General features: G+C 42.4%; 4 protein-coding genes and 2 pseudogenes across 6 annotated transcripts; 4 read left to right on the forward strand and 2 right to left on the reverse strand.

Annotated features, from left to right (window-relative positions):
• The first annotated feature begins 133268 nt into the window (after positions 1-133268).
• On the forward strand, positions 133269-133386 carry LOC126212623 (5S ribosomal RNA; annotated as a pseudogene).
• A 104714-nt stretch (positions 133387-238100) lies between these two features.
• On the forward strand, positions 238101-315744 carry LOC126240637 (glutathione hydrolase 7-like). Its single transcript, XM_049947982.1, has 4 exons — positions 238101-238303; positions 257559-257732; positions 277236-277453; positions 315554-315744. Exons 1-4 carry the CDS (start codon positions 238101-238103, stop codon positions 315742-315744), a joined length of 786 nt encoding a protein of 261 aa, XP_049803939.1.
• LOC126242207 (scoloptoxin SSD20-like) lies at positions 313305-377026 on the forward strand. The gene is made up of 6 exons (XM_049948111.1): positions 313305-313472; positions 327359-327584; positions 346123-346322; positions 362830-363055; positions 366605-366718; positions 376877-377026. The coding sequence occupies exons 2-6, from the start codon at positions 327465-327467 to the stop codon at positions 377024-377026; spliced, it is 810 nt and encodes a 269-aa protein (XP_049804068.1). The 5' UTR covers positions 313305-313472; positions 327359-327464.
• A 6488-nt stretch (positions 377027-383514) lies between these two features.
• On the reverse strand, positions 383515-866850 carry LOC126241393 (scoloptoxin SSD14-like). Of its 3 annotated transcripts, none has more exons than XM_049948003.1 (12): positions 866793-866850; positions 695183-695262; positions 514772-514844; positions 487105-487299; positions 470643-470863; positions 443734-443932; positions 421276-421476; positions 409264-409495; positions 408988-409178; positions 386770-387010; positions 386558-386671; positions 383515-384190 (listed from the first exon to the last, which is right to left on the reverse strand). In XM_049948003.1, exons 3-12 carry the CDS (start codon positions 514783-514785, stop codon positions 384044-384046), a joined length of 1755 nt encoding a protein of 584 aa, XP_049803960.1. In that variant the 5' UTR covers positions 514786-514844; positions 695183-695262; positions 866793-866850; the 3' UTR covers positions 383515-384043. The 3 variants fall into 3 exon arrangements, with proteins under 3 accessions (XP_049803960.1, XP_049803961.1, XP_049803959.1); XM_049948004.1 differs by lacking the exon at positions 866793-866850 and adding an exon at positions 806082-806126; XM_049948002.1 differs by lacking the exons at positions 695183-695262; positions 866793-866850 and adding an exon at positions 611780-611898.
• Positions 866851-935599: 68749 nt separating this feature from the next.
• Positions 935600-935717, forward strand: LOC126203360 (5S ribosomal RNA; annotated as a pseudogene).
• Positions 935718-1011975: 76258 nt separating this feature from the next.
• LOC126241430 (scoloptoxin SSD14-like) lies at positions 1011976-1139295 on the reverse strand. The gene is made up of 10 exons (XM_049948005.1): positions 1139172-1139295; positions 1106940-1107128; positions 1105954-1106174; positions 1096300-1096498; positions 1063444-1063644; positions 1060463-1060694; positions 1060186-1060376; positions 1040586-1040826; positions 1040373-1040486; positions 1011976-1012308 (listed from the first exon to the last, which is right to left on the reverse strand). Exons 2-10 carry the CDS (start codon positions 1107113-1107115, stop codon positions 1012135-1012137), a joined length of 1749 nt encoding a protein of 582 aa, XP_049803962.1. The 5' UTR covers positions 1107116-1107128; positions 1139172-1139295; the 3' UTR covers positions 1011976-1012134.
• Positions 1139296-1153433: the final 14138 nt, after the last annotated feature.

The raw sequence follows: 1153433 nt of genomic DNA on the forward strand, positions 1-1153433 counted from the left end.
AGGATATTAGCCACAGAGGAGGACATAAAAATAGATAACAAATGAAAATACATCACTTGGTAATAACTTATAAGCCGTTTCTCAAGATAATGAGGTTCTCTGTGTCAACTCACCAAACAACTGCAATTAAGGTAATTAGAGGTGCCAGCCACTTACGTCAACATTTCCACAGCCTCTTAATATTTGCCACCAAATATTTAACACTTCAATTTCTTGATTAAACATTTAACTCAGCACCTGTACATAATTTTGTTAATGACAACAATCTTCTGACAATCATAATAATATACGTCCTTCCAGAACATTTGTATCTATCGCAATGAATATCAGGTGTTTTAGCAAATTGGACAGAATGATATATAAAAATATGTACATAAAAGACCTACGAAGCACAAACTCATCCGACAGCCACCCAAAAAAGATTGTATCAGTCTCTTCACTAGTGTCTTGGGGAAGACTGTATCGATACGAACCCCCCCCCCCCTCCTCCCAGCCACTCTTACAAGTATTACTTGTATGAATGGCTGCTAAATATATATACACAATCCAAAAAATCAAAAATATTTTCTTTTCTTAGCTGTTACTCCAGTCAATGGTTCACATTGCACATCTTAGGGAATTGGCACCTCACAATCATCAGTCCTTTTGTGCTGTTCATCTTGTGTCTGCAACCCCTCTTTTTCTGGCAGTCTCTATGCTGCAATAGCACAGTCCACTATTAGTTTTACAGTTTTTAATTTTTTCATCAAGATCAGGTGGGGATCTTGGATACAGTTCTCTAGGTAGAAACAGGGATGAACTCATTACCCAAGGTACTCGTGCAGGTTACAATTAAGGTCACATAAGATATAAATATGTCAAAATCGTTCACATAATATCCTATACTATTGACATATTTATAAACAAAATCACACAAAAACAAGCATCTCTAAACTGCAAAGATTTAGCAGTATACAGATTAAAGTCAATGAACAAAATGAATTTCTAAATGTATCCTTTCCTTTTGATTAATATTTCAGTATATTCCATTATACAGTATATTTGACCCCACAGATCTCATTTAACTCGTTATCATATCAAACATGAACTCACACACTGTTCATCATCACACCATCTTGTAATAACAAAGTGTCTTTTGTCACATTGCAACTTGTCCATTTAGTAACAAGTATACATCTTTAACATTGTCCATTAATATATCTCATTATCAAATTCATAAAATCATGACCATGCCTGTAATTCTCAAAGAACCACCCACAAAATCAAATACACGCTCTACAGAGTATAACTACACATCTTCTTAGATCTTTTGGATACATTTGAGTGTCCCACAATGTCCGAAACTCTCGTGTACATACTTTATCAACACTGCAGTATACTGCTCTGGCCACACGATCTCAAAGTATCACTGTCTGCACTGTATCTTCTGAAAAGTATACCCTTGTGCACTTTATAGCACCATTCTACTTTCTCATATCCTCTCTTACCCAGATAACGTTGAACTAACTTCTAGTTGGAATCTGTAACGTCTAGTAAGAAACAAAAACAACATATTATGTAGTAATTAGAAAATTAGATGTATCATATTGTGTCATTGTGTAAAATTATGTATTTTTTTTTATTATTTATTTTTGAGAACGTCTGCGTCGGCGAGTAATAAAACCGCCACAGAAGATAAATGTTGAACAGAGATTACAAAAGGAACTAGTATATAATGCGTGATGTAAATTAAATTCTTTGTCTTCTTAATCTGGAAGTTGTGAGAGTAAGATCTCCTGTTGTTGTCGTGGAGAACGCGAATGTAGCATTCTTTTGTCGAGACTGGGAAATGTATGCCATTACGTGTGAATTCACACAGGTCTGTAATCAATGAGATATTTAAATGTTTTAATAGAGTTGTTTAAATGAAAACTTGTATTATTAATTGTTAAAGCTTGCTTGCCTATTATCCCATCCTGTTGAGACATTTTTCAGTTATATAAATATTATCTGTGGTGCTGAGCTGCGTGGAGAACGAAGAGCCGCTGCCGCGGCGTATTTAAACTACTTACAATATAGTCGAGCATACCGCAAGGAAGCGGTAAAATAATAGTAAAATAATATTATTTCTTTTAGCTCCCAGGCTGGCAGTGAAGATCAGCAGATTTTATGATGTGTTGCAGGTTGACGCGGGCTGCTGATAGGATATAATTTACAGTGCAAATAATTTAATGTACCTTCAAAATCTGATAGTAATCTTGCTGTGCTCTGTTCTGATCTGGCAAATTTTATAGTGATAACGTAATTTTTTTATGAGAGTCTCATGTTCTTGGGCTAGTCGTGGTATGAAATAGTATTTCACCAAGAAATAAAATCCACTGCGAACTTGTGTTTTTGAACGATCATACGAACTGTAACATCAGTGTTCATTAAAAGTTGTTTCAACTTTTAATAACTATGAAGTAGGGAAGTTATATTGATCCTTAGCATGAGTTGCAGTTAAGAAAAATCGTTCTTTAAATTGTAGGCCAGATACAGAACAATAAGACTTCCATAGATACATTTTATTTTGCAAAAAGGTAACGATGATAAAGAAATTCAAAGCACAGCATTGTTAAAAGTATTTCACGTAACTCTTTCCATATATGCGTTGTTACGCCAATAATCAAAAAATAAATAAATAAACCAAAGAGCAACAATTTAAAACAATTCGAGAGAGTAGTGACGTGAAACTGTCGCCCAAAAACGCGGGGCCCGAATTTGCAGTGGCCACAATTATAAAATTTTATGTATTTTTCTTTCAGGGTTGATTGTTATGTATGTATATATATATATATATATATATATATATATATATATATATATATGTATTTAGTGATAAATGTATGTATGTATATCATGATCAATGCTATGCATTAATGAATGTGCAAACACTCTTTCATGACAAAACGTACTACTGCAAGCGAGTCTGAGAAGACGATCCTGATAGTACTGAGAAGCTCTAACGACTACGTAATCCGGGGGCAGCCGAACCCCGAGATAAGATAAACTAAAGGTAAGACTACAGTGTAGTTGTCCTGTTTGTAGAAGTTGAGCTCCAGTGAAGTGATCTCATATCGCTGGTGGTGTGCATATTGTGCGTAGTTTGATGTTAGTGTTTGGGACAGGACAAAGTTGATGGTAGATAGTAATTTTTAGTGTGCAGTGTAGTGTAGATAAATTAACGTATTTTGTGTGCAAGTGACAAAACTGTCAGGTTTGTGTTTTAGTAAGCAATTTAGGAATATGGTTAAGTTGCGTAGTCAACGTCCGAGCAATATGGATACTGAGGAACAGCAATTAGGTAGCGTAGGAAATGTGGAACCGGGTACCTCAAGTAGTACTAGTACTCTCTTTGAGGATATAACATGCGAAAATGTGGGGGCAGGGGCACAGGAAGTGGTGCCACCGCCCACTAGTGATCAAGGAGAAGTAGATAAAGAAATTGTACCACCACCAGAAAAGCAGGAACCAGAGAGTGGTAATCTGCCTGGTGGGTATTCACTTCAGGCTATATTAGAGCGTGTGTTAGATTACCAGGCAAAATTTGCGCAACAACAAGCTGAAAAGGACGAGAAAATTGAGATTTTTCTCGCACAGCAAGCTGAGCGAGATCGTCAGCAAGCTGAGCGAGATCGCAGGCTAGAAGAAAATTTACTTGCCCAGCAAGCCGAGCGAGATCGCCAGCAAGCTGAGCGAGATCGCCGGCAAGCTGAGCGGGACCAGCAACTTGTGCAATCGTTAGAAAATATGAAAAAAGAGATTGCAGATATGAAACAGAATTATGAGTCGATACCTAAGGCCGTGCAGGAGTTGACGGAACAGGTCAACAACCTGCAAGTAGCAAACACTAACATGGTAGATGAAATAGGTGTATTAGCCAACCGGGTAGAAAAGCTAGAAATAGATTCCACACAGCTTGTAGAGCAGAAGTGGAACGAACAAGCAACTAAAATCGAAACAGAATTCAACTCATGGCTAGAAGTGAAGGAGAGTGAGATTGACAAAAATATTAATTCTAAAGTACAAGCAGCCATAGCAAATAGAGATTCCGAATCGTTCAGTACCGCAGTAAATAGTCAGGTACAGAACGACGTGCAAACCATCAAACAAATACTCAGTGAGGATATTCCGCAGTGGCAAGTGAATATGAACAAACGGATATCCGACCTGGAGAAGGGTTTAGCACAAAGCAGAAAACATCTGGAACAGGAACCTATGTCGCCAACAGCCCATGGTTTTGGCAATGCACAAACTTATACGCGATACAACAATGGGGAATCTGTAGTCGATAATGCGAAGAGCTGTAGCTCCGGTTCGGAGCACACAGCATATGTCCCAGGAGCAAACCCATGTAGTTCAAAAATATTAGTTGAAGAAAGTTTAATCAAAAATAGGCAATTTCAAACGTTTACTACTGAACGGAAATCAGTACACCCAGTAGTATTCATAAAAAGCTTTAAAAATATCTTGCCCAGTGTATGGAACGAAACACAGAAAATTCAATACGTAATGTCGTACATTCAAGGTGACGCAGCGTTGTGGGCTACAGAAGTAGCAAGTAGCAGACAGCTGCAGGACATACGAACAGTTCGAAAGGGCATTTCTGTCGAAATATTGGTCGCCTTGTATACAAGAGCGGCTAAGAAAAGAAGTATATAATCCCGAACCGTACTCACCCCGTCTTGGGAATTTGAGGCGGTATTTTGAAAAATATATAAACAAAACGCGCTACTGGGACGAGCCTATAGCACCAAGAGACATAATAAGACTGCTAAAATCACATTTACCCATTCATATCAAAGAGAAATTAATACACGTACCAGAAAGCGACATGGAAAACTTCCTGTCTGTTCTAGATTCAATAGACTTGATACAGGAAGACGCAAAATCAGCGTGCGATCACTCGCGGAATAATGGGTCAGGATGTAAACATGACAGAAATGGTAGTGCACAAAACCACAACCATGGAAATGGTGGGGGTGGTAACAAGCGACAAGAACATTCGCAAAATGGTAGTAATGGTAGAAGCCAGAACGGGTATGGACAACCAACTTATAACAAAAAGCGTCGATTTGACGACCGGTACGAATCCGGAATGTCAGGGACCAACCGCTGGAAAAATGCGCGAGGTCAGTGGCAGAGCAATTATAGTGATAGTAATCGAAATTGGCAACAGAATCAGCGAAGAAGCCCAGAGCGACAGGGTAATGACCGGTATGACAACAATAGACCACCACCGCAAAACGCGCCTATTGCGCAGCCGTGGCGGCCTACAAATCAGAATGTACATATAGTGGAGGTCGCGGACAATAGCCGTCCAAGTACCTCACAAGTAAGCAATCCAACAAACTAGAATCGGCCTCGATATGCTCTCCATCGATGGCCGAGGGATGGGGTGAGAGCAACTCGAGTGATAATAATATACCTGGGATACGTATGCTGCGATACAACGACGGTGTCAGTATGGATAAAGATCTACTGAACGAACCGCACGAATGTAAGAAAGATAATAACGAAAATGTGCAAGCTATTATCGAAGCGAAAATCAATGATGTTGCAGTGAATATAATCATCGACACAGGTGCCTCAGTAAGTGTAATGAGTATGGAGTTATTTAAAGCACTGGGAAAAGGACATAGCATTCCGACTTTCCCGGTTAATAATTGTAAGGTGTCTGGAGCCATTAGTGCACAGAGCCAATCAGTTAAGTACCAGGTGCAGGTGGAGATTTGTAAGGAGGGCGAAGCCATAGTGAGCTCGTTCCTCGTTGTTAAAGGATTAAAGGTGGCCTGCATTCTGGGAGTAGATTTTCTCCGTGAGAGGGACGCATTGATCGACCTCTCCTTGGGGAAATTAAGCATAATTAATAGGGGTAGGAGGATTGAGTTATCTATGATGAAATCGAAGGAGGTACTTGTGCCGTGTTGTAATCGAATCAATATCAAAGGTAGGAACCCTTGGGTACTACACCTCGATGATTTTTCACATGCAGCAGACCTCTATTACCCGAATTTAGAGGAGCGAAATGTTGAAACAAATGTTGAGGCATTTCAAACCAAAGTGCACGAATCTGAAGGTTTAAGTGATACACAAAAGCAACAGTTGACGCAGCTGCTATCGGAATATACTATGGTATTTACCGACCGACCAGGAATAGTCAAAGGGTACCACTATCACATAGAGGTGATGCCCCATAAAACATACTGTCGCGCAACTTACTCCATCCCTTGGTCGAGGAGAGAAGTAGTGGCCAAAGAAAAAAAGAGGTACGATCGAGGTGTAACTAACGAACAGAAATATAATGTAGGAGACCTAGTACTTATTCGTAACCACCCTAAATCCTCAGCCACCTTAAAACAGAATAGTAAGTGGCAATTGCTATATTCAGGGCCCTTTGAAGTAATAAGCGTGCCACACGAATGTAGCTATTTGTTAGCACATCCCCATACGGGGAAGATCAAAGGATTGTATCCACGTAAAGATGTGAAGTTATTTATTCAGTGACATCTCACATATAAAGAGTAATAGTTGTAAGAAGATTTTAATTGTGTTTTAGAATATAAGTATGTTAGTATTAAGATAGAAATTTGTGTGTAATTAAACTTGGAGGAAGTGGAATCAGAAAGTGAGCAATAGCTTACACAGGAAAGATTTTGTTTACAGACAATTAGTCATTAAAATATTATATGCTCATTAAGCAACGAACAATCTTCTTGTTGATAAAGTGAGGATTAATTTCTTGAATCATTTTATAAAGGATTAATTTCTTGAACCATTTTCTATGTGTAGTGTGTAAGTGCAATTAATGATGCAAGCTTATATAGTAAGGTAATTGCTGTAATTGTATTAGAATAAGGAACCCTGAGAGAGAGAGTCTTTACTAGCCAAACATTGACTTTGTAATATGCAACAATTATGTGATGTGATGTTTGCTGCCAGTAGTGATTTGAGAACGACACTGGAGCAGAAGCTAATTAAAAACAAGCCCGTTCCGTGGAAACTCCGCTCTGTATGTAGCAATGCTTCAATTGAAGCCTGTGTACTTGGTACACGCCCTTGAATATTCATTACGCGATACGCGAATTAAGTCAACCAATGCGGAACCTACACTGTAGTCATATAGGAAAATTCATTAAAAATAATGCTAGTGCTAAATGAAAAAAAAAAAAAATCACACACCTTTAAAAAATTTACAACAATATGAAAACTGTGTTGTGATAAGGTAAAAACAAATAGACGCGATGTAGATGAGAGTAATTATGCGAAGAACAGTTAAAAAGGTATTAAAAAATAAACTGTGTGCATAAACAATTAAGGAAAGGACGGAATATTGTGTGTAGTAGGGACAGAAAATGACTGTTGTATCTGCACCAATATATACGTCGATAAGTCTAGTGTTGAGTGATAGACTGTCCTAGTGCAGTGCTCAACGAACAATAGACAGTGTATAAAAACAGTAGTTATTGATCCGTTCGAAGTCGATTCAAACAAACATCGCTCGACGGAGACATTTAGTATGTGTGTAACGAAACATTTTCGCGTGTTGAAAGACGCTCTGGCAGTGTATCAACCGTGGGAGTGAGTGAAAATGTGTAGTACAATGTGCGTGTGACGAACCCTGAATACCAGTGTCACAATGCCACAAGAAACCTGTTATCACGCCAAAACATACCAGTGCATACCAGTGAAGCGACGGCTACTGAACAATAAACGCTTTTAACAAGTTGCATCTTCTTCCACAGCTAGTAATCTGTGTCCTTAAAGACAGTACACCGTTGTGGAATGTTTGTTTCATGCGCTACGACGGGGAGCCACGCGGAGAAGCAGAGACGAGTGCCGTGCCGCCAGCCAGCCGGTCGCGGTAAACCACTGCCACTCGCCGACATCGGCGAATGGTTCGCCGCGGTTCGCGACTGCTTGGGCGCCACGTCAGCACGACGTCGCTGTTACTGAGAGCCGGTCGTCGAACCCAGCGGCCGTCGGTACGCGGCGTTCCAGACGACGCTACTCAGCAATTGCTTCGCGCCGCCAGCTCCGTACAACATTGTTGTCATTCAAATGAACTATCAACTATGTATCTAATGCACTAACATGAATAGGGTTTAGTGGACACGAAATGATGTGACAAACATTTTTTTTTTTTGAGTTATCCAACACAAATTCAAAGTATTCATGGGTTTAGTGATGTATCGATCTAATATGTTTTCGTCATGTTAATGAAGGATACTCGCACGAATGCTAGACATTTTAAACCAACTGTCGCGAGTAAGTGCAAGGACGATTCATTATACTATTGTAAAAATGTGTAATAAGTGACTTTCATTACAATCCAGAACACAAATATTATATTGATAACAAAGAGACTAAAAGTTTAACATACTATCACAAATAGCCTTTGTTATATGTGAACATTGAATAGAGTCTGAACTTTTTGTGAGATGACCATGGCTCCGGCGCAGTTTTCCCAGGTTTTCTGATCGCACGTAGCCCGAATGGGGGAGCCAAATAAATGTAATGACCCTGGGACTAGGTTGACGGTCACCTCGCAAAGTGTAAGAACAGTATAAAAAGTGTAATTAAACCTACAGTGTGAAAGAACTAAGAAGTGTAAAGTGAATGTTACAACCAAGGTAACAGACAATAACCAAACAGACGTTAGTGGCAGCATATTGCCGAACATTTTCAACGTTAGTCAATTGCTGCCAGGGGGCATTGTAACGTCTAGTAAGAAACAAAAACAACATATTATGTAGTAATTAGAAAATTAGATGTATCATATTGTGTCATTGTGTAAAATTATGTATTTTTTTTTATTATTTATTTTTGAGAACGTCTGCGTCGGCGAGTAATAAAACCGCCACAGAAGATAAATGTTGAACAGAGATTACAAAAGGAACTAGTATATAATGCGTGATGTAAATTAAATTCTTTGTCTTCTTAATCTGGAAGTTGTGAGAGTAAGATCTCCTGTTGTTGTCGTGGAGAACGCGAATGTAGCATTCTTTTGTCGAGACTGGGAAATGTACGCCATTACGTGTGAATTCACACAGGTCTGTAATCAATGAGATATTTAAATGTTTTAATAGAGTTGTTTAAATGAAAACTTGTATTATTAATTGTTAAAGCTTGCTTGCCTATTATCCCATCCTGTTGAGACATTTTTCAGTTATATAAATATTATCTGTGGTGCTGAGCTGCGTGGAGAACGAAGAGCCGCTGCCGCGGCGTATTTAAACGACTTACAATATAGTCGAGCATACCGCAAGGAAGCGGTAAAATAATAGTAAAATAATATTATTTCTTTTAGCTCCCAGGCTGGCAGTGAAGATCAGCAGATTTTATGATGTGTTGCAGGTTGACGCGGGCTGCTGATAGGATATAATTTACAGTGCAAATAATTTAATGTACCTTCAAAATCTGATAGTAATCTTGCTGTGCTCCGTTCTGATCTGGCAAATTTTATAGTGATAACGTAATTTTTTTATGAGAGTCTCATGTGCTTGGGCTAGTCGTGGTATGAAATAGTATTTCACCAAGAAATAAAATCCACTGCGAACTTGTGTTTTTGAACGATCATATGAACTGTAACATCAGTGTTCATTAAAAGTAATTTCAACTTTTAATAACTATGAAGTAGGGAAGTTATATTGATCCTTAGCATGAGTTGCAGTTAAGAAAAATCGTTCTTTAAATTGTAGGCCAGATACAGAACAATAAGACTTCCATAGATACATTTTATTTTGCAAAAAGGTAACGATGATAAAGAAATTCAAAGCACAGCATTGTTAAAAGTATTTCACGTAACTCTTTCCATATATGCGTTGTTACGCCAATAATCAAAAAATAAATAAATAAACCAAAGAGCAACAATTTAAAACAATTCGAGAGAGTAGTGACGTGAAAAATCATGGCTCTGATATCTACGGATGTCATTACAAATTTTCCTCATTTCATTCTCATCTTTCACCCCTGTTAGATACATAATCCGATATTCCCTTTCACACTCATCACTGTTATTTTCAGCTTCGCCTCCCATTGTCAACCTTGATAGAGCATCAGCAATTAGTTTTTCTTCACCTTTTATATACTTTACTGTATAGTTGAACTGCTAGAAGGAATAGTGCCCACCTGGGTATCCTGCTGTGATGCAAAGTACACTCTTGTATGTAGATCAAAGCCCAATAGTCTGTGTATACCACTGCTTGATGTCCTAATAAGTAATTCTTGAATTTGGTGAAAGCCCAATAGACTGTCAACAATACTTTTTTTGGTGACGGTATATGATTTCTCATGTTTTTGTAAAGTTCTACTGGCAAAAGGTATTGCTTTATGCTCAATCACACCCTCTACAATCTTCTCTTGGAACAAATGAGCTCCCACTCCATAGTCACAGCAGTCAGTCATAATGAAAAATGGCTCTGTAAGATCAGGTCTGTATAACATTTTACTATTGCACATCTGTTTCTTGATGTTGTCAAATGCTTCCTGACAATTCCTGTCCCATACCCAAATGGTGTTCTTCTTCAACAAGTTGTTCAAACATGGTGCATTTAAAGCTTGATTGCTGACTATCTTCTGGTAATAGCCACAAATTCCATAGAACGATTTAAGTTGTTTCTTAGTCTTGGGCGCAGGAAATATTGCAATGGCTTCAAGTTTTTCTTCATCAGGTAAGATTATTTCTTCTGAGATGGTGGTATGGCCTAAAATTTTGAGCTGTTTAACTCCGAATTTGTACTTCTCTAGTTTTGATGACATGCATCCCTGTCTCAATCTGTAACACACTTCACCCAACAAGCGTATATATTCTTCCCAACTCTTTTCTGTTACAAGTATGTCATCAACATAAAAGATTAGTTTGCTTAACAGTTCTTTTCCTAGAACAAAACCTAATGCTCCGATAAATTCTACAACTGATACATTAAGGTCAAATGGTGCAACACAACAGCAATAACGTCTTTCTCCATACAAAAATGCAGTATATTTTCTAGACCGAATCTCCAATGGTACCTGATTGAAACCTGCTGTTAAGTCTAAACAAAACATGTTCAAACTTATGTAATAACTTGTCTATGTTCTCAGGGTGCTCAGCTTCCCTCTCAAGGTATTTGTTTAAATGTCCTGAATTGAGCTCAGTCTTACCCTACCATCACGTTTGGAAACTACCACCAATGGGTTATTGTATGCACTATTGCACCGTTCAATTACTTCCAACTCTTCCATCTTTTGTAGTTCTTTGTCCACAGATTTTCTTTTTGAGATGGGTACTCCATATTGTTTGATGAAAAATTGTTTGTGAGGTTTTAGATTAAGTCTACATTCATAGTTTTTCACTTTTCCAGATTTTTCACTAAACACATCTTTATATTCCCACAACAAACTACCTTATTGATATGTCTGTTCTTTATCTAGATTTGCAGCTTCTTTTAGTTTGGTGGCCATTAATTCAGCATATTTGTCTTCACTGCATTCTTCTTCATTGTTTTCCGTGTTAACATCAATCTTTTCATTTGCACAAATCTCTCTTCTCATTTGAAAATTATTCTCTAGGCAATTTTTAATGATTAGTTCAGTCACATGTGTTACATCTATCTTCGGGTTGGTAAGCCTTAACTTTCTGCTATTCCAGTCAAAATCAGCATTTACTCCTTGTATCCAATTCATTCTGAACAAAATATTTTCATTGGGGTCAGGTACTACAAAACATCCTTGGTTATACTGTACATCATTAATGGTGAAAGATATTAAGGCCTGTTTGCATCTTTGCTGTGTCTACCAGTTGCTCCCTTAATTTTGATTCCAATAAAAGGATATTTTTCAAAGTTAGCACTGTGTCTTGTCTGGTCTCTAAATTTTTCATAAATGACACAAACAGGACTACCCATGTCTAAGAAGCAAACTCCCTCATAGCTTGCAACTTTTGTATGTATATACCATTTTTTCCTGCACAATTTCTCTTACTTGGTTGAATTTTACTTAGAGGTACATCAGATGATTGCTTGATGTGATGTCCCTCTTTTATACACTATCTTTTATTACAGATATACTTCTATCTTCCATACTTTCATTCATACTTTTACAGAATTTACTGTCAAACTGTAATTTGCTAATCTGATGTGCTCTTCTTACGTTAATTCTGACATTTCCACTCCAATATTTTCGATTTCTCTGTTTTGAGTAACTATTTTCAATGTCTCTAGGCTGGTGGTGTTTAGCCTGATTTCGGTATTGATTTCTCGCCCCAAACTGACAGGCTTCCAATGAGGCATCTGTCAGTTTAAATTGCCTTGTCTTGATTGGTGGTTATCTAATTGTCTGTTATTATTCTCCCAAGGTCTCTCCCTGGTGTCATGTCCTCTGTTTCCATTCCCATTACTATGGCTGATCCATTTGTTATCACTTCTGTTGTAACCACTATTATTGTTCTGATTTTCATTATCATTCATGCCTTGATTCTTGCTCTGATTTCACCTCCCCAGATGGTTGATTGTCAAATCTGCCATTATTTAACCTCACATTTCTCTCAAAGGCTGTATCCAACTTATCTGTATATCTCAAGACCTGATCTACAGAGTTATCTGGTCCATAAACCAACTCCTACTGTACTCTTTTCGGTAATCTCATTTTTAATGTATCTGTTTGTATTAGTTCATCAAAAGGTTTGTCAAAGTGTACTAATTTCCTCAATTGGCTTTCGCAAAAACACTTCAGGCTACCATCACCTTCCCTTTACATTCGACCATTCGAAAACTCACTTTTAATCCCAGCTACTTTCACGTCACTACTCTCTCGAATTGTTTTAAATTGTTGCTCTTTGGTTTATTTATTTATTTTTTGATTATTGGCGTAACAACGCATATATGGAAAGAGTTACGTGAAATACTTTTAACAATGCTGTGCTTTGAATTTCTTTATCATCGTTACCTTTTTGCAAAATAAAATGTATCTATGGAAGTCTTATTGTTCTGTATCTGGCCTACAATTTAAAGAACGATTTTTCTTAACTGCAACTCATGCTAAGGATCAATATAACTTCCCTACTTCATAGTTATTAAAAGTTGAAATTACTTTTAATGAACACTGATGTTACAGTTCATATGATCGTTCAAAAACACAAGTTCGCAGTGGATTTTATTTCTTGGTGAAATACTATTTCATACCACGACTAGCCCAAGCACATGAGACTCTCATAAAAAAATTACGTTATCACTATAAAATTTGCCAGATCAGAACGGAGCACAGCAAGATTACTATCAGATTTTGAAGGTACATTAAATTATTTGCACTGTAAATTATATCCTATCAGCAGCCCGCGTCAACCTGCAACACATCATAAAATCTGCTGATCTTCACTGCCAGCCTGGGAGCTAAAAGAAATAATATTATTTTACTATTATTTTACCGCTTCCTTGCGGTATGCTCGACTATATTGTAAGTCGTTTAAATACGCCGCGGCAGCGGCTCTTCGTTCTCCACGCAGCTCAGCACCACAGATAATATTTATATAACTGAAAAATGTCTCAACAGGATGGGATAATAGGCAAGCAAGCTTTAACAATTAATAATACAAGTTTTCATTTAAACAACTCTATTAAAACATTTAAATATCTCATTGATTACAGACCTGTGTGAATTCACACGTAATGGCGTACATTTCCCAGTCTCGACAAAAGAATGCTACATTCGCGTTCTCCACGACAACAACAGGAGATCTTACTCTCACAACTTCCAGATTAAGAAGACAAAGAATTTAATTTACATCACGTATTATATACTAGTTCCTTTTGTAATCTCTGTTCAACATTTATCTTCTGTGGCGGTTTTATTACTCGCCGACGCAGACGTTCTCAAAAATAAATAATAAAAAAAAAATACATAATTTTACACAATGACACAATATGATACATCTAATTTTCTAATTACTACATAATATGTTGTTTTTGTTTCTTACTAGACGTTACAATGCCCCCTGGCAGCAATTGACTAACGTTGAAAATGTTCGGCAATATGCTGCCACTAACGTCTGTTTGGTTATTGTCTGTTACCTTGGTTGTAACATTCACTTTACACTTCTTAGTTCTTTCACACTGTAGGTTTAATTACACTTTTTATACTGTTCTTACACTTTGCGAGGTGACCGTCAACCTAGTCCCAGGGTCATTACATTTATTTGGCTCCCCCATTCGGGCTACGTGCGATCAGAAAACCTGGGAAAACTGCGCCGGAGCCATGGTCATCTCACAAAAAGTTCAGACTCTATTCAATGTTCACATATAACAAAGGCTATTTGTGATAGTATGTTAAACTTTTAGTCTCTTTGTTATCAATATAATATTTGTGTTCTGGATTGTAATGAAAGTCACTTATTACACATTTTTACAATAGTATAATGAATCGTCCTTGCACTTACTCGCGACAGTTGGTTTAAAATGTCTAGCATTCGTGCGAGTATCCTTCATTAACATGACGAAAACATATTAGATCGATACATCACTAAACCCATGAATACTTTGAATTTGTGTTGGATAACTCAAAAAAAAAAAAAATGTTTGTCACATCATTTCGTGTCCACTAAACCCTATTCATGTTAGTGCATTAGATACATAGTTGATAGTTCATTTGAATGACAACAATGTTGTACGGAGCTGGCGGCGCGAAGCAATTGTTGAGTAGCGTCGTCTGGAACGCCGCGTACCGACGGCCGCTGGGTTCGACGACCGGCTCTCAGTAACAGCGACGTCGTGCTGACGTGGCGCCCAAGCAGTCGCGAACCGCGGCGAACCATTCGCCGATGTCGGCGAGTGGCAGTGGTTTACCGCGACCGGCTGGCTGGCGGCACGGCACTCGTCTCTGCTTCTCCGCGTGGCTCCCCGTCGTAGCGCATGAAACAAACATTCCACAACGGTGTACTGTCTTTAAGGACACAGATTACTAGCTGTGGAAGAAGATGCAACTTGTTAAAAGCGTTTATTGTTCAGTAGCCGTCGCTTCACTGGTATGCACTGGTATGTTTTGGCGTGATAACAGGTTTCTTGTGGCATTGTGACACTGGTATTCAGGGTTCGTCACACGCACATTGTACTACACATTTTCACTCACTCCCACGGTTGATACACTGCCAGAGCGTCTTTCAACACGCGAAAATGTTTCGTTACACACATACTAAATGTCTCCGTCGAGCGATGTTTGTTTGAATCGACTTCGAACGGATCAATAACTACTGTTTTTATACACTGTCTATTGTTCGTTGAGCACTGCACTAGGACAGTCTATCACTCAACACTAGACTTATCGACGTATATATTGGTGCAGATACAACAGTCATTTTCTGTCCCTACTACACACAATATTCCGTCCTTTCCTCAATTGTTTATGCACACAGTTTATTTTTTAATACCTCTTAACTGTTCTTCGCATAATTACTCTCATCTACATGGCGTCTATTTGTTTTTACCTTATCACAACACAGTTTTAATATTGTTACTAGGCGTATATAGCCCTTTTGTAAATTTTTTAAAGGTGTGTGATTTTTTTTTTTTACATAGTTTTCCTTTCCTCCTTTCAGTGTAGCTTGCCTGGTTATCACCCATCTAGCAAACAGATTGTACCATGTGCATGACAGCTTGACTTGGGCATATTGCTCAATAAATACTTCATTTAGCACTAGCATTATTTTTAATGAATTTTCCTATATGACTACAGTGTAGGTTCCGCATTGGTTGACTTAATTCGCGTATCGCGTAATGAATATTCAAGGGCGTGTACCAAGTACACAGGCTTCAATTGAAGCATTGCTACATACAGAGCGGAGTTTCCACGGAACGGGCTTGTTTTTAATTAGCTTCTGCTCCAGTGTCGTTCTCAAATCACTACTGGCAGCAAACATCACATCACATAATTGTTGCATATTACAAAGTCAATGTTTGGCTAGTAAAGACTCTCTCTCTCAGGGTTCCTTATTCTAATACAATTACAGCAATTACCTTACTATATAAGATTGCATCATTAATTGCACTTACACACTACACATAGAAAATGGTTCAAGAAATTAATCCTTTATAAAATTGAATCAAGAAATTAATCCTCACTTTATCAACAAGAAGATTGTTCGTTGCTTAATGAGCATATAATATTTTAATGACTAATTGTCTGTAAACAAAATCTTTCCTGTGTAAGCTATTGCTCACTTTCTGATTCCACTTCCTCCAAGTTTAATTACACACAAATTTCTTTCTTAATACTAACATACTTATATTCTAAAACACAATTAAAATCTTCTTACAACTATTACTCTTTATATGTGATATGTCACTGAATAAATAACTTCACATCTTTACGTGGATATAATCCTTTGATCTTCCCCGTATGGGGATGTGCTAACAAATAGCTACATTCGTGTGGCACGCTTATTACTTCAAATGGCCCTGAATATAGCAATTGCCACTTACTATTTTGTTTTAAGGTGGCTGAAGATTTAGGGTGGTTACGAATAAGTACTAGGTCTCCTACATTATATTTCTGTTCGTTAGTTACACCTCGATCGTACCTCTTTTTTTTCTTTGGCCACTACTTCTCTCCTCGACCAAGGGATGGAGTAAGTTGCGCGACAGTATGTTTTATGGGGCATCACCTCTATGTGATAGTGGTACCCTTTGACTATTCCTGGTCGGTCGGTAAATACCATAGTATATTCCGATAGCAGCTGCGTCAACTGTTGCTTTTGTGTATCACTTAAACCTTCAGATTCGTGCACTTTGGTTTGAAATGCCTCAACATTTGTTTCAACATTTCGCTCCTCTAAATTCGGGTAATAGAGGTCTGCTGCATGTGAAAAATCATTGAGGTGTAGTACCCAAGGGTTCCTACCTTTGATATTGATTCGATTACAACACGGCACAAGTACCTCCTTCGATTTCATCATAGATAACTCAATCCTCCTACCCCTATTAATTATGCTTAATTTCCCCAAGGAGAGGTCGATCAATGCGTCCCTCTCACGGAGAAAATCTACTCCCAGAATGCAGGCCACCTTTAATCCTTTAACAACGAGGAACGAGCTCACTATGGCTTCGCCCTCCTTACAAATCTCCACCTGCACCTGGTACTTAACTAACTGGCTCTGTGCACTAATGGCTCCAGACACCTTACAATTATTAACCGGGAAAGTCGGAATGCTATGTCCTTTTCCCAGTGCTTTAAATAACTCCATACTCATTACACTTACTGAGGCACCTGTGTCGATGATTATATTCACTGCAACATCATTGATTTTCGCTTCGATAATAGCTTGCACATTTTCGTTATTATCTTTCTTACATTCGTGCGGTTCGTTCAGTAGATCTTTATCCATACTGACACCGTCGTTGTATCGCAGCATACGTATCCCAGGTATATTATTATCACTCGTGTTGCTCTCACTCCATCCCTCGGCCATCGATGGAGAGCATATCGAGGCCGATTCTAGTTTGTTGGATTGCTTACTTGTGAGGTACTTGGACGGCTATTGTCCGCGACCTCCACTATATGTACATTCTGATTTGTAGGCCGCCACGGCTGCGCAATAGGCGCGTTTTGCGGTGGTGGTCTATTGTTGTCATACCGGTCATTACCCTGTCGCTCTGGGCTTCTTCGCTGATTCTGTTGCCAATTTCGATTACTATCACTATAATTGCTCTGCCACTGACCTCGCGCATTTTTCCAGCGGTTGGTCCCTGACATTCCGGATTCGTACCGGTCGTCAAATCGACGCTTTTTGTTATAAGTTGGTTGTCCATACCCGTTCTGGCTTCTACCATTACTACCATTTTGCGAATGTTCTTGTCGCTTGTTACCACCCCCACCATTTCCATGGTTGTGGTTTTGTACACTACTATTTCTGTCATGTTTACATCCTGACCCATTATTCCGCGAGTGATCGCACGCTGATTTTGCGTCTTCCTGTATCAAGTCTATTGAATCTAGAACAGACAGGAAGTTTTCCATGTCGCTTTCTGGTACGTGTATTAATTTCTCTTTGATATGAATGGGTAAATGTGATTTTAGCAGTCTTATTATGTCTCTTGGTGATATAGGCTCGTCCCAGTAGCGCGTTTTGTTTATATATTTTTCAAAATACCGCCTCAAATTCCCAAGACGGGGTGAGTACGGTTCGGGATTATATACTCCTTTTCTTAGCCGCTCTTGTATACAAGGCGACCAATATTTCGACAGAAATGCCCTTTCGAACTGTTCGTATGTCCTGCAGCTGTCTGCTACTTCTGTAGCCCACAACGCTGCGTCACCTTGTATGTATGACATTACGTATTGAATTTTCTGTGTTTCGTTCCACACACTGGGCAAGATATTTTTAAAGCTTTTTATGAATACTACTGGGTGTACTGATTTCCGTTCAGTAGTAAACGTTTGAAATTGCCTATTTTTGATTAAACTTTCTTCAACTAATATTTTTGAACTACATGGGTTTGCTCCTGGGACATATGCTGTGTGCTCCGAACCGGAGCTACAGCTCTTCGCATTATCGACTACAGATTCCCCATTGTTGTATCGCGTATAAGTTTGTGCGTTGCCAAAACCATGGGCTGTTGGCGATATAGGTTCCTGTTCCAGATGTTTTCTGCTTTGTGCTAAACCCTTCTCCAGGTCGGATATCCGTTTGTTCATATTCACTTGCCACTGCGGAATATCCTCACTGAGTATTTGTTTGATGGTTTGCACGTCGTTCTGTACCTGACTATTTACTGCGGTACTGAACGATTCGGAATCTCTATTTGCTATGGCTGCTTGTACTTTAGAATTAATATTTTTGTCAATCTCACTCTCCTTCACTTCTAGCCATGAGTTGAATTCTGTTTCAATTTTAGTTGCTTGTTCGTTCCACTTCTGCTCTACAAGCTGTGTGGAATCTATTTCTAGCTTTTCTACTCGGTTGGCTAATACACCTATTTCGTCTACCCTGTTAGTGTTTGCTACTTGCAGGTTGTTGACCTGTTCAGTCAGCTCCTGCACGGCCTTAGGTATCGACTCATAATTCTGTTTCATATCTGCAATCTCTTTTTTCATATTTTCTAACGACTGCACAAGTTGCTGGTCACGCTCAGCTTGCTGGCGATCTCGCTCGGCTTGCTGGGCAAGTAAATTTTCTGTTAATTGGCGGTCTCGCTCAGCTTGCTGGGCAAGTAAATTTTCGGTTAATTGGCGATCTCGCTCAGCTTGCTGGCGATCTCGCTCGGCTTGCTGGGCAATAAAGATTTCAATTTTTTCGTCCTTTTCAGCTTGTTGTTGCGCAAATTTTGCCTGGTAATCTAACACACGCTCTAATATAGCCTGAAGTGAATACCCACCAGGCAGATTACCACTCTCTGGTTCCTGCTTTTCTGGTGGTGGTACAATTTCTTTATCGACATCTCCTTGAGCACTAGTGGGCGGGGGCACCACCTCCTGTGCCCCTGCCCCCACATTTTCGCATGTTATATCCTCAAAGAGAGTACTTGAACTGCTTAAAGTACCCGCTTCTACGTTTCCTGCACTAACTAATTGTTGTTCCTCAGTATCCATATTGCTCGGACGTTGACTACGCAACTTAACCATATTCCTAAATTGCTTACTAAAACACAAACCTGACAGTTTTGTCACTTGCACACAAAATACGTTAATTTATCTACACTACACTGCACACTAAAAGTTACTATCTACCATCAACTTTGTCCTGTCCCAAACACTAACATCAAACTACGCACAATATGCACACCACCAGCGATATGAGATCACTTCACTGGAGCTCAACTTCTACAAACAGGACAACTACACAGTAGTCTTACCTTTAGTTTATCTGATCTCGGGGTTCGGCTGCCCCCGGATTACGTAGTCGTTACAGTTTCTCAGTACTATCAGGATCGTCTTCTCAGACTCGCTTGCAGTAGTACGTTTTGTCATGAAAGAGTGTTTGCACATTCATTAATACATGGCATTGATTATGATATACATACATACATTAATCACTAAATACATATATATACACATACATAACAATCAACACTGAAAGAAAAATACATAAAATTTTATATTTGTGGCCACTGCAAATTCGGGCCCCGCGTTTTTGGGCGCCAGTTTCACGTCACTACTCTCTCGAATTGTTTTAAATTGTTGCTCTTTGGTTTATTTATTCATTTTTTGATTATTGGCGTAACAACGCATATATGGAAAGAGTTACGTGAAATACTTTTAACAATGCTGTGCTTTGAATTTCTTTATCATCGTTACCTTTTTGCAAAATAAAATGTATCTATGGAAGTCTTATTGTTCTGTATCTGGCCTACAATTTAAAGAACGATTTTTCTTAACTGCAACTCATGCTAAGGATCAATATAACTTCCCTACTTCATAGTTATTAAAAGTTGAAATTACTTTTAATGAACACTGATGTTACAGTTCATATGATCGTTCAAAAACACAAGTTCGCAGTGGATTTTATTTCTTGGTGAAATACTATTTCATACCACGACTAGCCCAAGCACATGAGACTCTCATAAAAAAATTACGTTATCACTATAAAATTTGCCAGATCAGAACGGAGCACAGCAAGATTACTATCAGATTTTGAAGGTACATTAAATTATTTGCACTGTAAATTATATCCTATCAGCAGCCCGCGTCAACCTGCAACACATCATAAAATCTGCTGATCTTCACTGCCAGCCTGGGAGCTAAAAGAAATAATATTATTTTACTATTATTTTACCGCTTCCTTGCGGTATGCTCGACTATATTGTAAGTCGTTTAAATACGCCGCGGCAGCGGCTCTTCGTTCTCCACGCAGCTCAGCACCACAGATAATATTTATATAACTGAAAAATGTCTCAACAGGATGGGATAATACGCAAGCAAGCTTTAACAATTAATAATACAAGTTTTCATTTAAACAACTCTATTAAAACATTTAAATATCTCATTGATTACAGACCTGTGTGAATTCACACGTAATGGCATACATTTCCCAGTCTCGACAAAAGAATGCTACATTCGCGTTCTCCACGACAACAACAGGAGATCTTACTCTCACAACTTCCAGATTAAGAAGACAAAGAATTTAATTTACATCACGCATTATATACTAGTTCCTTTTGTAATCTCTGTTCAACATTTATCTTCTGTGGCGGTTTTATTACTCGCCGACGCAGACGTTCTCAAAAATAAATAATAAAAAAAAATACATAATTTTACACAATGACACAATATGATACATCTAATTTTCTAATTACTACATAATATGTTGTTTTTGTTTCTTACTAGACGTTACACTACCTCATATTCTGACCAAAACCTATTTCAGAACTTTCTTTCAAATTCATCATAAGACATAGTAGAGTTTACATTCTGTTTGGCCCATGAGACTGCCTCCCCGACCAAAAATCACTTAACAAATTTAATTTTAACATTGTCTGTCATGTCATTACCAAAATTAGCCTGACAATGCTGTAAAAAATCAACAGAATGCAATTTCCCACCTCCTGGAAAGCATTTTAAAGGTATACCACCCCATATACAATTAATATTGCTAACAAAATTTCTTTGGGCTACACCCTCTTGCCATTCTACAACTTTATTGCTTAAATCTACAACATTATTTTTATACAAATCTATTTTTTCATCAAATTTTAGTTCTACATTCCTTATTTGATTAGAAATGTTTTAACTCAGAGTTCCTTTTACAAGTTTCTTCTTTTCCTTCTAAGATTCTGCTTGTCTGAACAGCCTTTACTCTTAAGTTTAGAATTTTCTACTTCCACATGTTTCTCTAGTTTCTCAAATCTTCCTACTTTTTGGACAATTCTTGTATGAAATTTGTTTCTAATATCTCTAACCTTCTTCTACTGCTCCTACATGAGTATTGAGTTCACCCTGCCCTGTCTCAACAGTACTTTTTAGTGGTGCCAAACCATCCTCGATTTCCCTTATCTTACTGGTATCCAGCCTAATGTGTCCCATCTGTTCCTTCACTTCTTGCCTAATGTGTCCCATCTGTTCCTTCACTTCTTACCTCATCTGTCCCATTTGTTCCTTCTTTTCTTTCATAGGCTGCATTAATAACATAAACAAATCATCTCTACCTACTCTTCCCTGTGCAATTGGAGTACTTGTGGAAACATTTTCACTGGAACCATCTCCAACAAAACTTTGATCTACACTTGTACTACTGTTGGACGATAGTTCACTGATACTAGGTCCAAAGTGTTTTCAGCAGATTCACTGCCTATACGCTTTTCATAGTCTAGTTGTTGATGATACAAAAAATCACATAACACTATTTAAAATTAGAAAATTAAAAGCACAGTTACTCATCTGAATTCCAGCGGCGCAGTCCAGAGAATTTTGTCAATTATCATCATGTAACGATATTCAATAAATGATTTGCGATCTTCCCATAGCAGGTGATGATTGTTTTCCTTTAGTCTTACCATAGACTGTCACCACAAACAATTTTCTGTTCAAAAGCTGTCGTTTATCTCTTGGTTTTTTACATAGCCTGCAACAAACACTCATTAAACACAGTTCCAATTTCAATCATCAAATCCCAACTCAACTTCGCCAAATACAATGTTCCGCTCGGAATGTTACGTTTAACTTAACTTTCTATTGCCTGGAGTTAATTTCATGAAAGAATATAACAGTTCCCAACTGCACAAAATTTATTGACAACTGAACTACATACTCATGTTAACAAAAACACTGACTGACATACTTCACAGATCTCTTTGACTGACTGACAAAACAACAACTCAATAACTAACTGACTTTATATGACATTTTAACAAGAAATTCCAAAATAACCCACTATCAATTTTGTACAATTTTCATGTTACAATTACAATTTACGAAACATAAAGAAACTGATGTTCCAGCCGAATAAGGTATAAAATACAATATTAATTAACATAATTTTTATAGTATCATCACTACAATAATATATCTTGTATAATTTTAGTTATGTAATTAATTATAGCTCCCCCCATGTACCATGGACCTTGTCATTGGTGGGGAATCTTGTGTACCTCAGCGATACAGATGGCCATACCATAGGTGCAACCACAATGGAGGGGTATCTGTTGAGAGGCCAGACAAACGTCTGGTTCCTGAAGAGGGGAAGCAGCCTTTTCAGTAGTTGCAGGGGCAACAGTCTGGATGATTGACTGATCTGGCCTTGTAACACTAACCAAAACGGCCTTGCTGTACTGGTACTGCGTATGGCTGAATGCAAGGGGAAACTACAGCCATAATTTTTCCCGGGGGCATGCAGCTTTACTGTATGGTTAAATGATGACGGCGTCCTCTTGGGTAAAATATTCCAGAGGTAAAATAGTCCCTCATTCGGATCTTCGGGCGGGGACTACTCAAGAGGACGTTGTTATCAGGAGAAAGAAAACTGGCGTCCTACGGATCGGAGTGTGGAATGTCAGATCCCTTAATCGTGCAGGTAGGTTGGAAAATTTAAAAAGGGAAATGGATAGGTTAAAGTTAGATATAGTGGGAATTAGTGAAGTTCGGTGGCAGGAGGAACATGACTTTTGGTCAGGTGGATACAGGGTTATAAATACAAAATCAAATAGGTGTAATGCAGGTGTAGGTTTAATAATGAATAAAAAAATAGGAGTGCAGGTAAGCTACTACAAACAGCATAGTGAACGCATTATTGTGGCCAAGATAGACACGAAGCCCACACCTACTACAGTAGTACAAGTTTATATGACAACTAGCTCTGCAGACGATGAAGAAATTGATGAAATGTGTGATGAAATAAAAGAAATAATTCAGGTAGTGAAGGGAGTAAGGGGTAAGATAGATACTGCCTACAGGAAAATTAAAGAGACCTTTGGCGAAAAGAGAACCACTGGTATGAATATCAAGAACTCAGATGGAAACTCAGTTGTAAGCAAAGAAGGGAAAGCAGAAAGGTGGAAGGAGTATATAGAGGGTCCATACAAGGGCGATGTACTTGAGGACAATATTATGGAAATGAAAGAGGATGTAAATGAAGATGAAATGCAAGATACGATACTGCACGAAGAGTTTGACAGAGCACTGAAAGACCTGAGTCGAAACAAGGCCCCAGGAGTAGACAACATTCCATTAGAACTACTGACAGCCTTGGGAGAGCCAGTCCTGACAAAACTTTACCATCTGGTGAGTAAGATGTATGAGACAGGCGAAATTACCTCAGACTTCAAGAAGAATATAATAATTCCAATCCCAAAGAAAGCAGGTGTTGACAGATGTGAAAATTACCGAACTATCAGTTTAATAAGTCACAGCTGCAAAATACTAACGCGAATTCCTTACAGACAAATGGAAAATCTGGTAGAAGTCGACCTCAGGGAAGATCAGTTTGGATTCCGTAGAAATGTTGGAACACATGAGGCAATACTGACCTTACACCTTATCGTAGAAGAAAGATTAAGGAAAGGCAAACCTTCGTTTCTAGCATTTTTAGACTTAGAGAAAGCTTTCGACAATGTTGACCGGTACACTCTCTTTCAAATTCTAAAGGTGGCAGGGGTAAAATACAGGGAGCGAAAAGCTATTTACAATTTGTACAGAAATCAGATGGCAGTTATATGAGTCAAGGGGCATGAAAGGGAAGCAGTGGTTGGGAAGGGAGTGAGACAGGGTTGTAGCCTCTCACTGATGTTATTCAATCTGTATATTGAGCAAGCAGTAAAGGAAACAAAAGATAAATTCAGAGTAGGTATCAAAATCCATGGAGAAGAAATAAAAACTTTGAGGTTCGCCGATGACATTGTAATTCGGTCAGAGACAGCAAAGGACTTGGAAGAGCAGTTGAACGGAATGGACAGTGTCTTGAAAGGAGGACATAAGATGAACATCAAGAAAAGCAAAACGAGAATCATGGAACATAGTCGAAGTAAGTCAGGTGATGCTGAGGGCATTAGATTAGGAAACGAGACACTTAAAGTATTAAAGGAGTTTTGCTATTTGGGGAGCAAAATAACTGACGATGGTCGAAGTAGAGAGGATATAAAATGTAGACTGGGAATGGCAAGGAAAGAGAAGAGGAATTCGTTAACATCGAGTATAGATTTAAATGTCAGGAAGTCGGTTCTGGAAGTAATTGTATGGCGTGGAGCCATGTATTGAAGTGAAACATGAACGATGAATAGTTTGGACAAGAAGAGAATAGAAGCTTTCGAAATGTGGTGCTACAGAAGAATGCTGAAGATTATATGGGTATATCATGTAACTATTGAGGAGGTGTGGAATAGAATAGGGGAGAAGAGGAGTGTGTGGCACACCTTGACAAGAAGAATGGACCGGTTGGTAGTGTATGTTCTGAGGCATCAAGGGATCACAAATTTAGCATTGGAGGGCAGCGTGGAGCGTAAAAAACGTAGAGGGAGACCAAGAGATGAATACACTAAGCAGATTGAGAAGGATGTAGGTTGCAGAAAGTACTGGGAGATGAAGCAGCTTGCACAGGATAGAGTAGCATGGAGAGCTGCATCAAGCCAGTCTCAGGACTGAAGACCACAACAACAACACAATTAATTACAGTTTGGATCTGGTTACTAACATTCAATGACTGTACAAATCTCGTGCTTTTTCCGACTACATACATAAAATACAACTATTAGAAGTTGAGTTCCAGTCTTTGAACTGCACAGTAGTTTGTATTATTGAGCACTGGTGTAGGGACACAGAAATCCAACATGTAGTATTATCATCATATTAAAGGGCAAATTCTTACTGCAGAACTACTTCAAGGGGTGGAGGATCATACATTTATATCAGAAAAGGAACACAGTTCAAATCAAGACATGATCTCAGTACAGTAAGTGAAGACAAACACTCTGAAATATCAGCTATTGAATTAACAGGACTTGTTGACATCAAGAAATTAATCATTTTGTGTGTGTATAGATCTCCCAATGGTAGTGTGGACACGTTTTTCAATAAATTAATAGAAGTTCTAGATAAAGTCTCAAGTACAGAAGTCAACATAATTCTGTGTGGGGACAGTAATACCAACACTAGTATCGTAAATGAATCCAGCAGTACCTTCAGAAACATCCTTCAAAGTTTTGGCATGTCCCTATTGGTCAATAGTGCAGCAAAAGTTACTACAATGGCTGCATCAGTAATTGACCATGTGGCTACAAAATATGGACAGGGAGAAAGAGAAGTAGCTGTAAAAAAATCTCAGACTATCAGATCATCTCTGTCAAATAACAACAGTGAAATCAGGTACTGAATGATTCCCTAAACTACAAGCCTACAAACGACATCTATCTGAAATCAAAATAAAAGTCATTTCAAAAGAACTAGGAAAGCAAAGCTGGAATGAAGTGTAAAAGAAACCAATGTGAATATGAAATTCTCTAAATTTTCCACATTGTTTAAACTGATCTTCGAAAAGGCATTTCCGAAAGTATGTCGCTATCAACATCTCACAAAACAGATGGATAACAGGTGGTATTAAGAAATCCTTCCAAACACTTAAACACCTCAGTTCCATGAAAAACATTTGCAATGATCCAGAATTCTTAAATTTCTATCATAGATAAAAAGATCAGTAGGAGGGGCTGATTGTTGGAAAAGAGTCATTTAATGACAAAATAATACATAATGCAGAGAATAAAAGCAAAGCAGTCATGGATGTTACAAAAAAGGAAACAGGGAGAGGCAAACAATTGCAGAATAACATACTGCTAAGGTAGAGGGATAAGGTAATAAACGTATCACAACACTTGGCAAACTGTGTAAAGGAACATTTTTCAAGTATTACACAGAAGGTACGGCAAAATTCCCCAAAACAAATATAACACTTGTAAATATTGTTGCACTAAATACAATGATGTTACTTCCAACCACAGAGAATGAAGTCGATTAAACTGTTCAAAAACTAAAAAATAAAAAGTCAGTAGGCTTAGATGAAGTACCAATGTGTTTACTGAAACAATGCATAGAGATTGTACAAGGCCCCTTAACAAATATAATAAATAAATCCTTCACATGAGGGAAATTTCAGTGTGGTTCAAACAGGCTACTGTTGTACCTTTGCTTAAGAAAGGTAATGTAGAAAACATAGGAAATTACCAGCCCATTTCCTGCTGTCAGAATTCTCAAAAATAACAAGCAATTATGTAAGACAGATTAATGAATTACCTTAATAAATACAATCTCTTAAGCGAATCACAGTTTGGTTTCCGAAGTGGCAAAAATATGGTGTTAGCCATTGTAGAATTTATAAAAGTTGTACATGATGCTCTTGATAAAGATGAGTGTGCCACAGGTATATTTTTGGATCTTTCTATGGCGTTTGATACAGATTCTATTAAATAAATTGGAAGCATTGGGAATAAGAGGTGTAGTTAATGACTGGTTTCGATCATGCCTAGCAAATAGGGTACTAAGAGTAGAGATAACACATACTTCAAATAGATCTAAACATTTAGTAAAACACTTATCAGAACCAAAATACATTAACATACAGGTTCCGCAAGGTAGCATATTAGGACCAATACTATTCCTGATATACATCAATGAGTAGTGTTACTCATGGTGAAAAAATTCTCTTTGCTGATGACAGCAATATTATAGTCACTGAGAAAACAAGAGAACTCCTTGCCGAGAAAGCAAGTGAAACTCTCATGGTTCATGATTGGTCAATAAGCAATAAAGTGACATTGAACATAAAGAAAACTAATGCCATGAATTTCAGTTTTAAGTGGAAAAATGACAATATCAAATTAAATGTAGATGGCAGCTCTATAGACTGTGTAACAAATGCAAAATTTCTTGGAATGAATATTCATTCTCAGTTGAAGTGGTGTGAACACACATAGGTACTTGCAAACAGAATATCATGAGCATGTTATGCCCTTAAAAACCTATCATCAGTGCACAACACGCAGTGTCTTTTAGTTGCATATTATTCATATGTACACTCAGTTTTTAGCTACAGCATTCTTTTTTGGGAACAAACGCACAAAATATGAACAGTTTTCAAACTCCAGAAAAGAGCCATAAGAATAATAACCAAAAATACTAGTAGAGATCATTGTAAAGTACTGTTGAAAACACTGGGGATTTTAACTGCTCCATGTGAATACATTTACCAGTCAGTTGTACACATAAAAAATAACATTGGTAATTACTGCACAAACAGCTCTGTTCATGACCATGCAACAAGGAATAGACTCAACTTACATTTACCAAGAAAAAATAAACATAAAAATTGAAGCAGCTTTTTCTAGCAAGGAATAAATTTCTACAATAAATTACCAAAAGAGATGAAAGAAACTTCAAAAATACACTTATTTAAAAAGGCAGCTAAAAAGTACCTGTTATGCAATACATTTTATACATTGAAGGATTACTTAGACAAAACAGAGTAGGGGTTTGATAAAAAATGTTATACCAATAAATAATAATGATAGTAATGATGACTATAAAAAACCAACAATCTACATAAGACCTTCACTTTATGTTTTATTCCTTCTGTTTTCCTTTCTAGAAATACTTATCCCCAAGCTATGCACAACACAGTACTAACTCCTCTTCCTCTTTCTGAGCTCAACATCTCACTCATTATGACGGGATGCTGGCTCAGTTTTTCAGGATAGCAAATGGAAAGTTGCGGTACAGAAAATGGCCCAGAGATCACCAGCGTGTTTGTGTGTGTGTGTCTGTGTGTGTGTGTGTTTGTGTGTTTGTGTGTGTGTGTGTGTGTGTGTGTGTGTGTGTGTGTGTGTGTGTGTGTGTGTGTGTATTGAGTGAAGTGTTATGAAACAATGTGTGTATCGTGTGTGCAGTGACTGATAGTGAGGCATGAGTGAACAGTATGGCATTACATTATTAAATAATTTATTTGTAAAAAAAGTATTGTATACCAGGAGTAAATCTAATGATTTTTTCTAACTAGAAGCATGTAAATATATGTGTATACGAATTAGCTTATTTTAAATTGGTTTAAACTTGTAAATACTATGATGTGCCCTATATCGTCGTAAAAAGAGATCTATGGATGAATAAAGCTACTACTACTACTACTTCTACTAGTGCTTCGGGAATTTCGGGGTAAATTCTAGAGACACTCGTATTTCGCCGTCTCGATTACACAATATTTTAAGGATGAGTGTGTGGGCGTGCAAATGTGTCTATTGCGCCACAGGTTATGTGTGTGCAGGATGGGCGTGTGTTTCGAGAAGACTAAAGTTGTGGCAGTCTATCGGCGCTGACAAGTGGTGGCTGCACACCCCTTGGAAGCAGTATGTTCAGTACAAGGAATAATCAAGGACTACCCTTTGGCAGTGAAAAACAGTAGTGAATGTTGGGAACAAACGAAATATGCTTTATCGAGAGAGTCATATACTCTGTTGTTTGACTTGCTAGGAGCAGGAACTGTTTTGACAAGGGTTGTTAAAACCATAAGAGACTGTATTGATGTATGTTAAGTACTAAAGTTTTCCAGACGGGGTTGATTTGTGGGACTTGAAAGCGCATGTAAAACTTGAGTAGATGTTTCATTCCGAAGAAGAAAATATAGCGAAGTTGATATGAAAGTATTCCGAGAGTAAGAAATCATTTCAAAAGTGGAAAAGTAGTTCAGTATCATTTCCCTAACCAGCACGAAATCTTCGGAGAAGAAGCATTGTGAAGATCGACGCAGCCTGTCCTGAGAAGAAGATCGGCTGCACACAAGATGTAAATCATCCGAGTGAGACGTGTGAGTCTTACACCACAGCACCACACAGTCGCTGGTCGTCAGGAAAAGCGTTAGAACGTGGCGACCCCAGTGACAGGACCCGAAGAAAGCGGGAATTTTACGACAGAAATCGAGATAAGGAGATATTGAGTTGCCATAGCAACCAAGAGTAACAAGATACAGAAACTGTTACGCAGAATTGGATTCTGCCTAAAAGGAAAAACCGGGTGAAAAGTTAATAGGCACCAAACAAAGGAAGGCGCAGAGAATAGTTCGACTAAGAAGATTTGGTGTGTGGAAGTAAGCAGTACTCACACATACGTTGATCCAGCCGACGCCAACGCAGTATCCTGCCAACGACGCCGACGCGTTAACCAGACGCCGTCGCCGACGGCAACTGTTCACCGTTGGCGACTTCGCGTCAGCACGCCGACGCGAACGCCGCAACCGACATTCGACGCTGCCGGCGCCCGTGCTGTTCACTGGTGCCGATTCTACACCTGCTCACTGTCGCAGCCTAGACCTCTACGACGGGTGAGCAAAAACCAGTAACTGTTTGATACAGTTGAAAGAACTGCGGGGCAATAAACTGATGGTGTAGTTATTGTACACAATATTGTATTTTTGGTTAGATGATTACTAGGTCAAAAAATAGAGAAATGGATAATATTCAGAAAGTTGGAGAAACTTCAGAACCATCCATGGCCATGACGGTGAATAAGGAAATGCCAGACTTGTCTGAGGTAATAAATTTAATCAAAGCTCAGAGTATACAATTAAATACTATATTAGATGAACAGAGAGCAAATTCAGCTTCTTTAAGACAAGAACTAAACGCTCAAGATGCTTCGTTAAGATAGGAACTGAGTGTTTCTTTAAGAAAGGAATTGAATGAAACTTTAAGTGCTCAAAGTCTTAATTTAGATTCAGTAAATACACAATTGAACATCAAATTAGATGCTCAGAGTGTGGTTTTAAGTAGCCAAAGTGAAATCTTAAACAGTTAAGCAACAAATATAAGTTTGCTAAAGATTGAATTTGACACTCTGAATAATAAAGTCGAGAATCTGAAGTTAGATTTAAAGAGTGAACTAACCAATTCTTTAACTACTCATGTTAATCAACTATTTGCTGAATTTAGCCAGACACAGGATGTGCAATTTCAAGATTTAACTAAGAAATTAGAATTTGACATTGAAGATAAGTGCAAAAATGTAGAATCGGAGTTTAATGAAAAACTATGATCGTTTCAGAATGTATGTAATGTGACGTTCAATGCAGTGAAACAAAGACTACATACCTTAAAAGATAGTCTATGCAAGTGTCAACACTCGAGTCGATGACGTGGAGAGAAATTTTTAAGAAGAGCTAGCAACCTCAAACACCATAAATATAAGGGGCCTGGAAGAACAGGTAGAGGAAATAATCGACCTAAAAGTTGCCCCGAGGAAAACCACCAACAACTTGTCTACAACTCTCTCTTATGAACTCAATGGCACTGAGGAAAATGTCAATGAGTTATGGTAGGAATTCAAGTTTATACAGTTCAGAGCAGAAATAGAACAACTTTACCTGATGTTGTGTTACATTAATGAAAAACTATGATCGTTTCAGAATGTATGTAATGTGACGTTCAATGCAGTGAAACAAAGACTACATACCTTAAAAGATAGTGTATGCAGGTGTCAACACTCGAGTCGATGACGTGGAGAGAAATTTTTAAGAAGAGCTAGCAACCTCAGACACCATAAATATAAGGGGCCTGGAAGAACAGGTAGAGGAAATAATCGACCTAACAGTTGCCCCGAGGAAAACCACCAACAACTTGTCTACAACTCTCTCTTATGAACTCAATGGCACTGAGGAAAATGTCAATCAGTTATGGTAGGAATTCAAGTTTATACAGTTCAGAGCAGAAATAGAACAACTTTACCTGATGTTGTGTTACATTGTAAAGTGGTGACTGTTTTTCTGTGGGGAGACTTTCACACAAAATTTAATGGGAAGTACCGGTTTCATTTGCTCAAGTGAGGTTGCTATCAGATTCATGGGATCCAGATGGAGTCACATCTTCCCCAACGATGATACCATTTTGTGTTAATGGGCAGAGCGACGACTGTCGGTTCCTGAGTTGTTTTCTGTTTTACTTCCACATTGGTTTTCCCACACCTAATTCTCTTCAAATCTTCAACTATTCTGTAACCTATTCATAACCTCTTATACTATCCTACCATGTTAGTATTTAAATGACAGAATATGACTAAAAGGTTGAGATTAATTTAAGAGAATAACGAATAAACAGTGATCTCTAAACATAAAATGGAACAAACAGAACAATAATTTAGTGGAAAATTAGTATGATGGTACTAGGTAAGCAGAATGACATCGAGATGACATGGACTGAACAATGTATTTTATGTGGGTATAAAAGGTAATATGAAGTGACTAACTAGACGAATATTTTATACAATAGTGTATAATTTTCTAATTTTATAGAATATTTTATACCTTTTGATGAGATATGATGTGGACACGGAGGGTTTATATCGATTTTGAAAGGGGTGGGAGTGTATGTACAAACATGACTAAAACTACATACAAACACACACCCACACACACACCACACCTTTCAGACAACCACACTGTCTCAAGTCGTCCCGAAATGTTAGAATACATAAAATTTACAAATAAGGCCTCAAATTCTAAAAATAGGAAAGTTGTGTGATGTAAACAGTTGGAGAGTTATTTAGAAATCTAATTAAAAAGGATAATAATTACAGAGGAGAACATAAAAATAGATAACAAATGAAAATACATCGCTTGGTAATAACTTTTAAGCCGTTTATAAGGTTATAAGGTTCTCTGTGTCAACCCACCAATTAACTGCAATTAAGGTAATTAGAGGCGCCAGCCACTTATGCCAACATTTCCACAGCCTCTTAATATTTGCCACCAAATATTTAACACTTCAATTTCTTGATTAAACATCTAACTCAGCACTTGTACATAATTTTGTTAATGACAAGAATCCCTTGACAATGATGATAATATACATTCCTCCAGAATATTCTACATACTTTCACAATGAATATCAAGTGTTTTAGCAAATTGGACAGAATGGTATATATAAAGTCACACATACAATTCACTATGAAGCACTGACTCGTCAGACAGCCACTCGGATGCATACAAAAAAAGATGGTATCAGACTCTTCATTAGAGTCTTTGCAAAGGCTGTATATTACGAAATCGCAAAACATGGTTTATTTAATCCTTTTATATTGAAATAAGTTCTCAACTAACAACAACAGGTAATCAACATAGCTTTTCAGAAACGTGTTCTTACATGTTACTTCAATGCTTGACCAAAACCATAAGTATTGCTTAACTCGAGATAGCAGAGCACAGAGTCTATAAACAACAACCATTTTTCTTTAGAGCTCGACCATTGTCGTCTGGCCTCTTTCTTCTTTGGAGTCCACAGCACCCACAAAGCACGCCTGCAAAGTGCAAGTGATCCCTAACTGACCAGTCCAGATTACAATCCGTCGTCGCTTTCTGCACTTTTCTGCAATATTCTTTCTCATATCTGCAAATACATTCCAACAAACCTGTACACAGTAAATGATCTTTATCCTACTACTAATTAAAGTCACGTTTTTCACTCGCACATGTTTCATCGGACTATGAAAAGGAAAGCGAGATGTGTTGCTATGCTTTAGAGCAACATGTACCACTGTAAATTCCCCCGTTATAGCATTGCCTCCGGTAGAAAAAACAGTAGAAAAAAATTCCAGAGACTTAAGAATGGAGAAGCGTTATCTACGCTATCAGAATTACAAACATTATTATCTGTGTTCTTTTGTAAAGGAAGAATGAGTGTTTTTTTGTTTCATAGTCTTATCGATTCTGTTGTGCTCGTTGACGGCTGTTAATTGTTCAGCGTCTGTAACTGATACAATTATTTTTAGTAGAAATATAATTGCGCTGAATATATATATATGAGATTAATAACAGTAGTGCGTGTTTTTGTCAGTAGCGAGTACCTGTCTTGTATATGATTCAGGGCATAATAATTAAATGTTGCCCTGGTCATTTCCGTGTAGGCTCATTATTGCTACGACACAATTAATGACAAAAATTATATAAGCTTTCCAACAGTCACTTAATACTGAAAGTATAAAAAGAATAATCTTAATAATCTGAAAACGGCGTCTTTTAGTATTTTTCAATTCATATTAGGCTAGATGTACAGTTTTTTATTAATAGCGATATCAAGGAACGCTTACGCTGCCATTGCAAATAGGCAGCTATCTTGGAGCATCCAGTCCCACAGAAAAAATAACTAAGCATTGTTTAAATGTATTATCGCGTAACATTAAAAAAAGGATCTTTAATTCATTGTGAGTAGGACTGATGTCTTCACTTTGGGATATGTATGCTTTTGTTGGTGACGGCGCCCTGAGAAAAATTAGCTGTGGCTTTAACAAACATAAAAGAGAAAAGATATATTATTTCTATTTTTCAAAACCGTTTCATACAATAAGAATAACTGCACAGTTATCGTTGTATGGAGTATTAAATTAAAAATATAAATTTTTCATTACGTGATAACTGGCGCCCAGCGTCGGGCCCGATGTTCCGGAAAATTTATGTATGTGGAAAGAATATATTATTAATAGAAGAAAATTAATGCTTGTGTATTAATCTGTTTCACGTATACGAGGATTATTATTTTCGATATAAAGAGGAATGAAAAACCTGGAACATACAACAGATGTGAATAAGAATAAAGCTGACAGTAAAAACGAGGTAAGAGCTTCTGAAAATGTCTCTTGGTTTCGTGTGTCATGTTGTTTGCCAATATTGTTGGTTCGTATCGCTTGGTAGTGTCTTGCAAACAGCAACTCAAGTAGACTAGAAAATTTATATTTGCTGTAAATTTGTGTAGAATTAGAAATTTTATAATGTATTATTATTATATTGTATTATTATTATTTTTGTGGTGATTGCCATGTGGAAATAACTGTGATAGAATAACGTGTCGTTCAGAGTCAAAGAGATTACGTAGTAAGACTAGGAGAGAAGTTGATATGGAAGGACATTCAGCAGAGTGTAGTGATAACGAATTGAAGGAAATCCCCATGGGACCTACCTACAACAGAAATATACAGGAAAATATTATTGATCATGAAGTAGAAACTGCACATCAGAGCGCAGAAATAGAGCGTCGCGTTGATAGCAGCGAGTTGCCAACTGTTGCGGGTGAAACAAACGCGCCCGCAACTAAATAAACAGTTGCTTGCGCCGCGCCGGGTTCCGACGCCGTGACTGCAACTCTAATGAAGTTAGATTAGTTAGAGAAGCAACAGGAGGAGAGAGATAGATAGAGGGACAGAAAGCAGTTAGAAAGGGAGAGACAGCAAGAAGATAGGGAAAAAGAGGGGGAAAACAGAATATATGAACAGTTTAAAATTTTAGAAGTCACGAAAGCAGACATAGCCAGATTGAAACAAGCGTAGCAGGAATTACTAAATCTGGTAGCTAGTCTGCAACTAAATCAGAACAGCATGAAGGAAGACATTCAGAACATAACCGAGAGGGTAGAAAATATAGAGATAGGAAACGAGGAAAGAATACAGAAATGCCTGGCGGAACTTACTAATAAAGTTGAAGAAAAAGTAGTAGTAAAATGGATAAATAACAAAGAGAAACAGATAGACGATAAAATACAAATAGAATATACATGCGCAATTCGCGCAGTTCACTTCACTAGCCAGAGCGGTCTGACAGAACAGGAAAGAGTAAATAATATGAGAATGGAGGACAACTATGTACCTGCTTCGCATGTTTCACACGAAAATCCGCTGTTCTCTGCCACTTATAATACATTTTGTGGGATAAGGGCAGGATCGTGTCAAGGAAGCCAAAGAAAGTATTTCGAAAAGTGTATCAACAAAACGCTATATTGGGACGAACCGATTTCAAATCGTGATGTGATCGGACTGTTAAAGGGCAGAATTCCGCCAAATATTACAGAGACACTAATCCATGTTCCAGACAATGATTTGGATAAATTCTTGTCTGTCTTAGATTCAATAGATTTAATTCAGATAGACTTAAAGTTGCAAACTAGCAAGAGAAATAGCTACGATTATAAAGAAAAGAACAATAATAGAAAAAATGTTTGGAATAATTGTGGGAATTGTTCTAACGGACGAAACCACAACCTGTGAACGAAAACCAGTCATTTAACGGTCATCCGAATGATGACAAAGGTAATAACAATAGACAGGCCTGGGGAAACAGTTCACCTCAATACCGACGGAAACGAAGGTATGAGGAAAGGTTTGGGCCAGGAGGTGGCAGTCAACAGCCTATGCGAGACGCAGGGCCACAGGGGAAGGATAGATTTGAAATGCCATGGTATCCGAGACAGGATAGTTAGAATAACATAGAAAGATACCCTAACTATAGCAATAATAGGAACGGACATGGTCAAGCACGTACTTAAAGCAACCCGGCTTGGCAGAATCGGAATGAAAGTGCGAGAATAGTTGATGTGACGAATGACAATCGTCCGAATTCAACCAATTCGACAAACTAAAGACGGCCGCAATTAGCTCTCCGTTGTCGGCCGTGGAAACGAGAGCTCACAAGAGAGTAAGGAGAAACATGATATAGTGAATATGTTAAGATATAATAATGGTGTTGGAAGAGGGAGGAACTTCTATCGGAGAATAAGAGATGTAACCAAGTAGATGGTGAGTTGACACAGGCTGTGGGTCAGGCTAAAGTTCTCATCATGATTGGTACAAGAGCTACAGTTAGTGATGAGCTATGATTTCTATAGGAAATTGTGCCAATTGCACAATGTGCCACTGCGCCAGTGTTGACAGTTCAGAATTGCAAAGTGTCGGGTGCCATTAGAGCCCAAGCACAAGCAGTGAAGAGCCAGGTACAGGTGGACGCATTTATGGGAAATGGAGCATTCAATTGCACGTTCCTGGTTGTAAAGGGATTGAGAGTCACCTGTATTCTGGGTTGGGAGTCTTTGAACGAAAGGAATGGCTATGTGGACCTCTCTGAAGGTATTTGCAGTTTGAAGAATAGGGAAATGAGAGTGAAACTGGAATTGCTGCGCACTAAAGCTACACGTGACAAGTATTGTCAGAATGTTAAAGTGAAGCTTAAGCTTCCAGAAATACTTCATATACAGCAGTGTTTTGGGGGGTGAGATCACAGCCATCACTGTGGGGAGAATGTTAGTACCACAGACTCCTGTCAATCAATAAACAGTAAAATAGAGGAATCCACATATCTGACACCAGACCAACAATTACTCTTAGCTCAGATATTGAAGGAACTTATAGAGGTATTCTCTGAGAGACCAGGGATCATCAGAGATTATACGTATAATATTGATGTGATACCAAACAAGGCATTTTGTAACGTGAAAAGGAACCAAAAAAAATGTTGTAATTTAATCTCAAAGATACAAGAAGAAAATTTGTTCGACTGTCATACCAGAGGAATACTCTAAAAAACTTTGTTATCATTGAGAGACAAAGGACTAATTTCGAGATTCTTTTATTACTTCTAGTATTAACTACCTTTTTGTTCTGATGTGCTGGCGTAAAGACGTTGTAACGTTCCCTCTCTGTTATTGTTTTTGGTTTTTTTGTTATTGTAGGTGTAGAGATATGAAATTATTGTAGCGGTTTGCTTAGTCAGCTGTACTTCGGAATTTTTTGACATTAAACTTGCGTAATAAATACTTCGCGTGAAGTGCGATTTGCGGCATAAACAAAAATTAATTGCGGAGATGCAATCCACAGAATATTAACAGAAAAGCTTTAGAACAATGCGCACGACTGACTAGACATATTCAGAGGGTATGTACATTCGCGTACGGGTGGTTGCGATCTGATGAGAAAGATGTCTCCTAATTTTTTTTTGTGTAAAATAATTACTTCGTAACACACTCGGAGATTGCGAACGTACAATCAGGGTAGAGGCACGTACTTTCTATCATTCCCCGTGGCCTGGGTAAAAGAATTGTAATTATTTAAATTTAAGAATATTTCCTTTTCAATCGGACTCCTATTTTTATACGAAAAGGAAGATTGCAGGTTCTGAATGTCTCGGCAAAAACACATCGGATTTAATCTTAGCGGCCACCAAAGGAAAGTAGTGAGCACAATCACGTATCTCTGTTGTTGAGCAGCGCCGTCGTAAAGATCGTCGCCACCATCTAAAATTCGCCTTCTCGAATTAACAGAATAATTTGCACTCCATTGGTATGGGATTTAGGCTTGATCTTGACAGAAATTACAAAAAACATTCACTTTGGGATGTGTTTGCTATTGTTGGTGATGGCGCCCTGAGAAAAATTAGCCGTGGCTTTAACAAACATAAAAGAGAAAAGATTTATTATTTCTATTTTTCAAAACCGTTTCGTACAATAAGAATAACGGCACAGTTATCGTTGTTTCGGGTATTCTATTAAAAATTTAATTATTCGTTACACAGTACTGGTAAGATGAAAAATGTCATGTGGAATAATTTATGCAACTAAAGACAGTGTGGCTTATCTTATAAGCAATCTATAAATTAATTTCACTTTTATATTGAGATCTCAAGTGACCTAAATTTAACACATCACTTTCAACATCAAATTGATTCATACATTCATCATCAATTTTCTTACGTTAGTCACCATTGTACACTCCTGGAAATGGAAAAAAGAACACATTGACACCGATGTGTCAGACCCACCATACTTGCTCCGGACACTGCGAGAGGGCTGTACAAGCAATGATCACACGCACGGCACAGCGGACACAACAGGAACCGCGGTGTTGGCCGTCGAATGGCGCTAGCTGCGCAGCATTTGTGCACCGCCGCCGTCAGTGTCAGCCAGTTTGCCGTGGCATACGGAGCTCCATCGCAGTCTTTAACACTGGTAGCATGCCGCGACAGCGTGGACGTGAACCGTATGTGCAGTTGACGGACTTTGAGCGAGGGCGTATAGTGGGCATGCGGGAGGCCGGGTGGACGTACCGCCGAATTGCTCAACACGTGGGGCGTGAGGTCTCCACAGTACATCGATGTTGTCGCCAGTGGTCGGCGGAAGGTGCACGTGCCCGTCGACCTGGGACCGGACCGCAGCGACGCACGGATGCACGCCAAGACCGTAGGATCCTACGCAGTGCCGTAGGGGACCGCACCGCCACTTCCCAGCAAATTAGGGACACTGTTGCTCCTGGGGTATCGGCGAGGACCATTCGCAACCGTCTCCATGAAGCTGGGCTACGGTCCCGCACACCGTTAGGCCGTCTTCCGCTCACGCCCCAACATCGTGCAGCCCGCCTCCAGTGGTGTCGCGACAGGCGTGAATGGAGGGACGAATGGAGACGTGTCGTCTTCAGCGATGAGAGTCGCTTCTGCCTTGGTGCCAATGATGGTCGTATGCGTGTTTGGCGCCGTGCAGGTGAGCGCCACAATCAGGACTGCATACGACCGAGGCACACAGGGCCAACACCCGGCATCATGGTGTGGGGAGCGATCTCCTACACTGGCCGTACACCACTGGTGATCGTCGAGGGGACACTGAATAGTGCACGGTACATCCAAACCGTCATCGAACCCATCGTTCTACCATTCCTAGACCGGCAAGGGAACTTGCTGTTCCAACAGGACAATGCACGTCCGCATGTATCCCGTGCCACCCAACGTGCTCTAGAAGGTGTAAGTCAACTACCCTGGCCAGCAAGATCTCCGGATCTGTCCCCCATTGAGCATGTTTGGGACTGGATGAAGCGTCGTCTCACGCGGTCTGCACGTCCAGCACGAACGCTGGTCCAACTGAGGCGCCAGGTGGAAATGGCATGGCAAGCCGTTCCACAGGACTACATCCAGCATCTCTACGATCGTCTCCATGGGAGAATAGCAGCCTGCATTGCTGCGAAAGGTGGATATACACTGTACTAGTGCCGACATTGTGCATGCTCTGTTGCCTGTGTCTATGTGCCTGTGGTTCTGTCAGTGTGATCATGTGATGTATCTGACCCCAGGAATGTGTCAATAAAGTTTCCCCTTCCTGGGACAATGAATTCACGGTGTTCTTATTTCAATTTCCAGGAGTGTATTTCAGAAAGATAGTTAATATTGTAAAATTGTACTTAGTTATACGAGAGACAGTTTCTCCTTCATTCTCCTACATATCTCTCTATTCTCCAATTTTTACACTGTACTTGTTTGAGATCATTATTTAAATAACATAATTTGTTTAGTTACCATTCATGAGATGCTAAATTTACCCCATTATTAACCTTAAGGGATTACATGTTGGTGTTTCGTCTTAGCTTACTTTCCACGTTTACAAATCTCAGTATTGTTCTCATTCAAGGTGTATTCAAGAACTAAAAGTCTAAGCATTCGTTCGAGTCCTAGTAAATATATATGCTTTGGCTATTCTGTAGAATACTTCCCTTTTTTCATTTAGATCAGTTTCCTACTTTTGTATTTTTATATTCGCTGCATTCTCATGTAAGTCTCTGGGCAGATACGTTGAACATGCTGTCATACATATTGCATTTTGAAGAGAAACAACGAAAGTTTTCTCTTTTTTTTACGAACATTCGATATGCAAACTATGAATGACCCAGCAGACATCAATACAGTAATTGAATTCTTGCAGTACCAATCCCAACATGGCATCGTCGACTGTGGTAGTCGTTCCCGTATTCTCTCCCAGAGCTCTGCTACATCATATGGTAGAGGAGATACAAACACCAGATCTTTAATGTGTCCCCACAGAAAAATTTCACATGGAGTGAGATTTGGTGATCGACAGTTATGCCTGTTCACTTTCCCATTATTGTGAAAACTGGCTTTTTCGCTAAAAATTAAGTGACCAATAATGCCATCCCCATCCTCATTCAATTGTTGCAACTGTGAACAAAACTCAAAATGCTTGTCTTTGTCGTCATTCAGCTTCCGCATTAGTTCCAGTTTGAATGGTTTCAGGGGCAGCTTCTGTCACAGGACTTTCCACACAGTCATCGGAGCCATTTCAAGTTCACGGGATGCGTGACGCACCGATTTCTTTGGAATCCTTATGAATGTCTCTCGTATACGCTCCACATTCACTTCACTCACACTGGGATGCCCGCTTCTCTTTGCCAGGCATAAGCAACCCGTCGCAGCGAATTTGTTGTGCCAATGGTAAATGGCCTTCCTTGTTGGTGGCTTCATATCGTAGTTGGTTTTTAATGAAATAAAAAATATTTATTATGTAAAAAAAGAATGAATGGATGAAAATGAGGGAGAAATGGCTTTAAATATTTTTGTTATTTACTCTTTCAGTACGAACTTTGTTGTAGAACCCCTTATTTACGTGTGGTAATAAAAATTCATTTAGACAGAATTAAGCACATTTAAAATTATGTGAACCTTAGCAACCCTCTCATGCTGATAAATTCATACTAACTGATTAATAACATTTATTTGAAAATTGTATAAATTAAATTTTTTTACGTATTTCGGCCTTGGCACACATTTTCTAAATGCAGTGGTTTTTTAAATAGTTACTGAATTCTTTCCCGGCGTTAACTATGGAACACAAGACTGTCTCTGTTAGCATAAAATGGTTAAATATTGCCAAGCCGACCTGAGCGTTTAATTATCATTGACAAAACACACTTCACTATACGTTTAAGTTATTTGCTTTAGAAATTGAAAGAACCAACAGATTAACAACTTCAACGTTAACTATCCGCCTATGTATGCACAAATGTAAAACCAGTAATAAATTCCGTCAGCCTCAGGATCGCTGTAAAAGAAAAATATTTCACAATTCACTGCTAATTTTATCTGCTCCCGATTTACGGGTTTAGTTAATTTTTTAGCGGAACAGTTTTTTAAATGTGCCGCCGCTGCAAATCGTTCGGTCGCGGCACAGCCCAGCAACACCAACGATAATCGCTAAAAATGCTGAAAACTCTTTGAAGAAATATTATAGATGACATGGGCAAGCTAATTTACATTAGTAATACACAATTTTGATAAATTATAATGTATTTAGACCACAACAATAATTAAACTTACATTACTTTTTAATTTCTCCTCTAATGGCCGCTAAAGATAGATATAGACAAAAGAAGTCTACTCATTCATAAAATGCTACGTCACAGGTTCCTCTCTCTCTCAGCTCTCGAGGAAGCCGACCAAGAATGTACATTATGTATTCCTATTTATACTATTGCTGATTGTTAATGTCTCTTTGTAATCTTACAACATTTTGTTTATCGCAGATATTAACATATTTCGTAATTACATTATGAGTATGGAAATATTACAATCATAAATACATCGAGAATATTATTACAGAAAATATTACAATAATAACGAATGTCCTTTATACAAAATTAAATAATATTTTTTTGTCAAACAATTACAGTACATACGAATTGCTTCATAGTGGCGTACATAGTACAATTAAATGTCATTTCATTTTATTAATAGTGTGTGTGCTGCCAGGGAACGTTACAGATTCTAAACATCCGTTGAACAGCTGTAGCACACTCGTTTTTGTCGAACTCCAACACACAGAAAACCCGCTCCGCACCTGAACTCGCCATGTTAGCGACTAGCGCTGACTATCGGCAAGTTACCAAACTACTTTGGGTGGTATACATGGAAAAAAGAACTTTCAGGGTTTCTCTTCCAAATGACATATATATGATCTCTGTACAATGTTTTGACATTTCTAGAACGTTTGAATACCCTGAATGAAGGAATATATAAAACGGTTCAGGTCTTCCCTTCTTTCGATTCACCCGACCACAGTTATAGGTTCCATTTTTCCAAGGTAAACCTACTCTCTCATTCTCCAAACCTCTACAAATCTGGATACACTCCACCTTCATGCTTACAATTATAAGCCTAGTCTCTGACCATATGGCTTTTACCATTTCTAATATTGAAAATTTCTACATCTACATTTATACTACGCAAGCCACCCAACGGTGTGTGGCGGAGGGCACTTTACGTGCCACTGTCATTACATCCCTTTTCTGTTCCAGTCACGTATGGTTTGCGGGAAGAACGACTGTCTTAAAGCCTCCGTGCACGCTCGAATCTCTCTAATTTTACATTCGTGATCTCCTCGGGAGGTATAAGTAGGGGGAAGCAATATATTCGATACCTCATCCAGAAACGCACCCTCTCGAAACCTGGACAGCAAGCTACACCGCGATGCAGAGCGCCTCTCTTGCAGAGTCTGCCACTTGAGTTTGCTAAACATCTTCATAACGCTATCACGATTGTGATCTTACGCAAAATCTACACAAAATATTAGTCTCTTACTTCCTTCTTTTCTCTTATCACTCCTGTTTCTCAAACTGTTATTATTTATATGTTATATAAGTGCCTCTGAATAACGTAGCTTATATTAGCACGTCACTTTGTGGTTTCTTAAATTGTACCACCTTCTATCCTATCTCCACTTCCCCTTCCTCCCGCACCCATTAACATGACGTTACTAATATAAGATACAACCATTCAACTTACTAGAAAAAGCTTGTAACCTCTCTGCAGAAAAATAATAATGAAAATGGACCAAAAACCCACACAATAATATTAATTAAATAATGAACCATGAACCAAATGGAACTTCTCAACAGAAATAATAATATCTGGTAAATTTTATAAGGACAGCAGCGCTGACCTTCGGCCCTGTATTCTGAATAACAAAAGCAAAATTCTTACCTCAATAAAAACTGCAACTATATCTGCTCTTATTTATCGACACAGCTTTGTGCAATGCTGGCGTATATATATATATATATATATATATATATATATATATATATATATATATATATATATATATATTATTCTTGGAAGGAATGCATAGGAAATATTCTTTAAATTGAAATGAATGCTTTTTCTTCAAAAGAATGGAAAAATTCTTTAAATTGAAATGAATACTTTTCTTTAAAAGAGTTACTTTATAAAAAAGTTATTATTGGGGCATTTTTCTGAACAAATTAAATTACAATTAACATACATTATTAAATATGCGTAAGGCTGCTTCTTTACCTTCTACAACAATACTCATCCTCCAGAGTCCTGACCAGAGTCGCAACCAGAGCACACAGCCGACGCATGCCGACTCTCTACTACAGTATCCGACTGACTACTACTGCATACTCGCGCAGACAAGCGCAGACTGACTTCTACTGTCGACTCGCGCAGACTAGCGCAGACTGACTTCTACTGTCGACTCGTGCAGACTAGTGCAGACTGACTTCTACTGTCGACTCTCGCAGACTAGCGCAGACACGCGACAAGCAACAACTAACAATAAACTACTCTCTGGTCAGAGATTCTGTCATGCCTCGCCTAGCGCCGGCGAAGCTACACCTTACATAACCCTCCACTGGGGGGGGGGGCAAAAATTTGGCAGCGATGGTGAGTCAATTGGACTTGCCATGAGCAACAAATTTTTCTTAATTAATTAACTTTACAATCACAGAATATTTACAGATATGTAAGTGCAGAACATGAAATAAAATATAGTGCACACGCACTGAGTACAGAACATATCAGGCAATGACAAAATGTATACACAATGAGTACAAAAAATTTTAACAAATGGCAAAAGTGCACATGCGCTTTAAAACTCTTTAGCATTTTTACAACAAATAAACATAATGAGTACAAATCATATTGACAAATGACAAAAGTGCACACGCACTGAAGTTCAGAACATATTAAGTAAAGACAAAATGTATACACAATGAGTACAAATGAAATGGCATAAAGTGCACACCCACTGTAAAACTCTCTAATATTTTTAAAACAAATAAAGCTAATGAGTACAAATCATATTGACAAATGACAAAAGTGCACACGCACTGAAGTTCAGAACATATTAAATAAAGACAAAATGTATACACATTGAGTACAAATGAAATGACATAAAGTGCACACGCACTGTAAAACTCTCTACTATTTTTAAAACAAATAAACCTAATGAGTACAAATCATATTGACAAATGACAAAAGTGCACACGCACTGAAGTAGTGAACATATCAGGAAATCACAAATGTATAGGCAACGAGTACAAATCATACTGAGAAATGACAAAAGTGCACACGCACTGTAAAACTCTCTAAATTTTTTTACAACAAATAAACATATTAAGGAGTGAAATAAAGTGCACATGCACTGTAAAACTCTCTAATATTTTTTACAACAAATAAACATATTAAGGAGTGAAGTAAAGTCCACATGCACTATAGAAGTCTAGTATTTTTAGGACAACTGATCTTGTTAACAAATGAAAGGAAGTGCACATGCACTGTATATGCCTTTATCATTTTACAAGAATTAGGAAAGGAATGGGAAGGATTGCGTCATGGTTGTAGCACTTTAGGTTGCACACAGCTGCACTGAAAGTCCATATCTTTCTACAGAAGCACAACACCAAGTGAGACAATCTGAAGCTCTTTTCCTTGAAGTATTAATCAGTGTAGCCAAGACACTGAAATGTCGTAATAATATTCCATGCTATCATTTTGGTGGTACACTAGGTACACCAAACAGTGGGACCATAATAACATCTCCATTGCTCAGGGTGGTGGACAGCATGTCGTGTCAACACCATGTTCTTGTAAAGTAGACCAAAGTAGAATTAGTGCAAAAACCAAATATAGGGCTCCATCATCATGAGGATAGACAGGACAAATGGATATTGCAGTAATTTCTGGTAATTAGGTCAGAATGTGAAGGACATTAAGTCACATAGTAGTCTTCATTGAGAATTACACTAGTCTAACAACTGATTTGAGTAATTGGTGGCACTCATCGCCCAGTTACTGAGCATTTCTGTACCATGTATGTAGTATTACAGAATAATATTCATAAATCGTTTGTTTACAAAGAACATTGGCACTCACTGCCCAGCTACAAACCATCAGAAGTCATCATTCAAAACAGAAGCTAATGAATGGCATAGTATTAACATAACTCAATTATAGTAGTCATTGGTACTCATTGGCCATCTTATTACAATAATCAGTGGCATTCATTGGCCAGTTACAAAGCTTTTTTTTGTATTCTTCAGAAGTCATTACTCAAAATGAGTTAATTATTGGCATAGCATTTATACATAATTAGTAATCATGGGCATCATAAGTAATCTTATTACAATAAACAGTGGCATTCATTGGCCAGTTACAAAGCATTTTTTTTGTATTATTCAGAAGTCATTACTCAAAATGAGTTAATTATTGGCATAGCATTTATACATAATTAGTAATCATGGGCATCATAAGTAATCTTATTACAATAAACAGTGGCATTCATTGGCCAGTTACAAAGCATTTTTTTTGTATTATTCAGAAGTCATTACTCAAAATGAGTTAATTATTGGCATAGCATTTATACATAATTAGTAATCATGGGCATCATAAGTAATCTTATTACAATAAACAGTGGCATTCATTGGACAGCTACAAAGCATGTTTTTTGTATTATTCAGAAGTCATTATTGAAGTGACATACTATTCAGAGCTGATTAGTATTATTCAGAACTCTCTTAAACTAGTAGCATGATTTGGGACTGGTAATTACTTTGTTTGCTTTTGAGTTATTGCTGAAAATGAAGATGTGTAACATCATTCGTCATGAGTCAGCTGTAGCAAGGTTATGAAACAAGGCAGTATATGTGGTCACATTTATAAATGATAGACACAACTGGGTAAAAAAAATGCGAGTACTAGAACAGGTTTAATAAGTAACAGGTTTAGTAAGTATCATGAAAAGCTTCTCCTGGAAAAAATACAAAATGGATTATTGAGCTGAAAGAAGAAATGCATATTATGCTGAAAAGTAATAAACTTCGAATTAACAGGTAGTGAAATGTGTATAAAAAATATATGTTCTCTAGCTGTCCTTTCCAAAACCTTCAGTCATCATACCATATGATATAACACATACTGTCAAAACGAACTGCAACAAATACTTAAATAACTACATATCATCTCATAACTAACAGCAAATATATATATAAACCTCATCATTATTTTCATCTGCAAAGAAAAGCTTCATTATCCATATCACCATAACTCCATCATTATCATCACCTGTAAAGAAAAACTTCATTATCCATAGTAGCATATTCTTCATCATTATTCATCACCATTCATTATCATCTGCAAAAAGTCACTTCGTTATTCATTATACAACTATTCCTTATTTCTAGCATATTTCATCACTAAAACTAAGATGTGTAGTTCTGTCTGACAGCCTGCATCAATCGCCTCGTATTCTGAAAGAAAAAACTAGTTAAGACTGCTATTCTACGATGTGCATAGTATATTCTTGTTAATGCTTGTTAATTCTGATCCATTTACTCTTCAACACGAGGTATTGCATCCTCTTTAGTTCATTCCGACGGTGAAATTCCCATTTCGGCGTAATCTATTTCGTTTACACGTTATTTCTTTCTGAAAATGATGAAGAAAGATTAATGTCTTGCATTTAATTCATATACCCATTAGATAAAAACTGGTTTATAGTAACATAGTTGAGCATACAGCATAGCATGACAGAAAACGTAATATGTCAAAAACATTGACAGTGTTCAGAAGCAAAAAATGTACACAGTGTATCACAATGTAGCAGCAAAAAAAAGTAAAGTAGTCACGATGTTTAGCTATCATAAGGCAAAATGTTAAAGTCAACTGGTGTTTGTTATATCTTAAATATTTCATAGTATATACAAACAAAACAGGAAAACAATCATACATACATAAAAATGGAAAATATGCACGGTCTAGGGTGTAAACGACAAGAAATGTAATCTTCCCAGTGTACAGCTTGTATGTTGTGTAGTTAATAGAGGCGAGAATGGAAGAATTTAATAGGGAGAAAATTTGATAAAATTAATATATCACTAGATAGAATTGCATAATTATTCGTAAGATACGTAATTTTGTCTGGAACATGTGCACTGTCTAATGTGTAACGACAAGAAAAGCGACCTGCTAACCTTACCTTGCCGGGCACTTGCCAAGAAAAAATGCGATAATCATCAGTAAGTAGTCACATAAATATAATTGCATAAGTGGTCATAAAAATTAGGAAATGGCATAACAGTGTGATAAATCATAAAGTATGTTTATTCAATAAAAGGTTTGACGTTCGACAGGTGGTGGTTCCCTTTGGTTTTTCTGGTTCTCAGAGTTTCGACGTGTACTACATTGGGGTGAGGAATGCTGCGAATCCGATATGGACCTGCGTATAGAAGCTCAAATTTACTGCATTTACTCTTTCCTTTGTTGGATAAATAGTGTGTACGTACTAATATCTTCTGTCCAATGTGAAATTCACGGCGTGTACAAACCTGTTTTTGCTGTCTTCTCCGGCGCTCTGCGGCACGTTTGATGTTGTTCAGCGCAATGTCAATTATTTCATGGTGTCGTAGTCGACGAGATGTAGGAAATGTTACTAATTCTTTAATTTTGTTAGGTGGTTCAACATTTTTCAGTATAACAGACGGAGATAGCATAGTAGATTCATTTGGTATGGAATTAATTACATCTTGGAATGAGAGTATGTGTGTGTCCCAATCAATATGTTTTTTATGGCAGTAAATTCTACACAGTTTACCAATTTCTTTCATTAATCGTTCACAAGGGTTCGAAGAAGCATAGTACCTGGATATATATATCGGAGAAATGTTTCTAGCTCGTAACATACGTGTCCATATAGCGGATCGAAACTGTGGTCCATTGTCGGAAATTACTTTCAACACATGCCCTACATGAAATAAAAAATGTTTTACAAATGCTTTCGAAACAGTTTTAGCAGTAGCTTTGCGTAACGGAGTGAAGGTAACAAATTTTGAAGTGAGTTCAACAGCGACAAAGATGTAGCAAAAACCTCTATTAGTTCTGGGAATCGGACCAAAAATGTCTACAGCGGCCATATGTCTCAATTTAACAGGTACAGTGGGATATAATGGAGGAATATGTGAAGTCGTGTCTGATTTAGCTTTCTGGCAGATTTTACATGACGCTAAAACTCGTCGAATACGTTTCTCCATGTTGGTAAAATAACAGTTCTGTCTCAGTATAAGAAAACATTTTCTGGCTCCGTAATGTGCGTAACTTAAATGAGTATACCAGATTAATTTGTTAACAAGTTCGTCAGGAATGCATAATAACCAATTGTTGCTGTCAGGATGAGAGCGGCGAAACAGAATGTCATTGCGTACAGTGTAATGGTTTCTAATTGTAACATTATTCCTATCTTGCCAAAGGTGTTTGATTTCTTTCCATACGTTGTCTTTACTCTGCTCTTGTGCTATGTCTTGTAATGACGACGAAATAAAATTTTCAAATGCAACTTCTTGAATGTACATGACGTTGAAATTTGCTTTGCAGAAGTTGGTTGCGATGTCTTGCTGATTGTTGCTGAGAGAACGGGATAGTGCGTCTGCTACAATATTTTGTGTGCCGGGGATATGAACAATTGTAAAATTAAATTCATGTAGATAAAGTTTCCATCTGCTTAATCGGTCGTGTGTAAATTTAACCGAAAGTAGAAATTGTATCGCTCTATGATCTGTGTAAACGGTGGTATGTCTTCCATAAAGAAAATGCCGAAATCTGGTAAAAGCCCATACAACACATAATGTTTCAAGTTCTGTAACAAAATAATTTCGTTCAGCAGGTGACAGAATGCGACTCGCAAAAGCGATGGTTTTAATTACTGTACAACCATCTTCTTCAATTTCCTGAAAAATATGTACGCCTAAAGCGGTGTTAGAACTGTCGGTGGCAATGGAAAAATTTCTGGTAAGATCTGGGTGCGATAAAAGTGGTGCATTCAACAAGGCTTCTTTCAGGTTCACAAATTCAGAATGTGCTTGCTTATCCCAAGACCAAATAGTGTTTTTACCTGTCAGTTGACATAATCTAGGGGTGTCTAAGGCAGAGTAATGAATAAATTTACGAAAAAAGTTAATTAAACCCAAAAAGCTGCGTAGTTGTTTCTTCGTCGTAGGAACAGTAATGTCACGTAAAGCTTGAAGTTTTTCCGGGTCAGGCGTAATGCCTTCTGCTGAAATTACATGTCCAAGAAATTTTATAGAAGTTTTATCAAAGTGCGATTTACTGAGATTAACTGTGAGTCCTTGTGCACGAAAAATTTGCAACAGTTGTTCAAGAATCAAATTGTGTTCAGACCAATTAGCTTCTCCAATAAGAATGTCGTCTACGTACGTTGTGATTCTGTCTTTAAGTTCTGTCGGAAGTATTGTATTCAAACCGCGAATAAAAGCTGCTGAAGAAATTGTTAAGCGGAACGGTAATTTACAAAATTGATAACAGTCACCAAAACAGAGAAATGCTGTGTACTTTCTGCATTTCGGATGGAGCTGAATTTGTCAAAATCCCGATTTCAAATCTAATGTGGAATAAATAGCAGTACCATGAAATTTCTGTAGAAGTTCTTCTAGTGTCTGTGGGCGATCTGTTTCATTAATAATAATGTCATTGATGTGACGCGAATTAAGTACGAGGTGAAGTGAACCATCTTTCTTCTTAACAATATGGAGCGGGTTTATGTACGGACTAACTGCCGGTTCAATAATTCCTTGGTCAAGCATAGCTTGCAATTCCTTCTTAACTTGTTCTCTATGAATATACGGAATGGGATAATGTTTGGCTTTAAATGTGTCGTGCTGTTTAACTTGAAATTCATACATGAAACCGGACATAGTACCAGGAACGTTGTCAAAAACTGGAGCTTGCTGTAAAAGAATTTTGTGTAGTTGCGTGCGTTCGTCGTCTGTATTTGCACAGCTCTGTTTAACTTTATCAGAAATCATCTGTATAACGTCATACTCGGCTTCGTCTGGAGTATTATAGTTGTGTACGTACGTATCTGTGAACAATGTGGAATGACAGTCTGTGTTACGTGATGCAGAAATGACCTCTGTCCGATTAATTGTTTGTTCTTCTGCAGATAAAGAGTGCTGAAATTCTAAAGCCAGTTGTACATTTTCATCCTATAACATTAAATAGGAATTTTGAAAGTCAATAATGGCATCATGTTGTACCAGAAAATTCGTACCTAAAATAATGTCTGTCGTCAATAACGGAATAATCCAAAAATTTGAGTGAAATGTATGACCTGCAATACAAAATGATAAATGTGTCTGTAATTTTACGTCTACTCCTTTACTAGATACTGCTCCTTTCACTTTCGTTTTGCCTGATGGTAACGTAGGATAGGTATTCTCTTTGTTACACTCGTTGAAAGTTTCTTCATTTACAACTGACATAGGTGATCCAGAATCGATTACTGCTGAAAATTTCGATGATCCAATTTTAACTTCGATGACAGGGTGTGAAATGGTTTTTTGAACAACTGGTCTTTCCTGCAAAAGAGTGTCTCGGATGTCGTCAAAAGTAATAACATTTTCGTGAACAAGATTCTGTGTATCTGAAGTATTGCTTACGTTGCTGGAAGACGCAACCTGCACTGTATCTGGTCAAATTCTATCTGACGTGTTATTATGCTGTGGCATTTCGACTATTTGAACTGTTCTGTTATTTCTTCTAGACGTATTACGCTCTGGATGATATCTACTGTCTGGTTCATTCACGATTATATGTTGTGGCGGATGTTCTTGCTGCTGATAAGACCGACTGTTACTAAATGTACGCTGAAAATTGTGCTCATTATTTTTACGTCTGTCGTGATAGTCCTTTTTATACGGCGCATTGCGATAGGAATTGAAATAGTGCGTTTTCTGTACGTATTGGTTTCCTGGTTGCTGTGCATTACTATTTGTTGAGGCCGACGCTATACGCGTACGCGGCGAAACATTAAGGCTTGGTTGACCTTGTGCACTACATTGTTGGTTAGGTATGCCAACCGGTTGGTTTTGTTGCTGTTGTTGGGAAAAACCTCTATTGTTACCAAAACGTGGCTCCTGTTGCTGATAATTTTGACGATACTAATAATTAAAATGTTGTCTGTTATTAAAGTTCTGGTAGTTTTCGTTCCTGAAGCGTCTATTAGCTTTGCTATTGAAATTGCGTGGCTGATCGTAATTGCTGTATGTTTGTTGGCCTTGGTTATTATACGAAATATTTTTATTTATAAAGGAATAAACCGATTGTTGCACTTCCAAAAGTTGTAACAGATCTCTGAATGCCGAAATATTTTCTTTTGCTGACCCGTCAAAAGTGACACTCTTAATGACTGTGGTAATTTAGAAATACATAATTGAATAAGTGCAGATTCGCTGGATGGTTCACTTAAGTACTGGTTTTGTTGGACCATGTGTTCAAAAAATTGTGTGACACTAGGAAAATTTGAGTTCTCATAATTCGGTAAACTAATTAATTGATCCTTAATTCCGCGCTGTTTCGTCTTCGACCAGTACGCTGACAGAAAAGCATTCTGAAATTGTTCTACCGAGTAGCATTGTCTCGCGATCGGTGTCATACGAGTTGCCGGTTCGCCTTCCAAAAAACTGCAAATAAATTCAAGTTTGTGCGTTACAGGCCAAGTCGGTGGAAAAGCAAAGCTAAATTGTTGTATCCAATCCAGGGGGTGAATCTGTGTTCTGTCATTTTTAAATACTTTACATTTTCTCACGGATGGAAAATGCTTATAATCAAAATTATCGTCTCGGTATGTCTGTACAAGTTCACGATTGTATGAGAATCTATTTGTCTGTGACTGTTCGGAATCTAACTCACGTACTCTCTGTAAATTACCTAAATTATACTGGCCGTGTGAGTCTGACAAATGTTCGCAAAGTGGCGTCTGCTGTGATGTATTAAACGCTGAAACATTTTTCATCTCTGTAACCTCTTGCTGTAAAGTTGACAATTTTCTACGTAATGTATTATTAGACGAATCTATCTCACTGATTGTCTGCTGTAAATTTTGGAATTCAGGTGTTTGGTTAAACGAAATCGGTGAAGTATCGTCTGATTTGTTATCATTATTACTTTCAATAACGTCAATACGACTGGCCAATTCATCATATTTTTCAGTCAGTATTTTTACCTTATCATCGTTTTTAGTGTCAGAAGCATTAATTTGTTTTTGTATTTTACGTGTGGTTTCGTTCAGTTTTTTAACGTCAGCTTTGATGACATCGGAATCCTGTGTTAGCTCTAATTGTTCGAGTCTGTCTGTCACTGTCTGAATATCTACTGTGTGTGTATCTGTTTTTGATTTAAGATCAGAAATTTCATCACGCAATTCTGTGTTCAACTGCTTGATTGTATTAATTTCGTCAGATACTGTAGCAATATTGTTGTCTACGTATGTGTTTGCTTTCGTAAACAATTTACGTTTATCTTCCTGTCTCTGTGCGGTAATTGTTTCCATGACTTGTCGCTTTACTTTATTCTGTTCCTGTATAAATTTACGGAAACGCGTTTCACTGTTTTGTAGGTGGTGATGAAAACGTTCGTCAATTTGACTGTTCTGTTGGTCGAATTTCGTGTCTATTTTTGTATCCAGTGTGCGCGAAAGTTCTGCTGTCATTAATTTAAACTCGTCGCGTAACTGTGTTGCTTTTTCAGAGCAGTGTTTACCGACTGCACTAATTTCACCTCTAAGTGATTCTGTTGTAGCTGTTTGCATATCCCTTAATTCTTGAGCAACTGATCTAATTTCTTCACTACTTTTCCCAGCACAAGCCTCAATTTCCACACGTAATTGTTCCTTAGTATCATGACACTGCGCGGCAACGGCTGTAATCTGTTCACTAAGCTGTCTGGAATTGTTGTCTAATTTTTCATTAAGGTTGTCTTGTTTTTCATTAAGTTGTTTGTTCTGTTCACTAAGTTGTTTGAAATTTTCATTTAGGTTGTCCTGTTATTTATTAAGTTGTTTGTTCTGTTCACTAAGTTGTTTGAAATTTTCATTAAGCTGTTTGTTCTGTTCACTAAGTTGTTTGTGATTGTAGTCTTGTCTTTCATTCTGTTGTTTGAAATTTTCACTATTTTCTTGTCTGAAATTCTCGTTAAGTTGTATCATTAATGCTATGACTCGACCCATGTCAAAATTAGCTACTGTATTCTTTGTGCTGTTTAATGGCGTACCTGCAATTGTCACGTTTTGTGTATCCATTTGGATATTCTGTGATTCTTGAAAATGTTTGCTAATCGGATGTGCACTGTTAATCACTACACCGGAATCAAATAAATTTGTCGTACTCTGATTACACTGCTCATTTTCATTAGAAAAATTTGTCTGTTCGTCATGTAAATCCTGCAAACCGGGTGTGTCAAACTGGGCAGCGCTCATTGCTACAGAACGCCCCTCGTCATCAATTGCCGTTAAATTAACACAGGACACAATCGAATTCGTTTGTTCATCACTAGGATAAAAATCATTATTAGTGCTCGGTACGCACTGATTGTCTGTAAATGGAGGATTGTCATCATTACACTGAGTGTCGCAAATACTATCGGTCAAGTTATTTAAGTCGGCTATTTCACACATTATACATCGCGATGTACTGTTAACAGTTTTTTGCGGCATTTTTCACTAATCAAAATTATTCACAAATGAAACAAAGACAATACAAAATCCAACAAACACTATTACAACAAAGAGCAAAGGCTAGTGGCCTCTTTCCCTAACACCAGATTCAAACAACAATACGCAGCACCTCATAAATGTCACTATGACAATGACATACTACCGATCAGATGGCAGCTAATCTAAAAACTTCGGTCACAATGTTGACTTTTTACATTACGTGTTAAGTACCTGCAATAGTCAAATCGCACTAATTAAACTGGACTCATTGGCATTATTACATAACATTTTTAGCAACTTTTTTTTTTTTTTGAGGAAACAGTCCTTTTGCTATAGTGTTCCAAATAAAAATTTGCAACTTTTGCTCTGAGAGACCAGCCTAACAGATTCCATTACTGGTGTTTTATTCTGTGATCAGAAGTATGGTATTTGCACTCCTACATATCAGTAGAGTATGTCTGCTACATAGACAATTTTCAGTGCCAGTGGCAAGGGTTTTAAGGCAAGATGCTGAGGGCTGATATGTTGGATTAGTTTCTCCTGTCTATCAATCTATTACAACAATAAAGAAATGCCAGGATTACATGCTCTCCTGTCATTCTGATAGTTTCTGCCGTTCCTATCCTCGACTCTGTCTGAGCTATGAGTCGTGTCTCCGTTCACGATGTTCCTCTCATTACCCAATTCCTGTAAAAAGTGCTGAAATGACGCAGAATCGTCCAAGCCTCTGCCTGCTATCGCTATATCTCTGCGCAATTTCACTCGCAACTTCGTTATACAGATCCTAATGAGCTCCCTAGGTTCGTATGGCACATCCAAATACCTATTTTGTCTCAGCATTTCCTGATAGCACGAAACTGGATCTCTTATACCACCTTCGTTACAATTTGGCATCATCAATATGCTTTGCTTAACCTGGTCCTGCTTACTTTTCGACCAGAATTCATTTAAAAACTTGTCACAAAATATCTTGTAGCTACTACAGTGTTTAATAACTTCCTGCATTTTCGCACTAGCCTCGTCCCTCAAATGGTTACACACAAACTTCATTTTGAGGAGCGGTCCCCACGATGAAGGTAATGAATCTTGAAATTGAGACAGCCACAGGCATGGATGTTGGTAATTATCAGGATCCGGAAAACAAGTGTACGTTTGTACCGACACGAAGTGCCTCCTACATTCTTCTTCCGCATTTATGTTTTCCGACCTTGGACTATACCCAGTTGGGTTTGCCACCTGTTTTATACGACACAACCGTTCTTCTAACTCTCTGAGTTCGTCTTCCTCTTTCTGCCTATTTTGGTTTTTTGAATTTATCTTACTCTCCCTCTGCAGTCTACCTGGTGGTGTTTCACCTTCGCTTCTGCAACTAATTGCAACTGTGCTAGTTCTTCCCTATGTTTCCTATTTGTTTCTAATTGTGCCTCTTTAAACTGTAATAGTGATTGTATCTCGGCATAAACCTCTCGCTGCGTACTGTCAGAGCCTGTTTCGCCTCTCATACTGATCTTTTCTACATCTGCGCTAATCGTATTCAGTCTGACCACTACCTCCGCAACTTCATCCCTGTGTTTATTTAGCGCCACTTCCTGCCGGGTGACTTGAGCTTCCACCCTGTCTAATGCCCCTTGTTTATCTGCAAGTAAGTCCTCCACTGTCTCTTTAATTCGCTCATCCGGCAACACGTCCCTACGTTCTGTAATATCGCTCTCTATTGCACTTATTCGTACCTCCAAATTATTGGCTTTTTCTTTCACGGCATCACATACTTGCTTCAACGCATCCAGATTCTTCTCCCCCTCATATAACCGATTATTAACTGCGGACAGACGCTCATCGATAACTGTGTGTAGCTTCCTCATTGCCTCTTTATTTCCCTTATCCATTGCCTCCAATCTTTCCTTATTTGCCTCCAATCTTTCCTTATTTGCTTCCAATCTTTCCTTAGTCTCCCTATCTCTCTCCTTATTATCTCTATCCATCGCTTCCAATCTTTCCTTATTATCTCTATCCATCCTCTGTAAAAACTGCAGTAGCACATTGTCATTTGCTACTTTCGGTGCGCTCACCTCGTTTGCCTGAGAAACCGTAGCTTCGCTATAGGTAGCTACACTTTCACTGCTTACCTGACCTAGTCCCGGTTCACCCGCGTCGTCAGGAAAAGCCCCCACTTGTGGACAAAGCCCGCCGCTTAAAGGATCACCTCGCCGCGGTCCGCTGAACAATTCAGCCCCTTCCGAGTGTTTGTCGTTCTTGCTCATTAACCCATGGTCAACAGCTACTTCCTGCTGCACTGGTACGTTCACCCTAGAATCACTATTCTCCATGGTGACTACACTTTTCGACTGCGACCTAGTTACTACGGACATTACGCAAAAATTTTATACAACAATCTTCGAGCCTTGGCCAATATAGCAATTAATTACATAAAAAAATAAAAGATCCTCACCAATCCAGAAAGAAATTGCAAACAAAAAATTTTACTTCTTAGCGCTATCACAATATACGAAAAAATATTGACAAATCCCATCAAAAAAAAAAAATCTTTACAGCAAACCCTAAGAGCACAATTCTGGCAGGGTCGAAATTATGAGATGCACCCACATGCATTGCTCATACTGTGGCATCAAGCAGTCAGGCCTGCAAGATGAGTGGTCTGCCAAGCGAGTGGATTCATTCTTATTTATCGAGTAACATGAACTCTTGTACTCACAATTAAGTTACAAATTATCCTCCTGTATGAATATTACGCAGCGGAAACGCACATCTGACTATCAGTAATTTACAGAACTCTGACTGTTCACTACGCACTGGCAATACCACATTTTCTTTCTTATTTAATAGCTTTGATCAACACATGGCCATCGCACTCAATATGAATGGCGCACACATTATAAATTCTGGATATCATGACAACATACAATTCGAAGGAAAAGGCCACCAATCTTTTTCTTTTCACTATCTTATTTATTCCGATAAATTCTATAACCTAAACACACAAATTCTATAACCTACAACAATAACACATGAGAAATTCCGCCCAGTGGGCATGGCTTTACATTGGTGATTCTCTACCTTATGGTCTCGTAATTATTTAACGCTACAGTGCACTTTCTGGATAGGATGGTGGATCTTTTACTATATCTCACACTTCGACTCTCACAATCATCATAACGAAACTTTCCTCCAGACCGAGCGGTACAAAAGGAACATGCATAACCCACTAATCTTTTGAAACTACCTTGCTACTCTCCCATGCAAACCACACATCCTTAAATTACATGACATACACCACACTGCAACAAGGAATACAACACAAGGAATAGCCACAACGTTATAATCACATCACTTTCAGCTTTCCCACTTCAATTAGTATTCATCCCAGTTCCACACAACACTGCCCCACTTTGTAACTTTTCTTTCCTACTACGAACTCTGGACGTTATATGCACGTCTTCCTGTGCAATGCAAGCCAAGTGGCGTTGCTGGATAGACGGCTGACTCACCTTGCTTCTCTCTCCGAGTATTATAGTTTGAATCAAGTGTCACACGGAAACACAACACGCAAAGTAATATTAAGAACATATTCATCATACACGCGAGTCCTCAACTGATACCATGGACAAGTACTTCTCTTTATCCTTTGTCTCATACACAGATTGAGATTCACACAGTACTCACCACGTGGAAATACTCGTCTCTAATTTCGAGTCCTGCACACGCCATTTCTTAAATATTTCCAACTTATAGTACACACGCTAGTAATTCAGCTTAACTTATGCACTCGGAAGTATTTCAACTTATTGCTACAGGTGGTTTCATTGTGACCATTGGTCACTTCCGAACATTACTACGATCCCATTAATATTACCTGCCTGACATTTAATTCTCCCCACAAAAGTTCCTGAAATAGAGAAATTATCATTTCAAACCACTCTTAAATATTCCACATGCATACCATGTCTCCACTCTTTTGTCTTCACGGAACACAACTAAGACAGGTCTTAACAGCACAAGATCCAGCGGCAGAGTGCTGAAACATGGCTGTTCTTCAGGTCCTCTCGCACCTCTGCCGAAGTGGGGGAGCACCTTGCTACCGTATTGGTCAGACACATTTCAGGCACTCAAAGCTCAGGTAAATTTCATCTCTTTGGTCCCACCAAAGGTGGCCAAAGGATCGTCTCAAAGTTGATCATATATTCACATTCACTATCTTTGGTTAGCAGACGACCATACATTCATTCATTTCACAGATCTCACCACTGGATGTAGGGATTTATTTTGTGGGAGTGCACATGTGATCAATTAAATAAATAAATTGTCATTCTTTCCCACACTGGTATCCGGCTTCGCTGTATTAATTGAAATTGAGTTATTATTAGAAAAAATATGTTGTTCTGACAAGAATATTGAAGTATGTTGTACCTATTTTCAATGTCGGGCGGTACTGTACCCTTTCAGTTTTACCTCTATTATACCATCCAATCGGATTTAATTTTTTTAGAGTGGTTTCTGATTCTCCAGTGAATTTCGACAGTAGATCCTAACTCTTAATTCTGTTCCCGAAAAAATTATATAAGTCTTTGCGAAGAAAGTCTGTACTTTCACACAACTGCTGACTGCCTCATTTATCACTAAATGCAAATTATGACTGGTCTAATGTACCCACTTCACGTTTGGCTGAGTTGTCTTAATCTGTTTTTGCACACCTTTATAAACACCACATCATGACCTTCACCCAAACACTTTTTTAAATGAATATTTTTGTCAATAAAACATAATTTAGTCACTGCTTGACGAAATCTGCTTGCAATGTTTGATTACTGCATAAAAGCCTAGAAATAGTTCTTTTACTTCTATATCGACTGGTTGTCCATTTTCTGATCTGGTTACTAATGTGTATGTCAGAACAATGATTAGCTGATCTACCTTCGATATATCCTGTGTAATCTCCATTATGATGACAAAAATCGGTGATACTCTAATTTGCTCTAGCAGCTCATTTTCAAGGTTTTTTCCCTAAACACTCAATCATTTCATTTTGAATTGTTGGTCTCAGATAACTAGTAGATACTAAAAAGAAAATGGCGTGATCATACTGGGCGACAAGCTCTACAATGGACAGAAAATTGCCATGGTTTCCTTCGTCCTGGCTTAAGTTCTTTCGATGTCCTCTGAAAGGAACTTTTTGTTAGAGTAAGTATAAAATCGAATAACCCTGTAAGAACCATTTTGAAAAATGACGCTTCTTTACGTATTTCATTTTCAACTACCTTGTCGATAGTATCATTCTTTTTCCACGATTATACACAGCACATATGTACATCCGTAAGGCCACTCGAGAAATTGTGTTCTTTAATTCTTTCTGATATGTGCTTCCAGTACCGATTACCCGTACACCATACATTATCCCTTTGCGAAGCAAACAACTAGCGAGGTTGACAGTAGGCAACATCTAGAATTTTGGAATAACACAGTGAAAAACGATTAACTGGTCCATACTTAAACGCGTGTTGTTCTGGTGGGGATCTTTAGGAAATGGTCCAGAAGCCTGTAACGGTCCCACATCAAGAATTAGACGTTTGTGTTCGTGAAGTTTCTCATGTCACAGGTGTGAGGTTTCTCAAGTCACTGGGAGTTCTGTTTACCTTTTCGAGTCTATAGGTCAACGGTTCTTTTCCTGTTTTGTATTCCATGCAGATGTCGTCGACATGATCGGATGGCATCATCGTGTTCGGCGGCATTTTTAAACACAATTATTTGTCAGATCGTCTTCAGTAGGCTTCTCAACAGATACCACGTTATCTGAGTCACAGTCAATACAAGTATTCTGCCGGAAGTACTTGTAGAAGGCTGAGTAAAGATTTGTCAGTTTTGGTCAATTTATATGAATAATAATCGATAATAATTAATTAAAAGGAAATCTACTACATGAAAAGTAAAATGAACCTAAATACTTCACACGCACACAGGCGCGCGCGCGCGCGCGCTCACACACACACACACACACACACACACACACACACACACACACACACACGCCACCTTTTTTTTAGTCTGAAAATCCGCACGATATTATCGACTACGTAAAAAAATCACTTCACTCCTCAGCTAATTCTACTCTTTTTTACCTTTTTTATTGTTTGAAGTGAAGGTCGGTAGATTGTGGCGTGCTGAAAAACGTTTAATTTGGATTTCTATAATCACAGAGAAATTACTGTCTTCTCGCCTCGTGAGAAAATTCAGAATAGTTTAATTTCGTGGGTACGCGTTTGCAACTGAAGAAAAAATGTAGTAAAGCAAAACCTGGAACATTTATAAATCGGGGATTGATGATCATTACTATGAAATAAAAGCAGAAATGCCAAATGAAACAATTATTATTTAACGAAAGAAGCTTTTTATACAGACATCTGACATCTCGTGCATTACTCTCAAAGTTTTGGACATAACATAGATTTTTTTCCGTATTCCGCCGAAATACATAAAAATTACAATAATCTTATCCCGACTCTGGAGCGAAAGAAAAAAACTATTCATAGTAAAGTCATATCAGTAATCGCAATTAGCACAGTTAAACAAATTCCTAACAGGAATACAATTTCAGTTCATTTGAACAAAAAGGAAGAAAATAAGAGTCTGATAGCGTAAGATGCTATCGGAAAGGCGAGGGACTAAAGAAGAGAAAGAAAAAACGACTGCGCATTCTTATATAGAACAAAATACAGATGATAACGCTACGCCGCTCTCATTATCCTAGGCGTATATATTCGCTGACTTGCAGCGCAGTTCATTGACTCAGTGGTTAAATTTTATCTTTAACTCTTGATATTTCGATAGGAAAGGAAAATAGTATGTTATTACGTTGATGGACAGGGCACAATGTTACAAATATTGGTTTTCTCTCTTCTTTTTTCTAACGTCGTTTTCGCTAAACGCACTACTGGGTTTCTTTTCTTTTTTTATCCATGATTTTAGTTCATTTCGACAGAAATTTGCAAACCAAACAAACACTCCTTTTGCTTGATTACCCGTATGTGTTCGAGTCGAATACTCATTGCGCTGCGCTGACTTTATACGTTGTTAAGAAAAGACCTCATGTAAACATTGCGCTATGTATGCTTCCGCGTTTACTGTTACCTTATTGGTCTGTTGTTTACATGGAGCTTAAAGCACGGTCTCTCGAGTGCACTGAAGTAACGTAACAATAAAACAAGTTGTGCTGTAATTTCGCCGATAAGACCGAAAACATCCCACAACCGCACAAATGTTACCGCCACATTTGCGCTGACTGGCAAGCCGTGTCAGCTAACTCATTGTTTTGTGAACACCTGAAAATAATTTGTAGAAATGACTATCGACAGAGCAACACAAATGCTAACTGATTTTAAAACAGTGAATTAAAATACGGTAAAACTTCCGAAATACGAATTTTAAGTCTATTGGAAGCCATGTGTCAATTCAGAAAAAGATCAGGTAAATAAAGTGAAGCCACTGAAGGCAGTACTTACCCACATTAACTCACCCGGTAATCTTTTAACTTTATCAGTATCTGAATACAGCAGTACAGATCACCACTGGAGTTGTTATTTGCTACACAGATGACGAGCCGATCACTAACACAATCCACAAAACCATCCAAGACCAAGATCCTCATTTTCTCTTCTTCTTATATGAAATTCGTAGAGTAATTGGTTATAACGCTTTATCAGGATATATGATTAAGGATCATACGCTTAGAGGAATTCCTTACGCAATGCTCAATGCCATATTATTGATTGACCGCTACGACGTGGCCCCTCGCTGCCGTGGAGAATTCTAGATCCGTGCAGAGCAAGGCCTTAGCAGGCGCGGCAAGAAATGGTAGGTGCTTTGCAGGGCCTGGAATTTCGTGCGATATACCTATCGTTTCCGACGTTAGAAATGATGCGCGCCAGCAAAAATGTTTCGTAATAATACAGTGTAGAGGATTCGTATTCAAATGTCGTCACACACTGTATTATCAAACACACTGTTAGTAATTCAGCGCCACCCACTGTAAGTTCGCAAAGATTGGCAGCCATGGAAACTCCGATTTCAACCGAGAACAACCGAGTGGCGGCAGAGTCAATGTTTTAGCGGACGACCAATACACCCTTTTATGTTTACATTCTGGATGTGGGAGAAAGTTTTGTGATTTTAGTTCGTGCCGTTCGAGGATTATTGGTCAAGAGCCAAAAATTTAAAAGTCGAAAATTCTTGGTTCAGCTAAGATGTTGTATAACGTTTTCGAATGTCGTTCAGGGAGGCCACAGTCGCTGTTAGCCGCTGCCGCATTCAGCTGCGCTACCAACAGCAAACCGATGGAGTGCTGTCGTCGGAAGCCGCCACAGCATTCGTCGTCGAAACCGTTCGCCGAAAAGCCTTCTCTGTAATCGGCTTATCTTTTCGTGATTTACGTGCCGAGAACATATTCCAACACTTGAACATTCGTTGTTGACCTGGTTGCTGTAGTCAACTGGTATTCCATTCGTTAAAGACCGTGACAATCTAAATAGCTTTGGTTCAGTTACAATAACAATCACTTTAGTTTGAATAATGCTGCTGTCGTTTGTCCGTTACAGCTTATATCCTTACGATACGGTTCTTGATGGTTTGTTTACTACTTCCGTCGCCCTAGGCAATGACGTACATCTTCCCCTTTTTCGTAATAGTTTAGTTTTAATTTCTTGTTATACCTCTCTTATTTTATTTCCTCTCGTCCGTAGGACGCCACACGAGGTGTTTTTCTTGTTGTAGACTTGTTTTAAGTGATCGATGTATTGCGAGATTTCAAGTCTTTACTCGTTCCCTATAATAACACGAACCTTATATTCCGAATATCCCGGTCGCCGTCTTCTCTCAATGCTGTTGTTCTTGTATGTGGTGCCACGTATTTGACCGATGACCTCTTTTTCCGACTGCGAAGAGGCGAAGACTATAAGATAGTTTTTACATCCAAACAACTCACTACGAAATCACAAAACACGGTTTCCGTAATTCTTCTACATTCAGATAAGTTCTCAACTAATAACAAATGATAATTAACAAGCTTTTCAGACAATATGTTCATACATGATGCTTCAATGCTTGACGAAAACCATAAGTTCGTACTTAACTTGAGATAGCATAGCATAGAATCTATCAGTTTACAACAACATTATTTTTCTTCAGTGTTCGACCATTTGCGGTGACGTGTTCCATTGCAAAGTTCCACTCACCTGGTGGTGAATCTCTTATTACACGCACACCTCCTTTAAATTGCTGACATGCAGTTCTCAGCCGAAAAATGCTATAGAAAAAGAAAAACAGCTGTACACATCGTAATCACAAGTCGTACTAACATTGTTTTGTCGGTGGACGGAACAGTGAACTGAAAGAATTTATGTGCATAAAATTTCACTCTATTACGGTAAGCTTGCATACACCAGTCACTACCAAGCCTCACTCTAAACTGTACAAAGTCTGAAAAGTCCACAGGCACATATCAATAATATTTACCAAAAAAATTTACAAACGGATTGTTTCTTTTACAGTAGCATTATCAGTCTCACGTAAAAAACTGTTTGCGTTCGCCAGTAAGCAACACATCACACGGAATTCAGTTATTTGAATGACACCAAATGTTCCGAATTTCACACTGTGCATTAAATCAAACTCTCTTCCACACTTTACGGCATTTCTCAAACATTTTAGTACCGAAATATCACAATATCAATGATTCTCAGCGGAGCACATATCAGTAGGTCTGATCCCTATGAGATGCAAGCCCCGACTATACTCATCCCTTTACACAAAAGAAATTCCTAGTTCCCAAAACAAGTGCGAAGTTTTTCTTGAAAATAAAGATACTGAGTAATTAAACTCCAACAACAGCCCAATTTCAAAACTAAAATATAGTAAATTACATTTCTCTTATTTCAGACTTGGTAGTTCTAAAACTAAAGTAGCCTATGATTTGATAAAATAATACTCCTTTTTCACTATGGACGGCGTCTCTTTAGCTTACATCAATTAAATTTTCTCCTGCCTTAATCTTGGCACTTCATTAGCATCACATTTTTTTACACTCGTTTCTCACATATGTAGGGCACCCACGTATGTTGTGTCAATAACATTTGATTTTCAACTATAGTCCAAGCTTCAGTTAGAAGTCCATAATAGTTCCTGAAAACACAGTTTCGTCTAAACCTACAAATAACATTTATTAATTCCTGAAATGAAAATTTGGTAAATATGTTTCATAAATTCCATTTGCCATTTAACTGAATTAATGAAAACTTTAAATAGTTCGTTTAAGTGGCACCCAATTAAATTTACTTGAGACCATGAGTAACTAAATCGAAATAATTTCAAAACTTCAGTCAACTGCTGTAGCTAATGTTTGTTTATTTACTTAGCTAAGTGCAATATTCACATTAAATAGATTCAAGTTCTTCCGAAATCGTCTTACATTTAGTACAAATCGTTTTTGGACAATATTTACAACATAACATAGTGTAGTTACCATTGCTTACACCAATTCCTCTTCACAGTTTACATGCAGTCACATGCAATCTAGGTAGCCCTGAATGCCTCTCCAAATCCTCAGAATAAAATTATTTGATCTAATAGAGGAAGAAATTACTTCGAAAATCAAGGAATTATTTACAAAATTTTTCATATCACTTTCTTTCAGTCTTTCTCTTTCACATTTGGTTTTAGTCATATTAGGACAACTGTTCAGTATTCCCAGTAAAACTCTACTTTATCATAATACTCTGTTTATCTCAATTAGTCTCATCTGGTAAGATTTTCGTGAATATTCCGAAACATATTAATCACTTTTCATCATAACAACACACTCTTCTACAATCAGTACTTTATTTCATAATTTGTTTGTTTACATACACTAGTTAGTTTCCTGATAAACCACATCAGGTATCATTTACTTTTACCAATCTTTACACTACTCATTCAATAACCATTGTCTACTGTTCAACACAACAACACATCCACTCTACATCAAGTTACCTTATTCTTTCATCAATTGCTTCCCTCATTAACTACTTCATTTAATCACTTCAAATTGCATTAATTCTTCCATCCACAGTTAAAAATTTCTCTCCATTTATAGCCCTCGACTAGAAAAGACCCCCTCCTACTTTAAATTTACTACATAAGTGAAAAAATTAAAGATATTAGACCAAACTTCAGAATGACAGAAGAGGAAGACTGGAAAAACGAAAAGAAATTGAAGAAATATTGTCAATAACACCAGTACCTAGTAATCGTCAATAACCTAGCATTGCAAAGAGTGCTGTGTCCTCTGAGGTATTTACCCTAACTTCTTTTATCTGCCTGGTACCTTCAGCATTACAAATGTTCCATTTCTAAACCTAATTTTCCCTGCCTATTCAATTACTAGAATCCAAATCTCTCTCTATCTTAATTTCACATGGTTTAACAAAACAAATGTGCCTGCTCAACACTTAAATTCATACCACCACTTTGTGTGTGTGTGTGTTTGTTTTTTGGGGCTTACGAGCGCTCAACGTCGAGATCATCAGCGCCCTGACACACATTAAAAAGAAATGAATGTGGATAGACTTACCAAAACCTAAGCAAACACGCAAAGAAAGCAGGAAAAGAAGGAAAATGCTGTATAAGAAAGTAAAATGTAAGGAAAACGAAAATTGAGCATCAAGAATGCCACAGGAAATTGTCATTGGCTGACACTTTCCCACCACTGAAACGTTCACTTTCTTTTAACAGCTCTGACTACTTTGCTGTGATAAGATACTCTTCCCTGTTGTAGTAAGCATACATATGCCTGCGAACTACATGAGTGTGGAAGAAATCTAAGTCGGTCACAGGTTCAAAATGGTTCAAATGGCTCTGAGCACTATGGGACTCAACTGCTGTGGTCATAAGTCCCCTAGAACTTAGAACTACTTAAACCTAACTAACCTAAGGACATCACAAACATCCATGCCCGAGGCAGGATTCGAACCTGCGACCGTAGCAGTCGCACGTCGGTCACAGGGTGAGACTGCTTTTTCTTCTTTCCGAGAGTCACTAAAAATACATTCTCTGATCCAGAAGCCTCGAAATGATTACGGCTCACGTCTTCATCTCCCAACTTTTGCAGTAACACTCCCTTACTTATTACTGTGAGAGATTGCAAGGCGCTCTCACTTCTAATTCGGTGTTATGCCACTTTGTGTTCATAGGGAATACGATCTACTGCGATTTGACTTCATGCACTATGATGAAATGGTGGGCACTCGTTTATGGTCTTGTTTGCATGCTCTAGGAAAGGAAATACGGTAAGCTTTACCTGCGTTCAAAGGAACAGGTTGCCGACTTCATGACTGCAGTAAAAGCGCAGCGTTGGTGGGCTGACAAAGCGTGTTTTTCTGGGGCACGATGAGGAGACATTTCTAGATGGCCACGTGCCACAGTCGCATTGTGCCTAAAACACATAAGCTTGGCGCTGGACAGGAGGCAGACGTCCAGGTATATGGCATAGCGCCGAAAAGTCGCCGGCAGCACACTGTAGGCCGGGAATAAAGCAGAGGATGGACCCTTGTTAGGGAGCAAGCTGCCAAAAGAAATGTAAACGTTCTGCAAATGCCTGTGGGGCCAGGAAACTGGGGCCCAGACATCCAGACTCTGTTTCAAAAGATGTTTGTGAGAGGGGGAAGCTTTTTACGAGTTTATGGCCATTCTTTGGAAACTTAGAAATGGACGTAACAGGGGAGATGAAAAACTGTTTATGAAGGGCTGTGATTCCACCCCGTATTGTGTTAGCAAAAGAAGCGGCTATTTTCCGTTTTCTGCCAATTAACTTTAAAGTCTCTGATTGGTCAAATCAGTTTGCAGTACAAAGACCATTCTCCATACCGGGCTCCAGCTCGTGATTGGCTTGTGTGAAAGCGGGTGAAGTCAAAAAAGAGAAATGTGCTTTTGGAACCGAGCTGAGGCGGAAATGAGGAGAAACAGAGGATCACTCTTGCACAAGTCTCTTGCACTGGCACTTCGCTAGTAAAGAACTGCAGGTCCCATGTTTTTAATTAATTAATAATTTTGTTGTCCTGTCATGTTTAAGATCAATAAATTGATTGTCAATTAGACTACAACTTCTCCCTGAGTTCTGATTAACAGTACCTTACCATTTTATTATGGCAGTTGTAGGGAAGCAGCCTACTCACGCTGTAGTAAATTCACATCAGTTTCCATTGTGTGCCAGCCAGTCTGCTGTAACTAGTTCAAAATGGCTCTGAGCACTATGGGACTTAACATCTATGGTCATCAGTCCCCTAGAACTTAGAACTACTTAAACCTAACTAACCTAAGGACAGCACACAACACCCAGCCATCACGAGGCAGAGAAAATCCCTGACCCCGCCGGGAATCGAACCCGGGAACCCGGGCGTGGGAAGCGAGAACGCTACCGCACGACCACGAGATGCGGGCTGCTGTAACTAGCTCTGACGTCATAAATGTTGCGCAATACTTTAAAAATCAAGCAAATGACCTAAAACTTTTCTAGCATGTCAGGAATAATACTAAATTAATGTGTGTTGAATATCAGTTCGATAACTTAAGCCATTTCCGAAATTTGGACGTTTTTTCTGTAAAAATTATTGGCGCAACAGAAAAGAGCTAGAGACTTCAAAATTTATATTTAGATTCATCTTTCATAATGATTTAATAAAAACAGTACTTTGGATTTCACAGATTAAGATTTTAGTGGAAATTCATGATTTTCTGGTTTTCGTCTCAAAACTGAAGGAAGCAAGATAGATTAAGTAGGCTAGTAAATAAGGCTAGGATGTTTAGATTTAAATAGGTTGGAGGTCCGCTATGACTATGAAGATGTGAAAAGTTTCTTCTGAATACCTATAAAATTATAGCGATAGCGGATCTCAAAAGGGCCAGTTCAGAGCTCATCTGCTGCGTGCAGGGCAATTAAATTAATTCTCTCGCCCAAAATACTTAGCCACGTCAAAATTTTATTATCAATACTTACCTGCGTGCTGAATGCACATTTAAATTAAGAGCTTCATCGGCCATCAGCAAAAGAAGCTATAATTTATTATGTAACTTGAAGTGGTGCGTTACTAGCCCAGCGGCTAGTCGGGAGAGCCGATTTGATCAGGCGTTCCCTTAGCCGTCCGCACCGCGGCTTTATATATAAGAACGTTGCGCGAGGAAGCAAGGCCCCAGTTCTCTCCAGACGCTGAATCACTCGCCATCTGTGTCGGCAGTCGCGTCGCGTCGGTATCACTGCTACTAACAGCCTTGGATGCCGTATTCAGTTACTCGTGATGCGCGGAACCAGGAAATCATTTCAAGTGAAGTGTTAATTCCGGGATGATTTTCATTATCTAGCTTCAGTGTGCGTATTGTCGTATTTTCACGTGCCGTCGCGGGACAGACATTCTACCAATTATTTAGTGTGGCGTTTGATGAAATACTCTCATCAAATTATGGCGAGCATTCTTTTTAACATTTAATTCGGACATTTATAGTTGCATCAGCGCATTAGACTCTGAACTGCTCTGTTAGTTAGGTTGTAGGGATACTTGTGTTTTTTTTTTGTGAATTTGAGAATATACTCAACTATTTTGGAAAATCGTTTTTGATTAGAAATCCCGGACAATCTCCTAATTCCTCAGAGTTATAAGCTGCAGCTATAATATTCTTCTCAGATGAAGTGGGCACTAGGAACTCTAATTACAAGCTTCACGTTTTGTTAAATCGCTTTCTGGGTGTCTAAAATGTAAATAGAGAGCCAGTGTTGAGAGCGGCGAAAGACAGCATTAACAACATGCTAATAGCCAGAAACTGATTCAACATACAAACATTTGTACTGCAATCATAATTTTCAATTTAAAAAACTCGCCGCCCCACACAGTCTACATATCAAACATAAGGAGTAGCTTTTCACTTGGTGTCCACTGCGTGGGTCCTTTACTTCATTAACAATAATCTTCCTTCAGCTGTTCTCACAGTAATTCAAAGAGTTTTTTGTGTGTGTCCCACAACTTTGTCGGTAGGAACTGATGGCTGTCCATGAATACTTAAGTACTCTTTATCCTACTCGCAAGACTCCTGAGTTCTCCATAGTAACTCCAGTGCCTGGCTGTTTAGTGGGACACCTCAACACAAAGGGTTGTCACTGTGACATTTTCCACGTAACAGAATTTTCTAAAGCGTAGTACAACGCAAGCTCACTGTAGAAACCAACCTCAGTGCACGCTGTTCATATACACAAAACGAAGTCAGCAATATGGGAGCTTTGACGTCGCGACTGGAAGCAATTACTATTCTGGGATTGGTTTGCGCCCCACATCTAGCGCCTCACGCTTCTCGTTCTTCGCTTGTTAAATTGATATGCTACCAACTTGAAACACATGCGTCAAGCGCAGAGTTTCATCGGAATGTGTGTAGGTTGGGCCGCTGGGGCTGTGTGGTGGGGGGAAGTGATTGGAGCGTCACCAATACCTGTCGTGATGACGTAAGCGTTATCATTGTACATTAAAATCGTTGAATGTGATTTTAAAAGAGATCGCTACATATTGCTCAAAATATTCTTCGTGTGCATTTAATATTCTTCGTGTGCATTTATTTAAATAATTGGTTGTTTGCAATTCATTCGATACTTAATTTCATTCTTAGTGGTATTGAGGTAATTTGGACTACTAGTTTCTTATTTTAGCACAATTTTTAGTATCTCATTTTCGTTTGTAGGTATGGATTTATCTGTTCCGATGAACCTGGATGATTTGAGAGAGGGTATGGGAGTAGACATGTTGGCCACGATTTGTTTTTTACGAATGTGTGGCCTCGTTGCCGAGTGTGTTTGATGTCGTGAGTGCCGCGAACATATGCGCCTCACAAGTGTATCTCGTCGCCGTGCTCTCGACTTATTCGTATAGCGCTGCAGCAAAGATCGGTTGTGGCGGTCCATTAGCCGAGGGACGTGGTTAGAAAAATCTAAGCTCGCCTTGAGAGACATTATGAAAATCACGTACTGTTGGTGTTTGAGATATCCTTTGTGGCTGTGTGTCCACGAATGTTGTGTGAGTGAATGTACAGTTGTGGATTGGTACTCGTTTTGTAGGGAATTTGTAGGGAATACATGAAATAATGTAGGGGGCCATTGGGGGCCCGGGTATTATGGTCGAAATTGACGAGTCACATTTTGGCAAAAGAAAGTACAACAGGGAGGAACCTCCTGTGGGATTATGGGTTTGGGGGGCTGTAGTTTCAGGTGACGATGTAGTGTTTAAAGTAGTACCCAATCGAAGGAAGGAAGTTTTGGTCAGCTTAATTGAAGATCACGTTGCAGAGGGTTCCATTGTAATTTCAGATGATTTTTCTTCATATAGGGATTTAGGAGAAAGGGGTTATCAGCACCTCCTAGTTAATCACAATATTGAGTTCAGATCATTATCTACAGGGGCTTGCATGGATAGCATAGAGTGTTATTGGTCAGCTGTGAAATCTCTTGTAGGAAAGGGGAAACGCCGGATTTCCACACTTAGACAAATATTCGTGGAGGCGTAGTATTCCCCAAACACATTGCTGTTTAAATGTTTTCTTAAACGTGTTGGGCAAATGTACTGCTTTGTTTGTTGCGTATGCGGGTATGTGATTTTTGTTGATGTCTTTCTGGCCGAGCTTCGGTTCTTTTAAGAAGTTCCCGTGTGGTAAGTTCAGTTTTCCATTTTTTTCTTTTACTGCATTTGACTATTTTGACGTATTTCATTGTTGTATTTGACCATTACGTATGTTTTCGTGTACTCCAGTACGTAATAGAAATTTCGCAGCTGTCGTTCTTTCTTTTTCCAGCACTAGTATCAGTACGATTTTTTCGAATCTGTACTAGCAATATCAAAGGCGGAACGCCCGACACAACTAAAATTTGTATCCCGTCCTTCAGTTGACCTTTACACTGACACTACTTATTCGAAAAGAGCGACATACGTAACATTGATGAGATTTACCGATATATGTCAACTGACAGCAGGATACAAATGTTGTGTATAACTATATAGCTCAACTAAATAACGGGATACTATTGTCACTGCTGTGATCAAAACTACAACTTTCAGTCGATACTATTAGCATCGAAGGCGGAAAAAAAAACTGTACCCCATAGAGAAGTACGGGACACAAATCGTATATGTGTCGTCTTATTGCCTCTTCGCGTAGTTCAAATGAGGCACAGGTTGCAAATGTAACGTACGTCCATTTCCACGATTTTGTTAGCAGTGTACGTATATATAGGTCAACGAAATTATGGGATACAAATATTACGTACGTAGCTCCTTCTCTCATCACTAATACTGCTATCTACGTAAGAAGAGACTCCTACAGTGGTAGCGGGAAGAAACAACACCTGTAAAATTTGTATCCTGTGCTTCAGTTGACCTACATAGTTCACCTGAACAACAGGATATTAATGCTAACGAAAAGGAAGAAATCGACGTACGCTAAACTTGTATCCCGTACTGCAGTTAACCAATACAGATCGAATGAGGTTCGAGATACAACCCATATATGTGTGACGTGAAGTATTCTATGCTACCAATATTTCCAACCATTTCTTCCCCTTCATTTTCCACAGAAATAATACGATACAAACACGCGATATCCTTAACGTAAAAACACTACCTGCCTTGATATATATGTCAACTATATTTTTCGTTTCTCGTATTCCTATGTTTCTGAAAAGTCTTGTCAGCTCTTTCATCTGTGTAATAAATGCTCTCTGGCCAATGCTGACGTCATTGGTCAAAGCCGACGGGTTGTATCCCCTGTTTCACTAGACCCACGGTGTTTTACACAGGGGAGTACGATTCTTTACGGAATCGGGAGTTAACTGGCTAGTACCTAACAGAATACTTGAGCTTAACACCACTTACCACGTACATATTAAAATCTTGCTCGTAAGAAACGCGCCATTTTTAAACTGATCAGATTTTAAAGTGGTTAAGGGGCTCCGGAACGCCCTATACTTGCAATGTTAAAATAACGCTTATAAATTACATCTTTCAAAAAATGGTTGGCTCTGAGCACTATGGGACTTAACATCGATGGTCATCAGTCCCCTAGAACTTAGAACTACTTAAACCTAACTAACCTAAGGACATCACACAACACCCAGCCATCACGAGGCAGAGAAAATCCCTGACCCCGCCGGGAATCGAACCCGGGAAAATTACATCTTTCCTCACAAAGTATTTGAGGTAGGAAGTTGAACTTTTTACAGATTATTTATTGGAATATGGGATACAACTTAACACAGGGATTTTACAAAATTTTAGTTCAGTTATTAAAGATGATTTTTTTTCAATTGTAATGAAAATTCATAACATTTTTTTGCAATTTTTTATTTATATATTCAAAAATATACAGTTTTTTGGAAAAAGGCTGTGTTAAATTATGCAGAAGGTACTGTGTAACATTTACTGAAAGTTTGAAACAAATATGTTTGGAAGATCCTTAGAAAACATGTAATTAGTATGAGAAAATAAAAGTTTTGGGAATAGAGCGACAAAGATTGGATTAACTTTTTAGTGCATTCCAGGTCCATAGGATGGATTATCTTCATCCTCTGCAAACTCCTCCTCCAGCTTCCTCTTGTTCCTCCTCCTGTTTACTCTTGCTTGTATTTCTAGACTCTTTACAGACCTGTCTGCAGCCCGAAGGCGTTCCTTGTCTAAAGCAAGCATCGCTCGTACCATGTTAGAACCTATCTTCATTCCCATATTTCTAAATACCTTCCACCTTACAATGTTGCCATCATTGAAAGTCGCAACAGCATCATACACACCAAAGTGGAGTGTTTCTATTCCAACAAATACAGTCTTGGGGATTCTCGACCATATAACACTATTTACACTTTCATTGGGGTTTTGAGTTTTTCCGTGAATACACTTTTTCAACAGTTTAGGTGCTGCTAAGTCTCTGAAAATAGGTTTTATACTTTATCTCACATCACTAAAATGTACCTGATGAACACGGACGTTAATAATAACACCATTTGACAGCAGTTTAACAGCGCCACAGTGGGTCACGCCCATGTAGAACACATTTCAAAAAAAATTTAAAAATAGTTGTAGTCTTCGGAATTGAATAAATTATATATCTATGAAAAGGTAATAGTCTGCAGATTCAGAAAACGCAAAAAAGTAAAAATTGAACTTTTCATGATTTTGAGCCTTTCCGGAGCACCTTAATACTACATGTGAGCCGGCCGCGGTGGTCTAGCGGTTCTAGGCGCTCAGTCCGGAACCGCGCGACTGCTACGGTCACAGGTTCGAATCCTGCCTCGGGCATGGATGTGTGTGATGTCCTTAGGTTAGTTAGGTTTAAGTAGTTCTAAGTTCTAGGGGACTGATGACCATAGATGTTAAGTCCCATAGTGCTCAGAGCTATTTGAACCATTTGAATACTACATGTGTGGCCTGGCCGAAGAATTCCATGGAAACGACAGACGTTCCTCGTCGCTACCCGTTTCCACGGTAACAGTGTCGGTGCAGCCCAGACGCAGACAGTCTTCGCCGGTATCTCGGATCACAACCGACGCTAAGCGGCAGGCATGGCTTTGAAGGGCGAAGGTAACGACGCAGTGTCTACTGGCTGCGCAGACGATGACGTCATCTTCGTAGGCGGCTGGCGGGTGGACGTCAAGCCCGAGCTGGTGGAGGACGCGGCCGCTGAACACCACGGGCTACCAGGTACAGTGACGTTAAGAACCTTACCACTAGCAGCAGTCTGCTACAGTTGAGTATTAGTCCAAACAGAATGGAGGTTGGGGTCTAAGCAAATTAGGGATACTAGTCGACGGCTGTGATCGCTGTTGTAACGGTAATGGATGTCACATTTGTTGCGTATTTTGAATTTAATTCCCTTGAACAGTTATTGGCAATTTCCAAGAATGATTGCCTGTCGAAGTTGGAGCGCTCCAAACGATAGATATCAAAGTTGCGATAGTAAATCGATTATGGAGGTCTCGTGGCGCGCGTTACGAGTATGTTTCAAGTTGTCACTAGAGAACGACAAAAGAAAAGCGTTAGAGAAGCACTGGTAAATGAAAGGAGACGACTTACCTTAGTCGCCGTCGGTGTTATCATCTTGTGAGAGTCCGCTCGATGTATAAGCTGCAGGGGACAAGTCCTTTTTTGTCATACCCGGGGTATACTCTCCAATATCGCGTAGGAATATCGGCAGAGTGTCGCATGCGTCGACTTTCCCCTGGAGACGCAAGTTGTGAAAGTATAGGTACTGGAATAAATAGAGTTCCTCCCTCTGTCCTGTCTTTTTATGGTTGACTTGACAGACTTCCACAGGCGTTCTATGTTCTGGGTATGGACACTGGCGTTATCTGAAGAGACAAACTCGACAGAGTGGTTCACAAATTCGTGCTCGAACCCTTCAGCTTTGAGACTGTGGTATGACTGAAACCCGTCGATGATGACTTTAGTTCCTGGCAGTATGAAATGCTTTATAAGACCCACTAGTCACCTTGTCTCGCGACAATACCCTGACAACGAAACACTTGCGTGACTCCCTTTCTATGCCATCAAAAACACAGATATGATCTACTTCAGTTTTAGTAGGCCGCCCTCTCTGATTCTTTCGCCTAGCAATGTGAGACTCGTCTACTTCCACTATTTTATGCGATCCACCAATCGGCACACTGTCGTTTGTCACTATGACGTAGCACACTTCTCGGCAAAATCCGAAGTAATCACAGATGGTATTCGCCGATAGCCCAGTTTCTGATGCTGTGGCTTGCAGAGTGTACTCACGAGTCCAGCACGACACAAGAGTTATGCTCGTCTCAATCGATAATTTAGAGGACTCGAACCACGTATTTTTCCTGATGCTGGTTCGCTTTTCACAAAGCCCGCAATGAAATTGCAATGGAATCTCTGTGTCCGCACTCCTCTTACGCAGTTTCACAGACTTGGCCGCACCACAGTCAATACAGTCTCTCGTGTCTTCGTCGGGCAGAAGTCCATATTTCCGGGAAAAAGTGAAACAGTTGTCTACACTAGCCCTGCGCCTGCTATACGGACGTCTGAGTCACAGCTCTCGTACAAGATAAGTAATTTAAGTAGCAATAAACTCTTTTTAACACTTTAAACTAATTTATTACGTTAATTATAGTGCTCTTCAAGCGTACCATTAAAGGTTTTTGTCTTACTCGCGTATTTTCACAGTAATCACGTAAAGTTCGTTTTGTTTACATATCGCGGCCAGGCCGAAGTTTTGAGCTTTCAGATTAAACTTCATACCGCTATTTTAAGTGCATTTACTGATAGTTTAGTGTGCTAAATAAGTTTGCTGCCCCTTTATATCTGTAGAGTATCGTCATCTCTTAAGTAATTTCCAGTAAAAAACTTCTGAACCACTTTTTACATAGTCGCGAGTAGGCCTAATTTTTCGTACAGGTATTTTCATTGTTTTCCGGTAACTTAATTGTCTTTCTGTCACTAAAATCGATTTGTACCATGAGTGTGAAGTGCCTGACGTTCCGTACAATCGTTAGCTCCGGGGTCTGATGTGATGGATGTAGTACCTTTTTTCATTGGGGCGATTGTAGTGGCGTGGGAATTGGGAAAATGAGCGAGACTCATCAGTGGTTCTGTAGGCTATGCAGTAGAGATAGAAAGATTGTGGAACAGGCGGGGAAAATTGCTGCCCTTCAGGCTGAGTTAGATGAGCCTAGGCGAGAACTGGGTAGGTTAAGGGGGGAGAAGGGTAAACAGGGGTGGGAAGTGGCAACAGGCATAAGGAACAGGCCAAGAAATTCTTCGGACAGCTTTGTTATTAATGTACAAAATAGGTTTGACCTGTCGCCTGAGTCAGAAACTGATGAGCCTCTCACAGAAGTAGATGTAGACAGGGCTCAACAAGCTTTCAGCAGCAAATTGAATAAGAATGTAGGGAAGTCTGCAAAGAGAAAGAAAGTCTTGTTGCTAGGTAGTTCGCATGCTAGGGGTGTGGGTCAACTTCTGCAGGATGGATTAGGGTCAGAATACCAGGTCACAAGTTTTTTCAAACCTAGTGCTGGACTGGGGCAGGTTACAGAGGATTTAGGTTCACTATGTAGAGGCTTTACTAAGGAAGATACCGTGGTTATTGTGGGTGGGCTGGGCAACAGTACTGACAGACATCCGGGGTACAGCATAGAGTGTGACCCGGCAAAGGTTGCGTCAACATTGAGTCATACCAGTGTTGGGTTTGTGTCGGTTCTGGAGCGCCACGACCGACCTCATTTGAGCTCTTCTGTCAGGAGAGTTACTTTGGAGTTGGAACGGCTACTTGGATCTGGTGCAGGGTCACACATTGGTGTGGTTCCTGTTCATTCACTCTGTAGATGGGACTATACTAGACATGGCCTACACCTCAACAAGAAAGGGAAGGGTAAACTGGTTGGGCTGATAACAGGAAATTTAAAGGGGGGAGGAACTACATCTCATGGTGGAAACTCTTTTTTAGTGTAAGATCAGTGTCCAGTGGGAAACTCAGCCAGGCAAGTACTAAAGATGTTAAAAAAGTTCAAGATACTCACAAAAGTAAAGTGAAAAATAATGTTAGTATATTTCATCAAAATATTGGGGGATTGAAGAATAAAATTGATGAGCTTCTGCTTTGTTTAGAAGATATAGAAACTGAGAATGTAATAGAAGTACTATGCCTGTCTGAGCATCACATTGTCACTGATATGCAAAAGGTTAGTATCAATGGGTACAAATTAGCTGCACATGTAAGTAGAGATAATATGACGAGAGGAGGAGTTGCCATATATGTCAGAAGCTTCCACAGTGTAAAAAATGTTGTGTAAAGCAACATATGGAAGCATGTGCCACTGAACTTAAACTAAATGATGGCACTTTCATAACTGTAACAGTGTATAGGTCCCCCTCAATGAATTTACAGCTATTTCTAGAAAACTTGGATGCTTTGTTGTGCTATCTGTCAGACAGGGGGAAGCAAATTATCATTTATGAGGATTTCAGTGTTGATTCCCTGAAAGAGTGTAATAGGAAGAATGACCTTGTAGTATTACTCAGTTCTTTCAATTTGAGCTCCGTCATTGATTTTCCTACTCAGATAATAAAGAACAGCAGTACATGGATAGATAACTTTTTTATAGACCAAGATAAGTTTAAGGACATAAATGCTTATCCTGTTGAGAATGGTCATTCAGATCATGGTGCACAGCTAGTTACAGTATATGACATAGTTCTATGCAGTATATCAAATCAGACTTTCAAAGCAGTGCATTCAATTAACAATATAAATATTGCAAACTTTAGGGAAAGCTTACAGCAGCTAGACAGGGATGAAGTGTATAAGGAACCCAATGCAAACTTGAAATATAACTTATTTCACGATACATTTTTAAGGATATTTGAAATTTGTTTTCCCAAGAAAATAGTTAAACATAATTCCAAGAAAACATATGAAAAACCATGGCTAACTAAAGGAATAAGAATATCTTAAACTGTAAAAGAGAACTGTATCTAACAGTACTGACCCCGAAATTGTTCAATATTATAAAAACTATTGTGCAGTACTAAGAAAAGTTATTAAAAAGTCCAGAAGCATGTTTATCATGTCTGAGATAAGTAACACTGATAATAAAATTAAAGCAATTTGGAATATTATTGAAAGGGAAACAGGGCAACCAAGAGCACAGGAAGAATTTAGTGCAATAAAACTGAATGACAAGTGTACTAACAAACAGTCAGAAATTGAAAATATTTTCAATAATCATTTTTTTAATGTTGTGGAGAAAATAGGATCTAGATCTTCACTAGAAGAGGCAAGGCTACTAATAGAAGAGGCCATACCTGTGCAGTTTGAAACAACTGAAATTCTACAAACCTATCCCTCTGAAATAAGTAAAATAATAAACTCACTGAAAAGTAAAAGCTCTTACAGAATTGATGGCATTTCCAGCAAGGTACTTAAAATTTGTTCCCCACAGATAAGTACGATTCTCAGCCACATATGTAACAGCTCTTTGGAGCAGGATGTTTTCCCCGATAGACTGAAATATATTATTGTAAAACCATTGCATAAAAAGGGGGATACTTCAGATGTCAACAACTACCGCCCAATCTCTCTTCTGACAGCTCTATCAAAAATTTTTGAGAAAATAATCTATTCAAGAGTAGCCTCCCATACTTGTAAAAATAAAGTACTAACAAAATGTCAGTTTGGTTTCCAGAAAGGATTTTCAACAGAAAATGCTATATACGCTTTCACTGATCAAATATTAAATGCTCTGAATAACCGGACATCACCCATTGGTATTTTTTGTGATCTCTCAAAGGCCTTTGATTGTGTAAATCATTGAATTCTTTTGGTTAAGCTGGATCATTATGGTTTGAGGGGGGCAGTGCGCAAATGGTTTAATTCATACTTAACTGGAAGAAAGCAGAAAGTTGAAATAAGTGGTTCCTCAAACTGGGGGGCTATCAAGTATGGGGTCCCACAGGGTTCGGTCTTAGGTCCTTTACTGTTCTTGATATACATTAATGACTTACCATTCCATATTGATGAAGATGCAAAGTTAGTTCTTTTTGCTGATGCTACAAGTATAGTAATAACATCCAAAAACCAAGAACTAAGTGATGTAATTGTAAATGATGTTTTTCACAAAATTATTAATTGGTTCTCAGCAAACGGACTCTCTTTAAATTTTGATAAAATACAGTAACTACAGTTCAATACAGTAAATGGCACAACTCCAGTAATAAATATAGACTTTGAACAGAAGTCTGTAGCTAAGGTAGAATTTTTAAAATTTTTAGGTGTTTCCATTGATGAGAGGTTAAACTGGAAGCAACGCATTGATGGTCTGCTGAAACGTCTGAGTTCAGCTACGTATGCTATTACGGTTATTGCAAATTTTGGTGATAAGAATCTCAGTAAATTAGCTTACTATGCGTACTTTCATTCACTGCTTTCGAATGGCATCATATTCTGGGGTAATTCATCGTTGAGTAGAAAAGGATTCATTGCTCAAAAAAGTGTAATCAGAATAATTGCTGGAGCCCGCCCATGGTCATCCTGCAGACATCTACTTAGGGATCTAGGGATCCTCACAGTAACCTCACAGTATATATATTCACTTATGAAATTTGTTGTTAATAATCCAACACAGTTCAAAACTAATAGCAGTGTGCATAGCTATAACACCAGGAGAAAGGATGATCTTCACTATGCAGGGTTAAATCTGACTTTGGCACAGAAAGGGGTAAATTATGCTGCCACAAAAGTCTTTGGTCACCTACCAAACAGCATCAAAAGCCTGACAGATAGCCAACTAACATTTAAAAATAAATTAAAAGAATTTCTAGATGACAACTCCTTCTACTCATTGGCTGAATTTTTAGATATAAATTAAGGGGGAAAAAATAAAAAAAAACTTAAAGATTAGTGTCATGCAAATTTTTTGTAATGTAATATCTTGCACAGACATCTTTTATTAACCTGACATGTTCCACATCATTACGAAGTGTCGTATTCATGATCTATGGAACAAGTATTAATCTAATCTAATCTACTGCTTATGCATGGGATGAGAGTTCTCCATGTGAGGCAATCCGCAGACGAAGCTTGAGAAGCACCACTCATTACACTCGCTACGAAGGGAAAATGTCACAAACATTTATGAGCGGAACGTAATTTACTAAAACTGAAGAAACAACGCAAAACTGATACAAATGACGTTCACAAGTAATTTATCATAACGCGCGCACCTAGACCTCCATAATCGATTTACTATCCCAACTTCGATATCTATCGTTTGGAGCGCTCCAACTTCGATAGGCAATCATTCTTGGAAATTACCCAGTTATTTGTAGGTTTCGAGGCAAACTATAATTTTTTTAAAAAATCTTTGTTTTGAATGATCGCATGTTCGATATGTATCGTTTGGACCCCGCGACTTCAGTAGGCAAAAAGTAATGTCTCTTCTACCCCGACATTTTGGATAAATTCTAGCGTTCGTTTCCACCCATTGGCTTTGACCAATGACGTCATACCTAAGCCAAAGATGCGAGATACAGATGATATTTCAAAGCAACGAGGCTTATTCGCAAACAAATGAAAGTATCACAAAAAAAGATAATACATACCCATACGATCAATTAAATCGACAGTTCACGCAATTAATTCCGTAGCCACGAAATATATCACATATAAATTGGAGAAACGAGAAAGAAAATAGCAACGGAAAAAAGGAAACAAACATGGGCCGGCCAGTGTGGCCGTGCGGTTCTAGGCGCTTCAGTCGGGAACCGCGTGACCGCTACGGTCGCAGGTTCGAATCTTGCCTCGGGCATGGATGTGTGTGATGTCCTTAGGTTAGATAGGTTTAAGTAGTTCTAAGTTCTCGGGGACTGATAACCTCAGATGTTAAGTCCCACATTGCTCAGAGCCAAACATACATGCCTGAAATCAATAATTATCATGTTGCACGTGAGTAAATGAAAGTACCATATACTGCCTTTAATATCATTGCAAGGTGACACAGCGTATACTAGTAATGTTATAGAAAATACATTTTTCTTAACAACGTATGATCTACTAGGCGAAAGTGAGGGTATTACGCAGCGGTAAATTAAAATGTAACGCAAAAACCAGAAAATGAAGTAAACGATAGTCTAATTTACAGGACACGTAAAAAGGACATTGACGGGAAATTAGGAGCAAGCAACACAAAAATCCTAAAAGGAAAGACACTACACAGGTAACGAAAATTCAGGAAAAAATCGGTTACTAGAACTGACCTATATTACTCATCAGTTCTAGATGTCGAATCCAAAGATTTATTAACCACATTTTTGCAATAGTACAGGAGAAATGTAGGATTACGCGAGACAACACTGATGAACAGTGGTAAATTGGTTCCCAGTCTTTTCGAGGCCATTATCCCCGAGTACAATCACAGAATGACTTACCTTGGACCGAGCGAGGTGGCGCAGTGGTTAGTACACTGGACTCGCATTCGGGAGGACGACGGTTCATTCCCGTGTCCGGCCATCCTGATTCAGGTTTTCTACATCTACATACATACTCCGCAATCCACCAAACGGTACGTAGCGGAGGGTACCTCGTACCACAACTAGTATCTTCTCTCCCTGTTCCACTCCCAAACAGAACGAGGGAAAAATAACTGCCTATATTCCTCTGTACGAGCCCTAATCTCCCTTATCTTATCTTTGTAGTCTTTCCGCGAAATGTAAGTTGGCGGCAGTAAAATTGTACTGTAATCAGCCTCAATTGTTGGTTCTCTAAATTTTCTCAGTAGAGATTCACGAAAAGAACGCCTTCTTTCCTCTAGAGTTCCTGAAGCATTTCCGTAACACTCGTGTGATGATCAAACCTACCGGTAACAAATCTAGCAGCCCGCCTCTGAATTGCTTCTATGTCCTCCCTCAATCCGACCTTATAGGGATCCCAAACACTCGAGCAGTACTCAAGAATAGGTCGTATTAGTGTTTTATAAGTGGTCTCCTTCACAGATGAACCACATCTTCCCAAAATTCTACCAACGAATCGAAGACGACTATCCGCCTTCCCCACTACTGCCATTACATGCTTGTCCCACTTCATATCGCTCTGCAATGTTACGCCAAAATATTTAATCGACATGACTGTGTCAAGCGCTACACTACTAATGGAGTATTCAAACGTTACAGGATTCTTTTTCCTATTTATCTGCATAAATTTACATTTATCTATATTTAGAGTTAGCTGCCATTCTTTACACCAATCACAAATCCTGTCCAAGTCATTTTGTATCCTCCTACAGTCACTCAACGACGACACCTTCCCGTACACCACAGCATCATCAGCAAACAGCCGCACATTGCTATCCACCCTGTCCAAAAGATCATTTATGTAGATAGAAAACAACAGCGGACCTACCACACTTCCCTGGGGCACTCCAGATGATACCCTCACCTCTGATGAACACTCACCATCGAGGACAACGTGATTTGCCGGCCGAAGTGGCCGAGCGGTTCTAGGCGCTACAGTCTGGAACCGCGCGACTGCTGCGGTCGCAGATTCGAATCCTGCGTCGGGCATGGATGTGTATGATGTCCATAGGTTAGTTAGGTTTAAGTAGTTCTAAGTTCTAGGGGACTGATGACCTCAGAAGTTAAGTCCCATAGTGCTCAGAGCCATTCTTGAACAACGTGATTTCCCTAAATCGCTCCAGGCAAATGCCGGGATGGTTCCTTTGAAAGGGCACGGCTGACTTCCTTCTCCGTCCTTCCCTAATTCGATGAGACCGATGACCTCGCTGTCTGGTCTCCTCCACCAAACAACCCCAACTTATCTTAGAAGATAGTTTAAAAAGACAGACCTACGTTTATAGCATTTGTAGGCTTAGAGTAAGCGTTTGACAATGTTAACTGGAATACACTCTCTGAAATTCTGAAGGAAGGGAGCGAGATACTATTTACAACTTGTACAGAAACCAGACGACAGTTACAAGAGTCAAGGGGCGTGGAAGGGAAGCAGTGGTTGAGAAGGGAATGAGACAGGGTTGTAGCCTTCCCCCCCCCCCCCCCCCCCGATGTTATTGAGTCTGTACGTGCGAGCAAGCAGTAAAGGAAACCATAGAAAAATTTGGAGTTGGAATTATAGTTCAGGGGAAAAAAATAAAAACTTTGAGGTTTGCTGATGACATGTCAGAAGTAGCAAAGGACTTGGAAGAGCAGTTGAACGGAATGGTCAGTGTCTTAAAAGGAGGATATAAGATGAACATATATATATATATATATATATATATATATATATATATATATATATATATATATACTCCTGGAAATGGAAAAAAGAACACATTGACTCCGGTGTGTCAGACCCACCATACTTGCTCCGGACACTGCGAGAGGGCTGTACAAGCAATGATCACACGCACGGCACAGCGGACACACCAGGAACCGCGGTGTTGGCCGTCGAATGGCGCTAGCTGCGCAGCATTTGTGCACCGCCGCCGTCAGTGTCAGCCAGTTTGCCGTGGCATACGGAGCTCCATCGCAGTCTTTAACACTGGTAGCATGCCGCGACAGCGTGGACGTGAACCGTATGTGCAGTTGACGGACTTTGAGCGAGGGCGTATAGTGGGCATGCGGGAGGCCGGGTGGACGTACCGCCGAATTGCTCAACACGTGGGGCGTGAGGTCTCCACAGTACATCGATGTTGTCGCCAGTGGTCGGCGGAAGGTGCACGTGCCCGTCGACCTGGGACCGGACCGCAGCGACGCACGGATGCACGCCAAGACCGTAGGATCCTACGCAGTGCCGTAGGGGACCGCACCGCCACTTCCCAGCAAATTAGGGACACTGTTGCTCCTGGGGTATCGGCGAGGACCATTCGCAACCGTCTCCATGAAGCTGGGCTACGGTCCCGCACACCGTTAGGCCGTCTTCCGCTCACGCCCCAACATCGTGCAGCCCGCCTCCAGTGGTGTCGCGACAGGCGTGAATGGAGGGACGAATGGAGACGTATCGTCTTCAGCGATGAGAGTCGCTTCTGCCTTGGTGCCAATGATGGTCGTATGCGTGTTTGGCGCCGTGCAGGTGAGCGCCACAATCAGGACTGCATACGACCGAGGCACACAGGGCCAACACCCGGCATCATGGCGTGGGGAGCGATCTCCTACACTGGCCGTACACCACTGGTGATCGTCGAGGGGACACTGAATAGTGCACGGTACATCCAAACCGTCATCGAACCCATCGTTCTACCATTCCTAGACCGGCAAGGGAACTTGCTGTTCCAACAGGACAATGCACGTCCGCATGTATCCCGTGCCACCCAACGTGCTCTAGAAGGTGTAAGTCAACTACCCTGGCCAGCAAGATCTCCGGATCTGTGCCCCATTGAGCATGTTTGGGACTGGATGAAGCGTCGTCTCACGCGGTCTGCACGTCCAGCACGAACGCTGGTCCAACTGAGGCGCCAGGTGGAAATGGCATGGCAAGCCGTTCCACAGGACTACATCCAGCATCTCTACGATCGTCTCCATGGGAGAATAGCAGCCTGCATTGCTGCGAAAGGTGGATATACATTGTACTAGTGCCGACATTGTGCATGCTCTGTTGCCTGTGTCTATGTGCCTGTGGTTCTGTCAGTGTGATCATGTGATGTATCTGACCCCAGGAATGTGCCAATAAAGTTTCCCCTTCCTGGGACAATGAATTCACGGTGTTCTTATTTCAATTTCCGGGAGTGTATATATATAAAGAGGATAGTGGACTGTAGTAAAATTAAATCAGGTGGTGCTGAGGGAATTAGATTAGGAAACGAGTCACTTAATGTACGCTGGTGTCCAAAAGTAAAGCAACAAACTGATATTTTCCCGTCCAGTGTCTTTTTCACGAGATAATGATACCAACTGTCAACAGATATCGTTACGCTAGTGTTCTTCACAGAAGATGGCTTTCCGATCAATGAATAACCACGCCAGGAATGACGTCAGGGCACCTAACGAGCGGTGTAGTGTTTGCAGAGTAGTCCCACAGCCACAGTCTCTATGTATACAGTCACAGACGGTGCAGTATGACACAGAGAACACGCCTACAGACTCTCTGCTGTGGTGGGCCATAGGAAGAATGGAAGCAGAAGAGTCGCAAACTAATGTGGTCCGACGGCTTAATGTGGATAGTTCTGTTGTTTCTCGGATGAGGCGACAGTTTATAGAGACCGAAACTGTATCCCAGAGACCAGGATAGGGCCGACCACGTGTGAGATCAGAGAGAGTGGAGTGTTACTTGGCTGTAAGGTGCAGGACGGTAACGCCTTAGTACTGCACTGCAACTGGCATCTGACCTCGCAGCATCCCCTGTACGTGTAGTATCGAGGCAAACGGTGTTCAGAAGGTTTCGGCAGAGAGGCCTTTACTGTTGGAGACTTGCAGTCTTTTTACTTCTAGCGTGTCTTCACAGAAGGGAACGTCTGGAGTGGAGCCGACCACGTGCCACCTGGACGATCGAACAGTGGTCCAATGTACTTTTCACAATTGAGTCCCGATTTGGTCTGGAGAGTGATTCATTATGGATTCTCATCTGGAGGGCGCGTGGAACACGATTTCGGAACCGAAGCATCATGGAAAGAGACTGATATCGAGGAGGTGGGCAGGGATTATGCTGACCACTCTAATGCCTCATCATGGAATTGTACGGGTGAATCAGTAAGATTTAACTGCTGCCAGGTACCGTGACGAGATCTTGGGACAACATATGTGGTCTCTGCGAGCTGGTGTGGGCCCAGACTTCGTACTGATGGACGATAATGCTCGACCTCATAGATCATGGGTGGTTGATGTTTTTTTGGAAACAGGAGACACTGCACGCATGACGTGGCCTTCTCGCTCTCCCGATTTGAATTCCATAGAGCATGTCTGGGATGCACTAGTGAGACGGGCTGCAGCACGTCAGCATCCACCAGCCACTCCCCAAGACTCGTCAGCAGCTCTGCAGGAAGAATGGGCGTTATTGCCTCAGCAAGAGATCGACATCATTCACAGCATGTCCCGTCGTCGTCAGGCCTGCATTGCTGCCAGGGGTGATCACAGCCCACTATTGTGACATTAATAATCAGTCGTCAGAATGTGTGTGTAATTTGTTGGAAAAACACGAAGAATATTTTTGTCTACCGTTAGGCATGTTGCTATTGATTACGTTCTGTATTCCTTCTTTCTACTTCCCTGTCACCTATTTATACTGTTTTGTGGCAAAATAAACGCAACCTTGCAAAATTTCCGTTTGTTGCTTTAACTTTGCAAACCAGTGTAGTAGATGAGCTTTGCTATTTTGGCAGGAAAGTAACTGATAAGGACTGAAGTAGAGAGGATATAAAATGTATAAACTAGCAATGGCAAGAAACGCATTTCTGAGGAAGAGACATTTGTTAACATCCAATACAGATATAAGTTTTAGGAAGACTTTTCCGAAAGTATTTCTACGGAGTGTAATCATATATTGAATCGAAACATGGACGATAAATCATTTACACAAAAAGACAATAAAAGCTTTTGACATGTGGTGCTACAAAAGCACTCTGAGGATTAAACAGGCAGATCAAATAACTAATGAGGAAGTACCGAATAGAGCAGGGACGAAAAGAAATTTGTGGCACAACCTGATTTGAAGAAGGGATTGATTGATAGGACACATTCTGGGACTTCAAGAGATCACTGATTTAGTATTCGAGGAAAGTACGGAGAAGGGGGATAGAAACTGCAAACGGAGAGCAAGGATGAATATTTCAGTGAACTGAGAATTGTTTGTGATACCACATAGCATGCAGATAACCAACGAGATCGCCCCATAGCAGCAGCCAAAATCTAGTGAAATGAGACTTTTTTTCTGCTCTGGCATGAAATGATATGTAGATGACTAATGAGACTGCCCCACGATGGGAGCCAACAATTAAGTGACGTCAGTAACTAAACAAAATCAAACACAAAAATTTATGATATTAACGGATTGATAAGCGAATGGAATAGACTGTTTAGATAAATAAAACATGAAATGACTGCATTTTATTCAATAATTTTTCATCTGGATCTACATCTGCATCGTGCTCCGCAAGCCACCTAATGGTGTGTGGCGGAGGGTACTTTCGGTACCACTATCTGATCTCTCCAACCTTGTTCCACTTGCGGATAGTGCGTGGGGAGAATGATAGTCGGTAAGCCTCTGTATTGGCTCTAATATCTCGAAACTTCTCCTCGTGATCAATACGCGAGATGTATGTGGGGGGAAGTAATAGGTTGTCTGACTCCTGCTGAAAAGCGCTGTCCCGACATTTCAAAGGTAAATCTCTCTGTGATGCACAACGGCCCTCTTGTAACGTCTGACAGTGGAGTTTGTTTAGCATCTCCGTAACGCTCTCTCGCCAGCTAAACGATCCCGTGACGAAACGCGCCGCTCTTTGTCGGATCTTCTCCACCTCCTCTATCAGTCCTACCTGATAGGGATCCCAGATACATGAACAATACTCAAGAATCGGGTGAACAAGCGCCTTATAAGCCACTTCTTTCGTGGATGAGTTACATTTCCTTAAGGTTCTTCTGGTGAATCTGAGTCTGGTATCTGCTTTTTCCACTATCTGTTTCATATGGTCATTCCACTTAAGGTCGCTCTGGACAGTTACGGACAGATATTTTAAGGCAGACGCTGTCTCCAGCTGTTGTCTTCAGTAATGTAGCTACACAGTAGTGGATTTCTTTTCCCATGTATGCGCAATATGTTACATTTACTTACGCTCAGGGTCAACTGTCAGAGCCTGCAGTATTCATCAATTCTCTTCAGATCGCTCTGCAAATTCTTAGTATCTTCTGACGTTGCTACTTTGGTATAGACAACTGATTCATCGGCGGATAGCCTTAAAGAGCATTCGACGCTTTCCACTAGAAACACTACTGGCCAATAAAATTGCTACACCACGAAGATGACGAGCCACAAACGCGAATTTTAACCGACAGGAAGAAGATGCCGTGATATGCAAATGATTAGCTTTTCAGAGCATTCACACAAGGTTGGCGCTGCTGGCGACACCTACAACGTGCTGACATGAGGAAAGTTTCCAACCGATTTCTCATACACAAACAGCAGTTGACCGGCGTTGCCTGGTGAAACGTTGTTGTGATGCCTCGTGTAAGGAGGAGAAATGCGTACCATCACGTTTCCGACTTTGATAAAGGTCGGATTGTAGCCTATCGCGATTGCGGTTTATCGTATCGCGACATTGCTGCTCGCATTGGTCGAGATCCAATGACTGTTAGCAGAATATGAAATCGGTGGGTTCAGGAGGGTAATACAGAACGCCGTGCTGGATCCCAACGGCCTCGTATCACTAGCAGTCGAGATGACAGGCATCTTATCCGCATGGCTGTAACGGATCGTGCAGCCAGTTCTCGACCCCTGAATCAACAGATGGGGAAGTTTGAAAGACAACAACCATCTGCGCGAACAGTTCGACGACGTTTGCAGCAGCATGGACTATCAGCTCGGAGACCATGGCTGCGGTTACGCTTGACGCTGCATCACAGACAGGAGCGCCTGCGATGTGTACTCAACAACGAAACTGGGTGCACGAATGGAAAAACGTCATTTTCTCCAAGGATCCAGTTTCTGTTTACAGCATCATGATGGTCGCATCCGTGTTTGGAGACATCGCGGTGAACGCACATTGGAAGCGTGTATTCGTCATCGCCATACTGGCGTATCACCCGACGTGATGGTATGGGGTACCGTTGGTTACACGTCTCGGTCACCTCTTGTTCGCATTGAGGCACTTCGAACAGTGGACGTTACATTTCAGATGTGTTACGACGCGTGGCTCTACCCTTCATTCGATCCCTGCGAAACCCTACTTTTCAGCAGGATAATGCACGACCGCATGTTGCAGGTCCTGTACGGACCTTTCTAGAAACAGAAAATGTTCGACTTCTGCCCTGGCCAGCACATTCTCCAGATCTCTCACCAATTGAAAACGTCTGGTCAATGGTGGCCGAGCAACTGGCTCGTCACAACACGCCAGTTGATGAACTGTGGTATCGTGTTGAAGCTGCATGGGCAGCTGTACCTGTACACGCCATCCAAGCTCTGTTTGACTCAATGCCCAGGCGAATCAAGGCCGTTATTACGGCCAGAGGTGATTGTTCTGGGTGCTGATTTCTCAGGATCTATGCACCCAAACTGCGTGATAATGTAATCACATGTCAGTTCTAGTATAATATATTCGTCCAATGAATACCCCTTTATCATCTGCATTTCTTCTTGGTGTAGCAATTTTGATGGCCAGTAGTGTAAAAGCGCTATACGTTTCGTATGGAAATCGATCAGTCCTTTTCCGCTCTTGTCTGGGGGAAGCGTAAACGTTTGCAGGGCGACTGAAGATTTCTCCTATCTAATGCGTGACGTGTGGATAGCCCTTTCGAGTTCCTCAGGCACAGGCAAAACCTGTGCTGAGTACTCCGTCTACGCTAGAATTTCGGTATTTCCCACCGTTGCACTCTCTCTTAAGGCCAAATTTCTTTTTGCATTAGCTTCAGTTAACTCGCCAATAGAATGTAGCAGAGTGGGGCAATTTCAAGTTGCTACCATTTGTGTATTCGCTGTCATTAGCACTCCGAGAATTTTGTGCTTGTCTTTGATGTTGTAGCAATCACGCTGTGAATTCCTCGTGTTTATAGTTACAGACAACAGTACAGATTAGCCGCAGTGGGACATCGGGTGCGGCGGAATCCAACCCGCCTATTGATCCAATTAACAGGTTCCCACGCGGAAACGGATGACAATGAGGGTCGGCGCTACATCATCTGGTGACAGCCGCTTCCGGCGCAGGGGGGGGGGGGGTATCCTTCACGTGTCTTGATTCAGCTAGCACATTCAAGATGCAGAGAGGGTCTTTACTGAAACATCCAGTGTCGACTGAAAGCGTCGGTTTCTTTCCCGTTTCGAATTTAGTGATTTTAAGGCGGAATTTTACTTGGTCATTAGATAGAGCGTGTCCAAATTAGTCTACTTTGATTTTCGTTTAATCAGTATGTATTAACTGGAATATTAAAAAACACGAAGGATAGCCACTAACCCAGCATAGCAAAGTGCAACAAGCCGCTAATCTATCCATGTCAACACCTCAATTCGATCCTTCCTACACATCGCCCACGCCCCCTTACAAGTATTTCTTACTCATAACCTTCACATTTCTTAGTACAACGTCTCACCGTGCTCAGCGTTTTTAATACATTACTATCTTGTAGTTACTCAGATGCTACGGCTGTCCCCGCAAAATCCATAACATATTACAATTTTGTCATATGATGACATGATGGGGACCGTGTTTGAAGACAAATGTTGATGGTGTTAGGACAGCAACCAGCCACAAATTTACCGGTTTCGAATCGTTGTGATTCATCATCAGACGGTTTACACGCTTTCTTTATGACATTTGGTGTGTCTTTATAGATTAATTGTCGTGAAACGTCGGTTTCGAGTGTTTGTTTTCATAACATTCGTCCAACCGATGTGAATGTATTCCCACTGCATCCTCGTTGTTGCACACGTAATTAGTTCTCACTATACACTTTAAATTTGTGGCTGTTTGCTGTCCCAACACCATCAACATAACATATTAGTCATCTGTACGAAGGTGTTTCAGTATTCCACGCAGCTCTTCCTTTAGCACAGCCAACTTAACATTCCACTTCTTATGGTAGAGCCAGGTGATTTTTATATTTCTGTGAAACTGTTTCAAGTGATTTTTTTCCCAGTAGTCCTCTTGCTGTCACATTGTGATTCACTTGTGGGAGAAATGATAGCTTCGCCTGGACGCCATGTTTATCTCTTTCTCTAACGTTACAGTTCGCCCATTTTCCGTTTGTCCTTACCGATGTCACAAAGTGGTTTTGTAACAGAATATCGAATCGAATATCCAGCGGTCACAGGACCTCCGGACCACGCGCCGCTTCCACAAACTGCCTCCATTCCTTTCTGTTTTGTGTTCGCTTCCTCCAGGTGTCTCCAGTCTCCAGGGCTTCCAAGTCCTTCGCCAGGTCATCCATCTAGCGATGCCTCGGTCGTCCTATGCTTTCTTCGTCTATCTTTCTTCTGGCAGACGGGCTACATGGCCTACCCACTGGATTCTTTTCTCTACAGCCTGTGTAGCATTGCTGGATGTTGCATCATGAGATACATTTCCTCATTCCTCCACATTCTCCATTCACCTTTATCTACGATCGGACCCCATATCTTCCTGATTACCTCTCTTTCAGATATTAATAGTTTCTCATTTTCGACTTTAATCATGCTCCAGGTTTCAGAAAAGTAAACGACTGCTGTACATATCACTGTGCTATAGATTCTCACCTTTTTATTCGCTGATATTGCTTTTGAGCTGAGCTTCTTCCTGAGGGAATATATGCTTTTCATTCCCACTGCTATCCTTTCCTTAATGTCAATTTCTATGCTGTTGTTGCTGTTAAACAAAGAACCGAAGTATTTAAACGCGTGAACTCTCTTGAACCTCACGTAGTCTCGCTTAAGAATTCTTGCTGCTCTTGTCTGCTTCCGAATTGCATGAATACCAGTTTGTTTTGACTCGTCTTTAGCCCAAACTTCTGTGCAGAGCTGTCCATTTTCTGGTACATTTATTTCAATTCATGGAATGAGTCATGGAGCAGTACTGTATCATCTACATATAAAAGACAACTGAAATTACTATCTGCCTATACTCCAATGAAATGGTTTTGTAGTAGATGCAACCATATTTAAGTTGTTCTTACTATAGAACGCTTTTGCCTAAATAACAGAAACCCTGTCTCTATGTCGCCACGCACGTACAACCCTCTTACTAAAATTTAGTTCAGTTTTCAAATAAAATACACATGGGAGGATAGTTCTGTTAATAGGAAACGCTGATCAATAGAGTTACCCTTTTCATAGGATTTGACCGAGTGTTATGTCTAATGGATAAGTAAATCAGATTATTCAATTCTTTTCCTAAGATATTACCTAGCGGATAGAAAGAAACGCAGTATGAATAGTGCAACGTCCCCTTAGAAAAATTATACATGACTGTGCTTAAACTGACACACAATATTTTTAGCGCAACGCAATCTGACTTTCAAAAATCCCTACAATGGCCCTGACTAACATTAACCTATACCTTTCACAAATCACTTACATCACCAAAAATCTTCGTTACTCGAACTACTGCAATACAGCGAGCGCCACTACTGCCAGCTAAATAAAAGATTCAAACTACTGAAGGCACCAACTACTGATAGGCATAGTTAGCAAATGAAAGATTTTGATAGAGAACAAACAATGTATTTACCTTAATAGTGTTCAAAAGTCATAATATATATGGCAGTTTATGACATCCAGTCTTACAAATTTCAAAACTCCGCCATTTCTCTCCCCACATCCACCACTGCTGGCGGCTCACCTCCAACTGCGCAACGCTACGCGCTGTTCACATCCAGCTGCCCAACACTACAATGGCAGACAGCAATGCAAACTAGCCACAGACTGCACACAACACAGCCAGTGATTTTCATACAGAGCGCTACATAACGTTGCCAATAAGAAAACATAAACAGCCTACTTACAATAGTATTATATTGAGGCTAGGACAACTCAGTTCCTGGTGCAGACACTGGAATTTTTTGGCTACTGCACCCTTATACTTACGTTTTTAAAAGAGAAAAAACCCAGCAGATAACTTCAAGGAAGCAAAACGAGCTGCCCTTTTTTAAACCCTCTCAATGTCCTTCAATCCTATCTGCTACGGATCCAGTGCTGCTCCTTAGTACTCCAGAAGAGGATGGACAGTCGTAGTGCAGACAGTTTCTTTAGTAGACATATTGCCGGCCTCGGTGGCCGTGCGGTTCTAGGCGCTCCAGTCCGGAGCCGCGCTGTTGCTACGGTCGCAGGTTCGAATCCTGCCTCGGCCATGGGTGTATGTGATGTCCTTAGGTTAGTTAGGTTTAAGTAGTTCTAAGTTCTAGGGGACTGATGACCACAGCAGTTGAGTCCCATAGTGCTCAGAGCCATTTAGTAGACATATTTACTATGCAGCTGTAATTACAATGTTTCAGGTGCTAACAAAATCGAATGTTTTGCTATGCAACACAATACGAAACCAAAACTTGCTAGTAACTTAGCGGTGTGTACAAGTTGCCTCTAGCGTGCGGTTCCCAACATTGTAAAGCTCACTTGTTAACGAATGATATGGAACTCTATACGGCAGGCCAGTTTTTTCGGAAAACATGTTAAGTTCATTGCCGTCGTATTAAGGGTTGAACTATCTAGGTATTACTTGTCTCGGTGTAGAATGTAAATGTATAATGTCTCACTCTAACAAAAAAAAAACACAAAAAAACCGCTGCATCCTTTGGATATATAATATTATACAGCATTTTCTGCTCACTCTACTGTAGTATTTTAGGCTCTGTATCTCTAAGGCAATGTAAACTATGCAGAATATCTGAAATGTCTATTTATCTTCGATGTTTCCCATGTCCGAAGTATAATCTAGACTAGTCTGTATTGCTATACATCACTGTAGTACCGTATTTTACCATCAGAACACTTAGATGCTGCAGGAACTCTACGAAATCTGTTCGACACCTTAGTTATTTTCTTAAGACCTGTGGAATAACAATGTTTGTAGGACCAACCCTAATCTGGTAATATCTCTACATTTGACGATAGAAAATGGTACGGGTGGAATCGATGTAGATGTAGCATCCTCAACAACGACGTTTTTGAGATTCCCAATTCTCGCGCAATTTGTCTGCTACTGATGTGCGGATTAGCCGCGACAGCAGCTAAAACACCTACTTGGGCATCATCATTTGTTGCAGATCGTGGTTGAAGTTTCACATGTGGCTCGACACTTCCTTTTCCTTAAATAACGTAACTATCCGGCGAACAGTCCGGTCACTTGGATGATGTCGTCCAGGATAACGAGCAGCATACGTAGCACACGCCTGCTGGGCATTTTGATTACAATAGCCATACATCAACACGATATCGACTTTTTCCGCAATTGGTAAACGGTTTTTTTTTTCTTTATTGATTTTCAATTCCCCCCTAAGGGGGCGGGCTGGCAGCAGCTTACTACGCTGCTCTACAGCCTACAGACTTTTTTAAATAAAGGAAGAAGAAAGAAACAAGGAAAAACAGGCGATAAAATGGTGATTTAAAGTGTAAAATGGCGTAAAATTGCGGAAAGTTAAAACAGAAAGCAAAAGGGGTTGGCAATGTAGATAAAAGACACAGGAATCAGACGAGTAAAAAAACATGGCGACAGTCTGGTTTCTGTTCGCAAGAGATAAAAGGCACACCCGGCGACAGCATGATGGCCATTCGCAACAAGTTCCAAAAAACACAACACGGAACACTCACTGTAAAACACGCACTGTAGAACACTCACTGTAGAACACTGCACGAAGGTGGCAGCACAAAGACGACACTCCCGAGCCAAAGGCAGATGGGGGGGGGGCCTGCATGAGGGGGAAAAACAAGGAGGGAGGAGACGAAAAAAACGAAAAGGGGGGGGGGAACCAAGGAGGGAGAGGACTAATAAAGGGGGAGAAGGGCACACGCGAGAGGGAATGAGAGGAGGCAGAGGAGGGAAATGTAAAAGGACTCTGGGGAGAGAAGGGGGCAAAGAGAGGGAGGTGGGGAACAAAGAGGATGGAAGGGGGGGAGAGGGAGCCCGGGAAAAGGACAGAGGAAAGGAGGGGGAGGGAGGATCAGAGTTGATAGGAGGGATAAATGGAGGGAGAGAGGGCATCATCCGGGAGGGGGAGTTGATGGAAGCCATCTTGGGAAAGGGGATGTAGGGTGTAGAGATGGAGGGTAGGGGGGACACAACGGTGAAGACGGGGCAGGGGGCGGGGATCGGAGAGGAGAGGAGCAACCAGGTGGTGAGGGGGTTCAAGACGGCGGGAGGTGTAGAGGATGCGGATATGTTCGAGGAATAGGAGCAGATGGGGGAAAGGAATGAGATCATAGAGGATCCGCGAGGGGGACGGGAGGGTAAATGGTTCATTCTAACACGGGTAATGTATCACAAAGCAAATACCATCCGCACTGATACCACGTCGTTTTACGTTTGCGACTGTTACAGCGCCATCTATCACAAATCGAAAAAAAGTGGTCTAACTAAAACATTCATATTTCTTTACATACTACACGAATATGTAATAAAAATGGGGGTTCCTATTTTTAAAAAAAACGCAGTTTATATCCGTTTGATCTATGGCAGCGCCATCTAGCGGGCCAACGGTAGCGCCATCTGGTTTCCCCCTTCAAGCTAGACAAGTTTCGTTCTTTGTAGTTTTTTCGTTGGACGCTTATTTCGTGTATATGAGGACTGCTGAGATTGTTTCCTAAATTATTGATGTCGATTAGAAGTTGGAGAGGGGTTGCGTACTGCCTTGGCGAATGCAACATATCACTTCTGCTTGACTCGTTGGCTTTCTGTCAATCACTACAAGCTGTGACCTTTCTAAGATAATATCACTAATCCAGTCACACGGTTGGGACGATACTCTACACACAAGTAATTTGTTTGGAAGTCGCTTGTGAGGAGCAGTAACAAAAGCCCCTCGGATATCTAGAAATTTGGAATCAATTTGAGATCCCCCTTCGAAAGCACTCATTGTTTCACGTGAATAAAGAGTTTGTTGTGTTTCACAAGAACAGTATTTTCTGAACCAGTGCTGACTAGGTGTGAACAGATTGTTTTCTTGGAGGTGATTCATGTTGTTGTTGTGGTTTTCAGTCCAGAGACTGGTTTGGTGCAGTCTATCCTGTGCAAGGTTCTTCATCTCCCAGTACCTACTGCAACCTACATCTTTCTGAATCTGTTTAGTGTATTCATCTCTTGGTCCCCCTCTACGATTTTTACCCTCAACGCAGCCCTCCAATACTAAATTGGTGATCCCTTGATGCCTCAGAATGTTGTTGTTGTTGTTACAGTCTTCAGTCCTGAGACTGGTTTGATGCAGTTCTCCATGCTACTCTATCCTGTGCAAGCTGTTTCTTCTCCCAGCACCTACTGCAGCCTACATCCTTCTGAATCTGCTTAGTGTATTCATCTCTTGGTCTCCCTCTACGATATTTACTCTCCACGCTGCCCTCCGATACTAAATTGGTGATCCCTTGACGCCTCAGAACATGTCCTACCAACCGATCCCTTCTTCTAGTCAAGTTGTGCCAGAAACTCCTCTTCTCCCCAATTCTATTCAGTACCTCCTCATTAGTTATGTGATCTACCCATCTAATCTTCAGCATCCTTCTGTAGCACCACATTTCGAAAGCTTCTATTCTCTTCTTATCCAAACTATTTATCGTCCATGTTTCACTTCCATACATGGCTACACTCCATACAAATACTTTCAGAAACGACTTCCTGACCCTTAAATCTATACTCGATGTTATCAAATTTCTCTTGTCAGAAACGCTTTCCTTGCCATTGCCAGTATACATTTTATATCCTCTCTACTTCGACCATCATCAGTTATTTTGTTCCCCAAATAGCAAAACTCATTTACTACTTCAAGCATCTCATTTCCTAATCTAATTCCCGCAGCATCACCTGATTTAATAATTCATAGCGGTCGAATACTTGCAGACTTGCTGGTGTTGCAGTAGCTGACCAGTCCGTGGATGAGGCGCAGTCGAGACGTGCCGCCACCGCTGCAGTCGCACCCTTAGCGAAGACAGCGCCCCTCGCGGCGGTGACGGGAACCAGCGCTTCAAGCGCACTGTGCGACGTCTCCACCGGCGCATCGACTACCTCCTCGGCGACATCCGCCGTCTCCGCCGCCGCCTCAGGAACATGCACCGTCTCGGCCACCAGCTTCAGATCATCCGCAGCGAACAACGCTACTGGCGCCAACACCACTGGCGACAGCGACAGCGCTGGCGGGAGAATCAGATGCGGGGTTGGCGCTGGGAGGAGTAGTGACAGTGGCTTAACTGGAGTTGCAGGAGATGAGGGTATCTCACTTTAGGGTACCAATTTCATTATTTTCCGTAAATATTATCTGTCTCATCTGTGCACAATATAAGAAATTCGAGTGCATACATAATCACTCCTTACTAACCAAATTATAGCAGAAGACCGTTTTGTATCTACATGTTCAATTAAAGTGACACACCACCAAACAAGAATTGATGCATTTGAGATGTTCTGGTATGATTAAGGTGTTTTAGGCAGCCAACAGTAATTGGGAGGACTGGTAAATCCTTTATACACTATCTGAACAAAAGTATCTCAACACCAATATGTAATGCAGAATCTACCCTACATCAGGAGATGCGCACTTGCCGCTGAAAAGGATGCAGGGAGGGAGTATTGTATTGGAAATACAAAAACATTGGCAGCAGAATGGATCAATCTGGGGAGCTTAGAGGGTTTTTACATGGGCTGGTCATTGGATGAATAACAAATCCATCAGGGACATCTCAACCATTCTAAAGCCATGTGTGTTGAGCTGAGAATATAAATGTGAAGTGCATACACAGAGGAACAACCAAAACTAAACTAATACCAGGCAGGCAGGGACCACCGAGCATCGCAGAGGATGGTTGTAAAAAATCGCATGACGTCAGAGAAAGAAATCACTTGACAGTTCCATGGAGTCCTGCAGCTGTTCAGGTAGCGCAATGACTGTATGTAGGGGGTTAAAGGAATTGTGTACAATGGTCGAATATCACTTCATGAGTCATATATTTCTGAAGTAAATGCTAAATGATACTAGAGGTGGCGTAAAAAGCACCGCCACTGGACAGTGGATGACTGGAAATGTGTGAACTAAAGCCTTGTGAAAATCCAATGGAAGCATTTTTGACTTGACCAATGCACGGAGAATGTTACCTCCCATTGTATGTAGCATCAGTAGTGAAGTACGTTGGAACTGCCGGTATGGCAAGTTTCGTGGTTACGCTGTGGTGCCCTCATTTCGTTTGGGGGAATGTTTAAATGCAGGAGAATATGGACACATTTTACATCACTGCATACTGTGTATAGTAGAGAAACAGTACAGAAACGATAGTAGGGGGACTAGGAGAGCATCACCCCCTGACGTCATCCAAGATGGCTGCCGTGATATCAGCTGATGACGCGATTGTGCCGGCCGGTGTGGCCGAGCGGTTCTAGGCGCTTCAGCCTGGAACCACGCGACCGCTACTGTCGCAAGTTCGAATCCTGCCTCGGGCATGGATGTGTGTGATGTCCTTAGGTTAGTTAGGTTTAAGTAGTTCAAAGTTCTAGGGGACTGATGACCTCAGATGTTAAGTCCCATAGTGCTCAGAGCCATTTGAACCATTTTTGATGACGCGATTGACGTCATCCAAGATGGCTGCTGTGGCGTCAGCTGATGACGTGAGTACCGTTATCCAAGATGGCAGGAAAGTGCCAACCCCCCCCCCTCCCCCCCCCCCCCTATGCAGGAAGTTTGAATTTTGGTGGGAAAATGAATTTTGGAAGGAAGATAGGTCAATTGGATTACCTCTACTAACCTAAGAAAATGGCAGGAAAAAAAGGGCACTCGGGATACCTCCACTAACCTAAGTCGCCCGACCGCTACCTCTTCCTAGGAACTGGGGGGAAAAAGGACTCGGCCTGTGCTGGACATAAGTCTTTATTTCCAATCTTTATTTAAACAATTAGAGGCACTACCACCATCAAGAGTGTTCGCCATAGGGTCCTGGCGTATCATCCTCTGGGAAAATAGGTGGGAATTTCGAAATTTGGAGGGTATTTTGCTCTAAGAGCTTACTCCTGCAGCTGAGGGGAGTATGGCAGAAATTTCGGATTTTGGAGGGAATTTTGCTCTAACAGCTTACTCCTACATCTGAGGGGAGTTAGTATGGTGTTGCTCCCACTAGAGACTGCTCATGATGTCATTCAATTAGAATATAATTTATTTAAATTTGTTTGCATTTGTATAAATTTGTTTAAATTTGTACAAAATTTATTATCTACCTATAGCGGTAGTGGCTTAGTTTGGTGTTACCACCACAAGAGGCTGGGATATCAGTGCTTGTTGAGCTGTTGGCGCCAGACGGGAGGAGCTTTAATAGCTGTATTCCATGCACTCATACAGCCAATGAGTGCATCCACAGCTCACTGCATGAGGAACGGAAGCGATCATTAAAGCTTGAACATATGAAGAGGAGGAATACAGTCCTGCAAACAAATGCTTTGCATTAAAGATGCATTACACAATGCATAGAAACATCTGTCTCAGCTGCCATCACGTAAGAGACAACTGCCTCCGATCACCCAGACCAAAGAACTAACCTAGTTCTCGAGTTCACCGCTAGAGGGCATCGTGATCGTGCAGTTCAGTCCATAGAAGCACAGGATCATGATGACGTCATGTGTTTTTTGTCAGCTGCACGTGTGCCCCAGCATCCTCATCCATCCCCTCCCCCCTAGTGGTCTGGAAAATGAAATTGGCGTAAAAAGGAATCAGCCTGTTCTGGGCTGTTGGAGAGAGGAAGGAGTGTACTTTATTTATTTTCTGAACAATTTATTTAGGGACAGATTTCATGTAGTTTATCTATTACGCTGATACAAAACACTCACCCTGACTTGCTTGGGGATTTTCTCTGCCTCTTGATGACTGGGTGTTGTGTGATGTCCTTAGGTTAGTTACGTTTAAGTAGTTCTAAGTTCTAGGGGACTGATGACCATAGCTGTTAAGTCCCATAGTGCTCAGGGCCATTTGTACCATTTGATTTGCCGCAACCACATGGAATATTATATACGCCCGCTTTGTTGAGGCCAAATCCGTCTTTCACTGTCCCCAGTAGGGCGCGTATCTCGGATAGTGGTCGGAAGACAGTGTCAATTTTGTGTTGTTTCACCAGGCTCCTAATTTCTGATGTCGCGTTGCCTGCATACGGTAGAAAGGCAAGGCTTGTTTCCTCATCTTTAGGCTGTTCTTCATCTGGGTTTCATCAGTGTTTCCGTCATCTGAGGGCTGTCTGACTCTGTCGTTTGCTGTATCCGTTCTTGTGAAACACATTTTCTAGGTGTCTGAGTTCTTTGTGCAGACTTTGTTCGTCCGATATCAAGTATGCCCTATAAACCAGTGTGTTGAGCATCCTGTTGAGTTGTGCAGGATAGTGGCAACTCGAGGCATGTAGATATAGGTCCGTCTGTGTAGGCTTGCGGTACACGCTATGACCCAGTGTGCCATTTGATACCCGCTCTACGAGTACATCAAGAAAGGGTAATTTTCCTTCCTTCTCGATCTCCACGGTGAACCGTATGTTGTCGTGGACTGAATTTAGATGTTCTAAAAACGTCTGTAGATGACCAGGTCCGTGGGGTCAGATGACAAACGTCTCGTCCACGTATCGGTAAAAACACACGGGTTTCCGTTCGGCCGCTTGAAGTACCTCCTCTTCGAAACTCTCCATAAATAAGTTGGTTACCACTGGTGAGAGAGGGCTCCCCATAGCCACGCCGTCGGTTTGCTCATAGTACTGGCCGTTGAAGACGAAGTAGGTGGATGTAAGTACGTGCCTGAACAGTTGTGTCAACTTGGGACCGAATTTCTCGCTGATAAGGTGAATCGAATCTTCTAGCGGTATCTTGTGTCGTATCACTGTTCACGGGCCCTACTGGGGACAGTGAAAGACGGATTTGGCCTCGAGAAAGCAGGCGTATATAATATTCCATGTGGTTGCGGCAAATCCTACATCGGTCAAACAATCCGAACAAAAAATTGTTCAAATGGCTCTGAGCACTATGGGACTTAACATCTGTGGTCATCAGTCCCCTAGAACTTAGAACTACTTACACCTAACTAACCTAAAGACAGCACACAACACCCAGCCATCACGAGGCAGAGAAAATCCCTGACCCCACCGGGAATCGAACCCGGGAACCCGGGCATGGGAAGCGAGAACGCTACCGCACGACCACGAGATGCGGGCAATCCGAACAGTCGAAGACCGCTCCAAAGAACACCAACGCCACACGCGCCTAGGCCAGCCCACCAAATCGGCACTGGCAGAACACTGCTTGGAAACTGGACACAACGCGAAATACGAAGAGACCAAGACTCTGGCCCCTACCAGTTTCTACTGGGGCAGCATCTTCAAGGAGGCCATTGAAATTCGGGTAATGGACAATCTCATAACCTGAGACACATGTTTTCAAGTAAGCAAGGCATGGCAACCATTGCTTAACTCCATCAACGAGTCACGCCACAAGCGGACACAAGACCCTTCTACGACGGCCGCAGAGGACACTCCACGGGATTCTGCATCTTCCACCACCCGGCGCGACGCCGGGTTGGTTGCGAACCTGGGTCAGCGCCCGCAAATGGATTGTCGGCGGCCGCAATCGAAGCGTCGGCGCAGAGAATCGAAGCCCGACTCACGGACATAAATGACACTGACAATGAGCAGACAGACCATTCCATCAGAAACACCTGATGAGGGCGGAAAGGTTATTAACCGAAATATCGTGGGACTTCAACTATCGCATCCGGCTGGACACCCGAGAGCACTGGAAACAACTCGTAAATTACTGAAAATAATCCGGTACACAGCATACAGACATGCAAACTACCTGTAAATCACCGAAATAATGCTTGCAAACATGCCCACAACGCTTAAACACCCGAAAATAATTCAGTCCACAAACACCCAGTGCGCGTAAAAAACGCAACTTATCAGCGACTCGAACCCAGGTTCTACTGAATGGTAAGTCTAAGTGCACCCCCCTAACACATGGAAACTGTCCAGATGCGGGAGAGGAAGGTTAGGTTAGTGTACATTATTTATTTTGCTCGGGAAATTGACCCAAATATCTATCCTAATTATGTAATTAATTACAAATATCGGTCTTAATTACTCAACTATATGCATAGCGCTGCACAAGAACGGCTTAAAATCTCAAAAACGAACGATACCGTACAGCTGATGTTATCCCGCTGGGAAAAAATTATCGCAATACCACTCGAAACTTACCCAAATATCTATCCTGATTACATAATTAATCACAAATATCTGTACTAATTACACAACTGTATGTATAGAGCTACACAAGAATGGCAATACTTGGCAAAAACTGATGATACCATACAACTGGTGTTTTCCTGTTGGGAAGAAATTTCGCAATACCACTCGAATGCAGCGACAGAAACACTCAAATTTTACTCTACACCTACAACTATGTGGAAAAAAGGCTGGTGTGTAAGGTACAATCTTTACTCTTTTTGGTGGGAAACACATTCAACTGACTAGATACTGGTGTTGGACAGAGTGGAGTTTAAAAAAAAAAAAGTGTATTACCTCCAAGCATATAGCATCTATCACTGTTTGATGTCAGAGTTCATTACACAAGCCTACTAAAAATCACCCTACAGCCCACCTAACCGAAGCCAAAACACACTATCAGGCTTGATGGAAAAAAATTCGTCACAGTTCTAATTACACCACGAAATTTTCACGAAAAGAAAAACCAGCACTTGTAACGAATGGGTCATAATGCAGCACATGTACTGGAGAAAATCTTCGTCCTAAAAGACTGCAGTTGAACTTTCGTTCTCCTCCATGTACAATCACAAACTGCCGAAAATCCATCTCAGCAGCCTCGCGACACGTGCTGGCCACTGACTGCCTTGATACGACTGTGCTTTGCCAACAGAAAAGCAGGTTGGAGATAAAATATGGCATTCCCAAATGCATCTTGGTCGTCTAAACTATTGTGGTGCAGCCACCTCTAACGGCTAGGAGGCGCTGCTGTCACAGACTAGACAGGTCCACAACACCTCTCGTTCTTGTATGGAAAACACCTTTCTTTAACGCTCCAGCCGGGGCAGCACTCTCGTAGGGAACTCGCCCACAGTTCTACGCTGAACATCAACTGAACTCCTACAATAAAACAAGTATTAAAAAACATTCCCAATGATGATAAATCTCCTTTTTCCATGAAAATAGACAAAGTCCATTTTTGTTTAGTTTTATGAGAACATTTGGTATAGTTGTTTTCGTTCTACTGCACTCGCATCTCATTATTTTACGACGTCCAGCGAACTGTACCGCCACCAATCACATATGTTCAGCAGAGAGAAACTCATCCCGTCTGCCAAGAGTTTTACATGGAAACACGAAAAAAGAAAATAGAACAAGCTGATATTTCCACTCACGAATACCGATGTCAGATTCCAAATCACCCCTATAATTTACAAAGTCAAATAAGGTGTTTCTCAAGTCTAGAGATCCAGCAAACGTGTCTTCCACCTGCTAGATGCAAACACCACAATCGATGTTCTCTCAACTAAATAAAGGCAGGGAATGTGAAGAAGCAGTCAGCCGAACAATTTCCAAAGGAGGGAATAATGAACCAGTGCAAACACACGTCCATATTGAGTCTTCTCAAATTTCCACTTGATCACGAAAGCTGTCCGACACATACTATGTATTAGTTCGCTATTCGGCCGTCTAGAGGACTACATGGTTAAGTCAACTACATGCCTACATTGCAACAGACATCTCCACTCGGACAGCTCAGTATTCCACGTAAAATCCATACCTTCCATACGACTGGATATAGTCATTACCTTTGCACATGTTGGAACACAAACACATACTTTATAAGCATGATGCTCAAGGCGAACCTACCATACATCCCCTACTACTAAGTACAATACTTCGTCAGTAACTGATTGCAGGCAATGCGAAATAATACTGACCGAAAAACAACGATGGGTAGACTTGTCTCAAATGTTTTCTTGCAAGTGGTACCACTGTGTCCTAGACAGAGAGGCGTAATCGTCTTACAAACAGCGAGATATTAAAAAACGCAACAATATTACCATCACAAGCGGTCTTGATTCTACAGGTGCATACAAGTAAGTATCCAATTTATAAATCGAGGTATGGCATTACTCTCTGAATGAAGTGGTTTATTCCAGACAAATACCATGACTCTAAATATAGATGTTGATCGCCAGAGTGTATAGTATCAGACCAACAGTACGGTTACACGCCACTGGCGGTGCATCCTCATAATAAAATTACCGAATTTAGAAAGCGATTTGGTTAAGGAGCGTGGTGTGAAACCGGTATTTGCAACTTCCTCACGCCACCGCCGCTAGATGTTTCTTCGGTATTTGTAACGCATTCTGTCTCGATGCCATGTCAGAGGTTTGGTGATGTATGGACTGGGTTATAGGTGATGGTTGATTGAGAAGGATCACAAACAGTAGTAGATGATGTGCTGATTGGCCGGCAATTGTGGCCGAGTGGTTCTAGTCTCTTCAGTCTGGAACCGCGCGACCACTATGGTCGCAGGTTCGAATCCTGCCTCGGGCATGGATGTATGTGATGTCCTTAGTTTAGTTACGTTTAAGTAGTTCTAAGTGCTAGGGGACTGATGACCTCAGTAGTTAAGTCCCGTAGTGCCCAGAGCCATTTGAACCTTTTTTGTGCTGATTGGTGTCGTAAGAAATTTACACTAGCGTTTCAGTTCTCTGGTGCTATACTTTCTGTAGAAATGCTGTCTGGGATTTGGAATTAAGTCTTTCCATTCAAGCACATATCTGCTTTGGATCCTATGCAGAAGTCCTTTAATGATTACAGCCACTTTTTTTTTTTTTTCATCAGTCTACTGACTGGTTTGATTCGGCCCGCCACGAATTCCTTTCCTGTGCTAACCTCTTCATCTCAGAGTAGCACTTGCAACCTACGTCCTCAATTATTTGCTTGACGTATTCCAATCTCTGTCTTCCTCTACAATTTTTGCCCTATACAGCTCCCTCTAGTACCATGGAAGTCATTCCCTCATGTCTTAGCAGATGTCCTATCATCCTGTCCCTTCTCCTTATCAGTGTTTTCCACATATTCCTTTCCTCTCCGATTCTGCGTAGAACCTCCTCATTCCTTACCTTATCAGTCCACCTAATTTTCAACATTCGTCTATAGCACCACATCTCAAATGCTTCGATTCTCTTCTGTTCCGGTTTTCCCACAGTCCATGTTTCACTACCATACAATGCTGTACTCCAGACGTACATCCTCAGAAATTTCTTCCTCAAATTAAGGCCGGTATTTGATATTAGTAGACTTCTCTTGACCAGAAATGCCTTTTTTGCCATAGCGAGTCTGCTTTTGTTGTCCACCTTGCTCCGTCCGTCATTGGTTATTTTACTGCCTAGGTAGCAGAATTACTTAACTTCATTGACTTCGTGACCATCAATCCTGATGTTAAGTTTCTCGCTGTTCTCATTTCTACTACTTCTCATTACCTTCGTCTTTCTCCGATTTACTCTCAAACCATACTGTGTACTCATTAGACTGTTCATTCCGTTCAGCAGATCATTTAATTCTTCTTCACTTTCACTCAGGATAGCAATGTCATCAGCGAATCGTATCATTGATATCCTTTCACCTTGTATTTTATTTCCACTCCTGAACCTTTCTTTTATTTCCATCATTGCTTCCTAGATGTACAGATTGAAGAGTAGGGGCGAAACGCTACAGCCTTGTCTTACACCCTTATTAATACGAGCACTTCGTTCTTGATCGTCCACTCTTATTATTCCCTCTTGGTTGTTGAGGCTCTTTAATGGCTCTGAGCACTATGGGACTTAACATCTACGGTCATCAGTCCCCTAGAACTTAGAACTACTTAAACCTAACTAACCTAAGGACATCACACAACACCCAGTCATCACGAGGCAGAGAAAATCCCTGACCCCGCCGGGAATCGAACCCGGGAACCCGGGCGTGGGAAGCGAGAACGCTACCGCACGACCACGAGCTGCGGACTTTGGTTGTTGTACATATTGTATATGACCCGTCTCTCCCTATAGCTTACCCCTACTTTTTTCAGGATCTCGAACAGCTTGCACCATTTTATATTGTCAAACGCTTTTTCCAGGTCCACAAATCCTATGAAAGTGTCTTGATTTTTCTTTAGTCTTGCTTCCATAATTAGCCGTAACGTCAGAATTGCCTCTCTCGTCCCTTTACTTTTCCTAAAGCCAAACTGATCGTCACCTAGCGCATTCTCAATTTTCTTTTCCATTCTTCTGTATATTATTTTTGTAAGCAGCTTCGATGCATGAGCTGTTAAGCTGATTGTGCGATAATTCTCGCACTTGTCAGCTCTTGCCGTCTTCGGAATTGTGTGGATGATGCTTTTCCGAAAGTCAGATGGTATATCGCCAGACTCACATATTCTACACACCAACGTGAATAGTCGTTTAGTTGCCACTTCCCCCAGTGATTTTAGAAATTCTGATGGAATGTTATCTATCCCTTCTGCCTTATTTGACCGTAAGTCGTCCAAAGCTCTTTTAAATTCCGATTCTAATACTTGATCCCCTATCTCTTCTAAATCGACTCCTGTTTCTTCTTCTATCACATCAGACAAATCTTCACCCTCATAGAGGCTTTCAATGTATTGTTTCCACCTATCTGCTCTCTCCTCTGCATTTAACAGTGGAATTCCCGTTGCACTCTTAATGTTACCACCGTTGCTTTTAATGTCACCAAAGGTTGTTTTGACTTTCCTGTATGCTGAGTCTGTCCTTCCGACAATCATATCTTTTTCGATGTCTTCACATTTTTCCTGCAGCCATTTCGTCTTAGCTTCCCTGCACTTACTATTTATTTCATTCCTCAGCGACTTGTATTTCTGTGTTCCTGATTTTCCCGGAACATGTTTGTACTTCCTCCTTTCATCAATCAACTGAAGTATTTCTTCTGTTACCCACGGTTTCTTCGCAGCTATCTTCTTTGTACCTATGTTTACCTTCCCAACTTCTGTGATGGCCCTTTTTAGAGATGTCCATTCCTCTTCAACTGTAATGCCTACTGCGCTCTTCCTTATTGCTGTATCTATAGCGTTAGAGAACTTCAAACGTATCTCGTCATTCCTTAGTACTTCCGTATCCCACTTCTTTGCGTATTGATTCTTCCTCATTAATGTCTTGAACTTGAGCCTACTCTTCATCACTACTACACTCCTGGAAACGGAAAAAAGAACACATTGACACCGGTGTGTCAGACCCACCATACTTGCTCCGGACACTGCGAGAGGGCTGTACAAGCAATGATCACACGCACGGCACAGCGGACACACCAGGACCCGCGGTGTTGGCCGTCGAATGGCACTAGCTGCGCAGTATTTGTGCACCGCCGCCGTCAGTGTCAACCAGTTTGCCGTGGCATACGGAGCTCCATCGCAGTCTTTAACACTGGTAGCATGCCGCGACAGCGTGGACGTGAACCGTATGTGCAGTTGACGGACTTTGAGCGAGGGCGTATAGTGGGCATGCGGGAGGCCGGGTGGACGTACCGCCGAATTGCTCAACACGTGGGGCGTGAGGTCTCCACAGTACATCGATGTTGTCGCCAGTGGTCGGCGGAAGGTGCACGTGCCCGTCGACCTGGGACCGGACCGCAGCGACGCACGGATGCACGCCAAGACCGTAGGATCCTACGCAGTGCCGTAGGGGACCGCACCGCCACTTCCCAGCAAATTAGGGACACTGTTGCTCCTGGGGTATCGGCGAGGACCATTCGCAACCGTCTCCATGAAGCTGGGCTACGGTCCCGCACACCGTTAGGCCGTCTTCCGCTCACACCCCAACATCGTGCAGCCCGCCTCCAGTGGTGTCGCGACAGGCGTGAATGGAGGGACGAATGGAGACGTGTCGTCTTCAGCGATGAGAGTCGCTTCTGCCTTGGTGCCAATGATGGTCGTATGCGTGTTTGGCGCCGTGCAGGTGAGCGCCACAATCAGGACTGCATACGACCGAGGCACACAGGGCCAACACCCGGCATCATGGTGTGGGGAGCGATCTTCTACACTGGCCGTACACCACTGGTGATCGTCGAGGGGACACTGAATAGTGCACGGTACATCCAAACCGTCATCGAACCCATCGTTCTACCATTCCTAGACCGGCAAGGGAACTTGCTGTTCCAACAGGACAATGCACGTCCGCATGTATCCCGTGCCACCCAACGTGCTCTAGAAGGTGTAAGTCAACTACCCTGGCCAGCAAGATCTCCGGATCTGTCCCCCATTGAGCATGTTTGGGACTGGATGAAGCGTCGTCTCACGCGGTCTGCACGTCCAGCACGAACGCTGGTCCAACTGAGGCGCCAGGTGGAAATGGCATGGCAAGCCGTTCCACAGGACTACATCCAGCATCTCTACGATCGTCTCCATGGGAGAATAGCAGCCTGTATTGCTGCGAAAGGTGGATATACACTGTACTAGTGCCGACATTGTGCATGCTCTGTTGCCTGTGTCTATGTGCCTGTGGTTCTGTCAGTGTGATCATGTGATGTATCTGACCCCAGGAATGTGTCAATAAAGTTTCCCCTTCCTGGGACAATATTCCAGGAGTGTATATTGTGATCTGAGTCTATATCTGCTCCTGGGTACGCCTTACAATCCAGTATCTGATTTCGGAAACTCTGTCTGACCATGATGTAATCTAATTGAAATCTTCCCGTATCTCCCGGCGTTTTCCAAGTATACCTCCTCCTCTTGTGATTCTTGAACAGGGTATTCGCTATTACTAGCTGAAACTTGTTACAGAACTCAATTAGTCTTTCTCCTCTTTCATTCCTTGTCCCAAGCCCATATTCTCCTGTAACCTTTTCTTCTACTCCTTCCCCAACAACTGCATTCCTGTCGCCCATGACTATTAGATTTTCGTCCCCCTTTACATACTGCATTACCTTTTCAATATCCTCATACACTTGCTCTATCTGTTCATCTTCAGCTTGCGACGTCGGCATGTATACCTGAACTATCGTTGTCGGTGTTGGTCTGCTGTCGATTCTGATTAGAACAACCCGGTCACTGAACTGTTCACAATAACACACCCTCTGCCCTACATTCCTATTCATAACGAATCCTACACCTGTTATACCATTTTCTGCTGCTGTTGATATTACCTGATACTCATTTGACCAGAAATCCTTGTCTTCCTTCCACTTCACTTCACTGACCCCTACTATACCTAGATTGAGCCTTTGCATTTCCCTTTTCAGATTTTCTAGTTTCCCTACCACGTTCAAGCTTCTGACATTCCACGCCCCGACTCGTAGAACGTTATCCTTTCGTTGATTATTCAATCGTTTTCTCATGGTAACCTCCCCCTTGGCAGTCCCCTCCCGGAGATCCGAATGGGGGACTATTCCGGAATCTCTTGCCAATGGACAGATCATCATGACACTCCTTCAAATACAGGCCACATGTCCTGTGGATACACGTTACGTGTCTTTAATGCAGTGGTTTCCATTGCCTTCTGCATCCTCATGTCGTTGCTCATTGCTGATTCTTCCGCCTTCAGGGGCAATTTCCCACCCCTAGGACAAGAGAGTGCCCTGAACCTCTATCCGCTCCTCCGCCCTCTTTGACAAGGCCGTTGGCAGAATGAGGCTGACTTCTTATGCCGGAAGTCTTCGGCTGCCAATGCTGATTATTTATCAAAATTTAGGCAGTGACGGGGATCGAACCCGGGACCAAAGACGTTTTTGATTATGAATGAAAGACGCTACCCCTAGACCACGGGTATCTCTACAGCCGCTAGTGAATCATATTTCTGGTACTCTCATATCTCGAAATGAGGCCCGTTTCTCTAACCTATCTACTACAGTAAAATTCCAACCTCATTTTAGGTAGTCCCTACGTATCCTGCAACTGCCCCCTCAGGCTCTGCGCTACCATCCCTGCAGCTTTGCGCATGTTGGAAATTAGTAGAAGTTGGAGAAAACTATATCTACCACCTTCTGCATCCCGTGTAGAAACAGGCAAAGTTGCGGTACTGCAACAGGACTGGGTTTTGACCATTCGATGGAAACAGGAACTGGGAGAAGGACGAGGATTTTTGCTACTGCACTGTGGTGCATCCCCAAACTACATATAATTACTACAGATCTGCATCCCTCAGGGCCCATTCACATCTATCATCCAGACATGCTATATTCGTTATTCTGTACCATCCAACAGAGAAAAATTACGAACTATAAAAGCTCCACTAACTTCATGAGATAGAGAACTCGATAATATTTTTACCGCACCTCTCTCCTCCCATACATCGAAAACAAATATCACATGCGTGCCAGAATTGAGCACATGTGACGATCCTATTAAATATACAAGTATTAATCAAGTGCACAGAACAGTTTAAAGTTTCATCACCTATATTGTAGGAGGATGATTGAATCCTGCGGACTATACTGTAAGTCACCAGAGACACTCCCTGTGACCCTGTCTCCTTGTTTGAAACATTGTTTGTTTCTGCTCTAACACGCTTTTTACAGTGCCACACATTTTATTTTTCTGCCATCACTTCGAGGTCTGTGTCAGGTTCTAAACTGAAATTAACACGTCAGAAAACTAGATGTTGCACGGTGTAAATCATGTTGTATTGCTCCAACCATAACACACCATACACACTGGATGATTTTAAACAGAAGTCAGTTATAACATAAGGAAACCTGAACAGACTTGCGGCGTTGTGGAGAGTTTCCAAACTACAGCCCAAAGGTGATTGACAACCTATACATTCAAAATCGTCTATCACAATGATGGAATAGCTGATGGCTCTGCATTCCATTTCGACTGAGTGCTCATCTTGCAGTCATGTACGTGATCACTATTTCGGTGCTACCTACTCCTAGAAGGTGTTTCCCCTCCACACAACTTTGTCCAACTCATACAAGCGTTGTCAGTCAATCATTATGTGGTAACCAACAGCGCGGCAGTGGATGGATGGGATGGAAAAGCCACCATCAATGTACCCAAACAATAAGCATCGCAGTTGATAGTGCGAACAATTTCAGCAATTTTACAATAATTTCAACATCGACCAATGATGCAACAGCATATTTCCCAATTTCAGTATCACAGCTAAACCACCCCTTCTCCACTTTGCGAGTGTCATTGCGAATGTAGATAGATGACTGTGCACTACATCCATTCATTGTTAATCCTCAAACATATACATCATCAAAGTATACCAGACAGCACTCTACATATTTCTAACACCTCAAGCATACTGCATAATTTATTATCTATCTTTATGCAGATGGGAGTCACAGAGCATTCTCGCAGTCTTTGGATAATTATTAGAGACTGAAAGACCTCTTCACACTGACATTGACCAACCTGCCCAACAGCACCATTACCCATTTAACCTGCAACCGACCAGAAGTAGACTGCTACAATCTGCGTCTTGTGAATGAATGGAGCTTGCCGAGTGCTCGCCCATCCAAGTGCACAAGATTTCTCGATAAGTGCCCATGTCGAGGAGATTAGCACTCCTTATCGATGTATAGTAACAAATTTGAAAGTGTTGTGATGTAATAGTAGACGGCTAAGAAGAATCAGAAAAGGGTGATTTTTATGCATGATGGAGCTCCAGACAGACGGAGTTTGAAGCATATTTAAGTAAATCAAACACACCATTAATATTACAGTGTTGTTCTAAAGTCTAGGACCAGTACCTGGAAAGTATTGGTAAGAGAGAACATAAACACATGCACTCCTAAGGCTACAACGTTCCGCAGTTAAAACAGGCTATATTGTTAGTTCGCCTGCGTTTCCGACCTACCAGTCGTATGGAATATTCCAATGTAAGAAATATATTTCAAACGCATGACATACATCCTTCTTCCCGGTTTCTCTACGGTAAACTATGGTATTGAAACGTAAAACAAAAAAACTACTTCCTTAAAACATTGGCTCTGTGTGATATGAGCACAATATAGCTTTCCAGAGTTGTATAGCGTCCACTGTTCACATCCGATCACGGTTCTGAAATTATACTATGCCCGCATCAGTCCTATATAAAACAATCGTTGGTAATGGGGAATATCTCTTACAAGGAAACAGATAAACACATAGAAATAATGTCTGACATGTGAAATGACAGGTCATTCCGCCACTAACTCCGTAAACAGCACGTCTGTCAGGCTAGTGTATACACGGGGATTGCAGTGCCTCACAAACACCTATCGCTAATTTAGAATCATCTTAGTTATGATGCTAAAGTCTCGATTTTACACCCAAGATGCGACATTTGGATGGAGTACATCGCATAAATCACAGTTCGTTTAGACGAATGTATACCGTTTCATCCCGCATGAGATAGAAGTCCTCTGATGACCGACAGGTTTGCCGTTAACGATCGCAAGAAGACAGAACTCTAAACCACACACAGAACATGTTGTTGTATACGAGTCGAACGCAGGCTATGTCACGCGACTGATGCATCCAGACAGAACAGCGGAAAAATTGACCTGCAGTAATTTCTCTCTGTCTAGAATGTATCATCAGTCTGCCATTAAATCGGACCTCCTTACAGCTCCGTCTCGATCATGCCGTCCACTCTACATCTAAATCTACATCGACACTCCGCAAGCCACCTGACGGTGTGTGGCGGAGGGTACCCTGAGTACCTCTATCGTTTCTCCCTTCTATTCCAGTCTCGTATTGTTCGTGGAAAGAAAGATTGTTGATATGCCTCTGTGTGGACTCTAATCTCTCTGATTTTATCCTTATGGCCCCTTTGCGAGATATACGTAGGAGAAAGAAATGTACTGCTTGAGCCCTCGATGAAGGTACGTTCTCGAAACTTGAACAAAAGCCCGTACCGAGCTACTGAGCGTCTCTCTTGCAGAGTCTTCCACTGGAGTTTATCTATCACCTCCGTAACGCTTTCGCGATTACTAAACAATCCTGTAACAAAGCGCGCTGCTCTCCGTTGGATCTCCTCTATCTTTTCTATCAAACCTATCTGGTTCGGTTCCCACACCGGTGAGCAGTAATCAAGCAGTGGGCGAAGAAGTGTACTGTAACCTACTTCCTATCTTTTCGGACTGCATTTCCTTAGGATTCTTCCAGTGAATCTCAGTCTGGCAACTGCTTTACCGACGATTAATTTTAAATGGTCACTCCATTTTAAATCACTCCTAATGCCTACTCCCAGATAATTTATGGAATTAACTGCTTCCAGTTGCTGACCTGCTATATTGTAGCTAAATGATAAAGTGTCTTTCTTTCTATGTATTCGTAGCTCATTACATTTGTCTACATCGAGATTCAATTGCCATTCCTTGCACCATGCGTCAATTCGTTTCAGACCCTCCTGCAGTTCACTACAATTTTCCATCGTTACAACTTCTCGATGTACTACAGCATCATCCGCAAAAAGCCTCAGTGAACTTCCACAAGGTCCTACGACACTCCTCTGCGGCACACGTGAAATCACTCTTACTTCGGAAGACTTCTGTCCATTGAGAATGACATGCTGCGTTCTGTTGTCTAGGAACTCTTCAATCCAATCACACAATTAGTCTGATAGTCCATATGCTCTTACTTTGCTCATTAAAGGACTGTGGGAACTGTATCAAACGCCTTGCGGAAGTCAAGAAACACGGCATCTACCTGGGAACCCGTGTCTATGGCCCTCTGAGTCTCGTGGACGAATAGCGCGAGCTGGGTTTCACACGATCGTCTTTTTCGAAACCAATGCTGATTCCTACAGAGTAGATTTCTAGTCTCCAGAAAAGTCATTATACTGGAACACAATACGTGTTCCAAAATTCTACAACTGATCGACTTTAGAGACATAGGTCTATAGTTTTCTGTACATCTGTTCGACGTCCCTTCTTGAAAACGGGGATCACCTGTGCCCTTTTCCAATCTTTTGTAACGCTACGCTCTTCTAGGGGGGCAAGTTCCTTCGCGTACTCTGTGTAAAATTGAACTTGTATTCCATCAGGTCCAGCGGCCTTTCCTCTTTTGAGCGATTTTAGTTGTTTTTCTATCCCTCTGTCATCTACTTCGATATTTACTATTTTGTCATCTGTGCGACAATCTAGAGAAGGAACTACATCGTAGTCTTCCTCTGTGAAACAGCTTTGGAGGAAGACATTTAGTATTTCGGCCTTTAGTCTGTCATCCTGCGTCTCAGTTCCATTTTGGTCACAGACATTTTGTTTTGATTCACTAACCGCTTTGACGTAAGACCAACATTTCTTAGGATTTTCTGTCAAGTCAGTACATAGAACTTTACTTTCGAATTCGTTGAACGCCTCTCGCGTAGCCCTCCCTGCACTACATTTCACTTCGCGTAATTTTTGTTTGTCTGCAAGGCTTTGGCTATGTTTATGTTTGCTGTGAAGTTCCCTTTGCTTCCGTAGCAGTTTTCTAACTCGGTTGTTGTACCACTGGGGCTCTTTTCCATCTCTGTTATCCTTTAATGCAGATGCATGTAAGTTTAGAGGCGGATGGTTTTCTCTCTTCTTAAAAAGCGTCAAAAACAGTGGTAAACTCGCGTGTATCACTGTTACCTCAATAGACATATGGTATAACGCCACCTCGACGGAAAAAGGTGACTGCTTCCCCGGTTCCCTTTGCTTCCATGTCGACATTTTCTTGGATTCCTCTTGCTGTCGCATACTTGTTCCCTACAAATTTTTCTACGCCAAATTGAAGATACGCAAGTACTTCCTGAATTTCCCACATTTCGGTGTATATTCGATCAATTTATATATATTCTCCCATCATTTTTCGAGAGTCTATAGATTTTATATCAGTTATATCCATGCGATCATGACATAACTTCTCGTTCTGTGTTCTAAAATTGCATGTAAATGTAGTACAGCTGCCAACACATAGCCCAAATGCACTGTTCGGGAGGAGTGGTATAGCACTGTATCCGATTGTATCCAGTCGCCTCCACACCAGCTAACACTGATGTCGGTGATGTAACAAATTCCAAATCATTCTTATGATTTTCAAACTCAACTAACAAGGAAACCTCCCCATCGCACCCCCCTCAGATTTAGCTATAAGTTGGGACAGTGGATAGGCCTTGAAAAACTGAACACAGATCAATCGAGACAACAGGAAGAAGTTGTGTGGAACTATGAAAAAATAAGCTAAAAATACAAACTGAGTAGTCCATGTATAAGATGAGCAACGTTAAGGATAATAGAAGCTCAAGGGCGCCGTGGTCCGGTGGTTAGCGTGAGCAGCTGTCGAACGTGAGGTCCTTGGTTCAAGTCTTCCCTCGAGTGAAAAGTTTTAATTTTTTATTTTCAGACAATTATGAAAGTTCAGGCACTCACACACAATCAACTTCGCTCTCGAAAGTTCCAGGACATGTTCAGATTTCCTTGGACATATGCAGGATTTGACGGTCTACACACGGAAAAATTTGAAAACGTTAAAAACATGTTTTGACAGAGCACAGGGAAAACTGTGCGACTGTGAAAGTGTTGCATTCATTTGTTGCAGTTTATGTGACAAACTCTTATGTTTTCATAACTTTTTTGGGAGTGATTATCACATCCACAAGAAAACCTAAATCTCTTTACCCATTCGCCAAGTGTACAAGTTAGGTGGGTCGACAACATATTCCTGTCATGTGTCGTATAGAACATATCAGACGTGTTTTCCTGTGGAGGAATCGGTTGACCTATGACCTTGCGATCAAATGTTTTCGGTTCCCATTGGAGAGGCACGTCCTTTCGTCTTTTGCGTTGCGGTCGAAAAACACAGACACTAAACTTATTACAGTGAACAGAGACGTCAATGCACGAACGGACAGATCATAACTTTGCGAAAATAAAGAAAGTAGTGTTTTCACGCGAGGGAAGACTTGAACCGAGGACTTCTTGTTCCGCAGTTGCTCACGCTAACCACCTGACCACGGCACTCCTGAGCTCGTAACATCCTAGATGTTGCCCATCTTGCGCATGGATTACTCAGTTTGTATGTTTTGCTTATTTTTTCATAGTTCCACACAACTTCTTCCCGTTTTCTCGATTGATCTGTGTTCAGTTTTTCAAGGCCTATCCACTGTGCCAACTTATAACTAAATCTGAGGGGGGTCCTATGGGGAGGTTCCCTTGTAAGGTGTTTCTCACGTCTAGAGAACCAGCAAACGCGTCTTCCACGCTTCTTTCACCTTCTAGATGTAGACATCACAGTCGATGCCGCCTCAACTAAATAAAGCTGCGGCAAGTGTAGAAGGAGTCAACCGGACAATTTACATAGGAGGGAATAATGGTCCAGCGTAAACACACGTCCACATTGAATCTTCTCAGATTTTTACGTGATCATGAAAGCTATCCAACACATACTAAGTATTAATCCACTATTCGGCCGTCTAGAGGACGCCATGCTTGAGTCAGCTACGTTCCTGAATCCCAACAGGCCCCTCCATTCGGACATCTCCTACAGTTAACCGGAAACGTGAATCATTCCCGGCACAGGCCACCGGCGCAGACAGAATCATCCTAGGAAACCAGCCACATATACCGGGTGATCAAGAAGTCGGTATAAATTTGGAAACTTAATTAACCATGGAATAATGTAGATAGAGAGGTAAAAATTGATGCACATGCCTGGAATGACATGGGGTTTTATTAGAACAAAAAAAGTTCACAAAATGTCCGACAGATGGCGCTGGACAGCAAAACGTCAGTGACTGCTACCGTGGCGGGTGAGAGGTACGCCGATATGTTACAGAAGCGCATCATCCCTAGCCTGGCTGATAAACACCTGCTGGAACGTACGATGTTTATGCAGGATGGCGCTCCACCCCATATTGCTAGACGTGTGAAAGATCTCTTGCGCGCGTCGTTTGGTGATGATCGTGTGCTCAGCCGCCACTTTCGTCATGCTTGGCCTCCCAGGTCCCCAGACCTCAGTCCGTGCGATTATTGGCTTTGGGGTTACCTGAAGTCGCAAGTGTATCGTGATCGACCGACATCTCTAGGGATGCTGAAAGACAACATCCGACGCGAATGCCTCACCATAACTCCGCGACATGCTTTACAGTGCTGTTCAAAACATTATTCCTCGACTACAGTTATTGTTGAGGAATGATGGTGGACATATTGAGCATTTCCGGTACAGAATATCATCTTTGCTTTGTCTTACTTTGTTATGCTAATTATTGCTATTCTGATCAGATGAAGCGCCATCTGTCGGACATTTTTTTAACTTTTGTATTTTTTGGTTCTAATAAAACCCCATGTCATTCCAAGCATATGTGTCAATTTATACCTCTCTATCTACATGATTCCGTGATTTATTCGGTTTTCAAATTTATACTGACTTTTTGATCACCCGGTATATTTTATCGCTGTACTTACAATTAAATATTACGATCGCGGACTCAATTGGATGGCATTCAGCAATGAGCGAAGTATACTGGACGTAGTCAGACCCTTTGCACATGTCCGAACACACACACACACATACACTCCTGGAAATTGAAATAAGAACACCATGAATTCATTGTCCCAGGAAGGGGAAACTTTATTGACACATTCCTGGGGTCAGATACATCACATGATCACACTGACAGAACCACAGGCACATAGACACAGGCAACAGAGCATGCACAATGTCGGCACTAGTACAGTGTATATCCACCTTTCGCAGCAATGCAGGCTGCTATTCTCCCATGGAGACGATCGTAGAGATGCTGGATGTAGTCCTGTGGAACGGCTTGCCATGCCGTTTCCACCTGGCGCCTCAGTTGGACCAGCGTTCGTGCTGGACGTGCAGACCGCGTGAGACGACGCTTCATCCAGTCCCAAACATGCTCAATGGGGGACAGATCCGGAGATCTTGCTGGCCAGGGTAGTTGACTTACACCTTCTAGAGCACGTTGGGTGGCACGGGATACATGCGGACGTGCATTGTCCTGTTGGAACAGCAAGTTCCCTTGCCGGTCTAGGAATGGTAGAACGATGGGTTCGATGACGGTTTGGATGTACCGTGCACTATTCAGTGTCCCCTCGACGATCACCAGTGGTGTACGGCCAGTGTAGGAGATCGCTCCCCACACCATGATGCCGGGTGTTGGCCCTGTGTGCCTCGGTCGTATGCAGTCCTGATTGTGGCGCTCACCTGCACGGCGCCAAACACGCATACGACCATCATTGGCACCAAGGCAGAAGCGACTCTCATCGCTGAAGACGACACGTCTCCATTCGTCCCTCCATTCACGCCTGTCGCGACACCACTGGAGGCGGGCTGCACGATGTTGGGGCGTGAGCGGAAGACGGCCTAACGGTGTGCGGGACCGTAGCCCAGCTTCATGGAGGCGGTTGCGAATGGTCCTCGCCGATACCCCAGGAGCAACAGTGTCCCTAATTTGCTGGGAAGTGGCGGTGCGGTCCCCTACGGCACTGCGTAGGATCCTACGGTGTTGGCGTGCAACCGTGCGTCGCTGCGGTCCGGTCCCAGATCGACTTGCACGTGCACCTTCCGCCGACCACTGGCGACGACATCGATGTACTGTGGAGACCTCACGCCCCACGTGTTGAGCAATTCGGCGGTACGTCCACCCGGCCTCCCGCATGCCCACTATACGCCCTCGCTCAAAGTCCGTCAACTGCACATACGGTTCACGTCCACGCTGTCGCGGCATGCTACCAGTGTTAAAGACTGCGATGGAGCTCCGTATGCCACGGCAAACTGGCTGACACTGACGGCGGCGGTGCACAAATGCTGCACAGCTAGCGCCATTCGACGGCCAACACCGCGGTTCCTGGTGTGTCCGCTGTGCCGTGCGTGTGATCATTGCTTGTACAGCCCTCTCGCAGTGTCCGGAGCAAGTATGGTGGGTCTGACACACCGGTGTCAATGTGTTCTTTTTTCCATTTCCAGGAGTGTACTTTATAAGCCCAATGCTCAAGGTGAACCTATCTAGCATCCCCTATTACTAAATGTAATACTCCCCCAATAAGTGATTGCTGGTGATACGAAATATACTGACAGAGAATCAGCGATGGATAGACTTGTCAAACAATACTGAGAGAAAATCAGAGATGGGTGAACATGTTTCATAATTATTTCCTGCGAGTGCTACCACTGTGTCTTAGAAAGAAGGGGCCTAATCGTGTTACAAACAGCTATATGTTAAAAAACACGATCGCAGTGACTGTAATACTGTCATAAACAGTCTTGGTTCTACAGGTGCAGACAAGTGCCCATGTTAAAAGATATACTGGCATTATAAATGGAGGTATGGCATTACCTCCAAATAGTTTTTCCAGACAAATTCCACAACACTGAATATCGATGGTGATCGCCGGAATGGATATTATCAGACCAACAGTGCGGTTCCACGTCACCGACGGTCCAACCTCGTAATAAAATTACAGAATTTAGAAAGTGATTCGGCTAAGGAGCGTCGTATGAAACCGGTATTTGCAACTTCCTCATGCCAACGCTAGATATTTCTCCACTATTTGTAACGCATTCTGTGTCAATGCCCTGTCAGAGGTTCTGTGACATATCCACAGGGTATAGGCGAAGATTGATTGAGAAGGATCACAGATAGTAGATGGTGTGCTGATTGATGTCGTAAGAAATGTACACAGGCTTTTCAGATCTCTAGTGTTATGCTATCTGCTAGAAATGCTGTCTGGGATTTGGAATCAAGTCTCTTTATTCAACCACATACCTGCGTTGGACTCTATGGAGGAGTCCTTTAATGATAACAGCCGCTAGTGAATAACATTTCTGGCACTCTCATATCTCGAAACGAGTCACCTTTATTGAACCTATCCGCTAATTCCAACGTGGTTTTAGGTAGTCCCTATGCATCTTGCAACTGCTCCTCAGACTCTGCGCTACCATCCCTGCATCTTTGCGCATGTGATCATTCCAATTTAAGTCGGAACTGAGTAGTAGTCAGAGACAGCTATATCTACCACCTTCTGCAATCCGTGTAGAAACAAGCTGAGTTAGTGGGACAGTACTGTGTTTTGACCATTCGATGGAAACGGGAACATGATGTCATAGCTCTGCCAACTGTACACGTTGTGTAAGGTCAGCACCAAATGAAGCCCGCTCCGGCAACACGAGGTAGTATAAAAGGCAGAATGGGAACTGGGCGAAGGACGAGGATTTTGCTACTGCATTGTGATGCTTCTCGGAACTACACAGATACTGCAGTCCGAAGCAGACTCGCATCTCTCAGGGCTCATTCACCTCTATCACACCAACTCTATCATCGTTATTCTGTACCACACAACAGAGAAAAATTACGAACTATGAAAGCACCACTGACTTCATCCGATAGAGAACACAATACGATTTTTACCGCATCTCTCTCCTCCCATATGTAAAAAACAAATACCGCATGCGTGGTTGAACTGAACACATGTGACAATACTACAGGGCTATTACAAATGATTGAAGCGATTTCATAAATTCACTGTAGCTGCATTCATTGACATATGGTCACGACACACTACAGATACGTAGAAAAACTCATCAAGTTTTGTTCGACTGAAGCCGCACTTCAGGTTTCTGCCGCCAGAGCGCTCGAGAGCGCAGTGAGACAAAATAGCGACAAGAGCCGAGAAAGCGTATGTCGTGCTTGAAATGCACTCACATCAGTCAGTCATAACAGTGCAACGACACTTCAGGACGAAGTTCAACAAAGATCCACCAATTGCTAACTCCATTCGGCGATGGTATGCGCAGTTTAAAGCTTCTGGATGCCTCTGTAACGGGAAATCAACGGGTCGGCCTGCAGTGAGCGAAGAAACGGTTGAACGCGTGCGGGCAAGTTTCACGCGTAGCCCGCGGAAGTCGACGAATAAAGCAAGCAGGGAGCTAAACGTACCACAGCCGACGGTTTGGAAAATCTTACGGAAAAGGCTAAAGCAGAAGCCTTACCGTTTACAATTGCTACAAGCCCTGACACCTGATGACAAAGTCAAACGCTTTGAATTTTCGGCGCGGTTGCAACAGCTCATGGAAGAGGATGCGTTCAGTGCGAAACTTGTTTTCAGTGATGAAGCAACATTTTTTCTTAATGGTGAAGTGAACAGACACAATGTGCGAATCTGGGCGGTAGAGAATCCTCACGCATTCGTGCAGCAAATTCGCAATTCACCAAAAGTTAACGTGTTTTGTGCAATCTCACGGTTTAAAGTTTACGGCCCCATTTTCTTCTGTGAAAAACAGGACACGTGTATCTGGACATGCTGGAAAATTGGCTCATGCCACAACTGGAGACCGACAGCGCCGACTTCATCTTTCACAACAGGATGGTGCTCCACCGCACTTCCGTCATGATATTCGGCATTTCTTAAACAGGAGATTAGAAAACCGATGGATCGGTCGTGGTGGAGATCATGATCAGCAGTTCATGTCATGGCCTCCACGCTCTCCCGACTTAACCCCATGCGATTTCTTTCTCAGGGGTTATGTGAAAGATTCACTGTTTAAACCTCCTCTACCAAGAAACGTGCCAGAACTGCGAGCTCGCATCAACGATGCTTTCGAACTCATTGATGGGGACATGCTGCGCCGAGTGTGGGAGGAACTTGATTATCGGCTTGATGTCTGCCGAATCAGTAAAGGGGCACATATCGAACATTTGTGAATGCCTAAAAAAACTTTTTGAGTTTTTGTATGTGTGTGCAAAGCATTGTGAAAATATCTCAAATAATAAAGTTATTGTAGAGCTGTGAAATCGCTTCAATCATTTCTAATAACCCTGTATTAAATATACAGGTATTGACCCACTGCACAGACCAGTTTAAAGTTTCATCACATGTAGTGTAGGGGTATTACCATATCCCACAGACTATACTGTAACTGTGGCCTGTCTCGTTGTTTGAAACATTGCTTTTTTTCTACTGTAACACGCTTTGTACACTGCCATACAATTCGGTTTTCCACTACGATTCTAAACTGACATTAACACGTTCTGATCCATTTCCTCTCAATGGGAAGTAGACGTAGCATGGTGTACATCATGTTGTTACTGCTGCTACCATAACACACCACACACACACTGGATGATTTTAAATAAAAGACAGCTACAACATAAGGAAACTGGAATAGTTTGCCGGCGTTATGGAGCGTTTTCAAACTGCTGTCCGAAGGTGATTGATGACCTCTACATTTAAACTCATCTGTCACAGTGATGGAATAGCTAATGGCTCTCTGTTCCATTTCGACTGATTCCTCACACTGCAGTCATGTATGTGATCACTGTTTCGGTGCTAGCCATCCCCAGAAGGTGCGGCCCCTCCACCAAAACTCTTTCTCCATCTCAAACAAACGATGTCAGTCAAGCATTATGTGGTCACCAACAACGTACCAGTGGACAGATGGGATGGGAAAGACACCATCGATGTACTGTAATAATAAGCATCACGGTTGATAGTGTGAACAATTTTAGCTATTTTACAGTAATTTCAACGCCGAGCAATGAAGCGACAGCAAGTTTCCCAATTTCAGTATCATCGCTTAATTCCCATTCTCTACTTTGCGAATGCAGATAGATGACTGTGCAGTATGTCCATTCACTGTTAATTCTCAAACATATACATCATCAGAGTATACCAGACAGCGCTCTACATATTTCTAGCACCTCGATTATAGTTCATAATCTACGATCTATCTCTATGCGGATGGGTGTCACAGAGGATTCTGACAGTCTTAGGGTAAAATTAGAGACTGAACTCCCACCTCGCACTGTCTTCGACCTACCCACCCTGCAGCACCGTTACCAATTTAATTTGCAGCTGACCGTAAGTAGACCGCTACATTCTACATCTTATGAATGAATGGTCATTGCTGAGACCTCGCCCATCCAAGTGCACAAGATTTCTCCAAATGCTCCCATGTAGAGGAGGTTAGCACCCCTTGTCGGTGTATGGTAACAGGTTTGAACGTTTTGTAATACCAGACGATTAAGAAGAACAAGAAACGGATGATTTTTATGCTTGATGGAGCTCCAGATGGATGGAGTTCCAAGCATTCTACGTAAATCAACTAAGCTATCAATTTTAAAGTGTTGTTCTAGTGTCTAGGATCAGCACTCCTAGGGCTACACGGTTCTGCACTTAAAACAGGCTATAATGTTAAATCGCTTCAGTTTCTGACCTATCAGTCGCGTGGAATGCAGCACTGTTAATATCTCACTGTAAGAATTGTATTTCCAGCGCATGAGATAATCCTTCTTGCAGGTTTCTCTACGATAAACTATGGCAACAAACTGTAAAATGAAAAAACACTACGTCCTTAAAACAGCGGCTCTATGAGATACAAGCGCAATACAGCTTTCCAGAGATGTATAGCGTCCACTGCTCACATACAATCACGGTTCAGATATTATACTATGTCCAAATCAATCCTATATAAAACTATTCGCCTAAATATTATGATACACACATATTTGAAACCGTCATGTCAAGCCCATCATGTTACACTAAAATTTAACATAGGGTTCCATTAAAAAAAAAAAACAAAGATGGCCTCATATCTCTGTAATAAAAAATAGCACAAACATGAAATGTGATGTATTCAAGTAGCCCCTGTCCCTGCAATTCACTGTCCAGACGGCATCTTTGTATCTATTACGGTTGGGGAGATACAGGGGGTGTTATGACTTAGCTGCCTCACCTAGTATAGTGTAATTTCCAACGGACAAGGGACCGGTACGAACGGTGATTCGATCTGCTCCCCAGGAAGTACCACTGAGGTCACGTAGGACATGGAGCGTACATACAGCGGGCTGCCAGGTAAGACAAGTGGGAGGACCAAGAAAGTTTCCTATCGTGCATGAGCCCCAGGAATTTCGTAGATTAAACGAATGGAAGAGCAACAAGCCCAAGATGTAAAGACGGCGGAGGAAACCAATTGTGCCTCCAGAAATTCATTCAAAGGGTTTTGTCAGTGGAAAAAGAAAGCCATTGTCAATGCTCCATGAGTAAAGACGATCGAGACATCGCTGAAGACGCCGCCAATGAGACAAGTCCGTGGAGAACTGCAATAGATGGCAAAAACGTCAGTGAAAAGGGACCCGGAGACGCCTGGCGGAAGACAGGCCATTATAGGGTTTAAACATCTATTGGTACTGCGATCGTCTAATGATTTTATTGTTATATCTTACAGGTCCCCCCATGAACCATGGACGTTGCCGTTGGTGGGGAGGCTTGCGTGCCTCAGCGATACAGATGGCCGTACCGTAGGTGCAACCACAACGGAGGGTTATCTGTTGAGAGGCCAGACAAACATGTGGTTCCTGAAGAGGGGCAGCAGCCTTTTCAGTAGTTGCAAGGGCAACAGTCTGGTAACAATAACCAAAACGGCCTTGCTGTGCTGGTACTGCGAACGGCTGAAGACCACAACAACAAACAACATCTAACAGGTGGCGTGATTATCCAGTTGTGGTAGCTGTACCGCCATACCTCGATCGTTAACGTTGTTGTAGAGGAGATTTTTTGTTGGCTAAGGCCTTCTTGTTCTGTTCACTAGTTTTTGTACTTCTGGCAAAGTAGACCAGATAGAACGAGCAATGCAAATGTTAAACATAACACTAAAGTGACTAATCGTGAATACTTGGAGGAAATAGAAATTTATATGCAGACATTTAACTAGTAATGAACATATTAAACGAACAAACAGATCGTAAACAGAAACACTATACTGCAAATGTTATTAATATCTTGAATGCAGATAACGGACAAACGTACACAGCCAACAATATTCTACAAGTAAAGATAAAATTGACAACAAGGATCAAATCACTAATGCATAGAAACTCGTAGATTAATAAATTAAAACAAAACCGTATGTCACTGCTGATGTCCTGTCGAGTACAGCTGCCAAAAGTACCAAAACTAATAAACAGAACAAAAAGGCCATCGTCAGCAAAATACCTCGTCCACAACAACATTGATAATCGAGATGTGACAGTATACATGTGAAATGTCCCCTTAGAAAAATTTATGAATTACTGTGCTGATAAACCTCTTACGTTATTTGATCTTCAAACAGCTGAACAGAACTGAACGTACTCAGACATTTCTCTCTTTACTTATTCTGATCAACACTAAACTGACACACAATATTTTTGGCGCAACGCAATCTGGCATTCAAAAATCCCTACAAAAGAATGGCCCTGTCTAACAATAACCTATCCCTTTCATGAATCACTTACCTCACAAAAATCTTCGTTACTCGAACTACTGCAATACAGCGAGCGCCACTACTGCCAGCTAAATAAAAGACTAACTACTGAAGGCACTGACTACTGATAGGCATAGTTAGCAAATGAAAGATTTTGATAAAGAACAAACAATGTATTTACCTTAATAGTGTTCAAAAGTCATAATATATATATATATATCATAATATATATATCATGACATCCAGTCTTACAAATTTACTCTCTCTGATGGACACACGTCCAGATCATCCGGTCTAAAAACTCCGCATCTCACTCCCCACATCCACCACTGCTGGCGGCTCACCTCCCAACTGCGCAACGCTATGCGCTGTTCACAGCCAACTGCCCAACACTACAATAGTAAATTCCAACAAAGCAAACCAGCCACAGACTGCACACAGCACAGCCAGTGATTTTCATATAGAGCGCTACGTGGCGTTACCAATATAAAAACCTAAACAACCTACTTACACATGCCGCAATCATGTAATCACGCCACCTATATGACATAATAATCAATTAATTAGACGGTGACAGCACCAATTGATGTTTTACGGACGTAAGTACTACTCTATAGTCACCAAACACTGCCAATAGCTACCCGCAAGAATATAATCAACATTTTACGAAATGAGGTGTTATTCGTAGGCAGCTAGAAAATGACACTGTAGTCGAAATAGGCCTATCACAAGCCAATAAAGCACTAAATACTTTAAAGATGGCAGCGATTTGGATTTCTTTAATTATAGTGGATTAAAAAGTTACACAAAAGATAAACTTATAGAAGGGAATATTTACTATGTAATTGACCTACTTCCATGTGGCCATGGTAATACAAAAAATAAAGAGCAAAACAGTTGTGAGTAAGCAGACAGAGTGCTGTAGCAGTTACATGAATAAGTTTACTTGCGTAAGCGTAAAATCAAGTGCAGCTAAATACTGTGTACGTGTGCGTATAGCATGAAAATGAGCGTTATAGAACTGATTTGCTATGGATACCACGAGGCACAGCACTGTTCATCAACTTTTCGTTATGGATACAGCCAACCGATGTATTCTCCGCAAAACCTACCTTCATTATACAGTAGTCTTAAATGAAGTGTGGCAGATGTCCGAACGACAGGGTGTTGACGTACAAGTGCATGTCTTAAAACTTTGAAATACTGGTTAGTAATCTAATGTAAACCGACGTAGGTCATGCTAAGAGTTGTAATTTTTTATACTATCACCTGATTATGCACTTATCGTATTATTTAGCGTTCATAATGGCTAGTTATTAGCCTAAATCTAGATTTGCTGTAATAAAGCCTGAAAGGAAAGGACGACTGATTGGTGTTCTCTATCGTTCTGAGAGTCATATCACAGTCATTGAGAGCATTCCACATTCTTAATGGAAGGTAGTTTGATGAACTAAATTTCCGTCGTTTCCGCCAGGACCAGCTGCACTTGGCCAAGATAATGCTCCTCTAACGGCCCCTTCCGGTGATGAGCCTGCTGTGGCTCGAAAACTAGTTAATGGTACAGAAAATTAATCTTATCAAAAACTAAAAAAAAAAAAGGAAGCGACTGGTTCTATATCTGTACCCAAATAAATCGCCAACTGTATAGACTTCTCAAGATTTGCGATATGATACGGTAATGTTTCAAATAATTCATACTTCACTACTGACGATGAACGGCAGTACAGTATCAAGATGCAGGAACTGCATCGTTATACCTCCTTTAACAGGTATGGTGTGTAGTGAACTGCAACCCGCAACGTGCTGAAGCTGTATTGTGTTTCCTGTCAGGGTGAAGAGCCAAATTTTAGCACAAGTGTATTGGAAAATAATCTAAAAGTTTACACCTGAAATTAATTTTTATTGTCTATGGTGGCCCATAAGCATACATCTACGGTTATGTCGCAACCGGCTCGTCTGCGGAACCATGTTTTCTGGATCATAATTCGTTTGTTGTCGTATATTTTCCCCTGTGTCAGCATTTGCTATGAATTATGCCCAGCCTGTACATTTCTAGCAACAATAAAAAAAAAGCGAATGTGAGACCCATAAGCCGGCCGCTGTGGCCGAGCGGTTCCAGGCGCTTGAGTCCGGAACCGCGCTGCTACTACGGTCATAGGTTCGAATCCTGCCTCGGGAATGGATGTGTGTGATGTCCTTAGGTTAGTTAGGTTTAAGTAGTTTTAAGTCTAGGGGACTAATGACGTCAGCTGTTAACTGCCGTAGTGCCTACAAGGGAACCTCCCCATCGCACCCCCCTCAGATTTAGTTATAAGTTGGCACAGTGGATAGGCCTTGATAAACTGAACACAGATCAATTGAGAAAACAGGAAGAAGTTGTGTGGAACTGTGAAAAAATAAGCAAAATATACAAACTGAGTAGTCCACGGGTCACACAGGTAACATCATGGATAAATTGAGCTCAGGAACGTCGTGGTCCCGTGGTAGCGAGAGCAGCTGCTGAACGAGAGGTCCTTGGTTCAAGTCTTCCCTCGAGTGAAAATTTTATTTTCTTCATTTTTGCATAGTTATTATCTGTCCGTTCGTTCATTGACGTCTCTGTTCACTGTAATCAGTTTAGTGTCTGTGCTTTGCAACCGCACCGCAAAACCGTGCGATTAGTAGACGAAAGGACGTGCCTCTCCAATGGGAACCGAAAACATTTGACCGCAAGGTCATAGGTCAACCGATTCCTCCACAGGAAAACACATCTGATATATTCTATACGACACTGGTGACGGCATGTGCGTCACATGACAGGAATATGTTGTCGACCCACCTAACTTGTACACTTGGCGAATGGGTAAAAAGATTCTTCTACCTTGCCCGATTTAGGTTTTCTTGTAGATGTGATAATCACTCCCAAAAAAGTGATGAAAACATAAGAGTTTGTCACATAAACTGAAAATAAAAAATCAAACTTTTCACTCGATGTAATATTTGAACTAAGGACCTTTCATTCCGCAGCTGCTCACGTTACCACGAGACCACGGCGCTCCTGCACTTCCAGTGTCCTTGATGTTGCCTATCTTCCCATGAACTACTCAGTTTGTATATTTTGCTTATTTTTTCACAGTTCCACACAACTTCTTCCTGTTTTCTCAATTGATCTGTGTTCAGTTTTTCAAGGCCTATCCACTGTGCCAACTTATAACTAAATCTGAGGGGGGTGCGATGGGGAGGTTCCCTTGTTAGAGCCGTTTGAACCATTTGATACCCATACTACCAACAAAGAACTGCGCGTCGCCTCTGTTTGAAAGTTTGAAAGAAAACGATACGAGAATCTCGCGTACCAACAGAGTTGCCACTTTACAACGTTCTACAATGATTTGCATAAATTTTCCAGCTATGTCAATCCAGTCTCATTTATTCTGGATCGCGAAGCTGAAATAGAACGTTGTATTATTTTTGTGGCTGATAGGTAGCGTGCATTTTAATGAACATGGACCTACACTCGGCCGTGACGCATTGAGGAAGGCGTCTCTTAGTGCAAACAACACATCCGGGCGACAGACCATAGGTCGCGCTGGCCAAAGGACGAACAGTCTCCTCTGTGCTTCCGAGAGCGATAGGACCGCGGCCCGCCTGTCATGGTTGAGGGAAAAATGAAGAACACGACGCAGGGTATGTACCCCATTTAACGCAAAGCAATTCGTGATGCTCTTCATTAACAATGCACTGGTATCCAGTCTGTAAGATATCTTTTGTATTGGGAAACTTGACTGTTGCTGTTATTGGCCTGTTCACTCGCTAAACATTTAGTATCAGTGTTTGCTTTAGAGTAGCATTTATTTTAATTCTGCCGCGTATAATGCTTTCCGGTAAAACAACCATATCGTATTGTCGTAATTATGCATTACGAGACACTGCTTTTTTGTTGTAGTGACTCCATGTCATGTTGTAGATCTTTTGCAGTTTGAATATTCTTATACAGGTTATTTCAGAAGTGATGGTCAATTTTCTGGGATATGACAGGAATGATCAATTGAAAGAAAAAAGTCGAGTAAACATGGGCTCTGAAACACATACCTTAAGAACTATGTGCAATTCTTCATCTCCGACACTGTGAAACATATCTCTTCTGCTGCAAGCTCTTTGCTTTCCACATTTTGGGAAGTGGTAATATGGACCGAAGCAAGAAAATCATGTCCAGTAAACAAGTGCTCTGAAATGCATACCTTAAAAGTTATGAGCACTTGTCATTAGAAGAGTTGTGTTTCAAAGTAGCGAATATGAACAAGTGCTCATAGCATTTTACAGCATGTGTTTACTGGACATTTTTTCTTGTTTTGGTCCATATTATAGTTCCCAACATATAGGAAGCAAAGAGCTTGCAATAGAAAGAATTTGTTTCGCAATATCGAAAATCAAGAATTGCTCATAGCTCTTAAGATGAGCGGTTTAGAGCCCGTGTTTACTTAACTTTTTTTGTTTGTAATGATCATTCCTGTCATATCCTTGAATATCGACCATCACGTCTGAAACACCCTGTATACAGTTTCACATCCTGTTCCTCTTTTCTTTTCTTCCCAAAACTTTTTCATTAATTCACTGTGTTTTTCCTTCCTTCCTTCCATATTTTCCCCTGTTGCTTCTTTTCCTGGGATTTTTTCAGTTTTCTTATTATCTGATCTTAGTTCTGATTTGTTTTCTGTCCTTAACTTCGTCTTGTGAGATTTCCCGTCGTTCCAGATTCTTTTGTTGGTTTCACTCAACTCTTCTTTGATTTACTTGCATTAATAATGTTCAAAATTGTAGTTAGTTAGTCTGTTTTCATCCATCCACCATGGGTGTCCGTAGAACTGTAGCTGTTTTTTTTCTAATTTCATCGATTCTGTCTGTGTTTTCGTAGAGTTCCTTTGTAGTACTGACTGTGTTTTCGTAGAGTTCCTTTGTAGTACTGACCCAAGTTCCGTCTCGGAGAACAGCCTCATGCTAAGAATTTTCCCTTCTTTTTCCTCGACGTCATGCTTTTTTGTCATGTGGTTTCTGTTGCGTATAACACCTCTGGTGAAACAAAAGTCTTGTGACGTAATTTTGCATTAAAAGATATTGCTCTTTTGTTGTAGTGATTCCATGTCAGTTTCTACGCCTTTTGTAGTTCGAATATGCTTTCTGCGTTGGAGGTTGTATCCAGTCCTGTGGTTTGGATAGTTTCTCATATACTCTTGACTTGAGTGACCTGCGAGAGTTTCCCTGGTTGTGTTTTCAGTGGGATTTTTCCTCTTGATTTGGTGTCGGTATGTTGAGATTTTTCATACGAAATTTGGAGTCTAGTTTTTCAGCTTTGATACAGTTTGTGTAGTACTAGTTTGCCTTCATCTTTGTTGTTCGTTAATGTAGCCAATTCATCTGCAAAGGCCAAGCATTTCACAGTCTTTCTTTTTCCTTTCTCCTTTCCATTTTGTACTTGTTTCCCACATTCTCTGGTTACTTGTTTCCAATAAGACGTTGAACAAGAATGACCGATGAGTCAACTCTTTGTTGGACTCCTGTGTAAATTTCGAATAAATTTGAGATTTTTTCCCCATGAAATTCACTTTTGAGGTGATTCCCTACATTTTTTCCTGGATTATGGTCCTGGTCTTTCTATTAGTTCCTGCTTGTTCTAGACCATTAAACACGGTTTGTCTGTCAACAAAATTGTGAAATCCACAAATGTGACAGTAGTGTTCGGGTATCATATGAATCCCGCCTGATTCTCGGTAATGTGTGGGTCCGCTTGCTGCAACGCTTTAGAGAGAATTTTATAATTTACTGGAAGGAGTGAGGTTACCATATAATTGTAAGGGTCTGTATTGTCTTATTTCTTATGAAATTGGTGTATCAATGTCCTTTTCCATTGTTTTGGGACTTTCTCTATTTTGCAGACATCTGATATTCTATGAATTTTTGTATATGGTGTAAACAATAACTGTTCACAACGTACTGAAACAGTTTACAGGAAGTCGAAACAAACAATTTGATATAGGACACTTGTGATCTGTCAAGTCGGGAACATACCCCAAATTGGCCTACAAAAGCCAATTATCCTACAGGGGATCCAGCCCCCACACGAACCGCTCCCCCCCCCCCCTCCTGGTTAGCATTTTTAGTAACTTATTCACGACAGTACCTCCTACCACTGTACAAAAGTTGGTGGACATGCGAATTATTTCCCACATTCGACCATTTTTGTCGTCATTGACTGAGCTATTATGCCACGGCTATTTCTTTAACGTTATTAATTTAAACTTTACCGTGAGTAATGAAATAAAACAGACCTTAGTCAACGTTATGCAAAATCTGAATACGTTTACAATTCGACCCGAGCTTAACGCTTACAAGCGTACTAATTTCGTAGTGAAAATGAAATGATTTTTTTTTTTTTTTTCGCATGGCATTATTGGTTGAGAGACCCAGCCTTGCGTGGAACGACCGCGTGGTGCAAGTCTTCTATTCGTATTAAGCTGGACTATGCGGCGAACTGACTGATTTGCTTCAATTACGATGAGAAAAATATCTTTTGAAAATATTTAATACTAGTTTTCTGTTTTCGGTAACACTCCATTGGCTAAAAAGTATCGCAGCTTCGCTCGTTCGCACATGAACCGGTTTGGATTCTTACTACCGTGAAGTTATAGTCTCTACACAATAGCGACAAAATATTTTCTTGGAGTAACTGGTTGAGCGAGCGTAATGTTGTCCTCTCACCGCATACTGATATTCTTTTTTGTTAATTTTATTGCCTTCAGAGGTTGTAAATTCGTTATTTAAATCTTCTAAGTACGATGTAATTCCGTTTATAGAGAGAGAAGAGATCGTAAAACCACTTCCCATTAATGCTTAAGTTCGAAACAGCTCGCTTGTGAAAAACAATAACCTGTCGAATCTAAGATCGATAATTTACAGCTGCCATTTGACTATTAGTCTCTTAATTTTTTCCGTAAAAATATTTCTTGTAGATGTGATTTGATAAATCTATTATGATCTGTATAAAATAATTCTAATTAGCCTTTATTATTTCTATTTTCCTAACCACCTTTAGAGATATTTACAACACTGAGTAAACTTTGATTCACGGTCCAGAGACGCTACTCTTCACAGCTATTCTTCATATTTCACGTAACTGTTTTGTGAATGACTTCTCCAAATCAATCAGCATTAAAACTCGTCTTGCAATTCAGACCAGTACATTTTCTTTTAAATAAACTGCTTGCACGCTTGTCCATTGTAATAAAATTTACGTAAACTAAATAATATTTTCCTTAATGAAGAACTAAGTCGCTGACGTACTCTACAGTTCAAGACACGTACACAACGCCAAGATACTGTCCTCCTTTCATTGTGCATACCGTGACAGATGTTAGAGCTAATAAGACATTAAAGAAACAGATATAATATTCCGTATTTTTTATTCAAGTTTTGTCGACAAAATACGGAGTCTCTCTTGACAATGCAATCCAGGAAATTTTGCTGGCGACGCCTCAGGCTTTACTCCTTCAGCGACCCGCACTGCTGCACGCCGCGTTAGTTGGTCATGAACTTGCTTGTTCATCAAACAGGGAAAGGAAAAAAAAAATTTTCAGCATTTTTAATACAGTTAATCAGGACACACCCTGCTATCTAACAGTTAATATTTCTTGCTTACATGACGTCGCTTAAGCGGGAAAATAAAACGGTGCTACGTATTACAATCTGAAGCACTGCAGCTGACAAACAAAACGATTTAACTGTTACTTTCATGCTGTTAAAATTCAACAAACTGGGAGGTGAAATTTACACAAACATCAGTGGCGTAAATAACCCAGTCAATGAAGCCCACAAAGGGCTGAACATGACAAATCACTCGTATAGTCGCAAAGTTTTGTGCTGTAGTTGGAGGGAGTGTCATAAAGAACATTCTGAAAATCCTGACTGGTGGTGGAGGGGGGATTGAGTGTCGGCTTAGGGGTGCATTTGAAGATTACTTTTCCACATTTTTCTTGAATAAATCGAAAACCGCGCGCTCTAACGAAAACGCATCCTGTTACAAAATTACACTACATTAAATTTTCTTCTAAAAACGTCCTATTCTTTTTTCTCTAGGAATAATAGTTAGCGCGAAGAGAGCGAGAGAATATTGGAAAACGTCGCTCGATGCACATGCTTTGTAGCTTAGTTGGTTTTTGTAGGCCAATTTGAGGAAGTTTCCCGATTCGGTAGACCAAAATCGTACTATATTAAATTATTTGTCTCCGCGTCCTTTACACAACTGTGGTACGTTGTAAATAGTTATCATTTGATGCTAAGAGCCGCCAGGCGCGTTTTTTCTAGTGTTTCGGCAGACGTTTGCAATTTCTTTTTTGGTACGTGTAGCTGGGGTTGCCAACGGCCTTGTCGCAATGGTAACACCGGTTCCCGTCAGAGCACCGAAGTTAAGCGCTGTCGGGCTGGGCTAGCACTTGGATGGGTGACCATCCTGTCTGCCGAGTGCTGTTGGCAGGCGGGGTGCACTCGGCCCTTGTGAGGCAAAGTGAGGAGCTACCTGATTGAAAAGTGAGGCTCCGGTCTCGCAAAACTGACATACGGCTAGGAGAGCGGTGTGCTGACCACATGCACCTCCAGATCCTCATCCAGTGATGCCTGTGGTCTGAGGATGACGCGGCGGCCGGTCGGCACCAGTGGGCCTTTCAAGGCCTGCTCGGAGGGAGAGTAGCCGGAGTGAGCCCGAACAACCCAGTGTGGACGAAACGCGTCGGTTTGTCTCCCGTTACAAACAAAATGGTTTTTAAAGTGGAATTTTACGTGCCTTTTCGATAGAGTGCCCCCAATTTCATATTCGTTATATCGGTGTTTGTGAACAGAAACAGTAAAACGCGAAGAATAACTAATATCACCCTGGCCCACGTCGATTACAATCGCCATAGCAACAGGACAATATACACATAACGGACGTGTAAACAGTTTTACTCCTTTTCCTCGTTAAATATCCGTTCATGTTCATTGATTCTGCTTTCTCTGTCTGTCAATGTTTTTTTAATCAGATGTGATAGCCAATTAGCGCAGGCGTTTTTACCACGTTCGCCTCTATATTGATACTACGTAAACAACAGCATTTCTAAATAAAAGTAAATAGATTCATTTAGAAGTTAAACAAAGTAATCATAGTGCAGACATATGTCGGCTTCCTGTTTAAACGTGCGTGAATTTTATGTTAAATAGTAGCAGTCCAAGAATAATGCCTCTCTTTTAAGTGTTTGTTCAAGAGTCGAATTGATTCTGCATGTAATTTGAATGCAGTGATGTTTCGCTTACAGGTGACAATACAGTGATCGTATCTGAAAAAGTTTCCCGCATCTATAAAATTTTGTAGTATAAGAAATTCTTCAACATGATATAGAATTTATGGGTCGAACAGAACATGCAAATATACGAGGGCAGTTCAATCAGTAATGCAACACATTTTATTTCTCGGCCAATTTTGGTTGAAAAAACCGGAAATTTCTTGTGGAATATTTTCAAACATTCCCGCTTCGTCTCGTATAGTTTCATTGACTTCCGACAGGTGGCAGCGCTGTACGGAGCTGTTAAAATGGCGTCTGTAACGGATGTGCGTTGCAAACAACGGGCAGTGATCGAGTTTCTTTTGGCGGAAAACCAGGGCATCTCAGATATTCATAGGCGCTTGCAGAATGTCTACGGTGATCTGGCAGTGGACAAAAGCACGGTGAGTCGTTGGGCAAAGCGTGTGTCATCATCGCCGCAAGGTCAAGCAAGACTGTCTGATCTCCCGCGTGCGGGCCGGCCGTGCACAGCTGTGACTCCTGCAATGGCGGAGCGTGCGAACACACTCGTTCGAGATGATCGACGGATCACCATCAAACAACTCAGTGCTCAACTTGACATCTCTGTTGGTAGTGCTGTCACAATTGTTTACCAGTTGGGATATTCAAAGGTTTGTTCCCGCTGGGTCCCTCGTTGTCTAACCGAACACCATAAAGAGCAAAGGAGAACCATCTGTGCGGAATTGCTTGCTCGTCATGTGGCTGGGGGTGACAATTTCTTGTCAAAGATTGTTACAGGCGATGAAACATGGGTTCATCACTTCGAACCTGAAACAAAACAGCAATCAATGGAGTGGCGTCACACCCACTCCCCTACCAAGAAAAAGTTTAAAGCCATACCCTCAGCCGGTAAAGTCATGGTTACAGTCTTCTGGGACGCTGAAGGGGTTATTCTGTTCGATGTCCTTCCCCATGGTCAAACGATCAACTCTGAAGTGTATTGTGCTACTCTTCAGAAATTGAAGAAACGACTTCAGCGTGTTCGTAGGCACAAAAATCTGAACGAACTTCTCCTTCTTCATGACAACGCAAGACCTCACACAAGTCTTCGCACCCGAGAGGAGCTCACAAAACTTCAGTGGACTGTTCTTCCTCATGCACCCTACAGCCCCGATCTCGCACCGTCGGATTTCCATATGTTTGGCCCAATGAAGGACGCAATCCGTGGGAGGCACTACGCGGATGATGAAGAAGTTATTGATGCAGTACGACGTTGGCTCCGACATCGACCAGTGGAATGGTACCGTGCAGGCATACAGGCCCTCATTTCAAGGTGGCGTAAGGCCGTAGCATTGAATGGAGATTACGTTGAAAAATAGTGTTGTGTAGCTAAAAGATTGGGGAATAACCTGGTGTATTTCAATGCTGAATAAAACAACCCCTGTTTCAGAAAAAAAATGTGTTGCATTACTTATTGAACTGCCCTCGTACATGATGCAGTCTATTCACGAGAAAGTGGACGCACCGTTGAAAATGTTTGTCAATAGCGCTTGCCATATCAACACAGAGCGAAAAATGTAGTTGCAGGCTCCTAGCTTAAGTGGCCTTTTCCGCAAGCTACTTTTACTGGTCATTAGCGTCTTTTGCGGAAGTAGTTGTACTGTTAAAGCCGCCTTTGTTGATGAGGATTCGAATATCTGTAATAACGGAATGATGACAGCTATTTCTTCAGCTCAAGGTAAGTAAGACACACAGTTCAGATATTCAGATCTTATTCTGTAGATAAACTGTCCTCCTCACCTCAACGATTCAAGCAATTCGTGAAAGTCTGGCGTGGAGAAACTCACGCACAGAGCCAGGTCTGAGTGGTATGGTCAAGTTTTACGTACAGTCTACCATATTTATTACTGCACCGTACAGTTGGCTCAATGATAATTTCTTCCTCTTTTTGTGTGTTTATTTTACCTGGCTAGATTATGACTTTTCAGGCCCTCTCTCTCATTTCTCTTAAGAGTCTCATTATAATTAACATTTCAGTATGCATAATACCGGCTTTTCGTTGTATGGTACTACCCTCCTTCCACTCCACCCACGGCCATAACCGGTTTAATAGTGAAGCTCCAAAGAACAGCAATGTATCTGGTTACGGGTTCGTTTAAGAAGTCCGAAGTCGTCATGGAGTTTATCATCGACATGCTCAGACATTACAAGAGAGGTGTTTTCGCAACAGAGTTATTTACTCGTACAATTCCGAAAGCATATGTTCCAAAAAGTCAGAGAACACCTTACTGCGCAGCAGGAACGAATGGAAAAGGAAAGTGGGAAAGCGTTCTCACGACACACCGTAAAGTGAATTATCTTGTGTAAATACAGACGTGGCTGTACAGAGCTCTGGAAACTGCTTTCATAATACCAGAATGCAGCCACAAATTTAAATTGCTCCTCTTTCATACCCACTACTCTCTAACCATACTCAGACACCCCAACCCCACTTCAAACCTACTGCTCCCAACGTATGGTTATCCAAGCACAAGACGCTTCTCCTTATCCTCTTGGCAAACATGATTCATCTGTTAAGTGTGTACTAAGACGAGATAACAAGGCAGACGACGCTGCGGTCGCTCTCCTTAAGCTCCAAGTACAAGACAGGGAGGCTGGAGCGTGGCTTAGCCGTTGCTCACTGTAAACGGAATGAAGCTCAACTCTCCGAACGTCTTAACTTCCGGAATGTTAGGTTTAGACACGCGATATCTGTATCACCAAATAATGGCCGTTCACATGCGAGGTGCCGGGGCTAGCAGTGTATTTAACACTAAATTCTTCGAGAATCTTCATATATAAATGATGCTCTAAGCCCCGCTATTCTAACTCCGACTTTTGCTGTTGCACATGGATTAAAAAGAAATGCGAACTGACTGTAATAGACCCTGCAAGTGGAGTAGAAAAGAGTTTGGCACCTGCAATAATTTAATTTGATAGACATTAACTAAATAAAGGAAAGTTTCAGTAACGTAGTGAGAAACGAAAGGGTTGCTCTACCGATTAACAGAATGAAAGTTCTGTCCAAAATAACAACATGATTTATTATGACTAAACTCAAACTAATAAACAAAACACATGAAACATTTACAATACATCAAATTGGGTCAAATTGGATACTCAAATAAATTCTGTGAAGGTGAAGTTGTCCCTAAACTAGATTGTGACATTTATGACGAAGTGGTATGTGGAGCTAATTCCTTGCAACTCAAATCTTAAGAGAAAACACACAGCCAACCCACCATTAATTGCTGCTACCCAAGACAGAACAAAGTTAGAAAAAGACGAACAGGCGCGCTCTGCTGAGCTCTGATTATCACCTAGGAAAATCCCTGTCTGCCGGTGCTGCGGACATACATTACCAAACTGTCTTCTTAACTGCAAGAACACGATCTGGTGTACCGGAGGCGATGGCTGGTTGCTTCGACGGCCCGTCGTGGTGATGATAATGTCGCGAGTATAGCCCGAAACAAATTATCCTGGCCTGGTTGTTCCGGACTAAAGACTTCCTAGCAATACAAATGCGCCTCTGAGGGAGACGAAGAAGGCTCGCCACACAATCACTGACGGTACGGTGATTGATTTTTTAACAAGCGAAGTCACACTGTAACTCCGATACAGTCAACTTTAGCCAAAACTGCTCAAGACAGACAACATAGGCCTCTTGTACACAGAACGCTCAATTGCCAACTGTACTCGGAAAGTTAAGTTGAAGTCGAAACTTCAGCAACTTCGTCAAACAGCTACAATTAAATAAAAGTATATTAGACAGCCCACAGAAGGCAGGCTGACCCGAGCAGCGAGAGCTCAGTCTTGTAACCTACTTCCACCGAAAGGCGAGAGCCGACCACTCCTACAGCACCCGTACATGCCGAACCCCGAACATTCCCGCCCCCACGACAGTGGCCGTGGTTAAACGTTCCAATCAGCAACTCGAAAACCGGCGGAAAATTCCACTCTATTGCCGGAGCACTACCATTCTACCAATGGAGATTCTTGGCGCCAATTTCTGCGCTGATTTTGCTACGTCACGGAGCTATGCCCTGAGCAAGCCAATCACAGTTACTATTTTGCAGAAAGCGCGGGAATTTTCCCGCCACAACTGCCTGGGTACACAAGTCATTCCCACGCCTCGCTGGTAGCCCGCCAGAAAGTGTTTTCGCTAAGTTTCTGCGAAGTAACGGAACCTCTAGCCCAGCCGCTACTTCAGGCCCCTGCGGGCGTGTCTCTTGACAATGTCGGCGTCCGGAAAGCATTCACTCGACTCCCTCACACCCGTCGGCTTAACCATCTCGAGATCAGCGGAGCCCGCCTGTCACCGGACCACCTGGGTGACGAGAGACGCTGCGTGGGAAGTCCGCGTGTGAAGGAATAGCAACTTTTCGCCGCATGCAGTTAGAGAGGAAAATCGTAAGATAGAAATTTGAGAGGGGGCTCATGCCACCTCTCATACATACGGGAATGACAGTTTAAATAAACTGATATACCAACATTCATAGGAGAGCTTCCGTTACTTGTCATACTGACCGACACAATAAGTTCACAGTTCCGCATCTGCCTACAGGTTCCGACCTGTCTTTAGCCAATCCCACAAGGGAAACCCCATCGCAGCCACCTCAGATTTAGTGGTAAGATGGCCCACTGGATAGCCCGTGAAAAACTGAACAGACATGAAGCATGAAAACCGAAAGAAAGTGTACTGAACTGTGAAAAAAAAACAGTAAAATAGGAACAATGAACGGTCAAGTTGAACAAGGGCAACACTGAGTGAAGACGAAATGCCGCGGCGTCGTGGGTAAGTGGTCATGCTGTTGGACTGTAATACGAATGAGCCGTATTCAAAATTCCCTCGTACCTTTTTTTTCCCACAACATTATGAACTGTCCGTCCCGTCATCGAAATGTTTGCTGTCTTTCTGTAGACTCGGCAGTAAAAATGAAATGATCGTATGGCGTTGTTGGCCGGGAGGCCCAATTCGGGGGAGTTCGGCCGCCGTATTACAAGTCCCTTTCAGGTGGCGCCACATCGGTGACTTGCGAGTCAATGATGATGAAAAGACTATGAAGGACACACAACACCCAGTCCCCCGCCGGGAATCGAACCCGGACCCCCTGCGTTTATTTTATTTTTTTAGAGAAAATACCCGACCCAGCCGGGAATCGAACCCGGGGCCGTAGGACAGCAATCCGTCACGCCGACCACTCAGCTTTTTATTTTTTATCTTCGAAGGTCAATCAGACTGATAACTTTAGCATACAGCCGAGATACGTTTTAAAAAAATGTGAGTGTATATGGACTCGACCTCTCGACTTTGAGCCTACATTCCGCAACGTTTATCACTTTTTTTTACCCAGAATGTATTAGGAAAGAAAAGTTGGGAAAAAAATTGAAGCAGACGGACTCGAACCCGTCACTTTACTCTTTACAACTCAGAGGCAACGACGCCGTTTTTTTGTTATTATTTTTTAGAACAAACATATCAATGAACGGACCGTTCATAATGTTCTGAACAAAAATTAAAGTAAAATAAACGAATTGTCTTCAGGGAGTCAGTGTAAGTGACTGAGGGGCGCGTTGACATGTTAAGACGGTGCGACGAATGAATAAGGCAGAAGCCTTAACCAGAATGCCAGCGAGGCCCAAACCTCCCTGCAGACGGGAGCGCGCCATGACCCCATAACGCACACGAAATACAGAGTTGCGCCAGATAAACCTGCCAGTTAAACTTTGCAACTTGCGGTACATCGTCGCAGGAAGTGGAAAGATTTGTGCAATAAAATAAGCCTTACTTAACACAAATATTTCCATGGCCCGAACCTTATGAACAAGTGAGAGGGAGCGACGCTCGTGTTCAATGACTGCACCCTGAATCTTGTTCGTGACAGACTTCCAATTTATCGTAGCCATCTTTAGCGGACGACTGTCAATTATAACACCCAACGATCGATATCGGGTGACCTTCAAAGCCCATGGAATTTCAACAGCGTCAAATCCTTGCAAACTGAGTAAGCGACATTTCTGGTCATTAAACCGCGCTCCCGTAAGATGACAAAAGGCTTCCAAAACTTCCTTCAGCAGGGGTATATCATCATGGGTACGGAGGAGAACCATAACGTCATCAGCATATGCACGAACGGTAAACCTTTCCCCCAGCAGCCACCAGCCACCCAAACGAGCAGCTATAGTTCGCAATAAGGGTTCCAGAAACACCACGTAGAGCGACATAGATAATAGACTCCGTTGAAGGACGCCCTGACACCGCGATGGGGGAAGTAAGACGGCCATTTACGTCAATGGACGCAAGAATACCAGTGATTAGAGACCTAAATAGCCGTCGTGCAGCAGCGTTAAAACCAACAGTCGTCAATACACGCTTAAGGAATCCATGATTAACCCGGTCGGACGCTTGGTGAAAATCAACGAAAAGCATTGCGCTTGGCACGGGAATGGTGGAAGCAATCGAAATTAAATCACGACATTCAGCAACGGGAGTTAGGAGAGTACGACCCTTCCTGGTCTTTGGTGGCTCGCGATGATGGTAGTCAACAATATCGATAGTCAGCTGTTGACCGCTCGCGCCACTATGTTATAATCATAGTTGAAGAGGGTTATCGGGCGGACCTGATCCAGACGCAAACGTCCCGGCGTTTTGGGGACCAGGGCAATTTTAGCAACCTTAAAGTTGGGCGGGAGAAGCACCCCGTGGAAAACTTCATTCACCATGGAAGTTATCGTATCTCCTACTAGGGGGCCAAAATCGAATATAAAATTCTTTGGGAAGCCATCGGGGCCAGGCGATTTGTGGGAGGGAGAACGAGCCACAATATCAAGTATATCATTGCGATGGATACAGAGAAAAACTCTTCCTGGAGAGCTGGCGTAACAACACTTTCAAGGAGGGAGGTGAAATCAACAGATGGTGGACCGTCTGAATCCACTTCAGTATAAAGTTCGGAATAGTACTGGTAAAGTTCACGCATGATAGAGAGAGGTCAACTAATCCTGCACGATTGAACGAGGCTGGGAACGCAGTCGGACACCATCCATTTGCCTAAGTTTGAGTTGGAAAAGTTTTGCCTTCACACGGTGGACGTTGACGACCCTCAAGGGGGCATCACGAACATTATCGTAAAGGAACTTCCTGGCAGATTAAAACTGTGTGCCCGACCGAGACTCGAACTCGGGACCTTTGCCTTTCGCGGGCAAGTGCTCTACCATCTGAGCTACCGAAGCACGACTCACGCCCGGTACTCACAGCTTTACTTCTGCCAGTATCTCGTCTCCTACCTTCCTTCCACTATCGGTGGCTCAGATGGTAGAGCACTTGCCCGCGAAAGGCAAAGGTCCCGAGTTCGAGTCTCGGTCGGGCACACAGTTTTAATCTGCCAGGAAGTTTCATATCAGCGCACACTCCGCTGCAGAGTGAAAATCTCATTCTGGATTATCGTAAAGATCGCGAAGGACTGCATAATAAAATTCCCTAGTGCGCCTTATGTCAGCCGCATTCTCAACGCTAAAATGCGTAAGTGTATTTCGAATCCGGGGTTTAGTAAAGGTAACCCACCATTCTACAAGTGAGGAATAACGCGTATGGGACTGGATTGTCCGCCGCCATACGTCTGCGATGATACCTTCCACAGAGGGGTCCGTGAGATGTAGAGAGTTAAGCTTCCATAAAGGGTGCGAAAGATGGACCCGCTGCGGGATGTGGTTAAAAGTCATTGAAACAGCACAGTGATGAGTGAAACTGGCAGGAATTACACCAATCGATAGAAGCTGACTACATATGTGGTCAGATAAATAAAAGCGGTCCAGTCGACTACTTGAAGTAGCTGTAAAAAACGTAAACCGCACCAATCTGCTAACCCAAGCATCCTGGAGATGCAAGGACGTCACCATATCATTAAGTTCACGACAAAATGTATAATTGGGGGCTAATCTACACGGCGTAAGACGCAGTTAAAATCGCCCCCTAACAAAACCTTGCACGGGTTCCGTCGGAGTAAATAAACAACTTCTTCCTTATAAAACCGCGCGCGCTCGGATGAGCGACCGGATCCAGACGGAGTATAAAGAAATATTAAGGTGAGGTCATGAAAGCTGCAGCCTACACCACGACCATCATCTAGCGTTTCGAAGTCCGTCAGCGGGATTCCATCTCGATAAAGCAAAGCCAGACCGGTAGAATTTTCAGGCGCGACATTGAAAAACATAGAATACCCAGGAAGACAAAACACATCAAATAATACCTCTGTAAACACACGAGATCAGCCTGGGAATCGTAAATAAACTGGCGTAACGCAGCAAGCCGTAATTGGGAACGTATCCTGTTAACATTGAGGGTTAGAAATGTAAACGCCTGCATCCGTTACACATGTAAGGTCAATAAAACAACACTAAGGAAAAGGCACTATCACGTCCGTCTCTCCTTAACTTCCTGAGGCGGGGGAAAGAATGTATAATTCTAATCCTCCCCACCGGAAGCCGAGGAATCCTCGTTTTTCTTTTTACGACGGGACGCTGCACGTGCAGGTTGAAAACGCTGTTTCACACCACTCCGTGAAAACACTCTTGTTGTGGAGGGGTGGGGGGCACGTCAAGTTCCGATTTGACAGAGGAGCCATCGCCGCCGCACCTACCGGAAATCGGAGAGCACAACTCAGAACGACCAACAGCAACATCAGGTACAGAAGAGACAGGTGATGCAGTGCCGGTGTCGGATGGCATCTCCTGGTCATCAGGAAGAGAACCCGTAGAATCCTGTTACTCTACCGTTTCAACGGGGAGGAGGGGTGGTATTGAACTAGTACACTGTAAAGACTGGCCAGCACGCGACGCCTCTGCGGGAACATCGGAACTCACGGGAACCGTCACATCGACAGGTGAAGTGGGGGACGCAGATTTAACGCACATTTCAACACCAACAGAAGCAGCTACGTCCTCTCTGGTAATACTGGAATCACAATTAACACCAGTAGAGGTGCACCCTCTGTCAACGCCATATCGGAAGAACGAGACTGGAGTGGGGCGTCCTCGAAATCTGTACCGTCCTCAGTCCGCCGGCGTTTGACTTGCGCTGCACGAGCCGTCGTCCCCTCATGGACAAAGGCCGCAGTGGTACGCTCCGGTAACGGTGGAAATTCGCGAGTAGGAGGTAACGGTGCCCCTACATCGCTTAAAGCTGGAGATTGACTGACAGCTGCCGGCCGAAGTGGCCGAGCGGTTAAAGGCGCTACAGTCTGGAACCGCACGACCGCTACGGTCGCAGGTTCGAATCCTGCCTCGGGCATGGATGTGTGTGATGTCCTTAGGTTAGTTAGGTTTAAGTAGTTCTAAGTTCTAGGGGACTTATGACCACAGTAGTTGAGTCCCATAGTGCTCAGAGCCATTTGAACCATTTGACTGACAGCTGGCAGCGATGACACTGTCTGCTAACGTTAAAGGAAGACGTTTTTGATAAGACGACGTCAGAGCAGTAGTACGGCGCGGACAATCAGATCTGAGATGACCGCTTTAGTTACAGAGAAAACATGTTCCTTCTTACCCTGCGTACGTAACATGGATCCGGTAACCACAAACAGTTAAGTGGGAAGGAATATTCTTTTTAACGCACATGTCCACAGTCCGGATACCATTATAACACTGGAAGCGATGTTGTGCTGACCAGCGTTCCCATCGGTTATGCCGTATTACTCCAAACGGAAGCTACGCTGTTTTAAGAAAGGAATCGTCCACTTCAGGAGGAAGATTATAAATTCTAACCGGAGTATACTCGAGTGCCGCATTTTCAAGGAGGACTTGACTAACGGAACCATCGCGATGTGTAAACAACACCAGAACCAACCCAGGAGAGAAATGGTTCAAATGGCTCTGAGCCTATGCGACTTAACTTCTGAGGTCATCAGTCGCCTAGGACTTAGAACTAATCAAACCTAACTAACCTAAGGACATCACACACATCCATGCCCGAGGCAGGATTCGAACCTGCGACCGTAGCGGTCGCTCGGCTCCAGACCGTAGCGCCTAGAACCGCACGGCCACTCAGGCCGGCCCGGGAGAGAAGTCCTTCTACTTGAACGAGATCATAAAACTTTACAAAGAATGCATACAAATCAGAATCAAAGTAAGCAGTATCTACCCGATCAGGTGTAACACGGATAACATCAGCCAACCAATCGCGAATTTCTAAGGAGCCAGGTTGACCACGACGCGTACTCTTGTCAAAACTGAAACGAACAGTAGCTCTACGAGGAACAGATTTAGGAGACTCGACAGACACGATGGCGCGTGCAGAAAACTCCGCTGCCAAGAGGAAAACGACAAAGAACTGCGCTACGCAACTACGATGTGACTCCGGCCGATACACCAAGTCTGAGTAGCTTCGACACAAGCGGCGCCGCGGCACAGGCGGAAGTTAACGACAACCTGCTCGCTCGACGCGCAAGGCGACAGACACTTCGTGATAGGCGGTAAAGCTACCACTACGCTACGGAGGCGGACGTCTTGGCAGATGTCATACTATACATTGGTTGTAGATTATGAGTCATGCGGTAAGAACACGTTGCTATCGCAAGTAAACGTGAAGAATAGTGAGAGTAGCCGAGATACCAGATAGGCGCCTCACAGAAATGGAAACAACAAATAAAGGGCTGTGAACTATGTTGCAACAAAGGAATTCAAGAATCAAATCTTCCAAAACGGAACGCAACTTCAAAAACGTTAAAAATATAAGTTTTGACAGAGTGCAAAGAAACTGTGTGATTGTGAAACCGTTGCGTTCATTTGTTGCAGATTATGTGACAAACTATTACGTTTTCATCATTTCCTTGGGAGAGCTGAAATTAACACCCATACGAGCGCCTACATCAGGCAAGGAGGCATAGCTCAGTCACTTACCAGGCGTACAAATTAGATGCGACGGTAAGAGATTCCTGTCGTATGACAAACGCACTGCCACTAATGCCGTGCGTGGCACACCAGACGTGTTTTTCGGTGGAGGATTCGGTTGACTTGTCACCTTGTCATCAAATATTTGCGCTTTCCATTCGAAAGCCACTTCCTTTCGGCTGCTCATAAAGTAGCTGTGCAGAATAAAATGTCATTATAGGTCCTGACGGCCTTGGGAGAGCCAGTCATGACAAAACTCTACCATCTGGTGAGCAAGATGTATAAAACAGGCGAAATACCCTCAGACTTCAAGAAGAATATAATAATTCCAATCCCAAAGAAAGCAGGTGTTGACAGATGTGAAAATTACCGAACAATCAGTTTAATAAGCCACAGCTGCAAAATACTAACACGAATTCTTTACAGACGAATGGAAAAACTAGTAGAAGCCGACCTCGGGGAAGATCAGTTTGGATTCTGTAGAAATACTGAAACACGTGAGGCAATACTGACCTTACGACTTATCTTAGAAGAAAGATTAAGGAAAGGCAAACCTACGTTTCTAGCATTTGTAGACTTAGAGAAAGCTTTTGACAATGTTAACTGGAATACTCTCTTTCAAATTCTGAAGGTGGCAGGGGTAAAATACAGGGAGCGGAAGGCTATTTACAATTTGTGCAGAAACCAGATGGCAGTTATAAGAGTCGAGGGACATGAAAGGGAACCAGTGGTTGGGAAGGGAGTAAGACAGGGTTGTAGCCTATCCCCGATGTTATTCAATCTGTATATTGAGCAATCAGTAAAGGAAACAAAAGAAAAATTCGGAGTAGGTATTAAAATCCATGGAGAAGAAATAAAAACATTGAGGTTCGCCGATGACATTGTAATTCTGTCAGAGAGGATATAAAATGTAGACTGGCAATGGCAAGGAAAGCGTTTCTGAAGAAGAGAAATTTGTTAACATCGAGTATAGATTTAAGTGTCAAGAAGTCATTTCTGAAAGTATTTGTGTGGAGTGTAGCCATGTATGGAAGTGAAACATGGACGGTAAATAGTTTGGACAAGAAGAGAATAGAAGCTTTCGAAATGTGGTACTACAGAAGAATGCTGAAGACTAGATGGGTAGATCACATAACTAATGGGGAAGTATTAAATAGGATTGGGGAGAAGAGAAGTTTGTGGCACAACTTTACCAGAAGAAGGGATCGGTTGGTAGGACATGTTCTGAGGCATCAAGGGATCACCAATTTAGTATTGGAGGGCAGCGTGGAGGGTAAAAATCGTAGGGGGAGACCAAGAGATGAATACACTAAGCAGATTCAGAAGGATGTAGGTTGCAGTAGGTACTGGGAGATGAAGAAGCTTGCAGAGGATAGAGTAGCATGGAGAGCTGCATCAAACCAGTCTCAGGACTGAAGACCACAACAACAACAGGTCCCTTCATCACACCTCGCCGTTGCAAAAGGACGTTACACCACGACACAGACACAAATTTCAATACAGCGAACAGCACAAAAAAAAAAAAGAAAAAAAACACGGCTCGACAGCTTGGCAGTCCAGTCCGTGACCATTTCACCACGACGCCGTCACTGTTGCATTCTGTTATATATTGCACTTCATTTCCTTTGACTGTTCACTATTTCTATTTTTTTTCCATAGTTTGTTACACCTTCTTCCGGTTTTCATGCTTGTTTGTGTTCAGTTTTTGAATGTCTGTCCACTGGGTCCTCTCACACTAAATCTGAGGGGGTTGCAATGGGGAGTTTCTCTTATCAGAGCTAATGAAAAGAAGAGAAAAAGCTTACTAAAGAAAATCTCCTCTGTTGACCTATACCGTACACATTAGAGTTAGCTAAGCAGTGTCACAAAAAGCAGTGTTTCAAACGTCGTAAAGTATTTTATATACATGAGGTCCAAAGAGGCTGTGAATGTCTTAAGACAAGTCATCTTCCTGTGTAGGCTGTTTTCAGTTTGAAATTATCTTGTTATTTCATGATTTAGCTGTCAGCTAATTTCGCCCACTTGGGCATTTTCAAGCTATCTGGTACTGAAAACAATATCTAAAGTTACAACAGCATCAAGAACAGACATAAAATAAAACGAAAAATACACATATATGAAAATTTACAAACTCTTTTGTTTCTTGTACCACAGCAAAAGGTTGTAATCATATACAATCATACATTCCATGGATCCGTATGGAAGTAGCAACATCCATTGGCATGCTTAATAACAGTTTCTTATGACCACAATAGTTACGGGCACATGTACATAACCGCTATTTAACAGAATTCAAACCAAAAAAAGTGTTAAATATGAATTTAATACTATATTACTACATTACTATATTACTACATTACTATATTACTACAGGTCAACTTACTGTCTCATACGTTAAGTCCGCATGTAAAAAGAGAAAATTGTGAGCCTCACATGGGTTTTTTCACTGTACCAGCGTCCAACACTTCAATACTTCAAAATACGTTCGTGTAACATTTAAAATAAAACTGCACATGGTGTGGTTAACGCCTTAGAATCAAATGCAGTGCTTGTCAGTGAATTTAACAGCAAGTCTGTGTCGTTAAAGACAAAAAAAACCTTATACAAAAAGAAGTACACACTTGGTCGATGACGTTACTACATATTCTTGAGCTAAAAGGCTTACAAAAAACATTGTAAGCGAAACATAAGCATATCGAAGTCATATGAAGCTTAGAAATGAGGGAGGGAGCGAAGTGTACAAGTTTTCAGTTGTGTGCTTAGAGAGAAAAGAGTCAGTCAAACCACAATAAAGACAATCGTACAATCTACATCTACATTTATAATCCGCAAGCCACACAACGGTGTATGGCGGAGGGCACTTTACGTGCCACTGTCATTACCTCCCTTTTCTGATCCAGTCGCGTATGGTTCGCGGGAAGAAAGACTGTCGGAAAGCCTCCGTGCGCGCTCGAATCTCTCTAATTTTACATTCGTGATCTCCTCGGGAAGTATTAGTAGGGGGAAGCAATATATTCGATACCTCATCCAGAAACGCACCCTCTCGAAACCTGGACGGCAAGCTACACCGCGATGCAGAGTGCCTCTCTTGCAGAGTCTGCCACTTGAGTTTGCTAAACATCTCCGTAACGGTATCACGGTTACCAAATAACCCTGTGACGAGACGCGCCGCTCTTCTTTGGATCTTCTCTATCTCCTCCGTCAACCCGATCTGGTACGGATCCCACACTGATGAGCAATACTCAAGTATAGGTCGAACAATAAGGATACTAGAGTTCTGCTGAGTCACAGAGCAGTTGTACTACACATATGGAACGAATTTTGTAACGGTTTTCCATTCATACCTATAGCGATGTGTCCGCTTTTCTTGTTTGATGAGTTGCATGGTCACAAAACGTGCATTAATGCTGCGAGGATTCCTACTGGTAAATTACAAACCCAGTTTGCGTGTAACTGAGACTCTATTCATGAACAGAAATAAATTCCCTCTCGTGCAAACACTTCACAGTACGGACTTTTAGCTAATACTGTGTGCCACAAATTAATTCTGTAAACGCGAAACTGACTTTGCACGCTAACTCGTCCGTGACTTTCCGAAGTCTCTCGCCTGCTGTCTTTTGTTTTATTAAGTCTTCTACACAGGACTGTTGGCGTCAGCGATTATACTGCAATCATTTCATGCGAGGCTAATGTATCCAGAAGAGCTGTGTGTGTTCCAAGTCTTCTGTTGACTCGACGAGCCATTGTGTGTAATACTCCTACGGCCAGTGAAATCATTTCATACAGACGCTGCACTGTTATCTAGCAAATTTGGATACCATGAATCCTAAGTGGAATTAAGAAGCTAAATATTGAAACAGAAAATACAGATATAAAACACTATAAAGAAATTAAACTGGTCTCCATATATCTAGGATTTTATATTACAAAAATTCCATTATATAAGGAGATAATTACATGTTGTATTATTTGTGGCAGGAAAAGCCTTTATAAAGAAGAAAATTACGTCTTACACTATCTTCCGCAGAAAAGTCGATTTTTAGTACAACGGAAAAAGCACCATAAAATTACAAATGTTTCACTGTTGTTTAAAAATCTTTAACTCCATTCGCCTAAAATATTTTCTGGTTATTTATTTAAATGGTTATAAATCTATATCGCTTCCAAAATATTCATGAGACGCCTCTTAACCACTTTTTGTAAAATGTGCAGAGCCTCGTCAGTATCTTTAGCGCCATGGCTGTTACTACGCACGTTACTATCGGTAGGACGATTGTGTTCCTTGAATCTCGTGTTACATGACAACCGGAAAAGGTGGCGCACGGGTTGCACACTGGACTCGCATTCGGGAGAACGAAGGTTCAACCCCGCGTCCCGCCTTCTTGATTTAGTTTTTCCATGGTTTCCCTAAATCGCTTCAAGCAAATGCCGGGATCGCTCATTTGAAAGGGCACGATCGATTTCCTTCCCCATTCTTCCTTAATCCAAACTCGTGCTCCTTCTTTAATAACCTCGTTATCGACGGGACATTAAAAACTAATCTCATCCTCTTCTTCGTGTTAAATATTCTACCCATCTGTCCGATATATAGCTTGTCTCACGTACCACAATTGATTTTGTAAATCTCCGACTGCGTAAATGGTTACGTTTGTGAGTGTCGTCTCGGATTATCTTGCCTAAAAAATTGCTTGAATGAAAACTAATTGTGCGCTGCCATATTGCCAAACAAACGAGCTATTCTGTGAGATATTTTTCCATGGTATGTGAGTACAGCGTACCTTGGTTTTTCTTTGATCTCTGATTTTCTTTCGGACCAACTGGACGATTACATGGCGTTCGTATCCTTTCATAACAGTTCCGTCTTTCAGTGTCATCAATTCCGTATTAATCTCTTCTTGACTTAAGTAGGCCACACACGTAGCTGCTTGCTTGACAAACACGCATGCGCAAGTGTGCACAAATCCCTCACGCCTCCACACGGCTCAAGCATGCTTTTAAAAGCATTTGTTTGTTTACCATAAAATGCAGGGCTTAGACGACGATGTGTTCACTTTGGTAGGCATTTTTGCTTGTGTTACGAAAAAAAAAGAGAACGCGTGATATGTGGAGGAAAGAGCGGTTAAAGAAACGAAAATATTATTCCCATATTAACTATTCTCGGAAACTGTCTCAAAGTGTTCTTTTTCTCTTTTTCTTCGTGTAGTATTGCATTCTTTGACTTTTCCTACAGTACAACATTTGTTCATAATATAACTGAACAGGACCAAGAAAAAATTAAATCAAGTCACAACCCTCCCTGTTCTTGGTAGACTCGCTCAAGCGTGCTCACACTTGAATGCTTGCTCAGGCAGGCATAATCGAAGTCCGATCAAGCATCAAGCTGCTTCTATAGTCCTGATGATTGCGCAAATTGATCCTACACATGCTTGCTGATGCATGCTTACCAGTCATGCAGTTTCGTGTGAAGCCACCGTTAACGTTATTTTCAGCCCTAGCAATCATTGATTAAAAGTAAGCATTTTTGGGTGATTGTGGGTAGCATAAGAATTGCGGCGGATTTTGTCCGTTGTTAGGTTTCAATAAATGTCAAAATAGTGCCTACCGTTAGTGATGGATAGATCTAGGAAATTAATCCTGGACTGGCGGGATAATTCACGGGTAAAGGTCAGTATCCAACGGGCACAATGTTTCGGCACCTAATTTTGGACTTGTTCTACTTCCACTGTGCTCGCATGAGAGCTTCTGTAAAGTTTGGGAGGTAGGAGACGAGATACTGGCAGAAGTAAAGCTGTGAGGACCGGGCGTGAGTCGTGCTTCGGTAGCTCAGATGACAGGTAGAGCACTTGCCCGCGAAAGGCAAAGGTCCGAGTTCGAGTCTCGGTCGGGCACACAGTTTTAATCTGCCAGGAAGTTTCATATCAGCGCACACTCCGCTGCAGAGTGAAAATCTCATTCTGGAACGTCGCTTTTGATGGTTAGCCTTTCTTTGAGTCCAAATTTGTTTCATCCTTTCAGAATGAAGGATCTTTCTTTCATCATATCACGGTGTTCCAGTCCGTTTTCTAATTTCCCTCTGACAAACTTTCAGATCAAATATCTTTTGTCCAATTTTTTTTATCTGTAACATCTGCCTGAGCTATACCTGTTACTTTAAGATCCTCCTTAATCGTAGCGAGCCATTTAACTGACTCAGTTTTGGCCTTACTCCTGTTTTCGTAGAATCTACTACTTCTCTTGTTAATCTAGTGGGCGCCATTTCTTTTAATGTGCCCATAAAATTTAAGTCCTTGTTTCCTGCTGTTACCGTGAATACCTGCGTATTCTTCTGTTTCCTTATTCCTTCTCGACCTATACGTTTCCCCATCAGTAATTTTACGGCCTAATATTTTCGTAATAATCTTTCTTTGTTTTGAATTTCTTCAGTATCCCTCTTTGTATTTAAAATTAAATTTTCTGCTCCATAAACGTTTGGTTACAGTGCTCTGATGCATAATTTTATTGAATTTAGCGAATGATTTTTTATTTTAAATATTTTGTGTTAATCCGAGTGCAACTGCCATTTTTTGACAGCGAGCTTTGTTTGCAGCTTTTTCCAGACGGTTTTCCTATGTGATTTCCCCCAAGTATTTAAACTGATAAATTCTTTTTATATTTCCACACTTCGTGTTCAAAAACTTTGGTGCTTGTTTGTTGTATGTCATTTATTTCGTTTTCTCGAATGATATTTGCAGTCCTACTTTTTCCGCAACTTCTTTAAGAATTTAATTTGTTCTTCAGCTTTGGTAATATCCCTAGCTAAAATTGGCAGATCATCTGCAAAGGCGAAGCAATCTATTTTAATATTTCTCCTTCCTGACTTGATTGATTCATCTATATTTTAACTCCACTTTTGCTTTCGCCATTCTGTAATTACGTTTTTCTAAACACAGTTAAACAGTAGTGGGGAGAGTCCATCTCCCTGTCTAACACCAGTCTTTATATGAAAAGGTTTAGAAATATCTTCCATGAATTTAACTTTAGAGCCAGTGTCTGTTAACGTTTCGTTAATCTGTTGTAGAGTTTTATTATCTAGCCCTCGTTTCTTTAGAATTTGGAAAAGAGATCCACGATCAACTGAGTCGTAGGCCTTTTTAAACTCAACAAATGTTGTTACAGGAAATCCTTTGGTGCCTAAGGATTTGTTTTAAATTAAGAATTTGTTCTGGACAGGATCTGTTTGGCCTAAAGCCTACTTAGTATTCACAAATTTTAGATTCTAACTGTTCTTGGGCTCGATCAAGTAAACACTGCGAGAGAATTTTGTATGTGACTGGGAGAAGACAGATTCCTCCGTAATTATTAACATCGTTTCTGTCCCCTTTTTTATGCAAAGGATGAATTAGGGCACTCTTACAGTCTTCGGGTATTTTCTTAGTTTTCCAGATATGTCCTGTTAGTTGAGTGACCTCTTTTGTAGTGTTAGACCAGTTGATTTTAGCAGTTCTGGAATCATACAATCTTCTCCGGATTCTTTATTATTTTAAGCCTCTTAATTTGTTTGGTTATTTCGATTTCGTCAGATTCTTTGGAATTAGGGTTGGTGTTATTAGTTTGCTGTGGCTGGAACTCATTCGCTGATTTAATAGTTTTTCAATATAATTAGCGAATACGTTACAGTTTTCCTGGTTGTTAAGAGCTTTGAGGTTGGTAACCGGTTATTTTTGTTTTGACTATTTTATAAAGGTTTCTTGCATTGTTCCTTTGGAAGTCTTTTTCGATTTCTAAAAATTGGACATTCTCGTAGTTTCTTTTAGTCTGTCAGATTAATTTAGATGTTTCTTTCTTACAGTAAGAAAGGTTTTGTACATATTTTCAATTTTGTTACTATTCCAATTTTTGAGTGCCTCATGCCTAGCCTTAATTGCTGCTTCACAGTCCGCTTTCTACCGAGGCTGTTTTTGTTTCTTTCGAGGCGGAATTAAATTTTGTGCTGTTTTGATGAACTTTTCCTTTAGGCTTTACTAATTGTTGGATTGTTTTATCTCAAGTTCGCTTGTTAGAGTTGGGGTTATTTCAGCAAATTTTAGGATAACATTTTTTTCTGTTTTGAGGAGTTTTTGAGGTTGACGTTTTACCTTTATTCGTCTTAAATAACGGTCACAAACAATATTAGCCCCTTTACTAACTTGGACATTTAAAATTTCTTTGTAGCTATGGAACGACATTGCTACATGATCTATTGCAAGTTCCCAAATAAATGTATCAGTTTAGAAGGGTTCTTTCTGCCCGCATCTCGTGGTCGTGCGGTAGCGTTCTCGCTTCCCACGCCCGGGTTCCCGGGTTCGATTCCCGGCGGGGTCAGGGATTTTCTCTGCCTCGTGATGGCTGGGTGTTGTGTACTGTCCTTAGGTTAGTTAGGTTTAAGTAGTTCTAAGTTCTAGGGGACTTATGACCACAGCAGTTGAGTCCCATAGTGCTCAGAGCCATTTGAACCATTTGGTTCTTTCTAAAATGTGTTGACATGATTTTAAGGTTAAAATTTTTGCACGTTTCAACAAGTCTTTGGCCATTTCGATTCATTTGTTTATGATCAGGAAATCCACTCACCGTTTTCTTGTATTTTTTCTCTTTGCGTAATTGACCGTTAGAATCACGCATTTCAATTTTAACATGGTTTCAAGGAATTTTCTAGATGATGCTTTCAAACGATTCCCAAGCTTCATTAACTTCTTCGGGTTTTTATGGTAATCCTCATTGAAATTGTATACTTTATTTACGTATTTAAGAGAAATTGTCTTTAATCAATTTTTCATGGGTTTCGCCTCCGCCATTAAATTTAAAATATTTATGAAAACTGCAAAAGCATCTCCCAGATGTGGTGTATTATTAAGTATTCTTTTATCAGTTTCACTTTTAAAAAGACGATAACTGCCGAAATCGATGGTGTTATTGTCCGTCATTGTGTTTCTTGATGTTGTGGCGTAACAAGCTAGTCACGCCACACTGAGGAGGAAGCCGACTGGCGTCAAGTCTGGAACAGGATACGTAATGACTGCTATAAAGAAAATACGTAGCTTTGGAATATACTTAACTTTTAATGCTTCCTTTGGTACATCTCTCTTGACTATACAAATGAGACTCGTAAGATACATGCACTGATACAATTGGCGCCTTGCTAAGTCGTAGCCATTAACTTAGCTGAAGGCTATTCTAACTGTCTCTCGGCAAATGAGAGCAAAGGCTTCGTCAGTATAGTCGCTAGCAGCGTCGTCGTACAACTGGGGCGAGTTCTCGTACGTCTCGCGAGACCTGCCGTGTGGTGGCGCTCGGTCTGCGATCACACAGTGGCGACACGCGGGTCCGACATGTACTAATGGACCGCGGCCGATTTAAGCTACCACCTAGCAAGTGTGATGTCTGGCAGTGACACCACACTTGAAGTGCCAAAATTTGAATCACTAAAAGAAGTGTGTCTCCCAGTTTATAAAGTTTACTTGGTTGCGAAAGTGTTTTATGTTAAATGTTGCAAAAATTGTATTTGTTCTAGTTTTAAGTTGGCCAGAGGACTGCGACGTCCTCTGCTAAATCACACTGCATTTTAACCTGGCCTCCCCAGAATCCGAAAGACCAGTTGCTCCAATAATACTGGCGGTGGATTGACCACCTGGGGTAACGTTGTGATTATCAAAATGCTCCATGATGATTGTACCTGGAATTAGGTGGGGTTGAGTAGACTCATTGAGTGACCTCAGAATCTTAAGACTGGAAGGGTTAGTTCCAGGACATAAATTTCAGCCGCACCACTGGTGAACAGACGCTGACCACTTTGCCGCTTGCTACAAGACAGACGCAAAGTAGATTTGGTTTTGTTTTGCCTTGGTCTGGGATTGCTTATTGTGTGTTCGCAGCTGTCCACCATATCTGATGAAACTTTTACTATCCACCACCTGTCTCCAGTCAAGTACCCTAGTCAAGATTGGCTTCTGAGACTTTTAGTTACAAAGTGTTGAAACACGAAGAAAATTTAATAATATAGGCTGCTGTTAAAAACAATGAACTTGCTGTTTCATTCAATATCAATAACAGTCACAGTAAAGCCTAACATAAAATGTTCTCACTTAGAGTTATTATCAAATATTTAATCATATTTTGAATTTTAATTACTACTCACATGAAAGCAAAAGTATCCACAATATATTAAAATTTGGTACCAAAATGCGAAACATCAGATGGAAAATAAAATACTTCTTCATTATTACAGACTGAACAGTATTACTTGTATCTATTGTTTCCTTATATGTAGCAATAAAGCATTCCGCAACTTTATATCAAATTTTAATAAATTAAAAATACATTTAAATAATTATAATAAATAGTAAATAATAAATAAAAAATGTTATTTTGTTAAACAGATACTATTCGATTTTTGTTAATTACCATCTTCATTTGCAAATAACTACGAAATCGTAAAAAGGGTATTCGGAATTCAAAGAAGCACGCAGTTACAACACATGTTTTCTTCTGAAATAGTCTTTCTACTGTGCTGCAGGAATATTGGGAACTGAATATTATGAAAATTGCTGGATGTTGACAGTGGCTCATTAGTGCCCTGAAGGAATATTTTCATATTAACGACGCGGGCTTTAGATAGGAAGTCCACTGTTTACTGCTGAGGCAGTGAAACACACGATCGCCACTTACTCCTTGGATTGATTTAGGTGGCCAGAATATTACGAAAACAGCTAACCTACTACGGCAGTATCGACAACGTGGGTTTTCTCGCAACTGCGTCTCTAGTAAGTGAATAGAGCCTTAAAGATTCGTATAGAGAGACAGAGATAGGGAGAACAAGATAATAAGTGCAGTCGCAGGTTAGCCAGTGCTGACCATCGATACCTCATGGTAATGTTACACCATTGTAAAGCAAAGGTCGTGGTTTCGAACCTGTTTGAAACATGAGTGAGACGGAATGGGTCACTGCAGTTATAGGCCCACTGCAGAACCAAGCGCAATAAATCCGCACCAATTTCTGTGGGATACGAAAAAGCGAAACTGCTCTTCCAAGTCATTTGCTGTCTCTGACAGATTTACAGTGTCATCAGCAAATCTCAAAAACGTTTTTACTTCTTCTTCCTGAACTTTAATCCCCACTCAAAATTTTTCTTTTGTTTTCTTTACTGCTTTCTAAATGTACGGATTGAATAACATCGGGGAGAGGCTGTCTCACTCCCTTCTCAACCACTGCTTTCCCTTCATGCCCCTCGACTCTTATAGCTGCGACATGGTTTCCTCTGCAACCAGTAAATTTCAAATTCCAGCCAACATTATCAAAAGCTTTCTCTAAGTGTGTGTGTGTGTGTGTGTGTGTGTGTGTGTGTGACTAGGGGCTGCCGTCGGGTAGACCGTTCGCGGGGTGCAAGTCTTTCGATTTGACGCAACTTCGGCGACTTGCGCGTCGATGGAGATGAAATGATGATGATTAGGACAACACAACACCCACTCCCTGAGCGGAGCAAATCTCCGACCCAGTCGGGAAACGAACCCGGGCCCTTAGGATTGACACTCTGTCCCGCTGACCACTCAACTACCGGGGGCGGACTTTCTCTAAGTCTACAAATTGTATAAACGTATGGCGACTTTCCTTAACCTAGCTTCTGAGATAAGACGTAGGGTCAGTATTGCATCGCATGTTCCTTCGTTTCTCCGGAAGCCAAACTGATCTTCTCTGAGGTCGGCTTCTACTGGTTTTTCCATTCGTCTGTAAAGAATTCGTGTTAGTATTTTGCAAATATCACTTATTAAACTGATAGGTCGGTAATTTTCAGACCTGTCAGCAGCTGCTTTCTTTGGAATTGGAATTATTATGTTATTCTTAAAATGTGAGGCTATTTCACCTATCTCATACGTCTTGCGCACCAGATGGAAGAGTTTTGTCTTGGCTGGCCCTCCCAAGGTTATCAACGGTTCTGACGGAATGTCTTCTATTCCAGGGGCTTTGTTTCGACATAGGTCTTTCAGTGCTCTGTCGTATTCTTCACGCAGAATCGTATATCCCACCTCATCTTCCATTTATTATAAAAATTTCCTTCAAGTTCACCTCCCTTTTGTAGACCCTCTATATATTCCTTCCACCTTTCAGCTTTCACTTCTTTGCTTAGGGCTGGTTTTCCGTCTGATCTCTTTATCTCCTGCTGCAGGTGTGATTCGTCCTTGCCTTCGAAATCACAGTGGATTAGATCAGGCCCGAAAGACAGGTTAAGGACGAAAGGGGGTAGCACTATTCTACTTAGATGAGAGTTGACTACAGACAACAAAGAGTGTGTATTTTGATAGAGACCCACAAATAGAGGATGTATGATGCCATAAACGGAAGCACCTGAAATTATATGACACTGGAAGTAGAAAAGTAAGCTGAAAGTACATGATACTGGAAGCAGAAAAGTCAGCTGCTAGAAGCAAAAACGTCTCCGCAACTACAGGTCCGCAAACGAACCGTTTACGAGATAAATGCGACTTTGTGATTACCAGTCACTACATCTACATATATACTCTGCAAACCACCGTGAAGTACATGGCAAGGGGTACGTCCCATTGTGTAAGTTATTAGGATTTCTTCCTGTTCCAGTCACCTATGGAGCGAAGGAAGAAAGATTGTTGGAATGTCTCTGTGCGTGTAGTAATTATTCTAATTTTATTTTCGCAATCCCTACGTGAACGATCGGTCGAGGATTGTTGTATATTCCTAGAGTAATCTACTAGTTACGTGATTCTGTGTAAACACCGTCTGACTTTGTTTGCATTTTCAAGACGTGGAGTTGTACACAGAATGGGTACAACAGTACAGTACACAAAGTGTCGCTCATGTCTCTTGTTTGTGGAGCGTCAGATATGCCGTACGAGCGTTGGTGGCAGCGTTGAACACTGCAGGGACGAGGAGCACTTCATGTGTGATTGGGCTAACGGCAATTCTCGGGAGGCTGCACACTGCTACCAAGACGCATACCCTGCCCTAAGGCGTTCTGAGAGACGAATGTTAATAAGAGTGCATCTGCGGCTCCTAGAAATTTGGAGCTTAGAATGCGCTGCGGAAGCGCGTACTCTTGCACGAATTACGCCAGTGCTTGAAGATGTGATACTGTAAATAGTCGGACTCTCTCCGCGAATCTTGACAAGGAGACTTGCCAAACAAATTTCTGAAATGAGCCACTTAAGAGTTTGGAGAATAATGCAAAAAATGGTTCGAATGGCTCTGAGCACTATGGGACTTAACAGCTGAGGTCATCAGTCCCCTAGAACTTAGAACTACTTAAACCTAACTAACCTAAGGACATCACACACATCCATGCCCGAGGCAGGATTCGAACCTGCGGCCGTAGCTGTCGCGCGGTTCCAGACTGTAGCGCCTAGAACCGCTCGGCCACATCCATTTTATTTACAGATGAAGTAGGTTCACTTCTGATGGGGTGATAATTGTCACAATATTTACGTTGGCTCATCTAGACTCAAACCCACACGCTGTGCATGAGTCTCCACATCACCGACATTTCTCATTGAATGTGTGGTTAGTGGTGCTAGGTATTGTCTTATTGGGCCGTCCATGTTACCAAACAAACTCAGGGGAGGGAATTACGTTCGGTTTCTGCTGCATCTTCTTGAAGGATTCCTTGAGGACGATCCTTTAGAGCAACGCCAGATGATGTGGTAAATGCATGATGGAGCACTGACACATTATACTGCCATGGTGAGACTATATCTCAAAGATGGGGTCGGCTTAAAGGTGTAGTGTACACTACTCCGGTGAACAAGGATGAAGAATTGCTGCAAAGTCTTGTCAGTGCTTGGCAAGAATTGCGAAATGATCTAGGCGGGTTTGAAATTTTCGGAACTGCTAAAAGCCTGCATTTAGGCACAAGGACGACACTTTAAACACCTCCTTTAATTACTAGTAGATTCGTATAACTACCATCGTGTTCACTCAGAACACCTGCAATTCTCCAGTGTGCTTCTAATAGCTTTTCTTAATGTTGTACAGTATTGTTATCCTTTCCTAACTGGGATGACGTTTACACAGAATAAAGTCAGTGGTGGCTGGTAAACAGAAAGTCGTAATTAACTCCCAAACGAACAATTTATGGACCTTTGCTTAGTCATATTTTATTCTTCTGGTGTCGTGTACATCCAACCATATGCCAGACGGTGGCCGAGCAGTTCTAGTCGCTTGAGTCTGGAACCGCGCTGCTGCTACGGTCGCAGGTTCGAGTCCTGCCTCGTGCATGGATGTGTGTGATGTCCTTAGGTTGGTTAGGTGTAAGTAGTTCTAAGTCTCACACCCTTAACACCCTTCACATAGCAAAAAAAAAAAAAAATGTCACGAAGGAACTACCCGAATGGGACAGAAATCGGCAGTGTGATCTAGATGTCTGTACAGACAAATGATTAGAATTTGAGAAAAATTAGATGATTTATTCAAGAGAAACAACTTCACAAATTGAGCAATAGAATAAATCTTCGGTCCATCTCTGGTCCTTATGCAAGCAGTTATTCGACTTGGCAATGATTGATGGAGTTGTTGGAAATCGTCCTGAGGGATAGCTGACCGTATTCTGTCCAACTGTCGTGTCAGATCATCAAAATATCAAGCTGGTTGTATGGTCCTGCCCATAATGCTCCCAACGTTCTCAACTGGGGAAGATCCGGCGACCGTAATGGCGAGGGTTTGGCAAGCTCGAAGGCAAGCAGTAGAAACTATCTCCAGTGCGGGCATTATGTTGCTGAAAGGTAAGCCAAGGATGGCTTGCCGTGAAGGGTAACAAAACGGGCCACTGACTATCGTCGACGTACCGTCGTGCTGTAAGAGTGCAGCGAATGATATGCAAAGGGTACTGGGATGGAAAGAAATGGAACCCGAGACCCTCACTCCTGGCTATCAGATTGGTATTCCACCGCTGTCGTGGACGTCTTTGCTGGTTATCGGGAGTCAGTTATAAGCGAGAATCATCAGTGAGAACAATTCTACTCCAGTCAATGAGATTTCAGGCCCAAGACGTGCCTGGAGCTGCCCCAGACTGCAGTGATATACTAGCCCGAACGTCACCAGCCATCCTGCTCGACGACCAATGTGTGATGGTCTGGGGTGTCATTTCCTTCCATAGCAGGATCTCTTTGGTAGCCATCAGAGCACATGTACGAACCGAAGAAACGAGACATGTAATTGAGGATAAGCGAGGGAGATACTTGTAACTAACCTGTTACTACGGGTTATTACGTTATTATTGGCAATGTAAATACTTATTGCTTGGGAAGTTAACGTGAGAAGATTAGGGTCGCCACCGACTCTAACCATACAACTAATCGAAGGTTTGGTCGAGTCGGAAAATAAAATTAATTTTATCACAGACCAAAAACACACAAAAATGCATACGTTGTGATGTCGCTCATAGCGGATACAATGTAATTAATAGTATTGCCCGTGCACTTTGCACTGTTCACGACAATCAAACATTTAAAATAAAATAGAACATGCATGAACACTGCATAAGATCAGCTCCCAGCAACACACCTGAAAATAAGACTTAATCTAAAACACTTGTTTTAAAATAACAGAGGAAACTAATCACTGGATCTGTGCGTAAGGAAACGCGTTGGATGTGCTAACGGGAAAGCTATGAGGTGAGTGGCTTAGGTGCAAAAACGTAACCTTGGAACACAAGAGAAAATTATGGATAAAATCATTTATTACTAAGACATTAAAGAAAAGCATCGATACATTCACCGTTATAATCTACTCCTAAAATCATTGGTGTGAATCATTCATATCACTGCTGTTGCCTGATCGCAATAACTCGTAAAGCGGTACACGTTTCGCAGTACACCCGCGTGCCCACGTGGTTTGTGGAGACGCACTTCGTAGGTATCGTGTCCAAGTTGCAACAATATCACATCACACAATCATGAGCGGTTAAAGTTCTTTAAAACAAGCATGAGACCGGACAGTTAGTGATGACGGTAGCCCAACTAAACTTTAATGTTCAACCACGTGGTCGGCTCCCCACGGACGAAAGATACATCAAGCAAGGAAAATTTACGAGAAGGCAAAGCTATTAATATTTAGAAAAATGAAAGCTTATACAGGCACAGCTGAAGGCAAACAGACATTCATACAGAAGCGAGTGCTCACTTCTTATCGACACCTTTGTGTGGCGCTCTTCCGGTGGATCCAAGTCTGCTATAGAAATTTACTAAGCGAAACATCTGCCAAAGTTTTGCATTCCTTGCTGCGACAAGGCAAAGCAATCTTTCAGAGTTGGAAAACGAGACCAAAAGCTAACAGCTCTCCCCTCGCCAAGTAACAACGCGCCACGCGGTCAGTCTAACTCACCCTTCTTCGACTGGAGCACAGCTGTGGACACTTCCCGTACCGGCGACAGTCTGCCTCCCGCTTCTTCTTCAGCCTCCTCCACTCTCCGCGTGGTCCGGAAAACCCAAAGATGCCATTGCCGCCACCAACCTAACGCAGGTAGCGAAAACCTCTTTGCCTACTTGACCACTACGAGAGTTGGCTATTCTGTACAACTGCTGCTGAATTTGTACGACTATCGCAGACTTTCTGCAGCAGGCTACGCCACCGTCTAGCAACGTGACACACAACCACGTTCATTCAATCACACCACTATGATAATTATGGGAAAAGAGAAACAAGGAAGAAAAGAGAAATACTAGTGAAAATGTTCTACCGGACTAATGAAAGGTGGCTACAGGACCCTTTCATACTGGCTAATAATCGTACATGGCAGACTACGTTGGCGACGGCATAGAGGCGTCGGTGGTACTTATACGATCGTAATTATGAGTTACTGTCGCAATTTCAGATGATCTGATTGTCGAAAACAGCCGGTAACAGGTTCAGTGAGTGATCCTTCACTAACCGTAAATATTTTATCGACGATCCTGGTGCCTATAGCTCTCGGCTAAAGTATATCAACATGGCACGTAAACGGTAGAACCAAGTGGTCCGGAGACTGACTCCACCAGCCACGGAAAAGCGACTTGACGGCGCAAAGACTCAGGTGCCAGTGTGGTAGAGCCCTTGTTGTGGGGATATTTAAAACCTCGAGCTTCGAACAAAATCGCCGACTGCGAACAAGGATCTGTTCTTCATAAGTCAACCTAACCAACCTAACTGTGTTCTTCTGCACAGTATTGGGTGGGCTGCTTTTTTTTACACTAGGTTGCCAGACACTGACTTCTATTAATGGCAAGAACCACTTCTCTGGCACCTCTCTGGTGTATTAATGCACGAAGGACCGTTCAGACTTACCACAAAGCTCCCCCTTACAACGGAATGGCCATCTTGACGAAAATTACTAACTCCTGAATCAAGCCGGCCGCTATTGCCGAACGGTTCTAGACGCTTCAGTCCGGAACGACGCGACTGCTACCGTCGCAGGTTCGAATCCTGCCTCGGGCATGGATGTGTGTGATGTCCTTAGGTTGGTTAGGTTTACGTAGTTCTAAGGTCTAGGGGACTGATGACCTCAGATGTTAAGTCCCATAGTGCTCAGAGCCATTTGAACCATTTTTCTGAATCAAATGCAATTACAACCACAAAAAATTATGTACAATTCGTCCATTCCGAGACTTCATTACTGTCTGTTTCATATCTCTCGTTCGCTCTGGTAGCACAAATAAAGTCACGAAGCAGACTGAAGTAAAAATTTATAGAGGAATCCATTGCTTGCCTCAAACACAACTTTATCTCTAATTTAACTAATTCTGATGTGACGACAATAGTTTGCCATCGCTGAAGAATGTCGCGTCACATCTTGATATAATTTTATTTCACGTACAGGGCGTCTCTCTTAAAGAGTCTTCAGACGCATTTCCTCTGGTGGTTTGGCAAACATTTGAAATTTGGTTTTTGCATGTGTAGCTGGAGTCAGCCCAAACAAATAGTGCTTATAACGTCTTTCATGCGACGCCTAGTGTCTGTGGTAAGCGTCGATTTGCTTCACGCTAAATTATAATTATTTTTAAAGCGGAATTTTATGTGTGCACTCAACGGAGCGCTCCCAAATTAGTCTATCCGATAATCGTTTTATCGGTATGTGTTAACAGGGACAGTAAAACAAGAAGAATAAACAGCAACCCAGCGACGACAACATCGCCTTGTCCCTCTGTTACCGCCAAACATCCAGCGCTAGGAGTCGCTGCCGAACTGCTGTTTATTCTTCGTGTTTTATATTCCCTGTTAACAAATACCGATGAAACGCTTATCGGACTAGACTAATTTGGATGCGCTCCGTAGAATGCACACGTAAAATTGCGCTTTAAAGATCGTTTTGTGTGTAGTGGGAAACAACGCGATGGTTTCTGTTGACACTGCGTGTGGCATGAGAGATGCGACGGGCAGTAAATGTTTGGGTTGATCCCAGATACTCAATGCAAAAACGATATTGGAAATATATACCGAAACGCCAGAGAACATGAGCCTGAAGACTCTTAAGAGAGACACCCGACATACACGTCGCTGTTAACAAGCATCGTTCTAAGGACTTCCATTAAGGCAATGACACTGATTTAGAACAATCTTTTGTTTAAGGCACAATTACTCATTTCAAGTGCAAGATAATTTGTGGTAATTATGCTATATTTGTATGAACCAAAGCCAGGAAACGCGCTGCTGCCACGGTCGCAGGTTAGAATCCTGCCTCGGGCATGGATGTGTGTGATGTCCTTAGGTTAGTTAGGTTTAAGTAGTTCTAAGTCTAGGGGACTGACGACCTCAGATGTTACTTCCTATAGTGCTTAGAGCCATTTGAAACATCTGTATGAACCAAGTATAAAATTAACAATCTAACCACTTTCACACTTAACATTACAAATATATGTACGAGATGGGAACCACAGAGCTTCTCATGCTAAGAACAGCTTCCCATTAGACGCCCAGTAATGTTGCCCAATAAGTGGTTAGCACACTGGACTGGCATTCGAGAGGACGACGATTCAAACACGCTTCCGGCCATCCATATTTACGTTTCCCGCGATTTCCCTAAAGCACTCCAGGCAAATGCTGCGATTGTTCCTTTGAAATGGGCACGGCCGCTTTCCGTCCCCTTTCTTGAGACAATCCGAGCATGTGCTCCGTCGCTAATGACCTCGATGTCAAGGGGACATTAAACCCAATCTTCCTCCCTTGATACCGCACAATAATGCCGGGAAATATTATTGAAGTTCTCCCTAGACTGCTTAGTAGAACGTGCAATAATATGGTGAAATATTTATTCTAGCTCAGAATGTTGTACAGTCAAATTTCTGCTGCTATGATAATTTTTCTACTTTGTGCTACTTGTAATTCTTTCCAGTGTATGAGAAATAGATACTGGAAACGTGTCACGTAGTAACACGTACAGTAAATGATTATATTCGTCTAAGTAATGCATATGTTACAGTCAAAACCAGTTTTTAGTTCGAACGCGTTCTTACTCGTTAAAACTAGTTTATACTGAGCCACTTCGTCAAAACGCATTTTGCCTAGTTAAAACTAGTTTTAACTGACTTTTGCTTTTGACCAGCAGTAAATTCTAGTTGTAACTAAGGCTGTCAGCTGTCAGTATCAACTAGTTTCAACTAGTAATAACGCGTTCTAACTAAACTAGACAGAACTAGTTTTCACTAAATTTATTTAGGGGCAAATATTAAAATTAAGAGCAACTACGTGTTGATTAAATAAAAAAAACTGCATTTTTGTGTTGTGCAATGCAATATTTATTGAGAATATTGATCATACATCTAAGTCATTAATATTAACTACATCAATACAAAAATAACCATACACTGAAGAAACTTTTTTAGGAATATTATAGAGCCATATTAATAGTATTAGTTACGAAAGTGGAAACAAAATAATCATACAGAAAAGTATATTAATTACTCATACATTTCACAAAAGTTGCTATAGTCTTAATAAAAGAGAAATGTCAAAAAATTTAACAATTAAATTTTCATTTTTTGTTATTGCAAGGCAAACTGTCGTGACATTTTGAGTTACAAAGGTTTCCTTTTCTCTTACAAAAGCACCTTCTTGACATACTTCTTACACACACAGTGAACAAATCATTGTCCTGATCCTAAGGCTCCCATCTCGGCAGCAGTTCTTAATGATACCTTTGTCTCTGGCGCGTCTTCCAGCAGCAAGAATTTCTCTTTGGACACGTCGAACTGGGGTCTGGAGGAGAACTTTTAATTAGCTTATTTGAAAGGCGATTAGGTACTTAATACATATTGTAAAATATATTACAATGTAAGTCTTAAAACTTAAAATATTAATTGATTACTTGAATAGGGCATTAAATCAATGAAGTAATGAATCTGTCTGAAATTTGTCCTTAATTATTGAAATCAATTCAGAAATACATACCTGCAATACAATTTGTCGAGTATCCCATATTTCGTTCCAGTCTTGTGCAATCCCTGTTCATCTTTCTGAAGAACAACTCCAATAATATTGGCTAGATCTGCTTTTACTCTGTCGATAACAGGAATCGGTATAATTATATTGTCACTGATTTCTACAGTGGCGTGTATTGAATTCTTTTTCTAGTTGAAACTAGTTGATACTGCCAGCCTTAGTTACAACTAGAATTTACTGCTGGTCAAACGCGAAAGTCAGTTAAAACTAGTTTTAAGCAGGCAGAACGCGTTCTGACGAAGTGGCTCAGTAAAAACTAGTTTTAACTAGTAAGAGCGAGTTTTAACTAAAAACTGGTTTTGACTGTAACATATACATTACACAGAAATATGTATACAAATTTTTGTTCATAACCTAGCTTTAATTATTATTTTGCAAGCATGTTGATGGTTTACTTATTTAATGCCTTGAAAGATTGGGTGTTACTAACAACTGTCCCTATCTCGCCCCATTCCCGAGCGCTATACTTCAGTGTTAATGCAGTTCCTACAGTTCTGTCTCGTGTGAACCGTTAGTCAAAAAGGGGCCTAACACAAAAACCCTGATAATGCGCAACAGATAATTATTCACAGGTTCCTTGGGGCCCTAAATATGCATCTGGCTGCCTACGGACACGTGATTCCTATTATGGTAAAAGTTCCCCCGCTCGAGGTGGATATTAGTATCAAAGAGCACTTTCAAGAAGTAATGCCTTTCTGGATAACATATTTGTGGTATGCATACTGTAAGACCTTCGGTACACACACCATCAGATTATTTGACTTGTCGCTCTAACGAAGTAGGCGAGTGTCAGCAATATGTCTCGTGGTCTTATCGTGGCGTGTTTATCTTCTGCCGTTAGGTCAGACGATAGAAATGCCACTTGCACGCTTAGAGTAGCAGATTGATGGTGACCAACTTTAAACAGAACTTGATTAATTTTCACACACATTTATTAAAATAATAAAAATCATAGAGATTACGTAACTTGATTCTGGATGCTGTTTACAACTGACACTTTGCAGTTCCTTTGGTCTTGGTACGTTAATCTTATTCCCACATATCTCTGATACTTGACAAAGTGTCTATTCATTTATCTTCATGGCTATGTACAGGAATATGATAATCTTATTAGGCGCAGACTGAAACTTGACTACAGACTGGTACAGACTAATGCAGGCTAATGCAGACTGGTACAGACTGGTGCAGACAAATGCAGACTGACTAATCGGAGGTCTGTACACTCGTTATAATACCTCGCGCGTTCAGGTACCACTGCGCGAGTCTGATCCATGAGGAGAAAAGGTTCTGCGTTAGCAGCAATCTCAATGGCTGCGTTACATATTAATATGCGGATCGGCGGAAGCAGAATTTGGTCCGTCTCTAAAACAGCGCCATCTCGTAGTGCGGAGACGGACGAGCGCTGCGCCTGCGCCGTTGTGCTTAGCGGGGCGCGCTCTAGTGGGAAAGTTGTGTACGCGCTGACTACGCAGAAGTATGTACACGACAATGTTTTAACACAGTGCGGTAGCAGCGCACCAACCAGTCAGCAAGTTATACTGTTGAGTTGTGCGTGATCTTGTGAAAGCGAATCTGAATTGTTTGTATTGGTCTCTAGGATGGTTTTTACAAACGGGAGCGTCTGTAGTGCAATAAATTGCAGCAACAACAGCAAGAAGACACCACATTTGCCATTTTTTTAGGTTTCCTGAGTACTCTGAGACATACACAACATCATATTGCTGCACTATATCGTCAGGCTACGTTTCTTCTTTCGAGTAGAAAATCGTTAGTGAATAGCAGAAGAGAGGACCACATGAAGGAAGATTCCCTTTACCGGTATAATAACTTGCAGTTTTTTTCGCTGGACTTCGATGTAAACAAGTTTATGAATGCAGAAATTAAGAAACTCGTATGAAATGCAGTACTCACATTATCTGACATACCAAATAAGCCAACCCGACTCTCAGTGAAGAGGTAGGCTGCAGTTCTATCCAACATCACATGTAATTCCTCACTAATACGTTGTTACTTGTCACTGTATTCGTGTGTTCAGCGCTATTTCCACTTGTTTTATCAGCATCCATTTCTTCTGATGCTACACAAACGCTTGGAGGCAGGAAATGAAATAAATGTTTCGTAAATCACGTAGAAAATGGATGGAAATCAAACATTATCCTTACAACGGATGTGACTGTCTGCTTTCATCTACATCTACATCTACATAGATACTTCACAAGCCACCATATGGTGCATGGCGGAGGGTACGCGGTACCACTACTAGTCATTTCCTTTCCTATTTCACACTAATTTCTCGAATCTTACCTTCGTGGTCCTTACGCGCAGTATAAATTGGCGGCAGTAGATTCATTCGGCACTCAGCTTCAAATGCCGGTTCTCTAAATTTTCTGAATTGTGTTTCTCGAAAAGAACGCCGCCTTCCTTCCAGGTTATTCCCATTTGAGTTCCCGATGCATCTCCGTAACACTTATGTGTTATTCGAACCTACCGTTAACAAATCTAGCAGCCCACCTCTGAACTGCTTCGACCTGACACGGATCCCAAACACTCGAGCAGTACTCAAGAATAGGTCGCGCTAGCGTCTTGTATGCGGTCTCCTTTAAGGTGATCCACTCTTTCCTAAAATTCTCTCAATAAACTGAAGTCGTCCCTTCTCCTTCCCAATCCACAGTCCTCACATGCTCTTTCCATTTCATATCACTTCGCAGCTTTACTCCGAAATTATTTAAACGACTTCACTGTGTCAAAAAGGACACTAGTAATACTGGCTAACCGAACCTTACAGGTTTGATCTTCCTACTCACCCGTATTAACTTACATTTTTCCACATTTAGAGCTAGCTGCCATTCACCGCACCAACTAGAAATTTTGTCTAAATCGTCTTGTATCTTCCTACAGTCCCTTAACTTCAAGACCTTACCGTACAGCACAGCATCATCAGCAAATGGATTGCTGCCCAGCCTGTACACCGAACCGTTTATGCATGTAGAGAACAACAGTGGTTCTATCATACTTACCTGGGGAATTGCTCACGAAACCATTGTCTCTGATGAACATTCGCCGTCGAGGATAACATACTGGGTTCTACTATCTAAGAAGTCTTGGAGCCACTCACATATCTGTGAACTTATTCCACATGCTCATATATTCGTTAACGGCCTGCAATGGGGCACCGTGACAAATGCTTTCCGGAAATCTAGAATCATGGAATATGGCTGTTGCCCTTCATTCATAGTTTCCAGTATATCATTGAGAAAAGGGCAAGCTGACTTTCGCACGAGCGATGCTTTCTAAAACAATGCTGATTCGTGGATATGAGCTTCAGAGCCTCGTTGTTGTTGTTATTGTTGTTGTGGTCTTCAGTCCTGAGACTGGTTTGATGCAGCTCTCCATGCTACTCTATCCTGTGCAAGCTTCTTCATCCCCAGTACCTACTGCAACCTACATCCTTCTGAATCTGCTTAGTGTATTCATCTCTTGGTCTCCCTCTACGATTTTTACCCTCCACGCCGCCCTCCAATACTAAATTGGTGATCACTTGATGCCTCAGAATATGTCCTACCGATCGATCCCTTCTTCTAGTCAAGTTGTGCCACAAACTCCTCTACTCCCGAATTCTATTCAATACCTCCTCATTAGTTATGTGATCTACCCATATAATCTTCAGCATTCTTCTGTAGCACCACATTTCGAAAGCTTCTATTCTCTTCTTGTCCAAACTATTTATCGTCCATGTTTCACTTCCATACATGGCTACACTCCATACAAATACTTTCAGAAATGACTTCCTGACTCTTAGATCTATACTCGATGTTATCAAATTTCTCTTGTCAGAAACGCTTTCCTTGCCATAGCCTGTCTACATTTTATACCCTCTCTACTTCGACCATCATCAGATATTTTGATCCCCAAATAGCAAAACTCCTTTACTACTTTAAGAGCCTCAGGAAAGTTTATTATAAGTGAACTGAGAGTATGTTGAAGGATTCTGCAGCAAACTGAAGTTAGGGACATTGGTCTCCTTTCTTTCCTCTTCTTGTATAGTGGAGTCACCTGCGCTTTTTTCTAGTCACTTGGGACTTTGTGCTGGCCGAGGGATTCACAATAAATGCAAGCTAGGTGTATGGAGCCAGTGCTGTAGAGTAATCTTTGTAAAACCGAATCGTAGTTCCATCCAGACCTGGTGATTTATTTTGTTTCAAATCTTTCAGTTGTTTCTCTATGCCAGGGACGCTTATTACAATGTCGTACATACGGGAGTCTATCCATGGTCAAGTGACAGTACATAGGTACGATTCTCCTGTGTGTACGATTTCTTGAACGTGAATAACACTTCGGCTTTCGTTGTTCTATCTTCAAGTGCCACGCCAGATAGGTCGACAAGGGAATGAATGAAAGCCTTAGACCCGCTTAGCAATTTTTGACCTGCTTTCTTACCACTTGGAACACAAATGTCACTCCAGCTGTCAAACGGCAACAAAGTTCGTTGCAGGGACTGTGGCGACTGCGCTGTGACACTTTTCACACGTAGGTGAAAATTAAAGTGGAATTTAATTAATAAATTTAAAATTAAATCAAAATCCAGTCGCTCAGATAATCTAAACACGTAAAAGAAACCAATGAATTGGTGAACAAGTAAGTCTTGATTATAGTCTGAAAAATAAAATTACACTCAATGTGCCTTGTAAAGACTAATTTTCGTGTGAATCAAGCAATATTAAGTTCCATACCTGAACTTTAGTTACGTGATCTACCCATCCCATATGCAGCATTCTTCTATAGCACCACATTTGAAAGCCTCCATTCTCTTCTTGTCTAAACCGTTTATCGTCCTTGTTTTTCTTCCACATATGGCTACACTCCAGACCAGTCTCCAGAAAAAGAGTTTATCTCTGTTTCTGTGCATTATGACGTCGAAATGATCGTCTCTCTTCAAACCTGTAATGTCATCACGTTACACATACAGTGCAGTATTTACAACCCTTTTTTGCGAACTGTGCTCTGCCTTCATTTTTTCGTAGCGTCAACGTACAGGGTGTTCAGAAAGTCTCTCCGCAGTGCCGTATGATTGTTAGCCGTGCGTGCCGTATACTGCAGTGAATATACCGAAATGAAACTCAGTGAAATACAAGTTATTAACTTATTGAATGTTCATTTTTACTTACAAATTTTCACATTAAATGTAAAAGTGTCCCCCCCCCCCCCCCCCCTGTTGTTGAATACACAATTCAACATTTCTTCTGTAACAAAAGCAGTGAAAGTGGATATTGCAGTTTTCATTTCATCGATGGATTTTGGACGGTTTTTATAGGCTGTTGCTTTCGCTGCACCACAGAAGAAAAAGTCAGGCGGTGTTAGGTCAGGCGATCGCGGAGGCCAAATTCCCTGTGAAATTATGCGATCACGAAAAACATCAGCAAGCAGTGACTTTGAAACGCGAGCTGTAGGCGCGGTTACAACATCTTGCTGAAAATAACCGTTAAGAATTTAACTTAACACAAGTTCTCCTATGAATGGGTACAGAATTTCACTGCAGTATCGTTGTGCGTTTGTTGTTTCGTTGAAAAATATGGGACCCACAATCCGACGTCTAGAAATTGCAACCCCAACTCCTATTTTCACAGAATGAAGTGGTTCCTCATGAATATGCAATGGATTTGCAGTACTCCACATACGAAAATTTTGCGAGTTCATGTACCCGGATATTTGAAACCACATCTCATCAGTGAAAAACGCTTCATTAAGAATATCCCTTCCATTTTGTTGAACGAAATTTTTGAACCATTGACAATATGCAGTCTTTTGCCATGATCAGTATTTTTCAGTTCTTGCACGACTGTCACTTTGAGAGGCACCCACTTGCCTTTCTCATACTGTGGCATCAAGCAGTCAGGCCTGCAAGATGGGTGGTTTGCCAAGCGAGTGGATTCTTCCTTAATTTATTGAGCAACATGAATTCTCGTATCTTACTATTTAGTTACAAATTATCCTCCTGCATGAATAATACGCAACGGAAACACGCATCTGACTATCAGTGATTTATAGAACTCTGACTGCACACTACGCACTGGCAATACCACACTTACTTTTTGTCTTTGATTTAACGGCTTTTATATAAATTCGGGACATTATGATAACATACAATTTAATGAAAAAGGCCACCAATCTCTTTCTATTCACTATTTGATTTATTCCTAAACACACAAATTCTACAACCTAGAACAAAATCACAAGAGAAATTCCGCCCAGTGGGCATGGCTTTACTTTAGTGAATCTCTATACTATGGTCTCGTAATCTATTTGCCCCAACAGTGCACTCCCTGGATCGGATGGTGGATCTTTTATTATACCTCACACTTCGCCTCTCACATTCATCCTCACGAAACTTTCCTCCAGATCGAGCGATACAGAAGGAACAAGCATAACCCACAAATCTTTCGAAACTACCTTGCTACTCCCATGCAAAAACACATACCCAAATTACAAGACATACACAACACAACAATATGAAATATTACACAACGAACGGTTACAACTTCATCACTTTCCGCTTTCCCACTTCAATCAATATCCATCCCAGTTTCACACGACACTGCCCCACTTTGTAATTTTACTTTCCTACTGTGAACTCTGGAGATAAACGCACATCTTCCTGTGCAATGCAAGCCAAGTGGCGTTGCTGGAAAAACGGCCGACTCACCTTGATTCTCTCTCAGAGTTTAAATTTAGTGTCACACGGAATGATATTTCTTAAATACTTCAACTTATGATACACACGCTATTTCTTAAATATTTCAGCTTATTGTACACACGCTATTAATTCTTAAATATTTCAGCTTATTGTACACGCGCTAGTATCTCAACTTATAACTACACGTGGTCTCATTGTGACCGTTGGTTTACTACAATCCCCTTAAAATTACCTGCCTCACTTTGTAATTTTCCCCACAAAAGTTCCTAGGAAGGAGAAATGATTAGTTCTAACTACTCTTAAATATTCCACATCCATACCATGCCTCCACACTTTCATTACGGAGCACAACAAAAAACAGGTCTTTACAGCAGAAGGTTCAGCGCCAGAGTGCCGAAAACATGGCCGTATTCCGGTTCTCTCGCACCTCTGTCGAAGTGGGAGAAGCACCTTGCTACCTTATTGGTCAGCCCCATTTCAGACGCTCAAAAGCTCTGGTAACTTCCATCTCTTTGGTCTCACCAAAGGTAGCCAAAGGATCGACTCAAAGATGATCACATATTCCGATTCACTATCTGTGGTTAGCAGACGACCATACATTTATTCATCTCACAGATCTCACCAAACTGGATGTAGGGATTTATTTTGAGGGAGTGCACATGTGATCAATTAAATAAATAAATTGTCATTCTTTCCCACACTGGTATCCGGCTTCGCTGTATTAATTGAAATTGAGTTACTTTTACACAAAAAATGTGTTGTTCTGACAAGAATTTCGTACCTATTTTCAATGTTGGGCGGTACTGTACCCTTTCACCACCGGCTACCCATGCAGAAAAAAATGGCACGGTACTATCCTTGCAATGCGAGGGTAGTTCCGAACATTTTTTTAAGAAAACTGTATTAAAACAAACGTAGCAATTCATCAAAATAACCAGGAGGAGACCTTAGCCCCTGGTGACCTCAAATAGACGAACAAATTATTGGCAGTTGTTGCATTATTGTACTCTCCACAATCCGGAGTAACGTACACATACAAATATATAACAGTCCACATGACAAATAAAACATCACATCATAGCAATGAAAAAATAATATTGAGATAAAAATTTGCTTTAGTTACTGGGATCTTCGTTACTTTTATGAGTAATGCAAATTTCAATAATTCTACAACAAATAAAAAAAGTACTAATTGTACTCATGAAATTTTAAACAGCTCACCGTCCAAACACAGAGCAAGTAATCTGACATTCATAAATTGCGCTGTAAAAACCCTTACACAGCAAAGTCTAAATACAAAACAAAATCAACAAAAGAAAAAAAATTCGTACACTAGTTACACATAGAATGTCAGGCTCCATACCATTACTCTAAAATATACCTCAAACCTACAGAGAAATAAAAACTGAGAAGAAAAACAATGAAATATACCACAAGTTACATACTGGTTACGTAATATAGTTCGTCTAAGACATCATGTCATACCTCATTAACTATCATCACCTAAGCAATTGCCACAACTACTCGACAGTGAGTTTAGCCTTATCTTTGTCCATCAGTACAAATACCTGCTGCTGAGCTAGTCAGTTCATCAACTTTGATCAATACACGCAGTAAATAGTTTAGCAATAAGTGCTTGAATCCACCAGTAGCTCTCTTATCTTACTCTACTGTTCATTTCTCTGTTGTCACACATATAGACGACAAGAACTTGCATTTCGACTAGCCTTCGTTACACTTTAATGTGAAATATCACCACTGTGATAATAAAAATAAGTGGCTTCAGTCAAAACACCAACAAGATTATTACTATGCACGACATCATAATACATCAGTTAATTCCGGTATTTGTTGTGCAATGCAAACTCTTGTCCCCTGTGACAATCTTACTGATCAATGCTACATGAACCGCTACGTTAGTATTACGCCACTGGCTTATAATTAGAGCATCATTGTACCAAATATTCTAATAAACATGCTACGTGAACTTGATAACCCAGAACAGACAAAAAACAAATACTAACTATTCTAAACACAAATATTAATAAAATACAATTACGCTTGCTGTCCCTTCAGGAATGAAACATATAAAAAAAACATTTACACAATTGCAAATACATTATTCCCTATCTTGCGAGTCACACAGAAACATTTCATTCTGTGATTTTCTTGGGGTCAAAAAGTTGCTGATAGTTTTCCTAGAACCACTGACTCGGTGTCAAAGCTCTCCCATGGTTACCCGGACGAAAGTCTTTGAGTCACTCAATTCGGCATTTTGAACACGCACTGAACAGTAAACTGTATCTCTCATTAAACACAAATGTCATAGTCACTCTCAGAGTACCATCCACACGAATCTGTTCGTCCAAAAAAAATGGCCCTACAACTACTATTACCCACGGTTCTGTCCTTTCAGTTCATGGTGTAATTAAAAGTCGTAAGTTTCAACAAACAGCACTTATTCCCGCGCCAGTTCAAGAAATGTCTCCTACTACAGACGCAAATGTCAATGTCCCACTCTAGTTTCTTGCCTTCATATAATAATTGTTCAGCATACGACAACTGTCCTCTAAGTATACCAAGTGTCCCACATGCAATTCACAAAGCACACTTAACAAGTCACTGCCAAAAGTTTATGGATCCCACCGTTCAGTGGTCAAGACAAAACAAAACGATCATCCTGTTTGCTAAAGACAAAATCTTTTCCACCACTCACAACGTGGAAACACCAGTCCTTCACTTTCCACATTATGGAAAGTCGCAGTCATCTTGTTTCACGGCTCCACAGTCCAGTACAAGTTAATAGCTGCAGGTAAAAAAATATGCTCGCCGGGCTCTGCCGCGCCTCGTCCATTCAGCAGTAGCGCCGCTGCGCGCGCCATTGCGCAGAAGAAACCACCCGCTGTTGCCTCCGCGGGATACCTTCCCCAGTCGTAAGGGTGGCGGAACTCATGAATGGCCAGGGATACGTGCGTGTCGCCCCAGGCCGTTGACCTGCTGTAGCGGGCGCGTGGAGTGTACCTCGTCCGATAGTGGAGTGGGGAGTGCCGCGGCTGTGTCGCCTGTCGCCATGGCGACGTCAGCTCGGCCCGTTAGCGGTATGGGCGTTACGACACCCAATTAGCCAGATCTTCCGTGCATCTCGCAACATTACAGACAAAAGGAAATTCTTACATTAAAATTATACACCCTAGTTTTCTACACATACAACATCAACATTTATCTCTTTTCTATAGACAGCCCACACTCGTGCTATTCATTGTACCTGTCGTCCCTCATACAAAACATGAAAGTGTAAAAAAATAAAGAACAAAATGAATAAGAAACAATCTATACAACTCATAATTACAATACAAAATAGTAAACTACTCTAACATCCTATCACAGTGAAAATATTAGAAACTGTTGATTCTCAAGCTACAATATACAATGAACCTTTGTGCTTGTGACAGACTGAAATTGAAACCCCTTGAAAGTGTTCTAACAAAAAAATGAGAAAATAATCTACACAACTCTCAATTACCTACCACAGATTATTAAATATTAAACTACTTTAACATCCTAACACAATAAGCATTTTAGGAACTGGTGACTCTAAAACTACAACATATAATGCACCCTTGTGCTTGTGACAGACTGAAATCAGTATCTCTTCACATATTTTACATTTCATTATATATAGCAACGTTTCTAGGACACGTATGACAGATCCTGACCTGACATCGAGGTTCATCCCAACAAACAATAAAACACAATAATGTTTTAGTTATGGATCGGTAGCATCCCCTTTACAGGAGTGTGTGCATTGATCACACTACTCTACGACTCTCACTCACCAGACATCACATTTTCCCTCTCATTCAATCCATTGATACACTAACAGAATAGGTCTAGAAGTCAGCTATCCTTAACACCACCACACTCACTACAACATACCATACCTTTGCTCCCTTATACTCAACCACATAACACATGAAGCTGTTTCGGAGATAGCATTCCAGTCTCCGAATTCGTCCTTTCACTCTGGCACCTCTCTCCATCGGCTTACCTCTGCATTCACTTTATGCTAAATATCAACTTAGAATCGCGACATTTCATCTAAGAACAAAAATACACAAATTAATCAACTTGCAAAAATAACTGTACACATTCTTGGTACCGTTTTGATTAGTTATACTGGTACGAGGCTTCAACAACAACAAAAAATATTATTTTTGCCAAATAGCATATTTTATGGTAAGAATTAGATCTACACTTATATTACATCTTACGTCAGTATTTCACAACGTTCACCATCTGGGTCTCATACTCCCTTTACGTCCTTTCACATTGTGCAGTTGTCCTCATCTCTTCATTCGTATTTCGGCTCTCCGTCCGTCCATTACTCCATCATTTCCTGGTCTTCCTTCATCATTGGCATCAATCTCTATTGCAGCATACACAGGCCTCTCTGTAACATACATCTAAGACATCTCCACATTATTCAATTCTACTCACCTTTATTTACCACTGTTTCATCACGTCGAATCTCTCTTTATTAATCCCCTTGCTTCACGTCGCTTCTCCTCATATACCACCTTTATCCACTACTATTTATCACGTCGCTTCTCTATCTACTATCTTTATTCACTCATTAATCATCACGTCGTTTCTGCTTGATCCTTATTCATACGACAAAAATACGTACATACACCACTCTGTCGACTCCTGTTCATGACTCATTCGACCAGTCTGTTCTGTCATACTTCCTGACATCCCGCCTGAAAATTCTTATGTTCGATTTGACCCTGCACAACGTTACACACCACAAATAAATACACTGACTATCTACCATAAATTGCCTACTTTAGATCTATCCTTAACTTTTCCATAATTTGATGTTAGAAATGTGATGAAGCCCACGAGATTGTTTTCCCTTGATCGTCTCAATCAGTACAGCATTTTCATGTAGAATCCGCCTCACTCTGAATGGTCCACTATACACAATAAAGAATTCGCTAGTTAGGAATCTGTGCTTACACGAAAATTAAATGTGTGCCGAGAATATACAAGCTGGGAGAATTGGGTAGCCCAAGTGTTAGAAACTTAGGTGCTAGTGGCCTCTTTCACTAACACCAGATTCCGAACAACCATACACAGCACTTCATTATAACTGTCACCACGACAATGACATACTATAGATCAGATGGCATCTAATTTAAAAACTTCGATCACAATGTTTACTTCTTACATTACGTGTTTAGCACCTGCCATAGTCAAATCACACTAATTAAACTGGACTCATTGGCATTATTACATAACATTTCTTTTACTTTACTGTTCGAAATAAAAATTTGCAAATTTTACTGAGATACCAGCCTAACAGATTCCATTACTGCCGTTTTATTCTCTGATCAGAAGTATGGTATTTTCATTCCTCATTTCTCTGTTGAGTTTGTCTGCTACATAGACAATTTTCAGTGCCAGCTGCATGTGTTTTAGAGCAAGATATTAAGGGCTGATATGTTGGATTAGTTTCTCCTATTCTTCAATCTATTACGACATGAAAGAAATACCCGGATTCCATGCTCTCCTGTCATTCAGATAGTTTCTACCCTCGACACTATCTGACCTGTCTCCGTTCACGATATCGCTCTCATTACCCAAGTGTTGAAATGACGCGGAATCGTCTAAGCTTCTGCCTGCCATCACTATACCTCTGCGCAATTTCACTGGCAACTTCGTTATATGGATCCTAATGAACTCCGCTGGTTCGTATGTCACATCCAAGTACCTGTTTCGTCTGAACATCTCCTGATAGCACGACACTGAATCCCTTATGCCACCTTCGTTACGATTTTGCATCATCAATATGCTTAGCGTAACCTGGTCCTGCTTACTTTTCGGCCTGAATTCATTTAAATAGCTACTACAGTCTTTAGGGTCTTCCTGCATTTTCGCTCTAGCCTCGTCCCTCAAATAGTTATACACAAACTTCGTTTTGCGGAGCAGTCCCCTCGATGAAGGTAATGAATCTTGAAATTGAGACAGCCTTGGACTATACCCAGTTGAGTCTGCCACCTGTTTTATCCGACACAACCGTTCTTCTGACTCTGTGAATTCGTCTTCCACTTTCTGCCTATTTTCGCCTTTTGAGTTTATCTCACTCTCCTTCTGCAATCTACCTGGTGGTGTGTCACCTCCGCTACTGCACGCTAATTGCAACTGTGCTAGTTCTTCACTATGTTTCCTACTTATTTCTAATTGTCCCTCTTTAAACTGTAATGGTGGTTGTATCTCCTCCTGGTCGGCATAAACCTCTCGCTGCGTACTGTCAGAACCTGTCTCGCCTCTCGTACTGATCTTTTCTACATCTGCGCTAATCGTATTCATTCTGGCCACTACCACCGCAACTTCATCCCTGTGTTTATTTAGCGCCATTTCCTGCCGTGTGACTTGAGCTTCTACGCTGTCTAATGCCCCTTGTTTATCTGCAAGTAAGTCCTCTACTATCTCTTTGATTCGCTCATCCAGCAACACGTCCCCACGTTCGGTAATATCGCTCTCTATTGCACTTACTCGTACCTCCAAATTATTGGTTTTTTCTTTCACAGCATCACATACTTGCTTTACCGCACCCAGATTCTTCTCCCCCTCATCTAACCGATTATTAACTGCGGACAGACGCTCATCGATAACTGTGTGGAGCTTCCTCATTGCCTCTTTATTTCCCTTATCCATTACCTCCAATCTTTCCTTATTTTCCCTATCTCTCTCCTTATTATCTCTATTGATTGCTTCTAATCTTTCGTTATTTGCTTCCAATTTTTCATTTATCGCTTTAGTCTCCCTACTCATTGCTTCCAATCTTTCTTTATTCTCCCTATCTCTCTCCTTATTATCTCTCACCAAACTCTGTAACAACTGTAGCATCATATCGTCATTTGCAACTTTCGACGCGCTCACCTCGTTCGCCTGTGAAACCGTAGCCTCGCTAAGAGTAGCTGCACTTTCACTGCATACCTGTCCTAATCTCGGCTCGCCCGCGTCGTCGGGAAAGGCCCCCGGTTGTGAGCAAAGCCCGCCACACAAAGGATCCCCTTGCAGCGGTCCACTGAACAATACCGCCTCTTCGGAGTGCCTGCCGTCCCCTCTCATTAACTCATGGTCAACACCTACTTCCTGCTGCACTGCTACGTTCACGCCAGAATCGCTATTCTCCATTGTGGCTACGTTTTTCGACTGCGACCTAGTTACTACGGACATTACGCAAAAAAAATTATACCACGATCTTCCAGCCTTGTACGATATGGCAATTAAAAAAAATAAAAGATCCTCACCAATCCAGAAAGAAATTGCAAACAAAAAAAAATTTTACTTCTTAGCGCTATCACAATACATTCCATAAAAAAAATTTAACAGCAAACCCTAACAACAAAATATCCTAACAAAAATGATCCTGGCAGGGTTGAAATTATGAGAGGCACCCACTTGCCTTTCTCATACTGTGGCATCAAGCAGTCAGGCCTGCAAGATGGGTGGTTTGCCAAGCGAGTGGATTCTTCCTTAATTTATTGAGCAACATGAATTCTCGTATCTTACTATTTAGTTACAAATTATCCTCCTGCATGAATAATACGCAACGGAAACACGCATCTGACTATCAGTGATTTATAGAACTCTGACTGCACACTACGCACTGGCAATACCACACTTACTTTTTGTCTTTGATTTAACGGCTTTTATATAAATTCGGGACATTATGATAACATACAATTTAATGAAAAAGGCCACCACTCTCTTTCTATTCACTATTTGATTTATTCCTAAACACACAAATTCTACAACCTAGAACAAAATCACAAGAGAAATTCCGCCCAGTGGGCATGGCTTTACTTTAGTGAATCTCTATACTATGGTCTCGTAATCTATTTGCCCCAACAGTGCACTCCCTGGATCGGATGGTGGATCTTTTATTATACCTCACACTTCGCCTCTCACATTCATCCTCACGAAACTTTCCTCCAGATCGAGCGATACAGAAGGAACAAGCATAACCCACAAATCTTTCGAAACTACCTTGCTACTCCCATGCAAAAACACATACCCAAATTACAAGACATACACAACACAACAATATGAAATATTACACAACGAACGGTTACAACTTCATCACTTTCCGCTTTCCCACTTCAATCAATATCCATCCCAGTTTCACACGACACTGCCCCACTTTGTAATTTTACTTTCCTACTGTGAACTCTGGAGATAAACGCACATCTTCCTGTGCAATGCAAGCCAAGTGGCGTTGCTGGAAAAACGGCCGACTCACCTTGATTCTCTCTCAGAGTTTAAATTTAGTGTCACACGGAATGATATTTCTTAAATACTTCAACTTATGATACACACGCTATTTCTTAAATATTTCAGCTTATTGTACACACGCTATTAATTCTTAAATATTTCAGCTTATTGTACACGCGCTAGTATCTCAACTTATAACTACACGTGGTCTCATTGTGACCGTTGGTTTACTGCAATCCCCTTAAAATTACCTGCCTCACTTTGTAATTTTCCCCACAAAAGTTCCTAGGAAAGAGAAATGATTAGTTCTAACTACTCTTAAATATTCCACATCCATACCATGCCTCCACACTTTCATTACGGAGCACAACAAAAAACAGGTCTTTACAGCAGAAGGTTCAGCGCCAGAGTGCCGAAAACATGGCCGTATTCCGGTTCTCTCGCACCTCTGTCGAAGTGGGAGAAGCACCTTGCTACCTTATTGGTCAGCCCCATTTCAGACGCTCAAAAGCTCTGGTAACTTCCATCTCTTTGGTCTCACCAAAGGTAGCCAAAGGATCGACTCAAAGATGATCATATATTCCGATTCACTATCTGTGGTTAGCAGACGACCATACATTTATTCATTTCACAGATCTCACCAAACTGGATGTAGGGATTTATTTTGAGGGAGTGCACATGTGATCAATTAAATAAATAAATTGTCATTCTTTCCCACACTGGTATCCGGCTTCGCTGTATTAATTGAAATTGAGTTACTTTTACACAAATAATGTGTTGTTCTGACAAGAATTTCGTACCTATTTTCAATGTTGGGCGGTACTGTACCCTTTCAACTTTGTATAGGGAAAAGTCTAATTTTTTCCTTACTGTTGTGTGGGCCGTTCCGACGCTAACATCGATTTCCTGCGCGAGTTTTCTTACTGACTTGTTCGGACTCATGGACGTTTTACCTGAAATATCGAGTAGTTTATCCTCAGACAAAATGCTAGGACGACCACTTCTCGGTGCATCTGTCACTGAACCCGTACTTCGAAATTTGTTAATCAATTCTCGCACAGTATCGCAATGTGGGAGTGTTGTCTCCGGAAAAACTGAATTAAATGTTTGACGAACTGAAACTGTGTATTTACCGCCAGCATTGAACACTTAATGTAGTAAAAACAAACGTTCTTCAATACTTAGCATTTTAAGTGACAAAAACGAAACATACTAACAAAGGATCTAAACCATAGAGGAAATATCCCTGGAGTGAGCATTCACATGCGCAGAACAGATTTTGTGTTGTCAACATACATTGCCGGCCTGGTCACGCGTTCTCGGGACGCCGTGTGTTTGTCCGTATAGCGCCCTGTATATTTAGAATGTCACTACATCCCCAGTACAGACGGATTCTTTTCGTACGTGTCGTGGATTATTTATATATGTTGCGCAGACATTTTAACAGTATCCATTTGATACTGGGAATAAACAAGTTACGTAACTTTTAAGGGCAAGTGATATTACATCCTGCTTCTTTGCGATAGGTATCACAGTTCAGATGCACTCGATTTTTGGTAGTTTTCGGTATGATGCGGCACTTTATAGTATTACAGAACCTGACGTACATTTTTCCAGTGATAGTCTTGCAAAACGAATTGACAGTACGTTAGTACTTTTGCAAGTGTCCGGAAAACACCGAATTTGCCACACATTAGCGATTATATCCCTGCTAATTCGTCCTTTATTTCTGCGTATTTATTTTCTCGTTTTTGCGACCTAAAGCACAATTTTTCTTACTGGTGACACTTTGAAGTATTTATTTAACGCATTTTACGTAGTTGCTCCCAGTTTATTAAATGAATAGTAGACTGAGTAATCTATATACATAATCGACAAGCCACTGATAAATGCATGGGGGATAGTATTTGCTGCAACAACTAACCATTCCCTTTCCTGTTCCACTAGCAAATTTACGAGAGGAAGCAATTGTTTGTAAGCTTTTGAACGAGCCGTAATATCTATTACATAGTCATAAAACCGTAGAAAAATAGGTCAACAGAATAAAACCTTAATTATAATGCGTCTCGAAATTTTTAAACATATACAGTGTCTATTACTAATATGATATCTATAATTAGAACTACATGGTATGTACCCATCAAAAGTTACTATCCCTCCTTTCACATATTTTTCTTTGCATCTGTAGAAACGACAGTAATTCACCATCGCTATTACAGTATCAACAAACAGTGAAACACAACAAAAACTCTTGATATTATAAAGTTCAAACGCTGCAGAAAGCACACACGCACAGCGAAGTCCCGAAAACAAGTGACAATCCTGGTTTAATATTGACAACATGCGCAGAACGCAATGCTCACTCCATAGATGTTTACTCTATTATCTAAACTTAAAAGTTCACGTCAACACGTAGCGACACACACTAACGATACTACTGACGCTGGCTGAGATAAACGAAACAATGGAATGTTGGGAGAGTCCACTTGAAGGGAAGGCAGGCGAACAATCATACAGCACTGCGGAGAGACTTTTTGAACAACCCATATCTTACTCTGCTACTCGCTACACAGAAGAGACCTCGAACGGCTGATAAATACTACGTGTACTTTTTAGCACTATATTGCTTATGGAGGTTACGCTGTTGAGTGACGTTGTCCAATCGACTGGGACAACAGTAACTTGTTACGACAAATACCTGAGTACTGAGTAGTTATGGATGTTATGTTAGTGTGTGTGAGACGCCTACATTACACAGATGTGATGCACGTGTGACGTCGTCAGAACGTGGGAGGTAGCATGAGCCCTCTCTCATATTTCTATCTTACTCTGAGTAATTCGATTTTCCTCTCTAATTGCATGCGGTGAAAAGTCGCTATTCCTTCACACACGGACTTCCCACGCAGCGTCTCTCGTCACCCGGGTGGTCCAGTGACAGGCGGGTTCTGCTGATCTTGAAAGGGTTAAGCCGACGGGTGTGAGGGAGTCGAGTGGATGCTTTCCAGACGCCGACATTATCATAAGAGTGGCGGCGACACGCCCACAGGGGCCTGGCGGAGCGGCTGGGCTAGAGATTCCGTTACTTCGCAGAAACTTAATGAAAACACTTTCTGGCGGCCTACCAGCGAGGCGTGGGAATGACTTGTGTTCCCAGGCAGTCTTGGCGGGCAAATTCCCGCGTTTTCTGCAAAATCATAAGTGTGATTGTCTTGCTCAGGGAATAGCTCCGTGACGTAGCAAAATCGGCGCAGAAATTGGCGGCAAGTATCTCCATTGGTGGAATAGTACTGTGTCGGCAATAGAGGGGAATTTTCTGCCGGTTTTCGAGTTGCTGATTGGAACGTTTAACCACGACCACTGTCGTGGGGGCGGGAATGTTCTGTGTTCAGCTTGTATGGGTGCTCTTGAGAGGGTCGGCTCTCGCCTTTCGGTCGGGGTAGGTTACAAGACTGAGCCCTCGCTGCTCTGGACAGCCTGCCTTCCATTGGCTATCTAATGTACTTTCATTTAATTGTAACTGTTTGACGAAGTTGCTGAAGTTTCGACTTCAACGTAACTTTCCGAGTACAGTTGGCAATTGAGCGTTCTGCGTACAAGCGGCCTATGTTGTATGTCTTGAGCAGTTTTGGCTAAAGTTACTGTACCGGAGTTACTGTGTATCTTCTCTTGTTAAAATCACTCACTGTACCGTCAGTGATTGTGTAGTGAGCCTTCTTCGTCTCCCTCAGAGGGATTTTTGTGTTGCTAGGAGGTCTTTAGTCTGGAACAACCAGACCAGGAGAATTTGTTTCGGGTTATACTCACGACATTATCATCACCACGACGGGACGTCGAAGCAACCAGCCATCGCCTCCGATATCCCAGATCGTGTCTATGCAGTTAAGAAGACAGCTTGGTAATGTACATCTGCAGCACCGGCAAATCAGGGAATTTTGCTCTGTGATAATCAGAGCTCAGTAGAGCGCGCCTGTTCGTCTTTTCAAACTTTGTTCTATCTTGGGTGTTCATTGTCTGAGTTATCACTACTGTAGCAGCAATTAATGTTGGGTTGGCTGGGTGTTTCTCTTAAGATTTGAGTTGCAAGGAATTGGCTCCACATACCACTTGGTCATAAATGTCACAATCTAGCTTATGGACAACTTCACCCTCACAGCATTTATTTGAGTATCCAGTTTGATGTATCTTAATTGTTTCATGTGTTTTGTTTATTATTTTGAGTTTAGTCATAATAAATCAAATTGTTATTTTGGACAGAACTTTCATTCCGTTAGTCGGTAGAGCAACCCTTTCATTTCTCACAACGCTAATGAAACTTTCCTTAATTTCTATCCAATTAAATTATTGCAAGTGCCAAACTCTTTTCTACTCCACTTGCAGGGTCGATTACAGTCAGTTCGCATTTCTTCTTAATCCATGTGCAACAGAAAAAGTCGGAGTTAGAAAAGGGGGGGGGGGGGGCTTAGAGCATCATTTCCGTATGAAGTTGGGAGAAGAATTTAGTGTTAAATACACTGCTAGCCCCGGCACCTCGCAATCGTTCGAATACCTTTGGGCAATAATAAATTAATTTGCTGTTATAACAAATACCCGAGCACTGAACATGTTGCTCTAAAGCAGTTGGGAGCTCCTTAACTTGCACACCATTGGCGATGGCGTCGAAGATCGCTGGGGAGCAATGCGAGTTGCGCTGGAGTCGGGCGCGCCCGGCATGATGCGACAGCGCGGATGCCGGTGTCCGCGAAATACAACACGTGCACGCAGTGTCTGCGTCCCCGGCATGACCTTGGAGATAGGAAAGCGCTGATACTGCTGTCAGCGAAATACAGCGCCTGCGCAGGTTGGCAGCTTTAATGCTGGGTAGCACGTGACAGTGCACATGCAAACTTAAGAGTCACACGTCATTAGTAGAGGCGCGTGGGAATGCAGGGGTGCACATAGCCGGATGGATAAGTCGTGATCCATGGAATATTACGACTCACGTGTGAACGGCAGTTGACTCTACCGCCCACGAAAGCGCGAATGCAGCAACTACGCTGGCTATACATCAGAGCCTGCGAGCTCGGGATGGTGGGGGAGGAGAGAGGATTCCTCCACTCCTCTCCACTACTCGGCCTTGCCACGTGGTTCTCGGAATAATAAGTGTAAGACGTGTATATTTCTATTGTCTGTTGTCAAACCACAATTTATGAAAGATGTTTATATTTTATTAATAGGATTAACTAGGAACTAAGTCGGGTGATGTTGAGGGAATTAGGTTAGGAAATGAGACACAAAAGTAGTGAAGGAGTTTTGCTATTTGGGGAGCAAAATAACTGATGATGTTCGAAGTAGAGAGGATATAAAATGTAGACTGGCAATGGCAAGGAAAGCGTTTCTGAAGAAGAAAAATTTGTTAACATCGAGTATAGATTTAAGTGTCAGGAAGTCGTTTCTGAAAGTATTTGTATGGAGCGTAGCCATGTATGGAAGTGAAACATGGACGATAACTAGTTTGGACAAGAAGAGAATGGAAGCTTTCGAAATGTGGTGCTACAGAAGAGTGCTGAAGATTAGATGGGTAGATCACTTAACTAATGAGGAGGTATTGAATAGGATTGGGGAGAGGAGAAGTTTGTGGCAACTTGACTAGAAGAAGGGATCGGTTGGTAGGACATGTTCTGAGGCATCAAGGGACCACCAATGTAGTATTGGAGAGCAGTGTGGAGGGTAAAAATCGTAGAGGGAGACCAAGAAATGAATACACTAAACAGATTCAGAAGGATGTAGGTTGCAGTAGGTACTGGGAGATGAAGAAGCTTGCAGAGGATAGAGTAGCATGGAGAGCTGCATCAAACCAGTCTCAGGACTGAAGACCACAACAACAACAAACAAGTAGGAATAATTAATATTTGTCATGTTGGAAATAATTGTGGTAGCAGGGAATGTCTGCACCGAAGTATTGTTGGCAGGAAAGATCGCACATTGATATAATTTTAAAAAAGGTCGTGAGAGACTGCGTACGGATACATTTTAAGAAAAGAGCGGGAAAGACCGCGGATTGATACATTTTGTAATGGTAGCAGGGATTGTCTGTACCAGAAAGCACTGTTGGCAGAAGAGACAGCACTTTAGCGTCCGTAGGAAGACAGTAGTAAGCGAGATGTGAAGCGAGTCGGTAGCTGGTCTGAAGCGAGATGTTGAGAGGAGCGGTGTGCCTGCCAGCCTCCAGTTATGATTTACAAGAGATTACAAACGGATGTACAGAGACATCAGCTAACTATTATCATAAGAGGAACTAATTTTATTGAATTATTTTTTTTGAGAAACTCAAGACTACTGAAGGTATGTTTGGGCAATGCTAGTTGTAAGATTATTGTAAAAGTCCCATTTGAACGTTTGTAAAATCATTTCATTCAGAATATAATTAATTTTTGGCAGCAATATTGCATTACCGGTTATAATCCATCTAAAAAACCATCAACGTAAAACTTCGCAAAATTTTATTGCTGTCAAGAAAAAGTTTAACTATGAATTACGTAACTTCAGTCAAATTAATTAAATAATAACGTCAGATTTGCTATTAAAGAATAACGGCAGCTTTGGTAATAAATACAGCCACTTATTATGACAGCCCACCAGCAGCTAATAGAGTATAGTAAAACAGAGTAAGTATATTCATGTCGCAGTTCGATGTAGCAGTCAGATGGCGACCCAGTAACAGTAAAAAAGGTAAGGAACAGTTTTGGGTTATTGCAGATAACGACTGAGGGCCACGACGACGACACATTCTATGTTTCGTCAAAATAATCAGCAAATCACTTTTAATAAGCAGCATTTAAATTTGTATGCGAAGATTGAGAAAGAGAATTAATTTCAAAGGGAAGATTTCATTTGTTATTATTAAGCAAGAGAGAGAAATCCTAAGGGAAGGTTTCATAGGTTATTGTAGAAAGAAACAAAAGAGATATAGAGGAGACGGGAAGATTTCATAAGGAAGTGCCGATGCTGCAGTCAGCAAAATACACTGCCGGGGAAAAAATTGTGCACCGTTTTTAGAAGTTTCCAATTTTGCCAAGATTTATAGATGCAACAGTGCATGTGGAGTACATGAAATGATTACATTCACAGATCAGCAGCACTAGCGGTTGTAAGGTGCCCATGCTGAGTCACTCATAATAGTAAGTGGTGTAGCCCCCACGGGTGGCAATGCAGGTAGTGACTTTGACATCCAGACGATCATAAAGATGTGGAACACTGCCCTGGGATTCGTTATGCCACGCCTGCTCGACCTGTTCGCTTAGTTCTGCAAGAGTTATTGGTTGACGTGTCGCACAAGTCACTTCTCTACCCATCATATTCCACACGTCCTCAAATGGAGACAAGTCCGGAGGTCTCGCTGGCCAGGGAAGTTGCTGCACGTCTTGCAGAGAACGATAAGTTTCACGGGCAGAATGTGGGCGAGTATTATCCTGTTGGAATTACACATCACCTTCCAAAGGCGAACAAGAGTTGTGGCTTATCGCACCCCCAGACCATAAGGGCTGGGATGGGGCCAATGTGTCCTAAGTGAAAGCATTCTACGAAATATATGATCAGATAAAAGAAATTATCGAGACAGTTAAGGGATACAAAAACCGAATTGTGCTGGGGGCTGGAACCCGATAGTGCGAAAAAGGAGAGAAGGAAAAATAGTAGGCGAATATGGACACAGGGAAAGGAATAAAAGAGGAAGCCCCCAGGTAAAATTTTGCATAGAGCATTATTTAATCATTGCTAACACTTGGTTTAAGAATCATAAAAGACGGTGTGTACGTGGAAGAGACCTGGAGAAACCGGAAGATTTCAGATTGATTATATAATTTTCAAACTGTAAGACATTTCCAGGGACAGATGTCGACTCTGACAATAATTTGTTGGTTATGAACTGTAGATTAAAACTGAACAAATTGGAAAAAGGTAGGAAATGAAGGAAATGGGACTTGGATAAGTTGGAAGAACCAGGTGTTGCTGAGAGTTTCAGAGGGAGTTTTAGGCAATAGTTGACTAGAACTGGGGAAAGGAATACAGTGCAGTGAAAGCGGCAGAGGATCAAATAGGTAAAAAGAGAAGGGCTATTAGAAATCCTTGATAAAACAAGAACTACTGCAGTTAATTGATGAAAGGAGAAACCATAACAATGCAGCAAATGAAGCAGGCGAAAAAGAATACAAACATTTAAAAAGTCAGAGTGACAGGAAGTGCAAAATAGCTAAGCATGAATGGCTAGAGGACAAATACAAGGATTTAGAAAAATGATTCATTAGGGGAAAGGTAGATACCACCTACAGGAGAGATAAAGAGGCATATGGAGAAAAGAGAAGCACCTGTGTGGATATGAAGAGCTCAGACGGAAAACCAGTTCTATACAAAGATGGGAGAGCTGAAAGGTCAAAGGAGTACTTTGAGGGTATAAATGAGAGAGATGAACTTGAAGGAAATATTATAGAAACTGAAGATAACGTAGAATCTGACAGAACTTTAAAAGATCCAAGTCGAAACAACGCAATGGGGGTAGACAATATTTCGTCAGAACTAACGATAGCCTTGGGAAAGCCAGCCATGAGAAAACTCTTTCATCTGGTGTGCAAGATGTATGAGACAGGCGAAATACCCTCAGAGTCCAGGAAGAATGTAATAATTCCGGGTCCAGTAAAAGACGTTCCTGAAAGGTGTGAAAATTGCTGAACTATCAGTTTAAAAATTCATGGTTGCAAAATACTAACACGAATTCTTCACAAAGAATGGAAAAACTGGTAGAAGCCACCCTCAAGGAAAATCAGGTTGGATTCCAGAGAAATGTAAGATCACACGAGGCAATACTGACCCTTCCGCTTATCTTAGAAGATAGGTTACGGAAAGGCAACCTACGTTTATAGCATCTGAAGACTTAGAGAAAGGTTTTGACTAGAAAGCTCTTTTTGAAATTCTGAAGGTATCAAGGGTAAAATACAGGGAACGAAAGGCTATTTGCAACCTGTAGAGAAACCAGACGATAGTTGTAAGAGTCGAGGCGCATGAAAGGGAAGCAGTGGTTGAGAAGGTCTAAGACAGGATTGTGTCTTGTCCCCAACGTTATTCAGTCTGTACATTGAACAATCAGGAAAGGAAAACAAAAGAAAAATGTCAGAATGGTTCAAATGGCTCGGAGCACTATGGGACTTAACTTCTGAGGTCATCAGTCCCCTAGAACTTAGAACTACTTAAACCTAACTAACCTAAGGACATCACACACATCCATGCCCGAGGCAGGATTCGAACTTGCAACCGTAGCGGTCGCGCGGTTCCAGACTGTATCGCCTATAACCGCCCGGTCCCCCGGGCCACGTAGAAAAATGTCGAGTAGGAATTAAAACTCAGGGAGCAGAAATAAAAACTTAAAGGTTTTCCGATGACACTGTATTTCTGTCAGAGACAGCAAAGGTGTTGGACAAGAAGTTGAACAAAATAGACGGTGTCTTGAAAAAAGGATGTAAAATGACCATCAACAAAAGCAAAACAAGGATAATGGAATTTAGTCGAATTAAATCACATGATGTTAAGGGAATTAGATTAGGAGACGAGACACTTAAAGCAGTAGATAAGTTTTGTTATTTCTTAAACAAAATAACTAATGCTGGCGGAAGTAGAGAGGATATAAAATGTAAACTTCAATGGCAAGAAAAGCGTTTCTGAAGAAGAGAAATTATTTCACATCGAATAGAGATTTAAGTGTTAGGAAGCCTTTTGTGAAGGTACACTACTGGCCATTAAAATTGCTACACCAATATAAATGCAGATGATAAACGGGTATTCGTTGGACAAATATATTATACTTGAACTGACATGTGATTACATTTTCACGCAATTTGGCTGCATAGATCTTGAGAAATCAGTACCCAGAACAACCACCTCTAGCCGTAATAACGGCCTTGATACGCCTGGGCATTGAATCAAACAGAGTTTGGATGGCGTGTACAGGTACAGCTGCCCATGCAGCTTCAACACGATACCACAGTTCCTCAAGAGTAGTGACTGCCGTATTGCTGCGAGTCAGTTGCTCGGCCACCATTGACCAGACGTTTTCAGTTGGGGAGAGATCTGGAGAATGTGCTGGCCAGGCCAGCAATCCAACATTTTCTGTATCCGGAGAGGCCCGTACAGGACCTGCAACATGCCGTCGTGCATTGTTGTTGTTGTTGTGGTCTTCAGTCCTGAGACTGGTTTGATGCAGCTCTCCATGCTACTCTATCCTGTGCAAGCTTCTTCATCTCCCAGTACCTACTGCAGCCTACATCCTTCTGAATCTGCTTAGTGTATTCATCTCTTGGTCTCCCTCTACGATTTTTACCCTCCACGCTGCCCTCCAGTACTAAATTGGTGATCCCTCGATGTCTCAGAACATGTCCTACCAACCGATCCCTTCTTCTGGTCAAGTTGTGCCACAAACTCCTCTTCTCCCCAATTCTATTCAATACCTCCTCATTAGCTATGTGATCTACCCATCTAATCTTCAGCATTCTTCTGTAGCACCACATTTCGAAAGCTTCTATTCTCTTCTTGTCTAAACTATTTATCATCCACGTTTCACTTCCATACATGGCTACACCCCATACAAATACTTTCAGAAACTACTTCCTGACATTTAAATCTATACTCGACGTTAACAAATTTTTCTTCTTCAGAAACGCTTTCCTTGCCATTGCCAGTCTACATTTTATATCCTCTCTACTTCGACCATCATCAGTTATTTTGCTCCCCAAATAGCAAAACTCCTTTACTACTTTAAGTGTCTCATTTCCTAATCTAATTCCGTCAGCACCACCCGATTTAATTCGACTACATTAAGTTATCCTCGTTTTGCTTTTGTTGATGTTCATCTTCTACCCTCCTGTCAAGACACTATCCATTCTGTTCAACTGCTCTTCCAAGTCCTTTGCTGTCTCTGACAGAATTACAATGTCATGGGCGAACCTCAAAGTTTTTATTTCTTCTCCATGGATTTTAATACCTACTCCGAACTTTTCCTTTGGTTCCTTTATTGCTTGCTCAATATAAAGATTGAATAACATCGGGGAGAGGCTACAACCCTGTCTCACTCCCTTCCCAACCATTGCTTCCTTTTCATACCCCTCGACTCTTATAACTGCCATCTGTCTTCTGTACAAATTGTAAATAGCCTTTCGCTCTCGGTATTGTACCCCTGCCACCTTCAGAATTTGAAAGAGAGTATTCCAGTCAACATTGTCAAAAGCTTTCTCTAAGTCTACAAATGCTAGAAACGTAGGTTTGCCTTTCCTTAATCTATCTTCTAAGATAAGTCGTAGGGTCAGTATTGCCTCACGTGTTCCAATATTTCTACGGAATCCAAACTGATCTTCCCCGAGGTCGGCTTCTATCAGTTTTTCCACTCGTCTGTAAAGAATTCCCGTTACTATTTTGCAGCTGTGACTTATTAAACTGATAGTTCGGTATTTTTCACATCTGTCAACACCTGCTTTCTTTGGGATTGGAATTATCATATTCTTCTTGAAGTCTGTGGGTATTTCGCGTGTCTCATACATCTTGCTCACCAGATGGTAGAGTTTTGACAGGACTGGCTCTCCTAAGGCTGTCAACAGTTCTAATGGAATGTTGTCTACTGCAGGGGCCTTGTTTCGACTCAGGTCTTTCAGTGCTCTGTCAAACTCTTCACGCAGTATCATATCTCCCATTTCATCTTCATCTACATCGTCTTCCATTTCCATAATATTGTCCTCAAGTACATGGAAGTGATGATAGTCGTGCATTATCTTGCTGAAATGTAGGGTTTCGCAGGGATCGAATGAAGGGTAGGGCCACGGGTCGTAACACATCTGAAATGCAACGTCCACTGTTCAAAGTGCCGTCAATGCGAACAAGAGGTGACCGAGACGTGTAACCAATGGCACCCCATACCATCACTCCAGCTGATACGCCAGTATGGCGAGTCCGCAGCTCGCGGTCGTGCGGTAGCGTTCTCGCTTCCCACGCCCGGGTTCCCGGGTTCGATTCCCGGCGGGGTCAGGGATTTTCTCTGCCTCGTGATGACTGGGTGTTGTGTGCTGTCCTTAGGTTAGTTAGGTTTAAGTAGTTCTAAGTTCTAGGGGACTGATGACCATAGATGTTAAGTCCCATAGCACTCAGAGCCATTTGAACCAGTATGGCGATGACGCATACACGCTTCCAATGTGCGTTCACCGCGATGTCGCCAAACACGGTGCGACCATCATGATGCTATAAACAAAACCTGGATCCATCCGAAAAAATGACGTTTTGCCATTCGTGCACCCAGGTGCGTCGTTGAGTACATCATCGCAGGTGCTACTGTCTGTGATGCAGCGTGAAGGGTAACGGCAGACAAGGTCTCCGAGCTGATGTTCCATGCTGCTGCAAACGTCGTAGAACTGTTCGTGCAGATGGTTGTTGTCTTGCAAACGTCCCCATCTGTTGACTCAGGGATCGGGACGTGGCTGCGCAACCCGTTACAGCCATGCGGATAAGATGCCTGTCATCTCGACTGCTAGTAATACGAGGCCGTTGGGATCCAGCACGGCGTTCCGTATTACCCTCCTGAACCCACCGATTCCATATTCTGCTAACAGTCATTGGATCTCGACCAACGCGAGCAGCAATGTCGCGATACGATAAACTGCAATCGTGATTGGGTACAATCCGACCTTTATGAAAGTCGGAAACGTGATGGTACGCATCTCTCCTCCTTACACGAGGCATCACAACAACGTTTCACCAGGCAACGCCGGTCAACTGCTGTTTGTGTATGAGAAATCGGTTGGAAACTCTCCACATGTCAGCGCGTTGTAGGTGTCGCCACCGGCGCCAACCTTGTGTGAATGCTGTGAAAAGCTAATCATTAGCATATCACAGCATCTTGTTCCTGTCGGTTAAATTTCGCGTCTGTAGCACGTCCGTGATTTATAAGGAACGTCCTTACTGTCGAGAAAAGCATCTTCTTAAGAACGCTGACTTCTTACAACGCTTCACTGCGGGAATTCCCCGCGCTTTGTGTATGCCGCCCCCCCCCCCCCCCCCCCTTGCCTTGTGCCTGTGGGGTGTTGGAATTGTCGGTTGGCTCTGAGCACTATGCGACTTAACTTCTGAGGTCATCAGTCGCCTAGAACTTAGAACTAATTAAACCTAACTAACCTAAGGACATCACACACATCCATGCCCGAGGCAGGATTCGAACCTGCGACCGTGGAATTGTGGGCACATTCCTGCTTTCTAAGGCAGGTAAAATGACTGCTGCCAGGCCAGAAGAACTCATATACTTTCGCGCGCACAGTTTTGACTTTCTGTCGTAGTGGCTGCACGTCACCATCAGTTCTCGGCACGCTTCTCATTGTCAGCCAGGATCCTATCAGCACCTCGCTTCTTGGGCGAGTCGAGGGCGTCTGAGCGGCTTCCCGCTGTGTGCTTGCAGTGTCATCTTCTCGGGCGCCATGAAAATTGCGGCCAGTGAAATTTGCGCCTGAACAGAAATCTGTGAAATCTGCGCCCAGTACCTGCTCCCTTTATATCTCGGCTTACTTGCCCCGGGCCGTCGTAATTAGTCTGAACTACCTGCTCTCAAGGCGCTGCCGAACTACTCCCGATAGACCTCCTCCACCACAGAAGCCGACTGCCTGAACAAACATCTCTCGCTGTCGTAGAATTGACATCATGCGATTTGTGTATTTCCATCACAATTGTTCCGATATAGAAGTTTCAACGACCTTTCACGCTGATCATGTTGCCACTATGATACTTATTCTCACATTGTGAAGAGAATGAAAGAAGATGGGACTGTGACGTGGCGCTGTTAAAGACGGAAAGCAAACCACAGCTGAGGAATGCTTAAAACCAAGTATTCGACGCTGCTTTTTTCACTCGAGCAACAGTGTAGAGCTCTGGATGACGCTCGGTTGGAAGTAGGGAAGACTTTGAACCAAGCAAAGAAAAGGGCGCGAGTGTAAGAGACTTCTATTTCCAAAATATATTCAGAGGAGCTGGGTTGTCTGCATTATCGGGGGTATGAGTTTGTTAGTGAAATGCCATAGCACCAAGCAACGTAGAGAACTCACAGGGAAATGAGAGAGATCCGTAGACAAGAGGAGAAATTGGCCTTAAACCAGAGTTAATGATTAATGATCGCAGCAGTTTACTGTTAAGCGATAACAAATTACGAGAAAGGACAATAGTTTTCAACGGAAGAGTAGGGAGAGAGGTCTAGAAAGTAAACAACACTTTTTGTGAATGGTACGTTTAAGTGCCGTACCAAACTATTTTCGCAAATATACACCATTCACACCGACTTTGGGAGTACATATAGTGAGACAAACATCTATACAGTTGCCTTTGCGTTATTGCCAAACAAAAGAAAAATATAATGTAAACGCGGCCGTTGTCACAGTCAATAAAATTCTTCTGGATTTGAGGCCGCATTGTCATTTGTAAAACTCCGACGTTTCGGCGACTGTTGCAAGGCGCCTTCCTCAGGGTGTACTTCTAACCGCTGAATGAGCACTAGTTTGGATACTTATATACTATGGAGAAGTGTTGTCATTCGATGAGGGGGTGAGGAGGAAGGGTATTAGAAGTTCGTTTTACTGGTCTTTGCACTGCGTGTTGTCACTGGCGGAAATGGGCGTTTTCCATTGGAGTTTCCTTTAATGCTTGGCACAATATTTCCTGAAAGCGCAGCATCTTTAAGAAGAATTTTGATGCGCTCAGTATTATTCCGCAACCTCTCAATCTAACCACCACACAATCAATATTACTGCACATTCTGCAATATTGCGCAACTCAATCTAACCACCACACGTTCAATATTACTGCATATTCAGAAATATTGCGCAATAATGTTGACTGTTATGGGCCGAACTATCAGTTTAATAAGTCACGGCTGCAAAATACTAACGCGAATTCTTTACAGACGAATGGAAAAACTGGTAGAAGCCAACCTCGGGGAAGATCAGTTTAGATTCCGTAGAAATATTGGAACACGTGAGGCAATACTGACCCTACCGCTTATCTTAGAAGCTAGATTAAGAAAAGGCAAACCTACGTTTCTAGCATTTATAGACTTAGAGAAAGCTTTTGACAATGTTGACTGGAATACTCTCTTTCAAATTCTCAAGGTGGCAGGGGTAAAATACAGGGAGCAAAAGGCTATTTACAATTTGTATAGAAACCAGATGGCAGTAATAAGAGTCAAGGGGCATGAAAGGGAAACAGTGCTTGGGAAGGAAGTGAGACAGGGTTGTAGCCTCTCCCCGCCGTTATTCAATCTGTATATTGAGCAAACAGTAAAGGAAACAAAAGAAAAATTTGGAGCAGGAATTAGAATCCATGGAGAAGAAATAAAAACTTTAAGATTCACCGATGACATTGTAGTTCTATCAGAGACAGCAAAGGACTTGGGAGAGCAGTTGAACGGAATGGATGTTGTCTTGAAGGGAGGATATAAGATGAACATCAACAAAAACAAAACGAGGATAATGGAATTTAGTCGAGTTAACTCGGATGATGCTGAGGGAATTAGATTAGGAAATGAGACACTTAAAGTAGTAAAGGAGTTTTGCTATTTGGGAGGCAAAATAACTGATGATGGTCGAAGTAGGGAGGATATAAAACGTAGACTGGCAATGGCAAGGAAAGCGTTTCTGAAGAAAAGAAATTTATTAACATTGAGTATAGATTGGACACACAATGCGAAGGCATGCCTCGCTGGAAAAAACATTAATGCTGGGGAAGATTGAAGGAACTAGAAGAAGAGGACGTCAGAGGAAGAGATGGATCGATGGCATCACAGAAGCAATGTGTTCCAACCTGGAAGGTCTACGGGAGAGAGTGCAAGACAGGAAAAAGTGGCGTGATTTGGTTCATGGGGTCACGAAGACTTGGAACCGACTAAACGAATAGAGAGAGAGAGAGATAGGTTTAAGTGTCAGGAAGTCGTTTCTGAAAGTATTTGTATGGAGTGTAGCCATGTATGGAAGTGAAACGTGGACGATAAATAGTTTAGACAAGAAGAGGATAGAAGCTTTCGAAATGTGGTGCTGCAGAAGAATGCTGAAGATTAGATGGGTAGATCACTTAGCTAATGAGGAGGTATTGAATAGAATTGGGGAGAAGAGAAGTTTGTGGCACAACTTGACTAGAAGAAGGGATCGGTTGGTAGGACATGTTCTGAGGCATTAAGGGATCATCAATTTAGTATTGGAGGGCAGCGTGGAGGGTAAAAATCGTAGAGGGAGACCAAGAGATGAATACACTAAGCAGGCTCAGAAAGATGTAGGCTGCAGTACGTACTGGGAGATGAAGCAGCTTGCACAGGATAGAGTAGTATGGAGAGGTGCATCAAACCAGTCTCAGGACTGAAGATCACAACTACAACAACAACATGGGCCGCTGAGCTTGTGCCGTGTGCCCCCACTCCAGCCGTCGACGCTGGGAGGGGAGAAGAGTGGCGCATGACCTTCACACGCCATTACTTACACAGGGTGACCCAGAACGCATGATCAATATTCGGGGATATGGCAGGAACGATCATTCGAAGCGACTGCTACGGTCGCAGGTTCGAATCCTGCCTCGGGCATGGATGTGTGTGTCGTCCTTAGGTTAGTTAGGTTTAATTAGTTCTAAGTTCTAGGCGACTGATGACCTGAGACGTTAAGTTGCATAGTGCTCAGAGCCATTTGAACCATTTTTGATCATTCGAAGCAAAACAGTCTAGACAACATGAGCCTAAAATGCTTACCCAGAGAGCTGTGAGCACTTCATCTTCGATACTGCGAAAGAAATCACATCTACTGCAAGCTCTTTGCGTTCTGTATTTTGGGAGAAGTTAGTGTGGACAAAAACACGCAAAATTTGTCAAGTAAACATAGTGTCTGAAGGGCATAGCTTAACAGCTATGTGCACTTGTTCAGTAAAAGAGATGTGTTTCATAGTAGCGAAGATGAGAAGTTGCACACATCATGGCTCTTAAGATATGCTTTTTAGACCCTATGTTCATGTTTTTTCTTGGTTTGATCCGTTTACTATCCCAAAACTTGGGAAACAAAGAGCATAAAGTAGAAGTGGTGTATTACATAGTATCAAAGACGAACAAATGCTCATAGCTCTTAACGTATGCATTTTAGAGCATATTTTTTATGAGGCATTTTTTTCTTGATTTATTGTAAGGAATAAGAAAAAAATGTCTAGTTTACATGCGCTCTAAGACTCATACCTTAAGTGCTATGAGCCCTTGTTCAGTAGAAGAGACGTGTTTCACACTAGTGAAGATGAACAAGTTCTCATAGCTCTAAAGGCACGCATTTTATATCCCATGTTTACTGGAAACTTTTTTCTTGGTTTGGTCCATACTTCCTTCTCCCAAAATATGGAAAGCAAAGTCCGTGCAGTAGAAAATATCCCTTTCATAGTATCGAAGATGTACAAGTGCTCATAGCTCTTAAGATGTGCATTTTAGATCTCATGTTTACTAGAAATTTCTTTCTTGCTTTCGTGTAAGGAACCTGTGCCTAAAGCTTGTTGATGTCTTTTTTTTTTTTTTTTTTTTTTTTTTTTGGTGACACCCTATGCAGGGTGGCCCATTGATAGTGACCGGGCCAAATATCTCACGAAATAAGCATCAAACGAAAAAAACCAGATGGCGCTATGTTTGGTCCACTAGATGGCGCTGGCATAGGTCAAACGGATATCAACTGCGTTTTTTAAAATAGGAACCCCCATTTTTGTTACATATTCGTGTAGTGCGTCAAGAAATGTGAATGTTTTAGTTGGACCACTTTTCTCGTTTTGTAATAGATGGTGCTGTAATGGTCACAAACGTATAAGTACGTGGTATCAAGTAACATTTCGCCAGTGCGGACGGTATTTGCTTCGTGATACATTACCCATGTTAAAATGGACCCTTTACCAATTGCGGAAATGGCCAATATCGTGTTGATGTATGGCTATTGTGATCAAAATGCCCAACGGGCGTGTGCTATGTGCTGCTCGGTATCCTGGATGACATCATCCAAGTGTCCGGACCCTTCGCCGGATAGTTCCGTTATTTAAGGGAACCCGGAACCTAAAAATGATGATATTTTGGGTTTTCAGTTTATTGTGAAATAAAATACTACAGATCTTCCTCTTTAAAATTACATATTAATCTTACTTGTAGCTCAACTCCAAGTATTGAAAATATTATTTTCAATAATGTGCTGTAGAGGGCATGTCGCGACATTGAATTTCCATGGATACGTGTTCATTGAAAACATCGTTTTTCATAACTTCCGGTCTTTCCAAAGACTTTATATTATGTTGGCAACACGATTTGATAGGCAATTGTTTTGTCTGCGTATTGTAGTCTTTGGATACTGTTGTTTACATTGAGAATTTGGTGGTTATTGCACGATTTGTGTTTTATTTCTATTGCGTAACTGGAACTTATCAAATATGCCTCGATTTAGTAACAGCGTTTACAAGAGGAAGAAGCCTCCTCCGAGGTACACTAGAGGAACTGTGACAATTTCTCCGACCTTGGGAAATGATTCTGAAAACAGTGAGGTTATTCATGAAGGGAAATCTACTCCTGTCTCTAGCACAAGCAAGAAGTTGCATGCATCAACTGAAAAGTACTACAGTTTATTGGAGAAGTGTAGTGAGGATAATGTGAACGAAATAATTAACATTTCATTGGTCTCAGAGGTGATTGAGAGTTCAATACTGCGTAAGGAATGTTGCAAATGGAGTATGTCAGTAAATGTCAAGCGACACATAGGACTTGCAACAGAAATCTGTCTCCATTGTACTAGTTGTCATTACAGTGTTTCATTTTGGAACTCAGAATATGAAACTTCTTGGCAGATTAAAACTGTGTGCCGGACCGAGACTCGAACTCGGGACTTTTGCCTATCGCGGGCAAGTGCTCTACCAACTGAGCTACCCAAGCACGACTCACGCCCCGTCCTCACAGCTTTACTTCTACCAGTACCTCGCCTCCTACCTTCCAAACTTTACAGAAGCTCTCCACAGTTTTAATCTGCCAGGAAGTTTCATATGAGCGCACACTCCGCTGCAGAGTGAAAATCTCATTCTGGAAACATCCCCTAGGCTGTAGCTAAGCCGTGCCTCCACAATATCCTTTCTTTCAGGAGTGCTAGTTCTGCATGGTTCGCAGGAGAGCTTTTGTAAAGTTTGGAATGTAGGAGGCGAGGTACTGGCAGAAGTAAAGCTCTGAGGACGGGGCGTGAGTCGTGCTTGGGTAGCTCAGTTGGTAGAGCACTTTCCCGCGAAAGGCAAAGGACTCGAGTTCGAGTCTTGGTCCGGCACACAGTTTTAATCTGCCAGGAAGTTACGTATCAGCGCACACTCCGCTGCAGAGTGAAAATCTCATTCTGGACTCAGAATATGTCGAAATAGGCCAAGGTGAAACTGATAGTGAGAAAGGCAAGTACTATGGTGTAAATATTAGATGTGTTTATGCTCTAAGGTCAATCGGTAAGGGATACTCTGCTGGTCAAATGTTTTTTGGTGTAATGAATCTACCACGACCACCAACTAAATTCTCAAAATATAACTCGGTTGTTGGATCCTGTGTTGAAGATATTGCCCAAGAATCCATGAAAGAAGCAGTGGAGGAGGCTGTGGCGGTGAATGAAGAAATTCCAGGTGTTCAGAATCCTCGGGACCTGACTGTCGCACTAGATGGTACGTGGCAGAGGCGCGGGCACACTTCGCATAATGGGGTAATAACGGCAACAAGTGCTGATACTACAAAAGTTATAGGTGTTGTAATTAAATCCAAGCACTGTAGGTGTCCTAAAAGAGTGAAGGATGAGCATGCAGAAAGCTGTCGAAGGAATTACAGTGGGTCTAGTGGGACCATGGACGTTTCCGGTGTGAAAGACATTTTCAGTCGCTCTCTTCTGTGGTACAATGTCAGATACCTACAGTTCCTGGGTGATGGTGATTCGAAGGCTTTTGCTGCTGTATCTGAGCTGAAACCTTATGGAAATGATGTTACCATTACTAAACAGGAGTGCATAGGTCACGTTCAGAAACGTATGGGAACAAGGCTGTGTCGACTGAAGACTACAAGTACTCAGTAATGGAAAACCTTTGGGTGGAGCTAAAAGATTGACAGACGAGGTAATCAACAGATTTCAGAGAGGCTATGGACTGGCAATAAGACAAAATACTCACAGTGTTGATGCAATGGAAAAGACTGTAATGGAACTTTACTACCACACCTTACCGAGCGAGGTGGCGCAGTGGTTAGCCACTGGACTCGCATTCGGGAGGACGACGGTTCAATCCCGCGTCCGGCCGTCCTGATTTAGGTTTTCCGTGATTTCCCTAAATCGCTCCAGGCAAATGCCGGGATGGTTCCTTTCAAAGGGCACGGCCGACTTCCTTCCCCGTCCTTCCCTAATCCGATGAGACCGATGACTTCGCTGTCTGGTCTCCTTCCCCGAACCAACCAACCAACCAACTACCACACCTTATCGACTGACGAGGAACCACTACATGGACTATGCCCACAGGGACCCAATTCCTGGTGCAAGTACAACAAATATCAGGGATCTGAACGTGTATACAAGCATCATCACAGTCTATCAGAAACTGTCATGAAGGCTATAAAACCAATTTTCAGATATCTTTCTGCAACTGAACGTTTGAAGAAATGTCTCCATGGACGTACACAAAATCAAAATGGGAGTGTGAATAATGTAATTTGGACCAGAATCCCAAAAAAATGTGTTTGTGAAAATTCATACTCTTCATTTTGGAGTATATGATGCCATTGCTACGCGCAACAAAGGCAACATTATAAAGTGCAATGTGCTGCAGAAGTTGGATGTGATGCCCGGAAAGTACATGGTGAGTGCAATGATGTCGATAGACAATGAGAGGAAACGGGATGCTGAAAGGAAAGAAAAGGAATGTGCGAGGCAAGCCAGACAAAGAATGAAAGGTGTGAAAAGAAGGCTAGATGGGGAGATGTCTAGTGACAGTGAAAACCCCTCTTATGGTGCTGGACTCCACTAAAATATTAGTGAAACTTTGAAACTCGTTTTCCACAAATTCACTTTTTTGCCATATAAGGAACCTTTTCTGCTAAACTATTAGAGATAAAGACTTAAAATTTTCAAGGAACGTAAACAGTGCCAATATACACCTTGTATCATAGCCTTTTTGTGATACATAATTGATAACAGATTTTATTTCAAAGATACTGTGCCAAAAAATGTGTCAATTATTTTCAGTAACGAAATAATTAATATCTTCCCAAAAAACAAAAATAAATTAAAGCCCATATGGTACATGGTATTAAATATATGTAATATTATACTGTAAAAGTTTCATCATTCTGATGTTAATAGTTCATAAGAAAATGTTCCTTACATTTAACATTGGAGGTATAGGACGTTCCGGGTCCGCTTAAGGAAATAGGAAGTGTTCAGCCACATGTGAAACGTCAGCCACGACCTGCAATAAATGATGATGCCCAAGTAGGTGTTTTGGCTGCTGTCGCGGCTAATCCGCACATCAGTAGCAGACAAATTGCCCGAGAATCGGGACTCTCAAAAACGTCGGTGCTGAGAATGCTACATCAACACCGATTGCACCCGTACCATATTTCTATGCACCAGGAATTGCATGGCGACGACTTTGAACGTCCTGTACAGTTCTGCCATTGGGCACAAGAGAAATTACGGGACGATGACAGATTTTATGTACGCGTTCTATTTAGCGACGAAGCGTCATTCACCAACAGCGGTAACGTAAACCGGCATAATATGCACTATTGGGCAACGTAAAATCCACGATATCTGCGACAAGTGGAACATCAGCGACCTTGGCGGGTTAATGTATGGTGCGGCATTATGGGAGGAAGGATAATTGGCCCCCGTTTTATCGATGGCAATCTAAATGGTGCAATGTACGCTGGTTTCCTACGTAATGTTCTACCGATGTTACTACAAGATGTTTCACTGCATGACAGAATAGCGATGTACTTCCTACATCGTGGATGTCCGGCACATAGCTCGCGTGCGGTTGTAGCGATAGTGAATAGCATATTTCATGACAGGTGGATTGGTCGTCGAAGCACGTTCACCGGATCTGACATTCCCGGATTTCTTTCTGCGGGGAAAGTTCAAGGATATTTGCTATCGTGATCCACCGACAGCGCCTGACAACATGCGTCAGCGCATTGTCAATGTATGTGCGAACATTACGGAAGGCGAACTACTCACTGTTGAGAGGAATGTCGTTACACGTATTGCCAAATGCATTGAGGCTGACGGACATAATTTGAGCATTTATTGCATCAATGTGATATTCTCAGGTAATCACACTCTAACAGCATGCGTTCTCAGAAATGATAAGTTCACAAAGGTACAACCGAAATAAAATGTTAAAACGTACCTACGTCCTGCGTTTTAATTAAAAAAACCTACCTGTTACCAACTGTTCGTCTAATATTGTGGTCTATATATTTGTGACTATTACAGCGCCATCTATCACAAAGCGAAATAAGTGGTCCAACTAAAACATTTACACTACTAGCCATTAAAATTGCTAAACCACGAAGATGACGTGCTACAGACGCGAAATTTAACCGACAGGAAGAAGATGCTGTGATATGCAAATGAATAGCTTTTCAAGGCATTCACACAAGGTTGGCGCCGGTGGCGACACCTACAAAATGCTCACATGAGGAAAGTTTCCAACCGATTTCTCATACACAAATAGCAGTTGACCAGCGTTGCCTGGTGAAACGTTGTTGTGATGCCTCGTGCAAGGAGGAGAAATGCGTACCATCACGTTTCCGACTTTGATAAAGGTCAGATTGTAGTCTATAGCGATAGCAGTTTACCGTATCGCGACATTGCTGCTCGCATTGCTCGAGATGCAATGACTGTTAGCAGAATATGGAATCGGTGGGTTCGGAGGGTAATACGGAACGCCTTGCTGGATCCCAACGGACTCGTATCACTAGCAATCGAGATGACAGGCATCTTATCCGCATGGCTCTAACGGATCGTGCAGACACGTCTCGATCCCTGAGTCAACAGATGGGGACGTTTCCAAGACAACAACCATCTGCACGAACAGTTCGACGACGTCTGCAGCAGCGTGTACTATCAGCTCGGAGGCCGTGGCTGCGGTTACCCTTGAGGCTGCGCCACAGACAGGAGCGCCTGCAATGGTGTACTCAACGGCGAACCTGGGAGCACGAATGGCAACACGTCATTTTTTCGGATGAATCCAGGTTCTGTTTACGGCATCATGATGGTCGCATCCGTGTTTGGTGACATCGCGGTGAATGCACATTGGAAGCGTGAATTCGTCATCGCCAAACTGGCGTATCACCCGGTGTGATGGCATGGGGTGCCATTGGTTACACATCTCGGTCACCTCTTGTTTGCATTGACGGCACTTTGAACAGTGGACGTTACATTTCAGATGTGTTACGACCCAGGGCTCTACCCTTCATTCGATCCCTGCGAAACCCTACATTTCAGCAGGATAATGCACGACCGCATGTTGCAGGTCCTGTACGGGCCATCTGAATACAGAAGATGTTCGACTGCAGCCCTGGCCAGCACATTCTTCAGATCTCTCACCAATTAAAAACGTCTGGTCAATAGTGGCCGAGCAACTGGCTCGTCACAATATTCCAGTCACTACTCTTGATGAACTGTGGTATCGTGTTGAAGCTGCATGGGCAGCTGTACCTGTACACGCCATCCAAGCTCAGTTTGATTGAGGGCCCAGGGTTATCAAGGCCGTTATTACGGGCAGAGGTGGTTGTCCTGGGTACTGATTTCTCAAGATCTGTGCACCCAAATTGCGTGAAAATGTAATCACATGTCAGTTCTAGTATAATATATTTGTCCAATGAATACCCGTTTATCATCTGCATTTCTTCTTGGTGTAGTAATTTTAATGGACAGTAGTGTATATTTCTTTACATACTACACGAATGTGTAATAAAAAATGTGGGTTTCTATATAAAAAAACGCAGTTGATATCCGTTTGACCTATGGCAGCACCATCTAGCGGGCCAACCATAGCGCCCTCTGCTTTCCCCCTTAAAGCTAGACAGGTTTCGTTCTTTGTAGTTTTTTTCGTTTGACGCTTATTTTGTGAGATATTTGTCTCGGTCACGATCAATGGACCACCCTGTATATGAATAAGAACCCCGTACCGTCTGTATAAATCTACGTCTACATCATACTCCACAAGGCACTTTATTGGTGTGTGGAGAAGGGTATTTGTGATACCACTAACTGCTCCCCCTACTCTCTTCCACTCGCGAAAGGCACGTAGGAGGAATGATTGTCGGTAAGCGTCTGTATTGGCTCTAATGAGGGCACGTCCGCCGGTTAGAGGCCGGACGCCCAGCAGACAGCACGCCTGTGACGTCAGCTGTTGACAACAGCGGTCGCAGCAGCTGCGCGCCAGCACAGAAAGCGGCAGAAGATTCCGCAGCCGCGCCGCTAGCGGGCCCCCTCCCACTAGTGACTAAGGAAGGGGGCGGGGAGGGGCTGTTTGAGGCCACAACAGCTCCAGAGCGCCGAAGAGGGAGCACGTGGGACCAGCACTGGAGCGACGGCAGAGAAGCCGGCAACAGCGGCGCGAAAGGCGACGTGCTGGAAGAGGCCGAGATGAACTTCAGGATCGCACTGCATGCCTGCCATCTATTGCGGGAAGCGCACCTGGAACAACAGATAGAGTCACTCACCTTTGCGCCCGTGAATGTCATGTTGGCTTCCTCCCTAACTGAGGGCAGTCCACAACACAGATAACACAAACACCCCACGTGGACAAGCGCGAGAGGTGGTCGGAGCAGAAAGAACCATGATGACATATTTTTTAATCCATATAGGAGTACAGCCCCTCGCATGAAACACGGACCTTCCAGAGGTGGGGTGGCTTGCCTGCCTCAACGACACAGATAACCACACCATAGGTGCAACCACCCATCTAATATGCGTACATCACATAACTAATGAGGAAGTATTGAATAGTATTGGGGAGAAGAGAAGTTTGTGGCACAACTTGACTAGAAGAAGGGATCGGTTGATAGGACATGTTCTGAGGCATCAAAGGATCACCAATTTAGTATTGGAGGGCAGCGTGGAGGGTAAAAATCGTCGAGGGTGACCAAGAGATGAATATACTAAGCAGATTCAGAAGGATGAAGGCTCAGTAGGTACTGGGAGATGAAGCAGCTTGCACAGGATAGAGTAGCATAGGGAGCTGCATCAAACCAGTCTCAGGACTGAAGACCACAACAACAACAACAGGTGCAACCACAATGAAACCAGACAAACATGTGGTTCCAGATTAAGGGCAGCAGCCTTGTCAATAGTTGCAGGGGCAACAGTCTGGATGATTGACTGATCTGGCCTTGTGACATCAACCAAAACGGCCTTGCTGTGCTGGTACTGCAAGAGGCTGGGAGCAAGCGGAAACTACAGTTGTTACTTTTCCCAAGGGCATCCAGCTCCGCTGTATGCTTGAATGATGGTAGCCTAATAACGATGGCATCCTTTTGGGTAAAATATTCTGGAGGTAAAATAGTCCCTCATTCGGATCTCCAGACAGGGACTATTCAGCAGGTGTCGTGATCAGGAAAGACAAGACTGGAATTCGGCAGGTGGAATCGTGGAATGTTAGATCCGTTAATTGGCTAGGTAGGTTAGAGAATTTCAAAAGGGAAATAGATAGATTGAAGTTAGATGTAGTAGGAATTAGTGGAGTGCAGTTGCAGGATGAATAGGACTTCTTGTCAGGTGACTACAGGCTTATAAATACGAAATCAGATAGGAGTACTGGAATTGTAGGTCTAACAATAGATAAGAAAATAGGAATGTGAGGAAGTTATTGTGAAGTCCATATGAAGCCAACACCCATCGCAGTAGTACAAATTTATATGCAAACTAGCTCCACAGATGAGGAAGAGATTGAAAAAAAAGTATGATGAAATAAAAGAAATTATTCAGATAGTTAAAGAAGAAGAAAATTGAATAATGATGGGTGACTGGAATTCAATGGTAGGAAAAGGAAGAGAAGGAAAAACAGCAGACGAATATGGGCTGGGTGAAAGTAATGAAAGAGGCAAACACATGATAGCGTTTTCCATAGAGCATAATTCAATCATTTCTAACACTTGTAGAGGGAGAGCAAGAGGTGAATACAGTAAGCAGGTTCAAATGGATGTAAGTTTTAGTAGTTATACACAGACGACGATACTTGCAAGGGAGGGAGTAGCGTGGTGAGATGCATCAGAGCAGTCTTCGTACTGAAGACCGCGACAACAACACAGACCACGAAAACATTTATAAATCTGGGAATTAATTTCAGTCGGTGATGGCCAGTTTCAGATCTGAGTAGACACAGTATAACTATTGAGGCCTGCGCTGTTCTTCACTGACTGAAATTAACAACTTGATATATAAATATTTTTGTGGTCCGTAAAGGAATAAAAAATAAATAAATATGTTCCTGGATGACTGAAAACTTTCGCTGCAACTATGGCGCAACTCTTGAACGCTGACGACCTTCAATGAGAGAACAAAATTGTTGGTGTGAACGTGCGAGAAGACAAAGATACTAAGATGGTAACACCAGCAGTTCTCGCCAGGATTTTCGGGGGTTTTACCTGCCTATAGGGGGAATTTTGGAACTGTCCTCCACAATCCCCTCAAAATAGACTCCCAATGTGGACACGTAAGTACCCCCCTGCACTTACCCAGTCATCGACTGACGCAAATAATAAAGACGCAAAACAGAAGGAACTCCCCTACACATGGCTGGAAACAAGAACGTCAGCCACGCACTGGAACAGCCCGCCTTTCTCCATAAGAGAAAGGAATGAAAAGCACAATAAAAAATAAAACAATAAATAATTTCATCAAACTGGTAGTGACAGGGTATTACTTTTTTGAACTCCATTCAGAACTTTTCATGTCATCACTCTGATATTTCTTATGATACGACATAATTATCGGTTACTTGGTATCAATACCGATACGACAGGTATCGAATCAAAAGGATCGATACTTACACTATATGAATAAAACTATCCAATACCTATTAATGGACTGTAACATAGTTTGCATGTACCCTTCCCTTTTCTAATGGCTTGCACTCTGCTGGAGATACTTTCAGTGAGTTGCCTGACTGTCTGGGAAGGAATGGCAGCCCGTTCTTCCTCGAGAGGTAGATGGAGGCTGGGGTCTGGAGAGAAGTCGCCATTCTATGTCATCCCAAAGGTGTTCCATTGCGTTCAGGTCGGTACTCTGGGCAGGCCAAAACATTTCAAGAATGTTGTTGAGTTAGATAGTTGGTTACATGTTTCACTGATCATCTGAACGATTCTTTTACCAAAATGACGTGGAACAACTGAGTTTACAGGATATGTACACATAATTAGTGTTAACATTAATGAAAAAATTTTCAGTCTTACTCATGCAACCACTTTTTTTTCTCTGGCTACCTGTTTTTAAATAGAAATTCGTCAATGGAGTTGTTCAGGAGAAATGATTTTAAGTTAAATTTAGTCTAAAGGTTGCTTCATCTGGGAGTTGTTCAGGAGACAGGATTTTAAATCAAATTTAATATTTTCTTCGCTACCTGTCAGACCTTTTATGTTACCAGGCAAATGATCAAACAGTTTTGTTGATGCTTATTGAACTCCTTCCTCAGCAACTGACAGCTTTAACAACGGGTAATAGAGGTCATTGTTCCCTCTAGCCACGCGGGGTAGCCGTGCAGTCTAGGGGACCTTGCTGCGGTTCGCGCTGCTCCCTCCGTCGGAGAAAAATGGTCCAAATGGCTCTGAGCACTATGGGACTTAACATCTCAGGTCATCAGTCCCCTACACTTAGAACTACTTAAACCTAACTATCCTAAAGACATCACACACATCCATGCCCGAGGCAGGATTCGAACCTGCGACCGTAGCAGCAGCGCGGTTCCGGACTGAAGCGCCTAGAACCGCTCGGCCACAACAGCCGGCCCCTCCGTCGGAGGTTCGAGTCCTCCCTCGGGCATGGGTGCGTGTGTTGTCCTTAGCGTAAGTTAGTTTAAATTAGATTAAGTAGTGTGTAAGACTAGGGACCGATCACCTCAGCAGTCTGGTCCCATAGGAACTTACCTCAAATTTCCAAATTATTTCCCTCTAGTGTTGTAGGTATGGACATCACTAGTCTTCTCATTTAGAATTTTCTTATACACAATAAGGGGACCACATACTCACAGCGAAAAATACCCGCAAATGATAATACTACTTCTTCTGTACTTCGCTGGTAGTAGTACACATGATGGCAAGTAATGTTCTTCAGGCATTCGCCATTCCCAGATCCCTCCCTCGTTTTTCCCATACGTTTTTCATATTAGGTGCATTGTGTTGCCACCTACTGCCAGGTACTCCATATCAGCGACCTCAGCAGTCATTAGACATCGTGAGAGAGCAGAATGGCCTGCCTTTGTGGCCGAGCGGTTCTAGGCGCTTCAGTCTGAAACCGCGCGACCGCTACGGTCGCAGGTTTGAATCCTGCCTCGAGCACGGGTGTGTGTGATGTCCTTAGGTTTAAGTACACTCCTGGAAATGGAAAAAAGAACACATTGACACCGGTGTGTCAGACCCACCATACTTGCTCCGGACACTGCGAGAGGGCTGTACAAGCAATGATCACACGCACGGCACAGCGGACACACCAGGAACCGCGGTGTTGGCCGTCGAATGGCGCTAGCTGCGCAGCATTTGTGCACCGCCGCCGTCAGTGTCAGCCAGTTTGCCGTGGCATACGGAGCTCCATCGCAGTCTTTAACACTGGTAGCATGCCGCGACAGCGTGGACGTGAACCGTATGTGCAGTTGACGGACATTGAGCGAGGGCGTATAGTGGGCATGCGGGAGGCCGGGTGGACGTACCGCCGAATTGCTCAACACGTGGAGCGTGAGGTCTCCACAGTACATCGATGTTGTCGCCAGTGGTCGGCGGAAGGTGCACGTGCCCGTCGACCTGGGACCGGACCGCAGCGACGCACGGATGCACGCCAAGACCGTAGGATCCTACGCAGTGCCGTAGGGGACCGCACCGCCACTTCCCAGCAAATTAGGGACACTGTTGCTCCTGAGGTATCGGCGAGGACCATTCGCAACCGTCTCCATGAAGCTGGGCTACGATCCCGCACACCGTTAGGCCGTCTTCCGCTCACGCCCCAACATCGTGCAGCCCACCTCCAGTGGTGTCGCGACAGGCGTGAATGGAGGGACGAATGGAGACGTGTCGTCTTCAGCGATGAGAGTCGCTTCTGCCTTGGTGCCAATGATGGTCGTATGCGTGTTTGGCGCCGTGCAGGTGAGCGCCACAATTAGGACTGCATACGACCGAGGCACACAGGGCCAACACCCGGCATCATGGTGTGGGGAGCGATCTCCTACACTGGCCGTACACCACTGGTGATCGTCGAGGGGACACTGAATAGTGCACGGTACATCCAAACCGTCATCGAACCCATCGTTCTACCATTCCTAGACCGGCAAGGGAACTTGCTGTTCCAACAGGACAATGCACGTCCGCATGTATCCCGTGCCACCCAACGTGCTCTAGAAGGTGTAAGTCAACTACCCTGGCCAGCAAGATCTCCGGATCTGTCCCCCATTGAGCATGTTTGGGACTGGATGAAGCGTCGTCTCACGCGGTCTGCACGTCCAGCACGAACGCTGGTCCAACTGAGGCGCCAGGTGGAAATGGCATGGCAAGCCGTTCCACAGGACTACATCCAGCATCTGTACGATCGTCTCCATGGGAGAATAGCAGCCTGCATTGCTGCGAAAGGTGGATATACACTGTACTAGTGCCGACATTGTGCATGCTCTGTTGCCTGTGTCTATGTGCCTGTGGTTCTGTTAGTGTGATCATGTGATGTATCTGACCCCAGGAATGTGTCAATAAAGTTTCCCCTTCCTGGGACAATGAATTCGCGGTGTTCTTATTTCAATTTCCAGGAGTGTAGTTCTAAGTTCTAGGGGACTGATGACCTCAGATGTTAAGTCCCATAGTGCTCAGAGCCATCTGAACCAGTTTCAGAGCAGAATGGAGCGCTCTGGTTGTCACTTGTGTCGTACGTCTGTACTCGAGATTTCCACACTCCTAAACATCCCTAGGTCCACTGTTTCCTATGTGATAGTGAAGTGGAAACATGAACGGACACATACAGCACGAAAGCGTACAGGCTGACCTCGTCTGTTGACTGACAGTGACTGCTGACAGTTGAAGAGGGTCGTAATGTGTAATAGGCAGACACCTAACCAGACCATCACACAGGAATTCCAAACTGCATCAGGATCCACTGCAAGTACTATGACAGTTAGGTGGGAGGTGAGAAAACTTGGATTTCATGGTCGAGCAGCTGTTCATAAGCCACACATCACGCCGGTAAATGCCAAACGACCCCTCGCTTGGTGAAAGGAGCGTAAACATTGCAGGATTGAACAGCGGGAAAACGTTTTTTGGTGTGAAGAATCACTGTAGACAATGTGACGATCCGACGGCAAGGTGTGGGTATAGCGAATGCCCGACGAACGTCAATTGCCAGCATGTATGGTGCCAATAGTAAAATTCGGAAGCGGCGGTGCTTTTCATGTAGCGGGCTCGCACCCCTTGTTGTTTTGGGTGGCACTATAACAGCACAAGTCTACATTGATGTTTTAAGCACCTTCTTGCTTCGCACTGTTGAAGAGCAGTTTGGGGATGGTGGTCGCATCTTTCAACACGATCAAGCACCTGTCCATAAGGCACAGTCTGTGGTGGAATGGTTACGCGACAATAACATCCCAGTAATGGACTGGTCTGCACAGAGCCCTGACCTGAATCCTATAGAACACCTTTCGGATGTTTTGGAATGCCGACCTCGTGCCAAGCCTCAGCGACCGACATCGATACCTCTCCTCAGTGCAACACTCCATGAAGTGTGGGCTGCCATTCCCCATGAAACCTTCCAGTGCCTGATTGAACGTATGCCTGCGAGAGTGGAAGCTATCATCAAGGCTAAGGGTAGGTCAACACCATATTGAATTCCAGCATTACCGATGGAGGGTGCCACGAACTTGTAAGTATTTTCCAGCCAGCTGTCTGGATACTTTTGATCACATAGTGTATGTTGTCCATCAGTGTCGCTTTTTTAAAGCACCTCAAGCGTTGAGTAGCGTTAACTACAGAAATGTGTAGCGTGTGAGGAGCTGTTCGACCATTGTACCCCATTCTTTCTATGTCCATACACACAGTCACGCGATTTTTTTACAACCACCCTCCATGCATTTCAGTACCTCAGGTCTTCTGATATTAATTTACATTACTGGCTATTAAAATTGCTACACCACGAAGATGACGTGCTACAGACGCGAAATTTAACCGACAGGAAGAAGATGCTGTGATATGCAAATGATTAGCTTTTCAGAGCATTCACACAAGGCCGGCGCCGGTGGCGACACCTACAACGTGCTGACATAAGGAAAGTTTCCAACCGATTCTCATACACAAACAGCAGTTGACCGGCGTTGCCTGGTGTAACGTTGTTGTGATGCCTCGTGTAAGGGGGAGAAATGCGTACCATCACGTTTCCGACTTTTATAAACGTCGGATTGTAGCATATCGCGATTGCGGTTTATCGTATCACCACATTGCTGCACGCGTTGGTCGAGATCCAATGACTGTTACCAGAATATGGAATCGGTGGCTTCAGGAAGGTAATGCGGAACGCCGTTCTGGATCCCAACGGCCTCGTATCACTAGCAGTCGAGATGACAGGCATATTATCCGCATGGCTGTAACGGATCGTGCAGCCGCGTCTCGATCCCTGAGTCAACAGATGGGGACGTTTGCAAGACAACAACCATCTGCACGAAAAGTTCGACGACGTTTGCACCAGTATGGACTATCAGCTCGGAGACCATGTCTGTGGTTACCCTTGACGCTGCATCACAGACAGGAGCGCCTGCGATGGTGTACTCAGCGACGAACCTGGGCGCACGAATGGCAAAACGTCATTTTTTTCGGATGAATCCGATTCTGTTTACAGCATCATGATGGTCACATCTGTGTTTGGCGACATCGCGGCGAGCGCACATTGGAAGCGTGCATTCGTCAACGCCAAACTGGCGTATCACCCGGCGTGATGGTATGGGGTGCCAAGTGGTTACACGTCTCGGTCACCTCTTGTTAGCATTGACGGTACTTTGAACAGTGGACGTTACATTTCAGATCTGTTACGACCCGTGGCTCTACCCTTCATTCGATCCCTGCGAAATCCTACATTTCAGCAGGATAATGCACGACCGCATGTTGCAGCCCCTGTACGGGCCTTTCTGGATACAGAAAATGTTGGACTGCTGCCCTGGCCAGCACATTCTCCAGATCTCTCACCAATTGAAAACGTCTGGTCAATGGTGGCCGAGCAACTGGCTCGCCACAATACGCCAGTCACTACTCTTGATGAATTGTGGTATCGTGTTGCAGCTGCATGGGCAGCTGTACCTGCACACGCCATCCAAGCTCTGTTTGACTCAATGCCCAGGCGCATGAAGGCCGTTATTATGGGCAGAGGTGGTTGTTCTGGGTACTGATTTCTCAGGATCTATGCACCCAAATTGTGTGAAAATGTAGTCACATGTCAGTTCTAGTATGATATATTTGTCCAATGAATACCCGTTTATCATCTGCATTTCTTGTTGGTGTAGATATGTTAGTGGCCAGTAGTGTAATCGTTGTTCCTTCATGTTTCCACCTCACAATCACGTCACAGACAGTCGGCTTTAGCAGCTTTAGAGGGGTTGAAATGTTTATGATGCACAGTCTACGTTCGAAGTCACTGAGCTCTGTTGACTGCCCCATTCTATTGGCACCGCTTCTCTGCTGGCAACACAATAGTCGCTGCCTCTTTTAAAAGTGCCTGTTCCGCCTCTAGTGGCATCTAGTGGTTCAAAAAAATGGTTCAAACGGCTCAAATGGCTCTGAACACTATGGGACTTATCATCTGAGGTCATCAGTCCCCTAGAACCTAGGACTACTTAAACTTAACTAACCTAAGGACGTGACACACATCCATGCCCGAGGCAGGATTCGAATCTGCGACTGTAGCAGTCGCGCGGTTCTAGACTGAAGCGCCTAGAACCGCTCGGCTGCACCGCCCGGCCATCTAGTGGTAAATTCCTCATTACATAGGAGTATCGTGATACATTTGATTAGATAGTGTAGTTCGCCAAGAATCGGTACGTCCGTATGCATATGCAGCAAGCTTCAAACGCGATAGTCCACGAGCAGCGACTAGTGTGACTCGTGCATCTTCAGGATTGGCAGAACAATTCAGTCCCTTGTATGACGGACACGTTACCAGCACCCCACACTTCTTCTACGCGCAGCATGGCGTCGTTGCCGTGTCTCCGAAACAGAGTCGCCCCGTCTCTCAGAACACGAGACACACAGGCGCCTGCCGCCTTAACCGAAACCGCCTGGAAGCATCCAGACGCGATACGGCAGCGATACGCGTGGCGCCGTGGCCAGACCTTCCTTAACTCAGCCCCGTTATCTGGCTGCGCCACCATGTTGCCTGAGTGCACCGCCCAGTGCTTCAGCCCAGTCGATCGGGGGCTGCCCTTGGCTCCGACGCCGTTCCTAGGCGCTGAACTGACTGCACGTGATGCAACGTTTCGACGTAGCCTGCAATAGTTACGGTAGCGCTGCCACAGCCTGGCGGAAGTCACATTGCAATGGACACTTTACTTGGTAGTACGTTTCGGAGAATCAAAGCCGAGTTAACGTTTCAATATTGAGCTCAATTATTCGCCTAACGAGATAATCGACTTCTTGACTTCTTCAGAGGCTTCTACGTACGAATTTATACAGATAGTCTGAAATCCTTAGGGTCAATAATAAAGTAATCGCTGTCAAAATTTCAAGATAAAAAAGTAATATCAACAATGTAGGAAAAGACAGTGTTACCTCTGTAAAGAAGACACCTCAGGCTGCAGACAGGCACTATTAAAAGACATTCACATACAACTTTCGACCACAGCCTTCGCCAGTGAAAGACACACACACACACACACACACACACACACACACCATTCACATACACACAAGCAAGCACGCCTCAAGCACACAGGACAATCTGTCATTTCCTGCGCTGTTGATATTCCTACCTGGAGCTTCCACTGTTTGATCAAGATAAAAAAGGATAATACAAGGGCAGTTCAATAAGTAATGCAACACATTTTTTTTCTGAAACAGGGGTTGTTTTATTCAGCATTGAAATACACCAGGTTATTCCCCAATCTTTTAGCTACACAACACTATTTTTCAACGTAATCTCCATTCAATGCTACGGCCTTACGCCACCTTGAAATGAGGGCCTGTATGCCTGCACGGTACCATTCCACTGGTCGATGTCGGAGCCAACGTCGTATTGCATCAATAACTTCTTCATCATCCGCGTAGTGCGTCCCACGGATTGCGTCCTTCATTGGGCCAAACATATGGAAATCCGACGGTGCGAGATCGGGGCTGTAGGGTGCATGAGGAAGAACGGTCCACTGAAGTTTTGTGAGCTGCTCTCGGGTGCGAAGACTTGTGTGAGGTCTTGCGTTGTCATGAAGAAGGAGAAGTTCGTTCAGATTTTTGTGCCTACGAACACGCTGAAGTCGTTTCTTCAATTTCTGAAGAGTAGCACAATACACTTCAGAGTTGATCGTTTTACCATGGGGAAGGACATCGATCAGAATAACCCCTTCAGCGTCCCAGAAGACTGTAACCATGACTTTACCAGCTGACGGTATGGCTTTAAACTTTTTCTTGGTAGGGGAGTGGGTGTGGCGCCACTCCATTGATTGCCGTTTTGTTTCAGGTTCGAAGTGATGAACCCATGTTTCATCGCCTGTAACAATCTTTGACAAGAAATTGTCACCCTCAGCCACATGACGAGCAAGCAATTCCGCACAGATGGTTCTCCTTTGCTCTTTATGGTGTTCGGTTAGACAACGAGGGACCCAGCGGGAACAAACCTTTGAATATCCCAACTGGTGAACAATTGTGACAGCACTACCAACAGAGATGTCAAGTTGAGCACTGAGTTGTTTGATGGTGATCCGTCGATCATCTCGAACGAGTGTGTTCCCACGCTCCGCCATTGCAGGAGTCACAGCTGTGCACGGCCGGCCCTCACGCGGGAGATCAGACAGTCTTGCTTGACCTTGCGGCGATGATGACACGCGCTTTGCCCAACGACTCACCGTGCTTTTGTCCACTGCCAGATCACCGTAGACATTCTGCAAGCGCCTATGAACATCTGAGATGCCCTGGTTTTCCGACAAAAGAAACTCGATCACTGCCCGTTGTTTGCAACGCACATCCGTTACAGACGCCATTTTAACAGCTCCGTACAGCGCTGCCACCTGTCGGAAGTCAATGAAACTATACGAGACGAAGCGGGAATGTTTGAAAATATTCCAAAAGAAATTTCCGGTTTTTTCAACCAAAATTGGCCGAGAAATAAAATGTGTTGCATTACTTATTGAACTGCCCTCGTAAATAAGGAAATTTTACATATTGTGTGCATAAAATACAGGAGGATGAACACGTGTTTTTAAATTTTTAGGTGATTTGAGGGTATACAGAGTGCGCAGTTTAGTATACAGGGCTGCCACCATTTGCAGCATCGAATCAAACTGATAGGGGTGTAGGGATATATAGTGATCAGCTCTCTCGTATCTCCCGGGATCTCCCGTATTATTGCAATTTTTTTAATTCTCCCGTTTTTGTTATCGACCGCCTGATTCTCCCGCATAATTCGTCAATGATCACTGTTATAAGTGTTAAGCCCATGAAGTACTATCCATAGCTCAAATTCCCTGAACGAACGATCGCGAAAAGTTTTCGTATAGTAGTCGATATTATTGCCGACATATAATCTTTTATCTTCTTGTGCTTCTACGGAACGAATACTACTTGGATCAAGGTAATGAGAAGAGCAGAGAAAGAATGACAGCGAAACCAAGGGTGGCGTGGAATCTGTTGCTGAATGCTCCTTTCATGTTACAGTCCATGTCCACCAATTTTGTGTAGTCCATTTTTGCGTGTCTGGTAAGTCGTACTACGAAAATCATTCTGTAGTAGAGACATGTCTATGGGACTCCTAGCCTTTAACCGTTCTCACTTGTCAGCTGATATTCATCCAGACATTGGCTCCAAACGCGACCATGGTGAATGTCTCATTTCCACCCTCTTAGCACACAGAGATGCAAACAACATACAACACAAAGACTGGAATCCCACTAGAAGTGCACTGACATCAGCATAGTTGCGTGTTCACAAAACAGACTCCACATTGAACCATTCTTCCTGAAGATTTATTTTACTACAGAGATTTCGGTTGAGGACACAAGGATCCTCCCTAACGAGAAACAAACAGGCTAGGTCTGGAAACAGTGAATCACCGACCAGTAGTGCAATTCCAGAAGCACCGGTCAAAGTATTCAGTGAGAGAGTTCGACATTATAAATGGCACTCGTACCTTTTTTTTTTTTTTTTTTTTAGATTTTCACATGAACTACTGGTGTGTGATTTAAGCAACAGTCATCTTCTTTTCGTTGTGCCTTAGTCCTGCATCTGAGCAGGGTCGGAATGGTTATTGACGAATCTGGAGTGGTTAGTTTTAAGGGGTCGCCGTATGTCCTTCCTTTCGCCATCCCGTTAACCCCAGGGATTGAATATGTCATCATCAACTGTCTGCGTGTAGTGTTATTCATGTGAAAGTGAGCGAAGTTTACAAAATGCTTGCGAATCGTGCAACAGATGTAACATGCCCAGTATTTAACTTGTGGGATCTGAGAAACCGCCTAAAAACCACATCCAGGCTGGCTGACAGACCCACCCTTGTCGTTAATGTGGGGCCAACGTATCTCTCGATACCGGAAGCAGTGCTTCAACACACTCGACACTTCAGGTGGGGCATTTGAACAGCTATACCTCCGTCCATGTCAGTTTGCTGCTGTAAATGTTAAGAAAAATGTTTTCTATATCTTAGTACCCCCCCCCCCCATGAACCATGGACCTTGCCGTTGGTGGGAAGGCTTGCGTGCCTCAGCGATACAGATAGCCGTACCGTAGGTGCAACCACAACGGAGGGGTATCTGTTGAGAGGCCAGACAAACGTGTGGTTCCTGAAGAGGGGCAGCAGCCTTTTCAGTAGTTGCAAGGGCAACAGTCTGGATGATTGACTGATCTGGCCTTGTATCAATAACCAAAACGGCCTTGCTGTGCTGGTACTGTGAACGGCTGAAAGCAAGGGGAAACTACGGCCGTAATTTTTCCCGAGGGCATGCAGCTTTACTGTATGATTAAATGATGATGGCGTCCTCTTGGGTAAAATATTCCGGAGGTAAAATAGTCCCCCATTCGGATCTCCGGGCGGGGACTACTCAAGAGGATGTCGTTATCAGGAGAAAGAAAACTGGCGTTCTACGGATCGGAGCGTGGAATGTCAGGTCCCTTAACCGGGCAGGTAGGTTAGAAAATTTGAAAAGGGAAATGGATAGGTTAAAGTTAGATATAGTGGGAATTAGTGAAGTTCAGTGGCAGGAGGAACAAGACTTCTGGTCAGGTGACTACAGGGTTATAAACACAAAGTCAAATAGGGGTAATGCAGGAGTAGGTTTAATAATGAATAAAAGAATAGGAGTGCGGGTTAGCTACTACAAACAGCATAGTGAACGCATTATTGTGGCCAAGATAGATACGAAGCCCACACCTACTACAGTAGTACAAGTTTATATGCCAACTAGCTCTGCAGATGACGAAGAAATTGAAGAAATGTATGAGGAAATAAAAGAAATTATTCAGATAGTGAAGGGAGACGAAAATTTAATAGTCATGGGTGACTGGAATTCGAGTGTAGGAAAAGGGAGAGAAGGAAACGTAGTAGGTGAATATGGATTGGGGCTAAGAAATGAAAGAGGAAGCCGCCTGGTAGAATTTTGCACAGAGCACAACTTAATCATAGCTAACACTTGGTTTAAGAATCTTGATAGAAGGTTGTATACATGGAAGAAGCCTGTAGATACTGGAAGGTTTCAGATAGATTATATAATGACAAGACAGAGATTTGGGAACCAGGTTTTAAATTGTAAGACATTTCCAGGGGCAGATGTGGACTCTGACCACAATCTATTGGTTGTGACCTGTAGATTAAAACTGAAGAAAATGCAAAAAGGTGGGAATTTAAGGAGATGGGACCTGGATAAACTGAAAGAACCAGAGGTTGTACAGAGTTTCAGGGAGAGCATAAGGGAACAATTGACAGGAATGGGGGAAAGAAATACAGTAGAAGAAGAATGGGTAGCTTTGAGGGATGAAGTAGTGAAGGCAGCAGAGGATCAAGTAGGTAAAAAGACGAGGGCTAGTAAAAATCCTTGGGTAACAGAAGAAATATTGAATTTAATTGATGAAAGGAGAAAATATAAAAATGCAGTAAATGAAGCAGGCAAAAAGGAATACAAACGTCTCAAAAATGAGATCGACAGGAAGTGCAAAATGGCTAAGCAAGGATGGCTAGAGGACAAATGTAAGGATGTAGAGGCTTATCTCACTAGGGGTAAGATAGATACAGCCTACAGGAAAATTAAAGAGACCTTCAGAGAAAAGAGAACTACTTGTATGAATATCAAAAGCTCAGATGGAAACCCAGTTCTAAGCAAAGAAGGGAAAACAGAAAGGTGGAAGGAATATATAGAGAGTCTATACAAGGGCGATGTACTTGAGGGCAATATTATGGAAATGGAAGAGGATGTAGATGAAGATGAAATGGAAGATACGATACTGCGTGAAGAGTTTGACAGAGCACTGAAAGACCTGAGTCGAAACAAGGCCACCGGAGTAGACAACATTCCATTGGAACTACTGACGGCCTTGGGAGAGCCAGTCCTGACAAAACTCTACCATTTGGTGAGCAAAATGTATGAAACAGGCGAAATACCCTCAGACTTCAAGAAGAATATAATAATTCCAATCCCAAAGAAAGCAGGTGTTGACAGATGTGAGAATTACCGAACAATCAGTTTAATAAGCCACAGCTGCAAAATACTAACACGAATTCTTTACAGACGAATGGAAAAACTAGTAGAAGCCGACCTCGGGGAAGATCAGTTTGGATTCCGTAGGAATCCTGGAACACGTGAGGCAATACTGACCTTACGACTTATCTTAGAAGAAAGATTAAGGAAAGGCAAACCTACGTTTCTAGCATTTGTGGACTTAGAGAAAGCTTTTGACAATGTTGACTGGAATACTCTCTTTCAAATTCTAAAGGTGGCAGGGGTAAAATACAGGGAGCGAAAGGCTATTTACAATTTGTACAGAAACCAGATGGCAGTTATAAGAGTCGAGGGGCATGAAAGGGAAGCAGTGGTTGGGAAAGGAGTGAGACAGGGTTGTAGCCTCTCCCCGATGTTATTCAATCTGTATATTGAGCAAGCAGTAAAGGAAACAAAAGAAAATTCGGAGTAGGTATTAAAATCCATGGAGAAGAAATAAAAACTTTGAGGTTCGCCGATGACATTGTAATTATTTCAGAGACAGCAAAGGACTTGGAAGAGCAGTTGAACGGAATGGATGGTGTCTTGAAGGGAGGATATAAGATGAACATCAACAAAAGCAAAACGAAGATAATGGAATGTAGTCGAATTAAGTCGGGTGGTGTTGAGGGTATTAGATTAGGAAATGAGACACTTAAAGTAGTAAAGGAGTTTTGCTATTTGGGGAGCAAAATAACTGATGATGGTCGAAGTAGAGAGGATATAAAATGTAGACTGGCAATGGCAAGGAAAGCGTTTCTGAAGAAGAGAAATTTGTTAACATCGAGTATAGATTTAAGTGTCACGAAGTCATTTCTGAAAGTATTTGTATGGAGTGTAGCCATGTATGGAAGTGAAACATGGACGGTAAATAGTTTGGACAAGAAGAGAATAGAAGCTTTCGAAATGTGGTGCTACAGAAGAATGCTGAAGATTAGATGGGTAGATCACATAACTAATGAGGAGGTACTGAATAGGATTGGGGAGAAGAGGAGTTTGTGGCACAACTTGACCAGAAGAAGGGATCGGTTGGTAGGACATGTTCTGAGGCATCAAGGGATCACCAATTTAGTATTGGAGGGTAGCGTGGAGGGTAAAAATCGTAGGGGGAGACCAAGTGATGAATAAACTAAGCAGATTCAGAAGGATGTAGGTTGCAGTAGGTACTGGGAGATGAAGAAGCTTGCACAGGATAGAGTAGCATGGAGAGCTGCATCAAACCAGTCTCAGGACTGAAGACCACAACAACAACAACATATCTTAGTAACAAGAAGTGGGGGGGGGGGTATCGTTTTCGATAGAGACAAAGGATTCTGCCCTCCCCCACCCACTCAGATACCTCCCACTTAAGATTAATCGGTCCCTGTGTCTGCTCTATTTCTGAGGAACCGCTTTAATTGCCTCTCTCACCCCTCCTTCACGCCCAGTTAAAATTAATTGTCCCTGCTGCGCCCTACTTCTGAGGAACCGCTCTAAAGCACACATGTCTCCCCTTAGCCCGCGACACTCTCAGGCCCACGTGTCGCCTAGGAGCACGCCTCGGATCACGTGGTCTGCCACGTGATTCATCTAGCTCCTGGTCGGTACCATTCTCTCAAGCACGTGTAGCCTCAGAATGGGAAACGTATTACTGAGTGTTCCTGCTTTTGTTTTGGTACCCTCAATTTCACTCCCTGTCTCCTAAATGAGTGTCTGGACACTAACCTTGCTACCGCTAACAGTCTTGATATACGACCAGAATTTCTTTGGATATTCTGAGAAATGTTCCGAATAATAAACACTGTGGTGCCTAAATTGATGGGATACCCATATGCATATACGCAGATGGCAGTTGTATAGCGTACACAAGGTAAAAAAAAAAAAAAGGCAGTGCATGGACGAAGCTCTCATTTGTGCGCAGGTGATTCATGTGAAAAAGGTTCCAAGTGATTTTAGCAGCACGACGGGGATTAAGAGAGTTTGAACACGGAATGGTAAAGTTAGGTGCATGGGACATTCCATTTAGGAAACCGTTAGGGAATTCACAGGTCTGAGATTCACAGAGTAAAGATTGTGCCGAGAATACCACATTTCAGGCATTACCTCTCACCATGGAAACGTAGTGGGACAGTGTCGCAAAATTTGGCGGCTATGGGCTATGGCAGCATATGACCAACGCGAGTGGTTTCGCTAACAGCGAGACGTCACCTGCAGCACCTCTCCTAGGCTCGTTGAACTCTAGACGACTGGAAACTGTAGTCTGATGGGATAAGTCCTGATTTCAGTTCGTAAGAGTTGATGGCAGTGTTCGAGTGTGGTGCAGACCAAACGAAGCGATATAGCCGAGTTGTCAACAATGCATTGTGCAAGCTGATGGTGGCTCCACAATGCTGTGGGCTGTGTTTACATGGAATGGACTGGGTGCTCTAGTTCAACTGAACCGATCATTGACTGAAATGGTTATGTTTGGCTACTGGGAGACCATCGTTAGTTAGTTAGTTTGTTACGTGTTCCATTGATCAATAGCACGGAAAACCGTTATGATGTGGAACGTGTCAAATGCACAAGAAATGCGCACAGGAAACAAGTTATTTTTTCTTTTTTCTTTACATTATAATGTTATACCTTAATATTTATATTATCTATCCCATTCCCTTAAAGGGCACAGAATGCATATATTATCTCACCAGATGTATTTACTCATATTCAAGAATTCATCTATAGTATAGAAGGAGTTGTCAGGAGGTATAATTTCACTTTGTTTTTTAAACTATTACTGCTGTCTGTCAGACGTTTTATTTCATCTGGTAATTTATCGAAAAGTTTTATAGCAGCATATTTTACCCCTTTCTGTGCCAAAGATAGGTTAAGTAAAGGATAGTGTAAGTCTTTATTTTTTCTGGTATTGTAATCTTGAATGTCGCTGTTGATTTTAAAGAGGTCCATGTTGTTGAGAAAAAATTTCATTACTTAGTAAATGTACTGTGAAGCAGTTGTAAGAATTCCTGACCTTTTAAGCAGATGCCTACAGGATGTGCGACTATGAACCCCACACATTACCCTAACTACTTTCTTTTGAGCAGTGAATACCTTTTCCCTAAGTGTTGAGTTGCCCCAGAATATTATTCCGTATGACATCAGAGATTGGAAGTATGCAAAGTATGTTAGCTTACTAATTTCTACATCCTCAAAATTGGCAATTATTCTGATTGCAAAAGTTGCTGAACTTATTTGCTTTAGGAGATCCAAAATATGAATTTTTCAATTAAGATTCTCATCTATATGTACACCCAATAACTTAGTATGCTCTACCCTGGCTACTGATTTCTTTTGATGTGTTATGTTTATTGAAGGAATTATACTTTTTGCAGAAGAAAATTGGATGCACTGTGTTTTTCAAAGTTCAGAGCAAGCCCATTCGCACAAAACCAATTAATAACTTTTCCAAAGACCTTATTTGTATAATTTTCTATCGGACTTTCTTTTAATGGATTAATAGTTATGCTTGTATCATCAGCAAACAGTGTCAGTTCATCATCTTGTTTCACATAAGAAGGGAGGTCATTCACATACATCAAGAACAGGAGGGGACCCACGATCGAACCTAGTGGAACTCCTAATGTAATTTCATCCCAGTTAGATGAAGTGGCAAACTCCTTTGAATCACTTGAAGCATATAAATAGACCTTTTGCTTCCTGTTCTGTAGATACGACTTAAACCACTCATATGCTGTTCCATTTATACCATATAATTGTAATTTCTCTAACATAATGTCATGGTTCACACAATCAAATGCTTTGGATAAGTCACAGAATATTCCTATTGGTGACATTTTACTATTTAAAGACTCTATTAAGAGGACAGTGAAATTGCATATTGCTGTCTCAGTGGAACAGCATTTCTGAAATCCGAACTGTGATTTACTAAGTATCCCATTACTGTTGAGATGGCTAATCACTCTTGAGTACATTATTTTCTCAAAGATTTTTGAAAATGCTGTAAGCAAGGATACTGGATTTACTGTGACCAAACAACGATGGAATTTTTGTGGATGAGAATGCACCATATTATTTGATCACAAATGTACGCGTTTGGTTTGAAGAACATTTCGGATAATTCGAGCCAATGATTTATCCACTCAGATCGCCCGACATGGGACATAATCGCGCGGTCAATTCGTGTCCAAAGTCCAGCACCGGCAACACTTTCGCAACTGTGGATGGTTATAGAGGCAGCATGGGTCAATATTTCTGCAGTAGACTTTCTACGACTTGAGGAGTCCACCTCGCGCCGAGTTGCTGCATTACGCCGGGCAAAAGGATATCCAGCACGATGTTAGGGAGTATCCTATGACAGTTGTCGCTTCAGTATACTGCTACAGTAGTCATCGAGGGCCTCTTGACAGCTGAACGTGTTTCATGCAGCATTTCTATATCTACAGCCCTATGTTAATTTTTACACCTATTACACAGTAGCCTCTGTTTCCTCACAAGTTTTTTCACAGTGCCTTTATACCACGGAGGGTTCCTTCCATCATGAACTGTTCTACTAGGTGCATATCTATCAAGTGCACAGTCAGTTAGTCTTTTACATCTGAATCATAGTTCTTCCACGTGCACCTCTTCAGAGCTAAGTGTTTCGAGTTCGTTTTTCACATACGTCACTGCTGCCACCTTATCTAATTTTCTGAACGTGCAGGAGTTCCACAAAAACACGAAAACACAACGAGCCTGTAAGTGGCGCTGTCGTATTTGACCATGAGCGGCACTTGCGCAGTGCCCTCAATGCGTTGAAAGAGTCAGACGTCTTCAGAATAGTATTTTTGTGTAGTAGTGCGTTATGTCGGGGTTAAGTGAGTTCTATCGTGGGCAAATTGTTGGTAATTGTGTGGTGAATGCTTTTATAACGAAGGCAGCCGAAGTGTTCGATGTTTCGAGAGGCACCGCATCGAAGATTTCTACCTCATACAGGAAAGCGATAAGTCACAACGTGGATGAAAGTGTATGTTGAGTGATCGTGACAGATTGTCACTGTAGAGAATTGTGAGGAATAATAAGAGGGCAACAGCTACAAAAGTCAGAGCAATAATGAAAGTCACATTCGCGACCCTCTCAGCACCGAAACAACGCGAAGGAAGAGCTCTCCATAAGCTGGGAACTGCCGGACGAGCTCGAATTCCAAAACCACACGTTAGTGATGCAAACGACGGTAACAGGAAAACGTGATGCCGAAGCCATAAGACATGGACTTTTGAGGGATGAAGGAAGTCATTTGGTCGGACAAGTCTTGTTTCACACCGTTTCCAACTCCTGGTCGAGTTGACGCTGTCCTAAGCCTACGATGCAGACTGCTTGCTGCCAAGAATATAACATGGTGGGTTTCGGTTATGATTTGGGCAGCCATATCGCTGCATTCCATGAACCCCATCATTGCTGCTCAAGTTCGCATTACTGGCAAGGATTATGTGACCACTGTCACTGATAAGGCACAATATTTGTTCCCCAATGGCGATTCTGTCTTTCAAGACGACAGGTTTTGTGAGCTTGAAGATAAATTTTCTGGTCTCCCCCGGTCAGGGGAACTCAGTATTATTGAGCCTTTGTGCTCTGCTTTGGAGGGAAGGATGCATGATCGCTATCCACATCCATTAATGTTACCTGACGTTGCCATTGTTTTGCAAGAAAAATGGCACAAGATCCTTTGAAAACTTTACAGGACCTTTATTTATCCACTCTTACATGATTGGAAACTGTTTTGAACGCCAGCTGGTTTCCTACATCATATAAGGCACGCTTGATGTCGGTGTTTCCATACTTTTCCTTCCCTTCGTAATTTGGTTGTAAATTTTCAAGCCCCCCCTCCAAGAAACCATGGACCTTGTCGTTGGTGGGGAGGCTGCGAGCCTCGGCGATACAGAAAGCCGTACCGTAGGTGCAGCCACAACAAAGGGGTATCTGTTGAGAGGCCAGACAGACATGTGGTTCCTGAGGAGGGGTAGCAGCCTTTTCAGAAGTTGCAGGGGCAACAGTCTGGATGATTGACTAATCTGGCCTTGTAACACTAACCAAATCGGCCTTGCTGTGCTGGTACTGCGAACGGCTGAAAGCAAGGGGAAACTACAGCCATAATTTTTCCCGAGGGCATGCAGCTTTACTGTATAGTTAAATGATAATGGCGTCCTCTTGGGCAAAATATTCCGGAGGTAAAATAGTCCCCCATTCGAATCTCCGGCCGGGGACTACTTAGGAGGACGTCGTTATCAGCAGAAAGAAAGTGGCGTTCTACGGATCGAAGTGTGGAATGTCGGATCCCTTAATCGGGCAGGTAGGTTAGAAAATTTAAAAAGAGAAATGGATAGGTTATAGTTAGATATAGTGGGAATTAGTGAAATTCGGCAGCAGGAGGAACAAGACTTCTGGTCAGGTGAATACAGGGTTATAAACACAAAATTAAATAGGGGTAATGCAGGAGTAGGTTCAATAATCAATATAAAAATAGGAGTGCGGGTAAGCTACTATAAACGCATAGTGAACGCATTATTGTGGCGATGATAGACACGATTCCCATGTCTACCACAGTAGTACAAGTTTATATGCCAACTACCTCCTCTGACGACGATGCAATTGATGAAATATATGATGAGACGAAATATATTATTCAGATAGTGAAGGGAGACGAGTGACTGGAATTTGATGGTAGGAAAATGAAGAGAAGGAAAAAGTAGAAGGTGAATATAGAATGGGGGTAAGAAATGAAAGAGGAAGCTGCCTGATAGAATTTTGCACAGAGCGTAACTTAATCATAGCTAACACTTGGTTCAAGAATCATGAAAGAAGGTTGTATACATGGAAGAAGCCTGAAGATACTGGAAGGTTTCAGATAGATTATATAATGATAAGACAGAGATTTGGGAACCAGGTTTTAAATTGTAAGACATTTCCAGGGGCAGATGTGGACTCTGACCACAATCTATTGGTTATGAACTGTAGATTAAAACTGAAGAAATTGCAAAAAAGGTGGGAATTTGAGGAGATGGGACCTGGATAAAGTCAAACAACCAGAGGTTGTAGAGAGTTTCAGGGAGAGCATTAGGGAAAGATTGACAAGGATGGGGGAAAAATACATTAGAAGAAGAATGGGGAGCTTTGAGAGATGAAATAGTGAAGGCAGCAGAAGATCAAATAGGTAAAAAGACGAGGGCTAGTAGAAATCCTTAGATAACAGAAGATATATTGAATTTTATTGATGAAAGGAGAAAATATAAAAATGAAGTAAATGAAGCAGGCGAAAAGGAATACAAACGTCTCAACAATGAGATCGACAGGAAGTGCAAAATGCCGAAACAGGGACGGCTAGAGGACAAATGTAAGGATGTAGAGGCATATATCACTAGGGGTAACATAGATACTACCTACAGGAAAATTAAATACCAGCTGTATGAATTTCAAAAGCTCAGATGGAGAACTCGTCCTGAGAAAAGAAGGGAAAGCAGAAAGGTGGAAAGAACACATAGAGGGTCCATACAAGGGCGATGTACATGAGGACAATATTAAGGACAATGAAGATGAAATGGGAGATACGATACTGCGTGAAGAGTTTGACAGAGCACTGAAAGACCTGAGTCGAAACAAGGCCCCGGGAGTAGACAACGTTTCCATTTGAACTGCTGATAGCCTTGGGAGAGCCAGCCGTGACAAAACTCTACCATCTGGTGAGCAAGAAGTATGAGAGAGGCTAAATATCCTCAGACTTCAAGAAGAATAGAATAAATCCAATCACAAAGAAAGCACGTGTTGACAGATTACCGAACTATCAGTTTAATAAGTCACGGCTGCAAAATACTAACGCGAATTCTTTATAGACGAATGGAAAAACTTGTAGAAGCCGATCTTGGGGTAGATCAGTTTGGATTCCGTAGAAATGTTGGAACATGTGAGGCAAAACTGACCCTACGACTTATCTTAGAAGGTAGGTTAAGGAAAGGCAAACCTACGTTTCTAGCATTTGTAGTCTTAGAGAAAGCTTTTGATAATGCTGACTGGAATACTCTCTTTCAAATTCTGAAGGCGGCATTGGTCAAATACAGGGAGAGAAAGGCTATTTACAATTTGTACAGAAACCAGGTGGCAGTTATAAGAGTCGAGGGACATGAAAGGGAAGCAGTGGTTGGGAAGGGAGAGAGACAGGGTTGTAGCCTCTCCTCGATGTTATTCAATCTATATATCGAGTAAGCAGTAAAGGAAACCAAATAAAAATTCGGAGTAGGAATTAAAATCCATGGAGAAGAAATAAAAACTTTGAGGTTCGCCGATGACTCTGTACTTCTATCAGAGACAGCAAAGGACCTGGAAGAGCAGTTGAACGGCATGGACAGTGTCTTGAAAGGGTGATATAAGATGAACATCAACAAAAGCAAAACGAGTATACCGGAATGTAGTCGAATTAAATCGGGTGATGCTAAGGGAATTAGATTAGGAAATGAGACACTTAAAGTGGTAAATGAATTTTGCTATTTGGGGAGCAAAATAACTGATGATGGTCGAAGTCGAGAGGATATAAAATATAGATAGGCAATGGCAAGAAAAGCGTTTCTGAAGAAGAGAAATTTGTTAACTTCGAATATAGATTTAAGTGTCAGGACGTCGTTTCTGAAAGTATTTTTACGGACCGTAGCCATGTATGGAAGTGAAACATGGACGATAAATAGTTTGGTTAAGAAGAGAATAGAAGCTTTCGAAATGTGGTGCTAGAGAAAAATGCTGAAGTTTAGATGGGTAGATCACATAACTAATGAGGAGCTATTGAATAGAATTGGGAAGAAGAGAAATTTGTGGCATAACTTGACTAAAAGAAGGGATCGGTTGGTAGGACATGTTATGAGGCGTCGAGGGACCACCGATTTAGTATTGGAGGGCAACATGGATGTTAAAAATCGTAGAGGGAGACCAAGAGATGATACACTATGCACATTCAGAAGGATGTTGGTTGCAGTATGTACTGGGAGATGAAGAAGCTTGCACAGGATAGAGTGGCATGGAGAGCTGCATCAAACCAGTCTCTGGAACGAAGACCACAACAACAACAACATAGCATAGCCTCACAATTATAGTAGAAGTGGAGAACGTCCAGCGGGGTACAAAGGTACAGTTAATTAAGGTGGAGTGGGATCAACTCTACTGCAAGCTGAATTACAGCAAGGGTTTGATGTCTGCCGACTACATCCTATTTCTTCAAGTCAGCGATCTCTTCACCATCACGGTATCCATCGTTGATGCGTATGGGTATGCTTTGCTGAAGTTAACATCTCTAGACACTGCACAGAGCGTTTATGTTAAGTATCCGAGTGGTGTGAACATACGCTGTTTGTAGAATGCAACACGCATCGTGCGGTCAGCCTCATGGCATCTCTGTGTTCTCCACAGTGGTCACTATACATCTGGCGCAGTTCACGGCCCCGATATGCACTATCAGGCCTGGTAACAACACTAAACATGAAGAAGACTAATGCACTCTCGTAGCCGCTCTACGTCTTACAGAGAATTGCGACTCTCAATCATTAACAATTACGCTGATGGAATGTGAGTGTGTACGAAGTTACACTGACATGTGCCTGTGTCTTCTAGGTTCTTCACTTTCTTCGTCAGCCAACGAATGTTTTAAGGAAGGCGGAAAGGTAAAGTTAAATGTCCTGTCGACATCGAGGTCATTAGAGATGGAGCACAAACTCTGATTGTTTCAAGGTTGGGGAAGGAATCAGTGTATATTTTAAGAGTTACGTAATCCTTGCATTTTATATGCGATCAGATTCAACACCACTCAGTTCGTACCCTGTTTCTTCGCATCCTATTTCCTGAAACAGGACTGTGAATGAATAACCTGTAAGATGTGATATTGCTGCAGTACTTCGATATTTTTTCACAAACTTTCCACCCAACGATATGAAACCGTTACATGGAATTTTTAAAGCATTCCGGTGTTGAATAAGGATCCTAATGTCATCATTGTTACTGAACGTTGGTGAAGCAAAATTCTTGTGTGAGAAATATTCGTGACATCATATATGACCGGGGCACATGCATAGCGCGATGTGACCGCGTAATTTCAAGCCTATTGATTTACGGAATTTATATTTCCCTCACTTTATCACAATGAGTTTCCGTTGTAGATTGATACACTTAAGGCTGTACGTATCGGTTTTTATATGTCCATCGTGTTTTCAATGTAAAACTCGGCTAGTTGTCCATCAATATTCAACTCGAGATGCGTTGGTGTTTGGCCCTTCACTCGAAGGTATATGGTATTGGAGGGTGACTCAGCCATTTTACATCCTCGATTAACTGTAGGAAGAATCCATAGATTGTGTTAACCATTTTTTCATTGAGACAAGCATTCGTTGCAATATCGCACTTCATGGGAACTTTGCTAATAGACAGTATATCTATGGTTCAGCAGACAGATAAAAGTTACCAGAATCTGGATGAAAAGTATGAGTCCTTGAGCAACCAAACAGTGGTCCTATTGGACGTTTCTGTTGAAAGTCTGTTGGTTCTCTTTATGTCCTTATTTCAGGTTTCAATGTACTGACCTTTGCATGTAACTCAAACATTTTTACAGACTATTTTATACATGCATCTAAAAGCTGCAATATTTTATGTGTCACAGAGTATTTTAACAACTCTGTTACTTACTAGATACAGTTTACAGTTTTGTTTTGTGATGTTAGGAATGCTTATGCACTCTCCAAGCAGATCACTGCAGATTTCAACATCCTATGCTTAGATGAATTGGTTCAAAGTAATTCGTGCTTGGAACTGACGAAACTCCTTTTAAAGTCAGGGTGTACGACGTAACACATGAAGCTCCTACCATCATGAGGAACATGAGGCATAAATGGTTGCACAAGTATATATTGACGTTTCGGCAGTGTTGTAATTGTAGAACACATGTATGTCGTTGGTAAAATAGGAATGAAAGTCTTCAGGCGTGCAAAAGTCTCAGAATGAATCAAAGTAGTACGTACTAAATTAATTTCTTTAGCGTATGCCACCCAGCGAGTTTCATGTCCTCCCACAACATTTGAATCTTTTATATACAAATAAAATTATCACTTTCTTATTAGAAGCGAGACAGCATGCTCTGTCATTATAGTACAATAGTCTTCGAGACTATTGTAGAAACAGAGTGGCTCAGTGGCAAGAGGACAACCGTAAGGTTGTAAAAAGGATTCCGAAAGGATGTCCACAAGACTGTATCTACGGACTCATCTTCTGGGATATCGTAACTGAATCGCTGTTGAATTTAATCGAGGGAGATGAGCGATCGGACGGGATCTTTACATGTGCCGACGACCTGTTAGTTGTGATATCAGCCAACACAAGACCAATGCTGGAAAACAAGGCCAGTGGTATGCTACATACAATACAACAATGGTGCAACCAAAACAAATTATCCATAGCACCACAAAAAACAGCGTACATAACGCTTAAAGGATCACTACAAAGACATCTGGCAATTAAAATAAACAACACCAACATAAAATGCAAAGTAGTAACTGGATATCTTGGAGTACACATTGACGAACGGCATAGCTTCAACGAACACGTACGACTAACCACAAGCAAAACCGAAAGTGTACTTCACAAACTAGTGACATTAAATTCAACACGATATAGACTACCACCCACACACATAGGATGTACCACTGTGCACTTTTCGAGTCGGTATTGAGCTTCGCAGCTGGTACATGGGAACACAAACTCGCTCTCGTCATGAACAGAATCACTTTTTTTTGGGGGGGGGGGGACAGATGAGTGTGCTGCTTAGACTACCTGGAGCGTTTGGCAACAAATCAGTCGATTCATTGCATGTGGTGCTTGGAATATACCTGATCGATATGATCATCAAATATAAGGCTGCAACATACTGGCTGAAGATGGGTAGACCTGTGTGTGAGTGTGATTGATCTCACTGGGCAGCACATAGAAGATAAGCGCCAACTGAACAATAGTCATGTGGGCACTTGGCAAAAAGAGTGGGACAAGAGAGATAAGGGCCGTCGAGTCTATTCATTTTTCCCCAATATCAGGGAGCTCCATCTCAACACCAGCGAGGCTTGGTTCATTTTGTGACTGGACATGGCCCTTATCCCACGCACTTGCAGTGTATTTCGCTTCAGATAGCAACAGTTGTGCATGCAGGGAAATTGGTTCCCCAGAGCACTTCCTTTTAAAATGCATTGGATACAGGCACTTTCGTAATAACATGGAACACTTAACGGAAACAACGCTACACAATGCACTGAGGAACCCAGATACATGGACACAGTTGGACGCAATCGTCAACATCTCGAAATCAGAACGGGACATATACAAACAGACTCGTCAATACAGAAGGCACAGAAGACGAAGACAGGCCGACGTAGACAGCTCGAGTAGCTCCATTACTGACGATCACACGAGTGACAGTAACAACACTGACATTGTATTGCTACACATAATACACATAACATGAACTCGTACATGTAAAACATCCACAACTGCTCACTTGAACATTAATCTAAGATTGCAGTTTATATCTCATTATGAATGAATCTAATTAAAAGTAGGAATAATTAGAATAGTCCGTGGATAGATACTGTTCTAGAATCCACGTTAAATCTGTACTCAACATTGTTAAGTTGTTACATAAACAAATCCATCATTGTAAATTTAATAATATGAATATAATATAAATTTAAACAATGTAAGCAAGCAAAATCAGTGTGAATACACAACAGAAACATATAATGCATATTACGCAATTATACAAAATTATGGTCCACTAACCCAAAAAAATCTAATTTAATTTACAAAAAACTTTTAGAAGATTAATAATAGGTTAGTGGTAGTATGTTACTTCTCCTGCAGCTACATAGGAACAATATATAACTTAATTAAGCTACATTGAGGCAGGATATTGTTCCAAAGCCATGCTGCATTTGTTTACTAACTAACATAGTAGTAGTAGTTATGAAACCTAACAAACATCAACTCACACAACACTCTAACAAAAGACATCAACATAGATTAGATCTTCATGGACTGAATAAATCGAGTTTTCCCGAAGAGAGATGTTCATGTGGATAGTTACTAAAATGGGTAACGCCATACATGGACGCTGGACTTTAAGGTCAATGCGAAGTTTCCTTTCCCAGGTGGTGTTGACGAAGCGATATCTATATCTACTCTTTCCTGTCTTCTTTCATTCTCTTTTTAAATTATATTATAAATTTATAATTCTGTACTACCAAATCTCTATATTTACGAGGTGCGGCTAGAAAAAAACCGGACTGATGCTGGAAAAAACATTTATTTACAATTATTTACAATTTCATGTTATCTCCTTCAATGTACTCTCCTCCTCGGTCTCTACACCGCTCCATACGAATTTTCCACTGTTCATAGCAATGCTGCAGATCATTTTCGGTTAGTCCATACATTACTTCCGTCGCTTTTTCTTTTACTGCTTCAACAGTCTCAAATCTAGTTCCTTTCAAAGCTGACTTGACTTTAGGGAAAAGAAAAAAGTCACAGGGGGCCAAATCAGGTGAGTAGGGTGGATGATCTAAGATGGGAATGTTATGTTTTGCCAAAAACGTCTTCACTGACAACGCACTGTGAGCTGGGGCATTGTCTTGGTGAAGGATCCATGACTTTTTTCTCCACAAATCGTTCCGTTTTCTCCGTACTCGCTCACGTAGGGTAGCCAGGACGCTAATGTAGTAATGCTGATTCACTGTTTGTCCCTCTGGTACCCAATCAATGTGCACAATCCCTTTGATGTCAAAAAAAACAATCATCATTGCCTTGAATTTCGATTTTGACATTCGTGCTTTTTTTGTCGTGGAGAATCAGGAGTTTTCCAATGCATCGATTGGCGTTTAGTTTCGGGATCGTAAGTAAAAAACCACGATTCATGGCAAGTAATAACATTTTGTAAGAAGGTGGGATCACTTTCAATGTTTTCCAGGATGTCAGAACAAATCATTCTTCGGCGTTCCTTCTGTTCAATTGTGAGACACTTTGGAACCATTTTTGAACACACTTTGTTCATGTTGAAACTTTCATGAAGAATCTGCCTAACACTTTCCTTGTCAACTCCTGTTAACTCAGACACTGCTCTGATTGTTAAACGGCGATCTTGTCGAACAAGTTTACCGATTTTTTCAATGTTTGCATCAGTTTTTGCTGACAATGGTCTGCCAGTGCGAGTGTCATCACTGGTGTCTTCGCGGCCATCTTTAAATCGTTTAAACCACTCAAACACTTGTGTTCGCGATAAACAATCATCGCCGTACACTTGTTGTAACATTACAAACGTTTCACTTGCAGATTTTCCTAGTTTGAAACAAAATTTGATGTTAACACGCTGTTCTTTCTGTACACTCAACATTTTCCGACGCACCGACAAAACGTCAACTACTTAAAACAGACGCCACGGGCAGACTGAGTGCAGGAGGCAGATGAAACTCGAGCAGTAGGCGGAGCGAGAGTCACGTGACAGGCCACGCGACTTTCAGCCTTATTGCATTCGTTTTATTGTTTCACCAGTACTAGTCCGGTTTTTTTCCAGCCACACCTCGTATCTTTAAAAAATAGATTTATTTGCTGTAAGTAAATGAAAGATAACTCAGACAAAAGAACTCCAGCCAGCCCCACCTCCACGAGGTGCTGCATGGGCAACAGTGTCCGTGGCCTCCACTGCTTAGCGCAATTATGCTGCGCGATGGTGGTCATGGGTACTGGCTAAGAGATCTGTGTGGAGCACTACAAGTAATAAAATGGCCAGGCCCTAGTAAAAAAAAAAAAAAAAAATGCATCCATTATAGCTTAGGCAATTGTAGCATACCACAACACAAACACATGCGTTTGGAGTAGTGCCTTCATTGAGGACCATGGATAGCCGATGAATGGCATCGATTCGATGTTGTAATTAGTGAAGAAACATCACATTGCTTCTGTTCCCTCTGGATGTTTCACTTTCTTTGTCACGCTGTGTGTAAACTGTCGGGAAAAAATAATTAATGTAGCGTAATGATATTTTGGGAATATATTTGTCTATGTAACATATTTAATTGATCAACTTTATAAGACTACAGGTTAATGTAAGTGCGAGATAAGACATTGCAAATGTGAAAAGCTGGTACATTAATAACCAGTTAAAATGCCAAAATGCTTTATGAAAGCATGCAAATGTGCATGAATTGTATTGTACGGATACCAGAAGTCACTTTGTGGGATGGAGTTCTGTGCCTTTGTACTTTGTCAGTCAATACAGGGACGGTTAATTCTGTTTGTGGGTGACGCTGGAATTTTCGTCTGATGACGTGCCATATGTGTTCGACTGGAGACAAGACACCATGTCGACCCCCTGTAGAGCATATTGGGCTACAACAGCGGTGTGTGGGCGAGCGTTATCTTGCTGGAATCTTTATGAATGGCAGCACAGTAAGTCAAATGCGTGGGATAACCACCAGAGTATTCCTGCTGTCGTACAAAATCACACCCCAGACCATAACTCCATGTTGCAGGTCCAGTGAGTTCAGCATGCAGGCAGGTTAGTTGCTCTCAGATGGCCTCCTCCTAACCAACACATGGCCATCACTGTCATTGAGGCAGAACCAGCTTTCATCAGAAAAAACAACAGACAGTCACCCTGACCTCCACCCTGACCTCCAATAAGCTCTGAGGCTTGTCACCACTGAAGTACCACATCTCCATGGTTTTGGGTGACACTCGGATTTTGTAGATACTCACAGTGGCAAGCGAAATCTGTTTTTGCAGCCGTCGTACATCACATTTATTGTCGCTGTGTACTTCATGATATTGAGGTGTGATGCAAATGGCCCATAATCTGTGTCATTAGCTTCTTAGTGTAGTCAGTTTGCTTGGAAGGTGCACCCACTCTACTTCCATTAGCATCACCTTTTTATTCCTCTAAACATTATCTATTTCAACAACCATTTCACATTCCCTACCTGTCTTCAAGACAAAATTTACACCCTTTCCCCTGCAGAAGTTAGTCTGCATGTGCTAGGGACTTACAGAATGGAGGCCATTCTGAAACGAAGTAACTACGTGGACCAACTGTTGAATCTTATATATAAATGCACAACCTCCTCCCTGAGTTTCCTACTTACGCTATAAATAATAAAAAAAAGTAATGAGGAAATCAGCCTGGATAGGACAGAGAGAAAGTTAGGTGCAAGTAGATGAGGGATAGGCTGGTCCCAGGTATAGATGTGTGCTTGAGAGAGTGGAACGCCCAAGGAGGGAGATTCGTGGTTTAGAGTGCTTCCTCAGATTGGGGGCAGCTCCAGGGACCAATTAATTTTAACTGGGGGAGGATTGAGATAGAGGGAAATCCTTTGTCTGTCCTGAAAACGGCGCACTCCCCCCCCCCCCCCCCAAAAAAAAAACTTGTAACATCCCACCCATCACTTATCTGGTTTTGGCGTGTGTTCACCCCAGCTAATTGACTAACAGATCAACAGAGAGTGCAAAACTGCCGCAATATCGGATAACGCAAAGAAAGTAATAAGGCCCTGTGACTCCTGACTGAACTGCAGTGGCAGTGCTGACATTAATTGATTCAGAATTGATCACTTTTAATTAAAAAAAGGTGCATATTGATGTTATATGCAGCTATTGAACACCAGATGCAAATGTTCAACATAAAATTAATTAAGAATGTGACTTGGGATTTCCATTACTTGACTGAAAACAGATGCAGTCGATTATCACAAATTTATTTTAACTCACGACCTTCAATCATCACATTACATGACTCTCCTACCAGGCAGTGGTAATAAATTGCGTTTGCGTGAAGTAAAGCTCGATAACTCAAAAGTAATTCCTATCAACTGACACAGGCGTAATGAGAAGTGCGAGAAGAATTCTACAGTACACGGCCCATTCCCTCGTGGAAACTTTGCCGACGTGATCCAACAAATTAATCAGTGGCCGGAGCGGGCGCAATATCACTGAATTCAGCATGGCAGAGCGGCGTCGTTGTGTGGACGTCAGCCGACCTCGTAGTGCTGCAAGGCTACGCTTGTCTATTCGCTCCTAGCTACCTTGCTCAGTACATAGCTGAACCAAAACTTCCTATCTCCAAGCTCAATCGTTCCCTTTGCTAAGTCCTAAACTGCAGAGATGCTCGCTCTTTCTCAGGCAAGCTGAGTCAAGAACGCCACATCCGCACTCTAGGCAAGCTGGGAACGGAAGACCTCTACCGAGACTTCTGCCAGTTCGCTCTTCACCTCGGTTTCCCCTCCAGCAAAATCACTTACGCCAATTGCAGTGCAAGTCGCGTTAATTATGCGTCGCTTCCCAGCGCCGACCAATGCCTGCTCTGGGAAGTGAACAAATTCCCACAAAATTTCCCTTCCTCTCAACTTCTTCTATTTAGCTACCCCCAGGCCACCCATCAAGGTTAGCGTCTGCACAAACACCAATTTTTCCGGAATTCTGACTCCCAGGAGAGCACTTCAAATTCCTAGGTCCTACATTCCCATCGGAGGCCAGCGTATTTCATGCTGTCGCTCTTCACCTGATTTACTTCAGGCTCTGCGGACCGTGAATTCACAGTGAAGTTGCTACAGTCACAAACACGCATATTTTGACCTCTGTTGACTGCTCCACTGTAGCTTTGCATGGCTTTCTCGCATGTTTCACAGAAAACGGGATGACGGACATTTATCTACAGCCGTAAAGTTCTCCATCTGTTTGCCGGTACAGCAGCATTGAGTCGGGTCAACCACCCATTCACTGTCACTCATCTTAAGGCGGCTGGAGGCCGCGCACCGTTACCGCTTTCTCAGAGCTTGAGCCGCCCTAAGCTGCCTATTGTCGCTTCCCTTAGCCACTCCCCCGGCCGGCCACCCTCAACTCTAAATGTTTCCCTGGGGTAAACTAGCGTCCAGTAAATCGACTCGTTTCCACAAACTTTTCACGTCGTGTGACTTACTTTAAAACCATCACCCGACATTAATTATTCCTCTACATCCATACTATACCCTCTACAAGATGCATTGTGCCTTGTCAGTCATTTTGTTCAGCCCTACTGCTCGCTCAACGTGAGTTAGGTGATCTTTAATGACTTCATGTAAGGGGCATAGATCTTGCCATCTTGCAAACTACATAGCTTTGTCACTCAGTTTTCGTTCAAAGTTACCTTACTTGTGACTATCTGTCAGAAATAATGCGTCATTATGCAAGCGACAGAAACTGACTTTAGAACAACCTACCATTAAGAGTAATACGTCAGCACTGCTTCGTGCTTATAGAATGGATCGCGCAAAAAGGATTTGTAGTGACATTCTGGTTGGTTACTGCAGGCAGCGCAGAGCTTTTTACACTATGTTCCTACTGTATTCCCTCAAGCTAATATATGGAAATATCAGTGATCATGCCTGATGTTAAACGTCTTTTCCCAGGCGGGAGAGAGAAAGAGGAGGAGAGGATCGCTCTTCTGGATGCAGAACCGGGACCCAGCTTCACATATGCACAAGGCCCCTCCAACTTTCCGGCGCTAGGCGAGAGCTCCAAAGCAGGTTACGGGACTATCGAGAGAGATGAAGCGGAAAAAGAGAAGAAGTCAGGTGCAAACGCGTGAGTATCTTACCTAGTTGTTGCTGTTGTTGCAGTAGTGGTGGTGCTAAGTTCCTGTCGGACCAAACTGCTGAGGTCGTTAGTCCCCAGGCTTACACACTACTTAACCTAATTTAAACTAACTTACGCTAAGGACAACACACACACCTATGCCCGAGGGAGGACTCGCACCTCCGACGGAGGGCGCCGCGCGAGCCGTGGCAAGGCGCCCTAGACCGAACGGCTACTCCGTGCGCCCGTTGTTGCAGTGGTCTTAAGGTTCTTTTAATACAACTGTCCAGACTAGTCTAGTCTATTCTGTGCGTAACTGTGTGTAACTACTCCAGCCTATATTAATTTCAACTTCTTTGCATTATTGAAGCTTTGGTTTCCCTCTAGAACTCTCACCCTCCACAATTCCCTCTATCACCATAAAAGTGTTTACTCTTCCTGGTACAAGAATTGCGGAATTAGGAAAGCGATTGTGCTGCTAATATTTCACATAATCATGTTAATATGCTAATGATACTGTCAACCACACACACACACACACACACACATATATATATATATATATATATATATATATATATATATATATATATACTCCTGGAAATTGAAATAAGAACACCGTGAATTCATTGTCCCAGGAAGGGGAAACTTTATTGACACATTCCTGGGGTCAGATACATCACATGATCACACTGACAGAACCACAGGCACATAGACACAGGCAACAGAGCATACACAATGTCGGCACTAGTACAGTGTATATCCACCTTTCGCAGCAATGCAGGCTGCTATTCTCCCATGGAGACGATCGTACAGATGCTGGATGTAGTCCTGTGGAACGGCTTGCCATGCCATTTCCACCTGGCGCCTCAGTTGGACCAGCGTTCGTGCTGGACGTGCAGACCGCGTGAGACGACGCTTCATCCAGTCCCAAACATGCTCAATGGGGGACAGATCCGGAGATCTTGCTGGCCAGGGTAGTTGACTTACACCTACTAGAGCACGTTGGGTGGCACGGGACACATGCGGACGTGCATTGTCCTGTTGGAACAGCAAGTTCCCTTGCCGGTCTAGGAATGGTAGAACGATGGGTTCGATGACGGTTTGGATGTACCGTGCACTATTCAGTGTCCCCTCGACGATCACCAGTGGTGTACGGCCAGTGTAGGAGATCGCTCCCCACACCATGACGCCGGGTGTTGGCCCTGTGTGCCTCGGTCGTATGCAGTCCTGATTGTGGCGCTCACCTGCACGGCGCCAAACACGCATACGACCATCATTGGCACCAAGGCAGAAGCGACTCTCATCGCTGAAGACGACACGTCTCCATTCGTCCCTCCATTCACGCCTGTCGCGACACCACTGGAGGCGGGCTGCACGATGTTGGGGCGTGAGCGGAAGACGGCCTAACGGTGTGCCGGACCGTAGCCCAGCTTCATGGAGACGGTTGCGAATGGTCCTCGCCGATACCCCCGGAGCAACAGTGTCCCTAATTTGCTGGGAAGTGGCGGTGCGGTGCCCTACGGCACTGCGTAGGATCCTACGGTCTTGGCGTGCATCCGTGCGTCGCTGCGGTCCGGTCCCAGGTCGACGGGCACGTGCACCTTCCACCGACCACTGGCGACAACATCGATGTACTGTGGAGACCTCACGCCCCACGTGTTGAGCAATTCGGCGGTACGTCCACCCGGCCTCCCGCATGCCCACTATACGCCCTCGCTCAAAGTCCGTCAACTGCACATACGGTTCACGTCCACGCTGTCGCGGCATGCTACCAGTGTTAAAGCCTGCGATGGAGCTCCGTATGCCACGGCAAACTGGCTGACACTGACGGCGGCGGTGCACAAATGCTGCGCAGCTAGCGCCATTCGACGGCAACACCGCGGTTCCTGGTGTGTCCGCTGTGCCGTGCGTGTGATCATTGCTTGTACAGCCCTCTCGCAGTGTCCGGAGCAAGTATGGTGGGTCTGACACACCGGTGTCAATGTGTTCTTTTTTCCATTTCCAGGAGTGTATATATATATGTGTGTGTGTGTGTGTGTGTGTGTGTGTGTGTGTGAGACAGTATATATATATATATATATATATATATATATATATATATATATATATATATATATATAAGGCAGAAAGAAATTAATTTGTATTTTTTTAGTCATACAATTTTGATTAACCATCTTTCATAAAAGATTGTTGATTAAGAATTTTTGTTTTCAGTGAAAATTGGATTTTTATGTGCAATGTATAATTAGAAATAAGAAGAAGCGCAGAATCGGTGAAAGAAGGAACATATAGAAAACACTGAGAAAAGGAATGCACAGGATGGGAGGACATGTTTAAGTCATCATGGAACAGCCTCCGTGGTACTAGAAGGAGCTGCAGAGGGTTAAAAACTGTAGGGGAACACACAGATTGGAATACATCCGACATATAACTGCAACTGCTACTCTGAGATGAAGAGGTTAGTGCAGGAGAGAAATACACGGCAGGCCGCACCAGACAAGTCAGAAGACTGATGACAAAAAAAAGCATTTTTTGTGAAGGAAATAATGGTTGGCAATGAATACTTGTTTTGTATTTATTTATTTGACATAAGCAATGTGGGAGATCCGGGACTCAACCACAAACATTTTGGTTACCCTAGATTCAGAAAGGAATCAAACTGGCTGCTTGTGGAACTGTTTAAAATGAAACAATTACATAATCATATGTCGTTCATGTTGTACTGCAATTTGGAAACTGCGCCTGTTTATCATATATGGTTCAAATGGTTCAAATGGCTCTGAGCACTATGGGACTCAACTGCTGAGGTCATTAGTCCCCTAGAACTTAGAACTAGTTAAACCTAACTAACCTAAGGACATCACAAACATCCATGCCCGAGGCAGGATTCGAACCTGCGACCGTAGCGGTCTTGCGATTCCAGACTGCAGCGCCTTTAACCGCACGGCCACTTCGGCCAGCTATATCATATATGGTTCAAATGGCTCTGAGCACCATGCGACTTAACTTCTGAGGTCATCAGTCACCTAGAACTTAGAACTAATTAAACCTAACTAACCTAAGGACATCACACACATCCATGCCCGAGGCAGGATTCGAACCTGCGACCGTAGCGGTCGCTCGGCTTCAGACTGTAGCGCCTAGAACCGCATGGCCACTCCGGCTGGCTGTTTATCATATAAAAGGTAAATTAAAACCATTGTCTGTGACAGTCACTGCTGTTTATTTGCACGAAGCGTTTTAGGGCAGGTCAGTTGTTTACTTTACAATTACTGGGTTACATACAACAAAATAAATTGTAATTTAATACACTGATTCACTTGGAGACAAGTATGAAAGCAGCCGGAACTCATCATGGAAGTAAATAAAAGAGACTGACACAGATATGTTTTCTAATTTATTTTAACGAGAACTTGTGACGATTGTGTTGAAGCTCTTGGCAAGAGGCACATAAAACTTTTATAAACTGCTCTTGGAATTCTCGTTAAAAGTTGGCATTAAAATATAATTCAACAGTTTGGGTTTTTGTAAGTGAGTAAGTCTGTGGATCAGGGGGCAGGTGGCTAAGAGAGTGTGCGCATGCTTATTGTGATTATTTAGAAACTAGTTTCTTAAACTAAGAAGCACAGGCCTTAACACGTGTCCACCAGTTCTCTGGCTGACTCGTTTCATAGGGCCTACCGACACTGCGATTTATCGTTCCGTGATAATGTTGCTTCCATTGGTCGGTATCCGACATCTGTCGGAATCGATGGGGTCAGGAGGACAATATTCATACCGGATTTTTGTAGCCCCGCGACACCAATTCTTGAGAGGACAGACATATTGCTTGCTCAGCCGTGCAGGATCGTACAGCCACATGACGGAAATGTTCTCCTTTGCACAAAAAAAAAGAAAAAAAAAGAAAAAAAAACAGCATCCACACAGACAGTGTGACGACGTCTGGAGGGCCGTGATCAACATGACTAACGTTGTTGCGGCTTTTCTTGAAGTAGCATCAGAGAGAGGGGCACTGACAGTGGTGAAACCAACAACATCACTGGACACAGGAACGGCACCATGTCGTTTTTCCAGAGAACTCCTGTGCACAGCCTCACGACGGAGATATCCATGTACGGAAGACCAGGGGAAAATGAAGGTTGCCAAATTCCTTTCGTCAACACCGAGGTGGCTCAGCATCTAGCATGATGATATGAGACGCCATTAGGTAAATAAACCGATCAGTTGTGGCTGTCATAGCCGGTAATTTCGACAGTAACCAATACCTCTCTGACGTGTTAAGGCCATGACTATGCCATATCTTTGAGATCTCCATGGCATTGCCTTTCAGCAAGATAACGCCAGACCACACGTCATCTGTGGCAGCCTAGGTCCTTCGAGGGTGTTGGACTGTAATCCTGGCCAGCGCCTATTCCAGGTAGCTCATCCACTGAAAATAACTGGTCATGGGTTTTATGTGAGACTGACACGCCACCATTGGCCAGCTACTATGATGAATGAACTCTGGTACAGTGTTCAGAACAGCATCTGTTGTACGAGCTTAGTCCAACTCTGCGCCCAGTCAGTTTAGACACCTTGTTTCGCCCCGGGTGACAGCTCCTTGTACTCAATATCGCACCCTGTATAGCCCAAACTCAGCTACAAATTTTTTCAAGCGTTCTTCCTGTTACGCTTCGTCTGCATAAGAAGCAAATTTCGTTATTTGTTGTCTTTCCTGGTGTTGCAACATTAATGGCCAGCAGAATTTGTGAAATGCCAGCGGTTGAGGCAGCGAGGGCTCTACCAAATATTTACTTCTGGACCGAAGTTTCCCTCTGATACAGACCCAGCCTTAAGAAACATTATATTATTCTGTGCAGAATGGATTCCTACAACGCTAGTTAATTAAGTGGTTCTTAAGTTGGCACTTCTAGATAAATCAATATATATCACGTGAAATACCCCACATACGAAGTTAGAATTACAAAATTAACTAACTAAAAGAGTAGAAATGAAAGAAATTTCAGTATAAGAAATAGATTTGTTTACCTGTTTTACGGACTATAAAAAGCAACATTCAAGTGCGCCTTATACTCGAAATTAATTTAAAAATGTCCAGGGTTTGATCTATAATTCTCGCCAGTCTTAAAAATGGCCATATATTCGATGCCACAGAAAACCTATCTCTCTCTGGCAACGTTGGATTCGACTGGCAGCAGCAGTGCGCCGATGCGGCGAACATGAGTTCCGGAGATTCACAAACTTGCTAACGCTGTCTCCCTCCCGCCACGCCATCACAAACCCAGAACACTATCTAACCTATGAGGTGCCATTATAGTCTACGGTGCCAGTGAACTTGAATTGAAAGTGATTTGTGTTATCGGTAACAGTACAACATTTTTGTTAGTAGCTTTATCCGTAATGGAAAAATATAATAAGTATTCATGTGATGCGGGCTATAAACTGAAATTACGGAAACAGCATATGCAGAAGAACATGCAAACAGAGCAAAAAATGGTTCAAATGGCTCTGAGCACTATGGGACTTAACATCTGAGGTAATAATTCCCCTAGAACTTAGAACTACTTAAACCTAACTAACCTAAGGACATCACACACATCCATGCCCGAGGCAGGATTCGAACCTGCGACCGTAGCGGTCGCGCAGTTCCCGACTGAAGCGCCTACAACGGCTCGGCCACACCGGCTGGCTGAAACAGAGCAGCTGAGCGGAGTTTCGGCCCTCCAGCAACAGAAAAAACCATTCGCGATTGCCGGGCTAGTAAAGAACTGAAAAAAATGAGGAGACTAAGTGAGCAAATAGAGGACTGAATAGAAAATGGCTTAAACTAGAAGATGACACACTGAAACGGATTCGAGGACGGCGTCAAAATAACATTGCAATTAATACAAAAATGATGCACATGCACTTTCGTAAGCTAGCGCTACAGTGGAACTTAACAGACTGCAAGAGTGAAGTGGATTGGTGCTACAGGCTTACGAGATGTGATAGACTTAGCATGCGAACCAAAACCAAAATATCGCAGAAAATGGAACAAGAGTGTGGTGAGAAAATATTATCTTTCCACTGCCTTATTATTCAACATCGAAAGAAAATCAATGTTCAACTAAGCCAAACAGCGAATATGGACGAAACTGCTCTGACATTTCATGTTCTAAGTAACAGAACTGCTGCCTTGAAAGGTGCTAAAACTGTAACTCTAAAAACAAGTTGACATGAAAAAATGCACTAGACTGTTGTCCTCTGATGTTGTGCTGACGGTACTAAACTTAATCCAAGGATCATTTTCAAGTGCAAAACAATGCCAAAACATACTGAAATACCGCCAGGTGCTGTTGTTCACGTACATAATGTGACGAAGTAAGCTGGTATAATTTTAATTCCTCTCTTGTTTTACCATCCGCCTCCTTAAATTCGTTTTGTTACTTTTAACGATTTACCATTAGCATACATGAATATAATCTGCTTTTTCATAAAAGGGAAAGATTGGCCCTCTGTTTTAAAGAATTTAACACCAGATTTAATTTTCTGTTTAGTTTTATGTATATGATTGAGTTTCTAATTTATTTTGACTATTCCTAGTTAGTATCTTTTGTTACAGGGCAAAATCAGTTATTCTTCCGTAACTTAAATTCTATTATTGACATATAAACAAATATGAATTCATTAATGATTGTAAACATTTGGAAGACGAAATAATAGTAACCTTAAAGTACCTATTTAGCTCTATTCAAAAACACGTTAGCAAAACAGCCCTTCATTAATTCCAAAGTAATTAACAGTTTCGTCAAAAGAATTGTTTGCATAACTATATTTGTTAATTTCATGATTTAAATAATAAATTCGGCCTAACTCTTGCAGTGGAAGAAACTGTTAAGAAAGAACCAATCTGACGATGTATTCAATTTCCACGGCCGAGTTTGTGACGAGTAACCTGTGCTGGTTAGAACAACAACAATGCTTCAGATTAACTGTGGAATAAGTGTTAAATAATTAGGCCATGTGTGAAAACAGTGACAGTGTCTGCTCCATGCGTACCTGATTATTCTTCAAAACTATGAACTTTGTGGTTAGGTTTTACTGCTCGTAGATGTTCAACAAGAAACTATTGTAGCAGTATGTGGAGTTTCGCCTGCTAACTATTAGTGAGGCTTATCGAAGGTTACATAAAAGTGAACTGCCATATAACTGTATAATATTGGAGGCTGTGCAAAGTGAAATTAAAGTACGGTGAAACGCAACTGTGCACCTGTAGGCTATATTATTTACAGTAGTCAGTGCCGGAATCCACAACCCATTTTTCAGCCAGTGGAGCAACGCAGTACGACGACACCGAGGACAACAAACGAAGAAATTAAAAGCTGGTGGGACTGCCACAATCACAAGAGTTGAATGGACGAGGTTGGTATGAAATTATGGATTAACAGAGTGTGGGAGAGAAGGAAAGGTACGTTATTAAGGAAGGGTTCTCTTCTTGTGCTAGATCAGTTTATTAGCCATTTGAAAAATTCTGTGAAAGAGAAACAGACAAACAAATACAGAGCTTGCTATTATTCTGGGAGAAATTACTTCACAATTGCAACCTCTTGATGTCCATAAATAAACCGTTTAAAATGTATATGAGAGAGAATTGGAACAAACGGATGATGGATGAAACCCAACATGAATTCACACTGAAGGGACCTTTAAAACGACGTACAATGAAAAAAGTGTGTCAGTGGATAAAACAGTCGTGGTCTAGAGCGAGAGAGACATTATTGTTAAATCTTTCAACGAGGACGGCGAGAGCAATGCTCTCGATGGCAGTGAAGACCTTCTTATATATGAAGAAGACGCTGAAGACTACAAAGAGGAAGAAGAAGAAGAAGAAGAAGAAGAAGAAGAAAGTTCAGATAGGGATCTTAAAGGACAGTTCTGTTTTATAAACTAAGAATTTTTATTTAGTCTGGCTTTGCAATCTAACAATAAAAATGGTAAAAATGTTATTTTTTAAAAATTTCTTAAAAATTAAGGTGTGCTTTGTAGTCACTAGTCCGTAAAAAACGGTGTCTAAAAAATCTGACACATGGTGTTTTATCATAAGCAAAATAATAAAAATTGGATCATATCAATGAGTCACATTAATAGGAAATGAAGTGTTTAGTTGGCAATTTAGATATGAAAATGGCTCCTGTTAGAATGCACTACACTATCCAAACAACGTATTTTTGGGTAACACTATCTGAGTTTACTCCATGAAACAGTGATTGTGGAGTGAAAAACTTATCAGCTGCAGTACATGTGCCGGCCGTTGCGACCGAGCGGTTCTAGGCGCTTCAGTCAGTAACCGCGCTGCTGCTACGGTCGCAGGATCGAATCCGGCATCGGATATGGATGTGTGTGATGTCCTTAGGTTAGTTAGGTTTAAGTAGTTCTAAGTGTAGGGGACTGATGACCTCAGATGTTAAATCCCATAGTGCTTAAAGCCATTCGATCCTTTTTCTTTTTTTTTTTTTTGCAGTACATGTAAAAAAAAAAGTGATTAGCTGCTACCGCAAAATCGGAAATACACTAAAGTGAGAGTAAACAGAAAAACCACTGAATTCCCTGAATTTACCACAGACCGTTGCCATCGTGTGGACTCGGTACTCAGCGTTGTGACGAGCTGCGAGTCTGCGACAATGGCCGCCTGCGCACGGTCACGAACCTCGGACTCTGCCGTCGCCAGCGGCTCTTCACCTCGTCTTACCGACACCGACTCTTCCCAAAACTCCTGTCACTCTGCACCTTGCACTCCAGAATTACTTCTCGTGGACACTGTGGAAAATGTACACTCCTGGAAATGGAAAAAAGAACACATTGACACCGGTGTGTCAGACCCACCATACTTGCTCCGGACACTGCGAGAGGGCTGCACAAGCAATGATCACACGCACGGCACAGCGGACACACCAGGAACCGCGGTGTTGGCCGTCGAATGGCGCTAGCTGCGCAGCATTTGTGCACCGCCGCCGTCAGTGTCAGCCAGTTTGCCGTGGCATACGGAGCTCCATCGCAGTCTTTAACACTGGTAGCATGCCGCGACAGCGTGGACGTGAACCGTATGTGCAGTTGACGGACTTTGAGCGAGGGCGTATAGTGGGCATGCGGGAGGCCGGGTGGACGTACCGCCGAATTGCTCAACACGTGGGGCGTGAGGTCTCCACAGTACATCGATGTTGTCGCCAGTGGTCGGTGGAAGGTGCACGTGCCCGTCGACCTGGGACCGGAGCGCAGCGACGCACGGATGCACGCCAAGACCGTAGGATCCTACGCAGTGCCGTAGGGGACCGCACCGCCACTTCCCAGCAAATTAGGGACACTGTTGCTCCGGGGGTATCGGCGAGGACCATTCGCAACCGTCTCCATGAAGCTGGGCTACGGTCCCGCACACCGTTAGGCCGCCTTCCGCTCACGCCCCAACATCGTGCAGCCCGCCTCCAGTGGTGTCGCGACAGGCGTGAATGGAGGGACGAATGGAGACGTGTCGTCTTCAGCGATGAGAGTCGCTTCTGCCTTGGTGCCAATGATGGTCGTATGCGTGTTTGGCGCCGTGCAGGTGAGCGCCACAATCGGGACTGCATACGACCGAGGCACACAGGGCCAACACCCGGCATCATGGTGTGGGGAGCGATCTCCTACACTGGCCGTACACCACTGGTGATCGTCGAGGGGACACTGAATAGTGCACGGTACATCCAAACCGTCATCGAACCCATCGTTCTACCATTCCTAAACCGGCAAGGGAACTTGCTGTTCCAACAGGACAATGCACGTCCGCATGTATCCCGTGCCACCCAACGTGCTCTAGAAGGTGTAAGTCAACTACCCTGGCCAGCAAGATCTCCGGATCTGTCCCCCATTGAGCATGTTTGGGACTGGATGAAGCGTCGTCTCACGCGGTCTGCACGTCCAGCACGAACGCTGGTCCAACTGAGGCGCCAGGTGGAAATGGCATGGCAAGCCGTTCCACAGGACTACATCCAGCATCTCTACGATCGTCTCCATGGGAGAATAGCAGCCTGCATTGCTGCGAAAGGTGGATATACACAGTACTAGTGCCGACATTGTGCATGCTCTGTTGCCTGTGTCTATGTGCCTGTGGTTCTGTCAGTGTGATCATGTGATGTATCTGACCCCAGGAATGTGTCATTAAAGTTTCCCCTTCCTGGGACAATGAATTCACGGTGTTCTTATTTCAATTTCCAGGAGTGTATATTAAAACTGAAACCACTGTTATCGACTACATAGACAGCTGCACTGTGCGAGCGTAAAACAAGTTTTATTTTCCTGTTGTTCATTTCAGTAGACGTGAGTTAAAAGAATGTGTGCTTGTTTTATTTTCTGCACTTACACAAACTACAGTTTAGGAACCGTGTTAACATTTTGACGGAGCACAGTTACATTTCTCGTGCGTCAATATCGAGTGACTTGGCGCAGTGGTTAGCACACTTGACTTGCATTATGGACGGCGTCAATTCAAACCCGCATCCGGCCATCTTGATTTAGGTTTTCCGTGATTTCCCTAACTCACTTCAGGCCGGAATGGTTTTGTAAAAGGGCACGTCCGACTTCCTTCCCCATCCTTCCCCAATCCAATGGGACTGATGAACTCGCTGTTTGGTAGCCTTCCCCGAATCAACCAACCAACCTCGCGTCATTCGAAACAGGCAGTAGCAGACTATGTCAAAAGTTCGCAGTGCGTCCAGCTAAAGCGGCAATTGTAAAGTGAACAGGTTATAATAAATGAGCGAATAAATTCAATAATATAGGTAACATTGCTTCCTGAAACAAGGCAGCATAAACTTTAAAAATATACCGTCAGCGTCATGAGCTGATGACTCCTAGTGTCTTTTCATATCACTGAAGTGTATCTCTCACTTACAGCTTCGGTTTGTATAAGCAGTATACGAAGAAGAGACATCTGAGACAGCTTCAGATTCCGCATAGCAAGCCACAGCATGCGGCAATAGCCGCGCACGTGGTGCATAGCTGCCAACCTTGTCACAGAAAATATCCGACATTCTCACGTATTTTCTCGATACTGGAAAGAGACATGAACCTACTTCCACTATTAAAAACAATTGCGAAATGTTAGCTACATTTCGTACACAGTAACTTATTTTCTAAAACACACTAAACGTAAATTGGCCAGCGATTACATTTCTCCCCGCAGAACTTCTCAAAATATGGATGGTATTGTACTTTACTTGAAAGTATGACATTAACTCTAGGCCGTAACGAAAAGAAAACAAGTTCGTTATGAAGCTGCAATGTGTGGCCATAAGATGCGGAAAAATAATATTTTTTTAACGATTAGTTTCAATGAAACAGAATGAGAACGACCACGTAGTGGAGAACACGTGCGAATCCCAAAACAGTGTTTTTTTTTTAACCCAAATACTAAAAGTTTTACAGAGAAACCAAATACAGAAACGGATGTAGTAAAAAGACAAATCGGATGACATGAAATTTCACTCCGAGTGTACCGTTCTACACGCGACGCGTTTTGTGTGGATCGACCAGCACCTCAGTGGTCGTGCGTACTCAGATGGGGTCGCGCGGGGTAGCCGCGCGGTCTTGGGCGCCTTGCCACACGGTTCGCGCGGCTCCCCCCCCCCCCCCCCCCCCGTCGGAGGTTAGAGTTCTCCCTCGGACATGGACGTGTGTGTGTTGTCCATACCGCAAGTTAGTTTAAGTTAGATTAAGTAGTGTGTAAGCTTAGATTACGATGACCTAAGCAGTTTGGTGCCGTAAGAACTTACCACAAATTTACAAAGCTTGATGCAGCTCGCGTAGCCCGAAGGCCACTCTATTCGCTTCTGTGCTCCGTGCCGTCGCACTCCGAAAACGACTCATGGTAACACGCTTCCGTCTGTACACAGGGTGTTTCAGAAGTGATAGTCAAAAATTCACACGTGGAAAGTACAGAAAAAAAGTAACTAAAAAGCTCCAACAAACATGGGTCCACAAATCAATCATTGTCGAGATACAACATATTTTCTGTTGCGGTTCATCAGTGTTTAGGAAAAAATGGCATCTCTAGACGTTAAATTAGGTTCAAAAATGGCTCTGAGCAGTATGGGACTTAACGTCTGAGGTCATCAGTCCCCTAGAACTTAGAACTACTTAAACCTAACTAACCTAAGGACATCACACACATCCATGCCCGAGGCAGGATTCGAACCTGCGACCGTAACAGTCACGCGGCTCCAGACTGTAGCGCCCAGAACCGCTCGGCCACTCCGGCCGGCGTTAAATTAGGTGCTGTCCATGCGTCTGAATGTAATATGGAACTCGTCTCTGAAATGAGTTGCGAATCCGCTCAGACAGTCCTGGGATATTCCGTAAACGCTGGAACGCTGCTTCAATCCGCAAGAGTAATTTCTTAAGAGAGTTGACCTCGGTAGTGTAGAACAGCCTTTTGATATAACGCCACACGCATGAAACCATGGGAAGTAAATCCGCAGATCTTGGAGGCCGCGGCACGGGCCCTCCTCTACCTGCTCAATATTGACCATACGTCCGAGTTAGAGGCCGGCGCAATCGTAAATGAAAATGTGCTGAAGTACCGTCATGGGTGAACCACATGTTCAGGCGTTGGTTCAGGGGACATCATCATGGGCATCCGGAAGTACACGGCAGGTGCTGCTATCGAACTGGTCTATGCGGCAGAAAGTGTGGTCCAACTACTCGGTCTCTGAGTTGTCTTGCCCAGAAGTTCAGCGAATAACGCTGCTGAGTGACTCTTGTTTTGCATTAGGATTGACGTCGGCCCAAAGGTGACAGTTTGTGGGGCGGCGAGTAAGTTACTTCACTGGTTTAAAGTTTTGATGCCGTCTTTAATCACGTGAGTCTGGCAACTGCTTTGGTGGTCAGCCAGACAGCGAAGGGAAACATACTGATCTTACGAGGTGCATTCAAGTTCTAAGGCCTCTGATTTTTTTTTCTCTGGAAAGAGATAGAAACATGCGCATTGTTTTAAAATGAGTCCGCGTTCATTGTCAATACGTCCCAGAGAAGGCAGCACCATACGGCAGATGGAATTTTACCACCAGCGGCGAGAATGAAAACTGTTTTAAATACTGAAAATGGCGACGTTTTCCTTACTTGAACAGAGTGCGATCATTCGTTTTCTGAATTTGCGTGGTGTGAAACCAATTGAAATTCATCGACAGTTGAAGGAGACATGTGGTGATGGAGTTATGGATGTGTCGATAGTGTGTTCGTGGGTGCGACAGTTTAATGAAGGCAGAACATCGTGTGACAACAACCCGAAACAACCTCGGGCTCGCACAAGCCGGTCTGACGACATGATCAAGAAAGTAGAGAGAATTGTTTTGGGGGATCGCCGAATGACTGTTGAACAGATCACCTCCAGAGTTGGCATTTCTGTGGGTTCTGTGCACACAATCCTGCATGACGACCTGAAAATGCGAAAAGTGTCATCCAGGTGGGTGCCACGAATGCTGACGGACGACCACATGGCTGCCCGTGTGGCATGTTGCCAAGCAATGTTGACGCGCAACGACAGCATGAATGGGACTTTCTTTTCATCGGTTGTGACAATGGATGAGACGTGGATGCCATTTTTCAATCCAGAAACAAAGCGCCAGTCAGCTCAATGGAAGCACACAGATTCACCGCCACCAAACAAATTTCGGGTAACCGCCAGTGCTGAAAAAATGATGGTGTCCATGTTCTGGGACAGCGAGGGCGTAATCCTTACCCATTGCGTTCCAAAGGGCACTACGGTAACAGGTGCATCCTATGAAAATGTTTTGAAGAACAAATTCCTTCCTGCACTGCAACAAAAACGTCCGGGAAGGGCTGCGCGTGTGCTGTTTCACCAAGACAATGCACTTGCACATTGAGCTAATGTTACGCAACAGTTTCTTCGTGATAACAACTTTGAAGTGATTCCTCATGCTCCCTACTCACCTGACCTGGCTCCTAGTGACTTTTGGCTGTTTCTAACAATGAAAGACACTCTCCGTGGCCGCACATTCACCAGCCGTGCTGCTATTGCCTCAGACTCCTAAAGAAGCCTTCGCCGCTGTCATGGAATCATGGCGTCAGCGTTGTGAAAAATGTGTTCGTCTGCACGGCGATTACGTCGAGAAATAACGCTAGTTTCATCGATTTCGGGTGAGTAGTTAATTAGAAAAAAAATCGGAGGCCTTAGAACTTGAATGCACCTCGTAGTTTCCAGTCTGCACGGCCACATTCCGGTCCAGCCCACTGAAAGAAAAGTGTCTATTTCCCCTTTCTTTGCGGGATCAGGACTATGACTTCAGTAAAAGTTTAAAGTTCCAATCAAGATTTAATGTAATTGAAGTTTCTCACAAACAACACTTAAAATTGCGTTATGTTCAATTGAAAACAAGTCTTTCTAATCTAACAGCACCTTTAGCAGTTCAGAAGCGACCTCTACGGTAACTTCCTACCAGATCGTTTTTCGCCCTGACTAACATCACTCAATTGAAAATTCGCAATAAATGTTCTAAAATTAATGCTCGCCATAAAAGTGGAAATAAATTCACCACTTGCCACGCGGAATTGGATTTCACACGGACGGCACACTAACAGTTATTTTACCGAGTTGTAAACGATCCAGGACGGTGTACAGTCCTCGCGAGTTCACTATCCGTTTTCACTGCCAAATACGCGCTTGTCACAGCTCGGTTCTGACGTCATCCGAGGCAGAGCGCGACCAGACGTTTAACTGGCGTGGATCTTCTAACAACCCTACCACAACAAAGGTCAGAATTTAATAACGATTGTGGTGTAGCTCACGCTGCTAAATACTGCATTTTCGGGCAACAACAGTCATATTATCTGGCAGGTGTCATTAGAGCACAGTTAATATAGTCATTTCATGTAATAATAAAAAAAAAACTAGGCACTCATCTTTTTGTGTTTCCCACGCTGGTCTCGTCGTAAAATCATGGCTCAATCGTTGAAAATCTAGGTGCTTATGATTCCAAGCTCGGATGCAAAGAGGCCTAGGTTTTATTCTGCTATATTCAAAAGTTTTGTAGATGAGCTTCACAAATCATTCTTGAAGATTACGCTTTTGCAGGACAATGGTGACGTAAAAAAGAAGCAATCAGAACTCCGAATTTAAGTTACACTTCCTTTTAATTGCAATATCACGTAAACACAAAACATCACTTCACAATACAAAACATACTTGAAAACATCTTCCTCACAGTCACTGTTAAAGTTCACATTTCATAAGCGGACTACGTTATGCGTCTTTCCAACATGACGTCCAACACTTGACCGTCTCAAGGTCCGACTCTCTAACAAGTTAACAACCAACTAACAATCGCTTACGCGCCCAAAAATCAGAGTTACAAGTATGTCAAAGATCATAGTGACAAAAGAAAGAATACACATAAGAATAATATCATTGCAATATAAACATGTCGATGTATCACAAATGAAATCAAATCTGAATGTTGTCTCAGAAATATGTTAACTACTTTACAGAAAAATCAGTAGAATATTACTGGTATCGAGAGGTTCAGTTGAGGTATCATAATGGTTACGTAATTCAAGTACCATTACAACCTCACAATGTCTGAGACCGAAGAGAACCTTCCTACTGCTTCAGGGGATGTATTTATAAGGAGCCGGTGCGGACTGCCGAGAAAACATCTGTTATCTCTGTCTATTTGCATACGGCGGTAGTCTACAAACGACCGCTATCTCGGGCACATAATCTTTAATAATATAGTTACCAATTACCTCAGAAACTTCTTAATTTTTGCTGGTATGCAGATAAGCAGTTTGAAAGCACCTAGAAAGTTTCAGCTCGCTAGAATGAAAATTTTGCTTAATAGAATGTATTTAGTGGAACTTACGGTAGATTGTTACCTCTGAACCATACCTTTGCTTAGACTTATATCAGTTGCTATTTATGTTACAAGTCTTAAACTCGGTGTAGCTCTATTATTTGATATAGTTGATATCTATCATTAAAATTTCAAGTACTTAATCTACAACACTTAGGTACATTTTAGTTACAAAATTAGTTTTTATTTAATTACTCAAAAACCATAAGAGGTAGATTAACGTGGACTCTCTGTTATTATTTTTGGGGTGTACTGAAGCATAAAACAAATTTTTAAGTTTCTAAGTCCATTATTTAGCGCCTCTGATTTTTCCGAAAAACGTGGATTCTGGCGTTATTTTCTGTTTTATGGTTTTGGAAACCAGCATGACTTATTTATAATTTCTAACTGCACCTTCTGACCAAATTCTGGCTTCCTAGCGTCATTATTTAGCGCCTCTGATTGTTCTCTTAAAACGGCATTTTTCCGTAAACTATTACGTTTAGAATATCAAGACTTGGTATTTGGAACGTTATTACACTAAACTATAATTTAACAAAATTTTAAACATAAATTTTGATTTTTAATTTCATACTAAATTGTGGTGCAATACTTGTGCGCTACATGCAGACGCGTTAAGGTGACGTGGCGCTACTAGCAGTGAACTGGGGTAAGTCCCGGCACACTCGCTCGCCTCTGCATCTCACACACGATACAGCGCTTGGTTTGCTTCAAGTTATGGTAGTTAAAAATACCATCATGGGTAAATCCAGCCTCATCCGTGAACAGAATACTGCTTACAAATAGAGGATTCAGAATGCACTGTTGTTGTACCCACTGGCAGGCAATTCTGCATTTTGAGGGCTTGCACTCGCTGGAGATGATATGAATAGAGCACTTGCCGATGTAAAATCCTCCACACACTGCTATGACTCAGGACACGCTCTTGGCCAGCAGTCCTCCTTGTTGCAGTACTCAGACATTCGTGTACAATGCGTAACACCCTTTCCTCAATATCGGGTGTTATGGATATAGGCCGACCTTTTCGTACATGGCGTGGGGAACTACGAGTTTTTCTAAGGCGCTGATGTAACCGGCTAAATGGTCGCCTGTCGAACTGCCTGCGGAGAGAAAAAGCTTCTTCATACAATCGTGCAGCCGCAAGTGCATGTCAGCGTGCTCTTCATTGCTCTAACCCCCGTCCATGGTGCCTTCACGTTCGTAACTGATTGTGAGGCCAGTAGAGCACAGTGCACGCAGGGGCCAAGGGAAATAGTTGCGCATGCATAGGCAAAACATAGTCGATCCGAAATTTTGAGATACCAACGTTGTGAGCGACGTGTGGGTGCTATTCTGTCATTCTGCGCAACACATTAATCTGAGATGTACCCTTTACGCTGTGGCTCCTGCAAGATGCAATTTCCACCCCCACACTACTACAGAAGTCAGCCAGACGCTACTAACGTTCTAAAGAGAAATGCCTGAAAAACTTTCAGCAATAAATATCTTCTGGAGTCGTCCGCTGTAAGCAAATGACACAAAAATTCACAAAATTTCTTACGTAACTAGTGGGATACTTGGGTACTGGAGTAGTGCTAGTTAATGTAAGAAAAAAATGAAACTAACGAAAATTATTATTTTTTTTGCAAAAATTCTGAGAAATCACAATGGCACTTTTAGTTATGAATTGAACAAGTTATTTCCTAGTTCTTTTCGGAGTGTGAAGTTACCTCTTAAGGATAGGATTCGCTAATGAAATTTCTATACAAAGTTTAAGATTGTTATTGACTTGGCAGAATGGCTGAGAACCGCGCCTACTCAACTTGAATAATTATCCGTTAGAATGTTGCTAGGTACGCTCGAGGCTGTCGCGTGTGAAATGCAGTGAAGTGTACTGTTGTGGAGGAAATATGGGGCTCGCAAGAGCTGTAGCGATGACTGCTGTCTGCACCGCTCGCTGCTGACAAATAAGATAACTCTCGTTCTATCTCGATTGACCTTCGCTAATCCAACTCTCCCTATGCCTCGATGAAGTCAAGGACTCCTATTCGCCCCTAGTCTAACTATTGGCGTGGTACACCGGTCAGATAACCAGTCCACCGCGATACCACTCAAAAATTTGCTCGCAGTCGTTTAACTATAACTCTGTCCGTTCACACCGCACAATAAATGTGTCGGCCAACACAGTGAACAATGCTTAATCGCAAGGACTCAGTATAGAGTCGCACTCTGATTTGCTCTCGACAGAGGTGCTCTCCCAGTGAAGTACTGAGGAGAGACTTGTTCCTCGCTCTTTGAGTACACATACGAGCGCACACGCTCTCGTTAAGTGTTCTCACTCCAAGAGCGACAACGGAATGGCCCGTCTGCATGCCAGACATGAAGGGGTATATCTTTTGGTCTCTTCCATTACTCCTTGAGCTCAAGGCGTCAGGAATATCGTCTGCCAATCAGCATTGCTCTTCCAAAACGGGAGAATGACGTTTCGTTTAAGGCATCCAATCTGGAAATCCGTAGCATCGGCGTTTGTCGTTTGCTGTCTCCCTGTGAAAACCTTTGAAACTGCGTGCTATGTTTGTAAAGAATGAGTAGGCTGGGTATTCCCCCACAGTGTAGTGGAATTTGCATTCAAGCTGAACACGGGGTCGTTCTCCCTTTCACTCGGGCAAATGCTGTCTGCTCTACGGGCGGTCACCGGTCGACGTAGATAGGTTGACTCGTCCTCTGAAGGTACCGGCCTCCTGGCGTGCAGTTTGCCTCTCCCGAATTAAAGCTTCTGTGAACGTCGTGTCTTGAATGTGTGTGTGTGTGTACGCCAGCCTCGAGTGTTTTAATCCCAGTGCGCACTTGCTATTTACTTTATATTTGCATATCGTTTACATGAATTCATACAACATTGACTTTATTTTATCAAGTTTGGGTTCGAATGAAGTGTCTCGATGTGCGGAATATATAAGAAATGAAGGTCAGGAGACCACGACATCTTACAACCTAAATACTGCGGTATCCAGGGGCGCTTACAGTTGTTTCCCAACTCGAATTAATGTGATACCTGAGCAATGGTTGATTTACAGACCCATGTTTATTGGAGCTTTTTATCTACTTTTGGCCTGCACTCACCATGTGTGAATTATTGACCATCACTTTTGAAACACTCTGTATAACAGCAGCGGAACAGATCAAGGAAATAATAGTCAAATGACGGAAAGGTCCGTAACCCCTGATTAACCAGAGCAAGTGCTGACCCTCTAAGTGTGCAGTCACTGTCATATCAAACATACCTTGTCACTATATTGAGAAGCAAACCCCTTGATGATCATAGTTATGAAAGGGTGGCAGTCCATATGGACCTGCCATCTGTCAAGTCGTTGTGTGACTTTCCCATTGCCTGTATTGCCTTTCAGAGAAGACGGCGGCTGGGATCCAGAGATGAAGAAGGTGCTGCTGGTGGCTGCGCTGGCTCTGGCGCTCTTCCCGCTGGTCATGGGCCTGGCGTGGCTGCTGCCCTACGCGCTGGACGTGCACTTCCGCCACGCCGCCGTCGTCGCCGACGCTCCGGGCTGCGCCCACGCTGGGAGGTAAGACCGCAGCACCAGCGCTCCACCGCTACTCTCCACTGCCGCCTATGCGGTGACGAACCAGACGCTGGCTAGGAGCGAGGCGTCGCGCCAATGCTTAAGGGGCTCCGGAAAGGCTCAAAATCATGAAAGGTTCAATTTTTACTTTTTTGCGTTTTCTGAATCTGCAGACTATTACCTTTTAATAGATATATAATTTATTCAATTCCGAAGACTACAACTATTTTTAAATTTTTTTTTGAAATGTGTTCTACATGGGCGTCACCCACTGTGGCGCTGTTAAACTGCTGTCAAATGGTGTTATTATTAACGTCCGTGTTCTTCAGGTACATTTTAGTCATGTGAGATAAAGTATGTGTTGTGGCTAGCCTGCGATGGTTCAATATATATATCGCTGGTGTGATTGTCGATTGTTTCATGTTTATTTACTCTGTCGTTATCTCGAAAATATTCGTAATTAATTCTGTTTCTTGAGTCTCTGTTTTGTTGAAGCATAATAATGAGTAAAAGTAAAGTTATTAGAAATCCTCTGAAGGCTTTTAAGAAAAGGAGAAATGTTGGAAAGCCAAAGGTATGTGTTATTACTGTAAACAATAAAGACGATGAAAATCCCCAACATAGCTTGTGTCCCAAAGAAGATGACAGTTGGTGTAAATATAACGAAGGATTGCTAACTGGTGAAGTGTACACTCATAAGCATAGTATGCCTCATGCAATAATGGAGGTGATAAAACCTATTTTCAGAGGCTTAGCAGCACCTGAACTGTTGAAAAAGTGTATTCACGGAAAAACTCAAAACCCCAATGAAAGTGTAAATAGTGTTATATGGTCGAGAATCCCCAAGACTGTATTTGTTGGAATAGAAACACTTCACTTTGGTGTGTATGATGCTGTTGCGACTTTCAATGATGGCAACATTGTAAGGTGCAAGGTATTTAGAAATATGGGAATGAAGATAGGTTCTAACATAGTACGAGCGATGCTTGCTTTAGACAAGGAACGCCTTCGGGCTGCAGACAGGGCTGTAAAGAGTCTAGAAATACAAGCAAGAGTAAACAGGAGGAGGAACAAGAGGAAGCTGGAGAAGGAGTTTGCAGAGGATGAAGATAATCCATCCTATGGACCTGGAATGCACTAAAAAGTTAATCCAATCTTTGTCGCTCGATTCCCAAAACTTTTATTTTCTCATACTAATTACATGTTTTCTAAGGATCTTGCAAACATATTTGTTTCAAACTTTCAGTAAATGTTACACAGTACCTTCTGCATAATTTAACACAGCCTTTTTCCAAAAAACTGTATATTTTTGAATATACAAATAAAAAATTGCAAAAAATGTTGTGAATTTTCATTACAATTGAAAAAAAAATCATCTTTAATAACTGAACTAAAATTTTGTAAAATCCCTGTGTTAAGTTGTAGCCCATATTCCAATAAATAATCTGTAAAAAGTTCAACTTCCTACCTCAAATACTTTGTGAGGAAAGATGTAATTTATAAGCGTTATTTTAACATTGCAAGTATAGGGCGTTCCGGAGCCCCTTAAGACCCTTTCACACGATAGACGTTCTTGTCTCAGCTGACTACTCGAGACAAGTAAGTCTACTGCAGCGCCCCTGCCGTTTTGTTCCTGTACTGAGTCTCGTCTGTTTCGAGTGGTCATTTTCGGTTTAGACGTCAGCGTCAAAACTGCGTGTGTAGTGAGATCTGCCTGCTGTGCAGTTTGACACCTTAACGGTTATTTTATTTACTCGCATGGCTTACATGCTCATTTTACAGTGTTATTCAAAAACTTCATACAGTTTATATACGAGGGAGTACCTAAAAAAAAATAAAAAATACAGAAATAACATTGCTGTGGGTGGAGCTTGTGTAGTACGCATTTCTGCCGCTAGGTGTGTATAGCGCAACTCATTGCCAGTTCAGTGCCACGTGTGTTGTAGACCTGCCTTGTTCTGTTCGTCTGCAGTGATAGGTTTTGCTCGCGCTGTTTTGTTCTTGATTCGTTTTTTACCATGACAAATTTAAGTGAACTACGTGCAGCTGTGAAATTTTGTTTTCTACTCGGTAAAAATGCTGCCGAAACTGTTTTAACGTTGAAAGCAGCTTCCCTGTTCCACCCCCTTTTAGGGGATTGCATTTCCAAAAACAATGAACCGCATATTTTTTTTATTTTTATTTCTAACAGAGAAACCAAACACGATTTTTCATAGATTTAGCTTCAAAATGCTTGCATAATTAAATATTCCCATAAAAAATTTCATCCATTATTTCACGCTCATAGTGGTTGGATTTCTAAAAAATGTGAAACGTATTTTTATTTCCAACTGAGAAGCCAAATTCAAATTTTCATACATTTAGCTTTAAAAATGCTTTCATAATGAAATATTTCACAAAAACGTCATCCCCTATTTGACCCCTTAGTGACTGAATGTCCAAAACGCTGAAGCACCTTATTTTTATTTTTGACCGAAGAGCTAAATACTAATTTACGTAGTTCTAGCTTCAAAATAACCTCCATAGCAACATATTTTCAAAAAACATGTCATCCCCTATTTCACCCCTTAAGTGTCGAATTTCCGAACGTTGCTGAAATACGTATTTTTTTATTTCAAACCCCAAACATATTTTCAAAAAACATGTCATCCCCTATTTCACCCCTTAAGTGTTGAATTTCCGAACATTGCTGAAATACGTGTTTTTTTTTATTTCAAACCCCAATTTTCGTAGTTCTGGTTTTAAAGTTACCGTAATAGCAACATATTTTCGCAATACGTTTCCTCTCCTGTATCACCCTCTTTGAGAGCAAATATCGAATAAACCCTTCTGAAACGACGGCTACAGTACAAAATCAATACCTTATGCAAATTTCAAGTTTCTGCACTTAGTGGTTTGCGCTGGGCGATGATGAGTCACCGTGTGACTGAGTCAGTAGGGACAATTATTGAACTATACGAAAAAAAGTATATTAGTCAAAAACTACTGCGTGCAGACACTTGATTCAGCATGTAAACGTCACTACAAATAATCGGATTTAGGTTATGACGTGTTCGATATGCGTGCCATCATTGGCAGTGGTGTGGCGCAGACGAATAGCGAAATTCTGCATGACCCTCTGAAGTGTCGGAACATCGAAGCTGTCGATGATCTCCGGAATGGCTGTTTTCACCTTGCACTGGTTTTGGCGTTATTGCTATACACGTTGTCTTTAATGTAGCCCCACAAAAACGAGTCGCATGTGTTCAGATCCAGAGAATATGGCGGCTAATCGACGCCCTTGCCAGTGGCCTCTGGGTACCCCAGAGCCAGAATGCGATCCCCGGAATGCTCCTCAAGGACATCAAACGCTCTTCTGCTTCTATGGGGTCGAGCTGCGTCTTGCATGAACTGCGTCTTGTCTAAATCAGAGTCACTTTGGATAATGGGGGTGGAATCATCTTCCAAAACCTTCACGTACCGTTCGGTTGGCTCAAATGGCTCTGAGCACTATGGGACTCAACTGCTGAGGTCATTAGTCCCCTAGAACTTAGAACTAGTTAAACCTAACTAACCTAAGGACATCACAAACATCCATGCCCGAGGCAGGATTCGAACCTGCGACCGTAGCGGTCTTGCGGTTCCAGACTGCAGCGCCTTTAACCGCACGGCCACTTCGGCCGGCTACCGTTCGGTAGTCTACATCTACATCTACATTTATACTACGCAAGCCACCCAACGGTGTGTGGCGGAGGGCACTTTACGTGCCACCGTCACCGTGCCATCAAGGAATATCGCTCCGATTATTCCGTGACTGGACATTGTATACCACGCAGTCACCCGTTTATGGTGAAGAGACTTCTCGATCGCGAAATGCGGATTCTCAGTCCCCCAAATGCGTCAATTTTGCTTATTGACGAACCCATCCAAATGAAAATGGACGACAATAAGGGGCTTGCGCATGCGCACACTATTCCCATCATGTTCTCGGCCAACCGTGCAGTTTGAACGTCCTGATACAAACCGTTCAGAAGTTATGACGATTTTATTTCATATAGTTTGTAAGGTGTCAACGGTTTTGCACCTTACATGAGTCCATTTAACGACTGACAGCGGCGCAATCGCTTTGTAGATAAGTAGTTGCTGTTTGTTGGAGTAATACTCTAAATTACGGTGCAGGAAATCAATGTGGAAACGCATCAGCACGGTGGCCAGGTAATACGGCGAGAATTCTGCGATTTTGTAATTATAAGATTTTGCGGTGAGACAGTATGCGAGACAGAGCTCGGCTACGTCCCCAGCTAGCCGCCGAAGGCCACAGCCTGGCGGTATGAATGGTGAACTGGGGAAGTTCTGTAGTCCGTTTAGAGAGGCCACAGCGGCCGCCAGCCTCTGAGGGACGCGCGGCTGCAGGTGTTCAAGTGTTTACCAAAACAGAGCAGTGGATAGCTGGACGGGCTTTCCTGTGCGTGCTCTCGCCTATGTCCCACTAATTTTACGCCTTCGAATAACTCAAGTGGGGCAGGCCAGGAGTTCCGAATAACAAAACTTTCAATGCAGGAGTCTGTGTTCGCTACGACGGGGAATCTTGCCGGGAAAATCTCGAGTTGTCTCTTGGGAGAAAACTTCCAGTAAACGTGTTATTGCCCACAGCTGTGGTTCTTCACAGCCGGCGTGGGCGGAGTTTACTTGTGAAATTTTGTATACAGGAAAGGAATGTGGAAAACAGTTCTATTCCCAGGCCGTACATTCGTCGGCACTGGTAACTGGGTATTTCGAGAGCTTCTAGTGATGTGATTCGCTCGGTAAAAGTTGAGATGGGAAAACAAAGGTCTTCAGTTCTGGGCTCTCCTACTGAGAGGACGTCAGCCAAGTCGTCTCCCCTCTTGGTCTTTCGTTTGGAGAGGACGTTAGCCGCGCCAGCTCATTGCTGACGGAAACATTGTCGCAATAAGAGAAGTTTACGGACAGCCGTCTGTTGTCCGAATACTGTAGGAGTGTACTTTCCGAGACGCCACACGCCGACCGCACGGCCGCGCCGACGCCGTCGGAGACCGCCGCTGCAACAGTAATATTACGGTGAGATCGCTCCCGCTTCGGCCTGTGTTAGGAGCATCGTTAAATAGTTGGATCGATTGCAATTGCTGTTTCCACAGAGGTTTCATGATACTTTGGGATTTAGTGGTTCTTCGTATTTTACGTTTGTGTCGATGTCAGTTGGTCAGCCAGTTTATAAGATTTTGTACCAGTTTTGTCACAATTCACTGCCAGTGCCAGTTAGGAGGGTAATTTGTAAATGGTTAATTGTGTTTTATTCAGCATTGATCTGAAGGTTATAATAAAATTGTTGTGATTCAATAGAGCTTTTACTTTCAGTAGTTGATCCTGAATTTACCCTTATGCTTATTTTTTATATTTGTGTATGTGTTTGATGTCATTTAACACCGTAAGTGTTCGTGATCGTTCATGTTTGGAAGGAAAAATAGGTGTGATTTATCGTCAACACTACCACCGCAGATTAATGAGGGGTGACAGGGCCACATTTAAATCTAGCGTTATCCATTTTTGCGTACACTTCCACTTTCAATTTCTCTGTAAGTTGTTTGTCACATCCAAAGCGGACAAGCAACGGATGGGGTGTTACAAGTTCAATAATTGTTAACCTTTATATAGAGATTACGACCGTATGAAAAAAGATGGTGCTCGTAAAGTAAGAGCAATAAACACCTAGAGAGCGTCATGCTGTATTACGACACTAACAAAAAGAAGCGAAAGGGGACTTCAGTTTATATATGTAGAAAGAGGAGAGAGGAGATTTAATAGAACATTTTTATTTACTTACTAAAACATGACTACGACTTACATTTTGTGATGGCATGCAGTAATGTTCGTATATTAGCTTTTGATGGATTATCAACGTAACGTGTGTTCATATGTCAAAAGATTTTTTTTTTTTTAACGTGATATACTTACCATGTAACACGTTTCAGACTTTTTGCTTCACTTATACTGTGAACCTTTGCTTCTTATCGAATTTCATGATAATAGGTCAACGGGAAGTACCTATAGGTTTTGACGAGTGAGTTTTGGAGTATCAAAATATGTGGCATAAATGGCCATATGTGTTGATTGAAGCGACTTGGAAGATTAAAATTTTTACACCTGCAAGGAACCATAGACCTTAATATGTGACATAATTTTGACCTTGATAAGTTTACCGGTTACAGAGAAGACGGACGAACAACAAAGCGATCGTATAAGGATTCCGTTTGTACCGAAGGGGCACGGAAATATTCACACATCAAAAAACGTTTTGCATCACCCCGGTTCCCAGAACTCCTGAAGATAGACGATGGCTGTGGATATTATATCACAGACACAGTCCCTTTGACTGTTTGCCTCGTGATGACTGGGTGTTGTGTGATGTCCTTAGGTTAGTTAGATTTAAGTAGCTGATGACTGATGACCATAGATGTTAAGTCCCATAGTGCTCAGAGCCATTTGAACCTTTGACTGTTTGGAGATGTCACTAAGCCCGCCCAAAGATGTAAACAACCATGTACGAGCAGCGCCTATTAGACGGAGGGAGTCCGACACCAGATCAGTTCTAGTCATTCCACCAGGGAGGAGGTACAAAGCTCGTGTTGTCTGTAGTTCAACCATGCCTAGACGGTCAGTACCGCGGTTCGATCGCGTCAGCATTGTTACTTTGTTCCAGGAAAGGCTCTCAGCAAAATAAGTGTCCAGACGTCTCCGAGTGACCGAAAGCGATGTTGTTCGGACTTGGAGGAGGTACAGAGAGACATGAACTATCGACGACATACCTCGCTCAGGCCGCCCAAGGGCTGCTACTGCAGTGGATGACCGCTACCTACGGATTTGGGCTCGGAGGAATACTGACTGCAATGCCACCATGTTGAATAATGCTTTTCTTGTAGCCACAGGGCGTCGTGGTTCGACACAAACTGTGCGAAATAGGCTGCATGATGCTTCACTCCCGACGTCCATGGCGAGGTCCATCTTTGCATCCACGACACTATGCAGCGCAGTAGAGATGGGCCCAACAACGTGCCGAATGGTCCATTCGGCTCAGGATTAGCATCACATTCTTTTCACCGATGAGTGTCGCATATGCCTTCAACCAGACAATCGCCGACGTGTTTCGAGGCAACCCGGTCAGGCTGAGCGCCTTAGACACACTGTCCAGTGAGTGCAGCAAGGTGAAGGTTCCCTGCTGTTTTGGTGTGGCATTATGTGGGGCCGACGTACGCCGCTGGTGGTCATGGAAGGCGCCGTAACGGCTGTACGATACGTTCAAATTATTCAAATGTGTTTGAAATCTTATGGGACTTAACTGCTAAGGTCATCAGTCCCTAATCTTACACACTACTTAACCTAAATTATCCTAAGGACAAACACACACATCCATGCCCGAGGGAGGACTCGAACCTCCGCCGGAACCAGCCGCCCAGTCCACGGCTGCAGCGCCTAAGACCGCTCGGCTAATCCCGTGCGGCGTACGATACGTCAATGCAACACTCCGACCGATAGTGCAACCATATCGGCAGCTTATTCGCGCCCCCCATCGTGTACATCTTCTGAATGACTTCCTTCAGGATAACGACGTGGCTCGATTAGAGTGGCCAGCATGTTCTCCAGACATGAACCCTATCGAACATGCCTGGGATAGATTGAAAAGGGCTGTTTATGGACCCACCAACCACTCTGAAGGACCTACGCCGAATCGCCGTTGAGGAGTGGAACAATCTGCACCAACAGTAGTGCCTTGATGTACTTGTGGATAGTATGCCACGACGAATACAGGAATGTATCAATGCAAGAGGACGTGCTACTGGGTATTAGAGGTACCGGTGTGTACAGCAATCTCGACCACCGCCTCTGAAGGTCTCGCTGTATGGTGGTACAACATGAAATGTGTGGTTTTCATGAGCAATAAAAAGGGTGGAAACGATGTTTACGTTGATCTCTCTTCCAATTTTCTGTACAGGTTCCGAAACTCTCGGAACCGAGGTGATGGAAAACTTTTTTTGATGTGTGTAAATAAAAAATAAACCCAATGGTGCTAGAGAATTACGAAATTTGATGCACTGTAATCGGCTACGACGCTGACGTTAGAAAAAAACGAAGGATGCTCGAGAATAGGGAGTGATAAACTACTAGCGACCGTCACGTTTTATTAGCGCAATGATTTTACGAATGTGAACTTCACACTCGAAAACGATACCGAAAAAAAAAAATTGAAGTATGTTTCAGTAAAGTCCACCTGACAAAGTTTTTACTAAGAACGACACGAGAAGAGTTAAACACATGCGTAGTGCCTACCACAGAACGCAAAACGATGCCAGGAGTTGCAAGGAAGGAAGAAGCGTTTATTGAAGGAATGACTTGCGCCGCGTGCGGCCGAGCAACGCGCGACGATAGCGAAGCAAATGCTACCTCTCCTACTGGCCGCTTGCAGCCGAATGAGACATGTGGGAGTGGGACAGTAGCTGAAGCACGGCCTTGCTGCGCAAGCGCACAGGTCCTCCCGGCCCCCTCCACAACCGCCACCCAACCCCCACCACCAGCGCCATCCCGCCACCTGCTCGCCACGTTGCAGCCAAGCCTCGTACGCCATCTGCCGGCTTCAGCGACAAGCAGCCGTTCCTCGTACTATTTCCCCGACAGGCGTGTGTAGCAAACCACGTAAGGGACTCTCACGAGCAAACCGATAGCTGCTATGATTGTTTGTGAGGCCAGGGTGCCCGTTTACTCACTCTCAGACTTCCGTGACCTTTCGTATTGACAGTAGTAGTTACATACAACGAAGATGTTTATTATTCCACATCACAAATGTCACAGATAGTTGCTTAATTTCTCAATAACAATCCCATGTTTTTGGTGAGGTAGTACATTGAGAAAGAAGAGGAAAGAGATGAGGAGCTCTTATTCCCTTTTGTTCTACATGTAAAGGGGTCTGTAGGACCTTTGAAAAGAAGAAAAAACACTGTTGTAACGACAGGGAAAGGACAGTACAGTGTAGACTGCGGCGAAACTAACTACCAAGCTGAAGACACCAGGGAAAACGGAGGCCAAGTATAGGGCCGTGACGATTTCCAGAATGATGCAATTCATTTGTATAACCACTGTAAGAGAAAGGAACATCTGTCACTTTCTAAACAGCTCGTGTCGCTACAGAGAGAGGCTCTTTTTAAAGGCACAGAGGGAGCACTCATAATACGAATAATGTAGAGGGTAACGATTTTCCACCAGATGCTGCTAGCGATGTGAGTGGATATTATCAATTGTCATGTACTTCTACATCGACATACGTACTTCACAAGCCAACATACTGCAATGCAGTCAGGAAGCTAAAAGGAGATGCTGTCGTCGATAGATCATCCATCGTATTGTCACTATTTTCGTCACATTATGACTGTTAATACGTTGCTAGAGTCTTATGTCACTTTTATGTTTTTAATAACGAAATATTTAACAATGAAAACCGAAAGTGTGAATATTCTACAATATTACCAGAACACTTGGCAATTATGTTGAGAAATCGTAACAAATAACTGTAACATATTTTAGCATATTAGATACAGAATATTTTGTTGCAGTTTTTCAAGATTGTGTATCGGAACGAGCCACTATGAATAATTTTACGTGTCATGTCCATTATAATTATCCAGGCTGTTATGCCATCGTCGGTTGATGAATTCTGTGTCAACTGCCAACGTTTCGTCCCCGTCTGCGCAGGACATCTTCAAGGGGGTCTGTAGCTCGATGGAAGGTCCAACACACCCACTGGCTCGCTACTGACTGCCGCTAAATTCCGTGCCCGCGCGCTCCCGCGCCGAGGTGTGACGTCACGTGTTTTGGAAACGTCAGTGCAATTGGCCGCTGTCCGCTGCCTCGATCGCCGTTGCCATCACCCAGTAGTGGACGGGTGGTACACATCTTCTTTAGCACCGGCATCCATATATCGTTTAATTTCACGCCCTCCTCCTTTCGACTGAAATTATTAGGGTGTTTGGCGATTTCGATTGCCTCCCTGTAGAGCCTTTCGTAATAACCGCTTGTGGCCGCTAGTACTTGCGTCTCCTCGAAACAAATATTGTGGTTCCCTGGCTGGAAAGCATGCTCCGCAACAGCTGATCGTTCCGTTTCTCCTCTTCTACAATTGCCCTTGTGCTCTTCCAAACGATTTAAAACAGTTCTTTTAGTGGCACCCACAGCTGCATGGGATCCTAGACACTCCAGCTTTTTCCAATGGTTTGCGAGCGTCCTTGGCATGCTTAAGGTATTGCTGTATCTTCCTGGTGGACTTGTGAATTACGGGAATATTCAGCTTCGTCAAGATCCTCCCTATTATTTCCATTACATTTTTAACGTTGGGAATTGACACAGAATTCATCAACCGACCATGGGATAGCAGCCCGGATAATTATAATGGACTTGACATTTCCGGCCGTGAAAGTCTACATTTTAATTTTACGTCACAACCCGCGTATTGTCACATATTTTGTTTTTACCACTAGAGGACGTGAGGCGTAGCAACTGTGGAACCAGACTCTACGTTCGGCAACGTTGCAGCTGGGCGCATTAACTGTCAGGACCAACCGTCTGTTTCACGTAATACAGAGGCGAGACAAGATGCCGGCCTCCCACTATGTATCAACATTAGTGTCGCGAACGGTGGGGAGAGGGGGGGGGGGAGATGATGGGTGTTGAGAGTGTGAATGGACATGGTAGGTGGTGGGGGGAAGGGGCTGCCGAGGAGAGGCAAGGGGACTGGGGGGGGGAGGGGGGGGCGGTATGTATTTTCGTAGCATCGCAGCTGCGTGCTGGCTTCCAGGCGCGCAGCAGCAAACATACACTCCTGGCCATTAAAATTGCTACACCAAGAAGAAATGCAGATGATAAACGGGTATTCATTGGACAAATATATTATAGTAGAACCGACATGTGATTACATTTTCACGCAATTTTGCAGCAAAGATCCTGAGAAATTAGTACCCAGAACAACAACCTCTGGCCGTAATGACGGCCTTGATACGCCTGGGCATTGAGTCAAACAGAGCTTGGATGGCGTGTACAGGTACACCTGCCCATGCAGCTTCAACACGATACCACAGTTCATCAAGAGTAGTGACTGGCGTATTGTGACGAGCCAGTTGCTTGGCCACCATTGACCAGACGTTTTCAATTGGTGAGAGATCTGGAGAATGTGCTGGCCAGGGCAGCAGTCGAACATTTTCTGTACCCAGAAAGGCCCGTACAGGACCTGCAACATGCGGTCGTGCATTATCCTGCTGAAATGTGGGGTTTCGAAGGGATCGAATGAAGGCTAGAGCCACGGGTCGTAACACATCTGAAATGTAATGTCCACTGTTCAAAGTGCAGTCAATGCAAACAAGAGGTGATCGAGACGCGTAACCGATGGCACCCCATACCATCAGGCCGGGTGATACGCCAGTATGGCGATGACGAATACGCGCTTCCAATGTGCATTCACGGATGCGACCATCATGATGCTGTAAACAGAACCTGGATTAATCCGACAAAATGACGTTTTGCCATTCGTGCACCCAGGTTCGTCGTTGAGTACACCATCGCAGGCGCTCCTGTCTGTGACGCAGCGTCAAGGATAACCGCAGCCATGGTCTCCGAGCTGATAGTCCATGCTGCGGCAAACGTAGTCGAACTGTTCGTGCAGACGGTTGTTGTCTTGCAAACGTCCCCATCTGCTGACTCAGGGATCGAGACGTGGCTGCACGATCCGTTACAACCATGCGGATAAGATGTCTGTCATCTCGACTGCTAGTGATATGAGGCCGTTGGGATCCAGCAAGGCGTTTTCATATTACCCTCCTGAACGCACCGATTCCATATTCTGCTAACAGTCATTGAATCTCGACCAACGCGAGCAGCAATGTCGCGATACGGTAAACCGCAATCGCGATAGGCTACAATCCGACATTTATCAAAGGCGGAAACGTGATGGTACCCATTTCTCCTCCTTACACGAGGCATCACAACAACATTTCACCAGGCAACGCCGTTCAACTGCTGTTTGTGTATGAGAAATCGGAGGGAAACTATCCTCATGTGAGCGCGTTGTAGGTGTCGCCACCGGCGCCAACCCTGTGTGAATGCTCTGAAAAGCTAATCATTTGCATATCACAGCATCTTCTTCCTATCGCTTAAATCTCACGTCTGTAGCACGTCATCTTCGTGGTGTAGCAATTTTAATGGCCAGTGGTGTAGCTGGGCGACCCGGCCAGCGCGAACGTGCATGGTCTCCAGATTCTCGCGCAAATATTTGACAACTAGTCTCACGTATGACTTAATTGGGCAGCCCAGGAAGTGTAGTTAAGTCTGTTTTACACGAGCGACTTCCTGGTCAAAATCGACGTCTCGGGTGCGCCGTGTAAAGGATCCACATACCGCGCCGATACTGTGTCTGCAACGTCAACGATCAGTGGACTGTGGCCATCGAGAAATGCAAGCGTGGGCGCACGTGTGTGCGACGTCAGCAACGTACTGTTCGTGGCCAACGACAAATACTTTTTCAAAGTCCTCTGGTCAAAACTTTGACAGCGTAGTAGGGTAGCTTTGGCGAAGAACTCTCATAAAAGTTAGAGCCAGGACCATTGTTTGCATGTCACTTAGCTTGCTTTAGTGCATGGAAACTGTTGTTGTTGTTGTGGTCTTCAGTCCTTAGACTGGTTTGATGCAGCTCTCCATGCTACTCTATCCTGTGCAAGCTTCTTCATCTCCCAGTACCTACTGCAACCTACATCCTTCTGAATCTGCTTAGTGTATTCATCTCTTGGTCTCCCTCTACGATTTTTACCCTCCACGCTGCCCTCCAATGCTAAATTTGCGATCCCTTGATGCCTCAAAACATGTCCTACCAACCGATCCCTTCTTCTACTCAAGTTGTGCCACAAACTTCTCTTCTCACCAATCCTATTCAATACCCCCTCATTAGTTACGTGATCTACCCACCTTATCTTCAGCATTCTTCTGTAGCACCACATTTCGAAAGTTTCTATTCTCTTCTTGTCCAAACTGGTTATCGTCCATGTTTCACTTCCATACATGGCTACACTCCATACAAATACTTTCAGAAACGACTTCCTGACACTTAAATCTATACTCGATGTTAACAAATTTCTCTTCTTCAGAAACGATTTCCTTGCCACTGCCAGTCTACATTTTATATCTTCTCTACTTCGACCATCATCAGTTATTTTACTCCCTAAATAGCAAAACTTCTTTACTACTTTAAGTGTCTCATTTCCTAATCTAATCCCCTCAGCATCACCCGATTTATTTTGACTACATTCCATTATCCTCGTTTTGCTTTTGTTGATGTTCATCTTATATCCGCCGGCCGCGGTGGTCTCGCGGTTCTACGCGCGCAGTCCGGAACCGTGCGACTGCTACGGTCGCAGGTTCGAATCCTGCCTCGGGCATGGATGTGTGTGATGTCCTTAGGTTAGTTAGGTTTAAGTAGTTCTAAGTTCTAGGGGACTTATGACCACAGCAGTTGAGTCCCATAGTGCTCAGAGCCATTTGAACCATCTTATATCCTCCTTTCAAGACACTGTCAATTCCGTTCAACTGCTCTTCCAAGTCCTTTGCTGACTCTGACAGAATTACAATGTCATCGGCAAACCTCAAAGTTTTTACTTCTTCTGCAAGAATTTTAATACCTACTCCGAATTTTTCTTTTGTTTCCTTTACTGCTTGCTCAATATACAGATTGAATAACATCGGGGAGAGGCTACAACCCTGTCTCACTCCTTTCCCAACCACTGCTTCCCTTTCATGCCCCTCGACTCTTATAACTGCCATCTGGTTTCTGTACAAATTGTAAATAGCCTTTCGCTCCTTGTATTTTACCCCTGCCACCTTCAGAATTTGAAAGAGAGTATTCCAGTTAACATTGTCAAAAGCTTTCTCTATGTCTACAAATGCTAGAAACGTAGGTTTGCCTTTTCTTAATCTTTCTTCTAAGATAAGTCGTAAGGTTAGTATTGCCTCACGTGTTCCAACATTTCTACGGAATCCAAACTGATCTTCCCCGAGGTCCGCTTCTACCAGTTTTTCCATTCGTCTGTAAAGAATTCGGGTTAGTATTTTGCAGCTGTGACTTATTAAACTGATAGTTCAGTAATTTTCACATCTGTCAGCACCTGCTTTCTTTGGGATTGGAATTATTATATTCTTCTTGAAGTCTGAGGGTATTTCGCCTGTCTCATACATCTTGCTCACCAGATGGTAGAGTTTTGTCATGACTGGCTCACCCAAGGCCATCAATAGTTCTAATGGAATGTTGTCTACTCCCGGGGTCTTGTTTCCACTCAGGTCTTTCAGTGCTCTGTCATACTCTTCACGCAGTATCATATCTCCCATTTCATCTTCATCTACATCCTCTTCCATTTCCATAATATTGTCCTCAAGTACATCGCCCTTGTATAAACCCTCTATATACTCCTTCCACCTTTCTGCCTTCCCTTCTTTGCTTAGAACTGGGTTTCCATCTGAGCTGTTGATATTCATACAAGTGGTTCTCTTTTCTCCAAAGGTCTCTTTAATTTTCCTGTAGGCAGTATCTATCTTACCCCTAGTGAGACAAGGCTCTACATCCTTACATTTGTTCTCTAGCCATCCCTGTTTAGCCATTTTGCACTTCCTGTCGATCTCATTTTTGAGACGTTTGTATTCCTTTTGGCATCTTCATGTACTGCATTTTTATATTTTCTCCTTTCATCAATTAAATTCAATATTTCTTGTGTTACCCAAGGATGTCTATTAGCCCTCGTCTTTTTACCTACTTGATCCTCTGCTGCCTTCACTACTTCATCCCTCAGAGCTACCCATTCTTCTTCTACTGTATTTCTTTCCCCCATTCCTGTCAATTGTTCCCTTATGCTCTCCCTGAAACTCTCTACAACCTCTGGTTCTTTCAGTTTATCCAGGTCCCATCTCCTTAAATTCCCACATTTTTGCAGTTTCTTCAGTTTCAATCTGCAGTTCATAACCAATAGATTGTGGTCAGAATCCACATCTGCCCCTGGAAATGTCTTACAATTTAAAACCTGGTTCCTAAATCTCTCTCTTACCATTATATAATCTATCTGATACCTTTTAGTATCTCCAGGATTCTTCCAGGTATACAACCTTCTTTTATGATTCTTGAACCAAGTGTTAGCTATGATTAAGTTATGCTCTGTGCAAAATTCTACAAGGCGGCTTCCTCTTTCATTTCTTCCCCCAAATCCATATTCACCTACTATGTTTCCTTCTCTCCCATTTCCTACTGACGAATTCCAGTCACCCATGACTATTAAATTTTCGTCTCCCTTCACTACCTGAATAATTTCTTTTATCTCGTCATACATTTCATCAATTTCATCATCTGCAGAGCTAGTTGGCATATAAACTTGTAATACTGTAGTAGGCATGGGCTTTGTGTCTATCTTGGCCACAATAATGCGTACACTATGCTGTTTGTAGTAGCTAACCCGCACCCCTAATTTTTATTCATTATTAAACCGACTCCTGCATTACCCCTATTTGATTTTGTATTTATAACCCTGTATTCGCATAACCAAAAGTCTTGTTCCTCTTGCCACCGAACTTCACTAATTCCCACTATATCTAACTTTAACCTATCCATTTCCCTTTTTAAATTTTCTAACCTACCTGCCCGATTAAGGGATCTGACATTCCACGCTCCGATCCGTAGAATGCCACTTTTCTTTCTCCTGATAACGACGTCCTCTTGAGTGGTCCCCGCCCTGAGATCCGAATGGGGGACTGTTTTACCTCCGGAATATTTTACCCAAGAAGACGCCATCATCATTTAATCATACAATAAAGCTGCATGTCCTCGGGAAAAATTACGGCTGTAGTTTCCCCTTGCTTTCAGCCGTTCGCAGTACCAGCACAGGAAGGCCGTTTTGGTTAATGTTACAAGGCCAGATCAGTCAATCATCCAGACTGACCAGATGGAAACTATAAAGAACAAAAACGAAGTCTGTTTGCTGCGTGCCTACCAATACAGTGATCATTGCAAAGTTTGAACAATACGAAAATCTTCATGACACAAACCATGCTGACGACAAAGACCGCAATAAGGGGTTGTTATCTTACAAAGAAATAACTGCAGCCGTCAGGTGCATTCGAAGTTTCTGCATTGTGGATGTTACGGTAACATACACTGAAGAGCCAAAGAAACTGGTTCCCTGCCTAATAAATGGCTCTGAGCACTATGGGACTCAACTGCTGAGGTTATTAGTCCCCTAGAACATAGAACTAGTTAAACCTAACTAACCTAAGGACATCACAAACATCCATGCCCGAGGCAGGATTCGAACCTGCGACCGTAGCGGTCCTGCGGTTCCAGACTGCAGCGCCTTTAACCGCACGGCCACTTCGGCCGGCCCTGCCTAATACCATGTAGGACCCCCGCTAGCACTCAGAAGTGCCGCAAAATGGCGAGGAATGAATTCGACTAATGTCTGAAGAAGCGCTGGAGGGAATTGTCAGAAGTAGCGCTGGAGGGAGTTAACAACATGAATCCTGCAGGACTGTCCATAAAGCCGTAAGAGTACGAGAGGGTGGATATTTCTTCTGAACATCACGTTGCATCTCAGATACGCTCAATAGTGTCATGTGTGGAGAATATGGTGGCCAGCGGAAGTGTTTAAATTCAGAAGAGTGTTCCTGGAGTCACTCTGTAGCAATTCTGGACGTGTGGGTTGTCGCATTGTCCTGCTGCAATTTCCCAAGTCCGTCGAGATGCACAATGGACATGAATGGATGCAGATGTTCAGATAGGCTGTTTATAAACGTGTCACCTGTCAGAGTCGTATCTAGACGTATCAGGGGTCCCATAGCACTCCAACTGCACACGCCTCACACCATTACAGAGCCTACACCAGCTTGAACAGTCCCTTGCTGACACGCGGGGTCCATGGATTCACGAGGTTGTTTCCATACCTGCACGGGTTCATCCGCTCCATAAAATCTGAAACGAGACTCGTCCGACATTTTTTCAGTCATCAACAGTCCAATGTCGGTGTTGACGGGCCCAGGCGAGGTAAAAAGCTCTGTGTCGTGCAGTCATTAAGCCCATATCGATGATGTTTCGTTGAATGGTTCGCACGCTGACACTTGTTGATGACCCAGCATTGAAATCTGCAGCAATCTGCAGAAGGGTTGCAATTCTGTCACGTTGAACGATTTTCTTCAATCGTCGTTGGTTCCGTTCTTACAGGATTTTTTCCGGCCGCAGCGATGTCGAAGATATGATATTTTTCTGCATTCCTGATATTCACGGTATACTCGGGAAGTGATCGTACAGGAAAACCACACTTCATCGCTATCTCGGAGATGCTGTGTCCCATCGTTCGTGCGCCGACTATAACACCATGTTCAAACTCACTTAAATATTGATAATCTGCCACTGTAGCAGCAGTAACCGATCTAACAACTGCGCTAGACACTTGTTGCCTTATACAGGGTGTTACAAAAAGGTACGGCCAAACTTTCAGGAAACTTACCTCACACACAAATAAAGAAAATATGTTATGTGTACATGTGTCCGGAAACGCTTAATTTCCACGTTAGAGCTCACTTTAGTTTCGTCAGTTTGTACTGTACTTCCTCGATTCTGATGATCAAATTGTAAATTTTCACTATCAACATGTGTGGGCTGACGAGAATCCGCACGCAATTGTGCAATCACGTCAGCAACACAGATTTTCTGTGAACGTTTGAGCAGGCATTGTTGGTGATGTCTTGATTGGGCCCCATGTTCTTCCACCTACTCTCAATGAAGCACGTTATCATGATTTCATACGGGATACTTTACCTGTGCTGCTAGAAAAAAATGGTTCAAATGGTTCTGAGCACTATGGGACTTAACATCTGTGGCCATCAGTCCCCTAGAACTTAGAACTACTTAAACCTAACTAACCTAAGGACATCACACACATCCATGCCCGAGGCAGGATTCGAACCTGCGACCGTAGCAGTCGCGCGGTTCCGGACTGCGCGCCTAGAACCGCTAGACCACCGCGGCCGGCTGTGCTGCTAGAACATGTGCCTTTCAAGTACGACACAACATGTGGTTCATGCACGATGGAGCTCCTGCACATTTCAGTCGAAGTGTTCGTACGCTTCTCAACAACAGATTCGGTAACCGATGTATTGGTAGAGGCTGACCAATTCCATGGCTTCCACGCGCTCCTGACCTCAACCCTCTTGACTTTCATTTATGGGGGCATTTGAAAGCTCTTGTCTACGCAACTCCGGTACCAAATGTAGAGACTCTTCGTGCTCGTATTGTGGACGGCTGTGATATAATACGCCATTCTCCAGGGCTGCATCAGCGCATCAGGGATTCCATGCGACGGAGGGTGGATGCATGTATCCTCGCTAACGGAGGACATTTTGAACATTTCCTGTAACAAAGTGTTTGAAGTCACGCTGGTAAGTTCTGTTGCTGTGTGTTTCCATTCCATGATTAATGTGATTTGAAGAGAAGTAATAAAATGAGCTCTAACATGGAAAGTAAGCGTTTCCGGACACATGTCCACGTAGGATATTTTCTTTCTTTGTGTGTGAGGAATGTTTCCTGAAAGTTTGGCCGTACCTTTTTGTAACACCCTGTATAGGCGTCGCCGACCGCATTGCCGTATTCTGCCTGTTTACATATCTCTGTATTTGAATATGTTCCTTAGGCGCTTCTGTGCAAAAAGAAAGGACGTGAAAGGAGACAGAGAGGTGAAAAGCTAAATGTATTAAAACTGTACATAAATGAAATAAATGTATTTATTTGTACTCTTAATAACCTAACCTTCATAAATTCCTCATTATGTGATTTATGTAGTGGTTCACGTATTTCTGGAATAATACGTAAAATGGTACATTGTGAGATTCAGTACTATATTGCAAGCTGGAGTAGCTTTCGCCTATTGCTAAAAATCTTAATGTAGCCACAAGACGACTTTAACAGAAACATCTTTCATGTTTTAAACGGTAGAACATTGCTCCAGTTGCGTATTTTTCACTATTTGCACGACGCTTTGCGAGAACTTTGTCTCACGACATTTGTGTGTATGTTATGTTACGATTTTTTGGAGGAAGTTGTGACACTGTCTAATGGAGAAACGAAACACTATTTCTAAAATAGTGTTTCGTTTCTCACTTGGCAGTGCCAGAAGTTCCTCAAAAAAATCGTAACACAACACACACACAAATGTCATACAAACAAATGTGAATCCAGCTGACAATGGAGGTTTAAACCTTTGAAACGCGTCGTGGAGATAAATAAACAGTGACTGGTAACAGTTAACTTGTTGTTTCGCTTAATATCAATAACAGTCACGGTAAAGCCTAACCTAAAATGTTCATATTTAAAGGCCATCTTGTCTCACAACCTTTTTTTTAAAAAAAACTATTTTGGATCTGTTTACTTACAGTTCGGTTTTATGTGTGCTACAGGTTAATACTATCTAAAGGCGGTTCGGCGGTGGACTCTGCCGTGACCACAATGTTGTGCCAGGCTGTGGTCCACCCACACATTACCGGCCTGGGCGGTGGCTTCGTAATGCTCATATACACCGCAAAAACCAAAAAGGTCGAGACTCTCAACGCACTGCCAGCAGTTCCAAGTGGATTTTATAACTCCAGTTTACAACTTGGGAGACGCAGTAAAAGAGGTGAGCTGATTTTTTTAACGAACTTCAGAGTAGCTTAAGTTCTACACATTTACAAGCTCTTGAGGTCTGCCAAAACATTGACATAACACCTATCATTTGCAAAAATCCTTCTTTCTACGTAGTCATGTGCAGTTTGACATTTATTTAGAAAAGTTTCTTATTTTTTATGTAAAACCAATCAAAACCAGAGAGAAATCATGAATCTATGGGTCAAAAGAGGACTAGGCTTAGATGGTTCTGACCACTTTTTAAGAGAAATCATAGCAAATTTCAAAATAAAAGACCAAACCCAAAAAAAGTCCATAGAATTGACACTGTCAGACAAAAGGAACGAATACTTTAAACAGCTTCAGTCAAAGAAGATGGGAAATAGGAATGAAATCAGAGAAGCAATGATAGAGACGGTGAAAGAACTAGAACAACCTTGAAGGAGAAGGAAACATGGATAGTGGAATAAGACAGGTGGCGAAGCGATAGAGCATAAACTAACTGTTGGGAGAAAATGGAACTGTTGCCAAAAGGAATGAGGCTGGAACACATTCACTGAAATCAGAAAACAGACGTCAAAAATTATTCCAACGGAGAAACGGTAATATTAGAAAAAACTATCAGTATAAATAGATACAAATTTCAGACAGAACAACACTAGGGACTTCTAAAAACTTTTTAAAGATGAAATAGGAGGTTACAAGCCCATGAACCTACACTTCAAAAATTCAACAGGCAAACTGATTGCCAACAATGCAGGTAATTGTGAATTACTAGCTAAATACTTCAAACATCTTCTAAACTGCGAGGAACCAACATAACGACTAATTTTCAGACAACCTCGAAAGGAAAACATACCTTCAGAACCTCTGTCATAGCATCAAATTGAAGAACACATTGGCCACTGACAAACAACAGAACGCCAGGTGAAGACGGGACATAAGCTGAGATGTGGAATCTGGGAGGGAAGCGGGAAGCTGAAACCATTGACGAGGTTATTAAAGATTGCTGAAAAAAAGAATACGGGACGCCTGGAAACAAGCCATAATCGATCCGCTAGACAAGGAAGGAGACAGAATAGACACCAGCAATTACCGAGACATATATCCAAACCTCTGCTGAATAAGAAGGTCAAACAGAACACACAACTGGCGAGTACCAAGAGGGGCTTAAAAATATCGTGTCCAGAGCAAGTTTTAACTTCAAAACTATCCTCAGGATCAGAACCTCTACACTGTCGTTACATTCATTGATTTCAAAAAAGCCTACGATTCTGTAGATAGACAGACAGCATTCCTAACACTGGAAGAAACAGCTGTCGACAAAACCACAAGACAATTAATTGAACGGCCACTCAAAGAGACAACTTGAAAAGCTAAATTTCGAGGGGAAGTTTCTGAAACCTTCGGAATTAGCAAAGGTGTTCGGCAGGGCGATGTGCTCTCACCAATTCTCTTCAGTCTGGTCTTAGATAAAGTCATGAGAGACTGGGATAAAGAGCTACGGAGAAAAACAGCGAAGGAATCCATCCAAGGCAAGGAAGAGGAAGATTTGAGGTGAAATGGCTCGCTTTTGCTGGCTATATTGCAATAATTTCTTAGGATAAAACAGATGCAAAGATAACGATAGAAACACTTCACGAAATTGCGGCTAAAACCGGATTACTAATATCTTATATAAGAAAACAGAATACACTGAACACAGACACAACAGAGAAAAATGTATACAAATCCAAAACGGAAACATCAAAAGAGCCGATAAAATAAAGTATCTGGGAGAATGGGTACAATTAAATGGATTAGATAACTCCACAAGTAAGGGAAGATCGAAGAAAATGGAATTAGCATACAAATCATCCAAAAACAATATAATAAAAGATCAGTTTCATTCCAGGAAAAAATTAAACACTACGCAATAGAAATTAAACCGGAAGCACTTTACTGGTCTAAATACCTGACCGTGAATAAAAGAGGTGAATAATAAGAAAAGAAAAGAAAAGATGAGAAGAAAGAAAGGAAAACAATCAGAAAAAATTTATGACCACGAAAGAACAAATCTAATAACCAAGCGAAGAGGAGAAATGAAAATCTACACAGAAACGTAGAAACAATGACAGCTACAATTAGAAAGAGGAGATTAAAGTTCTACGGTCATATTTACAGAATGAATGAAAATATTGTAAGAAAATGAAACGCCTACGGCTCTCCTAATGATCTTATTTATTGTGTTGCTAACAGTTTCTGCGCTTCAGTGCGCGATCTTCAGGCCTTAGTTGATGCTGAAGGGATTATCACGTTCCATATATACGATGCATCAGTGGACAACATAACTCGTTTACGCAGAATATCTGTAAATGTGATGTCGTCTCTCCAACCATCAACTGCCAACTCAACTTGAAGAGTCTTTACTCAACAGCTTCTCACCTGCGAGCGATTCATGTAATTTTTATCTTATCGATTATTAAAGTGTCTCACATAGGTCTCGTGTATTGACTCTTTCCATAACAATGGAGATTTGCTCCTCAATTCGGTGCTAACGAACTGGACGCACAAAATAAAATAAAAAATGGGCGTTTGCAAAAATTTATCCAGGCGCGGTGGGGAGGGTAAGGGGGAAAAGGAGGTAAACTCTAAACTTTCTGTGACAATCAAAGTTTTACAGCAATTGCTAAAGTCGTAGTACTGTCTTATTGCCATCAACTGCGTAAAGCTACAACCGGTTAAATGAAACGCGTAGCCCATATCACGGGAAATCACTTCTAGAAGTGTACAAGAATCCGATAGTGAATATAAACAGAGTACTCCAGTTTCCAGCCCGCCCCCTGCCACCTCGCGAACACACATGTCTCTGTCAGTGACAAAACGTTTCAAATTAAACAACAATTTCTTCCGTTAGTGAATACAGTTCCATCGAAACCAGTTCCCGAGTGAACGGTACGAGGGGAGCTACATACACTGGACATTTGGAGTCGTTTAAATTGTAACGACGTGTAAAGCTGCAAGTCTTCAGTGAACCAGCCATCACACAACTCAGTAGATTCGTGAAGTTTGGTCTGATGAGTCGCGATTTCGCCTCTTTCCTAATGATATTACGCGTCAAATGCAGCGACGGACCAATAGGCGTTTAACCTGCTATGTGTGAAAGGTATACTTCAGGCCGAAGGTGGTTCTGTGATGTTTTTGGAGTGTCATTCATATCATCACTTGGCCCCACTCATTCGAGTTAACGAGAACAGGAACCAGGGTATTTATTTCAGTATTCTGGGTGAGCAAGTGTTACCCTTTCTTCCATACGTTCGTGATGCATGTGCTTTAAACATTGATGTATTTCGGAATGATAATAGCCGTCTTGACAGTGCAGAAAGCGTACGTCTCTGGTTTGACATGAATTTAGGCACTACCGCACCCCGACGGTCCCGCTAAATCATCCGCTTTAAATCCCATACATAATGTCTTGAACTACTTGCGGAACTGGGTGAAGAAACGCAATCAACATCCCTGTAGTTTCGTAACCATACGGAACGTAATCATTAATGAGCGGCTTCAGGAGGATACAGCAACCTGAACAAACCTATGGACTCTCTTCCTTACCATATGAGGCCAGTTTCACGGTTAGCGGATGTGCTACACGGTATTAGCCTAATATCTCCTGCGGAAGAGACTGGCACGTTCTTTTGTCCGATGTCATTATTGTAAATTATCTTATACAAGCTTTATATGTGTGTGTGTTTTTGCATTGTGCCCGTCAGGCCTGACGGGTTGTACAGTGTGCCAAGAAAACTAAAATCATGTCCAGAAAAAACAGAACACCTTGAACGACTATAGATATGATGATCATATTCACAGCACTTGTACATTAGTACAGGGTTATTACAAATGATTGAAGCGATTTCACAGCTCTACAATAACTTTATTATTTGAGATATTTTCACAATGCTTTGCACACACATACAAAAACTCAAAAAGTTTTTTTAGGCATTCACAAATGTTCGATATGTGCCCCCTTAGTGATTCGGCAGACATCAAGCCGATAATCAAGTTCCTCCCACACTCGGCGCAACATGTCCCCATCAATGAGTTCGAAAGCATCGTTGATGCGAGCTCGCAGTTCTGGCACGTTTCTTGGTAGAGGAGGTTTAAACACTGAATCTTTCACATAACCCCACAGAAAGAAATCACATGGGGTTAAGTCGTCAGAGCGTGGAGGCCATGACAGGAATTGCTGATCATGATCTCCACCACGACCGATCCATCGGTTTTCCAATCTCCTGTTTAAGAAATGCCGAGCATCATGATGGAAGTGCGGTGGAGCACAATCCTGTTGAAAGATGAAGTCGGCGCTGTCGGTCTCCAGTTGTGGCATGAGCCAATTTTCCAGCATGTCCAGATACACGTGTCCTGTAACGTTTTTTTCGCAGAAGAAAAAGGGGCCGTAAACTTTAAACCGTGAGATTGCACAAAACACGTTAACTTTTGGTGAATTGCGAATTTGCTGCACGAATGCGTGAGGATTCTCTGCCGCCCAGATTCGCACATTGTTCACTTCACCATTAAGAAAAAATGTTGCTTCATCACTGAAAACAAGTTTCGCACTGATCGCATCCTCTTCCACGAGCTGTTGCAACCGCGGCGAAAATTCAAAGGGTTTGACTTTGTCATCGGGTGGCATACCATACCATCGCCGAATGGAGTTAGCAGTTGGTGGATCTTTGTTGAACTTCGTCCTGAAGTGTCGTTGCACTGTTATGACTGACTGATGTGAGTGCATTTCAAGCACGACATACGCTTTCTCGGCTCCTGTCGCCATTTTGTCTCACTGCGCTCTCGAGCGCTCTGGCGGCAGAAACCTGAAGTGCGGCTTCAGCCGAAAAAAACTTTATGAATTTTTCTACGTACCTGTAGAGTGTCGTGACCCTATGTCAATGAATGGAGCTACAGTGAATTTATGAAATCGCTTCAATCATTTGTAATAGCCCTGTATGTTCTGCAGAAATGATCAGTATTTGAACTACGTTGGCCTGCAGGTTCAAGGTCAACATCGATATCGCGGCGTAGCACTACCTACTGGTAAAATGTGCCTGCGGCCCTTGTTGTCGCTATAAACTGAAGGTAATGGATCAGTGTGACTCGAGCAGTAGCGCAGGATGCCCTGCGGACGTATGCGCGAACCGTACGATCAAACCAGTGAGTTTGAAAGAGGGCGCATTATTGGCATGAGAAAATGTGATGCATCCATCCGGGAAACTACAGCTAGTGGTGGACGAGGTGTTTCGGCAGTGCAGTGGGTATGTGCAGAATGGTTCACAGAAGGCCGTAGAACACGACGAAGTGGGGGAGGTCGCACCACCCACAACACCCCACGAAGAGATTGACACCTCATCCGAGTGGCATTGGGGGAAAGATCTGCGTCCTCCCTTCCTGCCAGAGCTTCTGTGAAGTTTGGAAGGTAGGAGACGCGGTACTGGCAGAATTGAAGCTGTGAGGACGGGTCGAGAGTCGTGCTTGGGTAGCTCAGATGGTAGAGCACTTGCCCGCGAAAGGCAAAGGTCCCGAGTTCGAGTCTCGGTCCAGTACACAGTTTTAATCTGTCAGGAAGTTTCACATCGTACCCTATCAGAGGTGAAGCCCGTCGCCGTTTATTACTGCATGGGTTACGGGCGCGTCGTGCACTTCTCCGCCTACCTTTGACGGATGTGCAGAAACATGCTAGACGGCAATGGTGCATGGTACGACGTCACTAGGGACAGGAATGATATCAGATAGCGTGTTCGGACGAATCCAGATTCTACACTACTGGCCATTAAAATTGCTACACCAAGAAGAAATGCAGATGATAAACGGGTATTCACTGGACAAATATATTATACTAGAATTGACATGTGATTACATTTTCACGCAATTTGGGTGCATAGATCCTGAGAAATCAGTACCTCTGGCCGTAATAACAGCCTTGATACGCCTGGGCATTGGGTAAAAACGGAGCTTGGATGGTGTGTACAGGTATAGCTGCCCATGCAGCTTCAACACGATACCACAATTAATAAAGAGTAGTGACTGGCGTATTGAGACGAGTCAGTTGCTCGGCCACCATTGACCAGACGTTTTCAATTGGTGAGAGATCTGGAGAATGTGCTGGCCAGGGCAACAGTCGAACATTTTCTGTATCCATAAAGGCCCGTACAGGACCTGCAACATGCATTATACTGCTGAAATGTAGTGTTTCGAAGGGATCGAATGAAGGGTAGAGCCACGGGTCGTAACACATCTGAAATGAAACGTCCACTGTTCACAGTGCCGTCAATGCGAACAAGAGGTGACCGAGACGTGAAACCAATGGCACCCCATACTATCACGCAGGGTGATACGCCAGTATGGCGATGACGAATACACGCTTGCAATCTGCGTTCACCACGCTGTCACCAAACACGGATGAGACAATCATGATGCTCTAAACAGAACCTGAATTCATCCGAAAAAATGACGTTTTGCCATTCGTGTACCCAGGTTCGTCGTTGAGTACACCATCGCAGGCGCTCCTGTCTGTGATGCAGCGCCAAGGGTAACCGCAGCCATGGTCTCCGAGCTTATAGTCCATGCTGCTGCAAACGTCGTCTAACTGTTCGTGCAGATGGTTGTTGTCTTGCAAAGGTCCCCATCTGTTGACTCAGGGATCGAGACGTGGTTGCACGATCCGTTACAGCCATGCGGATAAGATACCTGTCATCTCGACTGCTAGTGACACGAGGCCGTCGTGATCCAGCAGGGCGTTCCGTATTACCCTCCTGAACCCACCAATTCCATATTCTGCTAACAGTCATTGGAGCCTCGGCCAGCGCAAGCAGGAATGTCGCGATACGATAAACCGCAATCGCGATAGGTTACAATCCGACTTTTATCAAAGTCGGAAACGTGATGGTACGCATTTGTCCTCCTTACACGAGGCATCACAACAACGTTTCACCAGGCAATGCCGTCAACTGCTTTTTGTGTATGAGAAATCGGTTGGAAACTTTCCTCATGTCAACACGTTGTAGGTGTCGGCACCGGTGCCAACCTTATGTGAATGCTCTGAAAAGCTAGTCATTTGCATATCACAGCATCTTCCTCCTGTCGGTTAAATTTCGCGTCTGTAGCACGTCATCTTCGTGGTGTAGCAATTTTAATGGCCAGTGGTGTTTTTTTTAATGTGATGGCCGAATTTTGGTTTCCTGCAGACAGCGGGAGCCGCATCAGAGTGACAGCACACGCACGAGGCATACAGCGCTAAGCCTTTCGGCATGTGAGGTCGTGGTCCAACAAACTCTCCTGTTCTTGACGTTTCGACCATGACTGCGCTGGACATCCCCAGAGGAGCTCCTGCGCTGAGTCTTGCCGACTGACCGGTCGGACGTCCGAGAGCGACATGTATACTGTAGGAAAGTGGGCGTGGTCAAAGTAATACGTGATGAGCAGAGATAATACTTGTCAAAGATAAAACTTAACCGTCGATTGTCGTCTTGTCGAAGGTAAAACTGTCCAGCAATTGTGCAGAGCTACTGTCCATATGTCGCTAAGTTTCAGTGCCTCCTGTTTCCTATTAAAATTATCCTGATGCTTATAAATTTCATTGCCTTCTCTACATGGTCGTGGATAATAATTTGACGTTTTAGATAAAATTTCTGTTTCAGAAAACTTCGTGATTTCCTGACTGAAGAGCATGCTCCGCTACAGCTGATTTCTCTATTTTTCCTACTGGACAAGGACTTTTGTGCTGTTTTAGCAGTGTATTTACACTCCTCTTGGTAGTTCAAATATAAACTTCACCACACACACACGGAATTTTGTATACACCACATGTCGACAGAGGGGGGCGTTTATCCTTCACAGATCGGAGTACTTGACTTATTTTATTTGTTAGGCTAAAGACCGGTCTGATGTCATGTTTCTATAAAATCTTTTCTTTTAATAGAAGGGAGAGAAACTGTATTTTATTTTTTCCTGAGTAGCCATTTTTTTCGAAGGCCTGCTTCAGATGTTTTATTTCAGCGTGCAGGTGTTCCAATATCCGTTTAATGACACCTCTCTTTTGTTGTGGATGGTGATTGGAATTTTTATGCAAATATCTGTCCGTATGTCCTACCTTCTGAAAAAGTTTATATTCCAAACTTCCAACGGACTTATCATAGACCGCTACGGTCGCAGGTTCGAACCCTGCCTCGCGCATGGGTGTGTGTGATGTCCTTAGGTTAGTTAGGTTTAAGTAGTTCTAAGTTCTAGGAGACTGATGACTTTTGAAGTTAAGTCCCATAGTGCTCAGAGTCATGTGATCCATTTTTTTTGACATTATCATAACTAAAACATCCAAGAAAGATACTGTGTTATCATTTTCCATTTCCATGGTGAACTAGATTTTTGGATTAATTCTATTTAGATGATCAAAGAATTCGTCAAAAGCCTTACTATCATGGGACCAAACCATAATGTGTCATCTACAAACCTGTACTAGCGAGATGGTTTCTTACTTGCTATGTTTGTCCAGAGTCGATTGTTCGAATTTCTCCATGTAGAAATTAGCGACCAATTACTTTGACCACGCCCCCTTTCCTACAGTATTTATGTCGCTCTCGGACGTCCGACCGGTCAGTCGGCAAGACTCAGCGAAGGAGCGCCTCTGAGGATGTCCAACGCAGTCCGGGACGAAACGTCAGTAACAGAACAGTTTCTGGGACCGCGACTTCACATCCCGAAAGGTTTACCAGTAGCTAAGTCATCCGGTAGCGAAAGCCTTCATTCTATGATACAGCGCTAACTCGAGGATATATGATGTGGAGTGTTATTGGGTACAGCCACAAATCATGGTTGGTGCGTGCCCAAGACACTGTGACTAGTACGACCTACGACACCACAGGCGCAATTTTTCAGCAAGACAATGCACGGCCATATGTTGCTCCACGAACACCTGCCTTCTTTTTGTCACAGAATGTCACCTTTTTGCCCTGGCGCGTCAGATCACCAGACTTGTCGCCAATCGAAAATGTGTGGGATATGGTGAAAAGATGGTTGCAGCGCTGTGACCCGATGCCAACCACCACAGATCAACTTTGGAACCAGGTGAATGCAGCATGGATGGTTACGCCATAGGACGCAATTAGCCCCTTATACGCGTTGATGCCATCAGGCATAGAACAAGTCTCTGCCACACAATAGGACATATGCTGAACCAAGGCGATCGAAATGCTAGTCGTTTCCGCAGAACATACTAATGTATATGTCTTGTGAATATGAACATCGTATCTCTAGTCGTTCATGGTGCGCCGTTTTTTTAACGTGAGTGTATAATGATTTACGTAATCAATAATGTTATCACTAATATTACTTATTTTCTGAGAGATCTTTCTATGGGTATGTAGGCAGCGTATTTCCTTGTTTTTGTGTAGCAATTGCCTTTGCATTGCGAGCTATTTTTTTAACTTCTTTGTAAGACTGTCTAGTTCAGCAGCACGTATAGGGACTACAGCTATTTGTTTTATTGTAATGAGTTCCTTGTGATTGTTATTTATGTTAAGCGGGGTTTCATTAACTCTGCAGATTAGTATGCGATATGTAGCTTGTTTGTATTCTGCTCGAAGCGAAAAGTAACTTTGTAAATTGTCGTGCCTGTTACTGTTTCTTTGCTGATGGCATTAAGGGTACATTCATTTTCTTTGCTAATGTGTACTTCGTTTTATGGAAGGAAATAATATTCGGCACTTGGTAAACAGTCAGTGTTATCTCGTAATTTATGTTGAGCGACATGATTTTAACACTGTTCCCATATTCAACCAACAGGTGCAGAATCTATCGCAGTTCCTGGTACGTTACCCGGCCTGTGGGAAGTTCATCAAAAGTATGGTAAATTACCCTGGAATATGTTGTTTGATGCAGCAATTGAGCTGTCTGCAAATGGATTCAAAGTTAGTCCAGATCTTGCTAAAAACTTAGCAAAGCACTCAGGAATGATATTATCAGACCCAAATTTGAGGTAATAGCTCTTTTCTCTCTGTCTCTCTTTGTATGTTTGTATGTTTTCTTTAGTGTTGTTAATATGCTGCCAAAAGCGAGAATTCAGCGTGAGGATCCATGGGGATTGACACAAATGACACAAATGGAAAAAAGTACCTTGTATTTGAAAGATGACTGATGCCTGAAACAAAACCCTGCAAAGTCTGAGAGCAAATGTCCCATTGTTCGCTAACGGTAAGCCATACAAAATACTTTCTATGTTCTAAACACGTCAGTTGTGTGTTAAAAACTAATGTTTCAACGCCAGTTGTACTGTCTTCATCAGTAGTGAAACTGACTTCTGCACCTGCTCTGTACGGCCCTTTAATCCTTACTCTACGGCTGAGATATTTTCGAAGACTCGTACCAGAACGCATGTTCTCGGAAAACACATGCGATGCATAGTAACCATCTTACGGCGTATTCCGTCGAAGTATGTTCACTACGTATTTCTGTGAAACATTCGATACTGACGAGGCAGAAAAACTCGCAGTGTTTCTGTGAATCTTCTGTATTTATTCTGTTAATCTAAGTTTCTGGATCACCAAACAATATTAATAAATTGGTGGAACGAGTGTTTTGTGTTTGACCTTCTTCGCTGGTGAATTGTGCTCCCTTGGAATTTTACAGATAAATATCAGTCTTGGACAGGTCTAAATCACTCTGTAGCCTCTGACTGACTCCAGTGATTGATCATTGATCGATTAGTCAAAGAGTACCAGACTAGTCGGCTATTTACATGCAATAGTTCTTTTGCATGCTGCCTGCAAGTTATGCTCGGAAACAGTTGTTAGGTAGACCTCTTATTCCTCGTAGCGAGCTAAATTGCGAGTCGGACCTTCATAGAACCTACAGTTTCACGTTAAGATATCCTCAGAAAATGGTGACGAAACGCTGGATATCTCCAAGAAATTAATCTGGCCACTGTACAACAGAAAAAAAGTTCGAATTTGTGTGAAATCTTATGGGACTGCTAAGGTCATCAGCCCCTAAGCTTACACACTACCTAACCTATATTATCCTAAGGACAAACACACACACACCCATGCCCGAGGGAGGACTCGAACCTCCGCCGGAACCAGCCGCACAGTCCATGACTGCAGCGCCTTAAACCGCTCGGCTAATCCCACGCGGCACTGTACAGTAGACCGAATTATTTTAATCAGTATATATTTGGTTATGTCAAGCAGGACTTTCTCAGTACAACTGAATAAATGTTCCGATTCCGATATGCCATAGATATGTAACTTGCGAAAACCACACGCACGCACGCACACACACACACACACACACACACACACACATCCTGGACTTCACTATGTGCAATCTGCATTTTGTCAAGGAAAAAAGCATGCAGAGTTTCGCACTAACGATGTTAGTGAAAAAAAGTGCTAATTCCCACAGACAAGAGATGTGAATAGTGCTCAAATGGCTCTGAGCACTATGGGACTTAACGTCTGAGGTCATCAGTCCCCTATACTTAGAACTACTTAAACCTAACTAACCTAAGGACATCACACACATCCATGCCCGAGGCAGGATTCCAGACTGAAGCGCCTAGAAGCACTCGGCCACAGCGGCCGTCCTGAATGGTGCGAAAAGCGGCAGTTGACCCTAAATAACGAAAAGTGTGAGATCATCCACACGAGTGCTAAAAGGAACTCGTTAAACTTCGGTTACACTATAAATCAGTCTAATCTAAAAGCCGTAAATTCAACTAAATATCTAGGTATTACAATTACAAAACACCTTAAATTGGAAGGAAAACATAGAAAATGTTGTGGAGAAGGCTAACCAAAGACTGCGTTCTATTGGCAGGACACTTAGAAAATGTAACAGACGCACTAAGTAACTAAGGAGACTGCCTACACTACGCTTGTCCGTCCTCTTTTAGAATGCTGCTGCGCGGTGTGGGATCCTTACCACATAGGACTGACGGAGTACATCGAAAAAGTTCAAAGAAGGGCAGCACGTTTTGTATTATCGCGAAATATGGGAGAGAGTGTCACAGAAATGATACAGGATTTGGGCTGGACATCATTAAAAGAAAGGCGTTTTTCGTTGTGACGGAATCTTCTCACGAAATTCCAATCACCAACTTTCTCCTCCGAATACCAAAATATATTGTTGACACCGACCAACGTAGGGAGGAACGATCACCACGATAAAATGAGGGACATCAGAGTTCGTACGTAAAGATGTAGGTATTCATTCTGTCCACGCGCTATACGAGATTGGAATAGTAGAGAACTGTGAAGGTGATTCGATGAACCCTCTGCCAGGCACTTAAATGTGATTTGCGCAGTATCCATGTAGACGAAGATGTAGATGTACAGCGATCTCCAAAGAGATCATCATATGCAAGCACAAAGTACATTGTATAAATCTACAACAAACTGACGTCAGCGAGATACTTTGATGATCGAAAACATAATGACCACTGCCCACCGCGAGATTCAGACTTTCTTGCGGGCACGTGACGCTGTAAGGAAAGTGTGTAAGCGAAGGAGAGATGAATGCAGAATAGTTCTAGCGACGATATGGAAATGCAATGTCGTAAGTGACTTTGACGGACAGCAGATTGTTATGGATCGCACCTAGGAGCGAGCATCTCGGAACAGCGAAGCTGATGGAGTGTTCGCGTTGGACTGTCGAGAGCACGCACATGAGTGTTTGAAGTATGGTGAAATCACGAGTAGAAGACAAGGTGTTGGACGGTCATGCCTCGTCACTAAACGTGGAGGTTGGAGGCTCGCTCGCTCTGTAAGACAGGGTAGATGCGATCTATAGCAGATATGACGGCACAGTACAATGCTAGTGCCGGCACCAGCGTTTCGAAGAACATTGTTCAGCACATGTTGCTAAACATGGGGCTTTGCAGCAGACCATCTCTACATCTCAGCGACATCGTCAATTACGATTTGCAGTGGGTACAGGATTATTGAGACTGGACCATGAATCAGTGGATGCATCGCTGAGTCATATGAATCACGTTTCTTGTTACACCAGGTCGACGATTGTGTCCAGGTACGCTGGTATCCAAAAGAATGGGTGCTCGAATACGCACCCCGACGAGGACACAGGACTGTGGGGCAGTATTGGGCTACAAGTGACGTTAACCTGGACTTTCACAGGGACTTTGGTAGCAATCGAAGGCACCTTTACAGCTGTGGCCTTTGTGCGGTCTACGTGAATCCTTTCATGCTTGATACCTTCCATGACAGGGACGGCATCTTCCAGGAGGATAACTGTCCGTGTCACAAAGCCAGAATCTTGCCTTATTTGAACCGATACAACACATCGGGACACTATGGAGCACCAGCTCTGCGCCCACGAGCCACCAGCCCAAAATTTACGGGAATTCCTTGACTGATTGAAGACATTCGGTGACGCATAACTCCAGACACCTGCCGCGGATATGTTCAAACCATGCCACGGAGAATTACTGCTTCATTTCGTTCCAAAGGTGGAGCAAAACGTTTCTAAGTAGGTGTCATAACGAAAATTCCTGACAGATTAAATCTGTGTGCTGGATCGAGCCTCGAACTCGGTACCTTTTCCTTTCGCAGGCAAGGACTCTACTAACTGAGCTATCCAAGCACGACTCACGAACCTTCCTCACAGCAGATAGAGATCAGGTACTGGTGGAAGTAAAGCTGTGAGTATCTGGGTATCTCAGCTAGTAGAGCACTTGCCCTTAAAAAGAAAAAGGTCCCGAATTCGAGTCTCGGTCCGGTGAGCAGTTTTAATCTGTGAGGAAGTTTCACTTCAGCACACATTAAGCTCTCAAGTGAAAATCTGGCTCACTGTTGTAGGACTGTGCGTATGCGCATCTCCACAGTGACCCTTTGTAGAATCGAATGACATGTGCCTCCAACAAGTCATGTAAGACGCTTCGTTGTGACATATGACAGAACTAAGCAAATGTACAGTCGTGGACAATACGAGCGAGACCCCTCGCCTCTTCGTTATGCTGATCCGCACAGCTTTAAAGTCTGCTACACAGCATAACAGGCAAGGCGACGAAGTGTTACCAACATACTACGCACGTTCGCTCAGCTGATGTGCTGAGATAGCTAGCACTGGAGAAACTCGCGCTTCGAAGACGCCACAGCATCGTCTGCCACCACTTCGTGGGAAACGAAATACCTCAAGTATAAGCCAACCTAACATCATGAATAAAGACAAGGGGAAATGAATTAGGCGTCCTTCCTCTTCCGTAACATCAAATATATTTTAGTTATTCTTTCTTAAATGGACTGCGCAGAAAATTATTCACCAGAAGTGAATAACTTTTTAGTAACACAAGATGATATTAACAGCTTGCCGGCGCGGGTTAGACGTGCGTTCAACGGCGTCATATCGCGGACCGCGCAGCTGCTTGCACCATCAGTTCGAATCCTTCCCCGGGCATGGTTGTGTGTTAGATTAGGTAGGTTGAAGTAGTTCTAGGTCTAGGGGACTGATGACCTAAGCAGTTTGGTGGCATAGTTCTTAGAGCCATTTTTTGACCTCTCGCGTAAATTTTCTTTACATAAACGGCCGTATCTTTAGATTGCGTTGACATAGCTCACGGTTTTACACCACCAAGGGACCGTATACCGCAGGAAGTGCGATACATCTCCGCTTATTATGTCCACCCGTACTCGAGGTAAATGGGTTTTAAGGGTTGGGTAGACAAATAGACGGTGAAGAAAGTGAGACTAATAAGGTTCCATTTTTACCTATTTACGTGACGATATCCTAATAACGAAAGTAGCTACCACAGTTACTGAAGATGAGGGCCACATAATACATTCCCCTGCTCTTTATTCGAAATGTTCCAGTTGAAGTCGATACATCAGCATATTAATCGAAGCTACGCTTTCGATCCAAATCACGTTTAGTGGAATGCAAATAAAATCCATTTGCCTATACAAGTGGCAATTCAGATACCACTATTAATGTCACCGCGTCTTAGATGTGCGAGCATTCCCATTGCTAGCTACCTTAAGGAACACTTCGGCTAATGAACGTTTTCTGGCTGTGTCAGGTGTAATGGAGAATTCTAAACATTGTAGAATACGTTTGGCAGCTACGTCACCGTTTATTTTGCTGGGGTGGTGCAGAATTATCCTACTAAATTTACTCGCTAATAACGGCTTTTTAACTTCGATAATCATCCCGAATGATTATCACATAAGTGGTGACATAAAGGTAGACAATACATGTTTATGATTCCAGAAAGCTGTATGCAACAGAAACTGCAGATCATTTAGCCATTTTTATTGCGAAATTGCCGGCTTATTCACGTCTGGGGTAATAATAGAGGGCTGTTTGCCTGGGTTGTTTGCTAGCGTAGAGAAAGGTGTTTGCTATTGCAAGGGAGGTCTGGTTTGTTTTCGGTTCTAATCTCGATGGTGGTAGATAGACTATCAGTAAAGCAATTTTAAGAAATTTTCGAGTCCCCAATACGTTTATCGCTACCTTTAATCTGTACCGGCGCCCTGTCAATGTCGATATGAAACTCTTGTAGAATTTCATACTTGTTACTGCTTACGTTTTTCCGCTTCTGCCAGTAATTGAATTGACTTAAGTGTGGAACTGAATGATTTTTAACTGAATTTCGTTATGAATCTTCACGCATTGCTGAATTTGCGCACTTTCATGGAAGGTCAGCAACGGTAATCCAGAATGACTGGTCTGAACGTTGACACAGACCATTTCGCGGCCGAATGCGCATAATATGTTGCTAATTCGTAACGATCTTGGTTACTTTGTCTTACTAAAACAGTTATGTTATCTCGATAAGCTGAAATTCTTTTTTATTATTACAATTCGTACTAATTAGCGTTTCTTCTTCCATTTATATCTTATATTTAGGTATTGTTGTTAACACACTAATCAGCATTAATATAGTCCTACACATGATTGAAAACAGTCTGACAAATTTCGGATAGTTTTCCAATTTCACGCCTGTGCATAGTATGTTGGTAGCACTTCGTCGCCTTGCCTGTTATGCTGTGTAGCAGACTATAAAGCAGTGCGGATCAGCATAACGAAAAGGCGAGGGGTCTCGCTCGTTTTGTCCACGACTGTACAGTATCAACTAAGACAAATTACAAACACTTCACATAATGAAAATCACTGGACAAGATCAAACCAGCTCTGCGACTCAGCTCTATTCTCTTCTTTCACCCCAGTCTTCAAACTAATAAATGAGCAATTTAAAATGTTATAATAAAAACGTTTAATTCCGACCTGCGATCATTACAACAAATTCTGGGTGGAAGTAATTTAACATGAAACGATGAATAATCCACTCTTTTCAAGTCAGTCGGAATGAATAACGAACACGAAGTAACAAAACCGACTGCAAGTCATTGGGGGGGGGGGGGGGGGAGGTAAGGACCAATACATGGAATTAAACAGATAAGTCAGCGCTGCGGTACAAGTGCACAGAAACATGTGATGTTTTGAAATGAGCTCACCAAGTTGAGTTCTTTTTGATTGAACAGGTGCTGTCCCAAGTGGCATCTGGTACACCAATTGTCCTTTAGCTGCACCCCAAGAACCGATGATTCCCTCACCTGATGTACGGCTGCCCACTTTGCCTACTGTCCTCACGTTCACGTGGCCCCAGTGAGGATACCGTGCACTCAGCCAAGAACTGCTTAGAAGGTGTCCTACCATCTTATTCCTCCTTGACCGCCGGACAGAGATACTTCCTCGCGAGCCCAGTACACCTCCAAAAGGCTCGCTACTTGTCACGGACGCCCTCTGTGCCACCACGTGTGAAGCCATTGCTTGTTAATGCTCAAAGAGTGTAGCCATACACATTCTTGATAAGAGCCAACACAGCTCAAACGCCTACTAAATATTGTGTTTGTCCTCTTTTGGGACACAGTAGAGCAGCGATTCTGCGTGACAAGGATTCGATCAGTCGTTATTTGTCTGGAGGCACATGGCACCAGGAGACTGAGGACTAAGGCCAAGCAATTCCAGTGAATTATGGGCTGGCTGTTGGTGAGCGTTCAGTAGCATCCCAGAGGTGTTGCATAGGGTTCAGAACAGGTCCATTTGGTGACCACGACATCAAGTGACATCATTATCGCCATCGTCAGACGACTGTAACATGGTCCTGGTCTTGTGACATGGACAGTTACCACACTGGAAGATACTGCCATTGCCCAGGGAGACATCAAGCATGAAGGGATGCGCGTATTCCGTAATAATGTTCATGCAGGCCACCTCTGTCATCGTGCAGTCTATTACTGCCATAGGCCCCATGGAAGACCAGATGAATACTGTCCCCACCGGGCTGCGTCTATGGCGCGTTTCATGTGCAGAGCAGCCTGGATGACAGTCTAGACGGACACCACCATCGACCTGGTACAACAAGAAACTTGATCCATCCGGTCAGGCGTCTCGTCCACTGATCCATAGTCCAAGCTCAATGACTGCATGTCCACCGCAATCGTAACTGATGATGTCTTTGCGTCCACATGGGAAAAGGTCGGAGTCGTTTGTTGCGGAGTCCGCTGTCCAACAATGCGCGCTGAACAGTGTGCTCCGAAACACTGGACCCTACACTCAACCGTCAGATCTGCTGCAGGTCGCGCCACCTACCCTATTTTACTATGTGGACTACTCTGGTATCTCCATGCTTTGTGATGAGACATGGACGCCCAACACCTTGTCGCCTACTCGTGGTTCACCGTCCTTCCAATGCTTTCAATGAATACTCATGGAAGTATCTCGCGAACATTTAATTAGGTTTCCAGAATGAGATTTTCACTCTGCAGCGGAGTGTGCGCTGATATGAAACTTCCTGGCGATACTCGTTCCCAAGCGCCGGTCCATAATAATCCGCCTTCTCAAAGTGGCTTTTCCCAGTGGATTTCCCCAGTTGCAGCCCATAAAGTTCGTCTCCTCTCCGCCTACCTTACCAGCCACATGCCCGCAACTCCACTAGGCATCATTCAGTCTGTAATGGACAGTGATCAAAATATTTTTGCTCGTCAGTCTATCTGAAGGTCTGTAATTCCAAAATTTCATACCACTGTAATGTTACGTACTATTTTTCCCCATTCTGCTGTTACTAAGTATTGTGAAATAATAGTGTCCCATGTTGTGTTTCAGTGACATTTACAAAAATCAGTCGACAGGAAAAGTAGCAAAGGAAGGTGATACGATACGGAACGTGTATCTCGCAAGGACGCTAAAATTGGCTTCTCAGTTAGGTCCCCAGGCACTCTCATCAGATGAGCTGGGTGACCACCTTTCAAAGGACATAGAAGCTGCTGGTGGCCACCTCAGTATCGGAGATCTCCAGAGTTACAGGTAAGAGTCATGTCAGTGTTCGTTTCTGTATTGAAGTTATACTTTCAGATTTGCGTATGCATGGCTTATCATACAATGTCTCAACTACGTACCTTTAGAAAATAATACACAATTTAAAATTAAAACAGAACTATCAAAATGCTTTCACCCCTACGTGGATCGTTATTACGGTCAACCATTTGACATTCGTTTCCGAAAGAAGTCGATTCACACATGACGGAAACGGACTAAACGGAACCAAAAGTATTTAAATCTGTCCATCGTTGACGGAACCACGGGAATCGATAGCAAGAAAAAATGTACCTCAAATTGCGATTAAACCTTCTTCAGTTGCTTTCTAAATATTATTTTGTGTTTTTTTATCCACATAATTTCTCTGGCAAATAAATGTCTACATTTTGATATATTTAGACGACACTTTTCCTGTTGCTTCACTCCTCATCAGCTCGTCAAGCACATCCGTTCAGAATGCAACTTTGGCCAGTATTAAACTTAATCGTCACAGTTCCTTAACTCTAACGTAGTATCTCTATCTGTGCAGTCTGCTAGACACCACTGTGCAGTGAACATTGCAGCACTTTGCAAGTTTGTGAAATGGTAACAAAAGATTTCTCGAAAACAGGTTTACTGAGATGAGTTTGGCTACATCTACATCTATATTCTGCGAACCACTGTGAAGGGCTCGGCAGAGGGTACGTCCCCTGTACCGGTTATTAGGCCTTACTCCCTAACCATTCACGTATGGAGCGCGGGAAAAATGATTGTTCAAACGCTTTGTAAGTGCTGTACTTAATCTAATCTTATCCTCACGATCTCTAAGAGAACGATACGTAGAGGTTTGTAGTATATTCTTAGCGTCATCATTTAAAGCTGATTCTTGAAACTATGTTAATGGAATGTCACGGGATAGCCCCGTCTTTCTTCAAGAGTGCGCCAGTTCATTTCTTTCAACATCTCAGTTACACTCTCCAGCCGGTCATACAGGCCGGTGACCGTTCGTTTTGCCTTTCTCTGTATCCGCTCAATATACCATGCCAGTCCTATTTTGTATGGGTCCCTTACACATACTTGAGTATTACTGTTGAAAGGGTTGTACGAGTGATTTTTAATCTACTTTCTAGACTAACTGAATTTCCCCGATATTCTACGAATAACCTGTTTTACCCAGGACTGAGCTTATGTGATCGTTCCACTTCATGTCCCTACTAAGCGTTACACCCAAGTACACACATCAAAAACTGTTTTGCATCACCTCCGTTCCGACAGTTCCGGAACCTGTACAGAAAATTGGAATAAAAATAAACATAAACATCATTTCCGTCCTTTTTATAGCCCATGAAAAGCACACATTGCGTATTGTACCACCATACAGCGAGTCCTTCAGAGGTGGTGGTCCAGACTGCTGTACACACCGGTACCTCTGATACCCAGTAGCAACGACCTCTTGTATTGATGCATGCCTGTATTCGTCGTAGCGTGCTATCCACAATTTCATCAAGGCACTGTTGGTTCAGATTGTCCCATTCCTCAACGGCGATTCAGCGTAGATCCCTCAGAGTGGTTGATGAGCCACGTCGCCCATAAACAGCCCTATGCAATCTATCCCAGGCATATTCGATAGGGTTCATGTCTGGAGAACATGCTGGCCACTCTAGTCGAGCTATGTCGTTATCCTGAAGGACAACATTCACAAGATGTGCACAATGAAGGCGCGAATTGTCGTTCATGAAGACAAATGCCTCGCCACTATGCTGCCAATATGGTTGCACTATCGGTCGGAGGATGGCATTCACGTATCGTACAGCCCTTACGGCGCCTTCCATGACCACCAGCTGCGTACTTCGGCCTCATATAATGCCACCACAAAACAGCAGGGAACCTCCACCTTGCTGCACTCGTGAACAGTGTGTCTCAGGCGTTCAGTCTGACCGGGTTGCCTCCAAACACGTTTCCGACGATTGATTGGTTGAAGGCATATACGACTCTCATCGGTGAAGAGAACGTGAGCCAATCCTGAGCGGTCCATTCGGCTTGTTGTTGGGCCCATCTGTACCGCGCTGCATGGTGTCGTGGTTGCAAAGATGGACCTCGCCATGGACGTCGGGAGTGAAGTTGCTTATCATGCAGCCTATTGCTCACAGTTTGAGTCGTAACATGACGTCCTGTGGCTGCACGAAAAGCACTATTCAACATGGTGGCGTTGCTGTCAGGGTTCCTCCAAGCCATATTCTGTAGGTAGCTGTCATCCACTGGAATAGTAGCCCTTGGACGGCCTGAGCCGAGTCATGTCATCGACATTTCCTGTCTCTCTGTGTCTCCTCCATGTCCGAGCAACATCGCTTTGGTTCACTCCGAGACGCCTGTACACTTCCCTTATTGAGAGCCCTTCCTGGCTCCAAGTAACAGTGCGGACGAGATCGAACCGCGGTATTGACCGTCTAGGCGTGGTTGAACTACAGACACCACGAGCCGTGTATCTCCTTCCTGGTGGAATGACTGGAACTGATCGGCTGTCGGAATCCCTCCGTCTAATAGGCGCTGCTCATGCATGGCTGTTTACGTCTTTGGGAGGGTTTAGTGACATCTCTGAACAGTCAAAGGGACTGTGTCTGTGATGCAACATCTTCAGGACTTCTGGGAACTGGGGTGATGCAAAACTTTTTTTTACGTGTGTCTATGTATGAGTTTACAGATTATACCTTTGACTCACCAACATTATATTCATACGACGTTTTTTTTATGAAGTGGGCAATTTTATATTTTTGCTCATTTAAAGCAAGCTGCCAATCATCGCGCCACTTTGAAATCTTATCAAGGTATGACTGGATATTTGTACGGCTTCGTTCAGACTCTATTTCGTTGTAGATAATTGTATCATCTGCAAAAAGTGTGAGGTTACTATTACTAGTGTCCACAAGATCGTTGGATGATCGCTGTGGAGGACGTGGGGACACTGTGCACTCATGTGGCTCAACGTTATCAGCACCTGACAGAGCCTGTATGAGGCCCCACTGTGGCTATACGTTGGGGCAGCTGGTCGAATCGTGCAATATCCAGATTTGTGGGGCATTCGAAAGTGACAGAGGCCCGATATTGGACTGCATGGCAGCGTGAGAGCAGACATACTCGTCTTCAAGGATCCAGTCGACCACATCTGACCATCACGAGTGAGGATCGCTGTACTGTCCGCCAAGCACATAGTAGCTCCTTCATTTCTGCGCCTGCCATCCGAGAACAAGTAACAGACTACCTGCACCATTCTGTATCTTTCCACACCACTGATCGGAGAGTAGCAGCAGTCGCACTTCGGATTTACTGTCCCATGAGTAGGCTGACACAGACAGCACAGCACGAAGGCTATGTCTGCAGTGGTGCCGTGACTGGGAAGCATGAACTGCTGATGAATGGCGTCACTTTGTGCTCAACAATGAACTATGGTTCTGCAGTACCGTGGATGACTATCGACAGCGAGTATGGTGACGACCTGAGGAAAGGTTCCATTCTTCCAAATATTTTGAAGAGGTACAGCGGTATTACTCCTGGTGTCATGTGGAGAGCCATCAGGTATGGCTTCAAATCACAGCTCTTTGTTTTTATGGGAACTCTGACGGAACAGTGCTAGATAAGAGTTTTCTCTCATGCAGTGGTATCTTCATGCCATTTTCTAACAGGACAGTGTTTGTCCTTGTATGGCACATATCTGTATGAACCGTCTGCATGATGTTCAGGTAATCCCATTGCTAGCATGATCATCACATTTGTTGCCGATAGAACGTCTGGTACCAGCTTGGATGTCAACACCATCCCAATGGCAGTATCTGGACTATCAAGGATCAGTTACAACACTTGTCGGCCAGCTTGCTTGAGGAGAGGACACGGCGGCCTTATGACACCCTCCCCAACCGAATTAGCGTATGCATTTGGCCCAGAGGGAGTACAAGTGATAAGTGGGCTTATTTTCCTAAGTTCTCTTAAATTTGACTCGACTTTATAATCAGTGAAATAACATTACATAACCTCTCAAGTTTGGTTTCGTTTCCTCTCCCCCTTTGAGAGAGGTCAAGTTACTCTCTCACCTGTTGTTCATATACGGAAAATTATTAAAGATTTCATTACAACCTGACACATCTTGAGCGAGACTCTAGAAAGTTAACAGCCTGAGCAGACATTAAAGGAGCCTGGTAGGGCGCTAAAAGCATGAGGTCTTTTTATGATTCTTAGCTCGTAGAAACAGCTTGCTGGGAGTTGAAACCAATTGACAGTGAGCCCATTCCTTCGTAAGTCTTGCTGGACAGGGCCACAGCCGTACAGGGCAGACAGGACAGTTCCTCATTGAGACAGATCTCCAGCAGAACAATGCCGTGCTACCTGCCATGGCGCCAGCAGAAGCCTCGGCTGGGGCGACAGTCTGAAGGAATGCGTCTATGCAGTGGAGTCATCGGCTGTGTGTTGTATGCAGAGCCATACAAAATAAAAATTCACAAGTTTCCGTGTTCGCTGATAGTGTAAATAGGCCTGTGAACTACTTCCCCCAGCCACCTCAGTTGTATAAGCAAACTCCGGCGTCTGAGAAACATTTAGATATAGAATCTTTATTACACCTCATAGCTAGGACTAACAAGCTCCAAGGCACAGGCTATTTAGATTAAGATTTTTGGGAGTGTGGTGTCACCGCTAGACACCACACTTGCTAGGTGGTAGCTTTAAATCGGCCGCGGTCCATTAGTACATGTCGGACCCGCGGGTCGCCACTGTCAGGATCGCAGACCGAGCGCCACCACATGGCAGGTCTCGAGAGACGTACTAGCACTCGCCCCAGTTGTACGACGACGTTGCTAGCGACTACACTGACGAAGCCTTTCTCTCATTTGCCGAGAGACAGTTAGAATAGCCTTCAGCTAAGTTAATGGCTACGACCTAGCAAGGCGCCATTAACCATTTGTAACGTTGCATGTACCTCAAGATAGAGTCTCACTTGTAACATCCAGAATGCTGTATACCAAAGGACAATATAAAAGTTAAGTGTTCTAGTAGCTACGTTCTTTTCTTTATCACATTCATTACGAATCCTGTTCCAGACTTAACGCCAGACGGCGTGAGTTGACGCGTGCCCTTTCGGCTACTTCACTGTGGACTGGCTGCCTTAACCGTCCACTACAGGGAGTGTATCTGTTAGCTTATTACTGTGGGAAGAGACACGACTTCAGAGAGAATCATCTCTTCCCCCTCTGCAAAAACTTAAAGTCAGTAATTGGCGGTTTCTTTTTTTTTTCTTTTTTTTTTTTTTCAGAGATGCAGGTTTCTTAACTCGTGCCCTGGTTTGACATGAGTTTGTGCTGTCGTGTGGAAGGGGAGATTTAGCACCTCTAGAGCTCTGTGATTGGCTCAAGACGGTGTGAAAGCTGTGTCATTTGTGTGCTTTGCGGGAAAACGGATTTTTTTTCTGCAATGGTGCGAAGCACTCAGGTGCAGGACTTTGGTCTGGCAAACACTTATGGTCGAAGCTCTGGCATGTGTGGTTGGTACTTGGGACCTGTCCTGAGACTGACTTCACTTGCGAGTAGTTTAGAATGGGGAGCCTTTGGTCAAGTTGTTTTTGTACCGATAGTGTGACTTCAAATGTCTTGGACTACTCGTTTTCCGAGGGTACACGTATTCGTTTTTGGTTTACCAGTCTTGATGTTTGGTATCCTTTTGCGCTCTGACGTATGAGTGAGCCAAATTCGTCCTTGATACGACCAGCGAACGGGTGTGTCACACACTGAAATCTACTGTGTCCCTCCACCGCACACATCTCCCCAGCTGCAAGTTACATAGCCGCACGAAGCAAACAGGGTAACGTAGTGCCGCTCCGGCATTGTCACGGCGTAGGGCTCTCGATTGACACTTACTCTCAGCTACATCTGTGTAGAGAAACTTCACTAGAGTTGATCAGTCAAAGTCCGCTCAGTGTCAGATAAATTCAACTTGCGTTACCCACATTTTTAGGGCCAGAGTACTTGACTCATTGAACACCTAGTTAAACTTTCTCTGCCACCCAGGATCCTTGTCCAGTGTAGTCTTAAATTACCTGTTAGTTGTTTACAGTATTCAATCAATAACTTGTTTAGTATAATTTAAGTCTGTTTTGAGAAAATAAATGATGTTCCGACACTAAGTTTTGCCTACATTCTCAATCATTTAAACAGTCCCACTAGGGTTACCTTTCACCTTCTCTGCGCTTTTTTTGTCACGAAGTGTATATTACACCTTTTCATGTCACTGGTGGTATCTCAAACTCACTTCATTGTTCGGTAGTGGTCTACACGAACTGACGAGTTGACGTTGCGCCTAGTGCAAACAGGCGACCTTTTAATGCTGAATTGAAGTTTCTTTCCGTTCTGTTCTGTTCATGTCCAGTGCAAATCGACCTAAAGGACCTCTTCCAGTCTTTCCCATGCAACAGTCTTCAGCCATAGGCATTACGTTGCCCATGCATGTTATCTAATGTAATCTCCTCAACATCCATTAGCTCGTTGGCTTGTTATTTTTCTCTCTTCCAATCCATCAAAGCAATTTTCTTTCAACTACCGTCCACCCGCCTGGTTATATGTCCTGCCATCGTGCATTACATTATCACTCCTGTCATAATCGCGCCTTCGATGCAAGTTCGTTTCATAATGCATTGCTAGTTATCCCATCTTTCTTGGTACTGCAAATTACGAGAGCGCGCTGAAAAGTAATGTCTCTGATGATTTGTGTGTGAAAACTGATGAGCCTTTATAAACAGAGTAAACGTCATTAACATTCTTTATCTTTATGCTTCATGTCTACAAATTTGCACCCCTTTGCAGAAAGCGGGCTCCGAGTTGTAGCGTTTAACACGGCGGTGTGTAGCGTTCAGATGGTTCAAATGGCTCTGAGGAGTATGTGACTTAACTTCTGAGGTCATCAGTCCCCTAGAACTTAGAACTACTTAAACCTAACTAACCTAAGGACATCACACACATCCATGCCCGAGGCAGGATTCGAATATGTGACCTTAGCGGTCGCGCGGTTCCAAACTGTAGCGCCTAGAGCCGCTCGGCCACCCCGGCCGTGTGTAACGTAACGAAGAGTTAGTTCTCACATGGAACATCCTCTCCTTCACCATGACTATGTCCGACTACACTACGACATTGGCAGCAATCCGACGCCTTGGGTTCCCTGTCATCGATCATTATCCATACAGTGCCAACTTGGTCCCATCCGATTTTGATCTGTTTCCCGAACTTAGAGAACATCTTCAGGGACAAGTAGAGATGAGGTTGTGGTGCTGTCAACAAAGTCAAATCGGAGATATTTTTATGGCTGGGACAAGAAACATGTTACATGAAATGCTCGTAGGCACCAAAAAAGGGCCTCTATAGATATCAAATTGGGCTTGATGAAGTCCTCTGCCACAAGACCGATTCTGCTCTAAGAGCTTTCCTATGAAATTTTCTTTCATCAGTCTGGAGAAAATGAAAGTTGGAGTTTTTGTTCATTCTCAAATTCACAAAACTACTAAGAATAACAAATCTGATAAAGCAATGATGGGTAGAGTATAAGATGCTTCTGCTACCTTCAGTCCGTTACTGGAAAATTTGTAGGGAATAAAAAAAACACCCAAGGCGAATGGCCTTGCTGCAGTGGTAACAACGGTTTCCGTCAGATCACCAAAGTTAAGCGCCGGCCGGGGTGGCCGAGCGGTTCTAGGCGCTACAGTCTGGAACCGCGCGACCGCTACGGTCGCAGGTTCGAATCCTGCCTCGGGCATGGATGTGTGTGATGTCCTTAGGTTAGTTAGGTTTAAGTAGTTCTAAGTTCTAGGGGACTGATGACCTCAGATGATAAGTCCCATAGTGCGCAGAGCCCTTTGAACCATTTTGAACCAAAGTTAAGCGTTGTCAGTCTTGGTCAGCACTTGGATGCATCACTGACGGGGTCTGCCGAGTATTGTTGGCAAGTGGGGTGCATTCAGCCTTTGTGAGACCAATTGAGGAACTACTTGATTCAGAAGCAGCGGCATCGGTTCTTTCTGTGAGCTAGTGGTTGTATACAATTGCTAAATATGGAGCTATTGTATCAGCATACTCTGCGAACACCCCCCCCCCCCCCACCACCACCAAGAACCATGGACCTTGCCTTTGGTGGGGAGGCTTGCGTGCCTGAGCGATACAGATAGCCGTACCGTAGGTACAACCACAACGGAGGCCAGACAAACGTGTGGTTCCTGAAGAGGGGCAGCAGCCTTTTCAGTAGTTGCAGGGGCAACAGTCTGGATGATTGACTGATCTGGCCTTGTAACACTAGCCAAAACGGACTTTCTGTGTTTGTACTGCGAACGGCAGAAAGCAAGGGGAAACTACAACCGTAATTCATTCCGAGGGCATGCAGCTTTACTGTATGGTTTAATGATGATGGCGTCCTCTTGGGTAAAATATTCCGGAGGTAAAATAGTCCCCCATTCGGATCTCCGGGCGGGGACTACTCAGGAGGACGTCGTTATCAGGAGAAAGAAAACTGGCGTTCTACGGATCGGAGCGTGGAATGTCAGATCCCTTAATCGAGCAGGTAGGTTAGAAAATTTAAAAAGGGAAATGGATAGATTGAAGTTAGATATAGTGGGAATTAGTGAAGTTCGCTGGCAAGAGGAACAAGACTTTTGGTTATGCGAATACAGGGTTATAAATACAAAATCAAATAGGGGTAATGCAGGAGTCGGTTTAATAATGAATAAAAATTAGGGGTGCGGGTTAGCTACTACAAACAGCATAGTGAACGCATTATTGTGGCCAAGATAGACACGAAGCTCACGCATACCACAGTAGTACAAGTTTATATGCCAACTAGCTCTGCAGATGACGAACAAATTGAAGAAATGTATGATGAAATAAAAGAAATTTTTCAGATAGTGAAGGGAGATGAAAATTTAATACTCTTGGGTGACTGGAATTCGGTAGTAGGAAATGGGAGAGAAGGAAACGTAGTAGGTGAATATGGATTGGGGCTAAGAAATGAAAGAGGAAGCCGTCTGGTAGAATTTTGCACAGAGCGCAACTTAATCATAGCTAACACTTGGTTCAAGAATCATAAAAGAAGGTTGTATACATGGAAGAATCCTGGAGATACTAAAAGGTATCAGATAGATTATATAATGGTAAGACAGACATTTAGGAAACAGGTTTTAAATTGTAAGTCATTTCCAGGGGCAGATGTGGACTCTAACCACAATCTATTGGTTATGCACTGTAGATTAAAACTGAAGAAACTGCAAAGAGGTGGAAATTTTTGGAGATGGGACCTGGATAAACTGACTAAACTAGAGGTTGTACAGAGTTTCAGGGAGAGCATAAGGGAACAATTGACAGGAATGGGGGAAACAAATACAGTAGAAGAAGAATGGGGAACTCTGAGGGATGAAGTAGTGAAGGCAGCAGAGGATCAAGTAGGTAAGAAGACTAGGGCTAGTAGAGATCCTTGGGTAACACAAGAAATATTGAATTTGATTGATGAAAGGAGAAAATATAAAAATGCAGTAAATGAAGCAGGCAAGAAGGAATACAAAAGTCTCAAAAATGACATCAACGGGAAGTGTAAAATGGCTAAGCAGGGATAGCTAGAGGACAAATGTAAGGATGTAGAGGCTTATCTCACTAGGGGTAAGATAGATACTGCCTACAGGAAAATTAAAGAGACCTTTGGAGAAAAGAGAACCACTTGTATGAATATCAAGAGCTCAGATGGAAACCCAGTTCTAAGAAAAGGAAGGAAAGCAGAAAGGTGGAAGGAGTATGCAGAGAGTCCATACAAGGGTGATGTACTTGAGGACAATATTATGGAAATGGAAGAGGATGTAGATGAAGATGAAATGGGAGATACGATACTGCGTGAAGAGTTTGACAGAGCACTGAAAGACCTGAGTCGAAACAAGGCCCCGGGAGTAGACAACATTCCATTAGAACTACTGACGGCCTTGGGAGAGCCAGTCCTGACAAAACTCTACCATCTGGTGAGCAAGATGTATGAAACAGGCGAAATAACCACAGACTTCAGGAAGAATATAATAATTCCAATCCCAAAGAAAGCAGGTGCTGACAGATGTGAAAATTACCGAACAATCAGTTGAATAAGTCACGGATGCAAAATACTAACACGAATTCTTTACAGACGAATGGAAAAACTGGTCGAAGCCGACCTCGGGGAAGATCAGTTTGGATTCCGTAGAAATATAGGAACACGTGAGGCAATACTGACCCTACGACTTATCTTAGAAGCTAGATTAAGGAAAGGCAAACATACGTTTCTAGCATTTGTAGACTTTGAGAAAGATTTTGACAATGTTGACTGGAATACTCTCTTTCAAATTCTGAAGGTGGCAGGGGTAAAAAAAAAAAAAGGAAGCGAAAGGCTATTTACAGTTTGTACAGAAACCAGATGGCAGTTATAAGAGTCCAGGGACATGAAAGGGAAGCAGTGGTTGGGAAGGGAGCGAGACAGGGTTGTAGCCACTCCCCGATGTTATTCAATCTGTATATTGTGTTAGCATTGAAAGAAACAAAAGAAAAATTCGGAGTAGGTATGAAAATCCATGGAGAAGAAATAAAAACTTTGAGGTTCGCCGATGACATTGTAATTCTGTCAGTGACAGCAAAGGACTTGGAAGAGCAGTTGAACGGAATGGACAGTGTCTTTAAAGGAGGGTATAAGATGAACATCAACAAAAGCAAAACGAGGATAATGGAATGTAGTCGAATTAAGTTGGGTGATGCTGAGGGAATTAGATTAGGAAATGAGACACTTAAAGTAGTGAAGGAGTTTTGCTATTTGGGGAGCAAAATAACTGATGATGGTTGAAGTAGAGAGGATATAAAATGTAGACTGGCAATGGCAAGGAAAGCGTTTCTGAAGAAGAGAAATTTGTTAACATCGGGTGTAGATTTAAGTGTCAGGAAGGCGTTTCTGAAAGTATTTGTATGGAGTGTAGCATGTATGGAAGTGAAATATGGACGATAACTAATTTGGACAAGAAGAGAATAGAAGCTTTCGAAATGTGGTGCTACAGAAGAATGCTGAAGAATAGATGGGTAGATCATATAACTAATGAGGCGGTATTGAATAGGATTGGGGAGAAGAGGAGTTTGTGGCACAACTTGACTAGAAGAAGGGATCGGTTGGTAGGACATGTTCTGAGGCATCAAGGGATCACAAATTTAGTATTGGAAGGCAGCGTGGAGGGTAAAAATCATAGAGGGAGACCAAGAGATGAATACTCTAAGCACATTCAGAGGGATGTTGGCTGCAGTAGGTACTGGGAGATGAAGAAGCTTGCACAGGATAGAGTAGTATGGAGAGCTGCATCAAACCAGTCTCAGGACTGAAGACCACAACAACAACAATATCGATTCAAATTTACAAAGAGCTAAGTGGTATGACGCTGGAACCTCGCTGGCCTGGATGCATCACTGATTAGGTTGAAAGAGTGTCATAAAGCCGTTGTATCTTCTCCAGAGGCAAGATGGCGCCCAAATATTTTAACTGCCGTGTTGCAAAAGACGTCAGGCGCCGACGCCGCACTGCAACACAGTTCCGTCGGGTTGGTTGACAGCTCAGCCCCTGTGACTACACGTCATTCGCAGCGCGACCTGCAGAACGTCTTCGCATACACCGGAACAAAGCACAGAGATCGCATATACAGGCGGACAAAAATATTCAGACACTGGGAGTAATCAGAGAAGTAAACCTTAAATGTGATTTAACTCAAAATATATATTTTATTATTTACAAATATGTAATACATACGTCAGTCTGAATATATGCAGCCGGCCGGAGTGGCTGTGAGGGTCTAGGCGCTACAGTCTGGAACCGCGCTGCTGCTACGGTCGCAGGCTCGAATCCTGCCTCGGGCAAGGATGTGTGATGTCCTTAGGTTAGTTCAAATGGCTCTGAGCACTATGGGGCTCAACATGTATGGTCATCTGTCACCTAGAACTTAGAACTACTTAAACCTAACTAACCTAAGGACATCACACAACACCCAGTCATCACGAGGGAGAGAAAATCCCTGATCCCGCCGGGAATCGAACCCGGGAACCCGGGCGCGGGAAGCGAGAACGCTACCGCACGACCACGAGATGCGGACCTTTAGGTTAGTTAGGTTTAAGTAGTTCTAAGTCTAGGGCAACTGATGACCTCAGATGTTAAGTTCCATAGTGCTTAGAGCCATACGAACCATTTTAATTACAGCCCTCAGCCTTTGTGGCATGAAGTAAACAACCTTTGCCGGCCGTGGTGGCCAAGCGGTTAAAGGCGCTACAGTCTGGAACCGCGCGGCCGCTACGGTCGCGGGTTTGAATCCTGCCTCGGGCATGGATGTGTGTGATGTCCTTAGGTTAGTTAGGTTTAAGTAGTTCCAAGTTCTAGGGGACTGATGACCTTAGAAGTTAAGTCCCATAGTGCTCAGAGCCATTTGAACCAAACAACCTTTGTCGTTGTATCCGAACCGTCATTCACCCATTCTTCTTCTATCAATACACGGAAATGTGTCAAACTGCTCACATGTCTTTTGTGTAGTCTCGTTTTCTGTTCATTCCAGATATTTTGCCGATGGATTGAGGTCTAGAGACTGCGGTGGGTGATGAGGCGATGAGGCGTGTTGCATAGGATCCACAGTTTGACAATTTCCGCTGTATACTTAGGACGATTGTCTTGTTGGAAGTAAGTCACCTCCCAGATCCAACATCGCAGTACCTTTTCTCAGATTTTGTTTGAACACATCGAGATAGAGAAATTTGTCCACGGTGCCTTCAATGAAGACAAGCTCGCCAACACCTCTGGAAGACATGTATCCCCACACCGTCATACTGCTGCGTCCATGTTTGATGGTTGCTTGCATGTTTTTGGGCTGCCATTCTGTGTTTGGTTGACGCCTCACTAAACTGCGGCCATCCACGTGGCTCGTAGTAAATTTGCAATCATCACTCCACAGAATCTTGTCAGAAAAGGTCACATCCTTGCCGACAAATTCTTCTGCTAAAACCACCCTCCTTTTTGCGTTACATTTACTGACAAACGGTTTGCGCTTTGGCACTCTGGCATTGTATTCAGAGCGTTTCAGACACCTGCGCACTGTTGTAACACTGTCTTCCGTACCAAAGCCTTCTACCAGTTCTGCCGCTATAGCAGGGGCCGTTGTCCGAGGGGTCGTTTTCCAGCATTCGCACTATCTTCCTCTTGTCTCTGTTCGTGAGTTTCTGAGGACGCCCCTGTCGTGGACGATTGACGAGAGTTTTTTCTTCTTTCCGTTTTTGGACGATACTGAATATAGTTTTTCGGCTTCGGTTGACGACCTTGCACATTTCTGCACATGATTTTCGCTCACTATGCAGCAGCGCAATAAGACTACGCTCTTCCACTGTCGTTAGCCTACCTTCACAGGGCATGGCGCTACGTTGATCTTTTTTGACGAGACCTGTGCTTTCCTGTAGTAGGAGACAGTTGCACTGCGTACACTGACTGTTTGCTGCCACCGAGTTTTGCCTTCAGACTGCGGTTACCTTGTCAAGCGGGATGGTGTCCCGCGTGAAACGCGCGCCTGTGATGGTAACCCGGAACTAATCGTTCCAGGTAGAGAATACGGTGACATTCGCATGGTCGACGTCTTTAGAAATATTCCCTGCGTTATGGCACGTACGCAGTTATGCATTCCGTGTATGCATCAGTCACAATTGACCGTGAGGTACGCATGTGGCCTGTGTCTGAATACTTTCGTTCGCCTCTGTAAGTCAGCAAGAGAGGTCGCTCCTACCACGAACCTTCTGAGGCATCCGCCAATGTCACATGCAGCCAAACACGATGAAGTGTATCTTCGCCGTCCGGGTATTTAGGATCGTGGCCGCATCGATTACGGCACGCCACCTTCGCCGCCGAGGGACCTCGGCAACGTGCTCGCGGGCCTGTTGTTATTCTGTCAGACTCATTTGGCAAGACTGTAGAAACTGTGAACTCGTACAGATCGTAGCTTACGTGTTAGTCTGTACAACTGTGCTCCGCTCAAGGAGAGCGAGGACATGAAGATCTGAAGTCAAACCAGTGGAGAACGTACTCTGTAGAAGATTTGAAGCTTTGTGTTGTATCCCCAACCAAGACTTGTATTCCAACTTCTTTAGTTTAGTTGTGAACCTATTTGCCTGTTGTGAAGTAGTCCTGAAGTTTGTTACTTGTCTGAGACGATCAACGAAGACCATTATTGTTGAATTCGTAGAAGATGAATACATGCTCGAGTATTTTTATTTATTTATTTATTTATTTTTATTTTATTTGTTTATTTATTTATTTATTTTTTTGGAAGTGTTCCAAGTCCAGAATACTTCAGTAACTGATCCTTGACATCCTAGAAACTGGCACAGGAACTGAATTAACATCCGAGTTGGTCCCATACATGTTCTATGGGGTACCGATCTGGGGGATCTGGCTGGCCACTGGAGAATAGTAGAGCTGGACGGGTATCACGACAAACACTCCAGTGATCTCCTTATGTAAACAAAGTAGCCAGTTGCGCTACCGTTCTTCTGTAACAAACCGCTCACTTGGCTCTTTTTTCGTTTACTTAGGTTGTACACTACTGCCCATTAAAATTGTTACACCAAGAAGAGAAACAGATGATAAACGGGTATTCATTGGACAAATATATTATACTAGAACGGACATGTGATTGCACTTTCACGCAATTTGGGTGCATAGATCCTGAGAAATCAGTACCCAGAACAACCACGTCTGGCCGTAATAACGGCCTTGATACGCCTGGGCATTGAGTGAAACAGAGTTTGGATGGCGTGTACAGGTACAGCTGCCCATGCAGCTTCAACACGATACCACAGTTCATCAAGAGTAGTGACTAGCGTATTGTGACGAGCCAGTTGCTCAGCCCCCATTGACTAGACGTTTCCAGTTGGTGAGAGATCTGGAAAATGTGCTTCTGTATCCAGAAAGGCATGTACAGGACCTGCAATATGCGGTCGTGCATTATCCTGCTGAAATGTAGGGTTTCGCAGGGATCGGATGAAGGGTAGAGCCACGCGTCGTAACACATCTGAAATGTAACGTCCACTGTTCAAGGTGCCGTCAATGCGAACAAGAGGTGACCGAGACGTGTAACCATTGGCACCCAATACCATCACGCCGGGTGATACGCCAGTATGGCGATGACGAATACACGCTTCCAATATGGGTTCACTGCGATGTCGCCAAATACGGATGCGACCATCGTGATGCTGTAAACAGAACCTGGATTCATCCGAAAAAATGACGTTTTGCCATTCGTGCACCGAGGTTCGTAGTTGAGTAAACCAACGCAGGAGCTCCTGTCTGTGATGCAGCGTCAAGGGTACCCGCAGTCATGGTCTGCAAGCTGATAGTCCATGCTGCTGCAAACGTCGTCGAACTGTTCGCGCAGAGGTTGTTGTCTTGCAAACGTCCCCATCTGTCGACTCAGGGATCGAGACGTGGCTGCACGATCCGTTACAGCCATGCGGATAAGGTGTCTGTCATCTCGACTGCAAGTGATACGAGGCCGTTGGGATCCAGGACGGCGTTCCGTATTACCCTCAGGCATCCACCGATTCCATATTCTGCTAACAGTCATTGGATCTCGACCATCGCGAGCAGCAATGTGGCGATACGATAAACCGATAGGCTACAATCAAAGTCGGAAACGTGATGGTGCGCATTTCTCCTCCTTACAAGAGGCATCACAACAACGTTTCACCAGGCAAGGCCGGTCAACTGCTGTTTGTGTATGAGAAATCGGTTGGAAACTTTCCCCATGTCAGTATGTTGTAGGTGTCCCCACCGGTGCCAACCTTGTGTGAATGCTCTGAAAAGCTAATCATTTGCATATCACAGCATCTTTTTCCTATCGGTTAAATTTCGCGTCTGTAGCACGTAATCTTCGTGGTGTAGCAATTTTAATGGCCAGTGGTATAGTTAATGGAGTATAACTATTATAATTACGATTTGTAGTCCGCAACAGCGCTGGTGGCCTCTTGGCCAGGGATGTGCTGTAGACAGCAGCGCAGTTAGCCAGTCAGCCCTCGCTCAGTTTTCGCGTTCCTTGCTGTGCGAACCTCCGGAATTTTTTATCATTCCATCGCGCTTTACATCTGGGAATCTACGATTGACTGATTACTGAGGTATTCTGTGAGTTGTGTGAGTTTTGTCACCATGGCTGAAACACCTAGATGGAGCTAAGTGTCTCACAAACAGGCTAGGGACGTTACTATCGTTCTTCAAAGGCGAGGCAGATTCAGGCGAGCTGTCGTGCAAGGTTGCTGAGATGCAGGAGCGCACTGTAGCTTTCTGAGAAGAGAATCATCCAGGATGCCAAGATTGAGCTGTGCACGGCTCGTGTTCATGTCATTTATTGTTTGTCATCTTCTATTACGCTACTGCCGCCTCGTTTTCTTATTCCATTTATTGGTGTCACTAACTTCCTGCCTTACTTGCCTGTGAGCGGCAGCAGCAGCGTTTATCGATAAGCGCACTATCGTACCATCTCTGGAGCGACCGATAGTATTTCCGGGTCGTCGTGTGTCTGGCAGTCAGTTCGAGACGGATCTGCGGTGCTCAAAATGGTTCAAATGGCTCTGAGCACTATGGGACTCAACTGCTGAGGTCATAAGTGTTGTGGCGTAACAAGCTAGTCACGCCACACTGAGGAGGAAGCCGAAAGGCACGCGTACACACACGCCGACTGGCGTCAAGTCTGGAACAGGATAAGTTATGACTGCTATAAAGAAAATACGTAGCTTTGGAATATACTTAACTTTTAATGCTTCCTTTGGTACATCTCTCTTGACTATACAAATGAGACTCGTAAGATACATGCACTGATACAATTGGCGCCTTGCTAAGTCGTAGCCATTAACTTAGCTGAAGGCTATTCTAACTGTCTCTCGGCAAATGAGAGCAAAGGCTTCGTCAGTATAGTCGCTAGCAACGTCGTCGTACAACTGGGGCGAGTTCTCGTACGTCTCTCGAGACCTGCCGTGTGGTGGCGGTCGATCTGCGATCCTGACAGTGGCGACACGCGGGTCCGACATGTACTAATGGACCGCGGCCGATTTAAGCTACCACCTAGCAAGTGTGGTGTCTGGCAGTGACACCACAATAAGTCCCCTAGAACTTAGAACTACTTAAACCTAACTAACCTAAGGACAACACACACATCCATGCCCGAGGCAGGATTCGAACCTGCGACCGTAGCGGTCGATCTGCGGTGCACTCGGGGATGGAACCCCAGTGACGTCGGCTCAGCCCGTACCAGCGGGGACGACCGTTGGTTGGGCGTTCGGTCGGTCGTCTCACCGACGAAGAGTATTTGGGTCGGTTCCTTCTTGTGCAGAGATGTCGGTTGTATTCACTTTGCATGGTTGGACCCGAGCCAGTGTCTCCGGGACGTCGTCCGTCTGAAGGAATGTGTGAGTGGGAGACGCACCAGCAGTGCAGTCGCGACGGAGCAGCAGTCGCGGACGGAGCAGCAGTCCAGTCGGTCCGTTGGCGTGGAGCAGCAAGCAAGCTCCCGTCGCTCGGAGTCGGGCTGGAGCCGCTGGCGGCGTGCACGCGCGGTTGGACCGTGAGGTGCTGCTTGCGGGTGCTACGAAGTTGGTCCCCCACCGATCTTGGACATGAAGGTTGAGTGTTCACTTAACTTACTATCGAGCCTCAACTACTTGCATTTCTTCGTTTGATCGTGGTTGTCGCATTTGGGACATTCCGGAGAGCAACAACGTGTGCGTATTTAGGTCACTAAGATTCCAACTGTCTTCCCGTGGAATTTAACTTAACTTACTATATTCCCTGTTATTGAAGTTCTAACAACCCTACCACAACAAAGGTCAAAAATTAATTATGATTGTAGTGTTGCTCACGCTGCTAAATATTGCATTTTCGGGCAACAACAAAGTTATATTACGTGGCCGGTGTCATAAGAGCACAGTTAATAAAGTCATTTCTTGAAATAATGGATAAACTAGGCACTCATCTTTTCGTGTTTCCCACGCTGGTCTCGTTGTGAACTCATGGCTCAATCGTCGAAAATCTAGGTAGTGATGATTCCAAGCTCGGATGCAAAGAGGCCCAGGTGTTATTCTGCGATATTCAAAAGTTTTATATATGCGTTTCACAAACCATTCTTGAAGATTAAACCTTTGCAAGTTAGGACAATGGTGATGTAAAAAAGTAATCAGCACTCCGAATTTAAGTTACACTTCTTTTTTATTACTTTTGTTGCAATATCACGCAACTCGTTCCAAAACATCACTTCACAATACAAAACATACTTGAAAACATCTTCCTCACTGTTAAAGTTCACATTTCATAAACTGACTACAATTTGCGTCTTTTTAACATGACGACCAAAGCTTGACTCTATAATAACCGCTTACGCGCCCAAAAATCAGAGTTACAAGTATTTCAAAGATCATAGTGACAAAAGAAAGAATACACATAAGATTAATATCATTGCAATATATACATATCGATGTATCGAAGTACCTCTACATTAATGAAATCAAATCTGAACGTTGTCACAGAAATATGTTAACTATTTTACAGAAACACAGTAGAATATTGCTGGTATCGAGAGGTTGAGGTGAGGTGCCGTAGTGGTTACATAATTCAAGTACCATTACAAAGTTCACCATTGGTGCCTTCTACCTCGTGGCCTTTGATGTTATGGTTACCTGATCGTTGACGTAATTTCAGGCAGTGGATTTTCCTGGTCGCGTTGTTGCTGTCCAAAGCGGCGTGTAGTTCGACAGCTGAGGTGTTGTTAGTCGTTGTGGGCGCCAACAACATTCTGTGTGTCGTTGTATTGTAATCTTGTGGTCCTTTTGCTAGTTACGTCTAGTGGAACTCATGTGGTTGATTGGTCGGTCGGCTGTCTGTCAGCTGGGTTGCGGCCTGTCTCGCCAAAACGGGCGTTACTGTTACAATTCCAGGCCGACCCTTGGAACTTCTGAGCGCCGTTCCGTGTCTGTTACATAGTAACTTCCCTGCTTGAGTTTTAGTTATGGGTTGATGTCTGGTCTTCAGCTGAGTTTTATATATCCTGAATTAATGTTCTTGGCTTGCCCTTAAGGCATGAGACTGTTGTTCTTATAGGGGCCTTCAGCCGAATTTTGCATCAAATCTTTTAAGGCCTTAAGCCGTAAATTATTGTGATGATGTGTGGCCTTAAGCCGAGTTTTAATATCTCTTAAATTAATGTTCTTGTCTTGCCCTTAAGGCATACAGTTGTGATGTTTTTGTACAGGGCCTTCAGCCGAATTTGCTTCAGTTGTTTTAAGATTAGGCCTTCTGCCATTGGATTGAAACACTTCTTATTGCTTGATATGCGACCTCCAGCCGAGTTCCATTAAAATTAAGGTGCTAACGCCTTCAGCCTGTTTAGATTGAAGATTTAGAAAATATTTTTGGGTGACACCTCCAGAAGAACCTTCTATGTCAATTTCTTACTTAGACCTTGCGTCTTGGATTATGAGTGTGGCCTTCAGCCGATCTAAAGTTAATCAAAGGAGATCCATTACAGCTTTGAGTGTTTTGCATTCTTGTGTAATATTGGGTGTCGATAAATAAAGTTTGTATGTTGAGTGCAACTGACAGCAACCTCACTTTGGCCCCTTTCCACAACCTAACACGCTCTGGGCTGCTAGCCCAGGCATTTCAAAGCTGTCTCAGCAGGCAACTTGAAATATGGAGTGTCGGTCCCCAGGGAAGAAACATAGCGTGCCAAAGCGGGCAACAGGAATCAAAGACATCGAGCAAGATGTTTTATTTCTAAAGGTTTTAGAATTCTTTGGTGGAGCCGAGTACCCCACAGCAGTGACGCTGCTCAGTGTTATGCGTGAAAGCACTGGGTTTGAAGTAAGTGCAAGATCTACATCTACATCTACATCTACATGATTACTCTGCAATTCACATTTAAGTGCTTGGCAGAGGGTTCATCGAACCACCATCATACTATCTCCCTACCATTCCACTCCCGAACAGCGCGCGGGAAAAACGAACACCTAAACCTTTCTGTTCGAGCTCTGATTTCTCTTATTTTATTTTGATGATCATTCCTACCTAAGTATGTTGGGCTCAACAAAATATTTTCGCATTCGGAAGAGAAAGTTGGTGACTGAAATTTCGTAAATAGATCTCGCCGCGACGAAAAACGTCTTTGCTTTAATGACTTCCATCCCAACTCGCGTATCATATCTGCCACACTCTCTCCCCTATTACGTGATACTACAAAACGAGCTGCCCTTTTTTGCACCCTTTCGATGTCCTCCGTCAATCCCACCTGGTAAGGATTCCACACCGCGCAGCAATATTCTAACAGGGGACGAACGAGTGTAGTGTAAGCCGTCTCAATGCAAAGAATACTGAAGAACATCGGATTTAAATATATAAAATTCAGTGACGGCGGGAATGTTTTAATGGAGAGTAGTCATATTGCTGTGGCTAGACTGACGTTTTCAAGAACGATGCATTAAGTCAGATCAAAAGGAATGTCAGCTGTGTATTACCTGGATGAGACTTGGGTAAATCAGAACCACACTGGCAATTTTATTTGGCAAACAACAGAGGGACAAGGCAACTTGACAGTTCTAGTGGGAAAAGGAGGGCGTATTATATGTCACGCTAGTTCCACTGTTACTGGATTTGTGCCGGAAAGTAAACTTGTATTCCAAGAAAAATCCAATAGCCTTTCTGACCACCACGCCGAAATCAAAGGAAAAACATTTCGAGAATGGTTTCAGAATCACCTGTTGCCTTATTTGCACCCAGGTTCTGTCATTGTTATGGACAATGCGAGCTACCAATTATTGTCTGTCTTAGAAGATAGTTTAAAGAAAAGTAAACCTACGTTTCTAGCATTTGTAGACTTAGAGAAAGCTTTTGATAATGTTGATTGGAATACTCTCTTTCAAATTCTAAAGGTGGCAGGGGTCAAATACAGGTAGCGAAAGGCTATTTACAATTTGTACAGAAACCAGATGGCAGTTATAAGTCGAGGGGCATGAGAGGGAAGCAGTGGTTGGGAAGGGAGTGAGACAGGGTTGTAGCCTATCCCCGATGTTGTTCAATCTCTATATTGAGCAATCAGTAAAGGGAAAAAAAAGAAAAATTCGAAGTAGGAATTAAAATCCTTGGAGACGAAATAAAAACTTTGAGGTTTGCCGATGACATTGTAATTCTGTCAGAGACAGCAAAGGACCTGGAAGAGCTGTTGAACGGAATGAACAGTGTATTGAAGGGAGTATATAACATGAACATCAACAAAAGCAAAACGAGGATAATGGAATGTCGTCGAATTAAATCGGGTGATGCTGAGGGAATTAGATTAGGAAATGAGACACTTAAAGTAGCAAATGAGTTTTGCTATTTGGGGAGCAAAATATCTGATGACTGTTGAAGTAGAGAGGATATAAAATGTAGACTGGCAATGGCAAGGGATGCGTTTCTAAAGAACACAAATTTGTTAACATCGAGTATAGATATAAGTATCAGGAAGTCTTTTCTGAAAGTATTTGTATGGAGTGTAGAACTGTGTGGAAGTGAAACATGGACGATAAATAGTTTAGACATTAGGAGAATGGAAGCTTTCGTAATATGGTGCTACAGAAGAATGCTGAAGATTAGATGGGTATATCACGTAACTAATCAGGAGGTACTGAATGGAATTGGAGAGAGCAGAAATTTGTGGCACAACTTGACTAGAAGAAGGGATCGGTTGGTACGACTTGTTCTGAGGAATCAAAGGATCACCAATTTAGCATTGGAGGGGAGCGTGGAGGGTATAAATCGTAGAGGGAGACCAAGAGATGAACACACTAAGCAGATTCAGAAGGACGTAGGTTGTAGTAGGTACTGGGAGATGAAGAAGCTTACACTGAATAGAGTAGCATGGAGAGCTGTATCAAACCAGTCTCTGGACTGAAGACCATAACAATAACAGGCCTCCCGCTACAAACACAAGAAAAAGTGAAGTAATAATACACCGCATATTGAAACACAAATAAGAGAAAATATTTTGAAGCTCTTAAGATATCAAAGACAGCGGTAAAAAAAATAGAAAACTGATTCCATAGCTCTGCAACATTGTCACAGGGAGTTACAAGTATCTCCTTATCGTTATCATTATAATGCCATAGAACTGGTGTTGATATAGGTCAAGAGATAACTACGTGGCAGGTAAAAATACTGTGCTCAAAGTAGCCGACACTGAAAGTCTGATCCATGAAGCAGCACGTCGCATAGAAGTTGTTAGAGACGAAGTAATGGATTCGTTAATCGTCAGCCATCCAGCTACTCCAAACATGCGAGTAGAAAGCTGTGTGAATGCAATGTAAATTTCCTTTCTAACTTACATGGAACATTTACTTTCTTGTCAAGCTGCTGGTGCGGCAGAGTGTAGTTCAGAGCACAATATGTTCTGTAATGGGAATTTTATTTTACGTTATCTTGCTGTTTTGTCTACAGTATTATGTAGTTTAAAACGATGTTGTTCTTCTTGCTGGGGGGAATTGTATATCTGACTCTTTCGTCATTTTTTCAATAAAGTAAGAGGTAATGGAAGTAGTTTACCTTGGTGTAATCCGTTCTATAAGGTGCAATTTATTATAGAACCCATTCCGCAGTGCGAGAATCTATATCATTAGTTTTTCTTCACGTTATTAAGCCTGGGAAAAATTGAGTACATATTCAATTTGATAATGTATATATCATAGTTATTAGGTACACTTAAAAACTTCATCACAAAACTGTTTGCAGCGCACCTCGAGTGGCCGTGGCGAAACAGTTTAAGCGTCAGCTATTGCAGCCGTTCCTAGTGTAGCTACTGTCTTTACATTTTCAGCCGAGTTGGCAACACAGCATCCCTCGGTGCTGTGGGGTGAGGGTTCATCAACGGTCTTCCTGACTATAATGGTCTATAACTGTCATTATAATTACGGTACCACAATTTACAGCCAAGACGGCGGCGGAGTAGTGCGCTTGCGCTCATGTTTACCCAGGTGTTAAGTTAATGGTCAAATGCTTTTAGCCTAAATTGATTAATGTATTCATAAAGATGGTAATTTATTTCCCTGCCTCTCCCACTGGTGCACTGTTCTCCTATTGATCCAGCCCCACCAACGCCTCCCTACGCGTCCCAAGCAACCTGAGATTTGGTATTCGTAGTCTGTACCTTTCTCGGAAAACAGCAGCATAAAATTCAGATGATGTCCACAAATTTCCAGCAGAGTATTGTATTCAATGGTACTGGATTGGGTTTCGCAAATGTCTGGCTATTTTCTGCAATATTATCATCATCCTTGCCTGTTTCAGTTTAGGGAAGAACACAACTGATCTTTCCATCTCTTGTTAGGACACCCAGCATTTCTTTTCCGTGAGGTATGTATTTGTATATTAATGTAGTTATTCTTTCATCTGACTTCCTTTGAGTATGTTCATGCCATTTCTTTCTGTACTCTATATTCTGAAACATGCTTTTGATGCCCAGTTCGTTTCTGAATTCACAATTCTTTGTCCAGTCTATGAGTTTGCAACCAACTAGAGGTTTTAGGGCTCTCATCTCTTCCGCTTCAATCCTTCTCCTTTTACTGGTCGTTCTAGTCCAAGTCTCTGACCAATACATTAGAAATGGTATTGCCATCACGTTCAAAAATTTTGGTACTCTCTTCTTCCTGACTTTTTTTGAGGAGAGCACAATTTGTAGCACCTACCAACTGTTGTAATTTTTGCGGTTTGTATTCTTCATCATTGGATGCATTATATGGAATCTCACATCCCAGGTACTTAAAAGTATTTATTTGTTCTAGCAGTTTATCATCAATTATTATTCTTGTTTTCAGATGGTTCTTACCATGGAATGCCAATATCTTAGTTTTATACACTCCTGGAAATGGAAAAAAGAACACATTGACACCGGTGTGTCAGACCCACCATACTTGCTCCGGACACTGCGAGAGGGCTGTACAAGCAATGATCACACGCACGGCACAGCGGACACACCAGGAACCGCGGTGTTGGCCGTCGAATGGCGCTAGCTGCGCAGCATTTGTGCACCGCCGCCGTCAGTGTCAGCCAGTTTGCCGTGGCATACGGAGCTCCATCGCAGTCTTTAACACTGGTAGCATGCCGCGACAGCGTGGACGTGAACCGTATGTGCAGTTGACGGACTTTGAGCGAGGGCGTATAGTGGGCATGCGGGAGGCCGGGTGGACGTACCGCCGAATTGCTCAACACGTGGGGCGTGAGGTCTCCACAGTACATCGCTGTTGTCGCCAGTGGTCGGCGGAAGGTGCATGTGCCCGTCGACCTGGGACCGGACCGCAGCGACGCACGGATGCACGCCAAGACCGTAGGATCCTACGCAGTGCCGTAGGGGACCGCACCGCCACTTCCCAGCAAATTAGGGACACTGTTGCTCCTGGGGTATCGGCGAGGACCATTCGCAACCGTCTCCATGAAGCTCGGCTACGGTCCCGCACACCGTTAGGCCGTCTTCCGCTCACACCCCAACATCGTGCAGCCCGCCTCCAGAGGTGTCGCGACAGGCGTGAATGGAGGGACGAACGGAGACGTGTCGTCTTCAGCGATGAGAGTCGCTTCTGCCTTGGTGCCAATGATGGTCGTATGCGTGTTTGGCGCCGTGCAGGTGAGCGCCACAATCAGGACTGCATACGACCGAGGCACACAGGGCCAACACCCGGCATCATGGTGTGGGGAGCGATCTCCTACACTGGCCGTACACCACTGGTGATCGTCGAGGGGACACTGAATAGTGCACGGTACATCCAAACCGTCATCGAACCCATCGTTCTACCATTCCTAGACCGGCAAGGGAACTTGCTGTTCCAACAGGACAATGCACGTCCGCATGTGTCCCGTGCCACCCAACGTGCTCTAGAAGGTGTAAGTCAACTACCCTGGCTAGCAAGATCTCCGGATCTGTCCCCCATTGAGCATGTTTGGGACTGGATGAAGCGTCGTCTCACGCGGTCTGCACGTCCAGCACGAACGCTGGTCCAACTGAGGCGCCAGGTGGAAATGGCATGGCAAGCCGTTCCATAGGACTACATCCAGCATCTCTACGATCGTCTCCATGGGAGAATAGCAGCCTGCATTGCTGCGAAAGGTGGATATACACTGTACTAGTGCCGACATTGTGCATGCTCTGTTGCCTGTGTGTATGTGCCTGTGGTTCTGTCAGTGTGATCATGTGATGTATCTGACCCCAGGAATGTGTCAATAAAGTTTCCCCTTCCTGGGACAATGAATTCACAGTGTTCTTATTTCAATTTCCAGGAGTGTATTTAGATATTGTCAAATCATAATAATTTGCTACTTTGTGCAAGGCCCAAAAAATTGCTCTCTGTGATTTATCTTCTGACACTACTATGGTTATTTGATCATCCGCAAACAGGAGTGGAGGTATCGAGTCAGCGGCACAGTGTAGCTCTGATAGTAAAAAAGGTACATTTGTTAGTAAAACTGTACAAAATTAGCTGACTGATGGCAGATGACAATTTTTCTGATATATATTTACAAAGCAAAGATAATGATCAGATAATATTTCCAACATTTTATCAATCTGTGGAAGTCAGAAAAAATCTATGGAAACAAATTATGAAAGTTCACCGCGGATATAAAGTAAACGAAGATTCCTCTTAAACATCTGAAAGATACAGCCATTAGCGGGAGTCTTTCGAAGATGACAAAGTTGCCAATATTTGCTACAAGGATAGAGGATAAAAAGAGAGTAATGATTGGAGTAAAATTAGATGAAGCTGTGTTAAACAGCACGATAAGTCGTGATCTCGATATTTATAACTGCGTTAGTACTGCAACGAAAGGATGCTTTGTCGTGAGTTCTGATGTTGTAGGAGAAGTCACTACAGTAAAGAAAGAATTTAATAATGCTGAATGAGCACCGTATTTTAGTAATTCTTTAAATTTGTCTGTTTCTAAGTGCTCTGACGTACAACTGCTACGAAACTCAACTGGGATCGTTAAAGAGGTTGTCTCGTTTTCTTACAGCTTTGCCATAAGGAAATGCTGTTCTCATAAGGCATGTAAGAAACGAGATAGTCTCCATGTGTGCAACAAGTAGGGTAGAAAGACGTCTGTCTCTAGCGTCTTTCCTAAAAAAAAAAAAAAACATTGAAAAATCGTGTCATGCATACCTTGAGGAAATACGCAATGGTCACATTTTTCAAGTGATGTATCCGGCGTAACAACTGGGACCCTTTTATATATAATCATTACTAAAGAATACATCGTAACTCTTGTGTTCCTTGTTGATGTGCTCAGCCAGACATCACTTCACAGTAGGCTTCCAAAAAGAGACTACTGATGATACCAGAGGAACTGAGATTTTGAGCAATATTTTATGATTTTTGCAGGATTCAAGCAGCTGTACAATAAGTCAAAAAAACTGGCATATATTGTTGGGTGCACTATCTAAACACCTAGGATCACATTTCAGGGATGCCAAAACTCTGGCTACAATGTACCACAGGGTATTTAGGGGAGGATGAAGGTGACTGCATTTCTAATCTGAAGGCAGATTGGCAAAATGATAAAGGAAGATGCAAACAAAACACTTCTGGCAGGCAGTACAGTTCAGTGTTTGCAGTTTCGCACTCCAGAAATTTTCCCTTCAATTAGACGTTTGATGTTGATCCTTTCTTTTCTTTCTGTGTCAACTGAAACAGCAGAAAGATCTTTCTTGACAATGGAACTCCTTAAGTGTTGGTTGAGAATCCATTGTGGGCAAAACCGTTTAACAGTACTTGAATTGTGGTATGCCCATAGAGACACCGTTATTAACCAAGAAAAAAAAGGCAGGTATACTGAGAAGGAAGGAAAGAACAAAAACGATAAGTTTTTTTAAGTACAGGTTTTGTATAATGCCTGTTGTTACGTGATGTTCAAAGAAAGAGTAATTGGAATACGTACACACCCACACACACACACAGACACACACACACAAACACACACACTATGTTTTACACTTTTATGTAAGAACGAGGAAAATGCGAATCAAATGCTAATATGTTTGAAGCACACCAAATGTACACTGTATGGCCACAGAAGAAAAATAAGAACATAAAAATGATAATTTTTGTAAAACGGTCTTCTATGCCACATTTTAACCAATAAGAGCATTAATAATATAATATTACTTAAAAACTACGGTTTTGTGCAGTTTCAGGTAAGATTTGAGTTACTGTAACGGTGTAACATCATTTGTAACACCCCAACCGTCACTTACCTGGTTTTGGCGTGTATTCACCCCAGTTAACTGACTAACAGATCAACAGAGAGTGCAAAACTGCCGCAATGTCGGATAATGCAAAGAAAGTAATAAGGCCCTGTGACTCCTAATTGAACTGCAGTGGCAGTGTTGACATTAATTGATTCAGAATTGATCCCTTTTAATTAAAAAGGTGTGCACATTGATGTTATATTCAGCTATTGAACACCAGATGCAAATGTTGAACATAAAATTAATTAAGAAAGTGACTTGAGATTTCAACTACTTAATTGAAAACAGATGCAGTCGATAAGCACAAATTTATTTTAACTCACGACCTTCAATCATCACATTACATGACTCTCCTAACAGGCAGTGGTAATAAATTGCGTTCGCGTGGAGTAGTGCGAGAAGAATTCTACAATACACAGCCCATGAAACCCTCGTAAAAACTTTGCTGACGTGATCCAACAAATTAATCAGTGGCCTAACTCAAGCCGGAGCGGGCGCAATATCACCAAATTCGGCATGGTGGGGCGTCGTCGTTGTGAGGATGTCGGCTGACCTCGTGGTGCTGCAAGGCTGCGCTCGTCTATTCACTCCTAGCTATCTTGCTCAGTACATAGCTAAACAAAAACTTTCTATCTCCAAGATCAATCGTTCCGTTTGCTATGTCCTAAACTGCAGAGATGCTCACTCTCTCTCAGGCAAGCTGAGTAAAGAACACCACATCCATACTCTAGGCAAGGTGGGAACGGAAGACTTCTACGGAGACTTCTGCCAGTCTGCTCTTCCCCTCGGTTTCCCCTCCAGCAAAATCACTTATGCCAATTGCAGCGCAAGTCACGTTAATTACGCGTCGCTTCCCAGAGCCGACCAATGCTCACTGTGGGAAGTGAACAAATTCCCACAAAATTTCCCTTCCTCTCAACTTCTGCTATTTAGCTCCTCCCAGGCCACCCATCAAGGTTAGCATCTGCACAAAACACCAATCTTTCCGGAATTCTGACTCCCAGGAGAGTACTTCAAATTCCTTGGTCCTACATTCCCATCGGAGGCCAGCATATTTCATTCTGTTGCTCTTCACCTGATTTACTTCAGACTCTGCAGACCGTGAATGCAGCGTGAAGTTGCTATAATCACGAACACGCATATTTTGGCCTCTGTTGACCACTCCACCACAGCTTTGCATGGCTTTCTTGCATGTTTCACTGAAAACGGAACGATGGACATTTATCAACAGGCGTACAAGTTCTCCGTCTGCTTCCCAGTACACCAGCATGGAGTAAACCACCCCCCTTCACTGTCACTCATCTTAAGGCAGCTGGAGGCTGCGCCCCGTTACTGCTTTCTCAGAGTTTGAGCCATTCTAAGCTGCCTATTGTCGCTTCCCTTCGCTGCTCCCCAGCCTAACCGCGGTCAACTCTGAATACTTCCTTGGGATAAACTAGCCTCCAGTGAATCGTCGTTTCCACGAAGTTTTCATGTCACGTGAATTACTTTAAAACCATCACCCAACATTAATTATTCCAATATGTCGATACTATACCCTCTACAAGATGCATTGTACCTTGTCAGTCATTTTTGTTCAGCCCTACTGTTCACTTAACATGAGTTCGGTGATCTTTAATGACTTCATGTAAGAGGCATAGTTCTTGCCATCTTACACATTCTCACTGTTTTCATTGCACTTCTTTGATGGTATTAGTTTCAAATGCATTGTTTTACTTATATAATTAGTGTGGATACTGCATTTTTATTTCTACTATATTTGTTTCAATATGAGCGTCATTAAAAGTGTGTTGAAAATAAGAAAAATATTTGAATATCTATTCAAGACTTCACAAATATTATTTTAAAAATATAGGTATAAATATTTATGAACTAACTGGCAAAAATGTAGCTGTCAACAAATTAAAAACTACAATTTCAAAATTATTTTAGTTTTATTTCAATTTCTTTGTTTTTAATTTGCTTGACAGCCCTGCGTTGATGAATGGTTTATAGGGCTTGTGATTGCGTGCTAACAATTATATAAAAAAAGGCTGTGAATGCTCTACATTTCAAGAAACGTATAATTTTTTTGTCTAAATTAAAGTACATTTTTGTACTTCTTTGATATTTTTATTTATCAAAACAGCTTAAAATAGTATTTTTTGAAGTTGTTTTCCTTAACTTTCAACAGACTAAGGAGGAGTTGGACAGAAGCTGAGGTGGAGATGGACACAGATAGGGGGTAGGAGATGTAAAGAGGCAAGATGAAGGAGGAAACGGACTGAGAGATTGGTGTAGGAGGAGATGGATGGGGAGAGAAGGATGTGGATAGAAAGAGAGGAAGAAGTAGATAGGCACAGAGAGTGCTCTAGTACAAGACAGGTGTAAATAAATACCCAGGCAACACCAATTACTCAGCTAGCAAACATACAGTGTCTGCTATCGTTAAGACATAACTTGTGTTTGATCACGTTTGTAGTGGTTGGCCAGTTGGTTCACAGTTATAAACATTTGAGTCTTATAGCATGGCACTACTTCAGAATTAAAAGATGAGGGAAGTGCAGAAGCAAGAGCCAATAGCAGACAAACTGCAGAGTGTGATGGGGAATACGGAAGATTTAGCTGGAAATTGATGTTGAAACCGAGAGGGGACTTCGGTCGGGGGGTCGAGAGAGCCCAGACGTAATTGTTTTAGGAGCTGTGGCTCCGAGATTAGTGGACTCCTGTTGGCGACTCGAAAGAGCGAAGGCGTTTCGGTTCTAGTAGGAGTATAGGGGGACTTGGGCCGTGATGTATCCTGAAATGTATAAATTCCCGAATTTTTCCTTTTCTCGAGAGTATACCGCCATTTAGAAGATTTTCGTGTGGTTGAATTGTAAGAGCTTTGAGCATTCAGTGAGTTTATCTCAGTTTCGAATACTTCCATCAATGGCGCTGTATCTGAGCAGTAAAATTGTGTTGGGAAGTGTGGTCAGACACAGGAAAACGTAGAATACTTTTCGCAAATTGTGAGCGAGACCCTAAGTTTGTCTTGTAAATTAGCTACTGCTGACGTGCCCGACATAATTAGTGGAACTGATAAACTGTTGCTTTTAAATAAACAAGAACAATTTAAACAAATTCGTTCTGTCGCCTACTTTCATTTCTAAACTCTAGCTTCTGCTAGATAAATTTGACTGTAACACGGCTAGCAGGTCTGCTAGGACATTATGAACTTGAGATTATTATTAATGCCCGTTTTTGCTGGCCCTATACGAAATGTGACGAGGCAAAATTCAGATAAGATTCAATTGAATTTACGTTCCTCCCCCTAGGTGGAATTGTGATTCAACAGCAGAGATCGCACTGTACTCTAGTAGATCGTACTCTATCAGTGTATCGTATCATCATTTAATGTCTTCGTTGTGTATTGCGAGATTCTGTGTTTCAAAATTGCCATTCAATTTTTTTGTTTTTTGTGGTTGTAGAAGCTTCGGTCCATAATGAACCAGAAGACGTGAACAACAAGGTTGAGGCAGTAACACTAGAAAATAGATTTACAGCCCGAAACTTTGGTCCTGTCAATCACAATTTTGTGACGTGTAGGTGGAAAGTGTCTTCTCGTATACTTAATTTAATTACGGGCCATCAGTCGCTAGTCATTGACTTGTTGCATCTGTTGCTGGATTTTCAGTTTCAATAAATAATTTTAATAACGACCATAATTTCCATAATTCTAGTTCACTTTTTCCCCGGCATGAAATAAATAAGATAATTCAAAGTATAATCGTCACTGCTGCTACGCATTTACACAGATATTTTTTTCCAGCAGCCACGTTGCAGAAGCTGCGGCTAACTAGTGAACAATTTTTAAAATGGCTCTGAGCACTATGGGACTCAACTTCTGAGGTCATTAGTCCCCTAGAACTTAGAACTAATTAAACCTAACGAACCTAAGGACATCACAAACATCCATGCCCGAGGCAGGATTCGAACCTGCGACCGTAGCGGTCTCGCGGTTCCAGACTGCAGCGCCTTTAACCGCACGGCCACTTCGGCCGGCGAACAATTTTTAAAAGAAATATTAATTTATAATAGAATTCTTATAAATACATGTTTTAACTGTAAGTATCATACAAGTGCCTTGACACTAACGTGAAAATCATGTACTGATCTTTGTTGAAGTAGTGGGAACATCATGAATTCATGATCAGCATTGCTGGAATGTAGTCTCGTGAAATAGTTAAATGAATTATAATTACTTAATAATGAATAATTTAATCTATTCGACAGGCCTCAATGGCAGAAACCTCTGTCGATCGATGTGAAGGTGCCAGACAAGAGGACAGTCTGCCTTCATACAACACCTTTGCCTACAGATGGCTTCAAAGTTGCGCTCATGATGAGACTTTGTGAGGGTCACTACGATAAAAGCAGGGCCAGTAAGCAACAGATGCTTTCAGCTTTCAAGACAACTTACGCTGTGTCCCATCTTGTTAACAATGGCAACATGGATCAGGTAAGCTATGAGAATTCCAGAATGACTTGTCACAGTAATCTGTGCTGTCAAGTCCCATAGACTGCTCGGCTAATAGGGGCAGCAAATACTTTCCTGCTGTCCTGTGGGGTTACTTCGAGCAGTATTATGTACACTTTTAAAGGAACTGCCAGGCCGTACTTTTCCTCACTTTAAATTGCACGTTCTACAAACAGTTATCACAGAACTGATATTTACTTTATAAAGATATATTAAAATGACTTCGTCAAGGTTTAATAAACTGTACTGGACGCCAAACAGGAAACGCCTCTTCGATGTATTACTATAATTATTATCAATATAGTTATAAATTAATTTCAACGTGTGTGAGCTCTGTGCTACTGACGTAACGATATTTTGTCAAACTTGTATATTTTGACAGTGGTTTCTACGACTTCGCAACTGCGAAAAGTTTAAAAATCTAATTCTAACTTATGCTGGCGCCTTTCTTTCAGATTCTGAAATTCTACCGCATCTCTTTACATAACCAATCCACTCACACCTTTTATCAATCATTTTTTCCTGTAAAGTCAGGATCTTTAAATAGGTCCTATAATTCTAAACATTTTTCTTATTCAACGTACTCCACTGTCAGAGTCTATCATTATACCAAAAATTTTGTGTAATATTGTCTTCTCCAATATCCTGAGAACTGAAACTTCCTGGCAGATTAAAACTGTGTACCCGACCGAGACTCGAACTCGGGATCTTTGCCTTTCGGAGGCAAGTGCTCCACCATCTGAGCTCAGATGGTGGAGCACTTTCCCGCGAAAGGTAAAGGTCCCGAGTTCGAGTCTCGTTCGGGCACACAGTTTTAATCTGCCAGGAAGTTTCATATCAGCGCACACTCCGCTGCAGAGTGAAAATCTCATTCTGGAAACATCCCCCAGGCTGTGGCTAAGCCATGTCTCCGCAATATCCTTTCGTTCAGGAGTGCTAGTTCTGCAAGGTTCGCAGGAGAGCTTCTGTAAAGTTTGGAAGGTAGGAGACGAGATACTGGCAAAAGTAAAGCTGTGAGGACCGGGCGTGAGTCGTGCTTCGGTAGCTCAGATGGTGGAGCACTTACCCGCGAAAGGCAAAGGTCCCGAGTTCGAGTCTCGGTCGGGCACACAGTTTTAATCTGCCAGGAAGTTTCATATCAGCGCACACTCCGCTGCAAAGTGAAATTCTCATTCTGGATCCTGAGAACTTCTTCATATAATTTTGTCGGCGTCCAAGTTTCATCTGTTATATACTGAGTGACTTATAGATGCGTATTTTTCTTCTCTTCAAGATATTTTGCAAGGCACAACATGTTCTATTTGTGTTTTAAATTCTAGTGTTAATTTATCTTTTACATTATTTTGCTGTATTGGAGAAGGGTCCCAGATATTATAATTCGTTTATTTGCTCAAATGCGTCAGACTGAATTTCAAGTTATCGTTGTATTTGGGAGCATAGGTCAGCAGAAAATATTTTTTTGTTTTATTGACATTCAATTGGGTACATCCACAGTCTGCCCATTTACAGATTACGAATTTTTTATGAAAATGGAAATATAGTTGTTTGACACTATTCCAACTACTTGTGAAACACAGTTAAATTTAATAGTAAATATCTTTGTATTTACATTACGTAGACCATTAGGTTTGAATTAAAAATTCGACCAAAAGAAACATTTTGCTACCTGTGAAACACATATTACTGGCCAACGTTCCTGTCGCCTCCAACGGAAATATTGCCGTGAAGGAACCTACAGGGACTACAGTATAGCGTATATGAGCGATTCCCTCCCTCCCCCCCCCCTCCATGAACCATGGACCTTGCCGTCATAAATAATCCAACATAACATAAAAACGTTGGTGGGGAGGCTTGCGTGCCTCAGCGATACAGATAACCGTACCGTAGATGCAACCACAACAGAGGAGTATACAGGGTGAGTCACCTAACATTACCGCTGGATATATTTCGTAGACCACATCTGACGAATTGATTCCACAGACAGAACGTGAGGAGAGGGGCTAGTGTAATTGGTTAATACAAACCATAAAAAAATGCACGGAAGTATGTTTTTTAACACAAACCTATGTTTTTTTTAAATGGAACCCCGTTAGTTTTGTTAGCGCATCTGGACATATAAACAAATACATAATCAGTGCCGTTTGTTGCATTGTAAAATGTTAATTACATCCGGAGATATGGTAACCTAAAGTTGACGCCTGAGTACCACTCCTCCGCTGTTCGATCGTATGCATCGGAGAGCTCCGAATTACGTAGGGATCCAAAGAGAACGGTGATGGACCTTAGGTACAGAAGAGACTGGAACAGCACATTACGTCCACATGCTAACACCTTTTTATTGGTCTTTTTCACTGACGCACATGTACATTACCATGAGGGGTGAGGTACACGTACACACGTGGTTTCCGTTTTCAATTACGGAGTGGAATAGAGTGCGTCCCGACATGTCAGGCCAATAGATGTTCAATGTGGTGGCTATCATTTGCTGCACACAATTGCAATCTCTGGCGTAATGAATGTCGTACACGCCGCAGTACATCTGGTGTAATGTCGCCGCAGGCTGCCACACTACGTTGTTTCATATCCTCTGGGGTTGTAGGCACATCACGGTACACATTCTCCTTTAACATACCCCACAGAAAGAATTCCAGAGGTGTAAGATCAGGAGAACGGGCTGGCCAATTTATGCGTCCACCACGTCCTATGAAACGCCCGTCGAACATCCTGTCAAGGGTCAGCCTAGTGTTAATTGCGGAATGTGCAGGTGCACCATCATGCTGATACCACATACGTCGACGCGTTTCCAGTGGGACATTTTCGAGCAACGTTAGCAGATCATTCTGTAGAAACGTGATGTATGTTGCAGCTGTTTGGGCCCCTGCAATGAAGTGAGGACCAATGAGGTGGTCGCCAATGATTCCGCACCATACATTTACAGTCCACGGTCGCTGTAGCTCTACCTGTCTGATCAGCGAGGATTGTCCACGGACCAGTAATACATGTTCCGTAGATTCACTGCCCCGTGGTTTGTGAAACCCGCTTCATCGGTAAACAGGTAGAACTGCAACGCATTCTCTGTTAATGCCCATTGATAGAACTGCACTCGATGATTAAAGTAATCACCTTGTAATTGCTGATGTAGCGACACATGAAACGGGTGAAAGCGGTGACGATGCAGTATGCGCATGACACTACTTTGACTCAGTCCACCGGCTCTCGCAATGTCCCGTGTACTCATGTGTGGGTTCATGACAACAGCAGCTAACACACCAACTGCACCCGCTTCTCCTGTGACGGGCCTGTTACGGACCCGTTTGCGTGCTACGACCATACCTGTTGCATACAGTTGACGTTAGATGTTTTGCAATGTGCGGCACGTTGGATGCTCTCTGTCCGGGTACCGTTCTGCATACACCCTGCAGGCTTCAGCTGCATTTCGTCGACACTCGCTATAGATGAGTATCATCTCCGCCTTTTCAGAGTTCGAATACACCAAGGTCACAGTTCCTACAACACTACACTATCACAGACGTCTGGTAACACAGTGTACTACAGTTGGTCTGCGTGCGGAGACGAATGCAGAATAACAATAGCAGCAAGCGCTACATGCGGACACTGCGACAGCTAGACCAAACCACAACAGTGCACTACAGCCACACTCGTAAACACGGTCGTCATCGTAAACATGTCCCTGCAGATGCTGCTCGCCGACCGTGGCCCGCGTTTGTTACAACACGCAACTGAACGTCGGAGGTTTCAAGCGACAACTTTAGGTTACAATATCTCCGGATGTAATTAACATTTTACAATGCAACAAACGGCACTGATTACGTATTTGTTTATATGTCCAGATGTGCTAACAAAACTAACGGGGTTCCATTTTAAAAAAAACCTAGGTTTGTGTTAAAAAACATACTTCCGTGCATTTTTGTATGGTTTGTATTAAACAATTACACTAGCCCCTCTCCTCACGTTCGGTCTGTGGAATCGATTCGTCAGTATTTGATGTGGTTTAGGAAATATATCCAGTGGTAACGTTAGGTGACTCACCCTGTATTCTTGTTTCGACTTAGGTCTTTCAGTGCTCTGTCAAACTCTTCACGCAGTATCGTATCTCCCGTTTCGTCCTCTTCCATTTCCATAATATTGTCCTCAAGTACATCACCCTTGTATAGACCCTCTATATACTCCTTCCACCTTTCTGCTTTCCCTTCATTGCTTAGTACTGGGTTTCCATGTGAGCTCTTGATATTCATACAAGTGGTTCTCTTTTCTCCAAAGGTCTTTTTAATTTTTCTGTAGGCAGTATCTATCTTATTTCTACTGATATATGCCTCTGCATCCTTACATCTGTCCTCTAGCCATGCCTGCTTAGCCATTTTGCACCTCCTGTCGATCTCATTTTTGAGACGTTTGTATTCCTTTTTGCCTGCTTCATTTACTGCATTTTTATATTTTCTACTTTCATCAATTAAATTCAATATTTCTTCTGTTACCCAAGGATTTCTATTAGCCCTCGTCTTTTTACCTACTTGATCCTCTGCTGCCTTCACTACTTCACCCCTCAAAGCTCCCCATTCGTCTTCTACTGTATTTCTTTCCTCTATTCCTGTCAATTGTTCCCTTACGCTCTCCCTGAAACTCTGTACAACCTCTGGTTTAGTCAGTTTATCCAGGTCCCATCTCCTTAAATTCCCACCTTTTTGCAGTTTCTTCAGTTTTAATCTACAGGTCATAACCAATAGATTGTGGTCAGAGTCCACATCTGCCTCTGAAAATGTCTTACAATTTAAAATCTGGTTCCTAAATGTCTGTCTTACCATTAGATAATCTATCTTAAACCTTCTAGTATCTCCAGGCCTCTTCCATGTATACACCCTTCTTTCATGATCCTTGAACCAAGTGTTAGGTATGATTAAGTTATGCTGTGTGCAAAATTCTACCAGGGGGCTTTCCTCTTTCATTTCTTAGCCCCAATCCATATTCACCTACTACATTTCCTTCTCTTCCTTTTCCTACTACCGAATTCCAGTCACCCATGACTATTAAATTTTCGTCTCCCTTCACTATCTGAATAATTTCTTTGATTTCATCATACATTTCTTCATCATCTGCGGCGCTAGTTGGCATATAAACTTGTACTACTGTAGTAGGCGTGGGCTTCGTGTCTATCTTGGCCACAATAATGCGTTCACTATGCTGTTTGTAGTAGCTTACCCGCACTCTTATTTTTTTAATCATTATTAAACCTACTCCTGCATTACCCCTATTTGATTTTGCATTTATAACCTTGTATTCGCCTGACCAAAAGTCTTGTTCCTCCTGCCACCGAACTTCACTAATTCCCACTATATCTAACTTTAACCTATCCATTTGCCTTTTTAAATTTTCTAAACTACCCCCCGATTAAGGGATCTGACATTCCATGTTCCGATCCGTAGAATGACAGTTTTCTTTCTCCTGATTAAGACGTCCTCTTGAGTAGTTCCCACCCGGAGATACGAATGGGAGACTATTTTACCTCCAGAATCATTTAACCATACAGTAAAGCTGTATGCCCTCGGAAAAAATTACGGCTGTAGTTTCCCCTTGCTTTCAGCTGTTCGCAGTACCAGCACACCAGGGTCGTTTTGGTTAGTGTTACAAGGCCAGATCAGTCAATCATCCAGACTGTTGCCCCTGCAACTACTGAAGAGGCTGCTGCCCCTCTTCAGGAACCACACGTTAGTCTGGCCTCTCAACAGATACTCCTCCGTTGTGGTTGCACCTACGGTACGGCTGTCTGTATCGCTGAGGCACGCAAGCCTCCCCACCAACGGCAAGGTTCATGGTTTATGGGGGGGAGGGGGGGGGGGGGTTCGCAGAGTATGCTGATACAATAGCTCCATATTTAGCAATTGTATACAACCACTAGCTCACAGAAAGATCCGTACCTAAAGACTGGAAAATTGCTCAAATCACGCCAATATCCAAAAAGGGAAGTAGGAGCAATCCGCTGAATTACAGTAGGGTTTCGGAACATATACTGTATTCGAACATTATGAAGTACCTCGAAAAAACAATTTATTGACACATAGTACGGATTCAGAAAATATCGTTCTTGTGAAACACAACTAGCTCTTTGTACTCATGAAGTAATAAGTGCTTTCGACAGGGGATGTCAAACTGATTCCATATTTTTAGATTTCCAGGAGGTTTTCGACACCGTTCCTCACAAGCGTCTTCTAACCAAACTGCGTGCCTACGGAGTATCGCCTCAGTTGTGCGACTGGATTCGTGATTTCCTGTCAGAAAGGTCACAGTTCATAGTAATAGACGGAAAGTCATCGAGTAAAACAGAAGTAATATCCGGCGTTCCCCAAGGAAGTGTTATAACACTCTATTATTCCTGATCTATATTAACGACATAGGAGACAATCTGAATAGCCGTCTTAGATTGTTTGCAGATGATGCTGTCATTTGCCGTCTTTAAAATCATCAGATTATCAAAACGAATTGCAAAATGATTTAGATAAAATATCTGGTGCGAAAAGTGGCAATTAACCCTGAATAAAGAAAAATGTGAAGTTATTCACTTGAGTAGTAAAAGAAATCAGTTAAATTTCGATTACGCGGTAAGTCACACAAATCTGAAGGCTGTAAATTCAACTAAATACTTAGGGATTACAATTACAAATAACCTAAATTGGAACGACCACATAGATAATATTGCGGGTAGAGCAAACCAAAGACTGCAATTCATTGGCAGAACACTTAGAAGGTGCAACAGGGCTACCAAAGAGACTGCTTACACTACGCTTGTCCGCCCTATTCTGGAGTATTGCTGTGCAATGTGGGATCCCATGAGGTGGGACTAACGGGTGACATCGAAAAAGTACAAAGAAGGGCAGCTCGTTTTGTATTATCGCGAAACAGGGGAGATAGTGTCACAGATATGATACGTGAATTGGAGTGGCAATCATTAAAACAAAGGCGTTTTTCGTTGCGACGGGATCTTCTCGTGAAATTTCAGTCACCAGTTTTCGCCTCCGATTACGAAAACCTTCTGTTGGCACCCACCTACATAGGGAGAAATGATCATCACGACAAAATAAGAGAAAGCAGGGCTCGCACATAAAAATTTAAGTGCTCGTTTTTCCCGCTTACCGTTCGTGAGTGGAACGGTAGAGAGAGAGCATGAAGGTGATTCATTGAACCCTCTGCCAGGCACTTTATTGTGAATAACAGAGTATTCACGTAGATGTAGATGTAGATTTTATTTTTTATGTCCAAATACTTTTAAGTTTTAACTATGAAATATGTACCACGTGGATCGGTACAGTTAGAAAGCCTTCATACATTACTTTCATTCCAAATAAGTCAGTGGCTCTACTTTTTTTCCACAAATTGAATTAAAAAAACATTTTTCTTCAAAATTTCTTGTAACGTTAGCTTTTTGTCGTAGCAGCTGGCAAGTACTTTCTTTTTAAAAGTACTTCATAATATCCTAGGCTAAAAATATAGCTGTCTAACGTTATTTCTGAATTTTTAATTAAATTTGAAATTATTTTTGTTGTTTGGTGGTGCAGCTGAGTGCGATATGCGACACAACAACGTTGACACACTGCCGCCACACGCCCACAGCTTACCTCTGCCAGCTCACAAATGACTGGCTGAATGCACAGCTATTGTTTAGAGCTGCTAGTTCAAGTTGCCACCGTAATTACTGCACTGATGTCCCATGTACACCACCAACAACATCCGTCTCGGAATGTTTTGGATGGACGGTGCATAATGCGAATATGCAGATGAACTCTTTATAATGCTCGCTTTTATATGATCCATTCTTTCTTTCAAATTTGTGGGTTAGGTCAGAAAGGTACGGTTTGAGAGCAGAAATATGCGAAATACGTTAAGACGTAGTTCTGTTTGTATCAGAAACTAACAATTACGTGGACGGTAAGTTGCTGAACAGAGCTGTTTGGGCTCAATAGTAATTTGGGAACATTCTACCTTAGTCACTCACTCTCAATTCATGTACTATGTGGACTGTTTTTGTTACTTTGTTGTACAGAAATGAATCTAAGTTGTTATTTCCGAATTATGGGATGGTTCTCAATTTAAATTCAACTTAAATTTATCGATGTTTTATAGAATTGGTTGAGGTCAGCGACAGTATTGCGGACTTATGAAATAATTTTTACTGCTTGTCACTTTTCACTAATGTTAGCACTTCTTAATCCTCTGAATTTCTTTCTACTTTTTAACTCTCTTTAATATGATTAAGGACTACATGTGTACCAATGGCACAGTGCCATGTAAAAAAAGCCAACTGCACTTAACGTTTGTGTAACCAGTGGCAGGTCGTTTTCACTAAATAAAAAATAGCTGCTCTCTTCGACCGAACAGACGTTAGAAGAGTCAACCGAGCCGACCGACCGCTGTGTTATACTCAGCCGATAGGTGTCATTCGATACGGATATGGAGGAGCATTTGGTCAGCACATCGCTCTCCTGGTCGTTGTCAGCTTTCGTGATTGGAGCCGCTTATTCTCAGCAAGTACACTACTGGCCATTAAAATTGCTACACCAAGACGAAATGCAGATGATAAACAGGATTCATTGGAGAAATATATTATACTAGAACTGACATGTGATTACATTTTCACGCCATCTGGCTGCATAGATCCTGAGAAATCAGTATCCAGAACAGCCACCTCTAGCCGTAATAACAGCCTTGATACGCCTGGGCATTGAGTCAAACAGAGCTTGCATGACGTGTACAGTTACAGCCGTCCATGCAGCTTCAACACGATACCACAGTTCATCAAGACTAGTGACTGGCGTATTGTGACGAGCCAGTTGCTCGGCCACCATTGGCCAGACGTTTTCAATTGGTGAGAGATCTGGAGAATGTGCTGGTCAGGGCAGCAGTCGAACATTTTCTGTTCCCAGAAAGGCCCGTACAGGAACTGCAACATGCAGTCGTGCATGATCTGCTGAAATCTAGCGTCCATTGTTCAAAGTGCCGTCAATGCGAACTAGATGTGACCGAGTCGTGTAACCAACGGCTCCCAATACCATCACGCCGGGTGATATGCCGTATGGCGATGACGAATACACGCTTCCAATGTGCGTTCACCGCAATGTCGCCAAACACGGATGCGACCATCATGATGCTGTAAACAGAAACTGGATTCATCCGAAAAAATGACGTTTTGCCATTCGTGCACACAGGTTCGTCGTTGAGTACACCATCGCAGGAGCTCCTGTCTGTGATGCGGCGTCAAGGATAACCGCAGCCATAGTCTCCGAGCTGATAGTCCATGCTGCTGCAAACGTCGTCGAACTGTTCGTGCAGATGGTTGTTGTCTTGCAAACGTTCCTCATCTGTTGACTCAGGGATCGAGACGTGGCTGCACGATCCGTTACAGCCATGCGGATAATATGCCTGTCACCTCGACTGTTGCTGATACGAGGCCGTTGGGATCCAGCACGGCGTTCCGTATTACCCTCCTGAACCCACCGATTCCATATTCTGCTAACAGTCATTGGATCTCGACCAACGCGAGCATCAATGTCGCGATACGATAAACCGCAATCGCGATAGGCTACAATCCGACCTTTATCAATGTCGGAAACGTGATGGTACCGATTTCTCCTCCTTACAAGAGGCATCACAACAACGTTTCACCCCGGTCAACTGCTGTTTGTGTATGAGAAATCGGTTGGAAACTTTCCTCATGTCAGCACGTTGTAGGTGTCGCCACCGGCGCCAACCTTGTGTGAATGCTCTGAAAAGCTAATCTTTTGCATATCACAGCATCTTCTTCCTGTCGGTTAAATTTCGCGTCTGTAGCACGTCATCTTCGTGGTGTAGCAATTTCAATGGCCAGTAGTGTAGCTTCTCAATTGGTCCCAAAATGGCTGAGTGCACCTCGCTTGCCAACAACTGGCAGACTCGGACGGTCAGCTATCCATGTGCTAGCCAAGCCCAATAGCGCTTAACTCTAGATTTTTAAATTATGGTGAGACGTATCCGATTGTGACAGTATTTGTACCGCTGTTAAATATTTACGGGGGTTGCATTTAATCACATATGACGGCTGTTCTAATGGCAAACCTCGTTAGATAACCCGTAAAAAAATATTTTTTTTAGGCCGCTTTGATGGGGTACTGAATTACAAGCTCTTCGAAATTGCAGAATCACCAAATCAACAAGTTTCCTCTGTCCACGAGACTGAGGTTATCACCTGTACAACTGACTGAAGTAACACGAGTGAGGAGTTACAGCTTAAAATAGATTTCCTGAGCACGAGTCCCACCAAAAATACACGGATGCGCCCAAACATTACGACTACTGCCCACCGGAAGTTGAATCTTGGCATTTCGGGCACTTGACGTGATGGGCACACCAGAGACGAATGAGTTGTCATTCTAGCGATGATACTGGTTGCAAACAGGGAAATCCACTGACATAAGCGATTATGAGAAAGGGTAGATTGTTGTGGCCCAGCGCCTGGAAACGAGCATCTCGGAAACTGCAAAGCTGGTCGGCTGATCCCCTGCTACTCTCGTGAGCATCTACAGAAAGTGATAGAAGGGTACTGAAACCACATATTGGTGACATGATGTTGGACGTCCACATCTCATCACAGAGCGTGGAGTTTGGAGCTTTCCTGCTCTGTATACCGGGACAGGTGGCCATATATGGCAGATCTGACAACAGCTGGTACAGGCGCCACTGTTTCAGAGGACACAGTTCAGCATACCGCTGAACACTGTGCTTCGCAGTTGACTGCACATCTTCCCCTGTGGACCCGATGACGTCATCAATTATAATTGCAATGGACGCAGGATCATTGAGATTGGACCGTGGCTCAATATAAGCGTCGTCTGCTCAGATGAATCAAGTTTTTTGCTACACCAGGTTGATGGTCGTGTCCAGATAAGCCATCAGTGAGACAAATGGCTTCTCAAAACACGCACTGCACCACCTACGCAGACCGACGTGGGTCAATGTTATTCTATGAGGAAGATTTACCTGGGCTTCTATAGGATCTATAGTAGCAACGGAATACACCATGACAGCTATACAGGGTGTTACAAAAAGGTACGGCCAAACTTTCAGGGAACATTCCTCACACACAAAGAAAGAAAAGATGTTATGTGGACATGTGTCCGGAAACGCTTAATTTCCATGTTAGAGCTCATTTTAGTTTCGTCAGTATGTACTGTACTTCCTCGATTCACCGCCAGTTGGCCCAATTGAAGGAAGGTAATGTTGACTTCGGTGCTTGTGTTGACATGCGACTCATTGCTCTATGTTTGGGCAGGCATTGTTGGTGATGTCTTGATTGGGCCCCATGTTCTTCCACCTATGCTCAATGGAGCACGTTATCATGATTTCATACGGGATACTCTACCCGTGCTGCTAGAACATGTGCCTTTACGAGTACGACACAACATGTGGTTCATGCACGATGGAGCTCCTGCACATTTCAGTCGAAGTGTTCGTACGCTTCTCAACAACTGATTCGGTGACCGATGGATTGGTAGACCCGGATCAATTTCATGGACTCCACGCTCTCCTGACCTCAACCATCCTGACTTTCATTTATGGGGGCGTTTGAAAGCTCTTGTCTACGCAGCCCCGGAACCAAATGTAGAGACTCTTCGTGCTCGTATTGTGGACCGCTGTGATACAATACGCCATTCTCCAGGGCTACATGAGCGCATCAGGGATTACATGTGACGGAGGGTGGATGCATGTATCCTCGCTAACGGAGGACATATTGAACATTTCCTGTAACAAATTGTTTGAAGTCACGTTGGTATGTTCTGTTGCTGTGTGTTTCCATTCCATGATTAATGTGATTTGAAGAGAAGTAATAAAATGAGCTCTAACATGGAAAGTAAGCGTTTACGGACACATGTCCACATAACATTTTCTTTCTTTGTGTGTGAGGAATGTTTCCTGAAAGTTTACAGGGTGTTTCACTAAATGTGTTTGTGTCTCTAAGTTACGAAGTAATAGGCGACGGAAATATTTATTACGGTAAGTCACCATAAGAAACGTTACACTGTCTGCGGAGCTATGAACATAGTTTACTGTGTTATTATCCAAAGAGTTACAGCAAAAAGATACAATTTTTTAAATGGAACAATAGTTGTTTCTGTCATGCACTGGAACCAGCAACAGCAGCTGTGTTTACATCAATTTAAATTACATTCCTATAACTTTTAGTTTGGGAGCTACAACCCTTCAAAGTTTCAGGGACAGATACCACTCGCTGTACATAATACATGGCTGTGTGGTGGGTGATGGATGTTCTGGCGGTGGGAAGTTGATTTAAATGAAATGTTCAAATGTGTGTCCATGTTCGTGAATTCACAATGCAATGCGCCTTCTAAAGGATCTGCGGACGAGATGTAACATCGCCGGTGTCACGGAGCAACGTGCTTCCTCGATGCGCCGTTTTAGATCATCTGGGGATGTGGGTTCAGTGACAAACACGATCCTTTAGATATACGCACAAAAAGAAATTTAATGGTGTTAAATCGGGCGACCTTGCAGGCCATGACTGAGTACCATGGCGCCCCAACCATCTTCCTGCAAACCTGTTTTTACACTCCTGGAAATTGAAATAAGAACACCGTGAATTCATTGTCCCAGGAAGGGGAAACTTTATTGACACATTCCTGGGGTCAGATACATCACATGATCACACTGACAGAACCACAGGCACATACACACAGGCAACAGAGCATGCACAATGTCGGCACTAGTACAGTGTATATCCACCTTTCGCAGCAATGCAGGCTGCTATTCTCCCATGGAGACGATCGTAGAGATGCTGGATGTAGTCCTGTGGAACGGCTTGCCATGCCATTTCCACCTGGCGCCTCAGTTGGACCAGCGTTCGTGCTGGACGTGCAGACCGCGTGAGACGACGCTTCATCCAGTCCCAAACATGCTCAATGGGGGACAGATCCGGAGATCTTGCTGGCCAGGGTAGTTGACTTACACCTTCTAGAGCACGTTGGGTGGCACGGGATACATGCGGACGTGCATTGTCCTGTTGGAACAGCAAGTTCCCTTGCCGGTCTAGGAATGGTAGAACGATGGGTTCGATGACGGTTTGGATGTACCGTGCACTATTCAGTGTCCCCTCGACGATCACAAGTGGTGTACGGCCAGTTTAGGAGATCGCTCCCCACACCATGATGCCGGGTGTTGGCCCTGTGTGCCTCGGTCGTATGCAGTCCTGATTGTGGCGCTCACCTGCACGGCGCCAAACACGCATACGACCATCATTGGCACCAAGGCAGAAGCGACTCTCATCGCTGAAGACGACACGTCTCCATTCGTCCCTCCATTCACGCCTGTCGCGACACCACTGGAGGCGGGCTGCACGATGTTGGGGCGTGAGCGGAAGACGGCCTAACGGTGTGCGGGACCGTAGCCCAGCTTCATGGAGACGGTTGCGAATGGTCCTCGCCGATACCCCAGGAGCAACAGTGTCCCTAATTTGCTGGGAAGTGGCGGTGCGATCCCCTACGGCACTGCGTAGGATCCTACGGTCTTGGCGTGCATCCGTGCGTCGCTGCGGTCCGGTCCCAGGTCGACGGGCACGTGCACCTTCCGCCGACCACTGGCGACAACAGCGATGTACTGTGGAGACCTCACGCCCCACGTGTTGAGCAATTCGGCGGTACGTCCACCCGGCCTCCCGCATGCCCACTATACGCCCTCGCTCAAAGTCCGTCAACTGCACATACGGTTCACGTCCACGCTGTCGCGGCATGCTACCAGTGTTAAAGACTGCGACGGAGCTCCGTATGCCACGGCAAACTGGCTGACACTGACGGCGGCGGTGCACAAATGCTGCGCAGCTAGCGCCATTCGACGGCCAACACCGCGGTTCCTGGTGTGTCCGCTGTGCCGTGCGTGTGATCATTGCTTGTACAGCCCTCTCGCAGTGTCCGGAGCAAGTATGGTGGGTCTGACACACCGGTGTCAATGTGTTCTTTTTTCCATTTCCAGGAGTGTAGTTCTTCCACAACAGCACGCGCATAATGTGCTGGGTGACTTCGTGCTGCATCCACATATGGACTCTCGTGTGTAGACACACATGTTCAAGGACACCACCCAAACTGTCAACTATAAACGCGCGATATAACTCACCTGTCATTGTACCTGGGAAGTAGTGTGGATCGATGATTTCAAAATGGTTCAAATGGCTCTGAGCACTATGGGACTTAACATCTGAGGTCATCAGTCCCCTAGAACCTAGAACTACTTAAACCTAACTAACCTAAGCACATCACACACCTCCATGCCCGAGGCAGTATTCGAACCTGCGACCATAGCGGTCGCGCGGCTCCAGACTGAAGCGCCTAGAACCGCTCGGCCACATCGGCCGGCGATGATTTCATCCCCAAGGATTCCACATCATACATTAATAGACCACCTACGTTGACGGTCGACAGGTCGTATCCACCGATGATTGTCTGCGGCCCAGAAGTGCAAGTTATGGCGATTCACTGCTCCATAATTTGTGAACGTGGACTCATCAGAGAACACAACACCTTGTAAAGACTCCAGCGTGAAATTCCGCATGGCCCATTCACAGAACGTAGCTCTCGCACGGAAATCGTTCCCATGCAGCACTTGGGTCAGTGAGAGGCGGTACGGGTGAAACCTGTGGCTGTGTACTATACGCCACACAGATGTGAGACTGACACCAGCGACTGCAGCAACTGCTCGTAAGCTGTCATGAGGATCGTGGTGTACTGCAAAAAATGGCTCTGAGCACTATGGGACTCAACTGCTGAGGTCATTAGTCCCCTAGAACTTAGAACTAGTTAAACCTAACTAACCTAAGGACATCACAAACATCCATGCCCGAGGCAGGATTCGAACCTGCGACCGTAGCGGTCTCGCGGTTCCAGACTGCAGCGCCTTTAACCGCACGGCCACTTCGGCCGGCTGGTGTACTGCAGCTAAAACAAACACCTCCGTCTCCTCCCTTCTTGCAGTTCTTCGTCTGTTACTGCGGCGCATTACTAAGCTGCCTCTTTCCCGAGGTTATTGTTCGGCACGTAAGAACGTAATGGCTGCCGGAGCTCTTCGCCTAGGATATCTCACGGTGTACGCCATGGCTGCTTTAGTGGCATCGTGTCGGCACTCGCCGAACATCAGCAACATGTCAACGTACTCGTTGTTCCTGTATTCCATCTTCATCCGGTGCCAGTAACTGTGGTATATTGAGTCCCGTTTGTTTGTGTGGCTCGAACTGTCAGGTATACGGCCGTGTGCGGCGACAGTCGGTAGTCTAACAGCGCATCGAGGAAGCTTCTCGCTCCGTGCCACCGGCAACGTTACAACTCGGCCGCACCACATTTAGAAGTCGCATTGCGTTATGCGCAGCGTATATGGTATCTGCCCCTGAAACTTTGAAGGGTTGTAGCTCCCAAACTAAAAATGATAGAAATGTAATTTAAATTGATGTATACACAGCTGATGTTACTGATTCCAGTGCACAATAGAAACAACAATTGTTCCATTTAAAAAATTGTACCTTTTTGCTGTAACTATTTCGATAATAGCCGCGTGGGATTAGCCGCACGGTCTAAGGCGCTGCAGTCACGGACTGTGCAGCTGGTCCCGGCGGAGGTTCGAGTCCTCCCTCGGGCATCGGTGTGTGTGTGTGTGTGTCCTTAGGATAGTTTAGGTTAAGTAGTGTGTCAACTTAGGGACTGATGACCTTAGCAGTTAAGTCCCATAAGATTTCACACACATTTGAACATTTTTTCGATAGTAACACAATAAACTATGTTCATAGCTCCACAGACAGTGTAACGTTTCTTATGGTGACCTAACGCAATAAATATTTCCGTCGCCTGTTACTTCGTAACTTACAGAGGCAAACACATTTAGTGAAACACCCTGTATATAATATGAATATTACTACGGACCATCTCCATTCCTTCGTGTTTGGTGGCCTTGCCGACAGCAATAGCATTTTTTTGCAGGATAACTGTCTGTGTCACGAGGCTAGATTCGTGATACAGTCACTTGAGGAGCATGATAGTGTACTCACGTTGATGTCTTAGCCGCCAGGTTCACCTGATCTGAAACCGATGGAACACATTACGGATGCTATTGGATATCAACTCTGCTCTCACAAACCACGGGCCCCGCAATTTGCGGGAATTGCGAGACCTGTGCGTAAGTATTTGACTCATTAAACTCTCGGAAACCTACCAAGGAATTCGCGGCTATAATGCGTTCCAAAGGTGGACCAACACAGGGTACATACCATGTAAATGAGTAGTACATAACGTAAGCATGTCGGATGGAGTCAGCTGTCAGGGCAGGAACTGTTCTCCGCCGATGTGTCATCTAGAGAGGAACTGTTGCTGTGAGAAGATGAACTTTAGGGACACTACAGATATGAATGAAGGGTGCACCATGCGACTCAAGAAAGTTTGAACATTTCTGGACTAAAATAACAAAAACGGAAACTTTTTTTGTTAGGCTTTACCTTGATGGTCATAGATACCGAATGAAACAAGCAAGTTTACCGTCACCATTTACTGTTTATTTCCACAACACGTTTTAAAGGTTCAAACGTCCATAATCAGGTGGATTCTATGGATTCTTGTGTTATGATTCTGGAGTAATCTCGGGCAATGTCCGGTAGAGACATTTATATTTTCATTCGTACTTTCAGTCAAATACCCCTAAGAACTATGAGCCATGTACTGAACTAGTGTTTTGTTTTTCTCTGCTAGGCAGTGCCACAAGTTACTCCAAACTCGTAACACAACATACACATGCTAATTACTCCATGTAAATGCACCTAATGATGGAGATTTATGCCTTTGAAACGTGTAACCGACATAAATAAAAGGTAAGTAGCTACTACTTCATTCGATACAAACGTGGGTTCTAAACTTTTATTTCCTGCTTTACAACAGGGACAGCATTCAGTGGATTCTTCATGTCATCACAGGTAAGACCAAAGATTTTTACATCTGCCATTTCACTTATGTACGGTGATACTTCTTTTCATTAAGAATGCAATACTTACCCACGTCCTTGAAATACTATACAGGGTGATTCAAAAAGAATACAACTTTAAAAATGTGTATTTAATGAAAGAAACATAATATAACCTTCTGTTATACATCATTACAAAGAGTATTTAAAAAGGTTTTTTTGTCACTCAAAAACAAGTTCAGAGATGTTCAATATGGCCCCCTCCAGACACACGAGCAATATCAACCCGATACTCCAACTCGTTCCACACTCTCTGTAGCATATCAGGCGTAACAGTTTGGATAGCTGCTGTTATTTCTCGTTTCAAATCATCAATGGTGGCTGGGAGAGGTGGCCGAAACACCATATCCTTAACATACCCCCATAAGAAAAAATCGCAAGGGGTAAGATCAGGGCTTCTTGGAGGCCAGTGATGAAGTGCTCTGTCACGGGCTGCCTGGCGGCCGGTCCATCGCCTCGGGTAGTTGACGTTCAGGTAGTTACGGACAGATAAGTGCCAATGTGGTGGCGCTCCATCCTGCTGAAATATGAATTGTTGTGCTTCTTGTTCGAGCTGAGGGAACAGCCAATTCTCTAACATCTCCAGATACTGTAGTCCAGTTACAGTAGCACCTTCGAAGAAAAAGGGACCAAAAACTTTATTGGCTGAAATGGCACAGAAAACGTTCACCTTAGGCGAGTAACGTTCATACTGAGTTGTTTCCCGCGGATTGTCAGTGCCCCATATACAGACATTGTGACGGTTGACTTTCCCGTTAGTGTGGAAAGTTGCTTCATCACTAAACACAATCTTTGAAACGAAAGATTCATCTGTTTCCATTTGAGCAAGGATAAAATCACAGAAATCGATTCTTTTAATCTTATCAGCTGCAGACAGTTCTTGAACCAATTTCAGACGATAAGGTTTCATAACTAACCTTTTTCGTAGGACTCTCCATACAGTTGATTGTGGAATTTGCAGCTCTCTGCTAGCTCTGCGAGTCGATTTTCCTGGGCTGCGAACAAATGCTTGCTGGATGCGTGCTACATTTTCATCACTCGTTCTCGGCCGTCCAGAACTTTTCCCTTTGCACAAACACCCATTCTCTGTAAACTGTTTATACCAACGTTTAATACACCACCTATCAGGAGGTTTAACACCATACTTCGTTCGAAATGCACGCTGAACAACTGTCGTCGATTCACTTCTGCCGTACTCAATAACACAAAAAGCTTTCTGTTGAGCGGTCGCCATCTTAGCATCAACTGACGCTGACGCCTAGTCAACAGCGCCTCAAGCGAACAAATGTACAACTAAATGAAACTTTGTAGCTCCCTTAATTCGCCGACAGATAGTGCTTAGCTCTGCCTTTTGTCGTTGCAGAGTTTTAAATTCCTAAAGTTGTGGTATTCTTTTTGAATCACCCTGTATTATGTGCATTGATATTCTTCCAGAATCATTCTTCTGTTTTGGAATATGGGTTTTCTGCTTCAGGTGAACAAGACTCTACAGCAGTTGCTTTCCAGTGACCGCCTTGTGGGAATTATGAAAATCTTATCCGACCGCATATCTACAGAGGATATTCTCTACAGTGCGGACAACATGGACACAGATCTCGATTCTGACGCCAGTGGATTTTGTATAAGGGCATCGAATGGAGATGCAGTCGCAGTTGCCAGCACTCTCAACTCAGTGTCAGTATAAATACAGTCCCAAGCTAAGTATGAATCAGCTGTTAACTGCCTGCATCAAGAAACATCCATTCTTTGAATGGGAGGATATGTGAACAAAAGATGAAGTGAATTGTAGTAGTTGTGTGTGCTATATCAGACTCTTGCACTGTGTTCCAACAAATTCTCAGAATTCAGTCCACCAATGCTGCTGCACAGCAAACATAAAAAAATATGTCTTTGAAATTTCCTGGTTTACTAACACTGTGTGCCAGTCTGCGACACGAACTCATGATTTCGCCTCTTCTGGGCTATGTTCTTACCCAGCCTCACAGCATTACTTCTGCCTGTATCCTGATATGTATGCACCAAATATCCATTTCATGGCATTCCAATACAACCGAGAGGTTCCATCTTCAGCTCTACTGTTCTGACCACAAGCAGGTCAATCGGGTCCCACCCATCAGCCAATAGCATCACTTGGATGCGGTGTGCTCGTGGTAAGCACACTGTCCTCCCAGCCGTTGTCGGGTTGGCATACCCAGACACACCACGACTACTTGCTCAAGTATCTCCTCAATTGGCATCATGAAACTGAGTGGATCCTGTTTCAGTTCTGCCACCAAGGAAAACTCCTTGGCAGTATCAGGAATCGAACCTGGGTTCTCTGAGTGATCAGCTATGAAGATAGACAAAGTTCGTCTTACCCCTTAAAATACAATTTCTGACATAGTCATCCATAGAAATTTATCCAAGAAGGGACCAGATTTGATATAACTGATTCGACGTGTTTGAGAATGTGTCATACCCCTGTAACTAAATTTGACAGGCAGTACACTAAATGTTTCGTATGTCAGCAGATTGATAGTTTCAACACCATACTTTTTGAAAGTAAATCATAAAATTCTAGAATTTTAAATATGGCAGCACTTCAGCAATGGTGCACATAGAAACTTGATAGGACTGGAAGTAACAGCCAACTATTTACAGAATTAAAGGTTTGTTAACCCTTTACCATACTTTCGACAAAAATTAATTTGTCTTCTTAATAAGAAAAATGGCTTCAGCATCCATTTATGTCAATATGTGATTTTACGAGTTCGTTTTTCTTATGAAGAAGACAAATTCAAATTTGTCGAAACCATGGTAAAGGATTAAAAAACCTTTAATTCTGCCTACTGGTTGTTTGTTATTTCCAATCCTATCAAGTTGAAAGCAGATTACTTTGTTACCCGAAAGGTAAGCATACTTCTTTATTATGTGTAAAGTACAATTTTTATAGTGTCATTATGAGTATAGAGTCGCCCTTTTCAATTTAACAATGTAAAATTACATCCCCCATGTGGTTAAATCCAGCACCACCAACGAGTTACAAAATACACTTAGAAATATTCACAAAAAAACTTTTTTCATATAACAATAATGTTAGTTTCACACAGAAAATTAAAAATCTGAAGAAGGAAACAATTAAAAAAAACTGGATATAAGCTTGTTGGTCAACAAAACCAACTGCAGAAATGTCACTGATTAATACTTTTCGAAATGGAGAAACAGGATATAAACTTTAAAAACGGTTATTCAGCTTTGACCCCATCTACAACACATCGTTTGCTTACAGAATTTCACATCGCGATAACGGATTTATTAAGCTATTTGCTTGCTTTATGTTTTTCAGATTTGTCTGGTGTAATTGAGTTCAAATAAAATCTGCTTTGAAAACTATATTTTTTCGTTGTTTGGATGAAACGTAACTCAGGCCAGACAAACGTGGGAAGCCTTCCGAAACAAACTCAAAATGGCCGTTATAACCGACTCTTAACCGCATATGGCTTACTCAATATGGTCCTCGTTTTCCCAGTTTAGCACGTTTTTGTGCAACCACGAAAAAAACTGGAGTGTTGAATTCGTAATTCTATTGCTGCGTCTCGAGCTGTATTGCACTCCGTGGAGTTTGAGAAAGTCACCATTGCTGGAGTAGAGAGCTTTTGACCTTGAAATTTCTTATTATTTTCTGTCTTGTAGCGCAGAAAATGATATTTTCTCTCTTCAGTCAACACATTTGATTCCATACACGAAGTCTGGATGAACTCTCTCACGTTATTGCAAAACCATGCTTTTGAGAATCTGTTACAACCGCTCGGTGACTGTAGAAAGGAATGTGATAGGAGAAAGCCGTGACTGATCTTCTTTGACCACATACAAATGGTAAATCATTGTTATGTAGCAGAGGGATGGGGCGTCTTTGTGAAATTGTGGACATGCCTAACAACCGAACAGACCAACACTACATACACGTTACTAGATCCTCAATGTTTTCCGTCACGCTGCGCAATCTGTGATGTAGTACAATCGCAGAAATCTAGAAATATGTCAGAATTCTGTGATAAGTAAAACTTCTGTGCTTCAAGTTCCATGAGGGGTAAACCGTCCCCTACTCCACTTACGGACCCCTCTGCTCCTCGGTAATGGATTTACAGTGACCTGAATCAATTGTTCCACAAGGGTGACATTTTATTCACGTATTATACAGCTTGTAGAGTGAACAGGTTCTTAATCACAGAGTTACAGGCTGCCTACGACATTTTGCACAGGTGAGTAGATGTGTCTAAGTCGCTGTTTTTCCTTCAGAAAAAAATACTCGTCGGGCTAAAATCATCATTATCATCGTAGCCATCATCAGCACCAGTCATCTGGCATCCACTGCTGGAGAAAAGGTTCCTCGGAATTCATCCCTGCATTAAAATCCTCATCTACACACACCCAAGTAATTCTTGCTTGTTTTCTAATGTCACCTACCCATCTTCCATTAGGTCATCGTCTCAGCGAAGGATCTCTTTGGGCCAGTTACCACTCGTGTGGCAGCCTACACGTCCCACCCACCTCCATTTTGAAGGGTGTCCCATAAAGAATGCAACTTCTGAGTGCATAATAACACATAAATTTATTGATGACATTAAGTAATTGTGCATATTATTGCTGTATATGCCACCTGTAATCATGTATGAAATATTACTGGTTTCTCCACACCTACTCGAGTATTTTCTGTGCCCCAGATCGTGCAATTTTGCTTGTCCACGAAGCCGTTCAACAGAAAGAGCACCTCATCAGTGAACATTATTTTGTTGATGAAATTATGAAATTATTATTCACTCTTTATTTCGTAAGCACCCATTGTACAAATGTTTCACTCTTTCCACTTTCGTTTGGCTTCAGTTCTTGTATCAGTTGGATTTTCTGGCCAAAGGTATATATCTTTTTTGAAAACTCGGTACATGCTAGTTACCGCGCGGGATTAGCCGAGCGGTCTAAGGCGCTGCAGTCATGGACTGTGCGGCTAGTCCCGGCCGAGGTTCGAGTCCTCCCTCGGGCATGGGTGTGTGTGTTTGCCGTTAGGATAATTTAGATTGTGTGTAAGCTTAGGGACTGAAGACCTTAGCAATTAAGTGCCATAAGATTTCACACACATTTTTTGCATGCTAGTTCTGGCAATATCCAACTGCTGTGAACGTCGGCGAATAGGTTTCACCAAACTTACAGCAACATTATCACTCACTATGCCCACGTTTTCAGCAGAAGGGCTAACACAAGGTCGCCCCGAGGGTTTATGTCCACAACCGAACCAGTTTACCCAAATTTAGTGATCAGTCTCGCATAGTCGTCTTATTCGATGCATTATATAGACCAAACATTCCATTGAGTTAGCGAACAGCTTTTGCACCGACATTCACCACATTTGTAAGACGTTTTCACTATGACAACACGCTGTTCCGTTGTAAAGCGCTTCGTTATTGACCACAAAGGAATCGGATGAAAATCGTGCCACTTTCAATGCTGCCAGCTCACTGGAAAGTAATTGCGGGCACTTCAAAAGCTGCTTTCTCTATGGAATACCCTTCATATTCATTGAAACCATAATTATATCGTCCGCTCATCCTGCTCCCTGATCCGTCCGTGGTTCCTATTTGTGCTACCAATTGGCAATACGCATCTGTCCATTCCTCGCTGAACACTCTGCATTCTTTGACAGTTTTGACATGGAACTCAATGTCTCAAGTCTGAACTGACAACATAACCTCATTGTAAACTTGTCTTTTCAGAAACAGTAGAAGGTTAGTTTGAAAAACCTTAGTATTCCTAAAAACACTCCACACAATTTTGCTCTTCCATTTGTATCTCTTTCTGTCCAGCCAGACATTGTCTTCAAGTTAACCACATACAAACACTCATCAACTGGTTCTTCTTCTTCTTCTTCTTCATTCATTCATTTCAGCCGACATTGGAATAAGTTAGATCCGACACTTTTTAATGTTCTCTGTCTTTCTATTACCCCAGTAATGTTTCATTCTTTCTCAATTGTTTTCCTTTCTTCTTCAGAGCTTTGGATCGTTCATTTCATTTTGATTTTGACTTGGAACCTGTCTTTCTTGCCTTGGGTCACTTTTTTGCAGTTTTATCTGTGAGCATATTTTCTGTGATTTGTAGTTCTTTTAAGTCTTCTGTTTCTTTGTTACAGAAGTAGTCAAAAAAAATTTTTTTTTCATTTTGTCTATTTGTGTTCATACTCAGGATGTGACCATAAAAATCAATTTTTCTTTTCTTCTTTCAGTCTGAGAGTTTTTCGATCTGTTGATGGATCAGTTTGTTCCTATGTAATTTGGGGCCTAGGATGTTTCTTAATATCTTCCTTTTTTATCTCCAGCCTTTCAAATGGGCCATGGTTGCTGATGGACAGCGTTCCGGCAGCGTGTAGCGCTTCTGATCTCATTACCGTGCTGTATTGCCTAATTTTTGCACTGCGTGAGAGAGACGTTTTGTTATACGTGTCCTTGTTGCGTTGGAAGGCCAGTACAACTCTATTTATTCTAGATTCCATAGTTTTTGTCGATGACATTGCAGCTGATCCACTCTCCAAGATATTTGAATTCTCTAACGATTTCTATTTTTTCCTCCCATTTTAAGACTCTTCGGTGGTATTTTTATGTTTGTCATTATGTTGGTAGTTTCGAAGAAGATTTTGAGACCAATTTTTTCTGCTCATTTTTATAGTCCGAGTTTGGTTTCTTCTCAGGTCTCGACTAGCAGGACCATATCTCTGCAAACGCTAGGCAACTGACTTTGTCTCTGTTTTTTATTCCGAGTCAGATTCCGCTATGCGTCATCGCAGGGTTTGATTTCTAAAATTTTAGGTGTCGCAACGCATCTCTCCAACCATACAACCGCTCCCCCCCCCCCCCCGCCCCTCACCTCTCCCTCAACCACAGCCGTAAAAATTACCAGTTTCGAAAACTTACAGTGAGAAATCATTTTTTTACAAAATATTATTCTGAAATTCAATTTAAAATATCATTTCCTATAACCAAAACAATAAAACGACGAGATTCAACATAAGCAACAGGTGCTTCCCTCTGTCCCTGTAGCTGTGTCACTTTGCTCCTCAGTCTTGCTCGATACTAATCGACACAAGACGATAGTCTTCGTGACTGTGGCGTCACGTTTTCAGCTGCTACCACACACACACACACACACACACACACACACACACACACACGCACATACACATACAGTACCTCGCCCCACGGCCCTGCCCATTGCATAACATCACGTTGGTCATTGCATAACACCACGTTGGTCACATACTGTCACTTCACTGGTGCTGGCGCAGCTACAAATTACAGTTACATCGCGATTTAATACAAGCACTATTTTAAATCTCTGATGCCGGCTTGTCCCAGTGAGTTAAGAAAACAATTCCCTCGGATGTGCCGGAAAGCCGTTGCGACCGAAATTCTTTGTGTTCCACTCTCTGACCACTTTTTCTAGGGCACAGTTAAAGAGCAATGAGGAGAGTCCATCCCCTTGCCGTTCACCAGTTTTTAACTTAAAAGAATCAGTGGGTTATCCCATGAATTTAACTCTGGAGTGTGTGTTTGGAAGGGTTTCTCTGACCAGGTTTGTGGTTTTTGTTGTCTTTTAGTGTAGAGGTGAGGGATTGCCAGTCTGTTGAGTCGTATGCTGCATATGATTTTGCTCTATTATTTTATTGTTAATTAGTACTATTTTCTTTTAGATATGTTCGTTATACATTACTTTAGTCTTACTATGTTTGATTTGAAGCCATTTTTCAAAGCAACTCTTTTAATTTTTTCCATTCATTGTTATAGTGTTCGCACACTAGAGACTAGCTGATTATTTTCACCAACAAAACGTTGTCCCACAAACGTATCGTTGGAATGTAATCTTTGTTTATTTTTTTACATTTTAAGCATTTGACAACGTCATAATGTTTAATTAGCAGCTCGAAGAAATCAAGATACTTCCATGAAACATAACAATGGTGTTTAGTGCTGTTTACATATTCACCCTTCAATACGACACATTTTTCACAATGGTGGGTGACCTGGCGGAGACCTTAGTTGCACAAGACTGCATTTTGGTTCTTGAGGAAATGTTCCACCTCGATAATCATCTCTCGTCGTTCTGGAGACGCCTGCCACGGAATGTTTCCTTTATACGAGGAAAAACTAAGAAGTCACTGGGTGCCATTTCAGGAGAATGCTTTGTGTGAAGCAAAATTTGATAGCCCAATGAAGCAGCATGCATCACAGTCTCCTGTGCAGAACGAGTTGCAGTGTTGACAGGAAGCGAAAGCACCTCGTTGGATACGCTCCTCCAACGATGGGTCTTGACGACCTCACTTATCTCGTCAAGAGATTTGGGTAGTGTACTTCTCTGACAGTTAGCATAGTCTGGTAGCACCACACCATGGCAACTCCCAAAAGACACACAGCATCACCTTGCTGGTTGGGTCTTCACCTGCTTCAGTAGAGCCGGCCGATGTGGCCGAGCGGTTCTAGGCGCTTCAGTTTGGAACCGTGCGACCGCTACAGTCGCAGGTTCGAATCCTGCTTCGGGCATGTATCTGTGTGATGTCCTTAGGTTAGTTAGGTTTAAGTAGTTGTAAGTTCTAGGGGACTGATGCCCTCAGATGTTAAGTCCCGTAGTGCTCAGAGCCATTTGAGCCATTTGCTTCAGCAGCGCTGAATGCACTTGTTTTAATTGCTTGCTTCTATCGTTTGTCTTGGGATGATAGGGAGATACCCATAATTTGCACATAGTGATTAGGTGCCTAAAAAGGCCGTATGGTGAGGCCTGGCATGGCTGCAATAGCCGGCCGCTGTGGCCGAGCGGTTCTAGGTGCTTCAGTCCGGACCCGCGCTGCTGCTGTGGTTGCAGGTTCGAATCCTGCCTCGGGCATGGATGTGTGTGATGTCCTTAGGTTAGTTGGGTTTAAGTAGTTCTAAGTCTAGGGGTCTGATTATCTCAGATGTTAAGTCCCATAGTGCTTAGAGCCATTTGAACCATTTGGCTGCAATATTTTTGCTGCTGCATCTATTCGGCAGGCTGTTTTAATTTGTGTAACCAGTCGCAAAATCCAGCGGACGGTGACCTTTGTCATGTTCAAGATGGTTGCAAGATATTGAAAGCTGATCCTGACAGACTTTTGCTTTTTATCTTTTCGTGCCTCAATCTGTAAAAAAGAACCCTTCCAGGATTGCTTTGTTGTCCACCTGTCTGTCTGTCTGTCCGACTGTTAAGCATCTTTTTTCTCAGGAACCGGTAGAACTATCAAGTTCATTTTTGCCTCATACTAACGTCTGTGGTCCCCTGGCAGCGTTAAAATTTTAAACTTGTAAGTCAATTAAGTAAAAAAAAAAAAAAAAAAAAGAGCCCACCCGGATGGCCGCGCCATCTAACGCGCTGCTTCCTGAGCGGGAAGGCGTGCCGGTCCCCGGCGCTAATCGTCCCGGCGGATTAGTGTCGAGGTCCGGTGTGCCGGCCAGCCTGTGGATGGTTTGTAAGGCGGTTTTCCATTTGCCTCGGCGAATGCGGGCTGGTTCCCCTTATTCCGCCTCAGTTACACTATGTCGGCGATTCCTGCGCAAACACTATCTCCACGTACGAGCACACCATAATTACTCTCTACCACGCAAACATTTGGAATTACACTCATCTGGTGTGAGACGTTCCTAGGGGAGGAGGGGGGGGGGGGGTCCACTGGGGGCCAAACCGCACAAACCGCACAATAACCGTGGGTTGGGTGTGGGGCGACGGTGGGGTGAGTGTTATGTTGTGGGGTTGTGAACCACTGATGGCTACGGTGGGACGAAGCCTCTCTGTCGGTTCTAGGTCCCCAGTTTAGTACACAACACACAAGTCAAAAAATACGACCATCTATGTCGAATATTTAGATACTGGAAAACTCATCTTCAAAAGCGACCTAGAATCATGGAATTTGCAGAGACGCACTGTTTCAGATTACAAGTAAAGGGAAAAAACCGGAAAATTCTTAATTTGTAATTATATCATACGAAAAGAATGTTTTTTTGATCATTTTGTATCCATCCCTCTGTCTGTCCGCCTATTAAGACCCCTTTTTCTTTGGAACAAGTTGTTATATCATGTTCAAATTCGTGTCACACACAAAAGCTTATGATTCCTTGGCGGTGTAAAACATTTACGCTTGTAAGTCAATTTGAGAAAAAGATTCGACCATTTATGTCAAACATTTAGCAACTTGCAAACTCAGTCATCAGAACCCTTCAGGGTAATTCCTGTTAACCTAGAATCATGAAATTTGATAAGAAGCAAGATTTTACAGTAAAAGCAAAGTAAAAAACTCTTAAAAACGTTAAACTGTAGTTATATCACATAAAAATATCTTTTTGCCATTATAACATGCGTTGCACTCGTCATCCATCAAAAGGATAATAGATGAACATTACTGCACACAAACTTAAAATGCAAGTTGCACTCACGTTTCAGTAAGTAAATAAAAATCTTTTAATAAGTCTTCTTCTGTATCTACATATATAAACATAATCCTCCACTCCCTTGTTTTTGTATATCGGGGCTAGCCTGAGGAACTACTGTAGAGATCTTGATATGCTCTCGGAACTCCTGGGACAGATATTCCGTTACCGAGTGCCGTGGGTTTCGAATCCACACCAGACAGCATGGACCTCAATTACCACTAGAGGGCTCTGCAGCCGTCACTCTGTAAGCCGTGGCTGTGCGCGCTCCTGGCCCGAGTATAATGTGAGGGCGCCACGGTGGAGCACGTGGTCCCGGTTGCCAATAGCGACATACCCTGTCATGTATTTAAGCATCTGCCTCTTGCTCAGTGAGTCCTCCTCCACCTGACGACCCCTCCTTCCCACTCACCTCAATTCCCGTCGCTCCACCATCTTTGTATCCCTCGACCTCGAACGCGCCGATGACCGTGTATGGCACCCCGGCCTCCTCTTCAAACTCTAGACTTACGCCCTCCCCATCAACTATGTTCGCCTGGTAGCCTCCTTCCTCTCTCACCGCCCCTCCTATGTTACCATCCACAACTCCAACTCTTACACTTTCTACCCCTCCACAGGTGTGCCCCAAGGCTCCGCCCTTTCCCCTCTCCTCTACCTCTTATACATGGCAGACATGCCGCAGCCCCCACCACCCGTCCATCTCCTGCAATATGCCAATCACACCGCCTTCCTTGCTCTTGCCCCCTTCCTCCAACGTTCCCAGCGCCACCTCCAGTCCCACCTTGACCCATTCACTGCATGGTGCAACCAATGGCTCCTTAAGATCAATCCCTCAAAGACTCAGGCAATCATCATAGGCCGCACCACCCCCTCCTTCTGCCTCCTAGATTTCTACCTTACCATCTATCGCCGCCCCATTGGCCTCACTCCCACCTTCAAGTACCTTGGCATCACCCTCCACCACCACCTTTCCTAGACCCCCCAGCTCCTCACAGTGCAAGCCAAGGCACCTAAACATCTCCGTCTCCTCAAACTCCTCTCTGGTCGAACATGAGGATTAGACTCTTCCACTATCCTACATACCTATAAGTCCCTCATTCACCCCATCCTATGTTATGCCCACCCTGTTTGGATGTCCGCCCCCCCACCTACTACAAATTCCTCCAAATCCTTGAGTGCCATGCACTCCACCTCGCTTATTGCATCTGTCTCCCATCCCCCACACAGATCCTTTATGATCTGATTTGCTTCCTCCATCTCCTCCTGTTCCTTTTAATGAATACGGATTCTATACGTCTCCCGCAAACTGGATCCCCCCCATCCTTTAGTTTCCCGCATCCTCTCCCTCTCTAGCCTGCTGCCACCCCTGTACCACAGTGTCCTGCCTAGTCTCCACCTCCACACACTCCATACCCTCGCCCAAGGTGGCTTCCACCAACTCCCCCTCCAGGATGATGTCCTCATGCCTTCCATCTACCCCTCCTTCCAGATCTAATCCCTCCTTCTTCCCCCCCCCCTCCTTGGGGCTCCCTCTCTCCCTCCCTCTCCCCCTTCCCTTCTTCCTCCTTTTTCCCTGCTGACGAACACCTTCTTTCTCCTTCCCCCCCCTCCCCTGGGCTTCCAGCTCCTTTTCCTTCTCCTCTCCACTGCCCCCTCCTACCCCCCTCCTGGTTTCCCCCTACCATCTTAGCTCCCCATTTTCTTCCCCCTTCCTCCCTTCACCCCGTGGTAGGTCCTCTTCGGTGCAGTGATATATAACGTGTTCATTGTGGTGTCAGTGTTTCTTCAGTGTTGTGTGCAGTACTACGTTCCACCAGCACCAACAGAGACGCCAGTATCATTTATTTGAATTCCCACTGTGGAGTCTTCTTTGTTTTCGTGTCGACTCACAATGTTTCAAGAATGGTTCAAATGGCTCTGAGCACTATGGGACTTAACTTCTGAGGTCATCAGTCCCCTAGAACTTAGAACTACTTAAACCTAACTAACCTAAGGACATCACACACATCCATGCCTGAGGCAGGATTCAAACCTGCGACCGTAGCGGTCGCGCGGTTCCAGACTGAAGCGCCTAGAACCGCTCGGCCACTTCGGCCGGCTCACAGTGTTCATTCTTCGCATGTGTGTGTGCCTGTGGTCTATGTTGTTTTTAAATCTACCATTTACACTCATCTATTTCTGTTCTTGTTTAATCAACACTTTATACCATTCTATGTTATGTGTACTTTTCTCATTTTTTTCTGTAACTCTCCGGGCTGAAGAGCGGAATATTGTGCCGCAGTCAGCCCGCCCCATTTCGGGGAGTGAAATAACAAAAACAAAGCTCAATGAGGCAGTCTGATATTCGTGTGAGTCTATCGACATCTCGCCTACAGACAGCGTGTTTACTTTACTTCGTTTCCGTGTACGTGTGGACGTTGTGGATTCGTGAGGTTCTCTCTTGTAACCGCATTGCTTCTTGCGTGTTGTTGTTCATAAGGTCTTGCTCGATCTTCCATCATTGTTCTTGTCCGTCCTTTCCCGTTTGTTTTGTTTGTTCACGGGCCGCCCCCGTTTGGTCCCGCCGCGCTTTCATTCTCTGTAATCCCGCGACAGTTCCGGTCGCGGTTACAACAGATATCTTGCCAGTATCTATACCGAAAACAGGCAAAAATCGTTGAGATTATAGATTCGCAGTTTGGGTGAATTATGTGTAAGTCTCCACAGAACCCTCAGTGTGAGAGTCCTACTTGCAATTGACCAGTGTTTTTTACTGTCGCCTCGGCTGCACTTCTTTCTCTGCCTCGTGATGACTGGGTGTTGTGTGCTGTCCTTAGGTTAGTTAGGTTTAAGTAGTTCTAAGTTCTAGGGGACTGATGACCACAGATGTTAAGTCCCACAGTGCTCAGAGCCATTTGAACCATTTTTTTCGGCTGCACTTCGCTGTAAAATATCTAGGCGTAACTATTCAGAGCGACCTTAAGTGAAGTTAAAATTTCTGGGTTATTAGGCCGCGTCACATTTCTTCTAAAATAGTCGACGTTTCGACCCCTCTGCTGGGATTTTCCTCAGGATCTTCCGGTGTCCACTACTGCTATAACACACCTTAAGTGAAATGACCACTTAAACAAATAATGGGAAAAGCGGATGCCAGACTCGGATTCGTAGGAAGAATATTAAGAAAACGTAGCTCATTCAAGAAAGAAGTGGCTCATCAGGTGCTTGTTCGACCGATTCTAGAGTATAGTATCTGGGATCCCTACCAGATAGGACTGACCGAAGAGATAGAGAAGACCCCATAAAGAGCAGCACGTTTCGTCACAAGATCGTTTAGTGGGCACAAGAGCGTTACGGAGATGTTCAACAAACTCCATTCGCAGATGTTACAAGAGATGCGTTGTGCACCACTGAGAAATTTACTATTGAAATTTCTACGAGAGTGCACATTCCGGGAAGAGTCGGACAACATAGTACTCCCCCCCCTCCCTCCCCCACGTACGTCCCGCCTAATGACCACAAGGAGAAAATTCGAGAATTTAGAGCCGATACTGACGCTTACCCACAATCATTCTTCCTACGGATTATCCGAGAGTGGAACAGGGCTGGAGGGCTCAGTCAGTGGCACAAAAGTACCCTCCGCCACACATCATTAGGTGGCTTGAGGAATATGATGTAGATGTAGACTGTGATACGCCGGTCTTTAGAGCGCCAGGGCCTCCACTTCTGTTGCGATTCTTGGTTCTTCAGAGAGTGAGATGGTCTACAACTTTGTTGGTCGTCATTCAGACGTGTTTGACTACACTGGAATGGTCGTGCAATCTATGCACTGTCATATGACGGTGCATTGTTGCCGTACGTGCCCACCGACTTGGAATGGTCTGTTGCAGCGTCGTTCCCCTTCAAATGCACAAAATCATCTTTGCAGATAGTAAAGCAAAATTTGATAACAAACTTAGAAAGTTTCCCCTTGAGATCTCCTTTTTTCTGTAAAAGAACTTCTATTATTGCAATGTGTAAAAGGTGATGAGTAGGGATTACTAAGTTACATCTGCGTATCTTTCTTTTTTCTTTTTTTGGAAAAAAAAGAAAGAAAGAAAGAAAATGAAATGTTCAGAATTTAACGATATGTACAAATTAATTTGCGATGTCAATGTATAACGACCCATTCTACATCATTACGATTTATCGTGCAAAATGATCCATGAAACATGTTACTAACTAATTACGTTACTAACTAACTGCACAGCACTCCACTTTATCGTCCGCCTCCGTAGCCGCCTTGGGCAACGGTGGTAGATCGCCACAAGACTTTAGAGGTCGTAGTCGATCGCAACCCGACCAAAATGGCGGCAGTTAACTGGCGAAAGGTTGCGATTCGTGTTCAGGGAGCGATCCTTGAATACGAGCTCCGTTTCCTTAGCCTCCTTAGACACCTGTATTTTCAGTAAAGTGTATTAGGTAGCACAGATTGTCCCACCTGCCGCGATGATGGCCTGCAGCCTCAATCAACTATCCGGTCGATCCTTGTAGCAACGACACCTCGTTCCCGTTCAGTACGAGTTGGTGGCCAGGCCCCGCATGCTAGGAGGATTAGGTCTACCCGATATTAGGGTGAAGGCGTCCATCTTGTTTGTACGACGCAATGTCTTAACATGTACACAGGCGGCGTATTCCGTCACATCTCGTTTATGTTCCATCTCCAGCCGGTCGGTCTGACTCTTCCCGTTGATGTCGGACGAGTTAACCCTAGCTCGCGACATATCCACGAGTATTTTATAACTGTCTGTTTCTTAGGTGCTGATGTCCTTTCAAAGACGCACCTCACTACTGGAGAGTTATTATCCCGTTGGGATCAACCATCTTGTCTATCCTCTTTTGAATGGTTCAAATGGCTCTGAGCACTATGGGACTCAACTGCTGTGGTCATAAGTCCCCTAGAACTTAGAACTACTTAAACCTAACTAACCTAAGGACAGCACACAACACCCAGCCATCACGAGGCAGAGAAAATCCCTGACCCCGCCGGGAATCGAACCCGGGAACCCGGGCGTGGGAAGCGAGAACGCTACCCCACGACCACGAGATGCGGGCGTATCCTCTTTTGAAATAGCTTCCCTGTCCACATGCTGGAAAACTGGCTGGTCTCATCTTAGTTTTCCTATATTACAGATGGAAAATGCTACGTCGTGGTAAAGGGTCATTCACCGTTTGATATCGACTGGCGACCGCCTTTTTCGCATAGGCCTCCGCTCGACTGACCACTGTGCTGATTGTCATCATGCTGATATCTTACTCCACAGGCTGGTCTCTTGTGGCCGGGTTCATTGGCTCTAGATTCGTCGACAATTGTCTGTTCTTTCCCGAGGGCCTGGATCCGCTTTCTCGAATGGTTCAAATGGCTCTGGGCACTATGGGACTTAATATCTGAGGTCATCAGTCCCCTAGAACTTAGAACTACTTAAACCTAACTAACCTAAGGACATCACACACATCTATGCCTGAGGCAGGATTCGAACCTGCGACCGTAGCAGCAGTGCGGTTCCAGACTGAAGCGCCTAGAACCGCTTGGGCACTTCGGCCGGCTTTCTCGAATGAATTTCGCATCGTCCGGACGTATCGTTTTTTCGTCAGACAAAAACGAATACGATCATCTGGCTCCTGGGTCACTTCGTTGCTGAAGGGGTGGGGGGAGGGGGGAGGACGCTGATCCCCATGTTTTTCACCAGTATCTGGAGACTGTGCACTGGAAGAGTCTAAGGTTCCCACGTTACTGAGTACTTTTTGCAAATACGCTTTCTCTTGTTTGTAATAGACATGGTGTTGGATAAGTTCCCCTGTGATATTTGATGCCTCCCTGTTACTGATGCCCGCACACATGAAGACCTATTTTGTTCACTTTTATTCCTTATACAAATAAAAAATTAAAAAATTAAAAAGATATGTAAATAAAATTATCAAAAAATGTACAATAGGTTGTGAGTTACTCGTAGTTTCCTGGTTACTCGGAATCTTTTTCTCTTGTCTTGTTATTAATTATTATTTGTTTTCTCGAATTTCAGCCCATATTACATGATGGTTTTGACTACGGGCGTCTGAATGTTCATGAACGTACCAAGTCGACACATTAATAAAAAAAATGAGGTGATCTGCGAGGCTGACTAGCATGCAAAGGACTCGGGTTCGATTCCCGGTAGTGTTAGGCCCTTTTCCTTAGTGTGAAGACTGGAACGAGGTACCTGGGTTCGTGAGGCAAAGTGAAGAGCTACTTGAAGGAGAGATAGCCGTTCCAAGGTCAAGAAGCCCAACATTGACCGGGAGAGAGATGTACTGAACGCATGCCCCACTGTACCGAATTCGATGAAGCCATTAGCAGAAAACGACACGGTGGTCGGACGGGCCAGAACACAGAACTTTATCTTACCTTTAATTTACCCTATCAATTTGCCGCGCCATGTTGTTTTAGTTTCTGCAGCTCCGTTTTACGATATTGTCACGCAGTGATTTCACTGTGTACCGGGGACTGCAGCCATGTACCCGGAAACAAACAAAAAAGTAATTATGCAACTTAATTTTTTTTCGAGATCATGAGTAAAATCTTATGACTAATCCTTGTAGAACTGCTGAGAAAGTTATGGTGTTACCAAGTTTCCTTGTGTGCCTACACTCTTAATTCAGAATTTTTTCTTTTCTGATAAGTCTAATGGAAGCTGTAGCATTGATGTATGTACACTTCAGTATGTTACCATAGTTGTATCAATGACTTTTTGCTTTCCGTGGCAGAATGACACTGGTTGCTGACCTTGGATTTGAACCCAGAATCTTGTCTTTCACCGGCCATGCTTCTCCCATTTGAACTATTCACGCGTGACTTACGATTCACTATCGCAACTTCGATTCTACCACTATCCGTTTCCAACTTACATAACTTCACATAATCTCTCGTACACATTGTTGAATTAGCACTCTTGGAAAGAAGTACGTCACAGCAAGGGCACCCATGCCCGAGGGAAAGGGGGAGCCGCCTGCCACCTCTAGCCCTCAGGAAAAGGAAAAAAGATATAGTGTTCTAAGTTCAAATGGTTCAAATGGCTCTGAGCACTATGGGACTTAACATCTGTGGTCATCAGTCCCCTAGAACTTAGAACTACTTAAACCTAACTAACCTAAGGACATCACACACATCCATGCCCGAGGCAGGATTCGAACCTGCGACCGTAGCAGTCGCGCGGTTCCGGACTGAGCGCCTAGAACCGCTAGACCACCGCGGCCGGCAGTGTTCTAAGTGAAATGATTTAAAGGTCGGTATTATCCAGGGTCGGAACTGGAACTTTTTATGGCTGCTTAAAAGTCGTCATATTTGTCTCCCAAAATATTAAAAATACTCAATACTTCCAGGTATGCCCCCTTCCCCCCCAAAAAAATAACAAACTATTGTATTGGTGCCCTTGCCTGATGGAGAAGTGACTTGGTCACCGGCAGGATTTTGGCACACAGTCTGAATACACTAGGAAGTTTTAAAACAGCATCCACTCCGCTGCAGAGTGAAACATTCATCCTGATACTTGTATTCATTTATTTATTTTTCCGTTGGAGCTTTCCAGTAATAGATTAAGTCCTTTACCACTTTATATCATATTTTGTAGCAAATAAATGACATTTCTTCTTACGAAATGTTCTTCCAATGAACATTTATTCTCGTGTTATAATTAGAATTGTTATTTATCGTTTCGTTTACCTTTCAGGTTTGGCTCAGGCGTAATGTCTCGATACACTGGTATACTTTTAAATAATCAGATGGATAAATTTGTTCTGGCTGACAATGTGACGCATGAGAACGGCAGCAACACCATCAAGCTGAAGCAAGAGGTGGTTTCTGTTGCGCCAACGATTATCCTGTCTTCACACGGAGATCTTGAGCTGGTGTTGTCAGGGGGTGGTGGCAGATATACCAGCGCAGACACAGCTTATGTAAGCTCTGTTTTTAATATGTACTTATTATAACCAGTCTCATTTCGGATACTACCTACAAAACAAGGATACTGTTGCGTAGTAGAAGAAATCAAGTGATGCTGAGGGAATAGGATTAGCAAAAGAGAATCTGAAAGCAGTAGATGTGTTCTGCTATATGAGCAGCAAAATAACTGACAACGGGAGAAGTAAAGATATAATATTACCCATTTTAAGTGTGTAAGGTAACTGTTTCTATGTTTTAACAGAGTAATTGTTAGCATTCAACTGTATTTTTGTCCTATATACAGTTCAACAATGCTTCCTGAGAGACAGTGCTCTGTTACTCCTTGTATCTGATTGAAATTGTTCTTTCTTTCTGTCCAACATAATTTGCATCACAGAATATGCATTGAATTCTATAAACTACCGATCGTTCGTACTTATCTTTTTACCGACATCATGTTTCAGGTTATGCCTCACCAGATTACTTGCCTGGAACGCTTTTTCGATACCGTGCGGTGCATTCACGTTAAATAACTACGGCATATCAATTGCTGCGAACCTAGCATACTAAACAGGCCATCCTATTAAGAAAATAGAGGTGGACTCAGAAAGCTTGAACATAGAAAAGAAAGGGGTTAAAACTCAACTTTACCTAAGAACTGGAGATCGCCTTTCATGGAAAGATACATGGCAATAATCTCAACACTCAGGTGAAAGACAACAGAATGTGATTTCTTAACGACTTCTTAGAATTATTTTAAGCAGGGACATAATTATAAGCTTGTAATAATTCTTTGACGAAATAGATAGAGGCTGACTATCGTAGATTTTGGAAATGAGGAAAAATTGATGACCAATAGAACAGCTTCTTTTGAGCCATTAACTGCGCTTACACAAAAACATAACTGTTACACAACTGCCGGACCTCTGCAGATGCGTCGACGTGACACAGTCTGGCAGTAGCTAGTGTGCGATGTGAGACGGGGAGCCAGTTCACTGAAGTCGACGATTTAAGTGCAAGATGAGAACCCACAGTACGAACTGTTTTTATTGCATTTCATTTTGTGAACGCAGCAGTTACGTCGGTAGATTTTTAGTGTTGTAACCTCATGAGGAAATTCAACCTGTCGATAAGAGAATTGTCTCTCAAATGTGTTGTTGAGCTGTGTGTAGGACAGAAATATACAGGGCTATTACAAATGATTGAAGCGATTTCATAAATTCACTGTAGCTCCATTCATTGACACATGGTCACGACACACTACAGATACGTAGAAAAACTCATAAAGTTTTGTTCGGCTGAAGCCGCACTTCAGGTTTCTGCCGCCAGAGCGCTCGAGAGCGCAGTGAGACAAAATGGCGACAGGAGCCGAGAAAGCGTATGTCGTGCTTGAAATGCACTCACATCAGTCAGTCATAACAGTGCAACGACACTTCAGGACGAAGTTCAACAAAGATCCACCAACTGCTAACTCCATTCGGCGATGGTATGCGCAGTTTAAAGCTTCTGGATGCCTCTGTAAGGGGAAATCAACGGGTCGGCCTGCAGTGAGCGAAGAAACGGTTGAACGCGTGCGGGTAAGTTTCACGCGTAGCCCGTGGAAGTCGACGAATAAAGCAAGCAGGGAGCTAAACGTACCACAGCCGACGGTTTGGAAAATCTTACGGAAAAGGCTAAAGCAGAAGCCTTACCGTTTACAATTGCTACAAGCCCTGACACCCGATGACAAAGTCAAACGCTTTGAATTTTCGGCGCAGTTGCAACAGCTCATGGAAGAGGATGCGTTCAGTGCGAAACTTGTTTTCAGTGATGAAGCAACACTTTTTCTTAATGGTGAAGTGAACAATGTGCGAATCTGGGCGGTAGAGAATCCTCACGCATTCGTGCAGCAAATTCGCAATTCACCAAAAGTTAACATGTTTTGTGCAATCTCACGGTTTAAAGTTTACGGTCCCTTTTTCTTCTGTGAAAAAAACGTTACAGGACACGTGTATCTGGACATGCTGGAAAATTGGCTCATGCCACAACTGGAGACCGACAGCGCCGACTTCATCTTTCAACAGGATGGTGCTCCACCGCACTTCCATCATGACGTTCGGCATTTCTTAAACAGGAGATTGGAAAACCGATGGATCGGTCGTGGTGGAGATCATGATCAGCAATTCATGTCATGGCCTCCACGCTCTCCCGACTTAACCCCATGCGATTTCTTTCTGTGGGGTTATGCGAAAGATTCAGTGTTTAAACCTCCTCTACCAAGAAACGTGCCAGAACTGTGAGCTCGCATCAACGATGCTTTCGAACTCATTGATGGGGACATGCTGCGCCGAGTGTGGGAGGAACTTGATTATCGGCTTGGTGTCTGCCGAATCACTAAAGGGGCACATATCGAACATTTGTGAACGGCTAAAAAAACTTTTTGAGTTTTTGTATGTGTGTGCAAAGCATTGTGAAAATATATCAAATAATAAAGTTATTGTAGAGCTGTGAAATCGCTTCAATCATTTGTAATAACCCTGTACTTGAATGCTACCAAATTAGAAGTTAAGAAGTCTGGCAATAGCACAGAAAACTTTTACGAAAAAATAAATACGTCAACTTCGGATATAAGAAAACCTTTCTCGAAGTAGGCTATTCCCTTGGAGTGTGGCGTTATGTGGAAGTGACACGTGGAAGACAGACATTACAGACAAGAGGAAAACAGTGTTGCAGAGAATGCTGAAGCTTTGATGAGTGGACAAAACTAACGAAGAGGTATTGAATCACTCCAAGAAGAAAAAAAAAAAGCTGTATTGTAACAATTCAGCCAAAATAAGGAGTGCGTTGGTAAGACACATTCTCAAACATCAAGAAATAGTTAATATGATAAAGGAGGTAAGTTTAAGGAGTGAAAACTTCAAACTGAGGAGGGGTTGTTGTTGTTGTTGTTGTGGTCTTCAGTCAACACAACAACAACAACAACAACAACCCCTCCTCAGTTTGAAGTTTTCACTCCTTAAACTTACCTCCTTTATCATATTAACTATTTCTTGATGCTTGAGAATGGTAAGTTTAAGGAGTGAAAACTTCAAACTGAGGAGGGGCAAGGTTTGAATACGGTAAGCCGGCTGCAATGGGTGTATGTATTAGCTGATTTATGCAGGACAGTTTCATAGACTTAGGACAGATTGGTGTGTAGGGCTGCAACAAAGCAGTCTTTGGTCTCAAGACCATAACGTAGCATCTTAGCAGATCGTAACTACACGTAACGTCAAACTGTTAATCAAATCGGAGTGATATAAGAGTACAGCTTGGCAAACAGTATTTCAGTAGCTGCTGTCTTGAAGACATATGTGAAAGTATCGGTTTTTTCCCTCTCAGAGTTTCGTCTCTTTATAATAACACTCCATTGTCTCGTAATAATTGTGAAATCAAATAAACGAAATGCTATAATAACACTCCATTGTCTCGTAATAATTGAGAAATCAAATAAACGATATGTGTTCCAGCAGCTGTTGCTAGAAAGAACTTGTTTCATCTAATGTTCTGCAAATCACTGATAAATTTCGTTTGATTCGTTACAGGTTGCAATTAACAGACTGATTTTAAGACGACATCTGCGGTCATCTATCGCGCAAACACGTCACCATGTTCTTCCTTTTACTGATATTGTTGCACATGAGAGAAGATCTCCTAAGGTAAGTATCCCATATGTAATTTTATTTTGTTTACATTACTTAAAAACACAAACTAAATATCATTTTATCTTTGACAACGAGAAAAACGAATCCCATTGAATCTGTGCTAAAGGGAAACAAAATCAGTTGCAACGAGGAATGGAAATGCGACTGAATAAGTGTCACTACGTCTTTTAGGGTGTCTGGTCACTTAATTTTAGGCAACAGCAAAGAAAAGGACGACTGACTGATTCTTTGACCATTCTACAAAAAAACACGTGATTCTTTCTGCATTATCGAATAATGTTGTAGAAACATCCCGAGATAGCAAAGGAATGTAGTGCGAGCTTGCAGTCACTGTCTGTCAAACGCATCGACGTATCGTCTGAGTAGCGCGGCAAGCTGACTGTCAGCGGCGTTTAACAGGGGAAATTTCCTCACTACATTACATTCTGTTTCTGCACAGTCTCCATATTACTCTGTGAACCTGGGACAATGCTTTTCTCAACACTTTTAGGCCTTTCAGAAAGACGATTTCGCGAGGACTGAAAAACTGGGCCGTGTTTCGGCCATGATTATTTCACTCGACGTAAATAACTTTTATCGAACTATTTCTTCAGTTCTATCTAGAGAAATTCATCAGAAGCGGACAAAAATAGATACTAGAGAAAGTGCGGAAGCGTATTGTTCCACCCGATTATTTTGAACTAGAGACGCGTGAGCAGCCCATTATCTGGTAAAAATTAATATTTCACTGCGACCTGTTAGTTGCTTTATGAACTGTTTCTCCCAAAATTTATTCGGATCAGAATTCCAAAAAAAAAAAAACCTCCTAACATTTTCGAGCTCGTGTAAATGTTTTCGCCTTCCTTAAAGTAGAGTGGAAAGTAATGAAACTACTGTTCATTAACTGTGACATCGTGCCACAAATTTCACTTGGAACATGTCCAAACATAGCTAGGTATCGTGTGGTTCCGCTTGGAGCACCCCCACCAAGCCAACTTTCGAAAGTTGCGTCAGCTTCCAGAAGCAGCTACTGCATGTTATTGGAAACAGTCTCGTACATCTTGCTGCCCGAACTTGTCGAAATTACCAGCTGCTGGAGGTTTTTCTCAAACTTTCAGCAGTTTTCTGTGTTAAATATCGGTATGAAAATTTTAGTGTCTAAAAGGAGAGTGTTCCAAAGACATATCGGCTGAAACAAATGTGCTGCACCCGGCCCCGGAGGTGATTAGTTTGGTACAGTGCAGGATGGCTGGTGACATGGGATTGAGGCCGGGTAGCAAGAAGCAGAATGCCAACACATTGCACTCAACTATGAGAATAAATACTTTATTTCAATTAAGCATTTGTGCCTCATGCCGGAACAGAGCAGTGAGCACGTCCCCCGCAGTGCGTGGTGAGAACCACGTGGCCTGCGAGTTGATAGCCAGTGTCGAGCCACCTGGCTGCAACCTATACCCCTAGGACTGCTGATGAGAGAGCTCAGTATGCGGCACACGAGCCAGTTACGTGAGTCATGCTACAAGCACCCTGCTTCAGGGGCACTCAGAGACAGTCAGGATTCTTGCACCGGTGAGCAGCTCTGCGGCATATGACTGCACCCCGGCTGCCCGTGGTGTGAGATGCAGTGGCACCCACACTGCAACATTGGGAGGCAGTTTCCTTGCCTGGAACACAAATCGGTGTCCCCTTGGGCAGGAGTCCATTTTCCTGCTGGACTGCAGCTCAGATGACCCAGCTGCACCTTGGTACTAATTCTAGGAGGTGCACTTAGTGGTTCAAATGGCTCTGAGCACTATGGGACTTAATATCTGAGGTCATCAGTCGCCTAGAACTTGTTGTTGTTGTTGTGGTCTTCAGTCCTGAGACTGGTTTGATGCAGCTCTCCATGCTACTCTATCCTGTGCAAGCTTCTTCATCTCCCAGTACCTACTGCAACCTACATCCTTCTGAATCTGCTTAGTGTATTCATCTCTTGGTCTCCCCCTACGATTTTTACCCTCCACGCTGCCCTCCAATACTAAATTGGTGATCCCTTGATGCCTCAGAACATGTCCTACCAACCGATCCTTTCTTCTAGTCAAGTTGTGCCACAAACTTCTCTTCTCCCCAATCCTATTCAGTACCTCCTCATTAGTTATGTGATCTACCCATCTAATCTTCGGCATTCTTCTGTAGCACCACATTTCGAAACCTTCTATTCTCTTCTTGTCCAAACTATTTACCGTCCATGTTTCACTTCCATACATGGCTACACTCCATACTAATACTTTCAGAAATGACTTCCTGACACTTAAATCTATACTCGATATTAACAAATTTCTCTTCTTCAGAAACGCTTTCCTTGCCATTGCCAGTCTACATTTTATATCCTCTCTACTTCGACCATCATCAGTTATTTTGCTCCCAAAATAGCAAACCTCCTTTACTACTTTACGTGTCTCATTTCCTAATCTAATACCCTCAACATCACCCGACTTAATTCGACTACATTCCATTATCCTCGTTTTGCTTTTGTTGATGTTCATCTTATATCCTCCCTTCATGACACCATCCATTCCGTTCAACTGCTCTTCCAAGTCCTTTGCTGTCTCTGACAGAATTACAATGTTATCGGCGAACCTCAAAGTTTTTATTTCTTCTCCATGGATTTTAATACCTACTCCGAATTTTTCTTTTGCTTCCTTTACTGCTTGCTCAATATACAGATTGAATAACATCGGGGAGACGCTACAACCCTGTCTTACTCCCTTCCCAACCACTGCTTCCCTTTCATGTCCCTCGACTCTTATAACTGCCATCTGGTTTCTGTACAAATTGTAAATAGCCTTTCGCTCCCTGTATTTTACCCCTGCCACCTTTAGAATTTGAAAGAGAGTATTCCAGTCAACATTGTCAAAAGCTTTCTCTAAGTCTACAAATGCTAGAAACGTAGGTTTGCCTTTCCTTAATCTTTCTTCTAAGATAAGTCGTAAGGTCAGTATTGCCTCACGTGTTCCAGTATTTCTACGGAATCCAAACTGATCTTCCCCGAGGTCGGCTTCTACTAGTTTTTCCATTCGTCTGTAAAGAATTCGTGTTAGTATTTTGCAGCAGTGGCTCATTAAACTGATTGTTCGGTAATTCTCACATCTGTCAACACCTGCTTTCTTTGGGATTGGAATTATTATATTCTTCTTGAAGTCTGAGGGTATTTCGCCTGTTTCATACATCTTGCTCACCAGATGGTAGAGTTGTGTCAGGACTGGCTCTCCCAAGGCCGTCAGTAGTTCCAATGGAATGTTGTCTACTCCGGGGGCCTTGTTTCGACACAGGTCTTTCAGTGCTCTGTCAAACTCTTCACGCAGTATCGTATCTCCCATTTCATCTTCATCTACATCCTCTTCCATTTCCATAATATTGTCCTCAAGTACATCGCCCTTGTATGGACCCTCTATACGAGGTGTGGCTAGAAAAAAACCGGACTAGTACTGGTGAAAGAATAAAACGGATGCAATAAGGCTGAAAGTCGCGTGGCCTGTCACGTGACTCTCGCTCCGCCTACTGCTCGAGTTTCATCTGCCTCCTGCACTCAGTCTGCCCGTGGCGTCTGTTTTAAGTAGTTGACGTTTTGTCTGTGCGTCGGAAAATGTTGAGTGTACAGAAAGAACAGCGTGTTAACATCAAATTTTGTTTCAAACTAGGAAAATCTGCAAGTGAAACGTTTGTAATGTTACAACAAGTGTACGGCGATGATTGTTTATCGCGAACACAAGTGTTTGAGTGGTTTAAACGATTTAAAGATGGCCGCGAAGACACCAGTGATGACACTCGCACTGGCAGACCATTGTCAGCAAAAACTGATGCAAACATTGAAAAATCGGTACACTTGTTCGACAAGATTAACAGGAGTTGACAAGGAAAGTGTTAGGCAGATTCTTCATGAAAGTTTCAACATGAACAAAGTGTGTTCAAAAATGGTTCCAAAGTGTCTCACAATTGAACAGAAGGAACGCCGAAGAATGATTTGTTCTGACATCCTGGAAAACATTGAAAGTGATCCCACCTTCTTACAAAATGTTATTACTTGAGATGAATCGTGGTTTTTTACTTGCGATCCCGAAACTAAACGCCAATCGATGCATTGGAAAACTCCTGGTTCTCCACGACAAAAAAAAAGCACGAATGTCAAAATTCAAGGCAATGATGATTGTTTTTTTTTTTTTTTTACATCAAAGGGATTGTGCACATTGATTGGGTACCAGAGGGACAAACAGTGAATCAGCATTACTACATTAGCGTCCTGGCTACCCTACGTGAGCGAGTACGGAGAAAACGGAACGATTTGCGGAGAAAAAAGTCATGGATCCTTCACCAAGACAATGCCCCAGCTCACAGTGCGTTGTCAGTGAAGACGTTTTTGGCAAAACACAACATTCCCATCTTAGATCATCCACCCTACTCACCTGATTTGGCCCCCTGTGACTTTTTTCTTTTCCCTAAAGTCAAGTCAGCTTTGAAAGGAACTAGATTTGAGACTGTTGAAGCAGTAAAAGAAAAAGCGACGGAAGTAATGTATGGACTAACCGAAAATGATCTGCAGCATTGCTATGAACAGTGGAAAATTCGTATGGAGCGGTGTAGAGACCGAGGAGGAGAGTACATTGAAGGAGATAACATGAAATTGTAAATAATTTTAAATAAATGTTTTTTCCAGCATCAGTCCGGTTTTTTTCTAGCCGCACCTCGTATACTCCTTCCACCTTTCTGCTTTCCCTTCTTTGCTGAGAACTGGGTTTCCATCTGAGCTCTTGATGTTCATACAAGTGGTTCTCTTATCTCGAAAGGTCTCTTTAATTTTCCTGTAGGCAGTATCTATCTTACCCCTAGTGAGATAAGCCTCTATATCCTTACATTTGTCCTTTAGCCAACCCTGCTTAGCCATTTTGCACTTCCTGTCGATCTCATTTTTGAGACGATTGTATTCCTTTTTGCCTGCTTCATTTACTGCATTTTTGTATTTTCTCCTTTCATCAATTAAATGCAGTATCTCTTCTGTTACCCAAGGATTTCTACTAGCCCTAGTCTTTTTACATACTAGATCCTCTGCTGCCTTTACTATTTCATTCCTCAAAGCTACCCATTCTTCTTCTACTGTATTTCTTTCCTCCATTCCTGTCAATTGTTCCCTTATGCTCTCCCTGAAACTCTGTACAACCTCTGGTTCTTTCAGTTTATCCAGGTCCCATCTCCTTAAATTCCCACCTTTTTGCAGTTTCTTCAGTTTTAATCTACAGGTCATAACCAATAGATTATGGTCCGAGTCCACATCTGCCCCTGAAAATGTCTTACAATTTAAAACCTGGTTCCTAAATCTCTGTCTTACCATTATATAATCTATCTGATACCTTTTAGTATCTCCAGGGTTCTTCCATGTATACAACCTTCTATCATGATTCTTAAACCAAGTGTTAGCTATGATTAAGTTGTGCTCTGTGCAAAATTCTAACAGGCAGCTTCCTCTTTCATTTCGTAGCCCCAATCCATATTCACCTACTACGTTTCCTTCTCTCCCTTTTCTTACACTCGAATTCCAGTCACCCATGACTATTGAATATTCGTCTCCCTTCACTATCTCAACAATTTCTTTTATTTCATCATACATTTCTTCAATTTCTTCGTCATCTGCAGAGCTAGTTGGCATATAAACTTGTACTACTGTAGTAGGTGTGGGCTTCGTATCTATCTTGGCCACAATAGTGCGTTCGCTATGCTGTTTGTAGTAGCTTACCCGCGTTCCTATTTTCCTATTCATTATTAAACCTACTCCTGCATTACCCCTATTTGACTTTGTGTTTATAACCCTGTAGTCACCTGACCAGAAGTCTTGTTCCTCCTGCCACCGAACTTCACTAATTCCCACTATATCTAACTTTGACCTATCCATTTCCCTTTTCCAATTTTCTAACCTACCTGCCCAATTAAGGGATCTGACATTCCACGCTCCGATCCGTAGAACGCCAGTTTTCTTTCTCCTGATAACGACATCCTCTTGAGTAGTCCCCGTCCGGAGATCCGAATGGGGGACTATTTTACCTCCGGAATATTTTACCCAAGAGGACGCCATCATCATTTAATCATACAGTAAAGCTGCATGCCCTCGGGAAAAATTTCGGCCGTAGTTTCCCCTTGCTTTCAGCCGTTCGCAGTACCAGCACAGCAAGGCCGTTTTGGTTATTGTTACAAGGCCAGATCAGTCAATCATCCAGACTGTTGCCCTTGCAACTACTGAAAAGGCTGCTGCCCCTCTTCAGGAACCACACGTTTGTCTGGCCTCTCAACAGATACCCCGCCGTTGTGGTTGTACCTACGGTAGGGCTATCTGTATCGCTGAGGCACGCAAGCCTCCCCACCAACGGCAAGGTCCATGGTTCATGGTTCTAGAACTTAGAACGGCTTAAATCTAACTAACCTAAGGATATCACACGCATCCATGCCCGAGGCACGATTCGAACCTGCGACCATAGCAGTCGCGCGGTTCTGGACTGAAGCGCTTAGAACTGCTTGGCCACCACAGCCAGCCTGTACTTAGTGCGGGAGGCTGGTACCACAATGAATACCCGAACTCGTGACTTCTGCTGATGGCTCCATGATGTCCCCTTGGCTGGCATAACTCCTATGTGCTGGTAAAACTGTGGGGGCAGCCAATGTATCTATCACTAAAATAACACACCTGTTATGCTAATGCATTACTTCTAGTCACATTCTTGGCAACACTGCTGAAACCCATCAGTGGAGACATCCATGGCCTGTACTGCAACAGCTGTCTCTTACTGCTGAGCTGGCAAGCTTCACAGAGCAGAGCCTGACCCCTCTCCCAATAAATCAACAGCTCGGTTACTGTAATTGGAATGCCAACACCTTGCACTCGCCAGCTACCAGTGCCTGCTGCAATGCTTTACGTAAAATACTAGTGACACTAAACTACTTTCAGTGCTCTCTCAAATTCTTCTCGTAGTATCATATCTCCCATCTCATCTTCATCTACTTCCTCTTCCCTTTCTATAATGCAGCCTTCAAGTTCATTTCCATTGTATAGTCCCTCTATATGTTCCTTCCCCCTTCAGCTTTCCCTTCTTTGCTTAGTACTGGTTTTCCGTCTTAGCTCTCAATATTCATACAGCCACTTCTCTTTTCTCCAAAGGCCTTTTAATTTTTCTACAGGAGATTTCTATCTTTCCAGTATGTATACAGTATGTGTATACAGTATGTGTATGTATATAGACTTGCATTTGTTTCCTAATCATTCCTGCTTAGCCATTTTTTTTTCAGTCTCATTTCGTAGGCAACAGTATTCCCTTTCACCTGCTCCACTTCCTGCAGTTTTACATTTTCTCATTTCATCATTTAAATTCAATACCTTCTGTGACATACAAGGATTTCTGCTAGGCCTTGTATTTTTACCTACTTGATCCTTTGCTGGCTTCATTATTTTGTCTCTAAAAATTACTAATTAGTCTTTTACTGTGTCTCTCTCTCCTGTTTCAGTCAATTGTTACCTAATGCTCCCTTTGAAACTCTCAGCAACCTCAGGTTCTTTCAACTTATCCAGGTTCCATATCCTTTATTTCCTACCTGTTTGCAGCTTAAACTACAGTTCATAATCACTGAATTGTGGCCAAAGTCCACATCAGCCCCTGGAACTGTCTTACAGTTTAAAATATGGTTCCAAAATCTGTATTACCATTATATAATCATATGAAACCTTCCAGAGTCTCCATGTCTTCTCTACATATACAATTGTCTTTCATGATCTTGAACGAAGTGTTAGTGATGATAAAATTATGCTCAGTGGAAAATTTTACCAGGTGATTTCCTCTTTCATTCCTTTCCCCTAGTCCATTTCTCCTACCGTCTTTCCTCTCTTCCTCTTCCTACTACTGAATTCTTGTCACCCATCAGCATTAAATCTTCTTCTCTATTAACTGAAGGATAATGTCATTTATCTCACATTCTTATATCTCTTCGTCTGTAGACTTAGTTGGCATATAAACCTGTACAACTGTAGTGGAAGCTGGCTATGATAATGGTGTTCACTATTTTCTTATTCATTATTAGATGTACTACTGACCCATCTGAGTAGTCATATGCATTAACAAGATGATTTAGCATTCAATGAGGCATGCGACCCTGGATTGAATCTGCCTGATGGATTAATATGAGGGCAGTTTGTAGTCTATTTGCACACCTGACTAGGTGTATAGAGGGCTGGCACCCACATCCCACCTCAGTTACATGATTTGCAGACATTTTGAAACCCTTCTCCCACTTTCCCATGGCATAACACTAGACACAGACAGATGGAGTACACAAATCTGATCCCAGGGGGTACAGGCAGTGACAGGAACGGCATCCGGCCACCCTCTACCAATAATAATGCCAAATACAGAATAAAATGCCAATGCTTTGAAGGCATGAGATAAGGGCACAAAGAAGAAGAAAAAGATTATTAGACCCACTCCAACCTGCATTACCCCTAATTGATTTTGAATTTGTAACCCTGTACTCACCTAACCAGAAGTCCTCTTCATCCAGCCACCAAACTTCACTAATTCTTGGTGAATCTAAATTCCAGCTATCCATTTCCATTTTTGAAATTTCTAGCCTACCCACCACAGTGAAGGGAGCTAACATTATGTGCTCTGACCAGTGAATGCCAATTTTGTTTTTCATAATGTCAACATTCCTCCTGAGTAGTGCCCAGCCGGAGATCCGAATGCGGGACTATTTTACCTGCAAAATGTGTTACCCAAGATGACACCATCATCATTTAACCACATTATAGAGTTGCATCCACTCAGAAAAAGTAACAGTTGTAGTTTCCCCTTTTGTTCAGCCATTCACAATACCAGTGCAGTGTGACCATGTTGGCTGATGATACAAGGACAGATCAGCCAGTCATCCAGGCTGCCCATAGAGCCACTGAAAAGGCTGCTAACCATCTTCAGGAAACACATGTCTGTCTGGCATCTTCTTAGATACCCGTCCCTTTGCGGTTGCACACATGGTACCACTATCTGTATGACTCAGGCACACAATCCACCTCACCACCTCAAGGAGAATGGTTCATGGGGGGGGGGGGGGATTATTATTATACTGGAATAAAAGTACCTTTGCAGTATTGACATTTCTGCAGTAATGAGAGCCTCTACAAATTTATACTCTGTTACAATATCTTTGGACTACTATGTGATGCTGTTTTACTTTTGTACAAATAAGTGATTATAATGACCTGCTGAAGGCTAGAATAAGATTCCTATCACAACGTTTAAGAATATTTTGCCACATTACAAGGTATTATTTACTTAGTTGAAGATGAAGCAGATCCTTTTGCCAGTACACTAACTATTCATGGATTCAAACAAATGACTGAAGAAGTATAGTCTGGAATGAATGAAAGCAGAGTGAAAGTAGATCCAACTAGTGGACATTCATTAGATGTTGGAGGGGAAAGGTGTACAATACCAGTAAGTTAAACAGCTTTTAACCTAATTTCTGACTGTCAGGCCAAGTGGCTTGACAGTGAGCCATTATGGTGTTTTCACAGGCCAATTGACTGCCTGGTACGGTGGTGGGGAGATGCATTTGCAAGTGTTTGTTGTCTGTGGAAACAGGGCTTAAGCTGTTCAGTATTTACTGAATAATAATTTTATGGTCAGTGTAGTTAGTGAAGCTGTCCTCAATCAGAAGATTGGTCAGTGTAGTTAGTGAAGTGGTCCTCAACCACAAGGTTGGTTTGGATGCTGCAGTCTCATTGCCTCTTTCTGACTCTGAAGTGACTTACCCACCAGATACAGGGGGCCTACAGTTTTACCAGAGACTGAACCATGGTGCTAGTTCAAATTTTTCCCATTGAGCTGTTGCCAGAGGTGAATGAAGAGACAATGAACAGAAAAAAATATCCTAGGACAAACTGTGGTTTGAACCCTGGACCTTTTGATTTATAATCAACATCTACAAGACAGCAAATCACATATGATCATTGTAGTAACTATGAAATGCAAATCTCAATCTTTGCAGTCATCAAATTTACATGTGCATGTTTATTAAATTGTAGTAAGCCTACATTATGGGTATTTGACGGCCTATGTAGCACATCAATTTCTCCCGTACCTAATAACTTTTCTTCTGTTTTAGGATGAAACTGGAGCACTTAAGAAGCATGATGCAAATGTTTCTGAAGCATATTCCTTTAGAACGGGTGTTATTGGGGTAGCAAATACCACTTCCAATCAATATGTTGTCAGCCTTGATCGTCGAAGAAGCACAGAGTTTGATGTTATATAATTACTTCTAATAATAATTTTTAGACAGTCTTTACAAATTAATAAACTCTTATTCTTATTATTTCTGTTATTGTCACAATACCTATTTACAATAATTGCAAATTGTTTTTTAAACTCAGATGACACTTTTTCATAGGCTGAAAGATAATGCTCTGTTTAATTTTTCCTCAGTTTCACGACTTCTACATATAGTGTGAGCATGTCAGAAATCTGAAAATTCATGAAATATTTTTTTTTGTGTGGCTCCACATAATTTAACTTGCAGAGTGCACTAAGAATTATAACTTACTGCAACCATCCAAAACAGGTATAATAATTGGATCCTAACATTTACTACATGGACACCTACATTCCTTTGAGAGTCCTGTTTTGTGTTGAAGTCCACCCTCCCCTTTCTGTTCCTACAGAAACAGTCTTTGCCACCTAAACTTGGCTTCTTAGGCCACTGTCAGATAACTTAATGTTGAACAGAGTCCACACAACTTCAGTGAGCATTCATAGCTATACAAAGAATGCTGCACAAAGATATGTGATATTTTATGACTATATTGATGCAAAACACAATCGTTTTGTAATGCATAAAGAGTCACTGAACAAATAAACCTTTCCAGAATGAGATTTTCACTCTGCAGCGGAGTGTGCACTTATGCCTTTCGCGGGCAAGTGCTCTACCATCTGAGCTACCCAAGCACGACTCACGCCCCCTCCTCACAGCTTTACTTCTGCCAGTATCTTCTCTCCTACCTTCCAAACTTCAAAGAAGCTCTTCTGTGAAGTTCAGAAGGTAAGAGACAAGATGCTGGCAGAAGTAAAGCTGTGAGGATGGGGCATGAGCCGTGCTTGGGTAGCTCAGATAGTAGAGCACTTGCCCATGAAAGGCAAAGGTCCCGAGTTCGAGTCTCAGTCCAGCACACAGTTTTAATCTGCCAGGTAGTTTCACACAAATCTTTCATTACAGTATATTCACATATTAAAATTATGTGAGTGTATAAAGCAGAAATGTTCTACAAGTGAGTAACAGCACAGGCTACTATGTCATATGGACAAACTGGTGAATATGATGAAAATACCGAATAAAGGGAGGGGAAGAAAGACGTCTATGGAATCGGGGTGACGAACAGTTATAAAAGGCTTATTAGTAATGGTGAGAGGAATAATAACTGGCTGCTACTTTAATAAAGGAGAAGAGTGGAACTGTGTTTAGTCATTGAAGACCAGGTCAGGATTCTTTGACTGGTGTTTATTAATGGCCAGAACTTCAAGTAATGTTAGATTTCTCCCTTTACTTCCTTTATCGAGGGCATAACATTTCACATCATATGAATGAAATTCATTCAGAGCGTGTTCAGAAAATGTGGAATCTTTCTTTCTCAGTCTCCAGTTCCTTTCATACTCGGTCAGTATCTGAGATGGCCTAAGAAGCTGAAACCTGGTTCACAATGAACTAATAACTATTTCTGTGGAACATTAATACATTGTATTCAAGTTATTAATATGTCTGTGCTCCTCCAAGAACTGACAGAATATTCCACAAATAGAATATTTATGCAAAATATGAACAATATACGCTCCAGACCTGGACCTTGCAACATCAAACACTTCACAATAACTTAAATGGAACTTAAATGCTGTGCATGTTCACCTAGATCAGAGCTTTCCACACTTGGTGTCCTGACAGACTAGTGACTTCACAAAGTGAAACAAATGAATAAAAATGTCAGAAAAGAACACTTTTCCTTCAGGCTGTATCTTTATTTCGTCCATGATATGCCTTAACTAAAACTTAAAAGTAACTAAATAAGTAAATTCAGGGGAAGGCAAGCAGAACAATGTGTAAAGTGAACAGTGAGAAAGTTGTGTTCATCTTGCAGAAGTATTTTTAAGCATCTTGGAAATCGGACACTCACTTACCAATACATTGATCCTTAATGGTTTTTGTTGCTAGTACTAACAAGGGAACCTCCCCATCGCACCCCCCTCAGATTTAGTTATAAGTTGGCACAGTGGATAGGCCTTGATAAACTGAACACAGATCAATTGAGAAAACAGGAAGAAGTTGTGTGGAACTGTGAAAAAATAAGCAAAATATACAAACTGAGTAGTTCATGGGAAGATAGGCAACATCAAGGACACTAGGAACACAGGAGCGCCGTGGTCTCGTGGTAACGCGAGCAGCTGCGGAACGAGAGGTCCTTGGTTCAAATCTTCCATCGAGTGAAACATTTATTTTTTTTATTTTCAGTTTATGTGACAAACTCTTATGTTTTCATCACTTTTTTGGGAGTGATTATCACATCCACAAGAAAACCTAAATCGGGCAAGGTAGAAGAATCTTTTTACTCATTCGCCAAGTGTACAAGTTAGGTGGGTCGACAACATATTCCTGCCATGTGACGCACATGCCGTTACCAGTGTCGTATAGAATATATCAGATGTGTTTTCCTGTGGAGGAATCGGTTGACCTATGACCTTGCGATCAAATGTTTTCGGTTCCCATTTGAGAGGCACGTCCTTTCGTCTACTAATCGCACGGTTTTGCGATGCGGTCGCAAAACACAGACACTAAACTTATTATAGTGAACAGAGACGTCAATGAACGAACGGACAGATAATAACTATGCGAAAATAAAGAAATTAAAATTCTCACTAGAGGGAAGACTTGAACCAAAGACCTCTCGTTCTGCAGCTGCTCACGCTACCACGAGACCACGGCGCTCCTGAGTTCAGATTGTCCATGATGTTGCCTATGTGGCCCATGGACTACTCAGTTTGTATATTTTGCTTATTTTTTCACAGTTCCACACAACTTCTTCCTGTTTTCTCAATTGATCTGTGTTCAGTTTATCAAGGCCTATCCACTGTGCCAACTTATAACTAAATCTGAAGGGGGTGCGATGGGGAGGTTCCCTTGTAACAGAATGGTTCAACTGAATTGTGATTTATATACTCACGACACAAGGCAAAAAAAATAATTCTCTATGGTTCAGAATGAGGTTATGTGCTATGATGGGAAGATGTTAAATAGGCTTCCATGCAACATGAAGTAAGACATCTGGAATCCCTACCAATTAAAAAGGAAATTAGAAATATACCTTATTAGTCACTCTTTCTACAATTTATCTGGGTATCTAGTTTCAGGAATTGAAAAGTTCTGCTAACTACAGCAGTATTCATTGTTAAGCTCGCATGACAAATAGTATAGGACTTGGTATATACATATGTGGTAATCCGTGCTCAAGCTCATATTGGTGAATTACAAGTGTGGCAAGAGACCTTGTTACTTTGTCACTGGGTGATGGATTTTGCAGTGTCCTGATAGGGGGAACACAGAGGGGAAACTATGAAAATTTAGTGCCAGATGCCCCTGTCTGAGCTTTGTATTGTTTGGTACACTGTCTGGTGCTGATGGTATTAGAATGCTGAAGTGATATGATGTGATTCAGATGGATTGTACCATGGATTGTACCTCAAAATGAGGTATGGTGTACTATGAGGATGTGTGGTATTTAACAGTTATTGTTCGTGTGTGTGGTGTGTCACAATGGATGGAATCCTCCTTTTGGGAAGGCCTTAAACTGTTGGCATATTTCACTGATGATTTACTACAAGTTCATCTAAGTAAATGTACTATGTTGAATCTAGTGAGCCTCAATTTGTTAAATCTGAACTAATGATTTTGATTCATTGGAGACTCATTTTATTGTAAAGTTCCTGCTGCACTTTGGTGAACTAAAATAATAGTAACAGTGTTAAATGTGTTTTTAAGGGGCTTTTAATGTGGTGAGGTCAACTTGTATTTAATGACCTCTTTCAAAACCCATTAGTTTTAACAGTATTCATTAAGTCTCATCTGTGGTGTTACATGAGATTCTCTTGTGTACAAGAATTGGTAATACGAGTGTTGTATACTATGATTTTCATGGCCAGAGGGGTGATGAGTATTGCTTAACCTGTAATCATTTTTTGGTATGAATTTCATGTTGCATGGCCCACTGATTGGATTTATTCCTTTTTATAGAATTACATAGGTGGCATGTGTACAACTCTGCTCTCTTTATGTTGTAGTAAACTGGCAGATTAGCTTGAATTGCTTTCATAATCTTAAGCAATGGAAAATCCAGGATGGAATGTTCCTCCAGAACCTCAACAACTTCTACCCCATTTGCTTCACCTGGTCCTACTCAACCCAACAAGACACCTTCCTAGATGTTGACCACCTCAAAGATGGCTGGATCAGTACCTCCATCCATATCAAACCTGCTAACCACCAGTGAAATCTCCATTTCAACAGCTGCCACCCTTTCCATACCAAGAAGTCCCTTCCATACAGCCTAGCCACCCTTGGTAGTCGCATCTTCAGTGACGAGCAATCCCTCTCGAAATATACCGAGTGTCTAACTGAAGTCTTCACAGACTTGTAATTATCCTCCCAATCTATTACGAAAAGAAATCTCCCATGCCTTATTTCCAGCCCCCACCACCTCCCAAAGTCCCACTGTCTGGCCACAGAGGAGCATTCCCCTCAGTGCCACCAAGGGGCGGAGCAACTGAATTACATTCTCCGCCAGGATTTCAACTACCTCTCATTGTGCCCTGAAATGAGAAATGTACTGCTCACTATCTTTCCCACGCCTCCCACAGTGGTATTCCACTGTCCACCAAATCTACACAATATACCCACCCATCCCTAAACAACCCCTGCTCCCAACCCCTTACCTCACGGCACATACCCATGTAATAGACCTAGGTGCAAAACCTGTCCCATACATCCTCCCACCACCACCTACTCCAGTCCAGTCACAAACATCACCTGTCCCATCAAAGGCAGGGATACCTGTGAAACCAGTCATGTGATCTACAAGCTAAGCTGCAATCACTGTGCTGCAGTCTATGTGAGAATGACAACCAACAAACTGTCTGTCTGCATGAATGGCCACTGACAAACTATTGCCAAGAAACAAGTGGACCACCCTGTTGCTGAGCACACTGCCAAACATGACATCCTCGATTTCAATGACTGCTTCACAGCTTGTGCCATATGGATCCTTCCTGCCAACACCAGTTTTTCTGAATTGTGCAGGTGGGAACTCTCCCTGCAATAGATCTTATGTTTCTGTAACCCTTCTGGCCTCTACCTTCATTAGTCATCGTCCTCACCCATCCAGCCCTTTCCCTGTTTCCATTCCAGCACTACACAGCCCTCATTCCACCATCACACTCAGTCTTTTTACATGTCTCCTTTTCCACTACCCCCTCCCCCTCTCCCCACATCTCACCTGCCCTCCATCTAACCTGCAACACTTCACTGTCCGCAAACCCTATGTTACTATCCCTCCCCCTCCCCGTCCCCTCCTCAGCCTCTTCCTTATCCCCACCCAGTTGCCACTCCCACAGTGCACTGGTGCTGCTGCTCACACTGTGGCGTCAGATGCCTGAGACTACAGTCATTGTGTGTGAGTTGTATTCACATGTGTGTGTGTGTGTGTGTGTGTGTGTGTGTGTGTGTGTATTTCACCTATTTTAGATGAAAGCTGAACATTTTATCTGTGACAGTCTTTTTGTCGTGCCTATCTGCAACTCAGCATCTCCGCTATGTGGTGAGTGCATGTTTCATAATCTCAGCTGCATTTTGTGCCACAGAGTGGTCTACTTTGCTCTTGGCCACAGTTTTGCAGTGGCAATTCATCCTGGTAGACCGCTGGTTGGTACTCATACCAATATAAAAAGTTGTGCAGTGATTCACAGCAGAGGTGGTATATGAGATGGCTGCTTTCACAGGTGGCCCAGCTTCTGATAGGGTAGGATAAGCCTGTGACAGAACTGGAATAGGAAGTGCTGGGCAAGTGGATTGGACAGGTTTTGCACCTTGGTCTTAGACAGGGATACGATTCCTGTGACAAGGGCTTGGGATTGGGAGTGGTATAGAGATGGACTGAGATGTTGAATAGGATGTCCCTCATTTCAGGGCACAGGATGATAATAATCAAAGCCCTGGTGAAGACTGTGGTTTCCAAGGCATAATATACAGATTAAACTGCTATGATTTCTTGTCTTTTGTTGATTTATGTCTTTGACTTGTTTCATATTCCTTAAGGTTCTCCTCCATTAGCCAATCTAAAGAACATGAGGAATGAGTGAATAAGTATCTAAAAACAAATGAAGTATGCCTGCAAGTAAGTGATCAGCCAGAATATTAGCAATATCCATATGACCAGAGACATCCGTACGTGATCTTCTTACAATATGGCAACAATATTTTATCATACAGTTTCATTTCACTGTAATTTTTTTTTACAGATGTGTGCAATCATCTTATTCTCTGTGTAAAATCCTAAAACCAACAACAGAAAGAATAAAACGATGATGAAAACCACTTCAGCAATCAGTTGTTGCAGTGTTTCTCTTCACACTTGGAAACTTTTAAGTGGCTGAAAATAAACCTTGTTTTCTTTCCCTTTTACTGTTCATTGATTTAACAAAACTAGTTCATAATTGTCAATCATGTATTTCCATTGCATGGATATCAAAACAAGATTTAACAAAATAATCACATTTTCAATAAATAATCAATAATAAAATTCACAATTGCACATTATGTACAAGAGAACATTGGCAAGTAATAAAATAAATATTACACATAAAAAAGGAAGCAGTAATACTGAATTTTAAATCACTAGATGTTAAACATTTCTTAGCTCTTTGAAGCTTAGGGCTATGACTTGTTCATAAAACACTGCTCCTAGTACACCACTGCGTTACTCACATACCTATCCATTCATTTAGCTTTACATATTTACACACACACACAAACACACACACACACACACACACACACACACAGAGAGTAGATTTAAACCAACATAGACATAAAGAGAGAGAAGGAGTGGAGGGAGGGGAGATGCTTGGAGGGAGAGTAGGGTAGACAAAGCAAAGTATCACAAGATGCACCATAATCTCTTTGTCTTGCTGCACAACACTTTTTAACATTCTGAAAATTCCACAGCTTAGGATCACGATCTTAAAAACCAGCAACCACTCCATTGCGCCTGAAGTCTGAATTTGCGTAAATTTTCCCACCAGACACAGCAATCCCAGTTGCTGTTGATCCACCGACAGCAAATTCTTGTACATCATGGCCAATTGCAGTGAGGCCTTTGATGACATTCTGCAAATTAATTAAATAATTCAGAAAATAAATGTCAGAGCCCAAAATAATATTAACATTCTAAGTGTAGATGTAAAATTCATAATCAGTCATAACAGACAAAGTAAAGAGTGTGTGTGGGGCTACTTATTTACCTGCAAACAGTGTGAGGTGACTTTTGTACTGTTAGTTACATCACAATAGTACAAATAATTACTTTTGATTCTTGAGAATTCACTACTTGTATAAAAACATATGCTGCCTGACAAAAAAAGTGAAGCACCCAGAAGACATGGTCACATTCAAATGCAACTCTGTACAGGTATGCACCATTGGTGGGTATGTATGTTGGAATTTGCTGTGACTGCTATAATGTCCACCACAGTGTATCAGTTTTGTTACCAGGCCTGGTAGAGTACATAAGGACTGTGAACAGTGTCAGATGTTGAGTGACCACTGTGAAGTACACAGAGATGAAGCATACTAGTGTGACACAACATGGTTTTCCATTTGGTCAGCTGATTGAATCCTGCAATATCCAGATTTGTGGCACATTAAGATGTGACAGTGGCCCGATGTTGGACTCCAGGACAATGTGAGGGAAGGAATACTCATTGTCAAGGTTCCAGTCAACCACATCTGACCACGACCATGACAAGGAGGATCACCAAATTCTGCACCAAGCACACGGCAATTCCTTCATGTCAGTGCCTGCCATCTAAGAACAAGTAACAGACTCCCTGTGACATTTTGTGTCATTCCACAACATTGGTTGGAGACTAACAGCACCTGGGCTTGGGAATTACTATTCCATGCATAGGCTGCTGCTGTTAACAACATAACACAAATGGCAGTGTTCGGAGCGTTGCCAAAGAATGGTGTCATATTGTATTCAGTCAATGATTCGTGGTTCTGCACTAGCCCAGATGACGAGAGTATGACGATGACCTATGGAGAGGTCCCATTCTTCCAATGTTTTGGAGATGCACAGTGCTATTTCTTCTGGTGTCATGATGTGAGGAGCCATCAGGTAAGACTTCGGACCAAGGCTGGTAGTGACTATGGGGACTCTGATGGCACAATGGAACTCAGCAGACAACCGGCAGCTTCACGTGTTACCTCTCATACGACAGCATTGCGGTTCCATTTTTCAACAGGACAATGCGCATCCACATATGGCACATGACTCTATGAACTGTATGCATCATGTTAAGGTAATTCCAAGGTTGGCAAAATCCCCAACTCTGTCCCCTAGAGAGTGATAGAATGTGTGTGGGTCCAGCTTGGATGTCAACTTTGTCCCAGTGCCAGAATCCAGGATATCAAGGATGGTATAATGTGATATTGATAAGTGTGCTTATTCTGCCAAGTTCTTTGTAAATTGGAATCGGTTTAGTAATCACTGAAATAATATCACATACTGTCTCAACACTTGAATTTTCAATTAATTTCCTCCTACGCCTATAGATGCTTCACTTCTTATGTCAGAGAGTGCAGTTGTAAAATTTCAGACAGAATTACTGGCCAGTGCAGTTGTACTGCCAACAGACACACATAAAAATACATGGCAGTATCTGAGCTCTCCAAAGGCTATTGGGGGCACTAAATATTTCACCTCACTGGCCAAGGCAGTGTTTGGCAAGCACCATGACAGGCAGCAGAAAGTCTTGCCATGTGCAGGTGGGTGTTATCTTTCTGAAATGTATGCCCAGGATGGCTGCCATGAAGGGCAACACAACAGGGCATAGAATATCATCGATGTACCACTGCACTGTAAGAGTGATAAGGATGGCAGCTAAATTGGTCCCGCTATGAAAAGAGATGGCGCCGGGCCATATCACAGGCAACAGTCATGTTGGTATCCCACCACTGTCCAGGGCATCTCAAAACACGTTTCAATGGGAATCACACTGATGGGAGTAGAATTGTCTTCTGTGATGAGTTCCAGTTAGAACTGAGCCCCAATGACTGACAAAGACATGTTTGGAGACTCCTCAGACAGCAGTGGTACATCAACCTGACTGCCACACACCATATGGCCTGACAATCAGGAGTAACAGTCTGGAGCACCATAAATTTTCATAGCAGCACCACCACTTTGGTTGTCATCCATGGCACCGTAACAGGACAGCACTACATCAATGATATTCTATTCCCTGTTCTGTTACCCGTCATGGCAAGCCATCCTGGGCTTACATTTCAGAAGGATAATGCCCACCCATACACGGTGACAGTTTCTACTGCTTGGATGTCTTGTTTTCTTTGTAGAAAGCATCTTTCTAAATGGGGAATCTTTTATGTGACTTGGATGCTTGCAGTTTTTAAGTTTTGCATCTTACACAGCAAAAAATATTAAAATTTGTTGATTATCATTTAATTTATACTCACCTCCTCAAACCCTTCTTCATATTGAAGTGCCATGGGAAATAATTGATGATGAATTCGCCTGTGATCAATAGCTTCCTTTATAGTTTTATTGAACCATAGGCTATACATAGAGACCTGTAAATACATTCTACTGTAGTAGCATAATGATTTGTAATTATTGGTATATGTCTGCATGTTCTTTACAGCAAGAAATTAATTAAATGTGGAAATACCAGTGCTGTCCCTGATGTAATTTTAGTTCCACCAGCTGCCCCAGTAACAAGTTGTACATCTCCACTGCCATTGACAAAAATTGCGGGTGTCATGGATGAAAGTGGTCTTTTCCCTGGCTGAATAAAATTGGCTGGCGATGGAGGAATTCCAAACGCATTGGTAATGTTTGGTGCAGAGAAATCATCCATCTCATCATTAAGGATGATACCTGTAGATTTTGATACAACCTTTGCACCAAATCTGCGAAAAATATGAGAATTTTATCGGTTTACAAAGAGCAACCACAAAAAATAAATAAATGCACATTAATTCTTTCATCACAGTCCATTGATCACTTCAAGGAGACTCTTCACCGCATTTGAATAAATTAAGTGCTACAGAAACTAATCCTGCATGTTATATTAATAATCCACTATCATAAATTGCAATATTCTGTTTGCACTTACACAGGTTATAAATTAATATGTTCTCATGTGATACAGACGCAAAGTTGAGGAAAATGCAGAATTGAGGAAAATATTAAAATCCTCAAAACAGGAGCAAAAACATGTAGTTGGCATATATTATTGAAAATCGTTATTCTCACCAATACATTGTATAAGATATGTGTAAGTGAAGGAAATTTAATGTACAATGCAATGTTTACACGATAATTTGTGGTAATGAATTTCAGCAGTGCTTAAAAAATCACAGATGTGTAACAGCAAGTAAAAGTTTGTCAAAAAATTGAAATTGGTATCAGGAGACAAGGTAATTAAGCTATTTTCTGATGTAATTAAGCTATTTTCTGACTTGCTACAACCACAAATTGCTCATTAAAACACACATTTTTGAGAGATCTTTCCTTTGTGCTCACCCTGAAAAAAGGAGAAATTGATTAATTTCATAGTTTTCAGTTTACTCCATCATGTAAGCTATAAATTTTTTCTGTTTTCGAGGTGAACATAAAATGAAAGAACCCTGAGAACTGTGTGTTTTAAGGTATAATTTGTGGCAGTAGTGTGTCATTTAAAGTTAGATATGATCTTTTAGATCTAGGTGAGGACAAACATTTCGAACTTTCAGCTGTTGAAATAATAGGACCTGGCATAGCAAAAAAAATTAGTCATATTTTGTGTGTACCGCTCTCCCAGTGGAGACATTGATATATTCTTCTCAAAACTGAATCAAAGCTTAGACAAGGTTTCTGGACCAAAAGCAAATGTAATTATCTGTGGTGCCTTAAACATTAATATGATGAAGCCTGATAAGGCTAGCAACATATATGTGAATATTCTAAGCTGTTATGGAATATCCTCCCTTGTTAATTGTCCAACTAGAATAATGAAAGAATCCTCTTCATCTATAGATCATGTAGCTACAGATATTGATAGTAAAAAATGTCATATTGTTGTCCAAAACCTGGGCCTATCAGACCACCTCTGCCAGATCTTAAAAACTAACATTCATGTAGAAACTCCTCCTAAACTTTGTACATACAAAAGAATGTTTTCCAAATCAGCACTGTATCAGTTTAAATCCCAGCTAGAATATGAAGATTGGAGGGAAGTCTATGCAGAAACCAATGCAAATCAGAAATTTATCAAGTTCATGTCAATTTTTAAACTCAGATTTGAAGAGATGTTTCCCAAAACTCTTTATCAAATTAAAACTACAAAGAGAAATCAATGGGTGACTACAGGTATCAAAAAATCCTCAGAAACTCTTAGATATCTCAACTCCATAAAAAATAATCAATCTAACCCAGAAGTTCTGCAATTCTAAAAAAGTACAGGAAAATATACAGAAAGGTGTTGCTAGCCGCAAAAAAAACTGTCAAACAACAAAATATTACTTGAAGCTGAAAACAAGAGCAAAGCAGCCTGGAACATCGTCAAACAGGAAACATCTAACTCTGCTAAAAAGGACCTCAATTCATATATTAAAAACAAAGATGTACCAGTAGGTAACCCTAAAAAAATTAGCTGATTTTGTAAACTCATATTTCAGTAGTATTGCAAAAAAATTACAGCAGATATTTCCAGATACGTATGATTTACCTACTCAGAACCAGCCAACAAACTCAATGGTCCTCTTGCCAACTACAGAAAGGGAAGTGGCACTAGTAGTACACCAACTAAAAAACAAAACTTCAGTAGGACTTGATGAAATCCCAGTCTGCGTAATTAAAGATTGTATAGACTCCATAAAGGGCCCATTAACAGACATAATTAATGAATCTTTCGAATCTGAATACTTTCCGGAGTACCTAAAACAAGCAAAAGTTATACCTATCCTTAAAAACGGAGATGTGGCAAATGTAGAGAACTACAGGCCGATCTCTATACTGTCTATCATTTCTAAAATAATAGAAATACTAGTCAAAAAGAGACTGCTAAATTACCTGAATAAATATAATCTTCTTTCCAATGACCAATTTGGTTTTAGGCCCGGAAAAGGCACACAATCTGCTATAGCACAGTTCACTAAAGTAATTTTAGAAGCACTGGACAAAGGTGAAAATGTAAGTGGTATCTTTTTAGACTTTTCCAAGGCCTTTGATACAGTTGATCACAAAATCTTACTTCATAAATTAGGGCAAATAGGAATAAGAGGTGTGACAAAGTAGTGGTTCAAATCATACTTGGAAAACAGAGTTCAACGAGTTGAGATATTGCAAGTTTCAAACAATTCCCTTATAAAACACCTGTCTGACCCAGAAAATGTGAATATAGGCGTCCCACAGGGAAGTGTATTAGGCCCAATATTGTTTCTTATATTCATTAACGACTTCCCACAAAGTATCAGACATGGAGAAAAAATACTTTTTGCTGATGACAGCAACATAGTAATAACAGGTGAAAATCCAACACAACTGTCAGAAAGAGCAAACGAGGCTCTCAATGATGTCCACAACTGGTCTTTAAAAAAGAAAGTAACCCTAAATGTAAAGAAAACTAACTATATTAACTTCCAATTGAACAAAAAACACAATGCCACTAGAATAAAAGTTAATAATAATGAATTAGAATGTGTAACAAGTACCAAATTCTTAGGGATGAATGTAGACAGCCAACTGAAATGGACAAACCATGTCAACATTTTGGCAAAGAAATTATCCGCAGCATGCTATGCTGTTAGAATCCTTGCACCGGTATGCAATAATACCTGTCTTAAAATAACATATTACGGATATTTACACTCAGTCCTCAGCTATGGGATCATGTTTTGGGGAACAAGTGCCAGTAACATACAAACTGTGTTCAAAGTACAAAAAAGAGCCATAAGGATAATAACAAACAGCAACAACAGGGCCCACTGTCTAGAATTATTTAGAAAGCTAGGCATTCTAACTGTTTCTTGTGAGTATATCTTTCAGAACATAATGTTCATTACGAAAAATCTCAACATGTACAACACAAACAGCCCAATACATGACCATGAAACAAGAGCTTGTCACCACCTCCATCTAGATAGAAAGAACAAGGCAAAGACGCAAAAAAGTATATTTTATAATGGGATAAAACTGTATAACAAATTACCACAAGAAATTAAAGAAATAAATGAGCCCCTCACTTTCAGACAAAAGCTTAAAACCTTTTTAGTAAGTAAAAGTTATTATACTGTAAAAGAATATTTAACATAGATGTAGATAATTAGCAACATATGACATTATCACCAAAATATTATGTAATTATAAATATGTGTATGACTAGTTATAAAAACTACACAAAATATGAGAAACCTGTTTCATTGTAAATGTAAATGTGTGCTCATGTGTTGTAAACTGACGACATCCATACAATATTTATTGTTCCACGGATGAATAAATAAATAAATAAATGGCTCAGTTACTTCATACATCATTAGCAAAAGTGATTGTCTTTTCAATTGTATACTCTACAGTACTACTAGTGGCAAGATCCGCTTTTTTTTCTAATAGGACTATTACAAGATGTAAAATTTTGAATTTCTTTCTTGTTTGTTTATGGACTTGCAATTTGGTTATGTCAGTTGATGTTATGAGTGTTTGTGTTGGTAAAATTGCTACTTAGGAGGAGAAGAATGAAATTCTCACACCAACTTTGATTTATAAATTCTATGCCTGTTTATATTTTATAATCCAGTACTTTAGGAATTTTGAATGTTTCATAGGCTAAGGTCTGTAAACTTATTAAGTGTGTTAGTGTGCTGTGGTGACTGTGCTGACTATTGAGTGACATAACAAGTATAAGAGCTCACTAGCAGGAAATGGCAGTTTCCTTGATTCTGACTGAGCATATCATTCGAAACTCAGTGCTTGAATTTGAAAGGTTGAGCATTGATCTTATTGCTGAATTCAGTACATCAGAAATACATGCAAAAAGATGAGACTGCGTTATAAGTAGCATAAAGAAAGGTGGCGGCTGGACGCCTTTGTGACTTATTGGTTTGGTATTGAATACTTTGTGTTGACAGTCTTGTTATTCCATTGATGCTGAAACCTAGCAATAGTTGTATCATAACTGCATGGTGAAGCTAAACATTGCAAGATGTGTTGGCTACTGTGATCATGGATTATGTCACAATTTCCTCTCCCATGTCCCCCCCCCCCCCTCCTTTCTTGAAATGGCCTAAAATATTCCCTTAGCTCTGCCACCAAACTGTGGCGCAATTCATCTGCCTTTTTTACCACTTATAACTCGTTCAGTCCCATCAAATGTCAATGGCAAGAAAACAAATGAAGTCAAGTGAGATATTGAATGAGAATGTAGAATTGAGTAAACCTTATTAGGAAGAAACATAAAATCAGGGAATTTTTAGCATTGATCTTATGGGTTTTTCACAGGAGCTACGAATTTATGGCATAGAATTGTGAATAATGTAAACTCCAAGATTGTAAAATCAAAGTTCCACTGTATGACATATGTGCAGAATTTTGCAGCTGAAATTCAATTTTATTGCACAATGAATGAAAACATTACTATTGAGCTGAAGTGCAAAGTTTCAAACAAAGAAAGCTTTTTTATCATCTAATGACAAAAAATTGCAGTTGAACCCTAGGACGATTGCACACATAGTATCCGCTACCCTTCATCACTGCAAATATTTAACAAGTCACCAACATCATCTGTTTCAAGCATCAGGCCCTTGGACCTGCTGTGAACCTTACATTTCATTGACTGTTGCTCTCTCGATCTAATCTCCAATGTGCCCACTCTAAAGAAGCCTTTAAGCTGATGCTTGCACAGTGATCTTCATAAGTGTACATCTATCATCCACTCTACATTAGATCTCAACTTCTGGCAATATTACACAATATTATTATGTAGGCTGTAAATGTTAAGTGATTACTATGTATCTCTGTCTCACAATCTGCCTCCTCTAGTTACTCCAGTAATCAATGAAAGGAACTGAATTTCAAAAAAACATGGATTCTATTTTTCTTTTCTGGAAAGGAAGCTTATCCTGCACAATATTCATTAGGTTGATAAGAGTAATCCTTAGTTACTAACTTTAAATTATCCTGTGATGCTGACCATATCCAAATGGTAATAAATAAAAATATCCAATAAGTAATTATAGAAACATGTAAAGAGAGAAAGTAGAGCAACTGAAGCGACACATTCATGAGATACTAGATCTGTGTTTGTATAACATTACATTCAGATTTAGCTCAACTATGATTAATGTAAATGTTCTCAAATGAAATAATGAGAAGAGGGCAACACGTGGAAAAAGAAAGTATTTTTGCTGAGTTTTCTGACTACTGTTTTTCACATAAATCTATTTTTCTACTCCTGAGTGAACATGTTAATTCATTCATTTTATTTAAAACAGCCTGTCTAGGAGGAAAACCTTCATTGACGTGGAATGAGTCAAAGTATACATTAACAATAGAGAAACAACTCTTAGAAACCCAACCTGTTCACTGTATTAACAATGAACTGCCACTCTCCACTCAATACTGGGTGTTTTTAAAATGAATATCAGAGTTTAAGACTGTGTAACATTTATTATATCCAACATACAATTATAAATAATACATCAAATGAAAGATCAACTCAAACAGTTTTTCTTACAAGTGCTCAATGTGAGCATAATTTGTATACAGCACACGTCAAGTCGACAGGTGAGTTCTTCCGAAACTTGATTATTTTACATGGAATAATTGTTGCAACAACTACTTCAGTCCTGTTTCTTAAGTCTGGTGGACCAGCTGGTAGCAGAGGTACATATCCATGATCCTTTATGAAACCACAAGATAAAAATCACATGGGATCAGATTGGGTGCGTGTGGAGGCCATGCGAAACTATCTCTGTCATGCAGCCCCTTGTGGCCAGCTCAGTGGCCAGGTATAGTGTTGTTTAACCAATCAAATACTGAGTTATGCCAGTGAGGCAGGGCACCATCTTGTTGCCAAATAAAATCCTGTGGTTCAACTTCTTACAATTCAGGAAATAGCCATAGTTCTAGCACATCAAGATAAGAAACACCAATTACAGTTGTTTCAATAAAAAGAAAGACCCATAAACTTTCTGCTGAAATGTGGCAAAATAAATAAATAAAAAATCGACATTCAATTTATGGGAGTCTTGTTGGAACTGTACCATTCTGTGGGAATTTGCTGACCCCCAGATGCCCACATTATGTGTGTTCGCACTTCCATTTAGGTGAAATGTTGACTCATCACAGAGTGACACGATCCAGAGAATCATCACCACATAACAACATTTTGTTTGAAAAGCTGGCATCTAAACTGTAGTCTGTAGGCTTTAGAGGTTGTAAAGCCTTAAGACCCAACATTGACTTTAAAACACCCACTTCTATTTAGGTTTCCCCCTGAAAGTTATCATGAAATATGCTACCATAGAAAAAGCTGCTAAGCCCCAGTTATATCAAATAGCCTCTACTGGTGGATGAATATTTACTTTACTTTACATTGAAAGCTTATGTACTATATGTATAAAGATTAAATTTGATTTCATTTTTTGAACTGATCCCAGAAATCATGTTCTGCGTTGTCACATATTCACATATGGACATGGAACAAGTCACAAATTAAAATTTGGATAAATATTATAATTAACTCTTAATAAGAAAAGTAAGTTACATTTATAGAATGAAGTGAATTAGCTATGAGCTTAAGAAAATATTTCAACTTTGTTGTATTAGACGGCCATTCATAAATTATTTTGCCTTATAGAAACGGTCTTTTGAAGGAATGTTTTTACATTTTCTCTGAATCACTACCTATTAGACTTGAAGCTTGTTGTATAGAAGAACTCCTATGTAAGTACACTGCTGTGTCCTTTATGTAGCCATTAATAGCTATAGATTTGTCATTAGAATCATGGATCTGATGACATGGATTATTTTATCGTTTGCAAAAATATGTAAATTTTCCTGAATAAAACACACTGTTGGGTGAAAATAAATAAAAGACACTGGCAGAATATTGAGCATCAGAAATATATATTTTGTGGTGAATGAGAGAGACATGTGTCTCATTATCTTGGCTATTCTCTTTTGCATAACAAATACCTCTTTCTAAGACACTCCAAAGTGGAATGTGATATGGAGTACTGACTGTACTAGTGCAAGTTACGAACATTTTAGTGTTTTGATGTTACAGACATTACTCAGGACATTAAATGCATAGGACAAACTGCTCAGTCTATTTACTAACCTTTTTTATGTATTCCCCACCGTAAACTGTCATCAGTCCACACTCTATGAAGTTTAGTGATTACCTCTTGGTTTTTAGGCACATTTTCAAACTTGACTTTCTCTCTCTGTGATAAAATTGTATGTTATGGGCTAAAATTTGTATACTCAGTTTTGTCATTATTCGGTAACAGTCTGTTCGTGTTTAACAAACTTGTAGATTCTATCATAAACCATTTATGGAACTCATTAAAACAGTGTAACACAGTGATTTGAGTACAGGTTATTGGTGTCATCAGCAAGCATAACTGGTAGGTCTTTCTGAATGCTTTGGAGCAGAACATTGATAAACCTGTCAGGCCTTAGGTCTAGCAGTACAGTGCATGCCTGGAAACTGAAAGGTTGTCACAATGTTATGTAATCCAAACTAAATTGTATTTAATAATTAATGTTAAAAATGTAAGTTATCTTGATGTTGTCTATTGCTCTATGAGCTGAATGACAATAAAATTTGATTGATTGATTGATTAACATTGATTTTTTCAGTCTGTCTTTAACCGAGCCATCACCTGCTAATGATGTAATGATTCACTAAAAATGCCACATGTTTCTGATTCTACATTACACTGTAGGTCCCTTTCCAATCGCTGGATAACTGTGGTAGGTTAGGGACCCACAATTTGCCAGTGACATCCAGTTGAAAGACTTATACCAGACCATTAAGCCACATGAGGTTATTAATTGTTATTATTGATAAATATAATAAACAGAAGTGGTCCAAGTGTGGAATTGTAAGGAATGCCTTGTCTTATAGCTTGCTCCTGTGACTGACTGTCTACTTCCAACTCTTACTCTAAAGTCTCTATGCTGTCAAATGAAAACTGATACCCACCACAATGGTACCATGGAATTTAGTTCCATTCAAAAGCAGTCACCACATGCCTTAAGACGATTATCCCACTGGGTGTTTCCTGTTTTGTAGAACATGGTCAGCCAGTGATGGATCCACAACAGCAAACACCCTTGCACTTCCTTGTTCAACGGAAACTGATGTCCATACATATCTTTCTTCAGGTTGCCAAAGATGTGAAAATCACATGGTGAAAGATCCAGGCTGTGTGGAGGATGTTGCAGTGTTACCCAAACAAATTGCTGAAGTGTAGCCTTTGTCCATGGCAATTTGAGGGGTGGGCATTATTGTGCAACAGGATGGATTTGTCTGACAGCATTCCAAAGGCCCGGTGGCAAATTGAAAAGCCAACAATGGAAACATCCCACTTTTCCACCACCAAAGAATTCCAAAGCTGTTCACGCAAGTTCCAGTAAGGTTGGTATACACTGCAACATCCCCCTCACAGCCTGGATCTTTCACAGTGGGATTTTCACACCTCTGGGGACTTGAAGACTGACCTGCATGAATGTCAGTTTCAGTTGGATGAGGAAGTGCAAGAGTGGATGGAGTTGTGGATCCATCACCAGCTGACTGCATTCTATGTGACAAGAACGAAAAAGAAAGTTTGTTACAAATGTTTCTAAAGTGTTCCAACATTAGCACTAGTTGTAATGCAATATCAATATTTGAAGAAAAGGAACACACCAATAGATGAGGTTTTGGTAGAAGTTATTAAAACTGGTGGGTACTCGTAGAATTATTAAGAGAATGTCTATGAAAGGAGGCAACTCCACAGAATTGGAAAAAAATTGTAATAACATGCAATATGCTGTAATTAGACCTCTCCATAAAACTGGAGGTGCTATATGCACCTTAACTATTCTCCTCCTCATGCCATTAACAATATTTGTTTCTGAAAAAGACTGTATAACATGGTACTGGAAATCCTTAGACACCTGGTCAGGATGCAGGAGCCTAGAGACTTGTTGCAATTTCCTTTAAGTTGCAAAGAAATGTATTTAACACCAGTGAGGTGTTACTCCTGTATTTGTCAGAGCATTTCTGTGCCAACTTCCTGTGACACTTGTAGACAATTTGATTATTTGGCACAAGATTATTTTGAGTCCTGTTGGGCCATGATTCAGCACAAAAACTAATTTAGTTCATTTTATGTGTATACTGTAAGTACAATTTTTCCCATTTTTCTGTTACTGTAACAACAGTTGTAGAATATACAAAATGCCAGACACATGTGCAGCCATTACAGTTGAGACTGTTGCTGCTTTATTGGAATAAGTAATGAAGTACTGCCAGTTAATGCTGACCAGAAAGAATGCAGTGAGGAATTACATAGGCAAGAAGAAGTATTGCAGAGCATTCAACAGAAAGTAAAATAGGTGTTGAAAAGAATGTAGGATGTAACCGTGTTTATTAATGATTTTATAGCTATCACAAAATTGAATAATTGGTCAGAAAAGAACAATTGGGAGTGGGGCTAAAACATATGGGATGTAGCATGAAACACTTGGTAAGACAGAAACTTTCCAGCAGTTTGCTAATGACCTGTGTCAGTGCCACCAGAAACAGAATGTCACATGATTCCTCAGGGAATAATTTAATAGTTTGGCACAGAAGCACAGTAAATCATTGGGATTCTTCTTCGATAGTGCCCAGGAGATAAATGCAGAAACATAACAGCTAATGTGAAGTGCATCTGCTGATGGACTCATCCTGTATAAAGTAGAGGACAGAGCTCTCAGTCTCTTTTTATGGGTTATCCACATTGTCATGTCATGCAGAGTCAGGGTGAAGAATCCATCTGAGAATGTCTGGATGTAAGGGCCATCTTCAGGATCAGTGTCTTGAATCAGAGTGCTAAAAATGTGGACAAGTCAGACATAAATCATAGGACTGTAAAAATAAGAAACAGGAAATGCAAATGGAATCCACTGCATGATGGAAAGCATTCCCAGCAGGACATAATACTGCACAGACATATGCAGAGATGGAATGCTGCTTGTTAGGCTTAGTATAGAGCAAGGAACATGAGATTGTAGTAGACTCAGGTGTGTGCACATGCAGTCATTAGTCTGGGCCCCTTAGGCAGGAAGATACTTAGCTCTCCACATAACATATTATATGAGGTAGGTGACAATGATGTGAAGTCATTAGTGACAACAGTGCTTGACTTTAGCATTGGAGGCTAGAGTTTTTGTGGACACAGGGAAGTGTTGTCACATTTTGGTGAAGGGTATTCTGCAATTCTCGAACTAGACGTCCTTGGTAAATGTCATGCTAAAATTATGTTTTAGGGAGAAATTTTGTTTCCACTGGGAACAATAATACCAAGTAAGGCAATGACACAAGATGCACTTATGCAGGTGCTGCCAACTGAACTGCGAACACATATTCTAAGGATTGGTTCTCATGTTAATATACCATCAGGCACAAGAAGTTAGTTTGGATTCCTGTAGGTACCTATTTACCACAAGAAGTACCTATTTACCACAAGAAGTATTGTGTGTGGTAGAGCCACTACAGAGTATTGAAGAATTGCATAAAATGCATTGGCTTGCTTCCAGAAGTGTACTGCATATTATTAATATAAATGGTGAGTTTATAGTTCCTGTTAGCCTACATAATTTTGGCGTGGTTGGTGTTAGTCTGCCAAAGAGCTTAAAAAGGCTTTTGATGAGGAATATATTGACCCATGTGATGACCAAAGCCACAAACAAACTTCTAAAAAAGTGAATCACTTACAAGGGAGTGCCTGATAAGCATTGGAAGCTTTACTACTAAAATTCATGGATTTGCTGAATACAGATGGCACAATAGTAGTGTCACCTGTCATACAGCACTGGATACCCTCATGCAACAATATTTAGGTCTACAGGCCACCATACCATGTCCTAAAGCATCTGCGGCTGTTCTACATCTACATCCATACTACGCAAGCCACCTGACGATGTGTGGCAGAGGGTACCTTGAGTTCCTCTATCAGTTCTTGCTTCTGTTCCAGTCGCATATTGTTTGTGGGAAGAAAGATTGTCGGTATGCCTCTGTGTGAGCTCTAATCACTCTGATTTTATCCTCATGGTCTCTTCGTGAGATATACGTAAGAGGGAGCAATATACTGCTTGACTCCTCGGTGAAGGTATGTTCTTGAAACTTCAACAAAAGCCCATAGTGAGCTACTGTGCACCTCTCTTGCAGAGTCTTCCACTGGAGTTTTTCTATCATCTAAGTAATGCTTTCGTGATTAGTAGATGCTTACTAAATGATCCTGTAACGAAGCGCACTGCTCTCCATTGGATCTTCTCGATCTCTTCTATCAACCCTATCTGGTATGGATCCCACACTGGTGAGCAATATTCAAGTAGTGGGCAAACAAGTGTACTGTAACCCACTTCCTTTGTTTTCGGACTGCACTTCCTTATGATTCTTCCAATGAATCTCAGTCTGGCATCTGCTTTACCGACGATTAATTTTATATGGTCATTCCATTTCAAATCACTCCTAATGCGTACTCTCACATAATTTATGGAATTAACTGCTTCCAGTTGCTGACCTGTTATATTGTAGCTAAATGATGAAGGATCTTTCTTTCTATGTATTCGCAGCACATTACACTTGTCTACATTGAGATTCAATTGCCATTCCCTCAACGATGCGTCAATTCATTGCAGATCCTCCTGCATTTCAGTATAATTTACCATTGTTACAACCTCTCGATATACTACAGCATCATCCGCAAAAAGCCTCAGTGAACTTCCGATGTTATCTACAAGGTCATTTATATATATTGTGAATAGCAATGGTCCTACAAGACTCCCCTGCGGCACACCTGAAATCCCTCTTACTTCAGAAGACTACCCTCCATTGAGAATGACATGCTGCGTTCTGTTATCTAGGAACTCTTCAATCCAATCATACAATTGGTCTGATAGTCCATATGCTCTTATTTTGTTCATTAAACGACTGTGGGGAACTGTATCAAACGCCTTGTGGAAGTCAAGAAACACAGCATTTACCTGGGAACCCGTGTCTATGGCCCTCTGAGTCTCGTGGATGAATAGCGCAAGCTAGATTTCCCATGATCGTCTTTGTCAAAACCCATGCTGATTCCTACAGAGTAGATTTCTGGTCTCCAGAAAAGTCATTACACTTTAACATAATACATGTCCAAAATTCTAGAACAGATCAACATTAGAGATATAGGTCTATAGTTCTGCACATCTGTTTGATGTCACTTCTTGAAAACGGGGATGACCTGTGCCCTTTTCCAATCCTTTGGAATGCTATGTTCTTCTAGAGACCTATGGTACACTGCTGCAAGCAAGGGGGGCAAGTTCCTTCACGTACTCTGTGTAAAATTGAACTGGTATCCCATCAGGTCCAGCAGCCTTTCCTCTTTTGAGTGATTTTAATTGTTTTTCTATCCCTCTGTCATCTATTTCAATATCTGCCATTTTGTCACCTGTGCGATAATCTAGAGAAGGAACTACAGTGCAGTCTTTCTCTGTGAAACAGATTTAGAAAAAGACATTTAGTATTTCGGCCTTTAGTCTGTCATCCTCTGTTCCAGTACAATTTTGGTCACAGAGTGTCTGGACATTTTGTTTTGATCCACCTACCGCTTTGACATAAGACCAAAATTTCTTAGGATTTTCTGCCAAGTCAGTACATAAACCTTTACTTTTGAATTCACTGAAGGCCTCTTGCATAGCCCTCCGCACACTACATTTTGCTTCATATAAGTTTTGTTTGTCTGCAAGGCTTTGGCTATGTTTATGTTCGTTGTGAAGTTCCCTTTGTTTCCGTAGCAGTTTTCTAGCTTGGTTGTTGTACCACAGTGGCTCTTTTCCATCTCTTACAATCTTGCTTGGCACGTACTCATCTAATGCATATTGTATGATGGTTTTGAATTTTGTCCACTGATCCTAAACACTATCTGTACTTGAGATAAAACTTTTGTGATGAGCCGTCAAGTACTGTTAAATCTGTATTTTGTCATTTTTGCTGAACAGAAAAATCTTCCTACATTTTTAATATTTCTATTTATGGCTGAAATCACTGATGCTGTAACCACTTTATGATTGCTGATTCCCTGTTCTGTGTTAACTGTTTCAAATAGTTCGGGTCTGTTTGTCACCAGAAGGTCTAATATGTTATTGCCATGAGTCAGTTCTCTGTTTAAATGCTCAAGGTAGTTTTCAGATAATGCACTTAAAAAAATTTCACTGGATTCTTTGTCCCTGCCACCTGTTATGAACGTTTGAGTCTCCCATTCTATATCTGGTAAATTAAAATCTCCAGCCAAAACTATAACATGATCGGGAAATCTACTTGAAATATTTTCCAAATTTTCCTTCAGATGTTCTGCCACAACAGCCGCTGAGCCAGGGGGCCTATAGAGACATCCAATTTCCATGTTTGAGCCTGCTTTAACTGTGACCTTCAGAATTCATTGATCATCAAGCAGCAGAAGGAATAATAGAACATAATGATTGTCAATGGAGTGCAAATGCCATCATTGTTCCAAAAAACTACCGTATAGTACTACGAAAAACAGATTCTATTGCAATTCCCATTACTTGAACACAAAAACTGCCACTGATGTGTATTACATCCACAATATTACAGATACATTGGACAACTTATGCCAAGGCAGGTGTTCTTCAGTGATGGACTATGAACAGCATATATGTCACTCAGCATGGGTAAATGCCTTTTTATACAGATGGAATTTAACTACTCCATGCATGTAATTATTGGGTGACTTCTTGACACCATAAACAACAATTCAGTTACAGTAGAACCTCATTAATCCAACCTCAGATGGTTCCTGCTTGGTCCAACTGTCCCTGTTTGTTTGCATGACTCATCATCTGCGAGATAGATCACTAGGCCATTGATTGTTGATAGGTGTAGTAGTTCGATGAGTTTTAGTATGAAATAACTTCTTTATAACTCAGTCAATAAAGGTTATTGGGTATGTATTTGTTTTATAAATTAATGACAGTGTTCCTTTTTCACATTAATGTGGGTGAAACTACAGTGTGGCATCAAATGAACATAAACACATGACGCTGTCTTTGGCTGAGAAATTTAAATTGCTTGAAAGATTAGATAAGCCTAGCCTCTTCAAAACACAGCAAGTGAGGTGGGAATTGGTGTAACAACTGTTAAATACTGGAGAAAAAAATAGGAAAACTCTTGAAAGCCATAAAAATCAAGATTGATGATGAGAAGGGACTGAAAATACCCAAGACTTTGCAGAAGCCTAAAAGTGAAATTCTAGATAATGCTTTGAGGGCCCAGTTTAGCAGAAGAGAAAGCACTGATATTGCATGAAAAATTAATGGAAGAAATGAAAATGAAAGGTTTACCATGAATGAAGGCTGGTTACATTGGCGGAAAAAAAGACATGGCAATCAAAATGTAATTATTTCCAGGGAGATGCTGTCTGCTGATGAAACAGCTGTCAATTAATTTGTTCTGAAAACTGAAAACTTAATTAAAGTGCTTAATCTGACCAAGTGCATAACTTTGCCATGTCTGGCTTAAACTACAAAATATTCGCTACAAAAACTTTGTTGCAAAAAATGATTCTGTAACAGTTACAAAACTTGCTTAAGATAGAATAACTACTGCTCTCTATAGTGATGCTAATGGCAATCACAAGATACTGTGTCATTGTGTTATAGATCAATAAAAGCATTCCTCTGATAACCAGAATGAGATTTTCACTCTGCAGTGGAGTGTGCGCTGATATGAAACTTCCTGGCAGATTAAAACTGTGTGCCCGACCGAGACTCAAACTCTGGACCTTTGCCTTTCGCGGGCAAGTGCTCTACCAACTGAGCTACCGAAGCACGACTCATGCCCGGTCCTCACAGCTTTTATTCCTCTGATAATCTGACCCTTTTCATGTTCCAGCCATTCTCCCAGCCCCTTGGGGGACAGATTATTGAGGTTCTACTGTGCAATCACTCATAGTCCTACATAATTATTATCAAAATTTCATCAGGAATTCTGCTGAAATTGCGAACAATTGAATCATTTATTAAGGCAAGGTATAAAATTTGGGTGGGCGACAGAGTGCTGTAATGGGACACCCTCCTCTAACATTACCTCTCTTTAACAGAAGTAACTGATACCAAAGATATTTTTGAATCTTGTATAGGTGAACATTATCCCAGATATTTAACTAAATGAATTTCATAAGATTTTGTATATGATGTATTATATTTCAGGCTAAAATCTATAAAAAGAAATTACTTTATTACAATAGATATGTATTAACTCTGTATGTACAGTTAAAATCACTCTTCTTTTAGAAACATTTGAAATTATGAAATATGTGGCATACTTAAAATTCCTATTATTAATTGCATAATCTGACAATATTTATTAAATTTATTTCTGGACTCATTTATAAAATAATGATATATCTTGGTGAGGATTGTTCTTATGTCAAGAAAGTTTGTAAACTCTTTTTGTTTTGTAAACTCTTTGGAATATAGTTAGTACCACAGAATGAGTGAGTAGTGGGCAAGCCTCTGATGGAATCTGATGTGTTTTTATGTTTAGCAACAACAATGTAAATTTCTTTATTAAAGTGGAGATTGTAAAGACAGTGTGACATAGAAAAATGGGATAAAATAAAAAAGTCATAGAAACAGGAACTATGCAGAAGGCTTACTTCATCAGTTATCATGTCATCTGGAACCCACAAATTCAAAAATTACAGCCTCAAGAATCTACCCCTAGACATGACGAACTACAGTCAACAATGAGAAAATAAAGATAAGTTAAAATGTTTATTTGTAAATCTTACTCCACAAAGCTTAGTAAAATAAGTTAATTATTGTGAAGAAACTGAAACTCTACTGGTGATTCAGATTCAGATTCAGATTCTTTATTAGTCATTCAGCATTGTTACATGCAATAGACTTCGTCAGTTCACTTAACCTATTAATTTTACAAAATAAATTTTTACATATTTAAGTTGATATTGGGCATTTCTAAAAATTCTTCTAATGAATAGAATGGATTAGTTAACAAGAAGTTATGAACATTATCTTTAAATAATTTGTCAGGCTTGATTGACCCATTTTTAGACAATTTGTTATATATTTTAATTGCCATATACTTATGACTATTGTTAGTTTTAGCTAATATATTTTGTGGCAACAGCAGAGAAGTACACGTTCTTGTATAGTAGCCATGCCATTCATTTGTTATTACAGTGTCAAACAGCATTTGAAACATCAAAACAAGTATTGATATCAGATCCAGTACTGATATTTCCTTATTCTCATGTGATCCCAGCAGCAGAGCAGTTGGTTGAATTTTGAGTTAAAAGGTAGATGATAAAGAACACCCAGGAGCTTATGCATCCAGACAACTGAATAGGGTGGAAGAGAACTACTCCATTACAGAAAAGGAGATGTTAGCAGTTATTTACAGAATCAACTATTTTCGCTGCCATTTGTATGATCAACTAATTTGATTGTTGGGATTAAAATATCCTTCTAGAAGACTGATGAGATGGACACTCAAACTGAATGAATTCGACTATGAAGTTATTCATAAACTTGGTAACAAGCATACAACTGCAGATACTATAAGTCAAAAAAAAAAAAAAAAAAAAAAAAAAAAAAATTGAAATTGTAGTGCTGTAAACACAAGCCAAGAATGTGGCTGAATGGCAAAAGGCATAAGCATCTGTCATAGGCTATCAGAGATTTGGGTCACAGCTTTATTTCTTGATGCATGATTGCTTACTCTGCAGATCAATGAACAGACCACACATGATAGTTCTGGCGCATTCAGGGATGAGATTTTTAAAAAGTGCATCACCACATTTTAGCAAATCATGGCAGTCACAGAACAATGGATAGATAAGTCGCAGAGAAATTCTGATAAAGACTAGGAGACTTGATGTGGAATAATATGTGAAAGACTGCACACCATGTGTGCAGGGGGCTAACCTTAGTCCTCATAAAATTATGTTACAAAGGTTACTGGATGCATCGAAACCTTTTGAAATGGTTGTACTACATATTTTAGGCCCATTTAACATGACACCAGGAGTGAATAAGTATACATTAACAACAATAGATCATTTATCATGGTATATAGCAGTGATAGCAATTCCAGACCAATAAGTTAAACTAGTAGCACAAGCAAAGGTAAATAGTTGGATCCTTCATTTGGTGTACCGGATACCATAAATACTTAAAAGTGTACAAATTTTGTGTCCAATTTAATGAAACGGTTGTGTCATTTTCTTCACATTTGAAAACTCTGAACCAGTCCTTTTCATTCACAAGCAAGTGGACAAACAGGGAGGGTGCATAAAACCCATTTCTAAAATGTTAAGCCACTACAAAGATTGGGATACATACCTTGAGTTCAGGAGTTTTGCTATTTGAGGAGCAAAATAACTGATGATGGTTGAAGTAGAGAGGATATAAAGAGCAGACTGGCAATGGCAAGGAAAGCGTTTCTGAAGAAGAGAAATTTGTTAACATCGAGTATAGATTTAAGTGTCAGGAAGTCGTTTCGGAAAGTATTTGTATGGAGTCTAGCCATGTATGGAAGTGAAACATGGATGATAAATAGTTTAGACAAGAAGAGAATAGAAGCTTTCAAAATCTGGTGCTACAGAAGGATGCTGAAGATTAGATGGGTAGATCACATAACTAATGAGGAGGAATTGAATAGAATTGGGGAGAAGAGGAGTTTGTGGCACAACTTGACCAGAAGACGGGATCAGTTGGTAGGACATGTTCTGAGGCATCAAGGGATCACCAATTTAGTACTGGAGGGCATCGTGGAGGGTAAAAATCATAGAGGGAGACCAAGAGATGAATACACTAAGCAGATTCAGAAGGATGTAGGCTGCAGTAGGTACTGGGAGATGAAGAAGCTTGCACAGTATAGAGTAGCATGGAGAGCTGCATCAAACCAGTCTCAGGACTGAAGACCACAACAACAACAACACCTTCAGTTCATAGTCTCGAAATAAAACTCAACGTCCATACAAGTACCAATCTCTTGCCATATCAAGTGGTTTTTGGCAGAAAGGTCTCACCACCCTTCAGCATGATAAAACCCAAACTTGGAGCTAACGGTGAGTCAGTAAAGGAATTTGCAGAATGATTACATAAAGTCTGGCAAAGACAGAAGCAAGCCAGCACAAATGCTTAGAACATCAGAAACAGATGGGAAAACATATAGGGAAACTGTTGCAGTATAGAATTGGTCAGTGGATACTGATAACAAACCCATATACCCTTAAGGGTAAAACTAAGAATATTTAAACCAAGTACCATGGACCACACCAAATCACTGGAGTGACTTCATCTGCAAATGTTAAGTTACAATTGCCAACAATTTATGTGAGTAGAGTCAAGCCATTCACATGAGTCATGTGTGCATTGCTGCAAGTCACATCAGCTGTCCCAGTAACAAAGGAAGCATTTAATAAATTTAGGAACCAGTTACCAAATGACAGTCAGATTGCACACAGTGTACCTTATACATTGAGATTAGGAGATACATAGTCTCTGATGGTTTTTTTTTATGTTGTTTGTAGAGTTATTATGTACACTCATTGCCTTTATTTATGGCTTGACTTTTTTTGGGTTCATAAACATTTTATTTTAATCTCTTATTACTTTTATGTTGTAATTTCATGTACTGATACATTCGATGACCTTGGAGGTTTGCTCCTCAATTTGGTCCTAGGGGACTTGACATGTAAACAAATAAATACAAAATGGCAAGAGTTATTTTTCATGCAGTTTTGGAAAGGCTGTCATTACACCCAGCTGACACTGAGCCAAGCCAGTCTTGATCACAGTGTCACAACCGGAATGCTAGATAGGTAGGAGAGCCGATACTGCAAATATCATGGCACACAACTAAGATCAATGCCAAACATCACTTGAGTGATATGTCTGAACTGCCAATTCAGCCATATGACCTCACTTTGAAGGGAACATAATGCCATTCTGACCACACTGGAAGGTACTGTAACAACACACAAATCTTAAATAAGAATTTTTGTAGCCCACTGACATTGTAGAAAGTGCTAAGCAGACGAGCTGAAAGCCCCATCTGAGACCTCGAAGTGAAGTGCTGAAAGCTGATGAGTCATAAAACCAGGCCACATTCAGTCATACTCTTCAAGGGATGGTGTCATTGCCATAGACAGACTGCTACAGATACAAATACTCAAGGTCCTGAGCCCTTTCCCTTTCCTGTTGCAGTGAGCCAACTTCAGGGTGGGACATGTGTTGTGCTGACTACTGCAATAGGGATAGCTGAAATTTAACAATGACTAAACAAATGTTGTGGGGGGGAGGGGGGGGGATAATTCTGGTGACTGCTGAAAATTTGTAGTATATTATAATTATGCTGATTATGAATCAGAATGTTAGTACAATACGCAGTGTGCATCTACAAACACAGATAAAACCTCATTCAAACAAGATTATACTTAATGGTGATAATTTAACATTTTCCCCTAAAATTTGATTCTTCTGCATTCTTTTTAGTTTTGATAATGGAAATGCAACAATTTAAAATAATTTTCCAAATAATGGAAGTCCAGGATATAATGATGACAATATTATGAACAGGATAAATTGCTACTCACCATATACTGAAAACGTAATAAAACTGAATGCCTACAGCCATTCTTATGATGTCTTTTATTATATGGCTACCAGTTTTGGTGCTTCAGTGCACCATCTTTAAGCCTTAGCTGACAGGGTTAACACCATCTGTATACACAATGCAACAGTGGCCAACACCTATAACTGGTTTTCACTGACTACCTGTAACAGTGTACTGTCTCTCCAATCATCAACTAGTTTATGGCTGGAGAGATAGCATCACTATTAGAGGCAGTCTGCAAAAACCATGTGGGGGTCCCACCTGCTTTTATTTATTTGTCGACTGATGTTTGTTGATTGTCCTCGGTGTCTTCATACTGCATTGCTACAGTGGCTGAAAAATGAGTTGTGGTTTCCGACAATGACTACTTTAAATGATGCAGCCGATAGATGCACAGTTACGTTTTACAGTACTTTAATTTTCACTTTACACAACCTCCTAATAATACACAGTTATATGTGTATGACCAATGCACTATTGGTTAAATTTTCCATAACCTTTAATAATAATTTGCAGGCAAAACTCCTCATACTGCTACAACAGTTTCTTGTTGAACATCTACGGGCAGTAAAACCTAACCACAAAGTTCACAGTTCTTGAAGAATAATCAGGTACATATGCAGCAGACATTGTCACTGTTTTTACACCTGGCCTAATTGTTCAACACTTATTCCACAGTTAATTTGAAGCATTGTTGTTGTTCTAACCAGCACAGGTTACTCGTCTGAAACTCGGCCTTGAACTGACTGTCTCGTGACCAAAAATTGGGCCCTTATATATCATCACAATAATTGGTACTGAAACTACACATTGTTCAAAGTTAAATTTAACTCATTAAATTAACCGAATGCATAGAAAAGTTGTGCCTCTTTAACAGTTTCTTCTACTACAAAAGTTAGGTCAAGTTATTTGTTTAAATCATGAAATTAACAACTATAGTTATATAAACAACACTTTTGACAAAACAGTTAATTACTTTGGAATAAATGAAGAGCTGGCTTTGGTAACATGTTTCTGACTAGAGCAAAATAGGTACTTTGAGATTACTACCATTTCATCTTCCAAATGTTTACAGTTATTACAGAATTTATATTTGTTTATATGTAAACAATAGAATTTAAGTTATGAAACAATTGCTGATTTCACCCCATAATGAAAAATACTAACTAGGCATAGTAAAAATAAATTAGAAAATCAATTACATATATAAAACTAAGCACAAAATTAGATCTGGTGTTATATTCTTTGAAACTGAGGGCCAACCTTTTTCTTTTATGAAAATACAGATTATATTTGCATATGTTAATGTTAAATAGTTAAAAGTAACAAAACAAATTTAAGGAGGCAGATGCGAAAACAAGAGGGGAATTAAAATTATTCCCAGCTTGCTTTGTCACAACCAGTTATAGATGTTGGCCACTGATACATTGTGTATACAGATGGTGTTAACCCACTCAGTGTCAGCTAAGGCCTGAAAATGGTGCACTGAAGCACTGAAACTGGTACACATATAATGGCATCATAAGGATGGCTGTAGGTGTTCCATTTTATTATACAACTGAACGGCCGAAGTCCCTCAGGCCTCCAATCATAAGGATGGACATACAAAAAAATATAGTGGAATGATGAGTCGCAGACAGACACAAGAAAAAGACTGCCAAAGAAGTAAGCTTTTGGTTAAAATGCCTTCTTCTTCCTTAGAAAAAACGCATCCACCCACCTATCCACTCACACTTACTCACACACACACACACACACACACACACACACACACACACACACATTTACACAAATGCAACTCTCACACTTGACCACTGTCTGCCTGCCACTGCCAAATTCAAGTCTGGCCGAAAGCTTCCTTGTTTAGCAGTCTTTCTGTTGTGCCTGTCTGTGACACAGCATTACCACCTAATGGTGAGTAGCTATCTATCCTTTTCATAATATTGTCATTAAAATAATTTTTCACATTTTAAGGAACTTGAACTTTTCAAAAACCTTATTACGTACATTAAATTGATGGTACTTGTGACAGAGACAGCATCTCCATTAGGTGCAATGACTGAAATATGTGCTGTCCCATGATCATCAGGCTGACTCAACACAGCTCCATAGTGTTCCGGGTCACTGTATGTTTCAGTATCAGTTATTTGTGCACGTATACTTTCTGCATAACTTCTTGATGTTAAGTTTTTAACAATCTGTGAATAAAGAAAAAAGTGATTGCAATGAAAATGTTATCAGAGTTGCCACAATGTAATAGCAAACTTTTAGTCAAGCACCAACCTCTAAAACACTCTCATTAAAATAAGGATCACCTAATTCTGTCCTTCTGCCATACCCATATTTCAAAGCTTCTGTGATACGCTGATATGTTGTGATCTCATCAGAGGTAGGTATATAACCATCCAAGATATTCAGCATAAATACAAGCAAAGGTCCTGATCCAGGTAGGGGAGATGTATATAGTGTAATGTTACCACCCATTTTAGCAGAAACTGGAGGCTCCCAAACAACCCTAAGAACAAGGGAAGAAATTATTAGTAAAATAATTGAAATAGACCTTTTAAATCACTTATCTTGCTGTGATTGGTTAAAAATTAACAAAAATAAATTATGCTAGTAACAATTTATTTGGGTTTCATATGAAAACCATAAACTTCCTATTCTGAATATGAAAAACCAAAATTAAAACTATAAAAGAAGTGAAAATCAGACTGCAGGTCCAGATCAATAAACAAAAAGTGGGAGGAGTGATAAAGAAATCTGATAGCCAAGAGAATGAAGTACAGATGCAGGATAGGCCACAAAAATACTTTGGTTAACTCCATACTTCCAAACAGATTCACTCATTGGGTCATCTCACACTGGTGGACTCCGAGCTCTTGAACTGATACACAGAGGTTTCCTGTTCTGATATCCAAGTATGTTTATGAAAGAATAGAACAGACTTGATATCTGTTAGCAATTAGCCACTCCTCCCCTCCAATTTCATGCTCTTATTTTATTTTATTATTTATTTATTTATTTATTTTTTTAGAAATGAGTAATTTTTCTGCCTCTGCTGTTATTAGATGTTTTTATTCAAGTTGCAATTTCAGCCTATCAGCCAATATCAAGCTCATTATGACGTGTCTCATTGCATAATTGTTCCTTATAAGAGGATACTGTCTTTCTGTCAAGCATGTTTACACATTTCGTGCATAATAAGACAGGAATGTTTGTCATTTATATAAAAGGATGTAGCACTTCATATTATACTTCTTACTGAATTCAGTCATCTGCATTATTGATTCTCACAGTGCATCCACTAGGAGTGACATTTGGCAGCAAAGAGTCTGTCTATCGTTTGTGCCGTATTCCCGCAGTTACGCAGGGTCAGCATGGTTAATTGGATTTGGCAAGGTTAGTTTAACGGGTGGCCAGATGCTCTTCCTGCCGCCACCCCATATCCCCCAGGACGGAATTAGTGTACCCCAACTGTCTGCGATTAGCATAATCCATGGAAAAGTGCGAATGTGTTCAGATGTCCGCAAGCTGTGTAACTGAGGCAGGACATGGGGACCAGCTTGGTATTCACCTAGTAGGATGTGGAAAACCACCTAAAAACTACAACCAGGCTGGTCGGCACACCGGCCATCGTCGTTAATCCGCTGGGCGGATTCGATTCGGGGACGGTGCTCATGCCCGAGCCCAGGAAGCAATGCATTTAGTGCTCTCACCTAACTTGGGAGGTTGGAAGCAAAGAGTGCACATGACATAAATCAATAAGAATTATTATGTGAACTGATCATCATCAGTTTTCTGCAATATTAGCAGAGGCTTTGCCTCTCCATTTTCTGTGATCCATTGCTTCCTTCTTAAGGCTGCTGTATCTGAAAGCTTTTCTTTCCTTGCTTCCTTTTCCCTTCTACATACCCTTCTAAAACTGTTTTTAACAGTCTACCATTCTTTCTTAATATATGCCCAATCCAATTTCTTTTTGTTCTTTTTATTACATCTAGTAACTGTCTTTTCCCTCCCACTCTTCTCAGTACCTCTTCAGTTTTTACTATGTCCTTCCAACTTATTCTTTCCATCCTCTGCCATGTCCACATCTCAAAAGCATCCAGATTTTCTCTGTCTTTCTTCCTCAAAGTCCATGTTTCAGCACCATACATAAGAACACTCCACACAAAACATTTTATGAGTCTTTTCCTCAGTTCCCTGTCCAGATTGCTGCAGAAATTCTCCTTTTCTTATAAAATGCCTCTTTTGCCATTGCTATCCTTGTTTTAATTTCTGTGGTGCACTTCCAGTTGGTGTCTATCCTGCTTCCAAGATACTTAAAATTTAGCACCTGTTCTAATATTTCTCCATTCAGCATAATTTTTATTTCTTTATTTCCTCCTAGTGCCAATACTTTTGTTTTCTTTTTGTTAGTTTTCATTCCATAATTTTTTAATTAGCTTCAATGGTGTCCACTAAATCCTGTAATTCTTTTTCCCCTGTGGCTAGAAGGGCCATGTCATCAGCAAACCTCAAACACACTTACTCTTCTTCCTCCAATTTCTACTCCTTTGTCATTTAATGAGCACTGGTCAATCATATTTTCCAAGTAGATGTTGGAAAGGGTAGGTGATGGACAGCATCCTTGTCCTGCTCCTTTTCCTTGTCCAATCCAGGTTGTACTTTCTCCTCTCACTTTAACTGAGGCTTTTTGATTAAGATATAATGAGTTTACAAGTCTTCATGTGACCTACTACATCCTTTTATATAAAAGACAAAGATTCCTGTTTTGTTATGCTTGCTGATTAGTAAACATGGATGATTTGACAACAGCATCCCCTTAAAAGGAATGATTAAGCATTCATACACTTCACACAAAATTCCTAGGTATATGGGTGGATGAGCCCTTGAGAGGGGAAAAGCATCTAGAAGTTTTGAGTAAATAACTAAGTAAATACTGTTATGTGCTAAGAATGCTTCAGGAATGTTGCAACACTGAACCACTGCTGTGTGTCTATTATGCTTGTATGAACAGTTTGCTTAGATATGGTGTGATCTTCTGGGGAAATACAGGTATGCCAAAACAAGCTTTCAAACTTCAAAAAAGGGCCATTAGAATAATGAAAGGGGTTCCCAGTAGAGTGTCATGCAGGAAAATATTTAACGAATTTAAAAAATGTCTCTTCCTAACTTATACATCTAAGAATGTGTTTGCTTTCTGAAAACTCACCAGGAATTTTCAACATTAAATAATCAGTTTCATAACCATGAAACAAGGAACAGAGATGATTTTCACAGAGACATCCACAAAGGAGCGCTCTACCAAAAAAGGGTAAACTACCAGCCCAAAATACTTTTTACTGCTTTGCCTGCTACAATAAACAAAATTAAAGAATTTCATAAATTTAAGGTAGACCTTAAACAATTTTTACTAGCACATAGTTTTTATAACGTTGAAGAATATCTGAATATGGAAAAGTAATATTATTTATATATACTGATATAAAATATTTGTATTTATTATCAAAGTTTTTGAAACAAATTAAATATAAGAAATTATATTGTAATTGACTACATCCATGCAATGTATCTTGTTAACGGATGAAACCAGAGATGGAATGGCAAGAGTTTCAAGTAAAAGAGAAGAAAAGAAAGACAAAGTATACTAAACTAAAGTAAACAATTGAGAAAAACCTTCCAGAGGCTTTATGAAGGTACAATGCAAATCTGATACAAAAAACAATTGAGAAAAGAGTATGTTGGTAGCCATTACATTTCAGCAGTGGGAGACTAACAGTACAGAGAATCAAGAGATGAATTAGAATCACAGAAAATTCATAGTGGAAGTAACAACTAGTGAAACACAAAATCCATTCAAGGCACAAGGAAATAAAAACTATTCAAGGTACAAAGAGAAAGAAAAGGGACCTGGAGATGGTGTTTCTCAATAGAAATCATTAAAGGTGATGAAAATTAATAATAAATGAACCTGCAAAATTATATACAGAAATTCTGCAGAGGAAGACATTCCCTAAGAATGGGAATTATACTGTAATTTTCAAACAAAATGAGACAGAGGATGCATAAAAGCTACAGACATATCATCCCTCTTCCATAATGCACAATGTACTTTCTAAAATCATCATCAACCACATGGAAAAGACACTGCATTTAAACCAAGCCCAGTAACAAGCTGTCTTTAGAAGGGGATATTTTGGACTGTTCCAGTCTCTTATTTTTTATGGACTGCTGGAATGGGAACACACTTCACATACGAGGGTTGGAACTTAAATAGTGGCAACTATTTATATCGTACAAAATAGATACATGTTTCAAAGTTTTACTGACCTTGAAAGTAGTCAGCAGCATTTTGTATAACCCACTGCCAGCGATGTGACAGTCATAGGATACTCTTAGCAGTGCCAGTTGTGTTGACAGTTCAAGTGGCATGGTCTATTGCCCGACAAATTTGTAGCAGTTCTGAAGCAAATGCCGTGATGTGTTTCCTTCAGTTTATAAATCGAGTTGAACTTACAAGTGTTTAAGTCAGGGGCGTGCAGTAGGTGGTATAGCACTTAGCAGCCCCAGTAGTCAAACAAATCAGTGACAGCTTGCACTGTACGTGCTTGAGCATTGTCCTGCAAAACAATGGTCCAGTCCTGCAGAAAATGTCATCACTTCTGTCATGGTCATATGTTGTGTTCCAAAAATGAACAGCATAGAGACAGAAGTGATGACACTTTCTGCAGGAACGGACCATCATTTTGCAGGACAATGCTCAAGCACATACAGTGCAAGCTGTTACTGATTTGTTTGACTGCTGGGGCTGCTAAGTGCTATACCACCTACTGCACTCCCCTGACTTAAGCCCTCGTGAGTTCAACTTGATTTATAAACTGAAGGAAACACATCATGGCATTTGCTTCAGAACTGCTACAAATTTGTTGGGCAATAGAACGCACTGCTCGAACTGTCAACACAACTGGCATTGCCAAGAGCATTCTGCGACTTCCACATCACTGACAACAGGTTATACACAATGCTGCTGACTACTTTGAAGGTCAGAAAATCTTTGAAACATGTATATATTTTGTACGAGCTGTAAATAATAAATAGTTGCCACTATTAAAGTTCCAACCCTTGTACAAGCAACATATAGAAAATTTAATATATATATCATAAAGGAAACGTGTAGGGCTGGCTAAAGAGATCACTGTCAACCTCTGTTTGGAAAACTTATGGTTTTTGTTGTTATCTGACACTGTCAAATAGAGAGACAAGTGATCTGTTATGTTGAAATGTATGGATAAAATATCCTAAGCCAAGATCACAAAAATATCTTTGTTGGTAACTAGTTCCAGCTCATTGGTGAGACATCTTTGGATAAAAAATACAGAAAAAAGCATATAAGAGCTAAACAACAAGATACAGTTAATAATTTAATATCCATTATATGATACATGCCAATATAAAATTATTGTTTTGTTCAGTGTGTACCAGCCTCCAGGCTTTACACATCATCATAACCTGTTGAGCTGAATTGTTCTTATTAAATTAAAGGATCATGAAGTGTTCAGTGCATACCAGCATCCAGGCCTTACACATTGCTGTAACCTGTTGAACTGAACTGCTCTTAAATTAAAGTATCTTGAAGGCATGTACAAAATGGAAAATATAATAGATTGTGACAAAAAATAAACATGCACAAAAGTATATTTGGTAAGTGGTATAAAAATGAATATCTTAACATAAAGTAGAATGTTGTCATTGGTTAAAACAATTTCTAATATTGGCCATTTATCATTTATAGATCCTCATTTAGGTACCTTCCTTTAGGAATGTGGATGCACTCAACGATATGTCTCAACTGTGATATGACTTTCAAAATGATGGAGCACAGCAATCAGTTGCCCTTTTCATTCAGGTTTTATTAAAGCAAATATAGATTTTGGCTAGTGCCTAGCCATTACCAGTGCACTATTTCATAGTTTCAGTACATGTCCTCATATATCAGTCCCCTTTGGTTTGGGCTTCTGTCACAGTTCATTCAAGAATATGGTGAAAAGAAAAGTTGCTACTCACCATACAGCAGAGATGCTGAGTCGCAGATAGGTGCAACAAAAAGATTGTCACAAATAATAGCTTTTGGCGAGTAAGGCCTATGTCAGAATTAGATGATAATACACACATAAACACTCACACAAACATAACTCACACACATGACTGCAAACTGAGGCAACTGAGGCCACACTCAGTGACTTGTGACAGTCTTTTTGTTGTGCCTATCTGCGACTCAACATCTCCGTTATATGATGAATAGCAACTTTCCTTTTCACAATATTGTTACATTCCATCCTGGATTTTCCATTGTTTGGGTTCATTCAAGAACTGTAACAAAAGTCCAAACAACAGGGGATTGACATATGAGTTCATGTATTGAAACAATGAAATAGAATATGAATAATGGCTAGGCACTAGCTGAAATCTAGATTTGCTTTAATAAAACCTGAAAGAAAATGATGACTGATTGCTGTGCTCCATCATTTTGAAATTTATAGATCCAGTGTACTTATTTCCACACTTTGTTAATACAAGTGATTGACAGGGGTGACAGTTACATAGTCCATTAAGTGGATGTAAACAAGATGTATCTTGGAAGTACTAGGGTTGTCAGAGAGATGCTTTATATGTAGCATCATGGTTACATAAAAAATCATGACAACTGAAATTCGGAATATAATTGTGCTAAACTCATGTAAAGTTCTTTATTATTCATTAAAGTTTTAGCACCCAGATATTAAACCAAATACCAGGTCTGTTCAGAAATTCCGGAGCATTTGTAATCTTGTGCCAATGGTGTATTGGAGCAAAATGTTGTTGGCATCCCTGCACACACCTGTGTTTAATATGCAACTGCTGGAAGTTTCATTGTTGTATGTCTGTTAGTTATTGTTGAGTATGCATTGAGTAGAACGCTGTGTCACACAGTTTGCAATTTTGAGATGACAAAGTTAGTGGTGCAACACGTCTGCATAACATTTCATATGACACTCGAAAACCTTTACAGAGACACATCAAATGATGCAGGATGCCTACAGTGACGAATGCTTAGGCTGTACCCAGTGTTATAAATGGTTCACATGGTTTAAAAATGGCTGGATGGAATGCAGAGATGACCCTCGTTCAGGACGCCCTTTGGCATCTACCGACAATGCTCATTTCAGGAATGTCAACAAAATTGTGTATGCCAACTAAAAACTGACTGTCCAAGAGATTGCAGAAGAATATAACATTTCAGTTGGATCATGTCATGAAATCCTGACACAGAATCTTGTAATGCATTGTATTGCCATGAAGTTCATCCCATGGCTCATGATCAGAAAGACCTTTGCCTTGCAATCTGTGAAGAGCTTTTGGATAGCACAAATGAAAATGAGGTGTTCCTTAAGAGAATCCATAACTGGTGACGAGGCATGGGTCTATGGTTATGATGTTGAGACCGAGGTTCAGTCAAGACCCCTGCTGTCAATTGTTCATATAAACACACAGGTATGGCAGTATGAGCATGGGATCTAAAACTGATAAACGGGCAACATCAGAAATTTTTGTAAACAATGACAACCTTTTACTTTAGATAACATAATAGTTTTATACCACTTACCAAATATACTTTTTGTACAGCTCTATTTTTGTCATGATCTTACATATTTTCCAGTATATACATGCCCATAAGATCTTTCAGTATAATAAGAGAAATCCAGCTCAACAAGTTATGACAATGTACAAAGCTTGGTGGGTGATATACACTGAACAAAATAATAATTTTATATTGATAGGAATCATACAGGGTGAGTCACTAACTATTGCCAACTAGAATAACTCTGAAAGTATGATAGTAGCTGAAAAGTTTGTGGGACAAATGTTGCATGGGACAATGGGGGCCATAATATGACATTGGTTTTTTGTTGCTAGGTGGGGTTGCTTCAGAGATATGAAGGTCAACTTTTTTTTAAAATGAGATGCTATAGTTTGGTACTTATTTTCTGATAATGGCCATTGAGATGAATCCAATGATGTGTAACAGTAAGGTCTTTGAAGGTGAATGAAGGTCACAAAGGTGGCTGAGCATCCTTTTACAGAAGGTGTTCAAAATGATAATCATTGGTATCAATGCAGTGCTGCAATCTTCTTATCTTGGACTGAGTGGTATTCCTAATCACTTTGGCACTTATCAAAGCACATGATCTGACAGTTCTCTGTCGTGTATCATGCAAATACTAAATATTCGCCAAATACAGCGTATCCATCTAATGTGCCATTGACATGTAAACACCATTTGATGGTTTTGCAGTACACCACTAACAGGAATGGTAAGACTAATATCATTGAATCAACTGAATGTGGATGATGTATTCCTTCAAAGAACAAGTCGATATGCGTCTCATTTATGGAGAAAGCCAATGAAATTCAGTGACAGCTAGAGAATTATATGCTGAAAGATATCCTAAATGTACTCACGCTACATATCATACATTTAAATATGTGTATGATGAATTGAGAACAATTGTATCTTTAATGGATTGGAAACATATCCGGCAAAGGAAAGTTACTAATGAGGAAACAGAAATTGGTACTCTTGCCACTGTGGTTCGAGATCCTTATGTTAGTTCACGTCAAATCCCAAGGGAATCGAGCACGAGCCAGAGTAGAGGTGTTCATGTTCTGCATCACCGTAAATATCATCCTTACCCTATCAGTCTCCACCAAGAATTAATTGGTACAGATTGTATGCATTGCACTGAATTCTGCCGATGGGCTGAACTTCAGATTCAGAGGGACAACACATTTATTAATTTCATTTTATTTACTTATGAGGCTACATTCACAAAGCATAGAAATGTTAATTTGCATAACATGCATTATTGGACAACTGAAAATCTATGTTGGCTGCAGCAAGCTGCATGCCAAAAACCATGGTCGGTTAATGTATGGTGTGCGATTCTGGAGGACAGAATTATAGGCTCCTATTTCATCAAAGGAATTTTAATGGTAGGAAGTACAGCATATTCCTGCAAGAAATATTAGGTCTGTTATTGGAAGAAATACCTTTAGGAACAAGGAACAGAATGCGGTATCAACACGATGGGTGTCTGGCACATTTTTCGCTGACGGTTAGAAATGAGTTGCAGAGACAATTCCCAGATCTTTGGATTGGATGCAGAGGAGATGTGTCGTGGCCAGCTCATTCACCACACTTGAGATGCCTTTGGATTTTTTGTGGGGGGGATTCGTAAAAGACATTGTTTATTAAGACATTCCAACTATATCTAAAGATATGCGTGAGAGAATTGTCAGAGCATGTGCTTCGATAAGTGTCAATGTGATAAGGAATACCACTCAATACATAAGAAGAAGATTGCAGCACTGCATTGATAACAATGGTCATCAGTTCGAATACCTTCTGTAAATGGATGTTCATGTCACCTTTGTTCCTTTGTTGACTTTCAAAGACCTTACTTTTACACATCATTGGATTCATCTTGATAGCCGCTGTCAGAAAATAAGTATCAAACTATAGCATCCCATCTTCTCAAAAAAAAGGCGATCCCACCTAGCAACAAGAAACCAATGTCATATTATGGCCCCCATTGTCCCAAGCAACTTTTGTCCCACAAACTTTTCAGCTCCTATCGTACTTTCAGAATTATTATAGATGGCAATAGTTAGTGACTCACCCTGTATAATGGAACTTCAATTATTAAATATATTTTGTTATTGTTCACATCTTTTATACATTTTCTGTATTTTAGGTCTGAAGATGGCCCATCAGATCTGAAACTAGCTATGAATAAAGATATTCTTTTGTGATTTTGACCTAGGATTTTAACTCATACAAGAAAACTTAAGATACTCACAGTTGTACTTCTGTATATATATCTCTCATTCCTTCCTTCCTTTCTTTTGCCGTTTATCCAACCAACACTGGGTTAGGATTTGTACGGTATATTCCAGTTTCTTAGAAAACAAACCATACCTTTATATACGCTATTATTACATGGGGTCACCATCACTCCCAAAGGCATTTTAAAGCTACCGCCAGCCCCCTTGGGTAGGAATCCATTTCCTTCTCCTTTCTGCATCTAGTATAATCAGACAGTCAAATGTCACATCATTTTACAAACTTTTTGCACATCTCGTATCTGAGTTGGGATGTGGAAAACTGCCTAATAGCTACATCCAGGCTGTCTGGCATACTGGCCTCCCATCATCAACCTGCACGATGGACTCAAACTAGGGCCAGAAGCACCTCCTTGGGCTCTGGAGCGGGCACTTTAAAACACTCAGCTATCAAATGGATTTACAAATATGTCTCATTATTATACTTAAACTAAATGTAAAAGAACTGCACATAAGAAGACACACCCATCAGCACAGCCCTAGATGCCAAATGAAAACTGGTGTTCCAAGACACAGGCTGGTGAAAGCAGTCCACCTACCAGAGTTAGCTCTCTAAAATCTGTAATAAATTACTATCCTCTGATTGGTCCATGACTGGAAATTATTTCAAAGAAAACTGTCTAGCTACAAACTCATATTACAATGTACCTCATTTTTTTTATGTACAGAGTGTGAACTTGTGAAGTTAAAATTCAAAATCCATGACTAAATTTCAGTAATTATGTATGCCTGTAACTAAGAATAACTACATATGTCTGTAATTATGTACAAGAGATGAAGCTTATTCTGTTTCAGATATGGTGAATGGTGAATAAAAATTGACAGACTGGTATAGCACAATGGGCCATCTGTAAGTTGCACATGAAATTACAGAATGTAAGAATGAGGACAAATTACTGCTCCTGCTGAGGTCTGTAAGTCATGAGAAAGCATATGACTCAGTTTAAACCAAATATTTGCTGTCAATCGATAATAAAAGAGGATTTTAGAGTAAGACTCTACTTGCTTTTTTGTTTCACCTTGCAAGCTAATGAAAGATGAAATCCATAACAAACTGCAGTATGATCATGGATTGACTTTGATGAGATCAACCACAATGAGTAAGCAGCCTCATTGTCTAAGTGTGAATAAATGTTATCCAGCATTAATGATGCAGATATTTATGAGGAATTTACCTATCGTACTAAATTTTTCCTTAATACCCTGAGCACAACTGTGTTGCACTAACCTATATCAAAAGGGCTCTCCAAGAAACAATGATAACTAAGACACAAAGGAATGACAGGCATTGGCTGTGAGTGGGCATTGATTGAAATCAATGGGGAAAATTGAGAATTTGTGCTGGACCAGGATTTGAACCTGGGTCTCCTGGTTATTAGGCAGATGTTCTGACCACTAAGCCACCTGGACTCAGGGGTCATTGCAATTGCATGGACTACCCTTGCATGCCTCCTGTCAGATCAGAATTCTCTGCTTATTCACACGCTACTACTGTAGCGCCCCTTGCCCTTGATCCTCATTACTCATGGCATTTCATCAATTCCTGTAAGAGTTCAAGCCTGGTGTGCATCTGCACTGAGGAGATTATTGGCTACCTTGCCTTAATTATATATATCCAAAAGATCAGGTACCATACATATATATAAGGTGCGACAGCCAGTGACCTCTTCAGTGCAATGCACACTAGGCTCGAACCCTTATGGGAATTGGCAAAATGGCATGAGTAATGAGGATATTGGCCAAGGGGCACTACATTAGTAGTGTGCGGACAAGTTGAGAATTTGAGTCTAATGGGTGGCATGCTGGGGTAGTCCACGCAGTTGTAATGACCACTGTGACTGGATGGCCTAGTGGTCAGAGCACCTGCCTAGAACGCAGGAGACGCTGGTCCAGTGTAAATTTTCTACTTTCCCCATTGATTTCAATCAATGCCCTGTCACAGCCAATGTCTGTCATTCCTTTGTGTCTTAATTCATAATGGCTGCCAGATCGAAATGGCATCTGTTCTTTTGGACATGTCTGAAAGACCAGGTATTACACACACACACACACACACACACACACACACACACACACAATGATAACTGCATTAACAGATCATTATAAATACAAAATGCATTTTTAAAGTGTATTTGTGTCACGTCGAATGTAAAGCAAGATATGAGAAAAAGCTGTAAAATGAGAAGAACAGTTACGTTACCAGTGTCCTTAATACAATTATTTTTATGGTTACATGATTGCCAGAGCTAATAAACAACACTTATGTTTAAGAAGATTCAAGGAAACCTCCACTTATGACAGAAGGGTAATATTATTTCTCTAACTTAAATTGAATTGCATACATGAACATACTCATAATCCCTTAGGTCATCCATTGTCATGACTCCTCCAAGATCTTTGACATCCTGAATAAAGTCCTCACCAAGTGTGCCATTATAGAAAATATCTATACCATATTCAGCAATTTGTATTAATGTTTCACCTAAAGTAGGTCGTTTCAGAATGTCGCCCAGCTGCCACACATTTCCAGTTTCAGGATTGATCAAAAGTTCACTGCAAAATAATTTTCATTGTCTCATTATACAAGAATATATTATGTCCATTTTCTGTTTATTCCTGATTCAAAGCACCAGGTACAACACCTCCATTTATAAGAATATTAATTCATTATAGCAATATGCCAGACCAAGGGTAATACACCAGACTAAGGAAATGTAATTTTAATTTAAAATAAGTGCATGACTATATACAAGGTAAACATTAATAAAACCAACAAACTGCAGGACAGATTCCTGACAGTAAATGGAGGAAAAAAGGTCCTATTAATATGTGTCTGAAATGCATTGTTGCCATGGTAGATGGCGCTGATGAAAGACAGTTTCTCTGACCATGTGTCATGTATTCCTAGTGTGTCGCAAGCTGTGTGATTGACATAGCATTCTGTAAGCAGCAGAATGGTGCAGTATTCACATCAGGAACAAGCTGAGATGGTGTCTGTGTATGGCTAAGCAGATGGAAATTGTCGAGAGGCAGCATGCCTATAACAAAACAAGTACCCTCTCAGACACCTACCACATCACACAACATTTCAAGCCCTTTTTGGGCATTTATGTGATCATGGATCCTTTCAGGCACATGAATGTGCATGGAAATGCATGGAGGTGATGGACTGTGTGTGCACCAGATTTGGAGATCTGGGTTCTACAGGATATTGAGATGAACCCTAGTACAAGCTCCAGGAAAGTGGCCTGCCAACATGGTGTAAGCCGAAGTACAGTCTGTGTATCCTGCATAACAACTGCTACCATGGAGGCCAGTTTGAACATCTGTTGTGACGTGGATTCGATGCAATTTTGTACTGTGTTCTGGGACAACTTGCTGTTGTTCCATGAACACCGTCAATTTCTGGACACATGTTCATAGGACCTTTTTACCTCCCTTTCCAGTCTGGAATCCACCCTTGCAGTTTGTTGGTTTTATTTATGTTCACTCAGTTTAAAGGTTAATTATTTTTTGGATTATAAAAAAAATGGAAGTTTTTAAAAAGACAGTACGTAACAAATACAGCAATATTTTCCCTGCTATTAGATCAAGTCATCAAATAGACAAATTTTCATACACTGTATTTTTTTAGTATATATTACTATACTAAAAATTTATATGAAATAAATTGTCCCATTTCATGTTTGGTCATCAACCTTAATGGTACAAAACAACAGACAGTTAACAGCATCACAGGAAACACTGCAAGATAAATATAACTTTAAAAATAACACAAATTAACAATATTTTTCTCCATTTCAATGTAAGAGTTTTGGCCTGTGGTGACTAATTCTTCCTCAGCTACTGGGCTATTGATGAGGAATTAGTTCACACTCAACACTGGTTACATCAATAAACTATATAAACTGAATACCAAACACATGCTAACATCATTTAATTTTCACACTAAGCTTTGCTGTGTCTCAGTGAAAGGTATTTTTGGCCTTCATAGTTACAAAATCATAATATCAAACACAGAAAACAATGGCTACTGTAATAGAAAATCATGAGTGGAAAACAATAGGAGAGGATAGAAGTACTAGCAGGTGAATAGTTGAGTAGCTCAGATTTTAGTCTTGCAAAGGAAGATTAGAGTTTAACACCCTGCTGACAATGAGGTCATTAGAGATGGAGCACAAGCTCATGTGAGAGAAAGATGGGGAAGGAAATTAGCCATGCCCTTATCAAAGGAATGATCCCAGTATTTGCCTTAAGTGATTTAGGGAAATTGTGGAAAACATAAATCTGGGTGGCCTAACAGGGATTTGAACTGTCATCCTCCCAAATGTGAGTCCAGTGAAGATCTTTTAGCTCGTCATTTAGTCATTGGTTATGATCTCATTATGAAGGATACCTTAAGGGATATGGAACGAACCAAGTTATACATTAACAAAGGGAAAAGCATCTGTCACAAACTGCATTTATAATTACGCATTATTAACCCACTAGAAACTGTTTTTTGTGCACTGAGGCTGCATTTAAAGTAATAAAATCAGCATGAAAGCTACTAATTCAAAAAATGCTGACACCTCTTCAGCTATACCAACTATCTGCAGTTTATTTCTTACTTATAACTTAATAGTTACATGACTACATTGGTATTTGTGAAAGAGGAACAGTTATTTTATAACATAAGAACAGAACCCTGTTTACAATAAACACTGCTGTGGACATGCTGGTAAAGGGAATCTACAATCCTCAAATTGAGGCAGTCAGATAAAATGGAAAAGAACCAGTAGAATTATTTTATAATTCATATGTATTCCCAATTTTCTAATTTATGCTTATGGTGTCTTGTTAAAGGCCTTTCCATAAGGCTACAGACCCCACTCTGGACTGTAAACAAAAAAGTAAAATGTAAACAACAATTATTTTTATGCCAGAATGAAATTTTCATTCTGCAGCAAAGTGTGCAGAATGAAATTTTCATTCTGCAGCAAAGTGTGCACTGATATGAAACCTCCTGGCCAATTAAACCTGTGTACTGGGCTGATACTCGAACTTGGAACCTATGCCTTTCACAGGCAAGTGCTCTACTGACTGAGCTACTCAAGCATGACTCATGACCCGTCCTCACAGCTTTACTTCTGCAGTACCTCATCTCCTACCTTCAAAACTTCACAGGAGCCCTCCTGAAAACCTTGCAGAACTAGCACTGCTGGAAGAAAGGGTATTGCATACACATAACTTAGATACAGCCTGGGGGATGTTTCCAGAATGAAATGTTTACTCTGCAGTGGAGTGTGCCCTGGCATGAAACTTCCTGGCAGATTAAAAGTGTGGGCCGGACCAAGACTTGAATTTGGGACCTTTGCCTTTTGCGAGCAAGTGCTCTACCAACTGAGATAGCCAAGCATAACTCATGACCCATCCTCACAGCTTTACTACTGCCAGTACCTTGTCGCCCACCTTCCAAACTTCACAGGAGCTCTCCTGCAAAAGGCAAAGTTCCCAAGCTGGATTCTTGGTCCAGCACACAGTTTTAATCTGCCAGGATGTTTCATTATTTTCATGTTTTCTATTGTGTTTGTGTAAATTACATTTCATATGGAACTTAATTTTACTATTTGCAACATAATACATTAAGAAGCAAATGTACTGGAACATTAGTGAAAATATTCTGAGATTGTTGAAGAGGCTTTTACACAATTTGCTGAAAATTGTATACATGTTACGGGATGAGCTAGCAGCAGAATTACAGACTACAAGTAAGTTCATAATATGTTCCCTTAACATGTTATTCCTTTTATTGTCTTAAAATGAGAAGTGATACTAAATTTGAAAGTAGCATAGCTGACAAACATGAAACTTGTATTTTATTATGTGAGATAATGTTTAAAAAAAAGACTCTCGTAATATTACAGCCTCATTTGAAGCAACTTGCCTAGAATGCTCAATCTCTACAGTACTTTCCTCATCAACATTTAGGGATTCTTCTGGGTCAGTGGTAGTATTGTGTAGAATATAAACACATTGCACAATATCATCAGCAAATTGTGGTGAATTTTCTGTTGGCTTTCAAGGTATTCTCTACCTATTATTCCAAACACACATTCATGTTATGGGAAGGCTTTTACTGAAATATCTTTCCTTTGTATCTAAAACCCATCAATTTTAAGGCTCGATAAAATGTCTCAACAATGGTATCCACTGTATCATATCCAATGAATACATATGGAAGTTGTAAGGGACCCATGATTCCCCATCCAGAGGAAACCATATTTCACTCACAAAGTTCAAGGGTGGGTAAGGAACTACTTGTCAGGTGTTGAGAGCACTGGATCAGTGGGATTGCTGTCATGCAGTAGTGGTGTCATCATTGTGATGGTGTAGAGGGAGGTTATGAGTCAAAAGTACTATCAGCTGAATGCTGCGGCAGCCAGTTATCATGTGCTAATGTGCTGCAGCACACTTTAAATATCACACACAAATTATGCCAGTTTTCCTTGTGAGTGAGGTAGAACTACCACCATCATACCTTAATAAAAGATCTTGCCGAAACTCAAGAAAATTCTGTCCTATGTAAAACAAGGAAACGGGTCATGTTGACCAGTCTGATGTGGCAATAAAAAATAGAAAACAGAAAGCAAAGTTTTAACTTTTGCATTTAAGAAATCATTCACACAGGAGAATCATACAAACAGACTGTCATTTGACCATTGCACAGACTCTCACATAGAGGACATAGTAATACATATCTCAGGCATAGACAGACAACTAAAAGAGTCAAAAAAGGCAATAAGTCCCTAGGTCTGGATGAAATTCTAGTTCATTTTTACAAAGAGTATTCTGTGGCATTGGCCCCTTACTTAGCTTGCGTCAATTGTGTGTCTCTCATGCAACTGTGAAGAGTGGCTGGAAAAAGTGCTGATGACTCTTGCACACAAGAAGGGTAAAAGAACAGACCCCTGAAATTACAGACCATTATCTTTATCACTAGTTTTCTGCAGAATTCATGAATGTATTGGTTGGTTGGTTGGTTTGAGGGATTAAAGGGACCAGACTGCTGTGGCCATCGGTCCCTTATGAATGTATTCTCAGTTTGAATATAATAAATTTCCTTGAGACAGAAAAATTCAATCTGCAAATGATCACGGTTTTAGAAAGCACTGCTCATGTGAAACTCAGCATGCCTTTTTCTCATATGTCATCCTGTGAACTATGGATGAAGGGCAACAGGCAGATTCCATATGCCTGGATTTTTGAAAGGCATTTGACACAGTACCTCAATGCACTTTGTTAACAAAGGCATGGGCGTATGGAATAGGTTCCCAGATATGTAAGTAGCTCAAAGACTTTTTTAATGACTAGACTCCAGATGGCGAGTGTTCATTGGAGACAAGGGTATCATCAAAAGTGCCCCATGGAAGTATGAATGGACCACTATTATTCTCTACATACATAAATGATCTGACAGATAGGATGAGCAGTAACCTGCAGGCATTTGCTGATGATGCTGTGGTGTACTGTGAGGGTTTGGCCTCGAGTGAGTGTAGGAGGATACAAGATGATTTAGACAAAATTTCTAGTTGGTATGATTAATGGCAGCTATCTCTAAATGTAGAAAAATGTAAGTTAATGCAGATGAGTAGGAAAAAACAATCCTGTAATGTTCACTGTAGCATTAATATTGTGCTGCTTGACACAGTCACATTGATGAAATATGTAGGCATATGTTGAAAGCAATATGAAATGGACCGAGCACATAAAGACTTTAGTAGGGAAGGTAAATGGTTGACTTCAGTTTATTGGAAAAATTTTAGGGAAGCATGCTTCATCCGTACAGGAGACTATTTATGGGACACGAGTGTGACCCATTCTTCAGTACTGCTCTAGTGTTTGGGATCCCCACCACCGCTGGATTGAAGGGAGACACTGAAGCAAATCAAAGGCAATCTGGTAGATTTGTTACTGGTAGGTATGAAGAACATGCAAGTATTATGAAAATGCTTTGGGAACTCAAATGGGAATCTCTGGAGGGGCAACATTCTTTTCGAGGAACCGGCATTCGAAGCTGACTGCAGAATGATTCCACTGCCACGAACACACATTTTGCATAAGGACTGTGAAGATAAGTGAAATTAAGACTCATGTGGAGGCATGCAGACAGTCATTTTTCCCTCAGGCTATTTGCGAATAGAAAAGGAAGGGAAATGACTACTAGTGGTACAAGGTACCCTTCTCCATGAACCATACAGTAGCTTCAACTGTATGTATGTATGTATGTAGATGTAGGTGTAGAAGTAGACTCTCAAGTATTTCCTTAATCACACTATCCCAAGAGCTGGAAGTGCACACTAGAATCTGTGTTGATATACACGATAGAATGACAGTGCCAAGGCATTGTGCTGCAATAGCATTTTAGCTCATCTATCATAAGCATGTGTGACACTTATGCTCAATATTCTGGTCCTCAGCAGACCTGATGATCTGGCCGATGTATAACATGCCCCAAGGAACTGAAATCATCCTTTACAGATCCTAAAAGGGCCCTGATCTTAGTTGGTGGTTGAAAAACACACTTCATACCCTGAAACTTCCTGGCAGATTAAAACTGTGTGCCGGACCGAGACTCGAACTCGGGACCTTGCCTTTCACGGGCAAGTGCTCTCCACTGAGCTACCCAAGTATGACTCACGCCCCGTCCTCACAGATTTATTTCTGCCAGTACCTCATCTCCTACCTTCCACACTTTACAGAAGCTCTCCTGCTTGGTAGAGCACTTTCCCGCAAAAGGCAAAGGTCCCGAGTTCGAGTCTCGGTCCGGCACACAGTTTTAATCTGCCAGGAAGTTTCATATCAGCGCACACTCTGCTGTAGAGTGAATATCTCATTCTGGACACTTCATACCATGTTCCTGATGAATGCAACCAATCCTGTTGGAAATTCTAACAGTGTAACGCTAAGAGGCTGTTGACTTCAGTGCTATCCTATTATTTCCATGACTCACCTGATTCATGGTTGGTCGATAATGCAACATGCATCTCATCTGTCTTTCAATATAACCATTGTGGCGGAAAGTGGAATCTAGGTGGGCTAAATCAACTAACTAACTTTCAAAGTCTGAGAAGACATAGGCCTTATAAAACAAGATATGAAGTATCCCTTCATGCTGAGCTGATTGGTTTCTACTACCAGCCTAAGGCTACAAATGACTGTGAACTGACCTCCTGTAAAAGGACTGTCCAATGTACAACCAACCTTCCTGCTCTCTCCTTGGTCAAACAAAAGAGAGACAGAGCCAGTGCTATATAAGCTCACCTCTTGTTAATTAATATTCCCCATCAGTAACTAGCAGTGCTATTTGTTTAAGGTGTGTGTGTGTTATCTTTCTGCATGTAACCCATATACCAAGATTTAAAATTTCTGTTCACAGTGCTGTCTCATTGCATCTGTGCCTTCAAAATGAAGGGGTGTGGACCTGTGGGAGTATTAGACATTGTCGAAGACATTGCCTGACTGCATCCTCATTTTATATGCCAGGAGAAACCCAGCTTTCACAACAATACTGTATAAAGTAGGGGAAATTTTGTTTTTGAGAACTGTCTTCAAAGATCTTGGAATTCTTACACTCACTTCCATATAGATTTAAAGATATGCTAGCATTTCCTCCATGCTTTGCCTATGTATACATTCAGCACATGTATTTAACACAACTCCTCCTCCTCCCCTCTCTGTGTCCACCTCCTCCTCTCTCTGTCTGTCCATCTCATCCTCCCTCCTCTATCCGTCTATCTTCTACTCCCCATTCTCTCTGTCTCTCCATCCCTCCATCTTCTCCTCTCCCTCTTTTTGTCCAGTTCCTCCATGCATTCTTTCTGACCATATCTCCCTCCTCCCAGCCTCTAACTATACCCACCACCCCTCTCTCTTTCCATCTCTGCCTGTCCACCTCCCCTCTACATCTTCCATCTGAGTCATGCATCTCCCCCTCCTACCCTCTTTCTAAACATTTCCTCCTCCCCCTCAATCTGTCCACTCCCTCCAGTATCCATCCCAACCTGTCACCAATCAAGCTGATCAGCCTGTGTAGCACCTGCTATATAGTTCAGTAAAGCAGACCGATACTACTCCAACAACATGCTTGTCTTACACAGCAGTCTACACATCAGGGGCTCAAAAATCATTTATTTCCCTCTCACACAAAGCAGGTCAATACAGCAGGATGATACTACACCAACACAGCACACTGTCATGAAGGGTAAGCTACATGTCAGGGAATTGGGAAACCATTTCTTGCCCCTGACCTGTAGGCTATCCTGCACAACAAGTTGATTTGGCTGGCCCATAATGTCCCCACACAACATGTCTGTCGTGCAGGGTAACCTGCACATCAGGGTCTGGACAAACATGTTTTTGCTCATATCTCTGCCCCTACAGGAGTTAGGGGGTTATAAACCTCACAGTACTGATACGTGCGAGGCCTGATGTTTCCATGCCGAATTTGGTTGCTTTATACACTGAAGCATCGAAGAAACTGGTATAGGCATGCATATTCAAATACAGAGATATGTGAAGAGGCAGAATATGACGCTGCGTTCGGCAACGCCTATATAAGACAGCAAGTGTCTGGTACGGTTGTCAGATTGTTGACTGCTGCTACAATGGCAAGTAATCAACATTTAAGTGAGTTTGAAAGTGGTGTTATGATTGGCACATGAGCAATGGGACCCATCATCTCTGTGGTAGCAATGAAGTAGGGATTTCCCCAAATGACCATTTCACGAGTGCACTGTGAATATCAGTAATCTGGTAAAATGTCAACTCTATGACATCACTGCAGTCAGAAACAGAACCTGCAAGAAAGTGACCAATGACAACTGAAGAGAACTGTTCAATGAGATGGAAGTGCAACTCTACCATAAATTGCTGCAGATTTCAATGCTGGGCCATCAACAAGTGTCAGCATGTGAACCATTCAAGAAAACATCATTGATATGGGCTTTCGGAGCTGAAGGCCTATTCATGTACCCTTGATGACTGCACAATATAAAGCTTTACGCCTTGCCTGGGCCCATCAACACCAACATTGGACTGTTGACAACTGGAAACATATTGCCTGGTCGGACGAGTCTCATTTCAAACTGCATCGTGTGTATGGACATGTACGGGTATGGAGACAATTTTATATAATTATGTACTCAACTTTCTGTATATGCTACAAGATTATCAGATTGTATTTGTAAAAAACTGACTCGTTCCACGTCCTTGTGTATCCAACACAGTTGGACCTATGGAACACGAAATAAATAAAATCAAATCAATCAAATCAAGACCCCCTTAAAGGTGTCTCCCGCAGACGAGGACGAAACGTTGGGAATTGAGACAAAATTCATCAACCGACCACGGCATAACAGCCCGGATATTCATAATGGACAGTAGCAAAGCACATTGTAAACAGGAATCTATTTTTACAGTGCACAGATTACTATTGTTCTACAATACTATAAATATTGATATTACCTTATAATAAAAGATGAATAGCAGCTGTTTAAAATAACTGGCGAAGCAGCAGCTTTTTTCAAAGTATTTCTGTTAATTTTACTACATTATATTTAACTTCAGTAAGCAGAAATAGTTATTTCAGTTTAACAATAGTTAATTATCAATGCAATTATGTGCAGTGTCGCTACCTTATTCAAGTGAGCCTTGACTTAATTCTTCATGATGGTTTCTATAGAGCCTGATGAATCAATATGACCATTATAATGAATTCTGATTATTATTGGTACTTTGTAGTCTCAGTCTCTGTTGGTAAATCTACATCTTTATTATACAAGTCACCTACTTGGAAGTGACTAAGGATATTTTGTACACCACTGTCATTTTCCTTTTTAATGTTCTATTTGTGAATAATGCATAGAAAATCTGACTGGAGTTCAGTGAGCATCATCATGAAACTCTCGTATTTACTAAATGAATGTATGATGATGTCCACTCTTTCTTGGGTGTTTTCTATTTCTTCTATTAATTTTGTATGGTAACGGTTCCGGACTGAAGAGTAACATTCAACAATTGGATAAGTGGGGGTTCTATAAGCTATCTCCTGTATATGTGCTTTATATTTGCATAATATTCTACCAATAAATCTCAGTTTGGTATTTGCTACAACTAATTTTATGTGATTGTTCCATTTTAAACTGCTCCAGATTGTAACACTGCAGAGTGGTATAACAGTTGCTGATGTGACCGATTCCACATCAGTTTGAATACCTGATACCACAGCAGAATATTCTACTCACACACTATGGGTTCCATTTAAATTATGAATTCATATGTTTACCAGAATGATTCATTCACTCTGCAGTGGAATATGCAATGATATGAAACTTCCTGTAGATTACAGCAGTCTGCCAGACCGGGAATTGAACCCAGACCTTCCGGTTTTGTGGGCAACATCCAGGCAGATTAAAACTGCGTGCTGGATCAGGACTCGAATCCAAGACCTTTACCTTTACCTGCAAAAATCAAAGTTTGTGAGTTCCAGTCCCAGTCCAGTACACAGTTTTAATCTGCTAGGAAGTTTCGTATGTTTACCATTGTGTGAACTTTATTTCAGTTTACATTTGATAAACACCCTGAGAAAAAAAAATTAGAGTGAGAGAGAGCAAAAGAGAGAGAGACTCCAAGAAGGAATTATCTAAATGGTACAGAAATCGGTGGTAGGCATGATGTACATGTACAGACAAACAAACGATTACAATTTCCAAAAATTGGATGGTTTATCCACAAAAAAGAACTTCACAAATCAAGTAAGTCAATAACATGATGGTCCACCTCTTTCCCTCACTCAAGCAGATATCAGCTTGGCATTTTTACTGATAGAGTTATTGGATGTCAACCTGAAGAATATTGCTCCAAATGCTGTCCAATTGGCACATTAGATCATCAAAATCCAAAGCGGTTTGGAGGGCCCTGCTGACAATGCTTCAAATATTCGTGATTGGGGAGAGATACATTGATCTTGCTGGCCAAAACAGGGTTGGGAAAGCATGAAGACAAGCAATAGAAATTCTTACTGTGCGCGGGCAGGCATCATATTACTGAAATGTAAGCCCAGGATGGCTTGGAATGAAGGGCAACAAAACGAGGAGTAGAATATTGTCAACATACCATTGTGCTGTAAGGGAGCTGTAAATGACAACCAATGTGGTTCTGCTGTGAAATGAAATGACAGCCCATACCATCACTTCTGGTTGTTGGACCATATGGTGGGTGAAAGTCAGGTTGGATCCCATTGTTGTCTGGGCCATCTTCAGATATGTCTTCAGCAGTCACCACGGTTCAGTCTGAACTGGAGCTCACCACCGAAGACAGTTAAGACAATTCTACTCCAGTCAATGAGACACGAGGTCAAATGTACCCAACACCACTGCAAATAGGTTTGGGTGTACAGATGTCAATGGCAGTTGGTGCAAGAGGCCCGGGAAGCTCAGCCCCCTTTGGTGAGCTGCCTATTAAATGTCTTTGTGGTCACTGAAGAACCAGCTTGGAACAATTTGTAAATAAGTAAAAAATACTGTTCTGAAGAGTGATATAGTATATTTTCTTGCAAAGCTCATAAAATACCCAGAAATATTATTAAAGCAATAGATGATGTCCAACACACTGCAATTTATCAATACCAGAAAAGGAAAGTTGCTACTCACCATATAGCGGAGATGCTGAATCGCGATAGGCACAACAAAAAGATTCACACAATTATAGCTTTCGGCCATTAAGGCCTTTGTCAGCAGCAGAAAAAAACACACACACACACACACACACACACACACACACACACACACACACACACACACGCAAAAGCAACTTGCACACACGTCTGCAGTCTCAGAGAGCTATGAACAGCAGTGTGGTTTCAGCTCTCTGAGACTGCACATATGTGTCCAAGTTGTGTGTGTGTGTGTGTGTGTGTGTGTGTGTGTGTGTGTGTGTGTGTGTGTGTGTCTACTGCTGATGAAGGCCTTAATGGCTGAAAGCTATAATTGTGTGAATCTTTTTGTTGTGCCCATCGCGACTCAGCATCTCCGCTATATGGCGAGTAGCAACTTTCCTTCTCTGGTATTGTTACGTTCCATCCTGGATTTTCCATTGCTTGACACTGCAATATGTTATGTGTGACTTTTGTAAATCTCCAATTTTAATTACAATATTGGTAAAACTATTTTTCCAATAATGTAAGACTGTTTCTTAATTGTTGTAACATTATTTAAGATTACATGGCAGATATCATGTGTGTCAGTTTCATATCAGTCTTTGTGGAATGTAGTCTATACCACTCAGGATAATGCTTATAAGTTCATGATAAATTCTTCAGTTTTGTGAATAGATAGAAAAGTTAAAGCCAAATATGTGTCACCTTCATTAATTGGTAATTAGAGTACTACAAACTTATTTCAGCAAGCAGATAAGAGTCAGGCTACAAACATTTTATTTCAGCAAAGGTGACTTTTCAATAGCTGGCAAGAGATTAAAATCTTAGTTTAGTCATCTAATTACAGGCTAGTTATAAGATACACACTTTCAAATATTTAACAGTTGCAGTTGTTTCCAGTTCTTAGTCCCCAATTCTCTAATCAAACAATAATTGCTATTCCACATATTTGTGGGCAGTATATCATATTTATTCATGTTGAAGATCAGTGGGTAGTCCTTGTACCAAAAGCTGAACCTTTGAAGGGCTTCCTGAATTTTGCTAAAGTTTCTGGGTTTTGTGACTTCTTTTTACAACAGTATCATCTGTGATCAGCCTCAGAGAGTTTCTGATATTTTCTCCAGATAATTTGTGTGTATCTTGAACAATAAAGAAACACAACCACCCACCTGTAGATGACTGATGTGGTGTATAGGAATAGGAGCAGGTGAGTGGTTGCTTTCCTTAATTATTGTTTATTGTTTCGATCCTGCAATATCTGCTACTGTAATATACCATGAATAGTAAATGTTCCATGGAACTTCTTCTTCTTTTCAGTGATCACAGGTCCTATAGACCATATGCTGCATCCACAATATGCTTCCACCTTCTTCTATCTTTCATTGTCTCGCTCCACCCTCCAGGGATTCCTAATTCTGCAACGTCCTTCTTTATGTCACCTTTCCACCATTGCAAGGTTGACCCAATGGTTTTGTTGCTTGGAGAATGCTGTCAAATGCCTTCTTAGGAATTCTGTTTGTTTCCATTCTAGCCACATGCCCAGCCCATTGCAGTCTCCTACTTTTTAATTTCGAGATGACTGTGGGCTGCTTCATTAACTGATAAATTTCAGTGTTCTTTTGAGCTCTCCATATTCCATTCACCAACACAGATCTCCACATTTTTCTCATCACTTTTCTTTTGAAAACATTCAGTTTGTTCTTTCTTTCTTGCTAAGCATCCAGCTTTCTGAACCATACAGTATCACAGTGCAGATAATGGTGTTATATATCTTCATCTTAGTGGTGAGCGACAAAGCTTTACTTTTGAGTGAGCTGTCTAGAGTGTACAGACAACTTGATCATTGAGGCCATTTTGTTGTTTATTTCCAGAGTTATGATATTTTTACTGGAACTACCTTGGAATATGCATGAGCCTTGTGTCGCATCTGTTGATTTCTCCTTATTAAAACTAATGCACTCAGAGTAACTTATACCACAGTCTTAGCAAAATGTAGGAATCCAGTATGAATGCCACTTTGGCATACAATATTTACTTTCAATCATTTTATGTTCTGCTAAAAAGTAGAAACATTTCATCTCACTGACTGCCTTGTCCTAATTTATGCTCCTCCTCATTCTGCAACAACTGTTTCAGTTCAGTATGAACTCATTTCTACATTTTTAGTTGTTTGGTAGCCAATTTTCTCTGTTTCTTAATTGCAACATTTTTTTATTACAATTAAATGTCTTCCTGCAGACATGAGCCTCAAGTATGTGAAAGTATAATGTTGGTTAGGAGATCTTATTTACAGGGAATGTGATCATTGTTTATACTATAGAATAACTTCAAGTACTGGTTATTGAACTTGCATCAGTCTGCCCTCAGGGTGGCCTAAAAATGAACTATGATAAAACCAAGCAATGGAAACTCGAGGTAGGAATATCAACAATATAGGAAGATATAGATTGCTACTTACCATAAAGAAGACACATCAAGTTGCATCTACATCTACATGAATACTCTACAAATCACATTTAGGTGCTTGGCAGAGGGTTCATCGAACCATCTTCACAATTCTCTATTATTACAATCTCGTACAGTGCGTGGAAAGAACGAACACATTTATCTTTCTGTAAGAGCTCTGATTTCCCTTATTTTATCATGGTGATCATTTCTCCCTATGTAGGTTGGTGTCAACAAAATATTTTTGCATTCGGAGGAGAAAGTTGGTGATTGAAATTTAGTGAGAAAATCCTGTTGCATCGGAAAATGCCTTTCTTTTGATGTACAGCCCAAACCCTGTATCATTTCAGTAACATTCTCTCCCATATTTCATGATAATAAAAAACATGCTGCCCTTCTTTAACTTTTTCGATGTACTCTGTCAGTCCTATCTGGTAAGGATCCCACAAAATGCAGCAGTATTCTAAAAGAGGACAGACAAGCATAGTGTAGGCGTTTTCTAAATGTCCTGCCAATAAAATGCAGTCTTTGGTTAGCCTTCCTCACAACATTTTCTATGTGTTCCTTCCAATTTAAGTTGTTCATAATTGTAATTCCTAGGTATTTAGTTGAATTTATGCCTTTAGATTTGACTGAGTTACCACGTAACCAAAGTTTAATGGATTCCTTTTAGCACTTATGTGGATGACCTCAAACTTTTCATTATTTAGGGCTGACTGCCAATTTTTGCACCATTCAGATATCTTTTCTAAATCATTTTGCAGTTTGTTTCAATCTTCTGATGGCTTTATTATTCAATAAACAACAGCGTCATCTGCAAACATTCTAAGATGGCTGCTCAGACTGACTCCCAAATTGTTTATACAGATAAGGAACATCAAAGGGCATATAACACTACCTTGGGGAATGCCAGAAATCACTTCAGTTTGAATCAATGACTTTCTGTCAGGTACTGTGACCTCTCTGACAGTAAATCATAAATCCTGTCACATAACTGAGATGAAATTCCGTAAGCAGGCCATTTCTCTACAAGCCTCTTGTGTGGTACAGTGTCAAAAGCCTTCCAGAAATAAGGAATCAGTCTGAAATCCCTTGTCAATATCACTCAACACTTCACATGAATAAAGAGCTAGTTGTGTTTCACAATTACGATGTTTTCTAAATCCATGTTGACTGTGTGTCAATAGGCCATTTTCTTCGGGGTAATTCATAATGTTCGAACACAATATATGTTCCAAAATCCTGCTGCTTATTAACATTAATGATATCGGCCTGTAATTTAGTGGATTAATCCTACTACCTTTCCTGAATATTGGTGTGATCTGTGCAACTTTCCAGTCTTTGGGTACGGATCTTTCATCAAGTGAACAGTTGTATATGATTGTTAAGTATGAAGCTAATGCATCAGCATACTCAGAAAAGAACCTAATTGGTATTCAGTCTGGACCAGAAGACTTGCTTTTATTAAGTGATTTAAGTTGATTCACAAGTCTGAGGATATTTACTTCTTTGTTACTCATGATGGCAGCTGTTCTTGGTTTGAATGCTGGAATATTTACTTTGTCATCTTTTGTGAAGGCATTTCGGAAGGCTGTGTTTAGTAACTCTTTATTGATGAAGATATGTGAATGTCTTCTAATTGTACCTATCTGCAACTTGATGTGTCTTCTTTACGGTAAGTAGCAATCTATATTTCCGATATGGAAAAAAAAAACTTATGATTGAATTGGCAACAGGAAGCTCAAGATTGGCAGAAATCACACCAACTCAAAGAGGCCACATCATCAAGTGATCGAATTTGTTGCTGCTGCTGCTGATGATGATGAAGATTTATACTGTAAACTTAAAGATATACTCTAATGACATGCAGGTCACAAGAAATATCATTGTCTTCATAATGTGATGGCAGTTTCAATAAAATGACAATTATATTAAAACATGTTATAACAATTAAATGATTTAATTATAATTAAAATGATTCAATAGTTCGGTGTTGAATGACAAAGAAAATCTCAAACTAAGGGAAGACATCAGAATTTACCATGAATACTATTTAGATTTATTAAGACTGACTGGGAGCATTTATATTGCAAACAAGCTTCAGGCTTGACACAATATTACTGCTGGTGTCTGGGCCATGATGAACAGTTTTGAACATGCAGAGACAAGTACTGCTGGGAGTTCATTATTAACCACAATGGAATGTTCATAAAAGGTCAACTTGAAATTGCAAACATATTCAATGGATACTTTTCTTCAGTAGGAGAGCCTATACCTAGATCCCAGAAATTGCAAAGAAATAATGAACATCATTAGCTCTTTAAAACCCTCCATTTCTGTTGGGAACAACAGCATCAAAATTACTGCATTAAAAGTGTGCACACAAAATGCCTCTGTATCTCTGTCTTTAGCAGCAAATAACATAATAGAACCTAGCACCTTCCCACAGACTAAAAATAGTCCAGGTAGCACTGATCTCTAAAAAAGTTGACAAGTACAAAACTGAAAATTATAGGCCTATCTTGACAGTTTTCATCACTTCCAAAATAGTTGAATAAGTCATATACAAGGTGGTCCACTGATCATGACCGGACCAAATACCTCATGAAATAAGCGTCAAACAAAAAAACTACAAAGAACGAAACTTGTCTAGCTTGAAGAGGGAAACCAGATGGCACTATGGTTGGCCCCCTAGATGGCGCTGCCATAGGTCAAACAGAGATCAACTGTGTTTTTTTAAAAATAGGAACCCACATTTTTTATTACATATTCATGTAGTACATAAAGAAATATGAATGTTTTAGTTGGACCACTTTTTTTTGCTTTGTGACAGATGGCGCTGTAATAGTCACAAATGTGTAAGTACATGGTATCACGTAACATTCCGTCAGTGCAGACGGTATTTGCTTCGTGATACATTTCCCGTGTTAAAATGGTCCATTTACCAATTGCGGAAAAAGTCGGTATCATGTTGATGTATGGCTATTGTGATCAAAATGCCCAACGGGCGCGTACTATGTATGCTGCTCGGTATCCTGGACGACATCATCCAAGTGTCCAGACCGTTCGACTGATAGTTATGTTATTTAAGGAAACAGGAAGTCTTGAGCCACATGTGAAACGTCAACCACGGCCTGCAACAAATGATGATGCCCAAGTAGGTGTTTTAGCTGCTGTTGCAGCTAATCCGAACATCAGTAGCAGACAAATTGCGTGAAAATCGGGAATCTCAAAAACGTCAGTGTTGAGAATGCTACATCAACATCGATTGCACCTGTACCATACCTCTATGCACCAGGAATTGCATGGCGACGACTTTGATCATCATGTACACTTCTGCCACTGGGCGCAAGAGAAATTATGGGATGATGACGGATTTTTTGCATGTGTTCTATTTAGCGACAAAGCATTATTCACCAACAGTGGTAACGTAGACTGGCATAATATGCACTATTGGGCAATGGAAAATCCACGATGGCTGTGACAAGTGGAACATCAGCGACCTTGGCGGGTTAATGTATGGTGCGGCATTATGGGAGGAAGGATAATTGGCCCCTTTTTTATGGCTGGCAATCTAAATGGTGCAATGTATGCTGATTTCCTACATAATGTTCTACCGATGTTACTACAAGATGTTTCACTGCATGACAGAATGGCGATGTACTTCCAACATGATGGATGTCCAGCACACAGCTCGCATGCGCTTGAAGTGGTATTGAATAGCATGTTTCATGACAGGTGGATTGGTCATCGAAGCACCATACCATGGGCCGCATGTTCACTGGATCTGATGTCCCTGGATTTCTTTCTGTGGATATTTGCTATCGTGATCCACCTACAATGCCTGACAACATGCGTCAGCACATTGTCAATGCATGTGCGAAAATTATGGAAGGCAAACTACTCACTGTTGAGAGGAATGTCATTACACATATTGCCAAATGCATTGAGGTTGACGGACATAATTTTGAGCATTTACTGCATTAATGTGGTATTTACAGGTAATCACACTGTAACAGCATGCGTTCTCAGAAATGATAAGTTCACAAAGGTAGATGTATCACATTGGAATAACTGAAATAAAATGTTCAAACTTTCCTATGTTCTGTATTTTAATTTAAAAAACCTACCTGTTACCAACTGCTCATCTAAAATTGTGAGCCATATGTTTGTGACTATTACAGCGCCATCTGTCACAAAGCAAAAAAAGTGGTCCAACTAAAACATTCGTATTTCTTTATGTACTACACGAGTATGTAATAAAAAATGGGGGTTCCTATTTAAAAAACACAGTTGACATCCGTTTGACCTATGGCAGTGCCATCTATCAGGCCAACCATAGCGCCATCTGGTTTCCCCTTCAGGCTAGATGAGTTTCGTTCTTTCCAGTTTTTTTGTTTGATGCTTATTTTGTGAGATATTTGGCCCGGTCACTATCAATGGACCATGCTGTATAACTGAATTATAAATTTTCTCAACAACCACAACATAGTGTTTGAAAATCAAAATGGATTCCTAAAACGTAAATCAACTAGCAGTGGCTTAGCTAATTGAAGAGATTTCAAGCACCATTGAGAATAATGAATGTGTTGCAGGTATACACCTAGACCATGAGAAAGTTTTGACTTTGTAAAAGTTACTATCCTATTAGATAAGCTATCAAACATTGGCATAAGAGGCCCTGCTTATGACCTAACAGATTCCTACATGAATAACTGAAAACAGTTTGTGCTACGTCAAACTGAAAGTGCGGTTCACAAATCTAAAATAACTAATACAAAATATGGAAAGTCATGGATGAAATAACAACAATATGGAAAGGATAGATTGCTACTCACTACCTAGAGGAGACACTGAGCTGTAGGCAGGCACAGTGGAGAAAGACTGCTAAAAAATTAAGCTTTCGGACAAAGTCTTTCTTCTGAATTAGAAAACACACACACATTTTTACATTTTCAATACCGGAGAAGGAAAGTTGTTACTCACCATATAGCGGAAATGCTGAGTCGCGATAGGCACAATAAAAAGATTCACACAATTAAAGCTTTCGGCCATTAAGGCCTTTGTCAGCAGTAGACACACTTACACACATGCACACACACACACACACACACACACACTCACGAAAGCGCAAGTGCATGATGGGAGTGGCGACTGGGTGGGGGTACGGAGGAGGCAGGGGCGGGAAGGGGGAGAGATAGTATGGTGGGAGTGGTAGTCAGTCAAGTGTTGCAGTTTACATGGAGGGCAGGAGAGAATGTGTGGAGGGGGGAGGGGGTAAGTAGCGGAAAGGAGAGAAAATAAAAGACTGTGTGTGGTGGTAAAATGACGGCTTTGTAGTGGTGGAACGGGAACAGGGAGGGGGTTGGATGGATGAGGACAGTGACTAATGAAGGTTGAGGCCAGGAGGTTACGGGAATGTTCAGAAAAGCTGGTGTTGGTGGGAAGGATCCATATTCACAGGCTGTGAAGCAGTCATTAAGATGAGGGATATCATGTTTGGCAGCAAAACATGATATCCCTCATCTTAATGACTGCTTCGCAGCCTGTACCGTATGGATCCTTCCCACCAACACCAGCTTTTCTGAATTGCACAGCACCATCACACCCAGTCTTTTATTTTCTCTCCTTTCCACTACTTACCCCCTCCCCCTCTGCACCTTCTCTCCTGCCCTCTGTCTAAACTGCAACAATTGACTGTCCACCACTCTCACCATACTATTTCTCAACCCTCCCTGCCCCAGCCTCCTCCTTACCCCCACCAAATCGCCACTCCCATCATGCACTGGTGCTGCTGTTCGCAGTGTGGTCTCAGCTCTCTGAGACTGCAGACGTGTGTGCAAGTTGCGTTTATGTGTGTGTGTGTGTGTGTGTGTGTGTGTGTGTGTGTGTGTGTGTGTGTGTGTGTGTGTGTGTGTCTACTGCTGACAAAGGCCTTAATGGCCAAAAGCTTTAATTGTGTGAATCTTTTTATTGTGCCTATTGCAACTCAGCATCTCCACTGTATGGCGAGTAGCAACTTTCCAACTTTCCTTCTCTGGTACTGTTACATTCCATCCTGGATTTTCCATTGTTTGATTTTTACATTTTCACATTCACACAAGCACAACTCTCACACACATGGTCACTGTCTCTGGACACTGGAGCAGAACTATAACTGCATGAAGTGGGGAGGGGAAGGGATAGTAGAGTAGGGGTGGGGAAAGATGCTGTGCTGCTTGTGGGAGCATGCAGCGACATGTACAGGCAGGACAGGGCTGCTAGATGTAATGTCAGAAAGCTATGCTGGAGGGTGTGGGATGAGGGATGGGAGGGAAGTAGAGAAGGGAAAAGACTAGTAGAAGCACTGATGGGATAGGAGGCATTTGTAGTGCTGCATAGGAAGCATGGAAGGGAATATGTAGGTGGAGAACAAGGATTAGCAAAGATTGTGGGCGGGGATGACGGAGGGTTTCAGGAGCGGAGGATATGTTGTAGGGAGAGTTCCCAGCTGAATAATTCAATAAAGTAAGTGTTGGTAGGAAAAATCCAGATGGAACAGGCTGTGGGCAGTGTGTTCAGCAACTGGCTGCTCCAGCTGTTTCTTAGCCACAGTTCAGCAGTGACCATGCTTGGACAGACAGCTTGTTAGTTGTCATGTCCATGTGGAAAGTGGCACAGTTGTTGTAGCTTAGTTTGCAGATCACATGGCTGCTTCCACAGGCTGACCTGCTTCTTATGGGGTAGGAGATGCCTGTGACAAGACTGGAATAGATAGTAGTGGGGGGGGGGGGGTGTATGGACAGGTTTTGCATCTAATTCTATTGCAGGGATTTGAGCAATGAGGCAAGGGATGGGAGCAGGGGTGGAGTAGGGTTGGACAAGGATATTGCATGGGCTTGGTGGCTTCTCTGTCTGATGGAATGGTCATGGCCCAATTGTGGCCAAGAAGAGCTGAACATGTTGCCAAACTTGATGCATTTCACTTTAATGAATGCTTCACAACCTGTGCCCTCCAGATTCTTCCTACCAACTTCAACTTTTCTGAATTGTGTAGGAGGGAACTACACTATAACATATCCTTTGTTCCTATAATCCCCTTGGCCTCAACCTCCGTTACTCTCTGTCTTCCACTACTATCCCCTTCCCTGCTCCCACCGTAGCACTACACATGCCTTCTATCCCACCAATGCACCTCGAAGTCTTTCCCCAACTCGTACCCTGCTATGCCTTCCCTTTACCACTTCGTGCCCCCTCTTTACCCACACCACCCACCCCACCACCCCAGAAAATTATTGCTCATGTCAGATGCTCCAGTACTCTGGGACAGTGGCCATGCGTGTGTGAGCTGTGCTTGTGTGAATGTGAAAATGTAAAATTTTGTGTGTGTTTTCTATTTTGGAAGAAGCTTTATATTTTAGTAGAGTTTTTCATTGTGCCTGCCTGGATCTCAATGCATCCTCTATTTAGTGAACAGCAATCCATCCTTTCCATATTGTTAATATAAAATATGGAGTGCCAAAGGGCTCAGTACAAGGCCCTCTTCTGGTTTTGATGCATGTAAATGACCTTAAATATTTCTATCTACATTCCAAAGTAGTTCTGTACACAGTTGACACATCCATTGTGTGTAAAAAGGATCATTTAATGACTAAAGACCCACTGTAATAATGTGACAAATGAAATTATTCAACTGCCTGGGAAGGGGGATGGGGTGGGAAAGGACACTTTAAGAATTAACCAGGAGAGATACATGAATTCTGCCTCATGCATTCCTACATTCTGCATTTCCCTCAGCCTCAGACTTGCACAATATTGTGACACTGTCATTTTGTACAAGTGGCATCATACCAAAATGACTACTACTGAACAAACATCACATGGTTTGTGTGTCAACAGTGTGCTTGGTTCATACAGCTATTGCCCTACAGAGGTACATCATTTTCAGCAATAGGGTTTTTGCTGCTACTTCACTACAATTTTGTAGGATCTCATAGATTGGCAAGTGGGGCTGAAGCAAATATGCTATTTGACTGAAGGCTGCCAATTTCTGCAACCTGAGGACTGGAGTGAAACTGTTTAAGTGAGAGTGTTTCAAAACATTTGATAGAATAATAATACACTGAGAAACATCTCACTTTAATTCCTTGTTAGGAACGCCTTAAATGAAAGTTCTGTATCTTATTTTGAAAAATATGCAGCAGATTTTGGAGCCAAATATAAAATAATATTATAGATACAGATGAGGAGGTTAAGGAAACAGTGGCTTTAAAAAGAGGGAGCTGATGAAAAGCACTCACACAGATTTGCATCAGGATACTTTGGCCTGGATATTATTTCATGAAAAATGTGAGAGTTTAGAATGCTAATGGCAAAAGATGAGTCATCAGAGCCTTTAACAAGAGGCAGTGGTTCCCCAAATCATGATGTTATACAAGGATTTCACTTAACAACATTCTGATAGGAGGATATGCCTTCAGTTCTTAATTAGTAAATAATTTCCTGTTCGATAGAGCACCTGCATGTCATTTATGGTAATGGTAAATCTAAATTCATCTATAAAATGATGGATTGTTTCTCTTTCATCATCACAAATAAATCACATTACAACTGGATATGCAGCCACATTATTATATGTTGCTGCTGCTTTTTGAAGTCAGACTTTTAAGGCTGAAGTGAATGTCACTTACCTAAGTGTCTCACTCTCCTTAATGCTGTCCTCATTTGATTTAAGAACGTTTGCTAAGTAGGAACTAACCTCAAAGCCTTCCTGGCAGATTTTAACTGATGGGTATACAAGATCACTCCATGTTACATTCCCACTTTTATAGGCACTAAATGCTTCCCAGTAACCTTTCAGTTCACCGGGCACAGCAGCAGCCATCCCACCTAGAATTGCACATTGAACACATGATTTTAGTTAAATATTTTGTGTAGATAACATATGTAGATGTACGATAAACATAGAAATGGATCATTTTCATTGAATAGCTGAACTGTACCCCATTAAAAATTATTAAAAAAATATGTGTGTAATATTTAAAAAGTATTGTTTGAAAACAAAAATTATTTTATAGACACTTGAGACAGACAGCTGTTGGCTAAAGGAGGTTGGACTAGAATTATTTAAATAGTCATATTATACAGAAGGAATCATCTGTCAAAGACTACAGGTTATTTCACAGAGGTGCACAAGATTTTTACTTTTGTGTTACAGAAACCTGTAGACAATTTAAATAAAGAGAGGAGTAAATATGACAATGCACCATATAGTTAAGGTATTCAGTGGTCAGTAGCTATATATATAAAACTGAAAACATTGCTAAGCTTCTGGATGGTGTCCTTTATCAGAGCTGACGTATAGAATACACAAACATAGCCATATACACATATGGCTTCAACTTTCTGATGTTGCAGGTCAGCTGGAGTGAGGAGCTGAGATTGTTGAAACTGATGAAAGGGGAAAAGGGGCATAGAGGTGGTGGACAACTGAAGGTATATTTTGCTGTCAGCTAGGAGGGAGAGGCAGCAAGGAGATGGGACAGGAATGTGGCAGTGGTGTAGGCAGGGGGAGCTGTTTGTGGCTCACACTGAAGTGAAGAAGTGTATTGGAAGGGGGAGCTAGAACAGAGGAAAAGATAGACTGCACTGAATCTGGTGTTGGGATGGAGCATCTAGATGTAATGGGTTGCAGTGCAATGACTGAAGTTGAGTATGCTGTGTTCAGCAGTGTGTTGTGTCACTAGGTGATGAATTGGTCTTGGCCACAGTTAGTCAGTTATTCAATATTTATGTACGCTGGCCTTCTATAGGCTTTTTTTCTGTAAAAGTGGCATATTATTTGTATTCAAGAATTCCTTTCTGGAATATAAGCAGTTGTTAAACAGAAACATTTTTAATCTACGTTTGAAAACACTTTATCTGTCAGGCTTTTATTTCCATGGATAGACAGTCAAAGAGTTTTATAGCTGCACTTTCTGTGCCAAAGTTAGAGTGCCCATTCATTTAGGTGGACAGCTGATTAATGGGGTAAGTGGTCATTCCCAAATAATTGGCTGTGCAAAAGTTGCTGCAAAGCTGGCATATGAGATGACTGCTTTCACAGTTGGCTCTGCCTCTGATAGGGTAGCACATGCTTGTGAATGGATTACAATAGTATGTGCTTGGTGAGTGCATAAAGTGGGTTCACATCTGGTACTTCCACAGGAATGTAACCCATGTGGCAAAGGTTTGGAAGTATGTGTGGCATAAGAATGAAACAGGATAAGTTGGGTGAACATTGGAATACCACTTTGAGTGACATATATAGAGTTGTGGGAAAAGTGTCTCTCATTTCCAAGGACAATGATAGGTATTTGAAGCACTAGTGAAGGATGTGTTAAGTTGTTCCTTTCCAGCATGATATTGCTTGATTAGGAGGGTGTTCCTTTGCAGCTGTTTCATGTGGGTAGTTGGAGGAGATGGACCTGTGTGGGTATAGCATGGGAGATCTGTTAGCAGACAGTGCTTGTTTGTGTATGATGTGGAAACACTTTATGCAATTTATTAAATAATGCAAATTTTAATGTTTTACTAACCCACTCAGAAGTCATTGCCATGAGCTTACACTACCAATTGTTCATATGTGTTCAATTGCTTCCTTGTGATAATGACACCACAAGAAAATCACTGTATGGATTACAGCTCACAAGAGTGAGACTATCAACCAAGTGTTATGCTAGTTCATTAGCCACTTCAAAAGGAGTAAGAGAATGTTGAATCTGTAATTTGCAACTACTAGCTACACACAGGCATGAGTTCATTGAAGATACATGGGAATTTTGTTCTTCTAATTTCCCAAAATTAACAACATTCAAATAACATAAAACAGGACATACTGCTACTCACAAAATATAGGAGACATTGAGTTGTAGACACACATTCTGAGAGAAGACTGTCAGATTTTATTGTCTGAGTCCTACAAACACACACACACACACACACACACACACACACACACACACACACACATATATATATATATATATATATGCCTTTACAAATGTCTGCTTGTGTCTGTGTATATGCGGATGGATATGTGTGTGTGTGTGCGAGTGTATACCCGTCCTTTTTTCCCCCTAAGGTAAGTCTTTCCGCTCCCGGGATTGGAATGACTCCTTACCCTCTCCCTTAAAACCCACTTCCTTTCATCTTTCCCTCTCCTTCCCTCTTTCCTGACGAAGCAACCGTTTGTTGCGAAAGCTAGAATTTTGTGTGCATGTTTGTGTTTGTTTGTGTGTCTATCGACCTGCCAGCGCTTTTGTTTGGTAAGTCTCATCACTTTCTTTCTTTTTAGATATATTTTTTCCACGTGGAATGTTTCCCTCTGTTATATATATATATATATATTCCTACAGACACAACTCACATGATAACTGCCATCTCAGAGCACAAAGAGCTGACTGTGGTGAACAGTGATTTTAACTTGGATGGGTAGTGTGGGTACAGATGGGGAATGTGGTGAGGAGGGAGAGGGATAGCAGGGTAGGGGTGGGAGAAGTACTGTAGCACCGTTTGTAGAAGGGTGTAGGGACATCACAGGGACAAGGTGGGCTCTTAGGCGCAGCCTCAGGAGGTTGTGCTTGTGTGGTGGGGTGAGGGGGTGTGAGAAGAAAAGGGGAAAGGACTATGTAGGTGTGCTTGCAGGTCCCCATTCCACTCCTGCTATCAACCTCTTGCCCCACGGTTCATTCCCTGTGATAGATCCAGATGCAAGACCGGTTCAATACATCCTCCTGCTTACACCTACTCCATTCCTGTCACAGTCATCTCCTACCCCATCAAAGGCAGGGCCACCTGCGATAGCAGCCATGAGGATACTAACTTGGCTGCAACTACTGTGTGACATTCTACATGGTATAAATTTCCCAATCATATACGAGTGTTGGAACTTAAATAGTGGCAACTATTTATTCACAACCGATACAAAAAGAGTTACATGTTTTCACCTGTTACTGTCCTTCAGAGTAATCACCACTGTTGTGTAGAACCCATTGCCAGTGATGTGGAAGACTTAGTATACCATTAGCAGAGCCTGTTCTGTTGATGGTGTGAATGGAGCAGTCTACTGCCTGGAACAGTTCTGAAGCAAATGCCACGAAGTGGTTCCTTCATCTTCAGAATCAAATCAAAGTCACAAGGACTTAAATCCAGGGAGTATGGTGGATGGTACAGTACTTCACAGTCACATCAGCCAAACAGAGCAGCCACAGCTTGTGCTGTATGCGCCTGTGCACTGTCGTGCAAAATGATGGGTGGGTTGCACAGAAAGTATTGACGCTTCTTTTGCAAAGATTGTCACAGGTGATGCTCCAAAAACGAACAGTAATACTGTGCACTGACAGTCTTCCACAGAGGAATGTAATGTTAGAATAACACCGTCACAGTCGTACACAAGAATCACCATAACTTTCACCATACTGGTGCTCTGACGCACTTTCGACTTTTGTGGTGACCCATAATGATGCCACTCATTGGATTGGCGTTTCAATTTTGGCTTCATGGCATTCGCTTCAGAACTGTTCCAGAGATTTGACAGGCAGCTGACCACTCCATTCGCACCATCAACAGAACAGGCTCTGCTAATGGTATGCTACGCCTTCCACAACACTGGCAACAGGTTCTACACAATGCTGGCGACAACTTTGAAGGACAGTAACATGTAACTCTTTTGTATCAGTTGTGAATCAATAGTTGCCACTATTTAAGTTCCAACCCCCATATAAGATCAAAATATAAATATCATTTCAGACATTGCAATGCACTCTAAATGTAAAAGAGTTACCTGTAAATGACAAAAAAAGTTCTTTGGGCTGGGATTGATACACTATTGTGTTGACACTTATCTTGACATACTGAGGATGTCCACAGTTGTTGATCAAGCTATTAAATCATTCTCATTCACTGCAGAAGTTCAAGGGTTGCTTATTCAACAATGAAGTTCTTGTTTCAATTTCACTATATTACTATAGGATCTCATAGATCAGTGTGTAGATTGTCTAGGGCATAGAACATGTCAGAAAAACAAGAATACACACTAAATACACTGAAGTGCCAAAGATACTGCTACGGGCATGAATATTCAAATACAGAGATATGCAAACAGCCCGAATATGGCACTGTGGTTGACAATGCTTATATAAGACAACAAGTGTCTGGTACAGTTGTTAGATCAGTTACTGCCTGCTACAATGGCAAGTTATCAAGATTTAAGTGAGTTTGAATGTGGTGTTATAGCTGGCGAACAAGCAATGGGACACAGCATCTCTGAGGTAGTGATGAAGTGGGGATTTTCCTGTATGACCATTTCACAAATGTACCATACTGTGAATATCAGGAATCTGGTAAAACATCAAATCTTTGACATCGCTGCAGCTGGAAAAAGAACCTGCAAGAAAGGGACCAACAATGACTGAAGAGAATCATTCAGTGTGTCAGAAGTGCAACCCTTCTGCTAATTGCTGCAGATTTCAATGCTGGGCCATCAGCAAGTGTCAGAGTGCGAACCATTCTATGAAACACCATCGATACAGACTTTTGGAGCTGAAGACCCACTCACATTCCCTTCATCAGTGCATGACAAAGGTTTACGCCTTGCCTGGGCTCGTCAACACCAACAATGAACTGTTGACAACAGGAAACATGTTGCCTGGTCGGACAAATCTCATTTCAAACTGTATCAAGTGGATGGATGAGTACGAGTATGGAGACAACCTCATCAATCCATGGACCCTGTACATCAGCAGGGTACTATTTAAGCTAGTGGAGGCCTGGTAATGGTGTGGGGCATGTGAAGTTGGAGTGCTATGGGACGTCTAGATACAACTCTGACAGGTGACACATATGTAAACATCATATCTGATCACCTGCATTTCCTTTGTTCATTCCAGCAGACTCAGGCAATTCCAGCAGGGCAATGCGGCACCCCACACATCCAGAATTGCTACAGAGTGTCTCCAGGAACACTCTTCTGAGTTTAAACACTTCCTCTGGCCATCAAACTTCCCAGACATTAACATTGTTGAGCATATCTTGGATGCCTTGCAACGTGCTGTTCAGAAGAGATTTTCACTCCCTTGTACTCTTATGGATTTACGGACAGCCCTGCAGGATTCATGGTTTCAGTTCCCCCCAGAACTATTTCAGACATTAGTCGAGCCCACACCATGTCATGATGCAGCACTCCTGCATGCTTGCGGGATACCCACACTATATTAGGCTGGTGTACCAGTTTCTTTGCCTCTTCAGTGTATTTACGAAGAGAAACAAATATGCTAATATACTTTCCAGAGATCCCAAGCGAAATTATCCTTATGGATGCGGAAAACATCAAAAAATCTTAAACATATTTTCATTAAAATGGTAATAAATATCTAAAATTGTCTCTCTTCTCTGTTTCTTTTTTTCTATCAGTTTTTGCACACTGTCTGTGGCTGTGCCTTTGGTGGTGGCGTCTCAGCAACCACTCCGTACAGACTCTATTACAACTGAACTGGAGGAAAAGTTAGCAGACTCTCCTCATGCCTATTCATATTGGTTTCCACAGCAGTAGCCACCACATCTCCCTCAAGAGGCTACAAAGTCATCCTCAGGAGGCAGAGTGGAGCACATTCCACTACTAATACCTAGGTAAAGCTCAAGTCCTCTAAGTTGCAGTGAGGCTTGCGGAACACACAACTACAGAGAAAGATTCTTGTTGTAGTTATGTAGTTTCTCACTATTCAATAAAATTTCAGGATCTGCATTTTTAAACACACAATAAAAATTGTCATTTTATCATATGTCAGTTCAGTTCAGTTTATTAGCGTCCTTGTAGTGCATCATCGAAATGACATAGGACTTGTCAATAAACATTACAATTTAAAATACATATACATGAAAATTTATAATTGAATTTACTTGTCACTTAGACATTACAATTTTAATAGAACTTTTAGAACATTAACATAAAAATATACAAGTAGGATAACAATGTACAAAAAAAAAATAAAAAAAATAAAAAATAAAAAAAAAATAAAAAAATGTTTGTGATTCTCACATCAAAGATTATTTACATTCTTACATTAACACTGTTTCACACTTTCATAGAAACAGCAAGTATTTAAATGTGAGCAATTACACATATTTATTATGCCAGGGAAATATTAACTGCTGTAACTGCTTTTGTTATAATATACCTTTACACTTATTGTAATTCTCACATATTCTTTCTACAGTTACAGCCTGCTATTTTAGGCTGTTAATTAAGTGTCCATCTGTTATATGAGCTGGTACTTGCACATGCACCACTATAGTTCATAAAAACTGCTTTTAAGTGTGTGGTATTTAAGTTTCTTATCTAGCATTATAGCAAATGCCATATATTGTGACCATATGCTATTATCTTATACTATTTTCTTTAATTTATGGTTCAGACTGCATATTTATATGATAGAGTGTTAGTGAAATACTATTTATGCATTTATACAAGAAATATAAACCAAACGATACAACTCAGACAGGGAAGTACTTCGGTATATTAGCTACGACAGTAACAGCACACAGAACTGTGTTTGAGAAGAGTAATTCTGTTGTTGTGATGGTAAAAATTTTGGAGAAATTCTTTCTGAAACCTCTTTGTAACTATTTTACACATTTGTGTGTGTGTGTGTGTGTGTGTGTGTGTGTGTGTGTGTGTGTGTGTGTGTGCATGCATGAGAGAGAGAGAGAGAGAGAGAGAGAGAGAGAGAGAGAGAGAGAGAGAGAGATAGAGAGAGAGAGAGAATAATATACATAAAAGAACATTTACAGAATTAATATTCATTAATAAACTCAGATAATTAAGCACTGAGATTAACATCAAAGATAAATGTCGTATTGCAACACACTCTACAGTCAGTTTTTGGTTTAATTACCCTCTCATAGTTCATAGCCCCCACACCCAGTCACCAATCACCTCTGTCTTGTGCATACAGCTAGCCACAGCGTCAATGCAGCTGCTGGATGTGGTGAAGATGTTTCTGCATCAGTGTCTCCAGGTATGATGAAACTTGTAACGTCTGCATGGTGTATTGCAGAGGTTAAGGTAGGACTACACTAGCTTGATCCAGTCAATAGAGACCTTTGTGGTTTTGCCATTTTGCAAGGTCTTGATGGTGTTGACTCCTCATCACAACACCAGGAAGGTGGTTGGAGTGGCAATTTGTTTGATTTGTGATTTGTCTTGCCTAATTTACATCATGATCATCACTTGAATAGGCACATGGTTTGTCAATTTCAATTTTTATCGGCAACATGCCTGTCATACTACCCAAAAATGTTAATAGAGCTGTTTCTAGGTCACCAATAATCTTGGTGGGCAGCATTACAGTGTGCCAGAAAGATAGCTCTCCTAGGTCCTCCTGGCTGCAGGTGGGGTTATATCTGTCTGGCCAGCATCACCTAAACTGCATAGCTCTTCAGAATTTCTCAGGGGAGTCATTCGGAGTGTGAAAGAACCACACTACAGCACTTTCTCTTCGGATGAGTTTGGCATCCACCAGACGGAGTTGGATGGCACATCATCTGCTGATGACATTACGGCAGCTGGTGATCCAGTGTTGCATATATGCTGTTGGCTACTTTTAGCAATTAGTCCACTGGTTGGTCATCGTGCACTGCCAGTGCTAATTGCACTTGTGAAAGTACTGCTATTATCAAGTATGTAACAATAAACCTCCTGAGACAGTAAATGCAATGGATTTAATGAGAATAGGTGAAACAAAAAGATACTAACGGATGGGTGCAAGAAAAAATTGTAACTGTATGCAGACAGTCATGAGAAAAGCCTTTCAACTCCCCTTCATGATGCTCTACATGGAGAGTATTATGTTTTCACAAAATTTAAACCTGGAGCAATATTAAGTGTTGTACTCGAAAACCTTATGATAGAAACAAACAATCTGAAAAAAAGACAATCACTTTTAATTATAGGCAGTGTCAATGATGTCTACAAAAATGAGAGCAAGACAGCACTCGGAACTTACAGGAAGTTATTGCCTAAACTGTACAACACAAATGTCACCTTAATAAATGTACCAGTGTGGCATGATCTCCCTTAATGGTCATGTGTGAACAGAGAAATTGAGCACTACAACTCCGAACTACAGAAGTTGTGTAAAAAAATTAATCATGTGCACCTAACAGATATGAGCAAAATAAAGCACGAAGAACATACCAGACATGGACTCCACTTAAACAGAAATGGAAGGCACAAGTTGGTGAACCAGGTAGTGGAACTTCGTAGCGAACTACATAAAACCAGGGACCCTACCACCATAGACTACAATCAACAGGATTTTTTATGCACAAGAAGCTACACAATAGTATGGAATTAAACTACATAGCCAGTCAAAAGCAGTAACCAACTCATCACCAGCAAACTGTCCAACACCATCACTTATGAAAAGTGACAGGGGTGGAAGAGCTGATATTCACAGTCAAATTTTTTTCATGGGATCAGTGCAACAAGAATCATGGCAAGACTCTGGTCAATTTGTAAGTAATGTGTGCACAAACATAGCCTATAAGAGGAAGCCTGTCAGTAAATCAAGTACCAGTCCTTATTAATTGAGAGACATTAATTTAACCTCCAAATGCTGCAATTTAAAATCTGTTATGAATGATAAATTATGTATATTCCACCAAAATATCAGGAGCCTTAGAAATAAAGTGGAGCTTTTGGCTCACCATAAATGTAAATTACTCCCTAGCCCAAGCCCATTTATTGTGTTTCACAGAGCAGAATGTAAAGTCTGCCATGCTGATGCCTCACTTGGAGGTTTATGTCCTAGCTGATAGTTACTGTAGAGAAATAGAGAGAAATGTGGTGCTGTAGTATACATCAAAGTGGGTATAGCTCATAAATCACTTAAGTATTCATTGTGAAGATTTTCATTTTGAAGCCTGTTATCTGAAATTTTTGCTGATAATTGGTTGGTTATAGTGGTGACAATATATAGGGCTCCTGCAGGGAAAATTTGTGTTTTTTTTTTTAAACAGCTTGAATCAGTTTTGTTAAAAATATATTCAAAGGCCAAGTATTTAGTCATTTTTTCAGAACAATCAATGTGGGCACATTAGAGAATTTCAATAAGCGCTTGCAGCAGACTAACTGGAGCGCAATGTATTACTAAAGAAATGTTAGTATTAAATTCAACCTACCCATTTTTGAAGCAGTATTTCTAATAAAAAATAAAAATAAATAAATAAAAAAAATATTAAAAAAACTGTGAAATTACTGAGTCCCCAGGCTTTCAAAATGAAACCCTGGATTACAAAAAGGATAAAAATTTCATGTGACAAAAAGAAAGTTATATACATCACAAAGATGTTCTGATGAGCCAGCTGTAAAAGAACATTATAGACCATATTGTAAAATACTGAAAAGAGTTATAAGGTGCTCTAAAACATTACATATTAAATCCAAAATAGATAACTCAAACAATAAAATAAAAACCATCTGGCGTGCTATCAAAAGGGAGCCGGGGAAAAAACATGATAGTGTTTCTAAGGTAGAAATAAGACATTGTGGTAGTTTGATTAAAGATACTAATGCAGTTGCAAGTGTCCTTAATGAGCACTTTCTAACAGCTTCTGAAAAAACGAATTGTAAGGGCTTGATCAATGAGGCTATGTACCTTCTGAAAGAGATTGGACAGAATAAGTCAAATGCATATAGCCCCAGTTACTGTCAGTGATGATCACTAAAATGCAAACAAAAAATTTTTCTTTGATAATATTTCCTCTAAGGTACTTAAACATTCTCATAAATTATATTTAACGAATCCCTTCATCAAGATATCGTCCCAGACAGAATAAAGTATGCAGATGTGAAACCACTATTCTATTCAAGAAAGAGGACCGCTCGATTTCCCTTTTAACAAGTTTCTCCTAAGTTCTTGAGAAAATTATACATAAGAGAATTGTGGAGCATCTGAACATCCACAAGGCTCTTAGCCATTGTCAATTGAGATTCCAAGCATGGCTGTCAATTGACGATGTTATATTTGCATTTACCAATAATATTTTGGAAGCTCTGAACAATTTATTAGCTTCAGTTGGTATATTTTGGGATTTAACCAAGGGCTTTGACTGTGTGAAGCATGAAATCCTCCTTTCAAAAGCTGTGTATTATGGTTTAAGAGGCACAATGGGAAAGTATCTTCAATCATTCCTAACTGATTGAAAGCAGAGGGTATCACCGTCCATATCGACACTAAATTTAATAAATTAAATTGGTTGTGTCGTATTCTGGAGTTGAGAAAAATACTTAGTACAGCAACTTATGCTCTGTGTATTGTAGCAGTGACCGCAAATACTGAAGCTGTCAAGGCTGCTTATTTTGACTGTTTTCATTCATTGTTGTCATGTGGCATAATGTTTTGGGGAAATCAACCAATGAGAAATAAAGTATTCGTCACTCAGAAAACAGCAATCTGAATTCTAAGTGGAGTGTGTAGAAATCATTCATGCAGAAATCTTTTTAAAAGACACAAAATATTAACACTGACCTCACAGTGTATCCTATCCCTTATGTCCTTTTCAGTTAAGAACCTGCCCTTGCACAAAACTAACAGTGACTATCATGACAATGACACAAGGTCAAAACACGTGTTGCATGTGCATGGAAAAAAACTTGGGCCTAGAACAAAAAGGGGTACACTACTCAAGCAAAAAAATGTTTAATGCTCTTCATATCGGCATAAAAAATCTTACTACTGTAATACCATAATTTAAAAATAAATTAAAAGAATATCTTCTGGAACACTCTTTTTACTCTCTAGATGAATTCTTCGACATCTATATTTAAGTGAGATATGGAACATTGACTTGTAAAATTTGCTGTTGCCACTTAGTAACTGAACATGATGACCTATGTCAGAGTAACAACATACTTGACTTCTAGAAAAGTTTGAACTTACTATGGAATAATTGTAATTTATTATTGTATTGTTTTATACATCTGTTTTACTTTAAGAAATTCCTATGCTTGTAAATGTTAACATTGTATCTATTAGTATCTATGAGTAGGCTACTGTTCTCATGTCTAATTATGACTCATTCCACATCCACACAATTCTCTTGTATATGGGATTTATGGAACACTAATAAATAAATAAATAAATAGAATTGTGTCTATCGTATGTCATGTGTGCTGTCAGAGCTCTGAAAGGGTTTTGTTAATCCTTTTTTCTTGATAAAGCACTTGTCTAAGCCTTTGGTCTGTTGATTCTTTGCTGTGAACAATTAATACAGCTTTCAAAACAAGTTAAACTTGATGACAAGGGAGTTGCACACTAATGTCTGACACTAATGCTGTCACCCAGTGGTCTAAATTACTGATCACTAGTGTAATTGTTCTCAGGCAGCAGTAACTTGTTGGTGCCCGATAATATTTTCTATAACCATGAATCAAATAGTGGGCCCAATAACTGCCAATGCAGAGTGGAAGAACTGCATGAGCCAATTGAGAGGCAGTTCTAACTTCTGAGGGCAATTGCAAGGCAGAAGAAATCACTGGACAGTCAACAGTTTCAAATCTCTTAACATCACTTCCCTGGGGTAATGGAAAGATCAAATTCATAGTGGTGTGTAGTTGGCACAGTTGTCTGAATTTTTTGAACTGAAGCAGGATTGTTTACTGATTTAGCATTCAGTTCTTTGCACTGCACTGTGTCCACTTTTTGTATTGCAAGAAGGGAGAGATCCAAAACCTGAATTTCACTGCAAATTTGTTCAATCTCATTGCTAATGGTTTGTGAGTGTTTTCTATTCTCATGGCACCATATTTAACTGTAAAAAAAGGGCTGTCCAAAATTATATATGTTTCTTCATTGACAGGGTCACAAAATGTATGGGTAGTGGGTAAGGCTTACACACCACTTGAAATAATGCACACAGAAATAAAGCTCACAGCATTGCTTTATGCTTCTAGCAACACAAGTATACATTCATAAATGAAGACAGATAACTTGACACTGGGACTACCTTCAATGATAACCCTTGTACCAGCTGTGTCACACTATATATTCAGTTTGTAATGGGACACCCTCCTGTAACACTACCTTTTTTCTGTATAGAAATAACTGATACCAAGAACATTCTCTGCTGTTTAACTAAAAGAATTTCATATGATTTTGTATACGATGTATTATATTTCACACTAAAATGTATAAAAAGAACATAATTTGTTACACTCTGTATGTACAGTAAAAATTATTCTTCTTTTAGAAATATTTGAAATTACAAAATATCTGGCATACTTAAGAATCATATTATTAATTGCACAATCTCACATGAATTACTAAATTTATTTCTGGAGTCATTTATAAAACAATGATATAAGTTGAAGATTCTTCTTTTGTCTAGATTGTAAACTCTTTGGAATATTGTGAGTACCATAGAAAGGAAACGTTAGTGACAGCCCCGGACATTTGCACAAGCCCCGCCCACTTACCACCCCTCCACATCCCCGCCCCGCCAAACAAGAGCGCATCAATATGATCTTTGGTAGTCCTCGTCGCTGTCGTGTTTTTGTTCGTCGTTTTTTGTTTTACCGCGGTTGTTCATACTAGCAGTGTTGTGGTGTTAGTACTTCTTAGCAGTTTGTGTAATACTGTCAAAATGAAACATAGATATGCACTCTCAATAAAGTTATCATACACAAGGTACCTAATCTTGACTGTTGTGGCCAACTGCTGTCAAAACTGATAGCTAACAGACTGATATCTAACAGTCATTAAAGTACAATAACATGTGTTGGAATGACACTGACGAAATTATGTACATATGTTTAACAATAGGCAGCTCTAAAGCTCTCAAACACTGAGGAAGAACTCAAAGTAACCTCGTGTCTCCTATAAGCAAGCAGTCATAAGAGTTCACAAGTACAAATTCACCCATTACACAGGCAAATATTAATGAAGAATGTCACTGTATAAATATCTGACTGCTTGCATTACGCATTTCTACATTATCCCACTCTTATATTCTTTAGTCTTAATGAGGTAATCAGAAACAAACAAAGACATCGACTTTGCCTTGTTTATGCACAACATTGACTTTAGACCATCGAGATAATGGACAGCATCCTTGGCGATACTGCCAATTAATATTTCCCAACAGAATTTCTTACACTACGCGATGTGACGGAAATTTTCGCTCACTGCAGTTAACAAATATCGGATTTTTTGATAGAGTGAAGATGAAAGCTAATGAAATAAAAAAGACAGTGTGGATACCATTTTTATTTTTCATTCTTATTGATGATTTTTCAACTCGCACATTCAATGAACATATCTCTAATTCTCTTCACAATGGTACCGGAAAAACTGTATTTCGTACTAACTACTGATTTTCTCCCTTGTTATGACTGGCATATCTGTGATATGAACAACTCTGATGTTGGAACATGCGGCAGACCATGCGCGGAGCTTAGGATATGGATTGGTGTGGAGGGGGGTGATTGGGCGGGACTTGTGCACCGTCCGGGGCTGTCGCTAACGTTACGTCCATAGGATTTTAGTAGCTGTGGGCATGCCTCTGATGGAAATGCTCATGTTTGTTTAATTTTGGCTACAACAATCTAACTGATGGTTTTATGAAAAAGGAGATTGTGAAGTCAGTGTGATATTGAAAAATGTGACAAGAATAAAATAATAGTTGGTGGTGACTTTAATTCACCCTCAATATGTTGGAGAAAATACATGTTTAATTCCGGAGGTACGCATAAAATATCATCTGAAATTGTGCTGAACACATTCTCTGAAAATTATTTTGAGCATTTAGTTCATGAGCACACGCGAATAGTAAATGGTTGTGAAAACACACTGGACCTCTTAGCAACAAATAATCCTGAGTTAATAACCAGCAACATAACTGTTATAGGGATTAGTGAACACAGGTTTGTCGTAGCGAGATTGAATATTGTAATCCCCAAATCCTCGAAAAATATATCTATTCAAAAAAGCAGATAAAAATTCACTTGACGCCTTCCTGAGAGACAATCTCCACTCATTACAAATTAATACTAAAAGAAATAGTATCAGCAGCAATTGAGAGGTTTATACCAAATAAACTAACAAACGATGGAGCTGATCATCCTTGGTACACAAAATGGGTTAGAACACTGTTGCAGAAACAACGAAACAAACATGCCAAACTTAAACAGACGCAAAATCCCCAAGATTGGCGATCCTTTACAGAAGCTTGAAACTTAGCGCTGAGTTCAATGCAAGACGCCTATAACAGTTCCCACAGTGAAACTTTGTCTCGAAACCTGGCAGAAAATCTAAAGATATTCTGGTCGTATGTGAAGGATGTTAGCAGCAAGAAACAATCAAAGCCTTCTCTGCGCGATAACAATGGAGATACTATCGAAGACAGTGCTGCCAAAGCAGATTTACTAAACACAGCCTTCCGAAACACTTTCACAAAAGAAGACGAAATAAATGTTCCAGAATTCGAACAAGAACAGCTGCCAACATGAGTAACGTAGAAGTAAATATCCTCGGATTAGTGAAGCAACTCAAAACACTTAATAAAAGGAAGTCTTCTGGTCCAGACTGTATACCAATTAGGTTCCTTTCGGAGTATGCTGATGCATTAGCTCCATATTTAACAATCATATACAACCGTTCGCTCGACGAAAGATCTGTACCCAAAGACTGGAAAGTTGCACAGGTCACACCAATATTCAAGAAAGGAAGGAGGATTAATCCACTAAATTACAGGCCCATATCGTTAACGTCAATATGTAGCAGGATTTTAGAACATATATTGTGTTCGAACATTATGAATTACCTTGAAGGAAACAGTCTATTGACACACAGTCAACATGGGTTTAGAAAACATCGTTCCTGTGAAATACAACTAGTTCTTTATTCACTTGAAGTGCTGAGTGCTATTGACAAGGGATTTCAGATCGATTCCGTATTCCTGGATTTCCGGAAGGCTTTTGACACTGTACCACACAAGCGGCTCATAGTAAAATTGCGTGCTTATGGAATATCGTCTCAGTTATGTGACTGGATTTGTGATTTCCTGTCAGAGAGGTCACAGTTCGTAGTAATTGATGGAAAGTCATAGAGTAAAACAGAAGTGATTTCAGGCGTTCCCCAAGGTAGTGTTATAGGCCCTTTGCTGTTCCTTATCCATATAATCGATTTGGGAGACAATCTGAGCAGCCATCTTAGGTTGTTTGCAGATGACGCTGTCATTTGTCGACTAATAAAGTCATCAGAAGATCAAAACAAACTGCAAAACGATTTAGAAAAAATATCTGAATGGTGCGAAATGTGGCAGTTGACCCTAAATAACGAAAAGTGTGAGGTAATCCACATGAGTACTAAAAGGAACTCGTTAAACTTCGGTTACACAATAAATCAGTCTAATCTAAAAGCCGTAAATTCAACTAAATACCTAGGTATTACAATTACGAACAACTTAAATTGGAAGGAACACATAGAAAATGTTGTGGGGAAGGCTAACCAAAGGCTGCGTTTTATTGGCAGGACACTTAGAAAATGTAACAGACCTACTAAGGAGACTGCCTACACTACACATGTCCGTCCTCTTTTAGAATGCTGCTGCACAGTGTGGGATCCTTACGAGTGAGACTGACAGAGTACATCGAAAAAGTTCAAAGAAAGGCAGCACGTTTTGTATTATCGCGAAATATGGGAGAGAGTGTCACAGAAATGATACAGGATTTAGGCTGGAAATCATTAAAAGAAAGGCGTTTTTCGTTGTGACGGAATCTTCTCACGAAATTACAATCACCGACCTACATAGGGCGGAACAATCACCACGATAAAATAAGGGAAATCAGAGCTCGTACGGAGAGATATAGGTGTTCATTTTTTCAGTGCGCTATACGAGATTGGAGTAATAGAGAATTGTGAAGGTGGTTCGATGAACCTTCTGCCAGGCACTTAAATGTGATTTACAGAGTATACATGCAGATGTAGATGTAGATGTAGAAAATTTCAGAAATAAACAGGCAAATCTTCATCGGTTATTTAGTTATCAGGGATCCCACAACATTATAAATGAAAATTTCAGCCGCAAGGATGTACCTGCAGACGCAAGAACTGGAGCCAACAACAAGAAGTGAAAATGAAGATAAGTAAAAAGTTTTTCTTTTGTATGTCTTATGTTTCTCGAAGCTTTTGAAACTAATGAAGACACTAAGAAAAATTTAATAGTGATGTGTGGGAGAGTAAGACTACAAGTGTGGGCTTGAGCCATGATCTACTGACTGATAATGAAGTTTTGTCTGTTGCAGAAGAAGAATGGATTTTGGATTTGTGTCATTTGCAGTTTATATATAAATGTAATTACAATGACTTGACAAAAGAAGACCCGAGAGTTGCCCAACAAAGTCATATCAACAGTGACAAGATAATATCAACAATGACAGATCGAATGAATTGAAAGAGGACTTTATAAATACGACAAAGACATAAGAAAAGATAAGTAGAAACTATTTGTGAAACTTTTTTTTTTTGACTTGATTGCTAGGAAAATGAATAGAGACGAGGGTAGTGAAGTAGATGTGAAAGCTGTAGCATCCAGCTTAGAAATCTTTGAACTAAGTAAAAGTGTAGTCAGCAAAGAAACAGCGAAAACTGATATTATGCAGTTGATTTTGGCAAAACAGTGCAGTTAATGATCAATTAACAGAAATAAAAACAGATAACATAGCAAATTCCATGCACTTAATGAGCAGTTAACTGAAAAATTTACTTCACTACAACGACAATTAAATGACCTGAAAACTGAAAACAATGATAAAATGGACAGGGTACAACACCAAATAGGCCAACTTAGTAGTCAGGTTTCAGAACTAAAAAATGGGTTGTCAGATGGATGAAAATGTTGAATGAAAAAGTCAATGTCATAGAAAATAAATTGATTGTTTTGGAGAATGAGTTAGCTGCAAAATCTGCAAATCAGGAGAAGAATGTTAATGAAATTAAAGTTGAACAGAAAGCCGTAGCAGAAAAAATGGAACAGAACTTTAGTAGTTTAGATCAAAAAATTTACAATGTTGAAAACAGTGCGATAATTAATGCAAATGTTCTAGATCAAAAAATTTCAGTAGTTCAGGAAAATTGTATTCACAAAAATCTTTATTCAAACAATGGTATTGGATGGTCCAACATTCCAGTCAAGAGACAATTTACATCGAATAGATTTTCTGCACCACTGTAGAGACAGTTTTGTGTCAGGCATGAGGTCTTGAAGGCGACATTCTGTCTTGGGTGCATCTAAATTTAAGTCAGTGGGAGACATACCGAAGTTCAGAAAAAGTTTTTTAAAATAAATTTTGGTTGGAAGCTGAACAATGGAGAATTAAAAGTGAATTTCTGAATGGTCAAAATTATAGGAACAGGGAGGGTACAATGAAAGAGTTCTGTAAGAATCAGCTTAAGAAATTACCACATATTGACAGGCCGTTTGATGAAATGATATTGACTGATGCACTAAAAAGGAGATTACCAGAGAGGTTGCAGTGAGATTTAGTACACGGACTTGATGATTGCCTTTAACAATTTTTATGATATGTGTACAGGCTGGATAGGGCAGTAGAAAGAAGCATGTACCATAATAATCGATATGATAAAGATCACAATAACTCCAGAAACAGAGATAATGGTAATTTCTATCAGGGTCAGCTTGGTAATAGAGAAAGAAAGTTTTAACATCAGCAGAATAGGAACAATGGGGATAACTATGGGCAATTTAATAGGAAAAACAATCATAGAGGTAACTATTCAGGAAACAGCAGTCCGCCTCAATGAAGGTCCACAGTTTTGGGGTGAGGAACACAACAACTACAGGACACCCAATTTACACTTGCAATTAGACGATCATAATAGTGTTAATAATGTGGCACAAGTATCTGAAGTTGAACAGAAGGAATATTTGATTTCTCATTTATGTTTTGATCAAAAGTTTTGGAATACTATGTTTAATTATAGTGATGTAGCTACTAATCACCAACCAGGATGTGAGAATAATGAGAATTTTGATGTAGTGTGTACTAATAATTTCTTCTCCTGGTCAGAAAAAAAGTATTATTGATGTATGTAAAACAGGTGATGATTGTATTGATATGAATTAGGTGGTATTTTTGATGTACATGTGAATGAGAGCTGTGAACTGACAGAGGCTGGTATGTCTGAGACTGGTAGCTTATTGCAAATGAATGTAGGAGAAGTGTGTGACTTTGATGGTAATGAGACTTGTGTTGTTAATGATGTTGTTGATGAACTAATTTTGGAAGCATATGATGATGATGATGATGATGATGATGATAAGTATCAGGTATTTGTAGAGTTTAAGAATAAAGAAATTTCAGAGTTGTTTGTGAATACAGATAAGGTAAGTGATGTTTGTGATGATGTATGTGAGAGGCATAGGATACCAGTCCAGTCAAAGCAGTTTTTCATTAATGTCATGCAGTATAACGATCCAAACAGTAAAGGTGAATTATCTGTAAGCCTAAAGAATAAAGGTGAAAAATTTTTGAAATTTGTTTGTGACCAGATTGATGATAACATAGATAAATATGCATCCTGGAATAAGCTAGCTGTGGTTAGTCAAAATTTGTATCTAAATTGGTGGAATGAAGTGAAAGTAGATCTAAGTACGAAATGTAATTTTAACAGTAAAATATTTTGTGTTCCTTCTGTAATAAGTGATGTTAGTTGTACTGTGGAACCCATTCCATGTGTTCTACCTTTACTTGACTATACATTGATAAAACCCTGCAAAAACAATATGGATGTAGCATTTGATGAAATTTAAAGTGAGCTCTTACATGAAGTGTCTAATAGCGGATATGATGATTCATATTTTGTATGTCCTTACATTATGATTAAAACTGACCAGTGGGAAGGGAAATGCTTGACTGATACAGGTAGTCTGATTTGTCGTATATCTGAACAATTTAGAGACAAGATTATGTTTAGTGAAATTTGTGGAAATTGCACATGTAAAGATAAGAGGAGCTACTGTTAAGGAAAGCAAGTATGTAATTGTCAAGTACAGTTAACATGAAGGACAAGACATATGAACATGGATGCATAATGATACCTAGTGTATAAAAAATATTCACTATATTTGTAGATTTATAAGACTATATAATTGTGTTTTGTTTGCCATGAATGTAGTATGTAAGGTCATGCAGTTTCTAAAGTTCTGTCCTATCCAGTGGCTGAGGTCAAATCTATTTGTAGATTTATAAGACTAGATAACTGTGTTTTGTTTGTCTGTGTTTAGTATGTAAGATGATGTGAATTTTAAAGTTCTGTCTTATCTATTGACTGAATTAAAATCTGTGATACACTATATAAGTTGTGCTCTGTAATAGATTTGGGCTTTAGAATTAGATACATATATGTCATGAGACTAAAGGAGTAGATCTTTTTACAGTTTTGAAATGGAATAATGTTCAAAATTTGTACTGCAAAGATTAATAATAGTATCATTTACCATTTATTTATTACCATTTATTACCAGGTCTTCGTAATTCACCAGCCTTGGCTGGACTTACTGCATCAAAGTTATAATCAAATTATTTACAATATAGTGAATTACAGAATAACATCTTAACTTTATACAGGTAATGTATACAGACTATGTCATGTTCACTGTGTCCATTCGCTTTCTTCACAGTCAAAGAATTCTTGGACCGAGTATAGTGGGTATTGTTTTAGGCCTTCAGCAATTTCTTTCTTGAAGTTGTACAGTGGCAGGGTCTGCAATTGAACAGGTAGTTTATTGAAATTCCTCACAGCGATCATTGGAGAACTGTCTCTTGTTTTGGACAGTCGGCAGGTTGGTAGATTTATTGTCTTCTTTGCTGCGGGTATTACGTTTATGGATGTTATGCCTCTTGCTGTAGGTGTCTAGTTTTTCCCTTATGTGGATAAGGCATAGTAATACATAGTGGCTATAAACAGTTATTATTCCCAATGTTCTGAATAACGATCTGCATTGTTCCTGGCTGCTGCTTGATGCAATAGTTCTTATTGCCCTCTTTTGCAGTAGCAGCACATCCGTACAGCCTGCTGAATGACCCCATAGCTGTAATCCATACAGAATGTGGCTATGGAACAAAGCGTAGCAGACAGTCATCAGAAACTGGTCTGTAATCATTTTTTTAATCTTCATAGGAGGTATATTACAAGAGAGAGATTCTTGCCTACATGCACAGTGTGTCCATTCCATGAGAGTTTGTGTTATATGGTGAAGCCTAACAGTTTCACAGATTCTGTATGGTCAGTGTATGTGTTTTTTCTGAGACTGCGTACCATACGCTGAGTTTTTTCTTTGTTTACTTTCATCTTGTTAGTGATGCAACATTTTTTAGCGTTTTCAAACTGTACATCAGACTTCATGACTCCTTGGGCACAATTTTCCCCTTTGGCAATAAGAGTGGTGTCGTCCGCAAATTTCAGTGTCTCACCAACTTCACTTAGATCATTTACAAAAATGAGGAAGAGGAGTGGGGCTATGACTGAACCTTGTGGCACACCGTATTCTACCTTCTGTTCCTGGGATATTACTCATTGGACTGAACCAATTTGCCTTCTGTTTTCCAAGTAAGACTGAAGTGTAGCTATGGCTGTTCTTCCCACACCATAGCATTTTAGTTCTTTGAGCAAGATTTTGTGGGGGATGCAGTTGAAAGCTTTGCTTAGATCGCACAGTGTGAGTGCCACAAACTCTCTCTCCTCAAATGCCTGCATTACTTTTCTTAATAAGTCTAATGCTGCAGTGGTACAGGGCTTTTCCTTCTGGAAACCATGTTGTGCATCATTGAAGAGATTGTTTTCTCCAAAATAAGTTAGGATCTGATCTTTCATGATGGATTCAGTCAACTTTGCTAGTATAGGAATGATTGATATTGGCCTGCAACTTAACACATTATCTGGGTTTCCTTTTTTGTAAACTGTTACTGTCCTTCAAGTTTCAAGAAATCTGGGAATACTCCTGCACATACACAGCTGTTTATAGCTGTTGTTAATGACTGTGCTACTTTTCCAATAATTTTCTTTGGGACAGTATAGGACATCACATAGATATCTTGACTCTCCAAAGTTTTGTAAGATTTTACTATTTTCACTATGCCATTTGCGTGTACTTTTTTCCATGTTTCAAATTTACTGTGAGTTTTATTTTGTATTTAAACAGCAGGATCTATAACCGAGTCTGGGATTTCAGAAACAGTGTTTTCTATAACTATTGATAAGTAGTCATTGAAGTCATCAGGACTGCAAGCATTAGAAGAGGAAGTGGGCTTCTTCCTATGTTCATTTACTAGAGTCCAGGGTGCTTTGCACAGATTCTAGGCTTCTCTTATGAATCTATCATTCCCCTCCTCTTAACTTCTTCTACTTTTTTTTCTCTAAAATCTCTTGGCCTCTAAGTAATTGCTGCATAACAATTGTTTACTATTTGGATCTGTGGCTGCTTTGGCACAGTGATTCCACATTAGAACAATGATTTTTAGATTGGCTAGCTCAGGTGTGTACCATGTTTTTGCATTTACTATTTTCTGTTTTCCTTGTGCTTTGCCTGTGTGGCTTTTCTTTGGTATCAGTGGGAACATCTCATTAAAATTGGTTTTTAGTGTCTGGAAAAGAACATTTAAGGCACCATTGGGTTTTGCTTCTGTAATTAATTGCTGCCAGTTTATACTGGACAGTGAGGCATTGAAAGTGTCTAGTTTTTCTTTTGGCACTATTCTTCTGTGAAATACATAATTCGATTGCCATGTATTTGTCTGTTGGTTACCCAGACAGTAGTCTCATGACTAATGCACTGTTGTCTGCTATCATCATATCAACTACATTTATTTTGTAATTCCAGGTATTTATATTTGTAATAATTTGTGTGTATTGCCTTATTAGTCCATTCCTTCTCATTACATTTACTGAATATTGATGTTTCATATGTGAACACTTTTTATTCACACCTGATATAAATCCCATATAATTGACTTTGAAAAGTTACTAAGGAGAACATATCTCGTGTGATGTGAAGAAGGTACTGAACAGCATATTCAGTACACAAAACAAGGTTTCAGGATTTGATGTGATTGCTAGACAGGAAGTTACCTATCCATTGGAGCTTGTGGTGAGAACTCTAGGGAGGAAACGGAAAGATGTGGGTGGTTCTAGTCCCCACACTGTTGTATGGCTGCACCCTACTGGACCAGTCGACTTGCAAGAGGTCATGGGTGCTGGGTAACGTACTCGAGCATCTGTTGACTGCATGTGTGTTGTGACTTATATTTGTGAATTGTTAGCCAAGACTGCTACAGACAGTGTTATTCAGCATAAATGCACTTTTTTTTTCAAGTAGGGGGATTGACTTTCCAATGCATTATGTAAATTTAAATAATTATGTATTTTTTATTTATCATTTGTAAATGAATCTTCTGGGTCTTTGTGTACGTAGGTTAGTTTGTATGGACAATTAGCAAATACTGTGGAAGACATTTACCAGTATGGCCAATATAAGAAGATATATAAATGCCTGGTTTCATTCACTGGTTTTGGTTCTCAAGCTACCAGATTGTGTCATCCTTCAAAGATCACTATGACTCTGTTTACTTGTATTTTTCTTGAGTATTGCAATATTGCATCTGATTGGAACTTGAGTTGTGGACAGATTAATACTTAACTCTGTTTTGGGTAACTGTGGTCATCGCGACTATGTTTGTGTGTGCTCAAGGAGAACGTCCAACCATTGATTGCAGCTTGATGCTTCTTACAATTACCTTTTGCATATAATTGAACTTATTGATGTGATTATGAACTTTATTCATTTTGTTGTGTTGTAACATTTTCTGCTGGTTTGTACCCAGTGTGTTTGGATTCATGGGTCAATCCCCACATCATAAACTTAGGCCTTAATATTTATCCATTATTTTGTTCTTTCATGAGTCAACACATCCTCAAATACTATGGTGTATGTCTCTGACTGATTTTGTACTATATTCCTACTCATGATTGAATATATTCTTCTGGTCTGTACCTATCGTTCTGAGTTTTTCGAGTCAGTTCATTTGTCGTACTCATAGGCTCTGAAATTTTTCTCTTCTCTTTTGATTTGAATGTTTGATTGTATGGATGTTAACTTACAATTTATAATTCTAGTAATTTACATTGTCTCTGTATTTATTTCTATAGTTTAGTTGTGTAATGTTGTAGTTTTGACATTGTGTTATTTGTCTTGTGACAGTACGTTCCACAGATGTGAAAATCTGAATACCATATCCTGATATATGTATAGATTATGATGTGTATAGTAGATATTTCTCATATATTTTCCGTAATATGTTACGTATTAGATACTTCTATACACCTATCTGCTATCCTCGACATAATTTTGTACACTATTTGGCAAACCTTGTAGTCTGTCACAGGATATTGTAAACACCCTGTATCCAAATTTTGTGATGGGGACCTTGCAATGGGACACCCTCCTCTAGCACTACCTTTTTTTTTATAGAAATAACTGATACCATATATACTATCAATTCTTATATAGGTGAACGTTTTCGACTGTTTAACTAAAAGAATTTCATATGATTTTGTATACAATGTATTATACACTCCTGGAAATTGAAATAAGAACACCGTGAATTCATTGTCCCAGGAAGGGGAAACTTTATTGACACATTCCTGGGGTCAGATACATCACATGATCACACTGACAGAACCACAGGCACATAGACACAGGCAACAGAGCATGCACAATGTCGGCACTAGTACAGTGTATATCCACCTTTCGCAGCAATGCAGGCTGCTATTCTCCCATGGAGACGATCGTAGAGATGCTGGATGTAGTCCTGTGGAACGGCTTGCCATGCCATTTCCACCTGGCGCCTCAGTTGGACCAGCGTTCGTGCTGGACGTGCAGACCGCGTGAGACGACGCTTCATCCAGTCCCAAACATGCTCAATGGGGGACAGATCCGGAGATCTTGCTGGCCAGGGTAGTTGACTTACACCTTCTAGAGCACGTTGGGTGGCACGGGATACATGCGGACGTGCATTGTCCTGTTGGAACAGCAAGTTCCCTTGCCGGTCTAGGAATGGTAGAACGATGGGTTCGATGACGGTTTGGATGTACCGTGCACTATTCAGTGTCCCCTCGACGATCACCAGTGGTGTACGGCCAGTGTAGGAGATCGCTCCCCACACCATGATGCCGGGTGTTGGCCCTGTGTGCCTCGGTCGTATGCAGTCCTGATTGTGGCGCTCACCTGCACGGCGCCAAACACGCATACGACCATCATTGGCACCAAGGCAGAAGCGACTCTCATCTCTGAAGACGACACGTCTCCATTCGTCCCTCCATTCACGCCTGTCGCGACACCACTGGAGGCGGGCTGCACGATGTTGGGGCGTGAGCGGAAGACGGCCTAACGGTGTGCGGGACCGTAGCCCAGCTTCATGGAGATGGTTGCGAATGGTCCTCGCCGATACCCCAGGAGCAACAGTGTCCCTAATTTGCTGGGAAGTGGCGGTGCGGTCCCCTACGGCACTGCGTAGGATCCTACGGTCTTGGCGTGCATCCGTGCGTCGCTGCGGTCCGGTCCCAGGTCGACGGGCACGTGCACCTTCCGCCGACCACTGGCGACAACATCGATGTACTGTGGAGACCTCACGCCCCACGTGTTGAGCAATTCGGCGGTACGTCCACCCGGCCTCCCGCATGCCCACTATACGCCCTCGCTCAAAGTCCGTCAACTGCACATACGGTTCACGTCCACGCTGTCGCGGCATGCTACCAGTGTTAAAGACTACGATGGAGCTCCGTATGCCACGGCAAACTGGCTGACACTGACTGCGGCGGTGCACAAATGCTGCGCAGCTAGCGCCATTCGACGGCCAACACCGCGGTTCCTGGTGTGTCCGCTGTGCCGTGCGTGTGATCATTGCTTGTACAGCCCTCTCGCAGTGTCCGGAGCAAGTATGGTGGGTCTGACACACCGGTGTCAATGTGTTCTTTTTTCCATTTCCAGGAGTGTATTTCAAACTAAAAAGTATAAAAAGAACTTAATTTGTCACCCTCTGCATGTACAGTTAAAATTCTTCTTCTTTTAGAAATATTTGAAATTACGAAATTTCTAGCATACTTAAAAATCATTATTAATTGCATAATTTAATGCAAATTAGTAAATTAATTTCTGGACTCATTTATAAAATAATAATATAACTTTAAGATTCTTCTTTTGTCAAGAAAGTTTGTAAACTCTTTGGAGTATTGTGAGTACTGCAGAATGTTAGTAGTAGTAGGCATGTCTCTGATGGAAATGCATGGGTTTCTTTAACATTTTGTCTACAACAATTTAATTGATGGTTTTATGAAAAATGAGATTGTGAAGTCAGTGTGATTTTGAAAAATGTGACAAAGAGTAAAATTCAAGAAGTAAACAGGCAAATCTTCATCAGTTATTTAGTCATCAAGAACTCACAATGTTATAGATCAAAATTTCAGCCACAAGAATGTACCCCTAGGTGCAAGAACTGGAGCCAACAACAAGAAGAGAAAATGAAGATAAGTGACAAGTTTTTCTTTTGCGTATTTCAAGCCTCTCGAACCTTTTAAAATTAATGAAGTCACTAATGAAAATTTGATAGTGATGAGTGGGGGGGTAAGATTACAAGTTGCTGGACTGATTATTTACACACACACACACACCAACTGGTAAATGATAAAACAGTGATTAGTCCATATCAGTTGTATTTAAGCATGGACCTTTAGGCTGCAATGTATGCAATGTAGTTGCACTCTTATTCACTTTCATGACAGATTTAAACTGTACACCTGATGAAGACTCAATCCTGCAAGCTTACCTTTTGCCACCATTGCTCATACTGTCTTACCTATTGATTCACAAGTCCTGCGCCAGCAAAGGCTGTCAGCTGGATAACTAAATCAGTTAGACCATTGCTCAGGAAATATAAGGACCCTTGTCTGGGTACTGGTGTGGCACCCAGTTTTAATGTCAGGAAGTGATATGCTTTTCTTTCAGAACTTGAAATTGATGCCAGACATGTGGAATGAGATCCTATAGAAGTAAACATCACCACAGCAGTATTCTAAATTTTCCTTTAGTTTATCCATGAGCAGATTCAGAAAGTTATGGGCAGGAATGCAAATACCTACATATTAAAAATAATGCATAAAATGGCCAAGACCTATGGTTCTGCGTTCCATGTGACTGATCCTATGCCCAAAACCTTCCCCTTTCATTGCTCATTATTAAATTTATTGTTATTGCAGTTGATAAAGATGATTATGTTCTACTGTTTTATGACCCATTACTATTCTGACATCTCTGTTTTATAGAAGTATCGATATCTTATAAAATACTGTATGCCACAGACCCACAAGCATAAAAACAAAATAAATTAATTAAATTATCTAAAAATAACTGATTAATAACGTCAGAGTAGGCCTACATACTGAAACAGTAGCTATGGACTATTTTTAAATCCTTGGAAGACACTTACCACGTTGAGAAAGTGCAGAATTTCCATGGTACATGTCTGCAGAGGAATTTGCAGGCGCTGTTTCACGTGCATTCAGTGTCACTGCAGTCTGGTTCTCTCGAGAGTAAATTGTCATTAGGAAGCCACCCCCTATTCCCATGCTCTGCAGACAGATCACTCCCTCACAGAAGAGAGCAGCTATTGCAGCCTCAACAGCATTACCTCCCATCTCCAATATATCTCTGAAAAGACCGTAAGTGAAGAATTTTAAAAAAGGATATTGTTCAAATAAAGACATAGTTTAAATCAGGATTGTCGTAGATCAAAAGCAAAATCTTATTGTTATATTCTGTTCAGTACTTTAAAAAGTGAAATTATCATAAAAAAGTCATTAAAACTCTGCAAAGCTGCAGGCCAAAAAAATCAGATGATAATACACTTCTGATCAAAACTGTGTGATCACCTATTAGTGAACATTAATACAGGAATTGTGCACACATTGCTTTATTAATTATTTTTCGTAATGTGGGGCCACAGTCATATTATATTTCTTTACAGTCAGTACCGCCATTAGACTGTTTTTTATTTGCAGTGTTACATTTACACGATCATGATTTCGGCTTCAAACTCGCATTATCAAATGTTTTAAGTGTTATACACTGCCTAAGATGGCATACTGTCATATTTAAAATACACTATTAGACACATTGTCTAGGGGTCGATATTTCTGGTAAAGCCTACTGCTTTGTTTTATCACTGAGTATACCATCTTGTAGACGCTTATTAAAAAAAAAAAACCATTGTTCTATGAAGGTTTGAATTCTGCTGTGCACACTTTCAATGAGTGTCTGAATGTCTGTGGAGAAACAGCAGCCCTCTCTTCTTCAAAAGCTGAAACCAGAGAAGGTAATGAATGACGTTTGTTACTGGGGTCTGGAACGATGTCAACAATGTTATGAGGGTAACCCCAAAAGTAAGGTGTCCTACTTTTTTTATAAGTACACAGACCTGTTTATTTCTACAATGGTTTACATCGGTTTACAGCTTGAACATTAACTACTTTTCGACATAATCACCATTTCTGTCGATGCATTTTTGTCGACGCTGTGGCAGTTTGTGTATGCCCATATCATACCAGCTCGCTGCCGTGCTGTTCAGAAAGTTATGAACCTCTTCGTTGGAGCTGAATCGCTTTCCGGCCAAATGTTCTTTTAACCTAGGGAACAGGTGATAGTGACTGGGCGCCAAGTCAGGACTATCTGGTGGGTGGGTGATTATGTTCCACTGAAAGAGTTGCAGGAGAGCAACGGTTTGCCGAGCGATGTGCGGGCGAGCGTTGTCATGGAGAATGTGTACGCCCTTGCTCAACATTCCTCTTCTCCGGTTCTGAATTGCCCGTTTGAGTTTTTTCAGAGTCTCACATTACCTGTCACCGTTAATTGTGGTCCCAGTAGGCATAAAGTCGACCAACAATACCCCTTTCCGATCCCAAAGATGGTTGTCATGACTTTACTGGCAGACTGTGTCTGTTTGAATTTCCGCGGCTTTGGCGAAGAAGGATGCCGCCACTGGCATGATTGTTGCTTGGTCTAAGGTGTAAAGTGGTATGCCCAGGTTTCATCACCTGTGACAATTCAGTCCAGAAAGTTGCCCTGTTCGGCTGCAAGGCGGTGAAGAAATGTGCGGGAAGCATCAACTTGTTCCCGCATGTAGTTCTCAGTCAGTATGCATGGCACCCATCTTGAGCACACCTTCCGGTAGTTCAATGTTTCCATTAAACTTCTGTGAGCGGTGCTTCGCGAAACCTGAGGAACCAACGTACAGAGATCATCCAGGGTGATCTGCCATTCTTCACGCATGCTTTGCTCAACCTTCAACATTGTCTCCTCAGAAATAGACGGTCTCCCGCTCCCTTGTTTGTCGCGAATTTCGGTCCGACCAGCTGCAAACTCTCTACACCACTTACGAACGTTTTTCACATCCATGCACGATGCACCATACACTTCCGTCATTGGCGATGAATTTCAATCGGCGCAGTATGCTTTGCGTTCAAAAACCGAATAACTGCGCGCAATTCACAGTTGGCAGTAACATCCAACGGGACCTCCGTTCTCAACGGCTGCCAAGTTAAGACTGAGCGGCTCAGCGCGGCGTGCGCATGTTTACACACAGCGCGTGAAGCACTCTTCATAACAGTGTGACCAACTGCCACACAGAGTTCTGAACTTATAAAAAAAATGGGAGACCTTACTTTTGGGATTACCCTCGTACTTAACGTAAATGTGTTCCATGCGGCTAAGGTCTGGACTCTTGGCAGGCCAGTCCATTTCAGGTATGTTACTGTCCACACAACATTGCCACACAGCAGCTGTTTTGTGATAGATCACATTGTCATGCTGATACAAACTATCATTGCCTCTGAGCTGTTCCTCTACTACATCGTTTCTCCACGTTTCAGTATTAATGACCCAATTTTCAAACATAATTTCCATCATCGCCCTCCCAACCCCTTCCTTATTATATATAGCAATAAATTTACTTATTCTTGGTGATTTGTAGTGTTTGTAACTTAGCAGTTTTAGTGTCAAAGTACATTATATATATATATAATGTATTTCCAGTACGTTGACACTACAATTACAAAGTTACAAACACTACAAATTACCAAGAATAAGTAAATTTATTGCTGTTTCGCTGTTGCTCTTGTTACAGCTATGCATGTGAATAGTTGATGGATTACATCAGGGGAGTGTGGGGTGCAAAGGAGAAATAGTATGGCTGCTGTGTCTAAGGGTGTCAGAGGAGAAATGTGTTCTTGTTTGTCTTCTGATGCTGGCAATTCAGAAGTGTTCACAGCTCTTACGGATCACCAGCAATCAGTGGCAACTGCTGTGTAAGAGCGCGTGAACGCCCTAAAGCCGTCGGCACACGGACCGTGCTGTCGAACGTTAACGTTGAGCGTGCCAAGTTCGACGTGCTGCTGAACGTTCAGGAACGATGGGACTCGAGCATACGGTATGTGGGCCCCAACGTGGAATACGCGATCGCAACGCACTCCAGTGGCAGTGGAGGGATGGTTCTAGTTCGTAAATCACACTGTTCACTCAACGGGCGCGCGTGAAATTCCCACGTTAGCTCTATTAAAACGCACATTTTCCCCATCGTCCACGAAGAGGAAAGTACCATGTCCAATCAATAAGGACAGACACATATAAAAGTTGCATTACAAACAGTGCGGTACAAATTTGGAATACTTCTCCGCATAAGATAAACATTGTTTCATCATTCCCACATTTTAGTAATACCCCAAGGTCAGTCTTACTTAATCACTGTTCCTACCCAGTAGCAGAATCTTTGCAACATGTGAATTACAAAGCGTAAAAGAAAAAGGAGCAAAATATCTTTATACAAGTAGCGCAAGCTGTCCTGTAGATTAAGCCAATCGAACAAAGTCACCCCTCAAAAAAGGTGAACTTATATTTACATAACATAAAATATTATAGTATATACTTATATTAAACTAATAATACAGTATCAGAACTTAATAAAACGCCAATGTTAGGGAATAAAAATTAGTAGTGTCAAGACGCAAACCTCCGCCCCAACTACCAAATCTATACAAGACAGTGATGCTATTCATTACGCTAAACCAACACCACAGACAACTGAAGTAATCAAAGTATGTTACCCATTTCAGAAAACCTTATGGTAGATATGTTACTAATTGAAAGTTAATTATAAGAAATTGTACCAAGAATAATGCGTTTTGGGCGGATCTTCAGTGTGTGGCTGCCTTCAAATAGCCTACTCTCATTATACACAAGTTACAATAATTCTTTTGCTATGAATATGATGTTTCTCGTTATTTTATTGGAACGAATCACACAGTTAACAACGGGTTTTCCAGTGATTCTGAATTTGCTGGTGCCCAGAAATAGCATATATACATATAAGCTTGAAATGAATGCCAATATGGCGCCTCACAACTCTGTACTGAAGGGAGACGGCGTGCGTGTGACGTAGGTGGCGTTGCGCCATCTCATTGGTCAACGCTCAGACGCACGTTCAGAATATCTGAGATGCCAGATATTGCTCTGCACGTTCGGAAAGACTCCCGGACGTGCTATTCCACGGTATGACGTCTGAAACTCGTCACTTTCGACGCTTAACGTTCGGATGCGCGGTCCGTGTGCCGACGGCGTAACTTCCAACAGCTTGCGGATTTATTAGTTATTTTTCTTTGAGTGCTGTTAAATGTTTCCAGCATAGACACTGCAATCTGAAAGATACAGCACTAAAACCTACTGCACTAATGCTCTTCTGGACGTCATGAAACCTGGCATCAGGGTCGCGAGCACACCTTCAATTGTGCACGATTTAAGGGGCTTCTGTGCATGCACAGCTGGGGTGATGTAATTGCCTTCCGAGTCAAATAAATACGGATTTGATAAACAACATGCACGGTCCATGATTTGCACAGCTAGCTCTTACCACTCAACTGCAAGTTTACGTCAGTGCCACCAGTGGTAGCACACTGTGGCAGACTTTTATCCTCATTCACTCGGTATTTATTTTATTTATTTATTTTATTTATTTACGTCCTGAATCTTTGAGGTACATATACCATACCTTAGATGTTGGACAAAATGACATTACATTAATATACTGTTACATTGATTGTATACATTACATTTATAAATTGTTACATTTCTATATTGCTATATTGTTACATTACATTTTTATATTGTTACAACCGAAATTGACTTATTTTTCAAGATACTGTGTTACTGAGTAAAAACAGTTTTCCAAGAGATATGAAGTTACAGATTTTTTAAAGCTATGGATTTTGTTTATGGCCTTTAGGTTACTTGGCAGCTTATTAAACAAATGTGAACCTGAGTGTTATACACCTTTCTTGCACAGTGTGGTATAACAATGATGTCTGTGTATGTCACTATTTGCCCTTGTATGGTGTTCATGTACAGATTTATTTTGAATAAATACATTTCCATTTTTTAGCATGCATAAATCACGCTAGATGATAGCACGCTCATCAGATAGGCCAGTTCACTCACTATATAGCAAAACTAGATCGAAAGTCAGTATATGTTAGGCTATACTGATAGAAAATCTATTTTGTGAGTTTCCGAATGAGTTATAGTATATTAAGTTTTGAATTTTATCATACAGTAATCCATTTGGAATGCTGGGAGTCATAAGGGCCTAAAGCACATCACCGTTGATTGTGAGTTGTAGCATTTATTCATGCGTCTGAAATCTGTTGATCTTATAGTGGGTCAGATTTATCTGTGCTGCAGGCCCACATTGTAAATATGAACATTCATGATAAGCTGTCTCACTGGTTTCTCCAATACTCACTTAAATGTGGGATCGACAGTGGTGTGCTTTAGGCCGTTATGGATCTCAGGGCCTCATTTGTATTTGTCAGGTGACCATCTTGCTAGACGTCACTACTTGAATTAATCCTTTCTACAAACAGCAGTTCGTGTATGAAGTCGGTTGTTTACTGGGCAGGGATCGGGTTTCCTGTGCAGTGTAAACATGAACTATGTTCAATCTACTTTAAATGCTAACAGAAAAGTAAGACTGTGAGGACAGATTATGAGTCTTGCTTGGATATCTCAGGCGGTAGAGCACTTGTCCATGAAAGGCAAAGGTCCCGAGTTCGAGTCTCGGTCCGGCACACAGTTCTAATCTGCGAGGAAGCTTCATATCAGTGCACATTCCACTGCAGGGTGAAAATCTGATTCTGGGAACAGAAAAATAAATTATGGCCTCCCAGACCACGTCCGTTGATTGTAAGGGTGACGAAATCAAATAAGCATGACTACAAACAAAAATTCAACGAGGAATTGTACAATCAGCATAAGTTGTTGTGTGTATGGCACATAAGAATATCTGATTTTCAGCCCGGAAGTACATTTGTGGAGTGTGGACTAATACATCTGTTAGGGATCTTGTACATCTGTCCGGAAAATGTAAAAGCATGAAAACTCTCACTTACACAAAACTGCGAAATGCAGAGTTGCGAGGGCTTACAAATTATTTCAATCTTACCTTAAACTGTAAGTAAGTATGTAGAAAACAAGTTCCACAAAAAATTCTTCATTTTGTCGGATAAGTTATGCATACTATTAATATTATTATTGCTACTGATATCATTACTATTGGTAGTGTCTGTAGTTGTATAAACTTGTTGATAAGCATAACTGTTATACAGCATATGCTATTAATTTCACACTCTCAAATTTATCTGAATTTGTGAACGTCCAGAATACACACTCACGAGCGGCCACTTGGTGCAATGGCATAAATTACACACGTAAGTAACATGTGTTCGTTAATACACGTCACAAAGATAATCATCTTTAAATGTGGCACTTACTTGTAGCTGCTTATACTACCTAATTAGTACACACAGTGTGCATGTGGCACAAAACTTGGTCGCGATCCTAATTTTCCTGTGTCACTTCCGGTTTTTTTTAGAACAACAAATCTCGCTTGCCTGTGCTGTGTACTATAGTCAGAGTTTGCTCCCTCGAGACCGCACAAAATACCGCGAAATTGATTATGTCAAGGAAAACTATTCCACAACCTGTCAAGTGTCAAGAAATTTGTATTTGTACAGGGGCTGGGAATCATCACAAAAAATCTTATATTTAGATGCCGTCTACTTTCAAAGTATTGCAAGGCACATTCATAAGTACTAATTCGAACGAAATGTGAGTGTTTCAATGAATACAAGTCAAAAGTAAGCTCCTCCACCCAGATGTTTTTCTTGTTCTGTGACTATAGTACCAAATCAGTTACTTCGCTGACGTTGGCAGCAATGAAACAATGAGCGCATTTGACTCAAAGTGTCCCGAATGACGCCGACTTGTAGCTATCAGTACTGGAGGGACGTAAGCTAATGTTTCGCGCGCTGACTGCACTTCAACAGTCATTGCCGCCTAAAGGAAACTTTAAAACGCCTACCATAACGGACACCATCGCGGCTTCGAGAGAATCTGCTCATATTGCTGGCAGCAATCTGATATTTGGTAAATGAGAATATTTGGCAGCCGAGATCGAGTGTGTAGTGTTTTGTTTCCTCAGTGGTCGGTTTCGACAGGGTCTAGCTGTAATTTTTTGATCTTCTCGAAATAATGTTCCTGGAAATAATGTTTCTGCGCATGAATCGCACGAACGTAACGGGCAAACATAACGAGAGCATAGTCCACCTATAAAACAAAGGTGCCACTTTGGCTTGTCAGATACTTACATTCCCTGATGTGCCGTAGCAATAACTGCTCCATTGACTAACTCACCTCAGCGGCACACTGTTGGTGCTGTGGACTTTTTATTTACTCTGTTTCATGCATTCGACAAGCCAATGTGGCGCCTTTATTTTACATTACATTTATCGTTTTCCAAGGATCCCTTGGAGAGGAATCTCTAGGATGTTGAAAGAGTCAAAGTTCTTTTATTTTTTTCATTTTCAGTCAGATACATGGATATTGTACAATTCTAATGCAGACAGAGTTATAAGCTATAATCCTTGCGAAGATATTCATCGATGGAACAGAAGGAGTTGGCCAACAGGAAGTTCTTTAATTCACACTGAAACCGATCTTTATCATTTAAAAGACCTTTGATATGCTCTCGTAAGTTACTGAGTATATGAGTACTCATGTATTTGACTCCTTTTTGTACTAATGTTAAACTTCTATAGTCCTTATACAGACTGTTTTTGGTTCTGGTATTATAATCATGTTTTGCACTATTTTGTGTGAAAAGAGACATGCTGGAAGTGACAAAGGATATCAATGAGTATAAGTACTGAGAAGTAGTAGTTAAAATACCAAATTTCTTAAAGAGGTCTCTGCATGATGATCTAGGACTGACACCAGATATAATTCTAATGACTCGTTTCTGAATTTTGAAAATGTTCTCTTTGTGAGAGGAGTTTCCCCAAAAGATGATTCCTTAACTCATTAGTGAACGGAGGTAGGTCGAATAAACTAACTTCTTCATTTTTAAATCGCCTATTTCTGCTATCATGCATATTGGTTAAAATGGCTCTAAGCACTATGGAACTTAACATCTGTCATCAGTCCTCTAGACTTAGAACTACTTAAACCTAACTAACCTAAGGACAACACACACATCCATGCCCGAGGCAGGATTCGAACCTCCGACCGTAGCAGCAGCGCGGTTCTGGACCATGCTTGCTGCAAATGTACTACGGCGTTTCATTAAGTCTAGAGTGTGCGTTTTCCAATTTAGGTTGTGGTCAATTTGCAGAGCTAATAATTTGACACTGTCTACAGCTTTAATTTCATTTTTTGGAATACATTATACTTATGATGTTGTTGTTGTGGTCTTCAGTCCTGAGACTGGTTTCATGCAGCTCTCCATGCTACTCTATCCTGTACAAGCTTCTTCATCTCCCAGTACCTACTGCAGCCTACATCCTTCTGAATCTGCTTAGTTTATTCATCTCTTGGTCCCCTCTACGATTTTTACCCTACACGCTACCCTCCAATACTCAACTGGTGATCCCTCGATGTCTCAGAACATGTCCTACCAACCGATCTCTTCTTCTAGTCAAGTTGTGCCACAAACTCCTCTTCTCCCCAATTCTATTCAATACCTCCTCATTAGTTATGTGATCTACCCATCTAATCTTCAGCATTCTTCTGTAGCACCAGATTTCGAAAGCTTCTATTCTCTTCTTGTCTAAACTATTTATCGTCCACGTTTCACTTCCATACATGGCTACACTCTATACAAATACTTTCAGAAACGACATCCTGACATTTAAATCTATACTCGGTGTTAACAAATTTCTCTTCTTCAGAAACGCTTTCCTCACCATTGCCAGTCTACATTTTATATCCTCTCTACTTCGACCATCATCAGTTATTTTGCTACCCAAATAGCAAAACTCCTTTACTGCTTTAAGTGTCTCATTTCCTAATCTAATTCCCTCGGCATCAACCGACTTAATTCCCATTATCCCCGTTTTGCTTTTTTGATGTTCATTTATACCCTTCTTCAAAGACACTGTGCATTCCGTTCAACTGCTCTTCCAGGTCCTTTGCTGTCTCTGACAGAATTACAATGTCATCGGCAAACCTCAAAGTTTTTATTTCTTCTCCATGGATTTTAATACCTACTCCGAACTTTTCTTTTCTTTCCTTTATTGCTTGCTCAATATACAGATTGAATAGCATCGGGGAGAGGCTACAACCCTGTCTCACTCCCTTCCCAACCACTGCTTCCCTTTCATGTCCCTCGACTCTTATAACTGCCATCTGGTTTCTGTACAAATTGTAAATAGCCTTTCGCTCCCTGTATTTTACCCCTGCCACATTTAGAATTTGAAAGAGAGCATTCCAGTCAACATTGTCAAAAGCTTTCTCTAAGTCTACAAAAGCTAGAAACGTAGGTTTGCCTTTCCTTAATCTTTCTTCTAAGATAAGTCGTAGGGTCAGTTGTGCCACAAACTCCTCTTCTCCCCAATTCTATTCAATACCTCCTCATTAGTTATGTGATCTACCCATCTAATCTTCAGCATTCTTCTGTAGCACCAGATTTCGAAAGCTTCTATTCTCTTCTTGTCTAAACTATTTATCGTCCACGTTTCACTTCCATACATGGCTACACTCTATACAAATACTTTCAGAAACGACATCCTGACATTTAAATCTATACTCGGTGTTAACAAATTTCTCTTCTTCAGAAACGCTTTCCTCACCATTGCCAGTCTACATTTTATATCCTCTCTACTTCGACCATCATCAGTTATTTTGCTACCCAAATAGCAAAACTCCTTTACTGCTTTAAGTGTCTCATTTCCTAATCTAATTCCCTCGGCATCAACCGACTTAATTCCCATTATCCCCGTTTTGCTTTTTTGATGTTCATTTATACCCTTCTTCAAAGACACTGTGCATTCCGTTCAACTGCTCTTCCAAGTCCTTTGCTGTCTCTGACAGAATTACAATGTCATCGGCGAACCTCAAAGTTTTTATTTCTTCTCCATGGATTTTAATACCTACTCCGAACTTTTCTTTTCTTTCCTTTATTGCTTGCTCAATATACAGATTGAATAGCATCGGGGAGAGGCTACAACCCTGTCTCACTCCCTTCCCAACCACTGCTTCCCTTTCATGTCCCTCGACTCTTATAACTGCCAACTGGTTTCTGTACAAATTGTAAATAGCCTTTCGCTCCCTGTATTTTACCCCTGCCACCTTTAGAATTTGAAAGAGAGCATTCCAGTCAACATTGTCAAAAGCTTTCTCTAAGTCTACAAAAGCTAGAAACGTAGGTTTGCCTTTCCTTAATCTCTCTTCTAAGATAAGTCGTAGGGTCAGTATTGCCTCACGTGTTCCAGCATTTCTACGGAATCCAAACTGATCTTCCCCGAGGTCGGCTTCTATCAGTTTTTCCATTCGTCTGTAATGAATTCGCGTTAGTATTTTGCAGCTGTGACTTATTAAACTGATAGTTTGGTAATTTTCACATCTGTCAACACCCGCTTTCTTTGGGATTGGAATTATTATATTCTTCTTGAAGTCTGAGGGTATTTCGCCGGTCTCATACATCTTGCTCACCATATGGTAGAGTTTTGTCGGAACTGGCTCTCCCAAGGCTGTCAGTAGTTCTAATGGAATGTTGTCTACTCCGGGGGCCATGTTTCAACTTAGGTCTTTTAGTGCTCTGTCAAACTCTTCACGAACTATCATATCTCCCATTTCATCTTCATCTACATCCTCTTCCATTTCCATGACATTGTCCTCAAGTACATCGCCCTTGTATAGACCCTCTATATACTCCTTCCACCTTTCTGCTTTCCCTTCTTTGCTTAGAACTGGGTTTCCATCAAAGCTCTTGATATTCATGCATGTGGTTCTCCTTTCTCCAAAAGTTTCTTTAATTTTCCTGTAGGCAGTATCTATCTTACCCCTAGTGAGATAAGCCTCTATATCCTTACATTTGTCCTCTAGCCATCCCTGCTTAGCCATTTTGCACTTCCTGTCGATCTCATTTTTGAGACGTTTGTATTCCTTTTTGCCTGCTTCATTTTCTGCATTTTTATATTTTCTCCTTTCATCAATTAAATCCAATATTTCTTCTGTTACCCAAGGGTTTCTGCTAGCCCTCGTCTTTTTATCTACTTGATCCTCTGCTGCCTTCACTATTTCATCCCTCAAAGCTACCCATTCTTCTTCTACTGTACTTCTTTCCCCCATTCCTGTCAATTGTTCCCTTATGCTCTCCCTGAAACTCTGTACAACCTCTGGTTCTTTCAGTTTATCCAGGTCCCATCTCCTTAAATTCCCACTTTTCTTTCAGTTTCTTCAGTTTTAATCTACAGTTCATAACCAACAGATTGTGGTCAGAGTCCACATCTGGCCCTGGAAATGTCTTACAATTTAAAACCTGGTTCCTAAATCTCTGTCTTATCATTATATAATCTATCTGAAACCTTTTAGTATCCCCAGGGTTCTTCCATGTATACAACCTTCTTTCATGATTCTTGAACCAAGTGTTAGCTATGATTAAGTTATGCTCTGCGCAAAATTCTACCAGGCGGCTTCCTCTTTCATTTCTTATCCCCAATCCATATTCACCTACTATGTTTCCTTCTCTCCCTTTTCCTACACTCGAATTCCAGTCACCCATGACTATTAAATTTTCGTCTCCCTTCACTACCTGAATAATTTCTTTTATCTCATCATACATTTGATCAATTTCTTCGTCATCTGCAGCGCTAGTTGGCATATGAACTTGTACTACTGTAGTAGGCGCGGGCTTCGTGTCTGGAAGATTCCATCGAAACTGGTCTCCGTGGAAATAAAATCTTGACTGCCAAATATTCTTGTTTAAGAACTAATTAGCCTAGAACGTTTTGGAATGTCTGCACTACCGCGACGTAAACGTGTGTAAATGTTGCTCCTCATTCAAATCCAGCCTGTCTGAGTCCATTCTATCTTTCTGTCACTTATCGAATTTACCGTGAATGTCTATATCGTAAATTGCGTGTTACAGTGCGGTTCACGCTACAAAATATTCACAGCAGTAGGTTTACAAAGAATGATGGGCAAGTTTTTGAGTGAACTTACGCGAGCATTAGACAATAGTGAAGTATCAAAAAGTGCACACAGGAACATGGTTACGAAAGTGAAATCAAAACATATTTTGAAGAATGCTTGAATTCTGCATGAAACCTAATAAGCTTAAACGAAATTCGAAAACACTTCAAAGTGAGTATATTAAAAAAACCCTGAGATTTCTTCGAATTAAAATTAAAATAATTTCAAAACCAAAAATAAGTTTCATATAAAATAGCCAGATGTAAAAAGTCTCATGCCATTGGCGAAGAGCTTGCTTTTTTTAACTTCAGTTGAGATTTTAGAAACCATGTTGCTGTATCAAATGAATTTATTTCCCCGTAGAACTGGTGATATAGCTGAAGATGTACAGCTTCTTGAAACAATAGATAGTAATAAAGATACTCATTTGATTGGCGTTGGTCAAATTTGTGGTGCTACGTCAGCAGCAGAAAACTTCTTTTCTGCAAACCAGTAGAACTGAAAGCAACAGCACTCGCATTATTTACTATCTTAAATGATTTTATATACAAGCGAACATAGAATGGAAGAACTGAGTTCGATTGTGCATCGAAGGCGCTCGTTCAGTCCCTCGAAGATTCCATAGTATACAAGGGCGCTCATACGATAGTTTTGGAAGGGGGGAGGGGAGACCTTGGGGTATGTAATATTTTTAACATTTTGGGAGACGAATGGCGACTTCTGAATACCTATAGAAAAGTTGCAGTTCCAACCCTGATAGAACCTGCGTAATACCGACTTTTAAATCATTTTCTTGCAAGAAAAGCACCTGAGTACACAATTTTTTCTCCTTTAAGAGATTTGTGGGGGGGGGGGGGAGGGAGGGAGGGAGGGAGAGAGAGAGGGGGGGGGGACTTGCCCCCGTGTATGAGCGTCCTTGGTAGTACAAAAGCACGTGTGAAACAGAAATCCTCACACTGTGTCTAGACACAGTGTGAGGATATCGTGCTAACGACGATTATAACAGTTGTAAATTATATAAAACTGAGTCTTCTAAAATCAAGAATTCTTCCTGGACTTTGTAAAGACATGGGTGCAGCACAATCAGCGTTACTATTTTATTGTTAGGCAAAATGGTTATCGCGCGGGAAATTGTTGCAACCTGTTTATAAATTAAGAAATGAAATCGCCATGTTTCTATAAGAGGAAAACCGACCGGAAGCTGGTAAGTTTCGAGATGTTTTATTTGTGATGGAGAGATGAAGCTGGGCTGCTTGGTCGACATATCCGAAACTTTGAATTTTCAACTCGGAGGAACAAGTATACATATGTTGGAAACGACTGGTGAAGTTAATGCCTTCTGTAGAAAACTGGAACCGTGATGAAGAAATTTGAAGCAAAAAGGAAAAAAAAAAAAAAAAACGAAGTGTTCGCAAGTAGAGATGGATGTATTAAAACTTACAAGGCTGAAGAAAAACGTGTGAAAACTGTTTCTGCAACTATTAAAATCACTTAAAAACGCTGTAAAATAATTTTAAAAACTATTTTCTTGCTGACGGAAACTCGGTAGTACGTTACGAATGGGTAAGGTATCCATTGCTAAATATTCCAGAAGGTCTCTCAATTGTCGAAGAAGACGTCTCCGTAGTTTTCACAAGTTTCGAAATCAACAGATAATTCAACAATAAATCGCCCTTGGAATACTGAGCACAGATGAATGATGAGTTTTCCGCACTGAAAATAAGTTTTCTGCACTGAAAACAAGAGCATTCCTATTCTGTCGCCATTTACAACATCCTACCTTTACGATGCAGGAACTTTTGCGTTGGCTGCTTTGAAGACAAAATATAAACTTAAGTTAAACATGAGAAATATTAAATTCTCTATGGCAAAACTTTGCTGTGCAAGCCAGGCTCAAGGGAGTCATTAATAATTACTGGTCCAGTTTTTAATTTAATATTGAAAAGTTGATTATTAAATGCATCGCGCAGCATTAATACAGACCAATTTGTAAGTGCATGATGTTAGTCCAAATGCGAATTTTTACTTTTTATTTTATTAATATTACTACAGAATGTATTTCGCCTTGCTCACCTTTTGCTAGATTAAGCAGATTTTGAATTCTATTTTTTTTCTTTTTCAGTAAGTTCGTGCCCTCCATTTAACGTTAACACGCCCCCTCCCCGCCCCCCCCCCCCCCCCCCCCCCCCCCCAAGGTTGGGAGTCGCTGCGGTACTGCACATAGTGCACATAATGCATTTAGAGTTTTCTTACGCGGAATAAGTGGACCACATCCTAACCAATAAAAACATTCTCATGCCATAACATCATCTCTTCATTATTGGTTTCACACATGATGGCTGGTAATGTTCTCCAGGCATTTTCCAAGCCCAAACCCTTGCATTGGATTACCACAGGGCACAACGTGCTTCATCACCCCAAATCATTCGTTTCCAGTCACTCATTGCCCGGTGGCGTCCCCCGTTATACCACATCAAGTATCTCGCAGTGTTGACTCCAGAAATGTGTGACTTATGAGGAGCTGTTCAGCCATAGTACCCAATTCTTTCCAGCGCCCTATGCTTAGTCAATGTGTCAGCTGGACTGCCGGTAGCATTTTGAATCTCAACAGGCCATGCCTTCCGCAGATATCATGCGATTTTTTTTACACCTATCTTTTGCAATCTTCGACGGTCCTTTCCCGTTCCCATTTTGCAATCACATCACCGACAGTCGGCTTGGTCAGCTTTAGGAGGGCTGAAATGTCGCAGATGGGTCTGTTAGTCAGGTGTCACCCAATGACACAAGTTCGAAGTCACTGACTCTCCAGATCGAACCTCTCTGCTATCAGTGCTTCTCTACTGACAACGCAATCCTCCCTGCTCATTTCACATTGGCGGGTCCGACTTTCGTGACATCTAAAGTGCGTGTCATTTATGACGGCGGCCGAGTTTAGGTTCTTTCTGCGCATCTGACGTCACAAAACACAGTCAGCCAATCAACAGAGACCGACGTTGCCAGAGCTCGACTGCAATACAGAGCACGGATGAGTGTCTTCAGTTTTAGAAACGTTCAGTCATAAATAAAGTAACTGTACGAAAGCAATGTCTTGATAGCAGAATTTCTTTTACAGAAAGTTTGGAAAAAGCGCATTCTTTACACCAAATGCTTCATATTCTATTAATTAATTAAACCAAACAAGCAATAAGCCTCCTAATTGAGGCGATAGCAAGGAAAGGTGTTTGTATCATTCTCACTAACCGCTTTTTCGCAATAAAGAACAGCGGTAATTGTTTATTTCCTATTGTACTTCGACGAACCGTGAGTAATTCATAGTCATACCAACAGTGTTTGTTGGTATTTTGCACCCTAGTGTAAAGGCCTCCAGAAAGTATATTGATTGACGGGCTGCGTTAGCCTAATATAGCCGGCACGGTAGCTCAGCGTGTTCGGTCAGAGGGTTAGCAGCCCTCTGTAATAAAAAAACTGAGCTAATCGATCAACAACGAACTTGAACGGACGCCTTACGACGTCCGCCCCGAGCAGATGCAACGAACAAAAGTGAACAAAATGAGAATTTATATAAAAAAAAAATAGACAAAGTGTTTTGCTGCTAAGTGAAAGGTTCCGAGTTCAAACCTTGTTCGGTGCTTAGTATTTTCTTTATTTAAAAACAATATTGAAGTGTCTTACTTCACGAATTTTATTCGTTTGAATGTAATTTTTTGAATTTTCTAGTGGCAACTGAAATCAACCATACGGAAAGTATAAGCTATGGACTTTTACCTCTGCAAACTCTTCAAAATTACGTGTAGTGGTTTACTACATTTAATGCTGCACAATAACTGCGTTGAACATCGAAACAAAATTAAGTCATTTATGGGGGGATGGTATCAGTCAAGAAGATGTGTGAAAATCAAATTTTTGGGCCAAATAGTTTTTGGGAAATCGAATGATAAGTTTGTCAAAGCAGTCGGAACACTATGTGTCTGCACAGGCGAGCAGTGCAGTGATGACAAAATCGCGCACAGCGCGGAATGCGGGGAGCACGTCTCTGTAGCAGCGAAAGGGTTAATGCGGCCGTGGTGGCTTTACTTCATAAACTGCGCGCTTCCCCCCTAAACGTAAGTTTGCTTGGCGCGTGCAACTGGCAACGCAGCAATCTCCCGCGTCTGTGCGGGCATGTGCGAACCGCCAAGATAAAAGAATTGAACTATAGTGGTAAGTTTCCCATAGATGTCCGGATAGTTTTGATCAGATAATGCAGATGTTGTGAAAATAGCCAGTTGTTGTTGCTGGTAGCATGTTGCAGTCTAAATTTGATCACGATATCATATTAATTTGGTCTTGAGGACGTAAGAGACATAATTTAGAGCTGGATCTGTTAGTCATAGACTCACCTTCCAATACCCGCGCACAGATACCCATTCGTGGCGACTGCAGCATGAGTGTAGACGCCCATGATGGAGTCTGAGGGCGGCAGTGGCTTCGGGCCATCGTCGGGTTGAGGTCGCAAGGCGAAGACTAGACCGACTGCCAAACCCACCAGAACAACAGCCACCGCTAGGGCCATTAACGCCCTCTTCATGTGCGATCTAAGAATAAATTCGAACAGGAATTTCTCTCAGTAAAGACAGTAACATTTACATTGACCAAGCATTTGAAACAAGAAATACATCAAATTCTGCATCTGCCACAAAATCTTTTATCAACAGTGCTACCACCTGCGTAGCATTGATCCTCATTCTTCTGGCACTTTAACATACATGGTTAGCTCTTGATGCTAGGTGCCTGGTACATGCCCAAGTAACATTGGAAACTGGTAGGGTACCCTTTACCGTGTGGTCCACAATAAACTGTCTGAAGCTGGAGGATTAACCCCTCGAACCTGGTAGTATTGTTAATAAAGGACACTGTAGCAAAGGTGGACTTTCATTAACCGGACTTAATAACTGCTATGGACACGTCAAAACTTCGATAAGCGCTTGAAAAATATCCAGCGGTGAACGATTCAGGTGGTTCCAGAATGAGATTTTCACTCTGCAGCGGAGTGTGCGCTGATATGAAACTTCCTGGCAGATTAATACTGTGTGCCCGACCGAGACTCGAACTCGGGACCTTTGCCTTTCGCGGGCAACTGCTCTACAGACTGAGCTACCCAAACACGACTCACGCCCCGTCATCACAGCTTTACTTCTGGCAGTACCTCGTCTCCTGCCTTCCAAACTTTACAGAAGCTCGCAGCTCGCAGGAGAGCTTCTATAAAGTTTGGAAGGTAGGAGACGAGGTACTGGCAGAAGTAATGCTGTGAGAACGGGGCGTGAGTTGCGCTTGGGTAGCTCAGTTGGTAGCCGGCACGGTAGCTCAGCGTGTTCGGTCAGAGGGCTGAGTGCTCTCTGTAATAAAAAAAAAAACTGAGTCAAAGGATCAACGATCAACTTGAACGGATGTCTTGTGACGTCTGCCCAGACCAATCGCAACGAACTATAACGAACAAAACGGAAAAAAAACAACGTTGGTAGAGCACTTACCCGCGAAAGGCAAAGGTCCCGAGTTCGAGTCTCGGTCCGACACACATTTTTAATCTGCCAGGAACTTTCGATTCAGGTAGATGTCTGATTTTTATACTGTAATGTTCTGCCATTAGAGAATCAGCTCAGATGTAATGAGGAGTGTTTTAGATTGTTGTTTAAGAGTGGCAACTGACAAAGGCAAGTATAAAATTATTTTCATGGCTCATTTTATAAACATTCTCCTGATATCCTGCCTACATCTACATAATCATTGTGCAATTGCGGCAGGAGATGTAAACATGCTTAAAGATGTGGACGAGGTAAAAGCAAAAAAGGTACAAATATCGGACGTACCGTAATCGAAAACACAGAATACATGTTAATGTCCAATTATTAGGCTAGAAGAATATCACGTGACGAGCAGACCACTAACAAATGTTTTAAAGCTGTCTGCTGCTTCCATTACCAATGTGTCCATTTAACCAGTGCCGGCCGCGGTGGCCGAGATGTTCTAGGCGCTTCAGTCCGGAACCGCGAAACTGCTACGGTCGCAGGTTCGAATCCTACCTCGGGCATGGATGTGTGTGATGTCCTTCGGTTAGTTAAGTTTAAGTAGTTCTAAGTTCTAGGGGACTGATGACCTCAGATGTTAAGTCCCATAGTGCTCAGAGCCATTTGAACCATGTTAACGAGCGATAGTAATACACTGGTGTCCAAAATTAAAGCAACAAACCGCTATTTCCCCATCCTGTGTCCAGTTCACGACGTAGTCACACAGACTGTCAACAGATGTCTGTACGGTCATGTTTTGTACGCAAGGTGGCATTCAATTCAACGGACAAGCACGCCAACGATGGCGTCAGGGCACCTATCAAAGGGGTTAGTGTTTCCCGGGTAGACCCACATCCACAATCGCTGTATACAAAGTCACGGACGATGCAATATGGTACAGAGAAGATGCCATAGGAAGAATGGAAGCATCAGTCGCAAACTGATTTGGCTTGATGGCTTAATGTGAATTGTTCTGTAGCTTCTCGGGTGTGGTGGCAGTTTATAGAGACCGAAACCATACACCGAAGACCAGGGCAGGGGTGATTGGTTGGTTGGTTTTTTGGGGAAGGAGACCAGACAGCGTGGTCATCGGTCTCATGGGATTAGGGAAGGATGGGGAAGGAAGTCGGCCGTGCCCTTTCAGAGGAACCATCCCGGCATTTGCCTGGAGTGATTTAGGGAAATCACGGAAAACCCAAATCAGGATGGCCGGGCGCGGGATTGAACCGTCGTCCTCCCGAATGCGAGTCCAGTGTCTAACCACTGTGCCACCTCGCTCGGTTGACAGGGGTGACCACATGTTGCATCAGAAAGAGAGGACCGTTATTTGGCAGTAAGGGCACGACGGTACCGCCTTATTTACTGCATGGCAACTGGCGTCTGACCGCGCAGCATCCACTGGACGTCTTGTATTGAGGCAAATGTTGTACAGAAGGCTTCGGCAGAGTGGCCTTTATTGTCAGAGATCTGCTGTGTGTGTACCTCTGACACGTCTTCATAGGAGGAGTGGAGTCGTCAACATGTCACCTGGACGATCGAACAGCGGGCCGATGGTCTTTTACATATGAGTCCCGATTTGGTCTGGAGAGTGATTCACGGCAAATTCGAATCTGAGGGAATGTGGAACACGATTTCGGGACCAAAGCATTGTGGAAAGAGACCGAGATAGAGGAGGATCCCTAATGATGTTGGCAGGGATTACGTTGACCACTCGAACACCTCATCATGGACTTGTACGGATGAATGGGCAAGGCTTAACCGCTGTCAGGTGGCGTGACCATATCTTGGGACCTAATGTGCGGATTTTGCGGGGTGCTGTGGGCCCAGACTTCGTAGTGACGGATGGTATTTCTCGACCTCATAAGTACAGGTGTTTTCTTGGGAACGGAAGTTATAGTACGCACGGCGTGGCCTGCTCGCTCTCTCGATTTGAATCCCATAGACCACGTCTGGGATGCGCTGGGAGATGGGCTGCATCGCACCAGCAACCACCAGCCACCCTCCAAGACTTGTGAGCAGCTCTGCAGGAAGAATGGGCGTTATTGCCTCGCAATAAGGTTGATGACATCATCCACAGCATGCTCCACCGTTTTCAGGCCTGTATAGCTGCCAGAGATGGTCCAACTTCATACTGGACACATTAACCAGTTGTCGGAATCTGTATGCAGATCTGTTAAGCTGAGAAAAACGAAGAACATTTTTGTTTGCCGTTATGCATGTTGCAGTTGTTTATGGTCTTTAGTCTTTACACTGTTTCTACTTTACTGACAGCCGTTTATAATGTTTTGTGGCAAAATAAAAGCATCCTTGCAAAATTACCGATTGTTGCTTCGATTTTGGATACCAGTGTGTAAAAGAAATGATACAAGCACGAAACAGAGCCTATTACGACAACTTAGACGTATTTCAGAATTCTTTAACTACAAAAGAAACCAAGCAAAGAGTATGCAATGAGGTGACGAAAGTCATGGGGTAGAGATATGCAGAATTTACGTCTCAAGAGAGAAACATGATGGGGGTTCTGTGATGATTTGTGTAGTCGTGTCATGATGTTCCTTGGGCCCCATTGTTAATCTGAAAGGTCGTGTTACTGCCAACGAATATGTACCATTTTGGCTGATCAGGTCCATCACATGGTACAATATTTGTTCCTCAATGGTGATCTTGTGTTCCAACACGACAATGCCCCTGTTTACACAGCTCACGTGGTCCAGCACTGGTTTTGTGAGCAGATCAGGTCCTTCACATGTACAATATTTGTTCCTCAATGGTGATCTTGTGTTCCAACACGACAATGCCCCTGTTTACGCAGCTCACTTGGTCCAGCAATGGTTTCGTGAGCAGATCAGGTCCTTCACATGGTACAATATTTGTTCCCCAATGGTGATCTTGTGTTCCAACACGACAATGCCCCTGTTTACACAGCTCACTTGGTCCAGCACTGGTTTTGTGAGCAGATCAGGTCCTTCACATGTACAATATTTGTTCCTCAATGGTGATCTTGTGTTCCAACACGACAATGCCCCTGTTTACACAGCTCACTTGGTCCAGCACTGGTTTTGTGAGCAGATCAGGTCCTTCACATGTACAATATTTGTTCCTCAATGGTGATCTTGTGTTCCAACACGTCAATGCCCCTGTTTACGCAGCTCACTTGGTCCAGCAATGGTTTCGTGAGCAGATCAGGTCCTTCACATGGTAGAATATTTGTTCCCCAATGGTGATCTTGTGTTCCAACACGACAATGCCCCTGTTTACACAGCTCACTTGGTCCAGCACTGGTTTTGTGAGCAGATCAGGTCCTTCACATGTACAATATTTGTTCCTCAATGGTGATCTTGTGTTCCAACACGACAATGCCCCTGTTTACACAGCTCACTTGGTCCAGCACTGGTTTCGTGAGCAGATCAGGTCCTTCACATGGTACAATATTTGTTCCTCAATGGTGATCTTGTGTTCCAACACGACAATGCCCCTGTTTACACAGCTCACTTGGTCCAGCACTGGTTTTGTGAGCAGATCAGGTCCTTCACATGTACAATATTTGTTCCTCAATGGTGATCTTGTGTTCCAACACGACAATGCCCCTGTTTACGCAGCTCACTTGGTCCAGCAATGGTTTCGTGAGCAGATCAGGTCCTTCACATGGTACAATATTTGTTCCCCAATGGTGATCTTGTGTTCCAACACGACAATGCCCCTGTTTACACAGCTCACTTGGTCCAGCACTGGTTTTGTGAGCAGATCAGGTCCTTCACATGTACAATATTTGTTCCTCAATGGTGATCTTGTGTTCCAACACGACAATGCCCCTGTTTACACAGCTCACTTGGTCCAGCACTGGTTTTGTGAGCAGATCAGGTCCTTCACATGTACAATATTTGTTCCTCAATGGTGATCTTGTGTTCCAACACGACAATGCCCCTGTTTACACAGCTCACTTGGTCCAGCACTGGTTTTGTGAGCAGATCAGGTCCTTCACATGTACAATATTTGTTCCTCAATGGTGATCTTGTGTTCCAACACGACAATGCCCCTGTTTACGCAGCTCACTTGGTCCAGCAATGATTTCGTGAGCAGATCAGGTCCTTCACATGGTACAATATTTGTTCCTCAATGGTGATCTTGTGTTCCAACACGACAATGCCCCTGTTTACACAGCTCACTTGGTCCAGCACTGGTTTTGTGAGCAGATCAGGTCCTTCACATGTACAATATTTGTTCCTCAATGGTGATCTTGTGTTCCAACACGACAATGCCCCTGTTTACACAGCTCACTTGGTCCAGCACTGGTTTTGTGAGCAGTTCAGGTCCTTCACATGGTACAATATTTGTTCCCCAATGGTGATCTTGTGTTCCAACACGACAATGCCCCTGTTTACACAGCTCACTTGGTCCAGCACTGGTTTTGTGAGCACGAGGATGAACTGCCGCATCTTCCCTGGCCACCACAGGCACCAGAACTCAGTATTGTTGAGCCTTTGTGGTCGACTTTGGAGAGGAGGGTATGTGACTGTTATGCACCTCCATCGACATTATCTGAGCTTACCAATATTTTGCAGGAAGAATGGTATAAGATTCCATTTAAAATCATACAGGATCTGTATGTACCGTTCATTACTCCGTCTTCAGGCCACGAGTGGCCTACCGGGACCATCCGACCGCCGTGTCATCCTCAGGGGAGGATGCGGATAGGAGGGGCGTGGGGTCAGACCACCGCTCTCCTGGTTGTTATGATGGTATTCTTGTCCGAAGCCGCTACTATTCGGTCGAGTAGCTCCTCAATTGGCATCACGAGGCTGAGTGCACCCCGAAAAATGGCAACAGCGCATGGCGGCTGGATGGTCACCCATCCAAGTGCCGGCCACGCCCAACAGCGCCTGACTTCGGTGTTTCCACGGGAACCGGTGTATCCACTGTGGCAAGGCAGTTGACCGTTCATTACGCTAAGTGAATATTTTGTCCAAGTTTTTCTTGATTTCCTCATTGTCGTGGACAACAGCTCGCTCAGGGAATAACCTGCTAGTGCTCTTGTCTGATAAATCATTTGTGCCTTTTGAGAACGGTAGATGTTCTATAACGCTTCCTTGGGACTACATCCGACGCTACTTTTGTTTTTGTTGAATATTCGCCGTCCAGTATAGCATACTGAGTTCTGTTAGTAGCATAGTTCTCCTGTTGTTGTTGTTGTGGTCTTCAGTCCAGAGACTGGTTTGATACAGCTCTCCATGCTACTCTATCCCATGCAAGCTTCTTCATCTCCCAGTACCTACTGCAACCTACATCCTTCTGAATCTGCTTAGTGTATTTATCTCTTGGGATCCCCCTGCGATTTTTACCCTCCACACTGCCCTCCAATACTAAATTGGCAATCCCTTGATGCCTCAGAATATGCCCTACCAACTGATCCCTTCTTCTAGTCAAGTTGTGCCCAAACATTCTCTTCTCTCCAATTCTATTGAATACCTCCTCATTAGTTATGTGACCTACCCATCTAATCTTGAGCATTCTTCTGTAGCACCACATTTCGAAAGCTTCTATTCTCATCTTGTCTAAACTATTTATTGTCTACGTTTCACTTCCATACAAGGCTACACTACACACAAATACTTTCAGAAACTACTTCCTAACACGTAAATCTATACTCGATGTTAACAAATTTCTCTTCTTCAGAAAAGCTTTCCTTTCCATTGCCAGTCTACATTTTATATCCTCTCTACTTCGACCATGATCAGTTATTTTGCTCCTCAAATAGCAAAACTCATTTACTACTTTAAGTGTCTCATTTCCTAATGTAATTCCGGCAGCATCACCCGATTTAATTCGACTACATTCCATTATCCTCGTTTTGCTTTTGTTGATGTTCATCTTATATCCTCCTTTCAAGACACTGTCCGTTCCATTCAACTGCCCTTCCAACTCCTTTGCTGTCCCTGACAGAACTACAATGTCATAGGCGAACCTCAAAGTTTTTATTTCTTCTCCATGGATTTTAATATCTACTCCGAATTTTTCTTTTGTATCGTTTACTGCTTGCTCAATATACAGCTTCAATAACATCGGGGAGAGGCTACTACCCTGTCTCACTCCCTTTCCAACCACTGCTTGATGTTCATCTTATATCCTCCTTTCAAGACACTGTCCATTCCATTCAACTGCTCTCCCAGATCCTTTGCTGTCTCTGACAGAACTACAATCTCATCGGCGAAATCGTATTAATAGTTCTCTAGGGAGCCATATATTTGGGAAGACATTCCGTACCATCTTATCTCGGTTAGCAATCATCAATATCGTAAAGTGACGAATGTCTCGGAAATCTAGCAAGACGGACTCTACCAGTTCAGCAACATCTATTGTTTGCAAGATGATGTGTATGAATAGGGAAACCTGAGTTTCGCAGGTTTTTCCTGAATTCGTGATGATTCTGTGAGATAAGCTTGTTTCCAGGCAGGAACGTCGTCATGTTTTGGCTTAAGTGGGAGGCGTATGATAAAATTCGCGGGGCCATATAAGCTAAAATAACATTTACTGTTTGAGAGATAGCTAAACCAAATTTTGCACATGTTGTCATTATTTTATTGGCTGTAATGAAGGTTTCTTTTTCATTTGTTTTTACAATTTGATCAGGACGTTGCTGAAGGCTATTAGAATACATGAGGACCATTTTCTCAATTACTTTACTTATCACTTTGAAAATGTGGTAGGTTTTTCTATGTAATTAGATAAGCAAGTCTGTATATCATTTGTTAATGTCAGTCTTAGAACTCTCGCAAAAATTTATTAAATTTATGTATGCGATACATCACAGTTTTTATTTCACGAAAATTTAAATAAGTTTGACAGTGACGCACTTTTAAAAATTTTGCAGCACAGGAATTTTTGTTATAGCATTACAAAGTCTGTCGTAGATTCACCCTTTTATCTGAAATAGTTCAGAAGAAAAAGTTCTTTATATGGTGAAAAATGAAACTTACAAGAAATGCAGAAAAAATATTAGCATTTATGAAATATACAATTAGGTTAATGTTGGCCATAACCATAGAGTTGGTGTTTATGGTCTTCATGTAACTCTTTTCTTCTAGTCTGGTCCCTCTGGCGTGCCATATTGGCAATGTTCTTTGCTGGCATTTCAGAGATAGCAATACACACATCATCAGTCTTTTTCAACAGGTTTTCAGCAAAGCAGCCCTCATCAAATCCTAGCCAAAATAAAGGCCCTGATTCTTCAACCGCTGACATCACTGAACACCAGACAAGCATCATATGAGGAAATTTTAACAATAGTAGATGAGTCGAATGTTGTATTTGGGCGTCTCTTCCTCTGATGGCAGGAAACAATAAAACATTGCAAACAAGGACAGGGTCTTGTAGAAAAGGGAGCGCGGCACTGCGTATTGGTTGAAGCAGTATGGCTTTCATATAATTTCTAGCACGAATTAAACTCTGAAAATTATAAACAATACTTCTAACATGCTACAGAGCTATCTGGGGGCAAATAAAAATTCCAACATTTTCGACCAGTTTTACAATACGTAAAACACGCTACACTATCCTGGACCACACCGACGCCAGTAATTCTGAGCATCCGACGTTTTACTGTTTTTGTAAACGCGAGTGACCTGCGCTGTCTTCTAGACGTGTGGAACTGCGGGCTAGTAAAGGAACTATTCCGCTCTCATTCATCGTAAAATGTAACTGAAATTCCGTCACGATCTGGTGCGTCGTTCAAGTAGACTTCATTTGCGATGCTAATATTAATATCTCTCATTTGTGAGTCTATGCTGCAGTCAGAGATTGATATCCTCTCGCGTAAATACTTTTTAACGGACGGTATTTAATATTTATATTCCCTGTCAGCTGTTTTCAGTTTCAACACAGATGGAACCACGACAGATTGACTGCGAATTCTGGACCCATTCGGTGACTTTACATACGGCCTAACTTCGAAATATTTTCTCAAACGTCCTTCTCCAGAATCTGAATGCGAAAACTAATGTAGGCTTCCCGCTTGGATCTCCTTACGGATGCACGAGTTATTATAAAGTTTCCTGTACCAGTTATCTCAGCCCTTTTTGTAACGAGTGTAGTCTGTTTTCGTAACACTCTTGGAATGGTAACAATGTTACCGAATACGTGACACAATGGTTAGCACACTGGACTCGCATTCGGGAGGACGACACGACGGTTCAAAGTCCCGTCCTGCTATTCAGACTTAGGTTTTCCGTGATGTAACCTAAATCGCACCAAACAAACCCGTGATGGTTTCTTTGAAAAGAGCAAGGCTGATTTTCATCCCCATCCTTTCGTAATCCGAGCTTACAGCTCCGTCGCTAACAACCGTGCTATCCGTGGAACGTTTAACTCTAATCTTATTTCCTTCGGTAGCAATTTCAAATCAAGGCTGCTCTTTGCTGTCTTTTATTGCTTTCTTTGATATGCGTTTATGTAGTTAGAACGTCGTCGGACTTTAAGCACAATTGTTCTGCTTTTGCGTGCCAGTTCGTCCTGTAACCAAAGTGTTTGTGACTGTTCTTTAGTGCGACCAAACGTAAGTACCTTCTTAGCTTTATTGGTGAGATGACCTTTTCGCCTTTGTTTATCAACAATCCTTTGAGAGCATCATTGTCGCTAATCTCCCTCTCACTGACGACACTATCGAAAAGAGCACAAGTGTTTATTATCAGGAGGTTTAAAGTGTTTATTTTGTGTATGTGTTGTCATACTAATTGTTAGAGGCAGTTGTCAGATAATGTATCCAGTATTAAGCGTGGTTTTCTGACATCCGGGGCAGGAAAAACCACCTCTTACTACTATAATATGATGTTTTTAAATGATTCTGCGACCGGTGTTTCTGAATCTAGTGGTCAGCAGAAACATAAGGTAAAAATCACGGAAAGTAATTTACCTAAATCGCACCAAACAAATCCGGGATGATTTTTTTGAAAAGAGCAAGGCTAATTTTTATCCCCATCCTTGACATTTTTGGATGGGAGGAGCATATAGTCCCCTATTTGGAAAGCATATAAACATTTTTTCATTACGTATTATCTTATTTATTTGTGTATTTTTTATCTTACTAAATACGACGCCCATCTTAATGTCGTCAGGTGCCATTCCAGCGGAATTTCTTTAGATATGTTCAGTCTTCATTTTATAATTTGTAGGTGGATCTTCTTCAAAATATTTCATCCATAGGTAGATACAGAAAAGAAATTGAAACCATCTTGAATTGTTACTGAAAAAGGTGACAGCAAGAGGATATGATCGCACTGTATCGTACACGACGAGATTTAACGAATGAGACTCACACGCAACTAAAAATTCCCCAATCGTTTTTTGAAACTTCATATTTTCTCCTTTCTTTTTTGAACTGTTATCATATCCTTGGCCTCGGATACTTCAAAGGGATCACCCGCGTTACCAAATCGTTTTAGAGAACATCAGTTAGAGATTCACCGATAGTGTCTGTAACTGGAATAAATCCGAGGAAATGTTCTATGATAATTATCTCTTCCCAAGGCCCGGACTGAACAAAACGGACGACCACTGACGTTTCTTCTGCGTCACTCATGTCAGGAGTACAGACTAAAATAGCTGAGTGGTGGACAGTAATTATTGATGAATGGATTAATTCATTACTGAAACTATAACTATTATCTTATAATTGTTCGTGGCAAATGCCGTATTTTCTCTGCTATCTAAATCGTTCATTTGAATTTTTTGAAAGAGCATTTTTGATTTCGCCAATAAAAATAAATTATGCTCAAATTCCCATTAAAAATTAAAGATATATAATTCACCAAAACCGTGTGTTTAATTCGAAATAATTAAAGAAAAAGAAGGCTAGAAATTTTACACAAAAGCTTATAGTGTGGCTGTCATTTCTATGGAATAATAAAAGAGAAAGGAAGTCACGGTAACGGCAATAAATGAAAAACTTAACTTTATAGTAAGAATAGAAATTAGCTGATCTGCTACCTATGTCTACGTAATATGCCTTTCTTCGCTTGTAGCCCTTTGGAATGGACAGCTTAACACGAAAAACAGAGTCCTACAACCGGTTTTCGTTCTCTAGCGCGGACTATTCGTGATACCCAAATTTTGGTATGATCCTCCATTACGATACGATTTTTTTAATCAAGGATTTAAAAAATTTGAATCAGTAGGAGAATACTGGTGTATTTAATTACAGAATGGTAGGACATCTGTTAAGACATCAGGGAATAACTTCCATGGTACTCGAGGGAGCTGTCACCTGCCTCGAGATGACTGGGTGTTTGTATTGCCCTCAGCATTTCATCATCATTAATGAAAATGGCGAGATTGGACCGAGCAAAGGTTAGGAATTTGTACGGGCGCTGGTAAACGAGCAGTTGAGCGCCCCAAAAAACAAACATCATCAGCGAGGGAGCTGTAGGGGGTAAAAACTGTAGCAGAAGACAGAGATTGAAATTTATTCAGCAAATAATTGAGGACGTAGGTTGCAAGTGCCACTCTAAGATGAAGCGATTGACGCAGGAAAGAAATTCGTGGCGGGCTGCATCAAACCAGTCAGAAGATTGATAACTCAAAAAAGTGGACTTGCCATGAGACGTTCCATACGACGCCCGCTATCGACGGCACAAACATCGTGTTGGCTCCCATTCAGGATCGGTTTTAAGGAACAAGCGACACAAGCGGATGCCTGGGCTACCAAACTGAGAGGGGCGTCAGAGTAGGGATGGCGGTTATTGCAACCACAACCGATTTACGGCAATACCGTTTTTTTGCATCCCCAGTTTGAACTAGCTATTAACACCACTCAAAATAACCGATATTCGATTTTTTATTGCTATGGTTTCCAGAAATAAATGTGGAATATCGAACAGAGACTGGGACGGTACATTAAATTTATCATTATTCTCCCCCTGATTCTAATTTTTTAAATCTCTGCTTACAATTCATGATGTAATCGTGAATCATACCACAAATTGGAATCAGTGCTACAGAGTGAAAACGGGTTACACGACTTTTTTTTTTAGTATTGAGTTGTCCATTTCCAAGGGCTACACGCGAATAAAGGCATTTTACGCAGACACAGGCAGCAGATCAACTAATTTTTTTTATTACAAAGTTAAGTTTTTAATTTATTACAGTTGCCATGACTTCCTTTCTCATCCATTATTTCATAGAAATGACGGACAAATTATAAGACCGAGCGGGGTGGCGCAGTGGTTAGACACTGGACTCGCATTCGGGAGGACGACGGTTCAATACCGCGTCCGGCCATCCTGATTTAGGTTTTCCGTGATTTCCCTAAATCACTCCAGGCAAATGCCGGGATGGTTCCTCTGAAAGGGCACGGCCGACTTCCTTCCCCATCCTTCCCTAATCTGATGAGACCGATGACTACGCTGTCTGGTCTCCTTCCCCAAACCAACCAACCAACAAATTATAAGCTTTTGTGTGAAAGTTTTAGCGTTCTTTTTCATTAATTATTTCGAAATAAAAATACGTTTTTAATGAAATATATCTTTACTTTTTAATGGAATTTGAACCTAGTTTATTTTTTTGACAAATTCAAAAATGCTCTTTCTAAAAAGTCAAATGAACAGTTTAGATACTAGACAAAGTACAGCATTTGCCACGAACAATTACATGACAGTAGTTACAGCTTCAATAATCAGTTTCATTGGCTAATATTTACTATCCAGTCGGCCCACGAATACCCGTTGTATGATGTGCTGATCCGTAAGTTGACTTCTTTCATCAGTATCGTTCAAAGACGATACGAATCTCAAAGAAGCCACAGAACGTCCTACCAAACTCGTTTATAAAAAAAGTTTGATTTAAAAACCAAGAATTTTAGCACAACTGCTTTGGAAAACTGATATATCGGTTTTATACCCGGTTGTCGGCAAAAAATAAAAGTACCTGTTATAGCCGAAACCAAACCAATATCGAAAAATATCGGATATTCAGAATTAAAATACCGGGATCGGTTTTAACCGGTCGGTTTTCCCATTCCTGTGTCAGAGGCGCCCAAGTGCTAAATTTGTCTTCCTTGTACAGTACTCCTAAAGTGTCATTATCTGATAAAATAACGTTGATTACTCTGTTATCAACACGTATTGAAGAGGACATTTTAAATGAACGTATCACTCAGTTATTTTAGTCTGTACTCCTGGCATGAATGGCGCAGAAGAAATGTCGTAGGTTGTCCGTTTAGTACAGACATGGTGAAGAAATAACTATCACAGAACATTTCCTCAGCTTTATTTCAGTTACAGGCGCTGTTGGTGAATTTCTAACCGATGTTTTCTAAAACGATGATACCTTTGAAATATTCTAGGCCAAGAGTATGATAACGACTCAGATATGAAGAGGGAAAATATAAGTGTTCGAAAAAGAACTAAAAGCCTTAACCTGGGGAATTTTGTTTTCGTATGGAACTCATTTGTTAAACCTCGTCGTGAACGATCCAGGGCAATCATGTCCTCTTCTGTCGCCTTTATCAGTACATTTCTAGAGATTTTCAATTTCTTTTCTGTATCTACCTATCGATGGGATATTTTCAATGATCATTTATCTAATGTGATTCTAAAATCTCTCTGCAGTATCTGTCGGGAAAGCCAAATAGATGCGTTGGAGCCTCTTAAGGTACTACATTGAATAAGCGTGTAACGCTGTTTGTGAAGAAGCTAGAGAGGGTTCTAAAGTATATAATTTTGGGAGGAAAAGTTCTACTGATATTGCAGGAAAAGTACAAGAATTTGGATTCTTTGTTGCACAGTGGTTTGGTATGAAATTATATTTAGGATCAACCAGGTCAGCAAAGCTCTCCAAAGAGCTGCTGTAAAGTGTAAACCTACAGAATGCTGTGGATCTAGTTGGAAGTATTGGCGGATTTTGAAGAAGATGTGATCTCAAGATGGCTTTAATAGTTGACAGTTGATGCTTACCTGCTTGCCCGCAAACTTTAATCTCATTCAGACATTGAAAGAGAATAGAAATTTCTTCCCAGCTGAGCGAAGAAGCAATTAATCTGTGAGTCTAACGAAGAACTTATAGAAGGTGAAGAAGAATGCTCCTCTAAGATAATTTTTCCTATTTTATTGTCGATGCAGATATCTGCTCACCAAAAGAGAGATTCCATCTGATGGACAGTCGTATTAAGAGCTTCAAGCTTTCTAAGTAATATTCATGATATTCAGAGGTAGGATGGCGGAAAACTAAAAGCCTGATGGGTGACACTTGAGACTGATGTAATTGTGATGGATCTGACATCAATGGGCAGAAATGAAACGGTGGAAATTTGATCTTAGAGCCCATTCTTCCTGCTGGAAGATCTCCACAAAGCTCATTACGTTATACTGCAAAGGGTCAACTCTCCGACTGTGTGGATTTTCAGTTTTATCCTTCGAAAGCGATTCATTGAAATCAACAGATTCAGATTCTAATTAAAACCTAGAAAAACTTAAATATATGGTTCTTATCTCAGAGGAAAATCGTCAATACAGATACTTTAGAACTGTAGGTATTACATATGATTTTGTTAACAGAACATTTCTGTTTCGTATCACAGACCAATTTGTGGTTTCTTTCAATTGCGTACTTAAACATGTTGACCATTTTCTTCAGTTTTCAACTACTGTACTCTAACTACTTACTGGTGACATTTCTTCACATACGACATAGAGCTTATGCAGCTAAAGAGTGCCTTACATTTAACACCTCAATATGAAATTAGATGATATTTTTGCGATGAAAAGTGAAATAATTTGTAAATTATAGAGTTGAAAAGTTCCAACATTAAACTAAAATAAAAGGAATTTTAAATTTCTATTCTTTCCACTCTGTTTAGTAGGCAGCACATTTGTTTTTTAGTTGAAGCTAGAACAGTAGGTTTAGTTCTTTCCGCTTAATTACAGGCTTTTAAAGATCTCAGGATTTATTTTGAATGGAAATGTATTGTTTCTTCTTTTAATATTTAGTATTGGTATAAGATTGAGGAAATAATGCCTGTTACTCAGAGATGTCTATGTTTACGGGGCAGGTAAACGAAAACTAGACGCATGCAGAAAAAGTTAGTAAATCGTTTATTATTTCAACATTAATCGTCATAACTGTTGATACATTTATCCCACTGCGAGACAAAACGGTTAGTCTCTTCAAGGAAAAATGTTTGCGGTTTCCTACGGAACCAGCCGTATACCTCGCCCTGCGATGCAAATCGACAGCCAAAAATATGGAAATCGCATGGGGACGAATCGGCACGTTATGTAGGATACGCGAGGCAGCAAAACGTCTGCAGCGTAGTCGAAACAACCTTGGAAACATGTGGGCGAGCTTTATCTTAAAACAGAATGATGCCGTCCGTGAACATTCCTTGGCGTTTGGACTTGCTGGCGCTGTTCAGTTTTTGCAAAGTGTCCACGTACCACTGTGCGCTAATTGTGGGACGGTGTTCTATAAAGTCAATGAGCAGCGGGTTGACAGACAGCATCTTTGGTCTGTCCACATGTTGCCAAGGTTTTTTCTACAACGCTGCAGATGTTTTGTTGGGAAACTCTTACATATCCTCCATACAATACCGATCGCTCCCCATAGAGTTACCATCTTGTAAGAGCCCTGGAGAAAACATCCGTGGCCGTCAGATTTGCTTCGGAGGAAAAGGTGCACGCCTTGGTACAATCACGGGACCGGTATTTTTTTTTAAGTCATCAATCTCCTGACTGGTTTGATGTTTCACGCCACGAATTCCTCCCTTGTGCAAATCTATCCATTTCAGAGTAGCACTTGCTGCCTGCGCCCTCAATTATCTGTTGGATGTATTCCAGTCTCTGTCTTCCTCTACAGTTTTTGCCCTCTGCAGTTCCTTTTAATACCATGGAAATCATCCAATTCTCCTTGCTAGCGTTTACCACATATTCCTTTCCTCTACGATTCTACGCAGAACCTCCTCATTTCTTTACTTTATCACTCCACCTAATTTTCAACTTTCGTCGGCAGCACCACATCTCAAATACTTCGATTCTCTTCTGTTCTGGTTTTCCCACAGTTCATGTTTCACTACCATACAATACTGTGCTCCAAACAAACATTCTCATAAATTTCTTCCTCAAATTGAAGCCTATGTTTGATGCTAGTATATTTCTCTTGGCGAGGGATGCCCTTTTTGTCAGTGCTAGTCTGCTTCTGATGTCCTCCGTGCTCCGTCCGTCATTGGTTATTTTCCTGCCTAGGTAGCAGAATTCCTTAACTTCACCTACTTCGTGATCATCAATCCTGGTGTTAAGTTTCTCGCTCTTCTCATTTCTGCTAGTTCTCATTACTTTCGTCTTCCTTTGATTTACTCTCAATCATTGTTATGAACTCGCTGGACTATTCAGCAGAGCCTGTAATTCTTCTTCACTTTCACTCAGGATAGCTATGTCATCAGCGAATCGTATCATTGATATCCTTTCACCTTGAATTTTAATTCCGCTCCTGAACCTTTGTTTTGCTTCCATCATTACTTCTTCTAAGCACAGATTGAACAGTAGGCGCGAAAGACTACATCCCTGCCTTACACTTCGTTCTTGGTCGTCCAGTCTTACTATTCCCTCTTGGCTCTTGTACATATTGTATATTGCTCGTCTCTCCCTATAGTTCACCCCTATTTTTCTCAGAATTTCTAACATCTTGCACCATTTTACACTGTCGAACGCTTTTTCCAGGTCGACAAATCCTATGAACGTGTCTTGATTTTTCTTTAGTCTTGCTTCCATTATCAACCGCAACGTCGTAATTGCGCTCTGGTGCATTTAACTTACCTAAAGGCAAACTAATCGTCATTTTTCTTTTCATCGTTAATTTTCTTTTCCATTATTCAGTATATTATTTTTGTGATTAACTTGGATGCAGGAGCTGTTAAGCTGATTGTGTGATAATCCTCGCACTTGTCAACTCTTGCAGTTCAAAATGGTTCAGATGGCTTTAAGCACTATAGGACTTAACATCAGAGGCCATCAGTCTCCTAAACTTAGAACTACTTAAACCTAACTAACCTAAGGACATCACACACATCCATGCCCGAGGCAGGATTCGAACCTGCGACCGTAGCAGCCGCGCGCTTCCGGAATGAAGCGCCTAGAACCACTCGACCACAGGGGCCGGCGTTCTTGCAGTCTTCGGAATTGTGTTGATGATATTTCTTTTCCGAAATTCAGATGGTATGTCGCCAGACTTATACATTCCACACACCAACGTGAACAGTCGTTTTGTTGCCACTTCCCCCAATGATTTTAGAAATTCAGTCTTATTCGATCTTAAATCCTCAAGAGCTCTATTAAATTCTGATTCTAATACTGGATCGCCCATCTCTTCTAAATCGTCTTCATCTATCACATCAGACACATCTCCCCCCTCATAGAGGCCTTCAATGTACCCTTTCCACCTATCCGCTAATTCCACCAAAAGTTTTTTTTTACTTTCCTATATGCTGAGTCAGTCCTTCCGACATTAATTTCTTTTTCGATTTCGTCATGTTTTTCATGCAACCATTTCGTCTTAGCTTCCCTGCACTTCCTGTTTATTTCATTCCTCAGTGACTTGTATTTCTGAATTACCCTGAGCATTTTTGTACTTCCTTCTTTCATCGATCAACTGAAGTATTTCTTTTGTTACCCATGGTTTCTTCGCAGTTACCTTCTTTCTATCTATGTTTCTCTTTCCAATTTCTGTGATTGGCCTTTTTAGAGATGTCCGTTCCTCTTTAACTGTACTGCCTACTGAGCCATTCCTTACTGCTGTACCAATAGCCTTAAAGAACTTCAAGATTATCTCGTCATTCCCTAGTACTTCCATATCCCACTTCTTTGCGCTGTGATTCTTCCTGACCAATGTCTTAAGCTTCACCCTGCTCCTCAAGACTACTAAATTGTGATCTGAGTCTATACGCCTTGGAGTCCAATATGTGATTTAGGAATCTCTGTCTCAACATGATGTAATCTAAATGAAATCTTTCCGTATCACTCAGTCTTTTCCAAATATACCCCCTTCTCTTGTGATTCTTGAACAGAGTATTCGCCATTACTAGCTGAAGTTTATTACAGAACTCCCTTAGTCTTTCTTCTCTGTCATTTCTTGTCATCAGCCCATATTTTCCCGTAGCCTTTTCTTCTACTCCTTCCCCTACAACTGCCTTCCATTTCCTCATGATTATTAGATTATTATCTCCCTTCATGTGCTGAATTACCCTTTCAGTATCCTCATATACTCTCTCTGTCTCTTCACCTTCAGCTTGCGACGTCGGCATGTATACCTGAACTATCGTTGTCGGTGTTGGTTTGCTGTCGATTCTGATAAGAACAACCCTTCACCGAACTTGTAACACCGAAACTGCAGATAAAATATGTTCTGAACCATCAAAATGTTCGCCGTTTAATATCTGTTGATAACTTGCACGGTACTTTTGATAATGAAGCTGTAAGCTGTATTACAGAAACTATATTTAATACCTGTACGTAATCGATGTTGTTGTTGTTGTGTTCTTCAGTCCTGAGACTGGTTTGATGCAGCTCTCCATGCTACTCTATCCTGTGCAAGCTTCTTCATCTCCCAGTACCTACTGCAGCCTACATCCTTCTGAATCTGCTTAGTGTATTCATCTCTTGGTCTCCCTCTACGATTTTTACCCTCCACGCTGCCATCCAGTACGAAATTGGTTCAAATGGCTCTGAGCACTATGGGACTCAACTTCTGAGGTCATTAGTCCCCTAGAACTTAGAACTAGTTAAATCTAACTAACCTAAGGACATCACAAACATCCATGCCCGAGGCAGGATTCGAACCTGCGACCGTAGCGGTCTTGCGGTTCCAGACTGCAGCGCCTTTAACCGCACGGCCACTTCGGCCGGCACGAAATTGGTGATCCCTTGATGCCTTAGAACATGTCTTACCAACCGATCCCTTCTTCTAGTCAAGTTGTGCCACAAACTCCTCTTCTCCCCAATTCTACTCAATACCTCCTCATTAGTTATGTGATCTACCCATCTAATCTTCAGCATTCTTCTGTAGCACCACATTTCGAAAGCTTCTATTCTCTTCTTGTCTAAACTATTTATCGGCCATGTTTCACTTCCATACATGTCTACACTCCGTACAAATACATTCAGAAACGACTTCCTGACACTTAAATCTATGCTCAATGTTAACAAATTTCTCTTCTTCAGAAATGCTTTCCTTTCCTTTGCCAGTCTACATTTTATATCGTCTCTACTTCGACCATCATCAGTTATTTTTCTCCCAAAATAGCAAAACTCCTTTACTACTTTAAGTGTCTCATTTCCTAATCTTATTCCCTCAGCATCACCCGACTTAATTCGACTACATTCCATTATCCTCGTTTTGCTTTTGTTGATGTTCATATTATATCCTCCTTTCAAGACACTATCCATTCCATTCAACTGCTCTTCCAAGTCCTTTGCTGTCGCTGACTGAATTACAATGTCATCGGCAATCCTCAAAGTTTTTAATTCTTCTCCACGGATTTTAATACCTACTCCGAATTTTTCTTTTGTTTCCTTTACTGCTTGCTCAATATACAGATTGAATAGCATCGGGGAGAGAATACAAACCTGTCTCACTCCCTTCCCAACCACTGCTTCCCTTTCATGTCCCTCGACTCTTATAACTGCCATCTGCTTTCTGTACAAATTGTAAATAGCCTTTCGCTCCCTGTATTTTACCCCTGCCACCTTTAGAATTTGAAATAGAGTATTCCAGTCAACATTGTCAAAAGCTTTCTCTAAGTCTACAAATTCTAGAAACGTAGGTTTGCCTTTCCTTAATCTTTCTTCTAAGATAAGTCGTAGGGTCAGTACTGCCACACGTGTTCCAACATTTCTACGGAATCCAAACTGATCTTCCCCGAGGTCAGCTTCTACCAGTTTTTCCATTCGTCTGTAAAGAATTCGCGTTAGTATTTTGCAGCTGTGACTTATTAAACTGATAGTTCGGTAATTTTCACATCTGTCAACACCTGCTTTCTTTGGGATTGGAATTACTATATTCTTCTTGAAGCCTAAGGGAATTTCGCCTATCTCATACATCTTGCTCTCCAGATTGTAGAGTTTTGCTAGGCCTGGCTCTCCCAAGGCTGTCAGTAGCTCTAATGGAATGTTGTCTACTCCCGGGGCCTTGTTTCGGCTTAGGTCTTTCAGTGCTCTGTCAAACTCTTCACGCAGTATCATATCTCCCATTTCATCTTCACCTACATCTTCTTCCATTTCCATAATATTGTCGTCAAGAACATCGCCCCTGTATAGACCCTCTATATATTCCTTCCACCTTTCTGCTTTTCCTTCTTTGCTTAGAACTGGGTTTCCATCTGAGCTCTTGATATTCATACAAGTGGTTCTCTTTTCTCCAGAGGTCTCTTTAATTTTCCTGTAGGCAGTATCTATCTTACCCCTTGTGAGATAAGCCTCTACATCCTTACATTTGTCCTCTAGCCATCCCTGCTTATCCATTTTGCACTTCCTGTCGATCTCATTTTTGAGACATTTGTATTCCTTTTTGCACACTTCACTTACTGCATTTTTGTATTTTCTCCTTTCATCAATTAAATTGAGTATCTCTTCTGTTACCCAAGGATTTCTAATCGATGTACTAGTGTATTTAGTTTTGACTGTACATACTCGTAATTATAATGAAAATATTGTAAATTGCTGGGTAATAGCCAAGGGAACTTTATTGAAATGTATCGATAGCGACGACAAAATGGTAGTAGCTGTGCCGTTGTTTATCTTTGCGTATGGGCAGTCTCTGACGCGTTGCGATCGGAGAGGAGGCAGAGCAGCTCGAGTCATGAAAGAGTGCGGAGGTGTTTGTTGGGCGCTCCCACCGCCGTGGTGTGCGGCTGTACTCGCGTGTAGACGCGCCTGATTTGATAACCCGCGAGTATTGAGAGCGTGGCAGGACTGCACAGGTGGAGGAAGCTGCAGTTCCAACTGTTGCCTGTTGATAGTTATCCGTGGCTCTGGAGACGACTTGGGATTCTCATCGAACAACAGCAGCAACAGCGGCAGCTCATCACTGTCGTCGGTTACATTCATTGTCTTCCGCACAGCTACAACATCGTAGCACTGTTAATTGACAGATATAGAAATGTAGGGGCTTTACCCAGTTCATTTTGTTTCACGAAGTACAAATAACTTAAATAATAACTTGCAATAGTTAAAACTTGTAGGGCACCAGTGTTGTCATTGTCCTCAGACAGTACCACCTTTTCCTTTCCACGCAATCACCGAGTGTCGTAAGAATATGAAAACTGATTAAATACTTACTGCCAGTTTTGTGTGTTTGCTAATGACCAGTCTAACTTTTCTGCCTCAGTAACTGTTCATTTTTGTATTGCATGAAAGAGGATACTTAAAGCAAAGTAAAATTTCACTGGTAAAATCAATAGCGAAAGATACAGCGCAAATTAAGATTGCACAGTTTCATTTATTCTGTATTTAGCTTAGCGAGTGACTTCTGCTGGCTTAGTATGTATTTTATTATTGTTACTTTAAAAGTCCCCCCCCCCCCCCCATGAACCATGGACCTTGCCGTTAGTGGGAAGGCTTGCGTGCCTCAGCGATACAGATAGCCGTACCGTAGGTGCAACCACAATGGAAGGGTATCTGTTGAGAGGCCAGGGGCAACAGTCTCGATGGTTGACTGATCTGGCCTTGTAACACTAACCAAAACGGCCTTGCTGTGCTGGTACTGCGAACGGCTACAGCCGTAATTTTTCCCGAGGGCATGCAGCTTTACTGTATGATTAAATGATGATGGCGTCCTCTTGGGTAAAATATTCCGGAGGTAAAATAGTCCCCCATTCGGGGTTACTCAGGAGGACGTTGTTATCAGGAGAAAGAAAACTGGCGTTCTACGTATCGGAGCATGGAATGTCAGATCCCTTTATCAGGCAGGTAGGTTAGAAAATTTAAAACGGGAAATGGATAGGTTGAAGTTAGATATAGTGGGAATTAGTGAAGTTCGGTGGCAGGAGGAACAAGACTTCTCGTCAGGTGAATACAGGGTTATAAATACAAAATGAAACAGTGGTAATGCAGGAGTAGGTATAATAATGAATAAAAAAATAGGAGTGCGGGTAAGCTACTACAAACAGCATAGTGAACGCATTATTGTGGCCAAGACAGACACGAAGCCCACGCCTATCACAGTAGTACAAGTTTATATGCCGACTAGCTCGGCAGATGATTGCAGAGATTGATGAAATGTATGATGATATAAAATAAATTATTCAGATAGTGAAAGGAGACGAAAATTAATAGTCATGAGAGGAAAAAGAAAACTGGCGTTCTGCAGGTCGGAGCATGGAATGTCAGATCTCTTAATCGGGCAGGTAGGTTAGAAAATTTAAAAAGGGAAATGGATAGGTTGAAGTTAGATATAGTGGGAATTAGTGAAGTTCGGTGGCAGGAGGAACAAGACTTCTCGTCAGGTGAATACAGGGTTATAAATACAAAATGAAACAGGGGTAATGCAGGAGTAGGTATAATAATGAATAAAAAAATAGGAGTGCGGGTAAGCTACTACAAACAGCATAGTGAACGCATTATTGTGGCCAAGACAGACACGAAGCCCACGCCTATCACAGTAGTACAAGTTTATATGCCGACTAGCTCCGCAGATGATTGCAGAGATTGATGAAATGTATGATGAGATAGAAGAAATTATTCAGATAGTGAAAGGAGACGAAAATTTAATAGTCATGAGAGATTGCAAATCGTTAGCAGTAAAAGGAAGAGAAGGAAACGTAGTAGGTGAATATGGAATCGGGGTAAGGAATGAAAGAGGAAGCCGCCTGGTAGAATTTTGCACAGAGCGGAAAGAGAAACCTACATTTCTAGCATTTGTAGACTTAGAGAAAGCTTTTGACAATGTTGACTGGAATACTCTCTTTCAAATTCTGAAGGTGGCAGGGGTAAAATACAGGGAGCGAAAGGCTATTTACAATTTGTACAGAAAGCAGATGGCAGTTATAAGAGTCGAGGGACATGAAAGGGAAGCAGTGGTTGGGAAGGGAGTGAGACAGGGTTGTATTCTCTCCCCGATGCTGTTCAATCTGTATATTGAGCAAGCAGTAAAGGAAACAAAAGAAAAGTTCGGAGTAGGTATTAAAATACATGGAGAAGAAATATAAACTTTGAGGTTCGCCGATGACATTGTAATTCTGTCAGAGACAGCAAAGGACTTGGAAGAGAATTTGAATGGAATGAACAGTGTCTTGAAATGAGGGTATAAGATGAACATCAACAAAAGCAAAACGAGGATAATGGAATGTAGTCGAATTAAGTCGGGTGATGCTGAGGGTTAGATTAGGAAATGAGACACTTAAAGTAGTAAAGGAGTTTTGCTATTTGGGGAGCAAAGTAACTGGTGGTGGCCGAAGTAGAGATGATATAAAATGTAGACTGGCAATGGCAAGTAAAGCGTTTCTGAAGAAGAGAAATTTGTTAACATCGAGTATAGATTTAAGTGTCAGGAAGTCGTTTCTGAAAGTATTTGTATGGAGTGTAAACATGTATGGAAGTGAAACGTGGACGATAAATTGTTTAGACAAGAAGAGAATAGAAGCTTTCGAAATGCGATGCTCAAGATTAGATGGGTAGATCACATAACTAATGAAGAGATATTGAATAGCATTGGGGAGAAGAGAAATTTGTGACACAACTTGACTAGAAGAAGGGATCGGCTGGTAGGGCATATTCTGAGGCATCAAGGGATCACCAATTTAGTATTGGAGGGAAGGGTGGAGGGTAAAAATCGTAGAGGGAGACCAAGAGATGAATACACTAAGCAGATTCAGAAGGATGTAGGTTGCAGTAGGTACTGGGAGATGAAGAAGCTTGCACAGGATAGAGCAGCATGGAGAGCTGCATCAAACCAGTCTCTGGACTGAAGACCACAACAACAACATTTTAAAAGTAAAATTAATTGCTCATTTGCTTAAAGTAAATTTGGTTCCGTCTTTCAATAATCAAAACTAAATTGTATGACTTTTTCTAAATTTTGCATTACGTTGCACTGAAATTACTGAAAGTAATTTTTTTTACGTAACGAAGCTTAAGTTAAGCCTGTCCTTATTTAACCAGTAGCTCCATTTAATTTTACTTTCAAAATTTAGTATTTCAGAATAAGTAACTGCAAACTCTGTGCTTTCTGATTCATTTATTTTCTCGTGGACTGTTGTGCTGTGGAAAAGCGTGACTACCTTCTGTTGCCACGCCAGTGATTATTTGCTTAAAATTTTTTGCCATCCCCTTTCTCAAGATTCTGGAGTTTCATTGCCCTAGCGGGCTGGCGACGGTTTAATTACCCCTTCTTTTTAGCTAATCAATGTTTTCTTTGTGTTATCAGTGATTTTAGTAGTGAATATTACCCGTGGTAACCCCCCCCCCCCCACCAGTGCGGTTCGAGAGCGACTGCACTATATTCCACCCATTTCAAAATTTTCATCAGTATTTAGCTGATATTTAAAATAGCTCCTCCCTTCAGAAGAGCCTGTTGTTCACTTTCCCCCAACCAATCAGCGTTATTTTCCTTCGGTAATGATAGCTTTACTGACTGATAAATTTCATAAGGCATATGCGATCATGTTTAGTTATGGTGCAACCGTAGGCTAGTGTACTCATTTTCCAATGAAGGCATTGACCGTCTTGTCTCAATGGGATAAATGTATTAACAGTTGAGACAATTACTTTTGAAATAATAAACAGTCTACCTAGTTGTTTGCATACGTCTCGTTTTCATTTGACTGCCCCTTGTACTAGTTATTTTAAAAGAAAGGATAACCCATTTCCACATTCACTAGATTTCGTTTATTTGTTAGTGCCTTATTAGGCTCCCAAGGAGCGGCAACTAGTGGCAAAGGGAGCGGGGGTGAATGGCAAATGTGATGTCCTCTGGTAGTCCCGACAATACATACGATGTGACAACTTGCTGCCTCGCAAGCAGCTGTTATCGTGTGTGGCTGGGGCAATGAAGGATACCAAGCGATTTGGAAAAGGTACGATTATTGTTGCTTTCAAATAGGGTCGTATGAAAGATGCACATAACTGTGGTCCTATATCGCTGACGTTAATATGTAGTAGGAACATGGAACATGCTTTAAGCTTGCATATTATGGATTTGCTTAATTCGCTCATGAGATCTAGGAAGGCAGAAGACAGCACTAACGAAGTTGCTGTTTGACTTTCGGAAAGCGTTTGATATCGCTCTGCATTGACGCCCAGCGAGCAAAACACTAACTTTCGGTCCTTCCTTAGTAGGAATGTAATCATTACAGTTTCAAAGACAGCAGGTGTTGACAGGTGCTAATATTACCGAACTATCACTTTAATAAGTGTGTGTGTGTGTGTGTGTGTGTGTGTGTGTGTGGGTAGGTGCGTGAAATCTTATGGGACTTAACTGCTAAGGTCATCAGTCCATAAGCTTACACACTACTTAACGTAAATTATCCTAAGGACAAACACACACACCCATGCCCGAGGGAGGACTCGAACCTCGGCCGAGACCAGCCGCACAGCCCATGACTGCAGCGCCTAAGACCGCTCGGATAATCACGCGCGGCTCATTTTAATAAGGCTTGGTTGTAATATACTAATACGAAATATATACAGAAGAACAGAAAGACTGGTAGAACGCAGGCTGGAGATTGTGCTCTGGAGAGATGTAGAAAAGCGCGACGCGGTACTAACTCTACAACGTATCACAGGCTGCAATCAGCAAAAATAACAGCCTGTCTTCAGGGTGCGCTTCTGTACTAGCCCATGCACCTTATATACTGTACTAGCCCTTATATACATATATAATGCGTCGTATAACCAGAAGATAAGTTATTAATTTCATTACAGAACAAATTACAGTATTAGTACCATTTTAGTTATTATGACGTGTTAGTATGATCCGTTATCACCTACTATATGCTACAAAGTTCGTACAATTATTTCTTAATCACATGAAGTACGACCTATGCAATAAAGTGCTGGCTGATATGGTGGATACAACAAATGTCAACAAATAAAAAAAATATAATGAAATAAAAGAAGGTACAGGACAAACACAAGAAGATGACCTCACATCTATTCTGAGCAGTTGTATCCTGGATGAATGAATCCAAAAATGGCAGAAAGATAAGAGCCGTCACAATTTCACTTGCGGAAATAGTTCAGGTTATCTAAGGACAAGGCCTAAATTACGATACCTCACTTTTGAAAATGATCGAGTATTTATCGCATGCAGCTGGACATTGCAAACAAGCAAAGAAAGGTCGTGCGGAAGGCAATGTATAGTGATATCAAAAGAATACGGAAGTTCAAATACCTAAGTGACACTGTAAATCCTAACATGAATGTGAAGGCAACAGTTAAAGGAAGAGCTAGAAAGGAGGTAGCATCCAGACCACGACAAAACATTTTAAAAAAATACCAGTCCCTATTTTAACGCGACTAAGTCAGACACCACAGCGCCACAGTTAAAGCTTAATGATTATTCCCCACAAAGATAATTGCCGGAAAGGGGCTTTCAGAAATAAAGAAATTACAAAGGAAATTTCTGAGAAAAATTCTGACAACGGAAAAAGTAACAGCAGATGAGTTTAGCTTTCACTTGGGATCAAACAAGGAATTATGTGGAAAGTTTGAAAGGAAATCAGCCACAATGAAAAAAGAATGCCGGCTCTCTATGAACACATCAAAAGAATGAAACCAGATAGGACTGACGAATAAGGTACTGAATTACAAGGAAAACCGAAAACACAAATCCCTCTGCTGGCGAAGTACAACATGATCAAGAGAAGTGAGGGATCAGTAAAGAAGCAGACAGGGAACAGAGAGGGATTGAGAGTAGTTAAAGGAAGAGCTAGAAAGAAGACAGTATTGAGACAACGGCAGAAATATAACTTGATGAGAAGTGTGGGATCAGTAAAGAAACATATAGGAAACAGAGAGTGCAAGGAGAGCCTGAATGAAGGAATACTGGCGCAGGTAGGGGGAAGGAAGATTAGGATGCAATGTCCCCTAGACGTCGAGTTCATTAGAGACGATGACAAGCACTGATCGCGTAAGGATGGAGAAGGAAGTTTCGAAGAAACCATGCCGGCATTTGTCGTTTGTAGTTTAGGGAAATCACAGAAAACCTAAATTTGTGTGGGCGGGCAGGGAGTTGAACTTATGTTCTCCCGAAAACGAGACCAGTGCCCTATCAGTGCCACTTTTCTCGATCTGGAGAAAAAGGAAATGACTTAAGAAGTGAAAGAAATTGTACAATCATGGTCCAGAGGCGGTTAAAACGATCACATACATAAAGGAAAAACAAATCATAGCTTTATAGTTAAAGGTTACTGGCTCTGAGGAGATGTCGAAAATTGCTGCGCACCATTTAGGCATAAGAGCTTAACACATCGTTTTCGGTTTTTAAACAAAAGAAAAAAGAATCTGCATTCGGCAGTAAGTGGCTGGTTACTTACCTGCCAAGAAACATGTTGACTAGAGCGGCAGAACGTAGTCAAAACAACGATATTCTGCGTTCCTGTGATACACCTGCAAAGAAAAAGAGAACGTCTTAATATTCGGTACATTTATTTAATTGTATTTTATTAGTCAGCAAAATCTTGACATGATTGTTTGACATCTGGTGATTCATCATCATAATCAACATCAATAATGTTACGTCCACTACTGGATAAAGGCTCCTCTAGGCTTATGCTTACATTCCGGTCATCAGAAACATCCATATATCGTGAGAATACCATTAACATTTTCACCCACCAGATTTTACAAGCATAAATGATAAAATAGCTCCGGTTCTTCTACATGAATTGAAGTTTTATGGGATTGATGGTACAGCATATCAATGGATAATGTCATATCCGACCAAAGGAATGGAGAAAGTTGTACTTAGTAATTCAACTAACGTAGTGCGGGGACGTAATTCTGACTGGGGAGAAATCAACTATGGAGTTCCTCATGGCTTAGTCTTAGGTCCACTATTGTTTCTCATAAATGTAAACGATCTTCAGTCCAATACACAACACTCATAATTAGTCCTTTTTAAAGATAATACTAGTATTGAATGAAAGCAAGCATTGATACAGAAGCAGAGGAAATAGTAAACGACGTTCTTAAAGCATCATTGACTGGTCTTCTGCGACAGGTCTCGCCCTGAATTTTAAAACTACGTAACGTATTCAGTTATGTACTTTCACGGGTACTAAAGCAGTGATAAGAATAACATATGGTAAGGAAATAATAAATAGAATGGAAACTTCAAAATTCTTAGGCGTCCATATCGATGAGAATTGAAACTGGAAAAAGCACATTTTGTAACTCCTAAAACAACTTAGTTCAGCCACATTTATACTTAGAATAATTGGAGAGATACAAATCAGTAAACTTTTGTATTTTGCTTATTTTCATTCAATAATGTCAAGTGGAATAGTGTTCGGGGGCAACTCATCTTTGAGAAACGAAGGCTTCGTTCCTCAAAAACGTGTTGTGAGAATAATATGTGGTGCCCACCCACGATCATCTGTTTAAGGACTAGGCTATTCTGACTACTATTTCACAGTATATTTATTCCCTCATGAAGCATTTCGCAAACAGTCCATTACAGTTCAAAAGGAACGATGATATACATAATTACGATACAAGAAGGAAAAATGACATTCATTACTTCATATGAAGGTTGTCTTTAGCACAAAAAGGGGTGCACAATGCTGCAAGAAAAATTTTTGACCACTTATCCAGCGATATAAAATGTCTGACAGACAGCAAAGTAAAATTTGAAATCAAACTGAGAAAGTTCTCTTTGACAACACCTTATGTTCCGTAGAAGAATTTCTATTATTGTAACGTGTAGAAGGTGGTAGGTAGCAGCTAATAACTCACATCTGTATATCTTTAAAAAATTAGTAATGTTGATCATGTAACCATATGTACAAATTAATTTGCGATGTGCAAGTTAAATGACTGTTCCACATCATTACGATTTATCATGCAAAATGATACATGAAACTAACTAACTCCATTCCATTCGTTTTACAATTTCATGCCACTTCCTTCCATTGCAGTGTATTTTTGGTTTTTCCTTATCTAGGAAAGAATTGATTTGGTTTATTTAGCACTCTTAGTAACTTCTAACAAGCATCTCTTCATCGCTCAATGAGTAACTCTCAGTTTGCATCTACATCCATAATCTGAAAATAATAACGAAGTCCGTGGTTGAGCGTTTTTGCTACTGTACTACATACCAGGATTTTCTACTTGACCATTCGCGTAAGGAAAGCGCGAAGAATGATTGTTTGAATTCCTCTGTGCGGTCTGTAATTAATATTGTCTTCGCGGGAATAGTTTATCCCTGAATAATGACTCCATTTAATATCATCGTATTTACAATGAAGTGGCAAAAGTCATGGGACACCTACTAATATCGTATCGGGCTTACTTTTGCCAGGCACAGTGCAGCAACTCAACGTGAAATGGACTCCACAAGTCATTGGAAGTCACCTGCAGAAATATTGAGCCAGCCGGCCGCTGTGGCCGAGAGGTTCAAGGCGCTTCAGTCCGGAACCACGCGGCTGCTATGGTCGCAAGTTCGAATCCTGCCTCGGGCATGGATGTGTGTGATGTCCTCAGGTTAGTTAGGTTTAAGTAGTTCTAAGTCTAAGGGACTGATGACCTCAGATGTTAAGTCCCATAGTGCTTAGAGCCATTACAACCATTTTGAAATATCGAGCCATGCTTGCCTCTGTAGCCGTCCATAATTGCGGAAGCGTTGTCGGTGCAGTATGTTGTGCACGAACTTACAGGGTGTTTCAAAAATGACCGGTATATTTGAAACGGCAATAAAAACTAAACGAGCAGCAGTACATTTTCAGGCGGACAAACTTTCGAAATTACAGTAGTTACAATTTTCAACAACAGATGGCGCTGCAAGTGATGTGAAAGATATAGAAGACAACGCAGTCTGTGGGTGCGCCATTCTGTACGTCGTCTTTCTGCTGTAAGCGTGTGCTGTTCACAACGTGCAAGTGTGCTGTAGACAACATGGTTTATTCCTTAGAACAGAGGATTTTTCTGGTGTTGGAATTCCACCGCCTAGAACACAGTGTTGTTGCAACAAGACGAAGTTTTCAACGGAGGTTTAATGTAACCAAAGGACCGAAAAGCGATACAATAAAGGATCTGTTTGCAAAATTTCAACGGACTGGGAACGTGATGGATGAACGTGCTGGAAAGGTAGGGCGACCGCGTACGGCAACCACAGAGGGCAACGCGCAGCTAGTGCAGCAGGTGATCCAACAGCGGCCTCGGGTGTCCGTTCGCCGTGTTGCAGCTGCGGTCCAAATGACGCCAACGTCCACGTATCGTCTCATGCGCCAGAGTTTACACCTCTATCCATACAAAATTCAAACGCGGCAACCCCTCAGCGCCGCTACCATTGCTGCACGAGAGACATTCGCTAACGATATAGTGCACAGGATTGATGACGGCGATATGCATGTGGGCAGCATTTGGTTTACTGACGAAGCTTATTTTTACCTGGACGGCTTCGTCAATAAACAGTACTGGCACATATGGGGAACCGAAAAGCCCCATGTTGCAGTCCCATCGTCCCTGCATCCTCAAAAAGTACTGGTCTGGGCCGCCATTTCTTCCAAAGGAATCATTGGCCCATTTTTCAGATCCGAAACGATTACTGCATCACGCTATCTGGACATTCTTCGTGAATTTGTTGCGGTACAAACTGCCTTAGACGACACTGCGAACACCTCGTGGTTTATGCAAGATGGTGCCCGGCCACATCGCACGGCCGACGTCTTTAATTTCCTGAATGAATATTTCGATGATCGTGTGATTGCTTTGGGCTATCCGAAACATACAGGAGGCGGCGTGGATTGGCCTCCCTATTCGCCAGACATGAACCCTTGTGACTTCTTTCTGTGGGGACACTTGAAAGACCAGGTGTACCGCCAGAATCCAGAAACAATTGAACAGCTGAAGCAGTACATCTCATCTGCATGTGAAGCCATTCCGCCAGACACGTTGTCAAAGGTTTCGGGTAATTTCATTCAGAGACTACGCCATATTATTGCTACGCATGGTGGATATGTGGAAAATATCGTACTATAGAGTTTCCCAGACCGCAGCGCCATCTGTTGTTGAAAATTGTAACTACTGTAATTTCGAAAGTTTGTCTGCCTGAAAATGTTCTGTTGTCCCAAGCATATTGCAACAAACGGTGTATTTCTATCGCTGCTCGTTTAGTTTTTATTGCCGTTTCAAATATACCGGTCATTTTTGAAACACCCTGTACCTCTCGATTACGTCCCATAAATGTTCGATGGAATTCCTGTAGGGCGATCTGAGTGGCCAAAGTGTTAGCTCGAAATGTCCGGATTGTTTTTAAAACAAGTTGCGAACAATTGTGGCCCGGTGACATGGCACTGCTGTTTGGGAACATGGAGTCCACGAATGGCTGCAAATGACTTCTAAGTAGGCGAACATTACCATTTCCAGTCAATGATCGGTTCAAATGGACCGGAGGATGCAGTCCATTCCATGCCCACGTCAATATGGAGCCTTATCGACAACTTGGATCCGTAACTTTGTGGTGTCTGCGCCACACTCGAACCCTACCATCAGCATTTACCAACTGAAATCAAGACCCGTCTGATCAGGCCACGGTTATCCAGTCGTCTAGGGTCCAACCGAAAAGGTCACGATCCCAGCAAAGTTGCGTCAGGAGAAGTCGTGCTGGTAGCTAAGTCACTCGCGTCGGTCGTCTGCTTCCACAGCCCATAGCTGCATTGTCCTAATGCAGGGCTAAACAACTGGCCGGTTTTGAGCGCGAGTACTCGCGTCTGCTCAGGCAAGTGCTCGCGAGCAGCTGCAAGGTCGCGGAGTATGGAGGGAGGGGAGGCAGGGGAAATGCGCACGCACGTTTGAATAGGGCCGCAGCGTGCCTATTGAATTCGCGCCGACTGTGTAACGTTTAAAGTACTACGATCAGCTCTTAACAGTCACTTCGCTGGTTAAGAATCATGTGAAGTCGCCGTTGTGTAACCCCAACCATGTTTTTGCAGTTCAACCCCCATTGGGAGGAATTGTATCTGTTTACTGAAAAAGATGGTGTTGCAAAATGTTTGGTATGTCACAAAACGCTGAATTCTTTTACGAAATTTAATTTGCAGCGACATTATATGTCGTACCACGCGAAAGACTACGGACGTGGAAAATGTGATTGACCAGATCGTGCACAGGAAGTTATTAAACTTAAAAGGAAGCTATCCGAAGAAGATCTGGACGACGAAGAAAAATCAGCTGAGGCAGCTCTGGGTGGGTTACAAAATTGCTTTGCTTTTAGCAAAATCCCTGCGCCCCTTAACTGATGGCGATTTAATAAAAGAATGTTTGGTAGTTGTAGCGGAACATTTGTGTCCATCTCAAGTTGAACAGTTTCGGATTGTGCCATTATCTAACATGACCATTATGCGTCGCATGCAGGACATGGCAGACGACGTCCAGAGCCAGCTTGCAAATATCTGTAAAGATTTAATGGCGTACTCTCTAGCTCTGGACGAAAGTGTTGATATCACTGCAACAGCGCAGCTTGCCATATTTATTAGATGTGCTAATAGAGATCTCCAGGTGAGGGAGGAGCTCCTCGATGTAGTAGCCATGAAGAACACTACAACCGGAGGTGATATTTTAAGTAGTGTTGAAGAAAGTGTTGAAAATATAGGATTGTCGTGGAATTCTTTAGTTTCAGTGTCTACAGATGGTAGAGGCATACACTAAGCTAATAAAATTATGTGGCATGTGTACATTCTCCTTTATTTGTTTCATTTGTCGCAGTAATAATTCGTGAGTGATATCCCTGCAGGTGGCCGCGGATTTACATTGACTGGCGGCAGCTGTTGTTTGCCCCACGTGACTCTCCCCACTCTCCGCTCTGGTCCGGTAGTGGGGGTAGCGTGCTCGCGCTGCTCCGTGCTCGCACCTTGCTGCTCACAGCTTGCTCCGCGAGCACGTATGTTGTGAAGCCCTGTCCTAATGGATTCGTTCGCCGTACCTCTTACATTGATTTCCGCGCTTATTTCACTTAGTGTTGCTTGTCTGTTAGCACTGACAACTCTACCCAAACGCCGCTGCTCTCGGTCGTTAATTGAAGGCCGTCGGCCATTGTGCGTTTTCCGTGGTGAGAGGTAAATACCTGAAATGTGATATTCTCAGAACACTCTTGACACTTTGGAGCCCGAGATACTTCATTCCCTAACGATTTCAGAATTGGAATGTCCCATGTGTCTAGCTCCATACCGCGTTCAAAGTTTGTTAATTCCTGTCGTGCGTCCATAATCACGTCGGAAACCTTTCCACATGAATCACCTGACTGAAAATGACAGCTCCACTTTTTTTTTCCTTTATTGTATTTCGATTGCCCCCAAAGTGGGCGGGCGGGCAGCAGCTTATTACGCTGCTCTGCAGCCTACAGACTTTTTAAAACGTAAGAAACAATATAGCAGGCGATAAAATGGTGACTGAAATTGTAAAACGGCGGAAAATTGTGTAAAGTTAAAACATAAAGCAAAGGGGTGGCAAAGCTAATAAAATACACAGGACGCAGACAGGGAACATAGTAGACAGACAATTAAAGAACATGGCGACAGTCTGGTTTCTGTTCGCATGAAATATAAAAATCACACCCAGCGACAGTATGATGTCCGTTCGCAACACTTCGGAGAAGACACACAACACTGAACACTCACTGTAAACACTGTACTAAAATGTCCGCACAAAGATAACGCACAATAGCCGAGGGCAGATGGGGGGGGGGGGGGGGAACCTGGGCAGATGGGTGGGAAAACAAGGAGGAGGAGAGGAAAAGCGAAAGGGGGGGAACCAAAGGAGGGAGAGGACTCATAAGGGGGGGGGAGGGGCAGGGCAGACGCGAGAGAGAATGGGAAAAGGCAGAGGAGGGAAATGCAAAAGGACTCGGGGGAGAGAAGGGGGGCAGAGAGAGGGTAGGTGGAGAAAAAAAGAGGATGAAAGGGGGGGGAGAGGGAGCCCAGGAAAAGATCGGAGGAAAGGAGGGGGGTGAGGATCAGAGTTGATAGGAGGGATAAGTGGAGGGAGAGAGGGCATCATCCGGGAGGGGGAGTTGATGGAAGCCACCTCGGGAAAGGAGATGAAGGGTGTAGAGATGGAGGGTAGGGGGGACACAACAGTGAAGATGTGGCAGGGGGCGGGGATGGGAGAGGAGAGGAGCAACCAGGGGGTGAGGAGGATCAAGGCGGTGGGAGGTGTAGAGTATGCAGATATGTTCGCGGAACAGGAGCAGATGGGGGAAAGGAATGAGGTCATAGAGGATCCGCGTGGGGGAAACAGCTCCGCTAATGCAATGCCCTTTTATACCTTGTGTACGGATCCTACCGCCATCTGTATGTGCATATCGCTAGCCCATGACTTTTATCACCTCAGCGATAATAGGCAGGTATTTTTCCATTTGATCGCCATGTGTTCAATGAAGGTAATATTCTCCCATTGTGTGCTACTGACAGGCCTCTACATGAAAGCCTGCAGATATACATAGCACCTCGCAAAGGCCCTGTACCTGAAACTGATGTGCGACTCCCATCACACTTTGATAATGGAACACAATCTACGGCGACCAGTTCTTCATCACCACAAGAAAGACCTACACATACTCGTTATCTTTCTCCTGAGGATATATGGGGTTTTCCAAAGGATAAATAAAAATAATTGCACTCATTGACGACCTAAAGAAAGAAAATAATTGGAACAGACACGCCAGACAGGTACGAAATATAAATGAAACGAAAACCATTAGGCAAGACCTAAACAAAAACGAGAATTATTCCTAGGTGATGGTAGTGATTCTGACGAAAATGAATTAATTATGTAAAGTTCTTCAGATGCTGCGAACTATCATTTGTCACAGCTGTTTCCAGACTTAGAACTGCTCACCTTCGAAGGCAGCGCCCACCCAAATCGTGTGATTTTGATTTAGAAGAATTTGTGACAATATATATTCCTTAAAATTATAGAAGAGTCATTCCAGTGGGAAGTGACATTTCCCAGGAAGACTTTGAAACTAGTCTATAAATTTTTGGTACCTCTAGTTCGTGATGTCTCCTACAAAAAATGTATAAAACCATTATTACCCCACCCTACCACGACACATTACAAGACAAAACGACAAAAATTAGTTATTTCTTTTGAGATGATTTTTTATTCTTATGATGTTCGCTAGGATTTGAGACACTGTCTCACTGTTGAAAATTCATGCGTGCAATGAGACACTTACTTTTTAGTTCTTTCTTAAATGAGAGAAGATGCTATTAAATATATTTGTACGACTCTACACGTAAGCACATTATACAGAGTGGTCCAAAAAATGTATCCACTGTATAAAAGTCCATAACTGGCAAAATAATTGACGGAGTTGTCTCATCTTTGGTAGTATAATAGTTTGTAGTTCCGGCAATCGCCACACACGCGTTGTATTGCGCTGTTTTGTTTTGTCAGATGACAGTCGCCAGATAGTCAGTGTTTTGTTCTTAGTTGCACCTAGTTACTCGAGTAAATATGGCTGGCGCAAGGCTTACATTCGATGAAAGGAAGTCAGTTCTGAAGTGGTATTTTAAGTACGAAAAAATTAATAAGGTTCAACGGCAATGGCGAAATGAGTATCAAATAGAGCCACCGACACGTTTAACGATTCGCCGCATTCAAGACAAATTTGAAGCTGAAGGCTGTGTTAAAGATGTACACAAACAACGATCTGGACGACCTGTAACAGTAACAAGTCCAGCTAACTCCCGTCGTGTGTTACAACAATTCATTCGCTCACCACATAATTCTGTGAGACAGTGTGCCCGTGAAACTGGCTCAAGTGTTCGGCGAATTTTAAAGACAGCAAAGTGGAAGTGCTAGATCCCGCGATTGCTACACACAATGAACGAGGACGGCCCAAATCGTAGAATGGAGTACTGCGAGTGGTTTACTAACATGATGCGCAACGATAAAGAGTCTGCAGAGATGATTGTGTGGTCTGATGAGGCACAGTTCAAACTCAATGGTACAGTAAATCGCCACAATTGCATCTACTGGGCCGCCGAAAATCCGAACGTCCATGTAGACAAATCCGTGAATTTGCCAGGAGTAAATGTGTGGTGTGGGTTGTCTTACCGGGGCTTGATTGGGCCATTCATCTTTGACGGCACAGTTACCGGTGAGGTGTACCTTCAGAGGCTTCAAACATCCATTTTATCTTCCATCCGAGACTTGTATGGAGACGGAAGAGTTTACTTTCAACAAGATGGTGCCCCAGCCCACTACCAAAATCGTGTTAGGGAGTGTCTCGACGAAAATCTACCAGGAAGATGGCTAGGCCGTAGGGGTGCTGTGGACTATCCACCACGTTCCCCAGACCTAACTCCTCTGGACTTTTACCTGTGGGGAACACTAAAGGACGTCGTTTATCGACAAAAGCCACGCACATTGGATGAACTTCGACAGTCCATCATACATTCATGTGCAAATATCCAACTGAACACATTACAGTCAGTAGTTCGTGCTACAGTTCGGCGGCATCGTTTGTGTGTGGATATTAATGGTGACCATTTCGAACGCCTTCAGTGATATCTTTAAGTTGGACTTTAAGCTACACTTTCACCAAGAATGAGACAACTCCATCAATTAGTTTGCCAGTTATGAACTTTTAAACAGGGGATACATTTTTTTGGAACCCTCTGTATATTGTTACTAAGAGATATTATGGTAACAAATCTTTTAGGAAAGCGTAATCTGATTCTCAATATTTGCTTCTCGCTGTTCCCATTCCTCCCCTATAGTTGGAGCCACGAAGCAAATCTTTGATATTCAGCGGAGATTCTTTTGCTTAGCGGGCACACTGTGTTTGGGGAAGTAAAATGGCACGGGGAGAGGAGAATTTAGTTTTCCGACTTTGTACGTAAGCGTGAAATTCTGGAGGATGTGCACTTATCACTCAATTGCAGCTCAGCTTTCCTTAACATTATGCACAAAATTTTGCACATGCGCAGTATGGCGTTTTTCGCTAGCTTCTCATTGCAATTAAGGAGGAAATTAAAAAGGTGAATACTAACTGCCGACAGCCAACGTAACCTAAAGAAAGGTTAGTTTTTACACTCTGGTTATTTGCACCTGGAGACTGTGGTATCAACGTTCGATACCACACTTGGTAGGGGTTGCAGTTATCGACCACGGTCCGTATTAGTATCGTTGGACCCGTGAATCGCGACCAGCGCCGCTCCGCGGCTCGTATCAAGTTTCTAGCGAGCTGTCCTCCACTCTTGCTCGGGACGTCAAGTAGTAAAGGAGCATAGCCTTCAGCTGATAGGAATCAACCTCTAACATGGCGCTTAGTAACGTATGGCCTAAGTGAGGCCTCAATAGCTATCTGTTTATAATTATATGTATGCAGCCAAGAAGAATCCTGTACAACCACATTGGCCACCAGTAAACATTTGCGACGACTCGTTCGTCGCCATCATAGCAAAGACATTTATATTGGTGACCGTTTCCCATTTCAGTAGCTACTACATCTCAGTTTCTGATGACTGCAGTGACATTTACAAACCACTTCAAGGATTTTATTGTATAAGGAAAATGCACTCCGTCTTCAGGCCACAAGTGGGCCATCGGGACCATCCGACTGCCGTGTCATCCTCAGATGAGGATGCGGACAGGAGGGGCGTGTGGTCAGCACACCTCTCTCCCGGTCGTTATGATGGTTCTCTTTGACGGGAGCCGCTACTATTCGCTCGAGCAGCTCCTCAATTGGCATCACGAGGCTGAGTGCACCCCGAGAAATGGGAGCAGTGCATGGCGGCCCGGACGGTCACCAATCCAAGTGCCGGCCATGCCCGACAGCGCTTAACTTCGGTGATCTGACGGGAAACGGTGTACCCACTGCGGCAAGGCCGTTGCCCATAAGGAAAATAACGGCCATAAAATACGCTGTAAAAGAAAAAAAAAAAGACGCACCGCGAAGGAGTTGTCCGATTGCGACGGAAATCGGTAGATATGATCTAAATGTACAGATAAACAAAAGATTACAATTTCAGAAAAACTGGATGATTTATTCGAGAGAAAGAACTTCGTAAATTGAGCATGTCAGTAATGCGTTGGTGCACTTCTGTTCCTTATGCAGGCAATTATTCGCCTGCAGAGATGCTGGATGCCCTTCTGAGGGATATCGTGCCACATCCTGTCCAACTGACGCTTTAAATCGTCAAAATCCCGAGCTGGTTGGAGGACCCTGCTCATAATGCTCTAAAAGTTCTCGATTGGGGAGAAGTCCAGCGACCTTGCTGGCCGAGGTAAACAGGAAGACAAGCAGTAAAAACTCTCGCCACATGCGGGCGGGCATTGTCTTGCTGAGATATAAGCCCAGGATGGCTGGCCACGAAGGGCAACAAAACGGGCGGTAGAATATTGTCCGCGTCCCGCTGTGCAGTAAGGGTGCCCCCGACGACAACCGAAGGGGTCCTGCTGTGACAGAAATAGCTCTCCAGACCATCATCACTCCTGGCTGTCGTGCCGTATGGCGGGCGACAGCCACAATGGTATCCAAAGGCTGTCTGGGGCATCCCCAGACATGTCTTCGCTGGCCATCAAGGCTCAGTTCGAAGTGTGACTCGTCACTGAGGGCAGTTCTACTCCAGTCAATGAGATTTCAGGCAATACTGCTATTAACAGGCTTGTTGGTGTACTGAGGTCAGTCGGCGCAAGGACTCCGTCAGCTCCACCCCCGCTTCTGGAAGTCGCTTATTGATGATCCTTGTGGTCACTAAAGCACCAGTTGCCCGTCGGATCGGTAATAAAGATGAATCTGGGGCTGAGAGTGCCTCTCTGATGATTGCTCGGTCCTCGCATTCTGTCGTCTCTCTAGCTAGACCGCTTCCTTTTTGACGCTGTGTTCGGCCATTTTTCAAGCATTCCTGCCAATATCGTCGTAGAGGGGCAGCACACCTATTCAAATATCGAGCGATTAGCAGATTACTCCAACCGCCTTCTTTGAGCCCAACTACACAGCCTTTCTCAAATGCTGACATCTGCGCGCATTGTTTACGCGCTTGTCTGCGAGGCGTAGTCATGGTCCAACTGAGAACAGAACGGAATAAGTAAATACTTTAGGCCCTGGTATCGACATGTCCCCAGTTTACTATCCTTGTTCGCTGCGTGGTGAAACTTCGCTGCAACGTCACACATTCATCCACTTGAAACGCTCCCATTATGGTCCTTTATTGGGTTTTGTGTGACATACCGAAGCCGCCAAACAGTTAATTTGTATGAATATATGACCGTGTGCTTAATGGATGAAAGGCCCTCGGTTTCGAGGGTATTTCAACAGAGTGCGGCTGTTCTGACACGGAATAGTTGATGACTGAAAGTTTTTCTAGTATTAAAGACGACAAAGGTTGTGATATACAAACTGATATGTACTTTTTATTGGCCGGCCGAAGTGGCCGTGCGGTTAAAGGGACTGCAGTCTGGAACCGCAAGACCACTACGGTCGCAGGTTCGAATCCTGCCTCGGGCATGGATGTTTGTGATGTCCTTAGGTTAGTTAGGTTTAACTAGTTCTAAGTTATAGGGGACTAATGACCTCCGAAGTTGAGTCCCATAGTGCTCAGAGCCATTTGAACCATTTGTACTTTTTATTAACACACAAATTCTGACGCAGTTGCTACCTTCGCCTTACACATTTAATTACGGTTATATCTTTTATTGGTTGCTGATTTTAAGTACTTCGTCACACGCTATGATGATGGTTAACATTCACTGCAATCCATGGTTGATGCTGGCCGACGCGCTTCACGTGAAACACGTAATTCAGCACTTGTCACTTTTGGTTTTATATCACTCGCGAATCGATATTGATGAGGGTTAACCCCACGACCATAAGGGGACGGGCTCATTTGTCACACTCCTGTGAATTTACAATTTACTCCACACTCGACACGCACGCCATCGCCATTCTTGCCCGTCTTGCCGGTACTGCGTCCACTCGACACTAATCTCACTGCCTCCTGCAGCGCTCGACAGTCGACTCCTGTCTGTTATCGACCTGAGTGTCAAACACTAATAAATATGTTATTGGGATCACGGATCCCTTACGCACTGGCCACCAAAGTTTACCATTTTGCATTTTCTGTCGATACCTGCATGAACATCAGTCGGTGACCAATTTACATAGCCCCTTCGTGATGCGTCGTTTTTCTTCTCCTTAGAGTTTACAGTTAATGATATGTAAAATGTACACACGATCTGCCGTGCGGAGCAACCGCGAGGTCAGAGGCGCCTTGCCACAGTTCGCGCGGCTCCCCCCGTCGGAGGCTCGAGTCTTCCCTCGGGCATAAGTGTGTGTGTTATCCATAGCGTAAGCTAGTTTAAGTTAGATTAAGTAGTGTGCAAGCCTAGGGACCGATGACCTCAGCAGTTTGGTCTCATAGGAACTTACCACCACCATACGATCTGTCACATAGGCTAACTGGTAACATCTGCTACGTAGTGTAAGAGATCCATTACTAAGGAATTTATTGCTAGCGCACTCGAGAAAATGTAACTTCGATGGATTGGTCGCGCGCTGCCAGCGATATTTAACCCACAATACAGGGTGGTCCATTGATCGTGACCGGGCCAAATATCTCATGAAGTAAGCGTCAAGCGAAAAAACAACAAAGAACGAAACTTGTCTAGCTTGAAGGGGGAAACCAGATGGCGCTATTATTGGCACGCTAGATGGCGCTGCCATAGGTTCGAAAAATGTGTGTCAAATCTCATGGGACTTAACTGCTAAGGTCATCAGTCCCTAAGCGTACACGCTACTTAACCTAAATTGTCCTAAGGACAAACACACACACACACCCATGCCCGAGGGAGGACTCGAACCTCCGCCGGGACCAGCCGCGCTGCCATAGGTCAAACGGATACCAACTGCGTTTTTTAAAATAGGAACCCACATTTTTATTACATATTCGTGAAGTACGTAAAGAAATATTAATGTTTTAGTGGGATCACTTTTTTCGCTTTGTGAAAGATGGCGCTGTAATAGTCACAAACATATGGCTCACGATTTTAGACGAACAGTTGGTAACAGGTAGGTTTTTTAAATTGAAATACAGAACGTAGGTACGTTTGAACATTTTATTTCGGTTGTTCCAATGTGATACATGTACCTGTGTGAACTTATCATTTCTGAGAACGCAGGCTGTTACAGCGTGATTACTTGTAAATACCACATTAATGCAAAAAATGCTCAAAATTATGTCCGTCACCTTCAATGCATTTGGTAGTACGTGTAACGACATTGCTCTCAACAGCGAGTAGTTCGCCTTCCGTAATGTTCGCACATGCATTGACACTGCGCTGACGCATGTTGTCAGGCGTTGTCGGTGAATCACGATAGCAAATATCCTTCAATTTTCCCCACAGAAAGAAATCCGGGGACATCAGATCCGGTAAACGTGCGGGCCATGGTATGGTGCTTCGACGACCAATCCACCTGTCATGAAATATACCATTCAATACTGCTTCAACCGCACGCGAGCTACGCGCCGGACATCCATCATGTTGGATGTATATCGCCATTCTGTCATGCAGTGAAACATCTTGTAGTAACATCGGTATAACATTACGTAGGAAATCAGCATACATTGTACCATTTAGATTGCCATGGATAAAATGGGGGCCAATTATCCTTCCTCCCATAATGCCGCACCATACATTAACCCGCCAAGGTCGCTGATGTTCCACTTGTCGCAGCCATCGTGGATTTTCCGTTGCCCAATAGTGCATATTATGCCGGTTTACGTTACCGCTGTTGGTGAATGGCGCTTCGTCGCTAAATAGAACGCGTGCAAAAAATCTATCATCGTCCCGTAATTTCTCTTGTGTCCAATAGCAGAACTGTACACGACGTTCAAAGTCGTCGCCATGCAATTCCTGGTGCATATAAATATGGAACGGCTGCAATCGGTGTTGATGTAGCATTCTCAACACCGACGTTTTTGAGATTCCCGATTCTCGCACAATTAGTGTGCTACTTATGTGCGGATTAGCCGCGACAGCAGCAAAAACACCTGCTTGGGCATCATCATTTGTTGCAGGTCGTGGTTGACGTTTCACATGTGGCTGAACACTTCCTGTTTCCTTAAATAACGTAACTATCCGGCGAACGGTGCGGACACTTAGATGATGTCGTCCAGGATACCGAGCAGCATACATAGCAGACGCCGGTTGGGCATTTTGATCACAATAGCCATACATCAACACGATATCGACATTTTCCGCAATTGGTAAACGGTCCATTTTAACTCGGGTAATGTATCACGAAGCAAACACCGTCCGCACTGGAGGAATGTTACGTGATACCACGTACTTATACGTTTGTGACTCTTACAGCGCCATCTATCACAAAACGGAAAAAGTGGTCCAACTAAAACATTCATATTTCTTTACGTGCTACACGAATATGCAATAAAAAATGGGGGTTCCTATTTAAAACGACACAGTTGATATCCGTTTGACCTATAGCAGCGCCATCTAGCGGGCCAACCATAGCGCCATCTGGTTTCGCCCTTAAGGCTAAACGAGTTTCGTTCTTTGTAGTTTTTTCGTTTGATGCTTATTTCGTGAGATATTTGGCCCGGTCACTATCAATGGACCACCCTGTAGAATCGCAGGCCGGAGAGCAGTGTAGTCAGCAGTAGTAATAGTAGCTCGCAGTCGGGCGGTTGTGTCAGGTCGCTGGTAGAGAGCAGTTGTCGAGTTCGGACAATGCAGTCCAGTAGTGGTGTTTTGTAGCTCGAGAAGAGCAGTAGAGTTATGGAACTACCAAGACCGGTCGTGGAGAACGATGGCGGTGCCTGAGCGATCTAGTATAAGGTAAAAGCAAAATATTATTGTTCTTTATTGCCGCACGCATATGTTAATTGCTACAACTGATTTTTGTACTATTGTTATATCAAAGTCCCATGTAATTGTTTTCAAAAATCCTTCAATAATATTTTTTCTTATAAAGACAACTATTGACAGTCATTCATCTGAATTTAAAGTTTTTACTAATTTCTCCTATCCATGGTCATGCCGATTATCGTAAAGAAAGTCAGTTGCTTTTCATACATAACAGAATCTAGTGGCTGCACTGGGCTGTGCCAGAAAAGTTTCTTATAGGAGCAGATACATACGCGTTATCCGGTGACGTCATTGTGGTAAGAATTTTCAGTTTATTCAGAATGATTTTTCAGGGCCATGACGCAGCACTGCTGACGTCGAGATTTACCAGTTTAGATTCACAGTCAGTTAATTATTGAAAGGTTACATTACGAGATTTCTTTTGAAAGGTTATATGTGAGTCACATTTGTATTGGGAGGTTAGACAAATTTTTGTTCGGTGGTTACGGAATTTATTTACTGGGAGGTTACAGTAGTTTGTTAGAGAACAGAAAGAAATCTCATGTCGGGAAACCATTTTCTCTAATATAACCGTGGTAGGTCACCCATGTAATTAGGCTACTATGAATGTAAGCTTTGAGAATGATACCAGGTCTTTCGTATATTTTTAATTGTAATCAGCATAATAGCTACTACTGTACTTGTTTACTTTCAAGCAAATTTATTCTGCTTTTCCATTGTAACATAAAGAAGCACAAAGCTTAAGTTTATTCACTCCGTCCCCGCCTGATGCAAGCATCTAACGAATTTATAGTCTTCCTCATGTGGTTCGGCAGTTGTGCTATGGATCTCTTGGGTTTCAGAAGCACCTATAGATATTAGTACAAAGGCAGAGAAGGTAGCAGACGAAAAAACTTTCTGTACTGCTAACGCAGAAGCGGAGAGAACGTGAACTTTCTTTGTCGGTTCACTAAAAGACCGACAACCAGTGGTACACTAGCGAACATTAGCGAATGCAAACCAAACACGACCGAATGCAATTCGATCGCGTTCGCTTACCGTTCACACCATAGAGAATTCTTTGTTCGCTATTGTGTAAACCAGTCTTTGCTTGTGCATCTCCCTATTACCAATCAGATATAAAGTACATAACTTTAGGTACGGAGATGTTACCCGATTAATCTTACGACAGTGAAAAAGCGTACCGCAACATGTTTCCTGTTGTAAATGGCATTAGAGAGGCGCGCGGAACGAGATGGGAGCTCAGATAACTCGCAGAGGAAGTTCGCATCACGCCGCTTGACAACACAAAGGAAGCTTTGTCCTCCGACGGAGTCACGATCCGTGAAAATACGGAGAATCTCAGTGGGGGCTTTCGCAGGCCTACTCTCTGCTACAGAAGGTGAGTATTCTAGCCTGGGACAAGTCTAGTGATCTAGATTCTAGATTATGCGGTGACTCTGTTTGTCGCACTTAAATCTCACCAGATTAGTTATTTAAGGAACGGTGTTAACTCTGGTAACAGTATCATGCTTTGTGTCAGGTACACTAGAAAATTGACAAAAACCGGTCCCAGCATTCTGATATTACGTTAAGCAGGTGTACGTGATATCACTTAAGACATTGTCTCATTGATAAACTAATCTTGTGAAGCTTAAACTCAGTATATCGAAGAGCTCATGCTTTCTAGATACACTGACCGTCAGTTGTTGACCCACCAGCGATATATTATCTTACACTTCTGCAGAAGTTTGTGACAGAATGCCGTGAACAAATTCGTCATACGTTCTTCGAACGGGTTCTATCTTATTTAGTTAACTAAGAAAGATTACCTTATTTTGCTTTTTTTATTTTGTTGAAAAAGAGAGGTAAAGATAGTAGTACAATAGGAAGCCTCCCCCACAATCCGTAAGCTACTGGAGTGTGATGAAGGTGTGTCACTATTGCATCACGTGTTCCGACATTTCTTCGGAACTCACACTGATCCACTAGATCGGCTTCAACGAGTCGTTCCATTCTTTTGTATATGACGCATGTTATTATTTTGGAAGCATGAATTTCCAGTGGAAAAATGCTGCTATCGGAACAGAAAAGAAGACGAATATGCATTTGTTTATTAAAAGTCTCTGGCTGAAAAGTGGGATACCAGCCGCCTCATTCTACCTTCCTCACCACCTTTGAAAATTTTCCCAAAAATTTGGTACGCGAAAATAAAAAGAAATGGCTCTGAGCACTATGGGACTTAACATCTGAGGTCATAAGTCCCCTAGAACTTAGAACTACTTAAACCTAACTAACCTAAGGACTTCACACACATCCATGCCCGAGGCAGGATTCGAACCTGCGACCGTAGCGGTTGCGCGGTTCCAGACTGAAGCGTCTAGAACCGCTCGGACACTGCGGCCGGAACGCGAAAATATTCCTGCTCTTTTTAACATCCAATTCATCTCTCACACCCACAGGTTCACACCCACCAGTCCATCGCTATAAGTCGCTCATACCGGTCCACTCCCACTTACCAGTTCTCTCTCACTCATTCAGCCCAACTCATTGTCAAATCTCTACGTGTCTCTCTAACTGTCACTGTCTCCTGTGTCACGGTCTCCTTCGTTCTGTCCTACTAATACTGTTTCCTCTTGCTCTCCACTACTGCTGCTATCTCATCCATTTCTTCCCACTGCTCCTGTCTCTTCAAAAAAATGGATCAAATGGCTCTGAGCACTATGGGACTCAACTGCTGTGGTCATTAGTCCCCTAGAACTTAGAACTACTTAAACCTAACTAACCTAAGGACATCACACACATCCATGCCCGAGGCAGGATTCGAACCTGCGACCGTAGCAGTCGCACGGTTCCCGACTGCGCGCCTAGAACCGCGAGACCACCGCGGCCGGCTCCTGTCTCTTCTCTCTGTCACTATCTCTCTCTTTCTCGATGTCGTTGTCATAGACAGTCTCTCATATTCGCTGGCTCTCGCTCGCTGCACTCTCTCCTTCACTTTATTCCACTCCGACTGGCGCTGTCTCCTTCACTCTTTTCGTAGCACTGTTCTGCTACTTTTAACGACACTATGTGATCAAAAGTAACGGGACACCTGCCTGAAAATGACTTACGAGTTCGTGGCGCCCTCAATCGGTAATGCTGGAATTCAGTGCGGTGTTGGACCACCCTTAGCCTTGATGACAGCTTGGGGAACGGCAGACCGTTCTTCACGGAGTGCTGCACTCAGGAGAAGTAGCGACATCGGTCGGTGAGGCCTGGTACGAAGTCGACATTCCAAAACATCCCAGAGGTGTTCTATAGGATTTAGGTAGGAACTCTGTGCAGGCCAGTCCATTACAGGGATGCTATTGTCGTCTAATCACTCCGCCACAGCCCGTGCGTTATGAACAGGTGCTCGATCGTGTTGAAAGATGCAATCACCATCCCCGAATTGCTCTTCAACTGTGGGAAGCAAGAAAGTGCTTAAAACATCTATGTAGGCATGTGCTGTGATAGTGCCACACAAAACACCCAAGGGATGTGAGCCCCCTCCATGAAAAACACGACCACACCATAACACCACCGCCTCCGAATTTTACGAATCGCCACATTATCGTCATTCGTCACTCCGCACAACGTTTTTCCACTGTTCAGTCGTCCAATGTTTACGCTCCTTACACCAAGCGAGGCATCGTTTGGCATTTATTGCATGATGTGTGGCTTATGAGCAGCCTCTCGACCATGAAATCCAAGTTTTCTCACCTCCTACCTAACTGTCATAGTACTAGTACTTGCAGTGGATCTGATGCAGTCTGGAATTCCTGTGTGATGGTCTGGATAGATGTCTGCCTATTATACACACATCAAAAAAAGTTTTGCATCACCGCAGTTCCCAGAAATCCTGAAGATAGACGTTGACAGTAGATATTGTATCACAGACACAGTCGCTTTCACTGTTCACTAAATCCGCCCAAGATGTAAACAACCATGCATGAGCAGCGCCAATTAGACGGAGGGGGTCCGACAGCCGATCAGTTCCAGTCATTCCACCAGGAAGGAGGTACACGGCTCGTCTTGTCTGTAGTTCAACCATGCCTAGACGGTCAATACCACGGTTCGATCGCGTCCGCATTGTTACCTTTGTGCCAGGAAGGGCTCTCAAGAAGGGAAGTGTCCAGGCGTCTCAGAGTGAACCAAAGAGATGTTGTTCGGACATGGAGGAAATACAAAGAGATAGGAACTGTCCGATGACATGCCTCGCTCAGGCCGCCCAAGGACTACTACTGCAGTGGATGACCACTACCTACGGATTATGGCTCGGAGGAGCCCTGACAGCAATGCCACCATGTTGAATAATGCTTTTTGTGCAGCCACAGGACGTCGTGTTACGACTCAAACTGTGCGCAACAGGCTGCATGATGCGCCACTTCACTCCCGACGTCCATGGCGAGGTCCATCTTTGCAACCACGACATAATGCAGCGCGGTACAAACGGGCCCAAGAAAATGCCGAATGGACAGCTCAGGATTGGAATCACGTTCTATTCACCGATGAGTTTCGCATATGCCCAACCAGACAATCGTCGGAGACGTGTTTGGGGGGCAACCCGGTCAGGCTGAACGCCTTAGAAACACTGTCTAGCGAGCGCAGCAATTGGAGGTTCCCTGCTGTTTTGGGGTGGCATTATGTGGGGCCGAAGTACGCCGCTGGTGGTCATGGAAGGCGCCGTAACGGCTGTACGATACGTGACTGCCATCCTCCGACCGATAGTGCAATGATATCGACATCATATTGGCGGCTCATTCGTCTTCGTGAACGACAGTTCGCGCTCCTATCGTGTACATCTTGTGGATGACTTCCTGCAGGATAACGACACTGCTCGACTAGAATGGCCAGCATGTTCTCCAGACGTGAACCCTATCGAACATGCCTGGGATAGATTGAAAAGGGCTTGTTTATGGACAACGTGACCCACCAACCAATCTGAGGGGTCTACGCCGGATCGCTGTTGAGGATTGGGACAATGTGGACCAAAAGTGCCTTGATGAACTTGTGGATAGTATGCAACGACGAATACAGGCATGCATCAATGTAAGGGAACGTGCTACTGGGTATTAGAGGTACCGGTGTGTACAGCAATCTCGACCACTACCTCTGAGGGTCTCGCTGTATGGTGGTACAACATGCAGAGTGTGGTTTTCATGACCAATAAAAAGGGTGGAAATGATGGTTATGTTGATCTCTATTCCAGTTTTCTGTACAGTTTCCAGAACTCTCGAAACGGTGGTGATGCAAAACTTTTTTCATGTGTGTACATAACGACCCTCTTCAAATGTCGGCGGTCTCTGTCAATGAACAGTCGAGGTTGGCCTGTACGCTTTAGTGCTGTACGTGTCCCTTCACGTTTCCTCTTCACTATCACATCAGAAACAGTGGATCTAGGGATGTTTAGGAGTGTGGAAATCTCGCGTACAGACATATGACAGAAGAGACACCCAATAACCTGACAACGTTCGAAGTCCGTGATTTCCGCGGTGCGCCACATTCTACTCTCCCACGATTTCTAATGACTTCTGAGGTCGCTGATACGAGTACCTGGCAGTGGGTGGCAGCACAATGCACCTAATATGAAAAACGTATGTTTTTGAGGGTGTCCGCATACTTTTGACCACATATTATATGTTCCACTGCCACTGTGTCCCTCTGTTTCTCTCACACTCTCATAGTCTCCTTCCCCCTTTCTATATCACAATCACTGTCTACAGTCTTCCGGTGCTTATTATTTTCCGTCTCTTTCCACTGCCATTGTCTCATTCACTCTCCGCATAAAAAAGCGCAAATATGATCGCATGCTAAAATTTGTGGAAAATTTTTTGAAGGTGCTGAGGAAGGCAGAAGGAGACAGCTGTCACCCAACTTTTCAGTCAGACTTTTAATAAACATAAGCGTATTGGCCTTTTTTATGGTAAGATAGGAGCATTTTTCCGCTGTTTCCCTTCTCTTTCCTGCTACTACAGGGTATGTCACTCATAAGAGAACAACTTTATAGGTCAGTAAAATTTTAATAGTATAATTATGTTGTTGTTGTTGTTGTTGTGGTCTTCAGTCCTGGTACTGGTTTGATGCAGCTCTCCATCCTACTCTATCCTGTGCAAGCTTCTTCATCTCCCAGTACCTACTGCAACCTACATCCTTCTGAATCTGCTTAGTGTATTCATCTCTTGGTCTCCCCCTACGATCTTTATCCTCCACGCTGCCCTCCAATACTAAACTGGTGATCCCTTGATGCCTCAGAACATGTCCTACCAACCGATCCCTTCTTCTGGTCAAGTTGTGCCACAAACTCCTCTTCTCCCCAATCCTATTCAGTACCTCCTCATTAGTTATGTGATCTACCCATCTAATCTTCAGCATTCTTCTGTAGCACCACATTTCGAAAGCTTCTATTCTCTTCTTGTCCAAACTATTTACCGTCCATGTTTCACTTCCATACATGGCTACACTCCATACAAATACTTTCAGAAATGACTTCCTGACACTTAAATCTATACTCGATGTTAACAAATTTCTCTTCTTCAGAAACGCTTTCCTTGCCATTGCCAGTCTACATTTTATATCCTCTCTACTTCGACCATCATCAGTTATTTTGCTCCCCAAATAGCAAAAATCCTTTACTATTTTAAGTGTCTCATTTCCTAATCTAACACCCTCAACATCAACCGACTTAATTCGACTACATTCCATTATCCTCGTTTTGCTTTTGTTGATGTTCATCTTATATCCTCCCTTCAAGACACCATCCATTCCGTTCAACTGCTCTTCCAAGTCCTTTGCTGTCTCTGACAGAATTACAATGTCATTGGCGAACCTCAAAGTTTTTATTTCTTCTCCATGGATTTTAATACCTACTCCGAATTTTTCTTTTGTTTCCTTTACTGCTTGTTCAATATACGGATTGAATAACATCGGGGAGAGGCTACAACCCTGTCTTACTCCCTTCCCAACCACTGCTTCCCTTTCATGCCCCTCGACTCTTATAACTGCCATCTGGTTTCTGTACAAATTGTAAATAGCCTTTCGCTCCCTGTATTTTACCCCTGCCACCTTTAGAATTTGAAAGAGAGTATTCCAGTCAACATTGTCAAAAGCTTTCTCTAAGTCTACAAATGCTAGAAACGTAGGTTTGCCTTTCCTTAATCTTTCTTCTAAGATAAGTCGTAAGGTCAGTATTGCCTCAAGTATAATTATATGAAACTGAAATAACGCAAAAGTCATTTTACCTCAGATTGGATTTTACGTGCAAAAATATTTCGCATGTGCTTCAGTACTACAACCCTTCCGATGACAACGGGGACACTTTTGCAGCACATTTCTGCGTGCTACGTCACTTTATAAACTCCCTTTCGCCTCACATAGGATTTTATGTGCGTATTTTACGTGTAGAAGTAGAATAATTTGAACCCCTGTATCTCGGAAACGGATAAAGGGATTAAGAAAATTTTCAAGGTTGTTTGAGATCTGGACCTTAGCAATACATTCTAAAAATTACAACAATTTGCTGCGTATAGCCGTCTGATTCTGAAGCGCCAAAGAAACTGGCGTATGCATGCGTATTCTATTTTTCCAGCATCTTCAAGTTCTTCAAATTTGTCTTACAACAGCGTATAACGAGAGGACTTTGGAGACAGCGAAGCAGAGATACACAGAAAAGGTCGTTTTGCCTGAAGAGTATTACTTACCAGCACCGTGACAGAAATTTTCACATTTATTTACAGAATAGAAATTCTGAATATATTCACACTCCTTTACTCTGATCTTGTGCCCTTATTTGTTGTGCACTATAAGGAAATACGGTATACTGTCTTTACAGCCACCTCGAAGTAACGCGATCCGGGTACCGTCAGTGGAATCAAGAAACTGTTCTTTCTCGGTGCTATTACTGTAACCCATTATGGGCTACAATGATAAATCGATTCCAATAATAATTTGAAGGTTTTTCTATTACCGTGGCGACGCTAGAATAAATAAGCAAAGAAGCATTAAGGATCTATAGAAATCGTGGCCGTGTATTTCCAAACTGTCCAAACAGCACTGAAGAATAAGTAAATTAACAGTTACTCAAAAGGAAAGAAAAAATACTGTTCGAATGTCCTTTACGCTTTTATTTACAAGGATCTTGACCTGAAACGTGCTAAGCTTCAAAATAACAATGTCACAAAATTCAGCTGTCTGATTAGAAACTGTTGCCAGGGTAGCCTCTAGCGTTCCTATAAGGTTTATCGCCTGTCACATTCACATTTCATCTTATCTTTTTCGAGACGATATATTGCCACTAAGCTCAGATATTATCACCATTCTGTCTTAGATGCGATTGCTGATTCAGTAAGACGGCTTTCAAGGCTTATTTGTTTCAATTTATACACTGAAGCGCCAAAGATACTGGTATAGGCACTGTATTCAAATACAGAGATATGTAAACAGGCAGAATAAGGCACTGCGGTCGGCAACGCCTAATAAGACAACAAGTGTCTGGCGCAGTTGTTAGATCGGTTACTGCTACTACAATGGCAGATTATCAAGATTTAAGTGAGTTTGAACGTGGTGTTACATGATGATGATCATCATCATGTCGTGTTACAGTCGGCGCACGAGCGATGGGACACAGCATCTCCGAGGTAGCGATGAAGTGGGGATTTTCCTGTATAACCATTTCACGAGTGTACCGAGAATATCAGGAATCCGGTAAATCATCAAACCTCCGACATCGCTGCGGCCGGAAAAAGATCCTGCAATAACGGGACCCTCGACGACTGAAGAGAATCGCTCAACTTCACAGAAGTGCAAACCTTCCGAAAATTTCTGCAGATATCAGAGCTGGGCCATCAACAATTGTCAGCGTGCGAACCATTCAACGAAACATCATCGAAATGGGCTTTCAGAGCCGAAGGGCCACTCGTGTACCCTTGATGACTGCACGACACAAAGCTTTACGCCTCTCCTGGGCCCGTCAACACCAACATTGTACTGTTGATGACTGGAAACATGTTGTCTGGTCGGACGAGTCTCGTTTCAAATTATATCGAGTGGATGGACGTGTACGGGTATGGAGACAACCTCATGAATCCATGGACCCAGCATGTCAGCAGGGGACTGTTCAAGCTGGTGGAGGCGCTCTTATGGTGTGGAGCATTGCAGTTGGAGTGGTATGGGATCCCTCATACGTCTAGATACGACTGTGACAAATGACACGTACGTAAGCATGCTGTCTTGATCACCTGCATCCATTCATGTTCATTGTGCATTCCGACGGACTTGGGCAAATCCAGCAGGACAATGCGACATGCCACGCAAGAGTCATGGTGTCAGTTCCCTCCATCACTACTTCAGACATTAGTCGAGTCCATGCCACGTTGTGTTGCTGCACTTCTGCGTGCTCGCGAGGACCGTGCACGATATTAGGCAGGTGTACCAGTTTCTTTGGTTTTGTGGTAGAGTAGACTCTGCTGCCCGGTTTTGGTACCCAATAATCATGTGTTTTGGGTTTTTTCAGGAACCGCCCGTCAACTAAATGGTGCCTCCAAAGGCCCCTTAAGGTGCACCATATATCACATCTAATGCAAAAAGATCCAACCGATTTGCTCCATTTGCCTAAGCTAGAGAAAGTGTTTAATATTCAAAATTTAACACTTTACTGTCGGATAGTTACAGTAAGACTGTCCTTCTTTTGGGTATTCAAACGGTAAGCAGCCCAAGGGCTGTTCAAGCAATTGGCCCTACCTTTCTATCACCAATAGAATCTGAGTTATAAGCCCCTCTAGAATCTCGTTTTTATACGCGGCGTTTTGGAACATATTTTGTAGCTGCAAGGTTCGTAGTAATTCTCAGGGAGTGTTTTATATTCGAGATATCTTGTTTCAACTTATATCATTAAGTGGGCTGTCTAATTCCTCACGTCATGTCACGTCCTTCATCTGATTTTCATCCACTTCACACTCGCTTTCCATAATATTGTATTCAAGTTTCTGTGGTATATGCATTGGTCAGCCAGATTGTTATGACCACCGGCCTCCTGTCGGTATAAACGCGTCCGGCGATAGCAGCGTCACCTGGTGGAGGAATGACTGGTGGTCAGGCAAATGCACGTTGAATGCAGTATCAGTGAGCGTGCTGTCCGTATGTAGAATGTGGAAGGCGCGCGATCTATCTGAGTTTAACAGGGGGTAGATTGCTATGGCCTGGAGACTCGGCACGAGCATCTCGGTAACTGCACAACTTGTCGGGCTTCTGAGGAGTGCTCTGGTGCGTCTCTTCAACACTTGGCGAAGTGAATGTGAAACCACATCCAAACGTTGTTGGGTTGGGCGGCCAGCCCTCGTTACAGATGTTGGACGTCGTAGGGTGGGCAGACTGGTAAAACGGGACAGGCGGAGAAATGTGGCGGAACTAACATCAGACGGTTTGCTGGGCAGAGTACAAGTGTGTCTCGACACACAGTGCACCGAACACTCCTAACGATGGACCTTCCCAGGCGACTGGGCAGAGTGTTGCATGGTCTGATGACTCCCGACACCTTCATCATGCGTGAATCCGTCGTTTTCCGGGGTAATTGCTGCGCAAACATTGTCTCCACTTACGCGTACACTATAATTACTCTGCCAAGAAACATTGGTGTTACACTCGTCTGGAATGCTGGAATGAGACATTTCCAGGGAGGGGGAGGGGGCAGGGGGGAGGGTCCACTGGGGGCCGAACCGCGCAATAACCCTGGGTTCGGTGTGGAGCGGCGGTGGGGTGAATGGACTACTGTAGTCTGTTGTAGCCTGCTGTGGCGTTGTGAACCACGAGGACTACGGCGGGTCCGAAGCCTCTCCGTCCTCTCCGTCGTTTCTAGCTTCCCGTTTCAATACATACATACATATGAAAAAAACGTAAATTAGTTACAAACTACGGGTCGCACACACTTCATTCGACATGAAAACGTCACTACAGATATTCGGATTTAGATTATGACATGTTCGATATGTCTGCCATCATTGGCGACGACGTGGTGCAGGCGAATAGCGAAATCCTACATGACCCGCTGAAGTATCGGAACGTCGATGCTGTCGATGACTTTCACGTGCTCGCAATAACGGAACAGCAAGGCCATTTTGGTTGGTGTTACTTGCGCAGATCAGTCAATCAGCCAGACTGTAGCCCCTGCAACTACTGAAAATACCGCTACCCCTCTTCAAGAACCGCACGCTTGTCTGACCTTTCAACAGATCCGCTCCGTTGCGGTTGTACCTATCGTATGGCTATCTGTATCACTGAAGCACACAAGGCGCCCCACGAGCGGCACGGTTCATAGTTCATGGGGAAAGTGGAGGTGCAGTTGTCATAGGTGCCCAGAATTCTTCCGGGTTGTATGGCCGTGGTCCATGGAACTCTTCCATCCCTGTCGTTTCGTCCAAAGCTACGTTGGACATCTTCGGAGGTGCTCCTGGTTGTGCTGAGTCTTGCCGACTGACGAGTCGGACGGCAAGTCGGCAAGACAGCACAACCAGGAGCACCTCCGAAGATGTCCAACGTAGCTTTGGACGAAATGTCAGGGATAGAGGAGTTCCATGGACCACGGCCATACAACCCGGAAGAATTCTCCGCAGCTGAAACATACGGTCGTGAAAGCCTTCATTGTATGATTAGTCGTCATAGGCACACAAATACGTTTCTGCAGTGAAGATATTATTAGAGCAAAAGAAACACCAAACTTGGTTCAGCAAAGTAGTAGTGAAGAACGCCGCCTACACTTCGAATGGACCGCTACGGTCGCAGGTTCGAATCCTGACTCGGGCATGGATGTGTGTGATGTCCTTAGGTTAGTTAGGTTTAAGTAGTTCTAAGTTCTAGGGGACTGATGACCTCAGATGTTAAGTCCCATAGTGCTCAGAGCCATTTTTTACACTTCGAATGAGTGGTTACTAGACAGCAGACATCAGACCGCAGGTGTTCAGTACTTTCAAGTCGGAAACACAACGGAATTTGCAGCCCTAAAACACAGCTTAAAATGTGTTACAGTAAACAGACAACATACAACAGAAGCGAATGCTGCGAGTTGTAGGTTTGTTTGATAAACATCTTCGTAGCGTCGACTGTACACTGCGCGTGTAGATAACGAGGCCAAAGGGTAACACCTACGTCAACATGTAGTGTAAGTTACCAGGTTGTATCAAATGATGCAATGCTTCTATAAAGCGCTCAGTAGCAACACAAGGATGTATGAAGTCGTGACGCTGATGACATCTGTCAGGCTTTGGATGCAGGCAGTAACGCAACGGAATGCTAGGAAAGAAGCGATGGATGACGATGATGTGTGGTTTGTGGGGCGCTCAACTGCGCGGTCATCAGCGCCCGTACAAAGTCCCAATTTTTACATAATCCAATTTTTACGCAGTTCAGTCTTGCCATTGTCACGAATGATGATGATGATTAAATGATGAGGACAACACAAACACCCAATCCCCGGGCACGAAGATGGATAGTCATCAGTTTAACATGAAGTCTACGTCACCTTTCAGAAGTAGCTCAAAAACATCTGTTAGAAAGATCTTAAAACTAAACCTCTTCTCTGTCGGCCGGAGTGGCCGAGCGGTTAAAGGCGCTACAGTCTGGAACCGCACGACCGCTACGGTCGCAGGTTCGAATCCTGCCTCGGGCATGGATATGTGTGATGTCCTTAGGTTAGTTAGGTTTAAGTAGTTCTAAGTTCTAGGGGACTTATGACCACAGCAGTTGAGTCCCATAGTGCTCAGAGCCATTTGAACCAACCAAACCTCTTCTCTAAATTCTCATACTGGAGCCACTTAGTGGCAGCTTCCTGAAGTTCTTCGTCGGAGTCAAAACGAAGGGATTCAAACGATTAACTTTTTATACCTGGGATTCACAGTCATGTAGAACTTTATAAAAGACATCATATTTACTCTTTATTTCACGATTGCAATTTCGGCCTTATTCCATTATCAAGTGCAGATTTTTGTGGTTTTAAGCCATGTCAACTTAAAATGAGCTGACACATTTATATGTCGTTGTCATTACTATTAAATGCATTAGTGACGCTGTTACATGTTGCGAGCACACATATCCATATGTCATAGGACAACATAGTCTGTAGAAACTCGTGTTCGTTAGCCCATCACTAATCACTTATGGATAAGTGACTAGTGATGGGAATAGATTGTTGGTTCAAATGGGTCAAATGGCTCTGAGCACTAAGGGACTTAACATCTGAGGTCATCAGTCCCCTAGAACTTAGAACTACTTAAACCTAACTAACCTAAGGCCATCACACACATCCATGCCCGAGGCAGGATTCGAACCTGCGACGATAGCAGTCACGCGGTTCCGGACTGAAGCGCCTAGAACCGCTCGGCCACCGCGGCCGGCAATAGATTGTTGTTTTGTTTTAAATGTGTAGTACCAAGTTGTGTGTGGACGCGTATACAGATATTTTAGTGATATTATGAGGCCAAACAATGCTTTCTGCTTGTTTATAGAGTAGAAAACATGTACTATTATTTGAACAATTTGGCATTTTCATGTTAAACACTACCATGTCCCGCCCTTCCTTCGGAACGTAAGTGAACACAGGGATTTGTGTTTCCACCAAATATACATCTACAGTTACATCTATGCCTGCATGCATGCATATTCTGCAAACCACTATGAAAGCATGGCAAAGAGTACTTAGCACCGCTCCACATATTAGGATTACTTCCGTATCAATTTCGTATGGTGCGTGGTTACAATGATTGTTCAGATGCCTCTGTGTGCGCTGTAATTAATCTAATCCTGTTTTATTAGCCCTGCGGGAGAGATACGTAGAGGTTTAAGTATATTTCTAGATTCTTCACTTTGTACTGGTTCTGGAAACTTAGTAGGTATATGCCGAGCAAAGTTGGGAGGAATGGAAAAGACCCTCCATTCTTCGAAGCCATTTCAAAAAACTGCTACGGGCGCAAAGAGAGCTTAACTGCAAATTTAGCCGTAGTCAAAGTCTCACGGACACACAAAAATTAAACGAAGCGAAAATTAGACTAAGGAGAGCCACGCGTGAAGCGTTCGCCGAATTCCGAGGTAAAATTCTGTCTACCGGCTTGATAGACAATCCTAAGAAGTTTTGGCCTTACGTTAAATCAGTAAAAACATCGAAGCCATCTGTCCAGTCACCCTTGCGACCTTAATGGCATTGGAACGGAGGACGACACGGAAAAGCCTGGAACACTGAACGTCTATTTCCAAAACTGTTTCACAAGCCAAGATCACACTGAACTACGTCCTTTAAATCACAGCACGAACGGGAAAATGGTCGCTATCGAAATAAAGAAATGAGAAGCTGAAAGCGCTTAATAGAGGAAAGGCCACTGGAACTGACGGGATACCAGTACGATTCTACATAGCGTATGCCAAAGAGATTGCCCCTCTTCTAGCAGCAGTATACCGTAGGTCTTTGGAGGAGCGAAGAGTTGATCCCAAAAATTCCCGTTTTCAAGAAGGGTCATCCAGCAGATGCACGAAACTATAGGCCTATATCTCTGATGTCGGTTTGTTGTAGAATTTTGAAACATGTTTTATGCTCGCGTATTGTGACAGTTGTGGAGGTCGAAAATATCTTCTGCAGGAACCAACAGGGGTTCCGAAAACAACGACCGTGTGAGATCTAGCTCGCTGTGTTCGCGAGACCCAGAAAGCAGTCGATACAGACGCCCCGGTAGATACCGTGTGCCTTGACTCGAGGAAGGCATTGTAACAGTTCCGCAATGCCACTAAATGAACAAAATACGGACGTACGGAATATCAGACCAGCAGTGAGTGGGTTGAAGAATTTGTAGCAAACGGAACACTGCCTGTTATTCTGAGCGGAGTCCTCGCCCTTAAAAGTAACTTTGGGCGTGCTCCAGGGGAGTGTTATAGGGGCATTACTTTTCACAATATACATAAAATGTCTATTAGATAACTTCTGAAGCTCGACGAGGCTTTTCGCGGATGATGCTGTTGTGTACAGAGAAGTCATGACACTAGAAAATTGTAGCGAAATGCAAGAAAACCTCTAGAGGATCGATTCTTGGTGCAGGGAGCGGAAATTGACCCTCAACATAAACAAATGTAACGTATTGTACGTGCAAATACTCGGAAAGACCCTTTATTGTATGATTACGCAATTGCCTGACAGTCACAGGGAGCAGTTGCTTCCATGAAATATCAAGGAGTATGTGTACGGATCGGTTTGATGTGAGACTACCACATACAGTTAATCGCGAGTAAGTCAGATGCCAGACTGAGTTTCATTGGAAGAATTGTCAGGTAATGAAGTCCATCAACAAAGGAAATAGCTTTACAAAAGACTTGTTCGACCAATTTGCTCTTCAGTATGGGATCCGTGCCAGAAAGGGCTGATAGAGGAAATAGAGAAGATCCAAGGAAGAGCAATGCATTTCGTTACAGGTCCATTTGGTAAGTACGAAAGTGTAATAGTGATGACCACCGAACGCTGCAAGAGACGCATTCTGTATCGCGGTGTGTTTTATTGTTCAAGTTCCGAGAGCGTATTTTTCTTGAAGAGTTGAGAAATATTTGGCTTCCTCCTACGTATATCTCGTGAAAAGAGCATGAGTATGAAATTGGAGAGATTATAAGCAATCGTTCTTTTTGCGAACTATTCGCCCCTGGAACAGGAAAGGGCAGAAAAGATAACGTCGACCTTACATCACAAGGTGGCTTGCGGAGTGTAGATGTCCATATAAGTAGGTTTCGCATGATAAGTGGTGTCTCTCTATAAGCTTCCACCAATTCAACATTTCCCTAACCCGTCTCCCGGGGTCAAACAAAGCTGTGACCGATCGTTCTGCCCTTCGCTGAATACGTTCAGAATACCCTGGCTGTTCTAAATTGTGAGAAAAATGGAGGTAACCTACAGGAAGAGGAGAGTATGTGCAATATGTACAAGAGCCAAGAGGGAATAATAAGAGTGGACGACCAAGAACGAAGTGCTCGAACTAAAAGTGGTGTAAGCCAGGGATGTAATATTTCGCCCCTACTGTTCAATATGTACATCGAAGAAACAGTGATGGAAATAAAAGAAAATTCAGGTGGAATTAAATTTCAAGGTCAAAAGATATCGATGATACGATTCGCTGATGACTTCGCTATCTTGATTGAAGGTGAAGATGAATTACATGATTTTCTGAATGAAATGGACAGTCTAATGAGTTCAGAATATGGATTGAGAGTAAATCGAAGAAAGACGAAAGTAATGAGAAGCAGCAGAAATGAGAACCGCGTGAAACTTAACATCACGATTGATGATCACGAAGTAGGTGAACGTAAGGAATTCTGCTACCTAGGCAGCAAAATGAACAATGACGGACGGAGAAAGGAAGACATCAAAAACAGACAAGCACTGAAAAAAACGGCGTTCTTGGTCAAGAGAAGTCTATTAGTCTCAAACTCAGGCCTTAATTGGAAGAAATTTCTGAGAATGTACATTTGGAGCACAGAATTGTATGGTAGTGTAACATGGACTGTAGGAAAACCGGAACAGAAGAGAATCGAAGTATTTGAGATGTGATGCTAAAGACGAAAGTTGAAAATTAGTTGACCTGATACGGTAAGGAATGAGAAGGTTCTGCGCAGATTCGGAGAGGAAAGTAATATGTAAAAACACTGTTAAGGAGAAGGGACAGGATGATAGGACATCTGCTAAGACATGAGGGACTGACTTCCATGATGCTAGAAGGAGTTATAGAGGGCAAAAACTGTAGAGGAAGACAGAGATTGGAATACATCCAGCAAATAATAGAGGACATAGGTTGCAAGTGCTACTCTGAGACGAAGAAGCTGCCACGGAGAGGAATTCGTGGCGGGCTGCATCAAACCAGTGAGAAGACTGATGACTCAGAAATATCCACTGCTACTCCTGTTCGGTTGTGGTCCCACGCACTGTTAGGTAGGATGCAAAACCATTGATAGGCTCTAAGATTTGCCTCGATATTTGAGCATCTTTTTACGGACAATACTTCATTATAGAGAGCTTCACGACCTGCGATAAGTCCTAGACTACTATTAATATTGTCTGAAGGATAGTTAATGTGTTGTACAATGTTACAGCAAAGATCCCAACACACTTCGTTGGGGCGCATCTAAAGTTACATCTACTTCCACCGATGAATCTGCATCCTTGATTACATTCTGCGTCCTCGCTAAAAAGGAAATTCTCAGTCCAGTCACAAATACGAGAACTCAGTGATTCCCAAAATATTTTGAATAAACTGCTGTATCCAAGATGTGGTAAGGAAAAAATCGGGATAGGTATATTTTGGAAATACAAAATAAACGTTAATGTTTTTTCCTATATTGTCCTTTCATTCTCTCGATTCTCACTGGTGTGGATGGGATGATTGCGGTAGAACATGCTATTCCGCAGACACAGGAGGCAGAAGGATACTATCGGGCACGTGCACATCGCTTAAAGACTGTAGACTGCAGTTTTCGTTGAGGACCAAAATAATAATGTCTTATAGCCAACGGCCTGGTGCTATTCTTTCAATTGGACGTCGCTTCGGAGACGGGCGTGTTCCTGACCCAGCAGCACACAGAGAATCCGGACGGTCACCCATCCAAGTACCAACTGGGTCAACCGTAGCTTAATTTAGGTAATCGGGAGAGAACCGGTGTTTCCAGCGTGGTAAGGCCGTTGACTTAGGATCAAAATGACAAGCCTGATCTGAACAATGTCACATAAAACAGTTGTATATGTGAGGACTGTTCTTCGACTGTATTGTTTTTTTTTTTTTTTTTTTCGCGCTGGAACTTTTGCAAGAGGCTTTTGTTTTCTGTTTCCGATTTTGTTCCCCGCACGCTCGCGAGCTAGTCTTCCACTATCTCTCAGTTTAAGACATGTATTGTTGAAACGTCAAGACTCATCTAGAACAACTATTTTAGTACATTAATAAAATTCGGTTAGTATCAACGCAACAGTTTCTCTATCAAGATCAGATTTTTGCTGCAGAGAAACGTACTGGACCTCGTCAGTGATCATTGTTCAGTTTGGCGTTGTTGGGTCACAAACGTCACGATATACATGGCGACCCATTCATATTGACAGCCCCAAATAATTTTTTATACAGAAGCAAATAAATAAATTGTAAACCAAATGGTGTTTAGCTGCCGGCCGGGGTGGTCGTGCGGTTCTAGGCGCTACAGTGTAGAACTGGGCTACCGCTACGGTCGCAGGTTCGAATCCTGCCTCGGGCATGGATGTGTCTGATGTCCTTAGGTTAGTTAGGTTTAATTAGTTCTAAGTTCTAGGCGACTGATGACCTCCGAAGGTAAGTCGCATAGTGCTCAGAGCCATTTGAACCATTTTTTGGTGTTTAGCTACCAAGGGGGACATCAACCATGACTGTCTTTCTTGTTTCTTTGTTCGTTACGAATATATAAATAGCACCGCCTTCATTTTAAAGTTTGTGTCAGTGGAATGTACATCAAAGAAGAGGAGGAAATGCTACTTATATCGTTTAAAACTACCGGGTGATTACAGTTAAAGTGTAGGTGCTCGCAGAGATCCAGTGGGGGCTTTTATTATTGTGTGGCAGCGAAGCTTGTTAGATATCCTAATGCTTTAATATGGAACGGATTTACGATGGAAAAAAATTAGTTCCGATTTTGGCCACTAGGTGAAAATCTGGCGCTGTTAATGCAAGAAAGACGTATAGAAATGTTTCCGTATGTATTGGATTAGGAACGGGACGTGAGCAGAAAAGGTCAAACAAGTGAGAAATCCATAATGTCGACTTTATTACTAACCGCCGATTACAGAATTTGTTCAATATGGGCACCGGAGACATCAACGAGACGATGTACAGCGCCAGATTAGCACCTGGTGTCCAAAATTTGAATCAGTTTTATGGCAGCGTAAATCGGTTCCGCATTAACTCGTTAGCAAATGAACCAAAGGACTTTCCTGAGTAGCTGCAGTTTAATTATGGCCATCCGCTGCTATAGAACTGTACTATATGTAGCCGTATTGGGAAAAGGAAAACACTGTTGTAATTACTGTTCTTGTAACTTATATTCTCCATAGGCGAGTAGCATTTATAACTTCTCTCGTTGCTGGCAGAAACCTTCACCTTCACCTTACGGGCGACTGTGAAGGGCTGCTGTGCTGTTATAAACAGAAAACCACTGAGTGAAGAAGTGATGCTGAGAACAAATGGCCATGTGGAGATACGTGTGGTGCAACCTGCAGTACCGAAAGATCCCCTGCATTTGCGTTAGAGCTATTTCGAGGATTTAAATTTCCTGAAAACTGTATACGTCTTTAGTTGTCCTTCAGCGTGCTAAAAAAGTGCTTGTAATGTCGCCGGTCCAACTATAGCCGTCTGACAACGACAGAGGTAGACACGGTCTTCACACGTAAAGTTAGCAAATGTGTTTCGCAATTGTGTGCTAAACAATGGAGGAAGTTGAGCGCTCGCCCGCCGTGCTTGTATACAGAAGCGAACCGTGCGGCAACAGTGTGTAAGAAGACACTCCTGTGATAGCTCCGTCGATTACTCGCTTTTTAAAATTTATTTTTATTTTTTGTATAGGTACTTTTTACAAGCAGTTACGGCTCTTTACGCTGAACAATAGAGCGATTTATATCTATCTTTTTTTCAGTTTATAAATCACTTTCTTTATTGAGCTCGTATTCGAGAACAGTGAAGTCCTCGTCACCATTGGGTATAGGCGCCTTGTAAGCTTTGATCGCAGTTCATAATGAGAAGCATAGGAGACTATGAGAACTTTTTTTTTCAGACTGTTTTTCAGACCATAGCCAGTGGGCACTAGCATGTACCCGCTAAAATTACCATACTGGTCCTCATACTGCTAACATAACACACACACACACACTTTAAAAGCATAAATATCACTATGCTGCATTTTAAACCTTTTGGAACGGTGTTTTATAACTGTAAGCTGATATTTAAAGTATTTTTCATTCTAATTTGAAATCTAATATTGGTTTTTAGGGCTCGGTACCGCAATTGTTATAAACGGAACCCTTATTGGATCACCTTGTTGTCCCTATCTATCTATCCGTCTGATCAAAACAACAGTCGATATCGCATTAACATTTGTGTATTATGACCGGTTTCGGCTTATTTTGAAGCCATCCTCAGATTTTTTTTCGGCCTCCTATGGCTGGTACTGGCGACTTCTCGGTTTTTCACGTGATACCACAATCGTACACTGTGTAAATCTGAAGATGACTTCAACATAATAAACAAATGTTATTGCGATCTTGACTGTTGCTTTACTCAAAGTATAGCACCAGATCGCTACGTTCCAGGGACAATGTTGTCTAAATTTATGTCCATCCTTTTACTCAAGAACAGGTAGACGTATCAAGTTGAAATTTGTGTCACATACTACACTACTGGCCATTAAAATTGCTACACCACGAAGATGACGTGCTACAAACGCGAAATCCAACCGACAAGAAGAAGATGCTGTGATATGCAGATGATTAGCTTTTCAGAGCATTCACACAAGGTTGGCGCCGGTCGCGATACCTACAACGTACTGACATGAGGAAAGTTTCCGGCCAATTTCCCATACATAAACATCAGTTGGCCGGCGTTGCCTGGTGAAACGTTGTTGTGATGCCTCGTGTAAGGAGAAGAAATGCGTACCATCACGTTTCCGACTTTGGTAAAGGTCTGATTGTAGCCTATCGCGATTGCGGTTTATCGTATCCCAACATTGTTGCTCGCGTTGGGCGAGATCCAATGACTGTTAGCAGAATATGGAATCGGTTGGTTCAGGAGGGTAATACGGAACGCCGTGCTGGATCCCAACGGCCTCGTATCACTAGCAGTCGAGATGACAGGCATCTTATCCGCATGGCTGTAACGGATCGTTCAGCAACGTCTCGATCCCTGAGTCAACAGTTTGAGACGTTTGTAAGACAACAACCATCTGCAGGAACAGTTCGACGACATTTGCAGCAGCATAGACTATCAGCTCGGAGACCATGGCTGCGGTTACCGTTGACGCTGGATCACAGACAGGAGCGCCTGCGATGGTGTACTCGACGACGAACCTGGGTGCACGAATGGCAAAACGTCATTGTTTCGAATGAAACAAGGTTCTGTTTACAGCATCGTGATGGTCGCATCCGTGTTTGGCGACATCGCGGTGAACGCACATTGGAAGCATGTATTCGTCATCGCCATACTGGCGTATCACCAGACGTGATGTTATGGGGTGCCATTGGTTACACGTCTCGGTCACCTCTTGTTCGCACTGACGGCACTTTGAACAGTGGACGTTACATTTCAGATGTGTTACGACCCATGGCTCTACTCTACATTCGATGCCTGCCAAATCCTACATTTCAGCAGGATAATGCACGACCGCATGTTACAGGTCCTGTACGGGCCTTTCTGGATTCAGGAAATGTTCGACTGCTGCCCTGTCCAGCACATTCTCCAGATATCTCACCAATTGAAAACGTCTGATCAATGGTGGCCAAGCAACTGGCTCGTCACAATACGCCAATCACTACTCTTGATGAACTGTGGTATCGTGTTGAAGCTGTATGGGCAGCTGTACCTGTACACGCCATCCAAGCTCTGTTTGCCTCAATGCCCAGGCGTATCAAGGCCGTTATTACGGCCAGAGGTGGTTGTTCTGGGTACTGATTTCTCAAGATCTATGCACCCAAATTGCGTGAAAATGTAATCACATGTCAGTTCTAGTATAATATATTTGTACAATGAATAACCGTTTATCATCTGCATTTCTTCTTGGTGTAGCAATTTTAATGGCCAAGAGTGTAAGTCCCACGGTACCTTCGTGGTGTAAAAAAGTTAATCTTCTAAGGCAATGCAACTAAAAGATACGGCCATTTATATATTGTGATACTTGCAAGCTCATTCGTTAAATAATTTTCAATCCGATAGAGTCTGCAGCTGCGATGAATGTTTTGAATGATTTCGTGATGCCTTCAGCTGCCATTCCCTTTATTTCATGTACGATTGTACAATGTCGACATAAGGCATGTGCAGGTTAATTAATAAATTCACGTAAAATAATTATAATCTTCCTGGTGTTTAGTACGTTAAAACATGGGCCATATACATAAGAGCTTTGCAACAACTGCTCGAAAGTAACGTGCTCCTAAAATAGCGTAAAACCTCTCCAGTTTATTTTATGAGCATAACGTGGAGTCACAGGAGCAACGACATACATGGCGTAATTTACTACTAAAACTGATCCGTAAAGTAAGATATAATGCGCTAGTATATCTACAGATATGACTTGTTGCTACATCAAAATCACAAGTGTCACTAATGTGTCCAGTGTATAATGTTTCCGTTTCAGATACTTAAAAATGTAAATTCGTTCATGAAATAAAGAGAATGGCAGCTGAAGACATCACGAAATCATCATTAAAATCATTATTAAAACCTACAGAGTACTTCCAGTTCCAGCGAGGTTTACGCAGCACAAGCGAAGGAAAAATCATAAAGTTATTACAAAAAATATTTCTTTTGTCATTTGTTGTCTGATTTGAGATTTAAAATTAAAATATTCTCGAAAAGTTTTGAATTCCTGGCACCGATATCGTACCAGTAACACTGTCGATAATAGGCAAAAATCGTCCAGATTCTCGAATCACCGGATGGATGAACTGCCTATTAGGGCTGTTGATATAATATCGATATTGTACCAAGAAAATATCGAGAACATATCGACGTTTCTTCACCTGTATATCGCTATGTTGACATCGAAATGGCATTATCGAGGGCCGATATTTTTATTTTATATTACATTTTTTGGCAGTTTTCGGTAAATAATTTGGAAATTTTCTTTTTAAATAGCGGTAGAACATAATTTTGCTTTCACTGTGTGAAGGAGTTTTACTACTTTTTGAGCTTTCATCACGTCCAGTCTTCCTGAGTGTGTGAAGCAAGTACACATGGCACAACGAAGAAGTCCGATTGCACTCGGGGGGGACGACGACGTGGGATTGGAATTACGAAATATCCGATGTGAAAAAATAACACACTAGTTGCGTTAGAAAACAATTTGAAACACAACTAGTGTGCTATGTCTTCACATATGAATTATTCAAAAACAGTTGCTGAATCTGATGAACAAAAAGCTCAATGATAAGGTTGGTCTTTGCAGTGGGCGGTGACGCGTGAGGGGGGAAATGTTGACGTAATCGGCGCTCGGCGGTACCAACAGCATCTGCGTTAACTTCACCACACCATTTTGACATTAGGACTGTTAGTTCACTGGCGTCTGCAGAAATGAAAAAACAGGGAAGTCGACATGAAATGTTCCAGACAAATCCGATATGGGATGAAACCGAATAACAGGCACATCGGACTCCTTTTATTACGCCACTAACGTGCACTTACCGCTGTCAGCAAAGTGGTCATCGTCAAGCACGAAAGTGCATCGTTTTCCTTTCAGTTCTTGCTCTAATGGGAATACGCATGTTGCTGGCTTGTTGATGTACATAATATCTAAAACTGAATCAATATTAAATATACAGCTCTAAAACTGAAAGTATATTTACAATGCTGAGTCGACTTTTTTTCCCTTTTTTCTCTTTTTTTGGCCACAGCGTCTATATTTCTTCCGTCGATACATAGATAATTTTCCTCTATACACTACATCCGATAACGATTCCTTTTGAATATCGATATATTGAATAGCCGACATCGTTAAAAATATCAACAGTCATACTGTCTTTATATGTAATTAAGTTTGTACTGAACCTTCAGAGCGAGAATCCTACTCTAAGCTGGCCAATTTTTCTGTATTATGACAGATTTGTGTGCAAATCACATCTGATGTTTTAGCTGAAATAACTTTTTTTCCAACAGATAATTTTTTTAATTAGTTATTTTGCAACTTTGTACAGAATCACTAAACAAAACGTTTGAGTAGACAACGGTATATGTTCGCTTAAAAATGCTAATAATTATTGCAAAAACGCAACACATGTATGACAATTTAATTTCCCTTCTCTGCTTTCACTGCATCAAGTTCTTTCTGACATGGGCGAAACTTCTCTTCCTTGACTGACTCCCTTCAACAGTGCCATCTCTCTTTAGCATAAATCAGTAGTCAGCCATCGTGTTTACATTATACACTTTCCCTCGTATCTCTTGCCATTTCCTTGGTGTCCTGGTGGACTGTTCTCCTTGTCCTTCGTAGACATCGCCAAGGTTCACATAGCAAAAATCACTATGCGAATGTGCAAATTAAGCTTCACTCTCATGTTACATCCTAATTCCATGAAGGTCTACACCATTGTTTTAGCCGTGGCTTTGTAATTTGGATGTTTCTTGTTGCCCAGAAAGTTGGCCAAGCCTCTTTAAATGAAACGCAAGACCATTTTTCCATTGTATTCGTTGTACTTTGAAACAATTTATCTGTCATTAAATTTCCGATCTGCAGCCTCACAAAGATTCCTTTTCTTATGTTTCTCATAAAATGTGTTATGGCTATCATCCTTCCGCTAACAGTGGATCACCTATGCCTTCCATATCATTTCTTCTTGCATCACATCATCAGAGTTCATCTCAGAGAGAGAGACCTTCAGTGTACCTGTCAGCTCTGGCAATTGCGTTTAAACAGTGTAATTTCTCCGCCAAACGACTCTCCTTTCAACTTCACCAAAGCGTGTTTTGACTTTTCCGTATGCTGTATCTATACTCCCGACTAGCACTTCTTTTTAGATTTCTCCACACTTTTCCTCCAGCCATTTCGCCTTTAGTTTCCCTGTACTTTCTGTTTATTTCACTCCTGAGTGATTTATACAGCCGTGTTCCTGTCTTTTCCTAGAAATCTTTATACTTCCTTCGTTCGTCCTGTACGGGCCTTTCTGGAGACAGAAAATGTTCGACTGCTGCCCTGGCCAGCACATTCTCCAGATCTCTCACCAATTGATAACGTCTGGTCAAAGGTGACCGAGCAACTGGCTCGTCACAACACGCCAGTCACTACTCTTGATGAACTGTGGTATCGTGTTGAAGCTGCATGGGCGGCTGTACCTGTACACGCCATCCAAGCTCAGTTTGACTCAATGCCCAGGAGTATCAAGGCCGTTATTACGGCCAGAGGTGGTTGTTCTGGGTACTAATTTCTCAGGATCTCTGCACCCAAATTGCGTGAAAATGTAATCACATGTCAGTTCTAGTATAATATATGTGTCCAATGAATACCTGTTTATCATCTGCATATCTTCTTGGTGCAGCAATTTTAATGGCCAATAGTGTAGTTCAGTGACATAGCGCCACTCAGCTCAGGCGTGTCGAAATGGCTGTCTGTCACACCGGGGGCTAGGCATCAGTGAATGGATGTCTCTGTACAGGGGCGTTTTTAAAGTTCCCCACAAAGGTGAGCAGGTGGTACCGAATGTGTTGCCGAACTCGGAGTTCTTAGAGGGCTCCTTCCCCATTTCATTCACGCATTTGCATCCCTCCATGTGATCACACGAGGGCTGAAAAAGCATTAACACCCTTTGCTACTTCAGATCACGTTCAAATGTCTTTCAATAATTTTGAACAGTCCCTAGTGATTCCCAGCCTGTACATCAGAGCAAAAGCCGTGGTCGCGCTGCATTCTGAAGGGTCGCGATCACATTCAGTGGGGATGTGGACCACAGTGTGCTTAGAGAAGGACTGAAACGTTCAGAGGTACCAAAGGTTCTGAAGAACCTGTTCCTGTTGCTGATCGCACTACGAACCGTTGTTTTCGGTCGCCACGTGTGTGTGAGTCAACACTCTTAAGGCAAGTGGTGGTTTCATTAACGCTCTTTATGCCACTCCGTGAGGCCTTTTCGTGTCGATTCTCAGGGGCAATTCTTCTCAAATGCTTTCCTCGGCCACCCATAAGAAAACTGTATGATTTAAAGCGGGGCGTCGCGATTCCGACCTCCGTCGCAGAGACTCAAAAGAAAGGATGAAATGCGAGTAAGAGAGGGTGTAACGATCTTCCCATCCTGTGACACGGCCATAGCGGCGTTGGGCAGAATTGTGATGAAATTTGGTGGCAATACGACATCATTAACTCACCTTGCACCTCACATGAACTTCTGAGCGCAGGTTTTTGTTTTTTCTTTTTTTCATTTGTAGACACCTTTATGGTTCAAATGGCTCTGAGCACTATGCGACTTAACTTCTGAGGTCATCAGTCACCTAGAACTTAGAACTAATTAAACCTAACTAACCTAAGGACATCACAAACGTCCATGCCCGAGGCAGGATTCGATCCTGCGACCGTAGCGGTCGCTCGGCTCCAGACTGTAGCGCCTAGAACCGCACGGCCACTCCAGCCGGCACACCTTTATGTTTGAAGCGTCATCGAGCCCGAGGGTTACGTCAGAGAGCACCACACGTTTTCATTGTTACAGAGAAACGTTTTAAGCATCTTTGAGTCAAAGTTCAAACTTCTGTGTCGCAATGGAGGACAATTATGGGGTTTCGGAAAGTGATCCTTGAATTGTGTTGTGCAGTTTATATGACGCCGTCAGTGTTCAGTGACCAGGCACGAGCATCGAAGTTCGAAGTTGCGGCACTAACAAAACGTACCTAAGAATAAAGAATTATGTAATACCGGTTTCTCGACAGTGAACAGACAACGATCTGAAAACCGTCTAATTTCTTGCCAACCGAGACGCGTTATTGAATAAAGCAGGTTACAAACACGGACATTGGAACCCGGTTAATCAGTTTTGTTTTATCGTGATGGTATGTGGGAAATTCTGAAGTGCAGTTTCAATGACTGCGATAACATCTATCTTAACATGATCAGCCTACACGTGGCGACTAATACGAATATTAGATGCTTATCTCGCAGGTGAGACGGACTCCCCGAGCCAAAACCAAAACGGTCACAATGCGCACTCTTCCGTCAAGTAAGGCGTGCCTTACGGACGAATCGTTTGAAGCTATGCAACTTTGTAATAGACAAGGTGTATGCTTTTTTTTTTTTTTTTTTTTTTTTTTGAGTGAATGTGTCGCAACACTATCAATCTGATTTTGTACCTGTTTACAAAGCTGAATAAAATTGCCTTTACATTTTCTTTGTACCTGTGCCTGTTTACACATCAACGGCACGTACAGACGGAAGTACATGCAGAGAGTAAGACCTCCGCATTCCTAGCCTAAACGGTGCATTAAAACGCACAATCGTAACACTAACAATCGTTTCCAGGCGACAACCTTACTCCCATCCGCTGCGCTGGAAATAGCGAGTGGTTACGCAAAAGTGCAAGCGAGGTTCAGCAAAAAATGTGTTCCAGTTGTGGCCACCAGGTGTAAATCTGGCGCTATGAATGCATGAAAGACGTATATAAATGTTTCCATATACACACATCAAAAAAAGTTTTGCATCACCACGGTTCCGAGAGTTCCGGAACCTGTACAGAAATTTGGAATAGAGATCAACATAAACATCTTTTCCGCCCTTTTTATTGCTCATGAAAACCACACATTGCATGTTGTACCACCATACAGCGAGACCTTCAGAGGTGGTGGTCCAGATTACTGTACACACCAGTACCTCTAATACCCAGCAGAACGTCCTCTTGCATTGATGCATGCCTGTAATCGTCGTGGTACACTATCCACAAGTTCATCAAGGCACTGTTGGTCTAGATTGTCCCACTCCTCAATGGCGATTCGGCGCAGATCCCTCAGGGTGGTTGGTGGGTCACGTCGTCCGTAAACAGCCCTATCCAATCTATACCAGGCATGTTCGATAGGGTTCATGTCTGGAGAACACGCTGGCCACTCTAGTCGAACAATGTCGTTATCCTGAAGGAAGTCATTCATATGATGTGCACGACGGGGGCGCGAATTGTCGTCCATGAAGACGAATGCCTCGCCAGTACGCTGCCGATATGGTTGCACTATCGGTCGGAGGATGGCATTCACGTCTCGTACAACCGTTACGGCGCCTTCCATGAGCACCAGCGGCGTACGTTGGCCCCACATAATGCCACCCCAAAACAACAGCACCTTGCTGCACTCGCTGGACAGTGTGTCTAAGGCGTTCAGCCTGACCGGGTTGCCTCCAAACTCGTCTCCGACGATTGTCTGGTCGAAGGTATATGCTACACTCATCGGTGAAGAGAACGTGAGGCCAATCCTGAGCGGTCCTTTCGGCATGTTGTTGTATCCACCTGTACCTCACTGCATGGTGTTGTGGTTGCAAAGAAGGAACTCGCCATGGACGTCTGGAATGAAGTTGCGCATCATGCATCCTAATGTGCACAGTTCGAGTCATAACATGACGTCCTGTGGCTGCACGAAAAGCATTATTCAATATGGTGACGTTGCTGTCAGGGTTCCTCCGAGCCGTAATCCGTAGGTAGCGGTCATCCACTGCAGTAGTAGCCCTTGGGCGGCCTGAGCGAGGCATGTCATCTGTATCTCCTCCATGTCCGAACAACATCTCTTTGGTTCACTCTGAGACGCCTGGACACTTCCTTTGTTGAGAGCCCTTCCTGGCACAAAGTAACAATGCGGACGCGATCGAACCGCGGTATTGGCCGTCTAGGCCAGATTTAACTACAGACAACACGAGCTGTATTCCTCCTTCCTGGTGGAATGACGATGTGATCGGCTGTCGGACCCCCTCCGTCTAATAGGCGCTGCTCATGCATGGTTGTTTACATCTTTGGGCGGGTTTAGTGACATCTCTGAACAGTCAAAGGGACTGAGTCGGTGATACAATGCCCACAGCCAACGTCTATCTTCAGGAGTTCTGGGAACCAGGGTGATGCAAAACTTTTTTTTGATGTGTGTATAATATATTAGGAACGGTACTTGAAGAGGAAAGGTCAGACAAGTGAGAGAGGCACAATGTTAATTTTATTATTAATTGCACTTTACACAATTTGTTCAATATGAGCACCGGAGACGTCGACGAGATGCTGTAGAGCGCCAAATTTCCACCTGGTGTTCAAAATTAGAATTGTTTCAGTGTAAATTGGTTCTGCATTAACACTTTAGCATATCTGTCAAGTTTCACTGCCACACGATAATTACAGCCCAAACTGGACCTCCGTAAGTAGCTGCACTTTAATTATAAGCACCCGGTATTTGGAAAGCTTGTGACGTTCTCTTCAGAAGCGTCACTTTGTTTACCTGCTACTGTGGTTATTTTGCTTTAGATTACGTCGCCTTGTATAAATTTGTCGGCAACCTAAGCGGAACTTATACTCCCTACTCTGACAAACGCTGTAAGTGGCATTAACATGACCGATGACCATTTGGTCTATGAATGAATGTGATGTTCTTGACACGTATTACGACAAATATCTAATTTCAAAGGGACAAACTTGGTACACGTGATGATGACGCCATTTCGTCGACTTACGTATCCCTAACCTACTTCATTTATCCAACCAGGTAAAGAAAGCCTGCAGTTTGACGTGGAATCCGTACCACGGGTTCTTCTGGCGACTCCTCACTTCTTCGACAGGTGAAGGCTCTGTTGAATATTGAAAAATCCGTGGTCCGATCGACATTCGATTCCGCAACTTCTCGGTTTCCAGACACGCGCTTTACCGCTGTTCTTTTTCCTCATATCTAATTTTTTCGATCTGTTTCTTCTTCATTTCCCATTTGAGATTCTGTGCGAATGTTCCATGACTTTCTTCGAAGTCCATCGATGATAACCTCACTCAATTTTTTTTTTCATTACAGCTCTCTGACCGAACACGCTGAGCTGTGGCGCCGGCGCTGCTAAACCACCAGGACCGACAGGCATACAGGTATGTCACCTATAGGCTTCATTGGCTCCTGAGCTTGCGAGCATCGAAATACGTGACACATATGGCTGTATGTTTCGATTACATTGACTTAGACGGTAAAATTATTCACGCCGCCGAGACACTTTAGTATTAAAACAACTTTCAACTTTATACCTTTGCCTGCTCCTGAGGAAAATGGATTTTACGAGTATAAGTCAAAGGGAAGTACCCTTGGGTTTTCGAGAGTGGGTTTTGCTAGTACCAAAATACGGGACATAAATGGCAGTATCTTTTGATTGCATTGACTTAAAAATTTAATTTTTTTTTTTACACCGCCAGGGGACTCAATAAGGGATACAGATTGTAATCTGATACCTCTATCCGTTACTGAGAAAAGGTGTCTTAACAGTCGGATCGACTGACAGACAACGAAGTGATCCTACGAGAGCTCTATTTTCGCCGATTGAGGGACGGAACCCTAAGAACATCAGGGGGTAACTTTCATGCTACTTTCCGTCGAGGACAAGCAATGTGGGGGAAGAGAGATATATATACAATAAATAACTAAAGACGTTCGGCAACCAGTCGGAAGTTTAATGAAAAACAAACTGGCTGTAGAAACTAAGGTGGCGTGATCCGTGTTAAATTGAAGTCTTAGAGTCAAAGATCATATACAGTTTAATAATTATAACCACTTACATATTGTCACACCTGTCTGTGTTATAAAGTTTGCTTCAGTCTCACGTACCCCTATGTTTTCCCGGACGATAGTGTAAATGAGGAGATAGGCACACCAGGCAGAAAAATTAATCATCCCGAGGAGAAACAAGCTAATAGTGTGTTGCATCACTTCTCGCCTTGATAATGGCTTCAATTCGGCGAGGAAGGGAGCCAACAAGATTCTCCAGATATGGCATATCACGGTGAAGCCGCTCGTCGGCGATTAGATCCGGCAGAGATAACAAACTGGGAATTTCTACTGGGAATTGTATTACCAATTGAAATAAGCCAAGACATTTTCTTTGAGATTAAGTCTCGGTGTTTCGGTGAACCGACTGAAGTTGCGATAGGGTGTCCGAGTGTTCGTCAAAGCAGGAATGCACGCTTGCAGCCATGTGGACACTGCTATTGTCATCTGGGAAGATGGGAGTGTCCGCAGCACACCAGTCATGAAGAGGTAGAAGAAAGAACAACAGTTGGTCACCGAGAATGTTGAAACAAACATCCTGTATGTTATTCACCGTGATTAATGAGTGGTGCAAAGAGAAACAATCGCTAAACATCTCACAACTGCTTCCTACCTGAACAACATCATCCACGAGCTGAATGTCTCGTTGTGCTGTTGGAGCACTAGACGCCTCGCACCAGGGGCAGAATCGCGGCTCTTCAGAGCTACTGCCCGGTTTCTGTGTCGTTTGGTCCACTGAAGACGTGCAGCTTTACGTGCCGCTGTGATCAGTGGCGTTATGAGTAGTACCCTACTCCAGATGTCCTGTTACGCCGCAGAATAATTTCGTTGTACATGCTTAAATTTCTTAAAGTTCTACCCGGTGAGCTCAGAGACGGTAAGGCTAGCTATGGAGCGGTGTGCCAATCGGAATGTCACCAAGACGTTCTGCCGGTGTAGTGGACGTCAGGGCACCATGCGAATAATTTTCTCTGCCTCGTGATGACTGGGTGTTGTGTGCTGTCCTTAGGTTAGTTAGGTTTAAGTAGTTCTAAGTTCTAGGGGACTGATGACAATACATGTTAAGTCCCATAGTGCTCAGAGCCATTTGAACCATTTTTGAACCAGGCGAATATTGCCACACAATCTCTGAGAGAGGTAAACAGCAGTGCAAACGCTGCCGTGCTGCATAACAAGGTAGTGTGAAGTTGTTTTGTTGTGGTCTTCAGTCAAGAGACTGGTTTGATGCAGCTCTCCATGCTACTCTATCTTGTGCAAGCCTCTTCATCTCCCAGTACCCACTGCAACCTACATCCTTCTGAATCTGCTTAGTGTATTCATCTCTTGGCCTCCCTCTACGATTTTTACCCTCCACGCTGTCCTCCCAATCAGCAGTTGACCCTCGGGAGGGGGGGGGGGGGGGGCTGGCCACACACCAGTCTTCTCCTCATCTTGTGACATGTTTAGCGATTGTTTCTCTTTGCACCACTCATTAATCACGGTGAATAACATACAGGATGTTTGTTTCAACATTCTCGGTGACCAACTGTTGTTCTTTCTTCTACCTCTTCATGACTGGTGTGCTGCGGACACTCCCATCTTCCCAGATGACAATAGCAGTGTCCACATGGCTGCAAGCGTGCATTCCTGCTTTGACGAACACTCGGACACCCTATCGCAACTTCAGTCGGTTCACCGAAACACCGAGACTTAATCTCAAAGAAAATGTCTTGGCTTATTTCAATTGGTAATACAATTCCCAGTAGAAATTCCCAGTTTGTTATCTCTGCCGGATCTAATCGCCGACGAGCGGCTTCACCGTGATATGCCATATCTGGAGAATCTTGTTGGCTCCCTTCCTCGCCGAATTGAAGCCATTATCAAGGCGAGAAGTGATGCAACACACTATTAGCTTGTTTCTCCTCGGGATGATTAATTTTTCTGCCTGGTGTGCCTATCTCCTCATTTACACTATCGTCCGGGAAAACATAGGGGTACGTGAGACTGAAGCAAACTTTATAACACAGACAGGTGTGACAATATGTAAGTGGTTATAATTATTAAACTGTATATGATCTTTGACTCTAAGACTTCAATTTAACACGGATCACGCCACCTTAGTTTCTACAGCCAGTTTGTTTTTCATTAAACTTCCGACTGGTTGCCGAACGTCTTTAGTTATTTATTGTATATCTCTCTCTCTCTCGTTCGTATCTACTGAAGTCTTGGACGATCCGTGATGGATGACCAGGTGCTAGTTTTCATGACAAACGACATCCTGGACTACACATTCCCCCGGCAGTGCGCCCAAAGGGCAGTTAACGAGAGTGCTGAGTTGTGAGGCGTGCTGTAACGTAGAACTCTTGGGCGGGTGATGCCTTCAACTGCCCACGCCTCCACCAGCGCAGCAGACGTCCGTGTTTCACTGACTTGCTGCTGCGATGTCACGACTTAGTGACGAGATACCAGCACTTCTTCATAGCACGGCCTTATACCACTTGGCTCTGAGGTACTTTATACACTACTGGCCATTAAAATTGCTACAACACGAAGATGACGTGCTACCGACGCGAAATTTAACCGACAGGAAGAAGAGCCTGTGATACGCAAATGAATAGCTTTTCAGAGCATTCACACAAGGTTGGCGCCGGTGGCGACACCTACAACGTGCTCACATGAGGAAAGTTTCCAACCGATTTCTCGTACACAAACAGCAGTTGACCGGCGTTGCCTGGCAAAACGTTGTTGTGATGCCTCGTGTAAGGAGGAGAAATGCGTACCATCACGTTTCCGACTTTGATAAGGGTCGGATTGTAGCGTATCACGATTGCGGTTTATCGTATCGCGACATTGCTGCTCGCGATGGTCGAGATCCAATGACTGTTAGCAGAATATGGAATCGGTGGGTTCAGGAGGATAATACGGAACGCCGTGATGGGTCCCAACTGCCTCGTATCACTAGCAGTCGAGATGACAGGCGTCTTATCCGCATGGCTGTAATGGATCGTGCAACCACGCCCGATCCCTGAGTCAACAGATGGGGACGTTTGCTAGACTACAACAATCTGCACGAACAGTTCGACGACGTTTGCAGCAGCATGGACTATCAGCTCGGAGACCATGGCTGCTGTTACCCTTGACGCCGCATCAGAGACAGGAGCGCCTGCGATGGTGTACTCAACGATGAACCTGGGTGCACGAATGGCAAAACGTCATTTTTTCGGATGAATCCAGGTTCTATTTACAGCATCATGATGGTCGCATCCGTGTTTGGCAACATCGCGGTGAACGCACAGTGGAAGCGTGTATTCTTCATCGCCATACTGGCGTATCACCCGGCGTGATGGTATGGGGTGCCATTGGTTACACGTCTCGGTCACCTCTTGTTCGCACTGACGGCACTTTGAACAGTGGACGTTATATTTCATTTGTGTCACGACCCGTGGCTCTACCCTTCATTCGATCCCTGCGAAACTCTACATTTCAGCAGGATAATGCACGACCGCATGTTGCAGGTGCTGTACGGGCCTTTCTGGATACAGAAAATGTTCGACTGCTGCCCTGGCCAACACATTCTCCAGATCTCTCACCAACTGAAAACGTCTGGTCAATGGTGGCCGAGCAACTGGCTCGTCACAATACGCCAGTCACTACTCTTGATGAACTGTGGTATCATGTTGAAGCTGGATGGGCAGCTGTACCTGTACACGCCATCCAATCTGTGTTTGACTCAATGTCCAGGCGTATCAAGGCCGTTATCACGGCCAGAGGTGGTTGTTCTGGGTACTTATTTCTCAGGATCTATGCACCCAAATTACGTGAAAATGTAATCACATGTCTGTTCTAGTATAATATATTTGTCCAATGAATACCCGTTTATCATCTCCATTTCTTCTTAGTGTAGCAGTTTTAATGGCCAGTAGTGTAATTGTGCAAACTGTTCCTGGAAAATAAAAGTTACTGCAGTTACTGCTGTGTCACTGGTGGCTCCGGGCATAAACTAGTCCCGTCCTCCTGCACACAAGGTGACCCCAACTCCCCATGTACCAACAGTCCATTACATGAGTTCCATCAAGTTCTCTTCGCAGTTTTCACTCGGGAGGACCTGGATTCACCGACAGCGACATTTCCTGTCGCGTTTGAGATCGATTGTCACTTACAAGCCGTAACACTCGTCTCTTCTCCATGTTGACAAGAATCTACATCTACAACTACCTCTACATGGTCGCTGTGCAAATCACATTTAAATGCCTGGCAGAGGGTTCATCGGACCACCTTCACAATAATTCTCTCTTATTCCACTCTGGAAAAGTGCGCGGAAAAAACGAACACCTATATCTTTCCGTGCGAGCTCTGATTTCCCTTATTTTATTATGATGATCGTTTCTCGCTTGTAAGCCGGAGTTAAAAAAAAATGTTCGTATTCGGAGGAGAAAGCTGGTGACTGAAATTTCGTGAGAAGATCCCACCGCAACGAAAAACGCCTTTGTTGTAATGACGTCCACCTCAAATCCTGTACCATATCCGTAACGACCTCTCCCCTATTTCTCGATAATACAAAACGTGCTGCTTTTCTTTAAACTTTCTCGATGTACTCTGTCAATCCTATCTGGTAAAGATCCCACATCGCGCAGCAGTACTCGAAACGAGGACGGATAGGCGTAGAGAAGGCAATCTATTTAGTAGAGGTGTTGCATCTTCTAAGGGTTCTGCCAATAAATCGCAGTCTTTGGTTGGCCTTTCCCTCAGCATTTTCTAAGTGTTCTTTAAAATTTAAGAAATTCGCAGTTGTAATTCCTAGATAGTAAAATTTACGGCCTTTACATTTGATTAATTTATCGCGTAGCAGAAGTTTAATGGGTTCCTTTTAGCACTCATGTGGAACACCTCACACTTTTCATTATGTAGGGTCTATTCCAAATTTTCGCACCATATAGATATCTTATGTAAAGCGTTTTTCAATTTGTTTTGATCTCGAGAGATTTACTAGACGATAAACGACAGCATCATCTGCAAACGACCTAAGACGGCTGCTCAGATTGTCCCCTAATCGTTTATGTAGATAAGGCATAGCAGAGGGCCTGTAACACTATCTTGGGGAAGGCCAGAAATCACTTCTTTTTAACTCGATGACTTTCCGTCGGTTGCTACGAAATGTGACACCTCTGACAGAAAATCACGAGTCCAATCGCATAACTGAGACGATATTCCACAAGCACGCAACTTGATTACAAGCCACTTGTGAGGTACAGTGTCAAAAGCCTCCTGAGAATCTACACTCCTGGAAATTGAAATAAGAACACCGTGAATTCATTGTCCCAGGAAGGGGAAACTTTATTGACACATTCCTGGGGTCAGATACATCACATGATCACACTGACAGAACCACAGGCACATAGACACAGGCAACAGAGCATGCACAATGTCGGCACTAGTACAGTGTATATCCACATTTCGCAGCAATGCAGGCTGCTATTCTCCCATGGAGACGATCGTAGAGATGCTGGATGTAGTCCTGTGGAACGGCTTGCCATGCCATTTCCACCTGGCGCCTCAGTTGGACCAGCGTTCGTGCTGGACGTGCAGACCGCGTGAGACGACGCTTCATCCAGTCCCAAACATGCTCAATGGGGGACAGATCCGGAGATCTTGCTGGCCAGGGTAGTTGACTTACACCTTCTAGAGCACGTTGGGTGGCACGGGATACATGCGGACGTGCATTGTCCTGTTGGAACAGCAAGTTCCCTTGCCGGTCTAGGAATGGTAGAACGATGGGTTCGATGACGGTTTGGATGTACCGTGCACTATTCAGTGTCCCCTCGACGATCACCAGTGGTGTACGGCCAGTGTAGGAGATCGCTCCCCACACCATGATGCCGGGTGTTGGCCCTGTGTGCCTCGGTCGTATGCAGTCCTGATTGTGGCGCTCACCTGCACGGCGCCAAACACGCATACGACCATCATTGGCACCAAGGCAGAAGCGACTCTCATCGCTGAAGACGACACGTCTCCATTCGTCCCTCCATTCACGCCTGTCGCGACACCACTGGAGGCGGGCTGCACGATGTTGGGGCGTGAGCGGAAGACGGCCAAACGGTGTGCGGGACCGTAGCCCGACTTCATGGAGACGGTTGCGAATGGTCCTCGCCGATACCCCAGGAGCAACAGTGTCCCTAATTTGCTGGGAAGTGGCGGTGCGGTCCCCTACGGCACTGCGTAGGATCCTACGGTCTTGGCGTGCATCCGTGCGTCGCTACTGTCCGGTCCCAGGTCGACGGGCACGTGCACCTTCCGCCGACCACTGGCGACAACATCGATGTACTGTGGAGACCTCACGCCCCACGTGTTGAGCAATTCGGCGGTACGTCCACCCGGCCTCCCGCATGCCCACTATACGCCCTCGCTCAAAGTCCGTCAACTGCACATACGGTTCACGTCCACGCTGTCGCGGCATGCTACCAGTGTTAAAGACTGCGATGGAGCTCCGTATGCCACGGCAAACTGGCTGACACTGACGGCGGCGGTGCACAAATGCTGCGCAGCTAGCGCCATTCGACGGCCAACACCGCGGTTCCTGGTGTGTCCGCTGTGCCGTGCGTGTGATCATTGCTTGTACAGCCCTCTCGCAGTGTCCGGAGCAAGTATGGTGGGTCTAACACACCGGTGTCAATGTGTTCTTTTTTCCATTTCCAGGAGTGTAGAAATGTGGAACCTTTCAACGATCAGTTAAATGACTGAGAATATTACGTCATTCCTTGTAGCCTCGTTGGAAAATTCGCGTCGTCACAGCACGAAATTGAGCAGTTTCATGTACAGCGTGGTCATTGGCGCGTGCAAACACGATAGCTCCTTTCTGTCATTCTGTCACTACTCCATGTTTTCTCACCTTACTGTGTTGATTCCAAACAACTGACTGGCACATACACACACATTTGATGGCCATGACTTAAGTCAGCGATGAAGGATCACGGCCGGCCAGTGTGGCCGAGAGGTTCTAGGCGCTTCAGTCTGGAACCACGCGACTGCTACGGTCGCAGGTTCGAATCCTGCCTCGGGCATGGATGTGTGTGATGCCCTTAGGTTAGTTAGGTTTAAGTAGTTCTAAGTTCTAGGGGACTGATGACCTCAGATGTTAAGTTCCACAGTGCTCAGAGCCATTTTGAAGGATCACGTTGGCCGCGAGGTACCACACACTAGTTACAGCGCTCCAAGGCTACCAGTGAACTCTGTTAAGGGACTGTCCGGTGAGGTTATTTGCTGCTGTGTATTCATCAAGTCACCATTACAACCGAGCAAATGAAAGTGAACAAAAGCCAAGGAGCCACTCGTGTACAGTTTGCCACTGTCCACTATGATTCGCTTGTGTGCTTGTGTGAAAACTGAATTATTGTTTCTTGCCGCTAATAAGAGGCACACGGGATACAACACTATTTAGCTGAGGCTACGACGCAAAACCTCGATGTTCAGAGAGGATTATTTTGTATGGTGGGTGCACTGTTTCTGACGAAGCAAGTAAAATGAAGAATTTACGTGTGTTAGTTTCTGGTGTAAACGTGAAATAAGCGGAGGGAGTGCTCGTAACACTGAAGAAGGCTAGAATTTAAACACTGGTTACTAGCAACTGGAGACATTTACGTCAGTACTATCGAATTTCAATAGCTGCTATGTATCAGATAGTTTCTGATGTCTGTAATGTTGTTTGCGAAGCACTTTAAGGGTTTTGTTGTAGTAGGTGTACGAAAGATAAGGTCAACAAAATATGAGTAGTGAAATGTGAAATATGCATGCATCAGTCACAATCGCAAAGAAAGCAGGCGTTGACATATGTGAAAATTACCGAACCATCAGTTTAATAAGTCATAGCTGCAAAATACTAACGCGAATTCTTTACAGACGATTAGAAAAACTGGTCGAAGCCGACCTCGGGGAAGATCAATTTGGATTCCGTAGAAATATGGGAACACGTGAGGCAATACTGACCCAACGACTTATTTTAGAAGCTAGGTTAAGAAAAGGCAGACCTATATTTCTAGCATTTGTAGACTTAGAGAAAGCTTTGGACAATGTTGACTGGAATACTCTCTTTCAAATTCTGAAGGTGGCAGGGGTAAAATACAGGGAGCGAAAGGCTATTTACAATTTGTACAGAAATCAGATGGCAGTTATATAAGAGTCGAGTTGCATGAAAGGGAAGCAGTGGTTGGGAAGGGAGTGAGACAGGGTTGTAGCCTCTCCCCAATGTTTTTCAATCTGTATATTGAGCAAGCAGTAAAGGAAACAAAAGAAAAATTCGGAGTTGGTATTAAAATCCATGGAAAAGAAATGAAAACTTTAAGGTTTGCCGATGACATTGTAATTCTAACAGAGAGAGCAAAGGACTTGGAAGAGCAGTTGAACGGAATGGACAGTGTCTTGAAAGGAGGATATAAGATGAACATCAACAAAAGCAAAACGAGGATAATGGAATGGAGTCGAATTAATTCGGGTGATGCTGAGGGAATTAGATTAGGAAATGAGACACTTAAAGTAGTAAAGGAGTTTTGCTATTTGGGCAGCAAAATAACTGATGATGATCGAGGTAGGGAGGATATAAAATGTAGACTGGCAATGGCAAGGAAAGCGTTTCTGAAGAAGAGAAATTTGTTAACATCGAGTATAGATTTAAGTGTCAGGAAGTCGTTTATGAAAGTATTTGTATGGAGTGTAGGCATGTATGGAAGTGAAAGATGGACGATAAATAGTTTAGACAGGAAGAGAATAGAAGCTTTCGAAATTTGGTGCTACAGAAAAATGCTGAAGATTAGATGGGTAGATAACATAACTAATGAGAAGGTACTGAATAGGGTTGGGGAGAAGACGGAGTTTGTGGCACGACTTGACTAGAAGAAGGGACCGGTTGGTAGGACATGTTATGAGGCATCAAGGGATCACCAATTTATATTGGAGGGTAGCGTGGAGGGTAAAAATCGTAGAGGGAGATGTATACACTAAGCAGATTCAGAAGGATGTAGGCTGCAGTACGTACTGGGAGAGGAAGAAGCTTCCTCGGGATAGAGTAGCATGGAGAGCTGCATCAAACCAGTCTCAGGACTGAAGACCACAACTGTCACATCGGTTACTTCATAAAATCCGCTATATAATTTGTTACGTGGCAGAGAGCGTGATCCTGGTTAAATGAGTTTTGATTGTCATCAGAATAACATGAGGGTGATAATAATTACAGCTACCATGAACGTAAGCAACGGCAATGATCAGGTATTTCGTATACAATGGGCAACACAATCAAACGATCATGTTTCTGAAACACCGTAATTGTTTTCCAGTGCGACGCAGAAGTTTGAATTTTGACTCTCAGAGGTGGCTACAACTTTCCTCTGTAATGGTGCAAATGCATGGCACATTGCGACGCCAACCTAATGCTCCGCGACGCGTCAAACAGAAAGGTGTTGGCGTATGCGAAAGACCACAGCTCAGGAATTCACGTGGGCAGTAAGATGGCTTCAGAATGAGGTTTTCACTCTGCGCTGATATGAAACTTCCTGGTAGATTAAAACTGCGTGCCAGACCGAGACTCGAACTCGGGACCTTCGACTTTCGCGGGCAAGTGTTCTACGAACTGAGCTACCAAAGCACGACTCACGCCCTGTCCTCAAAGCTTTACTTCTGCCAGTAAGATGGGTTAATTATGTAACATTTGCACCAAATTTCACTAAAATTATTCCCAGCGCCACTGTGGCCGTGTCACACGATTGAAAGGTGGCCACACCTCCTCTTAACCACATTCCATCCCTTCGTTTGACGGTTCGGTGATGGTGATCAGAAACGCGAAGCCCAGCGTTCAAATCACGCGTGTTTCTTATGGGTGTTCGATGAAAACAGTTCAAATACATCGTCGCTCAGAATCGAGACGAAAAGGCCCAGGAGGTAGCATAACGTGCGTCGGTGAAACCACCTCTTCCGTAAGGCTGATCATTTCCACACATTTCGTGCTCGGAAACGAAGTTTGCTTTAGGATGTGCAACAGGACGACGTTCTTGACACATTTCCCACTGAAGACACTCACAAGACGATTCTTCAATTCTCTAAGGACATCACGGGGCTGCAGCCCCACTGAACGTCAGCTCACCACTTTGGAGTGTAGCGTGACCGCAGGGACTATTAACGACCGTTCAAAACTATTCGATGAAAGTTGAACGTTATCCGAAGCAGAAAAAAGTGTCCTTATGCTTTTTCATCGGTATTTGTTCCCGACCTCCTGTGGCGTGTGCACGGAGAGGTAGGGGGGGGGGGGATGCGATATTGAAACGCATGTGAATTAAACGGCAAAAGGTCCATCTAAGCGGCGTCGCCGAGCCCAAGAATGATGTTGCAATACGCCATATTTATGCACCATTACCGAAGAAAATTTAAAAAAGAAATTCGCCAGATATCCGTGCAGCTTGAGCAGTTTTTTATTTTATTTTCGGTACCAGTTTCGGCAGTTCATTATGCCATCTTCAGGTCCCATATGCACCTCTAAAAAGTAATCGGTATTGGCCTATGTTTCTCGATATCGGAATTCTTAAGTGCTTCCTTCGAAGACTTGACTGCAACTCCCCAGTAGGCCAGCACCGATTATTTTTGAGAAGTGCATATGGAGCCTGAAGATGGCATAATGAATTGCCGAAACTAGTAGTGAAAATAAAATACAACAACTTCTTAATTTGCACGGCTGTTTGGTGAATTTCTCTGTTAAATATTTGACCACCTGTTGTCCCATTTCCGCAATGGATCAACAGAGATTACCAAAGAAGGTTGTAGGCACCTTTGAGCCAAATTACAAACTTCTACTTCGCAATAAGGGACAGATACGGGGTTTCAGAAAAGTGATCCTTTAATGTCCTCCACAATATATTTTTAATCTGTCAGTATACTAGACACATTTTCGTAATTGTTTATTTTTAACGATAGCAAATATAACGCTTGTGTATATTCACTTCTTTCCCACTTAATGCCAGCATCTAACGATATTTTCGTATTTTTCACAAGCCTATTTTAACCTCACAGGGCTCTAAAATTTTCTGTTGACCGTATTTCTTTTCATTTGACCTGAGGATCTCATTCATCCCAGAGGAAACTAAAATACACTACAGGCAATTAAAATTGCTACACCACAGAGATGACGTGCTACAGACGCGAAATCTGACCGACAGGAAGAAGATGCTGTGATATGCAAATGATTAGCTTTTCAGAGCATTCATACAAGGTTGGCGCCGGTGGCGACACCTATAACGTGCTGACATGAGGAAAGTTTCCAACCCATTTCTCATACACAAACAGCAGTTGACCGGCGTTGCCTGGGGGAAACGTTGTTGTGATGCCTCGTGTAAGGAGGAGTAAATGCGTACCATCACGTTTCCGACTTTGATAAAGGTCGGATTGTAGTCTATCGCGCTTGCGGTTTATCGTATCGCGACATTGCTGCTCGCGTTGGTCGAGATCCAATGACTGTTAGCAGAATATGGAATCGGTGGGTTCAGGAGGGTAATACGGAACGCCGTGCTGGATCCCAATTGCCTCGTATCAGTAGCAGTCGAGATGACAGGCATCTTATCCGCATGGCTGTAACGGATCGTGCAGCCACGTCTCGATCCCTGAGTCAACAGACGGGGACGTTTACAAGACAACAACCATCTGCACGAACAGTTCGACGACGTTTGCAGCAGCATGGACTATCAGCTCGGAGATCATGGCTGCTGTTACCCTTGACGCCGCATCAGAGACAGAAGCGCCTGCGGTGGTGTACTCAACGACGAACCTGGGTGCACTAATGGCAAAACGTCATTTTTCGGATGAATACAGGTTCTGTTTACAGCATCATGATGGTCGCATCCGTGTTTGGCGACATCGTGGTGAAGGCACATCGGAAGCGTGTATTCGTCGTCGCCCTACTAGCGTATCACCCGGCGTGATGGTACGGCGCGCCATTGGTTAAACGTCTCGGTCACCTCTTGTTTGCATTGACGGCAGTTTGAACAGTGGACGTTACATTTCAGATGTGTTACGACCCGTGGCTCTACCCTTCATTCGGTCGCTGCGAAACCCTACATTTCAGCAGGATAATGCACGACCGCATGTTGCAGGTCCTGTACGGGCCTTTCTGGATACAGAAAATGTTTGACTGCTGCCCTGGCCAGCAAATTCTCCAGATCTCTCACCAACTGAAAACGTCTGGTCAATGGTGGCCGAGCAACTGGCTCGTCACAATACGCCTGTCACTACTTTTGATGAACTGTGGTATCGCGTTGAAGCTGCATGGGCAGCTGTACCTGTACTCGCCATCCAAGCTCCGTTTGACTCAAGGCCCAGGCGTATCGAGGCCGTTATTACGGCCAGAGGTGATTGTTAAAATGTAATCACATGCCAGTTCTAGTATAATATATCTGTCCCATGAATACCCATTTATCATCTGCATTTCTTCTTGGTGTAGCAATTCTAATGGCCAGTAGTGTATATCTGTATTCTTGTAGCACAAGCATTACATTCTCTTCAGACAAGACCATCGATCGTGGAAGTCATCTGAGAACTTAAGTGGACAAGATAGCAAAGGTAAGCTTTCCTTACTGCTGGCGCCGAAGCGGAGAGGGCCGGCCGCGGTGGTCTCGCGGTTCTAGGCGCGCAGCCCGGAACCGTGGGACTGCTACGGTCGCAGGTTCGAATCCTGCCTCGGGCATGGATGTGTGTGATGTCCTTAGGTTAGTTAGCTTTAAGTAGTTCTAAGTTCTAGGGGACTGATAACCACAGCAGTTGAGTACCATAGTGCTCAGAGCCATTTGAACCATTGAAGCGGAGAGGATGCGAACTTTCTTTGGTGATTCGCTAAAACAACGACAGCCAGTGGAAGACAAATGAACATAGAATGTCGTTCGCTCACGCGCGCCTAGCGTTTACACCAGAGAAAATTCTCGTCCGCTGTTGCGCGTTCGCTTGTCTAGGTTACGGTGTAAAGGCGGCGCCAGGCGTCGAGGCGCTGCATAGCAGCAAGCGTTGCGTATCGCAGGTGACGCTACGAGCTGGCCAGCTATTGGTGGGCGGCAGTAGGTCAGCGGGACGCGTAGCGCCTCACGTGGTCGCTGGCCCATCTGCCGAGTCCTTGGCGGCTGCCCACACTCGAGCTTCGCGTCACGTTCCGTCCCGATACTGCCGCTGTTTCTGCCGACGGTGCTGGCCATAATTACGTGGACGACTGCCGGGGAGTTACACCCCTCTTCCTGTTTGTAGTGCGTACTTGAGTGCTCAGCCTAGTTACTCACGCCTCTAAAATAGTAACCTCAGTTATCCTAAAACGCATGGAACAAAAAGTCGAAGCTACACTCTCCGAAGACCAGTTTGGATTCCGGAAGCCAGAGAAGCAATATTTGCTCTAATACTAATAATAGAGAAACGACTAGATAAGAACCTGACAACATACATAGCTTTCGTAGATGTAGAGAAAGCCTTTGATAATGTTAAATGCGATAAGATGTTTGAGGTACTCAAAAAAGTAGGAATAGATGTAAGGTGTCAGGCAAATCCAACACCTTCCGTGAAAACCCTGACATGGTAGCAAATCTGTGACATGATAGCAAATCCGGTAGTATGTCACATAGTTCCGAATAAATCGTGACATTAAATTAACCAAAGTAATACGATCAACGAGTGAGCAAATGGAATACCACAGACTAACACAAGAACGTCTTAATGCATGTCATACCTTCCCACCGTGAAACAGACGCAGTTCCGAGGGGAGAAATGAGAACAGAAGCCGAGAGCAGAGTCGTGTAAGCTAGGAGGCCCTACGATAAGGGACGGACGGACACCCACGTCGACAACCGACCGCCGAGACCACCCCCCAGCCCCTGTTAAAAGATAGAGCCCTCCAGAAGAACAGTATAGATCTTACGATAACACTAAAAGGGCCACACCAGCTGCAAGTTTTAGCGTGAGACTATACACGTCTCTGTTATGTAGCAAACATTAAAAACATTGCCCCACCACGAAAAGTATAACGTTTCTCATTGGATAGACAGAATTCTTGTAGGCGGAGCTTAAGGTTAACATTGAGACCCTGATTGGTCAGTTGAAAACACAGCCAGATAGCTTTTCTGCGAGCGCATAAGGCTTCACTCAGAACTGCAGAAGTCTCATCTGTTACACCCCCTTTTTGCGTAATACTAGTGTCGATCGTCAATTAAAGCTCATGGTGTTCACATTTGCCACTTGAAGTAAAAATCTGAAACGCGATGATTTTTCTGTTATATAATTATTGAGAAGCCACATCAGCCACTGTAATTTACGACAAGTTAGATAAGTAATTAAAGATAATTGAGGGTCACTGTAGACCATTTTGATAGTTTTCTCTTTTGTGAAACTTAATTTAAATCTAGATTATAGATGTGATATGGCATAGGTCATCCTTCGATCCATTGTAGAACTTGGAAACCCATTCAGGGAATATTCGTTCACATTTTTGTTGAACGCAGTTGATTTTTACCATCCTGTATTAAAACATGTCCTTTTATCAATAGTGCAATTTATGAACAATGTTTTGTGAGTAGAATAAAATTTCCAATGGTAAACTTAACTGCTTTTTCGACGTTATTTTACCAGCTAACTAAAAATAGGAAAGCCTTGAACCCCTTCCACTAAATTTAGTTAGTAATAAGATTCTTTTACAGGGAGTGCAGTGGAGCTGATGTTGAAATCATTAAGTATTTGATTATATCATCGCTAGTCTCACTAAACTCTTCTGAACTCTCCATGTCATGTGTGGTCTGGCGTCTCCTTACCAGCAACTGGTCCCAGGTTCAAACTAGTCAATTCCCTAAAAAATACGCTCAGAGCGTCGTTGCGCGAAAGTGGTAGGGAGACAGAACAAACAGACACCACGCAGAATGTTAGATAGACTATAAAGATAGAAAAATGATATGGAACCTGTATAGAAACGAGGCAGCAGTTATCCGTGGACGGACAAAACAAGAAGAGGTGCAGATACGGAAAGGTGTGGCTGGCTCAGAGCACTATGGGACTTAACTTCTGAGGTCATCAGTCCCCTAATACTTAGAACTACTTAAACCTAACTAACCTTAGGACATCACTCACATCCATGCCCAAGGCAGGATTCGAACCTGCGACCGTAGCGGTCGCGCGGTTCAAGCCTGACGGAAAGGTGTCCGACAAGGTTGCGCACTATCCCCTGTTATCTTTAACCTATACATTGAAGAGGCGCTGAAAAAAGTAAGGGAAAATTCACAGACAGGTGTAGTAATTCATGGCCTACGAATAGATAAGATATGCCGATGATATAGCTGTCCTAGCTGAAAGTTAAGAAGATCTTGTAGTCCTACTGAATAGAATGGATAAAGTTATGGGGAAAGAATATAATATGAGAATTAATAAAGCAAAAACAAAAGTAATGGCATGCGACAAAAAAGATCAAGTGAAAGTCCAAGTTCATGTAGGCAATGAACTGCTTGAACAAGTTGATAAATTTACTTATCTGGGCAGTAATATTACCAGGGATGGAAGGAGTAAGGCACAAGTGAGAAGTAGAATTGCTCAAGCAAAGGCTGCTTTTAACAAGAAGAAAAACATCTCAACATCTAAGAGCATCAGCCTTGAAATCAGGAAAAGATTTTTGAAATCATATGTGTGGAATGTGGCATGCTATGGGTGTGAAACATGGACTCTCGGGACAGAGGAAGACCAGAAGCTAGATTCTTTTGAAATGTGGTGCTATAGACGCATGCTCAAAATAAAATGTATCGACAAGGTCAGAAACGAAGTGGTTCTGGAAAGAGCAGGTGAGAAGAGAAGCTTTTGGAGTTTCATTGTTAAAAGAAGAGTGCAATTTACAGGCCATCTATTAAGACATAAAGACTCCTGAACACAATCATAGAGGGATATGTCGAGGGAAAAAGACCAAGAGTAGGACCACGGCTGAGGTACATGGATCAAATCGTGAAAGATGTGGGATGTAACACCTATAAAGAAATGAAGAGAAAAGCTGCAAGACGCACAGAATGGAGACAAGCGTACATTGTATCTGTTGCAAACCAATCCTTGGATTCACCACTACAGAAGAAGAAGAGTTGAGTGCACCTTCGGACCTCACTAGACACCGATGTAAATCACAAGCTGCAACATCGTCGCGAACAAAACAGTGATACAGAAAGTGCAGAATAAGTTTCTTTGTTTCTGTCTGTCATCGTAAACTTGTTAAGCCCTCAAACTACTGCTTTCGGTCAGCAACGACATTAAGACAAGTTTTTTTTAAAACATATGTTTTGTAAAGCTGATCTGAAGACGGTCATTGCTGGCCGAAATCGGCAATCTGAGGACATAACAAGTTTGTGATCATGGACGAAAATAAAGTACCTTATTCTACCGATCTAAATGCTGGTGTCACAATCATACAGACTGGACGACTGTTAACCACCGCTAATCAAAATACCGGACACGGCGTAAGTGAACATTTAGTTATCTTGACCAGCACCTGCAGCATAACTCGATCGCTCAACTATTAGGTTACATGGAAATCGTCAAGATAATGGAGCTAGCTTCTGCAGGAATGATGAAATGGAATTTTACAGCACCGAATGTAAAATAAATCTGCTCTTTTTGTAGTCACGTAAATTACACTGTCGGAAAAAAAAATAGTACTCCCTTTTAGAGGTGTCGAATTCATTCAAGATTTATTGATGCAACAATGAATGTGGAGTACATGACATGACTGCATTTACACAGCAATCGCACAAGCTATCTAAGGTAGCAGGTACACAACATACGTGCTCGCGGAGCAAGCTGTGAGCAGCAAGGCGCGAGCACGGAGCAGCGCGAGCACGCTACCCCCACTACCGGACCAGAGCGGAGAGTGGGGAGAGTCACGTGGGGTACACAACAGCTGCCGCCAGTCGATGTAAATCCGCGGCCAACTGCAGGGATATCACTCACGAATTATTACTGCGACAAATGAAACAAATAAAGGAGAATGTACACGTGCCACATAATTTTATTAGCTTAGTGTATGCCTCTACCATCTGTAGACACTGAAACTAAAGAATTCCACGACAATCCTATATTTTCAACACTTTCTTCAACACTACTTAAAATATCACCTCCGGTTGTAGTGTTCTTTATGGCTACTACATTGAGGAGCTCCTCCCTCACCTGAAGATCTCTATTAACACCGCTAGTAAATATGGTAAGCTGCGCTGTTCCAGTGATATCAACACTTTCGTCCAGAGCTAGAGAATACGCCATAAAATCTTTACAGATATTTGCAAGCTGGCACTGGACGTCGTCTGCCATGTCCTGTTCAAATGGTTCAAATGGCTCTGAGCACTATGGGACTCAACTGCTGAGGTCATTAGTCCCCTAGAACTTAGAACTAGTTAAACCTAACTAACCTAAGGACATCACAAACATCCATGCCCGAGGCAGGATTCGAACCTGCGACCGTAGCGGTCTTGCGGTTCCAGACTGCAGCGCCTTTAACCGCACGGCCACTTCGGCCAGCGCCATGTCCTGTATGCGACGCATAATGGTCATGTTAGATAATGGCACAATCAGAAACTGTTCAACTTGAGGTGGACACAAATGTTCCGCTGCAACTACCAAACATTCTTTTATTAAATCGCCATCAGTTAAGAGGCGCAGGGATTTTCCTAAAAGCAAAGCAATTTTGTAACCCACTCTGAGAGCTGCCTCAGTTGATTTTTCTTCGTCGTCCAGATCTTCTTCGGATAGCTTCCTTTTAAGTTTAATAACTTCCTGTGCACGATCTGGTCAATCACATTTTCCACGTCCGTAGTCTTTCGCGTGGTACGACATATAATGTCGCTGCAAATTAAATTTCGTAAAAGAATTCAGCGTTTTGTGACATACTAAACATTTTGCAACACCATCTTTTTCAGTAAACAGATACAATTCTTCCCAATGGGGGTTGAACTGCGAAAACATGGTTGGGGTTACACAACGGTGACTTCACATGATTCTTAACCAGCGAAGTGACTTAAGAGCTGATCGTAGTACTTTAAACGTTACACAGTCGGCGCGAATTCAATAGGCATGCTGCGGCCCTATTCAAACGTGCGCGCGCATTTCCCCTCCCTCCCCTCCCTCCCTACTCCGCGACCTTACAGCTGCTCGCGAGCACGTACCTGAGCAGACGCGAGTACTCGCGCTCAGAACTGGCCAGTTGTTAAGCCCTGCGTTAGTACATGGTGTAGCCTCCTTGGGTGGCAATGCAGGCGCTGACTGTCGCACCCAGTCAGTCATAGAGTTGGTGAAAACTGTCCTGGGATATGTTATACTCCTAGCATGCCTGCTCGACCTGTTCACGTAGTTCTGTAGGAGTCGTTGGTTATGAGTCGTGTGAGTCACTTTTTGTCCCATCGTGTCCCACACGTGAGTGACTGGGGCAAGTCCAGAGATCTTGCTGGCCATGGAAGATGCTGCATATGTGGCAGAGCATGTTGAGTTTCACGAGCAATGCTTGAGAGAGCATTATTCTCCTGGAACAACACATCACCTTCCTGCTGCAAGAATGGTGAAAGTAATGCGTCTAACAACATTCTGCACTTACCGAGCGCCGAGAAGCTTTCCCTCTAGTGGAGCCAATGTGTCTTGGATGAACGCACTCCACGAGACAGTGCTCGCCACGTCTACGTCCTACACACAAACGGCCATCACTTAGGTGCAGGCAGAATTTGCTTGCGTTGCTGAAGACCACGGCGCCAGTCCATCTTCCAAGCGATCCTCTTATGTTAACAGTTGAGTCAGGCACGTCGATTCTGTGGCGTGAATGGAAGACGGGCTAGAGGTTTGCGCGCTCGTACTCCCACTACTGATAACCGGTTTGCAGCAGTTGGTGTTGAGACGTTTGTGCTCACAGCCCCTCTTATCTGTGCTGTGATAGCAATACGATCTGCCACTGATGCCCTTACAATACGACGATCCTGGCGCACATCTGTGTTGCGTGGACGTCCAGAATCTCATCCAAGGATGGGAGAATGTTCCCATGACCGTTGATACCAGCATCGTTGACAAGTGGCGCAGCACGTCCATTTTGTGTGGCAGTTCTTCGAAAAGACCATCAATCCACTGGGGAGGCCACAATTCGACCCCCTTCAAACACGCACAGTTGGCTGTAAGAAGCACGAGTGCATCTGGCATGGTTGCCCGCTTGCACCACACTGAACCTTCTCCTGAGAGTATTCCCTGTTAGGGGTAGACACAGATGGCTCTTTGGTAGTTACACCACTACGCTATCTGTTGGCGGAACACTCTGAGCCGGCCGGAGTGACCGAGAAGTTCTAGGCGCTACAGTCTGGAGCCGCGCGACCGCTACGGTCGCAGGTTCGAATCCTGCCGTGGGCATGGATGTGTGTGATGTCCTTAGGTTAGTTAGCTTTAAGTAGTTCTAAGTTCTAGGGGACTGATGACCTCAGAAGTTAAGTCCCATAGTGCTCAGAGCCATTTGAACCATTTTGAAGACACTGAAACCATTATCAGTACACCTACTGCCCTCCAAGTCGTGAATGCCGTCATCGATCAAAACTGACGTCGTCTTTCCAGGTGCACAAATTTTTCTTTTCCTGCTGTGTACTTTCAATCCATAATATTCAGCTGGTTAGATGAATGTGAAACAGTGGGAAACATTAACATGATGATGGTGGTGGTTTTTTGCCAATTAGGCAGGTTGATCACAGCAAATTAGCATCCTTCACTCTTTCCTGTTTTCCGTCATTCTCTTTGTAGCAGCATCTGATGCATTTATTTAGATGTAATCAGTTAACTGGTATCTTCTTCTCCTTCTGGTGATGTTTCCAGTCTCTATCCCTTTTAATACATCCTTTACATTATGCAGGCTCTTGTCATCTATGTTCTAGTTCAGTCTTTTTTCCTGGTCTTAATTCTTTCCAGTACTTTCCTTTCCTCTTTCACCCTTTGTGAACGAACCCTATTCCTTATTTTATCAGTCGATTTCACATATTACATATTTCTCCAGATCCACATCTCAAAAGTCTAAAACATTTCTCATCTTTCCACTACCGTGCCCATGTTTCGACTCCGTACCCATCAACAGTCCAAGTAAAATACTTCACTACTCTTTTCCTCAATTGTTTGTCTAATGGATAACAGAAATACTCATTCATCTGTAGAACGTTTCTTTTTCAGCAGCTATCCTTGTTTTTATTTCTTGATTACATGTCATATTACCGATAATTTTGTATCTTAGGTAGCTGAGGAGTTCCATTGTCTAACTCATTACTAATTTTCATTTTTATCTTTCTAGATTGCCCTGTAAAAAACGAAATAAACAGCAATAAACAGGACGCCACAGCACTGCGGCAAGAGGTTTAAGCCGGCCGCAGTGGGCGCGCGGTTCTGGCGCTGCAGTCTGGAACCGCGAGACCGCTACGGTCGCAGGTTCGAATCCTGCCTCGGGCATGGATGTGTGTCATGTCCTTAGGTTAGTTAGGTTTAACTAGTTCTAAGTTCTAGGGGACTAATGACCTCAGCAGTTGAGTCCCATAGTGCTCAGAGCCATTTGCACCAAGAGGTTTAAATTCTGACAGTGGCTCACGTGAAGTGGTTGTAATGTTCTCAGCCGAAATATCGGCAGATGCACATCCGAAAGGTGATAAGATATTCTGTACGCCGGGAAAACTTCAATAAATATACTGTCATAATGTTTGTTAATCCGAGAGAACATGTCATCCTAACTGTGACTTTAGACGTTATGTTTACTTAGCTAATAATCGAACAAATAACTAGAACTCTTCGCAAGGTTGCCAATTAACATAAAAGTTTTAGTTCCCGGCATAAGGCGTTGCCTTCATTGTATATTTTATGAATTTTATAAAATTCATGACTTAACCACTTTCGGTTTCGATAAATAACCTTCATCACATAAAGAAAATGTAGACAGCTGCGTTTCATCAAATACTTACAGACGTAGAAAATCGGCTTAAAAAAGTTTACTTTTCACTATTAAATTAATATTTGGGTCAACATTTGTAAAACTTTAATTCCTCTCTCTCAAACCCCACCCTATGGGAAGAGAGGGAGAGTTGTAGTTTTAGCGAATCTAAATTTACGAAGCAAATAAGTATTTTTTATTTATCCGTAACCATTTTCCACGCAAAAATGAGAACGTGCATTTTCTTGAATTACAGCGCCAACTACCAAGAATCAAAATAAATGTTTAAGACAAAATGTAGGTAGTTTTTTTATGTAGAATCTGATTCTCCAATAAAAAAATGGGGGTTCCTATTAGAATTTTTAAAGTTGCCTCCCGCCCTACCCCGAGTGGCTGGGGTGGCGGGTTAGTTTTAGCACCAGCAGATGGCCCCCTCCAAAATAATCAACTTTGGATTCTACACTTTTTTTCGTGTGAAGCTTATTTTTCGAGTTATTCTGGGTAGTCGACTTAAAATTTACACCCTGTATATGTCGATTCGTTTAATTATGCAGTGAACTCGTCCTAGTTGTTGTTTTTGTCACGCACAGTCTGTGACTGGAGAAGAAAGAATGTCCAATACTGTTTGCGCTACGCAATGTAGTGTCTGCCTTGTTATACGAGGCTAGCTGCTAACGATGCAGCCATAAAACCTTCCCATCAATATGTCAACAAGGCAGCCACAAATGCGCCAATTGTAGTGCAGCCCATTCGGCCAACTACAGTGGGTGCATTGCATACAAGGAGACTCTGAGGCGCAAAATAGCTAAACACGTAAAAACTGTCGCCATCACAGCTCCGAAACCACCCCCGCGCCCAGTAAGGAGTGGTAGCTGGCACCCACAGCAGCGCAGGGCGGTCAGAGGAACCTCAGAGCAACGCACCCACACAACAAACACCTCCAGCAAGAGACATGCAGCCTTGGTCGGCCGTTGTGGCCGAGTGGTTCTAGGCGCTTCAGTCTGGAACCGCGCTACTGCTATGGTCGCAGGTTCGAATCCAGCCTCGGGCTTGGATGTGTGTGATGTCCTTAGGTTAACTAGGTTTGCGTAGTTCTAAGTCTAGGGGACTGATGACCTCAACTGTTAAGATCCAGAGTGCTTAGAGCCATTTGAATATGCAGCCAAGACATATAACACCCAATACCACACCCGCAGCGGCTACAGCACAAAACACAAATAACAACACCACCCTACTGCCTGAGACCAGGAACTGCAACCCACCACTAGCCATAGAAGACGCACCTAGACAGGGACGGCCACAACATCGGAGAAGGAGGAGAAGACACGACCGGAACAGGGGGAGCACAACCACACCACAACAAGTTCACAGACAACGGGACACCAATACGCACATACGCAATTCGGAAACCAACACAACAACCCAAACAACACACTCCCTCAGCACAGAGGCCACACAGGTGTCCACAACCATGCCAGAAACAGCTGATTCACAAGCCAGTCCACACCAAACACCAACACAAGTACCAGCGGCCGCCAACACAACCGATAACCCACAGGCCGACACTCCTATCATTAACTCAACACTCCGAAGAATAATGGAGACTTTATTCCCCGGTCTCACGACCACCGAAGTACCCTACGGGACATTAAAATTGTTACACCACGAAGAAGACGTGCTACAGACGCCAAATTTAACCGACAGGAAGAAGACGCTGTGATATGCAAATGATTAGCTTTTCAGAGCATACACACAAGGTTGGTGCCGGTGGCGACACCTACAACGTGCTGACATAAGGAAAGTTTCCAACCGATTTCTCATACACAAACAGCATTTGACCGGCGTTGCCTGGTGAAATGTTGTTGTGATGCCTCGTGTAAGGAGGAGAAACGCGTACCATCACGTTTCCGACTTTGATAAAGGTCGGATTGTAGCCTATCGCGACTGCGATTTATCGTATCGCGACATTGCTGCTCTCATTGGTCCAGATTCAATGACTGTTAGCAAAATAATGAATCGATGGTTTTAGGAGGGTAATACGGAACGCCGTGCTGGATCCCAACGGCCTCGTATCACTAGCAGTCGAGATGACAGGCATCTTATCCGCATGGCTGAAACGGATCGCGCAGCCACTTCTCGATCCCTGAGTCAACAGATGGGGTCGTTTACAAGACAACAACCATCTGCACTAACAGTTCGACGACGTTTGCAGCAGCATGGACTATCAGCTCGGAGACCATGGCTGCGGTTACCCTTGACGCCGCATCACAGACAGGAGCGCCTGCGATGGTGTACCCAACGACGAACCTGGGTGTACGAATTGCAAAACGTCTTTTTTTCGGATGAAGCCAGGTTCTGTTTACAGCATCATGATGGTCGCATCCGTGCTTGGCGACATCGCGGTGAATGCACATTGGAAGCGCGTATTCGTCATCGCCATACTGGCGTATCACACGGCGTGGTGGTATAGGGTGCCATTGGTTACACGTCTCGGTCACCTCTTGTTCGCATTGACGGCACTTTGAACAGTGGACGTTACATTTCAGATGTGTTACGACCCGTGGCTATACCCTTCATTCGATCCCTGCGAAACCCTACACTTCAGCAGGATAATGCACGGCCGCATGTTGCATGTCCTGCACGAGACTTTCTGGATACAGAAAATCTTAGACTGCTGCCCTGGCCAGCACATTCTCCAGATCTCTCACCAACTGAAAACGTCTGGTCAATGGCGGCCGAGCAACTGGCTCGTCACAATACGCCAGTCACTACTCTTGATTAACTGTGGTATAGTGTTGAAGCTGCATGGGCAGCTGTACCTGTACACGCCATCCAAGCTCTGTTTGACTCAATGCCCAGGCGTATCGAGGCCGTTATTACGGCCAGAGGTGGTTGTTCTGGGTGCTGAGTTCTCAAACTCTATGCACCCAACTTGCGTTAAAATGTAATCACATGTCAGTTCTAGTGTAATATATTTGTCCAATGAATACCCGTTTATCACCTGCATTTCTTCTCGGTGTAGCAATTTTAATGGCCAGTAGTGTAGTCATGAATGTTACGGGGTGTGTCTCACAACAGCTCCTTACACAGTTCATGTCGGGCTCACTCAATTACACTGGCATTCAAATTATTATCACACCACTCTTTATATGCATAATGCGGCACACCAGTTTCGAAACGCAAACGCCGACACAAACTCACAGATTCTGTTTTGGAATGCCAACGGGATCGTAAACAAAAAAACCGAAATGGTTGCGTTCATGGAGCGAGAGGGTATCTGAATCGTCCGTGTGAACGAAGCACTGCTTACGCCTCACAAACAGCTAAACGTCCTAGGTTATTGCGTCTATCGTACCGACAGAGCAGACGGCAGGAAGGTGGAGCACCGCCATCATCATACACAAAGACATGGAACACAAGAACATGGAGCTCCCTGGGCTTCAGAGACTAGAGGCTACAGCCGTCACGATCAAGTTCAACGGAACAAACAACGCAGTGGTGCCGCTATAGTACCCACCTAAAAACATAGTAACACTGGACATCAGCACAGTTCTCAACAAAGCACCACGAGTAATCGCCGTTGGATGTCTAAACGCAAAACAAGCCGACTGGAATTCACCAATTCATACATCCACCAGCAAGAAACTATGCGAATGTGCACCAGGCCGAAACTGCATTATACTTGGGCCGGACGTCCCCATGTAGGAGCCAGCACTAGACCGACTCAGGCCAGACACACGTAGCCCTCATCAAAGACATGGTTTGCACACTGAACCTTACCGTTGAGAACGATCTGGACACAGACCACATGCCTGTAACACTACACACGGAGGAAACACTGCAGGACACAGAACCATGCAGGATACTGAACTACAAGCGCGCGCGAATTGGACCCTGTTCAAGGAAACGCTTGATGGTCGTATTCCGGACGCCCACTAAACTAATAACACGCAAAAAATTGATAAGGTGGTGGAGGCACTTACTACTGCTGTCCAAGACGCATAAAGGGGTAATTATCTGCAGAGTGGGAATCTATGTCGTAAGTACACTACTGGTCATTAAAAATGCTACACCAAGGAGAAACGCAGATGATAAACGGGTATTGATTGGAGAGATATATTATACTAGAACTGACATGTGATTACATTTTCACACAGTTTGGGTGCATAGATTGTGAGAAATCAGTACCCAGAACAACCACCTCTGGCCGTAATAACGGCCTTGATACGCCTGGGTATTGAGAAAAACAGAGCTTGGACGACGTGTACAGGTATAGCTGCTCATGCAGCTTCAACACGATACCACAGTTCATCAAGAGTAGTGACTGGCGTATTGTGACGAGCCAGTTGCTCGGCCACCATTGACCAGACGTTTTCAATTGGTGAGAAATCTGGAGAATCTGCTGGCCAGGGCAGCAGTCGAACATTTTCTGTATCCAGAAAGGCCCGTACAGGACCTGGAACATGCGGCCGTGCATTATCCTGCTGAAGGGTAGGGTTTCGCAGGGATCGAATGAAGGGTAGAGCCACGGGTCGTAACACATCTGAAATGTAACGTCCACTGTTCAAAGTGCCGTCAATGCGAACAAGCGGTGACCGAGACGTGTAACCAATGGCACCACATACCATCACGCCGGGTGATACGCCAGTATGGCGATGACGAATACACGCTTCCAATGTGTGTTCACCGCGATGTCGCCAAACACGGATGCGACAATCATCTTGTCGTAAACAGAACCTGGCTTCATCCGAAAAAAAGACGTTTTGCCATTCGTACACCCAGGTTCGACGTTGAGTACACCATCGCAGGCGCTCTTGTCAGTGATGCAGTGTCAAGGGTAACCGCAGCCATGGTCTCCGAGCTGATAGTCCATGCTGTTGGAAACGTCGTCGAACTGTTCGTGCAGATGTTTGTTGTCTTGTAAACATCCCCATCTGTTGACTCAGGGATCGAGACGTGGCTGCACGATCTGTTACAGCCATGCGGATAAGATGCCTGTCATCTCGACTGCTAGTGATACGAGGCCGTTGGGATCCAGCACGGAGTTCCGTATTACCCTCCTGAACCCACCGATTCTATATTCTGCTATCAGTCATTGGATTTCGACCAACGCGAGCAGCATGTCGCGATACGATAAACCCCAATCGCGATAGGCTACAATCCGACAATCCGACCTTTATCAAAGTCGGAAATGTGATAGTACGCACTTATCGTCCTTACACGAGGCGTCACAACAACGTTTCACCAGGCAACGCCGGTCAACTGCTGTTTGTGTATGAGAAATGGGTTGGAAACTTTCTTCATATCAGCACGTTGTAGGTGTCGCCACCGGCGCCAATCTTGTGTGAATGCTCTGAAAAGCTAATCATTTGCGTATCACAGCATCTTCTTCCTGTCGGTTAAATTTCGCATCTGTAGCACGTCATCTTCGAGGTGTAGCTATTTTAATGGCCAGTAATGTAGAAGTTAGCAACAAGAGGGGCGGGAGAATTCGCATACCTGTCCCAGTTAATTCTTAAGCCGTCTTTCTTTCTTGTCTCTTTCCGGTCACTTTCAGCACCAACTCTGTGGCTGCGCCCTTGGCGAGAATCTATCACACCGTGCCTTTGGAACAGCCCTGAACCAGTGACAAACATCTCACACGTTGATCATATTCGTATAACTACTTTTAGTGTCAGCAGATATCAGAAAACCTGCCGTACACAAGACAGTCATAATCATTCTTCAGAAACGTTCCTTCCTCGAAACCTGCCAATCCTCACGACTTTCTGGAAGCCAAGAGAGTCTTTTCCATTTATTATCATTTTAGGACTGCATTTAGTGTGAACGGGTATGAAAACTTCATGAAGTGACGTGGCTATCCGTAAACCATATTTTCTGTTATGAAAATGTATGGAAACCCATGGAAGCTACCTAGGATGATTATACAGAGTGTGGGCAAATTAAAATTGGTCCAGCAAATATTTCATGCTGATAGACATCCCAACACTGCACTCGGGTTTACATTGTGTAGGTTGGGTTGCCTATCTCATGGTGCATGAAATATTTTCAGGGCCAATTTTATTTTGCCTACTCTGTTGATTTTTTTACATCTAATGAAGTGTGGGGGCAGAGAAGAATCGCCGATAACTTGCCACGAAGTTGGACGTTTTGAACAGCAGTAATAGCTGCTACTTCTGATAAATATTACTTCTGACCAATGACACAAAACGTAAGAAAATTGCGTCCCAGAAAGTACAGAAGGGGGAATGCCGAACAATTAAAAAGGGACAGCATTGGCAAGAAGTTGTCTGAAATGGATGACTTATCTGATGCTACCCTCTGCTGATCTCCACAGTTGTCTGCGGTGCCTGCATTCACCGTAGTCGTCTCACGGTCCCTGCAGCCTTTGCAGACTCAGCCCCTAATATGATTAAGGAACCTATCAGTCGGACAATGCGGTCTGCCGCACGCTTCAGCCTGCCCTACAGTCTCCGTTAAGGTTCAAGCGTGATGAGGACTCTGTGCACTTTAGTGTGGATATAGGCTCGTTTTATACTTTTTCTTTTTTTGTGTGTGTGTGTGGGGGGGGGGGGGAGGGTGATGGTATGAGAGGGGACAGTCATCAGCCTTCTGACAAGGTAACCTCCCCATCGCACCCCTCTCAGATTCAGTTATAAGTTGGCACAGTGGACAGGCCTTGAAAAACTGGACACAGATCAATCGAGAAAACAGGAAGAAGTTGTGTGGAACTATGAAAAAAATTAGTAAAATATACAAACTGAGTAGTCCATGTGCAACATCAAGGAGATTGTAGCAGAAGGAGCGCCGTGGTCCCGTGGTTAGCGTGAGTAGCTGTGGAACTAGAGGTCCTGGGTTCAAGTGTTGCCTCGACTGAAAATTTTACTTTCTTTATTTTCGCAAAGTTATGATCTGTCGGTTCGTTCATTGACGTCTCTGTTCACTGTAAGAAGTTTAGTGTCTGTGTTTTGCGACCGCACCGCAAAACCGTGCGATTAGTAGACGAAAGGACGTGCCTCTCCAATGGGAACCGAAAACATTTGATCGCAAGGTCATAGTTCAACCGATTCCTCCACAGGAAAACATCTGATATATTCTATGCGACACTGGTGACGGCATGTGCGTCACATGACAGGAATATGTTGTCGACCCACCTAACTTGTACACTTAGCGAATGGTAAAAAGATTCTTCTACCTTGCCCGATTTAGGTTTTCTTGTGGATGTGATAATCACTCCGAAGAAAGTGATGAAAACATAAGAGTTTGTCACATAAACTGAAAATAAAAATTTAAACTTTTCACTCGAGGGAAGACTTGAACCTAGGACCTCTCGTTTCGGAGCTGCTCTCGCTAACCACGGGACCACAGCGCTCCGTGTCACGCATTTTCCTTGATTCCTATATTCGCATGGACTACTCAGTTTGTATATTTTACTAATTTTTATCGTAGTTCCACACAACTTCTTCCGGTTTTCTCGATTGATCTGTGTTCAGTTTTTCAAGGCCTATCCACTGTGTCAACTTATAACTAAATCTGAGAGGGGTGCGATGGGGAGGTTCCCTTCTGAGTAGTTCGATGTGCCTGCCACAACTTCTTTTCCTGTGCCAACCTCTTCATCTCAGCCACCCAACATCCTCAATTATTTATTGCAATCTCTGTCTCTCCCTACAGTGTTTACCCCCTACAGCACCCTACAGTACCATGGAAGTTTTTTTCCTGATGTCTTAACACTTGTCATCCTGTATTTTCTTCTAGTCAGCGTCTTCCGCATGTTTCTGCCCTCGCCTGTTCTTTGGAGAACCTTGTCATTCCTTACCAAGAATCCTTCTGTAGCACCACCTGAGAGAACAGTGGGATGTAAGACCAAGAACGAAGTGCTCGAATTAAAAAAAGTGTAAGACAGGAATGTAGTCTTCGCCGCTGTTAAATTTGTATATCGAAGAAGCAATGAGGGAAATAAAAGAAAGTTAAATAGCGTGATCAAATTCAGGGTGAAAGGATACCAATGATAAGAGTCTCTAGTGACATCGCTATCGTCAATAGAAGTTAAAAAGAATTACAGCAACTGTCACCTATAATGAACAGCCTAATTATTACTGGACATGTATTCAGAGTAAACTGAAGAAAGTCGCAGGTAGTGAGGATTCGCAGAAATGGAATTAGCGCTAAACTTAACATCAACGTTGGTGACTTCCAAGTACATGAAGCTTAGGAATTCTACCTTGGAACTGAAATAACACATGATGGACGAAGCCAAGAAGATATAAAAAGCAGACTATCACAGACAAAGAGGGAATTTCTGACCAAAAGTAGTCTGCCAGTTAACAAACACAGGCCTTACTATAAGGAAGACATTTCTGATAATGTATGTTTGGGGCAAAGCATTGTAGGGTAGTGAATCATCGACTGTGCGAATAGCGAAAAGAGGAGAATCGAAACGTATGAGATGGGATGCTACAGAAGGATGCGTAACACCAGGTGGGCTGATATGAAATGAGGAGGTTCTCCACAGAATCGGTGAAGAAAGGAACATATGGAAAACACCGACTAGAGGAAAAGACAGGATGGTAGGATAGCTGTGGAGACATCAGGGAATAACTTCTATGATATTAAAAATGTAGTGTAGTGTGTAAGCTGTAGTGGAAGAAAAGTCAGAATACTGGTGACTCAAAAAACTTTAATACTACGCTGTGCTCCAGGCATAGATTTTTAGAGCATTCTTCCTCAAAGTAAAACCGCTAGCACTCGATTTCTTTTGACCTTTGATGCCCTCTCTGCCTGCGCTAGTTTGCTTTTTATGTCCTCCCTTGCTTCGCCCGTCACGTATTATCTTGCTACCAAAGTAGCTGAGTACCTTCACTTCGTCCGTTCCGTGAGTACCAGTTTGGATACAAAGTTTATCGTCAACCTCAATGCTGCAAATCGTCGTTACTTTCGTCTTTCTTCGATTTACTCTCAACCCATAGTGTGTGCGCGTCGGACCAGTCAGTTAATTTTACGTCACTTTCGCTGAATATGGCACTGTAGTCAGCGAATCTTATCACTGATATACGTTCATCCTGAATTTTATCCGACTCCGGAACCTTTCTTTTATTTCTGTCATTGCTTCGTAGACGTAATGATGGAACAGCAGAGGTGGAAGCTGCATCTATGCCTTACATTGTAACCCGAGCACTTCCTTCTTGGTTTTCCAATATTATTGTTCCGTCTTGGACAATGCCTCCCCTTATCAATGAATCGTAGTGCAAGAACACAACCGTATTAAGTTGATGGTGTAGTGCTGTTGTGTCGATCGAATTTGTTGAAATTTTTCACGACGTATGGACCCAAGCATTTGTCACGCACTTTTACGCCACAACAAATAGTTCCTACGAACGTGAGACGTCTCTTTTTTCTTGCGCCACCTCTTGGTATGTCCTTCCAGAGGACTGGTCCGACGAACGAGGTGACCACACCCTTGAGAAATCCACCGGTCATAGTAAACACTATTCAAGTGTCGTTGCGCATTATGGAGGAATAGGAGAGGTGCCCCACCATGCGTGAATCGATCTATACTCCGTGCTTGCAGATAAGCATCTCTCTTGTCGGCGGCAGCAATTAGTCTGTCTAGCATACACGTAATTACCATTTCTAGCTTGGTTTTGTGATATTTACGACAGACTTAGCAGCAGCTTCAGGTGTGTTGGGACACTTGTTGTTCATGTTGTAAGTTAATGGCTTCAAATGGCTCTGAGCACTATGCGACTTAACTTCTGAGGTCATCAGTCGCCTAGAACTTAGAACTAATTAAACCCAACTAACCTAAGGACATCACACACATCCATGCCCGAGGCAGGATTCGAACCTGCGACCGTAGCGGTCGCTCGGTTCCAGACTGCAGCGCTTAGAACCGCACGGCCATGTAAGTTAATGACTTACAGGCAATATCAATAGTAATCTCAGTCTTCTTGCAGATGATACAGTCATTGATAATGAAGCTGTAGAAAGAAATGTACGTATATTCGGTGTGAACTTGATAAGATTTCATTTACATGTTGAGAAACGTAAATGGCTCTGAGCACTATGGGACTTCACATCCGAGGTCATCAGTCCCCTAGAACTTAGAACTACATAAACCTAACTAACCTAAGGACATCACACACATCCATGCCCGAGGCAGGATTCGAACCTGCGACCGTAGCAGCAGCGCGGTTCCGGACTGAAGCGCCTAGAACCGCATGGCCACCGCGGCCGGCTGAGAAACGTAAATCATGTGCATATCACAAAATGCTAAAACATACTATTGCATGAGCACAATATGAATGAGACAACTGAAATCAGTCGTCCTATCCGCATGTAACAATTAGTGGGGATATTAATAGGTAGGTCACACAGGTTCAGTCACAGATAAAGAAGGTGGTTGGGTCCATTGATAGGATAATGGGGAAATGCAGCCAGTCTACAAAGCTGTCGTGTGAGCCATACTACACACATCAAAAAAAGTTTTGCATCACCTCGGTTCCGAGAGTTCCGGAACCTCAACAGAAAATTGGAAAAGAGATCAACATAAACATTATTTCCACCCTTTTTATTGCTCATGAAAACCACAAACTGCTTGTTGTACCACCATACAGCGAGACCTTCAGAGGTGGTGGTCCAGATTGCTGTACACACCGGTACCTCTAATACGCATTAGCACGTCCTCTTGCATTTATGCATGCCTTTATTCGCCGTAGCATACTATCCAAAAGTTCATCAAGGCACTATTGATCCAGATTGTCCCACTCCTCAGCGTCGATTCGGAGTAGATCCCCGACAGTGGTTGATGGGTCACGTTGTCCATAAACAGCCCTTTTCAAAATGGTTCAAATGACTCTGAGTACTATGGGACTTCCAACATCTGAGGTCATCAGTCCCCTAGAACTTAGAAGTACATAAACCTAACTAACCTAAGGACATCACACACATCCATGCCCGAGGCAGGATTCGAACCTGCGACAGTAGCAGCAGCGCGGTTCCGGACTGAAGCGCCTAGAACCGCTCGGCCACATCGGCCGACACAGCCTTGCCGGCCGAAGTGGCCGTGCGGTTAAAGGCGCTGCAGTCTGGAACCGCAAAACCGCTACGGTCGCAGGTTCGAATCCTGCCTCGGGCATGGATGTTTGTGATGTCCTTAGGTTAGTTAGGTTTAACTAGTTCTAAGTTCTAGGGGACTAATGACCTCAGAAGTTGAGTCCCATAGTGCTCAGAGCCATTTGAACCATTTTTTGACACAGCCTTTTTCAATCCATCGCAAGAATGTCCGATAGGGTTCAGGATAACGAAATCGCTCGACTAGAATGCTCAGCATGTTCTCCAGACATGAAGGAAGTCATCCACGCTGGGGACGCGAATTGTCGTTCATGAACACGAATGCCTCGCCAATATGCTGCCGATGTGGTTGTACTATCGGTGGGTGGATGGCATTCACGTACCGTTCAGCCATTACGGCACCTTCCGTGACCACCAGCGGCGTACGTCGGCCCCACATAATGCCACCTCAAAACAGCACGGAACCTCCACCTTGCTGCTGTCGCTGGACAGTGTGTCTATTGCGTTCAGCCTGACCGGGTTGCCTTCAAACACGCCTCCGACGATCGTCTGGTTGAAGGCATATGCTATACTCATTGGTGAAGAGAACGTGATGCCAGTCCTGAGCAGTCCATTGGGCATGTTGTTGGGCCCATCTGTACCGCGCTGCATGGTGTCGTGTTTGCAAAGATGGACTTCGCCATGGACGTTGGAGTGAAGTTGCGCAGCATGCAACCTATTGCGCACAGTTTGAGTCGTAACACGACGTCCTGTGGTTGCACGAAGAGCATTATTCAACATGGTGGCGTTGCTTTCAGGTTTCCTCAGAGCTATAATCTGTAGATAGCGGTCATGTACTGCAGTAGTAGCCCTTGGGCGGCCTGAGAGAGGCATGTTGTCGACAGTTCCTGACTTTCTGTAGCTCCTCCATGCCCGAACAACATCGCTTTGGTTCACTCCGAGACGCCTAGACACCTTCCCTGTTGAGAGCCCTTTCTGGCACAAAGTAACAACGCGGACGCGATTGAACCGCGGTATTGAACGTCTAAACACGAGCCGTGTACCTCCTTCCTGGTAGAATGACTGGACGTGATCGACTGTCGGACCCCCTCCGTCTAATAGGCGCTGCTCATGCATGGTTGTTTATATCTTTGGGTGGGCTTAGTGACATCTCTGAACAGTTAAAGGGATTTGTCTGTGATACAATATCCACAGTCAACGTCTATCTTCAGGAGTTGTGGGAACCGGGGTGATGCAAAACTTTTTTTGACGTGTGTAGACTGTTGCTAAAGTTGTGGGACCGAGTAGGACTAACAGGGGAAACTGAACGTAAGCGAAGAGGATCACCAAGAATCAAAACATGCTTCTTGACACAGTCATGTCGAGTAAATACCTAGGCGGAACGCTGCAAAGCGAAACGGGTCCTCAAGGTCTATAATAGGGAAGGCCAGTGGTCGTCTTCAAATTATTGGGAGAATTCTAGGAAAGAGTGGCTCATCTATCAAGTAGGGTGCATATTGAGCACCAGTGCGACCCATTCTCGGGCTCTGCTCGAGTGTTTTCGATCCCCGTCAGGTCAGATTAAAGGAAGACAACGAAGCAATTCAGAGGCGAGCTGCTGGATTTGTTACCGGTAGATTGGCTCACAGTCTTTGGACTGAAGACCACAACAATAACAACAACAACAACAGCCCGCATCTCGTGGTCGTGCGGTAGCGTTCTCGATTCCCACGCCCGGGTCCCCGGGTTCGATTCCCGGCGGGGTCAGGGATTTTCTCTGCCTCGTGATGGCTGGGTGTTGTGTGCTGTCCTTAGGTTAGTTAGGTTTAGGTAGTTCTAAGTTCTAGGGGACTGATGACCATAGATGTTAAGTCCCATAGTGCTCAGAGCCATTTGAACCATTTTTTTGAACAACAACAGGTTGGATCAACACGCGAGTATTACGGGAATGCTCCGTGAACTCAAATGGGAATCCCTGGGAGGGAAGACCACGGTCTTTCCGCGACACACTTCTGAGAAACGTTAACATGAGATTTTTCTGGCATAGTACCGTATCAGTAGACCCGGAAAAAGGCCGCTCTAACGGTCGAAACGTTGGCCTCATCAATCATAGTTTTTTTTTACAATATGACGCGCTACCATACCCAGGAAACTGTGTAGTTAACTGGACTCTGGCAACGGAAGCCTTCGTAATTATAGCGCTGAGAAAATGTAGGGAACCAGCATTTGCGGCTGACCGCAGAACGATACCACCATCGCCAACGCACACTTCGCATAAAGACCACGAAGAAAATGTAAGAAAAATTAAGGCTCGTACAGAGGCAGACAGGCAGTCGCTCCGCTTGCCAGTGGGACAAGAAAAGGAATGGCTGGTACTGGTACAATGTATCCTCCACCATGCAGCGTATGATGGTATGTGGAGTATGTACTGTATGTAGATATAGATGCAATGATATCAGGTTTATTTGACGCACAAGTCTGAACTGGCAGAAGCTTGGAAGCAGATGCGAACTAGCTCGCTCTCCAAGATTGGCAAAGTTTTACAGAAGTTCGAAATATGGCGAGTACTTCAATGCGAGATGCTTTTAATAATTTCCACAACGAAACTCTATCTCGAAATCTGACAGAAAACCCAAAGAGATTCTGGTCATACATAAAGCACACCAGTGGCAAGACGCAATCAATACCTTCACTGCGCGATAACGGTGAAGTCACTGATGACAGTGCCACCAAAGCAGAGTTATTAAACACGGTTTTCCGAAACTCCTTCACCAAAGAAGACGAAGTAAATATTCCTGAATTCCAATAAAGAGCAACTGCCAAGATGAGAGACATAGAAGTAGATATCCTCGGAGTAACGAAGCAGCTTAAATCACTTAATAAAGGCAAGGCCTCCGGTCCAGATTGTATACCATTCAGGTTCCTCTCAGAGTATGCTGATAAAATAGCTCCATATTTACCAATTATTTACAACCACTCGCCCACAGAAATATCCGTACCTAAAGACTGGAAAATTGCTCAAGTCACATCAATACCCAAAAAAGGAAGTAGGAGTAATCCACTGAATTACAGGCCCATATCACTAATCAATTTGCAGTAGGGTTTTAGAACATATACTGTATTCGAACATTATGAAGTACCTCGAAGAAAACGATTTATTGACACATGGTCAGCACGGTTCCAGAAAATATTGTTCCTGTGAAACACAACTAGTTCTTTATACTCATGAAGTAATAAGTGCTATCGACAGAGGATGTCAAATTGATTCCATATTTTAGATTTTCAGAAAGCTTTCGATATCGTTCCTCACGAGCGTCTTCTAAACAAACTACATACCTACGGTGTATCGCTTCAGTTGTGCGACTGGATTCGTGATTTCCTGTCAGAAAGGTCACAGTTCGTAGTAATAGACGGAAAGTCATCGAGTAAAACAGAAGTAATATCCGGTATTCCCCAAGTAAGTGTTATAGGCCCTCTGTTGTTCCTGATCTACACTCCTGGAAATGGAAAAAAGAACACATTGACACCGGTGTGTCAGACCCACCATACTTGCTCCGGACACTGCGAGAGGGCTGTACAAGCAATGATCACACGCACGGCACAGCGGACACACCAGGAACCGCGGTGTTGGCTGTCGAATGGCGCTAGCTGCGCAGCATTTGTGCACCGCCGCCGTCAGTGTCAGCCAGTTTGCCGTGGCATACGGAGCTCCATCGCAGTCTTTAACACTGGTAGCATGCCGCGACAGCGTGGACGTGAACCGTATGTGCAGTTGACGGACTTTGAGCGAGGGCGTATAGTGGGCATGCGGGAGGCCGGGTGGACGTACCGCCGAATTGCTCAACACGTGGGGCGTGAGGTCTCCACAGTACATCGATGTTGTCGCCAGTGGTCGGCGGAAGGTGCACGTGCCCGTCGACCTGGGACCGGACCGCAGCGACGCACGGATGCACGCCAAGACCGTAGGATCCTACGCAGTGCCGTAGGGGACCGCACCTCCACTTCCCAGCAAATTAGGGACACTGTTGCTCCTGGGGTATCGGCGAGGACCATTCGCAACCGTCTCCATGAAGCTGGGCTACGGTCCCGCACACCGTTAGGCCGTCTTCCGCTCACGCCCCAACATCGTGCAGCCCGCCTCCAGTGGTGTCGCGACAGGCGTGAATGGAGGGACGAATGGAGACGTGTCGTCTTCAGCGATGAAAGTCGCTTCTGCCTTGGTGCCAATGATGGTCGTATGCGTGTTTGGCGCCGTGCAGGTGAGCGCCACAATCAGGACTGCATACGACCGAGGCACACAGGGCCTACACCCGGCATCATGGTGTGGGGAGCGATCTCCTACACTGGCCGTGCACCACTGGTGATCGTCGAGGGGACACTGAATAGTGCACGGTACATCCAAACCGTCATCGAACCCATCGTTCTACCATTCCTAGACCGGCAAGGGAATTTGCTGTTCCAACAGGACAATGCACGTCCGCATGTATCCCGTGCCACCCAACGTGCTCTAGAAGGTGTAAGTCAACTACCCTGGCCAGCAAGATCTCCGGATCTGTCCCCCATTGAGCATGTTTGGGACTGGATGAAGCGTCGTCTCACGCGGTCTGCACGTCCGGCACGAACGCTGGTCCAACTGAGGCGCCAGGTGGAAATGGCATGGCAAGCCGTTCCACAGGACTACATCCAGCATCTCTACGATCGTCTCCATGGGAGAATAGCAGCCTACATTGCTGCGAAAGGTGGATATACACTGTACTAGTGCCGACATTGTGCATGCTCTGTTGCCTGTGTCTATGTGCCTGTGGTTCTGTCAGTGTGATCATGTGATGTATCTGACCCCAGGAATGTGTCAATAAAGTTTCCCCTTCCTGGGACAATGAATTCACGGTGTTCTTATTTCAATTTCCAGGAGTGTACATTAACGACATAGTAGACAATCTGAGTAGCCGTCTTAGATTGTTTTCAGATGATGCTGTCATTTATCGTCTTGTAAAGTCATCAGATGATCAAAACTACTTGCAAAATGATTTAGATAAGATATCTGTATGCTGCGAAAAGTGGCAATTGACCCTGAATAAGGAAAAGTGTGAAGTTATTCATCAGCTAAATTTCGATTACGCCGTAAGTCACACAAATCTGAAGGCTGTAAATTCAACTAAACTCTTAGGGATTGCAATTACAAATAACCTAAATTGGAACGATCACATAGCTAATACTTGGGTAGAGCAAACCAAAGACAGCGATTGACTGGCAGAACTCTTAGAAGGTGCAACAAGTCTACTAAATTCTGGAGTACTGCTGTGCGGTGTGGGATCCGCATCAGGTGAGACTGACGGATGACATCGAAAAAGTACAAAGAAGAGCAGTTCGTTTTGTGTTATCGCGAAATAGGGGAGATAGTGTCACAAAAATGACATGTGTATTGGAGTGGCAATCATTAAAACAAAGGCGTTTTTCGTTGCGACGGGATCTTCTCACGAAATTTCAATTACAAGTTTTCTCCTCCGATTCCGAAAACATTCTGTCGGCACCCACCTACATACGGAGAAATGATCATCACGATAAAATAAGAGAAATCAGGGCTCCCACAGAAAAATTTAAGTGCTCGTTTTTCCCGCGCCCCCTTCGAGAGTGGAACGGCAGAGAGACAGCTTGAAGGTGGTTCATTGAACCCTCTGCCAGGCACTTTATTGTGAATAGCAGATTAATCACGTAGGTGTAGGTGTAGATGAAAGCTTTCGTACGAACTTTCAAGAACCATTGACAAGAGGGTAGTCTCCCTTGAAAATCTCTCTGGTGGTACTACAGAAGGTTTCCTGGTAAGGAAGGAGAAGGTTCTTCAGAGAATAGGCGGGAGCAGAAACATGTGGAAAACGCTGGCTTTAAATCTTTTCTGGGATGTCTAGTTTATTGTACTGTCCTCCCCAAGTTCGCCAGAAACTCTGTTATTGAGCTCCGAGGCGATGTGTGGAAAAGTGTATCCGAAAACCATTCACAGCGGGAAAAGCAGATACTCGACACCGCGGCCTATGTGGCAGCATGTAATTTCAACGACAGCCTAACAGGCATAATGTAAACTGTGAAATGTTCGAACTTGAGATCGGACCAGCCTGTTACAACCTCTTCACAAAAACGAACGAAAAGCCTATGGATCGAGCAGAGCAGCGGGTGACAGCAGCTGCCAAAGAGCCCCGCAGGACCACCATGGCCACGAAGAAGATGGAGAAGGACCTCATTTTGGTTCTGGGAGGGCTGCTATATGATCTAGGGATCGATGACTAGAGGTATGTTCAACTTAATTAATAGGAATCGATGACTAGAGGCATGTTGTTGTTGTGGTCTTCAGTCCTGAGACTGGATGATGCAGCTCTCCATGCTAATCTATCCTGTGCAAGCTCCTTCATCTCCCAGTACCTACTGCAACTTACATCCTTCTGAATCTGCTTAGTGTATTCATCTCTTGGTCTCCCTCTACGATTTTTACCCTCCACGCTGCCCTTCAATGCTAAATTTGTGATCCCTTGATGCCTCAGGACATGTCCTACCAACCGATCCCTTCTTCTAGTCGAGTTGTGCCACAAACTTCTCTTCTCCCCAATTCTATTCAATACCTCCTCATTAGTTAGGTGATCTACCCACCTAATCTTCAACATTCTTCTGTAGCACCACATTTCGAAATCTTCTATTCTCTTCTTGTCCAAACTATTTATTGTCCATGTTTCACTTCCATACATGGCTACACTCCATACAAATACTTTCAGAAACGACTTCCTGACACTTAAATCCATACTCGATGTTAACAAATTTCTCTTCTTCAGAAACGCTTTCCTCACCATTGCCAGTCTACATTTTATATCCTCTCTACTTCGACCATCATCAGTTATTTTGCTCCCCAAATAGCAAAACTCCTTTAATACTTGAAGTGTCTCATTTCCTAATCTAATTCCCTCAGCATCACCCGACGACTAGAGGCATGTTCAACTTAATTAATGAAAAAGTAGCCCAAAACTTTAAATGCCTTTTTCTGAAAACCTTAATTTTCAAAGTGGCGGGAAACGTAAGCTGAGAAAGGTGCATACCATTTTTACTGAAATTTGATTCCATTAATCTAAACTGAATTCTCTGTTAGCGTGCGTAGCTGTTTTGCGATATCTTCAAAAGTCCACATTCTGTGCACGCTTTTGTCTCGATGTTTTGATTGAAGGAAATGACATTAGTTTCAACACGTCTCCCTCATGCTAGAACTTACTATTTTTCAATTTTACTATGTATGCTGACAGAAAAATATTGAAAACGACAAACAAAATTATTTTGTTACAGGTCCAATAGGAGGATACCCGCCGATGACCAATGTTTCGGCTGCAATGGGTTCTTCCACCGCTACAGTGAGCATCCGATGTGGACACAAAAATAATTTCTTAAACATAAAAGTGTAAAGAATAAAGTTATATCGTAACATTTAGCATTTACTTTAAAAAATCTAAAAAATCATCCATTTTTCATGCGTTCAAACATGGCTATCGCCTTAACGTAGGATGCGATACGGTTTTATATTGGCTATTTCATATACGGCGTTGTTTGGCGTACGTGTGCTAGCTCTTGCAGCTTTTCATAAGGTTATTCTTTGGTATTGAATAATCTTCTTGGCCGGCCGCTGTGGCCGAGCGGTTCTAGGCGCTTCAGTCCCGAAACGCGCTGCTGCTACGGTCGCAGGTTTGAATCCAGCCTCGGGCATGGATGTGGGTGATGTCCTTAGGTTAGTTAGGTTTAAGTATGAAACTTCCTGGCAGATTAAAACTGTGTGCCGGACCGAGACTCGAACTCGGGACCTATGTCTTTCGCGGGCAAGTGTTGTACCATATCAGCGCACACTCCGCTGCAGAGTGAAAATCTCATTCTGGCAACATTCCCCAGGCTGTGGCTAAATCATGTCTCTGCAATATCCTTTCTGCAAGGTTCGCATGAGAGCTTCTGTAAAGTTTGGAAGGTAGGAGACGATGTACTGGCAGAAGTAAAGCTGTGAGTACTGGGCGTGAGTCGTGCTTCGGTAGCTCAGTTGGTACAGCACTTGCCCAAGGCAAAGGTCCCGAGTTCGAGTCTCGGTCGGGCACACAGTTTTAATCTGCCAGGAAGTTTCATATCAGCGCACACTCCGCTGCAGAGTGAAAATCTCATTCTAGGTTTAAGTAGTTCTACGTCTAGGGGACTGATGACCTCAGATGTTAAGTGCCGTAGTGGTTAGAGAGCCATTTGAACCATTTTTAATCTTCTTTTTTGGTTTTCACAGCTGTCAAGGCCTATCCAACAATCATACACAATGTGATCAAAAGTATCCGGATACCCCCAAAAACAGACGTTTTTCATATTTGATGCATTCTGCTGTCACCTACTGCCAGATACTCCATATCAGCGACCTCAATAGTCAGATATCGTGAGAGAGCAGAATGGGGCGCTCTGCAGAACTCACGGACTTCAAAAGTGGTCAGGTGATTGGGTGTCACTTGTGTCATACGTCTGTATGCGAGATTTCCAAACTCCTAAACATCCCTAGGTCCACTGTTTCCGATGTGATAGTGAAGTGGAAACGTGAATCGACACGTACAGCACAAAAGCGCACAGGCCGACCTCGTTTGTTGACTGACAAAGACCGCCGACAGTTGAAGAGGGTCGTAATGTGCAATAGGTAGACATCTATCCAGACCATAACACAGGAATTCCAAAATGCATCTGGATCCACTGCAAGTACAATGGCATGTAGGCGAGACGTGAGAAAACTTGGGTTTCATGGTCGAGCGGCTGCTCATAAGCCGCACATCACACCTGTAAATGCCAAACGATGCCTCGCTTGGTGTAAGGAGCGTGAACGTTGGACGATTGAACAGTGGCAAAAAGTTGTGTGGATTGACGAATCACGGTACACAATGTAGCGATCCGATGGCAGGGTGTGGGTACGACGAATGCCCAATGAACGTTATCTGCCAGCGTGTGTAGTCCCGACAGTAAAATGCGGTGGTGTTGTGGTGTGGTTGTGGTTGTCACGGAGGGGGCCTGCATCCCTTATTGTTTGCGTGGCGTTATCACAACACAGGCCTATATTGATGTTTGAATCACCTCCTTGCTTCCCACTGTTGAAGAGCAATTCAGGGATGGCGATTGCATCTTTCAACACGATCGAGCACCTGTTCATAATGCACGGCCTTTGGCGGAGTGGTTGCACGACAATATCATCCCTGTAATGGACTGGCTTGCACACAGTCCTGACCTGGATCGTACAGAACACCTCTGGAATGTTTTGGAACGCCGACATCGTGTCATGCCTCACCGACCGACATCCATACCTCTCCTTAGTGCTGCACTCCGCGAAGAATGGGCTGCCATTCCCCAAGAAAACTTCCAGCATCTGATTGAACGTATGCCTGCGAGAGTGGAAGCTGTCATCAGGGCGAAGTGTGGGCCAACACCATACTGAATTCCAGAATTATCGATGGAGGGCGCCACGAACTTGTTTATCATTTTCAGGAAGGTGTCCGGATGCTTTTGATCATATAGTGTATGATTATTATTTCGTAGTTCTGTAGCGCATGCCCTATATGTCCGGCTAAATATGTTTATTTTAAAAAAGGAAAAGCTTAATTTTTTGATGATAGTTGTATATAAAATACTTTTACAGTTATATATGTATTGACGATGTCTTATAAATCAGAGTTGTTCACAGAGAAATAAATCTACACTCCTGGAAATGGAAAAAAGAACACATTGACACCGGTGTGTCAGACCCACCATACTTGCTCCGGACACTGCGAGAGGGTGTGTACAAGCAATGATCACACGCACGGCACAGCGGACACACCAGGAACCGCGGTGTTGGCCGTCGAATGGCGCTAGCTGCGCAGCATTTGTGCACCGCCGCCGTCAGTGTCAGCCAGTTTGCCGTGGCATACGGAGCTCCATCGCAGTCTTTAACACTGGTAGCATGCCGCGACAGCGTGGACGTGAACCGTATGTGCAGTTGACGGACTTTGAGCGAGGGCGTATAGTGGGCATGCGGGAGGCCGGGTGGACGTACCGCCGAATTGCTCAACACGTGGGGCGTGAGGTCTCCACAGTACATCGATGTTGTCGCCAGTGGTCGGCGGAAGGTGCACGTGCCCGTCGACCTGGGACCGGACCGCAGCGACGCACGGATGCACGCCAAGACCGTAGGATCCTACGCAGTGCCGTAGGGGACCGCACCGCCACTTCCCAGCAAATTAGGGACACTGTTGCTCCTGGGGTATCGGCGAGGACCATTCTCAACCATCTCCATGAAGCTGGGCTACGGTCCCGCACACCGTTAGGCCGTCTTTCGCTCACGCCCCAACATCGTGCAGCCCGCCTCCAGTGGTGTCGCGACAGGCGTGAATGGAGGGACGAATGGAGACGTGTCGTCTTCAGCGATGAGAGTCGCTTCTGCCTTGGTGCCAATGATGGTCGTATGCGTGTTTGGCGCCGTGCAGGTGAGCGCCACAATCAGGACTGCATACGACCGAGGCACACAGGGCCAACACCCGGCATCATGGTGTGGGGAGCGATCTCCTACACTGGCCGTACACCACTGGTGATCGTCGAGGGGACACTGAATAGTGCACGGTACATCCAAACCGTCATAGAACCCATCGTTCTACCATTCCTAGACCGGCAAGGGAACTTGCTGTTCCAACAGGACAATGCACGTCCGCATGTATCCCGTGCCACCCAACGTGCTCTAGAAGGTGTAAGTCAACTACCCTGGCCAGCAAGATCTCCGGATCTGTCCCCCATTGAGCATGTTTGGGACTGGATGAGGCGTCGTCTCACGCGGTCTGCACGTCCAGCACGAACGCTGGTCCAACTGAGGCGCCAGATGGAAATGGCATGGCAAGCCGTTCCACAGGACTACATCCAGCATCTCTACGATCGTCTCCATGGGAGAATAGCAGCCTGCATTGCTGCGAAAGGTGGATATACACTGTACTAGTGCCGACATTGTGCATGCTCTGTTGCCTGTGTCTATGTGCCTGTGGTTCTGTCCGTGTGATCATGTGATGTATCTGACCCCAGGAATGTGTCAATAAAGTTTCCCCTTCCTGGGACAATGAATTCACGGTGTTCTTATTTCAATTTCCAGGAGTGTATGTTTATTTAAAAAAAGGAAAAGCTTAATTTTTTGATGATCCTTGTATATAAACTACTTTTACAGTTATATATGTATTGACGATGTTTTATAAATCAGAGTTGTTCACAGAGAAATAAATCTATTTAAATTTGAAATGCTAAGAAGTGCTACCAGAGTTGTTTGGACACTTACCAGTGATAGTGACAGCAATGAATCCTGAATAAGATGCAGATCCAGTTACGACCTTGTCGTCCCTTTGTTTATCTCTTATCACTCCGCCCTTGAAGTGAGCCCGCAGTGTAGCATGGCTTATCGCTACTTAACAGTGAGCTTGCAGATTGTCTGTAGAATGGAGTCGCATTATCACTAATTTGCACGCTATCATCTGCTTCAAAACCACTCTCATTATTTAGCACTAGCAGGTACTAAATCATGTTACTTTACTAAAGTGCTTCTTATTACTTTTAAAGTTGCGATCTCCCGCGAAACGTAAAGCGGAGACAGCTATGCAGTGTTAGAAGCAAGGAAACAACATAAAATTAGCAGTAGGTGACAAGCTGGCGTTTTCCCTGTACGTCAGGGTAAGGTAAAGCTGTATTTAACAAAGACCTGGTACAGCTTAACGTGCAAAAGGCTGACTTACGAACCAGGGAGGTGACATATACCAAGACAGGAACAGTACGGTGCGTCATGGCAGTTGGCTGATATATCGGCCAGCCTGCTGGTATTTAGAGTTTTCCTCGTTCCTATAGGCTAAAACTGGACTGGTTTCAAATCTCTACCTCGTAAAATAAGATACACAAACAGTTAACATATGATGACTAATAGAGCTTGGTGCACGCTGAAGCGTATCAGGAGCGGAGGGGAGGGGGGGAGGGAGGATGGTATATTCACATTATTACGGTATTCGATAACACTACCTATCAAACCTCTCGATACTAACTCATTTATGAATTATGCGATACATGTGATCACATATAAGTAATTATTCTCTTTACCATGTGTTGGAACTAATAAAAGTAAGTTTTTTGTTCGATCTGTAGTACAAGACGTATATTTAACGTTAGTAATAAAGAGTCATCCTCACGTGTATTTTGAAATAAAGGGAGTAATTAAAGAGGAGGACTATCTGTTAAATACGTTCTGTACAGTTGATATCGTCCAGAAATTGTCGAAATTTTATTAAAGAAGTTTCACATCAAACTTCGTTACTCAGTACTTAGTTATGAGTTTTCTGATTGTAAAAGTTTAATTAGTTTTATTAAAACTTTTTATTTAAAGAAATACGATAAAATTTGATGCTTACAAAATATGTACTGCCTAAAATTTCTACACAGGCGAACGTTGTTTGGATTAGCCTTGCCATACCTCAGTAGAAACCTCCTCTTCTTCATCTTTGAAAAACAAATTTTCCATTTCCAACAATAAGTTGCTTACTCTTAACAAAAGACTTCGCATTCTAGAACGTTCTTTCATGAAAGTGAGTAACATTTGTATAACAAATAGTATATTCTTGTAACTATAATTCTCAAGTTTCTAAAAATGTATACCTCTGTAACAATAATGTGCACGATATAGAGTTATTGTAATTAAAATAGTTCCTTTTTGGTGAAAATTCTTTCTGGAAATACGAGCCAATAAATGTGGGAGTTACACACCAGTTCTGCGTGTTTAGCTTTTGACCTGTAAAGATACTATTCCAGTCAATCTACTACAAAGATACTGTGCCATTCGTCTGGAGACTACGGTAGACTGCTGTAGACTATGACAAGTGAGCGTGGACTACGCTAGTTATCCTAGTAGCTTTAGTCAGTTAACCGCGTTACCTGTATGTTGTGTGTGTTTGATACTTATGGGGCGATTCCTTATTTCAATCGCTTTGGTTGCATATGATATCAGTGTCCTATTAGATTCCCCTAGAAAGTGAAAGCGGCGAACAGTCCACAACAGTAGGGACAAATAAAGGGTCGCTTAATCTAAAGAACATTTCTGTTCTCCACAGTTGCAAAACTGAAACTGACAATGTTTTATTCGAAAATTTTTGATTTGTAGCGTGAAACAGATTGATGCAGTAAAAATGAAAATAGTACACATTTACAGTATAGCACTAAAAAAAAGCAATTTTCTAAAAAAAATATAAAGCTAAAAAAGGACGCAAAACAAACACACGTCAGGCATCGCTTAAACACTTTATCGAACTTAAACAAAAACATGTTTCTGTTATTCATAAACAACTTTCGCACTTGTCAGTAACAACAGAAAACTTTTGTATTTGGTCGTAATGGAGAACGTTCTATTGAGTACAAGAAACAACAGTAATAATACACATAACATAAAGTTTGTGCATGTACACTGTACTTGCATCAATACCCGCCAGGGTAGCCGAGAGCGCTAACGCGCTGCTTCCTGGACCCAGGGAGGCCCGCCAGCCCTGATCGAATCCGGCCAGCGGATTAACGACGAGGCCTGGTGTGCCTGGCAGCCTGGATGTGGTTTTTCGGCGGTTTTCCACATCCCACTGGGTGAATACCGGGATAGTTCCCACGTCCCGCCTCAGTCACATGACTCGCCGACATTTGCAACACATTCGCAATATTTCATGATTTACACTAGACGCAGACGGCTGAGGTACATTAATTCAATCCCGGGGGGTATGGGGTAGTGGCAGGAAGTGTATCTGTCCACCCCTTAGAATTAATCATGCCAAATCAGTACTTGATCTTGCGCTTGATGCAGGACAAAGGCAGAAGCAAAAGCAAACTATACTTGCATCAAAAGAAATTTTTATTACTTATAAAATAATATTTATCTTTTTTAAACATATAGAATACATAATGGACTAACACTGTACGATTTGCGGTTCTAAATATAAGCAAAAAAGTGGGAGAGAGACAGAGAGAGAGAGAGAGAGAGAGAGAGAGAGGGAAAGAGAGAGAGAGAGAGATAGACGTCGTCGGCTCCCGGTTTCTCTCACATACATTCGTTTAATTTCTTTCCCTACCAATCTTACCAACCAATGCTACTGGGACCGGGCGAGGTTCAAATGGTTCAAATGGCTCTGAGCACTATGGGACTTAACTGCTGTGGTCATCAGTCCCCTAGAACTTAGAACTACTTAAACCTAACTAACCTAAGGACATCACACACATCCATGCCCGAGGTAGGATTCGAACCTGCGACCGTAGCGGTCACGCGGTTCCAGACTGAAGCGCCTAGAACCGCACGGCCACCACGGCCGGCAGTGGTTAGCACACTTGACCCGCATTTGGGAGGACGACGGTTCAAACCCAGGTCCTGCCATTCCGATTTAGGTTTTGTTTGATTTCCCTAAATCGCCAAATCGCTTCAAATGCTGGGATGGTTCCTTTCAAAGGGCACGGCCGAACTCCTTCCCCATCCTTCCCTAATCCGATGAGGCAGATGACCTTGGTATTTGGTCCCATTCCCCAAATCAAACAAACATACAATACTACCGGTAATCCCACAATTTACTGCGTCATTTATGTGTTGTACCAAAACGACCGAACCGTAGTTTTGGTGGAGAGAAACTCTGCACACACAACTTCCGTCCCTTAGGTTAACTGTGGCGACAGGAAGTGCCTTCAGCCACAAAGTTAGATAAAAATACACATTTGCCTCAAACGAATGTTGGCTTGGACACCACTGTGCTTTACCAGCCTCGGACCGAATGGATGTGATATGCCTTCACGATCCTCGGAGCTTGGACATGACTTACTCAGCAACTTATAGAGGCTCTTCGCATTCTGAGGAGAAAGTTGGTGACTGAAATTTCAGAGGATGTCATGCTTTTGTTTTCATGACTGCCGTCCCAATTCGTGTATCTTATCCGTGGCACTCCTTCTCCTGTTTTGCGATGATACAAAACGACATACCCTTCTTTGAAGTTTTTCGATGTCCTCGGTCAACCCTATCCGATGCGAATCCCGCACCGCACAGCAAAACTCCAGAAGAGGACAGACATGCGTAGTGTAAGCAGCCTCTGTAGTAGAAGTGTTGAAGTTTGTAAGAGTTCTTCCAATGAATCGCAGTCTTTGCTTTGCTTCCCCATAACATTATCTATGTGATCGTTTCAATATAAGTTATTTGTAGTTGTAATATCTAAGTATTTAGTTGAATTTATAGTCTTTAGATTTGGTTGATTTATCGTGTAACCGAAAGATAGCGGACTCCTCTTAGTACTCACTTGGATGACTTCAGCCGGCCGCTGTGGCCGTGCGGTTCTAGGCGCTGCAGTCCGGAACCGCGGGACTGCTACGGTCGCAGGTTCGAATCCTGCCTCGGGCATGGATGTGTGTGATGTCCTTAGGTTAGTTAGGTTTAAGTAGTTCTACGTTCTAGGGGACTGATGACCTAAGATGTTAAGTCCCATAGTGCTCAGAGCCATTTTTTTTATGACTTCAAAAAATCCATTATTTAGAGTCACTGGCCACTTTTTTTACCATACAGATATCTTCTTTGTATCATTTTGCAAACGGCTTGGATCATCTGTTGTCTTTGCAAGACGGCCAGTGACAGAATCCTCTGTAATCAATCTAACAGAGCTGCCATGGCTGTCTCCTAAATCGTTTATGCAGATAGGAAACAGCAGAGGGCTTGTTACACTTTCTTTGGGAATCCAAGATATTACTTCTGTTTTACGGGATGACTTTCCGTCAGTTATTACGAATTTCTTTTAACTCTCTTTCCTGAAGTATTCATGTCCGCACGGCGCTGCTGTATCAGTTGTGTGCACGTCCGAAAGTCAGGAAGTCTGGGCAGGAACTGCTGTGTATTCCACGATATCACCCTTATGCCGTGCAATATATTGCTTAATATACAGGGTGAGTCACTAACTATTGCCACCAAGAATAACTCCGAAAGTATGACAGGAGCTGAGAAGTTTGTGGCACAAATGTAGCATGGGACAACGGGGGCCATAATATGACGTTGGTTTTTTGATAGCGGCTATCAAGACGAATCCAATGATGTGTAAGAGTAAGGTCTTTGAAGACCAATGAAGGCCACAAAGGTGCCGTGAACGTCCATTTACAGAAGATGTTCGAAGTATCATGATGCTTAGTATCAATGCAGTGCTGCAATCTTCTTATCATGGATTGAGTGTTTTCCTTGTCATATCGGCATTTATCGAAGCATATGCGCTGACAATTCTCTCTCGCATATCTGCAGGTGTAGTTGGAACGTCTTTATAAACAATGTCCTTTACGAATACCCATAAGAAAAAATCCAAAGACGTCAAGTCTGGCGAACGAGCCGGCCACGACACATCTCCTCCGCGTCCAATCCAACGATTTGGGAATTGTTTCTGCAACTCATTTCTAGCCATCAGCAAAAAATGTGCCGGGCACCGTCGTGTTGATACCACATTCTGTTCCTTGTTCCTAAAGGTATTTCTTCCAGTAACAGACCTAATGTTTCTTGAAGGATTTTGGTGTACTTCGTACCAATGAGATTATCTTCAATGAAATAGGAGCCTGTAATTCTGTCCTCCAGAGTCCCACACCATAAATTCACCGACCACGGTTTTTGGAGTGCAACTTCCCGCAGCCAACATGGATTTTCAGTTGCTCAGTAATGCATGTCATGCAAATTAACATTTCCATGCTTCGCAAATGTATCCTCGTCAGTAAAGAAAATCAAATTAATAAATGTGTCATCCCTCTGAATCTGAAGTTGAGCCCATTGACAGAATTCAATGCGACACTGGCCGTTGTGGCCGAATGGTTCTAGGCGCTTCAGTCCGGAACCGCGCTGCTGCTGCGGTCGCAGGTTCGTATCCTGCCTCGGGCATGGATATGTGTGATGTCCTTAGGTTAGTTAGGTTTAAGTAGTTCTAAGTCTAGGGGACTGTTGACGTCAGATGTTAGGTCCCATAGTGCTTAGAGCCATTTGAACCATTTCAATGCGACGCATACAATCCGTACCAGTTAATTCTTGCTGGAGACTGATACGGTAAGGATGATATTTATGGCGGTGCAGAAAACGAATAACAGTACTCTGGCTCATGCCAGATTCCCTTGCGATTTGACGCGAACCACAGTGGCAAGAGTACCAATTTCTGTTTCCTCGTTAGCAACTTTCCTTCGGCGGATATGTTTCCGATGCGTTAAATACCCAGTTGTTCTCAATTTACCATACACATATTTAAATTTACGACGTGTAGGGTGAGTACGTTGAGGATATCTTCCAGCGTGTAAGTCACTAACTCTCATGAATTTCCTTGACATTCTCCGTAAATGAGAAGCATATCGACTTGCTCTTCATTTAGTAATCGCGAAAGCGTTACAGAGATAATAGATAAACTCCAGTGGGAGACTGCCAGAGAGACGCTCAGTAGCTCGGTACGGGCTTTTGTTGAAGTTTCGAGAACATACCTTCACCGAGGAGTCAAGCAGTATATTGCACCCTCCTACGTATATCTCACGAAGAGACCATGAGGATAAAATCAGAGAGATTAGAGCCCACACAGAGGCATACCGACAATCTTTCTTTCCACAAACGATAGGAGACTGGAATAGAAGGGAGAACCAATTGAGGTACTCAACCCTCCGCCACACACCGTCGGGTAGCTTGCGGAGTATGGATGTAGATGTAGATGTAGATGTAGATTCACCTTCCCTTGAGTCGACGATACTAGTCTTACCGTTCCTATTTGTGTTGTACTGTGAAACCGTCGAATGGTGTTTACATGTCAATTGCACGTTAGATGGATACGCCGTATTGGGTGAATATTTACTATTTGCAAAAAAAAAAAAAAAAAAAAAAAAAAAAAAATGGTTCAAATGGCTCTGAGCACTATGGGACTTAACATCTATGGTCATCAGTCCCCTAGAACTCAGAACTACTTAAACCTAACTAACCTAAGGATAGCACACAACACCCAGTCATCACGAGGCAGAGAAATACTATTTGCAGATATAGGAGAGAGAACTATCAGAGCATGTGGTTCGATAAGTTTCGCAATGATGCGGAATACCACTAAACCTGTGATAAGAAGATTGCAGCACTGCATTGATACTAATGGTCAGGCCGGCCGGAATAGCCGAGCGGTTCTAGGCGCTACAGTCTGGAACCGCGTAACCGTTGCGGTCGCAGGTTCGAATCCTGCCTCGGGCATGGATGTGTGTGACGTCCTTAGGCTAGTTGGGTTTAAGTAGTTCTGAGTTCTATGGGACAGATGACCTCAGAAGTTTAGTCCCATAGTGCTCAGAGGCATTTGAACCATTTGATGCTAATGGTCATCACTTCGAACAACTGTAAATGGACGTTCATGCCACCTTTCTGACCTTCGTTAACCTGCAAAGACCTTACTGTTACACATCATTGGATTTGTCTCGATGGCCGCTATCAGACAGTAAGTACCAAACCGTAGCATCCCATTTAAAAAACAAAGTTGACCTTCACATCTCTGAAGCGACCGCACCTAACAACAAAAAACGAATGTCATATTATGGCCCCCGTTGCCCCATGCAACATTTGTCCAGCAAAGTTTTTGGCTACTATCATAATTTCGAAGTTATTCTAGTTGGCAACAGTTAGTGACTCACCCTGTATTAAGAGGGCGTCAATGTTTTTAAAGCTCTGCAGTATCCTTCAGTACACTGCGCAAGGCGTCGCTACCGCTCTCAGACGGTTAATATTATTGCATAATAGTATCGCTCAATAAATATTGAGCGTGTGAGGACTCCTTAATAGTTCCTTGGGGTACTCCCGAAATAGCCTTTAAACCTGTCGGAGCTACGCGCACTACATTACATTTCTTTATGTTCATGGCCGACTGCCATTCGGTGTATCAATTGTGGACCCTTCACAGGTCTTCCTGAGCCTGGCACAGGAGAAGAATTCGCGGGGTATCGCATCAACCTAGAGAAGTGTGAAACAAAACACAGCTTTTGCGGTACACCGGTACACTCACCGAAAACAACGGAGGATGGTGACGACAGAGCGCCTGCAGTGGTGGTGACGTGCGACACGAAGCGGCGACGGCGCCGAACTGCACGCCGTCCGTGGCAGACGACCGCTAACTGGCGAAACGCCGGCAGCCTTTAAGTGCCCCGAGCATGCACCGCCTGTTTAGCGATAAGCCGCTAGCAGGCCTGCGGCGATACGTCCGCCTGGCACCGTGCGTCCACACGTCGAAGCGCTGACAAGGCGGAGGGAGTCGCATCCTTCGCCAGCACTTTTCAGTGTGAGACGTTCTGTCGAAAGGCAGGTCCAGCAGTACTGAGGTCACCAACACGTTCCACGCTGCCCCTCCTTAGCGCCGTCTACATTAATAAACGGCCAAAGTAACCAAAGACGAGTTGCAGGTTGCGTATCCGACAGCTTCACGGGGCAACAAAAAATTCGATATTCTGTTCCTCATATAATTATTGGGCGAATTTAAAAATTTAAAGGGCTATTATAATGTGCACGTTAAGAGGTGTTATTTTCCATTAAAGTGTTAATGTTACTGTAAAAGTAAGATGATTGGTAAATGCTAGAATTAACTGCTGAAACCTAAGACTTACCATCACAGTGTGATAAAAGTCCGAAATTTCTTATTATATTCGTAGATTTCGAACTTTTCCCAAGAGACGTTCGTAAATCTTTGGATGTACCCATACCAACTGGTAAAACAGTATTCATTAAAAAAATCAGCTTAGGAATTTATTGAAATACACTATTGGCCATTAAAATTACTACACCAGGAAGATCACGTGCTACAGACGCGAAATTTAACCGACAGGTCAAATGGCTTTGAGCTCTATGGGACTTAACTTCTCAGGTCATCAGTCCCCTACAACTTAACCCCAACTAACCTAAGGAGATCACACACATCCATGCCCGAGGCAGGATTCGAACCTGCGACCTAGCGTTCGCGCGGTTCCAGACTGTAGCGCGTAGAACCGCTCGGCCACCTCGGCCGGCGTTAACCGACAGAAACAAGATGATGTGATATGCAAATGATCAGCTTTTCAGAGCATTAACACAAGCTTGGCGCCGGTGGCGACACCTTCAACGTGCTGACATGAGGAAAGTTTCCAACCAATTTCTCATACACAAACAGCATTTGACCGACGTTGCCTGGTGAAAAGTCGTTGCGATGCCTCGTGTAAGGAGGAGAAATGCGTACCATCACGTTTCCGACTTTGATAAAGGTCGGATTGTAGCCTATCACGACTACGCTGCTCGCGTTGGTCGAGATCCAATTACTTTTAGCAGAATATGGAATCGGCGGGTTCAAGAGGGTAATACAGAACGCCGTGCTGCATCCCAACGGCCTCGTATCACTAGCAGTCGAGATGACAGGTGTGGTGTCACCGCCAGACACCACACTTGCTAAGTGGTAGCTTTAAATCGGCCGCGGTCCATTAGTACATGTCGGACCCGCATGTCGCCACTGTCAGTGATAGCAGACCGAGCGCCACCACACGGCAGGTCTCGAGAGACTTACGAGCACTCGCCCCAGTTGTACGGACGACGTAGCTAGCGATGCACACTGACGAAGCCTCGCTCATTTGCAGAGCAGATAGTTAGAATAGCCTTCAGCTAAGTCCATGGCTACGACCTAGCAAGGCGCAATTTGCATGTATCTACAGAGTCTCACTTGTATTGTCAAGAGCGATGTACAACAAGGATGGATTAAAGTTAAGTATTCCAGAAGCTACGTACTTTTCTTTATAGCATTCATTACGTATCCTGTTTCAGACCTCACGCCATCCTTCGTGAGCTTATAGCGTGCATATCGGTCTCCTCAAACCACACTGTGTCGGCACTTCTGTCGACACATCAACAGGCATCTTATCCGCAGGCTGTAATGGATCGTGCAGCCACGTGTCGATCCCCGAGTCCACAAATGGGGAGTTTGCAAGACAACAACCATCTGCACTAACAGTTCGACGACGTTTTCTGCAGCATGGACTATCAGCTCGGAGACCATGGCTGCGGTTACCCTTGACGCTGCATCACAGACAGGAGCGCCTGCGATGGTGTACTCAACGACTAACCTGGGTGCACTAATGGCAAAACGTCTTTTTTTCGGATGAATACGGGTTCTGTTTACAGCATCATGATGGTCGCATCCGTGTTTGGCGACATCGCGGTGAACGCACATTGGAAGCGTGTATTCGTCATCGCCATACTGGCGTATCACCCGGCATGATGGTATGGGGTGCCATTGGTCACACGTCTCGGTTACCTCTTGTTCGCATTGACGGCAGTTTGAACAGTGGACGTTACATTTCAGATGTGTTACGACCCGTGGCTCTACCCTTCATTCGATCCCTGCTAAACCCTACATTTCAGCAGGATAATGCACGACCGCATGTTGGAGGTCCTGTACGGGCCTTTCTGGCCACAGAAAATGTTCGACTGCTGACCTGGCCAGCACATTCTCCTGACCTCTCATCAATTGAAAACGTCTGGTCAATGGAGGCCGAGCAACTGGCTCGTCACAATACGCCAGTCACTACTGTTGACGAACTGTGGTATCACGTTGAAGCTGCATGGGCAGCTGTACCTGTACACGCCATCCAAGCTCCGTTTGACTCAATGCCCAGGCGTATCGAGGCCGTTATTACGGCCAGAGGTGATTGTTAAAATGCAATCACATATTAGTTCTAGTATAATATGTTTGTCCAATGAATACCCGTTTATCATCTGCATTTCTTCTTGGTGTAGCTATTTTAATGGCCAGTAGTGTACATTAGTGAACGGCCAAAGTAACCAGAACCGAGTTGTAGGTTGCGTATCCGACAGCTTCAAGGGGCAAGAAAAAAAATTTATATTCAGTATCTCATATAATTATTGGCCGAATTAAAAAATTTAGAAGGCTATCATAATGTTCTCGTTAAGAGGCGTAATCTTCCATTAAAGTGTTAATGTTACGGTAAAAGTAAGATGATTGGTGAATCCTAGAATTAACTGCTGAAATCTAAGACTTACTAACACGGTGTGGTAAAAGTCCGAAATTTCTTATTATATTCATAGATTTCGAACTTTTCCCAGGAGATGTTGGTAAATCTTTGGATGTATCCATACCAACAGTACTCAGTTAAAAAATCTGCTTAGGAATTTATTGAAATAGTTTCTATTTATTGTAAATTTACGTATTTTAAACATTCTTGTATTCCAATGTGATTATAATGAGCAAAATTCCATATTAGTGAAAAATGTTGTAAAAAATGTTACCTTATGAACGTTAATTTTTGTTAAAACAAGGCTGACCATTGTGGTATTTCGAATTACATAATATGGAAGACGATTTATACAAACATTTTTTAGTTGAACACCTTTTTAAGCAAGTGCCCTTTTTGAACCCTTGTCCTCCAACAAAAGGTTGTTTGGCAGCCACTTCCCATAGTACTTCTTCGACGTTGATAAAATTATCCTTGCACAATTTAAATTGGTTCCTAGTGTACAATGACTTGAGTTTACCAGCTCTGGTACCAAGCTGATAAAATTCGTCATCCTAAATATTTATCACTACTGCTATTACAGATTTTGCATCAATTTTTACCCCTGTCTACATCCGGTACTTTAATTCTCACATTCCGTCCGACTGAATGTTTTGGAATTTTGTTACACGAGGCTGCTTTCATTTTCTTCGCCTGCAATTGAAGACCTTCTTTGGCAGCTTTTCTGATCCGTTTCACTTCATTAACACTGTTGGAAGTTGTCAGCGCCTCGTCACAACCATCAGCTGGTGCCGGTGCCTCGTTGTTAACTGTTGTCAAATCCTGGGTCTCTGGTGCTTTTTCGTCTGCTGCAGCCGCACTTTCTACCTCCGTTCCTTCTGTTCCAGTAATTGATTCACTGTCATCAATTCCTTGGCCGTCATTTTGAGTTTCCTGTGAGTCATTGGAGGTGGTGTTTAACATTGTTTCCAAGTCTTCTTCAATGTTTATATTTTTTATTAAATCATGTGGAACAACTGAGGTCGCAATGCCCATTTTCATTGGAACCCCAGATATGTCTTCATATGGTGAACATCCGATCGCTTCATGATAAGCCCTATTTTTCTTTGCTTGCACAAACCTTTTCCCTTCAGACCATTTTGATGTTTCATTTGTTTCCATCCAAGATGGTAACATATTTTCGATGTCTTGATTTGCTCTTTCGACTGATCCCTGAGACTGACTGTGGCTCGGCTTCCCGTGGACTGTCATTATATCACTCCACAACCCACATAAACTTTGAATGACTTGGTTACAAAACTCTCTATCATTATCAGAATGAAGGATACTTGGGGCAACAAAGGTGATAAAAATTTCCAAAAGATTACTTGCTATTTCATCAGCGCTTTTAGAAGTTAGTGCGTGGAGGATAACAAATTTTGTCAAATGATCTTGGTATACAATTATGAACATCGACTTATTGTCTTGGTTTGCCTGCATGTCGATTAAGTCAGTTTGGCATCGCGAATTCATTTCACTTTGTATGACAGGTTTCACTACAACACCCCTTTTCAGTGTTTTTTGCTTTTTCTGACATGGTTCACATAATCTCAAATAAGTAACGATTGACTGAACGGTCACATTCTTGTACTTACGATTCAGTTCCACAATAATCTGTGTTCGACCGCCATTGTCTATAGCAAATGGGTCTCTTGCAGTACGTTAAAAAGATCACCAAAACGAACGTAATAACGAATTTCTTCTTTTCCAGTAGACGCTGGTGCTATGAGTTTCCCTTCACCTCCGATTTTGAGAACATCATATAGCTTCAAACGTCTGCAGTGAACAGATTTTTTATTGGAAACAATTTTTGCATTTTTCACTTCACTTTACAGAATATTATATTGCTCAGCACCTGCATAAAAATTACTGTCATTCTTCTTATTCACTTAAAAGTTCGTAAAAACTGTTACGCATAACATCACTCATTCTGATGCAAAGCTGCAGAAGAAACACCACTAGAACGAGTCGCAAAGATGACTGTACGAACGATGCTCGAATGCTGGACACTGAGTGAAACTATGCAGCGATGAGCGGACTGAGAACTCATAACTCATAATTGGCAACAAAGAAACTTATATGAACACAAAATTAAACCTGTAGACTTGTCAAACTTTTTATGGCTACAATTTGACCACAACCTAAACTGGAAAATTAGACTTAACGAAATGCCAGATTTCAGCTACATTTGCAGTACGCACGATAGCAGAAATAGGTGATTTAAAAATGAAGAAGTTAGTTTATTCGGCCTATTTCCATTCACTAATGAGTTATGGAATCATATTTTGGGGAAAAATCCTCCCACAAAGAGAACATTTTCAAAATTCAGAAACGAGTCATTAGAAATATATCTGCTGTCAGTCCTAGATTATCACGCAGAGACGTCTTTGAGATACTTGGTATTCTAATTACTATTTTTCAGTACATATACTCATTGATGTCTTTTGTTGTTTCCAACATGTATCTTTTTTACAGAAGCTAGTGCAAAACATGGTTATAATACCAGAACCATAAACAATTTGTGTAAAGAATATAAAAGTTTAACATTAGTAGAAAAAGGAGTCAAATACATGGGTAGTCATATATTCAATAACTTAACAGAGCATATCAAAGGTCTTGTAAGTGATAAAGATCTGTTTCAGAGTGAATTAAAGAACTTCCTGTTGGCCAACTCCTTCCACTCCATCGATAAATATATTCACAAGGATTAGAGCTCATAACTCTGCCTGCATTTGAATTGTACAATATCCATGTATTTGAGTTAAAAAAAAAAAAAAAAAAAAAACCTTCACTCTTTCCACATCCCAGAGACTTCTCGCCAAGGGATCCATGGAAAACGATAAATTAATGTAAAAAAAAACCTGTGAACTGACTAATCACATGTACGAAGTTATATTGATATCCGATCATGTCTTTTGGGTGCTTCAGTGTTTCTTTTCTTTTTTTTTTGTGAAGCACTGTATCATTTCTTTTTATATCTTGTTCTAAAAATGCATCTGAGACAAAAAAGGCCAGTTATTGTAATTGACTGTATCGGCGATGGGAAGAACATCTGCTTGTGTAATTACAATAACATAATTGCCAAAGCATGGAGTGCACCGCTACTGAAAGAACAAAGTCGAACGACGAATTTATGGTGATGTGGTATCTGTGTTGATTTGCATATTCTTCAGTTCTCTGACTTTCGTGAACTTTCCTTCTATGTTATCTGTGGAGAAGCAAGCATGAAATTCCCCGCCACGCTGGACAGGGAATTACCCGGTATCTGTTTATGTCTGTGCGCAAACTTGTAGCCTTGAGTAGACCGCGAACTGTGATACTGTACTTCGTCACTAAATTAGTGCCACGTAACCGGTATAGTCTTGAATATCTTTTTGGAGAGAATATTCAAAATGTAAAAAAATGTAAATGTCGTGAGACTAGGGCCTCCCTTCCGGTAGACCGTTCGCCGGGTGCAAGTCTTTCGATCTGACGCCACTTCGGTGACTTGCGCGTCAATGGGAATGAAATGATGGTGATTAGGACAACACAACACCTAGTCCCTGAGCGGAGAAAATCTCCGACCCAGCCGGGAAACGAACCCGGGCCCTTACGGTTGATATTCTGTCGCGCTGACCACTCAGCTACAGGGGGCGGATATTCAAAATGTATTTTGCAAGAATGAAAATGGAAAGATGAGTTTCATTTGGTCCGGGTCAACAGCGGCGATGAAATGTTTAAATGACTGAAAGCCGCTTGAAACTGTCATGTTATTTATTCGTTGTATGACTGAACAATTTCGGACCTAGACCATAATCAAGTATCCTATAAAACTTAAGTGTATTATCAATCAGCAAAGGTTAAACATAATAAGTCACATATTAAGCTGTACTAGGGTTAATACAACTTACTACGCAAAACATTCCTCAGTGGTACATGACGCCATACAAGTCTCTGCGCCAGTGTATATTTAAATAGCGACCATCGACATTGTGGGGATGCCGTTACCTCGCTACAGTCATCAAATAATAGATTGATAATCTGGTTTGAGATGATTTGGTTGCTTGAATGTTTGCTAATGCAGGCTGTAAGTGAGTAGTGATTACCTGTGTGTGTTATCGTAAATGAAAATCTGGGAATGTGAATCGACAACCTAAATGTGCTACTGAGCTCAAAGCCACATCATTGACATGAAATTGAAAAGAATCCCTCGTGTCTCGAAACTGATTTCATTCATAAGCAAATAAAAAAAAACAAGCCAAACATTTCACTCTCGGTAGACTTGGTCAGTGCGAATTGTTTGAAAAAAAAACCTGACTGAATGTTTTTTTTAAAAGAACCTCTAATGTCGACGTGTATAAGAATGTAACCTGAAACACACGAAAATTTCTGCACTTACATAAGGCTAAAAACTAACTGCAGTTGGTCCAGGGAAATTTGGCTCATAATCTTGACAGAGAATGCCAATGAAACACGTGGCTAAAACTTTAAGTTCTGAAATATCATTTAGGATGGAAGTCACCAAAAAGAGAATCATTGACACTAATAAGAAAATTCATTTAATCTAATAACTTAAATGGTACAGTAAATTAACTCAGAAGATCAATCAATGAAATAATTATCAAAAACTCGACGGTGACGAGAGTGAAGTGGATCAACAAGACAAGTCTATAAAAATAAATGTAAACGTTTTACCTCGTCAAATAATACCTTGTTCTTTATTTGAGAATCTTTTTTATGTCAAACCACTATTCTGACTCATCATTCCTCCTCGTAATAAATCTGCAGCTCACATAGGCCCAAATATGCGTCCATGCATTACACTTTACACTCAACAAAAAAACCCTCCCGCCTCACACCGCAGCATTCACTGGCTGTCGAAGATTCTACGACACCACAGTACTGGGGTCTGTTACCTAACTGTTCCTCTGAACACAGTTCTTCAAATATGTCATTTTCCTTAACAAACATTAATACGTCAAATAACATCATCAAAAACAGCCATCCTACAAGGCTTATCGAAATATTGGAGTGCAGTAATTTTGTAATTGTAGTCATTGTCAGTACGGCCCCTTTACTGTTGTTGGGTACGAAAGACATTGTTTTACTAGCTGCATAAAAATAGCTTATTTGTACACACTGTACATGCCAGATAAGAGACTATAGGCAAATATCTGATACAACAATGTTGGTAGTGTTTATAGTTTTTATAAAGAAATATTTTATTATAACTTGTAGGATGATGACAGCGTGTGAGCAGTGTAACGACTGAATCTTAATGTACAGCAAGGTGCAGACCTATGGTCAACTATCTGGTTAGTGTACGTATTGAACGTGCTGTTCGTGGGATATTTATTAACGTCAGTGGCTAACTAACTGTATAGTAAATATGAGAAATTTACTTGTTTTGACGATTAATGGTTTGCAAAAGTTGTAATATTTTACGAAGTGAGCTGAATGCAACACACGATATAGTTTAAAGGTTTTCATAATTTACAATGTGAGCATGGCTACAGCTGGTAAGCTATGGAGCGATAATACGGCTTCTAACATAGATAGGATTTAGGCCACTAAATTATATAGCGCGCAGGAAATCAAGTCACAGTCAAGGTTGCTTGGAAGTTTGCTAAGGCAGGCTTACCGAAATGTTGTATGGAGCAGCATGTAACTGTTATTGTCACTAAGGCAACTTTATTGTTGTTGGATACGTAAGGTAATGTTTTAGTAGCTGTATAAAAATAATCAGCCTGTGCATGATATGTACACCAAATGAGATATGTGTAGGCAGACATGATAACCACTGGTGATAGCGTTCAAGTAGTATTTATGATGTGGGTTGATGATAATATGCGATCATTATGACGCTTGCAACTTAATGTGTAGCAAGGTATAGACAACGTGTCATTTATTTGGTTACCGCACATATGAAATGTGCTGAAGGCAGGACATTTGTAAACGTCATTACTTCACTAACAGTAAGGTAAATATGTGGTATTTACCTATTCCAGTGATCATGTTTTAAAAGATGTAATGTTTTACGATATCACATGAATGTTTGAAGATTTTAAAATCTGCGGTGTGAGCTGTTCATAGCACATGATGTGGTTCAAAGAAGAAACATTATGGTAATAGAATGTAAAAAATGAGATAAAATACACTCCTGGAAATTGAAATAAGAACACCGTGAATTCATTGTCCCAGGAAGGGGAAACTTTATTGACACATTCCTGGGGTCAGATACATCACATGATCACACTGACAGAACCACAGGCACATAGACACAGGCAACAGAGCATGCACAATGTCGGCACTAGTACAGTGTATATCCACCTTTCGCAGCAATGCAGGCTGCTATTCTCCCATGGAGACGATCGTAGAGATGCTGGATGTAGTCCTGTGGAACGGTTTGCCATGCCATTTCCACCTGGCGCCTCAGTTGGACCAGCGTTCGTGCTGGACGTGCAGACCGCGTGAGACGACGCTTCATCCAGTCCCAAACATGCTCAATGGGGGACAGATCCGGAGATCTTGCTGGCCAGGGTAGTTGACTTACACCTTCTAGAGCACTTTGGGTGACACGGGATACATGCGGACGTGCATTGTCCTGTTGGAAGAGCAAGTTCCCTTGCCGGTCTAGGAATGGTAGAACGATGGGTTCGATGACGGTTTGGATGTACCGTGCACTATTCAGTGTCCCCTCGACGATCACCAGTGGTGTACGGCCAGTGTAGGAGATCGCTCCCCACACCATGATGCCGGGTGTTGGCCCTGTGTGCCTCGGTCGTATGCAGTCCTGATTGTGGCGCTCACCTGCACGGCGCCAAACACGCATACGACCATCATTGGCACCAAGGCAGAAGCGACTCTCATCGCTGAAGACGACACGTCTCCATTCGTCCCTCCATTCACGCCTGTCGCGACACCACCGGAGGCGGGCTGCACGATGTTGGGGCGTGAGCGGAAGACGGCCTAACGGTGTGCGGGACCGTAGCCCAGCTTCATGGAGACGGTTGCGAATGGTCCTCGCCGATACCCCAGGAGCAACAGTGTCCCTAATTTGCTGGGAAGTGGCGGTGCGGTCCCCTACGGCACTGCGTAGGATCCTACGGTCTTGGTGTGCATCCGTGCGTCGCTGCGGTCCGGTCCCAGGTCGACGGGCACGTGCACCTTCCGCCGACCACTGGCGACAACATCGATGTACTGTGGAGACCTCACGCCCCACGTGTTGAGCAATTCGGCGGTACGTCCACCCGGCCTCCCGCATGCCCACTATACGCCCTCGCTCAAAGTCCGTCAACTGCACATACGGTTCACGTCCACGCTGTCGCGGCATGCTACCAGTGTTAAAGACTGCGATGGAGCTCCGTATGCCACGGCAAACTGGCTGACACTGACGGCGGCGGTGCACAAATGCTGCGCAGCTAGCGCCATTCGACGGCCAACACCGCGGTTCCTGGTGTGTCCGCTGTGCCGTGCATGTGATCATTGCTTGTACAGCCCTCTCGCAGTGTCCGGAGCAAGTATGGTGGGTCTGACACACCGGTGTCAATGTGTTCTTTTTTCCATTTCCAGGAGTGTAGATAAATAAGATGAAAATATATACAGTTATTGCACTTGGCTATGTGAGTCGAGGCTGATAGACATTGGCTTTGGGCACGCCGCATTGTGGCGCTACTTTGATTTATTATAATGCATGCTATATCATAATTACGAATATGTATGTAAAAAAAACATGTAAATGATTGTATACTGTAAGTGCAAGTAACGTTTCAGTTACGTCCAAGGCTGTCACATATCACTGCTAGCGAACAGGGTAACGCAGCGCTTCAGTTTTGTGCCGTTCGATGTGAAGGAAATCGCAATGTATACACATATAAAGTTTAAAATTTGGTATTCATGTAATGATTTCTAGCGACGAATAATGAACATTTGGTTACTCAAATGTACGTCGATGGACTGTATAATTAGACTTACGGCAAAAGTATTAAAAATATGTTTTGCACGGATGGAAAAATATTGTAATGCTTTATGTAACGCTCAACTTATACACACAATTGTGTAAGTATATTGTAATTTTCACCTTTGCTAACGCCGTAAAATCTTTTTTTGGCTGTTGTTGTAGTCTTCAGTCCGGAGATCGGTTTGATGCAGTTTTCCACGTTACCCTATCCTGTGCAAACCTCTTCATCTCCGATTAACTACAGCAACCTACATCCTTCTGAATCTGCTTAGTACATTCATCTCTTGGTCTCCCACTGTGATTTTTGCTCCCCTCCCCCATCCCCACGCACAATTCCCTCCAATACTAAATTTTTGACCCCTTGGTGTCCTAGAATGTGTCCTATCAACTGATCCCTTCTTTTGGTCAAGTTGTGCTACAAATTTCTTGTCTTCCCAATTCCATTCAGTACTTCTTCATTAGTTACGCGATCTACCTATCTAATCTTCAGCATTCTTCTGCAGCACCACATTTCAAAAGCTTCTACTCTCTTCTTGTCTAAACTGTTTATCGTCCATGTTTCACTTCCATACATGACTAAGCTCCGTACGAATACTTTCAGAAACAACTTCCTGACACTTAAATCTATACTCGATGTTAACAAATTTCTCTTCTTCAGAAGCGTTTTTCTTGGAGCTTTGTATTCTCTATACTTCGGCCATCAACAGTTATTTTGCAGCTCAAATAGCAAAACTCATGTACAACTTTAAGTGTCTTATTTCCTAATCTAATTCCCTCAGCGTCACTTGATTTAATTCGACTACATTCTATTATCCTCGTTTTGCTTTTGCCGATATTCACCTAATACCCTCCTTTCAAGATACTGTCCATTTCGTTCAGCTGCCCTTCCAAGTCCTTTGTTGTCTCTGACAGAATTACAAAGTCATAGGCAAACCTCAAAGTCTGTATTTCTTTTCCCTGAACTTTAATCCCTACTCCAAATTTTTCTTTGATTTCCTTTACTGCTCGTTCAATGTACAGATGAATAACATCAGGGATAGGCTATAATCCTGTCTCACTCCCTCGGTTAGAAAATGGACGTGATGGTCCTAAACTAGTCACCGCAAAGAAATGACCTTCATCGAAACTGTGACGGATATTGGAAGAAAATAAAAATAACTCTTACTTTCCACAAGCAAAATCTTACAATCGTGCACCACGGCTCGAAGACGTTTGTGAATAAAAAGTATTTTCCAAAACTGATCGCGTGCTCCAGTTCGACAATATCAAATTTCATTGTAAAGGTACAGAGTTAGTCCTAAGACCTCTTTTTGCAGCTCACCTCTGTTGCGCACTTTACACCGTAGTTCGGGGTCCACTTCTTCCCTCCTACTCCTTCCCCTCCCCCCCTCCCACCGCCCGACACCCCAATAGCTGGGTGGATAAGTTAGTTCTAATGTCGGAGGAAGCCAGAGAAGTTCTACCTCGTATAGGATGATGTTAATGTAGCACTGCGTTGTTCAGAAGCTTAAAACTATCGGTCCATTATTTTCTCGCGAAAGCATCCCTAGGAACACACAGATAATCTGTACTAGAGCGCTCGTTGATGTTCTAGCTGGCTTCCTGCAGCACCTTAACAGCTGCAGAGGTCAGAAGCAGTAACAGGTAGCCTGGTAATATGCCATCGGCAGCTGGTAAATTTTCTAGGCACTACGAAAAACCCACTGTCGAGACTTAAACAAAGGGATTACCAGGGCGCAGTCTTGCTGTCTTCACAGACCTGCAAAGACCTTGATGTTTGTCATTAAAAACATTGAGGTTGGGAACAAGGTGTCGCTCTGCAGTGGACTGTGTGCTGTTCTATAACTTCCAGACAGGTTAAAAATACACTGCTGGCCACCGTAAATGCAACACCCTGAAGGAAGCATCCGAATCAAGTGAAATTTACACCATGGGTTTGCAGCGATGAGATATGCAACTGATTAGAATTTCAGCGCAGACGCACATCACGCGCGCCTGTGGCGCCACCTCATAGCGCCATTTAAGGCTTGGCGATTTCGACGAGTGTAGGTTCGGCACGTGTGTTTACCTTGTGGTTGTTTCACAAGACGATCAGTTATGCCTCGTAGACAACAGCGAACATCGTTTGATCAAGTATCCGAGTTCGACAGAGGAAGGATAGTGGCTTACCGAGATTGTGGATTATCATACAGAGAAATCGCTAGTCGTGTTGGACGAAACCAAACAACTGTAATGCGGATATGTGACCGTTGGATGCAGGAGGGTACGACGGACCGACGTGGTCGATCGCATTCACCTCGGTGCACCACTGCACGTGCTGATAGGCAAATTGTGCGCATGGCAGTGACGGATCGCTCAGTGACATCCCGAACCATAGCACAGCACATTGCGTCTGTAACGCATCATCCAGTGTCTGCGCGTACCATTCGACGCCGTTTACAGCAGAGTGGTCTGTCCGCAAGACGTCCATTGCTTCGTCTACCATTGACGCAGAACCACAGACGTCTCCGTCGCCAATGGTGTCATGACAGACGGATGTGGACGGCAGAATGGAATGACGTTGTCTTTACTGACGAGGCACGCTTCTGTCTGCAGCACCACGATGGTCGGATTCGAGTGTGGAGACACCGTGGAGAGAGGATGTTGGACAGCTGCATTATGCACCGCCACACTGGTCTTGCACCGTGTATTATGGTATGGGGCGGTATTGGATATTACTCTCCCACGCCTCTAGTACGCATTGCCGGTACTTTAAATAGCCGGCGCTACATATCCGAGGTGCTGGAGCCAGTTGTCCTTCCTTACCTTCAGGGCTCGGCCACAGCCATATTTCAACAGGATAATGCGCGACCACACGTGGCACGCATTGTCCAAAGGTTCTTCGTCAATAACCAGATTGAATTGCTTCCCTGGCCGGCTCGCTCTCCGGATCTTTCGCCGATAGAAAACATGTGGTCCATGGTTGCTCAACGAGTGACCCAGATTACATCCCCAGCTGCCACACCAGATGATCTTTGGCAACGTGTGGAAGCTGCTTGGGCTGCTGTACCCCAGGAACACATCCAACGTCTCTTTGACTCAATGCCGAGACGTGTGGCAGCGGTGATCTCCAACAATGGCGGCTACTCTGGCTACTGATTCTGGCAGGAACCACATGTCACAGACGTCTGTAAACGTAATCATTTGATACTTGGTCAACATGTTATCTACAAAATAAATTTTGTTGTGCTACCTCTTGTCTTTCTTGGTGTAGCATTTACGGTGGCCAGCAGTGTATTTGCCGGACCGGTACTCGAACCCACAATCTTCCCTCTCGCAGGCACCCAATTATCCCTGCAGTCGCTCTCTCCTTCTTACCAAACTTCATAGTTCTCCTTCATACTCTGCTGGAATGGCAGTCACGGCTGAAAGCTCATGGCAAGAAATGGTTTAATCACAGCCCAGGCTGTGACAGCCCGTGATGAATAGCGGTACAGGCTTGGTACACGTCTATGGCAGACAACGAGTACGCTGAAAACAACATGAGTCATCGCTCTTCCCAACTAGGCACTGTGCAGGCAGGTTCGGCCACTAGTCTGTTTTACGGACGGTGTACACATGAGGGGCAGTCAAATGAAAACGGAACCGATGGGGAAAAATAAGAAACTGTTTATTATTTCAAAAGTAATCCATTCCGAGCGGAATGAAAATTAAATCATTTACTGGTGAATATTAGCACTACGTTCGATAAACAGGCGCCTTTTCACGGTTCGCGCGGCCCCTCCCGTCAGAAGTTCGAGTCCTCCCTTTTTCGCTTCCTTTGCGCAATGTAGGTACTGTCAGTTTCTGTATTTTACCAGGGCCTTATGTCAGTGCACAAATTTTCGTGTGTTTCAGGTTACATTCTTATACAGATCGACATTAGAGGTCCTTTAAAAAAAATACAGTTACGTTTTTTTCAAACAATTTGCACTGACCAAGTCTTCTGAGAGTGAAGTGGTTGGTTCAAATGGCTCTGAGCACTATGGGACTGAACAGCTTTGGTTATCAGTCCCCTAGAACTTAGAACTACTTAAACCTAACTAACCTAAGGACAGCACACAACACCCAGTCATCACGAGGCAGAGAAAATCCCTGGCCCCGCCGGGAATCGAACCCGGGAACCCGAGCGTGGGAAGCGAGAACGCTACCGCACGACCACGAGCTGCGGACATGAAATGGTTGGTTTGCTTATTTATTTGCTTATGAATGAAATCGGTTTCCACACACGAGGGATTCTTTTCAAATTTCATGTAAGCTCAGTAACACATTTAGGTTGTCATCCCCAGATTTGCATTTACGATAACACATACAAGTGAACACTACTAACTTACAGCCTGCATTAGTAAACTTTCAAGCAACCAAACCATCTTAAACCGGATTATCATTCTATTATTTAACGGCAGTAGCGAGGTAATGGCACCAAATATTTAAACTTTTGAAACATATCACGTACTCTAATTATCTCACAGTGTAAAATATTAAAACTTTTGAGCTGATTCATCTCCATAACAGGTAAATTCCTCACGTTTACCGTACGGATAGACAGACCATAGAAGTTACTGAATGTTCTGCCTGCAACACGCATAATACGTGCACTGACCAGATAAACGACAGGTAGTCCACACCTTGTTATACATTAAGGTGCAGTAATTACAGTGATCATTTGCCAACGTTATCTCACATTATAAAACAAAACTTTTCTTATAAAATAATGAATCTTAATACCAATTGTTATCAGACATTTTTCCTATATGTCTCATCTGGGATGCACATTACCTACATATTATTTTCATGCAGCTATTAAAACACTGCCTTCCACATGTAACCACAGTAAAGCACCCATACTAACAGTATCAGATATAAATTGTTCCTCAACATTTTGGTACATCTGCCTTAACAAACCTTCACCACCGCCTTGCCTATGGCATGTATTCCCACACACACCTACAGGTTGTAGCCAGGATACATATTATAATATTAACACATAGAATTATTGAACAATGAAACATTTGTCTTGTCCTAAACACACACATTGCAGTATAGTGCACACAGAATAAAGTGGCTGGTAGATGCGCTGAGGATAGGCACACGTGTGGGAAAGCAGGAGTGACATGGGTTATAGGCAGTTGCTGTAGGGGAAATGCCGAGCACTGGAGGGGAAGTGCCATTCTGAACTGCAGCCTACCCTCACATTTTCTGTAAATATTAAGTGGCGGTCATGCCCAAACTTGCATGGTGGTCATCATGTCACCTATGCTTTGGTTAGTATCTAAAGAGAATTTCACCAAAAATGCAGTTATTTATTTTTGCCTGGCTTGTAAACCATTTGTAACTTTCAGACACGCATCATGAGTGGCGAATTTTGAGTAAAACCTACACATTTCTCTGTTTGTCAAGTTAAAATTTTCTTATTTTGCCAAAACACAGCGGAGTTTACACAGTCTCAAATTTTGGAAATTTGTGGTAAGGACTTACAGGACCAAAATCCTGAGGTCGTCGGTCCCTAAGCTTACACACTATTTAATCTAACTTTAACTTACGCTAAGGACGACACACACACCCATGTCTGAAGAAGGACTCGAACCTCTGATGGGGGGGGGGGATTTCCGTATTCCGCAATAAATGAGCTAAAATTCTGTTGGTATTCCATACATTCCTGGTGACCTAGTCCGCATCTCGTGGTCGTGCGGTAGCGTTCTCGCTTCCCACGCACGGGTTCCCGGGTTCGATTCCCGGCGGGGTCAGGGATTTTCTCTGCCTCGTGATGACTGTGTGTTGTGTGCTGTCCTTAGGTTAGTTAGGTTTAAGTAGTTCTAAGTTCTAGGGGACTGATGACCATAGATGTTAAGTCCCATAGTGCTCAGAGCCATTTGAACCACTTTTTTGTTCCAAAACCTAGCATTTATCGTTTCACCAGTTATCGATGGCCCTTAAAAATTGCATTGTTTCATCGAACAATTCTGTCGTTACTGGAATAACAGGGTAGAAAATAGAGTTTTGCATAATACCCATATGGCAAAATCTCATTTCGGCATCTCAAACCATTTATGAAATATGAGGAATGTTGTGGATATTTCGCTCTGAATTTCGCTGGCGCGGCGCGATCAAAAAAGAGTGTGCTACGTCAGATCAATTTTCACGAGACTGATGACAGAGACAGACTCCACCCAAGTCTAAAGAAAAATTCAATATGTTAGGTGAATTTCGTGTCCCGCAACATATTATGTAATATGCACCAAACACAAAATCATGGCGACCTCTGTTTTTCATTTCAAACTTTTTCGAATTTCACGCAATGTCTTACTCCACGTAAAAATCACAATAACTACGACCATTATCGAAATGATGAGCATGTCATCATGAACCTGAAATACATAGCTATAAGTAACAAAAAATGAAATTTTTTTTAATGAATAGTTTCCGAAAATTCTTTTCAGAAAAACTGCAGGGCGTGCGCCTCGATTCTGTCATCGCCGACCGGCAGAAAGGTTTCAGACACTGACGGCCTCCCCTTCCGAACAAACGAGTGAACTCGCCCAGCGCTTTGGACGAATATCGGCCACTGCGCATCTGTCACCGTATCCTGGGCGGATTACACCAAATGCTTTCATTTAGCTAGATCTAACACACTCTTTCGTAGTGCTGAAGCACTTTTATGCAACTGTTATTATGCTGTCAATTATAGGTCGTTCCTGGATATGATAAAATGGTTGTTAAATCTGAATTCTGAGTGCTCGCTTATTATTTTATCAGAATCTTTAATTTTATCTCTATATATTTATTTATGCATTTATTTTACCTGGCAAGATTAGGGCCTTCAGGCCCTCTCTTACACCTAACCAGGCATACTCAGATTCAACAAATATCAGTTTCTACAGAACATTAAGGACATATAACATGTTATACAGTATTAATGTTAAGAAAAAAATAGAGATTATAACAGTAGTACAATGATAATTATAACAATCAAAAAAATAATTATAACAATCAAGAATAATAATGATAATAATAATAATAATAGTAATGACTATGTATATGAAAGTAAACATACTTTTCTTTTCTGAATGTCAGTCCTATTGTTAGTTCGGAATTTTCTCGTTATGTTCTTGCAGCTTGTGAGTTATTCTCATCGAGCAGAGACATAAGACGATAGAATGGGGTGAAAGAGATATAGAAGAGGTAGATAGGTTAGAGGAAGAGAAATAGAGTGGTAAAATTCGAAGCTGTGATGGAGAGGAGAAAGAAAGAGATGAGAGGGGCACAACAATGGTGGCTATACCGTCCCTAATATGTAAGTTTTGAGTTCCCTCTTGAATGTTGAGTGGTTCTGGATAAGACGCAGATCACAGGGGAGCGCGTTCCATAGTCGTATGGCTGAGATGGAGAATGTCACGGAGAAAGATTTTGTGTTATGTAAAGGTACAGCCAAGATGCTAGGCGTATCCGATCTGGTATTGCGGTTGTGGAATGATGATAGGTGTTTAATGTGAGAAGATAAGTATTGGGGGCACCAGTGGCTAAGAAATCGATGAAGTAAGCACATCGTGTGGAGATCGCTTGCCTTATGTGGGCGTATCCACCCTAGCTGGGAGTATGAAGGACTGATATGATCATACAACCGAATATTGCACACGTATCTAACGCAAGCATTCATCACCAGCTCGAGGCATCTAGAATTTTCACTATTTGTGCCGTGTTGAACTACATCACAGTAGTAAAGATTAGGCAAGACTGGTGTTTGGACTAATTTTTGTTTAACATGGGTTGGAAATATTTTTCTAAATTTTTGAATTGCATGTAGGGAGGAGAGCGATTTCCGGCAAGCTGTGACTGTTTGTTCTTCCCGGTTTAGGTGTTCATCCAAGATTATTCCAAGGTCTTTTACAGTTTTTTGGTATGGTAGTTGGGTACCATTGAAGAGTATTTGAGGAACTATTTCCGATTCCTCAAACAAGTCTAGCTGCAGTCCTTTAAGTGATGTTCAACTTATTGTATGTGTGCAACTGTGAAAGTTCATTGTAATTTTTACCTTTGTTAACACCATAAAATCTTTTGTAGGCTATGGATTGAAAGTGAACGTGATGGTCCAAAACAAGGCGCCACAAAGAAATGAATATTATTCCAACTGTGACAGATATTCGGAGAAGATAAAAATATGTGTTATTCCATCATGTGTACGTAGAATGGGAATGCGGCTGGTTGAAGACTTAAAGAAAATAGATACCAACAGCAGAAATTTTATTTAGCTACCAGTTTCGGTGCCTCATTGGCACCATCTCCAGATCCCTGTAGTACACGAAACTAGGTAACTCATCTAGTCATTTGCGTTGTTATAGGGACTACTACACTATGTAATCAAAAGTATCCGGACAACCCCCGAAAAATACGTTTTTCATATTAGGTGCATCATGCTGCCACCTACTGCCAGGTACTCCATATAAGCGATCTCAGAAGTCATTAGACATCGTGAGAAAGCAGAATGGAGCGCTCTGCGGAACTCACGGACTTCGAACGTGGTCAGGTGATTGGGTGTCACTTGTGTCATACGTCTGTACGCGAGATTTCTACACTCCTAAACATCCCTAAGTCCACTGTTTCCGGTGTGATAGTGAAGTGGAAACGTGAAGGGACACGTACAGCACAGAAGCGCACAGGCCGACCTCGTCTGTTGACTGACAAAGACCGCCGACAGTTGAACAGGGTCGTAATGTGTAATAGGTAGACATCCATACAGACCCTCACACAGGAATTCCAAACCGCATCAGGATCAATTGCATGTACTATGACAATTAACCTGGAGATGAGAAAACTTGAATTTCATGGTCGAGCGGCTGCTCATAAGCCACACATCACGCCGGTAAATGCCAAACGACGCCTCGATTGGTGTAAACATTGGACGATTGAACAGTGTAAAAACATTGTGTGGAGTGAAGAATCACAGCACACAATGTGGCGATCCGATGGCAGGGTGTGGGTATGGCGAATGCCCGGTGAACGACATTTTCTAGCGTGTTTACTGGCAACAGTAAAATTCGGAGGCGGTGGTGTTATGGTGTGGTCGTGTTTCTCATGGAGGGGGCTTGCACCCCTTGTTGTTTTGCGTGGCACTATCACAGCACAGGCCGACAATGATGTTTTAAGCACCTTCTTGCTTCCCACTGTTGGAGAGCAATTCGGGGATGGCGATTGCATTTTTCAACCCGATCGATAACCTGTTCATAATGCACGACCTGTGGTGGAGTGGTTATACGACAATAACATCCCTGTAGTGGACTGGCCTGCACAGAGTCCTGACCTGAATCCTACAGAAAACCTTTTGGGATGTTTTAGAACTGCGGCTTCGTGCCAGGCCTCACACAAACATCAAACGAGCACGCATTACGCGCTATCCTGGGGTACACATAGATGAAAAATTGAATTTCCACGAACACATAAGGCTGACAACAGACAAAGCAGAAAAAATACTCCACAAACTGGTGAGGCTAAATTCAAAACAGTACAGACTACCTCTACCAGTCGTACGTACATACCACTGTGCGCTCTTCGAATCAGTACTCAGCTTTGCAGCTAGCACGTGGGCACATAGACTGAACATGGTCACCAACAAAGCATCCGTCAGACGATGGCAGAGAAGTGTCCTACTTAGGCTATCTGGAGCCTTCGGTACCACCTCAGCGGATGCACTGTGTGTGGTGCTCGGAATATGCCCCATAGATATCACGATCAAATACAGAGCTGCGAGGTACTGGTTAAAGGTGGGGAGACTAGATAAGGTACACACAATAACCGGTGTGCCCATAGAGACGATACGTCACCTTAAAAGTTGGCGTTTGGATACATGGCAAGGTGAGTGGGATGTAAGTGATAAGGGACGTAGGCTGCACGACTTCCTCCCAGACATAAGGGAGCGGTTGAGAATGAGACATATCGATCCCAGCCGCGGTATGGTACATTTCTTAACCGGGCACGGACCTTATCCCACGCACTTAAACTACGTGAGTCTGAGGCAGACACCTACATGCACATGCGGGGAAGAAGATTCCCCAGAACACACTGTCTTTTTCTGCGGGCAATACACGAAAAATAGACATACACTACACTTAGATTACACAGATACAGACATAGATATATACACAGCAATAAGAGACGAAGAAAAATGGGCACAATTAAACGCACTGACAAACAGTGCCGGTCGGAGTGGCCGAGCGGTTAAAGGCGCTACAGTCTGGAACCGCACGACCGCTACGGTCGCAGGTTCGAATCCTGCCTCGGGCATGGATGTGTGTGATGTTCTTAGGTTAGTTAGGTTTAAGTAGTTCTAAGTTCTAGGGGACTTATAACCACAGAAGTTGAGTCCCATAGTGCTCAGAGCCATTTGAACCATTTTTTTGACAAACAGTATTTCAAAAACAACACATGAAGAGTATATGCGGACACGACTTCACAGACATGCCTATATGCAGCGTAACAGAAATCTCCAGAGGATGGACAGCGATACCAACAGTGACAGCGAAAATAGTGAAAATGAGGAGGAACAGGAGGAGGAAGCTGAGATGTGAACGTAAATAAGCAAATTGCTGGCGATCTAGCCAAGAAAACACCAAATGCTGTACAAGGATGCGCACCTAATGTAGTTAATACATAGGATTAGTAACAAATAGGATAAGAAACATTATTTCTCTACTAATAACCATTTGTGTGTGTGTGTGTGTGTGTGTGTGTGTGTGTGTGTGTGACTGGCGGTCAACGGCTCGATGAAACCATTCCGAGGTATTCACCGTCAATCACACTCGGTGATGGTACTAACATATCTCTCATCTATCCTATCTTCTTTTTATATTCTTCTTAAAACAACAAAATTTTATTTATATTTCAACCTCAAATTATTGTTATTTTGAATCATTCTATGTAAATGTTGTAGATAAAACAAAAGGAAAGAAAACTGTAAAAAGATGAAAAACGAAAATTGTAAGATGTACGACCTGTTTTAAATATCAGGTAACAGGTCTATAATTTGGCAATAAATAAATAAATAAATAAATCGGTACCTCTCCTCAGTACAGCAGTCCGTGAAGAATGGGTTGCCATTCCGCAAGAAACCTTCTAGCACCTGATTGAACGTATGCCTGCGAGAGCGGAAGCTGTCATCAAGGCTAAGGGTGGGCCAACACCATACTGAAATTCAGTATTACCGATGGAGAGCGCCACGAACTTGTAAGTCATTTTCAGCCAGGTGTCCGGATACGTTTGATCACATAGTGCATATCCAGTTGCATTTCGTATATTTCTGAAAACTTCTCGGTCGACATTGACCCGTCAAGCTCTAACGAGTTGTCGTGTGTCCTTCACACCTTTAACGACAACTCTTAATTTATTCAAGAAAATAAAAATATTTAATATCCAGGTTGCCGGGCCTATCCTCCATCAGCATGTTGGAACTTTATACACTCCTGGAAATGGAAAAAAGAACACATTGACACCGGTGTGTCAGACCCACCATACTTGCTCCGGACACTGCGAGAGGGCTGTACAAGCAATGATCACACGCACGGCACAGCGGACACACCAGGAACCGCGGTGTTGGCCGTCGAATGGCGCTAGCTGCGCAGCATTTGTGCACCGCCGCCGTCAGTGTCAGCCAGTTTGCCGTGGCATACGGAGCTCCATCGCAGTCTTTAACACTGGTAGCATGCCGCGACAGCGTGGACGTGAACCGTATGTGCAGTTGACGGACTTTGAGCGAGGGCGTATAGTGGGCATGCGGGAGGCCGGGTGGACGTACCGCCGAATTGCTCAACACGTGGGGCGTGAGGTCTCCACAGTACATCGATGTTGTCGCCAGTGGTCGGCGGAAGGTGCACGTGCCCGTCGACCTGGGACCGGACCGCAGCGACGCACGGATGCACACCAAGACCGTAGGATCCTACGCAGTGCCGTAGGGGACCGCACCGCCACTTCCCAGCAAATTAGGGACACTATTGCTCCTGGGGTATCGGCGAGGACCATTCGCAACCGTCTCCATGAAGCTGGGCTACGGTCCCGCACACCGTTAGGCCGTCTTCCGCTCACGCCCCAACATCGTGCAGCCCGCCTCCAGTGGTGTCGCGACAGGCGTGAATGGAGGGACGAATGGAGACGTGTCGTCTTCAGCGATGAGAGTCGCTTCTGCCTTGGTGCCAATGATGGTCGTATGCGTGTTTGGCGCCGTGCAGGTGAGCGCCACAATCAGGACTGCATACGACCGAGGCACACAGGGCCAACACCCGGCATCATGGTGTGGGGAGCGATCTCCTACACTGGCCGTACACCACTGGTGATCGTCGAGGGGACACTGAATAGTGCACGGTACATCCAAACCGTCATCGAACCCATCGTTCTACCATTCCTAGACCGGCAAGGGAACTTGCTGTTCCAACAGGACAATGCACGTCCGCATGTATCCCGTGCCACCCAACGTGCTCTAGAAGAACTACCCTGGCCAGCAAGATCTCCGGATCTGTCTCCCATTGAGCATGTTTGGGACTGGATGAAGCGTCGTCTCACGCGGTCTGCACGTCCAGCACGAACGCTGGTCCAACTGAGGCGCCAGGTGGAAATGGCATGGCAAGCCGTTCCACAGGACTACATCCAGCATCTCTACGATCGTCTCCATGGGAGAATAGCAGCCTGCATTGCTGCGATAGGTGGATATACACTGTACTAGTGCCGACATTGTGCATGCTCTGTTGCCTGTGTCTATGTGCCTGTGGTTCTGTCAGTGTGATCATGTGATGTATCTGACCCCAGGAATGTGTCAATAAAGTTTCCCCTTCCTGGGACAATGAATTCACGGTGTTCTTATTTCAGTTTCCAGGAGTGTATTTGGTCTTGATCGATACGTGGATCTTCGGTGGTTGTCACCAGGGGGCAGACGGAAGATGGGGGATATAGACGCGCGCTTTCGTACTTAGTGCTCGCTGGCCACACTGCTCTTAGAGCGGTAACAATTAGTGGTGTTTTGACTTGCAAGGAGCGTAACCGCGGTGTTTTTGGCAAGAACGCTCACCTGTGCTTCTGGCTTTGCCTCATTCCAGGAGACGCCTCGTGCAGCGTGGAGTGCAATTGGCAGTGAGCAGGAGTCAGTCACCCGTCAAGAGTTTTACAGATTTACCTCTGCAATGGTATGCCTTGGAAGGAGCCGTTGCGACTACAGCACAAAAGGTGGGCCGTATATTCAAACTTGCACTTCCTTTCGCTGTGTTTCCTTACTACGATATTTGGCCAGCTTACTTCGAGAGGATTGCGTCGATGTTATAATGATGAGCATCTGCTTTACTCCGTTCTTTCAAGAAGTTATTCCGTTTGTTCGAAGCAGCCTGCCAGACTCTATATATTGGTTTCCAGTCTGTTGTAGTGGTTTACTAGAAGCTCACTGAAGGTGCAGCTTTATATACAGGGTGGCGGTATTGAACTATATGAAAAGAAACCTAGATTAGTTACAAACGAGGGCGTTCACGGACTTTATTCAACATGTAAGCGTCACTACAGACATTCGAATTTAGGTTATGACGTTCGATTTGCCTACCATCATTCGCGATGATATGCCGCAGACGTATAGCGAAATTCTGCATGACCCGCTGAAATGTCGGAACCTCGATGCTGTCGATGACCTGCTGAATGACTGTTTCCAGCTGTGGCCGAGCGGTTCTAGGCGCTAAAGTCTGGAAATCGCGCGACCGCTATGGTCGCAAGTTCGAATCCTGCCTCGGGCATGGATGTGTGTGATGTCCTTAGGTTAGTTAGGTTTAAGTAGTTCAAAGTTCTAGGGGACTGATGACCTCAGATGTTAAGTCCCATAGTGCTCTGAACCATTTGAACCATTTTTTGTTTCCAGCGCAGAAATGGTTTTGGAGTTATTGCTGTACACCTTGTCTTTAATATAGCCCCACAAAAAGGAGTTGCATGTGTTCATATCCGGAGACTATGGTGGCCATTCGAGGCCCGTGCCAGTGGCCTCTGGGTACCCCAGAGCCAGAATGTGGTCTCCAGATTTCTTCAACTGGACATCAAACGCTCTCCTGCTTCGATGAGGTGGAACTCCGTCTGACATGAACCACAACTTGTCGAAATCAGGGTCACTGTGGATAATGGGGATGAAATCGTCTTCCAAAACCTTCACGTACCGGTCGGTAGTCATCGTGTCATCAAGGAATATCGCACAGATTATCCCGTGCACACCACACAGTCACCCGCTGAGGGTGAAGAGACATCTTGATCGCGAAATGCGGATTCTCAGTCCCCCAAATACGTCAGATTTGCTTACTGACGAACCAATTGTATTGAAAGTGGGCTTCGTCGCTGAACCAAATCATATACACATGAAAATTCTCATCAGGCCCCGCGGCCAACCGTGTAGGTTGAACGTCCTAACGCAAACCTTTCAGAAATTACGACGATTTTATTTCATATAGTTCATTAATTTCGCCCTGTAAGAATTATTTTTTCATTTAGAATACTGTGTAAATTCAATTAGTGGGTGTTCCGCTGCCTCACATGTAAGAAATCACCATTTATCAAAAGTTGCCTTTTAATTCCGAGACGAGTGACGGCCGAATGCTATTGTTATCAAGTTATATTATGACTAATCGGTACTTGCTTTTGTCTGGCCTGTAAATTTCCTGAGCCGTTGGAAAATTACTTCAAGTAAAGTATTTTAAAGTTGGTGGCTCATTTACCTGTAGCCGTTGTGTAATAATTTAATGCATTGTTTTCAAGTTCTAAGTACTTTCGACTGTTGAAATTACGAAGGGTTACTTTATTGTATGTGTGTGTCAACTGTATTTGTGGTCATATATATTTGGTGTGTTTCTGGTAGCTTATTTATTGTACTGTAAACGCCTTGAAAATATAAGCTATTACTTGGAGGGTGTGGCGTACGATATAGTTAGCAAAGATGGTGTATTGTGAGCACATTACCACCGGGTCTTCACGTCGTACATGAGACGTGTCTGCGGTTTCTAGAAATTACAGTTGTAAAGCTGTAATTTCTCTTAGAACAACTTTTAAACACTGAACGTGTGTTCCTTTAAAGTTCTTGCACTATAGTTTCCTTAAATGGCTTAAAGTTCTTAATTGTGATTTTAATAATTGCTTTGGTCTGAGTTGCTAAAAAAATTGAACAGCCTAGCTCGTATAAATATTTGTTTATTTAAGACAACCGGTTTCGACATATTTTGTTGTAATCTTCAGGTCTTAAAAATTTTTTTTGTTATGAAACGCGTTCATTTTACGTTGGACCTCACGCCAAGTTGTCATGTGGGAAAAAACCAACATATGACAACTTGGCATGAGGTCCAACGTATAATGGTCACGTTACACAACAAAAAGATTTTTTAAGACCTGCAGATGAGAGCAAAGTCTGGTGAAACAGGTTGTCTGAAATAAAGAAATAGTTATGCAATCTAGCCTGTTGAACGTTTTTAGCGAGTAAAACAGATCGCACCTTTGGTCTTCTCAAAATGAGAAAATTCAGTTGGTTTGAGTCCTTTTTTATTACATTCATTCTGATGAAGATTGTTATTTCCTGTTGTCCATAGCGGTCGTTGTTTATTGCAAAAGAAAAAGAAGATTATTGTTTCCTATTGTCAATAGCGGACGTGGTTTATTATGAAATAAAAAGGTCAAATCTGTTTCACACTCGAGTTTTTTAAATTTTCTAAATAAATTGCTTAAATAATTATGTTTTTCCTTAAAGTCCACCATCTAGCTCCCTACCATTTCAGTCTTGTTGGCACCGTATCAAGACACTTTGATATCGAGTGACCAAGATCATCGTAGGTGTTATTTTGTAGCAGGCCATTGGTCCTGAAGATGACTCTTAAGGGGGGTAGGACTTCAAATGGACCGACTTGGAGCAGGAGAGGCACCACTGGACATTTTAATTTCCACTGTCTATACTTTTACAAATAAATTCATAAACTTTGTTACTATGAACAGGAAGGATTCGAGATTCACACTCATAGCAGTGGAAGTTCAAAAACTTAACGAAATATTTTTTTTTTACATTTGAAATTTCATCATTTTTTTCACTTACTATTGGCTGCATTTGTTGCTATAAATACACCTTTCTTCATAAGTAAGACAGATTCCTCGATGAATTTTCCACAGCATACAGACCATACTTACAGGTGTATGAAACTTTAGAATTTTCCAAATCTATTAGGAACTGTGGTAAAAATGAACACAATTAATTATGCAATTTGAGTTTTTCTAAACATGAAATTTAAAACGTAACAGCTCATTCATTTTTTCATAAATTAAATAAATTACAGGTAGCGGTGAAGCCAGAGTTACAAATATCGTGTGACAAGACCAAATACTTTGGGAGCTGGCATTCCAGTAACACCCTTTTGACGGCTATACATGGAACGATTGGGAGAGTTAATCACTTTCGTTAGCTTGGTGAATGGGTCCACCTCAATGGTAGAGACGGCACCTCCATCATAGAAAGGCGTGACAAACTCAACGCAGCATACCATCTGTCCCACAATCTGTACAACAAGAAGTGCATTTCGAAGAATGCTAAGGTCTGTCAGTACAGAACTGCTGTCAGACCACAGTCTCTATCTGCCACAGGTACCCTCTTGATGAACAGAAAAGGCACGATGGATGACATGGAGAAAGCCGAAAGACGTATTCTGCGAAAAATTCATGGCCCGAGATTGCTCCCAGATGGAAGCTACCGATTGAAGTCTAGTTCTTAACTGTATCAACAGTTAGAATCAGCCAACACCAGTATGCGACGTAGGAGGCTCACGTTCCACGGGCACCTACAACGAATGAACAACAGTAGGCTTACCAAGAAGATCTTCTCATTGGTTAAAAGCTACAAGACTGGAAGCCTGTGGCTTAATGAAGTACTAAAGGACTTGGATTCGGCTGGGATCTCTGTTCGTGAGGTAGAAGATAGTTCCAAATTTTATGCTATGGTAGAGTCTTGGACCCCCACCACCTGGAGTCCCTAAACGTCGGACGCTCCTTTGACAGGAGAAGAAGGTGAAGTTATCAGCACTACTCCGGGATATTGCGAACGGAAGAGAGCATCAAAGAAGAGCTCGTCATAAGCGCTTCATATTGTTGTTGTTGTTGTGGTCTTCAGTCCTGAGACTGGTTTGATGCAGCTCTCCATGCTACAATATCCTGTGCAAGCTTCTTCATCTCCCAGTACTTACTACAACCTACATCCTTCTGAATCTGCTAAGTGTATTCATCTCTTAGTCTCCCTCTACGATTTTTACCCACCGCGCTGCCCTCCAATGCTAAATTTGTGATCCCTTGATGCCTCAGAACATGTCCTGCCAACCTGTCCCTTCATCTTGTCAAGTTGTGCCACAAACTCCTCTTCTCCCTAGTTCTATTCAATACCTCCTCATTAGTTATGTGATCTACCCATCTGATCTTCAGCATTCTTCTGTAGCACCACATTTCGAAAGCTTCTATTCTCTTCTTGTCCAAACTATTTATCGTCCATGTTTCAGTTCCATACATGACTACACTCCATACAAATACTTTCAGAAACGACTTCCTGACACTTAAATCTATACTCGATGTTAACAAATTTCTCTTCTTCAGAAACGCTTTCCTTGCCATTGCCAGTCTACATTTTATATCTTCTCTACTTCGATCATCATCAGTTATTTTGCTCCCCAAATAGCAAAATTCCTTTACTACTTTAAGTGTCTCATTTCCTAATATAATTCCCTCAACATCACCCGACTTAATTCGACTACATTCCAGTATCCTCGTTTTGCTCCATAGTGGGCTTAAATAAATAATAATAATAATAATAATAATAATAATAAATTCTAGAGTGTCATGGTTTGTATAGTGTGCAAAATTCATCGAGGAATCACTCTTACTTATGAAGAAAAGTGTACCTATAGTGTAAGTAGGATGTTTAGGTTTTTATGTTGGTATTGCCACGTAGTGCTCTGTACGAAAATCGCTGACTGCGCTGTGTGCAGTCTGTGACTGGTTGGACTCATTGTTGGATTATTCGCTAGTGTAGTGTTGGGCTGTTGGAAGTGAACAGCGCGTAGCGTTGGGCAGTTGGAGGTGAGCCGCCAGCAGTGAAGGATGTGTGGAGAGAGATGCCAGAGTTTTGAGAAGTCACTATGAGCGGATGATCTGGACGTGTGTCCGTCAGAAAAAGGAAATTTGTTTAATTGTATGTCACAAAATTATATATATAATATATAATATATAGATATAAAACATATAATATAAAATTATATATACAATGACTTTTGAATGCTATTGAGGTAAATACATTGTATCTTCCCTATCAAAATCTTTCATTTGCTAACTATGGCAGTCAGTAGTTAGTGCCTTCAGTAGTTAGAAACTTTTATTTAGCTGCCAGTATTTGCGCTCGCTGTATTGCAGTAGTTCGAGTCACGAAGATTTTTGTGAGGTAAGTGATTCATGAAAGGTATAAGTTATTGTTAGTCAGGGCCATTCATTTGTATGGATTATTGAAAGTCAGGTTGCGTTGCGCTAAAATATTGTGTGTCAGTTTAGTGATGATCAGAATAAGTAACGAGAAAACTGTGTGAGTACGTTGAGTTTTGCTCAGCTGTTTGAAAATCAAATAACGTAAGAGATTTTCCAGCACGGTCATTCTTTACATACAAAGGGGAAGTTTCATAATAGCAACAAACGGAGCCAATAGTGAGTGAAAAAATGATGAAATTTCAGACGTAAAAACACTTTTTTCTTATGTTTTCCAACTTCCACTACTATGAGGGTAAATCCTGAGTCCTTCATGGCCATGCTGATATTTATGAATTTATTTGTAAAAGTATAGACAGTTGAAAATAAAATGTCCTGTGGTGCCTCTCTGCTCCAAGTCGACCTGTTTGACGTCCTACCCCCTTAAGGCAATACCAGTAAACTGTTGTAAGTCTATCCAACACAATCGAGATACACTACTGGCCATTAAAATAGCTACACCAAGAAGAAATGCAGATGATAAACGGGTATTCATTGGACAAATATATTATACTTGAACTGACATGTGATTACAGTTTCACGCAGTTTGGGTGCATATATCCAGAGAAATCAGTACCCAGAACAACCACCTCTGGCCGCAATAACGGCCTTGATACGCCTGGGCATTGAGTCAAACAGAGCTTGGATGGCGTGTACAGGTACAGCTACCCATGCAGCTTCAACACGATACCACAGTTCATCAAGAGTAGTGACTGGCGTATTGTGACGACCCAGTTGCTCGACCACCATTGACCAGACGTTTTCAGTTGGTGAGAGATGTGGAGAATGTGCTGGGCAGGGCAGCAGTCGAACATTTTCTGTATCCAGAAAGGCCCGTACAGGACCTGTAACATGCGGTCGTGCATTATCCTGCTGAAATGTAGGGTTTCGCAGGGATCGAATGTAGGGTAGAGCCACTGGTCGTAACATATCTGAAATGTAACGTCCACTGTTCAAAGTGCCGCCAATGCGAACAAGAGGTGACCGAGACGTGTAACCAATGACACCCCATACCATCACGCCGGGTGATACTCCAGTATGGCGATGACGAATACGCGCTTCCAAGGCGCGTTCACCGCGATGTCGCCACACTCGAATGCGACCATCATGATGCTGCAAACAGAACCTGGATTTGTCCGAAAAAATGACGTTTTGAAATTCGTGCACCCAGGTTCGTCGTTGAGTACACCATCGCAGGCGCTCCTGTCTGTGATGCAGCGTCAAGAGTAACCGCAGCCATGGTCTCAGAGCTGATAGTCCATGCTGCTGCAAACGTCGTCGAACTGTTCGTGCAGATGGTTGTTCTCTTGTAAACGTCCCCATGTGTTGACTCAGGGATCGAGACGTGGCTGCACGATCCGTTACAGCCATGCGGATAAGATGCCTGTCATCTCGACTGCTAGTGATACGAGGCCGTTGGGATCCAGCACGGCGTTCCGTATTACCCTCCTGAATCCACCGATTCCATATTCTGCTAACAGTCACTGTATCTCGACCGACGCGAGCAGCAATGTCGCGATACGATAAACCGCAATCGCGATAGGCCACAACCCGACCTTTACCGAAGTCGGAAACGTGATGGTACGCATTTCTCCTCCCTACACGAGGCATCACAACAACGTTTCACCAGGCAACGCCGGTGAACTGCAGATTGTGTATGAGAAATCGGTTGGCAACTTTCCTCATGTCAGCACGTTGTAGGTGTCGCCAGCGGCGCCAACCTTGTGTGAATGCTCTGAAAAGCTAATCATTTGCATATGACAGCATCTTCTTCCTGTCGGTTAAATTTCGCGTCTGTAACACGTCATCTACGTGGTGTAGCAATTTTAATGGCCAGTAGTGTCTTTGTGAATATACCTTTTGCATTTGTAATCTGGCACTTACCCGACGGGGTAAACAGCAACCGGTTAGGCAATGAGTACACACAGGGGTTGTGTGGTAAATCGCTATCGGTCACTTTTATCTGGGTTGTGGTCCAGCAGCGCGGTCTCAGAGGAGGTGTGTCGAGCTGTCAGCGGCCGGCAGGGTGTGAAAGAACAAACAGCGGCCGGCGTGGCGTGGCCGGCGGGAGCGCGGGCGGATGGCTGCGAGCCAGCAGAGATTGGCTAAGTGTGGGCAGGTAATGGGCGCAAGAAGGTCACGGCTGCCCGCAAGTGGCGCGGCCCTGCGCCTCCAGCCACCACCGGCTTGACCCGCGGGGATCGCAAAAACTACAACTGGACCTCCGCCGCAACCGCGAGTGCGCGGTTTACCGGCTAGCGGAACAGTAGCCGCTTTCCCATTCTGATTACGGGCTAAAACAGGAGCTGAAATCGCTGGGCTAGCAGGACAAAGCGGATGAGGTTCTTGTTGTTGTTGTTGTTGTTCTTGTTGTGGTCTTCAGTCCTGAGACTGGTTTGATGCAGCTCTCCATGCTACTCTATCCTGTGCAAGCTTCTTCATATCCCAGTACTTACTGCAACCTACATCCTTCTGAATCTGCTTAGTGTATTCATCTCTTAGTCTCCCTCTACGATTTTTACGCTCCACGCTGCCCTCCAATACTAAGTTGGTGATCCCTCGATGTCTCAGAACATGTCCTACCAACCGATCCCTTCTTCTAGTCAAGTTGTGCCACAAACTCTTCTTCTCCCCAATTCTATTCAATACCTCCTCATTACTTATGTGATCTACCCATCTAATCTTCAGCATTCTTCTGTAGCACCACATTTCGAAAGCTTCTATTCTCTTCTTGTCCAAACTATTTATCGTCCATGTTTCACTTCCATACATGGCTACACTCCATACAAATACTTTCAGAAATGACTTCCTGACACTTAAATCTATACTCGATGTGAACAAATTTCTCTTCTTCAGAAACGATTTCCTTGCCATTGCCAGTCTACATTTTATATCCTCTCTACTTCGACCATTATCAGTTATTTTGCTCCCCAAATAGCAAAACTCCTTTACTACTTTAAGTGTCTCATTTCCTAATCTAATTCCCTCAGCATCACCCGACTTAATTCGAATACATTCCATGATCCTCGTTTTGCTTTTGTTGATGTTCATCTTATATCCTCCTTTCAAGACACTGTCCATTCCGTTCAACTGCTCTTCCAAGTCCTTTGCTGTCTCTGACAGAATTACAATGTCATCGGCCAACTTCAACGTTTTTATTTCTTCTCCATGGACTTTAATACCTACTCCGAATTTTTCTTTTGTTTCCTTTACTGTTTGCTCAATATACAGATTGAATAACATCGGGGACAGGCTACAACCCTGTCTTACTCCCTTCCCAAACGCTGCTTCCCTTTCCTGCCCCTCGACCTCGATGATGTTTTATTTGTGGAAAGGGGCCAAAATAAGTTACTGTCAGTTGCACTCAACATTAAACTTTATTTGTTAAAACACACAACCACACAAGCAAGATCACAAACTCTCAAGGTTTTAACGAAAGACATTCTTTGATTTCGAAAAAAGTAATTGAGGTACAGGAGTTTTTCTGGAGGTTCCACTCTTCTAGCAAAAAAAAAAAAAAAATTATCTTCAATATAAATAGGATGAAAGCCTTAGTTTAACTCTTTCCCATAGAACTCGGCTGAAGGCCACACATTAATCAAGAACGGTGTTACGGCTTAAGGCTGAGACAAAGATTTCCAATGTTTAATCTAAATAGGCTGCAAAATCAACAAAACAATTTAACGGCTTAAGGCCCAGGAAGAAGAGCTTTAAATTTGAAAAGGCTGAAGGCCTTATCTAAAAATATTTCGCGTAAAAGTCGGCTGAGGGCCTCATACTAAAGAATAACAATCTTATGACTTAAGGGCAAGACAAGGGTTTTGAATTTTTAATTTAAGAGAGATTAAAATTTGGCTGAGTGCCACACACCACGCAGAAAACAATTTTACAGCTCAAGGCCTAGAAGGAAGAGCTTCTAAATTTCAACTGAAATAGGCTGAAAGCTTTATCCTAAAATGCTTCACATAAAACTCGGCTGAAGGACACATAGGAAAACAAACAATTTCACGGCTTAAAGCCCAGACAAAGAAATTTCCAATTTTTAATTTAAGCTGGAAAACTCAGCTGAAGGCCACATACAAACTAGAAAATATTTCCTTCGGCTTAAGGCTTAGACAAAATTTTTCAACTTTTGATTTGAAGAGGCTGAAAACTCGTTTGAAGAGCACATATCAACTTGAAACAAATTTACGGCTTAAGGCCTAGGCACAAGGAAAGCTGAAGGCCAAACAGAGTAATTAAGACTAAAAATGAAATCACTATGTCAAACACAAGGAGTGGCGCTCAGAAGGTTCCAAGGATCGGGTCTTGAAGGTAACACTAACGCACCTTTAGGTGCGACAGTCAGCCAGACCGACAACCTCTTAATCGGAATGCAACCCAAATGAAAGCCAGCCGACGAACCAGCCAACAATATCAGTTCTGCTCCACCCGACCAGCAAAACGACAACAAGATGTCAATAGCACATCATTATGGATACTGGCGCCCAATCCAGCCAAGTCAGAATAAACGCCCAAAACTACCAACAACACCTCAGCCGTCGAACTACACGCTGTGCTGGACAGCATCAACACGACGAGGAAAATACACTACCATAAACTACATCAATGACCAGGGCAGGTAACCGGAATGTCAACGGCCACAATGCAGAAGATACCTCTTGTACACTTCATTAATGAAGGAATGAATACAATTAAGTTAAACAGTACAGAGGAAGATGGCTGCAATTCTTTCCGACTTCAATGCACACACGTTGTTGCTCGCAGGAATCTCCCAGAAAGCGACAACCAGGATCAAACGAAGAGCAGTTGAGGCTTGATAGTAGGTTAAGTGAGCACTCAACTTTAGTGTCCAAAATCGGTGGACGGCGAACTTCGCAGCCCTCGCAAGAAGCGCGTCACAACTCTAACCGCTCGTGCACACCGCCAGCGGCTCCGGCCTATGCGCCACGGAGACTCCCACGCTGCTCTGCCCCAACCGACCGACAACCACACACACGGAAACGGTAAAAAGACCGAATACACGTAGGCGGATGAGACGACCAACCAACGGTCGTTCCCGCCCCAGTCTCCTTCCGTCGGACAGTGCATGTGTGTCCTCAGCGGTCGGCAAGTACTGGCTGTCAGCACCTCACTGGTGCTCCATTCCCAACGTTGCTCCGTGCCCGACTGCACTCCTGGGCCGTCTCTACGTCTCCAACTGACTTCCAGACACACGATGACCCGGAAATACTATCGGTCGCTCCAGAGATTGTACGACAGTGCACTTACCGATAAGCGCTGCTGCTGCCACTCACGGGCAAGTAAGGCAGAAGTTAGTGACGCCAGTAAATAGAATAAGAAAACGAGGCGGCAGTACGGTAAAAGAAAATGACAAACAATAAATGGGATGAACACGAGCTGCGCATGGCTCAGGAGCGATTTCGCAAGACATATTTTAGAGGAAATAATTGCCCAACTCTTCTTCGGACGTACGCTACCGTGATTAATCTGAGCGCATATCGTCTCAAGCAACAACCGCTCCAGAGAAGACAGAATTCATAGCACACTACAAATTGTTAAAATGTCTTTTCAATTATTTAACACTCATACTCTGTCACTGTGTTTTATACACTCCTGGAAATGGAAAAAAGAACACATTGACACCGGTGTGTCAGACCCACCATACTTGCTCCGGACATTGCGAGAGGGCTGTACAAGCAATGATCACACGCACGGCACAGCGGACACACCAGGAACCGCGGTGTTGGCCGTCGAATGGCGCTAGCTGCGCAGCATTTGTGCACCGCCGCCGTCAGTGTCAGCCAGTTTGCCGTGGCATACGGAGCTCCATCGCAGTCTTTAACACTGGTAGCATGCCGCGACAGCGTGGACGTGAACCGTATGTGCAGTTGACGGACTTTGAGCGAGGGTGTATAGCGGGCATGCGGGAGGCCGGGTGGACGTACCGCCGAATTGCTCAACACGTGGGGCGTGAGGTCTCCACAGTACATCGATGTTGTCGCCAGTGGTCGTCGGAAGGTGCACGTGCCCGTCGACCTGGGACCGGACCGCAGCGACGCACGGATGCACGCCAAGACCGTAGGATCCTACGCAATGCCGTAGGGGACCGCACCGCCACTTCCCAGCAAATTAGGGACACTGTTGCTCCTGGGGTATCGGCGAGGACCATTCGCAACCGTCTCCATGAAGCTGGGCTACGGTCCCGCACACCGTTAGGCCGTCTTCCGCTCACGCCCCAACATCGTGCAGCCCGCCTCCAGTGGTGTCGCGACAGGCGTGAATGGAGGGACGAATGGAGACGTGTCGTCTTCAGCGATGAGAGTCGCTTCTGCCTTGGTGCCAATGATGGTCGTATGCGTGTTTGGCGCCGTGCAGGTGAGCGCCACAATCAGGACTCCATACGACCGAGGCACACAGGGCCAACACCCGGCATCATGGTGTGGGGAGCGATCTCCTACAGTGGCCGTACACCACTGGTGATCGTCGAGGGGACACTGAATAGTGCACGGTACATCCAAACCGTCATCGAACCCATCGTTCTACCATTCCTAGACCGGCAAGGGAACTTGCTGTTCCAACAGGACAATGCACGTCCGCATGTATCCCGTGCCACCCAACGTGCTCTAGAAAGTGTAAGTCAACTACCCTGGCCAGCAAGATCTCCGGATCTGTCCCCCATTGAGCACGTTTGGGACTGGATGAAGCGTCGTCTCACGCGGTCAGCACGTCCAGCACGAACGCTGGTCCAACTGAGGCGCCAGGTGGAAATGGCATGGCAAGCCGTTCCACAGGACTACATCCAGCATCTCTACGATCGTCTCCATGGGAGAATAGCAGCCTGCATTGCTGCGAAAGGTGGATATACACTGTACTAGTGCCGACATTGTGCATGCTCTGTTGCCTGTGTCTATGTGCCTGTGGTTCTGTCAGTGTGATCATGTGATGTATCTGACCCCAGGAATGTGTCAATAAAGTTTCCCCTTCCTGGGACAATGAATTCACGGTGTTCTTATTTCAATTTCCAGGAGTGTAAATACTACGAAGCGTGAGGGAACGTAACGAGCACGCAGTACCCGAATATAACTTTTTACACAAGTCTGATTTTTTATTTTAAACTTACATGTATCTTTTTTCACCAATGAGAACAGAAACGAAATGGGAATTTAAAATGGCTGTAATTACTTTTATAAATATTTTTCAATGACCAGCGAATCATGTGCGAATGCGACACAGATTCATAATTCTTGCCTTAAGCTCCTATCCGCGGTTCTACATCTATATCTACATGGTTACTCTACAACTCACATTTAAGTGCCTGGCAGAGGGTTCATCGCCGGCCGGAGTGGCCGTGCGGTTCTAGGCGCTACAGTCTGGAGCCGAGCGACCGCTACGGTCGCAGGTTCGAATCCTGCCTCGGGCATGGATGTGTGTGGTGTCCTTAGGTTAGTTAGGTTTAATTAGTTCTAAGTTCTAGGCGACTGATGACCTCAGAAGTGAAGTTGCATAGTGCTCAGAGCCATTTGCCATTGAGGGTTCATCGAACCACCACCACAATTCTCTATTATTCCAATCTCTACTATTCCAATCTCGTATATCTTTCCGTATGAGCTCCGATTTCCCTTATTTTATCATGGTGATCGTTTTTTTTCCCTATGTACGTCGGTGTCAACAAGATATTTTCGCATTCGGAGGAGAAAGTTGGTTACTGCAATTTCGTGAGAAGATTCCGCCGCAACGAAAAACGCCTTTCTTTTAATGACGTCCAGCCCAAATCATGTACCATTTCATTGACACACTCTTCCATACTTCGCCATGATACAAAACTTGCTGCCCTTCTTTGAACTTATTTGATATACTCCATCAGTCCTTTTCGTAAGGATCCCACACCGTGCAGCAGTATTCTAAAAGAGGACCGACAAGCGTAGTGTAGACAGTCTCCTTAGTAGGTCTGTTACATTTTCTGAGTGTCCTGCCAATAAAACGCAGTCTTTGGTTAGCCTTCCCTACAACATTTTCTATGTGTCCCTTCCAATTTAAGTTGTTTGTAATTGTAATTCCTACGTATTTAGCTGAATTTACGGCCTTTATATTTGACTGATTTATTGTGTAACCGAAGTTTAACAGATTCCTTTTAGAACTCATGTCGATTACCTCACACTTTTCGTTATTTAAGGTCATCTGTCAATTTTCGCACCATTCAGATATCTTTTCTAAATCGTTTGGTAGTCTGATGACTTCATAGTCTATAAACGACAACGTCATCTGCAAACAACCGAAGACGGCTGCTCAGATTGTCTCCCAAATCGTTTATATAGATAAGGAACTGCAAAGGGGAACGCCAGAAACCACTTCTGTTTCACTCGATGACTTTCCGTCAATTACTACGAACTGTGACCTCTCTCACAGGAAATAACAAATCCAGTCACATGACTGAGACGATATTCCATAAGCACGCAATTTCTCTATAAGCCGCTTGTGTGGTACTGTATCAAAAGCCTTCTGGAAATCCAGAAATACGGAATCGATCTGAAAACCCTCGTCAACAGCACTTATCACTTCATGCGAATAAAGAGCTAGTTATGTTTCACAAGAACGATGTTTTCTAAACCCATGTTAAATATGTGTCAATAGACCGTTTCCTTCGAGGTAATTTGTAATGTTCGAACACAATATATGTTCCAGAATCCTGTCCATATCGACGTTAATGATATGGGCCTGTAATTATGTGGATTACTCCTACTACCTTTCTTAAATATTGGTGTGACATGTGCAACTTTCCAGTCTTTGGGTACAGATCTTTCGTCGAGCGAAGGGTTGTATATGAATGTCAAGTAGGGAGCTAATAGATCAGCATACTCTGAAAGGAACCTAATTGGTATACAGTCTGGAATAGAAGACTTGCTTTAATTAAGTGATTTAAGCTGCTTCACTACTCCAAGGATATTTACTTCCACGTTACTCACGTTGGCACCTATTCTTGATTCGAGTTCTGGAATATTTAGTTCGTCTTCTTTTGCGAAGGCATTTCGGAAGGCTGTGTTTAGTAACTCTGCTTTGGCAGCACTGTCTTCGATAGTGCTGTCGCGCGGAGAAGGGATTGATTGTTTCTTGCCGTTAACAGACTTGACATATGGCCAGAATATCTTTGGATTTTCTGCCAGGTTTCGAGACAAAGTTCGTTGTGAAAACTGTTATAAGCATCTCGTATTGAAGTCCGCGCTAAATTTCGAGCTTCTGTAAATGATCGCCAATCTTGGGGATTTTGCGTCTGTTTAAATTTGGCACGTTTGTTTCGTTGTTTCTGCAATAATGTTCTGCCCCGTTTTGTGTACCAAGGAGGATCAGCTCCGTCGTTTGTTAATTTATTTGGTATAAATCTGTGATCTTGCAATGTTAATCATTTACATATGTTATCTAGACAAACGTAGTTTCGAAATTTTATTACTCAACACGAATAATTTTTGGCGTTGTGATTTTTTTCCGTCAGTGTATATTACACAGTTTACATACATAAAAGTTAACATAGGTAAAAGTAGATATTCAATCTACATATCACACTTGTAACTAACGTAAATAACGAAGTTACAATAAATTGAATGGCGTATGAACTGCAACCCATAACACGCTACACTGCTGAATACAATATTTCACGAAAAAGTCTCATTATTCATTATAACACTTCACAAGTCATTTTGTTACATCCAAATGACTCACAATTATCCCGTGTCGTTAGAGCGGCAGTGAAATGTATGCACTGCTTAGCATTTCTAATGTATTCTGTATTGAATATTAATGCTGTTAAGCAGATGCCTGATGTATATCAGTCCCACGTGGGTCGATAACTTCTACTGACAAATCAGAGGCTATAAATACCAATGGTCATCGGTCACATTCTAAAAACAAATCTTCCCTTCGTTCAGTTAAGTAGTCTGCACAAGACTAACATAATGCCATCAGTAAACAGGAAATTTCTAAGCTAAGACAAACTGTTATGCTGTTCACGGCCGTCTAGTTAACTGTCATACGTAGAAAATGTTTCAAGTTTTAAATTCTTAGAAATTTGAAAAATTGTCTAAAGGATGGAAAGGGCCCCTATTTTTTCATTCATTTTGCCTAATTTTCAGCAGGAGTGTAATTCATCCTCCGCGATCATTATCGAAGGCATTTCGGAAACCAAGATAATATGGTGATGCATTACAGGTTTTCGCAATTAGAAGCGCATTTATTCTCTTAACCTACATTAGGTGCTAAGTGTTTTCTTCTCCCCCTCCCTCTCTTTCTCTCTCTCTCTCTCTCTCTCTCTATCTCTCTCTCTCTCTATCTGTCTATCTATCTCTAATTTCTGTTTCATAGTTTCTGAAATCGTTCTTCGGAGTCCAACTATAAAGGCAAACCATGTGTGTCAAGCAGAGTAGATGACAAACTGCAACTCCATTTCCAAGAATTCTAACCATCTTGTGTCCTGACTTTTCTGCGCCCATAGGGACGAGAGGGATATTCTAACGATTAATCAAGTCGCTGCATAGAATTTATTATACTAGAGATACCTCATCGAATTTTCGGAAGATAGTGCAGTGTGATAGGTTGTTAGAGTACGGATAGGACTTCTTCTCTGCTGAATGCAATGAAATAAGTATTTGTATGTATTTGATATATTTCACTGCAGAAAAAATTCATAAGATCTATCTGTTTTTCGTTCTGTACGCCCAAAAGTAGAGACAGCTCTTTGAGATCCGGTTCCTTTTAAATACTAGGTGAGCTGCTGGTAGTGGGGCAGAAAACGATCTCGAGGTGAGAATAAATAGGGTGATATCACCAATACCGACATTTGTGTTCCAATCAAGCGAAATCACCCGAAAAATTTTGTTAGAACCTAGGACATAAGTACTTAGAAAACCAAAAGTTTTATGTAACTGATGACCTTTGATACAAGTGGTTTGCATCATATTTAACAAACAGAAAGCAGAATGTTGTGCTGAATAATTCTAACAATGTTGAATGGAGAGATAATTTTAGTGGTTGGGGAAAAATCACGAACAGGGTGCTACAAGGCTCAACTTTGGGTCCTCTCCTATTCCTTACACATGTGACTGACCTTCCATCTAACTTTCATAAACCGGAAGTAGTACTTTCTGCAGATGTACTAGTATTATAATTAATCCCTTTAGAGAGACAGCAAAAGAAAATATTGTTAATGATGTTTTTCAAAGTATTATTAATTGGTTCTCCTTTAATTTTGAGAAAACGCCCTGTTATCAGTTGTGTACGACGAAGAGAGACGTAACAACGATTTATGTAGCACATGAACAGGTGGCAGTAAACAAGTCAGAATGCTCAAAATTTTTGGGTGTGCATATTGATGTAATCTTGAACGGGAAGAAATATGTACTGAGATTCTCAAACAGTTAAGTTTAGCTACTTCTGTTCTTCGTGTAATTGCTAGTCTTGGAAACAAACGAATCAGCCTCCTGACGTATTTGGTAAATTTCCACTCAGCAATGCTTTATGGAATAATTTTCTGGGGTAACTCAGATCTTGGGTAAAAAGTACTGATTACGCAAAAGCGAAAAATACGAATAATATGTCATCACATCATTCTATGAACGAATAATATGTGTTGTTCACCCGTCACGTAGGAACCTCTCCAAGTAGTTTGACATTTTAACTGCACCATCACAACACATATACTTCCTATGCAAATTTAACATAAATAATCCACCCCAATTTGAGGGGAAGAGCAATGTCCATACTTACAACACGAGAGAAAAAAATTACCTCTTTACCCATTATTAAAGCTGTCAGTGGCTTAGGAAGGAGTTCAATATGCAGGTAAAAAAATATTTTCGACCATTTGCTATATAACGTAAAATATCAGACAAGTAGCAAAGCGAGATTTAAATCTAACCTGAAATCATTAGACAACGCGAATAATTAGAGGGTGCATTCGAAGCTAGAACAGCCTATAGCTTTCTCTACTTAGCATTATCCCACCTCTAGCTCTACGAAAATCCGAAGTTCTCCTGAAATTCTGGAATACCTTTCAGAAGAATCGTCAGCTACCCATTCACCGATATATTGCACAAGCGGAATACCAAAGCTTTAAATCAAGGAAACTGCCCGCAGCACAGCAAACAACTTTATTGGATCCTCTATCGTTCATGAAAAACCCAGTGGGAGTAGTCATCAGTAGTCAACAAACATCTAGTCGAGAACCCTTCCATGCGAATACAAGGGTTCGACCCTCCCAGACGTTAATATAGGATCAATAACCAGATATATTAACCTAAGGCACAAGCCGTGATAGGCTAGTCCTGCAAATGGTGACTAAAGTGCCTCCTTGCACTTAATCCACCATACCGTTGCTGACTGTCCTCTTCGAATGTACAAAGGATATATATATATATATATATATATATATATATATATATATATATATATATATATATATATATACAGGGTGTTACAAAAAGGTACGGCCAAACTTTCAGGAAAAATTCCTCACACACAAAGAAAGAGAATATGTTATGCGGACATGTGTCCGGAAACGCTTATTTTCCATGTTAGAGCTCATTTTATTACTTCTCTTCAAATCACATTAATCATGGAATGGAAACACACAGCAACAGAACGTACCAGCGTGACTTCAAAACTTTGTTACAGGAAATGTTCAAAATGTCCTCCGTTAGCGAGGATACATGCATCCACCCTCCGTCGCATGGAATCCCTGATGCGCTGATGCAGCCCTGGAGAATGGCGTATTGTATCACAGCCGTCCACAATACGAGCACGAAGAGTCTCTACATTTCGTACCGGGGTTGTGTAGACAAGAGCTTTCAAATGCCCCCATAAATGAAAGTCAAGAGAGTTGAGGACAGGAGAGCGTGGAGGCCATGGAATTGGTCCGCCTCTACCAATCCATCGCTCACCGAATCTGTTGTTGAGAAGCGTACTAACACTTCGACTGAAATGTGCAGGAGCTCCATCGTGCATGAACCACATGTTGTGTCGTACCTGTAAAGGCACATGTTCTAGTAGCACAGGTAGAGTATCCCGCATGAAATCATGATAACATGCTCCATTGAGCGTAGGTGGAAGAACATGGGGCCCAATCGAGACATCACCAACAATGCCTGCCCAAACGTTCACAGAAAATCTGTGTTGATGACGTGATTGCAAATTTGCGTGCAGATTCTCGTCAGCCCACACATGTTGATGTTGAAAATTTACAATTTGATCACGTCGGAATGAAGCCTCATCCGTAAAGAGAACATTTGCACTGTAATGAGGATTGACACATTGTCGGATGAAACATTCGCAGAAGTGTACCCGTGGAGGCCAATCAGCTGCTGATAGTGCCTGCACACGCTGTGCATGGTACGGAAACAACTGGTTCTCCCGTAGCACTCTCCATACAGTGACGTGGTCAACGTTACCTTGTACAGCAGCAACTTCTCTGACGCTGACGTTAGGGTTATCGTCAACTGCACGAAGAATTGCCTCGTCCATTGCAGGTGTCCTCGTCGTTCTAGGTCTTCCCCAGTCGCGAGTTCCGTGCTCCCTAAGACGCCGACCAATTGCTTCGAACGTCTTCCTGTCGGGACACCTTCGTTCTGGAAATCTGTCTCGATACAAACGTACCGCGCCACGGCTATTTCCCCGTGCTAATCCACACATCAAATGGGCATCTGCCAACTCCGCATTTGTAAACATTGCACTGACTGCAAAACCACGTTCGTGATGAACACTAACCTGTTGATGCTACGTACTGATGTGCTTGATGCTAGTACTGTAGAGCAATGAGTCGCATGTCAACACAAGCACCGAAGTCAACATTACCTTCCTTGAATTGGGCTAACTGGCGGTGAATGGAGGAAGTACAGCACATACCGACGAAACTAAAATGAGCTCTAACATGGGAATTAAGCGTTTCCGGACACATGTCCACATAACATCTTTTCTTTCTTTGTGTGTGAGGAATATATATATATAGGGTGTTACAAAAAGGTACGGCCAAGCTTTCAGGAAACATTCCTCACACACAAATGAAGAAAAGATGTTATGTGGACTTGTGTCCGGAAACGCTTAATTTCCATGTTAGAGCTCATTTTAGTTTCGTCAGTATGTGCTGTACTTCCTCGTTTCACTGCCATGATTTCATACGGGATACTCTACCTGTGCTGCTAGAACATGTGCCTTTACAAGTACGACACAACATGTGGTTCATGCACGATGGAGCTCCTGCACATTTCAGTCGAAGTGTTCGTACGCTTCTCAACAACAGATTCGGTGACCGATGGATTGGTAGAGGCGGACCAATTCCATGGCCTCCACACTCTCCTGACCTCAACCCTCTTGACTTTCATTTATGGGGGTATTTGAAAGCTCTTGTCTACACAACCCCGGTACGAAATGTAGAGACTCTTCGTGCTCGTATTGTGGACGGCTGTGATACAATACGCCATTCTCCAGGGCTGCATCAGCGCATCCGGGATTCCATGCGATGGAGGGTGGATGCATGTATCCTCGCTAATGGAGGACATTTTGAATATTTCCTGTAACGCTGGTACGTTCTGTTGCTGAGTGTTTCCAATTCCATGGTTAATGTGATTTGAAGAGAAGTAATAAAATGAGCTCTAACATGAAAAGTAAGCGTTTCCGGACACATGTCCACGTAACATACAGTATTTTCTTTCTTTGTGTGTGAGGAATGTTTCCTGGAAGTTTGGCCGTACCTTTTTGTAACACCCTATATATATATATATATATATATATATATATATATATATATATATATATATATATATATATATATATGTGTGTGTGTGTGTGTGTGTGTGTGTGTGCGCGCGCGCGTGTGTGTGATGGTGGTCATGTGTGTGTGAGTTGCGTTTGTGTATGTGTGAGTGTGTGTGTGGCCGAGCGGTTCTAGGCGCTTCAGTCGGGAACCGCGCTGCTGCTACGGTCTCGCAGCTTCGAATCCTGCCTCGGGCATGGATGTGTGTGATGTCGTTAGGCTTAGGTAGTTCTATGTTTAAGGGACAGATGACCTCAGCTGTTAAGTCCCATAGTGCTTAGAGCCATTTGAACAATTTGTGTGTGTGTTGTCTGTTTTCGACAAAGACCTTGTTGGCTGAAAGCTCACTTTCCAACATTCTTTTTGTTGTGCCTATCTGCGACTCAACACCTCCACTATATGGTAACAACTACCCTTTTCATATGAGAAATTTCTCATGCACAACATGTTCTATTCCGTGGACGAATTTTTTTTTATTGAAAACTGGTACCCTGTAATTAAATACTAGTTTTTAAGTGTAATTCCATGATTAGGACCAAAAACTTAGATATTTAGTAATGTTAACACTAACTCGCCAAGCAACGAGGCATGGTGAGAGGGAAAAATCACAGAGACCATTAAAATATTAACACACCCCAGCAATATCAGCAGAGGAGATGGCTATAGGCTAGCACCATCATGGCTGCCTAGCAGGCAGCAACCCACACCCCGTACATCAACGACTATCAGTCATTACACTGTACCGAATGAGGCAATAGATAACAACAGATTTACATGCTTCCCATAGCAGGAAGCCAGTCTAATAGCATTTCCCATTCATTCCACCATTCCTGTCAATACTTTTTAAAATTGTAAGTGTATCTTCGACAACATGGCGCACCAGTAGCCCAGCGGAAGACGATTGGAATCGTGGCCGAAGCGGCAGCTTTTCTAGAAAAACTCGATTCAGATGAGGACATCTGGAAAAAGTACTGTGAATTAAGACACCTCAAGCACTTCTAGGGTTGGGACAGGGGGGGGGGGGGGAGGGCAGAAAAGAGGTAGCGTGTAAAAATGTTCGGAAACTACTGTTATTAATATGCTAGTGTGTTATTCTGATGATACTGCACTGCGGCGACCACAGCCGTTACGAAACACATGAGATGAATTCTCAATTGCAAGCGACTTTCAAGCACAATGTCTGATCAGTAAGGGAATACACATAATGGATGAGCGAGTATGGATCGTATGCTTGACGACATATGGAAGTTTGGGCGCGACCGTGAGTCGTGCACGGGTAGCCAAATAGTGCCGGCATGATAGCTCAGCGTGTTCGGTCAGAGGGTTAGCTGCCCCTCTGTTGTTGTTGTTGTGGTCTTCAGTCCTGAGACTGGTTTGATGCAGCTCTCCATGCTACTCTATCCTGTGCAAGCTTCTTCATCTCCCAGTACCTACTGCAACCTACATCCTTCTGAATCTGCTTAGTGTATGCATCTCTTGGTCTCCCCCTACGATTTTTACCCTCCACGCTGCCCTCCAATACTAAATTGGTGATCCCTTGATGCCTCAGAACATGTCCTACCAACCGATCCCTTCTTCTGGTCAAGTTGTGCCACAAACTCCTCTTCTCCCCAATCCTGTTCAGTACCTCCTCATTAGTTATGTGATCTACCCATCTAATCTTCAGCATCCTTCTGTAGCACCACATTTCGAAAGCTTCTATTCTCTTCTTGTCCAAACTATTTATCGTCCATGTTTCACTTCCATACATGGCTACACTCCATACAAATACTTTCAGAAACGACTTCCTGACACTTAAATCTATACTCGATGTTAACAAATTTCTCTTCTTCAGAAACGCTTTCCTTGCCATTGCCAGTCTACATTTTATATCCTCTCTACTTCGACCATCATCAGTTATTTTACTCCCCAAATAGCAAAACTCCTTTACTACTTTAAGTGTCTCATTTCCTAATCTAATTCCCTCAGCATCACCCGACTTAATTCGACTACATTCCATTATCCTGGTTTTGCTTTTGTTGATGTTCATCTTATATCCTCCCTTCAAGACACCATCCATTCCATTCAACTGCTCTTCCAAGTCCTTTGCTGTCTCTGACAGAATTACAATGTCATCGGCGAATCTCAAAGTTTTTATTTCTTCTCCATGGATTTTAATACCTACTCCGAATTTTTCTTTTGTTTCCTTTACTGCTTGCTCAATATACAGATTGAATAACATAGGGGAGAGGCTACAACCCTGTCTTACTCCCTTCCCAACCACTGCTTCCCTTTCATATCCCTCGACTCTTATAACTGCCATCTGGTTTCTGTACAAATTGTAATAAAAAAAAATTAGTGCATGCATCAACGATGAACTTAAACGGGTGTCTTGGGATATCCATCCCGAACAACCAAAACTAACAATACCGAACAAAATGAGATCAACCAAAAAAAAAGGAAAAAAGAAATGGTAAGGCGAACGCTCGCGATAAGTGGGAATCGGGGTTCGAGTACCGGTCCGGCACAAATTTTCATTGTGGTCATTCCACTCTACAGCTGACGGTAGTCATTATTCGCAATTGCGAAATCATCTGATGTGTACTGCTATTAACGTCGAACCCACATTGTTTTGAGTCACAACGTTTAATGGCTACTGCCCATGTGTCCCACATAGCTCGAAGCATGATAGAAGCATGATATGAAAGAAATAAGATACTCCACAATGGAAGAGCTGTAGGGTCTATCTTATGATGTATATGAGTTGCCAACACCTTTATATTTCCGTTTTGACCAACTAAGATCACGTGAGAACTTCCTCTTTTTCTTTCTTGTTTTTTATCTTTCCACTTCTACTTTTTCTTCTCCCCAGTTTGTCTTTTCCTTTCTTCTGTACGCGTTGTTCCCGATTTCTTATACCTTGTGCACTGAAAGCCATCTAAATATAGTATTTTATTCTTAGAAAAAGGTTTCCTTTTGGTAATTTCCGAATCTTTGATGTCGTTTCTTTCTAAATCTACATCTACATCTACATGATTACTCTGAAATTCACATTTAAGTGCTTGGCAGAGGGTTCATCGAACCACAATCATACTATCTCCCTACCATTCCACTCCCGAACAGCGCGCGGGAAAAAACGAACACCTTAACCTTTCTGTTCGAGCTCTGATTTCTCTTATTTTATTTTGATGATCATTCCTACCTATGTAGGTTGGGCTCAACAAAATATTTTCGCATTCGGAAGAGAAAGTTGGTGACTGAAATTTCGTAAATAGACCTCGCCGCACGAAAAACGTCTTTGCTTTAATGACTTCCATCCCAACTCGCGTATCATGTCTGCCACACTCTCTCCCCTATTATGTGATAATAAAAAACGAGCTGCCCTTTTTTGCACCCTTTCGATGTTCTTTCCTTATTTCTGTAAGCCATGTTATTGCCGATTTTTTCTGCCAGAAATACAGGAACAGTTGTTTCGTTAGCCTGTTCTCATTTATTTGATTGAGATGTCCAAAAACGACTAATCCTTGCTTAGGCACTACTTCTGATTTGTTCTCTGCCTTTTTGTAGATTTTCTCATTACTTTTCAACTTCCAACAATCTGCAGTTTCTATTGCACCCATTATTTTTCTAATACTCTTTCTTTCAAGTACCTCAATTCTGTCCAGATAATAATTCGTTGTATGGTATGCACATCGATATAAACATTCTGGTCGTACTACTGTGCTATAGTCTTTTCGTTTTGTTTTTATAGATGTGTATTTCTTGTTGAAAATATTCTTTGTCAAAATGTATGCTATTCCCATTTTATAACTCTTACACTTAGTGTCCCCCCATGAACCATGGACCTTGCCGTTGGTGGGGAGGCTTGCGTGCCTCAGCGATACAGATAGCCGTACCGTAGGTACAACCACAACGGAGGGGTATCTGTTGAGAGGCCAGACAAACGTGTGGTTCCTGAAGAGGGGCAGCAGCCTTTTCAGTAGTTGCAGGGGCAACAGACTGGATGATTGACTGATCTGGCCTTGTAACAATAACCAAAACGGCCTTGCTGTGCTGGTACTGCGAACGGCTGAAAGCAAGGGGAAACTACGGCCGTAATTTTTCCTGAGAGCATGCAGCTTTACTGTATGATTAAATGATGATGGCGTCCTCTTGGGTAAAATATTCCGGACGTAAAATAGTCCCCCATTCGGATCTCCGGGCGGAGACTACTCAAGAGGATGTCGTTATCAGGAGAAAGAAACCTGGCGTTCTACGGATCGGAGCGTGGAATGTCAGATCCCTTAATCGGGCAGGTAGGTTAGAAAATTTAAAAAGGGAAATGGATAGGTTAAAGTTAGATATAGTGGGAATTAGTGAAGTTCGGTGGCAGGAGGAACAAGACTTCTGGTCAGGTGACTACAGGGTTATAAACACAAAGTCAAATAGGGGTAACGCAGGAGTAGGCTTAATAATGAATAGGAAAATAGGGACGCGGGTAAGCTACTACAAACAGCATAGTGAACGCATTATTGTGGCCAAGATAGATACGAAGCCACATCTACTACAGTAGTACAAGTTTATATGCCAACTAGCTCTGCAGATGACGAAGAAATTGAAGAAATGTATGATAAAATAAAAGAAATTATTCAGATAGTGAATGGAGACGAAAATTTAATAGTCATGGGTGGCTGGAATTCGAGTGTAGGAAAAGGGAGAGAAGGAAACGTAGTAGGTGAATATGGATTGGGGCGAAGAAATGAAAGAGGAAGCCGCCTGGTAGAATTTTGCACAGAGCACAACTTAATCATAGCTAACACTTGGTTTAAGAATCATGATAGAAGGTTGTATACCTGGAAGAACCCTGGAGATACTAAAAGGTATCAGATAGATTATATTATGGTAAGACAGAGATTTAGGAACCAGGTTTTAAATTGTAAGACATTTCCAGGGGCAGATGTGGACTCTGACCACAATCTATTGGTTATGACCTGTAGATTAAAACTGAAGAAACTGCAAAAAGGTGGGAATTTAAGGAGATGGGACCTGGATAAACTGAAAGAACCAGAGGTTGTAGAGAGTTTCAGGGAGAGCATAAGGGAACAATTGGCAGGAATGGGGGAAAGAAATACAGTAGAAGAAGAATGGGTAGTTTTGAGGGATGAAGTAGTGAAGGCAGCAGAGGATCAAGTACGTACGAAAAGAAGAAGAATGGGTAGTTTTGAGGGATGAAGTAGTGAAGGCAGCAGAGGATCAAGTAGGTAAAAAGACGAGGGCTAGTAGAAATCCTTGGGTAACAGAAGAAATATTGAATTTAATTGATGAAAGGAGAAAATATAAAAATGCAGTAAATGAAGCAGGCAAAAAGGAATACAAACGTCTCAAAAATGAGATCGACAGAAAGTGCAAAATGGCTAAGCAGGGATGGCTAGAGGACAAATGTAAGGATGTAGAGGCTTATCTCACTAGGGGTAAGATATATACTGCCTACAGGAAAATTAAAGAGACCTTTGGAGAAAAGAGAACCACTTGTATGAACATCAAGAGCTCAGATGGAAACCAAGTTCTAAGCAAAGAAGGGAAAGCAGAAAGGTGGAAGGCGTATATAGAGGGTTTATACAAGGGCGATGTACTTGAGGACAATATTATGGAAATGGAAGAGGATGTAGATGAAGATGAAATGGGAGATACGATACTGCGTGTAGAGTTTGACAGAGCACTGAAAGACCTGAGTCGAAACAAGGCCCCTGGAGTAGACAACATTCCATTGGAACTACTGACGGCCTTGGGAGAGCCAGTCCTGACAAAACTCTACCATTTGGTGAGCAAGATGTATGAAACAGGCGGAATACCCTCAGACTTCAAGAAGAATATAATAATTCCAATCCCAAAGAAAGCAGGTGTTGACAGATGTGAGAATTACCGAACAATCAGTTTAATAAGCCACAGCTGCAAAATACTAACACGAATTCTTTACAGACGAATGGAAAAACTAGTAGAAGCCGACCTCGGGGAAGATCAGTTTGGATTCCGTAGAAATACTGGAACACGTGAGGCAATACTGACCTTACGACTTATCTTAGAAGGAAGATTAAGGAAAGGCAAACCTACGTTACTAGCATTTGTAGACTTAGAGAAAGCTTTTGACAATGTTGACTGTAATACTCTCTTTCAAATTCTAAAGGTGGCAGGGGTAAAATACAAGGAGCGAAAGGCTATTTACAATTTGTACAGAAACCAGATGGCAGTTATAAGAGTCGAGGGGCATGAAAGGGAAGCAGTGGTTGGGAAGGGAGTAAGACAGGGTTGTAGCCTCTCCCCGATGTTATTCAATCCGTATATTGAGCAAGCAGTAAAGGAAACAAAAGAAAAATTCGGAGTAGGTATTAAAATCCATGGAGAAGAAATTAAGACTTTGAGGTTCGCCGATGACATTGTAATTCTGTCAGAGACAGCAAAGGACTTGGAAGAGCAGTTGAACGGAATGGATGGTGTCTTGATGGGAGGATATAAGATGAACATCAACAAAAGCAAAACGAGGATAATGGAATGTAGTCGAATTAAGTCGGGTGATGTTGAGGGTATTAGATTAGGAAATGAGACACTTAAAGTAGTAAAGGAGTTTTGCTATTTGGGGAGCAAAATAACTGATGATGGTCGAAGTAGAGAGGATATAAAATGTAGACTGGCAATGGCAAGGAAATCGTTTCTGAAGAAGAGAAATTTGTTAACGTCGAGTATAGATTTAAATGTCAGGAAGTCATTTCTGAAAGTATTTGTATGGAGTGTAGCCATGTATGGAAGTGAAACATGGACGGTAAATAGTTTGGACAAGAAGAGAATAGAAGCTTTCGAAATGTGGTGCTACAGAAGAATGCTGAAGATTAGATGGGTAGATCACATAACTAATGAGGAGGTACTGAATAGGATTGGGGAGAAGAGGAGTTTGTGGTACAACTTGACCAGAAGAAGGGATCGGTTGGTAGGACATGTTCTGAGGCATCAAGGGATCACCAATTTAGTATTGGAGGGCAGCGTGGAGGGTAAAAATCGTAGGGGGAGACAAAGAGATGAATACACTAAGCAGATTCAGAAGGATGTAGGTTGCAGTAGGTACTGGGAGATGAAGAAGCTTGCACAGGATAGAGTAGCATGGAGAGCTGCATCAAACCAGTCTCAGGACTGAAGACCACAACAACAACAACAACAACACTTGTTGTAAATTTTTATAGTCCATTGTCTTGTATAGTTTTCTGCAAGACATTTGAACTTATTTATTCGCTCTATTTTACCCATTACTGTTTCTATGAAGTTTGGTGGATTTTTATATTTGTCACGGATCCTTTTCTTTCAGCTGAAATTTTGAGACCAGCTCTATTTCTTCTAGAATAATGATTTGAATAACTGGTTCTGTCATATTTTCTGAAAGCATTGCAAAATCTTCTGGAAAAGCCACGCAGTTTACCTTAATTTCATTTGTTTCCATTTCCACAAATATTAGTTCAAGTTTGTGATCTTTTGGTTCCAAATTCCACATTCTTACAATCTTTTCTAGAATGCAGTTAAAAAGTTACTTGTCTAGCACCAGATTTGTTTCAATTGGCTGAGATGCTTCTCCCGTAAATTTAACTTAAGTTATTGTGTTTGTTTGACTTTCAGAAATTATTTTCGCTTCAACATCAAATTCGCAAATGATTTTATCTATTATTTCTCTGCCTACCGAATCAATTGCTTTCTTGAAACCAATAAATGCTTCTGTTATAGGTTTTCTAGTTAATATTGTGTGGCTAATTAATAACAATAAATTTAAAATCTATTTCATGCAGTATCCTCTCTTTGGAAAACCACCCTGATATTCTTATAGCTGTTTGTCTTTAACATAATTCCGTAAGTATTTGGGGCAGAAGGTAATCCATTTTGAATTCCTCATCTGTGAAACACGATACACTAAGTGGCCAGAGAAAAGATGTATTCAGTATCAAATAATGACTTGATTAATTACTTATTTTCTTCTCTACCCCCCCCCCCCTCCTCTTCCTAAACGCCCAGTCCCTCCAATATTTATAAATGCCAGTTTTTGTATATGTGCTATGCGCATCTCTCAGACTGCAAGAACTTCCAAACATGTGTCTGGTCTTTCGATTCCAAACTACTTATTTCCTGTAGTTTAATACATTACGGAGTTTCTACCAGGTTCCAGAGTTAAGAGTCCAAAGAGATGCCGTGAACTGGAAAATGGCTTGATAATATCCTAGAGCTAATATTTGAAAGGAATCCGCCACTTATTTGAGCAATTGACGGTGATACTACATATTCGCCCGTGCATGCAAGATGTGCTGGCGTAGTGGGAAGTCGGTTGCACAAATACGTTTTCTCTTTGACCTACAGCGTTGGTGATCTCATGAGATGCAAGACTGCTGCAGTAATAACGAGGTAGCAGGAGTGTTTTGCGGTCGTGTATTCGCTACGCTCCACTTCGGTGCCTGCAGCCTTAATTTGGAAAGAGAAGCTGTAGTACCACTCTATAATCATACTCTGGTTTCTTATTTGATTCGACGTTTTATAGTTTACTTCGCTACCGTCAGCATTTCTAGTCAACAAATTTAAAACAGAAACAAAATATTAAGGACGGTATGAAGCGATATAAATCAGGAGAATGACTCGTAAATGGACTATTTTCTCGCCAGTACGAAACATCTGTTTAGATATTGATTCCGCTGAGAATGCTAGATTTCCTGTCGTGCGATTTCTTTCTTAGCATTATGACGTCTAACGGTCAAACACAATTAAGAAACAAAAATTATGTTCCACAATGGCTACTGAGTAATTTAAGAACACGATAAAGTTTCAGATACATTTGGCATACAGCTATGTGAGAAACATATACTAATTCTGAAAGCAAAAACATGAATTTAAAACAATGATAGGGAAAGAGGAGGAAGGAACTGATAATAACGAAAAGGAAAGTGAAGGAAAGGATCTGATAGAGAAGAAATGAAAGGAAAGAAACTGATAGAAAAAGAATGGAAAGGAGTGCAAAGGATAGGATGTGAAAGAATAGGAATGAAAGGGAAAGGAGAGGAAAAATAAAAAGAAAGAAAATGAAGGAAAGGAAATGATAGAAAAGGAAGGATAGGAAAACAAAGAATAGAAAGGGAAGGGAAAGAGTAGAAAGAATAAAGGATAGAAAGGGACAGAAAAAGTAAATGATAAGATACAAATGGGTGTAAAGCAATGGAAAAGGCTGGAGAAGAAATGGAAAAGAAAGGAACTGATAGAAAAGAAACGGAAAGGAGTGTCAAGAAAAGTATAAGAAAAGAAAGGAAAGGATAGGAATGGAAAGGAAACGCAAGGAAAAATTAAAAAGGATAGAAAAGAAGAAAAGGGAAGTTCAGAAAAAGAAGGATAGGAAAACAAGGGATAGATAAGGAAAGGATGGAAAAAAAGGAACAGAAATTATACAAATAGATAGAAAACAACGGAAAAGAAGGTTGGAAAAGAAATGGAAAGGAAAGGAATTGATAGAAAATAAATAGAAAAGAGTGTAAAGGCAAGACAGAAAAAAAGGAAAGCAAAAGATAGGAATGGAAGGGAAAGGAAAATATAAAGAAAGGATAGAGAAGGAAAGGACAGAAAATGATAGAAAAAGAAAAGGATACAAAGATAGAAAAGATGGAAAAAGGAAAATAAAGGATACAGATGAGTAGAAAACAATGGAAAAGGAGTCTGGGAAAGAAACGAAAAGGAAAGAATAGAAAACAATGCAAAGAAAAAATTGGAAAACGAATGGGTGGAAAAGAATAGAAAGCAATGGAAAGAAGCATTAAAAATTGTATTGTTAGAAAACTAATGGACAGAAAACAATGGAAAGGAATGGACAGGAAAGTAATGGATAGGGATGCATAGACAACAATATAAGAAAAGAACAAGAACGGAATGGACAAAAATGGATAGAAAAGAAAAAGGAATAATGCTCTAAAATATCTTACACAACCAGAAAAACCCTATCAGAGGATATGGATGCTCTTAGTGCGACATTTTCTTGTCACCAACAATGCGCGCTCTCTGAAGTGCTTTTATGAGCTCTTACTGGTAGCGTATAACATTCCTGACGATTATCTGTTTGAAGACCTGGAAGTGTTTCGATGCTGGCTGACATGGTGCAGTTCCTGTCCGCATTATACCCCATACCGCCTGCATTACAGGTAAGAAGACTTCACTAACCAGTCTATGCGGTGATAACTTTGATTTGTTAAGTACATCGACCAGAGCACCACGGCTGCACATTATAGTCTGTTAGTAGACAATCTGTACCAACTATGTAAGGGGAGGAGGAGGCGAACGATTTATTTTGCCTTATGAGGCGTATTATAGCGAGAGGATGCTCGGTGGCTATTGATCTAATTGTGTTTTTATTTCACCTACTGTGCTAAAATTACATATTCGTGTTATAAAAATTACAGCGACTAATGTAATGAGTATGGTTTTATATACGAGGGCACACTGAACATTAATGCCTCCGAATTTTGTATGTGAAAATTCTTAAAACTTTTTAAATAAAACAAACGTTATTAACAGTTTACATGTTTATTCTTCATATCTGCATATTTATTTCTGTACGTAGTCATCCTGGCGACGAACACATTTCTCCCAACGAGAGATCAGTTTACTGGTACTGACAATGTAGAATGTCTGACTTTCTTGACGGAGCCACATCACCTCTGCCTGCACCGATCCATCACTGTCAAAGTGAAGCTAGAAGGTGTTCTTAAAGTTTGGGAAACAGATGAAAATGGTTGGGACGGAGTCGGGACTGTATGGAGGATTATCAATAAGAGGATGATCGATGACAGTGAACTCGAGGCGTCGAATTTCTGCAGTTGTCGCAGCGCTCGTCTGTGGCTGGCATTGTCATGGTGAAGGAAAAGGTGCGCCAAGTGCGGACGAACTCTTCGAATTCAAAACTCGATTACAGTACGCTGTTTCTCACGCATCGACATAGTTGCGTTACACACAGTCCTGTTACTTGCTGCAATTGGGAGCTCTCAAGAGGCTGAGTGCTTCAAATGTTTTATTTATGAACCTTTACGAGTTTCCACATAAAAAATTCGGAAGCATTGCTTTCCAGCATGTCGTCGTACTATGGAGAAACTACCTAATGTTTAGCAGAAATACTAAAGCTGCCTTAGGAAGGACAAACGAAATTACCTAAATTTATACAATGTATATATGAAGGGCTTATTTCAATAGTGGTACAAGTCCATTTTTATTCATTTTGAGATACAGAGCCCTAAAGTTAAATAAGCGCTGAAAAATCTGCAGTTGAGATACCAGAAATATTCAAGCATATAGCTTCTTGCCCGAAATGAACCTTTCTTTCTATTTGTTTAGATAATTAATTTCAGAAGCATTATAGGCAGAAAAGTGAAGGTAATGGACTTGTACCACTATTGAAATAAGCCCTTCATATATGACTATTCATAAATAAAAATATGTATCCTTGTAAAAAAAAGAGGATAAGTATATATATTAGTGATGACTTCCGAAAGTCGTGGCATTAATTTTTTCCGTCACTCATCTCGTATTTGGTATCTTATTAATGCAGGACTTCTTGGAATGAGTCTGAGATCATTATGAACTTTTCTAATTACACTGTCAAAAAGTTTAATTACTTTATTTATTACAGTATTTCAAGACTTTTTCGACTGATCCAAACATCAACATCAGTATGCAATGGAATCGATACTGAATTGGGGCATCATTAATCGATAAAAATCGTTATTCGACCAAGCTAGTATGTTTTATGAAACTTTTTCACCTTCGACAGTGATTCATTCCAAGTTGCAGCGTAGTCAAAAACTGCTTTTAACTGCAGGATTTTTATAAGTGGTTGGTTAAGTCAGTCCAAAGATACGAGGAAGGAAAGCACGAAGACAAGCAGTAGAAACTCTCGCCATGTGCGGGCGGGCGTTATCTTGCTGAAATGTAAGCCCAGGACGGCTTGCCACGAAGGGCAACAAAACTGGTTGTAGAATATCGTCGACGTATCGCTATTGTGTAAATGTGCCGGGGATGACAACCAAAGGGGTCCTGCTATAAAATGAAATGGCGCCTCAGCTCACCAGTCCTGGTTGGAAGGCAAAGGAAAGGAAAAATTAAAAGGAAAGTTTAGAGATAGAAGGATAGGCAAACAAGGGTTAGAGAAGGAAAGGATGGAAAAAATAGGAAAAGGAAAGGATGGAATAAGCAGCAGAAAGGATACAAATGGATAGCAAACAATGGAAAAGAAGGTTGGAAAGGAAATGGGAAGGAAAGGAACTAATAGAAAAGAAATAGAAAAGAGTGTAAAGGACAGGACAGAAAAGAAAGGTTGTCAGGCCCTGTGGTGGGAGACACTCAGGTTGTTACCCAACGCCGTCCAGGGCGTCTCCAGACACGTCTTCGGTTGTCAACAGGGCTCAATCCGAACCCGGACTCATCGCTGAAGACAAATATTCTCCTGTCAATGAGATCCCGTGCTGAATGTGCCCGACAGCACTGCAAACGGGCACGTTGGTGCTTGTGGTCAAACGGGCACGTTGGTGCTTGTGGTCTGTCGAGCACCAGTTGCACATCGGATCGATGATAGTGATGAATCCTAGGCTCTGAGTGCCTCTCCGATGATTGCTCGGTCTTTACGTCCTGTCGTCTCTCTAGGTCGGCTGCCTCCCTCTTGACGCTGTGTTCGGCCATGCTTCACTCATTCCTGCCAACATTGTACAGTAGTGCTATCGCTGCTATTTAGACGTCGAGTGATTCGCCGATTACTCCAACTGGCGTCTTTGCGCCCAAGGACCCGTCCTCTCTCAAATGCTGAAATTCCTGACATTTCCGTATACTGTACACGCGACTGTCGAAGAGGCATAGCTATCGTCCGACTGAGTACCCGGAATGAAATCTGAAAAGACTCCATGCCCTGGTATCGACATGTCGCCCATTTGCTGTCACCGTCAACTGCGCAATGAAATTGCGTTAGAGCGTAAAGCCTAGTTTACACGACGACCCTAGGTTGCAGGCAACTGCACTTCCTGCCACTGCGCATGCGCGCCGCGCGTTTGCGCAACTCGCTGGCGAAACTAAACACTTTCGGCGTGTCTCAACTTTGGCGACACTAGTTGCATGAGTTTTGAGGTTATGTGTGTACCTAGAGTGTAGACAAACTGAAATACGAAGTATGGAACGGAGAATAATGTTCGATTTTTGGTTCAAATGGTTCAAATGGCTCTGAGCACTATGGAACTTAACTTCTGAGGTCATCAGTCCCCTTGAACTTAGAACTACTTAACCCTAACTAACCTAAGGACATCACACACATCCATGCCCGAGGCAGGATTCGAACCTGCGACCGTAGCGGTCGCGCGCTTCCAGACTGTAGCGCCTAGAACCGCTCGGCCACCCCGGCCAGCTTGCGTCGAATAATTATTGTCGCTAATGTTAATAATTATTACTGTTGATGTTAATAATTATTGGTGTTAAAGAAAAAGCGTCATCACCAACTAAAAACGTATCATATTGCATCTCAAGTGTTCATGATTGTAAGGCACGCAATATGATATGTAACTTCAGTTCTGTCGACAGTGCTTCATGCATCACAATACCTTTATTCCTTATCGCATAATTAACTCTGTTTAGAAGAAACGTGAACAGTTCTGGTAACATTCTTAGATAATTAAAAGAACTTCTTGGATCTTCCGTTATAAATTATTTCAACAAGGATGCTCAGGAACCGAGCTGACGTCTTTTCTTCATCTGGTCACAAATCGAAACACGTTTCTTACTTTTTTCTTATGCAGCGATTCCACGCAACAAGCTTTAACACCATCACAACTCGTGCGACGTGCAGCTGACAAAACTTTCATTTCAGACACGATTCAAGTACCTACAAAACGACGAAACTGAAGTGTATACTGGTGTCGCTGTGTATACAGTCATATATGCAACCACTTGCGTACAACTCATTCCACTCAACGAGTGGCACAACCCAATGTCGTCGTGTAAACTAAGCTTAGTACATTCATCGACCGCCAAAGTTAACAATTTTTCATTTTCTGTCGACTGATATGAATATCAATTTTTGATCAATTTGCGTAACTCCTTCGTGATGCGCATTTTTCTGAAATTGTAATTTTATGGCTATATCAATTTTTGTTTTGTTGTAGAGTGTAATTTTGTGGGATTATAAAGATCAGCAGAGTGTCTTTTCTCTGCCTGTGCCTTCTCAAATTTTTTCTATGTCAGGGCGAAAGTGACGCTGGAAACCGAAACTCAGTGTGTTTTCATTTCTTTTTAGTTGCATTTGATATTCAGCACACCTTGTACCCGTAACCTCCCGTCCTAAAGTGGCTTGTCGGTGGACTGAGTAAATGGGGGTGTAATATGCAAACACATGCATCTTGAGGTGTTCAAGTCGACTTTCTTGCTTCAATTTGAGTTTAACTTCAAAGGTGACTGGGGGCGCCAGTCATGTGAAGCCTCGGAGCATTATCTGCGTGGGTTTCTTAACGGTCGCCCTCACGATTGGCTCTATTGGACCTTTACTCGAGAGACGCAGTTGATCAGATTTTAGACGTTGAACTGGTGGAAAATTTTGAGGACGAGTGAACAGGCGTGATCACACTGTGTAACGCCGGAAATGCATATCCTCGTATTTCCATCTATTGTACAATAATTTTTTTTCCTTGTTTTGTTACCTCAAGATATGACATTTCTGTGTCTTTATATACTGTAATTGTTTTACTATTTGTATATATATATATATATATATATATATATATATATATATATATATATATATGCATTTATGTCGCTTTATAATTGGTTTATTTTGTGAATATTATTTGTATTTATACGCTGGGTCTGGCCTAGGGAAAACTATGCTATCGAACGAATACATCGATAGGTCGTGTGGAGAACCTAAGTGTTTAGGATCTTTGGTAGTGTTAACGCTGCCGCGTGGATCGCGGGCAGACAGAGTCTGGTTGGAGTAGTGCGATTGAGCAGGTGTGTTGTGTGACGCTCCCGCAAGTTGCCGGGCTTTCGGGGTTTGGCAGCATGTAATTGCGATCGACTGGCTATGGTAGTTTCTAGCACGGTGTCGCGGACGGGAAGCATTAGCTGGCACACATCAAGAGCCCGTTTCGCCTGGTGACCGTGTCGAGAAGAAGGCGTGCCAGCATCCAGCTTCTGCAACAGCGACGGCCGACAATGAGTGACTGTCGCCACCTCCTCGATCGGCAACTTCAAACCTTCAATCAACCAACAAGGAAGACTAAAAGCACGTAAAGTTTCAGAACTGTATGGCAGACCTCAGCTTTTCAAACTGTTCAAATCACAAAATTACAGCAACGTAGCATGAACCTTTGTTGCTCATTGTCCCAATTGCATTGCCAAGCAGGGTCCCTTCCTTTTCCGGAATGAACCCGAGTGTCGTTGAAATTCAAACGCCAGCATTAAAGCATTATAATTCGATTTCACTGCTTTAATTTCAAAGTTCAGTTAAAGTATTCATAGCTGGCTACAATATTTAGATTACACAAGCACAAATTAAGAGTGCGAGTTTTGTTACCGTATTTTAGCTTACCTGTGACTGCAGCTCAGCTTGGTACGTACAAAATTTTACTATTGTTAATTGTTCAGAATCATTTAATTCAAGTTCAAAGTTAAATCTCTTATTTCTAAATTGCGTAGAGTCAAGTTGCTTTTGAAATGATTGTTGAGGTAGTCCAAGACTAACCGTATTTTACTGAATTTCGATGTGCTTCAGAAAGAAAGCTCACTATTAACTTCAGTCACTAAATTAACTTTCGATTTTCGGTTTTATTAATTCTTTTGCTAAATTAAGCCAGAGTGTAGCGAAATTTATTACTTCTGACAAACTTTCAGTTTTCGCACTACACGTGTCAACCTTCAGTTGCCACGCTTCTAGTGCTAATTATATGTGTCATAACCTTTCTTTTTCAGTTACTATAGTAATTGTCCTTAGGACTGGCGACCGTAATTTCCCCCAAATCTCAAATATCTAATTACCGCTAGTTAATTGTTAACGTAACGGCCGCTCATTTACTTTCTTTATTAACTTTACCCCTTTTCAAAATTAATTTCCACCAGTTTCATTTGAATTTTTCCTTTCATTTAGATGTAACCCTTTCCTCCCTCTTTACCAACAGATTAACTTCGGTGACGATTGCTTTCCCAAATTTCCATTAGGTACACGCGGTTTAATTTTTCACTGTCATTAAGGTCGATAAGTCAGGGGGAGGTTACAACTGGACGAGACCGCTGGCAACACTGGAAAATTTGTCCTACTGATTGGTCAGTTCACTCCGGTCAAGTTTTTTTCGGTCTGTGGGCATGGAGACGAGGCAGGTTGGATCTTGTACCGGGTAAGTCAGTCGTAGAGGAGTGGCTGACTGGTCTGTGGTGGGTGTGATGCGCCGCACATATGCGCACTTAGACAACGATTTTGGATGGGAGTTAGCGCAGGTTTTTCGGGTCAGGAACTTACTGTCACCTTAAAGTTATTGGTCAGAAATAGGACTGCTGGAATTTTTATATATATCGTTCATCCGATATATCGATATTTTAAAAAAATATCATTATTGGCTCTCGATACATCGAAATAAGTACCCATAAATCGATGGAAAAAATAACGATGTACTTGCCTACAAAAATATCGGCTGCACATTCAATAATCGTAAACTGACAATTCCAGAACTGTATATTTTAAGTATTGATTTATTATTAAAAATTCTGTACATCAACAAGATAGCAGCAAGCCTATAGCCCTTAGAATAAGAATTGAAATGGAAACGATGCACGATCACGCTAGGCGATAACCACTTTGCTAACAATGGTAACTGAACGTAAGTGGCAAAATAAAAGGTGTCGGATGGGTCCGTCGTTCAGTTTCGTCACATGTCGGATTGGTCCGGGACGCTTCATGTCGACTTTCCTTCTTCTTCATGTCTGCCAACGCCAGCGACCTTGCAGTTATAGTGTCAAAACTGCGTGGTGAAGCTAAACATTGCAGCTTCTGTTGTGAGCACCGAGCGCTGATTACGTCATCATTTCCCCTCACAGGTCTCCGCCCACCCCAAAGACCAATCTTGTCATTTAGATTTTTGCTCATCATTTTCAGCAATTGTTTTTGAAGAGTGCCGAAAAATCTTGTTATTACATTCAACCTCCCGGCGCAATCAGACTTCTTTTTTTGTGCCACATATACTTGCTTCACACAGCCAAAGAGAAAAAATGGACGTGGTGAAAGCTCCAAAAGTAAGTAAAATTATATTCTACTACAATATCAAAAGAAGAGCTTCAAATCTTGACCGACAATAGTGAAAAAAAATATAATGTGAAATAATAATATCGTCACTCGATATTACCACTTTGTTATCGATGTCTCGACATAACGAGAGAAAAAATGTCTGCTATACCCATCGATATTTTTGAGACAAAATATCGATATATCTATATATTATCAAAAGCCCTGGTCAGAAGCGTTATGCGGTTCCTGCAAGAGACAATTTTGACCTCATTTCATGAAATTTATGTGTGGCAATAATTGATCTTTATCTGGACACATGTCACTTCATATACCATGTTTCCGATTGAGTTTCGTATCTCATTTCACTGCGAGGCACAAGCCTTTTTTGTCGACTGAACTCTTGCTATAATACGGTAAACTTTATTTTCGGTTATTCTGTGACTGTTTTTGGTCTTTGGGTGTGAGCACTAGTGCGTCCATGATGCGTCCCTGACCCAACTTAATCACCGCTGAATAATGATGATCAAAACAGTTTACCATTATGAAACCATTGTGTTAGAATTCTATACACGTGCCGTGTTTAATGAATTTCCGAAATTGGCTGAACAAATTACCTCTAATGTCCTCTATCAATTTAGTTCGTTAAAATTTAGTTCGTTAACCATTGTATGTATGCAACAGGAAGTTCGCAGCTACAAAAAGCCCCTGCTATAAGCAAAAGATCGATTCCCTCCTCCTCCCCCCTCCCCCTTCCACAACACATTTACTGCCGATATTTAGACGTTTTGGATCCTCAGTAAACAACGAGCGTCTTGCAAAGTCATTGACGGCCGTTGTGGCCGAGCGGTTCTAGGCGCTTCAGTCTCGAATCGAGCGAGCGCTACGGTCGCAGGTTCGAATACTGCCTCGGACATGGATGTGTGTGATGTCTTTAGGTTATTTAGGTTTAAGTAATTCTAAGTTCTAGGGGACTGATGACCTTAGAAGTTAAGTCCCATAGTGCTCCGAGCCATTGGAACCATTTTTTCAAGGTCATTATCTACGAGACTTGTAAGGCATTCTGCATTTTTCTAGAGTCATCAGTCTTAATACTGGTTTGATGCACCTGCTGCAAATTCCTTTCTTGTACCAACCTCTTCATCTCAAAGTAGCACTTGCGCCTCTGATATTTGTTGGATATATTCCTATTTCTATCTTTCCCCGCTGTTTTTACACTCTGTAGGTTCCTCTAGTGCTCTAGAAGTTATTCCCTGACTTCTTAACACATATACTATCATCGTATCCCTTCTTGTTTTCCATACGTTCCTTTATTCGTCAATTGTATGGAGAACCATGTTATACCTTGTCTTAGCAGACCACCTAATTCTGCCGCGCGGGACAGCTGCGCGGTCCTCGGTTCACGAGGCTCCTCCCGTCGGCAGTTCGAGTCCTCCCGCAGGCATGGGTGTCTGTGTCGTCTCTGGCGTACGTTAGTTTAAGTTACATTAAGTAGTGTGTAATCCTAGGGACCGATGACCTCAGCAGTTTGGTCCCATAGGAGCTTACCTCAAAAAATCACCTAATTCTCATCATCCTTCTGCAGCACCATATCTCAGATGATTAAATTCTCTTCTTTTCCTGTTTTATCACTGAGTCGTGCTGGCTTACTCGCAACGTATCGGTATCACTATTCATATCATCTTTGACCAACATGTTGCCGCTGGAGTGCAGAGCCCTCTGGTGTGGTGGCCACAGACATGTGGCCGGTTTGGTGGGCAGTATGAACTGAGGAACGAAGCTGTAACGAGCTTTCCGTGGGGCCTCTTTGCCGTGCTTTTAGCTGATAGCAGGCGACCAATATTAGGGTCACGTTACCTTGTGGAAGTTACCGAGCACCGACGTGGCTTGTGCTGTGAGTTATCAGTAGGGCGTCGAGCTGTCAGGACACTGTTCAGTGTCATTTTGGTCTATCTTCCTTCTGCTTGTTAGGTATGGACGCTCATTTCTCCACAGTATTCGAAGGGTAGTGTGATTGCAGGATCTGGTAGACATTTTTAACTAATTAATTGGCTGATATCGCATTATAAAGTGTTTTATGTGTTAACGTTATGTATGAGTGGTGCTTGTGAACCTTTAGTCAGAGTAAAGCGCCATGTTCCAGAAGAAAGCTTTATTTTGAATGATGGCGGTGTGCATTAGCAGATGCGTTATCTGTTCTTCTCGGCTTCCCCTTAAACCTTCTCATTTTTAAAGTAAATGATTAGTCATGTAATTTTCAATGGGAGACGCAGTGAAATGTTTAGTATTTCCAGTTACGACGGATGATTAATTGTTCGTGTCAGAATGTGCGTCTGTTTTGCAGTTTTATTGGCCTTTTTATAATTTGCTTTTGTTGTTCTGGTTTCTTTGATGCTATCTACGAAATTATTTAGTGTGTCTGACCTAGTTAAGTACCTCAAATAAACTCAAGTCCGCTCCTGGACGCATTTGTTTTCACGGAAGCGCAATGGACTAATTTGTGTACTGATGAGCTTTGAATGTCATGCGACTGTCCCTGCGGCCGATTCAATGGTTTTCTAGAAAGGAAAATTTTTCCGATGTTACTGTCTTATAGCTGAATTTTTTAAAAATATTTGTAGCTGGTTTCTTAAATCCTTTGGTTAACTTGTTAAAAGGAAGTTAAGTTTTTATGGTTTTGGGTAAGAGCTCAGATTAGTTAATTCTACCGTAAGAGTTACAGGTTTGATGCGAGGCTGTGTGTTGCAACTCTGTCTAATTAAAATTATTTGTGCTACAGGAAACAGTCGTTAACTGTCTCTTGTGCTCCATTGCTGGTACGTGTTACCTGGGATTGGGCCCCACTTACTCACGCCTCGTCCGCTTGCTTAGCTGACTGTTTACGTCATTTCGAGTGCATACACTCTGCAGCTGTCACCACCGTCTGTGTTTCGCGCTGTTTCCTCCAACCGTGGCCGCACTACTTAATGTTCCTGTTCAAGTCAAGTTTATACTTGGAATAATTCTGAATTTGTATCTCTTTGCTTCTTGCCATCACCATAAGCAAATTTTGAAGTGTGTTGGAACTCAACATATACCTTAATCTGTTGTAACTCAATTATTCTTGTGTTATTGGAAAATGTGTTAATTCGTCAATTTATGTGTTTTTCTGGGATTAAAATCATCTTGCCTGGGTACTAGTGTTAGTTTTTTCTCATTGTTGTAAATATGGTTTTAGGTTTTTTAAATCAGTCAAGTTTATATCATGTTTCATTCTCACCATTTTATAATTAAGGCCGTTCTGGTCTGTTCTGGTACTGTTGTTTACATTTACATCTCCCTTAATTACGCCTTTAGTTTTATTACATTATGTGCCTTACATAGGACGTGTCTTGCCTCAAAGAATATTAAGTGATTTTGGGTTAAAGTTAGCTTTAAATTTTCTGCAAATTATTTGAACTGGCATTGAATTTTAAATGTATTTCTCATTGCTTGGCCTTTTCATTAATTTAGAAATTGAATAAAAGCTTAATAACTGCTTTGTGCTTGAAACTGTATAAAATAAATTTAGTGTGTAAAGTCCCCACTGTCCAGCCCTTCCCGGTCTCCCTTCCTGGCTGAATTAAGAGGCCGTGATTATCAACATTTCACCCACGGTCCGATTGTCACTGTCACGCAGTGCTCTGGTCCAAATGTCTCAGAAATTCCTTCCTCAAATTAAGGCCCATGTTTCATGGTGGTAGACTCCTCTTGGCCAGGAATGCACTCTTTGCCTGCACTAGTCTTCTTTTTGTATCCTCCTGCCACCTGCCAGGGGGTTGCGTGGGGCCGTATAAAAGGGGGGGGGGGGCGGTGGGGACGAGCGGTTACAATGCAATGCGCTATGAAGAAAGTTGCTATTTAATCGAGACAAATGCGTAAGTACTTACGATGAACTGTCTACTGACTATTTCCTGTGTACTCTGAGATCCATATTCGCCATATTCGTCTTAGATCAGCAGCCTGAATGTAAGCGCAATAACTGACCGTAGCTAATCCGACCGCTGGATTTCGTAGCATTAAGAGCACAGTACCAGGTGTAGAAGTATGAAAGCGGAATTTCCATATAGATGGTGCTGGCCGTCAGTGTAGGGCCTGTGAGACCTAGAGAGCCTATATAGAGGGAGAGAGTGGCCAATGGTGAAGGCATTGCTGATTGGCTGGGAGCCGAGGACGCCATGTTTTTACCAAACTGGCGCTGACTTGGAACACGTATAGAGAGATACTGTGTGTGATTCTGTACTATTGGTTCTCTTCAACGCTTCGAACGCCAATTCCATTGTACAATTGTGTACAAGTTGAAATACGGTAGGTATTGAAGGACTTCTGCATGTTCTCTGTCGGTTCTATTTACGTAAATTACCTCAGTCACTCTCTTGGTCGGATCTGTGACGATACTTTTAGAACTTCACAGCAATTTTAGAGGCAAAATTTTTAATTAAAATGATTTACTGGGTGTGACTAATAATATGAATCAAGGACAGTCAAGAGGAATGCCTGGTTGCTCCGCTACTGGGTGCAAAAACCGAAGTGAAGATGAACATACAGTATGATGCTCGTTTTCCCAAAAAATGAAGAAACTCGTACACAGTGGGCAGTGAAAGCCAACCGAGAAGGCGGGAATCGTAAAGGCGACTTACGAAAAGCAACAAATTATTCCTTTCTGTGTGAAGTAAGTAATTTTTCCCCTGTTATATGCCGTCAGTAAGGCCCATGAAAAACAGTAAATGAACACCTCAGAATTACTGGTGTGGCCTTTCACCACAGGGGCAGAGTTTTAACTTTGTAATCCGAAGGTCATGAGTTCGAATTCTGCTCAATCCAGGTTTTTTAAACGTTATTTTCTAGACTTTTAATGTTCCAGAGTGACCATTCATGCTACACGATGTTTTTTAACATGTATACGGAAACGTAAGTCTACATACTTCCGACTGGCAACTCGCACTTGGCTCTGTAGTCTTGGCTATTCATATTCCTGTAAATTATAATTATCGTGTGGATATTCAGTTACCTATTTTGAATTACGTTCTGCTGTTTCAGCAGAGTACGTAAGTATTGATATTCTTCCGATTTTCTGTGGTGTAGAGTTCCTAAAAGCGTGTACAGAATGACTTGTTTTGCCAGCATAAGAAAATGTTATAAGATCGACACCACTTAAAATGCATTATGTGGGGACGGAAAGAGACAAGAGTTTTCCAATTTCAGCGATGAATATCCGTACGGAAATATCTGAAATAGCATCATGTACTCTGAGATACATTAAATGAAACTTCTTTTTCTTATCAGTTGTCAATGTTTATATAACATCATAAAATACAGCTGTTGAAATTAGTCAGACATACACACTGCTTCACGATACTTCCATTTGCTCACAAACTTATTAGGCCTATGTAAACATAGGCGAATGGCACTTGTTTTAATCCTGTACCGAGCATTAAGCTAGAAGATCTGCTTTGGTCTCATGCGTCAAACACATGCCTTGTTTTACTCGTGAAGTGGCTAGCTTTCTGATTGCGTCTCTACCAAATTGCACGTCCCGCGCGCAATCTGGTAAAAACATGGCGGCCACGGGCCGATTGGCCACTCTCCCCCTATAAAGGCTCTCTAGTGAGACTGCGTCTGCAACGCCATCAGTTTCCTGTAACGGCTGACGACAAATGTCAACACACAGTAATCAAATCCATACATCGGTATGTATTGCAAACCCGTAAACTTATCAAGTTTTGTGCCAACGATTTGCGGACAGCATTTGTTTTCTGTTATCATTTGAAGAAAACTGCTAAAGAATTGAATCATTTGCTTGTGGAAACTTTCGGCGAACATGCTCTTGGGAAAACACACAGTTTCGAGTGGTTCAAAAAATTCAAAAGTGGTGATTTTGATGTGAAAAATGACAAACTCGGGAAACCACCGATAAAGTTCAAAGACAACGAATCGCTCGGTCCCTCCCGCCGGAGGTTTGAGTCCTCCCTCGGGTGTGTGTGTGTGTGTGTGGGGGGGGGGGGGTTGTTCTTAGCATAAGTTAAACTAATGTGTAAGTCTAGGGACCGGTGATCTCAGCAGTTTGGTCCCTTAGGAATTCACACACATTTGAACAATGGCTTGACGGTATGACGGAGGTTCTAAAAAATCAAAAATTAACATGTGCTATTGATCAGAAAACGTGTAAGTGAGAAATTCAATGTGGATTTTCTACATTGACTAGATTTAATTTTTAACTACGTATAACGTCCCTTAAATCGCTGTGGGGTAGCTCAAACAATGCATGTTAAGAAACAACTTGGATAAAGCGACCGTACGTCTGAATTAACAGAACGATCTCGGTGCAGTTTCCAGGAAAGGTGTTGGAAGACAGGGGTCTATGTTCTATATTGATCTGTCAGTTGGAGAAAAGGGTGTTGTGTAAATATACTTACAGCCCCCTCACGGTATTCAATACGTAGGCTTTCCTGCTGTTAACTGCAAACGGTTCTCGGGCTCTCACCGCGGCTGGTTCTCAACAGTCGTAAACACGTGTACCAGACAACGACGAGCGAACTGCTGGGTGAAATATAAACGGCAGAGCTCAAGGAGAACAGCGTAAAGCACTCCTTGTTCACGCCCACAAGACATATATAGGGTCTTACGACAGTCCTACGTCAGACGGGAGTCGCGGACCACAAGAAGTATGGCTACAGCTTTACACTTAACCTGAGACGCTTAATTGAAACTTTCGGGTAACTAGAGATCTGTTGTCTCGAAAAGCTTTACTGTCGCACTGTCAGGCAGGACTGCATAGAGCTGCACTCTCATATCAGTGAGGTAGCAGAGCGGCGCTTCTCTTCCAGTCTACATCTACATACTGTATACATACATGGTCTGCAAGCCACCGTATAGTGTGTGACGAAGGGTACCCGTACCACTCTACTAGTCATTGTTTCCTCTCGTATTTCACTTAGGGATGGGAAAAACCGACCGGTTAAAATCGATACTAGCATTTCAGGTCTAAATAATCGGTATTTTTCAGTATTTGTTTGGTCTGTTAGAATAGGTGATTTTTATTTTTCACTAAAAACGGAGTAAATAACCGAAATATCAATTGGCAAAAGCAGCAGTGCCAAAAGCTTTTTAATAAATCTTTTTTTTAAAAAAAAAACAAGTAATTTTTACTCGTAAAAATTGCATTGATATGATATATTGTTATTATAGAAAACTGGAAAAACGATCAGTGCTATTTTAATAACAATACCGACAGAAAGGCGCAACAAACACGTAGCATAAGAATTGGTACAGCATTGCTGAGACAGAGAGTTATTGTGATTAGATTAGATTAGTTTAGATTAGATTAGTACTTGTTCCATAGATCATGAATACGACACTTCGTAATGATGTGGAACGTGTCAGGTTAATAAAAGGTGTCTATAGAAGATATTACATTACACAAAATATTACATGACACTTAATATTTTTAATTTTTTTGTGGGGGTTGGGGAAATTACTCACTTACTATATCCAAAAATTCATCTAATGAGTAGAAGGAGTTGCCATTAAGAAATTCTTTTAAATGCTATATGGCTATCTGTCAGACTTTTGATGCTATTAGGTAAGTGACCAAAGACTTTCGTGGCAGCGTAATTTACCCCCTTCTGAGCCAAAGTTAGATTTAACCTTGAGTAGTGAAGATTATCCTTTCTCCTAGTGTTGTAGCCATGTACACTGCTATTACTGTGTGGTGTGTGAAATCTTATGGGACTTAACTGCTAAGGTCATCAGTCCCTAAGCTTACACACTACTTAACCTAAATTATCCTAAGGACAAACACACACACCCATGCCCGAGGGAGGACTCGAACCTCCGCCCGGACCAGCCTCACAATCCACGACTGCAGCGCCTAAGACCGCTCGGCTAATCCTGCGCAGCACTGCTATTACTTTTGAATTCGTTCGGATTGTTAATAACAAATTTCATAAGTGAATATACAGGGTGTTTCAAAAATGACCGGTATATTCGAAACGGCAATAGAAACTAAACGAGCAACGATAGAAATACACCGTTTGTTGCAATATGCTTGGGACAACAGTACATTTTCAGGCGGACAAACTTTCGAAATTACAGTAGTTACAATTTTCAACAACAGATGGCGCTGCAAGTGATATGAAAGATATAGAAGACAACGCAGTCTGTGGGTGCGCCATTCTGTACGTCGTCTTTCTGCTGTAAGCGTGTGCTGTTCACAACGTGCAAGTGTGCTGTAGACAACATGGTTTATTCCTTAGAACAGAGGATTTTTCTGGTGTTGGAATTCCACCGCCTAGAACACAGTGTTGTTGCAACACGACGAAGTTTTCAACGGAGGTTTAATGTAACCAAAGGACCGAAAAGCGATACAATAAAGGATCTGTTTGAAAAAATTCAACGGACTGGGAACGTGACGGATGAACGTGCTGGAAAGGTAGGGCGACCGCGTACGGCAACCACAGAGGGCAACGCGCAGCTAGTGCAGCAGGTGATCCAACAGCGGCCCCGGGTTTCCGTTCGCCGTGTTGCAGCTGCGGTCCAAATGACGCCAACGTCCACGTATCGTCTCTTGCGCCAGAGTTTACACCTCTATCCATACAAAATTCAAACGCGGCAACCCCTCAGCGCCGCTACCATTGCTGCACGAGAGACATTCGCTAACGATATAGTGCACAGGATTGATGACGGCGATATGCATGTGGGCAGCATTTGGTTTACTGACGAAGCTTAGTTTTACCTGGACGGCTTCGTCAATAAACAGAACTGGCGCATATGGGGAACCGAAAAGCCCCATGTTGCAGTCCCATCGTCCCTGCATCCTCAAAAAGTACTGGTCTGGGCCGCCATTTCTTCCAAAGGAATCATTGGCCCATTTTTCAGATCCGAAACGATTACTGCATCACGCTATCTGGACATTCTTCGTGAATTTGTGGCGGTACAAACTGCCTTAGACGACACTGCGAACACCTCGTGGTTTATGCAAGACGGTGCCCGGCCACATCGCACGGCCGACGTCTTTAATTCCCTGAATGAATATTTCGATGATCGTGTGATTGCTTTGGGCTATCCGAAACATACAGGAGGCGGCGTGGATTGGCCTCCCTATTCGCCAGACATGAACCCCTGTGACTTCTTTCTGTGGGGACACTTGAAAGACCAGGTGTACCGCCAGAATCCAGAAACAATTGAACAGCTGAAGCAGTATATCTCATCTGCATGTGAAGCCATTCCGCCAGACACGTTGTCAAAGGTTTCGGGTAATTTCATTCAGAGACTACGCCATATTATTGCTACGCATGGTGGATATGTGGAAAATATCGTACTATAGAGTTTCCCAGACCGCAGCGCCATCTGTTGTTGAAAATTGTAACTTTGTAATTTCGAAAGTTTGTCTGCCTGAAAATGTACTGTTGTCCCAAGCATATTGCAACAAACGGTGTATTTCTATCGCTGCTCGTTTAGTTTTTATTGCCGTTTCAAATATACCGGTCATTTTTGAAACACCCTGCATGTATTGTGAGGCTACAGTGAAGATCTCTAGCTCTTTAAATAAGTGTCTGCAGGATGATCTTGGATGAGCTCCAACAATTATTCTGATTACACGCTTCTGTGCAATGAACACTATTTTACTCAATGATGAGTTACCCCAGAATATGATGCCATACGAAAGCAGAGAATGAAAATAGGCATGGTAAGCTAATTTACTGAGATATATATCGCCAAAATTTGCAATGACCCTAATAGCATAAGCAGCTGAACTCAAACGTTTCAGAAGATCCTCAATGTGTTTTTTTCCAGTTCAACCCCTCATCAATGCATACACCAATAAATTTTGAATATTCTACCTTAGATGCCGATTTCTGATCCAAGTCTATATTTATTAATGGTGTCATTCCATTTACTGTGATCGTCTCACAGCTTTTGTAGCGCTTTAATTTGTACGCTAAAGCACTGAAGATGATCATTATGTGATCGAAAATCGATTTTGCTGGCAGAAAACATCAAAATTACGGCCATCGCTGACCTTCCTTCTAATTCAAAAGTGATGTACCTGTTACGACGTGGCATGGCCTATTACGTGGTATGCGTGTACATGAAGCGTGTAAGACTTGCCCCTCTGGTACGCATGGTACTCTTTCGCTGTTGTCGCCGGATAGTAACACCCATATCGATTAGAAGTAGGTTTATATTATGTAACTGTGTATCTGTAACTATGGCGTGTGTATTCTTTGTTATTTAAAGTCCTTGATTTGTGACAGGAAAATTATAGTTTTGTAATGTATACAAGAAAAAAGCAAAATGATTTGTTAAAATGATAAATTATTATAATATGTGTATGTGCATAAAAAGAAATTGTTTATTGAAAGCTGGTTCATGCTTAGGGCACTTGTATTTGTAACATATAAAAGATGTAGGGAAGTCCCTCCGCAACAGAAGTGGCATGGTGCGATGTGAAAGGTGGATTTGGAGGTCGAACTGATCGGGCTCCTTGGTGTGAACGGTACACTTCGACGGTGCTAAGAGAGACAATTGGAAGCTGCTTTACAATGGTTTTGCCTCGGATGTGGATCTGGCTATTACTTGGCATTCTCGGCAAAAAGGAATGGCTCTAATATGGTGAAAATCTGATGCCAGTTTTATAGAGCATTCGAACGTCAAGAGCCGTGAGTACAGGTAGCCGCCATGTAGCTTGCCAACAATCTTCGCCACTGCTTCACTAACTTCATACATTCAGTAATGTATATGGGAATGAACCAGTTAACTTGTGTATGGTTTGAATAATAATCACAAAAACAAATTTTTGTCCAGAACCTTATTTTCTATCCTGATCACGAACCTATGCAGGGTCCTCACCTAAGTGCTACTACAACCGCGTATCCTGATTTAAATGAACAATTCTTGCAGTCAAGTGCTTTAAAGTGATTTTTTTTGCCTAATGTAAAAGGAGTAGTTAAAGTTAAAACCACAAAAGTGAAGTTAGAGAGGATTTTGATAAAGTATCCTTTGTTTATTACAAAGTATAGTTTTGTAGGAATACAGTGCAAGATTGTGTAAATATTATTGTCAAAAATACCTGCTTCACAGGTGATAAAAAGGCAAATAAGTTAAACTCATTTTCAAAAATAGTGTGGTTTTGATTTCTGTCATGAATCGTGCCTTTTTTTAAGTTAATTAAGCACAGTGTTGTGTTTTATTGTCTCACAAAGTAAATTACGAACTACTCCAAGTGAAGTGAATGATTATCTTTTTGAATTAGCCTTTTTTACTGTAATAATCACAGAAAGTAGACTACAGAAACTATACTAGTTTATGGGTCCCCATCGTACTCTCCACGTATTAGGAAAAATTGAACTATTACTGTTGCTAAGGAAAACTGATGTATGTAGAGGAGCTTAAACATTGTATTTATGAGATCATTCATATTTATTGATTTTTTATGCCAGTTAAGATAAAAGCCCCTCATGTCCAAATTTAGTTCTGCACTTCATTCAGTATTTGATTAAGTAATGCTCTTGAGTGTAGCTGTCATTGGTAGTTGTTGAAAAATTACTTCTTACAATTTACTGATGTGTGCATTATTGGTGACTGCTGCTACACACAGTTCAGAGTGCTGTGTGCCAGTTTGTATCCTGTTTGCTATTCAAAGTGAAATCTCAACGAAAGTAACTTCAATAACCAATATTCAATTTTCTTAAACCTACATTTCCAAATTAGTGCCCAATTGGGCTGGCGACCGTTGATTTTTTTCATTCATTTATGATTTTATCACTTTCATTAACTCCCAAGGTTAAAGTCGGTTTGGTTTTTTTCTGTTAATTTCACCAAATTCAAAATTATAGTCCGATACCTTAGTCCATTAGACATACGCGCGCTCATTCTTCAAAATCCTCCCAGAGGGTAACATTACCTTGTTTCACGGAGAGTTAGGGTTATAGATTATAAGTTGTATTATAGTTTGGTAACATCCTTAGTCAGGAAGTATTTTACGAAGTACGGTGTCAATGAAGTACAATGGTCTATTTGCTTTAAAAGATTAAAGTTGTGAGGAGCCGCAACAAACTTGCGACATCACACCAGGAGTAAGTTAAAAACAATTTTTTCATAGTTTACAGTAGATACACGAAGTAGCTGATCAGCTGCCTACATCTACATAGTAACTGCTCATAGCTCTTGAAAACGGAAAAATCAGCACGAAAAACATTCATCAACCTCAGGTTTCATTCTTTAACAGTGACTATTCGTGATGCCCAAATATTGATATGATCCCCGATCAACAGAGTATTTCAACCTCATTTTTCACCCTTTAACACTCACTATTCATAACGCCTAAATAGTGGTATGATCCTCGATTACAACATGACAGTTGAGCAGAGATTCAAAAAAGTAGAACAATCGAATACTGGAGATTTTCTGTATTCTTCAACCGCTTACAACTTTCCACGAAAGGCAGCGAACAGTGGACTTACTAAGATTCCTTTTATTTGCCTATTTAATTTAATATTTTGAGTCTATGTATCTAGAAACTGAGAGTGTCACAATTTTTCAGTCTCTGTTCGATTTCTACGCTTATTACAGGGAATTACAAGATAAAAAACCGAAAATTGGCTATTTTAGAAACCGGTTATTTTGAGTGGTTTTAACAGCCAGGTTAACCTGGCGTGAAGTAAAACAATAGACCCGAAAACCGGTTGTTTAAGTGATAACCGCCATCCCTAGTTCCAGCGAGGGAAAAACGACTGTCTGGAGCCTCTATATTACTACCAATTTACCGTTCGGTAGTCAGCTAAAATGCAGGTTGTCTACATTTTCTCTATAGTGTTCCTCGAAAAGAACGTCGCCTGCTCTCCAGGTTTCCCAAGCAGCTTCGTACTACTAGTGGTGGTGGTGGTGGTGGTGGTGGTTAGTGTTTAACGTCCCGTCGACAACGAGGTCATTAGAGACGGAGCGCAAGCTTGGGTTAGGGAAGGATTGGGAAGGAAATCGGCCATGCCCTTTCAAAGGAACCATCCTGGCATTTGCCTGAAACGATTTAGGGAAATCATGGAAAACCTGAATCAGGATGGCCGGAGACGGGATTGAACCGTCGTCCTCCCGAATGCGAGTCCAGTGTGCTAACCACTGCGCCACCTCGCTCGGTACTACTAGTGTATTTTTGGAACCTACCAGTAACAAATCTAACAGCACGCCCCTGAAATGCTTCGATATCCTTCTTTAATCCGACCTGATGTGGATCCCAAACATTGGAGCAGTCAAGAATAGGTCGCACCAGCGTCCTAATGCTGTTTCCTACACAGATGAGTCACACTTTCCAAAATTCTCCTAACAAACCGAAGTCGACCATTCGCCTTTCATACCACAATCCTCGCTTTCAACGTTACTCTCAGATATTTAAAAGACGAGCCTGTGTCAAGCGGACACTGCTAACGCTGTATCCGAACATTAGGGCTTTGTTTTTCCTATTCATCCACTCCCTTTTTCTACATTTAGAGCTAGCTGCTATTCATCACACCAACTAGAAACGTTGTCTACGTCATCTTGCATCCCCTTACAGCAGGGTTTAACAACTGGCCGGTTTTGAGCGCGAGTACTCGCGTCTGCTCAGGCACGTGCTCGTGAGCAGGTGCAAGGTCACGGAGTAGGGAGGGAGGGGAGGGAGGGGAAATGAGCGCGCACGTTTCAATGTGATCTCGTGTTCGTAGCAGATTTAACTAGCCATCTGAATGCTTTGAACATTTTACTACAAGGTAAAGATCTGCTAATTACTCATTTCATAGATCGAATACGAGCTTTTAAAATGAAATTGACACTGAGGGTGAGTCAGCTGGAAACAGGAAACCTAGCTCATTTTCCTAAATTATCATCCATGCAAGATGTTCACAAAGACTGTGAACGTTATTCACATAGTTTAGTTGATCAGCGCTTTCAAGCTCTGACAGCACTAGACAGTGATTTTGATCTGTTCTCTCCATATTCAGCAAATATTTAAGAGATTCGTCCTGAGCTGCAGCAAGAAATTATTGACCTGCAGTGTGACAGAGAATACAGAGACAAATTTCAGAACAAGAAAAACATTTTGGAATTCTACAGACACTTCCCTCAGGATACATTTCCTCGTTTGCACAAACTGGCGGCTACAATAATATCAATGTTCGGTTCCACGTATGTCTGTGAACAACTGTTCTCTGCAATGAAATGTAACAAGACGCGCCTGAGAAACGCATTGTCTGAACGAAATTTAAACTGCACGCTGCGCCTAAAATGCACAAGAACAATTACTCCGAACATAGACGCAATTGTAAAGGGAAAAAGGTCAAGATAACCGAGAATCCCACACTTCAGTGACACCTTTTATTGTGTAACAGTTCACAAATTAATGCGAAAGTAGAGGCATACACTAAGCTAATAAAATTATGTGGCACGTGTACATTCTCCTTTATTTGTTTCATTTGTCGCAGTAATAATTCGTGAGTGATATCCCTGCAGGTGGCCGCGGATTTACATTGACTGGCGGCAGCTGTTGTGTGCCCCACGTGACTCTCCCCATTCTCCGCTCTGGTCCGGTAGTGGGGGTAGCGTGCTCGCGCTGCTCTGTGCTCGCGCCTTGCTGCTCACAGCTTGCTCCGCTAGCACGTATGTTGTGAAGCCCTGCCTTACAGTCACTCAACTTCCACCCCCCCCCCCCCCCCCGTATACAACAGCAACATCAGCAAACAGACGCAGATTACTGCCCACCCTGTCCGCCAGATCATTTATGTATATACAGATTAAAAGCGGTGCTGTCACACATACCTGGCGCACCCCTGACGATATCCTTGTCTCTGACGAACACTCGCCGTCGAGGACAACATACTGGGTACTAGTACTTAAGGAGTCGTCGAGCGACTCACATATCTCGGAACCTGCTCCATTTCTCGTACCTTCATTAACAATCTGAAGTGGGGCACCGTTCAAGTGCTTTTCCTAGATCTAGAAATATGGACTCCGCCTGTTGGTCTTCATCCATAGTTCCCAGTGTATCATGTGAGAAAACGGCGTGCTGAATTTCGCACGTTCGATGCTTTCTAAAACCGTGCCGATTCGCGATAAATGCAAGCTAAATATGAGGCTAATGCTGTAGAGTACTCGTTGCAAAACCGAACTGAAATGCCACCTGGACCATGTGACTTATTTATTTTCAACATTTTCGGTTGTTTCTCTGCGCCAGGGATGCTTATTACTATGTTGTTCATATGGGAGTTCGTCTGATGGTCAAACGAAGGTAACTTCATACGATACATCTGACAAGGGGAGGCCGCCAATTGTGAAATTCAGATTCGATTCATACTGCGCATAACAAAAGCTCATGGCCAGAGGTGTAATGTGGCAAAGCACCAAGATGCACTTCTCAGCCGTTGTCGAGAAAATCGACAGTTAAAAGAAACCGTTGCGGTGAAATACTCTCTACGATTGATAGCTTTCTACAGCGTCGCGGCGCAGCGGTAAGCGCTCGGGTTCGTAATCCGAAGGTCGCCGGATCGAATCTCACGCTATGCAACCTTTTTTTTGTATTTGTTTTTTGTAATTCAAATGTGTGTACACACACACACACACACACACACACACACACACATATATATATATATATATATATATATATATATATATATATATATATATATAAATTCCCGGCAATCAGTTGCAACGATTATGCATATAATAAGTTGTTGAACGTCGTTTGTCGAGGAAAAACTGGCGACTTCGAACATCATTATGTTTCCCGCAAACAAAGTTGTATTTCACAAATGTTACTAATTGTCTTCATAATGTTAAACACGTATAGTTAACGGAAGACGTAGAAACGAGATTCCGAAACGAATACGTATAGTGTAAGTCAACCGTTCGAACTGGAATAGAGACCCCACGAACACAAATTTGCTGTGGCAGGTATGAAATATAAACTCCGTTACTCGCTCGTTACACTTGAAGGACAGATGTTGAATGGGCCGAAACGAGCTGCCGCATAACAGCGTAGTAACCTGCTAACTTCGAAAGAAGGTAGATGCGGTCCCTAGCGCAACTTATAACATCGTAGAAAATCAGTGCAGACGTGAGAGCTTTGGTACACCCTGTTAAACAAACGGAAAAATGGAGGCGGTACAATTGGAGAGCGATCCGTCTTCACCAACATGCATAAGCAATTCATTAATAGTTTATATTACAATATATATATATATATATATATATATATATATATATATATATATATATATATATATATATATATATATTACAGAAAACTAATAAAAAAATTGCATGGCGCGAGATTCGATCCGGCGACCTTCGGATTACGAACCCGAGCGCTTACCGCTGCGCACGACGCTGTAGAAAATAATTAATCGTAGAGAGTATTTCACCTCAACGGTTTCTTTTAACTGTCGATTTTCTCGACAACGGCTGAGAAGTGCATCTTGGTGCTTTGCCACATTACACCTCTGGCCATGAGCTTTTATTATGCACAGCATGAATCGAATCTGAATTTCACAATTGGCGGCCTCCCCTTGTGAGTGAACGATATCTTAGATGCGGAATTGAAAACTTCAGCTTTCGTTCTGCTGTCTTCAACTTCCATATCAGGCTGGTCAACGAATGACTGGATGGAAGCCTTCGAGACGCTTAGCTATTTTACACAGGAGGGCAATTTTCTTGGGTTTTCAGCAAGATCTTTTCCTGAGGTATGACGGTAGTTGCTGTTGTCTGCTTCGAGGGTAGATCGTTTCAAAGACACATGAATTGTACTAAACTTTGCCTGTCATCATTTGCGCGTTATCTCTTGAACTGAGCGTGCAATAAATAGCCTTCGCTTCCTCAGCATTTTCTGAATTTCTTTATTAAGCCATAGTGGGTCTGTTCTATCCTTGATCCACTTCCTAGGCACATAGTTCTCCAGACTATGATTTACAGTCTGTTTAAACTATTTCCATCTTTCTGGAAAAAAGTTGTCAGTTCATTGCGTAAGTGATATGCTAACAACTGTTTATCTCACCTTCATAGCGGAAACAATCTCCTAGCCAGTACTGTGCTAATTTCATTGAACACACCCGAATGACTATAATATTACCCTTGCGGTCGTCGAGCGAGACCTACGTTGGAAGAATTAGTATGGTTTATGACTCGTGTCATCGAGCCCTCGAAATTTGAGATTTTTCTGTCCGCGGCGAACAGCGAAACTATACTGGGATCTTTCATTGTAATTCGTCTAGCATTTATGTAACACTCCTGAGATTCAATAGGCCTTTAACTGTGGCACCGTGAAAGTAGGCGCAGTGAGTGGTTAACAGGCTGGCTGAAAATGACTTACAAGTTCATGGCGTTCTCCATCGGTAATGCTGGAATTCAACATGGCGTTGGCCCACCCTTAGCCTTGATGACAGCTTCCACTCTCACAGGCATACGTTCAATCGCTTCTGGAATGTTTCTTGGGAAATGGCAGCCCATTCTTCACGGAATGCTGCACATCTTGGACCTACTGATAACAAACAGACCCGAACTTTTCGACTCTGTAAGTGCAGAACAGGGAATCATTGATCATAAGGCCGTTGCAGCATCCCTGAATATGGAAGTTAATAGGGATATAAAAAAAGGGAGGAAGGTTTATCTGTTTAGCAAGAGTAATAGAAGGCAGATTTCAGACCACCTAACAGATCAAAACGAAAATTTCTGTTCCGACACTGACAATGTTGAGTGTTTATGGAAAAAGTTTAAGGCAATTGTAAAATGCGTTTTAGACAGGTACGTGCCGAGTAAAACTGTGATGGACGGGAAAAACCCACCGTGGTTCAACAACAAAGTTAGGAAGCTACTGCGAAAGCAAAGAGAGCTTCACTCCAAGTTTAAACGCAGCCAAAACCTCTCAGACAAACAGAACCTAAACGATGTCAAAGTTAGCGTAAGGAGGGCTATGCGTGAAGCATTCAGTGAATTCGAAAGTAAAATTCTATGTACCAACTTAACAGAAAATCCTAGGAAGTTCTGGTCTTACGTTAAATCAGTAAGTGGCTCGAAACAGCATATCCAGACACTCTGGGATGATGATGGCATTGAAACAGATGATGACACGCGTAAAGCTGAAATACTAAACACCTTTTTCCAAAGCTGTTACACAGAAGAAGACCGCACTACAGTTCCTTCTCTAAATCCTCGCACAAACGAAAAAATGGCTGACATCGAAATAAGTGTCCAAGGAATAGAAAAGCAACTGGAATCACTCAACAGAGGAAAGTCCACTGGACCTGACGGGATACCAATTCGTTTCTACACAGAGTACGCGAAAGAACTTGCCCCCCTTCTGACAGCCGTGTGCCGCAAGTCTCTAGAGGAACGGAAGGTTCCAAATGATTGGAAAAGAGCACAGGTAGTCCCAGTCTTCAACAAGGGTCGTCGAGCAGATGCGCAAAACTATAGACCTATATCTCTGACGTCGATCTGTAGTAGAATTTTAGAACATGTTTTTTGCTCGAGTATCATGTCGTTTTGGGAAACCCAGAATCTACTATGTAGGAATCAACATGGATTTCGGAAACAGCGATCATGTGAGACCCAACACGCTTTATTTGTTCATGAGACCCAGAAACTATTAGATACAGGCTCCCAGGTAGATGCTAGTTTCCTTGACTTCCGGAAGGCGTTCGATGCAGTTCCGCACTGTCGCCTGATAAACAAAGTAAGAGCCTACGGAATATCAGACCAGCTGTGTGGCTGGATTGAAGAGTTTTTAGCAAACAGAACACAGCATGTTGTTATCAATGGAGAGACGTCTACAGACGTTAAGGTAACCTCTGGCGTGCCACAGGGGAGTGTTATGGGACCATTGCTTTTCACAATATATATAAATGACCTAGTAGATAGTGTCGGCAGTTCCATGCGGCTTTTCGCGGATGATGCTGTAGTATACAGAGAAGTTGCAGCATTAGAAAATTGTAGCGAAATGCAGGAATATCTGCAGCGGATAGGCACTTGGTGCAGAGAGTGGCAACTGTCCCTTAACATAGACAAATGTAATGTATTGCGAATACATAGAAAGAAGGATCCTTTATTGTATGATTATATGATAGCGGAACAAACACTGGTAGCCGTTACTTCTGTAAAATATCTGGGAGTAGGCGTGCGGAACGATTTGAAGTGGAATGATCGTATAAAGTTAATTGTTGGTAAGGCGGGTGCCAGGTTGAGATTCATTGGGAGAGTCCTTAGAAAATGTAGTCCATCAACAAAGGAGGTGGCTTACAAAACACTCGTTCGACCTATACTTGAGTATTGCTCAACAGTGTGAGATCCGTACCAGATCGGGTTGACGGAGGAGATAGAGAAGATCGAAAGAAGAGCGGCGCGTTTCGTCACAGGGTTATTTGGTAACCGTGATAGCGTTACGGAGATGTTTAGCAAACTCAAGTGGCAGACTCTGCAAGAGAGGCGCTCTGCATCGCGGTGTAGCTTGCTCGCCAGGTTTCGAGAGGGTGCGTTTCTGGATGAGGTATCGAATATATTGCTTCCCCCTACTTATACCTCCCGAGGATATAACGAATGAAAAATTAGAGAGATTCGAGCGCGCACGGAGGCTTTCAGACAGTCGTTCTTCCCGCGAACCATACGCGACTGGAACAGGAAAGGTAGGTAATGACAGTGGCACGTAAAGTGCCCTCCGCCACACACCGTTGGGTGGCTTGCGGAGTATAAATGTAGATGTAGATGTAGAATAGAGGTATCGATGTCGGTCGGTGAGGCCTGGCGCGAATTCGACGTTCCAAAACATCCCAAAGGTGTTCTATAGGATTCATGTCAGGACTCTGTGCAGGCCAGTCTATCACAGGGATGTTATTGTCGTATAACAACTCCGCCACAGGCCGTGCATTATGAACAGGCGCTCGATCGAGTTGAAAGATGCAATCGCCATCCCTGAATTGCTCTTCAACAGTGGGAAGCAAGAAGGTGCTTAAAACATCAATGTAGGGCTGTCCTGTGATAGTGCCACGCGAAACAACAAAGGGTGCAAGACTCCTCCACGAAAAAGTCGACCACACCATAACACCACCGCCTCCGAATTTTACCGTAGGCACTACACACGATGGCAGATGACATTCACCAGACATTCACTATACCCACACCCTCCCACCAGATCACCACATTGTGGACCGTGATTCGTCACTTCACACAACGTTTATCCACTGTTCATTCATCCAATGTTTACGCTCCATACACCAAGCGAGGTGTCGTTTGGCATTTAGCGACGTGATGTGTGGCTTATGAGCAGCCGTTCGACCATGAAATCTTACTTTTTTCACCTCCCGCCTAACGGTCATAATACTTGCAGTGGATCCTGATGCAGTTTGGAATTACTGTGTGATGGTCTGTATAGATGTCTGCCTATTACACAGTACCACCCTGTTCAACTGTCGGCAGTCTCTGTCAGTCAACAGACGAGGTCGGCTTGTACGCTTTTGTGCTGTACGTGTCCCTTCACGTTTCCACTTCACTATCACGTCGGAAACAGTGGACCTGGGGATGTTTAGGAGTGTGGAAATATCGCGTACAGACGTATGACACAAGTGACATCCTATCACCTGACTACGTTCGAAGTCCATGAGTTCCGCGGAGCGCCCTAGTCTGCTCTCTTACGATGTCTAATGACTACTGAGGTCGCTGATATGGAGTACCTGGCAGCAGGTGGCAGCAGAATGCACCTAATATGAAAAACGTATGTTTTTCGGGGTGTCCGGATAATTTTAATCACGTAGTGTACGAATTGTCGAAACTGCGTGCAGTAGAAAATAAAAACTATTCAACCTATTAACTTCTGCCTTTGATCCCAGTTAACTAAACACTTCTTGGCAGCTTATACCTATAAAATATGAAATTTGTCAATATTAACTATTTTCTGTAAAGTCATAAAGAGTGAACAAAACCCCCAAAAATCGAACTCGGAGTTGGAATTAGCAGCAGATCGTCAAATTTAAGGTTATTTCATGATGGTTAGGTATAAGCTCTCATCAATTTAATGTAGTATCGACTGATGTTGTCCATTTTTCATTTCAGATAAGTCATGACGATCTACACCGCACGCAGTCTGCGCACTTCAATCTTGCAGGCCCTTAAGCAAGCCATAATTACGGGCGCCATTTTTTTGAATTGAAAATCTAAAATAAAGTCAAAGTATGATCAATCATAATCCCGAAACAGATCCTTTTCATGTCTTTTCACTGTCTCTAAAAATTTCGTAGGTTTGCCTATTTCTTCCTCATTTGAATGAATATCTGGCATTAGGGCTACGAAGGGAAATGCAGGAAAAGGTCACGAAGAAAATATAGCTCGCGCCGGACTGGCGCCGGATTCAGGCAACGGCAAGTGGCATGTAGACTACGCCGTAGCTGCCGCCGAACTCCACTGCAGTCGGTCGGACTGCGCTCTACTGGGATTATAGCCGGGCAGCCAGCATCTTACCTGGCATGTGCTGCTTAAATCGTTTAAGTTACATGAAATTGGATATACGCATTTACCTAATGTTGTCCTCTGCGTTTTATCATAACCCTACGCAGTGAATTGTGAACAAAATAACCCCTACACCAGCCAATTCTTCGAGCCGTAGATATTTAGCGCACCCGTGCAAAACCGGGACAGGTCACTGGCGATAAATAAAGAAATAACTAAGAGTCAATATAGCTCGGATTACCAGCTTTCTACTTTTTAACCAATTGGACTTGGACAAGTCAGTTCACATTCCAAGTTAAGGAGATCCTAAATTATTAGGATCCGAAAAGATGTTATATATTAGTTAATCGTGTACTTACGCACAGTGGTTGCTTTGCACCTTCACCTTCGAATTTAGCGCACCCGACGACGTATCAGCCTCTGTGCAGTAGGTTCGTATCTGAAAATAATGAACACTCAGTGAGAAACGGAAGTGGATACTGCCACAGCACACTGTATTTAGTCTACATTTACACTCGGCAGACTGCCGCGGTGGTCTCGCGGTTCTAGGCGCGCAGTCCGGAACCGTGCGACTGCTACGGTCGCAGGTTCGAATCCTGCCTCGGGCATGGATGTTTGTGATGTCCTTAGGTTAGTTAGGTTTAAGTAGTTCTAAGTTCTAGGGGGCTAATGCCCACAGCAGTTGAGTCCCATAGTGCTCAGAGCCATTTGAACCAACTCGGCAGACTACAGCAACATGTTTAGCAGAGGGTACTTTTTAACGGTCATATATTAAAGCCAAGGGAAGTGTAATGGTGTCAAGTAGAAGCATTAATTTGAGGAAGAAATTCCTTAGAATGTTCGTTTGGAGCGCAACATTGCATGGTAGTGACTCATGGACGGTGAAACATGAACTGTGGTATAACCGCAACAGAAGTGAATCGAAGCATTTGAGATGTGATGCTACAGAAGAATGTTGAAAATTAGGTGGACTGATAAAGTAAAGAATGTGGAGGTTCTCCGCAGAAACGGCGAGGGAAGGCTTATATGAAAGACACTGACAAGGAGAAGGAACAGGATGTTAGGGCATCTGCTCAGACGCCAGGGAATAACTCCCATCGTACTAGAGGGAGCTGTAGACGGTAAAACCTGTAAGGGAAAACAGAGATTGTAGTACATGCAGCAAATATTTGACAACGTAGGATGCAAGTGCTACTCTGAGGGGGAGAGGTTGGCACAGGAGGGGAATTCGTTTCGGGTAGCATCAATAACGCCCATTCTTCCTGCAGAGCTGCTCGAAAGTCTTGGAGAGTCGTTGGTGGTTGCTGATGTGATGCAACCTCTCTCCTTAGTGCATCCCACACATGCTCTATGACATTCAAATCGGGAGATCGAGCAGGCCACGCCATGCGTGAAATATTTCCGTTTCCAAGACAACATCGCTACCTGCTCTCTATAAGGTCGAGCATTATCATCCATTAGTACGAAGTCTGAGTCCACATCACTTCGTAACACCGGCGTATGCGATCCCAAGTTGTCGGCACGATACCTGACACCAGTCAAACCTTGACCATTCACCCATACAATCTCTTGAAGAGGTGCACATAATCCCTGTCAACACCATTAGGGATCCTACTCGATATCGGTCTGTTTCCACAATGCTTGGGTCCCGAAATCGTGTTCCACGTTCCTTCCAGATGCGAATGCTTGGAGAATCACTCTCCGGACCAAATCGGAACTCATCTGTGAAAAAAACATTGACCCACTCTTCGACGTCCAAGAGGTATGTTGGTGATTCCAATGTATTCGTTCCCTTATGTGAAGACTAGGAGAAGGGATCGGTTGGTAGGACATGTTCTGAGACATCGAGGGATCACCAATTTAATATTGGAGGGCAGCGTGGAGGGTAAAAATCGAAGAGGGGGGCCAAGAGATGAATACACTAGGCAGATTCAGAAGGATGTAGGCTGCAGTAGGTACTGGGAGATGAAGAGGCTTGCACAGGATAGAGTGGCATGGAGAGCTGCATCAAACCAGTCTCAGGACTGAAGACCACAACAACAAACATGTGAAGACGCTTCAGAGGTACACATGCAACAGGTTTCCGACAGCAAACGCCACTCTGCCGAACGTTTCTGTCACCGTGTGTCTCGATACAACAAGTGGATGCTGCCAGGTCAAATGCCACTTGCCGTGCTGTACTAAGGCGATATCGTCGTGCCCTTACAGACAAATAACACTCCTCTCTTTCTGATATCACTCATGGTGGGTCCTGCCCTGGTCTTCGGGATACTGTTTCCGTCTCTATAAGTCGCCACATCCGAGAAACTTCAGAAAGATTCCCATTAAGCCATTGGGCCAAATCAGTTTGTGACTGTCCTGCTTCCATTCTTCTTATGGGCCTCCATCGCAGAGTGTCTGGTAGGCGTCTTCTTCGTGCCATACCGCCCCACCTGTGATTGTATCCACATATACTGGCCCGTTTGATAGTTGCCCTGACGTCATCGTTGGTGTGGTTGTCCGTCACCCGGACTGCCACCTCCCGTGCAGAACATAACTGTACAGACAACTGTTGACAGTTTGTATGATTATACCGTGAATTAGACGCAAGACGCGGAGATAGCGGTTTGTTGCTTTAATTTTGGACACTAGTGTAGATACAGATGCAGACGTAGAAGTAGATGTTGGTTGAACGGTATACGAAATGAAGATATTAGGAAATAACGAAACACAGAATGATTAAACAATAAAATATTGTAAGGTAGAAAGAATTGGGCCCATCAGCGACAAAGGATGGATAATACTAGACTCCCCAAGGCAGCAATTGATTACACGCCGAGGGGAATAAGTGATCCTGGACAACCCAGGACATGTTGGAGACAATTGTGAGGCCGGAACGTGAAGGAATTCCTAGCCCATGAAGTGCAGAAGAATAAGTAGAAGAAAAACAACAAAAAATCACGCTGTACCTCGTGAAAATCTGAGGGAAGGGTTCGGGTTTGGCGAATGCCCGCAGAAAGTTACCTTCTCTCATGTACAGTAGCAACAGGAACCCACTGGGCGCATTAACGCCCCGATTCCGCGACTCGAGGAGGCGAACCACACCCGGATCGAATTCGTCTCCAGGATTAGCTATGAGGGGTGGTGATGTGGGCAGCTTGGATCTACATCTACATCTACATCTACATGATTACTCAACTATTCACAATTAAGTGCCTGGCAGAGGGTTCAATGAACCACCTTCAAACTGTCTCTCTACCGTTCCACTCGCGAACGATGCGCGGGAAGAACGAACACATAATTTTTCTCTACGAATTCTGATTTCTCTCATTTTACGCTGATGATCATTTCTCCCTATGTAGATGGGTGCCAACAGAGTGTTTTCGCAATCGGAGGAGAATGAAATTTTTATGAGAAGATCCCGTCGCAACGAAAAGCGCCTTTGTTTTAATGATTGCCACTCCAATTCCCGTATCATGTTTGTGGTACTATCTCCCCTATTTCACGATAATTCAAAACGAGCTGCCCTTCTTTGTACTTTCTCGATGTCATCCGCCAGTCCCAGTTGATGCGGATCCCACACCGCACAGCAATACTCCAAAATAGGGCGGACAAGCGTGGTGTAGGCAGTTTCTTTAGTAGGCCTGTTCCACCTTCCAAGTGTTCTGCCAATGAATCGCAGTCTTTGGTTTGCTCTACCCACAACGTTATCTATGTGATCTTTCCAATTTAGGTTATTTGTAATTGCAATCCCTAAGTACCCGTATGTAGTTGAATTTACAGCCTTCAGATTTGACTGACTTATCGCGTAATCGAAATTTATCGCATTTCTGTTAGTGCTCATGTGATAACTTCACACTTCCCTTTATTCAGGGTCAATTGTCACTTTTAGCACCGTACAAATATCTTATCTAAATCATTTAGCAATTCGTTTTGGTCATCTGATGACTTTACAAGACGGTAAATGACAGCATCATCTGCAAACAATTTAAGACGGCTACTCAGATTGTCTCCTATGTCGTTAATATAGATCAGGAACAACAGAGGGCCTATGACACTTCCTTGGGGAACGCCAGATATTACTAATGTTTTACTCGATGACTTTCCGTCTGTTACTACGATCTGTGATCTTTGTAACAGGAAATTACGAATCCAGTCGTACAACTGAGGCGATATTCCGTTAGGCACGCAGTTTGGTTAGAAGACGCTTGTGAGGAACGGTGTCGAAAGCCTTCTGGAAATCCAAAAATATGGAATCAGTTTGACATTCCCGGTTGATAGCACTCATTACTTCATAAGTATAAAGAGCTAGTTGTGTTTCACAAGAACGATATTTTCTGAATCCGAGCTATGTGTGAATAAATCGTTTTCTTAGAGCCACTTTATAATGTTGGAAACCAGTATATGTTCCAAAAGCCTATTGCAAGTCGACGTTAGTGATATGGACCTGTACTTCAGCGGATTACTCCTATTTCCCATTTTGGGCATTGGTGTGACTTGAGCAATTTTCCAGTCTCTAGGTATGGATCTTTCTGTGAGCTAGCGGTTGTATATAACTGCTAAATATGGAGCTTTTGTATCAGCATACTCTGAAGGGAACCTGACCAGTATACAATCTGGACCGGAGGCCTTGCCTTTATTTAGTGATTTAAGCAGCTTTGTTACACCGAGGATATCTACTACTATGTTTCTCATCTGGGCAGTTGTTCTTGTTTGGAATTCTGGAATATTTACTTCGTCTTCATTGGTGAAGGAGTTTCGGAAAACCGTGTTTAATAACTCTGCTTTAGTAGCGCTGACATTAATGACTTCATCGTTGTTATCGCGCAGTGAAGGTATTGCTTGCGCCTTGCCACTGGTGTGCTTTATGTATGACCAGAATCTCTTTGGGTTTTCTGCCCTGATTCCGAGACAGAGTTTCGTTGTGGAAATTATTAAAGGCATCTCGCGTTGAAGTAAGCGCTATATTTAGGCGGTTTCCCACAGGTAAGTACTTGGCCGGTAACGAAGTCTCGCCTCAGATGCACGCTATGCAAACATTTAGAAAAACATTTTCAAACATGAAAATTAGATTCAGTCTACATGCAGAGATATGGGGTAGACTGGAGATCTCAGGAAGGGATCTGACATGCGGCTAACATTGCCAACACCCATGTAAACAGTTGTAATGCCGTTGAGAAGCGGGAAAAGGCAAAGAACAAGTTGGGTATTGCAAACAATGAAGTACGGAGGACGCGGTGTTACGTGGTTTGATTGGCTGGTTGATCTGGGGGAGGGAACCAAACAGCGAGGTCATCACTCCCGTAGGATTAGGGAGGGGTGGGGAAGGAAGTCTACCGTGCCCAACGATGCCTACATTTGCCTGAAGCGATTTAGGGAGATCACAGAAAACCTAAATTAGGATGACCGGACGCGGGTTTGAACCGTCGTCCTCCCGAATACGAGTCCAGTGTGCTAACTACTGCGCCACCTCGCTCGATCTCGTTGTTGGGACGTGGTCCCCTATAGTGCTTAAGAAAACATTAAACGCGGAAGGATATGAACACATTTTACAATACTGAGTACTGCGCGCAATAGAAGTCCAGTTCGGAGGCAATAACAGAGTACATGAACATGACAACGCACGTTCTCGTAAAGCAGTATCAGTGAGGCAATTATTTGTCGAAAATAACATCCCTGATATGCATTGCCGCGCCCGAGTTTCTGACACTTGTACTGATGATGACGATGATGATGATGTTTGGTTTGTAGGTCGCTCAACTGCGCGGTCATCAGCTCTTCGACAATGTCCCAATTTTTACATAGTCCTGCTTTTTTTTTTACACAGTCCCATCGAGCCACTGTCACGAGTGATGATGATGACGAAATGATGACAACACACACTCAGTCCCCGGACAGAGAAAATCCCTAACCCGGCCGGGAATCGAACTCGGGACACCGTGATTCCACTTGTACTAAGAGATACTTGTGCGGAGATGGAATATGTTGACATTTCTACAGAGGCCAGGACAATTAAAGTTAGGGGACCTCGGAACAGGGTATTCCAGAAGTGCAATACACCAGCTTGTCCGTCTTTACCAGCGATGTACTACTAGCAAAGGTCACTTCCTGCACTAGCAGCCCTGTCCGCACACCATTTCATTGACAGACGGATGTGGTGCATGGCTTTTTCTCAGAGTTCAGTACTGCATGTGACCTCTGATTGGCAAGTACTGTTCCTTATTCTAAATGCTGTGAAAAAGGAGTTCACCGAGACCATCAAAAGTAAACCTTCGTTGATTTACAACTGGCATCAGTATATGGTGGACTATAACAAGAATGAAGGTGTAACTTTCTGGGGTTGTGTAAAAGTGAGAAAGAATAAATACAAAGAGAGACTATCCATTAAAAAACAACACAGTATTAGGCAAAGACAGTCATACGTGCGAAAACGTATTGTAAGTGCAAAAAAGTGTGTAAAAGAAGATGCTACAATTTCATCCATTTACGTTGACGAACTTGCACTTTAAACGAGGCTACAACTTTCTGGGATTGTGTAAAAGTGAGAAAGAATAAATACAAAGAGCGACTATCCATCAAAAAGTAACACAGTATTAGGCAAAGGAAGTCACCCTTCTATTCGAAATGATACAGCAAATGAAGTGCGAAAATGTATTGTAAGTGCAAAAAAGCATGCAAAAAAGATACTACAATTCCATCCACTTACGTTGACAAAGTATTGCTTTAACCAAGGCTACGACTTAGTAACATCGTTACGATCACACGGAAGTGCGTGACAGTAACTGCATCGCATTAGGAGAAAATACATGGGACCCACACGAGATCCTGGAGATATATTCTTTCAAGGTAATAAATTGCTGATGAATGATGGCAGCAAACTTTTGTTTGCAGTTCACAACAGAAGACGGAATGAGAGCATATTGGTGTTCGTCACCAAAAAGAGAAAAAAATCATGTTTCTCAAGCTGTGAATCATTGTTTGTAGATGGAGCGTTCAAGAGTTCGAACAACTAGTTCGGACAGTTGTTTATACTTCACATCGATCTTACAAATTCTCGGGAAGAAGCAAACACTAGTCCAGTTGCCAATCCGTGCGGCTCCCCTCGTCGGAGACTCGAGTCCTCCCTCGGGCATGGGTGTGTGTGTTGTCCTTAGTTTAAGTTAGGTTAAGTAGCGTGTAGGTCTAGGGACCGATGACCTCAGCAAATTGGTCCCATAAGACCTTATCACAAATTTCCATTTCCAGTTGCCTACGTTTCGCTACCGACCTAAAAGCGAGAAACATGTCGTCTTTTTATTTAATTACTAAAATCAACGTGCTTGGATGGAATCCTGCTTCTCTTACGATGACATCGAAAACTGCTATCGTCCAATCAGCAAGAACTATCTGTTCCTAAAACATCGATTATGGGTTGCAGTATTCATTTCAAACAAAGCTAGTAGAAAAAAAGCTCAGTGTTGCTTCTGTTATGACTTCCTTGCACGTTGTCTGGCTCTTTAGTGGATACAGAAGCGAGGAACAGATGCTGTTCTGGAACAGGGAATTCAGATAATAATTTGTTCTACGTGTAATATCAAATAGCAAATATAATACATAATTTTGTTGCTGTAGCTGCAGCGTCAGTTGCTGACAGTAGATCTGAATCTAGAAATATATACAAATACAGAAAATTTATAAATCTGTCAGTCTTCAATACAATGTCTAGTCAAAAGATGTCGAGCCCTGGCCACTATGAAAGTCTCTAAATGTTATTCAAATGCCAAATACAGTACATAAAGAGGGGTCAATGCCAGAATGTTCGAACTTAAATACATCCGCCGCTGGAGCTCCGGAGAGGAGATGTTTGCACTCATTGGCAGCGGTATAATCGTTCACAGTAGCCCCCTCGTGCCGCCGTTGCGGCTGTAGGAAACGCGGAGGCGTAACTGGCTGCTCGCGTATCTGAAAGTGGGGCCGACACCACAACTTCCCATGAGGAAAACGAGTAAATACACTTTTACATACGAATGCGTTCAGGTGTATCATATCTCTAAGGCTGCTCAGCTGAGTGGTAACGTGCTTCCCTGCCATGCAGCGGCCCTAGGTTCGATTCCGGGCCAGGTTGTAGACCCTCTCCGCTCGTGGACTGGGTGTTGTGTTGTCCCCATCATCCTGACGTCATCATCATCACTTCCGCAGACGGGGCCTCCAGGCCATCAGTATTTCATTTTTTGTAGCATACCTTCCCTTGGAAATGTTGCATGATGGCTGGCTGTCAAATGAGGAGAGCACATCTGCAGATCAAAATCTTCAGAACTTTACGACTATTTCTGGACGAGTGGCTCGAAGTGGAACTGCTGTGGAAGGCGCCATTGCTCTATATCATTTTATTATTTTAAAAGTTTCCATATCTTTGACTCTTCGTCGAGTAGATTCCAGAGACACTTCTGCGCGCAATCCAAACTTCGCTGTAGTCATTTTCGTTCTTCACGGTTACTATCAGAAACACAAAAGATGAGGTCATCGTTTTATGAGCCCCTACTTCTGCGACAGATGCTACCTAGACCGTACGTGAATATCAGAGGTTATTGAATTGATTAGATAATGCGTATCTTGAGAATTAATTCAAGAACAATGCTTTATTTATCTTTGCGATGTAGCGCTGCGGATCGCATTGGCTGATGCAAGTTTTATTGTCAATAAGATCATATGTAATTGTTATTGAATATTGGTGTGAATTATTTACTTGTCCTCATCACTGAAATACTTAAAACAGGAAAGATATTATCTAGAAAAAGTTGAATAAATGTAAATTTCATATACAGCTTTGTCATCTTATTTGGAAGGCAGAATTTTATAGTCAGTACTCAAACAAAATTTTATTTTGGTGATATAGGGACCTGCTACAAGTGTCGAATATTAAGGCCTACAATAATTAGTCTTTTCCAATGCCATTTACCGCCAGGCAAGACGAATGTTATTCACATACTGAATACTAAGAGCCGCAAGTAAAGCACTTGTGGAAACAAGTCGTATTACATCCTTGTTCTTTCCTACAAGGAAAACGCGTAAATATACGGTTACATAAAAAACATTATAATAGTACCTGGCAAGCGCTGTTATACGAGGGCTATTCGGAAAGTAAGAACGATAGGTCGCGAAATGGAAACCACACTGAAAATCAAAACTGTTTTATTCGCAACAGTTAGCTACAACTTCCAGCTACATAGTCGCCGATCCGTTTGTCGTAGCGTTGTACCAACTTTACAATACCCTAATTATAGAAGGCAGCCGCCAGTGCTTTCCAACAATTCTCTACGCTGACCTACAGCTCGTTGTCTGTGCCAAAATGCTGTTTTCGTAGCCAGCGGTTCATGTGACCAGAGATGAAACTCAGAGGGAGACAATTTACGGGCTGTATTGTGGGTAATCTAACATTTCCAACTGAAAACGATGCAGGAGCATCTTCATTGCCCCTTCAGAATGCGGCTGAGAATTGTCTTGAAGAAGAAAACGCACGACAGTTATGTAATGTTGGCTGCATAGCTTAAGGCGAAATTTCTCACCAGGCCCTCGTACTTGGCGGGAGACACTATTGTTCTAGGTATCTTTATGTGCTCCCTGTGTGCTCAGAACTAGAAAGAACGACGTAACGCGATCAATGGGCATACTAGAGACACTGCCCAACACACCTGCGCAAAACTCAGTCGGATTTTCACTGTGGTTTCTGTTTCGCGACAGATCGTTCCTTACTTTTCGAATAACCCTCGTCATATCCGAAAACCTAAATTTTCTGGATTTATACGAATATTTCCGAAACAGTGGCTCCATAATGAGCAAATGCCAAAAGACATGTGGATTTGCAGTGGAAGGCGCCATTGCTCTGACAACGTCTCCGAAGGATGGAACGGAAGGATAAATACCTTAGTATCAAAAGTTCACCCAAACGTTTACTCATTAGTAAAAAACTTCACCATTTTTACCGATTAATTTTAAATTTCGATGGGAAAAGAAGAAAGAAAGCAGTAATGATGATTGAAGAAACTTCTGCATAGGCTTTAAAAAGACTCCATGTGGACGCCAACATGAAATCATTTATGACTTGCGTGACCTAGTGCGTAGTGAAGAGAACGTCACAACCACTGTAGATGACGTAAATATTGAAAAGTAATTTACGTCATACTTATTGGCAATTTTGTAAATGTGTTTAATGGAGGACAAAATAAGACTGCCCTCTCGTGGTTTTCCTAGGAAACGGACGAAGTCAGCTGAATGTCTCTTGCAATTTGAAAAATATCAGCTAATGAAGACCACCTCAATGGCCATTCTTCTCCTAGGGAGTCATCGTAGCATTCCCCTTGAGAGACTCTATGAATAAAAATCGGTGTGGTTGGACACTGAGCACTAAATCGTTGCAGTGGTAGTGCAGGCATATGTAATGCAAACTTAGGTTGGCGCCTAAGTTCATAGCGTTTTTCCAAAAGTTTAATGAACACAATAATACACAACAGGGAGTTTAGTCACCAGTAATATATCCTCCTTCAATATTTACAACAGTATGCCAACGGTGGGGTAACTTCTAAATTCCGTACGTGGTTTTGAGGCGAAGAACTCGTTGAACCACGTTCGGAGCGAATTTTCATTCGGAAGGAAGTTAACTGAAGGTTGTTCGATAAAAAGCGGGAAAGGTGAAAATCTGACAGCGCCAAATTAGGTGAATAGGATATGAGGAATGATTTCCAACCCAACTCCTGTATAGTGCTTTGTGTCAATCTAGCACAGGGCTCCACAACATACGTGCTCGCGGAGCAAGCTGTGAGCAGCAAGGTGCGAGCACGGAGCAGCGCGAGCAAGCTACCCCCACTACCGGACCAGAGCGGAGAGTGGGGAAACGTGGGGCACACAACAGCTGCCGCCAGTCAATGTAAATCGGCGGCCATCTGCAGGGATATCACTCACGAATTATTACTGCGACAAATGAAACAAATAAAGGAGAATGTACACATGCCACATAATTTTATTAGCTTAGTGTATGCCTCTACATTCGCATTAATTTGTGAACTGTTACACAATAAAAGGTGTCACTGAAGTGTCGGATTCTCGGTTATCTTGTACTTTTTGCCCTTTACAATTGCGTCTATGTTCGGAGTAATTGTTCTTGTGCATTTTAGGCGCAGCGTGCAGTTTAAATTTCGATCAGACAATGCGTTTCTCAGGCGCGTCTTGTTACATTTCATCGCAGAGAACAGTTTTTCACAAACATACGTGGAACCGAACATTGATATTATTGTAGCCGCCAGTTTGTGCAAACGAGGAAATCTATCCTGAGGGAAGTGTCTGTAGAATTCCAAAATGTTTTTCTTGTTCTGAAATTTGTCTCTGTATTCTCTGTCACACTGCAGGTCAATAATTTCTTGCTGCAGCTCAGGACGAATCTATTCGCTGAATATGGAGAGAACAGATCAAAATCACTGTCTAGTGCTGTCAGATCTTGAAAGCGCTGATACAACTAAACTATGTGAGTAATGTTCAGTCTTTGTGGACATCTTGCATGGATGATAATTTAGGAAAATGAGCTAGGTTTCCTGTTTCCAGCTGACTCACCCAAAGAGTCAATTTGATTTTAAAAGCTCATATTTGATCTATGAAATGAGTAATTAGCAGATGTTTGCCTTGTAGTAAAATGTTCAAAGCATTCAGATGGCTAGTTAAATCTGCTAAGAACGCGAGATCACATTGAAACGTGCGCGCGCATTTCCCCTCCCTCCCCTCCCTCCCTACTCCGTGACCTTGCACCTGCTCGCGAGCACGTGCCTGGGCAGACGCGAGTACTCGCGCTCAAAACCGGCCAGTTGTTAAGCCCTGATCTAGCAGAATGCAGGTGGGCGTTACCATGGAGCAGCATCGCTTCACGCAGTCTTGAACTGCGTCTGCGAGACGTCTCAGTTGTTGATAATAAGTGTCAGCAATGATGGTTATTCCTCGGGGAAGGAATTAGTACATCACACCAGAGTCATGACATCAACTTTTGTGGATGCTCGTAGATATGCGAACGAGGAGTTGTTGTTTTGTTTGGGCTCAACCTTTCCCTTGTTTTAGCATGTGGACACCATTTCTCATCACCACTAACGATGCACGATAGGAATGGCGGTGTTGTTCACGGGCCAGTTGACGTGACCAAGCAGAGAGGCAAGTGTGACCACCCACAGGTTTCTGTGATTTTGGCTTAGAGCATATGGTACCCACACACCCGATTTTTGAACCTTCCCCAATGGATGCAAATGTGCCACGTTGGTGGAATGATCACATTTCGACACATTCTACAGTTTCGAGTACAGTGACAGATCATTGTAGAGAAATGCGTTTAAACGATCTCCATCACACACCGAAGGTCTTCTGAACGTGGAAGGCCACTAATGTCAAAACAATCCTTCTTAAAATTACAATACCTTTTTTTCTGCCATGCTCTGTCCAACGGCATGATCTCCATAAACGGCGCAAATGTTGCTGGCTGCTTCCGCTGCTACCATCCTTCTATCGAACTCACTCAGAAGAATATGTCGGAAATTATATGATTTCTCCACTTGGCTCTTCATTTTCTAGCCAACACAGCTCCACCCAATATCTCCAGGTGATAAAAATGCCAATATGTAGGCTCAAATACCAACAGTGAAGCACAAATAAGATATCCTTAAATAAACCCACCCCCCATGAACCATGGACCTTGCCGTTGGTGGGGAGGCTTGCGTGCCTCAACGATACAGGTAGCCGTACCGTAGGTGCAACCACAACGGAGGGGTATCTGTTGAGAGGCCAGACAAACATATGGTTCCTGAAAGGGGCAGCAGCCTTTTCAGTAGTTGCAGGGGCAACAGTCTGGATGATTGACTGATCTGGCCTTGTAACACTAACCAAAATGGCCTTGCTGTGCTGGTACTGCGAACGGCTGAAAGCAAGGGGAAACTGTAAGGTGTCAGGCAAATCCAACACCTTCCATGAATACCCTGACATGATAAGAAAATCCAGTAGTATGTCACATAGCTCCGAATAAATCGTGACATTAAATTAACCAAAGTAATACGAGTAACGAGTGAGCAAATGGAATACTACAGACTAACACAAGAATGTCTAAATGCATGTCATACCTTCCCACCGTGAGACAGACGCAGTTCCGAGGGGAGAAACGAGAACAGAAGCCGAGAGCAGAACCGAGTTAAGCGAGAAGGCCCTACGATAAGGGACGGACACCCAAGTCGCCAGCTAACCGCTAGGACCACCCCCCAGCCCACGTTAAAAGCCAGAGCCCTCCAGAAAAACAGTATAGATCTTACGATAACACAAAAAGGACTACCCCAGCCGCAAGTTTTAGCGTGAGACTTTTTCGCGTCTCTGTTACGTCAGGACCACCCCCCAGCCCATGTTAAAAGATAGAGCCATCCAGAAGAACAGTATAGATCTTACGATAACACTAAAAGGACCACACCAGCTGCAAGTTTTCGCGTGAGACTTTTTCGCGTCTCTGTTACGTTGCAAACTTTAAAAACATTGCCCCACCATGAAAAGTACAACGTTTCTCATTGGATAGACAGAATTTTTGTAGGCGGAGCTTAAGGTTAACATTGAGACCCTGATTGGTCAGATGAAAACACTGCCAGATAGTTTTTTAAAACCAACTTTGGTAAATTGTAGTAAGAAGAAGTTAGGAAAGAGTTGCTTCCGAGACGGCGAGGTGAGCGGAGCTGTGCTGCCCACCACCCCCTGACGAACACCGACAAGGTAATGAACGCACGCGATGCCACATAACAGCGCATAAAGCTTCACTCAGAACTGCAGAAGTCTCATCTGTTACACTCCCTTTTTGCATAATACTAGTGTCGATCGTCAATTAAAGCTCATGGTGTTCACATTTGCCACTTGAAGTAAAAATCTGAAACGCGATGATTTTTCTGTTATATAGTTATTGAGAAGCCACATCAGCCACTGTAATTTACGACAAGTTAGATAAGTAATTAAAGATAATTGAGGGTCACTGTAGACCATTTTGATAGATTTCTCTCTTGTGAAACTTAATTTAAAACCTAGATTATAGATTTGATATGGCATAGGTCATCGTTCGATACATTATAGAACTTGGAAACCCACTCAGGGAATATTCGTTCACATTTTTGTTGAACGCAGTTGGTTTTTATCATCCTGTATTAAAACATTTCCTTTTATCAATACTGCAATTTATAAACAATGTTTTGTGAGTAGAATAAAATTTCCAATGGGAAACCTAACTGCTTTCTCGACGTTATTTTACCAGCTAACTAAAAATAGGAAATCCTTGAACCCCTTCCACTTAATTTAGTTAGTATTAAGATTCTTTTACAGGGAGTGCAGTGGAGCTGACGCTGAAATCATTAAGTATTTGGTTATATCATCGCTAGTCTCACTGAACTCTTCTGAACTCTACATGTCATGTGTGGTCTGGCGTCTCCTTACCAGCAACAGGTCCCAGGTTCAAACTAGTCAATTCCCTAAAGCGCGAAAGTGGTAGGGAGACACGATATAGAACAACAGACACCACGCAGAATGTTAGAAAACTACAGCCGCAATTTTTCCCGAGTGAATGCAGCTTTACTGTATGGTTAAATGATGATGGCGTCCTCTTGGGTAAAATATTCCGGAGGTAAAATAGTCCCCCATTCGAATCTCCGGGCGAGGACTACTCAAGTGGACGTCGTTATCAGGAGAAAGAAAACTGGCGTTCTACGGATCGGAGAGTGGAATGTCAGATCCCTTAATCGGGCAGGTAGGTTAGAAAATTTAAAAAGGGAAATGGATAGGTTAAAGTTAGATATAGTGGGAATTAGTGAAGTTTGGTGGCAGGAGGAACAAGACTTCTGGTCAGGTGAATACAGGGTTATAAATACAAAATCAAATAGGGGTAATGCAGGAGTAGGTTTAATAATGAATAAAAAAACAGTGCGGGTAAGCTACTACAAACAGCATAGTGAACGTATTATTGTGGCCAAGATAGACACGAAGCCCATGCCTACTACAGTAGTACAAGTTTATATGCCAACTAGCTCTGCAGATGACGAAGAAATTGAAGAAATGTATGATGAGATAAAAGAAATTATTCAGATAGTGAAGGGAGACGAAAATTTAATAGTCATGGGTGACTGGAATTCGAGAGTAGGGAAAGGGAGAGAAGGAAACATAATAGGTGAATATGGATTTGGAGTAAGAAATGAAAGAGGAAGCCGTCTGGTAGAATTTTGCACAGAGCATAACTTACTCATAGCTAACACTTGGTTCAAGACTCATAAAAGAAGGTTGTATACATGGAAGAACCCTGGAGATACTAAAAGGTATCAGATAGATTATATAATGGTAAGACAGAGATTTAGGAACCAGGTTCTAAATTGTAAGACATTTCCAGGCGCAGATGTGGACTCTGATCACAATCTATTGGTCATGAACTGTATATTAAAACTGAAGAAATTGCAAAAAGGTGGGAATTTAAGGGGCTGGGACCTGAATAAACTGACTAAACCAGAGGTTGTACAGAGCTTCAGGGAGAGCATAAGGGAACAATTGACAGGAATGGGGCAAAGAAATACAGTAGAAGAACAATGGGTAGCTCTGAGGGACGAAGTAGTGAAGGCAGCAGAGGATCAAGTAGGCAAAAAGACGAGGGCTAGTAGAAATCCTTGGGTAACAGACGAAATATTGAATTTAATTGATGAAAGGAGAAAATATAAAAATGCAGTAAATGAATAAGGCAAAAAGGAATACAAACGTCTCGAAAATGAGATCGGCAGGAAGTGCTAAATGGTTGAACAGGCATGACTAGAGGACAAATGTAAGGATTTAGAGGCTTATCTCACTAGGAGTAAGATAGATACGGCCTACAGGAGAATTAAAGAGACCTTTGGAGAAAAGAGAGCCACTTGTATGAATATCAAGAACTCAGATTGAAACCCAGTTCTATGCAAAGAAGGGAAAGCAGGAAGGTAGAAGGAGTATACAGAGGGTATATATAAGGGCTTTGTACTTGAGGACAATATTATGGAAATGGAAGAGGATGTAGATGAAGACGAAATAGGAGATATGATACTGCGTGAAGAGTTTGACAGAGCACTGAAAGACCTAAGTCGAAACAAGCCTGGGGAGTAGACGACATTCCTTTAGAACTACTAACAGCCTTGGGAGAGCCAGTCCTGACAAAGCTCTACCACCTGGTGAGCAAATTGTATGAGACAGGCAAAATACCCTCAGACTTCAAGAAGAATATAACAATTCCAATCCCAAAGAAAGCAGGTGTTGACAGATGTGAAAATTACCGAACTATCAGTTTAATAAGTCACGGCTGCAAAATACTAACGCGAATTCTTTACAGAGGAATGGAAAAACTTCTAGAAGCCAGCCTCGGGGAAGATCAGTTTGGATTCCGTAGAAATGTTGGAACACGTGAGGCAATACTGACCCTACGACTTATTTAGAAAATAGATTAAGGAAAGACAAACCTACGTTTCTAGCATTTGTAGACTTAGAGAAAGCTTTTGATAATGTTGACTGGAATACTCTCTTTCAAATTTTAAAGGTGGCAGGGGTAAAATACAGGGAGCGAAAGGCTATTTACAATTTGTACAGAAACCAGATGGCAGTTATAAGAGTCGAGGGACATGAAAGGGAAGCAGTGGTTGGGAAGAGAGTGAGACAGGGTTGTAGCCTCTCCCCGATGTTATTCAATCTGTATATTGAGCAAGCAGTAACGAAAACAAAAGAAAAATTTGGAGTAGGAATTAAAATCCAGGGAGAAGAAATAAAAACTTTGAGGTTCGCCGATAACATTGTAATTGTGTCAGAGACAGCAAAGGACTTGGAAGAGCAGTTGAACGGAATGGACAGTGTCTTGAAAGGAGGATATAAGATGAACATCAACAAAAGCAAAACGAGGATAATGGAATGTAGTCGACTTAATTCGGGTGATGCTGAGGGAATTAGATTAGGAAATGAGACACTTAAAGTAGTAAAGGAGTTCTGCTATTTGGGGAGCAAAATTACTGATGATGGTCGAAGTAGAGAGGATGTAAAATGTAGAGTGGCAATGGCAAGGAAAGCGTTTCTGAAGAAGAGAAATTTGTTTACATCGAATATAGATTTAAGCGTCAGGAAGTCGTTTCTGAAAGTATTTGTAGGGAGTGTAGCCATGTATGGAAGTGAAACATGGACGATAAATAGTTTAGACAAGAAGAGAATGGAAGGTTTCGAAATGTGTTGCTACAGAAGAATGCTGAAGATTAGATGGGTAGATCACGTAACTATTGAGGAGGTATTGAATAGGATTGGGGAGAAGAGAAGTTTGTGGCACAACTTGACTAGAAGAAGGTATCGGTTGGTAGGACATGTTCTGAGGCATCAAGGGATCACAAATTTAGCATTGGAGGGCAGCGTGGAGGGTAAAAATCGTAGAGGGAGACCAAGAGATGAATACACTAAGCAGATTCAGAAGGATGTAGGTTGCAGTAGGTACTGAGAGATGAAGAGGCTTCCACAGGATAGAGTAGCATGGAGAGCTGCATCAAACCAGTCTCAGGACTGAAGACCACGACAACAACAACAAATAAACCCACAACAATTCGATTACCAACACTCAAAACTAGAAATAAGCAATAAGCTACATAATCATGAACTTATCTAAGACCATTTATCCTTTCACTGTCCGTCCGTTGTTTTTTTTTTTGTGATATGTTACAATACGGCATCATCGGTCAATTGCGGTCTGACTGTGTTGGTGAGGCAGTAAATTTATCCTCAGGGCAGTGACTGCGTCACTGCAATTCACTTTGGAGGTGTGGCGGTGGGACTTGTAGTCTCGTACCACCCTCTGACGGTGACAGTATCACGTGAGTCAGGCAGAAAAATGTAGCCTAACGTGGGCAGGTATGGTCGGAAAGTACTGGACGTAGAATGGGGACTAGTCCCGCCAAAGGATGCGTCCGTGGTGGGTGTGTCAGGCCTATCGTTAGCCATGGTCGGAGTCCGATTCCTCTAGGATGGTTCGGGGAACCGGATGTCGATGCCAGCGGCGTGGAAGTGTGGTCCCAACGTGGCGTAACCCATAGACAGTGTCCCGCAAGGCATCCACTTTCTCATAGAGCCGCGGCGCGTTGTTGCGTATAGTTGTCTTTAGGAGGACGAAATCCGCTTCCTTGTGGAGAGTGACAATTCTCGTGAGTGGCGGGGCGTGCAGGCTCCACCTGAGCATCTCGTTCTGCAGGCGCTGTAACGTCCGCATCCTGGTGACACAAATCGCGACCCATGAAGCAGATCCATACGCGATGACAGGCAGGATAACTGTTCTGTAAATACGGAGGTTAGTACGCCGGTTAATATCCGTTCGCTTTTTATTTATTTTTTGGTGGTATGTTACAATACAGCATCACCGGTCTATTGCGGGCTAACTGTTGGTGAGGCAGTAAATTTATCCACAGGGCAGTGACTGCGTCACTGCAATTCACTTTGGAGGTGTGGCGGTGGGACTTGTAGTCCCGTACCACCCTCTGACGGTGACAGTACTACATGAGTCAGGCAGAAAAACTTAGCCTAACATGGGCAGGTATGATTGGAAAGTATTGGACGTTGAATGGGGGCTGGTCCCGCCAACGGATGCGTCCGTTGTGGGCGTGCCAGGCCTATCGTTAGCCATGGTCGGAACCCGTTTCCAGGCCTATCGTTAGCCATGGTCGGAACCCGTTTCCTCTAGGATGGTTAGGGGAACCGGATGTCGATGCCAGTGGCGTGGAAGTGTGGTCCCAACGTGGCGTCACCCACGGACAGTGACCCTCAAGGCATCCACTTTCGCTTGAAGACGTAACGTATTAATCAACCACAATGTATATTGCACCTGCGAGTGAGGGCGTTTCGGTTAGTTTGTGTTGCGTGATATATCTCGAGGACAAGCAGAAACATTTTATAGTATATGCACAGCTGTCTTGAAAGATTTCACAGTGTGATGCATTTTCCTTTGTCACCACTGTACTTTTTTATTGTAACATCACCATGTGTTTCCGAAAAAAGCCACCCGAGGCCAGGTGCAATAACATCGGTAGTAGAGTACAGAACGCTTCGCTACACTGTTATACTTTTTAGGGTGCCTGTACCTGTGAAAAGCAGTTCACACTGGCAACAACCCCCGGCTCTGTAGAAGTGTCACTCCGTAGAAGTGTTCCAACCCCGTCCTATTCAGAGTCCCGATATTTGAGTATATCCAGAATTGGGGGCAGGTGCTACTATTAAATGAAGAGCCTGACACAGAAGAGGAAGTTTGGCGGGCGGCATCCAACCTGTCAGAACGTACGCCCTCGAAGTTTTACCAGTAACGCCTTTCGTAATGCACAATTGCCACTGGAGTTTATCTTCGAAACGTTCTCGTTTTTGCCAAACGAAGTTGCGGAAACCACACCGACCTTTTAGGATGTTACATCCTTTATGTGCCGTGCCTGGTAAGCGTCATTTGCTTGAGATTCTTCCACTGAACTTCGCCTGATATATACTTCTCCAGCACCTTCAACATCTTCAATTTTGTCTTCCAACAGCGGAAAAGGCAAGGACCTTGAGACACCAAAGAGGAGATAGGCATAAAAAGAGCGATTTGCCTAAAGAGTATCACTTACCACCACCGTGCTAGAAATTTTCACTTTTACTTTCGCAACGTTAAAACTTCTTTACTTTGGTCCTGCACCCTTCTTTGCTGTGCACGACAAGGAAACACGGTAAGCTGTCTTTATACCCAGCTCGAAGTAACGCAACCAACATATCGTTAGTGAAATGAAGAAACAGTTCTTTCTCGGTGCTATCAATGTGACCCATTATGGGCTACAATGACATCATCGATTTCAACAATAATTTCAAGGTCTCTTCCGTCATTCTGGCGACACCAAAATAAATAAGTAAACAAAGGTGCATTAAGGATCTATAGAAATCGTGGCGGTATGTTTTCAAACTGTCCAAACAGGACGGAAGAATAAGCAAATTTACAATTACTTGAAAGGAAAGAAAAAAAATACTGTTCCAATGTCCTTTACACTTTTGTTTACAAAGATCTTGACCCGAAACCTGCTCAGCTACAAAATAACAATCAGTCACAAAGTTCAGTTATCTGCTTAGAAATTGTCACCAGGATAGTCTCAAGTGCTCTGATAAAGTTTATGGCCTGTTGTATTCACATTTAATCTAATCTTTATCGAGACGATATATTGCCACGAAGCACAGATATTACCACCATTCTGTCTTAGATGCGATAGCTGATTCAGTAAGACGGCTTTTGAAGCAGATTTGTTTTAAGATATAATTTGCTCACTGAACGACCTGAGACAAGATTAATTCATTTCATTCGGTAGAGCCGAGGGAGACGGCATATCGACTTCTGTCGATCTGAATCGTGTCTACACCTATACTCCGCAAGCCACTTAAGGTGTGCCGCGGAGGGTATTTTTGATACCACTACCTGACCCTGCGTTCCCTGTTCCATTCCCGAATAGGACATCGCAAGATCGGTTGTCGGTGAAACTCCACTTCAGCTCCAGTCCAATGTCTTGGACTTTCTCGTTGTGGTCATTTCGTGAGACGTATGTAGGACGCGTGTCGCGTCGTCAGAGCCCCTGTAAGTTTTGCAATGTAACCAAGTAATTTCTTTATCAAATCTATGTTTATTTTCATCATTTAATTGTTTCTTGATTTAATCAGTAATTCAGTTCTTTCAGTTTCTGACTCGAAAGCTACAGCATTTGAAAGAGAAAGTGTCTAAATTCCCTCCTGTAGAAGTTTCATCTACATCTGCTTGGATACTCTGCAAATCACGCTTAAGTGCCCGGCAGAGGGGTCATCGAACCACCTTCACAGTAATTCTCTATCATTCCAATCTCGAACAGCGCTCGGAAAAAAAAAGAACACCTAGGCTATATCTTCCATTGTGAGCTCTGATTTCCCTTATTTTATTATAATGGTCGTTTCTCCCTATGTAGGTCGGCGTCCACAAACTGTTGTCGCATGCGGAGGATAAAGTTGATGATTGAAATTTCGTGAGAAGATTCTGCCATAATGAAAGACGCCTTTGTTTTAACGATGTCCACCCCAAATCTTGTATCGTGTCAGTGACATTGTCTCGCCCCTATTTTCGACAATACACAAACGTGCTGCTCTTCTTTGAACTTTCTAGATGTACTTCGTCAATCCTATCCGCGCAGCAGTGCTCCAAAAGAGGACGGGAAACATAGTGTAGGCAGTCTCTTTGGCAGATATGTTACATATGCTAAGTGTCCTGCCAATAAACCGCAGTCTTTGGTTTGCTTTCCCCACAACATTGTCTATGGTTTTCTTCCAATTTAAGTTGATCGTAATAACAATTCATAGGTATTTAGTTGAATTTATGGCCTTTAGATGTGACCGATTTATCGCTTAACCAAGGTCTAGGAGATTCCTTTTAGAACTCATGTGGATGGCCTCACACTTTTCATTATTTAGGGTCAATAGCCAATTTTTGCACCATACAGATATATAGTTTTGCAATTTGTTAACATCTTCTGGTGAATTTACTAGACGATAAACGACAGATCATCTGAAAACCACCTACGACGACTTTTCAGACTATCTCCTATATCGTTTATATAGACAAGGAACACCAGAGGGGCTATAACACTACCTTGGGAATGGCAGTAATCACTTCTGTATTGCTCGATGACTTTCCGTCAATTACTACGAATTGTGACTTCTCTAACAGGAAATCACAAATCCAGTCACATAACTGAGACGATATTCCATAAGCATGCCGTTCCAGTACAAGCCGCTTATGTGGTCCTCACATTAAGAGTGGCTTTTATACCCCACATTTAAAGTACGAGAGCTGTTCGGAAAGTAATGTCCGATCAGTCGCGAAATGGAAATCACTGTCAAAGTCAGAAGCATTTTATTTCTAAAGTTAGGTACAGTTTCCAGCTATTTCTCTGTATAGTCACATTTCCGACTCACATACTTGTAGCGTTGTAACTAACTTTGCAATACTCTCGCCATGGGGGGCATCCGCCTGTGCTTTTCCTCCAGTTCTCTTCGCTGGCCTACAGCTCGTTGTCTGTGCCAAAATGTTGTCTTCATAGCCAGTGGTTCACTTGAGCAGACATGAAACTCAGAGGGAGCCAACTACGGACTGTATTGTGGGTAATCAAACATTTACCATCAAAAACGCTGCACGAGTATCGCAGAACGCGGACGAGAATTGTCACGAAAAAAGAAACGCATGACGGTCACGTTATGTGGGCTGTATGAAATAGGGGAAATCTCTCAACAGGACCGCATACACTACTGGCCATTAAAATTGCTACACCAAGAAGATGACGTGCTATAGACGCGAAATTTAACCGACAGGAAGAATATGCTGTGATATGCAAATGATTAGCTTTTCAGAGCATTCACACAAGGTTGACGCCGGTGGCGACACCTACAAACGTGCTGACACGAGGAAAGTTTCCAACCGATTTCTCGTACACAAACAGCAGTTGACCGGCGTTGCCTGGTTAAACGTTCTCGTGATGCCTCGTGTAAGGATGAGAAATGCGTACCATCACGTTTCCGACTTTGATAAAGGTCGGATTGTGCCCTAGCGCGATTGCGGTTTATCGTATCGCGACATTGCTGCTCGCGTTGGTCGAGATCCAATGACTGTTAGCAGAATATGGAATCGGTGGGTTCAGGAGGGTAATACGGAACGCCGTACTGGATCCCAACGGCCCCGTATCACTAGCAGTCGAGATGACAGGCATCTTATCCGCGTGGCTCTAACGGATCGTGCAGCCGTGTCTCGATCCCTGAGTCAACAGATGGGGACGTTTGCAAGACAACAACCATCTGCACTAACAGTTCGACGACGTTTGCAGCAGCGCGGACTATCAACTCGGAGACCATTGCTGCGGTTACCCTTGACGCTGCATCACAGACAGGAGCGCCTACGGTGGTGTACTCAACGACGAACCTGGGTGCACGAATGGCAAAACGTCATTTTTTGGATGAATCCAGGTTCTGTATTCAGCATCATGATGGTCGCATCCGTGTTTGGCGACATCGCGGTGAACGCACATTTGAAGCGTGTATTCGTCATCGCCATACTGGCCTATCACCTGGTGTGATGGAATGGGGTGCCATCGGTTGCACGTCTCGGTCACCTCTTGTTCGCATTGACGGCACTCTGAACAGTGGACATTACATTTCAGATGTGTTACGACGCGTGGCTCTAACCTTCATTCGATCCCTGCGAAACCCTACATTTCACCAGGATAATGCACGACCGCATGTTGTAGGTCCTGTACGGGCCTTTCTGCATATATAAAATGTTTGACTGCTACCCAGGCCAGCACATTCTCCACATCTCTCACCAATTGAAAACGTCTGGTCAATGGTGGCCGAGCAACTGGCTCGTCACGATACGCCAGTCACTACTCTTGATGAACTGTGGTATCGTGTTGAAGCTGCATGGGCAGCTGTACCTGTACACGACATCCACGCTCTGTTTGACTCAATGCCCTGGCGTATCAAGGCCGTTATTATGGCCAGAGGTGATTGTTCTGGGTACTGATGTCTCAGGATGTATGCACCCAAATAGCCTGAAAATGTAATCACATATCAGTTCTAGTATAATATTTGTCCAATGAATACCCGTTTATCATCTGAATTTCTTCTTGGTGTAGCAATTTTAATGGCCAGTAGTGTAAATAAGGAGTTGCTGAGTCCAATAGAGGGAAAAAGAAATTTATGGCACAACTTGACTAACAGAATGGATCGGCTGATGGCACATATCATGGGGCATCATGAAATTGTCAGTTTGGTAACAGGGGGGAGTGCATCTGGTAGAGACCTTAGAGTAGAGTATGAGCAAGGCTTGAATACAGTAAGCAGACTCGGATGGGTATGGGTTGCAGAGATGCTTGCACAGAACAGACCAGCACAGAGAGCTGCTGCAAATGGTTTCGGGCTAAGGACCACAAAGACAACAACAAAATCAGACAAAAGCTATAGTAAAACCTTAAATAGATAGTACTGATCGTTACATACTAATACACTATTGACAAGTCTGAAATTATCACACCCGGAAAGTCAACGTCGATTTTGATGCGATGATGGCATATGCCGCGTGGGGGATTGTAGATGCACTCATAATGGTTTCATCGTCGTCCGCCAACAGATAGCATAGTGTCATAGTTACCTGAGCGCCATCTGTGTTTATCCTTTAATAGGGAATGCTCACAGCCAGAAGGTTCAGTGTGATGCAAACGTGTGGAGGAAGCAGGTAGCCATGCCACAGAGGCGCACTCGTGCTTCCTTAGAGCCAACTGAGAATGTCTGAAAGGTGTCAAATTGTGTCCTTTCGGAAAACTGCCACACAAACTGGACGTACTGCGTCAGTTGAGCAATGATGCTAGTCTCAGCGCTCACGTGAACATTCACACACACAGAGATGAGGTTCTGGGTGTCCACATAGCACAGATGCTAGCCAGAATCGTCGTATTGTAAGGATAGCAGTGGCAAGTCACACAGAAAAGAGAGCATGTGAGCCCAGGTGTATCAAACCAAACATCTGCGAACTGGTCATTAGTAGTGGGACTACGGGCAAACGCGCCTCCAGTCCGTCTTTGACTCACGCCACAGCATCGACGTGCACAGGTCCCCTAGTGCCGTCAGAGGATCGCTTGGAAGGTAGAGTAGCGCGCCGTGGTATTTAGTGATGAAAGTAGATTGTAGCAGCCAAGTGATGGTCGTTTTGACGTGGTGAACACTGACTCGTAGACTGGATTCGGCCGGGACACCCTGGCCTCATACCAGACTTTATGTTCTGCGTTGCGATTTGCAAGAACTCTCGTTAACCTTTGGAGTTTCTGGAGAGGACGCTAACAAGGGCTCTATACGAGCGGAATGTTATCAGACCCGTTCTTTTGTCGTTCTTGCAACAAGGTGATGTGTTGCTCTGATAATGCTCGCCCACACAAAATGTGCGGCAACTTCACAGATCAGCATGATCTCCGGACTTCTGTCAAGTGGAGCATGTGTGTGATATGATGGGACGAGAAGTGATTGGTGTGACTCGTTAATCAACTAGTCTTACACAACAACGTGGAAAAAATAGTACAAATGGCTCTCTGCACTATGGGACTTAACCTCTGATGTCATCAGTCCCCTAGAACTTAGAACTGCTTAAACCTAACTAACCTAAGGACATCACGCACATCCATGCCCGAGGCAGGATTCGAACCTGCGAGCGTAGTGGTGGCGCGGTTCCAGACTGTAGCGCCTAGAACCGCCCGGCCACTCCGGCCAGCCAACGTGGAAAGGTCGAGCAGGTGTGGCATAATGTATCCCGGCACAGTATTCCTCATCAGTATAATCGATTGGGTCAGCGCAGGCATTGCATTGCTGTCCGTGAATGCTACATCACTGACTAACATGGACGTTACAGCATGGGTCGTACATGGTACCTCAGAACTGCTTGTGCTATCGGTCTGTGAATGTAATCATTTCATGTACTCCACACGCACTGTTGCAACAATAAATCTTGAGTGAACTAGATGCTTCTAAAAGGGTGTACTAATTTTTTTCTGGCAGTACATTTATTTTATAGTTGGTTATGAACGGCTTTCCGCTCATCTACATCTACATCTACATTTATACTCCGCAAGCCACCCAACGGTGTGTGGCGGAGGGCACTTTACGTGCCACTGTCATTACCTCCCTTTCCTGTTCCAGTCGCGTATGGTTCGCGGGAAGAACGACTGCCGGAAAGCCTCCGTGCGCGCTCGAATCTCTCTAATTTTACATTCGTGATCTCCTCGGGAGATATAAGTAGGGGGAAGCAATATATTCGATACCTCATCTAGAAAAGCACTCTCTCGAAACCTGGACAGCAAGCTACACCGCCATGCAGAGCGCCTCTCTTGCAGAGTCTGCCACTTGAATTTGCTAAACATCTCCGTAACGCTATCACGGTTACCAAATAACCCTGTGACGAAACGCGCCACTCTTCTTTCGATCTTCTCTATCTCCTCCGTCAACAACCTGGTACGGATCCCACACTGATGAGCAATACTCAAGTATAGGTCGAACGAGTGTTTTGTAAGCCACCTCCTTTGTTGATGGACTACATTTTCTAAGGACTCTCCCAATGAATCTCAACCTGGCACCCACCTTAACAACAATTAATTTTATATGATCATTCCACTTCAAATCTTTCCGTACGCATACTCCCAGATATTTTACAGAAGTAACTGGTACCAGTGTTTGTTCCGCTATCATATATTCATACAATAAAGGATCCTTCTTTCTATGTATTCGCAATACATTACATTTGTCTATGTTAAGGGTCAGTTGCCACTCCCTGCACCAAGTGCCTCTCCGCTGCAGATCTTCCTGCATTTCGCTACAATTTTCTAATGCTGCAACTTCTCTGTATACTACAGCATCATCCGCGGAAAGCCGCATGGAACTTCCGACACTATCTACTAGATCATTTATATACAGGGTGTCCCAGCTATCTTGTCCACCCAAAATATCTCTGGAACAATAACAGCTATTGGAAAACGACTTTCACCGGTATCAATGTAGGGCTGGGGCCCATGAATGTACATATTTGGAAACATTCTGAAACGAAAGCATATGTGTTTTTTAACACAAACTTACGTTTTTTTTAAATGGACCTCCTATATTTTTTCTTCAGCAATCCATAGCATGACAAAGCACACACACAATGGCGTTGATTGCAGCGCAATATTCCCATTACATCCCGAGATATTGAGACGCGAATTTGACGCTTGAAACATACGACATGCGCTGCTAGCGCACGTCCTGAGGCTCAGGCGTGAACCCCATGCTGCCCGTAATCGCGTTGGCTGTATTATTCGTTTCGGATCTCTTGATAAGTATGGAGGTGTGATTACACATGTCAATCACATCGCGATTACGGGCAGCATGGGGTTCACGCCTGAGCCTCAGGACGTGGGCTAGCAGCGCATGTCGGGTGTTTCAAGCGTCAACTTCGCGTCTCAATATCTCGGGATGTAATGGGAATATTGCGATGCAATCAACGAAATTATGTATGTTCTTTGTCATGCTATGGATTGCTGAAGAAAAAATATAGGAGGTCCATTTAAAAAAACATAAGTTTGTGTTAAAAAACACATATGCTTTCGTTTTAGAATGTTTCCAAATATGTACATTCATGGGCCCCAGCCCTACATTGATACCGGTGAAAGTCGTTTTCCAATAGCTGTTATTGTTCCAGAGATATTTTGGGTGGACAAGATAGCTGGGACACCCTGTATATTGTGAAGTTCAATGGTCCCATAACACTCCCCTCTGGAACGCCAGAGGTTACTTTAAAGTCTGTAGACGTCTCTCCATTGAGAACAACATGCTGTGTTCTGTTTGCTAAAAACTCTTCAATCCAGCCACACAGCTGGTCTGATATTCCGTAGGCTCATACTTTGTTTATCAGGCGACAGTGCGGAACTGTATCGAATGCCTTCCGGAAGTCAAGGAAAATGGCATCTACCTGGGAGCCTCTATCTAATATTTTCTGGATCTCATGAATAAATAAAGCGAGTTGGATCTCACACGATCGCTGTTACCGGAATCTATGTTGATTCCTACAGAGTAGATTCTGGGTTTCTAGAAATGACATGATACACGAGGAAAAAACATTTTCTAAAATTCTACAACATATCGATGTCAGAGATATCGGCCTATAGTTTTGCGCATCTGCTCGACGACCCTTCTTGAAAACTGTGACTACCTGTGCTCTTTTTCAATCATTTGGAACCTTCCGTTCCTCTAGAGACTTGCGGTACACGGCTGTTAGAAAGAGGGCAAGTTCTTTCGCGTACTCTGTGTAGAGTCGAATTGGTATCCCGTCAGGTCCAGTGGACTTTCCTCTGTTGAGTGATTTCAGTTGCTTTTCTATTCCTTGGACACTTATTTCGATGTCAGCCATTTTTTCGTTCGTGCTGTGATTTAGAGAAGGAACTGCAGTGCGGTCTTCCTCTATAGTCCCTCCTCGGACAACTTAAGACTAAACAGATAGTCCACACAACGTCAGTGAGAGTTTGTAGCTGTAAAAAAATTGTTTCTGGATAGATGTGCGACCTGTTGTACAGGCATTATTAAATTCACACAGAAACTATGGACATATCAATTCCATATTACTTTTATAATGAGATTAAGAATATAAGACTTAACAGGGCCAAAAACGGACAAGGGTGAGTACTTGCACAGACTACTATGTTAAATGGACAAAATAACTGGAGAACGTGAAGACCAGACGAAGAAAGCGGTGCACGGTAGGGAAAGGAGCAGAGTAGGATCGAGTCACTGGAATGTGGATGGGGAACAATTATACTATTTACAAGCATATTATGGTGAGAAAAATATTAATTGGTAGCTGCTTCTCTAGTAAGGGTTTCCTGATTATGGTCTAGGAAAGCGAAGGCCGGTTCATAAAGAATGTTATGAAGTTTTCAACATGGCTTTGTTCCTCCAAGTTCCGACGGAATACTCGTATTCCTTAAATACTATCGAAAGCTACAATCATTAAAGATCTGTGATAGCAGGTGAACAACTAAGGTAAAGATTTTTCTATGAAATGGATCTTCTCCTTGGAAAACGCCTTGCATTGTTTTATTTTTGGTGTGTTGAGTATTCAGTATTTTAATTTTATTTTTATTGATTTTTCAGGCAGACACTGAAATTTGTACTATTTAGTTATTTATTACCGATGATAATATTCTTTCATTTTTAGCGTACGAAACCAACGCCGTAGTCGCACATTATCATGCTCTACCGATCTCAATTCCAGGTGTCAGAATTAAAATAATAAATAGGAAGATGGGAGATGTAATTCGTTTCGAATTCCCATCTCTGCATTTAAAACACGAACATAATTCCTGGCTTTGTAGATGCGTTTATCTGAAGAATAACTTTGAAACGGAACCCTCTGAAGTACCTAGCACCGTGTAGAACAATCAATTCTTTCATCTCGAAAATTTTCATACCAGTGCCCCTGTTTCTCCATAGATAGCGAGGTCAAGGTGAAAAAACACGTCACTGTTAAGCTCTACGAGGAGCCGAACGGTAGACAGAAAAAAAGGATCAACTGATATTGCGCAATCGTCTGAAATGGCATAGGGCCAAAGATGGCACCAAGGACAGCTCACATGTTGGCTCGGCATTTCCCAGACAACAGACAACCGTTACCCAGGCTGCATATGGACTGTGCGCAGATGCACTGTGAATTATGACTAGTGCAGTTCTTTCAATGTTAACTAGGGAACTGTGAGATTATCAGCGACTTGTTAGACATGGCCGGCACGTAGAAGATATCATTTGTGGCCTTGTGACGAACGGAAGTACGAATTTACTACCACGTACATGGGTGTGAGGCATTGTGTAATGTGCTACGCGAGACTGTACAGCTAAAAACGCTACCTTAGCTAAAGATGTCTAAAATGTGATGCAGAGGGAGTCCAAAATGGCGAAACAAGAATGGCTAGGCAGCTGTAAAACTGTAGAAGAATGCAAGACAGAAAGACAGATGCCTTGCATAGGAGAGTAAAAAAAAGACGCTTGGAAAAAGAGAAGCAGTTGCATAGATATCAAGCCCTCAGATGGCAGGTCAATAGTAACTAAATAAGGGAAGCCTGAAAGATGGAAGTAATATAAATAAAGGCTAAATGAAGGAAAGAAAATTGAACGTTGTATTAGTCATAGGGAAGAAGACCATAATGAGCGGAAAAATATTATGCTGCGAGAAGAATTTGACAGAGCACTGATGGACCTAAGTCGAAACAAAGCACCTGAAGTAGATGGCATTCCCTCTGAATTATCGAGAACTTAGGGAGAGCCACCCATGACAAAACTATACCAATTGGTAGGCAAGATATCAAAAGCAGCCTAGCACTGGTAAAAGGGGCATTCCTGGTGAAGACATGTCTACTAGTATCAAACATAGGCCTTATTTTGAGGAAGAAATTTCTGAGAATGAACGTTTCGAGCACAGCATCGTATGGTAGTGAAACATGAACTGTGGTATAACCGGAACGGAAGAGAGTCGAAGCGTTTGAGATGTGGTGTTATAGACTGATGTTGAAAATAAGGTGAACTGGTAAGGCGAGTACGACCTGATGTTTTCTGCATTTTCATAACTGCACCACTAATTGGACTGTTCAAATTTGTGTGAATTCCTAAGGGACCAAACTGTTGGGGTCATCGATGCCTAGACTCAGACACTACTTAAACTAACTTATGCTAAAGACAACACACTCACCCATGCCCGAGGGTGGACTCGAACTTCCGGTGGGAGGGCCGCGCAATCCGTGACATGGCACCATAAACCGCGCGTCCAATCCGCGCGGCACTAAGTGGACTACCCCTGTCTGTAGAGACATGTCCGCAATTCAACTCGGGACCTGCTACCCAGGTGAAATGAGTGTTACTGGGCTGCTCTTGCCACATGTACTTGGAGGTACTAATCAACCTAGAAACATACTACTTGTAGTTATTTCTGTGCAAATTACGCAAATACTAATGCAATGTTGTTCAATACATTGTCCTCAGTCACCAATAGAAATATCTGCACTCATACCCTGTATATAACGCAATCATTCATAGACCGCTTTAGTCGTCTGGAGTTTTCGCCATGTGTACAGTGCTGAACTATCTCGCAACATGTGCAACAGTTGCGAAAAAGAGAACAAAAAGAAACTTTTGAGACGTAGATTTGTAGAACAGTGGAAGGTGGAATATACGGGGGGGGGGGGGGGAGGGGGGGGAATGGAATCAGGTTATGTTGTACAGCGTGAATGAGGAACAACAAATACAGGAAACAATTAAGAGGAGGAAAGTTGACTAGTACGCTGAATGAGAAGAGAATAAATAACGAAGGATGCACAAATCAATGCAAAGTGTGCGGAAAGAATGTCGGAAAATTTTGGGGACCAGAGAATGCTCAACTTTAACGTAGGAGAATAGGAATGAGTAGCTGTTCATTTGATCAGGTACAAAACTGAAAGACGTTTTTGATATTTTCATGCTCAAAAGTGTCCGAACGACCTGAACTACGTTCCACCTGATTTGCAAGCAGTCCCCATAAAATGACTTACTTGCAGGTCCTCTAATCTCTGTTCAATACAATCGTATGAATATACAAAACAGTTACCACAAGCGATCACTAGAGGTCACTCAATCCAAATGTAAATTAATACCTCAATATTACAAACATTAGGAAACAAGTTGTTAGAGATGAGGCTGTCCGTAGTGCATGTAAACTCAATATTATTACATTAAGTGATATTTCAAAATATTACCACTTATCAGTATCTGAGACAACTAATACCCGTAACTGTATCTCGTCAATCATTCAGTAATCCTTCGTCAAAAACAGATTTTTTATGAATATGAGATTTCGCAAGAGTGTCTATGCTCCCAAAGTTCAATGATAATTCGAAGTATTCCTGCTCTCTAAAAGGCTTTCCAACACGTCGTTCGGTTGGCGCGTGGTTTTGCATAAACTCGTTAATGAATAACCAGTCAGATAAACGCTGTTACCTGTGTCAAGCACTCAACGGGAATCTCTACATAGCCGGCCGAAGTGGCCGTGCGGTTAAAGGCGCTGCAGTCTGGAACCGCAAGACCGCTACGGTCGCAGGTTCGAATCCTGCCTCGGGCATGGATGTTTGTGATGTCCTTAGGTTAGTTAGGTTTAACTAGTTCTAAGTTCTAGGGGACTAATGACCTCAGCAGTTGAGTCCCATAGTGCTCAGAGCCATTTTTTTTCTCTACATCGACAGTGGTGTACTTCCTAGGTGCTCATGATGAAACGTGAATCTACGTGCAGTTCAAAAGTCACCTATCGTCAGTGTTATCTAACATAAAGTGATATTAAATATTTAAGGTATTTTAAGAAGCTAGTTGTGCATAAAAAATTGTTCAAATGGTTCTGAGCACTATGCGACTTAACTTCTGAGGTCATCAGTCGCCTAGAACTTAGAACTAATTAAACCTAACTAACCTAAGGACATCAAACACATCCATGCCCGAGGCAGGATTCGAACCTGCGACCGTAGCGGTCGCTCGGCTCCAGACTGTAGTTCCTAGAACCGCACGGCCACTCCGGACGGCAGTTGTGCACATGTTGAACTTTAAATGACTTGCCTATCTGTGTGGTTCTGGATATGAATTTAGTCCCACTATCTATAGCAGCCACTAAGCATGGTTGTTATGCCTGATCGAGGCATAAAGAGATGTGAAATACCTAATTTTTGATCAGTAACAGTTTCTAAATATCAACTTGAAACCAAATGACAAAATTTTCATACTGTAGTGGGACTCCCGTTCAGCATCTAATATCCCTATTAACCCGAAGGATGTTAAATTTGGTTCCACATACAAGTAGCAAAGTGTGCGCATGTTTATACTCGTATTTGAATCGACGTGACGTCAAGTTTTGCGTTGGACGGGGATTTGAAGCCAGCACTTACTCGGATTGTTAACTAAGAGCAGTCAACGTTAGACATAGAATTTTTCCACAAGTACGAGATGTCAAAAACTGAAATGATGTGACGAAAAAGTTTTGCCTTACCACTATTCGAACCCGGCGCTTATCGCCGTTGTTTTATAGCCACGAACAGTCGTCAAAAATCTATTTCCCTCGCCGGTACCGAGACGTGCACATGTTCTAACTAGAAATAATGTGAATGAAAGTTCTGTGTCTCACTAGGAGTCGAAACCGGCATCTATAGCTGTTATTTTATAATCAAGAAGTGGTATTAAAAATCAAAATTATTTTACACCAGTACTTAGATGTGCGCATGCTTGAGTTTGAAATTAGATGATGAAAATTTGTGTCTGGAATAGGAATCAAACCCCGTCCAGCGCCTTTTGGGAGACCTTGAGGAGACTGGACTCTTGGTAAAACAACGACATGACGGAAATTTGCTGTCTCGAAGGGGAAAAATCCCGCAAAGAGGGATGATCTGAGTTTGAATACTACTCCAGCGCCTATACTTTCAACATCCCAAGTCGAAATACGATAATAAATAGGGCCGTGTGACCTTATGTGACGATTAAATAAAATTTCTAGAGTAAGAAAGCTTATTGGTGGCAAAGTTTGTACTCGTCGCGTCTTCCACCTTTGTCATGGCTTAGCCCAAACCGACTCTCCTACCGTTAGTACAGAAAGGACATTACGTTTAGAGTGTATCTGAAACCACGAGACAGCACCTGCGTTATTCAGTTGTCATTACTGAGGTGAAGAGTTTCCTCTAGTGCCTGTTAAAGTTGCCTATCGAACCGACGGCATACCAAGCTAACCTCAAACCAACAGACTTCCAAATCAATCATTTTGTCAGAATGGAGGATGTGTCACACTGGATGAGCATCTGGCTCACTGGCACCCTGAAGGTGTTCAGTTCATTCATTTCCTTATTGGACCATATCACCAGTAACCAGCTGATACGGCTACCCAATGCGTACTTTCGACTTGATTCCGTAATCACTGAAATAAACTCACGTAACGGTCCATCTGCATGAACTGGCAACACCGTAGATTTCTACAGCAAGTGTTGCTTTCGTATTTAAATGTTCTAGTGGTGTATGTGTTCGTGGTCCATCGGTAAACGTCGCACAGCGTAAAAGCAAAGTCGAGATATTGAGTGCAATACTCTGTTTATTTTTCAAAAACAGCATTTCGTCTCATGTAATTGCGTAGGCCGGTACTGGGACGTCCTTGTATTGAAACTTAACCTGACGTCCCGACACATATAGGGTAAATGTGAACTCCACCTTAATATTGTCGGACGTTGCGATATATTCAGGGTATTTTGGAATAAGGGACTCATGGGTTCCGGTGGTTCGTTACAGAGTAATTGCAATTCGTTTATCTTTGCATCTGTGTTGCACTCAGAACATCTCTACAATAGCGCAAGTGTCGAAGGGATACGCTGCCTTGTGTGGGAATAAACTTGTTTCATTCATTCACGGTACGTGTTGTCAACAACACTGACGCTTACTTTCCCCTTCGCCCACAAGCTTGCATTCAGTAGTTTCCAGTTCTGTCCCGCGTTTGTTATTCGGGCTGTGTTACTTGTACGTTAACAGCGATACAAAGCAGTATGAATTGGTCAGTATTCAGCTTGTGTATAGGATCTCTGAACACAATAGAACACCGCCACACGGACTCTACGCTGAGCTATCCTCGCATCGACGGCGGGTACGTCACAGTACTTTGAAGCTTTACATGGACAGACCCAGGTAACTTTATGTAAATGTAACGTCGCAAAAACTACGGAAAGCCAAAAATATGCTCTTATCTATTTATTTACTGTAAATAACTTCAAGTCCAAATAACTTACATCAATTAATTTTGTGAAACGTTATTCTTATTTCATAAACAATATTTCAAAGATATAGTAGCAGTCAGCCAGTGGCTGATTGCGATCGATTGGAATACTTTTGTTTTGTTTTGGAGAGTAAGTGAAGAGCGTTCCTGCTAGGATCTCTCTCTGTCTCTTATCTGTTAGCCTCCGTACTGATAGGACGCGCTACATCTGCGTTCCCTGCGTATCACCAATTAATGTTTCTTTTGTGTAGACATGTATTAGCTTTAGAACCATGTGCAATTAAATTAATGTAGATTAGTTAAATCTCATGAGTTCTCGTTTTAGAAGTTCTTTGAATATACGATACATGAAATGTTTTAGTGTTTTATTGTTACAGCCAACGACTGATACGAGCTTAACGGATCGTGGCTTGGAGAGGTAATGGTCGAATACAATTAATACTCTGCCATTTATTTATTTGCGACTTACCACACCGTCCCTGAGATTAACTGCCGATCATCACGAAGCGTTTTGCAAACTTGAATGCAAGCGCGGAACCTTGAATGATCTGGCAACATTCTCTAAGCTATGATTCCATTTCGCCCGTAAATAACAGATGCCGGCCTCACAAAATTTATGGTGCTATCAAAAGATGTGATCTTCTATAAATTTGTCGGCCGATGTGGCCGAGCGGTTCTAGGCACTTCAGTCTGGAACCGCGAGACCGCTACGGTCGCAGGTTCGAATCCTGCCTAGGGCATGGATGTGTGTGATGTCCTTAGGTTGGTTAGGTTTAAGTAGTTCTACGTTCTAGGGGACTGATGACCTCAGATGTTAAGTCCCATAGTGCTCAGAGCCATTTGAATCTTCTATAAATTTAACAGCATTTTGTTTGGTCACTAACAAAAATGCATCCACCATCAACAATGGCCGTCTGCTCCAGTTAATTTTAACGCTTGTCTTTCCAGTGATTAATTTCAATTTCTACTTAAAAGCACTGAAAGACATGAGTCGAAAAAAGGCCCCCGGAGTAGACAACATTCCATTAGAACTACTGACAGTCTTGGGAGAGCCAGTCCTGACGAAACTCTACCATCTGGTGAGCAAGAAGTATGAGATAGGCGAAATACCCTCAGACTTCAAGAAGAATACAATAATTCCAATCCCAAAGAAAGCAGGTGTTTACAGATGTGAAAATTACCATTTAAATTACAGTTTAATAAGCCACTGTTGCAAAATACTAACGCGAATTCTTTACAGACGAACGGAAAAAATGGTAGAAGCCGACCTCGGGGAAGATCAGTTTGGATTCCGTAGAAATGTTGGAACACATGAAGCAATACTGGCCCTACGACTTATTTAGAAAATAGATTAAGGAAAGGCAAAATTACGTTTCTAGCATTTGTAGACATAGAGAAAGCTTTCGACAATGTTGACTGGAATACTCCCTTTCAAATTCTGAAGGTGGCAGGGGTAAAATACAGAGAGCGAAAGGCTATTTACAGTTTGTACCGAAACCAGATGGCAGTTATAAGAGTCGAGGGACATGAAAGAGAAACAGTGGTTTGGAAGGGAGTGAGACAGGGTTGTAGCCTCTCCCCGATGTTATTCAATCTGTATAATAAGCAAGCAGTAAAGGAAACAAAAGGATAATTTGGAGTAGGAATTAAAATCCATGAAGAAGAAATAAAAACTTTGAGGTTCGCCGATGACATTGTAATTCTGCCAGAGACAGCAAAGGACTTGGAAGAGCAGTTGAACGGAATGGATAGTGTCTGGAAAGTAGGATGTAAGATGAACATCAAGAAAAGCAAAAGGAGGATAATGGAATGTAGTCGAATTAAATCGGGTGATGCTGCGGGAATTAGATTAGGAAATGAGACACTTAGAGTAGTAAAGGAGTTCTGCTATTTAGGGAGTAAAATAACTGATGATGGTCGAAGTAGAGAGGATATAAAAAGTAGACTGGCAATGGGAAGGAAAGCATTTCTGAAGAAGAGAAATTTGTTAACATTGAGTATAGATTTAAGTGTCCGGAAGTCGTTGCTGAAAGTATTTGTATGGAGTGAAGCGATGAATGGAAGTGAAACATGGACGATAAATCGTTTAGACAAGAAGGTAATAGAAGCTTTCGAAATGTGGTGCTACAGAAGAACGCTGAAGATTAGATGGGTAGATCACATAACTAATGAGGAGGTGTTGAATAGAATTGGGGAGAAGAGGAGTTTGTGGCACAACTTTACTAGAAAAAGGGATCGGGTGGTAGAGCATATTCTGAGACATCAAGGGATCACCAATTTAGTATTGGAGGGCAGCGTGGAGGGTAAAAATCGCAGAGGGAGACCAAGACATGAATACACTAAACAGATTCAGAAGAATGTAGGTTGCAGTAGGTACTGGGAGGTGAAGAACCTTGCACAGGATGGAGTAGCATGGAGAGTTGCATCAAACCAGTCTCTGGACTGATGACCATAACAACAATTTAAAACCAAATTTTAGTACTCTTACGTGAGCAGACGCGTCAACTTGAACGTGTAAGACAGTCCATGGTGCGTCGCTGAGCACTTTGCTGCGGTTATGGCGGTCGACGTTTTGAACAGTATCTGTAAGGGAACAGTTCTGCATTTGTTAAGTACTGTACTGTTCACTGACAGAACAGACTGAACACAGTGTGGTAAAAGTATATGTGTTTTTTGTTACATGTTTTGACGACTGCCTATTGCAGGCTTTTTACTGTGTGAAGATATTTCTTAAAAAAAGAGAGGTAACTGAGGTAACAAACTGAAATCATAATTACGTTATTTTGGATACCACAGATCCCTTCTACGAAGGTTGGTTAACTTGTGGGAGGTGACCAAACCGCCAGGTCATCGGTCCCACCGGATTAGAGAAGGAAGTCGGCCTTGCCATCCCAAAGGAACCATCCCGACATTGGCCTGAAGCGGTTTACGGAAATCACAGAAAACCTGAATCAGGATGAACGGACCGTCCCCCTCCCGAGTCCAGTGTGCTAACCACTGCACCATCTCACTCGGTCCTTCTACGAAAAAACTCAGAAAATATACCTGAACAAACTCCGAAATTTTGACGGTGTAGTTCGACTTCATTCTTTATACCTCACAAAACGTCCAAATTCGAACGGTGGTTCACATTGCACTTCATACTGCAGAGAGGCGAGAGAATGCCACCTGTACTAATATACGATACTGTCACATTAATGTATCCAGCGCCTATTTCGACGTCAATATGGAATAACCACTTACAGACAGCAGGTGGTAGCACTAGCAGTGGAGGGTACAAAACCGAGTCGGAGAGGACTTGGAGAAATAGTGCAGTAGTTGTCGTTAGATTAGATTAGGTTAGATTAATATTTGTTGCACAGATTATGAATACAACAGTTCGTAATGATGTGGAACGTTCCAGGTTAATAAAAGGTGTCTATACAAGATATTACATTAGACAAAATATTACATGACACTCAATATTTTTTAATTTTTTTGTGTGGGTTGGGAAATTACCCACTTATTATATCCAAAAATTCATCTAATGAGTAGAAGGAGTTGCCATTAAGAAATTCTTTTAATTTCCTTTTAAATGCTATATGGCTATCTGTCAGACTTTTCATGCTATTAGGTAAGTGACCAAAGACTTTTGTGGCAGCATAATTTACCCCCTTCTAAGCCAAAGTTAGACTTAACCTTGAGTAGTGAAGATCATCCTTTCTCCTAGTGTTGCAGCCATGTACACTGCTATTACTTTTGAATTCGTTCGGATTGTTAATAACAAATTTCATAAGTGAATATATATATTTTGAGGCTACAGTGAAGATTTCTAGCTCTTTAAATAAGTGTCTGCAGGATGATCTTGGATGAGCTCCAGCAATTAGTCTGATTACACGCTTTTGTGCAATGAACACTCTTTTACTCAATGATAAGTTACCCCAGAATATGATGCCATACGAAAGCAGAGAATGAAAATAGGCTCTGATGCATATCGCCAAAATTTGCATTGACCCTAATAGCATAAGTATCTGAACTCAAACGTTTCAGCAGATCCTCAGCGTGTTTTTTCCAGTTCCACTCCTCATCAATGCATACAGCTAGAAATTTTGAATATTCTACCTTAGCTACCGATTTCTGATCGAAGTGTATATTTATTAATGGGGTCATTCCATTTACTGTGTGAAACTGTATATACTGTGTTTTGTCAAAGTTTAATGAGAGTGGTAGTGAAACATGGACTGTGGGAAAACCGGAACAGAAGAGAATCGAAGCATTTGAGATGTGGTGCTATAGACGAATGTTGAAAATTAGGTGGACTGATAAGGTAAGGAATGAGGAGGTTCTACGCAGAATCGGAGAGGAAAGGAATATGTGGAAAACACTGATAAGGAGAAGGGACAGGATGATAGGACATCTGCTAAGACATGAGGGAATGACGTCCATGGTACTAGAGGGAGCTGTAGAGGGCAAAAACTGTAGAGGAAGACAGAGATTGGAATACGCCAAGAAAATAATTGAGGACGTAGGTTGCAAGTGCTACTCTGAGATGAAGAGGTTAGCACAGGAAAGGAATTTGTGGCGGGCCGCATCAAACCAGTCAGTAGACTAATGACAAAAAAAAAAAAAAAAAAAAAAGCCCATTTGCAGAGAACCACTTAATGATTTTCTAAAAAACATCGTTTACAATTTCACCAGTTAATTCTTGTTTGTCGGGTGTGATAGCTATACTTGTATCATCGGCAAAAAGTACCAGCTTTGCATCTTCGTAAATATAGAATGGCAAGTCATTAATATATATTAAGAATAGCAGAGGACCCAAGACCGAACCTTGCGGCACCCCATTCTTGATTGTTTTCCAGTTTGAGAAATCACCAGTTTTTTGCATATTATGTGAACTGTTTATTTCAACTTTCTGCACTCTTACAGTTAGGTATGATTTAAACCGTTTGAGCACTGTCCCATTCATGCCACAGTACTTGGGCTTATCTAGAAGTATTCCACGATTTACACAATCAAAAGCCTTTGATAGATCACAAAAAATCCCAATGGATGACTTCCGGTTACTCAGAGCATTTCATATTTCATTAGTGAAAGTATATATAGCATTTTCCGTTGAAAAACCCTTTTGGAAACCAAACTGACATTTTGTTAAAACTATTTTTACAAAGGTGTGAAGCTACTCTACAATACATTACTTTTTCAAGAATTTTGGATAAGGCAGTCAGAAGAGAGATTGGGTGGTAGTTGTTGACATCAGACGTATCCCCCTTTTTTATGCAGTGGTTTAACAATGGAGTACTTCAGTCTATCTGGGAAAATATCCTGCTTCAGAGAGCTATTACATACGTGGCTAAGAATCCCACTTATTTCTTGGGAACAAGCTTTTATTATCCTGCTGGAAATGCCGTCAATTCCATGTGAGCTTTTATTCTTGAGAGAGTTTATTATCTTCCTAATTTCAGAAGGAGAGGTGGGTGGAATTTCAATTGTATCAAATGGTGTGGGTAAGGCCTCTTCCATTAACTGCCTTGCTTCTTCTAATGAACATTTAGATCCTATTTTCTCTACAACATTTAAAAACTGATTATTCAAAATGTTTTCGACTTCCGGCTTGTTTATCAAGTTTCCATTCGCTTTGATGGTGATGCAGTCATCCTGTCCTCTTGGTTGTCCTGTCTCCCTTGTAATAATATTTCAAATTGTTTCGATTTTGCTATCAGAGGTAATGAGGAAACGTAGTGATTTATGTGATGCCCAAAAGAGCATGGTCATTGGCTTCGAGGCCATGGATGGAAGTATTTTCGAAGCGGCTAAGTTTCCGAACAGTTCGCGTGCCGCCGTGGTTAAAGTATAGCGCGCGTGGCAAAATAGGCCTTTCCAAAACCGGCGCAGAGACAACTCTGCTGCACTGCGAGCCATGGATGACACGGGTGAACATCAGCTGCGGAGATGTGTGCAGACAAATAGACGTGCAACAGCTGGGTAGGTGAACCAAGGGGCTTTAAGTGTCTATTCAATGACCATCCAGTTGGCCTTTTCCATGCTCCCATGTTGACTGGTGTTCATCGGCAACAACAGCTGGATTTTGCTCGCCAATACCGCAACTGGGCGTGCCCTTATCAGATGAATCACATTTTATGCCCCATGGGACAGATGGCCGTTGGCATGTACTGCCTAAAACGTCTGAAAGCAAACATCCTGCCACAATTAAGGTCTGGGGAATGTTTTCGTAGCAATCCCTGAGTAATCGCTTCATTCTGGCACAATGTATGAACACAAGTATGCATCTGTCCTTGGGGACCATGTTCACCCCCAACATGCCGTTCGCTTTTCCTCAGCACAATGGCATTTACCAGCAGGAGAACGCAATGTCTCACAAAGCTTCGCAGAATACGTGCGTGATTCGAAGAGCATCAGGATGAGTTTGCCGTATACCGTGGCCACCATACTCCCTGGATATAAACTTAATCGAGAATCTGTGGCCCCACGTCGATCTGGCCGCTAGCACCATGGATCTTCAACCTCTACAGATAGCGCAGTCGCTCACGGCAATGAAGTCGGTGTGGTGTCACCGCCAGACACCACACTTGCTAGGTGGTAGCTTTAAATCGGCCGCGGTCCATTAGTACATGTCGGACCCGCGTGTCGCCACTGACAGTGATCGCAGACCGAGCGCCACCACACGGCAGGTCTCGAGAGACGTACTAGCACTCGCCCCAGTTGTACGACGACTTTGCTAGCGACTACACTGACGAAGCCTTTCTCTCATTTGCCGAGAGACAGTTAGAATAGCCTTCAGCTAAGTCCATGTCTACGACCTAGCAAGGCGCCATTAACCATTTCAAGAGAGAGTCTCACTTGTATCATCAAGAATGCTGTATACAAATGATGGAATAAAGTTAAGTATTCTAGCAGCTACGTACTTTTCTTTATAGCATTCATTACGAATCCTGTTTCAGACCTAAACAAGCCTGCGTGAGTTGACGCGTGCCCTTTCGGCTTCCTCGCCTTGTGTCTCGACTGTCTTGTCTAGACACAACAGTCGGCATGGCTCCACATCCCTGTTGGTACCTTCCAGAACATCACCGACTTTCTCCTGCAAGGCTCGCAGTGGTCCGTGCTGCAAAAGTTGGTTATTCAGTTTACTGACAGGCAGTCACATTAACGTCTCTGGACAATGTACTGTGGCCATTAAAGACATTCTCGTTCTCAAATTAATCTTCCGGTTGATGACTGCTTTATTTTCGTGTTAGTTAGCAACAGTAACACATAGAAACAAAATAAAATTATTAGAATCTAAAGCGTAATTTATCCACAAGTTTATTCGCGGCAAAATAGAAACTGCCGAGAATTCTTCCGGGTTGTATGGCCGTGGTTAATGGAACTCTTCTATCCCTGACGTTTCGTCCAAAGCTACGTTAAACACCTTCGGAGGTGCTCCTGGTTGTGCTGAGTCTTGCCGAATGTCGAGTCGGACGTCGAAGAACGGCCTAAATGCCGTGGAAAGTGGGCGTGGTCTGGATTTCACGTGATAGCAGAAATGAACCTTGTCAAGGATAAAATATAACTATCGATCATAGTACGTCAAAGATAAAAACTTCTCATCGATTGCGTAGCGCCACTGTCCATATATCACTGAGTGTCATAGCTTCTTCTTTTCTGTTAAAATTATCACCATATTTATATAGAAATATATAAACATATAGAAAACATATTGAAATATGTAAACATGGTGATAATTCTAACAGAAAAGAAGAAGCTATGAAACTCAGCGATGTATGGACGGTGGCGCTTCAGAATCGATGAGAAGTTTTAATCTTTGACATACTATGATCGATAGTTATATTTTATCCTTGACAAGGTTCATCTCTTCTATCACGTGAAATCCAGACCACGCCCACATTCGACGGTATTTAGGACGTTCTTCGACGTCCGACTCGTCTGTTGGCAAGACTCAGCACAACCAGGAACACCTCCGAAGATGTCCAACGTAGCCTTGGACGAAACGTCAGGGACAGAAGAGTTCCATGGACCACGGCCATACAGCCCGGAAGACTTCTCGGCAGCTGAAACATCCGGTCGTGAAAGTCTTCATTGTATGAAAAATAGAAACTGTTGAGTGCATAGCAGATGGCTAAGTTCCCGAGGAGTGGAAAGTAAAAGCGAATCGAGCTCGCAGTGAACCGAGGTAGGCAACGCGGGTGAAAACAGAAGCAATTACTCTCTGCTGATATGCACGAACTCCGAGAAAAATCTCTTGAGTTAATAAGATGTTTCACTTGTTGAACTCTTCCCAAATGAGAGTGCAACAGCGGGGTAAGGAACGGAAATCGTATTCGTGAGGTGACCATTTAGGTCCCTTTAGGTTTTTGCGCGATTTTTCTAAATAGATGAACTGAATGCCAGTTTCATGTTTCAAAAAGTTCGTGGTGGATTTCATCGATAATTCTATTCCGACTAGGTTACATTATAATTCTTATTTCTTCTCAATTCATTTTTGTGAGAAATTATTATCATGGTTTCCTCGGCGAAGAGTTGTGTATCGCTTACGTCTACACGAACTGCGTGAGCAGAAGAGGTGTTACATAATTATCCTCTACTTGGAATGCTTCTTCTTTTAATATGATATTATTGGAGACCTGTCCATCAACTTCATACGAATGCTTCGTGTCACTTTCAGCGACTGTGTTTGCTATCTATTTAATAGCATCAATTTACTGAGTCGCCTTGGTGAAGGCTGCGTGCAGTACTTGGCGGCAACATCGGTAGTTTTGTGAATACGAATTTTATTGAAACGTGGAGGTTTCTTTTGCTTTTTAGACATGGTCTCAATTTTTTTTAATTCCTTAGAAAGTCTTTGTTTTCTTCTTGTCCACTTCTTCCATCAAGCAGTAGATCTTCTGGCCCGTTGCTACTTCAAGTCTGTAGCGTTGGCTGCAGCTTCTATTTGGTCCACGTACACTAGAGGGCGCATCAAAAAGAATCATCCATTTAAAAAAAAATCATAACTATTACTTTATTCGAGATATATACGTGAATAGTGTACCTCTGGGAAGAGCAAACTCGCGAATTTTACATGGTTCCCGATAGGTAGCAGCAGTGTGCGCCCACGTCAGTTCTAGTAAAAATGGTGCCGGGACAACAGAAAGCGTTTTGTGTTCTACGCTTTGCGCAGTGCGTGTCAGTAACAACTGCTCAGCGTGCCTTTCGTACTAGGTATGCTGTGGATCCTCCAACAGCACAGACCATTAGATGATGGCATGAACAATTCCGAGAAACACGTTGTTTGTGTAAAGGCAAATCGCCAGGCCTTCCCCGACTGTCTGACGCATCCGCCTTAGTTTCACAAGCAGTCCGCAGAAATCGCTCCGACGTGCAGCTCGGCAGCTAAACATGCCCCCTACGACCGTCTAGCTTGTGTTCAATGAATAAACTGAGACATAGCATAAAAGCAGCTGTGGAAGCAGTAACTGAAGACATGCTCGCTGCAGTTTGGGAACAATTTGAACACCGCATTGACATATGTCGCGCATCTCAAGGGGGGTACTCCTTTGAAAAGGCATGAAAAAATGTTTTAGTTTTTCGTTCATCAAAAAACAAAATTCATTATGTATGCTTAAGTTTCAAAAATTTAGACGTGCCAAATCGGATGGTGCTTTTTGATACACCCCGTATTTTCTTCTCCCCCCTAGATGATGAGGTATTATCGTTGAAGGTATTTTTTCACCAAGCATAATCTGTAAATAGTTTCATTTTTCATTTCTATAATACTCTCTTCTTAGCTCTAAATATTTAGCTCTCAGCATACGAAGAGTCGAAATGTCAAACATTCTAACTGCCGTATCTCACATTTGTCGGGAGAGTCAAAAGATAATGTAACTCATTTTCTACGTAACTTATTTGTATTCAGAAAGCTGACTAGGTGTTCTGCTACCCACCTCACCACTGCAAAAAAATGAGACAAATTAGAAAATAAATTATGTATCAATAACGTTCTAAGTGCCATACCGGGGAAGTGACTGGTTCTAAGAGCCAACAACAAAATTTCTAATCAAATGAAACTATAGGGTTCCAGAGACCTTTTAGAGCCTCAGATATCTATAATGTATACAGGGTGGTCCATTGATAGTTGACCGGGCCAAATATCTAACGAAATAAACATCAAACGAAAAAACTACAACGAACGTAACTTGTCTAGCTAGAAGGGGGAAATCACAAGGCGCTATGGTTGGCCCGCTAGATGGCGGTGCCATAGGTCAAACGGATATCAACTGCGTTTTTTAAATAGGAATCCCCATTTTTATTACATATTCGTGTAATACGTAAAGAAATATAAATGTTTTAGTTGGACCACTTTTTTCGCTTTGTGATAGATGGCCCTGTATAACGTATAAGTACGTGGTATCACGTAACATTCCGCCAGTGCGGATGGTATTTGCTTCGTGTTACATTACCCGTGTTAAAATGGACCGATACCAATTGCGGAAAAAGTCGATATCGTGTTGATGCATGGCTATTGTGATCAAAATGCCCAACGGGCGCGTGCTATGTATGCTGCTCGGTATCCTGGACGACATCATCAATGTGTCCGGACAGTTCGCCGGATAGTTACGTTATTTAAGCAAACAGGAAGTGTTCAGCCACATGTGAAACGTCAACCACGACCTGCAACAAATCATGATGCATAAGTAGGTGTTTTAGCTGCTGTCGCGGCTAATCCACACATCAGTAGCAGACAAATTGCGCGAGAATCGGGAATCTCAAAAACGTCGTGTTGAGAATGCTACATCAACATCGATTGCACCCGTACCATATTTCTATGCACCGGGAATTGCATGGCGACGACTTTGAACGACGTGTACAGTTCTGCCACTGGGCACAAGAGAAATTACGGGACGTTGACAGATTTTTTGCACGCGTTCTATTCACCAACAGCGGTAACGTAAACCGGCATAATATGCACTATTGGGCAACGGAAAATCCACGATGGCTGCGACAAGTGGAACATCAGCGACCTTGGCGGGTTAATGTATGGTGCGGCATTATGGGAGTGAGGATAATTGGCCCCCATTTTATCGACGGCAATCTAAATGGTGCAATGTATGCTGATTTCCTACGTAATGTTCTACCGATGTTACTAGTGCATGACAGAATGGCGTTGTTCTTCCAACATGATGGAGTCCGGCACATAGCTCGTGTGCGGTTGAAGCGGTATTGAATAGCATATTTCATGACAGGTGGATTGGTGGTCGAAGCATCATACCATAGCCCTCACGTTCACCGGATCTGACGTCCCCGGATTTCTTTCTGTGGGGAAAGTTGAAGGATATTTGCTATCGTGATCCACCGACAACGCCTGACAACTTGCGTCAGAGCATTGTCAATGCATGTTCAAACATTACGGAAGGCGAACTACTCGCTGTTGAGAGGAATGTCGTTACACGTATTGCCAAATGCATTGAGGTTGACGGACGTCATTTTGAGCATTTATTGCACTAATGTGGTATTTACAGGTAATCACGCTGTAACAGCATGCGTTCTCAGAAATGATAAGTTCACAAAGGTACTTGTATCACATTGCAACAACCGAAATAAAATGTTCAAACGTACCTACGTTCTGTATTTTAATTTAAGAAACCTACTTGTTACCAACTGTTGGTCTAAAATTGTGAGCCATATGTTTGTGACTATTACAGCACCATCTATCACAAAGCGAAAAAAGTGGTCCAACTAAAACATTCATATTTCTTTACGTACTACAGGAATATGTAATAAAGAATGGGGGTTCATTTAAAAAAACGCAGTTCATATCCGTTTGACCTATGGCAGCGCCATCTAGCGGCCAACCATAACGCCTTGTGGTTTCCCCCTTCTAGCTAGACAAGGTTCGTTCTTTGTAGTTTTTTCGTTTGACGCTTGTTTCGTGAGATATTTGGCCCGGTCACTATCAATGGACCACTCTGTATAAGTAGACTGAAGTGACGAATGAAAATTTGTACCCAGGCCAGGATTCATCTCGGGTGTCCTGTTCAGTAGGCAGATGCGCTAAACACTACACCACCTTGGCAAATGAGAGATGTTTGAGACTTGGAAAGCTCTTTGGAGCCATATATTTTCGTTAAATTAAGCACCTATGCCTGGGCTTCAGGCAGGATTCTCGGTTTCTTTGGATGCTATTCCAATATAGTTGGAAGGGCCTCTGCATGCTGTTCGTGTTTAGGGGAATACCGAATGGATTGTGGCGTTAATAGGAATTTAGATTCAGGAGGGAGGCGTGCTAGGGTAGTCCGTGCAGTTGTACAAATCTACAGTGCAGGGTGGTGTAGTGGTTAGTGTATCTGAGGTTAGTGTATCTGTCCAGTGAGCAGGAGACCCGGGTTCGAATCCCGGTCCTGATAGAAATTTTCATTCGTCGCTCCCGTCTGCATCTTTAAAAACAGTTTTTGTTTCAAGTGCCATTAATAGTGAGGCATTACAATGAATTGGTGATAATACAAGAACAGAAACATAGGAGTAGTGTTTTAACTAGTAGAACCGTAGCCTGAAAAAATCGCTTCTCAACTAAGTAAATTCGAGGAAAAAATTTCTCCGTATTGACGTCTATTTCTTACACAACGCCGTTCTTGTGATCAGATGCTGCAAAGTTTACTGTAAAGCTCTGCTGTTGAGCAAGAAACGGCAACATCGTGAACAGATATTTCCGTTTTTCAACTGAGAAACATGGCCGGTCTTTCAGATGAAGAATCGTACAGCATGCATCAGACACGATCTTTTTTTTTTTTCTTTTTAATACACCGACATTTTTTCCATTCTTCTGTTTCAGAATAAGAATTTTTAATAGCTTTGTAAGGTGCATGAGTATGAGACATTTTGATTACACTGCATTTGGAAATCGTACACGTCTGCATTGACGCTGATGTTTCAACAGCATATTTAAAAACGAAGAAGTCAGTTATGCATTGGAACTACATGAAATAGGTTCATAGGTTTAGCTGACTCAGCAATCTTGTGTAAATCTTGGGGAACAAAGGTCCTTCTTCGTTTCGCTATAAATGCAAACTCCTCCTTCCATTACAAAGATGTTTTATTGATACAAACTAAAGCTTACGTGCACTATAATTACCAAACAAACTGTGTATCATCCACGGAGCATGGCACTTGGAACTAAGAGGGAAGCTCTTCTTTGTACAGAGACCAGTGGTGAACGTTTGGAACATTTTCTCCGTGAACTGGTATTGAAACACGTCTGTGGGCATGCAACATGGAACCGAGAACACAACAGCACTAAAAAGGCGTTTTGCGCAGAAATGGCACTTACAAGAGGATCGCCCATACGCATCAGCGACTTAGTCCATACATATGGTTTATTCAAGACCTGGCAGGAAATGAAAGTGACAACAGTGTTTTATAAGAAATAGCATTTTTTGCGAGGTTAGGTAGAGGCATGAAGCATTTACATTGTCCAGTCAACTGTCAAAAAGCCTGAATAACGACCTTTCGCAGCGCGGACCTCTTCTAGACGGGCAGGAAGGGAGTTAGTGTGGTTCTGGAATGTATGAAAGAATATGCGAAGGCATAACGATTCCAGTACCGTGACAAATGTTGGAGACAAACAAATCAGGAACGTTTTTGGAAGATGACTATTAACAGACGTCAAGTAACGCATAAAATGCGTGTTTCACCATCAGCTGTTTTTTTTTTCATTTAAATCAAAAACATCGACCGATTTCAGTCACAGACCATCTTCATGGATTAGGGTTAAAACAGTTTAATCCAGGAAATCTCATCACTCATTACTTGAATAATGGCCATGTCTCGTATGTAGACGTACAATTCAATATTTATACATCTGAACTTCTCTTCAGTACTGCTCTGTTTACACATGTTATTAGTGTGTTTGCCTTTAAAAGTCCTGTGAGGTATACAGAAATTCATGACATGCTCTACATATGAAACGTGGCCATTATTTAAGTAATGACAGATGTGATGTTCTGGTTTAAACTGTTTTAACCCTAATCCTTGAAGATGGTCTATAACTGCAACTGCTCGATACTCGGGTTTGAAATAAAGAAGCACCTGATGGTCAAACATGCGTTTTATACAAATCAGGAAGTTGATATAATGTGAATATTTTCATTCAGTAATGTCATATGAAAATTCAAGAAAGAAAGACTTCGTTGCGCAAAAACGTATCTTACGAATAATATTATTGATCGATCCACGATCACATATTATTGATCGATCCACGATCATCTTGTAGATATTTGTTTGAGTTGGACATTCTGGTAACTGCTTCACAGTGTATTAATTCCTTCACGAAGTTTGTTGTAAACACTCTACTACAGTTGAAAAGGAACAATGATGTCCATAATTACAATACCAGAGGGAAAAATTACATTCATTACTACACCTGAAGATTGTCCTCAGCGCAAAAGAAATGCACAATGCTACAACAAAAACTTTTGATCACTTTCCCAGCGATATAAAATGTCTGACAGACAGCAAAGTAAAATTGGAAAACGGACTGAGAAAGTTTTTCCTTGACAACTCCTTCTATTCCGTGTAAGAATTTCTATTGCTGTAGTGTGTAAAACGTGGTGGGTAGGAATTACTGACTTGCGTCTGTATACCTTTTTTTCTTTTTGTAAAAAAAAAATAAAAAAGGAAAAACTTACAAATGTTCAGAATTTAACAGTATGTACGAAGTAATTTACGATGTGAATGTAAAACTGACTGATTCCACATCATTACGATCTAACGTGCAAAATGATCCCTGGAAAATGCAACAATAACTAACGAACTACATTAACTTACCGAATTCTATATACACAAAGTTGGCAGTTATTCTTATAGCAAAAGTAGCCGAACCTAAACGTTTTAGCAGGTCTACTATGCGATTTTTCCAGTACAGTTTTCATCAGTATGTACACTCAAGAACTAAGAACTTACTACCCTCTTTATTATTTCTTGTTGGACGAGTTACCAGGAACTGAGATATTTTTGATAGTACAAAAGTGGATGAGCTGCTTTTTTTTTAACTTTAAAGCTAGGTCATTTGTGCAGAACAATCAGTAACCTTAAAAAAAAAACATCGTAGGATGTAGGTTGTCATGGACCGTGACTCTCAACGGGTCTTGAACCCCCGTCTATTGCTCGAGCAGTTGGGGAATGTGCAACCTGAGATGGCTCCGTGCTTCCGCGATGACATTTATTCGCATGTGTGTGCGTACTGAACCGGGGACCTAAAAACGACGGAAAGGCTTCGTCCCGCCGTAGCCCTCAGTGGTTCACAACCCCACAACATCCCACAGAGGTCCACCCACCGCACTGTCGCCCCACACTGAACCCAGGGTTATTATGCGATTCGACAACCAGTGAACCCCCCCCCCCCTTCCCCCCGGGAACATCTCATACCAGACGAGTGTAACCCCAAATGTTTGCGTGGTAGAGTAATTATGGTGTACACGTACGTGGAGACAGTGTAATCGCCGACATTGTGTAACTGAGGCGGAATAAGGGGAACCAGCCCGCATTCGCCGAGGCAGATGGAAAACCGCCTTAAAAACCATCCACAGGCTGGCCGGCACACCGGACCTCGATACAAATCCGCCGGGCGGATTCGTGCCGGGGACCGGCATTCCTTCCAGCTGGGGAATTTATTCGCGTACTTAAAACAGCTTCGTGAGTCCTCAACAGGTCGCCACCGCAGTGAGCCGCGCGTATTTTCTGGTCGATACGCAGCAGTGCTGGAAATAACAGTTCATGACTGCCTTGCGTGCATTACACTACGACCGTACGAGAATATCCCTGTGCATGCGACGTTGTTTTCTCCACTGGTAATTGGGTAGGCTACGTAAGGGTTAGTACACCCACTGTCAGGGCCCTTGCGCCTTCTGGTATAATGTCATCTTGCCTAGGTTCAGCAGTCTGAAACCTAGCTACTCTTCTTCACTATGCAGTGAGCTCTCGCAACTCGTTCATCTGATGTCAACAAACGGGACTGTATGACATCTGATACAGTGAACTCTTGTGTTCTGTCTATTTCTGTGACTTCAACGAACCGTCCTCCCATGTCATATTGGTAATATTTGACGATCTGACGATGATTTGAGATCTCAGCTAGTCAAGGATAAATTTTGATGATATAACAGCATGGTATATAGCTTTTCTGAATCGTTTAAGAACTTGGGAGCATCATTTATAGCATCTTTTTGCTAATATCTTTACAACGCTTCAGAGAATAAAAAATTTAGCTTACATTTTGCACAACGTAAACATATTTCCACTGTCTAGACAATGCGATGCATGAAAGATGAGGTGAGCAGTATTTCTTCGGGATGACTGCAGCTACACACCGCAAAAACGAAGTTGAAAATATCTACTGAAACACCAGAGAAAAATGCTCCTGACGACTCTTATGAGAATAAAGGGAGATTCGACTGCCCCTATCCAAGGATATTATGCGTCCCGCAACGCCTTCAAATGCCACACACACGATTTTCATATTCTCTCCCTCGCTAAGTATAAACTGTTAGTTCTTTTTGTTGGAAACCTAATGTGGTTGAATTTTGCACTGCTATCCGTTTTCGCTAGAGGCTGCAGTTTTAGAGTTATCCAAGAAATGTGTACAAAAGTGACATTCATCTGCGTTTTTCTTTAATAACTCGAAAACAGTGGCCTCCATCTAAAACGTATGTCAGTACAAAATTGAATTGCATTAAATTTCCTGCAAAAAGGACCTCTTCCTTTTTTTCTATAAGACCAAAAGTTTGCGCATAGCGAGCGAGAGAATATGAAAACTTTGAGCGTATTTTTTGAAGGCGATGTGGGCCGTATAAAACCCATAGATATGGGCAGCTGATTCAACCTCTGTGTGTCTTGTGTGTGTGTGTGTGTGTGTGTGTGTGTGTGTGTGTGTGAGTGAGTGCGTTGGTGTTATGTGTGTGTGTGTTTTGTATTAACTCACTCCACGTCATAGCGTTTTTCGTGAATATAATACACGGAACAAGTAACTAATTGCCTAAGTAGCTATTCCTTCTGTCTCATCTGGGTGGCTGTGTAATGATGATTTAAGACCTTTAACTTTATTTTGTCGTCTTACTATGAGATTAGGGATGAAATAATTAGATACTAAATAGGTGAATCAGAATGAATCCTGGAAATTGGTGTCTATGGTTGGATGGATGTTACTTGTTAAAGTTTGGTTTGGGTGTGATGATGGAAGAGAGAGTGGGGACTTCAGTCTTGTACGGATTTAGCGTTTTGTGTCATCCTGTTCACCAATTAGTCTCTTATCGCACCCATATAACCACACAGATTTCACCAGCGAGTCTAAGAGGCCGCTGGGAGCGTCATTTTGGTACTGGCGATACTCCCTGTGACTCACCTGGTTCCGCCACTGGAAGGCCAGAATGCCTTTATAAGCAACCGCAGGATACTTCATTGACGTACGCAGAAGACATTTTCAGGTATTACGGAATAATGATGATGACGATGATGATTTCTGATTTGTGGGGCGCTCAGCGGAATGGTTATCAACGCCCGTACAAATTCCCAATGTCTTCACTGTCCAGTCTCGCCATATTCCGGAATGACGAAAAAATGAGGACAATCCCTGGGCGGAGACAGTCCCTGACCCGGGACCCCTTGATCCAGAGGCAGCAGTGCTAACCACTAGACCACGAACTGCGGACTTTTATCACGAAATAAGTTTTTCAGAGTTTTTATGAACGTTCCTCGGTACTCTCGCAACACTGTCATTACGAGACAATAAGATCAATCATCCTCCACTCATATCATTCAACAGAAATCCATCATACGTTACTGGAATACTAATCTTCCTGAAACTTCCCGGCAGAGTAAAATTGTGTGCCACACCGGTACTCGAGCCGGGGACCAGTGCGTTTCGCGGGCAAGTGCTCTGCCGACTGAGCTACGAAAACACGACTCACAAGACACCCTCACAGCTTTACTTGCGAATCTGAAAAAAAAGCATGATGAATAAAGTGGTGTCTTGTAAACTATTTAGTCACAACCGGTTTCTTTCTCTGCCTCGTGATGACTGGGTGTTGTGTGATGTCCTTAGGTTAGTTAGGTTTAAGTAGTTCTAAGTCCAAGGGGACTGATGACCATAGATGTTAAGTCCCATAGTGCTCAGAGCCATTTGAACCATTTTTTTTAACAACCGGTTTCGGTGATAGAGCATCTTCACACACATATGAATGAAACAAAACTAAAGAAATGAACATAGAAGCAAAAACAATTTCTAAAGGAAAAATCAGACGAAAACTTAACATACTTACAATTTTCTTCTCTTGAGTGTGGCAACATCATGACATTCATGCCTTTAAATACGAATGAAAAACACTGTCGAATCAAAAAATGTGTATTCAGTACTATAGCAATAGCTCAATAAACAAGAAGTGAATTTCTGGCAATCCAGCGTAGAAATGCGATGCAAGAGGTCACAATGGTAAGCCAAACACCAAGGGAGCAAAGACAATAGAGGTATAAAGTAAGCTACAATATAATGTCCTAAAGTAAGACGTATAAAAAGTTAAAAAAATTAACAATTCAAATATAACTTATGATGAACCCAAGGATTTTATGTACATAAATTTTCTGTGCACATGTACAACGACCGATATTAGAGGCCCAAATGCAGCCAAGTAACATAAACACATCATCTACACTCATGCTCATAAATTAAGGTTAATTTTGATACATGGTGAAACAACGCTCTGGTGGGCGGTTTCCGGGTTTAAATCACATCAGGGTATGACCATGCGTTGCATTTGACCTGCGGTCGTCGCACGGTGGCGCTGGCGGCAGTCCGCATACGCAGAGGTGTGTTCGTGCATGTCAGAGTACGGTGCAGCGAGTAAGTGTGCAGACGTTTTCAGACGTGCTAATGGCGACTGTGTGTTGAAAATGGCTCAAAGAACACATATTGATGATGTTATGAGGGGTAGAATACTAGGGCGACTGGAGGCTGGTCAAAAACAGCAGGTCGTAGCACGGGTCCTCCGTCTCCCACAAAGTGTGATGTCAAGATCATGGCAACGATTACAGCAGACAGGAAACGCGTCCAGGCGCTACAGTACGGGACGTCCACAGCGTACAACACCACAAGAAGACCGATATCTCACCATCAGTGCCTGCAGATGGCCACAGAGTACTGCAGGTAGCCTTGCCCGAGACCTTACTGCAGCCACTGGAACGTTGTCTCCAGACACGCAAACTACAGACGACTAAACAGACATGGTTTATTCGCCCTGAGACCTGCAATGTGCATTCCACTGACCCGTGATCACAGGAGAGCCCGTAAAGCCTGGTGTCAAGAACACAGTACATGGTCATTGGAACAGAGGTCCCAGGTTATGTTCACGGACGAGTCTGAACAGTCATTCTCGCCGGGTTTTCATCTGGCTTGAACCAGGAACCAGATACCAATCCCTTAATGTCCTTGAAAGGGACCTGTATGGAGGTCGTGGTTTGATGGTGTGGGGTGGGATTATGATTGGTGTACGCACACCCCTGCATGTCTTTGACAGAGGAACTGTAACAGGTCAGGTGTATCGGGACGTCATTTCGCACCAGTATGTCCACCTTTACAGGGGTGCAGTGAGTCCCACCTTCCTCCTGATGGATTATAACGCACGGCCCCAACGAGCTGCCATCGTGGAGGAGTAGCTTGCAAGAGAAGATACCAGACGAATGGAGTGGCCTGCCTGCTCTCCAGACCTAAACTCCATCGAGCACGTCTGGTATGCTCTCGGTCGACGTATCGCTGCACGTCTTCAAACCTCTACGGCACTTCAGGAGCTCCGACAGGCACTGGTGGCATAATGGAAGGGAATACCCCAGCAGCTGCTCGACCACCTGATCCAGAGTACGCTAACCCGTTGTGCGGCCTCTGTACGTGTGCATGGTGATCATATCCCTTGTTGATGTCAGGGTACATGCGCAGGAAACAGTGGCGTTTTGTAGCACATGTGTTTCGGGACGGTTTTCTCAACTTGTAACCAATACCATAGACTTACAGATCTGTGTCGTATGTGTTCCCTATGTGCCTATGCTATTAGCGCCAGTTTTGTGTAGTGCCACGTTGTGTGGCACCACATTCTGCAATTATCCTTAATTTATGAGCATGAGTGTATTTAATCCTAAATTACATTCCAGATGAACAGAAACCTAACTTTAATATCAAGCCATAAAATAATTACGTACAGACACCTGCATTAAAGTATGCATAAGTTCTTTCTATATTCAGAATATCGATGTACACGTCAAACTCAGTTAAAAATATGATTTAAGTCTGGATATCGGGCCCCATTTGTGCCTACACTGATATATATATATATATATATATATATATATATATATATATATATATATATATATATATATATGGTGTTACAAAAAGGTACGGCCAAACTTTCAGGATATATATATATATATATATATATATATATATATATATATATATATATATATATATATATCCTTCGGTTCATCATAGCTTTGACGTAGCTTTGTGACCTCTTGAATCCCAATTGTGTGCAGGATTGACGGTATTTCACTTCTTGTTGACTGAGCCATTACCATACTACTGAATACCCAAGTTAAATATTTCTTACGTCTTAGACTCGACAATCTTGTTCATTCATATCTAAAAGCATGAATACCATGTGATGTTGCCACTTGAAAAACAAAGCAAACATTCGTAACTATGTGAAGTTTTCGGTTGAGTTATCCTTTGGGAATTGTATTTTGTTTCGATGTTCATTTCTTGCTTTTTCTTTCGTTAGTATGTACAGCACTGTGAAGACGCCCTGTGACCGAAACCAGTTGCGAATAAATAATTTACGAGACAGCACTGTGTTCATCGTGCATTTTCCCAAGTACATATATGTTGTTAATAGTTGCCTGAAAAAGAAAGTTCGTTTTAGCTTTACTTCCGCCAGTATATCATCTCTTACTGCCCAAACATCAGAGAAGTTTCATTCTGGAAACTAATCTATCCGTAATTACCTAATTCAATCACTTGGCCAAGAATTCTACAAAATTCACTCCATAAAAAGGAAGAAAACATATTTAGATACACACACAGTAACACAGTAAATGACTGAAGATGGCCTTGTAAGCCGAAACCCGTTAACACAATAAAAGTAATACTGTAGAACAAAAGCAAACCAGTGCTTTTCATTTATTAGTAACCCTATAGTCATACTCCTTCGCTTTTCTATTCATCGCTAGCATATCAGACGGTCGCAACACTCTGTAGCACTTCTAATTTTATTTTCAAAAGAGGCCAATATCATATCGTTCGCCGAGTGAAGACTGTTGATATCATCTTCGAAACGCGCTGCTGGAACCTGACTGATTTCACTACATTTGGCTTCGGATTGCTGTAAGAACTGTTAATAGCTGTGCTGTTAACGACCTTGCGCAACACTTACGGTCTTTTTGGTATTATACTTCCTTCATCAAGATTGCACGCACATGCCGACCCAGCTCATTGAGAGTTTGTGAATTAATAAAAGCTGTTCACATTAATACACAAGAACCAAACAAGCTTGTTGGGGGTTGTGATGGGTTCTTCCGACTCTTCTTGGTACATCAGTTTCATACTTACACACCCATCAAAAAAACTTTTGCATCACCTCGGTTCCGAGAGTTCCTGAACCTGTACAAAAATTGGAATAGAGATCAACATAAACATCATTTCCGCCCTTTCTATTGCTCATGCAAACCACACATTGCATGTTGTACCACCATACAGCGAGACCTTCAGAGGTGGTGGTCCCGATTGCTGTACACACCGGAACCTCTAATACCCAGTAGCACGTCCTCTTGCATTGATGCAGTCCTGTATTCGTCGTGGCATACTATCAACAAGTGCATCAAGGCACTGTTGGTCTAGATTGTCCCACTCCTCAATGGCGATTCGGCGTAGATACCTCAGAGCGGTTGGTGGGTCAAGTCGTCCGTAAACAGCCCTTTTCAATCCATCCCAGGCATGTTCGATAGGGTTCATGTCTGGAGAACAAGCTGGCCACTCTAGTCGAGCGATGTAGTTATCCCGAAGGAAGTCATTCACAAGATGTGCACGATGGGGGCGCGAATTGTCGTCCATGAAGACGGATGCCTCGCCCATATGCTACCGGTATGGTTGCACTATCGGTCGGAGGATGGCATTCACGTATTGCATAGCCATAAAGGCGCCTTCCGTGACCACCAACGGCTTACGTCGGCCGACATAATGCCACCCCAAAACGTCAGGGAATCTCCACCTTGCTGCACTCGCTGGACAGTGTATCTAAGGCATTCAGCCTGATCAAGTTGACTCTAAACACGTCTCCAACTATTGTCTGGTTGAAGGCATATGCGACACTCATCTGTGAAGAGAACTTGATGCCAATCCTGAGCGGCCCATTCGGCATGTTGTTGGGCCCATCTGTACCGCACTGCATGGTGTCGTGGTTGTAAAGATTGACCTCATCATAGACGTCGGGAGTGAAGGTTGGTTGGATGTTTTGGGGAAGGAGACCAGACAGCGTGGTCATCGGTCTCATCGGATTAGGGAAGGAAGTCGGCCGTGCCCTTTCAGAGGAACCATCCCGGCATTTGCCTGAAGCGATTTAGGGAAATCACGGAAAACCTAAATCAGGATGGCCGGAGACGGGATTGAACCGTCGTCCTCCCGAATGCGAGTCCAGTGTGCTAACCACTGCGCCACCTCGCTCGGTGGTCGGGAGTGAAGTTGCGCTTCATGCAGCCTACTGCGCACAGTTTGAGTCGTAACACGACGTCCTGTGGCTGCAAGAAAAGCATTATTCAACATGGTGGCGTTGATCTCAGGGTTCCTCCGAGACATAATCCGTAGGAAGCTGTCATCCACTGCAGTAGTAGCCCTTGGGTGGCCTGAGCGATGCATGTCATCACCAGTTCCTGTCTCTCTGTATCTCCTCCATGGCCGAACAACGTCGCTTTGGTTCACTACGAGACGCCTAGACACTTCCCTTGCTGAGAGCCCATCCTGGCACAAAGTAACAATGCGGTCGCGACCGAACCGCAGTATTGACCATCTAGGCATGGTTGAACTACCAACAACACGAGCCGTGTACCTCCTTCCTGGTGGGATGACTGGAACTAATCGCCTGTCGGACGCCCTCCGTGTAATAGGCGCTGCTCATGCATGATTGTTTACATCTTTGGGCGGGTTTAGTGACGTCCCTGAACAGTGAAAGGGACTGTGTCTGTGATACAATACCCCCAATCAACGTCTATCTTCAGGAGTTCTGGGAACTTTTTTGAAGTGTGTAATTGAAAAACAAACGAACTACATTTTTCCACTAATATTTGTTTATTACGGTCGTGTTTTAGAATTGTCAGACTATCATCGGCTGACATCGAAGTCAGTGGCCTTAAAACGATTAAGACCGCTACGGTCGCAGGTTCGAATCCTGCCTCGGGCATGGATGTTTGTGATGTCCTTAGGTTAGTTAGGTTTAACTAGTTCTAAGTTCTAGGGGACTAATGACCTCAGCAGTTGAGTCCCATAGTGCTCAGAGCCATTTGAACCATTTTGAACCTTAAAACGATTTAATCAAACAATGGAAAGGCTATGGACTCTTTTTCTTCCGAATGCAAGTCCTGCTGACCACTGTGCCATCTTACTGAATATTCAGAGCCTAACAGAATAATATTGTTCATTGAGCCAGTCAGTGGTGCGAGGATTTTTTTATAGCTACGAGTGAGTGGGATTAAGATGACATTGCTATCCTCGGTGAAAGCGATGGATAATTGCAGAATCTGTTAAACAGAATGATCGAACAAGTACACAATTGGTCTCTATATCTTAGATGCAGGGATGCCATGCTTTTGCGTAGATTGCAAAACTGTTTCGATAAGTAAGCTACGGTCGCAGGTTCGAATCCTGCCTCGGGCATGGATGTGTGTAATGTCCTTAGGTTAGTTAAGTTTAAGTAGTTCTAAGTTCTATGGGACTGATGGCCTCAGCAGTTAAGTCCCATAGTGCTCAGAGCCATTTGAACCACATGTTATCAGTTTAAACTTAAACTCCTTTACAGTCGGTCTTTCTGATGTTATAACGCAGTGTACGAATTGACCCGATAGCCAGATTACCATATTGTTTTTCTGGTCGGGTTATCGCTGTTGGGCTGGTGCCGCAACTTCGTTTCTTGACATATTGCAGTACCGTCCTCAGTAGCGATGCGTGTTTTTCTTGAGTCCATTCCCAGATTTCGCGCTTGGGGACGTATAAACCATTGTATGAGTGTATTCTGTCCCTTACACTTTTTACAATTCGTTGAATGCTCAAGATGGCTAGAATATAGCTTTGTGCCCGCTGAAATCATTTCATAGACTACCTTGCATCATTATGTCCTAACATCTCACTAAGTTGTTTGTCGTGAATGTTCTTGCATATAACAGGCCAACTGCAACGAGGGTATTTAGTTTCAATTGTGTTAGGAACTGATTGTGCCTTAACGTAATGGTATCATTTCTTTGCATTCCACACTTTGTCTTCCTGGGCTACGTACCGGTTCTCCACTATGGAGGATATGAGAAAGCTGAGCTCTGAATGCGATTTGCCGTCACTGACGGTTCCTACTTGGCTTTCTGGCTGAACTGCTTTCAGAAGTATACTTGTCAGGTTGGTAGGGCTGAATTTTGATCTTTTAAGGAAGTTGCGTACTAGTAATGCTTTGCATTTTGCGTCAGTATCTAGTAATCCCATCCCACCTTTTTTAAACGGTAATGTTAGTATGCTATATTTTATCCTGAAAATATTTCCGCGATAGACGAAGCACCCAATTGCTGGTAGTAGACCTTTGTTTATTGGCGCTGGTACTGGCAAAATGGGCGTCATGTAATACACTTTCGATAACGTCATCTCGTTCGTAAGTTTTACTTTCTGGATTATATCGAGATTTTGCCTGGGATGTACCTGCATGCTCTTGTTCAACATATTATGATTCTCGTCGTCAGTTGTTATGATGGCAGGTGGCCAATGCTAAATAGAAACTATACTGCAGGTTTGGCAGTGAAGTCGGTAAGCAGCTGGCTGCGTAGTATATATCTGCAACGACTGAATAATTAGTAGTCGTTGGTAAAAAATAATATACAGGCTGAGTCACCTAACATTATCGTTGGATATATTTCGTAAACCACATCATATACTGACGAATCGATTCCAGAGACCGAACGTGAAGAGAGGGGCTAGTGTAATTGGTTAATACAAACCATAAAACAATGCACGGAAGTATGTTTTTTAACACAAATCTACGTTTTTTAAATGGAACCCCGTTAGTTTTGATAGCACATCTGAACATATAAACAAATACGTAATCAGTGCCGTTTGTTGCATTGTAAAATGTTAATTACATCCGGAGATATTGTAACCTAAAGTTGACGCTTGAGTACCACTCCTCCGCTGTTCGATCGTGTGTATCGGAGAGCACCGAATTACGTAGGGATCCATAGGGAACGGTGATGGACCTTAGGTACAGAAGAAACTGGAACAGCACATTACGTCCACATGCAAACACCTTTTTATTGGTCTTTTTCACTGACGCACATGTACATTACCATGAGGAGTGAGGTACACGTACACCCGTGGTTTCCGTTTTCAATTACGGAGTGGAATAGAGTGTGTCCCGACATGTCAGGCCAATAGATGTTCAATGTGGTGGCCATCATTTGCTGCACACAACTGCAATCTCTGGCGTAATGAATGTCGTACACGTCGCAGTACATCTGGTGTAGTGTTGCCGCAGGCTGCCACAATACGTTGTTTCATATCCTCTGGGGTTGTAGGCACATCACGGTACACACGTTACATGATGGCCACCACATTGAACATCTATTGGCCTGACATGTCGGGACACACTCCATTCCACTCCGTAATTGAAAACGGAAACCACGTGTGTACGTGTACCTCACTCCTCATGGTAATGTACATGTGCGTCTGTGAAAAAGACCAATAAAAAGGTGTTAGCATGTGGACGTAATGTGCTGTTCCAGTCTCTTCTGTACCTAAGGTCCATCACCGTTCCCTTTGGATCCCTGCGTAATTCGGTGCTCTCCGATACACACGCTCGAACAGCAGAGGAGTGGTACTCAAGCGTCAACTTTAGGTTACAATATCTCCGGATGTAATTAACATTTTACAATGCAACAAACGGCACTGATTACGTATTTGTTTATATGCTCAGATGTGCTAACAAAACTAACGGGGTTCCATTTAAAAAAACGTAGGTTTGTGTTAAAAAACATACTTCCGTGCATTTTTGTATGGTTTGTATTAAACAATTACACTAGCCCCTCTCCTCACGTTCGGTCTTTGGAATCGGTTCGTCAGTATTTGATGTGGTTTACGAAATATATCCAGTGGTAACGTTAGGTGACTCACCCTGTATATTGTACTTACCTTCTTCATATGGTGCATACATATTATTACAAACAGCTATCTAGAGAGGCATTACTTATGCCATACTTGACTAAGCGCCATGTTAGAGGTTGTTTGCTATCAGCTGAAGGCTATGCTCCGTTCCTAGTTGACGTCCCGAACAAGAGTGGACGAGAGCTCGCTAGATACTTGTCACAAGCCGCGGAGCGGCGCTAGTCGTGACCTCGTGGGTCCAGCGACATCTATTACGGACCGCAGTCGATATCTGCAACCCCTAACAAGTGTGGTATCCAACGTTGGTACCACACAACATCGATTGCCAGTTGAAATTCTGCACATTTGTACGTCTGACACCAGATCTAGCCCTAGACCTCGTACCTTCGTTGCTGTGGGTAACTATTGTTGTTCCTTCCCTTAGTTCATTATCATGGAATTGTTTCAGTTGATTTTGCGTGCAGTATCTGGTCTTGCGCTGACACAAATATGTTCAGATCATTTCCAAATGCTCGGCGTACGATTTTCGTTCCTAGTAATACCAAGCCTGGGAGCGATCTGTTAAGTTTCCTACGGAGTGGTTCGACCGCAATTGCATGTGGGGTCATCGACAGGGGGGCAACCCTGACATACTGACCGCTTTATACCGAATTGGACTGACCTCCTTGCAAGATGACTCTGACAAGGTAGGAGAATTCGTTGGACTGCTTTTAGTAGAAAACTGTGAGAGTACCGGTCTAAAGCTTTCGATAAATCAATAGATATTACAGGACCGCTTTTTTTACAGATCTCCATGATGGCTATTATGTCACTCAAGGTGTCGGTTATACTGCGTCCAGGAACTGCGCACATTTGGTAATCTCACATCACGTTTCTTCATTACGCCCCATAATTTTGCGTTTACTGCTCGAGATAGCGTTTTGTAGTCGGTGTTGATCAAGGATACTGGCCTAAGGGATTTGATGTTTGTTGGCAGGTATTTATTGGGTACCAATACGGTGAGCTCCTCATAGAAGCCTCTAGGGAGCTGTTGGACAGTCCATGCATCGCTGAAAACGTTAATTAGCTCATTTCCGTATTCCGCAATAATGAGCTAAAATTCTCTTGGTATTCCATACATTCCTGGTGACTTTCCTTTCGGGCTCCTCAATAGCGCTTCATAAATTTCCTTCTCTTCTACGTCTATTGCAGCATAAAAAAACTCATGAAAATGTTGCGGCACTCCGCTTTTGACATGGGCCTGTTGCTGTATAGTCTCGTTTCCTATCTCGAGTTTCTCGATTTTTTTTTTTTTTTTTTTTTTGACACTTAGATCAGGTGGTGAAGTGACACATTCTCCTCTTGGGTAATATTGTCAGCGCTGGGCCTCATTTCCAGACCCTCTAGATTTCGTCTCTGCATTGACATTACCTGTGCATTAATCTGCTTTATCTGTGAACTGTTAGTGGTTACATCTCTTATATTTTGATACACTTCTCGGAGACATATGAAATAAAATTCCTCTGTACTTTTCTCCCCATCATTTTGGTTGTAACCATAATGTCTAAGCAATCTCTGTAGCTTGAGTTTCTCACGATCCACCCACTAATTTAATCTGCTGGGGTACTTTCTTATGTCAGTGACGCAGGCCTCCCATGTTTACAGTACTAAAATTCTAAATTCCTAGTCTTTAAGTAAGGTAGCATTTAAATTCCAGAATTCTTTTCCGCGGAAAGTCGTTTGCTTCTGTAAACTGCTTCTGGTAATATATGCACAATGGTCGTAAAACTTTACAATCAAGATTTCTCACGTAGAAGTGTTACTTACTAAGTTTTGTGAGATGTAAACCAGGTCTACCTGCTCGCTTAATGACTAGTGACGTAGGTTACGTTAATAAGTCTGTGCTTGTTGCCTCTCACGTGTTAAGTACATTTAAGTTTCTAACCATGTATTCGAGTTACACGCTTCTGTTGAAATTTGGCTTTTAGTCGTTTTTGGTAGTAACAGAGCTGAAATCACCACCAATTACGACTCTGACCCATGTCGTTGGTAAAACAATTTCCTGTTTAAAAAACTCGGTTCAAATGGTTCAAATGGCTCTGAGCACTATGGGACTTAACATCTGTGGTCATCAGTCCCCTAGAACTTAGAACTACTTAAACCTAACTAACCTAAGGACATCACACACATCCATGCCCGAGGCAGGATTCGAACCTGCGACCGTAGCGGTCACGCGGTTCCAGACTGAAGCGCCTTTAACCGCACGGCCACACCGGCCGGCCTGAAAAACTCGGCTTTCGCCTCTCTACGACTGCTTCCAGATGGGGCATATGCATTTACAAAGATTGTATCTTCTATATGTGCTGATATTTCCTAACGAATAGCCCACTTGAATGTTGTCTTTTGTTAATTTCGCCTGACCCGCACTTTCATATCTGTTGAGACTTACGTAGTGTCTTGCAGTTTCATGTAGATTGCTAGTTTGGACTTCTTGCAGTAATGCTATATCTACACTATTGCGCCAAAGAAACTGGTACAGGCATGCATATTCAAATACGGAGATATATAAGCAAGCAGAATACGGCGCTGCGGTCGGCAACGCCTATATAAGACAACAAGCGTCTGGCGCAGTTGTCAGATCGGTTGCTGCTACTAAAATGGCAGGTTATCAAGATTTAAGTGAGTTTGAACGTGGTGTTATAGTCGGCGCACATACGATGCAACACAACATCTCCGAGGAAGCGATGAACTGGGGATTTTGCCGTACACCATTTCACTAGTGTAACGTGAATATCACTGCGGCTGGAAAAAGATTGTGCAAGAACGGGATCAACGTCGACTGAAGAAAATCATTCAACGTGACAGAAGTGCAACCGTTCCGCAAATTGCTGCAGATTTAAATGCTGGGCCATCAACAAGAGTCAGCGTGCGAACCATTCAACGAAATATCATCGAAATGGGCTTTCGGAACCGAAGGTCCACTCTTGTATCCTTGATATTTGCACGACACAAGGCTTTACTCCTCGCCTGGGCCGTGCGGGTTGGCGGCGCCATGTTGCTAATTGCACGGCCTCTCCCGCCGGAGGTTCGAGTCCTCCCTCGAGCATGGGTGTGTGTGTCTGTTGGTGGTGGTGGTGGTTAGTGTTTAACGTACCGTCGACAACGAGGTCATTAGAGACGGAGCGCAAGCTCGGGTTAGGGAAGGGTTGGGAAGGAAATCGGCCGTGCCCTTTCAAAGGAACCATCCCGGCATTTGCCGAAACGATTTAGGGAAATCACGGAAAACCTAAATCAGGATGGCTGGAGACGGGATTGAACCGTCGTCCTCCCGAATGCGAGTCCAGTGTGCTAACCACTGCGCCACCTCGCTTGGTGTGTCTGTTGTTCTTACCATAAGTTAGTTTAAGTGACTTTAAGTAGTGTGTAAGTCTAGGGACCGATGACCTCAGCAGTTTGGTCCCTTAGGAATTCATACACTTTTGAACATATTTTTCCTCGCCTGGGCTCGTCAACACCGACATTGGGCCGTTAATGACTGGAAACATGTTGCCTGGTCGGACGAGTTTCGTTTCATATTGTATCGAGTGGATCGACATGAACGGATATGGAGACATCATCATGAATCCATGGTCCCTGCAGGTTAGCAGGGGACTGTTCAAGCTGGTGAAAGCTCTGTAATGGTGTAGGGCGTGTGTATTTGGAGTGATATGGGACCACTGATACTTCTAGATACGACTCTGACAGGTGACACGTACGTAAGCATCCTGTCTGATCACCTGCATCCATTCATGTCCATTGTGCATTCCGATGAACTTGGGCAATTCCAGCAGGACACTTCGACACCCCACACGTCCGGAATTGCTACAGAGTGGCTCCAGAAACACTCTTCTGAGTTTAAAAACTTCCGCTGGCCACCAAACTCCCCAGATATGAACATTATTGAGCATATCTGAGCTGCCTTACAACGTACTCTTCAGAAGAGACCTCCACGCCCTCGTACTCTTACGGACTTATGAACAGCCCCGCAGGGTTCATGGTGTCAGTTCCCTCCAGCAATGCTTCAAACATTAGTCGAGTCCATGCCACGTCGTGTTGCGGCACTTCTGCGAGCTCGCTGGGTGACCCAGCACGATATTAGGCAGGTGTATCAGTTTCTTTCGCTCTTCCGTGTACTTCAGTCACATATAAGAACAGTTAGAGATAGGTCACTTTAAACTTAGTTGATATTCTGTTGAAATTTAAAGTACAAATTTTATGAAACTTCCTGGCAGATTAAAACTGTGTGCCCGACCGAGACTCGAACTCGGGACCTTTGCCTTTCGCTGGCAAGTGCTCTACCAACTGAGCTACCGAAGCACGACTCACGCCCGGTACTCACAGCTTTACTTCTGCCAGTACCTCGTCTCCTACCTTCCAAACTTTACAGAAGCTCTCCTGCGAACCAGCAGAACTAGCAATCCTGAAAGAAAGGATATTGCGGAGACATGGCTTAGCCACAGCCTGGGGGATGTTTCCAGAATGAGATTTTCACTCTGCAGCGGAGAGCTTCTGTAAAGTTTGGAAGGTAGGAGACAAGGTACTGACAGAAGTAAAGCTGTGAGTAGGGGGCGTGAGTCGTGCTTCGGTAGCTCAGTTGGTAGAGCACTTGCCCGCGAAAGGCAAAGGTCCCGAGTTCGAGTCTCGGTCGGGCACACAGTTTTAATCTGCCAGGAAGTTTCATATCAGCGCACACTCCGCTGCAGAGTGAAAATCTCATTCTGGATACAAATTTTATAATTTTGATAGGTCATAAATGTCTTCTGTGATTGTGAATTCATTTTTCATAGTTCCCATGGTATATTTGTTGCTCCTGATCTTTTAGGTGAGATTAGGCTTTGCCTCTCTTTTTTTATATTTCTGCTTGATCCTGCTTGGCCTCAGAATCCGGTGCTTATGTACTTTCTTTCCTCCCTTACGACTGTCGGCAGACAACTGATATTCGGCATGGGATACCACTTCTGAATTAGATACTGGTGCACCATCAGTCTCGCTGTCCTCTACACTACCTGTGGAAGTTGTTGTGGATTCTTTGTTTACATCGTTTTGCTCCCCTTCGTTACAACTCGAAATTTTTCACTTAGTCCTTTCAGTCGAAACTTAACCCAGCTTTTCTGTACCAGCAGACACAGTCGTTTGTATATCTGATTGTTCTATTGTTTCTGATGGTGAATTCCCAGGTGCTTTCGCTGGATGTATCATCCATTTAGTTTCAAGTCTTGGCTCCAGACCACAGGTCACCGCGTTACCATGAACGACCTACATGGCGCACATTTCTGAGTTGGTTGTTGTAAATTGTCCAGTCGCGACTGCAACGTCTCTTTGAGGGTCGAACTGTTTACAGTTTGTTGCCTCGACGATGTTAGCACCAGCTGAGCTATCATCTTCAGCTACGTTATTGCCATGGACGCGACTGTCAGGTAATGGCTCAGTATTCCCAGTTTCTAAATGGGTACACTTAAAGGCGGAGACACACGTTCGTCTGAAACTGGAATATTATTTCCGTGTTCAGGCTTATTGCTTATATCTCGGGATCATTCACAGCAACCGAATTACTTTCAGCTCCTGTGGCATTGTTTCCTGCCGGTTCAGTACTTATTCCTGTTATGAGGTCTCAAAATAAAGGTTTAGGTTTAGTTAAGCTGAGTTCATTTTCGTCTGGGGCAGTCCTGTTTAATGTGATCTGTTTAATTACATATGAAACATGCTGGTAGTTGCCACATGTATGTAATATCTCCTTGAATGCACCCAAAACTCATTAAAATCAGTCCTTCATACTCCCAGCTAGGTTGGATACGCCCACATAAGGCACGCAATCTCCACACGATGTGCTTACTTCACCGATTTCTTAGCCACTGGTGCCCTCAATACTTATCTTCTCACATTAAACACCTATCATCATTCCACAACCGCAATACCAGATCGGATACGTCTAGCATCTTGGCTGTACCTTTACATAACACAAAATCTTTCTCCGTGTCACTCTCCATCTCAGCCATAATGTTCTGTAGAAACTGAAATTTGTTGAATCTGAGTATGCCTGGTTAGGTGTAAGAGAAGGCCTGAAGGCCCTAATCTTGCCAGGCAAAATAAATGCATAAATAAATAAATAAAATGGGATAGATTTTTTAATTTCCATTTTGATAGTTCTGATTCCATTAGGGATGGGGAACGGATAAAACTCTGCCCAGACCTCGTGCCGTATATGCACGAACGTTTTCATTGGGCTGCTATTTGAGTTTCATAACTTTGTTAGGAGCCTCCATGGTGTTGTTAAAGACACGCACATTTGTCAAGTTGCTTTCGACTGGACTAACGGTACATTTAGCGATAGAGCCCATTGCTAATGTTAACTCAAAGTGAACAGTACAAGCACGCATTACTCGCTTCTACACTGTGGTAGAGCGAATTTTGAAACAGTAGATCGACTCGCTGGTATTCAGTTGCATACTACCTACTTGGTCTCTAGTTAGCTTCATATAGGTAGTTACCCATCTGTGGATTTCGTGAGCTGTTGGCAACCTGTTGTCTTTGTCGAAATCCAGTTTCACAGTATTCTTCCGGGGGAAGGTTTCCATTGTTGTTTATACTTCATACTTTTCCACGCACTTAGGAAAGTGTAAAGACTATCACTTTCCACCTAACGCAGCTGTGTAGTAGACGCTACGCAAGACCACACCGACTTCACGCGTCTTGCAAACTCGGGCTCCAGCGCACGTTAGTAAACACCGTGTCACTGACCACTTCAGCCGCCGGAGCGGAACTACCGGGCCCGATGTGTCTTTAGTTTTGATAAGTGAATTTGCACGAAAATACACTGACGGAAAAATAAAAGGCTTTTGAATGTAAGTATGCAAACGTGTATTCATTGTGTCCCACAGAAGCCGGATGTCAGTTTGTCGGATGGAGTTCCATGACTGTTCCACTTGGTCAGTCAGTAAAGGGACTGTTGAGTGCTGTTTTGTGGCTGACGCTCTAGTTGGCGTCAGATGATGTCCCATGTGTGCTCGGTTGGAGACAGATCTGATGATGCTGAGCAAGCCAAAGCAACATGTCGACATTCTGTAGAGCATGTTGGGTTACAACAGCGGTATGTGGACGAGCGTTATCCTGTTGGAAAACACTGCTTGGAATGCTGTTCATGAATGACAGCACTAACAGGTCAAATCACCAGATTAATGAACAAATTTGGTCAGTTTGCGTGGAGTAACTATGTGAGTGCTCCTGTTGTCAATAAAGGAACTGTTGAGTGCTGTTTTGTGGCTGACGCTCTAGTTGTCGTCAGATGATGTCCCAAATGTGCTCGATTGGAGGCAGATCTGATGATAGAGCAGGTCAAAGCAACATGTCAACGCTCTGTAGGGCATGTTGGGTTATAACAGCGGTATGTGGACGAGTGTTATCCTGTTGTAAAATACCGCTTGGAATGCTGTACATGAATGGCAGCACTAACAGGTCAAATCACCAGATTAATGTACAAATTTGTAGTCAGTTTGCATGGAATAACTACTTGAGTACTGTTGTCATACGAAATCCCGTGCCAGACCATAGCCTCAGATGTAAGTACAGTGTGTCTAGCGCGCAGTCTGACCAACACACGATCATCACTGGCGCAGAGGCAGAAGCAGCTATCATCAGGAAACACAACAGATCTTCATCATGCCCTCCCTTGTGCTCTCGCTTGATACAACTGAAATGGCAAATGGAGGTAGTTTGGGGTCAGAGGGATGCACGCTACAGGATGGCTGGTTCAAAGTTGTTCTTGAAATAACCGATTTGTAAAATTTAGTTGTGACTGTGGTGCCAACTGCCCCTCAGGTTCCTGCTACAGATGCAGTAAAGCGCGCCAGATCCCTGAGCCGAACACGATGGTCTTTTCTCTCGATAATGCCACGTGGCCGTCCGGAGCCCGGTCTTCTTGCGAGCGTACACTCTCGTGCCTAACTTTGCCAGCAATCATGTACGGAGGCGACATCCCTGCCAAGTCTTTCTGCAGTAGGCCTACCGCAGAAGGAACATCCAGCTTCTCGTAGCCCTATTACATGACCTCGTTCAAACTCAGTGAGGTGTTGATAATGGCATCTCGACAAACATCAACTCACCACGTCCAATTTCAACGGTAACTGAAGCTCACGACCGATACAGCGTGTATTAAAAAACTAAAAACCCGCCTAGATTGCGAAAAAAGCACCTAATGTTAAGTGTTAACCCAGGTTTCGGCGTATATAACTACACCTTCTTCAGAACAACAATAAAACCCACAAGTGCCTAAGAAGACCTTTGTCAATGATTAAAAGAACACCATACCTACACATTTATAAACGAAAAAGAAAATGAAAACACAAACAGTACATATGTAAAACGTAAAAACCACTACTTAACTTAATGGTGTACGCTCCACCTCACACCGGCCTATGTTCGATGGGCCATGACCCGCCATAATCATTGACAGAGGTCTTCTTAGGCACTTGTGGGTTTTATTGTTGTTCTGAAGAAGGTGTAGTTATCTACGCCGAAACCTGGGTTAGCACTTAACACTAGGTGTTTTTTTTTCGCAATCTAGGCGGGTTTTTAGCTTTTTAATATACACTCCTGGAAATTGAAATAAGAACACCGTGAATTCATTGTCCCAGGAAGGGGAAACTTTATTGACACATTCCTGGGGTCAGATACATCACATGATCACACTAACAGAACCACAGGCACATAGACACAGGCAACAGAGCATGCACAATGTCGGCACTAGTACAGTGTATATCCACCTTTCGCAGCAATGCAGGCTGCTATTCTCCCATGGAGACGATCGTAGAGATGCTGGATGTAGTCCTGTGGAACGGCTTGCCATGCCATTTCCACCTGGCGCCTCAGTTGGACCAGCGTTCGTGCTGGACGTGCAGACCGCGTGAGACGACGCTTCATCCAGTCCCAAACATGCTCAATGGGGGACAGATCCGGAGATCTTGCTGGCCAGGGTAGTTGACTTACACCTTCTAGAGCACGTTGGGTGGAACGGGATACATGCGGACGTGCATTGTCCTGTTAGAACAGCAAGTTCCCTTGCCGGTCTAGGAATGGTAGAACGATGGGTTCGATGACGGTTTGGATGTACCGTGCACTATTCAGTGTCCCCTCGACGATCACCAGTGGTGTACGGCCAGTGTAGGAGATCGCTCCCCACACCATGATGCCGGGTGTTGGCCCTGTGTGCCTCGGTCGTATGCAGTCCTGATTGTGGCGCTCACCTGCACGGCGCCAAACACGCATACGACCATCATTGGCACCAAGGCAGAAGCGACTCTCATCGCTGAAGACGACACGTCTCCATTCGTCCCTCCATTCACGCCTGTCGCGACACCACTGGAGGCGGGCTGCACGATGTTGGGGCGTGAGCGGAAGACGGCCTAACGGTGTGCGGGATCGTAGCCCAGCTTCATGGAGACGGTTGCGAATGGTCCTCGCCGATACCCCAGGAGCAACAGTGTCCCTAATTTGCTGGGAAGTGGCGGTGCGGTCCCCTACGGCACTGCGTAGGATCCTACGGTCTTGGCGTGCATCCGTGCGTCGCTGCGGTCCGGTCCCAGGTCGACGGGGACGTGCACCTTCCGCCGACCACTGGCGACAACATCGATGTACTGTGGAGACCTCACGCCCCACGTGTTGAGCAATTCGGCAGTACGTCCACCCGGCCTCCCGCATGCCCACTATACGCCCTCGCTCAAAGTCCGTCAACTGCACATACGGTTCACGTCCACGCTGTCGCGGCATGCTACCAGTGTTGAAGACTGCGATGGAGCTCCGTATGCCACGGCAAACTGGCTGACACTGACGGCGGCGGTGCACAAATGCTGCGCAGCTAGCGCCATTCGACGGCCGACACCGCGGTTCCTGGTGTGTCCGCTGTGCCGTGCGTGTGATCATTGCTTGTACAGCCCTCTCGCAGTGTCCGGAGCAAGTATGGTGGGTCTGACACACCGGTGTCAATGTGTTCTTTTTTCCATTTCCAGGAGTGTATTAACCAACGATTGCTGACGCGCTGCGATGTTGAAGGTTCTTAGATACAGCGTGTATTTAAAACAAACCCGATTTGCATCCTCATAGTGGCGCTAATAGCACCACTCTTATGCGACTGGTGCGAAATTTGATTAGACATCATGTTTCAGATGTAGAAACACTCCTACTGACTTTTCGTTTGTCGCGGAACTTCTTCATGGTGTGGCAATTTTTTCCCTGTTAGCGTATATGAGATAAATGGACGTACCTTTTGATTGCATATGAGATAAATTGACGTATCTTTTGATTGCATTGACTAACAAGCTTAATTGTTTTTCATCGCCGAGGGACCGTAAGCCTTAATATCTGACACAAATTTCAACGCTATACAGCAACCCGTTCCTGAGTAAAAGGGATCTTAACAGTCGGACAGACATACACACAGACGCACAACAAAGTCAATCTATAAGAGTTACGCTCTTACCGAGTGTCGTACGGAACCCTAAAACTGAGGAGATTCTCCGCAGAATCTGCAAGTAGAGGAACATACAGACAATATTGACAATAAGAAGAGACAGGATTGTAGGACATGTACTAAGAGACAAGAGAATAACTTCCCTGGTACTAGAGGGACCTGTAGAGGGAAGGCAAAGATTTGAAATTATACTACAAATAATTGAGGAACCGCTACTCTGAGATGAGGCTGGCAGAGGGAACGGAGAGGTGGCTGGCCGCATCAAATCAGTCAGGTGACTGAAAAAAAAGAGAGCGATACACAGAGACAGAGAGAGAGATGGAGACAGGAATATGAAAGACATTTTTAAGTACTTATTGTCTTTACGAACGCTAAAAACGTATAATCCTTGTAGTTTGCAGCTAAGTACAGCCATCTACAGCGAAAATAACGTCGACAATGCTATTGTCAAGACCTTGACGTGTGTCGGCATCTTCCGCCATAGAGAGCCATGAAGTCTCGCAAATTGCGCACACTCATTAAACACGACAGCGCAGGATGTTTTAAGTGTAGGTCTGAGAATACCGCAGTAAAGTTCCTGACCTTAAACATCAGCGAAACAAGTCTGACAAAAGAGTTCTGACATATGTATGGTGGATACATACTGCATAAAAGCTTTGTGATAGGTGGCGGTCACATTCTGCAGTTAAATTAAAACTTCTGTCTTAATCACAATTCTGTACTATCTTTCATTGACTCTTAGCGTTTCGGCATGAAGCCGTTTCCAAAGGATCTGAATGAAATAGATGTAGCGTACAATGAGAAACAAAAGCACTGGATAAAATATGAAAAAGTATACATCGAGAAACATGTGAACAACACCAATGGAATACTATGTGAACACAGCACAACTTGCAACTACCCAAATCGTATTTATATAAAGTAACGTGCCGACGTATTCATGAAGCGTAGGTTGCTGCAGAAATTCGTAGCGTTTTTGTTTTGCATGTTGGTATTGTGGTTGCTATGGGTTTATTCATCATTCGTAATTTTTCACTGTTGCTACCTGAGGTTACGCATTGTCATTTTTGTCATTTGGAGTTAGTGAGTGGTAATGTGAACGCTAGAAAATGGGGTGTCAAGTTGAGAAATCGGCATATTTCCGACATTTTCTTCTTTTTGAGTACAGTACAGGGATGACAGCAGCGGAGCAGGCAGAAACTTTCGTGCCGTGTATGGGTTAACGTCATTGGGCAGAGCACGGCAAGAAAATGGTTTTCTCGCTTTAAGGAGTATCGTTTTGACATTAGTGACTCTCCACGTTCAGCAAGACCGCCGGGGTTTGATGAAAATCGTTTGAACACATTAATCCACAATAATCGTCGACAGTGTGCTCGAGAACTGGGAAATGTGATGAACCACGATTATTCCACCATCGTACGAAAGGGGCAGGTTCAAAAATCGGGTACATGGGTATCGCATGCCCTAAGCCAAAATCACAAAAATTAGCGGGTAGCCGCATATGTTATCTCTTCTTGATCATCATCATTTAGCTCGTGAACACCACCGACAACCGTTTCTGGTGACGATAAATTCTGTCAATACGTTAACATAAGGAAAAGAAAGGGATAGTTGCGCCCAAACAAAGGAGCAGCTCTCCGAACAAAGACCTGCGCGCATACGAGGTGTGGCTAGAAAAAAACCGGACTATACTGGTGAAACAATAAAACGAATGCAATAAGGCTGAAAGTCGCGTGGCCTGTCACGTGACTCTCGCTCCGCCTACTGCTCGAGTTTCATCTGCCTCCTGCACTCAGTCTGCCCGTGGCGTCTGTTTTAAGTAGTTGACGTTTTGTCTGTGCGTCGTAAAATGTTTAGTGTACAGAAAGAACAGCGTGTTAACATCAAATTTTGTTTCAAACTAGGAAAATCTGCAAGTGAAACGTTTGTAATGTTACAACAAGTGTACGGCGATGATTGTTTATCGCGAACACAAGTGTTTGAGTGGTTTAAACGATTTAAAGATGGCCGCGAAGACACCAGTGATGACACTCGCACTGGCAGACCATTGTCAGCAAAAACTGATGCAAACATTGAAAAAATCGGTAAACTTGTTCGACAAGATCGCCGTTTAACAATCAGAGCAGTGTCTGAGTTAACAGGAGTTGACAAGGAAAGTGTTAGGCAGATTCTTCATGAAAGTTTCAACATGAACGAAGTGTGTTCAAAAATGGTTCCAAAGTGTCTCACAATTGAGCAGAAGGAACGCCGAAGAATGATTTGTTCTGACATCCTGTAAAACATTGAAAGTGATCCCACCTTCTTACAAAATGTTATTACTTGCGATGAATCGCGGTTTTTTACTTACGATCCCGAAACTAAACGCCAATCGATGCATTGGAAAACTCCTGGTTCTCCACGACAAAAAAAAGCACGAATGTCAAAATCGAAATTCAAGGCAATGATGATTGTTTTGACGTCAAAGGGATTGTGCACATTGATTGGGTACCAGAGGGACAAACAGTGAATCAGCATTACTACATTAGCGTCCTGGCTACTCTACGTGAGCGAGTACGGAGAAAACGGAACGATTTGTGGAGAAAAAAGTCATGGATCCTTCACCAAGACAATGCCCCAGCTCACAGTGCGTTGTCAGTGAAGACGTTTTTGGCAAAACACAACATTCCCATCTTAGATCATCCACCCTACTCACCTGATTTGGCCCCCTGTGACTTTTTTCTTTTCCCTAAAGTCAAGTCAGCTTTGAAAGGAACTAGATTTGAGACTGTTGAAGCAGTAAAAGAAAAAGCGACGGAAGTAATGTATGGACTTACCGAAAATGATCTGCAGCATTGCTATGAACAGTGGAAAATTCGTATGGAGCTGTGTAGAGAGCGAGAAGGAGAGTACATTGAAGGAGATAACATGAAATTGTAAATAATTGTAAATAAATGTTTTTTCCAGCATCAGTCCGGTTTTTTTCTAGCCGCACCTCGTACACAAAAGATAGTGTTGTGCATCTGGTGGAACAGCGACGGTCTGGTGTATTACCAATTGCTTCTCTGAGGTGTAACAACGCTGCTGACATTTATTGTCAACACCTGAGACGTCTTGCAGACGCAGTCCGAGAACAACGACCAGGAAGACTGCCTGAAGTGATAGCACCCCGAGATAATGCCCGCCCGCATTTTGCTAGACTGACAAAAAACACTGTACGGAAATTGGACTGGGAAGTCATACCGTGCCCACCTTATCCACCTGTTCTTCCGTCATCATATTTTCAGCATTTCGGCTCTCTATCGAACAACCTTCAAGGAACTTCCTTTCCGAATGAAAATGCGCTCCGAATACAGCTCGACGAGTTCTTCACCTCAAAACCACATGTCTTGTTTATTTATTTTATTTACAAGTCAAGGTTCAAAAAATGGCTCTGAGCACTATGGGACTCAACTGCTGAGGTCATTAGTCCCCTAGAACTTAGAACTAGTTAAACCTAACTAACCTAAGGACATCACAAACATCCATGCCCGAGGCACGATTCGAACCTGCGACCGTAGCGGTCTAGCGGTTCCAGACTGCAGCGCCTTTAACCGCACGGCCACTTCGGCCGGCACAAGTCAAGGTCCATTGGACCAAACTGAGGAGCAAATCTCCAAGGTCATGGAACGTGTCAGTACATCAAATTACAACATAAAAGTAATAACAGTATTACGCCTCTACGGGGAGGAGATTTGCAGATTGTACCGATGCCTTGACCAACGACGGAAGAAGAAAGCGCGACTGGTGTCCTCTCTCGCCTTTCTGTCACGGTGCCGAGATGAATGTGCTACACCGAAGTTCTTGAGATGTAAGCGCCTATTCACCACCGCCCAAGCACATCGTATCTACGACAGAATGGAACGAGCTTTTCTTCGTGAGCGAATACATACAACACGGAGAGACTTGGCAAGCACGGATCAGGAACTACTGGACATTTTCTACCAACTAAGTAGCAGAATGCAGCGAGACGACTGGGACAAGATCGACAGCATCACTCACAGGAGCATGCAGAACGAACTCGAGCGCTGCACCGAGCGACAGAAGAAAAAGTTTGAAAGATGCCGGAAGCAGACCGACAAGGCGATTCCCGACATGTCACACACAGTGGTCAACCTCACCGAACGACAACTGACCGAAGAGGAAGTGTCTGTTCTGCAAAAAGGAGGAAATTTCGCTATCATCCCGAGAACTATACCTATGGAGGACATCATTGCCAACACCGAAGCAGCCATTCGGACCCTTCCCTGTGAAAGGGCAGAGGAAATACGCACTGAAACAGCCAGGATACTGCGCCGAGCAAAACCACCAGCTTGCAACCTGAAGAGAGAAGAGGTACAAGCCATTAAGAATCTCAACGCCGACAAGAGTATATTGGTACTGCCTGCCGATAAGCGGAATGCGACCGTCGTAATGAAGACCAAAGATTATGAGCAAAAGATCCGAGACCTATTAGATCCGACGACGTACCGAAAACTAAGCGCAGATCCGACGCAGCGTATCACACGGAATACGAATCGATTAATCAAGGCGTCTTCTCTACCGGCGGACGTACAGAGAAACCTGCGCAACACAGAAGCCCTACCACCTCGGCTGTATGAATTACCTAAGATCCATAAGAACAACGTTCCACTGAGACCGATCGTTACCGCTCCTGGCTCACCGTCATATAAACTGGCAAAACACTTGGCCTCTCTGCTCCAGCCACACGTGAGGAAGACCGACACATACATTAAGGACTCAGGACATTTCATTGAGAAGCTTAAGAAACTGAAACTTGCACCAAACGACATCCTGGTCAGCTTTGATGTTGTTTCGTTACTTACGAAAGTGCCACTCAGTGACGCTCTGGAGCACATCGGTTCCATTTTCCCGCAAGACATCAGAAAGCTCTTCCATGCATGTCTCACCACGAGCTATTTCACGTGGAATGGCGATTTCTACGAACAGCTGGAAGACGTCGCCATGGGTAGTCCTCTCAGTCCAGTGGTGGCCAACTTCTTCATGGAACAATCCGAAGCACAGGCACTGGACTCGGCGACTTGCAAACCTAAGGTGTGGTACAGGTACGTCGATGATACTTTCGTGGTGTGGAGCCATGGTGAAGAACAGCTCGGTGACTTCCTAAGACACCTGAACAGCCTCCATGCCAACATAACATTTACCATGGAAGTAGAAAAAGACAAGAAACTACCATTTCTAGATGTGTTGGTCACAAGGGACGGCGAAAACCTGGGACACAGTGTGTATCGAAAACCGACACACACGGACCGATACCTCCACAAACTGTCAAACCACCACCCGAGCCAGAAAAGAGGCATGATTAGTACGCTCGTAACGAGATCAGGACGAATATGTGAGCCGCAACACCTCAAACGAGAAATGCAACACCTGGAAACTGTCCTGAGGAGCAATGGGTACTCCACAAATTATATTAGAAGTGTAACAGAGCCAAACACTCGGCGAAGTAAGGAACCAGAAAAAGAAATGTCGGGTACGGCCTTTCTGCCCTACATTCCCAGAGTGACGGACAGAATCGGCCGTATATTGCGCAAACATGGCGTAAAGACGATTTTCAAACCGACAAGGAAGATCAAAGAGTGTCTTAGATCGGCGAAGGAGAAGAGAGACCCACTTGCAATGTCGGGAATATACCGTATACCATGCACATGCGGAAAAGTTTATGTCGGAATGACTGGACGATCCATTAACACCAGGATCAAAGAGCATAAACGACATTGCAGGTTGGGGCAGGTGGAGAAATCGGCCGTGGCAGAGCACGCACTGAATGAGACCGACCACGTAATAAAATTCGCCGACACGGAAGATCTGGCTGTGGAGAAGCACTATCACACGCGCTTGTTCAGAGAAGCAGTAGAAATACAAAAACACGCCAACAGTTTGAACAAGAAAGAGGAAAGCCTTAAGGTAAACGGATCCTGGCTTCCCGTACTGCAGCGAACGACCGTCGCAGGTAGCAAGAGGACAACCGCACCGGAAATGACCGCGGAGAAGCCCTCGGACGTTGGCGCGCCAGGTACATATACACTCCTGGAAATGGAAAAAAGAACACATTGACACCGGTGTGTCAGACCCACCATACTTGCTCCGGACACTGCGAGAGGGCTGTACAAGCAATGATCACACGCACGGCACAGCGGACACACCAGGAACCGCGGTGTTGGCCGTCGAATGGTGCTAGCTGCGCAGCATTTGTGCACCGCCGCCGTCAGTGTCAGCCAGTTTGTCGTGGCATACGGAGCTCCATCGCAGTCTTTAACACTGGTAGCATGCCGCGACAGCATGGACGTGAACCATATGTGCAGTTGACGGACTTTGAGCGAGGGCGTATAGTGGGCATGCGGGAGGCCGGGTGGACGTACCGCCGAATTGCTCAACACGTGGGGCGTGAGGTCTCCACAGTACATCGATGTTGTCGCCAGTGGTCGGCGGAAGGTGCACGTGCCCGTCGACCTGGGACCGGACCGCAGCGACGCACGGATGCATGCCAAGACCGTAGGATCCTACGCAGTGCCGTAGGGGACCGCACCGCCACTTCCCAGCAAATTAGGGACACTGTTGCTCGTGGGGTATCGGCGAGGACCATTCGTAACCGTCTCCATGAAGCTGGGCTACGGTCCCGCACACCGTTAGGCCGTCTTCCGCTCACGCCCCAACATCGTGCAGCCCGCCTCCAGTGGTGTCGCGACAGGCGTGAATGGAGGGACGAATGGAGACGTGTCGTCTTCAGCGATGAGAGTCGCTTCTGCCTTGGTGCCAATGATGGTCGTATGCGTGTTTGGCGCCGTGCAGGTGAGCGCCACAATCAGGACTGCATACGACCGAGGCACACAGGGCCAACACCCGGCATCATGGTGGGGGGAGCGATCTCCTACACTGGCCGTACACCACTGGTGATCGTCGAGGGGACACTGAATAGTGCACGGTACATCCAAACCGTCATCGAACCCATCGTTCTACCATTCCTAGACCGGCAAGGGAACTTGCTGTTCCAACAGGACAATGCACGTCCGCATGTATCCCGTGCCACCCAACGTGCTCTAGAAGGTGTAAGTCAACTACCCTGGCCAACAAGATCTCCGGATCTGTCCCCCATTGAGCATGTTTGGGACTGGATGAAGCGTCGTCTCACGCGGTCTGCACGTCCAGCACGAACGCTGGTCCAACTGAGGCGCCAGGTGGAAATGGCATGGCAAGCCGTTCCACAGGACTACATCCAGCATCTCTCCGATCGTCTCCATGGGAGAATAGCAGCCTGCATTGCTGCGAAAGGTGGATATACACTGTACTAGTGCCGACATTGTGCATGCTCTGTTGCCTGTGTCTATGTGCCTGTGGTTCTGTCAGTGTGATCATGTGATGTATCTGACCCCAGGAATGTGTCAATAAAGTTTCCCCTTCCTGGGACAATGAATTCACGGTGTTCTTATTTCTATTTCCAGGAGTGTAGTCTGCGCCCGCGAGCTCGGCTCCAGTTCACCACCGGCAATGGAGGGTGAAGCTTTGACAATGCCAGCCACTCGTGCTGGCGAAACGTCAGAAAAATCATTAGATGAACGTCGGCAGAAGAACCCGAGACAGAAGCCAGCAGGCAGTTTGTCAACAAGTGGCCACGAAAGCCTCAACAATTTTGTAATAACAGATAAAAATAAAATGTTTATGAACCCAAAAAGCCATAAATTTAAGTAAACGCAATCAACAATATAACATAAGAATCAGCTTAAGGGGGGGTAGGACGTCAAACAGGCCGACTTGGAGCACGAGAGGCATCACAGGACATTTTAATTTCCAGTGTCTATACTTTTACAAATAAATTCATAAAACTTTGTCAGCATCACCAGGAAGGATTCAGGATTCACACTCATTGCAGTGAAAGTTCGAAAAAATAACAAAACAATTTTTTTACGTGTGAAATTTCATCATTTTTTCGCTTAGTAATGGCTGCATTTGCTGCTATACGTACACTTTTCTTCATAAGTTAGAGAGATTCTTCGATGAATTTTGCACACCATACATACCATACTTACAGGTGTATGAAACTCTAGAATTTATTTAATTTATGAAAAAAACGAATGATCTGTTGTATTTTAAACTCAATTTTTAGAAAAAACAAAAATTTTGTTGTTAATTACCTCAATTTTTACCACAGTTTTAAATAGATTTGGAAAATTCTAGAGTTTCATACACCTTTAAGTATGGTTTGTTTGCTGTGCAAAATTCATCGAACCATCTCTCTTACTTATGAAGAAAAGTGTACCTATAGCAACATATGCTGCCATTAGTAAGTGAAAAAATTATGAAATTTCACATGAAAAAAAAATTACCTCGTTATGTTTTCGAACTTTCACTGCTATGAGTGTGAATTCTGAATCCTTCCTGGTCATGCTGACAAAGTTTTACGAATTTATTTGTAAAAGTATAGACAGTGGAAATTAAAATGTCCTGTGGTGCCTCTCCTGCTCCAAGTCGGCCCTTTTGACGTCCTACACCCCCTCCCCCCCCCCCCCCCTAAGTATTCAAGGAACTCCTCAACAGAATAGGAGTGACCCACGAGGAAACTCTTCAGTTTCGATTTGAAAGCGCGTGGATTACTGCTAAGATTTTTTAAATTCTTTTGATAGTTTATTGGCAATGGATACAGCAGTATACTGCACACCTTTCTGCACAGGAGTTAAGGAAGTCAGATCCAAATGCAGGCTGGATTTCTGCCGAGTATTAACTGAGTGAAAGCTGCTTATTCTAGGGAATAAGCTGATATTGTTAACAAGGAACGACAGTACAGAATGTATATATTGAGAGGCCAATATCGGAATACCCAAACTAGTGACCAAGGGTCGACAAGAGGTTCACGAACTTACACCCCTTATTGCCCGAACCGCCCGTTTCTGAGCCAAAAATATCCTTTTAGAATGGGAAGAGTGACCCCAGAATATAATACCATATGACATAAGAGAATGAAAATAAGCAAAGCAGACTAATTTTCGTGTCAAAGGATCACTTACTTCAGATACCGTTCGAAAAATAAAAATGGCAGCATTATTAAGTCTCTGAACAAGGTCCTGAACGTGAGTTTCCGACGACAGTTTACTACCTATCTGAACACCAAGAAATTTGTACAGTTCAGTTGCAATAATGATATGCCCATTCTGTGAAATTAAATTCGTAGCGGTTTGCTGAATTGTGTGTTAGAAACTGTAAAAATTGAGTGTTACAGTGATTTAGCATTAGTTTATTTTTTATAAGCCGTGAACTGCACTATTTGAAACCGAGCCAATGTTGCACACAACAGCCTTTACTACCAACCTAGTGTCATCAGCAAACAGAAATATTTTAGAGTTACTCGTAATATTAGAGGGCATATCATTGATATAAATAAGGAACAGGAGTGGCCCCAACACTTATTCCTGGGGCACCCCCCCCCCCCCCCCCCCCATGTGATGGTACCCCATTCAGACGCCACATCACAGCTATTCTCAACACTGTGAACACTTGCTGTCTGTTGTTAAAGTAATAGGTGAACCAATTGTCAGCTACTCCCCATATTTTGTAATGGTCCAACTTCTGGAGCAATGAAGTACAGAACTAACATGCGCAGCACAGTACTTTAATATTCTGCTAGGCACTCCATCATAACCATGAGAGTCCTTTGTCTTCAGTGATTTAATTATTTACTCAATCTTCCCTTGTCTGAATCACAGAGGAGTATTTCAGACATCAATCTCGGAAAGGCATTTGCCAAGAGAGTTATGATTCCCTGTAGAAACTAAATTTTTATTTAATTCACCAGCAATACTCAGAAAATTATTGTTAAATACTGCACATATATCTAATTTATCAGTAACCGAAATATTTTTGCTACGAACTGACTTTATATCGTCGACATTGTGCCGGTGAGCAGTCACTTCCTTCACAACTGACCATATGGTTTTAATTTTATGGGGGACTGATGACCTCAGATGTTAAGTCCCATAATGCTCAGAGCCATTTGAACCATTTTAATTTTACGCCTTGAATTAGCTACTCGATTTGCGTACCACATACTCTTTCCCTTCCTAATACCATTTTTAAGTATCTTACAATACTGTTTGTAATGAGATACTGTAGCTTGATTGTGACTACGTCTAACATTTTGATATAATTTCCGCTTTGTTTTACATGATATCCTTATCCCGCTATTCAGCCACCCAGGCTGCCTTTTACTGCTAGTGTTCAAATGTGTGTGAAATCTTATGGGACTTAACTAAGCTTACACACTACATAACCTAAATTATCCTAAGGACAAACACACACATCCATGCCCGAGGGAGGACTCGAACCTCCGCCGGGACCAGCCGCACAGTCCACGGCTATTCCCGCGCGGCTTTTACTGCTAGTACCCCGCTTAGAACGTTCTAATGGAAAGCATGAGAAATGTGTTAAGGAAAGCATTATATCTGTCATTTATGTTATCGGCACTATGAACATCCTGCCACTCTTGTTCCTTGACGAGGTTTGAAAAACTCTCTACTGCCGTTGGACTGACTTTCCTACATAGTTTGTAATTATATGTGACATTTGTTGGAGTACAAAAGCCTTTTAGTGTTAAAATTAGTGCGTCATGGTCTGAAACGCAATGCACCCTTTAACTAACAGAATATCCATCTAGTAATGAAGAAGGAATAAAAATATTGTCTATGGCTGTGCTACTATTCTCCTGCACCCTATTTGGAAAAACACAATCTGCATCATATCATATGAATTTAAGAGATCTACCGACATTCATTTTCTTGCACAGTCATATACAAAATTAATACTGAAGTCACCATATATAACTGATTTCTGGTACTTCCTATAAAGTGTATCAAGAACCCTCTCTAGCTTGAACCTAAGTGCTCTGAAGTCAGTCGCAGAATCCAAACGTTACTCCAGCGTTGACAGACTATTGTAAATAATGAAAGAGTTTGTAGTACTGATGACTAAAGTCTCTGTTATGTGTATCAGTCGTGTTTATTAAACTTATGAGAAAATGCTACCAACTTACGCACCAAGCTAATAAAGGAAAGTAGCCCACAAGATGGGCTAATGTACAAAGATGACATAGTTTCGTCACATATTATTTTTAGGTCTAGAAAAATAATTTGACATTTTGCAATTATGTAAACACTGTAACATATAACGTGACTTTAATCTCTTATTTATACAGAAGACAATACCTGAAGCTAACATTTTGTTATACAACTGTGTAACGTGCAAATTAGGTAGACGACATTTACGTACAAAGATGGTCTTTTGTTGCGACGAATACATATTAGTTTTGCAATTCCAAAAGTATTAAGTGTACATTTTACAGTTGTATGAACACTAGAGTCTATCGTTCAGTAAGCACTTAACGTCTTATTTGTATTTTTATTGAAAGAGAAAAGATAAAACACTCGGAGTTGCCGCGCGGTTTGAGTCGCCATGTCACGGATTGCGCCACTCCTCCCGCCGGAGGGTCGAGTCCTCCGTCGGGCATGGGTGTGTGTGTTGTTCTTAGCATAAGTTAGATTAAGTTAGTTTAAGTAGTGTCAAAGTCTAGGGACCGATGACCTCAGCAGTTTGGTCCCTTAGGAATTCACACACATTTGCAAATGTTTTGCGTGGTATCCGCTGTGTAATCGCGACCTGGGTCAATTAGTTTTTAATTTCTTCATTCCGTCGAGTAAATACTGACTCAGTAAAAGACTAATACGCATAACACGTCTCTGTTTTTTGAGTTAGTAAAATGTTTCATTTTTTGTGTTCTTCCGGAATGAAATTGCGTCAGTCGGTGAGACAGCGAATTCCTATTCGGGAAGTGACCAGTTACATCACTTTGGTTAAAGGTTCCCGTAATATTTCTGAGTGCGGTTTAAATGCAAACTGACCTTTTCTCTTTCTTGTCCGATTAAGCTCGACGTGCCATCCCATGATTGGATATCTATGAGGTGTTGATTAATCTTCTACTACTATAATTTTTTCCGAATTTATTGGTCTCACGGACAGTTCTGATGGTTTTCCTCAGAAATAAGGCATCGTTTACGTTTACGTGAATACAGTAAGAGGAGGAAGCGTTATTGATTTATCCTCTAAATCAGGGGCGGGCAGGAATCCTGCACATGTGCGGTGCACTTGCACGCGTGCAGTTAACAGGTGTTCCGCGTGCACACAGGGGCAAGCTGGCCACCCGCTTATCTCCCATCCCCACCATACCTTCTGTCCGCTCCTTCCTCTGTAATGCGTTTTGTTTCCTAGCTTGCTTTATTGAGTGAATGAATAAGGTTAGTAGGAGTGCTTGAAGGAAATCGTGGTTTGAAAGAGTACCTATTACCTACGATACGTTTTATTTAATTATCACAGGTGGAGTTTACAATACGTTTAATATCTGGAACAAAATTTCTACATACAAACACAAACAGTTACGTAAATTTTCATCACTGATATTTGCTCTTAACGGAGACTTATTAATTCAGCAAATGGTTTTCCAGCTCTCGCTATATTAAGCGCAGTCTTATAACTTGCACATACCGCTGGGCTATTATTGTTGTCGTCCTGAAAACTTGAAAACAGTGCTCCATAAAATTTTCAATCAGTTAGATGAGAGACATGACGAGAGAAAGTCGCAGATCTCTCGTGACAACAGCAACTACGACAAATTCAAATGGCTCTGAGCACTATGGGACTTAACTGCTGTGGTCATCAGTCCCCTAGAACTTAGAACTACTTAAACCTAACTAACCTAAGGACATCACACACAGCCATGCCCGAGGCAGGATTCGAACCTGCGACCATAGCGGTCGCGCGGTTCCAGACTGTAGTGCCTAGAACCGCTCGGCCACTCCGGCCGGCCAACTATGACAGATTCATCTGGTATCGTCAGATCGCTCTTCTTAAACTCAGTCAATTCCCCATCCGCTCAGAATCCGACAATAAATTGTACTCGTTCTTGTGAAATTTATTATAATGACCTTCAATACTAAACTTCCGTTGACAAGCGAGAATGCTGCCACATATTAAACATTTCGAATTTTCACGTTTTTGCACAAAGTAAAAATGATTCTCCCATTACTTTTTAAAAGATAGCAAATCTCCACTTCTCCGTTTCTTGAAATACAACGTTCACTACATAGTGCTCGCTTTGCATCAACGTCCGCAGCTTAGCCTGGCACTACACTGCCGCAACCTGCCGGCTGTCGCCACAGCCCCGGTTGACGCCTGCACGCGAGCAGCACACGTGCAGCGCTGTGCGCTCATGAGCCGCGTGCAACGTTTGCCCGCCCCTGCTCTAAATGGAAAGCTTTTTTCTGCTGGATAATATTGTTAAGCCGTTCATTGTCCTTAGAAAACTGCTTAGTGTCAGTTTAGGTTGAATATACAGTTTCAGCGAGAAAGTATGTTATCTGGCTAACAGCACTACAGGTGCCTAGAAAAGAAGCTGCGAAGAACGGTGTCTTTGATTTGAGCATAGGTTTACTCTTCTTCTTGATGTTTCTTCCTTACAGTCCACGTGAAAGTTATCACAAGCCGACCGGATTGAGATCGTCCTGCGATCTTGAGAGATGAGTACCCGTATTCTCGCAGAGGACTTCAACCACCACCACCGAGACGGACCACGCATTACCCACAGTGCAGTGGTGAAAATTCTGGCGTAATATCGTCAAACTGGACCTGTCGTAGAGAAAACCGAAAGTTGGACGACTGAAAACAGCTACCGATAAGATAACATCAGGCGATGATCTGTCATATCTGGCATCGTTCAGTAAGCATTCGGAGCGCAGTACACGCGAAATTTCGCACGAAACTGGGGTCAGCTTTACACCAATAGTGAGAATATGGCAATGTGGTATTGTACAGAGATCGCTTTGTCATATCAAAGCTGGCAATGTAAATCGATACCACAGACATTAGGGGGGACACGCTGCAATCCGCAACGACTTATAGGAGGCGCCCCTGAAGGGCACGCCTCCCCTCTAAGGATAACAGCGCCCTGCCACTGAGGTCAATATACACTCCTGGAAATGGAAAAAAGAACACATTGACACCGGTGTGTCAGACCCACCATACTTGCTCCGGACACTGCGAGAGGGCTGTACAAGCAATGATCACACGCACGGCACAGCGGACACACCAGGACCCGCGGTGTTGGCCGTCGAATGGTGCTAGCTGCGCAGCATTTGTGCACCGCCGCCGTCAGTGTCAGCCAGTTTGCCGTGGCATACGGAGCTCCATCGCAGTCTTTAACACTGGTAGCATGCCGCGACAGCGTGGACGTGAACCGTATGTGCAGTTGACGGACTTTGAGCGAGGGCGTATAGTGGGCATGCGGGAGGCCGGGTGGACGTACCGCCGAATTGCTCAACACGTGGGGCGTGAGGTCTCCACAGTACATCGATGTTGTCGCCAGTGGTCGGCGGAAGGTGCACGTGCCCGTCGACCTGGGACCGGACCGCAGCGACGCACGGATGCACGCCAAGACCGTAGGATCCTACGCAGTGCCGTAGGGGACCGCACCGCCACTTCCCAGCAAATTAGGGACACTGTTGCTCCTGGGGTATCGGCGAGGACCATTCGCAACCGTCTCCATGAAGCTGGGCTACGGTCCCGCACACCGTTAGGCCGTCTTCCGCTCACGCCCCAACATCGTGCAGCCCGCCTCCAGTGGTGTCGCGACAGGCGTGAATGGAGGGACGAATGGAGACGTGTCGTCTTCAGCGATGAGAGTCGCTTCTGCCTTGGTGCCAATGATGGTCGTATGCGTGTTTGGCGCCGTGCAGGTGAGCGCCACAATTAGGACTGCATACGACCGAGGCACACAGGGCCAACACCCGGCATCATGGTGTGGGGAGCCATCTCCTACACTGGCCGTACACCACTGGTGATCGTCGAGGGGATACTGAATAGTGCACGGTACATCCAAACCGTCATCGGACCCATCGTTCTACCATTCCTAGACCGGCAAGGGAACTTGCTGTTCCAACAGGACAATGCACGTCCGCATGTATCCCGTGCCACCCAACGTGCTCTAGAAGGTGTAAGTCAACTACCCTGGCCAGCAAGATCTCCGGATCTGTCCCCCATTGAGCATGTTTGGGACTGGATGAAGCGTCGTCTCACGCGGTCTGCACGTCCAGCACGAACGCTGGTCCAACTGAGGCGCCAGGAGGAAATGGCATGGCAAGCCGTTCCACAGGACTACATCCAGCATCGCTACGATCGTCTCCATGGGAGAATAGCAGCCTGCATTGCTGCGAAAGGTGGATATACACTGTACTAGTGCCGACATTGTGCATGCTCTGTTGCCTGTGTCTATGTGCCTGTGGTTCTGTCAGTGTGATCATGTGATGTATCTGACCCTAGGAATGTGTCAACAATGTTTCCCCTTCCTGGGACAATGAATTCACGGTGTTCTTATTTCAATTTCCAGGAGTGTAGTTTTGAGCTAGCAGTAGTTCTGCTCCAGTTCGAGACTTCAGCTACAACAGTCAACATAGTCCTCTAGGTCCGCAGCTCGTGGTCTCGCGGTAGCGTTCTCGCTTCCCGAGCACGTGGTCCAGGGTTCGATTCCCGGCGGGGTCAGGGATTTTCACCTGCCTCGAGATGACTGGGTGCTGTTGTGTCGTCTTTATCAAATTCCAGCGAAATGCAGGAAGATCTGCAGTGAATAGGCACTTGGTGCAGGGAGTGGCAACTGACGCTTAACAAAGACAAATGTAATGTATTGCGAATACGTAGAAAGAAGGATCCTTTATTGTATGATTATATGATAGCGGAACAAACACTGGTAGCATTTACTTCTGTAAAATATCTGGGAGTATGCGTGTGGAGCGATTTGAAGTGGAATGATCATATAAAATTAATTGTTGGTAAGGCGGGTGCCAGGTTGAGATTCATTGGGAGAGTCCTTGGAAAACGTAATCCGTCAACAAAGGAGGTGGCTTACAAAACACTCGTTCGACCTATACTTGAGTATTGCTCATCAGTGTGGGATCCGTACCAGATCGGGTTGACGGAAGAGATAGAGAAGATCCAAAGAAGAGCGGCGCGTTTCGTCACAGGGTTATTTGGCAAGCGTGATAGCGTTACGGAGATGTTTAGCAAACTGAAGTGGCAGACTCTGCAAGAGAGGCGCTCTGCATCGCGGTATAGCTTGCTGTCCAGGCTTCGAGTGGGTGCGTTTCTGGATGAGGTTCAAACGGCTCTGAGCACTATGGGACTTAACATCTGACGTCATCAGTCCCCTAGAACTTAGAACTACTTAAACCTAACTAACCAAAGGACATCACACACACCCATGCCCGAGGCAGGATTCGAATCTGTGACAGTAACAGTCGCGCGGTACCGGACTGAAGTGCCTAGAACCGCTCGGCACCGTGGCCGGCTCTGGATGAGGTATCGAATATATTGCTTCCCCCTACTTATACCTCCCGAGGAGATCACGAATGTAAAATTAGAGAGATTCGAGCGCGCACGGAGGCTTACCGGCAGTCGTTCTTCCCGCGAACCATACGCGACTGGAACAGGACAGGGAGGTAATGACAGTGGCACGTAAAGTGCCCTCCGCCAGACACCTTCGGGTGGCTTGCGGATTATAAATGTACATGTAGATGTAGATCATCATTCATCCCCATTACCGTCGCAGGAAGGCCTCCACTAGGACCTTGTCTAGTACGGCGGTGCGGGTCTCCCGCATCGTCCCCTATGCTCTGTTACAGAGTATGGGACTTCATTATCATCATCATCATGGTCTTCTAGGCCCAACTAGTAGTCAAAGTTTCAGATGGACATATACTTTTGGTCGATATCGAACATTGTACCTCAAGAGAACAGTTGTTCACTACTGCATCAAGTGATGCTTTGCTAGTCCTTGACAGTTGTAAATTTCCGGTACTCCCAAGTGTGTGAAAGTTGAGTAAATGTGTAATTCATTTATGTAATAAAGTGAACTAATATTTCATCTGCCGCAGTTAAAAATGAATCACCTCTCGGAGCACTCAAAGAACTCCCAGTTGTGGCTGAACGAAAGTAGTTTCGCCTGGTGACAACAGGCGATCCATAAATGGCACTCTTACAGAATGGAAATGTTACAACATCTCAGTGCGCACAATTCTGATCTTTCCACAATGGTGACACACAAGCTGAACGAAAATCATAGTTTTCCCTTCGTCGCATTGCCTACAGATGAATTTAATTTCTATGCTAACGGAGACAAGTACACATGCTTTTACTGGATGGACTCATCGAAGGTAACTGAAGCATTGACAGTGATGGTTTGGTGAGCAATGTAGAGATTGTCATCTTCTTGGGCACCTCTTCACTGTTGGAATAATAACGACAGCATATTATCTGCAGTTATACATAGACGTGCTGCTGTCTGAAGACCGGGCATTTCCAACTTTCTTTCAGTGTGATGGTGCCCCACATAATTACAGGCTAGCTGTCCTGCATACCTCGGCACCAAGTTTTCCTAAAGAAGAGGTTGTAGAGGAGCGGTGGAGTGGTCAACACTTTACCCGGATATTACATACTTCTATCTGTGGGTACATGGGAAGGTAACTATGTATGCGGTGAAGATAAGAAGCCTTGCACAACTCGATAACGAATTTTGATGCCTTTGCCCGCTTCCGATACAAGTGTTGATTAAAGTACATAAGTTCATGGTTGAAGTGGCTGAACGACCACCTTGGAACGCGCCGTGTTAGACAACACGTCGAACACACCATATAGCCTCCATGCGTTATCACCAGCACAAAATGCAACATAACTTGAGTTATGTATGCTAAGAGAAAGAGATACAGGAAACACTCTTATTGGCACTTAAAACTAGTCAGTTCCCTGGTAAGACACCCAAAGCGTTCTTAAAACATTATTTATTTTCTACTTTGTCTCATTATTTTCCGTAGTGATGAAGTGAACAGCATAATTCTGTTGTTTGGGAACACCTTCTCCATTTTTACGGATACAGTAACAAGTTCTGTACAAAAAAAGATACATTGTTTGAGTATCCTGGTAAATTTGGGGTTTGGCACTTAGAATTTTGATATAACAACACTTCACTTGATTTGGGAATTCTGAAAATCCTCATCAGCTACATCATTAGTTGATAGACGTTTTCCCAGCAAACAATAACTTCTGATAAGCTTGTTAACAATGTACCGAAACCTATTTCAGAGACCTAATAACCGTGAAGACACGTACTATACTTCATGCAGAATAATGCAAGACCACGTGTGTGTGAGAGTATTTCAACGACGGTTCATACCATCGAAAGCATCGTGCGACGATTGATTACTTCGCACTTTTTCCAGGGCTCCCCTAATTCGATTGTCAGACAAGTGAAACTATATCTCGCCCGTGAACCATTTAATGCCTGATTTACCGTATTTATCGGCCGCGAACTGAGAGAAACATTCGCAATTTGCCACTCTTTTTCACTTCGCTTGGCTGCTCGGCCGTTCTAGATCACCACGCTACGTGGTGGCAAACAAGCGCGGTCCACTTTATAAACATACCTCGAACTTGTTTTAGTTACAATGGAGTCCACAGCCATGATAAATTTCTTGAGTTGCACCAGCACGCCGCACTGGCTGTTATCGTTTGGATTAAAACGATCCTCTTCTTTTATATTGCTAAATACTACGTAGTTGTTCATGAGGATACTCAAATGATTTCTATGAAAGCTGCTATATATTCTGAGCTTCTCAAAAATGTTCGTAACTTTTCTATTATTACTCTTATAAAGGATCTGTACTCTGTTTCTATATTCGATGTCTCCTGCCTTTCTAACGTAACGTGTCTGCCAAAAGGCGAATTACTACTGTCGCTTGTAGATGCAGCTCCCTAAACCTTTCATCAAAAGTTCTGTGCTCGGACATACACAGAACTTTTCTCATGTTCCACACTAGATTTTGTAAATACCTGAATGCGATAAAACGGATATTTGATTAGTATCGTGACGCAATTTCCTACTGAAAGGGTTATCTGTACGAAAACTAGTTTTTACTGTAGCTACCTTATTTGAAATGTTACCAAGACAGGGTAAGACGCTCCATTTAGAATTTCCTTCCTCTGATTCCTTTAATATTGTTATACTATCAACAACTTTTCTGTTATTCCCAGTGCATTTATTATTATAGAACATTTACGCTACACCTATTACGTATCTTGTAAGTAACTATACTGTGTAAATATTGCTTTTGTTACACCTGGTCTCATGGATGTAACTTCAAAACCTGGTAATGTAGTCAAATATACACTCCTGGAAATGGAAAAAAGAACACATTGACACCGGTGTGTCAGACCCACCATACTTGCTCCGGACACTGAGAGAGGGCTGTACAAGCAATGATCACACGCACGGCACAGCGGACACACCAGGAACCGCGGTGTTGGCCGTCGAATGGCGCTAGCTGCGCAGCATTTGCGCACCGCCGCCGTCAGTGTCAGCCAGTTTGCCGTGGCATACGGAGCTCCATCGCAGTCTTTAACACTGGTAGCATGCCGCGACAGCGTGGACGTGAACCGTATGTGCAGTTGACGGACTTTGAGCGAGGGCGTATAGTGGGCATGCGGGAGGCCGGGTGGACGTACCGCCGAATTGCTCAACACGTGGGGCGTGAGGTCTCCACAGTACATCGATGTTGTCGCCAGTGGTCGGCGGAAGGTGCACGTGCCCGTCGACCTGGGACCGGACCGCAGCGACGCACGGATGCACGCCAAGACCGTAGGATACTACGCAGTGCCGTAGGGGACCGCACCGCCACTTCCCAGCAAATTAGGGACACTGTTGCTCCTGGGGTATCGGCGAGGACCATTCGCAACCGTCTCCATGAAGCTGGGCTACGGTCCCGCACACCGTTAGTCCGTCTTCCGCTCACGCCCCAACATCGTGCAGCCCGCCTCCAGTGGTGTCGCGACAGGCGTGAATGGAGGGACGAATGGAGACGTGTCGTCTTCAGCGATGAGAGTCGCTTCTGCCTTGGTGCCAATGATGGTCGTATGCGTGTTTGGCGCCGTGCAGGTGAGCGCCACAATCAGGACTGCATACGACCGAGGCACACAGGGCCAACACCCGGCATCATGGTGTGCGGAGCGATCTCCTACACTGGCCGTACACCACTGGTGATCGTCGAGGGGACACTGAATAGTGCACGGTACATCCAGACCGTCATCGAACCCATCGTTCTACCATTCCTAGACCGGCAAGGGAACTTGCTGTTCCAGCAGGACAATGTACGTCCGCATGTATCCCGTGCCACCCAACGTGCTCTAGAAGGTGTAAGTCAACTACCCTGGCCACCAAGATCTCCGGATCTGTCCCCCATTGAGCATGTTTGGGACTGGATGAAGCGTCGTCTCACGCGGTCTGCACGTCCAGCACGAACGCTGGTCCAACTGAGGCGCCAGGTGGAAATGGCATGGCAAGCCGTTCCACAGGACTACATCCAGCATCGCTACGATCGTCTCCATGGGAGAATAGCAGCCTGCATTGCTGCGAAAGGTGGATATACACTGTACTAGTGCCGACATTGTGCATGCTCTGTTGCCTGTGTCTATGTGCCTGTGGTTCTGTCAGTGTGATCATGTGATGTATCCGACCCCAGGAATGTGTCAATAAAGTTTCCCCTTCCTGGGACAATGAATTCACGGTGTTCTTATTTCAATTTCCAGGAGTGTATTATTGTATCATACCCTCCCTTCCCGTACAATTACCATTTTTCAATTTACTTACTTTATGTTTAGTTTGTTGTACGTCACGTAAAATATGATAAAGTTCTACAATTGGGTGGCGTAGATAAATACGCTGATTGCTTAGAAATAATGGAAATTAGTAAACATATGTCCATTTGCCCAAGCGTAGTACTGATTGGTTAGGCACATTTCCCTTACTCTCCACTTCTAACTGCAGATACTTTTAAAAATCTAATCCAGACCACTTCGTACGTTACCCCTCCTACTTACATGCCTCATTTTCCCTTTATTTCAGTTACTATGGTTGCACTTGCACCGTTAAAAAACTTTATGTTATTACAGTTGTTTGACTTATGTGTTTAGTCTGACTTGTATTACCTCACCCGTTCGTATTACTGCCCTTTCTAAGGGAAAAAAAATGGTTCAAATGGCTCTGAGAACTATGGGACTTAACTTCTGTGGTCATCAGTCCCCCAGAACTTAGAACTAATTAAACCTAACTAACCTAAGAACATCACACACATCCATGCCCGAGGCAGGATTCGAACCTGCGACAGTAGCGGTCGCGCGGCTCCAGACTGTAGCTCCTAGAACCGCTCAGCCACTCCGGCCGGCCTCTAAGGAAAAGATTTGGCCTATTTTTTTTCAGTCAGAACCTTGGAACAGGCCATCAAAGTTTACTACATATTGTTATTATTTTTCTTCTCACAGCAGTTGCTGTAATTCGTCGTGTAGTTCCTCTTTTAACGCGTCACATATTTTACCTAAACTTGATAGTTTTAAATCGAGTTTTTATTGAAATAATACCTTCCATTTTAGTCCTAATCCAAACATTCACAATTTTCGTGTTTGGAAATCAAAACTGATAATATCTAAAAGAAGCACTAGTCTAAAACATTTGATCCCTCAAAATTTTCACAGCTGCACATTTTTATCTTTGTACCTGACGATGGCGTAACACCCGAAACTGGTTTGTAAAATAATAAGGATTGCGGAGTATGACAGCAGTATCGTGTGTTCTTCGATTCATTTTCTACAAAGAGACAGTTTGATTTTGTTAATAATAATAAATGAAGTGCTCAAAGTATGAATAAAACCACCAGTTTTGTTGAAGAAATTAACTAATACACTATTCCCATCTTTTCTGAAACGATTCTTGAATAAGCAGTTGATAGAAAGACTGAATTTTGTGTAATGCATTTCAGCTCAAAGAGGGTTGCCATGTGTTACCGCAATGAGAGGACCCCAGTATTCTAGAAGTAGATTTTCTCATTACATACTTGAATAGGTATGGTAAGACCAATACTCTTCCAAAGTCAGACAATTGAGTTTGCAAACGTTATTGTGAGGGAGAGGTTCGCTAGTCTGTATATACGAGGGTAACTCCAAAAGAAATGCACACTATTTTTGTAAAAATACAGTTTTCATTCTGAATGTGTGAAAGTTGTAAGTGTGTAGGTACAACCTTCCCACTTGTTTTCAAACTTAGTTCAACCTGTTCCCGTGAGTGGCGCCGTCACAGCATGTCTTCAAGATGGCTGCTACACTTGACGTTCGTCAGAAGCAACGTGCTGTCATAGAATTCCTGTGCTGCGAAAACGAGACAGTGGGTAACATCCACAACAGGTTGAAAAAAGTGTATGGAGATGCTGCTGTCGATCGCAGTACAGTTAGTCGGTGGGCAAGCAGGTTACGTGATGAAAGCGGGCACGGCAATATTGAGGATTGTCCTCGCTGCGGCAGGCCTCGTACTATATACACTCGAGACAATGTGCAGAGAGTTAACGAACTGGTGACTGCTGACAGATGCATCACAGTGAACCAATTGTCACGCTACTTTGGGATAGGGGAAGGAAGTGTCTGCAGAATACTGAAAGTGTTGGCATTAAAAAAGGTTTGTGTCAGGTGGGTTCCCAGGATGTTGACATTGGCTCACAAAGAAACAAGAAAAACGGTATGCAGCGAACTTTTGGAACAGTATGAGAATGGTGGAGATGAATTTCTTGGAATAATTGTAACAGGTGATGAAACATGGCTCCATCATTTTTCACCAGAGACGAAGAGGCATTCAATGGAGTGGCATCATGCAAATTCACCCATGAAAAAAAATTCAAAACCACACCTTCTGCTGGAAAAGTTACGGCTACGGTTTTTTTTCGATTACGAAGGACTCTTGTTTGTGGACATCATGCCAAGTGGAACCACCAAAAATTCTGATGCATATCTGACGACACTGAAGAAACTTCAAGCTTGACTGAGTCGTGTTCGACCACATCGGCAAAAGCAGGATGTTTTGCTGTTCCACGACAATGCACGGCCACATGTCAGTCAAAAAACCATGGAAGCCATCACAAAACTCGGATGGAGAATACCGAAACACCCGCCTTACAGTCCTGACCTGGCTCCATGTGACTATCATCTCTTTGGGAAATTGGAAGACACTCTTCATGGAACAAGGTGAAGAGGATGACTCCCTTGTGCACGCTGCCAAACAGTGGTTCCAACAGGTTGGTCCAGAATTTTACCGTGCGGGTATACAGGTACTGGTTCCAAAATGGCGTAAGGCAGATGAGAGGGATGTAAATTATGTGGAGAAATGAAAATATTGTTCCTAAAGGATGTATCTACACACTGTAAAACTTTCAAACATGTAGTATAAAAGATGGATTTAAAAAAATAGTGTGCATTTCTTTTTGAGTGACCCTCGTACCTCAGTGTACTGAGCTATATAGAAACTGTTGTTAGTGACTGAGTTTGCGAATTTGCCCTCACCTGAGGTAAATGCTAAAAGCTTCGATTTTATCTAGGGATTCTCTGAAATTTAAAATTATTAACAATTATTTCAAAATTATGTGCTCGATTTGGAATGACGACAGTATTTCTTACCTGGTTACGAATAATTGCAGCTGCTAAACGAACTGATGTCCATATACTTCTTTCTGTTCTGTATTATCCTGTACAAAAGAATTACGTTTTTTTCGAAACGAAACTAGTGCAATTGCTTAAACTCCGTTAGTTATAAGGTCGCACTTTTGTACTGAGGTGACAAAAGTCAGGGAATATCGATATGTACATATACAGATGGCAGTAGTATTGCGTACGCAACGTATAAAACAGCAATCCACTGCAGAACTGTCATTTGCACTCGTGTGATTATTCTGAAATGGTTTCCGGCGTAATTATGGCTGCACGACTGCAATTAACAGACTTTTCATATGGAATTGTAGTTGGAGCTAGACGAAAGGGACGTTCTATTTCGGATATCGTCAGGGAATTCAATATTTCGAGTGTGTCGAAAATACCAAATTTCAGGCAATACCTCTCGCCACGGATAAGGCAGTGACCGACGGCCCTCACTTAACGGCCGAGAAAACTTAAAGTTATCGTTGCTAACAACAAGCAACGTGGCGTGAAATAACCGCAGGGATCAATTTGGGACGTACGACGAATATACACCACTGGCCATTAAAATTGCTACACCAAGAAGATGACGTGCTACAGACGCGAAATTTAACCGACAGTAAGAAGATGCTGTGATATGCAAATGATTAGCTTTTCAGAGCATTCACACAAGGTTGGCGCCGGTGGCGACACCTATAACGTGCTGAAATGAGGAACGTTTCCAACCGATTTCTCATACACAAACAGCAGTTGACCGGCGTTGCCTGGTGAAACATTGTCGTGATGCCTCGTGTAAGGAGGAGAAATGCGTACCATCACGTTTCAGACATTGATTAAGGTCGGATTGTAGCCTATCGCGATTGCGGTTTATCGTATCACGACATTGCTGCTCGCGTTGGTCGAGATCCAATGACTGTTAGCAGAATATGGAATCGGTGGGTTCAGGAGGGTAATACGGAACGCCGTGCTGGATCCCAATGGCCTCGTATCACTAGCAGTCGAGATGACAGGCATCTTATCCACATGGCTGTAACGGATCGTGCAACCACGTCTCGATCCCTGAGTCAACAGATGGGGAAGTTTGCAAGACACCAACCATCTGGACGAACAGTTCGACGACGTTTGCAGCAGCATGGACCATCAGCTCGGGGACCCTGGCTGCGGTTACCCTTGACGCTGCATCACAGACGGGAGCGTCTGCGATGGTGTACTCAACGACGATCCTGAATGGCAAAATGTCATTTTTTTGGATGATTCCAGGTTCTGTATACAGGATCATGATGGTCGCATCCGTGTTTGGCGACATCGCAGTCAACGCACATTGGAAGCGTGTGCTCGTCATCGCCATACTGGCGTATCACCCGGCGTGATGGTATGGAGTGCCACTGGTTACATGTCTCGGTCACCTCTTGTTCGCACTGACGGCACTTTGAACAGTGCACGTTTCAATTTCAGATGTGTTACGACCCGTGGCTATACCCTTCATTCGATCTCTGCGAAACCCTACATTCCAGCAGGATAATGCACTACCGCATGTTGCAGGTCCTGTACGGGCCTTTCTGGATACAGGAAATGTTCGACTGCTGCCCTCGCCAGCACATTCTCCAGATCTCTCACCAATTGAAAACGTCTGGTGATTAGTGGCCGAGCAACTGGCTCGTCACAATACGGCAGTCACTACTCTTGATTAACCGTGGTCTCGTGTTGAAGCTGCATGGGCAGCTGTACCTGTACGCGCCATCCAAGCTCTGTTTGACTCAATGCCCAGGAGTATAAAGGTCGTTATTACGGCAAGAGGTGGTTGTTCTGGGTAGTGATTTCTCAGGATCTATGCACCCAAATAGCGTGAAAGCGTAATCGCATGTCAGTTCTAGCATAATATATTTGTCCAATGAATACCCGTTTATCATCTGTATTTCTTCTTGGTGTAGCAATTTCAATGGCCAGTAGTGTATCAGTCAGGGTAGTGCAGAGAAATCTGGCGTTCATGGGTGGCAGCAAACGCGAGTGCGTTTGTAGCAGCAGTATACCGACTGCAGCGCCTCTCCTGGGCTCTTGAACCCTACAAGACTGCACGACTGGAAAACCATGGTCTGGTCAGATGAGCCCCGATTTCGATTGGTAAAAGCTGATGGAGGGATTCGAGTATGGCGCAGACCCCACGGAGCCATGGATCCAAGTCGTCAACAAGGCACTCTGCAAGCTGGTGGCTTCGTAATGGTGTGGGCTGTGTTTACAAGGATTGGAATGGGTCCTCTGCTGCAACTGAACCGAACCGATCATTTTACATGCCTGTATTCTTCTATTTGGAGACCATTTGCATTCATGGACTTCATGTTGCCAAACAACGATGTCACCAGTCCTGTGGCTGCATGAAAAGCATTATTCAACATGGTGGCGTTGCTGTCAGGGTTGCTCCGAACCATAATCCGTAGGTAGCGGTCATCCACTGCAGTAGCAGCCCTTGGGCGGCCTGAGCGAGGCATGTCATCGACAGTTCCTGTCTCTCTGGATCTCCTCCATATCCGAACAATGTAGCTTTGGTTCATTCCGAGACGCCTAGACACTTCCCTTGTTGAGAGCCCTTCCTGGCACTAAGTAACGATGCGGACGCGATTGAACCGCGGTATTGACCGTCTAGACATGGTTGAACTACAGAAAACACGAGTCGTGTACCTCCTTCCTGGTGAAATGACTGAAACTGATCGGCTGTCGGACCCCCTCCGTCTCATAGGCGCTGCTCATGCAATATTGTTTACATTTTTGGGCAGGTTTAGTGACATCTCTGAAGAGTCAAAGGGACTGTATCTGTGATACAACATCCACAATCAACGTCCATCTTCATCAGTTCTGGGAACCGGGGTGATGCAAAACTTTTTTTGGTGTGTGTATCTAGGTAGGTAATGGCAGAAGTCGAAACGATCGGTCTTTCGTTATCTTGTTGAAAGGTAACGTCATGGAGACCTCAGAGGTAGGTTACGAGTGACGAATTCCGGCATTACACTCGAAGCAGCATGTAATGTACATTTATCTGTCTTCCACGTGCAGTTAGACCCGATGCTCAGCTGAGACTGTTGCTACTAGAGGCGGCAGTGCTATGTGCTGTATTCCGCACCTATTACATCCAACATCCCCTCGAAGACTGAATCTATCAAAACCATCCGGAAACACCTACGTATTTAATACGGAAATCATCACCATAATGAGGTCAGGCGGATCCGCCAGTTTAAAAAGGGGGGAGGGGGGAGAGTATTACATTGTCAGTACAGAAGCAGTAACAACAGAATGGGTCGGTCAGGAGAGCTAATTGACTTCGAACGTTGGTTGGTCATGGGATGTCACCTGAGTAACACATCCATCAGCGACACTTCAAGATTTCTAAAACTGCCCAAGTTGGCTGTTGGTGACGTGAGTGTGAACTGAAAACACCAAGCAACAAGCACATGACCAGGCAGACCTCATGTACTCACAGATAGAGCCATCGAACTCTGCAGAGGGTGGTTGTAAAAATCGCATGAAATCAGCACCACGAATTGCTCGTTAGTTCCAGAGTGGTACCAGCATCCAGCTAGTACAGGGACTGTGCGTAGGCAGTTAAAAAGAATGGGCTACAATGGTCGAGCCGATTCCCAAAAGCCGCACACTTCGGTATTCAGAGCTAAGCAACGTTTGCAGAAGTGCAAAGCACAATGATGCTAGGCAGTGGAACGAGTGACGTGGAGCAATGACATACGCCGTACCCTGTGGCAGACCCATGATAGCTTTGTGTTTGGCAAACGCCCAGAGAGCAGTACCCACCATCGTGAGTTTTGCCAGCGCGGAAGTATGGAGGAGTTGCTGTTATAGTGTAGGGGTGTTCTTCACGGTTAGAGTGGTCCCTTCGCTGCACCTAAGAAAATGCTAAATGAGGAAGCAAACGAACACATCTTGCAGTGTTGTGTACTGCGTACAGTAGAAGAACAGTTCAGAAACGATGATTGTTTCAGTATGACAATGCAGTCTGTCAGAAAGCAGCATTTGCGAAGCAACAGGTTTTGGGCAACAACATTCCTGAAACGGACTCGCCCAGCCTGAAAATTTGAAATTTGTGGTAAGGACTATGGGACCAAACTGCTGAGGTCATTGGGTCCTAGGCAAACACACTAATTAATCTAACTTAACGTAACTTACGCTAATGACAACACACACACACCCGTGCCCGAGGGAGAACTCGAACCTCAGACGGGGGGTGGGGGGGTGAGGAGGGGGGCCGGGGGGGGGATTAGCCACGCGAACCGTGACAAGACCCCCCCCTACCCCTCGACCGCACGGCTACCCCGCGCGGCGCCCTGCCAGAGCCCCAAACTGAACTCAATGGAGCACCTCTCTGGCGTGAGTTAGGAAGCTGACTTGCTCCTGAACCCAACGTTCAAAATCACTGCCTTCTAATGTTGCAGGTGATTCTAAAATATTTCTATTTGCTGATGACTCACGCGTGTTAGTCAGGAGTATTGTCTGCAACATTGACACAGTATCAAGTAATGCAGTTCAAGACATGAGTTCACGGCTTGTAGAAAGTAAATTGATGCTAATCTCAGTAAGACTCAATTTTTTCACACAATTCAACACAAACTGACATTTTGATTACAAAGACTGGGCGTACAATTAGTGAGACTGAACAGTTCAAGTTCCTAGGTGTTAATATAGCTAGTAAGCTGTAGTGGTATATACATGTTGAGGATCTTGTTCGAAAAGTAAATGCTGTTTTCTTTTACTATTATGTAAGTATCTGAAATAAATGATTCTCCAACTACGGAAGTAGTCTGCTTTGCTTATTTTCGTTTTGCCTATGACGTATGGTATTATTTTTTGGGATAAGTCTTCTAATTCGAAAAGGGTATTTTTGGCTCGGAAACGAGACGTTCCAGCAATTTATGGTGCAAGATCGCGAACCTCTTATCGACTCCTGTTCTGTAGTCAGGGAATTCTGAGACAGGCCTCTCAATATATATTTTCTTTAATGTCGTTTGTTGTTAACAATATCACTTTATTCCCAAGAGTTCGCAACTTTCACTTAGTTCAGGGCTTAATAACTGGCCGGTTTTGAGCGCGAGTACTCGCGTCTGCTCACCCACGTGCTCGCGAGCAGGTGCAAGGTCGCTGAGTTGGGAGGGAGGGGAGGGAGGGGAAATGCGCGCGCACGTTTGAATGTGATCTCGCGTTCTTAGCAGATTTAACTAGCCATCTGAATGCTTTGAACATTTTACTACAAGGTAAAGATCTGCTAATTACTCATTTCATAGATCGAATACGAGATTTTAAAATGAAATTGACACTTTGGGTGAGTCAGCTGTAAACAGGAAACCTAGCTCATTTTCCTAAATTATCATCCATGCAAGATCTTCACAAAGACTGTGAACGTTATTCACATAGTTTAGTTGATCAGCGCTTTCAAGATCTGACAGCACTAGACAGTGATTTTTATCTGTTCTCTCCATATTCAGCGAATATTTAAGAGATTCGTCCTGAGCTGCAGCAAGAAATTATTGACCTGCAGTGGGACAGAGAATACAGAGACAAATTTCAGAACGAGAAAAACATTTTGGAATTCTACAGACACTTCCCTCAGGATAGATTTCCTCGTTTGCACAAACTGGCGGCTACAGTAATATCAATGTTCGGTTCCACGTATGTTTGTGAACAACTGTTCTCAGCAATGAAATGTAACAAGACGCACCTGAGAAACGCGTTGTCTGATCGAAATTTAAACTGCACGCTGCGCCTAAAATGCACAAGAACAATTACTCCGAACATAGACGCAATTGTAAAGGGCAAAAAGTACAAGATAATCGATAATCCCACACTTCAGTGACACCTTTTATTGTGTAACAGTTCACAAATTAATGCGAATGTAGAGGCATACACTAAGCTAATAAAATTATGTGGCATCTGTACATTCTCCTTTATTTGTTTCATTTGTCGCAGTAATAATTCGTGAGTGATATCCCTGCAGGTGGCCGTGGATTTACATTGACTGGCGGCAGCTGTTGTGTGCCCCACGTGACTCTCCCCACTCTCCGCTCTGGTCCGGTAGTGGGGGTAGCGTGCTCGCCCTGCTCCGTGCTCGCGCCTTGCTGCTCACAGCTTGCTCCGCGAACACGTATGTTGTGAAGCCCTGACTTAGTTAATACTAGGCAGAAATCCAATCCGCATAAGGAACGCACATTCTTCACTCTAGAGCAGAAATGGCGAGCACTATTCTGCTGCATACATTTGCAATGAGCTGCCACAATTAAAAAGTTAAGCTAATTCCTGTGCTGCACTGTTGATTATGTTTGTTTAAACTTACGGATTATCGTCTGCATAGGATTCATATGCATTTCATTTTACCTCTTAATACTCTTCTGTTATACACTGACCAGGCAGAACATTATGACCACCGACCGACTATCGAAATAAACCCGTCCAGGGGATAGCAGCGACACCTGGCGAGGAATGACTGCTAGTCAGACACACGCACCATGCACTTAGTATCAGTGAGCGTGTTGTGTAAATTGGGAAGGCGCGAGATCTATCTGAGTTTGACCGAGGGCAGATTGTGATGGCCCGGAGGCTCGGCGCGACTCGTCAGGTGTTCGAGGAGTGCTGTAGTGAGTGTCTTAATCTCGCGTCGAAACCAACGTGAAACCACGTAAAGACGTCGTTGTTTGGCCGACCAGCCACCATTACGGATGTTGGGTGTCGTAGGCTGGGCAGACGGGTAAATCAGGACAGGCGGAAGTAACATCAGATTTTAATGTTGGGCAGAGTACAAGTGTGTCTCAGCACAAAGTGCACCGAACACTCCAAACGATGGGCCTCCGCAGCCGACGACCCATTCATGTGCCAATGTTAACAACACGACACTAGACGGCGCAGTGGCAGAGTGTTGCGTGGTCTGATGAATCCCAAGACCTTCTTCATCATGCGTATGGGAAGGCGCGAACCCATTGTCTTCCAGGCTAACAGCTCACTGAAACTTCTACTGCGGGATGGAGACAAGCTGGCGGAGGCTCCAATATACTGTAGGAAACATCCATGGGTCCAGTGGAGCTAGAATAAGGCACAATGACCACAAAGGAATAACCTACACTGATTGCAGACCGGGTACACACCTTTCCATGACGATCACGTTTCCCGAAGGCAGTGGCATTTTTCAGCAAGATAATACAAACGTCTCAAAAATGAAATCGACAGGAAGTGCAAAATGGCTAAGCAGGGATGGCTAGAGGACAAATGTAAGGATGTAGAGGCTTGTCTCACTAGGGGTAAGATAGATACTGCCTACAGGAAAATTAAAGAGACCTTTGGAGAGAAGAGAACCACTTGTATGAATATCAAGAGCTCAGATGGAAACCCAGTTCTAAGCAAAGAAGGGAAGGCAGAAAGGTGGAAGGAGTATATAGAGGGTTTATACAAGAGCGAAGTACTTGAGGACAATATTATGAAAATGGAAGAGGATGTAGATGAAGACGAAATGGGAGATAAGATACTGCGTGTGAAGAGTTTGACAGAGCACTGAAAGACCTGAGTCGAAACAAGGCCCCGGGAGTAGACAACATTCCATTAGAACTACTGACGGCCTTGGGAGAGCCAATCATGACAAAACTCTACCATCTGGTGAGCAAGATGTATGAGACAGGCGAAATATCCTCAGACTTCAAGAAGAATATAGTAATTCCAATCCCAAAGAAAGCAGGTGTTGACAGATGTGAAAATTACCGAACTATCAGTTTAATAAGTCACAGCTGCAAAATACTAACGCGAATTCTTTACAAACGAATGGAAAAACTGGTAGAAGCGGACCTCGGGGAAGATCAGTTTGGATTCCGTAGAAATGTTGGAACACGTGAGGCAATACTAACCTTACGACTTATCTTAGAAGAAAGATTAAGAAAAGGCAAACCTACGTTTCTAGCACTTGTAGACTTAGAGAAAGCTTTTGACAATGTTAACTGGAATACTCTCTTTCAAATTATGAAGGTGGCAGGGGTAAAATACACGGAACGAAAGGCTATTTACAATTTGTACAGAAACCAGATGGCAGTTGTAAGAGTCGAGGGGCATGAAATGGAAGCAGTGGTTGGGAAAGGAGTGAGGCAGGTTTGTAGCCTCTCCCCGATGTTATTCAATCTGTATATTGAGCAAGCAGTAAAGGAAACAAAAGAAAAATTCGGAGTAGGCATTAAAATTCATGGAGAAAAAGTAAACACTTTGAGGTTCGCCGATGACATCGTAATACTGTCAGAGACAGCAAAATACTTGGAAGAGCAGTTGAATGAAATGGACAGTGTCTTGAAAGAAGGATATAAGATTAACATCAACAAAAGCAAAACGAGGATAATGGAATGTAGTCAAATTAAGTCGGGTGATGCTCAGGGAATTAAATTAGGAAATGAGACACTTAAAGTAGTAAAGGAGTTTTGCTATTTAGGGAGTAAAATAACTGATGATGGTCGAAGTAGAGAGCATATAAAATGTAGACTGGCAATGGCAAGGAAATCGTTTCTGCAGAAGAGAAATTTGTTAACATCGAGTATAGATTTAAGTGTCAGGAAGTCGTTTCCGGAAGTATTTGTATGGAGTGTAGCCATGTATGGAAGTGAAACATGGACGATAACTAGTGTGGACAAGAAGAGAATAGAAGCTTTAGAAATGTGGTGCTACAGAAGAATGCTGAAGATAAGGTGGGTAGATCACGTAACTAATGAGGAGGTATTGAATAGGATTGGGGAGAAGAGAAGTTTGTGGCACAACTTGACTAGAAGAAGGGATCGGTTTGTAGGACATGTTTTGAGGCATCAAGGGATTACAAATTTAGCATTGGAGGGCAGCGTGGAGGGTAAAAATCGTAGAGGGAGACCAAGAGATGAATACACTAAGCAGATTCAGAAGGATGTAGGTTGCAGTAGGTACTGGGACATGAAGAAGCTTGCACAGGATAAAGTAGCATGGAGAGCTGCATCAAATCAGTCTCAGGACTGAAGACCACAACAACAACAACAATGCGCCATGTCACGAGGGCAGGCATGTGATGGAATGGTTGGAGGAACACAGTACTGGCCCCCCAACTAGCCAGATTTGAAACCGATCGAACACATCTGGGATGCGATTGAACGTGGCGTCAGAGCTCATCGCCACCCTCCCCGGAATTTACGGGAATTGGGTGACTTGCGTGTGTAGAGGTGCCAACTCCCTCCAGCGTCTTCAAAAAGGTCATTGGTTCCATTCCACGACGCGTTGCCGCTGTTATCCGTATCAGAGGTGGGCATACTGGCTGTTAGGTATATGGTCATAATGTTCTGGCCGATAGGTGTAGTTTCATGTAATGACTCGTTCCATGACATGAAGACCTGCCCTTCAATGCGGTCGTAAAAAACATTACATGTAAAATAAAAATTTTAAAAAACCTTGTCTGATTTCGGCTCGTGAGGAAGAATGGACTGTCATTCGTCCACAGACATTCAGACTCTCATTGAAAGTGTTCCCAGCAGAGCTCAAGCCACCATAAAGGCGAAGAGTGCGCACGCCACATATTGAAATCCACCACTAGGTATAGTGTATAGTTACTGCTATACCATAAACACACAATAAGTACAGGGTGTTTATAAATGAATATTGGGGTTTTAACGCTTCATAATATTTATTATATCAATCTTACAGTTATAAATGATATGTCAAATGAAAGAGCAAATCAAACAGTCTTACCAAGAACCTTATAAATGTTCAATGTGAGCACCATTTGTCGCACGGCACACATCAAATCTATAGCCGAGTTCTTTCCAAATGTTGATAAGTGTGTCTTTAGTGATTGTAGCAACAGCTGCTTCAGTCTGGTTTCTTAATTCAGGGAGGTCAGCTGGTAGCGGAGGCACGTACACACAATCCTTGATGAAGCCGCAAAGGTAAAAATCGCATGGCGTTAGGTCGGGTGAACGTGGAGGTCATGCAAAGCAAGCCCTGTCATTGGGCCCCTTGCGGCCTATCCAGCGCTTGGGTACAGTGAAGTTCAACCAATCGCGTACTTCACTATGCCAGTGAGGTGGCAAATGAAGTTCTCTGGATCGTCTTCTTCCAACTGAGGGAAGAGCCATTGCTCTAGTGTATCAAGGTAAGAAGTCCCAGTTACAGTAGGTTCACCAAAAAAGAAAGGCCCATAAACTTTCTGCCAGGATACGGTACAAAAAGCAGTCACTTCAGCGTAATCTCGTTGCCTTTGTACCACCTCGTGAGGATTTTCTGAGCCCCAGATGTGCACATTGTGAGTGTTAACATGTTCACTAAGGCGAAAGGTAGATTCATCACTGAAGACAACATGATCCAGAAAATCTTCATCGTCATGAAATAACATTTCTTTTGCGAAGTTGACATGTAATCCATGGTCTGCCGGCTTTAGAGCCTGTAATAACTTCCCCCATGGACCATGGACCTTGCCGTTGGTGGGGAGGCTTGCGTGCCTCAGCGATACAGATGGCCGTACCGTAGGTGCAACCACAGCGGAGGGGTATCTGTTGAGAGGCCAGACAAACATGTGGTTCCTGAAGAGGGGCAGCAGCCTTTTCAGTAGTTGCAGGGGCAACAGTCTGGATGATTGACTGATCTGGCCTTGTAACATTAACCAAAACGGCCTTGCTGTGCTGGTACTGCGAACGGCTGAAAGCAAGGGGAAACTACAGCCGTAATTTTTCCCGAGGACATGCAGCTTTACTGTATGATTAAATGATGATGGCGTCCTCTTGGGTAAAATATTCCGGAGGTAAAATAGTCCCCCATTCGGATCTCCGGGCGGGGACTACTCAAGAGGACGTCGTTATCAGGAGAAAGAAAACTGGCATTCTACGGATCAGAGCGTGGAATGTCAGATCCCTTAATCGGGCAGGTAGGTTAGAAAATTTAAAAAGGGAAATGGATAGGTTAAAGTTAGATATAGTGGGAATTAGTGAAGTTCGGTGTCAGGAGGAACAAGATTTTTGGTCAGGTGAATACAGGGTTATAAATACAAAATCAAATAGGGGTAATGCAGGAGTAGGTTTAATAATGAATAAAAAAATAGGAGTGCGGGTTAGCTACTACAAACAGCATAGTGAACGCATTATTGTGGCCAAGATAGACACAAAGCCCATGCCTAATACAGTAGTACAAGTTTATATGCCAACTAGCTCTGCAGATGATGAAGAAATTGATGAAATGTATGACGAGATAAAAGAAATTATTCAGGTAGTGAAGGGAGACGAAAATTTAATAGTCATGGGTGACTGGAATTCGTCAGTAGGAAAAGGGAGAGAAGGAAACATAGTAGGTGAATATGGATTGGGGGGAAGAAATGAAAGAGGAAGCCGCCTTGTAGAATTTTGCACAGAGCATAACTTAATCATAGCTAACACTTGGTTCAAGAATCATAAAAGAAGGTTGTATACCTGGAAGAATCCTGGAGATACTAATAGGTATCAGATAGATTATATAATGGTAAGACAGAGATTTAGGAACCAGGTTTTAAATTGTAAGACATTTCCAGGGGCAGATGTGGATTCTGACCACAATCTATTGGTTATGAACTGCAGATTGAAACTGAAGAAACTGCAAAAAGGTGGGAATTTAAGGAGATGGGACCTGGATAAACTGAAAGAACCAGGGGTTGTAGAGAGTTTCAGGGAGAGCATAAGGGAACAATTGACAGGAATGGGGGAAAGAAATACAGTAGAAGAAGAATGGGTAGCTCTGAGGGATGAAGTAGTGAAGGCAGCAGAGGATCAAGTAGGTAAAAAGACGAGGGCTAATAGAAATCCTTGGGTAACAGAAGAAATATTGAATTTAATTGATGAAAGGAGAAAATATAAAAATGCAGTAAACGAAGCAGGCAAAAGGGAATACAAACGTCTCAAAAATGAGATCGAAAGAAAGTGCAAAATGGCTAAGCAGCGATGGCTAGAGGACAAATGTAAGGATGTAGAGGCTTGTCTCACTAGGGGTAAGATAGATACTGCCTACAGGAAAATTAAAGAGACCTTTGGAGAGAAGAGAACCACTTGTATGAATATCAAGAGCTCAGATGGCAACCCAGTTCTAAGCAAAGAAGGGAAGGCAGAAAGGTGGAAGGAGTATATAGAGGGTTTATACAAGGACGATGTACTTGAGGACAGTATTATGGAAATGGAAGAGGATGTAGATGAAGATGAAATTGGAGATAAGATACTGCGTGAAGAGTTTGACAGAGCACTTAAAGACCTGAGTCGAAACAAGGCCCCGGGAGTAGACAACATTCCATTAGAACTACTGATGGCCTTGGGAGAGCCAGTCATGACAAAACTCTACCATCTGGTGAGCAAGATGTATGAGACAGGCGAAATACCCACAGACTTCAAGAAGAATATAATAATTCCAATACCAAAGAAAGCACGTGTTGACAGATGTGAAAATTACCGAACTATCAGTTTAATAAGTCACAGCTGCAAAATACTAACGGAATTCTTTACAGACGAATGGAAAAACTGGTAGAAGCGGACCTCGGGGAAGATCAGTTTGGATTCCGTAGAAATGTTGGAACACGTGAGGCAATACTAACCTTACGACTTATCTTAGAAGAAAGATTAAGAAAAGGCAAACCTACGTTTCTAGCATTTGTAGACTTAGAGAAAGCTTTTGACAACGTTAACTGGAATACTCTCTTTCAAATTCTGAAGGTGGCAGGGGTAAAATACAGGGAGCGAAAGGCTATTTACAATTTGTACAGAAACCAGATGGCAGTTATAAGAGTCAAGGGGCATGAAAGGGAAGCAGTGGTTGGGAAAGGAGTGAGACAGGGTTGTAGCCTCTCCCCAATGTTATTCAATCTGTATATTGAGCAAGCAGTAAAGGAAACAAAAGAAAAATTCGGAGTAGGTATTAAAATTCATGGAGAAGAATTAAAAACTTTGAGGTTCGCCGATGACATTGTAATTCTGTCAGAGACAGCAAAGGACTTGGAAGAGCAGTTGAACGGAATGGACAGTGTCTTGAAGGGAGGATATAAGATGAACATCAACAAAAGCAAAATGAGGATAATGGAATGTAGTCAAATTAAATCGGGTGATGCTGAGGGGATTAGATTAGGAAATGAGACACTTAAAGTAGTAAAGGAGTTTTGCTATTTAGGGAGTAAAATAACTGATGATGGTCGAAGTAGAGAGGATATAAAATGTAGACTGGCAATGGCAAGGAAATCGTTTCTGAAGAAGAGAAATTTGTTAACATCAAATATAGATTTAAGTGTCAGGAAGTCGTTTCTGAAAGTATTTGTATGGAGTGTAGCCATGTATGGAAGTGAAACATGGACGGTAACTAGTGTGGACAAGAAGAGAATAGAAGCTTTAGAAATGTGGTGCTACAGAAGAATGCTGAAGATAAGGTGGGTAGATCACGTAACTAATGAGGAGGTGTTGAATAGGATTGGGGAGAAGAGAAGTTGGTGGCACAACTTGACTAGAAGAAGGGATCGGTTGGTAGGACATGTTTTGAGGCATCAAGGGATCACAAATGTAGCATTGGAGGGCAGTGTGGAGGGTAAAAATCGTAGAGGGAGACCAAGAGATGAATACACTAAGCAGATTCAGAAGGATGTAGGTTGCAGTAGGTACTGGGAGATGAAGAAGCTTGCACAGGATAGAGTAGCATGGAGAGCTGCATCAAACCAGTCTCAGGACTGAAGACCACAACAACAACAACAACAATAACTGCAAACGGTAAGGACGTATTTGTATGCGTTTTCTTAAAACTTTCCAAACAGTCGACACGGGAACTTGTAATTCATAGCCTTCCGGACTGTTATCTTTGGGCTACGAGTGAACGACTCTCTCACTCGCTCAACAGTCTCTTCACTAACTCTTGGTCGTCTTGTGCTCTTCCCTTTACAAAGGCAGCTGGTATCTTCCAATTGATGATACCATCTACGAATGTTATTATCACTTGGAGGATCACTACCGAACTTCAGTCAGAACGGACGTTGCACAGTAACTACAGATTCGGTCTTTGCAAACTGCAAAACACAAAACGCTTTCTGTTCACTAGTCGCCATCTTCGCTACTATCGCTGTCTAGCGGATTGCGGCGGAAACATTGCGCGCTGCGCATGTACACTGGTGCCAGACACAACTGTATGAGTTGCTCTTTCATTAGACATATCATTTATTACTGTAAGTTTAATATAACAAACATTATAAAGCGTTAAAACCCCGATATTCATTTATAAACACCCTGTATAATTTACTTTACTTCACGTCTATGGTCACAAATTTTTGCCATCAGACTGCCGGTTTCGGCCTATAATGAGCGTCTTCAAATCTCTTTTATAAAGACATGTTGTAGCATACTGTAGCCATAGTGGCATCGTCAAATGTTAAACACAAAATCCGCACCAGCATCGTCAAATATACGTAAGTAATAGCATATGCAAGAGTCATCTTCTTAGCGGCACTACTGTTCAAAACAAACTCAGCAGCGGCTTTTACATAGAGGAGTCAGTGTTCACAGACAAGCAATGAAATAATAGCAGTCTGCTTTGAACAGTAGTACTGCTGACAAGATCACTCTTGCATACGCTGTTATTTACATATATTTGACAATGCTGGTGCTGATTTTGTGTTTAACATTTGACAATGACACTATGGCTACAGTATATTAGAACATGTTTTTTATAAAACAGATCTGAAGATGGTCATTATAGACCTAAAACGGTAGTCTGATGACAGAAATTTGTGGCCACAGATTTGAAATAAAGGAAATTTATTGTATATTCGGATCACTGTTTTATTGGCGACCATGTCGCGGCTTGTGAAAGTACACTACTGGTCATTAAAATTGGTACACCAAGAAGAAATGCAGATGATAAACGGGTGTTCATTGGACAAATATATTATGCTAGAACTGGCAAATGATTAAATTTTCACGCAATTTGGGTGCATAGATCCTGAGAAATCACTACCCAGAACAACCACCTCTGGCCGTAATAACGGTCTTGATACGCCTGGGCATTGGGTCAAACAGAGCTTGGATGGCGTGTACAGGTACACCTGCCCATGCAGCTTCAGCACGATACCACAGTTCATCAAGAGTAGTGACTGGCGTATTCTGACGAGACAGTTGCTCGGCCACCATTGACCAGACGTTTTCAATTGATGAGAGATCTGGAGAATGTGGTGGCCAGGGCAGCAGTGGAACATTTTCTGTATGCAGAAAGGCCCGTACAAGACCACAAGACCTGCAACATGCGGTCGTGCATTATCCTGCTGGAATGTAGGGTTTCGCAGGGATCGAATGAAGGGTAGAGCCACGGGTCGTAACACATCTGAAACGTAACGTCAATGCGAACAAGAGGTGACCCAGACGTGTAACCAATGGCACCCCATACCATCACGCCGGGTGATACGCCAGAATACACGCTACCAATGTGTGTTCACCGCGATGTCGCGAAATACGGATGCGACCATCATGATGCTGTACGCAGAACCTGGATTCATCCGAAAAAATGACGTTTTGCCATTCGTGCATCCAGGTTCGTCGTCGAGTATACCATCGCAGGCGCTCCTGTCTGTGATGCAACGTCAAGGGTAACCGCAGCCACGGTCCCCGAGCTGATAATCCATGCTGCTGCAAATGTCGTCGAACTGTTCGTGCAGATGGTTGTTGTCTTGGAAACGTCCCCATCTGTTCACTCAGGGATCGAGACGTGGCTGCATGATCCATTACAGCCATGCGGATAAGATGCCTGTTATCTCGACTGCTAGTGATACGAGGCCGTTGGGGTTCAGCACGGCGTTCCGTACTACCCTCCTCAACCCACCGATTCCATATTCTGCTAACAGTCATTGGAGCTCGACCAACGCGAGCAGCAATGTCGCGATACGATAAACCGCAATCGCGATAGGCTACAATCCGACCTTTATCAAAGTCGGAAACGTGATGGTACGCATTTCTCCTCCTTACACGAGGCATCACAACAACGTTCCGCCAGGCAACGCAAGTCGTCTGCTGTTTGTGTATGAGAAAGCGGTTGGAAACTTTCCTCATGTCAGCAATGTGTCGCCACCGGCGCCAACCTTGTGTGAATGCTCTGAAAAGCTAATCATTTGCATATCACAGCATCTTCTTCCTGTCGGTTAAATTTCGTGTCTGTAGCACGTCATCTTCGTGGTGTAGCAATTTTAGTGGCCAGTAGTGTATAACTTCGTTATTTGCTGCTCTTCCTGGTATTGCCAGGCTACCAAAAGTTTCGCGCTGATGACATAGGAAGCTGCGTGTGTGAGCGGTGAATTGCGTGCGCTTGATGAGAATTACTGTTACTGGGGAGACGAGGCTAGTGGAAACCGCAGGGACTCACCGCACGGTTGCGCCGCGCCTGCGGCCGCAGAGCTGGAGTGCGAACACAGTGGTGGCTGCCTGCCGACTGCCGGCCTTCCCGGGTCACGGCTTTCGCTTTGAGCGCAGGTAGTGGGGCGTCGCCGCGGACACTCCCAGCAGAACAGAACGACGCGCCGGGCCCGTCACTGTCGCCGCCGTGTTTACTGTCTGCTCAGCGTTCCGTGCACGTAGCCGAGCACTGGCCGCAAAGGGACACTACTGTGCCGTGCTGGCTAGTGGCTGATAGCCGTACAGTGTTCGTCAGACAAGCTCCTGCACTGTCCACATCTACACACCTACTCCGCAGGTGTCAAGCGACATGGGCCAGCAAGTACAACAGAAGAGTAACAGCGGAATGGATCGATAAGAATCAATTCAGTGACAACAGCGATGAGGTAGCGATATTCACATACACAGGTGGCGGTAATATAGCGTACACAAGGTATAAAAGGGCAGTGCATTGGCGGAGCTGTCATATGTACTCAGGTGATATGAAAAGATTGCCGCCGTGAGTTTGACCACACGGTGGGAAGTAACAGACTTTGAATGCGGGATTGTAGCTGGAGCTAGAAGCATGAGACATTACATTTCGAAATCATTGTTATTGTTGTTGTGGTCTTCAGTTCTGAGGCTAGTTTGATGCGGCTCTCCGTGCTACTCTATCCTGTGCAAGGTTCTTCATCTCCCAGTACCTAATGTAACCTACATCCTTCTGAATCTGCTTACCCACTACGCTTCCCTCTAATACTAAATTGGTGATCCCTTGATGCCTCAGAACATGTCTTACCAACCGATCGTTTCTTCTAGTCTAGTTGTGCCACAAACTCCTCTTCTCCCCAATTCTATTCAATACCTCCTCATTACTTATATGATCTACCCATCTAATCTTCAGCATTCTTCTGTAGCACCACATTTCTAAAGCTTCTATTCTCTTCTTGTCCAAACTATTTATCGTCCATGTTTCACTTCCATACATGGCTACACTCCATACAAATACTTTCAAAAACGACTTTCTGAGACTTAAGTCTATACTCGATGTTAACAAATTTATCTTCTTCAGAAACGCTTCCTTACCATTGCCAATCTACATTTTATATCCTCTCTACTTCGACCACCATCAGTTATTTTGCTCCCCAAATAGCATAACTCCTACTTTAACAGTCTAATTTCCTAATCTGATTCCTTCAGCATCACCCGATTTAATTCGACTACATTCCATTATCGTCTTTTTGCTTTTCTTGATGTTCAACTTATATCCTCCTTTGAAGACTCTGCCCATTCCGTTCAACTGCTCTTCCAAGTCCTTTGCTGTCTCTGACATAATTACAATGTCATCGGCGAACCTCAAAGTTTTTACTTCTTCTCCGTGGATTTTAATACCTTCTCCGAATTTTTCTTTTGTTCCTTTCACTGCTTGCTCAATATAGAGATTGAATAACATCGGGGAGAGGTTACAACCACTGCTTCCCCTTGATGTCCCTCGACTCTTATAATTGCCATCTGATTTCTGTTCAAATTGTAAATAGCCTTTCGCTCCCTGTATTTTACCCCTGCCACCTTTAGAATTTGAAAGAGAGTATTCCAGTCAACATTGTCAAAAGCTTTCTCTAAGTCTACAAATGCTAGAAACGTAGGTTTGCCTTTCCTTAATGTTTCTTCTAAGATAAGTCGTAAGGTCAGTATTGCCTCACGTGTTCCAGTATTTCTACGGAGTCCAAACTGATCTTCCCCGAGGTCGGCTTCTACTAGTTTTTCCATTCGTCTGTAAAGAATTCGTGTTAGTATTTTGCAGCTGTGGCTTATTAAACTGATTGTTCGGTAATTCTCACATCTGTCAACACCTGCTTTCTTTGGGATTGGAATTATTATATTCTTCTTGAAGTCTGAGGGTATTTCGCCTGTTTGATACATCGTGCTCACCAGATGGTAGAGTTGTCAGGACTGGCTCTCCCAAGGCCGTCAGTAGTTCCAATGGAATGTTGTCTACTCCGGGGGCCTTGTTTCGACTCAGGTCTTTCAGTGCTCTGTCAAACTCTACACGCAGTGTCGTATCTCCAATTTCATCTTCATCTACATCCTCTTCCATTTCCATAATATTGTCCTCAAGTACATCGCCCTTGTATAGACCCTCTTCATACTCCTTCCACCTTTCTGCTTTCCCATCTTTGCTTAGAACTGGGTTTCCATCTGAGCTCTTGATATTCATACAAGTGGTTCTGTTTTCTTCAAAGGTCTCTTTAATTTTCCTGTAGGCTGTATCTATCTTACTCCCAGTGAAATAAACCTCTACATCCTTACATTTGTCGTCTAGCCATCCCTGCTTAGCCATTTCATCTCTCAAAGCTACCCATTCTTCTACTACTGTATTTCTTTCCCCCATTCCTGTCAATTGTTCCCTTATGCTCTCCCTGAAACTCTGTACAACCTCTGGTTTAGTCAGTTTATCCAGGTACCATCTCCTTAAATTTCCATCTTTTTGCAGTTTCTTCAGTTTTAATCTACAGTTCATAACCAATAGATTGTGGTCAGTGTCCACATCTGTCGCTAGAAATGTCTTACAATTTAAAACCTGGTTCCTAAAACTCTGTCTTACCATTGTACAATCTATCTGAAACCTTCCAGTATCCCCAGTATGTATAAAACCTTTTTCTATGATTCTTGAACCAAGTGTTAGCTATGATTAAGTTATGCTCTGTCCAAAATTCTACCAGGCGGCTTCCTCTTTCATTTCTTCCCCCCAATCCATATTCACCTACTACGTTTCCTTCTCTCCCTTTTTCTACTATCGAATTCCAGTCACCTATGACTATTAAATTTTCGTCTCCCTTCACTACCTGAATAATTTCTTTTACCTCCTCATACATTTCATCAATTTCTTCACCATCTGCAGAGCTAGTTGGTATTTAAACTTGTACTACTGTAGTAGGCGTGGGTTTCGTGTCTATCTTGGCCACAATATTGCGTTCACTATGCTGTTTATAGTAGCCTACCCGCACTCCTATTTTTTTATTCATTATTAAACCTACTCCTGCATTACCCTTATTTGATTTTGTATTTATAACCCTGTAGTCACCTGACCAGAAGTCTTGTTCCTCCTGCCACCGAACTTCACTAATTCCCTCTATATCTAATTTTAACCTGTCTATTTCCTTTTTTAAATTTTCTAATCTGCCTGCCCGATTAAGAGATCTGACATTACACGCTCCGATCCGTAGAACGCCAGTTTTCTTTCTCGTGATAACGACATCCTCTTGAGTAGCCCCCGCCCGGAGATCCGAATGGGGGACTATTTTACCCCCGGAATATTTTGCCCAAGAGGACGCCATCATCATTTAACCATACAGTAAAGCTGCATGCCCTCAGGAAAAATTACGGCAGTAGTTCCCCCTTGCTTTCAGCCGTTCGCAGTACCAGCAGAGCCAGGTTAGTGTTACAAGGCCAGATCAGTCGATCATCCAGACATATTTTACACAACCCGTTTGGGGAATGGTTCTCGTTTTCAAGTTCGTTTTCTCTTTGCACTATCCCATTTCTACGTAATGCTATCGATGTATGGAGTTCTGCTTTGTTTTGTTGACTTTAACCTAACACATCGAAAACAGTAAGTAAAAACCGCGTAGTACAAAGAGAAAACACAGTTGAAAAATGGAATCATTTCTCGAAACGCGTCGTGTTAAATGTGAATAAAAGAAAATCGGGATTACTAGCAGAAAATATATTTATAAATAAACCCACGGGGCCAAGTTGTCAACAAGACACTCTGCATGCAGGTGGTGGCTCCATAGTGCTGTGGGCTGTGTTCACATGGAATGGAATGGTCGCCGGCCGGTGTGGCCGTGCGGTTCTAGGCGCTTCAGTCTGCAACCGCGTGACCGTTACGGTCGCAGGTTCGAATCCTGCCTCAGGCATGGATGTGTGTGATGTCCTTAGGTAAGTTAGGTTTAATTAGTTCTAAGTTCTGGGCGACTGATGACCTCAGAAGTTAAGTCGCATTGTGCTCAGAGCCATTTGAACCATTTTTGGACTGGGTCTTGTAATCAAACTCAACCGATCATTGGCTGTTAAAGGTTTTGCTCGGCTACTTGGAGACCATTCACAACCATTCATAAACTTCGTTTTCCCAAACAATGTCATGTCACCGGTCGACAATTGTTGGAGATTGGGTTGAAGAAGATTCCGGACAACTCTAGCGACTGCGTTAGCCACCAAGGTCGCCCGACATGAATCTCATTTATGGGACATACTCGATAAGACAGTTAGTGCACAGAATGCTGCACCGGCAACACTTTTACGATTACGGATGGCTGTACATGGCTAGCCGGCCGCTGTAGCCGAGTGGTTCTAGGCGCTTCAGTCCGGAACCGCGCTGCTGCTACGGTCGCAGGTTGGAATTCTGATTCGGGCATGGATGTGTGTGACGTCCTTAGGTTAGTTAGGTTTAAGTAGTTGTAAATCTAGGGGACCGATGACCTCAGATGTTAAGCCCCATAGTGCTTAGGGCCATTTGTACATGGCTCAGTATTTCTGCAGGGCACTTCCAACGACTTGTTGAGAATATGCCACGTCTAGTTGCTGCACTACGCAGAGAAAAAGGAGTCCGACACGATATTACGAGGTATCCCATGACTTTTGTCATGTAGGGAAATGAGTAACAAATCTATTAATGACATTATTTAAAGCCATCTAAAGCTGGCAAATCGACTGTTGGTGACGTGATTGTAGAGTGGAAACGCGAAGGAACAACCAGCTAAACCAAGACTAGACTGACGTCAAGTAATGATGGTCAGGGGATTACAGAGGGTGCTTGTAACAGATGGCTTGAAATCTGAGGAAGGAATCATTCGTTTGTTCCAAAGTGCTGCAAGCAGTGCAGCTACGACAGTGAAGGTAGACAGGGAGTTAAAAAGCCATAGTGTACAGTGGTCGAGCTGCTCCTCATCTAAGCGACACATTTTAATAGTCTGTGCTAAGCGACATTTCAGGTGGGTCCGCAGCTCGTGGTCGTGCGGTAGCGTTCTCGCTTCCCGCGCCCGGGTTCCCGGGTTCGATTCCCGGCGGGGTCAGGGATTTTCTCTGCCTCGTGGTGACTGGGTGTTGTGTGATGTCCTTAGGTTAGTTAGGTTTAAGTAGTTCTAAGTTCTAGGGGACTGATGACCATAGATGTTAAGTCCCATAGTGCTCAGAGCCATTTCAGGTGGTGCGAAGAGCGATGATTGAAAACGCATGATTTGGCGTTATTAATCTCTTTATAACCTGTGGCAATCCGATGGGAGAGCTTGGGTTTGGCGTATGCACGGAGAACGCCACTTGCCATCATGTGTACTGCCAAGAGTGAAGTGCTGAGAACGTGGTGCTCCTGTATGGGTGTATCTTCGTGGTTGGTGTGTGGTTCCCTTACTCTGCTCGAGAAAACGGATATCAACAGATTTTATAGCATTGTGTACTGTGTACAGAGGAACACTTCAGAGATGATTATAGTTTATTTCAGCATCACAATATACCCGTCATGAAGCAGCGCCCGTAAAGCAATGGTTGGTGGACAACATTCCTGAAATGAACTAGCCTGCCCAACTTGACCCAGTGGAACACTACTTCTGGGATGAGTTAGGTAGTCGACTTCGCTGCAGAACTCAGCGACCAGCACCATTAACTTTTCTGGTATCGCATACGAATGTTGCATAAGTAAGAGTGTCGCACATGATACACACTCATCCCTATCGCCGCTGACGTTGTAAGGTGGCTATAATTTCGCACCTTACAAGCACTCATCCACATTGTTTGCCGTAATCTACAAACACAATTAGGTATCATGTGATAGCTTGTACATCGTATATATGAATATATAAAGGAGACCGACGTTGTAACGTACGCCTTGTAAATAATTGTTAACGCTTATTTGCATGCAAGGTGACGGAGTGTCTCTATTATCAGAATGGCGTAACGAATGGTTGCCTATACTAGTAGAGGTTGGAACGACAGTGGAAATGAATCGGCAGACGGAACTCAAGTCCTGGGTGGAAGGCCCACACAGGTGTGTTGGTCCTGCTTAAACACGGGGAGTAGCAAGACGGACGTTGGGACACCTGAGCTCTGTGGCACAATAGAGTCGCGACTGGGCAGTGTTGTAGCCGGACGGGAAGGATTATACTTCGGAAACTACGAAAATCTTGGACGCGGCTGAGAGGTACGAGGAAGCGTCCCCCTGGAAAACACGCAGGCTGGTTTATTTCCAGGGATCTTTACTGAGAAGCGTACCATTGTACGAGTATAGGTTTTTCCTCGCAAACTTTTCGCGCTGGACGACAAAAGACTAAAATATGGTTGGTCGGCATTCGGAAGAATCTGTAGAGAGGGAGAATATTCCGTGGTTTCGGGAATTTGATTAGTTTTCGGAATTACGAGGGTCGGGAGCCGAGCCTTGCTGGTAAGCCAGCGATGGAGAGTCGAGGCCTTCCGTTGTAAGCACCCGTGTGTGACGGTCGCTCGGTATCAGTTTTCTTGGTACAGACGGACTTGCTGTCTTTGCTCTCAGGAGAGTTTATAGTTAGAACAGTTAGGCACTGTACTGTTGCGAACCTATACGATTCTGGGCTTCACCTCCGCGTTGGAAGTCGTCGTCGAGTACGCAGCGTTCAGTAATTGAGAGCACTTCTTCTGCCTATATTCACGTTGAGACGTTATCTGAACTCCGTCCTTGTGGCTGGGAGTTCGCGTTTCTCGTCTGTAGAACACGGAGAGGAGAAGGCAGTATTAGAGTATATTAGTCAGAGGACCGCCTTCTGCCGTCCTGGTGTTTGAAATAGTTTTATTTTCTGGCTGGAGTTCTTCCATCGACGCAGACGCGAAAGAACTTGCCCCCCTTCTAACAGCCGTGTACCGCAAGTCTCTAGAGGAACGGAGGGTTCCAAATGATTGGAAAAGAGCACAGGTAGTCCCAGACTTCAAGAAGGGTCGTCGAGCAGATGCGCAAAACTATAGACCTATATCTCTGACGTCGATCTGTTGTAGAATTTTAGAACATGTTTTTTGCTCGAGTATCATGTCGTTTTTGGAAACCCAGAATCTACTATGTAGGAATCAACATGGATTCCGGAAACAGCGATCGTGTGAGACCCAACTCACTTTATTTGTTCATGAGACCCAGAAAATATTAGATACAGGCTCCCAGGTAGATGCTATTTTTCTTGACTTCCGGAAGGCGTTCGATACAGTTCCGCACTGTCGCCTGATAAACAAGGTAAGAGCCTACGGAATATCAGACCAGCTGTGTGGCTGGATTGAAGAGTTTTTAGGAAACAGAATACAGCATGTTGTTATCAATGGAGAGACGTCTACAGACGTTAAGGTAACCTCTGGCGTGCCACAGGGGAGTGTTATGGGACCATTGCTTTTCACAATATATATATAAATGACCTAGTAGGTAGTGTCGGAAGTTCCATGCGGCTTTTCGCGGATGATGCTGTAGTATACAGAGAAGTTGCACCATTAGAAAATTGTAGCGAAATGCAGGAAGATCTGCAGCTGATAGGCACTTGGTGCAGGGAGTGGCAACTGTCCCTTAACATAGACAAATGTAATGTATTGCGAATACATAGAAAGAAGGATCCTTTATTGTATGATTATATGATAGCGGAACAAACACTGGTAGCAGTTACCTCTGTAAAATATCTGGGAGTATGCGTGCGGAACGATTTGAAGTGGAATGATCATATAATATTAATTGTTGGTAAGGCGGGTACCAGGTTGAGATTCATTGGGAGAGTGCTTAGAAAATGTAGTCCATCAACAAAGGAGGTGGCTTACAAAACACTCGTTCGACCTATACTTGAGTATTGCTCATCAGTGTGGGATCCGTACCAGATCGGGTTGACGGAGGAGATAGAGAAGATCCAAAGAAGAGCGGGGCGTTTCGTCACAGGGTTATTTGGTAACCGTGATAGCGTTACGGAGATGTTTAATAAACTCAAGTGGCAGACTCTGCAAGAGAGGCGCTCTGCATCGCGGTGTAGCTTGCTCGCCAGGTTTCGAGAGGGTGCGTTTCTGGATGAGGTATCGAATATATTGCTTCCCCCAACTTATACCTCCGGAGGAGATCACGAATGTAAAATTAGAGAGATTAGAGCGCGCACGGAGGCTTTCAGACAGTCGTTCTTCCCGCGAACCATACGCGACTGGAACAGTAAAGGGGGGTAATGACAGTGGCACGCAAAGTGCCCTCCGCCACACACCGTTGGGTGGCTTGCGGAGTATAAATGTAGATGTAGATAACCAGCACGCCGACGCACCAGACGCAGTACATACGGTGATCTCGCAAATTGCTTCGGCTTATTAGGGCTATAAAGCTAAATAGCTGTGATCACGTTAGTTTATTTCCACTGAGGTTTCATACCACTGTAGATCATCTTTGAAAGTAGTGTCTTCTTGTGTTTAGTACGTAGATCATGTCAGTCATTTCGCGTTATTTATGTTAGATCGCGTGGCCATAAAAAGGGGGCAGAGTTGGGAAATTGATTAATAATTTTACTTAGGAAGTATAGACATTTGTAATAAAGGGTGTATCTTTTAATCTGCAATAAACGTATAATAAACAACGTTTATCATTTAGTAGTATTAGTTGCCTTCATCATTCGTTTATGTTTATATTGTAATTTATGGAATTCAGAGATCCTAAGATCTGCTTCACGTGGTAGTCAGACAGGGCCAAATCATCATTTTAGCGTTTATTATTTTCCGTTGCGCACATTCATTTTACACCCGCCTGGAGTAGCATCTTGGAACGTATGAAAACTATTGAGGAAGGAGATAACAACAACAGACAGAAATTTTGTGAAAAAGGCATTCCTAGTGAAACGGTTTCCATAGATTCTCTCTAATGTTGAATAAAAATTTACCCACGACGGTGTGAATGCCAGATACGGCTCTCTGCAATAGGCTCTTCAAAAGTCTGTTACTGAGGACAGAAATACTCAACTTAGTTTCTCATTGATAGGATACTGTCTGCAGTATTGACAAGCGTCTTAGTGGCACACACTACTTGCAGTTCCTTCAAGATGGTTCGAATGGTTCCAAGCACTATGGGACTTAATATCTGAGGTCATCAGTCCCCAGACTTAGAACTACTTAAATCTAACTAACCTAAGGACATCACACACATCCATGCCCGAGGCAGGATTCGAACCTGCGACCGTAGCAGCAGCGCGGTTCCGGACTGTAGCGCCTAGAACCGCTCGGCCACAGCGGCCGGCGCAATTACTTGAGTGTCTATTGCCGAAGTCCCTTGAAAGTGTATCTGTGCCTACAGTAACTGTAATATACAGGGTGAGTCACCTAACATTACCGCTGGATGTATTTCGTAAACCACATCTAATACTGGCGAATCGATTCCACAGACCGAACGTGAGGAGAGGTGCTAGTGTAATTGGTTAATACAAACCATAAAAAAATGCACGGAAGTATGTTTTTTAAAACAAACCTACGTTTTTTTAAATGGAACCCCGTTAGTTTTGTTAGCACATCTGAACATATAAACAAATACGTAATCAGTGTCGTTTGTTGCATTGTAAAATGTTAATTACATCCGGAGATATTGTAACCTAAAGTTGACGCTTGAGTACCACTCCTCCGCTGTTCGATCGTGTGTATCGGAGAGCACCGAATTACGTAGGGATCCGTTGGGAACGGTGATGGACCTTAGGTATAGAAGAGACTGGAACAGCACATTACGTCCACATGCTAACACCTTTTTATTAGTCTTTTTCACTGACGCACATGTATATTACCATGAGGGGTGAGGTACACGCACACACGTGGTTTCCGTTTTCAATTACGGAGTGGAATAGAGTGTGTCCCGACATGTCAGGCCAATAGATGTTCAATGTGGTGGCCATCATTTGCTGCACACAACTGCAATCTCTGGCGTAATGAATGTCGTACACGTCGCAGTACATCTGGTGTAATGTTGCCGCAGGCTGTCACACTACGTTGTTTCATATCCTCTGGGGTTGTAGGCACATCACGGTACACATTCTCCTTTAACATACCCCACAGAAAGAAGTCCAGAGGTGTAAGATCAGGAGAACGGGCTGGCCAATTTATGCGTCCTCCACGTCCTATGAAACGCCCATCGAACATCCTGTCAAGGGTCAGCCTAGTGTTAATTGCGGAATGTGCAGGTGCACCATCATGCTGATACCACATACGACGCGTTTCCCGTGGGACATTTTCGAGCAACGTTGGCTGATCATTCTGTAGAAACGCGATGTATGTTGCAGCTTTTTGGGCCCCTGCAATGAAGTGAACACCAATGAGGTGGTCGCCAATGATTCCGCACCATACATTTACAGTCCACGGTCGCTGTCGCTCTACCTGTCTGAGCCAGCGAGGATTGTCCACGGACCAGTAATGCATGTTCCGTAGATTCACTGCCCCGTGGTTTGTGAAACCCGCTTCACCGGTAAACAAGTAGAACTGCAACGCATTCTCTGTTAATGCCCATTGACAGAATTACACTCGATGATTAAAGTCATCACCATGTAATTGCTGATGTAGCGACACATGAAACGGGTGAAAGCGGTGACGATGCAGTATGCGCATGACACTACTTTGACTCAGTCTACCGGCTCTCGCAATGTCCCGTGTACTCATGTGTGGGTTCATGGCAACAGCAGCTAACACACCAACTGCACCCGCTTCTCCTGTGACGGGCCTGTTACGGACCCGTTTGCGTGCTACTACCATACCTGTTGCATACAGTTGGCGGTAGATGTTTTGCAATGTGCGGCACGCTGGATGCTCTCTATCCGGGTACCGTTCTGCGTACACCCTGCAGGCTTCAGCTGCATTTCGTCGACACTCGCCACAGATGAGTATCATCTCCGCCTTTTCAGAGTTAGAATACACCATGGTCACAGTTCCTACAACACTACACTATCACAGACGTCTGGTAACACGGTGTACTACAGTTGGTCTGCGTGCGGAGACGAATGCAGAATAACAATAGCAGCAAGCGCTACATGCGGACACTGCGACAGCTAGACCAAACCACAGCAGTGCACTACAGCCACACTCATAAACACGGTCGTCATCGTAAACATGTCCCTGCAGATGCTGCTCGCCGACCGTGGCCCGTGTTTGTTACAACACGCAACTGAACGTCGGAGGTTTCAAGCGTCAACTTTAGGTTACAATATCTCCGGATGTAATTAATATTTTACAATGCAACAAACGGCACTGATTACGTATTTGTTTATATGTTCAGATGTGCTTACAAAACTAACGTGGTTCCATTTAAAAAAACGTAGGTTTGTGTTAAAAAACATACTTCCGTGCATTTTTGTATGGTTTGTATTAAACAATTACACTAGCCCCTCTCCTCACGTTCGGTCTGTGGAATCGATTCGTCAGTATTTGATGTGGTTTACGAAATATATCCAGCGGTAACGTTAGGTGACTCGCCCTGTATACTCAATAGTGCGTAAATTAGACTCAAGAGCGCATAGTAATTGGACAGCTCCTATGTTAGGGAATATCGCCAGAGTGTCGTTGCTGCACGTCACACGGCTGTCACGTTGTCAGACCTTTAAACTGGCCGCCAGCGTGACATGCGAGCGCGGAATGGGTATAAGGGCACGGTATCAGGCGTCTGATAGCGAGCAGATAGTGTGCGTACTCCGACGCGAGGGGCTTTCCAACGCCAAGGTCGCGCAGCCACTGAGCTTTCCTCAAGTCACCGTGTCAAGGTCCTTCAGTCTCTCAGACAGACCGAAACACTGTGCATAGCGACTACACACGAGAGTGCAGTACAGTTGCAACCAGGTCCGGATCTCTGACTGTCACAGAAGAATGTGAGAATGACAGGGTCATCTTGAGTTAATATTCCAAAACCCAAACACACAAGCAGGACCGTTATCGCCAGAGACGACGCGAACCTGTGAAAATCATTCTGGCTGGTTTGATGCGGGCCACAACGACTACCTCTCTTGTCCCGACATCTCACATTACCATTTGTACCCAACGTGCTCAATATTTTGTTGGATGTATTCCAATCTCTTTCCCCCACAATTTTCGTTCTCTAAAGACCCCTCAGCCATCAATCATTCCCTGACATCTCCTATTATACTGTCCCTTCTTTTGGTCACTGTTTTCTACATTTTACTTCCCTCGTCTGTTTTGTAGAGAACCTTCTCATTTCCAGAATTTTATTCTGGAAACATCCCTCAGGCTGTGGCAATATCTTTTCTTCCAGGAGTGCTAGTTCTGCAAGGCTATCAGCAGAGCTTCTGTGAAGTTTGGAAGGTAGGAGACGAGGTACTGCTGGAATTGAAGCTGTGACGGCGGGTCCTGAGTCCTGCTTGGGTAGCTCAGTTGGTGCCGGCACGGTAGCTCAGCGTGTTCGGTCAGAGGGTCAGCTGCCCTCTGTAATAAAAAAACTGAGTCAATCGATCAACAACGAACTTAAACGGATGTCTTACAACGTCCGCCCCGAGCAGATGCAACGAACAAAAGCGAACAAAATGAAAAACAGCCGGCACGTTAGCTCAGCGTGTTCGGTCAGAGAGCTGGTTGGCCTCTGTAATAAAAAACTGACTGAAACGATCAACAAACGAACTTTAACGGATGCCATGTGACGTCCGCAACGACCAAACACAACGATCAAGAACGACAAAAAAAAAGTTGGTAGAGCACTTGCCCGCAAAAGGCAAAGGTCCCGAATTCGAGCCTCGGTCCGACACACAGTTTTAATCTGCCAGGAAGTTTCAAACTTCTCACTTCTTGTTTTACCTTTTTTAACGTCCTCTTATAGCACTAAATCGCCAACTCTACACAGTGTTACGCATTAGTGATGTTCGTCAGCAGTTTCAAGTCACTTTAACTCCTGTTAAGCTTCATAAATGGCAGAGATCTGACCGGCTCGCCCTGGTGCCTGGTTATTTAACTACACTGGCTCCATCCACTACATGCATCTGTGGGCGGAACTGCTACTACTCGCACAGGAGGATATCAGTCGGCTCCTTTTTAGAGATGCGCTGTACCCAGACTGTATTCGACAGGGACTATTCCTAATCGCTTCTTGGTATTGGGCAACGATGCGTATGCTCTTCTTGGGGGTAAGTGATACCCCGCACCCCATAAGCTATATGTGCCAGACTATAATTTTGACCTTGTTGTCCACGTAATTCGCCGATTCTCTTGTCTGTCTCTAGAATACTTGCCTTCAGTCAATATGTGGCAGTCATTTCTATAATGGTCATATTTTTGCGCATTCTGATATGTACTCAAAAGAACAATATTGCATCGTACGTACTTTACATTTCCTAAGACCCCATGGAATTTCGCTAAGAGTTGTTCCACCATTTGTCGAAAGTAAGTATAAAAGGGATGTATTTCGGAATCAAATGTTGATGATAATACTGGAAGTTTAAATTGCAATTTGGTTGGTTCTAGAATCAGGTTCTAAAAAGTTGTTTAACTTCTGTTGCAACAGGCTAAAAAAATTAAACGATTCCCCTTTTTTTCTTCCCTCACCCCCCCCCCTCCTGTCTCTCTCTCTCTCTCTGTCTCTCTCTCTCTCTCTCTCTCTCTCTCTCTCTCTCTCTCTCTCTCTCTCTCTTCCTCTCCCTGGAGGAAAAGCGAGACCCACGTCGTCACTATGCCATGCAGCGTGGAAGTGCGGCGGGACTGCTAAGTAGTCTTCGGCTGAGTGGGAACTGTAACAAAGCTTAACAGTTGTCGCCGACTGGGCCTTCTGAGTGCGTCATCAAAAATCTACAAGTTCCTGGAATTCTTGTAGTCACGATGGAGACTGAGTATTTTATCTGGCTCTGTCAGGTGATGTCGACATTGCTTGTGGTCTTCCAGGATGTTCAGAAAACGTCCCTTAGGCGCCGAGTGTAAAATTTCAAGATGTGTCTCTACTGGTGCTCCCAAGTATTTAGTTTCAGTTAGATGATATCCAAATTCTGTTTCATTATTTCGTATTGAACTGCGTTCCTTAAATCGGATCTCAAAAATTCTATCAACCTGATCTTTGTACTGTTTATGACAGTCGTTGCATTTAATTGTACACACACCTGATGCGAATTTACTTAATTTATTTCTATCATCTTTGGGGCAACGGCCTTGCCGCAGTGGATACACCGGTTCCCGTGAGAACCCCGAAGTTAAGCGCTGTCGGGCGTGGTCGGCACTTGGATGGGTGACCTTCCAGGCCACTATGCGCTGATGCCATTTGTCGGGGTGCACTCAGCCTCATGAATCCAATTGAGGAGCTACTCGACCGAATAGTAGCGGCTTCTGTCAATAATACCATCTTACGACTGGGAGAGCGGTGTGCTGACCGCACGCCCCTCCTATCCACATCCTCCACCGAGGATGACACGGCGGTCGGATGGTCCCGGTAGCCCACTCGTGGCCTGACGACAGAGTGCTTTTTATTTGTATCATCTTTAGTTTGAAACGAAGAATTTCACTTGTTATGAAATGATTCATTAGTTATCAAATGTGACTAATTGCAACTCATTGTATATTATCATAAACATTTCGCAAAAAATTATACAGTTGTGGCATCTCTCATGATGATATGCCATCCATTATTACAAATTTTCATTGTTCTGATATTAAGGTAATTTTATAAGTGTGATGTCACCGCCAGACACCACACGTGTTAGGTGGTAGCCTTGAAATCGGCCGCCTTCCGTTAGTATACGTCGGACTCGCGTGTCGCCACTATCAGTGATTGCAGACCGAGCGCCGCCACACGGCAGGTCTAGTCTAGAGAGACTCCCCAGCACTCGCCCCAGTTGTACAGCCGACTTTGCTAGCGATGGTTCACTGACTAAATACGCTCTCATTTGCAGAGACGACAGTTTAGCATAGCCTTCAGCTACGTCATTTGCTACGACCTAGCAAGGCGCCATATTCAGTAATTAGAATGAATTCTGAACAGACAATATTGTGAATCATGTACCGTCAAGAGCGACGTTCATCATTAATGGATTAAAGTTAAGTATCAAAGTAATTACGTCCGCTTTCTGAATTCTAATTCCTTGTCATGTTCCAGACCTCACGTCAGTATAGTTCTTCCCTCCTCACGCCAGCCTGCGTGAGCTAAAACGCGTGCATTTCGGCCTCCACTAGTAACACGGTGTTGGCTCTTCTACTAACACTACAATAAGAACTACGAGGGCATGCTGAAAAGTAATGCTTCAGAAATTTTTATTGTCTTTTCAATAACTGTTGAGGTACTACAATCGGGTTTTTAATCGCAGAGAATGTGCCTCCAATACATGTTTTGAGCGTGTGGGTGATGGGTTCCTTAACAAAATTGTGACGAGTGATGAAAGCTGAGTTCACCGTTTTAACTCCGACAACGAAAGAGCATCAGTGGAGTTCCGCCAAAAACCACCACCGACGCCAGAAATGTTCAAGACCGTGCTATAGGCAGGTGAAGTCATTCTCACAGGGTTCTAGAATGTTCAAGGCGTGAACCGTTTGAAATTCATGCCTAAAACTTTGCAAGGTACTGCAAGACAGTTAGGAAACTGAGCGCACGAATTCGAGGAGTTTGTCCACACATGGCTCACACTCTCCTTCAGCATGATAATGCCAGACCACACAGGAGCGCTGCGACACCTGCAACGACCCGACGTCTTGGGTCCACAGTCATTGATCATCCTCCATACAGTCACGACTTGCCCGTATACGATTTTCATCTGTTTCCAAAACTTAAAGAATGCCTTCAAGAACTTCATTGTGATAGTGATGAAACGGAGCAAGTGGAAATTAGTTTGTGTCTCCATCAACAAAATCAAACAGTCTACAGTGACGGTATCAACAGATTTGTCCCTCTTCTGCCGACATGTGTTCAAGGTCAGGGTGACTCTGTTGAGAAATAAATATGTAGACATGATGAATAAATATGTAGAATGTTAATAAAGTTTGTTTTATTTTAAAAGCTTTAAGAGTTTTCACTTAAAAATTTGGATGCATTATGTTACGCGGTCGCCAAGGTAGCCCCTGCGGGCTAGCAACACGTCAAACACGAAACAAGACCGAGATTGTCTATGCCCAAGGCGTAAGCAATGGTAAACATCGGCTGTTTTGTAAACAGACATTCCGCGTACTACTTCCTGCAGAGGGAGTTCGAGGTGGCCTGCAGGAAGTAATACTACACCAACATCTGATTGGCTGGCCAATACTATTTAAAGGCTAGAACCAGCACCGGACCTCAGTTCACGCTGAATACCGACCTCAAGGACGTCTCCACAGAAGACTACGTCTTCGCCATCGGAATAGGACTTGGAATTAAGTGTATGTGTGTTACCTCGGACTCTTGTGGGAAACTTAGAAGTTATCTTTAGTTGCCACTTGTAGAAAATTCTTACTGGCTTTGTGATTGTAACTTTTCGTTGTTATTCAGTCATTTCCATGTAGACTCACGTAAATAAAAGTTGTGTTGTAAAAACTTTCAAATTGTCAGTTACAACACATTACTTTTCAATACACCCTAGTAAAAGGTTTTTCATTAATTTTATTACTTCACTTTGATAATGACAATGAGATGCAAGCAGAGGTGAGGTTGTGGACCGTTCACAGATTCAGACAGAAATTTATTGATCGCCAGGGTGACTACGTTGACAAATAAATACGTAGATATGAAGATGAGCTGTGTGCTGACGCCGGCCGGAGTGGCCGTGCGGTTCTGGGTGCTACAGTCTGGAATCGAGCGACCGCTACGGTCGGAGGTTCGAATCCTGCCTCGGGCATGGATGTGTGTGATGTCCTTTAGTTAGGTTTAATTAGTTCTAAGTTCTAGGCGACTGATGACCTCAGAAGTTAAGTCGCATAGTGCTCAGAGCCATTTGTGTGCTGACCACATGCCCCTCCATATCCGCATCCAGTGACGCCCATGGCCTGAGGATGACACGGCGGCCGGTCGGTACCGTTGGGCCTTCATGACATGTTCGGGAGGGGAGGGGAGGGGAGGGAGAGAGAGAGAGAGAGAGAGAGAGAGAGAGAGAGAGAGAGAGACGTGAAAATGTAGAACGTTAATAAAGTTTGTTAAAGTTCGTTTTGCTTAAAAAGCTTAGAGTTTTCAGATAACATATTGGGAAACATTGCTTTTCCAGCACACAGTCGTATATTACACAATAATATGACGTGGAACTACGTGGGGGAATTACGTGCGAATGTGCTCCAGTGGCGAAACCATCACTGTCACTTGCTCAGCTAACGCAGCCACGCGTGTGGTTCTACTGACGTGGTACGGAGCGCCTCAGGACTGTGGCGAGCTGCTTGCCTAGTTTCCCCCGCCTCCCCCACCCAGCTGCCTTTTCCCTCGGACGGCCACAGCACGGCTGTTATTCACCGGGCGCCGGGTCAAGAGTGGCCGCCGGCCCCTTTCGCTCGCTCGCCAGGTCACGCCGTTCGATACGACTAACGCCGTGCCGTGCCTCGCCGCACAGTCGCGGCCAGTCGGTGGTGCGTGACGGCAACGCTTCCGCTCGGCTGTCTGGCCGCGGTGCGCACAGGCGCAACAGCCCACAGTGGCGGGCGAGCGGGAAAGAAGGTACGGACCACACCGAGCAGTCCCGCCACTTAACAGTGTCATTCAGCACAGCGCAGGTACCTCAATACATTACACAAATAACGCTGCATGACAAGAAAGAAAAGGGGAGGAGGAAACCAAGTGATACTCCACAGGTTGAGACGGTATTATGACAAACCAAGTATTACGGAAGCGTGAGGCGTAGCGCCGTATACCGATCCTGCCTTGGAAGCGGTTAAGTGGAAGGTGTGCCTCACAAGGGAACCTCCCCATCGCACCCCCCTCAGATTTAGTTATAAGTTGGCACAGTGGATAGGCCTTGAAAAACTGAACACAGATCAAACGAGAAAACAGGAACAAGTTGTGTGGAACCATGAAAAAAATAAGCAAAATTACAAACTGAGTAGTCCATGCGCAAGATATGCAACACCAAGGGTAGTGTGAGCTCAGGAGCGCCGTGGTCCCGTGGTTAGCGTGAGCAGCTGCGGAACGAGAGGTCCTTGGTTCAAGTCTTCCCTCGAGTGAAAAGTTTATTTTCGCAAAGTTATGATCTGTCCAGTCGTTCATTGACGTCTCTGTTCACTGTAATAAGTTTAGTGTCTGTGTTTTGCGACCGCACCGCAAAACCGTGCGATTAGTAGACGAAAGGACGCGCCTCTCCAATTGGAACCGAAAACATTTGCTCGCAAGGTCATAGGTCAACCGATTCCTCCACAGGAAAACACTGGTGACGGCATGTGCGTCACGTGACAGGAATAAGTTGTCGACCCACCTAACTTGTAGACTTGGCGAATGGGTAAAAAAATTCCTCTACCTTTCCCGATTTAGGTTTTCTTGTGGATGTGATAATCATTCCCAAAAAAGTGATGAAAACATAAGAGTTTGTCACATAAACTGCAACAAATGAATGCAACAGTTTCACAGTCGCACAGTTTTCAAAAATGGCTCTGAGCACTATGGGACTCAACTGCTGAGGTCATTAGTCCCCTAGAACTTAGAACTAGTTAAACCTAACTAACCTAAGGACATCACAAACATCCATGCCCGAGGCAGGATTCGAACCTGCGACCGTAGCGGTCTTGCGGTTCCAGACTACAGCGCCTTTAACCGCACGGCCACTTCGGCCGGCCCGCACAGTTTTCCCTGTGCTCTGTCATAACATATGTTTTTGACGTTTTCAAATTTTTCCGTGTGTAGACAGTCAAATCCTGCTTATGTCCAAGCAAATCTGAACATGTCCTGGAATTTTGGAGAGCGAAGTTGATTATGTGTGAGTGCCTGAACTTTGATAATTGTCTGAAAATAAAAAATTAAACTTTTCACCCGAGGAAAGATTTGAAACAGGGACCTCTCTTTCCCGAGCTGCTCACGCTAACCTCGGGACCACGGCGCTCCTGAGCTGACGTTATCCTTGATGTTGGTTATCTTGCGCATGGACTACTCAGTTTGTATATTTTGCTTATTTTTTTCATAGTTCCACACAACTTCTTCCTGTTTTCTCGATTGATCTGTGTTCAGTTTTTCAAGGCCTATCCATTGTGCCAACTTCTAACTGGATCTGAGGGGGGTGCGATGGGGAGGTTCCCTTGTGAGCAGTCCCACCACTTACCAGCGTCATTCAGCACAGCACGGCACAGCTACCTCAACACATAATCGTTACACAAATAACACTGCATGACAAGAAAGTAAAGGGGAGGAGGAAACGAAGTGATACTTCACAGGTTGAGACGGTATTATAACAAACCGAGTATTACGGGAATTTTTCAGATTATAGGAATTTGCGATACTACTTTATTTTCAGTAATGTTTATGCCAATTTTTGGATCGAAAGTATGAGAATTAAAGTTTTTCCATAATTACGCAAGGTGTTGGTACACTGCTGAAGTTCTCTATCTCTAAGAATTTGCCCATTATGTAATAATCATCTTACAAGTTTCCGTGTTTTAATATAGTGTTATGAAAATTAGTTATCCTACCAATTTTCAACAGAAGAGTCGTGTTTCAAAGTAGCGACGATGAACAAGTACTCAAATCGTTCAAATGGCGCTAAGCACTATGGGACTTACATCTGAGGTCATCAGTCCCCTAGACTTAGAACTACTTAAACCTAACTAACCTAAGGACATCACACACATCCATGCCCCAGGCAAGATTCGAACCTGCGACCGTAGCAGCCGCGCTTCCGGACTGAAGCGCCTAGAACAGCTCGGTCACAGCGGCCGGCCGAACAAGTACTCACATCTCTAACGTATGCATTTTACAGCACATGTTTACTGGACATCTTTTTCTTGTTTTGGCCCACAGGGTCTCCTCCCAAACTATGGAAAGCAAGGAGCTTGCGATGGAAGAGATTTGTTTCACAGTATCGAAGATCAAGAATTGCCCCTAGCTTTTAAGGTATAGATTTTAGAGCATATGTTTACTTGACTTAAAGTTTCGAATGATCATTCCTCTCATACCTGAATAGTGACCACCACTTCTGAAACAACCTGTATACAATTAGTTTACAAACTTACTTCATCTGAAGCTTTTAGCGTGTCATATTTTGAAAATTATTTAGTTTATTTTCATAACTACATAAATACCTTTTGTTTATATTACATTTCTAAAAATTTTTGATCCATAAAAAGATAATTACATTTACATCTGCCTCTGTCATTACGAATGGGAATCATACCATTTGTTAATTGGACTATTAGACCCTTTTAGATGTTTTTGGAAGAAATAATGTTTCATATATAACACGAAATTTGCACCAGTTCAGTCCAGGCACTTCTGCTCAGGCACTTTTTGTGAGCTCTTAGACTGCATTCGGGAGGACGACGGTTCAATCCCGCGTCCGGCCATCCTGATTTAGGTTTTCCGTGATTTCCCTAACTCACTCCAGGCAAATGCCGCGATGGTTCCTCTGAAAGGGCACGGCCGACTTCCTTCCCCATCCTTCCCTAATCCGATGAGACCGATGACCACGCTGTCTGGTCTCCTTCCCCAAACAACCAACCAACCAACCATCTTAGACTGCAGAGCTACTGCACATTTAGCCTTTGCTCGAACATCATGAAAATGCGTATGAAACTGTTTCTGATTTCTGTTAAAATGAAATATACAGTATGAAGTTCGTGATGAGTGATCATAAAAATAAAGTGTTAGTACACTAATACACCGAAAATAAACCGAAATAATGTTCAATATATTACAAGTATTAATATTTTCATAAAAAGTATGAAAATAAAAGGCAAAGGAAAATTTGGAATTGCAAATAAATTTCCAATAAAAGATTTTAAGGTGTACGTGAGAACTTCGTTTATAAAACTGGGTACTTTCATTATTTTACAGCTGATGATTTACACGTTCTGGGGTGATATTCTTCGCGACAAAGGAGAAGCAGTAATTTTCTCGCCGCCTGTCACGCGTTATAAACGCCTCATTTTTACAGCTGCATGGTTGTTTTAAGTTTTAAATAGGAAAACAAACTTGGTTCACATACGTAAGAGGTTCTCTCCCTATTCCACAAATTTGGACGAAACTGCTGATCACCAGTGGGCGCCGTCCCCTTGTAAGTCAGATCACACCCTAGAGCTGCGGTGAGGGCCTCCTGATATTATAATGTAAGTGACCAGACAAATTTTGTAGAATAGAGTAAGACGAATAGATAGCCTACGCAAAAACGAGTCCTTGAAAACAATGTACTTTCTAACAGAATTGCAAATCAAGTCCAAATTGTAGTACACCCAGAACCACGCCTAAATCTGACGAGCAGCGCGGTGGTTACCAAGTAAAGTAGACAATACGTACAGTATTCGACATTCGATGTCTATTCCTAGGCAGACACTGACGGGCTAATCGGGAAGAGTAGTCCCATATTCCTTCAGCTCTCATTCGTTTTACTGCCACTTCCACTCGGTACCAATAATCAACACCATTCCCTGCTCTAACGGCATGCGCAGAAGGCGTGTAGAGTCCAGCTATCACCAGACTTGGCGCTTACGTCCAACATCCGCGCTACGCTTCCATGACTCAAGACACTGTACCACAAGATTTCGGGCGAACTACTCAATGTTGGTTACTTCCTGCCACATTATTTCGGGGCAGATTCTTCTCGAAAGTTTCAGATGCATACGGCGACAAACCACCGAGTTCTCCATCGAAGACCCTGTTGGTACAAGCGTGGTGTAGCCAGCTAGCACTGCCGAAGCGTTACTTGTGCGCATGCGCTTCTGCTATCAGCTCGTGCGTTGCTCCGAGGGCGCTGTATGGCGGAAGCTCCTCTGACTGAGATCAGGTCGATCGTCTTCACACGGAAAAGTTGCGGATCGGCGCCGACTACGACAAGCACGATGTTTTGCAGTGACAGGACACCATTCAATATCCAATTAAAAACCACCGTCGCCATTTACAGGACCCTCAGACATCCGTATATCCAATGATTTTTTTATGATAGAGTTTCAAAAGCCTAAACCGAGCGCCAAAATTTTTATTTCATTCTGTATCAACGAATGGCCAGCAGAAACAGTGCGCGCAATAGCGGATTCGTTGGCTTCGAAGAGGCAAGTAGGCCTCTGGTGTTCCATGACTCGCTCCTCAACGCAGCGCATTGTTTGCCTTGGACTGTATTTAATTTGCCGCGCTCACACAGGATCTGACAAGCTCCTTCCCTGCACACCTGTAAGTAATCTTCCACCTAGATTTTTGCTGGAAGACGAAAGATAGGTCTTACGTTTTCTTAGTTTCTCAGAAACACCCCCATATATTATACAAATGTAAATACCTACATAGGCTGTGTTCAATATCTTCTCCTGGAGCATTGAAGTGAATTCAACCAAACTTGGTAAAAGTATCACTTAATGTCTGGAAAGAATCGCTGTGGTGGTAAGAAACATCTAAATGTGAAATGGATGGGGTCTAGGGTGAAAAAGAAGTGTAGCCGGTAGCGACGGAATACCCAGACATTATTCATCCAGTATATGAGAGAGAGGATACTTCGTAACTGCAACAAACTATGCGCATAATTTCAAGCCTTTATGAAACTTTTTCTTGCTGACAACGTCCAAGAAAAAGTTTCAGTTATTACGTTTTCATACTGTAAAACTGCCGTATCAGGCGTGCGTTTTACTTTATTACTTGTTTACTACTGACTGTGTTCGTCATACATGTAGCAGACAATATTAACATATACCACTGAATGTGCCCCCAAAATTGTGACATTCAGGAGATATAACATCATAAACATAGACAGCATGTCAGAGACAGCAAAGGACTTGGAAGAGCAGTTGAATGGAATGGACAGTGTCTTGAAAGGAGGATATAAGACGAACATTAACAAAAGCAAAACAGGGATAATGGAATGTAGTCTAATTAAGTCGGGTGATGCTGAGGGAATTAGATTAGGAAATGAGACACTTAAAGTAGTAAAGCAGTTTTGCTATTTGGGGAGCAAAATAACTGATGATGGTCGAAGTAGAGAGGATATAAAATGTAGGCTGGCAATGGCAAGGAAAGCGTTTCTCAAGAAGAGAAATTTGTTAACATCGAGTATAGATTTAAGTGTCAGGAAGTCATTTCTGAAAGTATTTGTATGGAGTGTAGCCATGTAGGGAAGTGAAACATGGACGATAAATAGTTTGGACAAGAAGAGAATAGAAGCTTTCGAAATGTGGTGCTACAGAAGAATGCTGAAGATTAGATGGGTAGATCACATAACTAATGAGGAGGTACTGAATAGGATTGGGGAGAAGAGAAGTTTGTGGCACAACTTGACCAGAAGAAGGGATCGGTTGGTAGGACATGTTCTGAGGCATCAAGGGATCACCAATTTAGTATTGGAGGGCAGCGTGGAGGGTAAAAATCGTAGAGGGAGACCAAGAGATGAATACACTAAGCAGATTCAGAAGGATGTAGGTTGCAGTAGGTACTGGGAGATGAAAAAGCTTGCACAGGATAGAGTAGCATGGAGAGCTGCATCAAACCAGTCTCAGGACTGAAGACCACAACAACAACAACAACAAACATAGATACGTGAGAAACTGCCGCATCTTAAATGAAGTTTAAATCAGATGAAACTATATGGATCCATAGACCTTTTCAAGTCTCAGACATCTGATATACACTCCTGGAAATGGAAAAAAGAACACATTGACACCGGTGTGTCAGACCCACCATACTTGCTCCGGACACTGCGAGAGGGCTGTACAAGCAATGATCACACGCACGGCACAGCGGACACACCAGGAACCGCGGTGTTGGCCGTCGAATGGCGCTAGCTGCGCAGCATTTGTGCACCGCCGCCGTCAGTGTCAGCCAGTTTGCCGTGGCATACGGAGCTCCATCGCAGTCTTTAACACTGGTAGCATGCCGCGACAGCGTGGACGTGAACCGTATGTGCAGTTGACGGACTTTGAGCGAGGGCGTATAGTGGGCATGCGGGAGGCCGGGTGGACGTACCGCCGAATTGCTCAACACGTGGGGCGTGAAGTCTCCACAGTACATCGATGTTGTCGCCAGTGGTCGGCGGAAGGTGCACGTGCCCGTCGACCTGGGACCGGACCGCACCGACGCACGGATGCACGCCAAGACCGTAGGATCCTACGCAGTGCCGTAGGGGACCGCACCGCCACTTCCCAGCAAATTAGGGACACTGTTGCTCCTGGGGTATCCGCGAGGACCATTCGCAACCGTCTCCATGAAGCTGGGCTACGGTCCCGCACACCGTTAGGCCGTCTTCCGCTCACGCCCCAACATCGTGCAGCCCGCCTCCAGTGGTGTCGCGACAGGCGTGAATGGAGGGACGAATGGAGACGTGTCGTCTTCAGCGATGAGAGTCGCTTCTGCCTTGGTGCCAATGATGGTCGTATGCGCGTTTGGCGCCGTGCAGGTGAGCGCCACAATCAGGACTGCATACGACCGAGGCACACAGTGCCAACACCCGGCATCATGGTGTGGGGAGCGATCTCCTACACTGGCCGTACACCACTGGTGATCGTCGAGGGGACACTGAATAGTGCACGGTACATCCAAACCGTCATCGAACCCATCGTTCTACCATTCCTAGACCGGCAAGGGAACTTGCTGTTCCAACAGGACAATGCACGTCCACATGTATCCCGTGACACCCAACGTGCTCTAGAAGGTGTAAGTCAACTACCCTGGCCAGCAAGATCTCCGGATCTGTCCCCCATTGAGCATGTTTGGGACTGGATGAAGTGTCGTCTCACGCGGTCTGCACGTCCAGCACGAACGCTGGTCCAACTGAGGCGCCAGGTGGAAATGGCATGGCAAGCCGTTCCACAGGACTACATCCAGCATCTCTACGATCGTCTCCATGGGAGAATAGCAGCCTGCATTGCTGCGAAAGGTGGATATACACTGTACTAGTGCCGACATTGTGCATGCTCTGTTGCCTGTGTCTATGTGCCTGTGGTTCTGTCAGTGTGATCATGTGATGTATCTGACCCCAGGAATGTGCCAATAAAGTTTCCCCTTCCTGGGACAATGAATTCACGGTGTTCTTATTTCAATTTCCAGGAGTGTATACACACACAAACACATCAAAGAAAGTTTTGCATCACCTCGGTTCCTAGAGTGCCGGAACCCGTACAGAAAATTGTAAGAGTTCAACTTAAACATCGTTACCGCCCTTTTTATCGCTCATGAAAAACACAAACACACTTTCCATGTTGTACCACCATACAGCGAGACCTTCAGATGTGATGGTTCAGATTGTTATACAAACCGGTGTCTCTAATACCCAGTAGCACGTCCTCTTGCATTGATGCCTACCTGTATTCGTCGTGGCATACTATCCACAAGTTCATCAAGGCACTGTTGGTCCAGATTGTCCCACTCCTCAACGGCGATTTGTCGTAGATCCCACAGAGTGGTTGGTGGATCACGTCGTCCATAAAAAGCCCTTTTCAATCTATCCCAGGCATGTTCGATAGCGTTAATGTCTGGAGAATATGCTGGCCGCTCTAGTCGAGCGGTGTCACTATCCTCGAGGAAGTCATTCACAATATGCGTATAATTGGGGCGTGAATTGTCGTCCATGAAGACGAACGCCTCGCCAATAGCCTGCCGATATGCTTGCACTATCGGTCGGAGGATGGCATTCGTGTATCGTACAGCCATTACGTAGTCTTCCATGACCACCAGCAGCGTACGTCGGTTCCACATAATGCCACCCCAAAACAGGAGGGAACCTCCACCTAGCTGCACTCGCTGGACAGTGTGTGTAAGGCGTTCAGCCTGTTGCCTCCAAACACGTCTCCGACAATTGCGTGGTTGAAGGCAGATGTGACACTCATCAGTGAAGAGAACCTGATGCCAATCGTGAGCGGTCCATTCGGCATGTTGTTGGGCCCGCGCTGCTTGGTGTCGTGGTTGCAAAGATGGACCTCGCCATGGACGTCAGAAGTGAAGTTGCGTATCATGCAGCCTATTGCGCACAGTTTGAGTCGTAACACGACGTCCTGTGTCTGCACGAACAGCATTATTCAACATGGTGGCGTTGCTGTCAGGGTTCCACCGAGCCATAATCCTTAGGTAGCGGTCATCCACTGCAGTAGTAGCCCTTGGGGGCCTGAGCGAGGCATGTCATCGACAGTTCCTGTCTCTCTGTATCTCCTCCATGTCCTAACAACATCGCTGTGGTTCACTAAGAGACGCCTGGACATTTCCTTGTTGAGAGCCCTTCCTGGCACAAAGTAACAATGCGGACGCGATCGAACCGCGGTATTGACCGTCTAGGCACGGTTGAACTACGGACCACACGAGCCGTGTACCTCCTTCCTGGTCGAATGACTGGAACTGATAGACTGTCGGACCCCCTCCGTCTAATAGGCGCTGCTCATGCATGGTTGTTTACTATTTTGGGCGGGTTTAGTGACATCTCTGAACAGTCAAAGGGACTGTGTCTGTGGTACAATATCCACAGTCAACGTCTATCTTCAGGAGTTCTGGGAATCGGGGTAATGCAGAACTTTTCTTGATATATATATATATGCATGGGTTTCAGGCAGGACCGCCTGTTTCGTTCGATGCTGAGATGGTATTCCAATACAACTGGAGAGCTTTTGCAATGCTGTTTGAGTTTAGGGGGAGTACCAAATGGGCTGAGGTGTGAATAGAAATTTGGACTGAGGAAGGAGGCGTGCCTGGGTGGTCCGTGCAGCTGTACAATCCACTGTGTCTGGATGGAGCATAGCACATCTGTCCCCTACTGAGCAGGAGACCCGGGTTTTGCACAAATTTTCACTCGTGGCTACAGTCTTCATATATGCAGGGTGTTACAAAAAGGTACGGCCAAACTTTCAGGAAACATTCCCCACACACAAAGAAAGAAAATATGTTGTGTGGACATGTGTCCGGAAACGCTTACTTTCCATGTTAGAGCTCATTTTATTACTTCTCTTCAAATCACATTAATCATGGAATAGAAACACACAGCAACAGAACGTACCAGCGTGACTTCAAACACTTTGTTACAGAAAATGTTCAAAATGTCCTCCGTTAGCGAGGATACATGTATCCACCCTCCGTCGCATGGAATCCCTGATGCGCTGATGCAGCCCTGGAGAATGGCGTATTGTATCACAGCCGTCCACAATACGAGCACGAAGAGTCTCTACATTTGGTACCGGGGTTGCGTAGACAACGGCTTTCAAATGCCCCCATAAATGAAAGTCAAGAGGGTTGAGGTCAGGAGAGCGTGGAGGCCACGGAATTGGTCCGCCTCTACCAATCCATCGGTCACCGAATCTGTTGTTGAGAAGCGTACGAACACTTCGACTGAAATGTGCAGGAGCTCCATCGTGCATGAACCACATGTTGTGTCGTACTTGTAAAGGCACATGTTCTAGCAGCACAGGTAGAGTATCCCGTATGAAATTATGATAGCGTGCTCCATTGAGCGTAGGTAGAAGAACATGGGGCCCAACCAAGACATCACCAACAATGCCTGCCCAAACTTTCACAGAAAATCTGTGTTGATGACGTGATTGCACAACTGCGTGCGGATTCCAGTCAGCCCACACATGTTGATTGTGAAAATTTACAATTTGATCACGTTGGAATGAAGCCTCCTCCGTAAAGAGAACATTTGCACTGAAACGAGGATTGACACATTGTTGGATGAACCATTCGCAGAAGTGTACCCGTGGAGGCCAATCAGCTGCTGATAGTGCCTGCACGCGCTGTACATGGTACGGTAACAACTGGTTCTCCCGTAGCACTCTCCACACAGTGACGTGGTCAACGTTACCTTGTACAGCAGCAACTTCTCTGACGCTGACATTAGGGTTATCGTCGACTGCACGAAGAATTGCTTCGTCCATTTCAGGTGTCCTCGTCGTTCTAGGTCTTCCCCAGTCGCGAGTCATAGGCTGGAATGTTCCGTGCTCCCTAAGACGCCGATCAGCTGCTTCGAACGTCTTCCTATCGGGACACCTTCGTTCTGGAAATCAGTAACGATGCAAACGTATCGCGCCACGGCTATTGCCCCGTGCTAATCCATACATCAAATGGGCATCTGCCAACTCCGCATTTGTAAACCACGTTCGTGATGAACACTAACTTGTTGATGCTACGTACTGATGTGCTTGATGCTAGTACTGTAGAGCAACGAGTCGCATGTCAACACAAGCACCGAAGTCAACATTACCTTCCTTCAATTGGGCCAACTGGCGGTGAATCGAGGAAGTACAGTACATACTGACGAAACTAAAATGAGCTATAACATGGAAATTAAGCGTTTCCGGACACATGTCCACATAACATCTTTTCTTTATTTGTGTGTGAGGAATGTTTCCTGAAAGTTTGGGCGTACCTTTTTGTAACAGCCTGTATATGACGTTTAAGTTTATTACTTCTTTGTTACTGACTCTATTCACAACACATTTCTTCGACAGTATCCACATATACCGCTGAATGTACCTACAACCTTACATCTTTGTATGACACGTAGTTCAGGAGATACAACGCATAAACATTGAGCTGTATGAAAACGAAACTGCACTGTGGAATTCGCTAGAGATACAGATGAAGTACATGTACAGATATGTGCGAAATATATTAAATTAATATATGTGACACTTGCTCATGTGGCCAAAGCTGCTGGTAAAAAGCTTCGAAACACATGGATCGATTTCAGCCAAACTTGGTACTTACTATCTAGAAAGAAATATTGTGGAATTAAGAACCAGCAACCTCCTATTGAGATGGTAGTGATAACATGAAGAGAGAATGGGGGAGGAAGAGATGAACAGCCTGATAGTGGGATAAAGGTCACTGACTCGGTTGTGTGTGAAGAGGAGTTGGACAGAGAGGAGAGGGGGAAATGGATAGAGAAGGGAAGAGCAGGGAGCGGACAGAGAGAGAGATGGCAAGAGGAGATGGACTCAGAGGAGAAGTTGCAGATAGCGTGGAGGAGCAGATGGACAGGGGGAGGGGGGGGGGGACAGCACTGGAGGTGGACAGAGAGGAGAGGGAAGAAGATGAACAGAGAGTAGGGCGGAGGAGGTTGGGAAGGAAAGGATGGACTAAGGGAATTGGAATTGATACGTGCATGGGCAACGCCAGGTACCGGCTATATGGCCTTCCGGACAAGAGTCAAAATTTAAAAAAATAAAATAAAAAGAAAACAAAAACTACGGGTACTCAGCTAGTTTCCAGTTTATGGCATGTAATGTCGCCGACTCAGTGTCTTGACAATGTCCATTATCTGTGACGGATGATGGCAGCCTATAAACACAAGTCTGTGCGAGTAAATATATTTTTTAAAATTTATCTTCATCACAATGTTTTTTGAACAGAATTGTCGGTTTCGGCTACGAAATAGCCCTGCTCATAATCTACAATAAACGTTAAAGAAAATACATTAGAAACAGCTGCTTTAATAGATTAAAAATAAATGGCAGAAATTATAATATAAGCACGATATACCTATCATTCTACTGCACTGCAAGTCATAACCATGTAAAAGTAACACGAGTCAAAATTGTTATGCATGCTTCAATCTATTATATACAGGATGCAAAGCTACCATAGGGGTCGTTGATACATGCATAGCGTAGAGACGATTACGCAAAGCAATTGAAACGAGGTTCTAATGGCACACTCCTTACTACAAGACTGCACATTCGACAAGTGTAAATATTTTAACATTCAGTGGCACCATAAAACAAGAAAGTGTCCATGAATTGCAATGATTTAACCATCAACAAAAGGTTTCATTAGCTGAAAGAAATACATTTCCTGAAACACCAAAACGACTGCCTTGGATCACATAATTCACATCTGTGACTGACGGCGTCGTTAAAGCCGCGATAATGAATTTGTAATGTCTCAAAATTTGGCGGTCGGCGCGCACCGACACTCACACAAAAACAACCAACACAAGGCAGCACAAACGGCAATCAGCACAAGTAACTACTGGTCAAAACCGTCAATAAGAACGTTGGTTAGGTCATATTCAATGACTCTACCTCGTCTTAATCGTTCAAGTTACCGGTAACATAACCCCATAACCTAAACCATTGGCTGCGCTATGACACGAATAGCGTGTGCTCTATAGTGCGCGTTAGATGACTCTTAGTACTAATTGTCGTTAAGTAGACGACAATGGCTCTTAATACTGAGTTTTACTCAAGCTTACCCGTTTATTCTCAGACGCACTACCCGCGATACTAAATATACCTTAGTTAACTGAGGGGAGTACCCCCTCTATTCCCACACACAGGTATTAACGTTAGTCAATTAATTCTTAAGGCAGATTCTTAATTTAGAACTTCACACACACAGGTATTAGTGTTAGTCAATTAGTTCTTAAGGTAGACCCTTAATTTAGAACTAGACAGTGTTTAGCATTCTAACGCAATTTGCCACTGGTAAACACTATGCTCTACGGTTCCTATTCCTTAAGACGCAATTAGATCTAAACTTGGCGAATATACCGTTCTCCGTGATGTATACCGTGCGTAATAACCACTCCTCACCAGTTCACAAATCTCCTCCGAGGAAGAAATAACTGCAGCAGACCAAACAGCCACAGCCAGACAAACGACAAGAACAGGTTATCCACCCACTTAAGAATTTGCACCACACTCAAAATTAGATAAGACAAAGTCCAGTCGCCGGCCGGAGTGGCCGTGCGGTTCTAGGCGCTACAGTCTGGTGCCGAGCGACCGCTCCGGTCGCAGGTTCGAATCCTGCCTCGGGCATGGATGTGTGTGATGTCCTTAGGTTAGTTACGTTTAATTAGTTCTAAGTCGCCTAGCGACTGATGACCTCAGAAGTTAAGTCGCATAGTGCTCAGAGCAATTTGAAGCAGTTTTGAAGAATGGCACTGAGCACTATGGGACTCAACATCTTAGGTCATAAGTCCCCTAGAACTTAGAACTACTTAAACCTAACTAACCTAAGGACATCACACACATCCATGCCCGAGGCAGGATTCGAACCTGCGACCGTAGCAGTCCTGCGGTTCCGGACTGCAGCGCCAGAACCGCACGGCCACCGCGGCCGGCAGCAGTTTTGAAAGTCCAGTCGAAAAACTAACATACATAAAACAGAATTTAAGCAATTTCACGTACTTCAGACGTAGCTTTCACAGTGAGCCTCTCACGACCAAGAGACGGAGGCACACTTGACCGAACAATAGTTTAGCCAACGATGGTGTGACTACACTCACTACGTTGCTAGTTTTTCAAATAATAAACATCCGACGCATTTACGAAGTTTCCCTGTACGAAGTGCACAATACCTCTACATCCACCCACAGCCTGCACACAGCTCACAGTCACCGTAATAGAGGACCGCTACCTAGCTCTGTGTAAAGCCAATGCCTATAGTTCAACGGCATCAATCAACAGCACAAGTGCACGATAACGGACAAATGTAATTATCGACTGAACTTACATCTACATCTACATTTATACTCCGCAAGCCACCCAACGGTGTGTGGCGGAGGGCACTTTACGTGCCACTGTCATTACCTCCCTTTCCTGTTCCAGTCGCGTATGGTTCGCGGGAAGAACGACTGTCTGAAAGCCTCCGTGCGCGCTCTAATCTCTCTAATTTTACATTCGTGATCTCCTCGGGAGGTATAAGTAGGGGGAAGCAATATATTCGATACCTCATCCAGAAACGCACCCTCTCGAAACCTGGCGAGCAAGCTACACCGCAATGCAGAGCGCCTCTCTTGCAGAGTCTGCCACTTGAGTTTATTAAACATCTCCGTAACGCTATCACGGTTACCAAATAACCCTGTGACGAAACGCGCCGCTCTTCTTTGGATCTTCTCTCCCTCCTCCGTCAACCCGATCTGGTACGGATCCCACACTGATGAGCAATACTCTAGGTCGAACGAGTGTTTTGTAAGCCACCTCCTTTGTTGATGGACTACATTTTCTAAGCACTCTCCCAATGAATCTCAACCTGGTACCCGCCTTACCAACAATTAATTTTATATGACCATTCCACTTCAAATCTTTCCGCACGCATACTCCCAGATATTTTACAGAAGTAACTGCTACCAGGTGGTTTGCGCTAGGCGATACAAGTACATGTCCGAAACATCAACGACAGTTAACTGTGAAAATAACACTACCAAGCAATACTCCATTTCCCAAGACGTGATGTCACCGTGCTCCGGAAAACACACTCACGCACACATCGACCACCTTCGCATGGAGGTCAGGTAGTCAGTTCCTGGCGTGGAGGCAAGATCTAAAAAAAAAATGGCCAACTTTGCCTAATGAATACGACTTGTGGCGCTCCAGATTTTAGTGAGCATTAGCTTCGGCTTGAGCGACATCAGATAGGTCAAAAAAGTGTGCAATTTAACTTCATATCTTTTGCATACGATGTGTGTACTAAAATGCTGTTTTCTTCTCTTTGTCTCGTGTCGCACGGAGGAGATCCTAGCAGGTGATTCAACGGTGTTCCACTGACGCAGCAATCGGCAGTGCGCATCGCTAACCACAAGAATGGCGACGTTCCGACGGCGAGAACGTCGATTCATCATTGTCATCATCTTCTCTGCGCATTTTTATAAAATTTATGTTTGAAATGCATTTATGTAAATGTATCAGTTCACAGGAAGTCACGAACTTGTAATGACCATTGTATGTTATTTCAACGTCTTGTAAATAAAACGGTTCAAATGGTTCTGAGCACTATGGGACTCGACTGCTGAGGTCATTAGTCCCCTAGAACTTAGAACTAGTTAAACCTAACTAACCTAAGGACATCACAAACATCCATGCCCGAGGCAGGATTCGAACCTGCGACCGTAGCGGTCTTGCGGTTCCAGACTGCAGCGCCTTTAACCGCACGGCCACTTCGGCCGGCGTAAATAAAATGATTGTTTTTTAAACGCATGGTAACTACGTTTATCGAGTAGCGTAGTGTTTGTACCAACGAGGAAGACAGATATTATTCCAATTTTACTTTCGTCGGAATAGCATTGGAAAGCTTATGATAAATAACTGAACAAAGGAACTTTTATTTGAAACACTAATGCGAAAGCTATTAGTGATAAAGTTATTTTGTAAAGAAACTTTGTGAAGAAACTTCTGAATCAGAATTTTGGAAAATTAGGAAAGGAAAAAAATTTTCTTTTAGGTGACTAACACTACAACAAAATAATTTGATTCATTTGCGTGATTGTAAATATGATTCTCGTGGTAACTCAAGAGCTAATCTAAGAACAACACGGTTATGTGAACTACACTTCGAGTAACAGAATCTGTGATGCTTACCTATTAACAGTTTCATATTACACTCACACTCTTAAATTAAGCATAATGGTGATAAATGGTGGAACAACGCTCTGGTGGGCTGTTTGCGGGTTTAAATCACCTCGGGGTATGACCATGCGGTGCATTTGACCAGCGGTCGTCGCACGGTGGCGCTGGCAGCAGTCCACATATGCAGAGGTGTGTTGGTGCATGTCAGAGTACGGTGTAGCGAGTACGTGTGCAGACGTTTTTAGACGTGTTAATGGTGACTGTGTGTTGAAAATGGCTCAAAGAACACATATTGATGACATTATGAGGGGTAGAATACTAGGGCGATTGGAGGCTGGGCAAACACAGCAGATCGTAGCACAGGCCGTCCGTGTGCCACAAAGTGTGAGCTCAAAATTATGGCAATGGTTTCAGCAGACAGGAAACGTGACCAGACGCTACAGTACGGGACGTCCACAGTGTACAACACCACAAGAAGACCGATATCTCATCATCAGTGCCTGCAGACGACCACGGAGTACTGCAGATAGCCTTGCTCGGTACCTTACCGCAGCTGCTGGAACAGTTGTCCCCAAACACACAGTCTACAGACAACTGAACAGACATGGTTTATTCGCCCAGAGACCTAGAAGGCGCATCCCACTGACCCCTGGTCACAGGAGAGCCCGTAAAGCCTGGTGTCAAGAACACAGTAAATGGTCACTGGAGCAATGGCCCCAGGTTATGTTCACTGACGAGTCCAGGTATAGTCTGTACAGTGATTCTCGCCGGGTTTTCATCTGGCGTGAACCAGGAACCAGATAACAACCCCTTAATGTCCTTGAAAGGGACCTGTATGGAGGTCGTGGTTTGATGGTGGGGTAGGATTATGATTGGTGCACGTACACCCCTGCATGTCTCTGACAGAGGAACTGTAACAGGTCAGATGTATCGGGACGTCATTTTGCACCAGTATGTCCGCCTTTTCAGGGGTGCAGATGGATGATAACACACGGCCCCACCGAGCTGCCATCGTGGAGGAGTACCTTGAAACAGAAGATATCAGGCGAATGGAGTGGCTTGCCTGTTCTCCAGACCTAAACCCCATCGAGCACGTCTGGGATGCTCTCGGTCGACGTATCGCTGCACGTCTTCAAACCCCTGCGACACTTCAGGAGCTCCAGAAGGCACTGGTGCAAGAATGGGTGGCTATACCCCAGCAGCTGCTCGACCACCTGATCCAGAGTGTGCCAACCCGTTGTGCGGCCTGTGTACGTGTGCACGGTGATCATTTCCCATATTGATGTCGGTGTACATGCGCAGGAAACAGTGGCGTTTTGTAGCACATGTGTTTCGGGACGGTATTCTGAACTTTTCACCTATACCGTGGACTTACAGATCTGTGTCGTGTGTGTTCTCTATTGGCCTGAGCTATTAGCGGCAGTTTTGTGTAGTGCCACGTTGTGTGGCACTACGTTCGGCAATTATCCTTACTTTATGAGCATGCATGAAGGTGTGTGTTCGACAGTCAAGTGGACATACACTGATGTGACAGAAGTCGCGGAATACCTCCTAATACGGTGTCTGGCCTTCTTTTGCCCTGCCTAGTGAAGCAACTCGACGTGGCCTGGACTCATCAAGTCGTTGGAAGTCATGTGCAAAAATACACTCCTGGAAATTGAAATAAGAACACCGTGAATTCATTGTCCCAGGAAGGGGAAACTTTATTGACACATTCCTGGGGTCAGATACATCACATGATCACACTGACAGAACCACACGCACATAGACACAGGCAACAGAGCATGCACAATGTCGCCACTAGTACAGTGTATATCCACCTTTCGCAGCAATGCAGGCTGCTATTCTCCCATGGAGACGATCGTAGAGATGCTGGATGTAGTCCTGTGGAACGGCTTGCCATGCCATTTCCACCTGGCGCCTCAGTTGGACCAGCGTTCGTGCTGGACGTGCAGACCACGTGAGACGACGCTTCATCCAGTCCCAAACATGCTCAATGGGGGACATATCCGGAGATCTTGCTGGCCAGGGTAGTTGACTTACACCTTCTAGAGCACGTTGGGTGGCACGGGATACATGCGGACGTGCATTGTCCTGTTGGAACAGCAGGTTCCCTTGCCGGTCTAGGAATGGTAGAACGATGGGTTCGATGACGGTTTGGATGTACCGTGCACTATTCAGTGTCCCCTCGACGATCACCAGTGGTGTACGGCCAGTGTAGGAGATCGCTCCCCACACCATGATGCCGGGTGTTGGCCCTGTGTGCCTCGGTCGTATGCAGTCCTGATTGTGGCGCTAACCTGCACGGCGCCAAATACGCATACGACCATCATTGGCACCAAGGCAGAAGCGACTCTCATCGCTGAAGACGACACGTCTCCATTCGTCCCTCCATTCACGCCTGTCGCGACACCACTGGAGGCGGGCTGCACGATGTTGGGGCGTGAGCGGAAGACGGCCTAACGGTGTGCGGGACCGTAGCCCAGCTTCATGGAGACGGTTGCGAATGGTCCTCGCCGATACCCCAGGAGCAACAGTGTCCCTAATTTGCTGGGAAGTGGCGGTGCGGTCCCCTACGGCACTGCGTAGGATCCTACGGTCTTGGCGTGCATCCGTGCGTCGCTGCGGTCCGGTCCCAGGTCGACGGGCACGTGCACCTTCCGCCGACCACTGGCGACAACATCGATGTACTGTGGAGACCTCACGCCCCACGTGTTGAGCAATTCGGCGGTACGTCCACCCGGCCTCCCGCATGCCCACTATACGCCCTCGCTCAAAGTCCGTCAACTGCACATACGGTTCACGTCCACGCTGTCGCGGCATGCTACCAGTGTTAAAGACTGCGATGGAGCTCCGTATGCCACGGCAAACTGGCTGACACTGACGGCGGCGGTGGACAAATGCTGCGCAGCTAGCGCCATTCGACGGCCAACACCGCGGTTCCTGGTGTGTCCGCTGTGCCGTGCGTGTGATCATTGCTTGTACAGCCCTCTCGCAGTGTCCGGAGCAAGTATGGTGGGTCTGACACACCGGTGTCAATGTGTTCTTTTTTCCATTTCCAGGAGTGTATTTTGCCACGTTGCCTCTGTACCCGTCCACAATTGCGAAAGTGTTGCCGGTGCAGAATTCTGTACATGAACTGACCCCTCCCATTATGTTCGGTGGAATTCGTGACGGACGATCTGGATGACCGCACCATTAGCTCCATTTCTCGAGGATGTTTTTCAAACCAGTCGCTAACAGTTGTGGCCCTGTGACATGGCGCATTGTGATCACAAAAATTCCATCGTTGTTCGGGAACATGAAGTCCACGAATGGCTGCGAATAGTCTCCAAGTAGCCGAACATATCCATTTTCTGATCGGTTCATTTGCACCAGAGGAGACAGTCCATACCACGTAAACACAGCCCACACCATTACAGAGCCAGCACCAGCCTGCACAGAGCCTTGTTGACAACTCCTTGTGGGGCCTGCGCCACACTTACAAGGGAACCTCCCCATCGCACCCCCCTCAGATTTAGTTATAAGTTGGCACAGTGGATAGGCCTTGAAAAATTGAAGAAAGATCAATCGAGAAAACAGGAAGAAGTTTTGTCGAACTATGAAAAAAATAAGCAAAATATACAAATTGAGTAGTAGATGTCTAACATAAGCCACATCAAGGACAACGTGATCTCAGGAGCGCCGTGATCTCGTGGTTAGCGTAAGAAACTGCGGTACGAGAGGACCTCGGTTCAAGTCTTCCCTCGAGTAATAATTTTAACTTTTTTATTTTATAGCAATTGACGTGTGTCAATTATCAAAGTTCAGGCACTCACACAATCAACTTCGCTCTCGAAAATTCCAGGACATGTTCAGATTTGCTTGGACATATGCAGGATTTGACACACGGAAAAAATTGGAAAACGTTAAAAACATATATTTTGACAGAGCACAGGGAAAACTGTGTGCTGTGAAACTGTTGCATTCATTTGTTGCAGTTTATGTGATAAACTCTTATGTTTTCATCACTTTTTTGGGAGTTATTATCACATCCACAAGAAAACCTAAATCGGGCAAGGTAGAAGAATCTTTTTACCCATTCGCGCCAAGTGTACAAGTTAGGTGGGTCTGCAACATATTCTTGTCATGTGACGCACATGCCGTCACCAGTGTCGTATAGAATATATCAGACGTGTTTTCCTGTGGAGGAATCGGTTGACCTATGACCTTGCGATCAAATGTTTTCGGTTCCCATTGGAGAGGAACGTACTTTCGTCTACTAATCGCACGGTTTTGCGGTGCGGTCGCAAAACACAGACACTAAACTTATTACAGTGAACAGAGACGTCAATGAACGAACTGACAGATCATAACTTTGCGAAAACAAATAAAGTAAAATTTTCACCCGAGGGTAGACTTGAACCAAGGACCTCTGGTTCCGCAGTTGTTCACGCTAACCACGAGACCACGGCGCCCCTGAGCTATCAATATGCTTGATGTTGCTTATCTTGAACATGGACTACTCAGTTTGTATATTTTACTTATTTTTTCCATAGTTCCACACAACTTCTTCCTGTTTTCTCGATTGATCTGTGTTCAGTTTTTCAAGGCCTGTCCACTGTGCCAACTTATAACTAAATCTGAGGGGGGTGCGATGGGGAGGTTCCCTTGTTAGACTCTACCACCAGCGCTTACCAAGTGAAATCGGGACTCGTCTGACCAGGGCAAGGTTTTCCATTCGTCTAGGGTGCAGCCGATACGGTTACACGCACACGGGAGGCGCTGCAGGCGATGTCGTGCTGTTACCAACGCCGCTCGCGTCGGTTCTCTGCTGCCATAGCCCATTAACGCCAAATTTCTCCGCACTGTTGTAACTGATACGTTCGTCGTACGTCCCACATTGACCTCTGCGGTTATTTCACGCAGTGTTGCTTGTCTATTATCACTGACAGCTCTAGCAAAGACCGTTTCTCTCGGTCGTTAAGTCAAGACCATCGGCCACTGCGTTGTCTTGATGATAAGAGGTATTGCCTGAAATTTGTGTTCTCTCCGCACACTCTTCTACTGAATTACCTAACAATTTCGGAAATGGGATGTCCTATGCGTCTATCTCCAACTACCATTCCGCGTTCAAGGTCTGTTACGAGGTGCATTCAAGTTCTAAGGCCTCCGATTTTTTTTTCTCCGGACTGGAAAGAGATAGAAACATGCGCCTTGTTTTAAAATGAGGCCACGTTCATTGTCAATACGTCCCAGAGATGGCAGCACCGTATGGCAGATGGAATTTTACCGCCAGCGCCGAGAATGAGAACTGTTTTAAATACAGGGTGATTCAAAAAGAATACCACAACTTTAAAAATGTGTATTTAATCAAAGATACATAATATAACCTTCTGTTATACATCATTACAAAGAGTATTTAAAAAGGTTTTTTTTCACTCAAAAACAAGTTCAGAGATGTTCAATATGGCCCCCTCCAGACACACGAGCAGTATCAACCCGATACTCCAACTCGTTCCACACTCTCTGTAGCATATCAGGCGTAACAGTTTGGATAGCTGCTGTTATTTCTCGTTTCAAATCATCAATGGTGGCTGGGAGAGGTGGCCGAAACACCATATCCTTAACATACCCCCATAAGAAAAAATCGCAGGGGGTAAGATCAGGGCTTCTTGGAGGCCAGTGATGAAGTGCTCTGTCACGGGCTGCCTGGCGGCCGATCCATCGCCTCGGGTAGTTGACGATAAGGTTTCATAACTAACCTTTTTCGTAGGACTCTGCATACAGTTGATTGTGGAATTTGCAGCTCTCTGCTAGCTCTGCGAGTCGATTGTCCTGGGCTGCGAACAAATGCTTGCTGGATGCGTGCTACATTTTCATCACTCGTTCTCGGCCGTCCAGAACTTTTCCCTTTGCACAAACACCCATTCTCTGCAAACTGTTTATACCAACGTTTAATACACCACCTATCAGGAGGTTTAACACCATACTTCGTTCGAAATGCACGCTGAACAACTGTCGTCGATTCACTTCTGCCGTACTCAATAACATAAAAAGCTTTCTGTTGAGCGGTCGCCATCTTAGCATCAACTGACGCTGACGCCTAGTCAACAGCGCCTCAAGTGAACAAATGTACAACTAAATGAAACTTTATAGCTCCCTTAATTCGCCGACAGTTAGTGCTTAGCTCTGCCTTTTGTCGTTGCAGAGTTTTTAATTCCTAAAGTTGTGGTATTCTTTTTGAATCACCCTGTACTTAAAATGGCGACGTTTTCCTTACTTGAACAGCGTGCAATCATTCGTTTTCTGAATTTGCGTCGTGTGAAACCAATTGAAATTCATTGACAGTTGAAGGAGACATGTGGTGATGGATTTATGGATGTGTCGAAAGTGCGTTCGTGGGTGTGACAGTTTAATGAAGGCAGAACATCGTGTGACAACAAACCGAAACAACCTCGGGCTCGCACAAGCCGGTCTGACGACATGATCGAGAAAGTGGAGAGAATTGTTTTGGGGGATCGCCGAATGACTGTTGAACAGATCGCCTCCAGAGTTGGCATTTCTGTGGGTTCTGTGCACACAATCCTGTATGACGACCTGAAAATGCGAAAAGTGTCATCCAGGTGGGTGCCACGAATGCTGACGGACGACCACACGGCTGCCAGTGTGGCATGTTGCCAAGCAATGTTGACGCGCAACGACAGCACGAGTGGGACTTTCTTTTCGTCGGTTGTGAGAATGGATGAGACGTGGATGTCATTTTTCAATCCAGAAACAAAGCGCCAGTCAGCTCAATGGAAGCACACAGATTCACCGCCACCAAAAAAATTTCGGGTAACCGCCAGTGCTGAAAAAATGATGGTGTCCATGTTCTGGGACAGCGAGGGCGTAATCCTTACCCATTGCGTTCCAAAGGGCACTACGGTAACAGGTGCATCCTACGAAAATGTTTTTAAGAACAAATTCCGTCCTGCACTGCAACAAAAGCGTCCGGGAAGGGCTGCGCGTGTACTGTTTCACCGAGACAACGCACCCGCACATCGAGCTAACGTTACGCAACAGTTTCTTCGTGATAACAACTTTGAAGTGATTCCTCATGCTCCCTACTCACCTGACCTGGCTCCTAGTGACTTTTGGCTTTTTCCAACAATGAAAGACACTCTCCGTGGCGGCACATTCACCAGCCGTGCTGCTATTGCCTCAGCGATTTTCCAGTGGTCAAAACAGACTCCTAAAGAAGCCTTCGCCGCTGCCATGGAATCATGGCGTCAGCGTTGTGAAAAATGTGTACGTCTGCAGGGCGATTACGTCGAGAAGTAACGCCAGTTTCATCGATTTCGGGTGAGTAGTTAATTAGAAAAAAAACCGGAGGCCTTAGAACTTGAATGCACCCCGTAATTGCCGTCGTGCGGCGTTATCACGTCGGAATCCTTTTCACGTGAACCAGCTGAGTACAAATGGCAGCTATGTAACGTCGGAAACATTTCCACAACTAACAGCTTCGGCGACGCACTACCTTTTTATACCTTGTGCACGTGATACTACCGCCATCTCCATATGTGCATATCGCTACCCCATGACTTTCGTCCCCTCAGTGTGGTATTTAAAGAATAACAAATCTTGCATTCTCACCGGAAATACTAACTGGAAGTTTCATAGAAAAACAGTTCAGCGTGACGTATCTCGAAGCTACAAAAAAAGCTTTTAAATAGTGTCAGTGGCTGGTCGAAGTTCATGATACGATGTGACATTTTTTTGATGAACCGCAAATAGCAGTTCTTCGCGACAGTGACGAATGTCATTTTTTTGATGAACCGCAAATAGCAGTTCTTCCCAACAGAGACGAAGTCACTTATATCAACGACAGAAGCCATTTGAAGAATATTAGTTAACTTATAACGCATGTGAAGTAAGAATAACACGTCTTACTACATCCGGGATACATCAGCCTGGCTCTGCGAGTTGTTGAAGACAGACAGGCATGCAGTTTTTATGGTGCTACGTCAACGAGAGAGTAGGCATTCGGTGGGGCACGCCATCGCGGCTAACACCGGAAGGGGCACTTTAAATTCACGACAGTCCGCAACCACCAAATTACCTCAAAGTACACAAGCACTCTTGGCCTTGACCCATAGTCGTACCAAGTCTGCCAGTACAGTCTTCTACTTACAGCGAGTCCAGGAAACCAGCCATTTCGACATACATATATGCCACGCCTCACACCAGTAATTAAACGCGAAAGTACACTTGTCCCCAAACGTGGCAGTTGCCACCGGCTGATGGACTCTTCTACTCGGTTCAGCGGCACTCAAGAAACACCTGTCCTCAGCAGAGTGTGCGTCCACAGATCCAGGGAAACGACTGCAAGGATGGGGCACCACGATCAGCACGCGATTAGCACCAGTAATTCAAATACCTGCGGACACTGAGCACTTGACTCAGAACAAAGTGTAATGAAAATTAAAATGGAAAGGAAACGGGCGTGAAGAAAAAAAAATGCACCATCTTCTTTCCATCCCCATGGCCCAAGAAGACTTTGACCAACAACTTAATACAACAAAAACCATAGCCACAAATAATGATTTGACCCCAATGTAATGTCTCAGATGGAAGACTGGATAGATCAGGTCCATATTTGAGTTCAAAAATGAATCTGGAGAAATTCGACTAACCCTTCCCTTCCAGGAATCTTTAATAGTTCACCATTCCTTAGACGAATTTCGATTGTTTCATGCCACAATCCTGAGTACCTGTTCCTGAGGTTTCTTCTGGTCTCTCAAATCCGTTACGTCTCCTGTCCGGTACGCCAATGCGACGCCTGTCCTCCGTGTCGTGTCCCATGTTCCTGTTCGATCAGTTTCACCGCAGTTCAGCAGGACATCGATGAAGAAAAATTTTCAGAAGATTGTAAAAAATTTGCATGTGTAAAGATTTTTTTTTTTTTGGCTATGAGGCAGATTTTATCTTTCCTATGAATTCTAGAATATCTCTCAAATTTCTAAATTATTCTGTCTTTCCTATCATCTGTGATACCTAGTTGGGGTCTAAGCCTCCAGGTTTTCCGGTGTTTCCCTGTGAAGGCCAGTTCCTGAATAGGTAGACCTGATTAACAACTATATAAGTCCATCTTCCCTGGTTGTGTACGTGGGATGCGGGTATGCCCCAGTACACGTGAAAGCAACAACTAGGTATCTAGGTAACGAAGATACCAAATCTCTTTCAGTTCTTGTAATAAAAAAATTCTTACTAATTTCTTAAAATTTATAGGAACGTATGTTCCACAAAATTCTAACGAGTTAGCTAAGCCAATAGTTAGCTCGCAAAGTGGATACATATCAACTTTGCTCGCTGCGAGGGGCGATGTAATGTCTCTTGCAGCGGTCTCTCCGCGATATTTTTAGAAATTTTATAAATTATATAACTCAGTACATATCTCGAAATATCTCTTCTTATCTTACCGATTATCAATGCAAAGTAGTTTCAAGCCCAATTATTCCTTGGAGCGTCCATTTACTCCATGGAATAGCTTCTCTGCTATGTTTTCTCGTATGAAAAAAATAGGGACTTCTTGCCGATTAGTCGTGAAAGAAGGATGTATATGTATGTATTGTTGAGCTAGTCGCCATATTGATGAGATTCTGTATGAGAAGGAATTTAATACATGAACTAAACTAAAGTAAGTGTGTTCGCGTATTATTTAACGGATTATTATTATTGACAGTGTCTGCTTACTACACTGTGTTGCACGGGATCAGTGGGGAACGTCTGATTTACACTGGACGAACCTGCCGTTTTGTATGCTCAAGATATGCAGTTACTTCAAATAAATGGGCTAACACGGTCTTACCAGCAGATCTCCGGTCTTCCCCATGTGATCACCGAAAGTTAATTATTATTACAAATGTTTCCAGGAGATCGACTGACAATTTTCGTCGCACCGAGACTTCGAAATTGCTTCACTGCCTTATGGAATTTAAGTTAAGCTTAATTTAATCAGGATAGAACAGTATTGAACTGTGTGAATGTGATAAGCCTGCTTTGTCAATGAAAATTCCCTTAATATACGCATGTTTTTACTATCCTGATCAGTGAAGCTAAATCAGGCCGGTGTGAGAGAGGTTTTTAAATTTAAGTAATATTAAACCAACATTATTGACAAAACTAAGTAAAAAGACGAAAAGGCAAGTCAGGTCCCTACCGTCCCCAATGAACAGGAAAACTGGAAAAGGAATGGTGCAAAATACCTTTTATAGGGAAAACTTCAAACAGTACAAGCAACTCTTTCTGAGTGCAAATAACAGTTTGAAGGCAAAGGGTTTCTCTGTGCTTTTCTATGTCCCCGAGACAACAGGTAGTTACCTGTTCAATGCAAAAGACAAACAACCAGCCATCACAAAAAGTGGGATTTATAATATCACATGCCTGGAGTGTCAATCTTGCTACATTGGACAGACGGGGAGATCGATCTACAGTAGGCTTAAAGAACGTCATAGAAGCTGGAGATTGAAGAAGCCTGATTCAGCCTTTGTGGAACATTACATTAACAAAAACCACAAAGACACAATAGATGAAGACGTGTTAAGCACAGAGGAGAAGGGGGCAAAACTCAGCCAGTTAGAAATTCTAGAAATTATAAAAACAGAGTTTATTTCTCCGTACCTGTGATTAAATGAGCAAACCCAATTCAGTTTTTCACTTCTTTTAGATGACATCGCAATTCCTAAATAGAAGTATAGCTTTCGGCTTCAGTCCATGAGTAGATAAATAGTTCTATGCCGATGGATAACTTTATTCCTAGGCATGTTTAGTCCTGTTAGTGTATTTGCTGAATAGTTTAATTTCATATGTAATTTGTGAAAAAAACGGCCATTAAAGTAATTTTACCTTAAGCCAAGGACCGATACATTAGGAAGTTGAGATGTTTATCTTTGCCTTATCGTCATATTTATCTTTGTTTTGTCATCTCGGGAATCAGTAATGTATTTGAAAAAGGGCTTACAACCCGATACCTAGTCTGAGCAATAATCGTTCTAAAATTAGTGAAACAAGGCGAAAAACAATGTTCGTTTAATTTACAAAGTTTCACCAAGAACCCGCAGTTGATTCAATTAAAATAAAATATATAAATAAGTTACAGGAGCATTTCAATTAAATAATGTTGGTTCCTCTCGGCTCCACATGTTGTGCTACTGAAGTTAGCGAACGTTTCTGTTGGGACCTGCCTTGAGCGCCACACTTCCACAAAGATATGCACTGTAGGTGACAGCGGCATTATTCACCTCTGAAAGCCTTCGACAGCGCACGATAACACTTCACACTAGCGACTCAAATGCCAAGAAGTAACTTCTTCAAAGGTTTCTAATTAACATTTTTGGTTGAAATTACTTTGCTCGTTACGAACGCTATCAAGATGCTGCCTATTACTGCCGAACTTAAAATTTCCACAAAACTGGTAAGGTATCTACACTCTAAGACAAAAAAGAAGACGTATGACGAAGGAATTATTCGAATTGGACGGAAATTGGTAGAACTGATGCGCATTTATAGGCAAACAAATAATTAAATTTCAGAATAATTGGATGATTTGTTCAAGAGAAAGAGCTTCATAAATTGTCTAAGTCAAAAACGTGTTGGACCACCTCTGGCTCCTTTGCAAGCACTTATTCGGCCTGGCATTGATTGACAGAGTTGTGGATGTCCTCTTATGGGATGTCGTACCAAATTCTGCCCATTTGGAGCCTTAGGTAGTTAACATTCCGACCTGATTGGGCACAATGTTCCAAACGTTCTCAACTGGGAAGACATCCGGCGACATCGCTAGCCAAAGTAGGGTTTGGCACACACAAACACAAGCAGCACAGACTGCCGCATTATCTTGCAAAAATGTAATCCCTGTATGGCTTGCCATGAAGGGCAACAAAATGGAACCTATATCTCTAACGTCGTTCAGTTGTAGAATTTTGGAACACGTATTGTGTTCGAGTATAATGACTTTTCTGGAGACTAGAAATCTACTCCGTACGAATCAGCACGGGTTTCGAAAAAGACGAACGTGTGAAACCCAGCTCGCGCTATTCGTCCTCGAGACTCAGAGGGCTATAGACACTGGTTCCCAGGTAGATGCCGTGTTTCTTGACTTCTGCAAGGTGTTTGATACAGTTCCCCACAGTCGTTTAATGAACAAAGCAAGAGCATATGGACTATCAGACCAATTGTGTGATTGGATTGAAGAGTTCCTAGATAACAGAACGCAGCATGTTACTGTCAATGGAGAGAAGTCTTCCGAAGTAAGAGTGATTTCAGGTGTGCCGCAGGGGAGTGTCGTAGGACCGTTGCTATTCACAATATACATAAATGACCTTGTGGATGACATCGGAAGTTCACTGAGGGTTTTTGCGGATGATGATGTGGTATATCGAGAGGTTGTAACAATGGAAAAGGATCTGCAACAAATTGACGCATGGTGCAGGGAATGGCAACTGAATCTAAATGTAGACAAGTGTAATGTGCTGCGAATACATAGAAAGAAAAAAGCCTTTATCATTTAGCTACAATATAGCAGGTCAGAAACTGGAAGCAGTCAATTCCATAAATTATATGGGAGTAGGCATTAGGAGGGATTTAAAATGGAATGACCATATAAAATTAATCGTCGGTAAAGCAGATGCCAGACTGAGATTCATTGGAAGAATCCTAAGGAAATGCCGTCCGAAAACAAAATAAGTAAATTACAGTACACTTGTTCGCCCACTGCTTGAATACTGCTCAGCAGTGTGGGATCGGTACCAGAGAGGGTTGATAGTAGAGGTAGAGAAGATCCAGCATAAGCAGCGCCCTTCGTTACATGATCATTTAGTAATCACGAAAGCGTTACGGAGATGATAGACAAACTCAAGTGGAAGACTCTGCAAGAGAGACGCTCAGTAGCTCGGGACGGGTTTTTGTTGAAGTTTCGAGAACATACCTTCACCGAGGAGTCAAGCAGTACATTGCTCCCTCCTACGTATATCTCGCTAAGAGACCATGAGGATAAAATCAGAGAGATTAGAGCCCACACAGAGGCATACCGACAATCCTTCTATCCACGAACAATAGAAGACTGGAACAGAAAGGAGAAACGATAGAGGTACTCAAGGTACCCTCCGCCACACACCGTCAGGTGGTTTGCGGACTATGGATGTAGATGAAGATATCGTCGACGTACCGCTGTGCTATGAGGGTGCCGTGGATGACAACCAGAGGATTTCTAACGACGCTGTCGGTGGTCCTCTAGACCATCTATATTAGGTCGCAGCTTCTCCTTACATATCCAGCCGACTTTCCGTACGATTAATCTCATTAAATAATTCCTCCATGGATACTACGACGACTGTTAACGGGTCACGAATTATAATTTATTCAAAAAGTCAGAACAAATTAACACTTTTGATAACATTCAGCATTTCAATCTACATGGCACGGTTCGCCACCGATCCCTTCCACACTGAAATTTAAGCAACGGCCGATCGCGGCACGGACATTCTTTAAAAGCATTAAGACGGCCACCGAGCAGTACCGACCGATGCACTATCCAAGCTCGCCTCATTACGTCCTGGCCGAGAGATCAAATGCAACTAGCTCACACCACAAAAAAAACTGTTCTCCAGCTTATTGTCAACAAGCAAAGACTGACTTATACTGGTAGACACGGCTACAGCCTGCTCAATCGTGAACTTCATCGTAAACTATACAGGGTGGTCCATTGAAAGTGACCGGGCCAAATATATCACGAAATAAGCATCAAACGAAAAAACTACAAAGAACGAAACGCGTCTAGCTTGAAGGGGGAAACCAGATGGCGCTATGGTCGGCCCGCTAGATGGCGCTGCCATATGTCAAACAGATATCAACTGCGTTTTTTTTAAATAGGAACCCCCATTTTTTTTACATATTCGTGTAGTACGTAAAGAAATATGAATGTTTTTGTTGGACCACTTTTTTCGCTTTGTGATAGATGGCGCTGTAATAGTCACAAACGTATAAGTACGTGGTATCACGTAACATTCCGTCAGTGCGGACGATATTTGCTTCGTGATACATTGTTGTTGTTGTGGTCTTCAGTCCTGAGACTGGTTTGATGCAGCTCTCCATGCTACTCTATCCTGTGCAAGCTTTTTCATCTCCCAGTACCTACTGCAACCTACATCCTTCTGAATCTGCTTAGCGTATTCATCTCTTGGTCTCCCTCTACGATTTTTACCCTCCATGCTGCCCTCTAATGCTAAATCTGTGATCCCTTGATGCCTCAGAACATGTCCTACCAACCGATCCCTTCTTCTAGTCAAGTTGTGCCACAAACTTCTCTTCTCCCCAATCCTATTCAATACCTCCTCATTAGTTACGTGATCTACCCACCTTATCTTCAGCATTCTTCTGTAGCACCACATTTCGAAAGCTTCTACTCTCTTCTTGTCCAAACTAGTTATCGTCCATGTTTCACTTCCATACATGGCTACACTCCATACAAATACTTTCAGAAACGACTTCCTGACACTTAAATCTATACTCGATGTCGTGATACATTACCCGTGTTAAAATGGACCGTTTACCAACTGCGGAAAAGTTCGATATCGTGTTGATGTATGGCTATTGTGGTCAAAATGCCCAATCAAAATGCCCAACGGGCGTGTGCTATGTATGGTGCTCGATATACTGGGCGACATCATCCAAGTCTCCGGACCGTTCGCCGGATAGTTACGTTATTTATGGAAACAGGAAGTGTTCAACCACATGTGAAACGTTAACCACGACCTGCAACAAATCATGATGCCCAAGTAGGTGTTTTAGCTGCTGTCGCGGCTAATCCGCACATCAGTAGCAGAAAAACTGCGCGAGAATCGGGAATCTCAAAAACGTCGGTGTTGAGAATGCTACATCAACATCGATTGCACCCGTACCATATTTCTATGCACCAAGAATTGCATGGCGACGACTTTGAACGTCGTGTACAGTTCTGTCACTGGGCACAAGAGAAATTACGGAACGGTGACAGATTTTTTGCACGCGTTCTATTTAGCGACGAAGCGTCATTCACCAACAGCGGTAACGTAAACCGGCATAATGTGCACTACTGGGCAACGGAAAATCCACGATGGCTACGACAAGTGGAACATCGGCGACCTTGTCGGGTTAATGTATGGTGCGGAATTATGGGTGGAAGGATAATTGGCCCCCATTTTATCGATGGCAGTCTAAATGGTGCAATGTATGCTGATTTCCTCCGTAATGTTCTACCGATGTTACTACAAGATGTTTCACTGCATGACAGAATGGCGATGTACTTCCAACATGATGGATGTCCGGCACATAACTCGCGTGCGGTTGAAGCGGTATTGAATAGCATACTTCATGAGAGATGGATTGGTGGTCGAAGCACCATACCATGGCCCGCACGTTCACCGGATCTGGCGTCCCCGGATTTCTTTCTGTGGGGAAAGTTGAAGGATATTTGCCATCGTGATTCACCGACAACTCCTGACAACATGCGTCAGCGCATTGTCAATGCATGTGCGAACATTACGGAAGGCGAACTACTCGCTGTTGAGAGGAATGTCGTTACACGTATTGCCAAATGCATTGAGGTTGACGGACATCATTTTCAGCATTTATTGCATTAATGTGGTAGTTACAGGTAATCACGCTGTAACAGCATGCGTTCTCAGAAATGAGAAGTTCACAAAGGTACATGTATCACATTGGAACAACCGAAATAAAATGTTCAAACGTACCCACGTTCTGTATTTTAATTTAAAAAACCTACCTGTTACCAACTGTTCGTCTAAAATTGTGAGCCATATGTTTGTGACTTATTCAGCGCCATCTATCACAAAGCGAAAAAAGTGGTCCAACTAAAACATTCATATTTCGTTACGTACTAGACAAATGTGTAATGAAAAATGGGGTTCCTATTTAAAAAAACGCAGTTGATATCCGTTTGACCTATGGCAGCGCCATCTAGCGGGCCAACCATAGCGCCATCTGGTTTCTCCCTTCAAGCTAGACAAGTTTCGTTCTTTGTAGTTTTTTCGTTCGACGCTTATTTCGTGAGATATTTGGCCCGTTCACGATCAATGGACCACCCTGTATACACTAAAGCGCTAAAGAAACTGGTATAGGCAAGAGTATTCAAATACAGAGATATGTAAACAGGCAGAATACAGACGCTGCGGTCGGCAACACCTTTATAAGACAACAAGTGTCTGGCGCAGTCGTTATATCTGTTACTGCTGCTATAATGGCAGGTTATCAAGATTTAAGTGAGTTTAAACGTGGTGTTATAGTCCGCGCACTAGAGATGGGACACAGCATATCCGAGGTCGCAAAGAAGTGGGGATTTTCCCGCACGACCATTTCGCGGGTGTACAGTGAATAACAAGGCCCCGGTAAAACATCAAATCTCCGACATCGCTATGGCCTGAAAAAGATCCTGCAAGACCGGAACCAACCAGTGAGACACAAGTTCAACCCTTCCGCATATTCCTGCAGATTTCAATGCTCGGCCATCAACAAGTGTCAGCTTGCGAACCATTCAACGAAACATAATCGATATGGGTCTTCGGGGCCGAAGGCCCACTCATGTACCCTTGATGACTGCACGACGCCTGTGCCCGCCAACACCGACATTGGACTGTTGATGACTGGAAACATGTTGTGTAGTCGGATGAGTCGCGTTTCAAATTGTATCGAGCGGATGGGTGTGTACGGATATGGCGACAACCTCATGAACCCTTGGACCCTTCATGTCAGCAGGGCACTGTTCAAGCTGGTGGAGGCTCTGTAATGGTGTGGGGCGTGTGCAGTCATATATATATGGCAAATACATTGCAATGTGACGACACGTACCCTGATATAAAAGAAATGGCACCCCCAGATCATCAGCCTTTTTGTCGGATAGTATGGCGGACGATCGTCAGGTTGGTATATCGGTGCTGTTCGGGGAGTTTCCAGAAACGTCTTCGGCCTGGAATCTCACTGACTGGAGTTGGACCGTCTTCAGTGATGAGTCCCATCGGGTTGAGCTCAGATGACCAGCGTAGATGTGTCTGGAGACATCATATGGCCGAACAACCAGGAGTTTTGCTTAGAAGTAGGATGTTTGAAGAAAAACTCTTATTTTCCTGGTCATAAATAGAAATTACAGCTGTGTTTACTGTCAAGCTGTTTCCCATTGCTAAGCCTTCTTTTTGTTGCTATATTTTACCATTGACAGTAAAATAGTTGAAGGATAAAATAATTTGTGTGAGCTCAACAACTCCAATGATTTCTGCAGCATATGTCTTCTTCTATTTGAGTAGATTTGCTTTAGTGATCTGTATGATCTTGTCAACTGGGAGGCTTGTATATAAGTCAGCATTGTCGAGAGTGGCTGATACCGATTCTTTTGATATCTCTATGTTTTCGATCTCTTTCGCAACGCCTTAACTGTTCTTAGTGCTAAAACATTTCTGAAAAGTACGCTTGGCCTTTCATCTGTTAGTCTTCTACTGAGTTCATAATTTGGACACAATATAATTAACAGAAGCGATTTTATAACCTGTTTAAGCATGTAAGGCAATTTTGATTCATGTTATTCTTACATAGTTACGAATTGTTGCAGTGCAGCAGTATGAGAGGTATATCGCGTTCATATTATGATTTCCGCCGTTTGTTTTTACTCTATGTTTGTAGTAGCTAGTAATGTATTTTCTTTCACTTCTAAGATTCTGAAGATATTTGTTGCATAGGCGAAGCATGTACTTCTATACAAGAAACTTTGCGATCAAGACAAATAAAAAAATTATGTAAATCACATAATCGTTCTCCAAAACCGAGCGAGGTGGCGCAGTGGTTAGCACACTGGACTCGCATTCGGAAGGACGACGGTTCAATCCCGCGACCAGCCATCCTGATTTAGGTTTTCCGTGATTTCCCTAAATCTCCTCAGGCAAATGCCGGGACGGTTTCTTTGAAAAGGGCACGGCCGACTTACTTCCCTAATCCGATGAGACCGATGACCTCGCAGTTTGGTCTCCTCCCCCAACACTACACACGTTCTCCAAATGGTTCAAATGGCTCTAAGTACTATGGGACTTAACATCGGAGGTCATGAGTCCCCTAAACTTAGAACTACTTAAATCTAACTAACTAAAGGACATCACACACATCCATGCCCGAGGCAGGATTCGAACCTGCGGCCGTAGCAGCACCGTGGTTCCGGACAGAAGCGCCTAGAACCGCTCGGCCAACGCGGCCGGCGATCGCTCTCCAAATTGCCATTTTATGACAGATTTTACTCAGTACGAGTGAGCTATTGATCGATCGAGTGCCACGTCTTAAGCCGCTTTAAGATGTCTAAAAGAGGCAAACCACTTTTTCCCTCCACTTTCATAGTGGTTTTCGTGTTTTTATATATGGTATTACGATGTCGAAGGGCGTTTAGGAGGCTTTCCAAATCATAAGACCAAAATTGCAGGGTGCCCATGGGGCTAATGGAATAAAAAGTACGTCGAGGAAAGTATGTACACACAGCGTACAGCAAAAGTACAGTTCGTAGACGATAATTATATCAACGTGGCCTATCATAAAGCAGTATTTCTGGGGCACTGTTGGGTAATAACATTCTTGAAATGGACTGGCCTGCCTAGAATCCCGTCCTGAATCCAGTGGAACGTCTTTGGGATAAGCTAGAATGTCTACTTCATTCGACATCCAAGAGGCAACACCACTACTCTCCCTGGTTTCGCCTCTTGAGAAAGAGTGGACTGCCATTCCTCCACAGAGGCACAGACATCCCAGCACCTCACTGGAAGTGTCTCAATGAGAGTTTTAACCGTCATAAAGGCGAAGGGTGAATACACCTCATTTTTCCAGAATGAGATTTTCACTCTGCAGCGGAGTGTGCGCTGATGTGAAACTTCCTGGCAGATTAAAACTGTGTGCCGGACCGAGACTGGAACTCGGGACCTTTGTCTTTGACTGGCAGATGTAAAACTGTGAGGACGGGGCGTGAGTCGTACTTGGGTAACTCAGATGGTAGAGCACTTGCCCGCGAAAGGCAAAGGCCCCGAGTTCGAGTCTCGGTCTGGCACACAGTTTTAATCTGCCAGGAAGTTCCACGCCTCATTTTAATGTCAAGTAATGGGTGACTGGATATTTTTAATGAGCTATTGCACTTAAAGAATGGCTCTTGAATCGATTTACCGGTTGACGTCCAGCCTGGACATAGGCTTTATTGCGGCTAACACCGAACTTTATTTTACGAATTCCTAGCTTTGCTGGGTGAATTACTTACTTTTTACTAATATCGACTAGTAAAGTTTACGTTGCAAATCTCGCTCCTATACTACTTCCATTTTAATTGGGGATCTGATGATGGTAGTAGCCCAAACGTCATAATAAATTAAAATCTATTAAGCGATTCAGGCAACTTTATTCGCAGAATATCAAACAGATGTCAAACGAGCGTGCTGCAGGTACAGGAGATGAACATAACTTTCAAATGGCTCTGAGCACTATGGGACTCAACTGCTTTGGTCATCAGTCCCCTAGAACTTAGAACTACTTAAACCTAACTAACCTAAGGACATCACACGCATCCATGCCCGAGGCAGGATTCGAACCTGCGACCGTAGCAGTCGCACAGTTCCGGACTGCGCGCCTAGAACCGCGAGACCACCGCGGCCGGCGATGGACATAACTGATGAGTGATTTTGTAATTCCAACTATCCCTGCAATTCCTCGCTTATGGAACTCCGTTCATGTCATTTTGATGCTGACAGCGTTCACGAGTTTGGCATCCAACTCTGCAGTAATTTTTGCAGTTGTCTTCTGATTATTTTTGTGGTGTCACCGCCAGACACCACACTTGCTAGGTGGTAGCTTAAATCGGCCGCGGTCCATTAGTACATGTCGGACCCGCGTGTCGCCAGTCAGGATCGCAGATCGAGCGCCAACACACGGCAGGTCTCGAGAGACTGACTAGCACTCGCCCCAGTTGTACGACGACGTTGCTAGCGACTACACTGACGAAGCCTTTCTCTCATATTGCCGAGAGACAGTTAGAATAGCCTTCAGCTAAGTCCATGGCTACGACCTAGCAAGGCGCCATTAGCCTTAGATAGCTTGTATCTAAAGAGTCTCACTTGTATCGCCACAATCTCCAGATGTCTCATCAAGAACGATGTATACAAAGGATGGATTAAAGTTAAGTATAATAGCAGTTGCGTACTTTTCTTTATAACATTCATTACGTATCCTGTTTCAGACCTCACTCCATCCTTCGTGACTTAGCACGTGCATCTTGGCCGCCTCTTTCAATTAGTGTGCGTAGTGTTGGCAAGTCTGCCGACACTACAATTTTTAACACATGACCATGCTTAATTCGGTGTAGGAAAGACGTTGGCATTCAGAGCAGCTTCCAGTCGTCTCGGAAGGATAAATACAGCTACTGAGTGCTTTTTAAGGGAATCTCATACTATTCTTCACGCGAAATAGTGGCAAGTTCACGTAACGATGTTGGAGGTGGGTACGGATCAAGCACCCTTCTCTCCAAAGCAGATTACATAGGCTCAAAAATATTATTTTCTGGTGACTGTAGTGGTCAAGGGAGACGCGACAATTCATCTTCGTGCTCACGAAACCAGTGCTGGACGATGCGAGCTGTGTGAACTGGGCCTTGTCGTCTTGGTTCAAAAATCGCTCTGAGCACTATGGGACTCAACATCTGTGGTCATAAGTCACCAAGAACTTAGAACTACTTAAACCTAACTAACCTAAGGACATCACACACATCCATGCCCGAGGCAGGATTCGAACCTGCGACCGTAGCAGTCGCGCGGTTCCTGACTGAGCGCCTAGAACCGCTAGACCACCGCTGCCGGCTTGTCGTCTTGGAAAACAGCATCATCACTGGGGAACAAACATTGTACCATGGGATTGACCTGATCAGCCGAAATGGTCACATTATCCTTGGCAGTGATGCGAAGTAGCAGTAACCACGGAGTTAATGGAATACTGAAATATGTTTGCCCAAATCGTCACCGAACCACAGACATGATTCACTCTTAGGACGTACGTTCGACCAGAAGTTGGAAACAGTGTGGAACAGGACTCATAAACCAAATGTCTTCCTTCCGTTACTCCATAGTCCAGATTTTACGCCGTCGGCACCACGCTTTCCTGTTATGGGCATTTGCATCCCTGATGAGTGATTCCGGATTTCCTATTCACTCTGCAATTCCTTGTTTATGGAGCTCTCTTCGTGTCGTTTTGGTGCTGACTGGTTTAGCCAGTGAGACATCCAGTTCTGCAGCGGCTTTGGCAGCGGTCTTCTGCTTATTTTTCCTCACAATCCTCTTCAATGGCCGTCTGTCACGATCACTCAAGACACACACATTGACCTGCGTTTTGACTTAGCGGATGATGTTTCTCCGCTTTCCCTGTACGAAGCATAAACTCTTCGATATGGTGCCTCTTGAAACACTAGACAGTTCCGCTACCCTGGTTACGGAAACACCCATCATTCGAGGACCAACTATTTGCCCACGATGCAATTCACGTTGCTCCGACAAAATGCTCCCACAACTTCTCTAAACACTGTTCTGACCACGACATTTGCAACTTAAGGAGGGCATTGCACAGGTGCCGTTTGTGTTCAGATACAACGTCTACAGACGTTAAAGTAACCTCTGGCGCGCCACAGGGGAGTGTTATGGGACCATTTCAAATACATCTGCATTTTGTACTTGGATTTTGTACTTTGCCATAACTGTCATGAAGGAGTGTGACTGAATGAAATTTAAAATGTTTATTTGACGCCACAAACGGCCGTCAAAACACAATCACTAAAACAATAAAAATTTTAAAAAAGTTGCATCATTAGTTTCCACGACTCAGCAGTCATTTTCAGATGTAATCACAAGCCTGGAAAACTGCAATTATTAATGCAGTTTGTAACGCCGGAAATGCATATCCTCCTATTTCCATCTGTTGTACTGTAAGTTTTTTCCTTAATTTGTTACCTGAATATATGACATTTCTGTGCCTTTATATATTGTAATTGGTACTATATATAAATGCATATATATATATATATATATATATATATATATATATATATATATATATATATGCATTTATGTCGATGTATAATTGGTTTGTTTCGTAAATATTATTTGTATTTTTACGCTGGGTCTTGCCTAGGGAAAACTGCTATCGAACGATTACATCGATAGGTCGTGTGAAGAATCAAAGTGTGTAGGATCTTTGGTAGGGTTAACTCTGCCGCGTGGAGCGCGGGCAGAGCAGTCGGGGTCTGGCTGGAGTAGCGAGTGGAGCAGGTGTGTTGTGTGACGCTCCCGCGAGTTGCCGCGCTTTCGGGGTTTGGCAGCATGTAATTGCGCTCGACTGGCGATGATAGTTTCTGACATGGTGTCGCGGACGGGAAGCATTAGCTGGCGCACATCAAGAGCCCGTTTCGCCTGGTGACCGTGTCGAGAAGAAGGCGCGCCAACATCCAGCTTCTGCAACAGCAACGGCCGACAATGAGTGACCGTCGCCACCTCCTCGATTGACGGCTTCAAACCTTCAATCAACTAACAAGGAAGACTAAAAGCACGTAAAGTTTCAGAACTGTATGGCAGACCTCAGCTTTTCACATTGTTCCATTTGCCTCGCAAAATTACAGCAACTTAGCATGAACCTTTGTTGCTCATTGTCCCAATTGCATTACCAAGCAGGGTCCCTTCCTTTTCCGAAATGAAACCGAGTGTCGTTGAAATTCAGACGCCAGCATTAAAGTACTATCATTGCATTTCATTACTTTAGTTTCAAAGTGCAGTTAAAGCATAGCTGACTACAATAGTTAGATTACACAAGCACAAATTAAGAGTGCGAGTTTTGTTAGCATATTTTAGCTTACCTGTGACTGCAGCTCAGCTTGGTACGTACTAAATTTTACTATTGTTAATTATTCAGAATCATTTAATTCAAGTTCAAAGTTAAATCTCTTGTTTCTAAATTGCGTAGAGTCAAGTTGCTTTTGAAATGATTGTTGAGGTAGTCCAAGGCTAACCGTATTCTGCTGGATTTCGATGTGCTTCAGAAAGAAAGCTCACTATTAACTTCAGTCACTAAATTAACTTTCGATTTTCCGGATTTATTAATTCTTTTGCTAAATTAAGTCAGAGTGTAGCGAAATTTATTACTTCTGACAAACTTTCAGTTTTCACACTACACGTGTCAACCTTCAGTTGCCACGCTTCTAGTGCTAATTATATGTGTAATAACCTTTCTTTTTCAGTTACTATAGTAATTGTCCTTAGGACTGGCGACCGTGATTTCCCCCAAATCTCAAATATCTAATTACCGCTAGTTAATTGTTGACGTAACGGCCGCACATTTACTTTCTTTATTAACTTTACCCCTTTTCAAAATTAATTTCCACCAGTTTCATTTGCATTTTTCCTTTCATTTAGATGTAACCCTTTCCTCCCTCTTTACCGACAGATTAACTTCGGTGACGATTGCTTTCCCAGATTTCCCATTAGGTACACGCGGTTTAATTTTTCACTGTCATTAAGGTCGATAAGTGAGGGGGAGGTTACAAGTTTTCGCGGTTTGTGATTACATTTGAAAATGACTACTCAGTGCGTCGAAACTAATGATGCAACTTTTTTAAAAATTTTATTGTTTTAGTGACTGTGGTATCAAACAAACTCTTTAAAAAGCGTGAATTTCTCGCGCTGTTTCCATATTTTTGTACACTCTCTGTACATTCCACGACATAAATTTAACGAAATACACCTGTTGATCGTCGGCATGAAAAACGATCGTGGTAATGGATAAAAGTTGCTTCAAGCAAAACCTCGTATATATATATATATATATATAGGGTGTCCCAGCTATCTTGTCCACCCAAAATATCTCTGGAACAATAACAGCTATTGGAAAACGACTTTCACCGGTATCAATGTAGGGCTGGGGCCCATGAATGTACATATTTGGAAACATTCTAAAATGAAAGCACATGTGTTTTTTAACACAAACTTATGTTTTTTTAAATGGACCTCCTATATTTTTTCTTCAGCAATCCATAGCATGACAAAGCACATACACAATGGCGTTGATTGCATCGCAATATTCCCATTACATCCCCAGATATTGAGACGCGACGTTGACGCTTGAAACACCCGACATGCGCTGCTAGCGCACGTCCTGAGGCTCAGGCGTGAACCCCATGCTGCCCGCAATCGCGATGTGATTGACATGTGTAATCACAACTCCATACTTATCAAGAGGTCCGAAACGAATAATACGGTCTGCTGCCATCAACTCTCATAAGCACATAATGATTTCCCTCTTGCATGTTTTACGTATCTACGTACACAATATGAACCAGTACCGATCGGTGTACACCCTCAGGTTGTCTTATTTATCCTGCATACCCAAAATAAGGTTTATCTAATGCGTTATATGACCCATTGTGCCTGTCGCGCAGGGCCTGTCTCTACCTAGTCAAGTGTCCACTACTACCACAGTTACCACTTCGCCTTGTTTATGATTTGCGACCCATGCAAACTCCTGTACTCCACCACCCTCCGAGCATCCCATTTGTTGTTGCTTTGGCGTGCAGTACACCGCTTGCCAGTGTAGTCGTGCATCAGAGTAATCTAGTGACGGCACGGAGGTAGTACACATTGTGAATAAACGTTGTGTTGTGGAACTTATACTGTACAGTATAATGTACACACATGGAGATATGGTAGAAATGCTGTTGATATATGGAGAATGTACGTTGACGGGAAATACGTTATGAGATTGCTTGTTTGTTGATAGTACTGTTAGCGAACGTTATGATTATTAAGTTAATATGTCTGTTTTCTACCCTACTCTACATACCTGTACTGTACCCTGTTGTAGGTGGACGAAATGCTGTTCAGGCAGAACGACTATACAGAAGACGATTCCCTGACAAGCCATCGCCTTCGCGCCGGATGTTTGGTCGTCTCACATCTCGTCACGGGAAACGGGAAGTTTAAATACAAGAACTCGACATCGTCCTAGAACACGCACAGATGAACGTGCTGAAGTTGCTGTGCTCGCTACCATAGCTGTGAATCCTCAAATCAGCACACGTCAAATTGAACGTGAAGTTGGTGTGTCGAAATCAAGTGCACAGCGTATTCTTAAACGTCATAAATTTCATCCTTACCATGTTCATTTACACCAGGATCTTCATGGAAATGACTTCCGGAATGGGGTAACATTTTGTCGGTGGGCTCAGCAAAAACTTCTGACTAATCCAAATTTTTTTGCAGATGATCTCTTTACCGACGAGGCATCATTCTCCAACAAAGGAATTGTCAATATGAGGAATATACATTATTGGTCCGCAGACAATCCAAAATGGCTGCGTCGGGAAGAGCATCAACGTCCGTGGAAAGTTAATGTTTGGTGTGGGATTATTGGAGATACCATTATCGGACCTTTTTTTATAAATGGCATCCAAAATGGCAGACAATACTCCAGATTTATACGACACAATCTTCCTGTTCTCTTGGACACCGTACCTCTGAATCGGAGAATGGTCATGTGGTATCAGCATGACGGATGCCCTGCACATAACGCCTTACGAGCACAACGACTTCTGAACCGTAAGTTCCCCGGCAGGTGGATTGGAAGAGGTGGCCCAGTTAGGTGGCCTGCCCGATCTCCGACCTTACACCGCTGGATTATTTTCTTTGGGGAGCAGTGAAGGATGCTGTTTACCAATATGAACCAACAACACCAGAGGACATGAAGCAACGCATTATTGATGCTTGTACAGCCATCAAAGAGGAAACAGTAGCACGAAGTAGGGCATCCTTCATCCGCAGAGTGACCCTATGCATGCAAGCCAATGGGCATTACTTTGATCATGAGATGTGGACGCTATGTTTAGTATGTAGTGCTGGTATCACAGTGGAAGTTTCTACAAAGGGCCATTTTACCCAGTGATGTTAAGAAACATTTTTTTGCAACAATTTGTCATTTAACGCATTAGATAAACATAACATTGATAATTATGTGATAATAAAACTAATTGGTTAAACATGTTTACATTCATCTTCTATGTCCTACCTGAACGTCCCAAATCAAAACATTTTTACCTAAACAATGGTAAAACTTTTAGTCCACTTGCTCGTTTCACTAAAACCATCAACATGAATTTTACTATTACGAGTGAATGATTAACTGTCACTTGCGCTAGATCTACAGTAAAGTAAAGTTTTAACGTTGAACGGCATTACCTTTTTAGTAACGGATTAACGATAAGCGAAGTTAACTTTGTGACTAACCTTGCGGTACACAGATATGTTACAGAACCGCATCACCCCTAGCCTACGGGATAAATACCTGCTGGAATGTACGACGTTAATGCAGGATGGCAGCAGACCGTATTATTCGTTTCGGACCTCTTGATAAGTATGGAAGAGTGATTACGCATGTCAATCACATCGCGATTACGGGCAGCATGGGGTTCACGCCTGAGCCTCAGGACGTGCGCTAGCAGCTCATGTCGGGTGTTTCAAGCGTCAACGTCGCGTCTCAATATCTCGGGATGTAATGGGAATATTGTGATGCAATCAACGCCATTGTGTATGTGCTTTGTCATGCTATGGATTGCTGAAGAAAAAATATAGGAGGTCCATTTAAAAAAACATAAGTTTGTGTTAAAAAACACATATGCTTTCGTTTTAGAATGTTTCCAAATATGTACATTCATGGGCCCCAGCCTTACATTGATACCGGTGAAAGTCGTTTTCCAATAGCTGTTATTGTTCCAGAGATATTTTGGGTGGACAAGATAGCTGGGACACCCTACAAATTTACAAGAGGCAATCAAAAGACGACGTCAACAATTTGGGTGTCGATAAAAAATACATGCTTCTCGTATTATGTGTTCGTACAACGCTATTTATAGTACTTTCTTTTCCGCATCAGTTCCATTTTAATGAACACTTCGCGTGTCGACGGTTATCATTAGGTGCATTTCGTTCTGTTTACGTGATGGAACGTACTTATAGCACGCACATGTGTCCTCTGTTTGGTAAGCAACCTAGCTGTTACATCGCTGTTTCTCGAACAGACGACACACGCGCATGACACAAGTATTGTCCTCCATGTAACCAGAAAGAAATCTACCTGATGATTGTGGCGCGACGATCGAAACGCCTAATGGATAAAAACTGATTGCAGCAATTAATCGATCTTTTTGTTACTTCACGAACGTAAAAGGGGAAATCAAAAGAGAATGCCAGTGAGTTGTAAGTCGATAAAAAAAAAAGTCCCACAAACGAGCCGTTTGTACGACGCTGCATACAGCACGTTGTCCAATGCCTGTACGCGTAGGAACAGCGATACTCACCGGAAGCGCAGCGCGCACGCCGCTACGCAGTGCTCGGACCGCCGACTGCCGGCTGACTGACTGGCTGACTCGGCGTGTCTAGAGTGACGGTTCGCCGTCAAGTGGCCGAGGGGAGGGGGAGGGGGTGCGCCTCTGCCACCTCACGGCGCGCGATTCGCACGCACAACTAGCCGCCGTCGCGCGTCGCTCGCTAACACGGCGCGAGGTCACGACAATGGCCACTTGCGCACTGCACGGTGTTCCGCAACGTCAACAAACGGCGAGTCAAATCAGAACCTGGAATAGAGATTTCAGACTTCCAGACGAGTCGCATTGTTCAGAAAAAATGGCTGACATCGAAATAAGTGTCCAAGTAATAGAAAAGCAACTGAAATCACTCAACAGAGGAAAGTCCACTGGACCTGACGGGATACCTATTCGATTCTACACAGAGTACGCGAAAGAACTTGCCCCCTTTCTAACAGCCGTGTACCGCAACTCTCTAGAGGAACGGAAGGTTCCAAATTATTGGAAAGGAGCGCAGGTAGTTCCAGTTTTCAAGAAGGGTCGTCGAGCAGATGCGCAAAACAATAGGCCTATATGAAACTTCCTGGCAGATTAAAACTGTGTGCCGGGCCGGGACTCGAACTCGGGACCCTTGCCTTTCGCGGGCAAGTGCTCTACCGGTAGAGCACTTGCCCGCGAAAGGCAAAGGTCCCGAGTTCGAGTCTCGGTCCGGCACGCAGTTTTAATCTGCCAGGAAGTTTCGTATCAGCGCACACTCCGCTGTAGAGTGAAAATTTCATTCTAGAAACATCCCCTAGGCTGTGGCTAAGCCATGTCTCCGCAATATCCTTTCTTCCAGGAGTGCTAGTCCTGCAAGGTTCGCAGGAGAGCTTCTGTGCAGTTTGGAAGGTAGGAGACGAGATACTGGCGGAATTAAAGCTGTGAGGACGGGGCGTGAGTCGTGCTTGGGTAGCTCAGTCGGTAGAGCACTTGCCCGCGAAAGGCAAAGGTCCCGAGTTCGAGTCACGGTCCGGCACACAGTTTTAATCTGCCAGGAAGTTTCATATCAGCGCACACTCCGCTGTAGAGTGAAAATTTCATTCTATAGGCCTATATCTCTGACATCGATCTGTTGTAGAATTTTAGAACATGTTTTCTGCGCGCGTATCATGTCATTTTTGGAAACCCAGAATCTACTCTGTAGGAATCAACATGGATTCCGGAAACAGCGATCGTGTGAGACCCAACTCGTTTTATCTGTTCATGAGACTCAGAAAATATTAGATACAGGCTTCCAGGTAGATGCGATTTTCCTTGACTTCCGGAAGGCGTTCGATACAGTTCGATAATAAACAAAGTAAGAGCCTACGGAATATCAGACCAGCTGTGTGGCTGGATTGAAGAGTTTTTAGGAAACAGAACATAACATGTTGTTCTCAATGGAGAGACGTCTACAGACGTTAAGGTAACCTCTGGCGTGCCACAGGGGAGTATTATGGGACCATTGCTTTTCACAATATATATAAATGACTTAGTAGATAGTGTCGGAAGTTCCATGCGGCTTTTCGCGGATGATGCTGTAGTATAAGGAGAAGTTGCACAGAAAATTGCAGAGAAATGCAGGAAGATCTGCAGCGGATAGGGACTTGGTGCAGGGAGTGGCAACTGACCCTTAACATAGACAAATGTAATGTATTGCGAAGACATAGAAAGAAGGATCCTTTATTGTATGATTATATGATAGCGGAACAAACACTGGTAGCAGTTACTTCTGTAAAATGTCTGGGAGTATGCGTACGGAACGATTTGAAGTGAAATTATCATACAAAATTAATTGTTGGTAAGGCGGGTGCCAGGTTGAGATTCACTGGAAGAGTCCTTAGAAAATGTAGTCCATCAACAAAGGAGGTGACTTACAAAACACTCGTTCGACCTATACTTGAGTATTGCTCATCAGTGTGGGGTCCGTACCAGGTCGGGTTGACAGAGGAGATAGAGAATATCAAAAGAAGAGCAGCGCGTTTCGTCACAGGGTTATTTGGTAAGCGTGATAGCGTTACGGAGATGTTTAGCAAACTCATGTGGCAGACTCTGCAAGAGAGGCGCTCTGCATCGCGATGTAGCTTTGTGTCCAGGTTTCGAAAGGGTGCGTGTCTGGATAAGGTATCGAATATATTGCTTCCCCCTACTTATACCTCCCGAGGAGATCACGAACGTAAAATTACAGAGATTCGAGCGCGCATGGAGGCTTTCCGGCAGTCGTTCTTCCCTCGAACCGTATGCGACTGCAACAGGAAAGTGAGGTAATGACAGTGGCACGTAAAGTGCCCTTCGCCACACACCGTTGGGTGGCTTGTGGAGTATAAATGTAGATGTAGATGTAGATATTTCGATATTTCGGCGGTTGTCACATCCACCACCCTCTGTTTTTGCGGTTCCATATCTCAGTCGGTAAAAACGGAAATTCTTATTTGAGGCATCAGTCTTCTGACTGGTATGATGCGGCCCGCCACAAATTCATCTCCTGTGCCAACCTCTTCATCTCACAGTAGCACAAGCAACCTTCGCCCACAATTATTTGTTGGATATTTTCCAGTTCCTGTCTTCCTCCACAGTCTTTACGCTCTACAGTGCCCTATAGTACCATGGATGTTATTCTCTGATGTCTTAAATCAAATCCTACAGGGTGACAATTACTGAAAAAACGTAAATTACTTACAAACTACGGCGTGCACACACTTTATTCAACATGTAAACGTCAACACAGATAATCGGATTTAGGTTACGACATGTTCGATATGCCTGCCATCGTTGGCGATGATGTGGCGCAGAAGAATAGCGAAGTTCTACATGACCCGATGAAGTGCCGGAACTTCGATGCTGTCTGAACGCCTGAACGGCTGTTTTCAGCCCAACAATGGTTTTGGGGTTATTGCTGTACACCTTCTCTTTTATATAGCCCCACAAAACGGAGTCGCATGTGTTCAGATCCGGAGAATATGGTTACCAATCGAGGCCCATGTCAGTGAACTCTGGGTACCCCAGAGCCAGAATGCGGTCCCCAGAGTGTTCGTGCAAGACATCAAACATTTTCCTAATTCGATAGGATGAAGCTCCGTCTTCCATGAGCCACTTCTTGTCGACGATCATGATGATGTTTGGTTTGTGGCGCGCTCATCTGCGCAGTTACCAGCGCCCGCACTTCTTGTCGAAATCAGAGTCACTTCGGATAATGGAGATGAAATCGTCTTCCAAAACCTTCACGTACCGTTCGGTAGTGCAACCTTCCCGTCTCCTCTATATCTCTTTTGTTACGCAACCTTCCCTTCTACAATAACCAATGAAACCTTCCCTTAGGATTTCTATCTCTTGCTTAATAATAACAAATGAAATTTCCCTTTGAAATTAATTCTCTTTCTCAATAATAATAAGTACAATATTCGCATACAAATTTAAATGTTGCTTATTAAAAGTGATTTGCTGATTATTTCGACGAGACATACAATGTGTCGTCGTCGTGGCCCTCAGTCGTTACCTGGAATATCCCAAAACTATTCCTTACCGTTTTTACTGTTACTGGATCGCCATCTGACTGCTACATCGAACTACGACATGAATATACTTACTCTGTTTTACTATACTCTATTAGCTGCTGGTGGGCTGTCGTAATAAGTGGCTGTATTTATTACCAAAGCTGACGTTATTCTTTAATAGCAAAGCTGACGTTATTAATTAATTAATTTGACTGAAGTTACGTAATTCATAGTTAAACTTTTTCTTGACAACAATAACAGTTTGCAAAGTTTTACGTTCATGGTTTTTGGGAGGGATTATAATCAGTAACGCAATATTGCTGGCAAAAATTAATTATATTCTGAAAACGTTTCTTCAAATATTTACTGTTGGCAATGAAATGATTTTACAAAAGTTCAAATGGGACTTACTTTTTACAATAATCTTACAACTAGCTTTGCGCAAACATACCTTCAGTAGTCTTGAGTTTCTAAAAAAAAAAAAAAAAAGATAATCCAATAATATTAGTTCCTCTTATGATAATAGTTAGCTGAGTCTCTGTAGATCCGTTTATAATCTCTTGTAAATCATAGCTGGTGGCTGGCAGGCACACCGCTCCTCTCAACCTCTCGCTTCAGATCTGCTACCGACTCGCTTCACTTCTCGCTTACTACTGACTTCCTACGAACGTTAAAGTGCGGTCTCTCCTGCCAACAATGCTTTCTGGTGCAGACAATCCCTGCTATCACAACTATTTCCAAAATGACAAATCTTAATTATTCCTACTTAATCCTATTAATAAAATATAAACATCTTTCATAAATTGTGGTTTGACAGTAGACAATAGAAATATACACGTCTAACGTAGTTACTGTGCTATCAAGGAATATCGAGCAGATTATTCAGTGACTGGTCATTGCACACCATACAGTCACCCATTGAGGGTGAAGAGACTTCTCGATCGTGAAATGCGGATTATCAGTCCCCCAAATGCGCTAATTTTGCTTACTGACGAACCCATTCAAATGAAAGTGGGCTTCGTCGCTAAACCAAACCATACTCACACCAAAGTCCTGTTCGTCAATTCTGTGGACAACAGTGTTGGCGAAACACAAAACACAACCGCTGTTCCATTGCCCTGCGGCTTCATGGTTTGAATTTTGTATGGGAAGAGATGTACGTCTTCAACAATAGTTTGTCTCAGCATCTGATTCCCACCTGTTGTGCAGCTCGTCTCTTCGATTTCCTGGGGCTGGTTTGAAACACAGCGCGTATCTTCTCGATATTTTGAGGTGTTTACACATTTTTGGACGACCGACATTGCCAACACTGTCATCACGAACATTACCCTTTCTCTCAAACTTACGAATCAAATTCTTGATTATTAGCACACTTGGACCGGTTGTCTTCGGCTTGAACTCGTTCGCAAACGCACTTTGGGCCGCAGTTTGGCTATTATTGCTGGCACAGTAGGCTTTCACAAGCGCTATACGCTCAGACGTTCATGCTATACCGTGGCATTTTGACATGCAAATGGCCGACAACAACAAGAGGCGTGCAAGTGCGCATTCTATTTCCCATCATGCCCCACAGCGAATCATGCAGTTTGAACGTCCTAACGCAAACCGTTCAGAAGCTATGAAGATTTTATTTCATATAGCTCAGTAATTGTCGCCATATACCATCCTGCCCTTCTTCTTGCCAGTGTTTTCCATATACAGGGTGTACATAAAGTCCGGGAACACTTTCAATTATTTATTGCACAAAAACTGAATATTGTACAGATGTCATACATATTGCATTTTGAAGAGAAACTCTGAAAGTTCTTTTTTTTTTTTTTTACATACATTCGATATGCGAACCATGAGCGACCCGGCAGACGTCAATATGGTAATCGAAATCTTGCCATACCCGTCCCAGCATGGCATCGTCGACTGTGGCATTCGCTTCCCGTATTCTCTCCCGGAGCTCTGCTACATCACTTGGTAGAGGCCGTACATACACCAGATCTTTAATGTGTCCCAACAGAAAAAAGTCACACGGAGTGAAATCTGGTGTTTGGGGAGGCCATTTGATGAACTCCAACACACAGAAAACTCGCTCAGCGCCTAAACTCGCCATGTTTGCGACTAGTGTTGACTATCTGCAAATTACCAAACTACGCTGTGGCGGTATAAATGAAAAAAAGCTTCCAGTGTTTTTCTTCAAAATGACATATGTATGATATCTGTACAATGTTTGGTTCTTGTGCAATAAATAATTAAAAGTGTTCCCAGACTTAATGTACACCCTGTGTTCCTTTCCTCTCAGATTCTGCGCAGAACCTCCTCGTTCCTTACCTTATCAGTCAACCTAACTTTCAACATGCTTCTGTAGCAACATATTTCAAACGCGACTATCTTCTGTTCCAGTTTTCCCACAGTCCATATTTCACTACCATGCAATGCTGTGCTCCAAACGTACATTCTCAGAAATTTCTTCCCCAAATTAAGGCCTATGTTTGATACTAGTAGACTTCTCTCGACCAGGAATGCCTTTTCTACCAGTGGAAGCCTGCTTTTGATGCGCTCCTTTCTTGCTGCCTAGATAGGAGAATTCCTTAAGGGGCTCCGGAACGCCCTATACTTGCAATGTTAAAATAACGCTTATAAATTACATCTTTCCTCACAAAGTATTTGAGGTAGGAAGTTGAACTTTTTACAGATTATTTATTAGAATATGGGCTACAACTTACCACAGGGATTTTACAAAATTTTAGTTCAGTTATTAAAGATGATTTTTTTCAATTGTAATGAAAATTCACAACATTTTTTTGCAATTTTTTATTTATATATTCAAAAATATACAGTTTTTTGGAAATAGGCTGTGTTAAATTATGCAGAAGGTACTGTGTAACATTTACTGAAAGTTTGAAACAAATATGTTTGGAAGATCCTTAGAAAACATGTAATTAGTATGAGAAAATAAAAGTTTTGGGAATCGAGCGACAAAGATTGGATTAACTTTTTAGTGCATTCCAGGTCCATAGGATGGATTATCTTCATCCTCTGCAAACTCCTCCTCCAGCTTCCTCTTGTTCCTCCTCCTGTTTACTCTTGCTTGTATTTCTAGACTCTTTACAGCCCTGTCTGCAGCCCGAAGGCGTTCCTTGTCTAAAGCAAGCATCGCTCGTTGTTGTGTTCGTAGATTTTGCTACCATTTTCTTCAGTTGCAGTTACTGCAACACTGTTCCAAAAGGTGGTCATGTATGAACACTTATCACATTTCAGTTGTATTTCACTAGCAAGTCCTACGTGCTTTATTATGGAGAGTTCCACACCAACTTCACTACAATGAATACATCTTACACAGTTTGAAAAAATTCCTTTGAGAACCGACATATCAAATATTTCATTCACATCCGATTCGCCCATAAAACATTCATAGTTTTCACTCATTGAACCAAGCTTCTTCTGTGAAGTATTTTCGTTCCCACTTGGACTGCTATGGGCAGGTGTACTTGAGAGGTTAGGTTCACTCACTTGGTTATCGTCTTTATTGTTTACAGTAATAACACATACCTTTGGCTTTCCAACATTTCTCCTTTTCTTAAAAGCCTTCAGAGGGTTTCTAATAACTTTACTTTTACTCATTATTATACTTCAACAAAACAGAGACTCAAGAAACAGAATTAATTACGAATATTTTCGAGATAACGACAGAGTAAATAAACATGAAACAATCGACAATCACACCAGCGATATATATTGAACCATCACAGGTTAGCCACAACACATACTTCATCTCACATCACTAAAATGTACCTGATGAACACGGACGTTAATAATAACACCATTTGACAGCAGTTTAACAGCGCCACAGTGGGTCACGCCCATGTAGAACACATTTCAAAAAAAATTTAAAAATAGTTGTAGTCTTCGGAATTGAATAAATTATATATCTATTAAAAGGTAATAGTCTGCAGATTCAGAAAAAGCAAAAAAGTAAAAATTGAACTTTTCATGATTTTGAGCCTTTCCGGAGCCCCTTAACTTCGTCCGTGACCATCAGTCCTGATATCAAGTTTCTCGCTGTTCTCATTTCTACTATTTTGTCTTTTCTCGATTTACTTTCTGTCCATATTCTGCACCTATTTGACTGCATTAGCCTCTGACAGGCTGCTTGGACTTGCACGTGTAACCTTCTCGTGACGGTTTTTGTGTAACTGGAAATTCTGACTTTTCTTAGACATGTCCTTCCTGCATATTGTAGTTGGGACAAGTGCGAAGTTCAGGCCTTTTGAGAGGGCTGAAGTTCGAATCCACTTCTCTATTTATTAAATTTTGTGTTGCTCTAGTGTTATTTTGTCTCCTTGTTCATTGTCTGAACAGCCAACAGTTCGTCAGAAGGTGATGGGTTTGACCCTCGTCGAAACTTCGTGGTATTCCAACACCATGTGGAGTCACTGTTGCTGCATTTCGAAGGACAGAAGAACAAATGCATCTGTGAGGCGCAACAACGCGAGGTTAAGCATCTTTGGTCTCAACAAAGAGTTTTAGCATTACCTGTCGCTGAGTGAGCACCAGCAAAACAGTAGATCATGTGAAGCTTTTACATTTGGTCTATCGCGAACACACGGGCGGAGGAAGTATTCGAAAGAAAGCCAAGCAGTAGACTCGCGTGTTGGAAGAACGTCGTTTGTAACTCACAATTACAGAATGTTCTCCAAAAGGATGTCTCAAAAAGGACTTTACGGCTTTGAAAATTCATACAAATTAATTCATAGTACCTACATAGGTGATTGTAGTGTCAATTTGTAGGGAAATACATCAAGTTTTGTTCGCTAGTGCCGAATCGCACCGTAAGGAGCGATATCGGCGGTTGAGTTAGAGACGGCTGCCTTCATTGGACCCAAGCGTGCTAGCTGTGTGTTTTGGTGTGAAGAATCGAAGTCGGCGACAAGATTTCAGCGTAATTTCCATACCAAGTACGCTAAAGTTTATGAGTGGCATAAATGTTTTGTAGAAACAGGGTGATCGGTAAGACAGGGGAAATCATCAGGTTGTCCAAGCACACGTCACAACATCGCTGAGCGAGTGAGACAACGTTTCGTCAACAGCCCTACGAAATCGACCCGGGATCCATCTCGCTAACTGCAGATCCCTCATACGACCGTTTGGCGCGTGTTGAGAACCGTTGGCATTTGAAGCCGTACAGATTGACGATAGCTCAAACAATAAAAGACACTGATAAATTTGGTCGCAAGAACCTCTGTGCGGATATGTTAAATCGATTACGTGAGGATGAACATTTCTCGGACAAAATAATCTTTTCTGACGAGTCAACGTTTCACTTAAGTGGCAAGGTTAACACACATAACTGTAGGATTTGGGGCAGTGAAAATCCACATCAAACAATACAACATGTTCGTGATAGCCCTAAACTGAACGTTTTTTCAGAATGAGATTTTCACTCTGCAGCGGAGTGTGCGCTGATATGAAACTTCCTGGCAGATTAAAACTGTGTGCCCGACCGAGACTCGAACTCGGGACCTTTGCCTTTCGCGGGCAAGTGCTCTACCACTTGCCCACGAAAGGCAAAGGTCCCGAGTTCGAGTCTCGGTCGGGCACACAGTTTTAATCTGCCAGGAAGTTTCAACGTTTTTTGTTCACTGAGCAAGAACAAAGTGTACGGCCCCTTTCTTTCTCGTGAGACAACAATCAACAGGATAGTGTTCCTGGATATGTTACAATTTTTGATACCACGGGTCGATGAGGATGACCAAGAACGAAAGCTTTACTATATGCAAAGTGATGCACCACCCCAGTACCTGACTGACGTCTGGAGGTTTTCTCACAGACCGCTTTCCAGGTCAATGGATTGGCCGTTATGCGCCAATTGATGGCCCTCACGTTCCCCAGACCTGACACCACTCGATTTTTTTTATGGGGATTCATCAAGGATATTGTGTTTGTACCTCCTGTGCCAGCTTCTCTACCCGAAGCAAGATTTTACGCCGTCACTGAGCAAGTTACACCTGCAGCGCTACAACGAGTTTGGGAACAAATTGGCTTCCGATGATGTGTGTGCAGGATAACCAACGGAAGCCCGATACAACATCTTTAGTTTAAGATAAAAACTTGATGTGTTTTCCTACAAAATAACACTAAACCTGGCTCTATATTTTCTTTCTATAAATTTACAGGAATTTTAAAGTTTTAAAGTCTTTTTTAAACAACCTGTATTGAAGTACTAATGAATATTGAATTCTTACCAAACCACGTGGCACAGTTTCGTTACTGCAGTCCGATCCACGAACGATTGCGGTTCGCGCAGCTCGAGACACAGACAGGGATTGCATTGTTGCCAGTTGCAAACGACGGTTGCGGTAGGCGCATCCACGAGCTCTGTGCTTGAAGAAACCACTGCAATTATGTCTCTCGCTCGCCTGTGTAGAATTTGTCGCTTACCACCATCATCAGCTGTGACAATTCGTAACAAATGCAATAAAAATTCATTAAATAAGTGGCTACGATCACGTTTGGTGCTCGCACTGGCTATGACATTCACAGCAGAGAACTGAGAACACTCCTGGTCGCAGGTTCGAATCCTGCCTCGGGCATGGATGTTTGTGATGTCCTTAGGTTAGTTAGGTTTAACTAGTTCTAAGTTCTAGGGGACTAATGACCTCGGCAGTTGAGTCCCATAGTGCTCAGAGCCAACACTCCTGGGCCCTCACTGGTTATCAGAGAATGAGTGACTTAGATGCGCAGAACAAGTCTAAATTCGACTGCCATCATCCGTGACTCCCACTACATGATTCAATAACACCTTTCGACAAAGCGATAAGGAACTATAATTGGCAACTATATCCATTGTGCGTAAGGAGAGGTTGACTATCTTCGGTCCGGATAAAGCACGTTCTTTGAGAATTTTTTTCTCGGGATGTGTTATAGATGTTGTTGTTGTTGTGGACTTCAGTCCTGAGACTGGTTTGATGCAGCTCTCCATGCTACTCTATCCTGTGCAAGCTTCTTCATCTCCCAGTACCTACTGCAACCTACATCCTTCTGAATCTGCTTAATGTATTCATCTCTTGGTCTCCCTCTACAATTTTTACCCTCCACGCTGCCCTCCTGACACTTAAATCTATACTCGATGTTAACAAATTTCTCTTCTTCAGAAACGCTTTCCTTGCCATTGCCAGTCTACATTTTATATCCTCTCTACTTCGACCATCATCAGTTATTTTGCTCCCCAAATAGCAAAACTCCTTTACTACTTTAAGTGTCTCATTTCCTAATCTAATTCCCTCAGCATCACCCGACTTAATTTGACTACATTCCATTATCTTCGTTTTGCTTTTGTTGATGTTCATCTTATATCCTCCTTTCAAGACGCTATCCATTCCGTTCAACTGCTCTTCCAAGTCCTTTGCTGTCTCTGGCAGAATTACAATGTCATCGGCGAACCTCAAAGTTTTTATTTCTTCTCCATGGATTTTAATACCTACTCCAAATTTTTCTTTTGTTTCCTTCACTGCTTGCTCAATATACAGATTGAAAACATCAGGGAGAGGCTACAACCCTGTCTCACTCCCTTCCCAACAACTGCTTCCCTTTCATGTCCCTCGACTCTTATAATTGCCATCTGGTTTCTGTACAAATTGTAAATAGCCTTTCGCTCCCTGTATTTTACCCTTGCCACCTTCAGAATCTGAAAGAGAGTATTCCAGTTAACATTGTCAAAAGCTTTCTCCAAGTCTACAAATGCTAGAAACGTAGGTTTGCCTTTTCTTAATCTTTCTTCTAAGATAAGTCGTAAGGTCAGTATTGCCTCACGTGTTCCAGTATTTCTACGGAATCCAAACTGATCTTCCCCGAGGTCGGCTTCTACTAGTTTTTCCATTCGTCTGTAAAGAATTCGTGTTAGTATTTTGCAGCTGTGGCTTATTAAACTGACTGTTCGGTAATTTTCACATCTGTCAACACCTGCTTTCTTTGGGATTGGAATTATTATATTCTTGTTGAAGTCTGAGGGTATTACGCCTGTTTCATACATCTTGCTCACCAGATGGTAGAGTTTTGTCAGGACTGGCTCTCCCAAGGCCGTCAGTAGTTCCAATTGAATGTTGTCTACTCCGGGGGCCTTGTTTCGACTCAGGTCTTTCAGTGCTCTGTCAAACTCTTCACGCAGTATCGTATCTCCGATTTCATCTTCATTTACATCCTCTTCCATTTCCATAATTTTGTCCTCAAGTACATCGCCCTTGTATAGACCCTCTATATACTCCTTCCACCTTTCTGCTTTCCCTTCTTTGCTTAGAACTGGGTTTCCATCTCAGCTCTTGATGTTCATACAAGTGGTTCTCTTATCTCCAAAGGTCTCTTTAATTTTCCTGTAGGCAGTATCTATCATACCCCTAGTGAGATAAGCCTCTACATCTTTACATTTGTCCTCCAGCCATCCCTGCTTAGACATTTTGCACTTCCCGTCGATCTCATTTTTGAGACGTTTGTATTCCTTAAGAGGAATATTTTGAATTAGTAGAATTTTACTATAGAGAGCACGGGTAACATGTTAAGACAATAAGTTACGAGAATACCTAAGCTGTAGCTTTTACATGTACCGTGGTATACCCGCATCCCGAGTACATAACCAGGGAAGACGTAGATTGGTGTAATTACGGAAAAGGTCTACCCATTTGGGAACTGGCCTTCACAGGGAAACCCTCGAAAACCTGGAAGAATAGACCCCAGCTCAGGTATTAAAGAAGATAGGAAAGCCTAAATCCAGTAATTTTGAAATATATAGAAGCTCCATAGATTAGATCGAAGGAAAAGTGCCTCATAGCCAAAAAAAATTTTATAATATTGCTCAAAAAAAATTTTTCATAATTCTTCTTTCGACGATGTAGCCGACGATCTCGTTGTGAAGTCGATGGAACAGGAACATTGGGTACGGACACCGGGTAGGCGACGTACAGCGTTTGGTGGAGGCGGCACGGAGGACAGGCGATGGCTTATGGTACAGGATAGAAGCTGGTAACGTGCCGTTGAAACAGGAAGATGATCTCAGGAACAGATGGTCAGGGACGTGAAAATGAAACAGGTTTAAAGTTGAATAAGAAAAGGTTCTGACTGAATAAATCCCTGGAAGAGAGTGGATTAAGGCAACGAAGTCCATATTTCATCGTTGAACTCAAAATCGGAGTGGATTCTTATATTCTTCCATCTGTACTAGACTGGAACATCCATCAGTCCTGACAATCGCGAATTTTTTTGTAGTCCTCAATAGCAAAGTTGTTTTGCATTACAACTGCTGATTGTCCAAAACATTGCCAAATAGACTGTGGGCATTTAAATTTTGTTGTAGCTCATATCGACTGTATTCCTCTAAAAAAAAGTTTTAATCAAATCTTCGTTTTGTTATAGTGCAGGTGGAAGTAGAGCATTGAATCTGCCCGAGGTTTGCTTTCAGTTACGAAATTATGGATAAAATTTAAGTTTACACCCGATGAAAAATTTTAAACATAGCCATATACTGACTCCACAAAAGGAATAATCTGAAAAATTTTCGTTATTCTTATAATAAACTGATTTACAGATCCACTTGCAAATAAATATCATTCTTGATGACGTATGTTCATTTAACAAATCATCCAATCGCAGACTCTTCTTCATCCTCTCATGAACATTTATGGAAATATATTTCAACAATTATGTCCATAATATGAAACACACAAACTGCTATCCTTAAAATGTCAATTAAAATTCTTAAATTAATTCTCCTGGTAGAGAAGGCATAATGAAAAATCAAAAAATTGTAATAATTTTCTCTCACCCAACCAGAGAGTTTCTTCAATTGTTTGCATCAGTGACATTATCGACTGTTGCTTCATTTCACAGTTCATTTGTTTCCTTGCGCGAACAGCGCACATCATACTCACAGCGTATTTACCTACATATCCCACACTGTTCAAGTTTCACACGCAATTCTCACATAAGTGCCGTGTCTTGAGGAAATGTAGATGCAATTTCATTGTATATCACTGTGGCTTCTGCTCACAGTCCACACTTAGAAACACTAGTAATTAACAAATTCTTCTACCTATCTAAAAATTTTTGTGCTAAACTATCACAGGAGTAATCTCACTGTCTCTTAACCTATCACAGGAGTCACTGTCTCTTAACCTATCACAGGAGTAATCTCACTGTCTCTTAACCTCTAGACAACATAAACTTCTTGATATTTATATACACATTCGACTCATAGTCAAATTCCACTCTAAATTCTTCTTCATATTTGGTATCACAGATCTACGATCCTTCAAAAAATTTTTAATATCATTATGCGAGAGTAATCCCTTTATTCTTTTCGATTCGGGATATGCCAACAATTATGATCCAGGATTTGGTATATTTACAACAACATATGGTCCGGTATAAATAAGATTCCATTTCTTTATGTTCTTCATCAGTTTCGAGGAATGGATGTGTCGTCTCAATAAAACCTTTTCTCCAAGATGAAACGTCTGAATCCGGTGAATCCGTTTATCATATGTCAATTTCCGTTGTATTGCCCTTTTAGTTAAATTGACAAGTGCGAGTCGAATCTTTTCCTCCCATTTTAAATTCTGGTCTTCATACTTTTCTTACGTTGCCTCCAGGTTTTGGAACGACTAAGAGCGGAGAACAATATGGACTAGTTGATGGCTCAATCAAGTTCCATTCTAACATTCTATTTATCTCCCTTTGAACAGATTGTTTTAAACGCCAGGGGATCGGATAGTGCGTGTAACAGTAAGTCTGATGTGGCTTCACTTGTAGGTGACAAATATACCCTTTAATAATTCCTGGTTTCTCATCAAAAATCTCTTCATATGCCTCTAACAAATAATGAAGCTGCTGCCTTTGTTCTCCGGTAAGCTGATTTGATTCACTAGCTTTTATCATTGTTGTTTGGTTAAAGTCCTCCTGTTGTATCAAATCCTTTGAAAGCTCCTTCCAATGACCGTTTGTAGTGTCAATTAATTGAATTATGGCACCGCGACAATATTTCTCATGCACCGTTTCCTTTCTATTTAAATCCAGTGCTGTCTCTTCTCCATTTAATCTAAATGTAACTATTCCTTCCAAAAAATCAATCTGACAGTCGTACTCCTGCATACTCCCAATACCAAGAATACAGTCCACTAATAACTTCTCCACTACAAGGAACGTGCATTTTATTGCTACATTTCCCATTTTCATCTGTAATTGTATTTGTATTTTGACATTGGGAGAGCGTGCTCCAACAGCTCCGATGATTTTGCAGTTCTGTACTGGCAAAATTGGTACCTTCTTCTTCCTAATAATTCTCCGAAAAAGAGCGCCTGAGATGACATTGGTGGAAGCGGCGGTGTCCAATATCACATTCGTTGGAACTTCCTCTATTTCAAGAAATACTTCCGATACCGGAACACTCGATCTGTCATTATGACACGTTATTAAATCCTTTGTTGACTCTTCAGTCAACAGCTCACCATCATTATATCTTAACAATTGTAATTTTACTGTTTCGCCCCTAACAGATCCTGACCGCTCCTCCGGGGCACGATGCGGTCATGTTTAGTTTGACTGATTGTTGGTCCGATTGGTATTTGTCTCTTCAGCTACTTCAGTGATTATCGGTTGTTGTGGTGAATTCTGTCTATGTTGTCTTGCTTGATTCGTGTAATTATTGTTGTTGTTCTGCTGGTGTTGGTAGAACTGTCCTGTGTTGCCATACATTGGATTATATCGATTAAAATTCCTACTGTTCCTAAAATAGCCCCTCGCTGCACCATTACTAAAGTTTCCATTATGGTAATAATTATTGTTTGCATTTTGTCCATTGCTAAGTCTCCTCGGAGAGTGTAGTTGGTTATGATTATTGTTACTGCTACCATTACTGCCATTCCCATTCGCGTTGCAGCTCGCATTCGCTACTATTGCTCTTCTTTGATATGACATTTCTCTTGCCCTTTTATTGTCCTCCTCAATTATATCAATACGATCAAGCGTAGTCATAAATGAGTCTATATCCTTATCATTTATATATAACAGCTGATTCCTTATACCGATGGGTAGTCTGGACTTGAGTATTCTAAGCATATCCTGCAATGGAATCGGTACATCCCAATACAAAGATTTATTAATGTATTTCTCAAAATATCTCTTTAGAGATCCTCTAGAAAATGAGAAAGGCTCAGGATATAATACTTCCTGCCTAAGTCTTTCTTGTATTCCAGCAGACCAATATTTTGCTAGAAAAGCCTGCTCAAATTCTTTGTAACATTTACAAGAAGATGTTTGTTCGGATGGCCACAATGCTCCTGATCCTTGTATATATCCGGATACAAAACTAATCTTTTGCCATTCTGTCCAAGATCGTGGAAATAGACCTCTGAAATTTCGAATAAAGACTACAGGATGAACATTCTTTTTGTCAGGGTTAAAGATTTGAAATTGTCTCTGTTTAATCATCTTTTCCTCAACGGTACTACGATTCCAAAAATCATCCTGTTCGTACGTTTCCCTGTGGCTATCCGTTATATCGAATCTGACTTGTGACGTTCCAGTTCTGTTTACATCGGATCTTGACGTGGACGGAATGTCACGCACAGATTGAGAATTTTGTTTCCTACTTCTCGCTGTTTCTAAATCCTCCTGCGAGAGATTTAGTGATCTTTCGATATTTTCTTTCCAACGCGAGAATTCTTCGCCAAGTTGTTCTCGAACTTCCTTTAACCCTTTGTTGAAAAAATTCTCCTCGGAACTCTCCGAAATTGACTGTAAAGCTACTTTCACAGTTTTTTCTATCGTTTCCGAAGGAAAATTTTGCCGTTCTAATGTCATTTCTGAAAACTTTCCCGCAAGTACATTCATTCTATGTTCCACTGTCTCCTGTTTTTCCTTCACTTCGTCAAATTGCTTCTTTAGATTATCCTGGGATTCTATAATTTCTGGTATCATAGCTACGGAACACTGTATGTCCTCTTGAGCTTGTATTACTTGAGGAAACAGTTCTACTTGTTTTTGTATCGTGTCAATTTTGACGGATACATATTCGGTTAGTTCCGCTTTTAATTTACTATTGTTTTCTTGGCATTGTTGGCGGACCTGCTCAATTTGAGCAATAAGATTCTGTTCGGTCCTTTCTGCCTGTTCTTTTATTTCCTGTGTCTGGGTATTTAATCTCTGATCTAATTCGGTAAAGGTTGTTCTTAACTGATTTTGTAATTCTGTTTGATTTTCGGCTAATTGATTCTGAAGTTCATTTTGTATAACGGATAAGTCTCGTTTTACCTCCGCTTGGCCTTCGGCTAATAGAGACAACTGTTGCATAATAACAACTAATGTGTCAACAACAGTCTGATCAGCTGTTGTATGAATGTTTTCTGAACCAGCGGGATTATTTATATTGCTACCGCTAGCCACAACAGTCTCAGAATTCTTATCCGTGGCCTCTGCTCCTGCGCAAACAGCTGAAGGCTGTTGCACTTCTCGTTGCTGATTCAATGACATTTTAAATGCCGCTCTAGTCAATACCATTAAATAACTGTCAATATCAGGTTCTGATCACTAAATACAGTTTCAAATTTACTGTCGTAGACACACTTAACTTTCAAATTACTTCACAGATGGTATAAAGTTCAATGTCCAGATACGAAAATCACACAATATACAGTTCTACAATCTTAACTACTATCTGGAAAAAAGTTCTTTCTAAATTGATTTCAAACTATTTTAACTACAGGATAAAAAAATTAGATTTCTCTGGCCTTTTTCTGTAGTCTCTGGTGTTGTCCAATAGTTGAAATCGTTTCTTGGTATCAGCAATCTTTTACTATGGGCACCGTATCTCACTTCAGGTTCATTACTTCTCGTTCTCGTTGGTTTTCATGAAACAAAAAATACATATATTATATAACAATCCAAGAGAGTCCTGTCACACTCGCCACTGTAATTTTTCCTCCTTTCTATATAATTATGTAGTTCTCAATTCGTTCGAGCAATCAATCATTCATGATAGGAAACACAGTCATAGCTTAGTCACTCAAAATGATTCTGAAATTTTACTTGTTAAAATGAAATCAGGCGATGATTCTTCTTCTCTGCAGGCTCGTGCTTTGCGGCAGTCTGCTAATCTGTACAAATAAAATGCCTCGTAATTTTGGGAGCGTTGTATAATCAGTCGGGAAACCTCATATCAAGCGGATATTTGGCTTTGATGAAGTTTAACCTTCCGAAGAAGTAATGGAGCTCTTGGATTATTAAATGCAGGTTCGTATCCAGTCTTTCGGAAGTTCCCTTCTGATTAACAACTACGCAATATATCGATGAATATCATTAATTCTCAAATGTCAGATACAGACCCTTTTCATGAAGGAGCCATATATATATATATATTTCACTTTTAATCGTACAATTTCGTATCAGTTATCTTCTGTCATAAATCTCAATAATCAGATTACAGTTCTTCAAACCAAGCTCAGGCTAATTGGCACGAAGACAATCTCGGAAGCTTTTTTTTTTCTTCTTTTAACAACCACCAGAGAGAGTACTACAAAGAATACTTACGCGCTCATGGCATAGCTATTGTATGAACTACTTTTCGCATGGATTCTGCGAGTATGAAGATAGAAAATTAGTAAACGTCATTCAAGGGTAGAATTGTATCTGAATAATTCATTGAATATAAAGAGATACACCTGTGGCTGCATCGTGAAACGCGTATTAGACTACAGTCTCTGTAACGTTTTATGATTGCATAAATGGTCTTTAGCATGGAAACATGCATTTCCGGACATAAGTTCATTAGGCTTTTTTGTTCTGTACCCTCTCATCGATCAATCCCTAGAGTTTGTACACTGTGGAAAAAAATCAGCCGGTATAAGAAGCAATGAAAAAGTTTCCGTTCGTTGGCCGTACAGTCCATAATCGGTAGGCCAATCACACTATGTCGCCGTCACCACTGAGGCAATCATCCCATCGATGAATCAGCTTGAAGATACGCCTTTTGGTAAAACACTATGTCCTGCTGAGAGAAGAGGTCCGTAACTGCTTGCTGCACATACTAGTCCGACAGGGATCGTCGACCCTTGAAGACCTTTTTTAAGGGACTGAAGGCGTGATTGTGACCTGGGGAGAGATCAGGATTATAGGACGGGTCTTCGAGTGTCTCCCACTTTGGTCGGCGTAACTCCTGCTGGTTTTCCAGATCGACCGGCGCGTGGTTTCGAATCGCCATCAGCACGGAATTTGGCGGACCACTCCACAATGGTGGTCTTCGAGAGACATGTTGCCCCATACACATTATTAATTCTCCAGTGGATGCCTACCGGTGTCTAGCCTTCAGCGGCGAAGAAAATGACAGCACGTTGATCCTGTTTGGATGCAATCGGTAATAACGTCGCCATAGTACACGTTTCCACATTAACCGCACTCAAGTCGGAAAGACGTGAATGACACACCAATCCCTTGTCTACATATCGGTCTCATACATCCGCGTCGGGGTAGCTCTACGTTGCATAAGCAGGGTGTGACTGTTCTTTTACGGACAATTCAACGTCACTTTCTAATTATGCCAATTGCCCTAGTCTCAATATTCTCATAACAACAATTTTGTTATGAGTTATGCACATGTTGCAGCACCCCCTGAAACGCCTGCCTCCCCCTTCCCCTCCCCCCGTCGTGACGTCACACGATCACCCAACTGTGCTAAGCCCTGAGAGCTCTGGATCCCCAGATGTGTTGGTTCGATTTCTCCGCATATTTAATTAGCAAATTATGTAATTATCCTGGTGCTGTCTCCTGCATCCTGAGATGTATGTCATATTTACATCAGATAATTATGTATGATTTTATCAGGCAATTACGCTGCTCTCTGGGTCCTGATCTCTGGATCCTGAGAAGTATTTAATGATTTTATCAGATTATCACGCTGTCACCTGGACCTGAATCCAGGACTTTCTGAATATGCTTCAGCATGCTTTAGATGTATGTCATAATTTCATGAGACATTTACGATTCAGATGTGTGTACTAGAGCCTTTCGGTTCGATCTGTTACGCAGTTGTGATTCTACCAGATGCGCTTACGAGAGGACGTTTTCATTGCTTTGCACGTATAATTTCATCCACATATCACAGGTTTTAAGATTTTCCCTACACGCTCAAAACGTTTCTTGAATCCAAACCTATCACTTGCTGTTTGTTCCCATGCCCCGATACATGCAATATGGTAGATATACTACCACTTAATCAACTGATGAATAACTACACATTGTCTACAAACCCCATTTTCTTGATAGTGTGTGAAACCATGAGGAACAGAAACTGAAGCACAGTACAATCACTAAGTTTTAGAGAAAACTGTGCAATGAATTTTTTTTTAATTGTTGTTCTGCAGATTAAAATGGGAAACCTACTCATAAACGTTAAGTTAAGTAAGACGACTTAAGTCGATATTTACGAAGTATCCTGGATCCCATCAGTCGGGGAAGTTGGAATTTAATGGCATGTCGTAAATGAAGGCGCTAGATCCTGTTTACACCACGGAGCTGTTTCCGTATACTGCTCCCAAATTGTCTCGCAATAATTACAACTTAATTAGGCCTATTACAACGCTAAGGAAAGACAATTGAATAAAAATGTGCTTAGTAGAAGATAGACTGTTAAATCGTTAGCATGACGAGGGCTTCCTACCGCCCCTGTACCTAAGTGATACACCATCTGTTAAAAAAAAATTACTATATAAATGTGAAATAACGATTTTTATAAGTATAATTATTCTTATTCTTTACAGGTGACGTCGTGGAATATGCTTTGATAACATCTGCAGATTGGTTCAAATGGCTCTAATAAGGGAACCTCCCCATCGCACCCCCCTCAGATTTAGTTATAAGTTGGCACAGTGGATAGGCCTTGAAAAACTGAACACAGATCAATCGAGAAAACAGGAAAAAGTTGTGTGCAACTATGAAAAAAATTAGCAAAATATACAAACTGAGTAGTCCATGCAGAAGATAGGCAACATCAAGGACTATGTGAGCTCAGGAGCGCCGTGGTCGCGTGGTTAGCGTGAGCAGCTGCGGAACGAGAGGTCTTCGGTTCAAGTTTTCACTCGAGTGACAAGGTTAATTTTTTATTTTCAGACAACTATCAAAGTTCAGGCACTCACACATAATCATCTTCGCTCTCCAAAATTCCAGGACATGTTCAGATTTGCTTGGACATATGCAGGATTTGACGGTTTACACACGGAAAAATTAGAAAACGTTAAAAACATATGTTTTGACAGAGCACAGGGAAAACTGTGCGACTGTGAAACTGTTGCTTTCATTTGTTGCAGTTTATGTGACAAACTCTTATGTTTTCATCACTTTTTTGGGAGTGATTACCACATCCACAAGAAAACCTAAATCGGGCACGGTAGAAGAATCTTTTTACCCATTCGCCAAGTGTACAAGTAAGGTGGGTCGACAACATATTCATGTCATGTGACGCACATGCCGTCACCAGTGTCGCATAGAATATAACAGACGTGTTTTCCTGTGGAGGAATCGGTCGACCTATGATCTTGCGATCAAATGTTTTCGGTTCCCGTTGGGGAGGCCCGTCCTTTCGTCTACTAATCGCACGGTCGCAAAACACAGATACTAAACTTATTACAGTGGACAGAGACGTCAATGAACGAACGGACAGATCATAACTTTGCGAAAATAAAGAAAGTAAGCGTTTCACTCGAGGGAAGACTTGAACCAAAGACCACTCGTTCCGCAGCTGCTCACGCTGACCACGGGACCACGGCGCTCTTGAGCTCAGATAATCCTTGATGTTGCCAATCTTCCGGATGGACAACTCAGTTTGTATATTTTGCTTATTTTTTTCATATTTCCAGACAACTTCTTCCTGTTTTCTCGATTGATCTGTGTTCAGTTTTTCAGGGCATATCCACTGTGCCAACTTATAACTAAATCTGAGGGGATGCGATGGGGAGGTTCCCTTGTAAGCACTATGGGACTTAACATCTGAGGTCATCAGTTCCCGAGACTTAGAACTACTTAAACTTAACTAACCTAAGGACATCACATACATCCATGCCCGAGGCAGGATTCGAACCTGCGACCGTAGCAGCAGCGCAGTTCCGGACTGAAGCGCCTAGAACCGCTCGGTCACAGCGGCCGGTCTTCTGCAGATCCTCAAGTTGAAAAGTATCGTACTGTATACCAGTACGTATGGCTTAAACAGCAATGAATCGAAAAGTCCACTCTACACCGCCACAATTTAAACAGTAGCGATATGAAACGTGTGGTTATAGGTATGTCTTCAGAGTACAGTTTTAACCCTGTGATAGTGTCTGAAGAGTCTCGATATTTAAAAAGCATGATCATACTAACGAGTTATGAGTGAAGTCAATTCTAAGAAAATTTATGTCAGATATCTGCAATGTTTACTCGAAATTCAGAAAATCACTCACTCACTCTGGTAACAATATTGAAAAGTGTTCACATACATGAAGAACGTTATAAAAATCTTGTTTACTGTAGTGATGCTATTCATAGAACTATGAACATAAGAGCTAGTTGGCAACTGTATGTAAGTGAAAATTTATTGCCGAACGTGACTTACCTTGGACGCTGTGAGTTTCTACCAGTGAGGGAACTATTTCTAGATACTACAATAGCTGTTGCGAATTTACACCGACACCATAAATGCGACATATGTAGAGAACACTGGAACTGATCTGAAATCATGTTTAAAGCACTTTATCTATCCCAGTTTGAAATAAATAGTAAAAGAAATGTATAAACCTTGTTTATGTTTCATCATAAAACTTCTTACAAAGTGATACGAACATCTATCGTGCAAAATATCAACGTGGAAAAAGCATACTCTCCCTAAACAGATAACAGTAATCAACTGGACGCGCTATTCAGTTAAAAAAACTTCGGACAGAAATGGGAAATTCCTGCTAAACAACATACACTACTGGCCATTAAAATTGCAACACCAAAAAGAAATGCAGATGATAAACGGGAATTCATTGGACAAATATATTATACCCCCCCCCCCCCCCCCCATGAACTATGGACCTTGCCGTTGGTGGGGAGGCTTGCGTGCCTCAGCGATACAGATAGTCGTACCGTAGGTGCAACCACAACGGAGGAGTATCTGTTGAGAGGCCAGACAAACGTGTGGTTACTGAAGAGGGGCAGCAGCCTTTTCAGTAGTTGCAAGGGCAACAGTCTGGATGATTGACTGATCTGGCCTTGTAACACTAACCAAAACGGCCTTGCTGTGCTGGTACTGCGAACGGCTGATAGCAAGGGGAAACTACGGCCGTAATTTTTCCCGAGGGCATGCAGCTTTACTGTATGGTTAAAAGATGATGGCGTCCTCTTGGGTAAAATATTCCGGACGTAAAATAGTCCCCTATTCGGATCTCCGGGCGGGGACTACTCAAGAGGATGTCGTTAGTAGTAGCGTTCTACGGATCGGAGCATGGAATGTCAGATCCCTTAATCGGGCAGGTGGGTTAGAAAATTTAAAAAGGGAAATGGATAACTTAAAGTTAGATATAGTGGGAATTAGTGAAGTTCGGTGGCAGGAGGAACAAGACTTCTGGTCAGGTGACTACAGGGTTATAAACACAAAATCAAAAAGGGGTAATCCAGGAGTAGGTTTAATAATGAATAGGAAAATAGGAATGCGGGTAAGCTACTACAAACAGCATAGTGAACGCATTATTGTGGCCAAGATAGATACGAAGCCCACGCCTGCTACAGTAGTACAAGTTTATATGCCAACTAGCTCTGCAAATGATGAAGAAATTGAAGAAATGTATGATGAAATAAAAGAAATTATTCAGATAGTGAAGGGAGACGAAAATTTAATAGTCATGGGTGACTGGAATTCCGTAGTAGGAAAAGGGGGAGAAGGAAACGTAGTAGGTGAATATGGATTGGGGCTAAGAAATGAAAGAGGAAGCCGCCTGGTCGAATTTTGCACAGAGCACAACTCAATCATAGCCAACACTTGGTTCAAGTATCATAAAAGAAGGTTGTATACAAGGAAGAAGCCTGGAGATACTGACAGGTTTCAGATAGATTATATAATGGTAAGACAGAGATTTAGGAACTATGTTTTAAATTGTAAGACATTTCCAGGCGCAGATGTGGACACTGACCGCAATCTATTGGTTATGAACTGTAGATTAAAACTGAAGAAACTGCAAAAAGGTGGGAATTTAAGGAGATAGGACCTGGATAAACTGAAAGAACCAGAGATTGTACAGAGTTTCAGGGATAGCATAAGGGAACAATTGACAGGAATGGGGGAAAGAAATACAGTAGAAGAAGAATGGGTAGCTTTGAGGGATGAAGTAGTGAAGGCAGCAGAGGATCAAGTAGGTAAAAAGACGAGGGCTAGTAGAAATCCTTGGGTAACAGAAGAAATATTGAATTTAATTGATGAAAGGAGAAAATACAAAAATGCAATAAATGAAGCAGGTAAAAAGGAATACAAACGTCTCAAAAATGAGATCGGCAGGAAGTGCAAAATGGTTAAACAGGCATGACTAGAGGACAAATGTAAGGATTTAGAGGCTTATCTCACTAGGGGTAAGATAGATACTGCCCACTGGAAAATTAAAGAGACCTTTGGAGAAAAGAGAACCATTTGTATGAATATCAAGAGCTCAGATGGAAACCCAGTTCTAAGCAAAGAAAGGAAAGCAGAAAGGTGGAAGGAGTATATAGATGGACTATACAAGAGCGATGTACTTGAGGACAATATTATGGAAATGGAAGAGGATGTAAATGAAGATGAAATGGGAGATACGATACTGCGTGAAGAGTTTGACAGAGCACTGAAAGACCTAAGTCGAAACAAGGCCCCTGGAGTAGACAACATTCCATTAGAACTACCGACAGCCTTGGGAGAGCCAGTCCTGACAAAACTCTACCATCTGGTGAGCAAGATGTATGAGACGGGCGAAATACCCTCAGACTTCAAGAAGAATATAATAATTCCAATCCCAAAGAAAGCAGATGTTGACAGATGTGAAAATTACCGAACTATCAGTTTAATAAGTCACTGCTGCAAAATACTAACGCGAGTTCTTTACAGACGAATCGAAAAACTAGTAGAAGCCGACCTCGGGGATGATCAGTTTGGATTCCGTAGAAATATTGGAACACGTGGGACAATACTGACCCTACGACTTATCTTGGAAGCTAGATTAAGGAAAGGCAAACCTACGTTTCTAGCATTTGTAGACTTAGAGAAAACTTTTGACAATGTTGACTGGAATACTTTGTTTGAAATTCTGAAGATGGCAGGGGTAAAATACAGGGAGCGAAAGGCTATTTACAATTTGTACAGAAACCAGATGGCAGTTATAAGAGTCGACGGACATGAAAGGGAAGTAGTGGTTGGGAAGGGAGTGAGACAGGGTTGTAGCCTCTCCCCGTTGTTATTCAATCTGTATATTGAGCAAGCAGTAAAGGAAACAAAAGAAAAATTCGGAGTAGGTATTAAAATCCATGGAGAAGAAGTAAAAACACTGAGGTTCGCCGATGACATTGTAATTTTATCAGAGACAGCAAAGGAATTGGAAGAGCAGTTGAACGGAATGGACAGTGTCCTGAAAGGAGGATATAAGATGAACATCAACAAAAGCAAAACGAGGATAATGGAATATAGTAGTCGAATTAAGTCGGGGGAAGCTAAGGGAATTAGATTAGGAAATGAGACACTTAAAGTAGTAAAGGAGTTTTGCTATTTTGGGAGCAAAATAACTGATGATGGTCGAAGTAGAGAGGTTATAAAATGTAGACTGGCAATGGCAAGGAAAGCGTTTCTGAAGAAGAGAAATTTGTTAACATCGGGTATAGATTTAAGTGTCAGGAAGTCGTTTCTGAAAGTATTTGTATGGAGTGTAGCCATATATGGAAGTGAAACATGGACGATAAATAGTTTGGACATGAAAAGAAAAGAAGCTTTCGAATTGTGGTGCTACAGAAGAATGCTGAAGATTAGATGGGTAGAAAAAAATGGATCAAATGGCTCTGAGCACTATGGGACTTAACAGCTGAGGTCATCAGTTCCCTAGAACTTAGAACTACTTAAACCTAACTAACCTAAGGACAACACACACATCCATGCCCGAGGCAGGATTCGAACCTGCGACCGTAGCGATCGCGAGGTTCCACACTGAAGCGCCTAGAACCGCTCGGCCACCCAGGCCGGCTAGATGGGTATATCACATAACTATTGAGGAGGTATTGAATAGAATTGGCGAGAAGAGGAGTTTGTGGCACAACCTGACTAGAAGATGTGATCGGTTGGTAGGACATGTTCTGAGGCATCAAGGGATCACCAATTTAGTATTGGAGGGCAACGTGGACGGTAAAAATCTTATAGGGAGAGCAAGAGATGAATACACTAAGCAGATTCAGAGGGATGTAGGTTGCAGCAGATACTGGGAGATGAAGGTTGCACAGGATAGAGTGGAATGGAGAGCTGCATCAAACCAGTCTCAGGACTGAAGACCACAACCAGAACAAGAACTTCGATCATCATCAGTTGTTTGACGTCCCAAGTACCAAAACACATCTACTACTTTAAGTGTCTCATTTCCTAATCTGCTTCCCTAACCATCACTTGATTTAATTCAACTAATTCTATTACACTCGTTTTGTTTTTGTTGATGACAAAGCTATCCGTCAAAAATTACGACTATTAAAAGTAGGACAACAGGTCAGAGATGAGTGTTTCAGAGAAAATCTGAAAACTTTCACTGAAAGTATTGAACATGTTCCGTAAACAAATTAACGGTCAAGAGGAAGATGGTGCAACTGAAGAATATCTTAAACAACATAGAGCTGCAGATTTAGATCGAACATATGGTGTCATCACTGACAAACCGTACAGACGTGACGCATATCTTGTAAAATTAAGCAAGAAAATTATACGTATAGGAGACACAGAATTTATATCAACAGTTGGTTTATTGAACTTCATACTTTAAAAAAAAACTGTCAAAACTATACAGTTACACAGCTGAAGACCTAAAGACGGCCGGCCTTGTGGCCGAGCGGTTCTAGGCGCTTCAGTCTCGAACCCCGCTACTGCAACGGTCGCAGTTTCGAATCCTGCCTCAGGCATGGATGTGTGTGACATCCTTAGGTTAGTTAGGTTTAAGTAGTTCTAAGTCTAGGGGACTGATGACCTCAGATGTTAAGTCCCATAGTGCCAGAGCCATTTGAACCATTTTAACCTAAAGACTTATGCAGAGATACTACTGATTACAAAAGTGTGGCTTAGGAAGTAGGGATTAGCATGGAAGGTCAAGGCCCCTATAATGTCACTCCTTAAACACAACAACTAGTAGATTAATAAATTAACGATTTATTCAAGACGAGATTTATAAAACAGCTAACATACAATCAACACGTGGCCGTCTTAAAAACAATATCCAAAATGACCAATAACTTCCTTCTCAAGCAAGCTGCAAATTAGAATTACTTAATGAACAATAAATCTGAAGTAATTTAAAGGTGGCTCAGATAAAAAAAAATTTGAGCAATACACAACCAGCACAGTACGCTACACTTAATACAATTCATTGGCAAGCAAATATAATTTTTTTAATGTTTATCGAATGAGCAGTGGTGCCAGGCTGTCCTGGGCAAAAGGTGACTTGACTTAAATGCCAGAAGCAGCAGATCAGCCGTCCAAAACAACTCCTGAACGCCTGGGCTCACCCGGGAGTCACTTCCCATTAGACGGCACGTAACAGCTTCTGTGCACCGAAGCGGGACGTGGCGGCGCATCCACGCACCCCATCTCGCAGAAAACTGGAACACAAACAGACCGCAGAATACACGGCGAACACCGACCAAACATCAATCAATATACCTTAAGAACTCGATAAATAATAAAATACACAAACCAATTACTGTTGAGCGAGTGCATTCAATAAATGCACGTATATATGGAAGTACATATAAATGACCAGCTTCACAAAAAAAAGTTTTATTAATAACAGAATAACTGATTGCAAATTTGTTTTTCTTTTACAGCAATACACCAGGGACGTCGCTTGATGGCAATAACCCAAAATCACACTCACGCCTTCGTGCTAATCTGCGTTTTAATAGTCATCCAACCAGCGGATTTTAAAGCAAATAGTAACTGCTGGTCTCCATACCGTCACACAGACTCTGCTGGTTGCTCTTACTTCGACAACACGTACATTGGAACCAACCGACCAACCAGTACTCTCACTGCAACGCAAATCGTTTGACGAAACGAAGGCACCAAGATCACTTACACGTACGATGTAGAGCGTTGTTCGAGATGGTCTCGAGGGATGGATCTCTCCGATAAAACAGGCCCCAAAGCAATGCGACGAGCAGCGCCCGAAGTTGGCATCAGACAGCTCCACCACAAACTCGCGACCGTCCTGCAAGGTAGACCGGGCGCGCCACCGCTGGCCGAGCCCGCGTGTTTTACTCCTGAGTCCCCTCAAGCATGCCGTAGCGCAGGGCTTCACAACATACGTGCTCGCGGAGCAAGCTATGAGCAGCAAGGCGCGAGCACGGAGCAGCGCGAGCACGCTATCCCCACTACCGGACCAGAGCGGAGAGTGGGGAGAGTCACGTGGGGCAGCTGCCGCCAGTCAATGTAAATCCGCGGCCACCTGCAGTGATATCACCCACGAATTATTACTGCGACAAATAAAACAAATAAAGGAGAATGTACACACACCACATAATTTTATTAGCTTAGTGTATGCCTCTACATTCGCATTAATTTGTGAACTGTTACACAATAAAAGGTGTCACTGAAGTGTGGGATTCTCGGTTATCTTGTACTTTTTGCCCTTTACAATTGCGTCTATGTTCGGAGTAATTGTTCTTGTGCATTTTAGGCGCAGCATGCAGTTTAAATTTCGATCAGACAATGCGTTTCTCAGGCGCGTCTTGTTACATTTCATTGCAGAGAACAGTTTTTCACAAACATATGTGGAACCGAACATTGATATTATTGTAGCCGCCAGTTTGTGCAAACGAGGAAATCTATCCTGAGGGAAGTGTCTGTAGAGTTCCAAAATGTTTTTCTTGTTCTGAAATTTGTCTCTGCATTCTCTGTCACACTGCAGGTCAATAATTTCTTGCTGCAGCTCAGGACGAATCTATTCGCTGAATATGGAGAGAACAGATCAAAATCACTGTCTAGTGCTGTCAGATCTTGAAAGCGCTGATACAACTAAACTATGTGAGTAATGTTCACAGTCTTTGTGGACATCTTGCATGGATGATAATTTAGGAAAATGAGCTAGGTTTCCTGTTTCCAGCTGACTCACCCAAAGTGTCAATTTCATTTTAAAAGCTCGCATTCGATCTATGAAATGAGTAATTAGCAGATCTTTGCCTTGTAGTAAAATGTTCAAAGCATTAAGATGGCTAGTTAAATCTGCTAAGAACGCGAGATCACATTCAAACATGCGCGCGCATTTCCCCTCCCTCACCTCCCTCCCCTCCCTCCCTACTCCGCGACCTTGCACCTGCTCGCGAGCACGTGCCTGAGCAGATGCGAGTACTCGCGCTCAAAACCGGCCAGTTGTTAAGCCCTGCCGTAGCGCCTCGTAGCGAGTCCGATGACCAATCCCCTACCGCAAAATACCCGCCGCCAGATCACGACAGGGGCGAAGATAGTAGTACAGCCGGGTAATCGGTAAGTCGTGCCACAGAGCTGGTGTGCCAGAAAAGACGCACCACGGCTCAAAAAGTACATGAGAAAAGCAGTGGTGAAGTGAAAGGCACACCTAGTTATGAACAAAAAACTATCAAACTTGCGTTGGGTGGTACTTGTAACGGTAGTTGGGGTACAGTTATTGACATTCAGCAAAAGAAACTGAACAATTCGTCTATGCAGTTCATTTACTACGATGATCTCAACAACATTGACAACATTGTGAACTGTTTGAAACTGTTGACGGCTTCAGCCACTAGTAATACTGCAACATACGATTTAAATCATTTCAGTTATTTCAGAATTACAAGAACAGTATTATCGAATAAGTATGCAGACTGTAGTTAATGAACTTCACAGACCTGCGAGACGTATATTAATAAACAGGCTAGACAGTTCACGGCAAGAAGATTTTGTAGATATGAAGCAGCATGCAAATGAGAAGGCTTCAAATATATTCTAATGATTATCGACACACACTCTTAATATGAATAGGCTGTTCCTGTAAAAGGCAAAGACAGGAAATGCTGTAGCACGGGTGATGGAAAACAGCTATTGCAAACTGGAACTAGCTGAATTCCAGTCAATCTACAGACAGATCAAGGAGGCGAATTTTATAATCACTATTTCACAGCTCTGATAAGACATCAGGGAAAACATCAGAGTTTAACATTTACACATATGAAAGCACGCATCATGGGATGAATGAATAGGATAATAAAAACCGATACATGGAAAAAATTCTATGTGGGTTGTATGAACGAAGCGACATATTTCTGCAAATACACCCGTATTCAGAAAAAGCAGAACACCTTGAACGACTTGAGATAGTGTTGTGGACTGGCAAGACAGCCAATCCACTATGACAGGAAGCCGAAAGGCACGCGTTTAAGCTCACGCAGGCTGGCGTGAGGTCTGGAACAGGTCAGGGATATGAGACTAGCAAAAATAGTACGTATCTGTTGGAATACTTAACTTTAATCCATAATTGGTGAACATCGCTCTTGACGGTACATGTTTTACAGCATCAATAGTAACTGGTAATGGCGCCTTGCTAGGTCGTAGCAAATGACGTAGCTGAAGGCTAAGCTAACTATCGTCTCGGCAAATGAGAGCGTTATTTGTCAGTGAACCATCGCTAGCAAAGTCGGCTGTACAACTGGGGCGAGTGCTAGGAAGTCTCTCTAGACCTGCCGTGTGGCGGCGCTCGATCTGCAATCACTGATAGTGGCGACACGCGGGTCCGACGTATACTAGCGGACCGCGGCCGATTTAAAGGCTACCACCTAGCAGGTGTGGTGTCTGACGGTGACACCACAGATAGGACGTTCATATTCACTAGACATGTACAGTAGTATGTTCAGCAGAAATGATTCGCATTTGAACCATGCTGGCCTGTAGGTTCAAGATCAACATCGATATCACGGCGCAAGACCACTTTCTAGTAAAATATGACTGTGTCTTTCGTTGTTATCGCTATAAATCGAAAGTAATGGATGAGTGCGACTTGAGCAAACGTGCAGGATGTCTCACAGACATATGCGTGAATCGTACCATCAAATCAGTGAGTTTGAAAGAGGGCGCATTATTGGCACAAGAGAATGTGATGCTTCCATCGGGGAAATTGCTGCTCATAAGGGACGAAGTGTTTCAGCAGTGCAACAGGTGTGTCCAGAATGTTTCATGAAGGCTGTAGAACACGATGAGATGGGTCAAGTCGCACCACCCAGACCCCCCCCCCCCCCCCTAAAAGATTTACACCTCGTCCGAACGGCATTGCGGGACAAATGTGCATCCTCTTCGGCTCTGGCGCAGCAGTGGAACAGTGGAACACATCATACACTATCAGCGATGACAGTCTGTCGCCATTTATTGAGGCGTGGGTTATGTGCGCGTCGTCCACTTCTCCCTCGTCCTTTGATGAATGTGCAGAAAACAGGTAAAGGCAACGGTGTACGGAACGATGTCACTGAGGACAGGAAAGGCATCAGATAGTGTTTTCGGACGAATCCAGGTTCTGTTGAAAACAATGGCCTCATTTTGGTTCTCCGCAGACAGGGGGAGCAGTATCATAATGATTTCATTCGCACAAGACGTACAGTGACAGCTCAAAGCCTCAAGATATGGGGTGCTATTGACTACAACCACAAATCACAGTTGGTGAATGTCCAGGGCACTGTGACCAGTGTGACCGACGTGAATGACATACTGCGAACTGCAGCCATACCCTTTCTGCATAACATCCCAGACGCCATTTTTCAGCAAAATAATACACGACCGCATGTTGCTGCGTGAACACTTGCCTCCTTGGAGTCATAGAATGTCAGCATTTTGCCCTCGCCCGCGACATCACCAGACTTGACTCCAATCGCAAATGTGTGGAATATGGGGCAACGATAGCTGCAGTGCTGTGACCCAATGCCAACAACCACAGATGAACTTTGCAATCAGGCGAATGCAGCTCGGACGGCTATATCACAGGGCGTTATTCGCGCCTTATACACATCACGCATGGAACAAGTCTACTAGGCAACAAAAAAATGGTTCAAATGGCTCTGAGCACTATGGGACTCAACTGCTGTGGTCATCAGTCCCCTAGACCTTAGAACTACTTAAACCTAACTAACCTAAGGACATCACACACATCCATGCCCGAGGCAGGATGCGAACCTGCGACCGTAGCAGTCGCACGGCTCCGGACTGCGCGCCTAGAACCGCGAGCCCACCGCGGCCGGCTACTAGGCAACAGGAAGCATGCTGAACCGAGGTGACTGAATTGCTAATCATTTCTGCAGAACATACTAATGGTCATGTCTTGTGAATATGAACGTTCAATCTCTAGTCATTCAAGGTGTTCTACTTTTATCTGCATATGAGTGTAATTTATGCAGTTTAACCATGCCATGCATGAAACTACTGATATGCCACCTATAAATGTACATGATAGTAAACTTCTATGCGGTTATATTATAATGACTGATCCACGTAAAGTCGTAAACGGAAATTTAACGTCGGTGGTTTCCTTCATATCTCTAAATTTAAGTCAGCGTTAAAAAAATGTATTTACAAAACTGGTCAACGGAAATACACTCCTGGAAATTGAAATAAGAACACCGTGAATTCATTGTCCCAGGAAGGGGAAACTTTATTGACACATTCCTGGGGTCAGATACATCATATGATCACACTGACAGAACCACAGGCACATAGACACAGGCAACAGAGCATGCACAATGTCGGCACTAGTACAGTGTATATCCACCTTTCGCAGCAATGCAGGCTGCTATTCTCCCATGGAGACGATCGTAGAGATGCTGGATGTAGTCCTGTGGAACGGCTTGCCATGCCATTTCCACCTGGCGCCTCAGTTGGACCAGCGTTCGTGCTGGACGTGCAGACCGCGTGAGACGACGCTTCATCCAGTCCCAAACATGCTCAATGGGGGACAGATCCGGAGATCTTGCTGGCCAGGGTAGTTGACTTACACCTTCTAGAGCACGTTGGGTGGCACGGGATACATGCGGACGTGCATTGTCCTGTTGGAACAGCAAGTTCCCTTGCCGGTCTAGGAATGGTAGAACGATGGGTTCGATGACGGTTTGGATGTACCGTGCACTATTCAGTGTCCCCTCGACGATCACCAGTGGTGTACGGCCAGTGTAGGAGATCGCTTCCCACACCATAATGCCGGGTGTTGGCCCTGTGTGCCTCGGTCGTATGCAGTCCTGATTGTGGCGCTCACCTGCACGGCGCCAAACACGCATACGACCATCATTGGCACCAAGGCAGACGCGACTCTCATCGCTTAAGACGACACGTCTCCATTCGTCCCTCCATTCACGCCTGTCGCGACACCACTGGAGGCGGGCTGCACGATGTTGGGGCGTGAGCGGAAGACGGCCTAACGGTGTGCGGGACCGTAGCCCAGCTTCATGGAGACGGTTGCGAATGGTCCTCGCCGATACCCCAGGAGCAACAGTGTCCCTAATTTGCTGGGAAGTGGCGGTGCGGTCTCCTACGGCACTGCGTAGGATCCTACGGTCTTGGCGTGCATCCGTGCGTCGCTGCGGTCCGGTCCCAGGTCGACGGGCACGTGCACCTTCCGCCGACCACTGGCGACAACATCGATGTACTGTGGAGACCTCACGCCCCACGTGTTGAGCAATTCGGCGGTACGTCCACCCGGCCTCCCGCATGCCCACTATACGCCCTCGCTCAAAGTCCGTCAACTGCACATACGGTTCACGTCCACGCTGTCGCGGCATGCTACCAGTGTTAAAGACTGCGATGGAGCTCCGTATGCCACGGCAAACTGGCTGACACTGACGGCGGCGGTGCACAAATGCTGCGCAGCTAGCGCCATTCGACGGCCAACACCGCGGTTCCTGGTGTGTCCGCTGTGCCGTGCGTGTGATCATTGCTTGTACAGCCCTCTCGCAGTGTCCGGAGCAAGTATGGTGGGTCTGACACACCGGTGTCAATGTGTTCTTTTTTCCATTTCCAGGAGCGTATTTTCAGTTTCTAAAGTTCAGCGAACGAACCCTAGGACTTATATTCTGAAATACAGTAAAGTTGCTGAGATGGCAGGCTGTTTCTACACAGAAGGAATGCAAAAATCTAGTGTACCATACGTGTTTCTCTTTGAACGTGTTGTTAAGTGAGTGGGAAACAGAGTACTTGCACGATGCTTCGGATTCCCATCGTCACAAGATAGTTGGTTTGCAGGTGAAGTCTTGACAAATAACAAGATTAAGCCTCAAATCTCACAGTTAAGCATGGGGGTTAGGAGAGACGTTGTGCGTGGAACAGGTAGTTTACTCGACCGACTGCCAGTGGAAGTACGTATCTCTACATACAATTACCGTGGAATCAGAACAAAGCTACGGAAACTTTTAGCAGTAGTGACTAAGGTATTAACGAATTAGATAAAGCCTGCAAAATTCACGACATCTCATATGCTACAACTAAAGATACAACCGAATGTTACACTGTAGACATCTTTTAGCCGACAGAGCTAAAGAGATATGATCGAGAAAAGACATAGGTTTAGGGCAGCAAATTGTGGCGTTTACCATCGTTAAGACAATGCGAGCAAAAATTATATTGGGTGCCAGTATAAGTCTCTGTAGAATTATGGACACAGCTCGTCGTTCTACGAAGTCTCGCAGGTTTATCTCCACGATCATCACTGGCGGCAACTTAACGAGCTATAAAACAGAAACAGGAGAGAAAAAAAGACAAGTTAAAAGTTCTACCACTATCTAAAACATCAGGGGTTTCCTTTCCTTCCTTATCCTCGCTGTGGCTGATCTGCCTGCGATACGTTCTTTGACAGGAGGATGAAGTGCAATAGTACGTACAATTAAAAATGCGAAAAACGTGCAGCAACAACTGGATGAGTCCTGAAGATATAACAAAATAATGCAATCTATAGCTGTAGAAAAGGGTCTATCTTTCAAACCGCATCGACGTGGACTAGGAATGTTAAAAAAAAATCAGCGTTTTACCAGACAGCCTCCCACAAACACAGATCTGCTTAAATATGTGGGAAAGCTCCTCATACCGAGAAAAATGTCGGTATAAGGAGCTTTCCCACATGTTTAAGCAGATCTATATTTGTGAGAGACCTGTCTGGTAAGATTCTGATTGTGTTTATGGATGACGCCTTACCCAGTAAGTTATCAAATCCGAAGAAATGTGGTGTAATAAATATGGATGCAAAACAAGGTCGTGGAACGCATTGTGTTGCATGTATTAAGAAAAATCCAAATGGCATCTATTACTTTGACTCATTCGTCGATCTACAACCTCCTGAAGAACTGCGTTACTGTTTTGACTACAGTGAAGTGCTCTAAAATTTTTAACAATACCAAAACTTTGTTACATATTTCTGCAGCCACCTATGCACTTTTTTCCTCGTAACGTATGCAAAGAACAATTGCATATAAAACAGTATGCACTTCACCCCCTGAATACCAGTTCAACTTTAGGCGTAGTGGGATGTCGTACACATTGGTGCTAAAAGGAAGTGTGACTTGACTGGTGGAGAGGCTTCGTCCCGCCCTAGGCGTCAGTGCTTCATAACCCCACAACAGGCCCCCAGTGGACGCCCCCCCCCCCCCCAACCTCCCCCTCCCCCCAGGAACGTCTCATCGAGTGTAACCCCAAATGTTTGTGTGGTAGAGTAATTACGGTGTACGCGTACGTGGAAACAGTGTTTGTGCAGCAATCGCCGACGTTGTGTAGCTGAGCGGAATAAGAGGAACCAACCCGCATTCACCGAGGAGATGGAAAACCGTCTTAAAATCCATCCCCAGGCTGGCCGGCATACCGGACCTCGACACTAATCCACCGGGCGGGTTCGTGCCGGGGACCGGCACCCTTGCCCGTTCGGGAAGCTGCGCTTGAGACCGCGCGGCTAGCCGGGCGGGCTAACAACGGGAGGCCGCCAATTGTGAAATTCAGATTCGATTCATGCTGCGCATAATAAAAGCTCATGGCCAGAGGTGTAATGTGGCGAAGCACCAAGATGCACTTCTCAGCCGTTGTCGAAAAAATTGAAACGTAAAAGAAACCGTTGCGGTGAACTACTCTCTACGATTAATTATTTTCCACAGCGTCGTGGCGCAGCGGTAAGCACTCGGGTTCGTAATCCGAAGGTCGCCGAATCGAATCTCGCTCCATGCAATTTTTTTTATTATTAGATTTTTGTAACATATATATATATATATATATATACTATTAATGAATTGCTTAGCCGGCCGAAGTGGCCGTGCGGTTAAAGGCGCTGCAGTCTGGAACCGCAAGACCGCTGCGGTCGCAGGTTCGAATCCTGCCTCGGGCATGGATGTTTGTGATGTCCTTAGGTTAGTTAGGTTTAACTAGTTCTAAGTTCTAGGGGACTAATGACCTCAGCAGTTGAGTCCCATAGTGCTCAGAGCCATTTGAACCATTTGAATGAATTGCTTATGAATGTTGGTGAAGGCGGATCGCTCTCCAATTGTACCGCCTCCATTTTTCAGTTTAACGGGGTGTACCAAAGCTCTCACGTCCGCACTGATTTTCAACGATGTTGTAAGTTGCGCTAGGGACCGCATCTACCTTCTTTCGAAGTTAGCAGGTTACTACGCTGTTATGCGGCAACTCGTTTCGGCCCATTCAACATCTGTCCTTCAAGTGTAACGAGCGAGTAACGGAGTTTATATTTCATACCTTCCACAGCAAATTTGTGTTCGTGTGCTCTCTATTCCAGTTCGAACGTTTGACTTACGCTATACGTATTCGTTTCGGAATATCGTTTCTACGTCCTCCGTTAACTATACGTGTTTAACATTATGAAGACAATTAGTAACATTTGTGAAATACAACTTTGTTTGCGGAAAACATAATCATGTTCGAAGTCGCCAGTTTTTCCACGACAAACGACTTTCAACAACTTATTATATGCATAATTGTTGCAACTGATTGCCGGGAATTAAAAAAATTTGGATGGCGCGAGATTCGATCCGGCGACCTTCGGATTACATACCCGAGCGCTTACCGCTGCGCCACGACGCTGTACGAAATCGTCAATCGTAGAGACTATTTCATCGGAACGGTTTCTTTTAACTGCCGATTTTCTCGACAACGGCTGAGAAGTGCATCTTGGTGCTTTGCCACATTACACCTCTGGCCATGAGCTTTTATTATGCGCAGTATGAATCGAATCTGAATTTCACAATTGGCGGCCTCCCCTTGTAAGTGTGACTCACTTCCTTTCATTAGACTCGAGCAGAGGAACGTGGAGTATTGGACTGACAGCTTTCGAGACATATAACTCTATTCCGAATGTTACAGCAGAAAATTGTAAATTACACTTAACAACCTGACAAGCTGTACACATTCCTATTGTACTTACGATATTGATTATATAAACACGTATTTAAAACAGCATATAAAAGGATTCACGTTACATGCATATACCAACACGTTTAAAGCAGAGGTACGAACAGTTGAAGAGGGTAATGCCTTTGCAAAGGAATGCAGACACTGTCACTTCAGCACAATTCCATTAGTGGCGGGTACAGTATTACTAGCAGTAGATCTAATAATAATGACCAGTTGCCTGAGATAAGCCAGACCACAGACTTCAAATTATTCAGTGATTCAGGGTGCTCTCGGAAACAGAATTACACGAGCTCGAATTGAGAATGGTTCTGGATACCTAAACGCCCTTGTATTTCCGACTGCATGCAGATCTGTTTGGAGTCAATGGGTGTCTAAGGTTTTAAAGAATCCTCAGTACCGTTGAGTTAAGTTTGAAGTGGTGCTGTGCCGTGATTTCGCAATTCCTTGCACATCACAATGTGACTGGGACGGCAGTCATGCATTTGTGGAGTAGAACAAACGTAACATTGCAAAGCACCTCACTCACTGAATGGTATGAGAAATATTTGACCACTTACAAACAAGGTTAACAGAATCCGAAGAAAGAGAATCCAGGAAAGCATTAAGAAAGTGATGTATTTCGACGACTTTAAGTAAGTCTATGACTCAGTCATGGTGTTTCTTCCTACATAAAACTTCCAGAATATACAGCGTCAAAACCGCGACTATTAACGTAATAAATATAGATGAAATCTGTTTTGCCTGGTCCTTTCTGGCTTGCGAGAATAATTTCCAGGCACATCTGGCGCATCCTGGTAAATATGACGTATATGACATTGCCAGTTATTATAAACATTGTAATGACACATTCCGACGCAGAGACATATAATACCCGAAAGGCTGCGCCAAAGATTAAATTGAGAGGGATGTAGAATATAATCTCTGTAATGTTCATATTGGATTCTCTTTTGTTTCATACTCCAAGAAGGAGTTAAGAGACACTTTCTATTGTTACCTGGTAGAATATGGACGTAAGTTTTGGTGTGTGCGGAAAGGCAGCCATATTCTTAGTATTTATGGTTTGTGCGACGAGCAGAACAAGTCTTATTGTGTTGTGAATAAAAAATAGTGAGAAGTACCTAAGTTTTACGAGAATTATTTAAAGCGTCGTAGCATTGTATTCCTTGGTTTCCACCGTCTTCGTGAAGTGAACCGATGCCGACTCAGGATGGTACACACGGTCAACAAAGAGAAGAACATCGATGGCGACTAATGAATTAATATTTTGGCAGAAGGACTAATTCTACGTCTAAGGTGAGAACTCTGATTAAATCAACAATGACGTAGAATTCAAAAATGTTATTAATCGGAATTGAAAATTATATTACAGGCAAATTTCACACAGCACTGAATTTGTCCGCATTCAAGCCGGTCAATACAGTCCGTAAAAAAGCCTTTCAAAAATTCTAAATTTACAGTTCCATATCCATAATTTTTCCTCTTTCCAAAATAATCAATAAATTTATTTTTTTTTTATTTCACCACAACATGAAGAGGCTAATTACCCCACGTAAATTCAGGACACTGGTAAATTTGAAAAGCAGAATCCACATGTTTTTATTCAAAATTTGAGTTATATTAATACCTTCAGCTGCTAACGGGCGTTGACATATATCAACGGGGACAGGTGAAAATGTGTGCCGCAACTGGGACTCGAACCCAGGATCGCCTGCTTACATGGCAGACGTTCTATCCATTTTTCCCCCCTCATTTTGTTCGTTTTCGTTCGTTGCATCTACTCGGGCGGACGTCTTAAGATATCCGTTTTAGTCCGTTGTTGATCCATTATCTCGGTTTTTTTATTACAGAGGGCAGCTAATCCCTGACCGAAACTATCTTTTTTTTATCTCATTTTGTTCGTTTTTGATCGTTGTATCTTCTCGGGGCGGACGTCGCAAGACACCAATTTCAGTTCGTCGTTGATCTATGAACTCAGTTTTTTTATTACAGAGGGCAGCTAACACTCTGACCGAACACGCTGAGTTACCGTGTAGGCATCTGAGCCACCGAGTGCACAGAGGATAGCGCGACTGCAGGGACTATCTCGCGCACGCACCTCGCGAGACCCACATTCTCACCTCGTATGTCCACACACTACATTCGTAGTGTCCCATCCCAACACACTCATTACTCGTGGAAGACATTCTTACCAAGTCCCGTAAGAGTTCGGGGAATATGTGTGCATCCACACAGAAGAAGGTCGTGGCCGGTGTGCCAGAACTATATACGTATATGGATATGTTTTTATTCATGTTTATAACATGGATGCATTCGAAGATAGTGACGGTAAGATTGCTCGTAAAGTTGTCGGTCCCCTGCATTTTTAGAATTTGCCAGACAGCAGAAAATACATGCAGATTTGCTGCTCACCTTTGATGAAAACAATACCAAGTAGCATTATTGCTGGCTAAAGAAACTGTCGCATCTTATTTCAACACAACTGAGTAAACATAGTGGTAGATGGTCTTGTCTTAATGCATTTTGCATGAGTGAAAAGAGCATCAGTGAGATTGTGCTTTAAAGCTCCCGTTACATAGAGACGCCGACAGGTCATGATAAATTCCTATAATTTAAGAATTTTCTTCGCAGAGAGCAAGTACCATTTTCTGTCCATGCAGACTTAGTACGTCTGCTCACACCTGTGGCGCAGTGTTAAGGATATCGTAATATTTCACAAACTTCCAAACCAGAACAATATGTATTGTTTGCAGTGGCATACCAAGTCGTATGTTCACAAGAGTCATCTCTTAACCGTTTAGAATCGTACACTGGGGAAGATCCTACAAGATGGTTGCTCTCTGGGCTTGAAAAACTTGCATTGAGAGTTGATGATCTTTATAACTCTCCTATTCCTATAATGGAAATACAGGCATTCATTACATGAGAACGCAACTAATCCATTTGCAGGGAACCGTTACACAGGACAACTGAAATAGTTGTTAGGGACCATTGCCATTTAACTGGTAAATTGCACGGTGCAGCACACACCTCGTGCAATTTGAGTTATAAACTTCCCCGGCACATACCTGTGTTTTTTCACAATTTGAGCAGGCATGATGCACATTTCTGTGTCGAACTCTGGAATGATTAGGCTAATACTATAGCTGAGAACCCTGCGAAATAAATTTCGTTTTCAAGAGAATAACGGAAAATATCTCGTAACGTTTCTTGGACTCATTAAGGTTCATGAAAGCGCCACTACAGAAACTTCCTGAAGCTATGCACCCTGAAGATTTACAACTCACTCAAGGGTCTACCGTGGCGATGCTAAATTTGGGCTCATAATTAGGAAAGGAGTTTTCATGTATGACTAACTTCAGAGGAAAAACTCAATGAAACAATACTGCCTGACCGAGCGAGGTGGCGCAGTGGTTAGCACACTGGACTCGCCTTCGGAAGGACGACGGTTCAATCCCGCGTCCGGCCATCCTGATTTAGGTTTTCCGTCATTTCCCTAAATCGCTCCAGGCAAATGCCGGGATGGTTCCTTTGAAAGGGCACGGTCTACTTCCTTCCCCATCCTTCCCTAACCCTATGAGACCGATAACCTCGCTGTTTGGTCTCTTCCCCAAACAACCAACCAACCAATACTGCCTGACATAATCGCATTCTACGTCAAGCTTACCAACAATAGTATTACAAAGGCCGCGCGGAGCGTCCTCGCGGTTTCAGGCGCCATGTCACGGATTGTGTGACCCCTCCCGCCGGAGGTTCTAGTGCTACCTCGGGCATGGGTGTGTGTGTTTGTTTGTGTGTGTGTGTGTGTGTGTGTGTGTGTGTGTGTGTGTGTGTGTGTGTGTGCTGTTCTTACAAGGGAACCTCCCCATCGCACCCCCCTCAGATTTAGTTATAAGTTGGCACAGTGGATAGGCCTCGAAAAACTGAACACAGATCACTCGAGAAAACAAGAAGAAGTTGTGTGGAACTATTAAAAAAATAAGATAAATATACAAACTGAGTAGTCCATGCGGAAGATAAGCAACATTAAGGCTAATGTCAGCTCAAGAGCGCCGTGGTCTCGTGGTAGCATGAGCAACTGCGGAACGAGAGGTCCTTGGTTCAAGTCTTCCCTCGAGTTAATTGTTTAATTTTTTATTTTCAGACAATTATTCTGCGAAGCTGCACAAGTACACAGAGGAGTATTGTTTACGTGATCGTGTGTTAATTATCAAAGTTCGGGCACTCACACATAATCAACTTCGCTCTCCAAAATTCCAGGACATGTTCAGATTTGCTTGGACATATACAGGATTTGACGGTCTACACACGGAAAAATTTGAAAACGTTAAAAACATATGTTTTGACAGAGCACAGGGAAAACTGTGCGACTGTGAAACTGTTGTATTCATTTGTTGCAGTTTATGTGACAAACTCTTATGTTTTCATCACTTTTTTGGGAGTGATTATCACATCCACAAGAAAACCCAAATCGGGCAAGGTAGAAGAATCTTTTTACCCATCCGCCAAGTGTACAAGTTAGGTGGGTCGACAACATATTCCTCTCATGTGACGCACATGCCGTCACCAGTGTCGTATAGAATATATCAGACGTGTTTTCCTGTCTAGGAATCGCACGGTTTTGCGGTGAGGTCGCAAAACACAGACACTAATCTTATTACAGTGAACAGAGACGTCAATGAACGAACGGACAGATCATAACTTTGCGGAAATAAAGAAAGTAAACTTTTCACTCGAGGGAGGACTTGAACTAAGGACCCTCGTTCTACAGGGGCTCACGCTAACCACGGGACCACGGTGCTTCTGTCCAGACGCTACCCTTGATGTTGCCTATCCTGCGCATGGACTACTCAGTTTGTATATTTTGCTTATTTTTTCGTACTTCCACACAACTTATTCCTCTTTTCTCGATTGATCTGTGTTCAGTTTTTCAAGGACTATCCACTGTGCCAACTTATAACTAAATCTGAGGGGGGTGCGATGGGGAGGTTCCCTTGTTAGCATCAGTTAGTTTTAGTAGTGTGATCACCCTAGCAGTTTGGTCCCCTAGAAATTCACACACATTTGAACGTTTTTGAACGTATTACAAATGCGGAGTATGAAGGTACGGTACGTGTTTGGAACGAATTTAATCTCTAGTTGAGGGGAGCATACTCACACTTATATGAATACAGACGTGCTTCTACTACAGACATTTTCGAACAATTCAGGTATGTGTGCATGCAAATGTATGAGCTGGAGCCAGACATCTGATTTACTGGACCAAGACTTACATGGAATCCAATGCTCAAATATACCAAGCTTTCGTTAGAACTCTTAACAGATGTTCACGTGTTGCTATTTTTTGAGTGTGGAATCCGTGGTGGTTTACGTTAATGTGTGCATAGACATGCAAAGGCACAGAATCGGTGAATAAGTGGAGGTGGATCGTAGTCTGTTGTCATTAACCCCCTAGATGTGCTTCCTCCGCCTACATAGCTTTCCCCACTCAATCTCTGTAAACTGTATTTTAGCATTATAGGAAGATTCCCACCTTGTACTATAGCTTCACGTTCACAATCCGATGCTAAGCCAACATTTAAACGTTTTGATTGACATGCTGTTAACATATGTGTACTGGTAAAGAGTAGCAGTCTGAAATGAACTGACAATATCAGCTCGCTGAACGGTTTGTATACATCTTCGAGATGTAGGTCCTCCTTCGAGATGTAGGCAATAACATGGAAAAATTATACAACATAACTGCAGGGCATTACACCCATTCTAGCCAGTGAAGACATCATGAAAATGACGCATTACAGCGAACCTCATCGTCTTCATATTGGTAAGTACCATTTCAGTGCCTAGGGCCCAGGCCATCTCAGGATCCAGGGACTAGACCCAGGGAACAACGTAATTATCTGATGAAATTATGGCAAACAGCTCAGGATCCAGGGGACAGCAGCAGGATAATTATATAATTTGATTATTAAATATGCAGGGAACTGAACCAACTCATCTGATCCAGAGATCTCAGGACTGAGCACTGTTGGTTCATCGTGCGACTCCATGGCAATGGAGGGGGGAGGGCAGGGGATGTTGCAATATGTGAACTTGTTATGACAATATTGAAGTTAGGGCATTTGGCGTAATTAGAAAGTGACGTTGAATTGTCCGTAAAAGAAGAGTCACACCCAGCTTGCTTATGCGCTGCAGCAACATCCTCAGACGAAAACTTTTTGTCGCCCCTTATAGACCACAGTTTAAATATCCCAGTTGTTAGCAAACATTACACATTTTTCTTCTCAAAAGGCTATAATCATGCGACAGCAATTTGAGATGCATGTCAGTGAACCCACGTTGATGTCTTGATCTCCTGATTCACGTGGTCTGAATCCTATAGGGCAAGTATGGACTGCTGTCAGGCGCTGCAAACCACCACATGTATAATGTGGCCCTTGCTGTAAAGTATATGCAACGTAGCGCGACTCCGACGCAGGAATACAGGATGGACAGAAACAGTCTGAAAAGCTTATAAGGGTGTTGCAGGGTAGCTTGTGCTGCGACATAATTATCAAGAAAAAAAATCGATACGTTGTGTCGTTCCCGAGTTAATTAACATTGTAGTTAACCAATCAGGCTGTTGGACGCGCAAATTCAAGCGACCCGCCAGAGACGGTGCGGCCGAAGACGTTCTTCGTTTCGTTTCCTAAAATGTATCAAGAGAACGATACAAAAATTGGACATAAGACGGTAATATGTAGAGACCGAATTATATGCATTTCCATGTTGCATATGCATTTGCATTTTTTGGTTCCTTTTCACCTGTTATTGCATATTTTAACTAAAAACCAGTGACGATGCATATTTTCGCTGTTTGTTTACAATATTTCAAAAATTTTGACGGGCTGCCTGTAGCTCGATCTAGTTTTGATGTCTCACAGATTGACCGCGACCTAGAACGGCGTGCAGTTGCTAACCGATAGGCCACTGCCTAGCGAAATCATTAGAGTAGAAGAACAGGAACAGGCAGAAATAGTCAATGCTCCTGAGCCCACGCCCCCGGTTAATCCCCTCCGCTGTCATACCGTACGCATCGCATTTCCTGCGCAAATATTGCTTAAATCGAAGTATACCAGATGAATCAACATTTCATAAAATTGCATACCGACAATTTACGTCCGTTGTTTCAATCCAGTTTACTATTTACTTGTACACAACTGAACGTGTTCACGACGTGTTGTGTGTAACGTGTTGTGCGCCATGCCGCGCGAAAAAAAAACTTCGTTTCGTGGATAGCTGACCATACTGAAACATTTATTTATGACGGAATTGTTTTAGATTGTCGAGTTTCTGAGAAAAACGGTTCGAGCAAAAAAAAGTTTCAAATAGACCAGCATGTCAAGACAAGTCTTTATATCGCAGGAAGGCAAAGGAAAGCATCGGAACCACAACTTCTGACAACAGCAAATTCAGTTGTGGTTGCAGGGATTTATCAAAACGTAACCAAAAAAGTCCGTTTAACATAAATCTATGTGAAGCATTCATTACGAGCAGTTTTCCTCTTCTCAAACTTACAAACCCTATCCTCAAAGGCTTCCTGCGCAAATATTACTTAAATCGAAGTATACCAGATGAATCAACATTGCATAAAATTGCATACCGACAATTTACGTAAATATTCTAGCAGAAATACGCAATGAACTCAAGAACAGCGTTATCTGGACTTCAGCTGACGTTACTACAGATACTTGTGGCCGTTACATTGTAAATTTAATTGTTGGTGCTTTAAAAGAAGAGCCCTGTTCTTCCTATTTAGCAGCCTACAAAGAACTTGAAAAAGTAAATCATTCTACGAACACCAGATTTGTGAATGAGAGTATTAGAAGAATATTTCCAGAATCTTCTACAGATGATAAGGTGTTTGTGTTTATTTCATATGCTGCTCCTTGTATGATCAAAGCAGAAAAGCCCTCCGAATATTTTATCCCAATTAGATTCATGTGGCGTGCTTTGCTCATGGAGTACATCGCCTTGCTGATGAAGTACGTTCCACATTTGTGAATGTAAATAAACTGATTTCATCCACAAAGGAAGTATTTCTAAAAGCTCCTGCTCGCATCAAGACCTACGAAGAACAACTACCAAATGTGCCTTTACCTCTCGAACCAGTGGTAACTCGTTGGGGTACGTGGGTCCAAGCTGTATTGTTTTCAAATACTGCCCAGTTACCTCAGTTGATGTAGAACGGTACTTTTCTGCTTATAAAAATGTTTTGAGTGATCGAAGACACAATCTCGCGACCGAACATTTGGAACAGTACTTGGTCGTTTATGTTTACAATAGTAGAAAAATGTAAAATAAATTGTAAATCGTGCTTTGGTCCAATAGTATTAATTAAAAGTTCAAAAAAATCATGACTGTATGTTGTTTTTTAAATAAAATATGATGGAGGTTTTGAACGTGCCCTGTAACAACAACGACTCTGTACTATTGTACATATAAGTAATTCTTTTCATCTCATTTTACGATAAACTTGTGTAATTGATGTTCTGCTTTCATTTCTTTTTTGTTTCGTGCCATTATGTTAGTAACACTGTAAATAAGATTCAATATGAATATTAATGTTTATGTCAAAAATCAAGTAATATTGTAACAGAATTGAAATGTAACAAATGTTGAAACTGTTGTAAGATGTTTAAAATTGTAACTGTGCATCTCGTCCATACGTAGGCAATGTGTTAGGATATGTAGAATGCAAAACCTCCGGTAAATACCCGGTCTGTCAGGGAGCAGTAAAAGGTGGCGTTAGCGGTAGACAATTGGCGTACGTACAATACCACGAACATGTTAACGAACAGATTGAAATGTCGAGATCGCCTCGAACACAGTGAGGAATAAAACAGGAAGTAAAGGATGACTTTGTAGATGATAGTGGGTACGTGAACGAATCCACTGACATGTTTGATTCACCACAGATAAAGAAAGAACCGAAAGAAAATTTTGAAGTAGGATCGGATCACACCGATTCCGTAGAACAAGACAGTGTGAAAATTTTAAGCATGAACGACTTATTTGAACGATTAACCAAACAAATTGCAGGACAAAGTAATCAGCTCAGAACACATGTCGATGTTCAGCTTAAAACACAGGTTGGTCAGCTTAAAGCACAAGGAATTAAAATTAGTAAACAAATCGAACAGGTAGAACAAAAAGTGGGTAATTCAAGTTCTGCAATAAATACTATGAAATCTGAAATTGACACAATTAATAAAAATATGAATACTTTGCAGCGGGAAATTGACGACATTAACAGTAGGTTTGATGCTGAAATTCCCAACATCCAAGAGAAAGTAAGCCTCTAGTTGAAACAAAAGTAGACGAAAAAGTTTTCGGTCTTAAAACTGAGATCGTAAACGAATGCCAACATGGAATCTCACAGTTGAAAAAGGCAGTTTCAGATACTGAAAGAAATTTAGGCGAATAAGTTACCGGATGTGTACAAAAGTGTGAACAAAATACATCGAAAATTCAAGGCAAAATTCTCGATCTCGAGAGTAAAATCAAAGATTGGCCTGGTGTTGTCTGTAATGGCACGCCACTTATGAAGCTGTTGGAGGTGGAAGGTGAGGAACGCTTCGATCCCGCCAAAAAACATAACGGATGGCATCCGTTAGATTTCATCAAAAATTGCGAGAGGATGTTTCCTGAACGCTTGTCTGGTCAGGAGAAGATAAACGTAGTAATTAGCGCCTTAGCAGGTGACGCTAAGCGCTGGGGAATTAACTTGAATACCGAAGCAATGACGTTCGAAAAGTTTAAACAAAAGTTTACGGAAGAAGGAGCCACCGGACGACCCAGTGTCAATGTTAAAAAGCGCTCAAGTATTTAATTACTTTGAACTCCGGGAACCAAAGAAACCGCCAGATATAGGTGATATGCAGGTCAAAAGCATATCTTGGGACGATGTTATAGTCAACCCGGATTTGGTTAGGGAAGAACACAACAATGAAAAGCATTTGACGGTTATACAAACTGTAATACCAGTTGAAATTTATATTGTGAAATTGCAAGTACTTCTTGATACTGGATCTCAGATAAGTGCTATCTCCCAATCGTTTTTCGAACACATCTGTGATAAGCCTGGACTAGTAATTATGTCAGTGACGGGTGTAAAAATTGTTGGTGCTACTGGCAAGACTAGCAATCCAGTAAAGAACCAGACATTGGCTGAATTTAGTATAAAAGGACAAACGTTTGTACACGATTTTTTGGTTGTGCCTGACTTGAATACTGAAATGATTCTCGGTATAGATTGGCTAGATAACGAAAAAGTTATTATTGGTTGTAGCCAGGAAGTGGTCAAAATTAACAATGCATCTACGAATTTGGAAATTAAATTTGAGGAAAACGGGAAGGTGTTCGATTCAGAAATTGGTTCTTTATCGTTGGAGATCAACAAAGGGAATGATGGTTTGACAAACATGTACGAAATGTACCATGTCAAGAGGTTAATAGATGAGAGTGACAGGCAAGTGCATGATATTAAAGAAATTGTGGAAAATTTGAAGGAGATATCTCCTGATCAGAAAACAGAACTGCTTGGTCTTTTAGAAAATAATTTCACCGTATTTTCGGACAAACCTGGCCTAGTTAAGAACTTTGAATACCACATTGAGACATTAGAGCATAAACCTTTCTTCGTAAGACCGTTTTCGGTACCCATATCAATGAGGCAGGCCGTTCAAGTGGAAATAGATAAAATGATAGAATGGGGTGTAACTGAACGGAGTACAGTGAATATAATAGTCCCCTTATCATCGTAAATAAAAGGGATGGAGGAGTAAGAGTAGTCATTCAAGCCAGGACTTTAAACAAAATTGTGAAGAAGGAAATAGACAGACCTGAAAATCTGGGCGAAATGCTCCAAAAGTTTTATAATGTGAAATATTTAACCAGTCTGGACATGACCGCCGGATACTGGCAAATCCCTTGAGCAAATAATCCCGTAAATATACCGCTTTTCAATTCGCCGGGAAATGCTATCAGTATAAAGTAGTGCCATTTGGGCTTAGCGCTTCTGTGGCAGTATTTATCAGGGCACTGGCCTTTGTATTAGGGAGACAATTAAGTTCCCGGCTAACCATTTATGTAGATGACATACTGATTGCTACTGACAAGGGAACCTTCCCATCGCACCCCCCTCAGATTTAGTTATAAGTTGGCACCATGGATAGGCCTTGAAAAACTGAACACAGATCAGGAAGAAGTTGTGTGGAACTACGAAAAAAATAAGCAAAATATACAAACTGAGTAGTCCATGCACAAGATAGGCAAGATGAAGGATAGTGTGAGTTCATGAGCTCCGTGGTCACGTGGTTAGCGTGAACAGCTGCGGGATGAGCGGTCCTTGGTTCAAGAGTTCCCTCGAGTGAAAAGTTTAATTTTTTATTATCAAACAATTATTATCTGTCCGTCCGTGTCAATTATCAAAGTTCAGGCACTCACACATAATCAACTTCGCTCTCCAAAATTCCAGGACATGTTCAGATTTGCTTGGACATATGCAGGATTGGACGGCCTACACACGGAAAAATTTGAAAACCTTAAAAACATATGTTTAGACATAGCACAGGGAAAACTGTGCGACTGTGAAACTGTTGCATTCATTTGTTGCAGTTTATGTGACAAACTCTTATGTTTTCATCACTTTTTTGGGAGTGATTATCACATCCACAAGAAAATCTAAATCGGGCAAGTTAGAAGAATCTTTTTACCCATTCGCCAAGTGTACAAGTTAGGTGGGTCGACAACATATTCCTGTCATGTGACGCACATGCCGTCACCAGTGTCGTATAGAATATATCAGACGTGTTTTCCTGTGGAGGAATCGGTTGACCTATGACATTGCGATCAAATGTTTTCGGTTCCCATTGGAGAGACACGTCCTTTCGTCTACTAATCGCACGGTTTTGCGGTACGGTTGCAAAACACAGACACTAAACTTATTACAGTGAACAGAGACGTCAATTAACGAACGGACTGAACTTTGCGGAAATAAAAAAATGTAAACTTTTCACTCGAGGAAAGACTTGGACCGAGGACTCTCGCTCCGCAGCTGCTCACGCTAACCACGGGACCACGGCGCTCATGAACTCACACTCTCCTTCATGTTGCCTATCTTGTGCATGGACTTCTCAGTTTGTATATTTTGCTTATTTTTTTTTTGTAGTTCCACACAACTTCTTCCTGTTTTCTCGATTGATCTGTGTTCAGTTTTTCAAGGCCTATCCACTGTGCCAACTTATAACTAAATCTGAGGGGGGTGCGATGGGGACGTTCCCTTGTGAGGAATGGCAAGAGCATTGCGAATTATTGCAGAAAGTTTTTGTTGCTCTACAAGCAGGGGGCATGACACTAAAGTGGAAGAAATGTGAATTCGTGAAGTTGGAAATAAAGTTTTTGGGGCATATTATTACTACGTCCGGGATTGGCAAGGACCCGGAAAAGTTAAGTGCAATAGCAGAGTGTCCAGTTCCTAGAAATAGTAAACAGTTGAAAGCCTTTTCAGGTCTATGTGGGTTCTATAGAAAATTCGCCAAGGGGCAAGCTTTTAATAGTCCTCATTTGAATTATCTCCTTAAGAAAAATAGTGCTTTTGTTTGGAATGAAGGGTGCATGAGAGATTTTGAAAATTTAAAAAGTGAACTCTTGCATGACAATATTTTGCATCACCCCATACTGACAGAACTGTTCCACATGAGTATTGACAGTAGTGCTTATGGGGTTGGTATAGAAGTTTTCCAAGAAATTTGTGATGGCAAAAAAGTCGAACACAGGACTATCGCGTTTGCAAGCAGAACTCTAACAAAGTACGAGAGAAACTACACTATATCGGAAAAGGAGGCTTTAGCCATTATATGGGGATTAAAGAAATTCAGGAATTATCTGTGGGGCCATAAGCTCATCATACATACTGACCACAAAGCTTTAACTTTTCTTAAAGATTGTCGTTTACTTAATGGTAGGCTAACCCGTTGGGCTTTGTACCTACAGCAGTTTGATTATGAGATTTGCTATGTTAAGGGTACTGAGAATTACGTGGCAGATTCTTTATCTAGATTGGCTAATGGTATGAGTGAAGTGCCCAATGAAAATTGTGAAGAGGGTACTTTCCAGATAAGGTATATGAAAGAGGTTTCAGGAAAAAGGAAAATTGAGCAAGTATGTAAAAACATGAGGTACCATCAGAATGAGGATCCGACATGGAAATCCGTGAAGGTAAATTTTGACTGTGTGCAGTATCCTCAGATTAAGAAATACCACAAAATCTTTAAAGGCGTTTTCTACATGTGGAAAGATTTAGTCACTGAGGAATGGAGAGTATGTTGGCCACCCCAGTTTGATACTGATGTGATAGACTATTTCCATTTGGCATTGGGGCATAGTGGACCAAAGAAATGTTTGGATAAACTGTATAATGTAATAGTGATAGCTGGTAGTGTCAGTAAGAATTAAGTCGTGTGATGTATGTCAAAGAACCAAAGTACCTAACAGAACTAGTCGAGGTCCAATGCAAAGTACATTACCTGAGGACACCCTAGAATTATTATCAGTAGATTTGTATGGTCCCCTCCCGAAGACTTCGGAAAACTGTGCATATATTCTAGTAATTTTGGAAGTATTCTCGAAGTTTGTAAAACTATACCCCTTGAAAAAGGCAACGGCAAAAGCTGTATTTAATAGGATGGTCAAATACTTCATAACCATCGGGAAACCCAAGGCAGTACTATCTGATAATGGACCCCAGTTCATGAACAAAATTTGGAAAGAAGGAATGGAGCAAAATGGTGTGGAGGTTAAATATATCTCAGCCTACCACCCAGCTAGCAACCCAATTGATAGGTACATGCGAGAAATCGGGAGATAGTGTAGAACGTACTGTAGTCACAACCATAGAGCCTGGGGCAGATTTATATCAGACTTTGAGATTGTCATAAACGCCTTACATCATGAGTCTACTGGGTTCCCACCGGAAGAAATTTTCTTAGCCAGCAGAAGTAAAAGTTTAATTGAGGAAAAACTAGAGTTTCCGCCTTGTACAAGCTTGGGTTTGAGTCAAAAGAAAGAATTAGTCAGAAAAAGGGCAAAGCAAAAAGCTGAATCTAGATCTAAAAGACATGATAAAAACCTGAAAGTTTCAAAATTTATAATTGTGGATTATGTTCTTTTAAAAACACACAAAAAATCTAATGAGCTGAACCATGAATTTTCCAAATTTAAATATATTTATAATGGACCGTGTATAATACAGAACATTCCACACGATAATGGTTACTACCTGATCTACCCAAAATCCAAGAGACCTCTAGGTGTAAGAAACGTTGTGGACCTGAAACTGTATGTTCCTAGGAGTGAGTGACCTAAGTACACTCAGAAAGCAATCTGCAGTAAATGTGCTGTATCTTACGATAAAATGATTTTATTTTAAATGTAACAAATCTTTGTAAATGTATGTATACCAATGTTAGTGTGCTAATGTACTTATGTAAGTTTCAGATTACCAAATGTACTATAAATGTAAAGGTGTATGGAAAAAAGGGCTGGAAAGAAAAAGCAAATGCTGCAAGCCAAATAAAAGATGGGAATGCCAAAAATCAAAGTGGCAATACGTGAGTCGTGATATAAAGGGACTGCCAAAAATCAAAGTGGGCAGTACGTGAGTCGTGATATGAAAGACTGCCAAACACCAAAGAGGGCAGATAAATAGTCAACGGAGAATTGTAAGTGCGGTACAGGTGATGTGATAAAATGATGCGAAATGGACTGCCCAAATCTGAGCAATAGGCAGCAAATATATGTAGTGATTTTTCTAAATAGTATTGTGTGTTTATTAGTAAATAAGGAAATTGACTGCCATTCAATGCAAGCAGCAACAAATTGTTTTATAGTGTGTATAAGTATTTGTATATGCTTTGTAGTTAAGTGTTAGTGTTCCAAATTTTGATTTTATTTATCTGAGAAATTTAATAATAATAAGTAATTTGCTTCTTAAATCATGTTGTGATAGGAGGTTGGACTGTGCCAAAGGCACTTACGTAAATGATAGGTAAATTTTCTTGGTATATTAAAAGGTATATAATGTGAGTGAAAGGAAGTTTTGTGATATAAAATTTCATGATGGTCCATTCACACAAACATTCGGAACCCCTATATAAAAATAAAGTTTAGTGTTCCCATCAAATTTGCAATTAGTGAAATTTACTGGAAACAGGGGCATGTGTAACAACAACGACTCTGTACTATTGTACGTATAAGTAATTCTTTTCATCTCATTTTACGATAAACTTGTGTAATTTATGTTCTGATTTCATTTCTTTTTTGTTTCATGCCATTATGTTAATAACACTGTAAATAAAATTCAATGTGAATATTAATGTTTATGTCAAAAATCAAGTAATATTGTAACAGAATTGAAATGTAACAAATGTTGAAACTGTTGTAAGATGTTTAAAATTGTAACTGTGCATCTCGTCCATACGTAGGCAATGTGTTAGGATATGTAGAATGCAAAACCTCCGGTAAATACCCGGTCTGTCAGGGAGCAGTAAAAGGTGGATGGCAGGCGAGCGCGGGAAAGTGCACGCGGGCACTGCACGGCACAACGGGCTCAGCAGTAGTAGTTAAGAGTTTGGCACTGGTTTGCGCAACACCTTCTGGAGCGAGGAGGCTCTCCTGGAAGACATAGATTCACTGAGCCTCGGGTATGCCGTTCCAACGCCCACACAGCATTGCAAAATTCCATAGGCACTAAATGTAAAAGTATTGCGAAGCTAAGAAGAAATAAAGTGCCGGTACGTCAAGAGCCATAGCTGTGGTTGTATGTGTGCTCTGTGCTTCGCCACCTTGCCGCCCGCCAACCGCCGCATCGATACTAGCAGGTTGAAACTTTTGGTACTGTATTCGTATGGATCAGAGAGTGAACTGTGTTTGTTTGGTGCAATAATAACCTAAATTTTACCAGAACTTTTCCATCATTTAATTATCCTCACAACTAACCTAGACAAGGTCCTTTCCAAAAGTTGTGCAATCCGAGTGTCCCGAAATGAAAATTAAAAATTGTGTTAATAATAATTATTTACAGAACTAGCTATATTAGAATGGTGTTTAAAGAAATGTTTTGTTAATGAACCAGTAAATGAATAGTGAAGGTCTAACGAAGTCGAAAGATAACTTTAGTATTGATATAGTAATGAAGTTTATTATTTTGAGACAGATTTAAAGCCATTTAAATGAACAGTAAATAAGATGAAAAGAGTAGTAACCTATATACTGGAAATCTTGAATGAATAATTAATTCGGTAATCATTTTTTAAATACAGTGATCATAACAGTTTCAGGGTCCCCTTCCCCACTCCCCTCATTCATTCAAATTCTGAAGTGTTCTAAATTGGTTTGACCAGCAAAAGTTAAGGTTAATATAAAAGTCAAAATTTATCACTGTCTTATCTTTATCAAAATTAACATTTTGTGTGGGTGGCATGAAATTACAATTTCTAGGGTTACCTATGCCCGATTTTAATCAGATTAGTAGACAGGATAAAGTTTTGTGGTAAAAATTGTATTGTAGTGTTATGTATTCATGATTTTCCATATCAGTACAGCACGTGAAACTATCAGTTCAATAGATTTACTGGTTCTAAAATTCTACTATATTATGCAGTGTTACAACTTGTTGTTTTGCATGAATATATACCAACTTGTACAGGGAAGAAACTCAGTTAATGCCTAATTAGGCTGGCGACCGTATTATTGTCACATTGGTAGCGTCTTCTGGTGTGCTTTTGATCCATCCTGACGTGTGATTGCATTTCGAACTTACTTGACGTATCATTGTTATTACAGAGTGGATGTAAGTCTGATTTGCCACCATTCAGGTACGTGCGGTCGATATCTTTCTCATAAGGTGAATCCCGCTCACTTAGCATAGCACAGGCTTTAACGAGTACTGTTTCAGGGGTTACAGCCCCTCTGCGTGCGATATATCTCGAAGTTGGTCCTGTACTTATCGATTGTTTCTCTGCGGCTCAACCGCATTGCATCCACTTGTTACCAATAACAACAAGGAAGGAACAATTCTTGAAACACGATATGCGTCCCCATTTTGCAAATTTTTAGAAAATAATCCCAGAAAGGCCCCCTTCCTAACCCCTACCAGAATGTATTCAGAAAATGATATTAGCGTTCTATATGTACCGATTTTTCGAATGGCCGGCTCTCTTCCTCGTAATTGATATGTACGGCGGTCCGCAGCTCGTGGTCTTGCGGTAGCGTTCTCGCTTCCCGCGGACGGGGTCCCGGGTTCGATTCCCGGCGGGGCCAGAGATTTTCTCTGCCTCGTGATGACTGGGTGTTGTGTGTCTTTCATCATCATTTCATCCCCATCGACACGCAAGTCGCCGAAGTGGCGTCAACTCGAAAGACTTGCACCAAGCGAACGGTCTACCCGACGGGAGGCCCTAGATGCACGGCATTATTATATGTACGACTTTAAGGTATAATGCAAGAAGTAACTACCATGCATTTTTATTATTTGATCTTGCATATTTCGACACTTTTCATGCATTTTAAACATTTTTCATGCATATTTCAAGGTTTTTATGATGCATATAATCCGGTCTCTAGTAATAAGGATCGAACCCAGACAGTCTTGTCTACGCTTTGAGAAAAACTGCCACAAATTTTACCTGGCGGACCGCTTGAATTTGAAAGTGCAAGGGCCTAATGGGTTAATTTCAGTGCTAATTGACTCTTAAAAGGCGCAACGTATGAATTTTTTGCTTCAAATTTATTTTTCAGCATAACTTACCGTGCAACACCCTTACAAGCTTCTCTGCTTCTTAATACCCTGCATAGGCGCCGACATATACGGAAGTGAGTCGAGGCGGTTGAGCCCCGCCTGTTGCCAGCGTCAGATAGCTTTTTACGTGGCTTTTACGACTCTAACATAGCGGGAACGGAGATTGCTAGCTGGATAATAGAAAGCCCTTTCCTGTCGTCAATAAACTCTGCGTTGACGATGCAGCGTAGTTAGTTACATGGGCCATAGGTCAACTGAACGCTTCTTTTATCGAAATGACGTGCAGCGAGTCAGTTTACAAGATATGGATACATGATTAGTGTTAACATTAATGAACACGTTATTACTTTTAGTGCTACTCGTGGATGTACATTTACCTTTTTTATTTTTATTTTTTTATTGGTATTTAAGTAGAAAGTTGTCAGTGGAATATAAGGAGCTGCTCAGGAGAAATGATTTTAAATTAGATTTAAAACTTGCTTCACTACCTGTCAGACATTCTATATTATTGAGCAAATTATCAAAATTGTTTGTTGCTGCTTATTGAACTCCTTTCTGAGCCACTGACGTCTTTAAGAATGGGTAATAAAGGTCATTTTTTTTCTCTAGTGTTGTAGGTATGTAAATCACTGTTCCTCTCAAATTGTGATGGATTAGCTGCTGCGAATTTCAATAGCGAATATATGTATTATGACGAGACGGTTAAAAGCCTACTTCATTGAAGAGGTACCCACATGAAATTCGTGGATGAACACCAGATGTTATAACATTGAATGCTACTCACTAGCCGGCCGCGGTGGCCGTGCAGTTCTAGACGCTGCATTCCGGAACCACGGGACTGCTACGGTCGAAGGTTCGAATCATGCCTCGGGCATGGGTGTGTGTGATGTCCTTAGGTTAGTTAGGTTTCAGTAGTTCTAAGTTCTACGGGACGGATCACCTAAGATGTTAAGTCCCATAGTGCTCAGAGCCATAACTAAAACGAAGCCCGATAGGTGAAAAACTGTTGCAACCTAAAGTAAAAAGTTTTTGTGACAACTAGCGCTTGGTCCTTTACAGTTAGTAGTTTAAATATTGCTGTTGTTAGCAAACGTTACAAACAGTTCCTGTTAGAAGTCCACAATAACGCAAAGGCAATTTGGGATGCATGATAGTGAATTCACGTTGACGTTTTGGCCACCAAATTCACATGATCTGAACCCAGTGGAACAAATCTGGGGGTGCTATCGGACGTCGGATACCTGCCCACAAACCAACGACCTGCGAATTATCACATACTTCTGCAAACCAACCAGGTACATCTCTAGCCCATACTACGCGCAATAGCTGCCGTATTGTTTTCCGTAGGCGGAGAAAATGCTATTCAGCAGGTGTACGTAATCTTTCGGTCACCAGTGTAAGTGAGAACAGGATAGAAAATCAGTACGAGCCACACGATAGAGGTAAGAATAGTGGGCCGGATGTGGAGCCTGTTCGTTTCTCTACCGAATACTCTGTCTGGATAATTAGCAACAAATAAATAATTAAGGTAGGACTAAACACTTTTGGCATAGCGTATTCATTGGTGTATTAGTCATATATGTGTTATGAAATACTCGAGCATACTTTCTGAAGAACAAAATATATGAATCTCAAAAATGAGATTGGAAGACAGCAAAATAGGTACTTAGGAATAAGATCAACAGTTAGTGAAAACGGGCAAAATCAGAATACATAAGAAATACATAAGAAAAACATGCTAAGACATCGAGAAATATATGATTCTACATACACTCCTGGAAATGGAAAAAAGAACACATTGACACCGGTGTGTCAGACCCACCATACTTGCTCCGGACACTGCGAGAGGGCTGTACAAGCAATGATCACACGCACGGCACAGCGGACACACCAGGAACCGCGGTGTTGGCCGTCGAATGGCGCTAGCTGCGCAGCATTTGTGCACCGCCGCCGTCAGTGTCAGCCAGTTTGCCGTGGCACACGGAGCTCCATCGCAGTCTTTAACACTGGTAGCATGCCGCGACAGCGTGGACGTGAACCGTATGTGCAGTTGACGGACTTTGAGCGAGGGCGTATAGTGGGCATGCGGGAGGCCGGGTGGACGTACCGCCGAATTGCTCAACACGTGGGGCGTGAGGTCTCCACAGTACATCGATATTGTCGCCAGTGGTCGGCGGAAGGTGCACGTGCCCGTCGACCTGGGACCGGACCGCAGCGACGCACGGATGCACGCCAAGACCGTAGGATCCTACGCAGTGCCGTAGGGGACCGCACCGCCACTTCCCAGCAAATTAGGGACACTGTTGCTCCTGGGGTATCGGCGAGGACCATTCGCAACCGTCTCCATGAAGCTGGGCTACGGTCCCGCACACCGTTAGGCCGTCTTCCGCTCACGCCCCAACATCGTGCAGCCCGCCTCCAGTGGTGTCGCGACAGGCGTGAATGGAGGGACGAATGGAGACGTGTCGTCTTCAGCGATGAGAGTCGCTTCTGCCTTGGTGCCAGTGATGGTCGTATGCGTGTTTGGCGCCGTGCAGGTGAGCGCCACAATCAGGACTGCATACGACCGAGGCACACAGGGCCAACACCCGGCATCATGGTGTGGGGAGCGATCTCCTACACTGGCCGTACACCACTGGTGATCGTCGAGGGGACACTGAATAGTGCACGGTACATCCAAACCGTCATCGAAGCCATCGTTCTACCATTCCCAGACCGGCAAGGGAACTTGCTGTTCCAACAGGACAATGCACGTCCGCATGTATCCCGTGCCACCCAACGTGCTCTAGAAGGTGTAAGTCAACTACCCTGGCCAGCAAGATCTCCGGATCTGTCCCCCATTGAGCATGTTTGGGACTGGATGAAGCGTCGTCTCACGCGGTCTGCACGTCCAGCACGAACGCTGGTCCAACTGAGGCGCCAGGTGGAAATGGCATGGCAAGCCGTTCCACAGGACTACATCCAGCATCTCTACGATCGTCTCCATGGGAGAATAGCAGCCTGCATTGCTGCGAAAGGTGGATATACACTGTACTAGTGCCGACATTGTGCATGCTCTGTTGCCTGTGTCTATGTGCCTGTGGTTCTGTCAGTGTGATCATGTGATGTATCTGACCCCAGGAATGTGTCAATAAAGTTTCCCCTTCCTGGGACAATGAATTCACGGTGTTCTTATTTCAATTTCCAGGAGTGTACAATCGAGTAGATTTACAGGGAAGCCAGACGTAATTTCAGAGAAGTAAAATGTAATGGTGTTGACCTAGTAAGTCCAGACTCCAATATGAAGAAGAAAGGATAACAGATGAGGAAGTGGAATTTAATGCGGTAGAAGGTGATCCAGTAATGTTGTCAGAATCTGACAGAGTACTTACGACATAAAGCACAAAATTTTTACAGTAGTCCTCTTTAAAATGGCTAAAGGGCTAAAACACAGCAATAGAAGATTTTGTGAACGAATAGCTTTTACTATCTAAGGCAACGGTCATGTCTTCAAATAATCAGTAACTGGACTCAAACGTGTCAACAGATGTCGACAACATACCTTAGCAGTCAGTTGAAATCTGTTGGAAAAGACTATTTGGTTTGACGTCAAAAATCTATGAAAATGGTGGATTACAATCAGCTTTCCAGAAAATTTCATTGCCTGGTCATTACCAAAATCACATTACCGAAGAAAGTACTTGCAGGAAATTGTTAAAATTATTTGACAAGCCATAATTATAAACTGTGGGCAATCATAATGTACAGAACAATAGAAAGGAAAATAGAAGATGCACTGAATGAAGATTAGTTTTATTTTAGGAACAGAAAAGGAGTCGGGGATATGTTATGGCACTGAGTTTAGTAATGGTGGGGAGATGAAAGAAAAATCAGATATCATACTAACAATTAATTGAAGGCAGAAATGAATGCTTCGACATGCTAAGGTAGAGTAAGATGTTTACAGTCTCAGAAGACTGGGACCAAAATACACTATATAACCAAACGTTTCCGGGCACCTGATAGTGTACATTATAATGGGTTGCCTTGAAACATGATATCTAGAAATCTGCTATCGACACTTTCAGTGAGGTGCCTGGGTGTTGAATGGCAGCCTTCTTCCTCAAGAGTCCACAGCAGAGATGGTAGTCATGTTCGGCACTGCGGTCTAGTTCGAAGTCGACGTTCTAACTCATCCCAAAGGTGTTCCATTGGGTTGAGTACGGGACTTTGAACAGATGTTCGTTTTAGGAATGTCACTGTCCATAAACAGTAGCCTCATACATACTGCTTTATGACGAGGTTGACTTTTTTTTTTTTTATCTATGCGACTTAACATCTTAGGTCATCAGTCCCCTAGAACTTACAAGGGGGGGCCGCCAATTGTGAAATTCAGATTCGATTCATACTGCGCATAATAAAAGCTCATGGCCAGAGGTGTAATGTGGCAAAGCACCAAGATGCACTTCTCAGCCGTTGTCGAGAAAATCGACAGTTAAAAGACACCGTTGCGGTGAAATACTCTCTACGATTCATAATTTTCTACAGCGTCGTGGTGCAGCGGTAAGCGCTCGGGTTCGTAATCCGAAGGTCGCCGGATCGAATCTCGCGCCTTGCAATTTTTTTTTATTATTAGTTTTTTGTAATTTATATATATATATATATATATATATATAATTCCCGGCAATCAGTTGCAACAATTATGCATATAATAAGTTGTTGGAAGTCGTTTGTCGTGGAAAAACTGGCGACTTCGAACATCATTATGTTTTCCGCAAACAAAGTTGTATTTGACAAATGTTATTAATTGCCTTCATAATGTTAACCACGTATAGTTAACGGAAGACGTAGAAACGGTATTCCGAAACGAATACGTATAGCGTAAGTCAAACGTTCGAATTAGAATAGAGACCCCACGAACACAAATTTGCTGCGGCAGGTATGAAATATAAACTCCGTTACTCGCTCGTTACACTTGAAGGACAGATGTTGAATGGGCCGAAACGAGCCGCCGCATAACAGCGTAGTTGCCTGCTAACTTCGAAAGAAGTTAGATGCGGTCCCTAGCGCAACTTATAACATCGTCGAAAATCAGTGCGGACGGGAGAGCTTTGGTACACCCTGTTAAAAAAAACGGAAAAATGGAGGCGGTACAATTGGAGAGCGATCCGCCTTCACCAACATGCATAAGCAATTCATTAATATTTTGAATTACAAAAAACAAATACTAAAAAAAAAAATTGCAAGGCGCGAGATTCGATCCGGTGACCTTCGGATTACGAACCCGAGCGCTTAACGCTGCGCCACGACGCTGCAGAAAATTGTTAATCGTAGAGAGTATTTCACCGCAACGGTTTCTTTTAACTCGATTTTCTCGACAACGGCTGAGAAGTGCATCTTGGTGCTTTGCCACATTACACCTCTGGCCATGAGCTTTTATTATGCGCAGTATGAATCGAATCTGAATTTCACAATTGGCGGCCTCCCCTTGTTAGAACTACTGAAACCTAACTAACCTAAGGACGTCACACACATCCATGCCCGAGGCAGGATTCGAACCTGCGACCGTAGCGGTCGCCCGGTTCCAGACTGTAGCGCCTAGAACCCCACGGCCACTCCGGCCGGCCGAGGTTAACTGTCATGGTGAGAGTGTCATCGTCTCCAAACTGTTCCCTTACTGTACGTAGTACACAAGGCCGTAAAATGTGTTGACATACTTCCGCATTTAGCGCTTTCTTAAGCGCAATAACGGTACCATATCCTACCGACGAAAAACATTGCCACTCAATACCATCTCCTTCCCCGTGCTTCGCTGTTGGCAACACATTTCATGGCAGGTAAAGTCCTCCAGGCTTCCGCCAAACCCAAACCGTTGTATCGGATTACCACAGGATATGGTGCGATTCATCACTCGAAATCCCTCGGTTCCCGTCATCCAGTGCCCAGTTGCGAGGGTCTTCACACCACTTCTGAGCGACGCTTAACGGCGACGACAGAAACCTGTGTCTTATGAAGGGCTACTCGACCACTGTCCCTCATTCTTTTTAAATCCCTAAGCATAAACACTGTGCTTGTAGTAGGACGGCTGCTAGCTCTTTGGAATTCCCAAGCGATCCCTTCCGTTAATTTTATGCAACGCTCTGGAGAAGGACCAAGTACTCTATAACACCAAGCCCTGGTCAGTGACATACAGCCCGGCAGACTTGCTACGAATTTTTATGCCTGTGCAAGAAGTGGGACTATCGGTAAAATTATTGAGCGACACTTTGGGTCATGTCGCATCCTTCCTCGCTTTTCGGACGTCACGTACGAAGTCAACGATAGTGACCCTTCATTAAGAAGACAAAAAAGCAGAGACGTCGTCTGTGTCCTCCGCATGATGCTCTAATACAGTCCTGACTCGCAGATCTACGATGGGGCTTCTCGTTCAAGGAAACTGAAACCCCGCTCGGTAATCCCAAAGCTTCGCCGAGAGCAGATACAACTGATTCTTACCATAGTGAAGAGTATGTAGTAACACTCGGACAGGGATACTAATACCAGTGACACAATTCTATAGTGCTGTCCCTTTACCAGAATCCCGGGAGATCAAAAACTCATTATAAATTTGAAAACCGAATAAATCACGGAATAATGTAGATAGAGAGGTACAAATTGACGCACATGCTTAAAATGACATAGGGTTTTATTAGAACCAAAAAATATAAAAGTTCAAAAAATGTCCGACAGATGGAGCTTTATCTGATCAGAATAGCAATAATTAGCATAACAACATAAGACAAAGCAAAGATGATGTTCTTTACAGGAAATGCTCAATATGTCCACCATCATTCCTCAACAATAGCTGTAGTCGAGGAATAATGTTGTGAACAGCACTGTAAAGCATGTCCGGAGTTATGGTAAGGCATTGGCGTCGGATGTTGTCTTTCAGCATCCCTAGAGATGTCGGTCGATCACGATACGCTTGCGACTCCAGGTAACCCCAAAGCCAATAATCGCACGGACTGAGGTCTGGGGACCTGGGAGGCCAAGCATGACGAAAGTGGCGGCTGAGCACACGACCATCACCAAACGACGCGCGCAAGAGATCTTTCACGCGTCTAGCAACATGGGCTGGAGCGCCATCGTGCATTTTGCTTCTAATAAAACCCCATGTCATTCCAAGCATATGTTTCAATTTTTACCTCTCTATCTACATTATTCCGTGGTTTATTAAGTTTTCAAATCTATACTGGCTTTTTAATCACCCAGTATTTAAACTGACCGTGATCATATATCCTAGAGGAAAGTAATCGGAATATAATTCGTCACCTGAAGTGCTGCGTATTGAAAAGATGAAAAGATGAAATGTTATTCGTGTGGGCTACGATCTACGTATATTGTTTCATGCAAATAAATGCGGACTCCAGCTTAATTAGGCAAAAGTAGTTTCAAGTAAACGTATAGCAAACAAAGTTGACTTACTGCTAACTTGAACTCCTACAAGGGAAAGTTTTATTTAGTACTCGGACATGAAAACAACAACGCACACTACTATTTATTAGCAAAATAACTAATCATAAGCAGAGTTAATACCTGTTTGAGTTCAGTCAAAACAAACTACTGCACACTAGAGTATACTATTTGCTTTAGTGTGTAAAGAGTAACCCTAGTTACAATTCACAGAGGAAAAGTGCTGATAACTTGTACACGAGGTGTCCTTAAAACTTCACCACTGAAGGACATTAATTTGATATAGACTGACGGAAAAAAATTGCAACACCAAGAAAATGATGTCTACTAAATTTCGCACCAGTTCCATTAGAGTGGTGCTGGTAGCGCGACTATGAATTTGAATTTGGACGTGGTGAGCTGATGTTAGTAAAGAACGCATTTAAGGCGACAAAGACGCCTCAGGGAGTTTGGTCGAGGTCGTATAATAGGGCTACGAGAAGCTGGATGTTTCTTCTGCGATACTGCAGAAATACTTGGCAGGAATGTAGCCACTGTACATGATTGCTGGCAGGAGTGGTCAGGAGAATGTTCATTCACAAGAAGACCGGGCTCAGGTCGGCAACGTAGCACTACCAAGGTGGAAAACCATCGGGTTTGGCGTATGACTGGCGCATCGTTCTCCATCTCAAGCAGCAATGTGTTCACCACAGTCACACAACGAACTGTTGCAAATCGTTAAATTATTATTATCTATGTTACCGGCCAAACCCGATTTTAGGATGAACTAGTTTCGCCTAGGTCAAACTCGTTCATCCTGTTACCAATAGGATAAAAAAGTTTAGCCTAGGTCGAATCGGTTTATCCCAGTCAGAATTTGTATGCTTTAGGATAAACTGGTACGTGCTAGTTTGAACTAATTTTGCCTAGTCGGAACGCATGTCGCTGCCTGTACGAACGGGAAATCCCCGAATCATCTCTGGCTCGCCCCTCTCAACTGCTTTTTGCTCGCACTATTCTTTGTTTTGAATGGTATTTTGCATCGACGAGTGCGCGTGTTAAGTTGCTGGTTGCGTTTAAAAGATTTTATTATAATACTAGAATAATTATTCTGAGGTGTTTCATCATGGATGAGCATTCGTGTAGTAGACAAGCCAATCAAAAGTTGTGGAGAGAAAAGTTTCTGGAGGAAATTTTGCAGCGTGAAAACAAAAATTCTTTTCATTATAATGTGTTATCAGTAGACGAATATGCGGATTTGAAACAAGTAGAAGACGCGGAAAAGTTGGAAAAAAAGGACATCATTACAAAAAAGACGACTGAAACGATTTGCTGTTTTGAAAATTGGCGATGTGAAAAAACTCACTGCATGGTGTGAAGGGAATATAAAACAATTTGTTCCACATGATGAACTTTATGATGTGATTGACGCAGCTCATGTAGCTGTGGATCATGGTGGTCGCGATAGGATGTTAGCCGAGACATCAAAAAAATATGGCAATATCACCCAGATATGATTTGCCTCTATTTATCAATGTGTGATGTTTGTCAACAAAAGAAGACAAAAAAGAGGGGTAGTTTCAAAGCCAATTCTCCATTCGGAAATGAATAGCAGATGCAAAGTCGATTTGATTGATTTCCAAGCACAACCAGACGGGAATTTAAAATTCATTCTAGTTTACCAAGACCATCTTATAAAATTTGTTCTCCTTCGTACGTTAACATCAAATAGGGCTGAAGAAGTGGCTTATCGTTTGAATGACATATTCCTAACTGTAGGGGCGTCGTGCATTCTTCAATCTGATAACGGCAGAGAATTTGTCAATAATGTTATAAGTGAACTCGCAAAGCTTTGGTCAGAACTGAAAATTGTGCATGGAAAACCAAGGCACAGCCAAAGTCAGGGTTCTGTTGAACCAAGACATTGAAAATATGATAAGTTCTTGGTTAAAGGACAACAATTCGACGAAATGGTCGGAAGGATTAAGGTTTGTCCAATTCATTGTTCGGAATGAAGCAGGATTTTCCACTGCGATTGCAGTCTTTCTCGGCGTATTCCACTGATGAATTCTTCTCGGGTTATCAGCCGAGTGGTGGCGTCGTCTTGTCGCAACGTTTCAGTGAGTCATCATCTTCTGGCGAAGTCGATGGGTACGAAACTCATTGAAACGTTGCGACAGGACGACGCCACCACTCGGCTGATAACCCGATAAGAATTCATCAGAATTTTCCACTTCCTCGTTGCCTTAAGAAATCATAAATGATATTCAGTTTGAAGATGACCTAAAGAAGGCAATCGAAGATGACAGCAATACTGAACAGTACGAAGACAGTGATGATGATAACATTGCGAAAATTGACACAAACGACATTCAAAATGCTACATAAATTGCGACAGAAAATTAAAAAGAAGAAAACAAGCTAAAAGAATGAAAGCTTCCTCTGACAAATCCCATCCACCAGCTGACGTTAGAGACAACGTAACCACACCTACTCCAGATGTAGATAAAGGCAGAGGTGACCTTCGAAACATAATTGGAGTAATACTTCAAAAGACTGACGAGGGCCTCTACAAAGTTGGCAACAAACATGGCGTTCTTCAAAAACATTACTGCAGGTATAATTTTATTAAAATTTTCCATAATTTTTTGTAATAAAATATTCAAAAATATTTGTTCTAACTTCTTTTTTTATTTTTTTTAGAACTGATTTCGACGTCTACATTCAGAAGTTTTTTAATGTGTGAGATATTAACCAGGAAATTGAAATATCTTTAAGGACTGCAGACACAAAACATTCAGTTGGATCAGGGCAAGGCTTCGTGAAATGCAGTTTCATGAAAAACCGTACAACAAACAAATGCAATTGTAAGAAAAACAAAGTACTCTGCAATTCCCCCAAGCTCCACCAAAGCAAACCTTGCAAAAATAAGTAAATAAGCAAATTGCAGGTAAGGTGATTTCTGTGGATGGATATACGTAAGTTGATCTAGTGATAGATGTTAAATTACTGATTACTTAATAAATCACTTTAATAATTCATATTGACTATATTATTTCTATTCCTTTATTCAGTTTACTTTGAAAAGCTTATAGAAGATACAAACTATGTGAAATTAGTTGAGACTAGGACGTACAAGTTTATCCTAAAGCATGTAAATTCTAACTAGGATAAATCGATTCGACCTAGGCTCAACTGTTTTATCCTATCAGGATGAGCGAGTTTGACCTAGGCGAAACTAGTTCATCCTAATATCAGGTTTGGCCAGTGACATCTATATAAATGATTTAGATGATCTGCGTAGCCGTCCTAGGTTGTTTTCAAATGATACTGTGGTTTATCGTCTAGTAAAGTTATCAGAAGATCAGAACAAGTTGCGAAACGATTTAGAAATGATATCTGTATGGTGTGAAAATTGGCAATTGAGCCTCATCACCAGCATCAATCAACAGTTCCAGTTTCCCAGGTACTGGTAATGAGCCTCTTCCACTTTGTCCTGTCCAGATACACCTGTGTACGGAGAACATTATCCACTGTCCATCCTCTGGTCACTAGATCAGCCTTGATCAAGTCCATCCATCGGGTTAGAGGTCTTCCTCGAGGTCTTTTCCCATCCACCTGTCTTTCCAAATTTATTTTGTCTGTTCTAGTTTGTAACGCCGGAAATGCATATCCTCCTATTTCCATCTGTTGTACTGTAAGTTTTTTCCTTAATTTGTTACCTGAATATATGACATTTCTGTGCCTTTATATATTGTAATTGTTTTACTATTTGTATATATATATATATATATATATATATATATATATATATATATATATATATATATATATATATATATATATATATATGCATTTATGTCGGTGTATAATTGGTTTGTTTCGTAAATATTATTTGTATTTTTACGCTGGGTCTTGCCTAGGGAAAACTGCTATCGAACGATTACATCGATAGGTCGTGTGAAGAATCAAAGTGTGTAGGATCTTTGGTAGTGTTAACTCTGCCGCGTGGAGCGTGGGCAGGGCAGTCGGGGTCTGACTGGAGTAGCGAGTGGAGCAGGTGTGTGGTGTGACGCTCCCGCGAGTTGCCGCGCTTTCGGGGTTTAGCAGCATGTAATTGCGCTCGACTTGCTATGTTAGTTTCTGGCACGGTGTCGCGGACGGGAAGCATTAGCCGGCGCACATCAAGAGCCCGTTTCGTCTGGTGACCGTGTTGAGAAGAACGCGCGCCAACATTCAGCTTCTGCAACAGCGACGGCCGACAATGAGTGACTGTCGCCACCTCCTCGATCGACGGCTTCAAACCTTCAATCAACTAACAAGGAAGACCAAAAGCACGTAAAGTTTCAGAACTGTATGGCAGACCTCAGCTTTTCACATTGTTCCATTTGCCTCGCAAAATTACAGCAACTTAGCATGAACCTTTGTTGCTCATTGTCCCAATTGCATTACCAAGCAGGGTCCCTTCCTTTTCCGAAATGAAACCGAGTGTCGTTGAAATTCAGACGCCAGCATTAAAGTACTATCATTGCATTTCATTACTTTAGTTTCAAAGTGCAGTTAAAGCATAGCTGGCTACAATAGTTAGATTACACAAGCACAAATTAAGAGTGCGAGTTTTGTTAGCATATTTTAGCTTACCTGTGACTGCAGCTCAGCTTGGTACGTACTAAATTTTACTATTGTTAATTATTCAGAATCATTTAATTCAAGTTCAAAGTTAAATCTCTTGTTTCTAAATTGCGTAGAGTCAAGTTGCTTTTGAAATGATTGTTGAGGTAGTCCAAGGCTAACCGTATTCTGCTGGATTTCGATGTGCTTCAGAAAGAAAGCTCACTATTAACTTCAGTCACTAAATTAACTTTCGATTTTCCGGATTTATTAATTCTTTTGCTAAATTAAGTCAGAGTGTAGCGAAATTTATTACTTCTGACAAACTTTCAGTTTTCACACTACACGTGTCAACCTTCAGTTGCCACGCTTCTACTGCTAATTATATGTGTAATAACCTTTCTTTTTCAGTTACTATAGTAATTGTCCTTAGGACAGGCGACCGTGATTTCCCCCAAATCTCAAATATCTAATTACCGCTAGTTAATTGTTGACGTAACGGCCGCACATTTACTTTCTTTATTAACTTTACCCCTTTTCAAAATTAATTTCCACCAGTTTCATTTGCATTTTTCCTTTCATTTAGATGTAACCCTTTCCTCCCTCTTTACCGACAGATTAACTTCGGTGACGATTGCTTTTCCAAAATTCCCATTAGGTACACGCGGTTTAATTTTTCACTGTCATTAAGGTCGATAAGTGAGGGGGAGGTTACAAGTTGACTCCATTCTCATCACATGCCCGTACCATCCAAGTCTAGATGCGCCAATTCGATCTAAAAGGGATGTCTTTATTCCGCCTTCTTTCCTCACCTCTTCATTCCTTAACTTGTCCATCTAGGTTTTCTGGATGGGGGAGCAAAGAAATTTCATCTCTGCTGCTTGCTGCCTTGATGATTCTCTTTTTGTGAGGGTGCATGTTTCAATACCATAGGTCAATATTGGTATGGAATAGCTATTAAACATCATCAGTTTGGCCGGTTTTGGGATCAAGTCATACCATAAAAGTGATCTTACTTGTTGGTAGAATTCAGATCGTTTTTTCACTCTGTTGGTGATTTCATTTCTGACCAAGTTATCACCGGAAATTACACTTCCAAGGTAGGGAAAACTGTCAACACATCTAGTTGGTGGTCTCCTAGTTCTACACTTGCTGGTTGCCCATCTCTGTTGACCCTAAATAATGAAAAGTATGAGGTCATCCACATAAGTGCTAAAAGGAATCCGTTAAACTTCGGTTATACGATGAATCAGTCGAATCTAAAGGCCGTAAATTCAACTAAATACCTAGTAATTACAATTATGATCAAATTAAATTGGAAAAGAACACAGAAAATGTTGTGGGGAAGGCAAACGAAAGACGCGTTTCACTGGCAGGACAATTAAGAAGATCCAACAGATCTACTAAGGAGACTGCCTACACTACGCTTGTCCGCCCTCTTTTAGGGTATAGATGCGCAGTGTGGGATCATTACCAGATAGGATTAACGGAATACGTCGAGAAAGTTCAAAGAAGGGCAGCACGTTTTGTATTATCGAGAAATAGGGAAGAGTGTCACGGACATGATACAGGTTTTGGTGCTGGCATCGTATTTCGTTACGGCGGGATCTTCTCACGAAATTTCAATCACCAGGTTTCTCCTCTGAATGTGAAAATATGTTGTTGACGCCGACGTACATGGGTAGAAACGATCATCATAATAAAATAAGGAGATTAGAGCTCGCACGGAAAGTGTTCGTTTTTCCGTGCATTGTTCGAGAGTGGAATAATAGAGAATTATTGTGAAGGAAGTTCGATGAAAGCCAATGGCCTTGCCGCAGTGGTAACACCGGTTCCCTCCAGATCACCGAAGTTAAGCACTGTCGGGTTGGGCTAGCACTTGGATGGGTCACCATCCGGTCTTCCGAGCGCTGTTGGCAAGCGGGCTGCACTCAGCCCTTGTGAGGCAAACTGAAGAGCTACTTGATTGAGAAATAGCGGCTCCGGTCTCGGAAACTGACATACGGCCCGAAGAGCGGTGTGCTGACCATATGCCCCTGCATATCCGCATCCAGTGACGCCTGTGGGCTGAGGATGACACGGCGGCCGGTCGGTGCCTTTGGGCCTTCATGGTCTGTTCGGGAGGAGTTATTTAGTTCGATGAAACCTCTGTGATGAACTTAAGTGTAATTTGAAGAGTATTCATGTAGATAGAGACGTAGATGTAGATTACTTAAAGGCCAGCTAAGAGACAGACATCCTGTAGCGTGCATTCCACTGACTCCCAATCACCGCCATTTGCCATTTCAGTGGTAACAAGCGAGAGCTCACTGGAGGGTAGGATGCAATTCTGTTGTGTTTCCCGATGGCAGCTGGTTCTGCCTTGGTGCCAGTGATGGCCGTGTGTCGACTAGAAGGAGGTCCACTCAGCACCTGTAACCAACCTGTCTGCGTGCCAGGAACACTTGACCTACAGCTGGAGTTATGGTCCGGGATGCGATTTCGCTTGACAGCCGAAGCACTGTCGTAGTTATCCCACGAACCCTGACTGCAAAATTCCCCTCAGTCTGGTGATTCGACCTTCTGCGTTGCCATTCATGAACAGTATTCCAGGGAGTGTTTTCCAGATAAATAACTCTTGCTCACAAACCGCTGTTGTAATCCAACAAACTCTACAGAGCGTCGACATGTTGCCTTGGCCTGCTAGATCAACATATTTGTCTCCAATAGAGTATGTATGGAACATCATATGACGACAGCTCCAGCATAATCCACAAACAGTATTAACCGTCCCTCTACTGACAGACCACGTGCAACAGGCATGAAACGGCATCCCACAAACTGACCTCCGGCACCAGTACAACACAACGCATGCACGTTTGCATGCTTGCATTCAACAATCTGGCGGTTACACCTGTTATTATTGTACCAGCATTTCAAATTTGCAATGGCTCATCTTGGACTTACATTAACCTGCGATCTTTCAATATTAATTACTTAGATAGGCCTACCTAAGTTGTAGCCTATCCCCAATGTTCATCAGTCTGTATATTGAGCGAGCAGTAAAGAAAACAAAAGAAAAGTTCGGAGTAGGAATTAAAATCCATGGAGAAGAAATAAAATCTTTGAGGTTCGCCGATGACATTGTAATTCTGTCAGAGACAGCAAAGGACCTGGAAGAGCAGTTGAACGGAATGGACAGTGTCTTGAAAGGAGGGTATAAGATGAACATCAACAAAGGCAAAACGAGGATAATGGAATGTAGTCGAATTAAGTCGGGTGATGCTGAGGGAATTAGATTAGGAAATGAGACACTTAAAGTAGTGAAGGAGTTTTGCTATTTGGGGAGCAAAATAACTGATGATGGTCGAGGCAGAGATGATATAAAATGTAGACTGGCAATGGCAAGGAAAGCTTTTCTGAAGAAGAGAAATTTGTTAACATAGAGTATAGATTTAAGTGTCAGGAAGTTGTTTCTGAAAGTATTTGTATCGAGTGTAGACATGTATGGTAGTGAAACATGGACGATAAATAGTTTGGACAAGAAGAGAATAGAACCTTTCGAAATGTGGTGCTACAGAAGAATGCTGAAGATTAGATGGGTAGATCACATAACTAATCAGAAGGTATTGAATAGAATTGGAGAGAATAGGAGTTTGTGGCACAACTTGACTAGAAGAAGAGATCGGTAGGTAGGACATGTTCTGAGGCGTCAATGGATCACCAATTTAGTATTGGAGGGGAGCGTGGAGGGTAAAAATCGTAGAGGGAGACCAAGAGATGAACACACTAAGCAGATTCAGAAGGATGTAGGTTGCAGTAGGTACTGGGAGATGAAGAAGGTTGCACAGGACAGAGTAGCATGGAGAGCTGCATTAAACCAGTCTCTGGACTGAAGACCACAACAACAACAGATAGGCCTATGTTACCTAGATAAATGTATCCGCGAAATTTCATTACTGTACATTAATAATTTTTAGTGCTGCGATTTTTTTTATCGGTGAAGTTACCAAGTTGTTATTTTAACTAACAATAACACTAATAGGTTTCATTTCTGTATGTAAGCCTTTGCATTGCACAGAACTGGAGTTGCATCTGGGGACACTGACTGCGTTATAGATTTAGTAAGGTAATGCAACTCATGATTTTAATATTATCGCAAATAGTTCAATAATGATTAATTGAATTTTGCATGAACTTTCACTGTAGCTTACTGGTTAACTGACTATCGCACGGTGGGGGGGAGGGGGGCGAAAATGTTCTGGCTCAGAAGACTTTCAATAGTACACAATAGTAACAACATACATAAAAGGAACAGACGCACAAAATTACTATTTGAAAACCTGTTACTGCAATATACAGTATTTGTTGTAGGCTTTCAAACTGTTTTGATCTAGACTTTGTTCCTGTAATTACTGTTCTGTAATGAATTTTATATTCTGAGAAATAATTTTGTAATCCCTGGAAGTTTTACTTGAGAATAAAATTGTTATTAATTATGCTTTAGCCGTAGATTGAACCTAAGATCTATAACTATCACGTTGAACACTTGAGTCAAAAGACTATTTGTACAATAAAAGCCTATTGTTCCACAAATTTAGCACTACCTTTAATCACAGTAATTAATGATGGTAATTAACTCACTTCTTCATAAAAAGAAAACTTGGAACATTGTTGTGAGAGGAACAGGATCCTTTCAAGGTGAGTGACGTAGGATAAAACAGGGTTCGTGATACAAAGTTAGCGTTAAGCAGTTATTGATAAAAACTTTAGCAAACACTGGTCCACGCGCACATTTACAAAATTGTTACTTTCCCTGAAGGTGGATGCACTGGTCATTCTGCGGTGGTAGAACAGAGCCGTATCATAAAATCAAGGCTGTTGATGCAACATGGTCTATCAAATGTCTTCTTGGCGTCGCAAATGCAGATTTTAGAGCAACCAGTAAATGACATGATAACCGGCTAGTAGCAATCCACATCTGAGGCGTCATTTTTCTACTTTTCCGGAAATCTTTGCATCATTGATCACACGGAGGGTCTTCCCCCAGCTTTTCTATCGTATAAATTCCACATCTCCTAAACCGGAACCTGTTATAAATTACTGTTACATAAAATGACATATCTTCAGAAAATACATTTATAGATATATCCAGATCACATCAAATTACAGAATAAGAAAAAATATTTGCATACATCTCAAGTCAAAGTAGTTACATAATACATAGTTACAGTATCGATAGTCAATCTAAGTGTTACACTGTCACAACACGACCTGAACTTGAGGATCCCCCAGCGCTGCCGTACAGATAACCACTAATAACATCTAAATCTGGAATAATGTAGTCGGCTCCAGTGAGAACTTCAGAATGAACACGTTGCCGTTTCTCCAGGAGAGGGAACACTGCTGCGAACTGTGCTGTAGGCAATGTGGAGTAGCGGTTAAGCGTCGCTTGCTGTGGGCCACTAGTACAAATCAGAGCGCAGCAAATATTTATTGTTTAGTATTTATCGCTTCTAGAAGTATCTCGAAATTTCTTAAGTTTGTGATGCTTGCATATTCTGGAATAATTGACGCTTCTATGAACAGTAGTATCTTACGTCCAGAGGGCAGTTATGTTCTGGCTGTATGTGGGTATCCGTTGGACTTGATTGTGGTTACGACGTAAAAATATTGCTACTGACGCCTTACAAAATGACTATGTTCGTTACCGATCAGGCATCAAACATGAGAATTACACTATATACGTTTAGTCGTCTGCCTTGTTTTACGCACATTCTTTCAACAGTTTCACGTCACACAGTAGGTGCGAAATTTTTAAGACAGAGTACTCCAAGAGCGTTAAATTTGCTGTAGACTGTATGCTACTTTCGGGATTTACTATTCAGTAACCATTAGAACTCGGAAAAAATAACCATAAGCACATAGCACCCTCAACACTGTGTAACAACGAAAATTTTAAGTGTACGTGGTAACAGCATTTTACTTTAACGTGAAAAAATGTGAAACTGAGATTGGAAAGAATGAAAATATTGACTATAGCTGGGAAGTTGACTTAGATATTTCAAATGATGAATCTCCTATAGCTTTGAATTACGTAAGAAAAATGGTTCAAATGGCTCTGAGCACTATGGGACTTAACTTCGGAAGTCATCAGTCTCCTAGAACGTAGAACTACTTAAACCTAACTAACCTAAGGACATCACACACATCCATGCCCGAGGCAGGATTCGAACCTGCGACCTTAGCGGTCGCGCGGTTCCAAACTGAAGTCCCTAGAACCGCTCGGCCACACCGGCCGGCAACACGAGTTATCACATCCATTTTCAAAAAGTGCATCTCCTGATGAAACGAACGGAATCACTCCTTACAGAGAAATTGGAAGTTAGAGAGGAACATCTGGTTGGGGCGGAACTGTGAAATGATATAAGGCGGTGAAAGAAACTTTGTGTCTCTGAAACAGTAGGATCCAAAAGCATGTATGCGATCTCTTAAACCGCAAAGAGAACAGAAGAACAATTATAAGATCCAACTTAAGAACGCACCTCTTGAAATTTTAATTCCTGTAATAGTCATTCGGCAGCAATTGATAGTGAATATACTCTAACAAAAATCATGGGATAGTGATATGGAAATATACAGATGGTGGTATAAAAGGGTAACGCATTGGTGGAGCCGTTATTTGTACTCAGGTAGTGCATGTGAAAAGGTTACGGACTTGGTTACGCCCGCACGACAGGAATTAATAGACTTTGAACATGGAATGGGACGTTCTATTTCGGTAATCATTAGGGAATTCAATATTCCGAGATCCACAGTGTCAAGAATGTGTCCAGAACACCAAATTTCAAGCATTGCCTCTCACCATGGTAAACGCAGTGGCCGGCGGCCTTCAGTTAACAACAGACAACACTGCGTCTGCCTAGTGTTGTCAGTGCTAACAGACAAGCAAATCAGCGTGAAATAACAGCACAAATCATTGTGGGACGTACGACGAACGTATCTGATAGGACAGTGCGGTAAAATTTGGAGTTAATGGGCTATGGCAGCAGACGACTGATGCTACTGTTTTTGCTAACAGAACGACATCGCCTGCAGTGCCTCTCCTGGGCTCGTCACCATATCTGTTGGACTCTAGACGACTGGAGAACCGTGACCTGATCTGATGAGTAGCGATTTCAGTTGGGAAGAGCTGATGGCTGCGTTCGAGCGTGGCCCAGACCCTACGAAACCATAGGTCCAAGTTGTCATCAAGGCACTGAGCAAGCTGGTGGTGGCTCCATGGGTTGAGCTGTGTGTACATGGAATGGACTGGGTCCTCTGGTCCAACTGAACCGATCATTGACTGGAAATGATTATGTTCCGTTACCTGGAGCTATTTACACCAATTCATGAATTAGAGACAATTTACAGCCAGTGAACGATGCAATTTTTACGGGGAATAATGTACCATCTCACTGGGCCACAATTGTTCACGATTGGCTTAAAGAACATTCTGGTCAATTTGAGTGAATGATTTGGCTAACCACATCGTCCAACATTAATCTCAGCCGGCCGCGGTGGCCGTGCGGTTCTGGCGCTGCAGTCCGGAACCGCGGGACTGCTACGGTCGCTGGTTCGAATCCTGCCTCGGGCATGGGTGTGTGTGATGTCCTTACGTTAGTTAGGTTTAAGTAGTTCTACGTTCTAGGGGACTGACTTATGTTAGTTAGGTTTAACTAGTTCTAAGTTCTAGGGGACTTATGACCTAAGATGTTGAGTCCCATAGTGCTCAGAGACATTTGAACCATTAATCTCATAGAACATTTATTGGACATAATCGAGAGATTAGTTCGTGCACAAAATCCTGCACCGGTAACACTCTCACAATCAGGAACTGCTGTAGAGGCAACATGGCTCAATATTTCTGGAGCGGAATTTAATGTCAGCGACTTGTTGAGTCCATGCCACGTCGAGTTGCTGCAATACGCCGGGCAGAGGAGGTCCGACACGATATTTGAAGGTACCCCATGACTTTTTGCACGTCAGTATAGTTGCCCGGGTCTTTTTCTTGATGTACAGAATAAAACGACGTCATAGGCTAAAAGCACGTCGTCCACGAACGGCAGATTTCTGAGAACGACACGCCTGAAAATGTCAATATGTGTTTCGTGGAAGAGGCGAGAGTGTATCTGGCAGGTAAGCCAGACAACGAAGGCCCAAATACGTGGATTTCCTGTTAAAAGTTTCGGCAGCATTGCTTTACAGACCTTTGTAGGCTGGCGCGCAAGACTATAACCCTTCCTGCTGCGAGAGTCTCGGCAGAAGCAATGTCAGTTACGCAGGACTTGTGCTTCAGAGAAAAAAAGCGAAATAAGTGCTCAAAATGTGAGTGATACTCTACTTATACACAATTATTAGCTAAGGTTTTCACCAAATTTGTTTATCTCAAAATTGTGAAGTTTTCTTTCATATAAGTTCCGCCGGCCGCTGTGGCCGAGCGGTTCTAGGCGCTTCAGTCTGGAATCGCGCGACCGCTACGGTCGCAGGTTCGTATCCTGCCTCGGGCATGGATGTGTGTGATGTCCTTAGCTTAGTTGGGTTTAAGTAGTTCTGAGTTCTACGGGACTGATGACCTCAGATGTTAAGTCCTATAGCGCTCAGAGCCATTTGAACCATCTAAGTTCCGGATCAGTAAAAAATTTTTTTTTCAACCTGAATATGATGCTGGGAGCTTGCAAAAAACATAAGTTTCAAGTTTCTTACTTCTTGCTTCTTAAGACTATTACTTATACGAAATATTTTGCTTTTGTGGGTCCATCCTTTTGACAGGAGGTCGTTGGGACGTCGACCGTTTATTATTGTGGGAAAATAAAACCCATATAGCCGTCCTTCCGATTTTATTTATTTTGTTGCAACCATATATATATATAGAGGTCCACTGATAGTGACCGGACCAAATATCTCACGAAATAAATGTCAAACGAAAAAACTACAAAGAACGAAACTCGCCTAGCTTGAAGGGGGAAACCAGATGGCGCATTGGTTAGACCGCTACATGGCTCTGCCATAGGTCAAACGGATATCAACTGCGTTTTTTTTAAATAGGAACCCCCTTTTTTATTACATATTCCTGTAGTACGTAATGAAATATGAATGTTTTAGTTGGACCACTTTTTTCGCTTTGTGATAGATGGCGCTGTAATAGTCACAAACGTATAAGTACGTGGTATCACGTAACATTCAGCCAGTGCGGACGGTATTTGCTTCGTGATACATTACCCGTGTTAAAATGGACCGTTTACCAATTGCGAAAAAGGTGTTTTAGGTGTTTTAGCTGCTGTCGCGGCTAATCCGCACATCAGTAGCAGACAAATTGCGCGAGAATCGGGAATCTCAAAAACGTCGGTGTTGAGAATGCAACATCAACATCGATTGCACCAGTATCATACTTCTATGCACCAGGAATTGCATGGCGACGACTTTGAACGTCGTGTACAGTTCTGCCACTGAGCACAAGAGAAATTACGGGACGATGACAGATTTTTTGCACGCGTTCTATTTAGCGACGAAGCGTCATTCACCAACAGCGGTAACGTAAACCGGCATTATATGCACTATTGGGCAACGCAAAATCCACTATGGCTGCGACAAGTGGAACATCAGCGAGGTTGACGGGTTAATGTATGGTGCGATATTATGGGCGGAAGGATAATTGGCCCCCATTTTATAGATGGCAATCTAAATAGTGCAGTGTATGCTGACTTCCTACGTAATGTTCTACCGATGTTACTACAAGATGTTTCACTTCATGACGGAATGGCGATGTACTTCCAGCGTGATGGATGTCCGGCACATAGCTCGCGTGCGGTTGAAGCGGTATTGAATAGCATATTTCATGACAGGTGGATTGGTCGTCGAAGCACGATACCATGGCTCGCACATTCACGGGATCTGACGTCCCCGGATTACTTTCTGTGGGGAAAGTTGAAGGCTATTTGCTATCATGATCCACCGAAAACACCTGACAACATTCGTCAGCGCATTGTCAATACATGTGCGAACAATACGGAAGGCGAACTACTCGCTGTTGAGAGGAATGTCGTTACACGTATTGCCAAATGCATTGAGGTTGACGGACATCATTTTGAGCATTTATTGCATTTATGTGGTATTTACAGGTAATCACGCTGTAACAGCATGCGTTCTCAGAAATGATAAGTTCACAAAGGTACATGTATCACATTGGAACAACCGAAATAAAATGTTCAAACGTACCTACGTTCTGTGTTTCAATTTAAAAACCTACCTGTTACCAACTGTTCGTCTAAAATTGTGAGCCATATGTTTGTGACTATTACAGCGCCATCTACCACAGAGCGAAAAAAGTGGTCCAACTAAAACATTCATATTTCTTTACGTACTACACGAATATGTAATAAAAAATGGGGGTTCCTATTTTTTAAAAAAAACGCAGTTGATATCCGTTAGACCTGTGGCAGTGCCATCTAGCGGGCCAAGCATAGCGCCATCTGGTTTCCACCTTCAAGCTAGATAAGTTTCGTCCTTTGTAGTTTTTTCGTTTGACCCCTATTTCGTGAGATATTTGGCCCGGACACGATCAATGGACTACCCTGTATATATCACATCAGTGGCCAGCATAACTGGTCACACTCAGTTCACAGTTGATTGTTAGGGTGCAGACAGCTAAATTTCCAGATAATTTGCGTATCCAGTTTTGCTGGCCACTGATGCGATATATACAGGGATCGTGTCAACCCCTTCCGCATCAGTTATAGCCTGAGGATGGCGCAGTGAAGCGCCGAAACTGGCTGCAACAAAATAAATAAAATCATAGGACGGCTGTAGGCGTTTTATTTTCTCACAGAAATATTTTATGGTTGCCATGTATGTAATGGATGTAATTTTTTTATATTTCGAACAGAAACGTAAGCTCACCGGACAAAAAAATTATCACTCCTCGACAAATCATTACCACCATCATTTTGTAGTGTCGGCAGACTTGCCAACACTACGCACACTAATTGAAAGAGGCGGCCAAGATGCACGCGCTAACTCACGAAGGATGGAGTGAGGTCTGAAACAGGATACGTAATGAATGTTATAAAGAAAAGTACGTAGCTTCTTGAATACTTAACTTTAATCCATCCCTTTGTATACATCGTTCTTGATGAGACATCTGGAGATTGTGGCGATACAAGTGAGACTCTTTAGATACAAGCTATCTAAGGCTAATGGCGCCTTGCTAGGTCGTAGACATGGACTTAGCTGAAGGCTATTCTAACTGTCTCTCGGCAAATGAGAGAAAGGCTTCGTCAGTGTAGTCGCTAGCAACGTCGTCGTACAACTGGGGCGAGTGCTAGTAAGTCTCTCGAGACCTGCCGTGTGGTGGCGCTCGGTTTGCGATCCTGACAGTGGCGACACGCGGGTCCGACATGTACTAATGGACCGCGGCCGATTTAAAGCTACCACCTAGCAAGTGTGGTGTCTGGCGGTGACACCACACATTTAATACCGTGCAATTTCACCCCTGAAATTTATAGCTGTCTGGATTCGGTTACGAAGTGAGTCCGCAAGATTATGCAGGTACGTCGCACCCACGTTAAGTCACTCGTTGAGGATCTGATGGCGCATTTCCAGCAAATTTCGGGAATGCTGATGTCGGCGTTTTATCGGCTGTTCCAACATGTCCCACAGATTTTGTATGGGGTTCAAGTCACGTGATTTTACATGTCGGTCATAATACGGTGTGAGAGTAGTCAGAAAACCAGTCACATATTCTTCCAGCGCGACGAACCTTGCTATTGTCGTCTTCATGTGCCTGTGTGAGCAATGGCATCTTACGAGGTGACCGACACCAAATGTTCGGGTTTGGAAGCGATTTCGATCCAGAAGCCTTCAAACGCGTCTCCGGTCCCCCTCGGTCAGGATCATATTCCTCGGGCATGGATGTGTGTGATGTCCTTAGGTTAGTTAGGTTACGTAGTTCTAAGTTCTAGGAGACTGATAACCTAAGATGTTAAGTCCCATAGTGCTCAGAGCCATTTGAACCATTTGAACCAGGATGTTATTCCGATCACAATTGTGGCGTCATGTTTCGTGGTCAAGTGTATTACGCCACTCCTTATGTACACAATGAGCGGCCCGACGCAAAACACCAGCAAATTCAGCAGCTTCATACAAGGTATGGCAGTGGTTTCCAACGTTTTTGAAACCGTCACCCTTGTGTTTAGTCAGATATTGGCGATCCCCGCCACCTCCTCCCGCCATCATCGACATTAGCGCCTAACTTAGCTTTAGAATGAAAAAGAATTTTCCTTGAACACTTACATTTTTTAAAATAACTAAAGAAGAATGAAATTCATATTGTTAGGAGTTTTATGAAACCACGAATTAATGAGTCAGTGAGATAATTGGCAATGTCTATTTCTAAAAGCCTTTTCTATAGAGTGATGAAGTAATTTTTAGTGCCTCGCGAGAGCTACCTGTAACTCCTTCTCAGAAAGCAATGTTAACTATCCACATTGACGGTAGACCGTGCTTATAAAACGTATCTCCTTTGCACCACTCGTTTCCATAGCGGCCCTCGCTTCACCCACACCCTGCACCCCCATTTAAAATCAACAAAATTAAAATGTGTGCACTATACTTACTATACTTAGACCTAATGTGTGTAAATCACTTGACTGCTGGACCCTTACTTCTAAACTAAAAGAAACTACCACTGCCATTAATAATTATAATAACAGCAGTAATGGTAATAATAATAATAATGAGCCCGCATCTCGTGGTCGTGCGGTAGCGTTCTCGCTTCCCACGCTCGGGTTCCCGGGTTCGATTCCCGGCGGGGTCAGGGATTTTCTCTGCCTCGTGATGGCTGGGTGTTGTGTGATGTCCTTAGGTTAGTTATGTTTAAGTAGTTCTAAGTTCTAGGGGACTGATGACCATAGATGTTTAGTCCCATAGTGCTCAGAGCCATTTAGCCAATAATAATGCGTGGGCGAATTGCAGTTGTAAATTGTAGAGAGTAGGAAATCTATGGTTATCCTTAAATTCTCAAAATAAGACCAGATTGTTAGCCTGGAATATTACTGATTCAGTCTCCACAAACATGTGGAACAGACGCTGTCGAGGCACCGCCACTAACATATGGAACCATCGTGTCCCCTGTCCACTATTCGCATTGGACAAGAGGCTGCCTCTTTCGACAGCTCCGCCGACTGAGGTCCAACTTCTCCGTCTTCGCTGCCGTTGAGGTCTTCACCGTAGTACTGGCAAGGGGCCCTTGTGTGGTACTATTACCTCGGCCGGCTGAACCAAGGTATTTTTATAAGAGGTGTTACTCCTCTACCACTTCTCCTTCATCCTGGTTTATGACAGGCAAGCTTGGAACCTTTAGGGCCTAGGAAAGAAACAATATCAAAGAATCTGAAATACCAGACAGAAATCTTTTTAAGAATAAAATATTAAATTTAAAAGGTTTTCAATGCAGAAGAAACAATAAATCGGGAACAACGTGGACAGGAGAAAGAAAAAGACAACATGGGGAGAAGATGAAGCAGTACTGGAAAAATAGAAATCAACAAGGAAAGAAAAGGAATTGATATTGTTAGTGATCCTGTCCAGCCAATAATGAAATTTAAAACAATGCATTTGCCCTACAGCAGTGTAGCAATCATCACGTTATTACTGTTGTGTTGTACTGTCATTTAGTTCGTTTAATGGTGAAAAGTGAATAACGAAGCAATTGTGTGACCTGTAACTCGGAAAAGGCATTTTGGTGAGACATCATTTTTACTGTCACAGATGCGTGGTGTCAAGTGCAAGGTATGTGTGTAGTGGATTAGCTGTGTGAGGAGAATGTTCATATATTTGTTTCACGAGCTGTAATCTCAACCACGTTCTGTCATGCGTCGGAAAAAAAATGTAATTATTGGTAAGTTATGTAGTCACTACCTCAGTCTTTCGAAATAATGGTAATACTAAATATTTATAAAAATTTAGTTTCTTGATCCAAACACAATCAAACCCTTTGTTTTTGCCCCGCAGAAAATTTCATTTTAGCCCTTTAACAAATAGAGATAAAATAGTTTAACAAATAAAAATAAAATAAAATAATAATAATAATAATAATAATAATAATAATAATTTGTAATAATAATTATTATTGTTGTTTGGATAAGTAATTGAGAGATCAAAGTTTGTTTCACCTTTAAGATTGGAATTGAATTTCTTAATGTTTCATAAAATCTTACGTAGCATTGTTCATTGAGGTTACACAAAAAGTAAATGCAATTTACGCCGTGAATTTATTGAGCTTCGCACGTCCGAAGATGTACGGAACGTAGCTAGGGCTCATTATATATTTTTTGTAGACAAAGTCTGATACCTGACCCCAGCTTCAATCATGACAACGGAGTAACTAAAACTACTAAAACTGAGAAAAGCATACGATTAAATAAAACATGTATTCATTTCAACATATACATTACGATATGAATGACACTTACGTAAAATTCTAGGTAAATAATTGCAGATAACTCACAAATGAGAGCGACTTATTAATTCTGCGCCTCTTTTCTGCAAATAAGTATCAATATGGCTAACTGTGGAGTCACACGAAATATTACGTCCTTCTAGGACAACGAATGACATAAGTGTGTGCTGATTCCTACTGACTGCGACAAGAGAGCGGATTTAAATCCTTTGTTTTGATTTCTCTTGTCTTAAAAAATCGATACATATAATCTAAGTTCAGTAAATTAAATATCGTCTGTGCTCGAGTGCAAATGGTTCCTTAAAGCCCCCAGGGGGTAATTATTCCCCGTTTGTGAACGACTGCCCGAATGGCCATGCACACGGGCAAAGACGATTGCCCCTTTTTGCTACACCGTCACGTCCTTACATTTGCCCAACGTTTATGTACAGTGTCCGCATGAATCACTAATGTCATATTCGAAGCTACTTCCTTATGCTCACGTGAGGTAGCGTGTGCTGTTGAGCACGTGACTCGATTGCTGCGCCGCCTGTAAAGGCTTAACGATTCACTAGTGCGTGTGCACTGGAGTGACTAATTTTTTTCTCCGGTGACTTCAGAAGTATATGCGACTGCTTATACTATAGCAAAGTAGCTCTCGTAGACTTAATTTGTCCTCCACGCTTAGTTAGGTTAATTCAAACTGTTTGTGCAGAAACTAGTACTTGTTAAGAAAAAATGGTTCAAATGGCTCTGAGCACTAAGGGACTTAACGTCCGAGGTCATCAGTCCCCTAGAACGAAGAACTACTTAAACCTAACTAACCTAAGGACATCACACACATCCATGCCCAAGGCAGGATTCGAACCTGCGATCGTAGCGATCGCGCGGTTCCAGAGTGAGGCGCCTAGAACCGCTCGGCCACACGGGCCGGCACTTGTTAAGATACGAGCTGTTTCATCTGTGACGAGTAGTGTGCAGGCAGGATTCACAACAGATGGCGTAGTACGTTAACACAATATGCACATGTGAGCAGAAGCATGTCCTCGAGCAATCACAGAGGTGAGGCAGCAGAATCGTTTCAGTGTTAACATATGGGCGGGAACTACCGGACAGACTTATAGGGGCAAATACTTTACCAAATAGGTCACCTGCTACTATGTATCGCCGATTTCTGCGCGTTGAATTACTAGGAGTTATTGGAGAACGTTACCCTTGCGGAGAGACAATGACTATGGTTTAGGCACGATAGGACACCACCACATTTTCTATGGATCGTGGAACAGTACCTCACCTCAAGGTTTCGTGGGCTGTGAATTAGTCGAGGAGGTTCTGTAGTATGGATTTCCCTTTTACCGAACCCGAATCCGTTCTGTTTCTGGCTACATGAACATTTAAAGGCTTCAGCGTGTGCTCTCCCATGTGCAGATGTTAAAAAAAACGTGTAACCAGTGCATGTTGCAGGGCAGCAGGTAAATAATCTCGAAATAGTCGATGTTTCTCGTTATAATTGACACTGAAACTGTCTGTGAGGGCTTTACACCTACCTCCAACATTTACAGGAGCCTGAAAACTATTTTTGTGGTGCTCCTACTTGCTATTTACTCAGTAAGATCAGGAACAATGACTATTAATGAAAGTTTTTAGTTTAAACTCATTGACATATTCAGTAAACGTTCACATGCACAAAACATAGTAATGTTGCTTGTAATAGTAATAACGTCCCTAACCCGCCAAGTTAGCCGAGAGCGCTAATGTGCTGCTTCCTGGACTCGGGTAGGAGCGCCGGCGCCGGATTGAATCCACCCGGCAGATTAACATGCGGGCCGGCGTGTCGGCCAGCCTGGACGTCGATTTTAGGCGGTTTTCCACATCCCAATAGGTAAATACCGGGCTGGTCCCCACGTCCCGCCTCAGCTACACGACTTGCAGACATCTGAACACATATGCACTATTCCATGGATTAGCCGCGCAGGATTAGCCGAGCGGTCTTGGGCGCTGCAGTCATAGACTGTGCGGCTGATCCTGGCAGGGGTCAAGTCCTCCCTCGGGCATGGGTGTGTGTGTTTGTCCTTAGGATAATTTAGGTTAAGTAGTGTGTAAGCTTAGGGACTGATGACCTTAGCACTTAAGTCCCATAAGATTTCACACACATTTGAACATTTGAACATTCCATGAATTACACTAGACGCAGAGAGCTGGGTTACACTAATTCCGTCCTGTCAAATCCGACCCTAAACAACAAAAGAAGAAGTAATAATGTCCCTATCGGAAACAGCACTGTTAACAGTTCAGGGATGACCTCTATGGAAGTTCAGAGTAAAAATGATCTATCGCACTGACTTGTAACCACCAAAAGTTAACTGCTCGCCTTAAAAGTTGAAAATAATCTCGCCCCTTGCTATGCGGTTTTGTCGACATTATGGGCGGCAAAAAATAACTATTTCCGTGAAATCTAAGCGATCCAAAAGGGTGTACAGTCATCGCGAGTTCACTTCCTACTTTTACCGAAATCGCCTTTGGTAGCTGCTCGGCCGACACGTCATCCGAGGCAGGCATTTGACCGACACATTGTTGTCTCCGTGCGTAGTGTCTCTTGCAGTTACCTGTCTGGCTGTATTTATAGTACACTACTGGCCATTAAAATTGCTACACCACGAAGATGACGTGCTACAGACGCGAAATTTAACCGAAAGGAAGAAGATGCTGTGATATGCAAATGATTAGCTTTTCAAAGCATTCACACAAAGTTGGCGTCGGTGGCGACACCTACAACGTGCTGACATGAGGAAAGGTACCAACCGATTTCTCATACACAAACAGCAGTTGACCGGCATTGCCTGGTGAAACGTTGTTGTGATGCCTCGTGTAAGGAGGAGAAATGCGTACCATCACGTTTCCGACTTTGATGAAGGTCGGATTGTAGCCTATCGCGATTGCGGTTTATCGTAAGGCGACATTGCTGATCGCGTTGGTCGAAATCCCATGACTGTTAGCAGAATATGGAATCGGTGGGTTCAGGAGGGTAATATGGAACGCCTTGCCGGATCCCAACGGCCTCGTATCACTAGCAGTCGAGATGACAGGCATATTATCTGCATGACTGTAACGGTTCGTGCAGCCACGTCTCGATCCCTGAGTCAACAGATGGGGACGTTTGCAAGACAACAACCATCTGCACGAACAGTTCGACGACGTTTGCAGCAGCATGGACTATCAGCTCGGAGACCATGGCTGCGGTTACCCTTGACGCTGCATCACAGACAGGAGCGCCTGCGATGGTGTACTCAACGACGAACCTGGTTGCACGAATGGCAAAATGTCATTTTTTGGATGAATCCAGGTTCTGTTTACAGCATCATGATGGACGCATCCGTGTTTGGCGACATCGGGGTGAACGCACATTGGAAGCGTGTACTCGTCATCGCCATACTTGAGTATCACCCGGCGTGATGGTTGGGGTGCCATTGGTTACACGTCTTGGTCACCTCTTGTCCGCATTGACGGCACTTTGAACAGTGGACGTTACATTTCAGATGTGTTACGAGCCGTGGCTATACCCTTCATTCTATCCCTGCGAAACCCTACATTTCAGCAGGATAATGCACGACTGCATGTTGCAGGTCCTGTACGGGCCTTTCTGGATGCAGAAAATGTTCGACTGCTGTCCTGGCCAGCACATTCTCCAGATCTCTCACCTACTGAAAACGTCTGGTCAATGGTGGCCGAGCAACTGGCTCGTCACAATACGCCAGTCAGTACTCTTGATGAACTGTGGTATCGTGTTGAAGCTGCATGGGCAGCTGTACCTGTACACGCCATCCAAGCTCTGTTTGACTCAATGCCCAGGCGTATCAAGGCCGTTAATAGAGCCAGAGGTGGTTGTTCTGCGTACTGATGTCTCAGGATCTATGCAACCAAATTGCTTGAAAATGTAATCACATGTCAGTTCTAGTATAATATATTTGTCTTATGAATACCCGTTTATCATCTGCATTTCTTCTTGGTGTAGCAATTTTCATGGCCAGTAGTGTATATGGGCGCAGCGGAACTCGGAATGGAACATACGCTATCAATCGCTTAGGCGTAGGTAGCAGCATCTAAATGGCCTCTTTCTCCGAAACGCATTAGTTAATATCTCTGTCGTTTAATAGTTTACAATCTTCTTAATTTTTAAGTAAAGAGATTAGGTTAGCTTTTGTTATTGAAAAACTTTTAGCTTGACTGCATTTAAACTTGGCTGCTAGAATTTTTAGAACAGAACTGACAGTAGAACATTACCTCTGAACTACCTATTTAAGTCCTTGTGATAATTGTTATTTACAGTACAGTCTTGAAACTTGCTACAGCTGTATTATTTAATGAATTTAACGAAGTACTATAATTAGAACTTTCTATAACAAATAGAAATGATACTTAATCTATTATGAATAAGGACATTTCGTTCCTTTTTTTCTATTTTTTTTTTTTTTTTTTTTTTTTTTTGTAAATAACTTGAAAACTAGTAGAGGTGGCTTATCGATGTCACAGATATAAGGTTTTCAGATCAAACTGAGGCTACATACGAATTTTCGCCTCTCTGAGTCTAATATTTAGCGCCTTCAATTTGACCAAAATATTGCTCTGATCAAGTTGACACTTGTAACTTTTAATTGTGACATACATTTACACATACAGGGCTATTACAAATGATTGAAGCGATTTCATAAATTCACTGTAGCTCCATTCATTGACATATGGTCACGACACACTACAGATACGTAGAAAAACTCATGAAGTTTTGTTCGGCTGAAGCCGCACTTCAGGTTTCTGCCGCCAGAGCTCTCGAGAGCGCAGTGAGACAAAATGGCGACAGGAGCCGAGAAAGCGTATGTCGTGCTTGAAATGCACTCACATCAGTCAGTCATAACAGTGCAACGACACTTCAGGACGAAGTTCAACAAAGATCCACCAACTGCTAACTCCATTCGGCGATGGTATGCGCAGTTTAAAGCTTCTGGATGCCTCTGTAAGGGGAAATCAACGGGTTGCCCGGCAGTGAGCGAAGAAACGCTTGAACGCGTGCGGGCAAGTTTCACGCGTAGCCCGCGGAAGTCGACGAATAAAGCAAGCAGGAGCTAAACGTACCACAGCCGACGGTTTGGAAAATCTTACGGAAAAGGCTAAAGCAGAAGCCTTACCGTTTACACTTGCTACAAGCCCTGACACCCGATGACAAAGTCAAACGCTTTGAATTTTCGGCGCGGTTGCAACAGCTCATGGAAGAGGATGCGTTCAGTGCGAAACTTGTTTTCAGTGGTGAAGCAACATTTTTTCTTAATGGTGAAGTGAACAGACAAAGTGTGCGAATCTGGGCGGTAGAGAATCCTCACGCATTCGTGCAGCAAATTCGCAATTCACCAAAAGTTAACGTGTTTTGTGCAACCTCACGGTTTAAAGTTTACGGCCCCTTTTTCTTCTGCGAAAAAAACGTTACAGGACACGTGTATCTGGACATGCTGGAAAATTGGCTCATGCCACAACTGGAGACCGACAGCGCCGACTTCATCTTTCAACAGGATGGTGCTCCACCGCACTTCCATCATGATGTTCGGCATTTCTTAAACAGGAGATTGGAAAACCGATGGATCGGTCGTGGTGAAGATCATGATCAGCAATTCATGTCGTGGCCTCCACGCTCTCCCGACTTAACCCCATGCGATTTCTTTCTGTGGGGTTATGTGAAAGATTCAGTGTTTAAACCTCCTCTACCAAGAAACGTGCTAGAACTGCGAGCTCGCATCAACGATGCTTTCGAACTCATTGATGGGGGTCATGCTGCGCCGAGTGTGGGAGGAACTTGATTATCGGCTTGATGTCTGCCGAATCACTAAAGTGGCACATATAGAACATTTGTGAATGCCTAAAAAAACTTTTTGAGTTTTTGTATGTGTGTGCAAAGCATTGTGAAAATATCTCAAATAAAAAAGTTATTGTAGAGCTGTGAAATCGCTTCAATCATTTGTAATAACCCTGTATTGAACCGTTTTTAGCTTTGTAGCTTCATTATTAGCGCCACTTATTTTTTTCTTAAAATAACATATTTAGCGAAACATAGTCATTTTAACATTCAGAGGCTTAACAATGTTATCGCTAGTATACTGAAGCATACACTGACAAAGTTTGGAAAAGTTATTTTGATTTTTGATTTCACTCTTAGATTATGGTGGAATCCTTTGTATGCTACACACAGGCGAATTCGATGACTTGGAGCTAGTATAGTGAACTGGGGTAAGCCCCGGCACACTCGCTTGTCTCTGTACCTCTTACAATGATACAATACTTGTTTCGCCTCAATGTGACGCAATCTGAAAGGAGACAGGAGTGTTTTAAAGAATGTGCGAGTCACTGTGAAGGATTATGTGTCAGGATGCATGGTAATCACATGCAGCAGTGCCTACAGGGGACAGATTCCTAAATTGTACCAATTTTGAGATTTTATTTATTGTATAGTCTAAACAATAAGTCACCAAATTATTTAAACAATGTCATGCTCATTTGCAGGATGTTGATATTGACATCTGATTTAAGAATGCAAATTCTAAGAAAAGTAAACACATTTCAATTAATTTTCTAAAAATCTGCTACTGGCAGAAATTAAGGATATGGTTTCCTAAATTGTACGGTGGATGTGTGAATTGTACCACCGATATAAATTATGTTCCTGCATTTCAGGTATGTATTAGTCTCAGTTTAAGGAACTATTCCATATTTTAGTGCTTACATCGCTATTTGCAAGCATGCAAATATAACCTTTTCTCTCCTTCTGCCACACTGCATACTTTGCGTGGATCCAGATTTTGTATGTCACGAATCCGATCATTTCTTCCTCACACAGTTCACTACGTCATTACTCTGTTTTACGAACGAGATTCTGTGATGGCTTTCCCGCTGAGTTTCCAAACCACGTCCTTTTCACAATTGGAGCTGTAGTTCTAGATTTCGTCGCCTTTGTTTGGTTAGCTTTTTTTGCATGGGTTGCTCTTCAGCTGACAGGCTATCTGGCTAGGTCTTGAAGTTTTACTTGGAGCTTCATTTCACTCGGATTTCGCGATATTTTCGTTCACCAGTGTCATGCGTAAGTTTTCTTACGCCACACATGCTTGAACTGAACATTATCTCTTCAAATGTAAGAATATGCTCTTTCAATTTGTTTTCAATTTCGAGTGAAAACAGTTTCACTGCGGACAGAAATTTTTGCATTCCAGTTTACATCATTGTTTTTATTTACGGCATGCCTCTTAATTGTTGATTTAGGCACTTTTTCTATATGTGCACCTTAATTTAATCTGTAGAACCAATTCAGACATACTGTTACAGCTAAATGCAATTCATCTCTGCTGCACTTTCCGTAACACCTTTATTTAACTAATAACTTAGTGTTGCATCTGCCTGGTAGTTTTTCCTCCGCACACCAAGCAGGCTGTGCGGGCAACCGCAACGCCAGGAGTACGTGTTTAAACGCCTATCAACAGCACTAGGGCTATCGACGAGACATCGACATATTTCTATGATATATCGATATTTATCGCCGATGTTTTTCCCCAGATGCATCGATATCAAGACGGCTATATCGAATGACGATGTTTTTATTTTATATTATACCTTTTTCACAGTTTTCGGTAAAAATATGAAGTTATTTTTTGAAATTGTAGTAGGATATAATGTTACTTTCAATATGTGAAGAAGTCTTACTACTTTTTGAGTTTTCATCACGTCCATTCTTTCTCTTTGACTGTGTGAAGCAATTATATGTGGCCCAAAGAAGAACTCCAATTGCACTTGACTGTAGCGGTGTGAAGGGAATAACAAGATTTCCGATGTAAAGCAATTTTTGCAGTGGGTGGAGACGTGTTGAGTGGAAATGCTGACGTAATCGGCGCTCGGGGCTACCAACGGAAACTGCGACGTTTAGCTTCACCACGCAATTTTGACACTACAACTGCTAGGTCTCTGTCGTTTGCAGGACTGAAAAAACAGGGTAGTCGACATGAAGTGTTCCGGACAAATCCGATATGGGACGAAACCGTATGATGGAACCATGAGACACCTTTTATTGTGCCGCTTACATGCAGTTCCATTGTTAGCAAAGTGGTTATTACCAAAAGTGAACGTGCATCTTTTCCTTTTAATTCCTGCTCTAAGGGGGGTAAGCAGGCTGCTAGCTTGTTGATTTATAGAATATCTAAAAGAAATCAATACTTACATGTACAGCTCTAAAACCAGCAGTTTATTTACAATGTGCAGCCGATATTTTATAGGCAGGTACGTCGATATTTTTTCCGCCTTTATACTGGTGTCTTTTTCGATACATCGAGAGTCAGTAACGATATTTTTTAAGTATCTATAGATCGGATTCCCGATATTTTTGAAAGTATCAATAGTCCTAATCAACACCGAGATAATTTCCTTGTATGACCTGGGCTGTTTAGCACGGTGTTACGTGTCGCGTCCACAGCGTCTGGTGGGAGCCAGCCTGGCCAATAGGCAAAGTGCCTGTCGCAGAAACGACAGGGCACTATTTTGCTACGCCCGGTCACGTGCCCTCGCAGTTGATAGTCATCCACACACTACTTTTTAGTAGAGTTGGGCAACACAATTCTTTTTCCCGATTCGATTTCTACGATTCAATCTCGCATTACGAATCGATTCCTACGATTCGTTCACGATTCTTTCACGATTCATTCTAGTCTGCGATGGCACGATTCTTACAGAATGCAAAAAGTTCTACATCTTACTCACAGATGGCAGGATATGTCTGAAATTGTCAATGGTGTTAGAATCGAACTGTGTCATGATAAGATATGCCAGAAATAGTTTATTTATGAGTAAACATGCATATATTTTTTGGGAGGAGCTACTTGTTCAAATAAAGTTGAAAGCAAACATTTAACTAAATATAAATTTTCATTTCCGAGATACCAGTGATCGGAGGAAACCATGTCTAACCTAAAACAGATCTAGGATGATTGTTACTGTTGGATGTACGGTAAGTCCAACGTGTTCGTATTCGGATAATGTTATACCTCCATCTCACAAAATTTACGAAATTGCAATATAAAATACTTATTGTGTAAAATCAAGTTTTTTCAGGAAACATACCAATGCAGATAAACTTAAAAATCAAAATCCATATCTAAATATAAAATTTTTTTCAAACTGTTAAAGTCGTTCCCAAGAAACACGAAATTCGCGTTTTTATTTAAAAAATTCTTTTGTGTAAAATGGCGTGCTGTGAGGAAAGACACCTATGTACAGATAAACATAAAAACCGAAACCTTAACTACATTCGATACGTACTAACAAAGTTTTACGAAATGGCGTTATAAAAACATGTGAAATAGCGTTTTTATAATATAAAATTGCGTTTTTTCGAATGGAACTATGTAGGATGTATATATTATAAAATTGACTTTTTGCGAAAGAATGGAACTATGTAGGTGAACTCAAAAAGCAAAAACCAGTCTAAATACAAAATTTCATCCAAATCGTTAGGGCCGTTTTAGAGATACGCGAAATATAATACATAATCCAAGTGCTATTGCTCGTGTGTAAAGAGTGTGTGTGTGTTTTGAATTGCATCTGCAACAAATATGAGGTAGGTATTTATTCATCATACTTGGATTTCTTGATTTTAATCGTTTGTATTGGGAGCTGTGTACTCGCTGTATATTGTTTCTGGTATTACTCCCGCAAACTAAGCTGACGTCGGCGCGGTGGCTGATGGTAGCGATAGTAAATGGGAAATGCCTTTACGCTCGTTCCCGTCAGCCACCGCCAACTGTCAGCTTGGTTTTCACGAGCAATCAGGCCCCCACAACCGCACGAGTGGTCGACTGTGAAGGGCGGACAAACTGAATAGCTGGCCGGCGGCCATTAGAGTGGTAAACTTGACGCGCGGAGTTCGAATGTTTATACATCGCTTTTGGTTATAAAATGCCTTCCCTTGAGTTAGGTCGCAAACATAATGCCTCATTTAAATACGTTACTACAATATACTTTTTAATTTATGAACAAACAGCAACTAGTCACTGTTTATGAATTTATCTTACGTACTACATGGAATCTGCCATAGCTAAAAGTTATGTACTGGACCCCTAGCATTTTTCGTAGTTCATTTACGATAGATGTACGCAAAATGCGTCAAAATACTCGAAGATTTGCCCACTAGATTAATAGATATTTTCTGACTCTACCTTGCTTTAGATTTTATGATGAGAAGTGCGTTATATGTGGCATAGTGCTTTGGCAACTCACGACCAAATTATCAAGTTTCAACCTAATCTAGACCATGAAAACACTATCAATCAGCGAACATTCTTCAAAATGATCAGAATATATAAAATGGTATTCTGTCGGTCGGAAATCTTGCCTCCTGACAGCGTGACGTACAGACAGTAGAATTACAAGTAACAAATACTGTATGTACGCCCCAACAAATATACAACGTTGAATCAGGGTCTTCATAAACAACAATACTAGACAACACATCAGACTACAACCACTATAATGGCGTCCAGCGGAAGGTTCAAATTATCCCGCTACTGCAGCGCCATCAGTGAGTCTAATTATTTTTTACAAGGTCTTTGCGAGTAATATTACGGCCCACGAACTTCGTTTGTTCGTTCCGAGCTTCCTTTGTTCACAAGCATCCTCCACTTTACTGCCATCTGGCGGTCGTTATCATTCGGCACGACTCGGCATGATTCGGAAGATGCCTTCGAATCGATGAATCGTTGGAACTTGGAATCGTCACGACTCGGAAACACGCAATCGTTCTTACGATTCTTTTGAACGACGATTCGTCCGTATCGCGATTCGATTCTTACGATTCTTTATATAGAGTAGTTCAAATGAACGACTCATTCACGAATCGCCACAACTCTACTATTTAGGCCACCGCCGAACTGTGCGATGTCAGTTACGCCCTGCGCCTGAAGTCGGTAGCACTAGCAGTTTCGTCGGGCCGCATCAGCAGTTCAGTTCCAACGCTACAAATTGGTACTACCAACAGTTTTCTCTCACTGCATTCACGTCGGCAGACCCTGTTCAGTTCGTTCCCGTCTTCACCAACAGCACGTCAGCTACCACACGCCCAGTAACGTCCCAGATCTTCACGTCGCTGCATAACACGACTCTAGAGTTCGTTGCATAGGCACACCACAGACAACGTCACAGATATGTCAGTTGTATACAGTTGTGTGAGTTTTCGTCCAAGGTCATTATAATTGAGTTTCGTTTTGTTAATAAATTAATTCTTTTAAATGTGTCTTCGGTCAGTACTCACTAAGAGGATACTTCTCTCAGACTAAAAAATGTATTAAAAAATTCATCACATCATTACTAAACATTATGTTACGCTAATAATCGCAAAAGCACTATTGAAAGCTCATAATTCGAGCAAGATTCTTAAACCGTACTGGTACGAAACCGAAAACTTGTGGCGGTACGTGGGTAAGTTTGCCATTTTCTATTTGTCAGTTTCTCACAAACGAACCATAACGAATATAGATTCACGACTGCCTGAAAGCCGGCGGGCGTGGCCAAGCGGTTCTATGCGCTACAGTCTGGAACCGCGCGACTGCTACGGTCGCAGGTTCGAATCCTGCCTCGGGCATGGATGTGTGTGATGTCCTTAGGTTAGTTTGGGTTAAGTAGTTCTAAGTCTAGGGGACTGATGACCTTGGAAGTTAAGTCCCATAGTGCTCAGAGCCATTTGAATTTGACTGCCTGAAAACTAAGGTTATTTCCTGTACATTCGACCACAAACAAAACATTAAGTGGCACTTACCTTTCAACAGCAATCCCCTTCTCTGCGTACACAGAAAATTAGATGAAAACTACAACAAAATAAATGCTGTCTTCAGAAGATTTGTCCCGCAACACGCAGAACTCAATAGCTGACGATATAGCTCCAAGAAGCACATACTTCACTAAATTTCGGATAGTACACACATCAAAAAAAGTTTTGCATCACCCTGGTTCCCAGAACTCCTGAAGATGGGCGTTGACTGTGGATATTGTATCACACACACAGTCTCACTGGCTGTTTGAGATGTCACTAAACCCGCCCTAAGATGTAAACAACCATGCGAGAGCAGTGCCCAGTTTCAACCATTCCACCAGGAAGGAGGTACACGGCCCGTGTAGTCTGTAGTTCAACCATGCCTAGACGGTCAATACCGCGGACCGATCGCGTCCGCATTGTTGCTTTGTGCCAGGAAGGGCTCTCAACAAGTGAAGTGTCCAGGCGTCTCGGAGTGAACCAAAGCGATGTTCTACGGACATGGAGCAGATACAGAGAGACAGCAATGTCGATGACATGCCTCGCTCTGGCCGCCCAAGGGCTACTACTGCAGTGCATGACCGCTACCTACGGATTATGGCTCCGAGGAACCCTGACAGAAACGCCAACATGTTGAATAATGCTTTTCGTGCAGACACAGGACATCGTGTTACGACTCAAACTGTGCGCGATAGGCTGCATGATGCGCAGCTTCGCTTCTGACGTCCATGGCGAGGTCCATCTTTGCAACCACGACACCATGAAGCGCCGTACAGATGGGCCCAACAACTTGGCGAATGGACCGCTCAGGATTGGCATCAAGTTCTCTTCACTGATGAGAGTCGCATATGCCTTCAACCAGACAATCGTCGGAGACTTGTTTGGAGGCAACCCGGTCAGGCTGAACGCCTTAGACTCACTGTCCAGCGAGTGCAGCAAGGTAGAAGTTCCCTGCTGTTTTGGGGTGGCATTATGTGGGGCCGACGCACGCCGCTGGTGGTCATGGAGGGCGCCGTAACGGCTGTACGATACGTGAATGCCATATCGGTAGCATATTGACGAGGCATTCTTCCACCCCCATTGTGCACATCTTGTGAATGATTTCCTTCAGGATAACGACTAGAGTGGCCAGCATGTTCTCCAGACACCCTATCGAACATGCCTGGGATAGATTGAAAAGGGCTGTTTATGGACGACGTGACCCACCAACCATTCTGGGGGATTCACGCCGAATCGCCGTTGAGGCGTGGGACAATCTGGATCAACAGTGCCTTGATGAATTTCTGGATAGTATGCCATGACGAATACAGGCATGTATCAATGCAAGAGGACGTGCTACTGGGTATTAGAGGTACCGGTGTGTACAGCAGTCTTTATCACCACCTTCGAAGGTCTCACTGTATGGTGGCACAACATGCAATGTGTGTTTTTCATGACCAATAAAAAGGGCGGAAATGGTGTTTATGTTGATCTCTATTCCAGTTTTCTGTACAGGTTCCGGAACTCTCGGAACCGAGGTAATGCAAAACTTTTTTTGATGTGTATACAAGAGCTACGTATTTTATAGCAGCACTACATATTTGTTGTCGGTACAAGATACGCACCTCCTCCCTAGTATACTTTTACATAACAGACAGATGGGGGTGACGGGACAGTTTGGCCCATATCTCATCAAGTATTTGTTTCTGCACATATCAATATTAACTTTTCGTCTAGTTGTGACCAACACACCTGCTGCAGGAATATGTGCCACTATTTTTGAAATACCCTTATCAGCAGGTCAAACTACTTATGGCTGGTAAACCTTTCGGGGTATAAGATCGTAGTCCTCGAAACTCTTCTGGGCCTAACGTTTCGTCCAGAACGGTGCTGGACATCTACTGAGGCTTTGCTCCTCCACTAAGCCTTGCTGACTGACGGGTCGGACGTCCGAGAGTGACATATACAAGGTGTAAATTTTAAGTTGACAATCCAGAATAACTCGAAAAATCACACGAAAAATCGTGTAGAATCCATAGTTGATTATTTTCGAGGGGGACACCTGCTGGTGCTAAAATTAGACCGCCACCCCAGCCCCGTGAGGGTGGGGCGGGAGGCAACTTTAAAATTTGAAATGGAAACCCCCATTTTGTATTGCAGAATCAGATTCTACATAAAAAACTATGTACATTTTGTCTTAAACATTTGTTTTGATTCTTGGTAGTTGGCGCTGTAATTCAAGAAAATCCATGTTCTCATTTTTGCGTGGAAAATGGTTACGGATAAATAAAAAACACTTATTTACTTCGTAAGTTTTGATTCGCTAAAACTAAAACTCTCCCTCTCTCCCCATGGGTTGGGGTTTGAGAGAGAGGAATTGGAGTTCTACAAGTGTTGTAGAACATGTCCTACCAACCGATCCCTTCTTCTAGTCAAGTTGTGCCACAAGCTCCTCTTCTCCCCAATTCTATTCAATACCTCCTCATTAGATATGTGATCTACCCACCTTATCTTCAGCATTCTTCTGTAGCACCACATTTCGAAAGCTTCTATTCTCTTCTTATACTGAAGAGATTTCTTATTTTGTCTGTCGCCCTTTGCTTGCGACACATCTGTTTAACGCAAAGTCAAGTATTGTCTTATTTTTTGGTAATAAAACTCATTAATGCGATTTGCTCGAATTGTTGTCTAGCGATCCGAGAAAGCTGATTTCCTATTCACCCCACAATTGTCGACTAAGGCAGAATTCAAAAATTGTCACCAGAACGAAATGTCTCGTTTAATACCTCAATCTTTAATATTTAAAATCATTATCTTCTATATGTCACAGTTTCTAAAATGAAATGAAATGAGCGTATGGCATTGTTGGCCGGGAGGCCCCTTGCGGGGAAGTTCGGCCGCCTTACCGCAAGTCCTTTTTAGTTGACGCCACTTCGGCGACTTGGACGTCAATGATGATAATGAACACACAACACCCAGTCATCACGAGGTAGAGAAAATCCCTGGCCCCGCCGGGAATCGAACCCGGGACCCCGTGCGCAGGAAGCGAGAACGCTACCGCAAGACCACGAGCTGCGGACTCTAACATGATAGCTACATTGAGTTTCAAATTTTAAACAGCCCAAGATGCTGGTGAGACCCCTTGTGCAAGGAAATACAGGGACGTTTTAATTATTAAAAAAAATGTTCAATGTGTGAATTCCTAAAGGATAAGCCCGAGGGAGGGCTCGAACCTTCGGCGGGAGGGGCCGCGCAGTCAGTGACATGGCGCCACAAACCGCACAGCCACTCCGCGCGGCTTCTTATAATTTTGCCAGTCTAATGTAACAGTGTAGCTGAAGTCCAGAAGGTCGTTGAGAGGCTTTGAAGTTGAGAACAGTGATAAGAGGTTTCGCCATAGTTGCACAACTAGCAAGGTGATAGAGCACTACGTAAATCCTCCGTCATCGTCTTTGCGTTTAAGGCTTCTGCGACGCTGAATGTCCACGTGACGCCATTGTGTCCTCGGGTAGCGTTATCAGTGCCGGTAATAACTCTGTGAAAACAAAGATATTTAAAGTGGGTGTCGCAGAAGTCTTTCAGCGTGCCCCCCCCCCCTCCCCCTCTCTTCCACGTGACACAAAGGGGAAATTAGGCTTAGGCGTTCCTGAGTGCAGTGCGTTGCGATCTTTGTTGTTCACGTTGTATATTAACTTCCTGGTAGACAATATCAACAGTAACTTCAGGCTCTTTGCAGATAGTGCACTCAATTGTTATGAAGTAAAACATGAAAACAGCTGCACAAATTTTCAATAAAATTCCAAAGTGGTGTAACGAAGTGCAACTTCTGTTAAATGTTCAGAAATGTAAAACTGAACACTTAACATTTGAAAAAAATACACAGTGATTACATTACCATATACTCCTGACACTGGCAGAGTGGGGGTGAACTCAAAAGAAAAACGTCAAAAGCCATGATCGCTAGTAAAGCATTAATTTTGGATTAGAAGATGGTAACTTAGTCGTACCGAAATGGGTTATCGAAATAAATGCTTTACTAGCGATCTGGGCTGTTTGAAGGTTTTCTTCAATATCAGTATCACATCGAGCTAGTTAACTTACAGAAATATCAACATGTAGCAATTTGTATGGAAATGAAACGATCACATAGTCTGGAACTTCTCCCCCGGTGTTATACCCAAGAATAAAATCTAAGTGAATTATAAGTTACCCTATTGATAACACGAAAGATAGACAACAAAGATTAGAAATCTGGCTTAAAGTCTACCTTCACACAATCCACTTGAGAATCAAGAACCACACACGTAAAGTGGTGAAGCCCAAAATAAATCAATGTTACTGCTTTCTGACCCATCCAAAGCCACAATGAAGGATGTATCGGATGTCTTTTTATCCTGGGAGGACGAAAGAACCCATCTAGTATACGATCATGAAATAAGTTACAGAGTCCCACAAACGCTATGAAGCTTTCCATAAAAGATCGCATCACGGACACAGAAACTGACTATTCAAGCGATTTCCGTGCCTATTTTAAACTGCTCTCGCTACTCGACTTACAACACATGTAACCATGGTAACTACAGCACTCGTTCCAGCGGCCGCCAGCCGGAAAAAGGAGTAGTCGCGTGCGTGTGTGTTCCTATTGAGGCATTCAATGAACACTTCAACTTGAAAATTGGTTGTCACAATGAAAACTTTCAAATTTATACTTTCTTCCTTGTATTCTGGATCGCAGCCATACTGCGAAGACGATCATGTGGTCGATTACTGAAGGTATCGCATTCCTTGACTAGATGGGGAGGGATGTATGAAGTGAGATACTTTATCGAGGTGAAGCGGTAGCCAATGTTAAGCCCAGGTTTTCCCACAATCTCGGTATTTGTGCTCGTTTGAACCACACAAAGCATTTTAGGCGTTTCCTATCGGCGTTTGTCGGTGGTTGTTCGCTGCAAACGGTCTTGGCTGTTGGTTCTAAGTTTCTGTTGTGGACGAGACATGAAGTCGCCTGCTTTGAAATTGCTTTTGGCCGGTCATTCTCATGCAAAAAGCTACAGAGAGTATGGTCAATTGCTGCTAGAACCATGCAGCCTGGTGTAATATTGCTTGCAGCATCTTCAGATCTTTAACGTACTTCTCATTATGGTCAGACTTAAGGTTCGTTATTTAGGTAGGTAGTTAGCTTCGAGTGCACGTGGTACAGAATCGATTTTCATTAATCTATCCGAATAGTATGCTTGTTGAATACATTACATTGTCGTTTATAAACGCTCCCAATATTTTCCAGTACATCTAGAACTTTTTGTGGCTCGATGCTTCCTTATTGGTGATCCGGTAGGCCATATGTGTCATGTTCAGACAGTTGTATTCTTTCTTGTATCCATGACTAAGTTTTAAGATGAAATAATCACCAATTGATCTTAAAATTGAATTCATGTTTAAAGATTCGGTTCCTTACTCGGTATTTGTGCATTTTGTACCCTGAATTTCACTTAAAGCATAAATACTCACACATCCTCTGTCTTCAGCAGGAATGCTAGTGAAAGTGAAGCATAATCACAAGCAGCACAAGTTTTTCTAAGATCTGCAATTAGCAGGATGCCCTTTGTCTTCTCCCCATGCTTTTCAGGTTAGCAGGTAAGGGACGACGTAAACATTCCGTGACAGCTAACTGTACATCATTTCATGTTCAACGAGCCTGGTATCCATCTTTGTTTCAGGTTTGTAGGTAGAAAAGTGTTATTATACTGATCGACGTTCGCTCGGTGTTAATAACTGGCCTATAAGGTGTATTTTTTATGTGTGCATCAGATTACGAACATGCTAGAATCCACTTAAATATTCATTTACGCCTTAGATTCTTCGTGTTGCGGAAAGTAAGCATTACCCATCCCTAAATACATTGGCAGACAAAAACAATGAAACATCTAGAAGACATTGTCAATCTCAATGTAACTTCGTAAAATGGTGATAATTACCGCCTCTTAATTCAGCCAGGAAGGAAAATTGGGAAGGGCTGGACCAGTGGGGATTTTACACACTTCATACACTGGTAGAACACAAATTTATTTTACACAGTTTCAATCACATAGCTACCAATTAAGCTTTTTTTAAATCAATTAAAAGGCCAAGTAATGAGAAACTCATTTAAAATTCAATGTTAATTTAAATAATTTACAGAAAAATTTAAAGTTCATTTTAAACCAAAAAAACTTAATTTCTTTAACCCTGCTGTTCTGTTCACTTTTACTTGACATATATACTGTTCGGGTCAATATGACCCGACATATCAAAATGCTTTAGAAACATAAATTTTGGTACAGTTTTAGCTATCGACATTGTTGTTCTATTCCAGTACCTTGTTAGTAATAATAATAATAATAATAATAATAATAATAATAATGGTAATAATAATAATAATAACAATGCATACAACTTTATTGAGGGATATTTTTCATTTAAATATGCACATAAATTTGAAACAACAGACAGTTTCCATTACAGGCATTCAACTTAGAAAGCACTACAGTTTTTCCATACTTCTATTCTTATTGTTGACAGTTTAGACGTAAGTATTGACATTTTCTAACAACAGACAGTTGTCATTACAGATATTCATCTTAGAGCACACTACAGTACAGAACACACTACAGTTTTTTTATTACATTCCAACATAGAAAGCACTACAACTTTAGAATCCTCTCTTCTTACTGATTGTAGTTTAGGCACAAGTATTCACATAAATTTGAAACAACAGAATTTTCAATACAATCATCTTATAAAATACTACAGTTCTTTTCTTACTGCTTGCACTGTGGACACAAGTAGGTTACATGTTTCTTGCAAATATGTTTACTACATTTTCCACACACCATGTTTGTTTTATTGTCATTACTTGATGGACAGAACTTACAGCGTGCACGTTTTGTAGATTTTCTTGTTGTTACCGATTCTGACACACCACCCACATCATTCGGGTTTTGGATGCTTGTGACCATTCTCAAAGAATCTTCTGTTCTTGGGAAATGCGTTCTTGATGCAATATGTTCTTTTATCAGTGACTTTCCAAGTTCCTCCAAGAATATTCTCCTTCTAGTCAATTTGCTTGCATTCCAATTAGGGTCAACCGAAATCCACAAAACGTATGCATTATAAGCAGAAACATCAAGAATATTGTAGAAAACTATCATTGGCCACCTATTACTTTTTCGTTTGCATGTATATGTACCTAATAACTGATCAAGCGTGTCTACAGCACCTTTGGTTGAATTATAGTCCAAAATCATTTTTGGCTTCTTATCAGCCCTGTCACTGATTTCCGCATCATGGTGGAGAGTGCTCATAAGTACAACATTCTTGTGTCTCTTAGGAATATAATTAACCACAGTAGTGTCATTTGTGAAGTAAAATGAAGAGCTGTGTACCTCCTTGTTGGTCATTTTGTGTGGAAGCTCCGGCTTATTTTTCCGTATAGTTCCCAACATAGTCAATTTCCTTTTCAGAAGCAGCTGCCCCAAATTGTACGACGTAAAAAAGTTGTCACACGTGATATTCTGACCACGTAACTCAGAAGTGAGATCAGATACCACCCTCATTCCCTGATTTCTTTCTGGTGCCGCTCCACTCACCTTTCCTGTATAAATTTGGGCTTTCAGTACGTATGAAGTTTTGCTGTCACACATGGTCCATATTTTGATCCCATATTTTGCCGGTTTACTTGGGATATACTGCTTGAATGGACAGCGACCTCTAAATGCTACTAACTGCTCGTCAACAGTAACATTTTCTCCTGGATTATACAGTTTAGGAAGGACCTCTACCCACTTCTCCCAAATACTACGAATTGCGGCAAGTTTGTCAGTACGTCGTCTTTCCTCTCTAGTAGATTTCTTGTCAAATCGCAGGACACGTGATATCTTACAGAATGTTTCATGAGACATGGTTGCTCGAAATATGTTTCGCCCAGTATCTTTATCCCACAAACTTTTTGTAGACTCCCCATGAGATCGATATACACCCGCTAGGAGTAAGAGTCCTAAGTATGCATGGAAAACAGAACCATCAATATCTGTCCACTGTTCACCATAAACTCGCTGCCCTTCAATATTTGTCATCTCTATTATTTCATTTTGAAGCGCTGTGTGAAATACTGCTTCAAATGAACATTTTACATCAGATATTCTGCTGACTGCATACCTGGTAACTCCTGGGGTACTCTTGATGATGTTCGAAGCTGGTAGGCGACCATGTTGTGCTGGTGGATGCAACTGCCATTCTATATTCCCATTTTTAGAAAGAAAAGTCTCTACACTATTTTGTATGGGCTGTGGACTGTCGTAACTGTCATCGGAACACTCGCTTTCAGATGCATTGCTGATGTGATCTTCAAACTCAGAAAGTGATCCTTCATCTGGTGAGGCATTTACTATTTCTTCCAACTCACGATCATTCAATGGTCTCATCGCCATGGTGTCACAAGTCAAACTGGGCAGAAACAAAGCATTCCAATTATTGAGAACTGCCAATTATTATTTCCTGGGGAAAGCAACAAACAAGCCCATTGTTGTGAACGCATGGAGCTTTAGGTGATTGTTGAGAGTAAGTTGGAATGATGCAGTCACTATTCCCACACAACACAACAAAAATAATTTTCGCCATTTCCAGATTTTAGAAATAAATACGAGTTACACTAAACATATTTGTGTCGGGTCATTATGACCCGAACATTACATATGCAACTATTACAGTTGAAGCCCAAACTTCTTAAACTTTTTTAAAACCTTTTAAAACACATGCTGCTCATCCATTTTCAGACAAAGTCACAAAGTTTCATAAATATATATTGGTATTTACATAATGTAAAATAACGTTCATATTCGTTTCGGGTCATATAGACCCGAACAGAACAGCAGGGTTAAGGCAAAGATAAGCCCTATATAAGGTACAGGATGTAGTAGGCTAAAGCTGTAATAAAGACAGAGGTATATCTAAACAACAGTACCTGAACAGATCAGAACGGCCCTAATTATAAAATGGTGAGAATAAAACATGATTTAAACTTGACATTTAAAAAACCTAAAACCATCCTCAAAAACGACGAAATTAACACCAATAAAGAGTCAAGATAAATTAAAAACACATCAATTGCAGATTTAACATTTGTTTTTCAATAACACAAGGATAAGTAAGTTACAACAGATTAAGGTATGAGGGCGGTTCAGAAAGTAACCTCCGATTGGTCACAGTGCGGGTTGTGGGGGGAGTAGCGACGCCATCTGTGCGTTCACGCACTCAACAGGTCAGTCGGCATCAAGCCGTGGTCGAGTGAACGTCGTACCTGCGCTAGTTTAGTTTTTGTGGCAGTTTGAAATGTGTACTGCAATAGAAAACCCCGCCAAATGTGAAGTGCGTGCTGTCATAAGGTTTTTTACAGCCAAAGGATATTCTGCAGCAGCTATTCATCGTGAGCTTTGTGCCGTGTACGGACCAAGAGTTATGAGTGAAGGAGTTGTCCGTGAATGGGTACGTTTATTTAAAAGTGGACGAGAAAACGTTCATGATGAAGAGAGGAGTGGTAGACCATCATTGGTGACTGACGAACTCGTTCAGACAGTTGATGCAAAAGTTCGTGAAAATCGACGTTTCTCAATGTCGGAGTTGTCTACTGGTTTTCCACAGATTTCTAAGACTCTTGTACGAGATAGTGACAGCAAGATTGGGTTACCGTAAGTTCTGTGCACGATGGGTGCCCAAAATTCTTACCGACCACCACAAAACTCAAACAATGGCTTCTGCATTAGACTTTCTGTCACGTTATGAGGACGAAGGAGAACCATTGTTAAACAGAATCGTGACCGGTGACGAAACCTGGATTAAGTACGTGAACCCTGAGACAAAAGAACAATCAAAGATGTGGGCACATTCAAATTCGCCTACCAGACCAAGAAAAGCCTCGCAAGATTTTTCTGCCAGAAAACTGATGGCAACGGTGTTTTGGGATGCCAAAGGGGTGTTGTTCGTTGAATTCATGGAACGTGGTACGACCATTAATCAAGACGTGTACTGTGAAACAATAAAGAAGTTATGACGGGCTATACAGAACAAACGCCGTGGTATGCTGACTTCCGGTATAGTTTTTTTGCACGATAACGCCCGTCCTCACTCTGCTCGCAGAACAACGGCCCTTCTTGAGTCCTTCAAGTGGGACGTTATCAACCATCCACCTTACAGCCCAGACCTGGCGCCAAGTGATTATCACCTCTTCATGCATTTGAAGAAATGGCTCGGGTCACAGCGGTTTGATGACGACGAAGAGCTCAAAGATGCGGTCACAGGCTGGCTCCAGGCACAAGCGGGTGATTTTTATGCAGAAGGAATTTCAAAGCTTGTGAAGAGATACGATAAGTGCCTCAATCGCTATGGAGACTATGTAGAAAAATAGTGCAAAGATGTAGTTGTAAGATGTATATATTAAAATATTTTTATTTAACTTGGTGTATTTTTTTAAATCAACCGGAGGTTACTTTCTGAACGGCCCTCGTATATATTGGGATCACGACGCACATCAAAATTTGCTTAAGGTGAAGGACAAAAGCTAACGGATACAAATCCAGAATTATTCCAAGTATAAACTTGAACAGGAACACCAAGTATTGCGGCTGCGGTTGGAGGAAACAGCCGACTAAGCAAGCCGACGAGGTGTGAGTGAGTGGAACTTGGTCTTGGGCAACACGTATCAGCAGTGGAGTACAAGAGTTTATTAATAACAGTTTCCTGCACCACAAATAATTTTAATTAGACAGAATTCCAACACACAGTTGTGCATCAAATAAATACTCTTAGTGCAATTTTGTCATATGATGACATGGTTGGAGATCGTGGCTGTTATTTGAAGACAAGTGTTGATGGTGTTGGGACAGCAACCAGCCACAAATTTACTTTCAGTTCTTTTATTCAAAGGGTACCGTTACCGTTTTCGAATCGTTGTGATTCATATTCAGACGGTTACACGCTTTCCTTGTGACATGTGTTGTGTTTTTACAAATTAATTGTCCTAAAATATAATTATAAGCACGCCACACACAGATGGTTGGGTTACAGAGTTTAGCTGCATGTGCCTTACGTGGAATGTCGGTTTGGAGTGTTTGTTTTCATAATAATCGTGAAACAAATGTGAATACATTCCCACTGCATTCTTATGGTTGCACACGTAAATTTTACTCACTGAACACTTTAGATTTAGACCCTTAGGACAGAATTAATTAATCTGAGCTCTTATCAAAACCACGACAGCTTAACTGTCTTTTAACAAGTTAACCAAAGGATTTAAGAAACCAGTTACAACCATTTTAAAAAAAATAATTTCAGCAATAAGATAATCACATCAGAAAAATTTTCCTTTCTACCAGATCATTAAAGAGCGGAAAGTGCACTTGCATGGCATTCAAAACTCATCAGTACACACGTTAGTCAGGAACAGACTAAAATTTATCTGGGCCACTTAAATAGAACAAACGCACTATGTAATTTCTTAGACAACATAGGCCTTGGCATTAGCTTCAAAGAAACCAGAACACAAAATCAAATTATAAAGAGACCAATCAAACAGCAGAACGGACACATATTCCGACACGAACAATTAATCATCCGTGGTAACTGGTAATAATAAACATTTCACTGGGCCTCCAATTGAAAATTACGTGACCAATCATTTACTTCAAAAATCATAAGAATGAAGGTCAGGCGGACAAGAACAGGTAACGCAAATACTAAAGCACATCCTCAACATTCAAAATAAGCTTTCTTCTGAAACACGGTGCTTAACATGGGCTCAAGGTTTACAAGCACCACGCAAGCATAATACATTGAACGAATTCACAACTGCTAATAACGACAACCATCAGCTGTAGAATGGGATGACGACAATGAAAATTTGTGCCGGACCGGGACTCGAACCCAGATTTCCCTGTCCGCAGCTCGTGGTCGTGCGGTAGCGTTCTCGCTTCCCACGCCCGGGTTCCCGGGTTCGATTCCCGGCGGGGTCAGGGATTTTCTCTGCCTCGTGATGACTGGGTGTTTTGTGATGTCCTTAGGTTAGTTAGGTTTAAGTAGTTCTAAGTTCTTTGGGACTGATAACCATAGCTGTTAAGTGTGGTGTCACCGCCAGACACCACACTTGCTAGGTGGTAGCCTTTAAATCGGCCGCGGTCCGCTAGTATACGTCGGACCCGCGTGTCGCCACTATCAGTGATTGCAGACCGAGCGCCGCCACACGGCAGGTCTAGAGAGATTTCCTAGCACTCGTCCCAGTTGTACAGCCGACTTTGCTAGCGATGGTTCACTGACAAATTACGCTCTCATTTGCCGAGACGATAGTTAGCATAGCCTTCAGCTACGTCATTTGCTACGACCTAGCAAGGCGCCATTATCATTTGCTATTTATCTTGTGATGCATGTACCGTCAGACAGATGTTCACCAATTATGGATTAAAGTTAAGTATTCCAAAAGCTACGTACTATTTTTGCTACTATAAAGACCTTGTCATTTTCCAGACCTCACGCCAGCCTGCGTGAGCTTTAACGCGTGCCTTTCGGCTTCACCTCATAGTGGCTTGGCTGTCTCGCCAAGTCACAACATGAAGTCCCATAGTGCTGAGAGCCAGCCAGCCAGATTTCCCTCTTATTGCGAGCGATCGCGTTATCATTTGGCTATCCGTATACGACTCACGACCAGATACAAACTTCCATAAGTCGTCAACCATGCGTCTGCGAGCTGTATTCGTACGTCCATTACGTTTATTCCCATTACACGTCAGACATTGTATTTGAAAGTCGCTTGCTCGGTATCAGCAGATAAATAAGATATTGCAGTGCCTGTTTTATTCTGATTACGACGCAAAATTCCTTTGGACGTGCTTGGTGCATGCATGTCCAAAGAAATTTTGCTTCGTAATCAGAATAACGCAGGCACTGCAATATCGTACGGATGCATAAGGTTAACACACAAAACAGCCAATGAATCGGTTTAAAATGTCTACCAGATCCTGCAAACACATTGTCCTGCGAATACCGTGGATACACGGGCATATACATCCAACAAACAGAAGAAAGACAGACGAAAACGTCAGTAAACACTGCCCTGACAGCTCGGCGCCCTTTTGATAAATCACAGGGCAAGCCACGTCGGGCCGGCCGGAGTAGCCGAGCAGTTCTAGGCGCTACAGTCTGGATCCGCGCGACCGCTACGGTCGCAGGTTCGAATCCTGCCTCGGGCATGGATGTGTGTGATGTCCTTAGGTTAGTTAGGTTTAAGTAGTTCTAAGTTCTAGGGGACTGATGACCTCAGATGTTAAGTCCCATAGTGCTCAGAGCCATTTAGCCAAGCCACGTCGGTACTCGACAACTGACACGGGGTAACATCATCCCAATATCTGTCGACCGGCAACAGCTAACACTACGGCGAAGGGGCCCCTCGGAAAGCTCGTTACAGCTTCGTTCCTCGGTTCACACCGCCCACCAAGCCGGCCACCACGCCTGGAGCCACTCCACCAGAGAGCGCTGCGTTCCGACGGCAACGTGTTACTCAAAGATCATATGAATAGTGGGATCGATACATTGCGAGAAAGCCGCCACGGCTCACTTTGTACACTTACACACTATCTGTGGGTGTGTATATGATCAGAGCTACAATTCTCTGTACCAGGCAGGAACATCCGCCTTTAGTGTTGTTACTGGGCCTGGCAGGTTACATAAGGGCGTGAACAGCGCCAGATGTTGAGTGATACGGCTTTATCAGTACCTGACAGAGTTCGAAATGGGCCTCATTGTGGGACAGCATTTGGGCGGCTTGTCGAATCGCTCAATATCCAGATTTGTGGGGCTTTCGGATGTGACAGTAGTCCAGTGTTGAGGGCAGGCATGCTTATGGCGGAGGTTCCAATAGCCTATATCTGACCTCCACAAGGGAGGATCACCACACTGCGCACCAAAGATATCCTAAGGCCTTCACGTCCGCATCTGCCGATAAGTAATGGAATACGTGCAACATTCTGCGTCATCCCACACCACTGATCAGACACTAACAGCAACTGGACTAGGGAATCACTGCTCAGGTCGCAGTTAGCATCACAGCACAAAGGCCACACTGGGAGTGTTACCATGACGGTGAAGTACGTATGAAGTGCTGATGAACGGCGTTGCATTGTGTCCAGCGACGAACAGCAGCCCCACCCCCCACCCCCCCCCTTGAGGCCTCGCATTGCGACCTGCGACGCCCCGGCCAGTCAGCCCGCACGCTATCCATTCGTTTCGTCAGTCTGTAACACCGAAATGCAGGAAGAATGGCACCTGCTACCGATATATAAATTTTTTTGCCGAATTTCTTTCTTTTAATAAGTAAGGACATCGCTTGTCTGTATGTGTAAATTTAGGTAGAAGTCTGTTGACAGTTCATTGTATTTATATGTGTCTTACTGTGAAACTTATAAGCTCTGTTATTATGAATTGTTATTTGCAACGATTAGCAACGATAATAGCAGTGCTTGTGGGTTGTAAAATCTTTGGGTAGGGAGTTGAGCGGAGCGCGCGGAGAGAGGGAAATGGATTCCAGCGCTTGAAGTGCGCGGAAGTGTGTACCATTTTGACGGCATTACGTACGCGCGCCGGCCAGATGTCTGGTAGCAGGAGTAAGGACAGAGGACGGGTGGAAGAAGCTGCATTAATTACGACTGCCAGTTCCTGTAATAGCCGTGCTCAACAAGATGCTGCTGTTGTTGTTGTCTTCAGTCCTGAGACTGGTTTGATGCAGCTCTCCATGTTACTCTATCCTGTGCAAGCTGCTTCATCTCCCAGTACTTACTGCAACCTACATCCTTCTGAATCTGCCCTCCAACGCTATATTTGTGATCCCTTGATGCCTCAGAACATGTCCTACCAACCGGTCCCTTCTTCTTGTCAAGTTGTGCCACAAACTCCTCTTCTCCCCTATTCTATTCAGTACCTCCTCATTAGTTATATGATCTACCCGTCTAATCTTCAGCATTCTTCTGTAGCACCACATTTCGAAAGCTTCTATTCTCTTCTTGTCCAAACTATTTATCGTCCATGTTTCACTTCCATATATGGCAACACTCCATACAAATACTTTCAGAAACGACTTCCTGACACTTAAATCTGTACTCGATGTTAACAAATTTCTCATCTTCAGAAACGCTTTCCTTGCCATTGCCAGTCTACATTTTATATTCTCTCTACTTCGACCATCATCAAGTTATTTTGCTCCCCAAATAGCAAAACTCCTTTACTACTTTAAGTGTCTCATTTCCTAATCTAATTCCCTCAGCATCACCCGACTTAATTCGACTACATTCCATTATCCTCGTTTTGCTTTTGTTGATGTTCATCTTATATCCTCCTTTCAAGACACTATCCATTCCGTTCAACTGCTCTTCCAAGTCCTTTGCTGTCTCTGACAGAATTACAATGTCATCGGCGAACCTCAACGTTTTTATTTCTTCTCCATGGACTTTAATACCTACTCCGAATTTTTCTTTTGTTTCCTTTACTGCTTGCTCAATATACAGATTGAATAACATCGGGGAGAGGCTACAACCCTGTCGCACTCCCTTCCCAACCGCTGCTTCCCTTTCATGCCCCTCGACTCTTATAACTGCCATCTGGTTTCTGTTCAAATTGTAAATAGCCTTTCGCTCCCTGTATTTTACCCCTGCCACCTTTAGAATTTGAAAGAGAATATTCCAGTCAACATTGGCAAAAGCTTTCTCTAAGTGTACAAATGGTAGAAATTTAGGTTTGCCTTTCCTTAATCTATTTTCTAAGATAATGCTACCATCTTCAAAAATCTGCAGCAGTTCCAGCAACACAGATTCGTTGTCGGCTCCGAGTTTCGTCGTATGCACAGCACTGAAGTAAAATTGTTCATTCGTAGAAAGTATTAACAGCTAACCCAGCAGCACAACTGAACGTGATTTGATTGATAAAATTTATTTAAATAATAATCAGTTACACTCAGGGCGATTTGTCCTCAGACATTGTTACCAAGCAGGGTCTTTGTTTCACTTTGTTGCTTACACAGCCAGTTTATTAATGAATAATTTCTCTTTTAAGAATTTTAGCCTTTGTCTACTTTCAATTAACTGTTGTACAACAGAGGCTTCAGTATATGAGTAAAGTAAAGCAATTTCATTTTTCAAGTTTGAGAATCAATCACTGGAAAAAATGCAAATCTAAAGAAATACACAAATAAGAGTGCGGAAGTTTTATTATTTTACATATAGCTTGGCGCACATGGCTGTTTAGTTTGGTACGTATTCTATTATTTATTTCTGTTCAAGTCAGTAAAAAACGCTCAGTTGTGCAGGCAATAATTTGAAATCCAATTTGCAAAATAAGTAACACCAAAGAAAAAATTACTTCCTTCTTTTCAATTTCTTTGATGAAGTTACGTTGAGGTCACTGAAAGTCATTTTTCATGTAACGAAGTTCAGTACTAACATACAGTTTAATTGCATATTTTCAAATCATCACTCGATTGTTTTTTTTTCAAAATTTAATAACAAACATAACGTAAGAGTGACTTCTCAGTTTTCTTTATCATTACATACGCACTTAAAATTAGTGTCAAAAAACGTGACAACCCTCAGTTGCCACGTCAGTGTTTAATAATACATGTTTTTCTTTCCCATCATCTTTTACAGGATTTTGGATGTAAATTACCGTAGAGGGCTGGTAACCGTTAATTATTTCCTTTTCGTTCATTAGTGTAACTTTTGGGTTTATGATCAGTGGTACCCCTTTTCTGTCCAGAGTTGTTCGTGAGTGAATGCACAATTTTCCAAATAATAAACCTGTTCGGTTTAATTACTTTTAATTTTGGTAGACTTTTCCATCAGAAGGATCTGTTGTACGCTTGCCTCGGTATTATTTCTTCGGGAAAAATAGCCTCATCCAATTAGTCCACGGTCATATTTTATATCGCAAGCAGGACAGGCCGATTAGTAAGGGGGAGGTTACAAGTCGACTCGACTGAATCGAGTTATCGAGTAGTTGTACTTTCCTATGTAGCACGCGCGTCCGCGTCATCCTATTTTATACGTTTCTGTCTGGCACATAGCTAGCCAACACATATCTACGAGAAAAGTCGCATCCACTCTAGTGATCTCGATACGTTATTCTATGTGGCATTTGTTCGAGAAAACTCGCGAACATTCTACTGTTTTCTTGTACAGAGAACCTTCGATACTTAACGTTGTAAATACGGACTATTCGCCGAATAGGAAGCTACTTTACATTCATAAGCAGATATATTAAGACCGAAGAATGAATAAGTACAAAGTCCTAGTTGTAGCAACTGCAAGTGTGAAGATTAGTCAAGAATGAAAGTGATCAGTTGATTGTGAAGTATTAATAATAGTAATTCATAGTCATTTCTCAGTAAAAATATTGTTATGAGATTTTGTATGTGACTTGATTATTATTTATTACGGTAAAAGTAAAGGTAACGCCCCCTCCCTCAGGTTTTTCTGCATCCTCCACTGTCACGAACATCCTGCGTCCTCGTGCGTTACCTCAGATGCAAGGTTATCGTGATACTATTTTTTAATACTCCTCGACACATGTCACGTGTCTCTATGAACTGACTGCATGATGTTCAGTACTCACGTAGCCAGCAAGATCCCCAGATTTGTCCCCATCTCAAACGTCAACTCTGTCCCACTGCCAGATTCCTGTATATCAAGGACCAGTTACAACAACTGCGTGCCAACTTCCCTCAGGAGGGGATACAGAGATTTTATGACACGCTTCTCAACCGAATCAGTGTATACATCGAAATCAAAGGGGTACAACCTCATATTCAAATGGCTCTGAGCACTATGGGACTCAACTGCTGTGGTCATAAGTCCCCTAGAACTTAGAACTACTTAAACCTAACTAACCTAAGGACAGCACACAACACCCAGCCATCACGAGGCAGAGAAAATCCCTGACCCCGCCGGGAATCGAACCCGGGAACCCGGGCGTGGGAAGCGAGAAAGCTACCGCACGACCACGAGATGCGGGCCAACCTAATATTGATAAACGTATTCACACTCCAAAGTTTTTAGTAAATTTGATTCAACTTTGTTGCCGAGCGGTCTGAGGCGCTGCAGTCACGGACTGTGCGGCTGGTCCCGGCGGAGGTTCGAGTCCTCCCTCGGGCATGGGTGTGTGTGTTTGTCCTCAGGATAATTTAGGTTAAGTAGTGTGTAAGCTTAGGGACTGATGACCTTAGCAGTTAAGTCCCATAAGATTTCACACACATTTTAACATTTTTTCAACTTTGTTGTCACTCAAGCAACATCACGTACCCTTTTAACCCGAGAAGATTCATTTCATTTTCTCCTTCCACCGGGGGTTCTTCTCGTAGAAGGTCTTATATTATATCGTACATATATCAAGATATGGGAGATGGATTTGGTTAAGTGTGACTTACGCCAATACATTACATTTATTTCCTTATAAACTGGAAGTCTACATTTGTTTCCACAGAAACTGGAAATGAGGAGTTATTGCGTGATTTTTGCTCTACTTACATGAAACTGTTATCCTGCTTTGTCTTTGCTGACATTATCGGTGGATACTAACAGAAAATAGCCGGACGCGACATATTGCGTATTAGAGGTCTACGTCTTCCAGTCCACTGTCGTATCGCGGACTTTTCAAAGTGAAGTTAGACAGCTCTTTCTTTTCCCATCAGTCCTATGAATGATTTCATGGTGCCCGCCTCGATTTCCGCTCCTGTAGTAACCTCTTGATCTCATAGTAGCACTTACAACCAACGTCCTCAATTATTTGTTGATTATGCTCCAGTCGCTCTCTTGCTTTACACTTGCTGCCTCTACAGTTTCCTCTAGTACCATAAGTGATACCCTGACATCGGAACAAGAATCCTATTATTCTGCCCTTCTTCTTATCAGAGTTTTCCATATATTCTTTCTGTCGCCAATTCCGCGTAGAACTTCCTCATTCCTTATCAGTCCACCTAATTGGAACATCGTTCGGCAGCACGACTTTTCAAATTCTTCGATTCTCTTCTTTCCTGATTTCTCCCATTGATCATGAGTCACTGACATACCCTGCTGTGCATCAAACGTACCTTCTCAGAAAACTTTTTCCTCAAATTAAGACCCTTCTTGATACTAGTAGACTTCTTTTCGCCAGCAATGTTGTCGCTGGCTGTACTAAACATCTAATTATGTCCTCTTTGCTTCGACTGTAATGTTTTATTTTGGTTCCAAGGTAGAAAAAAATCGCTAATCTCAGTTCTGGTACTCTCCATTACTTTGGTCTTTCTTCGGTTTACTCTCTATCCATATTCTACACAGATGGCGGTAATATCGGTCCACGAGGTATAAAGCAGCAGTGTATTGGCGGAACTGTCATTTGTAATCGAATTAACCACGAGGAAAGGTTTCCAACGTGATTATGGTGGTACTGCGCTAATCAACAGACTTTGAACGCGGAATGGTGGTTGCAGCTAGTTGCAAATGACATTCCATTCTCGAAATTGTTAGGGAATTCAATATTCCCAAATTCACAGTGTCAAGAGTGTGCTGAGAATATCAATTTTCAGCCAGTAGCTCTCACCACGGACAACGCAGTGGCCGACGGCCTTCACTTAACGACCGAGAGCAGCGGCGTTTGCATAGTGTTGTCAGTGCTAACAGACAAGCAACACTGCGTGAAGTAACCACAGAAATCAATGTGTGACGTAAGACTAACGTATCCGTTAGGATGGCGCGGCGAAACTTGACAGCAGACGATCGGCGTCTGCAGCGCCTCTCCTGGACTCGTAACCGTATCAGTTGACTGCCCACGACTGGAAAACCGTGCCTTAGTCACGTGAGTGGAGACTTCAGTTGGTAAGAGTTGATGCTAGTGTTCAAGTGTGCCCCAAACCCCACGAAGCCATGAACCCAAGTTCTCGACAAGGCACTGAGCAAGCTGGTGGTGGCTCCATAATGGTGCGGGCTGTGTTTACATGGAATGGACTGGGTCCTCTGGCCCAACGGAACCAATCATTAACCGGAAATGATTATGTTCGGAGACTGTTTGTAGCCATTCATGGAATTCATGCTTCCAAATAACGATGGAATTTTTATGGATGGCAATGCGCCATGTCACCAGTTCACAACTATTTGCAACTGATTTGAATAACATTCTGGATAATTCGAGCGAATGATGCCACGCAGATCACCCAACATGAATCCCATCGAACCTTAATGGGACATAATCCAGAGGTCAGTTCGTGTACGAAGCACTGCACCTTCAACACTTTTGCAATTATGGGAATCTATGTAGGCAGCATGACTCAGTATTTCTGCGGAGGACTTCCAACGACTTGTTGAACCCATGCCACTAAAGTTGCTACACTACCCTAGACAAAGGGAGGTCCGACACGATATTAAGAGGCATCCCATGACTTATGTCGCCTCAGTACGTTACCCATGGTTACCTTCTGCTAATGCCTGCTTTTCTGTGTATTTAAAACATCTTGTGTCATATTACGTTGAATGATTTTTTCCAGATCAAGAAATCATATCAAGGCGTCTTTATTTGTATTGAGTTGACTCCAATGTCAAGCGCAAGGTCAAAAATTCCTCTCTGGTTCCTTACCTTTCCTAAAGTCAAACTGTTACCTAACAGGCCCTCAATTTTCTTTTCCGTTCTTCTCTAGACATAGACAGTAGTTACAGGGCATTAATCTACATCTATACAGATCGACTTACATACGGGGAATATATACACGCTGCAAGCCACTATATGGTGCATGGCGGAGGATACCTTGCTCCGCTCCTATTCATCCATTTTCCTCTTCCACTCACAAATGAAGCGACGGAAGAACAACTGTCTATATCCTCCCTAATTTCTTATATTCAGCCTGTGTCGTTCTTACTCGAAATTTAAATTCGTGGCAGTAGACTCGTTCTGCAGTCTGTCGCAAATCCCAGTTCTCTAAGCTTTCTCAATCTAGTTTCGCGAAAAGACTGTCTGCTAGACTCCAAGGATTCCCATTTCAGTTCGCAGAGCATTTCTGTAATACTCGCATGTTCATCGTGCCTACCGGTAACAAAACTAGTGGCACGCATATGAATTGCTTCGATGTCTCCCTTTGATCTGACCTGGTGGGAACGAGCGAGGCGGCGCAGTGGTTTGCACACTTTATTTGCATACAGGAGTGCGATGGTTCAAACCCGCATCCAGCTATCCTGATTAGGTTTTCCACTATTTCCCTAAATCACTTCAGGCAAATGCCGCGATGGTTCCTTTGAAAGGGCACTGTCAATATCATTCCCCTTCTTCCCTAACCCGATGGGACCGATTACTTCACTGTTTGGTCCCCTCCCCCAAACCAACTGACCTGGTGGGGATCCCAGACATTCGGCCAATACTCAAGAATGGGTCGCATTTGTGTCCTATATACGGTCTTCTTTATAGATGAGCTACGTTTTCCTAGAAGTATCCCAATAAACCCAAGTCGACCATTCGCCTTCCATGCTCCCGATCTCATGTGCTCGTTCCATTCCATATTGCTTTGCAATGTTACGCCTAGGTATAAAACATTGAGGTGACAAATGTCATGGGATACCCACTACAATCATGTCGAACCTCGTTTTGCCCGCTCTAGTGGAACAACTCGACGTGGAATGGACTCAACAAGTCGTTGGAAGTCCCCTGCAGAAATAAGAAGCCAAGCTGCCTCTGTAGCCGTCCATAATTGCGAAAGGATTTTGTGCACTAACTGACCTCTCGCTCATGTCCCATAAATGTTCAGTAGGATTCATGTTGGGCTATCAGGTTGGACAAACCATTCGTCAGAATTGTCCAGAATGTTCTTCAAACCAATCTCGAACAATTGTGGCCCAGTGACATGATGCATTCTCATCCATAAAAATTCCACCATTGTTGAGGAACATGACGTCCACGAATGGCTGCAGAAGGTATCCAACCAGTCGAACATCAAGCGCACCCAGTCCATTCTATGCAAACACAGCCCATACTACTATGAAGCCACAAACCAACTTGCACTGTGCCTCGTTGACAATTTGGGTGCATGGCTTCATGGAGTCTGGGCTATGCTCGAAGCCTACCATCAGCTCTTACCAATTGAAATCGTGACTCATCTGATCAAGCCACGGCTATCCAGTCGTGTAGGGTCCAACCGATACAGTCATGAGTCAGGCGATTTCGTGCTGATAGCAATGGCACTCACATTGGTCGTCTGCTGCCACAGCCCATAACGCCAAATTTCGCCACACTATTCTAACCGATAGCTTCGTAGTACGTCTCACACTGTTTTCTGCAGTTATTTCACGCAGTATTGCCTGTTTGTTAGCACTGACAATTTTACACAAACGCTCTCCATAGTTAAGTGAAGACTGTCGGTCACTGCTTTGCCAGTGATGAGAGGTAATGACTGAAATTTGGTATTCTCAGCACACTCTTGACATTATGGCTCTCGGAATACTGAATTACCTAACAGTTTCCGAATTGGAATGTCCCATGCATCTGGCTCCAACTATCGTTCTGCATTCAGTCTGTTAATGCCCGTCGTACCACCACAATCACGTCGGAAACCTTTGCACATGAATCTCCTGACTACAGATGTCAGGTCCGTCAATTTACTGTTACTGTATTATAACTGTTATATGCGACACAACCGCCATTTGGATATATGCAAATCGCTGTCCCCTGGCTTTTGCCACCTCAGTGTACGATGCTTAAGTCACGTGACTGTGTCAAGGAGCACACCTCTAATACAGTATACGAACATTACAGGATTGTGTTTCCGACTCATCAGCAACGACTTCCAAGATGCCATTGATCACATCAACCATAAATTCTGCCTGAGTCATTCTGTTTTCTCCTACAGACACTCAACGATGACACTTCCAAGTATACTGCTGCATCATCAGGAGATTGCTGTACACCCTATCCATCAGATCATTTGTGGTACATAAAGTACGGGAACACTTTCAGTTATTTATTGCACAAGAACTGAACATTGTACAGATACCATAAATATTTCATTTTGAAGAGAAACTCTGACAGTGTTTGTTTTTATATATACAAACATTCGATATGCGAACCATGAGTGACCCGGCGGAAGTCAATACCGTAATCGAATTCTTGCTACACCCGTCCCAGCATGGCATTGTCGACTGTGGCAGTCGCTTCCCGTATTCTCTCCCAGAGCTCTGCTACATCTGATGGTAGAGATGGTACATACACCGGATCTTTAATGTGTCCTTGTTGGTGGCTTCTTACCGTACTTGGTTCTAAACACCCGCTGAACAGCTGTAGCACACTTGTTTATGTCGAACTCCAACACACAGAAAGCTCGCTCCGCACCTGAACTCGCCACGTTTGCGACTAGCGCTGACTATCGGCAAATTACCAAACTACGCTGTGGCGGTATACATGAAAAACAAACTTTCAGGGTTTCTCTTTAAAATGAAATGTGTATGATATCTGTACAATGTTTGGTTCTTGTGCAATAAATAATTGAAAGCGTTCCCAGACTTTATGTACACTATATAAAGAAAAGGAGCAGTTTTATCACACCTCTCTGGGGCACTCCTGGCGATATCATTGTCGCTCATGAATACTTTCCATTCATTACAGCGTACTGGAAATCAGTTCCATAAGAAGTCTTAGAGCTACTCACATTTATGAGAACCTGTTCCGTTCGGACCTACGTTAACATTATGCAGTGGGGCGTTGTTTCAAACGGTTCCCGGTAGTCTGGGAATATCATTGAGTATGGGGCACCGACAAGTTTATTCCTGTCTCATGGATCAAAGTGAAGCTAGCAGTCGTTATCGACACTATTTTGTAAGTGAAGCAGTGCAGGAAACTGATACAGGTCCACTAATAAACGCTTCCTAGTTAAGTTTCGGAGCACACGTCACGTAATTTGTCCCGTGCGCTCTTAGAGACTACGAATGGGACTTTGTATGACGGCTAGACTTCTTCGAAGACGAGACGAAGGAACATTTCAGTTGGAGCTCTGAGTTTTAAATTCATTCCCGACATGTCTAGAAAATTCAGAGTCTTTTACACAAGTAAAAGTATTTTTCGCTGCAGTATCCATGTACGATTCTCTGGTGATTTTTCTTTCAAAGAAGATTGTGTTCTTACTTCTAGTAGCATACCATGACACCTTTTTAAAGTTAATATTCTTTTATGGGACACAGAATTTTGTTTCAAGGTAGGGCAGCATTAGCAAGACGTCAAACAGAGTACTGCCTTCTGAGACATTGCAGCGTAAAACGCTTCCTCATAGTCATGCTATCTTTATGTTCTTCTTAAACCTCAATAACACAATCTCTTAATTGTTTTGTTGTGTCTCTGTGGAGGTACTCCCGTGATTATGGAGCATTAACGTCGTCGACAGAGACGACTTCATAACACCACTATCGCTGAAAATACACGGAGGCGAAGAGAACAGCTAAACCGTTAAAACGTACAACCTGTGCAAATGAGGACCATTTAAAAAAAATGTATAATCCACTGAGTTTTGTATGGCCTTTGTTATTCGCACTGTTCAAATACCGAAATAATGTAGAATGCCTTCCACAGATTTCAACGTGCCTGGAGCAAAAGTGAAAGCGAAACGAGAAATCTAAGAAAAATTGTAGCATATAATGAAGCGGCTGGAAGGAACACATTCTTGTAGTGAAGGGTCTGATCTGCTTGAATTAATGGTGTTGAGATGGTTGTTGGGCCTTGTTGGGAATTTCAGGATTCATTCTTCTGAAGGTGGAATCGCCGTTGAAAACATACATCAGCAGCACGGGTATATCGTGACATAGTGATTCTTCATTGCATTGTGCACCGACTTGCTGTTCTGAACATTTTTTACATGACGTGGTTCACATCTACCAGATGATAATGTGGAATATGAAGGTGGCAGTTCAACAAGTATGACATCTTAAATAAAATAAAACTAGAAAGATTATGGCTTGAAACAAAGCTACACAAGATTACCTCCATTAGCTGACAAAAATTTACGGAAGAAAAGGAAAACTACTGGAGATAGAAGTACTGACCCGAAAAGAATGAGAACAGCTAATTTCAAGAGAAAGTACCGAGAACTGAAAATGGCTCTGAGCACTATGGGACTCAACTGCTGAGGTCATCAGTCCCCTAGAACTAAGAACTAGTTAAACCTAACTAACCTAAGGACATCACACACATCCATGCCCGAGGCAGGATTCGAACCTGCGACCGTAGCGGTCTCGCGGTTCCAGACTGCAGCGCCAGAACCGCGCGGCCACTTCGGCCGGCTACCGAGAACTGAAATTGCTTCTGAAGGTGAGATAAGGCTTTCAGCTACGTTACTACATGGTACGTAAGCTTAATATCCAACACTGATGTTAAGAGGGGACAGGGTGATTTTTACCACCGTGTAAAAACTCTAGGGACTGATCGATGAGAGTATACGGAACAAAAAGTGTCTAATGAACTTATGTCCGGAAATGCCTGGTTTCCATGCCAGAGATCATTTATTCAATCCTACTTTGTACCATGCAGCTACAGTTAATAGTATGCAAGGTTTCCTTATAGAGTATGGTACTGTCGCGCGGGATTAGCCGAGCGGTCTCAGGCGCTGCAGTCGTGGACTGTGCGGCTGGTCCCGGCGGAGGTTCGAGTCCTCCCTTGGGCATGGGTGTGTGTGTTTGTCGTTAGGATAATTTAGGTTGAGTAGTGTGTAACCTTAGGGACTGATGACCTTAGCAGTTAAGTTCCATAAGATTTAACACACATTTGAACATTTGATGTGTGGTACTGTTCTCCGCCCGGCGGATTTGTGTCGAGGTCCGGTGAACCGCCCAGTCTGTGGATGGTTTTTAGGCGGTTTTCCATTCGTCTCAGCGAATGCGGGCTGGTTCCCCTTATTCCACTTCAGGTACACTATGTCGGCGATTGCTGCGTAAACAAGTTCTCCACGTACGTGTACACCACCATTACTCTACCACGCAAACATAGGGATTACACTCGTCTGGTGTGAGACGTTCCCTGGGGGGTCCACCGGGGGCCAAACCGCACAATAACCCTGGGTTGGGTGTGGCGTGGCGGCGGGTTGAAGTGGACTGCGGTGGTCGTCGTGGGGTTGTGGACCACTGCGGCTGCGGCGGGGACGGAGCCTCTCCGTCGTTTCTAGGGCCCCGGTTAACATACAATACAATGGTACTGTTCCTCAAACGTCATGCCTTCGACCCTTCTCCTGCTATAGTAATTGGTAACGTCGTGTCCGATTCACTTCTCTTGCTGACTCACCTTTTAGTGGATGTGATGCAGCGTTGTACACAACGGGTCCGTATTCGAATCGACAGTTTGCCGACATGGTGTCTACTTACGGAAAGGCAAATGGCAACGGGCAGAGGGCAGCAAGGTTGTATCAGGAGACCTGTCCTCACCAACAACAACAACAGCATTCAATGTTTCGCCGTTTGTCTGAGACAGGGTCGTTCCAGTAAGCAGGAAATCATGAAGGACGTATCCGAAATTTTCGGGCACCAGACTTGGAGGAAAATACACTACTGGTCATTAAAATTGCTACATCACGAAGATGACGTGCTACAGACGCGAAATTTAACCGACAGGAAGAAGATGCTGTGATATGCAAATGATTAGCTTTTCAGAGCATTCAAACAAGGTTGGCGCTGGTGGCGACACGTACAACGTGCTGACATGAGGAAAAAATGTTCAAATGTGTGTGAAATCTTATGGGACTTAACTGCTAAGGTCATCAGTCCCTAAGCTTACACACTACTTAACCTAAATTATCCTAAGGACAAACACACACACCCATGCCCGAAGGAGGACTCGAACCTCCGCCGGGACCAGCTGCACAGTCCATGACTGCAACGCCTAAGACCGCTCGGCTAATCCCGCGCGGCTACCTGAGGAAAGTTTCCAACCGATTTCTCATACATAAACAGCAGTTGACCGGCGTTGCCTGGTGAAACGTTGTTGTGATGCCTCCTGTAAGGAGGAGAAATGCGTACCACCACGTTTCCGACGGTCATAAAGGTCGGATTGTAGCCTATTGCGATTGCGGTTTATCGTATCGCGACATTGTTGCTCCCCTTGGTCGAGATGACTGTTAGCAGAATGACTGTTAGCAGAATATGGAATAGGTGGGTTCAGGAGGGCAATAAGGAACGCCGTACTCGATCCCAACGGCCTCGTATCACTAGCAGTCGAGATGACAGGCATCTTATCCGCATGGCTGTAACGGATCGTGCTGCCACGTCTCGATCATTGAGTCAACAGATGGGGACGTTTGCAAGACAACAACCATCTGCACGAACAGTTCGACGACGTTTGCAACAGCGTGGATTATCAGCTCTGAGACCATGGCTGCGGTTACCTTTGACGCTGCATCACAGACAGGAGCGCCTGCGATGGTGTACTCACCGACGAACCTGGGTGCACGAATGGCAAAACGTCATTTTTTCGGATGAATCCAGATTCTGTTTACAGCATCATGATGGTCGCATCCATGTTTGGCGACATCGCGGTGAACGCACGTTGGAAGCGTGTGTTCGTCATCGCCATACTGGCGTATCACCCAGCGTGATGGTATAGGGTGCCATTGGTTACACGTCTCGGTCACCTCTTGTTCGCATTGACGGCACTTTGAACAGTGGACGTTACATTTCAGATGTGTTACGACCCGTGGCTCTACCCTTCATTCGATCCCTGCGAAACCCTACATTTCAGGAGGTTAATGCACCACCGCATGTTGCAGGTCCTGTACGGGCCTTTCTGGATACAGAAAATGTTCGACTGCTGCCCTGGCCAGCACGTTCTCCAGATCTCTCGCCAATTGAAAACGTCTGGTCAATGGTGGCCGAGGAACTGGCTCGTCACAATACGCCAGTCACTACTCTTATTGAACTGTGATATCGTGTTGAAGGTGCATGGGCAACTGTACCTGTACACGCCATCCAATCTCTCTTTGACTCCATGCCCAGGCGTATCAAGGCCGTTATTACAGCCAGAGGTGGTTGTTCTGGGTACTGATTTCTCAGGATCTATGCACCCAAATTGCGTGAAAATGTAATCACATATCAGTTCTAGTATAATATATTTGTCCAATGAATACCCGTTTATCATCTGCATTTCTTCTTGGTGTAGCAATTTTAATGGTTAGTAGTGTATGATTAACACTGTGGAAGGCGACCACCGCGTCTGTATCGAGTAGTTGGCCTGTCAGTACAGCTTAAGCTAGACGACCGAATGGAATATTCTCCACGTCAATTGTTACTGCCCTTATCACATACACCGTGTGCAGGACTTACTAGCGACAGACTTTACACATGGGGAGCACTTTCGTCACTTGTTTCTTCACCAGACAACCACGATTCCGGGATTTGTGTCATCCATCCTCTTCACAGATGAGGCCACCTTTTCGCGGAGTGGCATCTTCAACTTTCGTAACAGTGATCTTGGGATAGTATGCAGAACACCGCTGGTATACTGACAGCGGATCATCAGCGTCGGTGCAGCCGGAATGTGAGGGCCGGTATAATTGGTGACCGTATTTTGGGAGCAGTCTTCCTGCCACGTCGCCTAAGGGGCCAGAACTGTCAACGTTTCTTATGGGTGGCTGTGCCTCCCCTGCTGGAAGAAGTGCCACTGATCATTCGAAGGGCGTGTGGCTGCTACATGATGGTGCTCCAGCCCACTCCGCCGTTAGTGTCCCTGGTCGACGGATCGGACGAGCGGCTGCATGGCCTGGAGTTCATCGGATCTCAACCCGTGCCATTTCTAGTTATGGGGAAATCTCAAAAGTATTGTGTATGCAGAGCCCATTCCAGATGTGGAGACACTGGAGCAGCGTATTCGTGCTACCCTTGACACTGTACGGATTCAGCGTGGCCGATGTTGTTAAGGGTGAGACAGAACACGCTACGACATGTACACACTTTCGTTGAGGCACATGGAAACGACTTTCAGTACATATTATAACAGTGGCTGCACGGTACAGCGCATATTAGACAGCAGTCTGTGTAAGAATGTATGATTGAATAAATGGTCTCTAGCATGGAAACCATGCATTTCCAGACATAAGTTCATTAGACCTTGTTTGTTCCATATCCTTTCATCGAACAATCCCTAGAGTTTGTACATGATGGAAAAAATCATCCCCTAAATGTAACTGGTAAAGCAGTTAATGCACGGGAATGTAGCGGCAAAATAATGGAAGACCTTGTGTTTCCTTCTTTTTATTGATACTTTCGCACAACCCAGACAGAAAGAAAACTGAGAGGCCCGTTAAGAAATCTGGTGAAGCTGAAGCCACAAAACTGAGATACGCCGCTGTCGAGGACATGAGAAATATCCGCAAAATTTGATGTAACTAAGATAAAGTTCATGCAGAGAGATCAACTACGTCAGCATTCTGATCGTCTGCCTTAAAAACGACTCACTGCATGCAAATGGAACAATTGTTGAAGTTCTTTATACACTACTAGCCATTAAAATTGCTACACCAAGAAGAAATGCAGATGATAAACGGGTATTATACTAGAACTGACATATGATTACATTTTAACGCAATTTGGGTGTAAGGATCCTGAGAAACCAGTACCAAGAACAACCACCTCTGGCCCTAATAATGGCCTTGATACGCCTGGGCATTGAGTTAAACAGAGCTTGGATGGCGTGTACAGGTACAGCTGCTCATGCAGCTTCAACACGATACCACAGTTCATCAAGAGTAGTGACTGGCGTATTGTGACGAGCCAGTTGCTCGGCCACCATTGACCAGACGTTTTCAATTGGTGAGAGATCTGGAGAATGTGCTGACCAGGGCATCAGTCGAACATTTCCTTTACCCAGAAAGGCCCGTACAGGACCTGCAACATGCGGCCGTGCATTATCCTGCTGAAATGGAGAGTTTCGCAGGGATCGAATGAAGGGTAGAGACACGGGTCGTAACACATCTGAAATGTAACGTCCACTGTTCAAAGTGCCGTCAATGCGAACAAGAGGTGACCGAACGTGTAACCAATGGCACCCCATACCATCACGCCGGGTGATGCGCCAGTATGGCGATGACGAATACACGCTTCCAATGTGCGTTCACCGCGGTGTCGCCAAACACGCATGTGACCATCATGATGCTGTAAACAGAACATGGATGTATCCGAAAAAAAGACTGTTGTGGCGTAGCAAGACAGCCACGCCACGGAAGTAGCCGAAAGGCACGCGTTACTGACGCAGGCTAGAGATAGGTCTGAAACAGGATACGTAATGAATGCTATAAAGAAAAGTACGTAGCTCCTGGAATACTTAACTTTAATCCATCCTTGTGGTAAATGGCTCTTGACGATACAAGTGAGACTCTTTAGATACAAGCTATGTAAGGCTAATGGCGCCTTGCTAGGTCGTAGCCATGGACTTAGCTGAAGGCTATTCTAACTATCTGCTCGGCAAATGAGCGAGGCTTCGTCAGTGTGCATCGCTAGCTACGTCGTCCGTACAACTGGGGCGAGTGCTAGTAAGTCTCTCGAGACCTGCCGTGTGGTGGCGCTCGGTCTGCGATCCTGACAGTGGCGACACGCGGGTCCGACATGTACTAATGGACCGCGGCCGATTTAAAGCTACCACCTAGCAAGTGTGGTGTCTGGCGGTGACACCACAAAGACATTTTGCCATTCGTGCACCCAGGTTCGTCGTTGAGTACACCATCACAGGCGCTCCTGTCTGTGATGCAGCGTCAAGGGTAACCGCAGTCATGGTCTCCGAGCTGATAGTCCATGCTGCTGCAAAACGTCGACGAACTGTTCGTGCAAATGGTTGTCTTGCAAACGTCCCCATCTGTTGACTCAGGGTTCGAGGCGTGGCTGCTCGATCCGTTACAGCCATGCGGATAAGATGCGTGTCATCTGGACTGCTAGTGATACGAGGCCGTTGGGATCCGACACGGCGTTCCGTATTATCCTCCTGAACCCATCGATTACATATTCTGCTAACAGTCATTGGATCTCGACCAACGCGATTAGCAATGTCGCGACACGATAAACCGCAATCGAGATAGGCTACAATCCGACCTTTATCAATGTCGGAAACGTGATGGTACGCATTTCTCCTCCTTACACGAGGCATCACAACAACGTTTCACCAGGGCAGGCCAGTCAACTGCTGTTCGTGTATGAGAAATCGGTTGGAAACTTTCCTCATGTCAGCACGTTGTAGGTGTCGCCACCGGCGCCAACCTCGTGTGAATACTCTGAAAAGCCAATCATTTGCATATAACAGCATCTTCTTCCTGTCGGTTAAATTTCGCGTCTGTAGCACCTCATCTTCGTGGTGTAACAATTTTAAAGGCCAGTAGTGTACATTGCCTTACATAGAAAATAGGACATGAAAAGATTTACAGTTATATGTCCATAAATAAAATATTATTATATATAACATGAAACCATATGCATAACAACATTCATAATATGCTAAATTAGAATAATAGATTAATACAATTTAGTTTTCAATGAGCATTTTGGGTCATTATGGTGAAGGAAATAAGCTACTGTATATTGAATGCTGGTGATTTAAGTATTCCTTGACACTATAAAAACTGTTGCCAATTAACATTTTTAAGTTCTTTTTTGAACATGATTTTGATTATCGATCGTTTCATATCATTTCAGGTTGGTGCATAACTGCCATCGAAAGGACAGAGTAGTCTGGGAAACTTTCCTTCGGCTGTCACGGAACGCGTTAGACGTAGAGGCTTTGCCTTCCGGGGTGCATGCCCGCTGCTTCGGCAGATGCAGGCGCTGCGCCTGGAAGTGACGTCAGCTGCTTGCACTCACTTTCTCCCTGTTCAGCAGCAGCAGCAGCAGTAGCGTCTACCCGTGCTTTCACTGTGCCGCTCATCCCGTCGCCTTGTGCCTTGGTATCGCACAACGAAGCCAGTGTCTGAAAAGGTGCGCAGAATATGAGAGCATGATGTGTTTGACAAAAAGGAGGCTGCAGAGGGATTTTTGAGGTCCCTTGCTATGAATCTGCTGTTTATTTAAAATGGGTTCCTCAATACAGCAAACAAAAAGATCCCGTATGTCAACCAAAGGTATAATAGCGTAAAAGTTCATAGGTAAGGGATTTTGTGTATCTTAATTAAGAATCTCAAGCTACAAATTTCTCAGCATATGCTACACTAGTACTACTCAACAGTTCATTGTATTTTTACTCTCAATAGTTTTGTATTCTCCAGATGCCTGTCTCACGATATGGCATATGTTTTAAAACAAGCTGCATCAGATAGCCAACGCACAACTTTATCCCAGAGGTGGGATCCATTGGTAATAATGCTAAGCATCAGTGGGTAACCATATCAATCACAAGGGCTGGATATATGTGCAAACAACGCAAGAAATGCATACTTGAAGATAAATGCAGATACTAGCTGAGCCTGCAGGTTGTGCTGTAGTATTTGACCACGAAGAGCACCTGTGCAATACCCTCAATATGTTGCAAATGCCATTCGTGGTCAGAATAGTGCTCTATGTAGTTGTGAGTGCATTGTGTAGGAGCTAAGTAACTTAGAACTTTAGCAAGGTTCAAATTGCCGGCCCTGGTCGATGGTGATGGTAGCGGGGCAGACAAAGCAGGAAATCCAGCAAGAAACAAAAGCCTTAGTCATGGTTTTGGTGGTTATGTTGGTTAGAGGTATGGCGTCTATCCACCGAGATAAATGATCGATGCAAGAAAGAAGATAACAGAAGCTTTCTGAGGGGAGAAGGGGGCCGATGAGGTCCAGGTGTACGTGGCGAAAGAAGCTCGATGGAATTTAGAATTTGTAGAGAAGTGGATCAGTGTGCCTCGTGACTTTTTTGTGCTGGCAGGTGATGCAGTTTTGGGCCCAAGTCTGACAATCGCGATTCATGTCCCACCAAATGAATCGTTCGGACACAAGGTGTGTTGACGACTTAATTCTGGGGTGTACTAAAGAATATAGTGTGTCAAACACTGAATGGCAAAGGGGGTGGAGATGAGGGGGCGAAGGGTGCCAATGGAAGATCCACACCAGACCTCCCCTCAGATGCCAGCGAATTTTGCTTTGGTGAAAGACAGCGAAGTGGAGGTGCAGTTCAGGAGTTGCTGTTTATCCTCAGCCTCATTCTGTAGGGACACAAGGTCAGAAAGGTCGACGACTGTTGAGATGGTGCTAATGCGGGAAAGGAAATCTGTAATGATGTTGTTGGTGCCTTTGATATGGCGGATGTCAGTAGAGAACTGAGAGATGATATCAAAATGGCAAAAGCAACGGGGATGAGTGTCGAGAGGGGCATTGCCTATGGCATCTGCTACTGGTTTATGGTTGGTCAGGATGTGGAAAGGTCGGCCTTCAACGTCATCGCAGAAGTGTATCACCGCCTCATAAAATGTTAAAAGTTTGCGGTCAACAGCTGAGTATTTTTGTTGGGAACGTGGAAGCTTGAAAGGTGGCTACACTGAGCCACAGCGCCAGAGATCGCGCTAGAGAGCATTGTTCCGCCGCCTCCACTGGCAGTGATTATTGAGATGTCGTAGTGGGCAGTGCTTGGGGAGAGCTCGTGGTAGTCAGTGCTGAGATGTCGTAGTGAGTAGTGTTTGTTGAGATGAGCTAGTAGGCAGTGCTTGCTGAGATGTGATACTGAAAAGTTCTTGTTGAGATGTGATAGTAGCGAGTCGGTGTGGAGAGATTGTAATGTCTAGAGTGCCTTTCACCAATATAAATTAAGGTAACAAACTACTTTTCTTTTCTTTCTCATTATTTCAATGTCCTGAATAATGCGTCATTACAGGTTCAGTCAACAAAGCATCTGGCTTGTGTTCTTGTATTAGAGTGTAATTCTGGTTTTCTTGAGTAATTATGGTATTTTTATTTTCTTTAATTAATTCAGTATAAATGATATTTAAAATTTCTTGTGTTATTGAAGAAGAACCGTGCCAGATGCGTACGTTGAGTCATACTTCCACACACAGAACAGTTATACTTGTGCTTTGGTTTCGTAGGTTTTATAGTTGCTGGGGACTTAATTAACTAATTGTGTTAATGAAAATTTCCATTTCATTCTTGTTGTTGTTATATGCAGTCAGATTGCGTAATAATACTAGTCAGGGCCAACCGTTTACGAGACTTCGTAATCGGACAGACAGCTACTAAAGCAGAAATTAAAATTATTTGCATTTTATTTTTAATTAAGCCCTCATGCACGTGGCGACCGCTGCTTCGGATCGTCCCTTGGAATTCTTCTGATTGTAAAAATAGTGGACAGTAGTATTGTTGTAGTAATTTGTAGTTTAGTAATTGTAGTCTATTTTGCATGTGTAGATGTGGTAATTGGCATTCTTGTAATGGTATTTTTTCAAAATTTATTTTTTGTTGTTGTCTTGTCTACGGGTTTGACAATTTAGTGCAATTTTTTCAATTGTTCGAAGAACGGTGTGATGAATAATGAAGTGGAAAACAATTTAATAAGTCGGGTAGATAGTCCGGAACCATTTCAAAATTTTTCTCAATCAGAAAATTCACAGAATACGAGATTAATGATAGAAGATTCTGGAATAGTATCGAACACAGATAGCCTTACAGCTATGACGAATGAAACTGGTCTTGCGGGAAATGCTAGGGGCGAAAGGAATTTCGAACAAGTTAATACGGAGCAGTTGATGGGTGTAATATTAAATTTGGCATCTGAATTAAAAACACAAATGGGAACAATTCAAACTGAGATGGGAACTTTGAGATCTGAATTAAAAACAGATAGGGGAACAATGGAGCAGTTTCGATCTGAATTAAAAACAGAGATGGGAACTTTGACAACACGGTTATGTTCACGAATAGGGACATGTTTCAAAAATACGAAAGATGAATCAAAGAAAGAAATTAGAGAGGAAGCACAACCGATTTTGAATTCTCACAATAATAGATTAATTGCAGTAGAGATCAGACAAGAGGAACAGGATAGAGAACAGGAAGAAAGAGATCGCGTGATAGTACAAAAATTTTCAGAGTTAAATTTACAACGTGCACACGATAAGGAAGAAGTATTTGAAAGAATCGAGGAATCCGTATCAAATGACAGCATAAATAACTTAACGCAACAGTGTGAACAATCAACTACTAAATGTGACAATACCGAAACCCGAGTTGCGATACTTACGAAAGACGTAAACTTATTGGAAAGAGATGAGGAGATTCCAGATAAATTGACAAGTCTTAGTTTAAATGGGGATAGAGATTCGGATGATACAGCTCCATTACCATTTGCAGAAACCGAAGAGTACCAGAACATAAATAAGCATGTTGAAAATCAGGGAAAATTTAATGAACGCGTCAAAAGGGAATTTGAGGCATTACAAAAGCAAGACAAATATATTGAAAGCGAAATCGTAGGAAAAGACAGCAGACGAATTTTAGTATCACAAATAGCAGAGGACTTTGAAGAAAGTAATTTGTTTCATTTACGGGACGCAACAAGAGAGCGCCAGGCGCGCGAACTTGACAATAATCGACATTGGGACTGGGACAGACGCAGTAGGTCTTTGTCGCCACGAGGCGAAAACTTTGACTATAAACACTTTTTGACTGTTCGGAAATTTAAGATCTTTCGTAATTCTAAGAATGACATACATCCATGTGCATGGTTAGATCAATTTACGTACGCACTTCCGCCAGATGTGCCACTAAGTCACAAACTGAAAATTATGTGCAGCTATTAAGGTCCTCAGGGGATTCACTACACTAAGTGAATATGTGCAGTAGCGTTCACAGGGCCCCGAGCTGTAGTGGTGCTATTTCCCTTTTAGTTTTCTGCACCGCTGCCTACTCTTTCACTATTCTTTGTATCTATAAAAACAACTCTTCTACTATCAATCTATCTAGACAGTAGGTAAAGATTAACCGGATATGACTGTTTTACCCGAAAGTGACTTCGGAAATTACCGTTTGGACTTACTATATTTTCTGCAGCATTCATTCGTAATTTAAAAGAAATCTTACCTGTTTATCTTCCTGACAATATCACTTCATATGTTGACGACATTCTTATTGCTAAACATTCTTGGAGTGAGCACAACAAAATTTTGGATTCATTATTACGTATTTTTGCAAGAGTTGGCATTACAGTGAACTTGGAAAAATCTGAATTTGGTCGTTCTCAGGTGAAATTTCTCGGTCACATTATTTCTACAGAAGGTATTCTTCCTGATCCAGAGAAATTAGACGCTATTCGTAATTATGCTGTTCCTTCCACAAAACGTGATGTTCGTAGTTTCCTTGGTGTCTGTAATTTTCTTAGACGCTTTGTTAGATTGGACAATTTGGCCACACCTCGTTTATGTGAACTATCTGGAAAATTCTTTTTAAATGAAAATCGGTCGACAACTCTGTTTGGTTAGTTTGTATTCCTGATGAGTGGGTCAATAAATTGATTTGGTACACACATTTCAGTTATGCACATTTTGGTCCCAGAAAATGCTTTCATAAATTACGAGAAAATTGCTACTTCAGTAATATGGAAAAACGTATTCGATCTGTTCTTGCCAAATGCAAATTATGTCAAAAGGCTAAGCCGCCAACTGTTTCTCACAGAGCACCGTTGTTTCCTATCATTCCAGCGAAATTAAAGAACATGGCTGCAGTCGATTTGTTCGGTCCAGTGGTTCGTTCTACTAATGGTTTTGTGTACATTTTCGTAGCAGTGGAATTGACTTCAAAATATGTGTGTTTTACACCTTTACGCAAAGCAACAGCTCGTTCAGTATCTAATGCTTTCATCAAACATTTTCTTAAAGAAGTTGGTCATGTTGATAAGGTTATATCAGATAATGGATCACAGTTTCGCTCTAAAATTTGGCTTCGTACTCTATGGTGTCGTAAGATTCAACCAATTTTTATTTCACTTTTTCACCCTCAATCTAATGCTTCAGAAAGATGGATGAAGGAAATCAATAAATTGTGTCGTCTTTATTGTCATCAGAATCACAGAACTTGGGATCAGTATCTTCATATTTTTCAAAACATTCTGAATGAACTTCCTAATGACTCAACTTCTTTACCACCTCTATTGATATTAAAAAACAAAACACCGACTTATCGCATTTCTGAAATTGTTCCTTTTCCGCCTTCACGGAAACTGCGGCATTCTGAAGTTGTCAACCTGGCTCTACGAAATATTGCATCTGCGGCTGCTAGAAGAGAAAAATCAGCGAAGCGTCCTGGTCGTTTAAAAACTTTGTCAGTTGGTCAGAAGGTATTAATTAAGTCTCACCGTTTGTCTCATAAAGGAAAAGGCTTATGTCGCAAATTTTTTCTGCTTTATAACGATCCATATAGAATTCGCAAAATTATTCATGATAACACTATTGAAGTAGAAACTCTTAAATCTCGACGCTCTAAGGGAATACATCATATATCGAACGTAAAAATTTTTGTGGAATGACATACTTTTGAGACATCAACAGTTGTACGTAAACACACGGAGAATGCAAGGATACCGCGCTGTGTTCTGGCGGCGGCGCGTACTCAAAGCAACAGTGAAGTCTGCGCGCCGCACAAGGCAGTCGTTGACCGCAAACAATCACTTTCTACGTCACGCGCCTACAGCTGATCGAGCGCTCAGTGCGAATGCACTGACCGACGTAAACAAATACACAGTCTAATTTCTCCGACTAAATTCTGTATAAAGCTATGGTGACTTTATAAATTATGTTATTAACGTTCAGTATTTTTCAGGATACGGTTGTGTAAAATATTTAAGACCTTCAGGTAAATTCTGTGTGTGTTCGACGTTAAGAGGACTTGCTATGGAGAAAATTTCAGGAAGAATGTAATTTAAAAAAAAAAAAAAAAAAAAAAAAAAGTAATACACAAAAAAAGGTAACGATTAATTGAGTTTATTTTTCAGGTAACATATTTCCACTTAGGTACGTACTTTAGACGTAATTTGCTGCTTGCAATTACGTGACTCATACTTTGTGCTAAATTTCATGTTCTATGAATTTACTTGTGAAGCGACGTGCTTGTGTACATTTGCTGATTTTGACAGTTATTGATTAATGAACAGGGTTGTTATTTGTATATATTATGCATCGCTTGGCTGCAATGCTCTTTCACTGATGTCATATTTTTTTATTATGTGCCTGCTGTGCTTATTTATTTAAATTATAATTGTCACCTGATTAGTTGTGCTGATATGGTTATGTATGTAGGTTATACTTTGTGATTTATCTGCTTGCGCCTTCATGTTTACTTATTAAGATTACGTATGAACATTTATTTGCTTATGCTGATATGATACTAATGACTTGTTTATTACGTAAGATATATGTTTGCTGCTGTGCGTATGGATTGCATATTTACACATTTCTGTTTTGTTGTCATAACTACTCTTCAATTTAGAATATAGCAATGCTGATGTACAGTGTACAAACATGGAGATTAGGTTACACTATGGTATTAATTGTAGATTGTTCGCTTGGCAGAGCCTCGTTATAGGGATTGTGCTGCATCCACTTGTTGACATTCTGTTCTCTACTGGTATATTTACTCGCTATTGCATGTTTTGCTTACGCTCAGTGCCTTATATTTTTAAGATAAGAAAATGAACTGCTATAATTCGACGAACGACATTAGTACAAGAAACTTCATAGAAGTCACATGAGCTGGAGGTTTTATGGAAGCTGTATAAATTTATGCTAATAGGAAGGAAGCTAACGACATGACATACCAACACTAGGTTAGACCATTGACAGTTATTACACTGCATTTTTCGTGAGTAATTGAAATAGGAAGTGACACTTGACACAAGAAATACTCCACATGTTTGCTTCTGTTTGCCATAATTCTTGAAGTGGTGTACACACTGTGAAATATTATGATCATTAACACTTCGTAATCGTACTTACTTACTGAAAGTTATTCAAACTAAAGGCTGTTAGAGGTCATGTATGCATTTCTTTTATTTAATGATGGACAAGGAACCAAAATGTATCTTATAATTTATAATGAGTAGAAAATTTGTGTCAGATGGATTACACAGAGGTTGTGTGTGGACACTGTGTCTTCAGATTGTATGGGATGCTGAATTGAAGTTGCACTAGGATTTTGTCTGTACTTGTTCGAGGAGACTGACTAGAGGAAAGAGTTGCTATGGAAGTGAAATGATATTGGTGCTGAGGTTTATATGTATCGACGTATTATTGAGGTATTGAGATTATGTGAAGTTGATGATTATTGGAGTTTTGTGGACAAGAGGTAAGGTAAATGAGGTATTATTGAAGTATTGAGATTATGTAATGCTGATGATTATTGGAGTTTGGTGGATAAGAGGTGAAGTAAGTGAGGAGCATATTTTTTTTGTTGGTCTATATGGAACAAGGAGGATGAAGATGGCAGACTAGAACACTCAAGTACAAAGAAGATTGTCTACACACACACTTTGTTAAATCAATAAGCAGTATATATATATATATATATATATATATATATATATATATATATATATATATATATATATATTTTTTTTTTTTTTTTTTTTTTTTTTTTTTTTTGGAGAGAGAAAGCATTTGCATATCTTGGCTCACTGACAGTTGTTCAGCAACCGTACATTTTGATCTGGCTTGGCAAACATTGGTCTTGACATGATGACTATGACATTGACTAACTATTATTGACTGTTATACATTGCTGCCACTACTACTTGATACACATGATGAACATAAAATTTTGACAGAATTGCATTTACACAGTTAACACTATTCAACTACACAGTAGCACTAAATGTGGATGAAAGATGAGAGTGTGTTTTGTGTGTTTTCCTTTTATAATCGCAGAGAAGTGATCCCAACCTATCTCCTAAATATTATTTTACTTGTTGTTGTGGCTTGCACTGACACCCATAAATATTATAGGTTTACTGGTATTTGTGTATTGTAATAGTTAATAGGACAATTATCTGATATCATTTGTGTGTTTGTTATGATTTGTATGTTTAGTGTAAAAGCATTGTATGTGTATTCAAACTATTGTTCATGCCTGAACTGTCTGATTAGTGATGGTGCTGCACTTTTCAACATGGTGGATGCCACCTGGACATGTTTAATTTCTGCTGATGAACTGTGTGATTAGTGATAGGGAATATTATGAACTGTTATTTGCACTTTTTCTACATGATTGGTGCCACTAGGACATGTTTAATTTCTGCTGATGAACAGTGTGATTAGTGATAGTGAATTTTATGGACTGCGGTCAGCACCTGGTCAACATTACTGGATGCCACTGATGGACTGCTTCTACCGAAATGGTGTTACTTGTTGATGTCTGCACCTGCTCAACATTGCTGGGTGCCACTGATGGACTGCTTCTACTGAAAAGATGTCATCTGTTGATGTCTGCACCTGCTCAACATTGCTGGGTGCCACTGATGGACTGCTTCTACCGAAATGATGTCACTTGTTGGTGTCGGCACCTGCTCAACATTGCTGGGTGCCACTGATAGACTGCTTCTACTGAAAAGATGTCACCTGTTGCTGTGTGCACCTGCTCAACATTGCTGGTGCCACTAATGGAACTGCTTATACTGAAATAGTGTTACTTGTTGGTGTCTGCACCTATTCAACATTACTGGGTGCCACTGATGGACTGTTTCTACTGAAAAAATGTCACTTGTTGGTTTTTGCACCTGTTGACCATTGCTGGGTGCTACTGCTGGAACTGTCAACTGCTTATTCTTGAGCTATGGAAAGCGTTTATGTGAATATTTGTATAAACTGATTTTTTGTGTATTACTGTTGGTGAAACGTTATGAGACTCTTACCTGCACATATTCGTCATTGCTGACGCTATTAATTGAACTGTTTAACCACATAATACTTGTGTAAACTGTTATTTAAAGTCACATGTATGAAAGAATTTGTATTGCTTATTGTATTTTATATATTAGGTTATTGAAAGGTCAGTACAAAGCCAAAATTTTATCTAGTTATATGATATTTACGCATTAATATTATCTTTTATTTTTGTCTGTATTTTTTTGACGAATTTGGTGGTATTTTCACCACCAATGCTGGCAAAAATACCATCAAATTCTAGCCGTGGAGGAAGGGCATATGAAAGGTGGCTACACTGAGCCACAGCGCCAGAGATCGCGCTAGAGAGCATTGTTCCGCCGCCTCCACTGGCAGTGATTATTGAGATGTCGTAGTGGGCAGTGCTTGGGGAGAGCTCGTGATAGTCAGTGCTGAGATGTCGTAGTGAGTAGTGTTTGTTGAGATGAGCTAGTAGGCAGTGCTTGCTGAGATGTGATACTGAAAAGTTCTTGTTGAGATGTGATAGTAGCGAGTCGGTGTGGAGAGATTGTAATGTCTAGAGTGCCTTTCATCAATATAAATTAAGGTAACAAACTACTTTTCTTTTCTTTCTCATTATTTCAATGTCCTGAATAATGCGTCATTACAGGTTCAGTCAACAAAGCATCTGGCTTGTGTTCTTGTATTAGAGTGTAATTCTGGTTTTCTTGAGTAATTATGGTATTTCTATTTTCTTTAATTAATTCAGTATAAATGATATTTAAAATTTTTTGTGTTATTGAAGAAGAACCGTGCCAGATGCGTACGTTGAGTCATACTTCCACACACAGAACAGTTATACTTGTGCTTTGGTTTCGTAGGTTTTATAGTTGCTGGGGACTTAATTAACTAATTGTGTAAATGAAAATTTCCATTTCATTCTTGTTGTTGTTATATGCAGTCAGATTGCGTAATAATACTAGTCAGGGCCAACCGTTTACGAGACTTCGTAATCGGACAGACAGCTACTAAAGCAGAAATTAAAATTATTTGCATTTATTTTAATTAAGCCCCCATGCAAGCTTCTTCGAAAAGAACTGAAGTGGCATGACCACGTTGTTGCGGCTAATTTATAGGACCGTGCCTACCATGGATTCACTGGCATCCATGGTGATGAAGAGTTCAGCATCCAAGATTGGATGAGCTAGGGTGACAGCTCATGTGAGAGAGTCTTTCAGGACCTGAAAGGCTGTGCACATTGGTTCCATCCAAGAAACGGGGAGTGTCCCTGAAGCCTGCAAGGGTGTTAGTGAGGGTGGCCTGGGTGTCGGCTGCTGCAGGTAGATGATGATGGTAGTAGTTTATCATTCCCAGGAACCAACGCAGCTCTTTGTATGCGTTGGGGAGCAACATGGATAAGATTGATTGCACCATCAATTCAAGGGGGCGTATACCCCAAGAACTGAACAGATTGTTGACGTATTTGCAGTTTGTTGGTGTTAATCTAGGCTCCGTTACATGAGAGTGTGTCCTTTACTATCATCATGCGACATTTCTGCTCTTGCACGGATTTGCTGAAGATCAGGATATCGTTGAGATATACGAAGTCGAACTGGAGCAAGAGAGGGTCAATAAAGCATTGCCACATCTGTGTGGTGTTTTTTTTTTATCCGAATGGGGTGAAATGGTACTCATACAACCTGACAGTGGTGATAATCACTGTTTTCATAATGTCCTTTGATGCGACTTGGATTTGATGATAAGCGCGTTTGCAATCCAGTATGCTGAAAATTGTAGCACCCACAAGGAGGTGAGTGAAGTCAGCAATGTTCAGTATAGGATAACTGTCCATCACAGTTCTAGCATTCAAGCATCTGCAGTCGCCACACATATGAAAGGAGCCGTCCTGTTGAGGGATGAGGTGTATGGTAGGGCAGTAAAATTCCTGCCTCAAGAAGTTTCTGTATTTGCTGGCGAGCCAAGCGTAACTTGAGTGGGTTAAGACTTGTGGCAAATAGGTGGACCCTTGGATGTGACGATATGATGAACAATTCCATTCGTGATGGTGGAAACTGAATGTTTGATGACTGCTTGCAGGCAGGGCATGGTGGTGGTTGATTTTTTTTTAGGGGCTCGTGGCTTGGAAGCAGCATAGTTGTCTGCTCGAGAGGGGAATGGCAACAAAAAAGTCATGTGTTTGTTATCTTTTGCCAGTGTGGATGGCATTTTGTGAGTGCTGAGTATGTGGTGGGCGCAAGCAGAGCTCTAGAGTGAGCCTTGCAAGGGGAGGGAGGGGGGGGGGGGGAATGTTTATCAACACATTGGACGTGCTCGCTCTTGGCAGCAGTGGGCATGGTGGAGCCTGGACAGCTGGATTGTCTTGAGGCGTGCAAGTGTCAGTTGGTGAAACAGGTGAGAGAGACATTGACACACTTGGTCGGGGCAGGGGTGACACTGTGTCGTTGAGATGGGATTCACATGAGATAGGTGTGGTGTTGCTAACCTGTGAGCTGTTGTTGACAAAGCTGTCATGTGCAGCGGATGAAGGCTCAGGTGTCGGCACTGCCTATGTGAATTGATGCAGGTGGTGATTGTGGCAAGCTCATCCTCAGAGCATGCAATGCGATATTTCAAAATGTCGTTTTCAGAGCAGAGGGCGCATGTCTTGACACTTTCTGCCAGGACGCAATTCATGGTTGCACAAGTCCTGCTTGGAAGAGCTGCACACTAATGCACTAAACACTTAACAGCATTTACACTTGGAGAAAGTGGTGGAGCACAGTCACATGGGATGTGAGAGTTAGAGGTGTCATGAAACAGAGAACCTAAAATGACATTTGGAGACAGGTGGTGGTGTAATAAGAAGTTGATTCCCAGGATCGGTTCTGCGATGTCTGCCACATGGAAGATCCAGAGGAGGGAGAGGCTGTTAGAGAGGTGGAGTGGAAGCTCAGCGGAGCTGCAGGTCTCAAGTGTAGCTGAGTTCATGGCTCTCAGGAGAGACCATGTGCATGTGAGGTGGCATGAGACCACCGATTTAGGTACAGTGGAGATGTCAGTACTGATGTCCATGAGGAAGTTGTGGCTTGAAGAATAGTTTTTGACATAAAGGCAGCCGTTTGATGGGATGGAGGCATGGACAGAATGTGGTGTGGGTTGGTTAATGGTGACCAAGTTACATTAAATGTAGATTAACACACGATATGTCAGGTGACAGATCAAATGTGAGTATTCTGACTCAGCTCCAAACACATAAGAAGAGGGTCAAAAACACTTCACAGTCACTCTCCCAGCCTCTACCCACTGTACCTAACACCAGCCCACTACAACCAGTCCACCTGCCAAAAAGTCTCTGTCACCATCATGTAGGAGCAGAGGTGCGTGTATAAGCATGCACTCTTATCCATCATGTAGGAGCAGAGGTGCGTGTATAAGCATGCACTCTTATGTGTGTGTGTGTGTGTGTGTGTGTGTGTGTGTGTGTGTGTGTGTGTGTGTGTGTGTGTTTTATTCTAGCTCATTAGAGGACAACTCCAAAAGCTGGTAAGTTCTCTTTCTTTTGAGTGGGTCTATTGACAACTCAATGCTTCTTCCATTTGGTGAGTATTCTCCTTTAGTCCAAAAGTATTTAATTTCTTATTCATGATATATCTTTTTGAACTTCATTTTTCATAGTATAATTGATCAATTCCTCATGACAATAGTACATTCAATTAATGTGGAAACATTTTATTTAAGGAAATATTCATAATTTATAATGCCTGTAAACTATGTGCATATCAAAACTCTATCCACGAAGAGTTCTCATTCTTAAGCTTGATATAGCTTATTTAAAAGCCACAATATTCTCCTTTTTCAAGCATACTTTTTTAAACTTAATATTGCAAAGGTTATTCCTATACAAAATCTTCATGTTTCAATCTTAAATTGTGTAACATTATTATGAAAAGAATAATTGCTACTCTCCATATAGCAGAGATGCTAAGTCACATATAAACACAACAAGAAGAATGAAAGTGAGCTATCAGCCAATAAGGCCTTTGTCAGAAGTGGATAACAGACACACACACACACACACACTCATGCAAGCACAACGCACACAAACATGCTGCAGTCTCTGGAAGCTGCACAGTGGGAGAGAGAACCAGGTGGGGGGTAAGGAGGAGGCTAGGATGCAGAGGAGGAGAGATAGCAGGTTAGGGTGGGGGCCAGTAAAGTGCTGCTAGTGGGAGTGTGCAGAGATGAGTTGGAGAGAGGGTAGGACAACTAGGTGCAGTCAGGAGGTTAGACAGTGGGCAGGGGAGAGAGGGGGGGGGGGGGGGAGGTAGGAAAAGAAGGGAAGTAAAAAGACTGGACACCTTGGTGGAATAGAGGGCTGAGTAGTGCTGGAATGGGAACAAGGAAGGTGCCAGTTGGGTAAGGACAATGACCAACGAAGATTGAGGCCAGGAGGATTACAGGAACGTAGGATACGTTGCAGGAAGAGTTCCTACCTGCACTGTTCAGAAAAGCTGGTGTTGGTGGGAAGGATCCATATGGCACAGGCTGTGAAGTAGTCACTGAAATGAAGAACGTCACATTGGGTGGTGTGCTCAGCAACAAGGTGGTCCATTTGTTTCTTGGCCACAGTTTGTCGACGGTGGTGGGAGAATGAATAGGATAGGTCTTGTATGTAGGTCTATTACAGGGATATGAGCCATGAGGCAAGGGGCTGGGAGCTGGGGTTGTGTAGGTATGAACGACAATATTGTGTAGGTTTGGTGGGCAGCAGACTCCCTCTCCTTCCTTGCCCCAGCCTCCTCCTTACCCTCACCCAGCTGTCTCTCCCATCATGCACTGCTGTTCATAATGTGGCCTCAGCTGCCAGAGACTACAGTCGTGTGTGTGTGTGTGTGTGTGTGTGTGTGTGTGTGTGTGTGTGCGCGTATGTGTGTATTTTCAACAATGCCTTATTGGCCAAAAGCTCACTCTCTGACAGTCTTTTTGTTGTGCCTATCTGCAACTCAGCATCTCCACTACATGGTGCATAGCAATTATCCTTTTCGTAATATTGTTACATTCCATCCTGGATTTTCCATTGTTTTAAATGTGTAAGTCTTTCCAAAATCTGATGTAATAATTTTGTAGCTCTTCCCAAAAATTTTTACTTCAAAATAAAATGTTAGTTTCTCAACAGTATTATGAAAAGGACATATTTCTACTCACTGAATAGAGGAGATTGTGAGTTGCAGATAGGCACAAAGAAAACTCTATTATACATTTTAGCTTTTGCCAAAAAGGCCTTCCGCTGGAGTGGGACAGCCTTTTCTTTGTTCGTGATTCAGCATGCCCTGTGTAAGATGAGTAGCAGTCTATCCTTTTCATAATATCATTGTTATTCCATCCTGGACTTTCCACTGTTAGTTTATTAATTATTCCAATAAGAAAATACCACTTTTTCAAAAATTCTTGGAAAACTTTTGAAATCCTGGTACACATTAAAACTTCCCTCTATGGAAACAGTATTTATTATTTTGTCATTTTCTAATTATAAAGCTGCGACAGCACAATTAATCAAATAGTATAGAGAGTTTCTGATGGGCTAAAAATGGGCAATGTCTTTTGGACTGTTGTCTTTGTTATTTTCCCATTTGTCTTACTTTCTTGTGGTTGCCATTTTATACAGTCTCGTGTTGCACCCTTTTGCAAGTGTGCAGTAATAAATTGCAATATTTCATCTTTAGCAGCTATGTTCTGTTTTTACTGTGGATAGTATTCCAATAGCTGTCAATAATGAGAAGCACATCAACCATGAATCTGCAATGCTGCTTACAGTAGATGCTGTTTCATCAGATCAGTTATTGAATGAGCCAGTTCTGGTTCTCAAATGTTTCCAACCAACTGACATTCACCAGAACTCATGGCTTTTGGGCAATCCTTGAACATTTTATCAGCTGGCTGCACCACATATTAAGCACAATGTACCAAAGTCATTCATAGTTCCCCCATATATGTTGCATTAGCCAGACCTATGATTCAAAACGCTAGAACTTTCATTTACTGCCTATGACATATGTGATGATAATTTACAGTTTATATTTACTATTCTTGCTCTGGCCACTCATACTTTGCTATTATTGTCAGACATTATTCATACCACCCCTACCATATGCAAATATCAACACCTCGAGGAACATGTATGTGGAAAACAAGAAAAAAACGCATACAACAAGTCTTAGATAGTGAAGTAATTTGTGACAAATCCCCATCAGAGTTTTGGCGTCACCTCTGAATATCAGTTATATACACAGAAATTTCAGAAGCAACCACACAACAAATGCAGTTCAACCAGATACCATTTGCTGTTAAATGTGTTGTGTCTTAGAACAACAGGGAAGACTTATCTTCACGGTTGCCTGTGGCTGACCAAATGCATAATATTTTGCAAAATGACAATTCAAATATGGCCCTTCAGACTTGTAATAGCATCACATCTGTAATGTCATTCAAAGCTACTATATGGCAGCAGCTTCCACTAGGAGAACAACAGGACTTCATCACTTTCCACCGGCACATAATGGAAATTCACACAGAAATGCTGACTCACAACTGCTAATGGAACAGCAGTGAATAGGACTCATGTGGAAATGTCAAGTGGTCACAAACTTGCTGGTACTACTTACACTTCAGGCTATAGGCACAGAAGTGCACTTTCTCTTGTGGTTAACTTAAATGACAACAGTGAGTGGGTGTAGGTGTGACCAGTAACTCTGAGATGATGCATGTACCTATCAACATTCACCAGAAAAGTGTATGAATCTGTCAAAAGCTGTCAATGCATTTGCCATTAATCACGACCTAAAAATGACTTGTCGCCAAGCCACTAGGTCTGTGCTCACACCCAGTGTTGACAATGGAATTATTCATGAAACACAGGAGTGACACAACATTCTTGCAATTTTTTTGTGGACCACATCATTTATACATTGTAAACACTTCTGTTTTGTGCACGTAACTTGTTGACTTCAGATCTGATGTCAGAGTACTTACTATGAATCAGGAAAAAGAAACATTAGCTGACTCTTGGCTTACAGGTGCTAATAACTCCAAAACTATTATGCTTGCTAAATGGATCATGGCTGTAAACCAAGGAAAAAATTTGAAATTTGTGATAAGATCTTATGGGACCCAACTGCTGAAGTCATCAGTCCCTAAGCTTACATACTACTTAATCTAACTTAAACTAACTTACACTAAGGACAACACACACACCCACACCCGAGGGAGGACTCGAACCTCTGACGGGGAGAGCCACGCGAACTGTGACAGGCAGACTGCCGCTGGGTTTACATTTACGTTCTGTGCAGCATTCTTCCAGCGTGCACGTTGTTTGGCTATATAGGCCATACCACACTGGACGGTATTTAGTTAGTTCCCAGCTTCCACAAAAACAAATTGCCCTTCACTGATCCCAGAAGGTCTGAAATCTTAGATGGTGGGCGGAAAATCACTTTCACCTGAAAATTACTATGAATTCTTGCTGGTTTGAAGGTAAATTTCCAACAAAGCGAAGAAAAGCTAGGGACTTTGCTGGCACATTCTCCTCTTTATCCACTTCCTGGTTCTTGGTTTTTGCAGAAAATGCCATGTTAATTTGTCAGGTAGAGTATCCCTTGTCTCTGAACACTGTCTTTAAATGTGCAAGCTCTTCAGGCAAACTATCTGCATCTGGCACTGTATGGGCTCTGTGTACGAGTTTTAAGCACACTCATGTTTTGGAATGGGTGGTGGCAACATGAAAAGTGTAAGGACAAATCTGTGTGAGTGGGCTTATGATAAACAAAATGTACCTGATTCCATAGTAAACTGAATATTCTCATGAAAAAAAATTAAATTTCACAATATAATACCAGACTATTTTTCTCAAATTAATTCTGGCTCTATATAGATCAACTATAAGCTACCGTTCACAGCGGCGTGGTTCCTTCCGTCCCTTTATGACGAACCTGCACCTACCTGTGAACATTGTCTCAGCAGATCATCAGTAGGGAAGCTGAGCGAAACCTACTGTACTTCGATGTGAACCACGCTGCAATTAAAGTCACTAATCTATGTTTTGGGAGAAAGTTTTCACACGAAATGAAAGGTTGGAAATTTTGTCCTTAATTAATATATTCTGAAACTTAGGCGAACAAGTAGCACTGCCAAGCCCATGCTAGTCTTAACACAGTCACTCACAATCACTTTCACTCATGTTAGCAAGTTTATGGTGTTGTATTTCCCAAAAATGTAATAGCTACAAAAATATGGATTGTTTTTGACAGAGAATGCTCGACAAATATTAAGTCTGTCGGTACCTAATGCAGCCACAGTTTTTAGTCACCAACCTGCTCATTACACCACGCGGAATTTATGTCTGTTCTCGTCACAAAATTCACTTCAAAATTTCGAAATTTCTACACGCCCATTGGAATAATTATGCCGTCACTCTATAACACTTTTGATGTATGAAATACTGCTAGATCTGGCAACTTATCATTTCGATCGGAACTATTACTACGCACATCCGAACTGTTTAATGGCTAGGCTCCGACTTCTCTCTAGAATACTCTAAGTCTTCTCTACCAGCAAAAAAAGGCGCGCGAAGAATATTGCTTCACCATTGGTCAGTTAACTCAACAGCCAACAGCAAAACAACATTCTCCCGCGTCAGTCCGCACTTTTCATCAATAACCAATCGCAAAATAGTAAACCTAACAACTGCACTTTTTACCGACGTAATTATCTAATAGTTGAAGTTTTGTTTATGCATAAAGTTATTTACTATTGTTATTTATACCTGAATTAACTTTCCCTTTACCATAAACTTGCTTTTGATTGTGTCAACATCACCATATTACTTGACAAGCTGTGGAACCTGGGTATCAGAGGAATGGCTATGAGCTAACAAAATCGTATATGAGCAATATAAAACAATTTGTCTTGCTTAAAACAAACAGTGGGTCTTACAAATGTAAAATTACTGATATCAAATATGGTGTGCCTCAAGGTTCTGTCTTGGGACCCCTTCTTTTCTTAATTTATATTAATGATATACAGTATTGTTCTCCTAACTGTACAAAAATATTGTATGCAGATGACACATCAATAGTGTGTAAACACAAAGACTATGAGAGTCTGGAGGTACAGTGCAACAGTGTAACTAATGAAATAGTCAAGTATTTTAATGAAAGCCATCTAAATATAAGTGCTTCAAAGACTGCAATAATGGAATTTAAGACAAGGAAACAAATAGAATCTGACATGAAATTATCCGTAGGAAATGACATTGTAAAAAAGGAAAAATGGACAAAGTTCTTGGGAATTACAATCCAGGACAGCCTCAAATGGGACATGCATATTGATACCTTAGCATGTAAGCTGTCGAAGAATGTGTTTGCTATAAATATGATTAGCAAATATTGTAACGACATGTGTGTACTAAAAACTGCTTATCATACCCTATTCTCATCAAACTTAAACCATGCTGTAGAAATATGGGATGCAACAACTCAAGCCAACCTAAGTACATTATTAATACTACAGAAAAAAGTTATCAGAATTATTTGTGGTGCCAAACCTCGAGAATAATGTCGGAATCTGTTCCCAAAATTAGGTGTGCTTACCATTACAGGTGTATACATATTGAAAGCTATATTGCTTGTGAAAACAATAAATCCAAATTTCAACTGTGACCTGCACCAGTATGATACAAGGCAAAAGTTTAGATACCATGTAAATAGCCACAGAACAGCTTTATATGAAAAAAATGCACTTCATGCTGGGCTGAAGCTAGCCAATGCCCTACCAAAAAGTCTCACAACCCTTCCTACTAACAAATTAAAAGATCAGCTAAAAAGAATTCTAATTGAAAACCCTTTTTATTCCCTAGACGAGTATTATATCTGTATGAAAAGTGCTTCATAAGTATGTCAGGCTCATAGTTTTAAGTAACCTACAACTAATATAATGTTGATAAAAACAATATTTGTAATATCGTGATTGTATACTACCAAATGTAAAATCCATCAAAATGTAAAATTTATTAATACAAACAAATCTTTAGTTTGTAATTTATAAACTGACATATTCAGAAGAATAATCTGTATGATGTCCTGAAACTGTATTATTTCTAGGGATTGTATTTCATTATTCGATGTTGAATAAATATTATTATTATTATTATTATTATTATTATTATTATTACTTTACAAATCTATTCTAAAAAATCCCCTTTGTTCACATCCATGCTTCTTCGAAATGTTCCCACACTAAATCCCACTACATAACTCGTTAAACAATTATCTTCATATTAACCTTAAGCCACACTCATGCATCATTCATACTGCTAAAACACATTTATAACATTTTAAATACACAAAAAGACATAATAACACTTTATCAAAATACTAGAACAGTTTATGAAAAACTTTCTATTACTTTAGTGCACTCTAGTGGGCACAATTGAAACTAAATCACAGTCCCCTATACAATACTGTCCTCTATCGGCTGATACATAAACTATGTGCGTGCCCAGTCTCACATCAGCATCTGTCACTATCCAGCTCTGAGACACATCTCCCACTTAACCGCCTCCAATGCAGGATCGGTATATGGCACTACGCCTCATGTTGTCTGCACAGATTATGGATGTACAACTATATCAACTTATTGGCAGCCAAAAAATTGAGCCAGAACTAAAGTGGCTTCCAGTGGATGGATCCCAAACCTTGTTTTGGTGAGATATTTCTAAAAACTGGCCTTGCCCTTTTATATCTCCATCTCTTGGGACACTAGTTTTTGATTCTGTTCATGGACTCATGCATTCTATGTTCATCACATAATTTTCCATCAGTCATGGATTAGTTTTCAATGTATAGTTATTCTGTTAATCATTGCCATTTGTGAACTTTCTCAAACTTTTTCTAGTTGATGTAACTACTGATCTGTCTTATGATATTAATGCACATATATTCTAAAAAGCAGACCACTGAAACTGTGCTTAGTACTAACAAATGTGAAGAGAATGAAAATCAAATTCTGTAATGTTGGGTATATTATTTAATAACTGTTTACTGCATCCAATATTACAGGAGGAAGATTAAAGAAGAATATCCAGGAACCCTAAGAGGTACAAAAACAAGATGGTAAATTTAGATATGACCTAACATATTTTAACATCCTAATCTTTCCACAGTGTTGGTTTAGAGTCTTAAAAACCTGCAACCACTCCATTAACCCTGAAGTCTGAATTTGCATAAATTTTCCCTCCAGACACGGCAATTCCAGTCACTCTTGAAGACACTCCAATTCCATTCACTGATGTCCCACCAAGAGGAAATTCTTGCACACTGTGGCCAATTTTGCTGAGGCCTTCGATGACATTCTGTAAATTAATTGAACAATTCAGCAAACAAATGTCTGAGCTAAATCCTATTAACATTTTAAATATAGATATTAAATTAATAACCAGTTGTAACTGACAAAGTAAAATGGCATGTGTGGATTCCCCTTTATATGCAAACACTGTGAGATGACTTTTGTAGTGTTAGATACACTCCTTCTTGTACACATCATCACTATTGTTTGTTAAGACATCTCTACCCACATAAACATATGTTTATAAAATTATGGGGTAGAATTACTGACTAATACTTTCCTTCAAGAGACAAAACATTTAATACTCCCAATTGACACATATAAAGGTCCATGAGACTCTCCTAGCTTTCCAAAATCTAAGACACTGCTGCATGCATTTATTTGGGTCTATCAGCATTGTTACATGTTTAGTATACTGGAGGTAAGTACTGTTGAGAAAACTGGAAGCAGAACATGGTTGTAAGCAGGAAATATTAGTTTTAAATGATTTATTCGCTGAAGCAAAAAACAATATGTGACATACAGGGTGATTATAATGAAAGTTAAACTTTCAAACCACTTTAGAAATAACACCACTGGTCAGAATGACATCAAATTGCAATGCAACATCATTGGAAATGGGGGGAAATGTATGGCAGAAGAAAAATAATTAGCTACAAAATGTAGCAATGTATACCTCTGTAAGCATCATAATTTAATAGTGGTTGACTACAAATGACAAATGAATCATACAACACTGCCTAAGATGTATGTTTGACATTAAACAAACTGTACTACTCAGTGTGCATGGGTGTGCAGGTGTAATACAGTTAGTTATGTAAGCCCATCCACCATGGCAAGGTCATATCACATCGTATGGGAAACATCAGTTTTTCATTGTCCTGAGACCAAAAACTGCATAAAAAGCATCAATCACACTGGTTTTTAATTGTCCTGAGGCCAGAAACCACATAAAAATCATCAATCAAAATCAAATTGGATTATTACTTTCCATGTGATTGGCACAAAACTAGTTCAATATGCTGTCCACCGTTTTCTGCAACAAGTTGAAATCGAGAAACAGCATGTTCCACAACTGATCAAAGTGTTTCTGGGGTCACATTCAGAATGTGTTGTGCAATGCGCACCTTCAATACGGCTAAGTTTGAAATCAGAACAATGAACACCACATCTTTCAGATAGCCATACAGCCAGAAGTCACGCGGATTAAGATCAGGTGATCAGGACAGCCAGGCTGTAGGGAAATGGCGGCTGGTAATTCTAGTATTTCCGAAATGGCGCTTCAGCAGCTGCTTAACTGGATTTGCAATATTCAGAGGTGTGCTATCTTGCATAAAAATGATGCCATCCACACATACATGCTGTTGTAGAGCTGGAATGAAGTGGTTGCACAAAAGACACTCATAGTGCTTACCAGTGATGGATGGTACAGGTAACAGAACCAGAAGCACCTGTCTCTTCAAAAAAATATGAACCTATGATAAATGATGCCATAAATCTACACCACACAGTGACCTTTTCAGGATGAAGTGGTACTGGTTGATTAGCATGTGGATTTTCTGTTGCCCATATTTGAAGAATGGATACCAAAGAAGAATGTTTCATAGGATGTTACGCACCGTGCTCATGGCTCTCAAATCAGACCAGCTCTGTGCTGGTGTGCATTCTCTGCTTGGACAATTAATAGTTGTGTTAATTTTCTGTAACCTTGTCATTATTCCATGCAGTTATCAGCCAACATAATTTTTTTGTATGTAGTGGTTGTCAATAAATAGTGTAGGTACACCAGTTTTGGTGACAAGGTAGTTGGTTCTGCATGTGTCTTTCATGAGTAAGGTGAATCTGGCATTGGTGCGGTTGCTACAATAACAGAAGCAACAACAGCACCAGTTAGACTTGTTTCATCAGTTATTTAAAAATTCGTTGGGTGCAACAGCAGCCCTCCACTGCTGCCTATGCACCCATCTGAACCCCCCCCCTCCCTCCCCCTGTTTTTCCACCATTCCAAGAAGCAAAGGAAGACTGGGATACATATGTGTGGTGTCTATAGTAGCAGTTCAGGTAGAGGATCCATTATTGCAATAAGCTTGGTTCTTTTTTTTTCCGTCGATCATGCCTGAAATGTTTCATTTGCTTCAAAAACTTGCCACATTAAAAGACCCATCAGTGTTGTCATTTTCTGAAATGTGCCACTTGCTTTCTTGCTTATTACTTTTAAGCAAACCCAAGTGGTGGTTTCCCATATGGAGATCCACCAATGACAAAAGAATCCAAGCCAGTCCAATCAAGGGTGGGTAGCTGACCTCTGTTGGTTCAGCAGGAAGTGTAAATTTGTGTGTCGCTCACTGCCAACATTCTATGCCGATTCTCTGATTTGCGACATTGTTGTTCGTTCTGCCATAGAACAGAGGTCCATTGGGACATGTTGCATTTAGAAGATCCAATGATTGATGAGATTTGGGGTAGAGCTAAGGCTTTCAAAGTGTCACAGGCTGCTTCTGAACAGTTTGAGGATGTCATTGATGTTGCATCAGAGTGATCATTGGCCAAACATCAGTGGCATTCCCTGATGTCCTCATTTTGAGCCTGTAATTCGTTTGGGTCACAATCTGACATTCCTGTTTTCCACCATTGTTTCCCATTGTGTCCTGATTATTACTGTGTACCCTCCCAGTGCTACTGCCCACATAGGTGTACCATGTGTGCCACCTGCAGTAAACAAAGCTAGATGGCCGTCATCTGCCATAAGTATCCGTGCAGTCAGCACTTGGATGTGGATGTAGAATCCACAGAAGTGCATAATCTTATGCCAGTCCATGGCTGCAAGCTTGATGTTCAACAAGATTTACATTATACAGTTAATTCAGCAACAACCATTTCTTTTCCAGGTGACACCATGTACTTTATGTCCCTTGTGAACCATATCTTCAACTAGTTGACCTGAGCTCTCCTCCACAAATTGTCATTTTGTCAGTTATGGAAACCAACCCATTCCTCTTCAAAGAGAATTCATGACTGACATCAAGTATCAACTTGTCACGCGGGCACTCTGGCAGTAGACAGTATGACACTGGAGAACATTTTTACTCTGATCCATTCATGGGTTTTGGGTTTCAGATGCAAGACATGGTCCATCTTGTTTCTGATTCTATTCCATTCCGGGAACTAGATGACTTCTCCTCTCCTCGATCCCTTGTTTTTGCCATGTTTGGGGACAGAAAAGGATTTTGAGGTACACATCACCATCAAACCAATGCATGTACCTAAGTTTTGTCATGCTCAGCCTCTCTCCTTTGGCCTGAGATTAGCAGTCGTGGTGAAACTTGATAGGTTGCAGGGCCAAGGGGTCATTGAACCACTTCTCCCTAGCTAAGAGGCTATGCCATTAGTTGTTATTCGCAAATATTCAGGGATCCTTCATCTGTGTGGATATTTCAAATCCACCATTAACATTCAGTCAATAGTGGATTCTTATCTGATTTCATGGACTGGAAAAATCTTCAGAAAACTGGTGGGTGGTGAATATTTGTTCAAAAATTGATTTGGCAGAGGTATATCTACAGCTTCATCTGGATTCTGCTTCCCAACAGATTATGGTTATCAACATCCCGTTCAAGTTATACCATTACACATGCTCGCCTTTTGGCATTGTGAGCCCATCTGCTATTTTTCAGGAATTCTTAGAACAGTTGATACGCAACATCCCCTGTTGTGCACACTACTTAGATGATTGAGTTTTCTCATGTTGAGAAATGAGAAGGCGTGAACTGTTTTACTTGGTAAAAAACTTTCTATAGATTAGATCACATAAATATCACACATTTTCAACAAATGGCTTCAATAGACTTTGCTATCATCTTCTGGTCTTTAAAATTTTTGCTAAAAAACGTAGTCATTGTGAGTTGGAACTTCATGCCAAGCTGTCATATTAGTGGATAAAATGTAGCACATTGTATAAAGGTTTCTCAGATATAAAACATTTATAGTTATTTCTGACAAACCTTTGTACACAGTAAGCTACTATCACAAACAACACAATGTCCAATGTATATGGCAATTCAGATAGTATAGAAGATAAAACCATTCAAATATATAAATATTATTCATAAATATAAGTGAAAAGAATTACACATGTGTTGAAATTGTACGCATTAATTTTTTTTCTTTCAGAATGATAAAATAATTACCTTACTTTTATAGTCATTGCTGCTAATTATTTAAAAGTTAACTAGGCTATCAAACTTAACATGAATAAAAATCAGAAAAAGATCATACATAGAAATTAGATTTAACTTAATATGGTAGTTACTTTTTTATTTTATTTTACTTATTTATTTTTAATAAACTGAAGATTATAATTTTTTGTTACAGACAATGCTTATTCACTTGTCTCACATCTAAACCCAAGTGAACCTTCTTGTTCTTTTTAAAGACAGTCATCAAATGGCTGTTAAACTGACTCCTGGCTCATTTGATTACTCTGGATGAAAACAACCTTTAAAGAACCTTCTCTGTGGGTTGTTTACTAGCTTGAGGCATGTTATATGGAAGACGGTTGTGTGGTTTTATTATGATCCGATAAGGCAATCATTTTATGATCCTTGATTTTTTACCAAATACCTCTGTATGATTTCCAATCAACTTGAACAATTCTTCTTCTTTTCTGGGTACAAACATCGAAATTCCATTAATTGTCAAACATATTTCATCTGGATTAAGTTCATGTTGTTGTTCTGACTCATCTAAATTTTTAGCTGGTTTGACTTCATAAGCCTCTGACACATTGTTTTCATATCCTTTCATTTCAACTACTTGGTAGATTCATGAAAATTTCCTATCAACTGCCATGTTTTTGACAAACTGAATTTTCTTGACTCCACCATCTCCTCTTATTCTTATCTCATTCTTTCCATAATCTGTTTCTGCTTGCTGCTCAGTGAGTCAATCCGATCCAATAATAAATTCCTCTTGTAACCCAGGTACCACCATGGCATCCAGCCGATACATTTCTCCATCTATTTTGACAGCTAATTGGTTTCTCAGCTTCTCCCACAGGTGATTTAATCTTAAAATCCATCACAGGCAAACTTAGTATTTGTGCACTCTCCATTAATAATGCTTGTAAACGCTGTTGGCGATTGCAGACAGCTCACTTCCAGAGTCAATCAGTGTTCTCGTTTTCCTTCCATAGATTTCTGTTTTTATAACTGGTATGATTACTGCCTTATCATCACCAACTACCTCTTCTACTAGCAAATCTTCTTGGTCAACTCTGAATTGGTCTTAGGTTGTTACAAAAACTTTGCTAGTCTCATTCATGTTGTAATGTTGTGGCCCACTTCATCCATTTCAGGTCAGGCCACACCTGAAACTATGGCCTGTTTCCATCTGATTACCTGCAAAATTTTCTACTCTTCACACTCACTCTCAAGTACCGCATTCATTCCCATATGTGTTATGCTCATCTTCCTCCCACGTCTCCACAAAAAAAGCCTTTGTATCCATAGCTGCCTCATCCTCTGGCATGCACTGTCCAAACTTCATTTTTGTTTCATGCCATCCTTCTGGCTGTCACCTGGCAGTGTCAAAGTCACCTCTAAACACTGCCCCTAGTCTTTCTTCTCTCTCTAGCTCAGCAAATATCATACTTGCTTGTATGACGGACTCAATAAGGGTTCCTACTAAGTGGCTGTGTGTATTTCTTGGTAATCTTTGCACCACCCACCTTACAACTGCTCTTTCATCATAGGGAGTACTTAAGTACTGGTTCCTTTCAAGTTCCTTTTCTAAAAATTCAGCATATGTCCCAACCGATCTCCTGTTATACGGGCAGTTCCAAATCGATATTAGTATATCACTCTATTTGTTTTGCAGCCAATATTTGTCCAGAAAGATTTTTTCAAATTCTTGGTATGACATTCATTCCTTTCCTAGTCATATATCCCCGCAACAGGTTTTATCTTCAATCTGATACACCACATACACAATTTTTATTTTACATCCCAACTTACAGGTAACAGGTTATGAAGATTACTAATGAAAGCAATGGGGTGCAGTTTTGCTCTTGGATGAATTTGCTGAATTTACAACTATTAATGAACTCAAACTGTGGGTCATTTTTACTAATCATAGTTGTTTGTCCAGTAAAAGCTCCCAATTTCTGCTTCAGTTTACTTTTCACTACCAGATCGACCTGTTACTCTACAGTTTATGTACCCCAAGTAGGGTTTGGCTTACTGTTTCTAACTTTTTCTCGACTTCATGAACCATTTTGGCTGTCTGCTCTTGAGTTGTGTGGTACCATTTGTGAGAACTGAAACCGCTACCACACTATCCTCTAAAACAGTTTGCTTTTCATGAATTTTCCCAGTTTTGCCCTTGTGTAAGTTCCCCTACTGTCTTAATTCCTTACTCACCACTGATTGTTCCTGTTTTACATTTTATATTTGTTCATTAATGTCCTTTATCCATTTTTTTACTGAGTTGTTGATTGTTTGTTAATGCCATTTCCAATTTTTCCTCTAGTTTCTTAAAACCTTCATTCAATGCCAGTGATGACTGCAGTTCATTAAAATTTTCGTTCATGAAATCCATGATTTGTTTGCTAAAAACTTCCTGATCTACTTTTCTTATTGGTGTTTCTATCACTGTACTACAGCCTTTTCCCTTTTTAAACTATCATTTCCTTCTCTACTATGTTTTCCGTTCATGGTGTGTTCTGAATTTTTGCGCATTTTATCTGCCAAGCTCCCATGTTTACCATGCTCTCCATTTCCACTCTGTGTCCTACCATTATTTTTGTAGAATTTCCTAATGGATTTTCCATTATTCCCACAGACATGTTATCCTTCTGAATTTGACTTCCAGTAAATGATTGATCTGAAATACTTACCTCTTCCTAAAATCCTCTCTCCTCATTTACATTTTCCTTTTAGCTTTATCTACAGAAGTGTACAGTTCCATTTTACCCAGTAAATGTTTCAGAAATGTTGAACATTGAAAGACACACTTTCTGATAATATTGAAAATGCTATGTTTGTCACATGCACTTTTATTAGCCTGTGCCTTTCTACTTCAGTCTTACTGCCAAGTGCATTTATTTTCACACATATGGGCCAAAAACTCAGATACAGTGTAAAAGCAATGATCAAGCAGGAAGGTTTTCGAAGTCTTATTAAACAAAGGCAGAGACTTACTGTTCCATATTTCTGATGGCAGACTGTTGTACAGTTGGATGCCTTGGTTAAATGGTGAGTTTTTGAAGGTGGAGGTATGCATATTTTGAACATGGAGCTTCACTTTTAGTCTTGTACCATGATCATGAACATCCACATTTTTGTTGAATTTAGTAATACTACTTTTTACAAACTTACATGTTTGTAATATGTAGAGACTGCCAAGAGGAAGAATGAGTGAACTTTGAAAGAGAGGTCTGCAGCTGTCAGTTGGCTTTGCCCTGTTCATTATTCTCACAGCTCTCTTCTGGGTAAGGAGAATGTCTTTGCTATGCATGGAGTCTCCGCACAGTGTGATACCACACTGCTTTACAATATGAAATTGCACATAGTAAACAGTGTAGACAGTCTCTGTGCTAATGCAGTATGTGAGGATATGTAAGGTGTAGCACACTTCGTTCAGCTTACTATTCATTTTGCTGATGTGAGTTTCCCACTTTAGGGAAACACAGGCCGAAAAATCTTGTTTCTGATGTGGAGGATATTACAGACCCATGCAGTTCCATGTCAAGCATAAATTTTGTGGTTCTCAGGTGGGAGTTTAGGAAGGTGATTTTTCTTTGTATTGACTATCAGATTACTTCCATCAAACCAGTCACCCACCTCATCTGCACTTTTAGTTATGGCCTCTTCCAGGTCATAGTTGTTTCTATTGGTAAGGAGGATATTGGTGTCATCTGCAAAGAACCTTGGGGCACACCTTGTGCTATACCACCACAGTCAGAGCAGCAAATTTCAGTATGTCTATGATAATTGCATGTTACTGCTACTTTTTGTTTCCTGTTTGAGATATATTATCTGAACCAGTGTAGAGGGATGCCTCTGATCCCACATGACTGCCATTTGTCAAGTAGAATACTTTGGTCTATGACATCAAATGCCTTTGACAAATCTAGGAAGATCTGAACTGCTTTTTGGGAGATTATCTAGGGTGGAGTATATGTAATCATATATACCTGTTGTTGTGGATTTATTTTTCCCGAAGCCATGCTAGGTAGTTGAGAAGATTTGTTTCTTTAACCTTTGACAGATTAGTCTTTCCACAAGTTTACCAAGCACAGGTAACAATGATATAGGTCTGCAGTTTCCGACATTATTTTTCGCACCTTTCTTAAATACTGAGATAAATTTTGCCACTTTCATGCAATCAGGGAATGCACCTGTCATCAGCAATGAGTTGTACACATTGGACAGAGGATAGCTATTTTATTTATGCAGTTCTTTAAGATGAAATCTGGAATTTCATCAATTCCAGATGATAGTTTTTAAAAGGCTTTTGGGCTTAATATAATTTCGTCAGCAGTGGTTTCCCAGAAGACTATACAGTCTACAGAAGTTTTTATTTTGTTTTGTCTATTGGGTGTGATTATGGAACTGTTCATACATTGTAGTAGTTGCTTTACAGTACTTCCATGGTAATTGTTGAAAATATTGGCAACTTCATGTGGATTAGTAACTTTGGAATTGTTGTGGCTCAGTGTTGTATTTTCATGTTCACGGGGCAGTTGATTTTTTTCATTTCTTATGGTAGAAATCATGCCAGTTGTTGTCCATGGCTTCTTTTTGGGTTCTTGATTTGATATGTTTCAGTTTCAGAGAAATGCAATACTGAAGTGGTACAGGAATGTATTTAAGGATTCCAGTTTTTTGTATGTACTTGTGCTTTGTATACCTCATTCCATTTTTCTGCTACTAGGGAATTGTTGAATGTTTTCATATTTTCATTGCTATGAGGATAATCCCAAAAGTAAGATCTCCTATTTTTTATAAGTACATAGACTTGTTTATTTCTACAACATCGGTTTACAGCTTGAACATACATGCTGTGGCAGTTTTTGTATGCCCATGTCATACCAGCTCTCCGCCATGCTGTTCAGAAAGTTATGAACCTCTTCTTTCACCTTGTAATTGGAGCTGAATCGCTTTAAGGCCAAATGTTCTTTTAACTTAGGGAACAGGTGATAGTCACTGGGTGCCAAGTCAGGACTGCAGGGTGGGCGGGTGATTATGTTCCACTGAAACTGTTACAGGAGACCAACGGTTTGCTGAGTGATGTGTGGGCAAGTGTTGTCATGGAGAATGTGTATGCCCTTGCTTGTCATTCCTCTTCTCTGGTTCTGAATTGCCCATTTGAGTTTTTTCAGAGTCTCACAGTACCTGTCAGCATTGATTGTGGTCCCAGTGGGCATAAAGTTGACCAACAATACCCCTTCTGATCCCAAAAAACAATTGTCATGACTTTACTGGTAGACTGTGTTTGTTTGAATTTCCGCGGCTTTGGCAAAGAAGGATGCCACCACTGGCGCGACTGTTGCTTGGTCTCAGGTGTAAAGTGGTATGCCCAGGTTATGTCACTCATGACAACTGAGTTCAGAAAGTTGTCCTGTTCAGCTGCAAGGTGGTGCAGAAATGCACGGGAAGCATCAACTCGTTGCTGCATGTGATCCTCAGTCAGCATGCATGGCATCCATCTTGCGCACACCTTCCAGTAGTTCAGTTTCTCTGTTAATATTCTGTGAGTAGTTCTTCAGGAAACCTCAGGAACCAATGTGCAGAGACCATCCAGGGTGATCCGCCGATCTTCACGCATGCTTTGGTCAACCTTCAACACTATCTCCTGAGAAATTGACGGTCTCCCACTCCTTTGTTCATCGTGAATTTTTCTCCAACCAGCTGCTAACTCTCTACACCACTTATGAACATTTTTGACATCCATGCACGGCTCACCATACACTTCCATCAATTGGCAATGGATTTCAATCAGTGCAGTGCCCTTTGCATTCAAAAACTGAATAACTGCGCGAAATTTGCACTTGGCAGTAACATCCAATGGGAGCTCCATTTTCAACGGCTGCCAAGCCAAGACTGAGCACCTCAGCGCCGTGTGCACATGTTTACACACAGCGTGTGAAGCACTCTTCATAACTGTGTGACCAACTGCCACACAAACAGAGTTCTGTACTTATAAAAAAATAGCATATCTTATTTTTGGGTTTACCCTCGCATACCTTCTTATTTTGGTTATGTATTTTTTGTTGCAGTTTGTAGGGAGGGCATTTGTAAGGTGTAGGACTTGGGCACTGCGATCACTATAGCCTGTAACCACAGGTTCTATAGCCTGGTAGTGATGGTTTATAAATATCTGGTCTAGAGATGTTTTGATGCTATTTTGCATCTTGTGGGGAAAGTTACTGTTGTTTTTGAGTTGAGTGAGTTTATGAGGTTCAATAGCGATTCTCTCACATGCCCTGGAGACAGAAAACCAACATTAAAATGGCCACAGAAAATCAGTTCTCTTATGTTTTGGTGGAGTTTGTTTAGCAGCATTTCAAGATTTTTGAGGAAGACATATATACTGCCTGTTGGGGAGCGGTAAAAGCATCCAATGATTATATTTGTTTCTATGACTTCAATAGCAGCTAGTTCAAAATCCTTGTCTTTACTTAAATAATGAAACTGGATGAAACTTTTATATTTTATGCAATTTTTTATAAATATGACTTTTACTGCAATAACAAAATGCTAATTTGTAGCCAGGTGTGTTTAGTGAGCAAACCTGATCTGGCTTTAGCCAGTGTTCTTTAATTCATATGACATTTATGTATTTTAAAGCTGTTGTAAATAAGTTCAGTGTCTGCAAATTTGTCTGTTATTTATTGTACATTGTGGTGGCACACAAAAAAGTTATTTCTCTTGCACTTCTGGTGGATATGGCATACTGTATTATTGCCTATGGTTACTCTGGTATTGGTTTTCTTGGATAGGAGGCATGGCCACCAAAAAATTTTAAGATGAAATGTGTTACACTCATTTGCATTTTCAGTATGTTTTACACTGTATTTGTATTTGGGTGCAATTTTTTCCTTACCAATGTTTGGTTCTCTATACCTGTATGGTATAATAGGGCCACTTAGTGCTTTTTCTTTCTTTACAATCTTTAATATGAAATCTGAGATTAATCTTCTCCCAAGACTGTTTAAGTGAGACCCATTTCATGTATAAAAGTCTTTGTTGAAATTCACTTGCTTTAATTATTGTAATATTTGTGGATTTTGAACACTGTTTGTAGATCTACAAATTTATGCTTGTTACTTCTGTGTTTACACATGACCAGTTTGGGAGGTCATGTTTGAAAACCACATCTCCTAAAAAACCTTTCTTCGATACAGTGCATGGTAAATTTGTTTTTAAAGGTTTTATTAGATGTTGGCTATTATTGCAAGCAACATCATCTGTTCATGTTGCAATTATCACAATGCATGTTTTGAGAGTGTTTTGGTTAATTTTTTTTAGTACTAAACTTGCATTGGCTTGGGGTAAACATAGCATAAAGATTCAATCTGTGTGTCTTCATTTAAAAATCTAGATAAACTGTGGCTTTGGCTGTCACCCTGAAATTTTGTGTTTACTTCTGCTTTGTTTTGGGAAACACTGATAAGTAACTTTGAGTTTATGATCAGTGCTGACTTCATTTTTGGATGAACATTAGGTCTGGATGACAACAGACATGATTGCACTTTACCATTTGAGCTGCTGGTGAGACACATATTTTTTCTTGCAGTTCTTGTTTGAAGCACTAGAATCGTGGTCCTGGTTCACAGTAATAAGCTTGTTATTATTGGCATTCCTAGCCATATGCGGATCACACGAACACAATATATGGTCTACATGCTGATCACTTTCAGTTTTACGCAGCTTTTTCTCTGCTTCCCAGATTTCTTCATGTGGTCTTCATATTCTGAACGTGTTGCAGCCAAATCTTCTTTCAGTATATTAATTTCCTTTTCCTGTGACACCAAAAGAACCTCGAGATTGCTTCCAACTAAGTACTCGGCAGATAGTTGTTCCATCACTATTTTGTGACACTTCAGGAGTTCTTCAGGCTTAGAATGTATGGCAGGTAGTTCTTCTTTCACTGTATTTTAGTCTTCCTGTCATGTTAGAGAGTCCTTCAATTTGTTTTCTGCTACATGCTCATCACACATTCAGGATTGCCACTGATCTCCATCATTTATGACTTTTGGATTTATTTTCACACACTTATCATGATACCAACATCTGCATTCCATACAGAGGATACCTTTTACTACCTTTCTGCATGTATTACACACAGAACAACCACTTAATAAAGGAACTGAGAGATGATCTTTTTCACATCCTTTAGTCAGTGCTATCTTAACAAAGATTCAAAGGAGATACTGACTTCATAGAATTGAAAGGTTTATTGTCTCTAGTACGAAACATGTACACATTCCCAATGTTTCTATGCACACACAATAAGGTTCGCTATTACTTTTCTGAGGTAAACATTCCCTCTACCAACCTTTGCTAATAATTCACTTCTAATATTGATGGATTCACAGTCTCATCTATGAACACTGCAACATTTAATGGATTTATCAAACTTCTCACAGTATGTGATCATGTATCTCATCCAACCATGTCTCCCTGCTACTCATTACCTTCTGTGCCACCCTTAATGGTTGGCACCAAACTGAGCTTCTCGATCACTGGATGTTCCCCTGGAGGCAGTGCCAATGTGCAAGGCCACTATGTGTAGGACACAGAAATGAATACTCAATGAATAACTATATCTGTAGCCTTACAGGGCAGTGGAGCGTATAGAGGTTCAGGCCACTCTCTTGCCCTTGGGTGGGAAACTGCCCATTAAGGTGGAAGAATCAGTAATGATCAATGGCAAGAGAATTCAGAAAGCAATGGAAACCATGGCATTAAAGACACATGTTTATCCCCAGGAGATGTCCCTCGTAGTTTAAAAAGTCTCATGATGATCTCTCCATCAGCAAAAGATTCCTGACTAGCCCCACTTTCAGATCTCTGGGAGACGACTGCCAAGGGCAAGGTGACCATGAGAAAAAGATTGAATAACCAATAAAAAGATAACATCCTGTGAGTTGGGGCATGGAATATTAGAAGTTTGAACTTGATAGGGAAGCTAGAAAATCTGGGAAGGAAATGCTAAGGCTCAGACTAGATACAATGAGAATCAGTGAAGTGAGATGAAAGAAGACAAGGATTTCTAGTCACACGAGTATAGATTAATATCAACAGCAGCAGAAAATGGTATAATGGAAGTAGGATTTTGTTATGAATAGAAATGTAGGATAGAGTAAGTTACTGTGAACATTTTAATGATAGGGTTGTTCTCATCAGATTGATAGCAAACCACCACCAAAAATGATAGTTCAGGTGTATATGCCAATGTCCCAAGATGAAAATGAAGAGATAGCCAAAATATATGAGGATATTGAATGAGTAATTCAGTACGTAAAGGGTAACTAGAATGCAGTTGTAAGGGGAGGAGTAGAAGAAAGGATTACGCAAGAATATGGGCTTGTCACTTGGAGTGAGAGAAGAGAAAGACTAATTGAGTTCTGCAATAAATTTCAGCTAGTAGTAATGACTACTCTGTTCAAGGATCACAAGAGGAGCTGGTATACTTGGAAAATGCCTGGAGGTATGGGAAGATTTCCATTAGATTACCTCATGATCAGGCAGAGCTTCTGAACTCAGAAACTGGATGGCAAGGCATTCCCAGAAGCAGATACAGGCTCAGATCACAATTTAGTAATAATGAAGAGTAGGTTGAATTTTAAGAGACTAGTTAGAAAGAATCAGTGTGAAAAGAAGTGGGATGCAGAAGTACTAAGGAATGAAGAGATATGCTTGAAGTTCCCTGAGGCTATAGACACTGTGATAAGGAATAGTTCAGTATTCAGTTCACGTGAAGGGGAATGGTCGTCTCTAAAAAGGGCAATCACAGAAGTTAGAAAGAAAAACATAGGTACAAAGATGATAAGTGCAAAGAAACCATGGGTAACAGAAGATCTACTCCAGTTGATTGATGAAAAAAGGAAGTACAAAAATGTTCAGGGAAATTCAGGAATACAGAAATACAATCACTTAGGAATGAATGAATATGAAGTGCAGGGAAGCTAAGATGAAACAGCTGCATGAAAAATGTGAAGGAATCAAAAAGATATATAGTCAGAAGGACTGACTCAGCGTATGGAAAAGTCAAAACAACCTTTGATGAAGTTAAGAGCAAGGGTGGTAACATTAGGACAGCAATGGGAATTCCACTGCCAAATGCAGAGGAGAGAGTAGATGGGTGAAAGAGTACATTGATGGCCTCTGTGAGGGGGAATACTTGTTTGATGACTTGATAGAAGAAGAAACAGGAGTTCATACAGAAGAGAGAGGGGCTTCACTATTGGAATCAGAATTTAAGAGAGCTTTGGAAGACTTAAGACTACTTCCACTGTTGCTTCAAAAGCTTTCCTTAGGTCCCTACAACATGACCCTAACCTGTCCTCTGCAGAGCTCCAGGCTCTACATTCGCTCCCAGCAGACAAAGGATCTACCACTGTGGTTCTTGACTGACAGGAGTATGTTAGTGAAGGTGTACGCCAGCTGCCTGACCCTGTACATACAGCATCTGCCATCAAGATCCCATCCCTTGATTCAAACTGACCTGCAGTCCCTCCTAAAAACCTCAGGCCTCTCACAAGGAAATACACCTGAGTTCATAGAACTTCTTATCCCACTCAAACCACACACCCACCACATTTTATCTTCTTTGTAAGACCCACAAACCCAATAACCCTGGCCATCCTATGGTTACTGGCTTCAAAGCACCCATCGAACATATATTTGCCTTAATTGATCAACACCCACAGCCTATAGTACAAAGACTTCCCTCTTATATTAAAGATACCAACAATTTCCTAGACCATCTGAAATCTGTGCCTGTCCCACTCCCACCACACATTTTGCTTGTCACAACTGGTGCCATCTCCATCTATACCAACATCCCTCACGTACATGGTCTGTCTGCTGCTGAACATTTCCTCAGTCAATGCCCACCTAATTCCCAGTCTATGACATCTTTCTTGCTCACTTTAATCAACTTTATACTTACCAACAATTACTTCACCTTTGAGGGCAGACATACAAACAGATCAGGGGTACAGCCATGGGAACAAGGATGGCTCCAGCTCCTTCCTATGCCAACTTTTCCTTGGGTCACTTGGAGGGGGTTTTCCCAGGATCCATAAGTCTTCAGCCCCTGGTTTGATTTAGATACATTAATGACATCTCTGCCATATGGACTTATAGTCAGGCTGCCTGTTAAAATTTCTGGAATCTTTAAATACTTTCCCGCAGTTCAATTTCATGTGGTCCTATTCTGAATCCCATGCCACTTTTTTTATGTTGATCTCATCCTCACTGGAGGCCAGCTACACACTTCTGTCCACATCAAACATATTAACAAACAACAGTACTTATATTTTAACAGCTGCCGTCTTTTCCATGTCAAAGGTTCCCTCCCATACAGCCTTGGCATTTGAGGCAAACGTATGTGTTCAGATGCAGAATCTTTACATAAATACACCACCACTCTCATTTCAGCCTTCACTGAACATAATTATGCCCACACCCTAGCTCAAAAGCAGATTTCCTGGACCATCACATCCAATCCTGGTACTGCTGAACCCTTCAAAAAACAACTTCGGAGCACAAAACTTGTCACCCACTATTATCCTGGTTTTTAATGTATCAATCAGCTACTTCAACAAGGCCATAACTTTCTAAAATCATGCCCTAAAATGAGATCCAGTCTGTCTGAGATTTTGCCCACCACACCTAGAATAGATTTTCATCGCCCTCCCAATCTCCGCAATATCCTTGTCAGACCCTATGCTCCATCTGCACCCCATCTCCCTACCTTATGGTTCCTCCCCTGTTTTTAAGGCAGAGAGTGTATACAGGAACACATAATATACTGTTGCAGAGCATGCTGTACAACATGACAGTCATGACCTCAGTGCCAGTTTCACTACACACACCATCTGGATTTTTCCCCCAGACACCAGTTTCTTCGAACTTCACAGCTCGGTACTAGCACTACAACATGTCCTTGGTTCTCACCCGCCACCTGGCCTTAATTTACGTTAAATCCTTCCATCTCAGCATTTATTCACAGTCACTACTCCTTTCTTCACTCCGTTTTAGTTTTCTACATCTTTCGTTTTCTGACTTGTCTATTTTTCACCATCCCCCCTTCCACCTCTGTCACATACAATGCACTTAGCTTTTCACTCTTACTAACTTATGCATGATATTTTAGTAGTAATCTCTGTCTTCCATATTACCCTGTCTTCCACTTTTAAGCTCTCAGTTTTCCAAATCTCGTCCGGTGCAGTCCCCAACAATCAGACCTTTCTTCTCATTCTTCTCATCTTATCTGGTAAGTCCCCCCTGACCTGTACCCCTTTTCTTAAACCTCTCCAGTGCTTTTCCTTAACCCCCCTTCCTTCCTCTTCAACTCTTCTGCCAGAAGAAGGAGCCACTGGCTCTTAAGCCTTGTAAAAGTCAAATCTTTGTGTGTGTGTGTGTGTGTGTGTGTGTGTGTGTGTGTGTTCCTCCGCTACTGCACGGTGTGTAGAATGTATGAGACTGGCAATATACCACCTGATTTTTGAAAAAACATCATCCACACAATTCCAAAGATTGCAAGACTGACAAGTGTGAGAATTATAGTATTGTCAGCTCATGCATCTAAGTTGCTGAAAAGAATAATATACAGAAGAAAGGAAAACCAAATTGAGAATCTGTTACATGATGATATGTTTGGTTTTAGGAAAGATAAAGGCATCATAGAGGCAGTTCTGATGTTGTCATCAACAATGGAAGCAAGACTGAAGAAATGTCAAGACATATTCATAGGATCTGTGGATTTGAGAAAAACTTTCAACAATGTCGAATGGTGAAGAAGTTTGAAATTCTGACAAAAATAGTGGTAAAAGCAGGGTAATATACAATATGTATAAGAGCCAAGAGGAAACAATAAGATTGGTGCTCAGATTAAAAATAATGTAAGACAGGGATGTAGTCCTTCACCCCTACTGTTCAATCTGCACATCAAAGAAGCAATAGCAGAAATAAAAGAAAGGTTTAAGAGTGGAATTAAAATCCAATGTAAAAGGACATCAGTGATAAAATGAAATTGCTATCCTCAGTGAAACTGAAGAAGAATTACAGGATCTACTGAGTGGAATGAATAGTTTAATGAGTACAGAGTATGGATTGAGAATAAACTGAAGAAAGACAAAAGAAGTGAGATCTAGCAGAAGTGAGAGCAGCAAGAAAGTTAGCCTCAGGATTGGTGACCATGAAGTAGATGAAGTTACGGAATTCCACTACCTAGGTAGCAAAATAACCAGAGACGGTCTTAGCACGGAGGAGATAAAAAGCAGATTAACAATGATAAAAAAGAATTCCTGGCCAAGAGAAGTCTACTATCAAACATAGGCCTTTATTTGAGGAAGAAATTTCTAAGAATGTATGTTTTGAGAATAGCATTGTATGGGAATAAAACATAGCCTGTGAGAAAACAGGAAAACAAGAGAATCAAAGCATCTGAGAAGTGGTGCTATAGAAGAACGTTGAAAATTAGATTGACTGATAAAGTAACGAGGTTAGGTTAGGTTAGGTTAGTGTTGTTTAACGTCCCGTCGACAACGAGGTCATTAGAGATGGAGCACAAGCTTGGTTTAGGGAAGGATGGGGAAGGAAATCGGCCGTGCCCTTTCAAAGGAACCATCCCGGCATTTGCCTGAAATGATTTAGGGAAATCACGGAAAACCTAAATCAGGATGGCTGGAGACAGGATTGAACCGTCGTCCTCCCGAATGCGAGTCCAGTGTGCTAACCACTGCACCACCTCGCTCGGTGATAAGGTAATGAATGGTTCGTTTGTTGATTTGGGGGAGGGGACCAAACAGCAAGGTCATCAGTCCCATTGCATTAGGGAATGATGGGGAAGGAAGTTGTCCATGTCCTTTCAAAGAAACCATCCCGGCATTTGCCTGAAGTGATTTAGGAAAATCATGGAAGATCTAAATCAGGATGGCTGGAAATGGTTTTCAACTCTCATCCTCCTGAATGCAAGTCCAGTGTGCTAACCACTGTGCCACTTCACTCAGTGGTAAGGAATGAGGAGATTCTTGGCAGGATCAGCGAGAAAAGGAATATGGAAAACACTGACAAGAATAGAGGACAGAAAGGTAGGACACCTGTTAATACATCATGGAATAACATCTGAGCCGTGTAATGGCTCAGCTCATTTGATTTACCCACGAGATTATTTCTCTTGTTTACGCCGCAGCGATAGGGGGCGTGATCGCTGAGCGCTGTTGGTGCTGGTACGTGAAGCAACAGTTTTGGGAGGACGGCTCAGTCGTGATGGACAGGATGGAAGCGGCGGGGAGTCAACTGGTGCCTGCCGGTTAAGGACTGCAAAGAGTATGGCTGTTTGCTAGCATGTGGGGAGGATGGAATGCTCGATTGCTTAGTGTGGTTTTCCATGATCAGCTGTTGTTTGCTGGGCCTAGCACTCAAGTGTAACAGGAAACTGCATTGGTGTGGTTCTCGTCACCTGGCTAAGGTCGAAATTTTCATATACTTCTATTATATTTAATGATCATTACTTTATTATGTGGTTGGTACTTGTAGCCAACATTTTGTGATTTGCAATACTTCGGAGAATATCATAATGTGCCAGATGTCTACTGTGAATAATTCTTAATTTGTTTCATAGTGTATGGCACGGTATCCACTATCATCGATCATTTTATGAAAGTTCTGTCCAAATTATTATTACATTAGACTTTGTTAAAACTGATGCGTTTAAAATGCAAATTTCTTAATTCTACTAATATTGCTTGGGATAAACCCATCTATTTCTTGATATTGCCATATTTGTGTATTAACTTGTGTTTCTTCTCGAGACTGACTGAATTGATTTTGGAACACGTGGGGCAAGTATTTAAATGAAAATTTGCTAGATAACACAACCGTCATGAAATTGAAAACTTGACAGTGTTTACTCATGTCACCAGTCGTTAATGTTATTCTTGTCTTGTAGCTTACTTAACTGATATAAAATAAATTAGAAATTTTGTGTATTTGTCATGAAAGGTGAACTGATGTCACATGAGAGAAAAATAAGTGACATTTGTGTAGGGTTTACGTAAGCTTAAGTGAAATCAGGAGGTTAAAAAAATAAATAAAATAAAAATAAAAAATTAAATAAAAAATTAAGCAGGCAGTAGGGAATTTGTTGCACTCTTGCCAAATTGGATTTTTTTAAGGTTTGATTTACATGTAGTACAAATCACAAGTTCAATATTTTTCTGGTGTAATTGCTAATATTTGTACATGTTGCACTATTGTACGATATAATATACCCTTTACTAACAGTACCTTTATGTAATGTTAGAGTGGGGCTGCATGTTCTTCTAGAGAATGTTTTAAGAAAAATAAATTTTATTGCTAAAATTTCCTTTTAAACTGTTAATTGTATTAACTTGGATGTATAACCAATTATTGTTAAGCAATAAATTTGTGTCAACAAGGCTTGGACCAAATAAATGTGCCTACACCTTCCCCATCCTGGCTCTGCTACTGTCTATACATCACAACGTCCATGGTACTAGAGGGAGTTATAGAGGTTAAAAACTGTTACAGAAAACACAGATTAGAATACATCCAGCAAATAATTGAGGATGTAGGTTGCAAGTGCTATTCTGATGAAAGAGGCTGTCACAGGGGAGGAATTGATGGCAGGCTGCATCAGACCAGTCACAAAGCAGACGACTGAGAAAAGAAAGAAAGGAAACTGGCTGTCCGTGGTTGATGCAACACTCCTCCTTACTACAGATTCAGATGAAGTCTGCATTGTCATCCCACTGATTCTGCAGTCCTAGATTCTTGCACATTTCCACCATGGCCACTGGGCCACAATCTGGATGAAAATGCTAACCTGGCATTTTGACTAATGGCCCAGCTCTGATTGTGATTGAGAAGCTGTTCCATAGGTGCAAACAGTGTGGTGTACATCATGCAGCTTCCCATGAGCTATTGCTCCATGGCCTACTCCCGATCAACTAAGGGACCACATCCACATTGATTTTGTGCATGCTTTCCTGCATTCCTTGTGGTTATTAGTGATTGGTGCACTGTAAAATTATCCATATGTCACACACGAGCTTCACCTTTGCAGATGCTAACGGGCTGGCCCTAACAGGTTTTTGCAGTGAAAGTGTTGCCACAGATGATCATCTCGACAAAGACCCACAGTGTACTTCAGTGTTCTTCTGTGATTTTTGTATCTGCAACAGTGTTCAAAATGGTTCAAATGGCTCTGAGCACTATGGGACTCAACATCTGTGGTCATCAGTCCCCTAGAACTTGGAACTACTTAAACCTAACTAACCTATGGACATCACACACATCCATGCCTGAGGCAGGATTCAAACCTGCGACCATAGCGGTCACGCGGTTCCAGACTGAAGCGCCTAGGACCGCACGGCCCCACCGGCCGGCTGTAGCAGTGTTATTCACATAAAATCTAATATGCACAATTCTCTCCCCCCCCCCCCCCCAATTGAATGGTTAGGTGGAATGTATGTTGCACCACTTAATGAAATGTTGTGGGCAATCCAGCCTGGGCACGCACCTTCAGTCAGAAGTTGAGATGGGCACCAGCTATCGTTTAGGAGATACACGGATGGTGAATGTTCACCATGGATGCATGTGGGGTGTCCTGTCCCACCATCAGAAGGGCTGGGTACCATAGAGGCTCCATCCCTGGTGGGTGTCAACAACATCAATATGGTCCTTCTGCCCTCCCCGGACCCTCAATCGGTGCCTGACAGAGGCTGCTCAGATGCTGCTCACTCATCAGAGCATCTGGTGTCACTGCTTCTGTCTCTTGCTGTGGCACAGTCCAAAGAGCCCCTGTGGCCAGGGTCATCACTGTGGACAGCACACCACTGTCTGGAACACTTCCCTGCAAGAGTGACGCCTCTTCGGATGCTGATGAGCCAACAAAAGCCAACACTGTCACCATGCTGATGCCATTGTGCCTTTGCAATCATCACTGTCATCATTTTCGAGTCACCTGGTCAGATCTGGTGGCTTCCTCACATGTCCTGAGCTTCCACCAGCAGTGATCTGTCCAGCATAGTCCTCCTGCCTGTGAAGCTGACTCCACAGAAGAGGGGAGGAATGTGATGGCACACCCACACAATTCACCACAGCAGTATTTGTATTCAGTGCCAGCAGTGACTGGGGAAAGCAAGTGTGCTACCATTGCCTGCAGCCAGCACACAGGCCGGAAAATGTGAACACAGCATACTGCTGCCAGTGGGGCCTCGTCCACTTGCACCTTCTCCAGCATACACAAATTTTCTCAAGTCAGACCAGTTCTATGTCAGGGTGCATTCTGTTGTCAGTGATAGAACTCTGTACTTTGACCATTAATAGTTTTGTTAATTTTCTCTAACCTTGTTATTATTCGGTGTGCAGTTATCACATGATGTAATGTTTGTGTATGCAGTGATTGTCAATAAAGACTAAAAGTACAGCAATAGACCTCTTGTTTTTAGGTAATTCACATACTGTGCAGGTCTTGTTTTCGTTTATTACTCATACCTGCCACAGCATGAAGCCTTTCCTCTGTTGAAATATACTGAAGTTAAGCCACTATTTAAGAAGGGAGATAAAGAAATAGCATCAAATTTCCATCCAATTTCACTTTTGCCAGTATCCTCAAAATTTTAGAAAAAGTAATGCGCAGTCGGCTTTATAACCATCTTATCTCAAATAACATACTATCAAAGACACAGTTCGGATTTCTCAAGGGTTCAGATATTGAGAAGGCTATCTACGCTTACAGTGAAAATGTGCTTAATTCTTTAGACAAAAAATTGCAGGCAACTGGTATATTTTGTGATCTGTCAAAGGTATTTGACTGTGTAAATCACAATATCCTTTTAAGTAAATTAGAATATTATAGTGTAACAGGAAATGCTGCAAAAGGGTTCAAATCTTATATCTCTGGCAGGAAACAAAGGGTGCTATTAGGAAAGAGACATGTATCAAGCTATCAGGCATCATCCAACTGGGAACTAATTACATGAGGGGTCCCACAAGATTCCATTTTAGAGCTCTTACTTTTTCTTGTGTATATCAATGACCTTCATCAGTAACATTACCAGATGACAAGTTCATTTTGTTTGCCGATGATACAAACATTGCAATAAATAGCAAATCAAGTGTAGTCTTAGAAAGATCGGCTAGTAAAATATTTTTGGACATTAATCACTGGTTCCTGGCCAATTCTTTGTCACTAAACTTTGAAAAAACACACTACATGCAGTTCAGAACTTGTAAGGGGTGCCCCACAAGTATATGTCTAACGTATGATGACAAGCAGATAGAAGAAGTGGACAGTGTTAAATTCTTGAGATTACAGCTTGATAATAAATTCAACTGGGAGGAGCACACCACAGAACTGCTGAAGTATTCCATAATGTCATATGGGATTATTTCTTTGGATAATTCATCAAGCCAAGCTAAAGTTTTCCAGGCAGAAAAACGTGCAGTAAGAGTTATATGTGGTGTGAACTCAAGAACATCCTGCAGAATCCTGTTTAGGGAACTAGGGATACTAACTACTGTTCTCAATATATTTATTCCTTAATGAAATTTGTCGTTAAAAATGTATCACTTTTTCAAACCAACAGCTCAATTCATGGAATCAATACTAGAAATAACAATAATCTTCACAAGGGTTTAAAGTCACTTAGTCTTGTACAAAAAGGTGTGCATTATTCAAGAACACACATTTTCAATAACTTGCCAGCAGCCATAAAAAACTTAACAACCAATGAAATTCAATTTAAGAGAAGCCTAAAGGATTTATTGGTGGCCAACTCCTTCTACTCCATTGATGAATTTCTCAGTAGAACAAACTGATTTGTGTGTGTGATGATATAACTTCTACACAATTTCAGTGAGGTAATGTGTTCATTGTAAATAAGTGTGTGTGTGTGTGTGTGTGTGTGTGTGTGTGTGTGTGTGTGTAAGTACAATCTAACTTCTGCACCAGTTCAATGCAGTAATCTGTTCATTGTAAATAAGTATTTAGTAGTTGTATTACATGTTTATTACCTTATAAATAAATAAATAAACTTTTTATCTTAAATTCAGTGCATTAGTATTTGTAAAATGATTCTTTCATGTAGTGTTCATTAAAAAAAAAAAAGACGATCATTCCACTTGGGACCTGTGGAATGTTACATTATTTGTTTGAGTTGTAAATATTTGTCATGTATTATTGTTTTTCTTACATGTTCTACATCCTGGAGGACCTCCTCACTACAGATCAATTGGAATGAAAGTAAATCTAATCTAATCTCTGTATCTGATCTACTGTAGAGGTAACTGAAAGTCTCTCAAACTACTCACTGTACATTTTTGCATTCAGTGCTAATGCTGCCTATTGTTCCATCCATGCCTGACATTTCCTTCCTCTTATCCTTCTGCAGATATAATGAGATATCTCATCTTCAGCTTCATTGTCACTTGATATGGTATCATTCCTGTAGTCACTAAAATTTTCTTCATCAATGGTAACCTCAACAATTGTGGTTTCTTAACAAGAAAAGCTATCTTCATTATTAAAATCAAAATGACTTTTGTGAAACTTGATGTCTCTTCCAAGAATGATGTGTCTCTTTTCCAGACACCATAGCTGATATATATTAACACAGTATCTAACTATGAAGCAATTCTTAATTATGGAATCAAACTTTTCAGCAATTATTTCTGCAGTAAGTTGTAAATATGCCACACAACCAAACTCTTTCAGTTTCTGTAAATTTAGCATTTCGCCATAAGACATAGTAGCAGGAGCTGTTATTTTTAATGTACATTCAGGTGTTCTGTTTAACACATAAAGAGCAGTCTGTACTGCTTCTGACCAAAGTGGTTTTTCAAGTTTACTGTTCAACAACATGCAATTAACCTTGTTTGTGATGCCCCTATTCATGCTCCCACTCATTCCATTTTGTCAATTCACAATGGGTTCCCTTCATTGTAAAGAAGCTTTTGTTTGACAAATACTCACCTCCATTACTGGAGGAAAATCTACTAATTCTAAAACTGAAAAGAGTGGTTGCTACAGCTTCATAATGTTTAACATATTCCAGTAATGGGATTTATTTTGTGTCACATATAATCTGTAAAATAAGTATAGTCATCTATAAATGTAATGATTTATGTCTTTCCATTGTGAGATGAGGGAGTAATAGGACCCATAATGTCACTATGTACTAGCTCCAGTGGATGTTTTGCCCTTGTCCTCTTCTGCTTACATTGAAGTCTTGTTTGCTTCCCTTCCATACAGAAGGTGCATGAATCTGGTGTCTTCATATCTTCAGTGTCTATTCATTCCACATATTTTGGAAGTACTTGTAGATCAGTATAATTAATATTAGTGTATCCTTTCTTGTCTTACGGAATAGTACTGTGGGGTGGGACTAGCAAATTAATATGGAAAGAGTTTTCATAGTGAAGAAGCGAGCCTTGGGGATCATGGCTAAGGTAAAACCAGGAACTTCTTGCACACCCCTATTCATTAAACACAATATTCTCACACTTTATGCCAAGTACATACTACAAACTATAATGCTAGTGTAAGAAGACACTAAGATCACAAAAAGAAATATGGATATTCACAACTATGAGATAAGGCTTAGAAAAGATTTTCATATAGTTAACAGAAGATTAACTTTAACAGCAAAAAGCCGCTATGTCACAGGAGCTGTTTTTAATAACTTGTTACCAAATGAAGTTAAGATATTAACAGGGAATACTTTCAAAAAGTGAGTCAAGCAGTGGCTTGTCCAAAAATGCCCTTATAAGTTGAATTTATCATGAATTACAGAGTAATAAGACATAATGTAAAGTTAAAAAAATGTAATTGTAAAACTTTATACTAAGTTGAAAATGCACTGTATGTAAAATCATATGTTATGAGTAATTAACTAAATTGCTTTGAATGTCATAACCTTTGATGACAGATTGTTTCAGAAGCAATGCTGTGCAGGAATTTCTAGTTAATTTCAGAGCACACAGTTTTGCATGTAATTTCCTCTTTGAATAGCTGTCCTTCAATTTTCAGCTTTGAAACCATTTGTCTCCAGTCTGTTCACTGACAATAAGTTATGAGCTAGTCCAGAAACAAGTACACTACTTTTAATCAAAACTCGTACTGCCTTTCCATTGAAATAGCTAAGGACATTCATTTCATTTAAGTGTATTGCCTTCAAAACAGTTCCAGTTTTTGCAACAGTAATCACTACATGTCTTTCAAGCATTTACAGTTTATCAATGTCCTTTAAATGATTTACAAAGTGTTCACTCACATCAGAGCCCAAAAACCAGGACAGCAATTCATTTAATGCACCAGTTGAAAACCAACATGCTTCTGAACTGACAGGAACCTACTGAGAGTCACAATATTTGAATTTTCAGAGTTTTTCATCTTTTTTTCTTTTATTGCAAATCAGCTCTTTTGTGTATTTGTTTTTCCAATAAATTTTACCGTGGCCGTAAATGTTTCTACACATTGGTTCTGTCCACACACCTACTGTGCAGTTTACATGTTTATTCTTGTGATCTATGAGCCTGTGGGTATTCTAGTGCTACATCATAGTACAAAGTACTAGAGCCACACATTTCAGTTATATACAGTTTATTCATGATATCTTTACTCAAAGCCCATGGTGAATAATAGCAACATACAAAACATTCCTGATAAGAAAACTCAAGGGGGAAAAGTCAAAGCAGTTCGTCCTCACAGAGGTGATGGTTGGCTCATGCCAAGTCAACTGGCACCACAAGCCTATTTTGAATCAAGCTCAACTTCAGATTTTCTGTAGATAATGTCCTGATTGCAGTTACATTATCATATATTATCATTTATGAGGAAAACTATGAAACATAAAAATTGCTTTTTAGTGTGAGATTTTTCCATGTAAATTCTTTTTCTGTATTGAAGAGTGTTTCCAATTTCTCAATATTTTGAACTCTTACAGAATTATTTCAATGTCAAATTCCACATTTCCATCACCATATTACACTGCATAGCTCATCACTGTTCATATCTCCACTGTCACATTCCCTTCTACATTTCTGTTTAAAACAACTTTTTCTGCTCATTGCTGTTACACATATTCTGCACTTTTTTGATTTTCTTTTACAATTTGCAGTCAATTGGCTAGAATTATTTTCATATTACATCATTCTTTATTCTCCTCATTCAGTAACACCCTTTCAAATTTTCATTTTATCATCATTCTATTTATGTTTTCGAAATTTTTGCTTCACACATTAAGCAAGTTATTTAATGGTAAGCATATTCCTCCCCCCCCTCCCCCCTCCTCACCCCCCATTCTCCCAGCACTCATTGCCTTTCTTTTTTACTTACTAATTGCATGCTTCCAATTTTCTTGCCTAGAAACTTTACTTTGCCACCTACACAATATGGTCACACACTTATGTCAAGGTAGAGAAATTTCTCCCTGTGCTGGAAGAGTTTACTCTGAACTCCCATTTTAATTTTTTATCTTTATTTGTGATCAAAAAGTAATATTTAACAGCAGAAAGTTCTCAAGTGAACATCCCAATTGTTGTGGTACACACATACAATATTTTAGCAATTCACAATTCACAGTTCTATGTCTCATAGTGAATCGGTCAGTAGCCTGAAACTTTTGGCTCACGATAACAGACCGAGAAAAAGTGATGATTTTAATTTCTGATGACAATCATTTAGGTGGATGCATGCAAGTGCACATGCTCACATACACACTAACCCATCCCCCCCCCCCCCCATTCCACACAAACACAAACACAAGTAAACAGGTTGTCCAACCTAATTTCGCCATTTCATATTTTCGAAATGAAACAAAGTGTGAAAAATGCAATTGAACATGGATGCACCTATGTCAGGGGCTCCCACAACGGGCAGGAATGCACAATGCATACAAGTAAACAAAGATCACTTTCAACACAAAGTTACATTTTTTAAACTGTGGCACATGCATGTTTTTTTCTAACAGAAAGAATTAATGATAGCAGACTTGGTTTCACTGCTCTAAACCTCATATCTTCTGGAATACTTAAGACTTCAAATAATGGAAATGGTGCCACATTTTCTGCATTAATGCTGTAATGCCGTGATGTTGGTTGCCTGCACTGTCATGAAACAACCTTTGCTTTGTGCATTATGGCATAAACTATGGCACCATTGCCATCATTTAAAGTCTACATATTTCAGAATGTATGAGGTTTAGAACAATGAAAACAAGTCAACTATATGTTGAAAGTGATGATTACATATATGAATTGTGCATTCCTGTCCCTTGTTTGAGCCCCTGACAGAGGTGTGAGGGAATATGGTATAGTTGTAGGTAAACAACTAGAATTCTCTCATATACAGATTTATTCTCACTTAGCTTCTACACAGATACAAGTCCGGAGGCTAACTGCCGTTCACGTCCAACATCCTGCCCCAAAGCCCTCTCCTCAAAGATAGCCCACTTGCGCACAGAACAAATATTGATATTTATGGCGCTCTACGCCACAGGTGTATCACTGGCCAATTGCATTTTTCACATTTTGTTTTGTTTTGGAAACGCATGCAGTGGCAGAGTTAGATGGGACACCCTGTATATCTGAACTAGTGAATCCTGTTTAATTGTATGGACTGTGGATGAACAGACTTGTAATATATAGTAATGAAATTATCTTGTGTGATATGTACTTGTTTCCTTTGTAAATATCGTCTTCCTAATAAGGAAATCTGTAATGTGACTTGACTGTCTACAAATTTTAAACTACCTACATTACACAGTGTAAAATATTAAAATTTATAGAGCATCATGTAATTTGTACCTACCTCCTCAAACCCTTCTTCATATAAAAGTGTCATAGGGAATAGCTGATGATGAATTCGGCTATGGTCAATAGCTTCCTTTATAGTTTTGTTGAACCACAGGCTATATATAGATACCTGTAAATATATTGTACTGCAATATCTTTATGATTTGTAATTATTGGTGTATGTTTTAACTTTCTGCTAAAGCAATTAATTAATGAAATATGCAAATACCAGTGTTGTTGCTGATATAATTTTAGGTCCACCAGCAGCTCCAGTAACGAGTTGTACATCTCCACTTCCATTGACAAAAATTGAAGGAGACATAGATGAAAGAGGTCTTTTCCCTGGCTGAATAAAATTTGCTGGTGATGGAGGAATTCCAGCTGCACTGGTAATGTTTGGTGCAGAGAAATCATCCATTTCATCATTAAGAATGATACCTGTAGATTTTGATACAACCATTGCACCAAAGCTGCAAAAACATATGAGACTCTTCTCAGTTTTCAAAGAGCAATCATAAGAAAACCACACATGCACATTCATTCATCTATTACTTCATTCATTCATCCATTCACTCATTCATTGCATTCCATTTATTCATTAAAAAGGGGAATCTAAACCAAGTTTGAATAAGTGACGAGCTGTCGCGAATTAATGATGTAGATTGTATTAACAATTCACTATCAATAAAATACTATATTCTATTTGCACTTACACAGGTTAAAATAAGGTATTAAGAGTAGCAGGAAAGCTTCTATTGGAAAAATAGTGCACACAAATACATATGTACAAATATTAACATAGAAACAGAATTTGGCTGTTAGAAATTCAATTTTACTGTAGAACGAATGAAAATAAACTTTTCAGTGGCAACACAAATTTGCAGAGATAGACTTTTTTTTATTATGTTGAAAAAAAAATTAATTACATTTCTTTGGTGAGACATCAGGTGTCACTGTGAAATTTCCACAATATTTCATCAGCACAACTAATTATCACCTTCAGGTGCAATGAACACAGAGTGTTCACTGCACCTGATGACGTTGGTCAGTTGCCCAATGAAATATTATGGAAATTCACAACAATGTCTGATATCTCACCCAAGAACCATATTTACAACTAGTCTGTTTGGAAAGCCTAAATAAACACAGATGAACTACAGTTGAGCCTCAGGATGACAGCACACACAGTATCCACTATCCTCCATGATTAAAAATATTTAACAATTCATAATCATCATTTGTTTTGAGCATTAGACCATTGAACCTGCTGTGAACTTTATATTTCATTGACTGTTGCTCTCTCCATTTGGTCTTTGAATTGCCTGCTCTAACGAAGCCTCTAGGCTGATACCTCCACATAAGTGTGCATCATTCATCCATTCTACATGAAATCTCAACTTTTGGCAATATTGCATGATTTTGTCAAGTAAACTACAGACATTCTGTTATTGTGATATCTTTGATACAAGATCAGTCTCATTTAGTTACTCCCATAATCAATGGAAGAAACAGCATTTCCAAATCCTAGATTTTACTTTCCTTTGATAGGAGGGAAGCCTATTCTGTACAATACAAATGAGGTTGCCAGAAGAATCCTAAATTACTGACAAACTTCAAGTCAGCCTTTGATGCAGACTACACACAAATGATTCCAAATCAAAAAGACACAATCAGTAATGAGAGAAATTTGTAAAGAAAGATAACACAGTATGTGAAATAGCACTTTATATCATAGTGTAAGACATGCACAACAGAATGGCCACAATGAACCAAAGTTTATTCTTCATCCCCATACAAGTGAACAACAGTCGAAAACATGAGAGACAAACATAGAAACAGTCTAAGCACTGATACAAGCAGTTGCTGACAATAAGCATGAGCATAACATGAACGTAAATGCCTGCAGCACTGCACTTATAAAGAGGAGGGCTCTGGAAGCTGGTGTAGTGGATGCTGTGCTGTGTGGACAAGCATCACATCAAGGAGGAAAACCTTCAGTAGCCGAAATGTAGCAAAGAGGATGCATTCCATTTGCTACACTAGTAATCCTTAAATAAGTAATTTTTTTTTCTGTCACCTAATTCCATTTAAAATGTAACATCTATACCACCTGTACATAAAATGGCCAAGTTCTTTAATGATCTTACTGTTTCTGTTCTAATTCCCATGGCATAGATAGTTTTCCATAAAACATCTTTACATAAGATAAATCTGTAACTAAAGCTGCTCCAGTGCTATGTGGTCAAAAAAATGTTATGTGTTAAAAAGTAAATTTAAGAAGACTGACTCAGCTGGATAGCTCTACATTCACTCTCCACAGTAACTAGTTTAACTTGGCTGACAATTCATTAACTTAGAAACAGCCTGGGAGATGTTTTCAGAATGAAATTTTCACTCTGCAGTGGAGTGTGCACTGATATGAAACTGATATGGCTAAGCCATGTCTCCGCAATATCCTTTCTTCCAGGATTGCTAGTTCTGCAAGTTTCACAGGAAGTTTGGAAGGTAGAAGAGGAGATACTGGTGGAATTAAAGCTGTGATGATGGGGTGTGAGTCATGCTTGGGTAGCTAGGTCAGTAGAGCACACATCTGCAGAAGGCAAAGGCCCTCAGTTCAAGCCTCAGTCCAGCACACAGTTTTAATCTGCCAGGAAGTTTCATATCAGCACATACTCAACTGCAGAGTGAAAATTTCATTCTGGAAATTTTGTATTATTCACCATTAGAAAGTACACTGTTAAGATCCTGCCAGTGTCAGAATGTTTTGTAGACTTTTGAGTGTGTCTAACTGTAATTCGTATTCTAAATGAAATCTTATAAACTAACTGATCAACACATTGCTACAAATGATAATAAATGTGGAAACCAGTAAAAAATCTAAATAATGTGTTGCAAGCATTATTTAAAAATTCATCACAAAACTAGATTACAGTAAAATGAAGGACAATTTGATGACCCGCTGCAAGGGCAATCATGAAATTGTAAGAAATATTCATGCCAGGAAGTGGAATGGTTTGGATGTGGTTTGACAATATTGATACCATTATGGGTCGCATTCCATTTAATGTTAAGCTTGCCCTTAAATGGTTTTTCTAAATTTCCACACTTTATCACTGGCTTTAAACATTTGGAGTATGTGACTTGCATTCTTCACTACACATTTATCTTTCTCAAACAATGGAAAGTCCAGGTTGGAATACCAACAACATTATGAAAAATATAGGTAGCTACTAGCCTTAAAGATATGACACAAGGAGTTTCAGACTGACACAACAGGAAGGTTATTACACATTGAGCTTTCTTCAGAAAAGAAAACAGACACATTCACAGAAGCAGGCACACCTCATGCATACATGACTGCTACCTCCAACTGCTGCATCCAGAATGTGACTGTAACATTGAACAAAGGCAACAATCAGAAGTGGGGCAGGAAAGGGGGTTGGATAGCAGGGGGTGGGTAGAAGTATAGCATTGCACTGTCTGGCAAAGCACGGATGAAGAAGGGGGAGGAGGGGGGGAGTGAGATAGGGAATGGAAAAGGAGAAGAGCAGAGAATGGGGAAAGGTTGCTAGGTCTAGGTGCATTGGCAGAGAATGGAGCACAGTCAGCATGAGGAAATCTGAATTGGAAAGGAGCGATATAACAGAGGGGGCAGAAACTGTTGGATGGGCGGGGGGGCATGGTAATTACTGTGGGCTGGGACTAGAATAATTTTAAGGGTAGAGAACGTGTTCTAAGGATAACTCCCATCTGTGTAGTTTAGAAAAGCTGGTGGTGGGAGGGAAGATCCATGTTATCCAAGTTGTGAAGCAGCCATTGAAATCAAGGGTGTTATGTTCAGTTGCGTGTTGTGCTACAGCGTGGTCTACTTTGCTCTTGGCCACAGTTTGGCAGTGACCATTCATCCTGGTGACCAGTTGGTTTGCAGTCTTACCAATATGAAAAGCTGTGCAATGGTTGCAGAAGAGATGGTATGAAGAGATGGTATATGACATTGCCGCTTTCACAGCTGGCTCAGCCTGTGATGGGAAAGGACAAGCCTGTGACGGGACTGGAATAGGAAGAGATGGGTGGACTGAGCAGGTCTTGTACCTAAATATTCCACAGGCGTACGATTCCTGTGACAAGGGGTTGGGTCTAGTAGTGTCTATGGATGGACTAGTATGTCATGGTGGTTGTCTTGGCAGTGAAACACCACTTCGGGAAAGATGGGATAGTTCTTGGGTAGGATGTCCCTATTTCAGGGCATAATGATAGATAATCAAAGCCCTGATGAAAGATGTGGTTCAGTTGTTCCAAACCAATCTGTGGTGATACTGATGAAGGGAGTGCTCCTTTGCAACTGGTTCTTGAGGGTGGTGGGATGATTGGGGAGGGGGAGTGGAGAGGCGGATGGCACGAGAAATCTGTTTGTAGACTAGGTCTGGGGAATAGTGCCTGTCTGAGAAGGCCATTGTGAGAACTTCAGCATACTGGGCAAGGGAGTTCTTGTCACTTCAGACACATCATTCTTGGGTGACCAGGCTGTATGGGAGGGATTTTTTGGTGTGGAAGGAGTTGCAGCTGTCAAAATGCAGGTACTGTTTGTGGTTGGTAGGTTTAATTTGGACGAGGTGTACATGGAGGTACAAGAGAGGATGAGGTTAACACCCATGAAGGTGGCATGCTGGGTGGAGAAGGACCAGTAAAGTGTGTGGGATAGAAATTGTTGAGGTTGTGAAGGAATGAGGGAAGAGTGTCTTGCGCTTGAGTCAAGATCATGAAGATATCATCAATGAACCTCAACCAGACCAGGTGTTGGGATTTTGAGAGGCTAGGTAGGTTTCTTCTAAATGGCCCATAAACAGGTTCACATAGGAAGGGTGACATACAGGTGGCTATGACTGTGCTGCAAATTTGTTTGTATACCTTCCCTTCAAAGGTCAAACAATGGAAAATCCAGGGTCGAATGTAGCAATATTACGAGAAGGAAAGTTGCTACTCAACATATAACAGAGATGCTGAGTCACCGATAGGTACAACAAAAACAGACACGTATTCGTGTACACACACACACTCATGCAAACACAACTCACACTTATGACTGCCGTCTCAGGCAACTGAAACCACACTGCGAGCAGCAGCACCAGTGCATGATGGGCACGGTGACTGGGTGGGGGAAAGGAGGAGGCTGGGGCCGGGAGGGGGAGGGATAATGTGGTGGGGACGGAAGACAGTGAAGTGCTGCAGGCTGGGCAGTGAGCAAGGGAGAGGTGTTGAGTTTAGGGGGGGGAGGAAGTAGTGGAAAAGGAGAGACATAGAGAGAAATAAATAAAAAATAAAGTAACTAAAAACCTTTGTTGGTCGCTGTCCCCACCCATCCAGCCCCTTCCCTGCTCCAATTCCAGCACTACACAGCTGTCCTTCCACCACCACACCCAGTCTTTTTTTATTTATGTGTTTATTTTTTATTTATTTCTCTCTATGTCTCTCCTTTTCCGCCACACGCCCCCAGCCCCCCCCCCCACCCCTCTCCACCTCTCCCCTGCCCACTGCCCAACCTGCAGCACTTTACTGTCTGCCATCCCCACTGTACTATCCCTCCACCTCCCTCCCCCAGGCTCCTCCTTTCCCCCACCTAGTCGCCACTCCAATCATGCACTGGTGCTGCTGTTCGCAGTGTGGTTTCTATTGCCTGAGACTGCAGTTAAGTGTGTGAGGTGCATATGTGTGTGTGTGTGTGTGTGTGTGTGTGTGTGTGTGTGTGTGTGTGTGTGTGTGTGTGTGTGTGTGTGTGTGTGTGTGTGTCTATATGATTGGGGAGGGGGAGTGGAGAGGCGGATGGCACGAGAAATCTGTTTGTAGACTAGGTCTGGGGAATAGTGCCTGTCTGAGAAGGCCATTGTGAGAACTTCAGCATACTGAGCAAGAAAGTTCTTGTCACTTCAGACACATCATTCTTGGGTGACCACATATGTGTGTCTATTGTTGACAATGGCCATTGGCCAAAAGCTTTAAGTGTGAAAATCTTTTTGTTGTACCTATCTGTGACTCAGCATCTCCACTATATTGATGAGTAGCAACTTTCCTTCTCAATATTGTTGCATTCCCTTCAAAGGTGAACTATTTGCATGTAAGGATGAAGTCAGTAAGGTGTATGAGAAATGAGATAGTGAGTTTGGAGTCTGAAGGACATTGGGAGAGGTAGTGTTCAATAGCAGCAAGACCATGGGCATGAGGGATGTTAATGTCTAGAGAAGTAGCATAAACAGTGACGAGGATTCCAGGACATGAAGGGGTGGGGATACTGGACACTCAGTGAAGGAAGTGGTTAGTATCTCTGATGTCAAAGATTAGATTTTCGTCAGTTGGTTGCAGGTGTTGGTCAATGGGGGCTGAAATTCTTTCAGTGGGGGCACAATAACCAGCTACAGTGGTGCATCCAGGAGCATCAAGAAGGTGTGTGTGTGGGGTATCATAGGGGTGAGGAGGGATATGGATTCAGGAGACAGGTTCTGGGAAGTGTCTCAGGCCTTAAGCAGGGATTGAAGGTTATGTCGGACCTCTAGAGTGGGATCATTATGGCAGAGTCTGTAGGTAGAGGAGTTACAGAATTAACAGAGACCTTTCACCAGGTAGTCACTGTGATTTATAATGACAGTTGTAATGCCACTTCCTTGGACAAGAAATGAAAATCAAAAATTAGCTCCAAAATTCCCAAAGATTTCCCCAAAACAAGTCCCAAATTCCATGAGAAATGAACAAGCAAACAAATTTCCAGTTAACACTTTTATCTGGATTTAACCAGTAATTGAATCAGGAATCTAATACTCTGTAATTTATTAACATATGAAAGAAAGATAGGATTCCAGTAAAATCAAACTCAAAATTCAAAATCATAGTAAATCGCAAAATCATTATAATTAAAATTCACAAAGTAGAACCAACATTCCCAAAGAATACTCCGTGAGAGTACTCTTTGCGATTCATGAGTAATGGCTAAGGATAATTCAATCCATTGTCACTACATTACGAGAGTTAGCCAAAGCAAGTCATACTTTTGAATGCTTGTATATGTAGGCGCAATTAGATTGTTTTTTCAGAATTCGTTATTGTGATCTACTATGAAACAGTGAAATGATACTTTGACTTCAAATATTATGTTATTTAGAATTCAGATAGAGGACTTGCATATATTAGACAGAAGTGACTTTTAATTAGATAACCTGAAGTTAACACTAATTAGGAAGTGAACACAGATAGGCAATTTCATTCGTAATAACTAATGGACTATGGAACTTGGCGATAGTTACGTAGCATATAATTTATAATTCCCCATAACACCTGGGAAAGCTTCTTCCTCACAGCTCTGTTAGGAAGTGACTAATATTGTGTAATAAAACAGCATATCGTGTCAATTCACGCATTTATCATTCAAGTTTTACAACATTATTTATAGAGATAACATGCTGCAATATTATTTGACTGAAGCGCTCGGTGCTTATATAGAAACTCCTTGACGTTAGGAATTAATAACACTGTTACGACTGATTATAGATTTGAGATTACAACCAGTATATAGGGAATTTGGTGTTGCTGGAACTAATTCGAACTTATCATTAATTTTTAAATAGCAACTGATAAACCATCGATTATAAACGATTTAATCATGACATTTGGTGAAGTAAATATCTCGCACCAAGTTCAGTTCATCAATGTTCTTTTTGTAATGTCGATACCGATACATAAGAAATAACAATCTCATTGCTCTACCGCTGAGTGTTAGCCAAAACCAAAGATCTGAAAATGACGTTACACAGCGACGCAGCCTTTGTTTTCAGGTATTATGGTAAGGTAAGGAATTATTTTGAGGCAGTAATTGGCTCTGCCAGAGTTCTTCTCTTCCTCTCACCCATACCCTTCTGTCCCATCTCCTTGCCTGCCTCACTCCAGATTGCTACTTTCATTCAACACAACAGTTGCCTTCTGGCTGCAACAGCCAGAGATAGTGGTCCTGTTTGCATGATGTGTGCTTGCTTGTGTGAATTTATCTGTGTTTTCTTTTCTGAAGAATGTTTTGACTGAAAGATCAATGTGTAACTATCTTTTCATTGTGCCTGTCTGTAACTCAATGTGTCATTTTTATGGTGAGTAACAATCTGTCTTTTTCATAATATTGTTTATCTTTCTCCACATCTTTTGTCTTTTGTAATAATTCAACATCTGAGTCTGGCTGTTCCACGAATATTTCTGTGTCAATTTTATCATTGAGAAATGCAGTGGTAATATCCAACTGTGAGAGAAGCAAGTCAAATTTCACTAACATAGCTGTGAGTAATCTAAATAATTCAGTTCCTGCAACTGGGGAGAATGTTTGCAAAAAGTAAACTTCAGGCCATTGGTTGAATCCTTCTGTAACTAATCTTGCTTTTCTGCTCAGCAAAGGCCCATCACATCTGTATTTATTCCTCAGAACAGTTCTACAGTCAATTATTCTTTCAGCTATTGGCTTGTCTACAGTTTCCCATGGTGTTATTTTTCTTCAGTGACCTGATTTCACTGTATACAGCCCCAAATCAGTCCTGATGATCTCGACCATGTAATGTATCATTGAAATTTACCTCCATTGGTGTTTGAAATGGAGTTAGTATTAAGAATTGAAACATCTATCACCTGTTGAGCAGGGGTGACATTTGAAGAATTATTGTCTTCATGACATGATAAGTTACCATCAGGTTAATCCTTTTGATTCTTTTGATCTGCAGTGAGTGGAAGACCATCTTCTTCAAAGCCATAGAACAGCTGGTTCATTGTCTGACAATGGCTCTGATTCATTGTTTACACAACCATTGAAATCCCCTTCACTGGAATTTATGTTGATGCCTTCTAGTTGGTGATAATCTGATTCATTTTCATAAGTCCAAATAAATTTGCTTGAGCTCAAAACTGTCCTGCTCAAGGAACTTCATATCTCTTAACATGTGAATCCTGTGATCTATTCATACCACACATGACTAATTTTAAAATAGTTGGAACAGACAACAAAAATCCCTTCTTTGCCTTTAGGATGAAACTTGCCTTTGTTTGGTGATTTATCCATGGTGACAACCTTTTGACCAAATGTACAAAGATGAGATTGGTCAGGTTTTCTCTTCAGCTGCTTCTCATGTGGAGTTCCATCTTTCAATTAAGCAACACTTTTGGTTGTAGTTACCTGTGTTAATGGCTTCAACCCAAAAAGATGTCTGCCATGTTATCAGTACACATATCATACATCAAATCACTGAAAGATGAAGCTGAGGCCACGGAAAGTTGTGGAGGGGTCATCAAGTGGGTCTGGAGGGACAGTACATGTGGCCCGAATAAGATTGTTGGTGAGAGATAAGGCAGGTTTCAATCGATTCACCAAGATCATATGACATTTGCCATTAAACATGATGTCATAGGTGCCAAGTGTGCATTCCAAAGTTCCACAAGATCACTGCTCTGTGGGTAATAAGATGTGGTGTGAAAGTTTGTCATCGCTGCACAGTTCATAAAGTTTTGAGAAGGCAAGAACTCAGATTGGCAGCCCTGGTTGATTGTAATTGAGGAGCGGCAGTAGAAGTGGGCAATTTAGGAGTTAACAAAACTATGAGTAACTGTTTTGGCCGTAATGTCAGAGAAGGGAATGGCTTCATCCCAACTTGTGACTCAGTCAATGACAGACAGAATGTAGAGAAAATCATCTTAGGGGGCTAACAGCCCCACAGTGTCAATAATGACATGATGTAGACAGCCCTTGTGGATGCCAAATTTTCCAAGGTGGGCTGGGTGTGCCATCCCACCTTACTCCTCTGACATTGGGTACATGTGCAATGATTTTTTTTTTTATACCTGCCTGACAAAACATTCAGTGACTAGTTTAGTGGTAGCTTTGCTTCCTGGGTGGGCCAGTCTGTGCAGGGATGTGAAGATCATCTGGCACATAGGAGCAGACAGGACCAGACAGAGCACAGCTGTTAAAGTGTTGTACACCATGAGGGAACCTGTGAGGACCAATACCAAAGAGCATTTTATGTCTGTCAACATTTTGGCTAGCTCAAGATCATCTGTCTGTAGACAAGCCAACTTGTTCCTGTCCAGGGCAGTCAAGATAATGTTCATATGAGACAAATAATCTACGACAACATTGTCAGACCCATGTGTATACCATTTATCTGTGGAATACTGACAGATGAAGTCCAAGTGCTGAACCAGTACAGGGGGAATGTCCTTTCCTGTGTTATGGGTGGCATCAGCCAACAGGAGATGGAGAATTCACATCCCTTGGTATTGGTGTAGGTAGTGTTTGATTGCCTCATACAACATGAGAAGTTGGTGATTGAACATTTGTCATTTGCACTGAGAGGAGAAAGTTTCCTACAAAAGAACTGAAGAGACGCAATATGCTGCTACAATAACTGCAGCAATCGATGTATTACTCGCATCTGCGATTACTGAGATGTGAGCATCAAGCACCAGGTGAGCCATTATGACAGCATGTCTGAGGGTGGCCTTGAATGACAAAAGCTGTGGTCATATCATTTGTCCAAGGCACCTTTCTAGCACCTGCAGTGTTCTTACTAATGAAGGCGTTGGTAAGGGATCCTGGATAGAGGTGGAATGTGGCAGGTGTCAGCAGTAGCCATTTATGATACCAGGAACTTACCCTAGTTCATAGCTGTCCATAGATAAAGATAGTTTGGGAATGAACTCAACACAGTCAGATGTTGGTTGGATGCTGTTCAGATGAAACAGTATAACCTAGAAAAGTGAGACTGATTTCAACACCTTTGTGGTGCGGCAATGTCTGGGCCTGCAACAGGTGATGTTCATGTTCCTCAGTGGTAGATGAAAAAATCAAAATGTCATCAAGATAGGTGTATGCAAATGGCAGGTTGAACAACAGAGAGTCAATAAATCTCTGTTTTGGACTGCATTTGTGAGGCCATAAGGCAAGAAGCAGTGCTCACAAAGCCTGAAGGAGGTAATCAGTGTGGCTCTTTGAATACTGTCAGCGAAAATAGTATTTGATGGAAGTCTTGCAGCAGTCCAGGACACTGTCCAATGGGTGAATGATTCTGGTGTTGAGTAGTTCACTGACAACTGCCTAGACACGTTGTAACTTATGGTGATTAAGTGCCTTATAATGTATGGGTGGACCTTCTGTTGTATTAATTCTGCAGCTCTTGCCATTAGAGATCACCACCATGAGCGCATCGTTGCAGCTTGTCTGAGGAGCATCAGTGTCAGAGAGTGAGGGGGGAGTACACTGGGGTGTGATGCTGGAGAGACAAATATCACTGACCTTGGAGTCCTGAGACATCAGTAGCAATGAACATAGAGTAGACTTGATAACAGCCGCATCACCAGATTGTGAGGAACTCATGTTGGAGAGTTGGTGTACTATGTGAAGAGCCTGTGCCTGTACAAATGAAGTGTTGATCTGTTGATGTAGTGGGGCATTGTGCACTTGAAGAGCATGAGTGGTTGACCAGTGAAATGGTGAGCTGGGCCTATAACATAGAGGTCATAGACAGAAAGTGTAGGTGGGGGCGGGGGGGGTCTTTTGTAGCCAGCATGGAAGGAGTGGTGCCAAATAAGCCTGGAATTAGTATGCCAGATTTCTAATACAGTCATTGCCAAGCAACGATCATCAACATTAAGAATGCGAAACATCCATGGGAAACACAGTTCAGACATTAAATGGACCTGGAGATCGGCAGCACTGGGGACTTTGATCTGGGTGTTGTTCACTGCTCATGATGTCAGTTTGATACACGGTGTGATGAAAAGTATCCGGACACCTGCAAAAACATATGTTTTTCATATTAGGTGCATTTTGCTGCCACCTACTGCCAGGTACTCCATATCAGTGACCTCAGTAGTCATTAGTCATCATGAGAGAGCAGAATGGGGTGCTACACGGAACTCACTAACTTCAAATGTGATCAGGTGATTCGGTGTCACTTGTGTCATACATCAGTACATGAGATATACACACTCCTAAACATCTCTAGGTCCACTGTTTCTGATGTGATAATGAAGTCGAAATGTGAAGGGACAAAAGCATACAGGCCGACCTCGTCTGTTGACTGACAGAGACTGCCGACAGTGGAAGAGGATCATAATGTGTAATAGGCAGACATCTATCCAGACCATCACACAGAAATTCCAAACTGCATCAGGATCCACTGCAAGTACCATGACAGTTAGGTGGATGGTGAGAAAACTTGGATTTCATGGTCGAGCAGCTGCTCATAAGACACACATCATGCCAGTAAATGCCAAATGATGCCTCGCTTGGTGTAAGGAAATAGTGGAAAAATTTTGTGTGGAGCGACAAACCATGGTACATAAGGTGGGGATCTGATGGCAGGGTGTGGGTATGACAAATGTCCAGTGAATGTCATTTGCCAGCGTGTGTAGTGCCAACAGTAAAATTTGGAGGCAGTGGTGTTATGGTGTGGTCATGTTTTTCATGGAGGGAGCTTGTATTCCATGTTGTTTTGCGTGGCACTATCACAGCATAGGCCTACACTGATGTTTTATGCACCTTCTTGCTTCCCACTTTCGAAGAGCAATTTGGGGATGGTGATTGCGTCTTTCAACATGGTCAAGATCCTGTTCATAATGCATGGCCTATGGCGAAATGGTTACTTGATAATAACACCCCTGTAATGGACTGGCCTGCACAGAGTCCTGACTGGAGTCCTATAGAACACCTTTGGGATGTTTTGGAATGCCGACTTCGTGCCAGGCCTCCCTGACTGATATCGATACCTCTTCTCAGTGCAGCACTCTGTGAAGAATGGGCTGCCATCCCCCAAGAAACCTTCCAGCACCAGATTGAATGTATGCCTGCAAGAGTGGAAGCTGTCATCAAGGCTAAGGATGGGCCAACACCATATCAAATTCCAGCATTTCCAATGGAGGGCGCCATGAAATTGTAAGTCATTTTCAGTGAGGAGTCCGGATACTTTTGATCACATAGTGTATGCAAGGTGCACGGCAGGGCTAGTGCCGTAGATATAACAGTAGCCTCCACACCAGTATCAATGAAAAATAGGAGGCTTGATGAGCTGTCCACAATGGAAACATGACCACCATAAGATGAGTTGTTTACCGATTGTTGTTTGATAAGGCGCAATGTAGGAAGGGCACAGCTAAACTGCTTAAACCAGTCCCCATGCAAAGTTTCCACACAAGGCATGCAGCAGCTCCAAGTGGCATTTCCAAATGTAGCTTGTAACCAGCAGAGGGGAACATGAGGTAGGGAGTAAGCTGTGCCACATACATGTCCTCTGTTGGATTCTGCAGAAAGGCGTCCTGCTGTACAGCTGCTTTTTCAGTGGTGGTCAGAAGTTATCGGGGAGTCAGTGCATGTAATGCACAAAAGTTACCACCAGATGGGTGTGTATCATCCCGAGCAACTATGTGCGCTCTTCTGTGGCCTCTGCCAACTGAGCAAAGTGGAGGGGGAGGAGGGGGCCTGCCCACAGTGCCAACATCATCATCTGAATGGCCATTTAGGCTAACGAGAAAGTGTATGCACTGCAGGATTGAAGGAAGCTATATGCTTGATCTGCAAGGTGTAACTTATTTTCCAATGGATCAGAAGCATGTGACAATAACTGTAATTGCAATTCATCTGGGAGTTTGATGATCCACAATGACCACAACATGGTGTCCAGCATGAATTCGGCATCCACTGATGCGTGCAGATGCCTCAAAAGTTGGGCTGGAGTTCCTAGATCCTAAGTTCTCGTCATTTATAATATGATGCATGACTTCATAAGGGGGACATGACAAACATTCAGCAGTAGTAGTTTTAGTCACAGAGTACATGCGATGGGCAGTTGCTGCTAGGACCAAGGCACTGATAAAGTCTATATAGCCACACAAATGACTAAACAGGTAAATAAAACAGGAGTCTTAATTCATGATGCCATGAAAATGGAAGATGTTATCTGTTAACTTGAACCACAAATGGGACTGTCCTTCAGTAATGAAGGGAATTTAGGAAACCTGCCAGATAAAATTGTATGTGTAGGTGAAGAATTAATTTTTCACTCTGCAGTGGAGTGTGCACTGATATGAAGCTTCCTAACAGATTAAAACTGTGTGCCAGACCAAGACTCACTTGGGACCTTTGCCTTTCATGGTAAAGTGCTCTACTGACTGAGCTACCCAAGCACAACTCACGACCTGTCCTCACAGCTTCAGTTCTGTCAGTTTCTCATCTCCTCCCTTCCAAACTTCACAGGTATGTGTAGGTGTAGGGGCAGGAGGTGAATCTGTGGTGACTAATGAAGGCAGTACAGCACTGGCAGTGGTGAACTGTTAATTGAGCAGTTGTGGGTTGGACACCTGTCTAAGGTCACCATGAGGGGTTCGATGTCATGGTTGCATACAGCACATGGCACAGTAGGCATGGCGAGGATGACCATGGTCATTGAAGATAGCATTGCATCAACATCCAAAAGACAGAAGTTATGTGATGTGTCAGCCACGGCCCACATTGAGGGCTGAGGATGCACAACACAGGAGGTGTGGAATTGTGGTTGAATGTAATGGGAGGTACAGCCATAACTGCAGAGTGCAAAAATGGAGAAGTAAGAACATACAGAGCCAGAGAATGGAAGGTATCTGTAGAAGATAAGTGCACAGACCTCAGGCCACCGATTGACAGTGACAAACTGTGTAGCATGGTAGTTGCACACTGCGAGGTATACCATCAGGTACAGAACACACATTGTGAACAGGTTCCATGACATGCAAAGTGCTGAATTAACATTACTGTGTGGAAACACTGAAGCTGGTGCAATGTTTTAGCACCATTGTGCAATAGGTGAGGCTAGAGCATCCATTCAAGTTGGGTAATGGCAGAATTGCTGCTGCTCCAGTTTAATGATCAGATGTGGAGGGAGACACATTTGACATTCACAGTCTATCAGCGCAATGTAATGAGGTAGTGCAGAGTTTGGAGCACTGTATGTTACAGGATTCAGAGTTAGTAAGGTGCACACAAGGAAGTAAACAAACACCAGAATAATTTTTGACAGAATGTAGGTGAGTCTGGGCCTGTGCACACTCAGGTTGAGAAAATACACACTAATCACACTTCCAGTACATTGCATCCTGATGTAACAAGCTGTAAAACCAGAAAATGTAGAAGTCCAACAAAAGATAACCACATTGTCAGTCCATGACGAAGTGCAAACCTATGCTGTAGGCATTGAAAATGATGTTAATGAGCATAGTCAGGATCACCAGTGCGGTAATTCTAGTCCTAACAATGGTATGATAGAGGATGAAAATCACCAGCAAGTGATTCATTATCAGAAACTTTAACAAAACATCGAAGCACAACACAGTTGAACTCTTAACAGTGCACAGATACAAAGATCAAGATAGCAGAGTCAATATTGTCTGCCAGGTCATTAATACACAACATATTTCCCTGGGATGTACCTGAAGTTGCTTCCACATCTGCTGATAAGTCAACATGAGCAGTGAGGGTCCAATCACAGTTGCCTGGAGTATACCAGAAGTTGTTTCCACATCTGTTGATAATGCAACATGAACAGTAAGAGGCCAATCAGGCTTCCCTGGGGTATACCTGAAGTTGCTTCCACATCTGTTCATAAGTCTTCATTTAAAGTAATGTGTTGCAGCATCCTTGCTACCCAGGAAATCTATAATCCAGTCACAAATTGTGTTTGATATGAATAATGTTAGTTTGGTACTGAGTCAAATGTTTTTCAGGAGTCAATACATAACACATCCATCTGACTGCCTTGATGTAAGGAGATTAAGAAAACATTATTAGGAAAAGGGTAAAAAATCTACCCACCTAGTGACAGCAGGAAAACAAACATATAAAACAAGGTTTTACTTAAGCAAGTTTTCAGAGCCAGTGGCCCCTTCTTCTGGCAGAAGGACTGAAGGGGAAGAAGGAGTCACTGGCTCCAAAAATGTGCATAAGTAAAACCTTCTCCTGTATGCGTGTTCTCCTGCCACTGCTTGGTGTGTAGAATTTTTTATCTGTCCAATTACATTGTATCATTAAGAATTGATTATTATGTTGCAATATCAGGAAAAGGATAGATTGTTACTCACCATAAAGATGACCCACTGAGTTACAGACAGGCATAACAAAAAGCCTGTTAAACATCATAGGTTTCAGTGAAAGCTTTCTCTGGATTGGGGTGGGGAAGATGAAGGGATAACAGGGTATGGGTGGGGGAAAAGGAGAGCCCTGTCTGGCTGGGTGAGCAGGGGCTAGGCACAGCACTGAGAGGTGGGGTGTGTTTGGGGGTAGAGTGTGCATGTCGGGGGGGGGGGGGGGGGGGGGGGATGGACATGAAGTGGAAAAGGAGAGGAGCAGGGAAGGGGAAAGGATGGGTGGGTATGTCGGCAGAGGGCGGTACACATAGGGTGTGAGGGAACATGAAAAGGGAGGAACTGATAGAACAAGGAGGCTGAAACTGTTGGGTGGAGGGTGTGGAGACAGTAGGTTAAGGCTTGGATAATTTCAGGATCAGAGATCATTTTCTTAGGATAAAAAATAGAGCACCCTGTGGCACAATATGCAGCTGAACATAACATGCTTGATGGCAATGGCTGCTCCACAACCTGGGCCATCTGAATCCTCCCTTCCACCAACAACTTTTCTGAACTACACAGATGAGTGTTATCCTCACAACACATTCTTTGCCCCCAAAATTATCCCGGCCTCAACTTATGGTAACCTATTGTCCCACACCCTCCACCCAACAGGTTTCATCCTCATTTCATATCACCTCCTCCCTTTTCACATTCCCTCACCCTTTTTGTGTGCTGCCCTCTGCCAATGGATCTCCCCCCCCCCCCCCCCTGCCCCCCCCCCCAATCCCTTCTGCTCTTCTTTTCACTTCCTGGTCTTTTTATTTCCTACACTCCCACCTTCTGATGCTGTGCCTGGTAGTCTCTAAGCCCTGCACATCATGCCATACAGTGCTCTTCTCTATCCCATCTGTACCCTGCTATCCCTCTCCTTTTCCCGGACCACTTCAAATTGCTATTCACATGACAGTCGCATTCTGGTCAGAGCTACCAATATTAGTGGACATGTGTGCATAACATGTGCCTGCCCGTGTGAATGTGTGTGTTTCTTTGCTGAATAAGGCCTTGGCTGAAAGCTATAATGTGTAACAGTGACTTCATTGTGCCTGTCTGCATCTCAATGGGCCATCTTTGCAGTGAGTAACAATCTATCATTTTTCTAATATTGTTGATATTCCAACATGGAGTTTCCATTGTTTGAGATGACCTCGATGTTGAGCGCCCATAAACCCCAACACACACACACACACACTCCATTGTTTGATTTTGCCTAATGCCTTTTCTTCCATCCTACAACACTGTGTTATTTCCCTTTGTTACTATCTCTAAAGCATTACATTTCTCAGTGTCTATTATTTCTCTTCCTTCATAAGTTTTTTCATCGCCTTCCAAACTGCAGATGCTCTGATTTCCGAATCTCACTGTATCAGCGATCTTGCCTGCACACAACATATATCTACCTGACTGTGTAGATTGTTGGTGCAACATCTCATGACCCAATTTCTTCCATCCGATAATTAAAATTATTCCTATTGACCATATTTCCTTCCTCATCCTCACATATTTTTGAGCTTGATTTCCCATAGTTTCTTGTGACAAACAAACTCCTGCATTTTTATTTGTATTTTGCATATATTTGTGTGTTTGTGCATACTTTCACATATTTGTGTGTATTATCAAGTATTTGTGAGTATTTTTACGTATTTGCGTGAATGTTTACATTTTTGTGCAATTTTTTGTGTATTTGTACCTTGTTTTTGCATGCCTCTATGTATTTTTATGGGTCTTTTTCTGTAATCCAGTTCCACTCACAACCACTCAACACCTCAATTTGCCCATTTGCTATGTCATTTGCCATTTCCCCAATGCCATCCCTGCCACAATGAATCCTGTTCCATCTTTCTGCATCAATTCAGAAAATTATCCCTTTTCCTGGTTAAAACCCAGTCCCACATTCTGCTATTTAAATGCTACCTAAACTTCGGAATTATCAACAATGGCCTAACCATAAAAATTTCTTTCTCTGGATGCCAACCCTCCTTTCACATTGACCTTCATCTTTTGAAATTCCCCCAGTCCCTATCCCTCACAGACGTAACCTGGTATTGCAAAAACACACTTCCATGGCATATGCATCCCAGATCCACCTCTGTTCCCTCAGCAAGATACTGCTACTGTGCAATCCCTACTACATAAATCACATCTCTGAAACTGAATCTCTTGCTCTCCAGCACCTGGAAGAGCATTCCAGACGCCACTTCCATAAGATATCCAACCTGCTGACATTCTACTGCCACTTTGGGGCACCACTATCCAACCCCACTCCTATCCACAGTGCTCCATCTCATCAATCTCTATAGAACCCAGACCCTGGCTAGCACCCTTTTCCAGTATCAGAATCAGAATTTTATTGTCTTATGATGTACAAGCAAAAACCACTGATTTAAAGTACAAAAGACTCGTCAATATAGATAACTACCCGAGATTCATACAATGTGCCAAAAAGACAACAAAAACAATATTAATTTACAAAAATCATTACAAATTTGTTTCATTACTCTCCATCATCATTTAGAAATTCCACGAGTGAATGATAACATTTTAGCACTACGATGAAACACAACCTTATCTTCAGTAAAACTAGTTTCATACCATGAAAGTTTTCCATTTTTAATTTGTTATTAATTTTCATAGCCACATATTGAGGAGTCTGTGAGCAGAGTTTTAGACTATGAGACAGCAATGTAAAATTATCTTTGTTTCTTGTGTCATAAATATGTTGGAAATGGTTTTGTACAAATAATTCTGGATTAGTACGGATAAAGGCAAACAATTCATAAATGTAAATACATGGAAGTGTTAAAATTTTTTGATCCCATTTTTAGATCGGAATAACTTTCTAAGCTTAATATTACACATATTTCTAATATCAGGTTTTTGAAATAATAATATTCTATTTACAACATATACCTCCCCCCAAAGATTATTCCAGTCTTACAATCGTTCTAAATAACTGTAGTAAACAACTTTCCTAGTGTCAGTATCACCTGCGTAGGACAATACTGTCATTGCAAATGCAAGATTGTTTGCCAAGTAACTTATACACTCCTATTTCTATTCTGTAGAAGAATTTCTACTACTGTAATGCGTAAAAGAGGGTGGGTAGGAATTACTAACTTAAATCTGTATATCTCTTTTCTTTTTGTAAATTAAAAAAAAAAAAAAAAAAAAAAAAAAAACCTTAGAAATGTTCAGAATGTAATGATACATACAAATTAATTTGCAATGAGAAACGTTTATAATCACAGTTCACTTTTTATCACTTCCACGTTATCGCGATGATGCAACCTTTTTATGGCCAATCTAGAGGAAACCTTCCCAGCCTCCCAAAACCCCAAACCCCCTGATCTGGTTTAGGTTCATTGATGATATCTTTATGATCTGGACTCAGGGCCAAGACCCCTAGAAAAAAATTGGATTATCCTATAATTATGCTGCTTAATTATTTTTTAAATAGAAAGTTAGTATAGTATACAATTTGTATAATACACTAATAAAACCTCATTCAAGAATAGTATAGCTTAATGGTGATACTTTAACATATTCCACTAGAGTTTAATTCTTCTGCATTCATTTTAGTTTTGATAATGGAAATGCGACAATTAAAACTAATTTTTCCTATTTTAAGGAATTTTAAACTTTTTGAAAACCATATTACATACAATAAATTTATGGTACTTGTGACAGAGACAGCATCCCCATTAGGTGCAATCACTGAAATATGTGCTGTCCCATGATCGTCAGGCTGACTTAGCACAGCTCCATAATGTTCTGGGTCATTGTATGTTTCAGAATCACTTATTTGAGCACGTATGCTTTCAGCATAACTTCTTGATGTTAAGTTTTTGACAATCTGTGAACACAGAAAAAGAGGGTTTGCAATAAAAATGTGTTCAGGATTGCCTCAATGCAATACCAAAAATTTAGCCAAGCACCAACCTCTAAAACACCTTCATTAAAATAAGGATCACCTAATTCTGTCCTTCTGCCATACCCATATTTGAAAGCTTCTGTGATACGCTGATATGTTGTGATTTCATCAGAAACAGGTATATAACCATCCAAGATATTCAGTATAAATGCAAGCACAGGTCCTGATCCAGGTAGAGGCATTGTATACAATGTAACATTGCCACCCAACTTAGCAGAAACAGGAGGCTCCCAATGAATCCTAAGTATAAAAGAAGAAAGTGTTACTAAAGTAACTAAAAGATACTACTTAACTTACATTTTTTACTCCAAAGATTAAAAATCTGGAAAAACATCAGTAAACAACCAATAGCAAGGGAGTGATTTCAGGTGAAGAAAGAAATTTGATAACCAAATGATTGAAGAAGCAGTGGGACAATGTGATACTGAAAAACCCTTGGTATACAATTGAATAAAATGGTCCATAAAATGTAAATAAATAATAAAAAGTTGATCTTGTGTTTTGTAATGTTATGACAGTTTATTGAAATTTTAAAGGTGAACATATTTGTTTCTGTAGATTATGCTGCAAAGAAGGATCAGTTGGAAGCAGCATGGGCCAACAAAATACTTTGATTAAGTCCTGACTGTCAAACAGATTCAATCAATCTATCAGTCAATCAATCAAACAATCTCTTTATTCATCTGTTAACAATATACATTGTATGGATGTAGTCAATTACAATATAGTTTCTTATCTTTAATTTGTTTCAAAAACTTGGATATTAAATACAGATATTTTATATCAGTATATATAAATAATATTACTTTTCCATATTCAGATATTCTTCAATGCTATAAAAACTATGTGTTAGTAAAAATTGTTTAAGATCTTCCTTGAATTTATGAAATTCTTTAATTTTCTTTATTGTAGATGGCAATGCACTAAAAAGTATTTTGGGCTGGTAGTTTATACTTTTTTGGTTTCTCTGTGAAAATCATCCCTGTTCCTTGTTTCATGGTTATGAAACTGATTATTTAATGTTGAAAATTCCTTGTGAGTTTTCAGAAAGCATACACATTCATAGATGTATAAGCTAGGAAGAGTCATTATTTTAAATTCTTTAAATATTTCCCTGCATGACATTCTGCAGGGAACCCCTTTCATTATTCTAATAGCCCTTTTTTGAAGTTTGAAAGCTTGTTTTGCCATACCTGTATTTCCCCAGAAGATCACACCACATCTAAGCAAACTGTTCATGTAAGCATACTAGGCACACAGCAATGATTCAGTGTTGCAACATTCCCGAAGCAATCTTAGCACATAGCAGCATTTACTTAATTTTTTGCTCAAAATTCCTAGATGCTTTTCCCATCTCAAGTGCTCATCCACCCATATACCGAGGAATTTTGTGTATGGAGCTTGTGCAATAACATAGTTCCCTAACTCAGCTTTTATTCTTCTTCTAGCTTTACTTTTAATATTACTTACATTGGTTGAATCTTAGCTCTCAAAAAATGGAGGTTTCCTATTTTGTGATGAAAGAGAGGGATGAAAGAACAGTGTAGACATGATCTACATTGATTCCCCCATCCCTTGTCCTCTTATTTGAATTTTATTATTTTTGGTTATTCATTTGTTTTTTAGAAATGAGTAGGCTACATTTTCTGCCAGGGCAGTTATTAGATGTATTTATTCACAACTGGAATTTCAGCCTATTATGCTCTTATCAAAAGACAATTCACTATGAAGTGCATCAGTCCATGATCATTCCTTGTAAGAGGACACTTTCCTTGTGACAACCATGTTTATATATTCCTCGTGCATAATAATACAGGAATTTTTAGCTTTAAAGACATGGCATGTACATCTTCCTATACAAATGGAATAGGTAAATATGGTTCATATGAGGTGAGCCTCCTCTTAAAAGGAATTATTATGCAATCACATACTTCATAGTGAGCTCTCTTTCTCTTGACAATGGCATAACATACTGAAAATGCAATTGTGGATAAATACACTTAAAAAGTTAAGGAGCAATGCAAATTTGACAAGAGAAAAAATTGAAAGAATGAAGACAAGAATCAGAATGACATATAATTAATAATGGAAGTAATGCTAGATGAAATGAAAAAGCAACTGAAGTACAAAAAGAAACAGACACCCATGATTGATGTATTTCAATAGAAATCTTTAAACCTGAAGACAAGTACCAGAAAGCAAACTTTCAAAATGATATGCAGAATTCTCACAGAGGAAGACATTGCCTAAAAATAAGAATGTTGCTGTAATTGTTCTGCTTGACAAGAAATGAAACAGGTAGGATGTCAAAACTATAGGTTTATCAGTCCTCTTCAGTAATGTTCAAGATACTTACTAAAATGATAGCCTACCACATAGAAGAAAACATTGTATTTTACCCAAGCAAAGTAACAAGCTGTTTTTAGAAGTGTACATAGTACAATGGAATGTCTGTAAGTTGCAAATGAAATTATGGAGTTGAGAAATGAATATGAATTATCACTTTTTCTAAAATAACTTAATAATGAGAAAGCATTTGACTCAGTTTCTACCTGATACATGCTGCCAACCTTTAAAAAGCAAGAATTTTAGTGTGAAAATCTACTTGATTTTTTTTGTCCCCTCTTGTGATTGTCACAAGATACAACATGAAACATACTCAGAGCATAATTTCATTCCAGCAACCTATTTTACAAGAGGCTCCCCAAGGAATAATGAAAATTGCATTAATTAATTAGTTAAAAGGACACGTTTTTGGAGTCTATTTATTTATGTGTAGCATCCAACTTAAAGTAAGAAATGAGAAAAAGTACTAGTATTAAAATAAGAAGCAATGTTAGGTTACTCTTAATACAGCTATTTTTACAATCACATGTATAATAATTATATTCATGAAGATCCAGGGAATCTAAAGAGATTTAACCTTCATTTACGAAAGTTATGTAATATTTTTGCTCTAACTTTAGTTGAATTGCACCCATGAACATACTCATAATTCCTTAGGTCATCCATTGTCATGATTCCTCCAAGATCTGTGACATCTTTAATAAATTTCTCACCAAGAGAGCCATTATAGAAAATATCTATACCATTTTCAGCAATCTGTGTTAATGTTTCACCCAAAGTAGGTCGTTTCAGTATGTCACCCAGCTGCCACACATTTCCAGTTTCAGGATTGATCAAAAGCTCACTGCAAAATAATTTTCATAGTTTCATTACAGAAGAATATATTATGTATATTGTCTGTTAATTCCTGCTTCAAAGCATTAAGCACAATTTATCCATTTATAAGCATATTAAATCATTATAACAAAATGCAAGATGAGAAATATCTTATTTTATATTGCAAATAACTACATGTCAACATATAAATAATAAAGTAATTACTTTTTAGATTACAAAAGTGAAAGCTTTTAAAATGACAACAAGTAACAAATTCACCAATATTTTTCCTGGCATGAAAATGAGTCATCACACAAACAAATGTTCAAACTCTGTGTTTTTATAGTTTAATAAATTCCCATTTTGTCCACCAAGCCCAGTGGTACAAAAATTAATAGCATCACAGGAAATATTGTAAGTGAAATATAACATTAAGAATACCAGAGGTTAGCAAGATATTCTTTCCAGAATGAGATTTTCACTCTGCAGCAGAGTGTGCGCTGATATGAAACTTCCTGGCAGATTAAAACTGTGTGTCCGACCGAGACTCGAACTCGGGACCTTTGCCTTTCGCGGGCAAGTGCTCTACCATCTGAGCTACCGAAGCACGACTCACGCGCAGTCCTCACAGCTTTACTTCTGCCAGTATCTCGTCTCCTACCTTCCAAACTTTACAGAAGCTCTCCTGCAAACCTTGCAGAACTGGCAGAAGTAAAGCTGTGAGGACCGGGCATGAGTCGTGCTTCGGTAGCTCAGATGGTACAGCACTTGCCCGCAAAAGGCAAAGGTCCCGAGTTCGAGTCTCGGTCAGACACACAGTTTTAATCTGCCAGGAAGCTTCAAGATATTCTTTATTTTAATTTGCAATTTTGGTCCATAGCAGTTCACAGGTGGCCACGAAATACTTCTTCCTCAGCTGCTTGACTACTGATGAGAAAATTAGTTCACATTCAAATCAGGTTAGGTTAATAAAGCGAGAATTCAACAACAAATAACTTCCTTTGAAGTTCACAGCACGTTATGGTGTGCCTCAGTGAAATGTGTATTTGATCTCCATATTCATAAAATCATCAAACAAGTAAAAACAACGAATACTGTAACAGAAAATCATGTATGAAAAACAATGTTGTGAGTCAGTACAAATACCAGACAAGTGAAGAGTTGAGCAGCTCAGCTTTTGTACTATAATCTCGTATCATTTATTCATCAGTGCAATCCTATTTTAAGGAGAACCATCAGGAACATGGAAGAAGTCAAGTTGTATGTTAACAAAGAGAACCATCTGCCACAAACTGCAATAGTAATTATGTATTATTAATCCACTAGATATTATTTGTGCACACTGATGCTGAACTTGTGTAGTAGAATTAACATAAAAACTTTCTGAGCAGTGCGTTATGGATGTGGGAGATGTTACTACCTCACCACAACATTTCCTGACATCCTGGCTGAAACAGGAACTTCACATGCCTGGTCAAGTTTCTGGGACTCCATGTCCCCTGTTCCCCAGTGTTACCACTACCAAACAAACAGTTTAGCACAATCAACCCCCAAGTAACGCTGTGTTATCAGACATTCTGCATGCCAAATTTCTGAAACTGCATAAATTTGTGAAGGACCAGCCACACAACTAGCTTCCACTCATGGACTCCCTTTTACATGCTACTGATGTCCACTCCAGGGAATCAAAATTTGTGTGCCTCATAAGCCATTTACATGACCATTCGGACTTAATCAGTGACACTGTGGTGCATCCGCCCCCCCCCCCCCCTCCCCACCCCCCCGCCCCCTTCTGCGCAATACACAAATGTGAAACAAATTATCTGTGAACGTATGTCGCTACCTTCTGATGGGGTCTTTCACCACATTATTCACAAGGAACATTTAAGCAACCTCATTCCGTCCACACTATGGCATCATCTATGTACCTTTGCAACATGTAACTTTCTGTCAGACGCAACACTGTGGTCCATCTCATTAATGAAACTCCCGGAAACATTACAACTGCAACTCCTGACTCTCACATCAAGCTCGCTTGACAAGAAACTGTTAGTGGCGGACCGCGCTTTCAAGATAATTCACCAGTGTGAGCTTTCATTTCAAGTGACGTCAGGGCAGTACTGCCCCCTCCACCACCCAGTATCAGACGCGCTTGTCCATGCAGCCAGCACGAGTGCTTCCAGCTGGCAGCCTAAATCATGCACCTCGTGGGCTGCAGCCTACCCCCCCCCCCGCCCCCCCCCCCCCCCCCCCCCCGGCAGTCTCAAGTAACACACAGTGCAGCATAGCAGCAACCTCTGGTACTATTACGGCCACTCAGTCGCACCCACTTTATCCCTTATGCTGGTTTCACGCCAAGTTCGGCGATGCTGCTCACACCTGTCACTCATCATGTGCTGTGAAAAACATGCAACACGAGATGTATTAGGTGGCTTATCTTATGCAAAAAAATACACAGCACCACAGTCATGAGCAGTCAGCACATATCGCCCCACCTGTCAGTGGATACCTGTATGTGCACGATGGTACCAATTATCGAAAGTTTTTGATTGACAGTGGGGATGATACATGCGTCATCCCCCCATCACTTGCACCTCCAAATCTGTGACCTTTGCCAACATTACTATGGGCTGCAAATGATTCAAACATCAATGTGCCCAGTACAGCTCCACTCACATCGAAGTTGTCTGCCTCTCTGCAGTTTTAATGGACATTCCACGTAGCAAAAGTCAGGTACCCAGGTCTAGGAATTGATTTCCTACGCCACCACTCATTTTCTAACGATATATCAGACAATACTCTGCATCGTCTACCTACTGATATGACTATTCCTCTCATGTCTGCATCTCATGTGCAACCCCTGCCCCCTTGTGACCGTTCTCATAGCTCTTTGACAGCCAAGTGTGTTTTGCTTACAGCTAAATTCACAAGTGCAGCTTGTGACATCATAATTCAATGCCAACAGATTAATGACCTCCAAACTAATCAAGTCACATTACAACTCATTGAGGATACTGCTCATACCCTCGACCTCACCACACGTGAAATCTCCAGGCTTCACAGCACCAGCTGTTCAGCCTCAGCACCTGCTGCTGACACCGATCACCGTGTGATGGATTATGTTAAGATCAGTGTGTGTTCCTTCCTCATCTAGTGAACAGTGTGATCACCATCCCCAGCCATAAAGTGTTTTGGCTGTCACCAACGGTGTGTGTCACAAACAGCACACTACTGAAGGCCCTTAGACATAAAGCTCAAAGACTGAACCCTCATAAAGTCAAGATCACTAAGCCTATCATTCAGGAACATTCAGTGATTGTTCGCCCCTCATCCAGTGGTTGGTTGTCACCAATTCGACTTTCTCCAAAAAAAGGCGGCTCATTCAGGCTCTGTGGGGATTACCATAGACTAAACGATAGAACCATTTTGGACAATTACCCAGTTCCCCATATACAGAACTTTACACAACAACTGAGTGGTTTTAAGACATTCAGCATGGCAAGAAAGCATATCATCAAATCCCGATGCATCCTGATGACATATATAAAACTGCTATCATGATGCCCTTTGGCATTTTCAAGTATCACTACAGGCCATAAGGTTTACAGAATGTAGTGCAGACATGGCTACGCTTCTTGGGCTCCCTCTTTCTTTCGTTCCCATTTTCCTATGCATACCTCAACAATACCCTAATTTTTTCATCATCAGCAGAACAACATGAACATCATCTCAAGCCAGTGTTTTGTATCCTATCTGATAACGGTGTGGTAATCAAAGAGGACAAAACGCAACTTTGATGCACTTTGGTCACTTTTCTCAGCCACGAAGTGTCGGCTGCAGGTATTAGACCCAACTAGGACAGAATTGCACTGGTTAGTCAGCTACCTCCACATACCATGACTTGCGTCATTTTTTGGGGATGATTAACTACTTCCACTGCCACATCGCTAAGGCTGCATCACTACAAACACTATTGACAGATGCTCTGTCAGGCCCACATACAACAGGAACACACAAAGTGCCGTGGACTGAGGATATGGAGAGCACATTTGTGGATTTGAAACAGGCCCTCACACAAGCTATCACCTTAGCTCATCCAGTCATGGACGACAAAATCTCTGTCACCACAGATGCCAGTGATTCTTCCATCGGGGCCATCCTGCAACAGCAACAAAGTACAACCCCTATATTTTCTTCTCAAATAAGTTATCGCCCTTCCAGAAGAAATGGTTGGCATTCAGCAGGAAGCTACTTGCTGTGTATGAGGCTATATGTTATTTCTGTGAAGACATTGAGGATAGAGACGTTACGGTCCTCACTGACCACCGCCCCCTTGTAGACGCTTTACACAACCCATCTGCGGACCCCCTCCCCACCAGTCTGCCACATGGACCTTATTGCCCAATACACAAACGACTTTCGCTACATCATACAGGTAGCAGACAATGTTGTAGCCAATTATCTCTCCTGCATCCCTGCCACAGATAGTGTCATTGACTTTGACGCACTCGCCCAAGCTCAGCATCGTGTCACAGAAATCATGAAATTACTCACAGACAATTCCATGGCTAAGATCAAGCCTCGCACACTCCATGGGTCAAGCGTCCCACTCCAGTGTGATGTCTCGACTGGATCACATGCCCACTCGTCTCATCATCTGTGAGACGACAGATTTTCAATGCTACACACAACCTCATCCTCCCAGGCATCAAGGCTATGACCAGGCTTATCACCAAACCCTTTGTGTGGCCCAGAATTAAAGTTCAGTGCTGTGAGTGGACACAAGCATGTGTTGCATGCCAATGCTTCAACCCCCGACTGGCAGGTTTGATTTACCCCCAGGTCACCTCAGACATGTACACCTCGATTTGGCTGATGCACTCCCCCCTCACAAAACTATAGATACATCCTGTCAATTATTGATAGGGTGACCCATTGGGTGGAGGCTGCCCTTATGGTGAACATTTCTGCAGACTCTGTTGCTCATGCTTTCATAGCCACATGGATTTCTCACTTCAGCTGTCCATCCTATTTTACAACAGATCAAGGCCAGCTTTTTTCCAAATTAGGCAAACTCTGTGGGGTGACACAATTCTGGGCTACTGCCTACCACCCCCAAAGTAATGACCTCGTGGAGCAGCGGCATCACACCTTAAAAGCTGCTCTCATGTGCCATAACTCCTCATGGTCTGATGCATTACCCTGGGTTCTCCTGGGTATTCGCGCGTCCTTCAAGGGGGACATCAAGGCCTCCCTGGCCAAAATATTGGCCATTGGTTCTTACAGCCCAGTTCATTGAGGACTCGCCTTCTCTTGCAGACACTGAACTCCCTCCCCTAGTAGAGCAGGCATGCTCCCATATCTCTTGACAGCATGTGCTGCCTCCCAGTTCCCACTCCACTCTGACCATGTTTATCCACAAGGAACTAAACAAGTGTGATTATGTGACGTTATGCAAGACTCAGTGGATGCAGCTTTACAATGCCCATATTATGGCCCTCATAAAGTGTTAGACCGTGCAACGAACACATTTGACATCCTCCTACGAGACCAATCTGTCACTGTTTCAGTTCACTGACTGAAGCTAGCATGGACCATTGTGGATGACGCTGTGGACGAGCCTGCTCCTGTCGAGCTGCCTACATCACCGCACAAGGTCTCTGCTGACACCAACAACTTGCTGCCCGACAGCTGCTCGGCACTGGCTTCAACTCCAGCCTGCTCGAGTCTAACCCCTGATGGCAAGGGTTCCCCTTCCTCACCACTCACCCACTTTTTCCCTTCCCCTACCCCTCCTAGCTCTTTTACCCTCCAAGCAGATGTGTCCCATTTCACCCCACATGACATCTCTCTACAGTTATGTGACAATTTCATTTTCATCCTTCATGCTCCTCCCTGCTTACCCAATGACCCTTCCACCTCTTCCATTTCTATCATCAAACACCTCTAACTCTCCCCATGTGCGGAGATCAATGGGATCTCTTCTTTCATTGATGGTATGATGCTACAGACTCCCTAACTGTACCATCACGCTCACTCCTCCCCCCCCCCTCCAACTATTTCTGATGGTCCACCCTGCTCCCACATGGGCCACTCTTATTATACCCACCCGTGTGGCATAAGGACTATGTCAGTCCTCCCCTCCCCCTCCTCCTCCCTCACACCATCAGCAGCAACTTGTATGGGCCCTGCCTACAGACCCAGATGTACCTACTGCTCCTGGGTCTTCACCTGTGTGCAGTGTCCAATGCCTTCCCTCCAGCATAATGCCACATGCCACAAGTTCTCTGCTGTGCCGGAGGCGGGGGGAAGGGGGGGGGAGGAGGGGGGGGGAGCTCTGTGGCGCAATGCAATTGGTCGAGTGACCTATCTTTGGACTGCCTTCTTTGGGGTTTGCTGCCGATAGTGCACCTTCAGTTCATTGTGAAGATCTGAACTGGAGTGACTGTGTATTCAGAATGAGATTTTTTTTTTCACTCTGCAGCAGAGTGTGCGCTGATATGAAACTTCCTGGCAGATTAAAACTGTGTGCCCGACCGAGACTCGAACTCGGGACCTTTGCCTTTCGCGGGCAAGTGCTCTACCAACTGAGCTACCGAAGCACGACTCACGCCCGGTACTCAAAGCTTTACTTCTGCCAGTACCTCGTCTCCTACCTTCCAAACTTTACAGAAGCTCTCCTGCAAACCTTGCAATTGATATATACTGGTATCAAGTTGATAATTAAAGTACTTATCTCTACATGTGGAATCTTGGTGTATTCATTTAAACCATCATACCTACTTCCACAGAAAGCCAGTCATTGAAACTGAACTAAGTGCTAATAAATTTGAAGAGAATGAAAAGCATGTTCTACTATTTGTGTAAATTTTTTAATAGCAGTTTACCACGTTTAGTAATTACTGGAGGAAGATTAAAGAAGAGACAGAGGCATTCAAAACAGGTCACTAAGTTACAAACTAAAGGATTAGCAGTTTTCTTCTTCTTCTTCCTTTTTTTTTCTTTTTTTTAAGTGGAATCACTCCTTTTTATTTATTTATTTCATTTCATGTTCCATAGATCCTGGTAGCGAGTGAATCGTAAGGATATGGAATGTGTCAGATTCTACATAGTTCAAATATAACTTGTGTAAATACAACAAAAAGATAGAATGTAAATTAAAATCAACAGCACAATCAATTAACAGAAAATTGTGTTTCGCATGTTAAGGATGAGTAATATATTTATGATATGGAATGTGTCAAATTGTACACAGTTGAAATATATCTTACATAAATAAAAGATACAATGTAAATAAAATATCATCTAAACAACAGCACATTAAGTTAACAGAACATTTTTGTTTCACATGTTTAGGATGGGTAATACATACAGATGTCAAAATAAACTAAATATTCCAAAGGAAATATAGGAATTGTCATGTGCCTATGATAGTACTCAAAATAAAATTAATTATACTAAGTCTACAACACTTACAAATTTAGTGATTATATACATTTTCTTTCACATATTCATGAAGTGTATAAAAATATTTCTCTATCAGGTACTCCTTGAGAGTCTGTTTGAATGCTGGCAGTCTTTTGTAAAGGCATTTGATGTGTGGTGGGAGAGCATTAAAAAGCTTAATGCTGGAGTAATAAGCTCCTTTTTGAACCAAAGTGAAGCTTTTCAGTTCAATGTGCAGACTGTTATTGGTTCTTGTGTTACAGTCATGAAATTGGCTGTTATCTTTGTAGATAGAAGGGTTTTTACAGACAAAGGTCAACAAGGAAAGGATATATTGTGAGGAGGTGTAAGGATCCCCATCTTTCGAAACAAGTGCCTGCAAGAGTTCCTGTGATGGACACCACTCATTATTCTAATGGCTTTTTTTTTTCTGCAGCGAAAATTTTCTTTGCAAGAGGTTGGTTCTCCCAGAATATAATAGCATATGACACTAATGAATGAAAATAGCTGAAGTACAAAGCCTTAATGGTGTCTACTTCAGCCCCTGAAGCAATAACCCATAGTGCAAATACTGCTGAGATAAGTGTTTTATAAAAATGAAGACTGTGTGCTCACCAGTTACATTTGCTGTCTATATAAGCACCCAGGAATTTTTTAACCTCAGATTTTTATATTTCTTGATCTCTGCATTTAATGTTAATTTCTTCCAGATTTCTTTGTGGAATACGGAATTTCATATAAAGAGATTTATCTGTATTGAGTGAAAGACCATTTGAAGAAAACCAGTTTACAATATCATTGAAACTTTATTCGTGGTTTGTTCAAGATTGTTGTCTGTAAAATCGTCAAATAGAACTGTAGTGTCATCTGCAAAAAGAGTAAATTTACTGTTTGTATCAGAACAAAGTGAGAGATCATTAATGAAGATGAGAAATAGCAGCACACCACAACTTACTGAGCGCCACTGAGATGAGGCAGGTTCTCTGGATGAGCCATTACAGTCTGCCTTCAGTCCTTTAGGTATGATTGGAGCCATGAACCAACAGTACCACCCAAACCATAATATTCTGCCTTTTTCAAAAGGATTGGATTACACAATCAAAGGCTTTTGAGAGGTCACAAAAAATACCTACTGGAGAAAATTTTTTTTTCCTTATGATGAAGCAAGCTGGGATCTCTTTACTTCCTCTCTTGTTTCGCCATCTGCCTCCTTAAATTCATTTTTTTTTTTTTTCATTTTTGGCCAATTACCATTAACATATATGAGTATGATCTGCATTTTCATAAAAGAGAGAGGTTGGCCCTCACTCTTAAAGAATATACCACCAGGTCTAATTTTGTGCTTAGTTTTGTGTATGTCATTAATTTCCGAATTCATTTTGATCATTCCTAGTTAATATCTTTTGGTATAGGGTAAAATCAGTAATTGTTTCGTAACATAAATTCTATTGTTGACTTACAAACAAATATAAATCCACTATTAATTATAAACATTTGGAAGAAGAACTAATAGGATTCTTAAAGTATTTATTTGGCTCCATTTGAAAACATATTAGCAAAGCCAGTCCTTAATTAGTACCAAAATAATTACCAGGTTTGTCCAAACTATTGTTTGTATAACTATATCTGTTAATTTCATTATTTAAACAAACAAACCAGCCTAACCTTTGTGGTAAAAGAAACTGTTAGAAAGAAGGCATTTTTCAATGTAGTCAATTAATTGAATGAGTTATCTTTTAATAGTAATTTCTGTAACTTAAACATCGAACAATGTATAGTTTCAGTGCCTATTATTGTGAGGATGTATAAAAGAAGGATTTTTGGTCCCAAGACAGTCAATCCATGGCTGATTTTCAGACGAGAAACCTTAACTGTGAAATAAGTGTAACACAAATAGGCCATGAGTTGAATAATAACAGTGTCAATTCAATAGTGTCACACGTACCATTTTATTTTCCAAGAACTCTGTGGTGAGATTTTTACTACTCATAGATGTTCAATTGTAGACTATTGTGGCAGTATAGCAGCAGTTTGCCTGCAAACTATTAATGAGGCTTATCAAAAGTTAAATAGGGAACTGGCCATTTTTTTTTTCATCGGTAGGTTTTTTTTTTTTTTTTTTTTTCATCGGTCTACTGACTGGTTGGCCCGCCACGAATTCCTTTCCTGTGCTAACCTCTTAATCTCAGAGTAGCACTTGCAACCTACGTCCTCAATTAATTGCTTGACGTATTCCAATCTCTGTCTTCCTCTACAGTTTTTGCCCTCTACAGCTCCCTCTAGTACCATGAAAGTCATTCCCTCATGTCTTAGCAGATGTCCTATCATCCTGTCCCTTCTCCTTATCATTGTTTTCCACATATTCCTTTCCTCTCCGATTCTGCATAGAACCTCCTCATTCGTTACCTTATCAGTCCACCTAATTTTCGACATTCGTCTATAGCACCACATCTCAAATGCTTCGATTCTCTTCCGTTCCGGTTTTCCCACAGTCCATGTTTCACTACCATACAATGCTGTACTCCAGGCGTACATCCTCAGAAATTTCTTCCTGAAATTAAGGCTGGTATTTGATATTAGTAGACTTCTCTTGGCCAGAAATGCCTTTTTTGCCATAGCGAGTCTGCTTTTGATGTCCTCCTTGCTCCGTCCGTCATTGGTTATTTTACTGCCTAGGTAGTAGAATTCCTTAACTTCATTGACTTCGTGACCATCAATCCTGATGTTAAGTTTCTCGCTCTTCTCATTTCTACTACTTCTCATTACCTTCGTCTTTCTCCGATTTAGTCTCAAACCATACTGTGTACTCATTAGACTGTTCATTCTGTTCAGAAGATCATTTAATTCTTCTTCACTTTCATTCAGGATAGCAATGTCATCAGCGAATCGTATCATTGATATCCTTTCACCTTGTATTTTAATTCCACTCCTGAACCTTTCTTTTATTTCCATCATTGCTTCCTCGATGTACATATAACTGTGTAATATTGCAGGGTTGTGAACAGTGAAAGTAAAGAACTGTGAAAAGCAACAGTGTAACTGTTGGCTACATCATTTACAGTGGTCAGTGTTGAACTTCCACCCCCCCCACCCCCCACACCCCACCCCCACCCCCGCCCACACATTTTTCAGCCAGTATAACAATGCAGTACATCAATACGAAGGATTATCAACGAAGAAATAAAGCGGGCAAATGTCAGATCCTGCTAATTTTAGTATGATATACATAGCTTCAAGAAGCACAATTTTTTATTGCAGTTTAACAATAGGTAATTATTAAAGCAGTTGCTGACAAATCTTTACTTTATTAATGTGAGCCTTGACGTCATCATACATGGTGGCATCTACAGTGTATGATCACTCAGTCTGACCATTATATAGGAATCAGATCATGTACGCTATTTTATAATTGAAGACCACATGGAAAGAAGGGGTTAAGTCCATTTTATAGATTTTTCAGGAGAGCAATTTTAGAGTTTAAAACATTACCATTTCATTGGTTATTGAAATATGCTTTTGTAGTTTATACGGTACATTCAACGACCTTTTCTTTAGGATTCCTTAAAAATGAAAAAAAATTATTAAAAATTAGGTCCTGTATATCTTTCTATCAGAATACTTATTTTTCAATTTCTTTGTATAATGCACTAATTAGATTGTAAAAGTCAGAATGTAATGTAATACTGGAATGATACTTCACTATAAAACTTCCCTGCAACTACCTTGACAAAGATCTATTCATCTTCAGTCAAAATCTCTCGGTGTACATGCCGCGTCAATTCAGGATAAAACTCCAAGCTTTCGACCACTACCTCCATGGTCGTCGTCAGGGCTAAAACTGACTGTCGTGAACTAGCGAGGTTCCCACTTTTATATGCAAAGGACGGCTTCTGATTGGCTGGAATACGTCAGCGATATGGCGTGTAGTGAAGTGGTGCCCTCTACTTCCATAGATGTAGTTGCTATCCCGCGTTGCTTGCAGTGCCATCCCTTGAATCAGGAGGTAAAGTGCGAGAAGTTTTTCTCTGCGATTTTTCTTTATCCAGTGCACTCTTCCAAGTGTTGCTAAGTGCATAGCCATTGTCTCTATTAAAGTTATTATCGCTGAGTCTAATTTCGACTGCTTCCCGGATCACAGAGTCCCAGTAATTCGATGCATGGGCTATTACTCTGGTTTCTTCAAATAAAATCTTATGCTTGTTAAGCAGGCTATGTTCAGCCACTGCTGATTTTTCCAAATACTTGTATTTCAGGTGGCGTTGGTGCTCGATGCAGTGGTCGGCAACGGTTCTTACAGACTGGCCCACGTAATTCTTGCCGCATTCGCAAGGAATAGTATAAATTCCCGGCACTCTTAAGCCGAGACTATCTTTGACTGGTCTCAAAATTTCCTTAATTTTCCTAGGTGGTCGGAAAACTGGTTTTATTCCTTGCCTCTTCAGGACTCTGGCTATCTTGCTCGTTGTAGCACCGCAAAAAGGAAGCCGCGCTATGTGTTGGTCCTCTTCTTGTATGTGGCCGGCATCATGTCTTACTTTCTTGGACAATACTGATTTAATTTCACCGGCAGAATAACCATTCCTCTTGAAAACAGTCGTCAAATGGTTAATCTCGGGACCGAGGTGGTCCTTGTCGGAAATAGTCCTGGCTCTGTGTACTAAAGTATTCAGCATAGCTCTCTTCTGAGACGGATGATGGAAGCTATGGCTATGCAGATATAAGTCTGTATGGGTTGGCTTCCTGTACACAGAATGGCCCAGTCGTCCATCCGGCTTTCGCTCTACCAACACATCTAAAAAAGGTAACTTCCCTTCCTTCTCTACCTCCAATGTAAATTTTATGTTTGGATGTACACCATTCAGATGTTCGACGAACTGCTGCAGCGTGTCGCTGCTGTGTGGCCAGATTAAAAAAGTATCGTCGACGTACCTGTAGAAGCATGATGGGCAGAGGTGAGCACTGCTCAGGGCTCGTTCTTTGAAGTCCTCCATGAAAAAAATCGCTATTGCTGGTGACAGTGGCGAACCCATGGCTGTTCCATCAATCATTTCATAATAATTTCCACTGTATAAAAAATAAGTGGTCGTCAAGGTATGCCGGAACAACTTCAAAATTTCTGAGGAGAAATGAGCGGCCAACAGTTGTAATGTGTCATCCACAGGTACTTTGGTGAACAGAGAAACCACGTCGAGGCTGACCATGATATCACTTTGGCCTATCTTCATCTGTTTTATGATATCAACAAACATTTTTGAATTTTTAATATGATGTGGGCAGTGACCAACCATAGGCGCCAACAATTTAGTTAAGTGCTTTGCAAGCTTGTACGTAGGAGAGCCAATAGCGCTAACAATCGGTCTCAACGGGACGTTCTCCTTATGAACCTTTGGCAAACCGTACAGTCTTGGTGGCCTAGGTGCTCTCGGCCGTAAGTTCTTCACCAGTTCGTCGGAGAGGCCAGAGCTTTTTAATAGCTCCCTTGTCTTCCTGCTGAGCGCCGATGTGGGATCCCGTCTGAGAATCCGGTATGTGCTGTCCTCCAGTAATAATCCAACTTTCTTGTGGTAATCTGTAGCATTGAGGATTACCGTGGCGTTCCCCTTGTCAGCAGGTAAAACAACTAGATCTTCATGCTTCTGCAACAATTTCAGTCCTTGTCTCTCCTCTCTGCTGATGTTTGACTTAGGCAGCTTGGATGTCGCTAAAATCCGGCTAGTAGCAAGCCTTACGTCATCCGCTGCTTCTTGAGGAAGATGACGACCTGCTTGTTCCACTCCACTAATGATCTCAACCACCGGTAACTTACGTGGAGCTGGGGCAAAGTTCAATCCTTTACTGAGAGCCGAGATGGTAGCTTCATCAAGTTCCTTGTCAGAGAAGTTAATAACAGTGCGGTGAATGCCGTTGGACCCAGTAGTTCCTTGATCACGGTTAAGCCGCTCAAATTTATCGGCCTGTTTCGCCGTAGTCCTGCTTAAATTGGCTCGTTGGTGTGCCGCCAAAGTCATATCCACCCATTCCCAGTCAAATGGTGAGAGGACTCCGGCCAGAAATAAATGGCAACTAAATAACAGGCGAGCGTTCATGTCTAGTTCATACCTGGTATGACGTATCCTCTCTTTCACAATGGCATGACTGGTCTTTCGTAAAATTCTGTTTACTGCAGCGCTCCTGATGTGGTGTTTGACGACTGCAAACTTCGGTACTACCTCCTTGTCACGACAGCGTTGTAAAAAAGCCAGATTGCTCAGCAACTGAGACTGTTTCAGGCGCAGCTTCTCCAGGTGGCGAACGCTGCACGCTATATCCTCCCCGTAGAGGAAACTAATATGGCTGCGAAGTCCTTCGCGACATATTTCTTGAGTAAAAATCTCTCGGTGTACATGCCGCGTCAATTCAGGATAAAACTGCAAGCTTTTGACCACTACCTCCATGGTCGTCGTCAGGGCTAAAACTGACTGTCATGAACTAGCGAGGTTCCCACTTTTATATGCAAAGGACGGCTTCTGATTGGCTGGAATACGTCAGCGATATGGCGTGTACTGAAGTGGTGCCGTCTACTTCCATAGATGTAGTTGCTATCCCGCGTTGCTTGCAGCGCCATCCCTTGAATCAGGAGGTAAAGTGCGAGAAGTTTTTCTCTGCAATTTTTTTTTATCCTGTGCACTCTTCCAAGTGTTGCTAAGTGCATAGCCGTTGTCTCTATTAAAGTTATTATCGCTGAGTCTAATTTCGACTGCTTCCCGGATCACAGAGTCCCAGTAATTCGATGCGTGGGCTATTACTCTGGTTTCTTCAAATAAAATCTTATGCTTGTTAAGCAGGCTATGTTCAGCCACCGCTGATTTTTCCAAATACCTGTATTTCAGGTGGCGTTGGTGCTCGATGCAGCGGTCGGCAACAGTTCTTACAGACTGGCCCACGTAATTCTTGCCGCATTCGCAAGGAATAGTATAAATTCCCGGCACTCTTAAGCCGAGACTATCTTTGACTGGTCTCAAAATTTCCTTAATTTTCCTAGGTGGTCGGAAAACTGGTTTTATTCCTTGCCTCTTCAGGACTCTGGCTATCTTGCTCGTTGTAGCACCGCAAAAAGGAAGCCGCGTTATGTGTTGGTCCTCTTCTTGTATGTGGCCGGCATCATGTCTTACTTTCTTGGACAATACTGATTTAATTTCACCGGCAGAATAACCATTCCTCTTGAAAACAGTCGTCAAATGGTTAATCTCGGGACCGAGGTGGTCCTTGTCGGAAATAGTCCTGGCTCTGTGTACTAAAGTATTCAGCATAGCTCTCTTCTGAGACGGATGATGGAAGCTATGGCTATGCAGATATAAGTCTGTATGGGTTGGCTTCCTGTACACAGAATGGCCCAGTCGTCCATCCGGCTTTCGCTCTACCAACACATCTAAAAAGGTAACTTCCCTTCCTTCTCTACCTCCAATGTAAATTTTATGTTTGGATGTACACCATTCAGATGTTCGACGAACTGCTGCAGCGTGTCGCTGCCGTGTGGCCAGATTAAAAAAGTATCGTCGACGTATCTGTAGAAGCATGATGGGTGGAGGTGAGCACTGCTCAGGGCTCATTCTTGGAAGTCCTCCATGAAAGAATTCGCTATTGCTGGTGACAGTGGCGAACCCATGGCTGTTCCATCCATCATTTCATAATAATTTCCACTGTATAAAAAATAAGTGGTCGTCAAGGTATGCTGGAAAAACTTCAAAATTTCTGAGGAGAAATGAGCAGCCAACAGTTGTAATGTGTCATCCACAGGTACTTTGGTGAACAGAGAAACCACGTCGAGGCTGACCATGATATCACTTTGGCCTATCTTCATCTGTTTTATGATATCAACAAACATTTTTGAATTTTTAATATGATGTGGGCAGTGACCAACTATAGGCGCCAACAATTTAGTTAAGTGATATCATAAAACAGATGAAGATAGGCCAAAGTGATATCATGGTCAGCCTCGACGTGGTTTCTCTGTTCACCAAAGTACCTGTGGATGACAGTCTGTAAGAACTGTTGCCGACCGCTGCATCGAGCACCAACGCCACCTGAAATACAGGTATTTGGAAAAATCAGCGGTGGCTGAACATAGCCTGCTTAACAAGCATAAGATTTTATTTGAAGAAACCAGAGTAATAGCCCACGCATCGAATTACTGGGACTCTGTGATCCGGGAAGCAGTCGAAATTAGACTCAGCGATAATAACTTTAATAGAGACAACGGCTATGCACTTAGCAACACTTGGAAGAGTGCACAGGATAAAGAAAAATTGCAGAGAAAAACTTCTCGCACTTTACCTCCTGATTCAAGGGATGGCGCTGCAAGCAACGCGGGATAGCAACTACATCTATGGAAGTAGACGGCACCACTTCAGTACACGCCATATCGCTGACGTATTCCAGCCTATCAGAAGCCGTCCTTTGCATATAAAAGTGGGAACCTCGCTAGTTCACGACAGTCAGTTTTAGCCCTGACGACGACCATGGAGGTAGTGGTCAAAAGCTTGCAGTTTTATCCTGAATTGACGCGGCATGTACACCGAGAGATTTTTACTCAAGAAATACGTCGCGAAAGACTTCGTAGCCATATTAGTTTCCTCTACGGGGAGGATATAGCGTGCAGCGTTCGTCACCTGGAGAAGCTGCGCCTGAAACAGTCTCAGTTGCTGAGCAATCTGGCTTTTTTACAACGCTGTCGTGACAAGGAGGTAGTACCGAAGTTTGCAGTCGTCAAACACCACATCAGGAGCGCTGCAGTAAACAGAATTTTACGAAAGACCAGTCATGCCATTGTGAAAGAGAGGATACGTCATACCAGGTATGAACTAGACATGAACGCTCGCCTGTTATTTAGTCGCCATTTATTTCTGGCCGGAGTCCTCTCACCATTGGACTGGGAATGGGTGGATATGACTTTGGCGGCACACCAACGAGCCAATTTAAGCAGGACTACGGCGAAACAGGCCGATAAATTTGAGCGGCTTAACCGTGATCAAGGAACTACTGGGTCCAACGGTATTCACCGCACTGTTATTAACTTCTCTGACAAGGAACTTGATGAAGCTACCATCTCGGCTCTCAGTAAAGGATTGAACTTTGCCCCAGCTCCACGTAAGTTACCGGTGGTTGAGATCATTAGTGGAGTGGAACAAGCAGTTCGTCATCTTCCTCAAGAAGCAGCGGATGACGTAAGGCTTGCTACTAGCCGGATTGTAGCGACATCCAAGCCGCCTAAGTCAAACATCAGCAGAGAGGAGAGACAAGGACTGAAATTGTTGCAGAAGGATGAAGATCTAGTTGTTTTACCTGCTGACAAGGGGAACGCCACGGTAATCCTCAATGCTACAGATTACCACAAGAAAGTTGGATTATTACTGGAGGACAGCACATACCGGATTCTCAGACGGGATCCCACATCGGCGCTCAGCAGGAAGACAAGGGAGCTATTAAAAAGCTCTGGCCTCTCCGACGAACTGGTGAAGAACTTACGGCCGAGAGCACCTAGGCCACCATGACTGTACGGTTTGCCAAAGGTTCATAAGGAGAACGTCCCGTTGAGACCGAATGTTAGCGCTATTGGCTCTCCTACGTACAAGCTTGCAAAGCACTTAACTAAATTGTTGGCGCCTGTAGTTGGTCACTGCCCACATCATATTAAAAATTCAAAAATGTTTGTTGATATCATAAAACAGATGAAGATAGGCCAAAGTGATATCATGGTCAGCCTCGACGTGGTTTCTCTGTTCACCAAAGTACCTGTGGATGACACATTACAACTGTTGGCTGCTCATTTCTCCTCAGAAATTTTGAAGTTTTTCCAGCATACCTTGACGACCACTTATTTTTTATACAGTGGAAATTATTATGAAATGATGGATGGAACAGCCATGGGTTCGCCACTGTCACCAGCAATAGCGAATTCTTTCATGGAGGACTTCCAAGAATGAGCCCTGAGCAGTGCTCACCTCCACCCATCATGCTTCTACAGATACGTCGACGATACTTTTTTAATCTGGCCACACGGCAGCGACACGCTGCAGCAGTTCGTCGAACATCTGAATGGTGTACATCCAAACATAAAATTTACATTGGAGGTAGAGAAGGAAGGGAAGTTACCTTTTTAGATGTGTTGGTAGAGCGAAAGCCGGATGGACGACTGGGCCATTCTGTGTACAGGAAGCCAACCCATACAGACTTATATCTGCATAGCCATAGCTTCCATCATCCGTCTCAGAAGAGAGTTATGCTGAATACTTTAGTACACAGAGCCAGGACTATTTCCGACAAGGACCACCTCGGTCTCGAGATTAACCATTTGACGACTGTTTTCAAGAGGAATGGTTATTCTGCCAGTGAAATTAAATCAGTATTGTCCAAGAAAGTAAGACATGATGCCGGCCACATACAAGAAGAGGACCAACACATAGCACGGCTTCCTTTTTGCGGTGCTACAACGAGCAAGATAGCCAGAGTCCTGAAGAGGCAAGGAATAAAATCAGTTTTCCGACCACCTAGGAAAATTAAGGAAATTTTGAGACCAGTCAAAGACAGTCTCAGCTTAAGAGTGCCAGGAATTTATACTATTCCTTGCGAATGCGGCAAGAATTACGTGGGCCAGTCTGTAAGAACCGTTGCCAACCGCTGCATTGAGCACCAACACCACCTGAAATACAGGTATTTGGAAAAATCAGCGGTGGCTGAACATAGCCTGCTTAACAAGCATAAGATTTTATTTGAAGAAACCAGAGTAATAGCCCACGCATCGAATTACTGGGACTCTGTGATCCGGGAAGCAGTCGAAATTAGACTCAGCGATAATAACTTTAATAGAGACAATGGCTATGCACTTAGCAACACTTGGAAGAGTGCACTGGATAAAGAAAAATCGCAGAGAAAAACTTCTCGCACTTTACCTCCTGATTCAAGGGATGGCGCTGCAAGCAACGCGGGATAGCAACTACATCTATGGAAGTAGAGGGCACCACTTCACTACACGCCATATCGCTGACGTATTCCAGCCAATCAGAAGCCGTCCTTTGCATATAAAAGTGGGAACCTCGCTAGTTCACGACAGTCAGTTTTAGCCCTGACGACGACCATGGAGGTAGTGGTCCAAAGCTTGGAGTTTTATCCTGAATTGACGCGGCATGTACACCGAGAGATTTTTACTCAAGAAATACGTCGCGAAAGACTTCGTAGCCATCTATTCATCTTTATTCACCTTTGAGTCTAGTCATTAATGTACAGGTTGTTTGTGACTAATCAGGTATTAGGAACAATACTGTTTATCCATATTCTGTTTTTATTTTCATTGATCTCATTTAAATTATAATGATTAATAAGCCCATGTCTCAACTTTTGTATCTTCAAATCCCCTGGTATACAACTACCAACAATTATTAATTAAATGGTTACAACACATTCATTAAAAATATAGTTAATATGACTTAATTTCAGTTATCAGCATAAATTACAGTTTTTATAATCCACAGTTTTCATTTCTCACATTTTAATTATGACAAAGAAATAACTTAAAATGTGTTTGTAAATTCACTGTCAGAAAGGAATATTTTTATAGTACTCTTTGGCCCCTGTGTCACAGAACACCTTCAGTTCTTGCAGATCCCTTGGTGATAGGTAGCACTCCTGAAATATTCGACATGCAACCTCTTATTAGCATGGTATCTCAATAGGTTTGTTATAGTAAAGCAGGTCCTTCTATTTCATACACTGATATGATCTAGTTTTATTTCATTACTGTGACTGAAGTCCTTACCAGCCTGCATTCATAACAGAGTGAAGGGAACAAAAACTCTCCTTCTGCAAGTTCTGGTCCCTCTTCCATTTGTTCAGCAGGAGCAGTAACAACTGATGTAATCCAAGGTCCATTGTAAGTGTCACAATATATGACAATCCTTGGATGGTGACATTCTATCCTCATCTCCTTAATAAATCTCGATGGGAATGGATATTTTGGTCGGTATCTTGGTTGCAAGAATTCAGTCCCATCACGTATCATTAAGCCATCAACTTCAATAACCTGAAAAGGAGTGGTTTTCACATGTGCATCCTTAATTATGTCTGTCCAGTCCTTTGGGAGCTCAGCTATTGTTTTACATCTGATGAGGCCCATATCTTTGTCACTTTCCAGGTATGAAAGTCCTCTTACTGGGAATGTCACATAAATTGATTCAAATCACTTTGCATGATGGACAAGATAATGGATGAACCTGAAAATTGTGTGGTTTTTGTTTTGATCACCACATGTGTCACAGAAGATTTCCAAATTTTTAACCTCAGGATCCAAAAATGAAGTAACATACTGATGCAGAAGGAAACTACTTCATTTGAAGCTTTCTTCCCTATAGTTTCAGGATAAACACAAAACACTGCATTACTGTCTGAGACTCGATATATGTCAATAGATATAGAGAAAGCTGTCACTTACAATAGACAATGTTGGTGCTGATGTATGGACATGGAAGATTTTGTTGGAAATCCTTACATATCGATTCTGTGTTTTTAAACTTTCTGCTTCTCTGTCGAGATTGTCTATTACACTGACTTTGAAAGTCTGATCTTTCCTTTCCATTTGTCGTATGTGTGAGTTGTGCCTCTAGAGATTTAAATTTTGTATTCAGTATTTTAGAATAAGTTCCATATGATATGGAACAAATAGAATGTGTCTCTTGAAACATTTTGAACATCTTGATTGTGAGTTCTTCAGGCACATACAATTTCTGTGTTTTATTTATGCTGTAATGCCTGGACTGTCCTTTAAATAATGTGATATGAGTGCAGAGTTTTGCTCAGTTTCTGTTGACAGTTTATGAACTTGGTTTCTGTGTTTCCCTCATTTATGAACTAGTGCCATGCCTTCATTTTTTAAGGAATTCCTGTTAGTTTCTAATCCTTTCTTTGAAATATGATGCAGTGATACAAGGACCTTTTGACAAACAAACAATTCTGTCACAGTAATGTCTCTTATTTTGTGACCTTATAATGAAATGTATAATCATGCAAAGTAGCTACTGTCTCATCTCTGCAAATGCCTTAGGCATTGTACATTGTCACCATAAATCAGCCCTGTCAGGTGACAACTTTCCTCATTCCAGACCTTCAGCAAATTGAAATTAGATATTAATGTAGACTTCCTGTATCAGTTAGCACGTCAGTACAATTCTTCTCACAGTCACAATGCTCTCGTATTTCATGTGACATTGTTCTTAACTTTTTAGATACTTCAGAGTGTCTACCACAGTTCTGTCTTTTTCTGGACTTACCACTGCAGCTTGACTTTGGATATTCCATCACCAGTTGAAACACTGACATCAGTTGGATTTTACATGAAATTCTCTCTACCACACCACAAAGTGCCAAAGCGATTGTCAAGGCTGCTCTGTGTTAGCACAAATCATGGCATGAAATTCAGTTCCACCACAGCATAAAGCAAATAAGCTAATGTCAAATCTGCTCCGTGTCAGCTTCGACAATATGTAAGAAAGATAAGCAATGACATTCCATTTAACAACGTCAACAATGAGACTTCCATAAAAGCAGACAAAATAAATCAATTCAGCTCAGAAATCTGCACCTGCTGAACTTCACCCTTTCTGTACATGTATTGGATGGACTTGATCTGTTTTCTCTGTGTATACCATATTTTAATCTGACTACAACTCTGTGACTATATCCACACATTCATTTATGTTCACCCAACTGAGAGTACATCTGATGAACTTCATGATGATACCACTAACTCATTTTCATGAGATTTGGACTTAACCCTTTCTTTCCAAGTAGTCTTCAATTTCAGTCTCTGTAGATACATCTATAGCCACATCAGTGCTCTACAAGACACTTTATTTTGAGTGGTTAAGGGTATTTCATGCACAACTATTGCTGTATCCTGCTACTAGTGCATGTGGGTGTGAGTGCACTGCATCTATGCATATGAATCGAGCACCATCTGTATCAGCGAGGGCAAGTCACTAGAGGCTACCGGTAGGAAGTGTGCATGCAGCACAGTCTCTGCTGCAACATCTACTGCCAGCCCGTGCCTATATATGTGTGGAGCAGTGCTCACAGACCCTCTCTATGTTATTCTAGTTTGTATCATGCACATCAGTTGTTCTGTGTCTTGTGAGTTCCAAGAGCTATTTCCATATTGTTCAGAGGTTTGAAAAAAGCCATATTTGTGTGACTTGGATTGAGTTTGTGTATTACTTGATCACTACAGCTACCATTTCCCCCATTTCCTGTTCTATTTGTGAATGATGAAATCCACTCCCATTTTTTGGATCTTTTGTATTTCCTTTATTAATCTAATTTCATAAGTGTCCCAGATTGAAGATAAATACTCAACAATTAGTGAGCAAGAATATGAAAAGGGTAGATTACTACTCATTGTGTAGGGGAGTCACTGAGTGCAGACAGGCCCAAGGAAAGAGGCTGCTAACCATTAAAACTTTTGGACAAAATGGTTCGTCATCAGAAACAGAAAACACACACAAATTCACAGAAGCACAACTCACACAAACATGGCCAATGCCTCCTGCCGCTGGGGCTCAACTGCGGACTGTGACTGCATTTGACGTGAGCGGCAATCTGGTGCAGGGTGGTGGGGAAAGGGGGAGGCATGGAGTGGGGAGGAATAAAAATGTGGGGGTAGGGGATGATGTGCTGCCTTTGGGAACTTACAGGGATATGGTAATCTTTGACAAATCACTAAAATATTATGGGTCCTGGGTTTGAACCTTGCCACTGCTTAGTGTTTGAATGTAATAATTGGATATAGGCAATTAATTCTGTTAAAACTGATTTCATTCATGCTCACAAAGATGTTTATTACTGAGATGTATGAATATGTTTAAAAAGTAGACATCACTTATGTTTTAGGTATGTAAATATTTACATGCAGAATTGTTCACCGTAACAAGTTGGTATACAAGTTTTGGCTCATTTCTATTTGATTCATAATTGTTTAATATATGTATATACAGTAGTAGGGTGAGGTGGGCTTAGTGCTACTTCATGCAGGCATTGCTGAGAAAATGTCTCCATGAGGTGGCAGTATTCTAAGGTAATAGGTGAAATGCCACATAATAATATTGCAGCTACAACACTGTGTTGTCCGCTGAAGGTGTGTACTATGTGGAATGTTGCCAAGAACTTCCCAAAAATAGGAGAGAAAACTGATTTGAAAATGAGTACAATCATAATTATCAGTAAAATATGTTTCCAATGCTCATAAAATCACAACTGTGAATGCATGAGACTCAAAAACTAATATGTACGTTGACAAAAGAATAAATTATTTTAGTTCGTAATAAACCCCAAAAATAAATACTATAGCTATGTGTCAAGATAAATCATCCACCAGAAAACACTTAAGATTCTGGACTGATGATTACAATTAAATTTGATTGTATGTTTATTACGTGAAAAGTTGGAAATTAATACTATAATAGACACTGTGATGAAAAGAGTCATGGGATACCTTCTAACACCATATCGGACCTCCTTTCTCCTGGCATAGTGCAACAGTTCAACATGGCATCTTCTCAAGAAGTCACTGGAAGTCCCCTGCAGAAATACTGAGCCATACTGCCTCTATAGTTGTCCATAATTGCAAAAGCATTGGCAGTGCAGGATTTTGTGCACAATCTGACCTCTCATTTATGTCCCATAAAAGTTGAGTGGGATTCATGCTTGATGATTTGTGTAGGAAAACCTGCACTCAAACTGTCCAGAATGTTCTTCAAACCAATCGCAAAGAATTGTGGCCCGGTGACAAGCCAAGTGTCATCCATAAGAATTCCATCGTTGCCTGGGAATGTGAAGTCCATCAATGGCTGCAAATGGTCTCCAAGCAGCCGAACATAACTAGGACCCCGTACATTCCATGTAAACACAGCCCACAACATTATGGAACCACCATTAGGTTGCACAGTGCTTTGACAACCTGGATGAAAGGCGTTATGGGGTCTATGCCATACTCAAACCCAACCAACAGCTCTTGCCAACCAGGCCACAGTTTTCCAGTCATCTAGGGTTCAACCAAAATGGTTATGAGTCCAGGGGAGGTGCTGCAGGCCATGTCATGCTGTCAGCAAAGGCACTCATGTCAGTCATCTGCTGATACAGCCCATTCCACTACACAGTCCTAACAGGTACGTTCATCATGCATTCCATAGGAATTTCTATGGCTATTTTATGCAGTGATGCTTGTCTGTTAGCAGTGACAATGTACACAAATGCTGCTGCTCTAAGTTGTTAAGTGAAGGCTGACAGCTACTGTGTTGTCCCTGGTGAATGGTAGTACCTGAAATTTGCCATTCTCTGCACACTTGGATCTCTGAATATTGAGCTCCCTAACAATTTCCAAAACAAAAATGTCTCATGTGTCTAGCTCCAACCATCAATCTGCATTGAAAGTATGTTAATTTCCATTGTACTGCCATAATCACACCAGAAATAATTTTCACATGAATCACCTGAGTACAAATGACAGTTCCATTAATGCAGTGCTTACTGCCATCTGTAAATGTGCTTATCACTTTTGTCACCTCATTGTAAGACATTTGAATAACACAGTGTGTAAATGGCAGGAGTAAATAACAAAAGAGTCTTGGCTAATGTGTGTCAATTCCAGTGGTGTAATGATAACAAAGTAATAAGTGAATTTTATAAAAAAAATTATGAATAAAATGAAAGAACATTAAAATAAATGCACTAAATGATTTTCAATGGATTCATTTCAAATGTTGAATGTAAATGACTACGATCAAATGCAGATGGCCACAGATGAACTGCCTGCTAGTGCTTGTGCCCATGGGGGAAGCAGCAAAGTAGTTGCAGCTTTGTCTCTTGTGCCAGCATTTTTGCCTCAGATTAGCACTTGAATCCTACATCCTCAATTATTTTTGGATGTATTCCATCCTCTATCTTCCTCTACTGGTTTTACCCTCTGTCTCTAGTACCATGGAAATGATTCCCTGGTGGTTTAACAAATGTCCTACCATCCTGTCCCTTCTTCTTTCAGTGTTTCTCATTTATCCTTTCCTCACCAATTCTGCAGAGACCCTCCTTAACTTATCAGTCCATCTAATTTTCAATATAAATCTGTAACACCATATCTCAGGTGCTTCAATTCTCTTCTGCTCCATTGTTGCTGTAGTCCATGTTTCACTACCATAGTATGCTGTGCTCTAGAAGTACATTCTAAGAAATTTCTTCCTCAAACTAAGTCTATGTTTGATACTAGTAGACTTCTCTTGGCCAGGAATGCCCTTTTTGCCACTGCTAGTCTGCTTTTGATGTCCTCCTTGCTCTGCCTGTCATTGGTTATTTTGCTGCCTAGGTAGCAGAATTCCTTAACTTCATCTACTTCGTGACCATCAATCCTGATGTTAAGTTTCTCATTGCTCTCACTTCTGCTACTTCTCACTGTTTCATCTTTCTTTGATTTGCTCTCAGTCCACATTCTTTTTCACTTTCTCTGAGAATAGCAATGTTAACAGTGAATCTTATCATTAGTATCCTTTCACCATGAAGTTTAATCGCACTCTTAAACCTTCTTTTATTTCTGTCATTCCTTCTTCGATGTATAGATTGAACCATAATGGTGAAACACTACATCCCAGCCTTACACTCTTTTTTAATCTGAACACTTCATTCTTGATCTTCTAGTCTCATTGTTCCCTCTTGGATCTGGTACATATTGTATATTACCTGCCTCTCCCTATAGCTTACATCCATTTTTCGCAGAATTTCGATTATCTTGCACTATTTGACAATGTTGAATGCTTTTCCAGGCAACAGGTTCTATGAATGTATCTTGATTTTTCTCCACTCTTGCTTCCATTATCAACCACATCAGAACTGGATCTCTTGGGCCTTTACCTTTGTTAAAGCCAAGCTTGGATGTATGATCTGTCAAGCTGATTGTTTGATCATTCTCACACTTGGTGGCTCTTGTAATCTTCAGAAACGTGTGGATGATATATTTCCAAAAGTCTGATGGTATATCACCAATCTCATACATGTTACACACCAACACAAATAGTTGTTTTGTTGCCACTTCCCTTCAGTGATTTTAGAAATTCTGATGGAAATGTAATCTATCCCTTCTGCTTTGTTGTTCTTAACTCATCAAAAGCTCTTTTAAATGCTGATTCTAATATGGGATCCCCTATCACTTCCCTGTTTTTCTTCCATCATGTCATCAGACAAGTCCTCCCCTCTTAGAGGCCTTCAGTGTACTCTTTCCGCCAGTCTGCTCTCTCCTCTGCATTTAACAGTGGAATTCCCAGTGCACACTTAAGGTTATCACCAGTGTTTTTAATTTCACCATAGTCTGTTTTGCCTTTTCTGTAAGCTGAGTCAGTCATTCCAACAATTATTTCTTTTTCAGTGTCTTCATATTTTTCATGCAGTCATTTTGCCTTAGCTTCCTTTCACTTCCTGTTTATTTCATAATTAAGTGAAACTTCCTGACAGATTAAAACTGTGTGCCAGACTGAGACTCGAACTCAGGACCTTTGCCTTTTGTTGGCAAGTGCTCTACCATCTGAGCTATACAAGCATGGCTCATACCCCATCCACACAGCTTTACTTCTGCCAGTACCTTATCTTCTACCTTCCAAACTTTACAGGAGCTCTCTTGCGAACCTTCGCGTGCGTGTGCCCACACACACACACACACACACACACACACACACACACACACACACACACTAATGGTTATTGTAGAGAAATAGTATTGTTTATGCTATTTGTTACTAACCCTATGTATTAACTTTAGGTGCCCATCTGTGTACAGCATTTGGTGATTTCTTGGCTCATTTACTGTCACATCTCAGCTTCCTCCTCCTGTTCCTCCTCATTGCCACTGTTTCCCCTGTCACCGTGGGTATCACTGTCCACCCTCTGGAGATTGTTGTTACATTGCACATAGGCATGTCTGTTATGTTGTGTCCGCATGTATTCTTCATGTATTGTTTTTGAAATACCATTAGTCAATACGTTTAATTGTGCCCATTGTTCTTCGTCTCTTATTGCTGTGTGTATATCTATGTCTGTATCTGCGTAGTCTGAGTGTAATGTATGTCTATTGTTCATGTATTGCCCACAGAAAAAGGCAGGGTTTTCTGGGAAACCTTTTTCCTCACATGTGCATGTAGGTGTCTGCCTCAGACTCACACGGTTTAAGTGCATGGGGTAAGGTCTGTGTACAGTTAAGAAATGTACCATACCAAGGATCAATATGTTTCATTCTAAACCACTCCCTTATGTCAGGGAGGAAATCCTGCAGTCTACGTCCCTTATCACTTACATCCCACTCACCTTGCCATGTATTCAAACACCAACTTTTAAAGTGATGTATCATCCCTATCGGCACACCAGTTATTGTGTGTACCTTATCTAGTCTCCCCATCTTTAACCAGTACCTTGCAGCACTGTATTTGATCGTGATATCTATGGAGCATATTCCGAGCACAACACACAGTGCATCTGCTGAAGTGGCGCCAAAGGCTCCAGATAGCCTAAGTAGGACACTTCTCTGTCCTTGTCTGGCTGATGCTTTGTTGGTGACCATGTTCAGTCTATGTGCCCATGTGCTAGCTGGGAAACTGCAAACTGATTCGAAGAGCACACAGTGGTATGTCCATATGACTGGTAGAGGTAATTTGCTTGCAATCTGTGACCTGCCTGTTCCTCACAATGTATATGAACTGCAGTCAGCACTAGGCAAGATGACACACTACCTTCAGTTCATCCCGAATGCCACTCAGATCATGGCACCATTGCGTCACAAAAATGTACCTTTTGTATGGACTAAAGACTGTCAAGAGGCATTTCAGAAATTCAACAACGCCTTGCTCAGCGACAGATGTTTATTACATTTTGACCATGCCAAGCCAGTAGTTTTTCAAGTCTACACTTCTTCCTTCAGAATCGGCTCTGTGCTTTCGAACAGAAATTGTGCATAAGACATACCTATTGCTTTTCCCTCACAGTTGTTAACTCAGACTCAGTGCAATTATTTTCAAATTGAAAAAGAAGCTCTCCTCATTGTGTATGGTGTGACAAAATTCCATCACTATTTGTATGGTCACAAGTTCTATTTAGTGACAGATCACAAGCCTTTGCAGTCCTTGTTTCATCCACCAAAGCCAGTTCCTACATGCACTGCTCAAAAATTGCAGTGATAGGCTTTGTTGCTTTCACAGTATTAGTATGAAATTGTGCACAGACCTACGGAAAAGCATGGTGATGCAGATGCCTTCCAATTGGCCCAGATTCTGATTTTGATCATCTGCCGCATCTTGTTGCCAAATCGATGTGCAGGACTCTGAATTGCTGGAATCTTTTTCCTTGCACTGCCTAAAAAGTGCACAAGCCACAGAAGCAGACCCAGAGCTCAAGATTTTATTGCATTATATTTGCATGTCTTGCTCTTGCTTATTGAACGGTATCCAGAACTGAATTGCGCACCGATATTTTGCATGTCGCATAACCTTTCCGTTCAACAGGGTTTATTCTAGTTCAAAATGACAGCGGACAATCACATGTGCTTATGCCCAAAGTGTTGCAAAAGGATGTGTTGTGATTGCTCCACCACAGACATTGGGGAATTATTCACAGTAAACAGTTAGCGTGTGTATTCTGCAGGGTTTGTATGCGCATATTGAGCAGAGGATGTCATAGTGTCATGCATGTCTGGAAACCCAATCAGCTCCACCACAAACATTCTCAATTGCCATGGCAACAAGCGCACATAGATTTTGCAGGACCATTCTGGAACACTCATTGGCTCATAGTTGTAGACTCTTTCAGCAAGTTTCGATTTGCAGTGCCTATGGCTTCTACCACATCACGTAGCACCATTCAAGCACTGTCCTCCATATTTTGCTTAGAAGGTTTGTCAGAAATACTTGTGTTGGACAACAGACCACAGTTCACTTCATGTGATTTTAAACAGTTTTGTGAACAAAGTGGCATTCATCTCTAACAAGTGCTCCTTTTCACCCGCAGTCCAACGGAGAAGCAGAATGCTTTCTACACACTTTTAAGCAACAGATGGCTACGCTTTGCACCGCGCACACATGGGTACCAGTGTTGCAACTACTGCTCACCTACTATCGCTCCCACCTGCGAGACAGACCATCACTGGCAGAACTTCTGCATGGCCACCACCGTCGGACACTGCTACACACACTGCAGCATCCAACGCTACCAATGGTCCACAGGTATCACTTTGAGCTACGTGATCCTGTTCATTTCAAGGTTTATGGCAACAGCGGGTGCCGGGAAAGAGGCGTGATCCAGGAATACATTGGCTCTTCTATGTACTCAATTGCAGGTCCCAATGGTCTGCAACGCTGCCACCAGAACCAAATTCACGCATGTCATTTGCCCCATGATTCTGCTGCTTTTCTTCCCCCAGATTCACAGCTTTACAGGACCACATGGCCTTTGCAGCCATCTGCTGGTGCCACGAGGGCACCTCAGGAGGAGTGGATGGAGTCTTTGCCCCCACCATCCCCACTTGTTGACCCCATGGACCTGGACTCACTATCATCATTATTGCCCCAGACTTGCCTTCAGGCCTGGATGTGTGCCCTGGCAGCAGTTTTCTGGAGGATGTTCCTATTGACTCGCAAGCCAAATGGCGGGGTACAGTCAGGAGTACGCCGTCCTCCACAGCTACGGCTCCCGGCTCATCACTACATCTAGCGTCCTGCCTCCCTCCCTGTTGTCATTCACAGCCTGACTACATGACAATGGTGTGGCATTTTGGGGGGAGTAATGTGCTGGCGTAAGCTGTCGCCAGCACACCAGGTAGCAAAGAGGTTGTGAGAAGCAACACGCCTATCAGGAGAGAGGACAAATAGAGACTGGCAAGTAATGTGCCACCAATGCCCTCTCAGCTGCTAGTATTTAGATCACTGCCATGGACTGGAGGGCCCAGTCAGTCATGCAGAGAGTCAATGAGTCGAGTCATCAGTCGCAGCCCAGTCAGAGTTAGCTCAGCCTCTAGCTCAGAGTCAGTCAGTACCTAGAGACCAGAATAGTGTACATAGCAGAACTTGTACTTCACCAGCAGTGAGGCTAACAGAGACTATTATTGAAGAGCTTGTACAACAACAATTAGCTTAAGTTAAGAAGCTTTCTTATTCTTATGAGTAAAGAACCCAGTTAATACATGCATGCAGTTTGTGTTATAGAAAGGTGATACTGGCCACCAAACAACATCCTCTCCTTGCTTCCCATGGTACAGCTCCACAGGGGCAACAAGATAACACAAAAATAATGATTATCAATAATAAGTCTCACAGCATTAGAACATTAATATCTTTTTAATGTGGCTTCAAGAAAGACTTTTGTTTCTGTGCTTTATCTACACCAGTGGATATGATTTGAATGGAGAGGGAAACACACACATTCATATTTGTGTGTCAGCACTCCGCCATTCCTTTTGTGATTATCTACATATCAATAAAAAGTATCTCATTAATTTATCTTTGCTGTGGTTATACTCAACGTATAGAGACAGAGTTCATGAATGCCCCACACAGAGCAGTCTTCATTCTCAGAACAGACTGCTGTTAGTTCACTGCCTGTTATTTTATGTAACATACTCTGATAACTTTAGCAGTTAAGTTCCTTAATTTCCTTTTTTGTATTTTATTTTATCCTACTAGTTTGTATATACATTACTTTTGTAACATTTTTACTTACTGTGCACCTCAGTAGCTAATACTGACATCACGTGGAAGGCAGTGGGTGAAGCCTCTCCTTCTTAAACCATAGCCTCTCCGTGCTATCTAGAAGTTGACGTTCATTTCTCAACAGACAGTGCCTGACCTGTTAACCACCTCCGCCTCCCACCACTGGATATATTTTCTTTTAATTATTCTGATGTTTATGTTTTCAACTTGCAATTCCTAGTGACAGATGTCTCTTTAAGTGTGTGAATGGACTTTTATTTCAGAGAATGGTCTGCAGATGGCCTAACAAATGTATTGAAACTGGTCACCATTGTAATAAATGTTTTATGTAATCAAAACTGTTTTAATTTTTAACTTAAAAAAATTACACCAGGCTCACCATACTTCCATGATGTTTACAAAAATCATTATTATGATCAAACACTTAAAGAGGGTTTTTATTTTAACAAGGGAATCTCACCATCATACCCCCTTCAGATTTATTGGTGAGATGGCTCATTGGATAGCTCATAAAAAACTGAACACAGATCAAGCATGAAAACAGGAAGAAGGTGCACAGAACTGTGAAAAAAGAAGCAAAATAGAAACAGTGAATGGTTCAAGTTCAAGATGTGCAACTTCAAGTGAAATGGAATAGCCATGGCCTTGTGGTTATGGAGTCACAGTGTTGGACTTCAAAATGTGAGATCTGCATTCAAACCTCCCTTGTGCCCTGTTCTCTTTCTGTAGTCTTGGCAATTGGCACACATTACATTGGTTACAGAATATGAGTCATGTGGTAACAATATATTACTGTCGCAAGTAAATGTGATGAATAGAGAGAGCAGGTGAGATGTCACATAGACCTCTCACAGAAATGAAATCAACATATAAATGGAAATGAACTATATTACAGTAAAGGAATTCAAGGCCAAAACTTAAAAAAATATTAAAAACCTATGTTTTTATAGTGCACAAGGAAAACTGTGTGACTGTGAAACTGTTGCGTTTATTTGTTGCAGCTTATGTTCTTCACTTTTTTGGGAGTGATCACATCCACATTCATAGAAACACCTAAACTGGGCAAGGAGGCACATCTCACTCACTCACCTGGTGTACAAGTTAAGTGCACTGATAAGAGATTCTCATCATATGACACACATACTGTCATCAATGTTGTGTATGATACACCAGATATGTTTTCCAGTGGAGGATTCAGTTTATGTGTTGCCTTGTCATCAAACATTTTTGGTTCCCATTTGACAGCCACTTCATTTTGGCTGCTAATAGAGACTTTGTGTGGAATCAACTTTCATTATAGGTTCCTTCCTTACACATTGCTATTGCCAACGGACATTACACCAAGACAGACACAAATTTGAATACAGCAAACAGCCACGTCAATAACTACATGGACAGTTCATAGTTTTGTGAAAAAAATGTGGGGTGAGGGAGAAGTGAACAAGGATCGCCCACTTGGCAGTCTAACACCTTGATCACACAACCATGAGGTGTGGCTTTTCTAAACCTCTCGATGTTGTACATCTTGAGCTTATACCATTCACTGTTTATATTTTGTTTCTTTTTTCATGGTTCAGTACGCCTTCTTCCAGTTTTCGTGCTTGATTTGTGTTCAGATTTTGTCAGACTATCCACTGGGCCATCTTACCACTAAGTCTGAGGAGGGTATGATGGGGAGTTTCCTCTGTAAGGGTCACAAAAGATTTTAATTATTTTGATAGGAAGGAATTATGTTTCATAAAGCTGCTGTGATTCACAAACCTGTTCAAAAGAGTATTCGCATGAATGTATTTTAATGAAATAATATTTTTTCTGTTTTTTAAAAGAAATGTTCATTATATCAGTTCTAACTGATGAGATGTTTTATATGCTATAATCTCCATCTCTTCTCCCACCCTACATACTTTATAACACATACATTTATGCTGCAACATTATTTTTTTTTTACAGAATTTCCATTGAATATTAATAAAAAATTTAATGTGGATGAAGACAGATTCTTTATGCAAAGAAGTTCCTTTTCATGTTGGAAACTTCTCAAAGATATACCTGTTGAATGGTAATGAGGATCATCTTTTTGAAAAATATACCTGGATGTTTTGTCATGAAAGATAAAATGTGAGGGTTTAGAATGTCCATGACAAAATCTGAGCCATGAGAGCATTTAATTAGTAGCGGTGGTGTTTGGAATTTACATCATATGGTTCCCCACACCAAGATTCCAGTTATGCCAGTATTTCACTTGACAACATTCTGATAGGATATGCCTCCATTTCTCAATTAATTTTATTTCCCATAAATCACTGGCATGTCATTTATAGTAAGGGGTGAATCTAAATTCTTCTCTGATAATGACAGTCTGTTTTACTTTCCATTATTACAAGTATATCACATTATAACTGGCTATGCAACACTATTTTTATAAGTGTGTTATTGTTTCTGCTTTCTTAAGTCAGACTCCTAAGGCCTGTGTAAATGTCACTTACCTGAGTGTCTCACTTTTTTTAATGTTGTCCTCATTTGACTTAAGAAGTTCTGCTAAGTTGGAATTAACCTCGAAACTTTCCTGGCAGATTTTAACTGATGCATACACAAGATCTCTCCAGGTCACATTCCCACTTTTATAGGTATTAAATGCTTCCCAGTAACCTTTCAGCTCACCAGGCACAGCAGCAGCCATCCCACCTAGAATTACGCAGTCAACAAAAAATTTCAGTGAATATTATGTGTGAATAACAGAATGACAATTAGAGAAATGGACAATATTCACCATATAGTTTAAGTACACCCTATCAAAAAAATATAACAAAATACTTACATGATTTGTGACTTTTCTGTTTGAAACCAAACATTGTGTTATAGAAACATGTGATAGGAAACTGTTGTCTGAAGGAGGCTGGACTAGAATATTTTTGAATAATCAAAATGCACAGAAGGAATGGTCTGTGCAAGAGTACAGGTTAAATCAAAGAAGTGTAGCAAATGTTCATAGTAGGCTATATAAACAAATGAAGTAGTAAAAGCAATAATTCACCATTTATTTGAGATGTCGAGTGGTCTTTACTCATATAAACAAGACTGAAAACATTACAAAGCTTCTGGATGAAATTCTTTTACAGAGAAATAATACAATAGACACAAACATACCTATATAAACACTTGACTTCATTGTCCTGTTGCTGCAGCTTGACTTGAGGGAGGGTTTAGGTTGGATGAAGTTACACTAACAGTTGGGAGAGAAAGAGGGAAGCTCCACTCTTGGTTACAGCTAGTTAGTTACTTAGTTAATCAGTTAGTTACTTGTTCCATAGGTCATATTCACAACCAACATTATGCTGTGGAATGTGTCAACAGAACAAACACACACATTTCACATAAAAGATGAAAACTACTTACATTCAAGAATTCCTCTATTGCATAGAACAAGTAGTTGGAGAGAAATGTCTTTAATCTACACTTGAAAACACTTCTGCTATTTGTCAGACATTTTATTTCCTTGGGTAAGTAGTTAAACAGATTATTTTATAGCTGCATATTTCACCCCTTTCTGTGCCAAAATTAAATTAATTGAAGGATAATGTCATAATTTTTCCTTCCAGTGTTGCACTTTTGAGTATGTGCTACTTTCAATCTCAAATAGATTGTTAATAACAAATTTCTCAAGAAAATAAATGTACAGTGAGGTTGTGGTTAGTATTACCGGCTGCTTTACACCAGAGCAGGTGCACCATTTTTCGTAACATGATCAAGCGCAAGGCGTACTTTGTACACATATAAAGTATAGCAGCGTTAATATTACCAAGGTAAACATGTATGAGTGAAATCACTGCTTAATCTTAGTTTAATTAAACAATGATAAAATAAACTTACATAATAAGAGCTAAAGCACTGTTTAATTAAATAATAATGAAATAAACTTTCTTTCATTATAGCACTCTGCATCACATCCGCTTATTCGATTATTAATTATCTGGTAGACAACTGCCATATTGTGGAATTGTGCTTGTCAGCTGGATCATTTTTTTGCATGGAATGTAAATTTCTTCTCACTTAACTCATTGTTTATTTTATATTACTGCTGCTCACTGCTTTATCACTGTGTTTGCTGAAGCAATAATGAAGGTCTCGTAATTGTGCAGCAAGAATGGAATGGTGCAAAACAATTTTATTTATGGTTGGTGCACCTTATACATAGGTGTATCTGCTTGAGAGTTGAAGAGATGACTTCAAGCTGTGTCCATGGGAACCCCATACGTAATTCTAATTACTTTCTTTCCTGCAACGAAGTTTTTCCTGTGTGACTAGTTCCTCCAAAATATTATCCCACAAGACATCATTGAATGATAATATGCAAAATATGTTAATCTACTGACTTCCATATCCTAAAAGTTGGTGACTATTCCTATGGTAAAAGTAGTCAAACCCACTTAGTGGTGTCTATTCATCTGTGTGGACAGCAGTTTAATAGGGTTAGTGGTCATGTGCAAATTAAAGGCCATGAAAAAGTTGCTCCAGAGCTGGTATATGACATGAATGCTTGCACATGTGGTTCTTCCTCTGATACAGTAGCAAATGCTTGTGACTGAATTAGATTAAGCTGTGCTGTCTGATTGCATAGAGAGGTCTTGGATCTGGATCTTCCACACCCATGTGGCAAGGCTTTGGAAGTAGGTGTGGCACACGGATGAATCAGAATATCTCATAGATTTCTGAGCCAAGTGACAGAAAATGCAGGATCATTGTGCAAGGGTTTCGCAAAGCAGGAGCATGTTGTGATAGTTGGTGGAGCAGGAAACAGTGTTGACAGGGATCAAGGCTGCAATACTGAGTGTGACCTGGTAAATGTAGCATCTGCAACAAACCACACAAATGTTGACTTGGTTCCTGCTTTCATGTGCTATGATCAGACCCAATTGATCCTCTCTGTCAAGAGGGGTAATATGGAGTTATAGCTATTTTGGGCAGCTACTTTGTCAGGCATGGGTTTGGTTCGTGTTGATGCTATTGGCAGATAGAATTTCATAAGGCATGGCCTGCATCACAAGAGGAAAGGGAGAAAGGGAAAGGTACATTGGCCAGGCTGACAGCAAAATCATTAAGGGGGGGGGGGGGGGAGGGAGGACCAGTGAAACTCATGAGAGTACCTCTTCTTTAGGCTAAGATCAGTGTCCAATGATTCAACATTGAATGAAATTAAGCTTAATGAGAAGTTCAGACAGACAGGTACTAGAGAAGTTAAAACATCACAAGATTCTTGTAAAAGTACAGAGAAAAATAATGTTAGTATTTGCTTCAGAATATCAGGGGATTAGAAACCAAAGTAGATGAGCTTCTTGTTCATTTAGGATACTTAGAAACTGAGGTTGGAATAGATGTAATATGCTTGCCTGAACATCATATAGTCATAGTTATGGAAAAGGTAAATGTAGGTGGATATAAGCCTCCAGCATATGTAAATAGAGAAACTATGGAGAGATGAGGAGTTACCATATAAAAATTCATCATAGTGTAAAAACGTTAGAAATTAAAAAAGTTGTGTAGAGCAACATACAGAAGCATGTACCTGTGAGCTTAAACTAAACAATGGTACTCTGTAGCTGTAGCTATGTGTAGGTCCCTATTGCGAAATTTTTAGCTATTTCTGGAAAACATGGATTCTTTGTTGTGCTGTCTGACAGACAGAGGGAAGCAAATTATAGTTTGTGGGGGATTTCAATGTAGATTTCCTGAAAGAGTCTGATAGAATGAATGACCTTAAAGTATTACTTGGTTCTTTCAAGTTGACATCTGTTATTGATTTTCCTACTCGAGTAGTAGATTACACACTAATAGATAATGTTCCCCCCCATGAACCATGGACCTTGCCGTTGGTGGGGAGGCTTGCGTGCCTCAGCGATACAGATAGCCGTACCGTAGGTACAACCACAACGGAGGGGTATCTGTTGAGAGGCCAGACAAACGTGTGGTTCCTGAAGAGGGGCAGCAGCCTTTTCAGTAGTTGCAAGGGCAACAGTCTGGATGATTGACTGATCTGGCCTTGTAACAATAACCAAAACGGCCTTGCTGTGCTGGTACTGCAAACGGCTGAAAGCAAGGGGAAACTACGGCCGTAATTTTTCCCGAGGGCATGCAGCTTTACTGTATGATTAAATGATGATGGCGTCCTCTTGGGTAAAATATTCCGGAGGTAAAATAGTCCCCCATTCGGATCTCCGGGCGGGGACTACTCAAGAGGATGTCGTTATCAGGAGAAAGAAAACTGGCGTTCTACGAATCGGAGTGTGGAATGTCAGGTCCCTTAATCGGGCAGGTAGGTTAGAAAATTTGAAAAGGGAAATGGATAGGTTAAAGTTAGATATAGTGGGAATTAGTGAAGTTCGGTGGCAGGAGGAACAAGACCTCTGGTCAGGTGACTACAGGGTTATAAACACAAAGTCAAATAGGGGTAATGCAGGAGTAGGTTTAATAATGAATAGGAAAATAGGAACGCAGGTAAGCTACTACAAACAGCTTAGTGAACGCACTATTGTGGCCAAGATAGATACGAAGCCCACACCTACTACAGTAGTACAAGTTTATATGCCAACTGACGAAGAAATTGAAGAAATGTATGATGAAATAAAAGAAATTATTCAGATAGTGAAGGGAGACGAAAATTTAATAGTCATGGGTGACTGGAATTCGAGTGTAGGAAAAGGGAGAGAAGGAAACGTAGTAGGTGAATATGGATTGGGGCTAAGAAATGAAAGAGGAAGCCGCCTGGTAGAATTTTGCACGGAGCACAACTTAATCATAGCTAACACTTGGTTTAAGAATCATGATAGAAGGTTGTATACATGGAAGAACCCTGGAGATACTAAAAGGTATCAGATAGATTATATAATGGTAAGACAGAGATTTAGGAACCAGGTTTTAAATTGTAGGACATTTCGAGGGGCAGATGTGGACTCTGACCACAATCTATTGGTTATGAAATGTAGATTAAAACTGAAGAAGTTGCAAAAAGGTGGGAATTTAAGGAGATGGGACCTGGATAAACTGACTAAACCAGAGGTTGTACAGAGTTTCAGGGACAGCATAAGGGAACAATTGACAGGAATGGGGGAAAGAAATACAGTAGAAGACAAATGGGTAGCTCTGAGGGACGAAGTAGTAAAGGCAGCAGAGGATCAAGTAGGTAAAAAGACGAGGGCTAGTAGAAATCCTTGGGTAACAGAAGAAATATTGAATTTAATTGATGAAAGGAGAAAATATAAAAATGCAGTAAATGAAGCAGGCAGAAAGGAATACAAACGTCTCAAAAATGAGATCGACAGGAAGAGCAAAATGGCTAAGCAGGGATGGCTGGAGGACAAATGTAAGGATGTAGAGGCTACTCTCACTAGGGGTAAGATAGATACTGCCTACAGGAAAATTAAAGAGACCTTTGGGGAAAAGAGAGCCACTTCTATTAATATCAAGAGCTCAGATGGAAACCCAGTTCTAAGCAAAGAGGGGAAAGCAGAAAGGTGGAAGGAGTATATAGAGGGTCTATACAAGAGCGATGTACTTGAGGACAATATTATGGAAATGGAAGAGGATGTAGATGAAGATGAAGTAGGAGATACAATACTGCGTGAAGAGTTTGACAGAGCACTGAAAGACCTGAGTCGAAACAAGGCCCCCGGAGTAGACAACATTCCATTGGAACTACTGACGGCCTTGGGAGAGCCAGTCCTGACAAAACTCTACCATCTGGTGAGCAAGATGTATGAAACAGGCGAAATACCCTCAGACTTCAAGAAGAATATAATAATTCCAATCCCAAAGAAAGCAGGTGTTGACAGATGTGAGAATTACCGAACAATCAGTTTAATAAGCCACAGCTGCAAAATACTAACATGAATTCTTTACAGACGAATGGAAAAACTAGTAGAAGCCAACCTCGGGGAAGATCAGTTTGGATTCCGTAGAAATACTGGAACACGTGAGGCAATACTGACCTTACGACTTATCTTAGAAGAAAGATTAAGGAAAGGCAAACCTACGTTTCTAGCATTTGTAGATTTAGAGAAAGCTTTTGACAATGTTGACTGGAATACTCTCTTTCAAATTCTAAAGGTGGCAGGGGTAAAATACAGGGAGCGAAAGGCTATTTACAATTTGTACAGAAACCAGATGGCAGTTATAAGAGTCGAGGGACATGAAAGGGAAGCAGTGGTTGGGAAGGGAGTAAGACAGGGTTGTAGCCTCTCCCCAATGTTATTCAATCTGCATATTGAGCAAGCAGTAAAGGAAACAAAAGAAAAATTCGGAATAGGTATTAAAATCCATGGAGAAGAAATAAAAACCTTGAGGTTCGCCGATGACATTGTAATTCTGTCAGAGACAGCAAAGGACTTGGAAGAGCAGATGAACGGAATGGATGGTGTCTTGAAGGGAGGATATAAGATGAACATCAACAAAAGCAAAACGAGGATAATGGAATGTAGTCGAATTAAGTCGGGTGATGTTGAGGGTATTAGATTAGGAAATGAGACACTTAAAGTAATAAAGGAGTTTTGCTATTTGGGGAGCAAAATAACTGATGATGGTAGAAGTAGAGAGGATATAAAATGTAGACTGGCAATGGCAAGGAAAGCGTTTCTGAAGAAGAGAAATTTGTTAACATTGAATATAGATTTAAGTGTCAGGAAGTCATTTCTGAAAGTATTTGTATGGAGTGTAGCCATGTATGGAAGTGAAACATGGACAGTAAATAGTTTGGACAAGAAGAGAATAGAAGCTTTCGAAATGTGGTGCTACAGAAGAATGCTGAAGATTAGATGGGTAGATCACATAACTAATGAGGAGGTACTGAATAGGATTGGGGAGAAGAGGAGTTTGTGGCACAACTTGACCAGAAGAAGGGATCGGTTGGTAGGACATGTTCTGAGGCATCAAGGGATCACCAATTTAGTATTGGAGGGCAGTGTGGAGGGTAAAAATCGTAGAGGGAGACCAAGAGATGAATACACTAAGCAGATTCAGAAGGATGTAGGTTGCAGTAGGTACTGGGAGATGAAGAAGCTTGCAGAGGATAGAGTAGCATGGAGAGCTGCATCAAACCAGTCTCAGGACTGAAGACCACAACAACAACAACATATAATGTTTTTATAGATCAAGATAAATTTAATCAAATGAAAATTTTACCTGTTAAGAATGAGTTTTCTGATCATTATGCACAGCTAGTTACAGTATGTGACATAGCTCCATACAGTAATGCAAAACAGTACTCCTAAATAGTGCATTCAGTTAATGATTTAACAGTTGAAAATTTTACAGAAAGCTTGCAATAGTTAGACTGGGACGAGGCGTACCAGGAAACTGATGTTAATTTAAAATTTAACTTATTTACTGATATCTTTGTGAGTATATTTGAAAACAGTGAACATAATTGTAAGAAACCATCTAAAGGCCATGGCTTAGCAAATGGATAAAAATATAAACAGAAAAGTGAAATGTATCTTACCGCTGGAAGGAGTACTGATCCAGAAACAGTCAAACATTATAAAAACTACTGCACTGTCTTAAGAAACATTATTAAAAAGTGGAGAAGTATGTGCATTATGTCTGACATTAGCACCTCTGATAATACAGTTACAACAATCTGAAATATTATTAAAAGGGAAACGGGGCAACACTGAGCACAGGAAGATCATATTTCTATCAAACTCAATGAAAAGTTTGTTAACCAAAAGTCAGAAGTACAAAATATTTTTAATAATCATTTTTCAAGTGTTCTAAAAAAATGAGATCCAGCTGTTCATTATAAACTGCAAGGCTGTATATGGGAGAGGCAATACCTAGGCTATTTAATGAAATTAAAATTCAACCCACCTCTCATAATGACATTAGGAAAACAATAAATTCACTCAAAAGTAAAAGCTCGCATAGAATTAACAGCATTTCCAACAGAGTACTAAAAGCTTGTTCCCAACAGATAAAAGGATTCTCAGCCACATATGTAGCTGCTCACTGAAACAGGACATTTTTCTGGATAGACTGAAATATGCTATTGTTAAACCATTGCATAAAAAGGGGAATAACAACTCCCACCCAATCTCACTTCTGACAGCTTTATCCAGAATTGTTGAAAACATAATGTACACAAGAGTATCAAACAATGGAAAATCCAGGATGGAATGTAACAATACAAGAGAAGGAAAGTTGCTACTCACCATATAGCAGAGGTGGTGAGTCGCAACAGGCACAACAAAAAGATTCACACAATCATAGCTTCCGGCCAATAAGGCCTTTGTCAGCAGTAGACACACAGACACACACGCACACACACACACTCACGCAAGTGCAACTTGCACACACATCTGCAGTCTCATAGATTGCAGATATGTGTGCAAGTTGTGCTTGCGTAAGTGTGTGTGTGTGTGTGTGTGTGTGTGTGTGTGTGTGTGTCTACTGCTGACAAAGGCCTTAATGGCCGAAACCTATGATTGTGTGAATCTTTTTATTGTGCCTGTTGCGACTCTAAGGTATAAAGAACAGGTCCTGCAGGGTTCAGTCTTGGGTCCCTTATTGCTCTTAACTTTCCTTCTCTTATATTGTTGTATACAAGAGAGTAGCTTTACATATTTGTAAAAACGTAGTACTAACAAAATGTCAATTTGGTCTTCAGGAAGGCTTTTCAACATAAAATGCTATATATGCCTCCACAGATTAAATATTAAACCCTCTGAATAACTGAATATCACCCATTGGGATTTTTTGTGATCTCTCAAAGGCTTTTGACTGTGTGAATCATGAAATTTTCCTAGGTAGGTGTAAGTATTGTGGTATGAGTGGGACAGTGCACAAATGGTTTAATTCATACTTGTTTAATTCATATTTAACTGGAATGATGTAGAAGTTTAAAAAAACAGTACAGTTAGTCTGCAAAACTCAGCAGGGTTCTCTAAGGTATAAAGAATGGGTCCCACAGGGTTCAGTCTTGGGTCCCTTATTGTTCTTAATATACAGGGTGTTGATTTTAACTGAAGACTCTGAAATATCCAGAAAACTACACATTGGATAAAAAAAGTTATAATTCATATTTGTTTGTTTTGGAAGAGGACATCCAGTGATACCACACACAACCCCCCACTCCATCCCATGTGTAGGAGGTGGGGACAACTTAGAACTCTTCAATGGGAACCCCATTTTTTATTGCAGATTACAGTTCTATGGAAAAATCTACATACATTTTGTTTGAGGCATTCTCTTCATTTCATCATAGATGGCGCTGTAATTGGAGGAACAGAAAAAGGTACACAATCATAATTTACAACATGCTACTCAATGGCCCTTCAATATCCAATGGCATGTGGGACGCCATCTCCACATTGTGAGTGTAGGAAAGGCCAGTATTTCATAACATCTAGTTGGAAACCCCATTTGCATTGTTGTATTCCTCTAACATATTGAACAGGGGTCTACCTAACATACCGCCATGGCAACGTAATGAACTACGATGTATCATAACTGGAAATACACTGTGACCAGAGTTCATGTATCATGCAGATGTATAACAGACAGTGTCTCTAAACATTACAATACTTGCACTGTGTTATTTCCTACACACCTACCTATCACTTGGAGAAAAGATGTGCAAGTGGACAATGACTGTTGCAACCACATAAGAAAAATCTGAAATACAGCCTGATTTGTGAAGAATGTAGGAGAAACGCAGAGGCTGCTATTGCCTTGTACACTGGGCATTTTCCAGAGAAAGCTTTCTCTTGTTTGTTATTTTACAAGGTTGTGAATGACTTTATGTCTAATGACAGTGCACAGACGGGCAAAAGGAAATGAAGCAAACGTGTTACAGTAAAAGCTGATGAAATAGCTGTACTAGTGGCATTACTCTAAATGCAACTATTTATGTTGTGGTGTTAATGCCAAGCTATGCATGGGGTGGTAATGCCTAGCCCAGCTGCTGCTAGTCTCAAGATATGAGACTTCAAGACAGGTTGAACACAGTAAAAACAGGAAAGGGGAATGTTGCAAAGGTTTCAGTCAACAACATCTGACCACTTACACTTGCAAATAATTGATTAATACATAACATGAAAGGATGTGCTGAAATGGCAGCTATAAACAAGTTGAAATCCTTAGAAGAGGCTTACCGTATTGAGAAAGTGTAGAATTTCCATGGAACATGTCTGTATAGGAACTTGCAGGTGCTGTTTCACGTGCGTTTAATGTCACTGCAGTCTGGTTCTCTCGAGAGTAAATTGTCATGAGGAAACCGCCCCCTATTCCCATGCTCTGCAGAAAGATCACTCCCTCGCAGAAGAGTGCAGCTATTGCAGCCTCAACAGCATTGCCTCCCTTCTGCAATATATCACTGAAAAGACACACAGATGCACAATTTTTAATACTAGTTTTACAAGTTACTGTAGCAAATAAACAGTCAAAGACATAGTTTAAATGAGCATTGTCATAGAACAAAAGCAAAGTCTTCTTGTTATGCTCTGTTGAGTAGTTAAGAATGAAGAAGTTAACTTGGTTATAAAAATTGGGCAAAGCTGCAGACACAAAAAAACCAAAAGGTATTCGATCTGAAATAGCCATTTACTGTTTCCATCTGTTGTGGTCTGAGTTTAATTAGTAATATATCTCTGGTATCTGACGGTGAGATCAATACTCTGCGGTATCCACTATGAATGACTTGTGTGGCACAGTTAAATGAGCCAGTGGCCATCACATTGCCCTGGCTGCTGGGCCAATGAGCTGCTGCAAGACACTTTGAATCATGCTGTACTAAAGTCTCTACCGCACTTACAGCTTACTTTTGTCACCTGACTGCTTGCAGGCTGCAATTGGACTAGATTTTTGATTGGTGTTATATGAATTATTGGTGGATTGGCTTGACCATGGACAATCTGAGTTATTCTTTTGGTGTGTTCTGCAATTTATAATGACCATTGTGAACTGGAATTGTGAAGTATTAAGTGATTACAGTGTATCTGTACTTCCTGCGTAATAAAGAATTTGTTGCACTATAGCATGTGTCACAATTTTTGAATACAGTATCATATTCTGTTCATCTTGTGGGTGTAAGAGACATAATTTAACATTTTAGAACTAGATTTGTTAGCTACAGACCCACCTTCCAATACCTGCACATAGATACCCATTGGTGGTGACGGCTGCTTCATTATAGATGCCCATGATGGAGTCTGAGGGTGGCAGCGATTTCAAACCATCACTGTGTTGAGTTTGCAGAGCATCAGCCAGCTGCACCAGAACAGCAACCAGCGCTAGGCTGATGAATGCCTTCTTCATGTGTACCGGTAATCTAAGAATAAATTGAAAGAGGAATTTCTTTCAGTAAAGACAATGTCAAGAATCAGTACCATTGAAACTGAAGTATGCAGTAAATAAAATTCCATCTTTGCCATGATGTTGTTCATCAACAATGTTATGAGTTTCAGAACATTTATTCTCATTCTTCCAATAATTCAATATGTTGCCTTTGTGTGAGACCGCATGTACAACATTCGTGTGCCAATTTGGAGTTCTAGATTCGCATAGTTTACTGTTCATGTTGCTTCTGCATAATCTATGATTGATCACATCAATAACTTAATTGTGCTCTTTTAAAAATTTTGAGAATAGTAGGCAGAAAAACTGTTCTCCAATTTCATTGTATAATTATGTGAGAAATAGTTTATTTTTGAGAATTTTTGGATGAATATGATACTATATTTTCTTAAGTTAGCAGTACAAGTGTTTTCTGTTTTTGATATGTAATCTATTTTATAGCAAATCAGCATTTGTGATTCACAGTTACTGCCAAAGAATACAACGCCCCTGAATTTCATTGTGTATCAATGCAAATAAATGAGTGTTTTAAAGAATTTTTGGAAGCTACCATTGTCCTTTACGTAATCTATGAGTCATTTGTAGTAAACTGCCGTTTGTGATTCAGTTACTGCAGCAGATATTCTACCTAATATATTGTATTACATCCAGTTTTTCCTTAAAGAGGAGTAGCCCTATATATTATCTATATTTAACTTAAATTAACTCCGTTTTCGAGTCTACTAAAAGCTATAATTAAACTCAAAACGTTCTTGGAAACAAAAAAAATTACCACAGGTTTTTGTGTTGCCTTAATGGAACTCTTGTTTTGTGTATTTTCTTCCATTCTTATTGGGATTTAGCAACTCTTTAGCTCTACATGTTAAAAGATTATCAGTGGGCTTAATTTAAAGTTAATTGTTCACTGCCCTGTAAATCACTGCACTAGTAAAAATGCAGCCCCATTGTGAGTGCTGTTCTCAAACTTCTCCACAGTTTTCGTATTTATGTTCAGAGGAGAAGTAGACTGGATTATAACTTTATTTAAACGTTTATTAGTGTGCAAAAACTAAAGGAATTTATATTTTAAATCACATCTCACATCTATTACACATCGATTCAAAGATCAATTAATGACCAAATTTGACTTGATTACTTAAAGACATAAAAATTCCAATTCTTCTCATGCCTATGGAATATCGGCCAAGCTGCGGCTTCGTGATTTCCCGTCAGAAAGGTCACAGTTCGTAGTAACAGACGGAAAGTGATCGAGTAAGACAGAAGTAATATCCGGCGTTCACCAAGGAAGTGTTGTAGGCCATCTATTGTTCAGGTTGCTGTCATTTACAGTCTTGTAAAGTCATCAGATGACCAAAACGAATTGCAAAATGATTTAGATAAGATATCTGGGTGGTGCGAAAAGTGGCAATTGACCTTGAATCAAAAGAAGTGTGAAGTTATTCACATGAGTACTAAAAGAAATCCGCTAAATTTCGATAACGCGGTAAGTCACACAAATCTGAAGGCTGTGAATTCAACTAAATACTTAAGGATTACAACACCCATACAATGCATATTGTTAACGGATGAATAAAGAGGCTGAATTGAACTGAATTACAAATAACCTAAATTGGAACGACCACATAGATAATTTTGTGGGTAGAGCAAATCAAAGACTGCGATTCATTGGCAGAACACTTAGAACGTGCAACAAGTCTACTAAAGAGACTGCTTACACCACGCTTGTCCGCCCTATTCTGGAGTATTGCTGTGCGGTGTGGGATCCGCATCAGGTGGGACTGACGGTTGACATCGAAAAAGTTTAAAGAAAGGCAGCTCATTTTGTATTATCGCGAAATAGGGGAGATAGTGTCACAGACATGATACTTGGATTGGAGTGGCAATCATTAAAGCAAAGGCGTTTTTCGTTGCGACGGGATCTTATCATGAAATTTCAGTCACCAGTTTCCTCCTCCGATTGCGAAAACATTCTGTTGGCACCCACCTACATCACGATAAAATAAGAGAAACCAGGGCTCGCACAAAAAAATTTAAGTGCTCGTTTTTCGCGCGGGCGGTTCGAGAGTGGAACGTTAGACAGCTTGAAGGTGGTTCGTTGAACCCTTTGCTAGGCACTTTATTGTGAATAGCAGAGAAATCACGTAGACGTAGATGAACATCAACTGGCCACATCCAGTTTCGAAGTTAACCAACGCTCACAGCTGTTATAGTCTGTATTCAAAGCGTACCTGATATGCAACCTCATTGGGGCGCTACTCTTATGCGACTCGCGCGAAATATGAGTAGATCTCATCTTTTAGTTGTAGAAACATGCCTGTCAACATTCGGTTACGTCACACTTCACCTTCTTGACGTTCCGACTTTTTTCCGTCAGTGTAGCAGATTTTAATGAAGGAGATGAGGCCCGAAGATCCACAGGAATTTAGAAACTTCGCTCACAACTGTTATAGTCTGTATTCAAAGCGTACCTGATCTGCAACCTCATTGGGGCGCTACTCTTATGCGACTCGCGCGAAATATGAGTAGATCTCATCTTTTAGTTGTAGAAACATGCCTGTCAACATTCGGTTACGTCACACTTCACCTTCTTGACGTTCCGACTTTTTTCCGTCAGTGTAGTAGCTTTTAATGAAGGAGATGAGGCCCGAAGATCCACAGGAATTTAGAAACTTCGCCAGAATGGATGTGCCTTGTCGACTGTATGTGACGGGATTCGCGCAAGTGATACAGCAATGAGAAACGCTATTTCACAATAGTGCGATCGCAATTAAGGTGCAGAAAGGCTTTTACAGTTCTCACTAGTCGCGGCCGGCACAACTATTGTGACTCTTGCGGTTATTCTCTCAGAACTATCCCTCATGGCATGCTGAAATAATATAAAAGATGCGATCAAATCAAACACATAAGGTACTTTCACCAACTAAGATGAGACGTACGCATATCAAGAATAAAATTATATGCTCATTTACGTAAAACATATAAACTCAGAATGAAATGTTTGCAGACGTATCTCATTATGGTCCAGCGTGTCTAAAGGAACATGTAGACACCTTTCTTTGCTGTATGCCTCTATAAGCACCATTATACTTGCTTTGTTTCATTCCGTTTTTGTGATGACACAATTTCAATAGATGCGCTACACAGCTTTTCTCAATGGCAACACAAAAAAAGAGTTTTCGTTTGTTTTATTCTGTATTTATACAAAATTTCTCACTGCAAAAACGTGTAAATATCTCGCACAATAGCCAAAAGTACCCCCAACAGCTCATGTAATGATCGTCTGCTGAGCACACGTGGAAACAATAACAAACGGAAAGCCCGCTTTAAATGCACACACACGTAGAGGTGCACCTCTTCTACTGCGCATGCGCAGATCCACGGCGGAACAGAACTGATCCGATTCTCCCCGACGGATAAACCATCTGCTGAAAACGCAGTTTCAGCCCAAGCGACTCAAATCAGCTTCACCCATTCTGCCTATTGGCGGCAGGTCGTCTACACCTAACTTGTACATAGTAGGTGTTTCGTGTAATACCTTATTTAACGGATGCTGCATTTCCGCTTTCCCTACATGCGGTAGAAGTCTTCGACAGGTTGCTTCTCGAAACACCAATCACTTCGGCTGCCTTGGTAACAGAAGCCCCCACCATACGAGGACCAACAATTTGCCCACGTGCGAATTCGCTCCGACATAATGCACTCCCAACTACACAGAACACTGGTTCTAACCGCGACTAATACACGCAACATGTTGAACACATTGCACAGGCGTTGTTCGTGATCAAATATAACAGCGGAACCTGCAGGCTTGGCTAGCTGCTGCATTTATGTTCAAGGACGCATTTCTCTCAGTGTTTCCATACTTTTGTCTAGTTCCTGTTTATCAGTAGATTCTCCCATTTGCGGCCCATACCACTGCTGAGAAGATTCTCCCTTCGTCTCTGCTCCGCTTACACGGTGGTGGAAATCAGTATAAATGCAGGATTCCACGAAAATAATATTACAATGTCTGAGCCATACATGTATCTAATTTACTATGAAAGTAGCAGATATACACTCCTGGAAATTGAAATAAGAACACCGTGAATTCATTGTCCCAGGAAGGGGAAACTTTATTGACACATTCCTGGGGTCAGATACATCACATGATCACACTGACAGAACCACAGGCACATAGACACAGGCAACAGAGCATGCACAATGTCGGCACTAGTACAGTGTATATCCACCTTTCGCAGCAATGCAGGCTGCTATTCTCCCATGAAGACGATCGTAGAGATGCTGGATGTAGTCCTGTGGAACGGCTTGCCATGCCATTTCCACCTGGCGCCTCAGTTGGACCAGCGTTCGTGCTGGACGTGCAGACCGCGTGAGACGACGCTTCATCCAGTCCCAAACATGCTCAATGGGGGACAGATCCGGAGATCTTGCTGGCCAGGGTAGTTGACTTACACCTTCTAGAGCACGTTGGGTGGCACGGGATACATGCGGACGTGCATTGTCCTGTTGGAACAGCAAGTTCCCTTGCCGGTCTAGGAATGGTAGAACGATGGGTTCGATGACGGTTTGGATGTACCGTGCACTATTCAGTGTCCCCTCGACGATCACCAGTGGTGTACGGCCAGTGTAGGAGATCGCTCCCCACACCATGATGCCGGGTGTTGGCCCTGTGTGCCTCGGTCGTATGCAGTCCTGATTGTGGCGCTCACCTGCACGGCGCCAAACACGCATACGACCATCATTGGTACCAAGGCAGAAGCGATTCTCATCGCTGAAGACGACACGTCTCCATTCGTCCCTCCATTCACACTTGTCGCGACACCACTGGAGGCGGGCTGCACGATGTTGGGGCGTGAGCGGAAGACGGCCTAACGGTGTGCGGGACCGTAGCCCAGCTTCATGGAGACGGTTGCGAATGGTCCTCGCCGATACCCCAGGAGCAACAGTGTCCCTAATTTGCTGGGAAGTGGCGGTGCGGTCCCCTACGGCACTGCGTAGGATCTTACGGTCTTGGCGTGCATCCGTGCGTCGCTGCGGTCCGGTCCCAGGTCGACGGGCACGTGCACCTTCCGCCGACCACTGGCGACAACATCGATGTACTGCGGAGACCTCACGCCCCACGTGTTGAGCAATTCGGCGGTACGTCCCCCCGGCCTCCCGCATGCCCACTATACGCCCTCGCTCAAAGTCCGTCAACTGCACATACGGTTCACGTCCACGCTGTCGCGGCATGCTACCAGTGTTAAAGACTGCGATGGAGCTCCGTATGCCATGGAAAACTGGCTGACACTGGCGGCGGCGGTGCACAAATGCTGCGCAGCTAGCGCCATTCGACGGCCAACACCGCGGTTCCTGGTGTGTCCGCTGTGCCGTGCGTGTGATCATTGCTTGTACAGCCCTCTCGCAGTGTCCGGAGCAAGTATGGTGGGTCTGACACACCGGTGTCAATGTGTTCTTTTTTCCATTTCCAGGAGTGTATATAAGACATAAACAATCATGATGGAATTACAAAGTTTCTTTCATAACACGAGTAACTGAATAAGGCGTTTGCATTTCCTGGATGGAAATTAGCATAAATGCACTCAATGTTGTGTTATTCTGCTGTTAGTATGAGGGTTGTCCAGAACGAAATCCACAGCATTTTTTTTTCCCTTCACTACGGTCGCAGATTCGAATCCTGCCTTGGGCATAAATGTGTGTGATGTCCTTAGGTTAGTTAGGTTTAAGTAGTTCTAAGTTCTAGGGGACTGATGACCAAAGATGTTAAGTCCCATAGTGCTCAGAGCCATTTGAACCATTTTTTTGTTCGACTATTGTTAAATGAATATAATGAGAATTACACACACAAAAGAATGGTGTTTTATCTACACGCCCAATTTTTCCACATAGTCTCCATCCCGTTCTACGGCCTTTCTCCAGCGCGAAACAAGGTCGTGTACGCCCTGTCGTTACCAATCCTTGTCCTCAGTGGTGGAGCCAGTGCTCCACTGGGTCAATCACCTCCTCATCATCCTCAAAATGTCTTCCACGAATGGAATTCTTCAAGGGCCCAAAGAAGTGGAAGCTCACTGTGTCATGTCAGGTGTGACAGCCGTGGATGGTCTCCCCAACGGCTGCAAATCGTGCAGCTACGCCGAAACGCCTTGTGGATGACCTCACCCTCTGTGCCCAGCGACCAACTGTACTTCTGTCGACAGCAGATGCTCCATAGCCTTTCCACAAGTGTTTGTGAATATTCCCCACAGTTTCTTCCTCTGCAGTGAGAAATTCAATGGCGCCACGTTCTTTGTAAAGGCGCGTTTTCGCTGAGTTCGCAACATTGTTCGTGGCTAGTAATGGACTACCGATGATCTCAACATGTTGGCAACATGTTGACAACACAAAATCAATGTTCCACGGCTGTGTAGGTAGAGATCAAAGAAACATTGTTCGTGGCCTGCTACCATTAAATTCCAAAATGGTTCAAATGGTTCTGAGCACTATGGGACTCAACTGCTGAGGTCATAAGTCCCCTAGAACTTAGAACTACTTAAACCTAACTAACCTAAGGACAACACAAACATCCATGCCCGAGGCAGGATTCGAACCTGCGACCGTAGCGGTCGCGCGGTTCCAGACTGTAGCGCCAGAACCGCTCGGCCACCAGCGGCCGGCCATTAAATTCCGCTACGCATCGCTAGTGTTCGTTTGCTCTGAGTGAGTGTTTTGGTGTTTGTTTTGGTGGAGTGTAGTGGTGCGTTTGTTTTATGTCCCTTCATTTTTATTTGAAATGGAGTGGTCACGAGACAAAATTTTCCAGCTGATGTCGCTCTATGAGGCAGAGGAGTGCCAGTGGAATGTACGTTGCGCATGTTACAAAAATGCTAAAATCAAACATGATTCATTACAAAAAGTTGCTGTGGCGCTTGGCACCAACAGCAGTGACATGGACAAAAAAATTAAATCTCTCCTTTCTTCGTCTGTTAATTTCGTTAAGTATTATTAATGCAGCACCAAATGTCATTAATTCTTCCTCTTCACTTGACATAGCGTATCTCTCGATGTAAATACACAAAGTAACCTATCAGTTCACCGCAGCAGACTATGAGAATATGTAGAAATGTTGGTTCCTAGTGTAAACGGGAATGCGAACAACGAACAATGTTGCCAGCATGCTGAGGGAACAAGTTGCACACAATGTTCCGAACAAAAACATGTTCTGAGCTCAATGTAAACGCACCTTAACGTACATCACCTACAGATGCCATGTTGAAACTGTCCTGCAGCTACGCTATCTGTCGGAAGTGACGGAAACTTGGCGCTCTCACTCAGGGGACTTGAAATAACACATACGTAACGTTTCACATACCTAGCATTATTTGAGATTTAGAAAAAAACGCGGCGCATCACTTTCTGGGCAACCTTCACACTTTGTCCAGCCTCCGTTCTTCCTAATTACCTAAAAAGTTCTCCTTGGTATTGGTTTTGTTAAGATTTGTGGATCTTACAGTGGAACAGTCTCCCATTCTTCTCGTGTTGTTCTCTTGAGCTCCCATACGGCCTCAGATTGCCTTCCATTGCGATAAACACTCATTGTAAGTATTCCAAAAAGATATTCCACGGAGTTCAAATCCCAGCTACGAGCAGGTCAGGGTTTTTGGTTCAAGCAGAACCATACACAGTGCAACATCTTGTTGAAACATTACACTTTAGTCCCCTAGGTCCTCATGCATTCTAATCAATTCTGTATCTAGCATCTCAGTGTACATGTTAGAGTTCATTAAGTTTTCAGCCAAGCAATGTGTCATTCACCTTTAGCACAGAAGGCTGCCAAATCATAACACTTCCACCACCAAAATTTCTCGTCATTCTTATCTTATTCTATATTGAAATCGAGCCTCCGCATCTAAATTAAACTCCTTCTCATCACTGACTATCACTTTATCCCATCTTGAAGTCCATGGCGTATGTTTTTCAGCAAACTCTAGTCTAGCCTGTTTATGGTTGGGTGTTAAAGTGAGTCTGCAGTAGTTTCTTGATCGAAAGCTGTTTGTCACGTGACAAAATTTGTCGTACACGTCTGACAGTTACTGACAACTGTAAATCAGCAACAAGTTGAGAAGAATAACGTTCTGTGGCCCTCGCTTTCCGCAAAAGTAATCCTTTCTGCGCCTTACACGATTTTCCACTTTGCCTATATCTTCCGTTCTGTCCACATTGTGCGCCCAGTCGAACGAAATTATCAATCACTGTACTTGAACAGTTCATCTTTTTGCCAATTTGACGATTAGAGAGTTATCTTTCCTTGTATGACAAATCTTTGTGTTGTATAGCTAGAGAAGACCGAAATGCACGCTATAAGCTCACGCAGGATGGCGTGAGGTCTGGAACAGGATACGTAATGAATGCTATAAAGAAAAGTACGTAGCTTCTGGAATACTTAACTTTAATCCATCATTTGTATACACCGTTCTTGATGAGACATGCTTCATACGATAACTATCAATTGCTATGGCGCCTTGCTAGGTCGTAGCCATTGACTTAGCTGAAGGCTATTCTAAATATATTCTCTGCAAATAAGCGAGGCTTCGTCAGTGTTGTCGCTAGCTAAGTCGTCCATACAACTGGGGCGAGTGCTAGTCCGTCTCTCGAGACCTGTCGTGTGGTGGCGCTCGGTCTGCGATCACTGACCGTGGCGACACGCGGGTCCGACATGTACTAATGGACCGCGGCCGATTTAAAGCTACCACCTAGCAAGTGTGGTGTCTGGCGGTGACACCACATTCCTCCCCCGCAAATCGGCGAACGGTCGTGTTATAAGGCTTCCGCCCGCCGTGGGGAGGACCCCATGTTGACGTATGCGATGAGGCGGGGAGCCTAACAACAGGCGAGGCTGTGCCACCCGCACCCGGCCATTCGGTCCGAGGGGAACTAGGAAACGCCTGAAAACCTAGTCCAGGGTGCACGTCAACATGCGGTGTATGCGCCCGTAGAGATACAGGAGGGGCCGAAGGGTCGACCTCCATGCGGTCGGGGCACCCGGCGGGCGAAGACGACATCTGGTCCGGAGCGAGCAAGAGTTCCATGGCGGAGGACATCTGGTCACGGGAAGCGATCGGCGGCGCGTGACCCAGGGAGGCGCCAGGCGGTTGCAGCGACGCGTCCACTGCGGGCGGCGCCGGCGGGAGAACAGGCGGCGGCGGCGGCGCGTCGCCATGTGGCAAAATGGAAGGCAGCATCGGTAACACCTGGGGATGAGGCGAGCCAGTAGATGGGTCCCCAGGGCGCTGACCGGACGGCACCGTCGCTGAAAGCAGACGGGAAGCGGCAGAACCCAGGCGACGACAGAGGCGCAGCTGATTGAGATGCCGATGCACCTCACCAGAGGCCCCCAAAACCAGATCCATAGCGCGGCCGAGGCAGCGAAGAATGCGCCCTGCGAGCCAACGCCGTGAACCTCGATAGTTGCGATAGAAGACAACGTCGCCAGGAGCAAAAGCAGGCGTCTGCCGCAGCACAGGAACCTGATGCGGCGGATGCAGCAAAGACATCAAGGTTCGATGAGGACGACCGTGTAGTAACTCAGCTGGCGAGCGACCATCTCGGGGCTGAGAGCGATACGAAGACAAAAAGAGCAACAACGCGTCCTCCTGAGAATGCGACTCTTTCAACTTCAACATCTGCGACTTGAAAGGCCAGACCAATCGTTCAGCGGCACCGTTTGACTGAGGCGAAAACGGCGCGGATGTCAGATGTTGAATACCATTGGCCGTGCAGAATGACTGAAATTCTGCAGACATGAATTGTGGGCCATTGTCGGAAACAATAGTCTATGGAAGACCTTCAATGCAAAAAATAGCGGATAACGCTTGGATGGTGGCAGAAGACGTCGTGGAAGACATCCGGACAACAAAAGGAAAATTACTGAAAGAATCGACCACAACCAACCATCGAGCATTCCAGAAGGGACCAGCAAAATCGATGTGCAATCGTTGCCAAGCGGAAGTGGCTTTCGGCCATGCAAAGAATTGCCGCGGCGGTGCGGATTGTTGTTCGGCACACGCCATGCAAGAAGAGCACATATTCGTAATCGCTGCATCGATTCCGAACCAAGTACAGTGCTGACGAGCAAGTTGTTTCGTTCGCTCTATACCCCAATGTCCTTGGTGGAGAAGCCGTAAGACAGAGGACTGTAACGAACGTGGGACCACGATTCGGGACTGATCATTATCAGAACGCAACAACAAAACACCACGTCGTACAAAAAGTCTCTCCTTGTGAGCAAAAAATCGGCGAACCAATGGATCCTCGATCCGCGACTTTGACAAGGGCCATTGCATAGCAACAAAACGCAGAATGGTAGCAAGGACAGGGTCAGCAGCTGTGGCTGTAGCTACACGACGAAAATCAATCGGAAACGATTCGACCACGTTATCGGTTTGGGCATCAATGAACATGCGAGCAAATTCGGAAGAATCGAATGCTTTATCCTCAGCAACAGGCAAACGGGACAACGCATCGGCGTTTCCGTGCTTAGCAGTGGACCGATACAAGATATCGTAGCGGTACTGCGAGAGGAAAATAGACCAGCGAATGAATTTCTGCACTGTACGTGGAGGTACAGGCTTGTTCGGATGAAAAAGCGATGTCAAAGGTTTGTGGTCTGTGATGATGGTAAAGTGACGACCATATAAGAAATCGTGAAACTTTGTAACACCAAACACGAGAGCCAAAGCGTCTTTCTCGATTTGTGAATAATTTCTTTGCGCTGACGAGAGCAATTTGGACGAAAAGGCAATAGGGCGATCATGCGAGCCATCTTTGTGCGCAAGCACAGCACCGATCCCGAAATCCGATGCATCTACCATCAACAAAAGGGGTTTCTGGGGATCGAATGGCGTAAGGCAAGTATTAGAAAGCAACGCCGATTTCAACTGGCGAAAGGCGCGTTCGCATTCCGTCGTCCAGACGAACGGAACACCTTTACGGCGTAAGCGATGAAGCGGAGCTGAAATGGAAGAGGCATGCGGGAGAAAGTTACGATAATAGTTAATTTTTCCCAACACACTCTGTAGCTGCTGCAAATTCTGCGGCGAAGGCAAGTCGTGTATGGCACGGAGGTGCTCTGGACTCGGATGTATGCCTTGTGCATTTATGACATGTCCCAGATATGGTAAGTCACGAGCAAAAAACACACATTTGTCCTTCCGCAAGCGAAGACCATTTTGTCGCAAGACCTGAAATAATGTTCTTAGATTTGCTAAATGTTCGTCTGCCGTCTTTCCGGAGATCACAATATCGTCCAGATAGTTCGCAGCAGTAGGGACCGACGCACAAACAGTTTGTAAATATTGCTGAAACAATGCAGGGGCGGATGCACACCCGAATGGCAGTCTTTTGAAGCGATACAAACCAAGATGCGTGTTAACCACCAAGACGCGCTGGGATTCTTCGTCCACTGGTATTTGCAAGTACGCATCTGCTAGGTCCAACTTCGAAAAGTATTTACCCGGGCACAGTTTATCAAAAAGATCTTCCGGGCGGGGTAGAGGAAAAGATGCAATCACTAGTTGCGGATTCACTGTTGCCTTGAAGTCCACGCAAAGTCTCAATTTTCCGGAAGGTTTTGGCAATATTACTAAGGGTGATGCCCAGAGAGAAGCCTGCACACGTTCAATGACACCTTGTGATTCTAAATCGTGTAATGTTCTTGCGACCTCCTCACGCAATGCATGGGGAACATTGCGCGCTCTGAAAAATTTCGGTTGCGCGTTTACTTTCAGTTCCAAATGTGCTTCATAGTTCTTAGCGCAACCAAGGCCCGGTGCAAAAATGTCTGCAAATTCTTCACATAGACTAGAAACACTGGCTGAAGGCACAGTCTGATTCACTGATAGGACCTGATTGACTATAGACAAGTTAAACAACTGAAATAAATCTAAACCAAACAAGTTCACTGCAGTAGAAGAACGAAGAACGTAAAATGACACAAGTTTTGTTTGTCCCTTGTATGTTGCAAGAAGGGTGCACCGTCCTAACACAGGAATATCCTGACCTGAATAGCTAGTTAACTGAACCTGTGCGGCACGCAACGGAGGTATGCCCAGTTGTTTGTACGTGTCGTGATTGATCAAGGAAACTGCAGCTCCGGTATCGAGCTGGAATGGGATCACTTTACCTTCAAGGTCCAAGTCTACAAAAAGTTTATTGCCCTGCTGACGACAAGAGCGACTTTCCCGTGCAATTTGAACTGATACTGGTACAGAAGAACTTGCGACCTGACGGGATTTCCGGCGACGTCGACGCACACTTTTTGTGGGACGAACACAGTCACTGCTAGAGAAAGTGGCACTGGACGGAGTGGAATTAACTACATGAATGTCCATGGGCGAAGGTCCACGAGCCTGATTAGTCGTGGTTCGATTCCGGCGCGAAGCAAAGGGCCTGGAATGGTTGTGATTGTCTGATCTGAGCTTTTTCTGGCAAACACTTTGAACATGTCCTTTCATGTTACAGTAAAAGCAAATAGCTTGGCGTGATGGGCAATTGTCACGCGAATGTCTAGTGGCACACCTCGGACATGATTTTAGAACTGCTTTTGCATGCTTACGCGGCACACCTGGTTGAGAGCGCGGCGGCAGCTGCGCGGACGGGCGCGAGGGCCGTTTATCGTTCCGTGCAGCGCGCCCGGCGGGCCGGTTAACGTGACACACGGCTGGCGAATGTTCAAATGATTCCTGAGAAAAGTCAAGTGTGTCTTGCCTATCCAATATGTCTATCACTTGCTGAAGGGAGGGATTAACTAGTTTCAAAATCTGTTCCCGTATACGAACATCAGAAACGTTCTGTGCTATTGCATCACATACCATTGTATCTGAATAAGGGAGTCCACATTCACACTCAAAAGCACAATCCCTTGTAAGGCCTTGCAAAGTTGCAACCCACTCCCGATTAGTTTGACCGGCCATACGTTTGCAACTACATTAACTGATTCTTTGAAATAGGCATCTAACGCCGACAAAATTTCTTCGTAGGATAGAGTTGCTATGTCGCGTCGGGGAAATAATTTCACTATCACACGGTAGGTGGACACACCTACACAGGCCAATAAAAAAGGCTGCCGCTTGTTACCTTGAATTCTGTAGGCGGCGAGATGGAATCCAAATTGGCGTGACCACTCTGTCCAGCTTTCCATTGCCGGGTCAAATGGCCGGAACGGGGGTGCAACAGCATGTTGTGGCTGCGGTAGCGGTGAAGCGGCAGCTGCCGCATCGTTTTGCATTGCACGTTGACCCTGAACGAGCTGTCCAAGGGCATCCAATAACGCCTGCGTCTGCTGATTCTGCAAGCGATAAAATTCGGACAGTACAACTGGAGATCGTGGCGAAGCCATGACAAGTAAATTAGAGCAATACGAACGCGAAATCCTCTTTTAAGCCTTGTCGCCACTTGTTATATTGCCAGAGAAGGCCGAAATGCACGCTATAAGCTCACGCAGGATGGCGTGAGGTCTGGAACAGGATACGTAATGAATGCTATAAAGAAAAGTACGTAGCTTCTGGAATACTTAACTTTAATCCATCATTTGTATACATCGTTCTTGATGAGACATGCTTCATACGATGACTATCAATTGCTATGGCGCCTTGCTAGGTCGTAGCCATTGACTTAGCTGAAGGCTCTTCTAAATATATTCTCTGCAAATAAGCGAGGCTTTGTCAGTGTTGTCGCTAGCTAAGTCGTCCGTACAACTGGGGCGAGTGCTAGTCCGTCTCTCGAGACCTGTCGTGTGGTGGCGCTCGGTCTGCGATCACTGACAGTGGCGACACGCGGGTCCGACATGTACTAATGGACCGCGGCCGATTTAAAGCTACCACCTAGCAAGTGTGGTGTCTGGCGGTGACACCACACTTTGCTTTTTCATCACAAGATAACTGCTTTCTGCGTGGAATTGTGACAATCGTGTTCTACGTACACAACGTTCATTGTAACTAATGGTGTCAGTTTCCTATCTGCACTAAAGGAACGTACGCACGTACTAAAACTGCACAGAGCCAACTGCCTATATACTGTGTAACACCCTTGACCTCCTGAACTGTTAATGTCTTTTTTTATACTGTGCTGCTGACGTCAAATGCCATACCAGATTTAATACTATTGCATATATATGGTGTATCAAAAAGAATCATCTGATTTGGCACGTCTCTATTTCTGAATCTCCACTACTGGCCATTAAAATTGCTACACCAAGAAGAAATGCAGATGATAAACGGGTATTCGTTGGACAAATATATTATACTAGAACTGACATGTGATTACATTTTCACGTAATTTGGGTGCATAGATCCTGAGAAATCAGTACCCAGAACAACCACCTCTGACCGTAATAACGGCCTTGATACGCCTGGGCATTGAGTCAAACAGAGCTTGGATGGCGTGTACAGGTACAGCTGCCCATGCAGCTTCAACACGATACCACAGTTCATCAAGAGTAGGGACCGGCGTATTGTGACGAGCCAGTTGCTCGGCCACCATTGACCAGACGTTTTCAATTGGTGAGAGATCTGGAGAATGTGCTGGCCAGGGTAGCAGTCAAACATTTTCTGTATCTAGAAAGGCCCGTACAGGACCTGCAACATGCGGTCGCGCATTATCCTGCTGAAATGTAGTGTTTCGCAGGGATCGAATGAAGGGTAGAGCCACGGGTCGTAACACATCTGAAATGTAACGTCCACTGTTCAAAGTGCCGTCAATGCTAACAAGAGGCGACCGTGACGTTTAACCAATGGCACCCCATACCATCACGCCGGGTGGTACGCCAGTACGGCGATGACGAATACACGCTTCCAATGTGCGATCACCGCGATGTCGCCAAACACGGATGCGACCATCATGATGCTGTAAACAGAACCTGGATTCATCCGAAAAAATGTCGTTTTGCCATTCGTGCACCCAGGTTTGTCGTTGAGTACACCATCGCAGGCGCTCCTGTCTGTGATGTAGCGTCAAGGGTAACCGGATCGATGGTCTCCGAGCTGATAGTCCATGCTGCTGGAAACATCGTAAAAACTGTTCGTGCAGATGGTTGTTGTCGCAAACGTCCCCATCTGTTGACTCAGGGATCGAAACGTGGCTGCACGATCCGTTACTGCCATGCGGATAAGATGCCTGTCATCTCGACCGCTAGTAATACGAGGCCGTTGGGATCCAGCACAGCGTTCCGTATTACCCTCCTGTACCCACCGATTCCATATTCTGCTAACAGTCATTGGATCTCGACCAACGCGAGCAGCAATGTCGCGATACGATAAACCGCAATCGCGATAGGCTACAATCCGACCTTTATCAAAGTCGGAAACGCGATGGTACGCACTTCTCCTCCTTACACGAGGCATCACAACAACGTTTCACCAGGCAACGCTGGTCAACTGCTGTTTGTGTATGAGAAATCGGTTGGAAACTTTCCTCATGTCAACACGTTGTAGGTGTCGCCATCGGCGCCAACCTTGTGTGAATGCTCTGAAAAGCTAATCATTTGCATATCACAGCATCTTCTTCTTGTCGGTTAAATTTCGCGTCTGTAGCACGTCATCTTCGTGGTGTATCAATTTTAATGGCCAGTAGTGTAATAAACATATGCAATGAATTGTTTTTTGATGAACGGTAAACTCAAATAGTTTTTTCATACCTTTTCAAAGGTGTTCAATACGCCCCTGTTGAGATACATGGCATGTCTCAATGCGGTATTGAAATTGTTCCCACACTGCAGTGAGGATCTATTGAGTTACAGCATCCACAGTTGCTGCTATGCGATGTCTCAGTTCATTCACTGTTGTTGGTAACGGAGGCACATTAACAAAATATTTTAGAAGCACCCACAAGAAACAATCACATATAGTCAGATCCGGTGACCGTGGAGCCCAGTAATACTTTAATTCAAAAATTCCCGCACTTCCAGATGCCAGTGTGGCAGTGCCCCATGCTGTTGGTAAATTAAGTCGTTCGAATCAGTCTCCAACTGTGGGAAAAGAAAGTTCTCAAGCATATTCAGATATGTGTTTCCTGTAACTGTTCTCGGAAAAGAAAAATGGACCATACACCTTTTCCCATTAAACTGTACAAAACACATTAAATTTTGGAGAGTCCCTCTCATGTTCTACAATTTCATGTGGTTGTTCTGTATCCCATATTCTCACATTATGACGGTTCACCCTTCCATTTAAATGGAAAGTTGCCTCGCCACTAAACACTAACCCGGTAAGTGTGGAAGAAAACCATCATCCTCCATCTTGCCAAGAACGACATTACAGAACTCCACATGTCGTTGTTTGTCACCTTCGCGAAGAGCATGCAGTAGCCGAATTTTCTATGGTTTCATGTGTAAACGTCGACGCAACACACGACAGACGGACATCGGGGGCATGTTGAGCTGTCGAGTTGCGCGGCGAACGGATTTCTGTGGACTCCTCGTCAAACTATGGCGGATGCGTTCGAGATCTGGGAACTGCCCGGCGATTTACGTTTACCCAAACAACCTGTTTCTCGGAATTGTTTATGTCATCGTCTAATGCTCTGTGCTGTAGGAAGATCCACACCACACTTAGCACGAAAATCACTTACCCCACACTGTGCAAAACGTTGAACATAAAACGCTTTCTGTTGTCCCGACCTCAATTTTACTACAACTGAAGTGGGTCCACACTGCTGCTGCCTTGCGGGAACCGTGTAAAGCTCGAGAGTTTGTTCTTTTCAACAGTCCGTTGTTCACGCATATCTCAAATAACATAACAGTTATGATTTTTTAAATCGGATGATAACTTTGAATTATGCTGGGGTCTTTGTTGTTCCATCATCTCTTTCCTAGCATTCTATTGGTAAGTATCATTTCCTATGTTATTAGTGAGTCGGATGTCCGTATCACGACTTTATGCATCCTAGTGCCGATGCTGAATAGCTATAGAAGTATTGCGTCAGTTGATACAATCTTGTGTCTTGCACTGTTTGTGCCTTAGCACGTTAGTCTGTGGCCTCTGTATTGTACAGGTACTTCCCAGTCGCACTACGAAGATATTTATCAGACCAATACACTACTGGTGTTACTTCTTCCGTTTTGTGGTATCTATTTACTGTATGATCTTTTTCCTGAATGGTTTATGACAGTATTGCATTATTTGACGCAATTTTGTATACGAGTATACTGTATACGAGTATCTATTTACTATATATAATTTTTTACTGTCTTATAGGGCAAAGAAAATTCTGCATATATTAATATAATGTCCTTGGAAAAAATCCGCTGTAACTGGTTGTAAAATAGGTTCTCTTATAGTCCTTATTGATTGCTTCAATTTTAAAAGAATTAAAAAATCTCAGCAATCAAGATGGACAACAGAGAATCAGTTTTAAAGAAAATTCTGTTATGTTCTCGATTTTAAAGGATCAATATCGTACTGAACTGGTGCGCTCTAATGTCTACTGTCTCGGAGTCACAAAGCTATAGTTATTCGGCGAATCGTGCGATGTGTAGGCAGGGCTCTTCATTGAATTTTGCTGCAAAGTAGTGTACCAGCAACAGAAACGTATATTAATGACCTAAACAGTGTTGTAGTAAGCAAGTAAGGAACATTATTACCGTAATTAATGTATAACAATTGCACTAGCTACTTGCTGTAATATCTATAGCGTCAGTGTGCTACAGACACGTAACATATCGAAGAATCGCAAAAGGCATCATCTTTACTTCGGTAATGTAACCAGAAGCTTCACTTTAAGAAGGAGTAAATCTCTCTAAACGCAACGTGGAACAAATCAGAAATAATAACGGTTGTAAGTAGTGTCTTTCATGCGTCATTTAATTTGTAACAGCCACAAGGATAACTTAAACTCCTGTTATCAAGTGAGTGCTATCTTTTTATTAGTTGTCTATGTTACCTAGCTAGAAGGTTCTAACATTTATTCACAAGGCTAACCTCAACTCCTAAATGACTGTCATCTAATCAGAGTTACCTTTTTATTCACTGTAACTTTGTCTACATTCCCCAGCTGGAAGGTGCTAGCATTTATTTATCAGTCTTCACCCAAAAGGCTACGATTTTTTTCATAAAGTGATATTGCAAAGAGATGAGTTTTGTTTATAAATACGATTTTACAATAGATCTTGACTGCCATAAATCACCTATTTCAATAGCGAAATTCACAATTAATGAAACAAATGACCAATACATGTCTGGTAGTCGGAAGTGCGCCGCGCGGTATTAGCCGAGCGGTCCGGGCGCTGCAGTCATGGACTGTGCGGCTGGTTCCGATGGAGGTTCGAGTCCTCCCTCGGGCACGGGGGTGTGTGTTTGTCCTTAGGGTAATTTAGGTTAAGTGGTGTGTAGGCATAGGGACTGATGGCCTTAGCAGTTAAGTCCCATAAGATTTCACACACTTCTGAACATTTTTGTAGTCGGAAGTGCAATGCCAATAGACATGAAATCCACGTTCTACAAATAAGTACACAATCGTCTCCAGCAGAAATCTAATCAGCAGATAGCAAGTTACAACAAGTATAAAACAACTACCATGCCGAGAAACCGAAACAGTTCTGGCCCTATGTAAAATCGCTAAACGGATCAAAATCTTCTGTCCAGTCACAAGTTGACCAGTCTGTTGAGGCAATAGAAAATAGCTAAAGGGAAGCAGAAGTTTTATCTGTCGCGTTTTTACACAATGATTGTACAAACATAGCGTTGTTAGACTGTCGTACAGTGCAAGACGTGGTAATAGGCATCCCTAGTGTAGAGAAGCAACTGAAAAAGTGGAGAATAAATAAGTCCCCATTCGGTTTTACAAAGAGTGCCCTACGATTTGGCACCTACTTAGTTGGCATTTATCGCGAATCTCCCGCCCAGCGCAAAGTCCCAAACAATTGGAAAAAAGCGCAGGCTACTCCCACGTACAAGAATGTGCAGAATTCTTGAACGTATTCTCAGTTCGAATATAGTAAATTTCCGCCTCGTGGTCTAGGGCTTCTGCCACTGTTCGCGAGTCCTCCCTCGGGCATTGGTGTGCATGTTGCCCTTAGCGTAAGTTAGTTTAAGGGGACCACACACTGCCTATCTACCCCATGTTAATTTAGGTAAGTATTTGAGCCATTTCTGAAGAAACTATTTGATGCAAGACCTTAATATTCTTACTGTATATTACATGATGCTAATAGGGTCAACTGTACTGAAAACTACTTTATACATTTTGTAGTTTTTAAGAAATACTTTTTCAAATTTATTGACAAAAAATATTAAGTTTTTTCTGCAGAAAATATTTTTTTATGAACTTCCTAATGGGGGAATATTAATGAATGTAGTACCAGAGGTGGCTTTTTATGTTATGCAGAGTCTCTGAAAATTTCATTCATTTATCTGTGATAGTTTCTGATATAATGGGGCATATGTATTGAAAATTTTAGTTTGCGGGAAATTGACTTTAAAAACATTTTTTTGAAATTTGTTACTTACAGTTAATTAAAACTGTCCTGCTGCATATGATGACCCTTCTTTGGCCTCTAGCAGGCCTTCCAGCTTCTGTTTCACCTTCCTGGATGTTTGTCTTGCTTTCAAAAAATGGTTCAAATGGCTCTGAGCACTATGGGACTTAACATCTGTGGTCATCAGTCCCCTAGAACTTAGAACTACTTAAGCCTAACTAACCTAAGGACATCACACACATCCATGCCCGAGGCAGGATTCGAACCTGCGACCGTAGCGGTCACGCGGCTCCAGACTGAAGCGCCTAGAACCGCACTGCCACACCGGCCGGCTGTCTTGCTTTCTAGGCCATTTTAGATGCAGACCTGTCTGCATCGGCTATCCTCATTTTATTGCGATGTTGCAGCCCATTGATCATATTTTCACCAGGATTAATTCCCAGCTTTTTCAGTACCCACCACTTTCCAATATTACCACAACTGAATGTAATAACAGCATGATGAACTCCTAGTTTCATTGTATGCATGCCTTCAAATACAGGTTTAGGAAGGCGGTTCCAAACTATGCTGTTGAAACATTCGTTTGGGTTCTGTGTCTGCCCGTGCAGACATTTCCTTAGCAGGTCAGCATGATCCAAGTCTCTGAAAATACACTCCTGGAAATGGAAAAAAGAACACATTGACACCGGTGTGTCAGACCCACCATACTTGCTCCGGACACTGCGAGAGGGCTGTACAAGCAATGATCACACGCACGGCACAGCGGACACACCAGGAACCGCGGTGTTGGCCGTCGAATGGCGCTAGCTGCGCAGCATTTGTGCACCGCCGCCGTCAGTGTCAGCCAGTTTGCCGTGGCATACGGAGCTCCATCGCAGTCTTTAACACTGGTAGCATGCCGCGACAGCGTGGACGTGAACCGTATGTGCAGTTGACGGACTTTGAGCGAGGGCGTATAGTGGGCATGCGGGAGGCCGGGTGGACGTACCGCCGAATTGCTCAACACGTGGGGCGTGAGGTCTCCACAGTACATCGATGTTGTCGCCAGTGGTCGGCGGAAGGTGCACGTGCCCGTCGACCTGGGACCGGACCGCAGCGACGCACGGATGCACGCCAAGACCGTAGGATCCTACGCAGTGCCGTAGGGGACCGCACCGCCACTTCCCAGCAAATTAGGGACACTGTTGCTGCTGGGGTATCGGCGAGGACCATTCGCAACCGTCTCCATGAAGCTGGGCTACGGTCCCGCACACCGTTAGGCCGTCTTCCGCTCACGCCCCAACATCGTGCAGCCCGCCTCCAGTGGTGTCGCGACAGGCGTGAATGGAGGGACGAATGGAGACGTGTCGTCTTCAGCGATGAGAGTCGCTTCTGCCTTGGTGCCAATGATGGTCGTATGCGTGTTTGGCGCCGTGCAGGTGAGCGCCACAATCAGGACTGCATACGACCGAGGCACACAGGGCCAACACCCGGCATCATGGTGTGGGGAGCGATCTCCTACACTGGCCGTACACCACTGGTGATCGTCGAGGGGACACTGAATAGTGCACGGTACATCCAAACCGTCATCGACCCATCGTTCTACCATTCCTAGACCGGCAAGGGAACTTGCTGTTCCAACAGGACAATGCACGTCCGCATGTATCCCGTGCCATCCAACGTGCTCTAGAAGGTGTAAGTCAACTACCCTGGCCAGCAAGATCTCCGGATCTGTCCCCCATTGAGCATGTTTGGGACTGGATGAAGCGTCGTCTCACGCGGTCTGCACGTCCAGCACGAACGCTGGTCCAACTGAGGCGCCAGGTGGAAATGGCATGGCAAGCCGTTCCACAGGACTACATCCAGCATCTCTACGATCGTCTTCATGGGAGAATAGCAGCCTGCATTGCTGCGAAAGGTGGATATACACTGTACTAGTGCCGACATTGTGCATGCTCTGTTGCCTGTGTCTATGTGCCTGTGGTTCTGTCAGTGTGATCATGTGATGTATCTGACCCCAGGAATGTGTCAATAAAGTTTCCCCTTCCTGGGACAATGAATTCACGGTGTTCTTATTTCAATTTCCAGGAGTGTATGTTTAATTGCTGTAATAACAGCAGCAGGAATAGAATGCTGGTGAGAATAAGATTCTCCCGTTGCCTGAGCCATATTGTATTTGCACCACGAATTTTCTCCTGATGGACACAATCCATTACATGGCTTATCTTCAGTAGAGGACTTATGGAAGAATATGGCCCAAACATCTCTCTTCATTGCCTCCAGATTTTCTTTATTTCTCCTAATTGCCTGCCCATAGTATACCTGCAAGTTTTCTACCGGCCGCGGTGGTCTAGCGGTTCTAGGCGCTCAGTCCGGAACCGCGCGACTGGTACGGTCGCAGGTTCGAATCCTGCCTCGGGCATGGATGTGTGTGATGTCCTTAGGTTAGTTAGGTTTAAGTAGTCCTAAGTTGTAGGGGACTGATGACCATAGATGTTAAGTCCCATAGTGCTCAGAGCCATTTGAACCATTTTTTGCAAGTTTTCTATTTCAGTTTTAGTTAACCGACCCTGTCCGGGCAACAATTTTCCATCTTCTAATTTTTTTCCTCTCATATCAACAGTTAGTTTTCTCAGCCTTGTTCCCAAACGTTTTTGAACATGGCCTACACATTCTATTTTGCTAATAATGTCATCTCCATATGGCTTGTAGTTAACAGTGGGTGGGTTGACAGTGGGTGACAGAAAAGTGGGCGTGGCACACAAACACACGTGGTAGGAAAATGCTCTTTAAATGCTCGAAAAAAATGTTTTTCAGCAAAATCCTTTTCAGAGTACTTAAATAAAACCTTAATGTACCGAAATATACGAAAACCGAAAATCGATTTTTTTCGACCTGAACCACGGTGTGGTCCCCTAATTAGTTTGCATTTATGGCGAATCTCCTGCCCAGCGCAAAGTCCCAAGCAAATGGAAACAAAAGCGCGGGTTACTCCCGCGTATTAGAATGTGCAGAATTCTTGATCGTATTCTCAGTTCGAATATAACAAATTTCCGCCGCGATGCCTAGGGCATCTTGCCACGGTTCGCGCGGCTTCCCCCGTCCGAGGTTCGAGTCCTCCCTCGGGCATGTGTGTGTATGTTGCCCTTAGCGTAAGTTAGTTTAAGTTAGATTAAGTAGTGTGTAAGCCTAGGGTCCGATAACCCCAGCAGTTTTGTTCCACAGGAACTTAACGCAAACTTCCAATAAATATCCTTTAATCAGAAAAGCTTCTGTCCACAAATCAGCATGGATTTAGAAAGCATTATTCGTGCGACGCTGAGCTTTCTTTTTTCTCACATGAGATCCTGTGAACAATACATGGAGGGCAACAGGCGGGCTCCATATTCCAACATTTCCGGAAATCGTTTGACACGGTGCCGCACTGTAGATTGTTGACGAAGGTACGATGTAATGGTCGCCTAGTCGTAGATATTGATAATTGCTATAATCGCACTATTTCACTCCAATTTACGGAACTTGTTAGCACTTGATGTTAGGTTGGCGCCATTAAAATGCATTGTAGTAATCGCTGCTGCTTGCTGGATCGCTGCTGTGTCTCGATGCTGATGCTGGCTCTAAATCTGGTTGTCTAGGGTAAAAACATGAGGTCCCGTGTTTTTTATGTGCTTTTGATGATAAAGAACGAGCGAAACCAACACATATGTAAACATCAAATATTTATTACTCTGGTGGCCATCTTAATTCCACTGTCCACCAAAGACCACAACACAACACAAAGTAGTACTTCCTTTACATGTTCTTTGCATTGTTTATCCATCTCAAACAATAACACAGAAACACACTTGACCAAAGTGACATTCCGACTGCCTCCCGACCCTTCTTGCTGCTTGTATTTATAACATTGTCAAAGAACTACTAAAAAGAGATATAGTTTATAAGTCACATGTACATCTGTTATCATAATTTGTGCAGAAAAGTTATTAATTTGCAACGAGTGACATAATTTAACATGTTATTAAAATGACAGACAGTTGTTCACTTGACAGAATAATTCTCTGTTACAAAAAGGCCGTTTTTTAGAAGTTTGTCAATTGACTTCTCTAATTTGCATAAATAAGTAAGTAACATGAATTATGAAGAATTACATTGGTTTTCGTCTAAAATAGGATTGATTACGTGAATACTGAGTGAAAACGCTCCTAGTGAACAAATAGGTTTCACTGGGTGATTTTTATTTAAGGAGATCCAAAATACCTAAGTTGGCCACTATTTTTCGTACTTCATATTAATTATTTAAGATGAACTTAGTGTTTTTACATGATGACATTTGCTGTATCAGTGATCAAGTGATATTAACTTTTGTGTGGGTCAGTTATTCAGTATAATTTAATGGGTTGACTGTTTATGGAGACATGTTATGCAATCATTGTTAACATACACAATAACTTTTCTATAATCATAAATACTCATTAAACTGGTTGAATTTGGAGGGTATCGCATACTTCATTAAAGTAAAGCCTTTAATATGTTCCGTTACAACGACCATACGAAATAACTTCCCAGGCTCAAAGACTTCTTAAGTAACAGAATGTTCTCGACGGCGAGTGTTCATCGTAGACAAGGGTATCGTTAGGAGTGCCCCAGGGAAGTGTGATTAGCATCATTAGTGTTCTGCCTAAAGGCAGGTTTTCACATGGTAGTTCTCCAGGCTGTCCGGTCTTCTGCCGTCCTCTTCAGGTCTGCATAATTTCCTCTTCCCTTTATGTCGTATGTCATCTTGTATCTCCTTCTTCCTCTCAGTCTTCACCCACAAACCAATCCTTCCAAAGCATCTGCTAGCAAGCACTCTCTTCACAATGAATGTCCCAAACAGATCCTTTTCCTTTCTCTTACAACCTTCAGCAGACATCTTCTCTCACCAACCCTTTCCAATACTCTTTCATTACTCACTCTTTCCATCGAGCTTATTCTCTCCATTCTCCTCCACATCGACATCTCAAATGCTTCTAACCATTTTCCATCCTCTTGTCCCAGCGTCCATGTTTCTGCCCCATAAAGTGCCACACTCCAGACGAAAACATTAGTGTCCAGGTCCGGTGTGCCGGCCAGCCTGTGGATGGTTTTTAAGGAGGTTTTCCATCTGCCTCGGCGAATGCGGGCTGGTTCCCCTTATCCCGCTTCAGTTACACTATGTCGGAGATTGCTGTGCAAACACTTTCTCCATGTACGCGTACACCATAATTACTCTACCATGCAAACATTGAGGTCACACTCGTCTGGTGTGAGTGGTGTGAGACGTTCCTACGGGGAGGGGGTGGGGGGGAGGGAGGGTCCACTGGGGGCCGAATCGCACAATAACCCTGGGTTCGGTGTGGGGTGGCGATGGGGTGAGTGGACTGCTGTAGCATGTTGTTACAGACAACACTGTGCTGTTGTGTACCACTACGGGCTACGGCGGGGACGAAGCCTCTCCGTCGTTTCTAGGTCCCCAGTTCCATACAATACAACGCAAAAGGTCCTCTAGCCGGTTACATATATGGGAAGATACAGAGTGTTTCAAAAATGACCGGTATATTTGAAACGGCAATAAAAACTAAACGAGCAGCGATAGAAATACACCGTTTGTTGCAATATGCTTGGGACAACAGTACATTTTCAGGCGGACAAACTTTCGAAATTACAGTAGTTACAATTTTCAACAACAGATGGCGCTGCAAGTGATGTGAAAGATATAGAAGACAACGCAGTCTGTGGGTGCGCCATTCTGTACGTCGTCTTTCTGCTGTAAGCATGTGCTGTTCACAACGTGCAAGTGTGCTGTAGACAACATGGTTTATTCCTTTGAACAGAGGATTTTTCTGGTGTTGGAATTCCACCGCCTAGAACACAGTGTTGTTGCAACAAGACGAAGTTTTCAACGGAGGTTTAATGTAACCAAAGGACCGAAAAGCGATACAATAAAGGATCTGTTTGAAAAATTTCAACGGACTGGGAACGTGACGGATGAACGTGCTGGAAAGGTAGGGCGACCGCGTATGGCAACCACAGAGGGCAACGCACAGCTAGTGCAGCAGGTGATCCAACAGCGGCCTCGGGTTTCCGTTCGCCGTGTTGCAGCTGCGGTCCAAATGACGCCAACGTCCACGTATCGTCTCATGCGCCAGAGTTTACACCTCTATCCATACAAAATTCAATCGCGGCAACCCCTCAGCGCCGCTAACATTGCTGCACGAGAGACATTCGCTAACGATATAGTGCACAGGATTGATGACGGCGATATGCACGTGGGCAGCATTTGGTTTACTGACGAAGCTTATTTTTACCTGGACGGCTTCGTCAATAAACAGAACTGGCGCATATGGGGAACCGAAAATCCCCATGTTGCAGTCTCATCGTCCCTGCATCCTCAAAAAGTACTGGTCTGGGCCGCCATTTCTTCCAAAGGAATCATTGGCCCATTTTTCAGATCCGAAACGATTACTGCATCACGCTATCTGGACATTCTTCGTGAATTTGTGGCGGTACAAATTGCCTTAGACGACACTGCGAACACCTCGTGGTTTATGCAAGATGGTGCCCGGCCACATCGCACGGCCGACGTCTTTAATTTCCTGAATGAATATTTCGATGATCGTGTGATTGCTTTGGGCTATCCGAAACATACAGGAGGCGGCGTGGATTGGCCTCCCTATTCGCCAGACATGAACCCCTGTGACTTCTTTCTGTGGGGACACTTGAAAGACCAGGTGTACCGCCAGAATCCAGAAACAATTGAACAGCTGAAGCAGTACATCTCATCTGCATGTGAAGCCATTCCGCCAGACACGTTGTCAAAGGTTTCGGGTAATTTCATTCAGAGACTACGCCATATTATTGCTACGCATGGTGGATATGTGGAAAATATCGTACTATAGAGTTTCCCAGACCGCAGCGCCATCTGTTGTTGAAAATTGTAACTACTGTAATTTCGAAAGTTTGTCTGCCTGAAAATGTACTGTTGTCCCAAGCATATTGCAGCAAACGGTGTATTTCTATCGCTGCTCGTTTAGTTTTTATTGCCGTTTCAAATATACCGGTCATTTTTGAAACACCCTGTATATTGTATGTTCCGACGTTCGTCGACAATCCGCACTGGGACACTGTGTCAAACGCTTTCTGGAAATCTAGGAATATCGAACCTCCCTGTTGCTCTCCATCCATGTTTTGTAGCGTATCATGGAAGAAAAGGCCAAGCTGAGTTTCACAGGAGCGAAACTTTTTAAATCCGTGCTGTGAACAGAAGCTTTTCTATATCAAGGAAATTTATTATATTCGAACTCAGAATGTGTTCAAGATTTCTGCAACAAACCGATGCTAAGGGTATTGGTCTTTAATTTTGTGGGTCAGTTACTTTACCTTTCTTATATACAGGAGTCTTCTGCGCGTTATTCCTTTCGGTTTGGGACTTAGCGCTGGGGGATAGATTCGCGGTAAGAGCGAGATAAGTAAAGGGCAAATGCCGCAGTGTACCGTCTATATAACTCAATTGGGATTCCATCTGGAACTGGAGGCTTACTTGTTTTTAACTCTTTCAGTTGCTTCTCTACGCCAGGGATGCCACTTCCTTTGTACTCCGTTCGGGAGTATGTTCGACTGCCTAACGACGGTATGTTTGTTCGATACTTCTACGTGAATTATTTCTTAAAAGTGAAATTTAAAACTTCAGCTTTTCTTCTGCTGTCTTCAATTCCCCCTAAACTAGCCGAAATGTGACTGGATAGCTGCGTTCGACTCATTTAGTGATTTTACGTGTGACCAAAATTTTTTTCCGGTTTTCGGCAAGATCTTTCGCTAAGGAATGACGGTGGAAGTTGTATACATCGCGCACTGTTTTGTTTACGGACAACGAATTTCTGATAACTTTCGCCTGTCAACATTTGCGCGTTGTTTTTTGAACCGAGAGTGCAAAAATTTCTGTTTCCTCAGCATTTTCCGAATTTGATTATTAAATGGTTCAAATGGCTCTGAGCACTATGGGACTTAACATCTGAGGTCATCAGTCCCCGAGAACTTAGAACTACTTAAACCTAACTTACCTAAGGACATCACACACATCCATGCCCGAGGCAGGATTCGAACCTGCGACCGTAGTGGTCGCGCGGTTCCAGACTGAAGCGCCTAGAACCGCTCAGCCACACCGGCCGGCGATTATTAAACCATGGAGGGTCTTTCCATCCTTAATCCACTTACTTGGCACATACCTCTCCAGAGCGCGATTTACAACCAGTTTGTTCTTTGCCCATAATCCCCTTTTGCCCGTTATGCTGGACCTAATTGATGTCCATTCATTGTCTAAGTGGAATGATAACAGTTGCTTATCTGTTTTTTTCTGGCATAAACGCTCCCATGGCCTTCTTGATAGATTTATTAACTTTAGTAAAAATCGCCTTCCACGTACGAGGTCTATTCGAAAAAATTCCAGAACATTCGTAATTTCGCACCAATGGTGGGTTGGAGCGAAATACGGTTGGCATCCCTGCACACGCCTGCGTTTAATGTTTAACAGTCGGAAGTTTCACTGCGGTGTGTCTGTTAATTATTGTTCAGTGCTGTATTAAGTAGAACGTTGTGTCGCGCAGTTTGCAAATTTCGAGATGGAAGAGTTAGAGAAGCAACGCGTCTGCATTAAATTTTCCATGAAATCCAAGAAACCCTTTACATAGACACACCAAATGATGACCGAGCAAGGTGGCCCAGCTGTTAACACACTGGACTCGCATTCGGGAGGACAACGGTTCAGACCCGCGTCCGCCCATCCTGAGTTAGGTTTCCCGTGATTTCCCGAAATCGCTTCAGGCAGATGCCGGGATGGTTCCTTTGACAGAGCACGGCCGATTTCCTTCTCCACCGTTCCCTAATCCAATGGGATTGATGACCTCGCTGTTTGGTCCCCTCCCCCTAAATTAACGAACCAATCAACCAACCAACCAACGAAATGATACAGAGAGCCTACGATGATGTGTGCTTCAGCGGTACTCGGTATTACAAAACGTTCACAAGGTTTAAAAATGGCCAGACGGAAGTTAAAAATGACCCTCGTTCGGGACGCCCTTCGACGTCTACCGATGACGCTCATGACAGGAAAAGTCAACGAAATTGAGCGTACCAATCGAAGATTGGCTGTCCGAGGGATTGAAGAGGAATGTAACATATCAGTTGGGCCATTTCATGAAATCCTGGCACATCATCTTGGAATGCCGCCAAGTTCGTCCCACGACTCATGAGTCAAGACCAGAAAGACCTTCGCGTCGCAGTCTGTGAAGAGCTTTTGGATTTCGCAAAAGAGAATAAGATGTTCCTAAGTGAGTCAGAACTGGTGATGAGCCATGATGTTGAAACCAAGGTTCAGTCTTCACAATGATTCCAGAAAGGTTCTCCAAGATCAAAAAAAGCTCGCCAGATCAGGTCAAACGTCAAAGCCATGTTAATAATTTTCTTTGACTTTGAAGGATTAGTTCATCATGAAACGAAAGTTTTTCGTTTCGAACATATAACATTACTCTGTACTCTTCTGGCGTACAAAATTGGAATGTAGTTGTAAATGTATAATCGTAAACACAGAAATTCTTTGAATCTTATTGTATTTTAACAAACATGATTTAATTAGTTTTCTGCATTCTTTGGAACATTTCAAAACCCTGAATAAAACTGTGTCATAGAAACATTGATCAAGGATGCCAAAGTGGCATCCATGATCATTAGCATCCCTGCGTGTCCTTTTATCACATAATAAAGAGGGAAAGACTTCATACCGTATGTTACTGTTCGGGTATGAAAGTGTCCGATTATTAGAAATGTGTGGCTCATGAGAAGCTGGTCGACCATTCTACCCCGTTCTTGTTAACTTCCTACAGTCATTGTTCAAGCTGGACTGCTGGTAGCATTTTGGAGGCCACGAATCATTCCTTGCGCTGGCTTTATGAGATTTTTTACAACCACACTCTGCAATGCTAGACGCTCGCTGTCCGGGGTAGCCGCGCGGTCTCGGGCGTCTTGTCACGGTTCGCGCGGCTCCCTCCGTCGGAGGTTCGAGTCCTCCCTCGCGCATGGGTGTGTGGGTGTGTGTTGTCCTTAGCGTAAGTTAGGTTAGGTTAATTAGTGTGTAAGCCTGGGGACCGATGACCTCAGCAGTTTGGTCCCAAATTTCCCTATTGTCCGTCGGTATATGAGGACTGCCTGGTCTTGGTTCAGCTGTCATTGTTGCTTCATGTTTCCACTTCAGAAGCACGTCAACAAGAGTCGACTTGGCCAGCTTTATGACTGAAATCTCCCTAACGAATTTGTTACTCAGGTGACATTTAGTGACCAGTCCACGTTACAAGTCGCTGACCTCTCCTGACCACCATGTTTGGCTGTCACTGCTTCTCTACTGACAGCACAACACTCTTCGTTTCCTTTTGAAGGCTGTCCACATACCGTTGATCAGTGTATATTATAAGTAGTAAAAGCTCTATAACACACTACTGGCCATTAAAATTGCTACACCAAGAAGAAATGCAGAAGATAAACGGGTATTCATTGGACAAAAATATTATACTAGTACTGACATGTAATTACATTTTCACGCAGTTTGGGTGACAGATCTGGAGAATGTGCTGGCCAGCGCAGCAGTCGAACATTTTCTGTATCCAGAAATGCCCGTACAGGACCTGCAACATGCGGCCGTGCATTGTCCTGCTGAAATGTAGGGTTTCGCAGGGATCGAATGAAGGGTAGAGCCACGGGTAGTAACACATCTGAAATGTAACGTCCACTGTTCAAAGTGCCGTCAGTGCGGACAAGAGGTGACCGAGACGTGTAACCAATGGCACCCCATACCATCATGCCGGGTGATATGCCAGTATCGCGATGACGAATACACGCTTCCAATGTGCGTTCACCACGATGCCGCCAAACACGGATGCGACCATCATGAAGCTGTAAACAGAACCTAGATTCATCCCAAAAAATGTCGTTGTGCCATTCGTGCACCCAGGTTCGTCGTTGAGTACACCATCGCAGGTGCTCCTGTCTGCAATGCAGCCAGCGTCAAGGGTAACCGCAGCCGTGGTCTCCGAGCTGATAGTCCATGCTGCTTCAAACGTCGTCGAACTGTTCGTGCAGATGGTTGTTGTCTTGCAAACGTCCCCATCTGTTGACTCAGGGATCGAGACATGGCTGCACGATCCGTTACAGCCATGCGGATAAGATGCCTGTCATCTCGACTAATAGTGATACGAGGCCGTTGGGATCCAGTACGGCGTTCCGTATTACCCTCCTGAACCCACCGATTCCATATTCTGCTAACAGTCATTGGATCTCGCTTGACCAACGCGAGCAGCAATGTCGCGATACGATAAACCGCAATCGCGATAGGCTAAAATCCGACCTTTATCAAAGTCGGAAACGTGATGGTACGCGTTTCTCCTCCTTACACAAGGCATCACAACAACGTTTCACCAGGCAACGCCGGTCAACTGCTGTTTGTGTATGAGAAATCGGTTGGAAACTTTCCTCATGTCAGCACGTTGTAGGTGTCGCCAACGGCGCCAACCTTGTGTGAATGAACTGAAAACCTAATCATTTGCATATCACAGCATCTTCTTCCTGTCGGTTAAATTTCGCGTCTGTAGCACGTCATCTTCGTGGTGTAGGAATTTTAATGGCCAGTAGTGTACATTCTCCGGGTAATCCCAAAGTATCTTTCATCTGTCGATTTTGCCCCGTTTTAAGAACGTCTTAAGATCTATCTGCTAGGATACTCTGAATTAAAATACAAATCTGGTCCGATTCTCGGTAATTCGTCTTCTTGTTTACCAACTATATATCACCTCTCGTGACATATAGCGGTTGGCTGGTTGTTTGATTTGTGGAAGGAGACCAAACACCAAGGTCATTGGTCCCATCGGATTATGGAAGGGTGGGGAGGAAGGTGGCCGTGGCGTTTCAAAGGAACCATCCCGATGTTTGTCTTAAGTGATTTAAGGAAATCACCGAAACCTCAATCAGGATGATTGGGCGCTGGATTGAACACTCATCCTCCCGAATGCGAGTTCAGTGTGCTATGCTAACTACTGCACCACCTCGCTCGATGAAGCTAGTAGTTAATTGTGCATAACATAGGGCTGTCCAAATACCGTTGATGAGTGTATATTGTAAGTGGTAACGGCTCTATAACACATTCTCCGGGTAATCCCAAAGTTCCTTTCGTCTGTCGATTTTCCCAGTTTCAAGAACGTCTTAAGATCTATCTGCTAGGATATCCTGAATTCAAATACAAATCTGGTCCGATTCTCCGTAATTCGCCTTCTTCACTACCAAACGACAGGGCAGGGCAGAAATGTACGAATGTCAACAGGTCATCACTCTGACTGCCTAGACGAGATTGAGGGGGTTCTCCGCAGAATCAGTGAGGAAAGCAACATGCTGAAAACATTAACTACAAGTAGGGACATTTGTCAAGACATCAAGGCACAATTTCCATGGTACTTGAGGTAGCCTGAGATGGATTGGCACAGGAGAAGACATTGTGGAGTATCCCACCAAACCAGACATATCTCAGGAAAAAAATACCTTTAATGAGAAAGCCGGTATACTCGCCACAGACAGTGGAGATCGTGACGAAAGAGCGCCTGCAGTCCGGATGAAGCGGATAAACGTGCTGAACTTCGGCATACGTTCCCCAACTGGCGAATCGCTGGCAGTGTTAATCTACCGGCCAGGAGCAAACGCCAGCTGCTGATCGTCAGCGATAAGCCGCTAGCGAGCCGGCAGTGATAAGACAACTTGGCACAGTGCATCGTCGCACCGAACCATTGACACAGCATGTAGCGACACCGTGAACTGCAAGTCTTGAAAGGTCATCGTACTCCATGCTCTCCCGCTTTTGCATCACGATGTGGTGTCCGTAATTAAAGTTCCAGTTTCAAAATGCTGTAGAAAGAGAACTGCTGCTCAGAATGAATGACGTCAACTTTGAGCAGCATATTACTGACTCAGGGTAAACGCCATGGAAAAAAAAAAAAAACTTTGACCAATAGGCGGCTCTGTTAGCGTCAGAATATGCACACTATCAAATGCAGAGCACACTGCCATACTGCAGTTTGCGTCCGAGACGCCCAACATGATAGTCTTCATGAAGGATCGCGCGCTGCTGGTAAAGTTCTTTTACAAGAACAGTGCCAGTCGCCGATAGCCCTGCAGAAGTTCTGAAAGCTCAAGGGTATGAAAAAAAGGCATTGGTCCGACGTCTGCTAATGTTTTGGAGGAAATGATCACAAAATTCGAAAAGACAGGTTCTTTTGAAGTGCAGTGTGGCAGAGGGATGAAAGCAGTTGATTTGACGCGTGTCGAAGATGTGGCAACAGCACTGCAAGAGGAATCGAGTAGTAGTGTGCAAACATGCAGCACATGGGAAATTGCCCGATTGTTGGACATGCCTGCGAGCACAGTGCATAAACTGATTCAAAATATCCCATAGTCATCTCAACAGTACTGGGATACTTTGTAAATCACAGTTCGGATTTCAAAAATGCTGTTCCACTGAGATAGCAATATACAATTTCACTGTCCACATAATAGAGTCTTTAAATAGTAAAATGTCACCAATAGGAATTTTCGGTGACATGTCCAAAGCATTTGATCGTGTCAACCATGACATTATGTTACCGAAATTACAATTGTGTGGTATAAATGGAATAGCATATGAATGGTTTAAGTCATACCTTTGGAACAGGAAGCAAAAAGTTTCCTTATGTGAGTCAAGTGATTTAAATAAGTTTGCCACTTCATCTAACTGCGGTGAAATTACATTAGGTGTTTCACAGGATCCAATCATGGATCCCCTTCTGTTCTTGATACATGTGAACGACCTCCCTTCCTATCTGAGACAGGAAGCTGAACTGACATTGTTTTCTGATGATACAAGCATCATAATTAATCCAGTAATAGAAACTCCAATTGAAAATGATACAAATAAGGTCTTCAGAAAAGTCATTAATTGGTTTTCTGCAAATGGGCTTGCCCTAAACTTTGAAAAACCACAGTAAATCCAATTTTCTGTTGAAAAAAGTACAATTCCTTCAATAAATATAACACATCAACAGAAGTCAGTACACAGGGTAGAGCATACTAAGTTTTTGGGTGTACATATAGATGAGAATCTTAATTGGAAAATTCTTATTTTGGATCTTCTAAAGTGACTAGTTTCAGCAACTTTTGCAATCAGAATAATTGCCAATTTTGAGGATATAGAAATTAGTAAGCTAACATACTTTGCATACTTTCACTCTATGATGGCATACGGAATAATATTTTGGGGTAACTCAACATTTAGACAAAAAGTATTCACTGCTCAAAAGAAAGTGGTTAGAATAACGCGTGGGGTTCATAGTCGCACATCTTGTAGGCATCATTTTAAGAGATTGGGAATTCTTACAACAACCTCACAGCACGTTTGCTCACTAATGAAATTTGTTCTCAACAACATGGACCAGTTTAAAAACAACAGTGACATTCATGATTATAATACCAGAAAAAAGAAAGACTTACACTATCCCTTACTCAACCTATCTTTGGCACAGAAAGGGGTAAAGTATGCTGCAATAAAAATTTTCGACAAATTACCAGATGAAAAAATGTCTGACAGACAGCAGTAATAGCTTCAAAAATAAAGTGAAATCATATCTCCTTGACAACTTCTATACAATTCTTGAACAGGAATAAATAAATCTATAAATATAGTATATGCATGTTGTGCCATTTAAGGGAATGGGGAAAATAATTGAAATATTAATCTTTAACTCTGTATTGTAATACGTTTATATTAAAAAATCTTGTTTCATATGTGCATTTCTTCTGCACTTGAGACGTTTCACATCATAACTGCTACCGTACCGTGCGACTGATCAGTGGAACACACAACCAACTACCTAACTAACTTAGCTAACTATACAAGATCACCCATGTTCAGGGATTGTTCCCTGATGACCTGCCAGCAAGACAAACGTTCACTCTGGAATTTCTTGCTCGCATGGAAGTGGACACTGAATGGCCATGCAACATTCTGTGGACAGATGAAACCCGTTTCCGTCTCCAAGGACATGTTAATACTCAGAACTGCAGAATGTGGGCTATGGAAAATCCGCACACGCATCAACCACACTTCATTTTCTGCAAAGGTGACAGTGTGGTGAGGGTTGGCTGCCTATTTTTTTTTTTTTTTAATGAGGAGATGAGTCCTGCGGCTCCTGTTATAGTCCGTGCAGAATGCTGTGGCTCGGTAGATGTACAGACAGCAGGGCACGCATGGGAGATCTGTAAGGGTGGAGGCTAAGGGCAGGTGTTGTAGGTGAAATGCCGAGCGATGGAGAAGAGCCTTTTTAAACTGAAGCTTACACTCAACACTTTTTGTAAATTTGAAGTGGGGCCCCTCCACAGGCACACTTGCATGGTGAGCATACAGAAAGATCTCTGCTTTTGTTAGTTTGTAAAAAGAATTCCGCCGAAAATGGAGCGGTTTATTTTCGTCTGACTTGTTAAACATTTGTAACTTTCAGAGAAGCGTCATGAGTGGCAAATTTTGAGGAAAACCTACACATTTCCCTGGTTGCCATGTCAAAATTTGCTCCTTTTGCCAAAACAAAGCGGAGTTTACACAGTCTCGCCTCACTAACGTGATGTGCAGACACAACTGCGAGAGAATTCTGAAACAGTGGTTTATTAAGTTTAATAAGCAAGGAACCACCAAAGGACTTTGGAAGAGCAGTTGAACGGAATGGATAGTGTCTTGAAACGAGGATATAAGATGAACATCAACAAAAGCAAAAGGAGGATAATGGAATGTAGTCGAATTAAGTCGGGTGATGTTGAGGGTATTAGATTAGGAAATGAGACACTTAAAGTAGTATAGGAGTTTTGCTATTTGGGGAGCAAAATAACTGATGATGGTCGAAGTAGAGAGGATATAAAATGTAGACTGGCAATGGGAAGGAAAGCGTTTCTGAAGAAAAGAAATTTGTTAACATTGAGTATAGATCTAAGTGTCAGGAAGTCGTTTCTGAAAGTATTCGTATGGAGTGTGAACATGGACGATAAATAGTTTAGACAAGAAGAGAATAGAAGCTTTCGAAATGTGGTGCTACAGAAGAATGCTGAAGATTAGATGGGTAGATCACATAACTAATGAGGAGGTGTTGAATAGGATTGGGGAGAAGTTTGTGGCACAACTTGACTAGAAGAAGGGATCGGTTGGTAGGACATGTTCTGAGGCATCAAGAGATCACCAATTTAGTATTGGAGGGCAGCGTGGAGGGTAAAAATCGTAGAGGGAGACCAAGAGCTGAATACACCAAGCAGATTCAGAAGGATGTAGGTTGCAGTAGGTACTGGGAGATGAAGAAGCTTGCACAGGATAGAGTAGCATGGAGAGTTGCATCAAACCAGTCTCAGGACTGAAGACCACAACAACAACAAGCAAGGAACCGAGGAAAAGTCAGGTGAGTAGCAAAGCACATCCTCGATACAAAAAACCGTGTAATGTCTTCACTTACTTTGTTGCAAAACCCACAGAATTTCTCATTTCACCAGATATCAATCACCCTTAAAAATTACATTCTTTCATCATAAAAGTCTGTAGTTAGTGAAGAAATAGGTAAACAATGAAGTTTTACATAATAACGATGCGGTAAAATACTCTCCTCTTTGTGTGCTATGATTTGCCAAAATCTTATTTCGATATCTGAAACCGTTTAGAAAATATGAAGAATGCTGTGAAAATTGTTTGAGAAAGACTGCAAGGCATGCGCCTCGATTCTGTCACCGCCGACTGGCCGAAAGGTAGAAAACAATTGTCGGACTCCCCTTCCAAACAAACGAACTCGCCCAGGGCGTGGGACGAAAACTCGTCACCGTATCCTACTTGGGCTATACCTGTACCATTACTGGTAAACACTATGAGTCTTTTTGCGCACCAACGTCATTCCAACACTTCAACAGCGTGGGGTGTGGCTAGGATCATTTTTATGCAAGACGGCGCTCCTCCGCACATTGGACAGACATGAAGTGGCTGCTGCAGAGGCATTTCGGATATGCTAGAATTTTCAGCTGTCATTTCCGTACAGCCTGAGTGGCCAGATCACCTGGTCATAATCCGCGTGACTTCTGGCTTGGAGTTATCTGAAGGATTTTGTGTGCAGTGTTCCAATTACGAACATAGCTGAATTGAAGGCACGCATTGCGCTACTCTTTCTGAACGCGACCCGCTAGATACTCCGATTTGTTGTAGAACATGCCGTTTTTCGATTTCAAATGTGACAGAAATCGGTGGACGGCATATTCAACATGTCTTGCGCCATTTTCACGACAAGTAGAAACCGATGTCATTTTGCTTTTTATTCGGTTTTCAGTCCCAGGACAATTAAAAACCGATGCCATTATTTTGCTTTTTATGCTGTTTGTGGCTCAGATCAGTTAAAAATCGATTTTTCCCATCCGATGTGGTGCAAACTTGCCGTGTTGGATGGGCTCACCTAACTAACAGTGTCACAACAGTTCACTGTCGAACTTGTGCAGACATGCACATTGAACAGTACGGACGGCGTTAAGTTACAACTCATACCATAGCCGCCGTATCGCGATTCATCGTCGTTTGTAACCGATCCTGCTGCGTCTATAATATGCAGTTCAAATTTGAATTCATTTTGAGCAGTGGTTCTCTTTCTACAGCGGTTTGAAACTGGAACTTTAATTATGTACTTCCGTTTCACAGCATCGTGAATTCGCCTTGTCCTTCTCATGTGAGTTGACATGCGACGCGACAGCTTGCAAGACAAGTAGACGACTTCTGGTGTAATGCACGGGCCACCACGAGCTTCATTTTGAGGCGGTTTTTCACACTTGTCTAGCCAGATTCGGGTCGGGTTACCATCGAAGGCTGGGCGCACACTGATCCAGCGTTTCACCTGAAGCAAGTGTTGCGAAACAAAATGTTTTGCTGGGTACGAGCGCTCCATGTATTTCAATGGGAGCCCGCACACTGATCAAGCAAACGTTGCGAGGCGTTCGCAACGCCTTGAAACATTTGATCAGTTGCTCGACGCCTGGATCCGATACAGCACGATGCTTGGAGTTTCAAGGAGCAAAACGTTCTGCGCGTGCGCCAACTCCCTTCCACTATCCACTACTACAGCTGTCAGGCGCATCTCTGACAGTACACACCGAGCGAGGTGGCGCAGTGGCTAGCACACTGGACTCGCATTCGGAGGGCAACGGTTCAATCCCGTTTCCGGCCATCCTGATTTAGGTTTTCCGTGATTTCCCTAAATCGTTTCAGGAAAACGCCGGGATGGTTCCTCTGAAAGGGCACGGCCGACTTCCTTCCCATCCTTCCCTAACCCGATGAGACTGATGACCTCGCAGTCTGGTCTCCTCCCCAAATCAGCCCAACCAACTCTGACCGTACAGAAGCGCTGCTTTGTGTTTTCGAATCTGTGTTTTAGTCAAGTGTATTGTGTAATGACTGAAACAGGGGAAGATGGCGTGGTCGACGATACAGTTATCGATGTTGATAAACTTGTAGCCCTCGTAGAAACCGGACCCGAGTTGTACGTGATTACCAGGAAAGATCACCACAACCAGGACGTGATCGCCAAAGCATGGCAACACATAGGTCAGGAAATGAAGATCTCAGGTAAGAAATGTATAATTAAAAAACAAATTAATAAAATTCGTGCAATTTTATCAAGAATGACCTTCATGAGTTATAAAAGTGTTCATATTTTGAAAGCCTCTTCTTTCAATCGTTTTATAGCTTTAAACATAATGTTTTATTAAGATTTAAACAAAATATTTCTAAATTGATTGTAAATTACTATTTAGTAAGATAATAAAGTAATAATTTAATCGTCATCTTTACTTTTGTACATGAGTTCATTTCTACATTCCGGTCTATACGTTAATAATTCTTCACACATTGATTGATATCTTAATTACAGAAGGCCATCCTGTCTTGCCAAGGAACAGCACCTGTTGGGCTATTAAAAAACCGAACGTAGCTCTCTCTAACATTGTAGGCTGCTTTTGGGGCTCGTGTTCCAGCCTGCTGTGGTTCTTCATCAACCTCAACAATATGCATAAGCTCATCATAGTCTTCTGCTAGTTTTCCTTCCCTTTTTCTTATGAAATTGTGCAACACACAATAGGCTAATACAATTTGTTTTGTGACATCTGGGTGAACGAGCATTGCTTGTTCAAGAACTCTGAATTTTTAACCATCATACCAAACGCGCAGTCTACTATTCTGCGAGCTCTAGATAACCTGTAACTGTATATTTCTCTATCATTACTCAGAAGTGTTGATCTTGGAAATGGTTTCATCATATTGATAGCCAAACCATATGCATCATCAGCTACAAACACGTAAGGAAACGAAACGTTTTTGTTTGGGTACAACACTCGGGATACAGGGAGATTTAACCTCATGTCAACGAATCTCTGTCCAAAGCTCGAAGAGAGAAAAACACCAGCATCATTGTTTCTTCCCGGTGCTCCTACGCCAACTATCAAAAAGTTTCCTTCAGCATCTACCACTGCTTGTAGCACGATAGAGTGAAAGTTCTTGTAATTGTAGTAGGCTGATCCACAGTTCCATGGTCCCTCAGTTCTTATATGTTTTCCATCTACTGCGCCACAGCAGTTTGGAAAATTCTGATGCCCATTTTTCAGGCGTAGGCTCAGTCATCATATACAACGGTGACAGTACTTCCCAAATATAAGTACATGTCTCAACTACTATTTTTCCGACTGTCGTTGCACCAAAACGAAGATTGTAATGGACGTATTGAAATCTATCTCCAGTAGCCAGAAACCTGAAAATACCAAATACCATTAGCATACAAATAGTTTTTAACTTATTTTACTAATTTTTGTTGTTTTGTTTTAGGTAATGAGTGCAAGTCCAAGTAGCACGTTCTGAGGTCCTCATACACGAGATATCCGCGTGAGCTGAAAAAAATGTCAAGTGGATCAGGTTGTAACGCCTGAAATGCATATCCTCCTATTTCCATCTATTGTACCATAATTTTTTCCTTATTTTGTTACCTGAAGATATAACATTTCTGTGTCTTTATATATTGTAATTGTTTTAATATTTGTATATATATATATATATATATATATATATATATATATGCATTTATATCGATGTATAATTGGTTTGTTTTGCAAATATTATTTGTATTTTACGCTGGGTCTTGCCTAGGGAAAACTATGCTATCGAACGAATACATCGATAGGTCGTGTGAAGAACGGAAGTGTGTAGGATCTTTGGTAGTGTTAACTCTGCAGCGTGGAGCGCGGGCAGCGAGGGGGAGTCTGGTTGGAGTAGTGCGATTGAACAGGTGTGTTGTGTGACGCTCCCGCAAGTTGCCGGGCTTTCGGGGTTTGGCAGCATGTAATTGCGATCGACTGGCTATGGTAGTTTCTAGCACGGTGTCGCGGACGAGAAGCATTAGCTGGCACACATCAAGAGCCCGTTTCGCCTGGTGACCGTGTCGAGAAGAAGGCGCGCCAGCATCCAGCTTCTGCAACAGCGACGGCCGACAATGATTGACTGTCGCCACCTCCTCGATCGGCGACTTCAAACCTTCAATCAACCAACAAGGAAGACTAAAAGCACGTAAAGTTTCAGAACTGTATGGCAGACCTCAGCTTTTCAAACTGTTCAAATCACAAAATTACAGCAACGTAGAGTGAACCTTTGTTGCTCATTGTCCCAATTGCATTGCCAAGCAGGGTCCCTTCCTTTTCCGAAATGAACCCGAGTGTCGTTGAAATTCAAACGCCAGCATTAAAATAATATAATTCAATTTCACTGCCTTAATTTCAAAGTTCAGTTAAAGTATTCATAGCTGGCTACAATATTTAAATTACACGAGCACAAATTAAGAGTGCGAGTTTTGTTAGCATATTTTAGCTTACCTGTGACTGCAGCTCAGCTTGGTACATACTAAATTTTACTATTGTTAATTGTTCAGAATCATTTAATTCAAGTTCGAAGTTAAATCTCTTATTTCTAAATTGCGTAGATTCAAGTAGCTTTTGAAATGATTGTTGAGATAGTCCAAGACTAACTGTATTTTACTGAATTTCGATGTGCTTCAGAAAGAAAGCTCACTATTAACTTCAGTCACTAAATTAACTTTCGATTTTCCGGTTTTATTAATTCTTTTGCTAAATTAAGTCAGAGTGTAGCGAAATTTATTACTTCTGACAAACTTTCAGTTTTCACACTACACGTGTCAACCTTCAGTTGCCACGCTTCTAGTGCTAATTATATGTGTAATAACCTTTCTTTTTCAGTTACTATAGTAATTGTCCTTAGGACTGGCGACCGTAATTTCCCCCAAATCTCAAATATCTAATTACTGCTAGTTAATTGTTAACGTAACGGCCGCACATTCACTTTCTTTATTAACTTTACCCCTTTTCAAAATTAATTTCCACCAGTTTCATTTGCATTTTTCCTTTCATTTAGATGTAACCCTTTCCTCCCTCTTTACCGACAGATTAACTTCGGTGACGATTGCTTTCCCAAATTTCCATTAGGTACACGCGGTTTAATTTTTCACTGTCATTAAGGTCGATAAGTGAAGGGGAGGTTACAAGGTGGAAACAAGAAAAAGTGGTATTTGGCTGACGCAATGAGTTTTTTGCTGCCCTACATCGGACATCCAAAAAGTACATCCAGCAATATGGTTTGAACGCGAACAGATGTAGCAACTGAGGAAGGGACAGAAGAGAACTTGGAACAACCCACAACTGAGACAGATGTTGCCGCATTCGCTGGTACTTCACCTTCGCTTACAGCAGCGGTCGAAATGAATCCAAGGAAAAAAAGGCTAAGACACCAGCAGAGGTAGTGGCTGAACCAATGGCTGCATATTTTAAATCGATCACCCAAAAAAAATCATCATAAGAACATCCTATGATACTTTATTTTAGAGGTCTAATGCCGGAAATTGAGAAACTGTCTGACACCTCTCAAAGACGTTTCAAAACGGATGTTGTAAAACAGCTGAACTACTGTCTTGATCAAGAAGAAGGGGTTTATTCAGGACAATCGAATCTCCCTCAAATGTCACCACCATCAACTTCCTGCAGTTCTCATGGCAGAAATCCGTCAGGTGATTCGACACCATCTCACATATCTGCTCAAGACGAATATAATCTTTTACAGCTTGGTGACTATCATAATTCAAATAATCGTTTGTGGTTCAACAAAAAGTAACTCTTCCTTGAAAAATATGTTTTGACATTTCATTATAATGTAACTGTTATATTTTGAATTTCCATTTCGTTTGGTATCAATTTTATTTTATAATTAGTAAAATATGTTAATAAAACTTAAGGTTTCATTTCATTTTACCTAATGACATGTGTGATTGTATAAATAGGTAGCGCTTATTTATTATGTTCTATAAGCATGACACTTAAGCCTAAAGACTTGAATTTATGTACCATCATATTACAATATGAGAAACATATAGAAACAAAAATGTACCAAATTAAATCAAATATTTTCTTGATAAATGTAGAAAAGAAACAAATTTAGAAGACGAAATAGCCGGTTGATTTTATATGGATGTCCCATTTCTGTTACGTATACGAACTGTGAATTGCTCCCAAAAAGAAAAAAAAATTATTCTCATGACTGATTAAAAATCTTGAGAACCAATGGTATAGCTGTTCCACATTACAAAATATAATTATAAATTTTAATTATAAAGTTAAATTACGGCACAACATCAACAAAAGCAAAACAAGGATAATGGAATGTAGCCGAATTAAGTCGGGCGATGTTGAGGGAATTAGGTTAGGAAATGAGACACTTATAGTAGTAAAGGAGTTTTGCTATTTGGGGAGCAAAATAACTGATGATGGTCGAAGTAGAGAGGATATAAAATGTAGACTGCCAATGGCAAGGAAAGCATTTCTGAAGAAGAGAAATTTGTTAACATCGAGTATAGGTTTAAATGTCAGCAAGTCGTTTCTGAAAGTATTTGTATGGAGTGTAGCCATGTACGGAAGTGAAACATGGACGATAAATAGTTTGGACAAGAAGAGAATAGAAGCTTTTGAAATGTGGTGCTAAAATGTGGTGCTACAGAAGAATGCTGAAGATTAGATGGGTAGATCACATAACTAATGAGGAATTACTGAATAGGATTGGGGAGAAGAGAAATTTGTGGCACAACTTGACTAGAAGAAGGCATCGGTTGGTAGGACATGTTCTGGGGCATCAAGGGATCACCAATTTAGTATTGGAGGGCAGCGTGGAGGGTAAAAATCGTAGAGACCAAGAGATGAATACACTAAGCAGATTCAGAAGGATGTAGGTTGCAGTAGGTACTGGAAGATGAAGAAGCTTGCACAGGATAGAGTAGCATGTAGAGCTGCATCAAACCAGTCTCAGGACTGAAGACCACAACAACAACAACAATTACGGTACTTACAAAGATCATCAATCGTCGTAGGTAACCACTGTGATAAATGCACATTTTACATAACCATTTCAATCGTAATTGCAGTAAATTAAACTTACCTTAAAGTTATTAACAGTCGTTCTTCAGCAGGGATGCTGCATCTCCAATTAGTGTCCTTTTTGGAAATTTTGTCTCGGACGAGTTCCAACAACACTTCAAAACTATTGACCATCATTCTACAATAATTGTAAAATTTTCTCGGATCTGATTTCAGTTCTGAGAGGAAAGACTTAATGTCTCTCCTTTGATTGATCGGGTGAACCCAATGTTTTCTTTCTTTGAGTCCAACATTTGCAAAACTGCCATAAAGCAATAGCTACGTTGACTTCCTCGTCACACATGTTAATTGAGTCACTACTGGAGGATAACAATACAAACAATATTATGTACTGTTGCTTGAAACAAAATATTACCTCCCGCACACTGGAGCAGCAAAGAAGCAAAACGTTGCGCAACGTTTTGCTTCAGGTGAAACGCTGGACCTGTGTGCGCGCAGCCTAACAAGCGAAGCCCACGGCCAGCTGAAGAGCGGTTTTTGTTTGTCTTTCCACCGATTGTAGCACATCATTAAACACAGGAAATGCTGCACTAGTAGGATTCCCGAGAAATCAACTTTCGAAGTATTACGAGTGGCAGCCACTGAGCAACAGCATTAGCGCAACCGGCAACAGCAGGGGACTACGATTGTGCACATAGAGCAATCGAGTCCCGCCATTTTCTGAAACTTTTTTTTAATCTTCCACAAAATACACTCCTGGAAATTGAAATAAGAACACCGTGAATTCATTATCTCAGGAAGGGGAAACTTTATTGACACATTCCTGGGGTCAGATACATCACATGATCACACTGACAGAACCACAGGCACATAGACACAGGCAACAGAGCATGCACAATGTCGGCACTAGTACAGTGTATATCCACCTTTCGCAGCAATGCAGGCTGCTATTCTCCCATGGAGACGATCGTAGAGATGCTGGATGTAGTCCTGTGGAACGGCTTGCCATGCCATTTCCACCTGGCGCCTCAGTTGGACCAGCGTTCGCGCTGGACGTGCAGACCGCGTGAGACGACGCTTCATCCAGTCCCAAACATGCTCAATGGGGGACAGATCCGGAGATCTTGCTGGCCAGGGTAGTTGACTTACACCTTCTAGAGCACGTTGGGTGGCACGGGATACATGCGGACGTGCATTGTCCTGTTGGAACAGCAAGTTCCCTTGCCGGTCTAGGAATGGTAGAACGATGGGTTCGATGACGGTTTGGATGTACCGTGCACTATTCAGTGTCCCCTCGACGATCACCAGTGGTGTACGGCCAGTGTAGGAGATCGCTCCCCACACCATGATGCCGGGTGTTGGCCCTGTGTGCCTCGGTCGTATGCAGTCCTGATTGTGGCGCTCACCTGCACGGCGCCAAACACGCATACGACCATCATTGGCACCAAGGCAGAAGCGACTCTCATCGCTGAAGACGACACGTCTCCATTCGTCCCTCCATTCACGCCTGTCGCGACACCACTGGAGGCGGGCTGCACGATGTTGGGGCGTGAGCGGAAGACGGCCTAACGGTGTGCGGGACCGTAGCCCAGCTTCATGGAGACGGTTGCGAATGGTCCTCGCCGATACCCCAGGAGCAACAGTGTCCCTAATTTGCTGGGAAGTGGCGGTGCGGTCCCCTACGGCACTGCGTAGGATCCTACGGTCTTGGCGTGCATCCGTGCGTCGCTGCGGTCCGGTCCCAGGTCGACGGGCACGTGCACCTTCCGCCGACCACTGGCGACAACATCGATGCACTGTGGAGACCTCACGCCCCACGTGTTGAGCAATTCGGCGGTACGTCCACCCGGCCTCCCGCATGCCCACTATACGCCCTCGCCCAAAGTCCGTCAACTGCACATACGGTTCACGTCCACACTGTCGCGGCATGCTACCAGTGTTAAAGACTGCGATGGAGCTCCGTATGCCACGGCAAACTGGCTGACACTGACGGCGGCGGTGCACAAATGCTGGGCAGCTAGCGCCATTCGACGGCCAACACCGCGGGTCCTGGTGTGTCCGCTGTGCCGTGCGTGTGATCATTGCTTGTACAGCCCTCTCGCAGTGTCCGGAGCAAGTATGGTGGGTCTGACACACCGGTGTCAATGTGTTCTTTTTTCCATTTCCAGGAGTGTATTTGCAGCACTACAACGAACCACGTTTCTACAGGAACGAACAATAATAACGTGTCATAGTGGTACATTCAAAATGACAGATAAAAAAAATGAAATGTCGTGTGACGAGGGCCTCCCGTCGGGTAGACCGTTCGCCTGGTGCAAATCTTTCGATTTGACGCCGACAGATAATCGATATGGAGTAAGGAGTCATAATGAAATGAACATTTGTTTATGGATATACTATATCTGATAAGATGTATTCGGACACCCCGATGTACTGGTGAATTGATCACCAAATTTCACAACAGTCAGTATAAAAGGGAGCGGGAAGTATTGTGTTGCCAATAGAGCAGCATTAACAACAGAATGCATGGATCAGGAGTGCTCAGGTACTTCGAGCGTGGGTTGGTCATTGGATATCACCTGAGTAACAAATCCATCAGAAACATTTCAACATCTCTAAAGTTGCCAAAGTCTACTGTTGCTGGTGTGACTGTGAAGTGGAATCATGAAGGAACAATCACTGCTAAATCATGTTCAGGCAGACCTCATGCTGAAAGATTAAAGGAAAACTTGAGTGTCTTCTCAAACACTTAGTCCACTCATATAGTAATACCTGGTGGTGACTCCAGTCTACCCTCAATACGTTGGCGAAAACATGTTAAAAGCTGGGGACAGCTTCGCCCAAAATTGTACTAAATGGTTTCTCTGAAGATTATTTTGAGCAATTAGTTCAGGAGTCTACTCGAGGTGTAAATAGTTGTGAAAACTTACTGACCTCTTAGCTACAAGCAATTCTGATCAAATAGGCAGCATCATGATGGATACAGGGATTAGTGACCACAAGGTTGTTGTAGCGAGACTGAACACCGTAACAACCAAAGCCAACAAAAACTAACGTAAAATATGTCTACTTAAAAAAGTAGATAAAAATTCGTTTGATGTCTTCCTAAGAAGACTACTATACGAACTATGTAAGTGTGCACCAGATGTGGCTTGAATTTTAAAAAAACAGTGTCGACAGAAATTGAAAGATTTATACCAATAAATTAATAAGAGCTGGAACTGATCCCTCATGGTTCACAAAACAGGTCGGAACACTGTTGTAAAAGCTACAAAAAAATCATGCCAAATTTTGAAA

Source organism: Schistocerca nitens, chromosome 1 (genome assembly GCF_023898315.1).
Source record: "Schistocerca nitens isolate TAMUIC-IGC-003100 chromosome 1, iqSchNite1.1, whole genome shotgun sequence".
In the NCBI taxonomy this organism is placed as follows: Eukaryota; Metazoa; Arthropoda; class Insecta; order Orthoptera; family Acrididae; genus Schistocerca; species Schistocerca nitens.

What these genes read in the sequence shown, in the direction of transcription:
- LOC126241393 (XM_049948003.1), bottom strand. An exon ending in AAGGAGAGTGAGACACTTAG is followed by an intron (nt 421,477 to 443,733) that starts GTAAGTGACATT and finishes ATTATTTTGCAG; the next exon opens with TGAACTTTTGATCAATCCTG. An exon ending in TTACATCAGGGACAGCACTG is followed by an intron (nt 386,672 to 386,769) that starts GTATTTCCACAT and finishes ATGTATTTACAG; the next exon opens with GTCTCTATGTATAGCCTATG.
- LOC126241430 (XM_049948005.1), bottom strand. Translation starts at nt 1,107,115, where the DNA reads ATGAAGAAGGCATTCATCAGCCTAGCGCTGGTTGCTGTTCTGGTGCAG. An exon ending in CTATGTGCAGGTATTGGAAG is followed by an intron (nt 1,106,175 to 1,106,939) that starts GTGGGTCTGTAG and finishes GTGTCTTTTCAG; the next exon opens with TGATATATTGCAGAAGGGAG. An exon ending in TTAATGAAGGTGTTTTAGAG is followed by an intron (nt 1,060,377 to 1,060,462) that starts GTTGGTGCTTGG and finishes CTGTGTTCACAG; the next exon opens with ATTGTCAAAAACTTAACATC.
- LOC126240637 (XM_049947982.1), top strand. Translation starts at nt 238,101, where the DNA reads ATGCCTGATGTTAAACGTCTTTTCCCAGGCGGGAGAGAGAAAGAGGAG. An exon ending in AAGAAGTCAGGTGCAAACGC is followed by an intron (nt 238,304 to 257,558) that starts GTGAGTATCTTA and finishes ATTGCCTTTCAG; the next exon opens with AGAAGACGGCGGCTGGGATC. An exon ending in TGGGAGACGCAGTAAAAGAG is followed by an intron (nt 277,454 to 315,553) that starts GTGAGCTGATTT and finishes GTCGGTCCCCAG; the next exon opens with GGAAGAAACATAGCGTGCCA.
- LOC126242207 (XM_049948111.1), top strand. Translation starts at nt 327,465, where the DNA reads ATGATGAGACTTTGTGAGGGTCACTACGATAAAAGCAGGGCCAGTAAG. An exon ending in GCCAGCACTCTCAACTCAGT is followed by an intron (nt 346,323 to 362,829) that starts GTCAGTATAAAT and finishes TTTACCTTTCAG; the next exon opens with GTTTGGCTCAGGCGTAATGT. An exon ending in CCAGCGCAGACACAGCTTAT is followed by an intron (nt 363,056 to 366,604) that starts GTAAGCTCTGTT and finishes GATTCGTTACAG; the next exon opens with GTTGCAATTAACAGACTGAT.